Source organism: Cardiocondyla obscurior, linkage group LG06 (assembly GCF_019399895.1).
Source record: "Cardiocondyla obscurior isolate alpha-2009 linkage group LG06, Cobs3.1, whole genome shotgun sequence".
NCBI classification, from domain to species: Eukaryota; Metazoa; Arthropoda; class Insecta; order Hymenoptera; family Formicidae; genus Cardiocondyla; species Cardiocondyla obscurior.
In genome coordinates, this window is record NC_091869.1 from 8,304,026 (window position 1) to 9,247,653 (window position 943,628).

Below are 943,628 nucleotides of genomic sequence, written 5' to 3' on the forward strand. Positions count from 1 at the left end.
GCATTCGATTAACAATGACATTTTTTTTTACAAGAAAAAGGAATACAGAGTTTTTAAATAATTATTATTTGTGGTGCGATAAAAAAAATCTCTCTTTTTCTTTCAGCGCGCGACATGCTGCCACCATTTGCGCGACGACGTGCACAAGCTTTTTTCTGCTGTTTTAGCATTTGATATATGACATTTTTTTGCACCAGCCCGACTAATGCTCGCCGTGTTGCCCCTCACAGATAAATTTTACCATCTCATCTTTCAGGTTCCGTTAAGTCGAAATCAAACATCCTTGGATCAAATTATTATTTTAATTTTCTTTCTTTTTTTTAGAAACCACCGTAAAATGACGAAGCTTAGCTGCAATTAAATAAATTATAATTTTTTTTTTGTGCGCACAAAAGTGCCGACTGCAAGTTCGAGTTATCGGGGAAAGAAGACTATCAGCGGGTTGCGCAATACGGGATTTATCTGCATCTCTGTCGATGGCCGCTGCGCTGGTTCACGGACGATTCAATTCAGCCAATTTACTCGATTTCCCCGACACCGCCACAATGGTCGACGTGGCCCCTATGGCGTTCGCCACGACGGGCTTTCGTCTCCGACGCGTCGCGGAATGCAGACGTTTCGAATTAAATTCGAATCACTCGAGGCAAGTCTGTCCGAACCACCCGCGCCTATTAATGTTACAATTCGTCTTTGATACCTCCATAGTGCCTCTATACACTAAGGAGATTAAAACGACATTCATATATTTTTTTTTCTTTCCCTCCGTTACCCGTATCCTCAAGTGACAAGAAAAATTAATTACGTTTAATAAAGAGAGCCGGGATGCTCTCCGATTATAGTATTCTATTTATTCCCAATATAACTTAATTTTTATTACGATAATGACGAGGGGAATAAAAATGCCACTCTTTGTTCATAATTATGGCGTCGCTGCCGTGGAAATCGATGCGAAATGGGCAATTATACCATTGAGCACAATTTCCATGCCGGAGCGCGATTGTGCCGCAAAGAATACCGTCGTAATAACGCCGGTGGCCAGTAAACGACGCATAAAACCGCTCGTAAACTCGCGTCGTACGCGTCGGGGCTTACTCCGCCGATCGGCCTCAGTCTCGCGCTGGACTTCGAGGCTGCAAAAGTTTCCGCGACACGCGAACGGTGAACGGGAGACCAGGAACAAACGCCGAAGAGTCGCCCGGGGTGAGACCGGGAGGGTGAGAAAATGAAAGAGGTGGCCACCGCGGTGTTGTACCCCGGCACCCCCTCCGTCGTTCCCCTCCCATATGGTGGCCACATGTAAGTTCTGGGGCACCACCAGAGGGGGGAAAAGTCATCGGAGGATCCAGCTGATGGCCGTCGTACTGGCCGAGCTTCCTCAGTTATTGTTGGACCGCACACTGGCCCAGTCTACGCGCTAAGGTAGCCGCCGCGAGGTCTCAATTTTTCCGGAGAACGACGCCGGTCTCCGGCTGCAGCTGCAGCGACCTTCACCCTTGGACCACGGGGAGCCGTAACGGAAGCTGAAGGTGAGCGGAAGAGCCGACTGGAGAGACCGTGAGGTTTCCCTGCAGATTCTTTATATTAATTAAACGCTCGGTTCTTTATTAACAAGCCAGCGGCGCGAATAATTAGGTAACGGGTTCGGGTAATTACGGACAATTGGTTTCTTCTGTCGATTGTTCGTCGGCGTTAACATGCCTCGCGGAATGCGAGCGGTCTCCCTGCTCTCGCGGGAGTTATTATATTTCATTTACGAGCAGTCGTTATCTCGCTGTAATTGATAACCACCGCGTTTGTTTGTTTCACGCCGGACGATTGAGTGGATGTAATTATTGCGGAATTGTTCAGGAGAATGCCCGTCGCAGATGGCGGCGATTAGCCGTCGCGCAAGCAAACGAGCCGTCGATTAATAAATAATTGAGCGGTAATGCGCGTATTAGTGGAAATCTAACGATCGAGGCTGATATCGCGGTAATTGGTACCGGCTCCGTGCTGGCCGTTGAACTTCAAGTCGGCCGAAGTAGCGCAGGGGTAATGCGAAATCTGGCGATGGGGGGATGGGGCATCCTTAGTAACGGTGTAATGCCGTTCGAGTATTGATTTCAGACTCGGGGTTTAGGGTAGCGTTACACGTGTCTACGATGCATTCAGCAAACATTCGCCGGGCTCGCGTAAGTCCCTCAGGGACTTCCCTTCCGCTCGATTGCAGATCGATCTGATTCGCAATCAAAACGGATTCCGCCGTGGCGAACGCGAGATAAGAAACATACCATTCGTAAATTCAATTTCAAGATAAGACGGGGTGCAGCGGTTTTAATTTCATCGCTAATAACGCGATGGTTATCCCGACTGAATGCTTCGGGAATTCATTTCGCACCGGAGACGGACAGATTTATAGTCGCGTTAGAAAAAAAAAAAAATAATAATAATTATAAAAATCTGGGAACTTCCCGCGATGATAAATCTTTCCGTCGCCGATCGCGGAGAATTCCGACGATGGTTAACATACGATTGCAATTCCGTAGATGGTACCGGACGCGGAGGCTGCGTGCCAGACTTCCGAGGCTGCGGTCGACGCCGGCGACGAGAAGATTAAAAACTGGCCGGAAGAGGAAGCGGCGTCGGTGACCGCCTGGAACCGATATCAGCGGCTGGTGGCCACGATGGAGTCCCGGGGTGGCGACTTCAACCGGAAGTCCGTGATCGAGGCGATCTTCCGCGGCAGCGATCTCATCTACGTCGCTCACTGATCGGCGGAAGTTACCCGTCGGGGTTCCTGTACCAAAGTGCCAGCCAGCAATAAGTCCTTTTCGCGTAGTGGCGTAGAAATCACGGCGTCGACGGCGTTCCAGCCATAAATTCATTAGAACAATTTTATTAGCGCTCAATTAATTAGCGCTTAATAAGAAATAATTATCGATCACATACGGGTCGATCGTAACGTATACATTTTCGGATAGATATAAAAGATGTCACGCGTACATTCTCATATCGGCAAGGACTTTCACGTACCGGGATCGCTACGATTTCGAGAGTAGGATGCGAGGCCACGGTCCAGCGCGGTAAACGTGGATGTGTATTATAGTTTCACGTCGAGGGCACTATTTTTAGACCCGCACGAGGGGTGGTTTAATGATTCCGGGAGACGAATGTTCTTGTAGATTTATATACGTAATGTGAGTAACGTTGTATGCGCGCGTCCTTGAAGGAACTTAAACGCGCGATGTCCTGCTCGCGCCTTCATTAACGCTGATAGTCAAATTGCGTTAACAAGTCGGGCATTATTCTGGTACATGACCCGAGATAAAAGCGTAACTCAATTGTGTAACGGCAATACGCACCGCGAGGCAGTCGAAGAAGAAATTAAACGCAATTAAAATATATGATATAAAGATTAAAATAATAAATTTTTTTTAATATACTAATTAACGCTTGTTTAAAAACAAAAAAAAAATTCTGCCGATATTTATGAATTACGTGTGCACGTCATAGTAATTAGTGGGTTTGTTTGAGTGAACGTGCCGTGTTTCTACGTCATTAATTAATGCAATATGATAGAAAAAGAAATTACTAACGATACCAAACTGTGTATTACTAGTCAACGTGTGCATGATAGAATCGTAGAAGAATAGGATATATCGTTTAATTAGATAATTACGACAATGGCGGCGGTTACGATGTCGCTATCACGCGACAGACGACGGAAGGCGTGTCTGTAATCTATCGCGTGGAACGATATTCATGTATACGAGTAAGGAAAAATATACGCGACAGGTTGATAATTATGATTAAATAATCACATCGCAGAACGATCACGTGTCGTTAATTCCGAGGGATTAAAAAGCGAATGGCTGAAAAACGAGTAGTATTTTAAAACAGAACTTTATAAAGCAATTTGTGAGAATCAATTTAACAAGTTGGATACTTATACGGAATTCTAGCGTCGTATGTCGACATTAAAAATTATTTTCGATGGATTAAGCAGAAATATTGGAATAAATATTAAAGATTTAATACGTTTATTTAAACTTATATTGAAGACATTTTAATGGAAAAATAGTAGGTGTTTGAAACAAAGTTTTTACTTTGTGTTAAGCCAACTTAAATTTTGTCACAAAATGACGCGCAAAGGATTACTAATATTTTCCTTGAACACCCAGAAGGTAAAATTATAATTACGATTAATTACAACCCGCTCGTCATTTCTACGGTGATCGAGTGAACGAGTTGTGGAGTCATGCGTGATTGCATACATGTATTATACATAAACGCTATATTAAATATTGTGATACAAATATACAAAATATTTACAAGTAACGCTTGCATATGTAACTTCCCGTCCAGGGTAGAAATTCTCTATGTCGTGAAATATATTACAGTATTTTTACAAAAGCAGGGACTATGTCCCGCGCGAACGACAACTGCAACTCGTTTGTAACATCGCAATCGCGACTTACAATTAATAACAAATCCAAGGAGACTCGAGAACGTATTTAAAAAAAAAAAAATCCTTATATAAAAATGCAGATTTTACTTGTCATAAATCTAAACGCTCCAGCTACTTTGTCTCTTTAAATTAAAAGAAAAAAAAAAAAAAGAATTGCATTTTCTTTTCAGAAGTTTTCCAGCTGTATCAAATTATGATTATTATTAAAATTATGCCCCGGCGTGAGGGCGGGATGCAGTCTTTCCGCTTTTACGAGCAGTTTCTCGTGGATCTCATATGAATTCGGTGACGAAGATCTTCTTGAAGTCCGGCGCCGAGCCGCCGATGTCGTGCTTGCATATGTCACCGTTGTCAAGATAACTCACTCCGGAGTTCTTCAGGATGCTCTTCAGGTTCTCCATCGACAGGTTCGGTAGCTTCTTGCTGGCGATCAGCTTGTCCAGGTCGTTCATCGAGTAGCCGGGCGTGATCCTTTTTGCTTTCAGGTGGTAGGAGTGCACGGTGGGCTTCGCGTCGGGCATCTTCTTTGCGTTGCCACCGCATTTCTTCTCCTCCTGATCATCCGCGCCGTTCTCTATGATCCGCGGCGTGAAAGATCGCATGCTGACCTTTACTTCGCCGGTTCGCTTCGAGGGCAACAGCTCCACCTGCGAAACAAGACGTTCTCACGATATGCGATTACGTAAGCGTTGCGCGCACTTTTATCAGCGCGAAAAGGCCGCGATGAAACGTGCCGTCAGCGGCAAACAATTTTTTTCTTTTTTTTTTCTGCCACGACGGATGCATTTTCTCGCATCGTGAAAGTGCCGGCGGCCACATCGAGTGTTCTCCTGCGCGTTCAACATTGAAATTTAGAAACTAAAGAAGGAATAATAAATTTATTTATTTATTATCTTTAAAATAAAATTAATTATTATAAAATCAAAATAATTATGTCGAAATAAATAAAAAGTGCTTGATACGATAATAAAAATTACTTAATTTAACGTTGCTCGTTTCGAGATAAATTACTAAGTGTTTAAAAAAAAAAAAAAAAAAGAGTTAATTAAAGATTTGTAAAATTAGTGAGATATAATTACCTTAGTTCCCTTACGTTGAAAGTACTCGAAGTCATCGTTCGCAACCGTGGTAACGGAGCAGCAGCTTCTGCTTCTGCTCCTGCAGGAGCTCATAGTGTCAAAGTCGCCGTTCTCCAGGTCGCAGCTTTCATCGTCAGAGCTGTCGTACCCGTCGCAGTGGCTATTACGTCTGTGAAGATTTAAGTGAAGGTTCTGTTGAAAGTTCTCTCTTATTACGGGATCTCTCACGGAATCGTCTTTCTTTAAATTGTAAGTTCTCGTGTCCAGCATAGGCCGATATCTACGTACGAGAGAAAAAAAAAAAAGACTTTAGTTAAGAAAAAAGAAAAATGATATCTTAATAAAAAAATAGATACTAGGATTATTAGATTATTTTTTAATCTTGCGCGAATCGGAGTTTAATAACGACGACGATCTGGGACCTCGAAAATGAAACAGTTCGGTCTCGGAATCGCAAGAAAATATACTCGAACAGGAACGATCATCTGTATTGCGGTAGGTCGCCTCGAGCTCGGTGAGCTAATAAAAAAAAAACGTAAAGAGAACTCGGCGTCGAGCTCGGCGAGCTGATAAAAAAAAAAACGTAAACAGAACTCGGCGTCGAGCTTGGAGTTTCCGAGAATTTCGTGCGAGAAGGACAGCGTTCAATAGACGATCGGCTCTATCGACTGTCTCGCTCTCTCACTCGGTTCTCTCTTTTCCTCCAAGGGCCGAAATCTCTAACGGCTACTTCAGTCCGGTTGCGGAACCTCGGTCGTGAAGACGTGTCGCTAATCGCTCCTCAATTACGCGTATTTTTGACCGCGAATAGGAAGTTTCCGCAAGCGAATAAGTGTCGACGCTGTCGACCCGGGAACGAACGATCATATTCTGTGCTCATCTCTTATTAGAAAATCATCGTTTTGCGCCTCGTTTCGTGCATCGAAAAAATACTTCGCAACGACAAGTTTACGCGGCGGGTGCTGCGCGGAGCGTTCGACGTGAATTCTGTGGCGATTGCGTCGGGCATTTCCGAGCTCCCATTACAATTTTCTTCGGCAGGCTCCGGTAACCGCCATGTTCAGAGCGCGGGAGGATCCGCACCTCGTCCGTCTTCTTCGTCGCGGCCGAAGATTCTCATCCCGTTTCGAGCAAGGGATTCTTAAGGAACTCGTGGAAGATCAAGTTACGCGAGGAACATTTCGTATCGCGGCCCGTCTCGTTCGCGCGCTTCGCACAAGTTTCACGACATCGTTCGTTCCGCTGACGGAAACTGACCGCAGGAACAGTAACCTCGCTTTACATCGCAGCCTGTTTCTCGTGCCGGGATCGAGGGACGACTCGGCGAAAGTAAGCAACGCCAGGAATATCAAAGCTGCAAGTTTATACAACGGAATGATCGTTCGTCGGGCTTCCTAATTTTAATCGTTAAAAAAATCGCCGCGATAATCCACCGTCGTTCTCTCGGTCGTTCGTCTCTCGAGTGATAGTGTCAGTGATCAGTGACAGTGATCACAAAATAAAAGCAGAGCAGTGTAAAATAGTGTCGAGTGACTTTGAGTGCTGCAAGATGTCAGGATAATCCAGAATGCTGCCGCGAAGGAAGGACAGACGGACGGACGGACGGAAGACAATCTACCCTAACCTAACCGAGAGCCACGAATGTAAGTAAAATATCAAATAACGCGTTATGATTTAATAACGATAACAATACACGTTCGCGTGATGTATCCGCGGCGCGGTTTTTTCTATCGGAATTCATGAAAAGGGTCAGCTGAATGAATGTGGGTCATCTTTCATACACGACGCGGTTGAAATATGCGATTTGAATAATTTATAGGAAACCTCGCGCGTCTAAACTTTCGAGCTGCCGTATATCGTGACGCTTTAATGGCACAGGTAAAAGTGAAGGTGCGCTGAAAAGATACGCGAGAGAGCGGGCGCGAGCACCTGGCGTGGTCGAAGCTTTGATTTCTGCGGAGAGCGTTCCTTGAGTAGTTTTGTTCCTGGAGGCTGCTCTCCAGGCCGAGTATTAGCTTTTCCAGGCCGAGGACGCTCCTTGCGTGCCGCCTGGGCGGCTCCTCGAGAATTCCGTCTAGGCTCTTCGGTAGGAATTTGCGGCCGGGGTCTTCCAGCTGCACCAGGTTCTCCATGTTCTGCCCGAATACGTCGGTGCTGCCGATCTTCCTCCGGTTACCGGCTAGCTCGTGGGGGTTCTCGTTCGGCCGCGGCCGCCGGCTGTATCCCAGCTGCTGCTGGTCCATCGCGATTTTCTTTTGCGCCTCGGGGATCTTGTCCTGCCGCGGCTCGAAAGTCGAGCTAGTGAAGGACGACAGCTCCGCCGGCAGAGACGCGTAGCTACCGTCCTCGTTCATGGACTGCGTTTTCGGGTAGTGCTGCTGGATCCCCATGGTAATCGTGCCGGTTTTTGCTGGAAGCGTTAACAATCGTTACATCCCGTGAATAAATCTTTACCTCAATCGAGATATTTATTAATCGCGATTTTTTAATTATTGCTGCAATGACTCGATAGAAAAAAAAAAAAATAGGCGACTGTAATTTATGAAAGTACATCGCTCGGGAATGTTCGAAGCATCCAGCTTTTCACGTTAGAGTGACCCGTAATGTGCGGATACGCGGCGTCTACCAAGCGGAGTCGCGGTAATGGAACGGAGACGAGCGCGAGAAGCGGCTTCGTATCGGACTTTCTAATGTGATCGCGTCGATGGACGCATTAACAAAGCCGCACGAAACGTCGCAATTAGCGATATAGGCCGGGAGAGCGAACTGCTGAACGATCAAATATTTTCGCGTCGTTAAATCGCGCCCGACATCCGTCCCTCGCTCACCTCTGCTCTGGTGGCTGTGCAGCCGTCCGTAGAGGCTTCCGTTAGTCAGGGGGAACTTCAACCCGTGATTCAAGTTCAGCTGCAGCTTGTACTCCGCGTCCTGCTCGAAGTGTCGAAATTTGCCGTCTATACCGCCTGAAAGAGAAATCCCAGAGAAATTCTGTTACGTCGACAAATTTCGCTTTAAGTAACACGTGGCATAAGAACGTTCTTTTCAGTCGCGATAATTGAACGAGTCGTACGAAGCGGCGCTTTTCCTTGAGATGATAAGCCGCCTCGAGTCTTTGGAAATATAATTTTTACACTTGTACAGGTTTTACTTTTAATATTTAACTTATACAACCGAGCGCGATACGTTCGAATGCCGTTGACGATAAAAAAAAAGAAAAGAAAGAAAAAAACTGCCGGTTGTCGCCGCTGCCTCGCCGTCACGATTATTACACGGTAAGCGTCGTCCTTTCCCACGGCGAGCAGGCTAGTGTTTTTGCCGAACGGAAGAATGGAAAATCACGCGGTGTCTCCCGTTGCGAAGCGCGAGAAAAGAGGTTTACGTGGAATCCGAAAGGGACTTACCGTGCGACAGCCTCCTAGCGTGGTCCTGCTTCGTGTACACTTTGGCCACGTACCGGCAGAACATCTTGTCGAAAAGAGCCAAGAAAACCGGGAGTAGGGTGTCTTTCAGCAGCGGTAGCCACGTCGCTAGATTCTGAGGCGTGCAGAAATTCCTCAGGAGGCTCGGCCTGATAGAGACGATCTGGGAAATCGAGTTTCATAAATTCAAAGATCCATTTTTTATTTCGAAACAATGCCGCTCGACTTATACGAATTATTATTTTCATAATTCCGAAACGGGACATGACTCGGGAATAATTAGATGTACGCTGAATGGTAGATATCGCGACGCGCAGCTAACGAACGTGACTTTATTACAGCGTCGTGTGCGTCGAGTTTCACATGTGCCGCATGCATAGTATACCGCGCCGGCCGGATTGTCGATGACTGATTTCTCCCCGTTCTCTCATCCCCTGGCCTCTGCCGCTTAGGATTACGTACGCTAGCCGCTGTCGCCGCAGAAAACGCCGTATCTGTGCTTCGGCGTACAACGTAACACGCATTAACGCGATACGCGACGTAATTATTATCGTTATGGCTGTAATGTTATTATGATTAGACGCGTTTAAGATTTTTAATAACCCTTACGAGCGCGATAATCATTAATCGAAGCAGCCATTACGGCTGGATGGCAAACGGTATCCTCGCAATCTGTTGCGCCTAGCGTAATGCAGGGCGTTCTAGACCATAGCGGGTTTTCTTCCTTCGCGTCAATAAATTTCATCAGAAATCGTGTCAATGGGGCTTCGTATATTCAGAAATCGGGCACCCAGCTTTCGCCGTGAAATCGCGCTGATTAATTGCACGACGGATCTCATCCCCGTGTCGCGCGCGAAAGGTTGTTAGCGTCTTTCATGCGAGAGATAAGGGCCGCGGATGAGAATACGCACGTAGTGAAAAATGTGCAAAAGGATTTTGCCAGCGGTAGATGCGACGAATAACTTTCGTTTTTAACCGTGGACTCGCGCAAGAATTCGCGGTGAAAACTCTGCGGTCGCGCTTTCAAAAGTGTACGCATCGTACACGGTACAACGTGATGTGACGCGACGTGCGCAATTTTACGTACAGCTGAGCACGCACGCCTGCGTACTGCTCGCGAATCGCGCCGTTTTGACGATTATTGTAACGTTGAAAAATGCGCGAACGATGACGGACAAGTCTTTTACTCTTCGAAACCCACCGCAAGCTCCCTGCCGCGGGCGAAGTGAGATCTCGTTGGAAAATAAAAATCCTCGGCCTTCCGTTCGAGCAGCTGCGCAATTAATTTCAGCAACGATTTTAAGGAATTAATTATTCTAAATGTTCTTTTAAATTCAAAAGTTAATTTCACCTATAAATTACCTCTGCCTGAGTTTAAATTATTTTACGTAAAACTTTATATTTATGTAATTCTAAAATTACACAAGTACGAGCAGTTTTGAATTATCTGCGATTCAGGCGGAGATAAAAATCGTTCTTTTAAATCGAAAGAAAGAAAAAAAGAAAAAATTTCTTTCCGCGTAATTTATTTGGAAAAATTATTTTACGTGCTTTTGTACTTTTTATCATGTGCATATTTTTGGGTTTTTATTTTGAATTGCAGAGAAATTAGTTTGATTAATTTATTTGATTAATAAATAACAAAAAAAAAATTGCGCTGTACTTCACGCGCATTTTTACTTCGCACTGTGTGTTCTATCGCGTACGGTATATCGTGCGGTAGTACCGCTGCTAGTTACGTGAGTAACGGCCGGTCTAGTCCGAGGTATGAAATCGAAACTAGTTGTACCTTAATTAGAGAATAGAGCGGCACTATGTACGCGTGTAAGCGTGTATGAAGTGCACGCGCAATTCCCGATCCCGTCTCTCTTTCTTTTTTCCCCGAGCTACGTATCGCTCCGGTTGGCGCGATGGTTGCCACAATCATAAATTTTCTGTTATATTGCACTTCTTTTAATTAGTTCTGTCGGGTCGTTACGACAGACGTGCATAAAAATATTTTTTTTTTTTTTTTGCAAAATTACATCTCGCACTTTCGCACAGTATCGCGATTCGGAAACGCAAACGGTAGAAGTTGTAATAGAAAAATCAAATATTTTCCCCTTTTTTTTTTTTTTAATTGATCTTATTTTATTGATTTTTTTAGGTCTCTATATTTTTATTTTATTTTATTTTTTTTTAATTTCTATTGGTATTGTTTTTGTAATTCTTTAATTAGTCATTATTTGAAGCACATCTCTAGTAAGTTGAACGAACGCATGCCTTTCCTTCTTTTCCCGAATTAATTTTCTCTTTATTTTTACTTCTTGTTTTCCCGAGATTTTTCCCGGCGTTGGTTTTTAGCCTCATCAACCACTGATCCCGTGTATTAACATCTCACTTATAATTACCGTGAATAAACGCGAGCGAAACGCCCACTGATACGCTCCTCGCATTTGTTAGAGATGCAATTCGGATGATCGGAGGCCCGATAATAATTGCCTAATATGCGTTGGAGAAACTATCGCATCGGTTTGAAATTTCTCAAGAGCCGCGGGTTTCGAGGCGAGTATGGAATTATATTGCGTTCAAAACGCGATGAGGTTAATAAAACTCTTTTTCTTTCTTTCTTTTTTTTTTTTTTTTGCCCCGAGGACTCGCGATTAAAATTCACCGATGATTTAGCGGCGATCGTTAGACAAAAACGCGAGTGTAACGGCCGTCACGCTGTTCGCGCGTATGTAAGCGGAGAACAGAGCTCGTTTCGAACGGTGCTCCGACCATTATTTTTCCCCGAGCTCGATACGCGCGAATCTTGAGCGGATTGACGCACGACGGCGGCGGCGGGTTTCATTTCGCAATCGCTCGTACACCGCGATCAATTGTAAAAACGATGATTCATAAGGTATCGCTTGTTAACGCGACGGCAATCAGCTACGAGCGATTATCGTCTCCGCGGAGTTTCTCCTCCGCGCATTATGGCGGATGGAGAACGGATCCTTCGGCATTCATTCCGCCTACTCGGCATTAATCTAATTGGCCGTTCCCGCGCGATGTAAATAGTACGCGTCATGCGCGTAATAGCCGCGATCATTAATATTAATGAGGAAGGTCGCGGGAGTTTCTCCACGGGGGCGGCTTCCGCGGAGCGCGCGGATTCCTCAGCCGGACGATTAAGGTCGTCGTCCGAATTTGAGGATCGTGCTTTCGAAACTTCGGGCCGATCCTTCCTCCACCGGGTCGAACTTTGTCTCGCTTTCTCGAAGAGCGACGTCCGCGCGCGAAGGGACCGTTCGCTTCCGGACGATCGCGTCCGGCCCACGCTCGCTCGCACGAAAATCCTCTTCAACGCGATTGTGCCGACGTAATTACGCTGCAATCACTGTGAATCGGACAATTCGACCGGTCCACCGTGTCGGATCTGACGCTAGATATACGACGGAACTTTCAGGGACGTGGCTAATTCGCTTCGTGATAAATAAATTTATTAATAAAAATGAAAAAGGTAGATTTCGAAACTTTTTGTAATTAAACTTGCAATTAATTCTGTATATTTTCATTCTTTTTTTTTTTTTTCTTATCGGAACAGGATCTAATGTTTTCTTTCGCGGAGGGAAAGGAAGGTTGCGTGGACCTTGAGTATCACGCGTGTGACTAACAAGATATTCTACATTGCTCGAAATTTAATGCGTGTTAATGACGGTGTAGGTCAGTTTGGAAAAAAAAAAAAAGAAAAAAAAAAACCCCGTGGTGTATCCTTTGTTTTTCGCTGTCCAGAGGTGTAATCGAGGGCGTGCCGCGATCTAGGTCGATCTTTTTTAACAATATAACGTCGCCACGGTAGACTTGGCGCGCGTAATTTCGAGAATGTTGCGAAATACTTCTCACACGACGTTCGTTAAAAATGACTCCTCCGTTGAGCGGGAAAGAAATGGACTTTCGGAGCCGCGATCGTTTAATGAACCGCGTGTCCTCTTAAGGCCTCCCTCTTAATCAATCTGAACTGTGAGTCAACGATTAGAGTCGCCGGTTCGTTGATTTCAATTCGAAAGTAATAATAATTAAGCCAACCGTATGGAAAAACGCGACGGACTAGATAGCACTGCGTTTTATGCTTTTACATAAATTAGAAACGGATTTTGCAATTTAGACCTTTAACGTAACGAGATTATGCTAACGATCAAAACAATTTTCCGCGAACGGGTTTCCTGTTTCCCCGCATTAACTTTCAACCGGTAGGAAAAACGAGCGGTAACTCGCATATAAGGCGCGCTTTATTCATTTAGCGATATTTAACAAATTTCTTTGCAAAAACGTATCTCGACATTAACGAGCGCCAGATTACAAGTTACGAGAATTAAACGTAAATTACGATTAAACGGAAAATTTGTTAGACACACGAAAATGCAAGAAAAATTGCTAGGCGTTCTCTATAATAAACGACTTTAATTTTTTGAAGACTATCTGTTAATGACGTGCTAGCAAGCTAATTATACATATATTAACACGCCATTTATTATTCCAATTGCGTTCAACTTGCTATTAATTTAAGTGCAAAAATCACTCTTGCGCACTCTCATAAATTGCGATTATGTTTCGTAAATTATCGCAGACCTTGCAGGAGGGAAAAATGTATTTAATAATAAAAATTAAATCAATTAGTTTAAATAAAAAAATAAAAAAAAAACAAATAGATAAAGAATTAAAAATAAATAAAAAAAGAGAGATAAACGAGCGTAGAAAAAAAATATAAAATAAAATAAATATAATTACCAAAATGGGCAGGTGCTCGAAGATGTAGCAGACGAAGAGTATGCTGTAAACGGTGGACCTGCCGCTGGCCTCGTCCACGTGCACCTTCTTCTTTCTCAGGCACGCTCTGCTGTTAGTCGAACCGCTGGTGCACGAGCCACTCGAAGGGTCCCATTGCTGCGGGTGGCAATCGAACGCCCCCGAGGAGTTCTTCGAGCTCGCCTCGGACAGATCCGAGACCGACTTAAGCAGCTCGGACGTCGGGGTCCGGCAGAGGTTCTTGAAGAGGGCGACTAGCACGGCGAAAAAGGACGTGAGGGCCAGCAGGGCCCTCAGGGAATTTACGAAGACGCCGTACTTGTGGGAGATCTCGTGGGCGAGGAAGACGCAGACCTCCGGCTCGAAGTTGAGGACACCGGTGACGCCGATGCAGGCGCCGATGACGCTCAGGCTCACCAGGTGGTACTTTAGGTGGTTCTTTGTAATGTTGATGATGTCGTCGCGGCTGCTGATCGCCGCGAACACCGCGATCGACGTCAGGGTGAGCTCCTGGAGGATGCTCGACGAGTTCAGCACCCAGACCAACGTCGAGCACAGCTCTGCGACAGAGAATCGTTATTTGACTTCCTGAATCTAAAGAATCGCGAGCTGATTTACAATGTTTGCTGAACAATTAACGCCTCCGCAAATTCAAGAAAAAAAAAAGAAAAAGAAAAGATTAAATTAAAAATACGTTGATTGAAAATTGCGTTTAATGGAGTTATTATCGTTATAATAATTACCTCCGAAGTGATTCGTTGGGCGGATCAGAGTGAGAATCGCGTACAGCAGCAGTCCTAATTGATGCGTGAGGCTCTGCGAGAGGATCGCGACCGTGAGTACGTCGATCTTCCTTTTCGCGGACGAGGATTGGTTCTGGTAGATCAGCAGGGACCACGACAGCAGTAGGATGCATATCGGTGAGCCTACGCACGTGGCCAGCCACTCGCCCACCTCGCTTCGCATCTCTGCGGGAGAAGAATGAGGGCCTTTCATCCATCCGTTGATTAATTGCATCGTGATTTACGAACAATCGCGTCCCACGCGCGCGGTTTCCCAACGTCGGCGGGTTGCGTCAGCGGCGCGATTTTCCGAGTGTCCAGGTGCATCGTTTTTATTCGGATCTAGCCGACGTCTTTATCAGTTATCATCGTGCGCGCGATCGACGGTAAACGAGACCGTTTTTTTACACGGTGACTTCTCGTCGCGAGGCGAAACGGCTTCCGGCGAGAGTATGGACGTCCTAATCTTGATGAAAGCCCGGCAATTAACGCGTCGAATTGCGCTCGCGCGCGAGGAAGAGCAGCGAATTGTTGCCGATCAGCGGTGCGGTTGCTGCAGGTGACTTATTAACGTGTAGAAGAGGCGACGGGGTGTATAAATGTCAGAACGGCGCGGAGGGGATGCGACATTTTCACATGACACGTATCTCCTTTCCCTATCCTCATTCCTCCGCGACTCTCTCTTTTTTCCCCGTTCATTAGAATCCGCTTGTGCAGACGTCATATTTTTGTGCAGATAAAGCAAGAGACTCTTCCTTCGATAATAATTAAAAAAAGAAAAAAAAATATTAATATACATATTTAATTCCTTTTTAAATAAAAAATTTATTTAATAAAAGATTTTTACCGCTATTATACTTTTGCTCGTTAGAATTATTAATTTTTTTTTTTTTTTACGTTTTGATATTACAAAATATGTATAACGCGCGTTTATTATGTTGAAATTTTTTTTTTTTCTTTTATTGTGAAATATAATAAATTCGTTTCTTCCTTATTTCCATCTTTTTGTACGAAATCAGATGTGTGCTCGGTCTCTTTTTATACAACGCTTTTCGCATTGTGCATCGTTGAGGTAACTTTCTATTCCGCGCGTCGCGATCTAATTTATCGTCCAAGTCGTGTCCACGTTCGCCAGTGAGTTTCCCCTTCTGAATCGCGAGGAATGGGTCCTCTCGAGCGCCGTCGGGCCCTTTCTCGTCAACCAGACCGGGGTTACGCTCGAGATGCGGACGTAGGAAGAGGAAGACGCGTTTCCGATCGCGTAACTACACTCATTTCTCGTCGGTACCCTCGAACGTTGCCCGTCGCAAGTTCTTTTCACACCGCAGGTGATTGCCTTTCGAATGTCGCAACGGAAAAGGTGAAAAAAGTGAATAAAAATTTATTCGGACTCCGTGACTTTTTTTTTTCACTGCTCGTTTCCAAATTTTTGAATAAAGTATCGGGCGAATACGGCGAGCGAGTAATTATACTTTCACATGGATGCTTATCGAAAACGCATCGAATTTTCTGCTTAAGGAACGGTGAACACGATATGTATCTTTTATCTCCCAATGTGTACATTTCCGAACGCCTGTAAGTCTCGTGTGGGCTTCTTTCTCCCTCTTTTTTTTTTTTTGCGGCATAGCAAACACTTTCACGTGCAAACGCGAATATTTCCATTACGTTCGGCTGGCGTGTGAATTTTTTCGTCCGCCTAATAAGAATGATCGCGCGTGTTTTTTTTTTTTTTCCCCCGAACAAATTGGATAATCGACTTTGTAACTCGATTTTAAACTGCCACGTGAAAATAATCGAGAGCCACCGGTGACAAAAAGCGTATTTCAGCGCCTGAATTACAAGCGCAATAAGTACGGAACAGTTTTCAGACACGGCCGGACAGTAATGATACTAATGATCGATCTTACCGTTTCGTAATCGTCGCGGTCCCGTTTAAGAACTCGATACGCGTGTCTTTGACCTATCTTCACAAAAATCGAATTCTAACTTGTACAGTTACGTAAAGTACTTGAATTCTAGACTTTTTCCGAGTCCAGAATTTAAACAGGATTTCAACCCAGAAAAATATATTCCGTTTATTTGTCGACGAGTTCAATGAAAATTAATTAGAAGCAGCTGTTTTAAATAAACAAAATTTTTTTTTTTCCCTCTAAGATTTTAAGATATTAAATTTTTTTGCTCGACTAATATCGGACAGGAACGTTGTTGTGCTAAACCGGTTGCGCAAGGTGAAGAAACCAGGCTAATTTTCCCGCGGGTGATAACAATGTCGCCGCGAGGAAACCGGACCGATAGCGATCTCGCATCGCTATTATGCTCTCGCATAATTGAGTCTCGTCCTTGTTTGCTACCGCACCTTCGGCGCAAAGGATGCGAGGCTGCCTTCGAGGGGAAATCTGCAGCGAAATTACGCGAACGGCCGCGCGAAAGTAGATAGACGAGGAGCCAAAGCAGAATATCCCGAGCGTCGAATTATCACGAGCCATCGCGAAGGCCAGCCTAATTAATTCGCTCTTTAAAACGAACGGATACAATTAGAAATATATGAATCGAGAATGGTTCACGCGATTTTGCCTACGGTAACCGTTACTCGGCCGGGCTGAAATTCCTCGGCGAGCAAGACACGTTCGGTGCATTAGCAGGAAGTCGATTCCGCTTCCGCAATCCGCATGCCGCTTTTAAAGTGTCTTTGTATCGCGGGGCTTGTGAGCAACGCGCTCATGTCAAACGATGTTTCGAGTTCTATTTTTTGCGCGTAAAACATTAAAATTAATTTAAATAATATTTAAAATGCAATATTAAATTAAATATTTAAATTTTAAATCAAATTAAATGCAATTCAATTACAATTTCTCTGTAACTGAATATAATTTCTCGAATTAGGCGCGATCTGGTTTACGGTCAAGTGTTCTATGCAGCATCGGGTTAAAGGTGGAACTCGTGCGTTCAAGGTGCGTCCGTCGGAATGCGCTTCACGTTTACGTGCAGGTATAGGTTCGCAAGGTTTGACTTGTCAGCGGGAGGCGCGTCTTCTCCCGATTAGATTGGAATGTCGGGAGGTGTAGAAGCGACGAAGGTCAGAAAAATATCTCGCGGAGATGGGCCCGGATTGTTGCGAGGGATGCTGCCCGACCTTGTTTTGGTGGGACCAGGCCATTCGGACCAGTTTTACCGATAATATCGCCGCGCAGGAGAACCAGAGAAAAAGATCCTCGGGAATGCGCTGAATCCTGCGAAGCTCGGGGTCCACTGAAGTTTTAAAACGAGCTAGAATTTTTTTTATTTATTCATATATTTAAATAAACTCAATAATTTAATTTCAAGAACAAATTTTAGAATTATTTTGTTATTATATTAAATTTATAAATTATCGTAATTTACGGGATAAATTTTTTTTTTTTTTTTTCTTTTTGTTAAAATATGTGAAGTCTTAACTTTGAAATGAAAAGACCATGCCGCCGCACTTGCTGTTGAACTTATTGTGTAAATATGGGACAATGTATTATGAATAGATATGCTATAGATCACGTTTATGAATAGCTTAAACTGCTTTTTGTTTGTCTATTTAACCGAGCGTCGTGTCAATGGCGGTAAATAGAGAATGAAACCGACGAAAGTCCGGCAAGGTTTAGAAACCGATTGGTTAAACAGTCAGAGCGTACAAATGATTGCAAGATTACTTTCTATTTAATAAACATTTCGTTGACAGTGGCAAAGTATGCAATTTGATCGGAGCGTCGTGTACAAATGAAAGTGAGGAATCTCCTAAACGCGATATTTTTTTTTTTTCCTTTTTTTGTATTATTTACGCCCGTGTTGCAATTTTAATGCCTGTCGTTGAATAACAGCACGGTAACTTTCCAGAAGGTACAATAATCGATTGAGCAATCTCGACCACATTTTGTCATCGGTAATTCCTACTAACTCGCACAATTTCGTTTTCAAAAGCATTTCTGTATCAACTTTCCAAAGCTCTAAAAAAGGAATTAAATTAAAAAAAAAAAAAAAAATTAAAGCAAAATTTTCTCAAGTTTTCAAGAGGAAAAAAATTCTTTTTTAAAACAATCAGAGATCACGGATGCTGGGAGGGTATCGAGCGTGCGACGCGGAAGAAGCGGCGCGAAAATACCGGTGACTTCGATGCGAGCAGAGTGCGCGCGAATGGCGTTGCGCGAAAAACGGATGGAGCGGCGAAATGACGTTAATGATTACAGCCTTCGCGTAATTAATGCGCGCCGGGGACACCGCGTAACGTGCATCCGACGTGGCGCGGCCACGTGAAAACGATCTCCCGTATCACAGTCATTGTCACCGAGCAGACACGGCGGACTCTAACTCGGTCATGTGAAACTTTTACGATAAGCCCGCCTATTGCTCGGTCTCTCCTCTTTTCTCTCGGCAGGCTCCCCGGTTGATTTCTCTCTTTCCTTCCCCTCGTCTTCGCTCCACGCTCGCGTCGAGCTCGGAAAGAATGGCTAACGATCTCCACCTCGAGATTATATTTCACGGCTGTTCAATGAAGCGTCAGGACCACCTTCGCGGCGGGCAACAAAAACCTTTCTGCGCTGTGAGATACTTCATTTCGTCCGTGGTTAGAAATTCGATTTGATCGAAACGAGTTTCCGAACTCTTCGCTTTGCTTTTCTAGATAAGTGCTACGGCAATTCGAAAAGGCACCGTGGAGAACTTTCTACGCGGGAATATAAAACGCGGTTTATGTTCTTCAATCGTTATTTAGAAAAAAAGTTTTTTTTTTTTTAATATTAAAATAAGCTAGTTTCTTTTTTATTTATTTTGGAAGACGCGACATTAATTTCCGAAAAATGAAAGAATTAATTTCTTAACCAGGATTCATCGTTTTTTTTTTTTTTTTTTTTTTTTTAATTAGTTTGTAAGATGAAGAGTGCGGCATCGCGAAGGAAGAAATCCTGTTCGTCTGAAGCGAATTAAATCCTTCTAATTCAAGCCTTGGCGCGAACATCGACCTGCTGTTTGCACCCGGTTATTGCATCGCCGTTTAAAGTAGGTTACGAATACGATCGTGCTTTGAGAAAGTAACACCGTCGATCTGTCGTTTCGCTCGCCATGATTAGCCTCGTACATTCACTGTGGAGTAAAATTTAATTTTTATTTCAAACGCAAACGCGACCGCGGGCGAAATAGGTGGTACATCTTGCGAACGAGAATCGCACGCGGAGAGCAGATTAAAAAATATATTGGCGCCGAAAAACTGTTTCTAAAAATAAAATATTTAATTTATCAGAAAAGAAAAGGAAAAAGAAAGAAAAAAAAAAGAGGGTATCGAGTCAATGGTGACGAATGCAATTTTATAAGCTTGCCGATATTATTCTTGAACTTTCTTTATCAAGCGTTTCAGCGAAAGAAAATGTTTCTAGCCAACGTGCCAAATTCCTAAACCCAACCCGGTCATCGAGCCGTCATCCGCGCGCGGTTTCGAGGCCAGAGGAGGAACGGGTTTCGCGCGAATCGCGATGGGTTCCGTTGCCGGTGCTCGATATTGCGAGAGAACCGATTCGCAATCCGTGAAACTAATTCCCGCGGACTGCAAACGTCGGGCCGGGCATTTTTACCTCTTCGATTCGCGATCAGTTGTCTCGTTCTTGTTCTTAGACTCCGCCGTGGACCACCGGAGACTCCAACGTTTAACGAATCTCCAGGCCACCGCCTCGTGTCTCCCGCGAGTTACGCGAGACCGCGGGCAAGTGCTTGTGCAAGAGAACGAATTTGCAGGTCGAATGCCGACGCGAATGCGGGATTACACGCTTAAAATGTGCGCCATACTCGAAATCCCGGCCGCAGACCCGAGAATGATTGCGTTTCAGCAAAAAAAGCGGCTCTGCGACTGCGATTGTAAAAATCGTAAGACTGATGCTCTTAATTTTAATCGAGTTCATAGATAATTAATAATCAAATTGACGATTTTTGCAAACAAGCTGCAAAGCGGCCTTTTTTTTTTTTTTCTTTTTTACTGCCATTTTCGCGATCGCGGAGGCGGACGTTACCGTAAAATTGCGGTACCACGATGATCTCGGGTCGGTCTACTCGATTGAGGCCTGCATTTACATTGTTACGCTCATTGAGCGAATTAATGCACCGTCCAGCACAAGGACGCGAGGAAGACCCGTCCTTGACGCTCCGCTCTGGGGTACCGAAAGCTGGAAATCGGAAGAGGCGAATCGCGGCCAACCCGTTGAAACGCGACAAAAATTAATGCGACTGCGAGGAGGATGAGAGGCAGGGGGCGGAGTAACGGTGCAATCCGCGTAATTTGTATTTGCATACGACGGAATGCGCGGATTGAAAGGCAATTCTTTAGTGGGTCAGAGCGCGATCCGGTGCCCTCTCTATCGCCGGTCGCCGTTCGCTAATTAAATGCAATAAAATGCTTACTGCCGATTGTCAGAGATCAGGGACCGGCGTGGAATGTCGCATCGCTGGTGGCCCGGCGAGATGTCCCGAACGAACGTCTTGGACCACCTGAACCCGAGGTGTCCTGGCGACGTCCAGGGTCTCTTACATCATGCGCGGACCTACCACTCCTTCCTCTCCGTGGCACGTTTATTTCCAGATCGACTCGCGTTTGTTAGTGTTCCCAGCTTTGACGAGTGGCAGCTGCGATCGTGAACTCTGGGAGTGCCTTCTGCTCGAATAGGGACACCGTTTTGACGCGCACAACACACCAGTCACCGAGAAACTCGTCCGCGACGATCCCCGGTACGCCGTACGCGACGAAGCCGCACTACAGGATAATAAAAAAAATCATTGACGCGCGCGAAACGTGCAGAATTAATGTCCAAGTCTTTGCCGACTAAACGATTGCTAATTAATACTTAAAAAAAAAATCGTTACTTCGCGGCGAGATGAGATAGAGTCGCGGCGGAAGAAAGAAAAATGTCGCGAGAAATAATTGTAAAATAATTTTTGACGCCGCGTTTCGATCGCTGGATATTAAAAAAAAAAAGAAAAAAAAATGTTTTACAATTAACGTAACGCGCTCGAAAGCGAGCGGAGAGCGCGAGCGGAGCAGCCAATATTGCCGCGGAGAAGCCCGAAGCGGGACTGACTGGCGACTGGCGGCAGTGGCGGCCAGGATTCATTTGGGTCAGCAGCACAACGTAGTATACCAAAGATCGCCTCTCGACTATACTATCTGTTACAATATACGGAGTGAAGGTGCTATGCTATGTGCGTTATAACGGAGCTATCTTCGCCGGCCGTGCGCGGCTTGGCTTCTCTTCCGGGCATGCCACGCGTTTGAGACCACTTCGGATCGTTCGCACGCGTAGAGCATCCAGAAATGTAAATTTTTGACCTGCGTGGGTTTCATTTTACCGGAATTTTATAACGCAAAACTCTCGACGAGCTATCTTTTTTTTTCCGTTGAAAGACGAGAAAAAGATACGTTTCTGTTCTTTTTTTTTTATTTGTCATACAATTTTTTATTTCTCGCATCTTACTTTTTATTTATAATTTTATTATTACAACTGTGATAACACTCGTAGTCGCAATACGATGAATGCACGATTTTAATAAGTACAATCGGTCGAAGAGTTATTGTCCATTACGAAATCGTTCGTTAACAGATGAGAAACTTTGTTACGCTTGAAAGTTATGATTTTATAGTCGTACAAATTTAAACGGTGCTTGACGTTGGCACAGGTATTCATGTTTGTCGTATAACGAATGAACACATATGTGATTAAATGTAGTACTTATATATTCAAAATTATTCGCGTATAAAATCGGTCATGTCGATGTAAAGTGCACAATAATGTTAAATAGGAAAATTATCACAAGTATGTACATCACATTGTGAACTGAGGCATTATCTCATTTTTTTTTTGTTCGTCATACAATCCATTTGACGCTCACGGTACTCTCGCGAGCTTCAACCGTTTAGAATTAGTAAAAACAGATATTCATAAACGTTAAGAGTCAAATGGAACGCATCCTGATCAGTCTGCTTTCGTCATTATAAAATTTAACAAATATAATGCGAATATATTCTGCACATTATATTCTGTTAACAGATATAATAGATCGCTTTAAGAAATCCTATGCTAAATAAAAATTTGATTTTTAACTAAGTAAAAAATTAATGAGCTTCTAACATCGAGAATATAATTTATGTATCTCTATCTTAAAATATTTTAATGCCCCTTCACAAATCGCATATAAGGCTAGACTTCATGAACTTCTACTAGTACGCAATGCTTAATACTTTACATTTAATTTGAAGAATAATTTGCGCGAATTTTTATATTATAAAAATATATGTACAAGTTTTTTTTTCTCCCCCCCATATAGATAACACTTGTCTTAAAAAAAATAGGTTTTTGTAATCACACGAGGTATGCCGCATTGTCAGTAAATGTTCACTTATTTTTTGGAAATGTGAAACTAGAGCTTTAGAACTGATAATGCAATGGCATAGAAGTCTTTGGTTTAAATTCGACGTAATGCGAATAATCTAGCTGCAATACAACGTAATTGCTATTAATAAACGCTCTTCTAAATGGATACGCATTTCCCTTAAACAATAGGGGACACAAAGGTGGTTTGTTCGCTGCTTTGGCCGTTCCATTGTCAATCATGTCCCACAAATCAGTCAACTGACATCCTGATGGCCTGATAAAGAAATTCAATATTATGCAATTGTTGTCGTATTTACGTTTTACATACTTACAAATTTGCGAATCCAAGGCACAAGGGTTCCTCTAATATAACGTAGCTAACTTTCATGTTTCTCAAAGAAGCATAGACCGATGCGGCGTCTTTTCGACTAAAAATCTCATAAACTTTCATAGTTCTGTCTCTGCAATAACATAAAATATTTATTTAAATAGATAAATTTAAATGGTATCACTATAACATTAATTCCTGTTTAAATCATACCTTATTTCTTTGCTCTCATAGTAAGGATTGTTCACAATCGGTCTCCCCGTGGATAGCATTAAGTTCGCCATCAACGACATCTTTCCCGCAAATACGGCATGTTTCGGTGTGTTACCTTTTATCCATTCAAATAATTCTTCCTGCTCAATATTACTATATTCACCTGTGCAAACATACATGCAATTAAAATGCTATAAAAAAGCTAATCAATTTAAATTGATTAAATGGTAGTTACCTATGAATCCACGTTCTTCTTGAAATCTATCAACCCCGTGATACGACATACCGCCCAGTAGAAGAATAACGATGGCAAGCCGCATAAGTTCACTTTTCAAACCAATTTTCTCGAGATATCGTTTGCTGCATACAGCGCCAGCTATTATGCAGAGATGTGGCGTCATAAATAATTTTAATCTCATAATAAAAACGGCCATAATAATGAAGGCACCAGTCTGTAAGCCGTTATATGCCATATCGGCCTCTATGCAAAACGGATAACTGCTCGTCTTGAAATTTCTATACCAGTAGTACAATATGAGCATGCTAACGAGTATCGTCGTTGGTAGCAATAAGGTTTTAATAATCGCTTCGTACGTTTTGTACTGCAGAAAATCGAATTCGGCCGAGCATGTGTAAAGCATAGTATGAAAATCTCTGTAGTTCGTCAATTTAGACTTCAATATGTTGAACACGTGAGCGTCGTCTTGTGAATATAAAACGTAAGATTTCATCCATTTCGTTAGAATTATCGTTGCAACAATTTCGAAGATAATTTCTCGTTTGACGTTTTGGAATCGGGATAATTTTGTGATAAAAGCGGCCACGTTACTACTGATTATAATGCACGTGTAAAACGAACAAATTACAAGACTGCCGTTTGTTATTTTGGACGAGCCCGCGATCGCTAAAGCGTGTACCATGCAAAAATGTTTGTAGAACTCGTACGGAACAATTCTCAGCCATTTTAACAAGAGAATGGCTATAATTTGCGTAGTGAAGACAAAATGTGAGAACTGCCAAGTGCACAGGCTACAAATTGTCCAGCCAAATATATCCTGAAAGAGAAAAAAAAAGTACAGTTACGGGGCAATTTTGTACATTATAGTTCGTATTTTATGTCTCACCATGAAGAGTCCTTGCTTAGTTTCGTTTTTTAGCAAAGTTGGTTCTTTTGCCGCATTGTGCCTCGTATATTTCCTGATGGCCATAGTGACACAGTACATTTGAAAAAGTAGCAAGGGATACGCGAAAGATTCTCGCAACGGCGGCGTCCACTGAACGCGGGTGCATTCGTTGTGATTGAAGAAGAAAAATAGAATCGTTATGAGTCCACCATAAATGGAATTACTCAAATATGTTGCATAGTTGAAAAGTACTGCCCCGGTAATAACTGTAGTAGACCAAACTATTTCTAAGTAGAAGTACACAGGCACACCTAGACCTTCACAGCTGGTTATAGGTGGCAAGCCATCTCCTCTTTCTATCTGAAAGTGATTAACTTGTAAATATTTAACAAAAATTAAATGTATTAGCAGAAATACTCAGCAAACCTTACCTGCCAGCACTGTTCCCGAGATATGACACCAAGATTCTTTGCAATGTGATAAAGAAAACCTGCTAAAATCTGTACAACAAATAATAATTTAAAAAATGTCACTTTCAAATTTCAATACAATTTAAGGCAAAGCTTTGTTGAAGAAAATTACCTCAGGAAAAAGGCAATATTTTTTGCTGGCGTCAATAACGTTGCCATATTCTGACAGATTGTCATGACTGATTTTGTCCATCCCATCCAAGAAATCCTTAGACTCGGCGATGGTTTTGTAATAGGAATAATACATCCCCTAGGAAAGAAAATAATTATTAAAACAAATACTACGGTGCAGGCACTAAGAAATTCCAATACACGGTATGTTTAGTTAATCACGTAGGATACCTTATAAATATTTTAAATTAGTTTCATTGGCGTTAGCATATTTCTTAACCTCATACATGGTGGTTTTAATGAAATAAAATATCGTCGTTTACAGCCATACCATCTCAGTCCTAAAGGACATTTCTCGCTCCATTTCCGAGAGATGAGAGAAGTGTCGATCATTTTCGAACAGCGTAGACACGTGCCAGCGGTGCAAATAACCGAAACCCAGGCCTGTTGTCGGGGCAATAAGATAATTTGATTTCTGAATAATTACTCGTCGGCAGATCACGCCCGACCCTTTCTACACGGGGAATCGAATACCGTTACCCAAAAGATTCACGGCCCAGTGATAAATAGCGGCGGTCTCGCGCTCCGATTTCTCAGCTATTCTGCGCTTCCTGTCACTCCTCGTCGCCATCTTCGACGATCGCCGGCCATATGATTGCCCGCCTGTCTGCGAAAAACGGCGCCAAACTTCAAAACCTCGCTCTTGATTTTCACACAAACGCAAAGAAAAAAAGCTCGTCCTACGCAACTAATATTAGTATAATTTTAATAAATGCTAGATTTTTTAATCGTAAAAGCTTAGACTTGCAAACTCTTTGTACTTCAAGGCGCATTTAAATAAATAAAATAAAATAAAATTGCCACGTCGAATTTTAAACTTTTACGTCGTTTTTATAAACGCGCGATTACATTATTAATTAAAATTTTTTTTTTCAGATTACCTGTAACACGTCAGCACTTTGAAGGGCAATATTACTTACTTTCCTGGATGTGCGCATGTATGCTGATGTCGTGTGCGTTTGGCACTCCCTCCGGTTATCGATTAGTCGCGTGGTAGCGGCCCGTCGTGTCATGGAGGATCTCCTGCTGCAGATCATAAGGGAGTCGAACAATGCAAGGCTCCAGAATCTACGGAAATCGGCGCAGGAAGCGCATGGTGAGCTCGTCGCAATCTGTATTTTTACACGATTTTATTTTTCGAATATTTGTTGAACAAAAAGCCGCCTCTCGCTGGAAAATCTTTCGCTCCGGAGCCGTGCACTTGACAGTCCCGACACCCACGTCCCCCGTGTAATGTAATCGCACGAATAAGTATATTTCTTTTGCAAAAATGCGCCTAAGGTATTTGTAATTAAATTTGATTATCAATCTTCAATCGGGCTTAATTGAAAAATGTCATAAACAGATGGCTTTTTTTTTTTACGTGATGACGCAACGCGATTGCCGCGATTGATTATCAGTCGTTGAGTGATTGTCGGGGGAGAAGTTCTCACGTTGATTGCGATATTTTTTTTTTTTCCGTAGATTTTTTGGAGAAGCAACAAGGCTTGCTACGAGATCCACCGCACGAGCTGCGTGCAAAGTGCCTGCACACGTTTCAGCTAGCGTTGGAGAGCAATAGGAGCAAATTTATTGCTTTTGGGCTTGCGGGATTACACGTAAGTGACGCAATTAAAATAATATATATATTTAATATCTTGTAAAGAATTTATTTAATTTGTTTTATTTTTTTTTTTCTTTTAATTAATTAATTTTTCTCACAGAGACGTAAACGCGACTTTGGAATTCTCGCAGCAATATACATATATATTTAAGTTAAAACACGTATTGTATAGTGTCGTGAGATTATTTCTCTTCCGCGTATGTCGGCCAGCATTGAAACCGCTTGTCGAAACGCGTGTCCCGGAACTGTGTGTGATAAAGGAACAGATACCGGCGAACAGCTGTGCCAGTATAAATGTAGAGTCCCCGTCGTTGACTTTTAATTAGTTTTGTTCGGAGTTTTTTTTCCCGTGACTTTTAGAAATTTTTGTAGCAAATATTAAATTATGTAAATTGATTTTTGTAAATTTACGTAGACACTTGTTTAATTAAATTTTATTCATAACTGAAGCTTTTTATAAAAATTATTTTTTACTAATATATATAAAATTTGCAGAAAATGTTGCGGGACGATAGATTCCAATCGCCTTACGAGCCAGAGGACGATTCGTTATGGTTGCCCGCACAAATGCTGCACGCCATGAGTTCCATCGTTTCACAATCTGATGACACGCAGACGGATATGCTGAAAGTGAGTCACAATACTTATAATGACATAATTATGGACTTTATTGAGTAACGATTTCATTGTTTTTATCTTCTTTTCCAGGTGCTGCTTCAAGTCGCTTGCTCTCCTTATTGGACTATGAATGGCCGTTTGATTATCGCTATACTGACTACATGCTGCGAGGCGTTCGAGAATGGCAACCAAGCCGTGCGTACAGCTGCACAGGCTGCAACCAGTCAAACATTGCGGTCGTTTTGTCTGTTTTTAGGTTGAACGAAATTTAAATTAAAGAAAAACGAGGAAAAATAATTAATTATTACACATTGTTGTACTTGTTTGCAGATGAGGAGTGTCAGGAGATGGACGAGAATGCCAAGCGAAATAAAAACGTGCGCGAGCGAGGTGTTTCATGCTTCAACGAGGCCTTGCCGATTTTGCAATACATTTGCAGCAAGCTGGACGAGGCTCAGAAGTAAAGATGCATCTTGTACAATTAATAATTATATACGAATCGCTACGTTCAATACTATAGTAATGTTTAGGAAATCCTGTTCTAGCAACGGCAGAAACGGCAGCACGATAGTCTTCCTACTGGAATGCCTGCACACGCTCATATCGTCCCTACCACAGAAGATTCACACCAACGCACACTTCACGACTTTTCTCTGGCAGAAATTCTGCCCGGCCTTGATAGCCTTTTTAGGCACTCCCCGAGTAGATAAAACCTTCACCTCGCGCGAGGGAAAAGAGAACGAAATTGGCAGAGGTTCCGGATACCTAGCCACATCGTTGAGTTTTGATAGTCATCAAGCTAAAACAGTTTACAGGTAAATGTACATTAGACCTATAATCGATTTTTATAAATATCGTTTTATGGTAATTTTTTTTTTATATTTAATACTTGATGGATTTAAAATCTCTTTTTCAGCATTGGGACGGAGTTAGTAAGACTAGTAGGGTGCGTTGGTCCACTGCGACCAGTTTTGGAATCGGTATTTCATAGAATGTTACTGTATCCACCACCACAGCAGCGTCTGGAGCCTCTGAAAGCGTTGAAAGAGTTGCTACGCAGTCCCAGTCGCATGGTTGACTTCGCTGGACCATTGCTTGTGGAAGAAGACCGATCGAGTCATATTCAAAGCGATATGGCGTTGATGAGGCTGTAAGGATTTTTAGCACAATGCAATTTTCAATATTTAATAAAGATGAATAGAATTTTGAATATAATTTTTGTTTATTTGAATAAATAGATTTTTTAAACTTTCACACATTTTAGAGCTATGGACTCGATCGAGGAGTCAACAACGGGCGGATTAGCTATTTTGCACGCGAGTGTCTCTTGCGTCGTCGCTATGTTGTCAGCGCTTCAGGAATTGTGCGAAGGCAAAGCTATTAATCACAATTATACGTGCACGATTAACAGTTTGTACGAGGATCTAGAGTCCTGCGATTATCGCGGACCACTGACTTACCAAAGCATGGCACGCCTACCAAAAACATACAGGTAAGTGCGACTATAATGATTTTATTAATAAAAGTTTTATTAATTTTTTTTTCGCAATTTTTTTATTTTTTTTTATTTATTTTAACTATTTATTTTGCAGGGAACAATTGGAATTAATGAAAAAAGGTATGGGCTCGGACTCTGACTCGTCTGGGCATGGACCGTCAGAAGACGGTGATTCAACGGACACTGAGGGCCCGCAAAATGAGTCGGACGACGTTCAGGAGGAAAATAGCCTTGACGATAATGATTGCGCGACGGAGAACGAATGTGAGAGACTGCGATTGAAAAAATTACCTAAGTGTCTTCATGTAGGCCGACAAGTAGCCGACGAGTGCAACGTCGACGTAGAAAGACATAATGCCAGGCGTTTCGTGAAAACGCTTAGATCTGATCTCGTTCCTATGGTCCTCACTTTACGAAGTAATATAGAAGTCGACGAGGCGCTACAGAACTTTGCATCCGAATACTGTCAAGGTACATTCACGTTATTAACAAAGTTTTTAAAATAATAAAAGATAAATAAAAATTATATTAAAATAAAATTAATAATTTTTAATGATAAAAGAATTAATATTTTAAATTGATTTTAGGGGTGTTTGTAGCTCAACAAAAGCTGCAAGAACAAACCGACATTAGTACAGACTCATGTGCTCTAATTACGATTATGAATGCTGACGGAATTTATCTGGCGACGTACGCGGCGTTGCTTTTAAATCTAAAATTAATTCAGATAAATTATTACCATGAAGAAGGCCGGCAAGTGCCAATTAGCGAGGTAAGTTTAATTGCAAGTATTTTAATTTTTATTAAATTTATTGTATTTATTAAAATAAATTTTTTTTAATTTTTTTAAAGGAACGATTCGTTGAAGAAGTGCACGGATCGGGTGTACTGGTCTATCTTTCAGCCACGTGGCTTTCTGAATTGTATCAACAAATTCTTGCGTACAACTTGCTCGAAAAGTGCGGCTACAATCCCAGCTCTACGGAGAATAACGCGTTGGTTAACGTTCTCACGGGTACGCAATATTAAATTAATATTTTGATAAAATAAATATGATTACTATATTATACTTATTGCTTTCTTTTAAATTTTTATACTTATATATCTAAATTCAATTAATATATTTTTTATTGCCACGTCTTATACGATTTGTAGACGTGGATGGTATACCCGGCAGTCACAGAGGCGGACAATTGCTTTCCGATTACATAAGGCTGGAACGTGCTCAGCTTTCGCGGACTGAACCGACTCCGGAAGCAGAGGCTGGTGCGAAACTCTCACGTAGGGTGCTGACGTGCTGCTGGGGCAGCATGATGGCAGTTCTCACTACAGGACTGAATCCGCCTAAAGAAGAAACCAATAAAGGCATTTTAAACAGAGACGGTGGGAGACGAGGAGTTAGAGATACTGTTGTCTTGGCGCTCGAAGGTCTTCACAAGGCTGCCACATTAAGCAACATACTTGGTATAGATTTTTTTTTGTTTTTAAATTAAATTTATTACATAAATTTTTTTATCTTTTTTTTTTTATCATAGGTTTGCAGAATCGCTGCGGTTCCATTTTTGCTCTTCTCGCAAAAGCCGCTTGTTCGGAGCAGTCCATTTCGAAGATTACTCGCAAGAAGGACGTTCTTCGCCTTAAATTGCAGAACAAGGCGACGAATCTTCATACATCTCACGCACTGAGTATGGACGTGCTTTTGGGACGGGGTCTGGAGCTCGGCAGTCACGGCAGCGATTGCTGGCCGCATGTTTTTACGTAAGTGACTCAAATAACATTTATTTTTTTCAGTACATATTAACAGATTATTCATTTAACAATAGGTGTTGTTTGTACGTATGTAAACTGGAACATGACTTTTTCGGACGAAATCAAAATCCGTCACTACCCAAAACCTCTCAGAAGAAGGACAAGAAAGATGCTGCGAATGGTGACACGAAAGATAGGCTTCGATTAAATTTCAATATTGTCGACGATGAGGAATCTTGGTACAATTTATTTCTACATTTTAATGCTTTAATTACTTGACATTAGTTATTTATAATCTCTTATTTTCTTATTAATATTAATTAATAAATATTTTACAAAATGCTAATTCTAATATTTTATATTTTTAAATATTTCTTTTTACAGTGTGGACGTTTATAGCTTCCTGTCGAGTCCTTATACGCAAAATCCCAGTTCAGATACTATTCCAGAAATAATTCAAGAATCGAATGCCGACAGTCAATTCAACGGTATTTTACCAGCGGACTATGCTGCCAAGATTATTTGCGTATTGTCGCAGCAGGTTGACAGACTTTTCGAGGATGCGGCGCTTAAACTGAACCTCAGAGCTCTCTGCTCGTTTCTCATGGCTCTTTGCAAGGCCAGCAAGGCACAATTGTTCAAGACTACCGACGGTTGTAAGGACAATAAAAAGTTTTGGTGGAGACGGAGTAAGCCGAGAGAAAACGAGATGAACGTGCTGCTTCTGGCTCGTTTAGGCGAAGTTATGCTGAAATGCGTAAAAAGCGGCAGGCCTCTGATACATATTATGGGGGTGTGCAATTTAATCATTAATTTTGAAATATAAAATAATTACAATTTATGGAAAAATAAAATTATTTTTTAGGTATGGACTATTTTGGGACCACACTTCATGGAGGCGGCTTGCCACGAGGACCGCAGCATTTCGAAGAAAGCTGTTCAGTGTATTCACGATTCCATGGCGGCTTTGTTAAACGAACAAATAGAACTTCCACATTTTCATTTCAACGAAGCGCTTTTTAAACCTTTCGAGAATCTTTTATGTCTTGAACTTTGCGACAGCGATGTGCAGGATCAGGTGAGAACCAGCTCGTTATCGTGATAAGCTCGCGAGTTCGGATTGTAAATAGTTACTTTTGCAGATTGTCAGCTGTATCTGCGAATTTGTTGAAACCAATCGCACTGAAATACGGTCGGGCTGGCGACCGCTTTTTGGAGCACTCCGAGTGGCGTCAGTTAATAATTCAGATTCCGTGGAATCTGCACCTTTGCTAGAAGTTTTCCGAGTCTTCCTCTCGACAGACAACACGCTGGTTTTCGCCAACGCCGCCCTAGACTGCATTCTGTGCCTATTGAAACACGTGAGAGGTATAGGCGACAACGAGGCTCAGTTTGACGATGTCGACAACGTCGACAGCGCAGAGTCGAGACGGATGCGGCTTTGCGTGGAGAGTTTGAAATATCTACTGAGCTGTAGCGACATCCTGTCGTCGATGTATCGAATGCCGGCTTGCCCGATCTTCCATTCCGCTCAACGTATACAGGTTTCCACGATTCCGCAGTACGTGGACCCGATTATTCCAAACTTGGAGTTGACCAGGTTCGACAAACACATTGAATCCATGCAAGATGTCATCTCGGAGAAGTCGTACGACACGTTGACCCCGCTGATCGACAAAGACGCCCACCCAATCGCCACGTTGCAGAGCATGGACAAGCCCAGCGGTATCCTTAGAGTTTGGTACATTCTTATTGAAGGCCTGGCGAGTGCGACTATGATATGCCCGAAGCGCTACCAACCGCATACTCTGGAGACCTTGTTTCATCTTTTACGCGACATTTTGAACGTACCCGGGCCGGCGTTCGGGCTTTACTGCGTCAATCATCTGCTGCTACCAATGGTGCAAAATTGGCTACGAAAGACGTCGAAGATTTTTCGCGGATGGGACAACTTCGCGCCCAACTTTAAACAATGCTGCGGTCTCACGACCGATTTAGTAGTCGATTATTTGACGCATTTGCAAGGTAATATAACAAAAAAATAATAATTAAAAAAAAAATAAATGAAAAAAAGAAGAAAAAAAAATGCGATTGTCAAACTGGTTACTTTTTAGGCCCGGAGATCGTCAGGAATGACACTTACTTGCCCGCCACGACGCTAATGTTAAAACAGCTCTTGCTGGTGATGGCGGAATGTGTGGTACAGCCTACGGAGAGCATAGCTCGTCTCGGCTGCGCTTGCATCAGGTAAAGTCAAAAGCGCAGAGGACACTTCCACCTTGCAACATAAAAGCGAGTCGGAATAATTTGCTTGTCCGCTCGTTTGCTCTTTATTGCGATTCGCGCGAGCTTCGTTAATACCCACGCGGTTTAACGCACGGTTTCTGCGCATAGAAAATCAATGTTCAATGACACTAACGATAATATGAGATTGCAGCAAAAGAAAAAAAAAAAAAAAAAAGGAAGAAAAAAGATAATAAAAAGACCGTGCCGGAATGCAATGATGACAGCACCAAACGTGGTTTTTTAACGACCGAATCACGCGACACATTAACGCCAGTTATTCCGTAATTCAATTAGGAAAGCCTGCCCATAAAACGGATGCTGAGAGACAAAGTGCAGTGTCGTTTTTTATACAATTTTACATGGTTGTAATTGCATTAACGTCGCATTCATTATCGCGACGGCGCGCGTCTGATTTTCCCATTGCGTACGTTTTCACGAAACGCGCGTTGGCCAAGTTTGACGGAATGTATCTCGCGGTGGACGTCGAGGATAGGTATATCGCCGTTACAGCGACGCGGATCGCGCGTGTAAGATGATAATGAAGCTTGACAAGCCGTCCTGCGGGATAAAATAGCCACCGACACTCGACACCCTCGGAGCGTCATGCCAACGACTGCACACGTTGCGTCCACCTGGAGGCTCGCTCGTTTTTCCCGACGTCTTTGCGCACGTCCAGCTCGTAACACGATCTTGAGAATCGGTGCCGATCGCGAGGTATCGATGTACACGTGTTGTACGCACGCCGGAATTTAAAAACGGAGCAGGTTCGCGAGCTGGAACGGTATCTCGATCTGAAATCTTAGCGTCACTCAATGCACCTAAACAGGCACGATTCAGCGGATCGGATGCTTTCCCGCCTGATCGCCGCGGCTATGAAAGAACGATTACTCGAGGGACTGCGTGAGAGGCGTTGGCCGACTTTATCGTCGACGAGAAATCTGACCACCGTTCACCGATCGTTGCCCGTGTCCTTGCAAGCCTCATTGCGGAATCGCGCGGTAGCATCGAGTAGTGCCGAAACGCTCTTTTAATTTTTAATTGCAGGGTATAAGAAAAAGTAAAAAAAAGAAAAAGACCTATCGCTTGTATAATATTTGCTATCATTGTTCTATCTAAAACTTGCACGAAATAAAATAATTTTATTATTTTTATGTTATAAATCGTGGAAGTAATCGGAGTCAATCTCTTTGCAGGCACATCCTGGTGAGCAGCGGACCTCTTCTCACTCCGGAACAATGGGAGGTCTGTGGTATCGCATGCTACCGCGCCTGTTCGAATTCGCTGCAAGAACTGCATCAGCTGACCATGGCCTTTTCGCCCAGATCAGAGTCCTTTTACGGGGACGTCGCTCAGGTGAAGGTCGCGGCGCGCCGGGACGCGACACCGGAAGAAACGGAAAGGCTACGGCAGCTCGCCGCACAGGTGAGTAATCCGAGATCTGCTTTCAAGGAAGGAGAGACGCTCGCGGGCGGAGAGAGTATCGAGAGTTTTCGCTGTTTCTGATTGTTGTACGTTCGATGTGCTTTATCGATGTGCTCCTCGTAACGGCGGGACCAACGGAATTCTTAAACTTCCCCTTGACTTGAGAAAGTTCATTTCGTCGTTCGCCGTTTACGGTAAAATTCGTCCAGGCTTGTATCTTATCGCATCACCGAACGTGGCTAATTATCGAAATTACACGAGCAGAAATAAAAATCGTGGCGCGTGATGCAGCACGGTGTCGTAAATTAAAAGCATTCGAGTAGATGAATTTTCTTCCGCAAAGGCTCCTCGCCCGATAGACTTCTGGTTTCGTTCGCGCGTGTAACGTCGCGACGAATCGCGGGAATGTCCGGTGTGTGAGAAAAGATGAGAGGGAGAGAATGTGAGGGAGAGAAAGAGATGAGGAAAGAGATAAAGATGCAGAGGCATCAGGTGTGGTTGCCCTCCTGACCTGACTTGCTCCCAGGTGAGCCAGCTGCGCGAGGTATTGACTGCCGTGAAGAGGCAGAGCGCGGCGTCTCTGCCGACGACGCCTTACCAGGATATGACGACCCTTGAGACGACACTGATCGACCGGCACACTACTTCCTACTCCGTTGGTTGTAGGCAGCACACGACACCCCCCGATTACACTAACACTACGACGAACACTGGCCCCCAATGGCTCTAGCCGACCACGGTAACTCACGTCATGGATTTTAAGAACGAACCCGGCCCCCGGGTGACAATGATAACGTCGCGAGATCGCTGGCGGGAATACCGTGGATGGACATTCCGCGATTCGACATCCACGCCGAGTGATTCACGGAGGCGTGCCGTCACGTCGTCGTCGACAGGCTGACCCTAAGCCGCTTACGTCCCGTTTCGAGTAATTCTCGGAGGCTACCCTCCGCCTGATAAGCATATTTTTGTACAGCAATAGATGTATACGCTATTGAACACACGAGTACTTTGTACGTAAAATAATAATCGACCACCGATCGCTTTCGATGTGTCACAAGCTTTAATCGATGTTGGCCTAATATTGGCGACGCGGCGGAGTCTAAAGTGTTTCCTATGTATTTTTGTACCGCTGGACGACTGTGTTCAAGAAATATAAGGCTTCAATTATAAGCTGATTGACTGTTCACTCACCCTTTACCTTTGGACGAGAAGCTACTTGATCGGAAATACGCCTGTCGACGAGGAAACGCCATTCGATTCGGATCATCATGTTTCTTTTTTTTTTTTTTTTAATACATCTGCACATGCTGGTAGAAGGCACGGGTTAAACTGCAGAGGCGCTTTAACGAGATCCTTTTCAATTAATGACATTATAATTATTCATAATCTTTTAATAAAAAAAAATTAAATCTTTATTTAGAAAAAAAATTTATTTCTTTAGAAATATTTGTTAACTTCTGGTTGCCTTTTTTTTTAATAAATGTATTTTTGGTTTTTATTTTATGGAATTTATGAAAAAGGATCTCGTCGTTGAGTGAGATGTATCATTTCAATTTTATTTGGCACGATCTTGCGAATCACTATTAAAATCCATGGCTTGAGTCCATGGCTAGAATTTCACTGTCACAGCAACATGTAGGTAACGGTACACGACACCGTATTATAGAAATTGCAGCTTTTAGTTTGCACACATTGTCTCGATCGGGAGAAAGAAAAAAAAAAAAAGAAAAAATCGCGGAGTCGTGTTAAGGCTGATCATACCGTTACTGCTATTGTAATTAAGATTATTCTCGCAATTAAAAATAAAAATTAAATAATACATTTATTTAAAAAAAAGCACATATGGCACGTTTTTCAATTAAAATAATTTTACACAAAATTTTTTAATAAATTATTGCGACGATTGTGACAAACATAATCTTACTTGCAACTAAAACATTAATGAGACTCAACGATTGCTTTGATTGTAGCGAGTTTTCACGAAAGTTCATCAGATCTTCAGAGAGCTGCATCATACCATACCATTCAGAAACCACGCTTGAAGACTGATTAGACGTTATAATTCACGTATTTGTGTCTTTAGGTGTTCCTTCTGGAGGAACAGACTCGAGTCGAAGATGCTTTGCGATCGTCCGACGAAAGATCGTACGTGTTCCTTTTGTACCCTCCAGCCGTAGGCGCTACTCTCAATCCCGACCTTTACATCGTCAGAGTCCAGCTACGCGCGTTGGTTGTTGGACTCTTGGTACATCAGATGCTGCTTCACTGCATCGCGAGTGTTCTTCTTCAAGGTGCCGGCTCGTCGATTTCAAGGTTCGTACACGACTGTTCCTCGGTTTAATAATTAATGCGCTAAATATTATTCACAAAATTATGATTATATAAAAAATAATTCTGTGATCTTTTGCAGCTTGTCCCACGTCATCCCGCACTCGTCACCATGCAGCCCGCCTAGTCCGAACGTTAAACGAGGCTACCTGTCCTATCTGAGCTCACAGCACGTGGAAATATTTCTCTCCGCGTTAGACTTCTCGTACGTCGCCGCGCTCAAGTTCGACTGCCGGCCCGGTCTGAAGTTTCTGGTGCAGAAAGTAGCGAATCTCGAGCAGCCGGCTAATCTGTACCGTCAAGCGGCCGCCGCCTGGACCATCAAGATCATTACGTTGTTCGAGCTGTGCTTGCGCGAGATAGAGGAGCTTCACGCGTCTTTGGAACTAGTGAAAACTATTCTGGGCACCGGGCTTAGCGACAGGGAGTGCGTTTACGACATCAAACATCGAAAATTAAACAAGTACCTACGGCAGCTGCGCACGATTTTCGACGAGCTCTGCGAAACTTACGTCGAAGTGGTTCTTGACGAGAACGGCAAGTATACGAAGGTGGATAGTTTTGCCGAGAGGAAAATATTTTTGCTAGTAGCACAGCCCGACGATTATCCCGAGATCACTAGGAAGGAGCCTATCGACGACCGGCTTGTCACCAGCACTCCAGCCTTCGATTCGTCGGAGAGAGATCCTGGCGTTTGCCAGGACCAGCCGGACAACGACGAAGAGGACGATCAGGACGATCCGGACGACGTGTATAATCCAAATCTAGACGACGAGAGCGGTTTGGAGGAGCTTGGAGCTGAGAGCGAGAACGATCCGAGGCCATTCAGACTGTCGGATCTAGCCGCGGAATATTCAACTGACTCCGGCCCACAGTCCGAGCCGGAGACTGACGACTCTAGGCCCGTGTCCAGATTAGGCTCGGTTACGGAGAAAATAGTTTACCTTGATCGTTCCGGTGGAACTTCCAGCGAAGGGTACATCGACGCAAAGTACAACGCCGTGACTCCGGCACCTCCGAAAATTCACAGTCGCAACGATTTCTCTTATAACTTGGACGCATATTGGAAAAGCGAATCGGCTTCCATGAGAACCTCCGTGGTCGACATGAAGACGCTGAATCGGAAATCGTTCTCCGACGAAGGCATTTTGTACAAAAAATTACATCTGGAGAGAAGCAGCAGCGACGTGGGGCCATTGTTCAGGCGAAAATCTTTAACGTCCGTAACGACAGCGGAACTTGAAAGAGAAAACTTCCCGATTGACTCTGCAAACTCCCGAGCGAAATCGGTCATGGAACTGCGTGGAACTCCCGCTTGGACGCCCGACGATTTTTCCAGGCAATCTCGCCAGCCGGAAGAAAGTATTAAATCGGAGGATAAAAAGAATTCGAAATCCTCGCAGATCCTGGACAATATAGACGAGTTACTTCGTGATTATGAGCGCAGCAAGCGTGGCTTTCGAACAAATCCCTTTTTGCGGGACGAAAAAGAGACGGCCGCACCCGAGTGCCAATTGATCGCTAACGAAGAGATGCATATTCAGAAACGAAACATTAGTAAAGATAGCGAAGCTCATAGGAAAGCTTGGGCAGACACTTTGAGCATTGCGTTGGACTGGGCCTTAGCTTTATCAGTGAGTTTTTTATATTTTTTTATCTCAATAATAATTAAATTTATGAATAATTGTTATAAATCTAAATTATTTTTATACGAATAATGGATCTTTTTGCAGGACGAACGGCTGGCGCCGCTGCTTCCGGTTTTTGTGCGCGGAGTGCGAATATTAACCAGGCACGCCATAGATCACAGTCTGAAACAACGTCTTTCAGCTCTATTTCATCGTATCGCCGTACTATATGGATTAACAAATAACTAATAGCGATCGGTTCTAGACATGAGCGTGATCGCAAATTTAGTCGTAAGACTTTGAAAAGCGAAGAAAAGTCGTTTATATACGCTTGATTTATTTTTCAAAGTTTTTATTGTCACTGTGATAGACGCGCAGAGTTGAAAAGGGAAGAGAGATGGTGGAAAAGGGAAGAGGAAGGTGGCTCTTGATACATTTTGTCTTCTGTTATTAAATATTGGCGCGAGGAAATTAAACCCGAAGAAATATGAACTTTTCGTTTGAGCGCGGGTCTCTATTTTTTCCGCGTCTACCGACGCGTCGACACGTCAGAGACAAGGATTTTATTTACGATCCATTCCGCGCGCACATCTCTCGATTCTCATTTTATGCTCTTTGCGCTTAACTGTAGTTTGCGGTCCGGTCGCAACGCCGGGTGTATCGGATTTTTGCTTCCAACGTAAAGCCTGAAAACACGAGCGACGAACGAAGCGTGTCGCGTGGATTCACCGACGCTCGTCCATTCTCTTATCGGAATGATTTTTAGAAACGAAGTACGTTATCATTTCCTACGCGAATTGCTTTGCCGGCGAAGATAGCGACTGTCCCTATTTTTGTAGAAAAGAGGAGCAAAAAAAAATCTTGAAGAAATTATATATATTATATATATACTTACGTTCCTCGCAATGAGTTTTCTATTTTATTGTATATAACATTGTTGGCGTGATTTTAATAATTAAGATAATAGCGACTTAATGGTATTTTATATTACACGTTCCGTAAGTCAATGGTACTTACCGATTTAATTTATTTTCCTCGTTTCGCAATCGGTGTAGAGACTATAATTGAACGTTGATGTATATATCAGATACTATTCCCGATGTTTCTCTACGTATGGTGTACTCCATCAATGTTGTAAATGTTGTTGAACGTCAGATGGTTTAAATGGAAAGGGTTAATAATTGATAATAAAATGTGCCTATGTATCTCCCGTTATCTCCCCCGAAATGCATTCGGTGGCGCGAGATGTAGCGAGGTTCTTTCGCTACGGATCTGAATGCGGCTGAAACGCGTCCACGAAATATTGAAATACGGAAATGTGAATCGTGCATCTCCACTAAGATGTACGAACGTTAAATAAATTCTAATGTCCAATTGGCATTTAGATTGTTGTGTGCCTTGCTTCGAAGTGTTATATTTAACGGTTTCGGTTCCCTCGAAGCTGTGTGATCTTCGAACGGCGTTTATATAAATGATTTAAGGAACGTTTTGATCAGAGATCGCGAAGTACCGCGCGATTTATTCTCACCGGCTGGATGCTCGGCTGGTGCCGAAGATGTCGACCGTTTTCTGCGAGACGAAATGCATTTCAAGCCGCTTTAACGGACGCAGAAAAGGGCGGGCGACTCTCGTCTGCGGTCGACTGCAAGTCGAGTCATCCTCGTAAAGAGAGAAGCTTACGAGCGACAGCCGCCTCGGCTTATTCCGTAATTTTATTCGCAACGTCCCATTCGCAGGACGCGTCGAGGCAGTAAACATCAGCGAAGAAAGTAGAAGAAGACGAGTGAGGAGACCCCTTCGAAGCGCCTAGAACGAAGTCACCGAGGTAAGAAAGATTTTTCACTCGACTTTTCGCGGCGATTATTTAACCGACGTATTTTTCCTCGCTTTATTTGTCACTAGGAAAAAGAAAAAAAAAATTACGTGTTCTCTCCGACGACAATTAACTCTTTTACGAGGAAACAACGAAGCATTTGCAAGGATCTGCTTCCCGCAGTCACTTATGATTTTAATTGATTTTAACGGGAGAGTCGGATTTTTATTTTTACTTTCGGGGATGTTTTTAGTACTTCCAGTAGTTTCGTAATTATTTATGAAATCGAATAATGTGGGGAATTACTTGTAACTGGGAAGTAGACATTTAGTGCTTCCAGTCTCTTATTATACTTTGATTCCAGTTACTTATAAAGATTGCTTCGTCGTCGTGTATACACTGTCAAACGACAAAAATCATCAGCAAGATGCTTATTAAGTTCTTAGCCACATAGTCATTTCATTCCAGCGTGTGTTTAGACAATCTTCTGTTATTTCTCATTATTTCCTATTAAAATCGGAGGTGCATCTTACCTCCTAACGGATTTCTGATTTAAGATTTACGTCTCGTGCGCAAGTTTAATAAATTTAAAGAAAATTATAAAGTTGACTTAAAAAATTAAAATTAATTCAGTTAATTTTTCACATTTAATGATTAAAAAAAAAAATAAAAAATGAAAAAGAATTTTTCCAAATTATGGTTAACGACGTGATTTAATGTGATTAAGCAATTTAACTGAGATCTACGATTTTTATCGGCAAATAAACTGCGTAAAATATACCACGGGGTAATTTAGGCGAGGCGAATTTAAAGATTTAACCGACACGAAACGGCGTAGGGTGACTCGCTAATAAAGGGAGGCAAGAACGGCGAGCCGACGATGTCGCGACCAGGCAGACCGCAACTATCCATCCGTTCGTCATTTCCAACGTGCTTTAAATATTAAATAGAGCTTGCTGCGCTCGTAAAAAGGGTTATCTGTTCCCCCATGACAAAAGAGACAGCGGCTGCAGGCCTTTCCCGTGCGAGCGCAGGGTTTCCCGTCACCACGATGTGCAAAGACTTTAAATTATCCACTCGCGATTAAAATTAATCTGAAGTCTCGTGAGCAAGCTCGAAAGCCTTCTGCCAATATTCCAGATGCGTAAGAAATAATTTCGAACATTTAGTCACGTTGCATCGAGACGTCTCCGCGTGAAACGAAGGGATTTAAAAACCAATCGCGTAAATTTATTTCATTTCTGAAAATATGTGTATATTTACAACGTTACAGGGCTTGACTAACTTCTCCATTGAAGAAAACGATATTTTAGAGTGATATTTTCACGATTTGACTTGTAGTTTCATTTTGCGAGATAGTCGATTAAAAATGAAGGCTCGGTCTTGTGCGCACATAACGATTCCACAGTCGTCGATTAATTTAAATTTTCGTTTAAATCTCGCGGATTATCGTTAATTTTTTGGGAATCTCTTTTTTTTTTTTAAAGAAATTCTTCTTTAACGTGAATTACAGAAAGGCTCCGTTCCCGTGCACACAGCGACGACTCTTCATTCACTGATCAGTCTCACTGTCATAGTTTTATTTAGTGAAATCTCCCAATTACTGGTTGATCTTTTCATAAATTGAGGAAGTTGTCTTTTCAGCAAAGTCTGTTTCATCTCGCGCCAGCGTTCGTGAAACGGCCGGTAAACGTTAAACGAGTCAACTTTTACTTTCACGTACGCGTTTGCTGCGAAGCACTGGATATCACTCACCGATCGAGTTCTCATCGACTCGATAATTGCGGATGATCCAAAGAAACACTGCTGTTCGCACATAAATCGTCTCTCGCCTCCGGTACCCGATGCACTCGTCTTTGTCACAGGTTACACTAATTAGAGCACTAATTAGAAGCTACTCGCGCTCTCCAACTTGCACGCGATACGCCGGCAATCGTGAGGATTCCCTCTTTTTTTTTTTTTTTTCTAATACGGCCTCCACACGTCGTTCCTTTGCTCGCTCTCTTCACCGAGCACGCCGATCTCTCGGATGCTGCTGATGGTGAGATTGCCGCCGGCGATGGTGACCTGTTCCTCGCTCAAATCACCGTGCAAATGTAGGTGGATCTGATTCTGGTTGACGGTGCTGTAGAGCTGAGGGTAGAGGACCATTGGCGTCGGGCCTGTGATGTAGTTTTGACTCGGATTATTGTAGTAGCCTTGGTAATTCGGGTTGTAATTGTGGGATGCCACCGGCACTGGGGTCGCCGGACCGGGTGTCCAGGAACTGTAATGGTAGCCCGGACTACCTGCGCTGCCCGTGCCGCCGCTGGCGAAGATGTCGGGGTCGCTTGGCCTGGTCGGCACCAGCGGCAAGGACGTGGTCGGCGAGGTGCCGTGTCCCGGGTACATAGAAACGCAGTTCGGCGTGTAGGTATCCTGCTGAGCATCCGAGGGAAGCACTGAAAGCACACAGGACAATTTTGATTATTACTAATTCCAAAAATAATTTCCGTTTTAGCGAGTCGTCGCTAAAAAGTAACGTCGGTTGTTTTTTTTTCGAGCTTCTATATATAAAACGCCGATTACAATGCAGCTTCTGAAATAGATACGAGTGAAACATTTTTCAATGCGTTACGAAACTTTTTCCCGGAACGAGTTATGCGTCAGAATGTTAATGAACCGTCGTAGGTGCTTCTAATTAGCAATGTGTCAGCAAATCGCATCGTCGGATCAATAGCGTAAATCAATTCAAGTTTTTCGATTGCCTTCTGCATTAGTTAAGCGTACCGGTTGGCAATGGCACCGGCTCCGTCGTTGGGTGATGTGACAGCGATTCCCCCGGATATGAAAACGCACCGCCAGGTAGAGGAGAGTAGGAACCACTGCTGCTGACCGGAGGAGCCGGATAAGACGGTGCTGTGGATGGATAAGTCCATTCGGTAGAACCTATACCCGTATCTGCAATAAAAAAAGAATAATTTCTTTTTAAATAAATTATAAACTAACATATTAAATTAAAAAATTAAATATAAATTAATTTAAAATTAATTTCAAAAAAAGCTATTCGATTAATTTTCAATACGAATAATATCTATTTTATATAACAGAATTTATATCTTTTAAACAGTTAACATAGTTTACCCTCGTATTTCTACTACACCTTCTTATTTAAAATAAAATAAAAATAAAACTTGCGTAAAATTGTCGGCAGCCGAAGAACCGAGTCCGGAGAACCGTAAAACGCTCTTCTTAAAATGCGCAGCAAATCGTATGAGTCGGTAACGGAGTTTCGAGTGAGTAACATAAGCAGATTAATTGACGTGAGTCACGAATCGAAGTAGGCGCGACGGAAACTCAAACGCTGGAAGTGAACGTTTGCCCACGTATGTAAAAGTAAGGCTCGCGCGATACGGACGAGTCGCGAGATCGGCGTTATTAAGTAAAGCAACGATTACGTAACAATCGCGCCGATAACATTGTAAATATACGATCGACTGATTTGCAACTCGCACATTGCGCTATTCTCTTTCTGTCTCTCATTTTTTTTTTTTTTTTTTTTTTTTTTACTGCATAAGTAATTTTCTCGTTGCGTGATTTAAGTGCGACATTGTTACTTTATTTCACTGGAAAAATTATTTTATCGAGTTTTATAATGTGATGCTCGTACTTTCACTTTGCTAAATAAGCTAGCTTCCAAGAAAAATGTCAAATAACGGTTCTTCACAGCTTTACGTCGAAAGTGTTAGTAATATTATTTTTCTCATATCCGATACTAAAAACACATCATCGTAAATACCGGGATTTTTGAAGAATCATGCGTCCTAATTAGTAACGAAGTCATTCTTAATGTAGAAAAAGACGAAAAGGGAAAAAAAAGTGATAATGCAGTGAATCATATGATTCGGAGAAGCTTTTCGGTGTCATTGTCCCATGTATGAGGCAACGAAACGTATTGCGTATAAAAGTTTGAATTTTTTTTTTTTTTTTTTTTTTAGAAACCGGTAAAATCATGAAATATTCCACAAATATTTTTACAAAAGTATTTCAAACTTTATTTTTTTTCTACTCAATGTTATATAAAATTCAACTTCATGTTTAGTTTATGTACGCTTTGTATTTTATATATTCTTTTAGTATTCTATCTTTCACAATAACAATACGTATTATTTATTTTTATACATTCTAAAAGATTTATCGATTAAATGTAAATGCCACTTGACGTATACTGAATTTTAAAAAATCGCAAGTTTATCTGAATCTCTTTCTATCGTCAAGAGCACCTATTATCATGACAAAAGGTTTCCATCGCGCAACTTTTAATATAACCTCCGCTAATAGCAACGTTCCCCGGCGATAATTATATCTCACGCTGCTAAACGGTTTCTTCCCAGCTTCGTGGAAAATTAACGCGAGACTCGTTGGAATTACCTCTTTTGCGTGCGAGCCACGTGGGGAATACCTCCGCTTGCACGGGAAATATCCGCGAAATACTGTTCTCGGAAGTTGCGGGAACTTAACTTTTCCACCGTTTCTCCGTTTAGCAATAATTAATTAGAAGCGATCGTTATCAGTCGCGTAGGCTGCCTCTCGGTCAAGTCAGGTAAATTGGAATTCCCCCGTCGCCTTTTCCCGGATTGGCACTCTACTTTTTAACCGGAGATAGAATGTTATCCTGAGGAACGCAGGGTTTACCTGCGCTAGCCACACACAGGTGGGTGATTTGTCGTGTCGACCGAGTTGCCCTGAGTTTTATCACGGGGCCGAGGTCGAGGTCGGGGCGCCGATAGACTCTCGAAACTGTCGTTACGCCTACTAAGCGGAAGGTCGAGGTCGTTTCGGAATTCTCAAAGAGGACCGCCGCGCGGGGGACGAGCGGGCCCCGGCAGGGGGATGATTACCGAAAATGGCCGTGCATTTGCCGCAATTACCGGAACAACGGTAACAAAACAAAGGCGCTGACACAACGCTCGCCCCGGGATCGGTGTCGGCGGGACCATCTGTTGGATAATAGTCCGTTTCTTCCGAATGATTCTCTATGAGCGGACGAGTGAGAAAAGAAAGATCACGTTCTATTCCATTCAGAACGGAGGGCCGTTTTCTTTTTTTTTTTTGCTCACCTTCTCCTTTCTTCTTTTCTGCTTAACAATGCTTTATTAGCACGATGACCATACGTCTCCAATTTTTCAGGGGGACACTTCCAAATTTGTCGTTCCGGTTAGCGCAATTCAGCGCGAAACGCGCTTTGCCAATTTTTTAAATGAGTTTCGTTATTTATATTATATGTCTTGATACTGCGAAAGGTCTCTGACGCAAGTTTGAATTGGAAAAGCACGGTAATAGTATTCTCCAGCCGCTTGACTTCGTTACCAATAGATAATGATCGCTGATCATGCTAATGAAACAATATTGCGTATTACGATAAAATTAATTGCGGGTTAAATTATTTATTCTATAGTATATCCGAGTGACAAATAATTAAATGTAAATCGGTCGCGTCATTTACGTTATTGAAGCTTCGCGGCGGCCAGGGAAACCCGTTTCTTCGCGCGTAAAATCCAAAATCGCAATAGCGGGGTGGGTTTCCCGTAGCACTTTTAATAATTTAACGTCACGCGCCGATCCCACAACTGACCGTTGTCACGCTCGTCGTTGTCGCGAATCGATTCTCAGAAGATCACCGGCATTAAGACAATCGCAGCCTCATCGGGAGAGCACACGAGACCTGGACCCGAAGGAGCTGCGAGCTGCTTACCACCACCTGCATCTTCCTCCTTCTTTCCCTCGCCCTTCCCGGCCCCTCTTTCGTTCCGCGGGTGTGAAACCACAGCGAGGTGGTTTTGGTGCTTAGTCCTCCGACCAGCCATCTACTTAACGAACCGTCCATCGACCGCCGTCATTTCACCGTTTCTCGGTTTCCCTCCCATCCATCCGCCGCCCCCGTTCTCTTCCCCCCTCGCGTTTCGATCCCCCTTGCCCTGTGGACCATCCGGTGGTCCGATTGACCTCGTCTTCTTCGCTACCGACTCGAGATCGCCCGGTGATTCGAGCCTGGGCGACCGTGACCACCTCGATTCCGTTTCGTTGTTAGCGTAATATCACGAGCTGATAGTCGACCTTCTCTCGAGTCAACGTGTTTTTCGCGAGTTAGCCGGAATTACCGCGCGCCGCGTAATTGCACGACTCAAAACTGGGAAATACGGGAAAATAAATTTATCGGGAAAACGCGTTCGGTATTATTTTTTTTTTTCCTCGTCGGCTAGATATAGCTTTCTTGTAAGTAAAACTTCCTTGAAGTTCAAGACGGGAGGATAAGAGAGGAAAAGAAAAAGAGAGAGAGAAAAAAAAGAGGCGAGAGGAAAGAGGAGACGCGACGTCGCGAGTTCGATGTGCCTTCTGCGAGAGTCGGTTCCACCTCGCCGATCCCGACGCGGATCCAGAGTCTCGGGCGAACCCGAGAGATCGCAGCCGTTGAGAGAAGAGCTCAAGAAACCCGTGGGGCTTCGGTTCCCACCGAGATAGATACCCGCTCGGCCGTGTGATGTAAGTCGATATCGCTGGCGTTGTCTTGATAACGAGAGCACCGTTCACGATCGATACACCGTCGATTCGTCGGCCTACGAACCGGCCAGCGAAAAGAGAAGTCTTACGCGCTCAGGAAACTCGCGCGTATCGCTTACCGCCGACGATTTCTTCTTGTACCCGAGTATCCTGCCTCGGGGATAATGTTTCCTCCCGAAGACGACGAGATCTTGTCCCGTTCGAGAGATAAAATATTTCAAAAATCGAAACTAATCAAACCTCACGCCCGACCGTTTCGTCTCCGAAGCCCGCAAGTCTCTCTCTCACGGGTTGAAAAGGATGCGCGCAAAATTAACGCAGATTGCATCTCGACGAGCGAATCGACGCGTGTTCGTGGGAAAAAAAAAAAAAATATGGGTAGGCGCGAAAAGTATCGGTGGATCTCTTTTTTCTCGGCCTTGGAATAATTCGATTGCGTTCCTCGAGATCGGTGGATCTCCCGTGGGAGTCGGGTAACCCGAGAACTCGCCGGGGGAACCGAGATCGACAATGCCACTGCCGCGCTCGACTTCAATGACCATCGGCAATTTTCGTTCGGTTGGTTTGCGTTCTCTCGCGCGTCTACCTCATCTTTCTCCCCCCTGGGCTCCAAGTCCATTCACCATCGGCCATTCATTCCGTCCGCGCGCATTCCTTTATCTCACGCTCCAGAACGCGCCATTCAACGCGCCTCCCCGGCCTCCGAATTTGTAAGAGGAGGAAATCTGTTTAGCGTAACGCGTCGGCCGCAGAACTTCGCCGTTTCGCACGCACGCATCGCGCGGTAATTTGTCCGCGGACAATAGGGCCGCGGGCTTAGGTGCCGAGAAAAAGGAGCTAATTGACGGATCTACCTCTTTCCATCGCCCGAGACCCTTCCTCCTTCTAGCGGCCAGGAATCATCTTCAGGTGCTCTCGTGGCCCTCTCGACATGATCCCTCTCGCACGTCCCTCTCCGCCTCTCGCACGTTCCCGCGCAATTTTCACGATGAATGAAGAGCGAGACGTGAATGGTGCGCGTCCGACGATGCGTCCGGAAATGCCGGGGCCTTAGACCACAGCGTGTTGTAATAATAACTGCTTATCGGGATTGCATAAAGATTCGATCGACAAAAGGGCACGATTAAAGCCGGAAATAAAACGTGTTAAAATAATCCCGCGATCGTATCCTGAATTGTTCGACGATAAAGAGCATTATTGCACGCTTTTGTTAATATTTATACCGCATATTTACTGTTTATCATACCTTTGAATAATTTTCACGATAAACTGTTATAATAGCTCGCGATAAATTTTTAATAAATAACGAGTGAGCGTCGAGGGCTGAATTTTTCGCGGGGAAAACCGCCGGGCAAATCGCCGCCGCGAGATTTTGCCGACGCGGCTTTCCGGAGTTCGTTCGCAATTCTGCACGCTAAACGTTTTCGCGGGACCGCCTCGAAAGTGGGCGCTGAAAGGAAGCGACTTTCAATTACGCCTCTTCGGTTCTGAAAGGCCGGTTACTTATTGTGTCTTTGAAAAGCGACGGAAAGGATAATTGAGGTAACAGTGCGCCCCGTGTATGCACATGTACTCGCATTCAGCGGTCCTTTCTTCACGTAATTTTGAGATCATTCTTTCTCCTCGAGACACCGGGATGAATCGTCCGTCGCACACGCGTTTTCTTTCTTTTTCTTTTTTTTTTTCTTTTTTTTTTGACTCGAGTTAGAAAACATCGCGGAACGTTATATATACTCTTGCTTCTTCTACGTTATAGAAAACTGTTTTACATGAAATTTTCGGTCATTTATCTCGTTTCGAAATGTTTAAACGAATCAGGGATACGTCGCTTCTCAAGTGAGGCGAGAAGGTATATCGCGATTTCTTTTTCCGTTCCGTGATCGCGACTGTCAAACGAATCTAGAGCGCGTCGAAAGGTGACCGGCAAGAAAGCGGCCGAGATAGAAGAGCTCAGATAAATCGGAAAGACCTTTCATCCGATGACACTGCTACTTCCAGGAATGACTTCTTGCCCGACCCGGAGGCACTACAATCTTACAGCCCCGGCCGCGTCCGGATCCGTTTAAATCGGTATACTCGAATCCCTCGCGCCGGGGGATGGTGGCAGGGTCACGGTAGCCCTTTCATTAGGGACCCGGGCCGACGCGACTCGCGTAGGTGGCCTCCAGCCCTTCCCCGGGATTAGTGAGTTTTCTTTCCCATTTCCGGAATTTTCAGGTAGACGTGGTGCACGCCCCGGTGTATCATAATTACGTCTTCACGGCAGCAAATCGTTTCAATTTTGACCAACAATTTACGTAAGCGAAACGTTAAACGCTGCACAGCGTAATTGGCAGCGCTATTAATTGTAGTAATTAAATAATGTTAATCAGCGTGCGCAGCTATCGTACGGATTTGCTTTGCGCTCGAGAGGCACGTGAAAATACCGTTTTCCTCCGATAATCCCGCGTTTCCGCCGCGAATTACTTTGCCGGAGCCGGCGCGAAAGCTGAAGGATCATTAATCAATTGATCACGCTCGAATCGTATCGTCGATTGGCTATCAATTAATCCCGCGAGAAAAAAGATGTGGCCGGAGAGGGTTCCGAGGTATTCTTGCCACTCGAGTGCGCGCCGCGATTCGGACGGGTCGTTGGCGATCGGTCCGCGATTCCGTTATTGTTTATCGGGCCTGAATTCTGTTGCGACAATGCCCGGCTGCTTCTTTGGCCGCAACCACTTTTTTTCACGCACGTACGAGTCCGTTTTCACGTTTCAGACCACACGGCAGCCTATACGAAACAACAAAAATCGCGTTTTCTTTCTTTTATTTTTTTTTTTCTCTTTTTTTTTCCTCGCAAAGTCATTGCAGTTCCCGTTCTATTTCATTTATAAATATCTATTAAATAGCCAAGCAGAAAAATACGGACGGACGTCTGGGTGAAATTCGCCGACGCGCATTGCCGATATTAAAAAAAATAAATAAGGACAGGTGAGACCTGTAACATTGCGAGGCAAAATGGGCACGATCAAAAGGAAGCAGCCGTGCCTTCTCGAGCGTGGATCACGTAACTACCTCCTCCGCCTGCTCTTGTCTTACCTCACGTTCCTTTTCTTCTTTCGTTCTCCCTGCGCGGAGCACTCTCTTTCTCTCTACGCGCCCATTCTATTCTTCGGCCTCTCGCACTCTCGCCTCTTCTTCCGTCCGTCGACACGATCGAGCCGGTGTACCGGCGATGCCACGAGTACAAGAATTTCGTACGGGAAAAAAAGACTGGGAGCACGGGGCTTCCTCCCGATCCTAATTCGTCTACCTCGCCTCGGTACTTCCGTTCACCACGTTTTAGCGTTCGCCCTTCCCACAAGGAGCCCTACCGTGTTTTTTTCAATTACAGGCGGGGTGCCCCGATCACCTCCAGACGCACGCGGTTCGCCGGCGGTACATCTCACGGAAACGCCGAACTTCGTAATCGGCCACTTGGCCGGATTACTCCGCCGATCTCGCAAGATCTTTCGGGCCGCGGGCTGCGTATCGGGGTCGAGGTAACTCGACGGGGTTACGTGACGACATTGGGATCCACGGAATTTCCGGCGAAATCGCGGTAGAAAAAAAAAAAAAATGGGAAAAAAGAAAGGGAGCCGAACACCGCGCGGGAACGCGCGGAATCCGCTCGGCCGGCGTTGAGATTAAACGGCTAATTTACGTTGTAGAATTTACGGGGGAATAACGTTATACCTCGACGAAGTAGCTAATTCGAATCGCATGACTCAATCGCAGGCGTCAACTATTCGGGCAACTTAATACTTGTAATATGATTCATGAAATCAAACTCGTTAGGCTCGGGGAGAGAGTTTCCTGTAGCGGCTTGAATAAGAGTATGCTAATTCGTTTGTGAGCATCTTCCGCGAACGGCAACGGGTTACGGGGAACGTGGTAGAACTTCAAATCCCGCCGGCGGTGACCGGGGCCGTTATTTACGATTTGGCGAAGTGGCGCGACGTGAATCGCGAACGACGTTAAAGAGTTCCCTTGCATAAATTGAGAAAAGTGGCATTTTCAAAATGACTCACGCCAGCCGAGGGAACGGCGAACTTAGTTGTAAAATAGAAGAAGGTTCGTTCTTACTGAGATACTTTCAAGGTTTTTGTCCGTGTGCACGAATGTTTCGGTGAAACGACGATCCCGATCGCCGTGAATCACTTTCTCGCTTCACTCGTCCGACATGATTCTTTCTACGATTCCAGCCGGCGAATCAACCTCGGATCGATTTGCCCGAGATCGCTCCTCGATCAGCTCAAATCGATTCGAATCGGTATTCTTGATTGAGGGACGTCGCGATTTTTGGCATCGAACACCCTTGCGTAATCCGCATCGCCTTGCGATGGCCTTGGATGCATTTTTCCATTTTATTTGCGGAGACTTCAATGATTATCTAAAAAATGTTTTTCGACATTGCGATTAAATTGCTATTAAATTTCGAAATAAATTTAATTATACAAGTTTTGAGAAAGATGTAAAAAAAATATCATCGTTAAATTATTTTAATAAAAAAAATCTTTTTGGTTATAATTTAAGTAATGCTATTTAAGCGTTGTTACTCACTTGTTCGGTGTGAATTTATAACGGATTTTTTGGTACTAAATACCGGAAGTTAAATCGGCAATAGAGAGCCGATGGTCAGAAAAGCGTGGGCAAAAGAAAGGCGGCCTGCAGCAATAGTCTGTCTCCAGTCGTCTGGAACTCGCGTCGATCGCGTGGGAAACCGATGGGTGCATCACGGCGAAGGGCTCGTTTTAATCAAATCTGCCCATTCTGCATGGCGACGTTTTATCGCGCTTCAATAGTCCCACCGGTACATTTTTATATCGTGAAGGGTCTAACCTCGAAACAACTCGCACTACACTGACAGTACACAGATCAACTGAACTGTGACGCAAGCCGCGAAACGCGAGTTTCTAGATACGGATCCGAGGCATCTATTGCGGACCAATCACTGCCCCGAACTCGACAGTGACAATTAATCGATTCAATCAATCGAATATCCAGTAATCCATATTCATTACGAATTCGCGACACATTTTTTATGTATGATTTTACGTATGATTTTAACATTTAACTAATATTTTCTATAATATTTAGCGTATAATTTTTTTTTATAACGCCTTGAATATTATTGCAGTTTAATCGGACGAAGTCATTGAGCTTCCGAACGCAAGAAGCTCGACATGCGCAGGCGCGTCAACGCGTCGTGTGCCAGATTTTCCGGATACAGCCATCATTCTTTCTTTCCCCCTGCTGACCCCCGACCGGCAACACCTTAGAGACGTCTCCGCGAGGAAGATCCATTCAAAATTGACCGACGACGGTGCAATCCTGGGGCATAGAGCTTCTTCTACCCGTGCTGTGCTTGCGGGGAGCATGTGAGATCGTCTTTCTTCCCTCTGAGGTAAATTCATATACGCGCGAATATATATTTATGGTACTCCTCTGAATCGCGTTCGCGCGCGTAACCGCGGAACGATTGACTCGAATCTACGTCGATCAAGCTTCAAGCGGGCTGATCGACGATTAATTTTAATGCCGCCGACAGCGTTTCTGCCGGGTCACGGAATTCTACGCATAACGCGTTACCGCTGCGTAGCGGGCGAGCAGAGATCGGTGGCTCGGACTGCGTAAGTGTATGCGTGCTGATTACATGATTGCGACGCGCATCGCACATTATGGTCGACCGTGCAGCGAGCGCGTCTCCGTACGCGTTGTAATATAATTTTTGCAGCGTGTTCGTGCCTGATTTATCGTCAACGTGCTAACATCTTCGTTCTGTTTCAGATCAAGAGAGGAAGCTGGTTCGACGGTTTTTTCTGAGAGTGCTGGATGATTGTGTCGCGCGATATTAATTATCCAGATGTATCACGAGTGTCCTGAGCGCCGAAGGAGAATCCGGCCCGACGTCCGATGCTCTGAGAGGAGGAGGAGGCTTCGGAGAGGCTCTTGCATCAGCGGAGCAACCCCAGGGTAAATATTACTTCCCTTTTTATACGTAATTGCCAGCGACAGTGAAAATTATTTTTAGTATATTTATCTATAGATATACATAGATATACATACATTAATATACATTAACGTACATTAATATGCATTAGTATATATTAATATTTTTATTTTTATATTATAGAATCGTCATAGCTGCGAAACTCCGCTGCTGCGCATCGAATTGGTGAGTCGATAAAATTTTATTTTATTCGACGTCTTCCCCTCTCTCTCTACCCCGTATTGCATCCAAGATTTATATCATTCGGGTGACAAAAAATTGAGATATCTCGGGACCGAAAGACCACCTTCACGCGTCGATCGCGCGAGACCTTTCGCCGCAGGTGGGCAAGATCGCCGGGACGAACATACTTTGCCAGTGGAGCTAATTAGGAGGCTATCTCCAGTCGAACGCGCCCATTTACTTTATCGCCGGTGATACGGCGGGAGATACGGCGATCCTTCGACGATTCTGGCGTAAAGAGAGAAGGAAGGATCCGACCGTGCTTCCGCCTATCTGCGGCCAAGTCCTTCGCCCGGTCGCGTACCGTCGAGAATACGTGGAAACGGAACGTCACGACTGCCCCGTTTATTATCGCGGTCTGGCTAAGCGGTCGCCACGGGTTTCCTTAAGCCGTCCGCCAAGTGTACGCCTGATTGGACGGACACGAAGGATGTTGTACCACCAGGATACGCGATAAACCGGCGGGCTGATAAAGTCCCACTCGGGTGCCGCGAAGGAGGAGACGGATTTCTGAAATTCCACTTTGCGGAAGGCGCTCGGTAAGATCTCCCGGCAGATTCGAGGATGTACGGAATCCTCGGCGAGTACATCGGAATCCGCGGCAGAAAGCTTTTCCGGACTTTCCAAACGTAGAAATAACGTCGTTTTTCAATTTCGCAGTCGGTTATTTCTCGGCAAATATTTTGCATAAAATTTTTTAATTATACGCAGTGTAGTAAGTAATTAAAAAAAAAAAGAAAAAAAAATCGTTTGCATTTGACCGAAGGTTTCTCTGATAAATACAACTGTGGGAAGTCGAGAAACGTTTTTTTTTTTTACAACCGTGCGGTCGAGCAACGTTTAGAAAATGTTACTATCAAGTCATTACGCAGTTCTATTAGCATTAGGTTTTTTTTTTTTTTAAATGCAAAACAGGCGTGCGAGAGTCAGTAAATGTGCACGGTTCGCACAGGTACACGGCGACGTTTCTAATTGGCGGGGACGCCATTTGCAGGATGTATTGCGAGATAAATAAATGCTAGGAGACTCGACTACGGAGCCGTGGCAGTCCACGACGGTGCCGACGGATTTACGAGTTTAATTAAGTTCTGCGGTCGCGTTTGTCATTTTGGTAGGCATCGAAGGCTCGTTGGCCAAGGTTCGAACTTCGGTTTCTTACGGGAGGGCAAGTTGCACGAAAGAAAAGTCAATCCCGCGTCCCTCGCGAATCTATCTACCTCGTAAAAATTTTCGACGAATCACCGCGGAACCGCTGGATGTACGGCGAACAAAATGCATTTCGGTACGTAAAATTGTTTCGAGGAAACTTTGAGACGAGACGAATAAACGTATTAAGCGCGCCGCTTCTTAATGCGTTGCAGATCCTTTCACATCCCGCAAACGATTTAGCGCGTGTTAATAACCTCGTGATAGAGCATGATAGGGGTCGCCGTGCTCCGAGGGTGAGTCGCGATAGGAGTGTGTGTGACACTTTCCTAATTGCCTTGCAACTTCCCGCCCTTTCCCCCGTTTAAGAAAAGCAGCCCTTATTCGCCGGCTTCTCGCGGGGGTGGCAGAAACTTTCGGAACAACCGGACGCGATCCTCAGCTTCCCGCTCGTGATGTTAACTTAATTATTCCGCGCGCAAGGAGCTTTACGCTCTTTGAAAATACAAATAACTTGCGTGCAACTTCTTACGCGCAGAAACGGTACGACAACGACGCGGGAATAAGAGTTAAATTACACCTTCGAGAGTTTTTTCTTTTTTTTTTTTTTTCAACAATTTGATAAAATTGCGACTGCGCCCGTTGAATTCACGGCAGTCGGATGTCGGTTAAAATGGGATATCGGAATTGGACTCGCCGTATAATGCGTACACGGCCAAGACCGTTCTCAGGAACATCGAAATAACGTTTAAGTAAGAGTGCCAGCTGCGGCAAGTAGCGGCGAGGAGGCGTAATAATCTCGTACAAGCGCGCACTAGGCTTCCATTAAGGTCGCGTCGGCAGCATTCTAAGTACTAACGAGTAAAGTGCACGGGGGCCGGGAACGGGGGGGAGGGAGTCCCGGGTACCGAGATTCACGGCAGGACAATCAGTAGGTGGGAAAAAATCCGCGGAACAGCCGGAAAGGTAGCCGCCGAGGCACGTGGGAACCGCGAGATCGGGGCCCTTTTCTCGCAGAGCCCTCTCCACGAGGAGCCCTTTCCCTCGGGTCTCGTGTAACGTCGCTCTCCCGCGCGCTCGTTGTCCTTTTTGGGCATTTTCTAGATAAGTACGAGCGTCCTGGTAAATAGGTAAAGAGCCGGGAGATGCGCGGCCCCTTTGTCTCTTTCTCGCCGGCGAGTAATACGAGAGATGATTTCCCTTCTTGCTAACTCGCGACAAGCTGCTCCTGGATTCTTCGGGGCTCACAACGCGAATTACACGCTTCTTAACTCCGAGCGTCCCGGTAGCCGGCCGCGCGTAGAAATCGCCGATCATTTAGAGGAGAGAAAGAGAGTCTCTCGTTGAGGATTATCGATATTTTTCGTTCTCTTCGTTTCGTCGCTCTGGTCCTTCTTACATTCGATCGATTTTTAAATCGTAAAACTTCTCGTCTATTTCTTTTATCGAGATTTTTTTTTTTTAACCGAACCCGATTCCTCGTTTGTCCCGGTCGAACGAATAATGTCCTTTTCGCAAGTCGCCACGACGCGTATTTAGGAACGTAGGCTTCATCGTTCTTCGACGATCAAACCTGTTGGAAGACACGGGCGATCTCTCTTCTCTCTTCATATAGTTTTCTCGGCGGAAAGAGGAGCTGGGAGAAGAACGACGGCGACGTAGAACGAAGAAGAGGGGACACGGGAAACGAGAGTCCGCTCACAACCTACGCGAGTAGACGTGGGGGCAGACGGAAGGAGTCAGCGCGGAATATACAATCAGCATGATTGTTTGACACCCCATAATCAGCGTCCTTACCCCTACCAGGCCGTTGCCGGCCTCGCCGTCGGTTTCACCCCTACCCGCCCGTTTCTCCTTTTCTCCCGGGCACTCCTCTCCATTCCTTTCACGTTGATATCACCCGGGGCCCTCGCTCTTCGGCCCCCCTCGGCCCTCATCTCCTCGGGGTACCCGCGCGGGGGCCTCATTACCCCGATCATGACTCGAAATGAGACTCGGCCGGGGCGGGGAAGAAACCGACACGGTTATATTATAAGAGACAGAAATAATGCTTCTCATTTTTTCCCGCCCGAGCGACCTCCGACGCGGTGGCGTTCGCTTCTTCAGGCAGGACAATGTACGCGGCGGCGTTTCGTGCTCCGATAAACCACACGTGTAGAAAGCAGGGAAATTTGTTTGCTTTAATCGAGAAAAACTCGGCAAAAATATATAACGCTCTTCTTGTCTCTAATTTATTTTCTAAACCACCGAGGGGGGAACGCGCGAATCTTATCAGTTTCACGTGGTTGCCGTTAGCATTTTTACTCGCACATCCGCGACGGAATTCCCAATGATTTCGCTTCTTCCACGGACTTTCCAGCACGTACGCGAGATTTAGAAAGCAATCGCGAGACGAAAGGAGATCGCGGGGGGGAACGAGGAGTCGGGGGAGCGAGCAGGCTCGATTTAGTAACGTCGCAAGCGAAGCGAGCAGAAGGTAAAAGGAAGAATCGCGCGAGCGAAGGGCAAAAACAACATGGATCCAGCTCCGGATCGATCGAGGAGCGACCGATCGATCCCTGGTATTACGCAGACGTGCGCGCGAGTCGTACGTGAGTGCACGGGCATGTCGGGTGGTGCCGTAGGAGAGATCCGAGTCGAAAAGAATCGCGCTAAAGACAAAACGAAGCCTCCGCTTCCTCCCTCTCCGGTCGGGAGGAAGAAGATTACGTTTCGACGCGCGCCTTGGTAATTTCGCGCCGCGTACGAGAGCGCATCGCGGCTAGGAACCGCTCATCAGGGAGGAAAGAGCGAGGTGTCGAATGAATGAGCGGCGAGCGGAACACCCGCCGGGTCCATTCATGCGGGGATAATGGAAGTGAAATGCATCGTTGGCTAATCCGACCTGATTCGGCGGCTGAGAAGGTATTTCCAGCCTGACGAGGTCGGCGCTCGCGCTCCTTTCGTCGCGCAATGATAAGCTTTGCGCGGATAAACGAGCTAATTACGACGATCGATCCACGGAAGTGTCGCGGGTGACGAGAAGTCACCGTCCGGAAGGTGACGGAGGACGCGAGATCGTAGAGGGAGAGAGGCGGCGAGGGGGGTCCGGGAAGAGAGCAGGTTGCGGAGGAGGAGATTAGGGCAAAGAGAAACCGCAGCGTAGCTTCAAAGAGGTCTCGCCAGCCAGAGGCGCGTCTACTTAACTTTGATCAGGTCGAGACCGCTGATGCGAGACGAGCCGTGCAGAAATAAAGTGCCTCGACCTTCCCGCCTTTTTGCATCCTAAATTATCCCGATAGTTCGAAATATCCGAGCGGGGCCTTACGAGAGACGGCCGCTTCTTTTTTTTTTTTTTTCGCGAGCCAGGACGAATTTTCACTGTGATTAAACGATCCAAAGTTATCGCGCGGTAATCCGCGGACAGTTTCTCGTCTTTCTTTCTTTTTTTTTTTTTTTTTTGTCGAGCGGAAAAGTCATCGCGCAGGAAAGTATTCTGGTGGACCTCGGCGGGATCATTCGCGATGACGCGCCGCGGGGAGGAGGAGAAGGAGAAGGGACTTTTTCCCCGTGTTACGGCGACGCAACGGTGCATCGGGAGATCGGCGAAGAGGGGAGATGGAAATGGCAGGTTGAATGTCGTTATTACGTTGAATTAGAGGGTGCAGAGCCGGAACGAGGTATGAAACTATTACCTCGCGAAACGGCAGAGATCTCCTCTCTCTCTGCCCTCCCGATCCGGGATCTCCGTCCCTCGGCTCCCGCCTCTTCACCCTTTCGCGACAAAGAACCGGGTGGGGTGGAGTGCGTGTCGAGTCGTTCTTCGCGAGGCATGTTGCGACGAGGAGAGCGCGAGATGATGATAGCGGCATCGCGGGTATTCATTGCGAGCTCGAAAGAGCAAATAAACCGGAAGATGTTTCCATTTAACACTCGGCCGAACGGCAAGTAATTTTCTAGCGAGATAAACGAGCCCGTCTAAGACAACATCTTCGAAAAAAAAAACCTACTCGTGATAAAAAGAGAAATTTTTTTTATAAACGTTTTTTATCGGTGAATTAAAAAATGTTGAATTTTTTTTGTGTGAAGAAACAGCTTTAAAATTGCGAAACGAGCGACAATTGAATTCGAGGGGAGGGACTCACATAGTTTACGTCGTGATAAAAATTTGCGCTGCTTAATTTCAACGCGCGGATGAAATTATATCAACTTCGCGCTAATTAGATCGACTCGGAAATACAGGATCGCATTGAAACGGTGTAAAAACTCACCGCCGTGCTGAGGACTGCGCTTGTAGCAATCCTGATGAACGGAAGAGCCGCCGGTAGCCCCGAGGTGTGTACTGGAAGCCGGCGATGCGGTCGGGTCGGTGTTGTTGGGGTTGGTGCAGGCACCGCTAACCGAATTCGTGGTGACGTTGTTGCCAGTCTGCTGGTCGTGTAAGTGACTGCCACTGTGATGATGGTGATGCTTATTCCTCCCGAAGGACTCTAACTCCCGCAGGTGGGACCTGAACGAGGTCGGCGCGTCGAGGAACGGTCTTTGTCCCAGACCGAGCGCGCGGAATTGCTGATGCTGCTGTCCTGGAAAAGAAATTTCGCGCGTAATTATTTAATATTCAATCTCGATTTATTTAAATTTCTCAATTACAAAGACGATCGATATATCGGCATTAGAATCAACAAGAAAATTTCGTTAGTTCGTCAAGAAAAAAAAAAAAAAAATAAATGCATTGCAGGAAGCTCTAATCCTTTCGACGACATTCGAAGTTTTGCGTCGCTTTGACACGATTCGGACACGCTGGAATCTCCAAATCGGGGAGATTGACCAGCACGCGTCTACGTCATTAGTCCAATAGAGCAGGGTAATGAAGAAACTCGACCTCTCTTCCCTTGATAGACTTCAATAGCATTCCTCGCATATCCGGGGGCCTCGTGGATAGACCGAGTCTCGGGCCAAGTATCGCCAGCGGATACATAACGCGGGTATTCCGATTCCCTATTACGTCGGATCCTAATACGTCGGATACATATTGTTACACATGACAATGCACATGATGCGGCATGTGCGCAAGCCGGCACGCTTACATAGTAATCGGCGCATCGGCGAAATGACGTTAGCTCGTGAAAGATTGCGTGTCGGAATTCTTCGGGAATTAGTCGGCAAGATAGGAACGCGAGATATATTTTTAAGCGCACCCTCGCGCGGTGAAGATTTTTACAAATTACACAATCAAATGTCAACATCTGCATATTAATGCCTGCAGAGAGAAACTCTGAGGTCTGCCCATTATCGATAGGCAACAGAAGTGGCACGTTTGCCTTTCCCGTTTCTCTCAATTTCCTCTTTCTCTCTCAATGGCTTTCGCGCGGCGGAGAAGAATGGGGGCCTAGGCGCAAATTGTTACTCCTCGGGAGTGGAAGGGGCAGAAAGGAGGAAAGGAAAGAAGAGAGAAAAGGAAGGCGCGATGACGCGGGGGACGGGGACGGGCCCGGGGAGCCGGAGATAAAGAAGGAGAGAGAAACACCTCCGGCCACGAGGGCGAACGACAAATAAAGTTCGACCACAAACTGCACGAAATTGTCGGCGAGCCCAGATGGTCAGCTTCAGTGCTCTGACCGATGCCTACAAGATTACTCCTTGCTACCGACTACCACGATCGGCCCGCGCCGGGAGATGCTACAAGCCGAGGAGCCCGTGTACGGGGTCCGGAGCCCCGCGCGGATCCCACGACTTCTCACGTACCGGACACCGATAATGCCCCCCCGAACGTACGGGAGCGTTACGCAGCGATGGACCCGCCGATGAACGGCAGACGCGAAGCTACGTCCGCAAAAAAGATTTCCATAAAAATGAACGCCGGAGAAACTCGGGGATACAACTCGTCGTCGGATAAAACGAGAGCTTCTAGACGCGTTAAATGCGGAGTAACGCGCGCGGGATACTGTAATCGCCTCTCGTGCAGTTCGACGGCAGTTAAGGCGCTCAGGAATGCGAAAGAGAGGACGGTGTCGTCGCGCAAAAGCACGAAAAGAAAAATTAAAAAAAAAAAAATTCAATTGCAACGAACGAGAATGATGGTGATATAACACCTTCAGCGATCGCCCCCCGCCTCGCGGGGCACGGATAAGCACGGGAGCGAGAAAGAGAAAGAGAGAAATGGCGAGACGGAGAGAGCAATAATTCCAATCTCCACGGCACGAGTGGTGGACTTATCTAATCAAAGTGTGGCGGCTGCGGGAGGACGGAAATAGCGCGGCTTTTTCCTCCTCTCTAATAACGGAGCCTCTCTCTCTCTCTTTTTCTCTGTCTCACTCCCTTTTTCTTTCTCTCCGCTCGTCTTACGTTCTCCTTGACGCCGGTGTTCGGCCTTTCCTAGATTTCGTTCTCTTTCGCTTCTTTTTTTTTTTTTCCTCTCTTTTTCCTCTGTTTCCCAACATCAATGTACGTCCACGTCGCATCCGCTTTTGACTTCGAATTCGTCGCGACGACGACCGGCAAGTAATTTTTCCAACGTTTACGATTACGCGTTTGGAGCGGAAGCCCCGCGGGATCCGCCACTTTTCGACGTCGCTTTATCAGGAGGCGGTCTTTAATCGGACCTCTCGGTCGCCGATAGAGCCTTCCTCTGGCCGGCATCGGGATCAGGAGCCGGCCGCGAGGGAGAATCCAATCGCGAAGTAGCCCGAGGTCCAATTTTAACATTTTGATTGACATCCCACCGAGCTGCCGAAATTGCCTCGTATGATTCCTTTCGTCGCTATCGGTTTTCTCGAAAACAACATTTAAGAGAACGTCGATTGGCGAGCGCGCGATTTTCCGAGAGATAAAGCGAAAACGTTGATTGAGCCCGGCGGTAAGAAATCGACGGATTGTTTCGCGAAATCCGCGTCTCTCTCTCGTGAGGTTTTCGAAAAGGTAGGGAAAAGAATAGAGAAGTAGCGCACGTCGCACCACGTGCCCGTTTTGGAACAAAAATATGGAAACAGCTGGGAATTTATTGTTCAACGTACCGGGCGATACCTCGTGCCTCGTATTAAAACAGAAAATTATCCCGCATATCTATGGCATTCTACTAATAAACGACATTTCAAATATGGATCAATTACAGGGCGAAACAAATTCAATTTCGACCTTTGACTGACAGCACCCATCTATCGATATCGTTTCACCCGCCTGCGTTTCGATGATTTTGGGCCACGGTGACGGGCAGCGGGCACTTTGTTCCGCGGACGCCTCTCCCGTTCTCGATTTATCTCTCCCGGTTCCATCCCTGCGTAACGCCGCGCGCTCCGCGGCCGTATCAGTTATTGGCAACTGACAAATCACTCGAGCACTACTTCGCGAAGCCGTCTGTCGGCGCGAGAGGAGGTCAAAACTGTCGTTCCGCGCTTCGATCTTCGGTCCCTCGCATAATTATTAAGAGCGCCCATTTTATTTATTTATTAATATATATTTTTCGAATTCGTTATATATCACGATTTATTAGAGGAACTCTCCCCGAGCTGTCGTCCTAGATGACAGGAGGGACCGCTCGAACTCTTTCGCTCGGCGTAGCGCGGCGGCGAATTACGAAAATTGCCCGATTATTGGCCACGTCGGTCTGCGGAGCGCGAGGGGGGATGATTTTCGATAACAAAAAGATCGCGATTATGCACGCAATAATGAGAGCCGGCAGGTGTCTGCGGGGCATCGGGGCGTCGCGCATTGTTGGCAGGACAATGAAAGCGCTGCCGGTTGTTTTGCTCGGGCCGGCCGCTCGTACACAGTCTCTGCATAGATTGTCTCCCCCGGGTGCGTGCCAGCCGACGAGGCACGCCATCGGGCGATCCCGTGTATGCAATATGTCGTCATGCGTGTTTCTATTTCGCGATGGGTCCGCGACACGTCCCTTTCGGGCTCGCAAAGGGCCAGTAGGTCGGCGACGCGAGCCGACGAGCTACGCAAGCCACGAACGAGCCTCTCGTTAGAAATTTCACCCACCGTTTGTCGATTATCGAGAATGACCATTATCTTCATCGTTACGAAGACGTAAAAAGCTCGGAATAAAATAGAATTTTTCAATGTCGCACACGATTTATCTATCTATTAATTTTTTTTTCCGGATTTCATGCCTTCACAGATATTAAGACTTTATTATTAAAATAATTAATAATTAAATTTCGGAATAATTTTTTTTTTCTTATAATTAGTGATATATTGTATGATAAACTGAACGACGGAGTTGTTCGACGGAATCAGGCGTCCCGTCAGGACGTGACGTGTTGAGCGCCACAAAGATACGAGCGGTCCGCGCGACTTGAAACTTTAACTTCTTCGCTAAAGTGCACTTTATGCCGGCTGGAAAATTGACGAGATTCACGCATTTTTGCACCTGGTCCCGGCTTCGACACGCGGCCTACGAGTCAAGCAGTAAAAACAACAGTAAAATCAATCACGCTCGACCATTAAAAAAAAAAAAAAGAAAAAAAAAGAAAAAAAAAAATAGCCGAGCCGGAGGGTGTACGCGGCGCCCTGCTTCCATCAATACTTTATACAACAAATGCGAAACGCCCGCAAAAAACTGCCGTTTTCGCGGTTAACTCCGCAACGGCTATTAATCTGATATCGAAATAACGACCATTTTTTTTTCGCTCGCCGCGGATGCATCCGAAAATAGGTGTCGGCTGGATCGCCGGGCGCACGAGCGCGCGATATCTCCTTCTGATCCCGAGGGGGAGGGACGGGGCTGCAGTTATAAAACCGAAGGGTCGGAGGGGGGTAAAGCCGCCCTGCCCTCTTCCCCCGTCGACTTTCGCGTGATTCTATCAATTTCGGGCAACCAGTAATGAATCCGCCGGCAGAATGTTTTAGTAATTTTTCGGGTGTTTCCGCGGCGAATTAGCGTAAGCGAGTTAGCGTATCCGGCGCGCACAAACGCACCCTTGTGAAAGCATTGTCTCCCTCCCGTGTGCGTGTGCGAGCACGCACCCGAGCGCGCGCGATACGCACGTCGACCACTGCATCATCGCGCACCATCTGCTCGGTAATGACCGCCCATTACCGCGTACAGGGACTTTCGTTGAATTATCGGTACATTTTCGGGGGAGGCCTCCGGCGCGGCGCCGAATAGATCTCGCGATCCGGGGCGTCGCATAAAGTGTCGCATGTTCCACTTACTCGTTTTCGATCGCGGCTCCCGCGGTCCATCGACGGTCACCTTAATCGCCCTCGTGTAGGTCGCTACCTGGGGTGGCGTCGTCGACACGGTAATGGTGATGCTGAAGCTCTTCCCTGCCACAAAGAGCGACATGTGAATTGTCCGCTTGAAGGGTTGCATTTCTCATTAATTTACTCTTCTGTATCGTTCAATCAATTTTTAAACGTGCAAATTAAAAGAAACACTTGAAACTGCAATCGCAGTCGCTAAGTATATAGAATGCAATTAACATAAAATTATTTTTTCTGAAAAACAAAAAGTTAATTATAAATAAAGAAAGGATTGATTTACGCGCGTCGTAAGTAGTTTATGCATGCCTATTAATCAATTAGAAACCAATAAACGTACTGCTTTCTACCACCGAGCGCGACGAGGGCGAGGCCCAATTTATAATTTGCAGCTTTGCAATTACGTCCGCGTCTATTAGATCTTAGTCTCGGTATTCTTAAGCGCGTTAAAAGGTAATAGAGGAGGAGTCGGATGCGCCGAGGTGGAGCGTCGTGTACATATATCATCGACGAAGGTCTGGAAGTTGAAGGCCCGGTATATTAATTCCCTCTTCCATAAACGTCCGCCGGAGAGATTGACTACGCGCTCTTAAACGGCCCATCGCGCGCTAATATGCATTCGGTTATTTGCCGCTCTTTCGCAACTCTTCCGTTAGAAGAGGCGGCCAGTTGTCCTTTCCCGATTGTCCCTTTCGAGAGGTCCGCTCGCGAGAGAAATTTACACCGGGGCCTCCCGCGTTATTTTTACGCTCTCTGGAATTGGAGGCAGAGTTTTAGGACGCGATAACTTAGCGAGAACAATTCGTATGGCGACCGCTCATCTCGCGGCGGAGGGAGGGGAAACTCGCCAAAGTTCCCTCCCCGGTGTCAAGTTGTCCGGCATGACGAAACGAAACGCGACCAAGACTGCTGTTTACGCCCGAAAGAGACGATACCTAACGCGCCGCGGACATGCAATCGTTTGTGTTGGCGTAAATGTCAACGATTTGTAATTGTCTCCCCTTGGTGCGCCCGGTTCCACCTCGCTGTGTCTGTCAACATGATAACCGGCATCAAACACCGCCGACCCCGCGCCATTCTCCCAATCCCCCTTCCGCCCCCGCGGGAGCTGCAACTGACTGCAGAGCTACATGGCGTTATATCCCAGTTATATCGCAGTCCTCTCCGCTCTTTCGCGATAGAGTCAGCCCGCTGCACCCCGCGGTTCCAGGACACCTCCCGCGGCCGTCATTGCCATCGTCATCGTTCATCTGTCGCGCGCAAAGAGCCCATCGTTTTCGAGATGTCGATTCGAATTTTTGCGTTAAACGGCGGTTTCTCCATCGTGGCCCTTTTTTTTTTTTTTTTTTTTTTTTTTCGTAAAAATAGACGACTGCTGGACAATATCAACTCTCGCAAATTTTTCTAAAAGAACTCATTGTCGGTCCTCCGGGAATATCGCGTTAAATCAGAAATGATCTCGCGAGGTGATAGGAAGTTGCTCCGAGACTCGTCGCTAAGAGCGGGAAAATCTCGATTGAAAAATCGCGGAAAACCTGGTGGGTCAGCGAAGTCGCGATAGTGGAAGGAGGAAGGGTCGCGCGTTGAACTGGAACCCCTCGCCCCCTTTCCCGGCTGAGTCCATCGCATTTGGGGCTAATAATGCCGCACAGCCGACTCCCCTCTCCGGCGCCCGAACCTGCGGTTAATACTCGATGATGGGAACGGTCATCTGCAGAGACAGGACCCAGCCTGTGCATTCGCGAACGACGGGCGGACGAGCGGACGGACGGGCGGATGGACGGACGGATGAACGGACGGACGGACGGACAAAACCGGGCCACGCGTATGTGGCACCTATATAACGTGCAGCATCACAGCTTGACTACTCATGGATCTCCCGTGTGTCTCTCCCCCCGTGTGTGTGCGCGTGTCGGTGCGTTGGCAATACACCGACGAGACGAGATGAGCGCGCCAGCCCAAACCGCCCACACACAACCACCCGAAACCACTCGAAACCGTCCGTTAATACTCGCGGCGACGGGCGGCGGGGACGAGATCGCGTAGGGCTAAGCGAGCATCGGCGCCACGGGGGTAGAAAGGTTAAGGGGGGTGCGGGCGGGCGAAGGGAACGCACGTCGGTGGTAGGGACGGAGCGGAGGTCCCAGAGTCTCCCAACAGGATGTCTCTGCAATTGTCAAATAATTACTATCGGTGGTAATTTCAGCCGTGTCGATATAGACTGCGGTATATTACTAATTATAGGCACGGGCCGCTTTCGACCCCGGCGATGATGATGAAACGACCGTCGTCGTTCCGGCCGGTCCTCTTCGATTCGAGGCTACTGCATCTCGTTTTCTTTCCCGACGGGTCACCCCGGAATTATCCGCGAGCGCGCGATGGGCGATAATGCACCGCGGTAATTTCTAAACCGTCGCGAGCAGGTCGACGGTTTCGCGCGACGTTCGCGATTTAGTTTTAACGAAGAGAAAAATGATCCGCCGGCCGGGCTGCGGTCGCTTCCTTTTTAACGCGGGCTGATTAGAGGTAATAAACCGCGAGCCGTGTAATCGACGCGCTGTAATCTCTTACGTGACAACGGAAGACACGTGTAAAAGCAATTTCCATCGGGCACACGTACATACCGCCGGAGGAAATTGTGCGGTGAGAAAAATCGTCCACGGGGAAGGGATATCGGCGCTCGCGAAGTCGCCGAAAAATAATCTCGTCGCGTTCGGCGCCGCGCTCGCTCTTTTTAATCGAGAAGCCCGGCGGCGGCCGATTTTTCGTGGCCTCGCCGTTTTATAAATCCTCGCTGCAATTTCTTGAATCAGTTTGCCGGCCGATGCGATGCAATTCAATCAAATTAATAAGTCGCGGAAACAAAACCCCGATGATAGGAGGGCCGGCTCGGCCCGATGGCGGTGGCCAGTATCAACACACCGAGAGCGGTTTGGTCAATCGCCGAAATTGAGTATTATGGATTATCGGGGAGAGATTGAAACGGCCAAAAAAAATATATCTATATATGTATATATATATACGCGCGTGTATGACAACGAGCCGAAAAACGGACAAAGGGACCGAAGGACTTCGGGCGAGGGAAGTGTCTCTTTCGCTAATTGACTCCGGGGACCGATGCACCTGTGCGCCAGGAGAACGAAAATCGCTGACCCTGCACTTCATGATCAAATCAAATGAAACATAGATGACACGCCACGGGACGAATATCCCGCCGTGTACGAGCAGTCCGGCCCGTTAATTCATAAACGCGCCCTCCGCCGGATCATGGGGTGCAAAATGCATTTGTAGGCTTTGACAAAGCCGCCTGCTGATCCGTGAATAATTATTATAGGCCGGAAAATCGATATTTCGAGAACGCAAATGAGGTCGAATCGGCATGCATCTATAAAGGGTCCGCGAAAAAAGAAAGCCCGCGACTCAAGATGTTATATCTAATATATAAGTATTTTTTAATTATTTTTATCATATTATAATTATCAGAAAATAATTAATTACGTAATTTTTTATGATAATTTAGTCAATTTAGTTAATTACGATTGTTTAATATTTTTTAAAAATTAATTTTTCTTGCGCCCCGAGAGATGAGAGTTAATCGTAAATTAAACAAGTCAAGAGAGCGTCGATCGACGTCGGTTGATTTTGGCAAGTCATCCGCTCCGTCTATATGTCTATATCCGTTGGATGATTTCTGATTAACGGCCAGTTGTTTCGAATGCTCGGTTGGGGCTTGCGGCAGACATCGAGTAATGACTCTGGGGGCGGCGGGAGAGAGCGGGAATTCGCGAACGGGGACACGGGAATAGAACAAGGGTGATACGTTGATGATGATGATTACAATAACCGTGATTTTAGAGGGCTGGAAATCGCGGCACGCGCTTTTCCCCATTCCTAATGCACCGCGCTACCGATTTCTCTCATGGAGCTCGGCATGATCAAAGGTGTGGTAAATCCGTTTCGAAGGGATAATTAGAATATGTTTTCTTTAACGAGGCGCGCTGCGAAACGTGTTTTTTTTTCGAACAGAAGAATAAATTAGAGAGAAAAAAATATATATAGCGATTAAATGTAAAGAAACTAACCCCTGCCGCTCCTACCGACGAATCTGAGGTCGTTGAATTTCGCGACCTGGTTCTTCATCAGCGCGGTGGAGTTTCGCAATTCCGCGCAACAGTTCTCGTCGTTCCCAGCGCGAACTGTCACCAGTGTCCCGTCGCCGACTTCGCCGAGAGCGACCACTTTAAATGCCACCGGGAGCGTTTTGTTTGACCGCCAGTGCGTCGGCAGTTGGCTGCACAAAAAATACGGCGAGCCTGAAACAGAGAATTTCGTTCCACGTGAAACTCCGCTCCGGTCCAGTTCGAACCTTTTGGCGCGACAACATTACGTCGTTATTCGAGCGAAAGAGTTAACAATACGCGCGCAAATAAAAATCTTTATACGATCTATGATAATTAGAATCGAAGGTACGAGTAAAAATTAATTTTCGCCTGATCAGTTTGCTTAATCATCTCCGGTGCTCCTTCTTTTAATTAATGCCGTTAATTGAAATTACTGACCTGTCCGGACGAGTTCCCCGGGGTGTTCGGCCTGCGCCTCGCCGACGAGCCTCTCGGTCCACCATAGCTCGCCGACGGCGGCACTCTCGCTCATTTCGCCGCCTCCGCCCGCGGCGTCGGCGTCGTCTACCTGGTGGTACCTACTGCTCACACCTTGTAGCGGCGCCAGGGAGGGACCGCACGGGCCGGCGCCTTCGTGAGATCCAACGGTGCCGTAATTCTCCCCGCAGCCCACGGAACCCACCGGTAGATGCATCCCATCGGCCAGTAGCCGCCCCTCGTCGCCCAAGCGCTCACCCCCCGGCCTGGACGTCGTGGCTCCGCTCGCTTCGCAGACGGAGGCGACTTATCGTCGTGCCTCGCTCCTATCGGCCTCCGCGGGTCTCGCGCTGCTCGTGATCGGGTCGCTCGGTCGTTTTCTCCTCTCAGCTGGCCCGATTTTCATCATCGCCCGGCGAGCTCACCGCCGCGAACTCGGCGCGCCGGATTCGCGTTCCACCTTTGATCCACGATCGATGCGACGGCAGCTGCGTTCTTCCCGAGCCTCGTGGTGTACCGTTGCACTTCTTGCGCGACACGCGACCGGCAATTTCAAACGCATTGTCACTGTCCGCCGCGGACGATTTAATTAATATTTTAGTAGTTCAAGTTGTCACCAGCTCGTTATCACATGAAATTTTTATCTTCGTCTACGTGTCTTTTTTGAAACACTGTCGCACTATTAGACCGCGAACATTGTTATTTCTACGGATTGCCCGATGACGCGGGCGACGGTCTCTCGGTTAGTTGCACTTGAACGTTTTCTCTCGGGCCAAGTCATGATCACGACTGTTGAGTAGGCGGCTATCGGCTGACGATCCTCTCGCGCGGACGTCAGTCGCGGTCGACGGTGCGCGACGTAATGCCGCGCGGCTCGGTGGACCGCGTGTTCCGCGCGTAAGCGGCCCGGGGACGGCCTAAGCCCCGCGATCCTGGACCCCCGCCTCCGCACCTCTGCCCCAGGATCGACTTCCCCTCCTCGGTGGCGGGAAGAACGGGCGCTGCGCTCCCACCACGCCGCCCGCTCCACGTCGCGCTGCTTTTCGCACCGCGATCTCCACGACGGAATTTGCGACGCGGTGCCCCTCGACGGCGACATTCTAGGCCTCTATCAGACGAAATAAGTTTGGTAAAATAATATTAAATTAGAAATTAAAATGGAAATAATATCGGAGTTCGACAAATCGAAGTAAAAATCGCTGAATTAAGTGCTGACTTTTTTCACTCCTGGTTGATTAAATTCCACGTCGGTCTCTAATTTAATTTCTGGTTAGGATATTGGTGATAAGGACTTCACGTTGACGTCTGAAAATTTTCCAAATTGCAGATCGCTACGCGTAACGGGATGTACGTTGGGATAAACTGGCGGGATTTCCCGTGCGTCAGCGCCGACGCTTAGATTTTCCCTTATTTTCCGAGTAATTAGCGATTTTACGCAATTAAGTTCGCGCGATCTAGATTGCAATCTTGGGATTAAAGATCTGGAAAGTTTTATACTCGTTTATGTACGAGTTTTGATACGCCGGTTCATGGTGTGTCGTCTGTAGAACGTAGTTCAGGCGATGATCAGCCACCTCTCCGGCGAGGAGGGAAGTGCCGATAAAATTATCGATGTTATCGCGTAATTTCTCAGGACGGTCCAGCCTCCTGGTGGCCGCGATATGACGAATGCCAGCCTTCGAGTAAAGCTTCCCTCTCTTTGCTTTGCACAGTGGAAACGTACGTGGAGGTAGAACGCACTTTGCGGCGATAATGAAGGCAAATCTTCCATTAAACTTACTCGTTATAACGTGATTTAAATTAAAAATGTTGGGACATTTTTTATTTATATTTTACATAATTTTGAAAATAATTATTATTTTGTGCTCTGCTTTGGAAAAAGAAAAGAAATTTTTTTTTCTCTCTTTTATTTTCTGCGACTTTTAATATACGTTATAAAAAATTCATTAACGCGTGTATTAATTAAGGATACGATTGGGAAAGTTTTCTACGAAAAGTCATCTAATCGCGATCCAAGGGGGACCAAATGTTTCGAGGGACAAGTACCTTTTTAATTTATAGATATATCGATGTATTGTCTACTTTCTTTCTCTCTTTCGTGCAAAATCTCAGCGACACAGCATCCGACCAGGCAATGGCAAGGCGTAACAAGTGTCTGTGTGACGTCATTCTGCTTTCTGGAGGCGGAGCCTCTAGTTGCGGAAGCGGGTAGAGGGGTTAAACTCTCCCGTATCATACACCGCTCGCCCCACCTCCACTGTTTTGTTCCTTTGTGCTTCCACCGCTTTCCACCTGCTCCCCCCTCGAAACCCCCTTTTTCTCCCGCGTGGAAGCTTGAATCTCGGTGCTTCTTGTTAGAATATTAAAATAGCGGCTCTCGAAGAAACTTCTTACCGATCGGCCATTGCGTTAATTAAATAATTCTCAATTATTAGGAAAAAAAAAAAAAAGGAAAAAGACATTTGGCGGCTGAACTCCGTTGAGATCGTTCGGTTTACTTCCAATATCACGTATTTTTTTAAATTTATTGTTAGGAAAATAATAAGCTATCCCACGTCGCGCTATTTTAAATAACGATAATTCCATTACATGGAATTAATTCTGCAATTAATTCTTGGACGTACAAACGTCACGAGTAATGAGTCAGATCTTATATGCTGGTGAGCGCCTGGACCACTTCGGGCCTGCCGAAAACTCGCGGCCGCAAGACGCTGCTGTTTATTGCACTGTGGTCCGCGTCGAAACGTAATCGAGAAGGCAGATGCGGTTTGCCGAGTTCGCAAGAATATAGACGATTAACCCCGTGGACGTGCTCCTTGGGGCATGGGGGTGAATTTATCAATCGCTCGCCTATCCGCGTCGCGAGACGCTCGGAATCGCCGCAAAAATCGGCACTACGATCAATCGTGAAACCGCAACCGCCACGACCGCATTATTCGTATGTTGTACAAGTAACAACATGTACGGGCACGAATTAAGACGTTAACTATATCGAATTCTCTCTCCCGTCGGTCGCAAGTCGAACTTCAGCTAGACGCGCCAATTGCTGCGTGCATATTAATTTTTAGAATAATAAAGACGTTTAAGACAGACTAAACGAGCGGTTAGAATATTAATCTTATTCGGTATATTAAATAATAATTTCAATTATTTTGAATGAAATATATTTTATGAATAAAGAAAACTGTCGGGAATAATTAATGTAGCGATATAAATTCAGCGTTAATTTGATTTACGCTTCGTCCATGTCGAACTGAGAAAAGACTCGGTGAAACGCTGCTCGACTGCGACAAGATTATGCCCGACGGTTTTAGGCGGTATTTGAGATAACAGATTAACAGTGACCAAAATAAATAAAATGATCTTTTGACGCGCTTTTATCATCGTGACGGTATCGCTCGGAGCCACTTCCAGCGCCACCGGAAAAGCTTACAAGACCGCCTTATCGTTGATTGCCTTCTCAGAAAAGCATCGGCTTTTACGAAGAATATAATTCTCACATGTTTCACGATTTTTTTTAACAGTTGCGATAATAGTTTTCATTTTTATTCGGGAACTTATCTCAGTAAAAAATTCAATTTTTTTGGATTATTTAATTATTAATACTGTAATTTATTAATTTCGCTCCTCGTCAATTTTATTTCACACAAAATAAATTAAAATAAACGTCACGTCTTTACGGAAAATATAATATTCTTAGAGTATTTGTTTCGCAAATGCTCGCACCTTTTTCGGCGCAAGACTTAACGATGAAAGGGCGGCTTCTGTTCTTTCGGCGGCGTGTCGTTAGGCATAAGTTAATTTGCCTTCTACGCGAAAGCCGAGCTAATGAACTATAAATAAGGGAGGAATACTTGTGCCAAGTGGACAGCCGCACTTACTGACCCTTTGTAATTAAAATCCCGTCCTAAATCAGGACTAGGGATGCGATTAGACGAGGATCGTTCCTGCTCCGTCAGCTTACCGGCAAATCCACCGCGGCCCTTACATATTTGAGCACTCGTCTCCCTTAATTCTTACGCGTGTATCTGCATTTGTGAAATTTTTATCACGAATTAATTTTCACGAGAATTATAAAACTGCCTAAAAATTTAATTGAAAAATTTAGTATAAAAAAAAAATTGTAATTTAATTAGCGACACAATTAATTGCAACTTAACGCGAGTCTTTACCCAAACTGATTTAATGGAAGCCATTTTCTAGTCCGACAATTTAGGACCATAACGGCAAGTACGTCGTGATACCAGAAAGATTATTATTTCGGAACGGGAGCAAATAAAAACGCCGTTTGTTCGTGACTATGCGGCGTGATTCTTTTCGTTTCCGTTTCTGATATCATTCGAGTTTCGTTAATTCGGTTGCGAAGCGTGCAGATAATAATCCTTTTGCGCAGAGCACGCGATAAAATGTGGGGGGAAGGAGGTGAGGGGTATGTAGAAAAAAAGATTTGCCGGATAGATGGTGCGAGGGCTGATACATAAAAACTTTATACATTATTCTTGTATCTTTGAAGTAGCCAAAATGGGCAGAAAAATAGATATTTTTACGTCAAGCAAAAATATTCATATTGACGGTATTACGAAATAAGACAAGTGCAGTATTATTATATTTATAAAATTTTAATATTAAATATTACATTTGTAACAAATTTTAGAACGCGTGAGTTGGATGATTAAGTTCGATGTAATTCCGGTTACAAAACTGTTGATTAATTAATTACGTATACGAATTATGGGTATAGAGTACCTGCAGAATAAAGCTCTCGCTATCGACGTATTGGTTATCGGGCACGTTCTGATTTTATACAAGTGATATAATTGTGAGACAAACTGCGTCGGGTAAAACAGCGGCGCTTTACCGTGAAATATTAACGCTTAATTAAGATCGTCCTCGAAAAGCCTCCCTTCCGTTTTATTCCACCGTTTGAGGGATAAGTGGCGCGGGCGATAAAAATGGAAAAAGAAGAGAGGAGCGCTATCGCGCAGCTAGATACGGCGAATAGAGTGCGCATTAAACGAGTTGAAACACAGAGCTTTCCCGTCACCATTACCCTCCCCGTCCCTCTCGGCGGTCATATTTTCCCCGACCGCCGCGATGCAGATACGTCCCTTGTATGTTCCGTTAATAAGCTTAATAAAGCCCCGCTGCGACTGTCTCCCCGTATTGTCCGGCACACTCCAGATTCCAACGATACAGGGATGGCACTCGAGTCCGACGTAACTCGGGAGGAAAGCTCCGTCATCGACCGCCGCTTTAAAAATTACGCACTCACGAGACTTGCACTTTATTGGGAAAACGTAATTTATCGGATACATATGTGAACTGATTTTTAAATTTATTCATTATTTTAATAACTTTATAATTAACTTGAGTGTTTTATAAACGCGTCTTAAATCGATACTAGAAAAAATTATATATACTATTCTTTATTTATAATTATTTTTACGTGTACTTTGTCGATTATTTTGATCGTTGTTTCATCGAATCTTTTCTTTTGCGTAATTTTTTTTTTTATGTATAAATAATATTCCGCCGTTTTGTATTATAAACGTAAAAAAAAAAAATATGCGATAGTGTATTTTAAAGAATGATAACAGTCTGAGAGTGACGCATCTCTGGTTCGGCTGCCGCAATTTATAGCTTCTACCTCCCTGTACTTACAACAGTGAGGAATGTAAGCTGGACAAGGTCCGGCTTTGAGAAGGACATCAAAAGGATAATAATACACAGACGTGAGATTTGCCCACCTCTCCACCCCCACGTTCGGGATCCTATTTGGCTGCTCGAGCTTTAAAGTACGAGCTTGGCCTGTTCGTTTGGCCGGCAACGCAAAGCGGTAAATTGACTGGAGTATTAAACGGAGGATACATTCAAGTAAAAAAAGAATCCTATAAAAATGTTGTAACTTGCGAATCGGGATTAAAACAACAGGATCTCTTTTAGCGACTGGCTCGTAATTTACGTATAACTTTGTGCATTAATTAGATTCACTTTGTTTAAAGTGGCAGAGTCAGATATAAACGATTGATTTAATCGAAAAATTCCGTGGCGCACTTACGAGTCACAGATTCGTGGTATATTTAAATAAATGTTAAGTATAATATTCCACATAATATTCGGTATATAAACGCGTAACTTAGCAAGGGTGATGAACAAACAAAGAGCGGGTGCGGTCAGTCGCGTACGAGTTCTGCACGTGTTAACAAATCTCGCGCAACGTGATGTTACTAATTACCATTAACAATAGATATTATTTCGAGCATATCTGTAATAATAAATTTTAATTTTTATGTTGCAGTGTCATTAGACAAACGTGAATAAATAAATGCTGCTGTGCATCGAACTGCAAAAAGACAAGTCGCGGGTAGGTGGTTGCGTGCTATATTTCTCCAGCGATTTTTCACGTCGCAAGTGAGTTCCGCGGAACAGATACGCGTCCAGAACGTTCGGAGATGATCACGGATATCGAGTACGAGTGGACCAGTATCCTTGTGCGTTATCTAATCTCGTATCGTGTCGCGATGAACAGTCTTTACTTCGGATCTCTCAGACAACGTGATCGACGTGTCATGCTTTTCTTGTACTCTCGTCTCGTTCGCGCGCGTCGGAAATGCAAGTGCGATCGTCGAGCATCGCCGAGGAACGTTCAGCATCGCCGAGGATCGTTCAGGGTAAATTGAATACCAGAAGTGCAAGCCAACAAAGCGCGCGATACGCACGCGCTGCCAGCTTTACTCCGCAGTCCTCCTTTCCGCATGAGAATGAACAGGTCGTCGGTGATTTCTGCAACGGCTTGTCGCGTCGAGAGCAGGCTCCGTGGGACAGATCCGTGTCCAGAACGTTCGGACATGATCACGGATGACGAGCACTAGGAGGCAAGTACCCTGGTACGTTACTTATCTCGCTGTACGTCGTAAACGCAACATCGCGACGCAAGGTCACCGCGTGCTCGTGTGCACCGAAGAGCCGGCTCCGAGCCGCTTCGAATCTCGCAGCCGACGTGATCGTCGCGTCCACGTCGTGCTCTCATCTCGTTCGCGCGCGTCGGGAATGTAAGTACGATCGTCGAGCATCGCCGAGGATCGTCCAGGGTGACGAAAATTTAGCACCAGAAGTGCAAGCCAACAAATCGCGTAGTGCGCATGCCCTGCCAGCTTCCCTCCGCAGTCCTCCTTCGCACTAGAGAACAAACAGGTCGTCGGTGACCTCTGCAGCGGCTTGTCGCGTCGAGAGCTAGTTCCGCTGGACAGTTCCGTACCCAGAACGTTCGGACATGATCACGGATGGTGAGCACAAGGAGGCAAGTGCCCTGGTGCGTTACTTATCTCGCTGTGTGTCGTAAACGCAACATCGCGACGCAAGGTCACCGCGTGCTCGTGTGCACCGAAGAGCCGGCTCCGAGCCGCTTCGAATCTCGCAGCCGACGTGATCGTCGCGTCCACGTCGTGCTCTCTTCTCGTTCGCGCGCGTCGGGAATGTAAGTACGATCGTCGAGCATCACCGAAGATCGTCCAGGGTGACGAAAATTTAGCACCAGAAGTGCAAGCCAACAAATCGCGTAGTGCGCATGCCCTGCCAGCTTCACTCCGCAGTCCTCCTTCGCACTAGAGAACGAACAGGTCGTCGGTGACCTCTGCAGCGGCTTGTCGCGTCGAGAGTTAGTTCCGCTGGACAGTTCCGGGTTCAGAACGTTCGGACATGATCACGGATGACGAGCACAAGAAGGCAAGTGCCCTGGTGCGTTACTTATCTCGCTGTGTGTCGTAAACGCAACATCGCGACGCAAGGTCACCGCGCGCTCGTATGCCCTGAAGAGCCGGGTCCGGGCCGCCGGGTCCGGGCCGCCGGGTCCGGGCCGCCGACTTCGAGCCGCTTCGGATCTCGCAGCCGACGTGATCGTCGCGTCCACGTCGTGCTCTCGTCCCGTTCGCGCGCGTCGGGAGTGTAAGTACGGTCGTCGAGCATCGCCGAGGATCGTCCAGGGTGACGAAGATTTATCACCAGGAGTGCAAGCCAACGAACCGCGCAGTGCGCATGCGCTGCCATCTTGTCTCCGCAAGTCTTCTCCGCGGAAGAGAATGGACATGTCGTCGCGTACTTCTCCGTCGGTTTTTCGCGTCGAGGGCGAGCTCCGCGGGACAGACCCGTGCCCAGAACGTTCGGACATGATCACGGATGGCGAGGACAAGGAGGCAAGTGCCCTGGTACGTTACTTATCTCGCTTCGCGTCGTAAACGCGGTGTCGCGATTTGAGATCGCTACGTGTGTGTGTGCGTTGAAAAGCCGGCTCGACCGTTTTAAATTTTCCAACCGGCGTGATCGTCGCGTTCGCGTCGCGCTTTCGCTTTGTTCGCGCGCGTCGGGAGTGTAATTTCAATCATTAAAGCATTGCCGAAGATCGCCCGTACGATAACGAAAAAGTGCCAGGAGTGTTAACCAACGTGAAGTGCGACTTCCAGAGTGAGGACACCCTGCAGCAGTACCAGGATTCGGCGATGCCTCGAGGATGTCTTGGACGGATCTATTCACACCTTCCGTGCGAGAGAGAGACAGAGAGGGAGGAACCAGATGGAGGTCTTCGTCCGCAGCCACCAGCAACGGTGAGTAAATTAATTTTCACTTGCTTGTCTGATATCATTTTCGTATTATCACTTGCATATTTTTTTCAATAATTATTTTCAACTTTTGCTGTGCATAATTCATTCACGCGACTATAATACGTTGAGAGATAATCGGCATATAATTGTTTAAAGATTAAAAGTACAAAGATTAATCTCCGGAAAGTTTTAGAAATTTTTAATATTTTTAATGTCAGTTGAATGTAACGAGGATGTATGACATAATTAAAACTCGTTTGTGGCGTTTTGTCGAAGTTGTTGGACTTTTGAGATATGCCTCTGATAATACAGAAAACGATGGATACAGCTTCTGATTTTGTTCTCTGCTTTTACTGTTGCGATCACTTGATATCGAGAATTCTGTACGCCTCTTCATTTATGGTAGATAAAAAAGTAGTCGGTAAAACAGGTCTCGAGTACCCTCGATTGTTATCTGCCGGAACGTGTTCGCGTTTCCTCCTTTCGTCGCCGATGACGCCACGTCTCGGTGCCACGTGCGATCTCGAAGATACGATTTAAATGGTTTAGGCCTAGTGAGCCTTCGTACCGAATTTTAGTACACTGACATTCGCGTAGGCTTCGACGAGCGTCGGAACAAAAATATTTGGGTGGGAAAAAATACAATTTAAATTAAATGAGAAATTAGGAGAATAAAAATAAGATTCGTGCGCGCGTTTTATGCTGATAGAGCGCGAGGGAAAATCGAAGTTTAATTTTTATTCATACCTTTTAATAGAAAAATATTCGACGAGTGCGATTGTACGCTGAGATAAAAGCATTTCCGGGTTTCATAACGCAACTTTTATTATCTCCTGTTTCGAACATTCTGATTGTCTTTTGAAAAATTAAAAGTAGTTTTGAATTACGTTAGGAATAATATATTAAATAAAATTAATGCACTGAATATTGATCCCGCACTTGGGATGATGATTGAACTCTTAACTATTATAAATAAAAATTTCTGAAAAAAACGGTACACGCACCGTGCCTATCGGAAATGACGTGTAGCTTGACCTATTTTCCGCTCGTTCTTTAAAATCGCGTCTTTGCTGGAAGCCGCATTATTCGAATTAAATTATTCGTGGGAAATGCTCCTCGTGATTCTGCAGAGAGGTACGCTCACGGATTACACTTGCCAAAAAAAAAAGTCTACATGAAATATTTATCCGCCGAGCCGCTACAGCTACCCTCCCGTTTTCTCTGTTCGTCCGTCTTTCTCCCTCGGTATCCCTAAATCGCTGAATCTCGCTGCATTATTCCCCCCCGCCCCCCGATTGTCCCCCCGCTAGGCGTAAGCCACATTATACGACACCCGAGAAAATCGGGAGCACATCCTGTGCACCAAATGCACCCCGGCCGACAACAATGGGTCCGGGTTTTGCGCCATTATGTTACTGGGGGATCGCATTACTGGCCGATACGATCTGGCGCGCTTTCAGCGCTCTCGGCTCTCAGATTTTATCGCGGCGTGCGCGTGAATGGCCGGCTTTTTTCCTCCTCGCCGATCTCGTCGCGCTCGTTTGAGCTACTGAAATTTCGCGCGTCCACCGGGCCTCAGAATTACATCGGGTAATTACACGGTTGCCGCAGGTATTTTTTTTCCTCTTTTTTTTTTTTATTCCTTTTTTTTTTCTATTTCGCGGCACGCTCGTCTCGCGTATACCGAACTACCATCGCCGCTTATCGGCCGAGATCGAAATCACTCCGCGCTCCCTTTGCGGAAAGGCTGCTTGTTACGGGACTAACGCGTTTAACTAAAAAATTCGTCGGAATCTGCGTTTCTCGCGTGATTCGCGATGCAAGCGTCCGGACGCGGGGACACGGGTAAAAGCGATCACGGCGGACATCCGGCGTGTATCTGTCGCTGTAAAAGCCGCGTCGCGATACGATCTCGCGTTTTTCGCCGGCGACCAGATTCTATCGATCCTCTGAAATGAACCGGTCAATTCTTTTTTTTTTTTTTCTTCTTTTTCTTCTTTTTTTTTCGACGCGTAGAATAAAGGAGACTCGAGCTCTCTTATCTCTCGCTTTCTTTTTCCCACGATCTGCCGCGTTTTTCCTACTCGTCGGGAAAATTCGCTATCGATTCGCGAGAATTACAGCGGAAGCTCGCTTACGCCGAATGCAATCGCGATGCGTTTCCTCGACGCTCGAGTCCGTCTTCGAAGCGCCGTTTGTATCGAAGTGGTTTCATTAGGACGAGCCGTGAAATATCTCTGCTCCGTCGTCCAGTAAATATGCGCGAATTAGAATTTCAAGTGTCGCACAGCGGGGAGCGGATCGCACATCCCTCCCTCCCCGAAAGAAAAAAGATATCGATGGCCGGGGTGCAAAAAACACGGATATGCACCGCGGAGAATATTATTTTTTAACTGGGTGATATACGACCGACCCGACGATTTACAGAGTTACAATGCCGACTGACGATTGCTTCGTTTTTACGATTGCTAAAAAAAAAAAAAAAAAGAGAGAGAAAGAGACAGAGAGAGACGCTTTGAACGAAGATTTTTCGCACGTCCTTTGTCCACGCCGCCGCATCTTTCTATGCACATTGGCCACGTTTTGAATCTTTTCCTTTTTCTTTATAATGTTCAATTCCATTTTTGCCACTAAGGTTCGATTTTTTTGGCGCAAAAAAAAAGGGGGAATACCGAGGAAGGTAGAATAGGAAGCTATGGAACCGCGTGGGACAATGGTCCCACACCGGCAACGGTAAACCATGCTTTTAATTTTTATGGGATTTTTCGGTTAAAAAGGCAGACGTGCGCGCGCGCTATGTATACCGAGCGAATAGAATTTTCCCTCCGTGGGATTTTTATTAGGATTGTAAAATCCCTGTGGTTCACCGCCGAGAGAAATAAAAAAAAAAAAAAAAAAGAAGGGAACAACGAAAAAACTTTCAAGTGAGACGTGTCGAGCAGGCGTCCGCCCAGGTTGCAATCTAGCTCTTAATAACGGACACGTGCTTTCCGATTGAAAAACTTGTGAAAAAAAAAAAACTCGCTGACAAGCGCGCGCCGGAGACTCGTGCAAAAACGGGCGTGTAACGAGCGATGATGCTGCGAGCCGCGTCGAGTTTCTCCCCCGGTGCTTAAGATCAATTATCGGCTGTTAATACGACCGGCGGTTTGCGAGTCCGGGAAAACGGGAGAGAGTTATCCACGCATCGGAATCGGATCTAATGCAGCTTGATAAGCCCCCGCGTTATTTCGTCGTTGAGTTTGCGGGAGGTCGCGGAATTTTCCAGAGTTTTGTACCGCCCGTGGAAGGTTTTTGCCGCGAATCTCTTCGAAAATTTAACTTCACCGAGGCACGCGACGACGGAGGCCGCTCGCGATCGATGTGTTCCTCGACATCGACGTTGTCCCGGCTCGTTTGCTCCTTTCCTGCCTGACAAGCGTGAATCGATCGGGTGTTTCAAGGTAGCGTGTGGATATTCCCGTGCGTGGCGCGCGGAAACACGGAGGAGGAACCGGGTGATCTACTGCTTTTAGGTTGTGTTTACGCGACGATCACTGCCGCCAATACCCTTTCTCTCACTCTCTCTCTTTCTCTCTCTCTATCTCTCTCTGGTTCTCCCGCCCTCCGCGTTTATCTCTATCTTTTCCCCGTTCTCTTTTCCCTCGTGGAGTTTCCACGGAGAAAGCTCCGAAATGGACGTGCAACAGCTGTTACCGTCACTCCCGATGGAAACTGGCACGCGTTGCCCGCCTGTATAACGTTCGCGAGCACGTACGACTTATGCCAGTTACGAACGACAGATATTGATTGTTCTTCGGGCTTTTCGACCAGCCTCGAGTAATTCGTCACGGCCCTTTTCGTACGTTTCCACCGGTTATCGGACGCCGTCCGTGTTCCCGTTCGGAAGAATCTCATCAGATTTTATTCGACATGCATGCGTCATGTATCTCCTATCTGGATAAGTACACAGAGCATCCCCCTGAACTTTCCCTCAAACACAGTTTCATTAGCGAACCCAAAATCAATAATTTATCTAATACATTTCGTTTGTTCTATCTATTTCTAATACTTTTATTAAATTGAATTATTTCACAAAACGTGAATTATTATATAAAAATTTTTGGAATATTTTTAGAACCTTTATGACAATTAAAAAGTATAAATTGATAAAATTATAGATAAAAGAAAAACAAAGATTTTATTTTTCATAACGTATGAATTTAATTAATAATTTAATTAAGTTAAAGTCTCGAGTCGAATTAACGTTCTCAATTGTGTATACTTCTTGGTTTCCGCTAATGAGTGTCTGTTGAAAGTTCGGGGATTCGTAGGGCCGTTGACAGATCGTAGGTTGTGCCACTAAGTGGTCGGCGACGTATCGCTTAAAAGACCGGATGTGTCGGCGCGAGATCTTACGTTGACGATTCGCAGACATTCTCGAGAGCGGAGCCAACTGCTCCAGAGCACAACAGTTGTAACAACAGGGGCACGCGTGTGTAACGCGAGTAGGACGGGCTCCCTGTGATTTCTCAATTTTATCGTTCGAGGTTCCAGCTCAAAGGTCGTTTATTTTAACAACTTAATCGCTCCGAAATAATTGCGTGTCACCTGCGTCCTCTCGACATCGAGATCAACGCGTAGCAAATATTCGCTTCGTTTATTTTAATTTTATTTTATCTTCGTACTTGAAATTCCTTCGAAAAATTATACATCGAGAAAATATCGCTGCGTAATGCCACCAGAAATCGTTTGTGTCCAACAATGAGGCTGACTTACCTTACGTCGAAGTCTCGAGAGTTTGAAGGAGGCCTCGATCGCTTTCTTCGCGATTCGACTCGTTGGTTTCACGACCGGCCGGTCCCGGTATACAGATATATCGAAAGAATGATGCATTGTTGCTTCCGTGAGCAGCATGAGTAGCGATCGGGATGCGTCAACGGCAATGTTTGCAGACAAGGGCTAAAAACGGGGCCCCCTTTACGACGTCGCGATTCTTCGTCTCGTTCCATTTCTTCCCTCTCGCTTTCACGAGCGGTGTCGGTAGCTACGTCGTTCCTTTTTGACACACGGGGTGACAACATAAATATAATGTCACGCTTCCGCGCCCGCCAATGTGGCCCGCCGACATCTCCTCTTCTTCGGGGCTCGCTGAAAGGCTCGGGGGGCCCTATTCAGGCCGGCCGTGCGTGGACGACGATTTTTATGGGCCGCATGAAAAATGAGGTTAGCCTACTATTTATCGCACTCCTCCTTGATGGTTCCCTCTCGGCCAGTTTCGTGGAGGAGACGCCCCTCAATATTTTGGCACTCCGTGGGGTTGCCCGCCGCCTTCGTGCGGAATTACGCGGGTCGTTATACAAGTCCGTTCGAATCCAGTTTCTCGCCGTGCAAGTCCGACCTTCGTAAAAAGGATGACGATTATCGGGCGCAATTCTAGCCGTTGTTTGCAAAGTTTTACGAAGCGAAGGGTGAGAGATTTTCATGCGCGCCAGCTTTTTATTGGAAATTTTTTTTTTTTCTTTTTTTTTTTTAACAGCGTTAGATTTTATAATGGACTATCGGGGTTAACCGTGGCCTGGCGAGATTTTCATGCGCTGCAACATATGTTTTCGTTTGGTCCCGCTGATCGCGCGAGTATTCGGCACGGGGGACGACGAATCTCGCGAGGTTCTACCGCTCTCAATAGGTCCAGGTCCCAATTATGCGTCGGAGCTATTTAAAGTCGGGTGAACGGCTCGGGGTCCCTTTTCAAGAGCCCTGCCGATTTTACGTGCTCGCCGGCGGCACAATAGCGGCCGTGACATCATTTACGTCCGCCCCCCCGCGGTCCGCCACAGGCGAACGGGGGCTGACGCGGCGCGGAGAAAACCCCCGTGTACTATGACGAGACATCTTTATTATATCGCGGCCACAAGGCTCTCTCTTTCTCTCTTTTTCTCCGTCTCTTTCTCTCTTCCGCGTTTCAACGTGCAACTCCTCTTTCGTTCGCCAAATCGAATTAACAGTTATTAACGTTGTAATAATTATAGTAATAAATATAGCATTTAAATTATTTCAAGCTCCTGTGCTCGGCATGCATTTTGGCTCAATAAAACTCTCCCACGTGAATTTATAATTAACTAGATCGAATTTATAGCGGACGGAAGAATTCACGAACAACTTGTCCGGTATCTTTAAAACTTGCGCGATCTGTCGGAGGGCCTTCTTCTACAGAAAAGGGTACATTCCGCGTCCTTTGTATAGAGTAACGTTTCCCGAAGCGCGATATCTGGAGAATACTGTGGATGAATCAAGGGTTAAGTGGGAAATGAGAGAGGGTCGTGGAGCGATCGGCGTGGAAGATAGAGCTCGCCGGAACGAGCGGAGAGATATGGGAAGTGGCGAAAGAGAGGAAAAGGGGAGGAAGGAGAGAGAAAGAGAGAAAGAGAGACACAGTTAAAGGCGACACGAGGGTTCGTGGTGCGGCGCCTTAGTGGCCACGGGTGCGGTACGAGTCCCCCGGTAACGAGGGCCGGCCTTTATGGTCCGTAAAGATACGTACAGTCCAGTTTACGGTCCCGGTTTCCCCGTCCCCTCGCGACCGCTTCCCGCCTGACCGGGCCATTGTCTCGGACAACGTGCCTCGCCATCACCATACGTAGTTACGTCGCCTTCATGCGCACGAAGCGGGCATCGTTCCGCGGCCCCTTCGAGACCGGGTGAAATCCTCTAACGGAGAAGTCTAGGCCGTGATTCGATCTTCCGTCAATCCGTACCCCGCGTCTCCGCTCCTCGGCCTCTGCCCTTCCCCGCGACCCGAATCGCCGCGCTGTGTCGAACACGAAAATTCTCCCCCCTTCCTGGGGGACGGTTTTATAATGCGTGCCGTGATTACGCGCGATTGCTCGGGCAGTTCCTGCGGAAAAGCCCCCGTCGGTCGTGAGTTCCTTTTGATCCTTCATTTTTAGATTGCCGACGAAGACGAGAGGGAATAGGGTGAAAGGGAGAGGGATCGTCTCTTTAAATAGGGCACTTGAACCGAATTCTTTTAGGTGATAAATAATTTCCGGGGTAATATTGCGTTACGCGCGTTTTATAGCAATTAAGCGAAAAGTAGTACATTATTATATATTTTGTCATACGTCGCGTAGAACGGAATTAATAATCACTTTTTTATTCGATCGACGTCGGTAAAGTGATTATCAATCTGCGACACGTCGAGATTTTCAACACATTATTCCCACGTGACCTCGTTTCCGGATCGCGCTTGAAATTACTCGCAAGAGAAGAATGTTAGAAAAAAAAAAAAAAATAGAAAAAATATATATATAGGTCGTTTGTTTTCTTACTTTAAATATTGCGTTCAGTTAAATTATGCCAATTTTTTTTTCTCTTCTTCTTACCATCTTCAACATTGCGTAAATAATTTTGTCAAAGTAATATTTGTCGATAAAAATTAAGTCATTACTCAATTCAGACTCCAAACTTTATAATTTACGTATTCTTTTTGAAAACAATAAAATCTTAAAACATTTCAAGAGATTATGCAAGTAACAGTCGCTTAATTAAATCATATAATCCAAGAATCGATGCAAGGGCATTAAAAAAAAAAAAAAAAATCTTTTCAGTGACAAATAATTTTCAGAATAACGTTATTGAGTTACGTACGTTTTAAAGATATTTAATGAACAGTAGGACATTATTGAGGAAAGCGAGAGAAATCCCTTTCAATGTCGCTTCTCAAAGCGGGGCCGCTAAGGCGCGAAGATATTAATTGCAGGATCTCTTGCGTCGTGTCTTCTGAAATCCGCTCGTGTGTACGCTACATCGTGCTTCCTGTTGTGTAGAAACGCATCCCTTTTTTCCTCCCTGCGCCCTTCCCGCCGGCCTCGTATCCCTCCGGCGTCAAATACATCCGTGTCGTTGTACGCGCGCACACGCACGTTACGGGCGAAACAATCCGTCCCCGATCCCCGCACGCAAGCCACCACCGGGGTTCTCTGTCGCGCTCACGACCCACACATTCGCGCCCGCAGCATGCATATACGCGAGGGCGGCTCGGGGCTCGCAGGGCCCACGTACACGAGGCTCGACGTGGACGCGAGGGTGGCGGCAGGGTGGTATTGAAATTAGCCGACCGGTCGGCCGGTGCTCTACGTGTACGCTTCGAGCGCGACCGATGGGGTAGGGGGTAGAGATTGGTTCGGCGGGGCTTGCATATATTCACACCGAATTAAGTCACCAACACACCGTGGACCGCACTCTTTGTGCGGCCACGAGCCCTTTCACGCACACCGCTCGCAGCCGCGCGCGCGCGCGTGTATAAGAGCGCGCGGGCGAGGCGGAAGGGATGTTTGAATTTGGATGGCGGTATACCCGCGATAGGAGCGAGCGAAAGAGAGAGAGCAAGAGAGACAGAATGAGAGAGAAAAAGAGCGGGCGGAAACGAGAGAAAGAGAGGAGGACTGGGAAAGAAGTTAACGCGCGTTGCGTGGTGTATTCTAAAGCGTGCATTAGGTGCGAGATTTTTTGCAAAAACGGTAGTCGAAAATACCGGCGCGAGGAGACCGCCAGGCCCCGGATGTGTCCTTTTAATTGCATTTAGCATTCACGATATCGAAGCGAAACTCATGGATTTTATAAAGCCTTTACTGCGCCAACGTGCAGTACAACTGAAGGAACTTTTACTTATGCATTTTCTCTCGTACACGAAATGTGTATGCTTTCGATGACAAATTTTTTTAATTCTTTATTAATGTCTCATTAATTTTCTTAACGTTAGCTAATAAAGATTTAACTCGGCCGCATGCTGCGATCGACGCAGCATGCGTTCCATGCGCTCCACGTGTAGAATTTGTACCTCCTCTTTGGTCGGGACGTGTCGTCGTCGTCTCTCACATACGATATCTCCGCTTTAAATGGGAGCATTAGGGCCGATACGGCATGTTTGACTTTGGTCGGTAGTGCGCTGGCCTCGAAGAGGTTAACGTCGGCTCCAGACAGCTGTCGGCGCGATGCAACATGCATCACGCCGTGAATCTTAAAGCGCGCATTAAGGGAGATTATATCGCGACTTAAAATCGGCTAGTCGTTTCTGCCTCTCTTCGAAGGGTTCGTATCTTCGCGACTGAACGACGTGATTTATTCGAAGAGACTTACGTGCGCAAATTCATATTCAAATCCACGTATTTTTAAATTAAATTTTTTTTTTTTTTTTTTAATAACTTTTTAAATAAATGTTTTTTTTTTTATTTTTGGGAGGAGCGGTTGAGTTCTGAAAATCACCTTTTAAGTAGAGCTAAAAAACGAAGCAGAACTCATCCGATTGTAAATTAATAGAGAGCGTATCGAGTCGATCCTTCCGCTGCTTACGGAACAATGTTACACATTCGGCGACCTCGGTCTGTAAAAAAGTGTCCTGCATAGCTTTGAAAGCGGTGTTATTCCTTTACTACGCGCCATTAAAAAAATGTTCTCGATTTGGCAAGGCTAGACCTACAAAAAAAAAAGAAAGAAAAAGAAAAAAAAATATCTCCGGAAAAAAGGCTATATAGTGTTTCGGCTAAAAATTAATGCGGCGCGCTCCCAAAGGCATAAACACGTAAAAAACCTGGGTGTTGCGTAGCTGAAATAGAGAGGCGGAAAAAAATGGTGTGTCCTATAAAAATATACGACACCGTTGTTAAAAATAGCCAAAGACGAGAGTCCCGGTCGAGAATTGCACGGAACGGGATCTCCCAATTCTGGTCATACTGTTTTCGACCTCATGGTTACCCGAAAGCGTGAAAAAGCCCGCGTATTCTTCGGCGACGTTAATCGTATCTGGGTCACGCGTTTTTCCGTGCGATCTTCCTTTTTTTTTCTTGCGCAAAAGAATGGCTTTGGGAAGAAAGTGGTGACCCTCAAAAACTCGGCCAAGCTTCCTTGCTACCTGCTGCGAAAAAAATTGTCTGTTATATCTTGTTTAAGGATATTTGCACGCGAAATGATTCCTTTCTTATTTTCTTTCCCTTCGAATAACGACGTACTCGGGAATTTTTTTGCTAAAATTAATTATTGATATATCAGCTTGACATTTTTTCACGTACGTTAAAAAAAAAAATTTTTTTCTCCTTTATCGATTAAAGATGATATATTTTCTCCGCATTCCGTTTCATCCTTGCTTGTCAACGACATCCTTGCATAAAGCTGTACAAACGAAGGACAATAAACGGTGAAAATATGCTCCTTCTTTATATATAGACTGACCCATATAACACAGAAAGTGAAGCATTTCTTAGTTTTCCTCGAAGTATCATAAAACGGAGAGAAAGGTTTTCAAAATTTCTGTGCATATTCCTTTCAATTTCGAAATAACAGACCGTCCGTTAGTAAAAAGAGTTAATTTTATGCCGTTAACCCTTTCTTTGTGATAAAGTTATTCCTTCGTTTCATCGAAGAAAGCGGAAAAAAAAAGGAAACGGAAAGGGGCAATAAAAATCGTACGGGTTCGCCGATATCGACTGGACCGCTGTAATATAAGTTAACCCTTAAAGTTGAAACCGAGGAAACGGTTTGCCGCATGGTAAACGGTCCTGGAAAAGCGACTTCACTAAATTCATAAAGAATCTCGCTTGCGCGGGAGAGTAAGCCGGTGCTCGTAAAATGTACTTTGCTATTTTTACTCGCTGACGTCCGTGTAAAAAAATAATATTTCGGTACCGGCGCATGCAAACGGTAAAAATTTACGCAAAAAACAACGCGTCGGAAAAAGAGGCCGAAAAAATTAACGGTACCGCGGCCGAAAGCCGCTTTCTTCGCATCGTTCGAAACCGTTTTTCCCGGTGAGCCGTAAATTTTATTCGACGAGAAAAGAAAAAAAAACGAAAAAAAAAAAAGTAGGGAGTTTTCGGTATGATTTTCGCTTATTGCGAACGGGCGTATCATTCGTCGTGCTCTGTTAAATTATTTTTCAGCTGAATTTGCGCTATCCGTTATGTTTCCAAAGTCAAGTCTCGCTCATAGAAGTGCAAGATCGATGAATTTTTCTTTCCAAATCTGTTTTTTTTAATTTTTTTTTTTATACGAGTACTTATAAAATATCTGTGTAATGATTTTTATTTTTACTTATTCTATTCCTGTCTGTTTTTTTTTTTAAACCGTGTTTGAGACTCGGTAGATACCTCACTGAATATCAAGTTCTTTCGCAAGAAATCGCGTCGAGGTCTTCGCAGAGGAACGGTCGTAAACAGCCTCTCGCCGACGTAACGTGAATTTTCGTCGGATCGGCGTAGTTTAAATATTTCGTCAGAGTCTCGCGATCATCGTTCTACGACTTCTAAATTGGATCGGGGGCTGCGAATACCCTGTCCGAATGGTTTTATTTGAAGTCAGGTTAAATTACGAGACCGATGGACGACGCGGCCCGGCGGGCGTGAGCGGCAAGGTGAAAAGCACGGCTCGAAGGAGATTTAATACGATCACCGCGCGAATATCACACCCCCGGCCGTGCCCCACCCCTCGAGAGCATCCCTCCGACTTCATCGGCCAGGTGCTCGTTGTCATGCACTCCCGTGTACGATATTGCCGTGGCGTGGGTGGCGGCGGCGGCGGCGGCGGCTGCGAAAAGAGAAGGGGACGGAAGGGGGGGAGCAGGTAGGGATGGTGGTTGTCGCAGCTCGCGGGCGTTCATTAGCGGCTGCACAGGGTGGATCTCGGAATTCGCGCGGCAAGGCTTTTCGCGGGGCTGGCAGGCGATAGAAGAGCGCGGAGGAAGGTACGAGAGGAAGAACGGAGGACGAGGAAGGTGGTGGAGTGCGCACTCTACTCGCCGGAGAGTTAATCCACGTGTGAAATTCGAGTGACCCCTGACCCCTGACAAAGTGCCCTGCCTCTGCCCGCCCGCCGCCACCCGCGTCTCACTCGCGACCCCCCTTCCGCGCGTATCGGGCTCCGGCTATCGTGATTGCATCAGGACGAAGGAATGCCATCGGACGTACGTCGTTTGTCGTATTGTTGCCGCCTGCCGATCGGAAATTTCGCGCGTCGATCTCCTGGAGCATCGCGAGGCACGACGAGCCGGGCGCAATAATTAATCGGCGGTCGAATTCGGTATATTTGATATGCTGTATCTTATATTTTTAACATAAGTTCATATTATAATTAGAAATATCGCGGTAGAACGCACTTGTCTTTGGAGATGAAATATGAGTTTAAAATTTGTCAGCCCTCTCTTGAGAAGCGATAGTCTCTCGCTAGGTAGTGAAACACACTCGTGCAGTTCTTCCTTTTTTTTTTTTTTTTACACCACTGACCGTTGATTACATTCTTTCGAGGTTTGAAGTATTCGAGATGCGCTGACGACAATTTTGGGTTAGGTTCTCCGTGAAGAAGGTTCATGGTTATTTGTCCTGTCCATGATGCGTTTATGGCTGTGCTAGAAAACCCTGGCGCGCGCGAGGGGGGTCCGGATCTCGCCACGAAATAGCATTCATTGTTAGCCCTATTGTGACCAATAAGTAGTTTTAAAACCATTGAAACTTTTACAGTTTTCAAGGAGAAAAGGCCTGTATTTTTTTTCTCGCTTGGAGAAAAAAAAAAAAAAATGAAAGGGAAGAAAGGCGACCCACAAATTGTCTGACGGCTATTTTTACCCCATCAATGACAAATGTATCATTTCCACGGCTATATTAATTGCTACCGATTCTAAGTACTTGGATAATCGATCAACAGATTCATTAATTCTCGTGTCGTTTCGCCCTTCATTTTCTTTTATCGTTGGCACGCTCGAATATCGGTATAATTTTTAACAAATCTCCCTACGCGTCTTTCTTCTTTTCACGTAAGGATCGCAGGATATTCGGAGAGGTTTTGGAAGGAAACCAGGACACGGATACCGCTGGTAGCCGGCGCGGAGCAGTCGGTTAGGTTATTGGGAAGCCGATATCTGGCCGCAGGGAGGATAGAGGAGGTCGGACGGAGAGCAGACTCGTTCGGTAGATTCGGTGGGAGGAGGGCGCGGGGCTAGGGTGGGAAGGGGGGGGGTGGTCGGAGTATTGGCTCCCGAAACTGGGGAATACCGAGGAAACGAGTTGTGTCGTATACCGTGGAAGCTCTCTTTTCGTCTTGCTCTTGCCCGTCCCGGCCACTCTTTCCTCTTCTCTCCTCTTTGTCGTACGTTCGGGCTGGGCGCGGGGGTGGTCCTTGCGTAGGATATGGGGTATTGTATCCGCTCGCTTTCTCTTTTTCTCGCGGCATCCCTTCCAGCCGTCGCGTCCTGGGCCCATACCCTCCGATCCATATATTTAAAACAAATGCTATCTGATGCGGCGCCGCTTTGTGGAGGCAAGATGAGACCAAGCTCATCCCTTCGCTCTTTGCTCCCGTCCTCCCGCGAACTCCCTCACCGCCGCCTCCTCCCTCCCCCCGCCGCCCCTTTCTGTGTCGTTCTTTTTCCCTTTCACTCGCGCACGCTCTCTTCGCCGCTTTGCTTGCCGGTCTCTTTTGCCGCTAGCTGCCACGGAAGCAGGGGTGCTTCCACATCGCTTCGAGAAGCTTCCTGTCCACGTTTTTTCCGATAGATACGAGAAACTGGCCTCGGATATGGTGTCCGGTGGCGTTTTCCGAGCGCTTATCGAGATTATAGCTGATCTTTTATCTAACGCTTCGACGAATAGCTTTCTTTTCTGTTTAAATAATAGCTCGAGCGATCGGATCGATTAAATCAGCTGATCTACCGATTCGCATTAAATTCATTGTTCAATTTAATACACAAATTAATTTAGAAATTTTTAAAGTCGTTAAAAATTAAATATAACGTAATAAGCTTTATAATACAATCACGTCTCACGCTAATTATCTTTTTCTTTAAATTCGAATCGACGGTTGTTCCTCAAATCGACAGATCGGCAGGTCTTTTCGATCGCTCGTAGATCGAAGACCGGCGAGCGGGCAGGATGTTTTGCGGAAAAGTTTGAGGATCGCTGAGAATTCGTGAGAGCGTAGGTGTCGCGAGTCTATCAGCCAATGCGCGGGAGTTCTCCTATCTCCGCCAGTAAATCCGGCCGTAAGTTAAACTATTGGGGAATCGAGGCGATTCTCCCGGCACCTCCAGCGCGTACTCCGTTCTTCCAGTGGGGTCGCGGAAGATCCTCCGGAATCAAGTTTACGTATATCTCGTTGCCTATCATCTCCATCACCATAGATTGCCCATAAAGAACCCCAGCAATCCGTGGTTATATGCGACGGAGCTACGGGTCGACTTCATCCTCCGTTAGATCCTCCGATCGAACCTCATCTTATATTTTTACTTTGTATCGGCCCGGCATCCGCGATTTCGAGCGAGAAATTAATAGAAATATATCGATTTGGCAAACAAAATTATTTCTTCCAACGAAATTCGATTAATTTTTATTTTTACATTTTTTTTTTTAATTTAATATTGGAGAGAAACCGTTTATCGTAATCTATAATTAAGCGAGATTAACGAATCAGAACCGAATTCAGCCTTGACGGTTGAATCATCATCGTTGGAATGTAGACGATTGGGCGCATGGTAAAGTTTAGTCGTCCACTGGGGAGGTCCGCATGAACAAAACCGACTCTTTAGGTCTCCTTAACACATCGAGCGAGTCTGTGCGGCCATACGCAGCGGTGTGTGCCGGACGTGTTGCCATAAACGCGTTATAGCCGGAACGAATCCGTTCTGTTGCCTCTGAAATTTAGGGAAACTGTCTTGTTCACGGTTGTGCGACCTCCGTCCGGTTCCCGTTTCTTCTTATTATCGTGAAGACTGGGAGGGCGAGTGGACGGAATTTGTATGCGTAATCATGGTGGGAAAAAGCGGACGTAGAACAAGAGTATATTAAAAATAGGAGACTTCAAATGAGACAGAAAATAATAGATAAAGAAAAAAGAAATTTAGATAATTTGCGATTAATGTATAAAAAAAAAGAAAGAAAAAGTTTAGTGCAAAAATTCTATGCAGACTCTTCGACAAACAATCGATAGAAATTCAAGGTATTAGTAGGACCGGAAATTTATTCTCTATAATTAAAAAAAAAAAAAAAGAAAAAAAATTAAATAATTGGAATAAATTATAAAGCATGCAATATTTTGCGCGACGAGAAATTTACGATAGCACTTTTATTATGACGTATTTTTACCGCGCTGTCAAGAGTCGAAATCCTAAGAGAATACAATTGAGGTTTCGGACGATAGGTAAGAGGGATCGGAATGGGCGTGCTGTTGGCTCCATAAACACCCGCAAAACCCAACCTCTCATGCCGCATCGTGCAACCTCTCTATTGCGGATGACCGATAGCCCAGGATACGCTAACGTAGAAACTGCTTCAAAGAATCACGGCCAAATTGCATTAAAAGTACAATTAGAAATTCAGCCTGTGCCTTCTCCGGAACTGAATATTAATATTAATATTTATTTAATTTTATCTCATTAGAATATTCCGTTAATAGTTCAGCAAATAAACTGCACGGATGTAAAATGGTACAATATTAATTATAATTTTTTTATACATGATAAAAAAATATTTCGGTAAATTTTTTTAATTCGATTTTGTTACTTTATAAATACAAATAGAAAGTTTAAGTTTGATGTGATATTTTACGAATAGCAGACTCGCAGTAGAATCATAATTTTGTTACAAGATTTGGTTAAGATTATTATAAAATTATTACAAAAAATATCGTCGTAGAACATGCGATACGTTTAAGTTACTTCCAAGTAAAAAGCAATGTACGGAAGAGGAAAATGAGAACACTCGTTGACGAGGTAGATTTAGAGATGACTTTTAATATGAGTTTCAAGGCCACTTTCAGCGGGAGGGCTAGTATTCATAATGCAAATATCGTTTTTTTTTTCTTTATTATAAATAATCCATTCTTTTACATTACGTTGCTGTGCAGCACGTACATACATGTGTGGGTACGGAACAATTGGTAGAATCGATGGAACCGAAATCCCGTGGAGTCGATAACGCGCTCCCCTTTGTCTGCTGAATTTGTATTTTTGAGAATTGATTCGTCGCTCGACAAGAGCCAGGCCCTCCATTACAATTCTTGAGGTTTTGTCTTGACTGAAGATGGCTTTTTATGTGGGAATTCTTTTGACCTCTCTTTTGTCACTTTGAGACATAATATAATATATAACAATATAGTCGAGCGCTATTTGTGAAAACCTTCCATTGTTGCATTTTTAAAAGCATGAATAATGATTAAAGCGAAGTAAAAAGTTTATTTGATATAAATTTTTCTTTCAAATTTTTCTTAACAAATTTTTTTTTGTTATTATTCTTTTTTCTAAATAAAAAATTACTTTGCTTTATAAATGTAGGTAGAAAATTAGGAGAAGTACAACATACTTTTCATGTTCTTCTGCTAATACCATAATTTTTCTAACAATAGTTCTCGTAGGTTTGTCCGTGGCCAGGTGCACTCATTCAAGCGATCTGAAAATAATTTGTTCGGGGTTTCGGCAGGATAGTCTCGATTTTTCTCCCACTCTTAGAATATAATATTTTGGAGGTTGCGTAGGTAGTCTGGCAAAGTAGTTTTTCTTGTATTCTATATCGTGAATCGAAGTGCGATCACCTTCTTTCCGTTTCGTTGACGTTTTCATTTTTCGTAGGGGCATTCCTCGGAATGAATAACCACTGCGTTTGTAGATATCTCATCGATCTTTCTGCACCTGAGAATAGATCAAAGAGCGCATTTCAATTAATTTTCAAATCGTCACATATCGTAACATGTAGCTTGCACCATGGTACTCAAATTAATTTAACAATCGCAAATTAAATTAACATTCCAACCTGCAATAATTATTTTTTTTTAATAGAAAAAAAATTGAAGAAGAAAAAAAAAAGATCAATTCACACCTGTTACGAATAACGTTAATAAATAAATGTTACCTTCGCGGCATTTAGCGTTTACTGTTTTAAAAGTAAAGTAAAGTGCGCGGCATCGCTTAGCTCGCGTCGTGAGAGCGAAACGCAGCCCCCGGGGTGCCGGACGATCGAGCGAACGGGGGTGGAGGGTGATGGCGATCGCGCCGGGCGCGGCGTCCATTTATCTCGCGTTTTGTCGAGTGCCAGAATACGTTCTTTATTTACAGGCGACTCTCGCGTTTTCCAGGACGCTGCGTCGAGTGCTGACGAGAAACGTGTTTATTATGCGATCCGCCTCGAAGTTACGCGCGCACGGAGGGCGAATCGCCCATTGTCGATGTGGCGAGGCGGGCCCGCCGCTGTTTGCGCCCGCGAGCATAAAGCAGATTTCTCGTGATTTACGCCGAGTCGCCAAACACGCCGCGCGGTCGTCGCCGTGAAAACGCCTTCGGCCCGCCGTCGTCCCATTCATCCGCGCGGTTTTCATGCCCGGACCGATTTCATTCATGCCCGGCCGAGGCCGGTCGGAGAACGCGTCTCTCTCGCTGAAACCGAGAATTCGATCCTCAAATATAACTTTCGCAGCGGTTGAATATGCTTGCGCCCCGAGCTCGGTCGAGATATTTCAAAACGGTGAAGATTCTTTTTTTCTCACAAGTCCGTCGAAACGAACGCTGCATTTGTAGCAGTAGCTCAAACGTCTCAATCGATCAATTTATTTTCTGCATATACATTTATATATATTAATATTTCTTATTAATAAAAAAAAAAATTATTAGGCGAGTAATTGCGCGGAGTAAACACGCGGTCAAATATTTTAAAAGTGTCACCGGCAACGCAGTTTTGAACTTATCTTTTCCTGCCCTTGTGAAAAGATTAGCCGTGAATCTTTCGATCAATGACACCCACGCGTCCCGTGAGATCCTATACTTTACACCCTGCCTCTCGATGAATGTCCCGGAAGAGACGTTCTTTCGGGCCGCGCGGCGCGCACCAGGATGTTCGGCATTATCCCGCCGAATCGTATTGTCCGGGGGAGGCCCGTATAAAGTTTCGGACGATTGTACTTTCTCATCTTTGACGGCGTATCCCGTTTAGGAACGAAGACGTCTCAATTACACTTGCTCCTGCCTGTCTTTACCTGGGCGACGTTTACGTGAGAAAACGCGCGAACGAAAAGTACACGAAAAGCACGCGGATAGTTAAATAAAACGGCAATCCGGATAGTACACCGATCGGGTAAACCGCAATATTAAATTAAATAGGAATACATTTTTTCTTCTTTTTTTTCGGATTTATTCGCAAAGGAATTCCCCACTTTAAAATAGCGAATCGAGGAACGAATACTTTAGCCTCGGGTGCATTTTTGAGAAAGCTACTGTTAAAAAATATGTCCAGGGGACACAATGCCGTCGAGAGAAATGCATCGGGCAATAAGAATATAATTCGAACGTTTGATTAATGACCCTCACTTTTAAGGGCATAATGAAGTCACACCGGGATAGATGCTTGTGGTCAAGGCCGTGTAGGTTGCATTGAAATTGTGGAACTTTCACATAACACACCCGCTGGCTTTGGTTTAACGAGATACATATATTTTTTTTTCTTTTTTTTTCTTTCTTTTTTTTTTTTTTAAGATGCATTTTGCTCTCGTGCGGGCGTGCCTTGCCCGGTGCGACAAAAACCACTGTTCCGACTACTGCCTTATTACCCGAGCCACGCGCCAGGCACAATGAAGAAAATTGAAACAATTTGTTGTGCCTTTAGGAGCCTTCCAACAATGCGGAATAACTCCGGTCGCATGGCTCGCCATAAATTTCGTTGGCGTCGCATTAAGCTAAAATGTATGGAAAAAAAAGAAGGGAAAGACGGGACGCATCCGTTACAGTGCGTGCGAGAGGAAGTAAAGCGTGTATAAATTGTTAAATTTTCGCAAAAGTTACGAGAAGCGTAACCATCGCTTTCTCGACGTACTCTTTTACGCGTACCGTCCTTCCGCTCGTGTGCGGGAGAAAATGTTCATTCTTTCAAATTAACGGGTAACAAACAACGGTGGACGTTGGCGGTCGAACGCGGTTAGTTGTGCGTATAACTTTTAATTAACAATGCAATGCAAACTATTAATTGGATATGTCGGATTTACTTTAAATTATCTCTTCGGCGCGATTAAATAATTGCGTAAACTGTGCATTAAAAAAAGAAAAATTAAATTTTAATTTTTTTTTATCGATGTAGAACGAGTAATGTAAACTTTTAGAAAGCATAATCTTTTTTTTTATTGTCCGTAATATTATTATTCAAATACTGATTTTGGTTTCTAGTGAGAACCCGCATCTCTCTTTGCCTTCTTTCTTTTCTTTTGTTCTTTCTTTCACTTCTTGGTATAAAGATGGGAACGAACTAGCTGGATCGCGATTCTTTCCGACCGCCCTCTTACTTGCGTCGCCCTTCGCTTTAGGTTTCGATACAGTTGTACGAGGGTTGCTTCAATCTTATAGAAAGAGAGGAATGCGATTTGGGATTTCCGCACTGGCGTGGTTAGATTAAAGGGATCTTGTAAGACATTCGCTTGAGTCGCTAATAAAGTATCTCATTTACAATCTGTTCTTCTCTCCGGTTAGTCTCTTCCCGACATTTTATGTGTGTTTGAATTAAAGAACGATTAACGAAAAACGGCGAAAAGATTTTAGCGAGTCTGGTACAAATGCAGTAAATATATTGACTGCAAAATAATTTATGAAATTAACTATAAAATGTTTTACGATTGAATTTGTTAGAGCCATGTAGAACAGTTAAATATTCTATTCTTACAATTAAAAATTTTTGTTGACTTAAATTAATAATTATTTACGGTTTTATTTAGTGCACGAATTTGGCACAATTAAATATAGCAATTAATGAGAAAATGAGAAGTCGACGCTTAAATAATTAACAGATAACTTTTACAGTTTTATAGCCGTGTGGTTTTTTTGATTTGTAAGAATTAATGACATATTGCAGTTTTCGAAACGAGGTAGTTTTTAAGAATGACATGATTCCGGGGAGAGCGAGGGGAGAAGGAGAGAGGTGGCACCACATATGGCCATTGGGGAGTATTAGATAATGGTGTTAGCTGTCCCCGATACTCAGTCACCCTATTTTCAGTGGTAGTCTCGATACAAAGAACTCCGGGCATGCAACACGTACGTAAGCGGAATGCGTGAATTGCCGTTGTCGCATGCATGTTTCGTCAACAGTGCCATTCTGTTTGCTATTCTAGGAATTGTTAACGTTCTACCGTTTCATAAAGAAAATCCGCTCGGAGTACATTTAATTAACCAAGGTAGAATTTATTATTTACAATTACATTATCGCAATAAATAGAAAGAAAAGGTATAAAAATAAAATAGAAATAAAATAAATAAAGAACGTAGCCTCTGTAACCGACACAGTGAAATAGCTGTATAAACTGGTACAATTCCATTTCCTCGTAACGCGCAATATCACTTCGCAGATTTGCGAAATGAAAAATTAGTACGCGACGGAGTTGGGCTGCGGAGAGTTTGCGTTTTTGTAAAAACGACCGCCAGACATCGCGTGCAATATCGACAAACGCTTGATTAGCTTTCCGAATGAAAATTCGACGTGGACGGATACCCGCGTGATATTAACGTCTACAGAATGGATCGGGAGGTTTAGAAAGGAAGGAAGGCGGAGGTGCAGTTGAAAGGCGAAGGGGAGGGAGAGGGGGGGAGAAGAGTTTGGTTGATTTTGAGGGGTTGCTACGGGGGTTGTCGTGGCGTACCCCTGCGGGCTCCCGCTCTCGGCTCCTAGATGCCAGGGCGGTTTACCCCCGACGACCGTAATACGCTGTACGAGGGGTTGAGAGTGCAGCGAGTATACGTGAGTTCGTGTGCGTGCACACATGTCAGGACAGAGGTATTACGTACGCGGGTAGCCGCGTCTTTCGTGTATAGTTGATGACATTGATCATGAGCGCGAAAGAGAATCTCTGCGACGAATATATATATATATATATTTTTTTTTTTTCTCTGGTGTTTCTGAAAAATATTTCAAACCGAATTTTTACTTCTTTTTCTGAGTGCTTTAAATTTTTCATCGACAGGCACTTTTATGAATTCTAAAATTGTATTAAAATATGTATAATTGATTATATTCTTTTTTTTTTTTTTTTTTTTTTTTTTATTATCACGTTTTGAGATACTTCTTTTTACGGTTAACTAATGTAATATCTGGGATTTTCTTTTGCGTTAATGGATATCAATATCTAAATGACACTGCAAATGTCGAAAATGTTTGCTCTCATAAACCTCACGCGCTATACCACACATGACATCGAATAAGGCATGCTGTGTTCGACGAAAGGGGACCACTGGACCAAGAATAATCGATAAATCTGCTCTAGAAGGGCGAGACCATCCCTTATAGTCTGCATCCAAGCGATCTTTAGGATAGGATCAGTAACGACACGCTTGCTCCTTGAAAAAGTGTGCCGCGGTATCGCCTTTGAAATATGAACGACGTTCGTGTAAGCAGAATTTCCCACTCCATAATTTCACAACTTTTTCACAAAAAATATATGCGACCAACAAAAGATTCTCCCATTGCTTATTTTATTTTCATATTGAACGCGGTTTTGACACCGCGCAAACAAACGATAAAATTAAATTATTCTAATTGGTTTTCATATTAAAAAAAAAAAAAAAATAAAAATAAAAAATACGCGCATTTTCGTTAATAAAGAAAATCTGTTCGTTCAGGCAGGCACTTTAAAATTAAAAATGAATGCCGTTTCTTGTTGTACGTCGGTCGAGCGTCGTGAAAAAGGGCGAGAAGTTTCGTAATCTATGTGAGAACCTCTGCGGGGTAAGTCTCACCCTATCCAGTCATGTGTGATGGACCTAAATGGATGAGACGCACCCCTGCAGCGGCTGCTGGCCTATCGGCTGTCCATAATTTTTGCAGCTATTCCAAAGGGTAATATCTGGAGAGTGGGTACACGAGGCTCTCTGCCTCCGAGAGGATAGGTACTAAGTACCTACTTGCTCGGGCATTAAAAATGCCGGGGTGCTTTTGCCGCGCGCGTCTAGACCCCAATCTAGTTCAACCTTCTGCTCTCAATCCTCCACTCTCTATCCATCGATAGTCAATAGAAGATATAGAATGTAATCGTGAACATATTTTTATTCGCATTTTATATATTTATTAAAAAATCCTTTCGCAAACTACTTGCTTAATTGTGTAAAATATGATAAAATATATAATATCTTGAATTTTTTAATGTGTCGTTAAACATTTTGGTGAAAATAATTTTTAAGTGAATTTAAAACTAATTTTCCTTCAACGGGAATGTAAAGAAAGATTTTTATTATATTTTTTTCGACATTTTTAATGTTTATTCTTTTTAAAATTTATAGTTATTTTTGCAAATCTGAAGCACTGTTTTTATACAGTTTTATCTGCGGAATATTATAATGTATTTAACTTTCGATATATCCTACATGGTATCTACATTATTTAAAAGAGTAGGAGGCGGATACAAATGAAGATAGATGGATAGAGAGAAAGAGAGAGGGAGAGAGAAACCAACTGGAGATATTACGTAGGTTCATTTCGATGTGAATCGATTTGGCAAATTGGTCAATCGTTGAGGGGTCAGAATTCCAGTAGCGGCTGCGATGACGGGGTAGAAATGAGGCTGTGCTGGCCCGAGAGGGTGGTGTCGGGTAGTACCAGGACGGGTGGAAGGAGAGACGGTGTAAGGAAATTGTTCCGACGTGTCCACTTCCTCCCGGACTGATGAGTTCCGTTCTGCCGTCGGATGGAGGCCGGCTGGACCCTCGCAAAAAGAAGCCGAAGGTCCAGCCCGCGCTTCGAAACTTACCTACCTACCAATTCGATTGGCGAACCGATTTCGTGGATTTTGAAACAGGTCAGCGTAACGCGGTAAAGCCCGATTTGTATTCGAGTCGGGCCACTTGATTCCCTGGTGCATTCAAAGTTACCGGTAGTTGCAACAAATTTGCTAAAAATAGGCTCGAGTTGCTCTTTTTCTTTCTTCTTTTAAGCGAAAAGTCGTAAATTTATTTTTCAAAATTAACCTCGTGTCTTGGTAGCTTCCGATCTCTTTTACCCGGCGGCTTGGCCTTCATTACTTCTCTTTGAGCATTGGTTCATCGGAGGACAGGTAGTGGTTACAATTGATCTGTAACACATGCCGTTTTTTTGACGTGGGTTCAAGGACATATTTTGTTAAAACGTGACAGCTGTAAAAATTAATTGTCTTTCTACGGTAAAGAAAAAAAGTAATCCTTCCTTTTCGGCTGTACTTTCGTTTCCAAGATATCGCTTTATTTTAGACTCACTTGAATGGTTCTATAAATAGTAACATTATTTTTAGACAGAAGAAGTTCCCACAAATACTTAGGTACGATTTTAAAAACGTTTGTTGAACGTTGTAGGCGTTAAAATTTTTCGATCATGTTCGTAAGATTAATCCGAATCTGAGGTGCGCTCGTACTTGCGATATTGCTAATAAAAAAAAAAAAAGCGTCAGGGAAGTGGAAGGAAAAAGGGAAATTTTTTATTGCACGGATAGTCGGGGCAAGCGAAAAAATTTCAACACGCAAAGGAACAAAAGCGGCGGCGGCGGCGGCGGCGGGCCCGTTTTACAAGCGAAAAAACAAGTTTCCTCTCGGAAACAAATGTGGAAAGATCGATCCGCGTTTCGCGGAGCGACGGCGCGGCGATTTAGCGGCGAGCGTGGCCTGAAAATCGGCGGTTTCCGCGAAACAATTCGCCTTTTCAGCGGCCCCGTTACCCCGGACGCGCCAATCGACGGATCAAACGGCGCCTCAGCGGAAACAAACGTGTGCGCGAAATGCGCTACGTGACGTGCACGTGCCTGCGGGGCAGGTGCTCTTTAATCCGCGACAGCAGCCGCGAGCGGGTCGATAACCGATAACGAGGTCGGGGCATTGCGATGCAAAACAGCTCGTTAAACGTTTTTTCCTAAGATCGCGCGACGCGGCGCTTTCGCTTTTACCTTCGCCTCCCCGAGCGGTACCGCGAGCAAAAGACGTTAAGTTCGAAGTACGGGGGCGTCCCTTGAAGACGCCGGCGGCTGCGTTTCGTCGAGGAATGAGGGAAAGAAGAGACTCGTCTTCGCGAATTCCTCTCGAGGAAAGCTTATTATCTCCGCGACTTCCCGGTTCCCACAATCTTTTCCGGACTTTCGCGAAACGCCGTGTAATCCTCGACACGTTTTATCGTAAAAACAATTAGCGAGCCGTCGGGAAAAACGTCAGCAGGATCCTTTGAAAATAAGTCTTTGTTAATTTTTATTTTTTATTGTCCATGAAAAAAAAAAAAAAAAAAACATAATAATAACCACAGACAGGGAAATTGTTAGCGAACCGATTCGTTTCTAATTTATCGCGGTTTAGTTTTCGAGCGTGCCGCTTCTCGCGCGATAAAAATAAATTTTTCGCGCTTTTGCGGCGACGACTTCATCGGTTTTTCGCGAAAGCGGCGGCTGTGTGTCGCCGGTTTACATCGGCCGATCGCTCGCGTTGACACTGCCTCCGCAACCGTGAAGAGAGGACCTTTACGGGCGCGTAATCCGGTGCGTACAACGCGATCTACGTACGTAAACGAAGCCCTGGACACCCCCCGCATCCTCTGGCAGGCCTCTTTCGCATGCGTGGCGGCCTGCGGTCGGCGCGCTGTCGGCCCAGGTGAACCGGAGCGAGAGCGACACAGGCGAGAGCGTGGGCGGGGTACCTACTAATTGTCCGAGCCCTTCGCCCCTCGACCTGGCCCCCTCATCAGCGCTGATTGCCTAACTCTAGGACCCTCAAACCAGGGTCCTCGCGATTCTAGGCGAAGAGGATCGCGCGTCCTCCCATCGGCCTGTCGACGAAGCGAATCAACCGCTCCTTCCGCGTCGCATTATACTCCAGCCGCTCGTTCCCTTGTCGATTCCACCGTCGATCTCTGCTGCGACCAATTGGCCAATTGTCGCAGTAATTCTGTCGAATTTAATTTTCAAACTTTTATCGCGCGCGCGTTACGAGTCTTTCACGTCCGATGAGGTGCGTTGTTACGCGCGTAACCGAGCCTTTGCGAGCGCATGCAAATTTTGCAGCTGCTATAGATGCAGTTATCTCGAAAAACGTTCATTTTCCCTCGATTGCTAATTGAGATCGCGGGGTAGAGCGCGCGACGTTGCACCACGTAAAATGCCCGAAAGGGCTCGCCTAATAAGGGCGGTTTGTTTCGGAATCGCTAGTGGAGGAGTCCGCGCTCCGAAAAGTCGATTATTCGGCTCGGGGATCCGCACGTTCGCTCGTTGATTTTTTTTTTTTTTTTTTTTCCTCCTCCCGTTCAACCCGACTCAATTATACATGACGATTCTTTGAGCAAACATTAGTTAGCGCCGGCTGGCTCGCGCGTCGGATTGGCTTGAATCGGCTCGCCTCGGTTGATGCGGTGACCCTTCATGGTTGCTTGGCTCCGTTGTCTACTCGTCAGCAAGCGGCCCCACGGTCACGGGGCGTCAACGCGGTTCTCATTTTCTCGCCGGGGGATTAATCCCATTAAGCGTGGCCCGAAAGCTGCGAGATCTGCCGGGGTTCGATCCGCCGCTCTCTAGATTTCAACGCGGATTCGCGATTTCTAATCAGGGCTGATCTGATCAAGATTTTACATCGCGTCACAGTTACGCGCCGCGTATCGATACCCCCGCGTTTTTTTTTATTTTCTTTTTCGTTTTTTTTTTTTTTCCGTTCCGAGGGCACATACATCGGCAGGCGGCGCGTACACACGTCGCACCTGCACTCGGAATGCGAGAATTGAGTTATTCGACGTCACCGAGATTAACTGCGCCCGTGCTCTCCGCGCGCGCCCGTTGACAAACACGGCCGGAACAATTCAGAAAAAAAAACTGTCCCTTACCCCAGGTCGTGTTTCGGCGTGATGCGGCACGGTCCCGGCGGACATTTCGCCGTCACGCGACATCTCGTCGGATGAGCCGGCGCGTTATCGAACCGCGGTTGCGTCGTGTTTTACGTTTATCTCGCGGGGCACGTTAGTTAAGCGCTCGCCGAAATTTCTCACGAAGAAGCTGCCGTCCGTTCGTGAGCGATCCGGTCGAACACCGCGTGCAAAGAACCCCTGGGCCTGAGATTTTGTCTCGACCTGAGAACCTCTGGTGTCCCCCGGACCTATAGGTACTAATACAGATCTCACGCACTCCCCTCGATATAAACCATTCTCCGCCCTTGTGCCCGCCGTATGGGATCCCTTGCGCACACAGGAGAGGCCGGGACGATTGCGCGACGCTGCGACCATTCAGATTTAAATCGCGACAAAAAAATATGGATCCCCCTTGCGGCGGCACGGACCGCGACGCTCTCTTTCATGCTCTTCCTTTCTGTGCGCGACGTTCGGGCCGCTCGCCGACACTTTCTTGACACTTTTAAGAATGGATCGCGCGACGATATCGATCATCCTCGGCGCATAATGGTGATCGATCGTTAAAACGAACTTTAAAGGTGCTGAAAAGGACGTGATCAAGTACGACAAACTGCTCAAGTTTTTTTTTTTTTTCGGTGAATTTTTCGATTTTATTCATCTCGTTGCATTTCTACCATCTATGTACATTAAAACTCTGGCTTATAAATAATATCAATATCTCTATGATTTTTTGGTCTCTCTCGCTCTCTCGCTCTCTTTCTCTCTTTCGTTTTCTCTTTCACTCATTTACTTATATGAGTACTTCCGTGAACACACAAAATGTTAATAAATCTCTGTCTCTCCGTAACTATCTTATTGTCCACGAACTATATACACGGTTTATATACAATTCATTTCCATATGTACACCCGTTCAGGTTTGCGCAGTTCCGAAATCTTAGAATTTTCCAACGATAAAATTCGTAAAACTCGTCGTTAGTCCGCGAAACTTGGTACACGGGTTTGCCCGCGATGGTAGACGAAACGTTCTCGGGTGTATATCTCGCGCCGAGCCTGCTTTAAAGACAAAAGTTAATGATTATTTTTGTAGCTGTTCAATAATTTTTAGATTTCACCGGACGCGTTTTACGCGTTAAAAAATTCAGAGTCCCGTCGATTTCCAAAGTTAGTCATTGATTCTCTCGTCTACCATCGCGGCGACGCGGTTTTTATTTCACTAGCCTTCCTCCAAGATATTCGAGACGTCGTTTCTGCTCAGTAGAGTCTCTACGACTTCGAGTAGGGCCGCCAAACCTTTGCGGATGGCGGTGAGAGCTTCGTAGGCGAAGGGCTTCTCCGGGTGGGCGATATTCTTTGAGAGATGAGCGCGGTGGGCGCCTTGAGCTCGTTCTTCGTACCCTCGATAGACCGTTTTGCGTTCCTGTCCGGCGACGATGACGACGAAGACGTGCTTGCCGGCAGAGTGTTGTGCCGCAAGGGCACGAAGGCGCTGCGAACTTCCTCGGTCGCGGACTCGCTGCCTGACTCGCTCGGGCTGGGCGGTGTTCTGGACGGACTCGTCGCGATCGCCAGCACCGAGGTCATCGCGTTCGTCGCCGACGCGTTGGTCGTCAGTGCCGCGTAGTCGTGGTAGTTGTTGACGTACTCGAACGGGTACGTCAGGATCGGCGAGAAGGGCGAGTTGAACAGATCGGGGGGCGAGGGCACCGCTCCTGCGGAAGAAAGAATCGGTTAATCCCGGCCGTCCGCTCGCGGGGGCGAAGGCATTAGTAGTAGTAAGTCGCATTGTTGTTTCAACGGCGAAAGGGATGTGCGCGGCCGCGGGACGCGCGACGCCGAGGGGGATACCGTAGAGGGGTCCGCTGTGGGAAAAAGAGAGCTCAGACTCACCCCTCGGTCCAGCGCACGGAGTATGAATCATCGGCAGGCGTCGCGAACTCGACGAAATCGATAACGTGAACTCTCTCGCGAGCGGGCTCTCTTTTTAGAAGTTTTTTTTTTTTTCTTTTCTTCGCGCTTTCGCGATACGTAGAATGCGACATTTTTCTTCGCGAGATTTTATTTTATTTTATTTTATTTTTTTTTTTGCGAGTTTTTTACCTTTGACCAAGGGATGCGGCAGATGCCAGGACGGACTGCTCAAGTACGCGGCGTCCAGCCAGGGGTTGAATAGGCCGAGTCCGGGAAATCCGGCGCTGTACTGATAATCTGTAAAACAAATCGGAAACGTTTGATTACGTGTTCGCGCGCCGGCGGCCTTTGCGTTGAAAATAGATTTCATCGTTTCTTTCGGTCCACGTTATCGGTGCTGCTTTTACGATCCGCCGGATTCTTTCGCAGTTTACGTTCGCGGCCAAAGTGTTTTTTTTTCTTTTCTCTCTTTTTTTTTTTAATTTTTAATTTGCGAGAGAAAAAGAGACACGTAGAGCCGTTGCAACGAATTTTACTCGGGGAACGAAACCTCTGTGACGCGGCTGAGAAGCTGACGGACTGCGGGGGGGAAGGGGGACCGGCCACCCAAGATCTATAAAAGCGAGGATTAACTGCGCTCCCCTGGGCGATCCGGTGGAGCAGCTAGTGTATCTCTGTTTATACGAGCGCGGCATAAAATCCGTTATTACGACGTGGCGTGAGCCTTCGCGGCGCGGCACATGCTACCGCCATATGCGGTGCGATAAACAAACGCGTAAACGCGGCTTCTTTTGCAGGCGTCTGCCTCTCCTCGTAGCTCCCCGGGTACCATCTTCCGCGTCTCTCTCGACGTCTTTCTCTCCCTCCGGTAGCCGGCCGGTAAACAGTCCGGGCTTAGTGGGCCACGACCGGCGGCGGCGTTTTCGGGGAAAAAATAAACGCGGCGGCGGCTAAAGAGCGCCCGCCGCCGACGAAGACCTCGTTCTCGCGGCTTGACACGCTGCCAGGTCCCATTTGTGTGCGTCGCGGTCCGCGTATGCGTGTGCGGGTGCGTGTATGAATGTATGTGTGGGTGCTGCATGTGCTCTTGCGCGGCCGTGCATGTGCGCGCGCTCGGCCGTGCACGTGCGAGCCGACGCTCGGTGCCGAGGGCTCGACACCGTTTCGGCGGCACCGCCACCACCTCGCGGTTTGAGGTCCACCAGATATACGCCGGATTATTAAACGCCCGCGAGGCCCCGACGCCCGTTTGCGGATCCCGCCGGTGGTCACGGAGCTTCCGACGACTTTCGGACCCGCCGCTCGGACGCCACCCCATTCCTAGCGACGCTGTAACCCCACCCCCCTTCTGTCTCCTCGTTAGACTATTTTTCGTGATTTCTGTAATTTTTTTTCTTTTTATTTTACGACGCTGATCTACGCTGAAAGAGGAATAAAAAAAAAATCTGTCGCGAGTTTGCGTCCGTTTTCAAAAACTCTGAAATTCTGGAGAATCAAATTTTTTTTTTTTTTTAATTGCTTTACCGGGAGTTCTAAAGTTCGCCGCGATTACCGTCGACTGCCAGACGCAGGTAATGTCTCTTTAGTTGTCGACCTTGTCTTCCGACCATTCTGGCTACCGCCAGGTGCTAATTAGTAGCGTTGCCGGCGAAATTAAACGTGTTATTATTAATGTATCAACTTACTCGACTTAGACCTCGGCTCGCGTGGCCCGTCCACGGTAACCTTGATGGCTTTGGTGTACGTGGCCACCTGGTAGGGCATCGTGTTGATCTGGATCGTTAGAGTGAACGATTTTCCTGTAAGTGAAAGATCGCTGCTTAAAGTTCGGCGGGTGATTAGGGGAACTCGAGCGGGCGATTTCGGATTCTTATCTCACCTCTTCCGCTGCGGCCGACGAATCTGAGATCGTTGAACTTGGCGACCTGGTTCTTCATGGTCGCCGTAAAGTTCCTCAGCTCGCCGCAGCAGTTCTCGTCGTTGCCCGCCTTGATGGTGACCTGCGTGCCGTCTATGACGTCGTCGAGAGCTATGACCTTGAAAGCAACGGGAAGAGACTTGTTTGATCGCCAGTGCGACGGCAGTGAGCTGCACATGATGGTGGGACTGCCCGTCGTCACCAGATCGCCGTGGCATCTTCTGAGGGAATCGTGGAGCGTTCTGAGGGTGTCCACCCCCAGAGGACTGTCCCGTAGGTGCATTCTTATAGTTGCAACGGGAAATCCAACAGGCTAGAGAGTTTCAATGTCGTTTCAACTATCAGCTCGAACCGTTTTAAACACTTTATTGACGAACACGATCGATCACAATTTTCCTCGTTATATTCACTGTCATCACATTCGAACAGGCGGTCGTAGACACATATTTTTTTTTAATTATTTTTCTCCCCCCTGGCTCTCAGCGAAGGAGCTCCATTGTGGGCCTCCCGATTTGAATCTCCGTTTCGATTGGCACCTCCGCGGAACTGGGGTGAAAACGTTGAAGCAACCCGACGCGTACTCGGTGCCGGCTGAGCGGATTCTAGTTTTTCGCAGCCGTAGCCGCAGCTATTTAGGGGGGATTTTTCTCCCCTCCAATTTTTCCGGAGCCCCACCCAGAGCAAGCGCGTCGACCAATGAGGACGGCGGTCGTGTTGTGGCCTCCGCGGCTCGCCGCCTTCACCCCTAACCAGGCTTAGGGGGTGCTTTGCGAAAGGGGCTGCCTGCCTGCCGCCTGGCTCACGCGAAGGGTGGCTTGGCGCCTCCGCTCTTCCTTAGCGTACCCACTCGGCCTCTCTCTCGCGCTCCCTCCATCTCGGCCGCTTGCGCTCGCTTTCTCGCACCGGGGGGCCCCTGTCCTTTCCTCTTCGCTTCGCCTCGTCTATCTTCCTTCCTTCGGTTTCTCTGCCTTCGCCTTCTGTTCTCCTCGTTACGCCGGTCTCGTCGCCACCTTTCCACTAACCTAGCCACCTACGCCACGCTTACGTGACGACGTAAATTCTCACGCGCACGTGTTCGAATCGCCCCACCACGCGCAAGAGAGATCTGGTCCGACAGCTGCACGCGTTTCTTGACCTCCAAGACTCGATGCGTCTTATCTGAGCGGTGCACCGCGATTAAGTCACCATTTTTTAAGCGTAACAAATATTCATTTATTAATTTATTTTTTAAATAGATTAGGCGGGTGAGATTTAAACAAAAATACCACATTTTACATAAAAATTTGAGACTAATTTGTACATATTTTATGTACATTTTAGCAAACAAAGGTAAACGTTAAATATGCATGTTACATATAAGAAATGCAAACATTTAATATTCTGGTAATTTTATTGTTAATTATATATTACTTCACGTGTTACGTTGTTATCTATAAATAGAATGGGTGAAAGTATTAAAAAAAAAAAAAAAAAATTAATATGCAAGTCAATTGAAAAATCGGTACATTGAAAATATTTCATAGCGTCTCCTCTGCAACGTTTGTGTTGTATACATTTTTGTTTTGTTTTTTTTTTAATGTTGCACAACGTTTTTGTAAAAATTATTATTTAACATTTTAATGCTTTAATCTATGATGTATAGTCTCAGTATCGCGTTGACCGAACTCCAGGCCGAGTGTCTAATAAACATCCGGGCACGAAGTCACTTTAAAACGCGCGCAAGCATATCGAGGACAATGCATATAATGCAAGCGCGCTAATTTGAAGTCCATTAAAATGGATACATTTTGCGAGAGATAATAAATGAACAGCGTGTTTCGTACGAGGCGCGCTCGCGGGAGCGCAGGCGGAAATGTTTATTTTACGCATTTTACACGATTGTTTTGGGAAAATCAAATCACGTATCTTTTTTTTTTTTCCTCGCTCTCGTCGCTCGTTTGAGCTCGCCACTTTGATTAAAACACCGTCATCGAGCTTCTTTCGCACGGCGTAAACCAAATTGCGCTCAATACCCTTCTGCAGAAAGACACCTCGGTGACAATGCGCGAGCGCTCGCTGTAAATTCCAGCCGGAAGAAAGCGGCGCTCTAAGATCGCATCTGCGATTCGCGACAATGGCGACTAATTTCTTAAAACACCCCTGCGCGCGTTAGGGCTCTTCCGCTTCCCTGCCAGTGCCCAGCAAAAGGGCCACCGTTTTAATATCGCCTAGTGCGACGACTATAGAGCCGCGCGTCAAATGTCACGTCGTGCCCGGAAACTTCTGAAAGGTCCGCGCGATCATTGTCGCGCACGAAGTCGTTAATACCGGAACGTCCATTGTCCCGAGCATTTTCCAAATTAAGATTGCGCGCGGTTTAATATCCACATTCGCGCGGCGAAACGGCGGAAGGGAATTTCCCGGTTGTCGCGGGAAAAATAATAGGACCGAGATTACTCGCTAGGCGCCGGTGAGAATTTAAGGGTGCTTGCGTTCGCGGCTGAAAGTAACGCGAAGCGCCGGAGCCTTTCGACTTTTAACGGCGGTTCGTGTAACGCGCCGGAGTCGCGTATCAGAGTCGCGGAATTTCGCGGAGAACGGATACCTTTCGGCGAAAGGGATAGACGAGAGATATGGGAGACGCGAGGTACCGGGGAGCAGCGACGAGAAGCGAAGCGGGGCACAAGAGTTAACACGAGAGAGCGCATTGTGTGCGGTGAGCGAACCGGAAGCGTCGCCATACTGCGTATCGCCTCGCGTCGCTTTTGTTTCCGTTTTCGTTGCCTCCGATCATTTTCTGCTTCCGCGCCCCCGCCCGCCGCTGCATCCTTTTGTCTCGTCCGGCTCTCTTTCGCCGGTTCTCCTCTCGTCAGGAGCGCGCTCGCACGTTAAGTTCGGCATGGCGCGCGACAAAGGGGAGTTATGTACGATCTTACGGGACGCGACGCATTCCTATCGCGCTTTCTCTCTTTCGGCCCCTTTCACAAAAAAAAGAAAAAAAAGAAAAAAAAAAAAGAAAAAAAAACCCCTTGGCGGGGGTCAGAGAAAAATCGCGGCGCGCGAACTCGCATTCTTCTTCCCCGCGCGGCTGCATATTCGAACGTTCGGCGTTGCAGTCCGATTGGCGGATAGTTAGTATAGATTTGCCGGTCTCCCTCCCTCGCGCAGCACTTTACCTCGTCCACGGCGAGCTTTAAATTTTATCCGTCGATGTTACACATTTTTCGCGGATTTGCGCTCGACTCCGCCGGCTGATGGAGGTCCTCCGTCGCGCCGTCCGAAAAACGCAAACACGCATTAGGGACGCGCCGGGAATCGCGTCCGGTTAATGGCATTACGCCCATATTTTTCCATAAAACGCGGCAAGTAAAAGCCATCGGAGCTCGCACGTCCCATCGGGGCCGCTCAGCGATACCCCGGACCCTTTGATACCCATTATCGCCGTCCGGTTACCTGCCATTAATACGCTATATCGACGCCTATTAGCTGGCGCACCTAATAACCTACCAACCCGACTATAATGCCCACGGCACGAGACAGCCCGAATTCCGGTACATCCGTGGCGCATTCTCGGCCCGAATGCCACACTCGTTTACTGATAAACACATCTCTGTCTACGTCGCTCGCGTTTCCTTCCACTCCACCTCTCGGCCCGGTTGTCCTTAATTCGAGTCAAGATTACAAATTGATTCCGTAGCAGTCTGTGTATGAATCAGGCGTCACGTGTTCGGGACGCACCCCTCGGACGCACCCTCGTACACGTACACAATTTACCGGCGCGTACAAACAGATGCATTTGTGCCGGGCAGAAGTCTTCGCAGCATCGACAGAGACGCGATTATGTGCTTGTTATCTTCTGTTACAATATGAAATTTGTTTAATATCGCCGCGCCTCGTGATCCAATAAATTTTATATAAATAACTTTTTTTTAGATAATTAAAAAAAAAAAAAAAATTGCATTGGAGTATGGAGATAGGTTTCACGCAATTTTTTTTTTTTTTTTTGACATGCGAACCGAGTTTGTAACAGGTTCCGAAGGCTTCGACAGCGGTTCCCCTTAAATTTGCGCCGTTTAATGTTCGAAAATACGCCGCCATAAAATTCTGGACGACATCGTGTCCGGTATATAAAATCCTATACATCTCCGATAGATGGAGATAGGATTTTTATTTCAATCTACGTGGATTTGCGTGGATTTCCATTAGTTTGATTTCGCGCAGGCGGAGAAATTTTTTTTTCGTGGCAACTTCGAAAAATTTGGACGTGCCCGGTTACGTTCGAATCCGGCCGGACTTGCGATATGACTATTTCGCGCGGTTTGCGTTCTTATTGATAAGCAGTATCTGCGAGAATAAAGCAATTTGCGTTAGTTAAGAGTGGCGATGCGATACAATTTATTTGTAATACGTCGAAGAAAAATGATAAAGTAATTTTAGACGCGGACTTGAAGACGGCGCCTTGTTTTTTGAAATTCTATATACCAACGCACGCTTGCATTCGTGTCCCATGATCGATGCCCCGGGGCATTATTACTTGCAGCCCCTTATCTAGCATGCTAGTATTGTTACGAACCCTACGCGAAGTGGATGTAGGGCGGACCGAAGAGGGAGAAAGAGGGAGACGGAGGGACGAGAGAAAGAGAGAATGCAATATGTGTGGAAAATCGGTACTACGTGACAAATCTTGATTGAACAATTTTAGTATGACGCACGTGGTACTGATGAAGCTTAGAAATCCGATAGCCGTCGTCACGAGTCGAGATGTCAAAGATATATTTCCGCTTATTATCGTCGCGCTGGGCTCGATTTAACGGGATTCGTCTCGAGTGCTTCAAAATTAATAGAAAAATTAATCAAAGTAAACTCAAAGAACGTGTAACAACAGAGAGACGTTAGTTTTCCGTGATAAATCTTTGCGACGGCGTCCCGTCTGGATATATTTTTAAACAAAATAATCGACGTCGCGGGCAATGACGTCGCGCGAATTAACGCCGACTATCTCATAATCAAGTAAGACCGAAGACAATGTAATCCGGGACGGCTCATCGAGTTCGGATGGAACGGAGTTAGATTCTCTCGTAGTATTGCCTCATTAATGCTCGTGCCCTTCTCGAGCCCTGGGCGATGCGATAACCCTTCAACGGTCCCTACGTCCCTTTAAGTTCCAGCGCTAACTCCTAAGTAAGGTCACCCAGCAATTTCCGGTAGCCATCTTCGCCACGACCCGCCGTATACCTCGACCATGTGGCAGCCGGGAATTCGCGGGGGGGGGAGGGAGGGGAAGCGAGACGCACGTGTGATAGAGCCAGAAGCGAGATTTCGAAAACGCGGGGAACTGGGAACGGCTGGAGCAGGTTGCTCGGCGCTATCCCGTTGAATTAGACGCAATCAAAGGGTCGGGAGTCATCGTCGATTAGCGATGGAATAAAAATATTTCTTGTTTAATTTATATAAAAAAAATATATATATATATCTTACATTTTTATTTCTTAAATAATGTTAATTTTGCAATGACTGTCGTGATTTATCAATTTTTTATTTATTTTTTTATCACATTGCCGAGAGAACGCTGCGCTTGGCACCACGTCCGGTCGTTTATCATCGCGAAAAACATGATGCGCGTTTCTAAAAAGTTTATAGCGAGCTCTTTAAAAACATAGGAGCGTTTGGAAAAATACAAATCTAATCTCGCGCAACGCAATATGCGACATTCGTTGCCAGGTGAAAAATAATGCACGGACGATCGGGGAAACTTTTTGATTTGCCCCGTGTTAACGGGGGGTGTTTTTACAAAAAGTAATGACGGTACCGATAATAATAATCCGTTTAATTGGCGCTCCGACCAAATCCAGGCACAATGGGATTAATTTGAACCGGCAGCGCTGTTCGCAGCGCCGGGGCCTCCCACCACCGCGCATGATTTATTTTATTAGAGTAGCTGCGCTTCGGCCCGACAAGCTGGCCATCATTAGAATCGTAAAATGCGGCGCGGACTGGCGTTCGCGTAAAACACTAATGAGACGCGGCTTAGCGGTTGTGGATTTAAAGTGATTTCAGCCGAGGAAGAGTGTCCGGCCCGAAATTATTTTATCCTCTCGACGTGAACGCGCGATCGCATAAATAATCGCGATTTATTGATTTCTACATAGTAATTTGCGCTACCGACTTTCTAACATAATTTCTCGCAAAAGCAACCCGAGTAACACGTCGATCCCTTCCGAACGCGAAGGGACCAGCCGGTCGAACGATCGCCGCGAATAGTTCAGGGCGGATTCCCCACTTTCGGACGGACCGGGGGGGTGTTAATTCCATTTTAACGGCTGCTCCTTCCCCGCTCGTTTTCGGATCGAAACTACCCTCTAAGACCGTTGCATATTTCATGGCGCTTCGGGGAAACGCCGAAGTCTGAAGACCTGGCCCGATTTATAATTCACCTTCGTTCTCGACTAATATCGATTGGCGAGAGTAGCTTTGACGAACTTCCTCGGGTTCTTGAGGAATATGCACCCTTTATTTGCACCCTCGCGCGGCCGTATATCCCAGTCGAGCCGGAGTGAAAAGTGCCCGATCAAATATTTGCCGAAATCGTTATTTTCATAGAATTCTTATACGAGAAGATTACTCCATTCAGGGCGTAAGATCCGATTTGGCGGGCTCGGCAAAATATTTAGTCCCGAGTTAAACTCTTTCTTTCTCAGATCGAGCGAGATGCGGCGCGACGGCAAGGCGGATGACAAAGTGATCGGGCGGGATTACATTACGGGTGCTATTGTGGCGTTTGGTGATCTTGAGTGGATCACCGCGGGCCTCTCGAAAGCGCGCAAACATTTGTTGAGTCTCTTTCAACCATTCTCGACGCTTTTTTTTTTTTTTAGATGAGAAACGGTTCGTCGCGGCGACGGGGCGCGCGGTGTGTCATGGTACCCCACAGACAAACGTGTCATGTGTGCAAACATAATCGGAGGGGTTCGCTCCCGGCGTAGTGTGCAACAAAAAAAAACAGAAAAAAAAGAAAAAAAGGGAAAGTAATTCCCGTGACATATCCCAAGACCGCTTTTGTGTCATCTTGACGTGTTAATCGCATAGCTCGCGTTTAGTTGTAATTCGTTCGGCCGCGGGGGAATTTTACGAACTGAAAACGGGGAGGAAAGAGAAGCAGATGTACGTCGTCGACTTTAGAAGCGCGTAAATTTTTTACGCCGAACACGTTTGATTCGATGATCTGACCCGCGCATCGTGTTCCGCGAGATGAATTAAATCGCGGACGATATTTTATCTCGACGGCGCGCGCTTGTTGCGAGAATCTTCACTGCATCTTGAATAAGTCACAATTATTTCGCGATTATGAAGAGCCGATTGAATTTCGCGGTGATTGGACGGAAATGATTAGAGGAGCGATATTTTCGTATTTAACACGATATCGTAGGAATTTCTTTATATTTGATTTATTGTAAATCCGCGTTGCGCCGGCCGTAAACGATAATTCCCATGGCTTAATCAACTGTAGTTTTTCGTACGCAATATCTGATAAAAAAAAAAAAATATATATATATATATTCCTCCTCATGTATAACGTATAAAAGTAGCGTCACGGAAAAATTGTGTCAGAAAAAAGTTAGCGGATTTTTACGATTTAGCTAAAAGCTCGATGATTATATTGCAAGTGTAAACAGCGTATTGAAATAAACGTCCGGTAAAATTTATTCAGTATTTTTCGTGAGGCCGGCTGAACAGACCTCTCCGCGTGTCTTCACTTCGGTCCCGCTATCTTGGTATCTGCCCTCGTATCGCTCTACAATTTTATTTTATCTTTCATCGTAATTTTTTTTCAATTAGGTTCCGTAACGTAGAATACCTGATGATGTGCTTGCTCTTTGCCTCTTAATGTATTCTAAGAAAGCTCGACAAAAGAAAATTGGCATTGTTCTCGAGTGCTTCTTGTTCGCGTACGAGGACGCGAAAGAAGGGCACAAAGAGAGGTAACTTCCGCGACGGTGCACTTTTGCAGGGCGCTCGAGGAGCGGAGGGCCGGGAGGGCGCGCGCCGTCGTCGTTCGCTTTTGTGCGAATCGCTCACCTGATTTAACGCGGACACAGCGGTGTTGGGAGGAGTGATACCTGACAGATGTTTTGGGGATCTCTTCGGTTCCGCGCGAGACCGCACCGGCCCGGTGGGACTTTGAAGTAGCCGTTCCCGGTTGCGGCAACCTCTCGCCGCGTCACGGCTGTCGAACGTTCTTCTCCGTAGAGCCTCTTCAGGCTCGACGATCGATCAACCGAGGCATGCCTAAAACCTCGCTATCCCTCGATTCTCGATCCCTGAGCTGACGCGAGAGAAAACAACCGGTCGCGTGGCTCCTAATCTGAAAGCGGCGGTACTTCTAAAACCGGGGCATATTTTTTTTTCTTTTTTTTTTCCAGAAAGCTGCGATCATGATTCAGCAGTATCTTCTTTAGTGATTTTGATAGTGTATATTTATATTTTACTTTATACTGAATCACATTTTTCTCCATTCTGTTATATTTATTTAAAAAGGAAGCTTTTTTCGCAACGCTAATCTCCGCCCGCTTGCAATATAAATCGCAATTAATTACCAAGTCAAAGGGATTATTTTAACATAATAAGATCTTTAACGTAATCCCGCCGCACTTCATGCTACGCCCTGCTCTCGCGATATAATATATCGGCATTCGTATGCGACTGTTGGCGGCAGCAGCGGCGTGTGTAAACCAGTAATTCCATTGCGTATGAATCGCAAAAGCCGGACTCGGATGTTGCAACTGCATCATTTCCCGCCCCTCCCCAGCCCCCTCCGATCTCGGCCGTGCGAAAGTTATCGAGTAATCAGTCGCGTATTGTTTTACGAGCCGCTGAATCGGAACGCCGATTGGACTGGCGATCACATGCGCGACACCGATGATGGCTGCCGACTAATTTGGCGGCCGGCGAAAATTAAAAAAGGGAAAAAAAGAAAAAAAAACAGAAAAGAAAGAGCCATGCGAGACACATTTTTCCTTACGGTTGTCCCTCCAAGGGATTGCTGGCCGTTGTCCAAATCGGCGCGGCTCCCGGCCGCGATTTTACGCCGCGAATAAAATCGCTCGTCGACCTCTCGATTTGAAAAATGCTTCTAACGTGTGCGGCGACTCTCGGGCGTTTTCGGGACGACACCGCGACGGCCGAAGACCTTCAACAGGTGGTGTTTAAGTTTCCTGAATTTAATAAGCCGCCCTCGCGAGGGGCGCCCCACCTTTTATGAAAATAGCGATATCGAAAGCTGCGGGTGTTTTTCCCACCGCCAATTATTCCGTCCGTCCGGAAACGCGTTTACCGAGCCGCTGGTTTCTTTTCTTAACGACGAGGCCGCGTTTTTTTTTCGCTCCGGAAGATTTTTTACGCGCGCACTTTTATAAGCGACTCGTTAATTAGCGGCAGCGATCGAGGTATTATTTTTCGCCGTTCCGTGCCAGTTTCACGGTTTACCGCTTTTCAGACCGCCCTTGCGCAAAGTGGGGCGCCGATGGACACAGTGATCTATATAACGTTTTCAGATGGTTCCGAGGATATTTGTCGGATTGCCGGGGAGAAAACCACTCGCTGCGCCGTTGATTAGCGGTCGAATCAGTCGTAATTGTCCGTAACCGAAATAGAATTATCGATCGATTCTTCCCGACTGTCGCGCGTAGCTCGCAGGTCGCGGCTCATCGAGTTACAGATTGATAAAAAAGAGTCAGCGTTAGCGCGAGTTACCGTCAAAACGTATAAATATATACTGCAAAAGCCGATAAACGGAATATTAAAATATTATTGATGAAATAAATTTAATTCCCTGTAGACGTTCGCGACTGCAAAGAGCTCGCGGAACGATTTTTGATTATCGAATCCTCGGACAATACGTCTGTTTTTTTTTTATTTTTTTTTATTTTTATTTTTTTTTTTAATTTCGTTGTAATGAGCTGTTTTTTGTGGGCATTTTTTTTTACCGCGACTATCTCGGTTTCAAATTGTTCGAGAAGAGGCGGTCGTCGTTTTTCTCGGTGCGCAAGTTCGATCCGCGGTTTCCTCGGCCTCCCTCGCGAGGAACAATCGACTCATTCATCGGTCCATCAGTATCAGTTGCGTGAAACTTTATAATCACCCTGTACAGAATCGCGGAGAGGTACTCCGAGGGGGAGGGTAGAGAGGGCTCGGCCGAGGGATCGGGCGGATTCGCGGAGCGGAGGCGCGGGCGTAAGCGAGGGGGGAGGGGTGAACTGAACTGACCGGGGGCGGTGGGGACGCGGACATATATACCTACCCGTGTTAGCAACCCCATTGATCTGGCGGTGGACGCGGCAAAAACGAGCTCGAATAGAGGATGGGTCGCGGGGGTGAGCCGGGACGCGCGGGAAAGGGAGCAAGTGAGGCTCGGAGGATGAGACGGGGTGGCACGGGGGTAGCGGTCGAGTGGGTGGCGGTTGAAAATTTGCGGAGTGCCGAGCTGCGCTGCCAGAGAGTATCGCGCGCTTTCTCTCTTCCCACTTTCCTCGCCCCCGGTCCATCTCCCTCGCTCCGCCGGCTCTCTCGCGCCCTTTGCGCCGCTCTCTTTCTATCTCTGTCGCTCATCGTGGGATGAAGCTTTCGCGGGCCTCGTAGAGTACCGGTGTGACGCGGCGCGTTACGAGAGAAACCGGCGAGAGAGTCCGCACGCGCGCGTATATATGCACCGGGGGGAACGAAGAGGGCTGAAGTACGACCGTGCCTCTCGCTCTCTCGCCGTGGTGTGGCGGCCGCGTGTGCGGAGTGGCGACGGTGAAAACGCGGCCTACCCATCCGTCCTGTCGAGATTCGGTCGGTTTGTTGGCCCCGCGATATATGGACGAATTCGGTCAGCCCGCGCTCTTCGGCTACGTCGCATGCAGATTCGCGCGCCCTCCGCTCCGGCGTCCCCTCTGCCCACTATCTCCGCGTCCGCCGCGATATCAGCCGGAGACGGCTATCTATTTCACTGGGTTAGCGTTACGTCGTCGTGCAGGAGGGTGACCACCGTCTCCGAAAGCTCGTCCGCCGACCTTGCCCTGGTGAACGCGGCGAAAAGCGATGGAATCCGGCTTGGCGCCGAGCGTGCCTCTCGACCGGCGGCTTCCGGCACGTCGAAAATCATTCGGCCCGTGTACACGCTCTTTGATTCTAGTACGTTTGAAGTGGCGAAATCGGAGCCGCCCGCCAAGCGTGCTCGACGGAGGTTTTGATAGGTTAAAATTATTTTCCTGCAACGCCGTTCGAACGCCGAGCCCGGCGCGAAATCGGCGGGAGATAGCCGTGGGGGCTTCCCGATTCTGCTCGTTGTTATTTAGATCGCGAATTTTAATGCCGGAAGCGCGCGAAGCGTTACCTTCGACCACGTCGTGAAACAAGCGAGACGTTATTATTTTTCACCATGTCTGTAATTTTACGCGAGGCTTCCTATTGGCAGGCTACTTGTTGCCAGGAAGAAATAACAATTTGGCTCCGCGCCGTTGAGAGGTAATGTTAATTACTGGCGCTTCCGCAAGGATACGCGAGGGGCAAGTCAAACAGTCAGGGGAGAACTCGCTTCCTTTCGAAATATTTCATTCTGTAAGCTGAGAATTTCGAAAATGCGAGAAAACACGCTCATTTATGTATGCTCGGTGTTCCTTCTTGTTTAACTTTTTTTTCATTTTTCTTTTTTATTTTATCCGCGAACGCACGCCGTATTCTGGTTAATGAGAGATTGAGTAGTGAGAAATTTGATTAAATAGCCGATTTAAAACGGTAGCGATAAAAACCGGTTTGAAGCCCCTAACTCTATCGATAAACTTTGCGGCCGAGCGAAGCGATAATAACGGTAGGTACATATATTCGACAAACGATATGCGATCACTGATTAAAAAAAAATTATCCTTCCACGAGCTTTGCTGTAATTATAACTCTATCGCGCGGGACGATCGATCGAATTACAGTTTAATAGGGAATTATTAATTCCGCGCGATTTCAGCTGCGAAATTTCAAATGGCACGAAACATCGACGAGAGGTGGGCATCGAAAAAAAAAATAATAATAATAAAAAATAGAGAGAGCGAAAGAGAAAAAAACAAGCGAGAGAGGAAAGCTGTTTTGCGCAAGAAAATCTGTCGTTTCGAAAAATCGACGCTACAGTTGCGAAAGGTCAACGAGAGAAAAGACGGGTGAACGAGGACGCGGAAGGGACGGGGGGGGCAAGAAAGGGAGAGAAAGAGACGGACGCAGGGAGCCGGCCAGTCGTATTATAAAAATCCACAAAATAACCGACGCGGTGGCCATTAGCGATGCTCTTTTAACCCTCGCCATTCAGCTTCGCCCTCGTGATGCGTGTAAATTTTCCAGCGGCGGTCGCTCTCTGGCTACATTTTTCGTCGAGTGCCACTGTGTGCGCCCGCTCGCTCGCGGACTCATGCCATACCGCGCCAGCCGCCCACACCCCCTCTGTCTCCCCGTGGTCCACCTCGCCTCGCCGCCGCCGTCCGTGCCCCATCCCAACCGAGCGCGGCCACCCCAACGAGAGAACCCCCCTCGAATCACCCTCCCGGTGGTAATCCGACTGGCTAGCCACTCGCGCCAACAAATACCCTCACCGTCAGCCACCCACTGCCACCACCACCGCCACTTCGCTCCCCCCGCGCGCCCCGCGATACCCCCCTCGGCACTCACCGCTCGGAGCGCCGCGCTTACCCTCTTTGCGTCTCGCAGCCCCCGTTTCCTCCCGTCTCTCCGCGCGCGCGCGCGCCCGCGTCCAACACCGTTGAGAACTCATCCCACCGTGACCCAACCCGCGGTACACTCTCTGGTGAACCACCCCCGACACCCCGAACACCGCGAAATGCGCGGTCCTGGCCTCGTACACGGGCCACCACACGTCGACGGGAAAATTTTTCACGGCTACTTCCGGCTTTCGAGAGGAGTGAGTGAGTGAGTGAGTGAACGCGGGCGAGCGTATCTACCCCCTCGGAGCGGATCGACCGGGATTCCGCGGATCCAACGATCGCCCGACCCGGCACACGCTCTCGCCACCCGGCGGCGCATGATTTTCGTCTCTCGTTGTCAGAGATGCTGTGTACGAGTGAATCGCGCGAGGCTGGGCGAGTTTCCTGTTTCCCTCTCCCCCTTCGTCCCTTTTTTTTTTTCCACCCCCGAATATGCGGTCGGCGGCGCTTGGTCGGTATTTAGTTTTCCGGCCGGTAATTTATCGTTTATTCTGCGGCGGGGATTTCCATGGCGTTATTCGCGGAGATATCGCTCGTACAAAAATGGGTCAGCGTTAGACGTAAGCGGATCTCGAGGCCTAAGCGCGGAAACTTGCCCGCGCGGGATTGCACAGTCGAATCGGTGAAAAAGGAATAGCTCCGTCCCGATTTACTTCCAAGTTACTAATTTGCGAGTTTCTCATTAATTACGCACGGGATGAAGCATTAAGCAGCAGCACGAAAATGGACCGAACAAGCAACAAAATTGAAATTAGAATCGATCTTTGACTGGCATAAAAGTATTCGTCAGAGTTTCGAATATTTTTCATATTAATTATGATGAATTACACGCGATCCGTCCACGTCAAATTTCATTTCTATATTACAATAACTCAATTAAAAAGGGAAAAAAAAAAAATTGTAGCTAAACGTTCCGCTTATAAAACGATAGAGGAGACACCGCCGACTGTCGCCGATAGCCACGGGGGGGACGATGGACGTGGCGATCGGCATTTTCCAGCGCCCGGCGATGTGTGTTCGGGCTGGGTACACGTACACAACGCGCTTTGCAACGAGGTCCGGAGCGCGATGCCTGTCACGGCTCTCCAGCGTCCTTCCCCGTTCCGAGCCTCTCTGGTTCATCGGTCGCGTAGTTCCATCGCGGCCGGGCGTACCGTTCGGTTCGGTTTTTAGTTAATGCCCCGAGCCCCGTCGCCTGGTCGGTCACGCCGACGGACTTTAACCCATTAAGGTTTATGCCTGTATCAGGGTCCGCGGGAGGAAGGAAGGGGGCGGAAAAAAAAATTCTTTTTTCCCGCACCGTGAAATTCGGCCGAGCGAGTGGCTGCGAAATCAAAGGGAAAACCGTGGCCAACGACGAGCCGCGGGGAATCGACGTCCATTAGAGCGCGCGGGATAAAATGCATCGGAGCGCGAACGTGTCGCGAACATAAGCGAGCGCGAGAGAGCGAGCGAGGAAAAAGCCGGGGGCGGGAGGGAGGGCATTAGCGCGAGTCCAGGGTGGTGAATAACGGTGAAAACGCCGGAAATAAATGAGCCGATGGATCGGGCGCGACGTCGCGTACTCGCGGACGCGATAATTGGCCTCTTGCTTTTGTTTTCGCGCCCGCGTTTGGAGGGCTAGGGGAGGGCACGAAATTAAAGTTTCATCTTCCTAAAGCGCGCGGGACGGACCGGGAATTAGAGACGAGCAGCGAGTGACAGAAGAGCGGCTCGTTTACCGACGATAACAGACTGCGGCGGCGAGTCGGTTCAGCGGCGCCTGTATCACGGTTTGCGTTTTGGTGGTCTTTACGGGCTCCATATCACACGGCTGTTTGTCTTCTCCCGTCCGACCCCTGGGCTCGCAAGCGCGGCCGAGCGCGGAGAAATTAAAGTTAAACGAAGGGCCGTTTCGTGCGCGGCAAAGAGAACAAAAGGAAACAATGTACTTTCGAAAGTCCAGTTGATTCGGGAAAAAAAAAAAAAATAATAAAAAAGGTGCCGACAGATATCGGGACAGGTAAAAGCTCGATGAATACATAAAGGAATTGTAAAGATTATATTTCGCGAATTTCACATCGATCGCTGAAAGATATTTTTCTCTGTAGATTAAAAAAAAAAGGCACTCCCCGAAGGATTCGTTTAAAAAAGCAGCCTGCGATCTCGCGTGTTGCGATGAAACCAGCGTCGATCGGTTTCGCGTTGTCTAGCGAGCGGAAGTTTACGTCGAGGCAAGTGCAGGAAAGTAATGGCTAGTAATTAATGTCCGTGGCCCTTTACGCGCTGCCCTTTCGTTCTCACGGAGAACAACGGTTTACATTGGAAGGGAACAAACTGCAACCAGGTACTCGCCGCGCTCGGCCGACCGGTTAACCGGCAATTAGCCGATCTCGCTCGTAAATGTAAATTAGCGCAGGGCGGTCGAATCGACAACCGAAAAAAAACAGTAAATTACCGCGGTGCGAGAGCAGGTGGGCGGATGCCGTGCGGAAGGAGCTCGGAAGAAATTTCGCCTGCTTTCTGACGGTGAAAAACTGCCGACTGTCGCGGGATACCGCCGATTTATGTAATTCTTAGACCCGTCGACTTCCGACGTTTTATGTAAAGAGACATCGATTAGTTAGTTTAACGTCTAGATTCGATACCGCAGTTTTTTTTTTTTTTTCTTTCGCGGGACATTTTTTTATTTGCAAACATTTTACGGAATTTTATTTTGGAAAAGTGAGAATTATTTATAATAATGTAATGGATTATCGAAATATGAGAGCGACTCAATGCGAGCGGGAATAAATCAGCGAGCGAGTTTTTAATGCGAGATCCGATTTACCGTCCAATTCCATTCATTCGTCATTATTGTATAATGGCAAATCAATCGATTTCGCTGCATTTTTGATGAAATAATTTTACACTCGCGTCTCTTATTAGAGCCAGAAATCGGATAAACTTGCAGTGCTAGTTTATGCACGCGGCTCCAACTATCATGAGAATTTTCTATTTTAAATGACTGTCGGTCAAGGAAGGAGCGGTTTCTCTCGCTTTACTCGGCCGTGGACCTCTATGTAGTCGAATTGTTGTCGAGCTGACGGCACAGATTTCGAGGCGCTGATAGGAAACTCCCCGGACTTCCGGCCTTGTCTCTCGCAGCCATTTCTCCGGAGACCTCCCTGCGTCGGAGAATCGTTAGAGCTTCCGATCGTCGGCATTTTTCTTCTGGAAAATATATCTAACCGCCGCAGTTTCGCTATCTTCGGCGCACTCGCGCATTTTGCCGTTCAAGAGATATCGAGCCACGTTCATCGTGTTAAACGTATTTAAACTGAGTGATTCCTCTCGGAAAAAAAAAAAAAATACATGAAAAATCCGTACGATGGAGTATTGCTTCGCCGAGCGACGCCGTCTTATCGGCGCGACGATTAATCAGTCACGTAGGAGACGAGGTTAATTTCGTCGGCGTCCGTCTCTAGACCCGTCTGCGTATTCGTTAGCCTTATGTCGTTTCCACAGTCCGGTTAGTAATTCCGAGTATCGCTGCAATTCTACGCGGCAGCTGTACGGTGGGATACCTTCCTTAATTAGCGCGCGTCTTAAGGGCCGGCAATAGGGCACAAAGAGAATCGAAATTCACCGGGGTCAGGGTGCGGGGTCACGCGAATTCGAACAGGTGCGCCGAGAGTCCGGGATCAATTAGGGCTTGATCGATCGATCCACCGACTCGGCGGTTCGACTCTACCGCGGCGGTGAGGAGGGGGGCAAAGAGGGGAAAGGTAGAGAGCACGGCCAATTTCCACTTTTCAGAAAAACCTACTTCTCGTAATCAAACGTGTCGAGCAGCTCGCGAAAATCCGAAAATGTCAGTGGCCGTGCGCGAATAAAATTCTCGAACGCGCGGAAAAAGTAACAAGAGAAGTTGCCCGCGAGATTATTTCGCAATCCACGTTAATTCATTTGTTATGAAAGAGACACGGCCCTACTAATTTTTATATGAAGTTAATTACGTGATTTTTTATTTTATTTTTTTATTTTTTTGTTGAAGAGGATTAATTATAATTTATCGTAATAATTTTGTAACTATCTGGCTTATTAAAAATCAGGTTTTTCTCGGAATCGAAATTAAGATATTAATTCGTACAGGCGCTTCGATATTGTTAATAAAGCAATCAGCAATTAGGCTGTTGCACTGATAGCGATCGCTGTCGCTTCGCTTGCCGAATGAACGCGACGATACGGTGGGAATTATGTTGCTTTTCGAATTGTATGACACGCGTCAATCTACCCGGGCATTTTCATCGTTGTGGAAAAAACGGACACGAAGTTTCCGTGCTTTCGTTTTCTGTCACCTCGCGACTTCGCCGTTAACGGCGGTCGAAAAAGGTAACGAGCAATAAAACTTCCAGCGTGCGACGAGGATATAGTATCAGAGAGAATGAGATCGAAAACGTGAACGTGAAAGAAAGACAAGGTTTCAAAGTAAGAGAGACAGAGAAAAAGTAAAAGAGGCGAGATAGCGCGATAGCGGGGGATGAAGAGAGAGAAAGAGCGAGAGAAAACTCGCCTGACGTCACACACTGGTAACGGCGCTTTATCGAACTCTCATTACCACCGGCGGGAGGCGACGGGAGGAGGGTGCAGAAAGGGGTAGGTTTGGTGGAGAGTGTGTTTTTCGGCCTCGTGTGGTCGGCCGCCACTCCCTCGTTGCACGCCGGGGTTTCCCCTCTGCCTCGCGCCCGTTCTCTCTCTTTCTCCCTCGCTCGTGTCCTTCCGCCCTTCGATTCCCTCTACAGCGTTGCCTAACCCTTTTGACTCTCCGTCCGTCTCCCCCCGTTCAACTCCGTTCGCCGCCCTGGTGCCCCCCCGCGGGCCTCGCGCACCCTTTCCTCCCGTAAACCGCCCTGTACCACCCTACGACCGCTGGACGCAATAATAAACAACCGCCGGTCGCTATGGCGACGCGTCCATCGCGCGCGAACAAAACACTGGACTCTCTCTCTTGGCTCCCTCGTCACTCTCTCTTTCCCTCGCTTTTCCTCGCGCCCTTTCACGCTCCTCTCTTTCGGCCACCCTGCCGACGCGGTGCCCGTTAATCGTCCTCTCTTTCTCCGCGTACGGTAGCCGCGCGGGTTTGTCGCCCGCGCTGTTACACGCGTGCTGTGGGGGAGACCGAAACGACAAAGTCGTACGTATACGGGTGACGTTAAAGCCGGGACCCATTGGCTCGGTCCAGATTGCATCGGATGTACTCTTGGTCGGATTGTTGAGGTTTTGGGGTGTACCTGACCGCCGGACGCGCGCCCCGCCGATCCGCGGAGAAGCAGGACCCTTCGTCGCCGTTTAAATTCGGACCGCTCATCCGGCGAGCCCTCAGATTATCTGCGATTACCATTCGGGCGTTGAAAACTCGTAAAACGTCGCGTAATTATTATAAATGTGTCTCGTCTTCCGTTGAGAATTTTTTATTTTATTTTTTTTTAGTTTTCCATTTATCCAGATATGCAATTTTTAATTCAGGGTTCACGTGTAAATTTTTTACTCGAGCTATTCGACGGAGAATTAGAATTAAAAGTTACAGGCTGATATATTTTATTTTACTTTGTTTACCGTAAATTTCCGCGACTTGGAATTTTTAAGAAATATTTTTATCACCGGGTATTTTTGTAAAGATTGATATCTATTTTGTTCTCCAACATTTCGGTGCTCCACAGCTTCGATTGATTTTATGTTAAACGTCGCCGATGACTTATGAACGTTTCGATGGACGTACTTATGCGAATGCGATGGATTAGGCGTCCGTCTGTTTATCAAAGGGGTGAGAAACCACCTCCTTTCGCAATGGCGCGTGTCGGATGCGGCCTTGCACGAGTGCTCGTAACCCGTATCAGGATGGATGGAAAAGTGCCTCCGTGTCGCCATCTCTGTACCCGAGTTTGAACGAGAGCGTCATTTCCTGTGCTCTACACCGGGAGTGCACCTGAATGTAAAAAAAAAAAAAAATCTATTTATGCCAAAAGCAAAATTAAATTAAAAAATTATGATCACCCGTCGTAAAACGTGCGTCGCGTCAATCGTGGCAAGGTACTTCCCGATCTGTCGCCCGATTGGCGATCGAAAACACATCAGAAAATATTTTAGCATACGTACTTAGCATATTTTGATATATTATACTATACATAAATAAATAAAAAAGATCTGAGATGCGTATTTTCGTATAATTGCACACGTGACATTTGTTAGACTTAGTATAAAAAAAAAGAATACAACAAAGAAACAAATTTGCCGCTGGTTTCTTCTTCAGCACGAGCGATTCTCCCGTTTCCGCGTGGGGTTTTTTTACGATAGTTTCCCATAAAAGTTTTATTCGTTAAATACATCACAGCATCGCGTTCGCAAAGAATTGCATATTTTCTCTAACGAAGAATAACACCCTTTTCCTCTTTCTCTCTCTCTTGTTCTCTCCGCCGAGCTTTTAGTAACTACTTTTAGTTGTTCAGTAAGCCGTCTTCTTCTGCCGCGCGCGCACCACCCACCCTACAATTCTCTCGCTCGCTCTTCGGGAGTCTGCAACCATCCCCGCTGAAACCGCAAGCCCCCTTCGCCCGCCCTTCGCACTCACACCACGCAGCTACTAACCATTCAGGAAATGTTTATTCTGGCCTTTTACGGAGTGTTCCAAAGGATTTTTGGATTTTGCCCGGTCCCGCAATTTGGAAGTCAATGACTTCTTCCCTCCCCCTCTACTCCCGTCGACCTCCTTGATATCGAATTTGTTTCGCACTTCCAGACCGCGTCGATTCTTTTTGTTTGATCTGTAAGATTGTTTTCCGCTACCCTCGGCCGCCGATCTCGTTTTATCTCGATGTTACGATCGCCAGAATTCTAAACTAAACATGCAATTAGGAGGATGGGAGCTTAAATAAAAATCCAATTCAAAGTTCTTTTTAGAACCATTATTTATTTTCAAAGACAGAGTACATCGTTCGCGTCATCGTTCGTTTTCTCTCTTTCTCTCTTTTTTATTTTAAATTCTTTTGATACTATAAAATTCTAGTCGTGATATGCGATATATTTGCGAGTGAGTCGAGAGCAGTCTGGTGTCTTGGAGAATGGGGGTTCTCCAGCGATCTTGGTTCTTACAGGGAGAAGAGAACGCGAATGCCGCCGGTGGGTTGGTCAGGCCACAGCACCGCCCCTTGACTCTCGACTTACTTTTGCCATCTTGCCTCCGATTCTGCGGTTAGCCCCACTTCGACCAGAAACCAGGGAAGCTGCCTTGTATCCGACGGTCGCAAATCGGACCCGCGGATTCGGCATAATACATGATCGTTCTGTGTCAGAGAACATCATTTTCTGAAAACCAACTTATAATTCTGAAAGACTGTAATTGACTTCTGACAATTTTACGAAAAATTCAGCGACATACTTATATAATTTTTTTTTTTTTTTTTGTAATTAAAGTTAGTTACAATTTAAAAAATATGTGTTAGATTAGATTTTTTAAATTACGACCAGCTGTGATTTTTATTTCAAATTACAGATCTTGTAAGAGATATTATTCTAATTTGATTAATCAAAATATTACGCACGTGCACGAAATGATTGTACCTGACGATAGGCGCGTGATTATTTAAACAGAAATGAAACCAGGGCTGCCGCTTTGATTCGCTGACACAGAATGCTATGTAATGATATTTTTCCTTCCACCCAATGACCAGAAGCCCGCGCGGTGCGGCTGTGTCGCTCGTACGCGTTTATTCAACGACGTTGTTTCACCAAGCTTTCGATCAATGATGCATTTTCATTACGCCATTCGAGCTATCCGCCGAGTATTGCGCAATAATAGGGATGTTTTTAGCTTTATACGTAAATTATATATTCGGTTATAGTCCGCGCGCGATGGACGAATTATTTCTTTCGGATTCTCCCGTCAATTTTATGCACAAAGTATTATCGTGGCACCGTAACGACACGTTTAATATAATAATCTGCTTCCACTGTGCGTTCGCATAAATACGATTTTCCCGAAATTCAAATCGTCACACTCTCCCCCTTATTCTGATGTTAAACCCCGCGTGTCGACGCGATCATTAATTGCAACACGACAACTCCATTAGGGAGTAATTAATTTTCAGAAAATTTTCTACATTACAGCTCGAGTCACAGAATTAAAAAAGAAATAAAAAAGGAAAGAAAAAAATACTGCGCGCGCGCGATCTGTCAATCCGCACGAGCGCCGACGACGAAAAGGGAATCAAGGGTAACGAGGGCGCGGGAAAATGAGCCGCCTGGTCGGTGCCCCTCGTCATTCGGTCGGCGCGGCGCGGAACGCCGCGCGCGGCCATAATAATAATTTTTACAAGCCCGCGTGTAATCAAGGCTGCGCGTTACACATGTTCTGTCCGTGGGCGACCCCTACTCGCGACACGTACGACCCCCCGTCGACGGAGGCGCAGGGGTAGTTACGGCGCCTGGTAGGGGCGACCGTACGCGAGAGGGAGCGAAGAGGAGAAATCGGGGAAGGAAAGGGAGTTCGGAGGGGTGCCGGTGGAGTGTCCGTAGAGGAGCGAAGAGAGGAGACCGATGTGTAAGCGAGACGGAGCACGCTCTCGGGGGTAAACGCGGCGCGCGGGTGGCCGAGGGGGCGGTTAGGACGCTGGGACGACGCGGAGGGTGCCGGGACAAGGGGGTAGCGTAGTATTCACGCGGCACGATCGCCGGTGCTGCTGCTGTTGTTGCCGCTTCTGCCGGCGCCCTGGTTCCGCCGTTCTTCGCGTATTGTTGTCCAATCGAGCGTACGGGCGAACCGGTTTTCAAGCCGGACCGCACGCGCCAATATCACCCGCACGCGACGATGGCGCGAGCTTTTTTTCGGTCGGCCGGTCATTGAGCAGCGGAATGTTATTGGTCGATCACCGTGACACATGACCGCGTCGGGATCGAGCACCCTGGGTGACGGCGGCTATTTTATTTCAGCGGATTACCGAACTTGCGCCGATCGCCGACGGCTCCGGGTCTTCAGCTGGTGCGCTCTTCTTGACTTCAGATCGCGGCGTTGGTACGTGAACGATCCGAGGCTACGAATATTGTTTCGATGTAGTGCGTTGGATTTTTCGTATCTGGTGACTCGTGCGTCATTTTTCTGGTGTCCGAGTGAATGACGACTTTTTCACTATCCGGCCGCGGATCCGCGACAGTTTGCGCCGGCACGTGTTCGTGCTCGGCCCTCGAAGATCAGCGTGGACGAGCGCGGCATTGTCATCGATTGATTGTGGTCTTCTATAAAACCCATCGAGCCCCTGATGGGGCTGTCACGTGTCGGCGGGGCGTTTGCGGATACGAGAGTCATCGAGGAGAACGAAGAGCGTCGCGGTGGAATTGACTAGTCGGGATCCTCGGTGGATGATGGTTCTTTCGATCGATCGCAGTTCCCGGCGCTGTGCCGAAGGATCGTGCTCGATTAGCGAAGAAGACGAGCTCTCCGCTTCGAAACACAAAAAATTGCGTACGTATAACGTCGTCTTCGATGATTTTTGTCGACTTTTATTTTCGATCTTTGACGAGAACGTTAGAGAGCCGCAGCAATTGCTAATTACTTTCTTTCGTGGCGTAAGATACTCTAATCAGACACCGTTATGAAATTACAGCACTTGCCATTTGGGAGGGGCAAACACATTAGATATTGATAACTCTGGCAACAGTTATACTGACGAGCGCGGTTCATTAATTAACGTCCTCCAATGCATCGCCGTATCGAGCTGCATTCTGCAGCGACAATTAATCTAAAATTTAGACACCAATGACTATACTCGTAATTTCTTTTAATCAACCAGTAAGACATTATATTTTTTACAGAATACTCCGATTAATTTGATCAGACGGAAATACCTTTACGACGAACCGACGAAGAAAGCAGTTTCAGATGGTAGTTTTTAACAATTTAAAGCGACGTGATCGTACAAAATATTCCGGAAAAAACGCTCGTTCGAACCGTCGCTGCGTCTTACGTCCGTAGTCGCGACGTTGAGAATCGGTGTCGCGAACTAGGCCTTAGATCTCGGCTGCGAAACGAGGGGCGGATCGCGAATCCCTCGCGCTTAGATGCCGAAGAAACGGCCATGGAATAGCGGAGTACCTGGCTCGCCGTGCCCGGCAGTTGATCGGAGCGTGACGAGCGGTAATTGAATGTAGGTATGGCATTTGCATTGACAAGCTCCAACAGAGATAATTCGAATCTCGTCGAACGCAACGGTCCACACGGGCGTTAGGTCGTTTGTCAATACGACGGCGGCCGTCCAGTTTCCACGTTTCCACCGGTATCGCTGTTTGTCACCGTCTCGTCGGTGATCGTTCGCCACCGAATATACACCCGGCGCATACTTCTGGCGCGCCCGGTTTTGTTTCGCGTTTCCCCAGCGCGATGCCGAGCGTTCAAACGCGCGGCGAGCCGCCCAAAGATATTATCGTCGTCGATAAATCGTCGTTGATTTTTTTTTATCGGAAAAGAAAAAAAGAGAAATTTTACATTCTATGGAATTTAGCTTGGAGACTTCTGAATGCCTCAACGGTTTAAATATAAGCTGCTTTTATGATAAAATAATATGAAAAAAAAGGTAAAAATACGTTCGGTAAAAACTGAGGTAATAATTTGATCTGCACTTTTTTTTTTATTTTTATTTTTTTTTTTCTTTTAAAGTAAAAGTGCATTCTTTTTGATTAATGGTCTGATGGTTCTGATTATTGGGATTCTTTCGCGCGCATAAAAGCGTTAAAGCAAAATGCGAAAAAAATCTCAAAATCGCGCGGATTTTCTATAAGTGGATCCGCACATATCCGTAGAACCTCGAGTGTTTGCCCGCCGGTAGGTTCGCGACCGGTTGGATATCGTCAGGATATATTCGCGCAGGAAATGGGTAGTTCCATTGTTTGCACATTCGTACAAACAGTGCAACTGCGAGGATGCGCCGGGGACCTCTGTTTGATTTTCGAAAGTGAAGCTTCATTGTACGGGATACTGTTGTACGAATGTTCCGCTGCATATGAAACAACGACGCCTTTTAGGGGAGAAGGGGGATCGAGAGGGGGAGAAAAAAATCGCGGTTCGCAATCGGAGAGGGCGATCGATTCGCGACGAGTGTGTGCCGATTGTCGAAGTCGCGTGAGCAATGTTTCCACGTGCGCGAATTTTTAGCGCGCGTACGCACGTCAGCGCCGGGCAAAATCCTCGCACACACGCGAACATCCGGGGCTTGACGTGATTAATCCCGCGGAAACTTTTGCTCGCGGGAAACCTAATTGGAAGTATCGAGGTGTTGCAGCGCGCGGATCGCGAGTTACGCGCGCGAAAGGAGAGGAAAAAAAAATGCAGGCGCGCGAGCGCGCGCGCGTATAAGCCGGCGGCAGAGAAAACCGATCAAATCAGGATTCGATAGATCGATCGAAGGCACACCGGACTCCCCACCGATGTCCAGCACGCGAGCCACACCGCAAAAGGGTTGAGGGGAAAGAGAGCGCCGTGCGAGAGAGCGAGAGTGTCGGGAGAAAGAGAGCTTCCGTCACGAGAGGGAGAGGTCGGGTCCGGTGGGAGATAAAGCGATAAAGAGCGGCGTGTACGCGAGAGAAAGAGGCCGCGCTGGGCGGAATGAGGGACGGAGAGAGAGAGGGCGAGGAAGAGAACGTGGGAGGGAACGAGAGAAAGAGAGAAAGCGAGAGAGGGTGAGAGAGAGAGAGAGCGCCAAATAGGGAAGGAAGGTTGGAAGGAGTGGAGTTGCGGAGGGGGCGTGAGAGAGGAACCCGGTAAGGGGAAAGGGATGCTGCGTGTGTTGGCATGGACCAGTGCGTCAACGGCTGTTGCCTCACACGAACCGCCGAAATTATAGTTAGTGACCCCCAACGGATACTCCGAATATACTGCCGACTTACCGAGGACGCTACGTCGAGCCGGAACTGCCACTTTCGTACTGCACGCGAGAGCCGAAGATGATTCGAGGGTGCCGCTAACGAGCCGCCGAAGGGGTCCCCTCGGGATCACCTAAGGGGGATCGTCGAAGGACCGTCCTTCGAGCACGACCGAGCGACTTTGACGAGACGCGCTATGAGACATCGGACCGTTTTAGTTATCGATATACCGTTTCAGTGAAGTGCTTGCGGCCGGTGACATTCGTTTTCTCATTTCGGTAGAATCCTATTTGTACGGTAAAGTGCGTGATTACGCGGCAGTTGCAGTGGCGAATAGCGGCGAATGTGATGTCATGTATTTAATCAGTAATTGCGGTCGCTCGGTTAGGTGGATAATCGGGAGCTCGAGACGCGAGTAAGTGAGATAATTTTTTTTTTTTCTCGTTGCCGACGCTAGTAATGTAAAAATATGCCTTTTAAATATCTCTCGATATTAATGCGATGCTATTCATCATCGGTTCTTTATTGCGTGAAAGTTTAATAAGGCTGTTAAAGCAATCAGTTACAATTTTCTGTTACAATTAACATTGCACTACCGCGTCTTTTTAATATAAAATTTGAATCGTTAAAACAATTTTTTTAAGGCAAATTTTTCCTTTCTCTCTCTGGAATGGTTGAAACGACACGACATAATTTCTTATCGTCTTTCCTTTCTAAAGTCTTTGAAAGTAATTAACAACGCGTAATCGGTATTAAAATGTCTCCGGAAGGCGGCAAAACAGAACGAGTTTCGTAAGAGATTTGAATGCGAAGTTAAGCGAGAATCTTAGTCTCCGCGACGTCGTTGGATATTCTTACAAAAGAAATATAAGAAAATCACGTTGTTGGTATCATCGTTCTTAATTAAAAACCCTTTGCGTTATTTTCTTACATGCCTCGTCGAACTGTCGGACTGCTTTCGGGAAAACGTTCCAAATCGCAGGCGCGTCTATTTTTTATCGCGATATGTTAAACGCCCAGCGTTACGAATCTCCAATTATATCAATTATACAATTAGTTAAAATAATTGACTCTCATTAGCGTATCGCGAAATTAACGTAATGGAATTATTTTGCCAGCGTTGCTCCACGAAGCGCCTCATTCGCGACTGGATACGATGACCGATTTCGATGACTGAATCAACGTCACTCGCCGCGTAACTGCGTTCGCGGTTGTCGCGGTTCCGGATCGTCTTATCAACCCGCCGTGTGCTGATTTCGCAGCTTTTGAGCCCGCGGGATCTTTATTGGCAGGAAGCAACGTGGTAAACGTAGCCACGTGCAGTTTGACACGCGGTCGTACGTGCGTAGGGGTTGGGCATTCGTGTGGGGGGGTGCCTACCGGCGGGCGTTCTTTTTCCCCTATTTTTTCCGTCCCCACTACCATGCCAAGCTGCCCCTCCTGGAACCACCTGGATCTGGCGTGTCAGCCCCGGTGACGTGCGCAAAAATTACTGAATGAACGGTGACGTCACACGGCCGGCCGCGTGAAAAGTGTGCGAGCCGTTCGTGTCAACCGTTTTCAATCCCCTTTCGTTTCTCCGCGCGCGTGTTACCTGCCGCGCGGCCGTCCCGTCCGCACCTCTCGCTCGTCATCCCCGCGGCTTGTCACAATCGTGGGCATTTCGGCCGCGGCGTTTTAGTTTTTAAGATCACGGCGCCGTTGGATTTCGTTGAGCGGCTCGCGGGTGGCTGAACCGTCGCTAATCACCGACGGCCGCGGAAACCGCGGCGCTTCTTTCTACTTCCGATTAAATTTTCTATATTTTCATTATTATACTTCGAGCGAAGATTGACGTAGAAATAAATGAAGAGTCGTACAGTTAATAATTCTTTTTCTTTTTTTTTTGTCTTTCTTTTTTTTATTTAAAATATCAATGACAATGTAGCGCTGCGGTAAAAAGTTTGTGTCTCTACATGTAAGCTTTTCTTCGTTTGATTACAGATGAAATTTTTGGAGAGTGAAATCGTCCCGGTTCGTCCCGCCGAAGACCTTCGGGTTTCGAAAGACGACGTGATGCTCAACGGAAATAATCTCCGCAAGTCTACTGAAAGTAGAACGGCTAATCCGCTGCCAAATTTGTATCAATTTCAATAATGCATATTTATACGAGGCACTTAGAAGAGAATTATGAATCGAGCGTTTTCGCCAGTGTAAAGGTGACGCGCCGTAATTATTAACGTCGCCTCGAAAGTGAGCTTAGCTTCGCACTTTTGAAAGGAAGAGACGCCAGAGTTACCAACAGATGCCGGGCCGTTGAGGCTGATCAAGGCAGAGCGATGCGTTCTTGAAGAATGCCCGTGAGATTCTCCCGGCTCAACGGCTGAACCGAATGGAAGGATGTTCCATCCGGTGTTCTGACTGCCTATGGATATATTCGGCCGTTGCAACGGCGGCGGCAGCGGAAGCACGGTAGCCGGAAACGGTGCTGGCTCAGTGAGAACGTCCAGCAACGAGTCCGCTGGTGGCGGCGGCGGCGGCACTTCGAGTGGCACCAGCGAAAGCGGTAGCAGCGCAAGCGGCAGAATGCAGTTGACAGGAGCCTCGGCCCCCGGAGCGGCCGCTTCGCCGGAGTCAGGCGTCTCCCCGTTGACCGACGCCTATACCAAGATGACCAGCGACATTCTCGCCGAGAGGACCTTGGGCGATTTTGTCAGCGAGCATCCCGGCGAACTGGTTAGAACAGGTGACTAAATGACGACGATCCTTTCGTAAATAACGATTACCGAGGCTTGCAGAATATTACGCGTTACACGTAGATGAAGACTTTAGAACGAGAAATTATCTCCTCTGGTAGACTAATGTACATATTTTGTGTAAACAGCGTTAATCTCGTAGCTAGAGCGAGCGCACGTATTGGTTTCAGGCTCGCCGCACTTGGTCTGCACGGTTCTGCCCGCACATTGGAGGTCCAATAAAACTCTTCCGGTGGCTTTTAAAGTTGTCGCTCTCGGCGAGGTGGGCGACGGCACCTTGGTGACCGTTCGCGCTGGCAACGACGAGAACTGTTGCGCCGAGCTTCGAAATTCGACGGCACTGATGAAGAATCAAGTCGCCAAGTTCAACGACCTGAGGTTCGTCGGCAGAAGCGGCAGAGGTAAGTCGTCCTTCTGTTTCTCTTTCGCCGCGGACGAGTGATTTGTTGCGAGGTGGCGGAGGCTCGGGTGACATTTTCCTGCCCTACTTTCCTCTTCATTCATAAAACTCGGAAGTTTCTTAGTCTCCGCTTAAAGCGTGTCGCCCTCCGCCTCTCTCATGCCGGAAGAAAATGCCGAAGGGGCGAGGAGCACCGGCGGTGAAAAGCCCCTTCAAAGAATTCACATAGTAAGGGTAGGTCGCGGACGTCTTGAGACAACCCTCGTTTTTCCTCGGTTTCCTCGAGGAAAAGTCTCGCGTCTCCTAAGGGTCGGTTCTTCGCGTCGTAGAAATCTTGGGGTGGGTAATGGCTTTTATTTGTCCGCATCGCCGCGCGGCCTTCTCTCACTTTATCGTCGTAGAAAGGGCGAGAAGGGACCGAGCATAGCTCGAGGAAGCCGCCGACGTCGGCCAGACCCGCAGGGGCGGGTGATATTAATTGAGGTTTCAGTTGAGTTTTAATTAACGTTATTACAGCCGGTATTTCGTCTAACTGCGTCTTTTGAACTTGCGCTTAAGCGCTTGATTAATGTAACTTAAAGCAGCTGTACGTGCATCCGACCTACTTTTAATGATTTTGATGAAGTTATTCGGTTTGTTAATCAGTTTAACATAAATTGTGCAGTATATATTTTTTTTAATTGACGTTAAAATTAGCATTGATGCAGAAATATAAAAAAAAAACATAACGCGTACGTCTTACTGTGATAATTATTGAAAGTATAATATTATAATAATAATTATTATCGCGGTATTATTGTCACGTTTTTGATGATATCGCCAGGAGAAAGCTAATCGCCTGAAAATCAGGAAACTCGCGGATTCTCCCGGCCGGGGGAACTCTCTTCCAAGTTCACGGAAGCGCGTCAGTCATTTGTCTGGGATTAGCTCTCAATTGTTTTCGCCGAGCGCGGAATTAACATAAGCTAGGATGAAGAATGTAAGAGAAGTGTCTCTCTCTCGTCAGGATTCCTAACGGCTCCTCGGCTCCTTGAATATTCCCTGGAAACCGATGTGCACCGAACTCTCGGGAATTCTTAATGATCCTCTTGTTTGTCGGGCCGGGAAATATTCCCCACGTATGGATTTGCGAGGATTTTGTCTCTTCGTGCTGCGCGAAAAGAAAACCTTCGGGAAATCCATTTAGTTACATGTGCGCGCAATTTAACGTAATTTGTATCGTAACGTTAACGCGTTTATATTTTACGCGCGGCGCAAGATCGTGACGATCGCGCGACATCGTCGGCGCGATAAATTTAAGGAACCGTTAAATATAACGGCGGCACCGGGCGCTTTTGTCTTCGCCTAAAACCGCTTTTAGCCCGAACAAGATTGAGCGCACTGCCACGATAGTCGAGAGCTTTGCAATATCGATGATAAGCCGTAACCCCCTTCCCGCACGTTCGACCGTAATGCCTGCTCCATCACTGCAAAGTCTACCCCGAAGGTACCGGATTGTTTCCACCCCTTCGGCCCTAAGCCCTTTAACGAGATAGATCATTTGCGCGCTTATAGTTCGTAGCCCGTAGCAGGCAAGATATCCTTCGACTTCGCTGCCGCGAATAAACTTCGTCACGGGAACGTCGCCAATCCCCAACCGAGTTGCTTTAATTCCGCGGCGCACTTTCTCTTAAACCCATTAATCGCCTTGCGAAACAGGGGAAAACAGCACGCCGTGCTGCCCGCGATGAAATTTTTACGAGGCTCAATTCGATAAGCGGATAAATATTCTGGAAAGTTATTGCAAATAATTCGAACGGGTATGAATAATCTGTCGACCTTTGAGTGTAAAAATACTCGCGATACACAGGCGAAATACGTTTATTCGCGAAATGTTGATTTATCGTGCCGCAGTACGAGATTCGTTTTCCCCCCTTCCCCTTCCCCCCGGAAAGAAAAACGGCATTCACTCGCGGTGACGGCGGCAGTTTCAGACCGTAATCAATTCGTTATCAGACTGCAATTGCGCATTTGCGTTTCGTTCCGGGAAAATTGAAATTAATTAATTGGCCCGACGGTGCACCGACAGCGTACAATGCCGAGACATGTGTACGCGCTACACACGCGCTCGTCGAGAACTATATGCTAACGAGCATAATCAGCGAATGGCCGAGTCTCTATATTATTACAAATTTTGCGACGATTCTTGTGCACGAGAGCTCTTGACGCGCGATCATAATTTTCACGTTACCGTGTAAACAGTCTTTCGAGATTATCTTTAAAAATTTCCGCGGACTCGGCCGTCGCGGGCGAACAAAGTGAAATCCGGGGTCGAAAAAAAAAAAGTCGTGACAGGGTCTCGGGATCTCGTTTCGAGTAAGTTTCGGGGACTTTAAAAAAAACACCCGGGGACGACGAAAGCGTTCAAGCTCACCCGGGCACGGTCGCGAAACGAGCTTTAACGGCCGCGCGGCGACTGGCACCGAGGGTGATACCCGTGTACCTACGCGTACCTACCCGGCGGTATCCCGCGAAGAGGTGAAAAGGCCTGGCTGGCGGCGGAGGAGAGCGAGGGCACGGCGAGAATGGCGTGACTCGCGGACGAAAGCCGAGGGGGAAAGCTGCCGCCAGAGAACGAAAAGCTCGCGTGGCGAACCGCCGTGTGGCCACGCTCGACACTCGCCATTATTTCCGTGGTTCCCTGCCTCCGCCGCCCCCGCCCGGCATTCTTTTTTCCCGCCATCGATCATCTTACGTCACAGAGGCGGACTTCGCCGTCTCCATCGGCGGCGAGACGGAGGGGTTCAAGTCGCTGGCTGGCCCCGACTCCGATCGATTATCGCGCTCGCCACGTATGGAAGCGCGTCTAATGGATCTGATAGAAAAATACGGTAATGGCCGGCTCGAAAGGGTAACGTTGCAATGCATTAGCAAAAAGGGCTCGTTTAGGGGCAAATATAAATAGCGTAATGCGTTCCTCCTCGTTTTGTAAACCGGGGGAGAGAGGGGAGGGGAAGGGGAGTGAGTAAAAGCGCAGTGCCTTTGCAGCATTATCGTATCTAATTTCAAGGAAATATGTTTGGCGGCTCCGGGGCGCGTTTTGCGATACGATATGTGGGTTAGTAAGATGATTACTGCTTCCTTAATAATAAACTGCTGCGCCGCGTCGGCGATGTGAATTTCCGCGACATTTACACGGCGGAGGAGCAGCGCGCAACGACGAAAAAGTGGAACGGTTAAAATTGTGGTGAGCCCCTCGCGCGTGCAATTTTTGTTCTGCGGTGACTTCCGCGCGTCGGACCGCTCCTCGTAATTTTCGCGCGCGTGCTTCGTGTTTTTCCCCACGTTGAATCGATGGCGATCGCGCGAGCGAGCTTTTCCCCGCGGCGCGGCCGGTTTAATGCTCGCGGGATGAAATTGCGGTGTACCGTCGCGCGCGCGTTTTCCCCCCCGGTTCTTCCCCCGCCTTTTTCCGCGACGTTATTTCACGCTCGACCGGGGCTTTTTGGCGCGGCGCTGCCACCCCACGGGCTCTACGTGTCCTTAACTCGCCCGCGCTGGCCGGCCACCGTCGCCGTCGACGACGCCCTCGATACATTACGGACGTATAATTCGGTTACCGCGGAGTTTCGCCCGGCTAACCGCGTTTGCGAACTTTCGACGTCGGCTGAATAGGCGCGGTCCACGGAATCGACGCCGCGAGACGGGAAATCGACGCTAAAAACGCGCGCCGTCCGCCCTCGTTCACGAGGGGCCAATTTCCCCGTCGTTGTCACGGTGTGCTGAAACCAATGCCGCGTGCCGCCAGTGTCAAGGGGGGTTGCTGGAAACAAATATATGTAGATCGATCGCGTAATACGCTCGACGTTGCTTTCTGTTGCAGGCAAGAGTTTCACCCTGACGATAACGGTGTCGACGACGCCGCCTCAAGTCGCCACTTACACCAAGGCGATCAAGGTGACTGTCGACGGGCCGCGCGAGCCACGATCCAAGACCAGTGAGTATCACTGTAAGCATTACTGTTCTTATATATTTTCACTATATTTTATTCCCGCCATCAGGAGTGTAGGTGCCTCGTCGAAAGCGTCGACGAAGGCGTTTCTCGCGCAGCGCGACACGGTTGTCTCGCCCGCGATCGGAATTTGTAATCGGGCGACGCGAAATGCACGTGGAAACGGGACTCTCTCTCGACGCGATCGTAATGCCTAACGAACGAGCGGCGTGGTACCGGAGATAGCAGAAGCCGCAAGTTCGAAATGGCCCAGCGGCCCCGCAGTCGGCCGTTACGCCCTCCCCCGCCAAGGCTAAGTTTCGCGCAATTGTCATTATTTATAACCGCGGGGGCCGCCGCGGCCCGCCATAACATTGACAAAGAGCTGCGGGCATAATCCACGGGAGGTGTGCGTCGCGGTGCCTCTCGACGCTCGCAAACTTCGCGGATATCCGGTCGCGAGAACTCCTGCCGCCGAGACATACAATTACCGGGAATTCTCCCCGTTATGTCGGCGGGCTCGTCGTCGAGCCTGTCTGCGAGGACTCCCTTCGCAGGGCCCGAAGGGAGAGGTACGTTTCTCGTTCTCCGTTTGTCGCCCGTCACGTAATACGCCGCGCATTGTGCCTTCGAGCACGTCAATTTACGACACCGCGGACGTGGATTTTCCTTGAACGGTCTGGTTTAAGATTAGATTTTATTTGAGAAAAAAAAAATATATATATATCTCCAGCGAATAAAAGAGGCGTTGATAAATTAATGACAGGTGTTGCGAGCCCTTCCTCGAGAGACTTTCGCGCGATGCAATCTCGCTTTGTTGCCTCAAGTAAAGCGCTAATACGCGTAATGTCGTCCCTCAAGGCGCACCAAAAATATCCGATAGCTTTAATATATCGAGGCGGGTCGCGCCGGGTAGCGCGGCATAAGTTTGGTACCTTGGGAAATTGCGACCACATCCGCCGGCTTGGCCGCATCTGCGGACCACCCACGAAACTTCCGTCATAAATCCAAAATATGAAAACGCGAAATTTCGGTGTACCGCTCGGAGACGCGCATCCAAGCAAAACACCACGTAACGTTTCGGTGAAGTAATTTCTCTTGCGATATTAATGCCGCCGACGGTTCGTTATTTCGCCCGGAATATAAATTAGAATATTTTATCGCGAGATGTAAATTACGAATCATTATAATCGCTTTTTTTTTTTTTCTTTTTTTTTTAATGTTACATCATTGATAATTAATTTTCGTTCGAATCGATTAAAGTTCCTTCAGTCCGAGAGTATTTTTTGCGACGCGTTTTCGAAAGTTAGTAGGGAGAGGGGAGCCTGAGATTTTTAGAGATCGTTAAGATAACGTAAGGACGTCGGAAATAGATGTTCGTCATGTCGGCGCTTTGAAATCTTCTATGAAAACAAACCGTTTACTGAATCAGGGACAAATTCAAGGGTGGCGGCGCGAGATGAAAGAGCCCGGGCTTGCCGGGTGGTCCTTTTCTTTCGAGGCCACGGCCCACGTGTTCTGTCTTGTCTTTGAATAAGCTGTAAGGACTCATAATTATTATATTTCAGCACGTGACAGATTTACTCTCGTACGGTTCGTTGAGGCGTACAATAATTTGGGAAAGGTACCGAAGAATAACGTCGCATTTTATAGCCCGACCGATAATTTTAATTTACCTTTCTCTACGGAAACTTTACGGGCGGACATGCATTCGAAGTGTTGCAAATTGCGCACTCGTGCGCTCGACGATCAAACGCGAGAGCGAACGAATGAGCCTTATCTAAGACAATACTACCGAGCGAATGCCTCCGAAGGGTTGTAATTAATTAAACAAGCAATTCATTACACATTCTACCCTCGTCTGGTAGCCGAAGGTGGCCGTTGCCGCGGAAAGGCTTGCGGGGCCGAGGAAATTGATTGAGGGAGGTCGGGCCTGGGTCTCGATGCCACTCGCGAGAACTCTCGCCCGTTCGCAGCTCGGAATCGAAGGCTCGCGGGGGTCGCGTCTTCGGCGAGCGAAAACCGTCGGTGAGAAAGATCGAAAATGGGTGTCGCGCTCACCGTGCTCACGTCGGGAGAAGCTGATTTCGAACGGGTAAGAGAGAGAAACGACAGGCGGGAATTGGCGACGGGACGAAATGAGGATCTGTCGTTGCCAGCTGCTAACTCTCGAGAAATTCCCTGGCAGTCACGACGCGCAAAGAGGGTGTCCGATGAAATCGATAGCTCGCGACTTGCCAAGGACTTACGACTTCGTCCAATTGCCAAGCGCTTTCCGTCCCTCGCGGGAAAACGAGTTCGAAAATGCCGTCGGAGATCGTCCCGCGTTACAGATCAATATGTATAAGCGCAGTGTGCAAACGATCGAGATAGCCGGCGGGAAAAAAATGCGCGCGGAATAATGCCACGTGAACAATTGACCGCCGATTATTTGTTACTTCGTTTAAACCGGCGAAGGGTCTCGAAGAGCGAACGATCGCACGTATGTCTACCCGGAAGGGTCGCGCGAGTGCTCGACGCCTAATGAAATACTGCGAAGAACGGCGGCGCGCCGAATTCAAAGGGTTAGGGTGGCGTGATAAATGCGTGGGTCGAGCGGCATAATTTATTAAATCTATCAAGCCAACGGCGCGGGATGCTGCCGGCGTCTCGACGCTAATCCTCGCGCGGAGATACCGTTTTCCGATCGCTCGCCCGTTTCTCACCCCGAAAATCGAATCGAGTTTGCGTGCGACGTAACGAGTCACTTGCTTCACCGGAGGAGGGCGGAAGGGTGCGGCTCGCCTAAGAAAACCGCGCTTTAGAGTTTTCTTCCCGGCCGCGCCGCTCTTTCGTTCGGCTGCTGCGGCGTGCTCGAATCACCAGTCGTTTAACAGGATCTCGTTAGTCTCGGTGCCCGTCGGTATTCCGCCGTCGCGCCCCCATTGTGTCCCCGGATCGAGCGTACCCTATTCAGCAAACCGGCGGGAATTTCGGGTTGCCGAGTTAGAATTAGGGCTTCGATTGGATTATCAGGACGGCGGGAGCCCGCCGCCACCCTTCCACCTCGGCGACCCTTCGTGTCGGCCTCTCTGGCCTCCGGTGCCTTCCACCGTTGAATCGTTGCCTTTAGGGGAAGAGAACGAACCTGCATGGTGCGGCGCGTATGGACCGTTCCTGTGCGGCGACCTCCGGTCAGGGACAGCCGAATAGAACGTCCGCCTGTTGGGACGTCTTTAATTGGGTTGGCGACACCGTCGCAGGGAAATAAAATGTATCGATGCCCTCTCTCGTGCTTCCCTCCGTTCGTTTTCCCGGCTTCCGAAGGGACCTGCCCTGCCGTTTACCCGTATCGTTCCGCTTGTCGTTTTGGTAAATGAAAAATACGCCTTGCGCCAATTGTCGAGCAAGTCGAATGACGTACTAATTACGTTCGCGCGCTTATCAGAAGAAGCGACATAAATTTTTTTTTTTATTTTTTTTTTTTTTTAATTTTAATTTTGTAAAAAACGTGGCGCTCGCTCGCGTAAATAAGATACTTGACCGGCGCATAGATAAGACGTACGATTGATACGCGTATCGGAGGTCCAGTGGACAGGCGCACGGTTGATCGCAGTGCTGTCTCTTTTAGGGCAGCAACAACAGTTTCACGCCTTCGCGTTTGCCTCGCAGCGAGGCGGCCCGTTCTTCGCCTCGCCCTTAGTGGACCCGCTGCAACCCTTACCGAACCCGTTGCAACCGTTACCGAACCCGCTCCAGCCGAGGGATCCGTTGTCCTCCTTCAGACACGCGATGCCCGGCAATTGTCAGAGTAAGTAGCTCACCGTGCTCCCGCATGATTACGCCTTGACGGCCTTTAGCTTTAAGTCTCTCGTCGATGATTTACCTCATTTTTACGCATGCACCGTTCTGTAGCTTATATATGTATGCACGTTTAATATAAAAAACTGTTTAAACGTGCTGTTTTCAACCGTATAAATATGTGTAGCAAAAGTAGAAAACATTCAAGAATTGAATCGTGCGCAGCAGAGAATTTTTCATCTTTTAATTTTATTATATTTTACAACCGGGCGGCGCCGGGAAATTTCGGTAATTTTTGTCATCGAGCAGGCGGCTTCCGTCGAGTTTGGGAATATTTTCAACCAGACTGCCGTCGGTCTGAGCGTTACAGAAGCGCAGCTTTTGGGTAGGCTCGGCAGCGAGCTTCTCGGCTTCAGAGGCGGAAACCGCAAGCCTGTTCAAAGCTAGATTAAATATTATATTAAAGGGGTTGCCACGGAAGCGCGCGTCCCAGTCGGTTGGCTCCCTGTTTTGAGGGGCGCAGCCTCTTCACCTTCTCTCCGCGTTTATAACGCAGACCCGCGAGTTTGCGCGTGAAACGCGCATCGGCGAGGTGACGCCGAGGGAACGTTACCCGTCGATTTTGATTAAAAAAGGAGCCGTCGGTCGCTCTGATTAAAATTAGCCGGCCGTGTCGATCGGCTTCGATCACCAAAGGTGCGCGAATAATGACGTGTATATTTTATCGGCGCGGCGAAATTTTTAATACTTCTCCCCGAGGCGCGTGTATCGATAAACGGTTCTGGCAGTGCGCAAGAAGAGACGAGAAAAAAAGGAGCTTAAACAATAATTCGAGATTAGCCGTTTTAATGAGTTACCTCAGACATGAGAGCCAACTGCTCCGTTACTAGCAAATTTTCCGATAAAATACGAAGCACGCTGAATATTTCCTTTATTAACTTTTTTCCCTCATCGGGCATCTGCCCGTCCGATATAATATGCGTACGCAGCCATATTATTCTCACGCTATACGCCCGGCGAATTCGATTTCGAGGAACGTTCCGCGCGAATCGCTTTCCTGTAATAAAATTACCAAAGCTTAGATCGTCGCGCGTCAAACTATACGTAATTTGCTCGTTTTCGGGGTGATTAATACAATTAAAGAGCTCCGTTTGAAAAGCACGGTGATGCGCAATTTTGTAGACGCCCGTAAACGGCAGGTTCGACTCCGAGATTCAGGTATTTAAATCCCGCGGCGGATCCGAATACCTCGGAGAGGCTCGCGCGGCAACTTTCGGCGATTTTCATAAAAAGGGAGGCTCCTCTCCGGACCGCAAGGAATCTGGCAATGCCGAAGGATGTGAAAGCGCCGGGTGGAGAGCAGTATTTAGGGTTAGCTCTCGTGACGACGGTCCGGTGGCGCTCGCCGAGGCGGGCTCGGTTATTTGAGTTGGCCCCAGCCAACGCGGGGGATGACCAACCCTTTGATCTCGATGTACTCTTCCGTTCCCCTCGCTTCCTCCGCCCGTGTCCGTCCGTGTCCCTCCCGCGAACGTTCGTGCTAGTCCTTTCTGCATTCAGCCCCCGTGACTCATTGGAAAATCTATCGGGGATGCTGCCTATACTCCGCAAAAATACATCCGCCAAGGGGCGCGCAGCGCCGCCGGTGCGCCTCGCCAAGTGATCCGAATCGGCATATAATCCGACGAAAATTCGTCCCCTCGCCGCGGTCCTCTCCATCCTCCCGTTGTCCTGGCGGACGACGGCCGCGATTATTATTTATCTTTTACCGAACGTCTGCTGTCGATGTTTTTACATTAGCACGGCTTTTCTTGTGTGTGCTTGCTTGTGCTGCTTGTTCTCGCTCATTGATTTTTCGCGGCGAGCACTTTGACGATGTTAATGCCCCTGCGGTTTGATTTTTAGATGCTCTTCCGCTCGCTCGCTCGCTCGCTCGCTCTTCTCGCCTGACTGTCTGATTTTTGTTTCTCTCTTTCTTTCGTTTGTCGTTTTTCTGGCGGAAAGTGCAATAGATAGTTTCTCTAGATATGTCCCAGTTTGGCCTGACAGCGAGCAATTCCTGGGGATACGGTAGCACGGCCGGCTACGCCGGGTATCTTCCGGGTCCTCTCTCGTCGTGCGCTGCACAGGCCTCGTTTCCACCTCCGCCGCCACCCCCGCCGCCGCCACCGCCGTCGTCGACCTTAGCGTCCTTCGCCGGTACGGCTTCCATGGCTACGCCGACGGCACCGGACTCGACGGCGGGTTCAACTGTCACATCCGGCACCGGTAACACCGGCACCACGCCGCAGCAGGACGCTTTTTCCGCGGTTTCTTCCCGTAAGTTCAGCCCGCCGTACGCCGTGAATTTTTCCTTAGCCTTTGACGCGCCGACAACCGTGAGGCGTCCCTCGACTGTCCGAAGCCAAGTTCGAACAGGCGCGGTGAGACAAGGCTGCAACGTATTTTATTATTAAAAAAAATTTTTTTTTTTATTTATGCGAAAATTTGGAAACGGAGGTGTCGCAGGCCATGCCTCACGGTTGAATAGTCCGTTCGGAAGATCGGCGGGATCTTGGCGGTCGAGAGATCAGATCGGCCGGTTTGTCTCTGGCAAATTGAACTAGCGCCGCTTCTCCTTCCTTCGAATGTCGCAGTCGTACCGGACACCACGACGCCGGGCCAGTCCGATCCGCTGGACCCGCTGAGCAGCCTCATGTCCGGCGGCTCCTCCAGCCAGAGATATCAGGACTACGTGTCGCCGCGGTCGCTGTCCACCGATTCGAGCACCACCGAGAGCCCCGTGCACGAGGAGCAGGGCTTTGGGCAGAACTACGGCAACTACTTCCCGACGCCCGGCGTGCTGCCCAGCATTCTCTACTCCCAGCTCTACGGGAATCAGTTTCAGAATCCCGAGAGCGCCGAACAGAGGGCCGTCGCGGACAGTTGCAGCGTGAGGCAAGAGGAGGTCAGACCGGACAACAACGTCTGGCGACCGTACTGAGAGGCGGCGGCGCGCGGCTTCTTATCTGATAATTCGACTATCGAGAAATGGTGCTCCTGGAGGGCGAGAGGGAAGTAACAGCGGGCCTCTCCGTCAGCTGCGTCGACAATCGCGACGGTGACGTGGTGATTCTCTGAGGACTGTCCAAGTGTCGAGGACGATTTTCGATAGCGAATTAGCACTAGTGGGCATTAAAACTCGGATCCCGGAGGGAACTCGGGGAACGGAGTCTCGTACGCCGAGGGACACTTTCTCGTAAAAGGCCGCAGGACGCGATATACCGTTTCGCGTCTTGTGCCGAATCGGTCTTAGAGGCGCACGTGGAAACGAAAGGGGGGATCTGTAATTAAGCGAGAACGAATTGCGCACGGTAGAGCGAGCACGGATGTGAAAGTGTGATAACGACTACAATAACGATATCCCTAGGATGTATATACGTGTACATAAAGCTAGAACATTGTCGTTTCATCGAATCATTATTCGCCGTTTCGCGCGATGCGATTTAGTTTCATCGATTACGTTTTCATAGTATATAATTGCGAACGATGGCCGCGGGCTCGTGCAATACCGTCGAGGCTGACGTCGGCGATTAGCTTTGCACATTTTTTCTTTTTATTTTATTTTATTTTATTTTTTTTCCGTCCCGTGAAAACGCGCATCTTTTACGGTTAAGTTTCTCTTCGACCCGTGTTCCAGCCGAAACTTATCTTTTGGATCGAAGGAAATCCGACTCCACGCTTTTCGGCGGGATACTCGCAGCGACCCTAAGTTATCCCGGGAAAATCGACCGATTCGCGAAAAGCTATCACGTGCGGTCACGTTCGGGTCGAGCCAAACGATAAAATCGAATGGGATTCGATTCGCGTAAAAGTGTCGCGTGCGAGCGGCGAAACGCTCGCAGGTATTCAACGAATGAACGAACGAACGAACGAACGAACGAACGAACGAACGTGCCGGCATCGAAAGTCTCTCATGCACATCGAAATTTCTGCCAGAGGAACGAAAGCTCGAGGAACAGCTCGCGATGTAGCTTCGCGAGCGGCTTAAACCCGTTTTTGTAAACCGGCGACGGGCACTCTGCGTTACCGAAAATAATTTTCCGATATACATATCTACCGAACCTATTGTTATCGTAGTTTTTGACCGAGTCGAAGTAAAAGTGTATTTCAAAATATAAATCACACTCTTCTCATTGCTCTCTCCCACGCTGCGTCCACATTATCGTCCTCGAACTTTTATTTCGCATTTTTAAACCCATGAAAATGTCTTATTTTTTATATATATATATATATATATATATAATTTTATATTATTCTTCGTTTTCAGATTTTATTGTTTTTTTTGGCATAATATTCACATTTCGAATTTTTTTTTCTTTTTAGCGTCTTATTTTTTGGATGGTATCCTTCCTGTTGAAGTTGTCTTCGCTCAGATTATCATCATCATCTCGGAGGACCGATGGCAGATCTACATAACAGGTAGGTAGGGAAACGAATCTCTACTGGGGTCTCGGTAGCGCTAAGGGTTCTAAAGGATTCTCACTGACGGAAGTGCGTATATGCAAATTTGCAAAAGATTTAATTAAACCCGGTCTCGGGAGGGGAATTCGCGTCTGCTTCGCCGGCTCCAGGCAAGTCGTATTCACGTGTGTGACGAGGACGCGTTTCATATTTAGTACACCGAGTCAAGTTTATCGCCGTAAATGCGGTACGTTTCGGTGCCGCGGCGACGTATTTTTAAAGACGCGCGCCATCATCTTTTCCCTCCTAGCGTACGTTCTAATTAAATGCTGCTGCGACTTCGCTCGAAATTAATGCGAACGGCGACGACGACGATGATCGCGCGACGATCCCCGGGAGAAGAATAAAATATCGGCGCGATTTTCGGTCACGTCTCGGCGAAAACTTTCGATAAACAGCGCACGGGCCGAACGCACGGCGGTAATTGTCTTGAATTTCGCGTCCAGAAAGTTGACTTCAAATTGGTCAAAGGGATACGCCGCGGCGAAGTTTGATGCGGATTATGAAGCGGTCCCGCATAAAGCGGCGTACTTTTCTCATTCGATAACCGAGCCACCGCCGGCGCGGGCCGGTGTTTATCGCTGTTGCACACAGGCGAGAACGACGAGCAACCTGATGGACATATGGCGGCCCATGGCGGGGGGCGGCGGGGCGACGGGGTACGGTTCGTCGTTTATACGCGGTGCCGGCATAATGGAGTAGAGTGGAGTAGAGCACGGATAATGGAGTATGAAGAATAGCGTGCGGTGAATGTCGGGACGGTCCCTCTCACCCTTCCGCTTCCCGCGGCGACTCCTCTTCGTTCTCTGTCCCTTTTCCCTCCCGACCTCCCTCGCTTTCATCCCCGCGAGAACTCCGCGTCCACCGAGCCGCTCTCCGGCGAGGGGCGGCAAACTGGACACGGCTCGTTGACTCGAGCAGTTGGCCATGCCGATTTATCGTCCCGCAGCCTGGCCGATTCCACATTAAATCCGTGATTCCGCCGGCGCTCGTCTCTTTCCGCGCGATTCTTCCGCACATTTTTCTCTGTTATCTCGGGCGTTCTTGCGGCGTACGAACGATACGTGAGACGGGTAGCGAAGGAGGAGGGGGCGGTCTCGAACAGCGAAATCTTTTTGTCGAAATGCACATGCAGCTCCGCGCACTTCCCGAGTAATAAAGAACAATAATTATTCGCCGTAGCGAAATTTACGACGCGGCTGACCCGGGTTCGTTAAATTGAAGAAGTAGCTGCATCTGAATAGAGTGCAAAAGAATAACTCGAATGCGCAATGAATTTTTCGCAATAAAGCCCCGCCTGTGTGCAACGGTATAACTTTTTACACAATTTCTTTTTCTAACTGCGTTATGTTAATTAATGTTCTTTTTGTACGTTCGAGTCAGTTGTTCGAGTACTAACGAGACAATTGTCGCCGTCGACCGATTGTCTTTCGAGAGCAGCTAGGGATGAAATGGGGTGCGAGCGAAAAATGCCCCAGAACCCCACATACCAGTCGAGCTAAACGCTTTGTACACACGTACGCGCACCTCCTACATCTTTCCTACGCATCGAGCGCACGTGGCGTTCCCCGTAAACGTTCCTCTCTGGTCGCCGGCGGTCACGGCGATATACCGGGGGTGGTTTTCGGAGGTGGCGAGGGAATCGCGGTGACGAGACGGCAGGGGAGAATGGTCGTTACACGCACCGGTCACTGCCACCCGGCTTCCTCCCCCCCGTCGGCTATCGCCGACACGACCTCCGCCCCCCATGCAAAATCACCCTTTGTCGCACTCGATGGGAAATTACTTTTTGTCCGTCGATTACGGGGTGAATTTTCGGACGACGAGATCCGATCATTTCGAACGAGATACGACTCCGATTCCGAGACATCGTCCCGTGTAAAGGGTGTTACACGAACGTCGCGACGTTTACCAGAAATCGTTCTAAGTACGGTAATAATTTAATAAATAACAGCGAACAGCGATTAGCAGAGAAATTAATTTTTTAATTTCGTCTTTGCCGCGGTTGTTGAACGGTAGGGGGAAAAAAGAAAAAAAGATCTTGTTTCGAAAATCAAACGTGCATTGCTGTAAAAGCTCGTAAAAAAAAAAAAAAAAAAACGACATATTAAAATTAGCATACGCGACGTTTAACATTCCTACGGTTTCTTATTCATTACGCGCCGTAGCTCTCATATGTTAAAATTGTATTAAACTCTTGGTAGACAGCGTCGTATTAAATTCCGCGTCGATTCGTGCATCGCATAACGATGGCTTGGAAATAAGAGAGAGACTTGACGAAGTGCGCCCGCGGGGCCGCCAGCCCTTGATTACCAAGATCTTCATCTACATGCTAAACATCGCTCCACGCCGGCGTCTTGAATACTCTTGTACTTACGTATGTATCTAGATCCATGGCTCGCGGATCTCCGTCTCCATTCGCTCGCAGTATCCGAGGTGTTCCACCCTTCCAGGTCTCCCCTTGGCATCCTCTCACTCCCCCGAAACGCATTGCCGTACCATCTGTATGATGTTTGCTTAGATTAAATTAACCAACCGTGAAGCCGTCCTTTGTTCTTCGCGCAGTGCGGCGAAAATGCCGACACGTTGAAAGGAATGGGAAAAGAGGGAACGGAGGAAAAAAAAAAAAAGCTCCGCTCGTACGGAGCTCCCGGGCTTTTTCCCCTGGATTGCAAAGCGAAATCAGACTTGGTAGAATTTATCGGGGGCTATACAAAATATACCACGTCGAAATCTAGGCGGTGTCCGCAGCCAGAAAGAGCGACTATCACTTTCTCGCGCTTTTCAACATCGGGAAAAGGATAGAGTTCGTAAAAAAGTAGGAAAACGTGATTTATCAGTAGAATTCTTTAAACAAGGCGCCATCTTTCTTGGTGGTGCCTAAGCGTGCTTCGTGACTTCTTAAAAGACGCTTGCCGGCGGTGCAACTTCTTTAAGAAAATATCCTTATTCTTTCTTTCTTACCGACTCGTTTTGCCCCAGGCTCAATAGCCGGTCGCTTCGCTAATCTTACGTCGATTCAGTAGCAAATGCGCGGAAGGTGAAAACTCGAAACGACTGTTCTTAAAAGGTTTGTCTTTTATTTTAATCCTTAAATCATTTTCTGAATTGCGAAAACCGAGTCTCTGTGTTAAAAAACATTTTTAAACTTTAGAAAAATTATTTAAAAATTGGTTCTTGAGAGACGGTAAATTAATTAGTTTGCCAATGAATTATATTTTGTCGGTGATAACTATTTTTTAATGTTTTTAAATTTTTTTTATTTTTTTACCGACCTTCTGGCGAGCTGCCTTATCACGAGGGTGACGGTTTCTTAAACCTAAAGAAGCCTGCTAGAAGGAAGAGAGTGAGTCTTCTTAAAAGTCTTCACCGTCTTCCTCGTACGAGGGCGGCACCGGTATCTTCTTAGGAAAAAAGATTGATAAAACAATAAGTTTGTCTTACTTTCATTATGTATACTTTGCATTTTTTTTTTTTTTTTTTAATTTTGACTTTAGTTTTTTTTTCTTTTTGTAGTTGATAACCAAGTTTACAAAGGTTAATTCGCGGCGGGAACTTTACTTTCCACAATAGCGTCGATTACCCTAAATTGACTTGTTTAAATAAGATTGCAAAGAAAGTTTAACTATTTTATTCCACTGCGAATAATCGTGCCATCTTTTTATTTTCTGTCATTAATATCTAAATAAATATACTAGGCAACAAATTATAAAATTAAAAGGAGAATTTATAGAAAATGATAATTAATATAAAAGACATAAAAAATAAAATGCCTATCATTGAGACATAATATTAGAAATGCGACAGTTTAAATTTAATGAATGCATTTTACTTAACGCCTCGAGGAAAAATTAAAGAAAAAATCTTATGCATATATTTGCTTGATATAAATTTATTTTAACATTATACATAAATTCGGGCGTGCAATCACGCCCCGAATGCGGCACAGTACAATATTTGGTTTCTTCGTCGAGTTCTTGCGTGAGTTATCAGCATCCGAGCATCGTAGCCGTCGTCGGGTTGGTCAAGCTGGCCATTTCTCGGCGTCGATTCTCCGACTCCGAAGAACCTGGTCAAACGCGCCGGAGAAATATGCGAGAGCCTGACCTGAAGCAGTAGAGAGAGATCTCGGAGTATCTTGGCCGGGTCTCGCCGGTAGCTAGGCAACCCACCCCCGGGGCCCACCGTCTCCTCCTTCTCCTCATCTCTACTCTCGCTCACTCTACCCCCTTGCCACCTTTTCCTCCACGAGACCTCCTCTTCCTTCTTCCCCCTCTTCCTCCCTCTGCTTCTCTCCTCCAGCCACCTTTACCACTACCACCTCGACCACCGACCCTCTTTCAAAATCCCCCGGCGCCCCCTGCCCCCTTCTGCTTTCTCGACCATCCATCCGCCACCCAACGGCCGCGCACTTCACCTCCTCCCTCACCGCGGGTGCGCGGGTTCCCCCAGTCGCTGCCGCAACGGCCACGCTGGGGTACCTCAGAACCCCAGGCTGCAACCTGCCAGGTTGCCCACCTCCGCGAGGTGTCAAGACTCGTGAGAATTCTCATGGAAAAATTCTAGCCGATCGCCGTAACTTGACGACGGCCATTCGGTCCGAAAGCGTCCCTCGGGGGAGATGGCGCGGAGACGCACGGCATTCTACGTGAACGTATTTTATATCGTCGCGACGGGCGTCCTATTGTCCCTCGTCTCGAGATGAGAATAGAATCAGAATAAAAGTAAGACATTTTTTCGGAGCTTATATCAAAGTAGCGTTGGAATTAGGACAGTTTTGTAGCGCGTGCGAGTCACTGCACAATCTTATATTCTCGTCCTTTGGCCGAGCTGGAGTACGCTGTTAATAAAAAATGCGCGTTCATTATTTATTCACGGGGGATGAGAAATTACGCCGGGATTTCTTAGGATGTTCTATCTGCCGAGTAAATCCCTTTCCTCGTTTATGCGCTCGCAATTGTCGCTTCCGGCTCCGATTTCTCGGGGAATCGCTCGCGAACGGCCGGCACGGCTATTGAAAATCTTAACAGTTTCCTGGGCTCCATTTTGTTTTGCGGTTGGAATGCGTGGTGCGTGCATGAACGAGGCGGTTCTGCGCATCGTCTTGCGGTTGGTTTGCGGTTCTGGGGGTAGCTAGGCCCGATCATTGGCCGCGGGGGTGTCAGGGGTGGTTTTTGGGGGTGTGGTGGCACCTTGCGGTTTGCGGGCTGATCTGCCACCAGAACAGGGCGGCCCTCTTATCGACCTTCCATTGGTTCTCCTTAGGATACCGAGGCATTGACTTTAGAGAGAAAGATTCAATCAACACGCCGGCTGTCATCTCGTGGTCGCAAAAATTGTTTGTACTGTCGATTAGTAGGAAAAAATTTGTAATACGTTTATAATTTAAAATATATTCCTTATTCCTCTAATAAATTGTAATACAAAGTATTGAATCTAAATTTTAAGAACATAATTTTTTATTAAAAAAAAAGAAAAAACAATTCTAGACACACTACCGCATATAATTTTTACGAGTACGAGACTTTGACAAGCTGCTGCAATCTCTGTTATGCAACGATCGGCCCGGTAACACCCTTGGCGCGCACGTCGCGGGTTTAACGTGAGCGGCAAGTGGGTAGAAATTAAACGATCTTTTCAAATTCGTAGGCTTGTATATTACTTGGCTCGCTCAGCCGGCATTGAAACAACCCTCGCCTGGGGAAGCTACTCCCGACGTTTAATTACGCGTCCCTCCGTTGAAGCGACGAAGGCTCCCTTTCATTAAGGCAATAATTTTAATAATTTTTATCTTTCTGTATAATCTGCCTAATTAAAATTACGCTTTGATCGCGCCGCAGTGCCCGCCCCCACTTAATACCGTTTCCCCGACGGCATTTTGCGCCGTCCGCCGTCTTAATGCACGGTATCATTCTTACCTTTCTCTATGTGACGCCAAATTAGTAAAAGGTATTACAAACTTCATCCACTTTGACAGGAATCGTTAATTTTATCGGATAATTTTTGAGGTACCAGAATTAAAAAGTAAAAGAAAAAAGAAAGAATAAGTAAATAAAATAAAGTAACGAAAGAGCATGTTCTCTTTGAGATAAAATTGGAAATCTATGGGAAAAGAAGAGAGCATCGTATCGAGCCGGGTATCTTTCAGAAGACCGCGAGGTTTGCGTTATCAGAGCGTGTTCCTTTAACGCTTTTCGTTTCACCCAACACTTTTGAAAACTTTCCAACCCGCTCGTCCCTTCTCATTCATTTTGCTCTCCTCAGCTCTTTTCGCTGGCCGGCCGTCCGCGCAAAAAGATCCAAAGGGCCAGAGGTCGTAGGCAAATCCGGAAAATAAGAGAGAGCGAAAGAGAGAAGAAGGGGGATGGGGGAGAACGAAGAAACGCGGAGGAAAGGGAAAGAAAGATAGATCGATTCGCAGCGGAAAAGGAGGCGCGTATTCAAATGTTGATGAAATTGACCAGACGCACTTTGATCTGGCCTCTTCAAATATTCGCCAAGAGATTGGAGTGAACATCTGAGGAGAGCGAGAATTATCTTTGTCGGACGGAAAAGAGGAAATCCGAACGGGCGCGCATCATCCGAATTATTTGCTCGCGATTATCGACTACGCGCGAGAATTTTTGCACCGACAAAGGGAATGTAAAAAAAAATATAAAAAAATAAAAATATAAAAAAAACTTCGATACGAATATATGATGTGAAATAAAAAATAAAGTAGGTCTTCGATGATCGGCACGTTTTAATTCAATTGTTTTATGGAAATAGCAAGCAAACGCGATTTTTTTTTTTTCGTACAGTAAAATATTTTTCGTAGTAATAAAAAAGCTGTCGCTGTTTTTCGACAATACGGAAGTCGTCGCGGACTTTCCGCAAGTTCGCCCGCACGTGTGTGTGTGTAGCATTTGTTCCTCGTTCGGTCGCGCATTAGCGTGCTTTATGCGTGGAACGGCTGCCGCGAAACGAAGGTAAGGGTATGCACCCTCCGTTGGATTTAATATTTAAAAGCGCATCTGAAATATGTCGATTCTGGCACCATAAACACGGGGGTGCCGCCCCGCACGGACTCGCCTCTTAGTCGCTCGGAGTGTCTCGCATGATTTATTCGTCGCGTTACTACCCGGACCGTGAGGTTTACCCGAGACGGAATTTGCATTCTCACGTACATCCTCAGGCAGTGAACTATTTAAACGAACGGTTCGGCGGGCTTTGAGATCATTTAGAATGGCACAGCGTGTTTCAAACTTGAAAATATAAATTGTCTCTATATTTGTAATGATAATGAAATAATTTTTTTTTCATCGTTGATTTTTACGATTTTACTATTGCGAACGGGTTTCATTGACAGTTGATGATCGCTCGGTTATTCCGTCAGGGTCTCGCGTAATTAGAAACTCATTCTGTGACCGGCGTTATACTATTGCGAGGGGCGCGAAAATTCCTTGAGTTACAGAGTCCAACGAGAACTCTCTCATCTCCTTCGAAAGTTATGCGCAACGTTTGGCCTACCCTGCAACTCGTAATCCCGACGTGATGTACACACATGAGACGCGACCCAGCTCTAGGTGGCACAGTAGCCCTTCGCAGCCCTCCCGGGGTGGCACCGTCGACCCCCTTAAACGCGAATTTGATATTCGTAAATCTGCCGGCCGGCCTCCATAAATCAAAACTACCCTCCTTCGGTCTGGCCCGCGGAGAGAGATCTACGCGGCGGTGCGAGAGGGAAAGCGGGAGGAGGGGGAGGGTGGGAACCCAAAGTACCTTCCCGGCGGAGCCTGCAGCATCCGCTCGACATCTTTCGTTCTCTTAAAAATTGATTTCTTGCGCGGCGCTTTGATGCCGCGCGGGAGCCTAGAATTCTTTTAGGCGACTTAACGTGCACTTTATTCGTCGATGAATCCCGACTTTCGTCGTTTTAATGTTTCATCGCCGGAATGCAGTTACCCGAGTGGAAATTGATTCCCACCGTTACCTAATAATACAATTATTATTCTCTAATAACGAGCCAAGAAAGGCAGATATCTAAACGTTTTTCGCCGCGTACTAGTCTGGCGGTAATGTGAGCACGTGCGTGTGTTGACATCTGGCCGGCAGATCTCGCGATCCGAGTTCGCATGGTGGAGGACGCGCGGGCGGCGGACGGCGAGAACCGGTTTGTCCAGCGAATTCGACAGTCGACCGTCGCGGTAGTGTTCGTGCGTGTGTTTTCATCGGCCGGCAGATCTCGCGTTCCAAGTTCACAAGGTGGAGGACGCGCGGGCGGCGGACGGCGAGAACCGGTTCGCCCGGCGATTTCGGCAGTCGAGCGAGCTTTGCGTAAGGTCAGAACAACAACAGTAAACAAGTACGCGGCGAAAAAAACGTCTAGACATCTATCTAAATACATGGTCTGCGCTGGACAGTGACTAAAAGATTGATGCTAGACAGATTTTGTTTCTTTTTTTTTAGAATGACAACTTTATTTCTTGTACCGAGCTAGTCACTTTTTAAGAAATATATTTAATCTGCGCGATCTAACCACAAATTGTAAAATAGATTAACTGGATAAATTTCCACTTGGGTAATTGTTAACCTATCGCGTTTGCTCGACTTAAACGACGCTTATGACGTTGCCCGATGCGATACAACTTTTTCACGTGCACGTAAGGAACGTTTCCGCGACTTCGAAGTATCGCGCTCGTTGATACTAGTGCAAATTGAACGCGAATTATTAAATAAAACGTACAAGTCAAAGCGCGTTTTGCCGAAAGGGGTGAGCGCCGCTTCGGGCGGGCGCAGGGAGGTTTTTCGACGAAATACCTCGCGCGATACCGCGCATTCTTGCCGTGAGAGTCACCACCGCGCCCTTAATTAAAAATCCAACGAACCCCCAAAAATGAGCCCCCACGGTAGCGTGCGAAAGAGAGACGCGCGAGAGGAAGGGCGCTCTTTCTCTCTCTCTTCGGAAGAGAGAAGAGGCCAGAGGGCCACGGTTAAGGGTGGGTAGGTTGTACGTCGAGGCAGACCGCATTCTTTCGTTTAATTCCCGCGAATTTATAGGAGCGAGCGACGACAAACCGTGCCGCAATACCCGTTGCGCGGCCTTTCCCGTGTTTCTCCTCGTTGCAGACTCTCCCTTAAAAAGTATTGCCATCCCACGTGGCCGTAATTGGATCCGATGCTGTCGCGGGAAGACCACGCGCCTTTATTGCCACTCTCCTCGCCCGTATCTTCGCAGTTCCGCGCTTAACGATGTTTTATTTTAATTTTCAATGAGGACGCGTCGCAATGCTCTCGCGTAAATATAAGCGACAATTATCCGCGAGTGACTGCGCGAATAGCTAATCTGGGGTGACGACGTCTGATAATCCAGCCGGAATCTATGCCGCGTCGTTTAGTTTTGAGGGAAACCGAGACCGAGACTCGCGGAACGAGGGTAACCGTAGCGGCCGAGGAGGGAGTCTGAAATAATTAAACCGACGCAAGTTTTTACGACAAGGTGTTCATTACCGTGGGTAATTAAGACGCCCCTTAACTAGACCCGCTAACCATCCCCGGGGGTGGTAAACCAACTTCTCGGTCGGCGCCGCGCGCGGGGGAGAACGTCGCCGCCTTGGAGAAAGCGGGGAAGTCGTCTCTCGGAGCCCGGGGTACCCGGAAAAGTTTTCTCGTTTTTATAAGCGTAGCCGGACTATTATCGGCGATTATGTTAACGTCGGCTTTTCCGCCGTCGTCGAAACTACGGCAAACCATTTTTTTTTTTTTTTTATTTTCTTTTCTTTTTACAAAGCGCTCCTTCGTACATTTTTAAATCTCTCTGTTATCAAAGCGGTTGATCTTTTACCATTTTCTTTCAGTTGTTGCAAACGATAGTTTAGAAATTAGACTCGCAAGTTTTTACGGACAATCGCGAGAACTAAAACCGGCATTTTGAAAGACAAGCAGGGCCCAAGTACGTCGAGTCAGGTATTAGGAAGGATCCGAATATCGGCTAAGTCCTTTCTAAGCTGCGCTCTGGCTAGGGAATTAGCTTGGCCCTGCGCCCGCATTAATAAGTGACCGTCCTGGGCAAACAGTGTCAGTGATCCCTTGATTTCGGGACCAGTAAGGTTTTCTATACTAGCGCTGAACTTTGCGAGAAATATTTCCGGCTCTCTCTCTCTCTCTCTTGTTTTTTTTTTTTCTATCAATTTTTATCAATCTATCCGACGGACCTTCTTCGATGAAAAGTATAATTAAAAAAATTTATCTAATTTATTGGCAACATATCTACATATATTCCGAATTTGTTTCTAATTATTTCTGCGTTGAGTCGAAAACACTCGCGTCACGGAGGGCTAATCTCCCGCGCGCTTTGCATTGCCGAGACTTAATCGGGGAATCGATCCTAATCTTATCCGAGAAACGCTGGAATACTTGCGGGCAAAGGTAAGGCAGTCAGGGTCAACAAATCTTCGACCGGCAAACCTCAGACAGATCTTGATATATATATCGAAAACAGCGGCATGTATCCAGACCTCGCAGACAAGGGACGACGGAGAGCGCGAGATAGCCGGAGTCTGCTGGGAGTGTAGGTGCGAGGAGGGAACGTACGCTGAGGGGGGCATAACTCATCCTCCGTAGCGGGCGTCGGTGATGTACGGCGGTTGCGGGACAGTCCGGAGGATGAGGTCTATCGGTAGGAGACGACGGCGAGGGCGAATCAGCCCTTAATAAGGCGGAGTGCACGCGAGTCGAGTGCAAAAGAGAATGAGCAACCTCGGAGTACCGTAGACTTCGGCCGCTATTCGAACTCGCGCTTATAACCGCACGAGAAACAAAAATAAACGTCCGACAATTATGCCGAAGCGACGTAACGGACGATTTACGATAAACGCACCGTCGGAATTGTTTAGCACGTTGTCAAAAATGACGCGCATCTGCATTCGATGCATCGTGAGACGAGAGAGGAGCTGCTTGTTTCTACATCGGGTTATAAATCTCGCGGGCGTATAAGTATCACGGAATTTCCTGTAAAATTTATCGACGCGATCGCGCGGGAGAGCGAAATAAACTCTTAAAATAAAATACGCGGTGAATCACCGAGCGCGAAACAAACCGGAGCGCGGACGCGCGCACACACCTACCCGATCGTCGTCGAAGGGAACGAAGGGACGTACCGTACGCCGAAGCGTGGAGCACAGAGGCGCCCGACCACCACCGTCACCACCTCACGAAAGGGGAAATTCCATGTGGCAGAGTTATGGCCCTTGGAGGTGCCGCTGGAGAGCTTGTCTCCGGGCTGGCTCTCGAAGAGCCCTCTCTTTTTTGCATCCGCCGGCCCGTGATAAAAAAAGAAAAGGAGAAAGGGACAGAAGAGAAGAACGGTCGAAGAAGAGGAGAGCACCCGGGTACCATCGGCTTCTCCAGTCTCGTTTAAAAGTGATAAATGCGCAGCTGGGAATATGACTGAGAAAAATAACGCCGAGGGCGTTCGGCGGAAGAGAGCCGGCCGACAAGGGGGGGGGGGCGAGGTGAAGAGGGGCGGTCGCCGATTGGGGCTCGAGAAATCGAAAAACTAATATCCGCCCCCGGAGGCCGTTTGTTTCGTATTGTTTCGGACGCCAGACTCCCAGGCGGTTGTCTTTGGCGTGATTGAGTGTCGCCATTCTTCATGAGTTTCGCGCTTTCTTTTTATCGCGTCTCGAGCCACCCGATGACGACCGGTGTAACGAAGGGCGCGAAAAGAACGATTGAGGTACTAACGGCACGATTGTAGGCTGCACGCGAGAGTTTCGAATTGTTACCCGCGGCGTACGGACCGATTGGATTGTTAATTATGATTTTAATTAGGTGAATTAAGTAGCGATCTGCTGTTAACGTTACAAGACGGAATTAATATCCATGTAACAGGTAATCTGCGAATTGCTCGTATAAACGTAAGGGACGCTGGAGTTCGGCCCTTTCTACTTAGTTGGTCAACAAACTCAAGGGCTGTGCGCTTTAAGGGAGGTTAATACGAATACCCTAAAGGGTGTAAATACGGGCCATCCAATATCTCTAGTTTCTCGTAAGCCCCATCACCCTTAATTATCGTACACCGAGATGAGCCGCGGTGAAACCGATTAGGAGGTTTAATATGCGAACAATGCGAGTTAGTTTTTCTCGAAATGTCGGACGAGCGGAGGGAAAAATTCGGGCGTAGCGTATGCCGTGTTTCGCTTAAAATTGGCGCGATATATTTGCGAAAAGAGACGGTACGGGGCGGCCGGCGACGCCGTTTGTTCGTTCTGCAAGGCAGGTAATGACCATTTAAATGCATGGAATTAATGTAATGTGGAGGAAATGTTCTCGTCGCGTCTACGGAGGCAGCCGCTACGGCCGAATAAAATTCGCGGTGCTGTACCCACGTGCCTCGTTTGCCTTTCCCTCCCCCCTTTTCTCTTGCATGCCACCCCGATTTGGTTAACTGGAAAGTTAGCCCAGATTTCGACCGCGAGAGCTTAATCGAAAAGAAAAAAAATAAAACAACCTCGGATCACCGGATCGACACTCTTGTCGATTTACGCCGATCGGCGAATCTGCGAAGTGATTTGCGATTGTACTAATTTTAGGATGCGCGATTATTCGTTCGAGCGACCGACTGGTTTATCTTTCGTTCCTTTTGGGAAATCGGCTGTGATTCGGATTATTTCTAAGCCACGGAAATCCCTCTTTCCGGCGATCTCTTCGCCTCCTGACGATGTGACTTTTTAATTCGACGGATTTCTCGGCTTGATTGGCCGGAGCTCGCCGCAATTGCGTGGGGCTGCGCGAAATGAAACGACGGGCGGCGTCTGCGTAACCGAATTTAGCGATTTTTAATTCCGAGGAACGGCGCGCCTCGGAGCCAATACAAGGGGCGCCCACCCTAAATCACTAATAAGGCTTCGCAAGCCTTCGTACATCCCGCCGACAGGGATTTTCCTACTCGGTTCTCATCCCGAATGCCAAGCGCGGCCGTCCGATTAATCCGGACGGCGTCCCGATAAGACTTATCGCCGGCAGAGAGAGTTTTGGCGACTCTATTTTAAAGCTCTTTTACTCGCCCTGATGTACCGGCTTCAAGAGCGTTTTCAGAAAAATAGCTTCCGCTCCCTTCTGTAATTTTAATCGCGATTTTTCATCACCGCTGAAATCTTCGTCACTCGCGTTAATTTTGTACGGATCCTCGCTGTATAAATGTTCCGAGAAAATCGGTTTACATCAGCCGTAATTCGCAGCCGCAGCAGCTCGATGCAATTAATTTTCTTGCTGCAGCTGCATCCGTAGACTTTCTGCGCTTCAGATACGTTCTTGCTGCAAGAAACAATCTGCTTACTCGGCAGTCGAGCTTCTCGCGTGCACGCCGATCGATTCCGCTTCTAATTTATACCGGTGCAAAATATTGCTCTCACCTGTCAATTGATTAGACTACGTAATTACGGCGAGCGTAAATGTGTGTTTTCCTCGCGTAGAAAGCTCTTTCCCGACGTTTCCGATTTTAAAATTATAATAGAAATTCTCCCGAGAAATAATGAAAATAATAATTTGTAATATTAAATGTTTAATCGTATATCGCGTAAAGTTGTTCGCTACACTTTTTGTCTTCTTTCGGCGCGAAACGATCGACTCGAGGATATGACGATTATTTAATCCTCGGCTTTTCCGAAAGATCTGAGAACCGCTGGGTATTGATGCTCGATCAGGCAGCCCCTGGAGGTTTAATTAAATACAACCCCCTCCCCCCTACTCTGACTCGTGGCTCGGCTACTACCGCCTGTAAAACGAGCAATATTTTTCACGAAAACCGCCTCAACGGATGAGCTCATATCTGGCCTCGGTGTCGGAAGTCAGACACGATGAATATCGTTAAACGTTGAATATTTTAATCAACGCCGCGCGATATTTCAAGATTCTAATCTCTAAATTAATCCTTTTCTTTTTCAACGGCCTTACTGTCTTGCACGTCTCGTTCTTAAATAACTGCCAGTTTTAATTTATTATTAATATCGAATGGTAATGAAAAACGTTCACTTGCATTTATTCTTAACCCGATCAGCAGTTCATCATTTGCGGGTACAGCGGCTGCTATATATATAACTACATATATATATGAAGGAAAGGGCGTTATCCTACATTAGGTTGATCGCGTCAGCGTACGATCCTATCGTACCGATCGGCGCGTGACGTTGGCAGTAATGCTGCTGGGGATATGACAGGCGCGCATGGCACGGGGTGTTGCAACACCCCCCGCGTCAAGAATTCATGCAGGCCCGATGGGGGACCATAATTAACCGAATACCGATACTCACCCGCTTACCCGACTCCATCTGCGACATACGCGACGCATATATAGCCCGCCCGGCACGTAATTCTACGCACACCTGTCCACGTGAGATATATTATGCGCCGTGCGTGCGTTTTCGTGAACAAAAAAAAAATATTACAAAGAAGAAACGGATCCCTTTGCTTGAAACCTCAAGCTACAGCTCGGTGCATTTGCGACAGCGGGAAAGCATTTGCAAGTGAATGAGATAGTACGCAGGAGTTCGATGATTTCTGTTAGACGTACGTGGAATTAAACGCGAGTCGCATAATTGATTTTATATTATCCGCTGTTTAGAGTAATATAATTTCGCAGTGTTCCGTCGAGGCGTTTAAGTTCGACGTCATTTCCGCGCGCGTCTCGCCCGACATTAATTAGACATCGGAAATTCGCGGGGCGAGGGAGCGGTGCTGATGTCGCCTCGGAGTTTCTCTCGGTCAGCCGGCGAACGGCAAAGGGAAGATCGGATGTAGAAAGCCGATTAAAAATTCCGTCTATCCGGCACCGCGAAGGCAAGTCGGCGCGCGCTCTCTTATCTACGTCCCGTCGGTGTAACATCTGCGCCGCCTGTGCAAAAAGGAGGGCGACGCAACGGGGGGAGGCGAGAGGACCTCGTCGCGAGTGTCTCCGTCGTGCTCCTTGGACCACGGTTGCGAAGGAGCGAGGCTGCGTTTCTCTCCCCTCACGGCGCGAAACCCCGCTTTTCCTGTGTCGTCTCTGCCCTGCTGAGCAACCCCGCTAACCTCTTGCCACCCGTTTGAAGAGAGAGGGAGAGAGAGATTGAGAGGAGAGAAGGAAAGAGAGAGACAGAACCCCCGCCCCTTTACGGGTCTGCTGGCGGTGGCGGCGGTGTCGTATCTTGGCCTCCGTGGCGCGCCGCTCTATCGACGTACAGCCACCCTCGGCTCACCTCCTCGCCTTCTCCGCTCCGTTTCCTATTCTCTCTCTTTCCGACTTGGCCTCGCGCTCTTCCACGCGTCTCCCTTTCGCCGACGAATCCTCGCGCAGCCCCGTCTTTCTCTCGCTTGGACGCGCTTCTCACGTCCGTCTATCCGGATTTCTCTTCGACACACTCGCTTCGCCGACCCCTTCCCCCCCCTCCCTCCGTAACTCGCGATTGCCAAGATAGCGAGAATGTGGATGCAGCCGGAGGACCGTCTCAGCCACCGCGAGGCCTATGAACGCGCGGGATCAACGCGCTATTGAGACGTCTGTCAGCGAATTAGGGCCCGCCGTGTCTTGTCATTTCGCCGGCAGCCTTAGATACAGATTAGATCGGTCGCGGCAGCCCGGATAATTAAGCTAGATGAAAGCCCGGCGGAGAGTAATATCTGTTAATTCGATTGCAAAACGAATCGTTTGCGTGCAACGAGAAAAACGGGAATAAACAATTATATTAAGATTTATAATTAATTACAATATCTGTAATTAAAGTAATAAAAAAATGAGATTTGCGCTCGAGCTAATATTAATATTCAGATAACGTTTAAATAAAGTCTTTAAATGCCGAATTCGGCATTCGAGCCGACGGTGCAACGTCTCGAGGCGGGTAACGCGCGGATCCGCAAAGTATTGAAAGATCAGACCCGGCCGGCACTCGCGGTGTACTTTGGGAATACGCGCGGCCCTAAATCAGGGTTGATATCCTCGAAACAATTCGACCCTCCGAGGATGGTGTCCGGCAGCAGGCACTGGCCCGGGCGGGTAGCACGGAAGAAGATTTAATTAAGCCGGGACCGATTTATCTCTCTGACAGCTAACCCCGTCCTTTCTAGACCCCTTCCCCTTCTCCTCCTCCTCCCCCATTCCCTCCTCCTTTGGATTTTCGGACCCTCAAACCTCGCGACACTAGATTCTAGACTCGCCGAAAGGGCAAAACCCTTTCACGTACGAACTAAAGCGTAGGCGTCCCGTCGGCATTCAGTTTCCGTCGACGCTGTCTCGGAATTTTTAAACCGATCCACAGAGTCGGATCCGGAAGTGAAAATAATATATGCAAGTTGATACGTTCCCGCGTTTTTTTTTCTTTTATTTTTCGTTATTAATTTAAGAAATGCGATTCATCGAAATAGCGAGGATAGGGCAAGAATGTGACGGCGCGGGTGAATGCACTTTGCTCCGAATTATCGGCGAGCCTTTCGCGCCAACGGCGAATGCACTTTGTAACGAGATAAAGACGCGACTCGAGAAAAGAAAGGTGAACGTACTTTGTTGACAACGATCGATGATCTCTACTTGCTGTTAGCTGCACACACGTATGGTCCTCCGGCTCTCACCTCTCGGTCTTCCTCTTTCTCTACAGCTTTCTCTCTTTCTCTCTCTCTCTCTCGAGGGACTGGTGGCACCCTCCTGCAATTATTAATTAACGCTCCCCTCTCAAGGCATTAACGCGGCTAAGAGCAACCCCTCTTACGTCCCCGCCAACCCGTACGACCTCCTCCAACCCCTTGCCACTGACTCAAAGCACCATGAAGTAACGATACACCTTGGCTAGGGAGACGACTCGACGTAGAAGGAAGGAGGAAGTCGGAAGAGGTCCGACCTGGCGACCTCATCGACTTTGCTCCACAAAGAGAAAGACCCTTGTTATGGGGTGAGCGTTCGGATACGCACGGCGTGAAAACGGCGTTCAATGGGAAGGGTTAACTCATTCGCGGGAAAACCGCTATATTTTCTCATCTTTATTCGGTCGCTTCGTTCTCTTTTTTAGCATATACATTTTGCATTATTATATACGTTATTCTTAATAATATATTATCAGTTTTATATAAAACAAAGCAAAATTTATAAATATATTTAATTTTCTATACATATATAAAAATTAACATTGAGAATATTAAATAATAAATTAATACGCCGCAAAGAGTGAAAATTCATGCAGATCTTAGATTAACTCGATGATTGACTTTTCGTAAAACGGCACGGCCGCGACATAAATCCCGTCCGCTCGTGAGTATCTGCTCGTCGGCGTGGCTCGGTCGTCGGAAGGAGACCGCGGTGAGAGGACAAAGGGCGCGTGAATCCAGCATAACGCGGCTCCTGCGACAGAGGACAAGATCCTCGACGTGCACACAGAGCCGGAGGGGTTCTGGCGGTCCGCGCGAAGCGGGATAAGGATTTATAGTTTAATATCTCGGGCGGCCGGGCTCGTCGTCACATTTTCAACCCCCGGGAGAAACTATACACACCGCCACCATCCGCCACCGCGCGCCCCTTCCCCTTTACGCCGCCACTCCGTCCGCGGAGATTGTCCTAGGCTGCCGTCGGTTTTCGCCTTTGTGTTCTCGGCCGTTAGCATCGGCCGGCGATAGAATTCCAAGGAAGATTTGTTTCGGTTTGATGGGGCCGTTTAGACGTGTAGATGCGCTCGTTAGATTGGAAATGCGTGCCCGGGATCGATGTTAACCTCGTGTAAGAGAAAACGGGAACGCGTCCGGGAAGGGGGGGAGGGAGGGGGCGGATGAGGACGAACGGATAAAAAAGAAGGGTGGCGGCGGTTTATTGGAAACCCGGAGCTATAAAGCTCGCGCTAGATCACACTGAACTAGAGGGACGCGTGCTCGCGAAATTGTCTAAAAAATTTCACCACTCTCCCGACGGCGGAGAACTCGTTAAGACGTTTTACGCGGCGTCTCGTTCGGCTCGTATTTCTACAATATCGGGCGCAAAACTGCGCGCTCGATCGCGACGGTGACGTTCCGCACGATCTCGCGACGCGACCGTAATTAATTGTTTCGCACGGCGGACTTTTTAAAACACTTTCAACAACAAATTCGAAATTGCAGCAATATGAAATTTGCGGAAATTGCTCCACGATTCGGTTTAGTTGAAGCGGAAGAACATTCCGCGATTTCCTTCTGGACCTTTTTTGGCTTAAATCTACGGTACCATGTACCCTTTCGTTCCTTCTCTCTTCATTGGCCAAATCTCTCGCAGCACACGCACGTCATTAAAGCACGCTCGGACTATCGATACCTACGCTGGACGCTAGTGCGTGGATCGTGTTAAGCGAATAAAAAGCCTATTGCTCTCTTATATAACGACAATGATATAATGGCGTGTCTGGGAGTCGGCGGATAATCGAGTATGGTTTTTGTCTTGCGTCGGTTGTCGAATAACAAATTATCTGAGGAAAAAGATAAATTTACAGTTTTATTCTAATTTTCTGTTTAAAATATGTCTTTAATGTCTATGTAATTTTTTGTCTTTATAACTTTGCGGTGGTATGTGATACATCACTGTCATATTTTTATTAAACTCTAAGTAAATAAAATATTAATTTAATGCAAAAAAAAATTTACGAGACATAAAATTACTAAACATTTTCTAATCATTTAAATAGCAATAATAATAGATTCATCGTTGTGGGATGTAAGCTGTAATCATTTTAACGGTAGCATTTCATTGTTCGAATATTTTCTATAATTTACGAACTTTTTGGATAAAATTTTGATGAAAGGGATAATTTCGTGTCGAAATAAAGCTTTCGATGTGCGTGAGTCTTTTTGCTGGCGCTTCTACCCTTCGCAGAGCGAGGTTGAAACATTTAGACGCCGGATGCGAGACGCCTGCCGGTGGCATGAACCCGCCGGAAGTTCCTAAGACTCGCAAGAGTATTGCAGGGCATGGGTTTCGATAGGGTGGCCACCTACGGATATTAAAGGAAATGGCGGTATGATTAGTCGAATACGTGCGCTGGTTTCGTTTTAAGTAGGCACGTATTCGAAGCTTCCGATTGATTTTGACAAGAGATTTGTGTTGTTTCAAATCGACATATCCATCTACATTTATATACGAATGTTTCAATTGATTGTAACGCGACGTAAATTTATTACCGAATAATCGTGCGGATATTAATTTCGTGCTTATAAATTTTCTCAAATTTTTGACGAGGGCACATTACATTATAATCTGCGCGCGCGAATAGATATATGGAAAGGCAGCGTGACCGAACGACTGAAAAATCGGTGACATCGTATTCTGAACATTGTCGGAACCGCAAATGACCAACCGGCTGCGTAACTGCTTGGGTCCTCGTGTTTTTGGGGGTTGTTTGCTTGATTTACGGGCTGAAGGCCGCGACGTGGGCAACCCTTTCTCGCGCGTCAATATACCTCATTATGCGCACAAAAGATATGTCTCTTTATCGATCAAAAATTTGTCTCTTGGCATTTAATTGCGTTAATCAAAGTTCGCCGGCGCCACGTCGATCTTGTAGAGTATTTTGATTTTCGGAATTAAATTTCCAAATATTTTATTGACGTACAAATTTATTAATTATCGAGTAAATTATTAGGTTAACAGTTGGATCGGGTATCCACGGTTAAAATGGCCTGAAAATCAAGATGTTACAAACGCAATTAAAGTCCGAGTTCTCCAGAGTCCAGAGAGCCAGCCGGTTCGTACAAACATCCTGGTTATTTACATACGAGCGCGCCTCTCTCTTCCGCGCCCTGGTGTTCTCCTGGTTTGTCTTATAATATTAATAAGGGTAGTTTCCGCCCTGGCGTGCCGCGGAATAGGTGCGGGGGTGGGTCTGGCAAGAGCTATGCTCGCAATGTCCGGCAAGGGTGGTATGTTGTAGATAGTCCTCGACGCAGCCCCCTGAGGGATGAAGTCTGGACCTTGTTAGAACGAGAATGCTAATTTATTAGGGAGCACCGGTGGGATGGGAATACCAACTGGCGTCCGCGATTTCACGATTTTTTTTTTTTTTTTTTTTTGTCACGCACGATTATCTCAATTATACCCGAAATTTAATCGACAGCTTTTTACATGCCGGCGTAATTGGTGAGGATTTTATCGAGAATTATGAGAATAAATATTGAACATTGATACGCGATATACCGTTATCGAGAAAAAGTCAAGTAGAATAAAGTGACATGGATAAAAACGTGAAAAAACCGTATCTAACAATACGCTACGCGTGTCAAAGAAGTTCAAAGTGAAACGAACGTATTATGAAATAATCGTTTGCGAGTGTCAAAGACCGTGTCGCGATACGCCACCCTTTGCAAAGGTCCGCGCGGCGGCGATGCGAAAATCTACGAGATACCGGAAAAAAAAAAGAAAAAAAAAAAAATAAGTGAGATCCTTGATCGATGCCGGCGCGGATAAATATCAGAAGTTATACTTTTAATAAAGAGATTCCTGAGTATCTCCACCGAGAAACGATATCTACTACCATCAGCAGCCTTGGTATTGCCGGCACACCAATGTGCTGGTCGGATAGCGTCGGCCAGCGGGGGTAGCGAGGGGGTTGGATGCGCGAGCGCCACACGTGTCTTGAGGGTGGTAATTACGCGGCATCTGCAGCCAGCCCACACTACCCTGCGTCCGCCACCTCCGCCTCTACCTCCGACTTGCCCCACAGCCTTAGATGGGATCGGCGGGGCAGGGGGAGGTGGGTGGCTGGGTGGCAGGGGGGGATTAGTAGGAATGGGGAGGTGGGTTAGGAATGAGGCAAAGGGGTGCCGAGGGATGGGTGGCCACAGTATTGATTTTGTCCAAGACAGCCGACGCCGCCGCCGCCGACGCCGCGGCCAACCAGACCCACCTCTGGTGGTACCCACTCGGCTACAACACCAACCCCCACCCCACATTCCACCCCGACTCGTCTCTTACTCCACCTTCGAGCACCGTCACTCAACCCCTCGTCCCCTTCGCCTTCTCGCGCGCGAGCGCGCATTCTCTCTCTCTCCTTTTCTCTCTCTCTCTTTCTCTCCGTTTCCCTTTCCGTCCCTTTTCCACTTTGTCTCTCTTCGAATCTACGCTATCCTCTCGCCGTTCATGTTCGCAGCGGGCGTTAGATAAGATGCCTCGCAAGCCCCGTGTCTGTGGAACACCCGCTTTGCCGGCTCGCTTTATCGACATCTACATACGGGATCAAACGGATCGTTCGCATTATCGTAGGTTTATTTTAAATTGCAAAAATTACGTATTTATAATTTTAATTTAATAATGACGCGATGTTAATGGGCTGCGGCTTAAAAAATTATTTCTACATGTCATCGTCTTGCGCTTTATTTTAATCGTTCGAAATACTGTCAATCTGCTAATTTTTTTTTTTTTTTTTATTTCGAACAGACATGACGCGAACTGAATTTCGAGTGTAATCTTTAATGATCCGAATTAGCTAAGGGAATTCTCAATGAAGGTGCGTTCTTATTATTCGGCCAACTCCTGCCGGGAATCTCTCTCGCGTTCAGCGCGGCCGGGAGTTCAAAGTAGAGGCTGTCTTTAGGATTCAAGGCCCCACATCCTTGGACCGAGTAACGATAGTTTAGAAACTTGACGACGCCGGGGCGAAAGGGGCAGCGTGAGAGCCGCGGCATCTGGCCGGTAGTTAAAATGCATGTAGTCCTCCGAGAGTCCCGTATTCAAATACAGGATCAGTCCTTCTTCGACCTTACCCCGTAACTGATCCCGATCCCGATCTCGATCTCTCCCGCTGGCTGCTTCCGGGAGAAGAACTTTCCGTCTTGTCGCACGGGGAAAAGGGGGAGGACGGAGGGGACGGAAAGGGCCTCGAGAATTCGCGACGTGCTCCGTGCGACTTGAATTTTCCCACACGAGTTTTTGGCCGACGGTAAGCGACAACCAGAGCAGGAATGACCGGCGATCAATCTTTCGAGAAAGCCCATGTATACACTTTGTAATTTTTTCTTCTTCTTTTTTTTTAAATATATTTTTTCATTTTTTTTTATTTTATTTTTTGATAGCGCGATAAAACCGTGCGTTTCTCTGCGACACCGCGAGATTAGCGTGGCGAAACGGCCACTGGAGATCGAAAGTACGGGCAGTTTTCAGATACGGCGGGGAGGAAACGAACGCGAGCGTCCGAGGGTGTTTCGCTTTGGCGTTTTTATCGCCAATTCTGACTTTATCCCATCCCGCACGGCCGGCCTCCCGCTTCTTACCATTCGATATTGTATTCATAGCCGGCGCTAAGAGACAGAGATACCGAAGTGATTCACGGCCGCGGAGCCGGCGGAATTCATATTAGGAGAAAAATATTCTCGCTCGACTGTCCCTCTGGAACTAACCGACCGGACATCTAGGGCGATTCATAGCAGTTACATTTTCTTTTCTTCTTTCAACGTTTAACTTCACGAGCTCCACGCGTGAAATAAGAAATACTTCTTCCGTGAATTATTTATGCGGTCTGCAGATGATAAGAATCGCAACGATCGCGAGCCGCGTGGAACTTAAACGATGCAGCGCTCGATCGGTCGTAGTTTTCCCCGTTCTTCAAATCGCCGCGCGGAAATTCTCAAAACGTCGGTCCACGCTCCAACTAATGCGCTTGCCAAATAAGCTAAACATAGGTTCCGGGTCCGGTCTTGTGTCGTATCGAGAGAGTTGTTACGTGGCAGTTTCGCGAAAAGCAAAGAGGATCACCGGGACCGAACAAAAGAGCGAGCGCAAGGCCGCCTCGTGGGACCCTCGCATGTATCCAGCTTAGCCGCGACCGCAGTTTAAGGAGCTTTGGCTTTTGTTTAATCCCGAGTGAGTAAAAACGAAAGGAGGCGATCTGGCCGGCCGGCTCGGGGCCGCAGTCACTCCTGGGTCTCCCGTTCGCGAGGAAATCCCGCTCGACGCGAAAGGCGGTGGGATCAAGCCGGAAGCTGACGGCATCAATAGCGGTCGAGGAACGGCTTCCTCGAACTTTAAACTCGTGTCAAACTGACGGGCGCCCGGCAATCTTTGCTCCCGTTGCCGCGTTAATATCGAAAGCCGCGCTCGAGAACTTCTCGTGGATATTTTTTTTAATTTTTTTTTTTATTGTAACACCAGCTACGGCTCCTCGGCGAAATTATATTAATTTGTGTAACGATACTTATTAAAAATAAGAGCTGGAAAGTAACGAACGTTATAACAAGCGTATCATAATTTTTTTTTCCGTAAAGATTAATATTACGCGTTTGTCAGAAGCCGCAATTATTTTTTTACATACAAAATTCGCCGTTTTGGAGTCAAATTATTAGAATCGAATTGATGCAAATGCAATTTATTCGCCAAACGTGATTTTTTTTTTTTTTTTTTTTTTTTTTGGTTGGGCGAAATCACCATATGTGCGAAAAGTTGCTTGAAGGGTAAACCGAAAGTTGATTAATCGCGGGTCAAAACGCTCGCGGGCGGGAGGAGGGGTGAAATGCGAGCTTTACTCGGCACCGCCGCGAAATGACGGTTTGCATCGTGTTTTCTCCTCAATTACGTCAATCCACTCACGACCCCCCGCGTAACGGAGCGACTACTCGAATCGAAGCCCTCCGCTTTGGTCCTTAATCGGTCAAGTGATCGTGGACCCCACCCGATGACCGAGGTCCACGGCAGTCACGGCGGGAAGAAGAGGCGTGCGAGGAAGAGGTCCGAGCGAGGCACGAGAAAATCTACGGGAGAAAGAGAGAGCGAGAGAGAAAGAAGAAAGAGGGGGAGGGTGAAGACGAAGAAGACAGAGAGAGAGGAGCCAGGAGAAATGGCTAATTCCGGATATTTATGTGGGGGTAAAGTAGGGGTTGTTACGGGCCTTGAGATCGCCGCTATAACCCTGGAGAGCCAGAAGCGACCAACTGACCAGAAAATTAACCCTCCCGTCGATCCAATGGAGCTGGACCATGAGAACCGGCCAAATCCTTGGTAACTTTTCGCATAAAGCACTCCCAATCTTTTTTCCATTTTATATCGGACTTCTTTAAATTAGCTCCGCATCGGGACGGAAATCTGGCCGCTGAGCGGCAGCCAATGTTCTCGTTAGCGGCGTTTGACGAAACGGTAAATGTGTTTACCGTCAAAATTTAATTCTTAAATCGCGGCGAACAGACCGTCACGCGCAAAAATTACATATATCGCGTTGGAAAAAAAAAAGAAAAAAAAAAAGAAAAATAAAAAAGGGATGTCTTACTTTATTAATCACAGTCGCGTAGCAAGAGCCGCGTACTAACGCAAGCGCGGCTGCCAGCATCCCCCAATAAAAGTCAACAAAAGACTAACGATTCATCCGGCTAATGGAAAAGTCCGAAAACAGAAGCGTGCCCGCGCCAACTCGCGGATATCCCCCTGCGTCGCTACTGCTCATAATTAAGCGGACTTTTAGCAGATTACACGCTCGCGATTTCGCACACGCTGCGTCCGTTCCGCGCGCCGTCGCGACAAATCGCCGGGAATTCTTTTTCGGACGCCGCGCAAGATTACGACTGTTTTCGAATACCTTTTTCTTCTTTTCCTTCCGTGATTTCGGACCTCGACCTCTCGTGAGAATCTCGCGGAGGATTTACGCATTTGTTGCTCGCGCCGCGTCGTTATTTCACGAAACGCTGAGCGACAACGGGAGCACTTGAGAACGTCTCTCGTTCCATTGTACAACGCGACAGAAAAAAGAAAAGAAAAGAAAAAAAAAAAGATAGTGGGAGAAAAAGCACGTAAAAACGAACGCGATACGTCTTCGTCAGTCGTCTGGCGGAACCCTTTCGCGTTGAGCACTTTGTCAAGCGGCGTCTCCTTTTTCACCGAATGATTTCGCGAAGTCCGGATTAGGCGGGCTTAATCTGTTCGACGAGGAGGAAGGAACGGGGCCGGGTGAAAAAAAAAAAAATCCTCGCACCCTCTTAATCTGTCCTCGAGTTTCTTCCTAAGGCGGGCGTCGTAAGCTGCTTGTCGGCATATTGCGACGATTCGCGGCTATAAAAACTTACGAAGACCGAGCGGGCGAAGGAAACGGAGACGCGCGAGAGGGAGGGCGGAGGGGGCGTAAAGCGGGAGGAGCAGCGAAAGGGGTTGTTGGCTTGCCCGAGTGACAAATGGTTTGGAATAATACCACCCAGCCGAACGCCCGGCATCCAACATTCAGCATCCGGCGCTGGTTCCCGTTCAGCCACGGCTTCGAGGAGCCATCTCTGGTCCCCTCGAGGGGATTCCTGTGACAATATCGTTAAACGCTCGTCTTTGTTTTCGTTTCGTGCCCGATTCGGTGCAAGATGTAGAGCCTGGCATTGATCGTCCCCCTATGCGCTTTGTAATATTCTTCCCGACTCGCGGAAGCCAAATCTCCCGCGTTCGATCGTAATCAAGATCGATATTCGAAAGAGCGACATTTATAATTTCTTTTTATTTTTATATATGTATATTATGAGGTTGCAGAGCGCGTGCTTGGCGCGCGTCATTTACTCTTGCTTATTCTACGTTGAAAAAAAAGTTTTGCATGTGCACGTAGAAAAAAAATTTGACACATAAAAAATTTAAGAGCTTTAATTTTTAATTGAACAAGATGTTAAATAAGAATAAATTATTTTTTCTTTTTTTTTTCTTTTTTTTTTAATTTTGCTAATCATGCGCGTAGAAAGGCGAATCCGCGAGTCAAATCTATCTGATCCAGATCTAGATCCGAATCCAATGGGCCAGGGCAAGAAGAGGGTTTGGCAATCGCGAGGACACAAAGCTACTTTAAATAAAGGAGCGTTCCATCCATTGAATCTATTGTCAACCTTTGACATTGACTGAACGAACGGCAGGTCCGTCGAATCCATCATCTCCATAGAAAACCTTAATTATTTTTTGATGAAAGAAAACCCCCTTCCTCAACGTGGCTTGCTCTTTTTCTCGTTGCGTCTTTCGTCATTGTCGTTTCTTCCTATTTTTTTTCTTTTTTTTTTTTTATCAACTCTCCAATGTCCAAGATGTTTTCGGCGATTTAAGAGTTTCAAGAAAAGCAGGTTTTAATCACCGGCGTTCACGTAATTATTTAACGAAATGCAATTCGAGTTCAATGTTTCATGATTTTTGCGAAAACGTTTGCCGCTCGTTTATCGAATAATAAATTTATATATCGTTCGCAACGATTGTTGGAACGACGCGAAAAAGCCCGGACGAAAGAGAGCGGCTCTTTCCGGTGGCATTCAAATGTGGCCTTCTCTAACCATGCAACCCCATGTCTCGCATCTTTCCCCGCGAATGCGCCCCGAATTTCTTTTCACCCCCGCCGTCGAATCTCGAGAAGCCACGGGCTCATCCGGGCCGGCAAATAAATGATGCTTGAAACAAACGGAAGACGACGACAGCCGGCGTTTGTCTTTTATCCGTGCTGGCACGCACGGAATTCAACCACCCTCCGTCCGCCTATCACAGGGAAGGGAATAGAAAAATATCGCTGGATTTTTGTCTCGGTTAGCCAAACGCTTCTGCTTAATGGTACGCGCGGTGCTTTCGAAGGGACGCTTTAAGCAAACCATGATGAGACACTCCGGCGCGAGAAATAAGTTTCGAGGAGATGGAGAGGTTTAAAAATTTTTTAACGCCTTATTTTATACCGTGTTCAGCTAGAAACAACGGGCCGCGATCGAAGTAACGTAAAAACGCGACTTACATTTACAGTATATCGTTAAAAAATATTTTAGTTGCATTTAAAATTCAAAGAAAGAAAAACGCAATTAATTTTTTTAAATCTATTTAATGATCGAAATACATGTAGATACAAGAGATGAAAAAATTGAGCGAACGCATCGTTTGGTGCACGCTACTCCACTTTCTTTTAATATTTTAACGTCGGTGGGAGTCTTTGTCTTGAATTTGTCCCCCTTCGGCGCGTGATGCAAAGGGGTTTCACCATCGTCCAAGTCGTACTCGAGGATGAAGCTTTATTTAGCAGATGATATTTACGACTTCCAATCCCGCGAGACCCTCCCAACTTTTATATTGTCTTTGGCAGAGTTACGCTTTTGGCGACGCTGCCATCTCCTGCTTTGCTTCCCCTTTCATCGACTCGTTCCGTTCGATTCGCTCGTCTCGGCCATTGAAAAGATGCTGCCGACGATTTGGAAAGCGCACCTAAATGGAATTAAGGTCGTTGACGGTTTGCTGTAAAGTTCAATTTTATCCCCGAATATCTTGGATAAAATCGAGCTTTTCAAGATTTGCCGGGCGATATTCTATTAAAAAAAAAATCCGTCAGCTATTAAATCGACGATTTTGAGATCCGGTTTAATTCTAATAATATAATTAATATGTTTCAGGCAAAGACGGTCTTCGCGACTTCCCATCCCCTCACCGCGCTTAACCTGCGCCTCACTAGAAATCCCTAGCGCCCCAACCAATCACAGCGCTCCATCGATCGCCTGATCGAGAACGATCAACGCTTCCGCGCAGTCAAGGAGATACGCCAGCCACGTGCAGAGCAAAGATTTTCGAGACGGACATCAAGGTATTTGCGTGTGTTTTACGTATTTGTGGTCGGGCGACGATATGTCGAGCGTCGAAATCTTTTTATCTAAGTGCCGAAATCTCCAACGATCAATCTCATTGCGGAGCTTCGAGCGCGAGCACGTGTTACTAATCGCTCCGCAATTTCGCGTATTTTCGACCGCGGATAGCACAGTCTCGCACAAGAATAAGTGTCGACGTCGTCGACTCGGGAACGGGCGATTATGTTTTGTACTTCTGTATTATTCCATTCATCGTTCTGTGCTTTATTTTGTGCCTCGGAAAAGTGTTTCGGAAGGACAAGGTTATCGCGGGCGCAGCGCACGGAGCGTTCGATATGATATTAGCCGTGTCGCTCGCGATCAAAATTACCAACCTGCTTCACTCGCCATCTCCTTCGATGGTGTTCAGCGAGTTCCGGCGATCGCCATTGTCGGAGCGTAAAACCTGCACCTCGCGCGTCTTCTCCGTCGCGGATCGGATTCTCAGCCCGTGTCGAGCAGGTGATTTTCGTGGAACTTTAAAAAGATAAAGTGCGCGAGGAATATTTTATATCGCGGCCCGTCTCATTCGCCGCTTGACGCAATTCCCGGCGTCGATTCATTCCGTCGACGAGACTCTTAGACTTCGTTTTTACATTGCAGCCAGTTTCGAGTCTCGAGAGCGTAGATAAATCCTCGGGAGTGCCGTGGACTATCCAGTGAGTGTCCAGTGCAGAAGGATGACAACACGTCCCATCTGAGAGGAGGAGCAGGCCCGGGACGGGCATCCTGCATCGGCGGAGCATCTTTTAGGTTAGAATAAATTTATTTTATAAAATCATTATGAAATAAAAACTTTAACCCGAGCGGAAATTTATCCGCGCAGATTGAATATATTTCTTAATTCTGACCAGCTTGATACTGGCCATAAATTATAAGAAAGTATTTATTACTATGTGATTATCTTCAAAAAAATAAAGTTGTCATTTAAAGAAAAAGAAACAGACAAAGTCTGTCTAGTATCGGTCGTTTAGTCACCGTCTAGCCCGGACCATGTATCTGAATAGAATCTAAATGTTTTTCGCCGCGTACTTGTTTACTATTGTGTGCTGATTTTACACAACGCTCGCTCGACTGCCGAATTCGTCGAGCAAACCGGTTCTTGCCGTCCACCGCCCGCGCGTCCTTCACCTTGCGAACTCGGAACGCGAGATCTGCCGGCCGATGAAAACATACGCACGAACTAATACTACCGCGACGGTCAACTGCTGAATTCGCCGGACAAACCGGTTCTTGCCGTCCGCTGCCCGCGCGTCCTCCACCTTGCGAGCTTGGATTCTTGGAACGCGAAGGCCGCCGACCAGATGTTAAAACACGCACGTACTCACACTATCGCGGCGATCGGTGAGTCCGGGATAGGTCAAGACGCGCAGCAGACTTAGCACGCGGCGAAAAACGTTTAGATATCTAGTCTTTCTAGCTCGTTATTAGTCAGTAATAATTATTTCATACCTCGTGCGTTCCGAGTGTTACATTTCTGGCTCGCGTGCTGGACAGTTTTGCCAGACAGCCACGAGATGAATCACGAATTGACTATCTATTTATTAAGTAACAGTGGGAATCAATTTCCACTCAAAAACCTTTTTTTTTTTTTCCTTTATTAATTTTTTTAACTGATATACATGTCTACAATAATATTTCTTTTTTTATGTTACAGCCACCAGCAGAATTTAAAACTCCGCTGTTCATGCAGAATGGTAAGTGGCATCATTTCTTTTTTCTTTTTCATTGTTCGCAATCGGGTCTCTTGAACCGATAAAACGTCGTGCATGGTTTGTTCTAATTTAAAGTAAAAATTGCCGTTGAGATTTCGATGCTTTATCATGAAATACGGCTGCGATGCGGGATTAATATCACCGACTGCTGCCCAGATTATCGCGTATCATTAAATATTTCATGCGCACGAGAAACAAATACGGGTATATCCACCTTAGCGAGCCACCCTTCATTCGAAATATCGTCATCCGAAGCACGGGGAGTCGCAAACACCAGAAGCAAACATAATATGACGAACGCTTCGGGCTACGCGAGGAGCAAACCTCTTCTCTTACAGTTATTTCTGCGTTGACATCTGATCCGCGGCAGAGTCACGACGGGCTGATCCTTTGTAAAGCAACCCTCGAGTCAAAACTGATCGTCGTAGCGTAAAAAGTGCGGGGACGTTATTGAAGAAAGGTATAAATTAATTTAAAAAAAAAAAATTAAAAAAAAAAAATAATTATATATATTATATATAGCAGAAATTTTCGATAAAAATCTCAGTAGTCCCGCGTTTATAATCGGCCAAGATCCGACAGGATTAGATTTTGGCGCGCGAAAGGAATTGCACGGCCGGCTGATCTCGTTGCCGGGCTGTCGATAGCGGTGCTTCATTTTTCATCCGGCTAACCGAATTTGTCGAACTCGGACCTGCGCCAAGGGTAGGATCTAATTTCAGGGCCATTCCGATGGATACGAGCTTTCCACCCTCGTCGGCCGATAGTCGTGAACTATCATTTGTACGAATTACATCGCCATCCCTCCCTGCATCGTCGATCGTTTATTATTATTAGCTTCAACGTGTAACTTGTAATAGTTTCGTTATACCTCCCGCAAAAGGAAGGGGGGAAAAAAAAAAAATACAAGAACGAAGCGGACGTCTCGCGTCGCACTTTTATTTCAACGCCTTTCGAAACTTAGACACGGACGTTGCGTAATCGGGAAAGATCGTTGTCTTTGATTCGCGTATGGCATTAATTCGCTTAAGCAAGAGCTGCGTGTATCCGGTAATTAGCACGCCGGAGAGACGGAAATGGTTGCGGCGAGTCTCGCTGGCTGGACCGCGTCAAAAGAATCGACGGAATAATTACGTCAGGCGGTCGGGCCGCTTCTAATCTTTCCGGCGGGAGCTTTCATCTTCAGGTGGCGCGAGGAGACCTCGGGTGTCCCGCTGATAGGGTTCGAGCTTGTTCCGATAGCGGGCGGAGACGGCAAGGGGTAGGCGCGCGGTGCGATGGAAATTATACATACATAAGAGAAGCGGAAGGTGAGAGACTGGTACGTTAAAGAAATTAGAGAGATAATTCCTCGGACGAATACCCAATTTACCCTTTCGTTCGTAGCGAGCGCCCTGGCCTTATTATCTAAAGTGCTCGGCCGGCGAGAGAGGGTGGCGAAAAAAAAAGAAAATAAAAAAAAGAAAAAAAAGAGAGAAAGAAAAAAAAGAACACCCTCTCCTAACGGGGAAGGCGGAGGGTCGGGCGGGGCTGGCGGCGGCAGCTTGGAAGGACAAAAAGTACTAAAGTACACCTCTGACCTTCTCTTGGCGTCGCGCTATCCGGAACTCAGGGGACGCCCGGAAAACTTTTTTCGGCTCTCTTATAATTTATTTATGGCTAAGATATTTTTCTCGGAGCTTCAACACCTTCGTCAGCGCGGCGAGCGGACGTGCGAGCGCTTGCTTAAACGGTTCGCCGTATTTCATCCGCGATTGCATCGTTCTTTTTTTTTCTTTCTTTTCTTTTTCTATTGACACGTCCGGTTTTTTTTTTTTTCTTACCTTTAGTTATGTTCTTACAAGTTGCTTTAAGAAATTGATTGATCAAAAGGCGCACACAAGTTTTGCACTTCGAATAAAAATTGCGCTGCAAATGACCGATTCGGTTAATCTGTTAAACGAGGTCGCGTTCCCTCTCCCCCCCCTCCGGCATTTAAAAAACAGCTGTCGGGGTCTGTGTGAGGCGCACAAAAGCTCCGTTCGTTATCGCGATCGAAAGAACCGGCCAATCAGCCCCCGCGGACTGTCCCGAAATGCATTTTCCCATATCCGGCGACTTGCTGGCGGCGGTTTTAGTGTCGCCGGACCTGTGTACGAACTACGCGCCACCGAGAGGACTAGTCTTTGTCGCTATTTTGGGGGAATGGACGCAGGGACGACGCGAATACGCTCGATCGATGAATCACTCAGTACGCTGTGACGTTGACGCGGCGCGTTGGCGCGAGGGAGACGGGGGCCGCGAGTTGCACGCCGGAACCGGCCGGAAAGAGGGGAACGACGGGGGGATTCCGCTCGCGCAGAGGGGCTGGATGCACCCCGTCACGTATGTATATAACACGGCAGCTCACCGGTTGCGGGTGCAGCCTATGCAGGTGCGGGTGTATTAAAAAGCGGGGGTGGCTGCGGTCGCGTACCAATCACCCAACAGGGACGAGGGGGTGGCGGAGTTGTGGAACGAGAGACGGGCAACGGGGATCGGATAGAACGGCAACCGGACGATCAGGGGCAGTCACGGCACAGAGAGGGATCATATAGAAACGATTCGTATAGAGAGAGAGAAAGAGAGAGAGAGAGAGAGAAAGAGGACGAGAGCAAAGGGAGAAAGAAGAGAGAGAAAGAGAGAGCGAGAGAGTGCGTTCGAGCTCATGCAGTTTGCCGTGAAATTTTAATCGTGTCGTCATTGGGGTAGTTTGTTGCGATAACCCGACCAGCATAGACATATACGGATTTCGGGGTAGAAAGAAAAAAAGAGAGAAAGAGAGAGAACGAAGGGTGGAAAAACCGTACCGTCGCCGAACATAACCGTTCTTTTTTTTTATACTGGTTTTTCGTGCTGTTCGGGGGGACGGCACGCTGACCACATACTAAGCACGACACGCGTTTTCCCCGTTGCATTCATTAACGGCGCGAAAGTAAAAGTTGACTGAAATTTACACGCCCGGCGGGAACTCGGATATTTTCGGGCAGCTTGCGCAGGTCGCACGAACCGATTCTCTTATAGTTTTACGGGTTTTAAAGAAAATATTTAAAGCAGAAAAAAAAGGAAAAAAAAAAACCCGGCTGTCTTCGCGGTAAAGATAATCGTAATGCGAAGATGTCGCGAGTGATCGCGAGGCCGAAACGGGTTGACTTGCTGAAAAATGCGATGCTAGGACTGACTGGGGTGACGTGTCGACATTATTGCTCATTTGATCTGGCGCGCATCGGAAAATAATGTAGAAAATTGTTTTGCGGTCTTTTTATCTCGATTTCGGAGCTGCTGGTCAGCGCGCGGGCCCGACGGGGCGCGCTTTGTCTGTTTTCCATCAATCACACGGACCTTTTCACCGCGCGGATATCGAGCCTGCCCGTTTTTGCGTGCGGTGCATCCCGCTCGATTGCAATCGCGGCGAATTATTGAATCTGCTGCATCTCGTCCGACCGGATTAGGTTGCACGCGTGGATCGTTCGATACACGTTTGCAATTTGTTCATTTTATCGCGAAGCATTGCGGGAGTATTTTAAACGTAAGATATTTTTAAGTAGCCAGACTCCCGGGGCGTTCATAAACATATATATATTTATATATAAAGAAAAAAATAAGATGCTTTATTTTAAATATAATTACTTTAATATAATTAGGCAATTCTGCACTTACCTAGCTGAAAATCACGTGCCCGCCAATTTACTTATCACGCAAGAGAGTAAATCGATATCGTGGAACGGATGATATTACTTTATTTGATGACGTACTTAAACAATGAATGATTTTGATTAAGGCCAGTACTCGCGCATACATACAGCGTCGCCGAGACGACTCGTGGATCACGTAAACGATCATCGTATAATGACACTTTTTTTCTATGAATATCGATATCTTCGCGCCGCGAGAGCGGCGCCGTTCCGCGAAAAGAAAACGACGGCTTGTTAAGACGGGAATGTGAACTCGGGGCTGAAAACTTTTTTTCTTTTTTTTTTTTTTTTATATCGTGATATTTACAACGTGGGCTGTTCGCGATGTCACTTGCACCGTGGAGTCTCCAAATGTCATCTGCCACACGAGTATTACGGCACGGGAAATTTCGAAAGTGAAAGAGGCCGCGGGAGGACGCGCGTTTCGATTTAAGAAACTCGCTTTATCGAGACGCACGCCTGTGTTTCTGTAGTATAATCGTGTAGTCGACGGAGACATTCAGAAAGTTAGAGTATTTTTAATTGGAATGACGAGAGGGTAGTGCGCTTAACGTTTACTTGAAACATTAACTTATGTAATAATCGGACGTCGTCGTATATATGTACATACTATATGCGAACGTAAACCCTGGTTAGTCCTCGAGTCCGTGTGAGTTCTTAGACGATACCGCGGCGGGCATACAAATGGATAAATAACGTCGACAAAAGAGCTCGTCCGAAAGTTTTCGATAATTAATTTCCAAGCAGACGATTATCGCATTACATTGCGCGAGGTGTTCGAGCACCCAACGGGCATGTTTCGCTTATCTCCCGGCAACTCGACGATGATGTTACGTCGCTTAGCATTGCTAAACTATCCTACAACATCGTGCAAGTTTCCCCTTTTCGAGTCGGTCTCAGATTATAGAGACGGGATTAATGAATATTCCGCCGATGTTTTTTTTTTTTTTTCCGGCGAAACAAGTTCTTTATCTGAAAGAAAAGTGCGTGATAAATTTATCTAGGTCGTTTCTTGATTCAATTCGAATTATTCGGGCGGCCGAATCTGTTTCTCGACCTGATCGTCGGAATCACCGGAATCGCCGCGCTTGAGTAATCGTTACTGCAGACCGAACGTACGGACTTTAATTTTTAATAAGGTCGCCACACCTGTCTGGGCTTAGGGCTTCTCTCTCTCCGCGACCTGATGGCGTCTCTCTCGACATCGATCCCGTCCTCCTTTCGCCGCGTCGTCAAATCCTGGCCGACGTTTTCCTTATCCTGGCCCTTTTTCGTGCTAAGATCGACCGTGCCTTCCAGGCGAATTTTTACAGTGAGGTCACCGCGACGGGCGATCTGATCTTGATCGATTTGTAGGTCGGAGTCGTTCAGATTTTCTATACTTTGTCGGAGGTGAATCGGCGCTTCTTGAAAAGTTGCGTCCGTGGACGCGGCATCCTCCAAGTCGCTTCTGATCGGCGAAATCCTTGGGGAATCTTGCTCGGGTATGGACTCGTCGCTTCTGGTGCGGTCTCTATTCAGATCTTGATCGTTCTTATCGTCGACTTCGATGCTATCGTCGGGACTGTCGAGTCCGGATCGGCGTAAAGCGCTCTGATCGTCTCCCCTCCGCTCTTCGTCTTTCGTGCTGCTCTCGGGGCTGTCGCTGCTGCTTCTGAGCTTCCTGAGTTCCTCCAGCCGGGCCTGATCTGGCCTCTGCAATCGCTGCTGTGCCATTCTTAGAGCCAAGGCGTGCCACTCCGGCTCGAGGATGTACTGCTGCGTATGGTACAGAGGATTGTAGAGCCAGGAGGATTGCGGTAATAACGGCGCGAATATCGATCCGAAGATGGATCCCGTGGCACCCAGTAGATGAAGACCTGCGTTACAAATAACAATGTCAGTTTCTTCGGATAAGAAAATGTCGAGTCTACGGGCAAATCTCAAGTCGCGTGCAAAATTTTTATTTTATTTATTTAATTTAATTTTCTTTTTTTTTTCTTTTTTTTCTTACTTTTTTTTTTCTTTTCTTTTTTTTACCTTGAAAATGTGAGTGATGTCCAGACGGACTAGACGTCGTTGTGGTGGTAGTCGATTCGGCGGGGGGCGTTGGCGCCGTCACGGAGGCTGTCGTTAACAAGCCCGGACCGGGGTTCCCGGGTGACGTTGTTGGTGTCACTTCTCTCACCGACACGCTGATAGGCCCCAGGTCGTTCCTCGACGATTCTTACGGACGTAACAAATTACACGCGTATTAATAGTTTGGCAGAAACGCCGTGCCGCTTAAGCACGGTGTCGGCTAGCTCAGGCTTGACTTTCTCTTAATAAGAAATCTTTTTATTCCCGGCGAAAAGATAGTCGTGTGTTCTTTACCGGCGTTAGGTCCAGGCAGCCTCGGGGATCTCTGCTCGATGGCGTGGTGGAAGGGGTTGAAGGCCGACGCACCAACCGGCTGTGGATGTGTGTGCGGGTGATGACCGGGAGGCGGTGGAAGACAGTGAGGCGGTAAAGATCCTCGAGGTAGCCCGCCCCATCCCTGGCCCGCTCCTTGCTCCAGACCCAGGTGTTGCAATCCTGTGCAATCAAAGAAATGCAGATTACACGTTCCCGACTCTGTTTATTCGGCGCCTCCGCTGTCATCGCGCCGCGGTGACTCTTATATCGTTCGAAAATATTTGCCGCGCGAGTTGCATTTAGTTTGTACGGAATTTATGCGCGTCCACGCCGGACGGCCACGTTGAATAATTTAAAGACGCTCATGTTATCTTGATCGATTATTTGTATTAAAGAAATTTAATTACGAAGCGAGTCGCGATTTTACGGAACTGACTAACGCAAATTTCGACAACGCTATCTGAAAGTGACTGATACGATCGTTTTGTGACAAGATGTAACATATTTCTGGGCATCACGGGCGGCGTTGTATAATTTTTGGCAGGTAAACGATGATCGACTGACAGCTCGAGTCGCAGAAACGCATCCCTTTGACATAGCGGCGGTTTTTGACGTGGATGGACAGTTAAATTTATCCAACAGAGAACGCAGAGACGATCGATCATCTTTTTTTCGATAATAGCCAATATCGCGTGGCCGCGCAAGCATGTGTTTGAATGCAATTAAATTTATGACATCAAAAAGTTCGCTTGAGGATGATTGGTCGGACAAAACCGACTGACATAAGTCGTACCGCTTCTCCTGCTGCGTATTTATTTATAAAACGACGATTTGACGTTCGCCGTTCCACGCGGACGCGCTTATCTCATTCATAAAAATTCCCCACGTCGAATAATTGCGAAGGAAAATTCTCCCCTTTTTGATTTTCCCGTTAATGAGCGAGTGGAGTAACGGGATTGATTTTCGGCACGTCTCGGCGCGAGAACGACGTAAGAAGCAAAGCGTCGCGATCATCAGCGCGATATCGGTTTTTTGAAGGACCTTGATCAATAACAGATTATGCCGTCATCTGTGCGGGGCAGTTTAAAAATTCCGTGAAGGCTGCCGCGAAGCCACCGTGCGCGACAGGGGGTAGGAGTCTCGGCGGGGTGGCAAACAGGGGAAACTCACCCCCGACGGAGCGGGGAGAGTTGTCCGGTCACTGGCATGTGGGCGTGATCACCTCCACACGCGGGTCACCCCATTGGCTGCATTCGCACCCCCGTCGGTAACTCAGCGGTGGTTGGTGGGGCGCGAAAAAGCTCGGTAGGGGTCGTAGGGGTGATTTTTAAGCTCTTTTTAAGCCGCGCGCGCTCGCCAGGGAGAGGACACCGCTATCTCGCGTTCTACCACACCGGCGTGGCACACTGAACGGACTAGCCGTGCGAGAGCTCGTAGCCCTCCTGCTTTATGAGGGGGATTAAGAAAACGATAAGAGACGCGCGAAAGCACCGCTGCCACCGAGCTTATGGAGGCCAACGGACGGCTCCTGTCGGCGGGTGCATGAATAAGAACCGCTCCGGTAAGCCCTTTAGACACTTAGGTTCTTAGATGACGGACAATAAATCAGCTTCGCGATCGTTAATCGAGTCTAGATTTGCCATCTGCGAAATAATCTTTTTTTTAATATTGTCAATAATTAATTTTAAAATGTCAAAGTTCGCATTGTTGCCTTGAAAATGATCAAACGTTTGTCTTACAAAATTAATTTGTACAAGGAAATATTATCTGGCAATTATTATATACATATATACTTTTTATTTTTTTTTTTAATTTAATATTTGAAAGACATTTGATATTCTTTTTTTCTCGATGCTAAAAGGAGCTTTGTCAATTTCGTATGTGAGATAAGAACATCCGTGACATACATCGTTTTTACAGCGGGCGTAACATATTTTCAATTTAATAAACCCCGAAAATGCCGTGCACCCTCTTTCGACGGAGTTCGCGTGCCGGGCTGGGTTCGGCTGGCGGGCGATAATTCCGAAAACAAATGAAGACTAATGAGGGGTGGGCCCCGGCGAGATCTGGGAAAGAGCGAGAGAGAAGGGCGCGGGAGACGCGATGCTGAAAGGGTTCAAGGAGCCGCCGCTACCCTTTAAGGGGTGAGAAATGTTAAGCTTAAACGTTACGGCCCTAGGGTTAGTTGCCTTTGCGTGCGCCTTCCATCGGTGGGGGAGGGAGAAAGGGGGGCTTTAAGGGATGATGTATTATCGAGCAGCGTGCTCAAAATGTGCTACGTACTTTGGCCGCGCCGTTCCCGAGATGCGGTAATGTGACGTCACGTGTAATATGAGCTTTTAAGCGTAGCTTTATATACGTTTCGCCGCCGAGCCGCCCGCGAGGTGAAATTAAATTTGGTCACGTCGATTACAGAACTCGTTGGCGCGATTTCAAATTATTGTCTTTCTCTCGCAACTATTTCTACGACAGCGCGACAGCTTTTTTACCACTCCAGTCTGAAAGTGAATCGTATCTTACGGATCGTGCCCGGGCGTCTGAACGTTTTTACGCGCACCTTTGCGGGGAACGAGATCTAAAAAGTGGCTTAAAGATATTAATTTGAAGATCGTCACGCAGCTGGCGAATAGGGAGGGAGAAGTCTTTCGTGCCCTCCGCCTTAAACCTCCTTGATCTCACCACTCCGAGATACATAATAAATTAATTCGCGTATTTTCCTGTCTGTCTTATCTATTCAAATCTATGCAAAACAGGCGTTAAAAACGCCCTTCTTGCTGCTAAGGCGTTAACCCTTGCGGAGCTTGATCTCCTCCCCTTTCCACAACCTCCTTCGTTTCCTCTCTGTTACTCACCCCGGCTCGTTCGTTGTTCCTCTTTCCACCCCGCGTTCTATCCTCCAGCTACTGCTGGTTGGATGTCTTTGCACACCCACCCTTTGCGCCCGTTCTCATTATCGCGTCGCAGCAACCCCTAAAATGCCACCCTGGAAAGGTCCCTGGCACCGATCTAAGCTCTACGAGGAGATATTTCGAGAAAGGACGAGAAAATTGCTATCTCTCTCTCCCTTCCGCCCTATCTTTATTCCGCCGTCGCGAGATTTTCTCTTTGAAGTTGAGAAAGAGTGCAAAAATGACGGATCTTTTAAGAAATTGGCAATGCTCGGCGGCGCATAAATTTTCATTCTCGCCACTCATTATATGGTACTTCATGATTATATAAATTTCAATTTTAATGTCGCGCTGTCCCGTCATTAATTGTATAAGGATTGATTCCACGGACGCGACACGAAAAGTTACATAATTATATCGAACCGCTTTAAAGAGTGATCGCGCGAAATGTAAACGTTAATTTTATTAACGTAGAATATTTTTTTTTTTAATTCAACAATTAGGATTTTGTTAAATATATATCTCGAGTTCAGTAAATCGAGCGTATCAGTCGCATCTTATAACGCCGTACAACAGACGTAAAATAGAAACCGGATTGAGATAAATCGATTTTGAAATATATCGCGAGGCGCGATCGGATTTCTATCTCCGAGGTTCAGCGGATATTTTTAGCGATAGGAAAGGAGACGAGACCGTGGCTAGAGAAAGCGTCATTAGTTACCGTCGCTGCCAGAGGAAAGGTCCCGGTCGCCGGACCTGATTAAAAGACGGAACACCCCGAGACGCCCTTGCAAGACGCGTCGAGGGGGTGAAATGTGAGGCGAATTTAAAGGATCCGCAGTGATTCGACACGGGGGTGGACAGGAACAACCCTTAAAAAGGCTCCCTTTAAGGGCCGCACGCCCGAAGGGTTGCCGCCGCGCACGGTTTTCCCAGTATACGTGAAAGAGCCCTTTAAACGCGCTGCATCGTAAATCAGGCGCGACGGCGACCGAGTTCGAAGGAAGAATATAATCTGACGATCGTAGCGGACCACGGTGAAACTTGTTGCGATTAGGCCAATCCGGCAGTCAACAAGAGATCGGATTTACGATATTCGGCATATTTGCGCGTTTGCGTGAAATAAATATCCCGCGAGAATAAATCGATGCGAGGTTTGAATTCCGACTTATCGTAATTATTCGTCGCGAATTATGTAGCCGGCGAGAAAAGGGAGATCCGCTTTAAAGAACGGCGTGAATTTACTGCAAAACGATCTAGAAGCGAAGCGACAGTTTTAAACTGAGCGTTCCTAACAATCTCCCCCAAATGAGGTAAAGGCCACCTTATTGAAACAGGGGTCGCGATTTTTCCGGTTCTCTCCTCGACCTTTCCGCCATCTCCCGCCGCTCGCTCGTAGGCGGTTAATTGACACGGGAGAGCGGAAAGAGGGAGGGCAGATTGGGGCTGCACAAGCTGTTCTTGTTAACTCGAATCTTGGCACCTCGCGATTTTTCATCCCCTTAGCCCGGACTGACAAAGACGACAGGCGCGGCCTCTTGGGACGCGCGCGATCGGAGTATTATCGTGGACAATCTCGGCGACGATCTGCTGCGTGCAATATCTGTCATCGGATACATCAATTCTCCTCGAAAACCAGCGATTGTCTCTCCGAAGGCATCGTTTATCGTCTTTAAATATTTTTTCTACGAAAAAGCCGAAATTTATTTATCTTTTTTAACTCTTTTTTTTTTTTTTTTATCTTTTTCGAAATATCAGAATAAAAATTCTCCGGTGAAAATAGAAAATGCGACGGGAAAATAGTACGCGTGCAATATAAAATTAATTATATCAAGAAAGTGAGCGATGCGTCATTTCGTTGAATTGAGATTGATGAAAAAGGAATTAGAAGCGATACCGGCGGCAGCGGAGAAGAAGAAAAGACGCGCCGTCGGTCCGTCGGACTCCGGCGTTCTCACGAAGCCCTTAGGGAGATCATAAAACGCGTCCCTGCTGTCGAGGTAGGCCCGAACGAAATTTAATAACATCCCCCTAGTTACACCTCAATGGGCACCTTAACAACCCCGCGCGGCCAGCCACTCGTCTCACACCCTCGATGGCGCTCTTCCCTTTCTCCTTATCAACCCTCCCGGCGTAGATATCTAATAAACCGCCTCTTGAGCGCCCTTACCTAGCCGGCGATATCGAAACCCGCCCCGACTGGACAGCTTTGAAAGTTCGAAAGGTGCTCGACTGACCGACCCTTCGCCGGACTGGACGGAGGCGCAACCTGTGTGCCGACTGGCGAACCCCTAGCGAAAGGGTTGCAAAAAAGCTCGCGGGCGCATCGCTCGAAATAAACCGATCGATATTCGTTGAGTGCCGTTTGCACCTAGCTGAAACAATGTAGGTGACCCAATTGCGCGCGGGGACAATTAATCGGCCGGCGTGCCGAAACCAAACGTCAATAATTCGCATCGCGTGGCTAATCGATTCTTTAACGTTGACGAAGAACCGCGGTTTCTTTCGACGAGGTTTGAGACCTTTCACGATTTTTTTCATTATTATTTCTTTTTTTTATTTTTATTACTTATTAATTTTCTTTTTAAAAACGCGCTGCGATTTTCATTTGGTTCAAAATGATTTGTCGAGAAGAGCCGGAACGATACGTGGACTCGAAAGACGCGGGGAAAAGAAAAGTTAAAGCACCGACGGTACCACCGGGTGCGGCAGTGGCTGATTCTTGATTGAGCGAGCGGGGATCGCGGGGGTTGGACGGGCACGGCAGCGAGAAATCGACGGCAGGACTGCCATCCCGTAGTACGCCTCGGGGATAGGAGGGAGCGAAGCTCCGTTAAGCCGCTTATCATGCCGAAACAATACACTGTCGGTGCACCAGTATCAGTACCCGACCCTCACTGCTCCGGGCTAGTCCCATCAAAATTTGGAGCTTCGAACGAGTTTCAATGGAATTCGTGCCACCCGACTGTCCCTGTCGAGCCAGCCGGATACCTGAAAACTTTTTCGAAAACGCCGGCGACGTCGAAATCGTTTAAACCATCATTTATATTACAGCGAACGCATTACCGCTCGAAAGAAAAAGACCGATTGCGCTTAAAAAAAAAAAAAAACCAAAAAACCTCGCGGCGATATTTGTAATTTGTTTAATGAAATTTTTCGCATTTGTTTGCTAAAAATAGTTTGCGAATATTACTTGCGAATATCGCGGAATCGTGATGTCGACGGTGGAAAAACAGAAAAAAAGAAAAAAAACGGAAAAAAGAAAAAAAGATTTAACTCGAGCGTTTAAGTTGGGAAGGTATTTCACCGCGTTGCAAGCCACTCGATGGCGAAGTTAAAGGGGCCAAAGTTTGCCCGTGACTTCTCCGTAAGCGGCTTCCTGCGAAACGAAAAGGCGGAGTTTCGCGCCCGGGGCTTAATCAGAGTCTTCTTCACTTAGAGGCCCGCCGGCAAAACTCAATTTTGAGTCGGTGCCTGCCGACGCTCAATTTTGACACCCTTCGCAGCCACGCGCGCGCGAGGAGGGCGTCGACCCCCGGGCCCGCCGAAGTTGCCGCGGTTGCTCTCACTACCCCCGCGGGAGGCGCACGGCGCGGGGGCTGCAAACTTAGTTATCTATCGGCGGGAGGAGAAACGCGACCGAGAGGCTGAAGGTGAGACCCCGCCGGAAGCCGGGTGCCCGCGCGAAATTCGTCGCGACGATAGACGCCGGCGCGTGTCTTTGATTAGAGTGCCGACTTACCCGACAGTTTGAATCCCAGCGGGTCCTGCGGATGTCCGAAGGGGAACGGACGCGGTCCGAAGTGAAAGGGATGAAAGGCCTGGTGTCCTGCAACGTGGGACGCATTCGTAAATTCTCGCCGGGCGACGGCGGATCGCGAACAGCTTGCCAGCGCTCGCCCAGGCTTGTTTCGTTAGCTGAGACTCTTAATTAGTCTCTCCCGTGCCGCAAAGTCATCTGGGACCGCGGCGGAGAGTTATTATCTTCGGTAGATAACGTTGTACTCACTTGTCTTCGATCTCGGTTCCCTCGGGCCGTCCACAGTCACCTTGATCGCCTTGGACAGGGTAGCCACTTGCGGCGGCGACGTCTGCAGCATGATCGTCAGGGTAAAGCTCTTCCCTAAAACAGAAACGGGTGCGGAACAATGGTAGAAAGAATTATCTCTCGGCGGTAAAGCGTAGAGCGGGTTTTTTTTTCCCCAAGGGGACGACGCGGCATGCCGCGCTTTGGCTCCGTTGCCAGATCAAAAACCATAAAGACACGGTTGATTCCGCGCGAGCTCCATTATTCATATCCAATTCGCCGACCACGAAAAAGAAGAAATCTTACGCGCAGTCTTAAGAACCAGCGTTCGCTTTCGCGATTCGTATTATTTAACCGTATATTCCGTTCGACGTGCATTTGCGTGCCGTAGCGGTACGAGTATATTTTATAAGCATTTACGCGATAACGACCGCTGATTTACGTACCTTTTATTTGTTAACCGAATTGATTGTCGCGACTGATCGGACTGGACTTAAATTCTTTGGTGGATTTAATCCTATCGCGAAGGATATGTGCTCGACGGCATGCACAAAACGGCAATGCGCTCGTGGTGCGTTCGCTGGAAACAAAACACAAATGTGCCGGAAGTAAGGGGTGAAACGAGTGACGCCACCGCGTCGATGTTCTCCCTCCGTGCAGGCCGGGATATGTTAATGTCGGCGCTAAACGCGCGGCCTTCCGTTACGCGCGATTTCATTGTTTTATCTTTCAACAATGTTCGGCAATTGAACGAGGTATCTTCCCTTTTAAAATTTTAAGAACTTTTGCCCGACGTCTCGTTTGCACCGTCTTAAAAATATATTTATCGTGCCGCGGCGGTCGTATCTCTTTGCTCGCGTTATCGCTTCGATGATTTGCAAACGCAACCGTAATTTTTTTAACGATGCATTTTATTGCGAATTATATTTTTACCTCGGCGGGGATCGCGGTACATTAAAGTGCAGATTCTGATTTTTATAATCGAAATATTTTACGCGTTAATGTTGTTCCTTTTTTTTTCTATTTTTTTTTTTATTTTTTATTTCGCGCGCGTTAGCGCTTTTCGTTCTCCAAGTCCGTCGATGACCCGGTGCACGGTATTGGCAAACGCACAGATGAAGCGCGACTCGTAACTGGCCGGGCCGTTTACTAAATTTCGATGTTTTCGGCACAAATATTTCAATCGATGACGCGCGCGTCGCACGGAATTCGTCACGCGTTCGACGCATCGACCCCGGTCCCGGTAATCGCGCGTACGCGAAATAAAACGCGGGGGCGATCTCGTAGCGTCGCGATACCGAGCGAAGAAAATAGCGCCGGCGGGATATAATATGCAGAGGGGTCGGTTCCCCTCTACGAGCGGGGGCAGAGCGGCGGCGTTTACGCGCTTTTCCACGCTCCGCGACAATAAAGTTATACAGCTTATAATGGCGTCGCCAAGTGCGGCCGGTATGTACACGCGCGCGGTCGGGTAGTTTTATTTTATGGTGGCGCGCGGCCGGGGCCCCTCTTTCCTCCCCGGCAAACGACCGCGTTTTTACGGTGAACCACGACATTTAACCGGCTTACCGCCCGTCGCCTGGCGAAATACCGGACTTTAACTTCGCCGAGGGAGCCGTGCCATTTCCAACGCGTTCTCTTTTGCGTCGCATCGGTGATTGGCCGCTGTTTTCGCGCCACGTCGTTTCGCGACGTCCGTCCCGGATATTCCGTCTCGCGGAACAGAAAGCGCAAAAGTCAGAAGCTGATTTCCTTTTTTTCTTTTTCTTTTTCTGTACGTTTTTATGCAGGGAGGGTATGTTAAGCGAGGGATCTTTTTTTTCTTATCGTTTCTCGCAAAAAGTTATTGCAGAAAGTTATTAATTAATTAATAATTTGCCTTTAAATTCGATGCGATAGAACGACGTGTCGGATCTCGCGGCTCACGGTAAATGTGAAAGGTTTCAGTGGCGAAGTTTCGTGGCTGCGAGTTAACGAGACCGAAGTTTATTGCCGGCGCGGTGTCAGGCGCGAGAGGGCGGCGGCGATGCGAATCAGGGGTGATGGCAGGCATTTTGAGGGTGTTTATGAGGCATTATGTGTAACTCGCTGGAAGAACGATCTACCCTTCGGGTCTACGGCGCTCTCCCCTTGCCCCCGACTTATCTACGCGCGTGTCTAGCGAAATTCTAATTCGCATACGGACGACTCCGCCGGCGGCCAATTGCACGTGAAAATGGCCCTTTCAATATCTTCCTTTTTTTTTTTTCTTTTTTTAAATTCCACGATAATCCGATTACAACAAAATTGATTTACCGTGCGCGATTTACGAGATCGGGAAACGTCGTGCAACCTTTTTCACTCGCCTCCTTGTTTTAAGCGTTTCTTTATGCGCCGAGGATTTCACTTATTCGCAGCGTGTTTCCCGCCGCTCGCAAACAGGTTCGAAAAAATTATTAATCCACGTGCGCCGTACGTCACTTTTATCCAACAAAATATTGCCCGGTCGCGGACGAGATTGAGAGAATCCATAAAGATTATGATGTCCGGGGTGGGCTGCAGAATTTTTTCGTCATGCCAGACTTTTTCGGAAGATTATCGAAGAGCGCGGCGCTATTTTCGGCGAATATCCCGCATTAGCGTTTCTCAAATCTAGAGCCGAAAACTCTGCATCGGAGGGAGAAGTAGCGATTGTACGCGACGGACGGCGGCCAGCTTTAGATCTTCGTGGGGACGCGACATGGTTTTGAATATATTCCTGGGACGATTAACCCCAAGAATCGGCCGGGAAATTAATTTCGGCGCGGCTGGGTCCACTTACACGACGAGAATCACGCTAGAAGACACGGGAATGTTCGCGTCCGCCCTAAGTTTACTCGGGGATCATGCAGTGTTAAAAACTCCCCTGTTTGCCAGCGAGGCGAGTGCGAGCGCGAGGGTTGCCCCCGGATCGTTATTTCAGAGTGTTTGCCGTGTTTTAAGATTCTGACGTTTTGACTACCCGAATCATGGTAAATGAGGCCGAGCGTGTGCCGTCGTGACATGTTTGAAAGGAAATTCCCTATTTTTTTTTTTTATCTCCACCTCCTACGAGCCATTCGAAGCTTTAAACGAACATAAAAGGCAATAAAAGATTGGCTGCCGTAAAATATATATCATAAATATCCGTGATTCGCAATTTCGTCGAACTTTTTGAGCGACCGAACGTCATTGGAAGCGCCGAGCGCGCGGGGAAGGTGTCATCGCGCGAGTTTCGATGATCGTTGGGCGACGATCTCGCCAAGATCGCGCTGCGGAATAAATTTTTGCGAGGATCAATTCTCACCGGGGAATAATCGCAACGTCGGGCACAACGACTTTCAGATGCGACGGCGCGGCAGCCGGGGCGAGCGGTCATTGAAGCGTTCGCAAAAGCCTGCCTTGCTGCCGGCGCGACGGAATGAGGAGCGAAAAATATCGAGAAAATAAAGTAGGGAAACGTGGAATTAATATATGTGAAAGAAACGGATATGTACGTACGTATGCGACTCATACTACAGACCAGAGCGGAAAATAATGTTTAATCGGTAGAAAATCTCGGCGCAGTCATCCGCCATGGGACCGTGCGTTCCTCGATCCCGTCCCCTTTCCCCGGCCCGCGTACCCTCGCAGTCCCTTCCGCGATCCCTTACTTGACCGAGGGATGGATTTTTTAATTTTTAATTGGCAAAAAACGTCGCCGCGAGGTGGCCGCCGGCGAGACTCGCCGACCGCTCTCGCGGATTTAACTGGTGTATTCTCAGCTTCTCGGAAACGCTAATCCCTTCTAACGTTGGCAGTTACACTCTGCCGGAGAATTGTCGTCGTCGCTGAAAATTAATTTCCGTAATTTCGAAATTGGATTTACTTATTTTTCTTTCTGACCGTCAGCGTCTCTGCGGAGGTTCGAAATAAATTCTTTATAAATTCAAACGGAGCGAGGTGTGTTTCGCGCTAATTTTTTCTTCTTTTTTTTTTTTTTCTTTTACTTCCTGAAAATAAACGCTTTTGCTGTCGCTCGACAGAATTCTTTGGGTTGAGCGTTATTAATGAAGTACCCGCGGCTTGTTATAATGCAAGAGATTAGTGAACCGAGGGGAGTTTTTTTTTCGCTGAATTGGACTCGCCTCAAAGCAAAGTATCGCCGATGCAGGGGCAAGTGATTGCAACAGCTGTTCGGTCGACCGAAGAAGAGAGATCCGCTATTTTAAAAGGTCGATGAAAACGAACGTCGACCCTTCTCAACGACCGACGGACCTTTACGACTTATTAAATCATTTTCGTCTCGCGTGAAACTCCTCGCGGTAACTTCCGGCAAGTGGGTTTTCTCAGTTTTCTTATCGCGAAAGAATTTCGCGCTGACCGCGCGTGAAATAAAATTTATTCGTTTATTTAGATAAAATAAAAGCATATATTAATTTTTTTCTTCTTTTTTTTTTTTTATCGAACGAGAAATATCGCCGTGCGATGTAAGCGTAGTTCGTGAGCACTGCGCACGGCGTGATAATAATGATAAACCGTCGATACTCAAGCCGCGCGTTTTTCTTTCTGCTCATAAAGGAGATATCGAAGATTTGAATCTGCGTACGTGACAACGGCGGAGGCTCTCCGTGTTGCAACGCTTGCCATGCGGTGGGCGATCTGAAACGGCAATCTGAAATTCTCCTCCTTCCACGCTACGGGGGAGAAAAAGAGAGAAAGAGGAAAAGAGAGAGAGGTAGCGGCTCTACGGGCGAGACGGGGATCCATTGCGCCAGGACATCGGTCAGGATCTGGCTGTCGATAGTCGGAGCTTTCCCTCGGATTCTCGCGCTCTCTTCCTGCCTATACCTCGGCCGGACCGTCATAAAACACAGGTAACTCCGGTATTTATGCCCGTCGTTTTTACGCCCGTCGCCACCCTCCCGCCGTCGCGCCGCGCCGCACTGTTCATCCGCGCCCCAACACCAGCACGTCGCAGAGAAACACGTATATATATATATATATCTATGTACACGGCCGCGTCTCCGTACGGCCCCGTGACTCCTAGCAGTCGGAGGTTGACGCTAATCCCTGTCGGGAGCGAAAGGGGTGGCCGAGTGATATATGCCCCTGCGCCGGTATGATAATATTCCGCCGCCGCCCCCCGTCACCCTTAGCCGTAGTCGTTACACTCGCCAGCCGCACACGTCGCGCCGGAGAAGGTCCCTCTTTTGGGTCAGCGCGTAAGACCGAGCGATAAGCGATTACAGTCGATTAAAAAAAGAAAAAGCTCGGAGAGCGAATCGACCAGCTCGAGGCGAGAGAAAAACCTTGTCGGGCTGTGTGACGCGTCCAGGTTTTTCTCTCGTGTTCAACCGCATCCGCGTTTATCCGCGTCAAAACGAGGAGACTCCCTCGGAGAGAAAACGATCAACTGGCGTCTGCGAGAGGACTCGGAAAAAAATTTTAAAAAAAGAAAAAGAAAAAATTGTGTATTTTATTAGAAGCGTGGAGATACAAATTTATCGTTCCTCGCGTCTTTTGACAGGAAATTTTTGTGCCGAATCACATTGTACAAATATTTCCAAGGTTCGGAAAGTCACATTTCGCGCGGCGGTGAAATGCGAGAGGGAGTTCGGGTTTTAAACAATCCGGTTTTTCGGTGGACGTGCCTGCTAATTTTCCGCCGGCAGGAGGACCACGACTATAGACGGGCGTCGCTTCTCGTTTTCTTCGCGCCGTGCAGATCCCGATCTGCATTCAGCCCCCCATCAACGTCGTCACGCATTTCGACCACGATCAATTCTCTACGTCCGCATTCGCAATATTAAATTGGCCTGACAAAGCCCGCGGGCGAGCACGAGACAAATATTTGCAGCCGAAAAAGTCGGCGGCGCGCGAGCTGCGCGGGACGCGCGTGCAAAACAACGAGGGCAAAAAAGCGAGCGGAACGCGTGAGGAATCTGTATATAAAATGCACTCCGGCAGCTCCTCGCTTCGTTGCGGTATTATGCAGCGATACGTGGCTCGCTAACAAACATCATAAATTTTTGATTTATTCAGCCAGGATCTGTTTGCCATTGCTTTTGCAGATAATAATTGCGCTCACCGCTCCTGCAGCCGATCTTCGCGCTTTATTTCTTCCCTCCCTTTCTCACCCTTCGCCTCCACTTTCGTTGCGCAAATTCGAACCGATATATTTAAAACGCGGGCCGTGATGGACGCCGGCGGTCAAAATTTTTATCCCGACGCGGAAATCTACGTCGGGCGACGCGCTGCGAAAAGAAAAATCCGCCGGCGATCGTGATACGCGCCCGGAACGATCTCGCGTCACTTTCATATAGGGAATCTAGAGGCAAATCGTTGCATACCGGCGGTAGTTAGGGGCTGCCCGTAATACAGTAATGAGGGCTTACTGCCATGGAAACCAAAGCCGCTTACAGCCAACCACTCTACCTCCATCTGCTTCCTCCCTTCCCCCCGCAATTCGTCCCACTCGCTCTTCGCCGCTCTCATCCCCGCAATTTCCTATATATCCGCGATATCTTCATTCGCGAGTCCCGCTAAAAAATTCCGGAAACCATTTTTCCGGTCTCCATTGTTCCACGACGAATATATCTTGAATCTCTGTTTTTCTCCGTGGAGGAGGTCAATTCGACGCGCCGCTCTCGCGCTGCAAATTGATATTGCTCGTTAAGTAGGTTAGCGCGCGAGAAAAAAAAAAAAAAAAAAAGGACACGGCAGCGAAGAACAATAACGATAGTAATTTACGATCGCGTACACACCGAAGTAATATACCGAAATAAGTTGATCGGGGAAGAAGAGCGCCGTTTAGGGTTCGCCGTCGGACAAAAGTAGCGCGGGATCCGTCGGTATCGCAAACCCCGCAATTTCCTTTTCCAATTTGCCATAAACAAGTCGACCACCCCCTCGTTAACCGGGTACGCCGTGACTGCTCTCTCGAAAGTTTGACGTCGCAGGGAAAAGACGGGGTAAGAGAGAGAGAGAGAGAGAGAGAGAGAGAGAGAGAGAGAGAGAGAGAGAGAGAGAGAGGTAACCGGGAGGGTGAGCGGACGAAAAGAACGGCGGTGCAACTCGGTCGAATTAAAGGAATTAAAGGACGCCTCGTTATTCGTATCTTCCGATTCTCCACCTCGTTTTTTACACGCGCGAGAAGGAGACAAGAGGGAGAAAAAAAAATAAAAAAAATAAAAAAGGAGGATGTTGGAAAGTTTGCTCCTTTTCTGCTGCGATCTAGGTTCTCTCGTGCCGCTCTTCCTTCCCCCGCGCCGTCGTTCCCTCGCCGCTCTTCAGCTCCTCTTCAAGAAGCGAACGTTTGCATTAACCGTCCGTAATGGCTGCGATTATTAGGGAGCATTATTCAGAGACCTCGGACCCCAATTTTTTCTCCCCTCGTCGCCCCCAAGCCCCGCCTTCTCGGACGAAAGAAACGTTGAATTATTGAAACGCGGAGCCGGGAATTAAAAAAATCTCCGCGCGCGCTCTTAACCCACCGGGGGCGGGGTGGGCGGCAATCGTGAGGAGATACCGGGTCACGATATTTGTCGCGTGAATTAAAAATGAGGATGGAACGGGGAGCCAGGTGGTGGCCCGCGCTTGACTTTCGACGCGGGAAAAACGAGGCCATCAGTCGGGGCACCACCTTAATGTAGCAGGGCCTGAATGATTTAAGATCGTAGGAGAAGGCGAACCGGCAGAAAACCGATCAAGTTTTCGACGTCAATCAATGGGCGTTATTTGCTAGGTTTATTTTCGCAGAGCAAATGTACGAAGATAAAGAAAAAAAAACAAAAAAGAAACAAGAAAAAAGAAAAATATATTTTTTAATATTTTATTGTTAGAATTTATTTAGAATAATCGAGGCATAGAAAAATGTAGCTTGTGTGACTTACCTCTACCGCTTCGACCGACGAACCTAAGATCGTTGAATTTGGCAACTTGGTTCTTCATCAGAGCGGTGGAATTTCGCAGTTCCGCGCAACAGTTTTCATCGTTTCCAGCCCGAACGGTCACGAGGGTACCATCTCCGACCTCGCCAAGGGCTACTACCTTGAAGGCTACCGGTAGGGTTTTGTTCGATCTCCAATGTGACGGTAACACCGTGCACACCACATGCGGGCAACCTTACGTTAACATTAAAAGAATTACACTCGATTAACTTAACGAAGAAATTTAATTTACTTCAAATAAAACTATTAATTAATTATACAATTATGAAATTTACATTTTATATCTTACAATTATTTTGTTTCATATAAAAATAAAATTTTTATGTTATTTGACGTAGCTTTTTGAAGAAATTAAATTTATATTTTTTACAATTTCGATAAAATTTTTATCTTTACTTTTTTGCGTGCTATATTGCGATAGAAATATAATAACGAACGGCAAAACGATTGTGTATAATAAAATTATATAAAAAAATATATATATATGTATACATATATATATATAGTTTTACCTGTGCGAACGAGTTCGCCAGGATGCTCAGCGAGGAGTCCGTCCAATGTTCTTTCGGCGAGCAAATCGGCGGTGAGAGCGTAATCGGGAAGATGATTTCCGCCGGCCGAACCTTGAGAAGGTACCTCGTTGGCCAAGTGCATTCTTCTCCTCGAGGACGAAGCCCGAGTCCTCCGTATTCTCGGCCCTCCGATTTGGCTCACTGCTTGATGCGCCTGGTGAGCACCGCGCACCGATCTGGGATCAGGGTAGTCTAGACCGGGTGGCCGATCTTCGGATCGAACATCTCGCGAAGGATTCGTCATGAGAACGATATCATCGACTCTCTCGGCGTCACCTTTTTCCGCGGGCTTCCCGAATGGTTTCGCTCGCTCAATTTTTTATGCCTTGCCCTTCGAGGTCCGGACGAGAAACGCTTCGTGCACGTGGATCCGCGAGAAGACCGATCCTCGCGATTAGTTTCGATATGATGCTTGGTCCTTTGATGATACGTTTGCGTTCGTGATATAATTCGTCAAGCGGCAGCGACTTCCTATTCCGCAGCCTGAAATCTTGTCTTGAAAACTGGCTGATGTACGCGACATACGGCGTCGGTTAACGCGTCGAATCTACTCGGTAGCTGTCCAAGAACCTCGCGAGTCGGTCTCATCGGTAGCGAGGAACACATTACGAACCCACGGCGTGATCTTCCGGCGAGAATTGAATTTGTTTTATTCGGAATCGGGAGGCGCGCGCGAGACTTTTCGACGGCTTTCTCGGTTTCTCCCTCGCTGTGGCTCCCGACTTCTTTGATCCTTATTTCATTATCTCGACGCGGGGAGGAGGCGAGGGCATCCGTTTGCAAATTCTTCTTCCTCTCGATTGCTAACTCGCGAAGAAAATTCGTTTTATTGGAATCGCAGGCAACCCCGGCGACCCTTGTTTTCCATGTATTCTCGATTCTTTGATCGAGTTCTCGGCCGCTGTCTTCTTATTGAAGATGAAACACTCGCGGGCGTTCGAAACATTTAAATCCAATCGCCGAATCGAATGTCAGCTTCGAAAGTGGACTCACGGGAGTACTTTTCCGATCGTGTTCAAAACACTACTTTGCACTGGCGGCTTTCGTAATTGACGGCATCGTCACCACGCACTTGTTTTCCTTTTTTTAAATGCATTTTCACTGAAACCGCGTAACAAGGGTGCATCGATAAAGCCCTTTGAAACCAGACCATATGTTTTCGTACGTGGCGCTCACCGCGCGAAGTTTCGTCGAACTTTGGCGAGGGCCGCGCACGTCACGTGTATCTCTCTCGCCGATCGAAGTCTTGATCAATCACGGAAGCGCATTATCCATTATGCGTATCGTACGACGACCGAATTTCGCGGGCACTCACGCCGAGATTTCGGAACCGCGGCCGAAACGGCGATCACGATCCGCGCGTGGATCCTCGTTCGCGCACGTCACCGATCTGAAAAATTTTTTCTCCCACGAGCACCGCAGGGTGTCCCGGGTGTCCTACGTCGTCGGGTCGGTCGCCGTCGCGGTGACGGTGATTCTTCACCTGGCCGTGGCTCCAGCGGGTGGCAGGGCAGCTTCTACTCGGAGGAAGTAGGATAGGGTGTTTAACTCGCGCGGTCTCGTTTCGGTTCGGCGGTGGAAGATGGCGGCTTCTGCGGTGGAGCCGCGCGGTGTGGTTGCGGTGTATTTTTGAGGCTGCCGCCCCCAGCCACCACCGAGACCACCCTGGGTAACCCTCCTCGCCCCCCTCTTTTCGTCAGCCCCCGCAGCCCGCCGCGCGTCTCTTCCACGCCGCCGCCACCGCCGCTTGCCTCCACGGTACCCGGACCTGGTGGGGGTGTTCGGTTTTTCCAGGCGGTGGGGAAAAATCTCGCCGCCTCTCTTTCTCACTTTCACCGCAGCTCTGGCTCCCTTTTTCTCTCTCTTTCTCTCTCTCTCTGTCCCTTCGCCGCGCCGCGCGCACAGCCTCCCGCAGGGTCCGCCGCCGCGTTCCTGACGATACTCCCGCTGATGACGACTCGCGGACTACTCGAACCTCGCGCTGTCTTCCGGACTCCGTCGTCGTTGCACCGGACGACGGGGGACCCGCGGAATGTTTGGGGGCGGACGAGCTTCCGGGGCCGAATCTCGGCGCCGCGTATCACCCCGCCGCATGATTGCAGCGCGAGATCGCTGCTCCGGCCGATGATTTTAACTGTAACGCTCGTGAATCATCCGCATGAGACATTAATGAGTCCCGGGGGATGCAGATCCTTGCACGTTACGCCAATTGTCTCATTTTACTCTTCGACACAACGGCATTCGACGAAAATAAATCTCTCGTACTTTTCGCGATGCGAATTTTTTACCGCGGTAATTTTTACGGTATGTTTATGAAGCATTGTAATCACACTTTACCTCATTACGTTTTTACGTCACTATTCAATCACTTTGAATTGTTCACAAATTAGATCCGATTACTCGATTCACATAATGATTAAAACTTTTAATATTAGTTATTGCAATAACATTTGCGAAAGGAGAAATATAACTTTTTTAAAATGTACCCCGGTGATTTTGTTATACGGCTGCTGGGAACATAAAATAGATGCAGCTGGTTATTAATTTTGCGCGTTTGTAGTTCCACTTGCCAGAACGTGGAAAATATTTTTAATAGTCCTCGCGCGCGATATCTCGGTCGGCTTTTCGCCCTTCTCGCTTGATTTCTTCCTGCCTCCGTCGTTCAACGATCACCCCGCGCGAGACTGCGAAACGACACTGGGAAGAAAGGGAAAACAAAGACTGCAGAAAGGCCCCTTGTGTAGTTGCGTTTAGCGCCGAGAAATACGGGGGTTGCGCGACGCTTGGGGGTTCTCGGGCCAAGAACGGAGTCGAAGACGAACGCCAGCCAGAGCGAAAGAAAGAGACGGAACATATTGTAACGCACAAGTAGTCAACCCCAGATTCGTCGGACCGGATAAAAAAGTACGGCGCGAGTCGCGCTGAAACGCGCTCTTTCGCATAAATTTCAACGCGCAGCATAACGTGACTCGCTGGCGAAGATACGAGAACAACGTGTGCGCATTGTCCTTACAAGGAATTCTAATAACGCGAAAATTTTTCCCCTGCGTCCGCGTGATTAATTTCATTGATAACGTCGTACGCTTATATTTTCAATTAATTTTTTCGCCCCAATTAATCTTACGTCGCGGCGGGGGAAAATTTTGCCGCGAGGGACGGGACCGACGGAGTTTGAGGGACAAATTTCAGATCACTGAGTGAAACGGAACGCGACGCGTGAATTGTAACACGTCACTCTTTCGAGAGACAACACGAGACTATCGATCATGACGTATCCGTACCCAGAGCCGGGGACCCCTAAACGAGACGAGCCCCCTATATAATCCTGCGCCCCTACGGGGAACAATGCGACGCCTCCGCGTCCCTAAATGCAGTCTTTCCGAGATGCATTTCGTCATGCGTAGGCTCTTTCATCGTGCAATGATGTGCCCTTTCAGTTACATCCGTTCCGGATCTCTTAGCGCATGTATTTTATTATTTCGCGAATGACGTTAACGGCGGAAAGTCCTGTTTGAAATATACGGAGTTCGTTCTCAAATTACAATATATAACATTAAAAAGTATTGCAATTAAATTATTATAATCTAATACGTTTGCAAGTATAAAATTAAATTAAGAATCAATCTCAACGACCACTCGTGATGCTCATTTAAAGGGTCGAGTTGTTAAAAATATCGAATTATTTTATATCTTCCGTTTCATCGACGACAGCTAGATTTTTTACGAGCTATTATGTCTTTATACGTAAAAATATATGGTATTATATTTATTTTATTCTATATGCGCTTAAAATCTAATAGTCTTCCAATATCTGTTGACGAGCATTGTAATCATACGATGTGAACAGCAACAAAATAAAAACTCAATAACTTCACTACCACGCACAGCCAAAACGATTGGTTTCTGTTTGCGTTTCGGCTATTTTTTTCGCCGATGTCCTTTCGGCAGTAACGATATTCTATAACCCGCATACGACACGGTTCACATAATCGGTGAATCGATGAATACGCGACGATTATCGACGCACTTTTCCGTTCAAATTAATTGGACCAATTATCGATGCCGAACAATTATCTGCTGGCGACCAATTAGATCGGCAGGATTTGTCGATGACGTGTTACCTAGCAAGGAATAATTGGAGCTCATGCATTGTTGAAAAAAAAAAAAAAAAAAAAATTAGTTAGAAAGAGTTACATTAATAGATAATCGATTCAATTCGAAATTCGCGAGATGATCTCGGCGAACAATCGCGATTTAAAAAAAGACGTTTAGTGTTGTGAAGAACAATTTGAGCCTGATGATCCGACGATAATTAAAACGAACTGAACGCACTCCTCGGAATTACCTTCATCTTTCGATTCGCCCGCGTAAAAAATTATTAAAAATTGTCAAATATACAAACTGCAACGAATCGACGTGGTCGGCATAAAAATTGTGCCGAGTGCCGGAACGTTTTTCTCGTGCGCACAGTATTGTTTCCTTTCCCCGAACGAACTATCGTACTTCCACGACATTGGTGATCAATTAACAGCCCACTGACTCTTCTTGGTAATTTTTTTTTTTTTTAACCACGCAGCGTGCACCTGTTCGCCGGCTCCGAAAGTCACGCTTGTCAGTCACGATCTTTCTCGCAGTAAGCACGGCACTTTGATTTTCGCGGACGCAAGAAAGGGTCAGATCGACGAGGGGGTGAAAGACAGGGGGGAGGGGAGGGTGATAAAGCGGCAATTGCGGGGGGCAGCCTGACGGGGAGCGCGGACGCGTCCGGCGTTGTAGAGCGAAGGTAATCACACACGGTTAGCACATGTTGCCCGGGGGGCAATTCTCGAAAAAGGTCGCGGGTCGTTCCGGACGACGTCTTACGAAGGGGCGAAGGGGCGCCGGGACGGAGGCAGATCTCGAGGGGCCCACCGTGGACCAGGGGTGCGACGGGGGCTCCGAAGGGACGCTGGAGACGGCAGAGGCGGCGCCGGAGGCGGGCCGCAGTTTTTCAGGAGTTTGCGCATGCGGGTACTTTTATTCCCCACCAGAGCGTCACCGCCACCTTGGCGTTCTTAGAAGCTTCTTAGGGTGAGTTTTGTCCCCTGCGAGGCGCACACTACCTATCCACCCACCGCCCGTTTGTCGCGGAAGAGCGCGGCGGCGGCTCCGGCTCCCGGCTCTGACTCGAAAGGGTTGTAACTACTAGCCGCGCCGTTCGCGGACCTTATGACGAGTTTTGAATGGCTTTGTAGACATTTTCGAGATTGCATCTCTGATCGTGCCTCCGGGGCAGCTGCATCCGCGATTAACGGAATCGAATGGATCGAATTACTCGACGGGGACGTACCGTGGAATTGTTCACAGTTACGACTTTCTCGCCCGGGCAATATTTTCTGCGCGCGAACGGCGTCGAGGTTCCTAAGTCTGTCTAATGGAGGTAACGAGATTATCGAGAGGAAACCAACGGAGTAGCGTTAAGGAGTTTTCGGTCTGAAGGTAACTGAAATCGGATTAACAATGAAACGAGTAATCGGTACTAGGGCTTCTCGTCAAGTCTTTCGTACTATCGGACATCGCTTCTCCGATGACAAGATCCATCGCAAACGAAATATTTCGCAAAAATACATTTTACGCTTTCTTTTTTTTTTAATTATTATTATTTTTTTTTAATAACGCATTATCGTTTCAACATACAGGTGAGATTTGTAACCAATTTTTTTTTTCTTTTTTTTCAAGTTTCTAAGGGAACGGTGTAACGAATTTAAACGCGAGAGCAATGACTCTTAATTGTCGCTTTCATTTCGTTGTATTCCACTTTGACTATAAAGCTACACCTCGTATTTATTCAGAAAAGTTACAGAAAAGATCTCGGAGTACAGTCGAAGTGTTCCTCGAAGAATTCTTTCGAGCGAGGAGATTCTCAAAGAATTTATTTCAAGAAAGGAATCCTTTCGGGTCACTCGCGTCGTGATTTAATTCTCGCGCGTTTCTGTAGGCATCAGCTGTCTGCATCGAGAGGAAAATTGGCGAAGCAGGAGTCCGCGGGGTGCGAGAAATCGGGTTCTTAAGCAAGGGTAGCAACGCGCCGAGCATTCAGCGAATGGTGAAAGCCAAGAAAGAAAGAGAGGAAGCGAAAGAGAAAGAGAAAGAGAGAGGAGAGAACGCGGCGGGAGCTCCGTAACGGAGAAAATAAGAAAGCAAATTACCTAGCAGTCACCTACCCTCGGGGTGAGGTGTCGATATGACATGTAGGGAGAGAGAGAGAGGGTGGACCCACTGGTGGCAACCCCTGGGGTTTATTACAAGGGTGGAATCAAATACACCGGGTGTCAAAAAATGAAATGCCACCCTACTGCGTTCCTTACCGACTCCCTTCTGGATGGTAGGATGGGATCACGGTGAGTTATGGAAGAGAGGAAAAGAAAAGCCGTAATAGGGTAAGATCGCCGCTCCTCGCAAATAAAAGATCGCGGATCGTTTTCTCTCGCTCCCGACCTCGAGATATTTAATTAGATATAAATCAGAAAATTGTTTGATACAGTTTGCCGTCGCGCCGTAACGTTACTGCCGCATACTTTCGCCGAAATTAGTTTAAACATTTTTTTTGTATTTCGTGGCATTGTAAATTTTTTGTTCGGTGCGAATGTGTTATGCAGAATTGCGGCTGTACTCCAGCGATTGCTTTCCTTTATAAAACAATCTCGAAGGGGCGGCACGAGCCCCGATGCGACATAGTCACCCCATTTGGCAGCCTCGCGCTCTTGTTTGTTTCGTAATCTTTAAGATCGGAAGGGTTCGAAGTATTCACGGTGATGTAAAAATATTGTCGAACCTTGTTCGTGTCGTGGAACTCCGAATAATTTTGCATTCGTAATATCTGTTTAATTTTTCGCTCATTATCGTTGATTCGTTGTCACGTGGTAATAAATGATTAAGTAATTTTATTTCAACAATTTTATTTATGAAATCGCGATTACGGTCTATTTCATTTGGACGATATATTTCCCAGTGGCAACGAAACTTCTTACAGAAACTGCCTTCGGAGGGAGAAGAAACGAGTAGTGATTAAATATTATGACCGGCTCAGTCTTCCGCGACGCGACGCCTGTGGGAGACGTTACTTAGCGTAATTAAAGGATCTCTTTGCTGAATATCTGCGGGACAAACCGCGTGCCGATGATCTCAATCTCTTCTCCGAATTATTTTCATAACAAGGCCGAACATTGCACGAGCTCAGTTTCTATTACTAAATGCGACGATATTATAAATTTCACGTGTCGAAAAAAAAAAAAAAAAAAGAAATTTCTCTCGTTAATTTTTTTATTATTTGCCAAACGTTTATTCGTCTAAGGTTCATTTTTAGTTAGAATATAACGACCCGTAGACATTCGTCGTTATATCTTGAAGTAGCAGATGTCGCGAGCGAGACAGTTTGTCTAGAATGATGTATGATGAAAATGTCTTGTAACTATCAAGTAATGTCTTGTCGGGTGCGAGTACGAGGAAACGACGAGGGTCCTTTAGCAACGTTGCGAGATGACTCGTTGTCCGAAGGGTGAGTGTGCCGCTGCTTGTTCGGCACTTCAATATGGTACCTACCAAGTTTTTCATCGTGTCCGAGCAACTTTCAATTAACGTGATTATCTGAGATCTTTTATTTTTGAGAAGAATCGCTGTAATTTATATAGCTTGCACTTTACGATTAAAGTCTTTTATTATATCGAACATTAAATTATATGCAAACGTACGGAACAAAAAATTGATTTATACTTACAAATTTTTTTTAATTTAATTTGAAAGACGAATAATACGTAAAATTAATTAATATAATTTAACGCATCACGTACAATAAAAAAATTCTTTTTAATTATATTGCCGCGTATAAGTATTAACCGCAGATGGCTCGTCGTGCTCGAGGAACAGAGTCTCCTTAATCAGGACAGTTTCGTTATTCCGCCCCTTGCAATCGTCATCGCGTCTGACCAAGAACAACCCTAGAGAGCTACGGTCCGGAGGCTGTCCCAGGGTCATTTCCATTTGCCCCTTGCAAAGTGGAATCATTTCCCAAGAGTCTATGTTCCCCCGACCTTCGGGTTCCCGTGGCACAGCTGTGTTGGCTAGTAGTTCTCTTCTTTCATTCAATCGATGATGCTAGCCCGCTCGTAAGAATCGATTATCGATCTCGGCTTTTATTTACGAAGGAAAAATTTATTTCTACGAATCTATTTTTAACAGTTGCGAGGATTGTTTAATATATTCCAAATAATTTATATCGATCGGCGATTTGTATTAAGCTGAAAGCTCAAGCGAGCAAATTCTACCCCGTCAATATTTAAAAGCTGCCTTATAGTCGTGCTTCCTTACAATCTCTATTCTGGTTTACGCCCCGGTGGTTTCATCAAAGGCAGCCTTCCACCCGGAACTAACTACTAATGCAGCAATCTTTCTCGAGATCTTATGTAGTCGACTTATGATCGCGTAATTTACATGGAAATGGAAATGTGACGTTTGTTAATTCACCGGGTCATTCATTCAAAACGCTTCCGCGCGCCCACGCGCGCGCTGGGCGCCCCGCATAATTTTAATGCTCTTTGCGAAAATTACATCTAGCAATTTACCGTACGGGGCCGTCCTTTATCGTGGTGCCCCGTGAAACTTTAGGCGCAGGACCAAATACGGATAATCGAACGAAGAAATTCGATAGTCAAGAATTTCTCCTAAGTTCCCGGTTAGTTTCGGATAACATGGTCGTGCGCTTGTGACAGTTTATCAAATTGCAAGGCTGCCCTCGGTACCCGTAAAGGGATGTAAGGGTCGTAACGTGGAACGAGGTTTGAGGGGAGGGGTAGCTTATTAGAGCCGCGACAGCGACCCCGACTCCACCTTGAAACCTCCGGCCAACCGCCACCCTGCCAGAGTCTTACCACCTTGCTTCCTTCCATCTATCCTCTCCTACCACCTGTCTTCGGCGTTCCCCCCTTTCGTCGCGATCTTCTCCTCTAGCCAGCTCGCGATCGTATAGCTCCAAGCGCCATGAAAAAGACGCCCGACATAAAGGGTCGCACGGGAAACTAGGATATTCGATGTTCCTCTTTAATCTTTACGGAGATCGAAGTGCACCGTCTCCCGGGGCGATGAGATGGTGCGGTGCATTCGCGCGACGCTTCGCGGGTAGTTGTAAAACACACGCGAGGTGTGTCCCTAACGAATTAATTGAACGATAAGATCGGCGTGATAACGGCGCCGTCTTTTTTTCGCCGAGTATCGTTCCGAGAGAATTTCGACGTCGGCATTTCGAGCATCAACGGCGAGGGACATATTGACGCGCGATCCCGTGGGACGTGTAGCTTCTTACGCAAGAACACGGACCGCACACGATCTGATTTCGAAAGACGCAGTGCTTCCCGCTTCTCTCCGGAGAGTAGTTTTAAAATTCAGCCCCAGGCGAAGGACCGGGGGGGGGCCGACGTGTGTTACACGGTACTCATATCAATCCCGAGAATCGATATGGAGCTGCGACAGCTCGCGACGTGTCGGAAGACAGATATTAATAACTTAATTTCTAATATCTTGCAATTAAATCGCGCGAAGGAGGGGAAAAAAAAGACACGACGGTACGAGTTAATTATCTTATCTGCAGATAGAAAATCTTTATTAAAATACAGCTTTATCTTTACATTAATTCAAATACTAAACATATCTACATTAATATATTTTATTTTATGTTACAGTTATCGGTAGACATCTATAACTCCGCTCATGCAGATCGGTAAGTTGCATAATTTTTTATTTTATGGTTTGTAATTGGGGCCTCTTGAAAAATAGCGCGCGCGTAGTGCATGCACGCATATTTTTTTCTAGTATTTGTAAAACATTAGTTTTGTAATCTCACTAATGCCGAAATGAAATAACAAGTGCTTTTCTACGTAACGTAAAATAAAAAAGAAAAAAAAAAAAAATTCGATTGAACTGCCAACGATTCGGATCAATGGAGTTAGCCGGAGTCAAATTGACAACATAATTCTTTTCGCGAAACGTTTTTGTTCCCCCGGCCTGTTTTCCAATTAATCACCTCCATGCACGACAAAATCACGAATCCTAGGTTACGTTCGGATGCGTGTTGCGCATATCAGAAGCGGCTGGCCACGTCGCGCTAATCGTATCGATCGAGCACTCTTAATCCATTAATGAACTTCCCAGGCTCGTTTTACCCTGGGTATCCGGGCTTTTCGCAGGCGCCGTCCGTATCTGTTACATCCCGCCGTTAAGTATGTGTACGTGTATGCGAGAATACGCGCCTTTACTTCACGTACGGTCATCGGCAAAAGTTTATGCCGGAACCCCATTCGATTATTTCATTTCGCGACTTTTCCTTCGCGCGGACAGCTCTTGGCATCTCGTCGTACTTGCATCTTCATCGCGGAACATCGCCGCGAAGAGAACAATCGGTTAATCACGCGCGGCGCGTTGTTATTTAAAAGATAACTCGTAATTTTGAAACACGAATTGTGGTAAAATTTTTATGTCTTTTTTTGTTCCTTTGAGTTTCACTTTACATATTCTTCTCCAGAAATTCTCCCAACGCGACTGCCGCTACTTTTAGCCGCGACTCTACGGGCGTACGTATGTATTTGTATAATGCGACACTTTACAGACTCTTGTTGGTTGACAGTGATTTTCCATGGGATACAAAACTGTCGTTAGACCCTTTCGCGAGAAGGTCTAGCCCTCCGACCCTCGCACGCAGCTCGCCTGAAACTTTTCGTACGAACCGCACACGAGGGTGTAAGGGCGCGCAGCGAAGGGTTAAAATTTCTCATTGTCGCCCTCTGTTGTGCCTTTCTTCACGTTTGACTTTGTTAAAATTCGAGCTTCCTTCTTTTTTCCACGGGGAATAAAAACTTTTTTACGCGCGAAAAATAGCGAGAACTACTCGAAAACAATCGCCGGCATTTAATGACGTAAATTAAATGATAAAAAGAAATTTACGTCCGTTCTTGGCGGTTCTTCGTAAAATTCGAAAATCGCTTGAAATTCCTTTTTACAGGACCGCCGAACAAACGATGAGTCTCTTACGTCGCCTTTACCCGACAACAAATTCCTCAAATATTTATCTGTCTTGCACCCTCGAGTCCCTTCAGCACGACGCCCCAAACGCCACTTCCGCCTCGCGCTCGGCGAATGTGTCAATTCTGACGCCTATCGACATATGACAAACACCCTCCTCGTCTTCCAGTTGTCGTCTTGTCGCCTCTGACATGCTTGACAATCGGGACAAAAGAACGACGCGAAAGGGAGAGAGTCGGAGGCACGGCGGTGTCGGCATTTTTTTAAAAAACCTATGTACGATTTCATTTTTACAACCCAGATCCATTAATTATTTTCTCAAAAAGTCAATTCTTTAATATATTTTTTTTCAGCGTCCAGACGTACGTAACATTAATTCTGAAAAATTTTAAATGACTAGGCGACGTAAAAATTCACGGGTGAAAGTATTACGACCGCGAAGTAGGCGAAAGAAATTCTATTTATTCTCCGGACGGCGGAATCTTCGTCGATTACATCGAATGTTCGTGACACGTCTCGCGCGCCGGCTGCGTGCAATTAATTTATTTTTCCCCGCGCAAGCGTTAATTGTTAAACTTAGATGGGCGGTCGTCGACGATTCCGCAGTTAGACTTGGGGATTGAAAGAAGGAGACGGCGAGCTGCCGAGGAGAGAGAGAGGAAAGAGAGAAGACGGGGATGCGCTCGGACGTTCAATGTGGACAGGGTCGGGAAGAACGAGGAGAGACGTTCGTACGAAAGACGGTGGCAACGACGGAGGGTTGCTGCCGACAGACCGAGACGAGAGAGAGTCGTGAAGCTGGGGGAGGAGAGGCGGGAAGCCAAGACACGGGACGGATTGGGTTACCGAGATAATTAGAACGATGAGCGATGCACGCCTCGTTGAACGATTCTTTTTCGCCGGCCGGCGGTCGGTTTCGCGTTTTTCGAGGGCGATGCGGTAAAGGAGAACGGAAGCGACCACCGAGGGAAGATACGATCGCGCCGCCCGGGAATCAAGGATCGGGGGTGGTCCACGGCGTGTTTCCTCGTCAATAAGTCTCAACGGCGGAGATATTACGGCACCCCAGTGACATATTTTTATGCGCCGCAGCTACGACGTTGTGCGATTGGCTGTTGAAGCCGGCGCCCCGTGAGATCGCTTGACCGGAAATGTGTTGCCGTCGTAAAAATGTCCGTGGCACGTTCGTCCGAGCGGAATATTCGCGACGGTCCCTCCTTTCCCGACGTTCCTCTTCATCGGCAGAATTTTTTTTTCTTCTTCTTTTTTTTTCTTTTTTTTCGGGGAAACGATCTGCCGCGCGATACGCCACCGGGATGCCCGTTATCAGGAGCGCGGATCCGTTTTTTTTTTTTTATTCCGGCCTAGCGCAGCTTTCAGATTACGCGATTCCACGCTCGACGTCGCGCTTGACTTTACTCTATTTGCGTTGAGGGACGTCTGAATATTTAATCGGCTCTTCAACCGACCTCCCCCGCCGCTCCTCCGCAAACCCCGCTTCTCGTCTCCCGACTCTCGGGTCCCAGTTGCGGTGAATTATTTAACGTTCGCAGGGAGACCGGTTACCTATACGAACCAACGTGTCAGCAAGATTTCAGCATTCTTTGTTTATGCTTCCCCGTCACGTGCGATATCGATGACTGTAACTTCGGAACACCCCCTGCGCTATGAATTGCATCAATATTCAGCGATAATGTACGGAATAAACCGAGCTTATTGCAAATTTAATTGGATGGAAATCTGAATTAGGTGAAGAGGTTCTCGGAAGAATAAACGTCGAAAATAGGCAATGTAGAATTTTTTTTTTTTTTTTTTTTTTTTATTAAATACCCTTTTAAAGTATACAGTTATATTAAATACGAAGGAAGTTTATATTCCAATTCAAAATTTATAATTCCGAAAAAGCGCAACAATGACGATTCCGCTCTCATTTAGATCCAACCGAAGAGAAAAGTTAAGCTCAATTCTGTCAGCGCGTATTTTTATCTCATTCGCGCATAGAAGCGGTGAAATATTCCGGCCCGGAATAAGCCGAAGACGAGACGGGAAGATATTTACCAGAACCTCCACGGTCCCCTCGGCTAAAACCAAATCGGTAAATGCGCGGGGACGATTGTTTGGCAAATAGAAGTCGGGAATAAATAATGTGCAAACAGCATTTCTGTCGAAAATTTAGCTCTCGCGATCTCACGTTTTATTACCGACGATAAAGACAGGGCGCATGGTTTGCACGCCAGGAAAGAAGACAATTGACTATTTTAGACTTTTCGAAATAAATATAGATGTCTTTATCCGCAGTCTGAAATATTGCTGTTTGAATGCGAGGTTTATACGGAGTTCGAAAGTAGCGCTTCTCACGGAGGACTGCTGTACCGCGTTAGCGACTATCTTTGATTCAAACGCGATGCGCTTAGCGGAATATCTATCTTTTCTTCCACTGGTAACGCTCTTCTTTTACTGCTTTACGATTGCAGGGAAAAATTAATTGATAGCACCTTACGCTTGAAATATTCAACACCGCGACGTTCTAATTAGTAAATTAGCCTAATTATTTAATTTAATAGTGTACCATACGAAGATTAGGTTTGATCTTGAACAGAGTGCGCCATGGGCCGTTGCTTTCCCGTTTCTCTGTTGCGTGCTACGGTTCCGAAGCACGAGAGAGCTCGAACGGTAAATTCGAGAGCTGGCTGTTATTGATCTCGAAGTGACTCCGCTGTAATGTTGGATTTACGTCATGTTCCACTGCCACTGCTTGTCATCATAAACAGTCGTGATAGGCAGTTGGTTAGGTCTCAGAGTTGACTTGGAAGGTTCTATGGATTCGAGGAAGATAACGTAGCAGTTTGTCGTGAAACGTGGCGCAGACAGATTCGATTTCAATACTTGGTTGCATGCGGTGGCTTGACGATGGCAGAAGGCCCGGAGTTTAATTTCTTCGATTTACGCACGGTGCACGATTATTTCGATCTTGCACTCGTTGAAAATGACGACATCAACTTGGAGGCTTATCTGGAAGCCTACAACGAACTCTACAAGTAAGCCAGACCGCTGTTTTGTCTCACTTTATTTAACATAACCTCACTATCGCGGAGATTGATCCGTCTTTTGTTTCAGTGCTTTTTGATATTTTTTCCCAACGTATTAATAAAAGTAAAAACGATTAAAAGTAATATTAGCTTGTAAATAACATTAGCTCATTTTCTCGTATTACTACATTGAAAATATTTTATACATTATTTTTATTTAAAATTTAATATATTAAAATTATGTTTAAAAATTATTAAAAAAGAAAAAAAAAGAGAAATGTCTTAATATTTAAACGTTTTATAATATTATGAGACAAGCTTTCTTTTTTTGCTATCGCCTTTTATTCATATTGTTAACTCAGCAAATTAATCGCGTTATCTTAAATTAATCCTTATCAGGTTTGTGATCAGATTTCATAACACGCTACGTGCACGCGCACAGATTCTTCCAGTTAATGGGCAGCGTTTTTAGCTTCGTCTCTTCCGATCTGAAGCAGAAAATTGACATCCTGACTGAGTTGAAAAATAAAGACGATCAGAACTACATGACTATTAAGTCCATGATTGAGTACGAGAAGGAGAACAAGCTTTTCGAGAAGTCCGATTTCGTCAACGGTGCACGTACTTTGCTGCGACTTCACAGAGGCTTAGGTATCGAATTGTTGTCTCCCAGTAGCATTTGAATTATCGGTAATCTGACGTTGCCTGGCTTTCCAGATTTCATTAAAGAATTTCTGCTACAATTGCGCGATCTCCCCGATGTCGATAAAACGTCTTGCTGTTGCCAGGACGCGTACAACAAAACCCTCGCCAAGTATCATCCGTGGGTGATCAGAAAAACTGCGGTGGTCGCGATGTACACCATGCCCACCCGAGAGGCGTTGTTTAAAAAGGTAAACGGACTCGTCAAAGTTGAAATTAACGATCCCCGTAAAGAGATTAGTTTCGTTACTAGCTTAAATTTACGGACGAATTTCTTTTTTTTATTTTTTCTATTTTTTGAATGCTTTGCATTTGGTACTCTCAGGTTTGCGGCAGCAATGTCCAGCGGAACATCGACGTTTTGCCGAAAATGTTGGAGGTGACTACAGACGTGATAAATCGTACTGCCAATATTTACCAAATCTACGATTTACGTAATCTACCATAGATTGAGATTAGGAATGATATTTCATCTCATACGCACGGCTTACGACATTCCACATCATCGAAATATTACATGATATTATCGCCGCGCGATATTACGCAGCTTGAATGCTTTGAATTAATTATTGATAAGCGTACGCTAATTTAGAACTTTCTTACCTTCATATATTTCTAGCAATCTATAAATATACGATTATTATGCATACTGATAACGTACAAATACTGGCACAAGCGTACAGTAAGTATATTAGATGCAACGTGACTTCGTTATTTCCGTTTGATTTTGCGTTGCTGACGGGCGCGAAAATATCTTAGCTAGGTTTAAGCAACCGGTGATAATCGGCGATCTCATATGTGTTATTTATATGAGCTATATTTCGATGTTGTATAAAAAAAATTTATTACAAATATAAAGATAATGTGATGAAACTTGTTTCCAGCTTTGGCGCCCGCGATAATTTCACGTTGAAAATTATTTCGTAAAAGACGATCTTGTTGCTCCACGTCTAACTCAAAGGTTTTAAAGATCAAAATGTCTCGGTGTGATAAAACTAATATCACCATGACGTAACCCCTTAATTCTGATGCAACTTCTCAAATAATATTTAATGAGGCCAGCGTGGTCGCAGTGTTATTCGGCGAGTCCGTTGTTACGTTCGAGCATGGTAAGAAAGCATCGTCGATTAGCATACCTGAAACGAAGAAGTAAAATGGAGTTCGTTCGGTGCAACGACTTACGTTAACGAAGCAGGTTTTTTCTTTCTTTCTTTCTTTTTTTTTTTTTTTAATTATATAATATTAATCGTGGTTTCGTTTTTACCGGCGATGCTAGCTGTGAGGATGCAGACGGCGCTGCCGGTGACGAAGGCTCGCAGAATGACACCCGTTATTTGCTCTTTCTTCTCAGGCGCCAAAGACGAAAAGACGCCTATCTGAATGCCGATCGATCCGGGATTCGCGAAGCCGCAGATCGCGAAGGTGGCTATCGCCTCCGATCTCCCACATATTTTGCCTATTTCCTTGAACTCGCCCAGCTTTTGGTAAGCAACCAGCTCGTTGACCACTGTCTTCAAGCCTATCAATGTTCCTACGGTCTCGCAGTCTTTCCAAGGTACGCCCATGATCCAACTCAGCGGCATAAAGATTTTCGCTAGGATAATCTGGAAAAAATAGAGTCCGCGTTCTCAAAGTCCATTCGAAATGATTTTTAGAGGCTTAAAAAATCGGCGAAATATATATATTTATATTTCTTTTTTTCTTTTTTTTTTTTTTTTACCTCGAGACTTAGTTGCTCGTAGCCGACTAAACCACCGAACCAAGAGAGCATTCCGTTTACAAATGCAATGAAGGAAACGAAGGCTACGATGTTCGCGATTATACCTAGAACGATCGGCATCGCGGCTAGCGCACCGTTCGTTGCAGCGTCTAAGATGCTGGTGTCCGATCTGATTCGAGATTTCAAAAGTATAAATTTTGGATTAATTAAATCCGACTTGACGATCTGTAATAAATAATTTACAACAATTCTCTTTTCAATCAGAAGATACTTACGTTTTTTCGAGTTTTATATTTTCGTATTTCGTAAGACTTTTCTCGGTTTCCGGGTAAAATAACTTGGAATAAGCTAAGGCGGTCGGTGCCGACATTATTGAAGCGGTTATTAAATGAGCTGGTTTAGCGCCAAAAGCTATATAGGCGGCCAACACGGAGCCTGCAACAGACGAATTAATGTAATTATAAATTGGGACTTAACGCCGTCGGTGACTTGTACTTAAAATGCGTGCGACAGACCGGAAACCGTAGAAAATCCCGAGCTTAGCACGGCGTGAAGCTCGGAGGAAGTCAATTGATTGATGTACGGTTTAAACATGAGAGGAGATTCGGACTAAAAGAAAAATAAAAAAATTAGGGTCTTCGAACGGAATAAAAAATTTTACGCGATAATATGAGCGGAATTGCTTTCGAGTTAATTAAAGCGTAACGTTACCATTCCGATGAAAGGATTAGCAACGGCAGCTAATGACTCGCACATCGTCGTACCCATTATGCTCTGTAAGCACCATCCTAATTTCATGATAATCCATTGCATTGCACCGTAATAAGACATAATTTGTACCACAAAGCTAAAGAAGAAAATCACAGACAGCACCTAATGAAACAATCCATTAGTAATTTACACAAGTGCAAAATTATGAATTAAAATATAAATTAAAAAGAAAAAAAAAGAAAAAAGAAATTGTAATACATAATTAATTAATTATATATTTATCAGTACATTATAAAAATTAACTAACGGCAAAAGCAAAGACTCCTTTGCTAACTAAGTCATCTGAGTATACAAAACTGGCGCCGACTTTGGCGTAATCCAAGAAAGTGGTCACTTTGCCGGACACACATTGAAAAATACTTCGACCAGTGTCCCACCGAAGCGTAATAAGTCCAAGTATAAATTGCAAAATTAAGCCCCAAATGACAGGTCTCCAGCGAATCTACGTTTTATTTATCAAAATTATCAAAAAAAGAAAAAAAAAATTAATTACAAACACAATAAACGGGGGGGAATTAATTTTCGTCTCGTCGAAAGGATTTAATTACTACTTTGAATTGCTTTTCTTTTCTGGAAGTTACACCACGTCGAATTATCTAATGTGTGTTGCGAGAGAAATTTACTAACAAGTGATATGCGTGTATTTAGCGCATTATACGTCTTAATGAAGTGGGTTAATTCCAACGGCGGAATTGGCGACGCGACTACCCACATACTTCCATCAATTTTTCTCGACACCACTTGCCGTACGTGTCGTAATAATAATTGGAGCGCGTACAGACCGACAGATGCAAATAATTATTATAATAAAAGTGCAAAGCCCGTTAATTATCTTGTGAATTCGCTTCCGGCGCGTGGAGAAAAGAAAATCAATTTCTTTTTTAGAACTCTCGGCTGTTTCTTAGAACTGAAAAGTAAAATTTACTTGCCTGTCCCGGATGCTTGGAGAAGATCCAGCCTAATCCTAACATGACGATAATTCCGAGAATACTAATAAGCCTGTATCTTACATCTTCGGTATCAATGATAAGAAAGGTAATTATGGCTATTAGGATAATTACGTAAAAGCTTGTTGCTCCAATGCGCATCCCGTATCTAGAAAGTTTTTTCGTTTTTACGCGTATACGATTTTATAAATAATTTTCAATTAAGACAAATCAATTTCTTACTTGGTTTCTCGCAAACGCTCGAGGGAGCTTGTCGCTGGCCGGCAGCATCGCAAAATGTACTTTGCTAAATAACGTTTTACAATTAAAAAATAAAATAGGAAGCAATAAGTGAGCCCCGTAAGTATGAGCAGCAAACCGTAGCCTTCGCACCACTGCAGATCGCAATCTTTTTCTAAAATATAAGATATACCACTTGAGGAATTTAATTGATATCTCATTAAGCAATCGGTCAAGATCAAACTTAATATGAATTAACTCACGATTATTCTGCCAATATATTCCCGCAAAAATTACATAAGCTACGACGAGGAGGTTTATTATTACTAAGCCAAAAATCTTAAAAACTCTTTGATGCTTTGAAAGATAAGCATTGACGACATTGATCGCATTGCTGTTAGTCGCCCAAGGTTTTTTTGCTTCACGATAAGAATTGCTGTTCTGAGAAAACGATGCTGTACGTTAATATACCGCTTTAAATTAATATTATTATTCCGCGCAAAATTTTCAACGATAAAATGATTAGTCACCGCTGCTCCACTTATCTTAATTTCTAACAAAATTGCGTTAATTCATTAGACGTTATAATTGAACGACTGAACAAAGATATTAGTTATCATAAGAAAATAAAAATGCCCTTACTTGCATGAAAAGTCCACTTTTTCGGCGGCCATCTTCTAATTCATCCAATTGATTGTTCTATTGATTAAAAAGATAAACATTTTTTTCTAATTTTCTCGATAATTACTTTTTTTTTAATAAATATAATCTTCAGAAAAGTATATATAAAAATTAATACTTTAAAACGTTTAATGATAAAAAAAAAAAAAGAAAGACATAATCCATTAAATAAATTTCATTTTTAGACAAGAAGTATATCTTTAGAAATATTCGAAACGTCTTGATTACGATCTGCGAATTATTTTAAAGCTTATTAAAACAGTAGAAATTACTTCGTATGCCAAGTTCACTGTTCCAGACATCTCGCTTACTTTTTCACTTCACTTTCCTAAAAATATTATGTATCGATGCGATTTTCCTTCGGCGCTCTTTTCGTTACACTGACGCGAAACGGGCGAATGCGTTTCCCGACATACAGGGGAATAATAATTCTTGGATCCTCCGTAATCTCATTGGAGTTGCACCAGCAGATAACGTTGATAACGGAATGTCACAGAAATGCTGACCATAATTTGAATGCGAGTAATCGGCAGGCGCACCCGGCGTGGGCTCGTGCACCGTACGGTACAAGGTAACACTGGCCTGACTGTCAGAACTCTTTAACAGTTGGCCTTTGTCGACTCGCACTTCTAACTCGGAAAATTGATAAAACATTCGACGTCGATTTTATCATCGCTTCAGTATCAATTAATCAGATAATCTACGCATTGACGATTCGCGATAAACATTTCAGCTACATAGGCTAGGGGAATTTTCAACGGAAGACGAGGAAACATATTTGCACCGCAAAAACAATACGTATTGGTATTTAACTATATGTACGCGCAACGTGATAAGACGCACGAACAACTACTGAAAATCGGCGACAAGTTATAGTCGTTGTGCAAGGCACAACGAGGTACGAGGTATGAGTGGGGATTCTCCCTTCTTACTGACATTTTGAGTGCAAAAGGATGATACGATTTTTTTTTTCTTTATTTTTTTGCAATCGTGAAACTTTAATGCATTTTTTTTTTTTTTTTGCTGAGATGAGGGAATGTCTCGGATTCGTTATTTTATATTTAACAATAAGAAATACATGACTGGATACGTAAGTTAAATGGAAATATATTTTTACAGCGGACACGTCACCGTTGGGTAATTGCTTGAAAAAATGTACGTTCACTTGCGAGTGTGACATAACGGTCCTGTTCATTTTATACAATAATTATCTTTGTTAATTATCAACCGCGGTTTCAAAACACTTCGGGCATCTCGGCGGAAATGATTCTTGTCTATATTTCCTGGATTTACATTTATCACGATTTATTAACGGGGAAAAAAAAAATTTCTTAATTTTATCTCGTTGCAAGCGAGAAACGAAAAGTAATTTGTCGAGGTGCTAAGGACGATATAGAAAATGCCAGCGTGTACTTCGCATGATTTTCGCGTGCGCAAATACGTGCAAACCATCACGTAATGTGTTTTAACGGACCGTCGCGAGGTCTGGCACGTGAAATGCAGTCTAAACAGGTGCATAAAAATTCCCGCGTTGTTACGCCTTGAACGCATGGTCGCGCGGCTAATCGGTATTGTCGATGAACTGGGCGAGACATGTGGAAACTGGAGAACTAAACCGGAAGACGAGGTCGCGCGAGCGGCGGCGTCGACAAGAGAGAAAGAAAAAAAAAAAAAAAACGAACATTATGTAATTCCGTATAACGACCGTGACATAATTGCGAGTTACGTTTGTTGAATGAAAAAAAGAAGCTTTTCACGAGCGGAAAATTATTCGCATTTCGACAGTATCGCGGATGCCAGTTTAAAGCTATAATTTTTTTTTTTATTTCATAAATTTTAATTACAATTATTTTTCCGCGTGTAATATACTTATCTTGAAATACAATGAAAGTCCTTCTTGGCTACGCAATTGCATGTGGAGCTTTGCTACCTGCGTATTACTCACTTCGCCGCCGGCAAAGGAATGTAGGTGGTTATGGCAACAAATCGAGCGCGAAGCCGTCCGCCAAGCTTTTTATTTCTTTATGTGTTTCATCCTTACGCGGGTTAACGCGTTGTAACAGGTGTACTTTATGAATATTACTATCAAATATTCACTTTAACGTATTATGAATATATTCCTGGAGGATAGGTTACGGTATTTTGCGACGTCCAGTATATGTACATAAAAGAAACTCGCAACGTAAGTAATCGCGACGTCACGAGTGATAATATCATGATGTTTATTTGTGCGACATTATTTTTAAACGATTTTTAGATGAAGTTTAAATGTAATTTGTTGATGCCGCGATAAAAAAAATTGTTCATATCTCGTCTATTTAGCAGTTCGATATAATAGCACGTGCACTTACATACAAAATATCTGATGATAAGAATTAGATTAGGTGTAAGATTGCACATGAGCGCATTTCTGCAGCTTCCTTTTAATGTGAGGCATTTCTAACATAAAGAAAGACGCGAAAAATACGACGTGTTAATAAATTCATTAACTACCTTTCAATAAAAATCTAGAAAAAAATAGAATATCTTACTGAACCGTAAACAAAATTTAATCTGATTAATTAAGGTAAAAAAAGGGTTTTGTAACAGACTACTTTAATTACATATATGCCAAATTCATTGACGCGCAAAGGAACACGTGGCGTATTAAATTGTAATGCGTCGATGTTTACATCGAACCCATGAATATATTTGACTTTAAAAAAATCCTATGCGCTTGTTATTGAAATATTTAAAAATATTCGGTAAACATTGATATGATATATCTCGCGGTCTGCGAGGAAAAGAACACGTGTATGACGACACATTCAATTCCACGATCGAGGAACTGATCTTAAACCGGTAAGCTTGACGCACAGATTTCTCGCGTTACGAAACCTACAAATATTTACGATGTTCCATACAATTAATTATCAAATCCGGAAAGTTACAGATCGTTTTGTATATCGCGAAGCAGGAAGCGCGAGTAATCGGAGGCTTCTCAAGGTTGAACGTCTGGCTGCTGGCAGGGAATAAAAAAAAGAAAGAAAAAGAAAAAAAAATTGAGGAAGATGAGCTTATCTCGTCGAGACGATGCGACAGGAGAACATTATTTTGCCAAGAATCATATTCGAATTTTTGTCCGAAACAGTGCGCGACGGCTCGAGTTTTGTCACGCTGTAAGCGTTCTCTCTTCCGTTTGATAAAGTCGAGTTACCTGTATCCGCTTCTCGGACGAGACTATTACAAGCGACGGAAAGAAAAGAAAAAAAAAGAAAAAAAAAGAAAAGAAAAAAAATAAAAGAAAAGAGTGCCGCTCTGTAAAAATAACCTTTGTAAAGCCGCGCCATCTTCCACCTCGGTTGGTTACGATTGATGCACTCGGCGTATCGTAAATAGCGTGATTTTGCAAATTGCGTGCTAAATGTTTTGATTAGATCAGCGTAATCTTTTTTACGATATAAACAGATACGATTCCCGCCGACGTAAGGCTCGTTTACTCTTAATAGTGGATTATATTCCGCCCGGACTCCCTTTCCGACAGTGTCACATGACGTAATAATGTGTTTAGTCTGCCGAATGTTTTAGACCGAGTGATATTTACAAACGGTATGGTCCACCGCTGGCCGAGGAGGAAAGAAATTAATCTCCCTTTCGTTACCGCACGCAATTACAGAATCGCGATCGCGCGATTAGACTAATAAATTTTTCAGTTAAAAATCTTAAATAAATTTTATTTCGACACGCCAATATTTAGATTCGATTTATCGCATCGCTGCATATATTCAAGGCACGTACGTTTGGACGTTAGACATTGAAGCCCTTCTTATTTATGTCCCTCTTATGCGTGGCCTTGATAATTCCTTCATACGAAAATTATTCTATTTTCTATGTACTCGAAGAGCGGCACGCGGCTAGGCGGTCCAGTTTCGGTTTTCTGGCGGCGCGCCAAGAGCAACACGGATAGCTAAATTTGAAGAACGCGCGGCGAGCCGCTGTCGCGTTTTGCGACGTTAGGTTTAATTGCCGGGGGATCGCCGTAAGGTTTGAAAAGGCCCCGACATAGACGCCGATTCGCCGAGACGAATCCGAGACGCGCGAAAATGCGGACTTCGCTTGCCTCGCGCGCGGAAATAATATCCGCGCGATACTGGACACGTGAGAGCGCAGGAAAATCGAATATTCCGCAGAACTCCGTTGCACCTTACTATCTTACACCCTTCGCCGTGGTCTCCGCAGAATTCATTCATTGACGTTGTCGGCCTTAGATTCTCGTGTGCCTCTCATTTTCTTTTTATTTTTTTATTTTCTTTTTTTTTTTTATTTAATTTAAAGTTAATAGAATTATTCTAATTTATAGTGCGATCGGCGATAAGATAACGCGCAACTTATTGCGTCGAGAAAGAATTGCGGCTCGAGATGTTGCGGGCCGGAGTTACGTAACGGCGACGGACAGAATCGGTTGTCACGTACGTGGCATAATTTGTGATTAGGCGGTCTCGTCATTATGCGATTTAACCAGACGGAACGTGCACGTAACCGCGCGCGTACGCTTCCTTCCTCGTGCTCTCGTGTTTCCTCTTTACTCCCGTTTCGTTGGAATGCCGGTTCATTCGTCATCGTCTGTCGCAGCACGCGACACCCTTCGGCGACTACGCGGATCGTGTTCCACCTTGTAATTCTTCTGCATCACTTCCGATCTCGTCTTTTCCTCTTAATTTCATTCTTACGCATTTCATTCAAGAAAAAAAAAAAAAAAAAAAAAAAAATGAGAACTCTGAGATAATAAAAGAAAAAGTCTACATTATATTTTCCGTTTAATTTCAGTTCTTCAAGATAAAAAAAAAAAAAATTATTAGACACGACTTTTGGCCTCTGAGGTTTAAAAATGCGCGCACGCGGAAAGGCTCGGCCTGCGGAGAGCTTATAAAAGCGTCTCTGCGGCGCGGAACAAGCGTGAAATATCGGAAAGCCGAGAGGCGAGCGGCGAGGCTAGGGATAAAGAGACGAGGGGGAGATTTCCTCTCGGGCGATCTGCGTGTTCCCGATGGGCAGGTATTGGTTTTAAAATGACCGTCTGGCCCCGAAGACGATTGCGTTGCGCGCCCACGCGTGGGTGCCGGCGCGCGGATTGCGCAATCCACTCCGAAATTCAAATTCCCGATTCCACGAAGCGATCGGAGAATCGGGGAAGGCGGACCGTGGAGCGCGTAGTATCCCCTGACGGATCCCGAGAAGAGAAGCAGCCTTATCTTGATTGCCGTCTGCCTCCGTTCTCTCTTGCAGGCGAAGACGTCGAGGGCCCGTGCGCCGGCCGAGGGGGGCTGCCATGCAAATTGCACGATTTCCATGTCTTTTTTCTTTCTGTTCCTGCGTTTCTTCCTCCGTCCCCGTCACCGTCGGGGCACGGCCATCTCGCGAGTCCTCGCGCGGTCCGGCGTCGGTGGAATTCCTTCTCTTCTTTCTTTTTTTTTACAATTCCGATCGCAGGAAACGGGCATAAGGCGGAATAATTTGGCGCGCGTGGGCAGAGCGCCTTAAATTCTCACTCGGGCGTCTTTCGTCCCTCTCGGGAGAGACGGCGCGGAGAAAAAAGGAGAGAGAGGAGGCCTAGAGGAATGGAAGGCTCTGTCATTAGGGAAGGCGTATCTCGGATGCGGCCGCGTTGCGCCGCGACTCCGACGCCAGGTGAGGACCGTCGTTCCTCGACAGAAACCTGGAGCCCCTTGCTGTTTACGCGCCGCTTTTTCTGCTGCGATGTTGCTCCCCGTCCGGCGGTGAGTTGTCTGCGTCGCCATCGAAGCCGACGTCTCTCGCACGGCTATCCTCCCCGGGCTATGAAAACAATTCCGAGAAGCACCGTCGGACGTTATTATGCCGGCTGTTACATTATGATCGGACCTCGTCGCGATTGCGTTCGCATTCCTCTCCGAATCCCTTCTTTCCTTTCTTTCTTTTTTTATTATTATTTTTTTTAAATTTATTTCTTTTTTTTCTAAAAAAAAAAAAGGGAGCACGCCGACGTTGACGGATGTGTCACGATCGGCATCCGAGTAGCTTTAAGTAGGCTAAACCGTCGACTACGAGATGATTTCTTCACCGCGGCCGCGACGGGCGTCGCTCAACGGAGTCGGGACCGGAGGAACTCATCGTTTCTCCGCAGCATCCCTCGCGGTCCAGCGGCGAGGCGGCGAGGCGCGCCACCGATAAGGACGAAGGACGACGGGCGGCGGGTCGTCGCGAGTGTGCGAAGCAACAATTTCACTTGGCACGGTGCGGCCCCGCGCATTATTTATTTTGGCACGTCTAGACGCCAGATTGTCTGTCCGCGTGTCCGATTCGCGGCGGAGAATTCGGTGATGACGTCAGGCGGACGGTTGCATCGCCACCACCGCCGCCGTCGCTCTCTCGGCGCGCGAGAGATCAAATTGCATCGTACGTCTCTCCTTCGCTCTACCCTATAATCCGGCCGACGTACATGTCGCACGCAGTTAAGCCCCGCGTGACTGCACGCCCGCGCGTGATCGCACGTGGGTACTTTATGTGCCCGACGTGTCTTCCGAGTCCGAGGGCCGGTTTCACCAGCGTCGCGTAACTTTAACCTTAGCTTAACTTCGTCCTTTGTCTCTCGCGCTACGAGAGGGTCGGTAGGCGCGGAGTAACGGTGTGGCTCTCCGCCGATTCACTGTTCCCACTCGAGAGCAAAGAGCTAGAAATAGCTAGTTTCACTAACGTCGGTTAATTTTGACCGCTGATTCGCGGTTTCTAGCTCTAGCCCGAGCTGAAAGTCGCGGGGCCAGCATCGGCACCAAGTTAAATATATTATATTTTTACTCAGGATTAAAAGAAAATCGGACCTGCCAATTCGATTCGTTATGCATCCCGGGTAGAACGATTTCGACGATTAGAACCTGACTGAATTTTTATTAAAAAAAAAGGCAGAGTTTAGTTGCGTTTAAAAGTCACTCGTTTATATACACGTAATTTAGATGTGCGTTGCATGCGAGATTAAGTATCAAAGACGTGTGTGTGTGTGTGTGTCTAAGATCGTAATGCATTTCCTTCGGCACACATACTTCCCGTCGACCAGCCCGGTTTGAAGGGGTGAATAAGTGGTTATGTCGACGGTCTCGATTCATCGACTGCTTTACGACAACTCTTCTGCTTTTTTTTCCTCACACGTTCATCACGATGAATGAATTAGGAGAATATGCATTGCATTCTTTTGTACGTTGAATCTTAATATGATCGTTTTATTACAAATTTTTTTTTTTTAATTTATTATAAAATAATTTAATTAAAAGAAATTATTTTTTTTAATTAAATAATTTTTATAAATTCGAAGCAGTTTCAGGCCCATCGCTTTTTTAAAGGTACAGATGAGAATTTTTACGGACACGATTGTTGTTAACGCGGTTCGGACTTTGCGTTTCTCGTATAGGATAGTTTCCTCCTCGTAAAAATAGGTGGCACATTATTTTTGTCTCACCACGTGTCGAAGTTGAACCTGCAGTCGATTTTACTATGCCTCTACGATTTCCTTTTCCACCACGAACCCGGGTCCACCGGACGTACATCTCGGTTCTCCGTCTAATTCTGCATCTAATTACCGATCGACGTCGAATCGCGCTGTAACAATTCGGGACAATCGGCAGCCGCGATTTCCCATGAAGATTTCCGCACGTGGAAGCAAATTGAATATGTCACGGCCGCGCCGCCTCTTTCATTCTTTTTTCTTTTTTTTATTCTCCCTTTTTCTCTCTCTTTCTCTCTCTCTCTCTCTATCTCTTCTTTAGACTTCTGCCGTCGGCGTACGTTGCCACGCATCGTATTTTCACGCACGCACGCGGAGGCTGCATTTATTAAAAGCGATACATTATGATTCATGAAAGATCATATCTTTCGATTCGTCTAGACGGCAGAGAGGGAGGCGCCCTATAAAGTCGTATGTGGCTGCCTCTGAAACAACCATCCGAATACGACGTGCCTCTTTGTACATTTCTCTCGTGTATACGCCGTCGCCGTACATCGTTATACATCTGCTGCACCTTTTTTTTTTATTTTATTTTATTTTTTTTCTTTCTTTTCTTTCCGTCAGTTCTCTCGCGTTTCGTCGCAGCGTTCCCTGAAGCCGTTCAATCAGAGGAACTCCACCTTGCCGATCGGCCAAGAGACTTCGTGGAAACCAGACGCTTCTTCTCTTTTTCATTGCTCTCGCACTAATCGAAATATATATATATATATATATGAGAGCGTAGACGGTGTACCCGGTACCGAAAAGAGGCCACGATTTGATCGAGTTATCGCGCGGTAGGGGATCAAGATCGATTTTTTTGGCGGTGAGGACCCCGGGCGCGCGCGCACGCGTTTGCGTAGAACGTCATTTGTGGTCGACGGAAGAAGAGAGGAAAAGGAAAAGAGAAAAAAGAAAAGAAAAAGAAGAAGAAAGAAAAAAAGAAAATTTTGATAATATTCACCTGCCACCGAGCCACAACACGTACGCGGAGCTGAGGTACGGACGTCTGCGTGCCACGTGAGTATTCCGCGCGATCGACGAGAAGGCGTTGCGCCTCAGCCGCGGGACGATTTGCGAAACTCGAAATGACCATCGCGGATATCACGGCTAAGTGACGGGGGGCTCGGGACAATCGGGAATTTGGTCAAAGAGCCAATTTGATTCGACGCGATCCTCGGTAATAATCAACGGGAGGCAGATTCGCGCCGAGGTAGAGGAATATAAAAAAGCACGAAAACGGTGAGGCGAGGTAGGGGCAGAAAGGAGAAAGAGGTAAAACGTCGCGAGGAGAGAAAAGGCTGTCCTCCGCGGGATTTCGGTGCGCGAGGAAAAGGGGTTACCCGGGTTTGAACGAGTGGAGGAGAAAGAGCGAAGCCGGCGTGAGAGGCAACGGTAACGGAGAGAGAAAGAGAAGAAGAAAGAGAGAGAGAGAAAGAGAAGAAGAGACCGAGAGGGAGAAAGAAAGAGGAATAGAGGGGAAGGAGAGGGAAGAAAAAAGGAGTCATCGTAGTAACACACCGGCGCGTCTCCTCTCGCGGCTTCGTGGTTGTCTCGGAATTAGTGAGTAGACAGAATTATGTCTGTGAGCCGGCCAGCACGGCTCAGTTGAGACTTACTGCTCAGAGCGTGCACACGCATACCACGAATCCTTCCTACTTACGCACCTCGCGCCTTCGTCGTGCGATTAGAACTTAGTCCGCCGTCCAGGCCAATCGCGGCCCATTTCGCTAACGCGCCTCCGTACGAAACGGCGGAACCCGTCCTCTTCGTGTGCTCAGACGTGCCCGCGGAGTTTCCCTCGTTTCAAGAACCAGCCAGGTGACGTCCCGCAGCCCGGAAGATATCCCGAGGAAACCTCCGGGAGTCAGAAGACCCGCGGTCAAGACGTTTCCTTTATCGCGCACCTCTCGTCGTCCTCCTTCGTGAATCTGCGAGGTGAGCAAGACACATATCGGGAAATAGACTGTAATTATACCGAATTGCTTGTCAATGGACTGCGACGGTTCGAGAGCGAAAACACTTCGACGGGAAAATCTGACAAAACTGTCGGTTGTCTACTCAGGAATTTAGAGATCATTTATAGGCCGTCGTACGCGGCCCACAAAATTTTCGGAGGCTCGACACTTTTTTTTTTCTTTTTTTTTTTTTTAATTAAATCGGCCGCTCAAGTTTGAAATTGTTCTTGGAAACAAACTTTGTGTCGTCTTTTTAATCGCAAGATTTCCGATTTTTTGGAGTGCTTTGGTCACCATCGTAGTCAAGGACCACTCGAGTGCATTGAACTTCTCGGTCAATATTTTACTATTTGCGACAATGGGCGTTAAATCCCTCGTGCTTTTCTTGCTACTATCTATCACAGCCAACGCGTGGTCGTATCGCCACCATCATCATCATCATCACGAATATTATCCGGAACACAGAAAGGAAAGCGGCCGCACGAATGTCATCGAGGAAAAATCGAGTTTCGGAAAGGAAGAAACCGCGGACGCCGTGCAATCGGAATCGTTGAGAAAAAACGAGGAGTACTCGGAGAGCAAAGGATCAATTCCCTTCAGCGCGCGGAGGCTAGAGAAAATGCTGGAGAAGGCGATCCTCAAGATAATCACAGGTGATCTCGGCACGGCGGAGATGCTGCTGCTGAAGAGCCTGAATTACACGCCGGAAGAAGTACTGGCGATCCGCGAGCGGGAGCTCGATAAGCGGAAGGACGAAGAGTCGCGAAAGGTTGAAGAGCCCGGCAGTAAAAAGTACTACGATGAAAGCCTGTACAGGGACAAGGCGAAGCACTGGAGCTACAATTCCATGGAGTTCGAGTCGTCGCCCCGTAACGATCCCGACGTGGCGGTGCTGCGAAGCGAGAAGAAGAAGAACCGATACAAGGGAAAGGCCTCGCACGACCGAGACTTCGATTTCGACGCCTACAATCGCCAGGCGGTGATCGACTACGAGAACCTGGCGTCCAAGCTCGAGCTGCAGCAGTCCTGGTCCGAGCCCGCGAGCCTCGACTACGAGGACGAGTCGAAGAATTCCGAGGAGCAGAACCCGTCCCGGAACATGCACCGGAGCTTCGACCGCGCCATGGAGCCTCACGTGATCTTCAAGATCCCCTACGACGACTCCGAGTTCGACTCGAGCATCGGGTCCGACGAAAAGTCAAAGCTGACGGATGAAGACGCCCTCGCCTTGTCGAAGGGCTTGAGGCACCGTGTCCCTTCGTCCTTGAGACATACGACTGCGAGGAATGTTGCAAACTCCTTTCACGCCTCGTCATTGTCTACTACTTTTTCTTCTGCTCCGGTCGCTTCTTCTGCGGCTACCGGGCGCACTCCACTTCCCGTAGTGTACCAGCTGAGAAACTTTAAAGGCGTCAGCTCGGATTACCGAAAGAATCAGCTTTCCTCCGGCACAACCGAGTCTCCGGGGCCCATTGTCGCGAGCACTATTATTACAAACGTTACGTCAAACGCGACCGCCGGCGCGGGGAACTTCACCGATTCGGGAAAGGACGACGAGCCACCCGTCGAAGACGCGGCCAACGCTACCAGAAGAATCAGCGAATACGAAGGGCTGGAGTGGGTCGGCGACGATGTTTATAGGGTAATACCGGCTTTGGCGGACTCATTGAGTTACGACGACAGCATCGACGACAGCGAGCGAGACGAGACGTCGGACTACGAGGAGCAAAATCTAAGCTTCCTGCCGGACGGAAATGAAAATGATACTCTAGAGTATCAAAACGATGCGCCAGATACAGCGAGACTTTTTATAGCCAACATCTCCGCCGAGAACGCGTCGCAAGCCAATCTGACTGCCTATCAGCAATTAGCGCGTGCTCATCGTCGAGAGTAAGTTGAAAAAAAAAAGAAAAAAAAAAAAAAAGAAAAATACTTTTAAATAGTAAGAGGAAAAGTAAAAATAGCTAAATAATTATGAAAAAAAATTTCAGTAGAAAATAGCCGATGTATACGGCTATAATTTTATTTTATTTAAAAAAAAGCAGATCTATTACAATGTTAATTTTCTAAATTATAATACATTTTAATTATAATTTATAATCATACTTTTTCTCGTGCTGAATTATATTTTTATTACATGTTGTTTATCACGTGCTCCGCTTAGCGAACGCATACCTATTTACGATATATGCTTCTTGTGTCTTTTAGAGAAAACGTAACTTCAAGCTTCGGCAGGTAAGCCTCCCTAGAGGCCTTTACTATTCGGTAAGGCTTTCGGTGTGCCGTGCCACTTTTCTCGATCATTTGATTTTCAAGTGCACCTTTAACAACCGCTTGGCCCGTGCGTTATTTCTATTTTCGCCTCTCGCACGCAAACGTATTGCACAGCGAGTGCTCTTACCGCGAGATTCACGTGGAATTGCAGCGTGCATGATTTTCTAACAAACGCTTTAAATCGCAGGTCTCTCATTTAAATTTATATAAATTATTCGGCGAAACGCGAGAAAAAGAAAAATTTCTCACGACAAACTAACTTCTCGTTTTTACATTGCAGCGTAAATTCACAGTGCATCTCTTGCAGCTTTTATTTTGTACTCTCGAGCGTAATTGCGATTTGACGCATGCGATAACGGGCATTTCAAAAGACGGACGGCAAGCCCGCCGTTAGTCGCCGACTAATCGTTTTTCCGCGCGTGCGGCGCGCACGCAAGCGTCTTGGAAATCGGAGGTCTCCGCGCGAGAGACAAATCCGCCGACTTCGCTCGGCGGTACCGGCGTTCTCAGCGAAACGTTGCCCCCGACACGTAAAAATATCTCGATGAACCGATAAAAGTATCGCGCGGTGGAGAGTAAAAAAAGAATGCCCGGCGGAAATTTCGCGTTTACGATTCTCGCGCGGCGAGAGCGGCGTTTTCACGGCGCCGCCTGTTGCGCGCCGCGCATTTTATCGCGTCGCCGAGGCGCGGAAAAGATTTTTCCCTCGTAATCGTTAATCTCGCGGAAAGTACCTAATGGACCGCGGCTACGTGAATTCGGGGAGCGCGCGGGGTCCGCGAAAACCCAGGGATCTCGCGGTTTTTCGCGCGCGGGCAAGGCAAAATTGTTCCTCCTCGCACGGAGATAAGTCTGACGGCGCAATAAAGTCCCGCGGCCGAGGGACAGGTTTAGGATAGTGTTCTCAGCCAGGAAGGATACGCAGTGGAAATTCCGCCGCGGTCTCTAGCTGTGTTTTTAAATCGCCCTCTCCCCCCCGTCCGTTTCCCCTCGACGGCTCTCTCGCAGCCCCACTCGCACTCTCGCGCGCGGGCGTTTCTTTTATTTTATTAAGTCTAGACGCGTAAATGCATTCGTGCCCGGCACTGGCGTAGCCCGTCTCGAGAGTCCTCCCGAGAGCGCGTGCTGCTGCCGATGCATTCGCGCACCGCTCGCTGCACCGAGGATCCCCGACGGCTATTATCCTCCGGGCTTTCACGCGGCGTCTTCATTTCCGACTCGTCCGCTCTTCGCTTCTCCAATTTATCCTCCCGGAGTCCGTTCTCCCGAAAGGGCGAACTGGACCGCGAAATAGACGGCAGGGTCTACCCTTTCTTTTTTTTTTTTTCTTTTAAATCCGCCTCTTGATGGTCCCCTTTACTTTTATCCACCATTTTATTACTGAGATCTATAACCGTTGCTTTTTTTATTTTTTTATTTTTTTTTTTTTTATTATTTTTTTTATTTTTATTTCGGCACGATAAAAGCGTTTGCCTGATAGAGGGAGGGAAGGATGTCACGTCTGGATGGAAGTTCTTTCTCTCTCTCTCTTTCTCTTTTTCTTGCGGCGGGAACAGCACAATGCGAGCGAGACGCGGCGTGACGAGGCTCGGAGAGTCTCCGAGACGTCGTCGGTACGCCGACGAGTTGAGCACCCCCGTAATCGCCGGGTGTCTAGTCGGGCTGCAGTTAGAACTCTCTTACGAGGTTACGTAACACATTTCAATTTAATGCGTTGACCTTGTCTATGCGTCTCTCTTCCTATGTCGACGAGGCGACGGTGCGCGCAACGGAGAGAGAGGAGGAAGTTTTCGCCGGTGATCCCTCCTCGGTCCCCTTCATTCTCTCTCCTCTCTACCTCTCGCCCTGCATTCCGCCGCCGCCGTCGCACCGCCAGACGGTGCAATGTGCATTTTTACGGACGGCCCAATCAGGCCGCTGCGCTGGTTACGCACCGCCGGCCTATCGCGTCCTGGAGAACCGTTCCTCGCTATTCTTCCTCGTCGTTTCGTCTTTTCCTCCCTTTCTGTTTAATTTTAATGTAATTTTCGTTTTTCCCTTTTTTTTTTTTTTTTACTAATTCTAATTAATAGCATTTAAATTTTCACTGATCGCTTTGATAGTCTATTTACTTTGTCCTTTTTTTTTTTAATCTTTCTCTCCCCTTGTTTTCCAAGCTGATCTCCAGCGTTAACGGCCGACACGGCGGTTCCCGGGTGAATTTCATTACCGCGACACCCGGGCGGCCGTCGGTTCTCATGATGCAACGGCCTCCAGACTCTCCCCAGGTCCTTCCCTTTCCCAGACGGCGGACAGACGCGGCACGTACGCGACGAGAAACGCGTGACTTGGCCGCAGCTAGATTAACGAGCATGCCTAGAATCGAACGCGCGCGGGGACTGCGGCCGCGGCCGCAGCCGATATTTCGGAGAAGTGCCGCCCGTAACTCCTCCGCTGTCTCGCAAGCGAGCGGGGGGAATCTATTTTCTAAATAATTCGCCAGGACCGGGATGGGAAAAAAGAATTCGATCTCGCCTCCCGGCCGTCATTTTTTTCGGCCACCTCAAACGATTGCGCCGCGCGGATTTCTTCGAATCACCCGGCCGGTGATTTATCTATCCCTTTTACGGGTAAAGAGGATCGGGCGCGGGTACGCGAAAGTCAGGAACTACGGAGAAAAACTTTTCTACTGTCCTTTTTACTGTTCGAGAAACTATTAAAATTAATTTCGCCGGCGATAAAGAGGTAAAAGGCGCCGTTAATAATTCAAAAGATTATTATACAGTCCCGCGGCGTTTCCGTCCGACGTCACCGTGACACGTATCGAAACACGAAGATCATCCGTTGCGAATCAATTCTGGTCTTGGCGTCGGCAAAAATCAATCGCGACATTTCTTTTTTTTTTTCTTTTTCTTCCTCGCCGCGAATATGAAATATAAAAACCAACGATGACGCCGAATAATCGTCGATTGATGCAATAGGTCGTATCATCGCGTCAGAAAAAGGGACTGAAATTCGAGTCACGCGAACGCGAGCAGCCCGATGTCCGAGGAAAAAAATTTCTGTAGGCCGAAGGCAGGGTGATGCAAATGAGCCCGGCGCAGACGTCTCGAGAATGAAGCTGAGATATGAGACACGGCGCGTAAGGAATTAAAGTTCCGCCGAGGCTAGACGGAAAGTCCGAGGTGATTGGGGTGCCGGTGTATCCGCCGACTGTCTAGCCGCTGTCTGCAACGTGTAATAAATGCCTCCGAGCCATACCGTGCCTCTGTAGGTCACTGACCATCGTCCATTGGCCCGTGTCGGCACCCGGAAGAGTCCACCGGGAACCTGTAGGTGAAAATTCTCAAGTCGGCGAACGCGCCACCGCATTAAGGCTCGCGAGGCGCACTGATCTCTCCTAGGCTGCAAACTCGTGATTTAAAAAAGAAAAAAAAAATCCCACCGGCTCCGAAATTCTTCGAGAACTCGTTGAAAAATTTTGGAACGCCTCCCACAATACTGCTAAATATATTTTCAGGCCTGGGCCTCTCGAGCAAATTATTTCGTCCGTCTCGAAAAAAAAAAAAACGGCTTGACGCTTGATTTCTATTGCACTGCTTTAAAGAGAACGATTTTCCGCGAGCTTTAACCGGATCGAACTCGCGTACTTATTTCTTATATATTTTTGTTGAGCGGTGTTTTGTGCAGAACTAACATTATTTAACTGGTGAAATATGCTTGGAGAAAGAGACGCTTTTTATATCGCCAGGCTTGATGTGTTGTCAATCGACGCAATTTTATTTAAGCATTTCGTGTAATAAACTCTGATGCATCTGTGCAGTCAGGGCCAGAAGGCGATCGAAGATATTAAGATGAGAGTTCTCGCGCTAACCGGGAGATTCAACCTCAGCACCAACACCAACCAGGTTCAACGCGAGAAGCTCGCCATGTTTTCGCCCGTTTGTAAGTAAAAAAGGAAATTAATAATTAAGCCAATTTTGATATAATATAATATATTTAATATAATATAATATACAATATAAATACAATATAAATATAATAAAATATAATATAAATTAATCCAAAAAAAAAAAAAAATTGAAGATATAGCGACGGACTTCGAGGATACTGCTTATTAGATAGAACGCGTGATTCATTATATAGGTCAGATACCTCGAAACACGGATTCGGAAGCGTGGACGGACCCATTTGCAATGAACATGCACTTCCAATTGAACCTCACATCCGGCGATTACATCGTCGCCGCGAGGCTGCGAATTTACAAGTTACCGCAAGAGAACGTCACGGCTTCCGACTTCCGGCTCTCGAGTCCCTTCGACGAGGACGAGGACGACGAGAAGAAGATCAGGATATCCGTCTACTATTACACGAAGTCGCTCAAGAAGCATCGCTGTAAGTATTCGAACGTTTCCTCGTATCGCTAAATTTTTAATCGCACGAGTATTCGAGATTCAGAGGAAAATGTACGATCCTCCGCAGCAAAGAAACGACTGATGGACTCAATCGTGACGCCGTTGACAGCCGAGGGCACTCATCTAGCTCTGGACGTAAGGCAGGGTCTAAGATTCTGGCGGCCGACACCGCGGAATCCACATGGCAACGGTAACAATCACGGTTTGGTGATTCAGATAGAGGACCAGGACGGCCGGCCGCTAAAACCGGCTCTGTACATCCAACAACCGTCCTGCGGGGACCACGATGCGGATGAGAAGGCATGTGAGTGTGTGATCTAACAATACTAACTCCCGTTTTGAGTCTTGACCCGAGCCCCGGGACATTTTTTGCGTGAGACTAAACAAACGCGTGCAGTAACACTTGACACGAGCTTGTGTTAATACAACGTGTTTCACACGGAAGTTTAGATCGTTTAATTTAAATTATTAATCGTTGGTTTGATTCCGCATGAGATTTTATTTTATTTAAAAAGTATATATATATAATTTTTTTTTTGTTTTTTTTTTATGTGGTATTTTGTTTGTTAATCCATTTTTTAGTTACTACAGCTTTGGATTCTTATCTAAAAATTATTTTTTTATTTTTCTCTACAGACCAATTCACACCTGCACTTTTCGTCCGAGCCTGTCCTCGTTATGTTCGCATCGTAAACGATGAAAAAGTCACGTATATAAATTGTAGGCATTGATGGCAAGTTTATTTGGCCACGAGGCGAAAGAATTTATTTCGAAATAAGAGAAGTTGACTTAAAATATTGTTAATATCATTATTTAGAATTATTGTCAGTATCTAGAAATACTTGTTATTAACGCTTAAAAAAAATCATACACTTTTTATCGTATAAAAAGTTAAATGGAGAAACATTTATCCAGACGTACATATAAGATTGGGTTCTAAGTGCTAAATTTTAAACCTTAGAAATTAAGAATCTCAGTATCAAGTAATATGAAATTTAATAATTAAAAAATAGAGCACGAAACTTTAAATTTTGCTCTCGCAGTAAAGATGATTTTTTATCAATCGCTTATCTTTTTCCGCGACACAAATTTATTTCAAGAAAAAATAATGCATGCTTTAAATAAATAATGATAGTGTTAATTGTAAAAAAAAATGACATATTTTAAGAATTCTTTATATAGACTGTTTACTATTAACTTAAAGAAAAATTATTTAAATATAGATATGTAAGGTTTATATATATAAGAATTAATTAATAATTATTGCATCTGGAATTAAACTATCGCGCATCATATTATAATGTACATATAATTAAATGTAAAATATTGTATTGATGACTATGCATTCGCCAACGTGTCAACATGCTCATGACTGATATAGCCAAATGTAAAAGTTTAGATTCATATATCTATTTATGTTAAATATAGTTAGATCGATTAAGAGATCATTTTTCCGAGTCCTTATAGTTAGACGAATCCGCGGAGTCTCTTCGCGAAAAATTGTTGCGAATTTCTGGGAGAGCCGTTCTTGTCTTTGAAATCGCAACTTCTTACGATACTTACAACGTATGTGACAAAAGAAGCGTAATATTTAATGCCTTCTGCGATGTATATAATGTATATTTCCATGTCATGTTGCAGATAAATAAATTCATTTGTAGTAAGATATATTCAACGAATATAGGCTTTATCCGCATGTAATAAGATCTTTTCTCTTTGTACAATTTTGTGGAGTCTTTTGTAGACTGTTAAGGAAAAATGGTACATTAATATTGTATAAATATATATATATGTGTGTGATATATATATATTGTATAAAACATATTTTATTAAAAATTTTTGTTTCAGGAAAATTCAACATTCACGAATCGACTTATATTAGATCGATTGTAATTACAGTTAAACTGAAAAAGCAAAAATATGGTCATTTCGCAACTGAACCATATTAACTTAAAAGTACGCTAGGAAATAAAAATATTTGTACAAATAATACGTTATCGATAAAGTACAAAAGAATTATTACGTATTAATTAAATCGACAGGTCATTTTGCAGACCGAGGCGTAATTATTAACAAATACGCTCAGATTATCAATAATATCGTTCACGATATTTTCTTTTTCGTGGCAACAATTAGACGAGTTAAACAATATTTCGCACAATACGTATTCTCATTGAAAACAAATGCATTTTCTTAATAGAAAATAAAATTATTTATTTCATAATTATATTCAAATCCTGTTTGCGATCTGATTTACGTAAATATTCATCTTCAGTCGTAGACTTTATACACAGACGTTTCTTGGAAAAGATGATCTCGTAAAATACAATCACTTTACTGGCAACTAATTTTTTTTTTCTTCTTTTTAATCAGTTCTCTTATAAACATTAACAAGATTTCAATAAAAAAGTATTAACCATTAAAGGCGAGATTGTTTAGCAAAGTTGAGTAATCGATTTTAAGTACTCAGTTCCTCAGTTTAATTTTATGTTTAGCCGAATATTGTCTGTTACGTTATTCAGTCTATAAACGGGTATTCTTCTCAACCTAGCTATCACGATCGAAGGAGTCCAAAGTGTCGTTGCTGGACGAGTGTGCGAGGTCACTCAGCTCGTCCAAATGCTTCTGTCGTTTCCTGACGTTCCAATGAAGGCACTCTGCCAGAGAATCGAACCAGTCGGTGATCTGGTCAGCTGCGCAAATGCTAGGCACTGGGTATACGGAAGTAGTTACCTTCAAGCTGAAAAATTACGCTTATTAAGTATTTGTGAAGAAATAATTATTCGCGAGGAATTGAAAAGGGAAAACTTTTTTTAACTAGCGTTCAGCTTAACGTTTATGTAAATGTAGAAAAAATTTTTATCGCTAGTGCGAATAATAAAATATAAAGTACCGTCACCCTGTAGTACAGCCAACGTCTCCAGATAGATATTTTAATATAAAATATGAGTAAAGAGAATATTAAAATTAGGCAGAGATAAAGAAGCATGTAGAATTGTAAAAAGTGATTTAAGGAAACAGAAAAGTGATTAACTATCATGTATAAATTTAATATGAAGAAAGAGAATAAAAGTTCGTAATACCAACTGAAATAAGCTCATTAGGAAAAAAATATATAATAATTTATGTAATTTATGTAATTTACAATTAAAATAAAAAATTAAAATTATAGAGAGGTATCGTTTAATAAATTAAATAGATAAAAAAGAGTCAAAGCGATACGGTGCTCTTTGATAAACGAACCTGTCACCGACACGCAGCTCTTGCTGATTGCGGCCGTCGAAGGAGACGTAAGCTGTACTGCGGGCGTTGCTGTTCGCCATTATCTGTAATAATTATTGAAAAAAACCAACGTATTAGAAGGAGCGTTTCGGTGTTACCTGTCACCGTGGAAGAGCTCTTGTCTATTTCTACCGTCGAAGGACACCCACGAGGTATTTCTGCTGTCAGGTGAAACCGAGATCTACGGTTAAAAGCAAGACGATTACGTTAATCGGTAACGATTACAGCGTAGTCACCTAACACGAACTGTAACGCGTGGATATATTTTTTTTAAAGTTCGTTGCCTTCTTTTATTTCGCTACAAAAAGTAGAGTTCTTTGAGGAAAGAAAATGTAGTCTAAAAAAAATGTGAGATTGGTAAGTTGTAAATTTTTCTAGTAAATGTTAAAAGACTTCACTCGGAAACTCTTCGTCGAAAAGTTTAAAGACCTACCTTGAGCTCGACCCCGGCAGGTACGACGATCGGCCTGAAGGATAAAGAGTGAGGGCAGATCGGCGTGATCATAATGGCAGGAACTGAAGGATGAATCATGCTGGCTCCGGCAGCAACTGCATAAGCAGTCGACCCGGTTGGCGTGCTCACGATCAAACCATCACCTTGGACGCTCGTCACGTGCTTGCCATCGATGAATAAATCGATATTTGAAAGATAAGGCGAGGGTCCTCGATCCACCACAACCTCATTCAGCACCAAGAGATTTGTCGGTGGCTCAGCCGGCTGGCTGTCCTCGTTTTTACGCATAATGACGCATCTCAGACGGCTTCTTAGCGTCAAAGCTGCGTTACCTAAAACGAGAACAAGGCACGATGTCAGTTTGACAATTAAGAAAAAGTAAAGAACAGAAAGTAAAGTAATGATTAACCTTCGAGAACATTGGTCACTTGTTCTTGAAAATTATCAAACTCAAACGGGGTGAGAAATCCTAAAGAACCAAGGTGAAATGCCATTACAGGTGGCACAGACTGCTGGAACAGCAGGCTGGCGTAGAGAAGTGTACCATCGCCTCCCAAACAGACTATAAAATCAATTTTGTCCTGGAAATTGAAAAGAAAATAGTGCACGTCGTTCAAAGTGTCGAAAAGATAATCAAAAATAACTAAAATACATAAATTAATTAATTTTTTATTTTATGAATGACTGTAACAAACGTACGGCTGATAATCTTTTTTTTTCTTTGCGAGACATTAAAAAAAATTAATAATTAACGTTACCTGTAAGTCGTCTGTGCCGTCTCTGAAAGTTTGTAATCGATCTCGAACACTTTGAAATCGGGGATCTCTGGCCAGAGCTGGGTCTTCCAGAACCGAAGCTTCCACAAAGACCACCATCCGTTTTTCCTGCGTGAAAATAAAATTATGAAACGCCATTCAGATGGTTATAATTAAAATCACGTAAAAGTCAATCACGTTGTACTCCCGCGTGATTCGCGGTGGCGTGCTGTACGCTGAAAGGTAGATATGACGACGGCAGCTAGCGAACGTGAATTTAGCGTCGTGTGCATCGAGTTTAATATGTACTGCATTTATATACCGCGCCGGCCGGTTTGCCGATGACTGATTTTTCCCCGTTCTCTCATCATCTGCCTCTGCCGCCTAAGATTACGTACGCTGGCCGCTTTCGCCGCAGAAAACGTCATATCTGCTTTTCGGTGTATATTGAAAGGCAAATACGGCATTTATTAGCGGCTGGCGAACATGTACGTACGTGACTCTGTTCCTTTCGATCCCCACCTCCCGCCGCCGAGGGCGAGGGGAGTAATAGTGCAGCGCGCTCACTCATAGTTCTCTCTGATCAGCGCTTCATGGCATATCTCCACATGCGTCGTGTAAGACTCGACGCACACCACATTGCGTCACATACGCTAGCCATTGTCGCCACAATAAACGCGAAATTTGTCTTTCGGTGTACTACACTCGATCGCGCCATCTTCCTTTGCAAACGAGTCAGACAGGTCGTCGCCAACTTCTGCAGCGGTTTTTCGCGTCGTGAGCGAGCTCCGCGGGACAGATCCGTGTCCAGAGCCTTCGGACACGATCACGGATGGCGAGCACCAGGAGGCAAGTGCCCTCGTACGCTATTTATCTTACCTTGCATCGCAAACGCGGCACCGCGACGCAAAGGTACCGCACGCCCGCGTACCACCGAGGAACCGGCTCTGACCGCTTCGCATCTCGCGGCCGACGTGATCGTCGCGTTTGTTTCGTGCTCTCGTTTCGTTCGCGCACGCCGAGAGTGTAAATCCGATCGTCAAGTGTCACCGAGGACCGCCCAGAGTGACGTAAATTTAGTACCGGCGAAATGAACCGGCGGCTCGCAGTGTGCATGGTGCTGCCAACTACGTTCTGCAGTTTCCCTCCACTGAAGCATCGGACAGATCGTCGTGTGTTTCTCGAGCGGTTTTACGGGTCAAGAGCGAGCTTCGCGGGACAGATACGGGTTCAGAACGTTCGGACATGATCGCGGATGGTCAGCACCAGGAGGCAAGTGCCCTCGTACGCTATTTATCTTGCCTTGCGTCGCAAACGCGGCACCGCGACGCAAAGTCACCGCGCGTCCGCGTACCACCGAGGAACCGGCTCCGACCGTTTCGAATCTCGCGGCTGACGTGATCGTCGCGTTCACATCGTACTCTCGTCTCATTCGGGCACGTCGGGAGTGTAAATCCGATCGTCAAGTGTCATCAAAGATCGCCCAGAGTGACGCAAATTTAGTACCGGCGAAACGAGCCCACGACTCGTGCAGTGCGCATGCGCTGCCAGCTTCGTCCCGCAATCTTCTCTCGCAGGTATCAGACAAGTCGTCGCGTGTTTCTCGAGCGGTTTTACGGGTCAAGAGCGAGCTTGGCGGGACAGATACGCGTTCAGAACGTTCGGACATGATCGCGGATGATCAGCACCAGGAGGCAAGTGCCCTCGTACGCTATTTATCTTGCCTTGCGTCGCAAATGCGACACCTCGATGCAAGGTCACCGCGTGCTCGCGTGCCGCCGAGGAGCCGGCTCCGATCGCTTCGAATCTCGCGGCCGACGTGATCATCGCGTTAACGTCGTACTCTCATCTCATTCGGGCACGTCGGGAGTGTAAATCCGATCGTCAAGTGTCACCAAGGATCGCCCAGAGTGACGCAAATTTAGTACCGGCGAAACGAAGCAACAGCCCGCGCAGCGTGCAAGGTGCTGCCAACTACGTCCCGCAGTTTCCCTCCGCTGAAGGGTCGGACAGATCGTCGCATATTTCTCCAGCGGCTTTTCGCGTCAAGAGTGAGCTTTCGCGGGACAGTTCCGGGTTCAGAACATTCAGACGTTATCGCGGATCGCGAGCACCAGGAGGCAAGTGTCCTTGTGTAGTACTTCCCAGCCGACGTCGTTCGTCGTGTACACGTCGTGCTCGCGTCTCTCGCGCGCGTCGCGAATACGAATTCGTTCATAAAGCATCGCCGAGGATAGCCCGCGGTAGTCGAAGTCCTCGTACGGGAACCGCGAACCGGAGGGATCACCAAGTGCGCACAGGCAGCCGTGATTTTCTCGTCGCGTTACGTTTCGCGAACAGCATTGCGTGAATACCGGTGCCTTTTCCCGTCCGCCATTAAAAATTATATTAAATAATTAAAACAATCGGTACGCGCGAATTACTTCAATCACTGATTTTTATACGTAAAATATTTACGGAACAGATATACAGTTTTGATTTTTTTTCCGGTTGCGATTTTTTATTCTTTCTAAAATTAACGCGATAAAAATTAATTATCCCGGTCAGATAAGAATTCAGAAAAAGTTTAATAAATTACCGGTATCAGTGATATCAACCGCATCAGGTTCGTTGACCGTTTTCGCGCGAATGCCGATAAAATAATCGAGTGATAGAGTTTCGTTCGCAATAATAAATTCAGTCGGTCACGGTGCTTAGCAACGCGTGTGCTCAGTGTTGTGATTGTCTAATGCATGGAACATTGGTCCAGCCTCAAAACATTGCAACATCAACACATCAACAAACTCTGAGAGGAGGAGGAGGCCTTGGAGAGGCATCCTGCTTCGGAGGAGCAACTTTAAGGGTAAGAATTGTTTTTTGACTGTAAAATATTTACAATTTTATATTATTCAGATTGCAATATTAATATCAAAATAAAAGGGTTTAATAATTAATAAAGAAAATATAAATTTGAATCCCAGAAAATGTTAATGTTTAAAAAAATCTTGTTCAATTAATAGTCAGTTTTGATTTTAACTTTTTTTAATTTAAGTTTAATTAAAGAACTTATTAAAAGCGTGTAAATTTTTTTTTTGTACGGTAGACATTATTTTAATCTCTCTAAAATTTATATTATATATTTTTTTTATTTGCTTGTTACAGAATCATCATATATAACTCCTCCGCTGCGCATCAACTGGTGAGTCTCATATTTCTTTTTTTCTTTTTAATATGTGTTTGTTGAAAAAGTATAATTATATGCAGAAAATAATAATTAATTCTCAATATTTATAAAATAATATAAAAATAATAAAAACGGACGGTATAATAATTATAAAACCGACGCGGCGCAAAATGACTCGGGCAAATCAACAAATTAGTCTCGCGGAAAAACGGCAGTAATTAAATCTCTAAATCTACTTTTTAACATCGGTCGTAAGTTGCCGACTTTATTTCGTGGCACCGTTAATTAACCTTTCGAGAGGCGCGTATCGTAACCCTTTATGTTTTAAATGGTCGTATTAGTATTTACCTCTATCAGCCATGTGACCAGCTGAACAAACGGTGGTAGAACTGACGAGTCACGGACCTTTTTAATGACCAGAACGGAAAGTGGTGGCTCGTACCACGTTAACCTCTGAGAGGCCGGGTCTTGAATGGTCCTGAAACGGGAGGGAAAGAAAAGCTATTATGATCGTGACACGTTCTCCTCTAATCTATAATTATCAGCCTCATTAATTTATTGCTTCGTGCGCTCTGTATATTAAAGCTATAATTTTAAACTGCAAAAAAACTTATCTCGGGCTGAGGTCACGTCTTGAAATATGATATTGAGACACGTTCTATGAGTACATCGAAGGAGTCTTGCATTTCCTGCTAGTTTATCGCCCGTCTATACCTATCGATTTCACGAACTTCGTCTAATTACTTGTCAAGCGGCATTGTATTCAGTGTAACCGTCGAGAAATAATTTAAGCGAAAAGTTAACGGTGACGATCGATGTAAGAAACGACGACGATAGTTATTTCTTTTACATTGCAGCTTTTTTTATTTCTTTTTTTCTTTTTCTTTCTACTGTCATTTAATTTCTTATTTATTTTGTCATAAGTTTCGTGGGAATAGAGGCTTTAAAATCAGTTGCCTATTTTTTGCACGCGAGTAAAAGAAATAATCGAATAAAATCGAATAAAAATTTAAAGTTACAAGCCTGCATGAGAAAAAGCAAACGAAACAAGAAGTGTTGCGCAACTAATATTCTTTTTTTTTTTTCTCTCTCTCTCTCTCTCTTTGTGAAGATCTTCTGGATATAAGTCGAACTTTCAAGTGACATTTAAAATATATTTGAAATTAAAAAATTGATAGCCCGTCGTAATTTTTCACATGACAACCGGTTGAGGATCATCTTCGTCATTAAACAAAATTTGTAAATGTAATCTATAGCGTTTGTTGCTAAGTAATCCGATGTTGACTTTTTTGCGAGTATTTCACCACTGATTAAATATTAATTTTCTTTTTGTTTCCTTTTTAATTATCAAACACGTGCTTTCCTGTGTCTTAAATTATTTTCTGTGAATAGTACACATTTGATAAGTAAACTTATAAGCCAGCTATCTATTTTAATGTATTGTCACTGTACATATTTGTCGTAAAATATTAAAACGTTCACACGTCAAAATCACATAGAAAAACAGAAACAGCTTGCTCGTCTGCTAAATTTCACGAAAACAGGCTCTGAGTTTCGATGATGCTCTCGATAGTTCTCGAATATCTCGCAGGAGAACAAAGTTATTGATAACCAAAACAAAAAAAAAAGAAACAAAAAAAAAAAAAGAAAAAAACAGTAGTTGAAATAAAATTGAAACTTACGATGAATTTACGATTTCGAGAAAAGTTTCGGAATAATTCATATTAGACACAACACTAGTATCATCCTTCTCTTTCGTGAAAACTTCCGTTCTCGCTCGTCGGGTGATTTGTTGCCGAAGTATTGAATAACTAATAGCTTTCGTGCTTTTAATTTGTACCTAAGGTAGTGTGATCTCGTTTGCACCGCGATGTAACGTGTAATCTGCTAGTGTTCTGAACTTAAAATATGCCGCACACGTCGCAACCTACCTCACAGTTCCAACCATGATGTGACACTGGTTGAGGAACGCGCGCTTACTGACCACTTAACTAAAGGATAGATATTTAAATGGGAATGTCGCGCACGCGCGGGCACATCGCGTACACGCGCGGGAAATCACGTTGCCGGCGTCTGATTTATTGTATATATAACCGTGTTTTTTCGGATCGAAAAGAGATTACATATTCATGACGATACGCTCAGTATAAATAATAATCGACGATTTTTTTGGTGCATACACATTAATTTGCGTTAAATAAATTGATTGTACGAAAATGTACGCGAGGGGATTTTGATTTTTTCTTTTCTTTTCTTTTTTTTTAAATTTTTCTTAGCTGCGAAGTGTCGATCGCACAAAATTATACACGTTCGAATTATTTATTTCGGTATAGTTGCAATTGAAAATATATTAAGCCAGCTAGAAAATAATAAAAAAGAAAATAGTAGCGAGACAGTATTTATGTTAATTAATAAATAAAAACTAATGTATATTGATACTTTTTGTAAAGATAATGAAGAAAAATTAATGATTTACGCGCATGGATATATTATGTGAGCATTTAAAACGTGCCCTTAGTACACAATGTCGCGCTTAGTCATCATTTCTTGCAAAATGAAACGCAAATGAGAGTCACCGATTGTTCTCTAGCATGTTCGATATTACGAACGTGGCGATTATATTTTCGATTGTTTGTTAATGAAGATGATCGTTAAACTCTTCCTACCGAAGGAAATAAACGTCACCCGACGAGGTGCACGTGAATCTTTTGTCTTTTTTTTTCCGCTTTGTGAAGATCACTAATTATTTGGAATAGACAATTAGCTGTCGTCGGCAATTTTTCAAAATAAATAACGCACGGGTACGATGATAAATTATTTAATTAAAGGAGACGCGACTAGATTATTCTACGCTTAATATAATAATTAATGGCGCATTTAAATGTCTTTAATAAATTATTGTGCGAGTTACTTACATAACCATCGCGGGATTTTTCATGATACGGCCACATCGCCCAAACTGTTGAACGGGGCTCGGCGCGTTCAGGCTCCTCGTTCTCCTGCGAGATAAAGAGAAAATAAATTGTTAGGTATGAAAAATCGTTAAATTTCACGCCGAAGCGGGCTCGTCGGCTACATCAACCGGAGATGCCGTAAAAAAGAAAAGAGAAAAAAAAATACGGGTATGTTCAACTCAAGACCCTGACCTTCGAAGCGATATTTTCTTCATTCCACTCATTAGTCATTTCTCGCGTGAAAAATAAATGGCAAAATTTGTTTACCTTTCTACCTTATGTCAGGTAGTGACTTTTCTTATTAATGTATTTATTTCAAAAGGTATATTAAGTAGGTGTTTTTTTCTATTTTTTTTTTTTTTAATTGAGAATAAATAAATGCGAAAATAATTCGCCGTAAAAAAATGCACCCGCCGTTAATATTGAAGAAACTTCTTTAACACCTGAAAAAGTGAGTTTAGTTTCGATCGCGTACGTAAGGTCGAGTGCAAAAACAAAATTCGCAATGTCAGTTGCGTACTTCTCGCGTATTAATTGTCGAGTCAAGATCCGAACTGACGTAATTATTGATTACGTACGAGACATAATTATCGTGCATTATGTATCAATTTTTTTTTTTTTTCACGTTAACAGAGTTAGTGTTTTTTTTTTCTCGTCACACCTTGACTTGCGTCACGTTTGTTTTATAAAATGATCAAACGTTATGCAGCAATGACGGACATTTGTTACGTAGACGAATACATTTAATTATTAAATAGTCGATTTTATTCTACGTTTTTCTACAATGTAATGAGGCGTGAAATAGTGACAGCAACAAAATTATTTTCTAATTACACACAAGTACACATTCGCTCGTATTATTAACTTAAATATTTTCTACAAATACTTTCTGGCTTTTCTATCATTACCAGTATTAAAAATTATTTATCGCGGTTGAAATAAATTCTTTTTTTTTTCACGATGAGAAATGATTATTGAGGAAGATCTACCTGAGGATGCGATTTTGTAGATTACTTTCCACCGACAAGTCGTTCGATCCGTTGTCCTGCGACTCAAGGGCGTCGCAAATGAGGTCGTATTGTACAGAAAATTCATTGTTATGCACGAGCGACATTTGATCGGTCATATTTTCGTCTGGATGATAAGAGTACGCATAAATAAGTTTTTGTAGCACTATGTGCACGATAGATATTTAAAATATAAAAATGAGCAAGTCGATTTTGATTAATAGTTATTGTACAATAAGGGTATAAAATAAATGAATATATAATGATATAAAATAAAATGATGAGACGTTTTTGCGTAACGTTGATAAGATACCGGGAATTATCGCGACCGAGTGAATTACGATACTCGCACTCTTTTTTTTTTCAATGAGCCACAACAGGATCACATGTAGCCATCGTGAAACTCGTGAAGTGTCTTACGTTGTAGTATTTCGTCGTAAAGCGGTGCCAAAATATCATTTATTTTTAGACCGGACAGGAAGAAATCGCGGTTACTAAAATTAACATTTAATTTTAATATAAATCGTGACTGCGTTTACCTTACCGCCGAGATCTGTTAAAATTAAACTGAAGTCCGTCTTATACGAGAATAATATGTATATTAAGTAATTAATTTTATTTTAGTTTAAAACAATTTATTTGATATTTTTAAATATTTGTATAATTTTTTTTTCTTTCTTTCCCCCGGACTATCGACTTTTTATTATAAGTATTCTGTAAATCTCTGATTATCAAGTACGCGACTTTGATAAGCTCGATCGTATTAGATTTTTAAGCTCTCTCGACTGCATCAACACTTTATTAACTTCTTATTGAATAATTAAATCTCAAGAAGTAGTTTCGTTTCGAAGTGATGACTTATAGTAGCCTTCGCTCATCGAAAGGCCTTCGAAATCGCCTCTCAAGGACGAGCTTTCCTTTCCTTCAAGATGTCAATTGAAACGCGATTCAGCGATGCAGATTTTTATTGCAGCCTTATCATAACCGTACGTTTTAAAACCCACGCGCGGCTTTGTGCGCCAGTTAAAATGAGATTAGCGTGTCGTAAAATTGTAACAGAGCGATGGAAATTTCTTTCGGGGTGGGAACATTCGGGTTCATCTCGAAGAAACTGCACCTGTAGCGCCGTAGGTATTTTCTCCGAATAATAAATTGCGCAGGATTCAATCGGACGGCATATCACGGACCTTGAACTTCGCTCGTAACTTTACGGCCGAAACTCGCGTCGCGGTCTTTTTCTTTGATTCAACCGCCCGATATAGACGTTGCGATTGCGTATAAAATAAATCGCTTTCACCGTCGTCGTTTCACAATATTTCCAGAGCACTGCACATTAACAGAAATATCGATCTCGCGTTCGAAGCGTTATCTCGATGCGCGGTTCTTTTTTTTTTTTTCCTCGCGCGGCTCCGATCCCGATAATTTGGACGCGTAACAACGACTGACGAGACGAGACCAAGCGAGAAATGATGACGCGACTGGCTGAAAGTGACTCGCAATTACGAGATTCTCTATCGCTGTCGGTCGGTAATGACTGTGCCGCAATTCGTGCTGATGCCGCAGGTGGTGTTCTTTCGACGCACGCTGCAAACGACGCCGGGATTATTCCGACTTAGTGAGATGAAACAGGCCGTTGTTTGCGAAGATATTTCTGTCGGCTGGACCGATCGGCTTCCGAGATCGCGCGCTTGTCCCGTTTTTAGTCAAGATGCACGCGCGCTGATATAACGGCGCTTTCTTTGAGAACTCGGGATCAGTGTCTGATGGTAGAGAAGGTTTTATTTCTATTTAGAACAATCGTAATTATTTTTTTTTTTTTTTTTTTTTTTTTTCCGAAGGAGAATTAAAATCAACTTGGGTTAAGTTCGGTCGATTGAGAAATTGTTCTTGCGCCTTAATTTTTTTTTTTTGTTTTTTTAAATTAAATTAATCGTTTCAAAAATTATAGTCGTGTTTCCGAACACGAGGCAGCTAAAACCACATCGATCGCGATTATTTAATTGGGAACTCGGGTTGCGTTACGATCCGCCGTGAAAATACGGTTCTTGGCAAGAAGCAATCCGTTGAAACAACGCGGGTTATTCGGGGCCCCCGGCCGGCCGGGAGAAAACGGAGAGAACGGTTCTGTAATCGATTGCATCGCACACGAATTCCTGAAATTCCGATCGACGACGCAACGGGAGGCGCCATGGGCGCGAGCCGCACGGGCGCCCATCGAGCGAAGAACCCAGATCGATCGGAATGTGCGGCGAAAGGTGAGCGCGTTCTCGCTCTCGAGGAAAGGAGCAACAAGATTCGCTCCCGGCGGTATTCGTATTCGACCGGGTCCAAAGATACACGTGCGGAATCGTTAGCGATCTCTCGAGGCTCCGGAGATCACTCAGCTCGTTCGACTTAATCCGAGAAATAATTGCCGTCTCGTAATTAGACTCGTAGATCGAAAAAGGAAGGAAAGAGAAAGAGAGATATGACGAGTGCCTTGAATAAAATATTAGGGAGAAATAACTTTTTGTCCGTGACAATACCTCAACTCCACTTCGTCCATGCCGACTTGATCGTAGATGGTGCGCAGGCAAGTCCCACGAGATAAGAGCAAATATGAGATCGCGATAATCGGAGCGACGCGAGCCGACGGCGGCGATTAAGGCACACTTTGGCACTGAGGCACCACGAGGAGGACTCGGGTGTTGGCAGTGCTTCGCAGACCGTGAACACGCCGACGTCGTGACACCTAACCGACATACGCAAGCGCAACCAGAGAACGCCAATCAATTCCGAACACGCAGTCCGTTTGTTTGCTCCAGCTTAAGTCGCACTCGTAATTCTTTTATGGGACTTTATCGGTTTCTCGTATGAGCTCGGTGAATTCAATCGGAAGTTACACTTAAATTTTCGCGACAAATGTAAAAAAAAAAAAATCTTATTTAATGGTTTAAACAATCTTTTAAAAACTGAACTCAAATTTGAGATAATTGAATTAAATACAGTAGTAATTTATTAAATTAGACGTTTGAAGAATTTTACTCGCACCGAAAATAATGACATAAGAGAGCGACAATGACTTAGAGAAATTCTCGCTGGACACGCGAGATGGATCGGAGTTAGGCGATTCCATCGTAATTATGTCGTAAATAAGATAACGTAGTTTTGTGATAGTGAACTCGAACTAGGTTTTGCAATTTTCTGACGTCTTCCCCAAGTTCTTGATCATTTCCCTGAGAAGATCGGGAGTTGTATTTTTACTCACGGCCAAGTGCCGGATCGTCTCCGTCTGCGGGTCTCCGGCTCTCGATTTTCCAGCAGGTTCGCCCCCGTGTTATCGTTCTCATCCGCGACGGCACCCTTGCACTCGGCCAGGCATCTCCAATTGAGCAACTCGCTCACGCTTCGCCGGCGCGGCTTTTCCTTCACCATTTCCATCGTCCGAGAAACATCTCCTTGAATCTCGTCGCGCGACGTCCCACTTCCCGCGCACCGTCACTCGACTTCCGACGCGGTCGCGCGCTTTGGGCGCCTTCGCATAATTAATTTCCCTCGCGTGACAAACGTTTCTCGTGTCGGCGTCGATAACCTCTTTTTTTTTTTTTTTTTTCAATATTCGAGCGTGGCGATTAGCGATCGAGCAGCTTCAAACAGCGGCCGCCGTCGTCTCGCATCCCCGCGCCGCGCGTCACTTTCGAATGCACGGTAAATTATGCGCTTTCCTTTTTTCGCAATGACAATCGTTTTCGGCATTTAAGAACCGCCTTTCTCGACGAGCGCGATTTGTACGTTCGCGCAGGAAGAAAGTGGCCCGATCAATCGATCGCGGCGTAATTTGCGGGCAACTCGGCGGTGTCTTTACCTCGTTTCTTGTATAATTAAATAACGTATTCAAGGACAGAGTTTCTTGCAATTCCCCTTGTACTTTGTCTGCGGGCTTTAGTCACGATTGCTTAGATTTATTGAAACCAGTGGTGCACAAGAGCGCCTTGAGCCATTAGTCCCATCAAATCCGCATATTGAGAACTTTCGAAAAGAATGTCTCGCGGGCTTCGTTCTTATTTCGTATTAACGCATGTTTGCGACCTACTTCCTTGCACAACCATGGAATTTCACTTGCCAATGGACGAGCCGGCCGATAATGAGTCTCGCTGCCCGCGAACGTCACGTTTGATGGTTTTCCTTTTTTTTTCTTTTTATCTTATCTGGTTAGTACCGACCGCACGAGCGACGCGAGACTTTTAGTTCATTCTACAAAATTTATCCGCAATTATTTCGCAGACTTATTTTTATATTTTTAATTTTTACAAAACGATCAACGGCACTACATTAAAATATTATTTCGCGAAAATTACTTCTTGCCACTATCGCGATTTTAATTCCGCACTGAACACGATTGCGTAAAATTGGAGATCACTCTCTTTCTCTTTCCTCGACGGCTGGTGGCTCGAAGAGGAAGATGCAGCGAAGAGTAAAGTGGTCTAATATTATTTGTTAATTAGAACGACGAAACGAGGTCCGCTTGCACATGTGACGCGCAACAACTACGATCGACGACCGCCGAAGGTTCACTGAGAAATGATTTTACCGGCCGCAGTCGGCCGAGAGACAGTTGAGGCTTTCTAACCCGCGTCTCTTTCCCCACCATCACGTGCCCTCGTTATCGTCGCTCTCGTGATATTGAAAAATTCACGAAGGGGTTGGGAGTTCAAGCGATTTGCCGTATATTCAGGTTTCGACGCACAATCGGCTCGAACACGGGAAAACGATATTCCATCGCACTCGCGGAATAACAAAAATATTATTTCTTAACTCTCGCGTTTAAAAAAAAGAAAAAAAATATATTTTTATCGCTCCGAACTTTAAACGTCCGTTGAATTCTTCGCAGTTTCCATACAATTTGTAATTTTTATAATAGTGAACAGGTTTTTGTTTCCATGAATATGAATTAATATTTGCCGTGAATTTTGAGGTCTTAAAAATAATCCTCGCGAAATAGGGACTTTTTTCCTGAAACTATCATATAATAAACCCCTCCCACGTTGTTTTTTTAGTTCTCGTCGTAGCTACGCCGAACACCTTAATTTGTTTCGCAGTCAATTTTATTTCCGGTGAACGAGACCGATAATAGTGAGAGAAAACCCAATGGGTGTTTATGTGGGAGACGCCGAATCGCTAAAAGTGTTTTTGCTAAATCGACGTGACTCATTTTTATTCAGCTTCTTTTTTTTTGCATACATTTATACGTCTAGGCTTGTTCCAACCGTGCAATTTTGTTCTTATCTGGCGCGTGTTCGACTATGCGTCGTCTTTTCAAGCATTACAATATTGAATAATGCATGATACGTTATAAATGCTTGTAACTGAGCCAAATTTTTGTATCGCATGACAAAACATTTTTTTTTTCTCATTCATACTCGTTTTGGCAATTCCAAAGAAACTTGAACTAGATTATATAAAAAATAAAAATTGAATGGCACTGAAAATGTCTCTGCCATTGAAGTTTATAAAAAAATAAAAATTTTCTTTCTCCAATAATTAATTCATAATTATGTCAAAATAAATATTTTCTTTCCGATTATTAATTTATAACGTATCATGTGCGATGGTGGTGTAATGGTAAGCATAGTTGCCTTCCAAGCAGTTGATCCGGGTTCGATTCCCGGCCATCGCATAAAAATTTTTGCGTAGTTTTTTAATTGCGTTTTTATATTCCAATTGAAGTACTTTCAATCTGTATTGAGCAACGAATTCGAAGCCAGCTGGTTCTATCGCGCTGCAACGTCAGCATTGCTCTTCGAGGTTCGTTTGTAAAACATAAAGCTTATTTTTTTGGCAGGCTTATTTTTTCTTTTATTTTCTTTTCTTTCAATTTTAATTTCACAGTCACGTTAATATCATAAAATAAATCAAACGTGATCGCGACGTGAAATATGATTTAAGTCGTAGAGGATGGTATCTAACGTGTCGGCAATATATTCTCTAAAGAACACCCGACAATTCGAAGAGCACTGCTGGTGTAGTGGCATCATGCAAGATTCCCATTCTTGCGACCCGGGTTCGATTCCCGGGCAGTGCAAATTTTTTTGCAACTATCTACAAAGAATAGAATTTAAAAAAGAGAAAAGAAAAATTAATATAGAAAAAAATTTCTTCTTCGCGATACATTTTTATTCCGTCAATTTGCGGTGATTTATTCACCTAATTAAGTGAGCAGCCACAATGTTAACCAATTTGTTTCTATTTACATTTATTCATTGATTACATTAATTCATTAAATTTTACGAGACATCAAAGAAATTTATTATACTTAATAAATTCTGAATCCATGCGAGGAAAAGAAAAAAGAAAAAAAAAAAAAAAGCAGAAATATGATAAATATATTATAATTTCGTTTTTTTAAGATTCTATAATTTTAATAAATTCAGCGAATTGTAAATGCGTGTTTGTTGTAAACGCGATTTCTGCAAACGGATGGAAAAAGTCAGTAAGAAACGTGCAAATGTAATGATAGAATGTGCGCGGGGTGTACCTGCCTGTGTAATTTGCAATGAGCACGTTTACGATACCTGGCGGTAGAATAGACAAGAGAGTTTCTCGTGCGCATCACCACTTCTAGGATGCTTCTGCTACGTAGCATTGCTATATAATTGGCATCGGTATACTGAGGACGGGTTTCAAACGATTCCATTCTTCGAACAAACGCGGTGCATCGCGAAGGAAAAAAAAGGAAAAAAAAAAAATTGTTTCTCGCGATAAGGGGGAGCCTCCGTGATAACCTAGTCTCCACCGAAGAGAACAAACCGATCGCGTGCCAATGCATGCGCGGAGTGTGACGCGATTGGCCCGAGATACCGATATTAATCTACGGTATTTATTGAACGAATAGCTTATGCGCACGCAACGATCGCACGTTAATTACTTAGCCGAGCTCTCGGGTAAAATAAAAAAAAAATTTCTTTTTTTTTTTTTTCTTGTAATCCTGGAAAATGAAAGTATAATTAACTGAGCGCGCGTATCTGTCAGACGACCATTATCACGGAAATAATTCAACGGTAATGCCGCCGCTTACAAAACGATAAGATATTTTTAATTCTAATTGTGTATCAGCACATATATTATTTATACGATATTGACATGCATTGCGATAGCATTGAGATACTTGTTCGGAAGTTTAAAGTCTTTTTTTTTTTCTTCTTTTTTTTCCTTTAAATAATATACGTACTGTGAACAATCGAGCAAGCAAAAGGAAATGAACATTTGATTAAAAATAAAAGGGCATTGTGCGCCAAGTACAACGTAAAACGATATAGAACAATTAATTGTGAGTCAGTGTGCTAGTCATAACGTACAGATAAATTTCCAAAGAAGTTCACGGTGCGTATAGCAGGGAAGGAATAGTATGTACATACAAAGACTAGGTGCAGAGTGCATTTTACAAGAATTTGTAGAAACTAAGCTGTTTGAAAGCTTCGTTAAAACAGACGGCGGATAATTTACCGCCACCTTTTCGCAATTGCACAGTGCGTAAAAGAATGAAACGGGAACTTTGTGAAATTACTACCTTCAGCCCTCGAGTTATCATCACTCGCTCCTGTACGACGAGGAGTTACAGATTATGTAATACACAGGCTAGACAATGTACACGCTAATGCACTGTAATTTTGAAACGAGCACTCCGATGTCGCATCGCGTGTCGCACAATCAAACAGCGTTACGGGAAGTGATATCAGGACGACGTTTCTATAGGACGTGACTGTACCAACGAGTAGGGCAACCGACGTTCAACAGAGAGAAAAGAGCTTTCATGCAGGTTGTGGTAGTTGGCGCTAGCTACAAATTTACACTGAACACACTATATAAAGCTGTATTACCTTCGCGGTTCCACCATCTCCGCGTGATCGACCGTTAACTGAGTCCGCACGTTGCTTCAAGAAAAAAATGCATCGTTAAAATTCAGCGGCCCAGAATTACAATATTTATTATCGTAACATGCTAATTAGCCCGAGATCGAACGACAAATTAAATCGGCGAATTCCTATTCGATTGGTTCACAGGCTTTTATCGCTCGCGTTTAATACTGGTAAGCCAATCAGCGTGGAACGGCTTTAAAAGGGAGCGTATTGTACGGACACGCGTGTGACAAGGTCTATTTGTGGCCCTGACACATATTCTGTGACGTATTTTTTTTTTTTCTCTCTCTTCTTTCTTTTTTTCGATCGTGCCGAATGCGAAACACAATCGTTTACGGCGTTTACGCAATTGCGAATTAAGCAGTTGACTTTAATAAAGTACGATCGCGCGAAACACTTGAAGCGTTGCTCCTGCAAGGCCATTTAAATAGGAGAACTATAATACCAGCTGATATTGAAAACGTCGAGTTTCCAGCGTAACCGTCTCGTTAATTTTCCTCGTAAAACTATACTCGTAGCGTTATTAAATTTATATTAATTAGCAACAATCGACTTGACGCGCGCTGAGCCAGAATAAGACACGCGTCCTTGACTTTTAACGCAATCTAGATAGCCGGCGGCTTTATGCTCCGTTCATTTACGAAATTAGCCTACTTCGCGGCGAGCATTTTAATTGACGAATATGGGGACTCCGGTGATTCTCTAAGCTCCCGTGCGAGCGGGAGCCCGCGTTTGTGGACGACGAACTTTTCGACGCGATGAATCACTCGCATTGGCTATGCGAACAGTGCGACAATTCATACGTCTTCGTCGTGGCGTCGCCACAGGATTTCGTTGAATTTTTTTTCAAGTCGACGAGCAATCTTAAAAAAAAAAAAAAAAAACAATGCGCATTCCTCGGCGACAGTTTCGCCCAAAAACTGAACCGGATACGTTGCGAGTCGTGACGAAAGTTCAAACCGACAAGTGAGAGCCGTGAGCGGCCGCCTTACCTGAAGATCTGCTGCTTGTCGTTCATCTTTGACACGACCGTTTTCTTGGACGTGCTCCCGCCGAGCTCCACGTCGGCCATCGCCTTCGCCAGCTGTAGATCCCTCTCGTCCATTATTCTCACGCACGCCTGATCGCGTCGTAAACCCTCGGGCGAGGAAGCTCGGTGACTCCCGCAGCGGCCGCACGTACCGCACCGAAAGAAGCTTCGCAGCGAACTGAAAAGGGCTCGCCGTCGCCGACAGAGTTAACCTGAGCGCCTCCACTCGTTTGACCACTCGTTTGAACGTGCGTCGGTGCGGGAGCTCGACTCTCGGCTCCGTTGTTCCCCGTTATCCGACGTCTTCATCGCGCCGCTCCGGCCTTCCCCCTTCGCTCCCGCCGGCGCCGATCACAATTGCCGCCCGCGAATATTGTCGTGTAAATAACCCCTCGTGGCGAGCATTATAATAGACGGGTCCCGGGGCTCCGACGCATTATCGGAGCTTTTTGAATGGCCTCCGCGATTCCCGCTCGCGCGGCCAGGTTCAATGAAGCCGTTGACGTCACGTCATGCTCAATAGACAGCGTTTTTTTTTTTTTTTCCTCTTTTCTTATTCTTTATTTTTTATTTTATTTTAAGGGTGGTGGCGTTGCTTCGTACTTTGACGTATTTTTTCCTTTTTTTTCTTTAAATTTAGTTTGTGCTTGATAAGGAAGTGATGTCATTTTCGTATCGATCTGGGTTTGCATTTATTGTCGTTTACGAGGTTAAATAAAATAGTCTTTTTTTTTAACGAATAGATAATTTATTAAATAAGAGTCGAAATACATGTACATATTTAGGAAAGAGATAGTCGTAGTCGAAGCGAAATGTGTCGTATCAGCAGTTACAGATGGCATGATATGCTTGCTGCTAAGGCTCGCTCCCAAACGAGTTTCTGTTCTTGACATGTCGAAGTGCACAACACCAGATGTCGTGAACATAGTTCTGAGTTGGAAAATCTCGACGTAATTATATTAGAAATGCAGATGAGACATAATTTAATTTATTCTACATATAACGTTACGTTTATCGTGCTTGTTCGTTATGCAAATAATAATTTTATTAATAATTAGTAAATTTCTAATAATTTTAACAGAAATTCCGAATTTGCAATTACATTCGCAGTAATATCAAAATTAATCGTACAAATTTTTCCACAATCTCTCTAATTAATAATTCAGTTAATTTTTTTTATATTTTTATTTCTATTTCGACGTATATGTACAAAATTAAAAGACCAAGGAGAATTCCAACTGCAAATCATTTTCTTAATCGCTCGCCGCGACTTGAATCGCCGTGTGTTTCTCCGATAATGATCTACTTTGCGATTAGATTAATCGATCGATCGGCTGACGGACTCATTCGATCGAGTACCGCAATATTTTACTTCGCGTCTGCTTAAGAAATCGCCCCGCTTGCCAGTAGCTATCAAGGCCATTCGCTCGATTACTCGCGTTTCTTGCGAGCTAAATGCAAAGTCGTGCGAGATAACGCGTACATAGGCTTGCCATGAGTGCCGCAACGAGGAACTCATGATCTATCAGAATGGGTGATTTCCGTTTTACAAATAATTGCCGACCTTTATGCGCCGCCGATCACTCAATTACGCCGGTCATTCGCCGCGGATCTTCTCCCACAAGCGTCCCCACGTGTCGCATCTCTTCACATCTCGCATCCGAAACGGTTTCTCGTCGCGATAATAATTCCGGAAACCGTTGTACTCGTTACTACGCGCAGACCGTTTTCCGCGACGTCCTCTCTATAACTGTCACGCGAAGAGAGACGGTTCTATTGTAGCGAAATATAAATTGAAACACTCGTCAGTGATTTTCCAAAGCGACCCGCATTAATTTTTCTCGTTATTGTTGATTACAGATTGCATATTTTTTTTCTTTTTTTTTTTACGCGGAATAATTTATTACGCGGTTCTTTTCTATTTTAAGTATTAAAATTTAGCTTTGCTCGAGTTCCACGGTTGGTAATAATGAACTTCGGCGGTCGATCGACTTCTTTCCAAACAAAGAGACTCGGCACGCGCGGATCGCGGTACCGCAGAGAGGCTCCGACATTTAAATGTTCATCCAGCGACCGTGCTTCGTGTGTTGATATCGCGCTGGACGAACTTGAAACCGTTGACTGACGCGTTAACCTTTCGTCGAAGTGTATTCTTTCGATTCCTCGTAAAACCTTTCGTTTCTGTGCCGACGGCGGTCTCGCTTCTCGTTTCTTCGCGCCAGACCGGTGGTGGATCAAATTCAGCTCGTCGGATTACGAAAAGCGGACGCGATCGTCCGGAATCATGTGAAAATCGACGGCGTAAAAGTTGGCGAGGCAAAAATTACGATATTTGTCCGACGCGATCCAGACTAAAAAAATAAAAAAAATAAAAAAAATGACATAACACGAGCGGTGATGTGCGTGCGATGTATATGCGTGCGTCTATGCATTACGTAGATACCGGCTCGCATTGAGCGAACAGTGTTACGTGAATCGCCACTTTTTGCCATTGATAATAATGATATTCGAGCGTTATCTTTGTCTTCCCAGATCGTCGGTTTCCGTACCGCGAGTTCGTAAAAAAAAAAAAAAAAAAAATTATAAAAGGACTTCAAAACGCAGACTTTTTTCTCGGGCACTCGTGGACATCGAGTCGAAAAAGATTTAAGGCGTATATGTAGCCACATTTCACTTCCGCCATCGCGAGACGGCTAAGAATTCATCTCCGAAACAGGTTTCTCTAATGTAATCAGAACGACGATGCCGATAAATTTTGACGAAAAACATTTATATTAAGGAAAAATAAACTCGCCCGTGTTTCTTGGTTTAAAAATAACCTCGGTAAATATTAACGGGTGAAAGTCCCGCGATGTCTCCACACCGACGTACCGCGGAAGCAGAAAGATACATCCCGATATCTTTTACCTCGATTGGAAATCGATTGCTAATGAAAAAAAGAAAGAAAGAGAAAGAGAGAAAAAAAGGAGAGCAGAAGTCCTTTACTTTTATTTCGGAAACTGCACCGAGATCGCGTTATTCGCCGAAGGCGAATTCACGAAGCCGTTATGCGATGCCGCTGAGGTTCGATTCCGTAAAAATCGCAAGTGGATCACCCGCAGAATTCCCCCGCGGGTTTCCGCGCGCGAATTGATAGCCGCCACTTTTACGCGAGCACGCGGAACGAAGATTATATACGTGCACATACGCGATGGGCGGCGATGTAAACGCGCGAGCGAGTTCGCGTATAAATAACCGAATAAGCAAACATCAGAGTGAAGTGTACCGATGACCGTAATATAAACGCGAGTCTCAAATGTATACAGATCGATCGCGGAAATTTTGGTAGAAAACGTTTTCTCCAACATTCATCACTTTCGTTCGAATAAAGCCTGGTCTCGAGGTAGGTTTGCGTCTAATAAAATAATTTTTGGCGAAGCCGTGTATCTTTTTAAAAATACACTCCGCGCGTTCTTATTCCGTCTCGCAAGTTTTCGTTCTCTTGCAAAATGCAGATAATATGTCTGCACGAGGATACTTTCCCGAGAGCCCGTGCAACAATCGCGACTCATGAATTTCAGACGTTTCGTCTGGAAAACATTGCTGCTCTCGTATATGAGAATGCCGCGATATCGCGGTTGATCTTGCGAAATTATCTTCTTGGCAGATTTTCACGAGCTAAAGCAAGCCGGAGCACGTAAAGGAAAGTAACAGGAAACACTTGCGAGAATAATAAAAATCAAACCGTCAGTCACGCAACAAATAAAAAAAGAATAATAAAATAGAATGAAAAATTATAAATAATTAAAGCGAAATCTTTATGAAATTATTTTTTAATATTTATTCAAATGAGGCAAATGCCGTCTTTTCTCTGTTTCGCGAAAATTGAGTGTTGCATTGGAAATGCATCGACAGGGACGGGAGAGAAGGGAAACAATGATCTGCGTGGGCGCTCGGGTGAAAAAATACGTGAAATAACCGTAGGAAAAGAAACGGGCTGGGAATGCCGACGTGTCGGTCACTGAGACACCGCCGCCGGCTTTCTAACAACAATCACTTTTATGTAACGGCCGTTATTCGTCCCTTTTTATTACAACAAAGGTAAATACAAAGACGCGCGGCTTTCGCCGCGTAATTGCGTCGGACGGTACCGCGATCCGTACCGGCTTGACAGACATTCGTGGGAGGGTAGTAAAAGTCGGAGTACATCGAGGGGTAGTTACATACGGAGATTACCGTTCGGAGATTATCCGACAAGGGACTAGAAGACCTCTTTGGCGACCGACCCTTCGCATCGGGCGGTATACTGAATGACACCGTTCGACCGAATGTACAAAAAGTGACAAATATGTATACACGGGGTCATCTGAATCATCCTGTAGACGGTCGATTACTTTGCGATCGGTCTCGTAGGACAGGCTTCTGGAAATTCTCCTCAAAATTATAAAAAATCGCATCGATATTAATTAATAAAGTTTTTAATATTTTTAAAACTTTAAAACGGCACACGTTATAATGTTGGCATACGTTAACGTAAAGTCAACATTAGTAGCGTGAATTAGCAGCAATTAATTATAGATCGATTTTATTATAAATCGCTATTTTTTTTTTTTTTTTTTTTTTTTGAACTGATAATTGAGTGGAAATTAATTAACAATGTCAGATTGATAAATTTAAATTCTACACTGTACGTAACTCCAGAATACTTTCCACGAGGGCCGATTCTATGCAGTCTAGATGAAGATTTAATGATGAATTACTAACTCTCGATTGCTCTCGAATCGATAAACTCGCAATTTACAATATCATCCTTCTTACTTTGTTACGTCACGCTCATAATTCTGTACATGTAGCGCAGGAAGCCGCTGTTCGTGCTTAACGAGATACAAACGTGATAAAAAAATAAGGCAACCCTTGCCGAGCACAAAACGTCTCGATGGAAGATTAATTAATTAGCTGTACAAAATCTTTAAAGTCTAAGTTACGATAAAGTTTTTCAAAACGATCAATTTAGGCGAGTAATATAATTATCAAAGTGTAAACGGTTGTAACAAATCACGGAGTATCGTTATTACTTCTCTATTTTTAAAAATTGGACGAACAAGTTTGCTCGTGAAGTTTCCTCTTGCGGAAATCTTTTAAACAATTTTTTTTTTTCTCCTTTTTTTTTATATATATCTTATATCTTCTCTCAAAGCGATCGAACGCTTTATTTACTTCACGTTGGAACATACTTTGGAATATTTCCGCACGTTGTGTCATCAATTACGAAAAGAAACGAGAGAGCGAGGGAAGTACCGCGCGAGCGGAAACGACTGTTTCAATTCGAAATCAGCGGAAGTCGGGTGTTAATCCGCATTCTGATCCTCGACGGAAATTCGTGAGATTTAACGAAGGGCGACCGCCGCCCAAATGGCAAACATTACGCGTCGTCACACTCAACAAAGTCTATGCATTATACATAAATATATATATAATATATACATACATATAAATCATATGAATCAATAATCAGATATCTACAATCGTAACGAGGACGAGTAACAAAAATTAAACTATAGCCTAAGAAGAAAAAAAAGACGTAGAACCAACAATTTTCAGGTACAGAATAAAATTCGTCAATTATGTACAAATTTCGCTTGCGATTATCGTAATAGGGGGGAAAGGGGGAGGAAACGCCGCGAGCATTCGCGACACCCGCCGTTCATTTTTCTTTGGGATACTTAACGAGAACGAGCCCGATCGAAATCCGGCCGATTGGATTCAGGCTAATCGAGAAACGAGCGATCGGCTCGCCGTACGCACCGCTCGTGTACGTGTTTATATACATACAGGTGTTCAACGTTGCGGCAATCACTCGGTGAACGTAAATTACCGGTTTCTCCGATTTCCCCTCTCCCTACCGCTCTCTTTCTCTGTCTCTCTTTTTTTCCCCCGTCTGTTCCCCGCCATGTCGCGATCGACCACGCTCGATCTCGCCGATACGCACAATCGCGGTGTTACACACGCGCGCATTCCGCGTTCGTTTTTAACACAAATAAACGCGGATTGTCCGCGATCCGGCGCGATATTTATGTAACGAATAAAAGTAAAGCCGATCTTGCGGCGGGGCATTTCTGCGGTGCCTGGAAACGTCTCGCCGTCCTCTATTTTCACTTTCGTGAAGCGCGTAACCAAGTATCGACGTCTTATCTCTTTTTTTTTTTTCTCTTTCTTCTTTACTTTGACGGCCGATCGCGACAGGCAGTAATCGAGAGAATCGAGCACAGTTTGGGGCCTCAAGCGTGAAAAAGTCCGCGCGCACAGCGACTTTCTCCTGGCGCAAGTGTGACAATCATCAATCGATCGACGGGGCCGATCCTAACACAAGACGTTTGATAAGCGCGGTCGACTTAGCCTCTCACACCGGAAATCAGGGTCGTCGAAGAGTTATAATCATCGCGGCAAGGAACTCTCGCGAATTTCGCGGCGATTCTTAATATTTATAATTATTTACATAAATTTATCACACGACGAAAATTAATTTTCTTTTTTTTTTTTTTTTTTTTTAAGTCAGACATGATAACAGATTTTTGGATTTTTTTTTTCGGAATAAACTATACCGATTTGTTCGATTGGAAAGTATTTTCCAGCTTCGCTGAATCTTGGCTTATAAAATATTATACTGAGAGGAAGATATAAGAATAACGAGCAGTTATCCCGTTACTTAGCGTTCGCCATTTCATGGAGACGATCGTGAACTCGAGCACGTTTCGAATTCACGAGTTCTTGAACGTTGTAAAAGTACTGTTCGCCGATTCACTTCAGGTAGGACTTCTTTCTCGCGGACGCGCTGATGCACGGTGCATCGTGCCTCGAACCCACCGGGTCCTTCCACACGCCCTTCGCGAGCGGGTCGCTGAATCTCGTTTTCGCGAGGCTCGTCATCGCTCTTTGGCAGGTCTCCTGTTCCAAGTCACCCTCGAAAAACCGGCACATCTCGCGCACGGGCACGGCTCGGGCGCCCCGATTGAGATCGTGGAGAGACCTGGCGCGTTGCTTTCCTCTGGGACTGGGCTTGGAAGATGTCCTCCCGAGGTCCTCCGTGCTTCTAGCCAGGCGACCGCCCAACTTCGACAGGGATTCGAATAGGGTCAGCTTTTCTCGTACCGGGACGTAATGGTCCACTCTCTGGCACCGCTCGAGAAGCTTAGCTACGTCTTCCTCGCAGGGTGGTACCGTGAACGCCGGCGGAAAATTCGGAGACACAATCGCCGGGCAATCCGTCGACTTAGATTGGAACGACTGGCGTGGAACGGGAATCCTCGAGGACAGAAGGGCCAAGCGCTCCTTCCGTTCGCGAAGAGTTTCCACGCTGGCGAAGGCGGCGGTGCCCGGCGACTGTTGAGTCTGCGACAGCTGGCCCTTGTCGCGAAAGATTCTCCTCTCTCTGGCCCTGCTTCTTCTCTCGCTGATGTCCGGCTTCAATATCCCGGGGCTGCTGCTCTTGTTTCTCGGACTGTTGTTATTTCGCTTGTCGTCCTCGTTCGTGCTCTCCTCGGTAAATCTTACCACGGGAGACTCGTTCGGCTTTAGCGGCGGCAGTCGGTCGACGATCGAGTTGTCGTTCTGCTTCCGCGTTTCGATCGACGTCGCGGACTCTTTTCTGGGCGAGCGCGCCGGATGAGCGTCGTTGTTCTCATTCACGGGGCAGGCTTTACCTCTGACCCGGCCGTACGTTTTCGGGAAGTTATTGTTGTTGTTCTCCTCGGCTTTTGCCCTCCGCCTCGCGTCTTCCTCGAGCACTCGCCGGCTCCTCGCCTCGTTTTCGCGTCTGCGCGCCTCTTTGTACCGCTGTATCCTTTGCTCCCTGGTTTCCGGTTCCGGCGGAGGAACGCTGCGGGAATCCACCGAGTCAACGGTAGGCCGGCACACGCCACCCCATGGGAGACTGTCGTCGCTACCCTCGCTGCTCTCGCTGCAACCCCATGCCCTGCCGACCGGTTGGTCCTTGCCGCTTATCACAGTGGGTATGCTACGAAACTCTCCCAGGAGGTCTTCGTCGCTCGAGTTACTGCTGGACCAACCGCGCAGCTCGCTCCTCGCCCTCCTCCTAGACTCGTCCAGAATCGTGGTCGTGCGTATCGACGTCTTCTCCGTCGGCGAGTCGCTCGGCCAACAACGCAGCTCGCTGCGAGACCGCCGCCTCGTTTCCGTCGGGCTGTCCGGCAGCGGAACCGGACCTCTCGGACAGATGGTCAGTATCTCGAGGAAGTTGAGGCACCTTTGGGCGCGAAACGGCGTCTGCCTGACGAGCTCGGCCGCGATCGCTCTGACCCAGGACCAATAGATCGGTTCCGTGTCCGCCTGAGCAAACGAAAAAATCGATTCGTCACATTAGAACACTTTTAAAAATAATTAAAAAAAAAATTAAACGGTATATAATTAATAATACATAAAAAAAAATTAAATTTATTTACTAAAAATGATATAAATTGGTATAAAATGGTATAAAATGCCTTGAGAGATTTTTAGATTACTGATGGTGCAGATATATAATTATAACACATTGTAAAAATTGCACTTTTACGAAAAGACCCGCGGCTTTCCAGAGCACTGTGCGGCGCGGCGATAGAGCTGATACAAATCAAGACGATTAAGTGAAATTAAATCTGATCGGTAATCGTGATATCGGTGTTTTTACGCGAACAGGCCACGGGTCCGGTGGGAATGCGGGATCGCTGTCGGCGGTACCGCCGACGGTTACGCGTATTCGGATTTCATATCTGGACACCGCGGAGTGGTCGAACGGGTCTGTCTACCCGCAGAATCGACCGTGACACACGATTTCGCTGGCCGCGGTGAATTCGAAAGTCGCTTCACGGCGTCGTTCGAGCGCGCGAAACGACGGACGACGTGGAATTTGCTCGTTAACCACCGGCGGCGTGTCGATCATAGCCATCCCCGGTAGAAACAAATCTCTCCGTCGCGCGAGCCGACCTTCGTCGACCGGCCGATATCGGACCCGTCTGGAAAAAAGCCCGCCGACAGGTTCGCCCGGTCTATCTCGAGAGAGCAAGCTTGGAAAACCCGCTTTCGATCGAAAACCATGACGCAGCGTCGGGCTATGAACGATGGAAATATCGCGGCGAAGTGGCGTTGCGAGAGCCCCGCGCACCTGTACAACGTCGTTGCCTCGGCTGGCATTCTTCTAATCGTCGAAACGCGGAACGTCTCGTTAGAACGTCCCGGGGGATCGGTCGGTCGAACGGACCAGGACGTCCTTGAGGCGAGCCCGGGGAAGCGAGAAGACTCTCCTCGGCTGCGCGAAGCTGACGTGGTGGGACTCCTTGACAATGGCAGGTCATGGGAGAGTGGCGCGGTGATCTCCCACGCGTTTATCACGGCAAGCGGATCGGTGAGCGGCGGGTGTTGACCTTGCCTACTGGCCTTATTAAGACCTCGCGATTCGACGCGCGGACGGCCGCGTTACGTCACGAGCCGCCGTTCCTCCGGTGGCTCTGGGCATCCGCGGCCTTGGCAAGGATATCACGCGCATCCCGCCGTTTGTCTCGGGCGCGCTCTATTTCGCGATCCGCGACGCGGAGGCCGGGCCGTTGCGAGCTCCGGTTGGATTATTCCGCGAACAGCGAGGAAAAAGGTGAGGTGAAAATCCGACGGACGGGGCGCGCCAGGGCGAAACTCGTAAAACGAGTTTCGAGGACTCTCCAGACGCGATCCGAAAGCGGGACTTGTGCGGCGGCGACTTCTATGCGAAACGAGGAGAAATCGGCGCGCGCGAATCTGAATTTTCGGCGGATCTCCTGCCGATCGGCGAGATCGAAAGCACTCGCGCTCGCTCACGTGGGATTGTATAACGCGTTAGAAATCGAATGGCGACGCCGGTGGGCCCGTAATTAGAAGTTGCAGCGAAACGGGAGCCCCCGCGTGGCTCGCCCCGGCGCACGTGAAAGTGTTTACGGCCGAGGAAACGGATCGTGCCGCGGATAAAAGCCATTTACATGCGATTACATTGCGTGGCCGCGGCGAATTGTTCCTCTCTCAGCCTCCCGTTCTCGTCCACGCTTCACTCGTGTCTCGGGCAGCCTTTCGAGGAACGCCGGCTACCGTCTTTTGTGGAACCGCGCCAAATCGCGAATGCTTTCGGCTCTCACGAAAGGTCTCTTCAGGCCTCAAAATACGCCGTTGCGCTGGTCAGGGATCAACAGCGATCACCGAATTCCTTTCCGACTTGCTACAGATCGATATCTCTCGGGAGCGTAAAATTTTCACGGTTGAGCCAAACGTACCGGCTGCGTGCTGGCCGACAAACGAGCTCGCGGTGTTTTTAGGAAGAGATAATAATTACCCAAAAAGTTGCGAGCGGATGTTTCGCCGAATCGCTCAAGGTAAAGCCCAGAGCGAACGTGTGCGGCTGGCAGAGGCTGGGTGGTGCTTGACGGAGATTCAACGCTCGCAGTGCCAATCTCATCGGTGTTCCCTCGACCCACAACCAGCCCATCCTGATGGAAACCGTCCTTCTCTCGGCCAAATTTTCTACGTACAGCTCGCCTGAAATCCAAATTGCAACGGCGCACGTAAAAATCTAAGTCCGCTAATTATTAAATTAATTCGATCGGCGGATATCAAATCTCAAACGGCGCATCGAAATTCCCTGCCGACGAACGCTCGGTCGCGCGCAACGCGAACAGTGGTGACGTTATTAATTTTCGAGTCGCAATTTCGAGATTAACTCGGAAGAGCTATCGATGATTCACTTATTCTTTTTTTTTTATCGCGAACGTCCGGCGAGGCGAAGAAATTTTTGCGCGTCGCGAGTAAATCGCTCGTATTTGCGGCACGATAACGCGGGCGCAATTAAAAAGTAAAAGCCGCTATATCTCGTCAGCGGCGATCGCGTTTATCAGTCTGCTGACTGTTTCGTCACGAGTGAAATCGCGCCTCGTTACGCGGCCGCTTCGCGGAACGGTGGGTGTCGCAAAAATCAATTTCGAGAATTTCCCGCCTCGCAAATTCACTCCGTGCCGATCGACCGGGCAGCGTTCGAGCCGATCGATGGCCCCGGCACTTATTTTATTATTTTGCGCAAAACCGGCGGGGCGTTTTGTCATTCGGTTCGCATTCTAAAGTCCGCTGGAAAGCCCGTGCGTCGCGAAAAGCTTCGTGCGATCATAGTTTACAACGCGCGCTCGTCCTCCACTTCGGCGCGAAAGAAAAGAAAGCGTTCGCAGGGGTGGGAGGGTCGTGATAAGGGCGACGAATCGAGGGATTGACGTCATTTAATCGAGATACGTGGGCGACGAGCACCGCACCGTCGGCACCCCACGGTTATTTCTCGCCCATCGTGATTCAAACCGAACGACCGAAAACAGCGTCAAACACGCCTACGTTTCTCGACGTGACACTCGGACGGCTATTTTCGCACGAGCCTGGGATGGAAATAGATTCCGACGCGACTCCTTCCCGCGATAAACGTATCCCCGCGTCGCCTTCGTCTATAATCTTGTCTGCGAGGCGACTTAAATCTGCCGTCTGCCGTCGAAACGCCGGTAATCTTCGTCTCTGAATGGAATTAAATTTTATCCTCAACAGTAATACTAAATTATTATAAATAAAATGCTCCTTCAACTAATTTTAAGATTAAACGTCTCTTATGTTTTATACACGTTTTTCAAAGCTTTTTTTTTTCTTTTTTTTGCTCTTTTTTTAAAAAAAGACGTTTACGAGTTTTATAAAAAGAGGAAGGACGCAAACGACGGGACGTCCAGAATTCCTTTTGACAGCAACAATAGGCATTTACATTATACTTTAAAATGCGTTGTACCTGCATTTCTTTCTCGCGTAGGAGGACGCCGACGTACGTGATTAGAAGAATGCCCTGCGCCACGCCCTTTGTCCGGAAATATTTCTTCCCGATAATAACTTGCCCAAACAATCTCGTCAATTAAGTCATTGTTCTCCATCCGAGTGTTAGGTAATCCTCCTCGTTTCGCTTTCTTACGTTGTCGCCGTTATTGCGACAGACAACAATAGAGAATCTATCCCTAACGAAAATTAGCCTGAAAGTTTTGCCAGCGAGCTGCCGAACTAATTCCACGACGTTAAATAACGTCGGAAGTCAGCAATAAACTTTGAGGAATTGAGTGTTACGTTAAACACTCGCAAATTTACTGCGAGCATACGATTATCAAACGCGGGAGTATTGCGGTTAGAATTGAGCGGAGGTGAATTACGTTTAGTACCGCGAATTACACACGTTACAGATGACGATCTTCTCTAGCCGTGTAATGATTTTCACGCTGGTCATAATGAGTCATCATAAATTCATGGCCACTCCATTTGTCCATGCCGACAAAGCCCGCGACGCGTGAGATTTTTCCACGAACGCGTTGCGAGGTACTGACTCATCGGCGAGCTGGCTCGCGAAATGCTTCGATTTTTCTCTCTTTGTTTTTTTCTTTTTTTTTTATTTTTAAGCAGCCAAGCGCATCGATTGCGCCAGCAATTATATCATTTGAGAATGTTAATTGCTTTAATTGCAGAAGAGGTCATAAAGCCTCCGGGGCGAAAACTTCTCGAGATTCCGCGATCCGAGCGAGGTTTCGAAAGGCGCTAAAAATGCGATAGTTTTTCGTGAGCGCAACAGATGTTTTCGCAGCTCGCAATACCCAAGGCGTCCGCTCGTCTTTCTCTCGTTCTCCACAAATCTTAGTTTTCCGGGTGAAGAAGTGCATTCTCGGGGTGCTCTCGAGCGGCATATGCCGAAGACCGTCCGAAAGGAGACGGCGACGTCCGCTCTCACGGTCCATTAAGCCGCGGAAAGCGAGCGTGTCGCGTTTCATACGTGCGAATGATTCATAAATAAAGCGGTCGTTTCTAAACCCGCATCTTGCCGCTCCCCGATGACTTTTCCCCGGGACAGCCGAGCGTTCGCGTGTTTAAATTTAAAGCCGCCGTTTTAATTTCCTCGCCGATGTACCGCGAGATATATTTCGCTCCTACAATTTCTCCCTGGGTTTATTTATTATCGCCGCCGCAGCAAAGCGGCCGCGATTTCTCGTGGGCGCACGCCGCGAAATACCCAGGTTGCATATTTTAGCCCGGTTTATGGGAACGCGCGTGGAAGCGGACGAAACCAATCTGGACCGCGTCGCGTTTCTCATGCGGAGTTCTTATCTTAGCGAGCGGAGAAAAAAAAAAAAGGAAAGTCGAGCGACACTTCGCCGCACAATTGTAGAAGAACAATGACGCGTCGTATTATGCAGTGACTCTCTCTTTCCGCGGAAAAGCAGCGTGCAAACGTCGAGGAATAAAAAAAAAAGAAACAGAAAAAAAACAAGTTAAAGAAACAGAGATGTCCACTGTCCACGCGCGTAAATATCTTCGCGACGATTAATCCTGGCATTACCGTGATTAGCAGAGTAATACTCTTTGGTGACGAATGTCTAGAATTTAATTATCAAAATTAATTAAAAATGTTATTTAATTTTTTTTTTTTTTTTTCGTGCTGCGTCATTGCGGTAGCATCAGTAGTCAAAGCATTGTGTCGAAGATTGTCGGTGCGTTGTCCTGCGCATACGGGCGAAGAAAAAGGACACGTTTGCGGTGCGGTAGCAACTTAATGCACGCCGCCGCATGTTTCATTCCGCTCCTTGCGGTCGCGTAAAACTCAGGAAGTCGTTTGTCCTTTTAGATTCTACCTACGATAGGACGTGGAATGTTCGTCCACCGAGCGTCTACCGGGTGAGCCTCTCAAGCGATTAAATCCGCTGAATCAACCGATTAATCATCGGTTGTGCTAATTCCCCCCCGGCGAAAAGCGTAAAGGAGATTAAAAAAAAAAAAATCCCTGCAACCGACAAGAACGGCAGAGCCGGATACGGCGACGAGGTAGGATAGTCCTGCGACAAGGGTCGACGGCGGAATCGTTTCGAGGGAAATGCGAGGACCTAAGCGTCTCTTCCGCACTTTCTTTTTGCCGGCCACTTTTTTTTTTTTTTTCCGTTGCGCTCGGTCAACACGGGAGATCCTGTTCAACAGTTATTCATTTTTCACCTCATTCCTTCACGCTCCTCTGCCTCCTGTCAGTCCTGGCATGTCATCACAGCCAAACAGGACCCCGTCTTTTTTTTTTTTTTTTTTTTTCTTTCCTCTCTCTTCTTCTTTTTTCCTCCTTTGCGGCCGGTTGCGCGCGAGCGTCGTCTGAAGCGCCATGAATTATTTATTCGTGAGGTTCATCAGAAGGAACACCTTCGAATTCCGGTGAATGTCCCCGATTTTCCACGCAGCCCGAAGGCCTCCCCTTCGCCCTTTTCACCCTTTCCCGCGCGTCGCAGAAGCGTAGATTAAAATTTCATGGCCTGCCGGCGACGAGCCGGAGAAAAAGAAACCCCCGAGAGAAGATCGGCGGCGCGCGCTTTCTCCGTAAGTCCCCGCATAATGAGATTTGCAACCGCATAAAGGAAGAACTATTGCGAAACGAGATTACGCCGCCGCTGACGAGAGCGATCGCGTTTTCTCGCTCGCGGGTCAAGTACGACACGCGTATCGCCGGAAGTAAAATTTCCATATTTAATACGAGTGAAACCTTAATGGAAAATATCCGCGCGATCTGTTGCAGTGAAACCCGTTACCGAAGAGAGATAAATCGATCTCCCATTAATTACCGACGCGGCTGCCTCGTCGTACATATTTCTCTCGATAAAACCGCGCGGTCGGATTTCTTCGGACTTTCGTGGGTAACGATATTACGGCGGGAACATCGCGCACCCCCGGAGCGCTTTGACGGAAGCAGACTTCTAGTGCGTGCTTGCGAGGTGAAACGCGACGTGAAAGTAGCGGGATTCGCAACGCGAACGTCGGCCGGGTCCACGAGCGGTGGATCAGGGCGGCTTGTCGCCGACTTCCGGTCCTCGCGAGCGAGCGACCAGGAAGCACCGGTTTGCTCGTTGCCGGAGCCCACAGCGGAAAAACGGTCACCGTTACCGTGCCACCGGAATTCGCACACGGCCCCGCGTAACTGTTGCGAAGCATCGGAGTGTGGTATGTCAGTCAGTGCGAGGCCACTGGCGTAGAACGCCTCGCTCGCCTTGCCGAATGCACCTGCCCGAACGCTTTCCAGCCGGATGCTCGGCACATGACGGCCGGCAGTTTACTCTCTGTCACGATTGATTCACGGCGCCACCGTGTAAATACCGGGGTCCCCAGCATTTTTCGTTACGCCGGAGAAAGTATGCAGGTATTCAAGCGCGATAGAACCGAATCTGAAACTGTCGTATACGCGTGAGATACCATCGGAATTGGTGGTTTCGGCTCGTTAATATTTTATTTCAATTGAAGATTAATTTAGATTAATATATTTTTATTTAATTTATTTAATAATTATTAAAATAATATAAAAAATTAATTAAAAAAAAAAAAAAGAAGACTTCCACCAGGATTATTAAATTAATAATTCTGCAATAGAATGCCGTAAATCGCGAGACAAGTGTGTGCGAGCGCTGCGGAACATGCAGAAGTGGCTCACATTGTCTCGTCTGGCGAAACAAACGGTTCGTTAGCGGTAATTACAAGGCAAACCCGTTAGCGGCGCGTAGGAGGGAGCGTTTTTCATCCGGCGAGCTCGCATGCCGCGCACGCACGCTGAAAATTCTGGGAGGTCGTTGCTGCACGCTCGTTTCCCCATGTGGAACAATTTTTGCCGTCCCCCCCGACAGCAGCCCTTTCGCGGTTTCCTTACCATTCGCGTTCAATTAGTCGCAACCTGCGCGATCGCCGAGCCTCCAGTAAATCTAAAACATTCTTTTTTCCGAGGGGCCCGGTTCTCCGCCAGATGTTCTAAGAGACGTACCCGTCTTCGGCGTTGTTTCCGCGAGGCATTCTCGTCGCAATGAGTCGGCAATAAATAGCGATAAGCGACGATAGGTGACGATAAGCGACGAGCGGTTCGGTTCCGGCTTGCAAGAATAAATAATTCAAAGGGAGGGCGGGGTGCGGGGTCGGCGGCGCAAGCTCACCGAGAGAATACGGGTCCCCCTGTTTCTCGGTGGCCCATCGATCTTCTCATGTAAATCAAGTATTCGTCTTCGTGCGAGTCATTTATTATTATCTCGCTCTTTACATCGCTCCTCGCCCTCCGCCACCCCGGCCCCGCCGCCCCTTTTCACCGCCGTGCCCTCGCCATCCCCCTCGCGACGTGCCGGACAATGTGGCACCGCGCCCGTAAGCTTTTTGTGTGCACTTTCGACGCGCGCGCAGGCATGACTTTGTGGCCTTTCTTTCGTGAGACACCTTGCGCCACGAAGATCCGTTCCCTCGCTCTGCAGCATCCCGTTTTGGCCGCCGCGGTCTTTTACGTGCCTCCGCCACCCGTCGCGCGGTCCCCGGTCGAGATTTTAAATCCGCATACAATACAAATAAACAGACGGAAGCGCTCCGCGCGTAATCTTTCTCTCGTTTGCAGATTTAACGCCACTGTTTGAACAGCTTCGCACCTTCGGCACGTCTTTCGCGACGATACGGGCGCGATGGAAATTTCTCAAACAGGATGCAAAACTCTGCCGCGTCGGGCGACAAAGGCTATTGTCGGTCCCCGGGCGCGTTGCCGCATAATGGCCGCCGAGAGAAATAGCCGTTCGATGTCAATGACTAGCAACGAAAGAAGTTACATCAAACAGAGACGCCGTGCGTCAACGTAGAAAGGCGTCGACGTGTAAAAAGGGAAAAAGAAAAATATATTACGAGAAACGGTTTCTGCCACCAAACTGTCTCGGCTTTTCGATCTGCGGCTTCGTCGCCTCTGCTTCGATACTGCGTTATTTCTAGCGCTTATTTTATTAATTAATCTACGCGGTCAGAGATTTCTCTCTCTTTCTCTTTCGCCGCGACATTGCTCCTGCTTCTTTTCCATATCTCTCGCCCAATGCGTCACATTGATAAGGCAGAAAACAGCGGGGAAGAAAGCGGAACGGGAACGAGATGGGGTGCGAGAGTTTGCGCGAGATGAAGAAACGAAGGGACCGCGGAGAGCAACTCGAGGAGCAGTTGCGCGTGAAAACAGAGGAAGCATTCATGTGATCGCGACACGTGTTCCCTTGGCTTCTTCATATCGTCTCTCCCCGACCAGGCGTTTTCTCGAGACGCCCCGGCGGCTTAATTAAACGCGAAATTTCTCTGCAAACGAACCGAGAGGTCGCCATGAGAAAACTTTCCGTCGCTGAAAAACGAGGCCTGCGCCTTCGACTGGCGAGACCTGCTTTCAAAATAATTTCTTTGCGAACATTTTATTAAAAAAAAAAATTTTAAGAACTCGACGAATTAAGAAAAAAAGAAATAAAATCGAAAATTGTAAGATTTATTTATTTATTAATAACGCTAAAAATTACAATTAATAAATAACTCGTAAATCTATAATTCACTGATAGCGCTTTTTCGCACCGATATCGTAAATATGTTTGACAAATGGCGCAATGATGACAAACGTAGTTGCGTTAAGAACCCAGTTTCACAATGACTCGACAATGAAATTGAATTCGGCAAGTGGTGTGGTGAATCCGAATTTGTAGGACTTCAAACGTTGGTGAAGAAAAAAAGGAAAAAAAAAAGAAAAATGAAGCTGGGGCAGTCACCAACGGTTCGGGACATCATTTATCCTGATGATTAACGAGCGCAATGCACAAAGGAACTTACAGAAGCCCCTAAACGACGTTACAATAGATAAGGCACTGGGGATGCAATATAATTCTATTTATCCTGAAAATTATTGCCGTCTAGTGTTACGAATTTTAGAAAGGGCACATTTTATGTGAAACGCTCAAATTTTACGAGAACAGTTCGGTCGACTCCGTATTCTTTTACCGATTATTTCTAAGAAAAGAATTTAAATTCATAAAAATACTTGCAGCAGCACTAAAAATTAATATTTTATTAGCATGAAAAATTAAAATAAATATTTTAGTATTATTTTAATAAAACGTATTCTTTTTTTCTTTTACAATTATCATCTAATAAATAAATTTTTTTTTATTCTGTTTCAGTGATGAATCCTTGCGCTGGAAGAAGGGCTTCTGCAAACGCTCGTCCTCGCATCCAAACCGGTAAGATTTTTCTCTCACCAGCCAATCGATCGTACGGCCGAATCGATTCGCTGTCTTTTTCTTCGCGTGCACAAAACGGGCGCATTATGCTTCGCGAAACAATGGCGCAGGAGCTCTGCGGGGCTCTCACGTGCCGCGGCAGGACATCGGAGGACAGCTGGCTGGATGCCTGAGAGGTCCTCCTGCGACAAGTGCCGCGATCGGCAGCCGATTGTTCTCCGGGCGATCAATACCGCCGCGTATATCGCAGACGTTAAGGCTCAGCTCGTACGGTTTCAAAATGTCACCGGCCGTTGCCGACTTTCTCGCGCCGCGATTGCATTGTCCAGAAGATAATGCGCGGCCCGTCGAAACCGATACTTCGCAACAATAAATTTTAATAGCGGCGCGTAAATGCGATTCGTCCTCGGCGGAAATCTCGAGGGGGCTGTTAAATGCATTTTAGAAGCTGTCGCATGCGGGCGAAATTTAATCCATCTCTTTCAGGAAATCTGTCGGGTTTCGTTTTTGATGATCTCACGCGACCCGCTCTTATGTTAGATTTTGAAAAGCTGGACAAGCGCCGCTATTCACACGGTTATAATATATTTTTCTTTTTTTTGACCGTTCGTCTATTTTTATCGTGGAAGCATTACTCGTGCGATAATTACCATCTGATTTGCAACGGCAATTTAATTCGGTAAGGTCGATGCGAACTTGCGCGTTCAAACGCGCGCTCCATGCAAATCTGTACGCTTATGCAATCAGCCGCAGTTATTCCGTTAATTGAGGAAGCAGCGCCTTATCGTTTCTTTGCTCGCATCACTTACGCGTGCCGAGGTGCATGCGAATGAATGCACGCCTAAAGCGGTTCGTCTCGATTCTCGCGACCGGCTCGGTCTTATTCGTTTGTGAAAAATATTCGGCGTATATTACGCGAGCGAGAATAGGCCCCGGCTACCTTTCGACACGGTCATTTTCCGACCGGTAAATTTCCATACAAACCGCGCGAGCCGGCCAGGAGACTTCGCACGAAGATAAATTGACACTCTCGCAAGTCGCGGCCCTTTCATAAATTTAAGCCGCGTCAGTCGAGCGATCGCCTGTCCCTTCAACGTTCCGGTGCGAAAAATAAGCAGCACGCAGCCAATATTACGCCCCAATAACGTTTCACGGTCTCGCACCTCCGATCCGAAACAACTTTTCCGCCCCGAAACGGCGCTCGTTTTTCCCACAAAGAAGGGTCGGCCGGATAAATCAATTTTCCGCGATACGAGAAGCGGGCAGCGAGCGCCAACTGATCGTAGCCGCCCGCCCGTTTCTAGAGTCGAGTGAGAGAGAAACCCTCTCTGTCGTGGCTTACCCTCGGGGCGTCTAGTCCGAGGACTCCGCCTGAGCCCTCGAGAAAAAAAAAAAAAAAAGGACGGATCCTCTCGTCGTGGTGTGTCGAGGTGTCGCGCGTGAGAAAGGGGTGCGAAAGCTCGTCTTGTCTCAGTAGCTGCCCGCTGCACGCCATGGTGCCTCCGAGGCTCCTTTGTCAGTGATTATGGTTTTCTGTCGCCTGCGCGCTCCTTCCCTGCATCCGTGCAAGGAGGAAGGAAGGAAAGAAGGCGCGCACACACGAGAGGCACGGTAGAACGCGACACGAACGCAGGCCTATAAAGGTAGAAACCTGATTCCGTTTTTCCATCCCCTCTTTACGCTTTCTCTCTCTCTCTCTTTCTCTTCTGATTACGCGCATGCAGTTTATTTCTCCCTTTCTCGTGTACTCGTCCGCTCTCTCATCCCCCGACTCCGGTGTCGCCGTTTTTCTGTCTCTCCTCTGGCGGCCGCGTGACAACGACCCGGAGCTAAGTAAACATCATCGTCGGACTTTAATGGAAATCGAATCGAGCCGCGCGACGACGACACGAGAGATGCAGCCTTCGGGGCTTCCGCAGCGCGCGCGAATCCGAGCGGCGCCGTCGTGGAAGACCGGTTCCGCGTTTAGCCTGCAAACCCTTTTCTTTTCTTTTAGGAATTACTCGACCAAACTGTTCTCTCCTTCCCTCCCTCTTCTAGCTGGCCTCTTGGCTTTACGACATGACATTAAAAAGCTCGCGGACCGGAAAGGGGTGCGTGCTTGTTTGCTTTCACGTGAAAGCCAAACCTCCGCCTTGTGCCGAATTCCTTTCATCGCCGACGGTAAACGAGGATAAATTGTTGGCGCCATTGTAAACGATTTCGGTTTACCGCAGCGGTCCTGTAATCGCGTTAAACACGATCACGTCGATCGCGGCGCGCCGAGGGAATCCGCGAAAAAGAATCGCATTCGCCCGTTTAATTGCACTTCAAAGGGCGCGAGCGGGGGGGAAAAAAAAAGAGAAAGCAAAGTAGGAAAAAGAAAAACAAATTTTTCCTCTCGAGAGATTTCTTCGTCGTTCGACTGAGGGAAAGGGTCCTTAACCCGATTGCTTGACGACTCAATCCCGGGCACGACCCCACAATGCGAGAGCAGATCGAGATAACATTGTAGCACGATTTTTCGTGACGACCATTGTGACGCACAGCTGGCCGAAGGGTCGCGCGCCGCCATTACGGCGATTTTGTCCCTTGATTCCAGATGGGCCGACCCTCCGTAGAAGATACGCAAACGGCTTCGTAACTCTTTCCTTTGGAAATTAATTGTTGCGCCAGTCCCGCGGCGGCTGGGGGTAGCGCCCGTCCGATGCACCCCCGGGGGTGCTTCTTATCGCGCCGTGGCACTACGAGGCCGAATCCTGGCCGTACCAGGAGGGAGAGTGGACGAGTTTTTCGCGCGATCTGCGCCTCGGCAGATTTTTGCCGCCCGATTCGTCTCCCGCGACTTTTTTTATTTTTTTTTTTCGTCTCATCTCGTCGCCGGTGGGGGCACGACGTAGGGTGTAACACGATACAGGGATTATGTCGCGCCTCGACGGCACCTAATTGAACCCAGGAGGTACCGGATGTTGTAGGTACGTGTTGTGACCGTTAGTCGACCAATTCCCGAACGACTTCATTCATCCGCTTTTTTTTACAACGAGCCACTTCGATGCGACGGAGAGGAGGGGGCACAATGCACCGCGCGCCGCGCTGGAATTACTCTGCGTCGCGCGATTTACCACGTCCCGCTCGGCAGGAATAATTAAATTCGATCGCGTTACGAGTATTCAGGTTACGCAATTTTATATATACATACATATAAAACGTAGGTATTTTCACACGCAGCGTCGTAATAAATTCTGCATCTAACGTAACGGACCGCGTCTCAATGTTACGTCGACCGCGGCAAAAATCGATACCCTGGCAAGACGGTTCACGGCGAAGGGGTGTAAAAATATCGCGGCGGGAAATAGGTGAAGCGACCCCGTGGGCGCGTGAAGATTCCCTTACGAGCGATTGCCGCGATTGAATTTTGCTTAGAGGCCCGTGCTGTTTCGCCGCGACGGCAAAAAGGGGTTTGGCCCTGTCGAATCGTCGTCGTCTCCGGGGGCACCTTTTTCCTCGCACGGGGGTCGAAGCTTCGGTAACAGCTGGCGTCACCGGCGTCGCGTGACTATCGCCTATCGCAGGGGTGTCGCCGTGGCGTTATTTGGATTACGAAACCGGAGGTTGCCGACCTCTTGGCGCGCGAGGAGGCGCGCTTTCCACCGTGGCTATCGCCCGAACGATAAATACCGGTACGCTTGCAAGCTGCGAAAGCCAGCACGCGCGACACGAGCATAAGTGCCAACACACACGTGCACCGTGCAAGATATTTTTCCAGAACACGCAGGCCGGGAAGACCAGTTTCTGCGGCCGATTCTGGTTCTCTCTTTTTTTTTTTTCTTTTTCCCTTCCCGAGGGAGGGAGAGAGAGAGAGAGGAAGGGCCAAGGTGAGCGCAACTTCCGACGGCGGCGACCATTTATTTTGACAGTGAGGATAGGGAACGAGTGTGATCTAGCTCGTTGACGCGTCCAGAGCGTAAATAACCGCGATGAAAGAAAGCGCGGAAGCGAAAGAGATTTCAAGAGACGCCGGAGAGGCTGGAAAAGAATAGGAGCGCGATTTGATACGATCTCCTCTTTCGCGCCGCGTAGTGTATCCGATTTATCAAAACACTCCTGCGCGCGCGAGGGGCGACGAGGGGGTCGGGCGGACGTGATTAATGAAACGCTCGTGAAAATATCCAAGTATTGCGTCGTTACTTCGCGAGCAACGCGCGGCCACGCGATATCGGATTAACCGGCACGTTATATCCCGGCGCTCGTAACGAGAATTAATGGATTCGAGCGCAATCGGATAGTTCTGGGTCAGCGCGATGCACATAATGAGAAATCAAGGAGGCTACGTAATAATCGAGATAACGCGCGCGGGGATTTAATAATCGGCGCGTAATCTAGGTCGAAAGTCGATCTTTGTTTTGTATTTTTTTTTTTTTTTTTCCTTTTCCAAAATTACGCGTGCACGCACGAGAGACAGAGAGGAAATACGTATTACCGCGTCGAAGATCGAGGGTGCGATTAGCGCGTTCCGAAATCCGGCCCGACGATTCGAAAGTAAACTGAAAGAGCGTTCGACGGAAACGCCGTCGCGCCGGGTCGAGAAGCGTAAAAGAGCGGAATGAAACCCCGATGCAATCGGCGGGCGATTGCGACTCGACGTAACGCGCCTAACTCTGTAATTACGTCGTTACCGCTCCCATGGGTTCAGCGGGGCTCTTTCGTGCGTGTCCGTCTGAGCGGCACGTCGTGAGATCCCTCTTACCGAGTCGCTTTCCGGCGCGGAAGAGAGAAACGCCTTGGACAAATGCAATTAATTCGAAAGGAGAAAAGACTCGAATATTTTCAGCAAACCTACGGTAAAAAGAAAAAAAAATTAAAGACACTTTTTTATAATATATGTAAAATGATATAAATTATTATTACAATAATTTTATTACGCGTGTAAAAAAATTATTACTTTTATTATTGAAATTAAACGGAATAAGTATAATTTTTTTTTAACGGTATCCCGCGTTGCACGCAAAAGGAGCGAAATCGACCCACAGAAAATGAACTCGTGTGCGTAACGACACGTGTGGGCGTCCGTAACCGTCCCACTTATCAGTGTGGTCGGACATCTGCTTAAGTTAGCTTGCAAAAAAAAAAAACGTTAGCCAAGTCGTAACGTAGAGTTTCGCAGACAGAACAGACGCGCGAGGGGGAATTCGATCGAGGTTGACAAATTCTCTGACTACGATCGCACGAAGCGCGCGCGCCTCGCGGAACTCTGAGAACGCGCGGTCGTTACCACAGCGCGTAGGAATCCCGCGGAAGAAAGGAGATCAGAGGTGCAACCGTCGGAGAGAACACTAGGTCACAGCAAATGGTGCAACGCCCTGGCTCTCTCGTCCTCGTCCGACTGATATATTCTCTCCCGTTCGCTCGTTACCGCGCGTATCATCGATTCACCGCTCGCTGTCGTTCTCGCGGCCGCGAGAACAGCGTAGGTCCGTCTCACCCGTCAGAGAAGACCGTATCTCGGTACCGACTTCCGTTCCACGAGTATCCACGAGCTACCGTTGCTGCCTCCTCTATCGGCGTCTCGTTTTCCCCCTCGCGAACTACCGTTGCTTTCCTCTCTTTCCCAGGCGACCGTTTTCCGAACCGCGCCGGTCAGCTGCGCTGTGTCGCATCTGGCCTGCTTTGTTGACGTTGCATCTCTCGTGCGGGCGGCGGATGCGGAAATTTCAGAACGAAGCGGTCGCACCGAAAATTATCAACGATTATCGGAAATGTAAAATTAACCAGCGAGCGCGTTCGGTTAAATAGAAATCAGATCAATAATTAGAATCGCGAGAACATTTGTATAAAACGGTCGTCAAAATGATTTCTGATACCCGAGATGTCTGTAAACATCTCCCATAGTCGGGAGGGTTTCCTCTGTTGATTTTTTTTTCCTTTTCCCTTTTTTTTCTTTTTTTTTAATCAGATACTTTCCAGAACCAGATGCTCTCTCGTCTCTCTCCGTTCTTCGTGACGAATTCGGGCTCTCTTTGTTCTAGCAACTCGAGCTTCCCGTGTAGCTCTTCTTTCTCGTTCCCGCGCGTGTTTGTCACTGTTGCACGGGTGAGTAGAATGAAAGAACACGAGTCGTTCCTGTAGCCAACGCGCGGGCACGGGGGGAGGACCATTTCCTGTCCGACGTCGACATTATTCCCGTCAGCTGTTCGAGACGGAGACGGGACGAACCCTCGCTCTCTTTCTCTCGCCCGCCATTCACGCCGATGAGTTCGGATGCGCGCCATTAAATGACCCCTCTGTTTTATCCCCCTCGTTATCTCAACATCTCGTCGTTATCGAGCCAACGCCCCGGCACGTCGCTCCTCATCTGCGCGACGCACGTGCAATGTTGCACAATACTGAAAATCTGGAGCGCCCCGAGACCGCGGCTTTCGAGACCGTGCAACGCTTCGCTTTAAGGCTGCTTTCTCTCGGCGATTTTCCTTCCTCGTCACCGTCGGCGACACGCGACTCTCCTTTTACGATCCTTCTCCGCGACACAGCGGTGGGCATCTAATTACACTCACTTGAGCGGCCGGCATTCTCCTCGCCAAGTGGCGCTAATTAATTTGAGCGCGAGAAACCGACGATAGGACACGCGCGCCCAGAAAAAAAGCGTCCCGATGTCATCGTACTCGGCCCGAGAGAGAGAGAAAGAGAGAACGAGAGAAAACGTCGAGATGAAATCGCTAGAAACTGCGCACCGAAGGCGACAGCCAATCTCCAGCGCATCGTCGCTTTAAGATACTTGGATTTTCGGTGAAATCGGACGAATGACACGTACAGAATTCATTGAAACGTGCGCGAGGAAATGCACGACGGCGGATCCCGAGGCGGTCACGGCCGCGCGGAACATTTTCACAACCGCTTTTCTCCGGCAGGACTGGTTGGCGCGGAATCGGGGAAGCGGAACCCGGTTCGAGGAGATCGTAGAAATCCAGCTTGAAACGCGATTTCGCCGCGAGGTCGAGGACGGCGCGGAAAAGAGTCGAAACTCGCAACAATCCGTTGACATACTCGAGGCGACGCTCTTGGCAAGTATCGTCGATGTTTCCAGGATGAATTAAGAAAATCGGAGCGAGGCTCAAAGTATCCCTTCATCTCGCGTCGGTGTTTAAAAAGTATTAGGAAAATGTCGGTAATTTTTTTTTTCTCGTGCCGTAGTAATTGTTACGGATGACGCTCGACGATCGGAACTTCGTAACGTACGCCGTGGAACTCCGGATGTGTTATCGCCCGCAGGCACGATAAGAGGCGAGGCGAGCGCAACGAGATACCGGGACGCGTGCACACGCATCGCTTGGACGTGACCACGGGTGATCCCGAATAGCGGCGTCGTTCTAGAGAAAATTGCAACGAGCGAGCTCGATTTTTCGCGATTCACGGGCGATTTAAACCGCGGCTAGCAAACGGCCAGGCCGGCGAGCCGAACACGCGTGGACGACGACGAGGTTTAGTGAAAGGCAGCCGCGCGTCTTCCGTGGCCGAGATTTGCGCCCCGATCGGGCCTAAGCCCCCGCTCGAGCGGACACCCGGTATACGCGCGATTATTCGCGATTTATTATTCGCGCTCGTGCGAGGAGCGGTCGGCCGTCGTTATAATTTGTTTAGACTCGTGACGGCAGGCCCTCTCGCTTCCTTTTCATTCCACCTCTCTGTCTCCTCCTTCCGATCTGCCGGGCACGTCGGCAGAAATGATCCTCTCTTTCTCTTTCTCTCGTCTCCCTTAGCTCAATTGAGCCTTTTTAACCGCAAGGCCCGCGCGCCTTTGCATCGTGACGCGCAAGCTCAATTTCGTCCTCTGAATAGCGATACTTAGGGGATTACTTCACGAGACGTGTAATGCCGGGCCAGGGTTTTCTCAGGAGGATTCTCAAGTATCAAAAGGATTCCTAGAGAATCGCAGAAACTCGAATGCGGATGGGGTCCGACTTTATCTACATGTGTATATCTTAATCCCCGGTCGCGGCGAGTTCCTCGTGAATGGCACTTGTGGACCGTGCTTAATTCGGCACTGTGACCCTAATTTAAGTCGTCCGGGCTACGCCGAGAGAAAAGGCGAGAGAGGAGGCGCGGAGGACGGTACGGCGCTCGTTGCGGTGGAAAAGAAAAAAAAAAGAAATTAAAAAAGAAAATTAAATGAGCGGGCGAGCGCGAATCGAGCGGTGTCGCGCGCAGAATCGCTTCTCTCTCGCGAATATCTTCGGGACCGCTGAATCGAAAAGCGACGACGAATCGTGCCAGAGGCACGAGGACACGCGGGATGCGGTGTAACACCTTGAGATCCAGTTTCCCGCTGCCGAAGAACGAGAAATGTGAAACTCGCGTTCACCGTTCGGCTCGGCAGCGGGCTACGCGAGCGTCTTCTGAATTTTTTTTTTTTTTTTCGGGATCCCATTGGCTATTTACATGGGTTACGGCGTGTCCCTCCGTGTCACAAAGAGCGTGTCCCTCGTGTCCCCAAAGCTCGACTCCTATTTCGCGAATAGTTGCGAACCAGAGGGGGAGGAAGGGAGGGCCGAGCTTCCGTTAATCCGCGCGAAATACTTTGCGGCCGCAGGAACTACCGAAGTCGATTTCGACTCGGGCTAATCGAGGCTTGCGTAACGTTCCGTGAATGCGATACTCGCCACTTCGTGCCGGGAGATAATTAACGATCGAAATTGTAATATAAAGCCGCCGTTGCGGTTTCGCAATTGCGGGATTGGCGCGCGCCGCGTGTCGCAATCCGTTTGCCGAACGTGCGATTTTTTTTTTTTTTTTTTTTAGACGAAAGATCCAGGAAGTTTAATATTGTCGTTAGAAAAGAAAAGGGGCTGCTTCGGAGGGAAGTCGAATTATTCGGCACGTGAAATCCGACGCGAGAGAACGCTGCGGTTCCACCCGCTTTCTTTTTACTGTTTCTTGACCTGCCATAAACTGTCGGAAGTCCACGTATCTCGTCTGGTTTCAAGCAGAAGCCCAGCGTAATTTCGATCTGCCGCGAACGCGGCTAGGGAAGAAAATATTGCGCCGTACGTTTTAACGAGGCGCTGGTCAATCGTAGACCGCGGACGGTTTATCTTAGATAATTAAACCGCGATCGCGTAATCTTATCGATATACCTACGCCCATTTACTCGAAGTGCAGCCCGATAAATATTGGATCGGCGTCGCTTGCAACAATGATCTATTTTCGCGGCCACTTCCTTCGGCGAAGCCCGTCATCGCCGTTTTCGGCGGTGCGTAATATGAGTCAACACGCCCGGTCTAAAACGCGTTACCAAGTTATTACAATTGGGATTACTTCACGACGAGAAATATCTCGGCTGCACCTTCGCCGTTATTCGTGGCCTTTCGAAATTCATTTTGCCACGTTTTCCGTAACGCCGCGGCGGTATCTTTCGTGTCCAAAAATACGGTCTCCGTTCGCCGGCGGGGGGAGGAGGGGGGAAATCGGCTCGCAGGTTCTCGCGTAGCGAGACAGACGGCCACGTAAAAGTATCCCGTTACCGCGGTAGCCCAGATACCGGATTACGGAGCACGAATTGTCAATCGCGTGCGAACGAGACGGGCTTCTAAAAGGCCTTTCGAAGCCCGCTGTCAGCAGAGGGCCCAGGTCAGTCCAACGTTCGTTCGTAGTAACATTAGAGACTCCCCCGGCCTCGCCAGAAATTCCTACGCTCGTGTCGCTTCTGAATCTCGGGAAAAGTAACTTAAAGTCGTGGGCGACGCGCTCGAGACCCGTTTCCGCTCCCAAGTCGAACAATTAAAAGGTTTATCTAATTTAAGGCGGTGCCGAAGCCTAACGACGCGCTCACCAAGGAAAAGAGAGAATGCCAAAACGTATATTTACATTAGTTTTCCATCAAATTACTCGTCTGCTCGTGAAATCGACACACATCGTTATCGTAACACGTCGCCGTCCCATTAACATAATTGTTAACGGAGCCAGAAGGCGTCGGCTCGACTGATCGGCATAATAGGGTAAACAAGCTGGCGCTACCGAGCCACTTAATCTTCAATTGCCGCGTTTGTGGGTTACGTTACGAGGATCCTCGCGTGATCCGCGTATTCGACGACGAGCCACCGCATTTTCAGCGCCCCGGGGAGCGCGCGGCGAGCCAATTCGCGTTAATCGAGCGCCGATAAAGCGCCGTTTAACGAAAGGGACCAGTGAGCCCCGCATTCCTACGTCGGAAAAGGAGATATCGACGAGATAGACAAACGCAGCCCGGCGATCTCGATAAGGCTGTTTGTACCAACACGTTCCGCGGTGAATCACAATACCGATAATAAAGCGATCAGCTGCGGAGCTTAAGCTCGTCTCGGCCGTCTGTTTGCAGATCGATCAGGGAGTTTACCATCAAAGATGACTTTCTTCGATCCGATATATCGGTTTCATCTCTCGAGGGGAGCCTCTAAAAGGATCGTCGACCGCGAAACCTCGTTGCTCCGTTTTGGCGGAGGTTCGACGAATATTTTCTCATGCGTCAAAAATTAATTACGCTTATTATTGGATTGGAAATTAGTCGGCAGTAATACGCGTTATTAATTGTGACAAGAAAGAAAAAAAAAAAAAAAAAAAAAAAAAGTTAAGGACTTCGCGAAATAAACGCGTTTGTCCTGGCCGCTGAATAAAACGCCCCGAATTAACAAGAAATTTGCGATTGCCGGATGTTTATGGAAAGTTCTATTTTTTCGCTTAATTACCGCAGTAATTAACCTATTTGATACGCTATCGGCGTCGTGTAATGATTCGCCGTTGATGCTATGAACGATGATAATTTTTTTTAATTTAACGCTCAATATGTGTTCAATGCGCTTTTCTTTCTTAGAGCGCTTTGTGTTATTCAACGAAATCAGAAAATTAATATCTTTTGAGCGAATTATCCTCGAATACGTCGCGATTCCGTCAGTAATATGTCCTTAGCTCACCTTTAATTTTGGTCTCCTGCGGGTCCAGAGGCGGCAATCGTGGGTGCGACTGCTGTCCCGGTTTCTTCAGCAGAACACCCACGACCTGCGGCGGCGGCATCATCCTTCCCGCTCTTCCGAGAGTTTCCTCTCACTTTCGGAGCGTCAATTCGCGTCGCTAATCATACCGATATCGCACTCACGCGCGCGCCCGACCGATGGAAAATTCCGACCGATCGTCTTCCTACCGCGGTTTCTGCTCGCTCGCGAGTCCTCCTACGACGGTACCCGGCTTGACGGCGAAATCCAAAAATCACGAGCCCGGAGCAGCAGCCGCTGAAATCGACGCGCACGGCGCGCCGTGACGAGAGGAGAAAGAGATGATGATGACGACGGAGGCGCCGGCTGGGACCTCCTTTCCACTGACGACGCTCCTTCAGCCTCGTTATCGTCGCTTTTTTCAATTCGATCGGCGCGCGAACGTGACCCCGCGCATTCCCGGCGCGCCAAGAAGGACGCGAGCTCCGATTCGCGAGCTATTATCGTCGGCAGCAACACTTGCCGCGTGATGTTTGCGAAGCCATTCGACGAGTTCATCAACGAGCCCGCCGACTCGCGTGCCAATCGGATCTCCCGCTCGAGGCCGTCTCAGCGTCGTCGGCGATCGGCGACGGTCCTCGACCGTTTCGCGAAATCGACAGCTTGGTCAGCCATCGTTTCGCGAAAATTTCGTCTCGCTTTTCCTTCGCCTTCGACGCCGCACTTTCAACGGCAGGGAAGAGAAATAGAGCCCGAGAATAGAGAAAATAATTCGCGTCCACCTGTCACCGCTTTCGAGATCGAGCCTCGCGCGGCGGGTTTCGTTTCTCTCGGAGACGCGCGGCGACGTCAATTGGATGTCGCAATCTCCGAGTTGTGTTTACGAAGCGATAAGACGTATCGGAGGCGACGCTGGGCGCCGGAGTCTCGCTTGTGGCTCTCGAAGTTGAATCTGCCCGTCGCGCGTCTTCCACGTGCACGGGCGACCCTCGTCCGAGATATCTCGCCTAACGAGATTATCCGGCGAGCGCAAACAGCCGAATACGATTACGGCGCACTCCGCATTTAATTCTTATCAATTACGAAGTCGTCGTTTCGAATTCTCAACACGTGACAGCCCGAGAGGTCGGCCGAGCCGCTTCGAACGCGGCGGCGGGAAAGTCGAGGGTCGACGATTCACTCTTTAAATATCACTCTCTTCTGTCGGCGGACTCGTCGTACCCTCTTGGATGTCAATTATTTCCGGGCGTTTAGCGTGCGATTTACGCGATGCTCCGCGACACTTCCGGGGCTCGGTTTTACTGCGGCTCGCGGAAACGATCGTCACCCCCGGGATGCGGGGCGCCGATGGGGCGCGATCGATGTCCCCCGGGCCGGCGACAGGAGACTGCACGCGCGTTTACGTGAAGCGTAGGCACGAACGGCAAACACACCAGCTACGTGACAGCTCGATGTGCGCGCGGCGAACTGATCGTGGGACGAACGCGGACGACGAGAGAGGCCCGTGGACGTACTGGCCGTACCCTACTCGCTTACCCGGTCCCCACTACTCTGCCATCTGCGTCGGCTGTCTTTTTCCCTTACGGCGCCCGAGCAAAGGTGGAGGTGAGAAGGAGAGCTGTGCAACCCTTGTAGACCTTTAATCTTGTTTACGCGTGCAACCTTCGGGAAGACGTTAACATTCGCGTAATTCTCTCCACCGTGTCGTAACGATCGACGCCTGTCTTTTAGGAATCAGTTTCATCAGCTTTATTATTAATTAAAAAAAAAAAAAAAAAAAATGGGCAATATAAAATCGGTGAGGGGAAAAAAATAAAAAAAGCGTTTTCTGAAGAAATATGAAGTTTTTAATAACGGTAGATAAATCTAGAAATTGTTTGACATGGGATAATTAATTACACATGTGTTTCAACAAGAGTTATTATACTTGTATCACTGACAACTTTACGATTCGGTTACAATTTTGAGCCTGCCTTCGCAGCTCGCGACTCGCCTTTCTATCCGCCGGGTAGGATACGGAAACTGAATTTTTACGCGTCCTTCGGGGCGCAGGATGCGGGAACCCGATCTCGGTCTATGACGCGCGAAGGTTTCGAGATCGGCGATCTATGACGGTGAAGTGCAAATTAAAAACGCGGTGACATACTTTCACCATCAAGCGCCGCCGCTACCCGCGATTGAATGACTATCAGCCTTCCATCGGAGGGCACGTTATGCGTAAAAGAAAAAAAGGAAAAAAAAATAGAGGTAAATAATTCAAATAAACTATCGCGGGCAGGAAAAAAAATATAATACGCATCTCGCGAGATGAAAACGTCTTGTTGTTTGCCGTAAACGGAAAGCTCGCTCGCGTGACTCAGTTTGGTTTCCCGCTCGAGCGGCGATCTCGTCCGCTTTCCTCGAAAATCTATTTGAGAGTTCAACGGAACTGCATCGCGGGCGGTCGAAGGCGCCCAGCAGGGAGGAATAACCGTATACAGCGCTATCGACCAGCGGCACACTGAAAATATCGTCCCTTATGTCGTCCCGTCGGCGCTCTCGTACGCCATAAAACCTCAAGCGGCGTCACGCGATCCGACGACGTATTAGTGCAGTTTCGTGCATTGTAACACTCAGCTCCCGGAGTGCCCGGGGATCCAGCCTTGCGGTGGAAAAATTGTAGCCTTGGGGCCCGAATAAAGAAGCAAGGCGGGTACAATGAGGGCCCCGTGAGACCGTTCGAAAGTTCGACGAAAGAAAACTCCGATATAAATAAGATTTAAAAAAATTTCATGTGCGAAAGCTGATACAATTTGTTCTCCAGTTCCGATCGCTGCCGTTCCGTTTAACCGGGACGATCTCGTAAGCTGGAATTTATGGATCGCCGAGGTTTGTCAGAAAGCCGGTTAACGAGACGAATCGGTACGGTCGGTCGATTCGAAATAACGTATAATTGAACAGCGCGTCGATCCGGATCGACCGATGTTAGATATTTCATCGCTCGCGGTCGTCGTAGTAATATTCCGAGCATAAGTTAAAAAAAAAATATATATATATATATATATATATATATACACCAGTCGGATTTTCGCCAGCCTCTTGGCAAGTTTATACTCACGAGCCAAGAATCGTAGAGCTTTTATAAAATATTTTTATCCTCCTCCTTGCGGCGGAAAAAAAATGCGATACGTTCTGCGCGTGATAGCGCAGCCGAAGAAAACGCCAGAACGAGGCGGGAAGTTCCAAAAATATCTTATTCCCAGTCGCCGTTTCGCAGATAGTCCGCACCGCTCCGATTCTCCAGAGAAACGGCCCTCTTTTTATTTCCTATCGTCCGGAAATAAAATTCGCGAGCACGGACCCGTCCCGGCCACGAAACGCTGCGAATCCGACGCCGATACGCGTCGTAAAGCCGAGATGTTTAGCGACCGTCGACGCTGCGAGCCCTCTTAAAGCGCCGGATTTAAAATCCCGCGGGGGTTAAAAAAAAAGTGGCGAGCCGCGTGATTAAGCAACGATGACTTTGAGGAAACCGTCCGGTTATTTCGGTGCCCGCTCGCGAAGAGAAAGAGAACAAAAACGGGTGATAAATAGATGTAGAAAGAAATGGTTTTTTTTTATTTTTTTATTTTTTTATTTTTTTTTCACGGGTAGGAGGGAGGCAATTAATTTTCCTGCCGCCGTTTTGCAATTTCTTGGCGCCGGTCTTGAAATCTCACGGGAACGAGTCCTGAGTCACGGGCGTTTAACGGGCGCGACGTCAGCCGCAATGTCATTTAATTAAAATTGTCTGCTGAGCGCCGGCCGTCGCGAATCGAAAAGCTACGCCTCGCTCGGGTTACAAAGAAGTAAATTGAATCTCGCTCTTTGGCGCTTCGACATTTTTTTTTTTTTTAGGGCGCTGCTCCTCCCGAACCCTTTAAAGCGCAAAAATTCTCAATCTCCACAAATATCGCGCCCCGCGATTGTCTTTCGATCGCCGTTTTTCCGTTTCGCGCTACCACTTCCAAAACTTTCGTTACGACACCCGGTCCTGAGAATGCTGCGATGCAGATCGCGATAAGGATAGATTCGGAGCGCGCGCGCCGAGTGCAATGAGCACGCGATATATCAGCGCGCAGTTTTACTTTCACTTTTAAGGAAATACGTGCGTTCGTTACGGCACGCTAATTTTACGAGTCGATTATAACGCGCTGACTAATTATTTCGAAATTGCCGCGTGCGCGAGACACCGAAAATGCTCCAGCTTGCCGCGGAACTTTGTAACATCCTGCGGGATAACGTATCGGCTAACGTTAAAAGTGAGGAAGTTGCATCGATAAAAGGCATCAAGGACTTTCGGTGATAGCGATACGTATATTTTTAAACCACAGTAACAGGTTGATAAAAATTCTCCGAGTTAAAATATTAATATTCACAAATAAATAAAAAAATTTATTTTTTTGTAAAAAGAAAGAAAGAAAAAGAAAGAAAAAATTTATTAACGTTCGGCATGCGTCTCTCATCTCGTTCTCCGTTCCAATCTCGTTAATCAAATTTTTATTTCGCACATCAGATGTTCGAGGAGGATCTCGTGACGGTTGAATTAAAGGAAGCTGCCGATACAGATCCAATAGCGCCGGTGAACTTTGCCGTCGCGGGCGTAACTTAACGAGGCGTTAATCAACGGGCCACAAATCTTCGTTTAGTTTATGCGGAAGGGATTCGGCGGGGCGGAATTTTCTTCTCCGGATGATGAACCCACGCGCGGCTCATCCTCCTCGCTCGCTAAATTACTTTTTATACGCGTGTCGATGCCCGCGAGATAACGCGAAGGAAAGTCTCCGGCTACCTCGAATTATACGTAATACGATAAACTCGAGTTATTTTCTATCACGCAACGCTGTTTTGATTTAGATTAATTAGAGGCCGTTCGGCTAATTCGCTTAGACAACAATCGAGGGCCGTTGCTCGTCGTATTACATATCTAGTGCTCGTATCCCGTCACCCTGAAGATAAGACTTCTTATCGGAGTTGTTTAAGTCACGCTGTTGTTCATATTTGTGTCTCGTCGTAGAAAATTATGCTGCGTAAAATAATTTTTTTTTTTTTTGTTTAATAATTAGAAAGTTTACGAAATACTGTAAATAAATTGACGCAGGTTCTGAAAATGATTGTAGCACGAGCTAATGATATAAAATTAATTCATCTCGTATCGATTGTTCGCTCGGACTTTATCATTGGAGCAACGAGCGTTACCCAGCAAGTTGCGAGCGGTTGGAAGTTTCCTGGTGAGAGAACGTTGAAGGTTCAGCAACGTCGGCTTTCTTCAGAGCGATGGCGGTACTGTTTTGTCGGTGGAAAATAAAATTAGAACTCGTATTTTCGGTTCAAACTCGATTTATTTTTTTTATATTAATTACAGTTTTTTTTTTCTTTTCAATTACAATTGATATTAATATTAAAACAAAGAACATGTTTGTAAGTCGCAATTAAAATTTTCCGTACTGCATTCCGCGTGGTAAAAAGAAATTTTATTCAAGAGGAACTCTTGGGAAGCTGTTAATATTCGACGAAGGGAATGGAAATAAGATCCGCCTCTGTTTTTCGATTTAATTTTACACGGCTTCCCGTTACGTAAGATAGACGTTCGCTCCCGCAAAGGTGAATGAAGAAATCGATTTTACGGCATTCTCGCAATTAGTCTTTATAGAACCCACACGCGCCCGGAACGCAATATCTTACCCTGCATTTCCCCGATTTTTTCCATTTACTTCAATTTTCTTTCTCGGACGTATAAATTACGCCGCGCACGTGTTTCGCCGGCGAAGTAACGTCTCGGCTGATTAATATCTACGCACTCCGAGAATTTCTGCCCCGTGTCCGAGCTGGCAAACGGCCGTACATTTGCTGCACGTAGTTTCCGCAAAGTGAAAATTGACGCCTCGCAAATGGCATTGGAACAAAGGCAGTAAAACTTTATTTTATCGTTTCTTCTCAACCAAGTGCTAGAGAATTTTTTTTTCCCTTTTTTTTCTTTTTTCCTTCTTTTTTTTTTTATAGAATTTATTCAGCATGAGGTCTAATTTACCATTCGACGTGAAGAGAAGAGAAAGCACGGAGAGGTTTACGATCGATTATAAAAGGAATTATTCGCGATCGAGTTCGCCTGGTGAAAAAAATTTTTATATTTCACGTTCGCGAACCGAGACGGCGGGAAAATATCTCGCGCCGGCTGTGCTGCACCCGATGTCGCTTTTCCGCGCGCGATTTGCGAGGATCGGACTTCCGCCGTGGCGAAGCGCGAAGGGTTGTTCCTCGTCACAGTACACGACTCGCGAAAGTGCCTTTTACGAGCGCGGGGTGGCGGCTGTGATAGTGGGGGTAGCGCAATGCGGCGCCCCGACTTGCATCCGCGTGCAGGACGCCCGAGAGAAATCTCAGGGGGGGCCATGGATCTCGCTTTAGCGGTCCGTTAACGCCGATTATTGCGATTTATCCGCGGTTAATGAGATACTGTCTAATCTCGAGCGGGATCATTAATTAATGCGCGCGGGCGAGCGATCGTACGCATGCGATACCGCACGCAAATGCGTGAAAAACGCGATAACGCGCAGATAGGAATCGGATAGCGGGAACGCTTGCTCGGAGGCTGCGTGAAAGGCTCTTCTTTCCACGCCGGTTTCTCCTCGTCTGAAGTTTGCCTTTCGCGCACCCGCTTTCTCGTCTCTCCTCGCCCTTCCGTTTCCCCGCGCCAGCATCGCGGTCTCCTTCGCTCTCGTCCCGGTGTAGCGACCCCCACTACGAAATCCCGCTCTCGTATCGAACGCCCTGTGACGTCATTGAACTTTGTATGACGTCGTGCCAGTGGTTTTCATCCGAGCTGCTTCGAGGTGACTCAATGAACCTACGGAGGACTTGGTCAGCTGTCGTTTGATAACGTGCGTTAATCGGGGCAGTTCTAAAATCGGTTCCCCCGACGCAAGTGTGAATCATCGGTGGTTTTAATCGTTAAAAATATTTCTTCCTTTCGCGTGGACAATGAACGTCAAACGATGCTAGGTATACGTAAAAAAAAGAGAAAAATTTTTTTTTAATAAAATCCCGAAGTAGATTTAAAGGCGATTCAGCCGCAATGATTTCTCCGCGATGACAACCCGTCGCTATTAGCCTTTCTCAACATCCATTCGACTGAGAAGTGATGTGGGTCGGTGGCGCGCGTAATCGCGCGCTGTACCACGCGGAGCGGAGGCCACCCCTGTAGTCCGAGGGCCGCGGGAGGGCGCGGGGGCATCCGTCACCAACTCCCCGGGGACCATTGATCTGACATTCTCCGCGATGACGTCACGGCCGCGCGAGAGAAGCGGGTCAAACGTCACGAAAAACGATCCCACGCGAAATTTCTGGCCGTGATTCAAGAACGGCGGGTACTCTCAACATCCATAAAACCGACGATTAATTAGAACCGATTTCTTTTTATTTGTCCACGCGCGGCTCGGAAGATACAAATTAGCGCGGCAGCAAACTATCGCGACTCGAGGCCCCCGCGATTAATGCGAAAGAGCTCGTATATATACGCGGAGGAACGCCGCTATAAAATTAAATCAAGTGCAACAGTATTTTATTTAAATTGGAAACATCCGCCGGTCCCCGTTTGATGAACGTTGGTTCTACAGAAGTCAATTATCGCGATCGTAACTCAATACCGAACGTGTCTAAGAAAGCGGAACGTTTATCGGGAAGCCTCCCACGGAAGTTCACTAAACTCGAATGCCATAGCGACGTGGGATTGTTAAATCGTCGGAGGTGGGTGCGGGAGAGAGACGAAAAAAGGAAAGAAAGACAGATCGGGAAGGCAGGAGCACCTCGACATTGGGAAAAGTGCGCTTTGGCGAATCGGAGGGGGCAACAGGAACGCATCTCGGAGGAGAGAACCTCCCACGGAGAGGTATCCCTTGTTTCTTCCCGGGCGCGTATTCACTTTACGTTCCCCCCTCGTTTTATCGATCCTTCTCCAACTACGGAGCCTCCGCTACGGAGTCTGCACCAGCACGCCACCGCCAGCAGCCGCAGTAGCAGCGTTGGCGGCGATCAGCGTCGCCCATCATCCCCCAGTGGCTGCCCGGCCACCAAGCCGGCATAACTACTTCGATCGGTCGGTTTGTGCGGTTCTCCGCCACGCATTGCGTCACGCAGCCAGCCGTCGGCGTCTACGATTTGAAAGCACGAGAGCGAAGGGCCCGACGCGCCGCTCGGGGCGCGCAACGAGGGTGCGCGAGCGAGTCGGGGGTGTGCACGGAGCGCAGTGTGCTCGCGAGGGTGGCCCGGCTGCACAGGCACCACTGCCAGTGCGGCCGCCGGTTTACCGCCAGCCAGGGGTAGTCGCGCAATGCGTTCGACCGAGCTGAACTGAGCGAGGAAGGAGGCTCGGTGCTCGCCGCCGGCGCAGCCCTTCGCTCCCTTTTACCTTCGCGACTGCGTCTCTCCAAGGGCCGAAGCAAAACAACGTAAGTGCGATGCGTGTTCACCGATCGTAGTAGTACCTCGCGGTTGCACGTGCCGTGAAAGCGTTCCGCGCGGTAAGCTTCCGCACCCCCGCCGACGGGGTCGATGAAGGCAGATGACGCGCGGTGGTTGATGGTCGATTTGTGGATGTGTAGTACGCATCGCCTTGGCGGGAACAATGACAGGTGACGAGGGACATAGTCCGAGCCTTGCTACTACATGACGTGACACGAGTGACAGCCGCGGAGTAAGAAGTCGCCGCGACGTGAATGACACACGAAGGTTTTGCTCGTCGTGTCCGAGCAACGAAAATGGCGCGTCCGAAAATTATGAGAGGTCGTCAAATTTACGAATAACAAGGATGATCATCAGATCAATTCGATGCCACGCTCGCGATCGAGCGGCGGTCGACGGGGGCGGCTTCGATCAAGTAATTTACGTCGGAATGGCAGAGGAATCCCACCGCGTTTGTGATTAATGTTCCTTGTTTGGTCGCCTGGCGAACTCGGCGCGACGCATGGCGGCACGTCGAGTGCCCCTCCGAATTCAAACTCTCGTCACTCCGCATCGAATTGATCTGATCCGCTATCACGCAGAGCGATCGCGCGGTATATATTTTTATACGCCATAATGTAACCGTCGCACGTTCAATTAGAGTAAGTAATTGCGACGTTCATAGCCCAGCGAACCTTTTAATCAATACTTAATTTATTTAATACAAAGATCGCAATTATTGTTAATTTATTAAATTCACTTTGTAAGTTCCGTCGATTTGAGCCTAGTACCCTCGTCGGCCAGCGGCGCTCCCAGACGTTCGTCGCGTCGCTGCGCTTTTTCATCGGGACAAAAAAAAAAAAAAAGAAAGCAAGTCCTCAGATCGATTCCGACATTGCGGCGAGTCAATCGAACGAAACTTGACAGTGGAAACGGGCATAAAAATAGCAGGCGGAAGGTGTACTTGGCCGTAGGGAAACCACGAACGATGTTATCCCGCGACGTTGGGCCGTCCTTGCTCGTACGATTGCCATTACGCTGTGTCAAGGCGAGAGCCGCGTACGCGCGATATCAGATTGGCCTGATAGCTCGCGCCCTGGCAATGCAATAATTTTCCCGGAGCGCATTTTGATCGCTCCTCGAGCCATGCCGCCCTCGCGGGGGTGCGGCTGGCACGTAATTCACCCGAATTTCAGATATTAAGGGTAAACCTCCCTTTCGACACGCTGGGCAGCTCGTGTTACAGCATCGGTCCCCCGAAACTCGAGTATTATAGAAAGTATACTCGATGCGAGGAAAACGTTCCGCTCAAGTTAAACATATCCGGTAGTTATTAATTATGCCGTCGATTTTACAACGCTAATTTCAAAACCCGCGAGAGACCCGGTTACTTGTCTTTAATCACGTCAGCCGCTGCAAATTGATATTATTATCGATGGAGTCCGTCCACTTCTTCACGTCCGCTGGGGGGAGAAAACGTCTCTCGTTGCACGATTTCGCGCGAAGGAAAATCCACGGGAAAAAGCTCGGCAGACTGACCTTGTCCTTCGCGAAATTACTCCGCGCCGTCGTCAAGTCCCCCAGGTCGTGTACGCTTTCGTGGCGTCGTGTGCGAGGTGCAAAACAACGAGTCGGTATATCGATTTATTTCCGATAATGTATTACCTCCCGTGACGATAACGCGTATGTACGCAAACGTATCGCGTGTCCCAATATCTCGAATTTCGCGTTTAACGTCGAAACCTCGCCGCGGAGGGTGTGCGGAAAACGCGCGAGGAAAAAGAAAAAAACAGGAAAAAAAAATATTAAAAAAAAAGAAACACGTCCCCGCGTTCGGCGACGATGACGTATCGATCGTCGCACGCGCCTATCGCCAGAAATAACTGCAACGGTAATTACTTTTACCGGGCGAAAGTGATTTTAATATTTATTACACCCCCGGCAGATTTCCGATATCACGCAGGCACGTGGCGGGAAAAATTTTCACGCGCAGGGTCTCTCGAGAGGAAAAAGAAAAAAAAGAAAAAAAAATGAAGCGGGCACGACGACGAGTCTTTCTCCGCGATTAATGTGAAGACGGAGTTTTCTTCGAGCGTACAAGTGTATTGTTACACTTTCATAGTCGAGCAAAATTGCGAAGATTTCAAAAAATAAACGATTAATATTTGGCTTGCTCCACCGAATACGGCTGGAGCGTCTTAAAGTTATCTCGGCGGAATATTTGCGCGCTGATACGCCAGCCAGATAAGAAAGCGCGACTGACGCGTGTTTGCCTTCTTCCGCGCGTCCTCGCTTCGAAATTATTGCGTATTAATTAGGGCGCCGGTGCTCGTAGTGTTCCCGTGTGTTACCCGCCGCGTGCAAGATCGCATGTTAAACAAATTCCTTACGTAGGCGACGCGGAACCGCCGTATCTTCCCAGTGCGAGTGCAACGAAGCAAGGTGCACGACCCGGCTGCGGGCAACGGCGATATAGAGCGAGCCGCGTGTATTTCTAGAGCAGCCGGTTCAAGAATAGAACGGCAAGTAGACGACCGAATTAAATATAGACGGTGAACGGCCGGCAAGTAGATTACGAAATTTCATCGAAGTCACGAAGATCCACCACGAATCGGACGTGCGATAGCGGCGAGTTATCAATTTTTCTTCACCCCTTGAGAAAGTCGATCCCAGCCCCCCATTCCCTTGTGGAATAATTCCGGACGTTCAACGAGCGGGTTTTAATTGCGCGAAAGGCGCTGGTAACGTGATCGATGAAACTGAACGGCAATTTATAAGCCCTCGGTTAATGCGCAAGAACAGTGTCTGAATTAAATTGGAAGTAAAACGTTTTATCAGTCCGATCCTTCGCGGAATTTACCGGAGGTGTACGGAGGCTTTGAAAACCTTCGCTGGTCTTGGTACTCCCATTTCTTCGTAACTCCTGTATATTAAAGAGTTCAAGAAATACGAAATAAGAGGAAACAATCACTGTCGCGAGATTAAAGTCGTGAGATTTGAAGGCGCGCTGGCGGAAAACAATTTTCTCGTTGATATTACAGGGCTCGCGTATGTCAGTTAGGAAGAATATAAATATCTCGAAATAATAGAAAAAGAGCGGAAGGATAAGTTCGAGTCGGGTATACGCGACGACCTGCACGCGTTTATTTTAGCTTGTAGCAACGAGGACGATAAAAAAAAATTGTCGGATTTGATGGGAAACCAATAACCAATAGCCAGTTCCTTTGTTGACCTAAAACTCTCCGTTCGTTCGGCAACGTCGTCTGGCGCGTCGTTTTCGCGCGAATTAATACTCGGAGGTTTATCGGCGGAGGGATGGGATACGGAAAGCCCACGCGTGTTAAGCGAGAAAAATCGAAGGTGGAGGAAAGTCGGCGGCGACGATCGAGCCGGTCGCTGTCAGTCCGCCGGATGTTCTTCAAACGAGCGGAATAGCTAGGCGTCGTGGTTCGATATCCTCAATGGAGCCACAATGCACCGGGACGAGTGTATTGTTCGGCGCGATGGTATACTGAGTCGGTCACTGAATTCCTTGTCGTTAGTTGATTAAGCCTCACGACAATGCTTTAGTTGCGGCGCGGCTCGAAGAGAAGTGTCCGGAACAAAGGAAGCATTAGAACGTCCCGGTGTAAAGTGCCCTCGGTACAATAAAACTTTCCGGCGAAAAATAGCGGCGGGGAAAAAGTAGATTGTAGCTCGCTTGATGGCCGACGTGGTTGAGAGTGAACTTTTCCGTGGGCTTTTGCAGAGAGATGCCAGCGGCTGGGGCGGCCGTGCCGGCCGTTGCCGAGGGTGCCGGTCAGCTGGAGGACCTCGACGAGCCGCCGGAGCCACGTGTTCGCGGTGCCAGCGGAAGGGCCGGCTTGATGAAACCCCTGGTAGTGTTGGCCCTACCCGGAATGTACCTCTTCTACAAGTACAGCCAGTACAGACGGGAGCAGCGCGAGCTTTCCCGCAGAAGAGTGACCGAGAGGGAGCTTCAACACCTTCATCATAAAATCGTGAGTAGGCTTCAAATTATTTTTCATTCGTTAATTTTTATTTTTCTGCCGACATTCCGCGATCGAACCGTCCCATCTGTTGTTACGCCACGAGGGCCGCCATTAAAAGGCGATCGGCATAAAATAATTACGACGGAACGATTAAACGTATTTATTTATACTGGCTTTGGATTCGTTGGATATTATTTTTACCCGGGCCGAGCGAAAATACAAGTTACACCCAGTCGAGTATTTGAACCGAAGAGCGGAGAAAAAAAAGAAACGGATAAACGGCAGCCGAAAATAAACGTGATATACCGTTATCGGTTCGAATAGCTATTTATTATACATACAGCCGATGAGATTGCTTTCGGTATATCGTACTCCGAAGATAAACGACAATTCTGATATGTGACGCGATGAAAGTATTATTGCCGCCGATATTGATCCCTCACGTGAACAACTGCGGGTTCGCGGAGAAAAAAAAAAAAAAAAAATTATTTTACCCTTTCTAATCAAGGGATTTACGCTTCTCTACGTCGTTTATCGAAGGTTCGCCAACGAGGCGTCAAGCTTACGTGCCCGGACTCTTCGTGGATCTCTATTAAAAAAAAGAGACGTCGTGATTTCATTGCTGTCCTATCGTTGCCGCATTTCCGCGATGCCAATTAATTTTTTTTTTTTTTTTTTTTTGTTTATTTGGTTTACTTTGCGTCGCGAGAATGAATTCCACGATTACCCGAGGGTGACGCGATCGTCTCGCGGAGGAGGCCCTATCGCCTCCCGAAGGGCTGCTTATTTTTGTTCGCGATTTTTGTTAAAGGTTTGTGTACACTTGGCGAACGAACTCCGAATGAACACAGTGACCGCCAACATTCGTCAGCGATGTGTGTCATCGGTGTGTTATTTTTGTGGTCATTGATTTGTTTGCGAATGTTCGCGTTCGCTTGTTCGTTCGATGTTAGCCCGCCGAGTATACACACACCTTTAAAGCAACCTATTTTGACTTCGTTATCATTCTTACGGAGTCGCTCGGCAGAAACGAGATCGCGAACGTCGTTCCGCGGTTACGAAACTTGGAATCGTCGTGCCCGCATAATTTTTCATTCGTCGACTCTTAATTTCGAAGAGGAGGAGAAACTCCCGATTTTCCGCCGTGATGGAATTCAGATTAATTAACGTGATTTGAAAGTTTCACGTTTCGTTCATATTGTTTAATAAAGAAAACGTAAAGGACGATACGTGGTCGCCAAGTGGATCTCTAGCGTCCACTCGTGAGACAACGTCGCGGAATTCACCTATAGAAACTCGGGAACTCCAAACGTATTGATTTCCGCCCGTCCCGGGCTATCATGTTTCGGTCAACTTAGCAAGTGCTGATCGTTGATGGAAGAACGACTATGACTTGCAGTGTAGACACGCCACTGTTGTATCGGAAATGGCGGGTCTTATCGAGTAACTCGTTCGCAGAAAAGTATTAAACAGATAATCCCGGAGCTCCATTGGAATAACAGAAACCGCGGCAATTAATTTTTTTTTTTTATTTAATTTTATTTTTGTCCCTTTAACAATTAATTTATTTAAACGAATGAGAGAGATTGAATCTCGATCGCTAAGCGACGTGGACTGATGGCTCGTATCTCACGATGCTCCAATCGCTCTCTCAAGGTCGGCCCTTGCAGCGTCTAGGTTCGGACAATTTGTTAGGTCGGTGCTGGGACTTGGCGACGGCAAGGCGGTACGAATAAAAAGTGTCCCCGCTAGGGAAGCCTGCCAAGAAGCTACATATACTGCCGGGCGGATCGTTACTTGGATATCTCGGATACCTCGTGCAGCCTCCATAACCGTGGACCGCATTCGCGGCACCGTGGACCCCCCGGAATTTCACGAGGCCGGGCTCCGCGTCCAGCTGATTTATCGCGACGTTGTTACTCGGTATCGGTAAAATCCGAGCTGGTCAGCGGCGAGATACTGTGGGGGGAGGGGGGGCAGGTTCTCGTTAACGGCGCCGGCGAAAAGATCAAACGGGAAGGCTCGGAAAAGATTAAAATGATACTAACGTGTTCGCGTGATATCAAGCGACATTAGGGGCCTTGAGAGCTTCCGCGGAGAAGCGATCGACTTCAGCCTTGACAATAAACACACGAACATTCGTAAAAACCGTCGAGCGACCGCTTAAAAGCCCCGGCGACTTTCGCGGGCCGATAGAACTCGACGCGAACGGAAGACGGCTCGCGTTTCCCCGAGATAAGGTTCACGCCAACTTGACGTTAAGATCGCGATCGTGCCCGGCCAGGACCTTTGCTCCCGCTCACCGCGGTTGTGACAACGACTGCGAGGAATAGGCGAAGGACAGGGAGAAGAAAATCGATGTGCACCGGTCGCTCAAGATTATCGGCGTCAGATATCGCATTCCTCTTTACTTTCGATATTGTTTCAACGTTATTCGCGACAGCTTCGAGTTTCCACTCTTCCGCCTATATTTGACGCGAAACAAATCATTGGTTCGTTCGACCGTTATTTTACTACCTTACACGTTTTTATTTTATTTTATTTTATTTTTTTTTTTAATACAAGATATACTTACTTTTTTATTTGAAAAAAAAAATTGTAACTTCGTAAGGTAAAATGTAAAAAGATCTTGCGATGCCTTGCCTAAGATAGTCGGAACGTGAAAGTTTGACCTTTCAAAAAGTCAGACCGACTTTTGCGTTACACGTTTCATTTTACATCGTGCGCGTCCGTGTCTCTCTCTCTTTCTATCTTAGAAAATATTTTTCTTTATATTAATTCAAAACGGGGCCACACACGCGCTCAAAATATCGCGGTTATAAAAGCAGGGTGAATTTTCCTCCCGTCAGCCCCCGCGATACGACGTAATTGGATTTGCAGAAAATAACAAGTCGACAGAGGTTGTATTTTGTGGCGGCGGCCGCCGTCGACTGACTAAAGTTTTACGTCGCTATCTGCTTCCCCTTTCGAGTCACGTAAGTGCACGTCCACGCGATTCTAGGGACTCGTTGTTCACCACCCAGGCTAACCGTTGGTCGCTCGGCGAACTGGGAAACTTTTCAACTCACAGTTAGGGTCGGCTAACTGCGGCGTTATTTTAATTTTCGATAAAACATCCATCGCGCTGAAACTCGCTTCATCTCGCTGGAAGATTTTAAATAGCCTGCTTTATTTTAGTTGCCATAAAAATAGGCGGTGTAATAATCGGAATATTTTGTGTTGCCTTTGAATAAATTATAAATTAAGTTAATTTTTTTTATCGCTCGCAGTTTTCAGCTTTGATTTTTTTTTATGTTATTTTTACGCGTGATGTGCGTAATGGATTACTTATTATTTTTGATGGAAAAAATTATCTTTATGGATAGTTTACGTGACGTTGCCTAGAAAACCTTTTTTTTTTTTTTTTATTAATTAAGCTCCGGGGCATAACTTATACCACATGCAATTTTAAAAAGCGCATGCACGTTAGATTCAAATCAGGAGCTCGCGGCACAAAATTAAACAATGATAAAGGGTTTGGTCGTTGACCTTTAAATGGCATTAGAGGCTGATAATATCATTAGGAATCACATAAATTACCATAATGCACGGTCGCTGGAAACGCAGGTCGATGCCAATCTTTCATAATTCCATTGAATTGCGTAATAACAGACATTATTTAATATCGGGAGGCTTGTGAAATTTGCCCCATTAGCCTAGCTCTTGTTTGAAAAAAAATTCTCAATTTTCAAGTAACCCGTGGAAGAGTGCACTTGATGATCCATTTCGGTTATTCGACTATCGTCCTCCTTTTCCAATTCAATCGCAAATGTTAGTTATCACAGTAAATCACAGTCGCATTTAATTTTTTTTTTTCCCCCGAAAACGAGGTGAAAGGTAGAGCGGTCCGAATCCATTTGTCTTGCCATTGATTCGATAATCTCAAACGTCCAAGCTTACTTTAACGATCGAAATCCCTCTGGAATATTTCGGCACGTTGCAAGCGATATTCTGTCAAACGCGAATGGAAACTAGCATTAATCCGCAATGTCGCTTTTAATTGCTCGGCAAAAAAAAAAAAGAAAAAAAATAGCTCGAATCGGGCCGCGTGGCTTCGGTCGAAACAGCTTAGAGCCGGGAACAAAACAAAGAAGTGAATTAAACGAGAAAACGAGCGGGCGGGGGGGAAGTTTGCGCAAAATCCTTCGGGTTTCATTAGTATTTCATCGCGCGAGTGCATAACGTAGGTTGTATAATTCTCAGAGCTTGTAATAATGAAAGCCCTGAGCATAATGGCCGCGAACGCAGAAAGAGTGAGTGCGCATCGACCTAGTCCGCGTCCTTCGTGAGATGTTAACGAGATGCTAATGCCGCGGGCGTCGTTTTTTTTTTTTTTGTGTTTTTTTTGGTTTTTTTTCGGACTTAAACGGACGCGTTTGCGCGAAGCCAATTGAACGATGTAATTAAATTGCGCTTGCGAAACATTTTTATCAGATAATCCATCGTCGATGCGAAAGAAAGAAAATCAAATAGCTGTTGCTTGGGAAAATTGTTTCCGCCACCGTGCTGCTAAAAAAGCATGCAAGACCCCGAAGGCAAACTGAAAAGAATGAACATGTCGCTTCGCAACATTTGTACGTGTAAAGTTAAGTCGAGATAAATGGCCCGGGGAATGAAAAAGAAGTATGAATGGCGGAGAGCGCGGAGGAAGCAGCTTGTCCGGGGTTTTTCTTCGTACGGTAACGCAGCCATCGTGGGGCGCGACACGCGAATTGCGAGCCCAAGCGTGTTCGACGGCGAGAACAAAGAGGGATCGATACTCGACCGACGCCGGGCTGATGGCAGCGGCGGCGGTACGTTTCGTGTTTCGTTTCTCATTTCCGCGGCGGACAATGCTCCCGGCGATGCAAGGATCGAACGGTCGATGCAAGGGAGAGGGGGCCAAGCGATTTTAGCGCGGGAACCACCGGCGACCTAAGCTGGTTGCATCGATTCGCGAAGGCGTACGACAACCGCGAGGAACGGCTCCGTTTCTTCGCGACGGTTCGACGGAGAGAAATTCCACCGCGACTATCGAAGACGGTGCCGGGAGGTGAAAGCTCGTCGACAGCTGAATTCGCGAACTTTTTGACGAGCCGCAAAAATATTTAAAGCGCGAGGTGATCGCGCGCCTGTCGATCGCAGAAAACGAGAGACCGAGATCGCGTAACGAGCGCGAAAATTTCGACAAGCGGACGGCGCTCAGACGTTTCTTTTGAAATTCCGGACGATGGCGGATGAAAGGAGACGCGCGGCAACTCGGTACACTCCGCGTACGTACTACCACGTGAACATGGCTGATGAACGATACTCGAGGGAGCTTCTCGTCGAGAGAGGAGGTGGAGGGACCGGTCGAACGTGCTGAAGCGTAGACTGCGGGAAAAGCCGCCTTACACCTTTCCACGTAACGCGGTCTTTCAAGACTAGGGTCATCTATAACCCTGGCCATTGGATTCTTATCGACCTGCCTGTCGTGCTGAATTTTTCAGTACGCACGTCGGGTTGATTGACCGCCGGCCGGATCCTTACGTACGGAGTTCTACGCCGCTCGTGATTCCGAGACTTCGCCGTATTTTCGACCACGTCGATTACCGGCTCTTCTCTCTTTCAAAGCGCCTTTCTCGGGCGCTTGTCGTGAGAAGGAACGGGCGACGCGGTGACTTTCCGCGCGGCCGATTCTAATCGTTCATTGTTCGTTCGCCGAAATGCATTCCGAAATCGAACGGCGCAGTTTAACAACGCGCGATCGTGAAAGGTCACGATGCTATCTTCCAGATGAGTCAGGGAATGTTTCTGCCGTACATAAATCATCCTATCGATCCTGAAATTGCATTCCGACCACTGAATATGTTATGTTGTCCTGTCTACAGTTTGTCTAAATTTTTTCTTGTTGTTCCGTCGCAGGTACTTTCAATATATTTTTTTTTTCCTTCCTCGATATTTATAGTTTAATTGTTCTAAAACTGTTGGCGATTTCTTAATGTTACGTTAGATGAACTTATGACACACAGCCGGTCACGAACGGGTTTTTAAAAGCACGAGCGAGCGAAAAGGTATGGGTGATACTTCCGCATTGTGGAATGGCGCAGAATAAAAGCACGTGGATGCATGCAGTCGGTCCTTTTAAATATTTCCAGCTTGCAATCCGCACCTAGTTCTTCATTTGTATTCTCACAAGCTGCGACTGGTAATTTTTAATACGAGCACATGTTCCGCGTCGCCCGTAGGGCGCCAGAGGTTTTCATCGATTATCTTAGATGGAAAATAATAAAATTCTTCAGCCTTGAGATTTGCATATCTCGAAGGCTGGGCGCATCGAAAATAACATGAAAATTACGGGCCACTCCTTCGATTATTAGCGTTCTCATACCGGTACTTTGCTTTTATTACGCTTATAACTGTACTTTTATAAACGGCTTCTTATATATACGCACAAAAATGTTATTCTTGCATACAAAAAACGGACGTACTACTTTTAATACGGTTAATTAAGAAATTTATTCGAACGACATCCCGCGTACACCTTTCGAATACTTCGCCTGTAATTTATCTTGCACGTTAAGTGTTTACTTTATATCGCAGTTTTTGTGACAATCTAGATTCGCTTCGGACGTATCATTTATCATGCAAAAGTAACATTTGAATTCCGCTGTTGCGTTTCGGTAACTTTACGTCCATGGGTCGTGGTATTATGTGACTCCCGCTCATATATCGTTGACAATTAAAGTCGAAACGATGAATGTTGTAAACAATACCGCTATCTGACACGAGATCACAATGTTTCGCGTTAAAACAGTCGGAACAAGTTGCCCTCCCTTCGACTCGCCGCATTTGAGCTTTTCGATACCGTCGCGAACTACGTTACGTCACGAACCACGTTTGTTGTTTCTGGGAGAAAAAAAAAAAAAAAAAAAAAAAAAAAAGAAATTACCTCCGCCATCACTTTAGCAATCTTCTAAAGGAGAAGTAAAACTAATTGCGATAGCGAGTCGTTTGTGGTGAACATCCAGACGACGATAGCTGATGACAGGCGTCTACCGCAAACGCGTCACTCGCGAAGTGTGAGCAAATATTGTTTTTTTTTTTTCTTTTTTTATTCTCACGAGCGACTCCAAGACGATCATCTCGGCGGCAGCGGCGTCGTGGAGGATCACTTCTCAATCTGGTTCATCCAAATGAAGATTGCGCGACGATCCCTCATTTACCGTCTTTGCCATGGGTCACGTTTTTAGCGTACGGCATCCGTGAGTTCGTGCTCAGATAGAATTTCCCCCGGGACTTGGAATCGGCAGCGACGCCCATATAAGCTTCGGGTTTCCATACGCAATTCGCCAGGATCCCAGGTCGCCATTTCGGGCACCGGCTCGAGGGAAACCCGTAAGGGTTCTCCACCGACTCCGCGTAGTACCGCCAGGCTCGGTTGTGTCCACAGGTGACTAAATAAAAAGAAAGAAAGAAAAAGAAAAATAGACGGTAACATCTCAGCGGGACTTTTGACTGTGACTTAGAAACGATTCGCGATATATCACGGATATTAAGAAATTAATTAATTAAAAAAGCGGCTCGAGTGCTGTGGAAAGGGGAGGAAGGAGGGGCTTAGGCGACGGTCGAAGTGCATTGCTCGGTGCGGAAACGAGTATGTCACTCACTGTATTGATTTATGAGCTTCCTGAAGCCCATGCGAACAATGCTCTTCAGATCGCAGCCGGGCTGTCGCCTGCCTCCGCCGTTTGGGTAAAAATCGACGTGGCCGAGCGGATGGGGAAACCCAAAGTTGCCGCCGTCCGTGTGAATGACGTCGACGAAGACGGCGTCGGCCCACGTCAAGTGGCCGTCGTCCCCGGTATTCATGTACAACGGATAAGCCGGGTCCAATCCGGTGATCCTGCCTATCTGAAAGCGCGTTCTCAACATACACACGTATATACAGCATGCGGTACGATCGCCGATATAGCGTTTCGATTGATACGCCCGACGCTAATGCGGTTCCCGATAATGCGGCCCTCGATTAGCCGAGCAACGCGGTGTGACTTGCGATCGCTATTAATGGATCCTGCGATGTCTCACCTTTCGCGGTGCCAGAGCCTTCCCCATGAAACCGGCGACTTCGGCGCCTAAGCTGAAGCCGATCACATGAATTTTGGATAAAGAGACCGCTTTTTGCGCGTCAAGCCAGCTTATCATGTGCGCCAAATAAGGCCCAACGACTTTGGTATTCCTCACCGCTGTTATGTACCACGGTAAAACCGCCAATTTCGGCCAGTTTATTAATATCACGTTATAGTGCCCACGACGCAGGTAGGCTGAAACAAAGAGTATATTCGGATTTTAAAAATTAATTTTTCGTAATTTAATTATACAAGTAAAAGCTTTTTAATGTTCTCGTACATGAAGAAAAGAAAAAAATAAAATAAAATAAAGTATTTATTCTTAGGAATTCAGGAAGATAGTAGAGAGTAAAAGTTTTAAAGCAAACACATAAATAAAACCGATTCTTTTGAGATCGCTGAAAAGTTAAATTGGATCGACTCGCGTATTGAAGAGCGCGGAGAACTTCGGAATTTACAGTGGCAAGTTATGGTGGCACTATTTGTCATCCTGACAGTACCCCTTGAGGTTTAGCAAGATAGATCCATGGATCATGTAGTTGTTAATGGATCCAGCCTACTACTAGCTCGCTTCGAACTTTACGAGCGGAAAGAAAAACGGAGGCACCGCGATGACTCTTAAAAAGTTATTTCGCATGCAGGACGACATACCGCCGGGCCGCGCGCGCTTATCAAAAAGGTCGAAGCGCGACAGCGCATTTGTCATCATCGAATTTCAGCGAAATAAATTCAAAATTTATCTCGAAACTTTTTCAGAGATTTAAAACACAAAAAAAAATATATATATATGTAGCTTATTGCACGTGAAATGCCTTTGAATTTAACAAAGCGCTTTTTTTTTCCTCGCGCATTCACGCGATGCGTTTTGCACGAATAATCACGTCGCGTACGACGTGAATTATTGCTTTTTGATATTTGTGACATACATACCGTTTCGTACAGCAACAGGACCTTTCCCTGAACTACTATCGCTGTATCCGTGAACGTAAACGATAGTTGGATGTTTAACGTCGAAATTACTCTCCCACAATGTTTTGGCATCGTTAAAATCCAGTATATTTGGAAACGTTGGATTCCGCCTGTCGTGGATTAATGCGAAACGCAAGAAAAATGTCGCTATGATGAGCAGAATTTGTGGAAAATTCGATACGGTCGGTGGACCCGTCGATTTACAGACTATCGGAAAACTAATTTGACAAACGTTCAATCAACGGCTAATTAACCGGCTTATTCATTCGCACATCTAGATCTTTAGATCTTGCTAGTAGGTAACAAAGCGTCCGGTTAATTATAATTAATTTCCGCTTAATATACTTGATCTTAAACAATACCGTGGCAGGAAAATTGGATTCTATTGAGGCGTTTGGTGTACGTTATTGCGTGACGGCGATTCTGATTCATGAGCGACGCGTACCTGGTGTACAATAGAAATTGGACGTCACGATTCAGCTGAATCGGGCAGCAATAGAAGCACGTGCCGGTGGGGAGCAGCGTCAGATGCAATATAGTGTCTCCTGCAACAAAAGTGAAGGGATGATACCTTCCAGCGGGCGATTTCACCCGATGAATTTTAATCTCCTCCCTCCCCCGATTACGTGGGACGCGAGATCCTCCGTCGGGGAATTACTCGCGAACGAATATTAAATCCAGCGTTTATTTTTGAACATTTATTTCCGTTTTCCCGGCCGACTCAGGGGGCTAGCTCGTGAATCCGTTTAACATACTTCGCGACCGACGCAACGACGTTATTTCGATCGGCGGTGCCGGTTCAATCCTCTCTACGCGTTACTTTCTTTTTGTTATTAAATTGCACGCGCATAATTCCGACGTCGGTAACGGCCGGCCTCGACCAATCGCCGCGGTCGTCGTCATTGAACCTGACGGTGGTCACGTTATGTCGCGTGTCGCGCCGCCCGGAGATCAGCGGCGCGCGATACTCACCCCCGTCGAGGAATCCCCTTCGGCTCCCTTCGCGCGAAACGCCCCGACGCGAGGCACGCCAGGAACCTGGCTTCATTTCGTGAGCACGCGAGGCTGCTTACATTTACTTGGGGGATAAACGTTTATTTCGAAACCTCGCCACGTTATTCCGTTCGCGGCATCGGGCTTTGGCTCGCTCCGAACATCTTTCCTCATTTTACGATTCGCTGAGATGATCGTTTTACTCGATTAACATTTTAACAGCTTGGATAGTTTCCGCGCTCAAACTAATAAACTGCTGTATTTAGATGGGCTGATCGTTGAAATAAGATCCTCGGGCTCGATAGTTCAAGAAGTAGGATCGTCTCTCGCGTCCCGCTCGAGTGTGTATCGACTTGACGACAACGTATACGCAGAAGTAACTCGCCGTTCTTTCCACTTCGACGGCGCACGTGATGCCGTGTTTCATCGTAATTAAGCTCGCACGGAAAGCGCTAAGTGGCTGTCGAGTTTGCTCGCTCGGTTGCACTTCTCAACCCCTTAAACCTCACCCTCAGTGGGCGACAGAGCGTCAAAGATGAATAGATGAAGTTTTATACAAAACATTCAATTCTTTTATCCAAAAACTTTTTTTTAAGCGCACTCTGCTAAAATAAAAGAAAAATTGCAAATGCTAAAAATGTCTCGTCAAAAGCAGATATCGATTGTAGAATTTTAATGCGTGTAGGCGCGACAAAACGATGACGGTAGAACAAACAGCTTTTTACGATTAGTGAAAGCCTCTAAACGCGATTTATGATTCAGTTTGAGGATTTATTCCCTCGCGATTGTACAACGGGATAATTAAACATGGTTTTCAAGAGTGGTCTCGCGAGAAATGACTCGCCGTTTGCACTTTCGCCGTGATGTTCGCGGGCGCTTTTTCACGAACGTTTTGCACGAGGCGCGTCCAGTCGCGGAAGCAAATCGTAACCGACGACGGTGGACCGCCGATAATCGTAGATATCCGCGGTGGAAACCTCCACGATCGCAGAAACGTTATCTTCTCCGAGCGGACCGTTAAGCAGGTGAGAGAAGTGAACGGGGATAATATAAAGAGATTGGAACCTTCGCGATGTCGGTCATCGCCTCTCGCACAACCGTTACGGCAAAACCGTCCGTCTTTTTATTATCAGCGCAATCGTCATTACTATGCGGCGCCTCCGCGATTTCCGCCAGCTCGATGACATCGAGAATGCGTTTTTCACATCGTGGCTACCCGAACGCGACGGAACAAAAAACCACGGCCCGATATCTTTCGGCGCGATCGGCTGGTGCGAGAAGGGAGCTATTTTAAAATTTATATTTCATACGCACGCACGTCACAATTATCTCGCTTTGGGGCACACGAACGAGATCCCGCGGCCGAGTAAAATCGTTATTAAGTTTAAGGGGTCACCGGTTGTCAACGAGTGACCTTTAGCTTTAATGTGAAAGCGGCGCACGTTCCCGATTCTCGCACCAGTTACACCGGGACGGCTTTGCCGGCAAAAAAATAGGGCCCGCACTTCGACTCTCCGTCGTGGAAAACCTCGGGGGCTTACGTCGCAGAAGGCATGCCACTTGGCGTGCCGTATCAGGAATTTATCGTACCGTATAGCTAGGCGCGCGAATGTGTTTTCCGTGCAGAATGCGTTACGCGTCCTGATTACCTGATTTCAAATCATATCAGGGCGCTCCTCGAGCGGATCCACGTTCCGGTCGGATGAAAAGTGATGCACGTTACGCTACGCGCGGTTGTGTCGACTGTTTGCAATTAAAATATCTAGCGGTGGTTAATAGAATAAAGGGGACCGAGGCCGGAGTCGGAGGTGCCTTTCTTCGATCGGCGCGTCCGTCAAATTCACTTCCCGTTTAATTAATTGTCGGTAGTCGCTGAAAGAGGTCCGGTTGCGCTCGCGTCACTTTTGTTGTTCGTTAGCAAATCGCACCGGCGTGCGTGACGTCACCTGTCGTTAATTAAGCACAATTACGCTCGGTATCATCGCACATTGGAGATTCCCGCGAGTAACTTGCGCGATCTGGATTTGATCTGCCCCAGACAGCTAATAATTTTTTTCTTTACAACGTTAAATAAATATATATATATATATATATATGTATACATTGCGTGTATGCCTCCACTCGTATCTTCCATCGATCGAAACTAATTGCGCGTTTCGATCATTATGTACAAACTATAAATTGCACATCGCATACGAATGTGTAATTTCGAATCGGCGAATGTAATTAAACGCTGGTGTTGAAGGATTGGTCTTGTTTCGCGTACTTCACCGGCACTAAATTACGGCACTCTCAGCGATTAAAAGAAAAATCAGAGCTCGCACTGGCCGCAATTTACCTCTTCGAACAATGTACAAATGACAGAGCATAGGCACGAGAAACGACGGGAGCATTGTCGAGCGCCCGAAAGTCGAACTCCCGCACGTAGCACTGGGGGCCTTTTACTGTATCGCCTTACGCCGGATTCAAGAGGAAACTGGCGGGAATCAGCAGCAGCTGATCGTTTTGTAGCGCTCCCATACCGTCATCTCGCCTGACCATAACGATCTACTTTTCTCGGTTTTTTGCGGCGCCGGTATATTTTGCCGGGCAAAAGTCGATACGTGGCAAAATTTATTTAATTGTTTCGCCTTCCAGGATCTTTTTTTTCTTTTTTCTTCTTTCTAGAATTTCACACGTCGTTTCATCGGGAGCGATCTTTTTTATTTGCACCGGTGCACCGGTTCTTATTTAGAGGCGAACGGCCTTTCATCGTGCAAACGTGTCGCGCACGAGACCCCCGAGCGTTTTCTTCGTGCGGAAAATTAAACTAAAAGTCTATTGTGCGGCGCCACGATGAAAAATATATTTGATCCACCTTTGTTCTTCCAGGACAAACTGCTGACGAAGCTGGAGGAGAACGAACCGGAGCTGGCGTCCTCGCAGGAAGATGAGGTAAGGATCGAAAGTGATAGGAAGAAAGCAAATTATTTTAGAGCGATATTCGCAAGCATTGTAAGCTGCTCAACCGACCGTCCCGAAATGACGAAATAAAATCTAATGGCGAAATTTCTCTTTCCGGAGGCCATACAGATTGTCGCGGACGTAATTATTTGAAGAAAAAACCAACGCTTTCCGCCTGAATCGGCATCGGTTGATATAATTGTTGTTTCTTTCTACCTCGCGCTCAACTGTTTAAGAGTATTTAAATTAACACTGCGCGCAATAGAGATAATTAAATAATTTGCAATATTATTAATATCTGTTCTTTTTTATTATTAGTGCATTATTCGCGTACCACGTGAGTAAATGTCAGCTTAATTTTCCAGTTTAAAAAATATAAACAGATTTATTAGAAAAAAAATTAAAGACCACGCAAATTTTTAAATAATTTAAATCGCCAGCTTCATAATTTATTGGCGCAAACGTTATGCGATTCCATAAAGGGTTCTATATCCTTTCGGTTCCTTCCATTGCGTCACGCTAGATTGGCCCATTAGACCGCGCGGTGAAGAAAATGACGATAACACGGCGTCTGTATCGCAAAATATAGCCGGCCGTCCGGAAAAGTTGCAATTTCCGAACGAATTGGCCGTCCAATCGGTCGCAAAAGTCGATTAACGACGACGACAAAGTGGCGGCTGCGACCCTTCGATTTCTGACGTGCCTCGGCCATACTTCTCTTCCCGCTCGGGCTATTAATATTTCGATTAAAGTGACGCCTAATTACGTTACGTCGATCACGGCGGGCCAATCGCGCACGCCTCGATCGCCGAACAACGGCACGTAACGTCGCGCGTTCCACAATTTAACGATGTTACAGCCGCAGGCGTGATAAAATCGTGCAAACGAGATAAGTTTTCGGGATGAGCGCGAACAAAAGTAGGTTGCGATCGCTTTATTTTCGCCTCTTTCTTGATTTTATTCCGAGACAGTCAGCGTTACGCGTAACGTTACCGTTGATAAAAATCTGTTTGGTGAAGGCGCCTTATTATTTAACGTTGTTTTTTTTTTATCCTTTTCAGTGCGTCATATGTGTGAACGCGAGGGCGACGATGCAGACCGCGCCGTGTGGGCATCGAGTGGTTTGCAGGTGAGGAAATGAATTTAGAGCAAACACAGCCGCATTAATCTGCATTTTAAATACGCCGGGAGCTCGAAATAAGCAGTAATTACTTTTTTTTTTTTTTCCTTTTACGTCGTGTAATATAATTTGCACGCTGGAAAAAGCCGTCTCTTTTAATCACGACGTTACGGACGCTGCGTTAGTTTTAAATCCACCTCGACATTTTGCAGACGCTGCTTCGTCAAGACGATACAAATGGCGGTGTCCCAGAGGCTTTTGCCTTTGAGATGCGTCATATGCCGAGCGAAGATCTTACGGCTGAAGCAGACTCTCATTCCGCGTGACGTAAGTAAAGCTCGTTTTCGAGTATTCGGGCATACGCACCAGTTACTTTTGCCTACACGAATTTGCCTCGAAAAAGGAGTCTCTTGTACAGATTTAATTTCGTACTTCGTCTCCCAGCTGCAACGGCGTGTTTTCCCTTACAAATCGATGAACTTCATGCCTACTGACGCGATCGCGACGAAATCGCTGCTAATTGGAGCGGGTATTCTCAAAGCCGCCTGTCGCGGCCAATTTGCAACATAAAAGAAAACGCTTCCTGCTCAAAAGTATTTCATTAAAATCGCGAGACATAAAATCGTGCTACGGTTCTTTTTAAATATTCCTTGCGGCCTGTATTTCACGTAATCTGCCGTAAGACAAGATGGTTAATTGCGTAATATCTATTGAGTAAATTATCCGCAAAAAAAAAAAATGCAGTTTTACGGAACATCGCCGACACGATTTGCTCTGAAAAATATAAGCCAATTTCGTACTAAAGATTATTTTCGTTTGCAGTATTCGATGTCGGGCAAATCCTGGGTGCTCCCGCAAAGCGCGTCGGAGTACAACATGGGCGCCGGTATCTCGGCCGGGGTGTCTGGACCAGGTGGCAGGTGGGGAACCGGAAGCGTGCCAGCCTCCGCTTCTCTGTACTCGATGGCCAGCGGCTCGTCCTCCATTTCTGGTACCTGAACAGCCCCTCGCAATTTTTTTTATTCTTTATTTTTTATTTTAATATTTTTATTATTTTTTTTTTTTTTGTATTATTTGCAGCTCTGACTAAAATCTCGTATCTGAATTTGCAGGAGTGTCTTCCGTCTCCTCGGCGACTTCCTCGTCCGCGCATAGCACCGGAAGTTCCTCTCTCGGTAAGCCGACGAGGGTACGGCAACCCACAGGCGCCACTCTCAGACGCTCCCAAACGCAATCGATGAAAATGCGAATTCAGGTCGGCACATTTTATTAATTTATTTTAAAGTTATAGCTAGTTTATTTCGCATCAATTATATTTCTCTCCATACGCGAACCAACAATGGGGGTCACTGTTATTCGAAACTTGCAGGAGTACCAGGACCCGATTCAGCAAGTCACCGAAGAGGAGGAGATCATGCGAGAGAATCGAGAGCGCCGATTGCCGCCAATCAAAGAATTTCAGAGAGACTACCGCGCCGGCAAGGCCTCTACTAGAATCAGGTATCTTTGCCTCAATTATTCTTCGTAACAACCGGCAAGCTTGCCGGGGAACAGATTTGTGACGCGATTGACACGTTCGCAGATGCGCTCAAAAGATCGTGACGCAGCTGGAAACGTCGCCGAGTCCGAGAGGCCCGTCCGCCGTTACGTCGACATCGTCGGCGTCGTCGTCCGGTCGCGCCGCGTCGAAACGGCCAGCGGCCGCACCGAAGATGTCGGTGGTCCAGGAGGTGCAAAAGTCGAAGAAGGAGAAGGAACGTGAGAAAGAACGGGAGAAAGCGGAGAAAGCGCGGCAGAAAGAAGAGGAAAAGGCGGAAAAGACGAGGCAAAAGGAGGCGAAAAAGTTAGCGAAGGAAGAAAAGAAACGAGCAAAAAAAGAAGCGAAGGCACGGCGAAAGGAAGCCGAAGAGGCTCCTCTTTTGAGGGACGAAAAGTAAAGTCTGACCGATCGCGGGAGAGACTCGGACGCAGGTGGTCGATTTCCGTGGTGCAAATATCCCAAAGCGCTTCCGACAACTCCACGGCGACTTCCGGTGTTTTGCACCTACGGGCAATCGATGGCACGTACAAGTTACGGACGTTCGCGTAATCGCGAGGACAAACGGAGAGCCATAAGGACATCTTCGGCGTCTCTTGAAAATTTCAGCAACCGACAGGTCGACCAGTGAAATTAAATGAACATGGCCTAGAGCAGCGGCGGTTCTCCGAAACCCGAATACACAACGCCACGGCAGAAATTGCACGAACTGTCCGTAACTCGTCTCGATTTTCTCAGCGTCTTGAAAGGTAAGCTCGCGAGAAGACGACGAAGCGAAGTAATACCTAAAAATGATTTAAAAAAGAAAAAAAAAAAAGAAAAAAAAAACTCTAGAAGCGGCCAAACTTAGTAACCAGTCATATCGAGTTATCGCGGACTAATACTATTATCGATAGGAAAACTCGAGTATAGCGCTACAATCCTTAGAGTTCAAGCGAATTGTTTGTACCCTACGACATCCACGATTTTATTTCGTTCCGTGATCATCCTCTTTGCAACCTGTTCGAATCATTCTGCCAAAATCTGCCATTTTTTTTTCTAGTCCGAAGTGATAACCCCTTAGAGTTAATGAAACGATGCGCAAACATGATCTCTACGATTACATGAATAATTCACCGTTGATTCACTTCCGCGACAACCACTCGCAGCGTTTAACCGCCGACCGCTAAATTCGCGATAATTTCACCGATCTCCAGTCAATTTAAACTAATCATCACGCTCTCGTCTAGTCGGATTTAAAATCGATTTCCTTCTGTCCTTTTCCGTATAATATACTCCGTATTTGCTCCATCGTACTATAACATCTCATCTTGCAAAAGTCGCACGAGAAATGCTTGCACGACGCAAAAGAAAAATCTTTACATTTTATTTCCAGCAAAATTTTTATGAATTTGTATGTTTTCAATATTTCTAAATGTAAAACAGATGCATTTCTCGAATTCTAATAAGATAATTTTTTTTTTTTAATTAAAACTTAAACGTAAAGAAGAGTGCAAGCATTTTCCTTTAGTTTTCTCGCTCATTCTCCCGTAATTGGATGCTCCTTCCATCTGTCATACGTTGTAAATACACCCCGAGAGAAATTTCACAATACGGCGGAAGGACCTTCGTGCTGGGTCCGTATTAAACCGCGTACAAGGGTAGCCTAATAAAATCGGTTTGTTAAAACGCGCGTGAGTATACCTAATATAACGAAGTATAGAAAATCTTATATAGTATACACAATATACACAATTTATAAAAATATATTATATATATATAATAAATATAGGCAGAGAGCAGACATTTTTTGAAAAAAAAAGAAAAAAAAGAAAAGAAAAGAGAAAAAACAGAACAAATTACCGCAGCGCGTGTCTCGTTACTGTTCGTAAATTTGTAGGCTCGTAGAAACTCCCGTTATCGATCACACACGTTCGGTTCGACATCCCTCTCCCTTCCCTGCCCCCCTTTGCTCAAAAATTCATGAGCTGTTAACTATTAAGCGAGCGAAGCAATTAATGAAATCGCTATATCGTATGGCGTAACAGTAGAGTCTTCGTACAATGTTTCAAAGGTGCAGAATTATATGAGAATTACGCGTTGATAGCTTTAAATTAAAAAACCCCCTGTGTCGTCGACACGCATACACGTATACAGGATGGCAGATATGACGTTTGCTGCGACGAGCGGCGAGAGGCAGATGTGGCGGCTGGCGTACGTGATTTTCTCCTCTCTCTCGGCCGCCGAGTACGAGGGAAAGAGTAGTAGAGCGCGTTTCCCCTCAGTCCTCTGTGACCGGTACTCCGCTTAACATTTACGCGCGCGCTTCGTATGAGATTTGACTCACATCACGCCAAGATCACATACGCTAGCCGCCGTCGCAGCACCACGAACGCCATTCCTGACGGTGAGTGTAGATACACGTACACACGTACACAGGCGTGGCCACGGGCAAGTACATAATTAATTCTTCGACTTTAGATTCAACCCTTGTTCTCGATTGTCGCCTCGCAAAATTCTCGACAAGCAGCCGAAAATCAAAAGCAATTTTTTGTACGAGGTCTTACATGTCAAAACTAGCCGCGCGAGTCTCGATATCAAAAAAGAAAGAAAAAAAAAGAACATAATAATAAATTAATACAATAAAAGAAAAAAGAGGATTGGCGGGCAAAAAAATAAAAAGGATAGGATCTACCTGCGATCAGGTGGACGGCGGTCACGTTGGCAGAGATAATTCAATGTTATTTTCAGCGATGCATTTAATAGCAATGACGGATAATGACAATACTTCTTTTGTAGCCGAAAGAAAGCGCGAGAGTGAAATCTTTCGAAGATCATGGTTTATGAGCAATCGCGACGAAAAACAGCGGGACGAGTGAGAAAGTCTCAAAATGCCAATTCTTGTCTTTTCGTTCGTTCACTCTGTGGAATCGAGCTCGATGCACAGTCTCGGCGCGGATAAAAGAGAATCAAACGTTTAACGGTGTCACAATACGCCGCGATATGAAATACGACACAATCGTCAAACGTGTGAATTATTTTTTATCAGAAATTACGTCTATTTCGAGTTACGATATTGAATATAATTAAAATTATGCCGTACTGCGTAGAGAACGATTTATTTCTCCGTCATGCTTCGTGAGAAAGAAAATTGCGTTGAAAACGTTTAATAATTTTTTTTTCTTTTTTTTTAACTCATCGAACAACGTGGTTTGATGATTTAGAAATTAGGTAGTCGCGACGGAGGTAGGAATCAGCGCTAGCCGGGGGCACCCGAGTGCAGCTGCATTCGTGACGAATTGGATTTTTTAACGTAGATTCTAAAAGCGATCGTGCACATATCAGTAATAGATAGTAGTACTTTAATTAGCGTTTTCGTTTGAACCGCATTGCGCCGCACTGTCATCCGATTTGCGTCGAAAGCGGGCGCCTAGGGCGATCGCGCAAGTAAAATCGCAAGCGACAATGGGGTTAACTCGACAATGCTACTAATTAGCGTGTAACATTAACCGTCAATTATTATACTTGCTGCATCGATCTCAACTGCGACGGGCCCGACTCGTTCTCGATAATCAAAATAAGCGCACGAGCGATTGCGGATCTTCGGCATCGCGAGCCGCCGCGCGGGATCGGATCGTGAGGAGAAAATAGGTTGAGAGTGGCCGACCAGACGCAGATGAAAATTGAAAAGATTATAATTTTATATTGATTTAAACTCTCTACTCTTTTTGACGAGAGAAATACGTAGGGGAATGAATTTAAGAGGCGGTGACGTCTCTTATACGAAGAGACGCTTCGGAACACGGTTAAAGATCGCCGTCACGGCGGGATCTAGATTTTTAGGAAATATTCCTTGCAGCTTATGCGAACGCGAGACTTTCTCGAATCCCGACAGTAAGCGGTGGGAACTATTACGCGAAATGAAATGTGCGAAAAGCGTAACGAAAGCAAGCGCGAGGGGGTGGTCCTGCCAGGGTCAATTTTATCGACATCGCTGCGTACGAGCGATTAAAATTTGGAGAACGCTTGGGAACTTTGGAATCGCGCGAGCTTCGCGGCAAAATGCGACTGGATCATTCTCCTCGTGCGAGACTCTCCAATTTCTTCGACGCAAGCGACTCGGTTAATTTTCGCAGGGAACCTTCAACTATATCACGATTAAATTTAAAGAATACTTAATATATGTATTATAAGTTGTACGTTAATAATATAAGGAATTGTATTCCGAGCTAAATAAAATGTCGCAATACGAAATTTCGCGTGAAAGGACGGTAACTGTAAAATCATGAGTGCGAATCAAAATTATGGGAATGGACGAAAATGGAAGGCAAATGGCGCGCTTTGCGGTATATCCACAATGAGATCTTTGTTACGGCGTTATATTTCGTATTACCGTTATAGTTGAGGGTTAATGAGGAAGGAAAAGAAACGCGGAGAGAAAAAGATAATGCAATCGTTGGCAATAATCTTCGAGTTAAGGAGGACAGAAGTGCAGGCGCGGAAAAAAAAAATAAAATAAAAGAAAGAAAATTACTTCATCACCTGCGGTAGTACGAAACGCGAGTATCATCAACCGAACCTTACGGAAACGACTTAATTGTACTTTATTACGTAAGGCGGAGTTCGTAGGCAGTTAATATTGTATTAAGCCAGCACGGCGTTCTCGAGCGAGTGGGACGGAACCCAATTGTTGTTTGAAATTTCGATGATGCTTAATAACTTCGTGAATATCCGCGTTTTAGTGAAGACACCGAGAATTTCTACTTTGCCCGGAAGTTAAGTGAACCTAAAGAAGCTGCCTTCTGTTCGAAGGCCGTCTCTCGTTTCTCTTCCTAGACTCTCTTGCGGCGACGACTCTTTTTTTTTTTTTTCTTTCTTTCTTTTCCACAGAACAAATTGTGAGAAATCGTGGGCGAGATCGAGGAGCGCGGCTCGCACGAAAAATAAAATCGTCTACGTGGCCGAATCTACGACGATCTCTCGCGCTCCTCGACCGACGCTCGCGCCGACACTCGATGTATTTAATTAAAGCGTGTCAGAAAGACGACTAACTGATACTATAGCCGACAGAACGTTTATATCGTAGCGAATACGCGCTAACAATTAGAGAACGTTGTAGCGTCTTCGGTTTGTCTATTACTATACAGCGAGCTTCTTAGAAATTTCCAAGAGGCGACGTCCTCTTTTTCTCTTCTCGTACGTATACAATATATCTTCGACTGCATCTCGGATCTCATCGACTCGCGCTTGACAAATAAGACGAGTGATATATTTAAAGAAAAAGAAAGAAAAAAAAAAAAATAAATGAATAAAAGATAAAAGGCTTGAGCGGTTGATTTTATCGAGTCTATTTTTAGTAGTTTTGTTCAAAGACTAAACCGACGAAGGGAGGGAAGAAAAAAAAAGGAAAAAAAAATTATAATAAAAAAAAAAAATAAGAAAAAGAAAAATGAAACTTACAAAGAGTAAATTGTATTACGCGATGCGTTGCGACTTGTAAGAAACCGATAATGGATATACAACAAATCAAATAAAACGTTACGATGAATGTTAGCTCAACCAGAGTCATTTTTCTTCTTTTCGCTCCCTTTGCCTTTCTTACGCCGACGTTGAGTTGGTTTTGTATTGGCGGCGGGTGTTATCGCGGGCGTTATCACGGTCGTCATGAGACGCGTTAGGAGATCTGCCGTTATCGCTCGAGACAGTTTCAGCTCTCGTGCTTTCCGCACCGTTTCGACAGAGGACGTTGAATAGATACCGCAGACCTATTTCGTCCCAAAGCGCACCGACTGCACAGTGTCTTTCTTACCACCGATACGTTTCTAGATTTTTCAGCGAGCGTTAAATGAAATTCCGCCAGTGAGGAAAGAAAAAAGAAAAAAAAAGAGAAAGAAAAGATGAACCACCTCGCCATCTGCTTTGCCCTAGGTTTCGTCAAGGTTCCGAACATAGTGGCGATCGAAGGTATTTAAATATAAATCGTAATATAGAAGCTACTTCGTCGTGTATTGCCTAGGTCGTGATGCAACCGAGTACGTGAGATCCGAACACTTCGTGGAAGTTTGATGACGCATGATCCGATAATATGCGCGGCTTTATTTTCCGGTAGATTAACTTATTATTAGCTCTTTATCTGCGAGGATGAGAATCCGCGAAATGTGCTGAGAGGATGATTGAACGTATCGCTTTTGACGCAGACGGCCGGTACTGGCATCAGCTGGCGAACAAAGAACTGGAGGAGTCGCTTGCGTATCGGTGGAACGTAAGGAGGGCGAAAAACGTGATTGTGTTCGTAGGGGACGGAATGAGCCAAGACACCATAACGGCCAGCAGAATTTATCGCGCCGGTGAGGCCGGCCGACTCGCCTGGGAACACTTTCCCCATATCGGGATGCTGAAGGTCCATACATTTCTTTTATTAAACGTGACCCCGCACTTTAATGAACGATTGCCCTTTAACGCGTGTCTGTTCTTCGCGTAGCGAATGTATCTTTTGTTGATAATGTAGACGTACAACGCAGACCAGCGTGTGCCGGATTCAGCTTCCACCGCCACGGCTCTCTTCGGAGGAGTCAAAACGAATTATGAAGTCGTGGGGGTGGACGCGAATGTCCGCCTGGGAGATTGCCAAGCGAGCTTGAACGCGGACTTCCACGTGGATTCGTTTATTACATGGGCTCAATCGGCCGGCAAAGCCACAGGTCGGACTCGAGATTGATCTGCTATCAGATCATCATTCCAATATGAGCTCTATATACATTTTATATGAATATAATAATTTATATTATTTATAAAAAAGTTTTAATTTTTTTTTTATATATATATATATATTTTTTTTTTTATCAAGCATAATATAATTAAATGTAGGTTTTGTGACGACAACCAGAGTTACTCACGCAACACCGGCACCGCTTTACGCGCATTGCGCGGATCGCAGATGGGAGTGCGAATCAAAAATGCCTGATAAAGCTACCGCCTGCAAAGACATCGCCAGGCAATTGGTGGAGGACGAGCCCGGACGAAACATTCGAGTAAACAAGAAAATGACTCGTACATATTAATGAATTGCGCAATGATAACGCGTTATCTTACAGGTGATTATGGGCGGCGGCAGACAGGTGATGAAATCAAACGTAAGTGCGAGTAAGTTTGATCCGATAGACACGTGGGCCTGCTACAGTCAAGACGGCCGTGATCTCATCAACGACTGGACGAAAGACAAGTACAGCAGGCACTTAGCTCACGCAGTCGTGCAAAATAATGAGGAGCTCTCTCAGGTCGATGTCGGCAGTGTGGATTATCTGCTCGGGATTTTCGCCAACGGCCACATCGAAATGGACTGGAAGCGAGATCGAGGCCCGAAGGGACAGCCCAGCCTCGAGGAAATGACCGTGGCCGCTTTGAAAATCTTGCAAAAGTCCGAGCAGGGGTATTTTTTAATGGTACGGTTCCGCGATACCGAATTAAATTAAAATAGCATTGTTTTCTTCATGAGATTACTTTTCCAGGTTGAAGGTGGTCTGATCGATTACGGTCACCATCGCGGGCACGCCGCAGAAGCGTTGCTGGAGACCGTTCGTCTTTCGGACGCGGTGAACGCCACCCTGAGGATGGTCGATCTCGACGACACCCTTGTGATAGTCACAAGCGATCACACGCACTCGATGAGCTTCAACGGCTACAGCTCGCGGAACTCGTCCATTCTCGGTAAGATCAACGTGACAAGTCTTTTTCGTTCGTTCTAACGTGAGAATTTATTACAGGAGTCGCCCAGAAATCTAAATACGACGGAGTACCGTACACAACTTTATCCTACAGCACGGGCGGATCGAATAACATTGCGTACACCGTGAAAGACGGCCGGGCCGTGAGGATCGATCCCTCCACGTTCAACACCGGCGATTTCAATTACAGTCAGCAAGCTACGATTATAACGGACGAAGCTTATCACGGTGGCGGAGACGTAGCCGTCTATGCTATAGGTGCGCCAACAATTAAATATTACAACAGCAGAATTACAATTAAAAGGCTTCGAGTTCGACAAATATTTTTCTAACTTGCGCAAAAGTTTCCGGAGGAGATAACCGCGAGCGATAAAAATCCGACTAATAAATTGTTTTCTTTTCGCAGGTCCATACGCTCATCTCTTCCACAGCGTGCACGAGCAGAACTACGTGGCACATGTAATTGCATACGCCGCAGGTGTCGGCGAGTATTTCAACAAAGCGACGACGTTGCAGGAGATGCACGTCCTGCACGCGATTGCCCTATACGGCGCTTTAATTTGTCTCACTCTAATTATATAGAAATAAATACGCCAAATATAAAGGGTAATCAACTTATTTTATTCTCGGTAGAAAACAGGCATCGGTAAATACGTGTCGCCCGGAAGACGGCACTTTTGCAATCTCCGCGCGTGAAAATTCCTATCGCGTGTAATTAAGTGGTATTGCAAGTGCCCGCGAGATATCACTTGTACCCATCCATCACAGATCAGGCCAACTTTCAATGAACGCTATCCTCCGCTTCAGTCCGCCGCTAGCGGGCCGATCTTGTTAATTTCACTGTCCGTCGTAGTATGTACATATGTATATCACTCGCACGTTTATTTACAAATATATATTTATATATATACGTATACGTATACGTTAAAAATAATTCTCAGTCTTATACTACGGAGGACGAGGATACTCTTGCAATACTTGCTCCGTAAAGTCGAAGCCCTCCGAGATTATACTTGAGAACAATTAAAGTAGCGCCTTAAAATATGTTATTGCACTTATACGTCATTGTTCATAAAGGAACGTTCTCCTTTTAGGGCATTTCATACACCTATATCCCTGCCTGACGACTTTGAGCTCGAAAAGGGAGAATATATAAAACGCAATCCCGCAACGACGAGAAGCGAAGACCGCCGTGAGAGAAATGAAGGAAGCCGTCGAGGTTTTCAACAATCACAAGCGTTGTCAACGTGTATTAATATCGAATCGATAGTGTGCATAAGAAATTATATTTAATGCCATCGCGAGAAGTGGCTCATTCTCTCCGTCTACCGCTCTTAGGTGAGGGCGGCAGGGACCAGCGGAACCGAGAATCACTGTGTCTTTTTTCGCTCGCATCCCCTGACGCCGTACGTCACGGTCTGGTGCTGCAAGATTTTGAACGCGATCCCGCCGAGGAAAAGCAGCGAGGTGATCAGAAAGATGAAGCCCGGCGTATACTTGCCGAAGATCGTCAGGCTGCAGAGGACTGCCATCTGAAAGATGAGCAGCAGCGGCACAAGGTACACGGCCGCGGTCAGGTAGCACGAACACTTGCGCTTCGCTTTTTTGATCCTGTTGAACCTCGCGACGGGCTTGGGTGAATTGTCACCAGCATCCGGCGCTTTTTGCGCGTCAGCCGACTTCTCGGCGCGAATCTCGTGCACCACGGATTGACGCAAGCCTTCGTACGTGACCAGGAGGCTAATCGTGATCTCCTGAAGGAAACGGCTGAGGTACATATGCATCTTGCGCGCTAGCGGATGCGACTTGGAGTTGTCGAACGAGTAAAGGAGATACGGCAGCAGATTGAGATTTTGGCAGCAATGGCGGATCTTCTGCATCGACGCGTGTCGGAACAGCATTGGAGGCCCACTGTAGTTTCCATCTGTTGTCGAGGAGTAAGAAGAGCATTAATCAATGCGAAGGAAATTACGTAGGAATTACTATCGTTCGGCGAGTCGAAAATATCTTTATAATACACGATATTTCAATTGTATATATAATTCTTGTGATAAGAAAGCGATTCGTGATATTATTTAAATTTTGTAAAAATACATATTTTTTTTATATCTTTTAGATCGCGAGTAATTCTGCACATATATTCGTACAAAGTAAGGATCGAAGAGAACGTAATGATTGTTAACGTTATGTTTACTTACCTTTAAACATATCGGACACTCGTCTAACGAGAGTTGGTTTCCTCTTTAGGCCGTCGTTCTGTTCCACGATTTCCGACATCTGCGACATTTTAAAAAGATGCTTCGGAACTCGTTGTATTTGCGTTCAGCGATTAACGCTGCGTCTTTTTATCTTCGCGTTCGATTCTCCCTCTCCAGAAAGTACACTTGAATACCTTGAAAAATATGGGCGTGTTAAATAATTATTTCGTGAAAAAAAAAAATCAATTACCGATTTTTTCTTCTTCGAAGCGAGTATTAAATTATATAATTTATATCGATCAGAAAATCAAAACGATTACCGGTCGTCTTTGAGTTCTCGGTGAAGATCACCAGCGAATGTTCGGTCAGTACTAAAAAGACTTTTGTTGTTCTCGTTGTTAAAATTACGTGGTCGAAAGAAAAAAAAAAGGCGTCACGATCCGATAGCCCGTCGACCCGAGATTAATTCCTCGGCGGCAAAAATTTCGCGCAACTTAGCAATCGCAAGAAATGTGCATGCACAGTTTATCCGATTACAATATTTTTTTTTTCTTTTTTTTCCTTTCTTTTCCTTTCGAAACAGTTCGAACTGTTTTTTTCAGCAGCCTTTAATTCGCATCTTACACTTTTGCAGAATAACTCCAGCCACTTGGAAATAACTATTTAAAATCGAGTTATTTAAATTTTATACGAAATCTATTTACCGCAACACGCAGGTTTAAATGATAAATTTTAATATGGTTATAGAAATTATGAAAATTTCCTTCATTCTCGACTACGCAGGTAATATTTAGAAATATATTATACAGAACTGTCCTTGACGAACGAGTTTTGTCGCAACTATATGTTTACACATTCGTCGACGAAGTTAAAAATTAGAATGCTTATAACTTTTTTCTCTCCTCGGTCTTAACATAGAAAAACTGCAAAAGCAAATTAAATCAAGTAGTACTTAATTCAAACACGTTACATTTTTTTTCTAAATAGACTTGTATGAATCTGAGAGAAATAATTTATGAATAATACATGCGAAAATGTATGAAGTGGCTAATAATAGCAAGTATCGAGTGTTAACAAGAAAACCAATTACTCACGCAAATCTTTTCTTTCGAGCCGAACGGTTTAAATAATAATTACAATAAACTTTTTGCGCGCGCGTAACGCATTCCCGACGATGACGGCGTTGTTAAATAAAGAATTGAAGAGCAAACACTCGTAATACCATCGTCAAATAGAACATTAAAACAGGTTGTAAAGAAAAAAAAAAGAAAAAGATAAAAATATCTCCATCTGCAATAAATTCCTGGCACGAGGCATGCTTTTGATCGTCGCCTTTCGAATTAGCGTCGATTAGAACAACGTTCCAGTTCGAACTAGTCGAAGTAAAACTTCTCCACCCGGAATATGTTTTTCTTTTTTTTTTTTTTTCGTGTCTCTAAAAATAATTTTTAACAAAATGCGCGCGACTCAATATTGTGCTCACCTTGGTGTCAACGTGACGAGGAGCTCGGGGTGTTTATTTCCCAAACACGGAGCACGTTCACCTGCGTCGTATAAGGATATACGGCTTCGGAGACGTCCCGGGAACTAACTGTACTTCTTATAAAGGTTGAAGACTATGGGAAATTCGCGAAATATGCCCATCCTTTGCCTCACCGAACGAACGCACGCGATCAATAACGAAACACGCGGGTGGAAGAAGCTTGTCGATGGTTGTGGCCTGCGTCTCGGCAGCTCGTCTGGGTTACTAAACCGGCTTCGGTCGCGTTGGCTAACAACTACCAGCCGTTTATCCACCTCTACCGAGCCCAAGCCCACCGACCGTGACCAGCTACGTGGAGTATGCCAGCGTGCTGGTGACCAGTTAAAACGACAAGTGGAGGCAATTTCCATTAAAGCCCACGTTGGATTGGCCGGCTAGGAGAAGCTTCGCGATATACTTTTCCCCCTTTCGCACGAACCGTCGTTGTACGTGAAAAAAAAAAAAAAAAGAAAGGTCGTCGACGCGAGGAAACGCGTGCTGCGGAGACGAGCCTTTCGTCACGCACGCATTTTTCCCCCGCGAGCCCTCAAAAGCCTAGATTGATTGATACCCGCGCTGTATTATTGATGGAATTATACTTTTCCACGGCGGAAATGGGGGTTTGCGTCATCGCGGCTTTTGAAGATTCGGCTCGGCTCAATTGGGGGAATCTGACAGTGCGCAATTTCAGTCAGTTGAAAATGAAACAAGCCTGCGAGATTTCAATTCCGCAGCTGATTGCCTGACAGGCATTTAAATGCAATAAATATCTTTTTCTTTTTTTCAGAGCGATTTTATTTAAATAACAGCGAACCGAGAATTCCCACGGGAGAAAAAAACGCCCCGGAGAAAGATAAAAAAGAAATGACCAGTAACAAACGGTGGTCGGGTTGGATCCGACGCTGAAATATTACACCATAACCGTCGGCGAACCGGTTTTTTGAGGTACATCAAGTGTCAAATATGAATGCGTATCGCGGCGATGCTCTTTTCTCGCGACACGCGAGTGAAACGTGATCGAGAAAAGAATAATAAAAAGTGACAATTGTATAATATTCAATTTGGCGATTGCGATAGCGGTATCGGTAGTAAACAGAATTTTGCCAGCATTTTGATAGACTCATTTTGCACAGAAAAAAAAAAAGAAAAAAAAGAAGAAGAAAAGAGAAGAAAAAAGGTCGAAATTGGTGCCATTTCATTGACCTCCGTTCTTTTTCAAGGCTGCCCGACACGCATTGAGCGTGACGCAGATGCGTGCTCTCCGATGACTGACGGAGAGAGTCCCAGACTGCCTGACAATGTAGACAAAACAATATTGCATTAACGGTATCTTATAAATACGGATGGCATCTTTTTTCTCCGCAATGATTCAACTTCCGAAGTGTCGGGGACCAGCGACGGAAAGTTTCCATTTGATTTCGATAATAGCAATTTCGCTCCTTGCGCTGAGCGGCGGTATCGCATTCACGTGAACGTGTACGCAGCACCGCCTGTCGCAACGTGCCTTTTTAAATAAATTATTTATATAAACCCAATCGCACAATTTAAGTCAGAAATTGATTAAGTTATCACGCGGTGTTTAAAAATGTCTTTCAATTTATTTTAATTTATGTATTTATTTACTCGTTGAGAATCTCGACCTTTTTTTTTTTATTTTACTTAACAATGATATAATAATTAGTTTTTACGGATCGGTTAATTGGCCCCATTTGTATTTTATAAATTTGTAGAGCTGAATATTTTGCGTCGCAAATGTGCGAAAAACGCGTCCGGCATGTTTTTAATCTGATATTGCAATTATAATTATTGTTGTATCGTTTGTAATATCGTCTGGCAGTTAATCCGCAGACGAATATCTTGACACGAAAAACGTGTAATTAACACACACCTCGTTAACAGCAATTTATCATCGGATCAAAAACACGTGCTCTCCACTTTTTGTTCCAAAAATATTACGTTACAAGTCTCGTCTACTTCAAGTCTGCTTAAAATATCAGAATGAGGAATCTTTGAAATCGATAAGAATTCTAAAATAGACTTCGGTTTCCTGGAAAATCAATTTCCGTTTAAAAAAAAAAAAAGATAAAAAAGTTAACGGTGCATTAATACAAAGAGATTTTTAATTCTATCATTTTTACAATTCAAGAACTTCCTTTTCAATATATATATTTCCTAAAGACTTTCGTTCTCGATCGATATTCGCCCGGTTTCTACGTTGATTTTCTACTTACAGATAACTTTCCGCTGCTTTACGCTGCTCTTTTTCCGCACCCGTGAATTTCCTCTCCTTTCGCCACTTCTCTCTTATCACCGTGCACCTGTTTCGCCGCAGAAGGCAAGAGAGGAGGATCCTTTTGCGCGTCGCGTTGATTTTCCCCATCCGCATCGCAGAATTTTACGTGCTTATAGAGATCGAATGTCGAATTAATTGCGATTCGTTATCTCGTCGTGCTCAGCACGTGAGAGCAAGTAGCCACCAGCCAACGTTCTCATTGGCGCCGAGAAAACCGGGAATGATGTAATTCTAAACAAGGTCAAGCATATATTCGCGTTTAAAAAAAAAAAAAAAATATCAGAGAAAGAAAAAAAGAAACATCAACAACAAACAGTTAATCCAATAAAATTATCATACTAGTTCGTTAAATATGTAAGTCTTTATCTCGCGACGTTTATCGTGTATGTTAGTGCAACGTGCATCTTTTTCGAGCTTTGATACGAGGTTTAAACGGCAAACTTATAATAGCACGCACGCTCTAAGAATAAGAAATTTCCTGCATAACTTTCCACGATTGATAATGTAAACTCCACCTCGTATCTTTAATATTTACAGATATTTTTTAATCGTCAAATTAAAGATCGTGGCGATTTCGAAGCAGGCCGTTCCCTTCTTTCACAACGAGAGTGCCGCAGCCGAATTACGAAGTCACGCATGCGACACGTGCGTATGTAGACAACCCTATTGACCATTCATCTCCGTCATGAAACGATCACGTGGTTGGGAAATTCTCTCACGCATACTTGATGGAGTTTCTTGTGTGGCTACACCAGCAACGCGCTCGTTTAAAGCTTCTATTTCGATGCGCATTGTTATCTATGTATTTCGAAGAAACCTAATTCTTTTTCTTTTTTTTTTTTTTTTTAGTCAAACGTTAGAAATACTTGAGCGATGTGTAAAGAAAATTTCATGACACGTGCTTGCAAACGGAAAATTTATTTCTCCGTCGAGTCTGTCTTTATTTTATTTCTCGTCTTGATCTTTAAACAACTTAAATACGTAATTAAAACTGCGAGATCTCGATACGCGACAAACGGCATGAATCACTATCGGTATCCTTGAAATTGTGCCCCGCCGACGGATTTCGGCGAGTAAACGTTTACTCGCTATCTCAATCGCGTTAGTATTGTGACTCGTAGATTCGTCTACGAGTTAAAAAAGCAGATTGGGGAGATAGAGCCCCGACGCTCTTCCAAAGTCCGTCGAAAAGTTTCCCGCGCCGGTACGTGATCTGTTTTGAACGACGCACATGCGGCCTTTTCGGTATCGCATGCGATCGCGAGTACGCGACTTTTACACGACTATATAAATATATAATCAATCACGTCGACGTTTAATATCGTGACTAATATCGAATTCTTCTTGGAAGACTAGGCGATTTTTTTTCGTATCTGAATGTGCAACGTCCGCGCCAAACATGACACGGAGGAATTGAATTCTCGTTAATTAATGAAAACGCTGACTAAGAGTTCTCGAATTAACAAACGGCGGATTTGTTCACGATACATATATTTTTTTTTTTCGTGCTAATTCATAAACTAATGTCCCTTAGTCTTGACGTTTTTACGAAGCAAAGAGGGGGGAAAAAAAAAGAAGCAAAGCGACGTGTATTAAAAATAGCAACGACAGTCGATCGAGGTGATAATTGAACGAAACGTGAGTGCGGAGATTGTCATCTCAGTTGCTATAAATATTTTTAATTTTTACTTTTTGAAAGCAAAATCACAGCTACATACGATGTAATTTTATAATCATTAATATCATAATAATAATTGGACCTACACACCCGCCTTGTAGATTCGAGGGCTACAAGACGGGTCTGATAGGCAAAACTTCAAATAATAAAAATAATAATATAGAATAATACATAGATTAGCGGCCGCATGCTCGCTACGTAGGCGCGAGAAGCTACGGGGCGAGCACAGGCTGGCAAATTAAACAGTAATAATATTAATAATATAATAATAATAGATAAAATTATATAATAGCATCTTCTCTCTTAGCATCCATACAGCGGATATTTTTTTTTAGCGTTAACGGTCGTACGATAGAATCTCTCTAGCTTCTCTTGAATAATAATACGCTCTAGTGGTATACTGTCGCTCCATTTTCGCTCCCGTCGCCGTTTTCCAGACAATCACCACGTTATTACATACGCATATTATATAATAATATATATAATATTCTTTTACAGATCGTGTATATGTATATATATTATATATATAATACGAATTCCCTATATTTGTAAGGCAACTGCCACGTATCAGCCAATCCTCTCATTTCCCTTCGTTCTGCGCTCGCTCAAAATCTACTCTTCATCGCAAATACACGTTTGAAATATAATTGCTCATCCGAGACCTATTGCAGTTCGCTTCCTGCCTCGCTCTCCTTTTCTGGTTCTCACGCATAATCCCCTACCGGTTCTAAATACTAAATAAATTATTATACAGATTTGTCTATCGACCACATGCTGAATCCTCCGCAGTCCCGCGCAAGTGTCTTTCCCGACTTAACATAGTAAAACAGTACTCCGACTTTTACAGCGTGGTTTTATGGCACTTGTTTAATGGCTGGACTCTAGCCTCTCCGCGTTCACGATGCGAACGATATCTCCTTCGGTTCTTGATAACGACACATCTCTCCCTCTCTCTCTCTCTCGCGTTATTTTCTTCCTCCGCTTCTGGGATTGGTATATCCGCTCCGATATCGCGTTACATCGCTGATACGACACACGATACCGCGGGACCGACGAACTTTCCTTCGCGATTTTTCAACTACCGTGCGCGTAAAGAACTGTCGCGCCGTCGGCGTGGACAGGATCGATGGCTATCGATAAGTTATGGAATGCTACTATTTTGTAATAATTCAGGAAAGCTACTAAAGTATTGAGATCCTCGGCTCGTCTTCGAGGGATCGAACTAGATCGGACCGAGACGCGATCGGTCCTCCGCCAAAATCACTGCGATCTGTCTTGCTTGGCTGTTCCGGAGTTTAATATCGTGAAGTGGAAAATCGTATTAATTACGTTTTATCTTTCAAATATAAAAATTTTAATTCTTTACAAACTCTGCTGTTTATATCGTCGCTATCAAAGTTTTAATTATAATGAAATAAGCGATTATTCTTATTATTTATAATATTGCAGATTGTGTAACAACATGTGCAGATGTAAATTCTGTTTTATTAAAAAAAGACATAAAACACTTATCCGTGCCGGCTAAATTTTGACAATAAAAATATGTTCGTATACAATGTATCAAAGTTATCCATTTCTGATTTTGAGTTCATGGCCGATTAATGTTTACGACATAAATTAGAGTATGGACTGTTCACTAATCATGCAATACGATAAATGAGAAAAAAACCCCCGAGCCGACACACTTATCTTAATTGAGAGCAAACATATTTGGGTTTTGATGTCATAAATATTAAATTTCTTCGTAACATATTCAAAGGTTGATTTGTTGCCAACGCAACGTTGAAGCGCTTTTACTTTTTATCGAAATAAAAAAAACTGACTTTGCAAACGCGGGAGGACTTTACACCGACAGATAGTTAAGCAAAACGTTGCGTAAAATTCTCTAAAGTCAAACTTTCTTCCATTAAAAAGAAATCGTAACTATTTCATAGAAATGTAAAATTGTTTTAAAAAAAACGCACGTTTAAGTATCGTCGATTATATTCTGCAGCGTTTTATCTATTTCGATGTTTCTTTAAGGCACTAACGTTTGCTATTAAATCCATGATCGTGTTTCGGCCAGCTGATTAAAGTGATTCGGGAGAAAATACAATCCGCGATATAATAATTCTTTAAATAATTTTTTTTTCTTTTTTCTTTCTTCTTTAAATCAAAATGCAGCTTTGAAATGAAATCGCAGTAGCCTGGTCCAAAATTCTATCACGGGTACAAATAAAACATAGGTTTTACAGAGCGATTTAATTTTTAATTTGGTTTTTGCGCTGTTCTGTCAAACAAATGTGCTCCCTACGTATCGCAAAACGTCAAATTACTAAGGCACGGTCCTATGTAAGTATGTAAAAGATCCGGAAGGCACCCGGGGAGCTATGGTCTCGCCGAGCAGTCGCATAATATTTTCCGACTTAATTGCGTTTAATTATTCGCCGAGAAGAACGCGCGTCTTTTCCACTCGCCACGCAAAAATGTGTGCGCTAAAAAGCTCCCCGGATACTCTTCTTATCGTTCGTCCGGTGCTACTATCGCTCTCTGTGCAAACGGACCATATCTCGTCTCAAAGATAAAAGATAAATTTGATTAATGCAAAAATTCATTTTCTCAGCTGCATTTAAGAAAAGAGAAGAAAGAAAAAAACGGAAACTAGTACGAGAGAGGATACTTCTAATACGATAAGAAGCGTACGGCGAGAATTACGCACGAGAAAATAAACTTATCGAAAGTGGAATCGTATCGTTGTTGAGCGTGCTTTTAGGAATAGAAAAAAAGGGGAGAAAGCTTCCGTTCCTTCCGTGAACGACTCGTACCAATACATATACACCATGCACACATTATATATTAATTAGCTTTGCATTATGTCAATCAGCGACCGTTTCTTTTTTAAACACTTCGAATATATCTTTCTTTCCTTCGATTTTTCTTTCCTTTTTTTAATATATATACACATATAATTTCTTTTTCTTTAAACTTTTAATTTTTACGTTTTTCAGCTTGATCGTTCAACGATCGCCGCTCTTCTCCACTCCCCTCTCTATTCTTGTGTCTCGACTCACAGTCTTTCGAATTAATTTTTAATTTATCATCACTGTAATATTTATCGCGCGCCCTCGCAATGCAATCCGACATAAAATGCGTTCCCCTGTATGTTTCTCTTTCTTTTCTTAATTTTTTTTTCTCTTTTTCACTTCATTGTTTTACGTTTTTACGTACGAATTTATAACGGATTACGCTCATTGCACAATCAGCTCTCAGTTATACGAATCAATTGAATAAATAGTTTGAAATTGTTAATGAAGAAGCCCGCGTGAGCTACAACCGTTCACGCGGAGCATAAAAATTAATGAAAGCGATAAAGAGTATGACAGTTATTGAATCCTCCCTTTATCGATTGCGCAATAGGAACGCTAATACCGCCGACATAACGCAATAGGCATTTTTTCAGTTTCACAGTCTAGACGATAGGAAAATATCTTTCCCTCACTTCTTCGGTGCCAAAGCAAAAGATACGACCGCCGCGTTTAATTTCCTACTATCTCGCGGCGTACAGAGAACATTAATCGAATAGTCGCGTGTCGCCGATTTGCCACTTCGTGCTCGTCGTTTCTCTTCGTTTTTTCCATAGACAATATGCTAAACTAATCTACGATCTAAATTGTCATAAGGACACGCGGGGAAGGGGGGGGATTACACAAGACGACGCTAACAGAGGGGAAAAATGTACAGGCTCTCCTTCTTTTCTCCTATTAAATATTATAATTTGTCTTTTTTTTTTTTTCTTCATGCTAAAGCTATATCATAGACTTGTCTTCGTGTTTATTGTCTTAGCGCTACGCTAGATTCCCGCGTCTCTCGTTCCCGGCGCCCAAGAGTCATGGTGCGGAAGAATTCTGCCTTGAGATTCGACTACGTAAACCTTCCCGCTCGAATTGACCCCGTATCAAAATTCCGCCGTCGTATTCGCATGCACAAGCGTTTCCAGAGCCTGCCAAGGATCGCGAGACGACGCGATCGCTCTCCCGACTCGGTCTTCTTCTAAGTGATACCACTTCATACATAATATAAAGTAACCGAATTGTTTTAACATTTCGACGTAGCTACAGATACTAGACGTATCTCCGATTCGAAGATTCCGACCTAATAGTATTCATTCTGAAGATAAACGTTACTGACTAGCCCCCTACCGGTTGTCACTGATCATCCGTTATTACCAGGAACGTGGCTCGGTCATGAACGGCCGAAGCACTCGAGTGTTCTTTCGGGGAATGTCTACAGGGACTAGGAATTTGTCTTTTACCAGGCGTCCTCCGGAATTTCGCGGACTTTCTTTCGATCGTTGTCGACGGTGGGCATCGAGTTGCGACAAAGTCGTGTTGACTAGTCCCCTACCGGCTTCGTTCGATTTTTCCACTTAGTTGGGAGAAGATGGCAACGGCCATTCTCTAGGGAATGTCTACGGGGACAAAGGTAAATTATTCGAGCATCCTGCTACGCGCAGGACTTCTACGGGAGATCGTTAAGAATCCATGTGTCGGTACTTGTGTGCCGACATCTGCGCCAAACCCAGCACCGCGTATTGACATTGCAGACAGTGATAATGCGTCTGCTTGCCGGAATGCTGACACTGCACAGCTCCGCACGGTTGGCTCGGCGTGAACTTTTGGAAGCCGGCCGCCGCGATACTGTCCAGCTTGGCGTGTTGCCGTCGATGCGCGACCACCTTGTTCGTGTCCGTGCATACAAAGTCGCACTTCAAGCAGTGAAAATGCGACGCCTTGTTTTGCATCGATCCGAGGGACGATGTGTAAGCGCATTGAGCCCTGCCGCACGGCACGTTGGCTCGATATTGTTGGAAGTCACCCCCCATCAAGGTATCCAGCCGTTCGTGCCTCGCGGTGTGCTGCACGAACCGAGTTTTGTCACAGAACGAATAGCCGCAATCTTGACGCATGCAGTGGAAGTGAGTTTGATGCTCTCTGTAGCCGCAATGGTTATACCTGCAGTCTTCATTAAATCTGAATCTGCAATAGCAATAAAATATAATTAAACTTAGCATTAAATAGCTTTAATAGCATTAATAGCAATAAAATATAATTAAACTTAGCATTAAATAGCTTTAATAGCATTAATAGCAATAAAATATAATTAAACTTCGAGCCGAGCACTCGCAAAAAAAGTTATACGGACCTAACATATCCCTCCGGCACGGGTTCGTCTTTCAGCATTCGCATCGAATGATGAAGTCTCTGTTTCTTAGCTTCTGGCGAATTAGCGTCCGGCGGTGACAGAGATTGTTTACTTAAATTAAGATTAGTCGCCAGGGAGACCAGAGGATTCTCGTCTCTCGTAGGTGGAAGAAAATTAGCAGGCGTCAAACCGGGCGCGAACATCAGTCCAGGCGCACCGGCGTACATACCGCCATGCTGAAGAAACGGTGGTAGACCTTGATTCATCAAGGCGATCTGTTGATTCATCGCGGCCATCACCGCGGGACTCGGAAAGTGAAAGCCGTGACTAAGATCGAGCTCGAAGCTCGTCGGTATCGTGGGCTGCACGTTGCCGGGTTGAATCGGAGGTTGCGCTAACTGGCCATTTTCGTGGCTGTCCATCGCGGTATTGTTACCCTCATCTCTGCACGCAATTTCAGACGGCTCCCGCTTGATGCTCGGGACATTTTGCACGCCGATGTCGATGCTGCATCGCGGCTTCTCCAACTTGATATCCTTCGACTGAGACTGCTGGTTAAGAGTCTGTTGCATTTGCCGCTGCATTTGACTCTGAAAGTTCTGAATGTTCTGAGCCATTTGGGCGTTCGGCGACATGAAGTCGTGCTTCTGCGACAGCTGCGCGATGTAATCGTGCTGCAGCTGATTAGGCGACGGGCTGACCATGTCGTGCTGCTGCTGGCTGAGAATCGCGCCGGTCGAGTGCTTCGCTATGTGAGCGACCAAGCGATCCAGCTCGGAGAAGGCTTGATTGCACGCGTTGCAGTGATAATGATTCTTCCGCTTTAACTTGCAGAACGGCCTGCTGCAGCTCTGCTCCGGTCCGTACAGCGTGTGTGGCGAGGTAGAACTTATAGACGGCATGACCGATGGTTCTGCAATGTTAAAAAGTTGTTTGAGCACGGATTGATCGCCGGCAAAAAAAGTGGAAATTTAGGAGAACTAATTTACTGATACAAAACAACACTCTGGAAAGCGCAAAACTTGATCGAAAAGAGAGACGAACCTGGGTGCACGGAAGTTCGCATGGATAGCACGACGCCCGGAAGTGCGGGTTCGCTCGGCGGTCCACTGACCGGATAATAGGTGCCAGCCGCCCTCACCACTAGCAACAATCAACCAAACAACCAACACTTCAAATATACCGCCCGCTATAAATACAACCACCACGTATACAGTATGTACATCGAGAAAATAAAACACTCTTTGATACAAAACGAATAATGGAAGACTAATGAAAAGTATTCTACTTCAAACGCAAGGTATGGCGTAAATTGGTGTGCGACTACGTGCAAAAAGTTCATGCGTGTGTATTTAAATAGAAGAAAGTATCCGATGTGCTTTAAAAAAAAAAAAAAAAGAAAAAAAAGATTTATTACCAAACTTCTCCAATAAATTAACGTTAAATTTTTTCGATTCGTGCTCTCGCTCTCCATACTTACCGGTGGTCTTACCGCTATCAGGACTCGCCAGCTCGGACTCCTTCTCTTCGATTATTGATCTGCTTTCCTGCTCGATTGTCAGACTTTCGTCGTGTTTCTCGATCAGTTCGGCGGTGTTTTTCACTTGAATTCTCGGCTTCGTTTCCTGAATCAAGGATTGTAGTTGCGTTTGACATTCCTGATTATTCGATTCTTGAGTACAAGACTCGGAAGTATGGCCGGAGGAGTGCTGCTTCTCGTGCAGCGCCATTGTCGAGTATCTGACAAATGAGTATCCGCAGTTCGGCCTGGTGCAGTGGAAGTGTCGATTGATGCGATTGCTGTGACAGCCAGACAGCCGGCAGTCGATCATTTTGTCGTAGAAGGCGAAGCCCGGCGGTATGTCGACGTTGTCGTGGAAGTCCTTGCTGTGCATGAGCAACTGGTCCGGCCGATCGGTGGAAAAATGACATCGCAGCTGAGAACAATGATGGTGCTTGGTCAATCTAAGCGCGCAAGCCGTATCTGGGCACCCTTCCGAATTAAACGTGGTAAATCCCTCAGGCTCGCCCAAGCTGTTCGAAGGCGACACGCTACCTTCTCGGTCGTCGATTAATATATTAGTCGTCAGATTGGGAGTTTGCGGCTTCGGGAGTTTGAAGCTCGTAAATATCGCCTGCGGCGAGTCGTGAGTGTGCGTCGCAGGATCGCCGCCCGACCAGATTTCTATCACACGATTTTTAGGCGGCCTACCGCGCTTCCGCCTGAACATCGCGTCGATGTTCGTTAGGTGAGTCAACGTAACGTCGGGGGAGAGATGCGACGAACAAGAGAGATTCAATTGCCGACTGTACTCGTGAATCTTGTAGTGCTGCAGCCTGCGAAACGGCTTGTCGGTCGCGAGTATCACTTCACGGCAGTTCTCCCAATTGCAGTGATAATGCTTCTCTTTGTCCGCGTACGGGCAGCTGTCATCGCAGCCACCCTCCTCGAAGAAGGCGTCCGTTATGCGTTCCTGCGTCTCGTGCTCTTTCAGGTGTTCTCTGACCTCGCGGGGATCTTTTAAAGTCGTACCGCAGCGGTCTAAGCCGCAATGATGGTGTTCCCGGCCGGCGTTACAAGCGCAATCGGAGGCGGCCGGAACCAGGTAGGCCAGTTCGGCGGCGGTAAGCTGTTGAGACTGCTGCTGCTGCTGCTGTTGCTGCTGCTGTTGCTGATCGACGGTGACGGAACTTCCGCCAGCCGTAATAGTCGTGGTAGGAGCAGTGAGATCCATAGCAAGGTCGCTCGCGCTTTGAAAAGAATCGTCCAAGGAGTAGTACGACGGGGAACCTCTGCCCTCGTTCGAACTCTCACCGTTCAGGCTCAAAGACAACCCTTGGGCGCTCAATTCGTCCGGCGCCCATGATCCAGGCGGACGAATGCCGCCACCCACGGCGGTAACCTGCTTGTACTTCCGATAAGCGAGCTCCGACTCGTGACGTTCGTGTTTCCGTTTGTGAGAAAAGAGCTGACCGGAGGAGTGCAGGACGTAGCTGCAGTGCGGCCGTATGCAGTGGATGTGATTGCAAACGCGAGAGAAGCGGCATTGATCGAAGGGACAGGCCTCCGACTTCATAAACTTCTTGAAACCGTCGCGCGACAGTTGCTCGTCCTTGATATGATAAGACTTGTGCTTGTCTGAAAAAGAAAAATTCTGGCTTCAGTCATAAAAATTTGAAACAACGTCGACAATAGTATACGTTAAAATAAAAATTTATTAACGTAATCGTTTTTTTTTATTTTTTTTTTTTCAGTGAAAGAAATCCGCAACGCTAGCGCGGCAAGTTTACGATCGACGGGCAGTTTAGAGCGCGGGCGGGCGTTAATTCGAGCGCGATTTTCATTCCTTACCCATATCGGCTTTGTTTTTGAACGTGAATCGACATCCCAGCCGACGGCAATGGAAGTGCGTGGTCCGCTGCCCGACGAACTGGCAGTAGCTGGTCGCGCAGCTCTCGGTGGCGCGGAACCGCTGGAAGCCCTCCTGTATGATGGCAGAGTCCTTACGGTGATAGTTCGCATGCATCTGCACGTCCGACGTCGATATGTACACCTTGTCGCAGTTCTCGTGGATGCAGTGATAGTGGGTCTGCTTGCGATTGTGAGGGCACACCCGGCCGAAGTGCTTCTCCGAGCAATCGTCCATCGGCGAGTACCTCATAAAGCCGTGCTGCAGGGACTCGTCCCGCTTCTTGTGCCACTTGAAATGCCTGATCATCTCCTCTTTCTTTACAAACACCCGGCCGCTGCAGTCCAGGCAGTGGAAGTGCTCCCTGCAGCCCAGTTCCTTGCAATACGTACTGTTGCACTCCTGGCTGGACGTGTATCTTCTCACATATCGGGAGTAATCGATAACCGGCTGGGATACCGATGTCTTGGAACCGCTCATCAGAGAATCCGCTACCGGAGACATGCTCTGCCTCAGCAAGGCTGCGACAGACGAGGTAGGATCTCGTTTAATGAATTTAATCGACCGTGTCGACATATAGAAAAAAAAAAATTAAAAAAAAAAAAGAAATTAAATAACATTTCGATCGCTCGTTTTTATTTAATTCACACATTACGTTAATATAATTTTAATTTAACGCATAATGCATTACATATTTATTTGCTGCAATAATACTTATTAATATAAATCGATTCTATTGTTGCCGTTTATTAAATTATATATATCTTTTTTGCTACAGATCGACGCAGTTGCATCCATCGCTGTCGACGTAAGTGTCGTCACCGCCGATATTATTAATTATACGAACCGGCTACGGTTCGTCGGTCGTTTCGCTAAGTATTCGGGCGTATTTTTTTTTTTTTGGCGTGACTTTATTTTAAACGCGCGAAAGTGATCAGTAATTTTCGCGATTGTAAAATCACGGTCGGGGTGTTCGCGAGTGACTTGTGCGCGGAAGGATGGCTCGACACGTCCCATCTGAGAGAAGGAGCAGGCCCGGGAAGGGCATCATGCATCGGCGGAGCAATTTTTAGGTAAATATAAATTTTCCTTTTTAAAAAATCTTTATAAAACTGAAGCTTTACCTTTATATTAATTTAAATACCAACATGTCTACATTAATGTTTTATTTTATGTTGCAGCCGGCAGAATTCTACAACTCCGCTGAAGCTCATGCAGATTGGTGAGTCGCATAATTTCTTTTTTTTTTTTTTGTAGTTTGTAATTAGGGTCTTTTAAAAAATAACGAGTGCATGGTATTTTAATATATAAAAAATTGTAAAACGTAAGGCACTTAGAAATGTTAAATTTGAACAGCGGTAGACCTCCATCTCTTCCCGCTTAAGCGGAACGAGGCTTTCGGTCGATATCAGGCGGTTCTTTGGTACAGGTCTCTTCACGGGCAGCCTCATTCCTCTCGTTTTACCGACTGCGTGCACAGTCATTTCGGAATGATACGGTTCGCGGTCGTATCGCCAGAGGAGACGCGCATACCGGAATGACTTCTGATACACATAGCGCGAGTTATGAGCGCGCCGTTCGTCGACCCGCGCGACCGAAAACTGGTTGCCCGTACGGGCGCGCCGCGAAGCGAAGGAGCAGAGAAAAAAAAAATGGGAGAGCGCGGGAGAAGAAAGAATGGTCGGTGTAAAAAAAAATGAGAAAAAAAAAAAGGAGAACTATCAGACCGATCGCAATACGCGTATGCAAAAAAGCGCGGCCGCGGGCGAAGGCGCGGGAGGCGCGCGAGCGTTCATAGCTCTCTCTCCCAAAAGACCCGAAACCGCACGCAAGAAAATATTGAGCGCAAGACGCGGCTCGGTTGACCAATCCCCGTTCGCGATAATTATCTCCCGAGGTAACGCGCACATGGGAGATGGAAGTAAACGGCGTTTCCTCCCCGCCTTTTTTTTTTTTTTTTGCTCGAGCGAATAATTCCACAGTTAAAACGCTCTTGAGCGGCCGCATTTGCATTTCTTGCCGGAATGTATTTAAATTTTATTATTCGGGCACGGCCGTGCCTCCGCCTTCGTTTTCGCTGGGAATCCGATCGATCGACGACGGCCCGAAAGCGCGAGCCGCGACAGAGAGCATAATCGGACGTGTAATAATTGGACCGCGGCTGCGAATTGAGAACAAAGACCCTCTGCGGCTACGTTGATTTATCAGGGGACCGCGCGGCCGATCATAGATACAAATCACGTGTCACATCGGCCGAAACCGAGTGTCCTCCGGAGCTGGGCCGGCTTAATCCCGCGGCATCTATCACGTACGTCATCCGGTGCACCCCACCAGGACGAGGTCGATTCTCGGAAGATCCTGCTCGCGAGGAGCGCCCGTGTTCGGGAACGAGTTTAAAAATTGTCGAATATTTCTCGTGGCTCGCGGGGACGCCCCGCTCTTCGTGGTATATGCACCGTCAGGAGCGAAGGGAACGCGCGTTTCTGCAAGAACGCGTACGCGCCTTGGTGCAAAAAGAGAAAAGACTCGGGGAAGGAACGAGAGAGTACGCGAAGAAGGAAGGAAAAAAAAAGAAAAAAAAAAAAGAACGAGAGGAAAAAACAAGTGTGGCGAGGGAGAATTCGGCGCGCATTATTCTCCCGCGTTGCACCAGGGAGGCAGAGTCCCTCCTTGCCGTTATTTCTATATCGCGGTGAAGTCGAGCGGCTCCGGCCGATTTAATAACGAGCACCGGTGTCACCGGACACGCATCCAGTTACGCGCCGTTGCGCAACATTCGGTTACGGCGATTAGCTTATCCTTCGGCCGAGTAATTACGCAACGCGAGTCTCGATGTCGCGTATCTCGCGCGACCTGCTCGTTAGAGGCACTTCTCGCCGAGGGAAACTATTGTTTGCACAAATTTACAATCCACGTCGGCCACCGACGTCACTCCAGGTCGAAGCTTCAAGTACGTAATCGAGAAGCGCTTCTTCTCGGGCCAAGGCCTGCGTGTAAAACGTCGGAGATGAATATTAAACAGCTCGCGGCCGGGAGATGAGCGTGACGTGCGCGCGGCTTCGGCTGACACCTCCGTATCCAAGAATGTCAAACATTTCGATGCTTAATTACGCGAGCCGGGAAGCTTGCCAAAATCGCAACCTCGAAACGCCTTGCGGGAAGGAAAAAAAAAAATAAAAAAATAGAAAAGAAAGAGAAGAACCGATCGATTTTAAATTTTGAATGACGACGTCGTTCAAATTAAGATACTCGAGAGACGGAGTCCCAGAGATGAACAGAGCAGAGTCATCTTCATTTATATTCGTTTCAATAAAATAAAATAAAATAAATTAAAATTACTTTAATTCTGTAATTAATAAGAAGGTAACAGACTCTGCTCCGCGATTCGAGATTAAAATTCTAGAAAATTAATACGAAAGATTCCACAAAAATTCACTACTTTTATTAACGCGTTGTAAAAAGTGCGTGATGATCTACTGCCTCTCGTTTACGGAGAAGGGGGCATGCCACCCACATGGAGCGACCGAATAAGAGAGCGCGCGCGACGTGACGGGGCTTAAAGAGCAAATCTTAAAAAATATGTGAAACACCCGGGATGACACGTAGCCGGACCGCCCTTCCTCCGCGGATCCAGCGTGGCTTTGAGCCCCGAACCCCTTCTTTTCATGGCGGTTCTTAGAGTCCGGAGGGCGGAAAGCCCGGGAGCCGATCCCGAGCCTCCGTAGGTTGGAAACGGGGACAACCGTCCGAGAAGCGCGGCGCGTGGAGGGGGTTTGAAATTTTCAAAAAGACCCGATCCTGAAAAGACCCCCGTATTTCAGGGTCGCTTTCCTTTTTTATCATTTAATCCGTGGGCCGAGCGAATAACCCTTTATACGAGGTACCACGGCCGAAAAACGGTCGCTGCCTCCGTGTCGCTCCATCTCGCTCGGCGCACTTACACGTGCGCGTTTTTCAAGGGGTTCACGCAACCTATGGAAGTGCGTGTTTGGATAATGCGTGGAGTGCCCGCTGCGCTCGCCAATTCGTCGTCTTAGCCACGGCGGACCCCCATTGAATGCTTTTTCTTCTCGAGAGGTTCTAAATACCGGCGGAAAAAAAAAAAAAGAAAAAAGAAAGAAATACGTGAACGTACGAGGTATACGGACCGGGCCCTCGCTAGTCGCTCTTTCCCTTCACCCCCGGGCTAGGTCGGCAACCCTTCCTCGATGGTCCTCGTCGCGACATTGTTTCCGGAAAAATGGCTTCGCCGAACGGTACCGCCGACCAGATGCGATTTAATAACCCAGAATCAACGCCGGGGTACTTCATATATCGATTTGCAGCACTTCTGTCGCACGGCGAACGAACAAAGGTTAATTTCCTTATCTCCGTTCTGTTTCCGTGTGCGATAGCGGCCGAGATACTCGTTCCGAACGACATAATACATTTAGCAAAAATCGCGGGCAATAGATTCTTAAAATTTAATCCTGATAGTTCATAAAACTTGTTTTTTTTTTTTTTTTAATGCAACCGAGCGTGAATGTCGACCGTACAATAAATAACTCGCGCCAACAGTCACCGCTTGTTTTAATGAAAGTCGGCATTGTCATGACTGATGGACTTCTAGTCTCGAACGCGGACTCGGAATATGTCGGCGCCAGCGTCAGCGGAAATTCGCACAAAGGGAGAATGTATGGGAAAAGGAATAGGTGATAAGGGGGACCGAGAGGCGAAGAGAAGAAATGTGAGAGAAGAAAGCGAGAGAAAAGGGAGAGAAAGAGCGCGAGAGCGGCCGACACTAAACTATTCTAAGATCCGCGAGAGTGTCGCGAACTTATTGTCTCTCGGCGAATACGGCGGTGTTATTTCTGTCAAAATTACGTTATGGTCCCCATTTCCCCGTCCTCTTCCATTTAGCACCTTTCGCGCAGCCTGTTTCTTATTATCTCTCGCTTTTCGCAGCCGAACCTCTTTCAACGAATATTTACAGAAGTCGGGCGGGGCCCCATTTTCTCGCGCGAGCTTTAATGTTATAAAGAGATTGCCGTCACCCGTTTAGCACCTTTTCTGCCGGCGTGACGTCGTCGCGTTTCTTCTGGAGGCTCATCCTCTTCTTATTGCCCGACGCGGACCGTCATGGACCGTAGAATCATTCGAGACGAGAATAAACGTCGTTATGGCCGGTCTCCCATTCGTGGCGAACGGGTTCATTATAATTAGTCCGCCCTCTTCACCGGGGGAGGTAGCACGAGGTAACGACCGAAGGTGGAGGAGGAAAAGAATTTATCTCGATAGATATTTATCGGTTGATTCCGTGGATATTTCAGAGTATTATTTTCACGGGGAAAAAAAAATCGTTCGCGGCATCAGAACTTTTGCGGTATAAAAATCAGCAAACAAATTATTCTAATTGCTACGCGCGGACGAAAGCTTTCGGAGAACAAGCTTTCGCAAATTTGTCAGAATTTCGGGAAGACTCGATCTCTCGTCGTGCACTTATTGTTTCCATTTGGTTGCGCACATGCCTAATGCACCTTCTTTCATCCAATCAACGTCGGCGCAGTTAGCTTATGCAACTCGGCGATCTCGGCGTAACGGCTTTAAGAAACGAGTACACGTGTCGTGACTTTTCCTGCCGGAGAATCGAGCGTTAAACATATGCTTGCAGATGCCAGAGCGCCGACGTGATGATACCGCCTTGGGATTTACAGCATGTAAGCGACAATTTTATGATTGGCGCCGCCGATCATTCCCCTCCGCGGCGACAGCATTGTTTGAAGGAAATCGAGGAAACGGCAAAAGATCAGACAGCGGCCTGTTTAGATTTTTATTGTCGCGAAAGAAAAAAAAAAAAAAAAAAAAAGAAAAGACGATGTTTCGAATTATAAACGAGTTGAAACACGCCGCTTTAATTTTGCTCTCCTTAGATTTCGCGTTGCGAAGGGCGCGTTTATTAATACCGTAGCACCGGTATCGCTTTACCCACAGTAAATGAATGGAGGGGTTTACTAGTCTCTCTTTCTTTAATCCGGCTCGCCCTCGTCCCGCCGGACGCTGCGTATAGATTTTTTTTCGGGGCAGTATTACACACGTACTACTTAATACACCCTCTTGCTCTCCTTTCCCTCTTCCCTTGACCCCCTTATGCAACCCCTTCTTTTTTAGAACGTTGCGAACCCTCCGCGCCCTTACTTACGACGGGCGTGTTAAATTTAACAAGGGGACACGTTGCCATGCCAAATATTCGGATTCAACTTTTAAATCACACGTGCAAATAAATTCACTCTGTGTATCCTCGACGTAATATAGTTTCGCAAAGCATAAAAAAAAGTTGTTTAATTAATTTTATAAAAAATATATATTGCAGACTACAAAATTACACATAACGTGCCTCATTCGCGCTTCAGTATTTTCTCCTTTTCTCCAAAGAATTTTATAATTCATATTTTCGTCGGTATTTGCGACGAGATATCACAAAATAATCGCACGTTTGCGCCAAGAGTAAAAATACTGACGGTATAACGTCTTGATGTGAAATTGCACTCGGTCTTAATGCCGTTCCTTCAGTTTTTCCCGTCCAGCCCCACGGGTTTTAAACCGTGCGTACACCCTCGTGAGCTTACTTACGTGGGACGCGCAAAAAGTTTTGACAAGGGGAAAACGCCAGTGTGTAACACTAGGCCCCCGACATAAGCGCGCGCGATCAACCCCCTCGCACGATTTCCTACCTCCACCGGGGCCCCGAAAAATAAACAGAAGCGAACCCTTTCTACAAATTCAAATAGCCGGAAGGGGAAACCGCCGGCGCGCTCGCCCGCTCTTCGCGATCCTCTTTCTCCCCGCGAGTCTCTTTGTTCGACTTTCGAAAAACTTTACGGCGAGCCCGACAAAACGCGGCTCGCCACGGATCGGCGATCCGCTGTCAAAACAAGAAATTCGATTCCCGTGATCGAGAGAGAAAAAGTCTCCCTCGCTCGCGATAGATCTTCATTCGGGGAATGTTTTCGGCGGCGAGGGGCGGCGATGAAGCAATAAAGAGATCCGACATCGGGGAAATCTATCGATAATGCGAGTCGCAATAAAACGTTGGAAACCGATTAGCCGAAGCCCCCTTTCGTCAATGGTCAAATAAAGCCAGAGGGAAATGATTTGTCGCGGCGATTTTAAAAAGAGAAAAAATAAAATGTCAAAGTCAATCGAATCGTGACACATAATAGAAACGAAGGTATTTAAGGAAACGTCGGCGCTAATATTGCAACCACAGCCGAAGTTTATTAGCGATTCTTAACCGCGGCCGCAAACGACTTCGCCGATTCGCACATTGATATTTTATTTATGGCTGTCCGATTAATAAAGATCACATCGGCCGCTAATGATCCGCGTGTAACGCCGTGCCCGCCGCCTTCTGGTCGTGTAATCTCCCAGTACCGCGCTGCGTAAGACCAGATTAGCGTTAATCGGTTCGTGTTAGCTTTCCAGAGAATTAAGTCTTCCTTTCACCCGTTCGGTTCTGCCCGGCCAGCGGTAGTTAGCGGGACGAGACCGCGACTACGTTCATCAGTCTTCATCCGTTTCGAATTTAAAGCGGCGGCGCGCGCGATAAACGGGGGAGCCGTGTTACAATCCTAGCGACGTCGATCGCGACGTCCGTTTGCGTTAATAACGCCACAGCGATAAACAATTTCATTTTCCACGGGGGAAAAAAATTACGTGCGCCGCGGATACTCTCACCTTCGCCTTTCTTCGCGGGGTGGTTTTTTGCCCGGCCACCATGTTGTCCGAGGAAAGCGCGCACGAACCATTCGGCGCGCGCGGCGGGCTCGTTAATGGAAATTTACGACAAACTGGCGCAACGGGCTCGTTCGGCGCGCACCACGCCTCGCACGTGCATCGGAAAGGTATCCTTGGTGCGCGCCCGCGCCAATTTTTCCCTCATCCGCGCTCGGCATTCCGCAGTTTTACAAAGTGCCGCGCCGGCGGCCTGTGATTTACGAGATCGCGCGTCCAATAACTTTGAATATTCCCCGGCCGCGGTTATGCGACTGTTAGCTTAACAAGGCACTCGTAACGAGCTCCACTATTTAAAGAAGCTGCTATTTTTCTTTTTTTTATTTTTTTTTTATTAACCAGAGAATTACTCGGAGACCCAAGAAGCCCGAAATCGTTTCCTGGCCCTTTACACCCTATGCGAGGTGTTCGCTAAGTTTTTTAAATATATAAATTCACTTGCGGCTTTATAAGATGCATTTAGAAATTAAATAATTGAAAGAGAATGCTTGCTTTTACTGACGACGATCTCGTTCACATTCTGAACTTTTAAATGCTCCTGCGGTCGGTCTTTGATCAAACCTCGAGCAGTGATTCGTCAATTGGCTATTTTTCAACGCTAGCATTGGCAGCCCGCACGATTTCGCAAGACCGAGGGTCGTCCACAGTGGGGTAATTAAATTTAGAATATTTTTTAAATTTCTCCGATTCCACTCGCATGATTTGGCACGCGTTGCGCCTATCGTTCTCGTCTCGTGGCACGGGGCAAAGAAAGAGAAGCGAGGCGCGAAAAAGAAAAATAGGCGAGAATGGTTTTTCCGAAACGTCTTTTTGGAAAATTTGCGAAAGATCGTACTAACAATTTAGTATTGGAATAAAATGTCACATTAAAGATATTCAAAAAGTATTTATTAACAAAAGAAAAATTAATTATATTAAAATTAAAATATGTTAAAATTTAATAAAAACAATAATGTAATGAGAGTTCCAATAATAATTTTTAATATAAATTTTTTTTGCTATTGGTTACTGAATAAGTTTATTACTGTAATGAGTTCCATATTAAACCGACACAAGAACGTTTAATTTAGAAGAGATTTATTGACTAATCAACGACAAGTAAACTGTATGAAAAACTCATCTGCGTATCCGAATCCCTTCACGCATGGCCCTGACCCTCCGAGTCTCCCCTGCCGTTTTAGTTTGGCCTAGCGCTAAAACAATCAGCGACTTCGTGGTCTTGGTCCCGATCCTCTTCGACCCTCTTTAGGCTCCCCTCCCCTCTCTCACCCTTCGTCTCGTTCCTGTCTCTTTCTCTCCCGCGGCGGTGCCTCGTGCGAAGAGGCCGGGCGCGGTTCTCCTTTTTCTTGCTTTTCGCGTCAAGCGCGAAATAACAGACGGACGACCGAAGGGAAGGCAGCGAAGAAGGAAGAGCTAACTCGAATTACTAAAACGCCGAAGTGGCAACGAGCTCCGGGCGCGGCGAGGAGCGTGGCGAGGTGCGTGCGGGATACGAGGGAGGAGAAAAGGTCTATTTATTAACGACGAGAAGCTCGCGAGGAGTGCTGCGGTTTTCTTCGTTCTCGGAGGGAAAAGCGGGCCGCAGATCACAGAGAATTCGCGGAAGAACGGAAAAGCCGGAGATAGTGCTTTTTCAAATCGCTCCGCAGCGATCACTTCCCGAGAAATTAATCTCGAGCTCGTTACGGCTATCAGAAAAAAATAAAATAAAATGAAACAAAAATAAAATAAAATAAGAAATAAAATTAAAATATAGATCAACGTTTATTACGCGATCAGGAAAGACTAATCGCGTACGTGTGGCTGTGACATCTTGCCGCATGTAAAGAACTGGATACGGCCCGTTGCGAGACCGGCACTCCGACGACGAAACGTGGCGCGCAGCGTGGAACGGGAGTCGGTAACGCGACAGAACGCAGAACGGTGGAAACGCAAAACGTTGAACGAAGAAGAGCCGCCCGTACTTTCCCGCTCCGGAGGAGCGCGTTCCTTTCAATCTCTTTTTCGTTCTCCTCTCTTCTTTCGCGCTCTTTTCCCCGAGCCTCTCTCGTCGGCGGCGCGGCGAGGCGAGGCGCTTTCGTTTCGTGATTATATTCTCGAAATAGTCAACCGGATGCTGGCCGACGATGCGCCCGCGGATATTCCGTATTATTTCGGGAGACCCTTTTTTCGAGCACGCGCGAGATACGAGCGGCGGAAGACGCGGATATGATCTGAAAGTCCCGGGCGGCGGCTCGAAGGTCCGGCCAGATAAGGGCCGACCGTTCGGAGAAATCGAAAGGGCAATCGGGAAACCGTCACCGTATTGCCTAATGCGGCAAACGGCGCAGAGAGCTCTCCTCTGAAATTTAAATTAACGCTTAGGTTTCGACGCCGCGTTAAATAGCTGCTATCTGCTCCGATTAGCCGCGAATGCAGCTGACGATTCGCGACGGTCGGTTGAGCGAAAAACGCGCGGCCGAAGCTCGAGGAAGGCACAGGAGAAAAAGATCCGGTCGCGTTCGTCTCGCCGCGAGATTGTCCGAGGGTGCTGACGAGTTGCCGTCGTCTCTCCTTGCCGGACGAGTGATTGATCAACGATCGGGCCCGAGGGACACACCGTGTAATTTTCTCGGCGCGAGTCCACTTTCGAACTCGTCGGCGATGATTAAGAGTCATCCGTCGGCGATGTCTTCATTTCGCGGCGAGCGCGGCGAAGGGCTTCGCAGGCCTATCGACGACGTTTAACTAGGGTGACGTGGGAGAGAAGACGTTCCGCCGAGATTGAAGGCCGTATACCGTTATACCACGGATCGCACTGGCTTCCAACAGTTCGGCGTGTTTTTTTTTTTCTTTTTTTTCCCATTAGAAACCGATTACGAAAAACCTTAATTTTATTTCATTTCAAAATTATAATTACACCGGCACGAGGCGGGAGTACGTCATGTTCCGCGGCCGTGCCACGTTGTTTCGTTTAATTCTAATTTCGTGCGGATAACACGGTATAGCCGATATGATGAGAATATAGGCGTGTTCTTGGCAATTGAAAAATCGTGAAACGACGGCCAAGAAAAAACGAGGGCGGCCAGCGGTGCGCGGGGTGAACCGGGAGGGGAGGGGAAAAACCATCGTCCGATCGAGCAACGATGGATTCCTGAGTTTCGAGGACGGCATGCGATTTGCCAATAGCTGTTTCCCCGATACAAATCGATCGGGGCCGATCGCGCGGCCAAAACGTCGCGGCATTCAGTTTCTTCCGTTTCGCAATTCCCATTTCGAGCCAGCCATTTTTATCGCCGGTCCGCCCTTCTGGCTTCTTCCACTCCTCCGAGGAACGAGGCGCGATAACGCGGCGCATAAAACATTGCGAGGAATTGATTTAATTAAGCCGAACGCCGTAATTAACGGCGCCGGTCGAGAGCGTTGCGATGAGAGACGGCGGGATGAGAAATTTGCATAGCGCTCTTTCGGCACACATTCCGTAATGAGGTAAATGACACGTTGCGCGAGGTGATGAGCGGGGGATCTACGACGTGGACCGTGATCTTCGGGGATCATCCTTCGTGCAAAAAACTCGCGTAAACGAGCGGAGATTCGAGAATCCGCCCGGGGGCCTCCGCCACTCCTTGGCTCCTCGCTCTATTAATTAGCTCGCGGCAGCCTGCCCTACTCCCTTGCTCCCTTCGTCCTCCGTTAATTTACTCCGCGGTTGTATTTTATTTTTCGTAAGGGTCCTAAGCGCGCTCCGATCCCTTCGGGGGCCAAGATCCCGACTCTATTAATTAGCCGAGGCCCTTTTTTCCCGCGCGCAAAAGTTCGCAAGATCTGTTGAATCCCGAGCAGGGAAACCGGCGTGGAGAAAGGGACAACCCTGGAATTCCAGGATCGACAAAAAGAACGGCGGATATTAATATTACTCTTGACGGAGGCCGATTAGGCCTCTAAATCCTTCGCGATTTCTCGTCGTCAAAGAGCTCGGGGCGCATTAAATTTTGTAGTTAAAAAAATATATATATATATTTATTTTAATTAGATAATAATTATAATTTTTGACGTCGTATAGCGTTAACTGTTTCGATCCCGTTTATTCGCGGTCGTGTCGCTAACGGCGATTCGATATTCCGCGGCGTTGCTACCTTTTTGCGCAAGTAAAGAGTGCAAGCGTTTGCGGAAAAATGTCTTTCTTCTGCGGCCCGATAGCATCGAAGCCACGTAAACGGTACGAAACCGAAGGAGAAAGACGAAGGAAGATGGAATTGCTGACTGGAAGAGCCCGAGAATTGAAGAGGTCGAGACGCGGGGAGGGAAAGGGGAGGAGGGGCGGGTGCGGCGACACGGTGGCAGAGCGAAAAATGAGAGACGGCATTCCGTTTGTGTACTGATGCATTTCGGCGACCGCCGCGACATCCTTTTAATGCGACGATCACGATTCCGCGGGAGGTAAGAGATTAATAAAAAGTTGAGGAACGATAAATTAGACCGACGACCGGGGACGACGCGAGAAGACGTCGTCGAGATGAGGGAGGGAAGGTAAAGACGGGACCGGGATGAAGGGCCACGTCACCGCCGTCGAGCCCTTGGGGCCCGGCCGGGCGATATAATAAATTTCATATATAAATAATAAAATTTCGTATCTCTCCTCGCCGTCTTTGAGGCGCTGCAGGTTTTTACGAGGCAGGGGAGACGGGCGATGACAGGCCGTTTCGCGAGAACGCCTGGGAGCATGAGTGGACCACGAATTACGGCGCCGTGCATTGTTCGTGTACGCGGCATCGACGAAATTGGCCATTGTTCGTTGGTGGGTCTAGGTGAACCGTGCAATCGTTACCGCGCGAGTACGCGGCTGCAGAAATTGTTGCCCGTACGCTTTTATCGCCGTATCGAAAAATCTCGGAAACAATAAACTGGCGAGCGTCATTATAAATGGAAGAAACGTTAAGATAAAGGCGTTTAGAAGAGAAAAAAAATCAAGAAGAAATTAAAATGAGATTTAAACTGTAATTTAGCCGTCAAATATTTACTTAGCGGTTAATTTGTTAAGTTTCAACCCCTTCGAGACCCAAAGCGTGGCGGACAGCGCGTGTAAATTCGTTTAAAAAGTCTCGAATGAACCGTGAAATTCGTTTTCTCCTCCGTCTCTGTCGCTCTCTTTCACCGCGCATATCGCTTTTTAATGGTATTTCTTCGAGGCTAACAGTTGCTCGCCCGAGAAATGGACGTGGCAACAAAACAGCGATCGTCTGTCATCACAATCGCGTCATTCAATTTCGAATAATGAAATCCGTCTCGCGAGTTTAAACAGAAACAAAAATCAGCGTTGAAAATCAGCAGAATTGCATGCAAATGAAAACCTATTTCTTTTTCTTGTTACGCATCTCTCTTTTTTTTTAAATACAGAAATAAATTAATTTTATTTAAATAAAATTTTATAAAGTGAGAGATTACGCCTCATTCTTTTAAAATATTACAAATAAGCTGGCCACTTAAAGCTTTGCGTTATTATTTTGTACGAAAATAATTTAAAGTAAAAATTTCAACTCTACATCGCCGAGACTTTTAATTATTCCTGAATCGTCGGACGTACGTGGATCTGGAAGCGTCTTTTACAACACATTACTCTACTAAAAGAGAAAACAATTGCGCCGTTATACTGTAAAAATACGCGCCACGGTTAATTAAGTGATTCCCCTTCGCGAATTGACAGATGCGATCGTTAGGAATCGACGACGGCATTACTCGCAGTCGCGATAATGGGGCCTTAATTAAATTGCATTTGCGCGAAATTGATGGTTACAGATATCAACGGGGCCGTTAAACTTCTTCGTAAGCGTATGTCGAACAGGTGCAGGCCGTGGCCGCGTACAACGGTGATAATTGTTAAAGCCGTAAATTGTTGTAATTAACACAATCCCGCCGGCTGAATTTGGGCGATGAAAAAAACCGAGACGATGGAAAATTTATGTTCGCGACTAAAAAACAAAGAAAGAAGGACAAAAAAAGAACGTCGCCTGATGCGCGAGATAGTCTCGACAGATGACAGACTGATGACGATTCCGAAAAGCTCGCGGTTGTATCTATCGGGCCTTAACAGTCTAATGTGCGAATTACCAATCTCGCGCGAGCGCGTCACGCGCTTGCACCGTACGTCGTTGATGGTCATCTTCTTCACGACATAATGAAAGCACCTCCGACGAAGGCAAGGTGGCAGCGGTACGCCGATGTCAAACGCGGAGAATTAAAAGGACGACGACGACGGGTATCGGGAGCGCGCGAGGAGAAAGGAGGGAAGACAGAAGGGTGGCATCTTCAGCGAGGAGTAGAGAGAGAAAAAGGAGACGAAGGGGAAAGAGAGAGAGGGAGAGAGAGGAGAGTCGAAGACACTGCGAGAAAGAGAGAATAATGCGTTAAAGCAGCAACCAGCAACTACTCTAATTGGCCACTTTGTCCATTTATTCGATTTATTTAAATTATGGGACAATTGACAGTAGGCATTCTATTTTTTAAATCTCCCCGGCCAACCGGCTGATTGGGCAAGATTGGCGTGAGACACTGGCCCCACAGATTCCCCAGTTGTGGGCTTAATCAGCTTTGATTGCTAGCGTCTCTCTCTCTCCCTCTCCTTCGCTCTTTCTCTCTTTCTCTCGGCCGTTTTCTTTCTCTTTCTCTTTCCACGTACGCATACGTTCGCGCATCTATCTCACTTCCCCGCGCGGTCTCTTTCTTTTATCGGTGTCCCCTTCGTCCACCGCTTACTTAGCCGCGCGAATAACGTACACATTTTATTTTACTCCGTTTCGCGGCGGATCCCACCACGCGTTTAATATCGTCCGGTCGTCGTTGGATTGGCCGATCCGAAATTGTGGGAATATGTCACTGGACGAGAAAATCCGAGCTGAGGCCGCCCACTCTTTCTCTCGCTCTATCTTTCTCCGCTGGTTCCCTCGGCGTTTCGTACCCCTCTTCATGACGAGCCGCCGTGATTTTCGCCGGAGGAGGAATCTTTTCGCGGCACCGACGGGAATTGCGCGACCGGCCGCATGATTGCGAATCGTCCGCGTTTTCGAGAAAGACGGCGGTTCGCGCGCCGATAGAAACGGGCAGCGATGATTGATCTTAATAGCGCCTCGGAGGGACATTGGCGTCTTTACGTAACGCCGAGTTCCATTTATTAACCGCACGCGGCGAGCGATATTTCTACGCAATCATGGATTTTCGATTTCGCCACAGAAACGATTAATTTGAAAGCGGTCTGGGATATTAATCGCGGGACCAGCGATTAGCGAGATCGCGAGCTCGCGGCGTAGCTTCAATTAAACAACATCGCTCACGTCCAGATTAAAAAAAGATATTTAAACTACATAATAAAATAAAATAAAAAAAATTTTTTAAATAGTAAGCTTTCAAAAAAAGATAAAAGAGAATAGAAAGAGATTGTTTAAATCCCGGGTTTCTTTTATCACTGGCGGTCAAAGCAACCCCTCGGCCCCCTGGAGCCCCTCGTGGGAGCCGCGTTGGCACTCATCCCATTTCCTTGATAATTCCCATAATGCTGTGGGCGGATATTCCAATAAAGGGGGAACAGCCCCCGGGTACAAAACACTGAAAGCGACGGACGGTCGCGATTCGTCAGGTTACGCCACGATTCACGGGTTCGCGAGAATCGTGGCCGGACGAAGGGGTTTACGGGGGGAGGAGTGCCCCGGCGGGCACTTCAGAGCCGCGGCTTACGTATGGCCTCAGATTTGTCACGTGGCGTGCAGGAATGCGCGATAATTACTCAAAGATGCGGGCCCACTGTGCACACACCGGAGAAACGCGCGATCTCCCCGGGCTCGTTCTCCACGCGCGCCGGCCGATTAATAATTCCCGTTGGAAAATCCGGCTTCGCGGGAGAAACGGAAGTGAGGGAGGGATTCTTTACGAACGGATGCGCTTCGCGGCGAAAATAAATCGCAAGGGGGGGCCCCCGCGAAGTCGTAGCCGAGACTTCCAAGTTTCGACTTGAATTTCGCAAATGAATATTCAATTAGCCACACGCCCGACCGCTTCCGCAGCCGGAATACGCACGGCCGGACTTCTGGCGAACGCGAGCGCATACCAATTATTTCTATTCCGACGTCGTTAAAGGTCAGGCGTCATCACGCGTCCGATCGGCAACATTGTCTCTCTCGTTCTCCGTTCTAATCATAGATACGACTGGCAATTAAAACCGTCGATGCAAATCACCTGATCTAACCAAGATCGCGGCAACGATTTCACATCCGTCGCTCGTCTTCTTCCGCTTCCCTCCCCATTTCTTTAATTTTCTTTTTTCCCTTTTCTTTTTAATTTAATTTTATTTTATTTCATTTTATTCGCCTTTCTTTTGTTCGCGCGAGCAGGGTCATCGAACGCGGCAGTCCCGATTCGAATCTAATTACGATCCCGATAATTCCGTCAGCAGGAGGAAATAGTAACTCACCGGAAACCTTCGGGTCAGCTGCCTCCACCTTCATCGCCGTCAGGCTCGCTATTGTCGGCGGTACCTAAAAGAAATACATTACGATGTACAATGCACCGGCGTGCCCAGGCCGTAAGCGAGCGGAGGGGTACGGGGCGAACGGGGGGGACCTAGCCGCCCACGCGGCGGACGCGAGATGTTTCTGTAAAATCTATCGTACGAAGGACCGGCTATTCTGCAAACTAATCGCGCCACGGCCTCAGGCCCGAACTCGCCTAATGGCCGCTTAATATCCTTCGTTAACCCCGCTGCTACCGCGCAATGAAATTATCACCGGGTGTGCCCGCCGCGGCGTTTCAATTTCGTAACGGCGCGCAAACGGACTCCTACGTTTGCGAAACCGACTTTTGCATTTATCGAACGCCGGCCGCCAAAATTAAAGTCGGGAGGCCTAAGAAAAGACGCCACTCGGCGGGCGAGAGATCGGACGAAGGAGAGCGAAGCTCGCCGGAAGCCCCGTCGCGGTGCAAATTATTCGAATACTCTACGATTTCCGAAGCCCTAGCTGAGATCCGATCTGACGGTGGCCGTTGAATTTATGAACCGGTTACCACACCGTCGTAACTACCTATCGCAATCGTTTACCCCTTTTCGCAAGGCGTTGAATTTTCCATCTTCACTACGAGAAAAAAAAAAAGAGTAAAAAAGTAAAATAAAATAAATTATTCCGAGAGTCCCATCGTGATTCCGGAGAAATAAGAGCGCAGCGAGATTAAAGTACGTTTGCGTAGTCGCGATATACATTTTAAATTAATGTATTTACCGCGGGTGAAAAAGTTCGTGCGGAGAAAACGCGGACGCGAGGAAGCAAATGGAAAATAATGTGCATCACGATGTATATGTATAATGCGAACGTGTGCACCGGGGCGCAGGAGGGCAGAGGAACGCGGAGGGCGAAGAAAGAGAAAAGGATCGGAATGAGATAGGGGTCGGGCGGAGGAGAGTGACGAGAAGGAAGAAGAGAGTCGAAAGGGAGAGATAGAGAGAGGAGAGGTGCATAGGTAACGACAAGAGAAAGAGAGACGATGATAAAGAATGGGGGGCGAGGGGGAGGCGAGGGGGACACGCCGATGAAGGAAAAGGTGGAGGAGGAGAAGCAGGAGGACGGCCGAGGAAGGGTGGAAGCAGAGAGGGGGGCATGCGAGAGAGTATAGAGGCATATGAGAAAACAATAGAGCTGATTTGCAAACAATAGAATAACGTTAAGACTCGAGTATTATACGCCGTTGTTACTTCTTGTGCCATAACGCCGGAGAGCATATGCCCATTAATATTCAAAGGCGAAAATAATGTAAACGACACGACAAAAATCGGAGGAATAATTTCAATTCTCCTGGTATGGGATTCCATAGCGGCGATCCCGTGGCCGGATCGTCCGCCGGTCTCGCGTTCCTTCCCTTTGGTACCACGGTATTTGTACACCGCGAAATCGTATCGCCGATCATAACGTAACGATAACGCAATAACACGAAATCTCGCTGTTCGGCTCACTCGAGATCCCCGGTTGCCGAAACTCCGATAGGAATTCCACGCTATTGCCGAGCGATAAAACGAAACCGACGGAACATCCTCGGTGTTCCATTTGTGGAAAAGTGGTCTTTACCGTCGAGTATATCGCAGCCCGCTGCCGAAAATGTGGAGTTCTTCGAGCCGACGTGCCGCGGGAATAAACGGCGCCCGATGAAACAATAGAAAAGCCCGGAGATGTGCAACGAGCGAACGATCGCCAGGCGGCGAGGTCTCTATCGACTTTTATTACGACGTATCACGACCGATTGTTCGTCGCTTACGATTCTAGGAAGCGGTGAATTATTCTAGCACGCCGAAGCACACGCAGCTCCCGTTGGTGGCTTTATGATCCAACTCGTAGCCGGATGAATCACCGCGCATTGTTTTAGGAAGGACCGCGGTTGGCCGGGCCTTTGACGAGACGGCAGTTTTAACGCCGCACGAAATTCTTAACGCGCTCGATAATCGTCCGCGTTTGCGCTTTGGCCGGCACGTGTCGCAACGACGATCTTCCGGGTCCGTGAACAATGATCGAAATCTGCTGCTTCGGATTTCAAGTGACAGCTTTGCAAGAGTACACGATTTTCTGGCCGACAGCGGAATAGGGTGTAACGAACTTTCGAACGGTGCCGGAGTGAAGTAATAAATTCGGCGGCAAGACTCACCCTGGAATCCTCGGACTCCTCTCGCTTCACGTTTTGAAAGAGCACGCTGCCCATGTGAGCCTGAAGATTCTGCTGCAGCAGCTGCGCCAGTTGCGGATTCTGCGACAGGATCGCCGGGTTTTGATGCAAGAGTTGCGCCAGCGCGGGATTCTGCACTAGGATCTGACTCAGCGGTGAATTCGCCATAGCGTGCATCGGGTGTTGCTGTTCCTGCGATTGATGCTGCTGGGATTGATGCTGCGGCTGCTGTTGCTGCTGCTGTAAATTGGGCGAGTTCGCGTTTGACGTTTGACAGGACTGCGACAGATTGCCGAGTGACGGAAGTGCGCGCTGTGGACTTTGCGGCGTGTGCGGAGGCGTGGGTGGACTTCCTGGTGCCATCGAGGAGGCATCTTTCTCCTCCTTTATCTTGATTTTTGCTGGAAAAAGAAAGAAAAAAAAAAAAAATTTTATTGAAGTCTATCTAGACTCAATTAAATTAAAAAAAAATTTTTTATACGTTCGAATAAATATGATATATTAATTTAATCGTATAAAATTTTATACGCGCAATAAATTTCAAAGAATTTACTCGACATATTTAATAATTTCGTAATCAATGACAAAGTCGTTTCTCGATATCAGTAATGATATACGACTTTTTTCTCGAGAAATCCAAGGTACATAATGTGTATTATTGGAGCTCACGGAGAAGGGGAAGAGAGCCATTTGAACGTTGGCATATCGCTATCATTAACATATTCACGATTCTTCGTGAAAAATAGTTGAGTAAATCCAGCGATTTATAAAACAATTATAATTAAACAAACGATATATATTAAAAAAAAAACTGCGCTCTAGAAATATCCCAAGTCCCGATAAGAGACGTTAATAAAATTGTGAACTATCGGCTGTAAATAATTTCAGTTCAATTCGCGATTACTAAATTTAATCACCATTTTTAATTATTGTTAGAGAGATTGCGTCAAGCGTAATAAAAGAACATTACTCCGCTATTGCTCGCGAATAATTTAAATTCTATTACGTACCCGTTTAAAAGCCCTCACATGTTTTAAAGTTCCAGCCTCAGTCGGCGATTCTGACAAAACTGATTTTTCGCGATCACCTCTTTTCTGCCTCGGACAATTTCAGAAGAAAAAAAAAAACAAAAACCTTTACAGAGGGGTGATACATTTTCGGATTGGTCCAAAGATGCAACAAATCCGGAAGAAGAGGCGGCGAATTCACGGGGATGTGGCTGATTCGAAAGCAGCAAAGGAGAAAAACCACGGGGGAAGTTTTTTTTTCTTTTCTTTTTTTCCTACGCTCGAAGTCGTGAAATTGAGACGTCTCAATTCTAAAAGCCGCGTAATCGACTGCCGGCAGGTACATCTGCTCTGAACTTCGCGTATGCGGACGCCAGGTAGACAGAACGCGCTTTATTCGCGCAAGTAAGCGCTGAGAACGGACGCGGGATAAGGTAAACGAGAGAGGGGCATGATAGGAGTGGACTTAGAGTCGGGAAAGGGCTTTAAAAATCCCTTCGCTGAAAGAAAACTTTTGAGACCCCCCTGGAACGCCTTTCCCGAAGGTTAGATCGATGACGTCTACTAAAATTACGAAACCCCTTGGATCTCTCGCTTTTTTTATTCCTTTTTCAATTTATCCCCTCCTCGTTTCTCGCGGCTGAATCCTTCTTTTATTCTTTCACGCACTTCCCACCTTTTTTCATTAAACGAACGAAGTATCCTGTGTCACAATGAACGGTTCGCTCACCATCGACGCGATTTTTTTTTTTTTTCGTCGATCGGTGAAAAATAGCTATCCATCGTAATACGGACTCCCCCGTAGAAACGAAGAACCGATTGTGGGAAAGTGCTCGCCTCGCAATGTAATATTTTCGGTTCCGCCGGTTGCGCGATTTCGATTCCACGGCCATTCAGGCATCGTGATTAAACGTAAAATTTTGTATTCCGTGTATGATTAATGAGGGATTATAATTAATAAAAATGTATGAACGAAGGTGCGCTGCTGTAAATAGCGCAAAAAGATTCGACGCTCGTTTCGGTACTAAATGGATTCCCATCCGTGCGAGGGAGATTCCTGAAGAATCGCATGCATATACGCGTTTCTCCGTATCTCGCTCGCGGCCGAGTCCTTAAATTGACTCGATTTTTAAGGCCCGGTCTGGAGGAGATACCGCGCCGCGGGGATCCGATGTTTCTTTTCCACCGGAGACGTTCTCCCTTTCGTCTTTGCTCCAAATCGTCTCGCATAGCGGCGAGTCATGCTCCATCAATACACAATCGCAATAAAAAAAAAAAAAAAGAACAGCATGTTGCGGCGAGTCATCTTTCCGAGATTCCTCGTTTATAAAACACCGTGCGAAACATAACGTGTTGCGATACGGGAATAAAGATAAATCTTTCATTCGTGACAAGACTTAAATTGTTAAACCTCGTAAAATAAAAGCGAAGAGAATTACGCAAAACAGAATCCAATTATGTAAAAAAAAAAATGCAAAATCTTTTATCGCGAAATAAATTTATTCGAAAGCGATAGTTTGAATACAAAAAAGAAGTTTGCATAACTTTAAAGTTAAATGTCGCTTTACGTTTGCTGAAATTTCTATATTTAGAAGGCTTAACAAATTAAATGCAATTATTCGAATATATACGTTCGATGTTCAAATTAGAGACGGTGACTGACATCCGACCCTCTAACCTCGGAAGTCGCGCGAACAAAAAGAAAGAAAGAGGAGGGAGCCAAGACCTCGTCTCGTATCCTCGAGCCCATTTTTACGAGATACTTAAGCCTTTAAACGGGTGTACCGCTCTCTCAGGTCAAATCGGAAAACGGTAAAGAAAAAAAAAAAAAAAAAAAAAACAGAAAAGAAAAAACCGCGTTCTCAGATTTCAAATTTCGCAGGGAAATCGGTTAACCCTCAAAATCGACTGCGACGACTCCGCTGGACGAGCTAAGGGTTCACGCAATTTTTCTCAGGGATTAAATCGACCGTGACCCCCGAAGAGATCTAGCGTTTTTTTTTCTTTCCTCCCTTTCCTCTTTTTATCGCCCTTTGAGAAGTCGCGCAGGTACCTGGCCCGCTACCTGCACGCGTCCATCTCGGGAAAAGCCCGGAAAAGCGGAAAGAGAAATATCGCAGGGGGGGCAAAAACGCGCCAGAAGAAAAAAAAAAAGAAAAAAACCCGGGAGATTACTCAAGTGGGGAAAAAGAAATACACGCGCGAGGGGATTCCGCGTGCACCTTTTCCAATTTCGTCTCTGTCTCGTCGGAACCCTCTCCGTCCCTTTCTCTCGACATCCCTCGGGCGAGACCGCGAGGGTAAGAAACAGGGGTAAAGGCGAGTTAATAGTCGGTAAAATGCCGCTCTCTCTATGACCCGCAGGGGTTAGACGGTGCTCACGGGGTCGCGCTCTCCTCGTCTTACTCTCTCGACCCCGCGCGAACGGGTAGCTCTTCCGGGGGGGATAATCGAAGGGATGCGGCAAGAGGTAGTTGCATTTCCGAGGAGAAAGACCGAGGCACTCCTTTCGCTGAGAAATCTGAGTAATCGCGCGCTGGTTTCCCGCGAAATCTGCTCTTCTGCGGCGGTTGCTCTCGGATTAATCGCACGAGAACGCTTAGAGCGAGCCGGAAAGTTTTAAAACGCGGTTTAAAGAAAGGGAGAAGCGACGAGTGAATAATGAATTAACGGTTGATGAAATATTAGCCCATCGCGCGGTTTTCAACGCGATTCCTCCCGGCCGTGACGCACCGCGTTACGTAAATTCGGTATTCCAAACACGAAGGCGAGATTGCCGGCAGGCCGATAGCTTCGGCTTTCTTGTTTCTCGTCAGAATCGAATTTCGAGCGCTTCGCCGTCGTGTAACGAAACACGGGCGCGTTCAGGGCCTCACGTTACGCGTGCCTAGCCGCATACGTAGTGCGGCTCGCCATCTAACATAAACCGGAATCGCCGGCGGAAGTGTGGAGGTTACCGTTTGCCCGAGGAACGCACGACGGGGGGATTCCTAATCGCGCGGTGAATTTATCGAGCGGCGCACGGTCGAGAAGAATCTCGGGAGAAAGCAGAGTTTCGCATCGTATCTCCGTGATGGATCACCGATTCCCTATCAAGCCCGTCGCAATCGCGGTTAATATATCGGCCACGGCAAACGCGCTGGCGTCATTAGAGAACTCTCAACTGGAAACACGATCTTGCGCCGTTCGTCGAATCGAATGCGCTTATAAAAGCGAGTCCGAGCGAAGTTTCTGACAAAAGCGGCGGAGTGAACTTTTTTTCGAAAACACCCGAGACAAGCCGTTTCGTAACGAAGGTAAAAATTGATGCACGCTATTCTCCCGATACTTTATCACTACTTCACCTTCTCGAGAGCGAGAATCTCGGGCGGGCACGACCGGGGTGTAATGTTTCCAAATTTTAATATTTAACGTCCCGAAGAGCGAGCAGTCCGTGAGGGGAGAGAAATCTGCATGGCCTGGACCCGCGAGATAAAGAACGCAGGGCCCCGCGGTGTCCATTTTTAACACCTAACAGAAGTCGAGATGCCCAGTCGTGATTAGCCTTCTCCCCGGGGCCGACGGAGTCCGGGCATTATCCGGTGAGAAATTGGCGGCCGTTCGTTTCTTTGTTCCAAGCGATTTTTTATTGACTCAAATTCCGAAAAAAAAAGAAAAACGAAAAGAGTAAGGGGAGGAGGGGAGGGAGAACTGGCGGCAAGGGTGGCTAGACATCGGAGATACCGGGGGTTACGTGATGGCTTAGGGTCCCTGGCGGTGTTACGTGTGGGAGGCGGCTAAGTGGATAAACGAGAAAGAAAGAGGTTCGGAGATGGAAAAAGAGATCGGGGAGAGAAAGAAAGCGGGAGAGAAATGCTTAAGATGGAGGAGAATGAGTGCGGGGGCAGGAGTCAACCGAAGGGGAAGAGTGCGAGGCCCCCGAGGGTAGACAGGCGCGGGTAGGGGAGGAAGAAAAAAGGGCCGGGGAACAACTGGCCGCGGCCGAACGCCAGAGCTGCTGCGCTCATTTTTTCTCGTGGCCGAACCCGAAAACCCTTTTATGCCCACCCAAGATTAATTATCCTCCATACTCGAAAAATGAAACTGGCCGCGAACAAAGGAACGCCGCACGCGCTACTCGGCGGTCCTCGCTTGCGCGCACGGCCCAGCATCCCGTTGTCCGATCGCTGTTCATTCGCGCCCGATCCGAAGAGCCCGATGGGATAATTCTCGAGTAATTTCCCATGCCCGAGAAACACGAAGTGCACAGCGCGAACTCGACCCAGACCTAATTAGAGCCTGAATTAACGTACGGCGTTGAGCTCGTTAATACAAGCTTCAATAATATGAAATCTATAGTTGTAATAATCCCGTGAAATATAATTTATACCAACCGACGTGCAAAGGTGTGCTTGTGCGGCGCGTATAATCGAACGGTCAGCGTTGGAATTATCATCACAATAAAAAGAAAATGACACTCCGGCATATTCCGCAATTTTCTATAATGGAGCGAGCCCTCGAACCCCGCGCATCGACCGGGGGGGGGAACAAGAGCTCAGATTCGTGAGGGCAGAGAGGGGAAAAAGGGGAAGGTAGAATCTCGTTAGACTGAAAAAATTCCACGGCGCAGATTTGAATATCGCATAATGTCGAATTAATGCCGGAAATTCGACTCGACGGGGCCCCACCCGACGCGCGGTAATGGGACCCTACGAAATTTCGTACCCATAAAGCGATTTCGCGTATGGAAAACGTGTCGAGGCAGCGAGCCCTTCGTCCCACCGCCGGGCCAGGCCGTCTGTGCTGCCAGCGGGGCCTTACGATGTAGAAACCCTAATAATTCCCTGACAGTGGCCTTTAGTCTCGCCGTTTTTGCCTGCGCGCCGAGTTTACGATTTTCTCTCTCGTTCGGACGGCACGGAGACGAGAGGGAAATACTCCTCTGATTGTCCAACACATATGCAAATCGGACAGAATTAATCGCCGCGGCCTGACGGTATCGTGATGCATCGCCGCCTCGCCGCCTGATTGCGTGCATCTTGCGAGAAATAACGCGCGTCCGACTTTTTACGCGTTATATTCGTTCCGATATCTCCTCGCGTTCATTTCAAGAAACCTCGAAAAGCTCAGATGAATAATTACGCGGGATAATTCCGTCTGGCGTTGCGCGAAAATAATTTTTAATCTTTATTCGCGCTTGCAGCCGGACGAGGGCTTCCCTCCACTCTTCCCTCCCCTCTTTTTCTGGAGCATACCGGGGGCCCCACAGCAGGGAGAACGGCGTACCCCACGCGCTCCTCTTATTTTATCCGAGGTCGGGTCCCATCGCGCGTCCTTTCTTTTTGCTTGACATAATTTAAAATTTATGAGTTCGAGAATCGGTTATACTCGACCATTCTCCACTTCTCTCTCTCTCTTTCTCTTTCTCCGAAAATCCCATCTTCGCCTTGATTCCGTTTTCTGACCGACGCGGTTCCCGACTAGAATCTGAATATTAAAATTAGACAATCGCCCTTAATGCGTTCCGCGAGCTCTTTTTTTTTCTCTCCCCCGCGTCTCTAAGCGTCGCATAAAAAAATTTACGATCTTCATTGTATTTGCACGAGAAAAATTCTCGTTGAATGAAGATCGTCTTCTTGCCTGTGACATGAAATAGGACACGTCTCACGTAATTGGTGTTACGTCCGTCACGTTTAACCGCGGAATCTTCAATGGTTTCTCACCTCCGATCTTTAAGTTCGCTCTCGTTTAATGATTTTCAACGATGCCGCGACTCCGTGGAAATTCTACGATTTTTAGTAGAAATCGGAAAGAGAGAGTACAAAAGAAAAGAAGCAACGAATAAAAAAAAGCAAGAGAGAGAAATAGAAGTTCATTAAGATCGCCGATGCCACGGGCACCGTATTAGGTTGAACAAACTGGTTTTCGCGAGTCTTTTCTCTCGCCTGCGTCATCCGGCACGGATGAAAGGCTTCTGAAATTCGGCATGGCCCTTAACCCTTTATTTGGCAATGTCGCCCCGGAGCAACGCGATTTCTCTTTAAGCCCTTCATAAGAGTCAGCAATATTTCGCCCGCCGCGTTTACGTATTTATCTGATGTCCGTCGTAAAAAGAATTTTGTTGCGTTTTAACGTACCTCATTATTAATTACATCTTGTACAAAAAAAAAAGGAAAAAAAAATATTTGCATGAAAAGATATAATCAAAAGTGACTGCGTTAAACAATGGAACGTTGATTTAAATATAAACCGTCCAAGAATTTAATCTCGTTCGATTCTAAAGTCGACTTGTAGGCCATTAATTTGGCAATTGACTGCAATAAATACTTGGCACGATAAAATTTTGCGCAAGTGCCAAATAAATATCGGTGACGACTAAATCAATTAATAACAAATTTAAAGAAAAAAAAAATAAAAAGAGAGAGGACTGCAATACAAATCGAAAAAATTCCCGCGTGCAGGTCTGATTGCGTTTCTTTCTTCGACTGTACCGGCCATGTGTTTTCGGGTATCCTCACTCCCACGAGATAATCCGCTCTTATTCTCTCGTTTGTCCGTCACAGTCTTTTCACGAGCAGAGGGGGGGGCTCCTCTCAAGACGCTCCGAAACCGTGGCATAAAAGGCGCAAAGGGTTATCGACACCTTTCGCGTCTCCGTTACAATTTTTCTCACGAACAAACACGCTGTACTTCCACTACCATCGCAAGGTTTACGGTTCGCGTAATCGAGATCAATCGGCCACTCGCTTTAACACCGCAAACGCGCTTAATATGCACGGTCAGAAATAATTAGCGAACATTTTTAATTGTCGCGGGGACAAAATTGATTTGGGAGTTGGTGAAACCAGTTGGAGAGGTGATGTGGTCGGCATCACGCGGCCGGCCGTGGAAAAGAAGAAAAAAAAAAAAAAAAAAGAAAAAGACGAGGACCACGAAGAGACGACGACGACAACAGCAACGACGAAGGAGATCCTCCTCGGCTAGGAATGCCTCCTGATGGATTGGTCATCCGTGATTAATTTGACAAGCTGACTTTCTGGTTTTCGGAGACTGACAAGGGACCCACGAGGTCCCAGCGCCCGTGAAGCCTAATGGGCCTTCTTGGCCACGATGCACCTCTGCCTTTTTCTCTCTCTTTCTCAACTTTTTCTTTCTTTTTCTTTTTCTTTCTCCGACTTTCCCTATCTCAACGCGCGCATCGACAAAATTGGAGGTGGGAGCGTTTGAAAAATTAATCAAGCCTACAGAGTCTCCGTGGAAATGCTAATGGAAGGTCTCCTTTTTTTTTATTTTCTCTTTTTTTTATATTTTTTTTTATTATTTTTTTTTTATTCGATTATTGACACCGCGAGCAAGAAGGAGAAAAAGCATGAGGCCCTTTTTTTTCATCACTCACGAAATAATAATTTAGATATATGACAGATAAAGTTTAAAGATATCCCTTGAAGCTAATTTAAAAATACATGAATAAATCTCGCAGCGATAACTAATAATACCAAATAATAAACGTTACCGCCGCTAATGCTTCCTTCGCATAAAAACGTCGTTGAATAAGGCAGGCCGAATAAAAATGTTTAAAGCCGCGAAAGGGAGGGCAATTTTCGCAAATACGGAGTTTCTCTCGCGTTCGCATGTAACGGCGACTAATCTCGGACGGGGATAAGCGCGCGCGAAACCGGTACTCGTAAAGATAAAATTATCGAGGATGCGGCGAGACGACGAGGTGTCTGTTGGATCCCAATCCATTGATTCGACGAGAACTACTTGTCGCCGGCGTTGCGTCGGCGAGGCCGGCACAAAGAGAGAGGACCCGGCCGTAAAACTCGCACCTCGCCCGGCACCGGTGTAAGTATATGCACGGAGGAAATAAAGTAATAAAGCGATCGATGCACTTATGCCGGAATATTACCGGCGGGGCCGAGAAAAGTTACACATTGAGAAGGAAAAACGCGCTCTGGCGCGGCAAAGCGTCGCGGAAATTTTTTAATCACACGTGGTGAATATTATTAAATAAATATGATACCGATTACAAAGCACACTTGGCAGAGCATTGTTATTTAATTACAAAAATGTGAATTTCTTTCTGAAAACGGAGTCGCTTGACAAGTCGATGTATATTCCAATCAGAAAAAAATAAAACAATAAAACGCGGGTAATTTTCTCGCGAAAGACCATCGATAAGAGAATGATAATTGAGATACCGTTGAAAAGCGTAATGTCATACGGTGTTTGTCGTCGGTTTGCCCGGAGTGTCTATAAGAAAGAAAGAGGAACGCACTCGAGATAGTTACGCGTTAAACGGCCAGCAGCGCGAGAGGAGAAGAAGAAGAAGAGGCGAGTTCCGGGTTTGACAGTCGTCGGACGAGGACGAGATACGCGGGACCGGGAAACGGCGGTGAGATCGACGTGGTGCTGGAATTAAACAAATAATCTTCGGCGAGCGGGGAATCCGTTAAGGCACGAAAGTACGGCCGGTAAAAGGAACCTATTGAATTCTAAATTTAAACGAATGTCCAAGTGTCAGCGAGCTGACGGGCAAAATAAACAAGATGCCGCGGGGAGAGGAAAAAGAGCGAGGAGAACGCTCGCGGAGAATGAGACGAGAACGGGAAAGGATCTTGCCCCGCGAGAGATATACAATAACCAAATCCGATCCTTTTTTCTTTCCTCGGTGTTATTTTTTTTTTTCCCTTCTTTTTCTTCTTTTTTTCTGCCGGTGTTGGTTTCATAGAAGAATAAAGTCACAAATTTACATTCCCAGATGATTTCGCAAAAAGCGCCCAGTCGGTCGAACATATAATAACCGTTCGTAATCGGTAGTTTAACTTGATTACCGTTCTGTGCCTTCTCGCTCGGTGACGCCTCGGTGTTAAAGTTCATCGATACGTCAATTTATAATCGCGGAGAAAAATTCTGAATCTTCGCAAATAATCAAGCTCGTGACGCAAACGAACTCGTTAACGATTCCAATCGCCGGTAGTATCGCCGGCAATAGAAAAAAATTTTTTTTAATAGAAAGAAAAAAAAAAAGCGAAGGCCCAAGAGAAGAGGTCTGCGGAATCGTCGCCGACTGCTGCGAGGACTGTACCGCGTCCAACGTCAATAGAGCCCCCCCTTCTCGCCGCTCTCTGACTCAGAACTTAATTGGAGAACAAAAAAGCTGAGGAGGTCCAATTGACCCGGAAGCGGACATCAACGCGTTGCGCGGACCGCGTCAACGGTTACACGGATGACTGTAGGAAAACCCGAGTCTCGGAGAAAATTGTCCATAAATGGAGAACACGCGAAGAAGGGGGGGAGAAAAAAAAATTCAAGCGCCTCTCTTCGTTGGTTTTCTCATGCAAATGACGCTGACATTCCAGTGCTCTCGCGAAACGTTAATCTAACTTTTATCCATCGGCGTCGCGAAAAAGTTTCAGCCGAGGAAAATACTGTCGTAAAATACATCCGAGAGGAATGAGAGTACGAGATAGGGAAAGAAAAAGAAAGAGAGAGAGAGGTATCGACGACGGATATGATGATGATGAAAAACGAGGCACTTTCGAGGATCGATAGAGAAAACGCAACTCTCTGCGAAGCCGCGCGAAGAGGGAAAGATAAAGAGAAGCGGTGGATGAGAATGGGGCCCCGCGGGGTTTCGAAGAGGAGGGAGAGGGGGGGGGGCTCTCTCGTCGCCGTGACAGCACGTGTGTAGCAGAAGCGAACTCGGGGCCCCAGTTCAGTCCGCCGCTCGTAAAGCCTTTCATAAAAGCTTTCATAAAACGTTTCACGATCTCGTCGCACCGAGGGAATTCAGCGGCGATCAACGTCTCGCGTGATTCGCCGGGTCTTTCTCTCCGCGCCTTATTCCACGTTCTTTGCTTTTCGCGGCAGAAAATACTCGGGGGCCCGCGCAGTTTCGCGCGTTATCGCGGAATATCTAATAAAATAGAAAATTGTAAGAAGCACGCGACGTAAATCATTTAGAAAGTCTAAGAATAAAAATAAAATCTGAGGTAATGACTAACGCAACCTGTTTTCTCAGCTCCGACGCTGTTTTCCTTCTCTCTGTAACTTTTCCGTTTTTTCTCTCTTTCTCTCTTTTCTTTTTTTTTTCTTTTTTTTTTTAACGCGCATAAATTTCACGAATAAACATGACAATTCTCGATTCAACGACCACCTGAGATCCTTAACGCCTCTCGTCAACCAAGAAGGGAGGCCTCTTTGTCCGCTTTCAAGAAGGAAGCTCCGATTTCGATCTCGCAACGATTCGTCCTCGGGTACCATCATACCTAACTCATACGACGGGGTACGCGCCTCGGAGGATATAAGAGCTCGTAACCAGGCTGATCCAGACTCCCCCTGCCCACCGCCGGCTCCCCCGTTCTTAATACCATCGATTCGTCGTTCCTCTCCTTGTTGCCAACGACTCGAATTAAAACCCGGCCAGTAGATACGACAGATTCGTTGAATAGCAGTTCGAGTTAACCTGGCTTTTCGAGTCCGACGTTTCTTAACGAGGGATTCGCGGCGGCCGTTTCTCCCTTCAACGAGCAAGGCTCGGTTTTTCGAAGCTCCGCGTCGAGGAATTTCTTCCCGAAGAGAGACGTCTAACGACAGCGGTTTAAAAACAGCCAAAGACCATCGGGCTCATGGATCCATTCCCTCTCGAGAACTAAATAATCATCCGCCGTAGCGTCGATTACTTTTTAAAGCTCCTCGCTAAATTGAACGACGATCCGCGCGCGGAGAGAAAAAAAAAAAAAAAGAGGGCGGATTTTCTTGCCCAACGGGTGGCACTCGATGATCATTCCTCTCGGATGGATATCGTTAAAAAAAAAACGTAATCGAGCCGGGAGAAGAAGAGGGGCAGGAGAATCCTGTGCGCTATCAGTTAATGAATCTGGTCCCGCGGAACGGAAGGACGCCCGGGGGCCTCGGGAGGAGGGCCTGTCTCTCGAAAGTCTCCGCGGGTCCCGACAATGACGGCGCGCCCGACGAATTTCGAAAAGGACAAAAGTAAAAAATGATCCTGCGCGCCCGCGCTCGCGCTCCTCGCGAAAGGAAGCGGACGGGGAAAGAGGGAAAGGGCTTCCCGCTTCGTCCCAGCGTCTGCTGCGTGCCTGCCCGTTGTCCATCCGACTGTCCGTCTTCTCTTTTCATCCCCGCTGCCTTTTATCCGGGTGGAATGATTAATGGGTTCACGGAGGCACCGCGGTATCTTCCCCCCCCCCCTCGTCCTTCTCGGCGCACCTCACCCTTCGATCCCACCGAAATACCCGTGTCTCTTTCTCTCGCGCTCGAGCGCCTAGGCGAGTTTTCGGCTTTTCTTCGGATTACCGCTCGCCTGACGATTGCACGCGTGTAGGCACACACCTTTTCCGCGCCCTAAGTGTACCGCGTTTAATATCGCGGCGCCATGAAACGGAGCGGTTAACCGGCTGCTAAGTCTGGCGAAGAAATGGTCGCGCAACTGGTTTGTAAAAAAATTTAGAAACGTTGAAAATAGGCCGCGAGCGGATTTTCTAATTAACAGATGTTTCTGGACATTAAGTATGCTTGACGTTTTAATTTTTGTTTTGTTTCTTTTTCTTTTTTCTTTTTCTTTTTTTTTTTGTTTTATTTGTAATGTTAATGCGATGTAATATTTTCGCAATATTTGCTTGTTAGATCGTCGAGAGCGCGAGATAGAGACACGAGTAAGTTTGCCCAAGATCGATAAGAAGTGCCGTCCTTCCCGGTTTTTATCGAGCGTTATTCTAGCGTGTCGAGATGATACGTTGCCGCGCTCAGGTCTTTTACATGATAAATCATGCGGGATTTTTTTTTTTTGCGCCAATCGCCGCGGCACATAGTATCGCGAGATGCCCCGACATTTGTTCCTCGTCACCTGCACGTAGGTGGTTGGAAGACGCGATAATGAGGACGGATGAAGACTCTTCACCTCGGCCTTTGTTCTCGAGCGCAAGATTGTGTCGAATTTCGCGTCACTTTCACGGTATCGGGTGGTATCGTTTCGATTTTATTCGAAAATGCCCACTATCGCCTGAATTATTCATGAAAATGACAAACTCGCGCATTGTCACGGCCGCCTTGAAATATTCCCGGATCTAAATTAATTAACAGATTTGCAATTCCACCGTTTGCCTTCGGACGAAGGCACCCGCGTATCGAGAAACTATTTTCGTAGAGCGGATAATCCGCGTGATGCCGCGCGGAGGAAAGGAGAGGAAAGAGAGCGCGAGAACCGAGGCAACGCGAAGAATTCCGGACCGCGGGGAATTTTCTTGGTGAGCGTCAACCCACGCCGGTCGGCCGCAACGGGAAACGATGACGCCGGTTGATCTCGGAGGCATCCATCGATCGCGGGTCGGGCGGTCGACGCTTAGCGCGCAGCCGAGACCGACCGACTTTATGAGTTATAAGTCGGCCATCTTGCGAGAGCCATCACATATTCACGTGCGCGCATATGCGATGCACCGGCAATATGTAAGTGCCACATTCTGTTCTGGTGCACGTACAGTCCCGACCGAAAGCCGCCGGCTCCTCTATGCGAGCCTCCCTCCTCCCCCGTTCTTCCTTCGACCCCTCTCCCCCCCATTCTTTCGCACGGGCACGCACATCGCGAGAAGTGCATTCGTTTATCGCAATGCCAGCTGACGTAACCGCCACTGCTCGGCGGAGGCTTCTAATTCACTTTGTATCGAGCGACGATCGCGGCTACCAGGCCGGCAATCGGCCGGACCCGGACAAATCGTCGGAGGTACCACCGCACGCCCACCCGTCCGTCGCGAGCATTAATCCGCTTCGTATTCCCGTCGACGCGAATCCAGACGTTTTGCGGCCCGTCAAAAAAGCACGGCGACGGCGTTCGAATTTCGCCCATCGATTACTCTCGCAGCAAGTGAGGCGTGAAATTGATACTCGGCCAAACTCGATCGCGAACGGTCAGCTGTGGTTCGGCGATCAATCCCACGCCAACCCTGAATTCGATGCCAATTTCTGATTCGTATCTGACGACTTAAGGCAATGCGAGCGATCCTAACAACGCTACAACGATTTTAATGACCATTCGGAATCACGACGTTAATTTTAATTTTTGACGCGGCAAAGCTGCATAATATAATAATTGCTTCAAGAAAAAAAAAAAAAATAAAAAATAAAAAAAAAAAAGAAAAAAAATACAGTACATCATCGACCTATTCGATTAAATATAAATCGTTGAATCTTGAAGAATCACTTACCTTGAGCTTGCTGACCAACGTTCGGGTTGAGAAAGGTGGGTGGCAACTGCCTGCTGACCGATTTCGCGAGTTCACCTCCCGCCAGCCCGTAGATCGCCAGTAGTTCCTGCATCGTCGACTCCGCGTATTCTCTCATCCCCTCGAAGGGCTTTCGCTCGAGCTCGATTTCGCCATCGACATCGTTGGCCCGCTCGTCCTCGAACTGGTCCTGATCGTCCAAGCGCGACGACTCCGCGTCCAAGACGCCGCTCCCGCTTCTCTCCGACGAGTCGGAGTTCGGGCTTCTCGCCTGAACAATTCGAAGGCAAAAAACGTCACGTTAACGAGTAAAATTAAAGAAAGCGGACGGTCTTCCCGATTGCGACTCACCTCTGCGCCGGGGGAGTAAAATTTCTGTGACCTAAGCTGCTCGAAGATGAACTTGTGCCTGAGAGAGTCCGCGCTGTCGTCGTCGGCGTCGGAGGACGGCGGCCTGGTGGCGACCGAGAGGTCTATCGGACTGGCCTCGTTGTTGTTGAGCCTTTGCTTCGACCTCTCGTCCACCGGCAGCAGCATCGTCTTCCTCTCGTACTCGAGAACCTCGCTGGAGCTCTCCTCCACGACGTCGGCCTCGTCGTCGTCTCTCTCGGACTCGTCGGAGACCTCCGCCATCCGGCTGCTTATCGGCTTGAAATTCTTCCTCTTGTTCCGGGGCTTGCTCGGGATGCTGCTGGTGATCTGCAACTGGGCCTGGGCCTCGTACTGGGAGTCGCTGTCCTGGTCGGTGGCGCCCCGTCGGGTCGTCGCGTAGTTGTAGACCGAGTCGGAAAGCATCTCCGCTGATGAAAGATGAAGTTCACTCGATCGCTGTCTCGTTTGGACGGAACCGCCGTAATTCTATCGTTCCGTTTCGCCCGACCGACGCTAATGGTCATCGCGCGTAAGAAACCGTGCCCGATCTCAAGCTGTTCCCCCGGCTCATTTTTACACCCGTCGGTTTTCCCTCCCTCCCCTCCGAACCCCTGAAATCACGTCGGGAACGTCGAACGTGGAATAAAAGGCGATCACGGACGAGCGATGCCTCGCGGTATTTGCATTACGAAGGTAGAGTCGACAATGGCCACTAATTCCGCGCAACGAACGCCGCTGCGCTTCAAGGCGATGCCGCGTAACGCGCCGACTCGTTTCTCATATCGCAGTTAATAGATATCAACTTTTAGCGTCAATTACAATCGGCGCGAACTCGCTGGATGCTGTGCCGCTTCTCGGAACACCAGCGACCGCGCGTACGCAATTTCGTAAAACTCGCGCCGCGATCGCCGCTTTCACTTACCGTTGGGGATCCAAGACGATCGCGCCGCGATCCACGTGGGACGATTTCTTGACGTAAACGCGGAGAATCCCGCCGGCCGGGGTCAACGTAATGGCACGGCAAGTGATCCCTTTTCTCAAACGTATCACACCCGCGCGCAATTTACCGCCGGAGTCCGCGTATTAATTTTTCAAAAACGCGCTTACGCGACGAATAATTAATTAATTATTGTTATACTCGGCGTGAATTAATAAATTTGTTAATAAATTTGCTCAGTCTTACCAGGGCCATACGGGCTGGTTACGGCGGACATCTCGAACCTCCTCACGAACCTGCCGGCCTCACTCACCGCATCCTGAAAGAAAACTCGATATAATACTGCGCTCTCGAACTTCGGCCGGTACGGCACACACGCGGACCGTCTCTCTCGCTTCCCACGTGTTTTCGCTGACACGTGAGAATTGCCCGGCCGAGGAGTGGTATAACTGCTTTGCCGGTGTGCAGGATATCGCAGCTCGTTTCGAACAAAGGGGAAATTACCGCGGTAAGCAGTTGATTTCGCGAGGTGATTCGCGGCGGTGCGGACCCCGGGCCTCGAGTGAAAACCCGACGACAGTGCAACGTTTACCGATGATGTCTCCGAGACTGCACCGCGCTTGCGGTGGGAGCGACGCAAGAGAATCGCGAAAACGAGGCGAAAACAAAGGCACGTCACCGTAACAAAAGCCACGGTGATATACGAGCGTTAGCGCTGGCCTCGGCGCTGCCAGTTTCGAGCGGCCGACCGGCCTGGCGCGATAACGCGCGAGTGCACGACAATTCGTTTCTCGGTTATTGGAATGCAGACCTTTAAGCCCATTACACGCTGTCGTGTTGCACGGCGGCAAGCGATATGTCGGAGGAGAGAATGAGACGCGAAGAAAGAGAGAGAGAGTGAAAAGCGAACGAGGCGACAGAAGAGACGACGGCCGACGAAACAGAAAAGAAAAGAAAGGAAAAAAAAAAAAAAAAAAACAGAAAATGAGAAATGAGAAAGAAACAATAAAAGGATACGCGGCACAGGCGGCGTGATAAGCACATTAACGTCCGGCCAATCGAAAGGGTTTATCTCGGAAAGGGTTATACTCGCACTAACTGTCATTTCATGGCCTTACGGCTCTCGGGGTTCGGCTCGCCCGCAATGAGAAACGGCGGAATGGAATTTCAATCCGTTGGAAAATGACTTCTTACCCGCTTCTACCGACGTCGTTCGCTACGCGATCACCTACGTCAGCGCACGTATAGCCGTTTGCCTTTTTTGGCGTGCGGGTTTGACCCCTTCGGGGGTCCCCCCGTCGCGAGACGGCCGTCTTTTATTAACGTCGCGTTTAATCGACGTCGCTTGCGCGGCGGAAAGAAACCGCGTCCCGACGATCGTCGGGATTTTATATATTCAAACGCGAATCGTTGAGATGCATCGCGGGTCTTTAAAACGATATCCGAGAATTCGCAGCGCTCGACGAGGTACGTCGCGACGACCGCGGCGGCTCGCGATGATAATTGCCGATCGTCGGCGGTCTTGATGAGCCGAGTCGTAGATAATTAACCTTTAAGCGGAAACCGTCTCGGTGCCGTCGAACCGATCGGCGACACGCGCCGTAATTCCAACCTGTCGTACCGATCCGCGGGCCGTGATGTACGAGGGCTTTCTATTGCCTCCTCGATCAAGGCGCAAATTGTGCCTGCGCGCACGACAGACCGCTATTCAGACCCGGCAGCCAACCGGTCCTCGAAAGATCAGCCCGCCACCCCGAGTCCGCTACCGTCCGTGTAATCGTAATCGACCGCCTGTCCGCGGCGTGGAATCGTCTCAAAAGACGCGGCGCGTCCGCTCGCGAGGACGTAGCTCGAACGCTGACCACTCGTCGCTGGCGCGGACACGGCAAACGGCCTGCTAATGAAATCACTGACAAATCGCGAAGACGATGATAAAAAAAATTAGAGCGCAACGCCCGGCGGTGTAACGACACCGTTTCTCCACCGTGCTCTTATTACTCTCTCCGATCCGCGAGCGTCGGTGCAGTTTTCGTCGCCGATAAGACGGACGCGCGACGGAATTACATCGTCGACGCGCTTCCACCTCGCGCCCTGGTTCATCGACGGGGTCCGCAGAATCGTGCGGAAAGATCCGCGCGCGTAATCGCAAGTAGGGTCGGTCGGTGTCGAGCGCGCCCTGCGATTGGCGCGGGCGCGTTAGGCGTAGCCGCGGCGAGCGGGGAGATGCGCATCGCGCGGTACGATCGCACGATATGTCCGAAGCGGGCCGCGCGCGAGGAAGGAGCGCGAGCCGTACTCCTTTTTTTTTCTTTTTTATTCTTTTTTTTTTCACCCGGCTATACAGAAGGGATAATTAACATCTGTTACAGTACCTACGGCGCGCGGGCCGCCCCGTTTCACTCCCACCACGTGGCGCGCGGGGCGGACCTTGAATACATTATCACCCTCTCCGTATGTGCAAGCTGCATACACGCACACGCATCCGAGCGTGCACCAAAATCGTCGTCAGATCCAGTGATCGGCCGTGGAACGAGAACTTCATCTCCGCTACGCTCGGCGTTAAGAGACCTAACGATGCCTCACGCTAGTCGCGAGTCTCTCCGTCGTCACCTTTTCGCTTTGGACCCAAGTGAAACCGAGAACTCCTCCCTCGCTTTCCGATTAAATTTTAAACTTCGTTTGAAACGAGAGCTGGTAGTCGAAAGGCTTTATTCCGTTCAGATGAATTTCTAAAATTCCCAAACCTTAACCCAAATACTTGAGGCACCGGAGCCGAAGTTACGAAAAGTCGGCCCGGGGAGGCTGGAGACGGCGGCGCGCCATTCCAGGAAATCCTCGAATTCTATCCCGTCTTCTTTCGTCGGCGCGACGAGCGCGGCTCCGCCGGTGAACGAATTGGAATAAAAAACGTCGCGAGAACGGCGGCGGAAGAGGCGCGCTTATTAAACGCCTGTTAAATTGCCAACTTGCAAAACACACGCTCGACAAATTGCCTCGTGGACTACCGGCGATCGGCATAATGCATAATTGAGCGGCCGCGTTTCACGTAATTGCAGAAATGCCCCGCGAACCGCCTACTAATGAGACCGCGTCACGCGCCGGCGACGGTCGTGAATCTAAATCGACGGCCGAAAGAAATCGAAACCACAGAAACGCAGGCCGTCCCCACGATAATTAAGACACTTGCAGTCATTACGGTTCGCGGTTTAGAGAGTCCGCGTTTTTTCCTCGAGAGCAGCGCGCATCCGGAGAAGACGCGTTTGAGAAGACGCTAAAGGCGAACAAACGTTTTAACGCCCCATTAAATATTCCACGCGACTTTAATTCAATTCCAGCGATTCATTTCGCGTGGACGTTCGGTAAGCGAAGGGTTCAAGACCGATCGGCCGCGTATCTAAATCTACATGAGGAGAAACGCGTCGAATGGAAGGAGATGAGCCGGGACGGGTCGGGACGGGATAAAATTGTACGAGACAGCGGCCGGGTCCGTGAGAGCGGGCTACCACTCGACATAGCTCGACGCTGATGCCGATGCCAGAAGGAGGAAACAAAAAAGTCGGCGACGTAACGTGTTCGCTCGTCAAACACTCGAACGTAACGTTGCCAGGCTCCCGGCCGGCGGAGGGCTGGAGGGGCCCTCGCGGCTTCTGGAGTGCCTGCTGCGGAATACCAGGAGATTATTCAAATTCGCCACCGACGGCTTAAAATGTATATTAATCGTCCGTCTCGCGTCGAGACGAGCGACCGGAAACCGAGGCTCCGCCGCCGCCGAATAATACCAACGCGGACTTACGTCGAATCGCACGTCGTCTCTAAATAGCGACGAGTCTTAGATCCAGGTGTTCGGAATCCCGCCGTGCGGCAAAATGCCGCGATCGCGTCGATGTCACCGAGTACACGAATTATCGCGACGCTCGCTTGATCATCGCAGCCAGTCGATAGTTACTGATAAGCTGCGTTGAGCCCGTCATTAAAAAAACGATCGTAGCTGTGTCGAAAACTTGGCCGTGACTATCCAAAGGTGGGAGTTATCGCTCGTTCGAATTTCTACGGCTTTATTTCGGTATTCGATAATTATTCAGAGGCCTTCCATCGGAGTTTTACTTAGCGAAAGTCAACATCCCACCGGGCCCTCAAGAGCGTCGGCGATAAAGCACGGGCTCCTCGCGCGACTATTTTTATTTTTTTATTTTATTTTATTTTTTTTATACTTTTCCGTCATACAAGGATTACCGTGAAACTGCGTCTGCACTCTTTCGCACGTGTGGCACCTCTACCTTGCCGCCGCGATACGGAACCGAGAAGGGGAGCGCGGAGGGAACGGGTTAGAGAGAGGCCGAGTGTGTTCATAAGATATGGTGTGAAACACGAGAGGACCGAGATTAAAGAATGAAAAACATAGAATTCTGAGAACTGGTTGAAGTCATAATATTCGTAATTTCAAGCCGCGCCTTATGGCGTCCGCGTCTTCTGCGCCGTTGAAATTAATGCGAGCGGAAATAAAATTCCTGCCCTCCCCCTACGCCTCTCTTCGGCCGCCGCGCCCTTCGTTCTCGTCTCGGGAGTTGCTGCGCGCCTTCGCAGCCTCGTCTCGTCCGCGGGACAAGTGGACGACGTTTAATGGTCGAGCATCTTGTAAATAAATTCGGCCCTCGTCGCCGGACGGAAGGATGTTTGCTTCTAATATTTGGACTTCGCGCCGCGTCGAAAGAATCGAACGTGGAGTACGGAGAGAGACCCCGCCGGTTTCGCTCAGGCCGCGGGGATTGCGCCACTGCGAAGGCTATCGTCGCGCGGATCGCCTTCGCATCGTGCCCGCGACGGACCGCTCCGCGTCTCCTAGAATTCCTTCCCAGAAGAGAGAGAACATCGAGCGGCGAAATTACGACCGGGCGAGGCCCGGGAGCCGCGCGCGAAGAGCCGGGCGAGAGGAAGAGGCCGCGAGTGGGTACGCTCCATTTACGAGGATTAAGATAAAGCGCGCGACGTCGCCTCCTCCCTTTTCTCCTCTCCCGGCCGTCTTCGTTTTCCCGTTCATCGGCACCTCGTTCCGCCCGGACTCTCCGCCGTGTAAAACACGGTCCGCGTCTGTGTTCGCGCCGTGCGCGCGCGCCGTTAAAAATAGAGCACGCAACGACTCACTAATCTGGTTAGGGCTACTTAGCGTAACTCCGACTATTTAGACCTGGATACGGTTACGGTAGTTAAGCCGCGATCGGCTCTAAGTAGTGCCGGCACGGCGACGGGGACTTTTGGACCTTTAAAGGCGAAGCCTCGCCGGCCGCGCTAAAACGTCTTAATAGGCGCGACCGGGGCTCGAGCGCGCGATTTTACGTCGGTTTCCCTCGTTTCGTGCCTTTCCCTTCTTTCCGCCTTGTTATCCTATTATCACCTCCTTCGAAAATTCTCACGTGCAGCGAAAAACGCAATTGCAAACCGTATGCGCCGGCGGACGTCGAACGTTATTGAAGATGTAAATTGGCTAGCCGCGATTTTCTTCAATTTTAAAGCCTCGGAGAATCTATCCCGCGTCTGCAGATCTTAATAAATAAAATGGGGAACTGTGTCGTAATCAGTTTTTCGACTGTTCCTCCTTCGATACCGGGCGGTCCATTGCGAATTCCGCCGATAATTTTATTAGGACGCTAGAATAATTCGAGTCTTAATTTGAATCTCAATAAAGTGCGCGTAGAATGTCGGCGGAATTAAATTTGTTAATGAGCCCGTCTCGCCGTTGTCGACGGTGAATTTTCTTTTTTCCCTAAATGTAAGAATACGTTGTAAGTCATTTCGACTTGATCGTCGCGGAGCTTACCGGCGCACGTCCGAGTTTTAAGGCTAATTAACGAGTAAATGCCGAGTAATTAATCGATAGACATTGACTCATACGTGAAACGCGAGGAAACGACAGCGTCGCGTATTTCAACGGGGTACCCTTCCTCCAATTTTTAAGGCTATTCTCGAAATAATAAAAAAAAAAATTGTCTAGAATTAAAGAGATAAAAAATAAAAAGTATATGACGAAGCATAGACAATTTACACGTGCACGAATGTAAGTGTCCCTCCTTTTTCTTTCTCTCTTTCTCACTCCGGCGGCTCTGAAAACGAGATTTCGAAAATCCGTTATTTAAATAAGGCAGAAGGGACGCGCGACCGGCGGTAGCTCGAGCGATTTTATAAAATTAATAGTAAAGGGTAGGCCGCGCCGCGCTCGCTATTATGCGCGTATGCAAATACGGACATAAGGGTTGGTGGAGAAGTAGGGGTCCGCGCCATGCGGACGAAGGTGGAGGAAGGATATCACGAGGGGGGCAAGGAGAAACGCGAAGAAGAGAGGGAGAGGAAGGGGGGGCTCTCTCTGCCGTGCAGGCTGCGGGGCATTAAAACTTCCGAGATTTATAGCGGCCTGGACTGGTCTGGCTTCGCCCAATTCGGGGTGGCTTCCACTAAAAAAGGGGGCCATATTGCTGGTAACGAGGGGGCAGCGACGCTGCAGGGACACGCAACGCTCCTATTCGCAAATTTTTTTTTTTTTTTTTTTTAATAAAATAATTTTCGAAAACCGAGCGACTTATTCCTTTCGCAGCGTCTTTTTAGCCGCGCGGGGAGAATGTTTATTTTAAAGCAAGGCGCCCGCAATTTCACACGTATTAGCGTCGAAAGTAATTCGATGAAATGATGACAGCATGAATATAGAAGACTTCGGGAATTTTTATATTCACTAAATGGCACTTGGTCCCTTATAATTATCCGCTCCACCATCGCGCCATGCTTTCGGAATTGTTTTTACGCGTCGTGAAAACGAGGAAACGTCCGCGCGAGCGATTTTTACGAGAGAGAAAGATGAAAGAAGGGAGAAAGAGAGAGAAAGAGAGAGAGAAAGGGAAGAGAAGAAAGACGTATTGAAAATTCTGCGCGTCTCGCATACGCGCTCATCAACCTCGAACACCAATTAGAGTCATCTCGCAAACGTTACACTTGGGAAGCGAAACGATCGGCGCTTCCACGGGCCGCTTTTTATGGACCGAACGCAACGTCTCCTCGGCTGAAGAAACGCTTCTGAACGGAGGTTGAATGCTCGCTTTCTTCGTTAAGTCGCAACGCGATCGTTTCTTCGAGAGTCTCGGGTGTCGAGCCGGCCATATTTCAGATCGTCTCGCGATGCGCGATTCCCCTGAATCTCGCTGCGTTTTAACGGAAGTCCCGATCCGCGGGACCGATTTCTCTCTCTCTCAGTACGACCGATTTGAATCGTAATTATTAAAGCACAGCTTCTATTTATCGCCGCGGTACATTAAGTTATAACGTAACAAGCTGCAACATATATTGTCAATCTACTTATTTATTGCGCGTAGTTCTATAAAGGCCGTTCCAATTAGACGTCGCCTCTAAATTAGACGGATTAGTGCGGCGGCTATAACTGCGAGTTTCGATCGAAGCTGATTGAGGGGACGGGAGGTCCTCACGGTGACACGCGTCGCGTCGGTTATCCCGATTGTTTCTAAGAGTACTCCGTCAACGGATACTTTATCGGCGTCTCGCGTGTAAGATCGGTTACGGGGCTCGATTGGTCCCTAATAGCGAGTCGCAAGAAATCAATAAGAAATCAATCGCGGCGTGACGGCCGGCTCTCGGCTCCTGATGAATAATGGAAAAATCTGGTCTCTCTCGGCGACGAGCACGACCGAGGACCGTCATCGAGGGGAAGGAGGGAGAGGGAGATAATCCCGGCCCGGAGTTTTCTGGATTACGCGCGATCCCGTTAGACCCGTTTGATGTCTTCTCCTCTGCGCCTCCCTCTTTTTCTTTCTTTATTTCATACCTAGTGCCGTACGTGTCGCGGGCCCGATGCAAATTCGCGCCTATCGCCTTCGGAACCGGTTGGAAATATCAAACCGGTACCGCGACACAATTAAAATTATTTCCTTCCGCGCTGCTGTCCGTGTCGTTTATCACCATGCATACGTACTCGCGTTTTCCTTTCCCCGAAGAAAAAAAAAAAAAAAAAACAGGGAAATAATTACGTGTAGTCGATATTTAACGGCGCGGGATAATAGCACGCCCCGGATTAAATTTGGCGGCCGAAATTCGTCATAAATTATTAATGAGACTTGATATATTCTTCTCCGGAAATTTTTATTCTTAAATGTTTGACCGGAATATAATGGTCAAGGTTACGAAGCAAGTATATGTATAAAGCGAGGGTTCAATACGATTTCAAAAACCTCCCGGAGCCCTCGCAAATAGCTCTTCGCCCGCGATGCGATCGGCCAGGAAACGTTCTTGGCGATTTAATGCAGACAGTGATCTTAAAGTGCTCCCCCCGAGAAGACGAGGAGAAGCAGGAAGGGACGAAAGTAAAAGGTGGCGGGGGCGGACGCGGAATGGGGCAGAACGAGGTATGGAATTCCCTCGAAATCTTCTTAGCTCTGACATAATGAGACGTCGAACTCGGAGCCGGAGCCGTGAGAGACCCGTGCACGCACCGAGAGCATCGAGTTACAAAAGAAGAAATGGAGAAAAGAGGAAGATAAAGAAAAAGAGGGAACGTAGAGAACGAGTTCCTTTACGAGCGTGGCCCGATAGTACCGCGAATCTCTCCGGATTCGCGTGTGCTTCAATCGTCGAGACTCGCGCGATAAAAAAAAAAAAAAAGAATATATATATATATATATATTTCTGTGAAGCCCGGATATACAACCGATGCACGTCAAAAAATTCTCTACCACGTCAAACACTTGCGACGAAGAAAATCTATCTAACCAGCCATATGCTCGCACTCGCGAATCTTTACGTCGCAAAAATGGAACGGCGATAATAAATAAGTTCGAACGGCAAAGCTAAAAGAAAAGTAGCCGGCGGAGAATTAATGGAATTAAAATCGAAGTAAAAAAAAAAAAAGAATATTGATGGATGTATATTACGGGCGGTCTTTATCGCGAAGTACCATCTGGAAGACGTTGCCCAGAATGCTCATCCGGATTATCTCGGTGACGTCTCATACCCGCGCGATTTACTGCGCGGGCTAATCGAAATTCGCGCCGATCTCCATAAATTCCGCAAACCTAACGAAAAGCTATATCATCGACCGAAAAGTCGCGGTGCGGCCGGGATTCCGCGAAAACTGGCAAATCCCTGCGGTGCATAATTTCACGGGTCGCCAAAAAAAAAGAAAAAGAAAAATAAAGTAAAAAAATAAAAATAAAAAAACGGGGGAGAAGAACGTAGGCGAGCAGATAAACCAAAAGCGGACGGTTCGACCGAAATTCCGCGAAATCCGGTAAAATTGAATCCCAGTGGAAACCAGGACAAAGGGACGAACGAGGTGGACGAGCGATCGGCTTGAGAGCTCGGCGCTGGGCGAGCCGGGCATAAAAGTTCTCCGGCTGCTCCTCGCCGTGATCGAAGAAAAAGAAGCTCGTCCGTGGGCCCCCGGGAATGATGAATCGTTTCTATTAAAATACTTTTTCGACGGGGAATACGGAGAGCGGGGCATCCGGCTCTACCGTAGCCGCGAGTGAATTTATTTACATATTTTCGATCTGGATTAAGAGGTATCGTCGGCGACAAAAGTACCGGGCACCCACGAGTGTCGCCCCGGTACCTTTTTCGCCGACGTAACGCTCTCGCCAGACGCGCCGCGATCGCTTCTTTATGGGTGCAAATTGCCCGCGAGCCGCCAATTGCGGCGGGCGGAAAATTGGACGGCGGACAATTCGCTTCTAGTACCCGCAATCACTAGCCATCTCGATCAATGGACTTTCTTACGGGTTCTAAGGTCGAAAGCGTTATTGTAATCGCAGAGTGGAGGTGATAGTAGGGAGAGTGAGAGTCTCAAGCGGACGTTGTACCCGGGGTTAAACCACAATGAGCCCCGGCATCGGCTCCTACCCACACCAGCGAGACGCGTCTATTTCTGAGCCGCGCGTCGGAGTAGCGAGGCGAGCTACGCGATGTTAATGAGCCCCAATTAATCACGGTGGGAAGTGAATCCTAATGCGAAAAGGCGAAATGTCCCGTCTCGAGAGGCGCCGAGTCTCGCTCCAAGGCGAAAGTACTTCCGCTCGGCCGCTGACACCGATCGTCCAAGTTGAGGAACGTCTTCCTCGTTCCCGGGGAACGAAGAAACGGCTCGATCGTATCGAACCGCCCGTGATCGGAAAGCAAAGTCGCTGACACAACTTTCGGGTAACCGGCGGATTAGCGAGCGAAACGAAATACCGGAGACAGAAATGAACAATCGGTCTAATATTAACGCAAATAAAATTGCAGCTAGTTTGATAAATTAGCCATGACGGAGAACAGAGTCAAGGTATTAAAGACACCTCGCATTGTGTAATTTATTATTAATTAATTAAATTCACCTACAAAAAAAAAATTAAAATAATAAAAATAAAAGAGGGATGCAAAGTTACCGCCCCGAGTATTATTGCGTTAATATATCGCCGTGAATTCGCGGGTTTATTGAGAGAACAATGGCGAGCAGTTTCTTCGGAGATCGAAAATCTCGATCGGAGTGAATGAGTCGCGTTACGATCTAACGCACCGTACGTCGCGGCGTTCGAGGCCGAGGAGGCAGATCGGGTTCGCCTATGCGAGCGACGTCGAGTGATAAATGAACCCCGTTCGGCCGCGGGTATCGCGGGCGTTATTAAGGCGGCGGTATAAAACAGTGTTTAGCGAGGGCCGCGTGCGCGAAATAATTTTTCGCGACGCGTCATCCTCGCGACGTGGCGCACGAAACGCCTGGACTTCGTTACGCCATAAATCGTCGTCGCGCGAAGTAAAACGAGACCGATCGATCGCGGGGCGCAAAATCTACCGCGAAACGAAAGGAGAGAAACGACGGCCCTCGGAAGGAACGAGATAAAGGCCATTTCGCGGACGCGCGCTCGCCCCGGTTGATCGAGGCGCTTCTCGAGCGAGGTAATAAATTCATTTCCGAAACAACAATCGGAAGGGTGACTGAATACGCGGACGGGGGAGGGAAAGCTTTACAGACGTATGAATCGTTCCTAATGCGGAGAACAGCGTGGAGTTCGAGGCCGCTGCCGCGCGCGCAGGAAAGACTCTCCTCGCCGCGGAATGATAAATGAACTCCTCTTAACCGCGAGCTCTCATATCGGGCCGCTATTAACATAGCGCCGGATAAAGTAACGAATTTAAAAGAAATCCAATATAAAAGCCACGGGAATTCCATCGGAGATCTTATCCGGGCCGAGCTCTCGCTCGCCGCGGAGACTCCATTAATCACCGCTCTTCTTCACCGTTCCCCCCTCCCCCGTTTCCCCCCTGCCCTCCCTCCGTTCGTTCTTCGCGCGCTTCATTTGTCTCGTATTAGTCGTTATTACGAAACTTGAAAATTCAAATGGACGAGGGATAATGGCGCTGCCCGCTGTCCGAAGATGATGCCAGACTCGCATCTTCGCCTCCCTTCTTCTCTCGCTTCTTCGCCGGCCCTCCTGCCCCTCAGCCTCCTTTATTCTCACCGTTCGCCGATCGAGATGAACTTTTTTGCGAACGCGGACGACAACCCAAAGTGGTCCGGATCGCAAGAACCGAGCTCGCATAATGGAATTAACGGATTTAAATCCTTTCACGGCGCGATATAATTGTGTCGCGTCGCGAAGAAAAATTACGTATTAAAGTCATCGAAACGGAAAATTAAAAAATGCCTCTGCATAAAAAATTGTGCTTTAATTTCGCACGTGTATATATTTTTTTTATTCCTAACAAAGATCATGAAGTACCGAAAGGAGCATGCCAATGATAGCAGAATAATGTGAAACAATTGCAGTATGTAATTTATATCACAGTCAGCCTTGTATGTATTATACCTTAATCAGTTAAAAAAAAAAAACCAATTGAAATCGATTGAGGACTCTTCATTCACGACGTGCGCGCCGAAAAAAAATACAAATTACCAGACGCGTTGCATTTTTATCTCCTTCGTGATCCAGATATGCATAATTTTACTGTCATTATATTTATTTATAACGCTGTCATGAATAAAAAAAAGAAGAAAAAAAAAAAACGAGAGATAGAACCCGTCTGTAAAACATCCGTTTAAATTACAATGATCGATCGCCGGCGGACAGGCGTAACTCATATTCTTTCAGCGCGATACGCGTATCTCTCGGAAAGCGTCACGTATGCCGCGAGATGTGTCAACCGTAGCGGGCTTAATGAAGACGCGAGTGTCAGGCAGGCTCGAATAGAGACACGTATCGAGGATTTCCCTTTAAGGGGGCCGACTTTTCTACGGGTATGGTAAAGTGGGTGAACGAAGACGATCGCATGCCCGCTCGACGTCCCCTTCGCCATATCCAGCATATCCGTCCGTCCGGCACCGGTATATATCGCCGTAACACCGAGGTACGATTCCGCGGTGAATGCCGGAGCGTTGATAATTTATTTGAGAGACGTGCGTCGAACGTGTCGCACCTTCGCAATCGGCGCGCTCGCGCGCGCGAGCGAGCCCGTCCGGCCGCGGCATTCTGGATTTCGCGCCTTTTTCGTGCCCGGCCATTGTCTGCGGCCCCCCTCGCGGGGGCTGACCTTTTTCGGCGTTACCGTCGGCCCGCGATGTTTATTAAACGAACCCGCAGCTGCAATTCCGACCGGACGCGCATTTTTATAGCGGAGGAAAAGTCACGTCGCCGCGTGATCGCGCGGCCCCCGGCGACAAGGATCGCAGTTCCGGCGCGCGTTCCGCGAAACTCGATTAAAATGTCAATGAGTTGCGTGTGCCGCGGGGACGTAGGTGATATCGTCGACTCGCGTCGATATTCTCCGCTACGTTGGGTACTTATTTTTGTGAATTATCACGCGAGACACTGCGGTGAGTATTAATGAGCGATCGCGAACGCGATTGAAGACTTTGGCATGGTTTCCGTTTATTTTATTTTTATTTCTTTCTTTTTTTTTTTTCTTCGGGACCACCTTTGTTTATTGTAATCGTACGCCTCGTAGACGTTTCTCATTTTTTACGAGACAATGGATCGTTGCAATCACTTGTTTCAATAGTTCTGCAACTGACGATTACGTGCGCGATTATGAGCGCGACGGCGAATATTTCGCGGCGTCGCGAAGTTCCGCGGTGATCGAAGCCGCGGAGAAACTACCCGGGACTTTCATGTGTACCTACGAGGCGAGCGATTACGTACGAGTGTCGGTTATCTACGTGCACGTTTTCATTGTAGAGAAGGAACATTGCAACGTGGGCACAGACGCGGAATTCCAACGAGTGAAACTCGACGAAAATGTCAATGAGTCGATCGCGAGTGATATGAAGAATTCAAATCCGATAATTACGAGAAGCCCCCGGGGAGCGATGCCTGAATTTTTATGACAGTCGTCCATTACCGTGACGCGATGCCCCCGAAGAAGAAATCCACGCGTTCTCGTTCACCCACGGCACCGCGATGGAATCCCAACGAAACGCGCTCGCGGAAGATTAAAAAAAGAAACAGAAAAAGAAAAATAAAAAAAAAAGATAATTCCGAGCCCTTGCCGGCTCCCTGATATCGCTCATTCCACTTTACGGCTATACGCCAACCGATCCGCCTCTCGGAGCGAGAAAAAGGACCGGACGAGGCGAAGGTGTGCGCGAGGAGGGAGTCGAAAATTCGTCGACGCGTGACGGTATGACACGGCAAGGCAGATGGATCGGAAGAGCTAAAAAAAAAAGGAAGAAAAAAGAAACGAGGGAGGAACAATCCTTTCCGTGTTTGAACGTATCGCGGGGCGAACTCCGCGTGACTTTGACCGATAGCCCGGCGACCCGCACCGTCGCTTATCTTAATGTCCGTAAAAAGGACGGAATAATTAAAAAAGGAGAGAGGCGAGCGTGCGGCGACCGGCCGTGGGCAGGTAGGGCCGGCTTGCGGCCCGACGCTACGGATCGCGCAGGGACAAATGGATTCCGGCTCCTCCGCGTGACAAACGAGCGCCCCCGAAACGTCGATCAGCCGTCTGATTCCGTTGGGCGTCCGGATATCGAGCGGTTAGGCGCGAAACACGACCACGTTCGTTTTCGCAATCTGCAAGCCACGGCCACTAGCCTTGAATCCCAATTTTCCGCCCAATATCTACTTAATAAATCGCACCGAACTCCTACAACTCCGTCGTCGATTTGCGACAAATTAATTCGCCTGCTTCTTCCATCCGCCGGGACGTCGGCGGTTATTTTCATCGGAAATAACGAACTCCGGACGCAGAATCAATTTATTTCCGAGTCGTTTGGCGCGCGTGACAATGACTCGTCGATTAAGACGGACTTGACGAGACGTAGCCGAGTTGCCTCCGCGGAACGATGGCATCCAGACGCTTTAGAAAGTCGTCGGCAGCAGCCGACGATTCTCCGCGCGCAATATATAAATATTAATAACGACGATATCGTAATTTCAGAAACAATGCGCGACGGCCACACCCGAACCGCGACGCGGCCTAGTTACATACCCGGCCGCGGCATTAAATCGGCGAGCCATACGTTACACCTACTCGATACGTGCGCGTGTACCCCCGATCTCCCAGGCATGAGGTAAATTTACGCGAATTCCACAGACGGAGAATATCGGTGGCGATACTCGAGACAAAACAGCGATTTATTCCCCCGAGATCGTTGGAGAATTATAGCTACGCCAGGAAAGCAATAAAAGCAGTCAAATTAACGAGCTCTCATTACACGGAACGTAAACGAGACTTTCGAACGTTGCAAAAAGGATCGTTCGTGGTGCAAGTCCACGTCCCTTTTTTTATTTTTTTATTTTTTTCTCTTTTTTCTCCATGAAACTAAGACTACTCGAGACGCGACTGGTCTACGTAAAATTAAAATCGAGGGACCAAGTCCCCGCGGTTAAATGAGGAAGTCTAACTTCCGTGAGTGGGCGTTCGAATGCTGAACGTCATGACGTGGAGATAAGAAGCCAAACGCTGGCCGAGTATCTAAAGAAACTTCCTTCTGCGACTTACGGTCGCGCGCGATGCCTTACGAAAATATCCCTCCTCGCGGCAAAAGCGCGTGTCGGCTCCGTCGCGAAATAAAATCGGAATCGCTTGCCAACGTTCATTAAATTTTTCTTCTTTTTTCTTTTTACTAGTTTAATTAAAAATTATTCACCTTCTATTACAAATTCTATCGTGTCATTAGTGATGTTATTTTATATTAAATCTTAAGCGAAGATTTAATATGCAATAAAATCAGGTCTTTCGGTAAGCGAAGAGCTCAAGGGAAATTTAAAGCTGACGCGCGAGCAGCCCTCGAGAAATTCTTTTGCCGAACCGCGTGCCAACTGCCGGCGCTCAACGTGATCTGTCTATAACGGACGCGACGAATCTTACGTAGATTTAGCCGCGTCTTTTGACTTCGCGTGTTCGCTAAAATTGCCAAGAATCCGTTCCTTTACTGCGTTCCACCGCGCGCGCCGTAAGCGAAGCTTTTCTCCACCCGGCTATTTTCAAATTTACTCGAAGTCACGTAAGGCTGTCTCTTTTGAATTACAATTCACTGCGAATTCAGTTGGGCTAAAAAAAAGAAGAAAAAAAAACACGTGCGCAACGTATCGCGATAGAGTTAATCATTAGTATAAACACGCTGAGAAAATCGTAGTCGAAAGTACGGCTTCTGTCAGCGTATCAATATTTCATTTCTTAATTAAAATACGTACGCCAACTGGCGAATATCGTACCAGGGGAACGTTAGACGAAGAAGCGGAGGAGAATGCGCGAGATGGACAACCACGGTTTTTGCGAAAATCGCGCGATCACGCCCGCCGGATCTCCCGCCGATCTTTCGTCTCCTTATTGAGACGGCCGATCGGGAATGTCGATCGAGGCGACGGCTGCCGACTTCAAAATTGGAACGACTTTTTCCGGGCCGCGCGAGGAGTCTCGCAACGCGTTTTGAAATTCAGATTGGGAAGCGGGTACCGAGCGGGCAGAATCGGCAACTCTTTCGAGCCTCGCGCTTCGGGTGCGCGGTGGAGGCCGCCGCGAGAGAAGAGACCGAAAGAGTGGCGGGATGTGGGCGCTGAGAAGCCGCGAGACGCCGAGAGGAGAGACCCCCCGGAGAAGGGAGGGCGGAGGGAAACGCGCTCACGTGCACGCGTCTCTCTAAATTTAAATTTACGATTCGCCGGGCCACCGCTTGTCTTGCTCGTCTTCATCTTGTCCCGCTGGTCCCTTGGTGTCCCGCGTTGTTTCCCGAAATCCGCGATCGCGAGCCACCGATTTTCAGCTATTCCCGGAGCTTCGAATCCTCCGGAGACGCGCGCGGATCAACTCGCGAAGAGTCCGCGTGCGGTTTAAAAAAGAAGAAAGAAAAAAACATCGACGGCGTAATTTTCAGTTTGTCATTGGCGTACACGTTTTACGAAACAACAGACGTCGCTGGACGATCGCATAGATTATACAATGTTAATTGCACACCGAAACATGCAACGCGAGTATTATAAACCGGAGCTCTACGTCAATTAAGTTACGGCCTCGTTCACGCACGTCTTTTCTCAAAAACGAGCGTGATTCGACTTCGACTACCGGCGATTGATATCGATCGCGGATAGATTTGTCACGCGGTTCTTCGCCCTCGTTTTTTTTTCTTTTCTTTTTTTTTTCCTTCTTTTTTTTCGTCGCAAGTGGGAGGATCGCCGCGATCGCGGCGCACCGAGGTAATTTATCGCCTCGCAAAAGCACGATCGAGCGAAGGCGTTGGAGGTAACGCGAGGTGGAAACAGGAAGGGCGCGCGGTGCAACGACCTCTTGTCGCGCGACGAATTGCATTTCGGCGTGGTCGAAATATCGCCTCCTTTTTCTTTCCACGAACTCTACGTACCTTGCGATATCAGGCACACACACGCGCTTTGTCGTCGATTTCAGCCGGCCGAATAAAAGCTGCCGTGAACTTGCATAAGATTTATTTGATATTAAAGTTGCGAGAGCGCCGAAACGCATTCGATAACTCCGCGCTGTGTCGAAATCGTCGGAGAAGTCGGCAATTTATATAAAATTTATCGCGGAAAGTATTTGTCCGTCGCTTTCGTTCCCGCGTAACCGCGCGTACGCGATTCAAGATCAGAGGTCGTTGTTCGTCACGATTTTTCAGCCTCGCGTGTCGCGGCTCAGTCAATCGCTAATTAATATGCGCGCAAAAAATAGAACGGAATAAAAATAATACCGAGAAAGAGGAAGAAAGGAGGAAGGGAGGGACGTAACCAGCTACGGGAGCAGAAACGGGAATGTGTATGGGACGACGACCTGATGGCACTTCATCGAGTCAGCGATTTGACTTTATCGCGAGCGACGTGGACGGAGTGCCGGAATCGTGCCTTTATCGATGAACGCGCAAGCGATTTCCGCTTTCGCTAAATTCTCGAATTTCTCGCGCGTTTGATTCGAAGCCCGAGGCTCGAAATCCGCGTTCACGAAGCGCACGGAACTTCATCGATACGCGTGCCGTCGCTCACGCGATACGTGAATTTTAATTACGCAACCTCGATTTAGTCATCGATACTTCGGCTCGGATTCCTTTCTTTCTTTCAATATATATTTTGTACTGCGCAATGCGTGTGAATGCGCGCATATTGAAATGTAAAAAAAAATTTATTAAACATTAAGCAAATTACTGACCTCTTCTATTTTTTTATCTCTCTTTCTCTCTGCAACTCCTTGATCCGTAAAATTCGACGTTTTCGCGAGGACAAAAGCAACGGTACGTACACGCGCGCGTACTCATGCATTTCAACCAGAATCCAGCTGACCCACTTACAGCCCGACAACGTGCGTTCTTCCGTTACGGCGTCTCCGAGCTTCTTGCAGCTGCGTTATCGCGCAGGTACGAGCAGCACGGAAGATGATAACGCGACCCGCGTCGTTTTCTGACGGCAGGTCGTTCCGAACGATTTTGCAGAAAAAACGCGGAAACGTGAACGAAAGTAAAAAATCGCGGGCCGCTCGAAAGTGTCGTATCGAGGCGAACGTTGCTAGGTGCGCCCGAAATCTTTTGCGCGCGGATCGCGAGCGCGATCGCGAACGTTGATAATGCGCGTGACGAATATCGATATCGCGAAAAGGAAGGAGAAGGTGGAGGAGGAGGTTTGGCTGCGCGATCGCATCTGAAAACCGATCCCGGAGAGGACGGTAACGTCTGAAATCCACTTTCTAATCCGTCGCGTCCGTGTTAACGCGATATCGCGTTTCAACCGGCACGGCCTACTATGATTTCAAACCGACGTGGGCGCACGCCGTTATTAACGTGTGAACTATGACACTGCGAAATGACGCAGAAGACTCTCGGGACGGAACGTATCGCCGGCAGACGCGGCCGCGAAGGAAACAATCTCGGGAAACGTCGCCAGGCCGAGTATTGTTACGATCTCGTGATGGATGCTCGACGAAAATATTCATTTGTTTTTTTTTTCTTTTTTTTTTTTAAGCTCAGCGGAAAGTATTTCTCTCCTCCAATATTTCGCAATATACGGCTGGCGTTCGAATAAATAATATACACATTTTTAAGAGACTATTCTTTGAGGTATATCGCGATCCGAAGTGACGCGGAATTCTTCGACTCCCACGTTACAATTCACCACGAGGTCGGGTCGGAATTTGCCATGGGTGTCCTGTTAAGCTCCGACGTTTGATAGGGATTTGTCAAGATGAGTTTACATCAAGAGCGCGGCATTCGTTCCGCGGCCGGTAGATTCGTATTCTCGATCGAGAACGGGTATTCGTGCGCGCGTGTGCAAATACCGTCGCTGGAAACCAGATCTCTGTCGGAGAACGCGAATCAATCAGCTGATCTGGCAGCCGCGGTGTCGCGGCGCATTCTTACAAAGGAGTGTCGCCGTGGTGCGCGCGGCCGAGGCACGCGGATAACGCGAATAACACGCTCGCCGGCTGCCGCGCCGTGCGGGGAAGCCATGCAAAACGGCTGCCGGTAGTCGCTGCCGGCGCGTAGGTGAGTGGACCAGGTGGCGAGATGGCATAAGAAGCGGGAGAAGCGCGGGGAGCGTAGGTACAGACTCGACGACGACAACGACGACGGGCGAAGAGAGGACAGAAAAGAAAAGCTGGAAACGCGCGCCGGTCTGACCGAGCCGGCGGGGACGGCCGGTGGCTGGAATGTGGGTTAGGCTCTCCCCATAGGTGGGCTCCGCTCTAATTATGAATTAATTTCTGAATAACGGTCGATCGTACGCGCGCGATAGTAGCGAGCGCGATAGAAACGCGATCAGGCGCGAGAACCGGTCGCGAGGAGACAGTCCCGTAGACTCGCGTTTTCAACTACTTCCTGTCCCGCGGAAAGGTATCCCCCCGATGTACCTTTATAGTCTTCGACGGGCACACAGCGTCGATTTACGATCGCGCCTCCGCGCGCGAGATTCGACGCCCCGGAGATTTGGACGCTGCTCTTAATGATCGCGGCATCGCGTTCTCGCTTGTACGTCATTACCAGCATTTTTAATAGCTCGTCAAGCGTGGATCACTCTTAATGCTGTCATTGATATTCTGATGACCGCGGAAGATGTGCACCGTTCGCTGCAGGCGAGACTTTTTTTCGTAACGCAAGATTGGGAAGGCATTACAGCACGGTGAGTTTAATCGTAAAGCTTTTACGAGCGAAATTAATATTTCGCTCGATCACGCGCTGTTACGAAACGCGAATTTAATATTCTACGATTTTTTATTCGGTGTAAAAAAAAAAGAAAAAAAAGAAATAAAAAAAAAAAAGAAATTGTCAAATTGAAATTTTGATGGAGAGTAAAGTCAACTCGGAAACGAAAGCAATAACGTTGCGATATTCTTCGCGAAATAAGTATTCCCACTGAATTAAAAAAAAAAAAAAAAAAAAAAAAAAGAAATTAAAATTATTTTAAGAATCGAGTTTAAACGCGTGCGGTTTTTGTCGTAGCAAATTTGAGAAGATTTGCTTTAGAAATCTCTTAGAGAAGGGGAGCGAGATTCTTGACCTGGCTCGCACGAGCTCCTTTTAAACGGAACTGCCCACGGCAACGTATCGCGAATAATTCACAGCGAGACACGACGAGCCTTCCTTTGACTGACGTGGCATTGACTTGTCAGGAGACTCGTCCTGACAAACGATCTCAGCTATGACACCATTAAGCGCTTGTTGTACGTACCAATATGACGAGAGCTCGGGACCAATTTTTAAAAAGCCACGTGATACGTTCAATTTTTTACGCCGGCGATAATTGCTTTCTTTCTGAATTTTTAACCGCGGATTCGACATCAAGAAAAAAAAAAAAGAAAAAGAATCCAAGACCTAAAATTTGCCAGAACAGCGCCGAGAACTCCTATTTCCCGAATGTAAGAAACTTAAGGAGCCGCGGAGGCGAAGGGAAGAGCACAAGACTTCGAACGTGATGGTTGACGGCGAATCGCGCCGATAATGGAAATCGATAATTACCGGGAGTTAATAACCGGTCGTTATCTTCAAAGGTAACAAATAGCGAGGAGACGTCCTTTCTTCCTTCGCCTTTATTCTCCCGCGGGGCCTTGTCGTAGATCTTACTCCTCTCCGTCTCGTCGCTGACCGAATCGGGGCCCCCGAGGGGCCCCAACTTCGTGGCTCGGAGGGTGGATGCGCGTACGCGCGCGAGGGATGCGGACGGGAGGGAGGGTGAAGGGACAGGGTGGGTGCAGAAGAGCAGAGTCACCGATTTAAATTGAAGCCGGGGAACACCCGCGAGGGAGAAACGCTCGCTGGCCTATCGGGTTTAATAACACCCGGCACCGACTCTATCTGAAATTACGGACGGAGTTGCGATCGGGGCGGCCCGTCTTATTCTTCCCCGCTCGCCCTCGCCCCTCGCCTCTTCCGTCGTGCTCGGTTCGAAGATCCTCGATCGAGATGATCGTCAAAATATAATTCATCGGACGCCGAGCCCGATGGTAGCGCGGGAAACGTTTACCGGGGCATCGGCCGAGGCGAGCTCTGCGTCGACGGCAGAAACTTTGCATCTCGCGCGGCGTGAGATTCGTACGGTCTCGAAACCGAAGCAGGTAAATGGGCCCAGAAACGGGATGACGAACGGTTGCGTTATAATGTTAAACAATTTTTTTTGTCCGCGATTTCATACGCCGAGGAATCACGAATACAGCTAAAGATATCCCGGCGATTCGACGTTAAAAAACGTTCTTTCTTCGTTTATAAGCTGTAACTTAATATTTTGAAATGTCAGGAGAGCAACTTGTCGATTCGTATCAGTTACAGCGGCTCGTAATGGAAACGCTCGTGACAAGCTTTTGCGGTGCCCCGGCGCGAAGGAATCGCGTGCTAATTCGATAATTAGCGCGACAGCGCCCGCAAAAGTATCTTCGCCCACGGTCCAGCCACGGTGGCGATGCCCGTCAGACTCGCCTCCATATTTATAAGTTTCGTACCGCTGAACTCTCGATTGCACCGTAATTGAAAACCTGCTGAATTAGCTATTAATTCCTCGCGGCCTAATTTATGCGAAACGGCCTATAACTATTCATAGGAAGCGCTGATTCTTCGTTACTGCCCGCCGTAGAGAATTATGATTCGCGCTGGTATTTACTACGCGCGCGCGTCATACCGCCAAAATTTGCATATCCGTGAGATCGATTATCATTGGCGAAATTACCCTGCCGCCACTTTTGCCGTTGTTTATGTGAACAATGTAGAATTCATTCCAAGTCGCGGGGATAACAATTTCCTTTGCCTCGCCACGATGACGGATGCGCGCAACTGTTGACGAAATACCGATCATTTTAACTGACGTCTAAAGAACGGTAACTAATTTTTCGAAATTGAATTAATTACACGTCTGACGTAATTTTGATTAAAATTTAATAAAACACGCGCCGTCCTCGAGCCTCCGAAATCTTCGAGAGAGAAAGAGAAAAATGGGGATTTAATAAATTAATTATGCAAATACATCTTTGGAGAGTGTAGGCTGACTAAGACGACAAGGAGAATGTGTTTTCTAGGCCGTGTAGAGCTCCGAAGCAGGCACAAATAATAAACGCGAAACACGATGGCACATGTGTCTGTCATTTGTCACATGACCCGCTTTTGTCTTCGCTTTTTAATTTACCATTCAGTCCGCTCGGTTTGATGAACGATTGAGTTGTACGCAAATAAAAAGAGAGACAGAAAGAGAAAGAGAGAGAGAGAGAGAGAGAGAAAGAAAAGAAAACATGAATGCCAAAAGATACGAAAAATTATTGCAAATATTTCGCGACAATAAAAAATGGCAATATCGGTAAGTGCAAAAATTCCGCTTTGAGAGGTAAAAACTTTTACGCGTAAGATTTACTTCCCTGCATTTGTAACGTACGCGACGTAAAACTCCGGCACAACTACGGCTAATTAAGACCCCATTAGATAGGCAGATGCGCAAGATTAACACTCGCGAAAGAATAGGACGGGGGGCCGAGGGCGAGCGAGGGGAGAGGAGGTAGAGAAAGAACCGAAACGAAGGTGAAGAAACGCGCATTGGAACTGTCGGGTGAAGCTGCGGCGACGAAGGGTCGAGGGGCGGAGAGGCGGAAAGGAGGCAGACGAAAGAAAATCACGCGTGGTTCGTCATAAGAGGAATTCCTTTGGCGATACTGGAACCTCTCGCTCCCGCTTGCTCCGCGCCTTCCTCTACTCTCCCGCTCCCCTCGTCCTCCTCCCCTCCCCGTTCTCCACCCCCCCTGGCCCAGAGACCCCGTGCTTTTTTACTGGTTTATGGGATTTTTTTCACGCGGACCGTCGAGTCGTACATCAGAGAGGGCTGACTGTGAATCTCCTCTTTTCTTTCTTCCTCCGACATGCTCGAACTCTCATGTGCGTTCCATCGAGAAAGCAGGGAAGAGAAAGAGAGAAAGAGAGAGAGAGAGAGCGAGAGAAAACGGGGGAGGAAGAGGGAGAGAACGAACGAAGAAAGGGGGAGAAACAATAAAAAAGAGCAAATGCCAGCCGCCATAAAAACAACTGAAAGTATTAAAAACTTTAGGCCTTTTACTGCCAGGCTGCCTCGGCCGAGCCGGCGCGGCCGGATATATGCGCGAGAAGTCAACGACAACGATCGCGATGCACCGCGATGTTACGCGGTGGTGACGCTCGTGCAATTAATATTATTAAACGTTCGGGATTAACGTTGACGCGCGGGTGAAAATTGTCGGTGCTTAATTAAGCCGATCGACCTTCGTTGCAAACGGTACGGGCCGCGCGAGCCCAAGATTTTTTTTTTCTTTTTCTTTCTTGTTTTTTTTTTTTAAATCAAAAATCGTCGAACCTGTATTAAATGTAGGCGAACGTTACTGTATACCACGTCCCGGTGATACTATCGTAATTAACACCATACCGTGTATTTGCATCGCAGATAACAAAGCCACGTGCGGGTAAAATTGAATATATTACTCGCGCGAGTGTAAGCGTTATTAAAAGCACAAGAAGATTGTATCGTGGCCCGCGTTTTCATCGACATATCACACGTCACGTCTTCGGAGTTTCGCCGTCGTGGCCGCGGCGTATGGTCTTAATTAGCATCGTATATATATTTATATATCAGATGAGCGAGATAAAAGTCGTGCGCGCAATTAAATGCTTAAAAATTTTGACACTGCTCGCGCGAGTATACTTAGCGGCGATGACTGAGGGCTCCGCGCGTAATTAACGGAATTAGCATATGCAGTTACACTGTAGATAATTAACAACAAAAGACGGGGCGCGAAGGGAGAGGCCGGAGAAGCGGAGTCGCCTCCGAAGGTAGGAATACTGTAAACAAAAGGCAGATGAGAATCTGGCGCGGCGAAGCATGGAAGAAAAAAATGAGACGGGACGGGGCCGGGCCGGGGCCGGGAGGACGGCCGGCTCTCGTAAAATTATCGTACTTTAATAAAACGTGTCGTGCAAAACGCGAGGATAACGAGAAAATATAGGGTTCGAAAGACTCGTGAAATTTATAGAGCGATCGCCGCGCCGGAGGAGGATCCACTCCACGGAGTCGCGTCGACTCGGCCGGCCTGTTCTCGGCCGCCACAATAAGATTCCCTGAATAAATCAGCCGAATGTCTCGCGGCCCCGGTAGCTCGCCGGATAAAGATTCGTCGCGCCGCGCCGAGCCTTTAATAATTCCGTGGAAGAGAAAATCGCAAGGCAGAAAAGCCGGGAGGAAGTCAAACCGAGCCCTGGCAACAGGTGTCCCCCGTGGAACGTCGCGGGTCCAAGTCGCGATCTTTTCACGAGACCGACAATTCGTTTCGTCGATATTCGTAACAGCTGTCGCGCTAATAAACACTTAATCCGCATTCTTTCCCGATCGTAATCCGCGATAAGTAATCCGCGGGATGATCAGCGGACGTCAGAGAGTAAACTTGTGTCGCGCATAAAAACCACGCGAGTTTAATTGAAGCTGCGGGGTTCGAATCGCAAACAATTTCTTTTTTTTTTTTTTTTTTTTCCCGATCCGCCACCGATATTAATTTTCAAACGAGGCTCCGGGCGATTTACTCGCGCGAATTGCGCCTCGTGCTCTCGCTTTCGGCGGAACTTCTTTTCGGCTCGAGGCGAAATCTCGTAGTTTAAACAGCGGCTAATTCAGCAAATTAAGATAGCGTGCGGAGGAAAGCGGCGAGCGGGGCGGTGGGACGCGGTGGAGCACCAGTTTGGTAGCAAGTGCCGTAAATTCTCGATTCTTTAATCTCGGTAAACCTCCGGCGTTCCTGTCGTTCCCCAACCGTCTGCCCGTACCCCCCTCGTTTCTCGAGGCCTGACCCGCGGTCTAGCGAAAGATCGCGGTGCTTCTCGAGGGCGTCTCGCGCACACACACGTACGCGCGTCCACACGCGCACGGCGCGTCGGGGGAGCCTCCGAGCAGTAAATCTCGCGGACAAACAATCATAATTTTCGAAGAGCTAACAAAAAGCAAGAGACTCTTTAAAGGGAGCCGATGCCAGGCAACATGAAATGCGGCCGCCTCCGCTTCTCCAATTGTTTCGTGGTTTTCTTACCCGTCCCCCTCGCACCCTCCCGTACACGTATCTCCGTTCGACCGACCCTTTTCCTTCTCTCTTTCTTTTCGCCGTTCCCGCAGCGTATATCAACGTACACGATTCCTCGGTTGTCCTCTGTTCTCTCTATCCTCCGCCGATTCCTATTCCGCCTTTCCTGATTTCTTCATTTCTACCTCGCGGCATTCTCCTTCCTGCGTTACGTCCCGTCTCCTTCGCTTTCCGCCTGATTATTCGATCGACGCGCGCGATTTTCTCCATCGTTTCATGCCACGTTTCCTTCCTCGCTCTTTGATCTTTTGATTTATGATAGTAAAGACCTCTTTCTTTTTTTTTTTTTTTTTTTTTAATAACGTCGAAACGTTTTTGTCTTCGAGATACCGTTTTGTATTTTTGAATAATTTAATTGTTAATTTTATGTTTCGTTATTAGAAAGTATAATGATTTGGAACTTTTAACCGCAAATAAGAATATTGTCGAGCAGAATGAAGTCGCGTATTAGGCTCAGGCGAAATAAATATATTTTTTTTTTACACCAAACATCTATGCGCTCGTAGAAAGCAAGAAATAAAAATGAGAACTATATATAGAATAAACGTAAAAAAAAATATAAAAAAAACCAGCAGCATTTCTCTGTTGGAGACGAGAAAAAGAAATAAAACGGGGAATAGGAAGTGACATAATCGCAGTCAAGAACCTTCCTGTCGCCGAGGATCGAGGTCGAATTCCGGAAGGTCGACGTTCGGGATGATAATTTTCGACTGGTGGCCGTTATCACACAGGCGACAATTTAAAGTCAACGGCGCTAATGTAACGTATACGATATTAAGAACGCGATGTCGTGGGAAAGAAAATCGAGTCGTAAAGTCGAAGATGCAGCTGGACGGAAGCGGATATTTCGGCGGTTATTTCTGCGTAGATCGATCTGTGTTCAAGTTCGTCGGAAACAATTCCGCGAGCTAATTTCGTTTCTTCGAGACGCGTCTCGGAGGACTGAAAATTCTCGCGGAGCTCGCGGGACGGTACAAGGAAGTTGCCAACTTCTTTACAACGCGGTGCAGTAACCCATCACCGGTGCGCGGCATAATTTAAGTACAATGTCGCTTAAGTTGTTTCGGCCAGGAAAAGTTTATGGATGACGCTTATTGCCTATAAGCGACGCAAATAAATAGCAAGAATGCGGAAAATAGAGATTTGCAAAATGTTCACGCCAGCAGAAGCGCACTTCGGTCGTTTGTTTCAGCGTAGAATAAGATGGCACGAAGCGAGTTAACAACCGCAGTTAACGTTAGAGACAAGTTGATAAACTGGTAAAACTTCGTGCGACCGTTTAAAAATAAAATAGATATATCTGTGTATAAATTAATTTACGAAGTGTTATCGCGGTATTTCTATCAAAGAGCGGGGCGTCGAATAAAATTGAAAATTTCCTGTTTTTGATTTTTTTTTGTCTTTTTTTTTTTTCTAAAATGCAAAATTGTTTCGAAATTTCAGACATTAAAATCTGCAATTTTTTCGACTCCTCGAGTCGTAGCTTACGCAGTGAAACGTCGATTAATCAACGTCCACTTAATTATCAGTACCAAAAGCAAACTTTACCTCTTACTTTCTAGTTGGTATCTCCGTTCCGCCCGCGAATCACTCCCGTCAACATCACCATAGTTCTGGCATGCGTTTCGGCGATGAGATTTGTAAGCCAGTTGTCGCAATTATCCACACCAATGCATTCCACCCGACTGCCGGCTCCAATTTGCTCACCCGGGAGATGTGAACAAATTCAATGTCGCCCCGCGCACTGAACTCGCAGAAATTTCTACGATCACTCACACCGAACGATCCGGACTCGAGTCTTCGTGGTAATTCGCCAACCGATCCTTGCCACGAGGCTTTCTCGGAGACCTACTGCGGGTTGTCCTGACTCGCGAGGAGCACGAAACGCGCGCCAGACCTCTTCTTCCTCGAAAACTTCCGCGTGAGATCGCGTCCACCCTCATCGAACACCGTCGCGTGAAATCCTCGGGTTTTGAAATGTTTTCGAGTAATTCGGCATTCTCGGCCTTCGACCTTCTATAATCTCGTTAAGCTGGAAGATTACCGATTCCACCAACCGGCGACCGTTGATGTACGTCACGGTAGCCAAACTGCATGTTGCACTTTTTTCGATTTGATTTTCTCGGTCGTAGGTTATCACAGACGTGGATTAGAAGGCCTGTTTCGTCGTGTCGCGATTGGAAGATCGTTTTTCTCGAGGGATGACAGCTTCGCGGAGTGATATACGCAACTGCGCAGATTTGATCAAGGTCCCTTGTTGATAATGCACCGGAGAACGTCGTTTCCACCGCGTCGGCCGCGCTGTCGCGTTATTTTAAAACTGTCGTTCCGACGAATCCTCGTTGTTTCGAGACGACACGCACGGGTTCTTCACCCGTGGAACTCGGTACCCGTGTGTCTTCGATTCCCGAGGTAGTCTAAGCACCCGCGACGAGGAGGGAGGCATGCGCTCACGCGCGCGTCCGCGCGCGTCCACTCGAGAGGGGGAAGAAGTGGGGGTGGTCTTTCAAACTCCACGTTCGAAGAGGGCGGTTCGTATCGCGTCTTCTTCAGGCTCGCGGAAATTCGTCCGCCACGCGCTTCTGCCGCCACCCCTGACGGCGAACAGGGGCACGCCACCCTCGCAAGTGATAACGACCGTTTCGTCACCTTCGGTATCTTTAGGGTGGTTCTCCAGCGAGCCCAGGATGTCAGGCCAGAAGAGTGCGCGTGGCTCGGCTGGCGCGAGATGACTGAACCCCTCCAAAGGGTGAGAGACAGAGACGGTGGAGTGGACAAGGGGAATAGGGGGAGAGAGAGGGAACAGGCTGCTCTTCCCCTGGCCTCTCTTTCACCGACAGAGAAAGACCGCGGACTTCGGGGGGCCCCCACCAACCCACGATCCGGAGATTGCCCCACCCTGAAGAGAGCAGTAACGCGTTGCATTCTCCCCGCCTTCGCCGTTGTTCCACCGCCTCTCCCACCCCCGACAGTGCATGTCGCTGCCTCTTTCCCGTCGGCCCCCGACGTCGCCGTGATACCTCCACCCGGTTACGATGACGATGACGGGGGCAAAGAGACGGAGTTCTGCCACCGCCAAGCGACTCCTTCCTCTTCTTCCGCTCTTTGGCCGCCGTCGCACGCATTCGTCCACCGGCTGGCGAACCGCTCGCATCGTTATGTCAGAAGATTGCCCTGCCGTCGTGAATTCGTCCGTCAACGCGGCCGGTGGCTGCACGAGCACCCACGCGGGGGTAGTTTCGCAAGACATTTAACCTTATCGAGTCGACTAACAAAATTTTCTCGGCACAGCAGATACTTTATTTTAATTGTCACGAAGGAATAATGTATGGCATGACAATACGAATTGTCATTTAATGACGATAAATTCTCGAAAGTCTTTTAAATTAATTTTGAACGACAAAAAAAGCTAGCTCGACGCTTTCTGATATGTTTCCGCGATGACGTAATTTTACAGGAAATTTAACAATTTTATTCTCAGCCCGTCGTGTAATTTCTTTAAATAATACTCAACGTTATTTTGTTATACAACGAGAAACTTAATGCATCGTTACGATTTGCGGACTACAACGGGATAAACGCGTTTTCGGGGCGCGCTAACTTTCCACCCTTGCGCAGAATTGCCCCAGCAAGAAAGATTCCGCCAGCCAATGACGTCACTCCACTGCCCTCGAAGGACACTCCTACTTTTAACCCTCGCGAAGGTTTTTACGATGCTGTCGATGCTTATCGCCGATGCGTTACGCAGGGGTGACGATTATTCGGGGTTTCTATGGATGTCACTAATTGAGAGAAAACGAGGGATGCTGCGGCGTTGCAGAAATTGGATGTGACGAAAGAAGGCGGCGAATAATAATTAGTTTTTGCAAAATATCAGGCCTTAGTCTTAAAACTTTCAGCGTCAATTTTTTTATCGTTATCTTGTAGCAGTAATTAATATTATTATATCATATAAAAAGCGACTAATTATTAATTTAAAGAAAAAAAGAAAGAAAGAAAAAAATTTGTATTATTACATTAATTCGTTGAACAAAGCACAATTATTTCGCCAAGAGGCAGCATTTATAAAGAGCAGTTTACTATTTTTAGGTTTTCTTCTTCGTGCGTGTTATCATTCCCGTTACATTTCTGATACGTCGCGACATTAATATCCCTTCCAACTTTTAGATTGACGTTTCCGAGCTATTTACATCGTGCGGGTAGCTTGTAACGGGGATTAAGAATGATTAAAGCTGAAAAGAGTCATGAACGAAAATGGGCCTGATTCACGTGATTATACCAATCCGCCGTGTGAACGTTCTTTTGCCTTTTGATTTCTTAACGCGCTCATTTATCACAATTATCGCTCTGTTCGTATTTGTATTCCTACGTATCTTCTTTGTGTTGGTGATCGTTACCAGTATTACGCGTCTCGTCAATTTATGGAAATTCCACGCGAATTATTCTCATTAGCAAAACCGTGCTTTACGCGTAAATTTTACTTCGCCGCTTATAAAACTTTATCAACTATAATTATTAATAACCACGTTATTTCTTCACATTATTAACGTTGAAAATGTTTCTCAAAATTAAATCGAGACGGATATTTTTGTGTTTATATGTGAAACGGTTTTAATAAATTTTATTACGCTCTGTACACGCGGTATAAAACTAAAATCGTGAAACAGGAAGACCGGTTTAACCCTTTTTCTGTATTACGAAACGATCCTATTTGAGTCCTCGCGGTTGATGATCAGGTAGTGAATTTTTGGAAAAAACTAGAATGTGGGAAAAATGTCGCGGTGTCCCGTTAGGTCTCGAAAGGGTTGAAGTGGGAACCCCTTTCGAAAAATGGGTCAGAACGCTGAACGCGCTCGCTCATCGCCTCTTAATCTCTCTCTCTCTATCTTTCTCCCTTCGAAAGTTTTCTTAAAGGGCCTCAATCCAATCCACCAATAAAATATCGCGTTTCCACAGGTATCGAAAAATGCGGGACCACATGATTTTGCGTAATACGCCGATGATTTAACCCGTCGGGGCCCGGCTGCCGAAGGGGTTTCGATTTCCGTGAAAAGGGGGGTTTTTACCGTTTCGAGGATCGTGTGAGAACTATTAGCGTAAAGAAACCCTTAAATAACGGAAGACGGCGCCGAAACCGCCCAGGGATGAATGGAATAGCTATTTCTGATTTCAGGTACAGCCAGCATCTGGCTCCATTTGCTTCGTATTACTGTTTCAATAGATAAAAAAATAGATAAGACGCATGGAGGTAACGAGGAACAAAAATAAAAAAAGTTTTCCTTACGTTATAATAACAATTATGGCCCGATTAATTATTTTTTAAGTCGCATCTCCGACATTGTAACAATTTTATTTTCAATTATTTTCTCCGTTTAACGATCGGTGCCGGAAGGATTTACGGAAACTCGAAGAATCTGACAGAGACAAGCAAGAGTTGAATGCTCTCCCGGTGCACTCCCTAAAGTTTAAAAATACCGCTCGCAGTCTCAGCCCTTCCAGTGAAAATATGAATTTTTTATCTCTCCCTCGCAAGCCATATGGTTGATGCGCGTCTCCCGAGGGTAGGAAAACAAAAAAGCGAGCCGGAGAGGAGGGCACAGCGCGGCCGAAAAAACCGGAGAAACTCCATAAGACGAATATTTTTAGAGTCGAATTTCCAAGGTAGTTTCCGTGGTTCCGCGCGAGGGACAGGAAAAGGGTTGCCGGTCGTCTCGTTCTTTCTTTCTTTTTTCCTTTTTCTTTTTTTTTTTTACCGTATCCTTTCCGCGTTTACATTCCGCTCACCGTTTCCCCCAGCCCGCCTCTTCTCATTTACCGGATTCCCAGACGAACCAGATGTCATCTTGATAAATCTTTCGTGCCAGACTGTTTTCCATCAATTTATTAAATTTTATCTCTCAAGAAAAAAAAAAAGAAAAAAAAAATCTGAACCGATTAAAAAAATCAAAGACGCAATGAACTATAATAAAGAAACGCGATGCTGAAAATCCAAACACTGCACGCATCGAAAATGCAAGCGGCTCGATTTTTCCGAGGGATTAAGAACAGATTGAGAAAGAGCAAATAATGAGGGTGGCGTTCTGGGCAGCGTCGCCGTGCAAATCGGACGGAACGTCGCGATCACGGCTGGGATGCGTTTCGCGGTGTGGTTGCGCGTGTCGTCGGCGTATCTACGAACGTTGTACTCGCGAGTGCAATGCATCGAGCACAGCGCGCGGCGTTCGTACTTGTCCGACATGGAATGTGGTCCGGTTCTCGAGTGCGCGCGAGCGCGCGAGCGGCGGAGAGCGCTGCTGCGCTATAGTTCCCGTTTTTTATCGCTTCGTAATGCATTAGCCATAATAGCCGCACGCACTTAATGGACTGTAGCCTCGTTACAGTACGCCACGTCGTGGGTGGATACGCCGCTCGTCTTCGTGCCGCAGCCTCGCTGCGCCGTCGACTCGGGCTCGCATTGTCAATCTGCCGCGATGCATCGGCTCGTCCGCGACTATCCAAATAATTCGCCGCGTGAAAATTTCGAATTTATTTACCGAAAAGTCACGCAAGATTTACCCGAGTTTATAATTTGTCACGAGAAAAAAAAAAAAAAAAAAAAAAAAAATATGCTGGAAAATATGGATGTTAATTTCAAGTTAAATTAAATATCGCGTAATGATTTATCCTCGTGATGCCATTTGGAAATTCATAAGTTTCGCTCGTACATTCAACGCGTCCTTCTCGTATTTGGTGCATCGCGATCTCATATTCCGGTCTGCACATGCAATTTCGTCTTGCAGTAAAACCATTACTCGCGTATTACCTCCCATCATTCGTCAAAGCAATCACGCTCGCTATTCTCCTTAAACAAATGGAGAAATCCACATCGGCGGTCACGATCGCATCGATCAATAATCACGCCTGCGAAAATTCGCATCCCACGGTAGCGTATTATTTACCGGTCCTCGTCTTGGACGAGGGCAGCGTAGAGAGCCGAATAAACTTTCTCTACCGGCGTGGAACGTTACGGCATAGAAATGCGCCTCCGTAAGCGACATCGGTGGTTAAATTAAAATGCAATATCGCGCGAGCGAACGAATTATCTAACGCGGCACGACCAGCGCTGTACTTCTTCATCGCCGTACTCGCTGTTATAACCGCTGGCTAGGCACGGAATGCCGGACGGACGTTCGAAATGTCACGGTCACTCGGGATCTCCGCGCGGCCTTCGAAATCGCGGAAAAGATATACGTTCCCTCGCGAAGTCGCGTGATCGAACTGTCGCAGAACGGATTCCTCCTTACGCGCGCGATCCGTCACCCCATGGGCCCGTAAAACAATTTCGCGAAACCGGATAACGAATCCGGTCGCGCGCGTTAATAACCGGCACCGGTGCGTTACGCGCACGCACACGCACGCGGACGCGGATTTTAATCTCACGTGCGTGTCCCCCGGATCGAGGAGAGCGCGCCGGCGGGATTACTCACACGCCCTCGTAACGGCGCACACGCACGCGGCCCGCGAGCACGCCTGAAATATTCAAAGGCTCCTCTCGCCGTCCCCCTTGCCGTCCGTTTCATCGATGTGTGCGCGCGGGGCATATGCGTCTCTCTTTCTCTCTCTTTCGGCGGGGACTGGTTTTCGATATGACTCACGCGTGCAACGCCACCCGGCCGCGTGTGTTAGTGCGCTCGTATATCAAAACCAGTAGGCACCCCCGACGTCGCAGGGATCCGTACGCGAGCGCGCCTTCACGCTGGCCTCTCCCCTTTCGCGTCCCTCCCCCCGCGCTTCCATGATTTTCTCTCTCTTGCGCGCGAAACGCGAAACAAGTCGTCGGGCTCTCCTACACTGCGTGCGTGTTCCCTCATTTTTACAGACTACCTTAAGTCTAAGTCGTTCTATTTAAGCGAGCGTATAGAATTAAGTAACGATCCCGCTGTCTTTCAGCGCCACATCCGCCTCACTTCTCCAGACCTCCCTCTCGCCCCTCCGCCCCCCGTTTTCAACACTGAAGCTAATGTTTCGTTGCTCGCCGGCGGTGCACGTGGCCCACGCCGCGTCCGATCGGAAAGCACCTCGCGCGTTTCAGGACACTTTTTTCCTGTCACTCGGGCAAGTTGCGGAAAACGTCTCGTTTCACATACCAAGAAACGCGTGGAAAGCTCGCCGGTCCAAAGTCGCGCGAAAGAATCGAACTAACGCTCGCGAGTTTCTACGACATTGCCTGCGCAGTAATCGACCGCTTGTAGAACGCTTTAATGACGATCGTTATGGATAATGACCGTAAAAAAAAAAAAAGGAGAGTTCCAAATTCGCGAGCTAAAAAGATCGTTCTAACGGTCGTCGTAGCTGCGGGCGAAGATCCTCGATTCCGCCGCGGCGTTCCGTTGAATCTTTTTCTTCTTTTTTTTTCCCCCCTGTCCTCCTCCTCTCTCACCTTTCGTTGAAATAACCAGCCGCATAAATTCCGTGTTATCGCGAACGCGGGAGATTCCAGCTGGCTAAGCGTGGCCCCATCAATCCGCCCGCCCGAGTTCGAGCAGGAAGTCACCGTCGATGAAATAATTGCTCCGCGAGTTAACGAAAGAAATTCCGCGGCGGACGGACGGTAATTAAAAGCGATTTACGAACCGTTAAGTATGATAAAACGACAGTTAAACGCACCGGATTTAATTATTTTTGTTTCAAATCGAATAAAGACGCACCCGGCCCCCGGAATCGCGGGACGTATAACTCATCGTTAGGCCGCGTGTGTCCCCTTATCTGTCGTCGCGGGCGTAAGTGGTTCACGCGCCGCGTACTCGAACGCGGAGACGAAGAAATCAACGGAGGGTCCGCGGGAATGCGAGTATTATGTGTCCCGCAGAAACGGGATATCCCTCGCGAACAATCGACACCGGAGCCAGAAGAGTCGCGACACTCGAGCGTGTACGTAAAACGTAGACGCGGGTGTACCCCGCACGAGGTATGCGCGTAACAGGCGTCAAATCGATTCCCACGGCCGTGCGAATCGGGGCTTATCGGCGGGATTGCCCGCGAGAAAGTGGAAACCTCGCGGAAGTGCGAGCGGCGTATCGCGCGGAACTCGATTTCGCGGTATGACGACCGATAAAGTTTATGTCGCGGCGAGCGAGCGGTTATTTTACGATTAACCGTAAAATCCGCGCGCGTGTACTTCATCTCCCTGTTATTTTCGCATGCGGGCGTCACGCTGCGGTAAACGCGCGTGGATTTTGCGCTAAGACGACCGTCTGCCGATCGGGACCAATGCGCATCTGTCGCGACGTTACGATTGCGCGTCGAGGAGATAAAAAAATTTTTTTCTTTCTTCTTTTAAATGCTAGAACTGATAATTTTAATAATTAAATTGAATATCTTAAGTCCATTCTCTCTGCCTGTTATTTCCTAGCAACAATATGTAAAACTTAGCCTAAATCAATTACGATATGTGGAACTGTCGCGGATCAAAGGGGCAAAATGGTAGGTTAAATCGCTTAACAAAGACGCGACATCTCAAGTCAACGGCGCAGGCAAAAGTCCCGGTGTCGAGGCACGAAGCAGAAAGAAAACTATCGAAGCGCGCGGAATTTAAGGGCCGGCTATAACGACGTTACCTCGCAAATAAGACTATAAATTCGTCTCTATAAATCATGTAGGAGGGTAACGATGAAGCAAGAGGGTTACTCCGTACATTTTCCTTCCCAACGAGCCACGTAACTATCGGCGCGTTTCATTATATCGTTATTGGCGACGAGCATGCACTCTCGCGCGCGTTGCCGAGCGAAACGAGCTTCCAATCATTTACAGCATCCATATTGTTACCTAATCAATTCGTCGGTAAACAAAGCCAGCGACGCTCGAATATCCGGTGCTCGAGTAAAATTTAGAAATGCAAGAAGTACCTTTCTACCTGCGCGTCAGATGTTTTAATATATTCTATTTTAAATTAGCTCAAGGGTTATACTTATATCGGGCGCATCTCTCCGAAGACGCGTCGGAGTGCGCGAAAACCTGAAGGGACAGTCAAGTAAGCGAGTGTTTCAAGGAACGCGTAATTTATATTCGAGGCCCGTCGGTGCTCGACAGGGATTTTATGTGCCTTTCGGGAAACGGACGTTACGAGGCAATTAATTTCAAAAATCCCGATTATCCGTCCGGCGGGTTCGCCGCGCTATTGCGGGACGTAATTTATCCCGCGGGGTTTCTCTATTTTATGCGCGCGCTTGTAAAATTATTTTCTCGCACGGCCGCGAGAAACCGCCTCGGATTTCGCGATCACTTCCTCCCGCCGCACTCGGCACCGCGTTGTTACGCGCTGCGACAAATTTTACGGTGTACGCGAACTGGTTCCCAATCAATCGCGTTTCAGCGACTTCTTATTAAAGAGACGCCGCATTATCACGCGGCGTATCCCAACGACCCGTTCGACAGCCCGGGGAATTTTGCGAGAGACACCGCCAATTACGATCGCGATTGAATGTCGCGGGTGTTAATGTTACTGCGACGCCGATTGGCCGGGACGATAAAACGCCGAAGGCGGGCACAAGAAATTGGTTAACGTGGAATAAAACTATTCAACGGCCGCGTGATTTACATTTATGGTTTACTCGCGCCTTATCCGCGGCCGAGACTTAGTTACGGAATCGCCGTACATGTTACTCAGAAACGGTCTATGAGCCCGACCCCAAGGTACACCCTGTAACGAGAGAGCAGCCGTTTGAACGACAATGCAACAACACCACAAATCACGCCGGGCGAACAATAAAATACCAGTAGCTCACACCCACCACGTGTCTTTCCGCCTGCGTCACTTACATACGCGCAACCTTCTCGCTCTTTCTTTCTCGCGCCACGCTCGTCCTCTCCTTCTTACCCCTTTCTCTTTATTTGCCTCCGGAAATTCCATTTGTTTTTAAGTTCCCGGAATCGGAAGAGAGCTTATTCACAGCTCGCGTTGATTGAAAATGAGAGAGAGAAAAAAAAAAAAGAAAGAGAAAGAGAAAGACAGAGAAAACAAAACAAAGCAGATGGGGTGCGAGAAGAAGATCTCCACGTGAGATATCTAATATTTAGCGTTGTCTTATAAAACAATGAATTCTTAATTTAAATTTTAGTATGTTAAAATCTGAATATCGAAAGAAAAAAAATAAAAACGTCTTTCTTGTACTCTAACCAAATAAAACCTGAAGTGAGAATTAATGAGTCGTACATTTCCGTTTCCATTCGAAGCCACTTGGCATAATAAAGCTAAAAATTGAAACGATATATTCCACGAATGCAAGCGTCGGGAAAACAGATCCGTTTAAAAGGTCTCACGATCGGCACAAGAAAAGAAATGTTTAAGTATATTCAGCAGTTAAGAATAACGTCAACGGGGCACTTACTAACGAATTTAAGCTCGTATATGCGTGTGTATATTGTGCTCTCTGTCTCTAGTGGCGGGTCTGGGTGTTGGTTAAATACGTATATACGTGAACATGCACGCGCTCTGTGTCGCGTAACGCTCGTGTTTGCCGGCGAAGAGATGTGGACGTGAACGTGGCGATTGTATATGTCGTATTCGCCAGTGAGAGATGTCAATGACCTTTTATTGGTCGGTACTGCCTCTATGCACTCTTATCATTTTAATCCCTCGTAATTTCCTTTACGCTTATGCGCCATTCGTTATGTATTGGTAACCCGAGACGCGAGCACGGCTCGAGGACGGATCGCGCGAGACGAGCTTAAAAAAATATTTTAACTCTGTAAGCTCCTTCTAATTTTCGTTCCTTTCAGCGTCGAACTTTTCGCAAATCGTTCACACGCGATGACGGAGTTTAAAAGAAAAAAAAACAGAAAAAAAGACGATCTGGTTTTTGCGGTGTGAATTATAGCGCGGATCATCGTCGAGAGGAACACCGTCGACAAATCACTCCGATTGGGAGAAACTTTTTGTGTCCGCTTTTTTTTTTTAAATCGATATGAATGAAAATGACTCTGAGAGGTCTCCGATTGGAATTGAAACGTTCGACTTTTTTTTTCCTTTTTTTTTTCTTGCCGCTGCCTCGCTCTCCCGGGTGAAGAGCGGCCTGATGAAAGGAAACCGAGGAAAAACGGGCGCACAATGGCACCTGCCCCTGAAGAAACGTGGAAATTTCTTGGGGGTCCGCCTGTGAAATTGAGCGGTTAACGCTTGACCTATCGGCCTGCCTCCGGGGATCATCCCGATCCCGAGCCGACGACCGAAATGTTGACCCGTACAAGACCCCCTCCCGCGGACCCCCCCTGCGGATGCTGTAACCTGCGGAAAATCGTCCGACAATGGACAGGGCTGTCGACAATATTTTGACAGATTCGCCCGTAAGTTCTCTCGGCCCGTCGACTACCGAGGGTCCGAGAAAAAAGTTCGGCGTAACGAAAAAAAAAAAAAAAAAAAAAAGTCCTTAAACCGGTCAATTAATATCCGCGAGAGGGGGAAGAAAAAGCGAAATCGGAAGTTTCGCGCGTGTGAAAGTTTCATTTCACAGCGAATGGGCAAAGATAATAATGGCGGAGGGGAAAGGGGGGGAAATAGACTTTCGAAATTTGTAAGACGTCGATGGCGTGCGAAAACGGCTCTTTCCTCGCGAGATCAAAAAGTGCGAGGCGTTTCAATTTTTTTTTTTTGCCCTGAACACTCGACGGTGCGCGTTTTTAACGCGATTGTATCGTTTACGAGAGTTCGCCGTTCGCCTTTTTATACGACACGAATAAAGATACGCAGCGGAGCGCAGCAGGAAGGAGGAGACGAGGCTTCGATCGACGACCGCGCTCGTCTCCTCGAGTTCTCCGGTTACTCGACTCCCAGAGTGTGGAGGCGCACGAGCGTGTATGTACACGCACATGTGGACAGAAACGAACACCGTCACACGGCGGCGAGAAGGAAAGAAAGCGAGAGCAAAGAAGAGACGCGCGATTTATCGATATTCTGGAAGCCTTACGATTCAACGAAAGTGGCGTGCGCTTCTGAGATTAACGTAAATTTAATTAATTTAAAACAACGGACGTTGACTTAATTGGTTAATAATTGGCGCCGCTGGATACACGATATTAAACGACGGAAGGATATTCTTAAATGCGCGGAGAGTAAATACAAGGTTCGATAAAATTATTTTTAACCGCGAGATGTAATAGTAATAATTATCGTCAACCTTAACGATTAAAAAGAAAAATTTTATGTCTCATATAAAATATTTTTTTTTTAATAATTTTTTTATGCTATATACATTTAGAAAATTAATACTTTCGACGTTCGCGTAATTATCTAATTGAACTGGATATCTGGATATATTGAATTTGAATAAAATATACTTCGCAGGAATTGACCAACGGACCGATGCGATTTTTGCACAGCCAGCGCTGGCCGAAAATCGACGAAAAATTCGCAAAGTCGGAGCGTCTGGCCGTAGCCCATAAAGTGTCGGACGTAAATCATTTGGTTTTATGGTGGTGCGCGTTTGCCAACCTTTAGCTGATGAATTCCTTACCCGCTAGACTCGTGCACAAGGCAAAACGCTCATAACGCTGAATTCGAGAAGGAATCTCGAAGGAACTCTCCATCACGTTCTCCGCGAAAAAGAACGACAACGCCTAAAGAAAACTATTTAGATTAAAATTAGAAGTGCTTTTTAATTTTCTTGTATTATACTTTTTATTCTCGTCTACTGTCGTCTACTTCTCGTCTGAATTCTTCCGGTCTAAGTGATATCGATTTTATAATTTTTAGTTCGGCAGAGTGGCACATCTTCAATTTTGACGACCTGTCGAGCGAGAGATCTATTTTTTTTTTTCTGCAAAGGAGTAAAAGCGACGATCGCGCCTGAATAACGGGAACGGTTAGGCAAAAGAAGTCGGAAGGAAGCTTTTTACGTATCCCTTGGAGAAACGAGGGTGCGAAGGTGTCGACGACAGACTCCTCCGTTTTCTGGTTCCGCCCCAACGGCGTTCCGATTATACAGATATTCAAATGAAGGCCGCCCCTCTAGCTCTGGCCGCAACAGTTACGTATCATCGAATTATTCTAATTTCCTGTCGCAAAACAACCGGCGGAAGTTGCCGCGGAGTTCGCCACCTCGCAGAAAAAGGAATCGCCGGTTACGCCCACCCACGATTTGCAACCGCGTCGGATAACCCCGCGGTACCCCACCGCCCTTTGCCAATCCAGCCACTTCGGTGGCGGTGACTCTCCGTTTTCCCGGTTCGCGAGGGCGTCACGGAAAGCTAACGCGCAAGTTCCAACCCCGCTTTTCCTATTCGCGGAATTCCACCCTCTGCAACGACGGTCGAACGGCGCTGCAACTGCGAATGGGCATGCGCGACTTCTCGCGAAAAATGAACAGAAACGCGATGGAGACCGACGAGAAGAAAAATTCTCTTCAACGTAAATTTTATTACGTTTAAGTACTTGCAATTTTTTTTTTCTTTCTCTTTTTAATATACAAAGTACTTCGCGTGTCTTATTTGCGCTCTTGCAATTAAAAACGGGAAAAAATTAGTAAGCGTCGCCCGGAAACGAACAACCGAAGTGACGCGGAATCCGTAAAACGTGGACACTTATCGCCCGTTGACCCCGAGATTACGAGGGTTAAGTTCCGGCGATCGCGCCAGCCGTCGATTTCCAGCGCCAACGCGGAGACCATATGGGTAGCATTGGCTCACCGGTATAATATGGCACGAGTGTGACGTCACGTACGCGGCCGGATGCCGCGGACGTGTCACGCGCCTCGTACGCGGACGCGCGGAATAATAAGAAAAGCGCGAGGGGGAAGAGACGAGGAGAACGAGAGAGGACGAGAGGGCAGGAGCTTCGATTCCTCGATTCCGACGAGTTGAACCGCGAGGTGCCGATCGGCGGATCGTACGTCACGTACGCGTACACGTGTCCACATAAACCCGCGATGGAGCTTCCTCGGGCACCCGAGCCTCGAGCCGTTAGCTTCCTCCCGGGCGCCTAATGAACGGACAAGCCAGAAGTGGGATACTCACGTCCGCCGAAGTTCGGCGCTCGTGATAATTATCCATTCTAATGATGATGAATGTCTTTATTCTTTCGGGGGACCCCGGCGCGATTAGACGAGTTAATGACCCGCAACCGTGCCACGAACGTGGAAACCGACGCGTCCTCAGGCGCACACCGTGCGGTCGTACTTCGTCGCCGCGGATCCGATCGCCGCGCTCTGACAACCTGTTGCTTCGACTGTCGCGTAATTTACTGCGGCGCGGAGGTGCTTTGTAAACGCCGCGATAAGATCACCGCCGAAGAACGTGACAACGTAATTGCGCGAAATTAATATAGCCGTCGGCTATCTCAATCGCAATAGGAAACTGTTCCGCTAACATCGTCGACGTGCGTTTCACCCGATCGCCAAAATTTCCCCCCCTTTCGAAACTGATCGGAAGTCTGTAATGTTATTTCCTAGGGCGCTGATTTACGCCGTTTGACAATGAATTTCAGACGGAGAATTGCGGGAGGAGAGAAAGAGAGGACGCAGGCACCGGAGTCTCCGGGCGCAGATGCAGCGTGTGTCGTTTCTCAGTTAAGTCTCTCTGCGGTTTGAAACACGATCGGCCTGAGAGTGTTCCATCATATGTGTCTATAAAACACCGTCCACGCGGGCGGCCGTGTGGGTGCGTGCGTGTGCATCTGGCCGACCGTGGTCGCGTCGGTGTGCCCGCTCGGGCGTACTTGGACTGGTTTCTTAGAAGGAATCAGGAGATAATTAATTGTCCTCGCGGAGCCGGCATAACGAACCCGCCGCCGCTCCTCCGCCAATCCTCCTCCGTCGGTCCATCCTCCCCTTCTCTCAACGCTCGCAGGCTTTTGTGCATAAAACGCATACCTCCTAGCTCGCATACGTTCAGCCCCGCGCTTCTTCATTAAACCGCGCGGCCGAGCCTTGTAAACTACCGATACCGAAGAAATTAATCGCTAACCGTAATTACCGTGGATTTCATTGCGAAGCTGAAAGAATATTTATACGCCGCTCTCTTAAGGGGAAAAAAAATACGCAAACGCTTCTTATCTGCCTTCTGCCTTTAAATATTGAGTATTACAATTCGAAATATAATTATTTTATACGGTACGAGCGCCAGTAACGAATTCATCAGTCGCCTATTTTTCAGAAATTATTTACGGGCTTTCTCAAAACTTGTCGAAACTGTCTTGCCACTCGTGCGACGGCTGTTTATTTTTAGGTTCTAATTGCCGCTACTATCACCATTAGAAATAGAGTCGAGCGAAGCTGAGAATAACGGCCAGGATTAATAGTTATGAAATGGTCACGACGACCCGGCAGCTTCATACTTTTCCAGCAATAATCCGGAATGCACAACCTGATTTCATTTAGCATTGGTATTTCGATAATCTAGAAACCTCGTACAGGCTGAATTTATGTTTCTCCTCACGCTGATCGTGGACAACCGAGCTTGTTTGTCTACTCGGGATATCGAGATCCGCGAACGGTATACACCGGTTAGATCGAAACTGGAGCGCGCAACGAGCAGGATTGCGAATTCATATCATAACGGAAATTGTAATAATTGACAGTTCTGATCGTTAATATTTTTCTTCAAATTTTACATGCAGAAACAATGGTAACTATAAACCAGATCACAATGATTTCAATTTCTTTTGTTTCGCGCGTTGAATTTTATTTTCAAGTCGATTTTTAAAGAAAGAAAAAAAAAAATTTTTATGCGACTTTAAGATATTTTACGGCGGAATCGCGACATCATTCGGCGTCATTAATAGCATATGGTGTTATTAATGCGTTAACAGCGCAACGCTGAACCGGTCCCGACCGCTCGCCGTATGCACACCATTGTCACGTTTCTGTATAGGCGGCGGTATCGATCTCCCGGATTTTTCCAATCGACGTTAATGGGCTGAAAAGCCGATGCTATTCGCGCAACTCGTTAGATCGGCCGGATTGTGCCATTGGGGGAGCGTTTAGATCTGCAGATTTATGATGACTACCGCGAATTTCGAGGCTATCGTGACTGGGCACGACATGAAATGCTCGCCGGTATCCGGCGCAATCGTTAGGATCGCCACGATCGCCACGGCTACTAAATATCGGGAGCAATAGGATACGCAATGACCGGCCCTTGACATTCTTTTGCAATCGGCCTGGAAGTCCATCAATCAGCGCTCGACGCGAATAAAGTCCAATGCAATCACTTGTATTTGATTGTACAAATATTTTGCGGGCGGCTTTTTTTTTTCCTTTAATCCCTGAATGTGACGTCTATTTTGAGCCGCGTTACTTCGTCGAAAAGTTATGCCGTGTCTAAATCAAACGTGCCGTTTCTACTTAATGTGTCGCCGGTATCGAGCTTATGAAAGCACGTTTATTTGCAGCGCACGTCGATAGGTGTAACGGTATTGGCGAATACAGTTCCCATGCGAGATCCCACCGAACATAACTTAAAATTTAATAGGAAAATCGGAAGTGCGAGCGCGGAATAATATCGCGGGATCCCCGGCGGTACGATAAGCGCGTATTCGCGTACCGCGTCCCACTTTCGACCGTAAAATAATCCTCCGAGAGCGAGACGCCGGGTCGGCGCGACGATCGATTCCAGGCGCGTTATCTCGCACTAGCGCGCGAGTTTTATCCGTCGATTTATCCTCGCGCCTCCCATCCCGAGAGAAGGCTGATGTAAAGTGGAGCGAGCGCGGTGCGATATCTCGTTCACGGCTATCGGTCCGTCCCGGACAAGCTGGATATCCAGTTTCCAGTATTTCTCGGTTCTCCGCGCTTTCAAGCCCCTAATCCCGTCTCCCTTTCTTTTTCTCCTCTTCGCCGCGCCCGATAAGTAGACACGCTGATAAAATCGCCGGTAAAATAATAATTTCACCGCTCACAAATGGAGCCACTCGTGCTCGGCGAGACGCACTGAATTTTATATACGATATATATACATATATATATTTTTTTTTTTACCGAAATGTGCGATGGAGAAGCATTTATAATAAATTATTATTAATCGCGCCATTTTGTCAAGTGTGCAGAAAATAATACGAGTCTTTCGTAACATCTACTCGACTGTCAATTTCGCGGAGGTGAAAATAATCCCGGTGACGTCCGCAGGAGGAAGTCCGCCGAGCGGGTGTTGTGCATTCCTACGATTCAAACGTGGACTCGAGGACGAGGTGCGCGGGCGACAAGCCGCGCGAGAGCGGAGCACTCGTGTCTCTCGGCACGCTGACGTGAGAGAGAGGAGTTTTCTGCAAGGAGAACAGAAGGGGAGCGAGAGTGCGAGGTCGAGAGCTCTGGTTTCGCCAGCCCCAGGGCTACCACGGGCGAGTCGGGAGAAGCGGTCAAGAACCCAATATGCCTAATGCCGAGTATTAAGCCGGCTTCTCCGTCCCATAAACTTAGACGCGCGGCGCGATAATTTTTATGCCGGAAAAACCGCCGTATTGTGCGTAACGTCGTAATTACGAACGGAGGTGGAAGGCGAATCCGGACTCGAATTCTCTCGCGACGCGCCTGTTTCTAGGGGACAATTTACGCGCGTGTAAACGCGAAGAGACATTGCGTTTATCGACGATCCAGCGAAACCGAGATAATCCGTATCTGCAGGTACCGCTCCGCTCATTCGACTGTCGCTGATAGCGGCAATAACGAAAACGAGTGGCGATGTTTATGTGACTGACTTCGGTTAGTTGGCCAGCGACGCCGTTTAATTATCGACGTGCAATTATCACGATTCAGGAAACTGATTTACTCGCCCGAGACGCATGAAAACCCCCGAGGGACATTTCTTTTTCTTTCATTTTCAATCGACCTCATCGAACCCCGCGCAAACGACGGGGGTAATTGGGAAAAGAGGCATCCGCGGCCGGTTTCTCGCGGAGATTCACTCGGAAAATTATGCGAGAGGCAATTTCGCATACTCTTGGAATATTAATCGGCTCTGGATTAAGAGCGGATATACGAGTACCGGTTCCGATAAAGAGAGAACTTGCAGCAGCACTATATAAGAGATTTTTTTTTTTCCCACAGCTCGCTATAACGGTCTATGATTTTCTCCACTCGTGCAACTCGCTTTTCACCAAAATAATTGCATAAAAAAAAATTTATTTTTAAAATTCCAATTTATAATTCGTAATAATTTTATATTAAATGTATCTGACTGATTTAATAAAAAAAAAAAAAAAAGAAATTAGTTATTTAATTCTAAAATAAAAAATATTGTTACAATGAGCGACGATTAAAATGCACAGGCAGAAAAATATCTCTCGTAATGTCTGGCCGCGAGACATTAGGAGACGTTAGTCTTTCAGAATGGTAAATGTGACGAGGGGAGGGGGTCTGGTAGGAGAAAAAGACGGTGGTATCTTAAAATGTCTTCGTTCGGAGATGATGTGACGAGCACGTCGTGCCTTCTTCCTGTCGCTGGCCGACAAGTTAAATATAGATGGCCGCTCGTTTCCGCGGCCGTACACAATTTCTTCGTGAATGGAGGTGCGTTCAACGAACGCTCGCCTACGGCCGAAGCCCCATTCATTTTTCTATGAAAGGGTTCCGTACGTTTGCATTGAGACAGCTTTTTTATCCGCCGAATAAGCGTGCACAAAAGTGCAGGTTATTAATCGCGCTAATGACGACAATGGAAAATATGCGAACATAATTCACCAAGTGCAACGAACTGATTTTCGTAGTGGAAATGTCTCCTGCCATAATACTTAATTTTTTTTTTTTAATCAGCAATCGCTAATTAATATTTTTTTTTTGTAATTCTAGTTTGATGTAAGCTCAATTTTTTAAATGTAAATTTAAGATTAATAAAATTTAATCAGTTTCAAGACAAACGTTGTTTTTTTATTCTTTTTTTTTCCCACGTAAATACTTTCGGATTTAAGACCCTTTCTCGGACCCTTCGACCGCGACGCCTGCCATTGTTTCTCGCGAGGGAACGGCAAATTTTCGTGGCGAACGTCGACGCGCGTGTCGGCCGATTGAAATGCGCGGTGTCGTACACGCGGTTCTAGTACACGACGAGAAATTCTTAAACGGCCCGGCTCGAGCGCGCCGCTGCCGCCCAGGAATGTGTATGGAAACGTTACGTTACCACCTCCGTCCTTTATTGTCCTACATGGTGACTGGCGGCGGGTCGCTTTTAGATATATGGACTGTCGGGCCTTTCCGCGCGCGGGCGCGCACGTTACCCGCGTACGTGATCGCGCGTGTGCGCGTCCGCACCGCGATCCATGCGAGTATGGAAAGATAGATGAGCGCGCGTATGCGTGTGTGACGCGTGACACGTGTTAATCGTGCACGCTCCGAGGTCCCAACCCTGCATCTGCACCGTTCCCTCCCTCCCTTCCCCGGCTGGTGTCCGACCGAGCCGACTGAGCGATAGTCGCGGATGTACGCCGAGGTTCGCACATACGCACTCCGCGGATACTAAAAACAGAGACATTGTTCTCGCGGAGCCGAGCGCCAATAATTTATAACGTGTCCCATGGGCATGTGCCATGGGAAGCGCGCGCGGTCTCGGAAATATTAATTTCCTAGTGTCCCAACCGGCCGCGAATGAATAACGGTATCTAATAAATCGATGACTGATGCGTGTTGCATTTTTGCGGCGCGCCCGGCCGTCCCGGCAAGTGGCCGCAGAATGTAAGTCGGGAAATGAATCATTACCGATATCGCCGATTGCGAAACGCGTCGATAGCGATTTGATACCCGTGACTAGCTCAAACACGAACGGGCTGATTGTTTTTTTTTTTTTTGCCGTACAGCTAACCGGAGCGTCGCGACTCGAGCCGCGTAAATAAGCCACGAGGACCGGCCCGATCAGAACAGATAGAAAATCAACGCACGTTTCGTATGACACACATGTTGCAACCGATGGAATGCAGGTATTATGCTTTTACCGGCGTCGACGTTTCTTTTGTGGTAATCGTCAGAGAAACGCCGACCGACGTCAATAAATTATACGCGCATCTATCTGCGGTCGACGTCTCTATCGGTCGGAGTTTAGAAGAATATCAAGAACGTCCCCCATCAACTGTCCGCGCAATTCTATTTTCCAATAAAAATGTATTTCCGCAAATAAAAATTATAAATTCCAAAAACAGGGTCACTTCGTATAAATTCGTTGCGTAAAAAAAAAAAGAAAAAAAAAATAGAAAAAAATATAGGAAAGTTTCTACTTTCGCGAGATCAGTAATGAAGCTGGACAGATATGCGCGCGGTCCCCGATGATTGACGGTTCAGAGAAATCGCAGAAATCGGCGGCATCGTTACCGGCTGGTTGACACTTAGTGGCGCGTTGATCATCGCTGTCCGCCTCCTTCGCGCGAGATATACGAGGAAACGCGCGAAAGCTCGCCGATGGCTTTATCGCGCCAACGACTGATCCCTCGCGATCGGCGCAACGAGTACCGCACGATATCGTAATCACGATGCCGGCAACAATAGCACGGATTGGGATAACGTTTTAACTGCGTATCGGAGCGCCGTAACAAAGCGGCAACAAAGCCAGGGCTCCTGATCGCGCCGTGATAGAGCTAAGACTCGGGTCTCGCCCACGCGATTCTACTCTCGACGCGATATTTGTGGCAGCTGCCAAGTTGGCTGCCGAGTTGGCTCGAGAAGTGCAGTACGCGAAGTCCGATCTCTATCAACGGTGTTAAGCCCAGTTGACGATCTTATTAATTGGCACCCGCTGTCGGGACATCAATTGTTTCGCTGCGCCATTACCGGCGCCGTGTATAAAAAAAAAATCCACGTCGCGTCAAGAAACGAGGGTAAAATTTAGAAGAACCTCATTTACGTAGGATCGCGTCGATAAAAATGATCAGTTGAAATGCAAACTTTCTCCACGTGCGATTATTTAAACGTAATTCTTTATCCGAATACTCGCAGGTTTCGGCTACCATAAATACAGCCTGCTACTTCAAATAAATTTCAGCTTGACGTATTACATTTCCATATTTAACTTTTAACAAATTAACATTTAATCATTTTGAACGTGCGATTATTTTTTTTTTTTTTTTTTTTTTTTTTATTCGCGGTTAATGTACAGCTACGTGCGTGTAGTTCCGCAGCGAAACAAGCTCGAGAGATTTCGCGCGAGATCTCGATCGTGTCCCAGTTTCGCTAGCGCCTCAGCTAACCAGAGGAGCAACCCACGCGCGATTTGTTCCCCGGCGAAACCGCGGAAATCGGAAGAACGCGTTCCGCACGAGTTACGCTCGCCGGCATGCATTTCGCCGCATTAATGCAAGCACGCGCTAACTGACCGCATGCCTCTCTATTTATACACGGCTTTAACGTTCGCGGCCGTAATGTCGACGCTATGCGCGCTTTCGATATATTCCGGCGACGCGTGTCTAATCGGCCGTTTGAAAAATGCAATCGATTACAACAGTTTCCAGTTTCATACGGAGATAAGTGCGCGATAAAATATCGTAGAGCCGGCCGCTACCAAGCGAACATTGGTCGCGTGTGCGCGTACACGCGTGATCTCGTATGCAAGCGGCATTTTAGGCTTAGCGCGTGTCTCCCCGCTTTCACGTCCATTAAGTTAGTACCTTCACCGCGAGGATTTTTCAAAGTGCCCACATTTCTTTCGAATATAAAAAATTTTTCAACAACTATAAAGAAAAATCTTCTTTTTTTTTTAATTAAATTGTGTAAAGCGTTAGTTAAATTTTCTTTCCGTTAGAAACTTCTCTATTATAGGTATTTTTATTTTTAATATATGGTGAAATAATTATTCTGCGTATCAAACGCGCGAAGCAATATAAAAAAAATGAACACACATTTAAAGGTTTTGAGAAATGGGACCAACTTTGTTATCCGGATTCTAGCCGTCGGGACCACCCCATTCGTCCTAACGTCGAAAAGTGCGTCGACATGCAAATTCCTAGCAGTGGCCAACAATAAGCGCCCTTCGCGTAGCGTGGATGGAGGCGGGGGGGAAATTTTTTTTTTTTGGGAGAAGTGAGAGGGGTGGCGAACACCCTTTCCCGAGCGTTTATTAACATACACGCGACTCGCGTTGACTCGTCCCGAGTAAAAAGACCGAGGACCGCGGCGTCTCGCTTCATCTCTCCACCTCGGGCCCGTTTCGCCCTTTCGTTCTCTCGCCCGGGCGGATCATCTGCATATCTAAATAATCGAACGTAGCCATGTGTCGTGGCGCGACGAGGAGGGCGAGCAACGCGATGGAAAAGGATGTATGGCGTGTGCGCGCCCGTCTCGTCCGCCAGTAGCCCCGGCGGTTCCCTGCTTTGCATTGCAAATGCCGTCGCGGTCCCCGGGGTTCCTTGAACCAGATCCGATTGGCTCAGTCAGTACCGCGAATCTAGATCTATCTCTCCTCGTTGGACCTTTAATCCAGCGGACGCGCTTCATTGATTGCCGATTGAAAACCGCCACCTAACCACCACACCTCCGCCCTTCCCCCCTCGCCCTATCCTACTTTCGCCTTTTTTTCTCTTTTTATTTTTTTTTTTTTTTACGTTATCGCGCCTAGCCTCAATACCTCGCGTGCTATCTCGCGCGCAGATCCGCGCACCTCCTGGCCGCGGAAAATCATTTCCATCCCTGCCCATTGTAGGCCGGGACAGGCTCGTCCCCGACAGCTGCACCGCTTCGGGAATATATTAATGCGCGCGTTGATAAATGGCAAGCGCGAAAGAAAGTTAGACGGAAAGTCGGCGCGCGCGCCTCGGGCAGATTTGGATGGATGGTTCTGTGAACGCATCGTTAGATAGCAAAACCCGATACGTCGTTCTGGCCTATCAGACATCTGTTTGGCATTTTGTCGCGCGTGCCGCGAAGAGAGAGAGAGGCTTCGACGAGATGTGCATTACGATGTTCTCTCGGCCGTCCGGCTGTAACGTTAATACCCGCGCCACCAAGGGCATGACTGGAATTAAAATCCCCGGGATGGCAAAAAGTTTCAGACCACGGGCACGACGTTCGCGCCCCGTTAAACACCGATAAACAGCAGTCGCGATTGCCACATAATTCTCGCAGACGTAAAAAAAAATATATAAAAAAACGCGAGGAAATTTTTAATTAACTTAGGTCGTCCCGTGATTTTTACTTTTTTTTTTTTTATTATTAATATAGATTTAAGTTTCTAAAAAAATATAGATATATATATTAGATATTAAAATATATCAGTAGGGCGACTGAAACATGACCAAAGCATTGTGCGCCGCTATCATAAATCTCATCTAATTTCCATTGCTCTTTTAATCCCACGAAAGTAACGGCATCGATCGTCAAGTCAAACGTCACTCGTGCTCGTTCTATTCTTTAGCGAGAGAGCCACCCCGCGCGCAACGACGAGCCGTTGTAATCGGCACACGCGCCAATTGGCAGCTGCCATTTCGGTAATGAATCGGCAAGCTGAGAATGTCCTCGCTGATTTATCGGCTGATTAGCATACTGGACAAAATCTGTAGGGTTGCACGCGTTTTTTCCCCCCCTCCCCCTCTCTCTCTCTCTCTCTCCTCTGTGCGTTATCGAATCTGGTTCAACCTCGGCGCAGACCTTTGCCGAGGGCAAAAATTTGAGTTCGTAAAAAATCGCGACTCGCCGAACGATGAGTTTAATTAACGTTAAATTGCGGGCAACAAAATTATTCACGCGCGGTTGAATTTTTCTCCTTAATTTACGAGAGCGACCGTAATTTTATTAGAAAGGCGTCGGGCATTGCAATACGAAAGCGAAACGCAACCGTTGCTTCCGTCATTGTCAGCGACTTGAATAATTTCGCTGATTTCGTTGTCGACAATTGATATCCGCCGTGACTCGAATTCGCTGCCTTTCGAATCGAAATACTGTCCTTATCGCGTACACTCCGCACCAGAACCGGCCAGGCGTGCGTTTCTCGAAGTGCGAGCCAGAGTTTTGTGTGGGCAACCGCCTCCTTGCATTGTACCTGCCCGAGAACAGGGTGCGCGAAATGTCGCACCGCAGGTAGAGATCAGGTTGACTTACGACCCGCCTGTGTTATTAATAGCCCGGATTTTACCGGCGAAACAATCGTCAAGGCGACACCACTTACGCGACTTAGTTAAGTAATCAACCGCCGCTGCACGTTTCTACGTGACGCTTTTACCGAAAAAAAAAGAAAAAGAAAAAAAAACGTTTTTTTAATAAAACGTTATTTTTAATAAAACACGAAATATTAAAAGTAAAAAAAATATATATATATCCAGCTAATTATATTAACGAAATAAACCGATCGGAAATTCAAGCAAAATAATTCAGAGAACGTATTATTCTAATAATAAAATATAAGAACGATCGTATATCACACTTGATCACTCAACCGCAAACTGCCTCCGCCGAATGTCATAACGTTGTTAAACTGATAATCGTGCCCGCTCGATACGGTAGTCTGCGAATAATTTATTAGCGGCAATAATTTAACCCGCGGAAGAATTCGAGGTGTACCCTTCGCGAGAAGTACGTTTGCATGCGAGCGGCGAGCGCCGAGCGGCGAAAGGCCAGGACGCGTCCGTGTATTGTTCGGTCGCAGGTGGACAGGGCTTGACTTATCGTTGGTGCGAGCGAGCGCCCGGTCTTTTCGACAGGTGAACCGATCGCGGAAAGTGACCTGACGAGTGACCCCGACGGTCACAGCTGGTGCAGCCGCAAAAGCCGTGTCAGCGCCGATATCTTTCGACCGTCCAGGTGCTCCCCATCGGGTCAATCGTCTCATTATATCTAGCCGGGTACTGGCCGCGGATTATTATGTCCCTTTACGATAGTACGGGCTCTCCGCAGGCTCGGCCTCTAACTGTTCGGGTAACCGAGTATTATTGCGCCGATTGACGAGCCAATCCGCAGTTACCCGACCGCGGATATAACTCGCAGACTCGTAAAACTACCCGATTACCGCCGACGACATAAAACAATATAAATGCAAACGGCGCATCCTAATATCGAATTCTATCGGGTTCGTTTGTCGATTTGTATTAATCCGGTCGCAATTAGACCCGCTGGCGAGCGGCCGATAATATCTAAAGTTAGTTAGCGCACTCGATCGAGGTGATTCAAGAGCTCGTTACTATGCGCCGAAGATAACGCGAGAAATTAAATTAAATTTACTGCGAGGATTGACAATCTGTATTGCGTTCGAAGTATCGGTATCGAATTATTCTTCGTTAACCTTTATATCGGAAATAATAAAAAATTTTCTCTCAAGTTATTTATAGCAAGGAAAAAAAAAGAAAAAAAAAAACGTGTCTCCAGAATGCAGATCCTAGCTCTGTTTCCGTTCTTATCTCGACAATCAAGAAATTAAAACTGGTGTAAAACGTCATCACAACACTCGGAACCTGTTATCTGTTCCACTGAGTCGACCAGATGCATACGTGACATCGTAACGATGATATCTCGGCGAGGAGACATTTCCACTTTCGTACGAACTCCCGGATGAGCGGTGCGGATTAAACAAGATACGTCCGTAAAAATCGTTCGGCATTTTTTAACGAGACCTCTCGCGTTATATCGCCGCTTGTTCGACGCGGCGGATCGTCGTGATATTTATGCCCGGCGATTTATTCGCAATTAAAAAATGCACGGGAATATCCGAGATTATTATCGGCCGATACGGTTTAACGCGAAGGCAGCGAACGGACAAAGGAATTATGATAAGACCTAATGAGATGCAATCGCAGAAATACGAAACGGCCACCCACGCTCGCGTTATCCCAGCCTCCGGGGGTCCAACGGAAAAAAGGGTCCGTCTGAATCGCAATACCGGCCGAGCGTAGCTGACCCTGGCGAGTTTCCAGGGATCGAACGAATGCGAGAGGGATCTCTCCTGTTGGATGGTATCAAGGCATGAACGATATCTACACCGCTCCGTGCACCAGCTATATCAATATTATGCTTAGTCGTTTCTTGGTAAAACGTGCCCCACCACGAGAAACTGTTGCGTCTGCAACCGGCAGAGACTGGATACCGTCGACGACAAAGATGTCAAATGAAAGGGTATTGTCTGTGAAATCGAACAAAGCTTCTCCAACCGCGTCGACTATTGCAATTATCGGCCTACCTCGGCAATTATTCTCAACGATCAAAAACGTTCGCTTTGAAACGTTATTGCTCGTGATTAAAAATTAAAAAGAAATATCTATTTGCACGTTTATTAAAAAATAAATTTAAGTTGTTTAATCTAAACTTAAAAAAAAAAAAAACAAATTTATAGCGAACAAGTAGTTCTCGCTGCGACCTTTAAAGCTTTTAAAACGTAAGCGAATACCGGCGACAATATCGTTCCGTCGTACGGGTGTTGCTTAACGACTTGGATCGCGAACGTTTCCATTGTCGACACGGCCGTCGGGTTTGATTCTAACATCGAAACGCCCCGGCGAGCCGCGCGTAGGTATATGTATCGAATCGGACGACCGATCAATCGATACGAAATGTCATTTACCACGTAGGAGTTCCGGGAGCGGACAAAACTTTCGAATTTAAATTACGATCGGTTTCGCGAATTCGCAAGTCATTCGGCTGTTACCTCATCGCGCGGTATTTCGATTCGATTGGAATCGCGTAGCCTCCTCCGCTCGAAATCTCGTTCTCGATAATGACCCATAATCTCGCATCTTTTACGAGCAGCCAGCTTTTCGTTCCTCCGATTGTAGATCCAATTTTTCGATAAAACGCCGAAACACCGGTTCAATTAATGTCGCTAACGCGACGGAAAAACAATTAAAGACTTCTGATTAAATAGAATTTTTACTCTTGCATTAACGTTCTAGATCGAGAGATATCTCTACGTACGTAAATCTTTTTTTTTTTTTTAATATTAAATAAGAGACGGATAGTACAAAAAAAAAAATACACATTTTTAACTGTCGCGAGTATCAACTAATTTATATCTATTTGCTTTAGGAAAAAAAAAAAAATTCGGAGCAGCTGAAAGGACGTGACGAGTCACGTACTTTGTCGTCGCCTGGCGTTACTATTGTGATCGATTTTCGAAAATCTACAGAACGCACAATGGTGATGAGAGAAAGAGGGAAAAAAAAAAGAAAAAAAAAAGCGAGCTCGGTTTGAGAGACGGCCTTGCGTAAAAGGATCTCTGGCTTGCGTTTTCTACCAATTTTCGGGGACGAAGCGTGCACAAAGTCAACGGCAAGTGTCGGGTGACATCGAAAATTTGTAACGGGTGCAAGCGGATATACACAACGGGCGCCGCGTACGTAAGAGGAAGAATGCTTCCTTTTTGAGGCTGGTATCGAGCGGGATTCTCGGGGTGCGGAGAGAACGAGATTTAAACGCTCGACCCTTGCCAACATAGATCACGAGGGGCAAGGGCTCGCTAAATACGCCCTTAATGTCGCGGCTGCATTCTCCGGCGAGAATGTGGTTACGCAATTTCTGCTGCGTTGACTTTCGTATATAGACCGGGGACAATCGGCTTGCGGAAACGATAGAAACGATGGACGCAAAATAAAATGATAAGTTGTTCTTAAAAAATTACGGTTTATAATGTTAAATCGCGCGCGTCATATTTGGGGGCATTGATTAATTAGAATAATTTGTTATAATAGAGTTATAATAGAGTGACTTATAGTCGACTTACATTTGTAGCTCTCGGTTAGGTTAGGTCGTTTTGTGTCCATTCTTCCGTCCATCCTTCCTTCCTTCCTTCCTTCCCGTCCTTCCTTCCTTCCTTCCCGTCTGTCGTGGCAGTACTCCAGATTATCCTGACGTCTCGTACCACTCGAAATCACTTGCCACTATATTACACTGCTCTGTTTTTATTTTATTATCACTGTCGCTCGTCACTAACACCATCATACGAGAGACGACCAACCAAGAGAATAACGGCGGATTATCGCGGCGATTTTTCACAAATAAAATTAAAAAGTCCGACGAAAGATTGTTCATTGTATAAATTTACGTTCCTGATATTCCTGGCGTTGCTTTATACTTCCACCGGGTCTTCGATCGAGTCGTTCACGAGCCCGAGACGAGATACTGGCTGCGGCGTAAGGCGACGATGTCCAGGAGTCACCGTTCGATTCCGCGATCGATCCTCGTCGGCGGAATGATCGACGCCGGGGACTTGTATCAGGTGCACTTTATCCTCCTCGAGTCCCTCAAGTCACTTGCTCGATACGGGACGAAAATCATGGCCGCGACGAAGATGACGGACGTGGTGCGGATTCCCTCGCGCTCCATTAATGGCGGCTGTTGGAACCCGCTGAAGATGATGCCGAGTGAAGCGGGCCGGTAATGCTGGACGGTGGCGACGCTGACGACGCGACGAAGTTCAGGTCGGACGCTCCGCGCCTTTCCGACTTCGACGTAACCTGTCTTTTCCCAAACACTTTTCCGAGCTGCAAAACGAAGCAGAGAACGACGATCAGAATGACACGGGTACAGAAAACGATCGCTCGCTTCTCAGTCGACGATGTCGACACATATTCGCGAGCGAGAACTTCCTATCCGCGGTTAAAAATACGCATAAATGCGGAGTGATCGGCGACGCGTCCGCGCGTCCGAGCTTCCGTACATAGACTAAAATGGCCGTTAGAGATTTCGGCCCTTGGAGGGAAAGAGAGAACCGAGTGAGAGAGCGAGACGATAGAGCCGATCGTCAATTGCGCGGTGTCCTCGCGAAAATAAAAAACAAAGCGGAGAGCTCGAGAGCGTCGGAGCTCGAACGCCGAGTTATGTTTACGTTTTACGAGCTCGTCGAGAGCTCGAGATGTATTTCTTTAAAACGAAGCATCGTCCAGTTCGACGCTCGTATGTTTTTTCGCGATTCCGAGACCCATTGTCAATCTTTGATCCCCCATATTGTCGCCACTATAATCATCGTTATAATCGTTCTAGACTAATTCTCGCAGCGTATTTTTTTTTTCTTTTTTATATTAGAAATTGAGGAACGTTATTCTATTCGATTACGGGCAGATTACGATCGTCATTCTTCGCATTGTGCCTCTCGATGCGCCGCGCCTTTACAATTTTATGCGGCCGGCAAAGAAACGAGAACGAGGCATCGGAGCGGGACCGAGGCTAGAGATACGGACGCGCGAGCGGATACGATGACGAAGTCGGGGCATTAACGAAGACGAAGGAGGATCCCGCGAGAGGAACGAGGCGCGCGGAAGACGAAACAAGAGCACCCGAGATGGGGTCCACGAGGCGCGAGATCGTCCGTCCGGACTTCGTGGGTTTCGGCGGGTCCGCGACGCAGCGCGTTGCCCGAGGTCTCTTCTTTTTAATTTTGAGAATCCAGTTAGCCTCCCGAGATACATCAGACAATCCCCGGGTTCATTTGAATAAGCCGTGTACGTACTAGTCAGCCCGATACCGAGAGGGGGAAAGGGGGAACCGAGGGTCCGTGCGGGCGGAAAGAACGAAGTGTGACGAGAAGCAGGGAGAAAGAAGAAGCAGAAGAAGGCGACCGAGGATGGAAATGCACGCAGGAAAGGTTCGCGGGGAAGGCGAGGGAAACGAGGGGGAACGTATATCGCTTACCACGAAGCGCGGACTTCACGGACAGGTGCACCTACGTGCACCAACACGTCCACGGCGAAAAAGGCACGGGCATTATACATTATGATTCGTCATTTCGGAATAACAACGAAGCGCGGCGCGGCCACGCCTTCCCTTCACGCCATGGAATTCTACATTTGGGACACGTCGTCGCCGCGCAAAGAAACGGAAACTTCGCCGACGAATACGCGTTTCTCTGTAACGTGCGGTAGCTGTAACATATTCTATAATGCGCGCACCGCGCGCCAGGAATTTTACGATAATATGCACCTTCATCGACGAATAACTCGTCGCGATATTTAAATGAAGTTATTGGCTGCCTGATAATTGGGGAAAAAATTAATTATCCGTCCGCTGATCAAAAGAAGCGGTCTCAGCTGTTCCTAAACTTATTTTTTTTTTTTTTTTTTTTCCCTGAGTGGTGAAAATCTCCCCGTTCGGATTTTGAAGGGTTGAGAACGAGTGACGGTTTTGATTTTACTCCTCGTGTGGAAAGGGCGTGTTTAGTTGATTTGAATAAAGTCGTAGATTCATTAACTCGGTAGGAGACCGCGGAATAATCCTAGCGGCCGCCTCGCGCTTCGGTTAATTATGATTCCTATGTGTTAATGACCACGTGCCTCGGTGGCTCATTACTTTCGATGAAAAAGAAAGAGCACAATGGGTTACACGCCGGGTAATAACCGGCGGCACGACCCGAAGAATGCCGCCGACTCGACGATCCCGCCGCGCTGACACGGCGATAATAGACGCTCGAACGACTATGAATTCGTAGGCCGCGGAATTAAACGCGTCTTCGAATGGCAAAAATTGATCGCCGAGATGCTCTCGCGTCTTCGGTAAACTAAGAAACGTACATTAGAATTGTAACGTTCTTCGCTTCGCCGCAGCGAAGTTCGTTCATCTTGGTACATTTTCTAATTCTTATTCTAATTTTTATTTAATTGCGCATAGGTCGCTTAAAAACATTATAAATTCTTAAAAAAAATTTTATTTAATTAATTATTTTAATAACAAATTAATAATAATTAAGTAAGCAGAGAAATATCAGTGTCGTTATGCGTTTCAATGGATATCCAAGAATATCCCGCTGGATATCTGTGCAGCACGGGGTGAGGCTAAGCTTGCGCGGAGAAACGCGGAGATATCGTCCTGGACGGACGATGTGTCTTGGATTTCAGATGTCAGGCTGCCGAGTAAATGCGGACGAACGTCGATTTCCGAAAACATTTCCTGCCCCGTCACGCGCCGCGACAGTTCAAACAAACAGTGCGTCGCATTTCGGAAAGCGCGCCGGTGGAAAGCTCTAAAAAAAATGAAGAGAAAATCGAAGGAGCCCGGCTCTGACCCACTGACGATTTTAGTCGGCGCGCGTTTTTTCTTTTTCTTTTTTTTTTTTCTTTTTCCTTTTTCTTTCTCATCTTCTCCCGCCACGTCTCCGTTCCGAGGGGCACGAATCTTCCGATCGAGATGCATAGAGCGCACTTCGCACCCGCGAGCGACACAACGTCACGCCGGGGGGCTATTAATCCCCGTGACAAAAACACGGCGGCCGAAAGCGCGCGCGCGCGCGTACTAACGAAAGTGAATAAAACAAGGCTTTTAATAGCAATCGCCCCGCGCGCCGCAATAAAACGACGGCATACCCCTCGTTCATTTACGAAGGCGATACAAGACACCGGCGCGACGCCGCGTTTAAATTCGAGGAGTGCAGAACACCGCGATCGACAGCGACAAAAAGGGACGCGGGGAAAAGGGTTGACGCGGTAGGTGGAGGCGGCGAACCAAGAGGGGACAGAAAGAGAGAAAGAGAAGCACTCACCGCGGTGTGAACTCGGACGGAAAAAGAGCCACCCGCGGGACAGAGGAAAAGAAGAAGAACGACGCGGACAATAAGAATCACCGAGGAAGAGGGCTTCGACGAGAGGGGAGGAGGAAAATGAGCGAGACTGAGGAGAGACTCGTGAGCGATAACACCGCGCGGAACGCGAGAGAAAGAGCTCGAGGGAGGAAGGAAGAAAAAGAGATGCGGTTGCGCGAGGAGCAAGGGCGAGCCGAGAGCGCGAACCTCTCGATAAAGGAAAGAGAAAGGAGGAGAAAGAAAGAAAGGGTGGAAGAGACGAAGGGCGAGCAAACGAGAGGTACCAGCTCTCTCGTGAGAGAACACTTTTCTCTCTCTCTCTTTTCTTTCTTTCTCCTTCTGCGATATTCTCCCTCGCGCGTGTACGCGGAGAGGAAGAGGCGCGCCCGAAGGACGAGGAGCTTTGCAAGAAGCGAGACGAAACTGGTCGCATTCCGCGGGACAAGAGACGGCGCGGACGGCGGAGACGGAGGAACGGCGGGACAAAAGAGGATCACGCGGGTGATTACAACATTAATAAACAAATGAGCCTCGAGGCGGGAGAATTTGCTATCCAATCGGGTACAAGAGGCGGACGCGAGGCGGAGTTACCTCTGACCAACCTCGAGGGTCTCCGCGAGGACGTTCGCTCCCTCTCCTCCGGGGCCCTCTCCTCTCTTCCTCCACCGGAGTGCTTCTCCTCCGCCAAATTTCTCCCTCTCGCCCGCCGTTTCGGTATCTCTTTTCTCGTTCTATCATTCCATCTCCGTCTCTCCCTCCCCCGCTGAAGCTTTTACGTACACAAAACGCGGCGTGCACGCTTCGACGTGAAGACAACGGTGCGTTGGAAGCACGCTTCGCCTTCCTCCGCCTCGAGGACAACTACGAATTAGCGATCTTAACGTATTAGCGGTCGCAGTATTGGAAAAGAAAAAAAAAGATCTAACGTCGTTTCCTAGATTTCGTGTTATCACGATCCTCGAAATCAATATCTCGAGATTAATGACAGCTACACATGTTTTTCTCGTCTCAAATTAAAAAATTGAAAAATTAATTCAAAACAAGTTAGTAATTAAATCAATTATTCATCTCTAAACGAAAGGATAACTGATCACCCGGAAATTCTCACCGAACAGTAGAATAGATTTTAATTTTTTACTTGGGATATAATTAATACGGATTCCCACAAGTATTACAAAATAAATTGTAAATTCCGCTATCACTGGTATGGACCGAATTATTCGCTGATAAAATTTTTCTTTTTAAAGAGACAGGGATGCGCAAATTAAAGATTCTAGCCATCCGGAAAAAGGAAACGGGTATCCATCGGTAGTACTTTCACGTGGCCGCGCACCAGAAACACGACAAACGACGTGAGAAAGGAAGCGAAATAAATGTTCGTTACCGTATAAACGAGCCCAGCCAAGGAGAGACAGAGAGAAAAAGAGAAAGAAAAAGAGGCAGAGAGGGAGAGAAAGTCGGCGTAGAGCACGGGGGTAAAGGTGGAACGGCAGGTCGCGATAGAAATGGAGGTTGAAAAAGTCGTACCGAGGGCATGCGCCTCGCCTTAATCTTTTAAAGCCCGAATTAGGCTCGGGCGCGCCCTTTCCTGCATTCGAGGAGATCGCTCCTCGCTTAGCCCACGAGGGCCGCCTCGGCTTAACCGGAAGCGGGCCATTACCGGAAACTTAATAGTCCGTGAAAACAATAGAATTACGCGCGCGGATCGAATAAAAATCGGAGAGGCGACGGCCGCCTTTTTGCGACGACGAGCAACGCCGAGGACGAAGGACGGCGGCGCGGGAGGAAATTGACCGCGCGCGGCGCGCCGTGCCCCGTATAATCGTTCTTGAAAATCTATCTCGCTCCCGTCGTTAAAGAGAACGGAGACGTTCGCGGGAAAATCGGCTGTCCTAGTCTCCGACTTGAGGTTCTCCCCTTTCGGTCCCCCCTCGCCCCCTTCCCACCGTTTCGCTGTACGCGTCATTACTCACCGCGACTACGTCCAGCCGCACATGACCGGAGCTCGGCCTCTCCTTGCTCCGACAAGTTGCGTACTCGTCGTGGAAAATGTCACCGAATTATCGTGAGCGCCGTTCCTTTACATCGAAACGCGGGCAAATTACACGGCGATATCGGCAATCAACGTTGACCGATCGTCCCGAGCACGTATTAAATATAATTACGGCCGATCGGTGTAATAATATGCTCGCCGATGTGCAAACTACGTTGTAACGTATCTCCGATTTGTATTTCATTAGAGTAAATTAGGCTCAACAGATATTACATTCCGCGTAGCTCGAATGATGGATGACGAGCGATCCGTCATCTACGATTTTGCATACGAGCATCGGCAGCTGCCGCGTGCCCGCCGCATCCGCGCCGCGATAGTATCCGTTTCGCACCGTTGTATTATTAATTTTATCATTTACCGTTTCACTATTCAATATTTCGATGTTATAATTCAGCGTGCCCGGTTTGACAGTTCTCGTACCACCTGAGACAGATTTCTCCGCGACGCAGTGACGCGACTCTGCCAGAAGCGAGATCGTAGAACAATTCTCCAAACTACCGTGCCTGAATTTATCAAAATGCTTAAATAAATCGTAAAAAAAAGCCAGCGCGAATAAATTAATTAAGAAAAAAAAATATTATACCATTATGGTTTAAATATATTTTTTTTAATTTCTTTACGGCAATTTGGTCACGTTCTATCTAAATGCAAGAACCACGAGTTAATAGATACAGGCGCGGTAATGTGGACAATTACCCCAGTTGCACGTACGTGTGTCCCTTTAGCATAATCCCTCGGCTACACGGGGCATCGACGCACGGGTGCATTTACCAACGCGGAATCGAGGGGGGAAGGGGGGGGGACACACACGGGGACACGTGAATCTCGTTGTCGCTCTCTCGCTCTCCCGCGTGCCCACGGTCAATCCTCGTCCACGTCGTGGTCACACCGGCGATAGGCAGACCTTGCCGGGCATCAGCAACGGCAGAAGTACCAACAGCGGCAGCAACGCCTGGGCATCGGGTTGTCCGATCATCCTCGCCCTAATGAAGGCTGGTTTATCTGAAAGGCTTTCGATTCCCAGTATAACCCATACCACACGTACGCGCCGGTGATGGTGGACACCTTCGCGGTGGTGCTAGCCACCAGCTCGTACATCCTCGCGCAAGAATTTCAGCCTCGCGAACGGCGACAGGGAGAGCGAGAGTAAGCTCGGGGAGGAAAGGTCCACGTCTGTTTTAATTATTTGCGACAATCGTAATGATTTTTCTATGTAGTTGGCGATGGAATAAAATAGCACCGTTGCGTGCCCCGGAAAAAAATTAATGATATTAAATATTAAATTTAATTGCCGTGAAATGTAGTAGATTAAATTTTTTTTTTTTAATTATAATAAAGCTTTACTTCACGCAATGAGAGAACTATTTATTCGCACAAGTGTGCGATTCCATATTTATGAAGACGTAATAATTTTTTTTTTAATTACGTTAATTAAATCGCAGCTAGATTTATTATCTTAAAATTTAGATCGTAGCTTGACAAAAGCGAGATTGGAGAATTTTGACGACGGCTGTACCGCCGTTCAGGCCACCCAAAGCTGGAGAGAAGACGCGAGGTGGGTGCTCTCGGAAGGCACATGGGGGAAGGCGGGTGAGTTCCACGATGTTAATTTTAACTTAATTAAGGCTTAATTGAGAGGAAAACATTATACTCCGCGACCGCGACATTGCCTGGGCCCTTCGCATCTGCAACGCAAATCCGGATTTGAAATTTCAAAAATCGCGCCCGCCCTGCCTAAAGACCGCTCCCTTTCGTTTCCTTCCGTCCCATCCTCGTGTCCCACGATCTTACGTCCCGCGTGAGATCGCGAATCGTGGTCAATTAGAGAGGGTGGAAGAGGTCGACGATACGAAAGACTATTTTGCAGAGGATGAAGAAACGAAGGGGAAATTTAGCGACGTTATCGCTATTACCACGTATCAGCCAGTAAAGCAGCATTTCTTTTTTCTTCTTTAATCTACAACTTTTTAAACACGTGCGAAAAGAAGCGCGATCAAATTTTGTTGTCGAACGGAGGAGAAACTGGTAGGTTCATATTCATATAAATTAGCCTAGCTCGAAACGAAACAATAGGATATCGGATTCCTTCATCGTGGCTGATCTCTGCCTTCTCGGAAAAGGAAATACAACGACGAGCCATTGCTATAATACGCTTTATTAGTAAATCATCACACGATAGATTAGATCACCGTTGTTTATCGAGATTAATACTGGGAAACGGTTTGATAAAGGCCGTTCACCGTGCATTACGGATTCGCTGACACGTAGCTTTCAAAAGTTTTGCAAAACTATCTCGGCAATGGCTCGAGCTCTTTTTCTCGATCTACTCACTTGTTCAGAAAAGCACGTACGTTCCGTGAACGGGCCCTCGTTAGTTTAAAACGTCACTCGACTCTCTCGGCGCTCTCAACGGCGCGGGAGACATACGTGCATTTCTTCGCATACGAAAAGGCGATTATAAGGCGCGGGATTATGCGAACGGGAAAACCTACTCGCCGAACTGTAAAACTACTGGCGCTCTTGATAAAAAAAAAAAAATTCTGGCGCGTTAAAGAATTTCACGGTGATTAATCAAGCGGGGACGGCAAATTTTACATATACATTTCGGGCGATTATTTAAATACGCCAGTGAGGAGACGCAGCCATTCAGTCCGACGTTCGCGTGTGATATCGAGGCAAACGGAGACCATAATGCCATCTGATACCGTGACGCCATATTAATCTAATCGCAATGACTGTCTGTGCATTAAAAACAGAGGAAAATAACAGCGCCGAGGCGAAGGACCCGGCGATTTCTCCGGCAGCCCGTCACTCGTCGACAGATCGATTCGTGGTTTCAACGAGTCGTTCATGGAATACGACAGATCTCGGTTATACACACAGGGCAAATAAACACTTCTAACAAACGCGCGTGACGTCACTTCCGTTTCCCGGTACGAGCGCGAAACGCGCGGCTCGGGGCCGCGGCGGATAACGTCGCCGGTTTTAATCGGCGATGGTACGAAGGAACGAGAAAACCGACGGCGAGCCGACGAGGAGGGCGCGATAAATATCATCCTGGCTCTTTTATGGCCGAGAGTCGATCGCGCAATTATTTTGCGGCAGCAATTTCGCATTAAACGCTGCGCCCAAAGTATATTTAACGTTATTTACTCGTTATCGATGCCCACCGCAACGCCTCGGCGGTCGTAATGATTTAATTTATATACCGTCATGTACGTTAACTGTCGCATCGCCATGTATTATACTTAATTAATCTCTTAATTTTATTGCCGCGCTTTCGCGATTTCGATCGGAATTCCGCGCGCGGCGAGGTAAGTCGCGGAAAAATTACCGATCTATAAAATTATCCCGGCGGCGATTTTCAACGTGGGCTCCAAATGCGTCTCGGAGATTTAAATAATTTAATTTAATTGCGCCTGCAACGGAAGTAGGGGGTCTGGAAAAATTACTTGCCGAACGGCCGAGTTCTTATACGATACCAGCGAGGATAAAAATGTTTGAGAGACCGTTTCTCCGCGTGCGCCTCGCGCAAGAGTGAACACTCCAGCTACGATCTTCGCGACCACGTTGAGGAACCTCTCAAGGTCGCGACTGAAAAACCCTCCCTGGGTATTACACGGGTTAACCAAGATATACAGATATACGTCCACGGATATTCGAAAAGCGCCTCGCGCGCGTGGATCGGCATGACGGATCGGTGGCCGCTCGTGATGAATCGCTCCGTTATAATTCTCGACTTGGACCGATGATGAATTTCGCCCCCTCTTTTTCCGCGCCGCCGTATTCCTACTTTGGACTCAACCAGCGGAGCTCTCCTCCACCGTCGGCCGTGAGATCTTTCATGGATTAACGTAATTTCTGACATGGCCAGAAATTGCGTATCACGAATACTCGACGATGAGGAACGATAAAGGACGGTGTGCTCCTTCGCAGTGGGATACACGCGATTTTTACGCAACACGCTGCAACATATTAGTGCTACCATATGGAGCGTCCCGCTTCTCGGGAATCATTCATTCTGAACGAGCAAACGGCGTGCGTTTGCTGCTTTAGAGGCGCGCTGATAATTAAAATGTAAAGTCGAAAGAATGCGCGCGAGATAAATCGTAGCGGATGGTAATTGGCATTAGCGTAACTGATCGTTGCGGGAGTAAAAACTAAACGTTTTTTCTTTTTTCATTTTTTTTTTTTTTTACGAGCGATTCTGCGACCAATTTTATCGTATACAGCTCTCGCGAACGTTAAATAAAAATCCATATCGGCAAAAGGCAACCGTTCATTTTCCGCGTTGTTTTCGTGGCAGCATGCTTCGCGTCCTTGATCCCAGCCTCCGCGGCGTTCTCTCCGGCATTACCGTCGTAATTCGTGATACGACACAATAACTACCGTACGAAAGTATAATCTCATTTCAGAAGTACACAAAGAGAGAAACCAGAACCAGTTTCGATCGACGCGACCATGCCGAGCGAGCGCGCGCGTATCGTCGACGGACCTAATCAATTAGTCACTTCGCTTGGCTGCGCGAGTCATTTCGATCGTAATTTGCTTGCTAGCATAATAAACCTCCGCGTACCCCCCTTCATCCTCCGTCAATCTCCGAAGCTGTCTCCTCGCCTCGTCTCGCCGCCGTTCCGTTTCTCGTCCCCCCGTCTCGACTTCCCCCCCCCCTGCCCACCCGCTTCACCCGTGACTTCTGCCTTCTGCTTACGAAGAGAAACGGCGGTATTTACAAGCGGTCCCGCCAGGCCTGGAATTCGATTTGTTTAAAAATCTATCCGGCACGTAGAACGCGACGCCCGCGAGTAACAATCCGAGGGGACGATTCTCAAACACGAGCCGCGCGTTTCCTCCTCTCTATCAGACCCGGCACGACGAACGAGGACCGAGTTCCTCGCTGATATTGACGACGATCGACGAGCCCCAGACGCGCCACGCGAACGTCATTCCATATCTACTCATCGCGGACGTAGAAATTATATCGCATTCCGCGACGGCGACATACAAATATTGTGAGGACGCAATAACCGGCCGTGCAATCGCTCCGCGTAATAAAAGAGAAATGTAAAATAGAAAATCGAGAAGCGATACAAAAATATTTTATGTACGATTACGAGAACGAGAACGGGAGAGCTTGATTTTATTTTATTTCGTCTGCTCGACTATAACGACCGCGTGCAGGGCGACGATATGGATATTATTTTATTTTATTTTTTATTTTATTTTTTTTTACGCAAAAATGCGTAAATTGCGAGTGCTACCGCGCGTGTTTGGAATTACGGTACGTGCGAGTCCGGCCGTTCTCTCGAGACGAGAGAAAGGGCACGGAAGGATCGGGGGAGGTAGAAGCAAATTCGTAACGAATTCTTTTGTTTCGAGCACCCCGCAAAACGAGCAACTTGAGAGAAAACGATTCCAGACTGCTACCCGACGGTGGTGAGCCGCGGAGAGCCACGGCGAGCCGCGGAGAGACGAGGAAAGAGAGCAAAGAGGCCGTTCGCGTCTGCGAAACCTTTTCTGCAGCCATGTATGCAGCCTCCGCGAGTAGTCGCAAACCCGGCACACCTATGCACGCGGTCCCGCGTGCGTGTGAAATCCGCGATAGTGTGAGCACCGGCGGAACGCGCGCGCGCACGCGGGAATATAAGGTTTTATTTTCGAAATTTATGATTGTCAATAAATTTTAAAAGCGTTCCGTCTGGAGCCCTAAGGGCTGGCAAGGCTGGCCAAACCGAAAGCAGTCGTCGGGAGAGGGCCAGATTTTCTCTTTCTCTTTTTCGCCCTCCCTTTCTTTCGTTCTTTCTTTCTCTACGTCTCGCTTCCTTCTTTCTTTGCCGTTTCTCTTCCCTCCCTTCTTTCTTTCTTCCTCGTCCACATTTCTTACCCTCCGTCCTCCTCCCGCCGCCACGTTCCCTTCCTCAAACCCTCCACCTATATACGCAGTCCCGGGCTCCTATGGGGATTCGGGTTTAGCGGTTAATTGCGTTTGGTGCAACCCGCGTGGATTTTACAACCGCGATTTTCATCCTTTTTTTCTCCCTCCCGGACTTTCGACTGGCCGCCCTTCGACTCCTTTCTCTCCCTCTCCCCCTTCTTCTGCTCGGCTCCTCTTCCTTCTCTCGCAAAACGCGGCTTCCCTCTGCCCACCTACCATTCTTTCTCTTCCTCTTCCTCCTCCGTGTTCCTTACTCCCGTTTTGCTCCTCTCGCGACGTTTAATTGTTCGCGACTGGTTCTCAACCCGGTGAGAAATGATTGTTGGAATCGACGTTGAACTGACGTCCATTCAATGCACTCGACATCGAATCTACATCGTTCAACACCTTTCTAATCATCATTTTTCATTTTCTACCTGTTCCTATTTTGCATATGTCCGCTTGTCTCTGTTTTTAATTAATTTTCCTAATTCCTATTTCCATTTTTTTTTATTTATATAAAGATGCGTTTCTCTCTTTATTTATTAGATAAAGTTATATATTTAATATTTTAGTTTTTATTTTGCATTACGTTTTATTTAGCCGTAAAAAAATCCGCGAGGGCCAAGAGTTTCAAAGAAATTTTATTATTAAATGACACGAACATTGAGCCATTTGTAAGCATCGCAATGAAATATATCAATGTACATCAGCAAACGCTTCTCATTACGATATCTCCGATAACTATCATTTGTACAATGTATAATTAATACTCGCGTCGAGGTTTCGTCGCGCTCGTGAGATGCACGTATCGAATATAATCGCTCGCCGCGCTCCATTTTCGCCGCCGAGGACGCAGCCTGGTAATTTCTTCGTATCCGAAAATCGATATTTCATGGCTAATCACCAGCATTTCGGAGGCGTGGAAAAGAAGTTCGTTATTCATCGCGCGTCGCCCCGGGACATGCGAACGAGGAGCGAGGACTAGGCGGTGGGGGCCAGGGGGACGTGAATGTTGAAATCACCAAAGGCGACTGCCGATCTTTTTTCCGCAAACGTTCGCTTCTCGCAAATCCGCGTTCGCGCCGTCAAGCATATGCCAAATGTCAGCCGTAAAAAGAGAGACTGCCTCGCGCGCGAGCCGATCGAACGCGATAAGGCCTGATCGCGCGGACAAGTAATAAGCGGGACTACGAATCGATCACGGGAAAAAAAAGGAAGGAAGAAAAAAAAAAGAGAAAAAAGAAGAAATAAAAGAGGACGAGATGGGGCGGTTTCGATCGAGACATTCGCGTTTGATCGCGCGCGCGATTGATGGTGACCTTTCCCAAAAAGAGCGAGGACCGTGCGCGCGGATGTACGATAATCGATCTTTAAGGCCGGCATGTAGTCGCATACTGACGATATACATCTCGATCGTGGCGATGATCAAAGATCGCCGGCCTCGTTACGGGACGTTATAAGGACGTACGAAACTGAACCGCAGGAATAATTACTCGTAATCAAGCTCAATCTAATGCTCCGTAGGATGACTCGCGTCATTTTTTTTTTCCCCCCTCCCCGGTTCTTTTCTTCTCTTCTGGTACACTTTTGTGTGCGTACGTGTATGAAAATGGAAGTCTCTCTCTCCCTCTCCCCCTCGTCTTTTACTCCATCGCTCAACCATACACTCCTATTAATTATAAATCGCGTCTTTCCACCGGCGGTGCGCGACTCCATCGCGTTTTGTTTTTTAATTGTGTCTCGTGCTCGCTGGCGTAATTACTGTTACGCGGCGCTGAACGGCGAGCCGATAATGAATCATACGTTTGTCTTTATTATAATTCATCATATCGCGAGCTTTATCGTAACGTCATCGTAATTCAACTCATTAAGTCCAAGCTAGATTCTAATACAGATTATTCCCGAACGGTGACGGGGCGCTTTAAAAAATTTTCTCAGAACGCTCGGGATTAACGTCTCGCAGTCACTCGGGGATAACGCGCGGGGCCCCCATTGAAATTCGTGATGTTTCATAACGGAATTTACACCGTTTTCAAAATAAACAGATCAATTCGGATGCAGTTCTCCAGTTTCAAATGCTGCACGGGTCCGTTTCTCATAAGAGAGGAATCTCGGTTTATTCAACCCCGTCTGCTTTCTCGCCTTTTTTTTTTTTCTTTTTCTTTTTCTTTTTCTCTTCTCTCATCTCCGTCTCGCGCGCGCGTATATACAAGCGTGTAACCGATCTTTGTAAACTCGAACAAAAGCGACTTTTATCCGGTTATCTTTCAGCTTTGACGCGGTCTCCGCGACGTCGTCCTTCGCGCGGCGAGATCCTTCCTACTTTATCTGTCGCTTCGTTACTCGTCGAGAGGCGAGGATGAAGAAGAGGACGAAGAAGAAGAAGAAGACGAATAGGGAGGAGAAACCGGCCGACGTCTTCCCTAACCGATTTTTGTTCCCACAATATTGAAAGCCGTCGAGTCATCGTTTCGAGTTCAGAGAGATGAAAGAACATTATTATTCCAATTTTAAAGGATGCCTCGGACCCCGCAGGCCTCGGACTACTCGGCCGCGTCCGTCCCGATGGATCTCTCGCTTCCATCTTGGCACCCCCTTCGGCCTCCGATCTCCCTCGCCGGCGCACACATCCCGCCGCCCGTCCATCGGATACTCGTCCACTTAAATTCCAAATACGACGATTGACGGGCTTATCGTCGCGACTGGTCTCTCTTATTTCTTTTATCTCCTCCTGAACAGCGTTACCCCATATTTCAGGAAGGAAAACGGGGCTTCTTCAGAGTAACATTAAGTCAAGCACGCTCGCGCGCTCGAGCGAGTACAAAATAGGTTTCAAAAAATCAAGAGGACGGCGTTGGGGAGGAGGAGGAGGAGGAGGAAGAAGGGCCGGGAGAGGTTTGTCAACGTACTTCATAAAATAGAGCGAACCCTCGGAATTTCAATTACACAAGTCATCGCGGAGCTTGTTTTCTTTCGCTTTCTCCTCCGTCCCGTCCTCCGACGCTCGGTTCTCGTCTTCGTCCGTCTCTCGCCTCTCCTACCCTCCCCTCGCCCTTCTCTACGCCCTCGCTTGGGCCGGCGGTGGTGACCGCTTATTAATTTCTCCCGATGGCTTGCTCTCTTTGTGAGACGTTATGGAATCTTTCTGCTGCGTTTCTCGAATCGCTCTCGTCGATTCTCAATCCCTCCGATCCTTCCATCCCTTTCCGCTTCTCTCTTTCTCTCCCTGCGTCCTCTCTTTTTTCCTCTGCACCCGGAGCCCACTGGCTTGGCCCACCCCACCTTCCACCACCGCGCGTTTCCTCCGACGCACGTGAGTGTGCGTGGGCAGCGAGAGGACTCGCCGGCGCGAACCGGAGAGAATACGGGAGAGAATGCAGAAGACGAAGAAAAAGACGAGGGGCAAGAGGGGGAGAAGGTTTTTTCTATTCCAGGAACGCTCGTTCGAATATGAATATGCATTGATTGACTCGTAATTGCGAGCTACTTCTGCGCGGCCGGCATTGTTCCAGGTTATTTATCATCCCGGCGAGCATTGTTTAAACGCGATAACGAGGCATTCAGCGGGCGCGCACCGATGCTTTAATTTATTTATCAGTCAGGCCCCGCGGTTTCGCCGAGTTTCCGCGGGCCGATTAATCTTCCCGCGAGAGTTACCCGGGAGTGGAGGAGGGAAGATATTTTATTTATACACGCGGGCAAGAAGTTTGCCGCGGAAACCGTCGCAAAATATAGCGCCGCTTAATATCGCGCGCGGGCAAGCCAGGGCGCTTAGTAGAGAAAGACCGCGCGAACGGAGAGACCGGACACGTAAGTGATTCATCACGGTCAGGTGGCTTCGACGAGGCTCGCTTTTTCTAAAGGAGAGAATGCGAAGGGTGATTTCTCATACTCGCGAGCGGACGGAATCTCGCCGTGCCCGAAATCCAAGGTTAACTCGCGAATTTATATTAATCACATTAGAGCGATATTCCGTGCTCGCTGTCGACGTCGGAACGTCTCGTGCGCGAAGATTTCACCGACTGCAACTCGACGACTCTTTGACGAAGAACGGCGGGTTGGGTTGAGCTTAAATAATATTCACCGCGCTGTTTATCCGAAATAAATTATAATAGGCTCGATGATTAGATTGCACGAATTAATATCGATGATGCCTTCGCGGAGAGGCAAATAGAAGGATAATTTCATAAATTGCTTGTTAACTTTCACTCGCGTCATCAGATAAGCGGGGTGTCTCGTAGGGATTCAAAGAAACGATAGGCAGGGAGAAAGACGCCCGTGGAGAAAGAGAGACGAAGGGCTCTCAGCCTTCCCAAAGGCAGATTGCCCGTGTAATCCCCATTAGGCCCCACGAATCGATTCTCATCCGTCCGCGTACGTTCGATATTCAAATAATCGGACAATGGGGCCCCGCACCGCTCTCAATTCTACGGCTGAAGCAAAAGGAACAAATCTAAATAATCATAACTACGGTAATACCGCGGGAATTACCGGGGGGAGGAAAGAAAAAGAGATGTCGAGAGGGCCATCTGTTTCACAAAGATTCCCATCGCTGAAACCACTCGGGTAAAATGATCGGTTTGTAATAAAATTAAAATCATCCCGCAATTCGGATTCGTTTTCGATTCGGATTATTATTCATAATCGCTAATAATAGTTTCAATTAATAAATGTCTTAATATAATTTTATCAAGCGCGCAAACATGGCACGTATTAAAGATACGGGAACGTGGAGCCCCACAAAAGCTCGTCGTTTCAAGAAACGAGGCGAAGAGGGATGCTGAAAGAGATGAGAAAAGTAACATCTCGTAATCGTGCTCATAGGTGGAGGATTTCGAGCCTCCGGCCTCGAAGAGCCCCGCGTTCCCTCTTCCACGTCGCGCGTCTCTCCCTGTACCCCCGCGCGCTCCCGCCCACCTAAAGCCCAAAGCTACGTTTGGTTACACGTCAGTTTGAAGAATTCTTCACGAGTCAGAAAAATGAGCATCGTCATGATTTTTGAAAGTAAAAAATGAACGAGTGTTGCGGGTGCAAGGGGGGAAAAAGAAGAGGAGAGAGAAAGAAAGAGAAGTTCCGATCTCCCGTCTTGACTCCGGACTCCGGACCCTTTTTCGGTCCCGTTTCCCTCCATCGGTCCATCCCTCTCGCTCCAACGATGCACGTCGCTCACGCGCGCGAGGACAATACCTCGCCATCCGTCCGCACGGGTACGCGTGCTTTTTTTTTTTTTTTTTTTTTATTTCATTCGTATGCGTGTCCGTGCGCGTGTGTTAAATAACGTACACGGGAATTGGACTTAGTCTCACCGACACACGCGTGATCGTGCGCTTTGCACGTGAAACCACACGAATGCGAAAGATCGTAGGGCCGCCGAGTCCCGTTCCTACTAATAGCCTAGCGAGATAAAGGGAGAAAGAAAGTGCATACGCCAGAATCGCGCGGGCAGTCCGATCAAGCGCGCACCGCCATAAAGCTCCAATGATTACCGGGTCGCGTATTTGATTTGGCCGGCGAAATTTTCTCGACCGTAGAATTTACCCCGAGAGCAATTTATCCGGCGCGTACACGCCGATCCCCCGACTGTTGTTCCGGCTGTCTCGCGCGCGGGAAGATCGAGAGCGAATCGCGCTGGTAGTCCGAGAGCGGTGCTCGGGGCGGCGTATATTTCTAGGACATGAAGGGAAAGTAATTATCGTACCTGCGAAACGCATTAATAATAAATGAATAAACGCAAATTTATCGAGGTTTCTGGGCAAATTTTTATATCATCGGTGATAAGGACAACCGCGAAATAATATGTTTAATTTAAATGCGAATTGATCATTGATTGTAACTCTCAAGTTTTTTTTTTTTTTTTTTTTTTTTTTCTTTCATTACGATGAATGTGATTATGCAGCGCGGGGCTTGCGAAGAATTCACGCGACTCGAAAATACTTGCAACAAAATTTCGTAGATACTTCGGGCGCAATAATGAGGAACGTTTGTGCGTTACAATCGCGCATCGGACACGGTACGAAGCGGGTGTTCAAAATATAGAATCTCTAATTTTCAATCTAAATTCTAATAACTCGTCCGCCTACTTTCTGCCCCCTCTTCCCGCCGCTGTGCCCCATCGCGGCGCGACTCGACTGCTGAAGTTACGGCGGAACATTCCCTCTGTCTTTCTTTCTCTCTCCATCCTACGGCCGTCTTCTCGCAACAATAAGAAGGAATACGCGCACGATCAGAATGTCGTTTAAAGGCCTGCGGTAAAGTCATTACGTTTAAAATAAAGTCAGGACCGTGAGCCCCGGCTCTTCTTGCGCTCGCACACGCGCGACCCCCGCGCGAAAAATAAAACATCGCGACGCACTCGACCGGGACGTTTATAGTTTGTAATACAGGATCGTCTATTATTATTATCTCGTCTACATCCCGCGATTCTCTCCGTAGGCACTTTGCGCCTTGAGCGCGACGCGCTTCTTGCGCCGTTTTTCGCCCCGTCCGCGCCGATGCGCGCAGATACACGCGAGCCTGTATCCATTATCTCGTTATATCATAACGTTTATCCCAGTCATAATTTTCTTCGACAACCGTCGCCGAGTGGTGGACGTCGGCAAATTTTTCGCGACTGTCGAACGCTACCAGTGCCTAACTATTTAAATTCCAGGTTCTCCTTTACATTTCGTAGTCTGTCTAAATTTATTATTGCACGTTATGTGCTTTCTCTGATCGCCGAGAGAAGCTAATATCGAAGTAAAAAAAGAAAAAAAGAAAAAGAAAAAAAAAATCCAAATGATCTTATTTCACGGCGCACAACCGCGCTCGCGAAGGAATGAAAGGGTTAAACGCCGGACTGCTCCCGCGCTCTTTTCCTCCGTCGATCGATTACTCGGGCCGGCTCGCAAAGATCGTTAGATTCGGAGGGAACAGCGAGAAGCCCAGTTCTTCTTATAATGCAGGCATTCGCTTTGGCAGTGTGAAAGATGAAAAGGAAGAAAAAGTAAGATGAAGATGGCAGCGGTTGGAACGGACTGGAGCAAAAGACTTATAAAGACTCGCGAAGAAGAGGGACCCGGAGGGGGAGGGACTCGCGGTGAGGAACGGAACGAGGTGGCGCGGGAAGGGAGAGAAACCAGCATCAGCCGCGCTTATAATATAATATTCATATTTCGAACGAAAGATGTTATCTCTTAAATGAATCGAACGCGCTCCGATTCGAGATATCTCGAACTCGAGAGCTCGACGCATTGTAATGGCCACGAGGCCGAGCGCGCGCGGGGCCCTCCATATGCCTTAAAACTAATACATCACGCACAACAGAAAGTCCCTCTTTCTTTCTGCCTGCCGTTCCCCCCTTTCCCATTCCCCCGCGCCACCGCCTTCCAATGCTCCCCTTTTCTCTCTTCCGATCGTTGTTCTTATTACTCGTATCATCTTCTCGAGTTTCGCGTCCGGCCTGCATTAAAAGTAATAGACTTCGTTCACGGATTACGGAATATCCTCCTAGCATTACTCGAGGCACCCAGGCGTAATATATTTATTATTAACGTTAATTATCTCTTAACTATTTGCTAATCAATATGACACGAAGGAGAAGTTTTGTACGCCGTTTCCTAAAATTAATTAAAAGCGATTAGATATTTATAGAAACGTGACGGAGTTCGCTCGCGTTTTATTCCTTGCCTGCGAAGAAATTTATCGTTTAAAGAGTGGAAAACTTACAACTGCGCACCAGCGGTCTGTCAATTTTAACGAAAGGGTTTGAATCAAATTTTTCTTTCCTCCCCCCCCGCCTTCTCCCTTCTCCGAGCTGTAGAAGCGGAATGTATTGACGAAAAAAAAAGTTGTCGAAGAGAAAGAGTTCGGTTCGGTCAAGCACCCCGCGCTTGTATAGTGGCTCCCTATGACTCTGGAGTTTCGAGGTGCTCTCGAGACTATCTTTCTGGCCAGATCTCTGGGCCCGCGCGGCCGGAATGATTTTCGAAATATGATTAATTGCCCGGCCGTGGCATTTCGTCGGCGCGGAGGCTTCCAAACGAACTATGGATATATATGTATTTTTTTCTACTTTCTGTTGTTAAGTCCTCGCGGTATGGGCCTCGCGACTCGAGGATACCGATTTTCATCGCTTTTCATGCTACCGCATGAGCACGAGGTAAAAAAGAAAAAAAAAATCTAGCGTGTAATTAAGGACAATCAAAAGTTAAAACAATTTTTAGGAAAATGCAAAGAGCGCAAAGAGGAGAAACCGGCATAAATTTCAACGTGCGAAACGTCAATGAAGAAGACGGGCACGTCCCGTCAAAGTTTCGGTCTTGATTATAGCGCGCGAGCGATTTGTACGTCGCGGCGAGACATTAGCCATGCATCGACACGGTCGAAATATTCCCGGAGGTTCGTACCGCGCAGCACGGCCGTGGGCACGGGACCAGAAACGGAGGAAGATAGCTTAAACACCGCCTCGACATTTGTAAAATGTGCTTTGGGCCGGGGTCTCCCTCGTCCCGTCGCGGCCGGGCCGTCTCTCGCGCGCACGCAATTACAGCCAATTTCGCGTAAACGAGAGCAAAACAATTCGTATCGCGGCGCAAACACGTGCGCCGGAACGAGAGCGAGGGAGACGGCGGGGAGCGGGGTGGAAACGCGGGCGCAAGAACACGGCGAGATGAAGAGGCGAGAGAGCGAGATCAAGACGGACCTTTATCCGCCGCGCCACCCCAGTCGATGTCCCCTTTCCGCCTACCTCCCTCTTCCGTCTCCCGTGAATCTGATCCTGGAGGCTTCACCCCGCGCCGCGCAGGCGAGATTTTTAAATTTTGTCACGTTCAAGTTTAAACACAGTCATTTGTTGCGATCCTCCGCCGCCCCAGAGCCTATGCCTTTTGCCAGTGCCGATATCTCGTCCCCTTTCCTCCCGCGGACCTCGCTTTCTCTCCCCCGTCCCTTGTCTTTCTTCCTTATTCTATCACTCGTTTATTACCTCTCTCTTCTTTCGTTTCATTATCCGTATGCGCGCGTCTATATTTCGATTTTTCTTTTTTTTTTTTTTTTTTTTTTTTTCCGCCGCAACACAATGAAAGCACGAGCGCGCCCACGTTTCGAGAAAGAATTTGCAAAATGAGCGAACAGTTTGATTAATACATCCGCGGCGCGTTTTCTCATTTCCTCGATACCCCCAAGGGTGTCATTACGTCTAATTGTGATTAATTATAAAAATTTTCTTGTTCGAACTATGTAAAAATTCGAAAACTAAAGGCAATACTAAAACTCGGTATTAAAATATTGTCACAGCGTCAAGTCTGATTAATGAACAAATAATATTTTAATACAATTATTCAGCGTTCTTTGCACGACTTGAGATATCTACCGATCCGTCCCTTCGTATTTTTATTCGTACATCTCTTAATGCGTATCCAAAAAGCCGAGCTGACCAGTCTTCCTTTAACGGCAGAAAATTATGCCAATTCGAAATTATAACATCCGCAACCGCGAACGGATGTAGTTTTGTTTCGGCATTGTTTTTCTGGGGCACGTAATAATGCACGGCGGGTTAAAATCGATCGCGGCTTGAAATCACATTTCAGTCTTCCTCGTGATCGAGATCGGAGATTAGCTAATTGCAAGCGAAACGACCATACGTTTATTTCGAATTATACCGGATTATAACGACAAAAAATTACGATACTGTAGGGTTGCTTTCTGCTAATGGTATCAAATTAAAAAAAAAAATATCTTATTAGCATTCTGAGTATTGGAAAAAAAATTCCCCTCCCGAAAGTAACGTAAAATAACTCAAAATCTTAAAATACGATATCGTTATGGCATAATCAGATAATGCACATAATCAAATCTCAATATCGCTAAATAGAATATCGTCACGAAATCATTATCAGTCTTTAACAGCGAAGTATTAAAACGATAGCAGAAATGGAAACTCGGTAACGACCGTGATAATATCACACGCTTGTACGTAACTAATTTATAATCTCGTTATCATTTTTTATTTTTTTGCTGTTTTCACGCAATAAACGTTACGAAATAACGACCTATGGCTTATATAAAATAAATGTTTAAAAAATTTATTTTTATCAGGTATTGATGTACCACGCTATCTAATCTAATCGCCACTCTATAAGTGATGATTGAATTATGTATTTCTAATATTTATTATATCTTTCCATAAAATTAGCGAAATCCGTAGCAAGGCTCCTTTTCGCATTTTTATCAATATATCGTCGAGATCGATTCGCGCTAAGAGCCTCCGATGATTTTTCAACCGAAAGAGAACGACCGTCTATTATGCTTCTGATATTTCTGCGGAACGTGTTTATTCGCGATTTATTTTGCGATTTTCTAAAACGGCCAACGAAACAGGAGGAAGGAAAGAAAGGAGAGGCGGGCGATTCACTAAAGTAAAAAAAAAAGAAAAAAAGAGAGAGAGAAAGAAAGAAGAAAAGGGAATAAAGGTCCGAGGAGGAGGAATCGCGATACCATAATATCGCGGTTATACCAGGGTCTGTCTCTTTTCAAATAATTCAAAAACCGGCCGATCGAACATATATTCCTGGGCCGACTCGCAGCTCGTACCGTGTAATTATCGTAGAAGGGCCCAACAGACCCTGAATCGCTGAATGCCCACAGTGGTGGTCAACTTTAGACGCGCGGCCTTCACCGAATTGATCGTGAATTCGCAACACGATCAAAACGCACATTAAACCGATAAAATCCATTATTATTGATTACTGCGGTAGATACGAGTACTCGGCACGATTATTTAACTTTAAGCCTCAAGTACATATTATTGTATATTGCATATTTCTTCGGCATAAACACGAGATAAGCATTAAAATGTACGCAAATCAAATTTTTTTTTTTTTTTCTTAAATTTGCTATTCAAAGTTTTAATTTAAAAATTGTATACTATCAAAATTTATAAAAATTAAACGCGAGTGGTATTATATCGGAGTAAGTTTTTCGTTTGAACGTAACGGGAAAGTAAACGACGCAAAAAGCTTAAAAAATTAAGTAGCATGTATGATAATAATGACGTGATAAACTTTTATCAGTGGATAGTTTGTTAAGAGAACTGCGCGAATATTCGTGGATCAAGATTGCGCGATTCGCATAAAGGCGCGGTGGTACGACCTGTTAGATCATATTATACGTTTGTCCCTTACCTTCTCTACGGGGCGGTGCAAGGATGCAGCTGTGGCTTTTCCCAAGGCTCTCGCGCAGGATACACGCAGACAACGAATAGATCGGTACTTCGATTATCCTCGTTGCGGCATCAAACGATCGATTTCTTTTGCAGGATCCTTATCATTACTCTGTAACACAATTTCAAATATTTTTCACTTACATTTTTGTTTTTCTATTTTTTTTTTTTTTTAATTTTTATGATTTAAATAAACGAAACGAGACAGAAAACGAGACGACGGTATTTCTCATAATATGATTATTCAGCAAAATGCAAAGACAAAAATAGTGATTCCCGACCGTTCGAGAATCGGCGACAATACGAAATACCGAGGTTTCTGTCACTTTTCACAGATTTTTTTATCTTATCAAATCCCAAGCTTTCTCTAATCACGAAATCTGCCCACAAAAATACCAGCGTTTCATTATCGTTCTATGCGATCGAGGCAAATATCCCTTCCCTCCTCCCCCGTTTAGAATTCGTTCTCCAAAAAAATTGCGATCATCTAATTTGCGTTCGGTTAAATAAGTATCTGCTTGATAAAAATCGTCGCTTCTTTTTCTCTATATCGCACTTATCAATTTTAAATTTATCGGTCGATCGCCGTCGCTCGATTTCAATCGATTCAAATTAAGGCGACGAATATTTTTTTTTTTGTGACGGCAAAGCGTAGCAGCAACGCGGTGCCACGCCGCATCCTGCGCCATAAGGCGCATCCACTTTTATCATTTTTAGCTTTCCTCGTCAGAGATGAAATTTAAATATAGCGGTTTGCCGTTGAGCCCCTCGCTTAAAACGCTCGCACTCGCGTCTTTCCCCAATGTTCCCACGACAATGTGGGACGTATTTGAGAAAAGAAAAAAGATCTAAGAAGGGTTACGGACGGATTGCCGTCCTTCGGGAGTTAGTTGGATCAGGAGGACTTCCGGCGCGATAAAAAGTTCTTTTCCTAGTCGCGTCCTCTAACCCCGGGACTTTTTCCGCCGTTTTTCGGAGGGGTGCGCGCGTAGGAGAAATATGAGACAGACGTGTCATTTGGCGCGGCATCAGGTAGAGTTTTATAGCGAGTCGATTAGCGGTTGTATGCACACGCATTTGGGAAATAAGATCAACGGCGGACCTCCGCGTCGATTCTAATTCCTTTCACAATCTCCACGATTTGCAATGAATTTTTCGACAGCTTATAATGATTACTTCCAGAATTAGAAGCTCATCTGCTCGAGCAACTGACTTCTCGCGCATCACCTGCTCTAACGTCTGCTCTTGCTCCGAGAGAATTTTATAGATCCGTATTGCCTTTCGGAATGAAGGAGCGCGCGGAAAAAAATAAAAGGAAACTATTAAAAAGATTCTCGTACCGTTCGATCATTAAGATTTTCACGCCGTCGTGAAACTCTTTTACCAACATCGGCTGATCGATGGATTCAACGGAGAAAAACCCCTTTCCGATGCTGCCCGGCAAATGGCATTGCGACGGAGGGAAGGTGTGATGAGAGGAAAAAAAAATATCAAGGAATACGAAAAACGGAGAAGTCTCGAAAGAAAAATCGGTTGATCAGCGCTAGGTGATGTATAAAAGCGAGGATGATTAATCGTCGCGTAGATCGTTAAGGCGTCCCGAGATTTACTGAAGTCGAGAATTTACCCTCGGCATTTTTTTTCTCCTTCTCGGTTTTTTTTTCTTTTTTTTCCTTTTTTTAGTTCCTCGTCGATCGTTCTGGGGGGTCACATTTGCCCGTATCGCGGAAGTTCCGGCGCAAATTACCGAAACCGAATCTCCCTGCTTGACGAGCGGAAGCCAGATTTACTCGAGTGCAACTTGTGCATTAAATTATGAGGGTCGTCGCCTACAAACCTACTCTCTAAGATTACCCTACTTCCCACAACCTGTAACGCGCTCGATCGCACGTTTCCGAGGGTGCGAGAGACAACGCGGAAAAAAGTCAACAAGAAAAGATACCCTTAAGTTTGACAGATTGTGTGAAAGTCGAGAAAATTATATATAGTCCACCCTTGAATTAACTTGTCTAAAGAAGTTGTCTAAACTATCGACAATTTTTCCTGACTTATACAATTTTTTTTAATAATCAATCATTGCTATATATTGTAAATTGCTTTAAAAATTTTTAAATAAACTAATTAAAAAAATTTTTTTTTTTTCTTAATTTATTTTAAAACCTAGTCATTACTTTATTCAGCACACATATCTTTTATTTTCCCACGAAATTCCTTTTCCGTAAATGCGGATTGAGTGCAATGAACTGTAATCGACATATTTTTTAATTCTAAAATTACGGAACGTTCGATAAGTTAGACCGAATCTCCCGAACGAGGGGCCATGTGCACGTTTGTGTTTCAAGAATGGCCGAAGAGATCTAATAGAGAGCACGGGATCTTCGAAGTCTGCTGTTTCTCAAGGAGACACTATCTCATCGAGCGGGTTTTGCTCTCCAAAAGCCTCCGGGAATTATGAGGATAAAAATGTTTTTAGCATACACTGCTCGCGCTGATACAATGACAAATCACGTTCCACGCGGGAGTGACTTCATCGTTGAAAAAGGTGAAGTAAAAAATTCGAGATTAACGGCAAAATAAAATCGGACTGCGTGAGAAACAGTAAATTTATAAAATAATATTGCAGAAGATAATCTGGCCTTTTCTTCCTACAAACTCCCCCTCCTTTCGTCCCAATGCTTTTTTTTTCATATAGAACTACAGACGCCGATGTAATCTCAGAGTCCGCCTCACGGTACACTTTCGTACGACTCGTATCGCTTATGAATTCTTACGTGATTCGTACTTTATTCCCCCTTGAATCTGACACGCGTACGTATTCGGTACTTTCTATTATCTGAATCTATTTTTACGATGACTCCTCCTTTGAAGCCAGCTCCTTTCACGCTCGCTCGTTCCATAGACGACGCTAAGCCGATCGACGATCCCCGAAACAGGATTTTTTTGTCGCACGTCGTAAGATCTTAAGAATTTCACGCGAGTCACGTTTTGGACGGGGGACCGTCGCGGAGGCGTAGAGCCGTGACTTAAGATTTTTCAAATGAAAAAGAAGGCGCGAAATGTTTATATGCAAAATACACGGTGTTAATATAACCGCGGATGCAAATAGCGATATTGGTTTTTTTTTTTTTTTTTTTTTTAGTCAGTATCGAGTCGATATTAATTAATGTTTCTTACACGTATTTTAACGAGAGTGTAAAGCGCGTCTTGTGTAAAGCGAGTCTTTGGAATATTTATAGGAATATTATCGATGTTAAGTACTGATATCAGTGACGACGGTATCCCGGAACGACAACGGTTACATACCCACGCACGGCCGTGCTTAGAAACACAGGTTTTAAGACCGCGGCAGGGTGTACAGCTGTTACGCGCGGCAGCTGACAGAAGAAAGGGGTTAAGGACCCCGGTACATCCGTGGAAAAGAAGAGAGAAGCACGCGGAGGAAGGGATCTTGACGGAGATCGTCGCGAGGAAGGACGTAGAGAGGTGGTTCTCTCTGCGGGACCATTCACGTTTCCCCTACGCAACCCCACGAAAAAGATCTCTCGTCTCGCTCCTCTGATCCCGGGGCCCTTCGCGATTTCTGGATTTCCGCGTCTTTAGTAACCCGAGAACCGAAAACAGTTGGGCAGGTAGCGTCGAGGAGGAACGAAAACCAGCGAGCCAGCGAGAGGAAAGGGACGCTTTACCCTTGCGGAGCGTGAACCCTTTGAGGCAACGTGCAACCCTTGAATGGCGAGCGATCTCTGCGATTACAAAAAAAAAAGAAAAAAAAAAAAATTGTGCGAGATGACATCTCGTGCTCTCCCCCTCGTTTTATTCCCCACCCCCCGTTCGCCTATTCTCCTTTCTTCCTCCCGCGACGCCAACTTCTTCCAGAACGACGGAACACCGTTGTTACCTGACTACCGAAAAATACCAGCTGTATTTTCTCTAGAGATTTTCGGATCGCGTCATCGTTACCCGGCTCTCCTACCTTCGCGGTTCGTACCTCCTCTCTCTCTCTCTGTTTAACCGCGTCTCGCTACTCTTTATCCTCGCTCGCGTTGGGCACTATCTCGGTCCCGGAGTCTGGTTTACGAGCTCACAGCTTTTGATCGAGTTTGACGCTAGATCTTGATACTGTCTGCGACCAGTCGCTGATCCAACACCGGTGTCGGTATCGCGCTAGCATTGTTGATCGGGTTTACGTACGTCATAAAGAATACCGGAATTGCGATAATAATGCCAAGTACCGATGCAGTCGTTAAAATTATTTCAATTTCATCACGGCAACGATATTATTTATTTAATTTAAAATGCTTGAAAAAAAAAAAAATAATAGGTAACTTTCAGCGCACGATAGAATTCTCTTCTTTATTTAAATCCCGCGACTTTATTTGAGACCTCGATGCTCCGTAAAAAAAAAAACGCTAAAAAAGTTGAAAGTCCCGTACCTTTTTCCCAGGACTCAGGTATATAACCGCGGTTCTAGGCACCCGATGGATACCCAGGGGGTTCACCGGTTAAATCCAGGATCTTGTCTCTCTATTTGAATAAGATTCATCCTGTTTATCATTTTCTACGATTTCACCCCTCTGTGCCGCGGTAAAGACCTCACCCTTTCGCCCGCGACGCACGTTGGCCTCGGGTACGCGCATTATACGTAAAAATCTTTTCCCAAGGGGTGAAATAATCACCCTTTCTCGCACTTTTACCCCTTCAGTCGTCAGTTTCAGACGTCAAATTAGAATTTTGTACGGACCGGTTGGATGAAAATTTGATTTTCACCTGGTACCCATTCCCCCTTCAAATCCCTTTTTCTCCTATACTACCCCTTTCTCGCTATTGTTTGTGGCCGCGTTTATGCCTTTTCTGAAGAACCGCGCATATTTCCGTTAATATCACACAATCAAATATATTATTAACCCACGGATCAAAAATTTTAAATTAATAACGAGCTTACAAAATTTTATTTAAACTTTCAGCTTAGTTTTTCAATAGTGCCGAGGCATCTCGACAAATCGTTGCCCCCTATGATTTTCCCATTCTCATCGATTATAAAAAATCATCGATTAAAACCAGTTTTCGAAGAGAAACATGGAATTCGTCGCAACGAGGGTCGCGGCCTATTCGTAAAAAAAAAAGAGAGAGAGAGAGAGACCCGTCTTCTCTCGGAAGCGAATGATCGTGTCTCGGGCCCCTGACGCACGGAGATGACAAATGGATTTTTGGACTCGATCGCAATCACTCGAAGCCAACTCGGCCAACGCGGCTCCCGTCGTTTCCTTCAGCTTTGCCGAATTTGATCGATGGAGAGGCGCGATCACGCGTGGAAAATTGCCATTGCGCGATCCGCGCGACGTACCGTTCGGGCTTTCACGTGCATTCGTCGTACGCAGTACGGCGAAAATTCATGATCGCGATGAGAGATCGACGGGACGAGAAAACCACGAATTCTGTTACCTCTTTTTTTTTTTTTCTTTCTTTCTTTCTTTTTTCTCTCCCCCCCTATCTTTCGTGCTCCGCGCGCCGAATCGGCCGGACTATTTATTTTCGGTGCGTCAAAACGAGTGACTGATGACGCCACGATGCTAATTCCACCATGTGGGAACTGATCGTTACCAGATCTCATCGCCGTAGAATAATAAAAACCGCGTACGAATAAGAGCGCCGACCGCCAGGAAACAGAATTGGAAAAAGCCGGGACAACGATGCGCGTCCGACTTCTCGGAACATCGGGGACAACGAGTTGTCAAACGTTTCAGCGACACTGTCACATATTAATGGATAGCATTGATATTCAATGTTATGTTACACGTCAAAGTAAAAGAAAAAGAAAAAAAAAAGAAAAAAGAAAAAAAGGAACTGAGCTAGTTATAGTAAGTATTCAATTTTACCTCTATCTATCAAACCTGACACTGCAGCGTCAGCTGTTTAGCAGAAAAAATTAATATTTCCATTTTTTTAACTATTAATTATAATTTTTGCAGATTATTTCTGTTTCGATTTCTAAAAATGTCATTCAAGAGTCTTTCTGGCAATTTATATAATCGCGACGCGTTTCAGAAGAAAAAAAAATGCTGATTAATAAAGTAATTAATATTTCTACAAAATGTTATTCACTTGTAAGTATTGGTTTCTTTTCCCCTCGTTCGAACAATAGTGCGTAAAAAAAAAAAAAAGAAAGAAACATGCGCCAAAGAAACCTCAAAATCAAATATTGATTCTCGGTTATGCGCGTAGAGCATCACGCGATGCCGGTCCGCCTTTATTAAGTGATTACTCTCATTAGCTTGCACGCGATGCGCTTTGTAGCGGTCATTACGAGCCGATGAGACACAAAATGGCCTCCTCGCTTCGATATAAACATTAATTTTTATCTGATTGTCGATTACGTGACGACAGTTACGTTTTTATTAAATAATTGTAGAAATAAAAAACGGTCACCTCCTATTAGCGCGAACAATGTACGATGCACTGATATTTTTCTCGTAATATAATTCTCATTCAATACAAATGACTAAATTCGAACAATGCGACGCAATTAAGTCGCAGGAAAAATCCATTACAATCACGAGGGTGTCGATCTCGCGAACAATATCACTCGAACGCACGCTCATTAATATTGTTATTAATTAGAAATATCAACGGCTCGTGAATCTGAATTTATATTGAATTTAAATAACGCCGTTCGCGATGATAAACGAATTGTCTCTACTTGACTCTCAAATGTAACGCGATACGGGCCACGAAACAGGAACGAATATTTACGTCAGGTTCAAACAACGATGAAGTGTTTAATACATGAATCAAATAACGAGGCGGAGAAACGCACGAGAAATGCGACCTCCGTAACGAGACATCAAACACAGCCGCCGCGAATCACAGTGCGCCCAGATGAGCGGTCCGTGCACAGCGCATTATTCCGAAGAAAAAGAAGTAAAAAATCGCGGTTTATCCGCCAAGTCTGCGCGCAGCGCGCGAGTCATTCGCTCGCGAACGTCAGCCGTAAGAGAGAAAAATGAGAATTCGTATCCGAAGAGTTCATCGATCGACCCGCGGGGCCGATTAGCCTACGAATAGTTAACTAGCACTAATGCGAGCCGCGGTTGACTTTTTGCGTCGCGGTTTTCACCGACGCCCGTTTCGCCGTCTCTCCTATTCTTTTCCTCCGCCACCTCCCCCTCCGCTCCTCCCTCCTCCCCCTGTTTTCTCTGCAATCGACCGGCGAAGCGATTCGTCCATTTGCTCGCCATGGTTTGAATTCTTCCCGGCCGATCGACCGGACGACGAACCGGCCATTTGGAATTCGATCAGAAATACTTAAGACTGGCGTCTGCTACTTTCCTCTATCCCCGACCCATCGCCACCCTTCTCGCCCATCTCTTTCGTAGCATGCTTCACCCAAGACTCCCGTAAGTCACCGATCCCCGCCAATCGATTAAGCGTCACTCGACAGCGAGCTTTCAGCCTTCCACCAACCCGTCGCGACAATCCCAAAGGCTCCCGAAAGAATTTAAATTAGTCCCAGTACGTATCAAACTAGCTAAAATTAATTGATTTATGGATCCTGGACAACGTCTGGCGGTCTACTACGAAGGCATTCATATCGTTGATTCCGTTAATTTGGCTTTCAAGATAGAAATCGATAATAATTGTTAAAATATTATAAATAACTGCAAATCTTTTTTTCTTTCATTTAATTCAACGTTTATGAAGTTTTACGTTTCTATTCTATTATTTTGTAAGAGCAATAAATTTTTTTTTAACGTATTACGGTAATTAATTTAATGTTGCACAAAAATCTGTTCAGTGGATAATAGCGTAATTAAAAACTCCGCAATGTTGTTTATTGCAACAAAAAAAAAAATATATATGTATTCACATCAAATAGAACCGCTTACTCTGTCTTGACATTGAATATTTTTAAGACATACATGACAGCTTATCATTATGTATAATCATTGTGTAATGATTAATCGTTTTCGCAATGATCAGAAATGCTCGTTACGTATATACACCAGATTTACATCACGTAATTATTTAAGCAAATGCCAAAAGAAATTTTTTCGACGATTGCAAATACTTTTATTCGGCATATCAAATCTAATCTTTCTTTATTCTTTTACTTTTTATTTCTTTTTAAATGACAAAAGAAATCTTTGAATTTTTTTTAATCACCGAAAAGCGATGCCTCGTCGAGAGATTAAACACGCATGTACATAATCTTTTAAAGTGCCGCATCGCGGCCCTAATCTCTACATGGAATTCTGTTTAACAAACTGATCGCGATAAGACATATATTTTCATATCTCACTTTGCACGAAGAGTTGTAAAAAGATTAGGAACGCCATCTAGTAAATTATCAATTATAATCCCGCGGCTACCACTTGAGCACCGTAATCGCTGGCGTTTTATACGATCTTATTCGAGATCAAGATCCGAGGCTACCAGCATGCGGTACAATATTCTGCCTCTTACTTTCGAGCAGAGCTCCACGTTAACGGCGCGTTACCGAAATAATCTGCCACGCATTAAATAAAGCGAAATTTTATTCAAATGCCTTTACCGTATGACTTTTAACAAAAAAAAAAAAAAAATATAATTAAAAAAATTATTGAACAGAACTGAAATTATTTTATTCGAGACAAGACATCGACCGTTGCATTCGTTGAGAAAATATCGACAAGAGATAATTCCGGCAAGAGAGATCTTCTGGTTTATTCCAATCATATCATGATAATACTAGAGAGTTATCCCATCTCCGAAGACTATTTTTTTATTTTTTTTTTTATTAAATTGATGACAAGTTAATAAATCTGGCATAAATTGATAAAAATTTATATGAATGCATAAATTAAAACATTATTTCAGCTCTATTAATTTTATCTTCATCTCCGATTTAATTTCCATTTTTATTGCAACAATCTATCAAGCTATTTTATTGCGCGCCTTGAGAATGTCAAGCAAGAATGATCACCGCTCTCTTGTCTGAAAATTTTTGCCGCGGCGAACAAACATGTAACAGGCGTTATAAAGTAGCGCAATACGCTCCAAGTTGCTTCTGCAATATATATCTAGTAAATCGTGAGATGGAAACAAACGTTCGCGCACTTATAGTCCCGTGGGAGAGAGAGCAGCGTGTCTGTTGCTCGAGGAACTTCGTCGAAAGAATCCAACTAATACTTTCAGCACCGTAATTATAGCCGACACGATTCATACAGCGGTTTCGACGTCCCGGGAGAAAGTTTGCCCCGGTGCGGTGAGGCGCGGATAAGAAGCAGCCCTTGAACAAACGAGACGACTCGCAACCTCCGTGAGGTCAAAGAGCACGTCTACTTTCTCGACGAGAAGAGATTGTATAGAGTAAAAAGAAGTAAACCAGCAATAGTTCTGCGCCGATCTTTCTTTCAGTTTCTCTGAGAGACAAGTCGAGTATCTACGTGGAAACTCTCTTTCAACAATCAGAAAGTCATCAAAAGTCTGTTTGGGCGTGAAACAAGCGCGGAAAAGTCGACGGGAAAAATAAAAGAATTAATTCGCGCAGTCGTCGATTTTAAAAAATAGAAGATAATAAAAAAAAAGAAAAAAAAAGGGAAAGCAATTACAGACGATTCTAAAATTTTCCAACGATAATGAAAACTTGCTGGTAAACTTATAATGGAAATTCTTCTAAACACAGAAAGACAAGCAAGCGGACAGTTTGCGAAACTCCCTTTATGCATAATCTCCTGCTTGAATTTGTATCTCTATCTTGGCTCTCGCGTGGCTAATTTCGGAAATCCCAAAGCAGTTCACACATAATGTCAGCTTCCGAATTAGACGCGAGGCTGGACTTTGTATCAAGCTAGTACGATGCTCTTGATTAAATATGGGACGATGCGCCAATCTCATGGGAGGAAGCTACAGATCTTTCAAACGAGACAGACAAAGAGAAAGAGAGAGATAGAGATAGAGACAGAGACAGAGAGAGAGAGCAAGGTAGAGGTGAGAGGGTGAGAAGGTTGAACGGAAGGTCGACAGTGCGAAACCTCTGGTTTATTTCGAATCGATCGCCAAGCGTGCTCGAGGATACTCGGGCTAATTCGGCTCGCATCGGCGATTCAAAACTGTTCGATTTGCAAAGTAACCACATCGTCCACATCGTGCAATAAACACCGCGAAGCCTCCTTCTTTTTCCCCTACTTTCACTCTCCCTTTCTGGAAAATCGACCCTTCCGCGTACATTTACGATCGGAGATATGCGAAAGTGGCGGTAAGGTACTTCTGTCAAGAAATTCGAGCCCCCTTGATCAATAGCCCTCTCCGCACGCCAAGGTACCGTTCTTATAAATTATAGATTATTGCACGACATGCTGTTACGTATCACAAAATGCGTATTATGAATTCTTAAAATTTATGTATTCTAATTTTCTCTCTCTCTCCCCTGGAATTTTCTTTATAACTTTTTTATCCTTAAAATGCATTTTTCAGAAGAATAGCAAATTCTTCTTTATAAAGTTCTTCCTCCTTATCATTAAAAATTCTACTTCATCTCGGCAATTATGCTAAGAAAACGCTTACGGATGACAAGTACCCATACCGCCCGCTAGAAAATAAAGGAGATAAAGCATTTTTAACAATCTCCATCCCGGGAATAAGGTTCATTATGCGAAGTAAAAGACTGTCCGGACAGGTCCATCACGGGACCAAAATAGTTAGAACCGACTCCGTTTTCCATTCTTGCGGAACTTGAGGGAAAAATAAAAGGAGGCCGTGCCGCGGTGGAAATGTCCCACGAGAGTCTAATCAAAATGAGTAACATTTAATTCCCGTCGGCCTTTCGTACAAATCTCAGATATTGTCGCGCTCAAACGAATTCCGAGAAAGATTTACATCGGCGTACAGAATTCTTCGGTATTGAGTGCAAACTGTCAAGGTGCACGGCGAAGAGAGTTTTATTGCCCTCAATTTTATTGAAACGAACTTTTCATCGACTCCACTTTATATCGTTAAATTTGACGGTATACAATTACATTATTCAACGTTCGATTCATTAAATTCCAAAAGTGCGCAGCATTAACACAGGAAAAATCTATATTCCATAGACATCGGACAAAAGACGTTGCAAAATAATTGTTCTAGCATTAATGTTAATATCGGTGGAACAAAAGAATGAAAAGTCCTTTCAGTACGTTAAAGCAAATCAATGCGTTTCCATTTGAATTTCCAATTAAATAAGCATAAAATAATTCTTAACATTTATCGGGCATCGATTTTTATTTTCTGATCGATTCGCCCGGCGCTCGATAATGTTTCCCACCCGAATAAATGCGCGAGTCAGCATCTCGAGTCCATATCTGCTGGTTGTATTTCGTAACAACGACGCATCTCTCGATTGCTACCAAAATTGCTGGAACTGACGCCGATCGCCGAAAAGATCTGGTTCGCGATAGCGATGCGAAATCGAAAAATCGTAAAAGTAGAGGAATCATGAATTACGAATACGAGCGGATATCCGCCAAATTCGAGCTTACGAGTTGACCCGTCTAAGAATATGATGCCCTTTACCCAAAACGAGGGGATATAAAAACATTCCGGCTGCCCGTGTAAAGAACAGAAAGAAGAGTACGCGCATAAAATATTTCACCGCATTCGCCCAAGCGTAATAGGCGAAGAAAATTGCGCCGGGCGCGCCAACGATATTTATCCGGGACATTGATAGTCTTGGTGTTAATTCTAGACGTAGCGCCAAACACGAGATATCGAAAAGACTAGCGGAATAATCCCGGGATGCAATGTCACGGATAATACTCTACATATATAAGGATCATCCCACCCCGCCGTATAATAAATACAATAGCGTTTGTCCGGCGCGGACGTTTCGCGAATTACTCGCGCGTGTGCAGTTGATAAGCGCGGCTTAAAAAATATTTTATTTACGGACGATGCGCTCCTTTCCACGAGTTTCTTTTTTTTTTTTTCTACCGCCCATTGCAAAGTATTCACCGTGCAACATCCATAATCCAAAATCGATGCACCGCTGTTTCAATGCGAGTTTAACGCCCCGTGACCGTGGTGTTACGACGACATCGGACAGCGTAATCCTCGTGATTTCGAATTTAGAGGGATCGTCAATTTGGTACGCCGTCGTTCGTATATATCCGGGGATCGAGACGGTCTGCCTTTGATTTTCCATTTCTTTGGAACACGTAACCTTGTTACGCCCAGTAAAGATAAGAGAAAAGAATAAAAAAGAAGAAGAAGAAGAAAAAGGAGGAAACGATGAGGAAAAGAAAAAAGAAGAGAGAAAAACGATTGCAGCAATCTTATCGACGCGGGGAACGAACGAGTCCATTCAAGGGTAGCGAGAGAATTCGCGCTTTTCTCTCGGCGGTGGGGTTGTTGGTCCGACAGGTAGTCCCGGTGGTCCATCCGTGTCCTTCGGCGCGCTGGTGGCGCGACCCCGAGTGTATCGAATCGAGGATCTTCGCAGATTTTCGGAGAGCTTCGTTCACCCACGAACAGGCTCCCGCGGGTTCTCCCGGGCTCTCAGCACCGCCGTTCAGTATACTGCGTGGCAGCCTCAACTGCGGACGGCCTACAGCCTCCACCGACGGCGCATGGACCGCGTCGACGCGGTGCCTGCGTGCATTCGAGAACGCACACGAGAGCACGCACGTTCGACCATCCGCGTGTTTCGGAACGCACGCACAGCATCGGCATCATCAGCGGCGAACGGCACATGGTCCTCCCACGTCCGAGCCAGCATCCCCGGTCGCGTACGAGGCCGTCTACTCGCACGGGGTGAAACGATCAGTAGCGCGAGCATGGTACGAGCGCGGCATGCAGCAGCGCGGTCCACGAATGCGCCCGGGACGTTGTCATGATCGGCCTCGAGGTCTACGCGAGCTACACCGTCGTCAAACGATCGAGAACTACCCTAAGAAACAGCATGACGTTCGGAGGCAGTAGCGGCACCAGAGAAAACCCGACGTCGCGACAGTCGGCACGTGCGACATCCTCTATGAGATTATAGCAGAATGCGTTAACGATATCGGTACACCGCCGATCGTCGAGATCGGGAATTATCGATCGACCGAGAGGGCAAGACGGCGGAGGTCGAACCGCGAGAAACCGAGCCTTCCAAAGTGGGTCGAACCTGCGACACGCTTACTCCCGCCGCGGAGAGGAGAGAGCCATACCATTTCGCCGTGGATGAGATCCGCGGGAGATTTGCGGCGAGCCTAGCATAGATGCGTGCGCGCGGGCGTACTGTACGCGTGCACTCGTAGATGCGTGCCTAAGATGCATAACGCGAACCAACACTACGGTACAGAGACGGCTCCTTGCTCTTTGACAGTTGAAAGCGGGTAATACACGATATTTGTGACGAAAAGTGGACTCGAAACTGCGGAAAAGAGAGAAGGTGCCAGGAAAAGGACCGACGCGAAAGAGAAACGGGGATAGAAACACGGGGAGAGAAATTGTTCGCGAGAGCAAGTTAAAGGAAGAAGAGAGGGGAAGGCAAAGAGAGATAGAGAGAGAGAGAAAGAGAGAGTAATGATCGTGACGACGGTCGTGCGGACAAATGAACACCTCGGCACAGCATTTGGGATATTCCAAGTAAGTAGCAATGCGCAACGCCGAGTTGCATTATGCTGCGGAAACGCTCGCTTTGATATATACGGGTAGTTTTAAGTGCTATTATTTCGGAGAAATGAAATTAGTTTCTCCGCGAGGCAACAAACGGTGCCGCATAAAATAAAGAAAGATAACGCCGCGCGAGAGGCGTGAGGATTCAAAGCTCGACCTCGACGAATCTTTTCAAGCGAATCAAAAATAGAGAGATCGATACGTCTCGTCTATCTAGCATACCAAACATGCCGAGGAAAGTTAGCGCGATAGTTGGGTAGAAGGGAAACTTTCGAGGAAAAATTTTTCGAACGAGATTTTTAACTGAACCGTCACTGCGATTACTCGTGATGCACGTCTCTTTTTTTTTTTTCTTTTTCTCTTCTCTCCTTCTTTAATGTTTTTTTTTCTTCTTCTTTTTTTTGCGCTATCGCTTCACGCTCGGGAAATTTTATCGCTGGTCATTTTTCAAGCCTGAACCGATGGGGGATCATGGAAGTTGGTAATGGATGCATGCGTACCGCCTAAGCCAGCGTATTTGGTGCGAAATCCAACACGCGGTTGGCATCAAATCGACCGATCGTGCGGCATCGCGTATACATCGCGGCTCGTGCTTAACGATAGCTTTCACGTTAAAACTCCCGGAAAAAGTTCAATCAACCGTGATAAAAAAAAAAAGAAGGCGTAAAATTTCAGACCAGTACATATTGCCAACGATACCTATCTATATTACTAACGCGCGAATCTGATTTAATAAATTTAATACATTTAAATAGCGCGTATCAATTGTTCCGTGTAATTAAAAAAAAAAAAAAAAACAGTTTTCCCATTTCACTTTGAAATTGCATTTGGCGACGACATTGGCAGTGCTGTCGATATACTTGAAAAGTATGACCTCGAGATTCGCCCGACCCATTTTTCACAATTTTCCAAAGTGTCCACTTCGGTTGTATAAAAAATACAGAGCGCGTTCATATTTAAGTCTTCAATTTTAATGGCACATTAGCGAGGCATGTTCAACCGTCGTTTTTTTTTTTTCTTTCTTTTTTCCCTTCCCTCCCTTAATAACTCCGGTAAAATCGCGTAATATACCTTGGTTTTTCATTTTTATCCGCCCGCCCGTTTGAATATCCCTATTTAAGCTGAATCAGAGTTCCGACATCGCATTCTTCTATCCCCGTCCGTTAATTAAAGCCAGATGGAACCATCCCTGGAAAGGTCGGGGCCGATCAATCTTCACAGATCATACCGCCGCGCGCAATACCGCGAGATGGATTACATCCGTCTCAAAATTTGTAGAACTTCTTGGAGCCGGGTCGTATACCACGTCGATGTATAACATTAGCATTTATATGGGCGCGCCAGCGAGATTCCTCGCGCGCGAGTGCCTCGGAAGCGAAATCCGTACGGGGCGAGATCCGGCGGAAGAGAGAGGTGTCGCGAACAGAAGCGAAGCGGGCAACAAGACGAGGGGGTAAATGTAGCGGAGGCAAATTCCACATAGCTCGGGACGAGTCAACATATTTTTCAGCGTCATTCCGGAATCAACGTCGGCGTCGCCGTGGCGACGCGAGGCGTATCGGGACTTTAAAGCGCGGAGGAAAGCGATACCGGCATTTTTCAAGGCACGTACCAGAAGGCTGCATGAAAATTTGATTCTGTCCGGTATATCATCGACTTATTGTCGCGGACGTAAAGCAACAAATTCCCCGTGCGGATATCCGCCGCGGAAATTTTTCTACATCAAGTTTCCGCGAACGGAGAGAGCGTAGCGAGGCTGTAATTTCGCCAAAGATACATCGTCCACGTCCGGGAGGAAAGCGATATACAACATTTATATTAGCATTTATATAAGGGTAAAGTAACTACGCTCCGCGATCCTCTACGTGCTCGGAACAAAAAAAAAAGAAAGAATAAAAAAGAAAAGAAAAAAAAAAAAGAACGAGAGAAAAGTTCACGCCGCGCGATAAGTGCTCCGCCTCCCACGGCTTTGCGCGATTCGTGCTCAAAAGCTTCCCGAACTCGGAAAATTAAACAGAAACCGGGATCACGGTTACATGTCCTTAACGTTCAAGATGTCTGAAGTTGGACGTATTTTACACAAGACGCCGGAGCTCACGGTGCGAAATTAGGAATACTTATTCAAATAACGGCGAAACAATAACTCCATGGATTCCGAAGTTGGTCGCGGAGTAGAAACAAAGGTTAGCCCGTGAATAGGTCGTGGTGGAGTGAAAAGAGACGACAGCGAATGCGAGAACGAGCGAGCTATTTAGGGAGGGCTGGAAACGCGGATTACAAGTAGCGGGGCGTACAATTAAGTGGCTGGCGGACCGTAACTAAAGTTTCTCTTGAAAAGAGATTATCGACTAATTATCAGTTTCCAAAAAGCGTTCCTGAAATTACAGCTACATCCGATTAACCCTCAAGTTATACCCCGATAGTAAGGTCGGGATGGGTGCGCCAGTTCGGCGCACAGCGAACAAGAGAATAGAGGCGCCGAGGGCGCGAGCAAACGCGCGCGTGTGTTTTAGGCGCGATAAGTTACACTCTGTACGGTGCATTATATTAACGTGTGCACACAGACGCGGTTAGCTCCGTTTCACCCGCCCTCGCGTGTAAAGTGGTGACGAGATCCAGACACGAGTTGTAGAAAGGGAGGAAGCGGCGAGGGGGGGAGAGGGGGAGGGGGTTTTACCGGGCCGCGAGGCGTACAGGGTTACTTTATTGCCCGCGTCAAAGGCAATCTGCCCCTTCGTACCCTCTTCCTACGCTCAACCCCGTTTTCCTAACACGGTACTTTGACGATCGCGAACACGTCGCGCGGGCGTTTGCAGAGTGTATAGCGCCACAAATGCATTTTCGCGGTTGCGCCTCGATAGCGAAATTGCCGGCACGCTCGTAAAGCGCCGGTTTCCGCGAGACGTTTTCCGGTCGTGGCTCTTTTCTCCCCCCCCATCTGATTAGACAACAGCCGGAAAGCGATGCCGCGGCATTCATAAAAAGCTCATAAGGAAATAAGAGTTTCGCCACCGGGCGGGGGGAGAGGGAGGGAGAGGGAAGGGTGAGCTCGTAGAATTTCTAGCGCATATTTCATCTCCAGAAAGCATATTTTATCGGAGACGACCGTAAGTTATTCGAAAGTTCGTCCGGCAAGTTTTATCCTTCGAGAATAAATCGCAAAAGACAAATCCGCATTCCCTGTACCCCCCCCCTTTTCCTGCCACTCTCCTCATCTCTACCTCTCTTTTTTGGTCGCATGACCTGGAGCGTGTAAACGAAGTTCTCGACAATTATAAAAGTTACAAAAGGATGCAGTGCGCAGAGAAAGGAAGAAAAGAAATAAGAAAAAGAAAAAGAAACGCTATCGCGCGGTCAATAAACTTCTAAAACTAAAAAAGCAATCTGTGCTTTGCTTCATTCTATATAAATATAAGTGCGAGAAAGAACGGGACTCCATTTCCGTAATCAATTAAAAACGTCGGTGAGACGTTCTCGAGATGATATCAACGCCTTCTCCTACGGCCTCCTCTCCTGAATTCTCGGTTCCTTCTACCTCGAGATCTACTACCGTGCTCGAATTATCGGCTCGGCGAACTTGTTCCTTTTCTTTCCTATTTCCTCCCGACAGAATTATCGAGGCGAGCAAACGAGGGAGAGAGCGAGAAAGCGAGGGAAATAGAGAGACGGCGAAAAGGAGAAGAACTCACCGAAACAAACCGCTATCGCACATTTACTCTCTCCGTCTCTCTGTCTTTGCCGCCCGTTTAATTTACTTCATCGACTTCCGGCCGGCGGCGGTGCAGCCGATCTCCCCAGCCGACTATCAGTCCTCTAAATCAAATAACATAATTTCGCTAAGGCTACCATCGGCAAGAGGACCGATCCCTTTTCCCCGAGCCTGGCGAAATCCCACGGCCAAAATTTATGAGGGCTCCGTGGCCACGACGTTCGCCGTTCGCGTTTACACGCGCCTTACACGTGTGTAGGCAACACACCCACACGGGCGCGCCTACGTAAAATAAAGTAACACCCCCTGGCACACTGGCTAAGATGGCTGTACCGCGACCTGCGACTTGTAGCTGCGATAAATTTTCCCCGCGGCTTTAACGGCGGTGCGCGCCGCCACAGAATGGTATTTTCCAATCCTTTATACGAGTAACAGAAAAGTGACGGAAAAGAAGCAACGATAATTTAACAACGACGAAACGGTAGACGACGAGCGAGAAGGGACTTACGGCCGGTAAGACGCGGACGTAACAAAATAGTATGGGAAAACTTGGCTCATTTATTTACAGGTTCTATTACAAAGGTAACAAAAGCCTTTTGAAGCGAGGCCAGTAATTCATAATTAAATTACGTAATGAATCGCCGACCCACTCCGGGTACAAAATAATATCTTTAATCTTCTATAAACAATGAAAAATTTAATATCGAAAACGGTATAAATCTGCGTTCGTTTAGCGGGAAATAATTTTGATGAATTTTATGAGGCGACCGTTATTAATATTTTAACTTAATTTCTTCGGTTATCAATATTATTATTATTATTATACGTTATGATTTGCAGCCAGGTGAAAAAATTCATATATTTTCTGTCAAAAATAAACGCAATATGGACTTTTGGAAAATGCCCGTGTCAAGCGAAAGCGAAGTTGTAACAGATTTGTAATTAAATTTCGAAATAGATTGCGTTCCACCGAGGTAGAATGACATTTTCAATCTTTCATAAAGAAGGGACAACCCGAAATGTGAAAATGACAACAATTTTATGACCAAATGATTTTAATTCGACAATGACGATATTGATACGTTAATTATTTCTCGAAAACGCAGCTATTATTGTTGTATACATTCGTCATTTCAAACAAAAAATATTTCGTTTATAAAAAAATAGATCGCTCTTATTATTCAACACATCAGTTTTTTTTTTTCAGGGGAGGGAAACGAAAAAATACACGAAAACGAACGCGAATAAACACACAAACTACCGGATTCATAATTAAATTTTTTTAATTGAGTAGCGAGCATCCAAATGACGATAAAAGGACAATTAAAACCTAGCGAGAGGAAACAAGGTCTAAAAATAACAACCCAATGTAATCGTGTTCAATGAACGAAATTTTAATTTAACGACAAAGACGAAACTGAGGAAGAAAATGTATTTTTCTGCAATCGTCATTAATTAAACCGTCGTTAATTACGGTGGAAAAAGAAAAAAAAAGAAAAAATTTTAATTTTACATGAATTCTACATGAACGTCGTATAATATACGGCGCTTTACAAAAGAATCCCAAAAGTGAGTGCGAAAGCGAGGTTTTTAACAGGCTTGTAATGAAAAGCCGAAGTGGATTATAGTCCACTCTTCTGGCATAGCACATTTCCAATCTTTTTATAAGCTCTAGGAAGTTTAAAATTCAGACGGGCACAACCGCGCGCGTTGCTCGACAAAGGCAGAAATTTTATTTCAACGCGAGAATCACTTTTTTTTTTTCCCCATCGGTATCGGTCTTATAAATCTATAAATTTAACTGTCATGAAAGGGTACAAATCGCGACTAATAAAAAGGGATTCTTCCGCCCGTGCAATATGCTCGGGCTTTTGAAAAAAAATCCGCCGAAGGGAAGGCGAATTTGTAACAGCCTCGTAATTAAATTACGAAATGGATTGCCGACCATCCCCTCAGCCGGTGGCGTTACGAGCGTTTTGTGTTCCGCTCATCTCCCCGTACGAGCTTTTACATTCACGTTACACGGGATTCGCGAATATCCGCAGGGCATGAACGCGAGAAGATCCGCATTATATTTTCGATAACCGCGCGAGTGTCGCCGGCCGGTGCTACCGTTTATCTAATTTTTAAGATTATTAGAACGAACCATCCGCACGCATCGCGTGCGCTGTTTTCCTTAATGTCCCGATTCGTAATTACAAACTGCGAAAAATAAAAATTCTTGCGACTTACCGAACTGCATGAACCTCAGCGGAGTCGTGGAGTTCTGCCGGTGACTGTAACATAAAATTCAAACAATATTAATGTAGACGTGCTGAAAATTATTAATGTTTAAACAAAAAAGAAAAGAAATAACGCGTATGTATTCCCGAGTGGAAATCGAGTGCGAGTACGTGCGTTTGTTGACATCTGGTCCGCAGATAACGCGTTCCGAGTTCGCAAAGTGGAGGACGTGCGGGCGGCGGACGGCGAGAACCGGCTTGCCCGACGATTTCGGCAGTCGAGCGAGCTTTGCGTAAGGTCGGAACAACAACAGTAAACAAGTACGCGGAGAAAAAAAGTGTATATTTTTAGATACATGGTCCGCGCTGAACAGTGACAAGACGATCCGATGCTAGACAGATTTTGTTTCTTTTTTTTTTAGAATGACAACTTTATTTCTTGTACCAAGCTAATCACGAATTGTGAAATATATTTAATCTGCGCGATCTAATCATTAGCTGCAAAATCAGATTAGCTAGATAAATTTCCACTCGGGTTTGATTCTTTAATAAAAATAAATAAAAATAAAGTTAATAAAATGACCAATTAAAAAAAAAGAATTCTTTCTCACCTACAAGTTGCTCCGCCGATGTATGATACCCGTCCTGGGCCTGCTCCTCCTCTCAGCTGGGACGTGACGAGCCATCCTTCCGCGCACTGGATATTCGCGAACGCGCCCGGATTAATCTATTAATCGCGAAAATTATTAAACACTGTCGCGCGTTACTTTCCGGTACTCGCGTAAAAAAACGATCGTGAAAAAAGCGCCCGATAACTATCGGCACCCCCGAAGCGACCGACGAACCGACTGCGGTTCGTATAATCACATATCGGCGTGCGGCACTTTAATTTATCACTAAACATATCTGTAACAGAAAAAATACAAAAAATTATACTATAAATATAAAATCTGATTAAATAAAATAATTAAAAAAAAAATCAACGATTTGATAGCTGACACATTAATGCAATATAGGAAACGTGTTAGAAGGTGAGACAAGAAGCAACGGTTAAAGTCGATTCTATTTAGAAATCGCGAGCTTGGTTGCGCGCCTGATTTCGAGCGAGCTAGCTAGGGATCGTTTCCTCTGTTTTGTGCTGCAAAACTAATGCCAGCCCGGCACCGCGTATCAGCCAAGTGCCGTAATAAAGGGAATTTGCGGGTGCGCCGGGCATTAACGATAGAGAGACGACCCCGGCGCGAAATCGCGTAGTCGCCGGCAGCCGCGGTCGCCTGACGCCATGGCCGTTTCCACGGCTGTTTCGCGGCGGTCCACAGAATCTGCGACCGAGGCGGCAATAATTTCGTAAGTTAAGGTTCCCGGGGATCGAGGTTTGGGATCGTGCCGGGCACGACAACTTCGGCCGATGTCGTCGAGGCCAGGCGAGGAGGACACTTTCGGCGGTAAACTTCGCTCGTATATTACGCGAACTCCGCGGTAATTGATTTTGCACAATCGCGTTAAACTGAAAGTGGGTTTCAGGCACCACCGCCGTGCGATATCCTCCCGGCAACCGTAGATGGCTGCAACGTTGCGCCCATTACCACTCGTCCCTTTTTCACCAAATCCAGACGATACCAACTTTTTCCAATAATTATCGTCGTTTCGCCTCGCGCAAACTGCACCGCTATATCGCGGCGTTGACAACGTCATAAGCGTCGCGTTACAATGATAGGTACTACGAGCACGGGCATCGTGCAAGTAACTATGGCCGGAGTAATGGCAAACCTGTGCACTCTGTAAATTACTTTTGGCCGTAACAGATATCTGCGCCGTCGACGTCCGGCTTTTTGTTTAATTTACAGCGGCCCAAGTTCATAATTGCGAGCATTAATCTTTCATCGCCGATATCGCCGCTTTTTGCAGGCCGCCCCCGACCTAACAAAGGGCACAAAACGGACGCAAGTTTTGCCCCCGATCGACGTCGCTCTTTATTCTTTATTCCCGGTACGAGATAGCGCGAGCAGTGATCGATAATTACCGTCATTAGCGATACGATGACACTTGGCCCGTTATTTCCATGAAAATATCTGTACCAAGTTGAAAGGCTACACTCGAAATACTCGTCGACGGTAAATTAACATGTGCAAGTGGCGTCTATCTTTATTCAATATATTTGATTAGCTATGAAATATAATTTATTGCATTGTTCTTTCAGAGTCATCGCGGTAAAGAAATTGATTAAAAATTTTATTACGGACTCCGATAAGAGTCACACGTTTATTCAACGTATAACTTTGACAAGATTATTTCAAACGCGTTTTTATCAAAGCGTATAAAAATATTTAAAATTTTCCATTTTGCACTACATCGCTTTCTTTGTTCTCTAGTTCTCAAAAAGAACTGTTTATTTTACGGTAAGTTTCCCTCGGATAAAAGAGGTCCCGATCGATCGAAGCAAGGAGCACTTTAGCATTTTGATTCTTCCGCCTTTTGTGCGGTCCCGTTCAAAAGAGACAGCGTTGAAAGTCGATAAAAAAATTGAAAACAATAAAAATGAGCAAAAAAAAAAGAAAAAAAAAGAAAAAAAAAAGAACAGACAAATAATCTCCCCCACATATATTTCAATTCGCAAACTGGCTCGCATGACTTCAATCGACCGAAGGCGAAGAGGGTATTCTTCCCAAAGGGATACTTTTCCTCCAAGTGTAAAGAACGGAAGTTAATTTCGATTTACACACACTAACGGACTTGAAAAGTTCATTATGTTCAGTTTATAGTACAGCAAAGTTTTGTGGATCTTTCTGAAAGCCGTGATCGTAGGTTTTAATTTTTTTTTTTTTTCTTTCTTTTTTTTTCTTTTTTATTTAGCCACTTGCAAACGTCAGGTTCATGTGCAACGGAAAAAAATACTTCAACTAAAAGCACCGCGGTATAAGCTAATGTATCATTTTGCTGACATTTTATTTTAACAAAAGATACTTTTGCCGAAACGCGAATGTCGGTTAAGCAAACAAATTAGCCCGTGGCGATGCGCGCGAAATTTTTTCCCAAATAAATCGACTGCATTTCCGGCATTTTAGACCCGAATTGCTGTTCACACACAATTTACAGCGCTCCATTTCCTAGCTCGCGAGCCGTGATCGCATCGTGCAATCAGCACGCGCGTTCCGTGCGCTCCGCTTTCGAATTCTTGAACGATTGTTTAGGATGGATTCGCAAAAGAACGAGTCGGTCCGGCGTTCTTGGAATGCACGAAGGCAATTCGCGTAATGAAGGAATACAAAAAGATCCCGGGACGTTTCGCCTAACGATACAACGGTTTCCCTTCATCAGGGACCGATACTCGCGGCCGTATCGGAAAGGCGGCTGAGAAAGGCGTGGTGGATAAAAAAAAAAAAAAAAATTCTTATTGCCGCGAGATTCCATTGAATTCCTGGCCGCCGTCCGTAACAATATAGTCGGAAAATTCGATATAACGAAAAATCAGGTATGACAAATTTAATTTTAAGGTTCGACGGAGAGTTCACGTTGTAAAGTGATTTCGCCGTAGTTATTCGAGCGGTTACTTGGAAAAGCGGGGGTTCTTTCGAAACTATCGCGGGGCTTCGGCGAGAATCGAAGGGACGGCAGCGAGAGAGGCAGAGGACCGAGGTGGCGTAAGGAGAGAACGGGAGAAGCGGAGCTTTATCATCGACCCGTTCCGGACGTTCTCGTCCCCCGTCATCCCTCGTGCCACCACCGTCGAGCACTTACGGAGATGAGTGGCCGTGTAAGAAACACGATAAAACCGTGGGAGGCGACGTACAAATTTCTCCACCGTGCGAATTACGGGATTCGGAAGGAAGGAAGGATACGTTCCGTCACGTTTCACCCACGCCGTTCCCTCGTACGTGTACACGCCGGGCGTACCGGGCGCACACGTGCAAATCAGCCCAGGGTAACCTGCGCTGGTCGTGAGCGTCCATATTTAATAAAGCAACGCGTCCTCACCCGCCAACCGCATACCTTCCCATCCGCGAGTAATGCCTTTTTCCACCCAGTACGAAACGTTTCCAACGTTCCCTGCGCGACCTCACACTTTCGGCTTTTACTTTAAAACCTTCGCCGTCCGCGCTTCATCCGTCCATCCCCCTTGCCTTCGCTTTCGCACGTTTTCAGACCGGATTAAAAGAGAATCGCGGTTACCCGTACGTCCCGCGATCATTTGCGGGATCTTCTAAATCCAACATTTTCCAGGAAAGGTTCTCGTTAGGTTAATTGCCGGGCTCTTAACGTTCGTTAAGTTTTTATAAGAGCCAATCGCCAATTAGCAAAGAAGTTCCGGGAGGAATTGTTTTCAACTAATCTCGCGCTTTACGCGTTCCCGCGGAAGTGGCGAAAATTATTAATATTGCAACCATCGATCTCTCTTCGCCGCGGCGAATTTTCAATCGCGACTAATGAACGAATCAATGCGCCGTATCACGAAATAATGTAATTACGAAATGAACGTTCGAAGGTACGAGAAAGAAAGAGTAACGTTGATTTTTAAAGAGAAATTTTACCGTACGGAAGGGAAAAAATTTTCAGCTGCGCAAAGAGCAAAAAATAAAAAAAAAAAAAAGAATTTGTTTCCCCTTCATAAGAGGCAATTCGTATATTTTGCACGGTAAGCATATTTCTCCCGCATACGTATCTCTCGTGGTCGGAAATATATTATGTTTATCGTACCACTGTACCGCAGCGCTCGCCGGTCTAAGTCCCTTTCCCGCACTTTAACCCTCGTTTCGCCCTCGTCCCGTACGCCCACCGTCGCACGGTACAGCCTAGGATTACCGCGAAACTCGGTGAAACGTCTCGAACTCTCATCGAATAAATAACGGGAGAGAAATCTGGCCGACTCACGACCCGGAGCCTAGCGCACTCTCGAAAAGACACGCCGGTCGCTTCGCGGAGAGATGGAAAAGCCCGCGCCGGTAGTCCGTCGCGCGGATAAACAATGGGTGGCTGAATCGCTTCGACGAATTCGCGGTGCGGCGCCGCCGGTGCGAAATTCATCGCGAGAGCACGCAAACATACTTTGTGACTTACCCTTTTGTTTTCCTGTCAGCCGTCCGCGTCGCGGGCGCATCAGAAGTCCCACTCGACGTCGAGGATAGCCGCCGTCAGGCCGCCTAAAACAAACGTCAGGGCAGATATAAAATAAAAGTTCGAAAAGCAAATTTTATACGGCGAACGCGTACGTGTAATAAAGTCGCGCTATCTGCCGCCGAAGGCATGTGGACGTATAAAATGTGTCAAGGACTGCGCCGGGCGTCAAAACGTATGGAAATTCACTCGATTTTGTGACGCTTTCGGATTAAAGAGGACCTGTCAGGTACCTCGTCGGCGTTATTTCCGCGGAAAACGCACCAACACCCAAGGCAATATTATCATAACATGTTAAAAGGGCGCAAAACTCAACGCTAGATTACTATCGATCTGTTTTTCTTCAATTTGCGTTGTGTTTGCGCGACGTACCGTTTAATCTATTCATTCGCTGAGCCTATCGTCCGAAGCTGCAACAGGAATTCGGAGGCGCCGTGAGTCACCAATTATTCCAATTCATTGCGAATGTTTAGAAAACATGTACCGAAAATGCGCGCCTATTACTCAATGTTAATAGAGAAAACGCGGATATAACTTGAGCCGGATCTAATAATCAGAAAATTTTACCCAAGCGGCTTTGCTTGTCGCGCTTAAATCGGCGAATAATTTAAATACCGTTCTTGCGCGCATATATATTATCGATGCGGTAATTACGTTTTAGCTCGCTTCCGTCCTTTCGTGTTTCTTGCACGCGAAACTTATCCACGTTACATTTATTCGGCGATAATTAAAACCGCCCCATTCGTTTATCGCATATTACACTAAAAATATTTGTTTTACGTAAAAAAAAAAGAAGAAAAAAAAATGTATCCCATCAAAATTAATTCAATAGATATTAAATACATTTCAGTGAAATTATTTTTAACCGTGTTCTGTACATTTCTCTAAAATGGGAAGCTTCATGTAAATCTAATTTGTGCCTGACAAAAATTTAACGTGGAAATTATTAAAAATTATAATTCTTGACGCACGTAACGCATTATTAAATTTACCTACAAATTGCTTTTTAAATATAAATTGTTGTTACAAAAATTGTAAATTAACTTTATTCGGACCTCTCCATCATTTATTTGCGGAATATGATTTTCAGCCATTTCTAAAAAAAAAAAAAAAAAAAAACGCTCCGCGAAAATTGTCTCTTGGAAAATAGTTCCCCTTTAAGCTAATCGGAGTTCGAGGACGCGAGAGCCGCTATGATTGATGCGGAATTAAATTGGCATTTGTTTTTACCGAAAAAAAAAAAAAGTATTTGCTGTTGATAGCTTTTGCGTGGGATGAGATGAAACGTCATTTCGTCAATTGATCTATTTTAATTGGTTTCATTGGTAATTAAATACACGCGATGATTGTTCGATGAAGATTTTCCTCGACAGCTCCGAAGTCAATGAGCGTAACCATGTAACGGGATTAACGCGATCGCTTTTATTTATTCCCCGCCCGCCGATTTATTTATTCCCCGATAATTTCCCGGATTATAATGCGCGATACGGTAAGTTTTAAAGCCGTTTGGAATTCCGCCGGCGCGGAATTGGATGCTGCGCTTTCTCGAATAGAGAGAGCTTCCTTCGTAATCCGATACGCCAAATGCGTTTATACTCGATCAAAAGCCAGACGCGCATAGCGCATGGTAATATACATAACTGCTCGATCAACGTCCCGTTTACGAGAGCCTAACTGAAATTATTAGCCCGCGATAAGCAGCAATTTAATCAATAGAAACTCTATGGGGAAATTTATTTTCAGGCGGAGCTAATTACTCCTAAACAATATATCGCGTTATATAAAGCGCAAATCACAGCCGTGAAAATATGGCCGTGATATATCAGACTGCACAATACCATTGTACGTCGATATAAGGGGAGGGCAAGGGGAGAAGGTATTCGCATTGTCAGACGTGACCAATAAATGGCAGGGCTTTGTCACCCGGGTGCTGTGTGCCAAGCTCGCGAAAAAGTTTTACGCGCGACAGGTGTTTCGTGACGTGTATTTCCGCGCGAGCCGTTTTACATAAAATGGTTTTCTTATCTTGATGCATGGTTATTTTGCATAAACGGGGAAAACTTATGCAAGGATCCGAGGCGACGTGCGGAAATACATCAGCCTGGGTGAAGTCGGTACACGTTTACACGAAAACTGTTAATTCAAATTACGGCCGTTCAAAGGATTTCGTAAAATCACCCGCGCCCGTCTATTTTGAATAATTAAACTTTGAGATTTGAGCGGCGGAAGATCGAGCAGCGAGTTTCGAAACGCGTCGTTTAAAGCAAACATAAATCTCTCATTATTCCAACGGCATTACTTTCAGCAAACGAGACGGTGGATAATTTATGATTGCTAATTAAAGTGTACCGCTTAAATGAATCAAGTGTGTTGCATATTGCGCGAAATCTACCTTGCGTACACTTTGCACAATTTTCCATCAGGTACTCGAACTAATTAAAACGAAGCAAAGCAGCGTCGAAAAGATAAACTCTAGGGGGCTCGCTCACGGAACGATACACATAAAAACGCCATTTTGCCACAAAGTTATATTCCTTCGTGATGTCGCGAAGTGAAAAAGGAAAAATACAGTGCATTATATACATCGCCGAGCACCAAACTTCACGAATAAGTGGAGCATGGATAAAAGCAAAGTTAGTAAGTGTATAATTAACAACTCCGTTAAGAGAGTTCAAACTCGAGAGTATTCAGAAGTGGAAGTAGCAAGGATATGGGAACATCAGCAGGCCAAGAGAGCGTGAGACATAAGCCCTCTTACAAGAATGAATTTAAATTCAAGCGATAAAACGCGCGATCAAACTCAAAGTGGCAGGCATTGGCAATAATTATACGTATCAATAGGACTTCTCGATTATATATTTCTCGCGAAACGTAATCGTTATCGATCTTATTCTACTAACCTGAAGTCATTACTCTGCTCCTTAATTTCCTTATTCCAAATCATATTCATTCTCACGCGAGGACATTTAAATCGCAGTACACATTAATACAATGTGTACACTGAAAGACAGATATGGCATTGGCTTCGCCGACGGAAGGCAGCGTACGTGACCTTAGCGTGGTGTGCGCTAAAACATACACGAAGCACGCGCGTAGATGTACAGCGAAGGACTGAGGGGGAACGCGCTCTACCACTATCTCACACGTACTCGGCGGCCGGGAGAGAGAATGAGAGGGTAAAGTCACGTACGCCAGCCGCCGTCGTCGCCCCTCGCCGCAGTAAATGCCATATCTGCGTTTCAGTGTACTTAAGATTAGAGTCCCGTTGTCAAAATCTAATTCAACAGTTCCCAGCGAGGATTACGCTGAGCAAAAAAAAAAAAAATAATAATAATAGCTTCGCGAAATTCGCTGATTACGTTAAAATCAAAAAGAGGCCGTCAGGCCCTGATCGCGCAGTCCGGAATTAATTACTTCGATTAGAGAGTGCCCTGTCATCGCGAGGGTATTTCTTGCGGCGGGTTCGGCCCCGAGAGAAAAGCCACGACATGACCTTATCTACCTCGAAAGGTCCCACGTTCGATCCATTGATTCGTCGAGACCCTAATACGACGCACGGAACTGACATCGGCCGATAGGTCACCCGTGTCCTAGAATCAGGCTCTGATCGACATCTCGGTACGTACATCTACCCCCGAGACAGACTATCCAATTGGTAGACGACACATACGCAAATGGCAGGCACCCGCTGTCGACAAGACGACGTTTTAAATCGGCCACATTCGTTTTCGACGTTACGTCCCGCAATTTCTCTCACATATTCTAATCCGAATATTGAATTCACTGTCGAGTTTCCTCGCCGAAGGACGATTTTGATGCGCTTATTCAGAATGCATTTAAGTGAAAAATTGAAGCGCAATGTTAAAAATTGCCACGACTGTAAAAGTATCTTTTTAAAAATATATATTATTTATCAGTATGTTTAAAATAGCATTCTGTATTCTCGCATTTACATCGTACAATTTCCAGCGTTGTTATTCTTTGATTTTTTTTTTTTTCGACATATAAAAATCATATCCAATGCAAGAAAAAAAGAAGATAATTAAGGTGGTCCATTTCACGCCAAATATGCGACGAGAATACGAGCATTCGTGACGGTAGATCTACTTTTCTCCCGAGAGACGCGATGCCGGCGCGGCGTCGCGGTGCGATCGATCAGAATTAAAATTCGCGTCCAGTCGCCCTTCGCCCGGCGACTTATTGCCCTAATGTCTTTCACTCTTCGAGTAATTGGCGTTCTCTAAGGCCTTTTCGAGGTCACTAATGTAAGTAACGCGTGACCCCATTTCTGACGTTCCAGAGATGTGAGGAATGATCACGTGGATGATGGTCGGGCTGCTTCTGGCTGCGGAAACTTGCGGCAGAAACGTCCTCTCCGGAAACGGAAACGGAAACGGAAAGGAGGAGGCGAAGCTACGTGAAGGTCTAAAGGGCGTCAGCGCGGAGGAGGAAGACATCTATCGTGAGTATCGGCCCGCTGGACCGTCGAAAAAATAAACAGAAACGTTCGGCAGAAAATAAACGGCGCAAAAAAAAAAAATTGGAAGAATATGAGAGAAAGAGAGAGAGAAAGAAAAGTCGAACAAAATCCATGATTTACTCAGCTAACTCGAGTTCATCCTAACTCGCCGATCCCGCGATCGAATACCACTAATCTCCGAGCCACCGCTTATCCTTTACACCAACTCTCTTCCTCGCACGCGTACCGAAACCCTTCCTGACAACGACACCCCCATACTTGTATACAACGCGCCTCGGCATCGCGAAAGCTCTTCCTTTATCACTGCGGTAAAACCACCGTAACTTCGCGTTGACGAATTTAGCTCCCGCCGGAGAAGACACATTGTTCCGGGACGCCATTCCAGTAAAGTCATTTTCTTCGAAAGACCTTTTCTGGCAAAGACGGCTGTTTAAACTTTGTGGCTTGGCCTGCTCTTAACTTTTCGACGTCTAGACGGCTAAACTCGTTTAATTCCCGAATGTATGTTCCGTTTGATTTTCTTTCCACCAAATAGAATCTCCGTACAACGGCGCAATTAAGAGTTAACGCTCGCATCTTCACCCGGTCGCTTCGCGATTGTCTCGGTGACGCACTTACTCAGCTCTGGGCTCTTTCTGTTGCAGGTCTAACGTGCTACACTTGCGTCAACGTCAGCGATAACCAGGTATCGACGACTCCATTAAACGTTCCCTTAAGAGTCCCGTAATGACTCTACCGTGCCTGATCTAACCGCAATTTTGTAGAACTCCGTGGATCGTTTCGCTATCGATTTTGGTTTATTCTAAACTCCTCTTATTGCGCTCTGCCTCATTCCTTTTGCGGTAACGGTCTTATCTCCAATTCTCTCTTGTTTTTCGTTCGCTTCTTTGCGGGAATGCGCGGTTTATCGTACCGCCCATTAATTCGCAAATGTTATTTGCAGAATATTGACAAAATTTCAAGAGAACGTTACGTATACATAGCATAAGTTAGTTTTCCATTTATTGAATATTTGTTTTCAGTTAAAAGGAATATTGATATGAATATTACACAACTGAACATATTAAAAAATAATCCCTATTTAAAAAAAGAGATGTGGAGATTTTATTGTTGCCCGCTCGCTACCGCTTTTCCGTTCGTACCGATTGATTCTTTCACTTGACTCTCACGCTGACATAAAAAAAAATATATATTTTTCACTCATCGATTCGACGCGCGGTGGAAGAATTACAGAAACGCGGCTACTGCAAGCGGTACTTTTCCGATTGGATAAATCATTTCTAATTTACGTAATCAACTTAAGGAACTGAGTATAATTGATGCCCGATGTAGAACGAGAAAAATCTGATTTTATCATTGTCAGTCGTATTGTCTTTGCGAGAATTCTTTCTAACTTTTAAATAAAAATTTCATGTACAGTGAATGCTACTTCTATTCCTGCAGATGTGCAACGAATGGGCGATAGATACACCGTGTCCGGTAAACGGCCGTGATTTTTGTCGATCGCTGCACATTCTGGATAGCCGAGGAAACAGTGTCTTGGTAAGTACATCCTATTCTTTTATATCGCTTGTAATTCTATTCCGTTCAAAAAAAAAATAAAATAAAATGCCATGAATTTTGAATATGCCATCGAGTTTATATATACATGAATGTTAAATAATATCTGTAGCTTTAAATATATTGTCTTTTTATGAACAAGTAAAGCTCCCCCGTAATCCTCGACTCAACATATTGTATTCAAAAAAACTGAATATTACAGAAACTATAAAATACATAAAAAATATTTTAAATAAAATTCCATAAAAGAGAGAAGTTAAAAAAATTGTTCCGTAGAGCAGGTTTTAAAAACTAGAAATATTGTAAATTTTATTTCATCACGTAAAAGTGTAATTTTGATACGTAATTTTTTTTTTAATATTTTCTCTAATGTATACTTTGCCATTTATGCTACAAATGAATATTAAAAAGCGTCTGTTGTTGTATCGGAAATAATGTAATTTTTAGAACGAAACAAGACCACAAAAGAAAAAAGGCAATGATAGAAATGCGCACCGACAATAACAAATCGACTTTCGCGATCAAAGTGAATTTTATTACCGCCCAACCGTAATGCACACACGGTCAAATAAAATCAATTAAAGGTTATCGCATGTGGCTAATTGACTTACATTAGGGGGATAATCGATTTTCGGGCTATTAATGAATGAAGTTACGAGAACGGATTCAGGCCTGAACGTCGAGATGGATAGCCCTCTCGAGCTTAAGCGCTTCTCCAGTCCAGTCGATGTACCAGCGAGTGAACTTTGATGGAACTTTTCACGCTCCGACGCTTGACAACGATAATGCGCGATAATCTAATATCGTACATTACCAACGACAAAACTAACTATCTAGTTAATAAGTTATTTTCAACTCTCCAATTAAAAATTAGCATCACGAGAGCGCCAAGCGTAAATAAAAGAACTGCATCGCGCCTATTTTTTTTTTGTTTCTTTTTAACTAGTACGCAAAATATTGTAATATATTTTTTTACAATGTGGATCGAATTTATTATTTCCGATCGCGAAACTGAACGGTCTCGATATCTATAGAATCTTTGACGTCGCGTTTATTCACGCGTCATCTGCGCTTGCTTCCGTTTCAGGTAAGCAAGAGTTGTGCCAGCAGCGAGGAATGCGGACCAGCGTCAGTCGGCTGCATTCCCGTGGACACGCAGCAGGTGCGAAATAGCGAATTTTGTCATGTACCTGGAGGAAGGTTTCTCGAACAATTCAAACAAGGCGAAAAAACGAAAGATATAAAAATAACTCCCCAGAAAAAAAAAAAAAAATAAAACACGAGAGAAATACCGACAGAACCGGGTGAAATAAATTCGGTTATTTCGTTTCAGGTTTGCATAAGCTGCTGCGACCTGAGCTACTGCAATATCGAGTCGCCCACCAATGCCACCAACGCGATCTATTCTCGCAAACGACGCGTCAAGTCGAAATCGAAGCGCAAACGACCCGGCAGAAACGGGGTCGATGCCGCAACGCGACTCTACGGATCCAGCTTGCTCTGGCTTCCCGCCTCGCTCTTCTATGCATATCATTGCTGAGGAAGCAGTAACCCTACTAACCGCACGCGAAGCGGACAGCGCGGAAATCGCAGGCGGCCGCGGTATCGCTGGGCCAAATGGCGTGTCTCGCCGATCTCTTTTGAGCGAACGTTCTTTTCTGTGATTCTTTTTCTCTGTAGTGTCAGTCCGTAGCGTCATTCTGTAGCATTGTCTAACTGATCGACGCCACCGTCTAATTCCGACCAAGCTCTTTGACAAACCTCTGCTAAACTCTGGACAAACTGTTCCGCGTGTTCCAATTTTTCGCACTCGCCAGACTGATCCCGGTGGCGATAATCGTCCAATTATTTCACGAGAAAATACTATTCTTCTACTTTTCGTACTCTCATTTAATGCCTCTGTCGCCGTTATCTTTAGTAGAAATAGTAAATTTTGACACGCGTCGTATACGTCGTTTATACTTGTGCCACAAGCGCGGCAGAGAAACGAGATGTTCGTTTCAGGAATAAAGCGCCCGTAAGGAATTGTTTGGGAGTAGTTCCAGAAGAGATTTAGCGAAACGAGACCTGTAGAAAGAGCAGTCAAATAACTTGGCGCTTTTCCGCGCTGTCCGAAACGTTATTAATCGGGGACTCTCCGAACTAATCGGGGTCCCTCGTGATGGCAAAAGGAATTGTTTTTTCGTCGTAGTATCGGTAGTTGCTATTGCCTCGAAGTAGATAAAACTTAAGTCACAAAGAATACACGAAAACTATGATCGAGAAAGACTCGAAGAAGATCGATAAATCCGAATTCGCTTTCGGCAAAACGACAATCTAGACGCTGCTAAGTAAAGCCAATTACTAAATCACACAAACACGTATTTTATCGCGATGATCTACGTCGTGTTTATCACACTTTCGAAATCGAAAGCTAAATAACCCGCGTAATAAAAAATGATTAATTTAAAGTAATGAAATATAGAGTATGTCAAGATAAAAATTTTAATTAACCTGATTTCTCCCTTGATGTCGAAATATTTGGCATATAGATATTTAATTTAATTCACTGGAACATCGAACAGATAGAATTACTTTGTATCATTGACTGGCGGTTAATAACGTTGAATGTGGAATGTTTGTTTCAATTAAGCGCATAATTGATCAAAGTAACGGCAAAATTTCCCGTGCTGGAACTTTTGAGTAAATTTACTAACAGTGCGGTAAACATGTAGCACTGCAGTTTACAAGTAATGCATCAGAAGCGAATTCGAATTATCGACAGAATTTATTCACACATCTACAAAACTCGCCTACTACAGACTCTTTAACGCTATTATAATTATTAAATAATTACATAAATATATTACGACATAGATAACTATAAATTGTTTCGGCATGTAAGAATACTGTTGGTAATGAAATAAAGAAAATTATACTTGTCCTTTTTCGTCGCGTTCGTAAAAAATATTATTCAACCACCCCCATTCCCCCATGACTTTTCTATTCAGCAAAATAAATTTAAATAAATGCGGCGGACTTTTATTTTGTTCGTTCCGTTAATTTTGATTTATCGGTTTTGTGGCTTTGTAAAGCGGATTAAATTCTGGGTTGCGAAATATCGCAATTTCGTCATACAATACCGACTCCTCCACAAATAATAAAATTAATTGAATAAATTTACTCACCAAAAACGTAGCGCCGCCGCAACAGCTCCCACCATCAGCTGTTCCATCGGTGTTAATTTCTGCTCGAAATGCTTTAGCCTCAAGTCCATCAAGTCCCATAGATGCGAATAGAAACCGCATTTAATTGCAATCGTCCACACTGATGAACCCTTTCGTACAGTATATCATCTTCGATAGTTCGAGGTTGGTGGTAGACCGTAATAATATCCTGCAATGTTCAAATACATTAGTGACTATTCAGATTACATCACATTTAATGAAACAAAATTTTGTTTTTATTTATACATGTAATTTTGTCGATTACAAAAATATTTTAATACTGTGCTACAATTATGCATTATGAGATCAATTATTATATACATATATGTTGATAATTATTAAAAAATACGTGCTAGCAATCATTTTGATAAACATTGTATAAACATTACTCCATTGATACAGCTGACCTCGACACAAACCGGAATTGAACTATAGTATACTATTACGCGACCGAGAAAATGCGGTTAATTATGCGCGCGCCAATTAACACGCCGTAACGATCGCCCGTTATTACACCGTTATTCATTTTCGACTAATAACGTCGAACGTTTGATTTCGAATCGATATGACTGCATTTCACAAATTCGCTCGAGTGACGAGCGGTAATGGTTAATTCGTTACTCCGTACCTTAATTGTTTCATCACGATGGATCAGCTGTTTATGAACTCGTTCCTGCCCGGTGCACTTCGCCAAAATAAATTGCACGGGAACGGTTGATTTCAGTCTCAATCCTTTATTTCCAAATATCAAGCAGCGCTGAAAGTATACGTTTATATTAGTAAAAAACGAAATGTAGAATAAAATCGTATTGCAAGAAATTAATTAAATTAATCTACACTTTGTTGAAAAAAGAAAAAGAAAAAAAAATGACAGTTCTGTAATTACAACTTTTGCCGCAAATGCATCTCTATTAGAACTTTAATCTACAGAACAATCAAACTGATCGCGACTAATGCAGAGTATCTCGATCGCTATCAATTATCATCCTGTATTACAATTAATTCGTCTACATATAGACATAACGACCACAATATTAGATGTTGATTGTCCATGTAATATGTACATGTTAACGCAATGCAATATTAAGGCTACTAATTGTTCTTGCATCTGTAGATTAATTCATGCATGCAATATTATAGTAATAATAACTGCAAAATTAATGGATTATGTAATACATAGGCACTGAGCATGCACAATATTATATTCATCAATATAATATGTTAGATGTCTTTCAATTTATTTATATATTACAGAAACAATCACTGCAATGACTATAAAATATTAAGTACCTGCTTTTTATAGTTAATTTGAAAAATATTGATCTGTTCAGAGTAATCGCGACTAATGCAAAATATCGTACTTTAAATTAAATATATATATTTTTATTAATGTAAATTATTTGCAACAATTACAGTCAATTCATAATTTTAATGTATAAAAGAATCAATAATCGTGGACAAAAACGGAATATCGCAATCATTGTAAATTACTGCACGTCTCGATTAATTCGTGCATATACAATTTTACAAACGTAATAATCACGTGCTAACTTTATTAATATTAATTAATAATCAAATACTAACAGTATTACCGATAAAATGCATTTGCAATCAATGTGCAATGCGATACTTGATTCGGTACTCGATATCATCAATGCCATATTTCGATGCAAAATTATCAGTCGTGCGAGATTCGCCCGATGTAAGAAATTGAATTCATATTACGACTTAATTAACGCAATGACTTAATTAACCGATGCGAGGCGTTTCACGCCCAGGCTTTTCGATCAAACGCAACGCGGAGTTCAGCCTCGGTATCGCAGAGGCTTAAATATTTGTATCTGAATTACCTCAATGTGTCCTTCAACTGCGATGACCTGCGCGACGTTCGCGGCGGCCGAGGACCGACCAGAGACAAACAGCGGACGAAGAATGACCGGGGACAAGCAGCGGACGAAGAATGGCCGGGGACAAGCAGCAAACGAAGAATGGCTGCTGACGAACTTGCGGACTTGCGATCGTGCATGCGTAATCGCTCGGTATCGCCCGACCTCGACGACTGCTCCACGACGATCTCCAGCATCACGGCCAACACGTTCGGTCCCGATAAATGTGCGAAACCCGCTTGTGCCAGGCTAAAATCTTGACAAACTTACGAGCGTCACGCCAGCGACCGTCCTGATGAGATGCCGCGCAATGTTCACGGCGGCCGAGGACCGGCCGGGGACGAACGGCGAACTTCCGATCGTGCATGCGTGATCGCTCGGTGTCGCCCGACCTCGCCGACTGCTTCACGATGATCTCCAGCATCACGGCCAACACGTTCGATCCCCATAAATGTGCGAAACCCGCTTGTGCCAGGCTAAAATCTTGATAAACTTACGAGCGTTACGCAGCGACCGTCCTGTTGACATGCAGCGGGAAGTGTTCCGTGTATGCGCGGGAGACGCGGGACGCCAGCCAATCACGTCGCGGGACGCCACCCAATCACGTCGCGGCGTCACTTCGCCCGCTCGGCGCGTAATCGCCGCTATTCAAAAGCTCTTGAAAGCCTTCTGTAAACTGAAAGCGGAACTAATTAGAGAACGTGCTCGTTAACGTCATGAAAACATCGGGATTACAGGCGTAAACTCGAGATAAAAATTACCGTAATTTATAGCCTTTGTACGCGATACGCTTCAGCGTAGTTGAAGTAACCGACATGAGATATGGCGAGTACTGTATTACCGACTATTACAATTTATTATACATTACGCAGCAAATGACGGCAACGTGATACGCCGCTCATTAAATTATATCAATTTTAATCAGACAGCCATGCAGAGAGTCGAGTACGACACTTCTACTTACACGCAACGTACGTATCGAATGCCGAAGTCCAGGATCTGATATTAATTTGATCGTTATTTCGTGCGAGAAGCGAAATGCAGACATAGCAATAACGTAAAATAAGTCTTCGTGTCTTTTCGCGATTAAAATATATTTTTCTTTCTTTACTCAATGTCTTCGATTGCGAACCGGCGTAATAATTTTTCTCCCAGGGAACAGATGACGCCCGGAAATGTGCAGCGCGTCTGCTAAACACATGCGTCACCGCGACTGCGCGGAAATGGTCCCTCCATCTGGATAGGTTTTCCAGCAGCGTCACCGTACGCGTAGCGAAAATCTATATTATTAAAATGGAGGAGAAGGATCAGGCCGCGGAACGGGACACCAGAAAGGATGAAGCCCACGACAAAGATGCTCGGAACAAGAGGTACAGGCGCCTCGCGCTGTCGGTAATCCGCGGAACTCGCTCGCGACAGGTTCCCGATCCCCTCGCACCGTCGCCCCGTCTTAACCTATATTCGCCCCGCGACTAATCCCGCACCGTCGTGCTCGGCGGTTCTCCTGGGCGGGTTCGCCGATCGCAATCCTTCAGCCCTTCCTGAGTTGACTATGACTTAAATTCTATCCGGAATGCTTTTTTTATTTTACGTCACTTGCCCCTCTCAGTAGCTTGTAATCATCATTCTCATATAATTACATCGATAAATATCTAATCAATACAACACACTTAACCCTGTATTTTATAATTATCCCTTTTCTTGTTCGTGAGCTAATAAATAAATTTTATATACCTGCCTTTGTTATTTTATATATATTTATGATTTATTATATACTTGTTATAAATCTGATTTTACAATTGAGTTTTTAATGTTTAATATTTGTTAAATGTATTTCAAACTAGGTTTAAGTTGAAAGTTACTTGTGTTACATTGAGAAATATATTTTTTAATTATAGCTCCAAGAAGAGAGAAGCTCGGAAAAAAAAGAAAGAGGCTGCTCATGCAGCTAGCGAAAATCACAATAATAACAAGGAAGAGCAAGAGATGCCTAGTGCATGCAATATCTCTATAAAAGACATTCAGAAGGCAATGGAAGTATTTAGTATGCAACAAAAACCTGCCAAAACTCAGGAAGAAGCACTGCAAAAGCCTTATCAATTTTGGAGTACTCAGCCTGTACCAAAAATGGGTAAAAATCAAATTATATGGAAAATATTATTGCTATTTCTTTTTTTAATTTTCATTACTGATTTCTAGACGAAAAAATTGTACGCAACGAGCCAATTGAGCCCGATAAGACATCTGTTAGAGCTGAGCCATATTCGTTACCTGCTGATTTCCAGTGGGATACATTGAATCTAGACGATCCTTTGGTGTTATCGGAACTGTATACATTACTCTCAGAAAACTATGTAGAAGATGACGATGCAATGTTCAGATTTGATTATCCTCCCAACTTTCTGAAGTGGGCACTACAACCTCCCGGTTGGTGCAAAGAGTGGCATTGCGGTGTACGAGTAAGCAAGAGCGGACGTCTAGTCGGTTTTATTTCCGCAATTCCAGCTACTCTACGTGTCTACACTCAGTAAGTATTATATAGATAATTGATTTCTTTCGCAACATAATGTTTTGAAAATGTTTTCAGTACTCAAAAAATGGTGGAGATTAATTTTCTGTGCGTGCATAAGAAGCTAAGATCAAAGAGAGTAGCACCTGTACTGATACGCGAAATTACAAGGAGAGTTAATTTAAAGGGTATCTTTCAAGCCGTGTACACTGCCGGAGTCGTTTTACCGAAACCTATCGCGACATGCAGGTTTGTATAGAATTTTATATAAAATTCTGATTAATTAATTGTAAATTAATTGACATGTATTTATCAGGTACTGGCATCGATCGTTAAATCCAAAGAAGTTAATCGACATCAAGTTTTCTCATCTCACTCGCAATATGACGATGCAGAGGACTTTGAAGCTATATAAACTGCCAGAGAATACAAAAGTACCGGGATTTAGAAAACTGGTTTTTACAGATATACCAAAAGCACATAAGATATTAACGGAAGTAAGTAATACAATTAAAACTTTTTAATACATTTGATTGTTGCGACATTCATGTTCTATATTTTGTCTTATAGTATTTGGAAAAATTCGATCTTGCCCCGGTATTTTCAATAGAGGAGTTTGAACATTGGTTCTTTCCGCAATCTGGCGTTATTAATAGCTTCGTTGTGGAGAAGGAAGGGGAAATCACCGATATGGTGAGTTATTATACATTGCCTAGCTCCATTATGCATCATCAGACACACAAGACCCTCAAGGCCGCGTACAGTTTCTACAATGTGTCTACAACAACGCCGTGGCTCGATCTTATGATGGATGCTTTAATATCGGCACGCGACGTAAGTCTGTTTTTTTAAATATCTCTATTTTTTAAATGAGAATCGACTGTAACGCACAGTCTTTGTTTGTAGTTGGGTTTTGATGTGTTTAATGCGTTGGATCTTATGGACAACAAGGAGTTTCTAGAGCCCCTCAAATTCGGGATTGGCGATGGCAATCTTCAATACTATCTATATAATTGGCGTTGTCCTAGCATGACACCCGGCAAGATCGGTCTTGTGCTCCAATAGATTTTTAGCTCAGAAAATCGCTGTATAAAAAATGAACGGGAGGAAATAAGATCTTTTACACATGTCTCGCGAAAGATTAAAAAATGGCGATTAATTGAGCGAAACAGGAGACATAGCAACGCAATAAAGATAGCGTTGTTAGACGGAAATAAGAACAACCTTTTTTCTTACCATTAGAAGTAACGTAAAGTAACATATTTCACAGCGGTTGAAAGGAATATGAGTTTTCTTGTAGGATTTTCAATCGATTAGATAACTCAATCCCCTGAAAATCGCTCTTGTTTTCGCTATTGACGCCTCTAAGGATTCTAGGTTGGATTAAACATGGTCGAAATTAATATGAAAATTGTGCATTGTACAGCGCACGTGTATATATGCGTAATTCGACAAATGTAGATAAGCTATTATGCAATGAATAGCAATTATGCGGGTAGCTTTATCCCATAATCATCTGAAAATTTTCAATTTCCAATTTTTAATCGTATAAGCCTTTAGACGCCAAATAACTCTATCTGTTTTTCCTTTACACCTTTTCGGCTAATTAGATGATAACGTATGCCAGAGTATGAATGACAAACAAGTTAAAAATAAAATAACATTTATTGAAAATAAATGCTTTTTATTTTCTAAAAGCGATATCTGCATGAATAAATTACTTTTATTCTAAGTAGCGTTTTTTCACACCGTTAATTATTAATAATTTATATAACAGCTGTAAAATTCAGAATTATATAACCCAGGATTTAGTTTTAGCTCCGATTAGATATGCGAGACATAAAGTACAATAAGAAAACCCGTTTCATGACAACGTTAAAAAATGTAACATCTATTTGAATTGTCAAAATTATGTTCTACGTTAATTTAATTTTTTATTTTTTTTATTTTTAGAAAATAGAGATAGTAAAATATAATTAACAAGAGATTAATTTTCAGATTTCGTACATCTTAAGACACAAATTATGTAATAGCATTTTTGTTTATCATTATCATAAACATCACAAGTACACCGTCAGTGTTACAGTCTAGCGCACGGTCGACACACAAGGCCTTTGCGAAGATAAGAGGGAAAACCTGATGTACCCGTAGCGATTAATCAGCTAAAATTTACATTTTACTTTTAGATAGGAAGTCGACATCCAGGTAACGACGGACCTTTGATAAGTTTGTGGTTCCGTCGTATGTTTAAACGATCAATAACGATGAGCAGAAAGATATGGATGGCCATTTCTTGAACGAACATATTCTACAAACGATATCACTAACGATTGGCGGATATGGGCCGACCCTATTGCCTGTTTAACCACTTTTTTTTCCAGCACCGTGCAATTTGCATCCAAATATATTCAAATTCCCGGTGAAACTTAATAAATGTAAACGTCGACTCTTAGTTAACGCAACAAAGTTAAACGACGGTCAGTAAAACTGAGTCAGGGATACAATAAATGGGGGCTTGTTGTAATACCTGCAAACGTGACGTGGTTTTCTTATGAGAAGGCCGATAGTAATAAGATATACGGCCTCACAAAATTATATCTTTATCAATATTTTTTTAATGTTAATTTTACGTGTATAATTACACTCTAAATAACAATTAAATATAAACACCGGGATTTTTGCAGGATGCAAATTGTTTTCGGCAACAATAAAAATGCCTTGCGATACTTTTATATTAATGCCGCGATAAAATTTTATTATCACCAATATTCTTACTAGTAAAGCATTGCTTGCGACTGTTAAATCACGAAGAATTTCCTATTGTAGGAGGTCTGATCATAATCGCTTGTTAACTACTTATTAACTCTGATCGCTTTAAAGTGACGGAAAATTTTTCATCGCGGAAACAGAAAGTAAAGGACAGAATATTTCTTTTGCGACGGTTTTTAAACGTGTTTTGTTATCCGAGAAATTTCAGAGACTTGCATCCCGGGAAATTCCAAAGGCGCCTCGTATTGATTTCGGGTAGCGTTAATAGTAATGTCGATAGATGCTCATCAAGCGCAATACTCGCAGGCGCCTACATGCCCTTTGTACTGCAGCGTAAAAAGCGAGAAAAGGGAGGACAAAAAAAAACAAGAAAAAAAAGAAAAAAAGGAGGAAAGAGAATATGCAAAAAGCGGAAACGTCGAATCATCGAACAATACCCGGGGACCAGATAACACTACGAGGCGTGGACGAGCAGGAGGAGGTGGGGAAGACACGAGACACGATGTGGAATAAATACTGGCCTGAAATCGAGCGGAATTCAGTCGTACACTTAGTACTAACGACGTAAACGTCCGATCACCGTGGGAGGGTCCCCTGTTCTCGCGCAGACCCCTCATTATTTTTGTCACCACCTTAATAATTGATTAATTAGTGGCGTCGCGGTATCGGACAACTTTCGGGGCATTTAAACGTCAGTTTGTAATTCATCTACGAGAAATTCCGTTATCACCAAAGTTATAACATTCTGTCGCGGATCTCCGCCGTGAACCAGACTACTACGATGCTACCAATACGATCTCTGATCTTTGCCTTCGTGTCTGTCACGACCGCCACTTTTCTCGGGTATATTGCTTGAAAAGTACCACATTCTTTGATTATTTAAAAATAGAGAAACTTGTTTTAAGATAGTTTAGCTTTCATTTTTTTTTAATTTCTCGACCTTCCCGCATATCTATTAGATATGTAATTGTATTTATTTTAGTCTTATCAGTTTTCAAGCAATTTGCCGTCCTTTCTTGCTATCTACTGCATATAAACTTTTTTTTTTAATTAATTTGTTAATTCAATTTTGGAGGTCCAGTCCTATAAACGCGAAGCGTTTCCGAAAGGATCCGACCGAAAATATCTTATCTAATGAGTGTCATCGTCCACGATTACCTCGTGTTTCTGTTCAGCTTCGGCACAACGACCCCCAAGCCAGGAAATCCGCCGCAATTCGATGTTTATTGGAACGTGCCTACCTTTATGTGCAATCAGTACAACGTAATGTTCGATCTCAAAGACTTTGGAATTCGTCAAAATGCGATGGATAAATTTCGGGGTGAAAAAATCACGATTCTTTATGATCCCGGAATGTTTCCGGCATTATTAACCGATAAAACTGGTGAGTTAAAAGTACCTGTAAAATACGAAATATTTTCGAGGGTATTAATTTTTTAAAAGTTAAAAAAAAAAATTGTTAAACTTTGTTCTTATTACCGTAACTAATTTTTTTTTTTTTTTAGGTACTATAATAAAAAGAAACGGTGGCGTTCCTCAACAGGGAGATCTACCGAAGCATCTCGAGATGTTTCAAAAGGACTTGATCGCACAAATCCCTGATGGATCGTTTAGCGGTATTGGCGTGATTGACTTCGAGAGCTGGCGGCCGATTTTCCGACAAAATTGGGCCTCCCTCGAACCCTACAAAATGCTGTCCATAAAGCTGGAGCGTGAAAGACATCCCTTTTGGAGCGACGAAACTGTCAAGAAGGAAGCGAAGCGTCGCTTTGAAAAATACGGCAGGATCTTCATGGAGGAGACTTTGAAATTTGCAAAGAAGTTGCGACCGAAAGCTACGTGGGGCTATTACGGTTATCCGCATTGCTTCAATCAAACTCCCGGCCAACGTACCGCGCATTGCAATCGACAGACGATGGTGGAAAATGACGGGTAAGTAATACGTCCGACGAGAAGGATCAATAATTTTACATCTGATAGCGCGCGTATAATTTAGCAACGTACACCGAAGAACAGATATGGCGTTTTCTGCGGCGACAGCGGCTAGCGTACGTAATCCTAGGCGGCAGAGGCAGGGGATGAGAGAACGGGGAGAAATCAGTCATCGGCAATCCGGCCGACGCGGTAAACTATGCATGCGGTACATGTGAAACTCGACGCACACGACGCTATAATAAAGTCACGTTCGCTAGCTGCGCGTCGCGATATCTGCCTTTCAGCGTACATATATATGTAAACGCGATATTACATTTTACGGTATGTGCAAGCTTTGAAATAATCTCGCGACCTTTGCGGTAATTGCAAAAGTTAATAGTTACCCCAAAAAAAAAAAAAATTAATACTTATTTATTAAACGTATTATTTAAATTTACCGACTGCTTTGTATGTAATAATTACGTCAGTCTGGATACAAAATTATGGATCGCGTATTAAGATTCAAAGGTTTACACCAAAATAGGTCAATGTCGAGGGTGTTAAAAAACAACCTGCAGCAGTTTCGCTACCGGCGCGTTATCTAATCGTCCGTGGCGATAAAAGAATGGCCGCGCGTCCGTAATGGGTATTAATTACGGGCAATAATTTCCGCAGAATGTCTTGGCTCTTCACTCTTGAGAACGTGCACTTACCTTCTGTGTACTTGAGGAAAAAAATTAAAGAAGAGGATCGAGTGGGCTTCGTAAAGAGCCGGGTGTCGGAGGCGTTACGTGTGGCGAGAAGGATCTCGTTCGAACAACGAACTCTTCCTTATTTTTGGTTCAAGTATCAGGACCAGAGAGATAACTTTTTGAGCAAGGTAAGTTTTTTTTTTTTTTCGATTCTCTTAAATTGCATTTTTTAAACGTTGATACCAATTATTTCACGAAAATTTATCTCCGTAGAAGGACACAGAGAACGCGTTCAACACGATAGCCAGTCTCGGCACCGACGGTTTGATCATTTGGGGCAGCTCCGAAGATACGAATACAGAGCAAAAATGCAAGAACTTGTTGAAATACGCGAACGAGACCCTGGGACCGGAGATAAGACGAATTAAACGACTCTATGCGGCGATTTAGCGAAAAGCTTGAGAAATATTGCACTGTTTTCAGTACAAAGTCTCACTATTTATTATATATAATTTTATTTTTTATTATATATAGTTAATTCATAATTTAATCTATCGTGATTTAAATACCAGTACAATTTAAAATAAGATGTTTGCGTTTGTAGGATCTTTACGCGTACCTGGCGAGACACGACACATTTGTATTACGAGTTTAAATAAGTAGATAAAATATTATATAAGAAATTAAGCGATCAAAAGCTTTGTACGGATATCGGGAGGACTAAGGGTGAAGAAAGGAGGAGAACTTGAAATTTTCGAGAACTCGCAGCAGCCCTTAGTGTTCTTGAATCCTTTTATCACCTTCGCGCCGCATACCGCTTCGAAACCGACAATTGCACGCAGCTCGGTCTCTCACGGTGCGATCGATGAGCGCGCGATATCGGCGTACGACAAGTTTTACTGGTTCGCGGTGTAACGCCTCGGGCGATATGCTTTTTACAGTACGCGCGACGCGTTTTGTAGAGAGGTGGTGGTCGGGAGATCTCTTTCCCTTGCTCACGGCTGATCTCTTCCCCTCCTCACGTTCGCCTCGCCGGAGCCCCGTCGTCCTTTCTCTCCGCTTTGTCGCACCTACGGCGAACGCCGATGCCGAGGCGCGAGATCAACGAAGAAAGAGAACGGAACGGGAACGCGGCGCGGAACGGGAACCGAACGCGTACACCGCGAGTAGAAGGAGGAGCTGAAGGAGAGAACCCGCTGGTGGAGGTGGAGGAAGAAGAAGAGAAGGAGGCGACGGGCGAGCGGGAAGAGGAGGAGAACGGAACACGAGAGATCGGCAGCACAGTTTCGTGTTCAACTTAGCTCGGTTCGGCTCTCGGCCCCGCGGTATCGGAAGCCTCCAAGTATTCGAAAAGGTCGAAGTTCTCGTGCGCGCGCCTTTGAACGGTTCCGCGCACTCAGCCTCGCCAAACAGAGAACTCGTGGAGATCGCAATTTTCTTCCTTCGCCCTCCTCGGTCTGCTCGGGAGAAACTTTCGGTCGCTCGAGCGGCGGCTAGAATACCTGTTGCTCCCCGCGCGAGGAGACCGGCGGCGTGTTGGTGCGCAGTTCGCGGGCGAAACAACGACGACGAAGGTGACGTGTACGCCGAGGTGAGTGACAGTCTCTCCGTGGAAAAGCCAAGGCTTCCCGAGATCGCACTCGAAGCTAGATCACGACGCGAGTCTCCGCGAGCGAGCCCGACTCGCGTTAACACGAGATAGCGAGTCCCCCGTCCGTCGGCTGCTGCGATTCTGGGCTCGCTTTCCAGCTGCTCCGAAAATCACTGATCTTCAGAAAACGAGTCCCGCGTTAAGCGAAGAGCAGCCTCTTGCGAAATTCGAAGCGCACTCGTACGCGCGAGCATTCGTGCGCATATGCATCTGTGTGCGAACGCACGTTCCATATATGCTCCGCGTACGTATGCATATGTACGCGATACTCTCGCGTCGACGCCCGGACATGCACGCGACGACGGGCGCACTCTCATCGCTCCGGAATTCCGAGTACATCGGCGAAGAATTGTAAAATGCTTCTACGGATCCTAGCATCGTATTCTATCGCGCGCGATTTACAGGTTCGCTGAATGCGCATTGGGTAGCTTGAAGGAAGTTTTCCGTAATAATGCGCTCGCGCTTTCTCGTGCGAGCATTCCGAGAACGCAATACAATCCCTGGTACCTCTGCGCCGAGATCGGGAACCCAATACCAGCTGATCGAATTACGATGATCGCGGGGTCCTTTTCCCCTGGGAAGGCCCGGGGACGAACTCGAACGATACAGAAGCCTATCCAAAACGCTTTGGCCGCTAATCCTAATGCCCGGACCCCTATTCCGGACTTAATGATAGCTCTTCTTAGACGCAACAGTTAAGTTCCAAGCTAAACTGTTGCGCGGTAGCGAACCCATAATCGCTTCCTTTCTAACGGAGACTATCCACGATTGGTCCACGGTTCGCAGCTACCGTCCGACTTAATTAATCGGGCTTATAGGTGTCCGACAAGGTGAGAATATTAACGTTTCGAGATTCCAAATCGGCTTTGTCGTTTATCGCGCCTTGTAATACCGCTCACAAACAGGTACATATAAAATATCTCAAGTATCTTAATTTTTTGTTTTTAACAATATTACAATAGTTATATTATTTCACTAAATAATTCAGATTTTTGAAATTCAATGTTACTTTAAAACTTGAAAGTGAGAAGTTTAAAAAACCGAAGAGTCGATGAAACGTACGAAGTTCTGGGGGGCAATGCTAATAAAAAAAAAAAAAAAAAAAAAAAAAAGTCTGGATATTTCCTCAATTAGTTCCTCCTTGTCTTTCTCATAAACGAGGAAAGGAAGAAGAGTGTTAAAGGGGTTTTGGCCAGGCGAATAAACGGGCCGAAAAGGGGGGCTGGTAGCGCCAGAAGTAGTTGGCAGGCTCGAGGAAGACGAAAGGGACCGTTTTAAAGAGGCGAGCATTAAAAACAACAATGTCATTACATTTTAACGACCTGTTCTTTGGCTCTGCCCTCCCTTTTAAGAGCATTCGTTTGCAGGTATGTGGTCCGCGCTCACGGGGGCCACCATGCCACGCCAGAGCCCCTGTAGTATCGCACACACGAGTCGCGTGTGCTGCACGTACGCGGCCCACCTCTCCGCCACCTTCATTTTTATTTCCTCCTTCCGCGATTTTAGTAAGTCTGCCGCTCCACATGACAAATGAAAACGAGCACCAGTTTTCGAGCGAACGTACCTTTCAAAGGCACGCACGAAAATTGATCTATGGAGATAAACGACGACGTTTCCGTGCCAGGAATTGGAGCACGGACCGTTGAACGATTAAAAGAAGTTTTTTTTTTTTTTATACTTATGGTAACTGAGTACTTTTTTTTATTAAAAAAGTAAAGCGAGAATAAAAGAGATATATTTTAAATCCGGTCTATTTTATCGCGACGGAATGAAACAAAGTTCGCGTACGTCTTCTTCCGCCTAGCACGTCTCCATCCTCCTGTCCCCTTCCCTCGGACTCGAGTTCGTTCTCCACGCGCGTTCCGGGCACGCCGTGCAGCCCGCGAAGAATTAGTATGGGCGAAGAAACAAAAGCAATAGGAGCCGCGAAGGGATCAGCGACGACGAAGAGGATGGGAGAAAAAAAAGGAACCGAAATGGCGCCACACGTTCAGCGTGTTTTCGGGGCATCCCCCAGTGCTGTTGGCAAACTCCTTTTTTCGGCGCCGTCCGTCTCCCTCGTGCCCTCCCGTTCGGTCCCCGGCCCTCTTTCTCGTGCCCCGCGGCCCTACCTCGCCCTCTCTTTCTTTACCTCGGTTACTCTCGCGCAATCTGCACCCTCGCGCAACCGGCTCTTCTTTTATTTCCTTATTCCTTCTCTATTCTTCAAGCTTACCCCCAGGCCGTCTATTAGCTCGCTCTTGGTATCCCAATATTTCAAAAAGTTAAAGAAAAAAAAAAAAGAAAAAAAATAAGAAAAAGGAAGAGAAAATACCGGGGCCACGTCGGCGACCCAACGAAATACGAAATTAGGGTATGTCAAAACGGGAGGAGGGGTGGAGATTTTCATTAAAGCCAATGGGAGATTAAAACCCGAGACACCTAATTATAGATATATCACTCGCCGTCATCTCTGGATCGCTCGTCCGTGCATCGGATCATTAAGTTCGGGAGATTGAACCTCGAGACGACCGGGCCTCTGTTCCGGCCAAGTATTATATACGGAATCGTAGGTTGATCGGAGCGCGTGCAACTTGGCACCGGTAATATTATTTTCTTCCTCTGGGCGATTTCAATGCGAGAAAAACAGCGGCGATGGCCATTATGACGGCCGGCAACGTGAGCGCGATCTTCGCATTCGGAATTACGCACGTACAGTGTCGCGTACGATTGCACGAGAAAATCCTGACGAGTTCCGTGATTGCAAACAGGGAAACACTATATTTAAAAAATAATACAATTTTTTTTTTATTGTAATATAATTGTCGGAATAAAAAAAATCACACGTTACGTCTGTTAAAAATTTTTTTGCCGCCGATAATCATACGTGGAAACGAAAAGTTCGTGCCGACTTCCTTGTTGCTGACATCATCGATATGTATAGTTAATTACCGTGCCATTTCAACGCTTCAATTTCTCGCTATTTAATATCAAGCGCTCGTGATACTCGTCGCGGTTTTATAACGGACGCGTCACCCTGTCGAGCGTCGCGCTGTCGACGGAGGATAGATGGTGAAGAATCAACGATCAGGAGGATCGATGGAAAACCGTCGGAGATTTCGATGGGGCACACATATGGGCGGACAGGCGCGGCACCCTTTGTGCCGGTACCGCCTAGGCTCGGGGGCGCGTCAAATTTGCTTGAAAATCAAATTAATCTCGCGGCTGGGCGCAAGATCTCTTCTCTCGCTTCATCTACCTTTCTTCGTTTCTATCCCCATTGCCTTTCCGCTCCCTTCCACCGCGAATCTCTCTCTGTCTCACCTTTTTTTTTTCCCTCCCTCTCCCTTTCCTCTCTTTCTTTCTCTTGCTCTCTTCATCTTCTCTCGGTATCTCGAGGACACGAGCAAATCGAAGGCACGGGACCGAGATGGAGGCGAAGAAGGAGGTGGGCCGGAGGTCCTCCGTGCCACCGACACGGACCCAGAGGCGAGAAGAGAAGGTGGCGCAGCAACAAAGAGCTTTGGACTTCTGGCTGTGGCCATTGCAGGGCCGCGTGTATCGCGGAATATTAAACCTCGAGAGTATATCTCCGCGCTTTAAAACAACGCGATACGATGTCGAACGAACGTGCAAGTTTGCAAGAGGAAGGAAAAGATAGGAAACTATTTCGGAATCATATAGCAGCATTGATCATTTAATTTAATTTAAAATTATCGACAGTTTATCTGTCTGGAATACGCTAATTGGTATTTTAAAGCGTAAAAATATTCGAATTGTAACGAAATGGAATATATTATCGAATGGGATCAAGTTTCGCTTAAGCGACACCGAGGAGTTTATTTTATGTTCGCGGACACGTTGATTTTATTAAATATATGAATGCCCGTATTTTATATAGATAAATCTGAAGACTTAATCTTGTGACCTCAGTGTCTAAAAAAAAAAAAAAAATGCCAGTATTGCCGCCGAATTTTACTCGAGTACTTCCCTGCTGCATCCTATTCGGTCATTCAAATCTCTGCTCGTAGAAATGAGACGGGCGGCCGCGCCGTGTTGCCCCACACCTCCGCGGCCTTAAAGTATACAGGGTGATTCAACAAGAATTACTCGAGAGGCCTAATTTTTGAAACGTGATACGTTTCTTCGGATTTCTCAAGTTGCACCCTGACAGCAAACAAAGATCCCAAGCGCGAGATTTATCTCCTCGCGATACGATATATTCAACGGTATTATCTAGAAAAAGAAAAAGAAAATCAATCTACTCCGATTCAGTAATAGACAATTGTTAACTAAAAAATTATCAACGAGGCTATTCCTTATCATACATCTTTCTCGATTGTTTCTGATAATCTAATCGATCGATTTCTCGTAAATTTCCAAAATTGGCCTGCAGCCCTGACTGCACCATGATTCTTAGAACTTGAAATAAAAAAACAGAAGATCAAAGAGATTCAACGTGAGAATAAAGGAGAACGAAGGGTTGCGTTGCGGAATGAAGAAAAAGATCCTTCCTGTGAACCGAACGCATTCATAGGACTCGACGGATATGGTGGAAGTTGTGGAATAGGAGGAAAAAGAGGAGAACGGAGGAGAAACGGGCAGAAAGCGAGGCAACGAAGAAAGGCGGAGAAATAGGATCGAAATCGAAATGCATTGTGAACCGGACGGCGGGAGACGAAAAATCGATCCTCTCTCTGGAAATGCCGGCGACCAATTGTCCGGCGAGGGACAAGATTCTTGCCGTTGTCAGGAATTCAGCTCGCGAGTTCTCGTCCCCGACGAGAACGTGAATCCTTCGAGGAACAGCACGAGTGTCCGCGCACCATCGCGAGACTTCTCGATTTTCGTACTTAATTTTTTTCAGCGCAACTAATAAAAAAAGAAAAAAAAAGAAGGAGTCCGCGTAATTAAAACTGTGCATTGTCCAATTTTAACATTTATATCAATATAACCACAATTCGGAAATTTATTTTTGATCTCCAATAAATCAAAAGTTTGCAACGTTTAAAATTTAAAACACGATATTAAATAAAGAATTAATATTCAAACGCGCACGGTTTGCCCCGTATTTTACACAACTATTTTTATTTCGTATTAAGGAAATGTTGGTTTTTATCGTTTTAACTTTGTCGAATTAAAATAAAGAAACCGTTCCTCTATCTTTTATCTCAGGCGCCACCCTTTAAAACGTATATGTCGCCGGAAGAAGTGCGTTGCGTTCCCATGGCCGGTGTCTGAAATCCGCCGCTATTTATAGCGGGGACATCCACGACGAATTCCCTGTAGCCAAGTTTAAAGGAAACACGGACTTCCTTTATCTCGAAATCTCGAAAAGTTAAAATTCGAGCATGCCACATTGAGATTGGGGATCAGTCTTAACGATCTATGAATGAAACGCGTCGCGCCGTCACCCAATAACGAGAACCCGTTCCTTCGTTTGGCGCCGAAACGAGCGGACCATAACTTTCGATGCATCTTTTTACGGATCCTTGGAGGTCGCGCGCGCGAGCCATATAATTAATTTTTCAGTGGCCGAAGTAATTTATTCCGAATGCTGTCTGTCGATACCCATATACCTTCGCAATTATTTTGCAAAAGTATAGATAAATATCTCGCGACAAAAATTATTTTAATCTCTTTTCTTTTTCTTCAGAAATCATGGGGACGATATCGCGACTGTTCGCGATGACGCTCTTATTAATGATGCATTCTGCTCTGCTCAGTGCCCATCGTGAGCACAAGGTTCGTTAATTAATTTATTTATGTACTTCTCTTAATTAGAACTCCGGTAAATAATTTTCTTTTTTTTTTTTTTTACGTTGCTTCACATTTTTAAATCGAAACAATTGTAAGAAAAAATTTTTTTGTAGGTCCACAACATCGTGCTGTATCCGGATAAGCACAGCTGGTGCAAGACGACGCCTATAAAGCAAGTAGTGACATGGCCCCAGTGTTCTTCACAGGAATTGGACAACAACGTATGTGTCGGTGCTTGTTTTTCATATATGGTTCCTCATAGCGAACCTTCCGCACCCGGCGACCTTATAAGACCTTACTGCGATTCTTGCCAGCCTCTGGACAGCGTCTGGCACACCGTGAGTCTATCAATCTAAAGATTGCAAACTTTTAAGACCCGATAAACGATCTCCCTTATCTTTAAAAATTATTCCTTTTACGATTTTCTTGTAATAAATATCTTACGTGTGTAAGAATAATTATCACGTTGATTTAAAAAAATATTACGCTCTTATCGGTTTTATCTTAGTAACCTTTACGTTCTCGATAAGATTAATCGAGTGAATCAAAATGTAATTGCATTATGTTACGCAAATTTTTTAAATTTCAATTAAATTTAATTTTAATTAAAACAAATTAATTTTAAATAAAATAAAATTTTAAATAAAATTTTAAAGCATACGAAAACTGATAGCACAGTCTTTTCTTCGGCTTTCGTATTTTATGAAAACGTTAATTTTTCTTTGGCGTATCCCTGTTAAAAATTATTCCGTGATATTCTCAGGTCACTCTCGACTGCAAAGACGAGCAGAACAATCCAGTGACCATGCAGAAGAAGGTGCAGATCATCACAAACTGTTCCTGCAGCTCCTGCATGGAGACCTCGAAGATCAAGCCGGACTACAACACTCTGCTGCAGTCGCTGACGGAGGAGAACTTGGACAAGAATGTGAACGTAGCGCACGAGACGCCCGATTTATTACTGGACCCGAACTTAAACGCTTCGAAGAACACGACGAGAGACGGAACGCAAAACAACGAGCGGTTCCTCCAGCTCGTCAAGAAATTGAAAGACTCGCAGAAGCTCGACGAGTCACGTGTGAAAGAATTATTTTCGAAGTTCGAGCAGGAAGTGGATCTGGAAAAACTGAAGGAGATGTTTAAGAAGTACAACCAAGAGGACGAGGAAGGCTCGCACGAGCACCATCATCAGCATCCGCACGAGCATCAGCATCAGCATCAACCGCAGCAGCAGCCTCACCTACATCGCGGACCGCATCACTCCCTGGTACTCGACTCGGATGTGAAGGAAAAAATCGACATGGAGCCGCATTACTTGCAGCCAGCCGTCGCTGGACAAGAGATTAGCTATCACGACAACATTCTGGTGGGTAAGGAGAAGAAGAAAGACTTCTAGGCCCATCGAAGCGGAATTCGTCACTGCACGAGTGTCGCCTTCGTTCGCCACGCTCGCAAAAATTCTCAGTAATTAATTGAGACTCGTAGAAACGTGTATAGGTACTTTGATAAGCGAACGATTGGGATACCTAGTCTGCTATCTGAATTTTAATTCTACGTATTTATTTACGTAACGATAATTCGAACGTGAGATATTAATTGTTGATATATTTATTAATAATTATTTTTACAAAATTACGTAATGATAATTTTATACGTTTTTACACGGTAACTGTTTAAGCAAGGGAAGAGAAGAAGAAAAGAAAAGGAAAAAAAAGAGGAAAAAAAAAACATCTTTACGTTTTATATTTTTGTAGTAGCTTGTCGTAATATTTTTCGAAACGAAGCTTTTGAAGATGGTATACGAATGAAAAATAAATGTCAATCCAACATTTCGAAATTAATTTTTGTCGCTATTGAAGACGAGAGGAAACAAATCACATGAGCGTGCGTGAGAGAGTGGAGAGATTGGGATGGGAGAAAATTCTAATATATATTTAATTGTTATTATGTTAATTAATTATTTAAATAGCTGCATATAACCATCGGGACGTTTACTCGACTTCAAGCATACGGAGTGACGCTTTAGTGAGATTTATATCCCGATCGATAAAAATATATAAATGATATACCCGGGGGCTGAATATCAGTTCTCGATATGACATCGACCTCTACGATAATATACATTGTATTATTCTCTTTAGAGAATAAAGACCCATCATGGTCAACGTTCACGCCTTCTCAGTGAGATTCTTGCAAACGTTCTTCCTCCACTTCTACGAATATTCTCTCTATTTTTTATTTTTTTACTTTCACGAAACGTATATTTATTATTAAAAAATTTATTTGATTGCGCGCTAGACTTAAATATAAGCGATACGGCAAGCTTATCACTGTCGTTTGCTGTTATTGTCGTTACATCAAGCAAACGGACAGTTTCGGTTCTGCGACTAGAATGTTATTTGTGACCCGACAGGCGCGAAACGATTCCCACCACTTCGCATTTTGTATGCCTTTTTTGTTTGCTACATGTGAAGTTATATAAATGGGACAATAGATAATTAAGAAATCTTTACGAGAAATTCAGCGAGCAACAGAATGAGCTTATCAAAGGAAGATATATCAGGACAACTCTTCGTGTATAAAGATCGTCTAATTTAAATTGATCAACTGAGATAACCGTTTCATTCCTGATAAATCCAACCGTTCATTGATAATCTCAGCCACGGCAACGGAGATCTTGATCGCGATATCAACCTTAGATCGGGATCGCAAACGTTTCTAAGCTTTGTTATTTGAACCGCCGCTATCTTTAACGGATTATGCAATAAATTATCTTTAATACGTGCGCGTGGCGATCGACATTCAACCGACTTTAAGCCGCGAAGGATTTTTACGGCCAGACGCAATTTTCGAAAAGTTTATTTCGCCGCTATCGTGCACCGCTGATTTAGATCACTGACAAATTGGCTGGCGAGCGTATGCCTCGTAATGATAAGAAAAGACGCCTTTCGGGCGATGGTGGCGGTGGCACTATCTGGTCCGATGGAAAGAGAACGATCGCAGCGGCGTCGTACATCGGCAAGAGCACAGTATCGTTCGATGCGCCGTCGCGCACCGTCGTCGTTTTCTCGATCGCGCGACAGCGAGATCGCGATCGAGAAACGCTCGCGCGTTATCAGCCGCGGCTTGTTTTCCACGCGGTGACGGTAAACTCAATTGTTCAGTTCGGTAAACCACGCCGCGACTCCTTTAACTTTTTTCTACGACCACTGCCAAGTAGCAAGATTCTCTAATTCGCGACATACGAGGCGTGTTAGTTAACGTAACGTAAAGAAACTAACATTGACGACAACTGTAATCAATTATCTGGATTGACATCGGTGAATTAAGAAATTTATATATTTTTTTACTTTTGTAAGGCTGCACGTAGCTTCGCTTGCGGTCAGGTTGAATTGTTTAAGCGGTTTCGTAAACGCGGTGCTATTGTAAAAGCAGTTCTCGTCTTATAAGGAAACATATCGCCGAGAGCCACGGGAAAACTCACAGCGACTTACTGTTGGATACCAAGATGAGCGCAACGAATGGTAAGACTTTCCATGATCGCTCGTTTAAGTATGATACCGAAGTGTGATTTATGAGATGAAAGATTGGTCTCGTTATCCTTGTCAAACCGTTTCGCTATATCGTACGTTCGCTTCGTTCACCAGTACACGTCCGGTTATCGGCCCCGTGCCTTGGAATCCTTAATATTACGTACAGTTGGCATTTCAGTAACATCAATTATTACTTACTAGCACTTTCACCCGTTCGTACTTTCGAATTGTACAACTTTTTATTGCCGCAATCTACACAATTCTTTCGAGTAATTTACGCATTTTGCTTAACAGCCGTTCCGAATAATCACCAAGTCTCTTATATGGATAATATTATGATAAACTTACGACTGAAGCATACCGAGGGAAATAGATGATAAACAAGTATAACGTATATGCCGTCGCATTTTCGTAATAACATTGTTAATTTTACATAATTATTCGAAATACACATTATTAATATTTTTCGTGCGTAATTTTCGGCCAAATTTTAATTAATCGCTATCTGAAGTAATTATCTGAAGCAGCACAAGTAGTAGTAATAATGGGTTGCGCTCCAAGATTTTAAAAAAGAGATACTGGCTTAAGAAAAGAAACGCGATAATTCTCTTAGCGGCAAATTATACTGTAGTCATACTTTTGCAAGGAACTGCAAAGATAAGGTAATACTTTTAAGCCGCTTACCAAGCAATAAAATTAAAATACGTGACATTATGAGGCAAACAAATTAAATCTAATTTAAACCTTATAAATAAATTTATAAAAGTCGTAAAAGAAAAAAAAACAGTTAATATGTAAATGTAAAAATAAAATTTTAAATAAAATTTCTTAGATTAAAAGCTTTTCTTTTTTATTAAGTATATAACTTATAACTCATATGATACAAAAATCGTTACAAAATTTGACTTGATAATTTTTACTATTTTAATTTTCTTTCTTAACCAACAGGCTTTAACAAAAGAAAAAAAAGTTAACTGGTCGTGCAAGATTCGTATTTGACCGGCATGTGCATGAACGTACATTAATCACGTTGTAATCTTACATAACCGGTAATTCTATTTCACATTTTAGAGTTGTTTATGGCGTAACAACGAGAAAGGAATGCATTTTTGTGAATAAGATAATTTGTTCACGACTTAACGTAATTTGAAATATGCCAACTAAGGTTGCCTTATTATGTAACGCTTTCCTAACCAGTTAAAATATTAATAATATTTATTATTTCTCATATGATTTATTTAAACGGGGCCTTTACTTAAAAATCATTAAGTTTAACTGTTTGAAATTTAGCCAAGTTAAAACGAAGCAATAGATTTTGCCAGCAGCTTTGTCCTCGACCTTTGCGTCGTTTAGAGATGCGAAGGCATAGACAAAATTAATATTGCTCAATTGCTAACGATGTCTCATTCGGTATTTCGATTCGGCAAACTTGTAATTCTTCTTAACGGTTTAATTAAAAAGACGCGCTAATCGTTATCGTTTTATAAAAGTGTATTCGCCTTGAAAAATTCCTTTCTACGACGAAAATTGTCTTTGTCTTTCACTTTCGCTTGTTTTGTAATCTATTGTACTCCGCGATAAAGTTCATCCTTTCTTCTTATTTTGTTTAATCATAATTTAATCGCCTGTTTATCAAAAACGTTAAACGCCACGATAATAATTAGCGCGAAAGAGTTATTACGCGGACAAGAGCGATCCTAGTTGCAGATAAGTAGTAAAATGCCGAGAGATAAATTTACTCTGAGAAAAACCCGCATTGTGTTCTCCGTAAATAAGCGACGTGTTCACGAATAAAAATATTTTTCGGTGAACGTTGACAATTTTTTAGCTTCGTTATATAATTAAAAAATAATTTATTCAAACGCTATTTTAAAAATAAAAAACTAATAAAGAAAGAAAAAAAAAGATGAAAATATAATTAATTATAATATTACCAAATGGGATTTAAAATGTAAAGGGCATTTAAATCAGAATTTTATGATATTTACGTTGCCAAATGCTTTTTAAATAACAGCCACTCCGAAATGCCATGGACGCGCGCGCGGCTCGATTAAAGAATGGACAGATTTTTAAATACTCAAGATTAAAAGCACGTGCTGTTGGAGTCGACGGGGAGTTAGCTGAAATAAGGTATAGACCACGAGGGTCTGGTCGTTCGATATTCTAACGATGGGATCTCGTAGGATAAGAGGGAGCGAGAGGGAGACAACGGGCTGAACGAGGAGGCAAGGTCTGAATCGTGGAAGACAGCTGGTACGCTCGGCCAGCACACGTCCGTCACGACATAGAAATATATGAAGATAATATCCACCTGCCGAAAAATCGAACGACGGCGGGAAAATAGCGTAACGACTGAAATCACAAGTGTAATTAACGAGAACGACGGACGAGGAAACTCGGTCGCGCCGGCGCTAGCGAAAAAATGAGTCATGGTCGGCATCGACGATGACTGTCGACGTTCGTCATCATTATAAGTTTAGCAGCTGATGGTAGGGGTACCTCAGGTACGGATGCACGCGAGTAAAAACCAAAGGAAACGCAACGAGCGCTCTACCTGATGATTTTCCAGGCATCTTTTCTTCAATGAAGCGGAGATAATGATTTAAGCGAGGGACAACAATTCTAAAGAAAATAATTCACGTAATAGCGTGTGTTATTCCGTTGCTGTCGTATTTTAAAATCTTATCTTCAGACAGCAGAAAAGATATACCAATTTTAGATTTCGTTATTAAAATGACTCTTGATTTATCGCGAAAAGCGGACGAGACGACAGACGGCCTTGTTGAAATGGAAAATATGATTTCGAACGATTTACCAAACCTTTTCAAGCGATATAAAAATTGCGATGTACCTGCGGAGATAGAGGCCAAATATTTTAAACCCGGCGATCGATATTCGAGCGATAACGAGTACGGACGAACGTCGTTGATAACGCAACGCGTCTGTGGGACTAATCCGCTGCAACTGATTTTAACTACAGCTTTATTAATTCGTCTATGGAGTCAAAGTCGATGCGACGAGCGCGAATGCTAGATAAAACTTATCTAGTGTTTGCCTCCGTAAACCATGATTGATCGCGTTTCTCGTGATGCGCGGAACCGAAGGCGCCGCGTAGCCAGTCTATCCCGGAGCATTGAACCCGGAGTCAACCCGAGGCTCCGCGGCTGAACAAAGCGCCCCATTTAGACACGTTCCTGTAGCCGAGTTTACCGCGACTCAGGGCGCAAGTCTTCCTCTCGGTCGGTCTCTGTGCCAAGCAATTTTATTCGATTCGTTCACGTTCAGAGATTGGCCGCGAACCGGAGCAGATAAAACCCCGGCAACCCAGCCGCGCCGTCACAGCCGCGTGTTACGCAGTGTTCCTCGCGATGAGAGCGAGCTCCTTCTGGTGAAGTCTACGTTCTACGTTCGGTTCGGCGTGTCGACGACGGTGATCAGGGGGAGTCACGAGGAGTTGCCGCGCAGCCCAGCCAGTCCCGGTCGGAGTCGGCGATTTCGGAGCTGAACTCTGAAACGACGGCGCCGCGCCGCCATTTTAGCGCGAGCACGTTTTCGCAAATTGCCTCGCGTTTCCACGCGGCACGTCGGAAAGAGATATCCCAGGGTCCAGGACGGATAACAGCACGTCTGTCGGGTGCAGCGTTCAACTGTGGTAACACCACGAATGAGCGCCGCGCCGAGAAAACACCCACGTGCAAAGTGATTTCCTGCAGGAGAGTGGCGTTTTCTTTTCCGTTTCCTAATTTGCAGGTGATCGTAACCGGGACGTACCATTGCGTACCAGCGGCGACACATTATACCGGCACTATGAGTAAAATGCTAGACACAAACTATCGCACCGTGTTCTCTGTACTTAGAAGTCCCGAGGAGAGTGAAGAATTTAAGCGGATCATCTGAAAAAATCGCGCACCGAAAGGGAAAAATCGTCGCCGTTCATCCGCGAGGACGATTCGTTGTTCGTAAAAAAGTGCTTAAATCTTATGGTGCTTCGTCGTTGAGAATTTTCTCCCGTTGTCTCTTCGTTTGCCATATTTTTTATTGCCGAGAATAAAACGTCATCGTCGACGTAATCAGCGATCTATTAATAAACCTGTAAAATTTCGGGGAAACTAGGAAGGCAACGAGCTCTCGCAATATCGCGCAACTTCTACCTTGTATCGATTAATTTGATCGCGAAGTGGACTCATGCTCTAAGTAAGCTCGCACATAGTGTATCCAGTAATCTTATCTACTCGGTGAAATAAAAAAAAAAGATAAAAAAAAGGAAAAAATAGGAGAAAGAAAAAACTGTAATTCTCGTATTTCTCGAGAATAAGACTTTGACGTGGTGTGCGCGTGAAGGACTTTGAGCTATCACGATCTTTCTGCCGCTGGAGACGTCCCGACGGCAACCCCGGATACTCCTATAACCCGTAATGTATTTGCGATCGCGCCAACGAGCAGCACAAGGGAGGCACGAGCACATTAGAGAGGCGACAGGAGCTGGTGTAGCGGCCGCGTGCGGTCGCGGAGATCACGGATCGTCGTCTTTGAGAGCCAAAGGAGGAACGCAAGGGAAAGCGACGAGCTGCTACTGCGACCTAACGTTAGCACCGCTACCGCAACCGCGGCCGCTACGAAGCGGCTCCGCAGATAGGGGTGCCTTCGACCTGGTGCACCTGAAACGCGGTATGAGCGAGGGTGAACGAGCGACGATCACGCCGCGAATCGGCTGGCGGAAGCTCACCGATCCCGGCGACTGACACGAATCCAGAAAACCGAAGGCAGGCCCGAAGCGATAGCACCAACTACCGCTATTCGCTCATCAGCATCCACGTAATCCTGCCGCACTTTTGACGACCGCAATCGGTCTATGCTCCTGACACGAGACGGCTGTCAGAGCCCGTAGGACGTCGCCGTCGTCGCATCTCCCGTGCCAGCTCGATGCCGGCCAGATGCCGGATAACGCGCCGTCGAGACCCGCCGCGAGGACCTTGAAGAGGGACCCCGAAATGGCGGGCAATCGGTGTCGGTAGCAGACGGGGTGAACGTTCTAAAGAGCGCGATTGTTCAAACGGCATCCGCGCCTTCTCACACCCTCGTAGCTCACCGATCATCGGCACACGCAACTCTCCCTCCGCTCCCCCCCCCCTCCCTCTCCCCCATCCATCGTCTTCGTGTTTCAAAATCCCGGCTGAATTTTTAGTCACAGTAATTAACAAAACTGTCTCACGTCGGGCGATCCGAGGTAGCCTCGAGGAGCGCCTGTATACGGACAATAAATAATTCGTTAGGTACTAAGGCTAGTTTAAAATATAATACGTACAAGTGAAGACAGCGGGCAACAAAGGAAAAAAGAAAAAAAAAAAAGAAAAAGAATTCTTTAACCATTACTGATTTTCTTTGGGCTTATGTTCGGAACGGGATAACAAAGGAAGATAAAGAAAAGAAAAGAAAAAAAATTAGAAAACGGATACCGTATCGAAAGTGAAATATTTAAAAAGAAAGAATCTTACATAAAGGGGGGGAAAAGAAAAATTTCGTTTGCACGAGAATTTTAGTCAGATTTCCTCGAGTCGCCTTTCGGTTAAGGTGTATCTTCTCAGTCGCGAGCATGCCGCCTACGCCGAACAAGCTGAATTTGAGCTTCACCAGAAATGCTTACACCGTTTTCGGTAGTCGAAGCGCAACTACCGCGAACGAGCATCAGCGCGAGCAAAAGACGGAGCTGCTGGAGGGTAAGAGACAAGGAAATAATTACCGATCGTACCTTTCGAACACTTATCGCGTTCCCCGTTTACCGGCAAATTCGCCTCGCGGTCCCCGATGCTACGCGACGTTAAATAAGCGCGTTGTTTCATTCTACCTCGCTACTTTATCGCGATTATCCTCGACGATGAGCGCACAATTTCCATTCTCTCTTGTTCCCCTCGTCATTTGACGAGATCGAAGTTATAAAAGCCACCGGCGGCATCGTTTGTCGTCAGAAGCCCGCCGCGTTTTGCACGCGCTTAGCCCTACATCATTAACGGCAAACAATCATTACGAAACGTCGCGGAGAAAGCGCCGTGGTCGTACAGAAATTCGTGATTGGTGAACGAACGTTCGGGACGATCGGATATAGAATGGGACCGCGTCGTAACAACACTGACATTATTTCAGGTACCAGAGCCAACGGCCTTCTGCATTTGAAGAATGGCGTTGATTATATCAATCCCGGCGAAGAGGACCAGATGGAAATTTACGGGTACGTAGCTCATTGCGTCACATAATTGTAGGTGACTTTTCTCGGTGGTGAATCTCGCAATTTGCTTTAATCTCCGCTTTATTAACGTTACAGTTATAGGCGAAACCGCGTATGGACCGTCATTATCTGGTTCCTGATTGTTATCACCGGAGGTTTCCTGAGGCTGATATTTCACTGGGTGCCCCATTTCATGCTCCTGGCTACTCACATTAAATGCTCTTTGGAGGAGGCGGAAACCGTTTTGCTGATCGAAAAGTTTCAAGGGAAGCATACGAGCTATCACGTGAAAAAATTGCGGAGCCTGACCGCTCAAGAAGTTATGTTAGTGATTTCTTAAATTTATTCCGTAAACGCTCGATGTTTAAAAAAAAAAAAAAAATATTAATAATTATTATTTTAATGTTTAGTAATAAATCTTGTCAAGAGGAATCTCTAATCGATGAAACATGGGACGGCAGTATAATAAGCACCAGAGAAGAAAAAGAAACCCACCCGATGTTATCCGTGCATCTTTGCGGGGGTCAATTCAAACGTAAGCGAATCGATATACTTTATAAAATCTGTACGTTTCAAATTAGATTAATATTATAATAATTAAATTTTTTTTTTTTTTAATTTAGAGGTGCCATCCATAACCATCTTCAACTGTAAAAAATTGACTTACGTTTGGGACCAGGAAAGATCGGAATTTCTGAAATTGCGCGGCCTCGACACTGACGTTCTGATATCCACGTTACATCAAGTGCAAGGTCTCACTTTTCAAGAGCAGTACATGAGGTAGAAATCGAATCGTTTCAGCGCACTTCGGCATTATAACGCGTCAATTGTATGTAAATTAACTGGACGATTTATGTCAATAGGCGCAACGTTTATGGCAACAACGAGATCGTAATTCCCGTGAAGAGCATATTTACGTTACTCTGCCTCGAAGTGCTCAACCCATTTTACGTCTTCCAGCTATTTAGCTTTTGTCTGTGGGTCGCAGATGACTATTATTACTACGCTATGGTCATTCTCGCGATGTCAAGCGCCAGCATTGCGATGGCAGTTTTCCAGACGCGACGAGTGAGTCATTTTTTTTTTATTTCTCAAAATTATTATTTATTACGATTATTATGGCGAATTAATTTTGTCTTTCTTTTCTTTTTAGAATCAACATAATTTGCGCTCGACGGTTCATTCGTCCGACGTTGCCACGGTTATGCGAGATCGCACGACTGGGGAAACGGCGGTCGTGCCGACCGAACGCTTAGTGCCCGGCGACGTTTTAATCATTCCATCTCACGGATGCGTGATGCCATGTGACGCCGTACTGCTGACTGGCAATTGTATCCTCAACGAATCCATGCTGACAGGAGAATCTGTACCTGTTACGAAAACACCAGTTCCTTCTTCTAACGATGTGATATATAATACCAAAGAACACGCCAGGCATACGCTCTTCTGTGGTACCAGAATTATTCAGACGAGATACTACGGCAGCGAGAAGGTAATTATTATTTTTTATTTTTTCTTTTTTTTTTAATATTTTCTCTTAACGTTAAAAATTTTTTTTTAAATTGTGTTACGACGTAGGTACTGGCAGTAGTCATCAGAACAGGTTTCAATACTAGTAAAGGAGATCTCGTGCGATCCATCATGTATCCCCCGCCCGTAGATTTCAAGTTCGAGCAAGATTCATACAAATTTGTCATACTGTTAGCGTGCATAGCCAGCTTGGGCGTTATTTATACCATCGTGACGAAAATTATGAGAGGCGTTGACGGCAGCCACATCACTCTAGAAGCGCTGGATCTCATTACCATCGTAGTACCGCCAGCGCTGCCGGCAGCAATGACCGTCGGACGTCTCGTAGCGCAACGTAGATTGGAGAAAAAGAAAATATATTGCACGAGTCCAAGAACAATTAATGTGTCGGGATCAATTGACTGCATTTGCTTCGACAAGACGGGAACGTTGACGGAGGATGGCCTGGACATGTGGGGCGTGGTGAGCGTATCGGACGGGAAGTTTCAGCTGCCGGTCAAGGATATCGCTAGCCTGTCGCTATCAGAGGTTCTTATCGGTATGGTAACGTGTCACGGAATCACCATAATTGATAACCAGCTCGTGGGAGATCCGCTCGATCTGAAAATGTTCGAGTCCACCAGATGGATGCTGGAAGAGCCCGATGTATCCGACACGTCGAAGTTCTCCATGCTTTTCCCGACAATCGTCAGGCCGGCGAAAGATTCCAAGCTTCTCAAGAAACTCCCCAACGATTTAAACGGCACGCTTAGCCGACAAAATTCTATGTCTTCCGATATGATGGATGGTATATCTCTCAATAATTTGCACGACGCTACGTTCAGCGATTCTGCGACGGATCTGGGGGAACAGGGGCTGGAAGTGGGCATTGTTCGGCAGTTTCCCTTCACATCGAGTCTTCAGAGGATGAGCGTAATCACGAGGACATTGGGCGCTAATCACTACGATCTTTACTGCAAAGGCAGTCCGGAAATGATCCTCAGTCTCTCAAGAGCAGAATCCAGTAAGTTTTTTTTTTTCTTTCTTTTTTTTATTTTTATTTTTATTTTTTTTTTTTTTTTTTTTTTTTTTGAGTTGTGTAATATTTAATGCAGCTTTCTTTCGCTATCAGATTTAATTATTTTAATATTATTAACGCGAACAATAATTTTCTCTTTCTTTCTTGTAGTTCCTTCAGATTTTTCGGCCGTTCTGCAAGAATACACGTCCGAAGGATATCGAGTAATCGCCCTCGCGCACAAGTCTTTGAATCGTCTTCCGTATGCAAAAGTGCAGCGCATAAATCGCGAAGCTGCCGAGACTGATTTGACATTCTTGGCGCTTATAATTATGGAAAACCGACTGAAGCCCGAAACCTCGCCGGTAATCGCCGAATTAAATACTGCTTGCATCAAGACGGTGATGGTGACGGGCGATAACATGTTGACCGCGCTCTCGGTAGCCAGGGACTGCGATATTGTTAAACCAGATACGCCGGTAATCGCTGTTTCGGCGAACCAGCAGAATCAGCTGAAGCCGCAAATCTACTTCACGAAGAGCGATAGCCAGCCGTCGCCGGCTTCACCGAACGGTCAGCCGGATCTCAGCGAAATAACCGACTTAAACAGCGTGGTTAGTTTGGAAACCGTTGAGAGCGGCTCCTTCGGCAACACCAAGCTGGAGAACGATATCAATTATTTATCGGACGAGTAAGTGTTTTTTTTATTCTTATCGCTCCTCGCGACGGGGCGCAATTAATTAATTATTAAATTACCCCGGGATTAAAATTAATAAACGGCGCAAAACTAATATATTTTACTTTTTAATTTCAGTGTGCAATACTCGAAAAATAAATACGTCTTTGCATTGACGGGAAAGACGTGGGCATTAATAAAGCAGTATTATCCGGAGCTACTACCCAAAGTGGTTACTCGCGGTGCTATCTTCGCCAGAATGTCGCCCGATGAAAAGCAGCAATTAGTTCAAGAGTTGCAATCCTTAGGATATTACGTTGGTGAGTTTAAATATAAAAATGCATACACCTCCGAAATATCCCGAGTGGAAATTTATCTATCTAATCTGATTTTGCAGCTGGTGGTTAGGTTGCGCAGATTAAATATATTTCTTAAAAAAGTGACTAGCTTCGTACAAGAAATAAAGTTGTCATTCTAAAAAAGAAGAAACAAAATCCGTCTAGCATCGGTCGTTTCGTCACTGTTCAGCGCGGATCATGTATCTGAATAGATAGATATATACACTTTTTTCTCCGCGCACTTGTTTACTGTTGTTGTTCTGACCTTACGCAAAGCTCGCTCGACTGTCGAAATCGCCGTGCAAACCGCTTCTCGCCGTCCGCCGCCCGCGCGTCCTCCACCTTGCGAACTCGGAACGCGAAATCCGCCGGCCAGATGTCAACACACGCACGCACTAACATTACCGCGGCGGTCGTCGAGCCCTGCGATCAGATAATTTGGCAGTCGAGCGCGCGTTAGGTAGGTCAGAACACGCAGTAGAACAGTACGCGGCGAAAAACGTTCAGATATCTAGTTTTTCTAGCTCGTTATTAATTAATAATAATTATCTAGCACGCCACGAGATGAACCACGAATTGGCTGGCTAATTATTAGACAACGGTGGGAATTAATTTCCACTCAGGATAATGCATTTTTTTTTTTTTATAAGTAATGAATATATAAATACCCTTTCTTTTTTTTTCTTTTTTACAGCCATGGTGGGAGATGGTGCTAACGATTGCGGCGCGCTAAAGGCGGCTCATACGGGAATATCTTTGTCGGACACGGAATCTTCCGTTGCTTCACCCTTCACCAGCCGCGAAACCAACATCTCCTGCGTTCTTACGGTGATACGCGAGGGCCGTGCCGCGCTGGTGACCTCCTTCGGCATTTTCAAATACATGGCTGCCTACTCGCTCACTCAGTTCATCTCGGTGATGCTTCTTTACAGCATAGAGTCGAATTTGACGGATATCGAGTTTCTGTACATCGATCTCTTCATCATTTCCATATTCGCTTTCTTCTTCGGTCGCACCGAGGCCTACGAGGGTCCGTTAGTGAAAATGGCACCGCTCAACAGCCTCATTAGCACGTCGCCAATTCTAAGCCTGATCACTCAGCTTCTGATCGTCGCGACTTTCCAGTACGCGAGTCTCTGGCATCTGCGGCAGATGCCGTGGTTCGTCCCGTTCAACGCGACCGCGACCGAGGATAAAGACGACGTGGGCTGCTTGGAGAATTACACGGTCTTCATCGTGAGTTCCATGCAGTACATCATCCTGGCGCTCGCGTTCTCCAAAGGGCCGCCGTACAGAAAGAGCCTCTTCACTAACTACGGCCTACTCACTTCCTTCGTTTTCCTCAGCCTCTTCTCCATGTACCTCGCGATATGTCCCTTCGAATGGCTGGCCAATTGGTTCGAGCTTGTGCTGCCCAGCAATCTTGGATTCCGTTTCATTTTGGTTGGCTACGGGATAATAAATTTCGTGATCGCGATGCTGGTCGAGTATCTGTTCGTGGAATATCTTGTGTTCGGCAAGCTGCGCTATCGCTGGCACAACGTGGACAAATCGCGGCGGAAGTTCCTAGCTATCGAGCGCGACATGGCGCGCGACCTCAAGTGGCCGCCGATCTCCCAAGAGCCGCTGCCAGAAGCGGCCCCGAATTTGTTAATCCGCCAGAACGTCACCGAAATCAAAATCGAGAAGAGGATCACCGAACCGTGCCTGCCCGCCGACACCAGCTTCATGAACAGCTCGCCGATTTGCGCCGGCTTCAAGCACTTCGGATCCGCCCGCGAGGTCACTCTCAATCCCAGATCTCTCTTCGACGACTGTCGAAACACGGTGTCGATGCAGACGGTGCCGCGCTTCGAAGACAAGGACTCGTCGCCGAAGCAGTCCGAGGGCGTCGAGGCCACGGTGAAACGACGGCACAATTCGGAATCGGCGAACGGCATCAATCGTTACGAGAAGCCCTACATGAATCACAATACCAATCCCATTGCCACGCTACCCAGAAATCCTAACGCGACCCTTCAGCCACAAAAGCTGCGGGACTTCAAGGATGTCATGGTGCACAAGAGCGACGATCGAGTGTCGTCGACCAAAAACGTGCTCGAGTTAGATATCCTGCCGTCCTGAGATCCGAAGCACTCGAAAGATCGGTCGAGAGGTAGTTGAGTATCGTGAAATCATCTCGATAGGTAATTGAATTAATTAATTTGACACATTATTTGTATCTTCGTTTTCAATCGAAGCGTCTCGGGCGTCTGTAAAAATAATTGCGATCGATATAAGGCATAATCTGAAAGGCCTGGATCTCCGGCACGACGATTTCGCGCTTCGAATGCTTAACGATGCACTTGTAATCTCGATTTTCGATAAGCTCTCCTTCCATCCGGTATTTGTGATAGCCAGAATGCGTATTTGATATATCGATTCACGATTACGATTCGTGTTATGTAAAAAGTGAACGGCATTTGACTCAAGCTCCGCGATCAATCGAATTCTGAGTCGGTGTATTTAGTCAGTAATGGTATAGACGACTTGATTAATGTTACTTAAGATGTTTAAGAATAAACCCGATATTAGAACAGCATTAAAGCTGTTTAGTCATTACTTGCGATCTCTAGCTATTTAATTAGACTAGATTATTTTATTACGATTATTTCTTTTTTTTTTTAATTTTTTTTCTTTCTTCAAAACAACTCTTCTTTCATTTAGAAGTAATTAATATTTAATGTGTAATTGTTTCGCATATTACACATATTGCATATTTACGTATAATTTATTACATTTATTAATGTAAAATTTTTAATAATTATTTAATTTTTTTTTTATTGTAAGTCGCTTTCTAACTTAGATTTATTTATATTTCGACTCAGGCCAGGGTCCCTTTTGACCCATTTCCCCCGCATCCCCTAGTCCTCTTCCTCCCCCCCCTCGTCTTATTAGTAACCGGAAGCGGAAAAGTATTATTGTTATTTATCTCTGCAAGTGAGAAGTGTGAACTGTATATTGTACATTACACGAAGGAGAGAATCCTCTGGATAGAGCGCAGTGTACTATGTTTTAAATAGTTAATTACATTTTAAATGGAGTGTAGCTGATCCCGCGCACTTGCTGCAGGATCTTAGAATGAACTTTGAAAACAAATCTGCGTGATAATAACTTTTTCACTGCGATTCAAATAAAAAAAAAAAAAGAAATATTTAATTAAGTATTTTCTAAGCTTGGCTAAATTTAAGCTAAGTTGCAACTTAATAATTCTACGAAATATGTGCGTTATACTAATACGAAAGTTAATATTATTAACGGAAATTAACTACCTTGGCCGCTTTTCCCCGAGCACTTAATTTATTTTCCGATGCATTTCTATGTCTCCGAGTTTTGTTCGTATTTGTTCGAGCCGCATAAATGTACATAAATAATTTATTGTCCACTTATAGGCACGCATTGCATTTTATGCCAAGATTTAAGAAATAACGATCGCGGATCAATGAATACAGATAGGAATTAATTCGTTGCCGCTATCGTTAAATTCATCTCGAGAGTCATTCCATTGAAGAATTCGACTTAAATTTGAGAGATGACGTTGTGCGAAGGGCTTGATGGTTCGGAACAAAATGCATAATTAAGCGTATTGTATTAAATAATGAAATTATCTTAAACATACGACGTTATTATATAAAACTGGCTAAATCAATATCGATAAACTACGAATTATCGTCGTTTGAAGCCAACTACGTATCGTTAAATTATTGCATCAGGATAATAAAACATGTACTTACTGGATATGCGCATATATAAGATACTTAATTGCGTTGGTTTCATTCTGCAATGCTATAGTGTTCGTGTTGAAAAGTAGCAACTGTGAAATAAAATATGTTTTTAATGTAACCTGCTCATCAATTTCCTTGGGTTATTTTTGCTGTAATAAAATTAATTAAAGTCAAAAGAATAAAATATAAGTAAGGCAAGTAGTGTATTGCTGCAAAAGTGCAAGAGGAAAAATGTAAAATCAAAAACAAAATATTTATTAAGCACAAATTCATACGTATATCATACATGCTTAATTTACAATACATTCACATCGTTATAATTACAACACACTTGCGCCACCCGCTAGTGTCAATAGAAATACTTATATCGTATTATACTTATCAGGGAACGTCAATTATTTATTCGTTCGTGAAACAATATCGGTAAAAATACAAAATTATTACGCTTAAAAAAAAGAAATGGATTTCAAATTGTTTTCAATCACTGCAACATTCCCGTAAAGTATTGTAAAATGGCTTTAATTCCGTTACACGTGGCTCGGCTCTTTAAAAGTCATCTTAAATTTATCATCTCGTTAAACACTCCTTGCCCTCGCGTCAAATCGCCTTTCTGATCGTGATTACGACGTTGGAAATCCATTCTCAAAACCCGAAAGATATCCGAACGTTGTGTCATGCAAAGTTCACGGCTCGGAAGGATCCTCCTGAGAGCGATCCTTCCGCAGTCGGGGACGCGCTACGAATTTATAACGTACGTTATCCAGTCGACGGTTTTCGCCACGCGATGATAGATTCCCGGTTGACCTGGCTGGGCGCAGGAATAACCCGCGGAAACGATACCGATAAGGTACCACCGGCCAGTTTTCTCCAGCATCAATGGACCACCGCTGTCGCCCTGATAATTAAATAATTAGTATTCCCGAGGAAAAGCGCGCCGGGACAGGAGGAAGAAGAAAAAGGAAATCGCGAACCGACTCATCGTTCAAACAGTACGCACCCATGATGACGAAACCCGCTTACCTGACACGAATCCTTACCGCCGCTACGGTAACCGGCGCACATCATCTCGTCATAAATGACGACGTTAATGCCATTGGACCGATGCCATCGCTCACAGAGGCGATTATCAATCACGGGCACGTCTACAGCCTGCAGCGTCTTAGGTCGCAACCTAGAACCTAAAAAAATAAAATAGCAATATTTCAATTAATTTTCATCATTTTTAATGTAATATTAAAGTAAAGCAGAATTGAGTGTAATTGAAATTATCGTTAAACGTAAGATAACTTTTTCTTTTAAAGCAATTTTTAAAAGGCTACCTGCTTGTAAAGCACCCCACCCTGCAGCCCAACCATATTGCCCCAGAAAATCTTCGTTTTTCTCTGGCAGACATATGGGAGCTATATGAGGCATGTAATGAACCGGACGGTCCAAACGAAGCACAGCCACGTCGAATCTAATAAATGAAATAAAACACGTAAAATCGCACTCGAGAAATTAACGTTCTTTAAATAAATTATATAAAAAAAACGCGCAAGACGCACCTGTCCGCCTGCGGTGTAAATTTGAAGTAAGGATGTACTCTGATTTCCCGTACTCCAAAAGTATAAGCCGGCAAAGATTCACTCGCGGAATTAACCACGTAATCGCCGAGAGTAACTTGGACTTGTCGCGCCGACGCTCTAACGTACGAGAAATTTAATCAATTAAAATAATCGACTGAAATTAATACTCCATTTTATACTTATATTTAATATTCGATAACGTGGGCGTTAGACAAATTTATTTCTCACTCACTTTGCAACGCAGTGTCCAGCGGTGACAACGTGAAACCGATTGACCAAAGTACCGCCGCATCTGCTAGAGCCGATCCGTATGTAAGCCTATTAAGACAAGATATGGCGTTAACGACATGCTGGAAACCCGCACTGACGGGTCTCGCTTTATTATCGTGCCTGACCTGCCACGGAAAGCTGCCGAAGCCGGCGTCGTCGCCGCCGACGATCCTCCTCTGCGCGATCTGTTTCGAGACGACCGGTATGCCGCAACCTGTAAAACGCAATTGCCTGGATTCGCGTGCAATTAAAGTGTCGCCGTTATAATTAAAGCGTGGCCGGTCGGGGCCTAATTATTTGGCGTAACGTAGTTGCGCTAGAGGTTGCCAAATTTTTCCTGTTCTGAAATAGAACGGCAGGCGTGAGGTAAATTAATTCCGCAGAAGCGGCAGAGCCCTCGTAGATATTAATTAAAGTATTACTCGTGTACGCGAAGTGGCGTTAACCGCGAAAGGGAGCGACGAGTAAGGCGACTCCTGAATTATTCTGTACGCGCGAGATGTCTGGCGGTCCAAACTGTGCCGCAACCTACGATTAAGCGCAATAACGACGCTTAAACGCAGTTCCATAACGATCGACGACGTTAGACGTTGAACCGCGCGTTGTACAGTGAGACGTGCAGTAGCCGGCGAAAAAAGAAAAAAAAAGAAAAAAAAAAGGAAAAAAAGGAAAAAAAAAAAAAAACCCCATTTCTTCCCCGTTCTTCTCTTGCCGAAATTGGACTTGGAGTAATACGATGAAACTTTAATAGCTTCTTCTGTCCGATTTCAACGCCGGAGCCTGGCCTGCGTTGCGTAAGCGAGCAATTACCACGGCGATCGATTAACTCCTAGTATTACACCGGTTCACTTACTCGAATGTCGTCCAGCGGATAAAAATTATTTTCCAACAAATAGCCCTTGAATGAAAACTGCTAATAAAAATTGTAAATATATGTCCCTTTAATTATTTAATTAGTTGCAGACAAATTCATGCGCTTATTAGTGCATCGTTTTGTGTAAACTGATCCCTCCTAAGAAACGGCCGTAGTGAAAACGATTGTAGTAAAGCATATAGATTATGAGAAATAGACGGAGCAGAAAAAAATCGCTTGAGTTTCGTGAGCTAATGGCGATGCTGGGAAAAAAAGAAAAAAAAATTAACACGTTTCACTCTTTAGAAAATTAATCCGCAAACGACGACAGCTGTTATGATATCTACATTCGTCTGCTGTACTTTCTATCAATCTAAATAATTTATATTACCCCTAAAAACTGACCTACGATTTCTATCACGTACCTTTTTTTATTCATCAAATCAGCAAGATACTTATCCTTTCGAGCAGACACTTGATTTTTAATTAACAAAACCGTATTCATTCTGCGACGAAAAAGATGAAAGAAAAAAGAACCGAGATCAAGGAGACGACCATTTGTAATCGCTAATTAGGCGTTTAGGAAAATTCAGATGGATAACTGTGCAGAAAACCCAACGTTGTAATACAATATTAATAACAATAATCTCTGGGCGAACATGCACGGAAAGATGACAGCTCATGCGACTTTATTCAACATGCTTCGATTGTTTCACCGTGCATGCAAATCGAGAACGGAAAAGACTTTAAAACGCGCGTATGTCAAAGAAAAAAAAGAAAGAAAAAAAAAAGAAAGAAAAAAAAAACTATAATGTTAGAAGGAAGAAAAGATTCGAGGCGATAACTGGGAAACGAGGAAACGGCAATTTCTCAAGGCGAACGACGTGAAAAAGAAGAAGTCGGAGCACGTGCTTGGAGTACGAGGTGCGCGGGGTCGTGATATAGTCGACGAAAGACAATTTACAGGAAATTGTAAATGAGGCAAAAAGAAAAAAAAAGAAAAGAAGGAGGAGAAAAAAAAAGAAAAAAAAATTCAAGACACGGGACCAAATCTCATGCATTCGAGTGCGGTGCTAGAGTACGGACGGCATGCTTTTCGAAGGAAGGACTTACGATCGTCGCTGGCGGTCTCCGTGTACGAATCCAGCGGGAGCGGCCGAGATTGATCTCTAGGCGAATCGATCAGGTTATAATCAGTGAGAGCTTTAGGGTCTTTCCTCTGACAACACGCGTACATAATGCCGCCGCAGCTGCCGTCCAATAGGCCAGCAGTCATCCAGCACATTAGAAAAAATTCGCAGCTCCGTCCGTCCGCGCACAATGTATCGTCGCCTTTCCACAGCGGCCTTTTTTGTTGGCGCGTCTCTGCGGAAAATAGGGAAACTCTTGTTTCTCCCGGCTGTTCTAGTTACGCGATTCCTCCTGGGCGACTGTCGAGCTATTGATTGCGGGCCGCATTTCTAATTCGCCCGAAAGCGGAAAACCTCGCGAACAACCTCGCGGAAAGGCGTCGTTGCGCTTCCTATCTGAGCTTGAAATCTAATCGCGATCTACACGGCAACGTGTTGCCGAAAACAGGAACGGCTACTCTCACAATCCTTTTATATCAGTAAAAATTAAAAAAAAAATTATTACATATGTACTTAAATTATATTATCGATGGTCAATGCAATTATTAGTCAATAATAAAAAAAAAAAAAAGGAGGCGCGTCGCCGCTCATACTTCGCCGATTACTCCAAGTCTAACTTCGAAAGACAAAACAGCCGCGAATAAAAATTCACGTCTGATCTTTACTTCAATCAAACGCTATATTTTTAATTAAATTAAAATTATATATATAAATATATTTGTTTCAACAAGATCGTTATATTTTTCTGCAATTTAATTTACACGATATTTATAATTTGTATTTAAAATATTAAAAATAGTAGAATCGTATTAAAAATTAAAATATTAAAGAACAAAAAGATTAAATCAATCTTGCTGAAATTTGTCAGGATAAAATTGTTCAAGGTAAGTACGGAGCTGCGGAAAGAAAAAAAAAAAAGAAAAAAAAGAATAATAACATTATCAACTGTGTTTCTCCGGCAACGGACTTTCTATAAAAACATTTGGGCAATCGTAAAAGGACCTCGTACCAGTTCAGCGTGACAACGATCTACCGTCCGGCGGCAAAGCGCGACGTCGACGATGTCGTAACGATTTCCGCGTCTTGGACCACGACGGAAGTCGTCGACTGTAATGGAAATAAGTTTCGCGCACCATTAAGAAGTGGGACATTGCGCGACTAACCGTCCAATTTTTACGAGTTTACGCGAAAGGCCGAAGTCACCGAGGCGATCGAGCGGACCGAGCAAGCAAGCAGAAATTGCGAACTTGGACGGAATCGGAGATTTCCACAAGTAAGATCGTCACGGCCGGAATCGAGTTTCGTGATTTCCACCAGCAGATGCTCACGTACCTGTTTCCAATCTGGGATAGTCGTCCGGCGTCTGCTTCCGGAGGTCTGAAATAAAAATAAGGTGCCATTTTGAAAAAAAAAGCGGCGTAATTGCGAAACAGGAAAAGGATCCGCTTCCTGCGAAAAGAACAAGCCGTTTTGTTTGATTTAAAAACGCATAAAAAGTTCGCGCGGGATTTGTTTAAGAAACAAAGTAATTAAAATTAGAATTTAAAAAAAATTAAAATAAAATATTGCTGCAAAAATTAATTATCTTCATTTTTACAGCTTTGGGATTAAAAAAATATCTGATATTCTTATAAGTACGGGCACTCTGTAATCGTGAGTTAGTAATTGTCACAGTTTGCTGCACCGGCATTACACATCTAGCGCGTTTATATGCTCACGAGCCAGTTCACTCGATCGCACCGGAGATAAGTGTCGGTTCGTTTACAATTGAAATGCTTCGAAAGTCCCAGATAGTACATCATTTGCACGCTTCTCTAAGCACCTCGCCAATGAAGCGCCATTTGCAGAGCGAATCGAATTACAGGAATAACGGGATTACGCGAGCGCGCGAAGAAAAGGAAGAAAGTAAAAGGGAAAAGTGTTTATTATGCACTCAAAGAATAACGAACGGCACTAAACGTAGACCCGTATAAAATATCGCGGTGCGTTCAAGTAATATACGTGTTCAACACATCATTTCTAATACTGCATTTAAAACACCGAGAATGTACATTTAACGAGCATGCGACTACCCTTCAAATATTAGACATCCACGATTTATAGTTTATCATCTAATAAATTATAATAAATATAAAAGGTACAATAAAAAATGTCCCAACATTTGTAAATAAAAAGTAGGTCTCGAATATATGAAATAGACGTTAAAATATTACTAAATTATTCTATCCCGAAAAAAAATAAAAATAAAAAAAGGCCTCTTACCTCTGATGTCATCCTCGAAGTCCGGCAGCTGGTTGGATTGCTGGAAAAAGGAGGCCGCGCCATTTCCGACTGGCGGCAGAAAATCGTTGTCGCGGAATATCAGCCGCGGCGTCCGGTGGGACATCACCGGCCTATTGTAGTCGGCGACAGCCGGACTTCTCCAGAGGGACTTGTGCTGTCTCCACGAGCCTGGGAGCTGTACCTGCGGGACGAGACGCGCGGCTGGATGCGCCCCGAAATTGCGGCCGTGCGGCATAGGGCCGGCCTCGAAGAGATAAGCGGACCCAGTTGGAAACCGTACATATCGCCGTCGGCGTATCGCCAGGGCGCCGGTGCGATTGGCCTCGTCTCTTAAGACGTCGACGGTCGAGAGGTCGGAGTTCGCGAAGCGCTGCACCTCGCCCGCCATCAAGTTCGAGAAGAGACTCAGGACGACTGCAGCGAAAAGCCAGTGGTGCGGCCTCGATGCACCCATCGTTTTACTGGGATTAGAAATTGTTATTCTAGACTGAATACAACGTCGAAATAAAAAGAAATATACAGAATGCGTTATATGTGTTATTATTTATCGAAAGATTCTATGTCGTTGACGTATCAGATTTTTAAATGGACGAAGGCACGTCTGAGTGAGATTTCTAGGATTTATAGGTGCTTGCATCTTAAACATTCCGCCGCTACTTAATTCAGATTCTAGATCGAGGAATTTTCTCTTCGAGTTTCACGAGTCGTTAATCATCATCGGGCGCCATATTAGAACTGATTCCTAGCGAAAGGAAATGCGCATCGTTCGGAACTCGCGGCCAAGTGGAATCGTCGAAGATTCTGAGTCCGACATCGGGGAATACCACTCGTACCCACAATTATTGGTAGTGGTTTTGCGGTAAATCGAAGAACTTTCTTTTGGCAGGGAATCGTTCACGATCACTGCTCTCGTTTACGAAGCGATAAAAAAAGAAAAAAAAATAAAAGAAAAAAGAAGCGTCGTAGGAATTTACATTTCTGCTTAGAAAATTTAAATGACGTTCAGCGGCTATTTTTATTTCTACTCATTCGGCGTAGGAAGACTTTGTGTGAGACAACATCTTGGATACAAACGAAGCTAAATGGAAAAGAACTTCCGCGTGGCCCGTGAATTCTTCTTGGTAGGACGGGGACGAAATCCAGTTTGCGTCACGATCCTCCGTAACGAGTGAAAGTAAAGAGGTTCACCCGGAACCGAAGATCATGGCATTTATACATGAGAAAGATTCACCGAACGTGCTTAAATTCACCAACGTCTCTGTCGAAAGAAATTATCGCCCACGAGCGGCATTAGCGAGAGAAAACGATGCGTTAGTAAAGCTTCACCGAGGCTTCCTCATTCGCAACCCGTGAGTCTCCGATTTTAGCCTTACATAATTAAACCATTAACGTGCGAATCTTTTTACAAAATAAAACTACATTAATAAATAAATAAATGAATTAATTAAGCGGAGTATTTAATAAATAAGATTAAAATAAAATTTTTTATAAATTCACCGTAAATTGTCTGTAAAATCAGAAATCACTTTCTTTAAAATTTCCAAGTGTTGAATATACGAGAGTTAAATATACGAAAAAAGAAAACAATATTAAGGGGGATTATAATTGTTCGTTAAATAATCTTGGCGAACGGCCTTGCCGGGCCAATTGCGGCAGAAGAGATGAACGGTTCGATGTGTTAGTAGGTCATTGGCTCCACGTCGCGTGGATCTACCAGAAGTGAAAGTACACTTCTCGCGTGCACGACAGTGTGAAGTTCACGTTCACGTAGTGCCATCGGCTGCCCCAACGACGGAAGTTACAAATCGCCGCTCGCGTCGTTCGGCAAAGCCCTCCCCCACCTATATTTATCCCCTTTGTCCATCGAAAAACGCGAAACGCACGCGAACGCAAACGTGAATTCGTCGCGGCACGGTGATTTTCTCCGCGAAAGTGTTCGATTACTACAACGAGATCCTTTTTGCCCGGCTCCTTATAATTCCTAGCCGCGATCCTCGGCGCCGTCGTTTTTCTCGGCGAATTACAGATATAACGAAACACGATGGGGTTCTTCTTTTAGATTTCCCAGCTTCGTCAGGCGTGTCTCAATTTGTACAAAAGACAGATATGTACGTATCAAATTGTGAAATCTAGGTGTAATGTTGATCACGCAACTCCGTGCGCACACGTGCCCGCACACGTCGCGTATAATTTTTCTCTTTACACCGAGTGCTCCGACAATAATTCAGACTCGTTCCCTCGACGCCGTTGATGTCGTTATTTCATCCCGATGGTCATTAAAAATTACGGTACGATTTTTAACAGCGATTAACGGAGTCGCTAGTTTCACATCGGCGGGCCCGCTCGCGGCTCGGTCGTTTTTCAGTGAAAGCACCCACACGGATCGGGCCGCGTGTCCCTTTTCCTCTCCCGCGGTACCACGTGCAGCCCGCGTGGCGTATCGAATTCGCACGTGAATCAATATTAAGAGCATGAAGGCCTCATCACTTTCTCTCGGTATCGCGCGGCCGGTTACTTTCGCCCAAATCGAAGGATAATTGTTTTCTCGTGCGCACGTTCCGCTGCGCTAGGATCGGTTACTATTTTTTATTCGGCGCACCGCGGCGGCTATTCTAACGGCTGGCGGCAACACAATAGAGCCGGCCAAGCATCACGGGGGGGAGGGGGGAGAAAAAAGCTCTGCACGCGCCGGCGAGCCACGACGATAATGCCAGCGATAATACCACCTACGCGCGCACGCGTCCGGAATTATATAATAAAACTAAATAATATCGCCGGTCTCGCGCTGAAAAAATGAAAAGCTATTACATCGTCCGCGCGCTATTAAGCGCGTCAGTGGTACCTATTACCGGCGCGGAATTAATTTCCCGTATAATGTAACGCATAAGGGAGTTCTGGATACGTATCGAAGTTGCACGTTACGCGCGCTTTATACGCTGCCTGGTACTCTATCATTACGCGTATGTAGATCGCGTGGCCGAGATTCTCCGTAATGGTGGAAATAATGCGCAACGATAGCGCAAGGATTTTTAATTACTCGGGCGCGTTTTTCCAGGATTATTTCACCCGTCACTTAATTATCACCACTGACTTCGTCGTTCGATCAATCGCCCGAGATAACATCGGGCGTATCGCTGGCTGGCTCGGTTATTTCGTACAGGCCAAGTCAAACTGTCCGGGGTTTGCGAACGCGTCGAGTGGAAGAACTTCTTATCTACCGATCGCCCGTTTATTCCCGTAATCGCACCGGATATAACGTCGCGGCTTATGTTCTTTATTGTCTATCATCCGCCGGAGAAAAGAAAATAAAATCGGAGGCCGAAGGGTCCGACGTTAATATTCGAACTTCGTCTTCGTGTTTTAATGCGTTTCGAAAACACATCCGCGTCTTCTTTCGGAAGATAGAAACCGGTTTTTTTTTCTTTTTCTTTTTCCTTTTTTTTCTTCTCTCTCTCTCTCTCTCTCTCTCCGAAGAAATCCTGGCGTCGCAACTGCTGATTTTATTCACGGCCTTGAAAAGAGCGAGCATTTTCGCGGTCTAATTCACCGATATCTTTCGTGACGAACACTTTCCATTGTGTAACGAATCTTTTCTCGCCGACGGCTCCGTTTCTGGGCCATTTTCAGAATCACAGATGATGGATACGCAATAGACAGCCACCGATTGCTTTTCAGCGAACAATTATGTAAAAGCCGCGTTCCGCAAGACGAAAAGTCAACTGAGAAATTAATCGAAATACTTCTGTTTCCGTCGGCCGTTCGCGTTGTCGCATAGCAAGAGTTGCAACAAGATGTGCCTGCTCTCTCACGGCGGCCGAGGTATTTAAATTACGCGAGTTAAAAGCCTGCCTTCCTACGACGGCTCTTCAACGTCCACGTTTCTCTCCTGAGACCTCTATCGAATTCCATTACGTAAACGACGAAGAAGTGTTTGGGCAACGCGTGTACAACGGTACCGAAGCGTGCATCCTCAATGCGACGTCGCGAGCGTTTCGTTTTGAGAAAGAACGGAAGTACTTTCACTGCCTACGAGGATGGCAGCTTAAAAAAAAAGAAAAAAAAAACCCCCCACCTCTTAAGCCACCACATGACGCGAAATTCGTGCTTAAAATCGCGCGATCACGCGCTCTTGTGAAACCGCGTCTCTTCCTTCGACCAGCGGGACACTTCCTTCCCGCTAGAAAATTTGATAAAAATATATTCCCGCAGTCGAAGTTCTCAGGATGCGCGTTTTCTATCCGTCGCCGTGGGAACGAATTTGTATTAGTAAATTGTATTAATTGACGTAATTGTTCGACGAAGTAACAGGTGAAATCTCCGGAAGAGGCAAGCCAGTCACGCGAAATCAATTATTATAGAAGGATAATCTCAAAACCAATTTTCGATATAATTGCGAATTATCTAAAATTGATATTCTTTAATTAAAGCATTCCCCCAATTTTTTTTCTCTTTTTCTTAACGGGCCCCCGAAGTTTAGAGACCATTAGTATAACGCGATTATTAAATTTAATGTCGTATTATGTTGAAATCCAGGTTGAGAATCTGACATCGATTGCCTCCATGCATCAAAATCACCGCACGCACTGGCTTGCGCTTTTCGCTTAACACACTTTTTATACGTAAGAAACGGCTGATAGCCTCTCTTTGGAAAGATAGGTGCTCTCCACGAAGCCGATCTTGCTTTCTCCCGGCTTTTATAGTAACTGCCGTTTAATCACACATTAAGCTTAACGAAACGAAACGAAGCCGTGCATTCCGTTCTATGTGCCTTCACCCATATCGATCCTAACAATAAATCGATAAAAAAGAAAAAAAGAATCAATAAATTTGATCTGCCTCGAGATATATTCCCCGCATATGCGATTTATCGCTCGTACAATCAAGCGCGAGAAAACGCCGGGAGAGAAAGTTTTCATTTTCGAAGCTGGGCAGATTATTTTACGCAAACCAAGTTACATTGTAGAAAATAAAAAAAAAAAAAAAACGAAAACCATCCACGTATCCGATCGTGGGACGGATCTTTCAACGCGCTACGTTTTAGAAAACGTAATGAGACCCGCTTCTGATATTGTTCCACCGCGCAGTAATTAATACGACGGCTCGAAATTACGATCTCTGAAATCCCTGAAATTAAGATCTTGTTTAAGAACAACGGTCTTCTCACCTTTAAATTATTTTCTCTCCGCGAAATAGGTTCCTCCCAATTATTATAATTTAAAAGAAGAAAAAAAAAAAATACTTTATAATATTCGCACCGCCGCCGCCGACGGTGTTCATTAAGTTCTATTTCTGTCTCGGTACGTGTGAACTAATCTCCGGCTTCCACGCGTATTCTTTTCGTATCAGTGTGTTTTAAGATTAGAAAATAGAAAACGCGCGCGGAATAAAATAGACCAGGCGTCTCGCGAGAGGGGGAGACAAATCGGCATGAGACTGCACTCACCGATTCACCAGACGTGACCTTCCCGGATTTCTCCTCGGCTGATCGAAGCAATGCGAGCGATTTCTCAGAGGAAGCACGCCAGGACACTACTCCTGCCACCCTCTCTTTTGCGACCTCTACGTCTGCCTCGTATGACCGAGGTAGTCCTCAGCACCATAACACAATTGAAGGTACTATCGCGACCGGGTGGCTGCTTTCCGTATCACCGCTGGATGTTCTTCGCCCTCGATCTGTCCCTTTAATTCCACGAGCCGCCTGAGCACTTCGCGCTTACATATCCAGGAGTCAGCGCGAACCAACCGAGCCAACAGATCGCGCTTTAACTTTCGAAGCCAACTACGTCCGAAAAGCGTACTCGCCGTTATCGCCGCGACGATAAGATCTCTGTTATTTCGGTGACTAACAGGGTTGGCGGCTTAGGTCTTCGAAGCGTCGTCTCGACAGTCTACAAAGTCGGTATCTTTAGGCACGCAGAGTCTCTTCTTCCGTGTCCGTCGAGTGTCGTCGTCTCAAGTGCACTTTTCCCATTTCTTTTTTCCTCCTCTTTTTTTTTTTTTTCTTTTTCCCTTTTCTTTTTTCTTCACTTGCACTTGACTCGCGTTCCACCGGCTCTATCGTTCACCGGGAAAGTTTTTCCAATTCTATGATCCGATTCCGGAACGAAGGTATGTCTTTTTTGATAAGGAAATCCAACACTTCGTGGACGACCGATGAAGTGTGTCGGTTACCACACGGTGGCGAAGCTCCACGCCGTGTGGAGGGCTCGCACCATGTCTATCCTCGCTCGTCGAGGGGCCGGAGAACGCCTGCTCGCCTGCTCGTCGTCGGTGTCCGCCGGCACCGCTACGTCTGCTCTCACTTTCTCCGTCGAGTAGTTTCATTTCAGTACGTAAAACTCTCTCGCAGTGTCTCCCCACTATGCGTGCGAGACGACAGCCACCGGCGCCGCCATCAATCCCTGGCATCTGGATTAAAAAAATAAAAAAATAATAAAAAAAAATAAAAATAAAAAAAGACCGACGCCCGCGGGGAGGACGATTGTCTTTCGATGATCCGGAATGATTCTTCTTCTCTTCTACTTTTCTTTTTCTTTTTTTTTTTTTTTACTCGCCACCGCGGTTTCACCGATCTTCCGCGTAACGCTTCGCAAAGATAGAGATTTCCCGGAAAGATTATATATTAACCTCGGAACGATTTTATATACTTTTTCCAGACGCTGCATATTTTAGACGCTTCGACGATTTGTAATAATCCCGACGTGTGTTTTATTTCTATTGTCAAATAAATAAATATTGTTGCGAACAAGAGCCGATTGATAAAACGACACCTCCAGGAATGCGCGAAAGGTGAACGACATTTAAGTGTCACCGAAATTGTCCGCCTAATCTCTCGTGCATTGTTCTTTTGTTCGTTAACGACTCCTATAAGATGAACGAGGTGCAAGTACGTAATTTCTGACATGCTAGAAAGTTACGGACACCTAACGTCTCCATTTTATTAATCGAGGTGAGAGTTCGCGCGAATATTCCAAAAACCGTGGATGAAAGTACACCGCGATTCGCAGAGAAAATCCTTGAGCTGGAAAAAGAGTTCCGTCTCGTCGAATACCAGTAATCCAAAGGATTCAAATAACGTTCGACCAAGTGCTTGTACAGACAAAGAATCCCTGAATCGATATCGATTTGCATAACGCGTTTTGTTACAAGCTCAAAAAAAAAAGAAAAAAAAAAAGAAACAACGTTGATTCACAATATTTCTCCATGCCTCGTTACGAACATTTAGGAAGCAAATCGGTACAATTAACTGCAATCGACCATTCTGAGAACGAACGTTTTACCAAGCATTGTTTTACTGAAAAAGAGCATGAAAAACGGCGCATGAAACTTCTCTTGAAGTTTATGTTTTGCAAAAACACACGGTTCTTCTTACGCATTAACAATGCAATTGCATTTTCCGCGTTTTACATGATGGTAATCCGATTAAAATAAGTAGTGGAAGAAGCGACGCAATCTGGATTAATGTGATTTAAATCCCCGGAGTCGAGTCGCACGGTTTTAAAATAACGATCCGCGATTTTTCGACAAGTTCTCAGCTCGTTGAGAGCGACAATTGGCCCGATTAGGAAGGAGAAGGCGCCTTATTATTCGGTACATTCCCATTTTCGCGAATTTACGATGGGCATCAGGAAATCGTTGCGCCGTGGAATTATTATTTAAACGGTGGTGAAAGCGGTGACAAGTCGAAGAAAGGCGATAGACAATCGCAATAAAATTATTTTTCGGCGCAAAGCTCCAACGTGCTACCGTCATGCCCGAGTTCGCGCCGAGATAAATTGCAATTATCCGGAGATTCGCCCGCGGACTTCGGTAATCGCGATCGGTAAACGGATGACGAATTATCCCGATCGCTTTTAAGATCGGCCGCCGATTATCGCGGCATTCCTGCGCGCTGATTGTGCAAATTACGGATCCCGTAGATCCGTTTCGGTAATATCGCGATTGCAAGAACGGCGAGATCGTTGCGGCGATTAGTTTCTTTTAAAGTGCGACGAGTTAGTGCCGCGAAAGAAAAGAGAAAAAAAAGGAAAAAAAAAATCGAGAAAGTAATACTTTATAATTACGAATGCGCGTTGATTCATTAGTTGATTCATCGACGTTACGGGATTAACTTTCAAATTTCCGGCGACTTTTTTTTTTAATAAAAAAATCCGGGCGATATCGGACTTGTAAAATTGCTTTTAAAAAATTAACGAAATCGTAAGCAATGTGAAGTAAGAAATTTTATACCGCAAGTAGTTAGCGGGACGATTTATCACCATTTCAATTCGTCTGCATTCGATAATACGTTCTATAAAATTGAGATAAAAATTCTTTTTTTATACGGAATCGTGCAAAAAAAAAAATTAATAACGCGACTGTTCGCGGTGTACTTTGTGCGTATAAACAACGAAAATTTATGCAAATTACATTCTAGCTGAAAACGAAAGTAAGCGACGCATACGTCATGTACGCACTATTAGCTCCTTTCTCCTTTTTGACACTTCCAGCTAAGACATCGGGCCGTATCTCGTTACACGGGGACTATCTCTTTGCGTAAACGATCTCGCTGACCAACAACGGGCTTAAACCGTACGCACATCCGCGTTAGCGAGAGTGACAAAATGAACCCATTAAATATGAGAGATCGCGTTCCAACGAAGTGATAAACCTTCGCCCGTAATTAGAAACTCCGTTCGAAGACTAATTCGACCTACGAGCCGTAATATTCAAGCTTTTAATTAATTGTTAGACGCTGTTACATGCACGGCGCTCTTTCCAATGCACCTGCCTTAACACAATGTAATACGATGAGCGCGGCTAATGGGGCTCGTTAAGACCATGAATCGCATTTATTAGAAAGAAAAAAAAATCGGCGCGAAGAATGCGCTGAATTAAAATCGAAAGTGTTCCTCCGACCAGATACCGTTGTAGAGAGCGACTCGCCGCGGCGGTAAGAATGCCGACTGCTCGGAATGGTACGCGAAGTGCGTAAGAACTGGGTCGTAGCCGGAGATCACGATCGCGAAATCATCGATTCCTCTTTTATTTGTCTAAATAAGTCGCCTAGCAGCACCCGCCTTCTAGAGTCAACCGGGCACGAGCATAACTTTCTCCGTGAACTTCGAAAGTCCGGCCGTATCCATCGCGTTTATCGCGACTCCCGCGACAGGTTCACGAACAAATTACGTCTCCCGCCGCCGGAAGTTTGGAGAGTTTCTTCTTCTCTTCTTTAGATATCACTCTCTATAACGATTATTGCCCCCGCGCGGAATAAGAGAAATTTAGATCCCTTCGGGCACTCGCGTATCTATAATATGTATAATAAATAAACAATGGATTAGCATATCGAAACGTAGCCTTTTAAAACCCGTTTAAAAGCGTATCACATTCCGTAAGTAAAATTCACTTACCTATTCTTGAAACGTTACGGGTATTACTTTTATTTTATAATGAGATCACATACACGAGTGTGCATACTAATAAAAAGTATTAATATACAAAAAAAGAAAAAGAAAAAAAATAAAAGAAACACGGAGCAGCTTTTATTGCTCGACGTTAAGGAAGCTAAAACTGCCGTCGGGACGTAATTAGGCGACAGCGAGGCGTTTGTACAGCCTTTTACGTACGCGAGGCATGTCCGTGCAACTATTGTGACGCGAATAGATAAATAACGATGGAATGCGAGTCCATACGTCGGTAATATTAACCAGATGAGCATCGTGGAAACAGAAAAAAATAAAAATAAAAAAGAACACGGGCGATAGAACGCCGCCGTGTGAGCTACAATTGCGTCACTACGGTGACGTATTAACGTGGATTGAGTAACAGGATTTATCTAACGAGCGGTATTTCCGTAGAATAGAAAAAGAAGGCGAACGACAAAATGCGGTTGCGTATCATCCGTCTGTCGAAACCGAGGAATATGTATTTAACGAATCTATAACGCGATAGGCGCGCAAGTAAATTTTTTTTGCGTCATTAGAAACTGCTGCAGACGATAAGCGCGTGTATTTTTAAAGCCGGAAGTTAATGATAACTTGCGGAATCGTATTTGCGTTTGGAATCGTATGACGTGCGCGTCATTGAACATAAGTATTTGGGGACGTTAATTAATTGTAATTTGTTTGCGACAATTATAATTGCGTGATCTATGAAAGACTGCGTGTTAATTGCTGATTCACTAACCTTTGAAGTCCTCGGTTAGGTTGGGGTAGATCATTTTGTGGCCATCCTTCCTTCCCGTCCGTCCTTCCTTCCTTCCTGTCTGTCGTGGCAGTACTCCGAATTATCCTAACGTTCTCGTACCACTCGAAATCACTTCGCACTATATTACACTGCTCTGCTTTTATTTTATTATCACTGTCACTCGTCACCAACACTATCACTCGAGAGACGAACGACCGAGAGAATGACGGCGGATTATCGCGGCGATTTTTTACGATTAGGAAGCGCGACGAACGATCATTCATGAATAAAATTTACACTCTCGATATCCTCGGCGTTGCTTTATACTTCCACCGGGTCTTCGATCGAGTAGTTCACGAGCCCGAGACGAGATGCTGGTCGCGACGAAAAGCGATGTCTAGGAGTCACCGTTCGATTCCGCGATCGATCCTCGTCGGCGGGGTGAACGACGTTAAGAATTCGTCCCGAGCGCACTTAATCCTCCTCCAGTTCATCAAAAGTCACTTGCTCGATGCGGGATGAGAATCCTGTCCGCGACGAAGAAGACGGGCGAGGTGCGGATTCCCGCGCACTTCGATAATGGCGGTTGCCGGAACCCGCTGAAGATGATGCCGAGTGAAGAGGGTTGGTAATGCCGAAAGCGGTGAACGTCAAGTCGGACGCCTCCTTGCTTCCCGGCCGGCGACATAACCTTGCCGTTTCCGAGGCACTTTTCCGAGCCCCGAAACGAAGCATAGAACGACAATCGGAATCACCGGGGTACGAAAAATGATCGTTCGTTCCCGAGTCGACGTCGTCGACGCTTATTCGCGGGCGAAAGCTTCCTATCCGCGGTCGAAATCACGCGAAATCGCGGAGCGATTAACGACGCGATCTCGCGCCCGATGCTCCGCGACCAAACTGACCGTTAGATTTTGGCCATTAGAGTAAAAGAGACTAACCGCGTGAGAGAGCGAGACGGCCGATAGAGCCGATCGTCAATTGCGCGCTGTCCTACTCGCGAAAATAGAAAAACAGAGTCCGAGATGAGTTCTCGGAAGCGTCGAGCTCGACGTCGAGTTCTGTTTAGGTTTGTTTTTATTAGCTCGCCGTGCTCGGTGCATCTTCTCGCGTTTCTCTCTCGCGAGTCGTGCAAAAAAAACACGCGGATTATGATGGTTTCGTATACACGTTTGACGAATAAAGCTATCGACCAGTGCGAATCAGTTTCTATGACTAATAATCTTTACGAGGAGAGCTCTAATTTATTATGCATCGCTTATTATGACGCGTAATAACATAATACCATTTTGTTAATATATAAAAATGAATAAAGATTCCGCGAAAAATTAAAAAGCGTAACATTACTTTGTACACGAGATATGTTAGAATTTACGGCAAGTTTAATAGGTATTCAAGGGATCGCGTTAACAAAAAGAAAATCACCTTTATCTCAAAAATCGTAAAGCAATCATCATAAGTGGCCGGCGCTCTATGTGCGCCGCCACGGGAGTGATGTTAATTAGAGCGATATAAAAAGAATCCGTTCGTAATCTTCCTTATAAAGGGAAAATGTGTTATTACGAGCGGACGCCTCTTCGTATTTGCTCCAATAATTTGCAAGACTTACGGCTTTATAAATGATGTATTAACTCCGTTAGAAACTTTGTAAAATATTAATGCATTATGTGTTGAATGTAACATTTAATGCCCGATATTAAATAAAGTAATAAATAAAGCGAAAGTTGAATCTTAATGTGATATTAAACGATTAATCTCAGGCCTGGTTATCCTCCGCCTCAGTTTTTACTTTCTTTGTTATTTCGTTTCGTCTCTCGTGTGCTATAAAAAAAAAAAAAAGAGAGAGAGAAAAAATATAATTTAGTATGAAATAATTTGGCAAAATGTTAAGGACTCTTTGACGAGATGAAGGAGTCGAGATGAAACTCTTATGCATCGCCAGTCATTACTAACTACCTTTCGCGACCCATATAGATCGACTTAGCGAGCACATACGGGTGTAACGCAGCACATATCGGCGCAAGTGTATACGTAAGTGTACATCTCTATGCGCGAAAGGGACTTTACTTTCTCAAGCACGCGACCGCCGTCACTCCATCGGCAGCTCCTCTTACTTTCTCTCCCGCACGTTTTAAAAGTAGGTCCCAAATAGGATTAAACGATCTTTGAAGAGTCTTGCCATTCGATCTGCTACCTGCGCTGCACCGTACACGCGATACGCGCGCCGCTAATTACACAAACAAAGATATAATAATCGGAAATGGAAATAAGAAAAGAAATCCCGTACGGAGGAAAGTATCGCTGATAAAAATGTTGACGCAGAAGCTGCGCGTGATCCGTGGTATTCGACAGCTCTTTATTTTTTTTCTTGTTTTTTTTTTCTCCGGCCTCCATCGATCTCTTTTACAGCGGTACGTACATTTGATTAAAAAAAATATTATAATAATTTTTTTTCTTACCTTTTATTTCTTGCGGCAAACTTAATAACCCGTTAATTTCCAGTGTTCTCCAGATCTTTTGATAATCGCGCTCCTCTCGGTATCTTTCCAACACTCGTCACTCGCGTTATGCGCGTTTATCGGCTTTCTAATCGATAGGCGCGTGAATCTCGCAGGGATAATTCCAATGTTCGCTCCACTTACGTTTTCACGGCGCCGTGGAACGGTCAATTACCCTCGCATCTCGCAGCGGCGCATTCACAGAATGCAAGTTGCGGCCGTCTTATCTTCGTTCCACATGGCGGTTGCCGTTTTCTGTGTCTCCGCAACTTTATTTTCTTGCACGCGCCGAGCCGTTAATTTTTATTACGCTACGATTTGTTCTTCTCTCGCTTAAAACACGATTTATTGGCTCGTCCCGACGTGCCGTTTGAGATAACGACAGGCTTAGATTCACATGCGGTTTTATTGCCATTTGACTGCATTAGGAATTTACCTCTAATTGCGTTTACGTGCGCCACGCGATTGCCGCGCGTACAATCTTACAACGCGGTCCTTTTCCTTTTTTTTTTCTCTCTCTTTTTTTTATCCTTTACTCGTCGCTTCTTGCATGCACTGTCCTCCTCGCTTTCGTCAGCGAAAGTGAATGGGACGCGACGACGTTTCTAATCGGCCAATTTACATCAAGAGCCACTTGCATGCACGTAATCAAACGTTGTATCTTCGACCGTAAATGTCATAAAATAAGTCAGACGTAAGTTAAGGATCAGCACGTGGACCATTTCCGAATTATCTCTCACGTGCATGCACGATAAATATGTCTAAAAAAAAAAAGAATAACTAAATTAATATAGGCACTTAATAATAAAACAATTTTAATTTCTTATAAGATAATTTAAAAGAGATTTAATAAATTTTAATAAAAGTTAAAGAGTTCTAAAAATTGATTAGAAAATATTAATTTCAATATCGCGATATCTTATTTGCATTTTACGTTTTTAATTAAAAAGTACGGCTGTTTGTGCGTCTGCTTTTAGAATTCTTTCTTGAAGAATTTTATTGTGGCCGATAACATTAGTACTCTTCTTTATTTTACTGGAGGAGCAAGGTTATGGCAGGAACAGTGATAGCTGAATAAGAGGGCACGACGGAGCAGCACATGTGTCGGCACGTTGTTAGAGAACTCTAATCAGCTGTTAGCTCGTTAGCGTGGTCAGTGGCTGTTCAGCGGCTGTTATTGTGCTCGGACGTGATTAACGCAATTCAACGGAATGAACGTACTAAACCGAGTTCCGCGATTCGCGAGTCTGAGCGTTCTCTATCACAAGAATGTGCGTGATCGCAATAATAAACTCTCGTAAAATTAGCTCTAGCCTTTTAGCTCGTCTCTAACCTCATTTCATTCTAACCTAAACAGACACTCGGTGGAGGAATCTTTATTGAAATCAATTAAAAGATTTAGTCGAACCGTTCTGGTTTATGTGTAATTAATTTCTTTCAAATGTTTTCAGGTCTCTCTGTTTTCCACGAAAATCGAGGGTCCACCCATACCCACGAATCTACTGAAGGAGGTGTACAGTGCTAATAATCAGACTGGAACTGGATTGGTGTTCGATAAAAAGCCATTCAGAATAGAATTGAAAGCTGGGAAGACGTACTCGTGGTGCCTTTGCGGCCAGAGCAAGTCCCAGCCATTCTGCGACGGCACGCACAAAGACATTTTTCTCAAGATCAAGCTCAGGCCTATACGCTTCATGGTTTCTGAAACAAAAGAGTACTGGCTGTGCAACTGCAAACAGACGTCGAACCGACCTTTCTGCGATGGCACCCACAAAAGGCCGGACATACAAGAAAAAAGGACGTAGACGACATTAAAATTCTATCGCCGATGTAACATAAAACTTGAAACTAAATATTACTTATAAGCCGTGCCATGCCTTTTATAAATATCTGGTATAGTATAATATACATGTATCTTTGTAATTACTGTTGTTACAGAAACGTAATACGTTTCATTAGTTATTAATAAAAATATCTTAACATTGCCAAGTATAGATCATGATTTCTTTTTCTTTTTTATAGATGAAAAAATATTTCTGTATGTTAATCATAGGAATAAACTGTTAGAAGCTGGAAGACCAGAAATTGAGCCCTGATGACGCTTTATTGCGTCTCTCATTGTACGATTTTAATATCTCCGCAATTGCGTAATTATCTTGTCTAACTGATGAATATTTCCGAAGTCGGAAATGCGTAACGTTCGCATTTTTTTTTTGTCGTCAGAAAATACAGAATACACACGAGTCGCAGTCTGTTCACGGTGCTTTGAAGTAAACATATTCTTTTCTTTAAAAGAACCTTTGCGGAATGCCAAACGTTAGCTTAATATCGCTCTTGTTTCTTACGTACGTGGTATATTCAACGATTTGCGATCGCTGCTGCTTAATCAACCACCGCGAGCTGCCGCGATACGATTTACTGAAGACCAACTCGCGCTCGAGGCAGCCGATCATCTCGCGAAGGGTGGTCGCTAACGTGGACGAGTGCAAGAAATTCGCCGCGTCGAAGAAAGCCCTCGGTTTCAATTTCGCTACCACGAGAAACCGCACCGGTACGAAGCTAGCAAGACGTTTCAACTTAATTGCGACGCGTAATTATGATAATTTCGCATGATAGGCTCCGTAGTTGTGGCGGAACGTAACGGCAGCTGCAAGTGCGACCGCGCTATAAAACGCGATGCAATTATTAGCCATATCAATTAACGTGATTAATTTAACGCACGTCCCGGCGCAATTTCGCCGGCGGTACATTCTCATGGCGTCTTTATTATCACGCAGGCGGACGGGAAAATTCGTGTCAAGCTCTCCAGTGCCCCGAAGATTTCAACATGACCACGCTCGTGCCCACGGCGAACTGCAAATATTACAGCATGTATCCTGTTCTGTCTCCGCCCAGTAATTACGAATAATTATTATCCGCATTGGAATCCATGAAATTCAATTAGAGCGCGAGTCGCACGAAGTCATTAAACACTCTGCTCTTAAAATAATCTTTTTGCAACGCACGCTTCCGATATGTATTAAAGATCGTTTTCAGTTAATGCCACGGTGGAGTGTATTCCGAAAGCAGGGATATTCATCCTGCCGTCCGAAATTCTGAATTACACGGAGGCGCGAGATTTCTGTCAGAAGCGAAACTCATCGCTCGCGCACGTAATTAGCGAGGAGCGCACGGAAGGCCTCGGCAAATTCGTAGCACACAATCTACATAGATACGTGGGTCTTAGCAGCGGCGACGACAAGGAGAGAATTTGGAAGAATGAGTTTGGTAATACAAGTCTTATTTGCGATAAAATTATAGTTTAAACTGTACGCCGAAACCTTCTCTTTTTTTTTCTAATAAATAAGAAAGAAAAATCAGAAGAACACTTGATTTTTGACAGGCGAGCCTTTGTCTTGCTTCGACTACCGAGCCTGGGGCGAAGGAGAGCCGTCTCATTCGAAGGGCTGCGTTGCCCTTGCAAATCCATCTGACAAAAGCTCGCCGCCTTTCTGGAAAGTCGTACCTTGTCGCGTGCCCTTGCCATTTATTTGTGAAATTTCGCCGCTGTAATTAATTCTTCGGCAATCGAGCTCGGTTTAATAAACGACAGTGTCAAAGTAAAGACGAGCGTTAAATATGTATAGAGATTTAATCTATGATTACTCCGCAGCAAACGCCTTATCTGCCTTTCAAGTATATTTAGAGAGTGACTGCACCCTCCGATGGCATTATTTACAGGTACGATTGTTAATCCGACGTATGCGACGATTGGACACGTTGATAAAAGGAAGGGAAAATATATTCATATGTATAACTCTCACTCGGTCGCTTACACATGTATATGTACACCATAGGCCTAACGCTGATAACATTAAAAATCGTCTCGCTTGGATCGCCAACTCCAGCTCCCTTACATTCTAGAGCATGCTTTCTACAGAGATATCACTTAGCAGTTACGCAGCCGAACACATCCCGCCGAGGGTTCGCGGGATATCGAGAACGAGCACGCTAGAGTGATACAAAAATGATCTCAATAAGATTTCGATGTCGAACAACACACAATCGGAAATAAGTCTGTCGTTATTATTAGTCTTACAACCTCGCATCAGAAATACTTATTAGCGCCGTACATAGTGATAGATTGAAAGCGTGTGAAAGATAGTTGCGTTCGGTGACGTTGCCTTTGGACAACTTCAGCCTTGCGCTGAAGGCTGCTTGCGAAAAATATTAACAGCTTCATCAACTTTTGCATGATGAAGCATTACCATTTATTAGCAACGGCACCGGATCGCATGATTAAATAAATACGACCAATTACAATTTGTCGAGCCACTGGTATGAGGATAAGATACTTGGAACGCGATACCTTTGGAATAAAGATTTCATTATAATCGATTCTCGCACATTCTCACTCAATGTGCAGAACTAACGATTAATACTGTTCTTACAGATTAACATTGTCTTTTTCAATTTTTTGAAATTATGCATTTCAAATAAACGCTGGAAGTTTAATGACGAACGGAAAGATATTATAAATTCGTAAGTACAATTCTAGTTGACGCATTAACATTAGTTTTTTTTTTTTTCTTTTGGAATGGTCGTAAGATTGAAGTGGTAAATATTTAGTTACATTATTATAATCGAATCGCAAGAGATTGTTACGAGGGAAGACGATGTACCTGTAAGAGTGCGAAACTACGATTAACTGGTTATTTAACAAACAGCAGTCGGTTACAAAAGATATTTCCAAAAAACATAAAATGCAGTAAAATATTTCAATTGAGCTTCCGATATTCCTGACTATAAAGTAATGTTATTAAAAGTGTAATTGTAGAAAAGAAAAAAAAAACTAATCAACAAAAGTTCTCTTGCTTAAAAACTATTATTGTCACGCGTTACACTTGCAAAAACGTGTATAATGGTGTCGCATTTAAAATTGAAATTTAGTTACCATAGTGAATGAACATATATTTACAGAAAAATTGTTCCGTTGAACCAATCTGATCTGCAGCGAAATATAAAAGTATAAAAAGAGACGGTTACAGCGACCTGTGAATCTAAATGTGGTCTCGCTTGTCAGAATATTCTCTTTTGTTAAGCATGGTCGGTGTTAGATGCCAATTGAGAGAGTTGCCGTTCAATCTATATTAAAACGATCACGCGTACATATCTATTATACAAATTAATACAAATTGTAATACAGAATTGTAAAAAGAAGCTCTTCAAAATTACCTACAATATTCTACAAATATAAAGAGGTACCTTCGTCATTAAAAGCCATTGCATTTTGTTAATTAGACCTTATTAATTTTATAAATAAGTTCGTACAAATAATTTTCTGATGCCTTGCGATAAACTTTCGAAGTAGCATATGTGCGCCGATAAAAATGTGTATTGAAACAATAAAACAATAAAAAAAAAATCAGTATCAAAGTAATAACTTTTCTAAAAAAAAAAAAAAAAAAATTGCGAAAATTTAAACTACTTGATACATAAACTTAATTACGTAAAATGGGTATATTCAAATATTATAGCCTTATACAATTAAGCCAACTTATAAGCCGCATATCAATATCTTCTTTATATTCGGGGACGGATTACACATGATGTAAATGAGAAATTAACGTTTTACAAAATTCTCATTTTTTTTTACCGCATCGTAAATGTTTCTCTACGCCGAAAATTGGTAACTTTTATATTATAGCACGTTTTATTATCAGTGAAATTAATTTAAGACATTCCACCTACAATGTAAGTATACATTTTTCTTCTTGAAAAATTTATCACGGCTATAAACGTCAACAGATGCAGTTAAAGTTCGCGAAATATCATTAAGTGATTAAGCCGCCCCAAAATATATTTCGTTTCATATACGAACTTCGAATACTGTGTAGTACATTAATAAATTGCAATTCGAGCAACATATACACATTCGATTATCAAGTAAATATGATAATTCTACAGCACTTCAAACCTGTCAGGTTCCGCAATATTCAACTATTGATTGCTAAAAATTAATGAAGACGAGAGAGAATAAAATATACATTTATATACGTATATATACAATTATTGGATCGTATGCATAACTGCATAAAAATAAAGTCTCTTTTATATCAACCTGATTAGAGGAAATAACTTTCAGTCCACTATTGTTAGTTAAAGTACGAAATATATTTTATGGAATACTGATATAAAAAATTAAATAGCGTCTGGTATTTCCTCTCATATATCTATAATCTTTTTCGTTAGGTTTTATCATATTTACTTAAAATTCCACTTTTATAAAAAAAATAAAACCTTATTCTTTTACATTTAGCGCGATTATCGAATAAAGCTGCTAATCTGTCATTTTTAAAGCGGCCTACAATTCATTCTTAGTTTCATCGTTCTGTCACGATACTTTCATATTAACAGAAGTTTTTCATTTATAAATGCTTCTCTCTCGCTGTGCCTCATTCTTACATGTATAACCACGCTACGATATATCACATATCGCGTTATTAGCACCGTTTCAAAGACGCTCCGCCTTGCAGCGGAGCGTGCTTCGACAAGCGGGTGAAAATAAATGGCTCGACGAACGCGTCGAATTAGACTTGTACACTAAGAAACAGATATGGCATTTTCCGCGGCGACGGCGGTTCGCATATGAAGCGCCGGCCGCTGAGAACCACCGAAAATTGAGGAAGAGAACAGTCCCACTACCACCCACCACTTCTTCCTCCGTCTTCTCGATCACTATTACCCTTTAGGCCCGGCCTAGGGTGTTATCATATCTGCCTCTCAGTATACGAGTCGCATATTTGTCCGTAGCTCGGTGTGATATTGCTCGTGAAAAAATCAACGAGGACCGCTTATCACTATCACTGAATGAGGCATTTCGGAAATGCAATAAGGAAAAAAAAAAAATTCTTACATTGGCACTCAGATTACTAAAGAAATCAACAGCAAATCACACAGACTTATCGCGAGGCAACTATGTTCGTTGGATAATTAAAAAAATAATAATAATCACATAGTTCTTATGCTCTATCGGACTACGAATTTAAGTACATTTCTATCTCTTTTTCGTACACTTATCATCCGTATTAATAAAATTAAGATAATCAGCAATCCTTAAATTCTATCGAAATATGCTTGCATACGTAAATAAGTAACGCAAAATAACGAATAAAATGCAGATCGGCACAATAAAAGCACAGGCACCCATTTGGAAGGACACTTGCGCTACTTTTTCCTTCTTTCTTTTTGGAATTTTATGTCGCAAGAGTATTCAGACTACTGACAACGGGGTAATTTTTATCATATTAATCTGATGTATGTGCAAATGTACACTGGAAACTTGCGCCTCGTAATTTGATATGTGTCGTGAGTTTAAAATAAAAATTGTGGAGCTCAAGGTGCGCAATCGTGAATTATTATATCCACAGATCAGTTACGATTTCTTAAGAGAGGGATCAACTCCGGCAGTTGCAATGAGATCTGTTAAATTATCGGAAACCGAACGAAACGAGAATACCTTTACGGACGATGAAATGTCGCGTGGAATGTTGCATTTTTAACCGGATTCATCGACAGAGCAAATAATCAAATGAATAAATATATGTGTACGTGTGTGTATGTATATATGTAACAACAGTAATAGCAATAAACGTTATTCTAGCAGCAGTATTAGTCTCTTTCTCATTACTGATATAATGAGAAGACAACACAGTGGTAGTACGGGCATAAATATACTATTGATTTTTCTCTCTTAATACCGATAGGTATTATGCTTTGCCGCTCGATGCGTTTGCAAGAAGAGGTACGAGCTGCTCGGAAAGCTGTCCTATTGTTGCTTGCAATACCTCCTGCTTCTCCTCTAACGCGGCGACCTTGTTGAAGCAATTTAAATTAATATCGCATGTCTTCACGAGCATGCAACGTAATAAAAATTTAATAGAGCATGAGCTACTTTAATATTTACCCTTTCCAATAATTTACTGTAGAGGGCATACGGCACGTATGCCGGTTGACCAGATGCACTAGGACTGTTATCTGTGTGAGGGCTCGTTTCAGCTCTCGGGCTTTTGTCTTTCTGTTTGCTATCGTCGTCTTTATCGATATCCGTGGAGTTTCCTTGTATCACGGATCTGACGAACGATAAGGCAAATTGTGCATTACATTCGCATATACGCAAAATAAATAATAAACCTAAAAAAAAAAACATTAATTAAATTAAATAAAAAATCAAAACCTTACCGCGAGAAACTTCGTTCTTTTTCGACTTCCGCTTTGTCGACCCGGTCTGCGGTCTTTCTCCTTTCCATCTGGTTCATCTTCAGTTCCTCGACCTACGGCGGATCAATGATGACATTAATAAAAGACAAGATTAACAAACGCGATATGTACTTCTGACATTCTTTTTATTTTATTTCTGAGAATAGCGCATTACCCATGGTGCTTTTCTTCTCGCTTTCTCCACAAGTCCGTCCGTTTCTTCGTCAGGTATTTGCTCCAGCGTGGTATCGGTGCGTCCGTTAGACAGATTGTCCTCCTACATAAAAAATAAAATATATGTAATATTAAGAGCTTTATTATTTAGTTAAGCATAATATTTTTAGAACTGTTGTTTGTAATTTTTGCATTTTTCTGCAAAATTTAATAAACGATAATCTTTTATTCACGATTACAGTACCGGAATACTGCCAGACGTCGAAGACGAGTTTGTATTCAATCCAGCGGCATTGTGGCGCAAATGTTGCGATGAAGGCAAACGTCGTCGAGGCGCTTTAGCGCGAGATGCTGTTAAATGCGCAAGCGGAGTGCCTTCTCCTCGCTCAACGCCGTCCAACTCCTCGTGACACTCCGAAGCGACACTTGTCGTGTTGGCGATACCGTTATTATTTCCTACATCGCTCACGAAACGCTTCAGACTTGATATAATCGAGTGGCCTTCGATCGCCTTCTTATCACCGCTTCCACTTCCGGTGGACGTCAACGACGACGTTGATGTAGACGACAATGTAGATGAGCCCTTTTTAGCGGCGTCTATGGTCGGAAAATGATCTGAGAGTTTGAAATTACGCTACGTTACGTATGGGTAAAATAAAAACGTTGTCCTCGACACGAAATTATCGCATCTTACCAGATATATTACTTGAGTGTGCGTTTCTGCCGTCGAGACTTTCTCTAACGTGCGCCTTTTTCACTTCTTTCACTTGATGAGAGTGACTGATATTCGTCTTGGTCGACGTTGTTTCATGTCCCTGGGAGTCTTGGTCTTGAGACTCGTTCTTTACACCGATCAGCTTGACAAAATTATCGGGAAACAGACCCACCTGGCCCTTCAATTCTCCTTTCCACCATCCCTAAAAAAGTTATTATACACGATTAAATTAATGGTACTGTTATTGTTAACCTGTGAATTTTTTTAACATCAATCAGATGGATTAGAAACCTCGTCTGTCACGTCCTTGGTCAACAGAGTGATTATGTCGCCTTTAGCCAAAGAGAGCTCGTCCCAGTAAACGGGCTTGTAGGGATAAAGTACTTTGTACATCTCCTTTTTATCTTGGTCTTTGTGCCTCTCTTGCTCTTTCGGTGCAGGAGGAGAAACAAAGTTTGAGGGAAACACACCGACCCTGTCTTTAATGCGGCCTCTCGCCCAGCCCGTCTCGACCTCTCCTAAATATTCTATGGTGTCCTGCGGCACCAACGACAGCTCGTCCTCTTTGCGGGGCTCGTAACTGTAAAGGACTTTGCAGAAACGCCTGCCGGAGCCGTTCCTCAAGGTGACGTTCTCTTCAGACTTTGTGCTGCTCGCTGTTTCGCTGCTGTTATTTCCACCAGCAGTCGATGAGTCTAATACCTGTGTCGACAGACATTTTAAGGTAAGAATGTACACATGGTGACAGATTGTAAGAAGTGATCGAAAGCGTGATACCTTAACAAAGTTATCGGGGAACATGCCGCGCTTGTCTCTCAGGGTGCCTTCCCACCATCCTCCAAGCATCGTCTTGATCTCGGTGATGATGTCGCCCTTCTTCAGCGTCAACTCGTCGTCCTGTTGCGCCACATAATTATGTTCCACTATCGCTTCCATGGCGAGAAACCTTCTCGACGTTGGCGAGAACTGTCCCTGCGGAAAAACAGTCTTACAATGCGACGAGGCGGCAGAGTTCGATCGGCTCGAACTGGTGACGATTATCTCGGCGCCGACACGCCTCGGTACGATCGACCGACGCGCGGAAACGTGCCTGAGAGGCTCGCGAGAGGGATGAGAACGGGTCTCGCGCGCGCGGATGCGAGGGCTGTTACCCGCGCGTGTATACGTACTGGTTACGAGGTGACGTGCGTTCTCGGACTGGCTGGATGCGTTTTTGTTTGACGGACGGTCCCGAGCGGAATCGCGTGCACACGCATCGCAATGCGGTTCCGGCGCGATCCAACGCGTGGAACAAACACGTAAACGCGACGTGAGGCACACGGGGTGGAAACGGCCCGCCGCCGCCGACGCAGAATTTCGGCTTTAGGATCCCGGGCGGAGTTGACACCTCCTCGTATTTGTCACCGCGGCCATCTTACGCTTCGGAGCCCACTCAGCTCGGCAGCTCCGATCTCTGGGCAGAGTGGTGCGCATGCTACCTGCTCTAGAGGCCGTCGACACCGGACGCGCCGTCCACCGCCATGATTCGCTCGAACAAAGGGACAAAAGGCGCGCACGTGCGGTCGAACATTCCGGTGATTTTCACGGATTTAAAGACGTCTATGTTTTAACTATTGATACTCGATGAACCCTTAAAATCCAGCTCAGACCCGCTGCGACGAGAGATTCGGTGAAACACTGAGCGAAGACAGTTTTCTTTTAACTAATTCGCGTCGCGACTTCAACGCGTTTGAATCCGAGGGAATATGGTGGAACGGTCGGACTCTTCCGCTCGAGACTCTAGGCGCTCGTGCGAGATCTGTCCCACTCATCTGCCTGCGTAACTCATCTCCGTACCACGACGTGCTCGTTTGAATGGACGCGCGTTGCTCGCCGTGATGCGAATCCTGACGCGCACGTGCTTTATGCAGCGTCGCGAGGAACGCCGCTTCAGCGCGATTCACGAAGAATAAATTTCCGCGATTGTAGCGGACCCGTTTTTCTAATCTCGCGAAGGGAGAAAGACGCTGGACCAAAAAAAAAAAAAAAAACTATCATCCTCGTTCACGTCCTCGAAAAGAATTCTTAGACTCAGCGCGCGCTGAAAACTTTCGATTCGCCGAACGGCGTGACACGCGACATTGCGTTGGCGCGTGCTGCGTAATTTGCGAACGTGACAATCCGGGCCGGCACTCGACGAGCGCGTTCTCCGTTTCGAGAAAGAGAAAAGACGGCCGCGCAATGTGCGCGCAGGTACCTACCTCTACCTGTCAGCGTTGGACGCGCGCTTCTTACGGCGAGCTTCCTGGTGCGTGCAATTCAGCGCGGGCGCTCAGCTGGAAAACGGTGCCGCGTCGTCCTCCATTTTCAATGCGCTGATTCACTCCGATAATCGCCCGTGCCTTATCTCCGAAGACTATCGCGTATTGGCAACGCGCGGGCGCGCAAATGCCGAAGGCATCCTCCGTAAGGTGCGTCCCACGGTTGAGCAACTCGCTTAACGCACCCGGGTCACGCATTTGGTGAACCGTTGCGCTTACAATGAAGCCTTACTTTCCTCCTCACTTTTGTCAAGTGTGAGTAACCCGATTGTAATTTCTTTCGCTGGTCCCTGGTTTCGTTTGTCTTCGCCGCGCTGTTGAGTAATAAGATGATTAAAAGCTACATTAATTATTAATTTTTTTTTTTCTCTCGCTCTTTATAATTATTTTAATTTTTAACTTATTAATAAAATGTATGTGTATTATTCGAATAATAATTATAACGTATCGCGCGCCTCGATAGAAACAAGAACGTAGATACAAGGCGTAGCGTATCGTAGGTAAAAAGTGTGTATCTTTATTTATTACTGATTCAGACATCGAGTTGAACAAGTTGTTTCTACAAACTTAAAAACTTCTCTTATACACTTATACATTTAGATAATCAATCGCAAAATTTTAATTAAGTTACGTAGTAACATGATCGTTCTTGATGGTGAGGTGATAAGATGATAAATAAAACATCGTATAAGCTAATGCTACGTACGCTTAACATTTCCCGTACTTATATTTTCGGTGATCGAGCAGAGTCTTCTTGCTTCGCAAAATTTTTTAAACCATTATGTCACGTAAAACAAACGTAATTAACTTCGAGAGGTTCGCAAAAAAAATTTCTATTTTTTTTCTTCGTTTTTTTTTTTTTTTTTTTTTTTTTTTTTTTTTTGCGAAGCGTACTATTTTCACGTCTGACTAAGAAAATTTTGCCAGCCAAAACCACTCGCCCGATCAGTCATTTAATCTCTATATATCTTTCTAACAAGACTCGTAACAAAAACACAGCTGACTTCTATCGAAAAAACTTTCATCGTGTCGTTGAAGAGCGTAAAATCGTTGAAAGTCGAGAGTTATGAGTTCGCAGAGCCGTAACCAGAATGCAAAATGGAATCGAAGGTATCCGCGGTTTCGCAATCTATTCTAGAATTCAAGCGAGACTGCCGAATTGAATTTCTACAAAAGATTATCATAAAATCTGCAGGACAGACTTAGGAACGGAGGGAAGGCTGCACCGAGTACAAGGTGAAAGGATTTCGGCACGGACGCGATCTCGATATTCCGTCATGGATATTTTTCACGGAATCTCAAGGACAGGATTGTGAAATGATTGATAAAATCGTTGGACTCGCGAATACGTGAAAGAAAACGCTAGTTACGGCTTTACCCGCGCGCGTATATGCGTGACAAGTTCAATTAAATCATGTAAAAAGATTTTCTTCTGAGGGAGAGAGATTACTTCGGCCGAAGACCAGCTTCGGATAGAAAATCAAGCACTTCGATTGAAGGCGAACGATCCAGCGTTCTTTAAAAAAATTTGTACAAGCGACTCTGACGTTAGCGTGAGCGACGCTGTTCTTGCAAGTTGACTTTTAATTTTTTGTTTCACTAATTCTTTTTTTTTTCTATATTCCTTGCGAGCATTAAACACCCGCACGTCAAATAAAAATTCTACGTGTCAATGTCGATTTTGTGTCGCCGTCAGTTTGTGAAAAACTTGCGCGAAAAATGTCAACATCTTTGCCTTTTCGCGTCGTTCTTTTTCTTTTTTTTTAATAGTAAAAAATTTAATTTTTTTAATTAACGACAGCCCTAGTAAATCATTCAAAAAAGAATTGATAAGAGTAAGACCACATTCGATAACGTGGTCTCCGTAATCGTATCTAATCTTCGTTAATCCAAGGTTTCCCAAACTCTTACAGATATATACACTGGTCCTCGGACAACAATACAGACGTTCGCTCACTTCATTAAATTTTTTTAATTAAAAAAAAAAAAAACTAATATTTTCTACGACATTAATTTCGAAAAATCTTATTCAAACGAGCTGAAATATATTAGTTTCGTTGTTTTGGCATGCGATTACACTTTAAAAAAATATATTAATAAAAAAGTCTAGTCCACATTCGCATCTCAAGTTTGGAAAATCCAGATTGTTAATTAAAGGGCACGTATAGGTTGCTCAGCAGGCGAAACAATCAAATTTTATACTGTAGGTTTTACAATTACGCCGCGATTTATAAATATATAAAAGCAACAAATATATACCGTCGTTATATCGCGTTATATATATATATATATATATATATATAATATCGTTTTGCACAAATGGTACAAAGCTTATACCGTAAAACTGTTACGTTTAGAATTACGACTGAAGAAAAGAAATGGTGCCGTGGCGATCTCGATTCCGTTAACGTGCGCGATTCGTAAAGTGATCTCGTTTCGTCTCTACAATGTCGATCGATCGTGACAAATATAGTTGCCCGTCTCGTGCGAAGAGTGCATGCGCTCTTCAGACTCGGCCCGTGTCGCGATGCAGCTTGCAATCGCGCGTACAAGCGAGAAAAAATTAAATAAAATAAAATAAAGTAAAATAAATAAAAACTTACAAGCCAGACCTCCGCGAAGGCTTCTTTCGCAGGTTTCTTCGAAGTCGTAACGCCAGGAGATCGTTCAAGAGCCTAGCTACAAGATTGCCGTTCGCAGTGCAGTCCGAGGCGGAAATGCGCGGCTGCGATGCACGTGAATTAGAAATCACAGCGATGAAAACGATTGGCGAGTCGCAAGACGAGGGACTCGATTTTTAATGTACGCTTAAGAACGAGACAAGCGATATCGCAAAGGGCATAACTTCATCGTTTCTATTTCGCGTGATCCCGAGGACACAGTGCTCTCGGAGATGACAGGAAAACGAGATAATTGTAGCTTTAATCGGGCGTTGATCTATCCATCGCGTCACCTTCCCATAATCTTTCTCTGATCGATCGTAAAGCGATCTGTCACGATATCTCTTACAACGTATCTTTTATCTATCTTCCTTTTTGTCTTTTTTTTTTTTTAATTATTTCTTTTTTTCTTTCTTTTTCTTATAATCATTGATAGGCACAATAAAGGCTTTTATGTTTCTGCCAGCGTAAACAAAAACAGGTTCTGAATAATTTACGCTGTGCATTAAAATGTGTACGTATTGCAGTGTGTTACATGCCAGCTAACATAATCAATCTTCCGCGGCCTTTAACTTCTTCTTCGACCGCAAAAATGGCCCGTGAAAAATGCAAGGATAGCATTATCTCTCTTTTTCTTTTGTTTCTTTTTTTTTTTCTTTTTCATACGACTAGCAAGTGTTTCATTTTTTTTCTATGCAACACAAGATTGGTGCTTCGACATTCTGTGGCAGAAAGTAATGCGTTATCGCGAAACGTTTGAATACGAAAAAGATTTCATCACGATTATCAAAGCGCATTAATTAAGCGTGGATTTATCACGTGTGTGCACCGATATGAAAGGTTTGATATACAGATGTCAAGTGTTGATTTAAATTCGTTATTGCTGCAAAACTTTTCTGTGGGTTTTTTCGAAACGAGCTTACTTTTTTTTATGAACGCATAAACGCTGAATTCTTTTTTCAACTACACGTTTGTTAAAAAAAAAAAAAAATTATCCGAGCTTCGATATTAAAATTAATATTTCACAATTTTACGACTAATGTATTCCTTTAACGAAACATTAACGCAATCTTTGGCATCTGTGCATCAAATAATCCCGACGTAATCGCGCAAGTCCTTCCCGCGGGGAAGGACCATGGTCCTCGTTGAGAGACATCGGTAGTAATCGCAAGTCTTAAATAGTAATATCGTTTTTAGACGGTAATCACAATGCGCTTGAAAATGTTTCCCTCGCGTGGACATACTAATAATTAATACGTCGATTACTGCGAAAGTGTGTCGCCTTAACAGCATCGAGAAGATGTTTCCTTTTAGTTAGGCCACCAAGCGAATCTAAGTGAACAATCTTAAACTGCTTACGATACCCGACGAGTGCATCCGATTCGCGAAAGTTAAAACATCGACGTGGTTCTCGGAAAAGCTTTTCGTGGACAAATGCACGACTCTCCTTTCGTCGAATTTCTATCTCATAAATTTCTATAGTCTTTTCTCTCCCGGCTAATCCGTTTAAATAGCTTCGGAATTTAAAACGTCAAACGTCGCGCGGAATAAATCACCGTCGGCTTACTTGGAAGAGTTAACCGATGCTCGAGTGACCGGCCCGCAATTAATCGAATCAAATCGTCGGCCCGTCCGCCGACGATTACGTTCAGGCATTCCGATTCACTCGCGGCGAGAGATTTCCGTCGGATCTCTGTTGTTAACGCGAATTGTAACTCGCGTCACTTGCTATAAATAGACACATATGACGTGTAATCGCGTATCGTAGATAAACCTCGCGATAATCACGAACCTAGCTCGGGGCTTAATCGTAAAATGCGTGAACGTGCGTTTTCGGATTGCCTAGGGTGAGAGCCTACCTCTCGGGAGCGACAAATGTTTCCTACGGCGTTTATCATGACAGCGGCGACGATCCAAGATTCGCGGCGGATCCGCATTAAATTCGCGTTTTACGTTTACGACATCGTAATTTCGGGTTCTTGCGCGTTATTAAAGTGCAAAGTTTTCGAGATAATACTTGTGGTATCCGTTGCAGTTATTGCAAATGGTGTGGTGGTATCGTGAATAATTGCCCAGGCCACCCTCGCCGGTTATATGCGAAGACCTGTCGCGTCCGTTCAAGCCGATTTCCGTTCGACCGACCGACTCACGACTTCGCGTATGTACATGTATGGAAATGAGCGGCCCTCCCCGTTACGCACGATGAACAGACGAAATTCTTTGTGCCCGGATTTAATTCTCGGCTACCGTCGAAACTTCCAACCGGCAAGATAGACCTCCGCTGATCGTCCATCGAACTAACAGCTGCATCTCCAGGCATCACCTTGTTGAGACGGTGACTGTGCTTTAATTATACTGTCCGCACCTTCTCTCTCGGAAGCCTCGAATAGGCTAGCCTGCAACAGCAATTGTCCACTGCTCTTGAGAAAGCTCGGTCCCGTTAAATTAACAAAAAATAAAAGTAAAAAAAAAAGAATCACTTCGCACTCGAGTGGGAAATTGATTCCCACCGTTACCTAATAATTAACTAGCCAATTCGTGGTTCATCTCGTAGCAAAAGTAAGTCTACTGCGGGTCCTGACCTATCTAACGCGCGCTCGACTGCCGAATTCGCTGGTCGCCGAGTTCGACGACCGCCGCGGTAGTGTTAGTGCGTGCGTATGTTGACATCTGGCCGGCAGATTTCGCGTTCCGAGTTCGCATGATGAAGGATGCGCGGGCGGCGGGCAGCGAGAACCGGTTTGCCCGGCGATTTCGGCAGTCGAGCGAGCTTTGCGTATGGTCGGCCCACAACAGTAAACAAGTACGCGAAGAAAAAAGAATATATCTATTTAGATACATGATCCGCGCTGGACAATGACTAAACGACCGATGCTATACAGATTTTGTTTCTTATTTTTTAAGATGACAACTTTATTTCTTTTATCAAGCTAATCACGAATTAAGAAATATATTTAATCTTCGCGATCTAACCACCAGCTGCAAAATCTGATTAACTAGATAAAGCAAATTATTTTAATAAAAAAAAAAAAAATAAATAAATAAAAAAAAAATATTCTTAATCCTGTCTCTTACCCGACGGCCCCTTTGTTCCCTTATTCTTCTAGCTAGAGTAAGAAAAGCCTCTTCGATGTTAATATTCTCCTTGCACGACACCTCGAAGAAGGGCATGTCAAAGTTCTCAGCAATCTTTTGACCCCTTTCAGCGTCCACTGCGCGATTCGAGGTTGCGTCGCATTTATTCGCCGCCAAAACTTTTACCACGTCGGGTGACGCATTCTGTGATGCAAACGGAATTGCTCATGACTCACACTCTTGTATGATAATCCTACTGCATGCAGATGATTTCAGAAAAATTGCGAAAACACTTCCGCGTAAAAAAAAAAAAAAAAAAAATAAAAAAACACATTTCTTTAGAAATCTAAGTTTAATTTATTAAACTCTAAATTAAATTAATCTGCACGTAAGAATAACTTCAAACATATCTCATCGACTTTTTTCGGAACTTTTTCCATGAAAAAATTTTAGATCGTAATTTTATTCAAGTGCTCTTTTAATACTTTAAATTCTTTTCCGAAGTTTCTTAACATCTCTTTAAACAAAGCAGTTTAAAAAAGCAATATAACGCACGCCGGAATTCTCAGCGTAATATTTTAAATTTAGAATCCTTTTAATCTTACCTCTTGAATATTTCGCAGCCAGTACGACAGATGGTTGAAACTCTCCAAACTAGTAACGTCGTACATCAAAAGGATACCCATGGCACCGCGATAGTACGCCGTTGTCAAAGTTCGAAATCTTTCTTGGCCGGCTGTATCCCTTTTAAAAAGAAAGACACATTCACAGACATACACTTTATCATTTTACCTTTGTATACGTTACTTTGCATGCACATTATATTTTATAAAACGTAAAAGAACTAAAAATAAAGATTAATACTTTTTTACAAGAAAAAAAAAAAAATACTATAGCGGTTCCTTTATTTGATTTTTAAACGCTCGACGAACTAATTATTTATGAAGACTCCACGAGTGAGGGCTCATTAATACTCACCAGATTTGCAATTTAATCGGCGTTCCGTCTAAGTTAATTATTTTTTGTTTAAAGTCAATACCTGCGAATATATTTGTCATTATTATCATCGTGTGCGAAAGTTTTTTCAGGGCATTTAAATATCGAGCAAGGTTCAAATAAAATCAAGGACTCACTTCGATGACGTTTATCAGGTGAAACAATTAGACGCTATCACTAATTAAATGGCTATTGCAACAGTTTGCACGCCAGAACTTCATACGTTTCTCGCGTGCAAATAGAATGATTAAAACCTTATGCATACGGGACAGAAATTACTCTTTGTAACAAAGAACGTATGCAAAATAATTAATAAAAAAATTTTCACTCATTTTTCTAATCCTTAAAATAATATTGGTAATGATTACTGAATTAATTTAGCCCGGTTGTAAATATAAAATTAAATAACTAAGTCGCGACATTTGGGTGGAACTGGATAATCAGCTGATCGATGCTGTCTCAATATACATTTTATAAATTAAATAAGTACGCTACATTCGCCATCGACTGGCGTGCTCGGCTAAATTTAGTAAATTTAGTAAACTATTAAACCAAAACGATTCCAAGGAAATAAATCCAGACGAAAGCAATTTCCTTCGTCGATACGCGTGTGAAATTTAAATCGGAAACAAAGATGTGGTCTCGTCGATAACGTAAAGAATTCAACGTTCTTCTACGTGTGTCAACGATATGCGGAGCCGATCCGTTTGTTCGCAAAGTGGCCGGGGTAAAATTAAGACGCGTGACTTTATGCCTGTGCCAAGAAAAACGTGATGTCGAGAATCAGTCGCGGCGACTGGCGTTAAGATGCATCGTCAACGTTCACCCGAGTCGTTTCAACGACTTGTTGAAACGATTCGCCACCGCGGCTTCGTGGGCCGCGGGTGAAGCCGACCATGCATCTTCACAGCCATGTGTTCCTCTCACCTATCGTCGAGATGTAGGTATCGTAGTACCGCTCGTCGCAGTAGCGGTGGACGATGCAAGTCTTGCCGACGTTTGAATCGCCCAGGACCAGGACCTTGTACGTCGCTGCGAAATCCAACGCCATGTTTGCCGTGGGTCTCGGGCGGTTTTGAACTGTTGTTGGGTCGACAACAGAGTCGTCGGCCGGGGGTTGTTCCTCGCGGGCGCCTGGAGAGATCGGGGGTGGAAGATCGATTCGAGGCCTGCGCTTTAGCCCCCCCCGGTTGAAGGTTGAAGGTGCTCTCACAGCCGTCCGCGACTTTTCACCACTCATGCGCGGCTTTCGGACTTTGAAAGATCGTGCACGGTGTGAAGATGCAGGTAGCGCATGCGAGAAGATGTGTGCACGCTGAAGATGAGACGGAAGATCGACGCGGCCCGACGACGGTATCCACCGGGAGCAATACAACGCCATAGCTATATATGTATAATACATGCAACATACAGGAGAACGCACGAGGACTGTCTCTTCTATTTTTACGTTTCCTTCTTATCCAAGTCTCTTCCTTATGTATAATAAAATTTTTCGCATCTTGCGGAATAATTCTATCCAGCGAAGTAGAAGCTCGACGATCTGCGGACGGATCTGCGAGGAATAAAAAGAGACGTTAAAAATAAATTCAACAATTACTGGAAATTAGGCCGTTTTATTTCATTCTCATTATCGGACCGAAAAAATTTTTCTTTTTCTTTTTTTTTTTCTTTCGTTTCCTGACTGAAGCTGTCAGACTGTTTGTAACTGCATCGACAGTTGCATATTCGTTTCCTTTTGTTCGATAATAAAATATTAAACGCTGTAATTAAAATAGAAAATAAATTCGAAAACTATGAACGTTCGATCGCTCAGTACAATCAACTTACTTTTACGTATCGCAACGCGCTATTCGTCTTCGAGGCTAAAATTTCCTATCTTCTGTCTTTTCAAGTACGCTACAATTATGTCTACATTATATTTCTAGAAGAACTAAGTAAGATGACGCGTTTAACTACTCGAGTACTTTTTTTCGGAATGGCTTCGCTCGCATAGTACGTACATCCTACAATAAATATATATACATGTATATAACAATAATAAAATAAAATTAGTTTTGATACTTTGGTGGGTGTAAGCTGCACTCGTTGATCAGGCCACATTATCTACCAGGATATGTGTCCCTGTTACACAGGTATAATATTGCATGTTAACCGCCGAAGGCTCCTTTAATCGAAGTAAACGAACTTCTAATTACCAGATTAGAAGTAAGACATTAACACGTTAGCATTGTATACAACGTTAAAAAACTAGAATTCGCAAATCGATATTATTGTTACAGCGCGTATAAATTTTTTCTTTTCCCTTTTCTTTTTCTTTCTTTTTTTTGTACGTTAAATAAATACTTTTGGAATGGCCGTTTGCGTGTTTACCGTTAAAAAACCGTATCTGTTTGCAATTGCTTATTGCCATAGTTAACAATAATCGTGTAAACAACATAGTGTGTGTAGGCACTTTAAGCATTATAACTTGTATAAGAAGTTAGGACACTATTTTTGGTTAACGTTGCCTATGAGTTGTACAATCCTGCTCGTCACGATAACGTCTAGCTTACGTAGGCTATCTATACATGATATGTTCTTAATTAACGTAATACTTAAATTTACTTACGGTAATACTTTAGACGCTATCGTTCGCAGTCTACAACGTACTCTAAATTACAGATAATTTCAATATTAACAAAATCTCTAGCTAATGTAACTCTTACGTTGGCAAATGTTATATAAGAACATCTGAAAAGTTTAAATCTCATCGTTTTATAAATATTAACCCTGCATAAATAATAAAATAGAGCTCATAGCTCACGTATAAATAAATTACGTAATAAACATGGCAAATCTAATATGCGAGAAGAGGCACATAACTCAAGTTCAGTCGAATTATTTTTAGAACACATTCGCTAATAATAATACTGTCATGGAGCGTATCTTTAAGACATGTAGAACGTAAAAAATTCATCCCGGCACCCCCACGATGACAATCGATTTGTCACGGGGATAAAGAGACATTTAACGTTCACGTTAGACCGAGTTTCTCACATTGTAACATTACAATAAAAATGACCAAATGCATAATCCCATCACCACGATACTCGACACATATACTAACGAATTAGGAAGATGGATATTATAAATACTTTCTCGTTTAATCAGCCATACTGGAACGACGACGTGTAAAATATCTGGTATCATGAAGCCCAAGTCACGTATGACCTATACGCAAGTCAAAAATAAAATTAGAACATTATGACTTGTCTTCTTCATTATAACTCGTGGATTCTTACCTGATGTGCGTGGCCTTCTCCTCTAACAACGTTCACAAAAAATTGATCCCATCCGCCAGCCACAATATGTAGAAGAGCTATCGCAGCAATGCCAAATGCCTTACGATGAGTTATGGGATTTTTTTTGTCAGCAAGATAGACGACCCAGCAGGTAGATATCAACTCAGTGATAGTAAAGAACAGCTGATGATACCATTGGGAGTAAAAATCGTCGTTCCAGTAATTGATATAGACCCACCACGAGTAATAATTTGAAAACAGAGCCGACGAGAAGAGGAGCATCATAGACTGCCTAAGTCTCTGCTTGATCGCCAGCCTTGCCAGATGTTTCATCGTCTCGTAAAATGTGATCACTCCGATGACAACAAGCATCCATATTTTCAACATGTTCGACGTTGCATTAAAGTACATGTGTTTGTACGGTGCGATACCAGATTCGTATGAGCCTGTAAAATAAATGCTGCTGTTAATAATACGTCTAGAATTTTTATCAGATACATTACCTTTAAAGACAGTGTCCCAGCACGAGCAGGAGCAGTATCGTTTATCTACAACTCTCGAATAATCCTGCCAGAAATAGTACAGAGTTGCAATCTGAAGTGGCGGAATCGTCAAAGGTCCCAGGATACCAACGAATCTCGAACCGCTGGTTGCAATGTTTTTGCACAGAATATTCTTCAGCATTTTTAATAGAGCCATTTGCCTCGATTGATGTGTTACGAATGAGCAGAAGGTAAATCCTAATCTTGTTTGATTTTTCATGAATTAAAATATTATTTTTTATCACATATACTGGTATCATATTATTAATAAAAATAATATCCAGCGTTGAGTATCAACACTTGTGAGAATTAAACATGTGAAAATAACACGAAAGCACTTCAATTTAAATGCTCGATTAAATTTTTTTTATTTTAATAAATAAATCTAATTCTCACTTCGATATTACCATCTTCAATGTACGTGAATGATAACGATCTTACAAAATTATCTGTGCTTTTACAAAATCAAAATTGCTCCATTAACGTTCCTAAAATTTTTTTTTTAATTAATAAGTAATAAAACATGTGAATAAATTCTATAACACAGTACATTATAACTCTCTGTAATAAGTTCTTAAGTATAAAACGACAGGTAAAAAAACGAAATTCAATTAAAAAACTGTTTCACACATGTTTATTGCAACAACACGTGTTTATTTCACACAAGGCGCATTGTACTCCGTACGCCACAGGATGCAAACTGGAATGGTTTTTCGACTTATTAAGATTTTGTCGGCCGTTACGTCATGGCGAGAGTGTTTATTTAAGAGGCAAAGGGCTGCACGCGAGCAACCGTAATCGGTGCTCTTTGAGGGACGTCCTCGGCTTTACATGTCGACGGAGTCGATGATTTTACATGTAAGCCATTTAACCAAGAATGAACAACCAGAAATAAAGCAAAAACTCACCTTACATCCGTTAGGAAACGCCATCTCTATCCAAGCTGCTCTGGAGAAACTTTCAATGCAGAAGGAAGACAGCTCGACTGCGGATATAAATTAAATTCAAGTGTAAAACGTGAAAAAAAGTTATTAAAATTTTTTCGACTTATTTCTGTCTAACTAAATTAATTTATTAACCAATTTATTTATTATTTTCGATATTATTATGTAAGCTTGTTGTCTGAAGTATCGACGATCATTAATTCAGCGCTCTGCATCTTCGCAGCATTTGACGATTTCTGTTAGATTATTTTGATGTATTATAATATATTCATATTCTAATAATAACTTCAATTTCAGAAACTTATTTTATTTATATCAAATACCTGCAAAGTATAAAATATTTATTATTAAGAATATGTACAATAAAAATCACTGGTGTTATCTGAATACTGTTACAATTAAATCAATCATACTACATACTTCTTTCATTATTTTTAACCTAAACTTTACAGTAATTACAACAGAAATTTTTTTTTAATATCTATAACGTTTTATTAAATAATTTAGAAAAAAAAAAAAATTTTCTCGGGTTCCTACGATCCTTCGGCCGGTTAATCGTAAATTCGTAATTAGGTAAAGCATAATTTACGTCTATCTCAAAATTGCATGATTTTCTGCGAGTAATTAATTTGCATTGTAACTGGAGCAGGCAACAAGAAATGGAGTATTTCTCTACCACCGTAAGCCGTAGATTAACAAAGGGAATCGCGGGTCAACGAAATCTAATGAAGAGTTATCACGAGTCCGGAAGTTACGAGATATCTCGTTGGCCGGAAAATACCGTGAACGCGTCTTGTAAAAGTTTGCGAATGGATACTGCTTTCGGAACAGTTCCTCGATTTAAACCAAGTTACAAATCCACCACACCTGGTCCAGGTTGACGAGCTTATCTTTTAAAAGTTCTGTTTAGAGATAAAAGATTTTTCTTTAAAGTAAAATTGTCTTGTCAGGTTATATTAAAATTTATGCAAAATTTATGCAAAATTCTTCGAATTGTCTTTTAATTAACAATTGCTTTACGGTATTTTTCGATCCTTTTTTTTTTTTTTTTTTTACGAGTACCTAGCTGACGTCTTTTATCTTCTTAAGGATACACGCTGAGAACGCACAATCCCTTTTTCTATTTGGATCAGAAAAGGCTGAAAGGTTTCTCTCACATACCTTCATTTGAGTTCGACAATTTAGTACCCAGATTCCGAGAAACTGTAAAATCTTGGTCTCTGCCGTGCACTAGGTAAAAAAAAAAGTATATAAGTATATGCTGTAATGTATTTTTGTGACTTTTTTTTTTAATTTAAAATTTTTAATACCGTAAGAGAATCGATTTTTATAATAGATACACAGTGAAATATCCAAGTTCGCTGCAAGTCTTCCTCGAGAAAATCACGAGCAAGAGAGGACCTTACGATCTTTTTACAGGTGTTAAAACAGTGTTTATTAAATAATTTATTATTTTATAAATATAAAAAGAATATTATAGTATAACTTTGAATTTAAGGACCGCGAGATGAGACTACGATCAAGGGATACTGGGCACGCATAAAGTTAAAAAATCAAAATAATTGGCCACAAAAATTGCCAAGTGAAGTAGACAAACTTTCAAACAGATGCAATTATTTTAAAGGAAGATGGTCCAAAAATCCTAGGTATTAAAAAAATCCTAATACCGTATAATAATTAAATAACTGAATTGATAATTGATTTGTAATATATACTACGAAAAGTATTTTTAATTATTAAAGATTTCCGAAGAAACCGGTAACAAGAATAATGTTACAAGACATTAGTACATGTTACAAGGATCCTGAAGACCCAGGGCCTGGTCATTATAATCCCCGAATGCTTTCAAAGCCGAGTTCACTTAAAAAATATCCCTTTAACAGCAGTATAAAATGTGTACGACCCCATCCGCCAAGAGAGATCCGTCCTGGACCAGAAAGATACAAAATTAAAGAGAAACATTATGTAAAAGGATTGGGATGGACCTCCGTTTTTAAAAGCAAAGTACCTAGAATTGTTACCTCATTATCACATAATAATTATTAATTTCCATAATTATTATACTACCACTACATTAATAAAAAAATTATTAGATGTACTTGCGTAAATTACAATGTTTAATTTGGCACGTACGTGGAATTAATTTTCTGGCAATTATTGATCGTAGGTGTAAGTTTCATTACGTCGAAAGTTGCCGCGGCATAAAATCAACATGGATCGCGTGATAGTTCCTATCCGATGAGATCGACGATTGCTCTGCTACTAATTTGAAAGTCCAATGATCGTTGTGATTTATCGCGTGGATTAATTTGAACAGCATGTCGCTCCGTCGCTTTTTTTTCTTTCTTTTTTTTTTTTTTCTTTCTTTTTCCATCGAGTGTGTTCTTCGGATCTTTCCAATTCTCGCAAGATTTCGTGCCAGGTGAGAAATGATAACGGGAGCATTGCAAGATAATGACGCGTACTCGGTGATTATCTTGGCTGCACCGAATGCATAATTTGTATGCACGCCATGAACTTTGAACTCCACGAACACATCCCGACCGTTTTAAATGAACGCGATTATGCTCGATCATTTTTTTTGGAGAACACCCCTTTCATTTTGGTCCTCACTGCCACACACGTCATTCGTTTGTGGAACACTTCGACCTTTTCCAGCTGTTCGAGCTTAATCGTCGGAATAAAACAAGACAGAATTTATTAGATCATATGATCGTAGCGAGAAATCGCTGCTGTGTCCAAGATGGTGGCTGTCGCCCTTACGCAATCTAAATCGTTACGACACGAGGATCAATGAAGCGCGAATAAAAAAATATATATATAAAAAAAAAAGAAAGAGAGAAGGCATAACAGGTAAAAATGTACCGTTAGGAAACGGCGGGCAAAGAAAAAATTTTTCCCGTAAATTTTTCCCTGCAAACAGTCACATCTGAATATGCAAGGTACTTGCCGGAGAACCGGAAGCGCGTTATACCGCGCGCACGGGCTCGGGAAGAGAAAAAAAAATATAAAAAATGAGAAAAATTTCTCGCGGCGTGCCATATGGCGGATAATTTTGTAGATTGATGGAGGATTTCACGGAGCAACTGACACCTAGTGCATGGGTTCCCATAGGCGGATGCCGCTACGTAACGCGGCTGCCGTGTGGGACGCTCGCATTAGCTGCAAGGCCGAATTAATTGGGACGCAATTGGGCGTTAATAACTTTCTAATTTATAGCCAACGCCGTCGCCGACGCGTCTCTCGCAAGATCGATCTGTGCCATCCGGTTCGTTCACCCGCGAAGTTACCGAGCGGCACCGCGGCTCAACGTTTAAAGGAAAACTTTAAACGATAATCCATCTGTTTATCAATTATTTTAATTTTACCTTACCTCCCTCGTTACGTTCAATTGTTCCATACGACGGGCTTCGAGCAATAAATCAAAATTAATAGAAGATAGGGAGGATAATTCGGTGAAACATGAAATGTCACACTTCTATTCTTCGATTCCACGCTTCCAGCATTTTCGGAAACATCTCAATTCCAGCGCACGAATGGGTCCATAAGTAAATCCTCCTCGTGGGGATGCTGCGAAGGATTGTGTGTCATTTCGCTTCAATGGCCGGGCGACGTGTCCTCTCCTCTCTTTCTTGCTCCCTTGAGTCGCGTGGCAGGAGCTTGACCCATTTTTTTCCTCGTCGTTTTCACTCGGACTGGCACCGGATTACTCATAAATCACCGTAACAAAGAATGAATGCGTTTGAACAGTGGCACTTTCCTTTCTGCCGCTGTTAGCTACCATTCCGGAAAAACGTAAATCTCAGCCCGTTTCTCTACCTCGCTCTTGTGTCTTCATTTTCCATTCTCGTCCCGCGCCTTTACCTTGTCTGTCTCTTTAAGTGCCCAGTGCTCGAAAAGACACGCGCCTTTTTAATATTTATTCAGCCCATCCACCATATAATAGACCGAAAGATAGAGCTGGCACTGAAATATACGCCCACCATGTAAACGTGTGTCTTTTCTTCGACACTTTTTTTTTTTTTACAATACCCCATTAAAAGTCTATCCTAGAATAACGTTATCGTATATTACCGTGCTTTATTAGAATAACGCATTGCTACTGGTATTCATAGGAATTCCAAACGCAAAATTTCTTACCAGTCTTTGAGTTGGTCTAACGCCATCCTAGTGGGAGGCTAAAAGTCATCCACAAATTCCTGAAAAAAAAAAAAGAAAAAAAAATCTATTAAACAAAGAAGATTTATTACTGATATTACAATATATTTATCAAAATAAATTTAAATAAAATTTTTAAGGTTGCTAAAAATGTGCGGAATGTTTCCAAATTAAAAAAATACATAGTATACGTCATAGAAATAAACGCAAATTCGATCGAACGGAAGCGGCAGTCACGCACCGCGTACAGTCGATTATTGATGCACACGTGCCTTTTGTGAAAAAATTCCGGCTCGTCGGATCTTTCCCCGGTCGCGTCCAGGAAAACGGCCAACGGGGGAGAAGGTGTGATACGTTACAGCTGGTTAAACAGCTGCGGGGTGGAAGGATAGCCGTGAACGCCGCGACAAATTTTCGGCAGCAGCCACCAGAAGGCCGCATATGAAACCGGAGGAGGCCGCGCTCTTTTTTTTCATTCTTTTTTTTTTTCTTTTCCTTCCCCTTTTAAGCATAGTTTTGAATTTATTTCTGGGTCTTTTCATCGCTCGATAAGATCGACAACAGCTTACGAAAAAAATAAAAAAATTCTTGCAGTAATAACGTGATCTTAATTACATTTTATAAATTTTCCAGCTACAACTGGAAATTAGATAATTAATTATCGCAGTATTTTAAACTGCTATTTTAGCGACCGCAATCCGTGTAGATAATTTCGCGGATAAATCGCCACGTACTGCGGTGACAAAGGTGGAATTTATTCTAGTAACGGTAACGACGAAAGGCGATATCTATCCGCTTGACTATCTTGAGAGAACCGTCGGGCGAGGAAAGAATAAAAAAAAAAAAAAAATCTGTCGAGTCACAGGCTTTCGAAAACGATAGGGCGAAGTTTAAAGGATGCCGCAACACCGGTAGCCGCGTTATTGCGCTTACCTATACACGCACGTGTGCATTGTGAATCCCCGAAGGATCGCGTGACAGATCTATCTTACGGCATCTACACAGCTAACTTGTTGCCATTGTCCCACCTGCAATTTGCGACGCTAAAGAGTTGGTTGTAACGTGCAATGTCGCGAAGCCACTAGGTTTCTATAAATCACGGTGCTTCGAGGAAAAAAAGGATGCTTCCTCGTATACAGTCATTAGTAATTTTTATTACTACACATTACGAAGCGCACTTCGATTCTTCTGCGTTAAAGAAAATTGTTTTACGCTTAGTAAATTTTAACAATAAATTACGAATGCACATATGTATCTAATATACATGGCACTTTAAACGCTTCTCGTTTTTCGTCCTCCTTTTTATTTTTTTTTTATTTTTAAATACAACCGAACTAACTTGAAAAAATGTAGGAATTTTTTAAAGAATTATTTATTTTTAAATTTCTAAAAGGTTTCGTATAACTCGCAACACATCCGATACATCGTTCGGTCGAGATTTTACCCTTAGAAACCTCGCCGTCGCTAGATCAGCAATTGATTTGCCAAACTTGATTTACCGATTGCATAAACGCGGCATTTAAACGGCGTCGGCGTACAAACATCCGCGTGACGCACGGAAAATTTCGAGATTTACGACTTTTACAGGCGAAATCGCCGTCGCAAAACTCGCGGTCGTTTCTCGCGAGCTTCTCTCTGTTCGCCGGTGCGATTTCCTCTCCTTCTTTTACCCGCCGTCTCTTTATTTAACGCGCGGTGCTTTGTGAACGCGAAAGAAAAAAAAAAAAAAAGTAAAACGAAGGAACAAGGAAGTCGTATTTTCTACCAGGTGGAGGGTCCCTTTGTGAATACCGCAATCGCGCGCCGTATTTCACTTCGAATTTAGTAAACATCGTTCCACCTTTGATCGCGTTTACGCAGAAGAGTGACCAGTCGTTAAATAACGAGCGGCGGAATAATTCTTAAAGTGAGAATTTTTATTTTCCCCGTTGGAAAATTTAGAAAATTAAAAGTACGGGAGCCTTACCGCCGCCAGGAAATTTCCTTCTGGCGTTATAAATGAACGGCCCGTTTCTTGCGCGGCCATAACGGGCTTAATCTTTCATCGGACGAAGGAAAAGTCCGGACTGTCGCGCCGAGAGGGATGATTTGCGATGAATCGACCGTAATTTCGCAGATAAGACAAAATTATCCGCTTCCGACGTGCAATCCCGGATCGCACCTGGATCCAAGCCCGGGATAAATTCCCGCAATCCCCGTCGATTCTCGCGATCTCGCTGCCGCAAAATGGCGTTGCCGCGGAGCAGTAAAACTCTCGCTATTGACGAATGGTCCGGAAGAAGCGCGAAGATCGGCGGGACGGGATCCCCCGACAAAAGGTGTCCGGGTCGCCGAGATGACGCGGCGAGGGGAATGAAGAAAGGGAAAAAAAAAAAAAAAAGAACCCAGGTGGTCGGAAAGGTGAGATTGGCGTTCATCTTCGATGAGAACGGAATCGAAACACCCACGTTTCAACGTTCACCGTCCGGTTTCGTCGTGGCTCGAAGTAGTGGGGCTCGTCCGACCGCCTTCAGTCACGCCTACACCTAACCGGGTTCTACTACTGCAGCTGCCGATGGTAGGGCGCAAGACAGTTGCACCATCGTGGCGAGAAGGGGACAGGGATGAAATTGCACGGCAATTGCGGCGTCGCGCCCGGATAATTGCCCGAGCCGCATACGGCGCGCCGCCAACTGCGATATTCCGCGCGGCGTTAACGACGTTTCACCTCGCGGTGCAGTAAACCCAAGGAGAGTGAAATGACATTCAGTCGACGTCACGTTGGTCGAATTGTAACAAAAAAAAAAATAAAAAAAACAATTTACGCGAATCTGCGATAACTTGATCGGTATGACGTCAGAGTTAGCTCAGTCGATTTCATTTGCAACATACAAAATTGCGACGCAACACTTGCGGACTGAACGCGAAGCTTTGCGCAAGACAGATATTTATAAGCGATACAGGCGGAGGCGCCTTAATAATCAGCGTGGCCGGCATAAAATTTCCTTTTGACTCTCGTAGGGCGTCGCGATGATGAAGAGCGAATTTAGATACGCCAACCAATTATAGCGCCGTCTTCCGAGCATCGTACTCTCCGGCATTACCGTTTCTTGTTAATCGGTTAGTCGTCTTTTTAAGTTCTTCTTCGGGGAATTTGAAACTAGCGCGGTTTCGACGCTGGCCGAGAGGTGCTCGGGATGAAGCTGCTGCTGGTACCGCGAGTGAGAAGCCGGGTAATGCTTGCGGACGACGGTGCAAGGGTCGGGGCCGGTCGCAATTAGGCGGGTAGGAAGTCGCCACGGCGAGATAGGCGAGTCGAACGCGCGTTTACCACGGATGCATTCCGTACAGAAAGCGTGTCTCATTAATTGCCTCTAATAATAGGTGGGTCCCGCGCGTGTCCCGTTTCACTTGCGACCACGGACGGGGCGTTTACACACCCGATCGCGCCCGTGTAACAATTTCACCCCATGCGACGCCGAAAATCCGCGACGAAACGCGGTACCGCTGAACCGACGCACGATCGCGCCCACTCCCGATCCGCGATCCACCGTAATTTCACGCGTAAGCCGCTATGTAAACGATAGAAAACGAAACCGACGCGCGCCTACTTTATTTATAGGAGTCCGACAAATCGTGCGTGCGAGCGTAATAATTTTTACAACTTAAAACGACCGGCCGCAACGATGCGTTACACGATTTCACTGCAATCACGACGTGCGTTAGATTTCATTAATCTTGTCGGCTTTTTAGTGCCGGGGTCCATTTGTCTTCGACGAGGCCGCGGAAGGTAAGGGGAGGGAGGGGGGCTAAAGCGAGGGGGCCCCCGATTCTCCACGTCGGAGCGGAGAATGCACGAAATCGCGAAATCAGCGGGACACCGCGTGGGTCGATCGTGCGTGGACCAATTGGGTCCTAATTTGGAGAGGGTGCCGAACAAAAAAGGCACGTAATTTTCGTAGCGCTGATCCAGCTAGCGAGAGAGCAACGGAATCATCGCCGGGCGGCCGCCGGTCCGGCCGGGGCTTGATAAATTAATTTACACCGGAAACGCCTGACAGAAAAATGACGTCATTACCTGCTACCGAATAAGCTAATCCCGGGCCGTTTGTCCGCGTCCGTTCTCACCACCAACGGCGAATACTTCTGGCTCGATGAATGGAAAACCGATCGTACCGTTCTCGGTCACAAAGAAACGTGAGAAACGAGAAATTATGCGAGAAGCCTGCTTGGAAGATAAAATCTACCGTTATGCTCCGAATGTTGTTTCTCGGAATCGGATCGTGACTGTGCCTAGAAATTCTTCGAGACGAGCGAGCGGGCATTGCGAAAACGTTGAGGCAGCTAAATAGCCATCTCTGATTAAAACTCTATCCACTCCGGTCAATTAGCGGCTGAATGAGCGAGGTGAGATTGTCAGACGAAGGAATCCGACGCGCGAGTTTCGCGGATAAATTCAGGATAGGTGTCGAAAAGGTGGTCCCTGAGATTCTAGGAAGAGGAGGCGCGGTGTCTGCGCGCAGCATCCTGTACCACGGGGTAAAGCCGGGGGAAGGAAGGTAGATCGAGGGGCGAGGTAAGGGGTGGAGGGGGAACGCCGATCTCATTTCGAAACGTGAATGAGCCGGCGGCTACCTCAAACGAGCGCTCGGCCTCTGCCTTTTTTCTCGCCTCCTCTCTTCTCCTCCCGTCGTCCGCCATCACCTCGTCTCTTCCTCTCGCGAGCCTTTTTGATTCTCGCCGGCTACACTCGAGTTTTTCCCGAACAATGGCGGTCATCCCGCTGTCGCCTGTAACGCAGAAGCCGCCAGAAGACGATGAGAATGATGTACCACCTATCCGGATAATAACTAATCAAACCCCATCATCGGGAGAGGCCCCTGGGACTCCGCACGTGCAACCGCCATTTCTTCTCGAAATTCTCGGTGGCTACGTGCGTCCTTTATTTAGCGGTCAATTAACCCGTACGGTTAATACCGTTCGGTGCGACATGTCGAAACTTCTTGCGGCGTTACGTCGGGATTACTATCGTAAATTTATGTAACAATTAATAAGCCGCGCTTTGACAACCGAGCGTAGAACATTGCGTGGCAGAAAGAATTATCGGTTGACACAGTCGTTGAAGTGTTGTACATACCTATATGTCTCGCGCGTTAAACTTGATTATAAATTAAAAACCTCGCGACAATTACACCGCGTGATTAGAAGGCAGTGATAAAAAGCGATTTGCCACTCGCGATTAATTGAGTCACGGCGGAATTAAAGTTTATAGTATAAAAATATGTGGGAGTACGAACGTACGCGTTTATATATTTAAAAACTCACGGTGAGTGCAAATCTTTTGAGCGACGTGATTAATTATACGCTCGCGTATCGTTATGTTTGCCGAGTTAAGTCCGATCGATAGCAGATTCTGTGATTGATCAAATTCTCCTCGGTGCGGCCGCACGCGGGCCGTTTATTCGGCCGTATGACCGATAAAAAATGGCGATATAACTCTTGCGTAACGAAGCAACGATTTAATAACGCGTCCGCGCGCGGGGATGCTCGTAGCCGGGCCCCCGGTTAATTAAAACGATCGCTCGGCAAGATCCGGGGATCATTTGTTTACCGATGGCGCGCGGGAAGTTATCTCGCCGCCACGATCGCGCCGTGTCGGATCGCAATTAGCTACCGGATTTAATATACGGAGAAATGTCGGCGGGACGAGAAACGACGAGGGGGAGGTGAGAAGAATCGAGGACCGCCGGATCCCGCGGCCGTCGCGGGGCGGAAGGGAGGGACGTGAACAAAATGCCCCCGGGGAGAGCGAAAGAAATAATTCGCGTTGGCGAGGAAAAGAGGTACGATCAATTTTTTTTTTTTTTTTTTTTTTTAAGACAGAACGAAGACGAAGAAGAAAGTGAGAAAGAGGAGGCAATTGAGATGGAAGAGGACCCGTAAAGCCTGATATGAAGAGCAAAGTAAAAAAGAAAAAAATGAGGCATACACCTAGATAGATAACGGCCTCTAGTCATACAAAGTAAAGTAAAGAAAGCACGCGAGCGAAGTGAATACTTGTGGAGAACGATGGATACGAGGCCGTTCGTAAAAATTGGGTCTCGTGATATCCAAATATAACTTGTAATTAAATTTTTTTTAATTTATTATTCTTATGTCATAAAAAAAAAAAAAAGAAACTTTATATTGAGGTCTGAAAAATATTGGATCACAACCGATCGACCACGTCCTGATTGCTACGTCCGAGATTTGCGGGTGTGAGAAATCGTGCGGGCACACCACCCCGATGACTCGGCGTGGGCGAAAATCAGCGTGCCCCGCCTCGAGAGCGCGGGGCCTAGGACGAAGGTTCGCATGACTAGGGTTCGAGACCTATTTCCCCGGCCTGCGAAACAGAAGCGAGTGCCCGTCGCGGGCCTTTAAGGAAGAAGCCGCGCGCTCGGTTAATTACTTCGGGTCCATTACCGCGCACAATAAAGGCCCTGGCGAGTCCCGCAACACCTTCTTCTTGCTGCGGCGTCAGCCCCCTCGGCCCGTCCAGCCCGGGACGACGGCGCGGCTCGAGATGAGAAAGCGCGAGCGGGTAGCGAAAGAGGGCGACGTTTTTGTTTTTACCTAATTTGCCCCGAGAAAGAAAGAGCGGAGGGGTGCGATGGGGGACCGAGGAGCTGTCGCCTCGGCCGCCATTTCTTGGGACCCTCCGGGATACACCTCGCCCGTACTCACGGAAAGTTGTACAGTCATCGACGCTTGATCGAGCCGACGCGGATACTCGTCCCCTTCCCTCCCTCCCTTTCCTTTTCTACCTCCTCATACGCCTCCCCTTCGTCCTTCTCGCTGTCTTCTTCCTCTTCTTCGTGCCTTTCTTGCCGTTCTTTTTCCGCAGCGCCTTCTTACCGTTGCCGAGCATTATACCTCTCGAATAACAAAGATTCTCAATCTGGATCTCGCAATATCGCTTGATCGATATCCTGTTATTCTTCTAATCATAAGCGGATACTTAAGTTCAACGGGACGAAAGACTTTGCTTCGCCTTTAAATTATTGCCTATGCTCTACGATTGCCTTCTTCTCCATAAAATACTCGTGAAATATAATGCAAATTAATAAAAATATTTTTAATCGACGTGTGTAACTATTTTAAAACCTTGAGCGGATAAAAGATAAATTGTGATAAGAAAATTAATAATTGCAGCGACTTCAATTTGACGACGCTTGCGTCACCCACGTCTTTCATATCGTCATATCGCGTACACTCGTGCATCTCCGTGTGCAATGAGACGTGCATCTGCTGACCGGCAGTCTACAGCTATCAGCATCTGGTCGACTGCAGGTACTCAGCTTGCATTTCTCGAGAGGAGGACAATCCCAGAAGTTATTTCTGCCTATCGTGACATGCTGTTCGTGAAATTGCATAAGAAAACAAATATTAAAAACCAAAATTGGCGTTGCGTACTTGTGATCTCGTTTCACTTTCTTCTTTTATAAATTATAGAAAATTACAACATAAAGAAAAAAAAAAAAATATGACTAAATCATAATTTTAATATTGTATAATTATAAAAAAAATAAAAAATAAATAACTATCTTTGCATCTAAATAAAATTGGCACATCTCATTTATTTAAGACCTGATATTTTTAGAGACAGCTGTTCTTTAGTTTTATTGATGTAACACTGGTTCACGCATGGAGAAGGAAGATTCGGAGCGGGTTGATCGACGCAAGGCGGACAGTAGCTCGAAAGTTTAATTAATGACGGCCGAGTCCTGATTCATTCATACCTCGAGGAGTCCTGCGTTCTCGAGCAAAAAGGAGCGAGGTCCGAAGTAGCGGTGCCGATCAAGAGGGCCAAAACGACAAAGACTTCACGTCGCGCGAGAGAAAGGTGGAGAAAGGGGAACGGAACGGTGAGGGTCCGAAGGGGAGGAGGGGGGGACAGAACAAAAATTGAGGTGCATTGTGGCCGTCGGTTTTTTGCTCTATCCGCGTCTACGAACGACGGACGCTCACGGGGAAAAATTTCATATTCGTCGATTTTTCTTCGCCGAGCCAATTCCAGAAGCTTGATTACTCCCTTCACCTTCACAAAGCTTCACGGGTCCACGGCCGCCCCCGTGGCCTACTCCGCTCGCGCGCATTTATATATCTATATACAGATAACCGTAATCTCGTTGAGATAAACGTTATCTCACGGCGGGAAAAAAAAAAACGAAGGGGGGAGGGGAGATCGCAAGTGTGTCAGCAGGTGTAGATTACGGTGACGATGAACGTAACGTATTATCGTCGTGCCAATTAACGTTTTTGCATTTTGATAGACCATTTCGATCTCTTTGTCCGGCGGAGATAAGAAATCTCGGTGAGCGCGACACCGCGATGAGGGTGCTAATTGGAAGGCAAGGTGTGTGTCTCCGAAAATTTGAGGGGAACGACGCGGGGGGAAAAGGTTGTCGCCGGGTAGCCACGTTGGTTTCAGGACGAGGCGATTCGACGGAAGTCTAGTGTAAATACATAAGGAAGCGAGGCATTAGGGAGCGACTTCCCCCGGAGCGTATAAAATCAGTAATTTCGCCTTTAGACGAGATCAGACCCTAAGCCATACGTGCTGCGTTCGGTGCGAATGCGCACGGGCCTTAATGCCCCGCTGCATCGACGCTCCGGCTCGCAAAAACCATGCATTATCGCGCTAACTGCGTGATCTACAAAACTCCGATAAAAAAAAAAAAAAAAAAAAAAAAAAGAAACTTGAAGAAATACGGTGATTCGGTTCTCCTTTTCCTTTTCTAACAAGCCGCACACTTGTTTCATATTAGGATAATTGTTCGAGTGCCGTCACAAAGTGATAACGGCAGCGCAAAGTTTAAAGACAAAAATTCTCTTTTTTTATTTTTTCATTCTGCTAATCAGAAGACATGCTTTAGGTGCAGAAGCACCGACTTTTATTTCACTTTGCTTTATTATATACGTACGTTCGGAGAACGCGAGGCAATAACTTACGCAGCACCCTCGCAGCGCGCACCGCAAAGGGCAAAAGAAGCCGTACCGCCAACTTCGCCCTTCGTTCGCGCCTTATGTAAACATTAAAGTCTATTACTTTTCGATCTCAATTTCGGACCGGACGCGAAAGTTTTTAATTTACACGCGCGGTGGCCGAGCGGTTTCGGGCCGAGGCCGGGGGTAGCACCGGCAAGACGTAGGGCTGAAGGGACGAAGAGAGAGGGCGAGAGAAAGCGAGGTGGCCGTATTCGCAGCTCTCGCGTTACAAACGAAGCCGACACCCACCTGTGTCCGGCTCTTTCCTCTCTTCTCTCATGTTATTCTTTTTTTTTTTTTTTACTTGCTCGTTTCTGCCGCCTCTCTTGCTCCTCGCTCTTTTTCCCGCGAGTGTGGTTGGAAGATCGTGTCCGACAAGTGTCATTAAAACTTCGTACGCGTTCCTCGCTCCGTTCGACTCGACTTGACAGAGCCGTTGATCCTCGGGGATTTTCAGGGTACGGAGCTGTCCCCGATGCTTCCTGTTACACGCGATTTACGATGGTGGCCGCGCGCGTTTAGTTTTTCGCGTGTCATTCGCGCGCGAGTGCGGCGCGTGCATGAAGCGGTCTTTGGGCTCAATGGGCCGTGTCGCTATGCGGTAGCAGGATGACATTGCTGCTGCGGAATGGAATGCAGCGACGTCATACCGGTCGCGATGCCGAAGAGGTGCAACGATTTACATCGACGGCGCGTACGCGATTTTACGCGGCGCAAAAAGTCCGCGTTTGATTCCTTAAAAAAAGAAGAAGAAAAAAAAAACATCACCGGGCTTTCCGCTGCGCGCTCCGCGTTCTCCACTAAAAATGAAATATATGTAATAGCCGTATTACAAAGTTACTACAAGCGACAACTTGTCGCTTTTCTGCTGCGTTAATGTGACTTTTTTTACGCGTTCGCGATAAAAGAAGGAAAAGAAAAAAAAAAAATATATCGACGACATTAACGGAGCGGCGCGACTTGACGCGCAATGTTTGCCCGAGGTTCGCGCGATCGGTGTGAATTCCGCGAGCGACATTTGCATAAGCGATGCGGCCTACAGATAATAAGCATAATGCGCCGGTTCTCTCCTCCCTCTTGTTTCAAGAAGGCGAGCTCATCCTCGGTATTTGTTCTCCGTGATGTTGCGTTAATCACGACCGCCATTACAATTTGCATAGGTGTGCGTAAGAGGGGTGAAAAAAAATTTACATGCGAAAGGCCGGCAGCGCGACGCGAGCGAGATTTATCGGGCCGGATAACTGTCTGCCGCGGTTTTTCTCTCGTGTCGACGAGGCGGAATCTAAATTGTAAAGCGCTGGTTAATAACGGATGTTACAGTCTCTTTCTCTCTCTCACGTTTCTCACCTGTAAGTCCATCGAGGGAAGAAAGGCCGTTCGCGCTGACTGCTATCCGTCTAATCACGTCTACGCTGGGTTTGCGTTTCGCTTCATCGCGTCGCTGTTTGATGCAACCGATAATTCCTCCAGCACGCTAATCCCCCGGTCGTCAGTAGGTACCCTGTAACAAATGATTATTAGTTAGAGCACAATTTGATTTTTATTCAGTTAGCTTAAAGTTAGATTAAGTTAAAACGCAATTTGTAATTAAACTCTAATTTAAGGAATTGGTATTTAAAGGTGTAACGGATGGAGAAATGGGTCTTCGCGTTGAACCAGCATCTCGGCGGACCCTAAAAATACTGTAATTAAGGCCGATCGCACTAAATCGCACGCCCACGTGCGGGGTACTCGTCATACTCGTGACAAAGTAAAATTTTCAATTGCAGGATACGGCCATTAACGCGGACCGCGGCTAATCCCACAAATAGAGCGTGGAGGACGATACGGCCAGCGGGGGTGTGCCGGCAGCGGCACAAAAATTAATCATCCTCGCGTTAATTGGCGGGCATGATTAAGCGATGGTCCCGCACGCCAGGTTGACTTTCGTCGCTCTTCGCCGTTGTTCTACACGCGATTCCGATGTTAGGACGCAAACAAGATCTCTGTTCCCGTAAAAAAAAAAAAAAAAAAAACATAGGACGATAAGTAATCGAGACCGGATGCAGCAAAAGCGCGTTTACAAATTCATATTTTACAAGCTTTAAGATTTCTACAACAAGACCGACTGTATTCAACGTACTTTGCTTTCAATTTTTTTTTTTCTCGCTCGTTCTATCGGCGACGGATAGCCCCGAAGACGCGAGGGCGTCGTTATCGAATCGAGAGATGCGCCCCCAAAGTGCCGCGAGATTTCACGATGTAAATGGCTTGTAACTGACCCACCGCAGTGTCGGACCAATTTAAGGGATCATTTCCCAAGGCCCGCGCTACACTTCACATCAGAGCGTTGCGACGCTCGAGCGACGAGCGAGCTCGTCCGAGAGAGGAGTGCGCCCCGTGATGGATCGGGGACCACACACGTTACGCATCGCACCGTGTGATGCACCGCGGTGCAACGCGCCGCGCATGTGTTTTCTCCGCTCGCAATTTCGGACCCAGTCCTGATTCCCGAGCGAGCTCTCGCCTTGCTCCGTTGACGCGCAGTCAGATACCGTTGGTAGCTGGCCGAAAAAAAATAATCTGGCGTTTATTTGGCGAAAGAATCAATCTTACGAATATGTAAATACGTCTCTTCGATCGCGTAATTATATTTTAATTTATATCTGTAAATTTAAAAGTTTGAAATTTAAAATTACTCAAGATTAATTAAATTAATTTTGATAGCACGTTCGATTCGTTTAAGCGATATACAGGTCGATGTTGATATATGCGCAGCGGTGTATATTCATCCGGCTATCGTTTCCACGATAATGGCCGTGCTATTCGCCGACGACGGATCTTATTTAGCGGGGAACGGAGGCGTCGCAATCCCGGCAGGTATGCGTGAGCGCGAACCACGAAGACGGCCGGTGAACGAGCGAGCGAGCAAGGGCGGGTGGTCGATATCGCGGGCATCCTCAGAGAAAAATTCAATTTTACAAAAATATCGGCCCGGTAATGAGAAATAGCCGCTGAGTCAGCGTGGTCGCCGGTAAAAACTTGAAGAGGGCAGAAGGGGCCGCCGCAGCTCGTTCTGCGCTCGTACACTCAGGGGCCCCGGCCCGCGTCCCACGCCCTCGGCGGTTGAGAGAAAAATCAACCCCCTCGCGCCCTCTCCACACTTTTGCTTCTCGTTCTTCTCGTTCCTCTGTCCGGAGAAATCTTACCGTCCGGCTCCCGCTTCCCCTCCTTTCCTTCCTCTTTGCCCGCCCGCGCGAGAAATCTCTCGCCTCTCCGCGATCGCCCTTCAGCCGCGACGTGGAATTCCGCGAAGCGGACGGAATAAAGGGAGGCATCCCCCTTCCCCCTCGTCATTCCGCTCCCTTTTGAGCATGGTCGAGCGGATCGCGATCGATATGCGTCAATTCGACAACTACTCGACGGCTCAATCAGTCCCCGCCGCAGCCTCGCGTCGCGTCGCGTTAATTTGTTACGTGCTTCGAAACTACGATCGCACGAAGCATCGCGCGAATGCAATTATCGTTGCCGCTTCTTGTGGATAATTCAGAAAGATATATATACGTACGCACACTCGTTCTCAGAGATCATTCTCGATTAAATAATATATGATATATCGCATTAACGCAAAGTACCCTCGCGCGACTGCGGCAATAAGTAATTAACCTCGGACGGAAGTCCGGGGTGCATGAATATGAAGTTCCTTAATGTAGGAAGAGGGATCGTAATTATATGAGCTACCGCGCGCGTTTACCTCTCGGGCCGGCGCGACGCAGGCGAGCAACAAAGAGCCCCGCGGTTTTATGCAAGAAATTTTTGCAGGTAATTCATCTTAGGAATAGTAGAAACGGGCGGAAGAGTAAAGACCTCTCGGTGCAAATTAAACGCGGCGCGGCGCGGAGATGCGAGATAGTATTATACATGCCGATCTCAGCGTGACGACCGCCGTTGTTAATAACTGCGCCTACGTGAAATCGATCTCATAAATCGACCTCTTTTTTACCAAAATTAAGAGCAGTCCGGAAAAAAAAGGCAAAAGATAAAACAAAAAAAAAACAAAAAACCAGAACTCGAGATATCTCTCCAGGGATCAAAACGTTAAGGACTGAAAGTAATCGACCAATGCAGCTCGGAAAGATAATAAAACGGCAGATACTTCATTATATTTCATAAAGAAACGAAAGTAAAGGGGATAAAAAGAAAAGAAAAAAAGATACGTATTTATAATACTCGTCTTGAGCGATCGAGGGTTCATCGGAAAGATGACCTAGCCGTTCCGTCGCGCGGCGAGGCGAAGGAGGAAGAAAGACCAAGGCCGAGGGTGTCGCGCACGTTGCACGCGCGACTGGCCATAGGCAGAAGCGTAAGACAGTGGCAGCGCGCGTTTCAGCGTGACGGCCGCCATTGTCCACGCGTGAAACCGGCCCGCGGCTTCGTACGATCGTAGGGGCTCGCGCGTGCAACGCACATACGTACGTGAACGCGGAGATAAGGGCACGTTGCGGCACACGCGCGCATTTTCTCACACAGGCAACGGAGGACGGCGAGCGTGCATCAGAGAGTCCAAACCGGGCGGCCGCATGATAAATGCATCCGAGACGGTCGACGTGCATCAAATAAGAGGAGGAAGGGAGGGGGGCCCCGAGGAGGTAAAGGGGGCTTGGCAGGCTCCCGCTGCTGTACACGCGTGTGCGCGCCAGCAACGACCGTATGAGCGGCAAAGGATCCGCCGACGGACAGCCACGAAATTAGAATGCCACCGGCCGCCAGAAATCGATGTCGGTCCTCCGATCGGGGCGGTAATTGAGATTTGATTACCGGCTCGCCGAGAAAGAAAGGCGAAAAGTAGAGGAAACGCCTTTGCCCCCCTGATAATTAAGCAATTAACTAGAACCTGGAAAAGCTTTCCCCTTGGTGAAATATTGTAGATAAGGCTCGGGGCATATATAAGTGCCGCGATAGAATTGCGAAATGTGGAATGAAAGAACGATGATATTCTCTTCGGGTCGGTGCCGGTAGTGACGAATAAACTCCACCGAAGAGTTAATTGAATTTCAATCAATCGTATATCAAAGTAGATCACTTTCGAAATTCCTATCCTACGGTACCATTTCGTTTTTAGATCCGGACACGAAATTCAATGTACGAACCGAGGGGGAACGAATCGGCCGGTTCGTTCGCGTCGGCCTGGTAGCCGGCGGGTAAGAGAAGAAGGCGATTCGAGTCATTCTAGAAAACGGTAGCGGAGTTCGTTTAGTCGTCGAGGCCGACGGATGAAAAAGCGAGAGGCGCTGCTCCCGGAATCGTCGTTCCGACAATGCAGCAACGAAATTACATCGCCCCGTCTCGCTCGCACCATCCACAGCTCGTTTCTTTTGATCTTATTAGAGCCCCGGTCGTATCCGGCGGACGGCCGGCTGTCCGAAAAGAATTCCTCGATCTCGCCTCATGAATGAGATCGCGGCTACCGCGGCGACCCGCGGCGGCGACTAGGATGATGAAGAGCATTCCGCGATGGGAGGCGTCATTGTGATCCGGATGTCATATGTTGCCCCGCAGCGAGTATTTTACATTCCCTCGCCCCGTAATGATTCGAATTCCCGCGATGTCGTTTCTTCCCGCGCCGCGGCCGTCGCTCTCGCTCTCCTCTCGCGCCGGTTTATGGGATTCGACGTGGAGTAACGTCGCGTCGTTCGATCGTACGTCCCCGCATGCAGTTTCTTCGACGGTGCGTAAGAAAACCCGCGGCTTCCAAGCATTTGTCTCAAGCATGCGCGTTAGAAAAAAACAAGGGAAAGAAAAAAAAAAAAAAAAAAAAAAAAGAGGCAGAGAGAACACGCGCGGATTGAATTATTCCGCGGCGCGCAATCGCCGAGGAATCTCGACGCGGAAATCACTCGCGTCCTCGTGGCTCTTAATGAGCGCCGCACAATCGCGCCTTTCAGGAGAAAAACGTCAACGAAAGAGAGATTGTCTCGCTATTATTACTCACGGGATAATGACAGTGATGTAAGAATAGTCCCCGGGACTCCCTTGCTTCCAGCTAAAGTATCGCGTTTGACATTTCTTCGTTGACGTTTCTTACGTTTTCTCGCCTCCCGCGCGGCCCCCATTTTCCGCGTTGATCGATGAAATTGCGTCACGTAATGGCAAAAGCGTTTAATAAAGGCGTATAAGTGAAAAACTATGCAAATTATTTTTTTTTTTCCTCTCTCTTTCCCCTCCCGTACCAAGCGAGTCGTTCGAAAATAGCTGGAGTGCAGCCTCGCCGGGCAGAAGTTGCAGAAAGATCGTCAATGTTCCGCGGAATCGAGCTAAGAAGCGATTGTCAGAACGGATGTAACTGCGCAAGAAGTTCCAACGGCGGAAACGGGGTGGAAAAATTCTTAGAACTTAATTGCCGCGGGATAAGAGCGCGATTTCTTCGGTGGCTTTTTGATTTTAATATTCACGTCGATACGGGCTCGGCGCGCATTCGCCTTACTTTCACGCAGAAGCGTCGTTCCCCGCCACGTGATCCTCTGAAAAAAGTAAAAGTCAGCAACGCCCGGTAGCGGCGGCCGGTAGCGCCCGATCGTGATGGCTGCGATCGATCTGTTATTCTCGCTCGCATGCGAAGTTACGAGCTACCTATAGCTCGTATCAAGTACCGCGCAATGATACGCTGTACGGCGTAAATTTGGTAGCGACGGCTACGATCCGCCGAATCAATCCGTCCCTCTCGTTTCACGTTAACGTACGCGTCGAAGCTGTCCACGTTTGACTTCGAATTTAACGCCTAACTTGACGTCGGGCTTTAATTTCATTTCGGATGAGATATACGGCGGGGGGAATTAAAAATTTGTACGAACTTAAGCCCTTCCTCGTCAAAGATCAACCACGGGCAATTTATGTCAAAGATATGTTTGTCGAAGTAAATTTCGCGGAGCCGTTTTCCCCGTTTCGTTGAAATAAAATTGAAATTCGTGAGAGTTGTTGAACGCTTTCGCCGCGCGCTTGAGTCGATCACTGGTCGCCGAGTAAGAGGCACTGCTCGCCGCAGAAACGATATTACCACTTGGTTATTATGTGTACAAGGCTGCTGATGTTCGAGCCAAGCAACACCGGCGCGGCGCGGCAGCGGTCTCGCTCGTGCGAGGGCACGAGAGGAAAGAGGACCCCGGCGACCAGGACCTACCGCCGCGAGGCTCAAAGATTTCGCGGCGAGCTTTCGCACACCGGCTGGCGATTGAGCGGTCGCTCTTCTCGCCAATTTGATTTCTCGATAAACGACAGGCTTGTTTGCAATTAGCGATTAATCTCCGAACAAGATCAATTTATTTTTTTCTTTTTCAGATGGAAAGTTAAACCGCAGCAAGGAATTAGTCATGCACAGCGTAAGCTTCGTCGGAATAATTTTTATATTTATTTATATTTTATTTATCTATCGTTTAATTTCAGCTTGATTTATTTCCCTTTCAAAACTCTGCCTTGTCGGAAAAAAGAAAAAAAAAAAGATTGACTCGAACTAGGAAGAAAAGGAAAAAAAAGCATCGCGATGTCGTCGACAGCTTGACGAAAAAGTGTTCGATACGAATGCGAGGCTACGAGAGAGACGCGTGACTAAACGGGGTCAAGATTAAAATAAAAGTAATGACCGCGAGGCGGTGAGAAGTAGTGATTAAGGATTCAAACACGTTCGATCGAACGTGTCCTTGTATCACCAAACGTCGATGCTTATTGAACTCGATCATTTGACATTTCTCTGTCATAAATAAAAAAAAAAAAAATCTTCGAGCAAGTCTTCGCGAGGGAATTTTCTTTTTTTTTTTTTAATTCCTTTAAACCGAGAAGAAAGAAAATAAGACGCTCATTAACTGATTATTATTACTCGTCGATTGATGCCGTCGGTAGGAAACTGTGCGAGAAACTTCATTGGAACGTCTCTCGCGATGCGCGAACGCACGAGGAAGTTGTGCATATTTATTTTAACGATCGTTGCGTTAAATACGAGTTAAATCGCACGTCTTTACGCACGTAGGTGTAATACCGCGAAGATATGCCACGTAGACTTAACGAAAATGCAACAAAGTGACGCAAAAACGCTTAATTACGTTGTTATTCGCTATAATGACGTCTAATCGATGGAGAGGCGCGTATAAAATCAGCCGCGATATAACGCATGACTTATTACATGTAAGTGACGAACGCATACCAGTAAGCCAACGGGTTGCAAATTATATCCGGTTAATCGTCAATCGGCTTTCGCTACTACATCGCATTCTTCATTGGACATTAAAAGAACTTCAATTAATATTAATAACTGCACGACATATAATACGTCGTCTATTTTTAAAAGCGCGAATTAAAACGACACGTGTTCGTCACAATAGATTTATTTAATAAAAGTTGTGTCACTTTAATTTCATTATTATTATTATTTTTTTTAATTAATCATCGATGAGAATAAAAATTGTTAAAAAATAATATCCCACGTAATTTAATGTACCTACACTCACCGTCAGGAATGGCGTTCGTGGTGCTGCGACGGCGGCTAGCGTACGTGATCTTGGCGTGGTGTCCATCGAATTTCACACAAAGCGCGCGCGTAAATGTGTCGCAAAGTACCGATCATAGAGGACTGACAAGAGGGAAGTCACGTACGCCAGCCGCCGTCTCCGCTCGCCGCAGCAAATGCCATATCTGCCTTTCAGGGTACAATTATTGCGACAAGCGCAAAACGATTCCACGTCTATTTTTTTACACGCTCTCGCAAGTAAGCTGGTCTTCGTTATTCAGCAGTAAAATTGCACTTGTATCATTAAAGTAAGACACGTTTCTTTGAACGTTATATCGCGGCTTGGGAAAGAGCGTCAGGTTCTTGACAGATTGGTATATATTGGCAACGCCCCTCGTCTATGGTTGCTCATCTCGGCGCTACTCTCGATGCGATCTACTTAACGAACGAGACGAGGCGATATTAACGAAGACAAAAAGCCCCGATCGGAGAAGAGGCTCGTAAACGGATTTTCTGTCGACTGCAGCCGCTTCTCGGAAATCACCCGGTACGGCGGCTTCCATCGGCGAGATCGCGTCTTACCGTCGGCGTTTCTTCTGTCGCCGGCATCCTTCCAGGATTTTTACCCCTCTCGCCACCGCCGATCGTTTTCTCCCTGTTAATATTTTTCCCCCCGATTCTATTCGCTGAGCCAGCAGAACGGAAGATCGCGCCGTAACGACGCGATATCTCGCCGATGAAAAGTGAAACCGGGCCTCTTGCATTGTTGGGAAGCGTGGGAATCGAGGATTAAAATAAAGAATTGTCTCATGCGCTGCCGCTTTTGTTACTTTGTGTATGCACGCGAATTTTGAGATAGCTAGCGGGGGAAAAGAAAAAAAAAGAGCGCGGCGCTAACTTAATAAATTCGAAATTATCGCGAGTAACAAATTAATCGAGCCGGTTTTCAACGAAGGGGAACGAGAAGTGGGTGGTAGAAGAAAACGTGCGAAAAGGGGGCAGGGGGCAGTATCGGAAGCCCGTGAAATCTCGATAATCCACGCCGCGATAGCTTCGGCATTCCCACAAATCTCGATGATCCTGGGTTCGCAGCCCGATCGCTTGTATATCATGATCACCGTCGGACGTATTGTGCGGCCACAAAAATGTATATTGCCTGTCGCGGCGAGAGATTGAAGCGTTTCTTGCTAGGAATCTAACGAAGCATAAGCGCGCCTTTTTGGTCCCGGCCTGTATCGCCGTTGTTCTTGCCGCGGAACTTTTCGCCACCCAACGGTCCCACGCTAACATTGGTTCTTTTGCAACAACGCCGATCGAGTCTTTACTTCTTTCGCAAATAAAAATATATATATATTTTTTTTTCAGCGGTTGAAAGAAAAACGGCGAATTTTTCAAATTTATCAACATTTAAAAATAATTTTACGCGCTATGACGTGTCTGTATTTAAAAAAAAAGAAAAAAGAACGTAAAGAATTAGAATCCGGAAAATCACAACGATAAGTCGCGCGAAGCACCATGTAAGATATTATACATAAATCTGTAATTCGTAAAACTATTAAATACAAAATAGCTTTTTTTAATGCAAAAAAGCAAAAGTCACCCGCAAAACGTACGCTCTGTAATGTCCAGTCAGATAAAAAAAAGATTAACGTTATAAATTCCGGGTTACAAAAAAAAAAGAAGCAGTTTCCGCAGGTAGCACTACTACAGTAGCACACTTTTTTTGCGCGTCCGTTTTATTTTATCATGTAAAGTTGTCACCTCTGGGACCAGAAGCTATCCTTTCTTAAAAATATATGTTTTTTTTTTTTTTTTTTTCAACCGATAGGAGCGAGTCTGGTGAACAGTATTCAACGATGAGAATTATAAACGATGATGACGAATATTTATGACTACGTGTTTATGATTTGACTATTTTACAATGCAGGTCAGCTGCAGTGGCTACTTGTGAAAAACGCTACCCCGCAGACTGCGCTGAAAAGAAAATTTAAGAATAGCTGTGCCTGTCACATGGTGGCATCATGGGGGCTTTTTGGTATTCCCTCGTTTTTATTCTTTTTTTTCTTCTTAAGAAGATTAATTGCATTATAATAAAAAGAAAAAAAAATTAAAATAAGCATGTTGTTAAAAAAAAGTAATAAATCTGAAACAAATGACCGAGGAGAACTTCGTGACGGAATCTACTCTAAATTTAACATTCTGGATTTTCGCAGACTGAATCGGGAATTATTTTTAGTGATCGACGTGGCCATTAATTCTTGTGAGAAAATTCTCTGTTACGATTCGATGATGCGAATCGCCACCGTCGTCGACAGAACAGTCCGCTGCACATCGAAAGTAGCTTCTGCATTGCAAAATCAGGTCGCGGTAATAGTGTTTTAATTTACGTTAAAATAATTTTTAAGTATACATATAATATATATTTTTTAAATATTTTTTGTCTTTCAATAAATAAGTTTCGAAATATATTTTGGTCCTTGAAAAAAAAAAAAAAAAAAAAAAAAAACATACTTTAGAATACAATATGACTAGTCAAAAGACTACAATGTAGAAAACGGAGAAAAATATATTCCGTATTTCTATTATAATGTCGGCCTTTAAAATAATTCTTGGAAAGTGACCGAACAAGAAAAATGACTTGTGAGTATTACACCAATAAAAGCGCATGTAAACTGGACGGGTGCATAGAAAACTTTCAATTGATTGAATTTTTAAAACATTTACAGCTAACACAGTTATTATTATTAACAGATATATTCATGACACGCCTTTTCATCATTTACTTTCTTCAAGTTTATGAGCGAGACAATAGTAGAATAAATCAGCATGATACTTGCAGTCTAACTTTAGTGGAATCCTCATTGTTTTAGAACAAAAGATGGTTTCAGAAATAGAACCTTACATTTTTCTTTGCGAGACGGAACAATGTTAGAGAAAAAACGTTTAAAAAACATAAGATATCATTGTTTTATATAGGATAAAAAAAATAAATCATTAAAAAAAAAAAATTCTAAACTTAAAAAAAAAAGTTGCTACGTTAACTTTTTACAGAAAAACGAATTGTTGCCATTTAAAGACTTCTTCAAAGCAGAGAAACGTCGCTAAATAAAATGTTCTTTAAATGTAAAAAAAAAAAAAACCATACATTGTTAGAAGCAACTAATCAAAGATAAGTTATGATATGAAATATACACAACTCGAATTTTATTGTAAGTTGTAACAAATTGCTTTCATTGTAGAATAATGGATTGCCTTTAGCTTTGTATTACGTTTCATCTTTTCCGTTAATGACAAACATCCGTTGGATCCCCTGCTGCTTAACCGTTATTTCTTTGATGGAGTTATTTTCTGCACATCTTAGTAGATATAACGAACAAAATAAAACTCGATGCGCTACTGTTTTTCTATAATTTATCAAAGTTAAATTTGTTTAATTAGAAATATAATTTCTTCACTACGCGCCAAATCTGATATTTTTTAATAAAAAAACAAGAAAAAAATAGAAGCAATAAAATAAAGAGATATTTACTGAAAAAATTTCAATGAAATAATTTAAATATACTTTATACTTTCAATTCTCTATTACAAAAGTAAACTTTAAAGTATCTGATCGATGTTGGAAACGATTTAAGGCTCGTACTTTCTCTAATAAATATTTATAAATTGCAGTTGTAGTTCTAAAACGTTTCCAGTATGGTTTTTTATTTTTAAATTCCAATCAGAATAGGTTAAATAGGAGGTTCACTTCTTTATATTCTTCGTTTTCGGGTTGCGAAATTTAACTACCGACAACATTGACTGCGGAGTTCAAAGGCTCCCGCAGTTCCGCTAGTATGAATCTGTCAACATCGTCGTAAGGATAACGCATAGAGATCCCTCCGAGCGTTGCAGAAAGATCGAAAAATGAATAGGTTATTTAACAGCAAAAAATCGGCACCTTTACAAATAAAAAAATGCGCCGTTATGAATGGCTTTGCCACGTCTTTTTCATCGAAGACTGAATAGTCTGAAAAGTGGCCGATACCCAAAGTTTTCCGGCAAAGTTTTCCGGAGCCTATTTTACTTGAAGCATTCCGCACATTGTATTAATTCTTCATGCAAAATAATATTAATATCGCGAAATAAAAATTTGTATAATTATTAAAGTATAAAGAAACGCGGCCAAAACCAAGTGATTTAGAAATTCCGCACCGATTCATAGCACGAGAAAATTTTATAATTCTCAAGCGCAACTGCCCGCAAGTGAGATGATTAATTTTTCTTTATGCAAGACGCGACTTGTTATTTATTAACCACGTTCTGCCGTTGAGAATACATCCCGCTGTTAATTGACGCTTACGCGAAGACCGATTACCGCAGTCGGAAGACACGCTGCCTGACAGATTAATTAATTGGCTGTTAATGATCCGACGCGCGCAGCCTTTCTAATAGCGAAAATTAGTCTAAACGGTTTCGGTTCGAATACCGACGATAATTGTCCAAAAATCATATTTTCTGAAGTAGGTTTATGGGGCCCGGGTGAATTGCGGCCGTTCTTACAAGTTATATGCAGTTCTTATTTATTTATGTAAAAGCGCAGGTATCGCTGAAGGAAACCAGAGGAAAGCCCGTAAAAGAAAAAGAAGATGATGCGAGGGTTGAATGCTTGTACGGGGTAGATTATTTATGGTGTAACGGTCTACGTCACTACTGTCCGCGTTGTCAGGTAGGCGGATCGAGTCTCGAGGCGCAATTTGCATCTGTTTGCAGGTTCTCGCCTCCGCCTTCTTTCGCTGGCTCATCAGAGAGCGATGTATATCGTTCCTCTTTCACGCCCGCGTACCAGCCGATCGCCTTTTTACACGCCGGATCGTCATTACCGTCCTGGCACACTTGATACCGTCCGATACGCCGCCTTTCTGTCACGGGGAAATTATCAAACCGACGTCGAACAAAAGTTTTTTCGGCGATCGCATCCGGGATTAATTAACGTCTTTTCCCTCGGCACGAAACATTGTAAAAGTTTAGTGGAAAATCGCTAAAGATGTGGAGCATTGGTCTAATTTTTAATAATGTCGTCGGTGGTACGCTTGGTTACGCCTTTCTTTCGTGAAATTTATTCCTTTGCACGGTCGACAAAAGGGAAATAAAAATATAATAGACGGTGATCCATCGTATCCGGAAACTTATGCCCGAAACCCACGATTCGTTCCATAAAATCTCAATTCGACGGAAAATAGCGCAACAAGGAAAAAGTGAAATGTCTGCTTCCGTGCGCCGGGTGGTGCTGATCCTCCATCAATATTTATTATTACCCTATTTGTGCATTACCCCTGCGTAACTTTTTTGCCAAACGGAAGGCTGACCGGAGACGACACGCATTTACCTCTGAGTTCGTGCTCGAATGTCCGAGACCCCCGTCTGCGTGGGATCGGGCGCGTCACAACGTTACATTTTCACTGAATTTCGCTCGTGGGAGGTCGAGAAGGTGCCCCGTCGCGTCGAAACAAACTTCTTAATGTCTTTATACCCGATTGTTGGGTTCTCCTAAATTTCCGCGAATAAGACCGATTCCTCGGCCATACTCTCGCCATTTGGTGGCGTCGTTAAAGTCTTTTTACCGCAATCTGTGAAAAATATTTTTTTCGGACAAGGCCACGTCGAATCTCCATCGGCTCGTTTCGACGAGAAAATAATTGCCTCGCGTCAAAACGGATCAGCGAAATCCTTGAAAAATATACGCACCTCTTTTATCGAATATACTAAATTACTTTAATACGTTAATACGACATTGTCTATTATTTTATTAATTTTAACAAAGAATGTAAAGAATACGCTCAGCTGTTTAATAAATGGCTGAATATATTGTTGAAATAATTTTCTGGGGGATCCGTATTTTACGTTATTTAAGGTGGTTAATTACTAAAGGAAACCAAAACGATCGATCACCGCCTTACGTCATCGCCGCAGCTATTGTGTCGCATCCTGTTTCAGTCGTGCATTGTCATTTCCCCGATAGATTGGAACGGAGCTCCCTAAAAAAAAAGGAGGGAGAGAGAAAGAGAGAAAAAGAGAGAGAGAGAGAAACCAAAACAAAAAAAAAAAAAAAAAAAAAAGATGCAAAAATCTCAAAGTAATTCGCAATCATGCGTGAACAGCTGACACTGAAGATTAGGTGAACTACGCGCCTCGCACCGACGATTTGCGCTAAATCGCTTTACCTGGCTTGACAACGCAAGAAGTGCAGAAACCTGTGCCCGAGCGATGACGTCGGAATAAAACCCGGCGCTGAGGAAAAAAAATTACGCCGGTTTTCTCCCATTACCTTAATTGCGCGCCATGATTTTTTATGGCGTTTACCTATAAATTTCGAAAACGTTTAGCGCGACGATGCGGAGTTCTGCCTGCTACCTTGAACATTCTCTCTTATCTAGCGCTTCGTTCCTATTTCTAGACGTCACGATAGAAGAAATCGCAAAATTGGACTCACCCTTACGTTCATCGAGAAACAACACGCACGGCGTACAAGCATGGAGCACACTCGTAAAAGCGCGGTAATAAAGTCGCTGAAGATGCCCATCGTTTGGTACCGCTTGGGCGTGAATCAGAGGCGTGGTGAAAGGCCTAGCGGCGTTCGCGATTGGTCGCCGTCGACGATGGGCACCAGTAGCTAAGGACCGTGGGTCAATCTTACTGTTCCATCAACTCCGTTTCTACCTCAAGTATACGATATTCCTGCTGAAACCCCGCAGTACGGGGAGAACTACCTGTGCCTCCGCTGGTGGGAGTGCCTGAACATCAGTTACCCTGGTACCGCATCCCCAATGCTCAAGAGATTTAGTAAGGATCAGCGCGTCGATCGGTCGACATCGATTACCAGTGCGGGTAAAACGCATGTTATCGCGGCCATTCGTCGGAACCGTGAAGATAAAAAAAAAAAATTCGCGATTAAATCCGAGAGAGAGTTGAGCTCCGACGGAACTGGACTCCCATCGTTCAAATGTAAAAAATTAAAATGAGAGACCGTTCTACGAATATACGTTCAGTGCTCGTCTGTGTGACCCGTTCCGGGACCACCGAGTGAGTTGCAACTAAGCGGGCCGCGCAGGACAGAGCATTGTGAGATTATCGCCGAAAAGAAGAGTACCGCCGATATCGTTACCGCGAAAAACTGGATGACGTGCGGTAGTGAGGTTCGTAACATTCGGTGCCGAACTAAAGTCATCGTAACTAATTTGCGGCTCGGCTGAGATGACGGTTACCACTAATTTCTCGATGATGCGACCATGTTTCACTGGATATTCCTTTCAAGGTATGCCTTTCGTCATAATTGACGATGTATTATTGCCTAAATAGCCACCGCTAGTTTTAGAAAATACGTAGAGCTAGCTCGAAATTATTTTACGAATTATTATACATAAAATTATCAATCACAAAGTCTCCAAAAATATTATCAGGCGTGTTTCAATGGTTAAAAATATTTATAATATTAGAACGTTAAAAATAAATTACACATTCTATAACAATCTTGAAAAAAAAAAAGAAATATAAAAAATAAAATTAACTGAAAACAGTTTTATTTCAAAACACGCAAAAATTTTTTTAACAGGTAATTTCTTCAAAGAATTTCAGACAATCGTCGAAAACGAACAAAACGTTCGAATTGCAGTTGACCATAAATTATGAAGTCTCCTGTCATACAACAAAGTCATTTTTCTTTATCCTTGGTCCATTGACATGTTAATTGCATAGAATTTGTCTTTTTACTTGGGTTTTGTGCTTTTTAAAGAACAAAGAATTTTATCAACAAAAAAGGTATCTAAAATAAATGTGCTTTTAAATTTAAAAAGAGTTTTGTCATATGCATGTAATTTAATTTTTACTGTTACTCAAAAACGGTAAGAGTACGTATTTCTGTTTGATAATTCATGTATAACTTCGTTTCACACATATTTAGACTTTGTTCAACTTGTCATTTATTGCGTCATAAATTTTAACGCATTGTTACCTGACTTTGAAGATGTATCTTACGTTACTCGGAATAGATTGAAGAAAAAAAAAAAAAGAAAAAAGAAAAAGAAAAATTACAGTGTAAAGCTGAGAAAAAAGATATGTTGCGGACGCATCGTTCAATCGCATATGGGGAACAGCGCTTAACAACGAGGTTTGTAATATTAAATAACGCGATTCCGTCAAGTGTCCCAAGTAATTAGCGCGTGCAATTAGTCGCTTGATGATTTACCAGTATGAGGAGAGACGCGAAAGCGTGTGCTCGCGGAAATCACGACGGTAAACGACGGCGGACGATTAACACTCAACCCAACGAATGCACTTCCGTAAAATCCGCGCATAGAAATTTTCAATGACGGTCATTAATTATTTCATCGCGGTGCGCAAGGATTTTTTTTTTTTTTTTTTCTTTTACCTGCGATTCCGTCATTATAATGATTTATGAGTCTCTGTTCGGTGCAGGTAGGAGGGGCTTTTCCTTGTTCTCAAAAGCGCGTTTCAAGCCGAAGTCCGAACCGGCCGAAAGACGGCGGAAAGTTCGGATTAATGGGAACCTCGGGGTACCCGCCTTGACTTGTTAATTGAATGATCCATTAAATTAATGGTTAATCTCGCAGGGAGCGCGATCACGGGCGTTCGCATTCGCGCGGTTTTTCGTACACGTCGATTGCACTCGCGGCGATGCATGGCTGCGATTACGCAAGTGTCCTGCGCAATCAAATAGCGGTTTCCTTTTTCTGCGGACGCTTTTTTTTCTTTTTTCTTTTTCTTTTTTTTTTTCTTCCACCGGCCGCGTCAGTCGAAGCCTGCTTACCCTTTGTCTCGCGCGACAAAGTGTTTTACGCGGAAATGTGTTTAATTACAAACGAAAGCGTGCGACCGTACCCGGTCGCGTTTCCCGTCTCCCGATGACGATAACACCGTCGGCGATAACGGCGATGCCACCGTTTTCCCTACCTCCGAGAGGCGATTGTGAAAGCGCGACAATGCGCGGCCGCTTATCGCGATTCGATCGTTATTCCTATTAAAAATTAACATGTTTTGCTTATGCAAAGAATTTACTTATAATACCGGCGACGTTTTGCATCCAGATTGGAAAAGTGAAAGCCGCGCGGGATCAATCGTCCGCTTCCTGTTCGCCGCGAGATCTCTAAAACGATTGATAATTCGCCGACGCGCGGCGACCGCTGTAAACCGCAGAATTAATTTGATCTGCGTCAATGCGCGTTGACACGAGTTAGCATCTCGCCTTGTCGATAGCCACGGAAATAATACGCGTTTTGTTAATTTTACACAAAAACCGCGGGTGACTGTTTAAAAATAAAATTACGATAAATATTCGCGTTACGTCTCTTGCATTATTGATGTGAATTATTTGGCGCAATCCTTATGCAATTACGCGAGGCAAGGCCACGCCGTTTCGCAACCCGCTCTCTCGGAACATCGGTTTAAATAAGCGATTAAACATGAATAAGACCGACGGCTAATACGTCGATCGCGTTAACAATATGCACAGCGTGTTGTAACTATAATAAGTATTCGCCGTTAACGAAGAAAACGTATCGATCGCCGTCTCGCCTGGACGGTCTGATTTTTCGTCGCGTTGTCATTGGGATTCCCTTTTTTCTACGATCACCGCGTCTTGTATGAGCGAGCGCGTTTTTCTTCGATGTCGAACGTGCGATTGCGCGTCACCTTCTTGCCTCTCTAATTGTACAGCTCATTATTGTCGACTTTACTACATGATCGTAATTTTATCGTTCTAAAGCAGTCATTTCTCAAAACGTCGAAAGCTGTCCCGGGACATACGAATTAGGCGTGCATCGCACGTGAGACAAACAGCGGCCGGGAACGACAACAAAACGACGAATAACACGGGAACATTAGAAGACTCGAAAGCTTCTTTATAATTTATCGGTTACTTTTCGGAAAATTATCGGAGAAGGTCGACGAAGAGACGGCACGTTTCAAACATTCGAACAGAGTACGGTCTGTTTATATCTCGCGAAAAACACACACGGCGATTAAATTATATTGTATTATATTATATTCGAATTTATATCTTTTTGGGACCGCTCGGGTTTCAATCCGGACTCGCTCGATACGATAAAGAATTCGTTTGAATTCACGACATATGCTTATTCGACACAGCAAAGGTCGAAGTTAACAAAAATTCAAATTAAAGCCCAACTTGCATCCTGCAGATTTCGTAAATAAATAGCGATGCGTGTCACGCCGCGCTACTCGCGTTTATATATTAAAAAATTTTTTTTTTTTTAACGCGCGTTCTAAGTTCAATAAAAATCTGCGGCGACTCTTGCCAGGGAACCGTCCGCGTTCTTTCTTTCTTTTTTTTTTTTTTCTTTATAGATCAGGGCCAAGTTCGTCGTCATGTAACGCGAAATTAAATAAGCCAAGCAAATTATACGCTATCATTGTTGTGCGTCGTAAACCGCGCCAGGATTTATTGGACTTATCGGTAGTTACGGCGTGGTCGCTTATACGCTACAGTCACCCGCGCCTATAACTTTTCCTTTTTTTTTTTTCCTCTCTCTCTCTTGTTCTCTTCGTCCTGTTCTCTTTCTCCGCCTCTCTTCTTCTCTTCCGCTTCGGGAGAACGAGAGAGAGAAAGAGAGAGAGAAAGAGAAGTCGAATCAAGCACGCGGTACAGCGATAAATCCAGACTGCTCTTTATACACCGTCCAATAACCGTCCCGCCGCCACCTCGTCAACTGTCTCTTTCTCTCTCTTTTTTTTCTCTTCTTCTTAACTTCCGGTGGATATGGAAATTACAATCCGATTAAAGGAGAAACTACTTTGCTACGTCTCTCTCTCTCTTTCTTTCCGAAAAACGGTCGAAATAAGAAGAAAAAGGATAAATTCGAAAAAGGGACTGGCTATTGTTAACTTTTAATGATATTCCCAACGTCTACTTCGGATTTCAGTAATGGAAGCGATAACAGGAGGAAGTGTACCGCTTGTTGCAGACATAGGATCAATACCGGGCCAGGGTCGCGTAAATCAGCTCGGTGGTATCTTCATTAACGGACGGCCGTTGCCTAATCACATCAGATTGAAAATTGTTGAGATGGCCGCTGCAGGAGTGAGACCGTGCGTGATATCGAGGTACTGTATCGGATTGCGAATCCTATCCCGGATATAATTTTTTAACTACCTTTTTTTTAATATAAAAATATAAGTGCTCATCATGCGAAATCTAAACTAATTTATCTATTGAGAGTAGACAATTGAGGGTGTCCCATGGATGCGTGTCGAAGATTTTGAATCGCTATCAGGAGACCGGTAGCATCAGGCCTGGAGTCATCGGCGGCAGCAAACCACGCGTGGCCACCCCGGAAGTAGAAGCGAGAATCGAAGAATACAAGCGCGACAACCCGGGTATGTTCTCATGGGAAATCAGGGATCGACTGATCAAAGAAGGCATCTGCGAGCGCAGCAGCGCGCCGAGTGTGTCTGCAATTTCTCGACTACTCAGGGGTCGCGATTCTGAAGACGACGTTAAACTAGGTGACGGTGAGAAGTTCTGCGATTGCTATTAGTGTGGCGAGAAAAATCCGTACAGTTAGATTCGGAGTGCAAACTACATCCGAAAAGCGCATAAAAAATCATTTCTTTGACAAGTAACATACATATGCATATACTTATATATTTTATATGTATATTCTCGTATCGAATCATTATTTTATTTCTTATTTTTTTTTTTTTTTAAAGAATTTTTACTAAAAAATTTGAAGTATTACCACAAAAAAATTTTCTAATCAAAGATTAATTTGGTCTGTGCTCCAAATTAGTATATTAATTCAAATGAATTTTTTACGGTATAAAAATTTTACATTTCTTACGAAATTAGTTAATACTTTAGGGCACGAATAGAACAGCTCTTTTTTTTCTCGCGTTATTACTTCAATGCAAACTACTTGCTTCGCGAGTTCTTAAAAATTTTTTCGATTGGCCACGTTAATGGCGGCGGCAAGGTTTCTGAGCGGGTGCCTATCAGCCCCCTCAGCTGCCCGAGTTTCTTCTCGCGTCCTAACAGAGATTGATGATTGCCGGCGAATCGGCGAATCGGCCCGACGTCGAGTATCCTTGCATGGAATTGGATTATAACGACATCGGCTCGCATAAGAGATTGAGCCTCTCGTTCATTACACGACCTCTCTTAAAATTGAATTAGTCGCTTTTCATGATTCTTACAAAATCGGCAACGCGTTACAATGTAATTTTGTCAAAATTATTCCCTAGTCCTAAAAGAAAAAAAAAAAAATAGCGGCAATTTTATTCCGTCGTTCTGCTTTTATATTTCCCGAATATAAAATCTCGTTCAATTAAAAAAAAAAATTTTTTATTTTACTAGCGTTTTAAATGTTTCATAGACAAGTTAAAGATAAAAAAAAAATTATTACTTTACGTAAAAATTTATAATTTCATGATACGTGCCGGACACCCACTATTGACCCACTTTGGTTCACAGAAATCCGAGAATATCGCGAGCGTAGAGGATTTCGCGCGGTGAAAGGATCTCGCGTTTGCGATACGCCCCATCACTTGGCCCACACGATGGACCACCGTGCGGGATCTACTGCTCACTCGGGCAACGGTGAATGAGTAAATTAAACGCTCGCGTATTAATCGATCGTGCCTGAGTTTCTCGGTGTCGGAAATTGCCGGTTCGCCTCCGGTGCGCCGCGGTCAGATCGTCTCCCTCCAGTAGCTGGATCGGCCGCAACCGTCCGACGGGCTCTGTAATCTTCTCACCGCCTGGTGCAAAGCCCACGTGTGTTACGCGCGAGCCCCGTACGGCAAGCTGCGCGTAAAATGTGGGGCCTTACACGCGCGCGAATATCGAGGAGAATCGACGAAGGACGTGCGTCTTCTAACGCCTCGTGGATAAATCGAGATTTTACCTTTTCTACGCTTCGAGTCTAAGACCGAAAGCCATAATCCCGAAAAAAAAAAAAAAAAAAAAACTTTAAAGTACGGCTGTAATAATTTTCTGTGTAAAGTAAATCGAATCGCGCACGGCCCGTAATCAAAATTGATATAAATCCGGTGAACTAAGAGGCATATTTAAAAATTCCAATTTGACAGGCGTTGATAAATGAGCGCCACACTTGTGGGAAGTTCGAAGGGGAGAATCTAGAATTTCGCTTGTGTGTCTCAGAGAAATTCCCACCGAACGTGGATACAAATTGGTACGAAAGTGAGGAGGTCTTCCCTACGCTGACAAGACAAATGAATTGTGTACAGACACGAATTCATCCCGGGGTCGTCTGAGAAGCTGCTAAGTCGGCGAAAGATAAAAGGGGCCGTGGTTAGGGGAGGGGAAGGAGGATTCCTTGCGTCTGTAAGTCGATCGGCCTGGCGGGCCGAGAGCTCCTCGAAAAAAATAGAGAAACTAGGGCAGAAATAACACGACCTCGCAGAGGGGGCGAAGAATGAAAAGGGACACCGTCTATTAAATGCCCACGAATGCCGCGAACGTTACGAGTCGACCTGCCGTCGAGATGAAGTGACGCCTTTGTTCGGCGAACGTGTCAGATTGTTTTTCTCGCATATGAACCGCGTCGCACGGTATAAGTATGCGTGCTAAATCGTAGTGTCAACTACGCGAAAAAGGCATGCGACACTTTAACAAACGTTACGGATTGACCCCACAAGAGCAAATGATAAAGACGATTCTCGCGCGGTCTGCGCTCACGTGGACAGTGATCTGTTTTACAATTATTTTTATATTAAATATTTTTAAATTAAATAAAACGTAAAAATCTGTATAAAATGTACGAAATATATCGGCAGCATGCACGAGCAATGTCTACTTAAACGAAAAGTATCGACTACTATTTTTTTTTTTTTCTTCTTTTCTTTTCGATTGTTTTATTTTTATCACTCGATACTCGATCACGCGATATTTAATTATTTCGCTTCCGGTAGGAAGGAAGTGATTGCCTACTAGGTACGTCCTGACGGGACTTTCATCGGGGCTATTTCTGATTGTACATTACAACATGAACGCGGGGCACGATCGCGCGGGCTTCAGGTTCGCCGGTACACGTCGCCGGTCGCACTATTTCCATCCGCGTGCGGATAGGTGTCGGTGAATTCAAGAAGAACACGACAAAGAGAGGAGGAGAAAGGGGAAAGCGAGCGAGAAAGAGAGCAAAATGATCTAAAAGCGGAGGTGGATGAAAAGAAGGCACGACGACGGGCCGGGAATAGAGCCCGTGTCGAATTTGCATTAACGCGACCCGTCCTGGCGTCAGGCGTCGTCGCCCGATTAGTCGCGCGCCGCGTAAACTCGAGTCCCGAGAAGCTGACGACAATCCCGAAATGCATCTCCGCTACGGATCGCATCGGGGAAGCGCACGCGGAAGCAAAAAGTCCTCGCCGTATCTTCAACGTCTGCGTATCACGTGCTATCTCGCCGCGGCTAGGAACGCGCGAAAGAATTCCTATTTTCAGAGCCCACTTGCACATCCGCCACGTTTTTCGTTATATTTAGAATAAATATATGCTTAAGTTGCACCTAACGTTTTCCTCATTACTCTTACGCCTGCCGCAGGAAAAACAAGTTCCGGATCCGATTGCGAGAGCGAGCCGGGAATCCCGCTAAAAAGAAAGCAGCGGAGGAGCAGAACTACCTTTACGGCTCAACAGCTGGACGAATTGGAGAAGGCATTTGAGAAAACTCAGTACCCCGATATTTACGTCAGAGAGGAGCTCGCCCAGAGGACGAGACTATCGGAAGCTAGAATTCAGGTCTGGTTTAGTAACCGAAGGGCTCGATTGCGAAAACACATTTCATCGTCGACATCCGCGGGATACGTCGGTTCCGTAGCTTACCCGGCGAGCTACGTCATTCACCCACAAGCACCGCCTCATCCTCACGCCGGAGCAGCCATACCACCAGGTCATCCACACCCACATCCGCATTCGCACCCTCAGAGCTTGCCAGACGCCGCATTCTCTTCCGGTCAAGGTATGAATAATAATATTTAATAAAATATTCTGACTTAATTTTAACTTGACAATAAATTTCTCGTACGAAAATGAAATGATCGCAACTATGTTCTATTTTAGTTTCGGAATTGTATTCGTCTCATCACGCATCCGTGACGCACCAACTTGCGGACTCGACGCGATTACCGTCAACCGTCGGATCGACCTCAACTTATAGCTTTCCAGCCGCGGTGACGTACCCGAATTTATCGGTTTTGTCACCGGCCTCGTCTACGACGGCTCACATGGCCCACCAAGCAGTGTCGACGTCGTCTACCTATCAGCAAGCGAGCAATCATCAGTTGCCGCCGACTCCAAACTCTCTCGTTACGATGATGGGCCCAAATTCTGGTAACTCCACCTCGGCCCCTGATCAATTGACCTCGTCGGAACTGCCGATCAGCTCGGTCTCACCTCCTCAACCGCAGCCGCAACAGCCGCAGCCGCAGCCGCAGCAACAAACGCAACAACAAACCAGTCAAGGAACAACATCACCTTCGTGGAATCTGGCGATTACTGCCAGCGGTAGCCGAGTTAATTTATCGAGTCCGCCTACGAGTCTGCAGCAACATCACGCATACACCGCTCATCCTCATCAAGCTTTCGCTAGCCCTTACACCGCGCAAAGTTTCCAGCAACCACCTAGACCTGCGCCGCAGCCTTTTTGGTATTAAAAATTATAGTTTCTTCGCTACAGCTATTTAAAAAATATTTTTTAATGATTTTAATGATTAACAGTTAAATAGTTAAATTAAGTTCTTATCGAATTCGTAACGTACCTACTATAAGGGAAAAATAATAATAATAATTTAACCTATTAAGATAATTTAAGTCAAATTGATTTCTTCAAAGATAAAAAAAACAAAAAAACAAAAAAAAAAACAAAAAAAAAACAAAAAAAAACTCATATGATGCATACACATGTAAGTTACGATTGTATATTATATACATATTGTTATGCTGAAAAGAAAGAATCTTATTCTCGTAAAGAGAAGGTGGAAGAAAGATCTAAGGATGTGGTGAACTAAATTGAGCAGAAGATTAAGATGGAACGAAGCTAGCAAGTTTGTTCCTGAGGAAGATGCGTTTCGAGGACATGTCGAGATGGCAGTCTGAAAAGGAGGGTCAGAGTTACCCCAGTGATAGATGCGGCTCTAAGTTCGCGATTCTTACGGACTGATTTCTCGCCGACGAAATGTTATACGAGTCTCAATCGAACTACTAAACGATCACGGCTAACAAATTATCATTAACAAACTCTCGAGAGGTAACAATCTGTCGGCGAAATTGATAATGTTGAAAAAATGGTACAGGACTCCAGTCGTGCCGTCGAGTCTCCGCGAGAAGTTTGTATTTGTCAGCTTCTAATAAAAATCAGTCTCTTCGTAAAAGGAGCATGTAGTCATTTTATGTACGGGAGTGCAGTGAAACTTGTGAAAGAGCGCAACAATATATAGACATACATAGTTATTTAACAATTGTAGCTGAACATTACATAGTGAAGTGTTATGTATAAGTAGGCTCCGAGACGTCACTCGCATTTTATAAATAACAGAAAGTTACGCCGTATAAAGATTTATTAATATTCGTTGAATATCTTACAAAAGGAAAAAAAAAGAAAAAAAAAAACCAATTGTAAGTACTCTTTTCGGTTTGTGGGTTTCTATATTTTAATTAATTAATTTTTAACTGTTTTTTTTTCAACGCCTTACGTTTACAGTGCGACCAAAAATCTAGCTTTTAAATTGTAAATATGTACAACTCTTTTATTATTTTACGCGTACAAGCAATATTACTTGATTGCACTGGTTTTTTAAAATGCGACCAATTTAATTAGTTCGCTACTCACGTGCATGCCCATGCGAATTTATTAATTAGATTAAATAATCGAATGGCGAAAACAGTTTTTGCGTAATAATTATTATACAGATTTGTTAATAAGATGCAAGCAGAAATATAAAAAAATGTTCTATATTTAATATTTCATTTCTTACGGACCTAAGTGAAAAAGAAAAAAAAATAAATACGATAGAATTATGACTTTCTAAAATTATTGAAGACTAATCTTTAATTTAGAAAGTAATTTTAATTGTTATTCTGGTAGATTAATAAAACGTGTCGATATTCCAATTATTAAAAATAATTTAGCAGCATTTTACTAAATAATAACGAATATATATTTGCGACTTTCGTTCGATCGCGGCCACTTGCGTTCTACTTTTCGTCTTAGTTGTGATATATCCTGTGAGCGAGTATAAGCTTCTTTCTTTGCGTTCTAGAGGGACAGATTCAACATTCTAATTCCCTTCTGTTCTAACTTAAGAATTAGCACTTATTAAATCGGAAAGTATTCCCGCTACGCCGATACATCGCATACTTCACATAAAATGTGAATTTCGTAATACTTATTAAATTGCGCTAATTATTTTACAAATGAATGTTTTACCGTTTGTTGCTTCTCTCATTTAGCACGCAACGAGAATTTTTTTAAAGGTTTTTTTTCGTCCCTAACTCGTTTTAAAGCCTGCTTCTATCTCTGTTTTCGTCTTCGCTTTTGTCTCTGGTAATGCAATTATTACAAAAATTGTAGCTACGACGGATGTAATTAAAAAATAATAAAAGATGGCATTCTTGCCTTGCGTTACCATCATCGGATACAATTCTACGACGACATAATTGAATAAACCGACCGAGAGAGTAGTCAGCTGACCGAGAACGCTTACGTACTTTGTAGGATACAATTCCGCGAGCAGCGCCCACGGAATCGAAAAAAAACCATACGCTCCGAAACCCTGCAATTAAATATGATTTTTACCCATCTACGGCAAATATAATTAACAATAATTAACATACTTTTTTTCACAAAACGCTCTTTCGAGAAACTAGTTTATAGAAATTAATTTGATTCAAACTTCTAATAAAATTATATTTTAATTATTTTTATTATTGTCCTAAAAAAAAAAAAAAAAAAAAAAATTGTAACTACGTTTAACAAACGTGATAAATGTTGGAAAATATTTTTAAAATTATTTTCTTACTACGTAGAAGATGATACAAGCGACGGGTATTGCCGTAATTCTGGTACTCTCGTAGAATTGCAAATACAATATTAAAACGGTCCAAGAAATTGATATACCGACACCGGACACAATTGACATAGCACGACGACCCAGTCTAATAAAATTTTCAGTTTTATTTTAAAAGTTGCACGGAGTATTTATCTTTTTAAGCAATTTATATACTCTATAGTAATAAAAAATTTTCACGTACTACGTTCGAGATGATTAAACCACATTACCTTGTGTTACAACATGTGGCAATTATAATTCCTATTAATTGGCTAAGTCCAACTAAAGTGGTACTTAAAAAAGGATCCATCGTTATGTTGAGTACGATGAATACGTCGACGGTATAACTTAAGACGACATAACCACAAAACATCGTGAAAAAGAAATAAAAATTTAATATCACGAACGGCTTCCACACTTCCGGTAAAAGAATTACTCTCCGGATGCTTTTCAGCTTTTCTGCACTTTGCGCAAAGTACGAGCGCTTTTTCATCTCTTTACCCGTGGAGGAGTCAGATTGATTCTTTCGCGATGTTTCGTGATTCTTTGTCGCCTCAACGTAATTCACCATTTCAGCAAATTCGTCCTGAAACGCTTTCGTTTCCTCCCGCAATCCGCGGATTCGAAGTAAAGCGATTTTAGCTGCCTCTTTTTGACCTTTCATGAGCAAAAATTTAGGGCTCTCGCTCATAAAAAAAATATTACATAACACAAGAAGCACCGAGGGAACGATAAAAATCGCTGCTATCAACCTCCAATTATTCTTAAACAATAAATTTTTTTTAATTAGTTACAACTATAAATTATCGGAAATAAATTTACTATCATATTGCCGTTTTGCTTTTTAACAAAAAAAAAAAAAATTATTCTGTTGTAATACCTTTATAACATATCCGAGTAAATAAACCATTAAAATACCAAAAACCATCCCTATACTTGTACTAGTTCCGATAACTTGCTTCAACGAAGCTGTAGAAATTTCCTCAAAGTAAATATTAATAGAATATGCGCTAAAACCTACACCGATGCCTAAAAAAATTGAATAAATCAAAATTTAATTTTTATAAATAATTAGCACCTTATTATTCATCAACTGTTTGCAGAAAAAAAAAGTTGCGTCTTGACTTTTACGATTTCAGAAATAAATATTTTAAAAATAAATGGAGAGTTCGTCATTTTTCTCACCTGTTATAGATCTACCGACAAAAAGCTGTATTACGCTATAACTACTCGCAATCAGAGTCCATCCTATAAAAAAGCTTATACCGCTTACTATCATGGTGCAACGTCTTCCATAATTTAATGTGAGAGGACATAAGAAGCAACCGACAAGTCGAGTGAGAAATATAATTGAAGCTAAAGAAAAATCTCTCGAGTATTATATGCAAATATATACGTTTAGAATTTATTTATTAATATATTTACCAAATAAAGGTATCTCTTTTCCGTTTAAAACTATCGGCGATGTGTTATTCGTCAATACTGGAAGTACTACGGCGGAATATACTACAGTGGCTCCCAAATTAATTAAAGCCAAATTGCCAACAACGGTGTAAAAAAGCTAGAACAAATTTTATATCAGAGTTGATTAAAAAAAAAAAAAAAAAAAATACTTTGTTAAATTAAAAATTTTTTTATATAATTTTGTTATATGTATATTCGATATTTTGTAAGTCTTAATAAAATTTTAGATATGACGTACCAAATATAATTTTTCTTTTTGTACACTAAATGAGAGATACATTATTTTACGCGCTGTGTCACTGTCTCGTTAAAATCGGACTGCAAATTCACTTTTTTCTGTCTCTTACACAAAACAATTCCTTAACGTGCTGCTGTTGAAGTACTAAAATTTTTTTTTTCTTCAAGGTACAATGTTTTAAAAAAAAACTATTTTCTACTTTGCAATCAGCTAATAGACTACTTTTACAGTTGTAATTACATAATAAGAAGCACTTTGTTTGAACATTCTTTGATAATTACAGTTAATGTCTTGGTGTATTAATGACGTAAGTTTTCCATACGCAAAAATATGTATTTCTCAATAACTTTTAAACTAATTTTTTTTTTTTAATATTTGTATAAAACATAACGTAATAAGAAACTAATAAATTATACATTAATTATGTGAATTTAAAAACCAAGTATCATTCTCAAGTCGCCAAATTTACTAATTACGAGTTTTACTTGCCGCACTCGCATAGAAACCGAGTCAAATAAATTAATTTTGGTACATTCACGTGTATCTTGTAAGGCGCTGAATACATTCCAAATCTAATAAACACGAGTCTCGTGTGCGGCGCTCATATAGCAACGTTAAGTGGTTAAACAAGTCTTAAACAAGTCAGTTTTGGTGCGCGCTTTCATCAGAGAAATCACGTCGCAACCCGGATTACTGTACAGTTATTGCACACTTTCATCGGCTTCGATAATATGGATAAATACCGATAACAATTCTAAGATATTTTCAATTTTTATGTGCCGCTTCGACAACATTTTCATCTCCGAAGAAAAAGAATCTGTTATCACGGTGAACGTATCACGTGCCTATTCTTTATCTATAAATAAAGTGGTCATAACGCATCTCACGAAAAGAACGTGAAGTCATCAGCTGGCTGTTAAGAAATACATACGCGGGCTCGGTCGAAGTGTACATTTTTTTGGTCAAAACCCGTGCCCGAGAAAGTGATTTTAATTTGGATACGCCGATACATTAACATCTGGAAAAATGTCTCCCCCTGAAGAAGAATGCAGTTTCATTCAGGTAGGTCAACGGACCATTTGAAACCTGCTTCCTCTTTTACATAACCGAGTGCATTCCGATTTGTCGAAGCCTTCCTTCAAACGCATTCACGTAAGATATTACCTGAACTAAAATATACGTATAAAATAATACTCCGATTGCGAGTTATGTAACAATCTAAATTTATTTGAACGACGCACCTTGGCTGCGGAGCAATTTAATTAAATATTATAAATTACCGTGATTAATATTAAAAATAAATCCGCAAATAAAATTTATCACATCTTTCAAGATCGTACTTTGATCGTTTTCACGTTATTTGTTACGATTATTGCGCGATAATAAAATGTAATAACTTCGCGATTAAAAGCGATAATGGGATCTAATAATCTCTTGATTATAGGTAATAATGGCAGTGTGATAGTTGTCACTTTCTGCAAATTTATATCAGTTTTTCTCGCGAGGCAAGCGCCACGCGAGGCAAATGACTCAGCAGAATGTTGCAGAGATTTTTCCATCTCACCAAGAATCGATTGGCCTTACAGGCGAATGGCATTGCCGATCGGCTTTGGAGATCGGCACGTCATGACGTGCACGCGATATCGCAATGACGATTTAATCCTCTTACGCAAGCGCTAAGAGTTCCGTGATAACGCTCTCATGCTGTATTACGTATGGGCTTACTGTCTTATAACGAGCTGTACTTAATTACTTCTAATTCATACACACATTTCAATCTTCAAAGGCCAATACGATTCTTCGCAACGTTTCTTTGTTATAATTAAACGATATTAGCATTATCATTATTAAAACACGTTCTTTAATGACGCACATATTAAGACAGTTTTTTTTTCTTCACTTTTTATATATATTATTTTTTTTTTCTTTTTTTTTTGTGTTTATTAAACGCATTACTTAGATCGTTAATTATCTACTTTATTTATCGAATATTAAATATAATTTTCAATGTATTTAAATGTATCTTTCCAAAGCAATGTATGAATTTCTGCAAGTATATTACACTTTAATCATATTATTCCAATTAAATGCATAATTATATGAAGTAGAATAATAATTTTGTTTAATTACAGCTTAATGTATAAGATACTTTTGTAGATATGTATATTCGTAGCTATTAAAATTAACTGCCTACTGTATTAAATTATCGATAAGCATTAATAAAATGCGACAATATGTGCAATCATAATTTAGAACGAAGGTCGTCGACATATTAAGTGAATAAAAAAAATATATAAAAAAATAAGAAAATAAAAAAAAAAGCAAAAAGGAAAACAACTTATAAATTTCTTAAATTTTCCGATTCATGAAAACCTTCCTCTACTAAAATTTCGTATAATTGTCCTCAAAATTTAATTAAACTTTACAATTTGAAATTAATTACGTTTGCGATTACTTTAAAGTCTGTTTTGCAGTGTTAATATTGTTTGCTTACGATGTCTCACGATAATGGCGATACTGTCACTTGTAGGAAGTACTAAAAACAACAGGTTTGTCATTATTCTTCTGATCAAGACAACCATTATCTTTTTTAGCACTTGAAATATTGTAATTACACATAATACTCTTAATGTAACAATTTTAATAATTTTATTTACAATTGTATCAGTTTTATTTAAAAAAGAAAAAAAGAAAAAAAAATAAAAAACAAGACCAAGAAAATTTTATTTGAATTCCGTGTTGCATAAAATGCCATTAATTACGAGACCTAGTTTATGAACAAAGTTTAACTGCAATAAAATGCGTATCTTATAATGCGCCTTTTTAATATGATAAATTAACCGGGTGTTGTAAGATCAGAATTAAAAATCACAAATATAATATAATATAATATATACTCGACTATACATATATACGTATATGTATGTATCCATAAATATATCTTGTTCGAGGAAGTTACGCAAGCCAATGTCAAGACTATCGGAGCACAAATAAGACTGGAAAGAGTTTAGGTCTTACTGTGAATTCGTGGCGCAGAATCAATTGAAGCGTGAAGTTATATTGGAGTCTTACGCTGATTGCTAATTAGCCTTTCGTTTTGACTCGATTTAACAAACAGATGTCGCAGATTAGTACACGTGCACGATCTTGTGATGCGTTATAAATTTTATTTGCGACGAATAAATAACGCCTGAAAGTCTCAATCGGCGCATCTGATATTCTTGAAAGAATGTATTATTAAAGAAATTTAACAAAAAGATATATTATGTATTATCTTATCAAATAGACTAAACTGAAATAATTAAATTTATCAGCATTAATTAATAATATTAAATTGCGTGTAACTTCTTTTTTTTTTTTTTTTGTAAAATTCTAAGTTATTAAAATTAATTTTTAGAAACTTGTTGTCTCGTGCAATATACATGATATTTAAAAATTAAACAAAAAAAGATATTAAATTATATAAGTTCTAAATACGAGAAGCTTTATATCTGTTATTACTGCTACTCACGTTTTCCTTATTTTTTTTTTTATTTTTTTATCTCTTACTTTCTTTCCTTTTTTTATAAATATATAAATAAATAAATTACTCCGTTGCACTTTCTCCCTCTCTCAATCAAGTCATTCTCATGACGTTATGATAAATCAAGATTATATCGCTGACGTCACTATCATTAATTGTCAATCACATTGTCTGATTAAATATTATTACACCAATTTGCAACCTATCAGGTATAAGTGTTCTTTTAATCGTCTCTTTACGTAATCGCTTTCTTATCAGTACGGAGTTTCCAATAAAAGAGAAGCGCCTAGCGTTAAATATATTTGCCGTACACACGCGAGCATTCGCTCAGCTGCGATACGGTTGATCATCAAACGGCGCAATTGTCCCGGAGTGGAGAAACATGACTGGGTGCAGCAGATAAATTCTGTGCGTCGTCCTCAGTCAACAACGAGTTGCCAGTTAGTACTGGTCACAATCGCGGCTGCACCAAAAAACTCGCAATCTCGCGCTAATCGAGAGTCTCGCGTATGTCGAAAGACTTCGGAAAAATCATTTTTCTACGACACGTGTAAAAAGAGAAATATATCGGAACTTTTTAATTAAAAACTTAATTTAAAAAACGTCGCTCGTGTAACGGAAAAAAAAAAAAAAAAAAAAAAAAAAAAATAATAAAAAGACTTGACGTATTTTTAAACATTTTAAACCTATCACAGAACTGAATCATTCGAATTAAATAGACGTTCGACGTTACTTTCTCGGATCCGCAGATAAAGCTAATCAGAAAGCGGCAATTAGTTGTCAGAATTTTCCAGAGAAATAATCTAGTGAATGCTACAAAGGCATCGTTTCGGCTTCTTGCTTAAAAGCAATAAAACCGTAGATCAAACGTTTAAAATTCGTCACGTAATCGAAGGAGTAATCTCAAGAAGAAGCGGATCATAATTTTTCAAAGAACCCTAGCAAGGATGCTGCGATAAATCTGGACGAAGAAGACTGAAAACAGAATAAGGAGTCGCAATCTCGCGTTTGAAATTCGCGATACGCCTGGACGGGACGGTACTTAATTCGTTTCAAGCTGTTCGGGACTTTTGTATCTTTTTAGCAACCGCAGTTCCGAGTCATTTCATTTTCGTACCTTTTAAATATTCAGTCACACAAGTGGTCGATGAATGATGATGAAGATTTAAAGTAGTTAGCGATACGATATCGAGCTCATTATCGAGTATATAAATACACGAGTCGAATATTGTTGGTGTATTTATAAATGTTCGAACGACCAAAAAATTTGTGAAAAGTGGCGTAAAAAAAAGAAAAAAAAAGAAAAAAAAAAGAAAAGAAGACTGATACTCTGTTCTAAAATTCCGTTTTTGGCAAAAAAATTATCACACGAGTTACCGTCGTTATATTATTCTGCCGCGATTAATTATCGACGAAAGTGATAAAAGAAAAGAGAAACCATGGGAGAGACGTTAGACGTTGATAACGCGAATAAACCAACAAACGTCGAAAACTCGAATGAACAAATAGACATTAATAATACGAATGCTAATGCGAATAATACGAACAATGCGAATAAACAATTAAATGGTGACAATACCCACAAAGAGAAAGAAATTAATAATGCGAACGTTAATGAAAACGGTAATAATAAACACGATAATAACGAACATGTTAATAATGCGAATGGACAAATTGATACTAACAATACGAACGAACCCATATCGACATGTGTGGAGATCAAGGTACGTACATATTTTCAACAAAATGTGATATAATTAAAAATTAATTGTTAATTAATTTTGAACCTTTTCTTAAATTTTAATGCACATTTTTTGATACTTATATTCTCCATCATCGTATTTTCATACATTCTTTTTTCTCGTTTACTTAAAAAAATTAATATTTTGCAAATCAATTTTGTTTTACCTAACAGAATTATTATTAAAAAAAAAAAAAATTGTTGGCAAAAATCTGTTAAAAAAAGCTATTTAAAAATAGTTGTTATTTATAACTCGAATTTCTCCCGTTGTCTATTTGTATTCTTATTTAGATAAAGGTTATCACGATTATGTTTGTCAGATCTCCCCTGGATTTTCTCTTCTTTTTTAACTCTCTTTCAAAGAGCCATCTCTAAATATTAGTCATTCCTCGAAAAGCGATAACGATTCACAAGTCGAAGTTTAGTACCACTTTATTCTACGTTTTAACGTTACTAAATAGTAAGTTATTCTAAATATCAATAATTATAAGCACGGTCTATGATAATTTCAACGATGTATGCGTCGTCATAAATCAGACGTTGATATTCCAATAAAAAGTCATAAACTTCTATCGTTTATGATTTATAAAAAATAACTTTTTTTTTTTTTTTTAAAGAAAAAATGTAACAACTTGTTTCCAATATATTTTATGTAATGGAAATGTACTATAGACGATCTATTAATCTTTTTTCTTTTTTTTTTTTGCAGATGGAACCCAATGCTACGGAAGAGAAAAAGTGGGAACGAGCCGGAATAACTTATCAAGTAAGATAAAATCTTTTAACACGTATAATGTGTAAACAAGTCTGGTGTAATTTTTCAATTACAATTAACAAATTTCCATAAGTAATAAAATTAAGTGACTCAGTTATTGTATCGTATGAATAATATTCACACAAATAATTATCACATATTATTTATCGAATCTAAGTGTTAATAAAAATATATTTCTTAGAATAACTTACATATTTCGTTAACAGAGTTATCAATCATCAATTATTGCCTCGGGAATTTGTATTGAACATTAATGATTTGTGCATAATAATTTTAATTTATTACGCGATTTATTACACGTTAAACTTGGTTTTACGTGAATAAAGCTGTATTAAATGCGCGTTTTTTTTTTATTTTAACAATTGAAACGTGCACGACTTTGCAATAAACTTCGGTCTTTTTTTTTCTTTGTATGTATTAACATAACGTACCTCCGCAATAAAACATTTCAATTTATTTCCTGCAAGCTCTTCGGTTTTCTGAATAATCTCAGAATTAAAATGTAATAATAAAGATAAAATGTAAATTTTAAATTGAATGACGAAATACAAACAAGATGTTTAGTAAAACAGATTTTCTAGTTGGTTCGATCGTATTGGTAATAAATTATGCAGATTACTGGGTAACTTTTACGTAACTCATGAACAATTATTAATCGCAAAAAAAGTTTGTAACGTCATTGTGCCAACCTTGTGACAGCAATTGGCCGTAAAGTTACACATTTAAAGATTAAAAAAAAAAAAAAATACGAGCAATAATAAATATCTCAGTTTAAAGAAAGATTTCGTTAATTAAAAATTTTTTTGTTCAATTATACGCATTCGATAATTATTTTGGCGTATTTATCTATTAACGGCGCGATTTTCTTTATTCCCGCGCGTGTCGTAAAAGATTTCAATTTCCGTTTCTGCATGATTACTCCCGGAAAAAAAAAAAAAAAATACTTGTTCTTGCACACACATAGAATATATACGTATGTATTCGTCGCTCATCTTTATTATTACATAAAATTTCAAATCTTGAGATCAGCATTGATAAGATATATATTATCTACGTCCTATCTAAGAGATTTTTCGATCCGATAATAATCTCGCAATTTTAATAATACGGCGCTACATGCGTATTACGTTTAATCTTCGAGCTGAATAAAACTTCTATCACTTTATCGCGGGAATTCTGAGATTTATTTGCCGGGTACACCTTTTTTTTTCGCCTCCGTAATTATTCGAAACCGGTTGTAATATTTATGTGCGCGCAATGGCTGCAATGTTTGACGCGATAAGAAAATTGTATTCCGATAATATATTCGATGCCAAACTGATACGTGCTTTATTAACCTTAGCCTTTGGTGGTACGATAACTGCAGTGCCTCCCGTATCTGTTTACCGTTACACTTGCACGCCTTTTTTTGCGTCACAATAGCTATAAATAATGTTAGTTATAAATTTTCCGCCTCGTTGAGAAGTTTATCAAGGTTCTACCCCTCACTGAGAATACAAATATTTATCCTGGGATTTTTACGCGTCGCTACCGTTACGTCGCTGCGTGTTTGTTGTAATTTCGCAATATCGCGGCTCTATTCCAATTCGCAATTTGTTTTTCTTTTTACAGATACTGATGGCTTTGTGCGCCAACGTTGTGGTTCTGGGACCGGCGATGGGTTTCGGTTACAGCGCCGTGGCAGAACACGCGATGATGTCCCCGAAAGACGAGAACGATTTGAAACTCGACAGTAACCAGGCAAATTGGATGGGTCAGTGTTCCCGAAAATTAATTCCCGAATTCGTTGCCGATTTTAATTATTATTGGACGTTACAGAGCGGGCGCTTCGCGGGCGTTATTAGATTTCGGATATTAGGTCACTTACCTTTGCATCTGTCGATTGAAGTAGGTTAGGGCAGGTTATTTTCCATCGTTCGTTCGTTCGTCCGTCCTTCCCTCCTTCCTTCCTTCCCTCCTTCCTTCGTGGAAGCGTTCTGGATTATCCTGAGGTTAATCCTGACGTGTTGCAGCACTTCACATCACTTAACACTATATTACACTGCTCTGCTTTTTTTTTTTTAATCACTTCACATTACTAACACTACCACACGAGAGACGAACGACTGAGATTGACGGTGGATTATCGCGGCGATTTTTTCCGATTAAAATTAGGAAGCGCGACGAACAATCGTACGTTGCAATAAATTTGCACTCTCGGTATTCGTGGCGTTGTTCAGTCCCGCCGAAGTTTCCTCTTCACAAAAATCCAGTCCGAAACCGAATGAGAACCACTGCCGCGACGAAGAAGGCGGGCGAGGTGCAGATCTCACTCCGCGACAACGGCGATGGCCGAATCCAGCTGAACGTCGCTGCGGGGGACGGCGGGGACGCAGGTCGGTAATGGGGGCACGCGGCGCAATTCCGTTTGGTTGCTCCGTCCGTTGCGCCCTCGAGTCACCTTGCCGTTCCGAAGCACGTTCTCGTGGCACAAAGCAAAGCACGGAACGATCGTGCGTTGCATAAAATTACACTCCCGGTATTCCTGGCGTTGTTCACTTCCGCCGGGGCTTCCACTAGAGTCGTCCTCGATCCCGACGCGAGGGACTGTCCGCGACGTAAAGCGAGGTCACCTTCGATCCTTCGATCACTTTCCGCCGGCGGAACGATGCCGCGAACTCGCGCCATTGCGGCGAACGAGACGGGCCGCAATAACGAATGTTCTCCTCGCGCACTTTGTCGTCCTTGAGAAGCACAATAATCCAGTCCGAAATCGAATGCGAGCCGCGGCCGCGACAAGGAAGACGGGGGAGGCGCGGATCTCACTCCGCGGCAATAGCGATGGCCGAAACTCGCTGAACGTTGTCGAAGGAGATGGCGAGTGAAGCGGGTTGGCAACACCGAACATGGCGCACTTTCGGTTGCTCGCCCCGTCTGTTGCGCCCCCGCGGCCGGCGTAACCTTGCCGTTCCGATGCACATTTTCGAGGCGCTAAACAAAGCCCGGAACGAATAGTGGAATGGCACAGGAGTACACAAAACGATCGTTCGTATCCGAGTCGACGACGTCGACACTGATTCGCGTGCGAAAGCTTTCGATCCGCGGTCAAAAAGTAAGCGTAATTGCGGAGCGATCACGGACACGTCCTCGCGCTCGAACGTCCGTGGCTAGACTGAATTTCGGCCCTTGGAGAAAGCGAGAGGTCCGCGTAAAAAGAGTGAGACAGTCGATAGAGACGATCGTCAATTGACCGTTGTCCTTCTCGCACCGAATTCTCGGTAACGCCGAGCTCAGCCGCGAGCTCGTCTGTTTACATTTTTTTTGCAGCACTCGGCGAGCTCGAGACCGTCTTCTAACACAAAAATCAAGCTGGCTCGATGCTCGAGAATATTTTTTCACTGCTCCGAGTTCGATCATCGCTTTTGAGCTCTAAAAATCATCGCTATTGAAATACTCATGTTCGATCAAGTCCCAAAAATCGTTTATCCGAGAACAAGCGGGAATAAATAATAACTAATTCGCGCGTAACACCAATGTCTTTTAGGTAGAAAACAAAATAAAATTAATTTTAATTATTCGCCCGGCAGCTACCGTATCCGCGTTGGGCACACCGCTCGGCTGTCTATTATCGAGCGCCGTGATGGGACGAGGGAGAAGAGTCAGCATGTTCGTGACGTCGTTGATCTCAATGGCTGGCTGGGTGACCATTTACATGTCGAATAGTTTCGTCCAGATTTTGATCGGGAGATCGATCTCTGGAATATCCACGGGCATGGCATCGGTACCAACGACGGTGTACGTCGCGGAAATAGCGGGACCGAAGTGGCGAGGTACGATGGTTACGTGGACCAGTATTTCTATCGCTCTTGGTGTTCTCATTGTTTATATTTTCGGATTGATTATTAAGGTGAGTAATTATAATATTGAATTTTATACAGTTTTATACGTGAACTTATTGAAATATTTTTCTTTCTTTTTCTTTTTTTAAAAAAGGATGACTGGCGGCTAGTGGCGTTAATGTGCGCTTTATTCCCCGTGTGCGCAATCGCCCTTACGTTGCTGGTTGTACCCGAGACTCCGCTGTGGCTGCGGGATCAAAATCGGCCTGACGAGGCACTGGAAATTATGAAAAAGTTCCGCGGGATACCGAAGGACCAGCCGGCACCGCCCGAAGTCTTATTCGAGCTGAAGCCACGGCAGCAGAAAAAGAATCAGAATCTGCTGAAACATTTGGTGAAAAGAAACGCTTTGGTGCCGTTTGGCATAATGCTGAGCTTCTTCTTCTTCCAACAGTTCTCCGGGATCTTCGTCATCATATACAACGCCGTCGCAATTATGGAGAAGTCGGGGGTCGAGTTGGATCCTTATCTTGGCGCGGTATTGATAGGCGTTGCTCGTTTTATAGCCAGTCTTTTAACGGCCGGAGTGTCCCGGAAATACGGCCGACGAGTGCCGTCGATTATCTCCGGCGTTGGTATGACGATCTTTATGGGCGGTCTGTCGCTGTATCTGTTTCTTGCCGATAAAGGGACCGTCATGGCAGACAACGGAGTGGTCCCGGTGATATGCATGGTGATGTACATATTCACGAGCACCTTGGGCTACCTGGTGATCCCGTTCGCCATGGTGGGCGAGGTGTTCCCACCCAAAGTCAAGGACATACTGTCCGGCTCGACGGTGGCTATAGGCTATCTCTTTAGCGCGGTTACCGTCAAAACGTATCCCGACATGCAAAGGGTGATGGGCATGCACGGGGTGTTCCTCTTCTTCGCGATTATCTCTTTAATCGGGGCGATATTCATCCTATTTTTCTTACCCGAGACGAAAGGGAAAACCCTGCGCGAAATCGAGGATATGTTCGCGTCGAAGAAGAAGGCCTTCGAGCTGCAGCCAACGGAGCCGATAGTCGAGGAGATAGTCACTCCGACCTCCGGCGGTCTTCTAAGAAATTAAGAATATTTATTGCTTATTTGCGAGCAGTCGTCGAGGTTAGATAATATTAATCAAATGCACGGAGGTAAATAAGGTCAAAATTCTCGTGATTGTTTTCTTTTATGACGAGGATAAAATGACGCGCTGGTGCAGATAGGGCCGCGAATCAAAGCGTATAAATGTACGAATATTATGTGATCGATGGATGAAATTAAATTAGGCGGAAGGTTTTACTGTGATACTTCAAGGCATTCCGTAATCGAAGGGTTATGTTGAAGTAACGAGTTATCTCTTATTTTAAATATATACGTCATATGTTGAGATCTTTTTATCATATCGTATATTTCGCGGAGAATTAAAGAAGATAAAAGACGTAAAAGGTATTTGCTTAGGGCACACAAAGTAAAGTGAAATGTAAGCGATGGAATTGTGTTGTCGTCGGAATAGAATTGTACCATTGCAACGAAAACAGTGCCATATATCAATACTTGGTTTCACATGCATAACATGCATGCATAACGCAAACTATTGTACATTAAAATGAGATTAAGTATTAATTTGAGAAGAAAGAAAAAGAAAGAAAGAAAAAAAGATATGATACGCAATCTCGAAAATGATATTTTAATAATACATAGTATACTATTTAATTAAAACTCAGTATATTATTTTATTGTTCAATAGTCAAAGCATAATTTGACGTTTAAAATATGTTAAAAAAATCCAACCTTTATCATGCATTTTTGCAAAAAAATTTTCTGTCATCAAGAGACATTAAATATCATTATGAATGGTATCTACGAAGATCTTAAGAGAAAGGTATTGTAATATCGATAATGTTTCATCGATAGTACGTATAATTAATTAAATATAAGACTTGCCATTAATAAATTATGTGACTACTCAACAACTAAAAAAACAAAGAAAAAAAAAAAAATTGTGTAAAGACACGTAGTTTATTTAAGTGCTAAATGCACGAATAACTTATTTGCTAATTTATTTTTTTTCGCAAATTGTATTTTCGCGAATTAACACGTTTAATGGGGCCAACAGATTGGCGATAACGATCGAATAATTAGCCGCGCGACAACATAGAAAAGAAATACGTATTCGCGGGTCACAGACGTAGTCGTTATTATTTATTAAGTCCGCGGAACGTTTCGTCGTGTATGCCGCGATAATAATCGGGTTTCCTCCGCGATTAAGTTGTCACTTGACGACAACTACCTTTTATATAATTACAAGTGTTATTTTCCTTTATACATATAGAGTATTTTTCGCGAAGAACTTGATAATATCGATGTGATAATATCGGCGGAAATTTACTTAATCTATCAAACTTGAAGTATTTAATTTTTTTCCCCTTTTTTTTTTAGTTTAATAACTTTCTCGTCAGGCAGTTAATCGATGAATTAATTTATAATTACTGATTTATTTAAATTATACTAAATATTATACGTATATACTCATATGACGATATAAAAATACATACATATATGTACATAATATGTGTATATATGTATATATATATTATATGTATTATATATATATACATATGTGTGTCTTATGTATTTTATTAAAATCTTAAATAATAAATTAACAAAAATAGCGTAACAATGACGATAATTAAATAACAAACACAAAATAATGTACAATTTATGAAATATAAAAGCGCGGGATATATGCGAAGAAACGAGGTGAGAAAGAATAGGACGACGCAATTAACACGATTACTGACAAAAATATTAATAATAAAAAGCGACAGTAACGTAGAATAATTGTATTTATAATAATAACGTAATACTCTAGTACTAATAAATTTTAATTAAAATAAATTATTCTTCGCGAGGTGATACGAAAAGAAAAAATATTACTTTGTTATCTTTTCAGTTTCTCTCGCACTTAAGATGATTCTTCGAGATTATTTCGTACCACTACATATCATGAAAGATGACGATACAACAAAGAAACTAAAGTACTTACACATGTATAACAATGCTAAAAATTGTTCGACATCTAAAGAGAAAAAAATAAAATAAAATAAAATAAAATATATATAATTTGATTGATTTAAAAAGAGAGAAAAAATCTGCAATGTGTAAGATACTTTATCAAGATTTTAACTGACGTAACTGGGTTTTTACGCGTCTAAGGCATGAATCGTAGAACGATTTAATTAACTATCTTAACAATCTAGTAATGTCAGTAAAGCTCTGTTAGCGTCGGAGATCGAATACTCTCCACTCGTTTCGTTACCTAACCCTCCTTATATAAGTAAAGCTTCATTGGAGTCAAAAGCCTCTTTTTAGCTGCTGGTCCTCGCGACGTGTAACGTTAATAAAAACTTCGCCGACGTGCAAAACGTTTATCTCGCACTTAATTGCCGTCAGGCATTAAATTAAATATTAAATTTCATAAACTTTCCTACCTCACGGACCCAATCGGTCTCGGTACCTTTGATCGCCAATGTTTCGCACGATTGGCAAAGTTATCAGAAAACCAGCCCAGTGATCGAATCGTGAATGAGAAATCGACATGCACTTCGATCCGTTATGATTTATATTATTTTTCTTAGCGTCGCGTTTATTATTCTACCGTCTTTCAAAACGAAATTTGAATGTGTCCTCCGGAAGCGCCAGGTTCCCGATGGGAACTTTATAAGTCTCGTTTTCTGCCGGCAATATGTTGAAGTTTTTCAGCAAAGTGGCTATCGTCGAGAAGCTAATATATTGTACCATTTTGTACCCCATACAAGACCTCCGGCCACCTCCGAACGGCAGAAAATGTTCTGGCTTTAGTAGCTTGCCATTCTGCACAAATCTCTCCGGCATGAACTCTTCAGGAGACGTCCACAGCTCCTCCGACATATTTAAATCGTAGTTATTTAGAAATATAAATGTATCCTTCTCCACCTTGTAACCTGAAATAAATGAGATTTAAATAAAACTACTGTCTTTAATCTATTACATTAATAAATATATCGATGTCATTTTTATTCGCAATTAAACTAATTAAAATAAAAATTTACAATTTCTTTTTTTCTTTACTTGCACGATTTTGTAAAGTTTTAAAATTAATTACGAAAACACTTTGCGAGCAAATCAAGAATTATACGAGGTTCGTTTTTAATATATAAAAAAAAATTAAATTAAATTAAAATAAAAATTACTTACCAGCTATGGAGCTATCTTGATTAGCGACATGCGGCACAATCGGGCTGCAAATCATTCTGATAGTTTCGAGAATGATAGCTTCCGTGTACGGCATGTTTCCCCTGTTTTCCAGCCCGACGAAGTCGCCCGGGATTTCAATTCCGTCGATTTCCATCTGCGCCGTTTTCTGTACGTGAGATCGGGTGACCAGATAGCCCAAGATCTTAACGAGGAAGTTGCCGATTGCCGAGTGACCGCCGATAATATCTTCGAGAGCGAACATCGCCATGTCCCACGTCATTTTGGGCTCGGAAACTGTCTTGATGTGATTGATTAAGCAGTCGACGTAATCCTCTTCAGGTATAACCGACTTCCAGCACGTCAAGCGGTCCCCGATCACGTTGCTTTCCATGAACTTGCGAACTCCGTGACTCCAGTTCGCCATTCTCGTCATATTGCGCTGATGCAGCGGCATGAGGAACGGCATAAAATCAGCGGCGTATCCCTGGTTCACCTCGTAGAATACCTTGTCGAAATTTCCGATCATCTCGCGGAAGGATTCGTTGCTGAGGCCGAATCTACGCGATGAGAAGTAATTGAGAAAGATATTCGCGCACGTGTGCATGATCAGCGGCTTGGCGTGCACGCTGGCACCAGAGACACCAGTCAGATGGTTTATCAGCCAGTCTATCTCACCGCCGATGATCCCATTCAACTGGTTGTATCGCGTGGTGAAGGCGCGCGGGAAGGTATGCCCTCGCAACATTTCCCTTCGCGTCTTCTGGACATCCGACCAATTGCAAAATGCCAAAGCTGTAAAAAAAAAAAATAAAAATTATTTTAAATCGATTAAATTGATTTCAAAACATTTTTCAACGTAACCCATCGATGCTTTCGTATAATCGCAATTTATAGTAACTCTCAACGGAACCAGCTGACGCCGATATGTGCATCGTGATGGTGAATGTATATATTTCACGGGTATATCGCAGCTCGCATTACTAAATCGAGAAAAGGACAATCAGCACGACTCGCAGCGACGTTGAACTTGGCCTTGTTACCGTCCCGGCGTGCGTAACATCGCGTTTCGAAACATCATCGTTTTGCAAGAGAAAAATTCGCACACGTTCCCTTTCTATTCTGCACACCTCCGCGCGCACTTCGTACGCGGAAATGTAATGCGAACGCAGCTCTAGACAACGCGACATCAATTCCCCGGCGAGCACGGCAGAAAATTCGATTCGCAGTTGAGCCGCGCGTTTGATATAAAATCAAAGTAGAAGAAGAGACGTCAGCAGGAAGTGACCCGGTTTCTCGCCGTGCAGGGCGTCCGAGAATTTAAAAAAAAAAAAAAAAAAAAGAAAAGAAAAAAAAAAAAAACAACCCCGTCCTTCCGCTACTTGTTTTTCTGTGATAATCTTTCTGGCAAGGCGTTTTATCAAGATAAACGCATCGGAGCCACATTTCAGAAAAGCTTTTTGTAGCGGAGGCCTTTTTTATTTTTCGGCGCTTTACATAATCAGAAATACGTGTTAGATTTCATTACGACCGATCGTACGAGCTGCATATTAAATTCGTAACGAGCAACTAAATCGAAGCGTGCAAACGTTAAGAAAGGTTAGTGCAGAGAAACAGACTGTTAATTTATTGCGCGTGACGAAATAATTAAGAAAGCAGCTAATGATTAGTCGCTAATAATAACTTTGGTTATGCAAACAAGAAAACCTTATGGAAGTGATCGTATTAAAAACTACCGGCGTTAGTGACGTGCGCGCAAAAATAAAATGCTCGGCGCGCATAAATGTGCAATGGAAAGGGTTAACGCGATCGTCTTGGATCTGCGAGCTGCAGCGGCGGCGATTCTGATGGATCAGCCTTGATCCTGTTTGCCGGCTGCCGGGTGAGCCAGGAACGCGTGAAAGTGGTGCCGTGACCTTTTCCGCCTGCACTTGGTACCGCTTCTCGCGCTGACCTTAGCACGAGTTTCGGCGCGGGCGAGTAATATGCGCGACAAGTAAATCATATATTGCGCGTGAAACACGTGTATGTGCACGCATATGTACGCTCACGTGTCTGGGCGATTGCGACGCACAAGGTCGTTAGCATGCGGCTTTCTCAGATGCTCTAGAAGAAATGGCAAACTTTCGGCCAGCGATATGATTCATAATTGCAATCAATTGGAATTTCTGATCTCTCTGGCGGACGTGCGATCGGAAAACATGCTCGCAACGTGACCGAAACCGCTGAGAGAGTGATTCGTTGCGATTGCGCGAGCGTAATCGATCTCTGTTTCGACTAGTGATCTAAGAACGCTAACCGACCACGAGCAATTTTTATTCGGTTTGTTAATAATGTAATTCAGTGACACATATATATATATATATATATATATATATATATATATATATAAATTAATAAATTAATAAAAATAAAATTAGAAATGTGTGTTAAATGTATATAAAGTTATGAATTTTTTCTTGCAATTTTCCGACCATAAAATTTTTTACGTATTAATTGAAGAAATTGTATTCTAAGAGATAAAAAATAATTTTGAATCGATTTTTAGCGAAGCACTTGAAATGATAATAAATTTTAAATGAATACTTACAGTTCTCCTTATTGCCACCGAAGAGAAGATGATATCTAATGAAGTTTGGTCTGGAGTCGAAGTGATGGCTCTTAGTGAGCAAGACTTCCTTGATGTTCTCCAATCCATTGACGACGACGCAAGGTACAGACCCCATCTTGAGCTTGATCACCTGGCTGTTGTAGGCCTTGACGAGGTCGCCGAAAGCCTTGTAAGGTACGTCATAGCGTCCCAAAATGTGAAGAGAGCCTAGAACTGGCCACGGTTTTGGTCCAGGCGGCTCCAGTAAGCCGGAAAGATCTTCGTCGTCGTATAATTTCTTCGGCTTCTCCTTCGATGTGACATAGTCCATCAGGATCAAGACCAAGGCTACCAGAACGATAGCGAGCAGAAAGTATGTCGTAGCGCTGATAAAAATCATCCTTCGACACAATCACAAAATTCTTCACTAAAAATAATCTTTTTCTTCCTCCTTGCCTTTTCTTCCCTTTTCTTTTTTTTTTTTTTTCTGACGATTTAAAAAAATATTCTCCGGTTCTTGATGCTCCGACGGATGTATTTTGCTATCGACATGTACCGTTTGATCTCAAATTATTTGATTCTTGAGTACTTCGATTTCCTTTCTGCGGAGTTAATTTTGTTTATCCCCTTTTTTTTTTTTTTTTTTTGTTAATTAAAGTATATAGTGGTCTTGATAATCGGATCGCTTGAATGTCTCTTGACAAAATAATTCTTCAAACTTCTTGTAGTTTCTTTATCACTTTACCAGAAGTGTCAACAATCGACTTTTCTATAAGATGATCTTGAATGTGATGTCTTCACTGCGATTGAGAGTATCGGCCGATCGAGACGCAAGCTCCTTGTGGCCCGTCTGTGAACGGTCCGCCGATCTGACTCGGTCTGTGGGGATAGGATGGTTGTCCGGCTATCTTATATAGCCGGGCGTAATGTAGTCAGCACATTTGCGTCGAGCACTGTGCGCCTCAACCCCATACATATGGATTCGTGTTGAGACGAGATGGGCAACAGAAAGAGGAAGGGAAAGAGGAGGGGAAGGAGGTGGTAACGATAGAGGTGGAAAAAGACAAGAAAGACAAGGTGGAGGAGGAGGTGGTGGTGAACACTCTCGTATGAATCGTAAGAGCATACCCCTCTGCCTTTACTTGTACGGAGAACAAATTTCAAGAAAACTTGAAGGGACATACTCACTCGCGTATGGATCGGTGGAGTCCGCAGCCCGCTGAGAGAGAAGGGCCGGAGGGAAACAAACAAGACGGCGGAGGGATGATCGCGGGACCGCCGGGGAAAGGGGGAGAGAAAAAGGGTCCCCGAGGCAGTGGAGCAAAGAGTAAACCTACGTAGTGGTAGGGACGGGTGCTAGAGGAGAAAGTGGGGAGAGGAATCGCCGGTAGGGTCCACGGTCTCCTGGGCCCAGGCGGTGCAAACGAAGGGACGCTTCTTGCCCTTGACTTCTCTCCTTAAGGTGCCATCGAGTTTTCTGGCAACGAAGATGGTAGTGTGTGAGTATGTGCTACATGTACTTGCAGCTGCGCGGGGACCGATTCAATCGCCGGTACCATCCGACGTACTCGCGCCCGAGATAAATGTCGAAGTCGCTGATCAATGATAATTCACTTTTGGTTCACCACGGGCTACGTGGACGGAGAACGAAGTTACCTTTTTCACGTAGCGGTCGGTTCATGGGATATTTAAACTCTTTAAAACGCCGCACGAAAACAGAATTTCGCGATAAGAAGGTAGATTGTTGGTTGCACGGAGAAAAAGAATAAAATAGATGCGCGACTTTTCGCTTCGGTTAAATCTACGTCGTGTAAATTTTACGTCCACTTTTAAGGTAAAAAATTAATTACCTTTTACCAGGTAATTAATTAGTATTTTCCGCATTTTTAACGAAGAATATATTACGTTGTAATAAAAGATGGTATCTCGCGCTTAAAAATAAACTGTACTCTATTATCTATTTTAATATCGCATCCCGTCATACGTGTAACGATTTATCCTTTTTTGCAAAACTTTTCCTTTGGCGCTGTTATATTTTGAAGCAGCAGACTGTTTACGTCTGGACGATTTTCTGATCGAGAAAATTCAATCGATCTTGAATCCGATATCTGTCTCAAAAGGATGCTGAATGGCATTATATAACCGTGAGACAACTATGCGAATGTGTTTCGTCGAAAAGGAAGTAAAATATACAATTCTAAAGATGTCTTCTTCTTCCTTCATTTATATTAATTTACCTTACGGCATTGCTCGCGCTAAAAATAGCAGGTTTCATCAGTCTTCAAATTTTCGCATCTTTCTCTTTTTTTCTTTTTTAATTTTAAACAAGTGCATTTACGATGCTTAGCGATCCTGGTTTACGCGTTCCATCTGTAACAGTACAGAAATAATATTAGGGTAAATTTTTTTAAAGTAAAAAATTAAAATTTAACGTAACGAACAGGCGCGCAATTTTATTCGAGGCGCCTAAGAAATTTTAATACATTTTTTTCGATTCTTTCGAATAAAATACCACGTTAGAGTTATGGTGGTGCGTATGTGCCCCTATCCTCCGCCGAGTCCTCCTGCTGCCCCCCGGATCACATAGCGTGGTCCCCCACCGGTCAGTGCCGTGGGTTTTTTTCCCTCTCACTCGCCGCGACAGTAGAGAGATTACTTCATCCGTATCGAGTCGTATTATCGAGAGTCGATTTCTGGGAAGCTAGCGGTACCGGCCTCTCTGCCCGTCGCCGCTGCCAGCTCGCCAAATCAACTCTAGAGACGAGGCGCATAACGGGAAAGCCCTCTTCTCCATTTACGAGTCACGGCCGGAAGCTCGCCGCCGCTACCGTCGTCGTCGTCCTCCTTCTCCTCGTCGTCGTTGTCGTCGTCGTCGTTCCCATCATCGTTGGGACGATTTTTCATTTCGCTTTCATACGCGATCCCACTTGCAGCAGCGGAATCCGCCTGCTCGAAGCGCGCGACACACATCATTTCCGCGGATGAAAATCGCACGACGAAACTCGCGAGAAAATTGCAATTTGAAAATTTTAATATTAGGGATGTTTGAGTTCTCTTTTTTTTTTTTAATTATTTTTTTTAATATTTTTATTTCGATAGTTGATCTTCTTTCTTAACTGCGCGACACTCGAGTATTTTATTTTATACTGTACTCGTAAGAAATTAAGATCAGCAGTATTAAAATTGATAATACCTATGTTCAATTAAATTAAAATTTAATATATAAGTGTGAAAAATAAAATAAAAAAATAAAAGAGAATGTATTTGATTAATGTAGCAAATTGTTTTTCTGAAAGTCGAAATACGAATGAATCATAAATCCAATTATTACGAGGAGAGAAGCAAAGCTGAAGAAAGTGAAATAAGCAGCGCGACACACTTTTGTCAAGTACTCGACAGCAATGAAGGACGAATTGGAATAACACGATTATGCATGATGTAAGTTCATATCTCCGCCGTGCCCGCTTATACATTTAAATAATTGAGGAAACGCCGAAACAACGTAACAATAAAATGCAATTAAGTTCCCGGCCGAAGAGGAGGGTTCGCTTCGAACCGTTCGCCCTCGGAAGCCACGGAAAAAGGCTAAATTATCTACGATCAGTTTCCACCGCCCTGCTGATCTTCATCCGCGATAAGTCCTCGATGATGTCTTCTCCTTGGGGCAACGCGATACATGGCCGAGATTCGTGTTTGAGGTTTATTCCTGGCCGATTTTGATGGTCGCATTGCCGATCTGGCAACGGAGATAGATGCGTCGACGATAAAAAGTGTGGCAGATATATTCCGAGGCGGCCGATACGAAGGCGACCAGCACCGAAAATCAAGGTTATCCGGATTAGCAATGAATAAGATTGGCGGGACGCGCGGTGATGGCCGCCCGCCTTGCGGCCCTCGTCCTTTTGCCTGGATTTGTAGGACAGTTAAGGATAGCGGAGGATAGCTCCGAGGGCCGTCACCGGTTATCGGGCACCGTCTGGTCGGCCTGCCAAAAAATTCGTCCTTTTCACCCTCCGCACAGTATGATTTATCTCTCGGTGCCACGGCAAGTCACGCGCAGGTAAAATTCTTGTCATTTTCTAACACGCAAAAACCGATTACGACATTCCTTCGTTCGTATCTGTGTCCTACTCAAAGACTACTCCCTGTCGAAATAAACATGACTGACAAATATTTTCACATTATTCGTAACGTTGCCACGTGGTCCTTCGGGCAAGGTCTTTGTAGATTTAAGATATTATAGTATCTGCTGACCAGCTCCGTTTGTACTTTGGTGTCGTTGGTATCCTACCGAGAGAGGTCCACGTTATTTAATAACATATATATGAAAATGAAAGAGTTTTTTATCGGCGTCGTTCGGCAACGAAGTTCCGACGATAAATTCTCGCGGATAAACGCGTGCAAAAATGTACGATACCGGCAAATATATAAGAGGGCAAGAGGGAAGGCGAGGGGCTGCTAGAAAACGGAGGCATGCAAATTAATAGAATTGACGCTGAGTCGGCCGAATCGCATTTAGACAGACGGTAGGATTCCAATGCGGCTCGGCGAGTTGCGTAAGAAATTATTGAAAATGTAACGGGCGTATACCGCCCTCCCCACCCCCTTCCTCCGCCGACGCCGGCAGATCGAGAGCATGCACATGCGAGATATCTCCCTGCGAAGCGCGTCCGCGCTGACACGCACGATCTGCATGTAGCGGTCGTGCATTGAGCTCTAACGGTCAGGAGAGACGCGCTTTTACATAAGCGAGGATAAGCGGCGTGCATAACGCAACGCGACCAGGAGCGAACGGGAACAGATATCCCGGTCGATGGATATGCCAATTGCAAAATTCGCGACGGATACATTTATGGAGAGACCGGGATCTCCCGTTCTCGCGCGGCGTTACGCGCCCCGTTTGTTCGACACGACGCCCCGCGCCTTCTGCGCCGCGGCGAATCGTTACGAGATGCGTTAGACATGCTGACGGCGATCGAAGGTAAAAGTTTTTTTTTCTTTTTCTTTTATCTTGTTTTTTTTTTTTTTTTTTTTTTTTTTCCTGTGTCTAGAGCCCATCGATCAGAGAGCAGCAACTCCGACGCTTCTCTTTGCACGAGCGCTTTCGGTCTGGCAAAATGTCCTTCGTCACTTCTGTGCTAATTGCGGGACGTCTTCGATAGCGAACGGAACTTCGGCAGTCCGCGTAATTCGACCAGCGATCACCATATTGGTGTCTGATTTCGACCCCGAAAAAAAAATCTGACACCACGAGTTTTTTTAGTAAAAAATTCGACACTCCGATTTTTGGCCACTACGCTTTTTTGTCAAAAGTGACAATTCTTTTCTTTTTTTTTTCTATTAAAAAAAGGAATATTATTTGGAATTTAATTTCGCAATATCGACATGCGTTTTATGATTGTTGTGCGAAAAATAAATGTGGCACGTGAGAGTAGGATTTAATCGCATTTAAAAAAAAGAATATTCACTTTTTAACATTATTTTAGTAATTAGTATCAATGCAAAAGTATCGAGGGTAATGTAACTATTCGCGCAAAAAGCCTACCTAGGTCATTACCGAAGCGTCTCGCTCGGCGATCGTAGACGCGGAATCGTTACGTCGAGGTGCTCTCGTAACTGAGCAAATGAATAAGTATTTGGTTCTAGATCGAACCGGCGCGAATATTAACATCGCTGTAACGGAGCTTTGCCGTGAATAGGAACGAGAAAAAGTGACAACGACAAAGGAGTAATCCATTTCATCGTAACTCGCCGCTCGCGGCTTCTCGATTTATCTTCTTTATGGTTACTGCGTAAAATTAATTTTTAATGCCCGTCGCAAATTATATCTCGAATTATATTGTTCAACCAATATTCTCTAGATCGGTTTACCATTTTCTTTTATTTTAATTTTAATTTTAATTTAATTTAATTTAATTTAATTTAATTTAATTTAGTTTTTTTTTTTTTTTTTGCGATGCCGAGTCGTCGATTTTCTGCTGGTGGAAAGACGAAGAGCGCTCGGCACCTGTATCACGCACCACGTGGGGTGGTGTCCGCGATTCCTCTCCGGTCTCCTCGATTACGACACTCTTCCGTGTCGATTTATCTTGAGCCGGCCGTCCGGTCGGCCGACCGCATCTTGCGACGCGAGTGTTGCGGCGAAACCGGTTTTCGGGTGCTCTCTCACGTTTGAATGTCGCACCGTTTAATTTCACCCGCGGACGAACTTTCGCGACGAGCATCCAATTATCGCGGCCAAGCGGCCATCCGATAAAAGGGAAATTAGTCTGTCCAGCCAGCCAGCGCGCTTAAATATCCACTTTTGTCGCCTCCTGGACGTAGCTCCGCGTGAATCTAAAAGAACAGAGTATATAATTTGTGAGCGACAAAAAGATAAATTGTTAATTAAATTAATACATTTGTTATTTATTATTTTGTAAACTATTGTTTTTTTTTTTTTTTTTTTAATTAAAAAAAAGTTTTGTTTTAGTAAGCCTAGTCGAGTCTTTTTTTTTATTGCGTGTAAAAACTTAGCTGTTAAGTTATTTTAACACCCGAGGCATTTCAAAATCAGACTTTTATGGATTTGACTAAAATTTACGTTGAAACAGGCGAGTATCTCTTCTCCAAATACCAGTAACAATTTGTATTAGCATTGTAGACACGTTCTCGTCTATCGAGCAATCTGAGGTCATGACCACGTACTTAGAGTTCTAAGCTAGGCGAAACTGGTCTTGTAGACTCTTCTAGGCGGAGATTTTCCACAAAAACAGCTCGTGTTCAGGTTAGACGAGTCGCGGTATCGAATAGAACGCGTTTCAATGGCGACTCTCGCGTTGCTACTAAGGATCTATCCAAGCGAAATGCTCGACTAAGAAACGCCATAGAAATAAACATAAAATTTTGTTAGAAATTACTTTAAAAGAAAAAAAAGAAAATAATTTTGAACATAAAAATCTAGATAATATTGCAGCATTTATGAGAATAAACATCTTAATTTATTAAAAAAAAAATTACGATAATTATACAACAACTTCTACTATAATTATATTAAAAAAAATTAATTATAGTACACAAATTTTTAATCGTTAAAAAAAACACACACCAAGAGCGATAAGAAGAGACAACCTACCTCAATGTAAAGGCAACGAAAGAAATAAATCTATGTTCCAACCGAAAACTTGTTCTAGTTCCTAACAGAACTGTTCTTTTATGTACAATAATGGTCATGTAAACGCCTAACGTGATTGTTCTGAAGGACGCATGCATAGAAATCTGCACACGGTCGAGGATCTCTTTCAAGGTAAGTTAAAATCGGTCAAAACCTACGACAAGCCGGAATTTGCATGCGACGAATATACAGATAGTCAGCTTTAAAAATAAAATTAAATGGTTAATATAAATAATTTACCGTATAAATATACTTATGTCATTTCTATACATCGTTGTCGAATAAAATTTACAAAGAACCAAGAACAAAAAAATAAAAAAAGAGGAAAAAAAAAGGAAAGAGGGTAAGGAAAATAGGAGGCGAGATATGCGGTATTTGATATAAATGTATTCGTTGCTCTTTGCTCGGCGATTTTGATGCAGCGACGTAGATTTGGATTTCAAATCATGGCCCGGGTGCATCTGTCTAACTTTCGTGGGTCCAGCATCCGATCTCGCGTATCAGTCTCATGAGGAGCGCTGCATCAAAAAAAAAAAAAAATAAAATAAAAAAAACGGAGAAGACATCGGTATAATTCCACCATCATGGCAAAGCATCAGCAGGATAATGTCTACGATCTTCCACCGAAAATCCGAGCAAGGTTGTTGCCAGGGAGATGGATTCGCATCGAAATTTTATTTTTTAATTTCGCACTTCAAAGTTAGCGGAAAATTTCATTCAAGGGAGCTGGAAAGTATTCAGAAATTAAAATTTTATTCTAACGTAAAATTATTTCAATATAAATATTTCATGAAGAAGGAAATCGTGCACGGGACATGCATATATTTTCTAAAAGTGCAAATTAAAACTTTTGAAATATCGTTTGAAAACTTGCCGACGCGCAAAATTATATCTTATTCTTAAAAATTTCAATTTAAAATTATAATTATTGATGAGATTTTCGTTTGAAATGCGAGTGACCAACCGATCGACGGACGATCGGACCCGAACAGAACGGCGAGCTTCTTCTTGGCAGGATATTAATGTCGGAGTGCTCGAGCGGTATCCCGATCGCATCTGACGCGTGGTTTAAAACGGATACAGTCAAATTGCATCTGCTCTTGGCGCGCTGATAGAAATTGCGATATTACGAGTTACTCTAACCGACGCATCGATAATTAATTGGCATTACTATCGGTTGCAATTTGACGCGGCAGGATCCGCTGCAAGTGATAGATGATAACGTATAATCAGACAGTGTTATCTAACCAACACGTAATAGACAGAATCTATGAATTTATATATTACATCGTAAATATTTTTACAAATCAAATTTATTAATACGGATTACGTTGTATTAGTAAGTGTGATATAGAAATTTAAATTGCCTAACAGTAGATATAAATTCAACAACTGTTTTTTTACACGATAAAATTATTGAAAAAATATTTTAATAAAAAATTTTAATAAAATTTTAATAAAAAAAAAAGAAGTTAAATTTATTGTTCACCAGAATTTGACGTTTGCCGGAGACTCAATCATTTACAAGATAAAAGGACGATAAACTGGCTCGAACGAATGTTGACCGAAGAACACTTCTGATTAACGTGGGTGTTTGATATGTTGGCGATATGCAACCGGCAGGAAGCCGAAATGTCCCGATATGACGCGTTATACGATGGTATCCAGGATATCGATACACGCGTTAGAGCCGGTCATCTCTATCACGCTATTATAATGCACATAAATCCATAGGACCTGATGCGCGGGAGGTTAGATCTGAATTGCAAAAATCTAAACGGATGGCTGCAGAGTGAAGTGGAGCTGTACGCGAGATCTGAATGTGGCTCGAATTTGTAACCGGCTTGACCGATTTGACTTTCACCGCGACCTGCTAAAAAAAGGAGATCAGCCACGCGCCGAGCGAGGATATCCATGAGCCAAAAATCCTGATTTTCTGCACGAGTTTTTAACACCGTTATAAAAAAAAAAAAAAAAAAAAAAAAAGAAAACAAAGATATTCTTAAAATATTTTGTAATAACTTTTTCAAACAATCTCGAATCAAAATGACAGTTCTAATTGATTATATTGTTAAAAGATATCATAAAAATAAATAGTTAATAGCGGATTGTTGCAGCTCGCGCTGCAAGATCCATCTCGAAAGACGAAAGGACGTTCGAGCTTACAGAAACCTGTACTTCGGTTGCAGGAATGATTACCGCGTCTAGCGGCGTGTTTTCCGAGATGAATTTCTCGGAGGATGTTTACGCGTAAGGTAGCAAGGATACCTTTGCGCGAAGGCTAACCCGGCCTTACGTTGTGGATAGCTGATCGCAGGGCTGAGAATCGCGCGTACGAAGAAGGACGGGGGATCGCATTAAGGAACGGAAATTCTATTTTCCTCAGCATCAGTTAGTGGAATCCCGGCGGAGACATGTATTTAGTAAGAGAGTCGTGCATCTATCTAGTCAGTGGCAACATTAGTCAGGAATCCAGTCTTAGAGCATGGCTACTAGACGCGATTTATATTCCTATGATAGTCCGTCAACTCGCGGATTAACTTTTATTAGAACGTTAACTGATGGACACTATAAGACGTAATTCTCGATAGTGTATATGAATAGACATAAAAAGAAAATATAAAACTTAAACTTCTCCTCTAAATTTATAAAAAAAAATTTTTTTAATTAAACGCTCTTTTCTATTTCTTTTCCCTATTTTTTTTTTTTTTTTTTTTTTAATTGAAGAAAAATGTATTTGAACGTAGTAAATGCGCAATAAAAAGAAAATCAGTCTTGTATCCATTGTAATAGCTTTCAGCGATGTCAATGATCCGCTCTTCCGTCAACGGTAGCTACTCGGAAAGCGTAGTCGAGACACGAACGCGCGTCATACGGTTCGGGAATAGTCTGTGACCGAGTTTCGACAGGTAAATAAGTACGCGTGTCACGAGAGAGCGAATGACGCATGACGCCGGCGGTTTCGTTTCCTACGTCGTATGAAACGCCAGTTGCATCAGAGAGTTGCATAAGAAAGAGAGAGAGATTCTTTCCGTCGTGGAGCGCCGATGAATCACTGCCGGATTCCCTCGCCGGCCAAGTGTAACTGGAATGCTCAAAACGCCAATGGACCGTGATAATGCAACGCATTTCTTTACGGGCGTTGAAGTCCCCCGCGGTAAACCAGAAATGTTCACGTGACACGCCGTGGGTTATTCCGAGCCGAGGACCTAATTAATATTATCGTTGCCAGTTTAATTAAAAGAACGACGTAATCTCGTTACGTTCGGGTACCGTTACGTTTCTCTCGGTGGACCCACTGTTCCTGCGACGACTTCATTTATATTAGAATCCCTCGGATCTATGGGCATTTCGTAACAAGCAAACAGTTAGCGATCGAAGGACGCGACTAATTTCCGGCGTTCCTTTTTAATACCGTCGCCTACATCGAAGCCGCTGGTCCCCGAGAACTCTCTTCCGGGGTAATGGCCGCAGCGGTGAATGGGTATACAAGAACGCCGACCTTGACATTCGTTGGCTACCAAATGGACATTTCTTCGGATTTATCAGCGATATAATAGAGACATATATATTAATTAACGCGTAATAAATATTTCATTAAAATATACGTATCATATCTTGCTCGTTGCGATTACACGGTTAGTTAAAAAAAAAATCTTGCCGCAATTTTACTGACATATTGTTTGGCTACTTGCAAGTGAGATGCGACGTGTGACAGATTTCGAGGAATAATTAACATCGGAAATGCGGCTGCTGGATGTTTTGAGTTGAAAAAAATGCATATTTACGTCGAACGCGTATGTTTGTACGTTTTTGTGCGATAACTGAATGAAATTGAATGCAAAAAGGACTAATGAGATGCGGGAGATGATGTTGGCCTTGACCGACCAGGAAGGCGGAGTAGGGATGAACGAGTCCCTCGATCGTCTGGGTCAGGCAGTACTTCAGAGACTTCCTTGCTCAAGTTTTAAGCGACAACAAACATCGCGATATATTTCGTGCTCGGGATGTTTCACGTTTCTTTTCCCTGTTTTTCCGCGAGTACTAGACTGCAATTGCATTTTTTTTACTTCGATTCCACGTATGTTACCAAACTGTAGTAGAAAAAAAGAATTAATTCCTGAAATTTTTGTCGCAGAACGTAAACGATACGTTATTCAATTTAAAAAGAATTATGTGCATATCTTTAAACAAAAAAAAAAAAAAAAAAAAAGACAAGTATTTATTACTGTAAAATTTAACGTATACGTTATCTACAATTACATTTGCTGCATATCAAGGAAGTCACCGCTCGATAAGGTATGTAGCGATAAAAAGAATGTTGCTTTACGGGACACGTTTCTTCTCTTTTAAGAAGACAAGGTGTAACGAAATATTCTCTTTCGCGAGACGTTCGCCGGACGCGGAATTGCCAGGTGAGGTGTCACATTTTCATCCACCATCAAGTTAACGCGGGCTTCGAAATCAATTTGGTAACTCCCTCGCGGATTCTGACTGAAACATTTATTTTTTTTTATTTTTTTTTTATTTTTTTTTTTTATTTCTTTTTTCCCCCGCCGCGCGAACGTGCCGGAAAGCAGTAAACGCGTGGAATCTGGGTTCGATGGACCCCAACTCGATTCTGACGTAATTCGCTTCCAGGTCGTCCACGGGTGGTAGATTTCCTCTCCGTTCACAGAAGCGCGTGTGCACACGTTATGTCGGTACAAATTTCACCGAAACCTGTTATGCCACCGATAAAGACGGGTTTACGACTGCAGCGGCGTCACCGTGTATCACTCGATGTCATTGACTTTTGCCGGCGCGTCCGCCAATTTACATGCTGACAACGATAAACGACCGCTTTTTCCATGTTCCTCTCCGCGATCGTATCGACAGCGAAATTTGCGCGCGACGGCCGCGCCTGCGATTCGGACCATTCGGTCCTATCGATCCTTACACCGCAATCACTTTAAGCGACAACACAACATGTTTTTTAACATTCGAAGCTGCATTGGCTCACTCGAACAGCGACCAAATTGTACGTTTATAAGTTTAATTTATTTATTCTTTTTTTTAAATTTTTTTTCCCTATTTTTGCAGCTTATTTCAATTCGATTTACTTTAAAAAAATATATATTTCGTAGCCTTAATATTATTTAGCTATATCTCACGTTGTTTCAATTTTACAATTAATTGAATTAATTTAATGAGTGTCGACGTGGCAATTACGGGCGTTGCACGGGGTTATGGATAATCCCGACGTGAGAGGAAAAACTCGGTTTCGCCAAGCAAGAACATCCGATTGTAGGAACCGTTTGCGAGAGAGGATGACCGAGGCGCACGATGTGTTATCGGCGACCCGATTATGCCACGCATAATGACTGACTAAACCCAAAAAAAGGAGTCATCCGAAAAACTGCCGATTCGATCCCAATCTATGCTGATGTAGTATTGAAGCATGAGCTTGGGTCAATCCATGCATAATGAAATTTTGACTTGCATATATATTCGTTTGGTGAAGCTACCACTGATCTACGTGCGTCTGTGTATGTATGCGCGCCAACAATTTACATGGTGAATGAATGTGACACCGCGTGGAAACGACGAAAGTAATTTAATCAGGCATTTCCTTTTCCGCTTTTTCACTTTTGTCGAATAAAAGGGAAACCGAAGGTGGGACTCGTTCGGTTGTCTTTAAAACGCCTCGACTCAACAGAACGACGTGAGTCCGAAAGAAAGAACAATTATTTAAAAAAAAATAAAAAATAAAAAATAAAATGAAAGAAAAGAAAAGAAAAGAAAAGAAAAAAAAAGGAAACAAACGAACAGGTTTGAAAAAGATTCCATTAGAAAGTATATAATTAGAGAAGCGCGCTCTGCTGATTCTCTCGCGGCGATTTAAAAATATCCGCAGCTGCCTCAGCTCGAGCGGCTTTCATATTCTGAAAGTGAGAATATTTTGAGGAATTTTCTTTCGCCTATCCTCGTGCCGGTGATATCGAGATTTTCTAATAGCGCCAGCCAACGCCGGTCGGATGGCATGTCATTCATATGAGAACGAGTCCTCCATAAATTCTGAGCGATGCCCCTTTTTATCGCGGCTGTGCCCCTCCACGTTCCTCCGAGAGCACGCGGAGAGATGCACTCGCGCCTCGTCCTTCGTCTCGCGAGACGAACGAAGACGCATCCCATCTTTCTTCCCTTCCCCCCACCCCCTGCAAATGACGGTCGGCGGGCTGGATGCGACGGCATCCTGGTTCGTCCTTGAATATTCAATGGCGGTAGCTCCGAGAAGGGCGAGTGTTTACTTAGTTGCAATCTCGTAACTCGGTCTCTCGGTCGTCCGCATTTTTATGCGTCTGCCTTAGCCTTAATCGCCCGTATTATGAGCATCAGGTGTATCCTGACATGGATTTTAGGCACCAACGGATACCAACGGAGGCCCCGAGGGTACCGCAGGAGTTTAACAGGATGCCCACCGGTACGGGATCCCAAGACACGTTGTCTTTCTTCTTCGACGCGTCCTCTTCCCACACCCTTGACCTAGCCAGAAGCGTTTGCATATTCAACAGGCGACTTTGTAACTTTGTTGCAATTCGAGCCGCGGGCACGGCTACTGCATCTGCATACCGTATTCTTGCTGGTCTTCTCGCCGCTTCTGCGCCATAAATTCGGAGGACCGTCGAAAAAAACCAGTCCCGAAAATCGAGGCCCGGCCACCCCGTGGGATGATAAGGAGCCACGCATGATTTATTTATGCGCGCACGGCGAGTTAATGGTGTACGCGCGAGAGTCTCATCTGCGCTGTCATTCTCAACCTTTTCGGCCCGCACAAAAATAAGAAGGCTAACGAGCTATCAGCCCGCCGAAGTCGTCCGACGATGGCGATTCCTTAAATATCATTGCCGCACCGGGTTTAAAAATGAACCACTTCATGAAAGTGAGTGAGTCGCTTTTCTTTTTTTTTTTTTTTTATGCAAAATTCGATTATATTACAAGTCAAGTAAAATTGAACGCGAGATCCGATCAGTTTGCTGATCAGCTCTGTTAATTATTTTTATCTCAAAACGTTATATTAATTTTATATTTTTTTTTTTTATAACAGGATTAAATCGTTTGTAATATAATACGTCAATATGTCATACTCGTCGACACTGTTCGAAATTATTGCGAAGCTTGAATCAAATTTCAACGGCATATATAACATTTTTTTTTAAATATTATTTGACATTAAAACCTAGATATTTGCAAACCATCGTCGGACGATTATTATTTAATATATTAACCATTAACGGTACGTGAAAATCGACGGTGCGTTTGTAAATTCTGTGTTAACTGTACGAAGATCGTGAGAATCGATCGCGGCGCAGGTAACGCGTCGCGCTTCAAAATTCCACCTCCATTTCTAAGATCACGTTCAATCAGGCTGCACCACTCGATGGCCTTATCAGCGGATCCATGATACGCAGAAACCATTTCACCTATTAATAGAGCACGCCGGGTCGCTTGGCAAACTGGGTCTCGGGGTCTCGGTTTCGCACATAACGAGAGGCACGACGAGAGCCGGCCGATCGGCCAACCGGCTAGTCGGCCGGCCGGCCGACCACGTCATTGGAGAACGTTGGAGAACGCGCGTGCATATCGGGTGCACTAGGTGAAAGTCTTGCGGTCGGTCTTGCGGAAAACGCGTGCGAAATTGTCAGCCGTGAGCCGATTGCGCGGAAAATCTCTCAAAATTATTGAAATCGAGAACGACTTTGCAGAGAGCGAATTAGCTCGTTGGTGACAAAACGCGCCTTCGATTACCCGAGGGAAGGTTCGGTATCCGTCGCGGTTTCCACGTCAGCCTAATGATTGCATTTTACGAAACGTTTTAAAATGTCTCGTGGTATAATGAAATGTATCAAACAAATCGGCGAGTTGGCGCTCGATAAAAATTACGTATTCTCCCTCTTGTCCTTAACTTAGATTTCCGACGGTCGCTCTGTCGAAAAATCGAATTCTCAAGTGCACGCGCGGGAGCTCGACACTTTGTGATACCGGCTCGATTCTGCAAAAGGTATCTCGAGGTTTATTGAGCAATCTAATGCTCGTCGACGGGACATTTCGGAACATTTAGTGTAATCTCGAGCACGATGAATCGTGTCAAACGCATGCACATATAGACTTCGCGCGTACGTATATAGATACGCGTTGGCTGACGCACGAATGCGATTAATCAGGTTGAAAGTTTACTGGGTGATTCCATTTGTCGACAATTCATCTCCGTGAGCGGCACATATTCGATATAATAATCCGCGCGTTTACGCAAATTAATTTCAATCGGTCGTTCCATCTCATTAGATCGAGAAGAAGATTTTGATTGTAATTTATAAAAATACCTGCTAATTTAATTACTAAATTAGAATTTCTTCTACCTAAAAATAATTGGAAACTCCGTAAAGTTGTTTTTTTTTCCTTTTTTTCTTTTACCGCAGATTTCATCAAGGCTTCCGTCACGTAAACGGTATCGCCAACAAAGGACAATTCCAGACTACATTCATTATAACGACACTTTCTCCTTCGTTTCGAAATTGTGAGCAGTACGTTTCCTTAGAAAGCTCGTGGCTTTGTAGATAAGGCAAATCGATGGAACATTCATTACGGACGGCAAGATACAACGTACACATCATTACATTTCGAGCGAAACATTTTTCTTGCGTTTAAAGGGCGCCGCCTAATGTGACCAGTGTCACTTTCTCTTTCACTTTGCGAACACGGGTAGCGGATTGGCGAGATTCAGCCAGTAGAACAACAATTCGTTTTGCTTTAATTCATCCAAAGTAATTTCCTGCCTCGTTAACAGGAGCGTTTGCCGTGCGGATTCGCGTAAGCGATTTCTTAATAAGCCGCGTTTCGAAATCCGTCCCTTTATCTCGACGGCGCAATGTTATCAAAGGGATTTTTGTAAATGCCCCTCGCGCGACTTAGCTCCATCTAAATTCAGTATTTATTCCATCCCGGTGCCTATCGTTTCTGCTTTGATTTACAAATTATGCAAAAGCTATTGACCCATTAAAATTCAAGGTGTATGTCGGTGAGCGATAGGTCGTTTGGCAGATAAATCGAATAGAAATTTCAATGCGTCAATGAGATTTGAGATGCATTAATACGCGTCGAGCGACCGATGCGGACGCGCTGTTCCCTAATGAGCGGGATACGTCGCGTTCGACCGAGCGCGGCCGTGCAGCGAAAACGGTGTGGATCCTGCCACGTTCCGTCCATTTGACATGCAGCCTTGAGCAAGTGGTAAATCCGCAGTATTCTCGATATGCATGCCGCTTAGACTTGATATAGATACGCACGCTTTCGTACGCGTGAGATACTCACGCATGCGAGGAGCTACCGGAGCACGTGGTCTACGGGCTGTGCACGTGGCTAAACGCCGACGACTCGAGCTCGCGTTCGTTCTAAAATTATCGCGCCGACGATAGAGAGCAATCTTTCCGGTATCTTCTTTCACCTGCCACGTTAACACTTCGCGATGAGAAAAGAAGCCCACGCGAGACGCGCCGGCGAGAAGAACTCGATCTCGGTTTGTCGAAAGATCATTTTTCAGTGATGTAAGTAACAATAAGTCGGGCATCTCGAGGCTCCGACGATTCGAATTAATACCGACGGCTAGAATTACGCCGTTGCGTTTTACGTTCCGGTTCGGTCCGGCCGTAAAAGTTCGGCGGGCGTAAAGCTCGGGATTCCCCTCGACGGGCCGAGAAAAATTCAAAATACAAAAACACGCGTCGAAACGATTACGCGCGAAAGTTGGCACGTGCTCTCGTTTTCCAGGAGCCCGCAGTTTTCTTCTGCCTGTCGAATTCGACGTAAACGGAAATTTCCAATGTAGAAGAAGCTGCTGATAAGAATCGCGGAGCCTAAGAATAGCGGTGCTTTCCTTTCGCTTTAAGTGACGCCGCTCGCAACTCGTACGGGGCACACCGGATAAGAGATGGATTTTATTCCAGGAGATTCTCAAAAGTCAGATATCCTTTTAATTCCAGCAAAAAAACGGTTCTTTCGATTTTTTTCTTTTTTTTTTATCACGAAGCAAGCTGATATTAACGGTGATGCGGTAAAGATCGCGATAAATTAGCAACTAAATATATTTCAATAATTTTTTCAGTCGATGGAAATTGATATACAAATTCGTCAGCAAGATTCGCAAAAGATCTGCTCGTGACTTTTGTGACAAACGGCCACGATACCCAGAAAAGTGAGTCGCGCAAAGTTTTTCATATATGCTAATTCATTTACGTCGGATCGAGCCCGAATTGATCGGTTTGTTTTGATGACCTGATTTCTCGTCGCCTTCCTCGTGCCGAGCAAAGGACTAAACTCCCGATGTCCTGGACTTATCGAGATACAGTTCAACGTGTGTATCTACAGTTCTACGCTTTTACTTTATTTTGATAATTCATTCTTATTTGTGTCAAAAAAAAAAAAAAAAAAAAAAAAAAGAAAGAAACGCATTTTATTTGTCAATAACGTCTCAACATCCTTAATTATCGCTACCTGATTTTCGATTAATTAAATTATCAATAAAATATTATTCTGATTTATCGCATCGCGAAGAAAGAGGGAAGAAAGATACATAGATCTGCGGATCGCTGAGAATCGAACCCTTGGCGAAAAGAAAAGAAAAGAAAAAAAAAAAAAAGTCATCAGAGGTGATCCACGTCAGATTTTTCTCATCGATCGACTTTCAAATTGGGCCTGCCCATAGAATTTCATCAAGGGACCCATTAAAATGCGAAACAGGGCGACGAGATTTATGATTTCTTCCGCGAGATTTCCACGAATCGTCACAGTGGCGAATTTATTTGTCAGAAAGTACCAAACTGTATAATGAGATAACGGAAACGTCGAACGTACGTCCCGCTAGCTCGTAGCCTTTCGCGACAATTAATACAAATACGTGATGAAAATTAATTTCAAATACGCTTCACTTTTTCACTAATGCGCTTAATGAAAAGTGTCTTACTTTCAATAAGTAGCAATTTAGGAAAGTGCTCGTGGAAATTATTCGTCGATGCGCCAGGTTGATAATGCCGTAGTTTAATTTAGTCAAATAAATCCGACTGTTAAGGACGAGGTCATCTGCATTAGTGCATCCACGATCGGCGACAGTGATTGGCGCAGGAAGTGAGAATGTTATTCAAATTTATGGAAAGAAAAGCCGGCGCGCGATGGCACTGCGACCATTATGATTGTCTATGTCGTCGCAGGGAACCAAAGAAAATCGCCATATAACAATAAACGAATCCGTCAGTCTCAGGGACGATTCATGGGTATCTGCGCTCTCGTCGCCGCGTCTTGCCTATCAATTATTTATAAATTTTCCGCAGAGCGTCGTCGCGGCTGCATGGTTACATTGCATCGCGAACATTAGAGAGACGGATCGGTTGCAGCAGCGTTAGGCTCACCGGTATTCAGTTATAAAAACAGCATAGCCAATAAGATGGCCAGCAAGACTTCTACGAGCCCGGGCGAGCAGCGTGAGAAATGAGAAACGCATCCTTTCGAAGAAAGAATGTCTCTCACAAAAGAAGGCAGAGTTAAAAAAAAATTTAACTTCCGCTGGAGTTATTAGGATAATAAAAAGGGGAAACAGATTTTAAATAGTATGCAGATAAAATAATTTTACGAAGCGCCGTAGAAAGAATTGTCTAACGTATAATTATCTAATTATATTATATATTTATCTAATTAATTATATCTATTAAATACGAGTTTTTATCGTGCTATTTAATCCTAATGTAAAATAGGGAATAATCGAAATGTCATTCGGATTAACGTTGCAGATACCGAACTGAGCGCGCATTACGGTGATTTTCCATTTGCTCGATTAAATAATATTCACGACGGAAAACATCGGTATGCGAAGATCTGCGTGGCAATCATCGACACCGACGATATCGCATTACGCAGTGTCAAGTACACGTGTAACTTCCGTGTAAGCTCGCGTTTCTATATCAGCGATTACAATTATATCGCTTACGTCATAAAACTCGGTGACTAAACTCGCACGGCCGAGCGCTTTCTTCAGGCCTCAGGAATATCTTTGGAATTATATGAGCAACTACCGTTGTGGCCTTAAACCTTTGTAATTGGAGCAAGGATTAGAACTTTTCACCGTATCTTAGCGATTTGAAATATGCGTCTATCTTGTCGCAATAATGCGCGGAAAGCCTTGCAGGTGAAACCGGACCGTTCACCATCGAGTCGACCCGCGAAAAAGTGCGTGCCACCGTGACGTAAGACGCGTTATTGTGCCGATCGTGATCGCTCGTGAAACATCGAAAAAGCGTAACTTGGATCAAAGTGGTGACGATTATGCGCGCGACCCAGATTTAACTGTATTTCTTTCAAAATCTACGCGCTCGCTTTAAATAAGATTGTAATCTAAAAATGATTAATAGTATCAAGCATATTATTGCCACAATCCAGTCCTAAAAGAATTAATTAATCGCGGCCGCTGTCGATGCAATCGAACCGGTTGCATCAACATCGACTGCCCAGCTCGCGTCGATTAGCTACAAAGTCGATTGCATTCTTATGCTTTCTTTCTCTTATCTTGCATATTGAAGTTGCATTCCTCGCACCGCCGCGGCTTTAACTCCAGAAATTCATAGGCATAGAGAAACGTCTGCAGGAGTACGATAACGCGTGAAAATTAAGTACACCGCGGTAAAGTGATGCTGCAAAATTTTCCCATTATCACGACGACGAAGTAACGCAGCGGCCGCAACTGCTGCGTAGAAAAACACGTCTGGCAAAGTAGACGACCGTACGCCGAGAAGGGGATAAAAAAAAGGATCTATGCATAGCGAAGGACTTGCGCCGCTATATACGTGGTACGTCGCGATTTCCCGCTATCACGATCCCCAGAGACCGTCCCGGAGAGTGCACACGGCATTTGTGAATCGTCACCGCGCGTCTTTTCCGCTGGATTATGTTGATAGCATCATTCGTGGACATCATCTTCGACGAAGAGTCGACGACGACGACGACGGAGAACCGTCGAGGGGGCAAGCGCGGAATTTGAAATCGAGAGGAAAAACAAGCGGCGCTTATATGTGTCGGTTAAGTTAGGATGCCGTGCATCCAGACGCAACGAAAACAAAGCGAGAGAAGATCGCTGGCGAATAGATATCGTGGACGAGACAACCCCGTAAGCCGCTAACATTGTGGCTCGCGTACCGCCGCGTGCGATCGATCATCTATGCCAATCTGCTCGGTGTTTTCTCCGAGTTGCATTTAAGATGTGACGCGGTTTCCACCGCGAGAAAAGCGCGAGGATGACCGGCGAGGTGATAGATCGATCGCACGCGCGAATTCGCGCGGACGCGGATCGAAGAGGCGCAACGATTCTAACGTTCTACGGAAATCGCATTTTTTTTATGAACAAAATAAATTTTAATCTAAACCAATTTACAGTTTCTAATTAAAAGTTCCGCGGTGCGTATGTCTTGAAGAGCGCAGGAGATGGTCGGTCTTATCGACTAAACAACTTCTAACTAGCGGTGACCATGGCACCGCGCTCTTGTTTTCGGACATCAGTCACGTCAGTTTTATCTGGCACCGAGTTTTCACGGATTTTACGAAAGATTCAATTGCAGAAGCGAGCATAATTTAATCATGAGCGCGTTTAAAGCCGGCGATGAAATCCCGAACGACTCGTGCGATCAGTCGTTCGATTGCTTATTCGAGGATATCGGTCCAGCTTCTGTATTATCTGTGACTCTGAACACGTCGTCCGCATCTAAAGATAAGGTAAACGGTGCGAATACACTTTTTTATTGTGTAACGCTTTAATGTAAAAATTAAAATGGTATTAATAAATGTAATAATTTGCAGAACATTTCTGAAAGTGCTATAGCTAAAGAAGATATATTGAAAACTATCGAGGAAGCAGAAAAAATATTGATTAACGGTCCATCTTGGGATACGTTGGAAACTAATGATAATCAAATAACTGAGGCCTACGGCGAAAACAATTTATCGAAAAAAATTATGGAAGAAACGAAAAATAATCACGAGCATGAAAAAATGAATGAAACACTAAATCGAGAAATTAATTTTATTAAAAATAAAGATAACGAAATAAATTCGGGAAATGCAGAGGAAATCGCAATCTTAGAATCGGACATCGTTGAAAGCAATTTGCGAAAATTAGCTGAAATTACGTTTACAGATCAGCCTAGATCACGCATCGAGATCCAGGAAACTTTGGACAAAATATCTGAAGAAAAAAGAAAGATAGAAGATAGGAAGAAAGAATCGCTAGAAATATTATCTAAGAAATTCGAGGAAATCGATAAAATTATTGACAATTATAATTACATATTTAATAATGACTCCTCCAAGCTCGAAGCTTTAAATACTCTAGAAAATTCCGATGATTCTGACAGCAGTGACGAATATTACGAGGCTGGAAGCAATCCCGAAAATTTCGAAGTCCCCTTAACAAAATCTGAAATAACGGAGAATTTAAAAATTGAAAAGTTAGAGCAAGAGCTCGTGAATGAGATTGAAGAGCACAAGAAGCTTATGGACGAATACGAAAAAATTATCGCCACGGATTTGAAACAGATTCAATCGACTCTGGAATCGGAGTTGACACAAATTTGCAATGACGTAAATACCGACGAAGAGATTAGAAACGAATCGGAAGACGATGGAAAGACAAGCGACGAGTGTTCGAATAAAATGTTTAAAGTAACAAATGATACAACGGCGAGTAAAATCGATTTGGAAGCCGACGATTTTTTTATCGAAGAGTTTAAAGAAGAAGAAAAAACGTATATCAAGGGAAAGACTTATGACTTCGACGAGAAAAAGCACGGTGTTAGGTAAGCTTTCACAATAATTACGTATATTAATACAGATCGTTAATACCAATTAAAAAAAAATAAAATAAAAAAATAAAAAATTAAATTATATTTTTAGAATGACCGAAGAGTTACTTAGGAACCACTGTAAGGAACACAAACTTTATCAGACTCCGTACTTGAACGACGTTTTGTACTTGCATTACAAAGGCATGTGTGATAATTGATCGGGTCGATTATATTAACGCGCTAACGTGACGTTTACGCTTTCTAGGATTTTCCTTCATTGAAAACCTCGAAAGATATACAGGGCTGAAGTGTTTGTGGCTCGAAAGCAACGGTATACGCGAGATTGCCAATTTGGAAAATCAGAGCGAGATGAAATGCCTGTACCTTCACCACAACCTCATCGGCAGAATCGAGAATCTCGGCTGCCTAACGAAGCTCGACACCTTGAACCTCTCGCACAACACGATACGGAGGATCGAGAATCTCGGTGACTCGAGTCGCGAGGCGGGTATTATCCCAGATGACCTTGACCTTGACGTGCTTCTGCTTTTCAGACAGCCTCAAGTTCCTGAACAACCTGAACCTGTCGCACAACTATCTACGAGAAACCGCTGACATCGAGCATCTCCGTCTACTACACGCGCTCTCGATCTTGGATATCTCTCACAACAGGATCGACACCTGCGACGTCGTTGACGTAAGTCGATAATTACACGCAACCGGAATACATTTCCGAAATGACAGGGGGATGTTACGGCAAAAATGCGAGTGGAATAAATGTTAAATAACATTCAATTGCGAGCTGACAACATTACCCAGAGCTATTTAAAATTCATACAGCGATAGTGATTAATTGCGTTATCAAATCTGAGTTCTACCTCACTTTATCTAAGCTGAATAAAAAAATACATCGGCTTATTTAGAGCTTGCAAAATGGTTTTTTTTTTTTTTTTTTTAATACCTCACACATATCGTTATAAAATATTTTATTTAGATTCTAGGGGACATGAAGTCGTTGCGCGTGCTAACATTGACCGGCAATCCAGTGCTCAAGCAGATAAAGATGTACCGCAAGACGATGATTCTGAGATGCAAGAATCTTCACTATCTGGACGATAGACCGGTATTCCCTCGCGATCGTGCCTGCGCCGAGGCCTGGTAAAATTTACGGAGTAACCCGCGAAAAAAGGTAGCCGGCTTGTAAATTTGAATATATCTTTGTGGATCCAGGACGCGTGGCGGCGTCGACGAGGAACTGGCCGAGAGGAATCGATGGATCCGCGCGGAGCAGAAGAAAATTAACGACAGCGTCACGGGTGAGTTAAATGATTCGTTACTCGAGGGTGGGCTCGATACGACCACCCTTATATCTTTTGATTCCTTTCACCCGTTCTATTCCTCGGATCTCGGCCTTTGTTTGCTTCCTGTCGAACATCGCGTCCGCCCTCGAAAGCCCTGATAAACAAAAGGAAGCTGTGCAAACCGGTCGGGGCGTCCGAAAAGGAGGCGACGGATAAGAAGAAGAAAGAGCAGGAGGAGGAGGTAGAGGACGAGGAGGAGAACGAAGAAGTCGCCACGAAATCAAACGTGCGCGCCACAACGAGGAGCAGCGGACTGGTAAGAACTAGTTTCGTCAAGGTCTGGTACAGAATTCGTGCTTTGAATAATATCACCACCATCGGTCCCGTCGGCTATTTGATCATTCACGACGTAAAACCCGCACACCTTCTGATCGCTTGCACCCGTGGTACCGGCTACGATGGACGCGCTAAAGCTTCACTTGGAAAGGAAGAAAAAATTCGAAGAGCGATCCTTCCTCGGTTCCTATGACTCTCCGTCGTCGTCGTCGTCGTCGTCATCATCTTCGGGAGACGAACAACCCGCAAGCGAGGAAGAAAACGAGTGCGCTCGGCAAAAAGGAGGCGAGGAAAGTGACGGAAGGAGGCCAATGGCGGAGCAAGAGAGAAAAGTTTCCGATGGAAACAACAGGGAACTTCTACTACCTTGGAAAGTCGAGGTATGCGATTCTTTTTCTACGGCGAATGAAAATTTAAGGAGGCGCAAAAAGTTGCTCACCTATTCTTCGTTGATAGATTCGAGACGGGATTCAGCCACCACCCCTGATCGAAGAAATATCCGAATCCAAGCAGCAATGCACCGTGGACGATGCGGATATAATATACGGCGAGATGCGAGTTTCGGATAATCGGAAAAGCATCGATGATAAAACGATCTTAGAATCGCAAGTGGACGGTATAAAGTCCGCGGATCCACAAAATTCAACCGGCGACGGTAATGAAACAAATGGTAAACAGGCCGCGTGTTATTTATAATTTATCTAGATTAAATTTGAAAACTAAATTTTCTTACAGATCGCAAAAAGAAAAGTACCCCTGCCTGTTCGGTATCGTGCGATACATCGGACATAAATCAGGAATTAGAAAAAGATAAACTCGCGGCCGCAGTTCTCAATATGGGAGACGATACATCAAGTAAAAATAACAAGGGCTGCAAAAGAAAAAGTAAAGAACACCTGTTCGGTTCTAAACTTAGCAGCATCCGGGAAGAGATGAGAGAATTCTACGATAGTATGGATAGGTTTGTTGACGAAAACAAGATAGTGTTCAAGAACGGCGAGGTGGAAGGGTTCTGGGGTGAGGGAAAGATGGTGCATGAGAATTTGCAAACTGATTTTACTGATGATAGCAAGATCCAAGAAACCGGGACCAAGGTTTCCGCGAGCGAAGAAGATAAATTACAATGGTGGAGTACCAAAGAAAGAAAACTGAAGGTTAAGGAGATGCTAAAGAAACGAGAAGAAGAAGCGAAGAAAAATAAAGCACAGACAGAAAACACCGAGATAAACGAAGAATTCCAATGCTGTCCGCCGGGTGATAAAAAACAGCCAATTAATATTACAAATAATTTGCAGGACACGCGTAATTTGGTACTGAAAGCTGTTCCTTCGAATGTTCTTCCGGATTCGGAGGAAAGATGTTCCGTAAAAAACGCGAACGACCGTGACTGCGATCAGTCCGCGATTTCTGAAAATGAAAAAATGAATAATAAATCCGAAAACTCTTTTGATAAAGTCTGTACGTCAAAGACAAAGCGAGAACTTTTAACTGACGTCGAGCAATCTAATTCTCTAAAGGAATCGCTCGTTCAGACAATGAGTCGTTTATCTTTAGAAGGCACGAGTTATTCTTCAAAATTGGGAGGTAAAAGAATTCGCGAGGCGGAAGATATCGAAGTCAGCAATAAGAAGTCTTTCCTTATTAAAGAAATTAATCCCGGAAGAAGATCGGAGGAACGGAAGTCTCGTAGCCAAATTTCTGAGAGGTGCAGACAACATTTGATACAAGAAACGAGGAAATTCGCAAGAAAAGTATCGCCGTTGGTCGATAAATGTATAACGAATTTGATAAAAGAAACAGAAGATGGAAATAAAAAATTACAATATCGTAGATACAATCGAAGTTTCGGAGAGTATTTGCCAACTGATTACATTTCGGAGGTGAACGCTAGTAAATCCGCAGGCGATTTTGGGAAACAAGACAATTGTAATAAATTAAATGATGCAGCAGATCCTTTTTCTGAAAAACAAGATATAACGATGCAGCAAACAATTAATTCGCAAGTTGCCGCATCAACTAGTCATTCCGGTAAGATCAATATAATATAAAATATAAAAAATAAATTTAAAAAAATTATTAAAAACCACATATTTACTTATTGCAGATATTCAATTGCTTGCGAATTCTTTTCGACAAAATGAGAAAACAGAATGTAAGGAAGACCGCGTGTCGCCGAATGAAGAATACAAAACTGTCGCAACAAATATAAAAAAAAGTATAGAAATGAAAGTTGCGCAAGAAAATTAGAATAAATCAAAGTTTCGCTGTATTACTTTAAAATAAGGAACGGCAATTAATGTATTTAACACATGTTAGCGTACTTGATCGAGAACATATTGTAAGTCGATCATTTTTACTTTTAAGCTTCCGAGCGATTCGAAGAGTTATGTCATAAGTAATATAACGTTTGTTACCTTAAGTTCATGAAATGTTCTATTTGAAATAAGTATCTCGCGGCTAATTTTACGTCAATGCGGGAGCTTTGTCGAAAAGAAACGGCAGGTGGTGGAATGGGTTCAACCTTCTACTACGTACACTTTATTTTTGTGTCCACACTCACATCAATTATATAATAATAATAATCATAATAATAACGATGACAATAATAATGAGGATGGCGGTGATGACGACAAACCGTAATTAATAATAGCAATAATAATTAATTCGTAATTATGTGCAATGATAATCGGCCGCACGCGAAAGAAATGGTAATCTATCACGTTTAAATATATTATATCTTTACCGTCGTCTCTCTCGTCAAGCCCGTGGTTTCCAAGCGGATCTCGGATGTATCGCGGATCTCTTATTCCTGCAGAAGCTACCACTTTGTCACGTTTGGCAAGAAGCTCTTGATATTATAATATATTTATATAGAGTGATGCCGTGTGTTAACGAAACTGTTTTCCCTATCGACGTCTATTTTATCACGTTCGGTCTTCGCGCACTTTATTTCGTTTTAATTACGCAAGGAATCTTATGCGAATGTATGCCTCTCCTTTGAAATAAACGTAAGGATTACATTACCCGCTAGGATCATTTATAGTAATTTATAAATATGCACGTATATATCACCTCGCTTCTTCCCACAGGCACGCAAAAATCAAAATCTATTTTTCTTTTTTTTTGTTTTTTGGTTTTTTTTCTTTTTAGTATTTTCGGTATCTTCTCTTCGCACTCACCCTTATATAGTTACTTATATCTCGTGCGCCTCTTTTTTCTCTCGCCGGCGGTTCTCGTTTGCTCCCTATAATTGTAAATTATTCTTCGGAACGTATCGAGTGTCGACCAAGAGCGGATCGACGATTGTAAATGAGAGAATCGCTATTTTCATCGTGATTTTCCATCTTTTTTTTTTTTATTTTTTTATTTTTTGTGCAAACGTGTGTGACTCGCCATTCATCGCTCGGTTCTTTATCGACACCCGCACGTATCTTTGGATTAAATCTTCTCGTACTATCGCTACCGCGATCATATTTATGGCTGTTAACCGTCGCGGTTAGTGATTATTTGATGCGTTACAGTCCTTACACTTTACGACTTATGGTTTACGTTACAGAGAGTATCTTACATGCTAGGTATCTCTTTCCAAAAATTGGGAAGTCCGCTGTTTACGTTTTTGTTCGCCGTAGTTCTCTCTTTTTGTCCCTTATTGTAGGGTCATCGTCGAATACGTTATAGTTTCGTCGATATTAAAATCGAAACGGCGCCGTTGTGAGAAAAGGTGCTTCTTATTATCCGCTTTGTTTCTCGAGGGAGAATACAAAAGAAGCAATTGTCCTCGACACAGTAGCAGACCCACCGGTTACCCTAATTTGCAATCACGAAGTAAAAGCAACAAAACTTTATCACACCTGTCGCATTTTCACTTTTTTATTTATTTATTTATTTTTTTTTATTTTGCAACTTGATTTTTATTATAAGAGACTGTTTAATTATTTTGACACTGAAAAACGCGTCAGTCTTTTGCTCTGGTGCAATAAAAATAAATCCTCCAACGCCGTATCTTCCATCATACTTTTCATTTCGTACTTGTTCCCGGTTCAGACGAAGCTTCGTCGTAACTTAATAATTAAAAGTGATGCATTTTTTATTTCGTAAAAGAGCGCAATTTACAAGTGTTCTCGCGGATAAATTCTGGCAAACTTTGTACTTTGATAATTATTTTATAAGTAAGATTGTGATTGTAACACCGCGAAATCGGAGATAAAAAGAAGATAAACGAAGTAATAATATTATACATAAAGAAAAAAAAAAAAAAAAGAAAACGTTTTAGTCCGAATATGTTCCAAATAGCTTTGACAAATTACGTTATCTAGCTTGTTAAAATATTTTCTACTATTTCTTAATAGGATTATATATTGTTTGTTCAATTACTTTAGGAAGCGTGAAGAAATTAAAGTGCACAAAAATATAGCGAATTCACCAATTCCCCCGCTTTTCTCCTTCATGATTGCAGATCGAATGCACCAGACTTTCGTAACACTAGATTTACAATAAAATCACGTAAAAATCGTTAGACGATTTAAGGCGTGTCTAAAGGAAAGATTACAAAATTATAACGTCTCGGTGATGAAGTTCATAAAAATGCCGATCTCTAGTTAGAATTTCGGATCGTTATCGGTAATCGCGCTTACGTTAATGAAAAATGCTATGAATAAATCGACTTCGCGCTATTAATATATGAGGTAACAAAAGCTCTCGTGTCGCAAATTCGCAATTCATTTAAAAGACTTTGCATTTGCGTTTGCTCGTCTTAGGTAATATTTACGTATGTATCTGCGTTTTAAAAAAATTCGCCGATGACTATAACGACTTAGGATACGACATTAAAATTGAAAAATGTTATCGAACACTATGCAAACGTGGCCCTCGTCATATATATTTTTTTATTTTTTTTTTAACGCATTTATGTTATATTTCTCCGAGCAAATTAACCGGGAGCTTAAATTTATATTTTTCGTAATAAACCATAAATAACGTAACGATTAAATTTTTAACAACATTTATTTTACTTACAATAATACTCGATAGAAATTTGAATTTTTGTCCGCGATCTTACGTTGCACAGAGAAAAACGCACAAGAAAGAGGGCCAGGCGAATCTCACGTACTCGATTGTGGCATACAAATCACGCAGTTTGCCGAGATAAAATAATTAGCCGAACGCTTCTATTTGTTCGAAGCGACTTTTCGTTTTACATCATTTTAGAAGCCGCGACGCAAAAGGTAGACACAATCACGTTCCGAGATAATACCTAACGATTCTCTAATTACACGCAAATCTGCATCCTCTTAATCATATTCGCCGAATAAACGAGTTATATCGTTTGGTTTTCCTACGTCTGATCTATTTTGATGGTCAATGATCGCGAACAGATGACTCTTATACTCGAAAGAGTCATCTCTAGGTTTCTCATTAATAAGACTGTTTCATTATTGCGGAATGTTATCGGATATTATGTCACTTTGATAAAATTTTCCGGCGCAAAATTCAAGGGACTGAATAACATGTGGGTGTTAAAAGACACCTTTATTTTCATTTTCTATCTGAACGACTTGTCCAATCAAGCGAGCAGATAATAGTTTGTGTTCGAAATAATTATCTCTGGATTACTTTTTTTTTTACGTAAGCTTTTTCACTTCAGCGTATTATTCAACGGGACACTATGATAAAAAAAAAAAGAAAAAAAAAAAATCTGAAACGAAAGTTTAATTGCATGTACATGTATCAAACACTTCTCTTCGTATTTAAAACATTTAGATGATATGGAATGATTTGATAGAAAAGAATTTTGAAATTTATCCCTGATTCGAATATAATGATTATCCATCGCTAGCCCGACGAAAATCGTCTTTACTCGCATGCCCTCGGATCTATTCCAAAACAATTTCTCTCTATGGTACGAATTGATGATACATTCAGCAACAGGGACATCCACGAGATATAACGTAATTGTATCGTACGAAACAAGAACGACTTATGTTCATCGAAGAAAATCGATGCCTCGAATATTCACGTGCCTCGTGGAAATGCCCTCTGCGGCGAAGTGATTATAGGCGAATGACCTAGGCTAACCGTCAATAGTGATTAATTATCATTATTTATATATACGTATATATATATTTTTTTATATATAAAAAAGTGATGAAATCTTTGTAACTATCTACCATTTAACAGTAAAGACGTGCCTCGCTCTTTAATTTTCAGCTGTTGAGTGAACGTACATTTTTCCTTTTCGATTAATGTTCAGCGACTCGATCTTCATCGATGCACAATTCACTCGGCGTCTTAATTGTTTTACACGGCCACGTCCTTTTGCGCAATTCTTTCTTTAAACTTTAACAGAGGCTTGCACGTTATTTTGTATGTGTTTTATGTATAATACACGTATTTTATATATATACATATATATATATATATATATATAAATAATCAATATAAATATATATATATATATATATATATATATACACATATATCGTAATTTATTCTTTTTTTTGTGCATTACGTGAAAGAGGCAGTATTCCCGACGGCTTTTCGTCGTCCATCGTAAAACAAGTCACGAAAGTGTCGTCGGCACATTCTTCACGTTTCTTCCCTTTCTTTCCTCCTTTTCCCCCCTTTTTTATTTTTTTTTTTTAACTATATGTACGCGTATACCCTAATGACGATTTTTCTATAATTGAAATAGGACCCAACGCCATAATTTCGGAGATCTTGTCTTAGCAGGACGTTACTTTACGATATTACCGAATAGGTAGTAAAATAAAAGAAGACATCCGTATTTAACTCCAAAACGCAAGAAAAATTTCAGGATAACAAAATCATAAGACACGCGAATGTGTTTTGCTTGCGAAGGGAGGAAAAAGAAAGCGAAGAAGCGGTTAAAAAATAACGGGAATGCCACGTTTAATTCTTTCCAAACATTTTTATTTTTTTTTTAATGTTTTTAAGAATTTAAAAAAAAAAAGAAAACGAAAAAGAAAAATCTGATTTTATTAGTACTATTGTTATACTGTTAATTTGTCTGCGTCGCAATTTAACAACCGTGTGTATCATATTTTCGAAAAGGAAAAATAAATTAAACAGTTAAAGGTAGCATACGCAATCTTATTTGCGCGAACAAAAACATGTTAAAAAAAAATTATTTTTTACAGTTATTACCTGCGGATCTTCTTTCATTTTTCACGCGCATGCCATTAATATGACTAGAGGCTTAATAACTTGTCAATTTTGTATTACGTATCAATAAAACTTTTTTTTTTCTTTCTTTCTTTCTTTTCATATTTGTACCAAAAATAAGAAACCATATCACTCCAGGCTTCAAGGTACAAAAAGGAGAAAGTGCCCCCTTAGTAAAGCCACGGAATCGCGAAATGCAAAAAGCACAGATCTGTTTCCATTAATCTGCTCACTAAAGTTTCCTATTCCTTCGTAATTCTCTGCTGCCAGATTATTCCTTCTTTACGAAGTTATATTGAAAGTACCGAAGAGCGAACGCTTTACTCGCGTTTCTGTTTGACATTTTTAATTTAGCGCCCGATCTCGCATCGAACTTTGGAAGAATTTTTATTAATACAAAGAATCGAAGGAACAAGGATTTTTTTTTTTCTTTTTCTTTCGAGACGAAGAAAGATCTTTTACCCATTTGATATCTAACAAGTATAAAGCATCACGTAAGCGATATTATTTATATTACGTCTAAAAAAAGAACCGATTTTATGAAACTCAAATGTTTAAGTTTGTAGCATTTCTGATAGTCGCTTTCCGGAATCCACGTCTTTTTTTCCATTTTCCCAATTAACAACCGGCGCATCCCATCGTAATTTTTATTATTAATCCACATCAACGTCTTGTATGTACAAATTATATATTTTATTTATAGTTAAAACAATAATTCATGAAACTTCTATCGAATTAAAATATTCATTAACCACAAATAAAAAGTAGAGCATATTACGCAACTATTTATATGTATATGGTGAATGTACAGAACCTTAAAAAAAAAATAATAATAATAAAATAAAATAAAATAAAACGCATTGCCGAAACGTGGTTGCCGGAAGGCGATTGGACCATATATTCCTGCAATAAAATTTAAGAAAAACCATCGATCTTTTTATATACTTATATATTAAGTATTAATAATTATAAATTACGATCATCGTTAATATTAATAGTATAATCATTATAGGTAATATTATTATTTTAAATGCATACACAGTTTCAACATTTATCTCTGACAAAAAAGGACAGAATAGGTAGGAATAAAAGGAGTAAAAGGAGCGGAAGGTAAGTAGTGACAGCGCGAAAAAGGGACGTAAAGGTAAGTTAAAAAAAAAAAAAGAAAAAAAAGCTATCGAAAAAATATTGAATACTCACTTATGTTACGAAACAGGCCCTGCTAAACAAAATGTAATCAAGAAAAAAAAATTATATTAAAAAAAAAAAATAACAAAAAAAAAGAAAGTTTAGTCTTGCGGTCCGTTCTATTAGCCTGGGATTCTTTGGGTCCTATTTCAAAGGTACTTTTAGCACGACTCTTTCGATCGAGAGCACGTGCCCGCCTCGTGCACGAGGATTGATGGCGTTCAATCGACAGTGGGGAAGAGATACCGCCAAGATAACAGGAGATTAATTCTTCTTCACCTTCTCGCTGTTGCCGTAATCAGAGATAACTGGATAGAGGACGGGGAGAGAAGGTTAAGGTATAGACACTATGAACTAAACGATTACACATTACATTAAACGTATTCGACACTTTACGCTGGCCCGTCATTTTATGATTTCAACGCGTTCGTAATGTAAAAGCAATCTCTCCCGAACTCTGATACGTCGCTCCTCGTATTCTCGTAATTCTTCCGTAGACGTTGGCGTTCCGATGAATCGAATTATTTATTAAAGGAGCAACTGTGTTCACCATTTGTTTCATCTATCCATATCCATTTTGTCTCATTTTTTTTTCTTTTTGATTGACAATTGGCCACGCGCCTCTCGCTCTCATTTTCACGCTCTCGCAGCTTTCTCGTTCGATCTCTTTTACAACATGTCCAGTCGCTCTTGTACTCACAAAAAACGCAGACGCGGGGCGGGGCCTATGGCAGAAGTCTATACAAAATAAATAACGATATATCTAAGAAATCAATCGAGAGGGTCGTGATGCTAGAAACAGTAATAATAGTAATTGTAATGGTGCGAAGTCGGCGTATTTTATCATGGTAAGAAAAGTGATCATCTCATCTCGTTTCATATATATATTATTCTTTTTTTTTTTTCTTTTCTTTTTCTGCTCGACTCGGTGCTCGTGCACGAGGGCAAAGCTCGCGTGACGAGTATGTGCGAATTGGATGTGTTTCGAGGCTATTGGACGACCCGCACCGTTCTTTTTCGTTCTCGCGTGCAGATGTATGCAATTCGCGTCATGACTCTTCATCGATACATATGTGCGTTCAATGTGCGCCGTATAAACTCGAACGCATCATAACGGGACTATTATTAACTTGACTGTGCTCATCTCTGAGTCGCGATGCAGTATTACGATTTACGTATCGTATCATTTCCGGTGAACTCTCTCCTCGAGTGTGGGGAAAATATCCATAGCCACCAGAGCAATCATTAACAACGCTTCCTCGGCAGTGAACGCTTGAACCTTGGTTCGAGATGGAATCTCTTGACGATCGTCGGCGCGAGATTGTCGTCCGTCCTTCAAACTTCGGAATCCTCGATTAGCAGTACCTCCGTGGGAAAAGAATTATCAAGTCGTGAAATAGCACGTGCCTCTCGAAGGTCCGCGAAGAAAGTCCTTGAGAAAGGGAAGGATAAAAAGAAAGTGCACACTCAATGCCGCAGAGTTCTTAACTGGCGGCCTTGTTGCCGGCGATCGTTCTCCATTCTTGTATCTCGTTTTTTTTTTCTTTTTTTTCTTTTTTCGTCGCACGCTCTTTTGCCGCAATGTACTTTCGTATTCGAACTCGAGCCAATTCTTCCTAGAAGCGTTGATATTCGTGGTCCTTGTCTCCGACTTTACCGCGTCGCCGAGTCAAATCAACTACGATGTGCTTGCCGCGGGAATCTTTTTTATCACCGCGATCTAAAACGTTTTTGAAATCGCCGTCATTACCGTTGCCGCTGTTATTATAAATCTTCATACGATCGTAATTGTTATTGTTTCTGTTATTACTGCTGCTAATCCGATATCCAAAGTTTCTGATCAGCATTAGCTCCGGTGACCCAGGCGGATTGTTCGCCAGCGTCGTCAATGCTGGCACGCCGACTTGCTCAGTAGTCAAATGATGGTACTTGATTCTTATGCTGTAAATTTGTTGGCTGTAATTGGTTCTTTGAAGGAACGTTCCAGGGGCAGCCCCAAGTTAGTTCCAAATGCGTAGGAACGAATCCCAGGAGCCTGTCGCAACTGCCATGCCGTCTTCCGTAACGCCAAGACAAGACACGCGATTGTCATGTCCAGCGAGAATTCCTAAGAAACAGAATTATAATGTTGCATTTTTTTAAACAAAATATCAAGAATAATATCTCTTATTCCAATAATAAAAATATTAAAAAAAGACACAAAAAAATCGAGAGAAGGACCTGAAATACAATTTCTCTTCTCTCTTAAAAAAAACAATTGCTCGTTTAAAACCGTCGACCTACCAGCTCGCTCCGTTTTCATAGAATCCCAAACGTTGCAGTTGAAATCGTCGTAGCCCGCCAGCAATAATCTACCGCTCTTGCTGAAAGCTACACTGGTGATACCGCAAATGATATTGTCGTGGCTGTACATCGCAAGTTCCTGGTCCGCCCTAATGTCGAAAAGTCTGCAGGTTGCGTCATCTGAGCCCGTCGCGAAAGCGTATCCATTCGGGAAGAACTGTAAATAGTATGTTTAAATCGTCAGACTACATCCTTAACTAAATCTTTGCTATTATGCGTTAGTACTATCGTTGCACAAAAATTTTTTTCTAGTTTTCAACTTGATATCTCACCGTGACGGCGTTTATGTCACTCTCGTGACCCGGGAAGGTCTGCTTACAGGAGCCTTCACGAATGTCCCATAACTTCGCGCTGGCGTCACACGCACCAGACACGAAGGTGCGGGTATCCGGCGCCAACGACAGGGACATGACGTCACCAGTGTGCCCGATAAACGAGGTGCACTGCTGACCGGTTTCGATATCCCATAAAGCACTGAATCAAAATAAATTAACGTTTTAATTTGCGCCGTAATGCGAATATATTCTTCAGAAATCTTTACAACGATCAATGACGGAAGGAATTAAATCTTTACGTTCTTACCAGGACATATCACCGGAACTGGTGACAATTTGGTTGTCGTCGTAGAATCGACAGCAGGACAAGTATCCAGTGTGACCCGGAAGCTCTCTGCTCACCCGAACGTTTCCTTCCCTAGTTTTAAGACTATAGATGGAACAGATATTGTCCAATCCACCGCACGCTACGTAACTACCCGAGGGAGCGTACGCACAAGTCATTACCCATGATGATCGTAATGGGATCGCGTGAACTTTATTGGTAGTATAACTGTCCCAAACGATCAATTTGCCATCTTGCGATGCGGAGACTAAGTTCCTACGCACAGAAATAAAATAAAATGAATAAAAATTCAACGCAACACAAAGTTATTGTTCTAAATTCACAACTATAATTATTAAAAATATTTAATTTTAATTCAAGTAATTAATATTATTGGACGCAAATCGTTATTAAATAATCATATGTGCATTAAACGTTATACCTCGAATCACTTCCCCAGTGCATTGCATAAATTTTAGCTAAGTGACCGCGAAGAGTGCGTCTCGTTCGCATTTGTATGCGACCGATAGGTTCCATGCCCGATGTGGCCTGGGCCAAGGTCGTGTCGCATGCTGCTTTCCTAGCATCCTGCAACATGAGATCACAGGTAAATTTGTAAGTTTGCCTCGGGATCTGTTTCTCGCGTTTAATCCCTAACGCGTCCGATAAAGTTCACGATAACGTGATAAGAAAAGAGATCGTCGCGTGTAATTATTTGTTACCGTTAACCACGTAAAGTGTGATGAAGAAATCTTATCTGCACACCGTCGCGTGTACGTTATTCGATGACAATTAAACCATTAAGATTTCACGTTAAAGCAGCATCTTAAGTAGAACACATTGTAGCGAAAATTTAATAAAATCTGTGTGAAAACTCTGTTTAATGTTATACTCGCATACACACGGGCTCGATACAAAAGGTCAAACGATGATCACGGCCAAATACGTCGATGAATTAAATAGAATGTTAAAAATTCTTTCGAAAGAATTTAAAAGAATCGAAAGGAGAGCTATGGGATATGAAAAAAATTTAGACGAATGACGCTCGCGTGTCTTTAGTCCGATATGCTGCAATACTGTCATTACCGAACTGACCTTTAAAATCGGATTATAACACAGCAGCACTTAAAGTGACTTAATACTAAAGTATATTGGACGTATAACTCTCTACCTTTAGTACGTGAAAGATATACATAAAGATGTATAAGACCATTGTTAAATGATTTCTAAAATAAGACTGCGCTTTACGTATCTGCAATTTGTTTTATAGAAAACTTGCGTCATAATTTTCCGTACGCACGTACCATATTTGTCTTTCGAAAAATTAATTTCAAACAAATTATTATAAGATATTTATTATACAATATTAATTTAGAAATATCCAATATTTATTACGCAAATTAATAATAAAACAGTCATAATATATGCAAGATAATATTTCAGCGTTCACTGTGTACGTATCTGTTACGTGTATTAGTTATTTTATTTAATAAACTACAATTTGGAAAAAAAAAAAAAAAAAAAGAAAAATCGTACGCGTCATAAACAATTAGCAAACAAGGTCGATAGCGTTATTTTCTTTCATCGTAAGCGCATATTTCCGCGCATACCGTGCGAGCGCGTGCATTTTATACATATACTATAAAAGGAGAAGGGCAGGCAGGGGAGGCAGAGAAGAAAGAGAGACGAATACATCGAGAGAAGAAACAAGACATGGAGTGAGGGAGAAAGGGATGGTGGCGTATTGATCAGAGAAGCGACGGTTATGCCGCGCCCTACCACCACCACACTACCACCACCGCTAGCCAACTCCATATTCTCACAACTATACGGAAAGTCATTCGCCATAGAAGCATATCTCTCTATCGTTAAAATTTACGATAACCGCTTTAACATCCGAAACAAAGACGAAAAAAAAAATGTTGCATAAAATGGCAAAATCTAGAGTAACGAACGAACAAGCCGATTCAAGCAAACTTCTTGGACGAGTTCCAATTACTTTTTCTTAGAAAGCCTTTAATTTCATTACGAAGTTAACATATCCAGCGGCACCGCTTCATCGCTAAATCATATTCGGTATAATTGCGAGTTTAACTATTATTTCAAAAAGCGCATTAAGGTTCACGGTATAGCAGTTAATTCTTTGCAATATCTCTGCAATTAGAAACATTTCGGAAATCAAAGTGAATCATAGATATATACGTATTTAAAAATGTGCATTAATTTTCATAAGTTAAGAAAGAGGGAGGAGTAATCTCGAGGGAGGGACTCCTGTTGATTCTTACCCGAATGGCATTTTTCAGCGTTTCCGCTTCTTGGCGAAGGCTGTCGAGCTCGTTCATGATGTCTGGCAGATTGACGCGCGTGCCTTATGAGCACCCGTTAACGGGTCCGAGATACTGGGGACGTCGCGCGTGTGAGAGGAGTTGACGTGACTCCCTCCTCCTCCCAGGGAGGGCTCAGAACGCAATTTCGACGATGATGACGGATGGCGGCAACTTCTGTCTACGGCGCCTACTCTCTGTGGGAGAAAGGCTGATTGCCGGGGTCGGTGTCACGCCGTCGATACCGCTTTCGATGGCCGGTGGCGAACGCCCCCGAGCTTATCGCTCTCGTAAGGCGAGTCGAGAGGTAAGAGAAAGCGAGGCGAACGATGACGGTAACAGGGATGAAATTTGCGTCTCCTCTTAACGAAATCGAGACCACCAGCTTCACCCGGCCCCACCTCCTCGCCCCTTGCCTTCGTTACTGCAGCGGCTTCCGTTTCCGCCGTTACCACCGTAACAAGACCCAGACTACAGCAGACTTCTCCGCTCCTCGCGCTAACTTTGATACTTCCCGGCGAAACCGTTGCCACACCTGAAAAATAGTAAATTCATTAATCCACGATTAATCAATTCTAAAAAGTATTTTTGTTCGTATCTTTAATAAAAAAAAAATAAAATAAAATAAATAAAAGAATTATATTTAAATTCCTTTCATAGAGTCAAGTCATATAAAATAATTATAGATATTGTTACTGCCTCGCAACACCAATATTTATTCTACGGAGAGCAGAAAAATGAAGGCAGAGATAAATTAGTAGCTATTCAATATATCTTGATAGCGCAGATGATAAACAGAACGCTTTCTTGTACGAGGATGACGCGGGATTTTAATGCGTTTGATGGTTTTAGTGAAACGAACAGACGGTATGCCTACGTCTCGCCTTCCGCGAAGGAGTTCCGAGAATCGCGGCAATTTATCAACGACTGGAGATAATCGTGTCGGTTTTACACGCGATAGAAAATATGATTTTGTGCAGGAGCGTTATGAAAATTTGCGCCTGCAAGGCATCGAGCGGCGGAAGAAGATTAAAACTTTTTAAATATATATTTCGATCGCGATAAATTAGAATTTTTAACTTAAATACGTTTGCTGTATCGTAGTTTGGCTCGCTTCTTCCCGCTAATTGGCACGCGTGCCGCTTTCAAGTGTAACACACCAGTGAAAATAAATAGTTATTTCCAGATACGCGTAATGATTCGTATTACTCATGTACTAAAGAAGATACTATGTTCTGCCGCAAGAATAAATAAATGAAATTAAAAGCCTGTGCTGTGTTTAACAGTCGGTAATCAAAAACGTATACCGTGCAGAGAAAAATTATTAAAAATGATTAATAGTAATTAATGTAGCTTATCAATGAGGAGGGGAAAAAAAAATTAACGAATCGGCGTATCGATACCGTGATGCAAATCACGTTAAAATTAATCTCAATTAAGATAAGGCGAACAAATGAAGACATTTATGACAAATACAATGAATGTAACGAGCTTCTCTCTTTGATATACCGAAAAGAGATAAAATGCATTTCGCTGCACTTTGCTCGTCAGAGCAAATCCATTTACTCGCTCGAATTAATCCGGCCTTAAATGACTTTAATTAAAGTGATCGAAGAAAATAATGCAGGAGCGCTTCTCTTATCACGCATCTACGCACGTCAGATACGTAAAAAAAAAAAAAAAAAGAAAGTATAATTATCTGTTCGCTAAAAATATTTTGGTTGTATGGCGTATATAGATATTTTTATCACGACCTCTCCTCTCTCTCTCTTTCTTTCTCTCTCCAGAGATCTCGCGACTCCGGAGATTTGAGTTCTCGTCAGCGCGTATTTTTCCTCGAGAAAAATGTCATTCGCGCGATGTGCATCACCGTCACAGCGACGAGCGATCGGTCGACGCCGATGCGACTAGTTATTACAACGTAATATCGATAAACTCGGAAAACCGATAATTGACTGAAAAGTACTGGCACGTGCGTGCTCGCTACTTTCATTCTAGATAACTTATATGATTTTCACCATCCAGCATTCGCACAAGAATAAATATCGCACCTTCTCGTCACCGAAGAAACTGCATATCGCATCGATGTTTCTTTTTTATCTCATCGCTTGAAAGAATAGTCGTATTCAGAATTTAATTTAATTTCCTTTTTTTCTATTACGTTAATCTATTAATAATCACAATGTATCGTAAATTTCTTTTGTCGACTTTATCGAAAAAGTATCTCTACGATTCTCTCTCGTAATCGATCGCGTTCAAATAATCACGGGCACGGAAATCCGCGGCGCGTCCTTCACCTCCGCGGGATCCTGCGACCCGGGGAAACCGAGGGTTGTCGATCCAACGCGAGGGATGTTTTTTTCCCGAATGGAGCTGTTAGCGAGAGCGAAGTTTAACGCACGCGCAAAAAAGAATCAGAAAACAAACGCACTTTTCGAAAAATTAAGATACGCGACGCGAACTTGGCGATATTAAATTTCGACTCTCATTAAAAAAAATTTTACGTTGACTACACGCGACTGAATTATCTCTGACAAAAAGGTATTGTTATCGAGAAAAATATGTGAAAAAAAGTGATGTACAAATTTAAAAACTTCATCAGATTGGGGCTTATCAAAAGAAATAACAATAGCGTAGAAGTTACGTGCTGACTTTTAACGAATCGATACAAGCGAAATTCAATTCCGTTGAGAGATCGGTATTACAAGTCGCAAGAGCATTATCGGTGAACAATCGATGGTTGCCTCGCGCAGCGGAAAACAGCAGCCGAAATACGAAGGTTGGAACAACCACGGAGCTTTTAGGCGGAGGTGTTATCGATAACGATAAAGGGTGCTATTGGTAACAGAGGCGACGTCACGTAGTATCGTTCTTCCGCTTTACCTCGACGAAGCGCGCTATTGTTTCAGCTAATAGCGAGAGCAGCAAGAATTCCGCGACAGCTTCGATCGACAGAGGTAGAGAAAAAAAAAAAAAGAGAGAGAGAGACAGAGAGAGAGAGAGAGAAGAAGGGAAAAGAGACGACGACGTCCTCGCCTACGAGGGCGTTGAGGTGTAAAGGGAGGTTTATACGCATCGATGGAACCCACTCGGTCCGTCCCACCGTCACCGCCACTGCTGTCAGAGGAGCGTCATCGAGGCCGTAGCGACATAACCTCTCGATAAGAAGCCACCACCACCGCCGGCGTCGCCGCCGCCACCACCACCAGGTCGAAGCAGACGACGCGCAACCCCGTCGGAAGTCCCGACGCTCGTCACCGCCAGGTTGTGCCCGTCGACACGCGAATCGCGCGAAAGCTCCTCTCCGGCGATGGAGAACCTTCAAAGGGCCGGCGGCGCCGCGGTTCCACTTCCGGCACCTTTCCCGGCGCCGCTTGGAATCGCGGGCTCCGCGGGGGCACTGCGGAGTAACACGTACGCACGCACGTACGTCAGCAAGGAGGGCTTTTTCCGTCGCGTTTCGCACGCAACCGTGAAAGCGCAGCGCGAATCGATGAACGTCGCCGTTGCGGCACTCGCCCCACTCGTCGCACGATCAACCTTTCTCTCTTCCGTCCCTTCGCACTCGTTCGACTCGCCCGCACGATCGTCCTTGCTCCTGCGGCGGGCGCGTGATGCACGAAGGGACGAGACCCCGATCGCCGTACCGCGAGCCACCGGCCGTCAGCGCGAAGGGTTGCCGGCGAGCGCGAGAAGCCAGTCCGACGGCTCCAGAAAACGACGTCCCGACGATCTCGAACCACACCCAAGGAAGGACGTGGTTCCAAGAGAAGGCCGGCCGGGAGGACGAGTCGCCGGGAAGTGGGAGAGACGACGCTGGCGCCGTACCGACCGACCGACCGACCCGGCATGAAGAGGACGCCGTCGTCGCTGCCGACGACGACAGGTTGCTGCACGAGCCACTGATGTTGCTGCCGTCAGCAACAGCATCCGGGACCTGGCCATGAGAAAAGCTCGCCCGAACCCCGAACGTCGGGCGACAAATAAAAACAGAACGACGCTCATGCGATCGTCCGCGGAATGTCTCTTTAATTACACCGCTCGAATTAATGACAAAAAAATTGAACGAGATCGAAGATAAAACATAGCCCCCCCCTCCCCCTCTCCCCTCGTTGTAAAGAGATAGTCGATATCGATACTGACGGCGATGACTGATACGACGCCTGTCCCGTTAATTAAAGATGCGATAACAATCAGAACCTCAGATCGAAAACGTAGATTAGCCTTGAATCGATATTGGTCAATCACCGTATCGCGAAGTGAGGCTGGTCCAAATCGATACTACCATTCAAAATAGCTCACGTTGTATCGTAGTTGACAGATGGCAACGTGCCAAGCCAGCGATAGTCAATCAAACTCCGGATCAAATTCGGCCTTTGAATGACGAAAGGATTATTTTCGTGAAATATATAAAAAAAAAAAAAAAATACTATATTTCTTTTTCTATTTCTTCGCAATATATAGTTCCTATCATTTTTTTTTTATCTTTGCAAAGATAAACCGTTCGTAGAAATACCGTAAGCTTTCCTGCGTCTAATCGTAAGTACTTTTATGCGCTACGGGCCCTAAGTTCGCGCCAACGAGCTCTCGGGCACGACGGAAGAACTCGTTCATTATCAAATCTTCCCTAGGTCGTCTCCCTTCGGCGGACTCCCGGATGCGCGAATGGGAGCAACAGTTGAGCGACGGCGGGTCAACGTCCAACGCGACGATCTCGCTCCCTCGCTCTCCGGCTTCTCCTCCGTTGCATCTCGGCCCGATCGTACACAACCGCGGAGCTGCCAAATACCCCACGCCGAACACGGTGCCTCTGGCGAACGGCTCTTCGGGGCACCGGGGTGAAAGGGGAGCTCGGGCTACTGCACGTAACGCGCCGCGACAGTTGGCCGACAGACCGGCAGGTTCACCTACGTCTGCACCTGCCGCCTAACGTCTCGTAGTTGCTCGGCCAATCCGCTTTATGATTTATCATCCCCATGCACGGTAAGTCGTTCTCGTCGAACCTCCGTGCCGTACTTATCCGGCCTGACGCGAATCTGATTTACGATCATCCGACCGTTGCCCGCCTCCGGACCCCGCCGTCCCGATTCGGTCCCGGTACGACGTACGTATTTTGTCCCCGTGGAAGTAAAATTAATAACGAAGAGGCCGCCCCAAAATTAAATCCTGCGAGTTACGGTTACGCCAGTTTAAACCTCACGTTAGCCCGTAGAAAGGTAATTTCATTTTGGCACGAAATCATCGACGTCTTAAAATACGCCGTGACGTGAGCACATCGATCGATCGATCAAGGCTCGTCCGAGTTCTGCAACTCGCGCTCGATGTCGTTTGAACGGTTTTTCGTTTTCTTTTTTTTTTTATTTTTTACTTTTTTTTTTTTATAGTAACAGTCATCTCTCATTATTTCATCGAAGTAGCGAGACAAAAGTAGCAAGTGCGGTACACGCTTGAGTCATCGAATCCCGAGTGGGGGAGATGCGGCACATCTCTCGAGACGCGGCGAGAAGAGAGGCGGATACCAGGTGAATGACGTCAAGAGGTTGGTAGTGACGTCAGAAAGTAACCTGGAGCAAGAGGCCGCGTGGCGTTGCTGATTGCCCGCTAATTTCTAGATGCCGAGGGAGACGGACACGACCTCGTTTCTATATTAGGACCTAATGCAATATCCATCGGGACGTGCTCTTTCTACTTTTTTTAAACGTGTCGTCGCGTGGGACGTCGGGGCGGAAAAAAAAAAAAGATAAGCGGACGGATGAAATATTCGAGTTTATTAAAAATACACACACGACCGTCCGGTCGAAGATAAAATGCACGTCTAAATGCGCGTGCGACTCTCGATTGGTCGCATGCGAGGCAACTGGACCGTACAAATTACATTCAATACGGCGGCCTGGTGTGCAATATTGATCGCGCGCCATCGACATCAATGAACGGCATTTATACCGCGAACGTGATTCCGTGCTAGAAAATGAAATCGCCGGCGCTACTTTTATGAATGGAAATGGCACCGCGAGAAGAAAGTTCCGAGAGCCGAAGCCGACTTTCGCGAGGTGCGAGAATTCCAGCTCGCGCGAGGGAAAAAAAAAAACCGGCCGTACGAGCTCACCGAAATCCACGAGAATTTAAAACCGACGACAATCGTATCCCGGCGGCTTTATCGCGACCGAATATACGCCGGAGAACTCGCGCGGCGTTAAAACCCTGTCCTAGTTTAATGCAGTCGCGTGACGTCATTAGGCGTGCCAAGAAGAATCGTTTAACCGCATAAAGCGCATCTGCGAGATTTTTTCCAAGTGTCAGCAGTGCCCCAGTTTAGCTGATAGTTTAAGATAATTCGCGCAACATAATAACCGTCGCATAAAAGTCCGGGGGACGGCGGCAATATTTTGTTCGCGATATTCAATTCCGGGGGAAAGAAACCTAAATAACGTGCACAATTCAGAGCGAAACTTGGTGCACGAAGGGAAACTATAATTAAGACAATTGAACCGTTCACAGGTCAAAGTGATTAACTTCACTTTTCAAATTTTTTTTTTTAATTTAAATGCCAGGGCGCTTGATTGGTGCTTAACTTCGTATATTTAAAATACATTTTCTCTATTACTTCTTTTACGAAAGTTGATCGATTTGGCGAATTAACAGGTCGATTATTAAATTAACAAGTCGTTCCTTTTTTTTTTTTATCTTTCGCCGCTTCGTTTGCTTTCCACATCCCAGTAACTCTGCCACGAGGGCCGATATCTCTACGACTAGCTGGGAGGAGCAGAAGGGCGCGATAAAAACAGGACGTAAGCCCACGGGAGAGAGGAGGGTCGACGGCAGACTGACTAAAAAAAGGGGTTTAGCTGCGAGACACATCCAGCTTGAATACGTTGACCCTTTCGATAAGTAGTACGACCTACTAACCGTCCTGTAAGCCGCGATCGTCGTTAAGGGGCTCCGCCGGGTTGTTTTCTATCGGAGAGAAACATCTGCACAAAGCTTGCCATCGTCACCGCCGTTCGATGCACGTGACGCTACTTGCCGAGGTGAAATTACACCCGGAACCGCACGCGAGTGAAGTAAACAACGGCCTGGGTGTCTTAGCGCCCTACGCAAACATCGCGCAACCGAGAACAACACCTCGGTTTGCAGTACAAAGTGAAAGGGATAACGAAAGACGCCTTCGTTAAGTAGAAATCGAATGCACCTACGAGAATTTATTTTATTCGCTGGATTGAATTAAAAAGAAAAAAAAAAAAGACATCCTAAAACATACGGCTTGAGGTCAAAGTGTCCAGTACCGAGACTGGATTTACGTTCGAGACAGATTTGATTATTAAAACGAAGCATTTCTAAATTTCCTACGAGTATAGAATACAGAGATATCACTGAATAACACGAGGTGCGTTTTGCACAAACGAAGCACCCGTGAGACTCGTTCCTTATCAAACCGCGCGTCGCACACCGATGAAATCTCGTGGGAATCGAGAGAACACGAGCGATTTATCGCAATTGATTCCTAGCCTAGCGCAATCGGAGTGCTGATAATGCAGATAGCATCGACGACGCGTCGTCTCAAGTGGAACGCTGTCAATTCAACTCAAGACGCCACTTGTCTTCGGCGCGCGCGACGACGGCTTTATATTCCGAAGCAATTAAAGCCGATTAAGACAGCTGCGGCCGGCAATTGGCCGACCAATTCCAAGATGGAATGTGTTGTTTTTTTCCCTCCCGTCGTCTAGTGTTTCACCCCGTCTATCGTGCTAAATTAAAGCCCCGGCGATCCCACCGTCACACCTGCGACGTCCAGCTACGCCTATTTATTATCTATCTTTCTCTATTACTCTACTAATCTTTATTACTAGCTTTCTCTATAAAGAAGCTTATTACGATCATTAACCCACGACCTATCCTTTAAGGTTTATTGTCCAAGAAATGCCAAAGATCACTCTCGTAAGAACCGAGGTACGTGTATTTCTTCATTAATCATCGTCTTTCTCATATGATTCAGAGCATGGTAAGTGAGACGGTAAAATACGGTTAAAGATTCGCGATAATAAGCCGCGGTGATAATAAATAAGAGAAAAAGGAAGAGAGGAAAAAATAAAATTTATTCAACGCTAAAATTAATTAAAGCGCGACGGGATAGTTTTTAGAAATCTGGTGGGTATCAGAAAGTCGGTGCCTCGGAAACGACGATAACGTTGTGGTATTCAGAGATATACTCGAGTATTAAGAATTATGATCGTATCGTTGAGTTTAATTATTTTTTCAGCTTAAATTTGTTTTGTGCTAAAAGTATCGAATGCTTTAAAAAATGTAAAAATATTTCAGGCCGATGTAAGTGTACCGCTGAAGTTAAGGCTCCCAAAAACCGAACACAATCGCCACTTGTTATGTAAGAATTTTCAGAGACCTCGTGTTGCATCACGCTTTCTCAGAATGAATATCTCGCGAAAGGTCCAGTGGAAACTACCAGTTGAGAGTTAATCTTAGCTAGAGCAAGAAACACCCAATCAGTCACGTTATTCAACAGTTTTTTTTTTCTTTTTTTCTTTTCCTTTTTATTTTTTTTATCATATTCCTATTTATGATTTCTATAAAACTCGCTTCGTAACATTTTCACTAAATTTAGTAATTCTATTATTAACAAGATGAATAACGTGCGACAGTTGTATCGTCAATCTCGTCTTGAGTGAGGAAAACATCGGTAACTTTATAATTATTTTCTCAATTACTTATCTCACTTTTACCGAAGGTTAATTAAACCGAACGACGTCACGATCGTCAATTTCTCCGCAAAGTTTCATCGCCGGCAAAGCACGTTTCCGTACTTCGTTTCTCACGGCAAAACAATAGACGGTTTTCCCCGGGTCGGCTCTCCGCGTTTCGTGCGCCGCAAAAATTCAGCTTGCGAATCAGGCCGAGAATACAACGGCGCGATATATTTTATGCCGTAAGGAACCTAGTTACGTTCAATTTTTCTTTTTCCTTTTTTAATTTTAACGTGAATAATTTTTTTTTTTACTGGTTTGAAGGCTTGCCGCGGCCACGGTAGACCTTTATGCCGCGGGGAGTCGAGCTTTGTTTTCGCGGAAACGCACCGTATTATGCAAAAGCTTGCGTTACGTGCATCGCGAACCGCGAAGTGACCCCGAGTCGTCGTTAAACAAACGTCATAGGCGTCGCATTGCCTCGCCGAGGCAAAACCGGTGTGACACGCAGACATTCTCGCAGGCGAGAGCGGCGAAAATTACGGCCGCGTAATTTCGAGACTCATCAAGGCGATCCATCTTCTTGGCGAGTCACATTGCTTCGTTCTTTAACGACTCTGTGGCTCGGTATAAAAATTAAGCGTGCCATTTTTTTAATCAGAAAATTATAACCAGAATAATATTTGATATTGGTTTCAGGAAAGTTTTATAAAATAATTATTTAAAAAAAAATATATATAATAATTCGAAACAGAACTAGCTTAATTAATTTCGCGCGAGCTAACAAAGTAACGGATTTCATTAACGTTTCGCTGAGTGCTCTCTCGCAAGTATTCCGAAGCGGAGAAGTTCCCTAGCGCGGCAGGAAGAGTCTCTTGTTGCCAGAGGCATATCACCTTTTCTACATAATTCTGCAATCTCGAAATTTTTCTTTGATACGCTGCTTCTACGTTATGAGTGTGCGATAGCACCGCTCGAAGAACGAACGCACCCATCGTTGACTCTGACTCACCGCGGTTTTTCTCTCCCTTTACGAAACCTCCGTGTCTGAAACTCGTGGTGAGCGCGAATCCCCGCGCTTCGTAAAAGCCCGTTTCAATCAACGATCCCATCGATAACGCGTCCAGACCCACGTAATCGCGACGCTCGGATCTATTTCCGGACACGGTCGTCGACGGTTTCGCGCAACCGACGTCGCACGCGTTACCACGAACGGGGTGAGATCGAAGAAGCGTTTACGAGCGAGAATCGTGAAACGCTCGCGCGCTCTCTCTCTCTCGCTCTCTCTTTCCCTCTCTCTCCCTCACACGCACGGAATCGAAGGAGCGAGGCTCGCGAGCGGCGCGACGAATTCAAGGAGACGTCCACGGAGGTGATTTTACTCCCGCAGCTGGGATCGACGGTGCGTCGTCGTCGGGAGAGCCGGCGGGGCGAACGCGCGATCGAAATAACGGTAAGATTTTGACAGAGAGTGTAGACCTAGGCGGCAGCCATGATGGCTCTCGGCGGTTATCGAGTCGCGCGGAAGGGCCGGCCGGAGGGAAAGAGAAAGAGAGAGAAAGAAAGGGAAGAAAGAACGGCTCGTCCGGAAGTCGCCGTGCGGCTGAAAGGGTTGAGGCACAAAAATACCACGTACCTTGAGCTCCCTGACGGAGCCTAGCGGTCGTCGGAATTCCCGGCTCGCGACGCGCTCGGCTTCTCTCCGCTGTCGCGCTGTCCCTCTCTCTCTCCGCTTTCGCACTCGCTCCCTCTGCTCTTCCTCGTCCGTTCCCGACTCCTCACATCGATGACTACGCACTTTTCTCGTCACACCTTCTCACCGTCGAGCATCGGCGACTCGAGTTTCACCCGGCCGTACCTCCTCCGCTGGGGAATAAAACACCACCACTGGCACCCGTCGCTCTCTTTAAGGTTAACCGTCGCGACGACGGGTACCCCGTAACGACGACGACGATGACGACGAGCACGACGAGCGGCAGCTATCGCGCGTTATCGCGGGCGGCGTGCAGGCCGTACACCCGAGGGCAACGCGATTACGGGGCGACGTACGACTTCGACGTCTCCGGATGCACGACGGCCGGACGTCGGCGATTGTTTTCATGCGACGACACACGGGGAACCCGACTCGAACTCGAGGCAAGCGGAGCTGCTGCTGCTGCTGCTGCTCCTTCACGGCTCTGGCGGGCGGCAGGCAGGGCGGGGCTCCGTGCTTCGACTCTCGTGAACCCCGTACGCTCCGTACAGCAGCGCTTGCGGCGGCTACAGGCGCCGGCACGCGAACTTCGCCGAGCGTTACCGATGCTGCGCGATTACCGGGCCGGCCGGCTTCGTCACTTTCGAATGTACGGGTACGCGTCGCGCCGTTACCAAATTCAGCTCCGCGCGTCCGCTGACTTTTCGGGGTGAATTGTGACAGTGCCTGAACCAGGAGGGCGATCGTCACCGGGAGTCTCCTTTCCTGAACGCGATCCGATGGACGAGAGGACGGTGGACGTACAGTTGGCGGTAGCAGATCGCAAGGTACGTGCCGGCGATGTTCCGCGATCAAAGGTTCGCGAAATGGCTAACCGTTGGCGGGATCACAATTTTTGCGCGCGCGATCTTCCCGTTTCCGCAGCGATGCTGCGCGCAATGACTCTTTCGAACGAATGCATTTAGCGTCCTTAGCGAGATGCGTGTTAGAAGCGTGCGAATATATGCATACGAAGGCGTCGATATCTAATGCAGTCGTGCCTCCGAAGCGTCCGTTACGGTGAAATTTTCACTCTCGAATTTACGATATTCACACGACGCACAACTTCCATATAACTTTTCTCGGGAAAGTTTCAGAAACTAAGAAAGGGTGGCGAAGTAAATTTCTCGTTCAGCGTAAGATAAAGTTGTGAATTCTTGGTATTGCGAGCGCGATATCGCGTAACCGGGATTTATCTACCATACCGACGATTCTACGATTATTCTAGAGCTCACCGAGAGAGAGCGCAATGGTCACGAAACGACGCAAATATACGCGCAACGATATTTCCTCGTTTCATTGAAACCTCGTTCGTCACAAAAGTTCTCAAGCCACCACGTACGCGTTTCTAATTTTACAAATCGCCGACAAAAAGTATTTTTAATTACTTATCTAAATATACGAGCCGCAGCTTTCGTCAGCACTCTTCGAAACGTTAACAAATTTCAGGATTCGCAAAAGAAAAGTGTATAAATTTTATTATACCGCTCGCAAAATAATTTTTTTTTTATTCTATATTATCTCGCATATATTTTAAAATTAACATAATTAATTAAAAGAGAAATATAATTATTTGGCGTATATTTCAACGTCTTGCAGCCGATATTTTCCTCAGAAAAGTCACGATTTTTTAATTAATTCTTAAAAAACATTTACGCGAATTAAACTTCTTCGTTCGACGAACGTCTCTCGTTGAGAGCGCAAAGGACAAGGCGAGAAGATAATCTTAGACGATCGTCATTCATATTCCGTGGTTTAAAGCACGTCGCGACAAAGTTTTACGCGCGAGGGTTCCACATGGCGTCGGACGGACGGGGTCGTCGCGTTACAATGGAATAAATCGGGAAATAAAGCCTGCACGGGGCGAACAATGCGTGACGTTGTTACGTCCTCGTAGATTACATACACGGGCCCGACCCCAAAGCTCGTCACCCCCGGTGCGAAAGACAGAAGGGCGCCGGGGAAGAGGGCAGCCGACGCGCGGCTTTCGCGGTGCCTTATCAATATTATCAGCGGACGGTCGCGCGGTGCAACGGGGCGAGGAGCGAGAGAGAGGTACGGGGAAAGAGAGAGCCGGGAAGTCGGCGTAACGGGGCGGCCGGGGTGATCGCGGATGATATCAAGTGGGGATACGCATGCGTCGTGTATCGGACTCCCCCGTTACGTAGCACCGTCGCCGGCGTCGTCGTCGTCGCCGTCGCCGTTGCCACCGCCGCCGCCGTCGGGAGAGAAAGAGAGAAAGAGCGAGACGTCGACCCGTCTCGCGCCTCCTCTCGCGCGTTTTCAGTTCTCCGACCGAACACACGACGGCGACTCGCCAAAAAGCACGCGAGACTCGGATCGAAACGACGAAAGTACCCCGCTGGCGGTGTCCGTGGCATCGCGACGCCGTTGACGACAGCTCGCGAGCGTAAAGGCACGAAGGGCCGTCCTCGAGAGAACACCTCGTGTGCATCAACGACAGGGGGGAGCGAGGGGAGGCGGACGAGCACGCGGCTGAGCAACAGTGTTCGGCGACCTTCTTCTGGAGTGCGTCGGCCGGAGTGACGGGGTACGAGGGGTGTAATCGTGCGCCGAGGTGTCACCACCGAGCAACCGAGAACACCGAGAGGGTCGAAGAGCCAAAGCGAGAGGTCAGCGAGGGGGCATCGTATCGCTGGGATTCCGGACTACCGACCCGCGGAAGGCGTGGTGAGTCCGTTGGCGTGCGTTTATCTCGTTGTCACGGAAAGATAGTACGGTCGCGAAGCCACGTGAAGTATGGGATTGACAGTGACAGGTGAATCACAGGACCGATAAAGCATCGCGGGGATAAATAAATCGGACGGAGGGCGGAGTGCGCGGAACGCGACGACTTTCGCGACTTATTATGCGTTGCCTAAAAACCTTGACCGATTTCGCGACCGCGTTCCCCGCGATAACGGTCTGATCGTCGGGCGCAGATCCGTCGACGACTCGACCCCGACGTGGCTGCATGAACCGAGGGGTCTCCCGCGAAAAATCGCGACAACGGCGGTAGTCGGGCATGATCGCGGAGGATGAGGAAGAAGTACAAAAATAGCTGTCCCCGTGGTTGACCGGAGATGCACAGCTGACCAGCCACGTCGGAGAAGAAGAGAGAAAGAGAGCCAAGGGAGGCAAGAGGCGAGCGCCGCGACTCGCGTCGGGACGCGAGGAATCGATCCGATCGCGACGTTCTACACAAACTCGACTGCAAACACACCACGTGCCTTTATCGTCGTTGTGATTGTCGGACGCCTCTCGTTGCCTTTCGTACGGCCGTCGAAATCGTGCCGTCCCCGACGAAGGTCCCCCACGTTCGAGCGCGAGCGATTCAACGACGACATCGCGAAGAGATGTTCGAGCCGTGCACCTCTCCGAGACTACCGCATTCCGCAACCTCAGCCCCCGCGAAGCCTGACCCCGATCCCACGAGATCGAACAAAGTTGGTAAATATTACATAGGAGTGCCTGTGGCCAGAAACGCGAACTCCCAGAGGATCGAACCCTCAAGGCTGTTGACCTGCATCACGACGTTACCACGTTTGTTCTCTTACCCTACATCGGACCGCTCGATCGCGAATTAAACGCGCAAGAAAAAAAGAGAAACAAACAAAAAAAAAAGAAGAAGAAAAAACTGACGAATCGGCGGATGAAGGCCGATATGAGACGCTGTCGACGAATCTCTCTTCGAGGACGGACGCTGTCGGCGAACGACGGAGGCATTGTCGTAGTTTCTTCTAAATCGACGACGGCAGCGCGAGAGATACGCGGAACTGCCCGATGGCCAACCGCGTCCTGAAAGCCGTAGAAACGCCGGTCGATTCATATCCTCGCTATAAATAGGCGTTTCCTCACGCTATCTGAGACACACGCACATCGCGAGCGACAACGCGTGCACGTGCAACGTATGCCAGAAGTTCGGCAAGGTGAGACCGACCTTCTCCGCGCCCTTGGCTCCACGGCAGGAGGAATCGCTCCGCGCCGGCGATCTTAAACGTATATCTAGATAGACGAGAACTCTGGGTCCAAACGAACGTCGGCGAAGTAGGAGACACATCGAAGTAATTCGCGCGAGAACGCAACCGCGCTCACCAACTGTCCACTCGGGATATATCGATATCGCGAGAACGGCCACAACGACTACATCCCGACATGTCGGTTCCTCTAGCGCACGAATAGAAGCACCTAGGCAACCGATTCTTCTCTTCGTTAGTCACGCGTCGCCTTTCGTACCCTACCAAAAAAAAAAGCGGAACGAGGAAAGAAGGAAGACGGATGCGCCGCTCGAATATTTGAAATTCCGCGTCTTGTCCGATCGCAGCAACGAATCTATCTCTTCTTTTCGCGAGTTAATAATCGCCTTATATTACTCTTTCTCTTTATCTCTCTCATACGGCTGATCTACTATGCTCAACTCGTGCTGTGCTTTTTTCTACCGTGCTCGTGCATTATACGCCGCGAGTGTTTTCTTAGTGCTTTAGTGTTACCGCGCGATTTAGTAATTAAAAGGAGATCGGGCTCGGTGTGCCCGTCGCACGGTCGAACGCGGAAGTCTCGGCTGCCCAGGTACCTGGGTATCCTGTTCCTGAGATGCCTGTTAGACGAGGTCACGTGGCGCCCAGAACTACGATCATCGAAACCATCATCAGGAAGTTTGATACCCACGGTGAGTACCGTCGAAAGAAAGAGGGTACGATAATCGGCGATAAAATTAATCGTGACATTTCCGAGGACGAAAACGGCTCGCGTAAATAATGCCATTTACAACGATTGCGTTTCACGTGGCCGACTAGTTCGTTAATGAATAAAACTATAGGTAATTTCCACTGCGGGCGCGAGATAATTAACGGGTTACGTTTTATGCGACGGTATCGATGTGATCGCATAGCATTATGTTAATCAGATGAATTATCATAACAGCATTTCTGTTTGTGCCGATTAATTCTGCAGTTTTGCTAACTATGTTACGCGGTGATCGTTAATCCGACAAAGCGGTTTAAGTTACCCACGAATGCACGTAAGGGTGAACATAGAACGTTTCATTTTATTATCATAAATTTTCATAACATATTGGTAATGCTCTTTCTTTTTTTTTTTTTTTCTTATCGCGGTGCCGCGTTAATATTTAAAACAGTACTGCACAGCGTCGTTAATTTGAAAAAAAAAAAAAGAAAAAAAAGTTGGCGCATATTCTTGCAGGTCGGTAGCTGACGCGATCATTTACACGTTCGCGCTCAATTTGCTCCGCTCGTTATCGCAATCGGTTTATTTCGAAGGTCGTGACTAAAAATATATGCCCACTCATCTTCGCTGACAGACGTGGAAACGTAATCGAAGTACTAGGGAATATTGAGGCTGCGATATGCAGAACGTGTAGGCATTGAGCCAGAGGTTCATTTTCAATATTATGTAAAACATGCCGACTGTGGTGTAGAATAGGTATGGAAGGGTTTGGTTAAATGGAGGAAAAGGGGGGGTGGCTCTGTGTCACAATATGGGACAATGCATGTCACTGGCAATATCACTCCAGAAATGCCTCGAGTCCTTGCGGGCGGAGAAACCGGGCGCGGAAGAGCCTCGAATTGATTGCGAAAAGGAAGGTAGATAGAGAGTAGGAGGGAACACAGATGATTTCTTTTGCACTGTTGCGACTTACTGACAAGAATTCTCCTCGGCAGAATTGCCCCTTTAGATAAGAATTTTGTGCTCCTCACCGTACGAAACGGTAAAGAAGCCTGGTTTATACCACGAAGTTAAAAAAAAAAAATATAATATTAATGGTACGCGATATTAATATTTTGCAGTTTATAATATCTACTTATGAAGTACTACATTATAGTTCAAGGTTAGCTGATTGAATTATTAGGCGGTAAGAAAATTATTTCATATTTATGGTACGATATTATCGTGTGACTGACGAAAACGCGATACATGGTACAATGAAATTCACTGCCATAACGAAATGCTAATATATGCATTCGCGCGTAGTTGATATCGAATTTTTTTTGAATTTGCAAAGAAATTTGCGTTTACAGTTAATATGGGAATATCGCAAATATACGTTTAAAAAAGAGCAGCTTGAAAAAAATTGTTTTTACGCGTTTTGATGCAACCAAATATTATATTTTCCTTTAATATTACATTTTTTATTTAAATATCTTGATTATACTGTTACACGAGCATAGCAGTTTAAATACGATTCTGTAAATTATATCCACTTAGTTAGCTTTTTTTTCTCTTTTTTTTTCTCTCTCTCTCTCTCTTGGGGACTAACTAGAATTAATCCTTCAAAAAGGCCGCAGAATTCTTTGAATAGAGGATTATAATTTACATCGCATAAGGCTGTGTACCGCTTTTACTTAATTCTATCTCCGCACTTCTTATCCACGTAATCCATTCTGCGGAGCAACATATAGGAATAAATGCAGCAGTTTATTTAAATGCATACGAGTAAATGATAAAATAGTTTAAACAGGAAATCTTTAAGATACTCTCTTAATTATTATTTATTTAATTTTTTTTTTGTTATTATACTTAAATCTGTATCAAATTTTATTTATTAGCGTGGAAAAAATTCCGTAATATCAAATATTGGCCACAGAAGAATTAAAAGATATAATTGGATATCGGATGTATTTTCGTTCGTTTTCATTTGCAACAATTTCTATTCCGACCAAAAATCTGTTCGCGAAACAGCTCGCTACAGATTGAAAAAAAGAAAAAAAATGCTTGGCGTATTTAATTTGGTAAACGACACTGCAAGAAGTAACGCCGCGGCAATTAAAACGAATGACATTAGTCTCCGGTTTATTCGTTAAACGAACGACCGTAATTCGATAAGATTACGTCGTGTATAACGAAGGTGTCAAGTTTACTGGCACACGATAGAAAAGTCAAGCTGATAATGTGATTGGATAACGACTCCACGTATTGGATTTCTAGCATCGGTTCAACAACTTTTACAGAATCGCGACGGCCGATTTCTTTCGCGGCAAAACTAAATTGATTTCCAATAAAATATGTAATCTCAAGCAGAAAATAATCAGCGGGTTTCTCACGTGCAAAAGTATTGCGGAAGTTGACGTTTATCGCGCGTGTCTAGCAAATGCTTTTGGATTTCTGATATATTTATTTATTTATTTTTTTTTTCTAATGCACCGATAAGTCTTCAAGCTTATTCATTTTCCGATCTTTGCCGCGCGATTCGTCTGTATTTATGGGGAAAGTCCACGCGACGGAATCACGCTCGACAAGATCACCTGCAGCAAGCGCGAGGGCGGGTGCGTGGTAATAGGCATTAACGCGATAACTTCTCTCCAGGGGGAAGACCTTCGTGCGCCAATTTATGTAATAAAAAAATATGTATGTGTGCCAGTCAAGCCGCGGCTTCTAATCTGACGTCTCTTCTATAGCGAACGAATGTCTGTCCCCGGCGCGTTTACCTCTTTTTTTTCTTTTCCGCTGCCCCCCCCTCGCCGCTAACCACCGCCGCGATCTAACGACCCTTGAGACAGATTGCTTCACGTGTACTCGATATTCTTCACCTGTCCTCTTGAACGGTAATCGAATACGACGTCGCCGGACCTATCCATCTCCCGCCGCGAAGGCTCGTATCGTAACGCCCGTATCGTAAAAAGTTAAACATTGTGCAGGAAGGACGGTTGAAAAAAATCAACGTGAACTTTTCGTCAGCCGTTGTTCTCTTGCTTTGAAAGAGATTGACAGATTTGTTCCTCGCAAGCTAATCGATCTGCGCTGCGGTTTTTATTTCGCCCGGCATTACAGAACGCGAGCGCGCCGTTTACTTTTATTTCCTCTGCATTAGGGAACGCTGGTTTACATTTCAAAATTTTTTAACGACGGACAATAAAATCTCGTCTATTTTATTTTTTAATAGGGACGTTTCGCGTCAAAGAGCACATCTGACTTTTTCTTAGAGCGATAGAGTTCGTAAACTCTCGTAAATTATTGTAACTCTATTGCAACTCTACCTTTGTGAAAGTTTCGGGAGGATTTTGAGGTGGAATATCTCTGCAGCCTTTATATTAAAAAAGAGCACGTTAATGTCTCGGCATTAATATAAAAGTTTAATCTGCTATATTACTGTTAACTTACGCGCTGTCTTTTATGCACAAAGAACAATCAAAGTCGCGAAAATAATGCGTTTAAAATATTACTAAATATTTTAAAATATAAAGCAACATTCGATTTTATTAATCAAATTACAGAATATGATACTCATCAATTTTATATCTTGTGTACGACATATTAAATTATACGAGACATTAAATTGCAATTTTCTCAGATATGTAAATTATAATATCAATAAGATATTATTTGAAAATTTAATTACAAATATAATGATAATTAAATTACGATATTATAATATAATCCTCGGCGGCAACGATCGTATTTGAATAATATGCGTGTCAAGGACAACGTTCGTTTGCTGCATATTCCGGAAGGTATGCAGGACAAAACGGCGGAGAATAGGAAACGATAACGTGTGATACCGGGAACCTGGCACGAGTTTCTCTTTTCGTGTACAAAGCTATTAAAAGTCGACAATTGTGATCGCGGCGCTTCTAGTTCTCCCTTCGGTTTCGCCCGCGGTGAGCTTCGTCGCTATTCTTCATCGCAAAGTTACTTAATCTCACGCAATAATAAATGACAATCTGTCATTCTGATTCATCGGTAAAGGCAATAAGCGCGCTGTCACTCAGGAAAATTGCGTCCGCGTGTTCACAGTCTGCGATCAAGACTGTGATTTGTTTCGATAATTATACGTTTCGCAGCGAATATATTAAAGAAAAGTTTATTTTCTACTAGAAGAAACTATGCGCGCGCTATTTTTTTTAAAGACCTCAATTATAAAATTTTGTAATAAAAAAAAATTAGTAGGCTTACCAATCTGCATGAGCATCAGCGGAGTTTTAGAATTCTGCCTGTAACATAAAAAGAAAAATATTATTGTAGACGTGCCAGTAAATTAATAAGATTGATAAAAAAAATGGTAAAAAATTTTTTTTAAATAAAGATTTAATTTTAAAAAATTTATGCTTACTTAAAAGTTGCTCCGCCGATGCAGGATGCCCCCCGGGCCTGCTCCTCCTCTCAGATGGGACGTGTCGAGTCATCTTTCCGCGCACAAGTCACTCGCGAATAACCCGACCGTGATTTTACAATTCGCGACAATTACTGATCACTTTCGCGCGTTATATTTCGGTACTCCTGAAAAAAGAAATCCTGAAAATAAAAACAAGTTACTGACTTACCAATCTGCATACAGCGGAGTTGTGGAATTCTGCCGGTGGCTGTAACATAAAATTAAACAATATTAATGTAGACATGTATATTAGTTTAAAAAATTAATAAAAAAAAAGTATAGGTTTTCTTTTGTTAAAGATTTTATTAGAGAAATTAATGCTTACCTAAAAGTTGCTCCGCCGATGCAGGATGCCTCCTAGGCCTGCTCATCCTCTCAGGTGGGACGTGACGAGCCATCCTTCCGCGCACTTGATACTTGCGAACGCACTTCCGTAAAAAAAATAATCGTAAAAGAAAACGCCCGAAAACTGCGGAACTCCCGAAACGACCGACGAACCGGCTGCGGTTCGTATATTCATAAATCGGCGTGCGATACTTTTTCTCACTGCACTACAGCGGAGTTCCTCTTGATCTGTAACAGAAAGATGAGAAAATTATTTTGTAGATTCGGAATGTAATTCGGAATGTAATTTGGAAGGAAAACTGATGCTACTTACTCCTGGGTTGCTCCGCTGGGGCAGGATACCCTTCCTGGGCCTCCTCCTCCTCTCAGGTAGCACGTGTCGAGTCATCCTTCCGCGCACTGGACACTCGCGAACATTCCGACCGTGATTTTACAGTCGCAAAAATCGTTCATCACTTTCACGCGTTCCTGTCCGGCATTCGCGTTTAGAACAAAGCCAAAAAATTACGCCCGAATACTTTGCGAAACTCTCGGAAACGATCGACGAACCGGCTGCGACACGTGCTCTCCTCACACGGAGAATCACAACTTGCTCTCTTCGCACGGAGTATCGCGCGTACTCTCTTCACGCGGAAAATAGAGAGGAGAAGATAGTTCTCGTGCCGGGCGGTTTTTGTTAAACGGAAGTACGTATTAATTTCGGCACGAGCACGCGGTCGCTGTGAGTGCGTAGTATGTACGTGTGCTTCGCGCGACCGCTAGTGAAGGACAGAGCGAGAGTGGGAGTAGTGGGGGAATATTCCTAGCGCGCGGCACGTAGGCTCGCGCTCGCTCTCACCCCGTCCCCCCCGCCTCCCCCCGACTACCCCGCGCCTATCTATTCGTTACTCTCGTTCGATTTAATTGTAATATTAAATTAGTACGTCCAGACAAAGACGGTACTTCCACCAAGTCGTCCTCGATCTCGAAGATCGCGAAGACCGTCTTTGCCTGGACATATTAATTAAATATTAAAATTAAGTCGAACCTCAAAATTGCCGACTTGATAGCCGACGTTGACTCTCGCTTGGCGTGAAGCAAGCGAGAGAGAACTAATCAGCGTCGGTTTTAACAATTAACAGCTAATTTACGCGTTGCACCAATTTTTTAAGATAGGATTATATGTTCAGTCAGTCATTTAAACCCGGTCGCTTTAAATTCCTTTGAACTCTTCCACATTTTATCTCTTATAACTCTTACACGTCAAACAATCACGCTACATTGCGCAGAAATTTTTATTACAAGCCACAAAAAGTTTATAAAATTAGCTTGGCCAAAATTTATGTAACGTATTAACTAGATATATTTATAACAATAATATTTTCAGTGATTTATACTTAGAGTTTCTTACGTAACGCGTATGTAATCGCTCATTTTTCCGTCGCTACTACTTGTTGTCGCAGCTGGCGATTTTTCGTTTTTGCCGACTCGGTCAGCAGATTTGTCGTACTTACCATATGTCGCAAAAGACAGTGGACTGATTCATCGGAATGAGTGGATCAGGGTCGATTAGAAATCAGAGTGGCCTCGACAGGTGACCTACTTTTGCATTATATCTCTTGAAAATCGCCACGTGCAAAAAGGCGACGGCCACGTTCGCGAAGCGTACGGAGGAACAAGTTTCCAACCATCGACAATGACTTGAACGAGTTGGCGGAAATCACGATGAATCGTCGGCGAATTCATAAAATCGCGGTAGTTCCCGTCGCTTGTATGACGCGACCTACGTACGCGATTGTATACTCGCACGCGTTCGCACCCGAGCGTGTAAATTCGTTCACAAACTTTGGACATTCGCCAAGATGGATATTTAAAATTCTCCACGGTCCTCGAGTACCTGCTGAATTCTTTTTTTTCTGCAGATATCGGTGATTCGCGACTATAGTCACCCGTGAATTATATTGCGTTATGTAGAAATAGATAACGTACACGTATTCCGAGTCTGTCAGCGAAAATTATTTGGTGGCTCCGCGTATTAAAAATATTTCTTTACGTTTATCAATTTGTTTTTTATGAGCTTATTACTAACGTTAATAAATATAAATATTAATAAACGTGTAATATACTATAATAAGCTAAATCGAACGATAAATTGATTCACAATTTCGAAATCAAGGTTGAGGTAAAAAAATAGTCGAATGGTCAAACGGCCAATGATCATCGAATCGCAAATTGACGCCTTCGTGGCGCCAAGCATCGCGTTTTTATGGAGGGTTCTGTAGCGGGAAAAATAAAGTATCTTATGAGACGTGAATTTCAAAGATATTATGTTATCGCGGATCCATTTTTAATCTCGGTTAAAGTACTCGCGAAATTGTTTCATTCACGAGACAATCACGCTCTTTGTCTCTCGACGACGGACTTTGAGCAACAGATCAATCGCTGTACGAACGGCTCGCATATTTTTGCAAGCGAGACCTTTTACACTTTAGCAAAATAAGTCCACGCGAATTCGCAAAACGGCACGCGCGTATCGGAGAAATATAAAGTCCAGTCAAACACGTCAGTTTCCTAGTCTTCAAACGTCCGCACGTCAAATCGTTTACTCTGAGTTTGAGAAAAAAAATTTGAAGCGTAGCGGAGGATATTTCCGCATTAAAAATAAACTAAAAGAAAAGTGAGAACACTTTCAGATATGTTAAGTATTAGAAAAATGTCTCTGCAAGATTTCTGAGAATATATTGCGATACTACGTGACGAATGATTTGCTATATGCGTCACAATGTGCTTTTATGATGCATATTATTATTATCGTTTTATCGTTACAATTCCCTGACGTTTGATTTGGCACTCGATACGTTCGAGATTTTGTCCCCTGATTTTCGTCGCGTCCTCGAGTGTCGCACGCGATAAGTAAGGCAAAAATATGTCTCGCAGACAGCACAACAAACAGATCGTTGAATCTGCTCTAGTAATTTTTATTTCTTTTACGGATCCCGTCTCGCCGCTACCAGATGGATCGGTAGTTTATTTTACTCGATCGTACGAAAGGCTTGGAAGAGATCATTAATTTCGGTGTGTTTCCTTTTGCCAGCGGGATTCAACAGCTTTGAAGATTACATTAATACAGGACGAATGCGCCTGCAGCGTTCGGCAGCGCAGGAGATCGTTATATTTTATGCGATGCCTTATGTAAAATTAATTAGAGACGCATTACGTATTGAGTGCGTTATCCAAACTTGATAAATTATTATTTGTCGATGCCCCTAAAACTAGTTACGCGAAAGGAATGTCGCAGTTATATAAAACGTCTTCTATAAAGTCGCGAGTCGCGACCACATTTTTATCCGAAACGCCAAACGGTCTCCCCGGCTTATTTTCCTTCGACAAAAGTCAGCGGTTTAATATCGAGTTATATCTCGATGGTATTCGCGATTCTCCGTGGGATCAAAATAAACCGGTTTCCACGTAAAACGAAATCATGCGTTCAATACGAATCTTGAATCAATTTCATGCACACGCTGTGAAATATTGATAATAAAGGCGTCAATTTTTGTGTCAAAAAACGCAACGATTGACGGCGCTGCGATTGTTTATAACGAAGTCGTTGCAATTTTATTGGACGAATATCACAAATATGCATGCAACGTGGATACCTGGTTTTCCTTCGTTAGATATCGTGATAATTTTATATTTATTACCTGGTGACGTGGACGCCCGAAATATTTCAATGGTTGAGTTACATCTTACGGATCTTAAACTTGTCGTTCTTTCGTAGAACTTCTATTTTCTTCTGTGCCGCGAACATATAACGTAAATGCGTTCTTGGCACCGAATGCGAGCTGCATTCTTCGCCGATGTCCCCCCGTTGAACTGAACAACTTGACACAACGCAAAGATGAGTAACATTGTGCAAAAAAAAAAAAAAAAAAAAAAAAAATGAATGGCACACGATCAAAAAGACCTATCGACCTTTGTTCTTTATAACTGTAATTTATTTTTATGTGAGTACTTATCTTTGTAATTTCAGTTTTATCTCGCTTAAAAATTGACAATATTCTTCCGATCGATTTCCATATTAAATTCCGTCTTGAATTTGAGCAAGTTGGTTCTTTCGTTATATTCGTGTCTTCGCTTTAAAATTTGCTTTGTTAAAATTCCAAGAATATAAGTTCGCAATTAAGTAAGCGATTCAAAGAAACAAGGACTCGGGCGGTCAGTATGTCGAAAGAGTCCGTGAAACAGCTCTTGCAGCTAAGTGACATCCTTGGCAAAGGGCCACAACAGGCCCTGTCGTCGATGCGAAGTCGGCGAATTCTATTTCCAGTCTACGGCCGATAAACTTGCCACGATGGGCCACATAAAAAGATATCTTATGCCTAGGTGGTCCTTCATTTATGATGCTACTTTTGTATTTCTTCATCGTTCGTTTGAACCAAACTTCTCTTTAAAAACGATTCGTACGGCGGCGGTCTTCGTCTTCGAAGAACGTTCACGGGGTTATCGCGAGGGTTTCACTGCGCCGTGAATTTTCCTCGCAATCCCTTTATAGGCGCGAAACTCCGGTAAGGGTCGAAGGAAAGATACTGTTATTTTAGTCGGGGATAGAATTGCGGTTACATTCTCGGAAAAATTGCGGAAGAATATACAAGTATGTTACATTAAAAAGAGCGCGAAGTTCCGATTACATCTGTAATAGCGAAAATATAATTTATTCTCGGAAAGCGTTCTTTTAATTACATCCGCGCGTGTTTGAAAATAGTTTCTTGTATTTATGAAACGTATCGCGGAATGATAATGCGAGGTATAATGAAAAGGACAGATTGCTGCATATATTAACTTGAGGGAAAAAATATATTACATCCGGAAAGATAATGTTAATTAGAGATTACAAATTAATTAAATTTAAGCTAACATTTATTTTCGCAGTCCGAAATGAGCCAAATAAAAAAAAATCAATCGGCGAAAAATCAGGTAATAAAATATCTACGTCTTCTTTTAAAATTAAAAAAAAAAAAAAAAGAAAATAAAAGTGAAAACCGATAGGATAATAAGATAATATAATTTTGAAGCTCAAAGTTTAAATAACTTTTCGACAAAATGCTTTCGCGAACTTGTGGTCACCTCTGCAGTTTCATCACATTATGTAGGTAAAAAAAGTGCGAGTGATCAATCTCGCTTACATGACAGCGAACAATGCTTCTCCGTTAGTTACGGATGAAGCATAGGGAACAGTATTAATCACGATTAAAATTCTGCCGGTATCGCTTGAAGTCGCGTTCGTGAGTTACGTTTCTCTCGTAGTTGTAAACTCTTTATCCGAATCATTCAGCGACGGGCTATTCAGTCACACCTGGCGCTCTCATTTTGAACTAATCAAGAAAATGAGAAATAGCGCTGTTGTAAAATTATGCCGTATATAAAATTAGAGATACATTATCGCGATCGTGTTTGCGCAGCGTTTCGTATAACTTGATTAAAAATCAATTTGCCTAAACTTTAATTAAACGACGCTGATAACGTGCGATTATCGAGGAATTTTTTGAGTGGTATGAAATTAAAGCTACATGTCAAGTGGCAGTTTGATGTAACGTAATACACCGTATCTCGCAGGCATCGGCTAAGAGAGTCCAGTCACGCAATGTTCAAAATAATCGCATTCCAAACGCGCTTCGTAAAATTAATTGACTTTATCATGCTGCTACGCGGGGATTATTTCTGTGAAAGAGCCAGAGACAATCAGCGTGAAGGAGATAACGAGCGCCCGAGTGGAAATTTATTCAGCTAATCTGATTTTGCAGCTCGGGATTAGATCGCGCAGATTAAATATATGCATTTCTTAACTAGCGTTTGGCATAGCCATAAATTATAAGAAAGTATTTATTATTTAGCGACGATCTTCGAAAAATTAAGTTGCCATTTAAAAATAAGGAAAACAAAATCTGTCTGGTATCGGTCGTCTTGTCACTGTTCAGCGCGGACGGTGTATTTAAATACACACACATCTAAACGTTTTTCGCCGCGTACTTGTTTACTGTTTTGTGCTTGACCATACGCAAAGTCTGACTGCCGAATTCGCCGGGCAAGCCGGTTCTTGCCGTCCCCTGCCCGCGCGTCCTTCACCATGCGAACTAGTAATGCGAGGTTTGCCGGCCGACGTAAACACACGCACGTACTCATCCTCCCCCATCGAAGGTCGGTGGGCCCAGCTCATTCGGCAGTCGAACACGTGCTATGGTAGAACGCGCAGCTAGACTAGTACGCGGCGAAAAACGTTTAGATATCCAGCTTTTCTAGCTCGTTATTAGTTCGTAATGATTATTGGGTACCTTGTACGTTGTGAGTGTCACGTTTCTGGGTCAGTGCTGGACAGTTTTGCTTACGAGATGAACCACGAATCGGCCAGCTAATTATTCGGCAACGGTGGGGAATCAATTTCCACTCAGGTAATTATTAATCCGTTCGGATATCTTTAATCGCGAGCGACCTAGCGAAAACGGTGGCCTTGCAATCGATAAATCGTATCTGCCATTAGAAAGCGTGTCGTATTTCTGCTTAAATATTAATGCGGTAAGGTATTCTATTAAGCGGCGCTCCCCACGTGGTGAGAATTGAGATAAAAGATAAACGGTAGATTCATATAGCGAAATTTTAATTCCATATTACACGTGCGATTCCCCTTAGAGTTATTTCATTATTATTAACGTGTGGTTATTAAATATTATATACTCTTTTGCGGTGTGACGTGCCTTTTTAGATAATGGAAAATATCACCGTAATCTGTTCTGGTGACAAGTCTCGCGGCGGTGTATAATAAAACTTATTTAATTAAGATTACAAATTTAATTGCCGTCACAGTAATTAATTACAATATTAACAGTCGCATATTTTCTACGTTAATCCGTTCGACATTCTTGGAATGAGAAAAAAATTCCTGGAAAGACTTTTAGAATTAAATCTTTCAACTAATTTGATAGAACGTAATCCGTATCTGCAACGCACGTTACGGCGGAGGAAGTGGGTGACGCAACGCGCAAAGTGACGGCTGCGCCAGACACAAAACGGCGTTGATTAACCTTATACCGCGCACGTGCGCGATCCATCGTCATTTTCAATTTCAACTTCATTAAACCCGATTGTCCTTAGCAGAATGCACAGGTACGTAACGCGGTGGAATACGAGGGCACACCGGCCGGCGCGGCGGCGCCTGTGGCATGCAAAGCAGTTCGATGCTCGGCACGACCGACATTTCTGTCGGATTCTGGTGCGCCGTAACGTCCGGGACTCGAGATGCACTTGAAAACGGTTGCGCGGTCGTAATAATATCCCGATATCGCCCCCTAAAGTCGCTGGAGTGTTCCGAAATATTCGTGACGCGGTTTTATCAATTCGTGAAATAACTTCTGGATATTGATTTACGAAAAAAAAAAAAAAAAAAGGGTTGGGGGATATTTCGACGATTTCACGAGATCTGCAAGAAATTTCCGCGTAATACAAAAATATGTTTCCCGCGTTAAAAATAGACTTCGCTGAAAGAGAGTTGCATCGGGCTTGTGTACCTGTAAGTCATTATTTCTCGCGTTCGCAAGCTTGGCCGTCCTGAAAGCACTTTTCTATCTGAAACGCGACCATTTATTCTTGCCTCGTTTTAATTAATCTCTCTATCTCTCTTATCCATTTCAATTAGGATCTGCGTATAAGGATATTTTTTTCGTTAGCGAACTTTACATAAAAAAGGAGAGAGAGAGGAAGAGAGAGATTAAAAAAGATAAATATATAAATTTTTTTCAACACGAAAAGAAGAAATTTAGAGAAAGACTTACGCTTTAAGATCGCAATCTTTTCTTATTCGGACCTTATCCATCCTTAATCTGCCCAATTTTTTCGCATTATCGATCAATGAAGCTCGAAAGTCCCGAAAGCGTTTCCACGTAAAACATTCTATATAGTCACTTGCAGAGCTTCGCATAACTGTTCGAATGAGTCACGTGTATTCTATATAAATTCTCAGGATGACGTCGGCGTCGGTTGCGACTGCTACGTCGCCAATTAGCGTACGGTACTCGGGTTTGTCAACAGGAAATAAAGTCGATCGTTCCGCCCTCCGGGGGAGGGTTGAAAGATGCGGCGATCTCGAGCCATCCTCGGCTCGTGCATATAACTCGCATCTATTTCAACGCGGCACGTAGCAGGCGACGACGAACCGCGCCGTCTCGAGAAGCTGACGCCTTATTGCTTACAGTTGCGTGGTAGACGGCCTTAATGGCCGCGGAACAAAAATATTTTATGGTGTGCACTTTCGGACTGTCGCCGGATTTAGGACGAAGGTCGTCGCGCGAACGCTCTTCGAGCGGATCTCACGATTTTCGGCGTCCGCCGCCGTTCTCCACCGCGGCGATCGATCGCCTTTACGGTCGATCATGAATCTCTGACAAACATCCCAGATTCGATCGCTGAATTTTTATTGTGTCACGACGTCGTCGGCGAAAAATGACGCGGACATTTTTCGCGCGATAGATCTGTTATTCGCGTTGAATAGAACGGGCTTCGTGAATAAAGGAGGAACATTTTGCGAAAAAAGGAAACCAAGAAAGCGAGATACGTTTCTTATAATAGTCGGCTGCAATGTACCGTGTACATATAGTTGCAATATGTAAATGTAGAATAGCCATTTGCGTTAATTTGCGCCGAGCCCGGGCGATAAATATAAATGCCAGGGGTGCTCCTCGGATTATTGTTAACGAGAGAAGCCGTCCATCTTGTATGGGCTTACGGCGACCGTGGTTAAATTTAGATACCCCGGGAATGCCGCGTATCTTAATGAGCTATTGAAGTCTCGGTAGATTTAACGAAGCGGCTATGCGGCCGTCGCTATTATTAGGAATGAGATATTTCATATCTAGTTTCGCTCGCGCGAAAGTCATGCCGATGAGTTTCCCCTTTGAGCTCGCGATTGTTCGTTCGGGAATGATAAAGCGCACTTCGCGAAAAGGGTCGTACGTTTCAAGGTATCTCTGACATCTGTTGCAGATCGAAGCTTTTTAGTGGCGAATGCGCAGCAGGGACTATGCCACATTATCTATTGTTCGGACGGTTTCTGCCGGCTGACGGGGTTCTCAAGGGCCGAAGTGATGCAGCGACCAGCAGTCTGCGAGTTCCTCCATGGACCAATGACGTCACCGCACGCAGTTGCAGCCTTGCGAGACGCCCTTGCCGCTGGCGTCGAAAAGCACTTCGAGATCCTCTACTACAGAAAAGACGGTGAGTACTATCTATTAGTATATATATATATATATATTTTTTTTTATCTTAATAAAATATCGCCACGTACACGACGGCATAGATACGATAATCAAAAGGTTTTTAATATTACACGAGACACTGCGAACCAAAGCGCAAATATAGCGAGTGAAACAAAGTTTTTCAACTGACGTACGAAACAAAGTTTTACACGTATCGTGCAAAAAGAAAAGTAAAATAAACTGGTAATTTATAACGTGCTAGAAATATACAGATAAATTGATAAAAAATAGTTTTATATAGATAGGGTTAAAAACTCTTGGGGCGTTCTCCAATCCGTTAGCTAAACTCTTCGTGTACGATTTAGATACGTGTCATGTGCACGGTGTAAGGTTAAACCGGCAGTGTCCTTGCACGTGTCTACGTGTACGTAAGAAAGAAAGAAAAAAAAAAAAAGAACGGACGAGAATTAAGCGTTATTTCAGGCTGAAAGTTTCAGGGAAAAAGGGAATCATTTCAGTGAAATGTAACTAGGAATATTTTCTATTTGCTGTCATCTTAAGAAAACTTTTAATAACGCAGGAAACATTTTTCCCGTCTACCGAATAACATCGGCGAGAACGTCTTGCCATTTCCGTCGTAACAGCCGAGATAAACATCTGCACGAAGTGTCGTGCTAACTTTACGGTTATTGCCGGCGGAAATAAATCAATATAACGCGTTGTCGCAGGTAAAGATTTATTCGGCCGCTAGCAAGAAAGTCGCAAAACGTACGTAGGCATCTTTCATCCCGTCACCTACCGTCCTAAATCTTTCCCCTGAAATAGATATTACGGGCTCATACGTGGATAAAGATCAAATTGAATTAGGCGCAAATTGCCGAGTTTGATAAAACTATATTATTTATCGCGATCGATACGCGTCTTTACACGCGGGCCTTCCGAATCGCTACACCTTCTCGTTTCGTATCGACTCTTCGGTTACGCCGAATCGAAGTTCGTAGATTCGCTCCCACGTAGTAAATTAGCGACACGGTCTTTCAAGATGCAAGACCGACGTAACAAGAGCTCCACTATTTGGAGCAAGAAGATTGAATTTGTTCGCTGGCCAGTGGTTACTTCTCGAACTCGATTTTGCCGTAGCGTCTGACCTTAGCCGCGGTGAAATCGATAGTCACCACTGTATAATTTATCATAGTCATAGTGCAGAACCTCCCACCTGGGTGGCTTCGTATAGGTTTAATAGTTAGTTTAACTTTGCGGCTTTTGAATAACCCTCTTTGTTTTTTATTCCCCTTTTTTTTTTAATGTTAAAAAAATAAATCTATATTTTATTCCAACAATTTTTATCGTGAAAACAAGCGACGATTAGCGAACATAGTAATTCTAATTGTCCATAGATAATACAATTACATAATCGTAAACAATTAGTTAACCAGGCACGTAATGGGGTTAGTTGTTGCCACGGCAGCGTTTGTAGAAATACATTTCCATTCCGTGTTCATTTCCTTCCGCGCTTCTCGGTATCCCGTTGATCCTGCGGCGAGAACAAAAAGTCGATTCACTTTTCTTCGCTACGCTCGAGTACAAGGTGGACGGACATTCTGCTCCGTTGCAAGGCGTTAATTAAGAAGCTTAATTAAACCTCGCTGCGTAAAAGTATCAATAAAGTGAAAAGCGTCAGGGCCACTGCTGAGAAAACTCGCGGCTACTTGACGCGGTGAAACACAAAACGTTGGTGTAGGAAATTCATGGATAGTTACGCGCGCACTCACAGTGATTCCACCCCTTTGTTGAAATAACAAACTCACGCTTTTTTTTTTTTTTTTTTTTTTTTCCGGAGCACATCACATGATGTTGACGGCCGAAGTAAAGTACACGATAGTTAAAGACTCGCTGCAAAAGTAAGCGGAGGCATATTACGCCGCCGATGGGCAGTTATAAAATCATTTCAATACACATTACTCGATAATTTCGTCATTTAAATTATTTTCATAATATTATAAATTTTACGTATCCGTTTCTTTATTAGATTTTTTTTTTTATTTCTCTTAGATCGGATTATTAGATTAAATCAAATGCGCGATTAAGTGATTGTCGTTGAATTGCCATTGCTGTTGCATCGACCATTTTGCATTTACCTCGCCGGCGAAAATCGATTTATGAAACATAGAAAACGCGTGTCTTCGTGAGAATTAACGCAATGGGAGCTTTCTAACGCGCGGCCTTGCACGAGGCTCTACCGCCTATGTTGATGCAGTTACTAGCATGGAAAATTAATCAATGGACTGCCAAGTTTCGAACTACGATTGCGACATGCATTAGACAAAGCTGCAATTTGCTAATTACGCGAAACTTTCAACAATCGAAATGCAGCATTGATAACTATGAAATACGAAACGTTGAAAAATTTATTTGCATGCAATTTTAAAAGAGAAGTTTATGAAATGGAATGTATTTGAAAAATCTTAAAGAATGTTAATGAATCTTAAACGCTGACCTCTTGACATAATTTTATTGACATAAATAAAAATAATGAATTATCGCGAAGTTATATCGTTTCTTCCAGCATTAATAATGAACGAATAATAAAACTACACGCGAGCAGATAAATCGCTATTGCGTAAAATCTGTGACGAAAACATAATCAGTAGCTGACAGCCGACTTGCTTCTACGTGAATAACGTTACAAGCTCAAGAGAAAAAAAAATTTAAATCTAAATTGAAAGGTCGATTAATGGACTCAAAGTGTAAAAATTGCAAGATAGATAAGAGTGAGCGTATATCAATTATCCTGTCACAGATATGATAACGCTCGTTCATTAACGCTAACCCTTTCGCGTTTAATGGAGCGAACTTGTCAGGGATAAAGAGACAGTCCCGACAAATCGATTTCGTTTTAGCAAGAGAACCTACCGATAGGCAAATATCGATTATAGAATTGGCTCACAGTTGAAAATCATGTTCATTAATTTATTTAATATTTAATAATTAAAATTAAATACATTTTACTTTCACGGATGGTTTAAGTTAATTTTTAAATTACACGAAATCTGTCGGCTTGTCTTTCCGTTCCGTTCGCCCTCTCCTATTCGTCGACGATATTCTTTCGCGATGGCCATTTCGCGAACGCCTCCTTCAGAAAAGCTCTCCCACGTAGTTACGCAACGCGGTCGCGAGGACAGTGTTTTGAGACGTTCAAAAATAGCCTCGTGCTCGTATTCCAACCCCTTCTCTCGTTTCTAAAACACCTGCCCTCTCCTTCCGTTGTGCCTCTTTTTACGCGTCCGTTCTTCTCTTTTTCTCTCTCTTTCTCTCTCACACATGCACGACATCGTTTAGTCAATGACATCACGGAACGGCACACGAACCCACCCCTTCCACGTGCATTTGGACCACCGGTGGCGTCTACCACGTGTGACGTCACAACACCCACCGCTCCCATCTATCCTCCTTTCCTCCCACTCTACGCCATCGGCAGTGGCGATGGCTGCAAGCTCGGTGCAGGCCACAAAGCTCTCCGTGGCGTCACAGGACAACGACCCGGCGACTGGCGTTCGCGCCATGACCGGTCGATCGGCTCTCGTTGGACCGAGGCCGCAAACTCGCAGCTCGATTTCGAAAGCTCTGCCGTAAGCTCTGCCGGGGAAAACGGCCGGCGAGCACGGCAACGCCTGAGATGCGAGCTTGCAGTCTCCGCGGTGACGGCGAGCCGAGCTTTCGCGTGTGCGTTTTGATCGAGAAGTAGGGGATATTTCGTCGCGGCGCGGTTGGCGAACGAGCTCTTGGCGCCCGCGCTGGCGATCCTGCCCGTCGAGCTTACGGCTTTCAATGTGTCCGGGAAAAAAAAATTCGAGCTATTTTACCCGCACCAAGTAGCGGCATTGAACGTTTAAGAAAAGCAGAAATTTAACGTCGCAATTTTACGAGTGCCATTATCTTGTTTGACGAATAAAATTCTATTTCCCGATTAAATTTCAATATTAGTCATCGTTAGATAAAATTTGCTTCGCGTATTATACCACGTGCCACTATGACTGACGCGAACTATAATAGTTACACGCCATATTTTTCGCAACTTTCGCCGCGGTATTTTCTGACCTATTGCTCATTTTATTGGTGCATCAAAAATTTATCGATACGTTTAATTGAAACATTATCATGAAAGTAGAAGAATTTTTTTTTTCTTTTTTAATAACGAGAAAAGTTAAAGATTTATATTTAAAACGAGATATGCCTGTTAAAATTGGAGTATACATTTTTGTATATAATTAATGTAATAGAAAAAGGTTCTTCTTCGGTATGGATATATACCTGTTGAATTTTCACGCACGTCGCGTACCGCAATTTCTACGTCTCAGGGGAACGACGCGATGCGAATAGCACAGGATCCACTTGTGAATCTTTTATATCACACCGAACTAAAGAGAGAGAAAGCGAGTATAGGAGAGCCGTAAGCTCGATCGCGCTCCCAACAAGAGACTCATTCGTTCTTGGATCGCTATAGAGATTCCGCCGTTCTCGCAAAATCGATTTTCCTGTTCATGCGGGAATTAGCGCGAATAAAGGCGAGAGATGAGCTGCGACGTAGAGAGTCCGGAAGAGGAACAAGAAACAATACCGGCGAAATTGTAGGTTTAAATTATTAACTTTTGCATTTAACATATTATCGCTTTATTAGCCATATTTTGAAACTATCTTTTATTTTTTTTTTCTTCCTGCACAATTCTCGTTAGCGAATGTCCACTGAGAAAAATTAGTTTCTTTGATTTTAATCTTTGCGTTTCTTTTTGATCAAATCAGATTATATAAATCACGTAATTTCTTTGAGCATTTTACAACACCCTTATAATAAAATGTATATAACGTCGCATGGAAATTTATTAAGATAAGCCATTTACTGATTTTATTAATCAATTCTAATTCTATTTGGCTTTTTGACATTCTAGTTTTTCTCAGCGCCCACAGACCTTCTGTATTTATACATCAATGAATTTAGTGAGAAGGTCAAGGCCATTTCTCTTTTTAACGTATATTTTTAACGTTTAGAGAAACGTAATTAATATTCTACATCAGGGATCTCGAAAATATCGTAGCTCGACCTCGGCAGAAAACCCCAATTTCTCAGACCTCGTAGTTCTCGAGAATATACACGTTAGAATAGATTTTTCTTAAAACCGAACATCTACATCGTCCTTCTGGTTTACAGAATCTTATAACGGAAGTTTTTCGCAGAAGCAAACTTGATCGAAATTCGCGCGATTCACGTTGACGGAAATTCCGGCATCGTTAAACTTTTTTGTATAAAATATCGAAAGAGAGTTTTAAAGGTTCTAAAAAAAAAAGAAAAAAAAAAGAAAAATTATCAATACCACTTTAAAAGCTCGCACAATTTATTTTCGCGCGCGAGACGGATATAATGATACCTCATATATTTCTCATCGTATGTTAATCGATTGGTGGCGACGCATATATCAAATGTATTTAAAATGTTAGGAATCTCATTTAATATTATCCAATTTGTAACGTCATCTCCGATCTGGAATCGAGTATCCAATAGCGTTTAAATATTTCACGATTAGCCTCAAAAGCCAACTTGCCAAGAAAATATCGAACTGGCATTTTCCACCGTGTCACCTTTGTCGGTCCCGACGTTGCATTAGTCTCACCATCGCGCTCTAACTTCGTCTCTTTCACGAAGAGAATTACTGTTTCTGGGTACTAGTTGATCGTGTCTAGGAAGAAGCTCGTTTGCACTGACAATCGCTTAAAGGCGTTATTTCTGAGGTAACCGGACGCCCATCTTTCATTCGAATGAAAAGAGGCTACGCGCCTCCAAAGCTACGGGCGAAAATTAGTCTTCTCGGTAGCTCTTTCCAAAAAATAGTCTTACAAATCGTTGACGGAGCTGATTCTCCTCCGTAAGGTCGAAGGTAACGAGGAAATTGAGGGACCGCGTTCGGTGTACTCGGGTCTCCCAGAAATCAGTTCGTCAACAAGAGACGGAAGTTTAATACGATATTTGTTTGCACGGCGTGGTTTAACTCTAGTTCGATCGTCCAGAAAGCGACTGCGAGCCACGTTAATAATTTTATAATGCAAACAAACGATCGAACACAGTTTATTATTTATTGCGAATAGATTTTACCTTTGCTCGTCGGTTACGTCGGGAATGACAAATTTGTCAATAGAAAGGAGCACATAAATATATTTTTAATTGCATGCTAGGGAAGTTGGTCAATTATTAGCATCCAGCCCTAATCGATCGTAAGTACACCGAAGTGTCAACGACCGCATTCCGTCAGTTACAACGTTATTCTGTTACACCAACGCCATCCGCGCGAGCGTTTCGGTTTAAATACGGGTCAGCGGAATTGTAGCGAACATTCGCATTATATCTGACCTCTAAGGTCTGCGCTCCAAAATTGTTACATTCTTGGGATATGATTAGATCGCCTAAGTTCTAACCCTGGCCGCAGGTAGACGGAAATATCTTTCCGGCGAAATGCGCGAGAGGATTGTAATTACAACGTGTAATTTAATCGATCAGCGAGAGGGAGGGGAAAAGAAAAAGGTATAGATGGATTTCAAGTATGTTAATAATGATTTCGGGAGGGTCGCAATAGTCACGCGGTCATTTCTAGCGAGTATATTTGGTTTCGCGATAGCGCAATTCGAAAAGGGAACGAATGCGAGGAAGAGAATGAAAACTGAAATGAGAAAGAGGCGGTGGACGGAAAGAGGAGAGAAATAAAGGAGAGAGAGAGAGAGAGAAAGAAAGAGGAGGGTGAAGTAAAAAGGAACGAGCTAGACGGGGGTAGAATCGAGAAAGAGGAAAAGAGACCACGTGTTATTTCTGTGCATCGCTTGGCCTGCACCGCGCGCTGCCACGTCACAAGGGCATTGCACTCCCCGTGACGTCACGGGGGCAACAGCGTCATCGACCAATTGGAGGTAGATGTTAACCTATTAACTACTCGCTTGCGCGGTACCGCAACTTAACTGACTATCTACTAACTTGCTATTATCACAAGACTCGTGACGAGACCTCCTTTTTTTTTTTTCTTCTTTTTTTTTTGCTTATTCGGTTGTCAAAAGTTACCTATCATTTGCAATACAAGGTAAACCAACGTTATATACAAAGCACAATTAAAAACTTAATTATAAGACTTATCCAACTTTTTATTCGTGAACTCGACGACAGAAACAAAAATGTTCTACGTGCATTTGTAATTAACTTCAAAACGTGAATAGATGTAACGCGAATGCTTTTTTATTCACGGCTGCCTTTTTGTCTCGCCGCGGATTTGTGAAATTGATTGTTAAGATACAATTGAAATGGATGGGTTCGCGAAAGATATCAGCGGCATGTTGTTATTGAGTCGTCGACCGATTAGGGGAGGATCGATGGATCACCTGTTCGGCGATTTGAGTAGTCGCAAGGTCAGCGTGCGAGCCCGAGAGCCGACTAGATCAGGAAGGGCCACGTGTAAATTAGTCTTGCGGATTAAGCGTGGACTCGAACTTATTTTTGGAGCACGGTAGCGTCCCGATAGAGAGGGGCTCGGGAATGCTTATTTATAGCAGCCGCGGTCGGTTTTGCCACGTCGCAAATTTAGAAACTCATTTCGCTATCTTCGCCTCTCTGCGTATTATCAAATTCCGGCCGTTTCTTCCTACACCGCGCAGCAGGACTGAGCCGGAGATACGTTTGGCTGTCAGCCAGGACTATTGTTCCGCGGGCTTGCCTATTTTATGCGCTCGCTGATAACCATAAATATCCGTCTCTCCGCACGTTTCTTTGTCGCGGCCTGTATATTTCCTTGTTTTCGCTCAATGGCTGCTTCCTGGATATGCAGCTCATTCAAAGCACATCGACGCTAAATAGACCATTTTTACGAAATTCACTTTTTGGTATTAAAAATAAATGAGTGAGTAATTTAAGTTATTACACTTGTGTAGGACGTAAAAAAATTTTTTTCAAGACATATATCTATGTTAACAATAATGATTCACCCTGAAATGTTGAGGAACAGCCATCGATGCGTATAATGGCTACTGCGTACAGTCTTCCAATTGACGGAAGAAGTAATAAATTTATGACAGAAGTATCGTTCGTAGTCTATTCGAGTCAATACGATCCCTTTATTAGCAATATTTGGCGTCGTTAAACGACATTGTTGTCCACCGCAACGGGAATGCCGATGAAAACGGCGTTCGTAAGTATCAACGGGAGTTTATTACTGTCTACACGAGGTGCTCTCGAAATAGGTGCAGACTATTGGGCTCTTCTCTTTCCACACGAGGTCCGTGGACATCGCGAAACTGTTACAGTCATGCGCGCGCGTACCGCCACTCTAAGATTAGCCAAAAGGCTCCGTGTGCTTCTCTAGGGCATGCTGTAAATTACCAACGGCGCGTCCGCGTGAATTAGTCGGCGCTCATGGAAAATAAATCGATGTGCATCGCGACAGCTCAACGCTGCGCGAGAATTTTGTTCGCATTTTTTTTTTTTTTTTTTTTAAATACGCACCGTACGAATTCCGCTCGACGTCTCGCAACAGCTGGCGTTTGTTGCTTAGTAAAATTGCATACTTATTTCTTTTCTTTTTTGTAAATTGTTTCGTGTCTTTTTCCGCTTGGACAGAAGATTGCACCTGCGGTTTCCCATGCAATTTCGGTCGGAGACAACTTCATTGATTGATCGCGTAGTTTTATTTTTATCAGCAGGTTCAATGAACGAAAGTTTGAAAATTATTTCGCCTCCAGCAGTCGATGCTCCTCGCGATCGATGAGCGACGATGTTTTATCGGGTGGATTAACGGATTTTCGAGGAACGAGTCCTGAGAACGGAGTTCTCTTTATCTCTTCGCCATTCGATATCTCTCACCCCTCCTTTTCGCCGGCGATACTGAATAGGTCGTGGGTGCGTTCACCCTCAATGGCGCGTCGTCCTTCCTTGTTCCTACCTCTCCGTATTCTCGAAATTCCCTCGCTTAACTGTCGCCGGCGACTCCCCGGCGGATTTTCCTTTTTGTCAGGCTGGAAGTTGTACCACAAGGGCTTAACGCGAGACGCGATCGCTCGAGCGGAACAAAGCGAGTGTTCCTCGGTGTTCATCATCCCACGACTAGGGAGTGTGCGATCTCAGAAATTGCACCTTCAGACTTTCATTCGACAACGAGAAACTCCCTTTCTTCGTTCTCTTCGTGAATTGCCCGCGTATCTTAACGAAAATTTCCTCAAAATTCACGCTGCGTCCGCCGTCTTTGTTTCGCCGATTCTCGTTGTCGTTTTTAACGATTGCTCATCCCGCGCTAGTTGTATCGATTCGAGATTTTCGATGAAACTTTAAACGTTATTTTTACGTCGACAATTATTTAAATTTTGATATAAAATAAATGTGCTAATAATTATTATAATGCAGCAGAAAAATTATTGCAAAATGTAAAAACTTATTCTGTTCTTAAAATTCAAGTCGTCGTCTGTCTCGGACAAAATTATTAATAAAAAGAAAAAAAAATCTGTGCGAGCTTTTCTCGAAAATAAGAGAGATCGACGCGTAATGAACCTTGTGATCCGCTGGTATATTTTGCCAACGATTATTACAACCCGCAATTTCCGGTCACGTTTTCGACGCGTCGTGCCGGAACACGCATTAATCCGTCAATGGCAATTTGCTACGGATGGCTTTTACGATCGCCCCGAGAATTATGTCATGCCATATATTAATCCCGTCGAATTTACGATAGTGACCGATAATGCATATTTTATGTTTAACCAAATACACAGTTACGTCTCCAGAGTAAATTCGAATGCTATCATACGTAGTTCTATATTTAAACTTATTTTCTTGAACGTAATTATATCTCGGAAGAAAAAAACATTTTTTTAATTTACTTTTTCTGCAAACTTATTTAAACGCGTGTTAAACGTGACGCGTTTTTTTAAAATAATTTTTTTTTTTTTTATTGTACATAAAATTTTATTCGTGTCGTAGGGAAACTTTAATAAATAAAATTCTCTGAAAGCGTGAAAGTTTCTGATGCCTGGATTAGTAGCTGGGTGTGATACACAGAAAAATTCACGCACTCCGTTTCGAAAAAATTTACTCCGCATACGGGATGCGACCCCGTAACAAAACGGCCGCCTTTACTGCCGGTTTTACGAGCGCGCGTGTTTTCAAAATACCGTCCCCATAAAATGAACTGCTGCAGTATCTCCGCTGTGCTTATAGTATTTCTTTTGTTTCTTTTTTTTTCCTTTTTTTTCCTTTTTTTTTCTTTTTTTCTTTCACACTTTTGGATCTTTAATGCCTGTCGGAGTGATCATTTGAGCCGGAACCTTGCGGAGATAGAACGTCCGTTTTTAGACCTTATCAGACGCGTGGGAAGCGCTGTTCCCTGTGATATCGTTTAACCTTTTCTGTGGTAGCATCCGTCTGAAAAAGTTCGCACTTTCCAGCACATCAACTTTTATTTCGCTCCCATATTTTCTTCTAACTGGAAAAATCTAATCTCCACTAGAAGTGATCTTTGGCAAGAATAAATTTCAAGAAACAATGTTCGAAGTTAAATTTAAAACGAAATGACATTAAGTTACTGCGATTTCTGTATAATAACGATGTGAGTCCGATAACTTTTTTCTTTTTTATTTACGAATATTGAATCGTCTGGGACCTCCGATTCTTTACATAAAGTAGCTTTTTCGGTATTTCGTGAAAGAAAAAACATTGTACATTGAAGCATTGTCAAATATTTTTTTGCGCCTTTATTTTTTTTTCTGCTGACAAACATGAAATAACAATATTACAAATTGACAAGTTTAATCCTTTGTTGATGGGCTTTTGTGTTTTCTAATCGAATACACGTGGCTTTTGTTGGTATATCTTTTTTAATAAAACAGAATCTGCAAATAACTATTAAAAAGAAAGAAAAAATAAAGAATTAGAAATTAAAAAATTAAATTTGAATCAGAATATTTAATTGTTTTATAAATAATTATGCACAATAAACGTGTTTAATAAAAAAAAAAAACTTTTTTTAGTAGGTACACATTACATAAAAAGTGTAACGTAAAATAAAAAAGAAAGGAATGACTTAATTCCTATTTTATAATTTATTTACAAATTTCATGTGATTGCATTTTCTCTCTTGAGAACAAAATCGTTATTCCTGGAAGATATATCGAAGTAGCACGTGCTTCTTCTTGCTTCGTGCTTGGAATCCTTGATTGCGCGGATTCTAAAACGATTCGCTTGCATTTCCAGACTTAAAGAGACCAATCATGCATGACCAGTAGTGACACGCGTAATTCCGTATAGAGACAAAAAGAAGAACGAGAGACTGATCAATAGAGTAGCTTATTGCGACATTGCTAAACAAGTCATACGTATTCTTTCCGCATTGCGTAAGATTCGATTCCACGGTGCGTAAGGAGCAAAAATATATTGGCGCATCAGCCTTGGCCGTGACATCGATCGGGATGCGTGAAACGATCGTTTGATCACGGCGTGAAACGTGCGTTCTATTGTGGTACAGCAAAGTCAAACCGACGTCTTGTGTAATCGACCAGGACATGTGGATCTTATCAGGGATGTTGACTCTGTACGCGGAATGACGTTCGTTATGGAGTATCCAGGTGGCAATCTTGGCTCGGTTTCTAACCGAGCGCATTTTCGCGCGGGACACACTTTTCTTTCGTCGATGCTCTCTGAATCTCGTCCAAGGGTGCATCGACGCGTAAACATCGTCGTTAATTAGACCGGGTACCGCTCGAAGTAAATTTCGTTAGCGCTTTACGCGTGAAATTATTTTCCTCCCGCGCAAGATCGTCTTTTCCCGACTAAAAATGAATTCCGGAGAGGAACTTAGATTACTCCGATGTCTCGCCTGCCTAATTCCCCTGTCGCAGGCTTGCCACGGGGCTCGCGTTGACTTTTACAATTAGCCGGAGTGAACTTACGTTGCGGAAAACGTCGACGGAAAATAAAATTGATATAACTTTAACCTTGATGATAATTCTTTGATTTAATTACGCAGCAGGAAACCAAGTTGACGCCTGTAGCGAACGTGGTATCGCGTGTTTATATTTCCCGTGGCTAACGTCAAAGATAAAATATACGATTTTTTTATTCGTTTTTTTTCCCTTTTTTTTTCCTTTGCTAGAACGCCTCGAGCGGTATTTGCAACATAAGCAGGTCGCGATAAAGTCTACCTTGCATCCATGCCGGTCGATCTGGTTTGTTGTAGCAGACTCATATCGGGTAGCTTAACACTTTTATGTCACTGTAGCAGCAATCCGGGCTTTACGAAGCTTTATTAGCTTTGTTAGAATGGGACAACTATTTGGGCACGCTCCAGAGACTTTTATGGCAAGTTTGGTCATTTTACTATCGGCCCTTTCGCCTTCCCGCGCGTCTATTCGCGAATGAAATATCGTCGCTGGTGCCTCGGCTTGCACATCGGTGTCTAAGAGACATCCAGTAAACGTCAATCTGGAATATTTATTGCGTCGCATAGTCGCACGCCATGCGAATAGGTTGCGGCGCTTTGTACGTGTCTCAGCGTGAATTTCCCTGGCGGTTTGTACTTCTGATTCACTGCTCGATAATGCCAAACTTTTTGTCGCTGCATCATGATAGTCCTTGACACGCGTCAAAGTACTGTCAACGTAATTTCAACGTGCCACCGGGGATTTAAGTTATTGAGTGCATTTATAACACTTGAATTAATGAATACTTGGAGTGGCTAATTTAAGATGCTTATTTATTTATTTAAAATATTAGTTTTTAAACGTGTAAATTTTCATAAATTTTTATGAAAAATGCGTAATTATTTAAAGTCTGTACGTCAGCTGAAAAATTTGCAATCGCGAATCTTATAAGTAAATTAAGCTTTGCACGACGGATTGCTCGCGAATAATTCACTCATATATATACATTTATGATGAGAACTCGAAGGACGCGCGTCAGATACGGGTATCTGACTTGCTAATTTCCTGTTTTAGGAACCAAGTTCCTCTGCAGCGAGGTGATAGCACTAATAAGGAGCGAGGTGGACGACATTTGCCTGCAAATCATAAACTTCGAGGATCTGAGCTCGCAGCCGCCGCCGCAGCCCGCGATCCCGCCACCGAGCCAGGCCAACAACAGACTCGCAACACGCTGTAAGTTCCAATTTTATTCGTTCTACTTCGACTCGTCTCGATGCATGTGGAAGAATTTACCGTAAAGTCCACGGCAGCGGACGTTGAAATTCGATAGCACGCCAGAAATTCTTATTAGTAGCGAGCCTCGATAAATGACTAAGAGCGCGGTCACCAAAAAGCACACGTGTGAAAAAAAAAAGAAAAAAAAATAGAAAAAAAAAAAGTTTAAAGCTAGTCATCGTGGCGTGTGTCTCGGCTGAATTGCTCCCCGAAAATCTCTCCAGCCCGACGTTTACACACGATATCCTTCCAAGACATTTCGTGCCTCCCACACATATAACTTCTTGCGGCTTTTAAACGCGGCTATCATTATTTCCTGCTGCACCGTCCGTTATAAGACACCGTCGCGCTGACATTCGGGGCCGCCTCGTTCACAAGTGGGACGTGGTGTGGCACACGTAGTCTACTCCTCATTGTGACGATCATTATTACGATCATAGATTCAGGTCAGGTGTATCCGCATAATGAGCCGCGTTACAAATCCTGCAGAAATTCAGCCGCGAGTTCTTTCGTCCGCGCAATTACGGCCGCGTATGCATTCTTCCCCTTTTTCCCCCCCGTCGTTATCATTCCCGCGCACGATAAACACATACGCTTCTTTCCTTTTGTTTTTCCGCCTCTCGTCAGAGGACGTGGATTATCCTTGCTCGCGCGTATCAACGGCGCGTGCAATACTTTTACCCGCGCGAGCGCATATTCGTAATTAGACTTTGCTTTCAACGTCGCCGCGAGCGCGGATTGAAATGCGCAAAAGTTCACGCTCTGCCGCACCTCTTTATAATATCCGACTGAAATCTTTTTACTGACAAGATTTCTCTTCCTTTTCTTGTCTACTTATTTATTCATGCAATCCGCTGACGCATCCGTAAGTCCCCTCGCGAGCTTCTTGCCATTTTTCCCAAACGAATTTAGAAAACGTACCGTGCACATGTGCGCAAATACACGTATCACACGCATATGCATATGTATATGCGTACAGGGAGGAGGGGGAAGGGAGACAGGACACGTGGTCGCGTTTTATATCTGGAATGCTTGCGGAACTATTTTTAGATTGACGCTGCAGAGCGCTGGACGTGTGTGGCGCGCCTAACAGTTAACCCTGACCCGATAATAAATGTTATGCCCTCGAATAAGTGGCTATAGGTACCTTACCTTCTGGTTGATAATCCGCCCCCTAAGCAGCTCAGCTGATGGTTAGAGACTTGTAACAGAAATCGATCGTGGCGGAAAGTCGCGCGGCGTCAAGAGCGCGCTCGAGGAAGTAGCGTTTTCACAGGCGGTCACGCATGAAAAAAATCAATGAGAACTTCTTCTCTTATTCCCGCACAGTTGGCATTTCCACGCGTTTTCATTTTTAATTAAAAAACGAAAAAAAAAAAAATTGGGGAGCTCGTCGCAATCGTTGCAATAACGTAATAACGCACACGCGCATGATTCGCACAGAGAATCCCGAAAAGCGAAAAATAATTTTAAAGAAAATATTTTTACAAAAATTTATTTAACGTTGTGAAATTTTTTTATACATTTTCATTTGGGTATATAATTAATTTGGGACAGAGAGAGGGACACGTGCGCCGCTATGCACGCTCAAATCGAATACTATCTTCATTAGTATTTCAAGTAACTCACTCGATGCCAATAACCGAATGCGTAGGAATTCTGAAAAGCCAATATAATCTCCAATCGATAGTTCATACGGAGTTCCAGATTGTCTCTTCGAGAGCTTAAGCTATTCAGCCTTAGCCTCATCAAAATGTAATCAATAACGGATATTTGATGGAGTAATCCATCATCTAAATAAATCGGTCGTCTAGCTTGCGATTATTGCAATTAATAATCATTAAATCATTACCGAGTATAGTTAAATTTCGGAGCTCCGTATCGGGTGCACAATCAAGACATTTCTTTAAAACCTAGCTCTTACATAAAATTATCAACTGTGCGGTCCCGCAGTTGTGTACTTCCGAATTTCCATCGTTTTATCTTTGATTTATAATTATATTTACTTTGATTCGTCCCTTTTCAATTTTCGTGATTCCACATTTGGTTCCATCAATTTTCTTATTACCGAGTCGGCGTAATATTGACTTAAGTCGATATCACGTAGGAAAACAGCTCGGAAACGCTCCAATCAATCCGCATCCTAATAGCACATTATTCCGGCGGACATTCACAAAGAACGATCCTTTCCGTTTTGTAACAATCGATAAGTGCATATAGCGCGCGCTCGAGAAGATTGCCGACCGTATCTGATCGCCGGCATTCTTTTCTAAGCTCCTCTTTATCCACTCATTTTCCTTCGATCGGCACCGGCGACGAGCGATCGCGGGCTGTAACTCGTGTCACCTGCCGGCTTACATTCGATCATGAATACGATTACGTTAAAGTTTCTTCGTCGTATTTTATTGTCGCGCTTTAATTACGAGTAATTTGCATATTGAAATTAAATGGAACGGGCAAATAACGCGCACATTTTCGCCGATAATCGCGCTTTTTCAGCGAGCGCTTTGACGCAAATAAACGCTATTTTCTGATTGATAAATAATGAATATTAACGGCGCTCGTGGAAAATGAATGCCACAGGCTAGAATTTTAACAAGCTTCCAGCTTTCCACTGTGAGAGACGGTAAAAAGAAAAATGATTCACATTTGTGGTTTCGAGCGATTCGCGGTAGACCGAAACCGAAATTGCGCGAGGTCGATATGTACGCGTCATTCTTCGGTCGGAGACTGACGGATTTTGGCGACGTTCGGTGAATATAGGTTCCAAGGCAGACATAATATTTTAACGTAGGTTCAACGGCCACCGCTGGCGCGAACACAGGCGGCACGGAGGAGAAATGAGGATTGCGCGTTCTGTCATCTGCGTGCCAGAAGTCGCGAGCCGCGATGTTGGACGGCAAATTAAAAGTACGATGTTCGGCTAACTTATCTTTGAAGTATCCTTGCCGAGCGCCGTGGCAAATGGATTTTCCAGTACTTGACAAGTGACACGTTCGATGAGCCAAGTCGACGGCCAAGTTAAATCTCTCGTTAACTTTCGGCGACGCGCGCGTCATTAATAATTTCGACGGAGTTATTAAACAGCAGCCGCTGTCGACATTAAATATGTAAATTACACTTGTTGTTATTATTATTATTCTAAAAACAATTAAAAATTCTATTAATTCTTCTAAAAGAGAAGTAGTGACCGTAACGAATAAAAAAAAAAGAAAAAAAAAACTTGGTACGTTGCCGAGTTACGAACCGAGTAAGCGAAATATATGTAACACCGACGTAACGGATCGGCATCGAGTTATGCATATGTGCAGTTTTTTATTTTTTTATTTTTTATCGTAAATTTTAACAGCCTTAGCGCGAGCTTATATTCTTTAATTCAGCTTCGCGAGGGCTGTCGTGCCAGGTATTATACAACACCTGCATTCCATACGTCCTACACGTTTATCCTCACGTTTTGTATGCATTAGCGACGCGATGAGGCTGTTGTAGTGATAAAAAATTAGTTGGCATATCGACCGTCGTGGATGTGTAATTGCCGGCTCTCACGGCGGTAATTTATGCAGAAGCGTCGCGTTCTTTGCTCACCGTCGCGCTCCTAACACCAATTACTAACAGTACTAATGAGACTCAATGACGTTGACTCGAGCAGTCGACAGGGCGAGGGCGTCTTTCCGGGCTGGCCTGTCGAGGACCGGTGTCGTTGGTCCACCGAGGGTGCGAAACCGGCCGCGCACGACGTCTAGTTTGCCTCACCGACTTGCTGACGGGACCATCCTCGACGAGGACGCTTCTGAGAACTGGTGAGTTACTTCAGTCAATATTATATTAAATCCAACTTGTAGCACAGATTTGATTGTCTTTAACTTCTCAGCGCGACCTCACGTTTGTCGTCTTTAACAAAATTCAAATTTTGCAATATAGTAAAATTACCTTTCTGTTTAGTCTACAGAATGTCAAGTTTTTTTTTTTTTTTTTTTTTAATTAATTTTTGCAGTAAAATAGCATTTTTTTTTATTTATTACGAACGTTAACCATTAATTTAATTCAAATTTCTTTCGTATATAAGTAAAGTATTGAAAAAAAAATTATTTTATTAATGAGATAAAATACGTTTATGTCTCACGATCGATCATATTTACCGTAATGGGTGAAAAGTGTGGTAATTAAGATGCGCGGTTATACTTGGAATTTCTCAAGTGCTCTCGTCTGTCAGCGTACAGGAAATATGTAACTAGCCGTGTTATAGAACGTGTGCCGTGGGAATACAGAATCTGATTAAACAGCACTGCACGGCAATCAGAGTAACGAAGCTCTCTCGCTCTGCTAACGATATTGCGCTGTATCGCGATGCGTCAGTAGTATACGCGACGATAACTCGGGCAGTCAACCGACGGATGGCCTTTTCGCGCGATTACTTTTTACCAAATCGATTACCGTGCAAAGCAACCGGGAGAGACATTAGCGTTAACATCAAAAAACTTTCATCTTTATTTTTTTTTTATTCCTTTTTCTTTGATTGCTTCGAAAATTAATCGCAGCTGTTCGGTAATGGGCGGCCGGACTCGTGCGTTTTCGTTGTACGTACTCAAATTACGGTACAAATTACATTTTCAAGACGAGATCAGCTTTTGATTATGACTGGACTTTGTCGAAACCCTCTTGTAAACATCCATGTCGAGTAGAGAAATGTCAGACTGACGGGAAGATCGACAAACAACCATCGAGCCGTCGGTCGGCTGCACCGAGTCTCCCGTTCGATGTGCTTTTTATGTTCGTATTTATAGCCACGTTTCTGCTGAAGAACTCGAACCGAAATCAATCCCGAGACACGATTTAGTGGATAGTTCTTGCGAAATAGCTCGATATTATTTTACGTCATACGTCTCAATTAGAAACGAAAGTATTTCCCGTAACGTTAAATATTTCGTGGTTTATTTTACATTTGTAATTTATCACCGTGGCCGGGACGATATCGCCGCTTTAAAGCCATGTTTTACGGAAGTTCCGTTTGGGAAAAGGGACGTAACGTACCGCGGCCTGTGTCTCTGGAAAAAATATTTCGTGTCGAAAGATCGGAATTGATATCGCGCCGCACCCGGTGGCATTTCCCGAATCGAGTTCACCCGAACACACGGTGCAGCATTCGGTGGCCGGCTCTGCGAAATTCATCCGCGATCGCGAACACGCTCGAGTAAACAGCCAGGTGCGGAAACGACGGCGTGCGCAATGCGATGAAAGAATACGCAAACAGTTCCCGCCGTCGTCGAAGGTCAGCTTTGCTTGTTCGACTTGTTTGAAATGATTCGAGCCCGATTAAAACATTTGCGAGTCCCCGGATCGTTAGCCGACAATTAGCGACCGCTCGTCAAGTAGGAATTTCCGAAGGCAAGCCACGTCGTCGCGATTCTCTTTACTCTCGGATGCATGATGCTGCATTTTCCCGAGCTTATTTCCGCGTTCGGGGAGCGGCCAGCCGATCGATATATATTCCTCGCCGGGAGCAGTTTCGGCCATGGCAATTGTACCATAAAATTCTGGACGAATAGAAAAATTGTTAAAATCTCAACAGCGTTATGTACATATTCTCGACTCACGTCTAACGTTAGGTGTTACTTATTCCACGTCTACGATTATTTTTGAATTTAATTATTAGTTTAATATCGGCTCGATAAGCCCAGGGAATTTAATTTTCGCTTTCCATTTGTCTTACAATGATAACTACGAAATTTTCCATATTGCCGGATTTAGCTCGTTGGAGGTTTCGCGTATATTGCGACCTCCGCCGTAGTAAAAAGACGGAAAAATATGTTTTCGCCCGAAAATTTTCAATAGAAGGCACCTGAGGTGAAAGACATCTTTCCCTCAAAGCCATTTGTGCTCGGATACAAATGTGATTTGTGCCTGAAAATACAACTGCAGAGAGAAGTAATATAACGTAAATAAATCGAAGATTTAGATTAGATTCGATTAAGAGACGGAAGTCTTCGTAGTACTTTGCTGTTATCAGATTATTAAGAATCGTGGTCTCTCGACCTTCGGAATTTTACATTTTTGATTGTCACAGGGATACATATGTTTAAGAATAACGTAGTGACTATCAAAATGGTAGTAGCGGCAGTTCTCGACTCGAGGGTTGCAAGCTCGTGCACGGCACGCAATGTGGCTTAGATGCGGTATAAACCACCCTGAGGACCGAGAGGCACGAAAAACGGCAGAGAATAATGCGATCGCGCTTACAACCTTGAGGCGGACAGAAACGAGCGGAGAGACAGGGTCGCCTCACGTGCAGGGGTGCAGGGCAGTCCGTCTTCAAGGTGAACCTGCCACGTCGCTGCACGCGACGACGTGCTAGAATCGAAAAGTCGGTCCTAATCGAGTCGCGAGCACAATGGGCTACGAAGATAAATGCTATGGAAAGTACGTGGTTGCACACGATCGCAATTTTTGCAGGCACAAGTTCGAAGTAAACTGAAAACGGGAGGTTTCCCCATCGACGTTGGTGCACGATAGCATGTATATTTAAATTACGTTTTTTTTTTGTTTAGGAAATTATGTTTTTTTTTTTTTTATTGCACCGAAAGAAATAAATTAGGAACGCATGATTATTTATATGGTGCAATATTAAAGCGACGTGTACATTTCCATTACGTAATGTTACGAAGTCAAATGCCAAATGCAAATTGAAATCGTCTTGCAAATTACTTTGTTGTAAACACTTCAAATTACATTCGGTTTAAGTTACTTTCTAATCTTATGAATCATGGATTAGCTTTCCATCGCATGAAAGTGGCCACTTAGGAAATAGCGAAATAGATTTCACGATTGTTTGAACGCGTCGCCGGAGTAAGTGATCTCGTGATAAACGGGTGGGAAAAATTTATCGGGACAAAAATTCTCATCGCGGAAGGAGCTAACGCGCTCGCGCGATACGTTTTATATTCAAGCGGTTCAAGGGAACAAACGTATCGGATGTGAGGAGAGATCTCGAGGTAAAACGGCGTGAGAAATAGCAGCCACGAGGCGGGGTCGGCCCAACGACGGAGTTTTCCACTCAAAAAGTTCGCGGTGAGAGGCATCTTGCAAGCAGCGGCGAGAAACCTATTTTTCGCGTTGTAAAACCGCGGCGTTTCATTGCTGAATAATCCGAAAGCTCCATTAAAGTGACGGTGACAAAGAGGAATATCCCTTCAGTCTCGGCGCGCATTTCAAGGCGAGTCACGCCAGCACGCGACGCCGCGACGTAAAGTTTTGAGGAGCCGTTTCTGCGATCGTCGCAAAACCATGCGGAACGGAATGGAAACGAGTTTCTGTTTTTTTTTTTTTTTTTTTTTTTTGCCGCAGTTTTGTGTATTCACCCGAGTCCCCTGTGCGTGCCGCTTTCTTTAACCATGATAAACCGCGGATAACTTTCACCACACGCTAAGACCGGATTAATTTTGATTGCTGTCAGAAAGATGACAAAATATTCCGAGACTTGACTTAAGGAGAGATTAACAACGTAAAAGGATAATGAAGGAATAAAAGAAAAAAGGCACGGCAACCTTTTCATTCTTTGTCACGGATAATGTTGTAAAATCCTATTATTACTTCATACATTGTCACGTAATACAGAATACATTTTATATGATGTTACACAAATTTTTTCGAATACGTAATGAATGAAACGAGCATGCGGTCGAATGAATGAACACATTCGTTACGCTAATAGATCTTATCTCGCGTAAAAGAGTGTGCGTGACCATGAAGTGACTCAAGGCGCACGTTAAGGCACGTGGAGTGCAGATATGGAGAAATGGCGCCTTTATCTATTATCACCTCCAGGTGGATGATACCAGGCCGGAAGTAGCGGCTGGTAGTGCTAGGTCAATGCACGTTTTAAGAGCAGCCCTTGTTAACACGCAACTCCGTGATATACCAAGGGAAATAAATGAGAATAGTTAGGTTACATAGCTGTTACGAAGCTGTTCGACAAATTTTTTTTTAATTTATTTATAACCCGGGATTAAATAGAGTTTGAGAGAGAGTTTGAGTGGGCGTTTTATAATTCAGACGTATTTTTCCGTCGATCGTTAATTTCGCAAGCGACGTAACCGGTCCGATAACTTTTGGCTCGAAAATCACGGCTTACAGAATTTTAACTTGAAAATTACGGTCATTACGGTTTCGCGTGTTGAAAGTTATTTTAAAAGATTATAATCTGCTCGGAGACAGAAAAGGAGGCGCTGCTTTTCGGAATGCAATTATAAGCTGATAGTGCGACAAAGTTTTCCAACGCGCAAAGCATGAATATAAAGCGCGGTTTGATAATAACTTGGCCGAAGTAAGCTAATTTCGGCCCTCACCTATCCGAGTACAAAGCGAGCTGGATAATCCTCCTCTCTGCGACCCAGGCGTCATTTCGTTCTACAGAGTTTGCGGTTAGAAAGGATTTAGACTGGTCCCGGCTTTGTCGACCCGTTTAAGATTTATTTCATAATTTTCCAGTTTAGGCGGACAAAAAATTAGTTAGGTAATTAAAAGTCCGAGGGACCTCTTGCCGACTAAAAATTATTCGACCGACGTCATTATTCGGGCAATAAGTCGGAACGTTCGAATTACATCGCGCGAAATGAGCTTCATGGTTCGATTAAACGATGACGGTGACAAATGTACCCGGCTTTTGCTATCTTCCGCGATGATTATGAGGTTACACTTCCGCTTGTTTTCCGAGGCGTCGCGCATGATCACCGTGAGTGATTTACAGTTGCCATTAAGCTCGATCCTATTCAAGACAACACGTCGAGCAATGTCCGGCACAGTTCTAGAGAATCCAAAGCTGTTGTTTCCGGAGTCGTAGGGTCAACGCTAAGGTGACCCGTTGGTGCATAGCAATCGCCTGCATTGGCCACCGGCACCGAGTTTCTTTTTCAAAAATTCTCCCATTCAAATCTTTGCGTCAACAATTCTATAAATTAGAAATTTCTCTGACGGGAATGTTACCGGGGCACTTTTCTTATAATAATTCAGAAAAGTTATCTCCTGCGTAGCAGACCCGAAACAGCGTTACAGGATTACGTTGACAGTGAGAAATGTACTTGCTCGTGAGGTATGTCTCCTCGCCGTAGCGAGATAGCGAGCGCGTACGAAGATCGGAAAAGGGGGGTAATACCGCACTCCGAGCAGTGAAATTTCAAGGCGACGAAGCGTATTTCAGGGTGAACCGCAGCTAGCACGCAACCGCCGTGACGTGCGCAAAGCCCCCGGCCGCGAATACCAAATAATACTGGATGTTTTCTTATTCCGAATTATTCCCCATTTTGAAATTAATCGAGCAATTATGTAATGTTCACTTATAACATTTCTCAAGAAGAACTGATTAATCTAGCGCACGTTATTAGCGAAATTACATTCACAACGCGTCATTAAAACGAAGACAAATTTCTATTCTGTGCAAATAGCTACGTTTCTTGCAAATCTAATTAGTGCGGAATAACGATATATTACATTGCGGAGCTGGGTTCGCAAAAAGGAAATTGCATGATAACTTGAGATGTAAGATATCCGTGGAATTACCGCGAAAATCTTTACAAATTAGAGGTCGCCAACGATTTTTGGCTCCGAGTGAAATGTACTAATTTAACGACGACGAAATATGATATTATGCACGCTCTCGGAGACCTTCGCGTGAGAACACGCGCTCGTCGGTTGCGCGGATGAAATTCGCTATAAAGTTAATTAATACGGGAATCGTAAAAAAAAAAAAAACTGCTTCTGGGTCACATCGATTTGTAATACAATAATCGCGGATATCGCGCGACAATTAAGCGAAGGTGCTATATGACGACTATAATTAATCATGACGAAAAATAAAAAAAAATCACGGCGAGAGAAATTCTGTTCGTGGAAATATTGACGTGTTCGGATCGAACGAAACTGTCACGTAACAGCATGTAAGTTAAAACGAAGTTAAACCTTCGGAACAATTAGTAAAATAATTTAATTTTAAACAATTAAGTAATATGAATATAATTTCTCTCTCGAATTTCTCGAACGCATTAGCGATAACGTGCATGAAGCTGGCAAGAGCATAGAGAAACTATATAATTGATAGATTATAGACTGTTATAGTGCGATATATGCACGCTACGGTTTAATTGAAATTCACGTATTGCGATCAACTAAAGAAATTAATTTAGCAACGAAAGCTCTGTCGTCGTACATTTTACTTAGTGCTTATAAAAAAGGAAAAAGAATGTTTGAATTTTCTACCAACGCAACAAGTTTTTCTTTCATCATAAGAATAAGAGAAATTACATTCAGCAAACTATATTCTTAAAAAGTTTTAATTAGATAAAGTACATTAATCTATTTGCATTTTTATCACGAAGTATTAGAAAGGTCAATAATTTAAAATAACGTCAGTGTGGTTTTATCGTGTACATAGACGATCGTACATAGACGTATCGAGCTTCCGTAATTATGCGGTTATCTTGTTCGTGCAAAAAAATAAATTATTATCATTGCAGACGTGCCGTTTTCCGTTGAAAATGTCAGTGGCGCGCTAACGACACCCTAGCGTGAAATTATTAGCATGCCAGCGAATAACTGTACTCTGGTATTTTTCTGCCAGCAGAAATTTGCGCAAATGACTTTTTCGTCTGGCCGTCAAGTTGCGAAGCGAATTACAGGTTTCGATTAATTTGAGCGAAATTGAATTTGTCGATTCGCAGCTGAAAAGGAGTTAAGACGGGAAAGAGGTTTTGCACAATTTGCATGTCGCCCGTTGAAAAACAGTCAGGTGGACTTTTATGTACGTGTTTTTAGCGAGGCTCGACCTGAAAGCAGTTAAATTATATTTTATATACATAGGAGGAAAGAAACGGCACTATTACGTGCATCTGTTTGTATTACGAAATCACTCTGTCAACACGCCCGCCGGGAATCGATGTCAGGGTTACCCCGATGCTGTAAACGTCGATAAATCCACCGCGCGCACGAGTCGGCTGATCGCATCCGGCGATAAAGTTCAGCCCCTTGCGACACGCGGAACGCGAAATACCTACGATAAATATCGGCGCAAGATTCATCGATCTTACTGGCGGTAACCAACTGTTCTCGTGGCCCACGTTTCTATTCGTCGTTAATAATTTCGTCTCCGAGAAGCTGGCCAAACCTTCGAAGATGTTGCTTCAATAATTGACGCCACTAGTTAGATTCATGTTTTTTACACCTCATAGATAGCGTGTGCTTTAAATCTTTTTTTTAATTTTTTTTTCTTTTTTTACCATTATTTTATATTTAATAATTAAAAATTGCTTATTCTAATTCTTGGAATTGAGGGTTGCTTTATTCGATTGTTAGATAAAAATCAACAACCTTGTAATCTAAATTACAAAGATGCGGTGCTTTAATCGTAATACGTATCTCTATTTACCTGAATGACGAACTTGACCTGTTTGCAATTTCGTTCGTATATACATATAAATCATAGACTTGGGGCCGGAAGAGAGATAAATGGCGAACGTTTTCGAACAAGAATGCGCAAAAGAGGTTGGAGGAAGGAGAATCTCCTTTTGTGTATCGATGATTACTCATCGTTACTCGTCTTATGAGAGTTTCGTGCTCCGATTCGCCGCTGCATTTCAAACGTCGTTGGATATATTCCAAACAGATATCGTCTACGTTCGCGTAGTTAACGTTATCAGGGCGGAAGTCTCGGTAAGATCGATGGACATCTCGCCACTATGAGATTCTTGCGGAATCAGCTTGGCAGAATCAGCCTTGGCGGCCTGTCGACCGCATAAACTTTTTAGCAAATTAAATGTTTCCCTCCTTTTCGGCTCTTTCGTGTTTGTTATCCTCCCCAGAGTTTTTACGTCCAATTACCAGACAGACGGCGGGGACCAATTTCATCGAGCGCCAGCTCGTATTAAATGTTGAGCGCATTGAGCGCGGAATTAATTAAATCCGAATGACGGTAATTAAGAGCCGCGCTCGCGACGTCTCACGAAACTGCGAGCAAACCACATAAACACATTGAGCGAGGTTGTTAAGAGTACGCGACATCCTGTCATTCTACTACTTTTAATTGCATCTAACGTACTGCCATTATTCTTAATGCAACTTTCATGCAAACACTTGCTAGTCATTGTTACGCAATTATTCATATTTTAATCAATTTTTATTATATTTAATTAGAACTCTCAATTTTTTATTTTTTTTTTTTTTTTATTTTGCATTAAAAGCTCGCATTCAGAGAGTTAAAAAATTATAACAAGTTTTCAATAATTTTTGATCTAACAATAAGAGAAGGTGAATGAAGTAATCATTTGGATAGTTGTTACAGACGCGCATGAATAGCTTCCGCGCTGCATAAAAGAACGTTGCATTATGCGGCGCATAGTATCTATAATTGGCTGTTTGTACGTTTACTTAACTGGACGTACCGCCGTACGTTTTTGTTTCCCTGCATAATTCCGTTTCGATCGAATCTAATCGCGTTACAAATGCGCCGACTGCGAACTGAAAACGATAGAAAGGGCGGGCGCGGCCGGCAGATCCGCGGATGCGATCTACGGCACGATCGGCAAAGGGAACGATTGTTTAACGAAATAACAAGCGACGGGAGCTGCCACCGAACGCGGCCATAGTTAACGCAACGCGTGCACGCACGCACAGGCACGCATCGCGGCTTGGGGTTGTTTATCGATTGGCAGGTCTGACCTAACACTGACACACTTCACTCGCGAGGTCTGACCTCCGTTCCGTATCGCGGTATCGACCACCCCCATAGCCTTAGGATTTATACAATAAATTTCTCTCCTGTGTTCGCCACCCCGCGACGCGAGCCATTTGCCTCGCTCGAGCTACGCGCGAACCATCTTCCGGATTAACGTCATTTCCCGGCGCAAGGGTAGAGAGGGTTATTAGATACGGTCGGCCATTGCCAGCCGCAATTTCCTGGCCGGGCTAATGGAAGGCGTCTGTTTTGTCTTTTTTTCTTTTTTTTTTATTGCCCGCACCGAGGGCTCTGCGTCCCGGAAATAAATATTACATCGCGGATTTTCTCGTAATAGTCACTGTTTATCTGTATAATCACTCCCGCCGTTTGAATCTTTCACGACGCATGGGATAACTTAAGTCCCGTCAAGTATGAAAATTCATGAGCGGCTTACTATTAATGAGCTTTCCCGTAATTCTAATAAAGTTTCAATGCTTCTCGAAAGGGATTAAATTTCCGGGGCTAATTCGTAGCGTCTTTACCCTCTCGATCGCTTTTGCTGCAATGTAAATTAATTTCTGCCTCGATTCGGGAATCGCGGAGTGTTTTGGGAATAAGTAAGAGAACGGCGAATGTGATTGATCGCGATATCCGACTCCGAGCTTTGATTGATTAATCAAACTTACGTGATGTTGTTAGCCCGTTAACATGTGGCTCGCCTACCATGATGGAATCTTGGGGCCCTGGGAGAACCGGCACTCCTCCACCGGGTCTACCGCCACAGCCTTCAAGCGGTGGCACCAACAACGGTGGCGCAACAACGTCGGCAACTACCCCGAGCGTCATACCGCAGCCCGGTACCACCGCTCCCATTGCGAGTCCCGAGGGAGTGAGCGACGTAAGTAAAAAGAAAAAAAAAAAGTACATTCACAACAAGCTGAACAATTTTGCTATGCGGGCACGCGATTCTCCAGTGTCGCGATCAGTTAAATACCGGTAATTAAGCGGCGTCATTAGTAATGCATACGTATGAATGAGGCTGCAATAAACGGAACTTATTTATATTTTGCACGCGAACAGGCCACGAAGAAATTTACTACGTTCTCAATTGTACGTGAGAAACAATTGTTAATTTTGCAAGTCCCTGTGGATTAAAAAAAAAAAAAAAAATTAAAAATTAAAAAAGGGATATAATAATAAATTTTTTCTTTTACGAGGTGTAATATTACACCTTCGCATGAAACGATGACAATGTACAAGTGCGGAACGCTCACGCGGTAAATTGTGAGGAAATATCACCGGCAAAAAAAAAAAAAAAAAAAAACGGGATCTCGGCGAGAATCGTTCATCGAGTTTTGACGGGACGTGTCGGTTTTAATCGCGTTTTCTAAACGTGCACGTCTGTAACGAGCGCTAAACGCGTGTTTGGCATGCACGTGGTGGCGATAGCCCGAAAATTCCAGGACAAAGTTTCGCCGTCGGTCGCGATACGCGGGCTGACACGTATGCAGCTGCGGAACGGGCAAAGGTTATCGCACGGCCGTGCATGAGTTAATAGCGTATGCATGAGCTGCTACCGTACAATCGAAACACATGTTGGAGTCCTAGTGCACGCGGCGTGCAAGAGCGAAACTATCTCTCACACCTTCCTATCTAGCCCTTCTGTCCGTTTCAATTTCACGAGCACGCCCGACGGCTGGACGTAATAGACGCCGGTCGTGCTATCGCATCGATCTAATAAGATCAGCCGTACGTGCTGTACATAATAGCGTAAAGAAAAAGCTAATCGTAACACGATCCCATTGTGCTTTCAGGTATCGCAAAAATCGGGAATCTGGGAGGGCGCAAACTCGTCTTCGGGGGGCGCCGCGGAGGGTCCGTCACGAAGTGTCTCTCACGCGGCGAGTCTGGATGCAATCTCGAAACGAGCCGTGAAACAGGAAACGACGAGAGTACCCTGTCGCAGTCTCACCTGCAGCGTTTGTAAGTACACGATAGCCTCTGCCACTTACGCTCATTTTCATTCCATTCTTCGTGTCGCGAGTTGCCTGATCTGGCATTAGCGCTTTCTGTGGAGCGATATTCTGTTTTATGGCCGACAACGTATATGTATGTTCCCCTAGTTGCGTTGCGTTTCTATTCTAGCTAGCGGAACATTTACTTTTCTAAAGGCCACGACTGATAGAAGCCTTCGGACTTTCATCGACCACCGTGCGAACAATTAAAACGAATGGCATAACTATCTCCGCTGGCGAAGTCGAGGGAAAATATCGCCATTAATTTTGATTATTTGAAAGCTACCGACGCGATTGAAAGCGTTTAAAAGCGTAAAATATTTCAATGCCGTGATTCCAATTTGGATCGAAAGGTTTCACTCGTTTTCACTTGTAACTGCAGTACGTATACATGTGTGTGTGCATCGCGGTTAAATAATAATTTATGGCAACGGGAATAATAATAATAATATCGTTGCATGCGATGTTTCATGCCGCGGATGTTGACAGATAGTGACCATCTGGCCTTCCGTGCCGTATATTGCGAGCAAAGAGCACTCTACAACGTCGCGAACTATATATCGATACATGTAACTCATAGGGGCGCGAGGTCTTGCATGTTTGCAGATAGAAACTGATAGATAAATGTTTTTTCCACTTGCTTTGTCTCTTTCACTTGCGTTGATTACAGATATAAAAATTACGCGGAATAATATTTGCCGCTGAACGACGGGGCCGATTTGTTCTTGCCAGAAAGTTAAACGCATTTATTCTTATAAATCACGAGCAATTTTTGACGGTCATTAATGTGTCTTTAATTAATATTTATCTTACCGCAAGGTGTGTCGCAGATAATTTGTATATCAATACGTTTCCGCGTACTTTTGATAAGCTTTTTTTCTTCCGATGGCAAATTTTACGTCAAAATGAATTTTGGAGAGAAAGCTCGCGAATGAAAAGATATTCGACGGTCTTAAAATACTTTTCGACAGTCATTGATTTGACCACAACTACTTTTAATCGACACTCGAGATGCAATATGCGTCCAGCACTTGCTGCCGATTTTAATCGGATTTTTCGTCGGAAAGATTAAGTTTATTTAAAAGATGGAAGCTATGCGAAAGCGTTCGGTTCGTTATCTCAGTTTACGAGCGTCCGGCTATTTTTAACATCACCGATAATATATAGACGACAGTTCTTGAATCTTGGAAAAAAGAACAGAAGTGTAAGAGCGAGTTTTGAAGGCACAAAGACGACGACAAAGGATCGAGATAAGATGCCAGATCCTGCCGCGCATTTATTTTTAGGACAGCTTTATCGTGTAGGAAGGTAGCCATCCTCTTTGTGGAGGATATACGTCCCGAAATAACTAACATTATAATACGCCGTGAACGTAAACGCGTTTACACTGGCAATTAACGCTACTTAAAGTTTTACAAAAAGGTCTAAGTAGATGAAACACTTTCTCCCAGGTATTTATTTTAATTATAAATTATGTCGCTTGACCTGGCGGTGCAATTGTTTTTATTTGCCTACAATCGTATTTATATTAAATTGGGGGAATGCTTATACGAGGAATTAATTAGAATTTTTCTATCTTCTTTTATTTACGATTAAAAAAAAAACGAGAAATGTATGAACTTTATATTAAATTAGAGAATGAAAATTGTACAACGTCTCTGTGCCGCGAAAAGCTATACTCTTCTCTTCTCACAGATAAAAAAGAAAAGGGATTAGTGACAGAATTCCCGGATCTTTTATTCCTCTTATTTAATGCGTTACATTGTCGCCTTTGTCAGCTTGATAGCGACCCCCTTTCCTCTCCACAAGCTGTCAATCCAAAGTCAAACCTCAGTAAACTATTTTAGTAGCGGGCCGAGGGAGCGAACAAGTCACCCTCGAACGACGGCCAGCGACAGTCGATAATCTGACTGAAGGTAAAACAGGAGGGAGCAACCCCGTTCTTTTGGTTTTCCTCTAACCGACCGCGAGTCAGCCGGCGAGCTTGCACCCCTTTATTACAACTTATCAAGCGCTTGCAGCTTTCTTGTTACCATGAGCTTTCGAGATCTAACTACGTACTACTACTTTTGTCCGACTGAGCTTTCATAGGCCTGTTTCTACTCACTAACTTATATTACTGTTATTCTTTATACTGTTACTACTATTACTACTTAAACAATTTTGACTTACAATATGCTAACATATTAATTTACTTTAATTAATTGACTTAACAAATTTTTTTTATTGACATTATATTTCTCTTTAAAAATTATCAAAGGAGCACTAGCCTCGCTCGATCAGCCATTTTACTCGCATTCGAGGACGTTCGTCTAGATGTCTTTAATTGTACCTTATGCGAAGCGATTCAGCAATTCTGTAATTTTCACAGTTCTGATTTTATTTATTTATCAAGTTTAATTGGGGAAAATACTTATCGCCGGAATTAAATTAATTTATATCTTAACTTTCACTCTCTCAAGCTAAATATAAATAAATTTTAATATTATTTGCCAGGCATCGAAACAAATTGTTTAATTTATATCTCTTTGATCCGAATGCAACATGAAAATTCTGTGTGCAAGTAGCAGAGGTCGAGTGCATGTGGCTGATTGAGAATCGAATTTTTTTTTCTTGTGCCTTTATGTTACAAAAAATGATGAAATATTCACGGCTTCTTTTGTTCAAACACGTATGCTAATATCACGATGCATATTCGGGCGTTTGCCCGAGATGCTGTTATGTACATATTGATCCAGTTATGTAAGCCGTGTGTAATAGCGTCTAACCGCGATCAACAATAATCGCCATACGTCATTGTATAAACCATTATCGATACGATTCCCCATTATATACATATAGTATTTGATTTAGCATCTAATTAACGCCTTATCACGCGACGTATAATCGTTTCGCGCGATTTTTACGATACAATCAAACAATCTCTCTTTCACACAGGTATGCAGCTTCTAGTGCGGATTAACTAACTTGTTTTATTAACACCTTTGAACGCTTTTTTTAGAGAGATATGGGCTCGGTTATTACTTAATTATTTATCGCGGACAACGAAGCGATTATAAGTATAATCTTTATCAATATTGTTCTTTGAAAAATATGCAATTTGAAAAGGAATAAAAAATAGAAAAGGGAAAGAACGTTCTGCTAAATATAATTTTTTATGTACTTATTAATTATTAACATATATTTATTAGAAATAGTTATATGAAAGTATTAAAATTATTTATGAAGTATTGCCACTTTGAGACAGGGATAATGTGGAATTTTTTTTTAATACCGTATGATCGTTTCGTTGTACTGCAATGTTGTACTTACATTAGATTAGTGTGCGTACTATAAAGAATATTAAAAAACTCGACCGGAAAAAATTATACGCCCGTGCTTGTATTTGTACTAGATTATTACATTATCAGCTTTTTTCATAATCGTTAAATATATCGATTAGCGATATTAACGACTGATTTAGCTCATTAGACTTACCGCCGACAATTACAGAAATTCATTGAAATTCGAAATAGATCTAATTCGATCGAGCCTGTATTTCGCACCTATAGATTTTGAACTAATGAAAATAACGATATCACTTTGCCTTTCAAATAATAAGATTTATAAAAAATACTTATATCTGTTATTTGTTTATTTTTATAGCAGCGAAACATTCGAAAATCTTTCCTGGCGTCGCCTCCGAAAGTGATTTGCAAAAATGGCGAACGTCCAGGGACAGGAAGTCGCCGTCTCTAAGTCAGATGGGACCGGACTCTATCAAACACAAAGTAAGTTATTCGTTCGAGAACAAATCTGTGTATATTCGATTTTTATTTTTTCATAAAAAAAAAAAAAAAATTTTTTTTAATTAATTAAACGTAGAATCATTAAGTTAATAGACGTAACAGAAAGACTTTGCTAATTTATATTTTATATTTGTATCGTTATAGTTTTCATTACAAGACAATGGATCCGCCAAGTATTTTCAAGGAGCAATGCACACACCAAATATGGGAGAAAAAGTTGCACAGGTAAGTGATAGCGTGTAAATTGTTAAAGAATAAGCTGCAAATTTCGAAACGTTAAAAACCCATACGTTTCTATTAATTATTACGCGGGACTAATCACAGAAATCAATTCTTTATTACGCGCACTGTGATGAAACTCATTGTGTGGTCGTACGGAAAGTGTGGAGTCCCTTCCGCGATATCGAGAATCGTGATATCATTTTGGGAGATGGCAGGAAATTAAAAGCATCACGGCGATGTATTCATCCAACATTAATTGAAATTGGCGTAAAACTGTTTTCCGGAAATTAAAGCGCGAGCCGTACCTTACCGGGTCAAAGATATCTTCGCCCACTTAAAGCAATCTAGTTTCGTAAATTAAAGATACAGTTCGTCGAGAAGTTAAATCTCATTTGTCGGATCTTGTGCCAATCAAATAAAACGTACTTTCGTCACGAAAGTCTCTCATTAAATTAACGAAATTCTAATGTTTCTTCGGAACGAATTTCGTGTTTTCTCTTGGCCGAAACAAATTACGTAATTACATGAAAGACAACAGTAATAATTTTAATCATAAAACAAACGTTTTTACAAATTTTTTATTAAAATATACATTACAACGTTTTTTTCTTTTTATTTTAAGTTTTAGATAATAATTATTTTTTATTTTTTGTTTTTTTTTATACAAATTATCAAATTTTAATTCTTTTCGTTTCACAAGCGACTGTAAGCGATACGCGAAAGATGCAAAGCCGTGCAAGCTTTTAAATATTTAATAGAACAGCAACGTATGAGAGGAAAAAGGTGACTAGAGAAAAGAAGTTGTTTGCATTGGGGTGTACTTTTAGCACACTGCCTTACATTAATACAACCCTGACTGGCGCCAATCCGACTGCGTCGCAGTCTCGTAGGCGAAAATCTCCCGCAGCGCGGGATTTTCGCAAAATGACGTTTTATATCAAGTACCTACGTGTCTACCGCAAAATAAAAAGCTCGCAATACGAGAAAGATTCGTGACGGAAAAAGACCGGTCGGGGCTGGGCTTTTCAAATTAATATTATCGGCGAAGCGCGAAATTGCATGGAAAATAACTCGTCTAATAAACCTCGTACATGTCGCGCTGAAATAATAACGTTGCGATACAAATTAGCTCTGTTTATATCAACGTCAACATGCGAACAAAAATTAAATTGCATTGCGGCACGGTATAAAATGAAACGAGACGAAAGACGTCATATCATATATTAAAAATCAACGTGACTCGATATTTAAATTTATAACCGAGGAAAAAAAACATAAAAAAATCACCTCTGAAGTATCCGATGTGATTAATCAAATTCTTTCGCATATTGCTATATTGTCATACGTAGGGTGGGGCATTTTATTCGCGGAAAACAATTTTCTTGAGCACACTGGGTGATCGATTGTTTTACATTGCCGCAATATTTCCTAAAGAATTCTTGGCGGGTATTGCGAAGACTTTCGGATCGCTCCAGTTCTCCAATATTTCAGGATTCGAAAATCTGCGGCGCACACGTGTAATCGCGCGAAGCCTTACTTTCGCATGCATGGAACAATTAAGATTGGATTAAGTGTTTATTTCCCTCAACGTTGTAACTCTCTTGAAGCGTAGCGTACTCTGTAATATGCAAATCCAATTTGCTGAACAAAGTCGCTCGAAGCTCGTGGGCCTCCAAGAAGTCGTAACATATATATTAATGTGTCGCTTTGGCATTGTCGTAACTTAGATCATTACTTCGCGGTTGCGTTGTTTCGAACGAGCATCTGAATTATGAATGTTGTACCTCCAAGTAGCGAGGCAGCATTTCAGTGGGTACGACCAACATTTCGCGCAAAGTTTAACAAGAGAGGGAGTCTCGTCGCGTTCTTAGTTATTTATAAGGACCAGAATAGCTACCGAATTTCCGATATATTGATAACCGATATTGCAACAATGCAGGGATTTTTTATCGTGCGCCTAGGTGTTGTTGCAATAATTATATCAACACCAATAAATCAATTTTCACGGCGGCAGCGTTAGCGTTTTTCATCAAAAGGTCCGTTTAAGCTGCTCGGGAACAATGTTTTGCTCTATTTTCCGAATGCGCGATATAATCCGCTCGCACTTTTATACCTTGAAAAAAATATCACTACGTTTATTAGCGCAAGTGTTAAAAAATGCGGCTGCATTGATGCCATTCTCGTCGCACACGGTTGCATTGCGTAAAAATATGCAAGACTCAATGTTGAAAATAGTATCGTGCAAGGATAGCTTGGCGCTCGTTAAGCTTTCACAACGTTCCGAGAAATTGCAATCTTGAAGAAGGAAACAGCTGCGACGTAGCATTAAGTGGCCGACAGTGAGATGATAATTAATAGCGCGTAAACATCAAATAGCTGAGATTCCGTGCTAATTTCGTAGTTCGGATGATACTCTACGTCTTTCACAATTAGGCAATAGATTCCCAATACTTCTCATTTCAACTTAATCAGGATTGCCCAAACAACTTTGAGGAAAATTATTATCAGACGAGATAAACGAGAGGCCACAATTGGTGGGGAAAAATGATTAATTGATAACGGTAATTAATGGCTTGTGCAAGACATATCGAAGCCGGACATGACATCTCCGTAATAAATGCACGTCCTATAAATTTAAATGAATTGAACGATGAAATAGTAACAGAATAAGCATTATATTCGAATAATTTATTATCTAATTAATTATCTATTTAACGATGGTAATCTCAATTAATTTTTTTTTTTACGGAGTTTAGTTCTTAATTAAACGAGAATTAAAATTTGATTTTTTTTTTTTTTGGACGATAGATATTTAATTCTAAAAACAATTAACCCGCTTTTTGATACGTATTCCTCGATTCATTAATTTCTATTTTGTAAAGCCAATTATTTAAACAATGTGCGACCACTATCGCTATGAGTAAATAGAATCTATATAACATGTCAGCAACTAGATTTTCTGAGATTCGGAAAACTCGATAAACTTGGCCATCCGCATTTATCGCGAATTCGAAAGAACAAAAACAAGGGATTAGATCTTACTTGCTGCAGTGACGGGATAAAAGTGTACCGGAAGTACGGATGTACACGTCAATTGCGACGTGAAGGAGATAAATCCGTTTGGCTGGCGTATTGCCCGCTGTGGTAAGCTGGAGGAAGAAAGGAAGAGCGACTTATTGGGGCGCACGCGTACCGGAACGAGAGGGTTGCGAAGAGGCTCGAGGAATTCAGGGGCCTCCCGTTACACGGCGCCCCGATCAGTGTCGCAGTACTCCCCGTTCTGCCTACCTGGCTGGTCACTCGCCACTCCGTCCACGTTCTCGGCGAGGGAAGATCGCACATGCGAACGGTGATAAGACGTCCTTCTTACGTCCGCGGGTACCGCAAGGGCGAGAACCCGCCGATCAATTCGCTCGACGTCGCGCCCAGTCCGTGCCCGTCCTCGAGACCTCGTGCCTCGCGTGGTAGCAGTCTCACCCCTTCGCGCCGCATTTTTACGCAAGATCATGACAGAACATCAACCTATATCGCTCGGTACCACCCATGTCTACTCAGTCGCGAGTGATCAGAATCGTTCTCCGACGTTTGCAAACCGTGCTCCTCTTTATTGAGACTGTCGTAGGTTACTTTTCCGTCGGTCCGCGGTGGTCATCTCGAGGTACTCGAGGGGGAGGGGGGGATTGATGCTCTCGCGATTACTTGGAGAACGTCCGACGTTTTATGAGACAGGTCGCGATTGATTATCGTGCGGATTTCCGAATCGAAAGAGCGCGAGTTCGTCGATTAATCGCGCCGTCAATAAGAAAAAAAAAAAAGGGCAAAATCGACGATAGCGCCGACGAAGGAGTCAGTCGTAATCGACGGCCACAGTGAACGCCGGACCGTGAACGGTGTGACCGTGTGTTTTAACGAAGCTGCATTAATCACGAAAATTAAAAAGTACAAATAAAAACATAAAATACCTGGGCACGTAAATGAACGAAGAAGTTGCTGTGTTTATTGCATGTCGTCGCACATAATGCCATCACATTTATTATAAAATGTATCGAAAAACGCATAAGGAGATATAACTCTGAACTCTAGAAGCATTATAAATTCGAAATAATTAATTTTGTCTAAAGTTAATTATGTAATAAAGTGTACAATATGTAGTTAAAACAATTGTTTGTATAAAAATTTATTATATCGGTTTTATAAATTTTACAATATTAATACAAATAGTGGCGTATACTATTTCTTTATATCTAAAATTATTTTTTTGTACTGTTCGATTGTTTTTATACAGAATTTTATCTACTGATGTACACGGTCTTCATATAACACAGGTTTTAATAAATGAGTGAATTCGCCGGTAATTCTGCTTTACTGAAAGATAAGCAGTTCCTCATTTATTAAGATTAATCACCGCCGTTGCTTCGATGCAAGCTGTGCCAAGTAATTTTGTCCATCTCTTTTCGGCGTCATTCATCACCCATGTTTTGCTTGCAGAGTGTCTTCCATTTGTTTTATCTGTATCGTTACGTATTTTCATATCTGAAAATTATGACAACCATATTTTTAGTAAAAAAAAAAAGAAAAAAATAGGCATAGAAATGCATAATTTTAGAAAATCGTTTTTATGAATATTAATTTGACACATCCTGCGTATCGTTTTGTTATGTTACATAAATTTCAATTATCCCAGCTTTCTGTTGCACAAATTGGCGACGTGCTTACAAATTATGTGCAAATCTGGTAGCGACACGAGCAATTTAATTTGCAAGAGCGACGACACATACGCGCCCCCACGTGCTCCTCCACACTTTCGCATCACACATTGCGTACGGAATACAGTACCCTTGGGGTTCCGACAAAATGGCGACAGAGCTTTATCGAAGCAGTTCCTTTCATATCAAAGCGTCAGTATTTTCCTTCTGCCCCTAAGGGATATTTTCTTAAAGCGTAGGATATACGTATATTTTTTGTTCAAGCTTTTCAGCATTGTATTTTAGTGCGAACCTTCCCGCTTTATTATTTTTGCAGAAATGCTAGGTTTATATAGAATTTGTATTTTATATATTAATTTAGTACAATTTGTTTTTGTGAAATTCGCGCTATAAATATTCATAGATTGCGATATAACTGGAAAAAAATAATTAATCTAACTGTATGCCTCTGATTTCAATTTGAAATGGACGCTTCCAAAGGATCTCGTGAACTAAAAATCCAGGCATTCTTGAAGCCCACGGGAATTAGTCTTTGATCTCTTTCCGGATTATTATATCATAGTGAATTCTCTGAAAGTATAACCGTAGTATTAGAATTGATACTAATTCTGTGCAAATTCAACAAGCTCAATTTATGTTAAGCTTAAAGCCAGAAGGGTCCATTTTCTCTTTATGGGCAAAATCGATAACTTCCACTAGAAAAGTACGAAGCAACTATCAAAATGTTTTTTGCTCATACACGTTGACAAAGCCACGGCAAAAATAGAAAAAGTTAAAAAAGCATTTGCGAAGTATCGTAGATTCAAATTTTTTTTTTTTATCGGCATACATCAATTTTTTAGAAACATTTTTACAACGTTATTTTAAATAGAAAACGATTTTATCGATCGTTTTAATTAAATTAACAATTTTCGTCAGCGTTTTTTTCATTGCTTATTTAATAAGAATAATTTATCTGCTTTTGTGCACGGAGTTTATAAGAGTAACGAAATATGATAATTTAATTTTTTTTTTCCACGAACAATTTATCCGTTTTTTGCGAAGAATAACGTTCATCTCCGGAGAAAATCGTTGAGAAAACCTATCACTCAATTCCTAAGTCATATAGCCGACGTCGGAAATCAATCGGCCGCGGCTGTAACTTGAAACGGATTTCGACCTATCATTCTCATCGTGAGATTAATTGCCAATCGCGCCGGACCGATGCCGGGGAAACAATCGAGAAGCATTCTCCCTGCAGGATTAATTTGTCCTTTCCCTATCCGAAAACCGGCTCGCGACGACGGCATGCGGCCACGTTACCACAATGCAACTGGCGAAGGTCATAGTCACCAGGTGATCAATGACTGGCGTCCTTGCGTCGCGATGCTAACACCACCCACACTCGTAAGCGTCCGCGTTTGTACCTCCGTATACTCGTGTGTGAAATGCATATGCAGGTGCCGATAGGCACGAAAACGCACGATCTACTTACTTGCCTTCACCATCGGCGATACCCCACCCGCCCCTTTAACTTTTACATTATTTCGCAGTGAACTTGAGTCCCACTTTTATTATCGATGCCGCGTAGGATCGAAGCAGACAATGGTTGTAGACAATAATTCGTAGTTGGACACGCGATAATCGTAAAATCGTAAAAAAAAAAAAAAAATATCGATCGTATTGCTTATCACCGAAGACATTCGATTTTTCAGAATCATTTTCTGCGCCGACATTGTGCTCGCTTATTTTACGTTCAAGTCAGTACCAGTTGCACATTTTGCTTGCGATGTTCATCACAAAGGGCCCGCTACAATAATGCCTTCCGGCTTTTAACTTCGATGTTATCAATAAAACGTTTAGCATAAACTACGAAGATCGTAAAATAGCAGCGATGCAAATCACATTGTTGCATGATCGACTTTCCACCATCGTGTGGTCTTAATCAAAAATGCGAAATGACTGTATCATGCAGAAAGCTGTTTCGCACGACGTTTGCATGAACGTGCATTTATCTCCATCGTTTATTTTAATGTTACGCATAACTCAATAGCGTGATATAATTTACAAGTATTAATTACTTTTGAAATATGTTATTACATCGTTAACACTTTCATATAATATTAACGAAAGTTTTAGCGAAACTTAATTTTTTTTTCTTTTTCTTTTAATCTTAGTTTATCGATGTTGCAACGCTACTGTCGAACATTACGATAGCAATACGCAATCGTCACAATTCGTTTTGAAAATGCCGCTTTTACCGCTTTTTAAAAGAGAGCTATTCATTTTCTTAAATGTCAAACGAACAAAATTCCCCCATGCATTGCATTACGTTGCAGAAGTCTTAAGTTCTATCGAGCCAACACCAAGTAAAATCTAACTACGCAATGAACGACTTGATGCACGCAAGCACGCGATAACGCGACAACGTTTTCGTTCATAAAGATTTTTTTTTTTTCTTATAATTATTTTGCTGTAAAATTCGTATATTAATGAAAAGTTATATTTTATAAGTTAGAAACTAAATAAGACATTTTTATAAAACTCTTGTAATTGCTCAATGTTTAAGAAAAACGATTCTTTTACAATTTAAAAAAAAAGCAATTAAAAGCACAAGTGTTTGTAATAAAATTTAAAATTTTGGAACTTGATAAAAATGAAATTGTTTAGTTTCTCACTTAAAGGGATAACTTTGTGATTTTCTTAAATATTAATAATTCTTGATTACATATTTTTAAATAGAAACAGAGAAACATATCGCGCAACAGCAAACGAGGCGAGAGTGTTATTAATTAAAGATGCATATGAGGACTTATACGCTTCTCTGATTCACTCGTGAATCGTGATACTGCGAACACTGCTTAATTCGACAATAAACGCATCTCGAGTCCGTTTTGAAAGCAAACATTCGAGACATTTATCGCGTCGCTACGCGTTACATTTACATAATTCAAAGAAGAAGAAGAAGAGGAACAACGCATCAAGAATCATCGCCCTGTCGTAAAGATAAGAGTTGCTAATTTTTTTTACTACAGTCAATTAAACCGGCAATTAAATTACTTTAAGTATCGTCGCGCCGCAAATGAGCCATAAAATCACCGGGGGCGAAGTGTATTCTCAAGAAACTAGTAAAACGTATGACGCGCCGAGTCCATTTATGAAGTAAAGAAGAGAAGGTGTTCTCCGATTAGGCCTTGAATAATTAATTATCAGGCGGCATTTCGTTAACAAAGGTCAAGAGCACCGTGAAGAATTGAGATCTCTCGCAGGACGCCGAGTCCGAGTTTTCGTTTGAAGCCGCCTGAATGCCATAAATGAGCGATGACGACGAAAGGGTAACCGACGGTGACTGGGAGTGGACCCTGGTCAAGGGCTGCTGGGACAGCGACAGCGAGAGAAGCGCGGCGGACGAAGAGAAGGAGGAGGAGGAGGAGGAGGAGGAGGAGGAGGCTGTTGACTCGTGTGAACTGGCGCCCCATAGTGCGATGAGCGTGGGGGCTGGTAGGGTCGATTCCCCCAGCCCCCAGGACATTAGACTGCTCCATGACCTCGTTGAAGATCTTAGTAAGGAGCAGGAGGAAAGGAGCAAGCCGCGGGCGGAACAGGTGAGCCCATACATTACCTTCCGGAAATCGAGCGAGTGTTACGCGAGATTGATGCGTACGGGTCGACAGCCCCTGCAACGTTCGCTATTGAAATTCGATAACTTCTCGAATCGTGCTGCTCGGCAAAGAGTTGCGCATTTGTCGTTTCACCCTCGTCTCCTTCGCCGAGATATATACTATCGCAAGTTCTCATTCGCCCTTCCGATTTCTAACAATAATCCGTGCACGCCGGTAAAGCCTCTTCGCAAAGTAGGTTGGTATATGCCGCTTCACGAGTCGAGCAATACGGATGGCTGTCCGTAGAATACTTTATGCTCTACAGTCTTTTTTAATCACGCGATGAAAATTTTTTATGTAATTGTTAATTATTTTTTAAACCAAGGACATCCACGTTCGATTTTTATTCAATTTACGTGGCATTATAGTGCAGTAGAATTTCAAAAGTTGACGTCTTGTTTTGAAATCGAAGATTATATCTTAATTAACTTGCTTATTAACGATTTGTTTGCCACGGCTTCGAATCTGGAGCACTTGGAAAATATATATGCATTCAATTTCGCCAAATTTGAAAGCTTTGCGGTAAAGTTTCTCCGAAACTTCGCGCGTAAGAGTGTAATTTAATTACTGCAATTCAAAAACGATTTGTGTCGGAGATGCTTTTTGAGAATTATGGCGCAATACGAAAAGTCGCGTCCTTCATTTTTTTTTTTATTTTCTTTTTTCCTTCCCCGAGTTGCAGTGAACAAGCGCGAACGTGAAAAGTAGGTTGGCGCTTATCGATGGCACCAGAGCGCTTTCCAGGCGCAAGTTGGCTGGTGAATCGGCTGTAGTGACCTAAATTGAGGGAATGATTTAGAGGAATAGTTTAAAAGGAACTCGCGCCACGTGAACAATGTCGCGCTGCCGGCGTAAAAACGGCTTTATCTTATATTTTTTAATTAATCCTCCCGACGCTCTTCGAAGCGTCTACCGTATGAGAACAGAGACTAAAGTTTCTCGCGTTACGACTTTGTACTTGTCGGCCGGTGGGAAACATTACCTATTGTACGTTCGTAAAAACGAGGGCGCTGGGGATTAGACTTACCTTCATGAATCTTATATCCTACCGGCTGGAACTGGAGAGACAATAAACTGACGAGATCAGCAATATCTTCTTACAAGGGTATACTAAATCTCTCGGCGGTGCGCTGGAAAAAGTAGGAGACGTTCTTTTCAAGAGGTGATTTCTTCGTTTGGATCATACTTGACAAAGAAGATTATTTTCTTGCGCGGCTTATCAGGCAGGAAAGCCTGGTAATATTTCCGCTACGAAAGAACGACGCAGAGAGGTTAATAGCTATAGACTTGATATTCTCGGGCTGTTATTATCACGTAATAATATCAGCGATAATATCAAGCCACCTTGCAATCACTTAGAAAAAGTTTGATATTACGTTAGATTGTTTAACTGAAATAAATTAATACAATCGAGGCAATTATTTAATATTCCATCTACGGGTGATCCCAAAAATCGTTTTCGCGATGATATAGTTGCAGAGCTTTTATCTTAATTTTTTATTGTGAGGAAGCTCGCGAGGGTAGACTCTTATTCAAGGCACAATGAATTCTCAGGTGGCAAAAAAACGCTAGTATCGTGTGATAAAAGCGCGCCGTCGAAAATTATGTGGCGTAATAGCGGCGTGAAATAAAATTGCTTATCACGACAAAGAAATTTGATCGCGCGACTGCGTCAAGACGAAGGGTGAAAAATAAATAAAAAGGAGATAACTAACGAAGGGTACAACAAGGCGCGGGGTTTTTTTTTTTTTTTTTTGTTCACGGTTTTATTGTGCGCTGTTCTTTCGCGTTTTTTGTCTCGCTGACGAAAATAAAGCTGCCGTAGCTGTCATGGTGCACAGAGGAAGCACTGACCGTTCATTGCACAGATCGTTCAAAGGTTCACGGTCGGTAGGAAGGTAGCGTTGAAATTTATAGCACGGTCGATGGAGGGACATCAGCATTCCAATATATCCAATGGGGATGAAATAAATTGCTACCGGAAAGAAAGGTACATAGCTTTCTCCCCTGGAACAAGAATGCACGAGCAAATGCAATATTTGATAGCATCGCGCGCCTTTGCATATATTGAACCGCGTTACAAATTGCCCGAGAACAAAACTTATGATATCGCGTATAGATATTTTCAATTTAAAACTCGCTTTCGTGTCTCTTGATTTCATTTATGCGAAGTAAGCTCGCCCAGGTAGATTGATTTTAACACCGGGCACGATTCGTAATAAAATAGGTGCAGCAGTTACTTGAAATGAAATACACGCATATGCATTATCGCATTAATCGAATATACAAAAATAATTTTAAAAAAAGTAGAATGTGAGCCAACGTATTTATCGACACGAGTCTTAAATATAACGAGAGGATAGAAAGAAATTTTGTGATACGATCAAAAGTGCTTTTCTCTTATTTTAATTTTGATATCTCGAGAGGTGAAGCAGAGCCAATAATCAGAGGCTGTTATCTACGTGACCGTCTACATGAGTCTGACATTTTAACAATTGTATCTGGTAAGGAAGCATTCAGTATTCTCATAATGCACCGTGTTCCACAATGGTTCGCATGACGTGGAACGGCGTCAGCTGGCGTCCCGTGCTGGTTCGCCTGGCGTTGCGCCGCGCGGCGTCGCGCATTCTCTCGACGGGGGTGATCCTCGCGGAACCGAGCCTGCGTAGAGAAACGCGTTGCGCGCGCTCGGTCGCCAATCAATAAGGAACCGAAGTACAGGTGGGTCGTCGTCAACGGCGGCGACGGCGGCGGCAACGGCGAGGACAGCGAGAGGACGGCGAAGCCAGCACGACGCGCGTATATCGAAAACGAAGGTGACGCGACGCGACGTGACGCTGGGAAAGTAAAAAAAAAACAAAAAGGAAAAAAAAGTCGACGCTGGCTCCGACATTGAGACGAGACGAGGGAGGGACGGTGGCCGGGGGTGAAAAACCCAGCCGAGGACGGAAGATAGCTGTGATCTCCTCTCTGTCTTTTTAGCCTGCTACCTCTTTCTCTTCCCTTCTCTCTACCTTTGTCTCTCCCTCTCCCGGAAACGAGAAGTTGAAATGTCGGCCGGAACAACGATCGCAACCCTCCGGAGCGCGCGACGCGCCTCCGCTCGAACATCCCTCTCGCGTTAGTCGGTCGGCCGCAGTGCGCTCGTACGGGGGTCGACCCAGACGCATCGCTGGAATGATGAGGAAACGCGTCGGATGCAGTCGACGGTGCTCACCGGATTATCACGACTTTCCGTATACGCTGAAGATTGGCGCGTCGTCCGGGCACATCGTCGCTGTGCAGCTGTGAGTTTGGCCGGGCAATTCGGGTAGAATATGATTTACGTGCGTTACATCGCTGACGATTACTGGACTTCTCGGGCGTGCATACCTATCTGGAACTTTACGAGCGTGTTTACGGTCAAAGACATCGTCCTCGATCCTATCAGTGGTGACCAGCTGTAGCACGCCAAGTATGGACTCGTCGGTAGTCGACCATAAGCACTCCGTCCCGTCGATCGGTCGGGCGAATCCGAAGCGACTGCGAGCCGTGGGAAAATTATAACGCGACAAATGCTTCATTTCGAGAAGAAAGAAAAAGGATCTTTGCGTACGAGACGCTCGTGACGTGTGCGTAATCCAGCGCAACGAAATGCAAGTGATAGCTATACAGCTTTGAACTCACACCGAGATTAAGAAAACTTAGAGTTTTATAGAAAAAAAAAAAAAAAAAAAAAAAAAATTCATGCGTGAAAATCACGCTGACAGTTTATCCTGCCGTGTTGTGATCAATCTGAGAAGTCAGTCTGTCATAAGTCTATTCACCCGCTCTCGTCGATAAATCTCGCCATTAAATCGAGAGAAAAACACACAGAGCTTCGTTTGGGATGAGAGCATATTTCGGTGTCTACGATTTACACATACCATCGGGCGAGTAAACTTCATCTCGAGGATCGATCGTCACCCTCAACGACCGGCTTAATTCGCTAATATACTACTGAGGATCTTTCTGTTCGGCCGAACTGATCGTTAAGGAAATTCACGAGGTGCCGTGCGTCTTCGTTGACAGGAAATTGGAATGTTGCCGTTAGACAGCATGTCGCCTCGCGCACTCGTCGGGAATTCCTCAGTATTAGCCCGTGCCAAAACGATTACGAGCGTCGATGAATACGGATCGTTTTCACGAATCTCTTGTGTCTCGTCGTTTAAAGAGCTCGCACCGAACATTTATACCTGCGCGGGATTTTTAATTGCCAATTATTAATCGCGCCGTTGCATCCCAACGAGACGCGCTTGATATTTATTACGTTTTGCTGCTTGAAACGCAGGAGTGTCGAACTATCGAGCGAGAAAAATTCAATTACATTCCGTTGCGTACTCGACTTTGCTGAATAATACTTTTACAGGTTTTTGAGCGGACGTAGAGTGAACGAGAAGAGGAGGACGTGGAGACTAATTGAGACTGATATGTTATTGAGAAAGTTATCTTTTCGCTGAGACTGTTGCTACGTTCCATCCACTACTTATCGCTAATTATTAAACGAGGTTTGCCGTGGTTCGCGATCTCCACAACGTGTCGACGGTGAAAGTTAAGTTTAAGCTCGTCATACACGCATAACCGTTCTTTTACATTTTATACCGTTTTCGAGAGATAAGAATTTTTTAATTAATCGCAAGAAACACTGCAGAACAGAGGCATTGTTTGTCGCGAAAGAAAACGTGGATTGCGACATTAACAAAATAAATTTCGTTTTTACATAATGGATTGTATAAGAAACAAACAATAATTATCGATAGTAATAATAATCGTCTGCCGAGTGCATTGAGTTTGCAGAAGCCGAGTCGATTAAGTGATTTTACGGATGCGCACATATATTATTAATAATAATAATAATGCACAATATTTAATATTAATAAGCACAAAAGAAAGTTTGCTTCGTCGTTCGGTATATTTGGTTTTGACTTGAAGCATCAAGAGGAAAATATATCGGTAAGAAGACGCGGAGAAGCGCAACGGAACGTTAACCCAACAGTCTTTCAAAGCGTCGAACTTTTAACTAACGCTCTTTTTTGCATCGCTTTGTCTTTTGCATTGCGAGGAGACGGCATATCAGATAACAGAGTACGATAATCGATAACGATTATTTGGATTAAATTTAATTGCCTTACTCATCGCGAGCGATTAATCTACATAAAGGTTCCTCGCAATACGGAGATCGGAAATAAATAACGTGAACCGTAATAATCACTCCGCCAAGATTCAGCTGTTCAAGGAAAAGCTGCCGAAGTCCCAGCCCCCGGGTTCGTCCCAGCCGCGGGACGAACGCATCGCCCTGCGTTCGGTGAAGAATCAGTTGATCGATCCGCCGACGGTCGTCAACGTGGCCACTCGGCCGCCACCGGTGGTGATAAGGAGAAAGCAGATACCGCCGATCGAAGCGAAACAACAGGACTCGAGCATCGCGGATTCTAGCGTCTCCGACGAGGGGCCTCGATCCAGTCGCGAAGAGCTTAACGACGTCAAAGGGAGGCAGGGGAGGGCTCGAGAACACTCTTGTCGCGACGAATCTTGTCGCCCCGACGAGGAGAACGCTCGAGGTGGATTCGAGTACTCGTTGGAGGACGAGGAAAGCCGGTCGGAGGTCGGGAGTCACTCGCGAAGGAAGCGAGATTTTCTGCCGAGGTCTACGTCGACGAACGGCACGGTGAGGCGGCCGGTGTCCGTCGAGATCGGTGCCGGTGGTGGTACGACGTCGACCACCAGCTCGTCATCGTACGAACGCGACCTGCACAGTCTGCTGCAAGGTCAGCCGTGCGAAACCATCACCGGCTCCAAAAGCCACGGGGGAGCTGGAACTTCGGCTGGTACCAGCGGGCGGTTTGCCATTAAAGTCAGCGGCAGCACCTCTTCCGATCTTCAGGAGGAAAGCGATCTGTCGTCCGAAGAAAGAGACGCCTTGATCGAGGACATTAAAACGACATCGAGCGTTTGCCGCAACAGGATACCCAAGTTTGGCGCAAGACGACGAGTCGTGTCTACTCCCGGAGCCAAGGATTATTATTCTAGAGCGGCGGAAGATCGGCTTCTAAGTTTTAATGAGAATTCTTGTTGCACCGTAACTACGCCAATAACTCTGACGAGGCAGCATAACGTCCACGTGATCAACGAAAACGTCCACGTAATCAACGAGACGGATACCTTCCCCGACGATCTTCCGAGCTCGTCGCAGAAACCGATCTCGGCACCGAACACCCTCACGCTTGGCGCTAAGCTCCCATCTTGGAAGAGTGGGAGTAAGGATCTACTGGTAAAGTCCGTCTCTTCGGCAAACACGCTCGCCCCAACGACGATGACTTGCATCAAATCGCCACGAACAATGTCCGAGCATCTCTTGGGGCAACTCGAGGTGCCAGTTACGCCTACGAGCGCGGTTCTCAGTGCTCTCCGAGTTAAGGGCGGCTCCTTGCGGGAGAGCGATCGTAATGAGAGAGTCACGGACGTGCCGCGACAGAGGTGGAGCAGCGTCCGAGTCAAGGGTGGCAGTACCAAGAGCCTATTGCTGGAGAACGGAGGTCCGCAACAACAGCCCTTGAAGGGCACTATTAGAAAAGAGGTATTCCGTGCCGTTTAAATCCGCTTTTTGCGCGTACGCGTCCTCGCGACGATGATTCACCAAATGTTCGATACATCTCGCTTTACGAAACGTTATTACATATACCGCAGATTAATCGACGCTACGACGATAATTACGTTATTGGTATACGATGCCGTACTTTACGAATGTGCACTTTTCTTACTCGAAACTATCTGATAAATGCCGATAAAATACTCGAGTCGCTAGAGAATGCATATAATAACGTTTGCAATTTTTACACGACCCTTACAGTATTAATATTTTAAGATAGACACGAGTTATTTTTGGTAACGCATTGATCGCAATACACACCTACACGATGTGGCTCTAACGCGACGGGAGATTTCAACCGCGATTCCAGCCGGTACCTATTGTGTGTCTTATTGGCGTAGATATTTATAATACCTTGTTCCGATAGCATACATCTGTTTTTACATGCAGATTTTACTCTCGCCGAATAATTACATAATTCCTGTTAATTTCTCAAGAGAAAACTATTATCGTACGAATTATTTGATAAATGTAATGATTTGAAAAAAAGAAAAAAAAAAGAAAAAACGGAGAACCACTGACGGACTGATAGATTCATTAATCATTAAACGTGGATCGATCCATAGATAGGCAAAGCTTTCCCTCGTAGTCATTTGACTATCCCTTAATGCACTGTTAGATATATTAGTCACAGCGACGTTCTCTTTCATATCGTGTCTCTCGATTAAAAATATCTTCTCCGTATTTTCATTAAAAAAAAAAAAAAAAAATTATTTTCTAAATTTGTCTAGTAAAATATAAAATATTGATTAACGAAAAATTTATTAATTTTGTTAATAAAGAATAACAGGTTAATTAAAGAAAAGCAAAAAAAAAATAGAAACACCGACAAATTACGCGGGAAGTAAATATTTCAAGAAATAAATTGAAAGAAGGAAACGAAACGTCGTGCAGGAAATTGAAACCGTATATTTGTAGCCAGTTCTTTTGAGCCGGTCATTTGGCAATGTCGGAACATTTCCCCGTTGAGTTCTCTCGATTAACTTGGCCAATACAATTTTCATCAAGAAAGACGTATTGTTTTCAATGAAAATACCGTTGACGACTTCATACTACAGGCTAGTTATGGCGAAGAGGATAAACATCGCGTTACCATGCCTATCCCACAGTGGTAGACGTGTTACTGCTATTTTCAGACTACACATATGAACACACGGTGCATTCTGGTAGGCTACTGCCTCGTTGAAAAACATCGATCCTTTTCCCTCTTAAAAGTTCCCAGTTGGAACGTTCCAAATAAAATCTCGTTAATTATTGTACATCAATTAATAAAAATAGCGAATATATCGCCGTCGACGCGAAGGAAAGCGGCGCAACGGCGAGACCGATCGAGCTCTCTACATTTTTATTTCTATCGGTTTTTATTACTCTTCCTACTCTTTATTACTCGAGGTATTAAAATTTTTAACGACACGTCAAAATGCGCACTTATATAATAACTTTGTAACTTCAATACGTTTCTATTACAAATTGCAAGGCGCAGCCTTGCCTCCGGCAATTCCGTTATGCTGGATTATAACTTCGTGCTTTGCGCCCTGCCAAGGTTTTGCAAATAAAAGTGGAAATTACGGAATGTAATCTACTTGAAGTGTCCCACGGGTCGCTATTGAGCGAATGCGCCTTTACGTGACTCATTATGTAATACGTCAATCCAGAAAACCGACAATTATTGCGTTTCCGTAAGTAGACTTGATAATCGGGATATCAGTACGTTCCTATCATCTAATATAAGGTTGCATTAATCGACGTAAATTTTAACGTATGAGAGAATCCTCGCGGGAGCAGCGTGCAAATTAATTGCCGCGAGTATTGTACCGGCGTGGGACGTGTATAATGAGAAATTAAAGGTAAATTAAATTCCCCGCAGACACGAGGCACGATTGTGATAAAAACATCTGATAAATGTTTCACGTCGCGCGCAACCGTGCAGCCTTTATCAAATCGATACGCAGCTGTCTCTTTGCGCAACAAAGGCGGATGACATATATAGAGAAATGAAAACGAAAAGTACGAACAAATATTTTTAATGGCGCACTATTGAGCTGCGAAATGCGCAGAATATTCATATATAACAATTATTTTCTAACTTGTTGCAATTTAAAATGTTTAAAAAAAAAATTAAGAATTTAACTCGTTGTAATTATTATATTTTTGATAAGGGTTTTATTAATTAATATCCAATTAACAAGTGAACGGTAACAAGTAAGCTTACGGTTGGCTTTATAAAGATTGCGTGGATCATTTACCTGTTTATAAGTTTTAAATCACATGCCTTTCGCCCGTAAAACAACACACAATGTTCGATTTACAGTCCGGATGCCTGAAAACACATTCCCGGCGGGTAATTACGTTTTTACGACGACTGTGTGCCGGTATTGCGCGGTCTTTAAGGAAACAACAGCCGTTTATTGAAATTAGAAAAAAAAATAATTAATGCTATTAAATTAATATTATTAAAAATTCAACTTACATGTGTAAAACAGAACGTTTATTATTTAAATTAGAAAGTTTAATTAATTAAGAGGAAAGAATTTCTGAAGTTAACGTAATTGTACATTCCGCTTGTTGGTTTCAGTAAATTCGTTTAACTCGGAAATAGGTGAAAATAAAAATTACTTTTTGCAAATGATTAAAATCGTCGTTTCAAAGCTAATCTGTCAAATCTGACAAAGAGCGATATTAAGAATTTTAATTTAAAGGACTTTTAACGAAGGTATACAATTGCGATCATAATTCTGAGTAATGAAAATTGTATTATATACATTTCATACCATCGCTTTACCTAACAGTAACCTGAAGGTTTTGCTACGCGAATTAATTACGCTAATTAAATGAGAATTGAAGTCAGCGGATTAGCGGTTTAATGTAAAGGGGAAAGAGACACTCGCCACACTGGCGATTTTAAGATCTCATTAATACCGCTATCATTAATAATCATAAACGTGGCGCGACTCTCGTCGTCGTCGTAGCGTTGCGTGTTTTTAATATCGTAAAGCGAGATGCTGCACGCTTCTTCTTAGCCGTATCGCCGCGCGGATAAAATGGTTCATCGGACACGCTCATAAAATGTCAGTCGCCATCGTTTAACGCGACCTTTCCGAGTGCACTTAGCACACGGTCGATGCATTATTAAATCAACGTCATCTAATCACACAAAACGAATTGAAGTGGAAGTTTCGCTCCGGTCCATATTAACTTATAACGCATAATAGGATCATCGTTGACATGCGGCATAAAATCGATGTGATTGTCTTGTTGATCTCGAATCCTGACGGTGTCTCCCGTAAAATACGCGCTGCTCTGTTTATCACACTTATCGCTCTCAGCTGGGATCCAAAATTGTTAGTTGATTTCCATGAAAATGCCTCGCTGCTTAAAGCCCGAGGAAAGACGAGCAATTATAAAAGAGGAGAATTTGTGCCGAGTTGCGAACGAGAAGGGATTTCTGGTGAATGAGTCGCGGCCAATATTGAAAATTGCACCTTGATACTTTTATTTTATTTTGTCGTATTTCTGATTTTTTCAGCCGCTTTATTGCGACTCACATTCGATACTAGGAATCGTACGCGATATTAGATCTTGCCATCTGGAAATATATTTAATTTTTTTAATTAAAAAAGATTAACAGTGCACGAATTTTTTTTTTTTTTTAGCTAATGATAATGAAATACCTATATAATTATTGGCGTAATGTGACAATTAAATTAATTGTGATTATTACAAATTAATTAGCATTATTACACGTGTAACGATAAAAATGAAAAACAAGAATGCGTTCTGTGCCTAACCGAGTTTCGCAGATTTTGCTTTTTAACTGCTTTTTCTTTTTCTGATTCCCATTTAGCCTTTAGCTTTATTTCGAATTTTTACGATTCGCTTTTACTACCCCTGCGTATCCAAACCTTGGCTCGCCGCATTTACAGCGGACCGTGAAACTGGACGGGCAAATTCGAGGCAGCTCGAAGGCATATGTTTTCTGAAAGCACTCTGCGCCGTTGCGCTGGCCGACCGAAACGGATCTCTCGAGCGCTTAGTTTCGCCGCGCGTACGCGAGCGTGCGGCCGCGGAATTCTTACGAGAACGTGGAGAGTCGGCCGAAATTAGATCACTCTACAAAGTCCGCCGGAATTCACCCGGCGTCCCCAAAAGACATTTTATTGAACTAAACAGATTCAATCTTTCGCAACACGCAACAATTATCGTTCACGTCGTAATTCGATTATTTCATGAACAAAACGATGATTTACCCGACAAATAGTGCGACAAGATGTTCTTCAAATTTCTCAGAGCTTTTTCTCGATCTTAAATATTGCAAAGATTCGTACCAGCAATAAAAATGTCCCGGTTTGTGGAGAATCCAGAGATATAAAATATTTCTCGTGAGATCCGTTGAAAACCGACAGACTGGAATGTTTTAAATCAAAAATATTATTTAATGTTACTTCGATAAACATTTATTTTAAATTGACCCTCTTGTCAAAGCTGAAACGGCAAAATGTGAAGAGATTTAATAAAATTTACTGTAATTTCTCAATATCCCAGGAGGCTATCCAACTGGAATCGGGCAACATTCAAGATATTATTGTCGGTCAAGGGACATTGAAAAATTTTTATCTCGGGAGAGAAAAATTTTCAGAATTACATAGAAATCCCCTGACGACTACTTTATTTGAAATATATTTTAAAAATCAGAAAATTGGAAAAAAAACTTCAGTTTTATATTAAATTGATTTTACGCTAAAAAGGATCTCTCGGCTGTTCATTTAAATTCTTACGATAAAGAATTAAGTGCGTATTAATGTTTCATATTTTTATTAAACGTTAGAAAATTGAAAATGACGATATAAATTTAGTGTGAAAGTGTTATCAAGACGAATAGTTTCCCTGACTGGATCGACGAAAATGTTTAAGATAGAGTCAACGGGCAGGTAAACTCTCGCGATCGACTGATCAAGAGAATGCAGCCTCTTCGAATTCGTTCAATGCTTTTTTTTAATTCTGACACGAAAGCTTCGAGTTAAAGATTATTTGAAGTGACGTGATCTTTTGTGTGAAACGTAGACTCGCGAAAGCCACGAATTCTGTTCGACGAATCAATCGAGCTTCTTATAAAGACGACGCAAAGCTCTCCCTTTGTCCTCGCACATTGAAAAAACGCCTACAAAGCTTTGCAACGTTCGACGAATCGATACTGCGTGAGCCGGAAACACGATCGTCTGTCTCGTATTTTCTTTTTTAAACGCATATGAAAACTTTTATATTTCGATTCAATAGACTAACCATTCAGATCAGACATAGGTACATATAAAATCTACTATAGAAATGATGAGTTTTTCCTTAAATTTTTTTTATACCTGAATAGCTTCTTCAAGTAAACGATAATTGTATTAAAAATTCATAGGAAATTGAAAGTCGTAATATTTTTATTTCTTTTTTTGCCGAAATACGAAGCAGACGGTTGAAGGAAAATATTTTATCACCGGCACTCGCTGTCAACTGCAAATATTTCGCAATTTTCAAGATAGTAAACCATGAAAAATTCCGCTTGCAATATGAATTTTATTTCGTGTAGCGCACATCCCGGAGAGACATTGGAAAACGTTTAACAAAAAAAAAAAAAAAAAACGAGGACAGGTGGTTTCTCCAAAACGTTTACTTTTATTTTCGCGTTCATGCTAAAAGTGCCAAGGTATCGCCGGAAGTGGCAGCGTTCGAACGAGGTTTGCCACGGTTGAGAATGACACTGGAATTCTTCGTGAGAGTGTCAGACACCATGATGCGCTCGTATTTCATGAAGGGAAAGAAACAGAAGTTTGGTTCGACCCTGTCGACGGTAATCGCCGTTTGTATTACTTACAATACTATTTTAGTAGAATTTAATAGAATTAGGAAAAAGAAGTACAACTGCTTTTCAAACCAGTTACGTACGATCGCAAGCGTAATAATAAATTATTACAACAATTAATTTTTTATTCAATTAAGATTGCAAACATATTTAAATTTGATTTGAGCATCTTTATGTAACTAATTAAAGTTTCATGTTATTCCACTGAATTTTAATGTTTCAATTATAATTATGCAAATTTATAGCGTAAATTGGTATAATGAATCATTATTATTGAAATTATTACAGTTGTAATTGGAACAATTATTTCAACTACGCAGTTTATGGGTTTACATTGACGATATCTGCGCTGCTCTCTCTCTCTTTCTCTCTTAGTGCTATCTAGTCGCGTCGTTTATTCGTGTTTATCAGGGTTATCAAGCGGCGAACGTGCTCGTTCAATTTGCGGCGGAATGGCGCGTACATTCCGCACGATATCGATCGTAATATTGCGTAGCCCGATAGAAATCCGACAACGCATTCATCGGACTGACCCGTTATGCATTGCGAGGCCGTACATCTCAGGAGCGCTAACAGGAGCTTTGACAGGAGCTTTCTTCCCGTTAAAACGGATTATGACTTTGCGCTGTCGCCGACGCGACCTCATTTTCAAGGCAGCACTTTGAAACGCGTCGCTCACATTGCGAAAATACGTCCAATTGCGTTACGAATGCCCGTATGGCAAACGTCGTTGTCACGGGGCTCGGTCAAATTAGTTTCGGATAAGTAGCGCCTAATTTTAGATGGCTTATGACACTTGTGAAACGCCACCATATATTCGGGAAACGTTCAATATAAAATTAGCGCGGTGAGTAACTGCGGCTTTATTCTCGTCGCTTTGAAAGGCGATTTAAAATGAGGCGCCTAATTCCCTATTTTACTACTCCATGCTATATTTATTGCGCGAGGTCATTATTTACATTACTTAAAGAGTATTTGCGCCGGTGGATTTCTAGAGGCTGCTTTAAAAGCATCCTTATCTGCGGTCACATAAACTTCAAGCACATATTTTACTTGCACACGTCAGGTACATATTTACGCGGGAAATAGCTCCATTGTGAGTCTGCAAATATTAAATCCGACTACAGGGAAGTCGCGCCGGATCGTAAAAAAAAAAAAAGAAAAAAAAAGTAAGGAACGCGTAATCGCAAATTGCCCGTTAAAAATTACTATTCTATACTGTTCTAAGTTTTCAGTGGAAGCACCCCGAAGTTCGTGAATTCGCTTTCCGCATTTTTAATGACCGTTTAAGCATCACGCTAAGTTTTTGAAAGTCTGTTAAAACGAATTTCATCTTCGTGAATTCCTTTCGCAATGCAACAGCTCGGACGACTTTGGAATTTCTAGAAAAACCTCCACGCCGTTACGCTCGCAATATTCTTCGCGCGATTTATTTCTTCTGCTTTGTTAAATGCCGACGGATTATGATTACGTAATGCAGTACTTATTCAATAATTCCAGGTCACGGCGCGAGGTAACTAGTCAATACTATCCGCCGCATCCTCTTACGTATATTCGATTACTTTATCTCCATTAGATCCAAATGAAGGGTCTTAGATTGCCGAGATTCCACGAAGACGTATCTGCATTAATTAATAGTTGATTACATTAAGTAATTATTACATGGAAAATTTTCTTTCTGACTTTGTTCTATAAATTATTCATTCAACATTTGCATTTGAAATAGACTCCGATATGTACAGAAAAAAAAAAAAAAAAAAAAAAAAAAAAAGAAAAGAAAAAAATTAATCAACTTTAAAGCAAGGGAAACAGAAAAAGAAAGGAAGAAAAAAAAAGTATTAACTGGGGGAAGGAAATTGGTGCCATTTTTATGGCGCAGTTGTTAATCCAGATATGTGCTTTCAGAATCTGTTCCGCCGTTAAGGCGGAAAATGGTTTCTTGTAGTTTATGAAGGACACCACAAACTATTGCAATAACTTCGGGTCATTGGAATGAGGTCGCCCTCGCGATCCTTCTCACCTAGCATCGGGCGCATGAATAAAACATGACCCACCTGAATTTACATTCTCGCGGCTGTCTCTGACGAGCCAACCAGCGAGTTTCTACTACATCCCCCCTGACCCGTCCGACTACACGCTTTCCATTAGATGGAACCTGATAATAAAAAATCGATAAAGAAGCTATGGAAGAAACTAGCCAACTATTCTGAATCTTATTCCGTTAAAAACATTTTTAACGCGTTGTATTCGCTCATTATTTCGTATCTGAAATCTAATTAATCGAATAAGAGTGAAATGTTAAGTACTTAATCGATAAAAATCATTCAACTTTTTAATCTAGAAAAAAATGTGGGCGTAAAAAAAAAAATAATACGATAAAATATTAACAAGTGAAAAAAAAAATTGAAATGATAAATATGCGGAAGGGTGGAACGTAATGTTAGTAAATAGTTGGCGTTGCCTTAAGCGACCCGGTGGCGAACAATGATGCCAGCATCCGCATCAGCAATATCCCATTTTCTATTTTTATCCGCTTATCGGTCACTTATCGCTGAGGGGGTTGATAATAATAAATCGACGGCATAGGGGGTCGAAGAAAAGAGAGCGAACTGCGACTTTGCCCCGGGTAGGCTCGTCAGTTCGTGTTACGAGCCTCTTGAGCGCGGGTTATCGTTATCGAACTCCGGGCTAATTCTCGGGCAGACAAGAACTCTTGGCGGCGTTCGTTGTGCCTCTAACACGGACCAAAATATGCCAAGGGTGTGACGGCGGTGCTACCCTAGCCCACACACCGCTTCTCGTGAGCGGATAGGTAGCGAACCAACCCCGAGCCAATCGAACGAACGCCACCCTTCGTCAGGCCGCATTGCATCAGTGTTAAACTAGCGCTCGGACGGTGCTCTTCCGGTTCTTCCCACGTTCCCGCGCGCCGTAAACAAGCGTCCCCGATTTCGTGCGCCGTGCCAGGGATCGATACCTCGAAATATTTCCCGCGTTTTGCAAAAGCCCTCGAGTGCTTCCGCCGATCCGTTTCTATTCTCGTCGCGACGCCGAATCCAGCGAGATTCGCGCACCACGCTCGAAAACTTAAACCCGATGGTCGACGTGCTCCACTCTCGGTGTGATATTGACATTTCCGATGTTCGTTGCCGCGTGTTCGGTGATTCTCACGCTCGAATCGTGATTGCCTTTACGATCCGATATCGGTCACCGTCCCTCGGACAGAACGGCGAGATCGGAGCTTTGAGGGAATCGCGAATTACAACGAATTACTAAATGGTTAAGCTCTTGTTCGAGCGCGAAGCCAAGTATTTTAAGCGCGTTTCGCCAGGCATTTGTGATGGTAATCCCTCGCGCGTGCACCCTCGAACATGAAGCGGATCGCCCGGAAAGCAATAGCGGATAACGCCGAAGGAACGGAGGAGGGCTCGTCAACTGTTCGGAGGCAACGCTATCGGAGATGCGGGGCAGCGTGATTCGAAAGATCCACTTTTATTCACCAGCCGGAACGGGTTGACGAGATGGATGTACGGGAAGTTATGGTGTAGACTATTCCTCTCGTAGGGTGATCGCGGTTTCGTATCCTCGCCGATCGTTGCCCGGTGAGCCGCGCGTGTCTCAAATGGCCGAAAGTTCGATAAGTAACCCGAAACGCTTATGCGCTAGACGGGTCAGCAAATAGTCTCGCAGTCACTTCCATGGCCGTATCCTTCGCCTATCTTCCAAGTAACGTGAAAACGTTGCTCGTGCATCGTGCACCTCACGCAGCCTCGAATAAGTCTATTTTACCCGCGATCCAATTTAACGCGAATCATGTCAGGCTGTACCAGGCTACATCACGTAACGATGTTCGTAACAATGTTTCGATATCGTCGGAATGTTACCACGAAGAAAAAGCGACGCGCTGATGGAACATTATTTTACGTTATCCTTCCGAAGCGTGACATAAATTTATTTAAATCTGTATACGCAGAAAAAAAAAAAATTAACGTGCTCGGCCGTTTTTATTACTTATTATTACAACGAAAAGGGACACTTGATTCGATAATTAAAAACAACGATATTAAAGTACACCGAATATTTTTCTGTGTACAGAACGCTCTGCTCGAATTGTATTAAATTTGCATATCTTTTCGGCGGACGTAAAGTATTTTTATTCTACGTGACAATTTTTAAAGTAAATTTATTTTGGAATTTTTATGTTATCCGTCGCAGGTGCTGTCCCTTGGAGCAGACGTCCTCCCAGAGTACAAATTACAGTCCCCCAGAATCCATAAGTGGACCATACTACACTACTCGCCGTTCAAGGCGGTCTGGGATTGGATTATATTGCTGCTCGTCATGTACACCGCCATTTTCACGCCATACGTCGCCGCATTCGTTTTATCAGATCCGGATTACAATAGCAGAAAGAACAAGAAGTACAGTGACGACCCCATCGTTATTATAGACTTCATAGGTGAGTAAAAAATTTATCACTTTATTTAAATTATTTTTTTTTACGCAAAAACTGCGATCGAGAGCACGTAAAAGTAATTAAAATAATTTTACTGTTTTTAATTAAACTAATATTGCAAGTGAATTATTATAATAATTATTTTATTTTTTCCTTGTTTAATTTTAACATTTGTCGAAGTTGAAATTTTCGAGAGATTAAAATACCGTTCTCCAATTCGAAGTTTTACATGGAAATAAAATGAGAAATTGCAAAGCTATCGAACAGCGAAAAATGAAGCCACTCTTAGGGTATTAAATTTTAAATTTTATATCGACGACCGAGCAGCATTGTATAACGTTTCATACAATGTAGGATAGCACGTGTCGCGACTGTCTGAAACAATAGAACGGATAAAGAGACAATAGTACGCGAATAGAACAAACGGAAAAGAAATCGGAGAAACGTCCAGATGAACAGTTCTGGAGATGCTATCTCGTATTATTTCAGATATCGATTTACGTTGAAACTTGGTAGAACGCAGCTGTATAATCGATACTATTAAAATATAAAAATAAAATGGAATCTAATGCGTTGTGATATTAAATTATGAAAAATAAATTGTACTTCGTAATTGCGGTAATATTAGAAAGAGATTGATCCCTTTGAAATAACTGTGACAATTTTACTTTTCAGTCGATGTCACATTCATCGTGGACATCATTATAAATTTCCGCACGACGTTCGTCAACAGCAACGATGAGGTGGTCTCCCATCCCGGAAAGATAGCCGTCCATTACTTGAAGGGTTGGTTTATCATCGACCTGGTAGCTGCCATTCCCTTCGACCTCCTACTCGTCGGCTCGGACACTGACGAGGTAAGTTCCGTCGCACGCTTTGCATTATTTTAGATTATCTTTCTCCAAGTCGGATCTGGCGTTCAAAGGATTATTTTTGTGTCGGATTTAAAATATTTTTAATGGCATTTAATTGAATTAATTTTAATATGACTTGATAAATTGAAATGTCGTATCGTAGAAACGAGGAAGTGACTTAGGAATAATGTTTTTTAAATTTTTTTCTTTCAAAGAAAAGAAACTTGCGAACGCCAGATCGACAGATAAACTTTCTAGAATGTCGGTGTTAGCTGGTAAATATGATTAGGATGACATGCCGAGCCCAAGTTACGTGCCCATAGATGTGATTTTTACCGGACTGGTGCTTAGTTCATTTCTCCCTATTTTCGACTATTTCTCTCGGTGTTGAATGATTTCGTTTTCCTTTGTCGAGAGTTAGTCGAGAGTCGTCGTGTTAATGTGCACACAATGTATACGTACGGTCGAGCGAGAGTGTTCTAATGGCTTCTCGCTGTCCGGAACGATTTTACACAACGTTTAACGTGTGCTACACGTGCGACGAGAATCAATCGCACTATGAAGCCCGATTTTCCATTTCCAGAAGTAGATCCGCGTGCTTAGGTCAATTTAACAGACAGAATTATAGCCGCGGACGCGTCAACAAGCAACTACGGTATTTAGTGTCAATTATGTCAATCACGAAGTTATGTATTACACGAAAGCGACATACGTAACTTAACGTACAAGTGAACGATTCCCTTCATCTCAGACTGACTCGTACCTGTACGCACACGTATGCATACATAATTTTTCGTAAATATGTAAGTAAATATCTAGTTTGTCGCTGTGAAAATTTCTGCTCTGATTGTCAAAATATTAGACTATACATATATATCAGGTTTTCGTCAAGATTTTCTTCTATTATTTATTTATTATTTTTTTTCTTTCTTATATCGTGTTACTTTTCTTATTCGTTTTGTTTAAATAATTTTTTTTTATTTTTTAATTTTTTTTTTCTTTAATTTTTAATTCTCGTTCATGAGTTCTTTATGAGATTTTTATTTATCTCTCTGTCTGTCTGTCTCTCTCTCTTTCTCTCTTTATCCTTCCTCGATTTGTGTGAACGATACCGGTGGCTAACGAAGATAGCCTGTACAGGGAAAAAAAATAAAAAATAAAAAAGAACGATAGACATAAATAACTTTTCCTGTAATTAATTTAATTTATCGCGCCTCCGTAAAAGGGACTGGAATATCATTTGCATCCCCGATCAGCCAGTTTCCGTAACGAAGTAATTAATGAAGTCATCCATCTCGGCAATTTGTTCAAAGTGAAATATGTCTAGAATGCATACGAATTTCTCATTCCTATTTTAAGCAAACGTTCAGTCATAACGATCTGGAGAATGAAATTTATAAATCATCCTCATAATGTGAAAAAAATAAATTTTAACCTCAGTTTCACGTTTTCGTAGCTCGGCTTGGACAAGGACGAGGTTAGTTAACACATAATATACACAAGAGATCCTCATTGACGTGTCTTTTCTTTCGTTATTATTTAATGAGGATTACAATCCACAATCGTTTTTACACACCAAACGATTAAAATCACCACCGCAATCACGAGTTTTTTCTACTAACTTCTGTCTCTTTCTCTCTCTCTCTTTCTCTCTCTCTCTCTCTCTCTTTCTCTCTCTCTCTCTTTCTGTTTTCCTCTTTCTCTCATGTATAAACCGCTTAAACACATACTACACATCTTAAATACTTTCAGCACCGTCTCTCTTGCAATATCAACCATCCCTTTTCGGCGATCTCGACGACCAAGTCTTCACGCGACTCACCACACGTACCAAACTCACTCGATCATTGCAAGCCCATCTTGTGCCGAGGAAGTTTGAATAAAGTTGATGGCAAATCGTTGCTCGGGTTGCTTTTCCACGATAAGTTTTATCATTATCCTCCGGTTACGCAAAGATACCCGTAAACCGTAAACGGAAGGCAGGGTTTTCATCAACTCTATTCTTATACGTACGAATACTGAATTACCAAAATTGCATGCTTCTTTTTTCTTTTATTTTCTGGGAGCTAAGTATTGTATAAGACCGTAATGATTCGCTTTTGATCAAGTCGTTTCGTGCAAGATCTGGAATTTAATTTCCACCATTTACAGAGCGCATTGCGGTTTGTACGTTTGCATCGTTGCCCGCGCGGATCCGCAAAAATCCGTTCGTTTGCGTGCTACGAAGGATAATCATTAGAATTTGGATTTTCTACAGTTGACAAGTGGACGTACGTCTGCGCTAATGCAAATTCTCCAAATTTACATAATATTCAACGTGAAAGAATGAATTAATATTCAGTTATGTAAATGAAATAACTCGTAATTTCTCGCGTATTCGAGCAGATGCGCGTTCAGTTTTCAGCAACGTAGCGGAAAATGTGAATTCTAACGATCGACTATTTTTGCTGCCGATAGTTGTCGTCAATGATTTATTGTATGCGATGAAAGTAATTTACGCTATCAATATTTGGTGACAGGTAGTTTTATAATTTTTTTTCTTTTTTTTTTCTTTTTTTTTTATAATTAGATATGGTTTTTAGATATCAAACTTGGAGTTACGTGTATTGGTTTATATAATCGCACGATTAAAAAAAAATTTTCTTGCATCCAGCTTTGTCAAATTTGATTTCTAGCAGGTAAATCGAGCTCGTTTTATTGGTTCGAGTCTCGCGAGTCGTTTCCTCTTTATAGTTACAAGGATGAATATGATTGCTTATGACTGCATCGATCATATTTCACGAAATTGTGCTTTTATCAAGTCCATAGGCAAGCATTTGAGCATTACACAATATACACGCTTTCGTTGATTCATCAATCTTGGACAATACCAGGGGTTTTTTTATCAGTCATTATTATCATAAAACATCGATAGATTTTGTGAGATTTAATAATAGAGAATATCTTTACGAGTGGGGAAAAATCAATCAAACCATTCGGGGCTAAAGTAAAATTTCATAAAAATTGATTACGCATTTATATATATATATATGAACACACACATGCGTATACATGCACAATCTTTTTTTACCGAACACGAGAAGATATATGTCAATCGTGAATGGCAACCAATAACAGATGATGAGAACACTAGATTGAAAATATCTCATCACGATTTCGTCGGCAACTGCGCGTACGCTTCAGCTATTTTCTTCTCTCGATTCTGTTCCAATACTATGTTGATCCTACCATTCTGTTCTCGAGCTTCTTTTGTATCTTTTTATTACATCTCTGTTGCAAGCTACACATAATCGTGATTGTAAAACGAAAGAGTTAAAAAAAAAAAAAAAAAACGAAAGGTTTTCTGACCGATGGATTCTTCCTAGCTTAACACGTGTACATGTGCGCGTGTGTGTGCGTGTGTGCGTGTATGTACTTTGTCGTTGCGCTTGACAAAATTTTACGTTTCGTTTGCGACGATTGAAAGAGCAACCAAATAATGGAAGTTTGTTATTCTTTTATTTGCTTCTCGCAACAGTTAATTTTTTTTCTTTATTTTTCTTTTTAATATTTATTCATTGTTCTCTATTTCAAATTAAAAATTTTATATTGGACTTTATTCTACAAATTTTACGAATTTCTTTTTGTAATTTTTGTCTCTTTTGCGCACTTGCTCTTTCAATGGTTACGTGCCTAAGAACTTTTGTACATATATATGAAACTGTTCGTGTTTTCTATCGCTTATACGCTTTGTCTCTCTTGCGATAAACCTGCAATGAGTCGCGTCTGTATCGAAAAAGTAATATTTTTACTCGCTTCAAATTCTTATACCGCTTTTAAAATTTCGCATCAAGCCGCCACGCAATATGTGATGACGATCCAAATTGTTTCTATTGAAACACGACGCATGATAGCCGTACAAATGTCGAACTTGATCTCTTTCTTTTCGGGTTCGATTAACATAAAGTAATACTTGTTACCGTCTGCATGCTTAGAAGTAAACCTTTTTTTTTTTTTTTTTTCAAATCGCAAAGTTTTAAATTTTTGGCAGGTAAGAACGAAATAGAAGCATGAATACGTCGTCATGCTTTTTCGAAGCTATAATCGCAGATTTTATTTCAATAGTCTCATTTTAATAATTTTGCTTTGCTTGTCAGTTTCGTAATATTTATACAATTAAATCATGTTTTATTCAAGTTAAAATATTCAAGAGCGCTCGCACTGCAGCTTAAAATATTTTGTGAAAGTTATTTTAAACTTCTGTCTTTTTTAAAATTACGTAAATTAAAAAAAAAGAAAAAAAAAGGGGGGAACAGAAAAATGACAAAAGTGATTCAATACTTAAGCTTATTAGCGGACAGCTAACTCCGCAGCAAGGAAGTCGTCACTATTTCATTCGAGAGTTCGTTCTATTGAGTGCAACGTCTTTACAATGTCGCAAATTGATTTGATAAATTATTGAAAGATTGATGCTCAAATGCAGACTTAGATTGACGCTAAGGAGTGCCGCGAAGACGGCAGCTTCAACTTTGATATTTGAAACTCAACGAAATGTCATGCGCGAATCGTATCGCGAGATTCCGGCGAGCGACGTTCTCAATTTCAACGATTGATGTACAACCAGAGTGACGACTTCCGGCGAGAATGACACTACCAATACGGAATTGGCCTTTACGCGAACGTCAAATGATTAGGTACCAGATTAATGTCGTTTATATCGCGGCACGTTTGATGGATATAGCTGAAGATCTGTTGCATTAATAGCAAGCTGCAAAGGCACGGTTCATCTTTGCATGAGCAACTTCGGATTCGTGAGACGATTAAAGTTCATGAATCACTTATTAATTAACAACGAACGGCGTTGAGTAAGGCCGATTTCTGTTCAGCGAGATTAAATGTTTCGCAGACTCGCTGATTCGGAGGAAATAGAAAAACTGATCAATCATTTTCAGACAACGACCTTGATCGGACTTTTGAAGACGGCCCGTCTACTGCGTCTTGTCAGGGTGGCCAGAAAAATCGACAGATACAGCGAATACGGCGCTGCCGTTTTGTTACTCTTAATGGCCACTTTTGCCCTCATTGCTCATTGGATGGCGTGTATATGGTAAGTAATATCGTCTATACCTCTCGAATATACGTATTTAATTTATATAATGCATTCCAATATTAATTAACATCCTCAGCTATTCGTTAATTAAATTGAAAATGTTTCTCTTAATGAAAATCATATCAAAATCCTAAAAAATGTTGCGATCTGAATTATATAAAAATTATTACACAACTCATGCTACATAATGTTGGAGATTGTTGCGCGGAGTATAATGTGTTATCTCGATATTTTGCGCTTTGTAAAGGTACGCTATAGGAAATGCTGAAAGACCCGGCCTGAAGAGCAAAGTTGGCTGGCTCGACATTTTAGCCAACGACACGCATCAGTATTATTATCACAATAACACCGGCGGGCCGAGTATAAAAGTAAGCCACCCAAGCGAACGTCTTTCGAATACGTTCTGTTTAAGATCGCACTTTTTAATGGCAATTTTTTTTTTTTTTTTTTTTTTTTTTACCCGACAATATTGTAATGCTCTAATCCGAATTTTCAGAGTCGTTACATCACGGCGCTTTACTTCACCTTTAGCAGTCTTACGTCTGTAGGCTTCGGGAATGTAGCGCCTAATACCGACGCTGAAAAAATCTTTACAATAATCGTCATGTTGATCGGATGTAAGTCAGTAAATGAGAAATTCATCGTTACAGGCACATGCGCGTTTAATATTTGTATTAAAAATAACAGTTTATAAAAGCATTATACGTATAAATAAAATACAAACGTTAATAATTAACAAGTACTTCTTTTTTTTTAATATATTAGTCAGGTTTTAATAGATTATCTTAAGTGTACTCTAGCAAAATTGATTTGTGCCTGAAACGATTAAAATTCTTAAATCACCGTTAAATATCAGGTTTGCGGTTTATTTCACGGTACATTAATTTTAGCTCTGATGTACGCCAGTATCTTCGGTAACGTATCGGCGATCATCCAGAGGCTATATAGCGGCACCGCTCGGTATCACACACAGATGCTCAGGGTCAGGGAATTTATAAGATTCCATCAAATCCCGAATCCGCTCCGCCAACGATTGGAGGAGTATTTTCAACACGCGTGGACTTATACGAACGGGATTGACATGAACAGTGTTTTAAAAGGATTTCCCGAGTGCCTTCAGGCCGATATCTGTCTTCATCTCAATAGGAATCTTTTAAATAATTGCCGAGCCTTTGAAGGGGCCAGTCCAGGTTGTTTAAGGTACTTAACCCTTTAACATATTTCGGAAATTTGACGAAATTTTTTTTTTATTCTTGCAGAGCAGTACTTTAGTTTTATTTAATTTTTTTTTTTAATATATATATATATATGTATTTTTTTTTTTTACAATAATATATTATTTTTTTACGAACGATAGTTTACAATGACAGAAAATCTTTATTCTTTTTTTATCAAACAGGGCATTATCCTTAAAGTTTAAAACCACGCACGCGCCTCCGGGTGACACTTTGGTTCATCGAGGGGACGTGCTGACTTCCCTTTATTTTATATCCCGCGGGAGCATCGAGATTCTAAAAGACGATATCGTAATGGCTATTTTGGGCAAGGACGACATATTCGGCGAGAATCCTTGCATCTATCCGACAGTTGGAAAATCATCTTGTAACGTTCGCGCCCTTACGTATTGCGACCTTCACAAGATCCATCGGGATGACCTGCTCGACGTTTTGGCCCTTTATCCGGAATTCTCCAATCACTTCAGCCAGAACCTTGAGATTACTTTTAACATGCGTGATGTGAGTGCTATTCTCGACTTTTTTTTTGCCTGCGCAATTTTTTTTTACGCGAATTGATATTCGATCTAAATCTGAACCTCTGTCGTCTTTAGGAAGAGCAGGCTGGTGTCGATCCAATATCAGCAAGATTTCCTGTCAGTACTCCGACCGACGTCGACATCGACGCCAGGAGGTTCGCTTTCCGTCCACCAAGATACCGTCGAGGACCCGGTGGTGGTCCTGGAACAAATCTTATTCCTACAGGTCGACAAGATTCTTTGCAGGACGACCAGGATGACTAGTAAGACTGTCTCTGTTTCTTATATCAATTTTTTTTTGTATCGTTAATAAAAAAAATCATTGTCACTAACGTCAGCGAAATAAATAATTAATGGATGTAGATATGAGTGAACGGAAGCATAGTGCTTTTTATGTTTGTTGAAAATGACAGATCGATCGATCAACTAACTTTTTTCTATTTATTGCAGCGATAAAGGTAGCGGCCATGGTATCTTAGAATTCAGCACGGACAAGGCCGGTCAAGACGTGACACCATTAAATCTAGAATTCGACGAGCCCAAGCAGAGAAGCTCAACTTTAAATTCAATAACTGGTAAGCGATTATTACTTTTTTTACTTTTGCCTCATTTACGAGGACGTTCCAATTTGTCTCGTGTTTATTCTTAATATTCTGTTTGAGGAATGATATTTATTGCACGACAATATAGATTTTTTGTACAAGGTATTTCTTTTAACATTATCAATTCGAGACTTTACTCTTCGAATACTTTCCATCATTATTTGTTAACTAACAGTAAAATTCCTTGTAAAAAATGACTGCAAATATGTGCGTCGCGTTGATATTTCGCACTTAGCGCTAAATAATATATCCAAAAATGCAACCGTTAATTAATTTAATATTTAATTCTTTCCCTCCTCCCCTTCATTTTTATTTAGCGAGAGAATTTTCATGATTAGATAAAAAGCTTTATATAATGACATTTAGCGCTGAATGCGTTAAACTGAGTTTTAGAATTAACGATTTCGACTCGCTTACTATTTGTGACAATGTGAAGAGCGTCTTATCTTTCTCGTAAGCTTACTAAAATGTATTTTTGCCTCCAGCTCGATGTAGCTCATTATATAACTAATTATCTCGATTTATCTGTCGTTAAATATTTACGGCAACTCTCCTCGTCCTTTCCGTCTAGCTTTCTTTTTTTTTTCTTTTCATCCCCCTTAAGCGTATTGTTTTTCGTTTGAGTCCCAAGTTCGATAACACCTTGAAACCTGGTTGTTCAGGCATGCTAACCCATCTCAAGCGCAGCATACCGGATCTACGCCAGCACAAGATTCATCTGCAGCCGCTTACCAGTCACGATTACCTCGCGAAGCAAAGTAAGTACCCCGTATATTCCGAGCATCCCGAAGTAGATTGGCCCGACCCTTTTCGTTGCACCTAAAAATCATCCCCGACCCCCGTCGAACTTTGCACCGCTCGCCCAGTAACCGTGAAGAAACCGTACGGCTGCCGTATCATCTAGATTAATTGCTAATCGCGGCCCACGCCGGAGAAAATATTTCGCAGCACGGTTGCACATCGGTATGCGTTAAATAGCACTGAGCTTGTGTAAAACCGTACTCGCGGTATTCACTGGTGGCGTTTAAAACCTAGTGACCACGCCGCTGACGAAAGCAGCGCGCCGGAGCTCCGCCGCCGGCGAAAGTTGCCTCAATCAAACTGTCGTTCATCCCACTTCGACAACGTCGAGCCACTACACCACACCATCGCCCCCGCAGCATCCTCATTCCCATGGTAGGGGCCTCATTTCTCTTAATCTTGGTAGCATACGTGACTCCCATCACTCGTCGTTTCTCTCACGCTCAGTAAAAAAAAAATTTCGTCATCGCGTCATTGATGTCACCGCGTAACATGAATATTCATACCGATCTGACGAATTCTCGCGGGATGTGATGCGAGCTGCGTTAAAAATTTTGATTGTGATTGAATTGCCGCGAGATGAAGACGTTTGCTCTTTCAGGCGACTTTCAGAGCGGCCCGGGTCGGCCAGTGGAAGAGATCAATGCTAGAATCGACCAGCTGTCACGACAAGTGTCCTCTTTGGAGCACTCGATGGCCAGTGACATCAGATTGATTCTGAGCTTGCTTCAGCAGACGCTGAATTCGTCGAGGGAGAGCTCCAGTATTGAAATGATGCCGGGAACCGCGCCGGCCGGCGCAAGGCAGGCGGCCAGTCGTGCGCCCGCTTTGGTCCAGAGATCGGCGAGCGAGCCGCAGCCACCGACGCTCCCGGGGGCGAACGGAAACGGAAACGGAAAGATTCAACCCAGCACGTCGCACGGTCTGTTCAGGTAAGAATAAAACGTGAACGAGTAGAAAATTTTTGCGTAAAATTCTTTTCCAGCGGTTCTAATTAATCGGATAGCGCTCGCTGGAATTATCGCTCTCTTGCATCTCCGAAACTTATTAAAGTTATTCCGCGTGCGACTCGTACCGCAACTGCAACGCTCGTTCGGATGCGATAAAAAAAAAAAAAAAAAAAAAAAAAAGAGCCTGCGATTTCCCGCGACGCGGTAGACACCGAAACTGAACCCTGTAAGAGAGCAAGAAGTAATCGATATTTTGTTATTCTTGAAAAGCTTTCTTTCGAAATCCCTGGATCAGTTGCATTTGATTTCGGCGTCTTTTATTTTGGAAAAGTTGGACAAGTTCCGAAGGTGACCACCATCACGTATTCTTCTTTGAACTCTTTACGAGCAGTGTCACGATGATCGGAGCTAAAGCGAATGGCACGCGGCGTTAACATGCTCATTTAAAAAAAAAAAAAAAAAAGATTTAAATTTTTTTTCTTTCATCACGAGCGTAATCATAAGCTGCTTAAAATCCAAAACTATTGGATCAGGTTAACGAGTGAAATTTTGCATAAAGCAATTGCGATTAAGACAGAATTTCTTCTAGAAGCAAAGTGCTTCTATTCTGAAATTCTGTGGCCTTTAGAACCGTAGTCTCTTTTGACACTCTTTATTTGTATAATGTAGATTATCATTTTTAACGTCGCACGCCTCGAAAGCTTTGACACTTACAAATCACGTAGTTCATCCAGTACTTTAGAGAGAGTATTTAGAAATGCAAGATAAAGTAAGAAGTATTGCGTTAATACAAAAGTAATCTTATATTAGAAGGTATTTTCTCTCTGACTTGCACGTACTTCTTTCTTTCCTTTCTTCTGTCCAGTCTCAACAAATATTTTTCTTCACACGTCCAATTAGTCTCCGATTAATTCGACTAATCTCTGCTTTCGAGTTTGATTGAAGAAAATATTTCGCTCGTTGCAAGTTTCGCCAATCTCAGTTAACGGAAATTCCGATCGATGCTTTTCATTCCTCGTGGAATTCAAGCAATCGAGTTTTGATTGAAGTCGACCGACGTTGACGGAACCGGTATTCTTGGTAGGATGAACCATTTTTCATGCACGGTTAGATAGATCGTTCTCATCGTCGTTTCTTATTCGTAATCTTGACCGTTTGCAGCCAACGCGAACGGTTAATGTCTCAAAGCGCGCGCGAGGTTCCGTGACACTGCTCAGGACTTGAACTTAGACGATTAGAGGCCTGTGTCGAATATTCCACTGTACATAATCACGTACGCTTCATATACATCTCGCTCGGCTATCCTTAGCGGTTCTTTTTTAAGAAAGAGAAATTGACCGCCAGTACGTCGATTTGTTGATACAATATTGTTCCCTTCTGCAACAGACCTCCCATGAGAGATCCGACCTCCACGTCGTCGGGAACGTCGCGATTGACCGTCACGTCGGACACGTCCGCGCTCGCAACGGCGTTACAAACGGCGCTGAACGGCCGAACCGGGCCCACAAGATCTCAAAGTCAACCAGTCGACTTGGCAGTACCGACTACCACGCAACAGCAAGCTCACCAGACCCACGCCTGGCACAGCCAGCCTGCTGCTTTCAGAAGGGGAGAGTACCGCAGTGGGTGAGTTGCTTGTCAAAGATACCGTAAAAGGACTTTTAACACGCAAACTTTAACGATTTTAATACGACATATTCGATTGGAGATTGATTGACGAGCAAAACTGTGTTGGCAGTGGCGCGTTTCAATTATTTTAAATTATCTTCTGTCTTATTACCCGATTTAATTTAATTCTTTATTATTAACATAATTATCGAAAGCTCATTCCCCCAAAAAATGTGCCATTGCTAACGCCGGTCGCTAAACGTGACTATCGATTTTCGAATCTCTCTGACGTTTAGCGGCCGCACTCTACGCCGAACGGAATGCAGCTATCACGTCGTTGATAAAAGTGTACCTTATTGTAGATACAGCTCGTTCAATAAGCGATCGGAGCCGGAGGGCGAGGATCCTTGGAGCTGCGTGCCGGAGGATCGGGGTAGCAGCCAGCGTCCACGCAGCGGCGACTCGCGTAAAGATTCGTCGAACCATCGCAGCGGCAACGGCACGGAATCCACGTCGGGGCAGGGACGATCGGAAAGCAGACACGAGAGCAGTGCCAGAGGACAGGCGAGCGGGTCACGGCAGCAAGATTCCTCCAGACAGACCAGCGAGGACATGTCATGGGAGTTCACGATAAACGAAGCGCCAATCGCAAGGCTCGAATCGCTAGACGAATTAGACCAGGACCACGGTAGTTAAGGGAAAAGCACACACGAGGGAGGTCGTTCTATTAGTTAAGAATTACGATATCACCGTGAAGATCAGCTTGTTCCGATCGACGAGACGCGGAAAGCTGCGACGCGCGAGAGCGACGGAAACGTGTGAACCGAAGCCGTTCGATCCCTCCGTAAGAAAATCTTGCTTTTAGTTAGAACGATATCGTAGCCATAACTTGAAATGAAATTTCTGCCGAGTTACGAGGAACGTGGAATACAATGTCTACAAATTAACTTAGAAGCGCGTGCTGTCGAAAGGAATTTTGTAAGCGCGGAGATCACATTTATTCTGTTAACTCGCAATACGATTTAAACTTGCTAAACGTTCGGCTTCGGATCGAGGGCTCGTTCTCTTTTTGAATTCCCAACATTGCGATTTAAACAATCTGACATTCGTTCCTTCAGATCGATTTTTTACGCGTCGAAGAGCAGCATGTAAAATAAGTATACCGTATCTCGCCAATTAGACGCCAATTATTTTACTCACTGCATTGCAAATGATTTATATATATTTACATTTAAGAAAGACACCTTGTGCGCTGTGTATTCTAAGAAGGGCATGATAAAAAGAAAGAAACGCATTGAAAGTACATGACACGTCGCGATGAAATTGCGGAAGTCTCGATGAACCCGAATAGTCCTCGAAAAATCAACGACAACGTCGCAAACAAATATCTCTTTCCGAGATTAAGTTTGCCGAAAGAAAAAATGTCTAATTTTTTTTCGGTATAATCGGCCGTATAAAATTATCATGTCCTTTATACAGACAAAATGCCACACCAATGTGTGTCGCGTTGGCGACGTTAGACAATTATTAAAGTTCATATTCTTATAATTGTAATTATGATTATTGCTATTATTAGTATTCAATAATAAGTATTCTCGTTGTAATTATTATTATTATAATTATTAATATTATTAATATTATTATTGTTACTTTTATCGTATTATTACTACTATCGTGTAACAAGGAAGAATCGTGGAAGAAATGCAAGCGCGACGAGAAGGAAACGAAAAAAATAACACCGACGATATAACGCCTACGCAATAATATACAACACTTCTGCATATATATACATATACAGAAAGAAGATAGAGGTATATATATATATATATATTCTATAAATTTTTTACGAAGCATTTCAAGTCACTACTGCTCTAAACGCGTATAAACGTCGATCTCTTTTTTTTTTTTTTCTCTGTCTCTCCTTTCGTTTTTCTCTTTCCCTCGCGACGTTTCCAATCCCACCGTTAATGACGCGAATCGATTAAAAAGGCTGGGAAACAGGGATCGACTACCATGAGAAGTTTACTCTGGCCGCGCGAGACTTTACATTGGATTTTTACATTGTGCATTCTCAAGACAAAGGAAACGGAGGGGAAGAGAAGGAGAGAAAAGTCGAATTAACGGGAATGGCGCTCCGAGATCGTTCATAGATCACCGATCGCTGATGTATTCATTCTTTGCTCAGTATTTTAGGCTGTAACCGATAACCGGATACTTTCGATGTAATGATTAAACACACACACGATTTATAGTTAATTATCTGCGGCGAAACGACGGCGCAGCGGCGCGGCGCTAATACGAGGGGGGAAAAAAGAAAAAAGACGTAGCTTTTCAATTTTGCAGGTAGCGGTTTTTTGATCGTTAAATTATCAGTAGTACACGAACCCACACATACAACGCAGCACACGTGGATTCTCGCACTTAGGTACACGGCAGGAGTTGCGCGTACAGGTAGGCGATTCTTTTTAGAAAAAGAGAGTCCGGCGTGGCTTCGGCCGAGGGTGGCCACGTTCGCCGTGAAAATCGCGTCTCCAGTCGCTCATGTGCACTGCGTGACAAATAATACATATCGCTGTCTGGCTTCTGCGCAGCCACCAGCCGTATCTCGCTCGTTAGAGTTTCGCGTGAAAAAGATATTAATTTTAACGTACGTGGGCTGGCTCCCCGAACACTTGACGCGCTGTCTGCAGAAAGACGTTCTTTGACCGGTATGGCATTCTTTTCTCTTTGTTCTTTTATTATCAGTTTAAGAGCTGATCGCTCCTGCTAGTAACGGAGTTTTTATTTCATTACTAACTTCAGCAATAAATATCTACAGTTTATTAATTTTTTTGTTTCTTTTTTTAACTTTAACCGTAAACTGGGGCTGCATTAAATGTTTCTGCCGTGCCAATTAAAAATTATCTTTTGACATTGCTTTAAATAACTAAATATAATCACTATTTTTATAGTCAGACGTAAAGTACGCTTAAAAGCTACGTTCGTAATTTTATCTTACCTATCAAATAATCCTGAATAATTACGCTAAATCTGTAAGATATTCTTCGCGCACTTTGTTCACGTTTAAATTGCTTTTTACACACCCATTAATATATGAAAGAATTTTTTTTCTTTTTTTATTTAATGACATTTTCAGATAAAGATAGTAATGGCTGAATTGAAGACACGTTAAGTAGCTTCGTAGAATTTTATATACATTTCCTTCTGACATTTGGAGACAAGGTGAGAGAATGAGAGAGTGAAGCTCGTATGGAAAGCTGAGAAACTTTGGCTGGCCAAACGTGGCCGCCCTCGTTCGTGCAGGCGACGCAACTTACGGAAACACCGATTATGCGATACGCGCAAAAAAAAGAATTAAAAAAATAAAATAAAAAACAGGAAGGATGCGCGATTAAGTCATCTCTCTTGCGCCGAAATTGCGACTCGTACCCGTGCGACGCCGATTGCATCGCGAATCTTATGACAACGACGATTCCGACTTTTCTCGCGAGCAAGCGGTTTTACCGAGTAGACGCTAGATTTAAAAGATATTTTAATCACGTCACATGCATCGCGGGGAAAAAAAACCTATGTAACAATTTTATACATAATATCCGCGCCCAAATGATCGATTTCATTCTGTGCGAAACAAGTCCGTCGCTCTTTCGATCCCAAGGCAGGTAAACCGGCGAGAGAAGACGTTCCGAGTAAAGCGGATTAAAAAGTCGCCATAATGAAAATCTCTTTGTCTCCCCGAGGTCCCGCGGAGGAAAATCAACGATGTAACAGACGTCTTTGGAAAAAGAATATCCCGCTTTCGTAATATCCCAGTAGTTCGATAAGAAAATCAGACTAAAAAGAGCTCGTTAAAAATAATTTTGGTATTCGGATGGAAATAAACGCGTTTGCTGTTCTCGCATACCGCTAAAATAGTTTTTCCTGACGTGACAAATGGTGAACGAATGACGAATGCAATTGTTCGGTTCTAAGTGCGGTTCTAATTATGTCGACTTGTTAATCCTCGTTATGCTAAACGCGATGACCCACTCGCGTCCGTGTCCCCCCACTTAAAATTTCGATAAACGCGGCGTCGCCGAGAGCCTTTTGGCGATTTCGCGAATTGCTTGAAAAGAAAATACTGAGCGCAAGTCCATCGTCGTGAAAGGATCGTCTGAGATCCATTTCCGTCGAAGTTCCGCGACTTCGCCTAGCGTACACTTTCGTCCTTCGTCTTTCAACTATTGAGTGGTTATGCACGAATAATATATATATCATCGAGAGTACCTTGATCCCCCTCAGATTCTCAATCTCTATCGCCTGCTCGCCGATGAAAATAAAATCCTGCGATCTCTCATCGAAGGCCCACCTTCTCGCTTTTTTCTCTACCGCGATTGGTTCGTTCGCGGTGCTTAGCGGATTTAAGAAGAAAACAAATTTCTTTTAATTTTAGAGAGGTTTTATAAAGTACTAAGCTAATTTCGTTAATTCCGACGAGATTGAATCCAAAATTTCGACAGCGTCTTCTCTTGCGCTTCTTCTACCGCGAATTAAAAAGATGTGAAATGCGGAGCGCGAGAAAAGCGAACAGAAAGAAGAGAATGTCCCAATCGCGGTGGACGGATCTAATCACGCGTTCTTTATCCAAATTCAGCGATTTAAGAGATTGTTCTGTATATAATATATGATATAATCTTGGATTGTACGTCGAGCGCACTGTTTGTAACACTTGTAACATGGAAATTAGTTCGAAAGTGAACGCGACAGAGAGAGAGACTTTTTGCACCGTCCCTGCCTCGCTCCTGCCCTCCAGCTAATATCCTCGATAACATGACGTGATAGTCCCAAGAGTTCATCTTCCCGATCCGCTTTCGTAAAAAAATGAGACTCGAGCGAATAATTTTTTTGAAGCTTAGAAATTTAAATAAATTCATCATTATTTCATTTTACATTCTCTGCTTTACGAATAAAGCTGAATTATAATTTTACAATTTTTAATTAATTTATACTTTGAAGTTTTCAAAATCTAATGCTGACGAAATGATGGAAACACGTTATACTATTTTAAATATTGAATTATATTTATGGATTAAGTATTATTCTGTTAATATGTAAATTGTAAATTGATAGATTCGATAAAAATGATTGTCGATTAGCGGGTGGTGCAGGCGCTAGGAGTGGCGGTGATATTAGTCGTGACGAAGCTGTGTTGTGTATTTATAAGTTTTCATATATGTACATATATACATATATATGTAAAAATATATATATTTATATATATACATATATTGCATAAAATATGTTTATTACATATTTTCACTATGCCAATATGTATTTTATTCATGTTTGCCTCATGTCCGGCTTTCCCGTACTGCCCAACAATTTTCTTTTTCATTCTTATTATTGGCAAGTTCTTTTTTACGATATTGCTGGCAATAAATCGTAAAAACGAAGCTTAAAACAAAATTCTAAATTAAAGAAAAATATATTTTTTATTTTCGTTACATTAATAAAATTAATCAATTACTGGTTTGCGAGCTACCATTGTCAAGTTAGAAGCGAAACGACTAACCAGGTAAGTGGAACATTTTGCAATAAATATTACAATAGATTTAAAAAGACATCTCTGAATCTTGAATGTTATATGAATAATTATTTCATATTATCCCGAGTGGAAATTTAACTAATCTGATTTCGCAGTAAATTTGTTATTTAAAAAAAGAAACAAAATCTGTCTAGCATCGGTCGTTTCGTCACTGTTCAGCGTGGATCATGTATCTAAATAGATATATACACTTTTTTCTCCGCGCACTTGTTTACTGTTGTTGTTCTGACCTTTCGCAAAGCTCGCTCGATTGCCGAATTCGCTGGGCAAACCAGTTTTCATCGCCCGCCGCCCGCGCGTTCTTCATCTTGCGAACTCGGAACGCGAAATCTGTCGGCCAGATGTCAACACACGCACGCACTAACACTACCGCGGCGGTCATCGAACCCGGCGACCAGCGAATTCGGCAGTCGAGCACGTGCTAGGGTAGGTCAGAACGCGTAGTAGACCTAGTGCGCGGGGAAAAACGTTTAGATAACTGGCTTTTTCGGCTCGTTATTAGAGAGAGTAATAATAATTGTTTAGTATCTGGACGCTTTTTTGTTTAGTATCTGGCTCAGTGTTGGACAGTTTTGCTAGACACCCACGGAGATGTACCACGAATTGGTCAGATAATCATTAGGTAACGGTGGAAATCAATTTTTACCCGGGATCAATTTAAGTTTCTTGATTTTTTAAGAAAGAGCTAAGAAAGGTCTTTTTGCGTGTCGAGTTCTGTCAGTAGTTATAGTTGCGCTGATTACAATTTATGGCAATCATCTTGTTATTATACGAGACGTAAAATACTTCTCATAAATTATGTTCGCGGCTAATTGACTTTTCCTGCGCTCCCCGTGTATTACAATGAGATACAAATCAGCGTCTGGTAACGACAGACTTTCTATTCGTAGTTAGTTGTCGAAAATTATTAAATATAAGTAAAACAATTTTTTTTCTAACGTAGAAGATAGTCTAGTAAGAAAAAAAAAAGACAAAAAGAAATGAAAATGAACGCGTTACTTAATAAGTAAAATCGATATTCTAATGAGACAGCGCGTGCCTTATCCAAACTTCCGTTCGCGTGATTCGACTGATGAATTTCGTCAAAAACTATCCCGAATCCTTCCTTTTCCGCCTTTCTACGACGCACCTTGCAGTGTGTATCCAACGCGTAATTGCATTCAGTGTCGCGAAAATTTCGGTTCTGCATTCGTGACAGGTTTAAGCTAACACGATGGAAATCTAGGAAAGCAAATGAGCGGTTCCACAATGCAACACTGCGACACAATGAAAACTAACGACATCCGTATCACTTTATGTCGCATCATTGTTGTTACATCTTTGTCTTACGACATATTTTTTTAAACGCATGTTGCATTCGAAGTATCATTACGTAATTTTATTTATCGTTACTACCTACTTGTAAGTGGTTCGTTTCTATATCAATTTTATATCAAAGTATTTTTTCTTTTTTTTCGTTTCTTTTTTTTATTTTTTTACTTATTGAACGGCATTAAAAATACTTTTAAAATTTTACTTAATTATTATTCGTGAAGCATTTTCAGGCGACTGAACGTAACGAATTTTGGCAGACGTAACCCGGTAAGGTGGATGTCACTTTCTTAATCAACAGCAAAGTGGGAGTCAGTATAAAGAGAGGATATATTCCGTAGTGATGGTCAGTAAGTTTAGTGAGAGTGCCGTGATCATTTCACCGTCGTACCGTGAAAGTTAAACATGAAGGTACGCGCTTCACAATTCTCATGCATCGTTCTGCTTATCTGTCTTGTGGAAATGTGTCAAGTGTTACTAATATTAAATCATTATTCAAATAAACCATCAACATCGGCGAATTTTTTTAATATTAACGTTAACTGACGGGTGATAATATGCTCTACTCTCGCGATTCACTTTTCTTATGACCTTAAAAATTAAAAATTTTCCAGCGAGCAAGTGAAACGTGCATTTTTGAATTATTAATGACAACTTATCTGCTAGCTCCTTCTCATTTTTTTTTTTTAACCATTAATTTTTATCAGCAACGGATTTTGTGCTACTTAAAGCGCTTAGTCTCTCATCCACGTGAAAGTTCTAAGAAGTCTGACCGTAACCTTCCTTTAATATGCTTATCGCCGCGAGTTTCACACTTGCAACAATGAAGAGAATTGTGCGAGATAACTCTGCGAAGCCTTTAGCTACGAAAGCTGCATGCCACGAAGGAATAATTACTACGGCGTTAATCTGTTTATTTAAATCTATGCAAATCTTCCTTCGCTTTCTACAAAACGGCAGACTTCGTGTTAATATTACGCAAGTTATTTAGTTTGTTGTAATCAATGTAATGTTGATTCCTAGACACATTGCATATACAACTATCGTTTGTATTTCAAAGTTTCTCTGATTATTTGTAAAACAAATCTGATTTGTAAAACAAATCTAAGCGTTTCATCTCGCGTATGCTGCCGTCATAGATCGAAGCCTTTACTGGCAAAGAAAAAAAATGGATATAAAATTTCAACGTTATTAATTTTGTTTTTTTTTTATATATATATACATTTCGGAAATGCATTGAACTCTATGAATATATTGCGAAAGTACTGGAAAGTTTAGTTTTCGCACTTTTATGCTGCTTTCATATCTTCTTCTGTGATTTTTTTTTTCTAATTGGATCGCTTTCCAGTTATTATGCCATTACGCGCATCCGATACGGAACGGAAGATGAAAGAAATTGACAAATGAATGATATAATCCAACTGCGCGACAAAGAGTTTACACGTGGCTTAAAAAAAAAAAAATTACACCGGAAATTCATATTAAGCTACCTTTCTATTTTATGAGAATAGATTCTTCCTCTTTTTTTTCTCGAAAGGTTCAATTTCATCTTGTGTGCGGAAGTCACATATTTATTAACGATCATTTGCCATACCGTTTTTTAGAAATCGCCGAGAATACGCGCAGTAAATGATTACGGGCAAACTAGGCCACCCAATGACTTAAAGCAAGATCAAGGTTGACAATCACTCTCGCTCAATCAAGTGAGACGATTCTATGCGACAGGCTGCACATTATTCAATTTCGTCAGTTCTATTTCTTTACATTCTAGCCGCGTAATTGGAATTATCATTATATTTGTTCCATTTGGTTCGACAAGTCGATGATCTCGTTCGCTTAAAAGACGCGACAAAACCGGAAGTGACGGAAACGTTCACCTAAGAGAGGCGGATTGTGCAACTTGAATCTTTTCGTTAATTGGCAATGGTTCCGTCGTCTCACGGTATCTGGACGAAACGATCGGTATTCGCGGAGTAGCTGTTTTTGCCCGCAAGTCATGTATGGCGAGCCTCGTGATGAACGCACTTGGAATTGCCGGTAGTCGCGTGACTTTCACCCGGGCATCGCTCTACTTGCTGCACTCGCGTCGATACGCTCTACGCTCGAGCAATTCGGAAATCAACACTCGACCCTCAAAACGCATTGTAGTAAAAAGTTAACGACGCTTAACAAATGAGAAAGGTTTCCCTAAGTCTGGAATTTATGATTTCTGAACTCACCGATCATTAGTTTATTGACGTTGCCTCTATCAGGCCTAATAACAATGAAAAGAATCCAGCAAAAAAATAATGAATGGTTTAACAATTCTTTTCTGTATTTAACAATACGCATACAAGTACCCGCTTAACGTATCAAGACTTTTCGAATTGCTTGTAACTCGTCGCATTAGCTATTTTCATCGTGCGTTTCAGCTGACGGGACTCTTGACGATAACATGGTGCACGATAATCGCGGCTCGGTCGGAACTCGCGGAGAACAATGAGGAGCCGTTGCTGAAGAGGGCCGCGGAACAATTGGAACGATTAGCGCCGTATCGGAGAACCGCGGACGACAGAGAAACCGAGCTCTCGAGTTTGCTCGAGGCGTGGAAGTCTTCTCTGAATGAAAATCAGTTAGAAAGGGCGAGGAGCGACGTGAATCAGAATGTAGCATGGGAGATACAATCCGAGTCCGACGCTCTCGCCGAACAAATCGATTCAAAGAGACCGAAGCGGACTGACGACGAGAAGCTGATAACTATTGACCTTATCACCGATCCGCGGTACACCGAGATGATGCAGGAGAGAATAAAGAGAGGCTTCGACGTCGGGAGCACCAGTCTTTTAACAAGTATAGCGGGCGGAGTGCTTAGCGGAGTCGCGAGTGCGTCGAGCGGATCTGCGGCGAAAGCATCAGCGGGCAGCAGTCAATCAGCGCATAAACCGGTTTACGGTGCGCCTACAATCGAGCATGCCTATTCGGTAATTCACTTTTTTATTCAACTACTCAGCTGATTTTAACATTGTTCACCTTCCGGATTTTTTTTTTTCCCCCGGTTATTTAAATAGTCAAAAATAAAAATAATTGCAAATTAGAAAACAAAGAAAGGGAGGGAGAGATATTGATTAATTAGTATGCTTCGTAGTAGAAAAAGGAAAAGTCGTTTATGTTGGTAACATGATGTAGGTCGTCTACCATACCACGAAGGAGCGAAATTCTAACTGGTTCCCCGTCTAATGTTTGTCTCTTTCTTATCTGCGGTCTCAATCATCGTCAAGATTTTTCTTTTCGTTTATCCGTGATGTATCCCGTACGGCAATTAAAGTAAATGACACTGCGAAGTGAAAACTTGAATATCGCACATTAAACGAACTATTATGCCGCGTAACGAGCAATTTAATACTACGTTAATTAGAAAATGAGCAAAGGATGTCAGTGGGAATAGATACGCCGCTTCCGAGACATAAAAGTTTTCGTTTATCTCGTTACGCAACGAATTACAATTTTGGCGTTGTAACAATATAATTTAATGTCGTTGCTCGTTATTTCTTCAGTACGAAGAGAAGCCGTTCGGCCCCTGGGAATTTAAAAAGGCAATTTTTAGCACGCTGTTCCAAGCTCTCAAGGCAATAGGTGGCGGTGTGTTGGCACTCAAAGGTCAGCTAGTCAAAGGGGGTGGCTATTTGTTAGCGGGCAAAGGCAAAGTTGTCAGCAAAGCAGGGGATGCTATCACGTCTCTGGGCAAACAACTGGCAGCCAACGCGATACCGAAGCCTTATCCAGAACCTTACTATCCCCCGATTCCTCATATAGGTGAGACACCATGTTTACGAGAATTTGTCAGGATTATTGATATCATTATTGAAACACCCTGAGAATCGATTAGAAAATCACTCGAAAAACCTGAGTAACACGTAACTCCACAGATCAAAAATTACATGGGAACGTACACGCGATAAAAACTTGACGCATTTGCTTTCTATTGTACGCTCGTCGTGTGTATGCCATATTCAATCGATTAGACGTGGAAATCGATCGGAGATATAATTTTATATTGAGAAATGACAGCCTATAGAAAGTTATTTTAGTATTTACGAGCCAACTGATTATCCGTAAAGCCGGATGTCCGCGGTAATCACCCGATCGAGACCTAACCGAGTATTACTCGCTTTTCTTGAAACGATAACGATCAAATGTTATAATCGATAAAAAGAGTTCGAAATCAAATTAATGTCGTAATGATAAAGTTCTTTAACTGACGCTATATGATTATTATATGATTGTATATGTAATATACGTATAATCGATTCTATTGATAGTTCTATATTATGAATTAATCGCAAAAAAAAAAAAAAAAAAATATATAGATAATTTTTTTTTCTTGTATGTAATAATTAATAATTTATTTTCTTCATATCGCAGGACACGATTCCAGCTATTCAGGGTTACCGCCGAGCCCTAATGAATATTCCGAAGTGCCTACCGACTTCGCCGCGCATGAAACTTATGGCGTGCCATCAGACGGTAGGTTTCACATTTCCATAGAACGATAACATTATTCAATTGTAACAAAGTTCCTCGAGTTATAACTCTGTATTCTTTGCGCCTTTCTAAGATCCCAGCAATTAACTTAGAGCTATTATTACACGTTAATGAAAACTCGACGAGTGCGATCGCTTTCATTAAATACTTCCACAACATTGAATAACTGTTTGAGGAAAGAGAATAGCTTCAACACGGAACAAAAGAAAGATTAATATAAAAAAAGTTTGCAGTTTCTCCTTGAGCTTTAAATCGTACTTTGGATATGTCTTTTAATTTATTTAAGAATAATGCAATCGGTTACCAAATAAATATCGCTTTCACGAATAAATTTCGTTATATCGATGCCGATGTAATCTGATAATTATAATATCTTAATCGAATGCCCGGCGCTTTCGATCGTCTCTCGAAACTTTTTAATGTGATTCGCTTGCTAGCGCCCGAATTTCCCTTTCTGTATCGCACGTCATCATCGCCCACCGATGCAGTGAATGTCAATGCTCTTCTCCCGGAAGAGCGTCTTATTTCACGATCCATGAATGTTTTCCCATGAATGTATCTGCACAGGACCTTTCACTTTCCCCGAAAGCTGGCGAGAGGCGGCAGCTCCGGCAAAGCCTGTTTTCTGACATACTTTACCGATTCTTCTTAATTATATCCGTATATTCTGCGTAATAGCGCTCAAATATAATATCTAAATCGTCAGCGTATCATTTGCAATACATAGTGCAATATATCGGACACGTTTTATAACAAAAAAAAAAAAAAAAAAAAAAAAAATTGTTTCGCGGTACCACATGCAAAGTTCACTCATGTAGAATTTAATATAACACAAACGCACCTACTCTGTACTTTGTGAGAGTCCTTTGGAAGTATGCGTAAGCCTGCCGTTCGCGTGTTAAACGCGCGTATCTAGAACTGGATTGTCGTGTTGTACACACTTGGCACTTGCTCGACGGACACGTAACAATATCCTCGGCACATACTCAACAACGTGCTAATCGGCCTTGACAGTACCTGCTTTTATGCAAATAAAATTCAAACTTGACTAACGAACTTGTACTCATTACTTTAAATAAACTTGTCGACGAGACTGACAGACGTTACGTTCACAGACAACGGCCAGGGTGGCCTGCTGATCGTGACGAAATCTGACCAGGACAAGCACGGCGATCAACATACTTCCGTGGCCGTGCAGGAGAACCCAGACCCAGCCAAGTTAGCGGAAAGCTTCGGTGGGCCGACCCAAGGATCCGTCATCAAGAATCTCTTAAACAGCGTGCCGAAAGGTAGCGCCGGCTCGAAGGATCAAATCGTAGTCGATCAGAACAGCCTCAATAATAACCATAACAACAATGTGGATCCCCATGCGTCGCAGCATCCAACATACGATTTACCGAATCGCTATCCTGCGAATCACGATAATCCGACCTACAATTACGAGCAGAATTATCCCGCCGCTCAAAGCGGCGCTTACCAACAGCCCGAGCTACCTCAGACCACGTTGAACGAGCACTACTCGAACTTGGAATTGGATCCGAACCTGTCGAACGTGGGATACCCACCGATACATCATTTTCAATACCCGAATCCGCACAGTTCTCTGTTAGACTCGCAAAAGCTGGCGCACAACGATAACAGCGATACATCTATATACGCGAGTGTGTCTGTCGATACCGAGCCGCAGATCGCGCCGTTGAAGGTGCCTCTTCTGGGTAATCCGATTACCTCCGATCTGCCTAAGTTACAATCGCACGTGGACTTTCAACCTCAGTTTACGAACTCTCTGCACGGTACCTTGAGCGGTCCGCTGAGGGTGCCGCTTTTGAGCCCGATGCCATCGTCTTACTATTGGCAGGGCCAAGGATCGCTGGCACCGACCTCGACCCTCGACACCTTGGATCATTTTCGTAAGAGGAACGTCCACAGGCGGGCGTTCGCCGAACGATTCGCGCGATATGCCTTGCAGAGCATGAGGCGACATCGGCTATAAGGTCGAGGCAAGTAATAGCGTCGACGACCCTTATAATAAGCGTACAAATTTTACGAATTATTTTACGAACATTTCTTTCAGCATGTGTCGACCACCGTATATTTTAAAATTATTTCGGCAAATTCTCCCAGACACTCAAATGAAATGTGTACAGATATAGGCGCATTTATAAACGTGCTGTTACATTTTTCACTCCCAAATGTGTAATAAAATTAAAGACATACTTTCCTAGCAATTATACATAATGCGGTGTACCTAACATGTAATTTTCTAAATAGGTAGGCGAACGAAACAGGGCAAACAGGATGAATATTGTCACAGGCTTTCTCTAAAATTATCACAATTATTCGCAATCATAAGTCACTTTAAAGTGACACTTGTAGATTGGTATTAAGTTTAATATAGGTACCCCAACGATTCTATCAACTTTTTAATTCTCACGAAGTAAACCCGTGTCGATAAGTAAAAAAAAAAAAAAAGCATGTAATGTGTGTTCCCGCGAAAATCTTGTGATAAATTAATTTGTCACGTGTGTAATTAATAACAAAAAAAAACGTGTCTTATTGCACGTAATTGTGTTCTCTGTTACAGTGGTCTACGCGCTCGCGTATTATCCACGTCCGGCCAGATACAGGTACAAATGGGTATATCCTTACGGGCGATAAGAACTTTCATCACACCGCAGGCTAAAGGAAAGGAATCGGCGAAAGCGGATCTGCGGGATATATTTCCGAGCCAGCGTGAAAGAAACGTCCGATGGAAGATTCGTGTACCATGGAAACACACGGAGTTGACGACACTAAAGTATGTCGCATTATATGTGCGCCTCGAAAGACTCTTATCGGACGAAGGAAAGATGAAAAAAAAAAAAAAACTCTTTTGAGACGCCCCGTACACGTCTCGATTCGTCGACAGAATTCACGGATTCTGCGGGCGAATCGGTAACCCGGAAATCAACGATGCGGTATCTCTAATATTAATTGTATATTATAATTAACAATTTCCGCGATTACGTATAGTTATTTAATTTGTGATAAAGACTCTTAGTATCATTTTCCTCGTTCGCCGTGCGCGCAATTCTGGCGAACCCGAAAATACACGTAAGTCTTAAAAGATCACCAAAATGATGGAGCTCAAATACGGGACTTACAGCCATGGATTAAATGGTCTTCTTGTTAGATTTTATATATGTACATGTTTATTATTTCTTTAAACAAATAAATGTAAAGTCGCTTTTATATTAATAATTTATCTGGATTTTGTGCCGTAAGGTATTTACTTGATTATATGAATTTATCGTTACGTTAATTTACGTTGAATAAATTACAACTCTAATGTTTTATGTTAATTAGAAGAAATCACACGTATGCTTCGCGCGCGCTATTTTTTAATAGATCCCAATTCGTGCGCGTCATCGTAACAGGGACATTAATTGATTATAATAATTTCTATGATAATTACAATTGAGTAATTAATGGTCGACGACGTGTTGCCGGTTTAAGAGACCCAATACAAAACTACGAAAAATAATCGTGCGACTTACCAATCTGCATGAGCTTCAGCGGAGTTGTAGAGTTCTGCCGGTGACTGTAACATAAAATAAAACACATTAATGTAGACATGTTAGTATTTAAATTAATGTAAAGGTAAAGCTTTATTTTTATAAAGATTTTCTTAAAAAAGAAATTTATATTCACCTAAAAGTTGCTCCGCCGATGCATGATGCCCTTCCCGGGTCTGCTCCTCCTCTCAGATAAAAACTGTGAAGTGTTTCCTGCGCAGTTTATCGTCCTCAAATTCCTCAAAAGTCACGTAATCGAAGCAGGATGAGAATCTCGTCGGCGACGAAGAAGACGGGCCGGGTGCAGATCTCATGCTCTCGAGTTTGATCTGAAATTTGAGTTTCTGCAAGATTTCGATTCGAATAAAGAACGAGGCAACTCACTTTCATTTACTCGATCGGATGTCGGTGCATAAACAACGACGGGGTTCCGTGAAGAATACTGCGGTTCGTAGGACTTCCAGGACGAGGCAAGACTTAGGTACAGGACGATCGTGCAATTAGGTCGTGTAGACTCCTCGCGATCAAGCGATCATTAATCACGGGTGCTCAGTTAAAAATGGGTACTCAGTTTGCCCTCCGCGACAGTAACGCCGTGTATTGGGATCTCTTAGAATTACTGTTGTATTTTAACCTATAAAAAGTACGTAACATCGACGATCAAATAGAAAAAGAGGATTGTGCCTTATATTCTAAATAGGACGGACGCACATTAAAAAAGAAAGAACATCGACGACATCGACATCAGACGAGTTTAGATCCAGCACAGTTCGTCTGAATTAATTCGAAATTGTTTTAAGACGTTGCTTTGTACCTTCTGTAAAAAATAATTAAGGTACAGTAATACGATTTATTGTATTAATAATTAACACAGGGTACAATTAGAAAGTACAAAGTGTTAGAAAGTAACTGTTATTACACATAATTGTTATGATTGAATTAATTTTGCAGAACAATGGGAGAACGTAAGGGAACGAATTTGTACTACCCACCGGACTATGATCCTCGTGCCGGTGGGCTCAACAAATTTCAGGGCACCCATGCATTGCGAGAACGAGCTCGCAAGATTCACATGGGTATCTTGATTATAAGATTTGAAATGCCTTATAATATTTGGTGCGATGGATGTGGAAATCACATTGGCATGGGTGTTAGATATAATGCAGAGAAAAAAAAAATTGGAATGTATTATAGCACTCCCCTTTATCAATTTCGCATGAAGTGTCATCTTTGTGACAATCACTTTGAGATAAAAACAGACCCAGCTGTAAGTTACATCTGATAATGTAGGTGGAATATATATTTTTTCACTTATTAACATTTTTTATTATCTTTTTTAGAACTTGGATTATGTCATTGTAAGTGGTGCAAGACGTCAGGAAAATCGATGGGACCCCAAGCAGAATGAACAAGTAGTACCCGAAACAAAAGAAGTATCTTGTAGATTATATGATGATGCAATGTATAAGTTGGAACATGGGGTGGAAGATAAAAAAGTAGCAAAGTCACGAGATTCAGCACTTGAAGGTGCAATAGCATTGAATGAGAGCATCTGGAAAGATGACTACAGTTCAAACTGTGCAGTGAGAGCCTTATTTAGGGTAAATTATTATTTTTATAATTTATTTTTTATTTCTTTTTGTAAAATATATTTAAATCTGTTGAAAATACTTCTATTATATCATTAACTTATATCTTTTATATTGCAGGAAAAGAAAAATGAGCTCAAAAAGAAGCAAGCTGAAGATCATGCATTATTAAAAAAGACTGGACTTGATATTGAATTGGTAAACGAACATGTGGACGATATTAAACTTGCCAAGTTACTCACTTGCAAAAAAGGTATTTATTCTGCATTAAAAAGAACTAAAGTACACATTTTTAATTATATTTGTATATGTACATTAATTTTTTATTTGTTTAGGTGCAAAGAAAAAAAAAAGCACAGAATTAAAACAGTTGGTTTCAATTGTGCGATCTAAAAATAAAAAAAAATTATTATCTTTAAATGATCGATTAAAACCAAAAAATCAGGAATCGCCAAAAGTACAGGAAATAATAAGCAACGCTACTACATCCAAATCTTTGGTTAATTATGATAGTTCTAGTACCGATAGCGATACATAGAACTTTATATATCTTTCAAAGCGATATGTACATATTTGTAAATAAAATGCTAAAAATGCAATTCCTCAACTTATACACGGGATATTAGGAGCAATATATATCAGACTACAAAAATTTTTTGATGAAAAATATATTTTAAGAATAACTATAATTCTAAAATTACATATTGGAAGAATATTTTACTCAAAAGATCGAAATATCGAAGCTATCATATACAGAGGTGTGTATTTTTTCCTAAAACTACATTGTACAAATTTTATTCGTAAAATTCTATATTTTTATCAACAACAATGAACATAGATCTCTTACGATCGAAGACATTGAACTTGTGTCAAATATCAAAGCCTATAAGTACATTTATTGTTTTATGAATATTATGTTGAGTTTTATCTAAAGATCAATTGCAGGTTCGGTGATTGCTGTGGTTGGAGATGGAAGTTTCCTTTTTACCACGTAAATCTTTTTATTAGAGAGACATATGATGTAGCAATGGTCCTTATATTTTATCGATATCTTCTCAAAGGAATCATGTAAAGGAAATGCTTTGGAATCAACTTTGTTTGTCAGCATGACCAAACTGCTGATAATATTTGCCACTCGCTCGTCATTTTCCAAATCTCCTCCAGACTGTAAAGCAAACAAAACAAAAATTATATTTTTTGCTACGAAAACAAAAAGGGTGAAAACAACTAAGGACAAACAAAAAGACTAAGGGATTAAGAAGCTTCTTACTGTTAATACAGCTCCATCCTCGGTTAACACCAAGTATCCAGTTTGATCAGGTATACGCTCTAACGCCAGCATGTTCTGCAAACCAGAGATGAATTATTTCTCGATTGACATGAAAGTTAAACAAATATGAAGAGAGAAAAGTAATCAAATTACAAAAATTAAGAGAGTATGCATATATTGGGACAATGTTAACCTGTGCAACGAAAGGAAACTATGAAAAATGAAAACTCTTTGGCTTACGTGTGATGATAGCGTCAACAAGTGAAATGTCATGCATACGAGAGATCAAGATAAGTGTGTACACGTTCCGATCCTGATGGTATTGATGAGATAATATTAAAGGCGTCAATATTGCGTCCACTTAAAACGTGTCACCGTGAACTATTGCCCTCTCGCGGCTATTGTGAGTATCGGTAGCCAATTTGCAAATGGCCGCTAGTCATCGGAAGTGTCACTAACGGATAGGACGCGTTCGAATTGTTCCACGAATTTTGTTTGCAAAAATGAATCTTGCACGCGATAACTCATCAAAAATTACCATCACGTTAGTAACATTACGCTCAGTATCGCGTGTGATTACCGTGGAACGTCAGCTGACATTCTCTGTGCGTGAAATAAACCGAAATCGTGTCTAAGCCTGTGCGTGCCAAAGGACCGCCAAGATTCTGGCAATTCAACAGTAGACGGCCGCAGATGTGGAGTTACCTGAATATTTTGCGGCCCAAACGTTTTACCAGGACGCCCGATCCGTCGGAGCAGCAGATCGACCGATTTATGTGGTAAATATACAGTTTTATAACTAACGCGACAGATTCATAAACTGCACTCCGTACGATCGTACAGCGTCATTAGCATGTAGCGAGTATACAGTTTTACCACGCGACAGATTTATCAACTCCACTCCGTGCGATTGTATAACGTCACAGGCATCGGACATTTTTCTAAAGACGTATTCTAAATCGACGAAATTAATATCTTAATCTTTACTGCTGAATGTTAAACAAAGACGAAATGTATCACTTTTTACGAGCCGTGACATATAAAAATGCTCGAGCAGTAAGCTTTAAAAATTCCGTATGGATAAAATTTTTTAATTTTACGTGCTACTCCACTTTCTTTAGAAAGTCTATTTTCTTAAAGCAATAACGAAGTTTGTCTTGAAAAAGTTAAGACTTTAACGATTAACGTTACGCGGCGGATTAATATTTATCGCGAAAATTAACACGTCGTTTACGAAGAGTAATTAGAAGAGAGCTTTCCACCCTTGCTCCGTTCGCTCCGTCGATGCGTTATCATATTCCGTTACCTTTCTATCAACGATAAAGTAGAAATCTGATCGATATATCGTACTTTGCGCGGCACGTTTATGCAAGCAATACAATTGTCCATGTTCAGTAGAAAAAAAGCTACTTTTAATTACCGTAGAATTTAGAAGAACACACGCTTATCAGACTTGTAATTTTTACCAGAGTTACTTAACTGTTAGTCTTATCGGGAAACGCAGCGATTATTTATCGAAGAAGCCGTAATCGGTCAGAAAAAAAGGATGGCACGCACGCTCTTAGGTCCCAGTCGAAAATATCGAATTAAAAAGCGTGACGCGTGTCGCACGCTTGCGCGCCGCTCGCGCCAGTGGTTCTCCGCGTCCGCGCCTCTGCGGGCGCGACGCGGCCGCGTCATTCGTCGCGCGTCCTCCGAGCGCGGCTGTCCGCATTCGCACCCGCACCCTCGCTCGCAGACGAGGTGCGCCTGTTCCCTTACGCCCTTCAAACGCGCCGCAGACCACGTGGCTACGCGCGCCCGTGTCTCGATCCCCGAAACCGCGGCGCGCGCGAACCTTCGAAGCTGATGCGCGCTCCCCTCGTCTCTCGCGGTTTCGCGCTCGCGATCCTCGCAGGCAAAATTGTCGACGGAGAAATAGAAAAAGTCACGTTTACAGTAGACCTGGCGAAATACTAAGTTTTCCCGGCGTGGTGCGAGTGATATGCCAGCGAGGAACGGCTATTGATCCCCCGTGCCTCCCGTCCACGTCGCAGGTGCGTGCCAGTGCAGTGATATGTCTAGAAGGAAGCAGGCGAAGCCTCGATCTCTTAAACGTAAGTCAAGGTTTCACATGACATTATTCCGAGTATATTACATTTGCCGTTGAACGCGTCCGGAAATCGACGAGAAGCGTTAACGATCGAGCGCGCGATGAAAACGGGTTAACGCGTATACTTATTCGTCATTTTATTTATCGCTGCTCAAGAAATATCTTAATAATATTTAATTCATTTATATTCGACGCGGTTTTATAATTAATTTAAGAATTAATTTCTTTTTTTTTCTTTTTCTTTTTTTTTTTGTGTTAGACTATTTTCTATTCTCGCTAATTTGCAAACCTTGACTGCAAGATTTATGAGTCAAAGTAAATTAAAATACGTCGTGCGTCTATTGCGGTGCTTTTAACCTCGACGTAACGAAAATATAGTTGACGATAATGCTAGAAATTCTTTCGATTTATCGCGTGAAAGAAGGGGAGAATATGGCGTAGGAAAGAGGGAAGTTTGCGCGGTAAATGCGAAAGGGGAAAAATCAAAATGAAACAAATGGAAGAATCTACCGTCCCTAGGTGACGGCGGCTTTACGGAATGAACGTTCATGAGCTCTCACATTTGTGTCGCAAAGACACGCGAATAATAGCAAAGTTCGTCGCAAGGTGTTCGTCCATGTGAAGGCGTCGTTGTATGTTCGAAGGGGAGGGGGGGAAACGAAAAAGAAGTCTTGGCTAAAAGGGTGCTTCGTGAAACTTCCAGACACGTGCAGCCGTGCCCCGACATAAAAGTAACGAACGATACGAGTGCCAAAAGCCGCTATTGTTGCAGAAAGTCTACCGTAACGCTGTAGTAATTACAAAAACGACCGAATTATCCAAGTAACTTTAAAACTTGAAAATTCTACTGTTTTTAACGATTGCACATTTGCATTCCGCTATCGTACGTTATGCTGTTATATTTTATTTTAGCACTACGCAGAATGAAGCGTTTGTAACGTAATTAAAAACCGGGCAGGTAAATAATTCAAAGAAGAATTTTCTAATACAAAGCGAGGGAAAAATAAAATTGCCGCTGCAATATTCCGAGAGGATGTTAGATTATTAGAATAGGTCGGAAGCGTACGTACAATCGAATAACTGAAATACGTTTGTAATATAAAAAAAATAAAAAAAAAAATAAGGGAAATAGACAGGTGAGATGAGGAAGACGAATAGGGAAAAAAATAAGCGAATCGTGAATGCGAGATAAAGGCCAAGAAAAATGTAAAGAGCGAGACAAAATAGATATAGAAGGAGAAAATACGCGAGGAAGGAAACGTGTGCTCGGAGGGAGAGAGAGGGTTGAGGGTTGATCAAACGCGGATAAGGGTGGAGAAGAAGGACGGAACGTCTCACTATGAAGGGTGAAAAGAGAAGGGACGAATGAGAGAAAGGCAGAGCAGGACACCGGCAGACGTGAACGGTTGGAGGTAGAAAGAGAGGCGATAGGTACGGGATAGATATATAGAGAGGAAGACAGAGGGAGAGGAGAGTCAGTAGTCAGCCAGGATGGAATTAGGTGGAAGCCCGCGGGAGACTGGCGCTTGTCCCTGGGGAATCCCCGGCCTCTGTAATCACCAGTTCGCCTATCCTATCCAATTCTGGTCGCACTCCTCTCGTCCTCCTCGTCCTGCATCTCCTTTCGCGCGCTCATCTCGCTCCTCCAGCTTTCCGACCTCTTTCTCCATTCCCTTCCGTCTCCTTTCGCCTCTATCTGCGCCGTTTCCACTCGGAGACTTCTCTCCTCTCTTTTGAGCCCGCTTGCTCCTTCGAATCTTCCTCCGCACGCAACAGTTCTTCGTTCGTCTTATTTTTATTTTAAAATCTTTTTATTTTATATATAATTCTTTCGAGCCCCTATCGTTACAAGAAATTATTATATTCTTAAACAATGAATTAAAAAAAGTAGAATATGTAAATTCTAATTGAGACATAATTAAACAAATTTTATGAGATATAAAATCGATTTGTGAACTGCGAACGCTTTAAAAATGCGATTTACCATCCAGATCCCGCGATGACTACACGTGTAGTGCGCGGTACAACGCGGCCCTTTTTCCATCGAAATTGCAAGCGCGTCGCGATACACGTATCATTTCTCGTTTGTTGGTAGAATTGACGATTGAGCGGAAACGAAAGTTTTCACATTGCTCGTTTCGAGCCGGCCACTGTTCGGTGGCCACATCCGGATTCCAATAGCGAACGTAAAAGGCACTCGACTGCCGAAATATTGGCTCTGATTGATGATGAAGGAGTGTCGTTTCGCAAACCATGATTTAAATAGGCCGACAACTGCGATCACTAATCTTTTTCTAGCCAAGTATATTAGGTGATTTTTATACACGACCAGTCATCATTTATCAATTATATTTTCCGACTTAAATAAATTCAAAAGAAATTAATATCGGAACTACGTAGGCGGCACGGCTCTTTTGTCACTGTCATCTTTGGACTTTTCATATATTCAATATTAAGTATCACAGCGATAAAGGCTTTCCACCGCGTGACGACTAAGCTATGTCCACCTCGCGTTACAGAGTTTGCGGCTGGGCACACGTTAGCGGTAGCGCAATATAAATCGGTAGGAAAAATATCAGATGAATCGTACGCGTTTGTTAGTCCATTGCGGTAAATAAACCGTCGTCTTTTATCGGATCAAGCCGACTGCCATCGCGTGGTCAGGATGTCACGAGCCAGTGGTTAGCCACGAAATAGCAACCCGGACCGATAGTATTGCCAGTGATATAGGGTGTTGCTAATTAATGCACGATAATGAACCTGTGCGAGACCGAAGCCGTATTAATGGATTCCAATGCCCTCGTCATAACGTGGACAACCGGTAGGTAGCAGTTGGACGAAGGATAATTGCGTTAATGGGAATATATCGGCTTGCATCGACAGGTTTCGAGTTATTTCGACTTGCATTTCAAAGATTGTTTAAAATCGTAGAAGATAACGAAAAACACGCGAAACGTGTTAATCAATATTTTTTTTTTTCGCGGACTTAAATAAATTAAAATTATAATCTCTCTTGAATGTGATTCACATCGAATATACGCACTAAATAAATATTAAAATTAATTATTTCGAGCATATACTGTTGTTAGATAAAAAGAAAAAAGAAATTATGTAGAGAAATTAAAAAAAAAAAAAAAATTATCCAAATGCGTACGTGAATTAAAATGTTTCTTGTCGATGCTTTTACATGGACGGACACATAGTGGAGCTTTGCAATGCAACTGTGCGCACATTGTTAGAGAAATCTTAATTTATCAATCTATACAATGCGTTATTAGAGCTGCATTATATATCATATGTAAATCTGCTTGCCGGTGCGCATATGCATTTCTAACGGCAAGTATGAAGGAACGCCTAAATATGCTCGATATATAAGCGCATTATAATTGGTGAGTAGGACGCAATGACCTGAATCATGTGCATTATGCCTCAGGAACGTGATTGTAATTTGTGCGTACTCGCATAAATGCATAATTATCGTTCCGGAATTAATTTACACGCGCAGAAATGATTAACGATCCGGAGCTGGAGCGGCGCTTGCTTATCGATGATTATTATTTCCCTCCCTTTTCCTACGTTAAACATTAGAGCCGCAACGCGATTGGTTGCATCGAAGACAATTAAAGTGAAACGTGGTATGTTAAATTACGGGATTGTTCTGACCAAATTGCTTGTGAATAAAATATTTTCGTGAAAAGATTACGTTGGAGAAATATATACCGACCGCTGCGACATAGATTGCGGCGTCGATAATAATGTTATTACGTTATAAATTACGTATTAATGTTCGAGATAAATACGATATCGCTGTCGGCGTACGAAAAGACTCGGCCAAGTCTTAATTTTCTTCGGGGTCGCGGTAGTGGACTATCGGAACAGACAGGAGGCGGCCGTGCTACCGGTACAATGTAAATTTCCGGCTTAGCGTTTTAAGCCGTTTAATCGTGGCTCTTCTAAAACTTAAGCCGCTATTAGTTTTTGCAGTGACAGCACTAAGTCCTCACCGGCGGTCATAATCATTATAACGCGTCCGCTAACTCGGATTAAGTTATCGGCCTCTCGTTAAATTATTGTCTACCAAGAGCACCCTCGGCGCTTCCGGTCACGCGACTAGCAATTATACGCGGTTTTCCTATATCGTTACATTTCGATAAGTAATTCGTTCAAAATTTCGTCAAAATTTCTGTTGCTGGGATTATTTTACTTTTATTCACAAATATTTCAAAACGAGTCTGCGATTGCTTCTATTTTTTTTTTTTTCTAATTAAGTAATTCTATTTCATTTATTCCTATGATTTCGAAGTTATTTCGTAACGACCGTAACCAAAGTTATTTTACCTAGACAAATGTATTACTGAATCGTAATGCGCGTGTTGCATTAATGACAATAAATTGCTACTGAAGATTTGGAAGAGCATACGATATTACGGGAAATTGCAACGATCGTGACAAGGTTAAATTGCCCGTACGGAATTAGAAGATGGGAGATGAAGTTGGTGAACTTGGCGTGTGCGTGCTTCTTAATAGCGGGCGGTATGCGGAAGGCTGCGTACCCCGTAGGAAGGAAAGCACACGTTACAAAAGACATACTCGAGGACGCATTCCCGCGACGCGGCGGTATTCCTTTGAGGAGCGGCCACCCGTTGACAAGTCCGCAAACTTGCCGTCGCTTTTGTGGCGATGCACGTCGCGCAACGACAACGTCGATTTAAGAAATTCCCTTTCGGTACCTCTTTCAGGGAACTGCTCGCTTCAAATTATGCTTAGCAAGTAATTTGCTTAGGAATAACTTAAGATAATTGTGAGGCTGGCTAAGGTTATTACGATCAACTGACAATTGATTAAAAAAAAAATTATATATATACATTTATATAGACTAATTTTACATCAGAATTGTGTAACGCAATTGAATTTAATAATTGCGTCTCTTGTTTTTTCTTTGAAACTAAAAGTCATATTAATACTATGAAGCCAGCCTGACAAATGCGGACGAAATCGGTACGACAGGTACCAAAGGTCCTTCGCAATATTCCCAAGTCCTTAAGGAGTCAGGTGCCTCGCTGACGGCGCCGGAGGGGGCTCGACGGCGCCGTCGCCGGCGGATGCTCGCGTCCCTTGGGAGTCTGAGTCCGCGTCAGAGCTACCCTGGGTACGCGGCCCCTCGGGATTCCCCTCGACTTTCCTCCCGACAGCCCTCCCTACCTCTCGACTACCCATCGCAGCAGCAGCAGCAGCAGCGGCGGCTGCGGCGGCGGCCCTTCCCAGTGGCGGCGGCTGTCTGCCTGCCTGCTTACTTGCCTGCCTGCCTGTCACGGACTCCAAGACGTATGGCGGCTGCAACGCGGATAGAGATATCGTGCACGCCCTGAATATAAGCCCCGCAGGGCGCTCCTTTATTCGCGTCCTATCGATTAATGACTCGCGGACCTTCACTGACTCTCGCGAGGGTTGACGCGCCTCGCGGGAGGCTCCGATGCAACCGAAAGAGTTTATCGGCGGAAGACTTGAGACGTCAGGAAACGAGAAAGACATTGCCATAAAATTATTAGACCGTTGACCTTTAATTAATTAATTACTCAATTTAATGAAATAATTTGCTGCGCGACGCATGAAAAAGAAAAATTAAGTCAACCGACTAAGGTGCTAAAAAGTTTGACAAAAACGTGAGCAGCGAAGTCGCCAGCTCTGGAAATTCTTAGGAATCAAGATAAAACGTTATTATTTGGAAGACGCGATATACTTCCACCACGGGAAGCATTATCGAGAGACTAGGGCATCGTGACTCGAATGATCCTCCTAGAAGGGGTTAAGCCGCAATATGCAGTTATCTTGCTCGGCGTGCATGCCGAAGCCATAATAACACATCCGTTTAACGTTAGCCACGGAGCTCGGGACCGAGATTGCAACCTGTATTTTCGTGAGTTTACCTTCTTCGTCTCCCTCGCGCGGCCACCTTCGCCGACCATCTTGAGAATAGCGTCGTCTAGGCTGGGCCGTATTACGTTCGCTTGTTGCAGAACGACGTACGCGCGTTATAGATACCCACGTCGTACGTGCGGAAAGGGTGCCCTCGAGCCGACACAACCGATCCCACCCTCCGCTTTTACGATTATTGTCATAAAATCTCGAACCGTCTCATCGTCAAATTGTTTACGATGTTTTGTGGTAAATTGAATACGTCGACGTGAGTGGCACGATCAATTTCGTGCCCCGCTAAACATCTCTAATAGAAAAAAAAAATTTTTTAAGCGAGACCATAAGCACTTACTTCTTTAAAAGTATTTCTCGTTGCCGTAAATAATTTTTGCGCTCCTAAAGGAATTTAATTAATTATCCACGGACATGCGTCTCACCTCGCACCTGAGACAATTAATGAAATCAACCAAAACTTGTCGAAAGTCCTCGCTTACACGATGATGGATGAACCATTAACCGTCGTGATATCGTACCGGTAACGCAAACCGCGTTTCGGCGTGAGACACGCCTGACAGCTGACAGAGTTCGTAGGGCGTCGAGGTGCACGATCGAAGGACCCGGTACCTTCTCGTCGTGTCTTCTGGAATATTTAAGCCCTCGTCTGTAGATTTGACGTCGCTCCTCGTTTGACGTTTAACTGCGCGCTTGAACCAACGTTTAAGTCGCAATTAAATTAAAATTAATTTGCGCCTGCTTATTATTATTACTATTAGACTTATTAAAATTTTTTTTATAATATCTCGATGTTCGTAGCATTAGGTACGCGCGAGAAACCTTATTACGGTGAAACTTAATACTTTAATTTGTTAATTTATTACTTTGATATTATAAATATGTACTTAACTGTGCGATTATTTGTAAAGCGTTGACAAATGTTTTTACATATTTTCATAAATGTAGCGTTGCGGGTAATTCGCGTTCGAACAAAATCACTCGACAATTAGCAAAAACCGTTCATGCGGCTTGTTAGCATAACTAATCGTTAACGGTGACAAGCGTGTGGGCGAAGAGTCGACAGCGCGGTGGAACAAGAGGTGTAATTACAATTTTAACGCCTTCGAAAGCTCACGCGGCGCTCAATTGCCGGAGTGGCAAGTTTACGGCGTAAATACGTTTTCCGCAACGATGAAAAAGCGAATCAGATCCGCGAGAGGAGGGCTCGGGCGGCGGTAGGAGACCATGCGAAATAACAAACGACCTGTTGGCCGTACGGGCGAGGGTGTAATTTTTAAGTTTAATTCTGCGGTCCCGCGTGACAAACGGGTGATGGAGCCGCCGCTGCCCTGCGCCCACCGACCGGACATATTTTACAGCGAAAAACAACGATCCGTTCGTTTCGTTTTTAATGACGCGCGGCGAATGATTTCCGCGACTAGATGGCTTTGTTTACAACAAGTTTAAAAACGATTATTACGCGATAACGAATTGGGGAAAAAAAAAAAAGAAAAAAACTAAGGGAAAAAAAAGAAAAAAAATTTGCGCAACGAGATTTAAAGCAGAGCCGTCTTGCCTTTGTGTCGTGCGTACTTTGCGGCAGCTGCGGATCCCGCTCTTTACCGGCGATATGCAAATGTAATAGAATTAACAGTGGCTTCTCCCTCTGTGCAGGGGACGAAGAGTGGGACGACGATAACGAGCAGAATGTCCTGGAGGCGGCCGAACAGAATAACGAAACGACGGCGATTAAGCGTGAGTGTTATTTGTTAGACTGCCAGCTCTCGTGGACTTTTCTTTAGCATTTACGTACAACAGGTGGCAACGTTTGCACAAGTGAATCATGCCGAATAGTTATAGAATAAGCGAAACATATTAATCCGCGTTTTGTATAATAAAAATTAGTAAAGTCGTAAAACGGAACACGCGATGAAAATTACATTTGCGATCGCGAAGTTCATTTATCGTTAGCCGACGGAATATTTGTAACGTCGTAATCAATATCGATTGGAACAATTTTATCAATCACGTTTTTAATTATAATTGACGTTAAATAAATTAAAATTAATTATTTCAAACGGAATACATATAACCGTATGATTATATGTTTCAGAAGACGACGAGGAGGAAGAGGAAGAGGAGGAGCTGCAACGAGCATTCAGCCGTCAATCAGAAGGTAAGAAATAAAACATATTGCAAACGAAATATCACAGCTTTTCGCTTTTATTTGAGTTTCAATTATAATACTTAATTATCGTGAGATTTGAATAACTTTCTTTCTTTTTTTTTTGTTTTTTTTTCAAATATTTTTTTTCGCAATTTCTGATAATGATATTTCCCAAACGTTTCGCGCGACGTAATCTCTTTTTATCAAAATGTACGGTACAGTCGATCGCTTGGCGCAATGAGAGCCGTCCCGCGAGCACAAAACTGGCCTCCTTTGCGTAACAATGCGAAGAAATTGCGAGAGAAAGAGCAAGAGAAAGTTGCACAGTGCATTCTGGTACATTACTCGAATTGCCCTACGGGCACGCAACAATGCGTCGCGATGCATTGTCATTGTTGTTCGAAGGTGTTCAAGAAGCGCGATCCCGCCATAAATCCCATGAATATGGGATTCCTTGGTCCCTTGGGGAATGCACGGCACGTACCTATCCCAAGCATGAGTACATGTGCATCGAACAATACCGACATCGCGCATATTTCGCCTCTTTCCCGCGTGCGGATGATGAGGTGCGCGTCAGCTTTTTGTCGACAGAATGACGGGGTTTTAACCCCTCGTTGGTCACGCGGCTGTACGCGAATACGTGTACGCTCGATTATTTTATCGACATTTGTGGTCAATGAAAAATACGGAAAATGCATTTTGCGACGTACTTCTCGCCGTCGCGAAATATTACAACGGTCTTTTTCTAACGGAGCGGTTAAATGTTAGAGGCTTGTCGTTGAACATTTCTTATTAATTCGTTTTTTTTTTATTTCTTTTTTATTTTTTTATTTTTTTTTGTTACTTTTATTGTTGCTTGATTGTCCTCTTCACTGCGACTAATTCGATTGAAAGTAGGAAAAAAATTCCCGTCATTCAAACACATTTCGCTGCGATTTAATTTTCTGCCGCAAATAAATTTTGTATTTTCGCCCGCGAGGGTAGCCGGCAGATTAACCGGACTCTGTATCTCTCTCGCGACGTCTACTTTTCGTTTCTTCCGCAGTCTCCCGACAGTTTCTATCTCAACTATTTTTGCGCTAAGTAAAATTTCCGCGTCCCCCGTGTGCGCGCGGCATGTGCCCTACGGTACCGCCCTTGTTACGTAACTAGCGAAACTGTCTCGAAAGATTCGTACCTTTCCCAAGTATCCAGCAGTTTTCCTCCCCGAGGAGGCCAGGAAGATCAAACCTTTATCCGCTCCCCCGTACGGCACGATTATTATTTCAGGTTACCTTTCGCAAAGTGTACTTGCGCGCGCGCTTTATACTCGAAGGCTTGGAGGAGCTCGCGGAGAACGAGGTTGCTTCCCGCAGGAGGCGGCCCGCACTCCCACGGGAGATGCCTCGTCCGTCTGCTTACCTGAAAACATCGGGCTTCCTTCGCTTCTTTAATGCTCCGTGTACCCACGCCGCTCATTAAACCATTGGGACATCGTTATTTTCCCTCCTTCTTTTCTCCTCGTTTCTCAACCCACCGAACACTAATACTTTCGCTCGCAATGATCAGCCAACATTTTTTTTTTTTTTTTAAACCTACCTTTCGTAGCTTCTTTAAGCTTTAAGCTTTTAGAAACATTTTTCCGCCGAAACGTCTCACGGATCTACGTTTTGCCGTTCTCCTATCCATATTATCGTTCGAATGTTTATATACCCTTAAAAATTTTATAACGAGTTACTAATATGTCCGATAGTTGAATACTATATTCTTTTCCTTCTGCCAGAAAGAATATTGTGAAATTCTTAACATTTATTTATCGTATTTTAGTGCGACATAATTATGAAGGTACTTTAAACTAAATACACTCTGAAAATACAGGTCAAAGTCTGCTAAGATATTAGTGCTGAAGTTGTGTTTCACTTTCGAATCCTCAAAGTTCATCGTTCAACTTGGCGAGACGTAATTGACGTGACATACACTTTCGCATGCGCTTTTCGTTAAATTGTTATGCTCAAAATTGGAGGTTTTATTTTAATTTATTTTATTCTTTTTTTTTTCTTTTTTTTTCTGACATTTTTTAGACGTGTTATATGCAATTAGTTTAATAATCGGTTTTGGCAGATCGCGAGGCGGAATAATACATTTACCATTCTAATTTATTTAAGGCAAGGTGATAATTGATGCGCGACACATACACTCTGGTACGACAAGAATTTCTAACGCTTATGACGTGCCACCTAACCATGCGATTATTCCGCCGAGACTTACCTTAGAGATGTATCAATGCATCGATTCCTTCGAAATATTAATTTAATTATTAATAATATACGTACAGACGTATTATACATATATTAAGTACGTTAAAATTTTATTAGCGCCTAATTATTGCCGCTTATTCGCGACGTCGAATGAGTTCTGTCGTTTGAATCGCGAGAGTATATGTCGGCTTTATTTTAATTATTTTGTACGCTAAGGGCGTACCGCTCGACCGTCGGCAAAGGGATGCGGGAGTTGGAAGTTTATATTTGCAGTCGCGTCAGTTTAAACCTTTTTTTTACAATTTATTTCTTCTTAAACGTAACGTAACTTCTGATTTACTTGATTAATGATTGATTCGCGTACAGGTCTCTTATCTGGAGAGAAAATATCTCTCTCCCGCGCTGACGAATCACCGGCGAAAAGTAATGCGAGCTAAATTGTACGGTGCGCGAAACTTTGGCGGTACCCGCCGTGGAAATTGTCGGACGGATAAGCGAAAAGTTGCCGAGCCGCTCTCGTGACAGATTGAAATCTCTGACATTAAGAAAATGGGGGATCTCGAATTCCGATGGGGAAAGCCGCGACAACTTCTCGGGCCCGATGGTGGGTGACGGCCGGCAGGGAAGATTGTAACATCACTCGAAATATTCTTCTCTCTCACGGATTGTCTCGCAGGATATTGTAATAATTGGTATGACGGATTCGTGTAGGTAGATGAAAATTTGTTGGTTAAAAAAAAAAGACTTTGTTACGATAATATATACACAATTTTATTTATATAAGAAAAAGAGAAAAGTAGCTTATTTGAAAGCGTATATGTATTATATAGACACAGAGATACTTGATTTCGTAGAGAGAAGCAAAAAAAAAAATGTAAAAGGAAGAGACGGTTAAAGTGATTCAATGCGTTTTGTGCCTTTGCGTGCTTCTGATTTATAACAAGGTACACAATGTAAAATAATCAACGTAAAATAATCGCATCGAGCGGTCTTGATCTTGACTCCCCTCTGGGAAGCTGGAAAGTCCTGTAGAGTCAGTCGGTACAGCTGCGACCGAGCGGAGGCTGCGGAGGAGGTAAAGAGGACGGGCAAGGGGTTCGGGAGGGCACGCTCCGCGGGTGCGGCGGGGGATTAGGGGGAGAAGAGGGTATATTATGGGGAATGCCAGGGGAATCCCGAGGGACCCTAAGAGCAGCCCTGTGCGCATGCGTCGAGCTGATTAGTTCTCTCCTACCCTCCACCCTGCTCTCCGCTGCCGTCCTCTCCCTCTTTCGCGTTCCCGAGTGCTGGCAGCACCAGAGGAGAGCCAAGTCCCTCGGGACCTGGCCCCGCTGCCTCTTCGCGCCCACCTACCCTCTTCTCCTCTTCGTTGCCTCTCTCTCTTCCTCCTTATCTCGCCCTCTTGCGATTTCTCCCTTTCCCCCGCCCGTTATATCTTCCAGTTTCTCCTCTCTTCGCGGTGCCTTCGCCTTTTTACGTTGTTGCGTCTTATATTCCCGATACCGGCACCCACTAATAAAACTCCCTCGCTCTTTCAGCTCCCTCCTCTCGTATCTGTCTTCATCTCGATTTCTCGCCGTCTCTCTCTTTGTCTGTAGTCTCGTCTCTATCCCGTTTGTCTTTTACTCCGCTTCATTCTCTTTTTCTCTGACACGTTCCTTCTTCTCCTCTTCATCAGGCTTTCCACGTTTTACGTCTTGAGTCTTATTTTCCCGATGCAGCATCCACTAATAAAGCTGTATTTCGCAAACCCCTGTGGCTTTCCCGAAGCATTTTGGGAAAGTCGTGTTTCTATCGCACGTTTATAAAACCACGGTTCCACGTTCGGTCGGATCAATGACGAGTGACTCGCGAGTTAGCCTGCTTTTTTTAAGCAACAAAGAAACGAGCCGACGGTATTTACAACAAAATTTTATAATTCGATATTAGTTGTGACATAAAAATTTATTATGAAGCAAATAACAATTTTAAACAAATTTTGCAATTTTTTAAGATAACAATGTTTATTAACCGCGATTAGCTAGTCTGACGATAAGTTAAAAACGGATCATCTGGCGCGCCGTTCGAGCATCGATTTTTTCCTTTTTCCTTTTTTTTTGTTATTTCCGCATATCCGGGCATTCGTGACGTAGCGAATCTTTGTGACAAGCAGGCAGAAGTCACGAGTCTCAACTGACTCCTGATCCAGAAGCAAGGAGAACTGGCTCTACGTACAATGGCGTTTTCTCGACACGACTGTACTTGGCGATATAAGGGTGTCCCAGGTGACGAGCTGCCTCGGGCCGTGGCGCAGCTCCTACGTATCCCTCGGGACCGACTCCAAGTCCCTCTATCTCTCTCTCTCTCACTCTGCCTCCCGCTTCCCCCGTCGTTACCTTGCCCTCCTCTTACCCTGCCCTCCCTGCGAACCTACACGGCGAATCCTTCGCGTACCTGTGTGTCCTGTATCCTACCCACACTCGCGCGCGTGCCTCACCTCGTGTGCATCGCTCGGATCCAGCGCACACACGCGCGTCCGCGAATGCGAAGGTGCTCGAACACACGCGGGTAATCCGTCTTCTTTTCCCGGTTGCATCCAACGGTATTGTGCGCGCGGTACCGAGAACGTATTTTCGCAGACGCGCGAGCTCTGCCAGTCGGCGCTCGGCGATGCCGGCGAACACGGAAAATATGACACGGTCTCATTATAAACTCGCTCTCCCGGCGCCGCCACTTTCCGCCCCGTACGTAATACGATTGCATCACCGCACAATAAACCCCTGTAGGTGCAGCCGTGCCTCGCCGTAGGATCGCGAAGGCTCGAGTCGGCCTATGCGGCCCACGTTTATTTATACCGACCGTATTGTTTCTCGAGATCAACTTATACAGAGAAAGAGAGAGAGATTGACTTTCGACATAATTTTATTTCAATGTTAAAACGTTTATTTAAAAAATGCAATCTGTAATTATGCGCTTTTCGCGAGCAGGTTTGATGGAGCTTGACTTAACTCGGGAGGGGATCTTCTTTGCGGAAATGTTACTTTTCTGATAAATCCTTTACGCTGCACAAAAAGGCTTTACGAGAAGCGTTCCCAAGTGAAACGGTAATACGAAGTGACACTTCGGTCGCGCTTTAAATTGAACAATCCGCAACGCCGCCGCAGTTTAAGCGACCGGAATGACGAACTTTTCTTTCGAGCGCGAGATTAGCCTGATGTCCCGGAGATTAGTTCGGCGACTGCAATCGCGATTTCTCTCTGGTGACGGATAACCGACAAAGGGCCGCGGAAATACTACCCATTATATATTTCGCGCGAGAACGAGGGTCGAATTGGACCGCGAAAAGGAAGTCGCTTAATAACTACTCGGGCAATAATTCGTGGCACCTGTCGCGAGTATTCTGTTCTACTTTTTCCTTGGTAAAATCTCACGCGAGGAGAAATGTGTCGATACCTCGAATATCTACGTTAATATACAATCCTTTCGTGGCCGAGAACTCATTGCGAAATAATGTTGCAAAAGTATTTCTCATTTTCTTTTTATTTTTTTATTTTTTTTTACGATTTATTTTGAAATTTAATTCAAAGGGTAGAAATATCTGAAATAATATCGTATTTTCAGGATTCGCAGTTTGCTTAGCCGGTATTATTAAATCGGTATTTCGTAAAAGTATTAATTACAGCTAATTACTATTATTATTGTTATTGTTGTTATTAGTGAAATGAAGCGTCGCGATTATATTTGCGAAACACTAAAGTGGCGAACTTTCTCGCGCGGCCGCGAAACGTGTCGCGATACGTTGCGCAGGAAGGGATTTCGTTTCCTCTCGGTCGACGATGACGTTCCAGAAATACGCTGGTGAGCTCTCGCGTCGAAATATGACGAAAGCAGTCGTACTCGGGGTGCCTGGGGACCCGAGGGCCAGCGCGTCGCAACCTAACTTAACTTTCGCGCGAACATACGGTATCGGGTACCGCGCTAACTTTATGCTAATCTTTCCTCCTTAGGCTGTATTCCGGTACTTCGCACAATGAAAACCTGCGTCACGGAGAAACTGGCTTGCCCGATTATTCGTGCTTTCCGTAGCTGAAATTCCGACTCGGCTCGAGTTCGTAAAGATGTACCATTCTCGGAAATACGATAATTTCTTACCTTCGCCACTCCGTCCGGTTGAAATATGCTATTATTTAAACTGGCTTTTCCGCTGGCTAACGACGTTTGTTGAAAGAAATGTAGTAATGTAACAGTAACTTTTAATCATGCCTTTTATTTTATTTGTTTTACTTTTATTGCCCGACTTGCGTATACGTTTATCTTAGAATAAAACGTACATGTGACGCGAGAGAATTAAAAATTGTTTTTTTTTTTTTTTTATTGCATAAAACTATAATATCTTAAGCTTGACTCTTGACAGGCAGCTTAGCGTCGTAACTTGGAGATAACGTTTTTATAGGTTGAAATTTTGCCACGACACCCTCGCGGAGTTCATACCGTGGCCCACGGGATGGACCGTAAAGGGGTGTACACACCTGCGTGCCGTAAACGCGGACGTTACGAGGTCGTAAGCTCTCGCAGAACCAGTTAACCGGGGAATTAGCGCGCCGGCGAACTCGAAATTACGGCGCGTACGCGGCTTTTGACATGCCCGGGAAGGGTGGACCGTGGTGACCCTTGACAAACGCGGCCGCGTTTGTTGCCGAGGGGGCCGCGTATAAATTTCGCCGGGTGGCACGCTTCATTTAAGTGCGCCGGACAGCAGTCGGCATTAAACCCGCCCGCTTGAACTTTAAACTTCATTCGAGATGTTACCGAGAATATAGATGCGTAAGAGATACGTGCTGATCAAAGAAGAAGCTTAAACGCGAAATCCAATCTCGTACGATTAACATGTTATTTTTACTACGCGCTTGCATTTATAAAAAATCGTTGTCGCGACATGTGAATTTTATTTCAACTTCCCTTTTGTGCAAGTTGGTAAAATTATTTTATTCGTAGGAGCAAATATTTTTAATTAAATACAGGCGGGTGCTTTTCGGACACTTATTTGCGTGAACTCGAGTGTATCAAAGTATGCGATAGCACGGATGGAACCATTTGCACTCAGGGTAACAAAAATTCTTTGTACATTTTTATTAAGACGCCTTTAGAATTGTTTAAAACGTCAGGAGTAACGCCGATGGGAAAGAGGTACACTCCAATAGAGACGCAGTGCCAAATTAATTCCTGCAAAGCTGACGTCACGCGCATACATGCACGTATAGCACGTTTGTACGTATGACGTGCGTGTGCACATATATATGTTGCACACACACCCACACACGTGAGCGCACTAGAATACAGGGCTGATAGTCCTGCAACGGCGAAGTACAAGGAACAGCCATCTTTCTCAGAAAGAAATTAAAGTTTTCCCCGAGGTATAGTCTTCTTCTTCGTCTCCCTCCGCCCCCATTCGTCTTTCTCTCTCTCTCTCTCTCTCTCTTCTCTTCTCGTCGCTATCTTAGCCGGCGAGTCTCGGCGTTAGGGCCGGGAAGGTCGAAGGATACTGCCGTAGGGTGGTTGTAGGGTGGCACCGGCTAGCCCATTGCTATTGTTTGTGACGCTCCCCGGGGACAGACCTGCCCTTAACAGTGGCATGTGCCGATGACACTGTACCGGGTGTCCGCGATACTACTCTTGGCTACGTTCTCAATCATTATACTGTTCAAAGAGGAACTCTGCTAATTGCGAACGATCGTTGAATGCAATTATTTAAATAACGTCTTACAGATTCGCTTATAAAAGTGCCACGATTGAGGCAAAGATATTTTTTTTTTTTCTTTTTTCTTTTTTCTTATTAACGCATTTATATGCCTCCGTCTATTTTTAAGCGGAGCATTTTGTGCGACTTGATCGCGTGTATACGCGGACTGGATAGTCACGAATTATGAAAGCTCATTTCACGCGCAGTCATTATGCCACGCCAATGGTCAAAATTAGCTTACGGATACGAGCACGCCGACGGTGTCTATTATTTCCGGGCGAATTAGCCGGTTCAAAAGTCAGCGGCGACGCGGCAACTGCAATTCCATTTTCCAGCGAGAAGGGACCGCACGCTCGCGTTTTATTCCGCCGGCGGTTTCGGTGGTGGCGTCGATGATATCGGGCCGAGACGGCCAATTAAAAACGTATCAGCCGCCCGGCCGGCCGCTTCAAATTTGAGCACCGGCCGAATTGAAGCTCCTGAAAAAAATACAGCTTTCAATTCGCTATCTTGAACAGTCGGGTAAAAGCTCGTCTTAATTGCGCAAACATTCCAGATACGTGGATATCGAAATCTTGATAATTCTGTATTATATTTTATTACAACTTCTCACTTTTTAATGTTAAATTTAGCAGCTGTTGTAACTTTTTATACTTTTTTTTTTTTTAATAAATAGAACAGTTCCAAATATTAAACTAATTACATTACCAGCTATTAAATTTTAGTAATTTAAATTATCACCTTTGCAGACTTTAGTAAAAGAGGTCTTAATAAGAAAAACTATAACAATATATAATAAGGCATACACATGATTCACGCGAAGATAGAATTCAGCATATCTCGTTAATGAAGCAAATATAAATTATAGGGTCAGCTTACCATAATAATTTGCATTGTCACGTGACGCTTTTGCTCTCCCAATCTAGGGGTCGGCGCTTAATTGGGCTGTCATTATGACGCCTTATGGGACGCAGGACTCGATTTAAATTACGTAAAACGATAACGCGGCGTTAATGATAAAACGACGACACGTGGAATCTACAAATTATTATCACTTTTATTTTCTACACAAATTGAATTCAGGACACCACGAAAAGCACCGAAAGTATGACTTTGAAGACCATTTTTGACCGTTCGCGTTTGCGTTATATTATTCGAAGTTCAAATGTGAAAAACCACTTATTCGAGCGTCGATACGTCGCGGTCGGTATTTTCAAAGTATTTTTAATATTTTATTTTCGATGTCAGCCACTCGGAAAATACATTCGACGCTCCGTTCAAGTGTCACGCGGCATCTTTTTCCCCCGTTGTCTTCCGGACGGGATCCAATTCCAGTGAAATGAGAACCATGGCCGTGAGAGCCACTGGCGCAATCCCGCGGGACCACTGGGAGCAGTGGGAAGCCTCTGTACCCGTGCTGGGGCTATACCGGGCTACGCCGTGGAGAGGGCGCTCCCCAAGGAGGTAATTACCCTCCCTGCCGCCGCCCGACCACCCACAAGCCATCGCAACTTCAACTCCTGCTGGAGTTACATGCTAATACAAAACCAAAACCGGTTCCCAACAGCTTTGCTCGCCGTCCGTCGAATTCCCAAAATTCATATACATACCCGTACGTGTGTACGTGCACGTACGTGCACGCGTACACACAATCATCGGCGGCCGTGCGCGAGCGCGTGAAAAATGATGCTGGACGTCACGGCGCACAATCGATCCCCCAGTATTTACGCGTAATATCTGACTGACGGCTCGTTTAATGTGTGTCGCATCGCGCAGAAATTGCGGTTTCTTTTTCTTTCTTTCTTTGTTTTTTTTTTTTTTTTTTACGACTTAAACTATTGCTTACCGCGAAGAAAATCACGTTGAAAAACCTGCTACAACTCATTAAAAGAATTTCTGTATGCCGCGCAACATTGAGGTATCGTAGCGCCTGCATAAGCTTCCGCACACCGGGAGCTGGCGAAAAACGCAAAAATGCATACGCTGCTTTAAACATAAAAGCGCCAGGATTAATTTTGCATCTAAGGATAATAAAATAATAAATACGTGACAACTGGAAATTAGCGCGTAGCGAATTACACACACTGGCGCTCTCGCGTTTTAACTCCTTTCCTGAAAAAGAGAACGACAATGATTATTTCCGCAAAAGGAACATTCCCCGTGTATTCCTCCCTTCCCTTTGAATTTTTCCGTGTCCCGTTTCACGTAGAGGGAAGTCTCTCAAAGTTTGTTTTTTTTCCAGTAAAAAAAAAAAAAACCCTTTTATATTCCATCTGAAATTTTTATTTTATATCTCGTACCGCGGCAAATTCGTTTTTTAATTGGCAAATTTATTTGTTGCGTTTCGTGCGCGCCAACTGAAACGCCAATGATACAAGAATATTACGATTTTACGTTCGTAGCACGCGTGTCACTCGATTCCGTGCGAAATGCCAGGCGTAATGGCTCGATTTAGGTATCGGATGACGATGATATCGGAACGATTTTGGGAACGGAAGAGGCGAACGCGCGGTTTCCCGTGCAGCTCGCGGTGCAAATTAAATATTCGATGTACAATCTAGGACGCCGCAAAAATTCGCGATTGCGTGCCTAGAAACGAATAGAGAGAAGGAAAGAGAGAGAGAGAGAGAGAGAGAGAGAGAGAGAGAGAGAGAAAAAAAAAAGATAGAAAAGAAGACTCCTTTTTTTTTTTCTCTTTTTTTTCGGCTTGCTCAATGCATTTCGGTAACAACGACGAACTGATTACCAACGCGGCGTCCCAAGCGTGCAGCCTTGGAACTCCCAAAAGTCATACTCGTAAAAAAAAGGGACTATTGTGCACCGCGGACTTCCGGGTTATTTATACGAGTTATCTCGTCCCCGAAGCACCGCGAACCGCGCGCGCCGCTGCGCCGCAGTTGCAGCTGCAATGTTCGCGCCGTGACTTACGAGCGATGATAATTCCAGCAGCTTGAGTGCCGCGGCTTTTCGTTCCACCGCGGTCTTAACGTTTTATTCCGCCGCGGTTCCTCGGTATCGCCTTATCAGGGAGAACTCGCGTTGCAGGGTCTGCGCGAAACAGGAATTAACCAAGGATTGCGACTCCTAAGTGTCTTTAGGAGATTCAGTTGTTGATCCCGACGCGATATTACTGCGACTATATTTCGCACTGAGAAAAATACGCCCTGCAATCTCTCTCTCTCTCTCTCTCTCTCTCTTCGTGTTTCATATTTCCCATAAATATATGATTTTTCTATTTAAATAGTTAAGGGATACTCGGGGAACGAGATTAATGTACGGAAAATTTAAGACGCCGCAAATATATTCCGTCGTCGCGTAATAAAAAGACGCGGCAAACTACATAAACTGACGAGTCCACCTCGCTACGGGTATCATCGCCAATATCGTGAAGACGTGCGATGGAATTTTTTTTTCTTGTCGCATCGAGACGGACCGTAAAGTTCGATTATCGATGCGAACCAGCGCGCGTTGGCCGCCGCGGTTGTTTCCCGCAAAGTTGTGCTTAAAGTCGCGCGTATTCCGATGGGAAATTTGAATTTTGGCCGGTCTTCCGGCCACATACGGACTGTGTGCTTGTGTACGAGCTCGAGCCCGAGCGCGCGGATATGTCGGTCCAAGGCGGTTCGGTCTCCTATGCGCAGGAATGGGCTGTGGGAGCCAATATCACCGGGGTATGGCTCCCGTGGGATCACCGCGCGCCGCTCTTTTCCACCCTTTCCCGTATTATTCGCGTCCGCGCGCAAGCGGCATCATCTGCGGCGCAGGCATAGGCCGCGGCGCGGCGTATCTCCGAGCTCGTTCCGCTCGATCGCCTGAAATCCCATGAAATTTCAATGCGGAATCCCTATTAAGGGCCTGGCCGGGTCGCCGCCGCGCGGATCTCGGCATTGGGCTAGACGGGTCTTGCGATATGCAGCGAGAATGATGTAATCGCCCGCAAAGACACCCCCGTCAAATCCGAAGCTTAATTCTTAAAGCGAGCTCTTGGAGATTGAAATTTGCCCAGTCTCGTAGAAAGAGCGCGCCGTTCGTATCTCGAATAGGAACTATCTGCGAAAAAAAATTCTTCTTATTATTAATTTATTATTTTATTAATTTATTGTTAGCTTATTATTAATTTATATATTAACAATTTTAGACTTTGTACTAATCGGGTTTTCTGTTGTTTCAGATTATCTGCAGGACGGCGGATCGACTTCTGTCCAGGGCCCGGATCTAGAAAATCAAAATAGTCTCGACAGCGGTGAGTAACATTTATTATTAAGCTTGTTAAACAGTTGATGGAATGTGCGACTTTTTTAAAATAATTTATTTAAGATGTAATTAGGATATTTATTTCAATTGAAACATTCAGCTTTAATTGTCTTTGCGTTTTAAAAAGATTGACTCGCGTTTAGGGTCGCGTAGATCTAAATAAAGACGATGTTCGGCGATCCGTAGATCCTAATAGGCGTTTTATCATGCGATAAAAAGGGGTTGCTACCCTTCGCGTTGGAGATTGCTCGTTTTGACTGGCAGGAAATTCGTAAGGTGGATAAGGTTCTCAAATAGTGGGTTCGAGGTGAAAGGATTTAGGAAGACTTTGCTAGAAACTTTGAATTACAGCATTCGAACGAGGTCTCGAACAGAAGAGGTTCCCGGTTCGATGTCGAAGGGATAAGTACAAAGTAGAATTGACCTCAGAGGGAAACCGTCGCTTTTATGCTCGAAGGGCCTGAGAGTTGCTTCGAAACAACGTCGATGCATTTAGGTCGAAGTGTTTTCAATATATTCAATTCTCTTTGCGAATATTTCAACTAACATAAGATCGAAAGCTCCGACTCAACGGCGGCTTGACCCATTTTTACAACGATTTCTGAAAGTCAATGCAAATTTAATTTTCACTTGAGTAATCGAAAATATGCTTATTAAAATATTTTATTAATTGTTTCGCGCATACACGTATTTTCTATCGATGGAAAACGTAAATGACGCGATAATGCAAAATTTTGAATAGGGGAAACCACATTTTCCCACAGCTTAGCGACGAATAGGTAATGCTTTCACCTACCTTCTCGGTGCGTGAGTCACGGACACAATGGTTTCCATGCATTCGACATATGCTCTCTGTAATTCGATTACCTTGTAACAGCCAAAGCTTTGGTAAGGGATGGTGGGATTGAGCCGACTTAAGTTGACTAATCTCTCGTCGGTTCCATGGCACGGGTAGACTACTTCGGTAGATAAATCCGTGAGACGCTATGCGAGGCCAATTATTATTAACAAGTACCACGTTTCTTTTTTTTTTCTTTTTTAATTATTTTTTAAGAAAATTTCCGAATTAAAATACGCACGTATTTCCGGCTTAAAAAATTTACGTGAAAAATAAGCTGAAATTTGAATACTTTTATAATAAAAAATAATTTTTTTTTATACAACACACATAATGATATAAAAATAATTTTACGGACGCGAGACTTGTCGACCGGCTGACCCAACCGCTCGGTTCCCCGATGACTACGCAATAATTGGGAGATTACCGCTTTCCTAATGGTTAACGGAGTTTCCGCGAATTCGACATACGCTTATGTACGCGGTGATTCGATTAGCACGGAGTAACAGAGGGATTGAGCTCGAGTTTGAGACGAACTAGCGAGGTTGCCCGGCCCTGCTCGGGCTTGGCGAAAGGGAGGTCGCCAAAGGGGGTTGGGGGTCGGCTTGGCCAGCTCGGCCAGCTTGGCCGACGGCTAGCCAGCTAGCTAACGCACTCCTGGGAAGACGTAAATGTGTCCCTTTAGTGCCAGCTTCCGTTCTGCGATACGTCCACCAAAGGGCTCGACTGCCTCCTCTTTCTCTCTCCATCTCTCTTCGCTGGCTCTTTGTACCTATCTCCCATTCTCTATCTCTCTGTGGCGTCAAGCATGTTTCAAGATCTATTGACGCACCAGCGTTCGTTTCGCCGTGGAATTTGTGCGATCGTTCGTTTCCTCGATACTGATCGAAGCGTCGCGACTCTCGCTGAGAAACTTTACGTGAAAGAAGCTTTTTAATTCGAAACATATTAATGAAAAGAAATAAAAAATGCGTACGCGATTGCAAGGTATTATTTGAGAATTTTAGACACGAGCGATTTATATAATTTGCGCCTAATTATTATTCACGTCTGATCGACGGTGTCTGTAAGAACGGCAATTTGTCTGTAAGAAGCCAAGTGACGTGCAGCGTTCGTTTCTTTTCGACGTTTATCGCGTGGTAACAAATAGATATACTAATTTAACAAGCTATGCACAAGTTTAACGGCAAATTGAACGTAAGCGGTGCACAAAGTAAGCCTCGCAAATTGCTGCGGCCGCGGCATTTTCTTTTTCTCCTTCGCCGTGCTTTCTCCTGCGCCAGGTTTAAATCGGGATAAATTCGTATAGCACACAAAGGGAATGTATAGTAGACGTTGCTATGTGCAGTATGAAAGGACTAGATTTAACGGCGGTTACTAGACGCTGCCGCTCGTACGGGTGGCAGTAGTAGTTTGTACTTACAGATGCGCAAGCCGAGCTCGTCGGACTAGCAAACACTTAATTAACCCTTCAAGTTCGCTTTCGAGCATCTTTCAGGCTGTCTCTTTCTCTCACAGCGTCTCGACTACATCTGACATGAAAATAGGGCCCCGCCGAGAACAGTAACGTCCGCCAAAATTTATTAAGAATTACTAGTTTACAGAAATTGCTGGATATGCACGAAAAAAAAAATAAGAATGGTAGCGTCTCGCGATAGATTGAAAGCCAAATAAAAAAAAAAAAAAAAAAAGATAGTCTTACAAAGTCGAAGCACGCTCGAGGATTGCCTAGAATTAAAACGAAGTCGTTTTCAACCCTTTGCAACCGCACTTCTAAGGGCGGCTTATCACCGCGAGAAGAAAGAGGAAAAGCGTGAGAGTAGCTCGGCATCTGTAAGAGCCCGTCGTGGACAAGTTTGGGCTTTCCGTCCCGGCGGGCATTCTCGGATTCGCAGAGATCCCAATCTCTTAGGCGGGCCGCATCTCTTTTCGGTTCCAGTCAGTCAGTCACTCGATCCCACCTTATTCCACCCTTCTTCTACACCCATCTTCGTGGGCCACCCTCCCCCGCCCTTCCACCCTCTATGCTCTGGAGACCCATTGCAACTTTAAGCGCCTCGCATTACGGGCGTTCGACTCGCTTCTCTCGTTTCGGGCTTTGCCCGAGGCTCGCCCCCTCTTTCTTTCTCGTGTGCTCTTAATTTAGCCATCTACAACCCTCCCCCGGTCCGCGACTCCCGCGGGCTCTTCGAATTCATTTCAGATGTTTATCTTAGGCGGAAAGAGAATCGGATTCGAAAACGGATTAAGCTAGGACGATCGCGCGAGTTACGTTCGTTCAGATCGAGGTCCTGTCTCAAATCACAGCCGGTTTGTGCGTAATATTAGGGTACTTTAAACAAATGGGATTTCGACATTTGAATAGAAATGAATGATGGATGCAAGTAGAAAAATATAGTTGCGGGCAGATACGTTCCGTCAGTAAAATGCTCGATACGTGTATACGTATGTTATTAATGGTAATAATATCGCTGTAATGTGTGTAATCAATGTTGCTCAAATTGAGCTGGATATTATTTTAATAACAGCGCCCGGGCAAATAATTGCGATTTTACTTGTTTCGTTAACTGATCAATTATTGAAAGTTTGAAATGAGATAAATAATTAATAATTCACGAGTAAATGAATTACACAACGAATCGATTAATGGAACTGCATACTTTAAATTGCAATTAGTCAATCGTAATTAATTCGTAATCAGTCAATGGAGTCCTTTTCAATCATGCGGGATTTTCGAGCGGTAGGACTACGCGTAACGCGAATGAATATCATAATTTCTCACACGTTTTCGCATTAATCGAGAGCTGCGTTTTAGATTGCGTGCACCAAACGCAGATTGCAGCTACCTCAGTTGATACGCTGAAAATTTTACGCATGTCCGTCTTTGAATCCCAAACGAGCCCCGAGGCTCATCGTTCATTATTTGACGAGAGCGTAGTCTATCTTCGCCGCGGCGTCTTAAAAAAAAAATTAAAACAAATTATGAGATCGCCGAATGGATCGCCAAGTGAGGCCAAAATATAGCAAGCGTTTAATTATTACCGGTAGCGGTTTAAACGTCCCGTCGTGACTCGCTGTCATTCGAAAACGTATGAGAGTAACAAGGCGACGAAGTCGACGTGTGTGTAGCCGCGCACCTTGCCGAAACCGCGGCACGGTGCCTTTAATTGACAGCGTCGCAGGGTGGAAATTGTGTCAGTCGCGCGGGCGCGAACGGATGTGATATCGATCGAAGCGCATCGCGCGCGGCGATGATCGCGCCGGTTAATTTCGTCCGCAGACGAGATTCGTTGCCTGTCCGCCGGCGTGATGCCCGCTGGTCGGTGCGACGGTTCGGTAATTAGCACGGACGGACGTGGACACGGACGGGCACTTTAAATGTCCGCCTCCACGGGCAACGCCGCGTCGGCTTAACTCACTTATTATTTAATAAACTTCGGAAGTTTCACAGGCGCGCGTACACAGCCGCGCCGACAATCGGCCGAATCTCAAATGCAACCTGGGTCGTCGCCCCCGACGCGGCGCATCATATTTAAATGGTTCGTTTATACGCGTCCTCCCTTTTTTTTTTTTTTCTTTTTTTATTATCCAGAGTATTCGCGATCTCCTTAACATCGGTTTGTTTTATTCATTTTAAAAGAAAACTTTTACGAGCTGCAAAAGTTGCGCTTGCATCATAGTTATAAACCTTGCAGGCATCTGCAAAAAAAAGAAGAAGAAAATTATTTATCTTGACAGATGAATATTCGCGTTTGACGTTGAGAAACGTTGTTCTTCTTTTGAAAAGACTTTTCGAGGCGAAGTAGACATTTCGTAAAAATATAATTAAAATGTATAATATTAAAATTTGATAGCAATTATTTCTATGGGCTGCAACTCGCAGTTTTGACATTTTTGAATATTGCGTTCGTTTATTCGTCTTTCATGTGTTAATTATTATTTCTATAATTATTTCTGAATAACATAACAGTTATCTCTAGATTTTTTAACTTTTATCGACTGGCGGTAGAATCGATTCTTCTTTGAAGTGTAGTACACTACCGCTGTAGCGTTACTTGTCCAACGAACACGCTTTTCAGAAATGTATAAAATAAAAGATAAAATTTATATTATTTTTTTACACACATATTGCTAGAAAGAAAAAAAAAAGAAACGCTAAAAATAATTTTTTATCCTTAACAGATATCTGCGAAATACTTTCTTATTATTTATTATTTTATTTGCGATAATAACTTTATAATATAAAATTTTATTTTGTTATAAAAAAAGTAATTAAAATTTAAAACAAAGTAACAGTGAAAAGAAAAAAAAAGAAAATCAGACTGTCAATGCTTCTCATCGAATCCTTCGTTCGCACTTGGTCGTTCCGAAAAGAAAGGGTCATTAGGCACGCTCATTACATCTCTTACAGAATTAACACTCGTGCTTCACGCCCCCTTCCTTCCGCTCCGCGACCTTCGAACGTTCATAGCTTCCGCGTTTGATGCTAATAAAATAATAAATGCACGTTGTAGAGAAGAGGAAAAGGTGTTGAGAGGATTCGGAAAGGCGAAAAGAGGCGACGACGCACATTTTGCACCTGCTGGGTGGAAGACCCGACGCCCTCTTTTACTTCTTCTCTTCTTTTACTTCCTCTTTTCTCCTCTTTTACATCTCGCTCGCCTTCCTTTCCCCACCAGGCCCGCCTTTTACACCCCCTTACAATGCCTCGGCGTGCATTACATACAACTCGGTTATTTCTCCAGGGAGTTTTCTCACGTGAATGCCGCGAGAGCACGCACATTTACTCGCGCGTGTGTGCGACCGTGCTCACGCACACCGATCCGCGCGGGAACTTGGCCCCTCTTCCCCTCCCCAAAGGGGCAGAAAAGGGAACCTGCGAGAATCTCACGCAGAAATTTCGTTTGCTACCGCCGGATTAGCTTTTGGGAATTATTAATTTTCGAGGGTAGCCGCGAATGCCTCCCTGTCAGAAATGAGCGATAAAAAAAGGAAAAGATTAATGAAGTAACGCGAGCGCACCGGCGCAAATTATCTGATATCATCGCGGGTTAGCGCCGGTACTCGAAACGCGCTCGACAAATTGTAAAAGTGTCACACTCTGCGATAAAATAATAGAAGACGAGAATAGAATAGAAATGTGGTGAAGAATGTGTTCAGTTTTTTTATTATTATTATTTTTTTAATTGTATTTGTTATTACGCAATCTCAAAATCAAGTTCTCTTCTTGAGTCTAGAAAAATTTTTTTTTTAATCTTTAATTATACCGCGACATTATACCCTATCTCATGCATATATTCCATGTGTAGCGCCCTGTTTAATCTAAATTCCATTATTCTTCGGCAGCGATGTATCGATATTTCTCATTCGAATCTCGCTGCGGAGGCGACCCTACGTGGGCGACCCATGTAGAATCCATGTTATCGGGAATGTGTTGGCGATGGTTCCTTACGATAGAACAAGGATGACAAGGATGGCAAGCGGCGGCTGCAGAGCAGTGTAGCGATCCCCTTGCCTCTCTTTTTGTTCACTTCTTTAAACACACACGCGCGAGCGCTCACGTACACACACCCGCACGACACCCGCGGGAATTTGGGCGAAAACTTTTGCCAGGCCGCCCGAAGGTGGCGGAATTCTTACGACGGGGGAAAAGTTTGAGCCGGGCAACTCAGCAGCGTACTTTACCACTCGGCGATTCCGCGTTATCGCCCGGCTTCGCCGACGCTTATCGCGCCTCGTCGAGAGAACGTCGGGCAGCTCGGGCGGGCACGTTGATGCAGTTTGCTTGTTCTCTCTAATTTTGGATCAGTAATGCAAGATGTGATGCGACAGCGTGACCTAGCTTCTTCTCTATGTCACATAGTGCACGCGTCCGGAGCGTACGTTTCGCTCATCGGGTCTCTCAACGCATCGCGGGCCGAATTGGAAAGCGGCACGGAGGCCTAATGAACGCCGGCGTTTCGGGCTTGCATGCCGAGCTGTCGTGCGTGGCAGGACAACGAGCACGGCGCTGTTAAATTAATCCGGGCGAAGCCGAGTGCCCAGTAATCATCATTACCCCGACCCGGGCGTACGGATTATTATGTTTTCCGCTCGCCCTGCGGCCACCGTTTTCGACGACGTTTCCCTCCACCGGCGCTCGTTACGTCTTCGTGTCCGCACGCGCCGCGTAAGACAATCACCCACACACGAGACTGAATGAAAATCAATCGCAATATTGCTTTACCAGCAGCGATATTTAATATCGGCGGGTTATGAAAGTTTCGAATCGAAATTAAATATCAAATGTATTCGAGAATTTATCTCACGTCGAAGTGATCCGTTGAAGGAAACAGAAATCCGACGAAAATTTATCGGGCTGGGATTAATTAAACGTAATTATAACAGGGAAAGAATATGAGATCGCAGCCTCTCTCGTTCTCTCTCGCTTATCGTAGGCGACCTCGCGCACGCCGCGAAAAGCGAAATACAAGGCGGACCTTAGGACAGATGGACGTTCCGTACGGACGTTCCGCGCACAGGAATGTCCTGTGCGATAAAATCTACCGACCTGCACCTCCGGCTTCTTGGCAGAAAAAGGACACCGACCGCGGCGGTAAGGCTCTCCGTGGCCAGCCAGCCGCGTTCCTGCGTACTGAAACAAATAGATACGCGAGAACGATCGCTCTCGATTGCGCGCCGATGGACCGTAGATTAATGCGAGCGATAAGAAGTTTAATCGGAACATTTAGTTCCGGCGCTACCGCGCCGGCTATAATTAACCGCGCATGTCCCTCGATGTCCTCGCGATGAAAACGCGAACGATGAACTTGAGACGACCGTGCCGAATATATCTCTGATAAGCAGGATGATTTATATGTCTCACATGCGCGAGGATGACAGGCCGCAATAAAGAGCTTTAAATCTTTGTTACAGATTAAGGAGCTCGAATCGATGCGGGTTTTTTTTTCAATAAGTTTAACGTACGTTTTTATTTATTTCACAACGCGAGGATTTTCTATTAGAACAAGATCTTAGAACTTATTTCGACTATTAGATTTAATGAAAGGAAATGATACAATTTCGTGATCTACGTTGAACGGTAACGAATGGATCTCGCGGAGACGCGATTTGACGACAACGAGTTCACGGAATGCACGTCGGTCAGCCTCGCGGCGAGGATTTCAAATGAAAATTCCACGGAGATAATGCGCTCGGCGCTTCTCAGCTCGGCGGCATTTAGGGGCTTAGAACGTATAGGTGCAATATAACTTTCAAGTACTCCGCATAGCATTAGGCATATCCTTTTACTATTCTCGCGAAACCAACCGCAAATCTCACCTCGGCAATCCTCTTCTCTTTCTCCTTCGCGAGAACAGAATTGCAAAGCGCAAAGACATCGTTCCCCTCTCTCACTTCCGTTCTTGGACCGAGCGGCGTGCACTTCCGTGCCATTACGTTACCGTATTATTATTTTTTCTTTTTTTTCTTTTTTTTTTTTTCGCTGGTTGGTCGCCTATTTTCGCCCGCTCGCATAAGCCCGTAATGGTAGCTTATTTTCTTTTTTAATCCCCCTGTCAACCCCTTTTTAGCGCATTATCCACTCGACAATGTTCGGGCACAAAGTGTCCGAAAGCGTGCGCGCGAATATACACAATTCAAGTCTGAAACTAATTTAATTTTCTATCTTGCGTATAACAGGCCGTTTTTCACATTTGAAAACCGCTACATAAGCAGGGCTGGTTATTTTTTTCTTCTCTCTATTTTTTTTTTTTTTTTTTTATATATAACAGTCCCCGAAGAAGTCGCATTTAACTTGTAATCGCACTTTACGCTAAGCTCTTGTATCCCAACAACAGTTTTCATTCAGCAATAATGCGAAAAATTTTCAAGGCACGCTCCGTCCATTAATTGCGACGTATTCGCGCATCCTTATTGCACGTTAGAAGTGCATTTACGGTATAAGAAAATTATGCAAATTAACAGTACTATAAATTCTGAATGACTTGGTGAAATATTTTTTTACCTAATATTAATTTCAATAATTATGTATATTTGTGAGTGCGGAAATAAAACTCCGAAGGTATTCAATAAGTAGGAAACGTTTATTTTAGATAATTTTTTATATTACAATTACAAAACTGTAATAGGTAATTTTGTGCGGCACAGTCTTAAGTTTTCAAAACGCTTCTGCGCCTATGGGCACGTATCTTGAAATGGTTGTGGTTAGCTGAAGGAAGGTCGAGATGGTTGGCGCCCATCCGATCAGCCGGTCGGAGGAGAGATGACGGTAGAATGTCACGTGTAAAGCACGCCACGTGAGCTTCTGTAGAAGCTGGCCGCGTCGCGCGGTATAAATAAAGCCGTGTCCAATTAGTATTTAGGACCGACCCAGATAGAATCTACCACGTTCATCTCGTTCGACGATCCCATCGGCCGAGATTCTACGCTGCGTCTTTGCTTCGTTCTATTCTGAGTCTATTGGTGATCTTCGCGCTCGAAGAAGGAGCCTAGGTGCGACTCGATTTTTTTTTTAGCGACAGTTTATTGCACGCCGATTCTTCGACGTCGTGATTATCAGAGGCAGGATTGTTATTCCGTTAGAATGAAATTTCTTATCCGCATTCGAACGCGCGGCGCACGTTGGGTGTAAGTCTCGTCTCGTCCCGTCTCGCTGTTCCGCGCGCCGTTTAATTGTCGGGTCTTGGGCAATTGCGGTTTCAGGGCAGTTGAGACAAGGATCGAAGCAATTTGCCCTTTCGGTCGCGGGGCACGGGCCGAGGTGGATGAGGTTGAGAAAAAGGCGCGCGTTGCGCAGTAACTGGCGTATATTCTCCATCCGGAGCCTCCTCGCGATGCGCCGCGCACATGCATGCTCGGCGTTATGCGCGTTCGCCCACGTGTCGACCGCAGAGAAACGCTTACGGCTAATTGAATTCGCGTTACCTGACGAGAAAACTTTGGCGGAACGACGCGCGGCTGCCTCGGAGAAGGCAGTAAAGCAGTCTCGAAACGCGATGCGACCGGATGCGCGTAGATAAGCTCGCTGCCGACGCGGCGATTCGACATTTCAACCACGATTTACGTACGTATGAGCATCGAACTGGCCATAATGTTGCACATTTTTATCCATTACTTGTTCGAAATATCGTCATTAAATGTAATTAATTTTCTCACGCCAGCGACGCGGAGTGATAAACTGAATGGCGATAATACAGGCTCTTCTTAGGTGACGCTGCACCCAATCGACTCGATGACGTCGCGAATGTCGTTAATGATTTCCGATCTCGTCGCTCGATTTGCCCGCGTAATCGTCGGTCCCGGCCGCATGTTTCGCGTCCCTCGTGTACTGTTCCACTCCCTGTCAACCGCTTGATCGTTTTCCGCCCTTGTTGCGACGCGAAACACGGAAAGAGGCGCCCGCCGAGAGAGGAGAAAAAAAAAAAATTCTGCATGTACATTAGCGCATGCGAATCGTCCTATAATTATCCGCTCGTAAAGCAGTAACGGACAACTTGTAACGGAGGGAAGAGGAAGCGCGCGTTATTAAAACTTGGCCTCTCATACATATTCTCCACCTTTCTTCCTCTCTTACTTTCTTTCCGAGGGCGGGCAACGAGTTCGATATAAGAAACCGCGACGACTTGCGAAGCACGCGGAGATGAGCGAGCACGAGATAATCTTGGCACCGCTGAAACTCGTGAGAAAACTGCGTACAACACGTGCTCCGTAAGAAATAGAGAAATTTTCTAATCAAAAATATAACATTGATTTAATACAACCACGATACATCGAAATGTTTTAAATATATCGTTGGCACCTCAATTAATTAATTACCTAATTCGACGTAAAATCCTTCACCGATATCAACTCTTATTTTCAATACTTAACAACAAGAGTATATTAATTTTACTTTTAAATCAGACTCGTGTTCCTTGACGCGTGTGACTTTCCGCTTGATAATGAAAATAAAATATTAACGATCGCGATGAACGAGCTAAATATGGCACGGCGTCAGGGTCTTCGTTTAATCACGGTTGACGAAACTACCGTTTCATCTTCTCGATCATCTTCATTTTCGCAACTTCTCCTTTTTGTCCTGCTGCGCCTACCGCTTCGGTGCATCGCGTTCCTCGCGCGATATCTTTAATATTCCGTTCTCCCTTTCCGACTTTTCCCTTTTTTTTTTTCTTTTTTTTTTCAGAAACCTTCCGATCTTGTTTCACTTCGTTTCTTTGCGTCCAGTGCAATCCTTTTTCTCTTCGACGTTGTCTCCTCGCCTCTTCTTCCTCCTTCTGTATCCTTCCCCTCATCGTCTTCTTCGCTTCACTCGGCTCCTGATCCCTTCTTTCTTGGACTCCCTGTCTCATCGTGCTTCTTTTCTTTTGTTATCACACACGGGCAATACGCGAGTACGAAGACCGCTGCGCGCCAGACTGGACTCAACGTTCCGCATCGTAATTGAAAGAGAACATGATAGATAAGGGCTCGCTTCTCGAACGAGAACACGAAAAAAAGGGTTCACAAAAACTTTATTCTTTAAGTACCGTGCACATCGTAAATTTTCACATTTAAAAAGAAATTCATTAGCGAATTAAAGCAGTATTAAACTCGACGTAGGTGTATCATATTTGCATTATTACTCGAAGCCGAACAAATAATTTTTAATATTGAAATCGTGTACTTTTATAAATCGTATACTTTACATATATACGTGAATTAATATAAACGTAGGAAATTTTTAATGCAACGCTATTAGCATACACGTAAATATAAGAATACGTATAAGAATATAAGAAAATGTCGGACATTTATTTTAATGTATTATTTTTATTTTTTTTACATTTCTCTTTGCCTGTTAAAACAATTTTGTGCTCTACGTTATATTAAGATATTTTTTTTTTTTTATTTGATGCTGCTTTAATTTTAAAACTGTGGTTATTTCGCAATTTACTTTGTGTGGACGGCACCTTAAGGTGAATTTAATCATGACGACAAGATACCAAGTAGAATGTTGCACAGTTGTCACATGCTTGCTATGCTCGAGGATGCGATACGTTTATTTTTTCGTTAACGCGGATTGATCGATCACCGGCCAATACTTTTGTTTGTTACAACGAAACATTTAAGGCTCGGAAAGCCGGCGCGGACTTTGTACCAAACTTCCACGGCACACTACACTACAAGAAAATACGTCTCTCGAGATTTATCGCGGTTTTAAATCATTATCCGAACCTATCTCAGAATTTTGTCGATTCAGAACTACATTACGATTTTCCTGATTTAATCTCGTGTGTCTAAAACTTGTATCATAAATCAAATTGAATGCACGCAAATAAGATTGCACGATAGTTGAAATATCAGTTATTTTATTAATCAAAGACTAACTTTTCGCTTGAATTTTTGTAATATTTGGTTACGATAGACTAACAAAAAAAAAAAAAAAAAAAGAAAGAAAGAGGATGCAACTTTTTGCTTTAGCATGATACTGATCGGTGTTCTTATCTCTCTCGCTCGAATCTATCTCTACCGATTTAGCTTCCAGAATGTATATATTTTTTCCCCACCACCGTCTAACCATTTCTCACCGTGTAAGAACATCCGCGGTAGGTTGTGAAACGTTATGTGAATCGCATGGTCCACGGTGGGAAGACCATTGCGTTAGGCGTCTGTATAGCTAGTCGAAGGGGTGGAAAGTAGATTGGGAGGGACGGGAGGGCAATGGGGTGGCCGGTTACATATAAAGCATAGGTCTCGAAACGAGACCTCGGGGTGCCGTGCCGCGCACCCAAGGGCTCCATGCTGGAAAAACTCAGCTGTTAACTGCTTCAGCCGAGAGGCTGAACCATCGACCTCCACCCTCACCTTGTCCTCCTCCTTACACATGTGTAGCTGCGTATTTGCGCGCACGCATTCGCAAAATAATGGAGCTGAGAGATTTACGAGCGGCAATTTAAATTAATGACACGTAAGAGTCGAATTGCTTTCCCGGGTAAGACTAGAGTTTGTAAAATTTAACGCCGGTAGGTCTTTGCACTTTCCGCGCTGTAATTGTACATTTCGGTTATAATTCAGTGGTCAAATATTAACGGGCGTAGGTGTTATAAAATTTTTTTTAAGAAAAACTAGTGGGCCTCGCGGCATATAGATCGCAGTCGCCGTCATCTTAAAATTTGACGAGTTCGCTCACGGAATTGCCATTAGGTCGCGGCCGGAAATAAGTAACGAGATCGAGCAGAAAGGAGAGTAGAGAGGTGGGACGAAAGGCCAGGGGACCAACAATCGGAAAACAGCGTTGTTGGTGGTCGGCTGTAGCCAACTGGCAGCGGTAGGAGCCGGCGACGCGAAAGTGCCGTTCGAGGATTCCTATTTCCCAGGATCCCACGGCTGCCATACGCGTCCGCCCGCAATACTCCGTCTTTCTCTGCACTGCGGTAATCATAATTACACCTGCGGGTGTCTTCTTATCGCCGCTCGCTCTCGTCCGATCCCTCTCGCTGGCTCGCCGCCGCCGCCATCCTTCGAGGATCCTCGTCCTCCTTTCGTGCGACTGTCCGTCGTTCCGACTTAGTCTGTCGCAAGAAATCTCGGTTCTGAGACAAGAACAGATCCGATTAGAGATGCAAAAGATAAATCGCCAAAGTTTCAATCGCGCTTGATCGATGTAGAATGAAATTATTAATACAATATATTAGTAAATTATTACATATTTAATATTACGTTACATACTTTGTGGAAAAATCGCATTTATCTTATTAATATTTTACCGCCGACTTAAGCGTTGATAAAAAGAAAAAGCAGAGCGCTTCCAGTAAATCGTATTACAGTCCTTTCCCCTTACGGCGGCAATTCAAATTAATCGGGCGCGCACCCTCGCAGAGGAAGACTCGTCTTTTCGTTGTCCATCGAGTCAGTCAACCGCCGAGACAGATTTCCGCGGGTCGGATTCCGAAGGGTCGAGGTTCACCTCCGGCGTGCTTTAAGAGAGATCGGGATCGAAATCCAGCGAAATCGAGTAGAGCGGATCAATGCGCGCTTCGCGGGGTTGAGCGGGCAGCGTTTCTCGGCCAGCGAAACGACGGCTATGCTATACAGGGATCGAGGGGACCAAGGGTGTAGATATAATGCATTGAATTAGACACAAATGCACCCTGGGCGCCAATTGGCCGGGGCTTCCCGCGCTTCGTGCTCCATCTCTCCCTCGAGAGGACCACCGCCTCCTTCCCGGGTATACCGCGGGATGATGCCCGGGCGCGATACCACAAGAGAAGAACTCTCTCTCTCTCTCTCTCTCTCTTTCTTTGTCGTCGCGCCGGCAAATCTTCAGTATCGCGTCACTGGTTCATCGATAACGTAATCCGACGCATTCCGCGTAGCCTACTCCGAAATTTTTCCCTCCGTTTTCTTTAAGACGCATTAAGCGCGACTCCCGACAAAGACATTAATTTACCGTACTATTTAAATATTTCTTCTGCAATTTATATCGCACCAATTTCCGCACGTCTTGTGTAAATCCGTTATGGACGGATACTTTATTCGTTGGAATTTATTTGACGCGTTCCGATGATTCGTACCCTCGCGCTCGTATCTGGATCGTGGTAATACCATCGCTTCCTCGTCTAGGAACGAAGGAATCACGTTGTTCGCCATGTTTTTTCGACGTTTAACCCACAACGCTTATTCACTCGCGGGAGTAGAAACCAGATACTCCAATCATCTTGTCACGGTTTATAGAATCTTGTACAAAGGGTGGACCACAATAAACCGCCCCCTCGCGTTCATAATCCAAGACCTACATTCGTGTAATGACACACGTACATTCGCTCTCACGAAATTCATAACCCGTCGTAGTCATTTTTCTTTATCTTAAATAATAATTATTTTACACGTAAGAAAAAAAAAAAAAAAAAAAAAAGCGAAATTTATCTTGTTTAAAAAGAAAAAAAAATGTGTAAGAGAACCGAGACGTCGTATGCAACGATAAATCTTTTTGCAATTAAATTTAATTCAAGTTTAAATCGCGAAATTGCCTGAGTTATCAATCGTTGCGATTGAATCGTATACGAGCCGGCAGAGTCATCGGTCGATTTGTTCGAACGTCGGCATCTCGTGGGAGGACCTATCCGCCGCACCTACACCGCGCACAGGATCCCACCGTTGTCGTGAAGGGTTCGCCCTTGACAGCATTCATACTTTGTTTTAAAGCCCCTCGCTGGCGAACGTATCGAGTTACACGCGCCACCTAATACCGGGCACATAAAGGGGACAACGCGGATCGCGGGCTCCATCGGTTTAACGTGGACAGGATATCCATTCTATATTATACCGAATCGTCATCTCGCTCTTTCTTCTTCCTTCCTCATTCGTCCTGCGTCTTGCCCCTAACTGCGGTGGTCTCTCCTCACAGAGGGGAATCATCCGGCGAAAAGGGGTGGCCGGGCCCTAAGAAAGGGCGGCGCTGATTTTCGTCCTCGTGCGTGCCTTTGTGAGCGTCCGCTCGCGGGACATCGGATACCGGCCTTTCCGAACAGTAGGCATTAACCGCCGCGAAATGGAGCGAAACGGGCCGATTCGAGGATTCACCGGCATCCCACCGTCCCGGGGAAACTTTAGAACATCCGCCGGAATTATTGATTCTCCTATCTTGCCTAGGCCCCCGCATCTTGGTCACGCTTAATTACTTTAATTGGATCTACCGTGTGCAAGAGCTGCAATTTCGAATTCTCTCGTCATTAATGTTATTTATTATATTATAATATTTATATATATTACGTCGGAATCGAAATTACAGACGGATATTCTCAAAACAGTTTCGTTAATTTACTCGGAAAAGTCGGCCGTCCTAGAAGGCACGTGTCGCGTTTAATTATAATGAAACATCGCTCGGCGTTTCATCGTGATTATAAATTATCACTCACTCGTGCAATCCCACGGGTAGAAGGGTAGCGAGTAGCGGCAGTTTGGGTTTCGGACAGTTTGCCAGGTTCGGGGTTTCGGTTTTCCGAGTCATCGGTCAGTGCTCGATCGTCTGGATTGAGTCTGAGATGAATGTTTCTGCGAGGAGCTCGCGTCAGGAGATACCCGCGGATAATCCACCGGGAGACGATGAAACGCCGACCGTCGTAGACGAATGAGAGAGACTCGGGGATGCGGGAGGGTGCAGAACGGCGTATCCCGGGTCCCGCGGGGCCCGCATCGAGTAAGATTGGCTTCGGGGCTGCGGCCCCGCGGGATTGAGACTCAATTAAACTTTAAGATGATATGCGCCACCCCGCGTCGCCTCCCCTACGTTCTTCAGCAACGTCGTCGCCGCCGCTCCGGCTCGATCTGTCTCATCGAAATCCTGCCGACTTCGTGGTCGTGCAACTACGACTTGAACGAGGAAAATAGCAACGAAGATCGTCGCAGGCCGGCATAATTATCGTTGTCGAGTTTTTAATTTAATTACCTCAGTGATAAGCACCGGCCCGAGTGCGTTATCATCGTTACTGGCTCGCGCGAAACAGCCGTCCAATTCGTTAAAACGGTTTCTGCCGATGTCGTGGCTGATGATGATTTTGACGATTCGATGCGGTTTCCCGAGTCACGGTAAAACGGATAACAGAAGCCACTTTTACCAAAGTGTTTTGCCGCGATCGAGCTATAAATAAAACGAGCGGCGTTACACTCTCTTTTGCTGCACAAAGAATCGTGAAAAGAGACGCGGCTATAAGACTATCGGTTAAAGAGCGCGGAGCGGAGCCGAGCTTCCCACACTCCGGCCACGACCGACCTCAGCCCGCGGAACTTTTCTTGTGTCCTTTGTCTTGTCACCTGATTCTCCTCGCTCTGCTCCCACGGAAAACGTGACGTCGGTACCTCAACACTCGGGACTCGATTCCTCGTTCTAGATACCGCTCCCCTTCTGCAATGCGACATATTATATTATATTCCCGTCTTAATTACTGTGACGAAACTCATCGATGAGACTTATATCATGGTCCACTGGAAAAGAAGCGAATTAAAAAGATCCGTATCATTTTATTTCGGTATTTAAACAGCTTTACGCAATACGTTTGTCACGAAAATGCACCATACGGAAGATACAAATATTAATTAATCGTCTAATTTGCATTCTTATCGTTAGATATTATTACTTGACTTACGGCCATGTATGCAGAGACGAGAACTTTCGAAGTTACGTAACTGATGAAATGTAGCTGATGCGCGATGTTCCGGCTACGTACGGCGATTGTGCGTGACTAAGTGCGGGGGGGAAGTGCGTACGCTTCTTTCTACGTGTGCACGGCTGCCTCGAAATAAATATCTCCGCGGTGTGGCTCGTGACAATGACGCGACAGTTAGCATGGTACCACCGGTCAGCGGGAGATCCCATAGCTCCTGCGGGGGTCCAGCACGAAGCGAGGCCTAGCACCGTTGGCTCTCACGCAGATCCTCGCCCTTTTTCCTTTCTCTTTCTCCCTCGTCTCTACCTTTATCTCCCTCTCTTTCTTAGGGTTCTCTGATTAAGTTCAAGAATCAAGGATTCCCCGCCGAGCGACACGGGAGACAGTGTCACCCGCGCTGCCCTCGGCACCCACACCGTCTCCTCTTCTTGTCCTCCGCTCGATTAAAATTCTAATTTAGCATTGGCATAGTAATCCCACTCCAAATTCACGACCGTGGTAAACTTTTTTGTTTTATTAATTAATTTTCTCATTAGTTTTCGAGTTATCTGTATCCCGACCGAATTAATTTGAAAAGCACGCCTCGCAGCTCGAGAGATTTCTCCTAGGTGCAATCTTTGATAAAAGATCAAAGTACGAGAGAAAGAATATAGATAGGAGATTCGTATAAAGGTATAGGAAGGTAAGAGACACGCAACGTAAGGAACGAAGAGAGCGCGATGAGAAAGACGCGAATAGCAGGTCCGGGGAGATTAAGATGTCACGCGTGTATACCGAGGGACAAATTCGCCGAGCCAGGGAATACGTGCCGCGGCAGGAGAACCTGAAGAACCTGCTGCGCTCGTGCCGCCTCCGGCTCACACACCACGAAACCCCAACATCCGAGACGAAAACTCTCCGCGGAGCTCTATCGGAATTTTGCATTTTTCCTCGCCGATTTGCGCGCAGACAAGCTCCCGTAATTACAGATTTCAACTTTTTTCCTTCTTGGTAGATTCAATAAACCACAATGACGGTTCCTGAAAATCGCAGAGAATCGTCAAGCCGAACGATATTCTCGGGTCAAATTTAGAACAGAACGTGGTTATCTATTATAATAACTAAAAATAGTAAAGCTTTAATACAAAACTTAATTGTCGTTCATCTCGACAAGGAGATATCATCGATGGCGTTCTTTCCGACTTTCTCTATTTCTCTCGTTTCTCCCCAGGGTGTTGTCGCTTTCCTTTTTTTTTCCTCGCTTAGCAGCCTCCTTTTTCTTCACCCCTCGCCGCTTTTCTATTTATTTATTCACAGCTCTCCGCGTTCCATCTACCGCCACTCTCTCCGTCTTCGTTTATTAAGCATATGCACGCGCACGCGTTGCTCGAAGGACCGAAGGGCTCTTAATCTTGGCACCATTCCCCGGGGGAGATTGTAATCTGAGATCCAGGTACGCGACGCCTCGGGCACCTACGATGAGGCACCTATCTACCCCTCGTTCTCGCGAGTGTGCCTAACGGGATTCGTCTTTATTCCATTACAGATCGCGCGCTCGCCCCGACAGTCGATCGTTGCGCAATTACTTGATTCCCGCCCGGTTTAATGAAGCTCATTTGTTGAAGCGAAGAATAACTTACTCGTACGCGACATCATCAAATTTTTCACACGATTCATACGTTTGACATATTTTCTTATTTACCCGTCTTTGATCTTTAAAAAGAAATTTGATTAATTGAAAAAGTATATTAAACTCTAACGCATACGAAATTGGTATATTGATTTATAGAACTGTTTTATTGTCGTAATTATCGTAGCGTTTGCTAAAAAGTGCGATTGGATCAAGGACCTTTTTTTTTTTTCTTTATTCGAGGCAAGGGATCAACGGTCATGTTACTCCGTCGTACTATATGTATCTCGAAGCAACAAGTAGTATCGTTCTACATATCCACGACACATTTAAGTCGATGCAATCATCTCGTTAATTTTCAACTTAAGTTTTCATTAAGATGTTTCCATTAAGATCTTTTATTGCTCCTTAAAATAAGGAAAAAATCTAAATGCATAAAAAGCAACACTTATTGTTAACCTTATTTGCAATGATAATTTATCTCGTACGGGATTATCTCGTCGTCAGTAAAATCGTCATCGATTTCATTTCGGACTTTAAAGACAATTTTTGCCACCGTGCGCAATTAGTGTTTGCAACTATTAAATTAAATATAAAGCTGAAAAAGAAAAGTGAAATTCACGAGGAATCTTATACTCTCAATTCGCCAATATTAATTTAATAGCAAATACTGCAAGAACGGATTTATCGTCGGTTCGATCAATCAATTGCTCGCTCGAATTTTTCTACTATCGTTGATCCGTAGAAAAAAAAAAAGTAAAAAACCGAGTACCTCGCGGTTTAGCACTTTCCCGAGTCAGATGAAAGTCTTCTCGCCATGACAGCCCGCCGAACTTTCTTTGCGAAACTTCGATTTCGATATCACGACGGACGTCGCTTTGCAGCGTCTAATTAGAAACAGGCGCGGAACAACTGTCAAGTAAAAACAATTGTCCGTTCAATTCCTCATCCGTTTAACGTACACTTTATCTTTCCGTTCTCGATTTCGTCGATTAAATTTTCTCGCGATATGGAACTTGAATTTTTTTTATAGAAATTTTTTTTTGAACTCTGTTGATGATAAATTATGAAGTCGAATTTTTAATTGCGTGAAAAGTAAAATTGCCGAGCGGGAAACTGAGAGTGATTAACAAAATCTTCGGTCCAGCGATCGCGAGGGAGTGCCTGCAGGTGCACCTTACTCGTGAAATAGATCGTGCGGCTTTGTCAGGTGTCTTCTTACCTGCGATTACGTTTTTGCTTTTTATTCTTTTTTCTTTTTTTCTTTTTTTCCACGGTTTATATTCGTGTACCAAAGCAAGCACTCCGCTTTTGAGGGGACAGGTGAGTTCCAATCTTAATGTACTTCGATAATCGCCGCAATCGATGCGTGACCGAAAGGCACGCGCCGTGATGGATCCACCCTTCGCGATACACAAAACTAAACAATTTTATGCATCGGTGGGTTTATCAATCTCAAATCTATCAATATGATTATATACATTTTACGTCACAAATATTTTAATGGTACTTAATAAAACGCTGAACAAACGTTATATGTATAAAATTAAAATTAAAAAAATTACACTTATTATTTTGAACGTAGATTGATCGGAAAATTATTATTATGAAAGCTGAAAATTTTCTTTAATCGTAACGTTAAAATGTGCAAGGTGTGACCAACGAAATCAAAATGACGACACGCCCGTGTAGTTCGGTTAATGTTGTAGGTGGTTACGGGCGGTGCTAGACGTTTGTTTTTCAACGACGCGTCTGCAAGTCCGTTGCTGAAAGTAAACGGTCCAATGGGCCTTAATGACGAACGGTGGTCGCGTCGAATCCCCCGGGACGGATCCCCGAAGCGGTAAGCTTTGATATCGGGGGCCCCCCTATAACGTATTAAGAACTCACCTGCCCGACCTCTTCGTGGTCGACAATGCCATATGCTTTCGTTTCGGCGAAAAAGAAGTTAGGGATCCCTTAAGGGAGCTGAGATATCGGAAAGATGCGTACGATCGAGCCAAGTGCCCAGCGCGTCTTGGCGGGAGCAAAGAAACGTTTGAAAAAAAAATAAAAGAAAAAAAAAATAAATGAGTTTGTATCACGTACCCCACCGTACGGTCGAATTTACGAACCACGGAAAAGACGCTGAAGAGATCGATTTTCTAGAAATAGCGTCGATTAGTTCTGCCAGAAAAATATATAGATCGGAATTTTTGACGTACAAATAATTTAGAGACGAATGGTATTCCGTCTCGACAAAACAATATAAAAGTTTCATCGACGTTTTAAATTTTTCAGAAATTTTTAGAACGCTATCTCAAACTGGCGTAAGTAGTTTAATAATTAAAGAACTGTATGTATTATGATCAATTTAATTATATACCAAAATTAATTAAGCAATTGACCGCTTAACGTAGATATTTTTAGACAGGTTTGTGAAATAAACGGGAATTTATCGTAAAAGGCAATAATTAAATTATCAGGTTTTGCGGTAGGTACATTAATAAGCGATATGGGCGGTCTATCTGCCAAGAACTCGCTACCGGAATTTTTCAAAGTTGGGAAAATTTAGTCAGCGTCGTGTAAATTCCTCTATTAGACACACCACACGGGAGGTTTTCAGAATGTGCCAGTCATCCTTCAAATATCTTCGTAGGGATCCTCCCAAGAGGATCGTACTGTGACATTATGATACGTAATGAATTCTTAGAGTAACAAAAACGTTTTTTTTTTATTTCCAATTAAATATATATCAAATTAGCATTCTTCAAGTTCATACGCTTATTAACTTAAAAGAAAAATATAATTTAGCAATAATTAAATAACTACTTGATTCGCCCAAATTTTCAAATTACACGTTATCACGTAATGTTTAATGTAAATTAACTCGCCGGAAGGCAACAGCTTCCCATCTTTTATCACTAACTCAAAGTCTTAAGGCCCGACTCGTTAATGCCCTGGTGACTTAAGACTTGAGAACGCGAGGGTGTCTCGCCTATTCTCTACCACCAAGACAAACGGTCGAGGGTGCATCGTCTGAGAGAGCAGAGGCACTTCCGGTCAGCTCACTTCCTACCGGTTGCGTAACTCACTTCAGCCACGGGTCGGAAGTTATTTCAATGAAACGACTTTCAGGTTTAAATTTATCGTTTCTTGCTAGACCAATTATCTCGGTAGCCAAGGGAGCGAAGATAATTAATGAGTCACGGAAAAATCTATTCGAGGACAACATTCATTACCTGAAAATGATTACACTCGAGTCTGATTTTTTATTTCATACATTATAAAAGAAAAAAAAAATTTAAGTAAACGTATCTTAACCTGGAAAACGATAGCTACATCTTCTTACTAAATTTCAAATAAATAAATTCTTTTGGTGGTTTGTTCGACTCGCTCGAGAAAGTCATGAGAGCGTCGGAAACGATGCTCCACTTCCGCGTCTCGCGGATCTTCCACAAGATGCTCGCGTGAGAAAGTCTCAATCTAATAAATTCGTGAAGGAACGTCGCCCGCGTTCTCACAGGCCTTCGTGAATATCGAGGTGCGATTCCTACGGTTTCCGTGTGATCTGTCGACCGCAAATAGCGAAACGGTATTGCGGCGATGCCGCCCTCCCTCCACCACCTTTGCGCGTCCCCGAGATCAGCCAGGAGACGGTCCTCGTTGTGGAACGGCTTATCGCTCGCGAAGACGTATCGAATAAAATAGATTTTGTGTAAGAAGTGGCGAAATTACTGGGCGCCTCTCATCAAGACTTTGACCACAAACCGCAGTCCCGCGCGAAACGAAGCCGCACCTTGGTGCGTCCTACTCCCGTGGCTTAAAAGAGATACTTATTTTTTCATAAAAAAATAACCAAAAATACCGTCGCCGCAATAATAAGATACAACCCTTTTTTCCACATTAATCATTTTGCTCGCTCTAAAGAAAAAAAAAATTATATCATTACAATTATCGCAACAATTGCTACCGTCTTCGTTTTTCGATAAATACTACCTACAACCGCACGAAGCAGTTATTTGTGAATCTGCCAACGAATTGGCGATCAAGAGCGATTCATTGACGAATCTCTCGCATGTGAGCGTCGCCTACCACGCGCGCGGATCGCCGTGGCTGTGAATGAAATCGCGCGTGGCATGTCCCGCGGTGGTGGGAGCCGACGAGCGTGCGTTGCGTAACGTGCGCGTGTGGGAACGCGGCCGTAAGGAGAAAACGCGTGCATCGCATCCACGAGCGAGCGAGCGAGCGAGGACGCCGACGGAACCGAGCGTAGGCGGAGTCGCTCGCAGCATCATCGTCTTCGCTCGCACATGCGCCTTATTAAGGTGCCTCCCACAACGACTTGGTCGCTCGATTTACGGGGAATACGCGTTATCCAAGTCGCGGCGATTATTATCGTTGCCCTTATCGCGCATCCTCATTAGAAAGCCGAATAATCTCTTTTTCTTTTTCTTTCTTTTTTTTTCTTTTTCTTGGCCGATAAACTGCACTTCCGTCGATTCTTCCTTCTCTTGTCTTTTGTGTCGCGAATATTGCTCTTAACGGGACTCGTCGTTAAGGGCGAAAAATCGTGAGATTACAGATATAATCGCAGACAAAAGCGTTATCGTTAGTTTAAAACAACTCGTGCATGCTCGAACGTGCGCGTCTAAGACGGTAGCCTGCAAGTCCGATGTCTCTCTTCTTTTTTTTTTTTTTGGTCTTTTACTATTTTGATTTACAGTTTTACCTCAGTGGGGCAAATCACACGGTTTTCATCTCGAGTCTCGAATGAACTCGTTTGCATGATGCGGTCCACTTCGGCGATAAATTGATCGAGCGATGATACCGCAAATTGTAGAAATTATTAGACCATCGATGAAAAATCTACCTCAAAAACGTCATAAGAAAAATTGCAAGTTAGTTACATTCTCAATAGTAATCTAAAAATATTATATGTATTATTAAATATATTATATAATTAAAAAATTTTTTTTTAAGAGATTTGTAAAGTATAAACGCTTTTAAAATTCTAAGTCGCGTTTTGAAATATTTTTAAGCGGGTTAAAACAATTTCAGTGAAAATATTGAAATAGGATAATTATTTATCGCTGTTTCCAATATTTTTTTTTTTTTTTACCGAGTCAAAAATAAAGCGAATTCTATTCGATACATCAGGGGGAAAATTTTTCGCATAATATTTTGTTTTATTTAAACGCTTTATAATTCAGAAGATTTTCAGATCTCCGAAGTGATGAGGAAATTATTGAGTAGCCTCGACTTATTCTAATATTTGTCAGCGTGGCACGTTAATAAATGATGAACACGTCGCCACGGGAATTATAAGCAAACGTATCGATCGGAGTGGCAGTGGTGGCGAAAAATAAAAGGGAGGGAAAGAAGAAGGGAAAGACGTCGGGGACCACCTAATGCCGCGATCGCAATGGGATAAATAATCGCGATGGGTGGGCGCTGGCGCCTTCCTGAGCGTGGCTTACGAGTTACGGACCGCGCACCTTATGACTCCCCATAGGGTGCCGTGCTCTCCGTCGTTGCGTACCCCATAAGGTGGCACGGAGTTCCAGCCGCGTGTGAGAATCCATTCCACGCGATTTCACAGGACTCACGGGGGGCCTCTCGCCACCGAAATTTGTCGTTTTTACCCTCCCCCCGACCGCCGCCTTTCCTCCATGTTCCACTTCTTCGTGTTTTTGAAAAGTGTTCTTGAAAAGTCTGTCGCGTCAACTCGAACCTTTTTATCAGGAGCGAGTGCTGTTGAAATAAAAAAATTCAACTATGCAAGGTACATCTTTGTGATGCCGTTCAATTTGCCACAAAGTTACATAAAATAATGAAATGTAACATTTAATTAGTAGCCATATAATTGTTTCGAAGTTTAAATATAATTTTGATACATTAATATTCACTTATTTCATTTTATTTAACATTGTGCTAAAACTTGAACGGCAACGCGAGCTATTTTCTCCGCGGAGACTCATTTTCTACGGTGCTAACCGAACAGTAACGGAACTCTTTCGTGGTCGAATACCCCGTTGAAAGTTTCCTGACCGGCGCTTTTGTTGCATTAGCCGCGGGTAACAAGTCCGCCTCGCGTACGAAATCGCCGTGAATTCGACAAGTGAAGAGTTTTGATTGTTCGCGCAAATCGCGACACTGAATGCGAAGAAATGGAACCAGGATAAAAAAACACGGTTTAGAAGCTCCACTGAGCGAGACGGTTAGATTACACGGACGGTATCATTTAACTAAATAGAAGAAATTAATTAATAAAGTTACAATTATACCGCTAAAAAATTTAAAGAAGAGTGAGAACTCTTCGTTGGTTTTATCCTTAATTTTTAGCGTTGTCTTTAAAAAAATAATAATAATGCCTCTCTTTAAAATTCACTTCCTGGGAGCTTTTTCATGAAGTTGTGAAGAAAGGTACCCCATGGGAAACAAAAAGTTTAAATAATATGAGTTTCTAATGTCATATTGATTAAATTGAGACTGAAAAACGACATAAATTTGTCACAAATTAATGAATATGATTTAGGTATACTGAGGCTGCCGATTTTCTCGAGCGCCGTACTCTTCGGGGTTCGCGCGCGTGCGAGGAGAAGGATTCGGTGGAGGAGCCGGTTACGAGAAAGGTTAAATAGGTGTCGGGTGGCGGTGGTTCTCGGAAGGTGGGTGCAAGCCCGCCTACCGTCCAATGCGGTGGCTGGTTTCCCAGAGGATTCCCTGGCCTCTCTCGCACCGCTTTTCACAGCCCCTCTCTTTCCTTCTTCCCGTAGTGGTTTTCTGCCCGGCACCACTTCTCGGCGAAGAACTTGAATTGTCCGTGTACGTCCATGTAGGCATGCATGCGTGCGTTTATGTGTGTGTGCGCGGGCCGCTTTGCATCGCGCGCGATAATAGTCACGGCTGAGACCCCCTTGACGCGCGGCCGCCTCGAGATCACCCGAGAGCCCGAGATACCGGCGCGACCACTGAGGCACTGACGAGGCCCGCAGTTCTCGGAGTATCGCGATCGACGGTGGATCGATTGCCAACTCGCGCGATCCAGGCGGACCCAACCGACAAAGTTGATCGAACGAAGGAACTTGACCAGACGGAGCGCTGTCAAAGGACACGGTACACCTGATTTCAATTTGAAAAAAATTACAAGACAAACAACCGAAAGGCATCGAGAGACACTCTTGTTACTGCATGAAGAACGAGCTGGACCAAGTTGTGAAAATTTCTTGAATAAAAAAAAAAAAAAAGAAACGAGCGCATCTGTGTCTTGAACCTGTGACGTGATTTACGAATTAAATCATTTTAAAGAAGCATCGAAGATAAATAGTGACTGAAGTCGGGATCGTCGAAAGCTGTTTGCACATTGACTTGTGAAGCTATTTAGCTTCGTAACGTTTTAATTGATACGCTTTAATGACCTTTGAATTGGTTTCCTCGTTATTACCGGTCGGATTTGATGTATCGATCTTGTCTACACGACCTTATCTGATCTTCAGAATACTGTGTTGCTCCGAACGAATTTAAATTCATTCTACTCCGAACAACATTAGCAGTCTAAATGTTAATAATAATTTATGACTTTTCATTAACACTTCGGTGACAATAAATCAACTCGATAATTTATTTGAAACACGTGAACTTGTTGTTAATAAGCCAAAAATCGAAGTGAGCACCACGAAGAAAGAAGTAAAGCAAGATGCTCTTCAAAGGCAATAGTTCACGACTGGAATTGCTGATAGGAAAGATTCACGCGCACAAAGAGCCGTCACAGGAAGAGCAACATAAATCTAAAGGTTTGAATGTAATTGCTATTTTGACTTTTTCCTTTCTGCTGCTTTCTCTCATTTTCTCTGTTTTCCTACCTGTATGATGTACGGCTACCTGAGTAATTCTGTAACGACATTTTTCTACCAAGTTCAACTCTACCATTGCGCCTTCTTTATCTCACCTGCAAACGACTTTTTATTTGTCGCTTGAATTTTAGCAGATTTACGAAAGAAAATTTTTACGCAAAATTATTTAATATTAAAATTATTAAAATCGTGGTAAAATCTATAACGGGTACAATAAAATTTTCACCTTTTTAGATTTGAAAGTCAGTCTTCAGATTCATGTTGAATCGTACGAAACAATTTAAAGTAAGCAACTATCTTGCTGTATTAATTTTTTTTTTTTTTCTTTTTCTTTTCGCATTTATTCGTTATATCGCATGTCTCGGTCTGGGATCACCCTGACGTCACGAGCTTCACTACGAAAGGGACAAACACGAGTCGATCATAATCGTTTCATCATCCTCGGCATCGATGCTTCTCACTAGAGGAGAGGAAGGTCACCCTTTCTTCTTTCGCTTCTTGTTTCTGGCCTCTGGCCGCCCTGGCGTCGATCGGGAATCGCTGACTAATCGCACCACGCTAAAGCAGAACACGTGGCGACGTTACACGTGCAGAATCTTAAGTTGATACTAATTCGAGTCACAAGTTAAATATAAATTTTCAAAATTCAGATATAATTAATTAAAAATGTAAATGCGTTTGGAGAACGAGCCGAAAGTACTCATCTCGCTTCGTACTTCCCAGTCGTTTCCGATATACCTTCTCCGAGACTTCTGTGTTCTCGTTCAAGTCGTCTAATTGCCTGTTGTGTGTAAACCGAGGACCGATGTCTGACGAGCCAGCGTGAAATATTATTATTCCCGCGAATCTCTCTGTGATAAATATCCGTCGTCGCGCGGTAAATAACTGATAGCCGCATACGCGCGCCTTCAAGCCACGGCGCGATTGATGGCGATCGCCGAGAACAAGTTGATGCAAAATGACTTTCTGACGAGCGCGCTATTAAACTCCGTCGCCGGTAACAGCGGTGATAATTTTACTTTGTAATTGCGAGTGGACAGCGCGAATATTTAATTCTATAGGCGCGAGACGCCGCTTGGTGCGGAACGCCAATGTCATTGCTCGAAACGTCATCTGAAATCTGAGAGTTCTGTTAAATTTTTTGTCTTTATTTTTTATATTTATTTTTATTTTAAAATATTTTTTTTTTTTTTTTTAATAAGATTTTATGGGAGAAAAAAAAAAGGGAGAAGGCTGCAGAGAACACTTGAATGGTTCGCGCGTCGGCGTAAATCTGCGCTACGCCATTGGCACGGAAATTCGCGCGAGGCACGCGCGATCCAGCATAAGTCACAATTAACGAAGGCGTTAAGTCGGGGACCTATTAATAAGCGTCGTCGAAGCGTTCCTATAAATAGTCCCGGGGGCACGAGGCGACAAGTGCACAGGTCGCCAACGCTAAATACGCCTATTTTCGAGACGATGACACATCGTCGTCGTCGATCGGACACGATCGAATGAATAGTTGTCCCTTCTTCGAGCCACCCCCATGATTTTAATTTTCACCGCCCGGACGGTACCAAGACTAATCGAATATTTTCGTTCAATATCTAAGGACTCCTGTTGCTCAATGTTACATATACATATAACGGTGGGACATTGTACGGTAAATGTATTCGTAGGTCGATCTGCCAAAAGCCCAGAATGACTTTTGTTGCAGCGATCGGTTTCGTTTCTTCACACCTAGACAGTCTTTCTCCAATGTAACATTCAAAGTGACACGGTGGCACGCGTGAATCAGTCGCGGTGCCAACTGGGCGAACGCCTGGTGCTCCGCATGTTGCACAACGCGTACAAGAGCCCCCAGTATCTTTCAGAATATCAACTACGAGGGTTTGAAGCGGTACCTTTATTTTCAGATTCAAAATGCGATTTCCGATTATTAAATCCTCGAGTAATTTGTACCGCACGGGCGTAATTTGCGCGAAGCCGCGAGGCATCGGCATCCTTCTAGGAGAGGAAGAAGACGGCTCATCTCGCGAGGATGGCGCGTGGGTGGAGGATGCGAGTCATTTACGCAGCGTCCACGATCGTCGCACGTATCTTCTGGGTGGCGGTCTTCGTCTCTCTTTCTCGCGCGCGTGGACTGGGATTCCGCAAAATCTCTTAAATCGACTCGTGGGTGTCGATCCATCGCCGCAGCCGGCAGCAAATGAGGAAACGGCCAACTAGCCGAGTCATTTCCACCATTTACGCGCGGCGAGTCTCGTTTCGTCCTCTATCGCCGAGCGTTCTCAGCCTCTCTAGTAGTTCTTATTCCCGGCAATTATAAATTATTTGCGATTAGCCGGCGTGACCGCGGCGGAAGTAGTGGCGCGACACGCTCTCCCTCGGCGACGAGGCGGAGGATAAAGCCGGATTTTCTGTCACGAAGACGCGGGGGCTCCCAATTGACTTGTCTGCGCTTCCCCCTCCACCCCCCGGTTATTCGACGTATCGCGCGCTGAACTCTTCACTTCCGAATCGCTCGTTTAGAAGGTGTTGCTGCAATATTAATTTCCATCACGATAACGTGGAGATTTTATTCGCGCGCGATATGTAAAGTGGCGCATTTAATTAAAAATAATATATTATGCTTGTTTTGCAAAAATTATTTGAATAGATCTAAACGAGATTGGTCGGTCTGAGTAATCTCGAGCTAACAAGGAAGGTGACAATCGCGCCGCGCGTCTTGCATGTTGAACCTGCTGTGGGTTAGCGCGTTTTAAGGTCGCGCAGGACCCGCGATCTTTTCTCAGCCAGTCAAGGCTCGGGGGGTTAATGGTACGAGTTTTACCGTCTGTGCTCGTTACGAGAGAGCGTTGTAAAGGGACGTGTAACATGTAACAGACGAGGTGAGACCAGGCAGATTCGTAATGTCGTTACGCACACGCACCGGCAAGTAAGTCGCCTTGAATACAAAACAGGCACTTCTTCTTGCGTCGCTCTACGAAGTGATTCTGAAGAATCTTTTAAATCTAAGATCGATAATATATACATTGAGGAATTATTGAGATTCTTTTTCTACACTGGTTGCAGAGGCCCTCGGGACCGGAAGTTCCTCCTGGCACAGCGAGGATGGCGGGCCCAACTCGCGCCGCGGCAGAGAGACGCCGTCTTCTTGCGCGACTCCGACGTCGGCGAGCTTTCCGTCGGAGCCCGAGGTCGACGCCGACGTTGGCGTCAATCCCGACGGCAACAACCCCGCCGCACCTTACCCCTGCCAATTTTGCGAAAGGACGTTTCCGCGGTTGAGCTACCTGAAGAAGCATGAACAGGTAAGGGAAACGTAACAAACATTTTATATTATATTTTCTATGTTATATGCTCGCGATTTTTTTTTAACAAATTTGTTTAATTATTTAAAGAATACATTTCTTTTTTTTTTTTCTTGCACGTTTAAATATCTCGTCGATTTGAAACATTATAAGACACGAGGTCAATTGCGTAGAAAAAAGAAAAAAAAAAAAAAAAGTACGAAACTAAAGGAATGGACATTTGTCGAACGAGCATTAGTATGCGCGTCACGCGTATCACAAATAAGATTTCTCTCTTCTCGTGGCGTGTGAGAAAAAGGTCCGAGGTGTGATGCCACGAGGTCGACTAGTGTCCTGACCGTAAGGGACGCGTGGCAAGTCCTCTTCTTTCGGTTTTTCTGTTTTGCGCGACGGTGGCATTAGCTCGCTCTTCCGCGTCCGAGGCCGGCCGGCGCGGGTCATCGTCGGGTCAGAATCTGTAGCGTTGTGCCCATAACAGGTTGTACCGGTTATCAGGTTATTCGTCCAGGTGGTGGCCCGCCCCGTCCCTTTGGCTTCCTCGCTTCTTCTCGCGATGCGAAAGCCCGCCGCTGAATATATATATTATACGCGAGCTGAATCGCGCGCAGATACAACTCCGATAATCGCGAGCCGGGTACCGGAGTCTAGGCAGATAGCTGTCTATTTATGCCACGCACAATGTTGACTTAACTCCACCGGTAATCGCGCGGAGTGATCTCGATCCTTGCGAATCTGTCGTATCGCGAAGCTGACGTTGACAGATCTCGACAAACGGCTGACTTTTCAAGATTCTCAAGATGTCGCGGACTACCAAGATTAAACGTTCCGGAAAGAAGCGGCTGTTAAAAGAAGCAGCTTTCGTAAGATTCAGTCAGCCGCGCGTTAATCAATAAAGTTGTATTGACGGCACAGTTCGGTGCTTCGATTATAATTACGTGTATCAGCCAAGTATTCATTTGTATCTCTATTACGCCCGATTGTCGAACGCGCGGCACGAAACAGTGAAACTTGTCGCCATTGGCGAGCCATCCGGTGGTCCTCCTCGGCCAGCCGAGTGAGAGACCGAGGCGGCGACCGCTTCGCCCATCGTCTAGATCGTCTCTTCAAAGGAGCCGACGGCTCGAAAGTCGACCGACATGGTCTTGTCGTACGTGCCGAGCTTACTTACTTTGTCGCGACCATTTTGTGACCGGAGCAGCGCAAGGAACGCTTCAGCTCCACGAGCGGGAGCACAAAGAAGGTGACCGTATAGGATCATATCGGCCACCGTGATCTGAGTGGGTGACAGAGGGGCGGCCGACGGAGTACCGACATTGCTCTTCTTCTTGCCTCCGTGAAGCCTCGCTTCCTTCTTCTTTAACCCCGGCTCTCTTTCTCTCTCTTTCTTCGAAATTATTATATGTACTAATTTTAATTTTTGTACAAAATTGTACGATCGAGCAAATATTGAATTATAATATTAAATGACAATTGTAATAATTGCAGAGCCACGGCGATCAGATGCCGTATCGATGCAGCTGGTGCAACAGATTATTCAAGCACAAACGTAGTCGCGATCGCCACGTGAAGCTGCACACCGGGGACAGGCGATACCGCTGCTCCAAGTGCGAGGCCGCCTTCTCCAGGAGGTACGTACGAATCTCATCCCCCAAAGTGCTCCGCCATCGACCGCGAAATTTATTCGACGTTTGCATAGGCCGCAAGCCCCAAAACTCGAGTATATCTTTTAACGAACGGTCTATGGATTACGTCATAAAATACACACACGTGCGTACGTACGTAATCAGTAAAGATTATCGAGGTGTAGGTGAATTTCGAATAATCGCGCTGGCGCAGCGATAAACGCAACAGATGGCCGAACGAGGCGCTGCCTCGACGGGGTGCTGCCGGTTGCCGATGTGCCGGGCCCAACGGGGCCCCACCGGCCGATTCCTGGGGACCCCGATCCAACGGATGACAAATGAGTAATGATCACACGACGACCGCGGCCCCAAGTGGCATTAGTCAAGCTTACTCTCTTACGTTGGCTGTTCCTTTCTTCCTTCCTTCCCCGCCCTCCCTTCTCGCCTTTATCCATCGCCTAGCCGTTTGTTTCCCTCTTTCTTGCGCGTGCTGTGCCCCTCATACAGCTTACACTCTCCCACGCGTATCCACGCCACGCACGCTCGGCATTGAATCGTCTTGCGCGCATTGAAATGCTAAGCTGACCCCGCGTGCGAAGCACCTTTTTCTAACTTGACACATGTATATGTACGCGTGTGCGCTCGCGTATACGCGAGCCCCCGCGGGGTCCAAGCGAGCAAACAGGTAGGACGCATAGGTGTTACGGGACAACAGGTAGAACATTAGTCAAGAGCCTCGTTGCTGCTCGTCCGCCTTCACCGGTCGTTAAAGTCGCGCTCGCGACTAGTCGGGAACCCCTTCACCGCCGTTCTCCATCTCCGGCAAGTTAAACTTTACAAGTTTCGTCATTGAATTAACAACGATGTTCAACTATAATTTAATTAAAATTATCCATTTTTTTTTAATAACTATTTTACTGTTATATTTTAATTATGATTGTATTATCAATTAGAATACTCGTTTTGCGTAATGTGAACGTTTAAAGAACAATCATTCTTCTCCACATTTTTTTTTACATCCCGTAAACTTTTTATAATTATTTGCGCTTCTTTCTCTCACGAAAATTGCCGATTACAAACGTCAACGATCTCGCGTCAAGTTCTAACAAGCCTCTGCTCCTCACCTGTCAACCGCTATTACAATCGCGCCGCCAGATCTTTACGCCACATCTCTATTCGTCCTCCCACTTTAACAGTCGGCTTGGGTGACCCAACAAAAGGGTGAAAACCTCCGTGGTTCTCACGCCGAGTATGCAACGCGAGAGAAGATCTGTCAACCCTCGAGCGAGACTTTCGCTCGTGACAGATTGCGGATACGCTGCGATGTATCATTTCAATTGTGTTGTCAGTCTATTCTCTCGTTAATTCGAAGGAGTCTAACAAGACCGATATTAGACAATATATTCAGCTCGACAATTAACATCTACGTAGTTGAATATTATAATAAAGTATTGCCTCTTTTTTTTTTTAAGAACTTTTATTTTTAATAATGTCGTAATTCCGAAAAAAGAAGAAAAAAAAAAGAACTCTCAAAAGGAAATATATATAAAAAGAATATACATTTACTTTGAGCTAGTCTTAAGTCTCTTGTAGAACCAATGTCTTAACTTGTCAAAATCAGATCCGGTTCAAGCGAAGCTAATCGGGGATTCTTACGTGTCTTCTTAACGAGCATCGCCGTGTCTCACGGCGGTGTTTTTATTCTCGCGGAATGCGGCAGCAAGATCGCATTTTATCGGCGGTTTCTCGTAATTCTCATGGTCATCGGCGTCACGAATCGACCCCTCGATGGACAAATGCCCTTTACTTCTTCGCCAACGTGTCTTTTCAGTTGTCGCCGCCTCTGTATTGTCATTTTTTTTTTTTTTTTTTTTTTTTTTGCGTTATTCTAATTTCGGCAGGTAGAGACGTGCTACTTCTAAAAATGTTTGAGTAGTCAAATATTGATACAGTACAGGCCGCGTCGTCCAGATATTAATTGAACACGTAAACGATTTTTTTTTTTACACGAATCTTCACGGTATAAATAAACGTTTTGGGATTAACGCGTCGAGGAATCGTCGCGAATAGGGCGATTCTTTGGGCGAACAAGGGTGGAGTTTAACGGACCATTTATTTCCATTTCCTTTCAGCATCCTGGTCGCGATCTTCTTGTATAATGGCCGCTCGCCATTACATTTCTCACAAATTAGACAGTCAAATTGTGAGAAAAGCTCTGTCGCTAAATAGAAATTCGTTTGTCATTGTAATTGTGGGCACTTCGAGACTTATTTTTCTGTAATTTACGTAAAATCTTGAAGATAATGCCTTATTTTTAAATTAAACTTTAATGCCCTAAATCCTTATGGAACTCTATTTTTAAAATACAATTCCGATAGGTACTGGTGGAGAATCTATTGGAAAAGGGCACTTGAAGCATAATATTAAATAATTCAATCAGTCACTGTGCTTCTCGATATCTTTCCAATCTCGGACAAAGCCAAATGTAATTATTTCAAGTGGGAAAATAAAATCGGTTCGTTCTGGCTGGACTTTTTTTTGCATTTTCTAAATTAATACACACGTAAACGAAATGTAGTACGTGGCATAATAAAAAAAATAAAAGTATATCGCTGTAACTTTCGATTTTGAGTACAAAAAAAAAAAGTAGTAATCGCGAACGGAATTTTTTCGTTTAAGAATGCTGACACGTCATGAACGGAAATCTCCACCGTGTCCAAATGTCATCTCTCATCATCTCTCTCGTCGAAGGTGATACATTGAAGAAGACGCTACGTAAGAGCGGTGTCAAAACAGATATATGTACATGAGTAATATTTAATTCCATCTTGACCGAGACGCGGACTTGATTGTCGGACCATTCTCTGCGCTCTTTCGTCTCTTCGCCAAATAAGCGCGGCGCTTTTGAGTCGTCTTTCGCTCATTCAGTTCTCTCCTTCTTTTCTTTTCCTTTTTTTTTTCTTTTTTTTTATAATTTTTTATCTTTGCCTCTCTTTCTTTTTTACCTCGCGTCATCGGTCGCGGCTGGCCGGTCGCGAAACGATACGCTCGATAATAGGACAGCCCGCGGTTCACCCGGGCGATAATCCTGGTGGCGCATGAATAATTCAGGCGCAAAGTGCAGGAGTAAATTCGCCGTCTGTCTTCGTTTCGGTGTGCCGAGACAGCTCGCTTGACCGTCGCGTGGACCGATCTCACCTTAAACGCTCGCGGACTCGGTTTTCCGCCAGCGACCTGGACCGACACACGCTGCCCGCCGATGAATTATTCATCGGCCAGGTCCACACTCTGCGAAAATCGCCAGAGTTGTTACCTAGAATTCGACCCGCATGTAATACGGAATCTCCACCTCGGCGTTATATTCAGGGCTCATTGGTATAAATAAGTCTTCGTATATCGACGCTCTTTTTGTTACAATTAGTAAAATATTACAATCACGACTAAAATATCATTATGTATTACGGATTTAAGAACTTGTCCGAGAGCCCGGGAAGATTATGAAAATCGTTACTTCAGACCCAACATATCCAGAAAAAAACGCGTTCCTAACGCGGCGGAGCTTTCGTAATTCGTTTCACTCGGTTTTCGTCACGTTGCGTCATTTAACATGCAAAAAAAAAATATATATATATATACAGAATTATTGAAAGTAATTATAGTTCAGAAATATCGGACGTTTTAAAGTAAACTTTGCTATTCCATTATTTTAATACGAAATAACGATTTCCTATGCCGCTCTCGCACGTTTAAATACGGCGGAATCGATGGCGTTTAAAATTCACACGTTAATGTAACTATTTGCCCTCATGGAAACGGCGAGGAACGATTTCAGATAGATTTCCTTCTTAATAGGGCGAGAATTATATATTTACTCCTTCGAACGATGAAAATGTCATCACGCGTTCAATGTGGTCGCCCCCGGTTACGTCGATATTCCTCGAACCTAAGTAATACATTCGGCGTTTCATTAACGAGCTACTTAATTAACGCTCGAGAGAGGAAAATATTTTCAAGCAAGCTGTGACCAGCTGCGTCCGTCCGTCTTCATTAAGTTTATCGCGCTGCGCTTTTAATCGAATTGCCGTCGTTTGAACTCTTCCCCGGGAATTCGAAATCGCCGATCGCATTGCCGATAAATCCGATCTGATATTAAATGCGAATAACTCACGTCGAATTGGCCGAAGTTTTCTCCGGATCGTCGATAAATTAGCGTTATTGATCATACTTTATGGTATTATTAAAGATCGCCCGTGCTATCCGATAGTTTTACGTCCGACTTCCGCGCTGGAAATCGAAATATCTCCACGGGGCGAATCTATTTTCAAGCATTTGATTGACACGCGGCGCTCTTGATGAACCTTAATATACATGGACTCGTCACGTATTACAGGAAATAGAATTTCCTGAATTAGATCCCTCGATCTCTGTACAACGAAAGGCAATTTAACGTTTTAAGAGTAAGTGGATCTACGGCGCCGGTCATCTATTCCGAGAGAATGATATGCAGTGCCAGTTAATTAAATAGTAGTAAAATAAAGATTCTGCTAACATTGTTTTAACATTTGTTTTTTTTTTTTTTTTTTTTTTAAGTTAATCAACGAAATGCCGGAGCCGAAACATTTCATTTTCTCTCGTATCATTAATGTGTATCTTTTATGAAGTGCTTCATTTAGCATGCTTGTAAATTAATCAAGTTAATAATTGACAAGTTAATTTTATCATTTATTACGTACTAGAATTAAACGCAGCTTGACCTAAATTTTTTTTCTTTTTTTTTTTTTCTTAACTTACTTTTTCAACATGAGAATTTTGTTTTTCGTTTCAGCGATCACCTGAAGATTCACTTGAAAACTCACGACACTCAAAGGCCTTATCAATGCACGGCTTGCACGAGAGGTTACAGTTCAGCCGCGGCGTTAACGTCGCACATGCAATCCCACAAGAAGCATCACCAATCGTCGTCTTCGCAATCGACCGGCAAGCTCCAGGACATCGACTACGGCAGAAGGAGCGTCTCCTCGCACAGCACGTCGTCCCCGCCCGTACCGTCGTCGCCGTCACCTTCGTTGAACCTCACAGTGAATCCGAGGAACGTTCTGAAAACGTCGCAAGGCACCGGTAGCACCTCCACCACGCCGATTCTCAACTCGCCCTTAAAACTCGCCTGTATGTACTGCACCCGCGATTCGTTCAGCTGCATGCAGCAGCTGCAGATGCACGTCCGCACGATGCACCAGGCGATCTTAAGTGGCGCAGAGGGCCTGACACGACCGCCGTCGCCAGGCAGAACACCGACCGAGCAACGAGCGGCGTTTTACTCGCGAGAAAAGCCAAGCTCCGGCCACCAGGAAGGACCGAAGGATTCGCGGAATCCAAGTATAAGCCGCAAGTACCCGGCCGAGGAGAGAGCCGATCGGCCCGCCAGCGAACGAGACCACTACGAGAACGCGTTTACCTGCGACCAGTGCACCATGAAATTCTCTACCCTGGCCTGTCTGCGAGATCACTCGCTGTCGATTCACCGGGTGGACGGTGGTTTCGGGGCGATGGTGATATGCCCGTTGTGCGGTATCCCATGCACCTCGACGGCAGCCTACGCCGAGCACTACGTTCTTCAGCATTGCGAGAACCGCCGGCTGACGCCGGCGACCGGCATTGACTACGGCGAAACAAAACCGAACGGCGTGTACGACAGTGCTCCAACGAGAGATATCAGGATATCGAGAAGCAGGGATGCTTCCGAGGCTGCCGACCTCACGAATAAACGTCCAGCGAGACCGTCCGCGGAGACCGCCGCCGTCGCTGCCGCTGGTTACACCGCGGACACTCTATTATGCGGTCAGTGCGACGCTGCGCTGAAGGACTTTGAATCTTTTCGCGAGCACGTTGCCCGGCATCTTCAGGCCGACCACCGCAACCAGGAAGTATCCAGTAGACAGCATCAGTGTCCCAAGTGCGAGACCGCCTTCCCTACTCGCGAAGACATGCTGGCCCACTTGACCAAACATTACCTGGGTCAGGTGAGCAAAGAATTCGCGTGCGGCGCTTGCAAAAAATTGTACCCCCATCCGGATCAGCTTCAGAGACATTTGCTGGACGCCCACGCGCATCACCTATACCGCTGTGCTCTCTGCCGGGACACGTTCGACTCCAAGGTTGCGATACAAGTGCACTTTGCGGTCAAGCACAGTCAAGAATGCCGGGTTTATCGGTGCAGCGTGTGCACCTTGTCCAACAACGAAAACTCACCTCCGGGAGCGAACGCAGCATCCGGCGACGGCAGGACCTTCTTCAGGAGCGAAGCCGAGGTAGCGGCCCACGTGCGCAGCGTGCACGCGCCTCCTCCCGTCATCTCGTCGTTGATGAGCAGCAGTCCGGTCGGAGCCTTGACGAGAAGCCCAGCCTCGACACCCGGCGTCGTCGCGACGCGCTGCGTTTTCTGTGGCACTTGTTGCAGCTCGGAGCTCGAGCTTCAGCTTCACTTGGCCAGCCACTCGGCTAACTTGTACAGATGTCCCATCTGCAGAGAAGGCTTTGCGGTGGAATTCTTGTTAGACCGACACGTCGCCCAGGTTCATCATCAGGCGGCGCAGGATCATCAGACGCCGTCAATTAGAAGCAGAGAGAACGGGCGTATTCATCGACCGGCCAGAAGTCAGGAAGACGTAAGTCTTGTTGTTCTAAATAAAAATAGAAAAAAGATTAATTGCTACGTGAGCTTCAGTACCGATTAAAATTGAAAATACTTTAATATTTATAAATATAAATAAATTTAATCAGGCGTATGTTAAAACATTGAAATTTTTTTATTTTAGCCATGTATAATAAACTTTTTTTTTTCTTTTTAATACAATGTAATAAGTGCATTTAAGAATCGTAACTTTTCAAAATTTTAGACGAAATCTCTGAAGAGGGGTCGATCGCCGGCATCAAGCAACAATAACTCTCTGAATCAGCGCGACAACAACAATAAACGTGCGAATTATGGAGTATCCGGCCAACAATGTGAGCTCTGCGAGCGCGGCGAGTTTGCGAACGAGGCTGAACTACAAGCACACAAGAAACTCGCCCATACGCCTCCAAAGCTATCGAACAAGTCTCTGTCCACCTTGAGCATGACGTGCGGTTATTGCGGCGAGGTCTGTCGGTCGCGAAGTGAACTGGAATCTCACACGAGGATTCAGCACGCCTCTAATGAGCCCGGTGGTCGTCACAAATGTAACATCTGCGACGAGGTGTGTCCGTCCGGCGTAAGTCTCGCTGAGCACAAGCTTCAGAAACATTGCAAAATTCAATTGAGCGACACGTGCGTAGTATGTCGTGGGTGTCTTGCGTCGGAGAGTCAGTTTCTCGACCATGTTCAAAGGCACAGTCTTGAAAACGTAGATCCGCAACAACGATTGGACAGTACGCTGCCTCATTTGCCTGCGCCATGCGTTGTCTGCCGACAGACGCTGATCAGCGATCTAGAATGTCGTCTTCACGCGCGACACCACCTACGAACGTCCTCGGGATCGCGCAGCGCTGGCTCCAGCCCAACAAGTCCTGGCGGTGGCAAAAGTCAAAATCAAGGTTGCTGTCTCTGCCTGCGTGATTTCGCAGCCGAAGACTTTGTCAATCTGCCACCTAATCCTGCCAGTACAAGCGGACAGGTGCTCAGAGTCTGCAAGCCATGCTACATGCGACACTCTCAGGGACTGCCTATTCTGAACTCGACAACCTACGAGCATCGGGCTAAATACGAGGCAGCTTGGCTCGCAAACAAGGACGGCCAGTGGGACGAGTCCAGAGACAAGTGGGAACATGAGAGAAAACCGAAGGTAGAAGATCGATCCAGGAACGAAGGAAGTGCTAGCAAGAAACGGTGTGAAGAGTGCGGAGTGAAATTCGAAGACCCTGAAGAAGCAGAGAAGCACAGAATTACCGAGCATGAAAAAACCGCCGGCGGTGGTCCGAACTACACCTGCATACAATGTCAAGTCAGTAGTTCATGTAAATTCAATTTGTGTAACGTAACAAATAGAAATTTAAGATATTTGCCTATTAACAAACGCAGTCTTTACTTAATTAAAATAATTCTATCTTTAAAAAAAGTGTTAAATCGCATTGAGAAATGCTTTAAATTATTAAATGTAAAACAGCTTTTTTTTCACGTAAAATTAAAAGTAAAATTCACGCGCGCTACTCGTAGGTATCATTTCCAACTGAAGCGAAAATTCAACAACACGTGAGGAAGAAACATTTAGAGACATCCGGGAGAGGGTCCTTGGAGGCTTTACGATGCCACTTGTGCTTATTCGAGGCCGCCAGTCCTATGCAGCTGCAAATTCACTTAATAGAGCACACTTTCGCCGGTTGTGCCGCCCTTAGCTGTTACATCTGCCAGTCGCTTTTCACAACTCCCATTGGCCTTCAGGTAATTTAACCGTCTGCTAATATGTCTCGAATGTGAAATAACAATTAATCGCCCACGCGTGTGGAAAGAAATAATTTTTCTATTCTTTCAATTCGAAAATATACGATAATGCTTTTGTTCGTAGACTCACATGCTGCAGGAACACGGACTCGACGCGCGACCGTACGATTGCTCCAAGTGTACGCTGAAATTCTTCTTCAGCGCGGAATTGGATCACCACGTTCTGACCTTCCACCGTCCGAGGGATGAAAGCCACCGTCTATCAGTCGAAAATGTTCCTGAAAAAAATCACGAGACTGAGAAACGCAACGACGGTGTAACGGTGAAGGAAGAAGTGGTGCAAGGTGCCAAAGAAGAAGAAGAAGAAGAAGAAGAGGAAGTGAATGTGGACGATCAAATAGGGCAGGCAAAGAACGAGGAAGCTGAACAAAAAGAGCGGAAACTAAAGACGGAAGTAAACGGCGAGACGTCCGGAAGAATGGAATCGTGATTTTCTTTGATTAACATCACGTTCCATCCCGTTCTAGGATTAATTGACTATTAAAAATTCGTTCGTTATTCATTTATTAAGTTTACCGCCTTCGTTCTAAACGACGAATATTTTCTACGGCACAAATCGAAATCATTCTCTCGAAACACAGTTTTGTGGGCCGAGCTAAAATTGAACAAGTTCGATACAGTATTAATTAGGAGTATCGCCGAGGCAGTTTGTATTTTTTGTAATGATTCAGATAGTTAACTTTTTTTATATATCGAAAATAAAATTTCGATATAAAGTTGCTCTTTCATCGTTTATTCTTAGATCCTTATATCAGTTTCAAGTTCGACGTCGCATATCGGCATTCTTACTCAATTTGTTTCACGTTAAGTTTGACGAAAGAATAAATGGTACTGTATCATCTCTTTTTCGCTTCTACGATCATAGAAGTACAGTGCAGATAGATTTTAATTGTTATTCTTTTTTGAGTATCTCGACGAAGACCAGACACCTGCTGGCTGCTTCAATAAAAGTCGACCAACTGCCAAAGTTAAAGCAATTGCGTACATCTTAATGCACTCTCTATATATGTCAATATTGAACGTTATTAAATTTTCATTAATACTTAAACTGCAAAACATGAAAAAGAAAAACTCCAATGTGTGTTAAATTTTAGAAACTGATATGGAAAATTGGTTGTTATCGAATCTATTTATCTCGAGGTATATATTAAATTTATATACATTATTATATTTATAATACCAAACGTTTAATATTTCGTTCATTTCTAATGCGTTCAAAACGAAACAGTTGTCTATTAATTCATCACAATTAATTTATTACAATTGAGCTAATTAACCCTTGTTAAAATGATAATCCTCATCTTAATAAATAAAATTTGTAAATATTATACAAATAGACTATGAAATATATTACACTAATGTTTTAATTATTTATATTGTTAAGGCATAAACGAAAGTTAATTTTGCAAAAAGGAGGCAATAACATGTCCATTTGATATCATAGCAAACTCTGTACGAAATAAGTTATTGTTTTAAAAATCGTACTGTATATACAGTAATTTGTCCGTTCGACACACATATAGTCGTCTCTAATAAGATAATTATATACAAATAAATTATTGTTCTAAATCGGTTTAATCGTTTCGTCTATGCTGTCCCAAATTGTGTTATAAAACTAAAAAAAAAAATATATATACATACCTTAATTTCTTTCTCTTCCAGATTATTAATGAACATCTAACAGATTAAGTAAAAGTAAACCAAAATAATGTAAAAAAAATTGCACGATTCCGTAAAAAAAGAAAAAAGCGAGAAGATAGAAATAGAAACGATTCGTGCACACTTTCCTAAAAATGTTATAGTATGTGGCGTCAAACGCGGGAACTCGTGCGGCCACTTTGGTCGGTAAAATCACGACTCGCGTTTATTAACAAGTTGCAGAAGTTCGTTTAGGTGCTTTGTGGGTTCCACAATTTTCCGCTCGAGACGACAAAATCTCGGCACGCCTGCGCCGAGCGCGCGTCTTTCCGCCGTCGTCGTCGTTGCCGTTGTCGTCGTCGTCGTCGTACGTTTGCACTTAATTCATCTATTGTCCGGTGTTCCGGTCCACCCCTCGTGCGCGCTCGTATACGTGCAATACGAGACGCGATTGTAAAGCTACTCAAGGAAGACTTCGCCGACGAGGCCGCTGACGGCAAACCGACGACGCGCGCGATGACGGGATTCACGGAGAGCGCCCTGACCAAACGGCTGATGGACCTGAACCCGTCGCAGCAAAGCATCCAGACGCTCTCGCTCTGGCTGATTCATCACAGAAAGCATCACCCGACCATCGTCAAGATCTGGTACAAGGAGATGTGCAAAGGTACGATCGTAGGGCTTCAAACGTTATTACCTGGAGCCGTTCTGTCGATCCGTCGCGCCGCATCGAAATTTTTGCCTCAAGGCTCGAGCACGACGACGCGAGAAGACGTTCCACGACGCTCGTCGACTCGAGGCAAACGTTATTGTAATTCCTAAATAAATCAATTGTCAATTAACTACGATGTAATCGCCATAAAATTACAAGCCGTTATTTACTGCAATTCTCGCTTGAAAATTATTTACGAATGGAATTGCATAAAGATCTGTTGCTTAATGCGGCTATTAATCGTTGACATTTTAAGGTAGAAGAGCGATACATCGGGGAAAGATACTTGGCTTACTAAATTTCCTAATTTTAATATAATAAATGACAATGTTTTCTATGTACATTTTTTACAGTGAAAGACAATCGCAAATTGACATTTATGTATCTGGCAAACGATGTCATCCAAAACAGCAAGAAGAAAGGTCCAGAATTTGGAAAGGAATTTGAAACAGTTTTACCAAAAGCCTTTGAGCACATGAAAAATTTTGATGATAAAACAAGAGAAAGATTGAATAGGTTACTACAAATTTGGGAAGAAAGAGGAGTTTATGATAAAGTGCAGATATCCGAATTTAAAGCAGCTTTTGTACAATCTGAAAAGGATTCTGTGCCACCACCAAAAAAGAAGGCAAAAATTGAAGTGGAAAAAGTAAAAGTATGTATCCTTAAAATACACCAAGAATCTCTAATATATATAATTAAAGTTGAACACATATAAGAATAGGAAATCAGAAGAGTATATACAGAAAAAGCACATTATATCTTGTAAATAATACCAAATTGTTAATATATCGATGTCTTAATTTTTAAATTGTTTCCTGATTAAAGTAATTGCTATAATTAAAAAAGTATGAGATTTACATGCAACTTACGTTTGCAGAAGGAGAAAAAAGAGAAGAAAAAGTCAGAGACCGAAGTGGAGGTGGATGGCACCAAAGAGCTTCATGTGACGTTGAGCCCAAGGACTCCCGGCGGTGATCCACCGGAAACCGAGGAACTCATCAAAGCCTTAATGGTTAATACCAATTATACAAGCAATAATCATGATGAGGACTTTGTATCGTTAGCAATAAAATATTTTGTTCATATGAAAATACATGTTGAATCCATGAGGCATATCAGCAGACGCTTTAACAACTCTGACATATCTACCCTATCAATTTCATGCTTTGTTTAGCTGTGTTGCCGTTTTTTTTTTTTTTTTTTTTTTTTTTATTTATTTAATTTGAAGTAAAATTTACAATTGCATATTCTTTGGTTTGTCGAAAGCTTCATTTTTCGGAATAAATCGAGCGAATGCTGGTCTTTTGTTTTAGCAATTAATTAGTGCATTGCTTGCAGTTAGAAATATCATCCTTGTACTGAAATCAGAAATTTCTTATTAGTCAATTTATTTTTATTAGCCGCATTGCAGCAATATTTTATGTATTTTGTTTTGCGTAGAGATAGAATATATTGTGCTAAGTGTAACGATAGTAAAGAGTTATGTGAGGCACGTGGCAAATTTGTTGGAAAATCCAGAAGATCATCGTCGATTAACGGAGCCTTCTGTGCATTTCAGGATTTGGAAAACACTGCGTCCTCGGACGCTGGTGTTAGGGAACGTATTGCATCTTTACCGCCGGAAGTCTCGGAAGTTTCGTTGCTCGCAAATCTCGCTGATCGAACAGCTGCGGATCAATTAAGTGCAGCGGTGAATGAAGCTGCCACTCTTCTCGCCGATTACAATGGACGACTGCAAGCAGAAATGGAAGACAGGAGAAAATTGCTAACAATGCTGAGAGACTATACCCTGGCTCAAAGACAATTACTTCAGCAGGCTCAAAGCACTCTAGAAGTATGATCGTTTTCTTTTTCTTAATTTTTATATATTTAAACAATATATTTTCACATTAATTTATTGTATATACTATAAAAAATTCTTATTTTACGTGCAGGATTATAAGGAAAAGCTTAAGAAGGTGTGTGCAGTTCGATCAGAAGTAAAATCTCACATTTCGAATCTTCCTGATTTAACGCAATTGCCTGACGTTACTGGTGGCCTGGCACCTCTTCCTTCCGCCGGCGATCTGTTTTCCATGCACTAGTGTAAGCTTAAAAGCGCACTTAGACAAGTGACGTTTATATAGTTCATCACTTCGGTTTACACGAATGTAGACGAACATTCGTCGAGAAATCCATAGTACAACAAATTTGTACGACGGCAAAATACGAAGGATTATAATCGACGATAACTTTGTATCAAGGAATATTTGATAAATTCGATATATATATATATATATATATATATATATATATATATATATATATATATATATATATATATATATATATATATATATATTATGAGAATCCCCGTGTATTACGAACGTAAAGTACGAAACGGGAAAGTACCGACGAAAGAGACGAAAGTTCTTGAGGCTGTTGATAATAAGAGATAATATGTTCATAATTCTTTTCTTAAGGGAATAAGAATTTTTTTATTTATATATGTTATACATATATAAATAACAAAATGTTATTCTCAACTACATGGAATCATTTTTCAAGTGAATAGAATGGGAAGAAAAATTTATTGTGCACTGTAATTCTCGGTTTTGTACTTTAAGTGACGAGTTGCCTAAAGCCCGTATCAGACTAGAGATCAAGATTAAAATTTGAGCACAGTTCGTTAAATTAAATATTAGTTTTCTCTTTTGATTAAATTGGTCTAGTCTGACACGAGCCTAACTCCTTTTTTTATCATCTTTTTTTCGCAAAACTGCGTACAGTATCTAAATAGGCTAAAAAAAAAAAAGATTCATTTTTATGAAATAAAATTGTTACAGAAGAAAAGGTATCTTATATGTACATCCTAACGACGTGAAAAGTGCTGCTCCTGCAATATAATACGATGAGAGACCAGAAAACTTGAAATATCTCGCAAGATACATATGATTCATTTTATATCGTATCAGCAATCTATTTTGGATTATACAGGTAATATATACATATAAACAGCGCGCATAATTAAATTCATTGTATATTTGTTACAAAAAAAAACCCGTAACATTTTAAAGAGTAAAGTTTATTTTACAAATTTAATTCCCGATTTATTTGACAAAATTATCTTTCACGGAATAGAATTTACAGGACAGCCGAAGTTGAATCGATGACGATGTGTATAAGCATGTATACACATATTTCTAAAAAGTGATGGTATTTACTATTTCTTTAATACTATTCAACTTGTGTATAATTGTTAAGAATATCTTACAAGATATTTTTCAAATACGCAATCATTGTCCACTGACGGTATGTTGGAAGTCAGCGTTCCGAGATCGTATGACCATTACTTGTATATATAATATGATTTCAGAACTGACAAAATACTTTTTATGAATATTTGATTATGAACAAATGGTAGTTTGCATAGATTATAATTGTACATGTGACTATTTTAAAAAACAAATTGCGTAATTGTGCATACAAGAATTGGGGGGAAAAAAAGATTGTGTAATATGCAAAATATTACTATGAATAAATGTTTTGATCGTTATATAACACTGCAGCTTTGGAGTCATAGTTTTAATAATTTTAAATATTACCTTTTTAAGTTTACTATCTCTCGTTTGATAGTAGATTTTCTCGAGTTCCATTAATTTTTTAATTTCAACTCTTGCAGGTGAAATCTGCAGGTAAATTTGTAGGAATTTTATATGTGCTATATAAGGGATCACATATGCATAATTCACTAGAACTCATAAGGCTTAAAATATTAAACTAAATTTTTAACTTGTCATAATATTAAAATAATTTTATGGCATACAAAATAATAAACAACCTTTCAAAATTATCACTGTGAACAATCTAAGTTTCATGGGGATGAGGAGGTCTTGTGGGCTTCAGAATTAGCTTTCCAGTGTCATCACAACTCATGTTGAAGTCACCAAGCACACTTCTGGCCCTTTGAGTTATAATACTAGGTGCTATTACTCGTCTATGTACTCCCATCATGAACAATATCACTACAAAATAATTTTTAGCAATATAATTATAGAATATCACCTCATGCCAAATACACAGGATGCTTTTTTCATATTTACCTAATATTATACTAGCCATTGTGAAGAATGGATGATTATATAAACTCTGGGTGAAGGATACCGCTGACGTATTCGGATCTGTCAACCAATGCCAAGCACCAATTGCAGTACAAATGGACATTAAACCTAACAACACTATAACATACATTAATTGTTAATCATTGTCATATAATTTCGTAAATAATAATTATTATAAACCCATATAAAAAAAAAATAAAACATACTTCTCCATCGCGTTGTAGCTGGTTGCAGGCTAGCAATAACTTCGGTAAGTCGCCTTTCGAAAGCTTTCAAATCTGAAAGTGCCAGAAGCAGGCGTTAAGCTTGGAAGGAAATAACCTCGGGATCAATTAATGTCTTAGAATGAGGGGCGAATATTATTATTACTACTACTGCGAAGCTGAAATGCTGTCTCTCTTCGTTTTTGACTCGAGATAAAAGTCGAGAACGACAGGAATCGTTCGCAAAGATAAGCCTGGCGCACGAAAATAATCTGTATGCCGATTTAATTACAGCGTGACGTGCGTCATCTGTTAAAAAAAATCCTTTTACCTTCGCACACAGTCTGATCCAGCGACATAACTATCGATAACTTTACAAAATTAGAATGCGCATCTGCTCGAGATGAGGGAAATCTGTTCACGACGATTTGGAAGGAAGAGTTGACAGCGATCGACGCGTAAACAACTGCCGTCCACCGCATGGAAAGAAATTAGCGACAGCGCCATAACTAGTGAAATTCGCGAAGTAGCTCGGGTAATCTCTCGCGAATTTTCCCGATGAATAACATATCGACAAAATGAATTCCTTCGCAACTCACCTCGTCGGTAATGGCGAGTCGGACATTTTAGTTCCAACGAAATGTGCTACGAGCCGTCACTATCTTCAAATTAACCTAGTGATACAAATAGCCAAATAAGCAAGCTCCCGAAGGCTACACCTTTTCCTTTCTTTCAATTAAAAAAGGGAATAATGACAGAAATTAGTGGTACAAGTCGACGACACGTTAAATATGAAAGCAATGCGAGGGTACCAAATATAGATCCAAGCAAAGTCTTCTTAATTCGTTCAAAGTAAAGTTACAGGTAAAACTTCTTCTCGTAATTTTGATCAATTAAAGGTTCGACGGACTTCTCTTTAATTCACCTAGTAATGTTTCTATACTGTGATATCGCCGATTCGCTGATCGTCACTTTGATAACAGGCGAAGCCATGGCGCGTCGACGGTGCGGGAATGTGATCTCTGACCGCGAAAGTGGAGGTCATTATCCCTTATCGAGACGGTCGATATTATCGAGCTATGGTGCAAGGGAGTGCGACTCGTACGCGACAGTTCCTATGGAAACCCACGATCGAATCCGCAGCCCCTACGACTCGTACGGCACCACCCGGGGGGCGTGCAGGGGGGTACGACCACGACCACGTCTACCGGCTATCACGCGGTCTTCGGCGTCTTCGTCGTCTTCGCAGTAGCACAAATACTGACGCGGCGAGAACCCACGGAAGCTCGCAGGTTCAGAGAACGTGCTGTATCCCGGGGAACGAAGCTTCACCGTAGAGACTTCCGCATTATATATTCTACCTTTGCCGGATAACCGTCGCCACGACTCTTGACGACACTTCCGGAACAATGGGATGCCTAGCGTGGAAGGAGATGGGCTAACCGTTAGTAATTAGGTCGTGAGTCATCGTCATCGAGGCGAATAGGTAGGCAGTCGCGAATGTCACTAATTACGGGTTTAGTTTAAAGGATTTAGTTAGGGTCCTCCTTTCACCTTTTTTTCGATTGCTCATCGTACCGCTGCCGCGTTTGTTCGTTGCGTCTTCCCGCGAGAATCGCATACGAGGATGACTGGAAGGACTTCGCTGGTGGAACAAAAGAGACTCCAGTGGGCGAAGGAAAGGGGTAATCGCGTGATTGCTTGCAATAATTTAATTGATATTATTTTTAAAAAATTAAATCGAATCGAACAACTGTCGTTTTTATCTGTTACGCAGAAGAAATGGCTCGTCTTGGTGGTAATTGGGGAAATCTGAAGCAGAATGACGATTACATCCGCACCCATATCCGGTAAAATTGCAAATTATTGTCATTATTACATGTCGTATTATTGAGATTTGTTTGAAAATTAATTGAAATTTATTTTGTCATAATAAAATTGAAATTTTCAAACTTTGATCCAGTACTTACTCGAACGAAGCTCGATTGTCCTTGGGGGAAATAAAGGATAGACCTTCGGTGCAATCCTTCCGCACAGCTGGACGTTATGGGAGCACCGTCAGTCTTAAAAGTCTGGGGACGGACAGTTCCGGGAACAACAGCAGCAATCTCAAATGCCTCGACTATAACGGTGGCAGTTTAATTAATCTTCAAGACCAGGAGGAGATTTCGCAAGTCAGGCGCAGAAGCCCCAGTTTACCTCCAATTTTCCACAAGGAACAGCAACAATATTTCTCCCTGGTACGCACTTTTTCATTTTATTTCATTTTATTGCGAAGTCCTTTCCTGAAAAATAAAAAAAATAAGTTGCAACATTTTTGGGAATTTTTCTTGAACAGGTATTACATCTCTTTAGGTTTAATAACCATCTACAAAAAGTATTAAGAAAGCACCAAACTGATATTCTATTAATTTGTATCGCGAAATTACGTTGGATTACAAATTGGTTTTACCAGGAATAGAAGAAAGTTTCACAATATTTCTCTCGAATATTGTTGCTTGAATAATTGATCCCTTGCCGCTGCCGCAAGATTACTTGCGTGCAGCAGTGTCTCGTTGATGTCGCGTAGGTAAAAAATTTATCGAATAATCAAGTAGGATAGATTTATGTCAAGGATATTTGGAAAGTTAGTAAAAATTAATCGAAAATTCTTTCTACTATTATTCTCTTTTTTTTTTCCTTTTTTTTTTATTAAATTAACGATCGTGTCTAATTAGAATTTTAGAAATAGCAAACGACCCTCGATGGTACATTGCCCTTTCGTGTGGGAAAAGCAAAAGTAAGGCAGTCCGGCAAATCGATTCTTATCGCGCTATTGAAGTTCAACGACCTCAAGGCTATAGCACCTCTCTTTCAAACTTAAGAGTGGCTAGTGGTCATTAAGCTCGTCCTCGTTACCTTTGCTGTTGCTCGAATAATTTATGGCACAAACTTGATTTTTATCGCAATCGTCGCCCTAAAAGAGACATTGTGTGCTCGGACTAAATTATCCTGAGACAAAATAGGGGAAAAAAAATCAACGTTTAACTTCTACAAAAATTTATTCGAAAGATAGAACACTACAATTTTTTTTACATTTCTTTTCTTTTTAAATCGATATTGAGTGAGCTATTTGATATACAAAGTTGCAATTTTGGTTTTTTTTTTTTTTTTTTTTTTTTTTATTGTAGGCATTTCTTGAATTAGTTGTCACGTTGTTTGAAAGTGAATAAATCAGTTCAATATACATGTGTTCAGTTTGAAAAGAAAATATCGCCATACAACTACCCGTGTCCAGCTTTCATTATGTATAATATAAGTGAGTAGGAATAAGAAGCAGATCGTGCATGACTTATGTATGCGTCCCGTCTCCGGCAGGTACGATAGTAATATTCAGCCGCAATATAGAACGTGGTAGAATACAATTCCCTTCGCCGTGAAAGCCGGAACCCTCGCGACCGATCACGCAAGCCTCCCTTTCGCTTCCCGAAAGGGCCTTATCATTATCGTCTCGCTTTGTAGGAGCAACAACAGCGTGACTTCGGTGTGGAGGGATCACGATACCAGTCGCAGAGATCGCAAAAACTGGAACACCGTCGTCATCGATCCAACGAGCGTCGCGAGAGCCAAAAAGAGACTCGACATTACGGCTCACCTGGCGAGGAACGCGAAGGCGAGACTTCCGGTTACGCCAGCGATTCCGTGGATATACCACAGACCGAGCAAAGTAAGTTCTTTTTAATTTAAATCCCTAAATTACATACGAATAAAAACAAAGGTACGCTGATAATAAAAAATTAAACAATAAGAAATTTCTTATTAACAAAAAAACATTTGTTATTCGATACGAATATAAAAAATTAATTTTTTGACTCAAGGAGCTCTGCCTGACAAAGCAGGGAGTAGGATGGAAACGACGGAAAAAACGTGGCAAAATCCTTACTGCACTACCCCGGAAAGTTCATTGCCGCCGTCGAGGAGGCTTTCACCGGGCAGAATGAACGAACTCAACAGGCCAAGGTGGGGAAGCGTTTGGGGCCAAGACGCAGCAAGAGGCGACCCACCGACACCCTCTTGGTTATCAAGATTAGGACAGTCGAGTCAGGTAAGTGTGATTATCTACTTATTGAGCGTCTTTAAAATAAAATAAAAATAATTATTTTTATTTATCCGACAATTGTAACTTAATAAAAATGTTTAGTTTTATTAATTTTTTTTTTTTTTTAAGGTTTTGATAATTAATCACGACAGCGCTAGCAGCCCAGACAGTTCAACGACTGGTTCAACCGGCTCCGACATTAATAAAACATCCTATCTGCGGGGTCAAAATATTCCGGTAGACGCGCAGATACTACAGGAACGGGAAACGAGACGACAGAAAGCGTTAGAACTTCAGAACGCTATCAAACAACAACTCGAAGAAAGGGATAGACAGAGAAAAGAAGAAAAAGAACGGCGATTAAGAGAAGAAATGATGGAAGAAGAACGGATTCGACGAGAGAGAGAAAGAGACAAAGAAAGGTAAAACGAATATAAAATATGAGAAAAATGTAAACTTAGTTTTAATAAAATTACAAGAATTACTCCGTTTTAGATTCGAGGAGGAACAACGGATGATACGCGAGAAAGAGGAGGCAAAGCAGAGAAAGGCACAGGCGATGCGCGAGGTACTAGAAGCTGCTGAACGGTTGGCGATGGAAGAGCGAAAAAATCGACGGAAACGAGAGGAGCACACCGATGAGGACACTGATGTGGTGACGCAGTCTTCCAACGAGTTGAACGCAACCACAAATCTAAATAACAAACGTGAAGAATGGAATTCCTCGGGAAAACAGAGCACGAGTACAATGAATTGCTCCGAAGAAAAGTCTAGTTCAAAAGACGTTAAAGAAGCTGACAATTATCGAGAGTGCGAGACCTACAGAGAGCCGAAAGAAAATTGTTTGCGAATTAATTACGCAGACAAATCGGAGGAGACTACCCTGGACCTAAACCCGAAGTCCCTCCAGGTTCCCGTGAGCAAGGACGTGGCGATTGTGCTGAGCGGTCGACTGGAGGATCCGGAAATCTTAAGTAAAGGAAATTTGCAGCTGGTAAATTTGGTGATGACTCCAAGCCCGCGTAGATTCGCAGAAAACGCGGATTACTTCTCACTGGGGCTGAACGCGATTATGAGGAACAACGGAAACCCTAGAAACGCATCGTCAGTCGCTGTGGAGAACAGATTACTGACGCCAAGCAAATACAGAATGCCGGCCGCTCGGGACTTCGGCACGCAGACTGATGTGGAATCTGACGTCCAGGAGCTACGGGAAAAACTGCAGAACCAATCGATCAGAGAGCAAGGCAGCACGAAAGACCGAAAAGATACGACGAATACCAATCGAAGAAACGTTGAAAAGTGAGTCGACACCGCGATCTCGATGTCGCATTTCCGGGCTTTTTAAAGCCGAAACGACAACTGTGTCTTCTCCTGCATGCAGTAGTATCTGCCGGTAATTATCGTTTTTGTTTTTATTTTATACTGTACAATTTGATAAGCTTGATTATCGTAAAGACGCTTTATCGTAAAATGTCTGCCGATCCGCGTGAGGAAAGTACTCCGTAAGTTGAATGCTCTTAAATATTTGAGAAAGTAGCTTAGTTACATTTAATTTTTTTGTTTGTTATATTAATTGTAATAATTTTTACTTTTTTTTTTTTTTAATTTTATTCGAGTGTGCCGCTTGAAGTTCGAATGTATCCGCTAAGTTTGGCAAAGCTTAAACTTGCTATCGTTTTCGCTTGGCAGATATTGCTTTGAAAAATATATCCATAAAAATTACGATACTTTAGTGTATTTGTAATTGTTTGAAGATCGAATAATGTTGGTGAAGAGATTTCTATGAAAGCGCGATCCAAATCGCAACCCAGAACAACGCTCGATAGCAGACCACGATGGAACGCTAATCGGTAATGAGAAAAAGCTACGGTAACATTTAAATATAACTGTCTTTAAACTATTTCTTTAACACAAATATCGAGAGTATAATAATAATCAAAAATACTCGTAGACCAGGTACACGGTATCGTACGCAAAGCGAAAAGGATCCGCATTATCAAAGACGACTGCGGTTAAGAAGAAGACAAATCGAATCCAGCGACGAAGGATCTAGGTATAAAAAAAAAAAATTTTGAAAACTAAAAAAAAACTACACGTAGTTTTAACTATAATTAGAAAATCTAACCCAAATAAAAAAATATTTGTGCTTGAAAAAAGTATAACTAATCGGATTTTTTAAAATCAATTAGCATAAATTTTGTTACAAAATTATTTCACAAGATAAAAATTAATTTTTATCAGATCTCCGTCCCCCGATCGCCGGAAGTCAAATAACGGAAAGTCAAAAAGTCGAAGCACCATCAGACGCAAAGCAAAACCCGAGAATTACGACGCTGATCTATCGATGGACAGTTTAAATTCCGTTGTACCTCTGCGGATTGACAAAGATGGGAAAATTAATATTGAAGATCGTGCCGAAGTATTAAGATCGATAAATAATGCAAATCATGCAAAACGACCGGATGACGAGAGCTCTAATATTTGGTGCGGACAAGAAATTTTGTCCAAGTTGTCGTCATTGAAAAGCGTACGTGTAACAAATACATAATATTACTTACAATATAATAAATTACAATATAATAAAAGTTTTAAGATCAAGTATTAGTATTTTTTTACGATGCATTTATTTCTTACTTATCTATTATTTAATTTTTTTCAGGGACTTTTAATGAAGCAGATTGAGTGGGATTCCGAACGATGTTTAGTCTCACCCGCCGCATCCGAAATTTTTTAAACGTCTACAGGATTTCTCATCAAAAACATTCTTTTGTTTTTCTTTTCGTTTTCGTAGAAAGTGAGACCGAGTAGAATAAAAAAGGAATCTTATCGGGGATTATTGTTTTCGTGAACAAACGACTAGAGATAAGCTTAAATTTTTTTTTTTTTGCTTTGCAGATTTAGATAATGGCTTTTCAACTGGACGATTTATTAAAGGACGACAAGAAAGACGCCAATTTAATACCCGATTTAAGTAAAGCGACTTGTAATTCTTATGAGGAATTCCGTCGACTCAAGGAAAACTGTCCAGAGTTTAAAATCAAACCGGAAAAGGTTCGCAGCTATTTTAATAATAACGCACAGCAGCATATGACAAAATCTTACACCGTATTCATTACAAATGTATTAAAAAAAAATCTTTTATATGTTCTATTTTAATTATCGGTAGATTTTTTAAATTATGAAGATATTGAAATTTAATTTAAAAATGTATACAAAGGTAAAAAGAGAAGACACGAAAGTTCGCGATAAAGAGTTTTCTTGGAAAGCGACGAAGAAAGAACTCAAAACCATCGGCAGAGAATGGACTTACGGAGATCCAGTCCCACCAGATATGAGAGGATTGGATCTGCAAGAGCTGCAGCAGGTCGCTATCGACTGGCGAATGCTGACACCGATCAGGCCGAAGCTTCGCCAAGACGAGGAAATGTTCTCGAGATTGGTACGGATCTATCAAACTTAATTAATTTGCAATTTGCTTAATACGTATATCGTACTACAATTTTAAAACATTACCATCATTATCCGATGTGCAAATTACACACTCGTCTTTTTTTAATCTCTTCGTTCCTCCAGGTGGAAATGGGAAAGTTGGAGATGAAAACTGTAATGAAAGAACGTCGTTCACCAACGAGTCCTATCAGACGAAGTAAAAATCGCGCAGGGATAATCGAGAGCAGCGTGAAGACCTGCAAAGAATGTGGCGAAGAATACTGCTTTGGCGAATTTTGCGGAGACGTCCTGTACGATTCTTTCACGAGGGTGACAATTACCACTCAGCAGTCGAAAATAAAAATATCTGCGGACGCTGAAGCCATAATAGCCAATATGGATCGTAAAAAGAAAAAGAAAAAAAAGGGAAAGAAAAGAATTAAGAGCAAAGGTAGAAAATCCGCTAGACTGTTGGTCAATAACAAAACAAGGAGATCGATAACGGAGCTTGAGGGGAAAACTGTTAAAGCGAGAAATAACGCAGGACAATGCGAGAAACCGGTAAAACAATTTAAGAGAAAATGCAGCAAGTACACGAAGAAAGGCCTTTTACGCAAATAATTATGATATTTATATTCTATAAGCTATCCAAAAAATGTGCTTAAATCGGATAGGCACAGCGAATAATGTTCCCTATTAAGTGCTGAAAAAATATAACTTTTATTCAATTTCTTTTCTGTCTCTCCCTTTTTGTCTTTCCCTCGAAATTCATTCCACTACTCGTACATCTTTCCATAAATATCACAACCGAAAAGCATATTTTTGTGAGAAATGTTCTGTTCGTCGAGTAATATTATTTCGATGAATAAAAATATGTATATATATATATATATACACACAAAACTTTATGGAATATATTCCGATATTCTAATTTTCAGAGGACAGAAAATCACAATTATACGCGGTTCGCAAAAACAGAATATTTCTCGTTAAAACTATATCTTCACCCATTAGTTCCGTACGCAAATATTCTTGTCGCATTTTCTTGATTTACTTTAATGCTAAAACGCTCACGTAAAATAACGATAAAAGTTAACTTAATCGAAACACACGTATTTTACACGACGTATGCTTGTTTTATATTTTATACATAATATTCATTATATACCATGGATTTATTTTTAATTTGTCACTTGCTGCTGTGTGGTCGCAGCAATTCTTCGGTGAATAAAATAAATTATATACCTAACTTTTATATCATATACTATATATAGACACAACTGTGTCACGCTCTTATTTACTTTATCTCCTTCTGTTTTCTTATCTTATCTATATATTACAAGGCGATATTTCGAATACGATCAGAATCCTCGTACGTGCCACTCAGTCTCAAAATTGTACCGAGTCCATAGTAGGCCACGTAATCTGTCGCTGTCTGTGGTTGCTTCGATGCATAAATTGAAAATACTTGCAAACAGTTTTGAAAAATGAACCATGCACTGTAAATGGTGCAGGGTAGATTTATAACAAGAGTACATTGTACTTGCGTTCTTCTATCCATTTTGAAAAAATTTACACCATTTACATCCTGGTTTTCTTGCCTGCTCAAGTCTTTTGTATGTCGTGGGATTCAACTCGTGTCATTTACAAAATTAATAGGTCGTACATACATTAACTAATTTACTAACTAATTACTAACAGACACTGATCAACTCTTCAAGGGAAAAAAAAAAAAAAAAAGAAATCCTAAAGTTAAACTCTCCGCCGCCCCACAGACATCGTATCGGTGAACCGCACAACGCAACATTGCACATATACATTTAATAAAAAGAACATTGCTTAATTAATATACATATGTACAATTACAATATAATACTTCCAGAATTTTATAGTCAGTTCTCTGTGCCGGGCTCTATTTAATCGATCCTCATGCGAAAATCCATATCCTACGCGTGAGAAAGAGCATAACTTTCTCCAATTGAGTCTATCGTAGAATTATCGCGATAACAGACATTCCAAATTTATCACGAATACACGTGAAATATGCGCGAACGTCGCATTCGAAATACGTGGTACACATTCGGCATAATTCTTTTTTTTTTTCTTCCCCACAAAGTTTGACTACGATATAGATGACGTGGCGATTTAGAACAATACTTAGAAAAATATGCTAATTTCTTCCTTGCGATTCAAAAGCTACTTCTTCAGACTTCACTCGTTCGATTTTCTTTTTTTTCTCGCGCGAATGTAAGTACTCTTCTTTCACCTAATTCATTAAACTAATTGGCTGGATCATTACGAACAGTATTAAGTCACCCTTGAAGTTTTACAATAATTACTTCTCCACGTCCGGTGTGAACGTTACACTTCTCGCCATAAATTGTTACTTATTTTATCACGTATCGTGTTAAATAAACGACGAAACGGATTAAGATACGGATTACGATACTGCTCGTAATATCTTTACTGCCGCTTCAACTGTCTGTGAGAAATCATGTACATATTCAGCTTTGTTGCACACAGACATTAAAAAAAAAAAAACAATTGTATAGCTATTCTAAAGAAAAGAACTTAATTTCTATCATGTAAATTAACTTAGTTAAATCGGTTAGCTGTTTAGATGAACGATAATTATCATTAAATTGACATTCTTCGATGGTTATAATGTCGCAAAAAAATCAAGAGACGGTGAGAAGAAATTTACTCCAGTGACCACTAATCATGAAAAATCTGAATGTACAGGGTCGCTACAATTTTCTTTTTTTTTTTTTTTTTTTGATAGCTACAAATTATTATATAAAATTCGAATTCGATCTTGATTCAAAAGACGACGCTTGTTTTTGGCACGGGACACATAGTCGATGCAAATAATTTTGATGCACGACTGACAAGTTTTTGTTGTTTCATAATTTAAGCTCTGTATAAATTAACATAGATTCTGTTTCTTCCCTCCTGTGAATTCTATGCGACGGTCATCACAATGTGAACTTGTTTTGTTAAAGTAACGCTAGAACTTCGTCTTACACGGTTTCGTATGCATGTAGTTATGAGAATATATTAATGTACAGTATATAAAATATGAATGGCTATTTAATTAGGATAGGTACTTTTTTCCCAAGGATTCTTTTCACACATAAAAGCTACGAGTGATTCAGCATTAATTTGCAACAATCAAGCAATACTCGGATGTAATATTCTATCACAATATTGTCATACATCTCAAATCGTCTCATTCTTTTTTTTTTTTCTTTTAAGATTATCAATTATACTCTTAAAATTATAATTTTACGCAACTTTTAACAGACAGTTCTTAATCCGTAAATTATTATTTAGAATAAGACGTTGTCACGTGCAACAACGATAATAATTTGCTCACTCACATTAAATCTTGTGCGTGCGTGCGTTTGTAAATTTTTTTTGTTACTGATAAAATATAAGCTACGACATTTTCTGAGAAAAATCTGAAATTAATTCCTTCATACATTCAATCTATAACACTCTAGTGTAGCGTTAGTTTTACAAAACTTAGTAACTAACAGAAATAAAGACGTTATTAATGGCATACTCTAAAAGCAGTGTTAATAAAGTATAAACGATAAAATTAGTTTGTCAATTACTTAAAAAATTATTAAAAAATTGATCTGTTATTCTTCTCGTACGGTATGACAGGTGAACGGCTGAGTTGATTCATAGATAACAACTTTGACGTTTATTTGACCGTCTACTTTCTCTTGCTTTCTACCTAATAAAGTTTCTTTTTTAGAAATCCGTTATTAAATTTTCACTAGCGTGAAATACAACAATGCCAAATAATTAACAAATTATTCTCTATAAATTATTGCAGGATATATCATCAATATAGATTTTGTTTCCCCAATTTCAACACGTGTATATATATGTATATATATATATATATATATATATATATATATATATATATATATTCTGTTGCACACAATGTGTACCATAATTTAAATCAAGAACCTACTTAAGCTAATTATCATCGTTGTTACATTTGTACGACTTTACAACCACGAATTTATATAACGTTATTATATTCTTTCAAAATGTATACTACTGATGTACACAAATAGAAATGCACTAATTATTACAAGATAAATCTTCGAGCATTTAAAGCAAAAAAAAAAATGATTTGTCACTAACCGCGACTAGTCGTGTAGAAAAATATAATTTTATGGTAAAATCCATTCTACACACACATCAGCAATATAAGTTAATCGCTTCCAAAGATTGTCCTGCATTATAAGCATTACCGTGAAACGTACTTTCTATATTTTTGCCTTTCAACCGTTCATATACCTACAATATAACGAGATACCAATGAAAACCAGCGTTTAAGTAACAGCAATATACAATAACGCATAAAAAAATTGTTCTTAATGTAATATGTACGATGATACAAAATATTCTCTACAAGATTATTAATCCACAGACATAAAATGTAAATGGCATAAGTACCATTAATAACTATTACAAAACCTTGTGATACAGATCCATTACAGAGAATTATAATTATACAAATAAAACAACATCTTATTACAAATATGTGTAAAGGTATCTAAGAAACCTAATATGTGTAAAAGACTTGCCTGATGTAAAATGTAAAAACTATGACTTATGCCACTCTTATTAAATGCAAGATAGGTATAAAGACTACAAGAAACAAAAACATTTTTTTTACACGTAGTATTTCTACGCGATTTCAAAATCATAATAAAAAAAAAAAAAAAAAAAGAAAAAAAAAAGAAATTTATAGCCAAACCTAAATTGGATTAGTAATATGTACAAGGGAAAAGGAACGATTTGGTCAGGTGGTGATTAGCGAGTCACACCTTAAAACACACCTGATTTGTCGAAAGCGACAAACGCCCTTTGGATCGAACAGAATTCTCACTCTATTGCAAGGAGCATATCTCTCTCAAAGAGAACATCGATAGCATTATGTACAATTACTCTCAGTTATCTTTACGAGCCTTCTTTTTACTTTTCTTTTGAGGTTTTGCTTCTGTCCAGACATCTAAAATATAATTACAAAAAAAAATACATTAAATAATTCAGAAAGAAAAACAGTTTGTAATTTCTATGTTAATGCAAACATACCTTTTAACTCGTCAAACACAGCAGTTTTTTCCTTATTTTCCACCGTTTTATTCTCTTCCACATTGTTAGCTATTTTTTCTTCATTGAGCGATTTTTTCGGTTGCTCTTCTACAATAGGTTTATTATCCGTTTTTGGTGTAGATGGTACCGAAGCGGGTGTGCTATCGTCTTCAGCTTTTTTTGTCTTTTTCGATTTTCCTAATTTCTTCTCTTCTTTCTCCATTTTCTCAACCTATAAATTTAAATATTTTGTTTTTAGCTGCCACCTAGTAGCTGTAGCATTTTAATGCTATGTGAAATAAATGTGATATACCTTGCTTTGGTCTTCCTTCTGCAGTTCCTTGGCTTTACCTATCTCTTCATTAGAGATAGAGGTAAGGATCACTTCTTTTTTCTCCTTCTCTTTAAGTTCTTTATTTTCAGTTTCCTTAGCAATTTTATCTTTGATTTCGGGCTTATCTTGTCCCTTTTGGTGGGCTTCATTTATCAAATCAGTCTTTTTAGAAGACTTTTTATTCTTCTTTGATGGAGATTCCTCCTCCTTTTTCTTGTTCTTCTTATCTTTGCGCGAATAAGCTTGCTCCCAATCTCCTGTTATCAATTATAATATTGACATCAATAGATAATAATTGAGAACAATTATAGAAAAAGTATAAAACTTATCTAATTTATGCTAATATATGTACCAACCATCGTCAAAGTCGACTGGTTTTTCCTGGAACAAATTTTTCAAATTTTTTTTGTTTTTTGCCTGCTCAACTTTGTTCTCTTTACCAGTTTTCGTCGAGAGTTGTTCCTTTTCTTTCTTAATAGAAACAATCTTATTGTCTTCTTGCTTACACTCTTTTAATTTACTGTCAACATCATCTCCTTTGGTAGCTTTCTTAGGAACTTCAACTTTCCCTGCTAATGTCTTTTTAGCTGGACTTGTTTTCTCACCTGCAACTTGTCCATTAACAGCTTTCTATAACAAAATATATCAAAATGCTTGACAAAGTTCCATAGTGTCCTATATTAAAAAAAATTTTTTTAATTAAAATAAGATAAAATAATTGTAGAAAAGGTACAAGCGCTCTGATGAGAAAAAAAAAGCTAATTTAGCAACGGATAAACGACAAAATGTCCATCAAGATGACGCGAGTCACGCTGACAAAGAAAATAAATCCGGTCGCGGCGTTACGTCATAGAGCGCGGGGAGAAGGAAAACACCCACCCTTTCGCACCGGAGGGACCAGCTGATTAACAAGCGTGTGCGCGCGTGCATTAACACGCCGCAAACACACGCCCACAAGCGAACCACCATATGGCGGGCGACTGCGACGTGTCCATCGGGGAAAAAAGGGCGCGAGGCAAAGAGATAGCGAGAGAAAGAAGCGCGTCGCCGACGTTATTTCACTAACCTTCTCGCGGACCTTGCCGCGCTTTTTGGCGAACTTCCGGTCCACGTCGGAGCCCGCGGAAAGCTGCGCGAACGGCGGCTGCTCGGCTTTCTTGAAACCGAAGACGAACACGAGAATGGCGCATACCAGCACGATACCCACGGGAATCGCGTATACATATTGCGAGTGCTGCAGCAGCAGACCGATGTGATCCATGGCGGTACGCGAAGTTGCTCGCGCGACAATGAACGTGGCGACACTCTGCGCGGGTACCCGCGTGGTCAATGTGCGGACGATAACAATGTCAACGATAACGACGTGCGGCGACTACGGCGGCGGCGGCGGCGGCGGCGGCGGCGACGACGACGACGACGACGACGATGTAGCGGCAAACCAGACGGCTGACACGACGCGGCTCCGGACAACACGGCATGCGCGACGCGAACTCACCCTGGGAAACGTACCGCGTACTACCATCTGCCAGGTAGGCAACTACCGAGCGCTGACGCGTTCAACGCGTTGTGACGCGTTCTTCTGTGGGTGCGTTCTGTTATTCACGTCACCGAAGTGCACCGTGGGTGTCGTTCCATTTTAGTTTTCGTGCACTTTCAAGCTGCTGCAGGATTGTAAAACTGAACGCACCACTACTCGATTTAGCAGACGATTTTATCTTCACGCCAATTTTTTTTTTTTTTTTAGATAGAATTTGGAATAAAAATTTAATTAATTTTTTATTATTGATCAAGTATCCAGGATACTTATTGAATTTTATTCCCTAATTCTTTATAGATTTGCGATTTGCAATCATAGCGCTGCAAGTGGTGCGGCTTGAAACGTCACGTTAGGGTTATGGATGTTTACGATTCGATATGCGAAGTATACTAACGCCGGGATTGCTAGTCGTTTAAGTTTTATACTACGCATGGTCGTACGTGATTGATTATCGTTGGTCATATGAAAGCTTAGCGTGACCTCGTTTATGCTTTTTATCGCCGAACAATCGTCGGTGACATCCCCGCAATTGCGTCTCGCTCGTTTCCAATTCGACTTCTATTCCCGAAGTTTGTTAATTATTAATTTTTCCACCATGCTGAAAGGAGTGAAGCACGTACTCTTGGTACTTTCAGGAAAAGGCGGTGTCGGCAAGTCGACAGTCAGCACTCAGCTAGCACTTGCTTTAAAGGAATCTGGTTTTCGAGTGAGTATTCAAGTCGTTCCACAAGTTGTAAAATATTTACAATGCTTTGCCTAATTACTATTTTATATCGTATTTTTTTTCTTTTTTTTTTAATTTCTACAATTCTGTTATTGTTGCCACCAATGGGCATAGAATAATGCTAAACGTTAAAACGAATCACTGTATAAATTTTTACTACACGTTTAAACTTTTATAAAAATTAATTAAAACTAAATGTAACAAATCACAACAGGTTGGAATTTTGGATGTTGACCTTTGTGGTCCCAGTGTGCCTTACTTACTAAATTTAGAAAAGGAAGATGTTCACCAATCTTCCGAAGGGTATGCATTTCATTACGCCGGCCATAATTCCTTTTATAATTACACAGTACAAGCCTTTTAAATCAATAGATGGATACCAGTATTTGCTGATCCAGAACAAAAACTGTCGGTCATGTCCATTGGCTTCCTCCTGAAAAGTCAGAATGACAGTGTGGTTTGGCGTGGGCCTAAAAAGAACAGTATGATCAAACAGTTTTTGACAGATGTGATTTGGCGCGATATCGATTATTTGATCATCGACACCCCACCTGGCACATCTGACGAGCACATTACAGTCATGGAGAACTTAAGGTTAACAAGCGAATATATTTATTCTATAAGGTGTAATTTACACAAAATCTAACAGAATAAAATAAAATAGAAGTAATATATATATATATATATATATATAAACGATTATTATAATAAAACATTTATCAATTAAAATTACAGAGACGTAAAATGTGACGGTGCAATTGTCGTGACTACGCCACAAGCGGTCGCAGTGGACGACGTTCTACGAGAAGTGACATTTTGTAGAAAAACTGGTATTCATATAATCGGCATCATCGAAAATATGAGCGGTTTTGTCTGTCCCTCATGTACGGTAGGTATCATTTCGTATTCGTTGTAACCCTAGATTATAAATTAATAATTTTTATTGATTTTACTTTTTATAGGAATGTACTAATATATTTTCGTCAGGCGGTGGAATAGCCCTTTCAGAAATGGTAAAGGTTCCATTTTTAGCTAAAATACCCATAGACCCACAAGTTGGCAAATTAGCGGATAAGGGACAAAGTGTTTTGGTAACGTTACCTGATAGTCAAGTCGCACAAGTGTTTAAAAAGTTAGTTGAAGAAATTACCAAAAGTAAAGAAGCTTGAAAAAAATAATATCTACACTGCACACGCGTGATAATCTTTCTTTTCCATTTAAAATTCATAGAAAGAAACATTGTATATAAATATCTTCGTGAGATAATTATTTTTATACTACTGTAAGGTTTCGAAAAAAAAATTAAAATGTTATTTTATCGTATATATTTGCACATATCACTAAGAAAGAAAAATTAAGAGATAAATCCTGTTATGTAATAGGCATCTATTTCCTATTTTATTATATTTTTTTTCCTCGATAATATCGAAGTAATGCAACTTAATATGCATTACAGAATAAAATGCTGTTTTTATCTTATGCTACTTTGAATTTTATTTATTCCCCCAACCCCAGAGACCCTTTACAAAACCGGTGAGGCCAGCCTGTCCCCGCTTAGCCTGATCGCCCATTTTATGCGATAGATCGGGAAACTCGGCCATGTTGAAGGCCAGATCGAAGAATAAAGGTTTGCAGGGAATACTGCGCATTGATGGCGGTAATTTATAAACATTCGGTTGCTTTGTGAGAAGTGCCGGGTCTTCTCTGTACTCGTGTAAACGTTCGTACAATGGTTTTTTGCTCTTGGCAAGCTTACTAGTTCCACTTTCCTCTTCCTGGCCGTCTTCTAAAACACTGTGAGCATGAGCAGCGTACTGTGCAGCCTCCACAGAAGTTTCCAAATTGCACAAGGCTTCCTTCAAAACAGTTGGTAGAAATTTGTCACATTTCAATGCATTTTTAACATGCTGTAACGATCGCTGATACAAGGCCATAGCCTCGCGCCAACGATGTAAATTAGCGAGACTCTGAGCCATGTAGAAACATCTGAAAGCTCTGTAACATTTCGTTTTCGCTTCCTGCTCGGCCAAAAATTCCGTATCATCTTGCAATTGAGATATCTCTACAAGATTGTGTAACGCGGCTTCATACAAACGCACTATGTCCTGCGGCTTGGTTTTCTCCGATTCTTCCGCCACTTTCACCAATGTTAAATTACGCTCCAACGTACGAGATAATCGGATATATTGAAGATAATTAATCAGATGTTGCGGCGGCGACCACTTGTCGTTCTCTTTGTTTTTCAACTCATTCTTAAAATGATCGCGCACCACTAATAAAGCATCCTTGCAATCTATCAGATGCGCTTCTAACAAATCAATCTTGGCCTGATTGGTAGCGGCCTTTTCTAAAGCTTGATTCAACTTAGAATCCGCGATAATTAAACCAGCCGCTCGCGGTGGTACCATGCCGCAAGATTTACCGCGCCAAGTAACTTCTTCTACATTAGCTTGCTTCTCTCGCGTTTGAGCTATCAAAGAATCCAGACTAGCCATCAATTCGCCACTTAATTGCCCACGCATCTGCATAAGATCGTCCATAGCGCTGGTGTCTCCAATATTATAAGCGCAATATCTAAGACTAGGCGCCAACTCTTCGACGCGCGTCTTGTAAACCACCTGTTCTAATTCCGGCAACGCAGACGCCAAATTGCCATATACTACTTGTGCCTTTTTTAAATTTTCCATGGCCTGTTTCCATAATTGCAGTTCAAATTGCAGAGAACCATTCATCCAAGCTACATACGCCTGTGCCTCTAGTTTCGTACGAGCGTCGCAATTTATATTCTAAAAATAATATTAAAAAATGTAACAGTTTTTTTTTTTTTTAACATATGCAACATGTAAATAATTAAAAACAATATTATAAAAAGCTGTTATTCTTTTATAAAATATACCTCGATTAAATCTTGCAATTGTAAAGAATATACCGCTGCTTTTTTAAGCCGAGATACCAGGTGAAATTTCTTTCTCGGCTCTGTATTGGATTCTTGTCGTAGCTGCATTGCATAGCTCCATGCGCGCTCAGCCATCATCAAAGGTACTTGCAGAAACTTGTCCTCGCTGACCATAGCTGCGGTAATATCTTTCCTCTTGAAATGACGTCTGTCACCCTGCGGTACTTTCAACACCTTCCGCAGTCTTCCGAGCCTCCTGGAGCAGTAACCACGATACCGCTGGTAGTCGCCGTGTCTCAACCCATGCTGCTGTTGAGCCTCTTTGATTATTTTCAAAACTATACATTTATCGAAAATTGATAAGGAGAATAAATATTGAAATAAATCAAATGTAAAATTCACAGAGCTACTAATTTTCCTGCATGTCTTAATAACAAATTTTACGTTATATTAATGAGCCGCGTCCCAAATAAACCTGCAAATTCAATAAATACTCGACAAATTTTCAATAACGAGATAGTGAGAGGTTAGGAAGAAACATATGGCATCGACAGTTACGTTAAAGAAAAATTTTACGAAAGGATACTCTCTAAGGAATATGTTCTCGAGTCCTTCGCCATCACTCCATTCCGCGTCGAATTTTCCTTCGAGATATCTGCTTTTTCTTCAAACACCATTCTTGCTTGCACTTATTCAAGTCACACTTACTAAAGTTCCATTAAAAATAGCTTTCACGGAAAAGAGACAAGTTAAATGGCTGCTGGCTGCGATCCACTGGATCGCAAAGGATTTAGCCAATAGGAGCGAAGCATTACCTATGATTTTTATCAAATTTTATCAAATATTCATTAGATTCGTCGATCAATTTACAATACAATCAATAAAACGTAAAATTTATTTATTTTAACATATACTTAGTAAGATTAAGTTTTGCAATTTTTTTTTTTTTTTTTAACTTAAATAAAAAAAAAAGAAAAATTAATAATCTTATTATTCAAAATAATTCTACACTTTTATATTTTAAACCTTAATTTTTAACTGTATCAAAAGTATATTAAACTATATTGCATTATCTTACATGTCAGTAGTTGATAATAATTTTCAATTTTATTATATTTTTTATAATCGTAGTTATAACAACTTTTGTTCAAAAAGTAAAATTTATTTTGTACTTTGGCGGCAGCGATCTTAACAATTCTTGCAAGTAAATAAAAAAAAAAAAAAAAATTAGTCCATACATCAGTGAAATATACAAAAAGGGAAGACCTAGACGTGTCTAACGTGAAAACTGACAATATATTCGGCGTTAGTACGTTGCACTGAAATTGCAAATGGATCTGTTGGATGGAACGTAAACGCAACTAATCGTCTCGCAGCAGTTGGTGCTGTTCGTCCCAGCATGCCAGCGTACATTCTGAATTTTAAAAGACCCGAGTCGCGTGCATAGAAACTGTAAAAAAAAAAAATTTTATTTACACATGTACAGAAATTGACTATTCTTAAATAACTTTTATCGCGAAATAAATTACTAACCGTATAGGATGTTCACCGCATGCCTTAGGACGTTCCATCATAGACACCCACTTGTCATCGTAACAAAATAACGATAGATCGAGATACGGAGAACTCGAGTAGGATTGCGCACATATTGGTAACTGAGCAAGAAGCCTCTTTGTGGCTTCGGTAACGCCTCCGTATCTAGCACTTATTATTGTTTGTTTGAACCTCTGCTGTAACAATCTGAAAAAATCAAGTGTATATTCAGTCAAACATACTTCGCGTATATCAAATTGCACGATATTATATACCTAGCATATATGTTATTAGATGGCGAACACATGTACTGGCAATCTGTGCTCATTCGGGCATTTCTAAAGAAATCGCTAAAATTTTCAAATTGTGTTAACAATTGAGTTGACGCGTTGTCATAAGCTGCTAAAATTTTTGCCGTAACCATATTATAGATCACCAATAAAGCTGGTTGTGCGTTTGGTTCATTTGCTTGTAACGTTGCTACTTCTTCACTTGCATACCTCACCAAAATATGATTTGTATCTAATAACTGCATCTTCCACATTCGCAATGAATTAAGCTGGAACAAATTTTAATTTAGTTTTAATTAATTGCCTAGCAAATTATTTACTTTTAAGGTAATTACAAAAAAAAAAAAAAAAAATCTCAACTTACCTGATCAAAATATTGATAAAATCTTCTTAGTTCATAAGGGTCTTTTGTTACATAACTTATATATTCTGCTCTTTTGTACAAGTATACCAATAATCTGTGTTTCAAGCTATTTATTGCAACATCCTTAAACGGCCGATTATTGATCCCAGGAAAAGCACTTGTCACTAAATATGCATCATCTTCCATACAAAACCTAATATGCATTATTAATATTTATATTCTTTTGATTATTACAACTATAATGCCTGATAAGATAAATTTTATATTTTATATACCTTCCTATTGTTCTAACATTTATAAACATGCCATCCAGTATTTGAAAAATATGTATGGTTTGATGTTGCACTGACAGAACTGCCAATATATCTTTATACAAGTACAGACCTTAAAAAAAAAAAAAAAAAAAGTTAAAAAAATATATATAATATTAATAGCTTAGCTGACCATTATCCCCAATCTAGTCAGATAAGCAGCAATGACTTTAAAATTACTTGCATACCTTGATTGTGGGACAAATAAATTTTATCCACTTTAAAGTGTCTAGTGTCACAAAGCTTTCCACCTTTTAAATCAACAAGATGTAAACTGTAATCTTCCAGTGGTGATCTGGGATTTGGTGTCAATGCCTCATTATTGGAATAAGTCTATAAAAAAATTATGTAATGTTAAATATTATACAGAAAGAAATAAATTCTATATAAAGCTAAATAAAATAATTATACTACCTGATAAAAATGTGGCCTTAGCTCTTCAGGAATATGAGCGGCCGAGCCTACAATCACGTACCGAGCGTCGTCGGTGAAGAGACTGCATTCCCTGTTCAATTGTTGGTTGCTTTCTACTACATTTATAATCCACTTCACCTACAAATACGTTTCAGAGCTGGTACACCAATTACCCTGGTTTTCCCATTTACTCTCCTCCCTTCCTTTCCCCCTTTCGCGCTTTTCTTTAAACGTAACAATCCGCAAAGTAAAGGCGTACGCCGCGCGGAGTCGATTAGTATCCAGTACCTTGAAAAATCGCGCGAAGATATTACTTCGTATGTGAAAGCTATAGTCGTCGCTCTTGTGGCCGATGTACTCGCCTTCGCAGTCGGCCAACAGGTCTGCGGCGGCCGGCGCCCCGCGGTACTCGTACACCTCGATCGACGTCTGATCCGCGCTGAACGCCACGAGGTACCTGCCGTCCGGACTAAACTTTCGCAGGAAGCACGGCGGCTTCTCCACGTTCATCACCGTGAAGTTGGGAAAGACGTTTTGATAAAACTGCCGCGCGCAGTGCACGTGGGTGCCTGGGTATGGGCAACCCATCGTCTCCCTGCGCCTCAGCCGCACCACCACGTTCTGCGGGCCGATCCGGCGGGGATTGACAGGGCAGGGATCCGCCACGGGCTCGATTCTGCCCTCCCGCACCGCCATCCCTACGCCCTACGTGGCCCTACGCGTCCGTCGCGCGAGAATAGTGTCGCACTTGCACGACTTGCATGGCCGTGAGCACCATGGCTACGTCGCGGTAAAAAAAAAAAAAACAGAAATTAAAACACTAAAATAAAAGAAAAATGATGTCAACATCAAGTGCTGCGACGTATCATCTTGACCAAGACATCGCTCGCGCCCGATTTCAACGACGACTCCGACGAGTCGGCCGAGTCACAAGCCATGCAAGATGATGCAAGTTCGAAACGGTTTGGGAGGTTATAGTTATACGTGAACGAATGGAGGGACTGGAGGGAAACGATGATGTAGCCAAATTCACAGTCGACGCGTTTAGTATCGGGTGAGTGCGATTGGTCGATCAAAATGAGTCTGAAAACATAAGCCAATCACCATTTAGTCGCTAGATCGACGAACGCGTCTTTGTTGGTCCGCTAAAATTTGAATCTTTGATTTTTGTTGTATATGCATGTTCATTAATTTATCGATCAAACAGTTTCAGACGTATCACGTATCCTCTGATACGGAAGACAGGTTGGATAACGATAAAAATTTAACCACGAAAATACTCGAAAGAAACTCGTTCTCTCTTTTACGAAAGAATGGCAGATCAAATAGAACACATTATACCACCGTGGGAAGTTGAGGCTTACGTGGAAGGTTTAAAGATTTCGAACTTTGAGAACATCGGAACAAAAAGGTAAATTTTAACTTTTACATATTTCCTTGTCATATAACACAATTTGAAAATTATCAATGAAAACCACCAACGCGCGCAATTATTTTTCAGCTGGTTAATATTCCATAAGAAACTGGTGTTGCTAAACCAGCAGAATGTATTCGAAATAACTGAGCTGCGCGAGGAGAGCGTGACCGAGTGGTTTATCTCGTTAAAGAAAGTATAGATATATATTTATTAAATGTAATAATTATATTCTAACAGTATTATATCTTTTACGATATTAATTATTTTTATTGCACCGTTTTAGATTCCTATTCTCGTGTATGAAGCTATTCAAATTGACATATGGAAACATAAAGTTTTCCCGATTCTAATCGATCTCAATGGCGAGCCAAAAAACACATTTATGCTGTACAGTGTATTTTATCACGAAGTCATCGCGGTCTCTTTGTTGGAAAATATATTATTTCACTGCGAGGGAGCGCAAACAGTGGAGGAATTTGTAATCGATCTCATTGATTATGCCGTTCAGCGAGTAACGATGCTTCTTGATGGAAAAACTGTGGATATACATAAAAAATACGAAATTAAAGACTCTGAGTAAGATACTATACTCTAAATTAAATCAAAACTGAATTCAATGATCATGCTTTTCATCAGGTCCTGCTTGGAAGAAATAACAGAGAAGCGAAAGACATTAGAGTTCGACATTGGAATGCGATGTATTTCGATTCTTCACTATCTCATTGAAATTTTGGATACCTTACCTCTTTGCGCGATTTCGCATATGCTGGCGGTACATGACATTCCGTACTTATTTGCACATCTGATAGAAACTCAACCATGGAAGAAACAAAATGAGAATGGTAACAGCATGTGCTCTTCATTTCTAACATTTTGGTGGAATGTAATTATAAATTATAATTTAATTGACGAGTTAATTTTTATACAGGTGATGTAATGATGTATGAGATGAACTGGAAAAAAATCAACGACATTAGAAAAATTAATAAAAGAGAGGGACAAGTATGGTTCGGTTTGCGACAATTACTTCTTAATCCAAAATGTTCTCCGTATTATGAAATCACTGAACACAGACTGTCCCAGTTCTCGCAAGTATTAATTATCGATATTTATATGTATAAATAAATTATATTACGATTTTTAATTCTATATCTTAGTTACAGAAACATCTACATCGAGATGTATTAGATCAAATAACTCTTCTAATAGAGCTTAAAAGATGGTTATCCTATTTAAACATATCGCCAGCAATGCCGTCTTCGAAGCCAACTTGTCCGATTCGCGTGGAAGTTATACCACAGGTATATCAGTGTTCTTTATCTCCTGTTTCTTGTTAAATTTTCAATTACGTAAAATTAAATGCATTGAATATAGATCAAGTCAACTATTTTGGAAAAATATCATAAAATGTGGAAGAAATTAGCTAAACATCAGTCCAAGTATTTATTTACGACCGATGCAGATTATATTAAAGACGCTGCGCAAACTTTAAATCAAGTTTACGATTTGGAAAAATTAAATCGTATAGAAATAAAATATTGTTTATTGTGTCAAGAACCGTCTAAAAAACGATGTTCTAGATGCAAAGAAGTTTGGTATTGCAGCAGGTATATAGAAAATACTTCAAGAGTTTGCTAAATCACATATTAAATGCATAAAAGTAATATAGTATTAATAATTGCTTTTGTTACAGAGAATGTCAAGTAAAAGATTGGGAAAATCACAAAAATATTTGCGATACGATATCGAAAAAACGTAACAGTGATTCATCATAATTAAAAATGTATTCATCAATGTACAATATATATATTTTATAGATTATGATTGAATCTTAATGGAAATTCTGAAACAAAGATTTCACGAATAAATGTATTTGTGTAGTTTACATCAAGTATTTTATTAAAAGATGTTAATGTACAGCACTTTGTTTAAGATATTCCATTAGAACATCCTTAGCAGGTGTGTCTTCTCCAAAATCCTAAAAGTATTAAATATTTTTTTCAATAATGAGGTAACAATGACTAAGGAGAAAATGTAAATAAAAATTATTTCAGCAAGGCATAATTTCAGCATGATCTATGATATGGGTTCTACTCAGTAGAGGGAGCCTAGCTGTCATCATATAAAAATGATTTTATAAATTAGTTCTTTAACACTGTTACTGTTAAGTTTCATAATTATAATAAATTTTAATAGAAAAAATAAAATTCTTTAATTGATACAACTCACCTTTATGACAACACAAGAGCAGCCAACTACTTTTCTTGCTTTCCCTGCACTGTCAATTTTACATAAACCAGCCCACTCGCCTAACTTTTTGTTATTATCAACCTTTATCAGTGGAATTTGATGTTCATTGCATAATGCTTGAACCAATTTCTTGTACATTGGCTCATCACAATTATCAGCCAGGATGCAGAGCATAGCTTGTCTCCTGAAACATAAAACATTCATAAAAATTATTTAATTATTTTGTACTTTTAATAATTAATACTGTAACATAGAATTTGTTTTATTAGAACAAAAAGATACTAACAATAAAATACAAAGAAAAAAATTTTAGTTTCTCCATATATATTAGTAGACATTAGTTAATTTAAAAACTAGTAAAATAAATTTTTATTTTTTAATATCTTACTTGTCTAAAGCTTTAGCAGCTTCGTGAAGCCCATGCACAACGCCATCGTGAATAAGAGAATTCTTCAAAACTTCTTGAAGCGCAGTGTTAACATCCATACTACCACCCGCTGCAATCGTTGATGGAACATCATCGCTGTAAAGAAACAATTTCATTAACATTTATATAAATATTACTTGAAACTCGATATATCAATTTAATTTTTATTTACTCTTAAAGTAACTTCTCTTATTATCAAGTATCATTTGTTAATCCATGTAGTTTGATATTAATGAAAAATGCCGAAAGCATCCAGAGTACTTACTTTTCCACGTCGGACATCTTCGATAAGCGAGACGGGAAACTGAAAATAATTACGAGACGTATTACTCGCACTCTAGAAAACGTATTTTAATGTTTTTGCGGATTAAATATGTAACGATCTTAACGTAATAAATAGATTTTGATTACCAGAATCCAGCGTGGCTACGTTTGCTTCTTCTACAAAGTGAAAGAAAGTTAGGTTATTAGTCGACGGATCGTCAGCGACGCCTGGTGAAACCACGCACATTTTCAGTCGGCCAGACATGTTGATACGTGAGGACATCTACGAATTTTTCGACCAATCAAATTTCTTATTCTTGTTTGTTCCTTCGCTTTGTGTAATAGGCTTTACATTCATTGTGAGGCAACACAAAGCAACAATTCGTTTAAATTTGAAGATACGCTGAATCTGTGACGTCGTTACAGATAATTTGAAAAGTGGAATGTAGAAATAATTATAGCTCACAAATTGACATTTGTGTTGTTACATTTTGATGCGGCTTTTCAAATTCGTAGTTTTCTTTCTCAGTGTTTTAGAATACAATTTTAATATTCGATTGCTGGTATAATCAAGCTACCTAACCTCGAAAAAAAAATTGTCTGATGGCACATCAACATAAGGTACGTATACATGCCCAGCATGAAAATGTAAATAAATTTTTTTTCTGCTACCAGTAGATTATTGCGGTTCCTAATTATACGTTTTTAAACGTAAGCCTATAATGTGTATTTTCAATCTCTAATACAGACTACATTTGGGGAGCTGCAAGCAGATGAAAGGTACAAACAACTACAACTTTCGATAAAACTTGAAACACTAAAACAGGAATGCAAGAAGAACGCGACCAATGATAAAATAATGACCATGAAAGCTTGGCCTAGCACCTCCAGCATTAATTTTGAAAATTTAGATTCCAGCTATACAGCTCAATCACATCAAAATTCTATCATCAGGAGTGAGATTATAGCTTCTAGCAATAATTTAAGAAATATGCTGTTAAGGAAAAACAGTTCAAATATAAAAAAAAATCCAATGGTTTCTACTTCATCTGTTAAACATTTTCAACAGAATAATTATGATAGGCTTCTTATGCCCCCTCCTGTAGTAAATACAGTTGGTCAGTCTTTTAAGGGTTTGCCAAGCAATCAAACAGTATTAAATTATAAAAAGGCAATGTCAACTGTATGTGATAGATCTATTCAACTTTCCACAAATTCTTTGAAGAGTGCTCCTGGTTTGATATCTGCTAATTCTACCAGAGATTATACCAATACTTTTGCTGTACCAACCACATCTATACAGAATTATTTTAACATGGACAGAACATTTACAAAATGGAGAGTTATGTTAAATAATCAATATGAGTTGATAATTAAAGGAACATTAGAATGGTGAGTGCAAAAATTCTACATTAATTATTCTCATCTTAAACATTGATATTGATTGTTAACTATTTGCAATATTTTTGTATGCAGTGGACAAATTGTACGTAGTAAACCAGTTATAAGAAGAATATCTGTAAAATGCGTCGAATCCAAGTACAAGAGCAAATATACTCTGCAAGGAAATATTGTTGATGAGAGAAATGGTAAAAAATTTTATAAAATTTATTTTGTTAAATTAACCCTATTAATTTTAATAATAATTAATAATTTATATTAATAACTTACCATTTTATACAGCATTACCGGATTATGTTCGCGGAAAATTTTATAACGGCTTTCCTGACGATTGGGAAAATGTTTATCAAGTATGGAGGACATATGTCAGCCAAGGATGTCCAGTAACTTTTCATTGGCCTACTCCTATTACTGACAGTGATGATGATTTAAAGACCGAAGTAACAGATGCGACATGTTTAAATATTAACCAACGTTATTCGGCAACAAAGCCTTTTAACAGAAATAAGTGCACAAAGACTGAAAATCTTGGAAACAGTATAACTGAAAAGAATAAAAAATATCGTAATTATTCTGCTCATAGTTCACACACACAAAGCTGTCAGAATACTTCGTTTGTAAAACCTTTTATTTCTGATTTTGAGAAAAATGAAGTTTCTGCCGTGGAAATAAATGAAAAGTCGCTGTGCAATAAGGATAACGAACAAAATTCCAGAATAGATATAACTTCGTCATCTAGCCCGCAAAAAATTACTAAAATACAGGATATTCTTCAAGAAGACAAACTGAACATTATTATTAACAATTTAGCAGACAAAAATTGTTCTTCAAAGTATATTAACAAGTTTTTTGAGATGTTTGATTGTTTAGATTATATGGTGTCTTACAAATCTGGAACGGAATGTAGTAATGATCTAGTAGTCTCCCCAAGTAACGAAACCTTCAATTCGGAAGTGATACCATTGAAACAGAATTTAACGAGCAATTATAATTGTGCAAATACCAACAAACTGTCAAAACTGAATAGCGGACATTCTCTCGATTTAGGATATGGAAGTATAAAAAATGATTTGAATACTGTTCAGTTATCAAACGTAGCAAGCGTTGAACCGAGACAAAATAAAAGTTTAGATGAATCAGAGAGCGAAACTTATGCGGGTGTATGTAAAATACCTATCGAACAAGTTTTAAAAGTTAAAGAATCGTTCAGAAAGAAATACAGACATAAAATAAAGAAGAAATGTGTTTGTTCAAATATTCAAAAGTCGAGTTTGTTACATGAAGAAGAAAAGAACGTTGAGTTAAAATCTACGGCTAATTCAGTCGTTAACACTAACAAAGATTTGTTTTCCGAATCTTGCATTAGCATCTCTGAGGACAATATGGAAATAATTAATGATGCGAGTGAGTGTTCTAGGAAAATAAATATTCAAAGACCACAAGAAATGTTTTTCGATCAAGAAATACAGATAAATAATTTCGATAAGTACAAAGGAGAGAAATCAATAACGCGAAATAAACAATTCCTCGATTTTGAGGCACAAAGAGACAACTTAAATGTTTTAACAAAAGAACAGAAACTTCCTTACAGGAATATTAAAAAAGATGCGCAGTTGCAACTTATTTCAGATATTTACTACACTAAAAATTCTGATATTGACGTTGTGACTGTTAGCTCGAGCTCGCGAAAAACGGATGAAAATGTAAAAGCATCGCGCGTTAAGATGGACGAAAATAATGTAATAACTAGCAAAAGTAATAGCGTCTTTTCTGAGAAGCTTGATGCTGTTTCGAAAATACGTAAAAAATTTTTCGAACAAGATATTGAGACAAAATCTAAGCCGACAATAATCAGTTCGATGCCGGTACATTTGAATCTGAAAATACAAAAGCAAACAAATTCTCAGGCGGGACAAACGTATGATGTAAAACAAGTTATCAAGAATCAAGATAAGCAGGACGAAAATAATCAGTTGCTGGAAAGAACTAAGAATAAATCCACGTCGAAAACGTCAGTTGCTACAAAATCTGCGATTAATGATTCTCATTTGAAAATAATACTTAATAATAAAAAAGAGATTTGTTTAACAGCGGCAAATAAAAATAAATCGGAGAATATAAATCTTACTAAACCAGCGACAAATCCAACAACCAAGCAACCTAAAACCAGTGAGCTGGACACTGAATTAAACAATTTTAAAGTATTAACCTCGTGGATGCCAAACGTCGTGCATTATAAGAAATCAAAAACTGAATTAGGTTTAACTTTCAAAGGAAAATTACTCAAGTAAGTTCTTTTAGATAATATGATTTACAATGAAATAATAATTAATAAACAATTTTAAATAATTTATAGCGAGGTTGGCCATGTCGTGAATAGGAATTTTACGACAAACATCATTGCAAAGAGGATATCAGCGACGCTAATTGAAACGGTGGATCATGAATTTTATCAGCTTCTTGGTCATTTAAACGACAACAAGCGCAGTAAAGTATTTGAAATTCGACAATATTTGAGCATTAATAAATATTCGTCAATTAAAAATTACTTCGTTGTATTTAGCTATTCCCAAGGAACTTGTGAGACAGTGTCGTTACGGATGTCCTACAAAGATCGATCAGTTTTGTCTCGAGTGGAAAAATTTGATGAATGGTAAAATATGATCCTTTTAAAAGACATATATTCAACAAGATTACATGCTGCAATTATTTTGTTTTCTAGATACTATCGAATTCAATGAGAAACTTAATAATACGACAGTTGATTCACTGAATGCACCTGTTAGTTCTAGAGGCCGTCGAATCTTGCCTCCGTTATCTTACTGGACAGGTAAATGAATAATTAATAGTAAAATTTTATGTGAAAAAATAATAAGAATAAATCCATTTTTTGAAGAAATAAAAAGATAATATTAAGGTTTTTTTTTTTTTTTAATATTATTAGGTGAACGTGTAAGTTTGAAAGATAATAATCCAGTTTATAGCCCTGGCTTGTTGCAAGAAAATATCTTGCTCTCACCGACTGATAGTCCCAAAAAAGTTAGAAAAGATACTATGGTAAAAATTAATTACAAAAATATTGTCTTTATAATATTTAAGATAATTATATATAATTTTCTTTATAAAATGTAGAATGTTGAAAAAACCAAGAAAGAAAGAATGAGTTTCGTCAAAAATACACAGAAGCACCAAAATATTAATAAACAAACACTAGTGCATTCCGAATTAAATAAAACTCCTGGTTCAAATAAAAATCAAGTAAGTTCTTACAATTAAGTCTTTGCAAAATATGTACATTTCTCAAAATTAGATTTAAAATTAAGCTATTATTATATAAAACTGAATTTAAATTAAATTTAAATTTTAAAATATATACATTTTTTAATTTAGACGTTTCTTATAAAAAATATTTTAATTTCTAAACAATTATTCCAGAGTAAAAGTGCAGACGATGAAAATAAATCCGTTAATTCAAAGAAACATAAAAAATCCATCAAGTGCAAGCAACGATTAGTAAGAAACTTGTCGCTCTCGTCTAGTAGTAATTCCGGCGATGAGGAATGGTTCAGTAATACAAAAAAACAAAAAAGAAATTTGCGGAAGGTAACGTTAAAATTAATTAAAAAAAAAGCTGTGTAATGTGTTTTTTATCAAGCGATAAACTATACTTTTTTTTTTTTTTTTATACAGCGTTTGCGCAAATCTTCAACAAAGGAAAATGCAAATTCAGAATCACCACGGTGTACAATGTCATTAAGAAAGCGACAAAAGGTAGAAACATCTCCGGATAAAATTGTACATAAGGACACAAACAGCTCCAAGTAATTTATATACTTTTATTTAATATATAACTTTTTATTTGAGTAATGCATAATTCATTATATTATTTTTTATTACGCGTTATTTATTTAGGCATTACTCAGCTTATTATTTTTCACCAAAAGCACCTAAGAATCAAGAACTGACATATATTTATTATCACGATATTCCAAAAGACGACTTATCAGAAGACGAATCTATGTAGTTTGCTTTATTTTGTATGCGTATTCGTCAAGTATGTATAATTTATTTAAAAAGGTAAATGATTGTTCTTTAAAAACTTTTTTGTAAAAATTTACTGTGATGATAAAAAAATTCTAATTTCTTTTCTCAGTAATTCTTCATGCATGCCAAAATCATAAGATCTAATTTTAATTTATAACAATATAATACAAAAGTTCCATTACTTTTTAGTAGAATATAAAAAATATAATTAATATGTTAGATTTGAGATTTTTTAATTTAAAGCACGATTATATCAAAATAATATTAAAACGTAATAAAAGCAGTAAAAAGCTAAAGGATTATAGAAGTACTTCAAATATATTGCTTTGATGTTTAATGTTAGCCATTAACAATTATAAGTATAAATCGTATGTATCAAATACTATGTTTTATTTTTTGAATTAAGTTATACTAGAAATGTACATAATTTACTTGTGTATAACTAAATAAAAATTCTAATTAATCCAAATGCAAGATAATCTGTTTTTATTTTTATACAAGAAAATGTTCTCATAAATAAAATGTTAATTAAAAGCAAATTATTTTTATCAATATTAATTAAGTATGTACACTCACCGTCAGGAATGGCATTCGTCGTGGTGCTGCGACGGCGGTTAGCGTACGTGATCTTGGCGTGGGATGCGTCAAATTTTACACGAAGCTCGCGCGTAGATGTTCCGCGTAGCACCGGTCACCGAGGACTAAGGGGGAACGCACGCAACCTACTATTTCCTACCCCGTACTCGGCGACCGAGAGAAAAGAAAAAAAAAAGTCACGTACGTAAGTCGCCGTCGTTGCTCTCTGCCGAAAATGCCACATCTGCCCCTTTTAGTGTACTACTTACCAGTATATTTCGATCAATTTAAATATTCTGCAGATAATTCTTCTAATTATTTGAGTATATAATGTACAGGTTTCTATAAAATATAGAGTTAGCTTTCGTCGTATAGAGGAGTACCATCTCCGCTAAGAGACATACTTCTTGGACTAGAATTCGTATGTGGAGTACCTCGCGGAGATTTGTACGAAGGAGTACGTCTACTTCTCGACTCATCATAATTACGCGGAGTTTTTCTGGATTCGTCATATCTAGGCGTCGATCCACTGAAAACATTCAACTATTAATTATAATCGAACCGAGAATACTAGCCTAACATTAAAAATATATATTAATTAATTAAAAAAATGTAATTTTTATATAACGTGTATTATTTAATCATACTTACGAGACTCGAGGTCCGCTTTTTAAACGTGCCCACGCCTCAGCAGCCTTTTTCCAGTCTGTCGGATCACCAGAAGGAGTAGATATGGGTGGTGGTGGTGGTGTAGGTCTGTGCGATTGAGCAGATCTATGATGACTAGGTGTCATCGAGGGCGGCGGTGGATGTACGAAAGGTCCTTGATGATGGCTAGAGGTCTGTTGTCCATATCTGGGAGTGGGCTGCCCATGATGCGGAGTGTGATGAGGCGTCTGATATGGAGTCATGAATGGAGTTTGACCAGACGGGGTATACGGTGTGTTCGGATACGTGTGCACTCCGCCGTAGCCACCAGTAGCACTAGCTGCCCCAGGAGTATGCGGCGGAAGGAAGAAAACTCTAGGACATCCTGTGTACGGCAAAGTATAAATAAATTATGCTGATTAATCATGTAATTAATTTCACACGTAAAATTATGTAATTGTAGTGGCAATAAATAATATTTGAATTTAAATGACCGTTTTTGTTTAATTGTAATTGAGGATTAAATATTATTTATTCGATTGTCAATTTAATTTTTGATGTCTGAATATAGTATATCTAAATATACTATTTAAAGAAACGAGAAGTGCCTAAACAGCTTTTTTTTTTTAGAAAGAATAATTAGTCAATAGCGCATACGTATGCACGCGCTTTGCAGTATCTAATAATGTATAAATAGATTTACCACTGACGGTTCCTGGCGTAGTATTATAAGGAGTTCTAGAAGTCATAGCACCACGTGGCGTACTCGGAGTTGCTTGTCCAGGAACAGGATCCCTAAAGTGTTCCTTGAACCAGCGTAACAAGTCACTCAACCTACCAAACATCTGCGCACGAAATCTAAAGCCCTCGGATGTCACTGTAATGTACTCGTGGCGGCAACGAGTACGAGGCAGATAAGAAAGTAGAAACTTTCCAGGATAGGTCTAGTAAAAGGAAAATTAATAAAATTATTTTTACATTAAAAAAAAAAAAAAAAAAAAAAAAAAAAATTCTCGACAGATTTGTTAGTGCGCTTAATTAAAAAATTAATTGAGTTATATTATTTCTTTACCTTAGCTGCCGATACAATGTAAGGAATTCCACTAGGATTTTCCTTCTTCTGATCCTTTAATATTTCCTCTGCTTTGTCCTTAATTCCTTCTACAGTGGGCTTGTAGTATTTAAAATCTAATAATTCGGAAGCGTAAGCAGCCATGGGATTCACATGTCGAGCAATGATTTCGTCTAAATCCTCGAATTCCTCACTGCCAATCCATAGGCTTTGCCCTAATGAAAAAGCATTTTCTTTGCCTTCTTCACGAACGTCGATGTGTTGCAGTATATCGTCAGTAACTTTCCACGTGACGGTCAAGTGATCGGCACCTTTGCTACTTGGTCTCACTATTGCTTCACCCTGCTTCATTGTATGCATTAATTTTACAGTTTCGGCGAAACTGATATTGTGGAAGGACGGATGGACGATTACGCGTTTTACGTAGATTTGTCGCTGTTTTGCCTTCTTTGCGTCCTCTTCCACCTTTATATCTCTTTGCTCGGTTTCAGTATCATAAAATGGATCTCGTTGCGGTCTGCAAATATAATTACAATTTACATTTATATAAGTAATCGTAACAATTTAAATAAATAATATATTTTAAATAAAAAGTAGCTTACCTCCATTCATGATTTTTGTCAGCGAGATCGCTGCTTTTGCTAGTACATTCAACACTGAATCGATCTACTTCGATTTTAATAATTCGGCAATGAATAATTTGTCCCATGCCGACTCTCTCGCAGGGATTTGCAACATGTCGATCCGATAAATTCTTGATGTGAATATAACCTGAGATACCGTTGTCTAGTCGCAATCTTACACCAGTGGCCTTGCCTGGACAAGCGCCAGCATCAAAGTGATTCCACACTTCTGATAACTCGGGAAAATCGTTTTTTAAGCAGAACGGGCACTGCCATAGACCAGTTTCTTCATTTCGCACCGGATTTGCCTGATCAAGCTGATCGCCTTGCGGTTTTCGATGACTTATGCCGACCACAGTAGCTAACACTAGTTTACCGACGTAGAAGGTTTCAGGCGTTTCCTTCGTTAGAAGATCAAACAATTTTTCCGCGCTCGGCGATTGATATAGCACGCGGAGATCTTTATAGCGGCTGTTTAACTCGGCTCTAATATCATACAAAGTAACACATTTGTTACCAAAGCCTTGACGCTCAAGTTCTTCTGCGAAAGCGTCAAGATCTAAATCTTTAAGGCGTTCTGGCGACTCGAGTATCTCTTCTAAAGCACCAGCAGGATTTGCGTCCTCGTCGTCATATTCTAGAGCGTCGACTGCCATTTTTCTCGCCCATTCATAAGTTTCAGGATGTACGCGCGAACCATCAAGTACTTCCACATACGCTTCAGTACTGTCACCTAGACTATTGGTATCAATTTTAATGAAACCAGCGCAATTAATGAATACTTTCGGTCCCATATGGCACGCAGTAACTAACTGAGTTCTATTCTCCAATCGCTGGTTTGTCTGCTTCAACATCTTGATCAATGCTTGACCCTTTCGCGGACCGAGACCGCAAACAAATTGCACAAGATTGCCGCAGTATGCTTGCTGAACTGCTTTATTTACATCTACGCCAACCTCGTTTACGCGATTAACAAACTCCAGATACAGATTTTCCAACAACTCTTCTTTAGGTAATTGATCTTGCAATATGTGATATTTGAGGCAGAGAATCTCTTCATCGGCCGTGCACAATTGTGAGAATTCCACCAGCGGATCCTGCATTCTTCTCGCAAGTGAGATAGCCTGACGTAATAGTTCTGGATAATCTCGAAATTCCGAATTACCTTTGTTACTATTTGAATAAATCTTCGCCAGCTCGTTGTCGCATATTTCCACTTGAATATTAGGAAACTGTTCCTCCTCTGTTAAATTGGCAATGCAATCTTTGATGTCAGCAGCAATCATCATTGCCTCCCGGGATTCGCCGGCTACTACAACTACATGTGGCTTCTTCGTAGATATAAAGTTTTTTAGTGCCAGTAAATCGGCTTCCTTCATTACTTTTTCATCCTCGCGATGACTATTTTTGCGCTTCATCAAATGCGGCAGACGTAGATAATCCGTACACTCGCCATCGGCTGCGATTAAACAAGTGAAAGCTGCCTGTGAGTAGTCAGGCACATAAGCTAATCCCATTACGCGCAGACCTTTACTAGTATCCCATTCCTCGTCTTCTTCTTCAGGAAACTCACAACTATATGGCGCAACTTTAATCCAGTTGTACATTTTGCGACAACATGCGCGCATCACACACTCTTTTGCTTCGGCAATCAAATTCGTGCGTAGTTCCTTTTTCAGATGCGGAATCACCATGCGATTGAGCGCAATTTCAACGCTACCTACACGCAAGGCATTCCAGTCCTGTACGAGTTTGCTAAACTCATCTCGGCAATAGAGCTGCTTCATTTCATCGACGTAGTTACTGCTGGTGTTACCCTCTATAGAATCACTGAGTGAGATCGTAATAAGTTTGTCCTCCTCAGCAGTCATCAGATTCAAAAACTGAACACCCACAAGATCGCGTACTGGTTTATCTTTCAAGTATTTCATTGTGTAAATCGGATGATTTTCGTCAATCTCTTTAATGCCCTTTTTCGTTGGTTTTATAGATATTTTAGCGCGTTCCATGTACATTTCTCGCACACATTTACGTACAAGCGGTTCACGTGCTAATTGAATTGCCACCATCAGTTGAGCAGCTTTCAGCACTTCTTCCGCAGTTTGAAATCGCGCGTTCGAACAGTATTCAATCGCAATTGTCGTTGGTTCGGTCGGCTCCTGATCCACTTCGTGACGTTGATAATTATCTCGCAAATTCTCAGCGTAATGTTCGGGTGTTAGTCCAAATTTTTTCGCAAGACTATCTAAACCGGCTTTCCGACAAATCGAATACGGACCGCTTCTAACGGCTTGCTTCAGGGTGTCATCAACATCTTCTTCCTCCAGTGGATCTTCCTCTTCCGGCGGATCTTCACCGTTTTCTTCCGCCTCGGCAATCTGTTGTTTGCGCCGTTGGATTCGTTCTTCACGTCGCGCCTGTCTTTCTTTTTGCCGTACGGCTTCTTGCATTATAGGAATTTCGTGGTTATAATATAACATGAAATGATTATAAACATCACTGAGTTCTTCACTTGTCTGAACGTTTTTTAGTCGCTCAATGTCATCGTCCTTAATTATTCGCACGGTATCCGGTAACGGCGCATCTGGATTTTTCATAATTTCATCAAGTTGATAGGTCCGCATTTTTTCGAATAGTTTGAGTAGATTCTCTTTTCGTTGGCTTAACTGACACCACTTTGCATCAAATTTATAAACCTTCCACAAATCATTAATGTTTAACTCGGGTAACACATACTCTTTTCTATAAAACGATATAAAAGGGACTTCAAAATGTTGATTGCGCATAAAGTCCAGGGCTTTTTTGATTTTGCCAATAGTCTGTGGCCCTTTTCGTGCTCGTTCTTTTGCCTCTGCATTTAAGTGAGCATCTTGTATAGAAATTGTAGGCTTACAGAACGCTTGTTTATAAATCCATTCTGCTTCGAGGTCTAGCTCATCAGAACCTTCCGGAACTGAGGTAACCGGTACGGATCGTAGTTGCATTCTTTCTGGTATGTCTGTATTACGTATCTGCAATTTAAAGTCAATTAATTTAAAAGTAGTGAAATTAATTTTGAAATAAATGTTTCTTTTTTTTCCCCCTCATATTGTAATATTTTTATTACCCTTACTCACTTATTTTTTAATGACGTATGTTACGTAAATTAAAAAAATGTATGATCATAATCCAAATTTACTTGTTAATTTTTATGTTTATAAAAAGTAAAAAGAAAATCAACGTATTCAAGATTAATGCAAAATATTCCTTTATATTTATTAAATGTCAATGATAATAATTTATTATTTAACATTAACTTATCATGTTTTACCTCGTTATCCATATCGGTAAAATGACCGCGTTTTAATTCACTAGGCTCGTAAATCTCGAAAATACTCTTTCTAGTGGTCTTTTTCTTCAACTGCTTCTTTGGTCGTCGTGGCCGTTCGGTATCGGCATCTTCATCCAAATACTCATCTTCTTCTTCTTCCTCTTCTTCCTCGTAATCCTCTTCGGCGTATTTACCGAATTCATCATAATCAAAGTCAACGCCAAAAATGTCTTGTGCTTCTTGCAATGCTCTAAATAATAAAAATATTTCTTTTATTTTTCAACTAAAATCTTGTTCTAATTATAAATAATTATGAATTTATTTTATGAAATTAAGAAACGTTAAAAAAATATTATCGTAAAAAAATATATCACGTACGCGTCAGAAAATATTGGCTTCTTCTTCTTTCTTTTCTCTGCAATAGGCCTGCCATCATCATCCACAATAAAATCATCGGCGTCAGTATATTCTCCTTCATCACTGCCTTCCTCGAAAGTTTCAGCCTCTGGCCTATGACTTCGTTCACTTCGTCTTTCGTCCTCCTAAAAGCACACAAAAGATATTTTAATTGCTTTCTCAATAATGGTTTAGAATTGTATACAATAGCATGGAACTTTATTCTTTGTCTCAATAAGATTATCTGCTCTCCAGTGGGTCTCAATATACAATAATATGAGACATCTCGAATATATTTAAATGCAGTTATGTACAAACAAAAATTTAACTAAAAACAAAATGCAAATTAGATAATCAAATAACCAATGTGTTATAAATAATTTTTACTACCTTGTCATAATTAATTTTTTATTTAATCAATACGATACTTACATCACCAGAACCTTCAAACAAATCATTGGCTATGGCGTCTTTTTCTTCATCTGCTTCTTTCTCCTGTTCCTCCTCGGATTCCTCATCTTGAATCCTTCGAAGACGTTTAAAACGTTTCTGTAATACAAAATATAATACTTTAATCATTTAATAAACTTTTCTTTTTATTTTTAAAAAATAATTCAATATTTAGAAACATACTCTTTCAAGCTTAACGCCTAAATTTTCTTCAATCAGATCGTAATCTTCGTCTTCCAAGCGATCATCGAAATCCTCATCATCACTTTTTTTACGTTTCTTATGGTGATTAGAGCCATCGCTATCTTCACCCTCACTTTCTTCTATAGGATTATCGTCTATCAAATCTTTTAGTTCCTCGCGTAACTGGTCTTCGTCATCTAAAAAATGTGCTACGTCAGTACTGCATTGTGTATTGTTAATTACTTCTTTTATTCACATCTAGTTAATCACATGCTATTGATACATAGTTGGTGAAATTCAATTCAACAAGTAAAAATAGAATAAAAAAAGAAAAAGACAAAAAACAAAAAAAAAAAAAAAAAAAAGATATCAAAAGAAACAACCAAATCTTCAGATTATTCAAAAGAAAACTTTCACTTATAAATAGATTTAAACAATATAAACTAATTTTGCAAATATAAATGCTGACTGAATCAGTTTCTAGCGTTTTTAAAAAACCGCGAAAGGCTTGCGCCAGGGTCTGTATTATTCTCGTAGCTATCCATTGAACTGAATAGCCGGTGCGCGTAAAAAAAAAAAAAAAAAAAAAAAAAAAAAAAATTAGATACGCTAAGCGTTGGAGATGACATAAGGAAGAAAACTCTGAGCCCTTATTATCTGCGGATCGTTTCTGCATCAATGTGCTTTAGAACAATGACTCTAGTACCGATTGTTCAAACTAAATTGTTACCTGCTTTGGGATCGTGTGCAACAAATAGAAAAAGGAAAAATCGACACCGGTTGTAAATCAAGACAGAGGTGCTCTGCGAAGTTGAGTCGGAAAACTCGTAAGTCGTTGGTCCAAGTCGAAATTGCAAGAATATTTCGAAGCACAAATTATTATCGGTTATCGCGAAGATCGGCTAAGGTGAATAGCACTTTGCACTTACCTTCCTCTTCCTCGTCGCTTTCCTCCACTGCTTTCAATTTCCTCAGTTTCTTCTTCTCATTCTGATCCAGCTCCTCCTCACCCTGCAACACATCCACACGCCGTGAATCGGTGCTATGCTGCGACGTAGCACGGTGGTGTTCGCACCGTCGTCGCGTAAAATTGCAAGCGGGAAAACGAACGGGAAGGACTCACCTCGCTCACGTCTGCCTCAGAGTCCAGATACTCCGCCATGCTTCAGGGTAACAGACGATCCTGTCTGCGATTTCGTTTACGTCGGCCGAAGTCAACTTGAAAAACTGCACGATAAAATTCCACGACATCCACCTTATTCCCGTGCTCCTTCGGTGCTCTTTCGCGAATAAAAATGGCACGGGAAGTGAAGAGCAGTAAAGATGGACGACTCGACCACATTCACCGACGATGGTCGCAAGACTAATGGTCGCAAGACCTATGGTCGCCGCAAGACCAAGCACTAAGCAAGTACGCAAGTAGCGCTGCGCATAGTATGGCGCGTCGATTAGGTTTGGTTAGGTAGATTAAGACAGGTTAAGCTGAAAACATAAATTATGTAAATTGCAGTAAATTGCAAGCACATACTTATTTTGTATTTTCCAATATACTTTTATACACGCATGATGATATAATTTCTTTGTAGGGGAAAAAACGTCGAGATGTCTCTGCTGACAGAAAGTAATTTCGAGTGCCGGTAAGGTTTACGTTTATTAATAAATTAAAATAATAACAGTGATAAGAAAACCCTATTATGAATATACACAATTCCTTAAAATTTAAATTAAATATAATTAATAATGAAATGATGTATTATTCAGGGTGAGCTCTGTGCTAAATAAGAACGTTCAATCTTATGGAAAGAAGTACATGTTTGATAACTGTAGTGAAACATGTTGGAATTCTGACGCAGTGAGTAACCAAGTTTTATCATTACATTAACTCTTTTTATTTAGTTATATAAATTAAGAACAAAATTTAATTATTTTATATATATTTCAGGGAAGTCCACAGTGGGTTTTTATTAATTTTAAAGAAGAACATAGTCTCTCCAGTTTTGAAATACAATTTCAAGGTGGATTTGCTGGAAAGGATTGTCATATAGAAGCTGGTAACGACAGAAAGGACCTGACGATTATTGAATCCTTTTGTCCAGAAGATAAAAATAAATTACAACGATTTAATTTAAAAAGTCAGGTTAGAGCCAAGGCCTTTAAGTTTGTATTTAAGGAGAGTTATGATTTCTTTGGTAGGATTATTATATATAATTTATCGTTATATTCATAATATTTTTTCGTCTTATAATTTTCTACACAAGATACAATTTTTATATTATCGTTAAGAAATTTTTTTTTAATCATAACTTTCAAGATGGGATTTTTTACAAGCGTTTACGTATTTTGTAAAAACTTAAAAAGAAAGGTGATTCTATGATATTCTATTTAAAATAATTTATCTATACAAAATAGTTTGTTTGATAATGAACTAAATATAATATTTTATATAAATCTTGATTATTAACTGTTTGATAAAAAAAAACAATTCCTTACAATATAAAAATTTTATTTTACAATTAACGTAAGCTTTCTCAGGTCTCGTTCTGGATCGGTTGAGCACTGGCTGGTCGAACTTAAAAAAAATTTTTTTTATCATTATTTGCGTGTATTTTTATATATGAATTTTATTTTGTTAGCCTTACTTGCACATGCTAAAGGCTGAAATTTTATATCGTCGACAGCAAAACCTCCATTACTGGCGCTTCCTTCAAGAATAAGTCGATACGGAGTTCGTGCTTCAATCGACACTTGTGCCGACATCCAAACAGGTCGCGGATTATTCAATCCTTTAGCTGTCAGTGACCATAACTGCAATAATCATAAGTTTAGAACAAAAGGGAATTCGTTGCCGCGTGACAAAATTTGTTATATGCACGTCTGGTATAAAAAATGCAAGTTTTTAGTTTTTTATGTAACATTCGTACCGGTTGTTCCTGTTCGCCTTCGCTTTCTCCTTCATTTTCTTCGGCACTTATTTTAATCACTCGCAAAGTGGTAGATTCCTCCACGCCAAAAGCAGCAAACCAAAAGAAAAAACATACAAACTCTTCGTCAGGTGAGGCATTAATGACGGGCGATTGTAACTGAACTTTTATCGATTCTTTATTCGTTGTAAAGATATCAAAGAATACGAAATCACCGGTTGCACCAAACGTTCTATCTAATAATTGAGCCGGCCGATGAGTCAAAAATGCACGCTGCCACATCACAGCACGATCGTTATCAGAAACAGTTGTGTTCTCCCAACCGCATAAATCCTTCTCAAAACTACAATCTTCTGGATGAACAACTGCGCTCATTGGTTTCACTATATATAGAAACATAAATTTAAAGTAAAAGTCGTAACATTACACAAGAAAAATAAGGAGAAATATTTACCACTGCAATTTCCGTTATAAAATGCAATATCGTCAATTCCTATACTACCACTCGCTCTGTTCGGACCCCATGTGCCTTCAAATACGATATTAAAGTCCTTATTTTGATTAATGTTAGTCTGAGCATAATTCCATGTGGGACCTTGATTATTATATAATTGCCATATAGGCTTAGCTCTCGAACTGTCACCTTCTGCTTGCACGTACAATCGTAAAACACCTAAAAAAATTATCGAATTGATTTAAAATTAATTCTGTAATTTGTAATAAAATTCTTTTAAGTAAATTTTCATTAATAAAACTTTATCTACCTAAACTGGGTCCTGTAGAATCGATGAAAGGCTCAAACATAAAGTACCAAAATGTAATACAGAGCGGTTCTTCGGAACCCTTCATCTTTCGACTAACTAGCTGAGCGGTACCACCTCCGGATGTTCGCGAGCCACCTCGAAGACGTGCGAGTCCCAAAAAGTATTCATTACGTCGATTAATTGTATGTCCACTACTATATGGTTTTCTTTGATTTCTTGGACCCAAAACTTGAGTAGCCACCCTTTCCCAGTCGACGCGATCTGGATCTCGTGAGTTGATCCATTCACACTCGTCGATCTCGAAGGTGCAATCTCGCGATATTGGAGCTGCCACTTGAGGTGAAACTGTCAAACCAAACAAATTTAGAAAATGACACTCTGTATAAATACATCGACGTTTAATTTTATGTAAATGTAAAACAATTTTTTTTACTTACCAGGACAAGCACCTGGTCCATATGAAATATCATCGATTGCGATATCTCCCATGCCGATAATTCCTACTGACGCTTCGAAAACTAACTGAAAATCTTCAAGAGAACTGATCGTAACTTGTGACATAAACCAAGCATTGCCAGCATTTCCGGATAGGCCCCAAATCTCTTGCAACTGCGTGTCTGAGCTGCGAAAATGACGAAGATATAACTTTAGGTAACCGATTCCAAATCCAAACATGTGGAACCAAAAGTGCATGCACATCGGTGCATCTGGCATTGTTGCCGGAAAGCTAGAACTTATAAGTTTCGCTGTGTCACCAGGTCTTCGCGGGAAGCTGGAATCAATGAACGCATAACCACCAGCAGTAGCACGATCGGTGGAGCTGTCCATTGCCGGACCGGTCGTGGGGTTTCCGCTTCCACGACTCTGAAAATATACTTTTTTTTAAAAATATTTTTTTATCTATACTGTTTTTTTTTTTATATATACTTTTAAAATTATATTGTCGCATATAAGTGCAAAATTGATATCGTACTTACTATGGTCCAATCGAAATCATCTTCTGCATCGTTATTCCAGTCACAAAAACCACCTGCAAAGTTACAGAATCCAACGCACGATGTACCAGGCTGTAGATCTATATCGTCGATAGCAATATATCCACGATATAAACGTGATGGATCCGTAGCGTCCACTGGTACGCCTTCAATAATTATCTAAATGGTAAGATTATTATTTTAATTTAACTTTTATTAATATCCTTTGTATTTACTTATTAAATTGATAAATCAAATTGTAATAATGTACCGAATGTAATTCAGGATAAGTATAAAGTATTTGCGCTTGCTGCCATGCTCCAAGTGTATAATACTGTGCGTGCCACAGTACACGCTCTTCAACGATTTCTACCGGCTCACAAGGCACTGTTGCTGTGATATTTTCTTCAGGCAATTCTTCAGTCTGTTCTTTCTTAAATGAGAACTCGTCCGTTCCGACGTGGAGCAGTACTCGTAGTCCCGCAATGCTGAGACCATCCATGGTATATTTGAACATAAAACAAGTACCGGAGACTCCAGTGCTGCCTAGCTGTGGACTATGTAAAAGACCTCCGAGACTCTTGAATTTCACGTCCTTCAAAGGTATTTGAGATGTTTCCAGAAAGGCGTATCTAAAATATTAATTCACGATCAAGATTATTTAATGGAATATTACGAAATATTAATGCAAAACTTACATAATAAAAATATAAATGATACGTATGCAAAATATGTGTAACTTCTTTAACAATTTTGATTGAAGAAAATATGTTTTACTGTATATTTTTCGAAAGATAATCCAGTCATTTTTTTACCCTCCTTCCATAGTGCTACTCGTGGCGTCGGTTGATGGTCCACCCAGCCAGTTGGTACCCATTCCAGTACCTGAAGCCCAGTCCAAGGCACCATTACCGTTTTGCCACTCGCAAAGTGGCATTGACGGTGCTGGTCCAAAATCGCAGAACACTTCATCGATGGTGACTGTTGAAGGTGGCGCAGTAGGAAATCTTACAAGTGTGTAAAAGTATAAACGGTATATAAGATTTCACGATTAACATTATAATATTAATATTTTCATAATATTTCATCGTAAAAAAAAGAAAAACCTTTGTGCTGAAGGGTCTCTTTGCGCCAGCGTTGTGGGCTGCGGAGATCTGGGTGGTAAAGACCTTTCCGTGGTGAAAGGCGCGGTGCTACGGGTCGGTAGGATATCCGGTTTGCCTGGCCACTGCCTGGGTTCGATGCGCTCTACTTCATCCAACGGTTCCCGATCGCGATCGACGGAATTGATGGGAGATTGTTCCGAATCGATCGAATCAACGGACTCTGGGTCGTCAACCGCAATACCATTCTTCACGGTATTTCTTTTCGTCCAGATAGGAGTATAAGTAGAATTAACAGCCTCCACAAGATCTATTTGTTCGCCACGCATCGCATTCAAGGTAGCTGGTGGGTACCAGGTCAAACTCCATGAAGAATGCAAGCAAGTACTCAATATTAAGATCCACCACATGTCCGGATATAAATATCGTTCTTGAAATTTATCTGCAAAGAATAAATAAATTAAAATTAAGATAAAGTCAATAAAATGGAAAATTCGTCTCTTATTTACAACTAAAATATAACATTAAAATGAATTAATTTTATAACGTATCTGAAATAGAAAGGAATGGAAGTATATCTTATGTTTTGAAATAGAACTTACTTATTTTTCACAGGACTTACAATTTGACGCGTCGTGTATCATCCATTATCGGATCATTAGGATCCTCGAGATATGATAATTTTAACATGGAGTTTGGTTAACTTTTACTTCGCTGAAAAATATATTATGCTTTTATATAAAATTATATCATAGAAGTAAATTCAAATTTGTAAAAATTAAAAATCTAAATACGTTTTTAAACTATATAATATATTAAAAAAAAATATTAGAGACGTTACCTATTACGGATTTACTACCCACTCTTGCACCAACACTTTGGTTCTTTCTTCTTCAGAACAATTAATAAAAAATTTTTTACGCACTGTATTGTCACGAGAGACTTCGGATGGCAGTGGTAAGTCCGACAGAACGATATCTGTACTAACGAGATGCGAACTGTACGGTTTTCCAGAATCGCCATAGGGCATATGGAAACAGTATAGACACAATTCCGGTCTTAGTTTCCGGTTGTTACGCATCCCGCTGTTCAGGGGAACCCGATGGCAATTCGTCGAACAATGAAATTCCATCGAGGCAGAATGGCGTAATAATAAGATTAAAATCTGACCATTTCCACTGGCGGTAAATCGGTTCCGCGTATCACTTCGCAAACAGCAGGTTTTCAATTACTTAGGCGTGATATATTCACCGTTCATAATTTAATTTCCTCCCGACGATTAATTAATACAGATTATCATTAGCTAACAAAGAGTTTGTATACTGTGCATACGTTATAAAATATGAAAAGTTAGTTCTATAAAAAGTTAAGTCATTAAAAAAATGATACATTAATACGTCATTTAATTTAAATATTGAGTAATGTCTTTTCTTTTCCCCACGAGATTAAAATGTTTATGGAAATGTTATTTAATGAAATTATTTTAATGGATTTAGAAATTTTAAGAAAACATGTGGTCCAAAGTTGTCATGGTCTCGTTCGGCGAGATTAACTTCGCGCCCAAGATTTAGATGTACTCGAATAATGCAAGGAACGAGAAAAGGGCAAAGTACGAGCTGATCGGTGCGAGGTCGACGTAAACTATTCTTTCTCAACATTTTCGATATTAAGTTCACAATGGATGTTGATAACCATTGCGGTAAAGGCTGCGGTGGGCTGTTGTAGATTAATTTCGTAATTTCTGGTAGACTCTGAAATAATAATTAAAAACCTATTTATAATAATATTTGCACGTCTTATCTATGATATTATTTCGATCTTTATGCACAATATGCTATTATTTTATATTTGTCTCATAATTTAATTTACCGTGGCTGGGAATGGAAGTCTCTTCGTAACCATTTCATATAATATAACGCCCATGCTCCATATATCACACTTAAGTTCGTACAGTTGTAAATTCAGCACTTCTGGAGCCATATAATAATAAGATCCTGCATGACAAATTATTGAATCTCTGTAAAATAGAAAAAACTTAATTAAATTTTTATGGCACGGATTTATCGATATATTATATATAATTAATCTGCAACATATCAATTAAAAATTAAATCAATGCGTACTCTTGGATATTTTTTGAAAGACCAAAGTCACCGATTTTAACGATGTCACCGCGACCACCAGTTAACATGATATTTTCTGGTTTTAAGTCTCGGTGAAGAATTTTGTTCGAGTGTATGTGATGCACTCCTAAAATAATTTGTGAAAACAGGTACAGCGCATCCTAATAAACAATATATTTTTTAAATAATCTTCTTTACGATTGATGTGCTTTGTAGTCCGTGAAATATTTGTAAAATTACAATATACAATAGAAAATTACCTCTTCTTTAAGTGGTACTTCCCGTTTTTCTAGTAAATCCTTAAGAGTGCATCGAGTTGCATATTCTAAAAGAATATAGCTATAATTTTTTTTTTTCCATGCTCCATAATAAAATACTATATTTGGATGTCTCAGTTTCTGTAGGCATCGTATCTCATCCAGTATTCTCTGAAATACAAAAACAATGTATTGAATTACACATTTTAATTAAAAAACAAAATTAAATATGCAATTATATACCTCAAAAGGCGAATGATTTGCATTTAAGTCTTGTGTTTTTATAACAAACGGCTTCAAGTCTTTCTTTCTTCTTACCAAGTATACAGTTCTAAAAAAATTTATTATTCTGTAGAATGTAAATTCGATTAATATATGTATAATTGCACATCTCAAATAATAATATACCCAAATGTTCCCTTTCCAAGTATACTTTCAAATCTATAGTCATTTATTCGCACATCCATCTTTGTTTCCGCAAAATATAAAACTGAAATTTTATACCAAACTAAATTTTATTTTAGATAAATGTAAAAATATTTTGCTAGGCTTACGTGAGTCAGCTTATTGAAGGACTATTTTGTTATGGCAGACTATAAATAGAAATATTCTTAACAGTATACATATATATTATTTTTTTTTTATACAATTAAAAGAATAACTTATGTAATTTCAAGGCATTTGAATAAGTATCTAGAGAATTATCCATATAAATTATTAAATCCAATTCTGAAAAGAATGTTTGATGAATTTTTCACCAAAAAACATAAATATTAAAAAAAAAAAACTTATTTTTATCATTTATACTACGACACTTAATATTTAGACGGTTAAATTAAATATCAATATATTAAAATTACAATTAAATGATATTTTATTTATTTCTTTTTTACAAATGCGATGCAGATTTTTCTATAGTGTTGTGACCTAAACTATATTAAGAGAAAACATCACGATTATCAAAGAATATATAGTCTGTCTAAACGAATTGGATACTTTATATTTTAAGATAAATATCAAACTAAAAAAAAAAAAAAAAAAAAAAAAAAGAAAACAACGACAGCAGTTATTATAGTAAAAACTAAAAATTTTTTTATAATTAATTTTGAAAGAAACAATGCAAGTTATTTTGATTTACTTTATAATATAAGGATACCCACAACGAAAACGAAGATACACAGCTACTTTGTAAGTGTTAACAAAGCATCTAACGACTATAACGTACGTACTCATAGAAAACCCCATACGTATGTTATACATTGATAAAAGAGACAAAAAAAAAATGGGAAAAACTCAAATCGTGATTATTGCAACATTTACTCACAGATAAGAAAGCAAATCGCTTTATGTCCTAGCACAATATGGGATTAGATGATATTGCAATATATAAATGTATATATCTTTACTCTGATATCTTTTGAACTTTGTCGTAACCGACTGCATTTCAAGAATTGTTAATAGAACTGTTATTAGACTCTATCGTATTGGCGCTATCGTTTCCAGCGGATGCTGCTACGCGTGACTGCTTCAGGCTGTCCAAGTATTCTTGTTGTGATGTTGCCAATACTTGTGAAAGTATTTGGCTATCTTCCCAATCAGTCAAACCTAAAAAATTAACGAAAAAGGTACATCCTAAGTTTATTTATATATCTTTAATAAAATTTAATTTTTATTAAATAAAAACAGTACATACATATGCAATTTATTCATAAAAAATAAAACTTAAAAAAAAGTTAATAGGGTTTTTTTTTTTTTTTTTAAATATAAAAAAATTATAAAACAAAATGCATTCTTACCGAAAACTTCGGGAGGAAGGCGATTAAACAATGAAATGTCGGGAGATGCATTAGCTTCCTTGCTGCTTCCCGGCACAGGCTCTTGTGGTATCATTTTAACTTCAAAATCCGATGGCAGATGGGATATACTAGATCCTTGAGCCGACTGATGTTGCGGTGATCTTTTATTATATCGTACCGCATCATTAACCTAATAATCGTAACAAGTAATTCTTGTACAATATACTTAAATTTTTTTGCAAAAGTAAAAGACAAAACGGACCTTTGGAGAATTGCGTAAATTATCTTGGCTAGTTTGTGTCGTAGTCGGAGAAGAGGTGTGGCTACGTTGTTGTCCACGACCTCCATGAGAATGAAAGTGTGAATGATTATGTTGTGCGCTCGTAACTGTACTCGTACTGCTACTACTGGCTGAACGCTTAATTCAAAAATCGAGTCTGAGTCTTTCCGTTTCAATAAAAAAAAAAAAAATAAAAAAAAATTAGTATAATACAATAACAATTAGATTTTAACTTACTGCTTTACGCATTTCATTATCACGTAGCCATTGTAAGTAACTCTCTCGAGCTACTTGTTCTTCAATAGCTTCATTAGTTGCCTCCCAATCAGTGGCTTTTATTTTATCCTCTAGCATTGTCTTTTATGAAATTAAAATAGGAAAATTTTTGGGATACTTGCAAAATCAAATAAATTTTTATACCTATTTACGAGGGTAATAATTACCTGCTCGATATGCAATTCTTCACTTTGACGAACTGCGTCTGATATCAAAGCACGATCGGCAGAACCAGGATTATATGACGGTAAACCAAGTCCAACACCAATAGTTGCTTTAAATGGATCAACTATACTGTTATAATGACTGTTACGTTGGTACGACAGTCTAATTGGTTCATTATCGCTTTCCACCATAGTATGAAAAATATTGATAGGTTCTATTAAAAACAAAAAAAATTATTCAATAGTTTAATTAAATAACGCGTAAATTTTTCTAATATAAATTAAAAAAAGACATACCAGCACTATAACAATATAATTGGATACTACGATTGTACATTTCTGACATAGCTTGCATTTCTATATGATTCCCATGGACATACTCTTGTCTTTTTCTGTCGACATAGGTGCTAAAATCTTCCGCCACAAAATGCGAAAAAAATTCCTGATTAGAAGCCTAAAAGATAAACACATTTTTTTTATTAGATTGCATTAAAATAATATACTTATATTATTTTAATAAATATTTTAATAAATTTATATATATAAAATATTTTAATAAATAAAATAATATTATCTTATTAATGTTACACTTACAATATAATCCATACAGTGTTTTCGAACTATTCCATGCATTTCCTGATCACCATAAACCTGATCTGCTACTGCTCTAAATAAGCAAGCTCCATCTTCTGCCATCTTTTTTAACACAAGACCCTTTTTCTTGAGGCGTTTTTCAAACCATCTATCTTTCTAAATATTTTTAGACACAAAATGTAATTTATATTAGATACTGCATTGTAATTATATAATATTTAACATTCTTACCTCCTGCCATTCAGCTAATGTAAGATTATTTTCAGTACGTCCTATATACTCATCTCCACTGTTGTAACCATTTGCCAATTCATGTTCCAAATTTGGAGCATTTCCAACGATGCTTACTCTCCCACTTACGCTAGGATCTGCCCCTAAATAAATTAAAATTATTATTTCACATTTTTATTCAATTAAATATACGCTATACAATAAAAAAAAAAAAAAAAAAAAAAAATTGTTTAATTACCTTGTGAGTTACACGAAGCTGCAGGTGGAGTAGCCTGCCTTTCTCGCTCCCTTTCTCTCTCTCTTTCTCTACCCCTATCCCTCTCTCGTTCGCGCTTTGTGCGCGAAGGTCTACCAATACAGCTATTAAAAAAAGATTAGTAGATTCCTTATTAAATATTAGCATAAACCTATACTATAAAAGCGTGCAAATCCGTTTGTATAACCTATTTTACATAAAATTACAAAAGAAGTATATTTTGTAGCGTCCATTTTTTTTCGCGCTATTTTCAAATACCTGTGAGGACTGACTCTCTGTCTATGACGTTTACCATGACTCGGCCCACTCCCATCTTCGTAATGTTTGTCTTCTAGACGATCAACATTAGTCTGTAATAAAAATATTATTATTAAATAAATTTCGTATTATTATACAAAAAAATCGTATTATTATTAAATAAATAGTAATCTCTTTAGCCATATTGCAGTTTCATGTTCAACAGCATAATATAATTAACATTTATAATATTGTTAATATATTAAATATTAAAACAACTCAAAGAAAGATTAATCTCCTATGTGACATACCTCGTACGAGTTGCCAGTCAACACGAGGGAACTGCTGTGGGATCCATGATCGCTTTGGACTCCATGTAGGTCGACAGCGAAGCCGCTGGCACCCCGCACCTAATCATCGAGTTGGCAAAACTTCTGTTTTAGAATTTGCCCCTTTAAGCAGAGAGACAGAGCAAAGTCCGGAAATCACGTTCCATCTCTCACCTGATAAGGACTGTTCGGGAGCGCGATGCTGCCGGAACTGTGCTCATTCTGCACTACCCCGTGATGGACGTCGACCTCGGATCCGGCGCCTCCCTCGCGATTCCTGTCCTTCGGCGCATTCGCCTTCTTCTTCGATAAAATCGTCATGATCTTGACCGATCAATTCCTGTCTTTATCTCTCTCTCTCTCTCTCTGTCTCTCTCTTTTTCTCTCTTCGTCTGTCTCGTCTTCGTTGTAGAGTGATAAAGTCAAAGACAGTTTCGCGATTGCTTGTGAAAGCGATTGGAAATCCGATCACTCTCGCAACCGCCAGCGGTATCGTCAGTGCACCTATTACTTTTTTTTTTTTTTCTTCACGAACGAGGTGACGAATGGACCTCCGCGCGGACGATCGCGCACCTTTTCTCGCCCTCCCTCGGCCTCGGCACCACGTTTACACCAACGTTCTTTCGCCGCTCGTACCACAGAAAACCTTAATCAGGATAACGATGTCCTGCAATCACCGACGCACAGCATGCCCCAGCGAAAGCGAGACGACCTCGTTGATCGCTGCTATGCCTGGAATGTTTTGTCAGACGGCCATATTTGTCTCACTCGCCACGGCTTCAAAGAATGGAAATGTGGTAGACGGCCAGTCATAGAACAGTCAGACAGTGGTCTTCCGCTTAGCAGCGCAAATCCCTAGCAGTTACCTTTGCTTCTCAGCGGAACAAGATGGCGAGGGTCGCCTTGACTGATGTCAGAAAATGGCGGATCATCGATTGCGAGTATCGACTACGATTGGTTAATGGCCTCTTAGTGGATGAGAAGCTTGGTTTTTACAGCTGTTCGTCTGTCAAATTATTTGTACAATATTAAGATTTATTAAAACACATACGAGAAACGTACAAACGTAACAGACAAAATGCTTCGCGGGTATGAAGGCGTGAGATACATCTCGGATAAGCAAATGGTAGTATTCGATATCGGTAGCGCGTACACAAAGTGAGTATCACAGAAGGAAGAGTGATTTTAACGATTTGTCTTTTTAATTCGACGCGATAGATTTGCATAATAAATTTGTTATGACGCAGGTTTGGCTACGCGGGAGAAGTTTCTCCACGTGGTATTATTCGAACAGAAGTAAGATGCTCTGAAACGAAGAAAACACGCAAAATTATTGATTATAAGGACACTGAGGATTTATATCAATTACTCGTAGATTTTTTTCATTTATTGTTTTTTAAGTAAGACCATAAAACCAAGTTTTAGAATTTTTATTATAATGTGTTTTAGAATTTTTATTTTAATGAAACTTATGTGTCACAGGTATGTTGTGATAAGCCCAAAAGATGCAAGAATATTGCTCTTGGAATCTCCACTAGCAGTTACATCATTTAGAGATACCCTGGCAAAAGTAATGTTTAGGCACTTTGAAATTGGTTCTATACTGTTTCTACCAAGTCACTTAGCAACAATCAGCACCCTTGGTGTTGATACTGCTTTAGTATTGGATGTTGGATATCAAGAAGCAACTCTGATTCCTATCTTTGAAGGAATACCAATACTGAAAGCCTGGCAAGCATTACCTTTAGGTGGACAAATTATACACGAGTGAGTTGCATCTTTTCTTTTTTTTTTTTTACATCAAAATTTGCATTAAACTTAGACACAATAAATTCTATTCTTTGTAGGAATTTAGGAAAATACTTTCAAAGCATGGCAAACAGTCTAGATTTGCCAGAAATGACATTAGAAGATATTAAAGTAAGAACATGTTTTGTAACTACATTAGATAGATCAGCAAAGTTAGGAACTGAAGATGCTCCAGCTCCTCCTCCTGATATCACATACCCTGGTGTTAAAAAAATAATAATACCTGGAGAGATAAGAGAAAAGGCATTCGAGATATTATGGGAAAGAGACAATGATAATCTTTCTTTGCCCACTATGATACTCGACGCTATTGTTAAGGTAAAATAAATTTTTATTGAATTTTTTGTCATATTGTACTCTGTTATGACATTACATTGTTTAATTTTTTATCAGTGTCCATTGGATACGAGACATATGCTGGCTCAAAACATAATTCTCATTGGAGGAACAACTATGGCAAAAGGTTTCGCGAGTCGTCTAAAGTCAGAATTGCTGACTTTAGTTAAAAGCGATCTGTATAACAATAAGTTAAAAGTGACATCGTTCAAATTTCATACGGCACCTAGTAAACCGAATTACACGGCATGGTTAGGCGGTGCTATTTTTGGCACGACGGATCTCCCATTACGATGTTTAACAAAAGAAATGTATTTAAAAAGAAGTCGCGTTCCCGATTGGTCTAATCTTATAGATAATCAAAAAGACGAAACTTCTTACGAGATATAAAACTAAATGTTAATAGTACAGGATTTAAGAAGGCAAGTAATTTTTTAATTTATTACTGTAGTAATAGTAATTATTTATAAAATGCATATTGTATATATAATGGCATCATTAATGATGCGCTTTTCATACTATATAAATTACAATTGCAATTTCACAAAATACTGTTGTAATCCCTATTGATTAATAAGATTTAAAATAGTGAAGTTAAGAGTGTACTTGCTATTAATATTTTTTTTCTTCTTTGTATTATATATTTGTATAACGTGAAGAATTAAGTGGTTTTAATCATAGAGTTGTAAGCAAAGTGAGTTTCTCATTAAGCTGCAACTGCGTTTTTATCAATTGAGATAATGCAACAACCATCAAAAGATCTTTAACATTACTATTAAACATTTCATCGAATTGATCGCTTGTCATTTTCGGCACAGAATGTACCATATCTAGAAGGGCTCTACCTACCTAAAATAGTAAAATAATTATATATCTTAGCTAAATAATAGAATGCATTTACAAATAAGAACAAATGCTTCATATTTGTACTTACTTGATTATCTGGCAACTGTTTTCCTGCTAGAACATCATCAACATATACCAATACTTGTTCCAACATTAAAGAAAGTTTGGAGCAAGCCTCTGAGACTTGTGCAAGATCCATCATAGGTTCTATCCCTCCAGCAGATTTTATTCCAGATTGTACATGAGATGGCAACTGAGTTTTTGAACACAATTGTAATCCCACCACTTCTGGTTCATAGCACATAATCTATTTTATAAAAATGTTTAACAATCATAAAAATACTCTTTAGGCAGCATTATGTATTGTAATGCCTTCTGCATGCCAGTGCAATTTTTTTATTTATTTATTTAAAAAATTTTTTTTATTTATTTATTTATTTTTTTTTTTCCTCCACTGCAGGCTATATCAATCGCGTTGGTGTGCAGGAGGCATAAGATGTTTATTGCACATATTCTGACAAACCTGAACTTTGACAGGAGTAAACATAGAACCTTGTTTGCCATTAGGTACACCCAATGGAACGCAAACGTAAGCTTTGATCGCCATCCTTGTTGTATTTGTCAACGTGGTGTCGACAGTCAAGTGCACTGGGTTATTGCACTCTCGCACATAATACTCGTGAATAACAGATGAATGTGTGGTGACCTGCAATATGTTTTATTAATTGTGAACTATCAAAAAGATTATACGAGAAAAAAAAAGTTATGGATTACGAGCATGAAATAACCTCGTTGCCGGTAGCCCACCAACCGACGATATTCTCTTGCGCGTTGACGCGATGATTCAAATCATACAAGTCCATGCCATAAGTTAGATCAGCCTCAACCTGACTCTCGGATTCCTTGTGCGGCACGCAAAAACAGTTCGTCACCTCGACAATTCCCTTTTCCGCGGTACCTGGAACATACGTATGACACGTGTCACTGGAAATCGACGAGATCACGTCTTTTCTGCGGCCGGACACGATTTCAGAAGAGAAATTGATAAATACCCAGTAAGGTGCCGATAACGCGTAACGACTCCGCTTTTCGGCGTTCGTATGCATCGACAATTTGAAATAAAACCACGGGATGCACTTTGACAGTGAGGTTAAGCGCCATATTTACGGTACGAAAGGATCGTGAAGAACGCAAAAAACTTGAGGAACGAGGAACATAACCTGACGTCCGTGAAAGGCGCTGAGGCGCAAGGGTGCTGTACACTACCGCCACCAACATTTCAGCATCGGCGCTAGATCATATAAATACCGCCATACACTTAGCAGACAAATTTAATATTTCTTATTTTCAACTATCCTAATCGCTTGCTTTGTTTGCGCAAGTTAAGGAAAACACTTATAATTTAGAAATTAATAGTTTTCATTTCAATATGTTTTTTAACTCGTTATTATTTATAATATTATTTAAATTAATATTGAGAAGCAAAAAAAAATTAATGGAATAAAAATGTGCCGCTTGATCTCCGCCCGAAATTCGCCCGCACGCCGATACTCGCGTCGCGAAATAAATTTTTATTGTTTTTTAATATAAATTTAAAGAAAGTTATGCGGAACAAGAGTGTCCCGCGTTATCTCCGCTTGAAATCCACCCGCACGCCGATGATCGCCGATACTCGCACCGCGAATTAATTTTTCTTTGCTTCTCAATATTAAATTAAATAATATTATTAATAGTAACAAGTTTCCCAATTTTTTTTTTAATTAAAAAGAAAAAAATTAAAAAATCGATCTTTCTATACTTTATCGATGTATTTTAAAATTAAAAAAATTATTTAAATAAAACGTAAGCACTCTACTAAATTTAATAAAACCGAATTAGAGTCAAAAGATTAACTTAGAACCTTCAAAATCATTAACTTTAAGAGATTTTTATTTTAATTTATAAAACATACATGTCACTTTTTATTAGTTAAATTATTAATATTTTCCGTTGACTTACAAGCTTCAGATTTTGTGAAGCAAAAGTAGAATGATGAAACTGTAATGTAATGCCAACGGAACCCTCGAGAAAGCAGCAGAAGTCCCCCTCATCAAATACAGATCCCAGTAAAAATTCTGTGGCCTTCCAAGTACTCCAATCACAAGATAACTGAAATATATATTTTAGAATTAAAAAACTTATTGAAATGTAACATGGGCACTCTACTACATTAAATAAAAACGATTTTAAATCAAAAATTTAACTTCAAAGCCTGAAAAAAATTTATTTAAGAGTAACTCTATTTTTAACCTATAACACATACCTGTCACTTTTTTAAAGTCTTAATAAAAATAGTTCCAATTGATGTAGAGCCTTGGAACTTTTTGAAGAACAAGAAGAATGTTCAAAATTGATGGAAAATCCAACGGGACAATCGAGGATGCACCAGAACATTTTTAAAAAAATCCTGAAGCACAGCAGTATATTCTGTGGCCCTCCAAGCGTTTCAATCACATGATATCTGAAATATAAAATTATTTACAGTTAAGAGAATAATTTAATTGTATTTAAAACATTCTAGTACACTTAAATAAACCGAATTTAGATCAGAAATTTAACTGAGAAGCTTCAAAAAAATTAATTTAACAATATCTCCACTTTTAACCTCAAACACATACCTGTCACTTTTCAAACGCTTATTAAAAATACTTCCCGTCGATTCACAGGCTTGAAACGTTTTGGGCAGCAAGAATAAGGTTCAAATTTAATGGAAAATCCAACAGAATAGCCGTGGAAGCAGCAGAACTTTCTTGACAATGTGTAGAAGCACAGGAAAACTTTTCTGACCCTCACAACTCTCAAGTCACCAGCAAACTGAAATATAAATTCATTTACAGTTAGGAGAAATATTAAATTGTAATTAAAACACTCTAATACATTGAATAAGAACAATTTTAAGTTAGAAATTTAACTTGAAAGCCTGAAAATAATTAATTTAAGAGTAACTCTACTTTTAACCTCAAACACGTACCTGTCACTTTTCACACTCTTAATAAAAATAGTTCTCGTCGTTGCACAGGCTTGGCACTTTCTGGACAGCAAGAGGAAGGTTCAAATTTGATAAAAAATCCAACGGGGCACTCGAAGAATACGCAGAACTAATTTCACAATTTGTTCAAGTGCAGTGAAACTTCTGTGACCCTCGCAGAACACCAATCACCAAAAATCTGAAATAAAAAATTATTTACAGTTAACAGAATATTTCAATTGTATTTAAAACACTCTAATACACTTAAATAAACCGAATTTTAGTCTGAAATTTAACTTAGAAGCCTGAAAAAAATTTATTTAAATGTAACTTTACTATTAACCTAAAACACATACCTGTCACTTTTAAAACACTTATAAAAAATAGTTCCCATTGATGTAGAGCCTTGGAACTGTTTGGGCAGCAAGAGGGAGGTTTAAATTTAATGAAAAATCCAACCAAGCACTCGAGGAAATCGCAGAACTATTTTCACAACTTGTTCAAGTGCAGTGAAACTTCTGTGACCCTCGCAGAACACCAATCACCAAAAATCTAAAATAAAAAATTATTTACAGTTAACAGAATAATTCAATTGTATTTAGAACACTCTACTACACTTAAATAAACCGAATTTTAGTCTGAAATTTAACTTAGAAGCCTGAACTCACTCTGCAAAGTGTTAGTGCTATCTGGAGTACTAAGTAAGTCGAGGATTTTTCTCTTGCACCAGGAATGGTCGGAAAAACTTCTGCAGCTTCCCCGGGTCTCCGAACGGTTTCCTTGGTTAATTTTCGTCGCGATCCTTTCGTCCCCAAAGCCCCAAACCTGTAAATAAAGCAGAAGTATTTTTAAATTAAAACTAAAAATCTCATAAGTGACACTTTGAGGTTAAAGTTATATTTTGACTATTTTCTCACTTTTTAATTAACTGAGGCTCTCGGGCAATCTAAAATCGGTCCCTCACAATGGAGGAGAGTATTTTAATTAAATTCTAATGCATGACATACCTGAATTAACTCTGCAAAGTGTCAGTGCTATCTGGAGTACTGGGTAAGTCGAGGATTTTTCTCTTGCACCAGGAATGGTCAGAGGGACCTCTGCAACTTCCCCGAGTCTCCGGACGGTTTCTTTGGTTACTTTTCGTCGCGAACCTTTCGTCCCCAAAGCGCCAAACCTGTAAATAAAGCAGAAGTATTTTTAAATTAAAACTAAAAATCTCATAAGTGACACTTTGAGGTTAAAGTTATATTTTGACTATTTTCTCACTTTTTAATTAACTGAGGCTCTCGGGCAATCTAAAATCGGTCCCTCACGATAAAGGAGGGTACTCTAATTAAATTCTAACGCATGACATACCTGAATTCACTCTGCAAAGTGTTAGTGCTATCTGGAGTACAGGGTAAGTCGAGGATTTTTCTCTTGCACCAGGAATGGTCAGAGGGACCTCTGCAACTTCCCCGAGTCTCCGGACGGTTTCTTTGGTTACTTTTCGTCGCGAACCTTTCGTCCCCAAAGCGCCAAACCTGTAAATAAAGCAGAAGTATTTTTAAATTAAAACTAAAAATCTCATAAGTGACACTTTGAGGTTAAAGTTATATTTTGACTATTTTCTCACTTTTTAATTAACTGAGGCTCTCGGGCAATCTAAAATCGGTCCCTCACGATAAAGGAGGGTACTCTAATTAAATTCTAACGCATGACATACCTGAATTCACTCTGCAAAGTGTTAGTGCTATCTGGAGTACAGGGTAAGTCGAGGATTTTTCTCTTGCACCAGGAATGGTCAGAGGGACTTCTGCGGCTTCCCCGGGTCTCCGGACGATTTCTTTGGTTAGTTTCCGTCGCGAACCTTTCGTCCCCAAAGCGCCAAACCTGTAAATAAAGCAGAAGTATTTTTAAATTAAAACTAAAAATCTCATAAGTGACACTTTGAGGTTAAAGTTATATTTTGACTATTTTCTCACTTTTTAATTAACTGAGGCTCTCGGGCAATCTAAAATCAGTCCCTCACGATAGAGGAGGGTACTCTAATTAAATTCTAACGCATAACATACCTGAATTCACTCTGCAAAGTGTTAGTGCTATCTGGAGTACTGGGTAAGTCAAGGATTTTTCGCTTGCACCAGGAATGGTCAGAAAAACTTCTGCGGCTTCCCCGGGTCTCCGGACGATTTCTTTGGTTAGTTTCCGTTGCGAACCTTTCGTCTCCAAAGCGCCAAACCTGTAAATAAAGCAGAAGTATTTTTAAATTAAAACTAAAGATCTCATAAGTGACACTTTGAGTTAAAGTTACATTTTGACTATTTTCTCACTTTTTAATTAATTGAGGCTCTCGAGCAATCTAAAATCGGTCCCTCACAATAGAAAAAAGTACTCTAATTAAATTCTAACGCATGACATACCTGAATTCACTCTGCAAAGTGTTAGTGCTATCTGAAGTACTGGGTAAGTCGAGGAATTTTCTCTTGCACCAGGAATGGTCAGAGAGACTTCTGCGGCTTCCCCAAGTCTCCTGACGGTTTCCTTGGTTAGTTTCCGTCGCGAACCTTTCGTCCCCAAAGCGCCAAACTTGTAAATAAAGCAGAAGTATTTTTAAATTAAAACTTAAAATCTCATAAGTGACACTTTGAGGTTAAAGTTATATTTTGACTATTTTCTCACTTTTTAATTAATTGAGGCTCTCGAGCAATTTAAAATCGGTCTCTCACGATAGAGGAGGGTACTCTAATTAAATTCTAACGCATGACATACCTGAATTCACTCTGCAAAGTGTTAGTGCTATCTGTGGTACTGGGTAAGTCGAGGAATTTTCTCTTGCACCAGGAATTGTCAGAGAGACTTCTGCGGCTTCCCCGGAACTCCGGATGGTCTCGTTGGTTAGCTGCCGTCACGTATCTTTTGCGTATAAAGTTTAAAGCCTGTAAAACAAATAGGAATATTTGTTTTTCTGACTTTAAACTTTAATCAATAACACATACCTGTCACTTTTGAAACTTTTATAAAAATTAGTTTCCGTTGATGCACAGTCTTGGCACTTTGTGGGAATAAAAAAGACGGTTTAAATTAGTTAAAAAATCCAACCGGACACTCGAGGAAACAGTTGATCTCCCACAAACGAATAAAATAAGCATAAAATATTTCGCGTAAAATATTCACCAATGGAAACACAGCATTAATACTGGCATTCATGAAACGATTTGATTAATAAAATATTGTAAAAATACTTAACAAATAGCATTAAATTGTTGTAAATTAACGTGCAAAATACGATTCAGTATAAAAATTTATAAATAACGCCAAAAACACGTTCAAAATGTCACTTGATTATTTTCAACCAATAGAAACACAGCATTAGTACTGACATTCATGAAACGATTCGATTAATAAAATATTGTAAAAATAATTAATAAATAGCATTAAATTGTTGTAAACTAACTTGCAAAATACGATTTAGTATAAAAATTTATAAATAACGCCAAAAACACGTGCAAAATGTCACTTGATTATTTTCAACCAATAGGAACACAGCATTAGTACTGACATTCATGAAACGACTCGATTAATAAAATATTGTAAAAATAATTAATAAATAGCATTAATTGTTGTAAACTAATTTGCAAAATACGATTTAGTATAAAAATTTATAAATAACGCCAAAAACACGTGCAAAATGTCACTGGATTATTTTCAACCAATAGGAACACAGCATTAGTACTGACATTCATGAAACGACTCGATTAATAAAATATTGTAAAAATAATTAATAAATAGCATTAATTGTTATAAACTAACTTGCAAAATACGATTTAGTATAAAAATTTATAAATAACGCCAAAAACACGTGCAAAATGTCACTCAATAAATTTCAACCAATAGGAACACAGCATTAGTACTGACATTCATGAAACGACTCGATTAATAAAATATTGTAAAAATAATTAATAAATAGCATTAATTGTTGTAAATTAACTTGCAAAATACGATTTAGTATAAAAATTTATAAATGACGCCAAAAACACGTGCAAAATGTCACTGGATTATTTTCAACCAATAGGAACACAGCATTAGTACTGACATTCATGAAACGACTCAATTAATAAAATATTGTAAAAATAATTAATAAATAGCATTAATTGTTGTAAACTAACTTGCAAAATACGATTTAGTATAAAAATTTATAAATAACGCCAAAAACCCGTGCAAAATGTCACTCCATAAATTTCAACCAATAGGAACACAGCATTAGTACTGACATTCATGAAACGACATAGGGAAAAAATGGTAGGTGTTGGGGGAAGTTTCCGCGGTCATTCTACCGACGACTTTTGACCGAGCAACAAGGTGACGTAAACCTTGCTTGAAGTGACAGTTAGATTTTTGTGTCGGGATCCAAGGTTAATAGAAAGTGTCGTGGACTATCCTGCGAGTGTCTACCGCGGTAGGAATGTTTTATATCGCGGCCCGTTTTATACCGATGCTTCGTGCAGAAATCTAAAATTTAACGAAAAAAGTGGTCGCGCGTTTTGAATAACGGTAGAGATAAAAAGCGGGATAGTGAATACCCCTCGGTGGGGGTAACACAAGGGGGTAAAGAATATCCCGCGCGATAGTAGGGAAAACATTGAAGGGGTTGGGGGAAGTTTTCGCGGTCATTCTACCGACGACTTTTGACCGCGCAACAAGGTGACGTGGACCTCGCTTGAAGTGACAGTTAGATTCTTGTGTCGGGATTCAAGGTTAATAGGAAGTGTCGTGGACTATCCCGCGAGTGTCTACCGCAGTAGGAATATTTTATATCGCGGCGCGTTTTATACCGGTGCTTCGTGCAAGTTTTGTGTCGTTCGTTACACCGACCGAAGGATTAAAGTGACAGTTAGACCGCGTTTACGTCTCAGGGTCGTGTTTAAAGATTTAACGGGAGTGTCGTGAATATACCGCGAGTGATCTAGTGCGCGGAGAACGTTATTTTATCATAAAACAAGAATGCTTTTTCGTGATCGGAATATTGTTTCGCGCTTTCGGGATATAGTAATTCGCGTTTTAATTTATTTTTTAATTGATCGTCGTACAGCCGGAGTACGCGTTATCTCTTGCGGAGTGTCGATTTTCTGTCTGGTAAGACGTGCTAATAGTGTATAGTGACCGGCAATGATGACCTGACTCATTGTGGTGACAGCGGCTAACGCGCGTGAGCTAGGGTGGAGTGCGTTAGGCCTTACCGCGGATCGTGTACGTGAACCTTGAAGTACCGAGAGAAGCGAGAGAACGAGGGAAAAGTTGGAAGAAGGCATCTTCATGTTCTGTTCTGTTCGCGACCGTGCGTGTGAGAGAGAACGCATGAGTGATCGCTAAGAAATCATTATAGGCGCCTCTAATGATTTCTTAGCGATCATTCGTGCGTTCTCTCTGTACGGTCGCGAACAGAACAGAGCATGAAGATGCCTTCCTCCAACTCTCGTTTTCTCGTTTCTTTCGGTACTTCAGGACTCACGTACGCGATCCGCGCCTGACGCACTCCACAGCTTACGCGCGTTAGTCGCCGTTGCCGCATTGAGTCATGCTATTATTGCCAGTCACTACTATTACATGCAATTCGGGAAACGGCATCTTTTGCTTGAGAGATTCGCGTTACGCCGGATTGTGCGATGCGTATTTTAGTAGTTTTAAATTTTTATTTAAACAATTTTTTCTTGTTTTATAATAATTTAAGCTATGAGTGATAGTGTAATAAAGTGCGCGATGAATATGAGTCATAGTGTTATGAAGTGCGCGGTGAATATGAGTCATAGTGTAATAAAGTGCGCGGTGAATATTATGTGAGCGAGTGTGAGTGTGAGTGTACAGTTTTGCGTTTTTGTATATTATACGGGGTGTTGTGTTTAAGTTATTATAAAACAAGGTCGCTTTTCTCGTGATCGGAATATTGTTTCGCGCTTTCGGGTTATAATTCGCGTTTTCAATTTATTTTTTAATTGATCGTCGTACAGCCCGGAGTATTCGTCGGTCCCTCGCGGAGTGTCGTTTTCTGTTTCGTTAGCCGTGACTGATAGTGCGTGCGCTACTGCACGCAATTCGGGAAATTGGCATCTGCTGCTTGAGAGATTCGCGTTACGCCGGATTGTGCGATGCGTATTTTAGTAGTTTTAAATTCCTATTCGAACAATTTTTCCTTGTTTTATAATAATTTAAACTAGGTATGAGTGATAGTGTAATAAAGTGCGCGGTGAATATGAGTCATAGTGTTATGAAGTGCGCGGTGAATATTATGTGAGTGAGTGTAAATGTGAGTGTACAGTGTCGCGTTTTCGTTTATAATACGGGGTGCCGTGTTTAAGTTATTACAAAACAAGGTCGCTTTTCTCGTAATCGGAATATTGTTTCGCGCTTTCGGGATATAGTAATTCGCGTTTTTAATTTATTTTTTAATGGATCGTCGTACAGCCCGGAGTATTCGTCGGTCCCTCGCGGAGTGTCGTTTTCTGTTTCGTTAGACGTGACTGATAGTGCGTGCGCTACTGCACGCAATTCGGGAAATTGGCATCTGCTGCTTGAGAGATTCGCGTTACGCCGGATTGTGCGACGCGTATTTTAGTAGTTTTAAAGTCCTATTCGAACAATTTTTCCTTGTTTTGTAATAATTTAAACTAGGTATGAATGATAGTGTAATAAAGTGCGCGATGAATATGAGTCATAGTGTTATGAAGTGCGCGGTGAATATGAGTCATAGTGTAATAAAGTGCGCGGTGAATATTATGTGAGTGTGAGTGTACAGTGTCGCGTTTTCGTTTATAATACGGGGTGCCGTGTTTTAATAATAATTTAAACTATGAGTGATAATGTAAACTAACGAGTGATAATTTAAATTATGAGTGATAGCGTTAGTGGTTAATGACAGTATTTCGCGAGAGTTTCCAGTGCGCGAAAAGATGACTCGACGACGACGACGACCTTCCATCTGAGAGGAGGAGCAGGCCCGGGGGGCATCCTGCTACGGCGGAGCAACTTTTAGGTAAGCATTAATTTTTTAAATAAAATCTTTATTAAAAGAAAACCTTTACATTTTTATATTAATCTTATTGACTAACTGGCATGTCTACATAATTCTTTTCCTTTTTATGTTACAGTCACCGGCACAACTCACCAACTCCGCCGAAATATATGCAGATTGGCAAGTCGCATGCTTTTTTTACAATTTCTTTATTTAATAAATTAAATACCTTTAATTAAAATACAGGCGCGCGCCTGTGTACATATATTACATGTAATTTTTTGTACTAATATTATATTGCTTTGAAATAAAAGATGTGTAGAATGCATCAAAAATTTTTAACCACACCGGTTGTACTCACAGAAAATATTAAAAGTATATACAACCGACAGTCCGCAGTCTGTTAAAGTGGGACGGAAAATTTTTGATGCATTGTACATTGAAAATTTACAATACAATATACCTTGAAAATGTCGGACTATACACAATTCGGTGACTCAAATTACGTACTACTTAAAATTATTTAAAACTCTGCGATGTTACCGAGAAGCGGATCTGCGAAATCTGCCGGCGACGCCATAAAAAAACACTACTGGGTAAGTCGAGGAATTTTCTCTTGCACCAGGAATGGTCAGAGAGACTTCTGCGGCTTCCCCGGCTCTCCGGACGGTTTCCTTGGTTAGTTTCCGTCGCGAACCTTTCGTCCCCAAAGCGCCAAACCTGTAAATAAAGCAGAAGTATTTTTAAATTAAAACTAAAAATCTCATAAGTGACACTTTGAGGTTAAAGTTATATTTTGACAATTTTCTCACTTTTTAATTAACTGAGGCTTTCGAGCAATCTAAAATCGGTCCCTCACGATAGAGGAGGGTACTCTAATAAAATTCTAACGCATGACATACCTGAATTCACTCTGCAAAGTGTTAGTGCTATCTGGAGTACTGGGTAAGTCGAGGAATTTTCTCTTGCACCAGGAATGGTCAGAGAGACTTCTGCGGCTTCCCCGGGTCTCCGGACGGTTTCCTTGGTTAGTTTCCGTCGCGAACCTTTCGTCCCCAAAGCGCCAAACCTGTAAATAAAGCAGAAGTATTTTTAAATTAAAACTAAAAATCTCATAAGTGACACATTGAGGTTAAAGTTATATTTTGACTATTTTCTCACTTTTTAATTAATTGAGGCTCTCGAGCAATCTAAAATCGGTCCCTCACGATAGAGGAGGGTATTCTAATTAAATTCTAACGCATGACATACCTGAATTCACTCTGCAAAGTGTTAGTGCTATCTGGAGTACTGGGTAAGTCGAGGAATTTTCTCTTGCACCAGGAATGGTCAGAGAGACTTCTGCGGCTTCCCTGGCTCTCCGGACGGTTTCCTTGGTTAGTTTCCGTCGCGAACCTTTCGTCCCCAAAGCGCGAAACCTGTAAATAAAGCAGAAGTATTTTTAAATTCAAATTAAAAATCTCATAAGTGACACTTTCAGGTTAAAGTTATATTTTGACTATTTTCTCACTTTTTAATTAATTGAGGCTCTCGAGCAATCTAAAATCAATCCCTCACGATAGAGGAGGGTATTCCAATTAAATTCTAACGCATGACATACCTGAATTCACTCTGCAAAGTGTTAGTGCTATCTGGAGTACTGGGTAAGTCGAGGAATTTTCTCTTGCACCAGGAATGGTCAGAGAGACTTCTGCGGCTTCCCCGGCTCTCCGGACGGTTTCCTTGGTTAGTTTCCGTCGCGAACCTTTCGTCCCCAAAGCGCCAAACCTGTAAATAAAGCAGAAGTATTTTTAAATTAAAACTAAAAATCTCATAAGTGACACATTGAGGTTAAAGTTATATTTTGACTATTTTCTCACTTTTTAATTAATTGAGGCTCTCCAGCAATCTAAAATCGGTCCCTCACGATAGAGGAGGGTATTCTAATAAAATTCTAACGCATGACATACCTGAATTCACTCTGCAAAGTGTTAGTGCTATCTGGAGTACTGGGTAAGTCGAGGAATTTTCTCTTGCACCAGGAATGGTCAGAGAGACTTCTGCGGCTTCCCCGGGTCTCCGGACGGTTTCCTTGGTTAGTTTCCGTCGCGAACCTTTCGTCCCCAAAGCGCCAAACCTGTAAATAAAGCAGAAGTATTTTTAAATTAAAACTAAAAATCTCATAAGTGACACTTTGAGGTTAAAGTTATATTTTGACTATTTTCTCACTTTTTAATTAATTGAGGCTCTCGAGCAATCTAAAATCAATCCCTCACGATAGAGGAGGGTATTCCAATTAAATTCTAACGCATGACATACCTGAATTCACTCTGCAAAGTGTTAGTGCTATCTGGAGTACTGGGTAAGTCGAGGAATTTTCTCTTGCACCAGGAATGGTCAGAGAGACTTCTGCGGCTTCCCCGGCTCTCCGGACGGTTTCCTTGGTTAGTTTCCGTCGCGAACCTTTCGTCCCCAAAGCGCCAAACCTGTAAATAAAGCAGAAGTATTTTTAAATTCAAATTAAAAATCTCATAAGTGACACTTTCAGGTTAAAGTTATATTTTGACAATTTTCTCACTTTTTAATTAACTGAGGCTTTCGAGCAATCTAAAATCGGTCCCTCACGATACAGGAGGGTACTCTAATAAAATTCTAACGCATGACATACCTGAATTCACTCTGCAAAGTGTTAGTGCTATCTGGAGTACTGGGTAAGTCGAGGAATTTTCTCTTGCACCAGGAATGGTCAGAGAGACTTCTGCGGCTTCCCCGAGTCTCCGGACGGTTTCCTTGGTTAGTTTTCGTCGCCAACCTTTCGTCCCCAAAGCGCCAAACCTGTAAATAAAGCAGAAGTATTTTTAAATTAAAACTAAAAATCTCATAAGTGACACATTGAGGTTAAAGTTATATTTTGATTATTTTCTCACTTTTTAATTAATTGAGGCTCTCGAGCAATCTAAAATCGGACCCTCACGATAGAGGAGGGTATTCTAATTAAATTCTAACGCATGACATACTTGAATTCACTCTGCAAAGTGTTAGTGCTATCTGGAGTACTGGGTAAGTCGAGGAATTTACTCTTGCACCAGAAATGGTCAGAGAGACTTCTGCGGCTTCCCCGAGTCTCCGGACGGTTTCCTTGGTTAGTTTCCGTCGCGAACCTTTCGTCCCCAAAGCGCCAAACCTGTAAATAAAGCAGAAGTATTTTTAAATTAAAACTAAAAATCTCATAAGTGACACATTGAGGTTAAAGTTATATTTTGACTATTTTCTCACTTTTTAATTAACAGAGGTTCTCGGGCAATCTAAAATCGGTCCCTCACGATAGAGGAGGGTATTCCAATTAAATTCTAACGCATGACATACTTGAATTCACTCTGCAAAGTGTTAGTGCTGTCTAGAGTACTGGGTAAGTCGAGGATTTTTCTCTTGCACCAGGAATGGTCAGAGGGACTTCTGCGGCTTCCCCGAGTCTCCGGACGGTTTCCTTGGTTAGTTTCCGTCGCGAACCTTTCGTCCCCAAAGCGCCAAACCTGTAAATAAAGCAGAAGTATTTTTAAATTAAAACTAAAAATCTCATAAGTGACACATTGAGGTTAAAGTTATATTTTGACTATTTTCTCACTTTTTAATTAATTGAGGCTCTCGAGCAATCTAAAATCAATCCCTCACGATAGAGGAGGGTATTCCAATTAAATTCTTACGCATGACATACCTGAATTCACTCTGCAAAGTGTTAGTGCTATCTGGAGTACTGGGTAAGTCGAGGAATTTCTTCTTGCACCAGGAATGGTCAGAGAGACTTCTGCGGCTTCCCCGGGTCTCCGGACGGTTTCCTTGGTTAGTTTCCATCGCGAACCTTTCGTCCCCAAAGCGCGGAACCTGTAAATAAAGCAGAAGTATTTTTAAATTAAAACTAAAAATCTCATAAGTGACACATTGAGGTTAAAGTTATATTTTGACTATTTTCTCACTTTTTAATTAATTGAGGCTCTCGAGCAATCTAAAATCAATCCCTCACGATAGAGGAGGGTATTCCAATTAAATTCTTACGCATGACATACCTGAATTCACTCTGCAAAGTGTTAGTGCTATCTGGAGTACTGGGTAAGTCAAGGATTTTTCTCTTGCACCAGGAATGGTCAGAGAGACTTCTGCGGCTTCCCCGGGTCTCCGGACGATTTCCTTAATTAGTTTCCGTCGCGAACCTTTCGTCCCCAAAGCGCCAAACCTGTAAATAAAGCAGAAGTATTTTTAAATTAAAACTAAAAATCTTATAAGTGACACTTTGATGTTAAAGTTATATTTTGACTATTTTCTCACTTTTTAATTAACTGAGGCTCTCGGGCAATCTAAAATCGGTCCCTCACAATGGAGGAGAGTATTTTAATTAAATTCTAATGCATGACATACCTAAATTCACTCTGCAAAGTGTCAGTGCTATCTGGAGTACTGGGTAAGTCTAGGATTTTTCTCTTGCACCAGGAATGGTCAGAGAGACTTCTGCGGCTTCCCCGGAACTCCGGATGGTCTCGTTGGTTAGCTGCCGTCACGTATCTTTTGCCTATAAAGTTTAAAGCCTGTAAAACAAATAGAAATATTTGTTTTTCTGACTTAAACTTTAATCAATAACACATACCTGTCACTTTTAAAACTTTTATAAAAATTAGTTTCCGTTGATGCACAGTTTTGGCACTTTGTGGGAATAAAAAAGACGGTTTAAATTTGTTAAAAAATCCAACCGGACACTCGAGGAAACAGTTGATCTCCTACAAACGAATAAAATAAGCATAAAATATTTTGCGTAAAATATTCACCAATGGAAAAACAGCATTAATACTGGCATTCATGAAACGACTCGATTAATAAAATAATGTAAAAATACTTAATAAATAGCATTAAATTGTTGTAAATTAACGAGCAAAATACGATTAAGTATAAAAACTTATAAATAACGCCAAAAACAAGTTTAAAATATCACTTAATTCATTTCAACCAATAGGAACACAGCATTAGTACTGACATTCATGAAACGACTCGATTAATAAAATATTGTAAAAATAATTAATAAATAGCATTAATTGTTGTAAACTAACTTGCAAAATACGATTTAGTTTAAAAACTTATAAATAACGCACAAAAAAAGTGTAAAATGTTATTCAATTAATTTGAACCAATAGGAACACAGTATTAGTACTGACATTCATGAAACGACTCGATTAATAAAATATTGTAAAAATAATTAATAAATAGCATTAAATTGTTATAAACTAACTTGCAAAATACGATTTAGTATAAAAACTTATAAATAACGCCAAAAACACGTGCAAAATGTCACTCGATTATTTTCAACCAATAGGAACACAGCATTAGTACTGACATTCATGAAACGACTTGATTAATAAAATATTGTAAATATACATAATAAATAGCATTAAATTGTTTTAAATTGACGTGCAAAATAGCCTAGCTCTTCTGGGTCGCGAGATATTTCACATTTTCCGAAAAACTTTGATCGTTAATATCTCGGTCCACAGGCGTCGTAGGACTTTGATCGAAAGCTCGTTTTGAAGGGCTTGAAAGCCCTTCAAAACGAGCTTTCGATCAGATTCCTACGACGCCTGTGGACCGAGATATTAACGATCAAAGTTTTCGAAAAATGTCGCGAACAAAGGGCTAGGCTTTCTTGTTCGACGCGGGCTTTCAAGCCCTTCAAAACGAGCTTTCGATCAGACCCCTACGACGCCTGTGGACCGAGTTATTAACGATCAAAGTTTTTCGGAAAATGTGAAATATCTCGCGAACCAGAAGGGCTAGGCTATTGCGCTTTTTTTTTCGACGCGGGCTTTCAAGCCCTTCAAAACGAGCTTTCGATCAGACCCCTACGACGCCTGTGGACCGAGATATTAACGATCAAAGTTTTTCGGAAAATGTGAAATATCTCGCGAACCAGAAGGGCCAGGCTATTGCGCTTTTTTTTGTTCGACGCGGGCTTTCAAGCCCTTCAAAACGAGCTTTCGATCAGACCCCTACGACGCCTGTGGACCGAGATATTAACGATCAAAGTTTTTCGGAAAATGTGAAATATCTCGCGAACCAGAAGAGCTAGGCTATTGCGCTTTTTTTGTTCGACGCGGGCTTTCAAGCCCTTCAAAACGAGCTTTCGATCAGACCCCTACGACGCCTGTGGACCGAGATATTAACGATCAAAGTTTTTCGGAAAATGTGAAATATCTCGCGAACCAGAAGGGCTAGGCTATTGCGCTTTTTTTTTCGACGCGGGCTTTCAAGCCCTTCAAAACGAGCTTTCGATCAGACCCCTACGACGCCTGTGGACCGAGATATTAACGATCAAAGTTTTTCGGAAAATGTGAAATATCTCGCGAACCAGAAGGGCTAGGCTATTGCGCTTTTTTTTTCGACGCGGGCTTTCAAGCCCTTCAAAACGAGCTTTCGATCAGACCCCTACGACGCCTGTGGACCGAGATATTAACGATCAAAGTTTTTCGGAAAATGTGAAATATCTCGCGAACCAGAAGGGCTAGGCTATTGCGCTTTTTTTTTCGACGCGGGCTTTCAAGCCCTTCAAAACGAGCTTTCGATCAGACCCCTACGACGCCTGTGGACCGAGATATTAACGATCAAAGTTTTTCGGAAAATGTGAAATATCTCGCGAACCAGAAGGGCTAGGCTATTGCGCTTTTTTTTTCGACGCGGGCTTTCAAGCCCTTCAAAACGAGCTTTCGATCAGACCCCTACGACGCCTGTGGACCGAGATATTAACGATCAAAGTTTTTCGGAAAATGTGAAATATCTCGCGAACCAGAAGGGCTAGGCTATTGCGCTTTTTTTTTCGACGCGGGCTTTCAAGCCCTTCAAAACGAGCTTTCGATCAGACCCCTACGACGCCTGTGGACCGAGATATTAACGATCAAAGTTTTTCGGAAAATGTGAAATATCTCGCGAACCAGAAGGGCTAGGCTATTGCGCTTTTTTTTTCGACGCGGGCTTTCAAGTCCTTCAAAACGAGCTTTCGATCAGATTCCTACGACGCCTGTGGACCGAGATATTAACGATCAAAGTTTTTCGGAAAATGTGAAATATCTCGCGAACCAGAAGGGCTAGGCTATTGCGCTTTTTCTTGTTCGACGCGGGCTTTCAAGCCCTTCAAAACGAGCTTTCGATCAGACCCCTACGACGCCTGTGGACCGAGATATTAACGATCAAAGTTTTTCGGAAAATGTGAAATATCTCGCGAACCAGAAGGGCTAGGCTATTGCGCTTTTTTTTTCGACGCGGGCTTTCAAGCCCTTCAAAACGAGCTTTCGATCAGACCCCTACGACGCCTGTGGACCGAGATATTAACGATCAAAGTTTTTCGGAAAATGTGAAATATCTCGCGAACCAGAAGGGCTAGGCTATTGCGCTTTTTTTTTCGACGCGGGCTTTCAAGCCCTTCAAAACGAGCTTTCGATCAGACCCCTACGACGCCTGTGGACCGAGATATTAACGATCAAAGTTTTTCGGAAAATGTGAAATATCTCGCGAACCAGAAGGGCTAGGCTATTGCGCTTTTTTTTTCGACGCGGGCTTTCAAGCCCTTCAAAACGAGCTTTCGATCAGACCCCTACGACGCCTGTGGACCGAGATATTAACGATCAAAGTTTTTCGGAAAATGTGAAATATCTCGCGAACCAGAAGGCTAGGCTATTGCGCTTTTTTGTTCGACGCGGGCTTTCAAGCCCTTCAAAACGAGCTTTCGATCAGACCCCTACGACGCCTGTGGACCGAGATATTAACGATCAAAGTTTTTCGGAAAATGTGAAATATCTCGCGAACCAGAAGGGCTAGGCTATTGCGCTTTTTTTTTCGACGCGGGCTTTCAAGCCCTTCAAAACGAGCTTTCGATCAGACCCCTACGACGCCTGTGGACCGAGATATTAACGATCAAAGTTTTTCGGAAAATGTGAAATATCTCGCGAACCAGAAGGGCTAGGCTATTGCGCTTTTTTTTTCGACGCGGGCTTTCAAGCCCTTCAAAACGAGCTTTCGATCAGACCCCTACGACGCCTGTGGACCGAGATATTAACGATCAAAGTTTTTCGGAAAATGTGAAATATCTCGCGAACCAGAAGAGCTAGGCTATTGCGCTTTTTTTGTTCGACGCGGGCTTTCAAGCCCTTCAAAACGAGCTTTCGATCAGACCCCTACGACGCCTGTGGACCGAGATATTAACGATCAAAGTTTTCGGAAAATGTGAAATATCTCGCGAACCAGAAGGGCTAGGCTATTGCGCTTTTTTGTTCGACGCGGGCTTTCAAGCCCTTCAAAACGAGCTTTCGATCAGACCCCTACGACGCCTGTGGACCGAGATATTAACGATCAAAGTTTTTCGGAAAATGTGAAATATCTCGCGAACCAGAAGAGCTAGGCTATTGCGCTTTTTTTGTTCGACGCGGGCTTTCAAGCCCTTCAAAACGAGCTTTCGATCAGACCCCTACGACGCCTGTGGACCGAGATATTAACGATCAAAGTTTTTCGGAAAATGTGAAATATCTCGCGAACCAGAAGGGCTAGACTATTGCGCTTTTTTTTGTTCGACGCGGGCTTTCAAGCCCTTCAAAACGAGCTTTCGATCAGATTCCTACGACGCCTGTGGACCGAGATATTAACGATCAAAGTTTTTCGGAAAATGTGAAATATCTCGCGAACCAGAAGGGCTAGGCTATTGCGCTTTTTTTGTTAGACGCGGGCTTTCAAGCCCTTCAAAACGAGCTTTCGATCAGACCCCTACGACGCCTGTGGACCGAGATATTAACGATCAAAGTTTTCGGAAAATGTGAAATATCTCGCGAACCAGAAGGGCTAGGCTATTGCGCTTTTTTGTTCGACGCGGGCTTTCAAGCCCTTCAAAACGAGCTTTCGATCAGACCCCTACGACGCCTGTGGACCGAGATATTAACGATCAAAGTTTTTCGGAAAATGTGAAATATCTCGCGAACCAGAAGGGCTAGGCTATTGCGCTTTTTTTTTCGACGCGGGCTTTCAAGCCCTTCAAAACGAGCTTTCGATCAGACCCCTACGACGCCTGTGGACCGAGATATTAACGATCAAAGTTTTTCGGAAAATGTGAAATATCTCGCGAACCAGAAGGGCTAGGCTATTGCGCTTTTTTTTTCGACGCGGGCTTTCAAGCCCTTCAAAACGAGCTTTCGATCAGACCCCTACGACGCCTGTGGACCGAGATATTAACGATCAAAGTTTTTCGGAAAATGTGAAATATCTCGCGAACCAGAAGGGCTAGGCTATTGCGCTTTTTTTTTCGACGCGGGCTTTCAAGTCCTTCAAAACGAGCTTTCGATCAGATTCCTACGACGCCTGTGGACCGAGATATTAACGATCAAAGTTTTTCGGAAAATGTGAAATATCTCGCGAACCAGAAGGGCTAGGCTATTGCGCTTTTTTTTTCGACGCGGGCTTTCAAGCCCTTCAAAACGAGCTTTCGATCAGACCCCTACGACGCCTGTGGACCGAGATATTAACGATCAAAGTTTTTCGGAAAATGTGAAATATCTCGCGAACCAGAAGGGCTAGGCTATTGCGCTTTTTTTTTCGACGCGGGCTTTCAAGCCCTTCAAAACGAGCTTTCGATCAGACCCCTACGACGCCTGTGGACCGAGATATTAACGATCAAAGTTTTTCGGAAAATGTGAAATATCTCGCGAACCAGAAGGCTAGGCTATTGCGCTTTTTTGTTCGACGCGGGCTTTCAAGCCCTTCAAAACGAGCTTTCGATCAGACCCCTACGACGCCTGTGGACCGAGATATTAACGATCAAAGTTTTCGGAAAATGTGAAATATCTCGCGAACCAGAAGGGCTAGGCTATTGCGCTTTTTTGTTCGACGCGGGCTTTCAAGCCCTTCAAAACGAGCTTTCGATCAGACCCTACGACGCCTGTGGACCGAGATATTAACGATCAAAGTTTTTCGGAAAATGTGAAATATCTCGCGAACCAGAAGGGCTAGGCTATTGCGCTTTTTTTTTCGACGCGGGCTTTCAAGCCCTTCAAAACGAGCTTTCGATCAGACCCCTACGACGCCTGTGGACCGAGATATTAACGATCAAAGTTTTTCGGAAAATGTGAAATATCTCGCGAACCAGAAGGAGCTAGGCTATTGCGCTTTTTTGTTCGACGCGGGCTTTCAAGCCCTTCAAAACGAGCTTTCGATCAGACCCCTACGACGCCTGTGGACCGAGATATTAACGATCAAAGTTTTTCGGAAAATGTGAAATATCTCGCGAACCAGAAGGGCTAGGCTATTGCGCTTTTTTTTTCGACGCGGGCTTTCAAGCCCTTCAAAACGAGCTTTCGATCAGACCCCTACGACGCCTGTGGACCGAGATATTAACGATCAAAGTTTTTCGGAAAATGTGAAATATCTCGCGAACCAGAAGGGCTAGGCTATTGCGCTTTTTTTTTCGACGCGGGCTTTCAAGCCCTTCAAAACGAGCTTTCGATCAGACCCCTACGACGCCTGTGGACCGAGATATTAACGATCAAAGTTTTTCGGAAAATGTGAAATATCTCGCGAACCAGAAGGGCTAGGCTATTGCGCTTTTTTTTTCGACGCGGGCTTTCAAGCCCTTCAAAACGAGCTTTCGATCAGACCCCTACGACGCCTGTGGACCGAGATATTAACGATCAAAGTTTTTCGGAAAATGTGAAATATCTCGCGAACCAGAAGAGCTAGGCTATTGCGCTTTTTTTGTTCGACGCGGGCTTTCAAGCCCTTCAAAACGAGCTTTCGATCAGACCCCTACGACGCCTGTGGACCGAGATATTAACGATCAAAGTTTTTCGGAAAATGTGAAATATCTCGCGAACCAGAAGGGCTAGGCTATTGCGCTTTTTTTTGTTCGACGCGGACTTTCAAGCCCTTCAAAACGAGCTTTCGATCAGATTCCTACGACGCCTGTGGACCGAGATATTAACGATCAAAGTTTTTCGGAAAATGTGAAATATCTCGCGAACCAGAAGGGCCAGGCTATTGCGCTTTTTTTTGTTCGACGCGGGCTTTCAAGCCCTTCAAAACGAGCTTTCGATCAGACCCCTACGACGCCTGTGGACCGAGATATTAACGATCAAAGTTTTTCGGAAAATGTGAAATATCTCGCGAACCAGAAGGGCTAGGCTATTGCGCTTTTTTTGTTCGACGCGGGCTTTCAAGCCCTTCAAAACGAGCTTTCGATCAGACCCCTACGACGCCTGTGGACCGAGATATTAACGATCAAAGTTTTTCGGAAAATGTGAAATATCTCGCGAACCAGAAGGGCTAGGCTATTGCGCTTTTTTTTTCGACGCGGGCTTTCAAGCCCTTCAAAACGAGCTTTCGATCAGACCCCTACGACGCCTGTGGACCGAGATATTAACGATCAAAGTTTTTCGGAAAATGTGAAATATCTCGCGAACCAGAAGGGCTAGGCTATTGCGCTTTTTTTTGTTCGACGCGGGCTTTCAAGCCCTTCAAAACGAGCTTTCGATCAGACCCCTACGACGCCTGTGGACCGAGATATTAACGATCAAAGTTTTTCGGAAAATGTGAAATATCTCGCGAACCAGAAGGGCTAGGCTATTGCGCTTTTTTTTGTTCGACGCGGACTTTCAAGCCCTTCAAAACGAGCTTTCGATCAGATTCCTACGACGCCTGTGGACCGAGATATTAACGATCAAAGTTTTTCGGAAAATGTGAAATATCTCGCGAACCAGAAGGGCCAGGCTATTGCGCTTTTTTTTGTTCGACGCGGGCTTTCAAGCCCTTCAAAACGAGCTTTCGATCAGACCCCTACGACGCCTGTGGACCGAGATATTAACGATCAAAGTTTTCGGAAAATGTGAAATATCTCGCGAACCAGAAGGGCTAGGCTATTGCGCTTTTTTGTTCGACGCGGGCTTTCAAGCCCTTCAAAACGAGCTTTCGATCAGACCCCTACGACGCCTGTGGACCGAGATATTAACGATCAAAGTTTTTCGGAAAATGTGAAATATCTCGCGAACCAGAAGGGCTAGGCTATTGCGCTTTTTTTGTTCGACGCGGGCTTTCAAGCCCTTCAAAACGAGCTTTCGATCAGACCCCTACGACGCCTGTGGACCGAGATATTAACGATCAAAGTTTTTCGGAAAATGTGAAATATCTCGCGAACCAGAAGGCCAGGCTATTGCGCTTTTTTGTTCGACGCGGGCTTTCAAGCCCTTCAAAACGAGCTTTCGATCAGACCCCTACGACGCCTGTGGACCGAGATATTAACGATCAAAGTTTTTCGGAAAATGTGAAATATCTCGCGAACCAGAAGGGCTAGGCTATTGCGCTTTTTTTTGTTCGACGCGGGCTTTCAAGCCCTTCAAAACGAGCTTTCGATCAGACCCCTACGACGCCTGTAAACCGAGACATTAACGATCAAAGTTTTTATTTTTTTTTTTTGGTTTTTGCTTTCGTGCGCGCAGGGAAGGAAAGATAGAACAAAATTTTATTAACAAAAAATGTTTCTATTGATTCCCCCCATCTTTCTACCTGCGCAGATTTTTTCTTTTTTTTTTAATTTTTGCCCTCGTGCGCGCAGGGGGGGAGAGATAGAACAAAATTTTATTAACAAAAAATGTTTTTATTGATTTTCCCCATCTTTCTACCTGCGCAGATTTTTCTTTTTTTTTTTTTTGGTTTTTGCCCTCGTGCGCGCAGGGGGGGAGAGATAGAACAAAATTTTATTAACAAAAAATGTTTCTACTGATTCCCCCCCATCTTTCTATTTGCGCAGATTTTTCTATTGTTTTTAAATTTGTTTTACCGACCCGTATAAATTTGAAAAACCTGTTTTACCGACCGATACTATGTCGGTAAAACAGGAATCTGCATTACCGACGGTCGGTAAAAAATTTTCGCGCCGGCCTTAGGCCGGCAGCAAAACTGAAAATTTTAGCCTTTGGCGCGAAAATTTTGGTCCGCCCAAAAAAAATTTTTTTTTTAAATCTGTTTTACCGACCCGTATAAATTTGAAAAACCTGTTTTACCGACCGATACTATGTCGGTAAAACAGGAATCTNGGTTAGGTTAGGTTAGGTTAATTTTTTTTTTTTTTTTTTTGGCGGACCAAAATTTTTCGCGCCAAAAGCTAAAAATTTTCGTTTTTGCCGCCGGCCGAAGGCCGGCGCGAAAATTTTTTACCGACCGTCGGTAATGTAGAGATTCCGTTTTACCGACATAGTATCGGTCGGTAAAACAGGTTTTTCAAATTTATATGGGTCGGTAAAACAGATTTAAAAAAAAAAAAAAAAATTTTTTTTTTTTGGCGGACCAAAATTTCTCGCGCCAAAAACTAAAATTTCGCTGCCGCCGGCCGAAGGCCGCGCAAAATTTTTTACCGACCGTCGGTAATGCAGATTCCTGTTTTACCGACATAGTATCGGTCGGTAAAACAGGTTTTTCAAATTTATATGGGTCGGTAAACAGATTTAAAAAAAAAATTTTTTTTTTTGGCGGACCAAAATTTCTCGCGCCAAAAGGCTAAAAATTTTCGCTTACGCCGGCCGAAGGCCGGCGCGAAAATTTTTTACCGACCGTCGGTAATGAGATTCCTGTTTTACCGACATAGTATCGGTCGGTAAAACAGGTTTTTCAATTTTATACGGGTCGGTAAACAGATTTAAAAAAAAAATTTTTTTTTTTGGCGATCAAAATTTCGCGCCAAAGCAAAAAATTTTCGTTTTTGCCGGCCGAAGGCCGGCGCGAAAATTTTTTACCGACCGTCGGAGAGATTCCTGTTTTACCGACATAGTATCGGTCGGTAAAACAGGTTTTTCAATTTTATATGGGTCGGTAAAACAGAATTTAAAAAAAAAAAAAATTTTTTTTTTTTTTGCGGACCAAATTTCTCGCGCCAAACATAAAATTTTGTTTTGTCGCCGGCCGAAGGCCGGCGCGAAAATTTTTACCGATTGTCGGTAATGCAGATTTTTGTTTTTCCGACATAGCATCGGTCGGTAAAACAGGTTTTTCAAATTTATACGTCGGTAAAACAGATTTAAAAAAAAAAATTTTTTTTTTTTGCGATCGCAAAATTTCTCGCGCCAAAAGGCTAAAAATTTTCGCGGCGCCGGCCGGAAGGGCCGGCGCGAAAGTTTTACCGACCGTCGGTAGCGATTCCTGTTTTACCGACATATCGGTCGGTAAACAGATTTTTCAATTTTATACGGGTCGGTAAAACAGAATTCTAAAAAAAAAAATCTGCGTGCGTAGTAGAAAGATGGGGGAATCAATAGAAACATTTTTTGTTAATAAAATTTTGTTCTATCTCTCCCCTGCGCGCACGAGGGCAAAAACCAAAAAAAAAAAAAAAAATCTGCGCAGGTAAAAAGATGGGGGGAATCAGTAGAAACATTTTTTGTTAATAAAATTTTGTTCTATCTCTCCCCCCTGCGCGCACGAGGGCAAAAACCAAAAAAAAAAAAAAAAAATCTGCGCAGGTAAAGATGGGGAAAATCAGTAGAAACATTTTTGTTAATAAAATTTTGTTCTATCTTCCCCCTGCGCGCACGAGCATTTTCCAAAAACTTTGATCGTTAATATCTCGGTCCACAGGCGTCGTAGGGGTCTGATCGAAAGCTCGTTTTGAAGGGCTTGAAAGCCCGCGTCGAACAAAAAAGAGCGCAATAGCCTAGCTCTTCTGGTTCGCGAGATATTTCACATTTTCCGAAAAACTTTGATCGTTAATATCTCGGTCCACAGGCGTCGTAGGGTTCTGATCGAAAGCTCGTTTTGAAGGGCTTGAAAGCCCGCGTCGAACAAAAAAAGCGCAATAGCCTAGCCCTTCTGGTTCGCGAGATATTTCACATTTTCCGAAAAACTTTGATCGTTAATATCTCGGTCCACAGGCGTCGTAGGGGTCTGATCGAAAGCTCGTTTTGAAGGGCTTGAAAGCCCGCGTCGAACAAAAAAAAGCGCAATAGCCTAGCCCTTCTGGTTCGCGAGATATTTCACATTTTCCGAAAAACTTTGATCGTTAATATCTCGGTCCACAGGCGTCGTAGGGGTCTGATCGAAAGCTCGTTTTGAAGGGCTTGAAAGCCCGCGTCGAACAAAAAAGCGCAATAGCCTAGCTCCTTCTGGTTCGCGAGATATTTCACATTTTCCGAAAAACTTTGATCGTTAATATCTCGGTCCACAGGCGTCGTAGGGGTCTGATCGAAAGCTCGTTTTGAAGGGCTTGAAAGCCCGCGTCGAACAAAAGCGCAATAGCCTAGCTTCTGGTTCGCGAGATATTTCACATTTTCCGAAAAACTTTGATCGTTAATATCTCGGTCCACAGGCGTCGTAGGGTTCTGATCGAAAGCTCGTTTTGAAGGGCTTGAAAGCCCGCGTCGAACAAAAAAAGCGCAATAGCCTAGCCCTTCTGGTTCGCGAGATATTTCACATTTTCCGAAAAACTTTGATCGTTAATATCTCGGTCCACAGGCGTCGTAGGGGTCTGATCGAAAGCTCGTTTTGAAGGGCTTGAAAGCCCGCGTCGAACAAAAAAGAGCGCAATAGCCTAGCTCTTCTGGTTCGCGAGATATTTCACATTTTCCGAAAAACTTTGATCGTTAATATCTCGGTCCACAGGCGTCGTAGGTGTCTGATCGAAAGCTCGTTTTGAAGGGCTTGAAAGCCCGCGTCGAACAAAAAAAGCGCAATAGCCTAGCCCTTCTGGTTCGCGAGATATTTCACATTTTCCGAAAAACTTTGATCGTTAATATCTCGGTCCACAGGCGTCGTAGGGTTCTGATCGAAAGCTCGTTTTGAAGGGCTTGAAAGCCCGCGTCGAACAAAAAAAGCGCAATAGCCTAGCCCTTCTGGTTCGCGAGATATTTCACATTTTCCGAAAAACTTTGATCGTTAATATCTCGGTCCACAGGCGTCGTAGGGGTCTGATCGAAAGCTCGTTTTGAAGGGCTTGAAAGCCCGCGTCGAACAAAAAAGAGCGCAATAGCCTAGCTCTTCTGGTTCGCGAGATATTTCACATTTTCCGAAAAACTTTGATCGTTAATATCTCGGTCCACAGGCGTCGTAGGGGTCTGATCGAAAGCTCGTTTTGAAGGGCTTGAAAGCCCGCGTCGAACAAAAGCGCAATAGCTTAGCTTTTCTGAGTCACGAGATATTTTAAATTTTTTAAAAGGAAGTGGCACGGTCAGTTCGTGCTACCTTTTTTTAGAAAATTTAAATATCTCGCGACCCAGAAGAGCTAAGCTATTTTGCACGTCAATTTACAACAATTTAATGCTATTTATTAAGTATATTTACAATATTTTATTAATCGAGTCGTTTAATGAATGTCAGTATTAATGCTGTGTTCCTATTTGTTCAAATTAATCGAATGACATTTTAAACTTGTTTTTTGCGTTATCTATAAGTTTTTATTTTAAATCGTATTTTACAAGTTAGTTTACAACAATTTAATGCTATTTATTAATTATTCTTACAATATTTTATTAATCAAGTCGTTTCATGAATGTCAGTACTAATGCTGTGTTCCTATTGGTTGAAATTTATTGAGTGACATTTTGCACGTGTTTTTGGCGTTATTTATAAGTTTTTATACTAAATCGTATTTTGCACGTTAATTTACAACAATTTAATGATATTTATTAAGTAATTTTACAATAGTTTATTGTTTGAATCGATTCATGAATGTCAGTATTAATGCTGTGTTCCTATTGGTTGAAATTAATCGATTGACATTTTACGTTTGTTTTTTGCGTTATTTATAAGTTTTTATACTTAATCGTATTTTGCTCGTTAATTTACAACAATTTAATGCTATTTATTAAGTATTTTTACATTATTTTATTAATCGAGTCGTTTCATGAATGCCAGTATTAATGCTGTGTCTCCATTGGTGAATATTTTACGCAAAATATTTTATGCTTATTTTATTCGTTTGTGGAAGATCAACTGTTTCCTCGAGTGTCCGGTTGGATTTTTTAACAAATTTAAACCGTCTTTTTTATTCCCACAAAGTGCCAAGACTGTGCATCAACGGAAACTAATTTTTATAAAAGTTTTAAAAGTGACAGGTATGTGTTATTGATTAAATTTTAAAGTCAGAAAAACAAATATTTCTATTTGTTTTACAGGCTTTAAACTTTATAGGCAAAAGATACGTGACGGCAGCTAACCAACGAGACCATCCGGAGTTCCGGGAAAGCCGCAGAAGTCTCTCTGACCATTCCTGGTGCAAGAGAAAAATCCTCGTACCCAGTACTCCAGATAGCACTGACACTTTGCAGAGTGAATTCAGGTATGTCATGCATTAGAATTTAATTAAAATACTCTCCTTCATTGTGAGGGACCGATTTTAGATTGCCCGAGAGCCTCAGTTAATTAAAAAGTGAGAAAATAGTCAAAATATAACTTTAACCTCAAAGTGTCACTTATGAGATTTTTAGTTTTAATTTAAAAATACTTCTGCTTTATTTACAGGTTTGGCGCTTTGGGGACGAAAGGATCGCGACGAAAACTAACCAAGGAAACCGTCCGGAGACCCGGGGAAGCTGCAGAAGTCCCTCTGACCATTCCTGGTACAAGAGAAAATTCCTCGACTTACCCAGTACTCCAGATAGCACTAACACTTTGCAGAGTGAATTCAGGTATGTCATGCGTTAGAATTTAATTAGAGTACCCTCCTCTATCGTGAGGGACCGATTTTAGATTGCTCGAGAGCCTCAGTTAATTAAAAAGTGAGAAAATTGTCAAAATATAACTTTAACCTCAATGTGTCACTTATGAGATTTTTAGTTTTAATTTAAAAATACTTCTGCTTTATTTACAGGTTTGGCGCTTTGGGGACGAAAGGTTCGCGACGGAAACTAACCAAGGAAACCGTCCGGAGATCCGGGGAAGCCGCAAAAGTCTCTCTGACCATTCCTGGTGCAAGAGAAAATTCCTCGACTTACCCAGTACTCCAGATAGCACTAACACTTTGCAGAGTGAATTCAGGTATGTCATGCGTTAGAATTTAATTAGAGCACCCTCCTCTATCGTGAGGGACCGATTTTAGATTGCTCGAGAGCCTCAGTTAATTAAAAAGTGAGAAAATTGTCAAAATATAACTTTAACCTCAATGTGTCACTTATGAGATTTTTAGTTTTAATTTAAAAATACTTCTGCTTTATTTACAGGTTTGGCGCTTTGGGGACGAAAGGTTCGCGACGAAAACTAACCAAGGAAACCGTCCGGAGACCCGGGAAGCTGCAGAAGTCCTCTGACCATTCCTGGTACAAGAGAAAATCCTCGACTTACCCAGTACTCCAGATAGCACTAACACTTTGCAGAGTAATTCAGGTATGTCATGTGTTAGAATTTAATTAGAGTACCCTCCTCTATCGTGAGGGACCGATTTTAGATTGCTCGAGAGCCTCAGTTAATTAAAAAGTGAGAAAATTGTCAAAATATAACTTTAACCTCAATGTGTCACTTATGAGATTTTTAGTTTTAATTTAAAAATACTTCTGCTTTATTTACAGGTTTGGCGCTTTGGGGACGAAAGGTTCGCGACGGAAACTAACCAAGGAAACCGTCCGGAGACTCGGGGAAGCCGCAGAAGTCTCTCTGACCATTCCTGGTGCAAGAGAAAATTCCTCGACTTACCCAGTACTCCAGATAGCACTAACACTTTGCAGAGTGAATTCAGGTATGTCATGCGTTAGAATTTAATTAGAGTACCCTCCTCTATCGTGAGGGACCGATTTTAGATTGCTCGAGAGCCTCAGTTAATTAAAAAGTGAGAAAATAGTCAAAATATAACTTTAACCTCAATGTGTCACTTATGAGATTTTTAGTTTTAATTTAAAAATACTTCTGCTTTATTTACAGGTTTGGCGCTTTGGGGACGAAAGGTTCGCGACGGAAACTAACCAAGGAAACCGTCCGGAGACCCGGGAAGCCGCAGAAGTCTCTCTGACCATTTGGTGCAAGAGAAAATTCTCGACTTACCCAGTACTCCAGATAGCACTAACACTTTGCAGAGTGAATTCAGGTATGTCATGCGTTAGAATTTAATTAGAGTACCCTCCTCTATCGTGAGGGACCGATTTTAGATTGCTCGAGAGCCTCAGTTAATTAAAAAGTGAGAAAATTGTCAAAATATAACTTTAACCTCAATGTGTCACTTATGAGATTTTTAGTTTTAATTTAAAAATACTTCTGCTTTATTTACAGGTTTGGCGCTTTGGGGACGAAAGGTTCGCGACGAAAACTAACCAAGGAAACCGTCCGGAGACCCGGGGAAGCTGCAGAAGTCCCTTTGACCATTCCTGGTACAAGAGAAAATTCCTCGACTTACCCAGTACTCCAGATAGCACTAACACTTTGCAGAGTAAATTCAGGTATGTCATGCGTTAGAATTTAATTAGAGTACCCTCCTCTATCGTGAGGGATTGATTTTAGATTGCTCGAGAGCCTCAGTTAATTAAAAAGTGAGAAAATAGTCAAAATATAACTTTAACCTCAATGTGTCACTTATGAGATTTTTAGTTTTAATTTAAAAATACTTCTGCTTTATTTACAGGTTTGGCGCTTTGGGGACGAAAGGTTCGCGACGGAAACTAACCAAAGAAACCGTCCGGAGACTCGGGGAAGCCGCAAAAGTCTCTCTGACCATTCCTGGTGCAAGAGAAAATTCCTCGACTTACCCAGTACTCCAGATAGCACTAACACTTTGCAGAGTGAATTCAGGTATGTCATGCGTTAGAATTTAATTAGAGTACCCTCCTCTATCGTGAGGGACCGATTTTAGATTGCTCGAGAGCCTCAGTTAATTAAAAAGTGAGAAAATAGTCAAAATATAACTTTAACCTCAATGTGTCACTTATGAGATTTTTAGTTTTAATTTAAAAATACTTCTGCTTTATTTACAGGTTTGGCGCTTTGGGGACGAAAGGTTCGCGACGAAAACTAACCAAGGAAACCGTCCGGAGACCCGGGAAGCTGCAGAAGTCCTCTGACCATTCCTGGTACAAGAGAAAATTCCTCGACTTACCCAGTACTCCAGATAGCACTAACACTTTGCAGAGTGAATTCAGGTATGTCATGCGTTAGAATTTAATTAGAGCACCCTCCTCTATCGTGAGGGACCGATTTTAGATTGCTCGAGAGCCTCAGTTAATTAAAAAGTGAGAAAATTGTCAAAATATAACTTTAACCTCAATGTGTCACTTATGAGATTTTTAGTTTTAATTTAAAAATACTTCTGCTTTATTTACAGGTTTGGCGCTTTGGGGACGAAAGGTTCGCGACGAAAACTAACCAAGGAAACCGTCCGGAGACCCGGGAAGCTGCAGAAGTCCTCTGACCATTCCTGGTACAAGAGAAAATTCCTCGACTTACCCAGTACTCCAGATAGCACTAACACTTTGCAGAGTGAATTCAGGTATGTCATGCGTTAGAATTTAATTAGAGCATTCTCCTCTATCGTGAGGGACCGATTTTAGATTGCTCGAGAGCCTCAGTTAATTAAAAAGTGAGAAAATTGTCAAAATATAACTTTAACCTCAATGTGTCACTTATGAGATTTTTAGTTTTAATTTAAAAATTCTTCTGCTTTATTTACAGGTTTGGCGCTTTGGGGACGAAAGGTTCGCGACGGAAACTAACCAAGGAAACCGTCCGGAGACCCGGGAAGCCGCAAAGTCTCTCTGACCATTTTTGGTGCAAGAGAAAATTCCTCGACTTACCCAGTACTCCAGATAGCACTAACACTTTGCAGAGTGAATTCAGGTATGTCATGCGTTAGAATTTAATTAGAGTACCCTCCTCTATCGTGAGGGATTGATTTTAGATTGCTCGAGAGCCTCAGTTAATTAAAAAGTGAGAAAATTGTCAAAATATAACTTTAACCTCAATGTGTCACTTATGAGATTTTTAGTTTTAATTTAAAAATTCTTCTGCTTTATTTACAGGTTTGGCGCTTTGGGGACGAAAGGTTCGCGACGGAAACTAACCAAGGAAACCGTCCGGAGACCCGGGGAAGCCGCAAAAGTCTCTCTGACCATTTTTGGTGCAAGAGAAAATTCCTCGACTTACCCAGTACTCCAGATAGCACTAACACTTTGCAGAGTGAATTCAGGTATGTCATGCGTTAGAATTTAATTAGAGTACCCTCCTCTATCGTGAGGGATTGATTTTAGATTGCTCGAGAGCCTCAGTTAATTAAAAAGTGAGAAAATTGTCAAAATATAACTTTAACCTCAATGTGTCACTTATGAGATTTTAAGTTTTAATTTAAAAATACTTCTGCTTTATTTACAGGTTTGGCGCTTTGGGGACGAAAGGTTCGCGACGAAAACTAACCAAGGAAACCGTCCGGAGACCCGGGAAGCCGCAAAAGTTTTTGTGACCATTTCTGGTGCAAGAGAAAATTCCATTTGCAACTTAGTTTACAACAATTAATGCTATTTATTAATTATTTTTACAATATTTTATTAATCGAATTGTTTCATGAATGTCAGTACTAATGCTGTGTTCCTATTGGTTGAAATTGATCGAATGACATTTTACACTTTTTTTGCGTTATTTATAAATTTTTGTACTAAATTATATTTTGCACGTCAATTTACAACAATTTAATGATATTTATTCATTATTTTTACAATATTTTATTAATCGAATCGTTTCATGAATGTCAGTACTAATGCTGTGTTTCTATTGGTTGAAAATAATCGAGTGACATTTTGCACGTGTTTTTGGCGTTATTTATAAGTTTTTATACTAAATCGTATTTTGCAAGTTAGTTTACAACAATTAATGCTATTTATTAATTATTTTTACAATATTTTATTAATCGAATCGTTTCATGAATGTCAGTACTAATGCTGTGTTTCTATTGGTTGAAATTGATCGAATGACATTTTACATTTTTTTTTTGCGTTATTTATAAATTTTTGTACTAAATTATATTTTGCACGTCAATTTACAACAATTTAATGATATTTATTAATTATTTTTACAATATTTTATTAATCGAATCGTTTCATGAATGTCAGTACTAATGCTGTGTTCCTATTGGTTGAAAATAATCGAGTGACATTTTGCACGTGTTTTTGGCGTTATTTATAAGTTTTTATACTAAATCGTATTTTGCAACTTAGTTTACAACAATTTAATGCTATTTATTAATTATTTTTACCATATTTTATTAATCGAGTCGTTTCATGAATGTCAGTACTAATACTGTGTTCCTATTGGTTCAAATTAATCGAATGACATTTTACACTTCTTTTTTGCGTTATTTATAAGTTTCTAAACTGAATCGTATTTTGCACGTTAATTTACAACAATTTAATAATATTTATTAAGTAATTTTACAATAGTTTATTGTTTGAATCGATTCATGAATGTCAGTATTAATGCTGTGTTCCTATTGGTTGAAATTAATCGATTGACATTTTACGTTTGTTTTTTGCGTTATTTATAAATTTTTATACTTAATCGTATTTTGCTCGTTAATTTACAACAATTTAATGCTATTTATTAAATATTTTTACATTATTTTATTAATCGAGTCGTTTCATGAATGCCAGTATTAATGCTGTGTCTCCATTGGTGAATATTTTACGCAAAATATTTTATGCTTATTTTATTCGTTTGTGGAAGATCAACTGTTTCCTCGAGTGTCCGGTTGAATTTTTTAACAAATTTAAACCGTCTTTTATTCCCACAAAGTGCCAAGACTGTGCATCAACGGAAACTAATTTTTATAAAAGTTTTAAAAGTGACAGGTATGTGTTATTGATTAAAGTTTAAAGTCAGAAAAACAAATATTTCTATTTGTTTTACAGGCTTTAAACTTTATAGGCAAAAGATACGTGACGGCAGCTAACCAACGAGACCATCCGGAGTTCCGGGAAAGCCGCAGAAGTCTCTCTGACCATTCCTGGTGCAAGAGAAAAATCCTCGTACCCAGTACTCAAGATAGCACTGACACTTTGCAGAGTGAATTCAGGTATGTCATGCATTAGAATTTAATTAAAATACTCTCCTTCATTGTGAGGGACCGATTTTAGATTGCCCGAGAGCCTCAGTTAATTAAAAAGTGAGAAAATAGTCAAAATGTAACTTTAACCTCAAAGTGTCACTTATGAGATTTTTAGTTTTAATTTAAAAATACTTCTGCTTTATTTACAGGTTTGGCGCTTTGGGGACGAAAGGTTCGCGACGAAAACTAACCAAGGAAACCGTCCGGAGACCCGGGAAGCTGCAGAAGTCCCTCTGACCATTCCTGGTACAAGAGAAAATTCCTCGACTTACCCAGTACTCCAGATAGCACTAACACTTTGCAGAGTGAATTCAGGTATGTCATGCGTTAGAATTTAATTAGAGTACTCTCCTTCATCGTGAGGGACCGATTTTAGATTGCTCGAGAGCCTCAGTTAATTAAAAAGTGAGAAAATAGTCAAAATATAACTTTAACCTCAATGTGTCACTTATGAGATTTTTAGTTTTAATTTAAAAATACTTCTGCTTTATTTACAGGTTTGGCGCTTTGGGGACGAAAGGTTCGCGACGAAAACTAACCAAGGAAACCGTCCGGAGACCCGGGAAGCTGCAGAAGTCTTTCTGACCATTCCTGGTACAAGAGAAAATTCCTCGACTTACTTAGTACTCCAGATAGCACTAACACTTTGCAGAGTGAGTTCAGGCTTTTAAGTTAAATTTCAGACTAAAATTCGGTTTATTTAAGTGTAGTAGAGTGTTCTAAATACAATTGAATTATTTTGTTAACTGTAAATAATTTTTTATTTGAGATTTTTGGTGATTGGTGTTCTGCGAGAGTCACAGAAGTTTCACTGCACTTGAACAAGTTGTGAAAATAGTTCTGCGTATTCCTCAAGTGCCCCGATGGATTTTTTATCAAATTTGAACCTTTCTTTTGCTGCCCAAAAAGTTCCAAGGCTCTACATGGACGGGAACTATTTTTTATAAGTGTTTTAAAAGTGACAGGTATGTGTTTTAGGTTAAAAGTTGAGGTATTCATAAATAAATTTTTTTGGAGCTTCTTAGTTAAATTTCTGACATAAATTCGGTTTATTTAAGTGTACTAGAATGTTTTAAATACAATTAAATTATTCTCTTAACTGTGAAAAATTTTATTTTCCAGATTCTTGGTGAGTGGTGTTCTGCGAGAATCACAGATGTTTCACTGTACTTCTACAGCTTGTGAAAATAGTTCTGCGTATTCCTCGAGTGCCCCGTTGGATTTTTTATCAAATTGAAACCTCTTTTTTGCTGCCCAAAAAGTTCCAAGGCTCTACATGGACGGGAACTATTTTTTATAAGTGTTTTAAAAGTGACAGGTATGTGTTTTAGGTTAAAAGTTTAAATATTCATAAATAAATTTTTTTGGAGCTTCTTAGTTAAATTTCTGACATAAATTCGGTTTATTTAAGTGTACTAGAATGTTTTAAATACAATTAAATTATTCTCTTAACTGTGAAAAATTTTATATTTCAGATTCTTGGTGAGTGGTGTTCTGCGAGGGTCACAGATGTTTCACTGCACTTCTACAGCTTGTGAAAATAGTCTTGCGTCTTCCTCGAGTGCCCCGTCAGGTTTTTTATTTAATTTAAACCTCCCTTTTGCTGCTCAAAAAGTTCCAAGGCTCTACATGGACGGGAACTATTTTTTATAAGTGTTTTAAAAGTGACAGGTATGTGTTTTAGGTTAAAAGTTGAGATATTAATAAATAAATTTTTTTGGAGCTTCTTAGTTAAATTTCTGACTAAAATTCGGTTTATTTAAGTGTACTAGAATGTTTTAAATACAATTAAATTATTCTCTTAACTGTAAATAGTTTTATATTCCAGATTCTTGGTGATTGGTGTTCTGTGAGGGCCACAAAAGTTTCAGTGCACTTCTACAGCTTGTAAAAATAGTTCTGCGTATTTCTCGAGTGCCTCGTTGGATTTTTTATCAAATTTGAACCTCCCTATTGCTGCCCAAAAAGTTCCAAGGCTCTACATGGACGGGAACTATTTTTTATAAGTGTTTTAAAAGTGACAGGTATGTGTTTTAGGTTAAAAGTTGAGATATGCTTAAAAAAATTTTTTGAGAGCCTTTTAGTTAAATTTCTGACCTAAATTTGATTTATTTAAGTGTACTAGAGTGTTCTAAATACAATTAAATTATTTTCTTAACTGTAAATAATTTTATATTTCAGATTTTTGGTGATTGGTGTTCTGCGAGGGTCACAAAAGTTTCACTGCACTTCTACAGCTTGTGAAAATAGTTATGCGTTTTCCTCGAGTGCCCGGTTGGATTTTTTATCAAATTTGAACATCCTCTTGCTGCCCAAAAGTTCCAAGGCTCTACATGGACGGGAACTATTTTTTATAAGTGTTTTAAAAGTGACAGGTATGTGTTTTAGGTTAAAAGTTGAGGTATTCATAAATAAATTTTTTTGGAGCTTCTTAGTTAAATTTCTGACATAAATTCGGTTTATTTAAGTGTAGTAGAATGTTTTAAATGAAATTAAATTATTCTCTTAACTGTAAATAATTTTATATTTCAGTTTTTTGGTGATTGGTGTTCTGCGAGGGTCACAAAAGTTTCACTGCACTTCTACAGCTTGTGAAAATAGTTTTGCGTTCTCCTCGAGTGCCCCGATGGATTTTTTATCAAATTTGAACCTTTCTTTGCTGCCCAAAAATTCCAAGGCTCTACATGGACGGGAACTATTTTTATAAGTGTTTTAAAAGTGACAGGTATGTGTTTTATGTTAAAAGTTGAGATATCTTTAAATAAATTTTTTTGGAGCTTCTTAGTTAAATTTCTGACCTAAATTTGGTTTATTTAAGTGTAGTAGAATGTTTTAAATGGAATTAAATTATTCTCTTAACTGTAAATAATTTTATATTTCAGTTTTTTGGTGATTGGTGTTCTGCGAGGGTCACAAAAGTTTTACTGCACTTCTACAGCTTGTGAAAATAGTTCTGCGTTCTCCTCGAGTGCCCTGATGGATTTTTATCAAATTTGAACCTTTCTTTTGCTGCCCAAAAGTTCCAAGGCTCTACATGGACGGGAACTATTTTTTATAAGTGTTTTAAAAGTGACAGGTATGTGTTTTAGGTTAAAAGTTGAGGTATTCATAAATAAATTTTTTTGGAGCTTCTTAGTTAAATTTCTGACATAAATTCGGTTTATTTAAGTGTAGTAGAATGTTTTAAATGGAATTAAATTATTCTCTTAACTGTAAATAATTTTATATTTCAGTTTTTTGGTGATTGGTGTTCTGCGAGGGTCACAAAAGTTTCACTGCACTTCTACAGCTTGTGAAAATAGTTCTGCGTTCTCCTCGAGTGCCCCGATGGATTTTTTATCAAATTTGAACCTTTCTTTTGCTGCCCAAAAAGTTCCAAGGCTCTACATGGACGGGAACTATTTTTTATAAGTGTTTTAAAAGTGACAGGTATGTGTTTTAGGTTAAAAGTTGAGGTATTCATAAATAAATTTTTTTGGAGCTTCTTAGTTAAATTTCTGACATAAATTCGGTTTATTTAAGTGTACTAGAATGTTTTAAATACAATTAAATTATTCTCTTAACTGTGAAAAATTTTATATTCCAGATTCTTGGTGAGTGGTGTTCTGCGAGGGTCACAGATGTTTCACTGCACTTCTACAGCTTGTGAAAATAGATCTGCGTATTCCTCTAGTGCCCCGATGGATTTTTTATCAAATTTGAACCTTTCTTTTGCTGCCCAAAAAGTTCCAAGGCTCTACATGGACGGGAACTATTTTTTATAAGTGTTTTAAAAGTGACAGGTATGTGTTTTAGGTTAAAAGTTGAGGTATTCATAAATAAATTTTTTTGGAGCTTCTTAGTTAAATTTCTGACATAAATTCGGTTTATTTAAGTGTACTAGAATGTTTTAAATACAATTAAATTATTCTCTTAACTGTGAAAAATTTTATATTCCAGATTCTTGGTGAGTGGTGTTCTGCGAGGGTCACAGATGTTTCACTGCACTTCTACAGCTTGTGAAAATAGATCTGCGTATTCCTCTAGTGCCCCGATGGATTTTTTATCAAATTTGAACCTCTCTTTTGCTGCCCAAAAAATTCCAAGGCTCTACATGGACGGGAATTTTTTTTATTAAGAGTTTTATAAGTGACAGGTATGTGTTTTAGGTTAAAAAAGTAGAGTTATTTTTAAATAAATAAATTGATTTTTTTAAGTTAAATTTTTGATTAAATTCGGTTTTATTAAGGGTAGTAGATTGCTCACATTATATTTCAATAAGTTTTTTAACTCTAAAATTTTTATTTCAGTTGTCTTGTGATTGGAGTACCTGGAAGGCCGCAGAATTTTTACTGTGATTTATACTTGGTGAGGGGGATTTCTGCTGCTTTCTCGAGGGTGCCGTTGGCATTTTATTACAGTTTTTTTATTCTACTTTTGCCTTACAAACTCTGAAGCTCGTAAGTCAACGGAAAATATTAATAATTTAACTTATAAAGTAACATGTATGTTTTATAAATTTAAATAAAAATCTTTTAAAGTTAATGATTTTGAATGTTCTAAGTTAATTTTTTGATCCTAATTCGATTTTATTAAAACTAGTAGAGTGCCCACGTTTTATTTAAATAATTATTTTCATTTTAAAATACATCGAGAGAGAAAGATCGATGTATTCGCGGCGACGGTAGCGCCGGGAGCATTTGGTGGACGGATAATTTTGGAACTACTAAAATTGATATTGATATATATATGTCACCATCGATTTTGGTAGTTCCGAAAAATTCTGTTTACTAAATGCTTTCGGCGCTATTGTCGCCGCAAATTCATCGATCTTTCTAACCTCTTTCGATCTATTTGGGCTATAGTATAGCTCTAATTATGGCCGACCCGACTTTACAAACGTTTTGCTGTCATTATACTAACCGAACGGATAGAGCGATAGCAATAATGCAGGAATTTAATACAGACGCGTATAATACGGTGTGCATGCTCTCGTCAACTATGGGCATGATAGGCGCGATTTATCAGGTAAATTTCGAGTGTTATCTTCGAACAAGGCTCTGTTTTTCTGGTTCGTTTTCTTTTTATTAATTGTACGAAATAACGTTACCAAAGAAATTTAATTGGCACTAAGATAAAATTTTTTTTTAGATACTACCTCGAGAGGATTCCAATAGTTCTTATCGTTGGCGGAGCTTCTCCAGAGGAAGAGATATTATTGTATGGCTTGCCGTTGCTGATTTTTTAGCGTCTTTAGGTCTAGTTTATTATCTCAATTATATTAATTATAATGAATAGTTTATGAACATCGACAAATTAGTTAATTAGTAATTACAACTATAAATTAGGTTGACCAATGAAAGCAACGTGCGATAAATAAATAAAATTAATACTTTGTTTCCAATTGTTCTCAATCAGGTGTGTTTGTAAGGTCGGCCCTATGGAGAAATTTCAAGTCCATCATGCCGATGGAGGGCGATATGTCGAACGTGATCTTCTGCGCTATGCTATCGGTAATAAAGCCATTTCTACATCTGATATCGGTTTTATAAAAAAATTCGGAAACTATTTTACTCGTAGGCGTGGATCCAGTATTTCTACATGGCTACGTGGATATGGACCCTGTGCTACGCAGTGGACATGAAATTATTACTGGGTGACAAAGACGAACGTCCTGTGATTTATCATACTTTGGCCTGGGTACTGCCTGCTATTCTCACCACGTTTGGGCTGGTTATTCTGTATATTCCGGATGCAAAGTCAGATTTTATAAATATTTTTTAAGCATATGTTATTTTAGATATAATAACAAATTATATTTCAGCTGTCATAATTCGACATCGTTGTCCAGTGCGATACTGCGCATTCTTCCAAACTACTTCGCCACGTACGTGTTGTTGGCGGTAGTTATGATTGCGAATCCCATTTTGTATCTAGCATCAACGCGAGACGTTGAGACAGCGGTGCTGTACAGCATGGCTCAGATGACCGGAAGGGAACGGAGGCTGATACAAACGATTAGATTAAAGTTTGCTCTCATCAATCTAGTCTACTACGTATGCTGGACGCCCAATCTAATTAACGGAATACTGTTATGGACTTTATGGTTTCAATTACCGATTAAAGCAATCATCACCTTATGGTACATAATGGTACGTGTAAAAGCCGATTGTTCCAACGCCCTAACAACCTTACTTAAAAATGTATTCATTCTGATCTATTTAAAAAGAAGGATAAAGATAGACATACAATTACCTAATAAACAAATTTACTTGAAAGTTGGGGCAACCTACCCTAAATCTCTTTTTATGAGCATGGATAAATATAGGAAAATGATCGATACATTTCTAATTAACAGGCTGTGACAAATCCTCTCCAAGCGTTCTTCAATGCGATTGTTTATCAATCTTGGACCAGAAGAGAGAAATTACGTTTAGAGTGCTGTCAAGATTATAAATCAAGCACAGATTTCTATTTAAATGCAATCGTCAACGTAGATAGCAACGTACACGTTTCTGAATCATCTCCATTACTCAATCCGCGAAAGGGCTATGAACAAAAAATACCATATATTAGTATAAATGGATCTTCGTCTCTATGAGAATGTTTTACTGAAAATGTATGTAAAAACAATGTATATGCCGTATGTACAGTAGTGTTAAAGAAAAATTTAATATATAAAGTCAGTTTTTATATAAATATTATAAAATCAAACGTGCGCGATTGTGAGTCTCAATCTAAACTTTTTTTACAAGATTTTTCAGAGGTCGTCTCGACTAAAAAATTATTTTATTACAGTTTTTCGATATTATATAATAAAATATATTTAATAAAACAGAATTTTTTAATATACTACAATAGAGAAAAAGAGAGCGATCACATTAAAAAATGCAACTGTGATATAATATACAAAGACTTGAGTTTTTTAAGCAAGACAACAAAGAAAGGGTAAAATATGCAATATGCAACTATTTTAAAAAAAAAAAGATTCGAGATATGTACGCATCAATACATAACGGGCTATTTAATTATTTTTGAAAGATAGGACGCATTTTAAAAAAGTAAATTCGTTTTTTACAGCATGTATATAGTAAGGGTTTTGTTACATCATAACATTTTGTACTTAAACATTACGTGTTATGCGCTCTAAATACTGTTAAAATATATCTTTTTCTATATCATAATATCACGATCAATACCGGTCACATGCATCATCGTATGTACATATATCTCATTACCTGCTTTAACACTAGCTGTGTCATTGTATAAATTGACAATAAAAGCAGTACAAAATCTTATATTTTAAGGTTTCATCACTTCTTATACCGTCTACATTAGTCATCTTTGTCAGAAGCGAGAAAATAGTGCGAATATTGACGTTTTGTACGTATGAAAATAATTAGAAACAATAGCAAAAAATTATCAAGATAAAATTAAATAAAAAAAAAAAAAAGTTTTATTCTAAATTTTTTTTTGTTTGACATGTTGATACAGAAGTCTGTTTGTTTTTATGTTAAATGAGCATTTCGTCAGAAATATCGATTTAATGATACTTTAATACGTACAAGCGATAATAATTTGCATTGATTTTCTTCGGATGTAATAATCGACGATAACTGATGAAGAAATTACGTTAAAATATTGTTCTTTGCTCATCGAGTATTTTATAATAAATTAATAGAATAGGAAGATTTTTTAATACAAAAAATATTACAGATTATGCTGCTAAATAAGATTATTTTAAATTATTTTACGCAATAAGTTGTGAAAATACTAGGATTACATATATCAATTTATAATAAAGTTACTTGCACTAATTATAAATTCGAATTAAATTATTGATTAGCAAATTCAAGTCTCCATTTTATTATTATGCCAAAGTATAAAGTATAAAAAATTTTTATGTACTTTTTAAGATGATATTAGGATAAAATGAATTAGAATATTTTGTTTGGCACTTTGGCAAAATCTGCAGCATTATTGTGCTAACGTTTAAAATAAAAGAACAAAGCACTTTACTTACATAAATACATAAGACGTTTACACTTAAGGAAAATCTAAGCCTCATGTCAAGCTTACACCATCAAGAAGGAAGATTCGAAGTTCCAAGCGTCAAAGATGTGATTTCACAAATAATCATCTCGGCGATTCTCCATGCTAATTCCTCTTTTGCCTATCAATAGCAAGTGATGTAACAATATTGATGTGAAAAAAATGTTACTATTATTTTTATTAATAAATTATAATAAAATATTTACCTTATCTTGTTCTATATTTACAAATCGTTTTACAACACGAGTTAGGCGAGATTCTGAAATTTGCATATATTTTATACAATCTCGCGTATATACACACGGTCAAACTATAGTTATATGTAACTTACCATATTTCCTATGAGGATCTGGTTCTATTTCAGTAATAAATCGACCTAAGTTGTCAACGTAACCAATGCTTAAACTACAAAATATACCACATTATTCACGATTTATAAATCTGCATAAATGCATTTTGTTAGTAACGTTAAATTATTAAATACCTATATTTATTACGTCGCCATAAAGAATCTGGATCGTAAAGTTGCCTAGTGTCGATATTTAAATGACTGTTAATGGTTTTTTTATCATCAGATATTCTGCTGCCATTATTTCCTATTTGAGAAATACTTGGCATACTAGTACACACAGAGCTTACTTCGCTGCTGCAATCTGAACCTGCAGGTAAATATCTCTTAATTCATAATTTGTTTTTGTTTTTAATATTTATAAATAAAAAAATATAAAATTTATATTATTACTGATTTAAAGTTATAGTATTCTTTAATATATTTTCGGAATAGTAACGATCATGAAATCAATAATGGACACTAACCTGTTCTTCTTATCTTGGAATGTAAACTTGGACATGGACTGGTCTGAATCGTACTGATTAGTTCTGATAAGTATTTATAATACAGCTGCGACGATAAGAACACCGGGAGATAATGCTAGAAGAAAGTGTCGAATTTTAATAAAACCACTTTAGGACGAAAGCATGTATAGTGAGTACGATATATTAGTTATCGGTAAATTGTATAATTAACGTTATACCTTGTTAAGAAAATTATATACGATTTTACTAGGTTTATCGAAACAATCGGATTGTGGACCTCCTTCGTCCTCGCGGCAAATATTTTGCTCCACAAGAAAACGAATCTTATCACTAAATCCAAGAGGCATTGTTGCTTGTAAGCTAAAATATCTGAAAACAGTAATAACATTTGTATAAATTATTTACTTTTTGAGCGATTCATATATTTAAGTAGAAATTACTTTTCATATATAATTACGGCGTCAGATTGCGCTTCTTCAGGATTGGCTGCTCCCTTCTTTTCTAAAAGATTATGCTTATAGCTTATAGCCGACATCCAAAAATCCAGCAGTTCTCGCTTATTTTCGAGTTCCATAAACTGAAATGTTAATAATGAAACAGAATCTTTGACGAAAATATTTCTGCAGAAGTAAAAGATTATGATGCAAACCTCCATAAAATAAAAGAACGCTGTCTCATTATACAATATATCTGCTAATTGTACATTGCCACTGGTGAGCACGTCAATCTGATGCTTACAGTGAAATTCGCTTCGTAAAAAATCGTTAATATATCTGTAAAGAGATATACAGTTGTTATACGTATATGCGTTTCCGACCCATGGGGACCCAGAGGGGGTAGCAAGGACCGGCAGTTATCTCTACTTTTGGTATTAATAAATTGCAATTAAAAAATTTTTAACAAGAAATAAAAATAAAAAGAAAACAAGGATGGTTGTCATCGAATGTTTGTCACTCACTCGTTTTCTAATGTATCGTATACTATGCTTTGAACAGCAGATAGGCACCGTAAAATAGGCTCAATGTTTTCCTGGACAATAGCCTTCTCTATATCCACTCTCAATTCCTCAGATATTTGATTGATACCCAGAGTTTCTTTGAGAATATACTTTTTGTAAACTCTCAATGCATCCTGCTTGATCGTCGTCATGTCACGTCTCTCGTTTCTACAGTTGAGGTTTGATTGTCGCGTTTCGCTTACCACCTGACTAGTCTTTGGCATACCGTTGGACGTCGCATCGTCCGCCCTATCGAACGGTATTTCGTTCCTTGTTTCGGTATCTACATCACTAGCGAACACGTCGCAGCTAAAGTTTTCGTTATCGTCTAAGGAAGTAGGCAAGGTATCCAGCAGTTCCTTTTGATTAGACTGTCTGACTTTTCGCACATTGGGCATCTCTGATGCGCTGCATAAGCATTCTACCTCCAGCCAGAACTTGATGAGAGCTATACGCTTCCTGGTATCCATAAACTGGATGAAATAGCCAAGCGCGCTTTTGTCCTTAAGTATTTCTGGCAGCGCTTTCGACAACCGCGAACTGAAGGAAGCGCGCGCTTCCTCAACGTCATTATTGAGAATCTCCTCTTCCTCTTCCTCGAGGTTGCACAGTACACCTGAAGGAGTCTGAATCGACGACGCAGAGCCATTGAATGCATCTGTTAGAAAGCCTCCTGAGCTCGTTGACTTTATAGGTGAACTTTCTGATAATCCGGACTTATCCCTTTGTCCTACCATTTTATTACAGTAAGAGTATTACAAGTCAATCAAATTGACAACATTATTTGAAAGAAAATATATCGTTATAAACTACAAGACAGTTATCAAATCAAATTAAGTAAGCTTTAAATATAAATAAAAAGAAAAATACATGTAGGAAGAAAAATTGCGAAGTAACAAACCGTACAATCTCTGTAAGGAAAGAAGCAAATAAAAAAAAAAAGAAAAAAGGAAACGTGTTGCATATTGCAAATGTCAGAAAATTAGTCGTGTCGCGGGGATTAGAACGGTTCGGTAGGTAAACTCGTACAGCGTAAGGGCAGCATGCGAGATAATTACCAATCTTCTTAAAAAATTGGAGCATCGTTCGTGTCAACGCGTAGCAGCATGATAAGGGTCGCCGATAGCGCGAGGGTGAACGCCGAAAGGTAAACAACGGGTGAGCGATGCGCTGCGTAAGTGCAGCGGGCGCGCATCCCACAGGACGATCGAGCCACAGTTGTGGGTAGAGTTGCGTGATCCGTTACGATCAGGACTCGGGACGACGGCGACGTCGCGCGACACTCCGCCTCGGTGTCATCACGGACGTGCCAGGTGACAGATCACTGTTGTTTGCATCGCTCGCCGATTACGACACATCGCGAGTGTAACCAACCAAGTGCAAGTGGCGGTTTCTGTTCGTTCCGCATTACGATTACAGTTCCTACACTCGGTAAGTCTATTAAAAAAAAATAAAACTAATAAAATTCTATTCTATTAAATGAGTGTCATCGTAATGTTGACGGGAGAAAGAAGAAGAAGAAGAAATGTACCGGATCTTGATCCGGTAACGATCAAATAAACTTGAAATGAATGAATTTAGCTGCGTAGATTGTCGAAAGGGAAGGAAGGGTGCACAAAGTGCACACATTAGAGCAAAACATGGTGAATGATCGTGCGCGCATTTTTCAAACGCTCATAAGGCGCGGACGTAATCTTGCATTATCAAAATTCCACATTTCATTACTTAATCTGTCGTCTCTTCTTTTGCAAATAAAATTTATTACAAGTGAAATTAATGCAAAGAAAAAATGCGAGTTATCGTTAATTAAAAAGTACTCGGTGAAATGCACATCAAGCAAACATGACATAAAGACGTCTTTGTAACGTTTTATAATAATTGTCTTTAAGACGTTTGTGCGTCATGTCCGTTAAACGTGCATGTTCACTAGGTTTATAAGAGCAAAGAGATTCATGAAGCAGCAGACTTTCGAAATTCTTTCAAGAACGCTTCTAGTGCCTTTTCGTAAGTCTTTTAACATTTTTCTATTTGTACATATACATATATGAAGCGTTCGAGCAAGTCTCAAATAAGAATGCCTTGGTGAACGATGCCGAATACGGTGACTTTTCGTCTGGATTCTCAACAAGAGAGTTGTAGGTACACGGACCACCAGAGGTAGCGTTCGGCGGTACGCTAGTGTACAGTACGGATTGAAGATTTTGAGGTTACAAATTGTTGCAAATTTCTGATTGGAATCTTAATACTGAGGTTTGCTAGTCCGCAAACCTCATTATGAGTATAGCAATATGAATTTTCTTAATCTGTAAATAAAATTATATTGTTAGAGTAGAAGCAATAATTATCAAGATATTTAGCGAAAATGACTGACCCTCTTCGACGAGAGGTTATTAATTAATTTAATTTTTATTTTATAGATAATAATAATTGTTTGAGAGTATTTCTTTTTAGGTTTACTTACTATTTTACGTATTATATTTATAAAAAATTATAGCCGTAATATCTTATTTCTTTTACTCATGTAATTAATTAATTTAATCTTGCAATAATTGTTTACAGGTTTTGCGAGTGTTTAAGAAACTTCATAGAACGAGATTAAATACGTTCGAAGGCGATGAATATGCATTGCAAGGTAATATGTTTTGTATTCTGCTAATAATATATATTCTGACTTTAATCTTGCATTTTTTATAAGTAATATTTTATTTTATTGTTTTTTTAGTTCTAAGGGATAAGATAAACAATGAGTACAGAAAGTATAAAAATGTCACGAATCAAGCGGCAATTGAAGAGGTATTTTTGTTTTAAGCATGTAAAATACATGATTAAAATGTGAAACTTTATTAAAACAAGAAAACTAAATTATATGCTGTTGTTTCAGTTAAACAAATTTGCTCAGGAAGTTGAACATGAAGTACGAACGACTGTCATACAAGCAATTGAAACAGAGCCTGGAAAAGTAGGTAATTATCATGATTTTTAATGTTTGATCGCTGTATTATCTAACTGCACCTATATTTGGCGCGAGGAATTATCGTGCCTTTTGATCTCATATCCAATTAATAATTAAAATTAATTTTAGCATTACGACTTACTTCGGATGTTTTGGTAGATAATGTACCATATAAGGATCAAAAAAATAATAAATCAGGTAACAAAAGTAAAGACTAAAATCTATAATATTAAAAAATAATTAATAATAATTTTTTAAATAATCATGATAATTTGTTGCGAATAAATATCAAAGTTAAAATTTTATTACGAAATAAAAGGTGCATTCTACAGAAAAACTATATGAAAATAAAGATTTAACATTAGTAAATGTATTCTACAGAATATGTAATATAAATTCATTATAAAGAATAAACATATTTAGTGATTTCAATAGAGATGCGATTATTAATTTTATAATTTGTAGTAATCTTTATTTACAGTGATTACAATGATGACGTTCAGAGTATGTACAAGTCTTTGTCGGCTAAATCATTTCCTCTTTAATATCACAGACTTTCTACAATCGATATTAAATTCATGTTGCATAAGTTATGGGCCTCCCTCTTCCAATTTCATACTGAAACATTTGGAAATCATATTATAGTTGGATAAACTTCAAAAAACGTCGGACCTCCGATTTTAAGTACACGAAGTGACTACAAAATTGGGTGTCCGACGTTTCCGGAAGTGCACCCTTATATTTATTCTATAATTATAATGGTCTTAAACAACTCACCTTATTTTTATATATCTTGCATAATGATTGAATTTACGTATGAAAAATAAGAAATGTGAAGAATGTAGATTATTGCAATTTCTAATCGGGAATTTAGCGAGGAAGAGGAATCAATACATAAAGAGAGTTTTTGGAGTAAACCTGAAGGAATAAATTTTATAAAAATAATAATTATGAATTGGCCGGAACTTGCTGGATACTGAGGTAATATATTAAAAATATTACTGTACTATATAATTGTTTATCAAAGGTAGATCGCCAACTAATAATTTTATTGAGGAATTAATCAATGGTAAATTTAATATGTAGAAGTCTTACACATGCTCAGGATGACTACGAATCTGGTCGATGAGATCCGCCGGTCGTAATTGATCAGTACAGATGCGATGTACTGCGGTAAATAGCGGGAATTTATCTATTACATTACGCGCCTTTAGCATATCGTGAACCTCGTCTGCCGTTGCCGGTCCCTGTAGCTTCTGTCCGGACAACAATTCGTCCTCCAAAGCTTTGATAGTCTGTAAAAATATATTACACAATGTTTTTTTTTTTTTTTTTTTTTTTTTATTACAGCAATGTATAATTTCTTCTGGTCAGTTTGGATACAAGGACAAGTTTTTAATTCAAACACGAGTTAAAGAACTGTTCAGAATCTTTTACCTTGCCAGTCTTGACAAATTGCTCGCAGACTCTGCGATTTCTTCCTCCGTAACAAGTGGTAATTAAATCTGCAACGCCGCAACTCTCGAAGAACGTGGAGAGCTTGGACCCTGGGTAAAAGGTATCAACAAACTTAATCATCTCCATTAATCCTAATCGGATCACCGCGGCTTTCGTGTTGTCACCCAGTCCAAGGCCATCCACAAAACCAGCTGCACATGCCACGACGTTCTGTGAACGAAATGATTCAACAAACTAATGAACGAAATGAAATAAAAATTCACGAAAGCAGTTATCGAGATCAAGAATACAATAACGAAACAGCATTAAGAAAATATGTATACGATTGAAGGTAATTTATATGGAGATTTTTTATTTGAAAGTGGTTTACTTACCTTCAAAGCTCCGCACACTTCCACGGTGTCGCAATCTTCCACGACGACCACTCGGAAATTTGGTGTCTGAATAAGATCTCTTAATATAGGTGCCAGTCGTTTATCCTTGCATCCTATAATTTTATAATCTTTAATATTCCGGTGCAAGAATTTTTCATAATTTTTCACATCTCGTGTCATTTAAAACTTTGTAAAAAAAAAAAAATGTAAAAAGATTTGTGAAAACTTTTAAAAGATTTTAAATTTACCAATTGTGGTTTCACAGAATTTCTCTTCGGCGACTTCGTTGGCCAGGTTGGCGCCCATCAGAACGTTACATTGTATCCTCAGGTTCTTCTCGATAATCTTTGAGATCAACTCAATACTGTTTCCTTCGCCCCGACCAAAACCCTTCAATTTGGACTCATCAACTTCATCTAATAAATTAAAATGAAGACAACGAGCTGTTTGAAATATACCTTAATGAGAGAAAGACCAACTGCAGTCGGTTTTATATTGTCCAGCAGCGTTGAACACAGGGTGCGAATAAATTGATGTGGCAGAACGAAGATAAGGATGTCTGCATCTTTTGCCGCCTCTACAACGTCAGGTACTGCAACCTGGAATATAAAAAAAAAATTAGTTAGTCTTAATTATATTGGATGTTTGATACAAGACTTATTTGACTGACTATATTAAAATCACGAAGCTGATTTCATCATAGAATTAAAGATTGCTCGAATTCAGATAACGATTCTTAATAATAATGATGATGATTTCTCAGTAATAGATGATCATTGCTACTATCTGTGACACTTGTTTTTTTTATAATATCTTTAATATCCTAAAGAGGATCTTATACTCTTGTAAAAAAAATCAATTTATATCCAATATCGTTATCAAAGAATCAATATCTGTTTCTCGAAACATTTATAGTAACATCGAGATTGGATATGGAGATACGATATGAACATTGCATCACTTAATTATCATGTTACAGGAACGATCGTATATAAAGTGTGGGGATAGGTGTGTGGATAACGTAGTTTACTCGGTCCAGCTCTCGAATCATTAGTCTTCAGCAAGCCTTCCGTTGAGACAGACGCAGCCGTGGTTCGAGTAATTTTTTCATTACACGTTAAAAAACAAAGCGATAATGAGGCTTAACTCTATCGTGCCGAATTTTAAGGCTGATACCACACAGGGTCCGATTGATTTTTACGATTGGCAGGGTGATTCGTGAGTCATTATTATTTTATTATATTTTACTTATTTTATATATAATTTAAAGTATATATATATATATATATATATATATATATATATATATATATATATATATATATATATACTTTAAATTAAAAAATCTTGAAAATACAGCGGAGAGACAAAACGAACAACCTTCTGTTAAATATAGCAAAAATTTAAGAAAGTGTTAGATAACACGTCGTCGATTGCAACATTAATTTACACGAGAAATCTTATCGGGCTTGTTTTTCATTTTAATCATCCACCGGCAAACACGTTTGAGAATTAAAATGAAGTCGTGTTAAAATCGGTATGAATAAATAACAGTTGAATTTGCATTTTCCAACTGCGTATGGTCCGCGGCGAAGTACGCAAATCCAAGAATAGATCTTCTCTATCCTGGTAAACAACAGCGACAAGTTGTTGAAGTTAACTACCTGTTAGATGCTGCTATACTCTTATATTATAATTAAAGAAAAAATTCAAGGGATTATTAGTCTAAAGTTAATTTCTAAATCAGAAGGATAGATTTTTCGCGCATAAAAAATATATGTAATCTTATATACACATATATTATTAACATTATAACGAAATCCAAATGAATTGATTGTTATATAACGCACTTACTATTATCTTGTACAAATAATTTTATTATGTGAAGAATGTTTGCTTAGTCCTTGATAGCCGTACGATAGTAATTAATCGAATAGAATTATGCAGTAAATAATATTTTTTGAAAATAATCATAAAAAGGTCGACTAATTAATTGTAATTGTAATACGTGTGAATTACACGTACAATTTTTGACTCGTATTAAAGGGCAACCATGAACTGAAATAAATGTACATTGCAACAACGAGGCCTACCTACCCTTGGCACGATACCAAAGCGAACACTCAACTATATTAAGTGCTCGTAGTTGAAAGTGTTGCAGTTTGAGTCAGGGTAATCGCGTGATCGGTTATATCATTGTACCTCGGATTAAGTGCCGTAATAGGAATGACGATTACGGCACTTGTCAACGGGAACTCACATGGCTGATGTACTTGGTCATCGGCCAGTTTTGGATTCAATATCACGTGGAATTTAATCAATTTTTATTTTCGTACCACTTTTGAATGTCTTTTCCTTCTTTATATTATATTATATTAATTAATATTTAAGCATTAAAAATTACAATTTTTAAATATGTTCGATTCAATTAACGATTGTTTCTTATTTGCAGATGGGTGGTCTTATTTTCTCATCCCGCGGATTTTACCCCTGTGTGCACCACCGAACTGGGTCGCATCGCGGTGCATCAACCGTACTTTGTAAAGCGCAACACTAAGTTGCTGGCTCATTCCGTCGACAAGCTCAAGGACCATGTAGACTGGGTCAATGTATGGATTCTAAAATCTTATATTCGATATCATCTATTTATCTTCAGAATGCTCACACTTTTTATTTCTTTGAAATCAATTTTCATTAAAATCAATTTTTTTTTTTAATCGTAAATTTATTGCAGGACATCAAGTCATACTGCAAGGACATTCCCGGCGCTTTTCCATATCCTATAATCGCCGATCCTGACCGAGAGCTCGCTGTGCAGTTAGATATGATCGACGAAGACAGCAAAGACGATCCAGAAACCGCACAAACTGTTCGATCACTGTATATTATCAGTCCGGATCATCGCCTGCGACTTTCTATGCAATATCCGACTTCTACTGGACGCAACGTCGAGTAAGTTGACTGAGTATTGCATATTTGATATATTTCAGTCCTTATTTATGTATCAAGCAGTTGTTACTCAAGTTATTTTAATTTTAATTCAGTTATATTAATTAATATTATTATTGTTTCAGCGAAATATTGCGTGTGATCGATTCGCTGCAGCTCGTTGACAAAATACCGGAAATAGCAACTCCCGCCAACTGGGTGGTGAGTCTTATCTTTATCTCTCCTATTGCGTATCGTTTGCGACAGCATTTATTCGATCTAATTGTATTGACAATAAGTGACATTAATTCAATTCAGTAACGATAATAAAATGACATTCTTTTCTAATTGTTAATTGTTATAGCCTGGAGAGAAAGTAATGATCCTGCCGACAGTGAAAGAAGAAGATATCCCGAAACTATTCCCAGGTGGAGTCGATCGTGTATCCATGCCATCGGGAAAAGTTTACGTCCGCACTACTACTAATTACTAATCGTAAAAAATATTTTATCTATGTATTTTTATTTGCTTTATTCGAATAACTTTAATACGTTAAAATGAGTTTACACAAAATCAGAAAAAGATTGTGATACAACAAATAATTTTTCCAATAAAGTTGCAGCTGATAATCACAACGAATTATTAATTGAGTCTTTAAATACGCCTAAAGTTCTAAAAAATTGTTAATCTAACAATCGATACCGAATAATATGCCAATGAAAGAATAATAGTAGATGATGATCGAAGTACTTACCACATTTTCCGGAAGCTTATGACCGGGTAGATATTTAACGTTCTCATGGATAGTGTTGATTATGTTGGTCAATTTTTCGTTGTTAATTATCTCCTCATACACGTACATTGTCACTCGAGTCTCAAATATGTTATTGTATTTCATGGCATTTGCTCCGACGATTTTTGCAATCGCCGAACCCCTGGAACAATTTCAAATATATGATAAAAAATTTCTTAATAAACATACTTACACATAATTAATTAAATACATTTTATATAAAAATCAAATCCTATCTTAAAAAAAGCAGTGTTAGATCGAATGAAATTGATTATTGTCGCTTTTTACAGGATGCTAAGACTTTTTAGTATATAGTATGATTAAAAAATTATATTAAATATATGACGATATGTTTATGTGTATAATTTGTGATTACATAGTCGCAAAATTGCCTTATTCAGTAGATGTAGCTGAATATTATGACCTATTAAAATTACGTGATGAAGCACAGAGTTAAATTTGGAACAATCGAACAGTACAATTGCATTACGGTGCGTTTATGTAATTTTCTTCTCGATGTCTGTCTATTATAAAATAATTTTCTAGTGATTATTTAATACACAGAAGTGTATACGTGTTTTATGATTATATAAACTTACCTGAAAAAAATATTTAGCTTTCATCTTTGAATGACGCAGCTTTCAATAAATTTTAAACTTTAAGCACAAGTGAACAACACAACATAGAAGAGAAAAGGAAATTGCAAGCGGGAAACAATTTCTCTTACACGCAACTAGATCTTAATTAAATATTATCCTTCGTATAAGAAAAATTACCAATTGCCGCTGCCGACGATGCAGACTCTTTTCTTCGCGTCCGACATCCTTTCTTTCTCTTTTTCTATTTTTTTGCACTTTTTTCCTTTGACGACAAATAATCAAATAATGATATTCCCGATTGACAGCCCACTAATTGTGAGCCTCGAATCTTAACTGACCGACTGACTTAAAAGCCCGCTGACCTTAGCGGCGATCGTGAATTATTTTCTTAGAGGCTTGCGCGCAAACTCTGGCTTAAGGCCAGACGGAACGAATGCCGCAACATCGAAGAAGCGAACGTCGAAATTAGCAGTCCGCTGATAATCACGATGATGAGTTAAGGTCGCTTGTTTAAACTTGACTTTTGACATTACTTTCTGATACAAGAGAAAAATGAGAAAATATAAATTGCTCACAGACTGTCGCCTCTATGAAAATAATTCTCGAATACATTCTGCATATTAATTATAATTACAATACATGTATTATATATAATATTCATTACATAGAATACTATGTGGAACAATTCCTTGCAAAGAAATGCTTTATTATCTCATCAATTTTTACTGAAAAATTCTCATGTATACGCGATAAAGTAAAAGCTTAAAAGTTTGTACGAAAAAGCATAATCACAATAAGATAAAATATTTAATAATTTAAAAACTATCACAGTTGCATCGAACATTATTAGATTACATCAATCGTCCTGTGGAACTCCCTTTCTCTTATTTGCTAGTTAAATATTCCTTAAAACTTTAGAAATACACTTTTTAAATTTAATGACACCTTTGCACATAATAAAAAAACACACACACATAGAATACACTACGTTGATAAATTACAATTATTAGTCCTTGTAATTAGCAACGTAGCAGGAACCCCAACTGTACTCCAGGTTAGCAACTAATATTTTTACTTTGGTTTGATAAACTATAACGAGTGCATTCAATATATCACTGAACTTTCGCGCACGCTTTTATATTATACGATATAAATCGTTGGCATTTCAATGGCGATCAGTCTTCTCTTGAAGAACAATACTCAGCATCCTCAAAGATGGCACTTGGGCGACTTGAGCGTCATCGATGAAGGCGAAACATCCTCGTCCCTAAATACGGAGCGAATGCGAATTAACTCCTTTAGGCTGACAAAGTTTTCACGATATTCATTATCAGCCCCAAAAAATAGCTATTTTTATTAACTATTAATTTGCAAACAACATATGTATGTATAATATATTTATATAGTATAATATGCATTTTATTTTCTTTAAATAATCTTGAAAAGTCACTCTTCAACCTAAATGTTTCAATAATATCTTATATATAGTTTTATTAAGAAAAAAATTAAACGGGATTTTAAGTTTAATATTATGCATAAAAAAAGGAGACTTTAAAATTCTAGGAAAGCAAGGGACAAAAAAGCTAAATGTTATATCTTTTTATTAACAAATAATTAGTTATATTTGTTTCTTTTTCTCGGTTTACATAACGGAATTAATTGGCAACGCATACAACAATTAACGATTGGGGAATTTATAGATCTAATTTATCTACTCGGTTAAAACATGGAATAAAATTTCTGTCACGATAAAATATAAGTATGTACATATATTCACATTGTAAAATGTAACAATTTATTCATTAATCGCGGTCAACGCGATACGGGAATATTGACTAAATTGCAATAACATTTTAAACTTATAACTTTTTAGAGCCCTTGGATCCACAGTTTTAAATTATTTTAAACAATTTGAAATTTTTTACTATGTTTAAAAATGATTTTGATTGGAGATAAAGTTGAATGCTTAAAATGCTCTCTAAGTAATCTATGTTCTTAAAGTTTTCGATCTAGAGAACTTTTTAAATTATTTAAAAATCTAATCAAATAAATTCTTAAATAATAAAGGATCCATAAATCTAAAAGGGCTAATTGTCCCTATATTTATGTTAATAAATCATTTTTAAAATGTTATGATAACAATTATGAGCTTACATGTGTTCTGGATGGTTGCGTATGCAGTCGACTAAATCCGTCGGTTTTAGCTCACCAACACAAATCCGGTGAATTGCAGTGAATAATGGAAATTTACTTTCCATATTTTTCGATTTAAGCATGTAATTAACCTCTTCGGCAGTAAACGGGCCTTGTAGCTTCTGTCCATTGAGCATTTCCTTCTCCAGTATTTCAATCGACTGTAAATCATATATTCATGCATATTTTATAGTATAATAAATACCAGAATTAAAAAAGATAATTTTAGCAATCTTAAAATATTCTGCTAAAATATTAAATTTATTAAGTTGGAGCATGTTCAAGTCGACATATTCTGCATTACATACCTTGCCAGTTTTAACGAAGGCTTCTGAAACTTTTCTATTACGTCCACCGTAACACGTTGTGATCAGATCGGCCACTCCACAACTTTCAAAGAAGGTCGCCAATTTTCCACCCGGAAAGAACACATCGACAAATTTAATTATTTCCATAAGGCCTAATCTGATCACTGCAGCTTTTGTATTATCACCCAAACCTAACCCGTCGACGAAACCAGCGCCGCAGGCAACTATATTCTATAAAGTAAATATGAGTATATTAATTCTTTATATATATTGTATATATTTTTTTAAATAATTATTTTTACCTTCAACGCTCCGCAACATTCCACAGAATCTACATCTTCGACGACTACTACCCTGAAATACGACGTCTGAATCAAGTTACGAAGTATCGGTGCCATCATTTTGTCCTTGCAACCTGCAAATTCCAATCTAAATTGCAGAACTTATTTCATTAGCTTAAATCCATACACTTAAGAAAGAGGAATAACGCAACTTGTATCAAACTTTCTATAGATTTATAGCATGCTTCGTAACTTATATTTTCTGGAAATATCAATTTACAACCAAATACTTTAAAGCTTAAGTTGAAAAATGCATTAAACTTTGCACGTTTGATAAAGCACGAAGCGAATGAAATAAAATGCAGAATAACTCGAGTCAGTAAAATACTTTTTTATCAATTTGGCATTTTTTAATTTATTACGTAATTTATTTTTAAAAGGAAAAACTGTGTTATCATAAAATGCACATCTCTCTTATCAGCGTAAAATAAATAGTATTATCTAACGTAACATCTTTTGAGAATTCGCTCGTGTAAATTTTCGCGATTGAACTGAAATAATTAAATATAAAATAAACATTTTAATTCTCTCTCACCAATAGTAGTCTCACAAAACATCTCATCGGCCACCTCGGAAGCCAAGTTAGCGCCCATCAAGACCGAGATCGGGATTTGCAGCTGTTTCGAAATAATGTGAGATATAAGTTCGATGCCGCCACCTTCTTTCTTGTCGAAGCCCTACAAAAGATATATTTAATATGTGATTATACATCAAATAATTGAAAAGCTAGAACGTAATCAAAAAATTAAATATAGAAGAGCGAGATGTACCTTGATCAACGATAATCCAATAGCGGTGGGTTTGATTTTTCCCTGCAAGCTGCTGCATATCCTGTGAATAAACTGATGCGGGACGACGAATATAAGAATGTCTGCATCCTTTGCAGCCTCTACAACATCTGGGATTGCAACCTGCAATTGCAACGAGTAAATGCTTGAGTAACTGTCCTTAAAAAAAATTTATTAGCAAAGTGTTTTATACCCGCTTCAGTTTTTTTCACAATACTCCGTAAATAGGAATAATGCGTAATAAAAATTCAAGACAAATAATTTTGTAGATAAAATGTAGTCAAGGAGGAGAATATTAGCTTTTATTTTATTACTTCTGAACTTTGGATTGTTCGATATACCTGTTGGTGTTCTTTAAAGTATAAAATGTGAAAGTCTCGCATAATTAATGACAAACCGGTTTAAAAGACATTTTTTGTAATTTATTTTTATTT

The 943,628-nt window shown here is 43.5% G+C and overlaps 65 protein-coding genes, 6 long non-coding RNA genes and 2 other non-coding genes across 138 annotated transcripts; 39 read left to right on the forward strand and 34 right to left on the reverse strand.

Moving 5' to 3' along the window:
* Window positions 1-3,955: 3,955 nt before the first annotated feature.
* LOC139103639 (uncharacterized) lies at window positions 3,956-22,673 on the reverse strand. The gene is made up of 8 exons (XM_070658503.1): window positions 20,909-22,673; window positions 14,459-14,683; window positions 13,698-14,275; window positions 8,928-9,108; window positions 8,355-8,489; window positions 7,456-7,936; window positions 5,527-5,806; window positions 3,956-5,094 (listed from the first exon to the last, which is right to left on the reverse strand). The coding sequence occupies exons 2-8, from the start codon at window positions 14,679-14,681 to the stop codon at window positions 4,720-4,722; spliced, it is 2,253 nt and encodes a 750-aa protein (XP_070514604.1). The 5' UTR covers window positions 14,682-14,683; window positions 20,909-22,673; the 3' UTR covers window positions 3,956-4,719.
* LOC139103633 (brefeldin A-inhibited guanine nucleotide-exchange protein 3) lies at window positions 6,998-39,518 on the forward strand. 2 transcript variants are annotated; one of them, XM_070658483.1, is made up of 23 exons: window positions 6,998-7,169; window positions 26,055-26,274; window positions 26,643-26,776; window positions 27,277-27,411; window positions 27,490-27,655; window positions 27,730-27,859; window positions 27,945-28,214; window positions 28,316-28,549; window positions 28,664-28,891; window positions 28,992-29,368; window positions 29,485-29,669; window positions 29,750-29,912; window positions 30,053-30,361; window positions 30,433-30,655; window positions 30,721-30,885; window positions 31,031-31,439; window positions 31,512-31,724; window positions 31,789-32,671; window positions 32,761-32,893; window positions 34,126-34,354; window positions 36,441-36,670; window positions 36,768-38,319; window positions 38,419-39,518. In XM_070658483.1, exons 2-23 carry the CDS (start codon window positions 26,115-26,117, stop codon window positions 38,560-38,562), a joined length of 6,672 nt encoding a protein of 2,223 aa, XP_070514584.1. In that variant the 5' UTR covers window positions 6,998-7,169; window positions 26,055-26,114; the 3' UTR covers window positions 38,563-39,518. The 2 variants fall into 2 exon arrangements, with proteins under 2 accessions (XP_070514584.1, XP_070514583.1); XM_070658482.1 differs by having other exon boundaries at window positions 6,999-7,169; window positions 27,930-28,214.
* Window positions 22,814-25,775, reverse strand: LOC139103645 (protein C-mannosyl-transferase DPY19L1). The gene is made up of 9 exons (XM_070658510.1): window positions 25,659-25,775; window positions 25,450-25,562; window positions 25,120-25,257; window positions 24,969-25,037; window positions 24,538-24,897; window positions 23,649-24,468; window positions 23,414-23,576; window positions 23,205-23,333; window positions 22,814-23,146 (listed from the first exon to the last, which is right to left on the reverse strand). The coding sequence occupies exons 1-9, from the start codon at window positions 25,747-25,749 to the stop codon at window positions 22,927-22,929; spliced, it is 2,103 nt and encodes a 700-aa protein (XP_070514611.1). The 5' UTR covers window positions 25,750-25,775; the 3' UTR covers window positions 22,814-22,926.
* A 994-nt stretch (window positions 39,519-40,512) lies between the features above and the next one.
* Window positions 40,513-68,701, reverse strand: LOC139103655 (protein lozenge). Its single transcript, XM_070658550.1, has 6 exons — window positions 67,811-68,701; window positions 67,334-67,564; window positions 63,204-63,317; window positions 58,316-58,627; window positions 42,896-43,066; window positions 40,513-42,567 (listed from the first exon to the last, which is right to left on the reverse strand). The coding sequence occupies exons 1-6, from the start codon at window positions 68,064-68,066 to the stop codon at window positions 42,092-42,094; spliced, it is 1,560 nt and encodes a 519-aa protein (XP_070514651.1). The 5' UTR covers window positions 68,067-68,701; the 3' UTR covers window positions 40,513-42,091.
* A 34,181-nt stretch (window positions 68,702-102,882) lies between these two features.
* LOC139103322 (segmentation protein Runt) lies at window positions 102,883-107,439 on the reverse strand. The gene is made up of 4 exons (XM_070657869.1): window positions 106,053-107,439; window positions 105,859-105,972; window positions 104,363-104,470; window positions 102,883-103,974 (listed from the first exon to the last, which is right to left on the reverse strand). The coding sequence occupies exons 1-4, from the start codon at window positions 106,372-106,374 to the stop codon at window positions 103,529-103,531; spliced, it is 990 nt and encodes a 329-aa protein (XP_070513970.1). The 5' UTR covers window positions 106,375-107,439; the 3' UTR covers window positions 102,883-103,528.
* A 19,849-nt stretch (window positions 107,440-127,288) lies between these two features.
* LOC139103236 (protein lozenge) lies at window positions 127,289-144,881 on the forward strand. 3 transcript variants are annotated; one of them, XM_070657714.1, is made up of 7 exons: window positions 130,364-131,096; window positions 132,665-133,406; window positions 133,587-133,817; window positions 137,679-137,792; window positions 141,382-141,576; window positions 143,592-143,885; window positions 144,203-144,881. In XM_070657714.1, exons 2-7 carry the CDS (start codon window positions 133,088-133,090, stop codon window positions 144,547-144,549), a joined length of 1,500 nt encoding a protein of 499 aa, XP_070513815.1. In that variant the 5' UTR covers window positions 130,364-131,096; window positions 132,665-133,087; the 3' UTR covers window positions 144,550-144,881. The 3 variants fall into 3 exon arrangements, with proteins under 3 accessions (XP_070513813.1, XP_070513815.1, XP_070513814.1); XM_070657712.1 differs by lacking the exon at window positions 130,364-131,096 and adding an exon at window positions 127,289-128,288 and having other exon boundaries at window positions 143,592-144,205; XM_070657713.1 differs by having other exon boundaries at window positions 137,679-137,804; window positions 141,397-141,576; window positions 143,592-144,205.
* Window positions 144,882-173,410: 28,529 nt separating this feature from the next.
* On the forward strand, window positions 173,411-175,590 carry LOC139103459 (uncharacterized). Its single transcript, XR_011545891.1, has 3 exons — window positions 173,411-173,569; window positions 174,213-174,362; window positions 175,267-175,590. It is a non-coding gene; the product is annotated as an uncharacterized lncRNA (long non-coding RNA).
* A 2,657-nt stretch (window positions 175,591-178,247) lies between these two features.
* Window positions 178,248-198,465, reverse strand: LOC139103131 (uncharacterized). Its single transcript, XM_070657529.1, has 7 exons — window positions 196,766-198,465; window positions 196,197-196,427; window positions 188,308-188,421; window positions 188,041-188,127; window positions 181,390-181,590; window positions 181,057-181,242; window positions 178,248-180,896 (listed from the first exon to the last, which is right to left on the reverse strand). The coding sequence occupies exons 1-7, from the start codon at window positions 197,067-197,069 to the stop codon at window positions 180,169-180,171; spliced, it is 1,851 nt and encodes a 616-aa protein (XP_070513630.1). The 5' UTR covers window positions 197,070-198,465; the 3' UTR covers window positions 178,248-180,168.
* Window positions 198,466-210,537: 12,072 nt separating this feature from the next.
* LOC139103457 (ceramide-1-phosphate transfer protein) lies at window positions 210,538-212,478 on the forward strand. Its single transcript, XM_070658148.1, has 4 exons — window positions 210,538-210,912; window positions 211,346-211,554; window positions 211,621-211,796; window positions 211,931-212,478. The coding sequence occupies exons 1-4, from the start codon at window positions 210,785-210,787 to the stop codon at window positions 212,051-212,053; spliced, it is 636 nt and encodes a 211-aa protein (XP_070514249.1). The 5' UTR covers window positions 210,538-210,784; the 3' UTR covers window positions 212,054-212,478.
* Cnt2 (Concentrative nucleoside transporter 2) lies at window positions 212,425-224,472 on the reverse strand. 3 transcript variants are annotated; one of them, XM_070658128.1, is made up of 12 exons: window positions 224,400-224,472; window positions 215,905-215,961; window positions 215,526-215,703; window positions 215,266-215,437; window positions 215,026-215,191; window positions 214,344-214,538; window positions 214,037-214,198; window positions 213,841-213,934; window positions 213,601-213,760; window positions 213,326-213,494; window positions 212,870-213,209; window positions 212,425-212,741 (listed from the first exon to the last, which is right to left on the reverse strand). In XM_070658128.1, exons 2-12 carry the CDS (start codon window positions 215,908-215,910, stop codon window positions 212,644-212,646), a joined length of 1,740 nt encoding a protein of 579 aa, XP_070514229.1. In that variant the 5' UTR covers window positions 215,911-215,961; window positions 224,400-224,472; the 3' UTR covers window positions 212,425-212,643. The 3 variants fall into 3 exon arrangements, with proteins under 3 accessions (XP_070514229.1, XP_070514228.1, XP_070514227.1); XM_070658127.1 differs by lacking the exon at window positions 224,400-224,472 and adding an exon at window positions 216,255-217,285; XM_070658126.1 differs by lacking the exon at window positions 224,400-224,472 and adding an exon at window positions 216,216-217,285.
* On the forward strand, window positions 223,680-233,729 carry LOC139103450 (uncharacterized). Of its 3 annotated transcripts, none has more exons than XM_070658121.1 (6): window positions 223,681-227,283; window positions 227,602-227,628; window positions 231,470-231,591; window positions 231,793-232,041; window positions 232,129-232,365; window positions 232,698-233,729. In XM_070658121.1, the coding sequence occupies exons 1-6, from the start codon at window positions 225,752-225,754 to the stop codon at window positions 232,790-232,792; spliced, it is 2,262 nt and encodes a 753-aa protein (XP_070514222.1). In that variant the 5' UTR covers window positions 223,681-225,751; the 3' UTR covers window positions 232,793-233,729. The 3 variants fall into 3 exon arrangements, with proteins under 3 accessions (XP_070514224.1, XP_070514222.1, XP_070514225.1); XM_070658124.1 differs by having other exon boundaries at window positions 232,129-232,361; XM_070658123.1 differs by lacking the exon at window positions 227,602-227,628 and having other exon boundaries at window positions 223,680-227,283.
* On the reverse strand, window positions 232,660-252,769 carry LOC139103454 (NAD kinase). Of its 11 annotated transcripts, none has more exons than XM_070658143.1 (9): window positions 252,564-252,764; window positions 251,533-251,586; window positions 242,631-242,714; window positions 240,064-240,193; window positions 236,556-236,681; window positions 236,207-236,378; window positions 235,777-236,129; window positions 235,442-235,524; window positions 232,660-234,801 (listed from the first exon to the last, which is right to left on the reverse strand). In XM_070658143.1, exons 1-9 carry the CDS (start codon window positions 252,674-252,676, stop codon window positions 234,609-234,611), a joined length of 1,308 nt encoding a protein of 435 aa, XP_070514244.1. In that variant the 5' UTR covers window positions 252,677-252,764; the 3' UTR covers window positions 232,660-234,608. The 11 variants fall into 11 exon arrangements, with proteins under 11 accessions (XP_070514244.1, XP_070514236.1, XP_070514237.1 ...); XM_070658135.1 differs by lacking the exons at window positions 251,533-251,586; window positions 252,564-252,764 and adding exons at window positions 243,659-243,803; window positions 244,794-245,478; XM_070658136.1 differs by lacking the exon at window positions 251,533-251,586 and having other exon boundaries at window positions 252,564-252,769.
* LOC139103455 (microtubule-associated protein 1B) lies at window positions 237,646-315,178 on the forward strand. Of its 2 annotated transcripts, XM_070658145.1 has the most exons (11): window positions 237,646-239,394; window positions 239,694-239,730; window positions 270,616-270,675; window positions 293,818-294,070; window positions 307,021-307,083; window positions 308,154-308,221; window positions 308,425-308,539; window positions 309,035-309,203; window positions 309,325-309,467; window positions 309,582-309,712; window positions 309,795-315,178. In XM_070658145.1, exons 4-11 carry the CDS (start codon window positions 293,822-293,824, stop codon window positions 310,147-310,149), a joined length of 1,293 nt encoding a protein of 430 aa, XP_070514246.1. In that variant the 5' UTR covers window positions 237,646-239,394; window positions 239,694-239,730; window positions 270,616-270,675; window positions 293,818-293,821; the 3' UTR covers window positions 310,150-315,178. The 2 variants fall into 2 exon arrangements, with proteins under 2 accessions (XP_070514246.1, XP_070514245.1); XM_070658144.1 differs by lacking the exons at window positions 237,646-239,394; window positions 239,694-239,730; window positions 270,616-270,675 and adding an exon at window positions 289,680-290,077.
* On the forward strand, window positions 249,261-249,332 carry Trnag-ucc (transfer RNA glycine (anticodon UCC)). Its single transcript has one exon. It is a non-coding gene; the product is annotated as a tRNA-Gly (tRNA).
* Window positions 249,667-249,737, forward strand: Trnag-ccc (transfer RNA glycine (anticodon CCC)). The gene has a single exon. It is a non-coding gene; the product is annotated as a tRNA-Gly (tRNA).
* On the reverse strand, window positions 256,638-283,064 carry LOC139103451 (uncharacterized). Its single transcript, XM_070658125.1, has 3 exons — window positions 281,595-283,064; window positions 262,929-263,131; window positions 256,638-260,926 (listed from the first exon to the last, which is right to left on the reverse strand). The coding sequence occupies exons 1-3, from the start codon at window positions 281,695-281,697 to the stop codon at window positions 259,379-259,381; spliced, it is 1,854 nt and encodes a 617-aa protein (XP_070514226.1). The 5' UTR covers window positions 281,698-283,064; the 3' UTR covers window positions 256,638-259,378.
* On the reverse strand, window positions 301,152-307,012 carry LOC139103458 (pancreatic lipase-related protein 2-like). The gene is made up of 6 exons (XM_070658149.1): window positions 306,488-307,012; window positions 303,602-303,701; window positions 303,118-303,266; window positions 302,147-302,382; window positions 301,729-301,972; window positions 301,152-301,515 (listed from the first exon to the last, which is right to left on the reverse strand). The coding sequence occupies exons 1-6, from the start codon at window positions 306,540-306,542 to the stop codon at window positions 301,277-301,279; spliced, it is 1,023 nt and encodes a 340-aa protein (XP_070514250.1). The 5' UTR covers window positions 306,543-307,012; the 3' UTR covers window positions 301,152-301,276.
* Window positions 315,179-315,420: 242 nt separating the features above from the next.
* On the forward strand, window positions 315,421-318,062 carry LOC139103453 (alkaline phosphatase). 2 transcript variants are annotated; one of them, XM_070658129.1, is made up of 8 exons: window positions 315,421-315,692; window positions 315,926-316,128; window positions 316,237-316,429; window positions 316,596-316,759; window positions 316,823-317,170; window positions 317,237-317,435; window positions 317,492-317,710; window positions 317,859-318,062. In XM_070658129.1, exons 1-8 carry the CDS (start codon window positions 315,626-315,628, stop codon window positions 318,032-318,034), a joined length of 1,569 nt encoding a protein of 522 aa, XP_070514230.1. In that variant the 5' UTR covers window positions 315,421-315,625; the 3' UTR covers window positions 318,035-318,062. The 2 variants fall into 2 exon arrangements, with proteins under 2 accessions (XP_070514230.1, XP_070514231.1); XM_070658130.1 differs by lacking the exon at window positions 315,421-315,692 and adding an exon at window positions 315,700-315,833.
* On the reverse strand, window positions 318,053-321,582 carry LOC139103456 (uncharacterized). 2 transcript variants are annotated; one of them, XM_070658146.1, is made up of 3 exons: window positions 321,134-321,582; window positions 319,651-319,844; window positions 318,053-319,376 (listed from the first exon to the last, which is right to left on the reverse strand). In XM_070658146.1, exons 2-3 carry the CDS (start codon window positions 319,736-319,738, stop codon window positions 318,823-318,825), a joined length of 642 nt encoding a protein of 213 aa, XP_070514247.1. In that variant the 5' UTR covers window positions 319,739-319,844; window positions 321,134-321,582; the 3' UTR covers window positions 318,053-318,822. The 2 variants fall into 2 exon arrangements, with proteins under 2 accessions (XP_070514247.1, XP_070514248.1); XM_070658147.1 differs by lacking the exon at window positions 321,134-321,582 and adding an exon at window positions 319,971-321,034.
* Window positions 321,583-325,124: 3,542 nt separating this feature from the next.
* Window positions 325,125-444,404, reverse strand: LOC139103448 (zinc finger protein castor homolog 1). 4 transcript variants are annotated; one of them, XM_070658118.1, is made up of 12 exons: window positions 444,237-444,404; window positions 421,322-422,081; window positions 367,958-368,030; window positions 366,754-367,202; window positions 366,385-366,673; window positions 352,158-352,576; window positions 349,945-350,008; window positions 333,677-334,255; window positions 331,805-333,463; window positions 331,369-331,467; window positions 330,325-331,237; window positions 325,125-330,158 (listed from the first exon to the last, which is right to left on the reverse strand). In XM_070658118.1, the coding sequence occupies exons 3-12, from the start codon at window positions 367,986-367,988 to the stop codon at window positions 329,654-329,656; spliced, it is 5,007 nt and encodes a 1,668-aa protein (XP_070514219.1). In that variant the 5' UTR covers window positions 367,989-368,030; window positions 421,322-422,081; window positions 444,237-444,404; the 3' UTR covers window positions 325,125-329,653. The 4 variants fall into 4 exon arrangements, with proteins under 4 accessions (XP_070514219.1, XP_070514218.1, XP_070514220.1 ...); XM_070658117.1 differs by lacking the exons at window positions 421,322-422,081; window positions 444,237-444,404 and adding an exon at window positions 394,292-395,493; XM_070658119.1 differs by lacking the exons at window positions 331,369-331,467; window positions 421,322-422,081; window positions 444,237-444,404 and adding an exon at window positions 394,292-395,494.
* Window positions 444,405-456,789: 12,385 nt separating this feature from the next.
* On the forward strand, window positions 456,790-477,898 carry LOC139103067 (uncharacterized). The gene is made up of 6 exons (XM_070657408.1): window positions 456,790-457,858; window positions 473,232-473,393; window positions 474,056-474,096; window positions 474,855-474,953; window positions 476,059-476,133; window positions 476,305-477,898. The coding sequence occupies exons 2-6, from the start codon at window positions 473,243-473,245 to the stop codon at window positions 476,509-476,511; spliced, it is 573 nt and encodes a 190-aa protein (XP_070513509.1). The 5' UTR covers window positions 456,790-457,858; window positions 473,232-473,242; the 3' UTR covers window positions 476,512-477,898.
* A 363-nt stretch (window positions 477,899-478,261) lies between these two features.
* On the reverse strand, window positions 478,262-480,333 carry LOC139103068 (uncharacterized). Its single transcript, XR_011545827.1, has 3 exons — window positions 480,028-480,333; window positions 478,806-478,934; window positions 478,262-478,346 (listed from the first exon to the last, which is right to left on the reverse strand). It is a non-coding gene; the product is annotated as an uncharacterized lncRNA (long non-coding RNA).
* Window positions 480,334-481,268: 935 nt separating this feature from the next.
* Window positions 481,269-483,983, forward strand: Nmt (N-myristoyl transferase). The gene is made up of 7 exons (XM_070658452.1): window positions 481,269-481,433; window positions 481,962-482,194; window positions 482,263-482,590; window positions 482,651-482,821; window positions 482,889-483,069; window positions 483,143-483,406; window positions 483,479-483,983. Exons 1-7 carry the CDS (start codon window positions 481,357-481,359, stop codon window positions 483,635-483,637), a joined length of 1,413 nt encoding a protein of 470 aa, XP_070514553.1. The 5' UTR covers window positions 481,269-481,356; the 3' UTR covers window positions 483,638-483,983.
* A 151-nt stretch (window positions 483,984-484,134) lies between these two features.
* On the forward strand, window positions 484,135-488,630 carry LOC139103605 (hyaluronidase). Its single transcript, XM_070658451.1, has 5 exons — window positions 484,135-486,184; window positions 486,517-486,725; window positions 486,847-487,273; window positions 487,931-488,135; window positions 488,221-488,630. The coding sequence occupies exons 1-5, from the start codon at window positions 486,123-486,125 to the stop codon at window positions 488,395-488,397; spliced, it is 1,080 nt and encodes a 359-aa protein (XP_070514552.1). The 5' UTR covers window positions 484,135-486,122; the 3' UTR covers window positions 488,398-488,630.
* Window positions 488,631-489,190: 560 nt separating this feature from the next.
* LOC139103607 (uncharacterized) lies at window positions 489,191-497,502 on the forward strand. Its single transcript, XM_070658453.1, has 4 exons — window positions 489,191-489,538; window positions 495,234-495,322; window positions 495,451-495,675; window positions 496,101-497,502. The coding sequence occupies exons 2-4, from the start codon at window positions 495,239-495,241 to the stop codon at window positions 496,731-496,733; spliced, it is 942 nt and encodes a 313-aa protein (XP_070514554.1). The 5' UTR covers window positions 489,191-489,538; window positions 495,234-495,238; the 3' UTR covers window positions 496,734-497,502.
* A 1,178-nt stretch (window positions 497,503-498,680) lies between these two features.
* Window positions 498,681-512,516, forward strand: Anne (anne boleyn). Of its 2 annotated transcripts, none has more exons than XM_070658449.1 (11): window positions 498,681-498,861; window positions 505,012-505,096; window positions 505,190-505,417; window positions 505,504-505,628; window positions 505,717-505,873; window positions 505,957-506,161; window positions 506,247-506,585; window positions 506,672-507,626; window positions 507,792-508,311; window positions 508,435-508,616; window positions 509,329-512,516. In XM_070658449.1, the coding sequence occupies exons 1-11, from the start codon at window positions 498,846-498,848 to the stop codon at window positions 510,756-510,758; spliced, it is 4,242 nt and encodes a 1,413-aa protein (XP_070514550.1). In that variant the 5' UTR covers window positions 498,681-498,845; the 3' UTR covers window positions 510,759-512,516. The 2 variants fall into 2 exon arrangements, with proteins under 2 accessions (XP_070514550.1, XP_070514549.1); XM_070658448.1 differs by lacking the exon at window positions 498,681-498,861 and adding an exon at window positions 502,059-504,587.
* A 159-nt stretch (window positions 512,517-512,675) lies between these two features.
* LOC139103608 (brain-specific serine protease 4) lies at window positions 512,676-519,321 on the reverse strand. Its single transcript, XM_070658454.1, has 9 exons — window positions 518,479-519,321; window positions 517,549-517,593; window positions 516,200-516,451; window positions 514,359-514,447; window positions 514,196-514,281; window positions 513,943-514,080; window positions 513,718-513,854; window positions 513,419-513,576; window positions 512,676-513,293 (listed from the first exon to the last, which is right to left on the reverse strand). Exons 1-9 carry the CDS (start codon window positions 518,951-518,953, stop codon window positions 513,135-513,137), a joined length of 1,539 nt encoding a protein of 512 aa, XP_070514555.1. The 5' UTR covers window positions 518,954-519,321; the 3' UTR covers window positions 512,676-513,134.
* A 12,880-nt stretch (window positions 519,322-532,201) lies between these two features.
* Window positions 532,202-533,158, forward strand: LOC139103542 (CDGSH iron-sulfur domain-containing protein 3, mitochondrial). Its single transcript, XM_070658334.1, has 2 exons — window positions 532,202-532,435; window positions 532,616-533,158. Exons 1-2 carry the CDS (start codon window positions 532,376-532,378, stop codon window positions 532,967-532,969), a joined length of 414 nt encoding a protein of 137 aa, XP_070514435.1. The 5' UTR covers window positions 532,202-532,375; the 3' UTR covers window positions 532,970-533,158.
* Window positions 533,159-533,242: 84 nt separating this feature from the next.
* Window positions 533,243-534,716, forward strand: LOC139103276 (uncharacterized). Its single transcript, XM_070657776.1, has 4 exons — window positions 533,243-533,715; window positions 533,942-534,058; window positions 534,201-534,431; window positions 534,547-534,716. The coding sequence occupies exons 1-4, from the start codon at window positions 533,472-533,474 to the stop codon at window positions 534,714-534,716; spliced, it is 762 nt and encodes a 253-aa protein (XP_070513877.1). The 5' UTR covers window positions 533,243-533,471.
* A 60-nt stretch (window positions 534,717-534,776) lies between these two features.
* LOC139103535 (SH3 domain-containing kinase-binding protein 1-like) lies at window positions 534,777-542,694 on the reverse strand. 3 transcript variants are annotated; one of them, XM_070658316.1, is made up of 9 exons: window positions 542,532-542,694; window positions 541,069-541,263; window positions 540,583-540,993; window positions 540,271-540,493; window positions 539,821-540,191; window positions 539,578-539,679; window positions 539,385-539,476; window positions 539,110-539,275; window positions 534,777-539,017 (listed from the first exon to the last, which is right to left on the reverse strand). In XM_070658316.1, the coding sequence occupies exons 2-9, from the start codon at window positions 541,225-541,227 to the stop codon at window positions 538,913-538,915; spliced, it is 1,629 nt and encodes a 542-aa protein (XP_070514417.1). In that variant the 5' UTR covers window positions 541,228-541,263; window positions 542,532-542,694; the 3' UTR covers window positions 534,777-538,912. The 3 variants fall into 3 exon arrangements, with proteins under 3 accessions (XP_070514417.1, XP_070514418.1, XP_070514416.1); XM_070658317.1 differs by lacking the exon at window positions 542,532-542,694 and adding an exon at window positions 541,461-541,713 and having other exon boundaries at window positions 539,821-540,173; XM_070658315.1 differs by lacking the exon at window positions 542,532-542,694 and adding an exon at window positions 541,461-541,713.
* Window positions 542,695-543,083: 389 nt separating this feature from the next.
* Window positions 543,084-550,505, reverse strand: LOC139103541 (ras-related protein Rab-8A-like). The gene is made up of 5 exons (XM_070658333.1): window positions 550,250-550,505; window positions 549,305-549,365; window positions 548,932-549,070; window positions 548,327-548,530; window positions 543,084-547,647 (listed from the first exon to the last, which is right to left on the reverse strand). The coding sequence occupies exons 1-5, from the start codon at window positions 550,371-550,373 to the stop codon at window positions 547,549-547,551; spliced, it is 627 nt and encodes a 208-aa protein (XP_070514434.1). The 5' UTR covers window positions 550,374-550,505; the 3' UTR covers window positions 543,084-547,548.
* Window positions 550,506-550,915: 410 nt separating this feature from the next.
* LOC139103540 (uncharacterized) lies at window positions 550,916-603,568 on the reverse strand. Of its 7 annotated transcripts, XM_070658329.1 has the most exons (7): window positions 603,415-603,568; window positions 568,604-568,757; window positions 558,230-558,288; window positions 554,054-554,130; window positions 553,107-553,348; window positions 552,604-553,049; window positions 550,916-552,532 (listed from the first exon to the last, which is right to left on the reverse strand). In XM_070658329.1, the coding sequence occupies exons 5-7, from the start codon at window positions 553,300-553,302 to the stop codon at window positions 552,368-552,370; spliced, it is 807 nt and encodes a 268-aa protein (XP_070514430.1). In that variant the 5' UTR covers window positions 553,303-553,348; window positions 554,054-554,130; window positions 558,230-558,288; window positions 568,604-568,757; window positions 603,415-603,568; the 3' UTR covers window positions 550,916-552,367. The 7 variants fall into 7 exon arrangements, with proteins under 7 accessions (XP_070514430.1, XP_070514428.1, XP_070514431.1 ...); XM_070658327.1 differs by lacking the exons at window positions 568,604-568,757; window positions 603,415-603,568 and adding an exon at window positions 555,251-555,319 and having other exon boundaries at window positions 558,230-558,250; XM_070658330.1 differs by lacking the exons at window positions 558,230-558,288; window positions 568,604-568,757; window positions 603,415-603,568 and adding an exon at window positions 555,251-555,344.
* Window positions 554,749-556,135, forward strand: LOC139103277 (ciliary microtubule-associated protein 2). Its single transcript, XM_070657777.1, has 5 exons — window positions 554,749-554,965; window positions 555,179-555,323; window positions 555,426-555,508; window positions 555,588-555,735; window positions 555,832-556,135. The coding sequence occupies exons 1-5, from the start codon at window positions 554,749-554,751 to the stop codon at window positions 556,133-556,135; spliced, it is 897 nt and encodes a 298-aa protein (XP_070513878.1).
* Window positions 582,464-592,672, forward strand: LOC139103537 (protein gooseberry). Of its 4 annotated transcripts, none has more exons than XM_070658319.1 (5): window positions 582,464-583,023; window positions 586,667-586,847; window positions 586,966-587,249; window positions 590,302-590,718; window positions 590,820-592,672. In XM_070658319.1, the coding sequence occupies exons 1-5, from the start codon at window positions 582,963-582,965 to the stop codon at window positions 591,410-591,412; spliced, it is 1,536 nt and encodes a 511-aa protein (XP_070514420.1). In that variant the 5' UTR covers window positions 582,464-582,962; the 3' UTR covers window positions 591,413-592,672. The 4 variants fall into 4 exon arrangements, with proteins under 4 accessions (XP_070514420.1, XP_070514419.1, XP_070514421.1 ...); XM_070658318.1 differs by having other exon boundaries at window positions 582,466-583,023; window positions 586,966-587,255; window positions 590,820-592,671; XM_070658320.1 differs by having other exon boundaries at window positions 582,466-583,023; window positions 586,709-586,847; window positions 586,966-587,255; window positions 590,820-592,670.
* Window positions 591,737-595,645, reverse strand: LOC139103539 (uncharacterized). The gene is made up of 7 exons (XM_070658324.1): window positions 595,509-595,645; window positions 595,232-595,367; window positions 594,992-595,162; window positions 594,687-594,835; window positions 594,037-594,569; window positions 593,777-593,912; window positions 591,737-593,530 (listed from the first exon to the last, which is right to left on the reverse strand). The coding sequence occupies exons 1-7, from the start codon at window positions 595,548-595,550 to the stop codon at window positions 593,246-593,248; spliced, it is 1,452 nt and encodes a 483-aa protein (XP_070514425.1). The 5' UTR covers window positions 595,551-595,645; the 3' UTR covers window positions 591,737-593,245.
* On the forward strand, window positions 596,183-609,401 carry LOC139103534 (trehalose transporter 1-like protein). Of its 3 annotated transcripts, none has more exons than XM_070658313.1 (5): window positions 596,183-596,570; window positions 601,482-601,538; window positions 603,159-603,300; window positions 605,114-605,433; window positions 605,520-609,401. In XM_070658313.1, the coding sequence occupies exons 1-5, from the start codon at window positions 596,535-596,537 to the stop codon at window positions 606,477-606,479; spliced, it is 1,515 nt and encodes a 504-aa protein (XP_070514414.1). In that variant the 5' UTR covers window positions 596,183-596,534; the 3' UTR covers window positions 606,480-609,401. The 3 variants fall into 3 exon arrangements, with proteins under 3 accessions (XP_070514414.1, XP_070514413.1, XP_070514415.1); XM_070658312.1 differs by lacking the exon at window positions 596,183-596,570 and adding an exon at window positions 599,285-600,755; XM_070658314.1 differs by lacking the exon at window positions 596,183-596,570 and adding an exon at window positions 601,011-601,232.
* On the reverse strand, window positions 608,404-612,671 carry LOC139103538 (cytochrome P450 307a1). The gene is made up of 3 exons (XM_070658323.1): window positions 612,216-612,671; window positions 609,629-610,420; window positions 608,404-609,375 (listed from the first exon to the last, which is right to left on the reverse strand). The coding sequence occupies exons 1-3, from the start codon at window positions 612,613-612,615 to the stop codon at window positions 609,047-609,049; spliced, it is 1,521 nt and encodes a 506-aa protein (XP_070514424.1). The 5' UTR covers window positions 612,616-612,671; the 3' UTR covers window positions 608,404-609,046.
* Window positions 612,672-633,329: 20,658 nt separating this feature from the next.
* On the forward strand, window positions 633,330-635,568 carry LOC139103154 (dynein axonemal assembly factor 1). The gene is made up of 5 exons (XM_070657577.1): window positions 633,330-634,238; window positions 634,336-634,427; window positions 634,492-634,713; window positions 634,781-634,923; window positions 635,221-635,568. The coding sequence occupies exons 1-5, from the start codon at window positions 633,400-633,402 to the stop codon at window positions 635,386-635,388; spliced, it is 1,464 nt and encodes a 487-aa protein (XP_070513678.1). The 5' UTR covers window positions 633,330-633,399; the 3' UTR covers window positions 635,389-635,568.
* On the forward strand, window positions 635,446-638,129 carry LOC139103278 (uncharacterized; the record flags this gene model as incomplete). The annotated part of the gene is given in 6 exon segments (XM_070657778.1): window positions 635,446-635,542; window positions 635,680-635,963; window positions 635,965-636,243; window positions 636,320-636,533; window positions 636,599-637,891; window positions 637,968-638,129. Coding segments are annotated over 6 exon segments (2,310 nt in total), but the record flags the coding sequence as incomplete, so codon positions are not given.
* Window positions 638,130-645,120: 6,991 nt separating this feature from the next.
* Window positions 645,121-660,343, reverse strand: Gbeta13f (guanine nucleotide-binding protein subunit beta-1). Of its 2 annotated transcripts, none has more exons than XM_070657560.1 (7): window positions 659,833-660,343; window positions 649,462-650,035; window positions 647,619-647,764; window positions 647,159-647,452; window positions 646,849-647,050; window positions 646,517-646,733; window positions 645,121-646,340 (listed from the first exon to the last, which is right to left on the reverse strand). In XM_070657560.1, the coding sequence occupies exons 2-7, from the start codon at window positions 649,516-649,518 to the stop codon at window positions 646,234-646,236; spliced, it is 1,023 nt and encodes a 340-aa protein (XP_070513661.1). In that variant the 5' UTR covers window positions 649,519-650,035; window positions 659,833-660,343; the 3' UTR covers window positions 645,121-646,233. The 2 variants fall into 2 exon arrangements, with proteins under 2 accessions (XP_070513661.1, XP_070513662.1); XM_070657561.1 differs by lacking the exon at window positions 659,833-660,343 and adding an exon at window positions 652,590-653,226.
* Window positions 660,344-660,593: 250 nt separating this feature from the next.
* Window positions 660,594-752,810, forward strand: Sei (potassium voltage-gated channel seizure). Of its 10 annotated transcripts, none has more exons than XM_070657540.1 (24): window positions 660,594-660,716; window positions 678,392-678,622; window positions 691,609-691,767; window positions 695,459-695,609; window positions 705,209-705,407; window positions 706,324-706,492; window positions 708,372-708,440; window positions 710,170-710,294; window positions 710,457-710,537; window positions 735,609-735,852; window positions 736,525-736,706; window positions 738,160-738,180; window positions 741,635-741,789; window positions 742,040-742,160; window positions 742,289-742,409; window positions 742,683-742,992; window positions 743,192-743,528; window positions 743,621-743,808; window positions 743,996-744,120; window positions 744,810-744,905; window positions 745,183-745,323; window positions 745,550-745,880; window positions 747,285-747,524; window positions 747,854-752,810. In XM_070657540.1, the coding sequence occupies exons 2-24, from the start codon at window positions 678,493-678,495 to the stop codon at window positions 748,200-748,202; spliced, it is 4,044 nt and encodes a 1,347-aa protein (XP_070513641.1). In that variant the 5' UTR covers window positions 660,594-660,716; window positions 678,392-678,492; the 3' UTR covers window positions 748,203-752,810. The 10 variants fall into 10 exon arrangements, with proteins under 10 accessions (XP_070513641.1, XP_070513632.1, XP_070513634.1 ...); XM_070657531.1 differs by lacking the exon at window positions 660,594-660,716 and adding an exon at window positions 662,233-664,597; XM_070657533.1 differs by lacking the exon at window positions 660,594-660,716 and adding an exon at window positions 662,233-664,597 and having other exon boundaries at window positions 747,869-752,810.
* Window positions 752,811-756,728: 3,918 nt separating this feature from the next.
* On the forward strand, window positions 756,729-760,912 carry LOC139103279 (uncharacterized; the record flags this gene model as incomplete). Its single annotated transcript, XM_070657779.1, has 4 exons — window positions 756,729-757,358; window positions 757,932-758,190; window positions 758,800-758,901; window positions 760,035-760,912. Coding segments are annotated over 4 exons (1,869 nt in total), but the record flags the coding sequence as incomplete, so codon positions are not given.
* Window positions 760,913-763,065: 2,153 nt separating this feature from the next.
* LOC139103147 (coiled-coil domain-containing protein 130 homolog) lies at window positions 763,066-764,724 on the forward strand. Its single transcript, XM_070657563.1, has 5 exons — window positions 763,066-763,308; window positions 763,425-763,740; window positions 763,814-764,074; window positions 764,183-764,315; window positions 764,398-764,724. The coding sequence occupies exons 2-5, from the start codon at window positions 763,429-763,431 to the stop codon at window positions 764,598-764,600; spliced, it is 909 nt and encodes a 302-aa protein (XP_070513664.1). The 5' UTR covers window positions 763,066-763,308; window positions 763,425-763,428; the 3' UTR covers window positions 764,601-764,724.
* A 75-nt stretch (window positions 764,725-764,799) lies between these two features.
* Lamtor4 (Late endosomal/lysosomal adaptor, MAPK and MTOR activator 4) lies at window positions 764,800-765,727 on the reverse strand. Of its 3 annotated transcripts, none has more exons than XM_070657573.1 (3): window positions 765,612-765,727; window positions 765,333-765,407; window positions 764,800-765,227 (listed from the first exon to the last, which is right to left on the reverse strand). In XM_070657573.1, the coding sequence occupies exons 2-3, from the start codon at window positions 765,402-765,404 to the stop codon at window positions 764,991-764,993; spliced, it is 309 nt and encodes a 102-aa protein (XP_070513674.1). In that variant the 5' UTR covers window positions 765,405-765,407; window positions 765,612-765,727; the 3' UTR covers window positions 764,800-764,990. The 3 variants fall into 3 exon arrangements, with proteins under 3 accessions (XP_070513674.1, XP_070513673.1, XP_070513672.1); XM_070657572.1 differs by having other exon boundaries at window positions 765,573-765,714; XM_070657571.1 differs by lacking the exon at window positions 765,612-765,727 and adding an exon at window positions 765,486-765,605.
* Window positions 765,728-765,767: 40 nt separating this feature from the next.
* Window positions 765,768-829,171, forward strand: L (zinc finger protein Lobe). Of its 2 annotated transcripts, XM_070657542.1 has the most exons (11): window positions 765,768-766,111; window positions 767,272-767,428; window positions 775,009-775,089; window positions 775,448-775,510; window positions 787,629-787,700; window positions 817,196-817,434; window positions 818,920-819,062; window positions 823,882-825,721; window positions 825,953-827,035; window positions 827,248-827,472; window positions 827,597-829,171. In XM_070657542.1, exons 2-11 carry the CDS (start codon window positions 767,389-767,391, stop codon window positions 827,960-827,962), a joined length of 4,152 nt encoding a protein of 1,383 aa, XP_070513643.1. In that variant the 5' UTR covers window positions 765,768-766,111; window positions 767,272-767,388; the 3' UTR covers window positions 827,963-829,171. The 2 variants fall into 2 exon arrangements, with proteins under 2 accessions (XP_070513643.1, XP_070513644.1); XM_070657543.1 differs by lacking the exons at window positions 765,768-766,111; window positions 767,272-767,428; window positions 775,009-775,089; window positions 775,448-775,510; window positions 787,629-787,700 and adding an exon at window positions 813,223-814,078 and having other exon boundaries at window positions 827,597-829,170.
* Window positions 829,172-829,476: 305 nt separating this feature from the next.
* LOC139103084 (regulation of nuclear pre-mRNA domain-containing protein 1B) lies at window positions 829,477-831,970 on the forward strand. Its single transcript, XM_070657432.1, has 5 exons — window positions 829,477-829,837; window positions 830,236-830,537; window positions 830,763-830,897; window positions 831,444-831,719; window positions 831,820-831,970. The coding sequence occupies exons 1-5, from the start codon at window positions 829,687-829,689 to the stop codon at window positions 831,967-831,969; spliced, it is 1,014 nt and encodes a 337-aa protein (XP_070513533.1). The 5' UTR covers window positions 829,477-829,686; the 3' UTR covers window position 831,970.
* Window positions 831,971-832,886: 916 nt separating this feature from the next.
* On the reverse strand, window positions 832,887-834,679 carry Cnep1r2 (CTD nuclear envelope phosphatase 1 regulatory subunit 2). 2 transcript variants are annotated; one of them, XM_070657434.1, is made up of 5 exons: window positions 834,520-834,679; window positions 834,192-834,263; window positions 833,968-834,102; window positions 833,706-833,889; window positions 832,887-833,553 (listed from the first exon to the last, which is right to left on the reverse strand). In XM_070657434.1, the coding sequence occupies exons 1-4, from the start codon at window positions 834,668-834,670 to the stop codon at window positions 833,732-833,734; spliced, it is 516 nt and encodes a 171-aa protein (XP_070513535.1). In that variant the 5' UTR covers window positions 834,671-834,679; the 3' UTR covers window positions 832,887-833,553; window positions 833,706-833,731. The 2 variants fall into 2 exon arrangements, with proteins under 2 accessions (XP_070513535.1, XP_070513534.1); XM_070657433.1 differs by having other exon boundaries at window positions 832,887-833,889.
* Window positions 834,680-834,826: 147 nt separating this feature from the next.
* On the forward strand, window positions 834,827-841,322 carry LOC139103137 (caldesmon). Its single transcript, XM_070657551.1, has 12 exons — window positions 834,827-835,873; window positions 835,966-836,038; window positions 836,152-836,428; window positions 837,690-837,894; window positions 838,046-838,272; window positions 838,396-838,688; window positions 838,762-839,568; window positions 840,024-840,119; window positions 840,221-840,322; window positions 840,511-840,796; window positions 840,929-841,063; window positions 841,165-841,322. The coding sequence occupies exons 1-11, from the start codon at window positions 835,816-835,818 to the stop codon at window positions 841,001-841,003; spliced, it is 2,499 nt and encodes an 832-aa protein (XP_070513652.1). The 5' UTR covers window positions 834,827-835,815; the 3' UTR covers window positions 841,004-841,063; window positions 841,165-841,322.
* Window positions 841,174-842,429, forward strand: LOC139103150 (uncharacterized). The gene is made up of 3 exons (XM_070657567.1): window positions 841,174-841,320; window positions 841,487-841,708; window positions 841,843-842,429. The coding sequence occupies exons 1-3, from the start codon at window positions 841,174-841,176 to the stop codon at window positions 842,317-842,319; spliced, it is 846 nt and encodes a 281-aa protein (XP_070513668.1). The 3' UTR covers window positions 842,320-842,429.
* Window positions 842,430-844,451: 2,022 nt separating this feature from the next.
* Window positions 844,452-848,676, reverse strand: LOC139103144 (uncharacterized protein AH6.3). Of its 3 annotated transcripts, XR_011545837.1 has the most exons (6): window positions 848,220-848,676; window positions 847,510-847,783; window positions 847,133-847,410; window positions 846,820-847,051; window positions 846,564-846,736; window positions 844,452-846,018 (listed from the first exon to the last, which is right to left on the reverse strand). XR_011545837.1 is itself a non-coding variant. In XM_070657558.1 (5 exons), exons 1-5 carry the CDS (start codon window positions 848,412-848,414, stop codon window positions 846,675-846,677), a joined length of 1,041 nt encoding a protein of 346 aa, XP_070513659.1. In that variant the 5' UTR covers window positions 848,415-848,676; the 3' UTR covers window positions 844,452-846,674. The 3 variants fall into 3 exon arrangements, 2 of the variants coding, with proteins under 2 accessions (XP_070513659.1, XP_070513660.1); XM_070657558.1 differs by having other exon boundaries at window positions 844,452-846,736; XM_070657559.1 differs by lacking the exon at window positions 848,220-848,676 and adding an exon at window positions 848,033-848,164 and having other exon boundaries at window positions 844,452-846,736.
* A 299-nt stretch (window positions 848,677-848,975) lies between these two features.
* Nubp2 (NUBP iron-sulfur cluster assembly factor 2) lies at window positions 848,976-850,893 on the forward strand. The gene is made up of 5 exons (XM_070657566.1): window positions 848,976-849,396; window positions 849,629-849,717; window positions 849,787-850,008; window positions 850,150-850,303; window positions 850,377-850,893. The coding sequence occupies exons 1-5, from the start codon at window positions 849,178-849,180 to the stop codon at window positions 850,581-850,583; spliced, it is 891 nt and encodes a 296-aa protein (XP_070513667.1). The 5' UTR covers window positions 848,976-849,177; the 3' UTR covers window positions 850,584-850,893.
* Srp68 (signal recognition particle 68) lies at window positions 850,725-853,124 on the reverse strand. The gene is made up of 3 exons (XM_070657553.1): window positions 852,897-853,124; window positions 852,311-852,648; window positions 850,725-852,200 (listed from the first exon to the last, which is right to left on the reverse strand). Exons 1-3 carry the CDS (start codon window positions 852,985-852,987, stop codon window positions 850,908-850,910), a joined length of 1,722 nt encoding a protein of 573 aa, XP_070513654.1. The 5' UTR covers window positions 852,988-853,124; the 3' UTR covers window positions 850,725-850,907.
* Window positions 853,125-853,398: 274 nt separating this feature from the next.
* On the reverse strand, window positions 853,399-856,063 carry Abo (de-etiolated protein 1 abo). The gene is made up of 8 exons (XM_070657554.1): window positions 855,511-856,063; window positions 855,223-855,360; window positions 854,997-855,141; window positions 854,773-854,881; window positions 854,498-854,690; window positions 854,119-854,402; window positions 853,844-854,050; window positions 853,399-853,760 (listed from the first exon to the last, which is right to left on the reverse strand). Exons 1-8 carry the CDS (start codon window positions 855,916-855,918, stop codon window positions 853,577-853,579), a joined length of 1,668 nt encoding a protein of 555 aa, XP_070513655.1. The 5' UTR covers window positions 855,919-856,063; the 3' UTR covers window positions 853,399-853,576.
* An 87-nt stretch (window positions 856,064-856,150) lies between these two features.
* On the forward strand, window positions 856,151-858,492 carry Zmynd10 (zinc finger MYND-type containing 10). Its single transcript, XM_070657555.1, has 9 exons — window positions 856,151-856,276; window positions 856,430-856,633; window positions 856,724-856,832; window positions 856,923-857,215; window positions 857,276-857,481; window positions 857,568-857,731; window positions 857,797-857,940; window positions 858,014-858,246; window positions 858,333-858,492. The coding sequence occupies exons 2-9, from the start codon at window positions 856,536-856,538 to the stop codon at window positions 858,412-858,414; spliced, it is 1,329 nt and encodes a 442-aa protein (XP_070513656.1). The 5' UTR covers window positions 856,151-856,276; window positions 856,430-856,535; the 3' UTR covers window positions 858,415-858,492.
* Window positions 858,493-858,511: 19 nt separating this feature from the next.
* On the reverse strand, window positions 858,512-859,831 carry Rps12 (ribosomal protein S12). Of its 2 annotated transcripts, XM_070657570.1 has the most exons (5): window positions 859,728-859,831; window positions 859,582-859,620; window positions 859,278-859,412; window positions 858,869-859,073; window positions 858,512-858,617 (listed from the first exon to the last, which is right to left on the reverse strand). In XM_070657570.1, exons 2-5 carry the CDS (start codon window positions 859,596-859,598, stop codon window positions 858,549-858,551), a joined length of 426 nt encoding a protein of 141 aa, XP_070513671.1. In that variant the 5' UTR covers window positions 859,599-859,620; window positions 859,728-859,831; the 3' UTR covers window positions 858,512-858,548. The 2 variants fall into 2 exon arrangements, with proteins under 2 accessions (XP_070513671.1, XP_070513669.1); XM_070657568.1 differs by lacking the exons at window positions 859,582-859,620; window positions 859,728-859,831 and having other exon boundaries at window positions 859,278-859,438.
* A 96-nt stretch (window positions 859,832-859,927) lies between these two features.
* LOC139103135 (uncharacterized protein MAL13P1.304) lies at window positions 859,928-865,494 on the forward strand. 2 transcript variants are annotated; one of them, XM_070657545.1, is made up of 12 exons: window positions 859,928-860,228; window positions 860,329-860,972; window positions 861,057-861,169; window positions 861,264-863,268; window positions 863,338-863,468; window positions 863,545-863,634; window positions 863,704-863,811; window positions 863,926-864,038; window positions 864,114-864,239; window positions 864,417-864,584; window positions 864,672-864,802; window positions 864,894-865,494. In XM_070657545.1, the coding sequence occupies exons 1-12, from the start codon at window positions 860,184-860,186 to the stop codon at window positions 865,003-865,005; spliced, it is 3,786 nt and encodes a 1,261-aa protein (XP_070513646.1). In that variant the 5' UTR covers window positions 859,928-860,183; the 3' UTR covers window positions 865,006-865,494. The 2 variants fall into 2 exon arrangements, with proteins under 2 accessions (XP_070513646.1, XP_070513647.1); XM_070657546.1 differs by having other exon boundaries at window positions 859,928-860,201.
* On the reverse strand, window positions 865,495-873,581 carry LOC139103132 (transcription elongation factor SPT6). The gene is made up of 11 exons (XM_070657530.1): window positions 873,407-873,581; window positions 873,213-873,294; window positions 872,284-872,480; window positions 872,083-872,199; window positions 871,633-871,796; window positions 871,255-871,504; window positions 867,924-870,955; window positions 867,322-867,838; window positions 866,953-867,193; window positions 866,253-866,634; window positions 865,495-866,130 (listed from the first exon to the last, which is right to left on the reverse strand). Exons 1-11 carry the CDS (start codon window positions 873,443-873,445, stop codon window positions 865,959-865,961), a joined length of 5,193 nt encoding a protein of 1,730 aa, XP_070513631.1. The 5' UTR covers window positions 873,446-873,581; the 3' UTR covers window positions 865,495-865,958.
* A 133-nt stretch (window positions 873,582-873,714) lies between these two features.
* LOC139103153 (nuclear receptor 2C2-associated protein) lies at window positions 873,715-874,732 on the forward strand. Of its 2 annotated transcripts, XM_070657575.1 has the most exons (4): window positions 873,715-873,782; window positions 873,870-873,920; window positions 874,045-874,135; window positions 874,226-874,732. In XM_070657575.1, coding segments are annotated over exons 1-4 (429 nt in total). In that variant the 5' UTR covers window positions 873,715-873,780; the 3' UTR covers window positions 874,511-874,732. The 2 variants fall into 2 exon arrangements, with proteins under 2 accessions (XP_070513676.1, XP_070513677.1); XM_070657576.1 differs by having other exon boundaries at window positions 873,780-873,920.
* On the reverse strand, window positions 874,645-879,153 carry LOC139103136 (MAM and LDL-receptor class A domain-containing protein 1). Of its 4 annotated transcripts, none has more exons than XM_070657548.1 (11): window positions 878,887-879,153; window positions 878,668-878,759; window positions 878,049-878,487; window positions 877,758-877,949; window positions 877,214-877,574; window positions 876,946-877,122; window positions 876,406-876,832; window positions 875,969-876,313; window positions 875,659-875,877; window positions 875,205-875,587; window positions 874,645-875,088 (listed from the first exon to the last, which is right to left on the reverse strand). In XM_070657548.1, the coding sequence occupies exons 2-11, from the start codon at window positions 878,687-878,689 to the stop codon at window positions 874,876-874,878; spliced, it is 2,778 nt and encodes a 925-aa protein (XP_070513649.1). In that variant the 5' UTR covers window positions 878,690-878,759; window positions 878,887-879,153; the 3' UTR covers window positions 874,645-874,875. The 4 variants fall into 4 exon arrangements, with proteins under 4 accessions (XP_070513649.1, XP_070513650.1, XP_070513648.1 ...); XM_070657549.1 differs by having other exon boundaries at window positions 874,645-874,852; window positions 874,923-875,088; window positions 878,668-879,153; XM_070657547.1 differs by having other exon boundaries at window positions 878,668-879,153.
* A 136-nt stretch (window positions 879,154-879,289) lies between these two features.
* On the reverse strand, window positions 879,290-881,863 carry LOC139103148 (serine/threonine-protein kinase nekl-2). Its single transcript, XM_070657564.1, has 7 exons — window positions 881,750-881,863; window positions 880,834-880,915; window positions 880,669-880,756; window positions 880,429-880,596; window positions 880,169-880,329; window positions 879,915-880,062; window positions 879,290-879,796 (listed from the first exon to the last, which is right to left on the reverse strand). Exons 2-7 carry the CDS (start codon window positions 880,890-880,892, stop codon window positions 879,524-879,526), a joined length of 897 nt encoding a protein of 298 aa, XP_070513665.1. The 5' UTR covers window positions 880,893-880,915; window positions 881,750-881,863; the 3' UTR covers window positions 879,290-879,523.
* On the reverse strand, window positions 881,724-885,360 carry Duba (Deubiquitinating enzyme A). The gene is made up of 12 exons (XM_070657552.1): window positions 884,763-885,360; window positions 884,571-884,669; window positions 884,281-884,372; window positions 884,005-884,126; window positions 883,767-883,909; window positions 883,536-883,691; window positions 883,239-883,395; window positions 882,945-883,156; window positions 882,739-882,858; window positions 882,484-882,639; window positions 882,222-882,411; window positions 881,724-882,030 (listed from the first exon to the last, which is right to left on the reverse strand). Exons 1-12 carry the CDS (start codon window positions 884,907-884,909, stop codon window positions 881,870-881,872), a joined length of 1,755 nt encoding a protein of 584 aa, XP_070513653.1. The 5' UTR covers window positions 884,910-885,360; the 3' UTR covers window positions 881,724-881,869.
* A 130-nt stretch (window positions 885,361-885,490) lies between these two features.
* On the forward strand, window positions 885,491-887,331 carry Arp10 (Actin-related protein 10). The gene is made up of 5 exons (XM_070657556.1): window positions 885,491-885,746; window positions 885,836-885,988; window positions 886,071-886,355; window positions 886,436-886,715; window positions 886,791-887,331. The coding sequence occupies exons 1-5, from the start codon at window positions 885,667-885,669 to the stop codon at window positions 887,121-887,123; spliced, it is 1,131 nt and encodes a 376-aa protein (XP_070513657.1). The 5' UTR covers window positions 885,491-885,666; the 3' UTR covers window positions 887,124-887,331.
* Eif3f1 (eukaryotic translation initiation factor 3 subunit f1) lies at window positions 887,194-888,823 on the reverse strand. The gene is made up of 5 exons (XM_070657562.1): window positions 888,632-888,823; window positions 888,368-888,537; window positions 888,103-888,285; window positions 887,668-887,886; window positions 887,194-887,582 (listed from the first exon to the last, which is right to left on the reverse strand). Exons 1-5 carry the CDS (start codon window positions 888,738-888,740, stop codon window positions 887,409-887,411), a joined length of 855 nt encoding a protein of 284 aa, XP_070513663.1. The 5' UTR covers window positions 888,741-888,823; the 3' UTR covers window positions 887,194-887,408.
* A 470-nt stretch (window positions 888,824-889,293) lies between these two features.
* On the reverse strand, window positions 889,294-892,590 carry LOC139103155 (uncharacterized). The gene is made up of 7 exons (XR_011545838.1): window positions 891,594-892,590; window positions 891,255-891,411; window positions 890,943-891,138; window positions 890,590-890,785; window positions 890,237-890,432; window positions 889,882-890,079; window positions 889,294-889,727 (listed from the first exon to the last, which is right to left on the reverse strand). It is a non-coding gene; the product is annotated as an uncharacterized lncRNA (long non-coding RNA).
* Window positions 892,591-921,176: 28,586 nt separating this feature from the next.
* On the forward strand, window positions 921,177-922,910 carry LOC139103238 (uncharacterized). The gene is made up of 6 exons (XR_011545850.1): window positions 921,177-921,268; window positions 921,385-921,580; window positions 921,738-921,933; window positions 922,091-922,286; window positions 922,444-922,639; window positions 922,797-922,910. It is a non-coding gene; the product is annotated as an uncharacterized lncRNA (long non-coding RNA).
* Window positions 922,911-924,061: 1,151 nt separating this feature from the next.
* LOC139103159 (uncharacterized) lies at window positions 924,062-925,139 on the forward strand. Its single transcript, XR_011545842.1, has 3 exons — window positions 924,062-924,397; window positions 924,555-924,750; window positions 924,905-925,139. It is a non-coding gene; the product is annotated as an uncharacterized lncRNA (long non-coding RNA).
* A 287-nt stretch (window positions 925,140-925,426) lies between these two features.
* On the forward strand, window positions 925,427-927,892 carry LOC139103696 (G-protein coupled receptor 143-like). 2 transcript variants are annotated; one of them, XM_070658618.1, is made up of 6 exons: window positions 925,427-925,622; window positions 925,746-925,851; window positions 926,013-926,107; window positions 926,175-926,353; window positions 926,419-926,746; window positions 926,953-927,892. In XM_070658618.1, the coding sequence occupies exons 1-6, from the start codon at window positions 925,473-925,475 to the stop codon at window positions 927,193-927,195; spliced, it is 1,101 nt and encodes a 366-aa protein (XP_070514719.1). In that variant the 5' UTR covers window positions 925,427-925,472; the 3' UTR covers window positions 927,196-927,892. The 2 variants fall into 2 exon arrangements, with proteins under 2 accessions (XP_070514719.1, XP_070514721.1); XM_070658620.1 differs by having other exon boundaries at window positions 926,187-926,353.
* On the reverse strand, window positions 927,003-931,889 carry LOC139103695 (A-kinase anchor protein 10, mitochondrial-like). Of its 2 annotated transcripts, XR_011545941.1 has the most exons (11): window positions 931,518-931,889; window positions 930,421-931,189; window positions 930,112-930,235; window positions 929,903-930,039; window positions 929,681-929,831; window positions 929,463-929,577; window positions 929,131-929,305; window positions 928,978-929,051; window positions 928,853-928,905; window positions 928,618-928,767; window positions 927,003-927,143 (listed from the first exon to the last, which is right to left on the reverse strand). XR_011545941.1 is itself a non-coding variant. In XM_070658617.1 (10 exons), the coding sequence occupies exons 1-10, from the start codon at window positions 931,540-931,542 to the stop codon at window positions 928,678-928,680; spliced, it is 1,713 nt and encodes a 570-aa protein (XP_070514718.1). In that variant the 5' UTR covers window positions 931,543-931,889; the 3' UTR covers window positions 927,594-928,677. The 2 variants fall into 2 exon arrangements, 1 of the variants encoding a protein (XP_070514718.1); XM_070658617.1 differs by lacking the exon at window positions 927,003-927,143 and having other exon boundaries at window positions 927,594-928,767.
* LOC139103700 (uncharacterized) lies at window positions 929,498-930,389 on the forward strand. Its single transcript, XR_011545943.1, has 2 exons — window positions 929,498-929,631; window positions 929,713-930,389. It is a non-coding gene; the product is annotated as an uncharacterized lncRNA (long non-coding RNA).
* A 782-nt stretch (window positions 931,890-932,671) lies between the features above and the next one.
* LOC139103699 (complex III assembly factor LYRM7-like) lies at window positions 932,672-934,627 on the forward strand. Of its 4 annotated transcripts, XR_011545942.1 has the most exons (7): window positions 932,672-932,845; window positions 933,019-933,091; window positions 933,182-933,252; window positions 933,341-933,422; window positions 933,542-933,610; window positions 933,894-934,393; window positions 934,499-934,627. XR_011545942.1 is itself a non-coding variant. In XM_070658624.1 (6 exons), the coding sequence occupies exons 1-6, from the start codon at window positions 932,822-932,824 to the stop codon at window positions 934,055-934,057; spliced, it is 483 nt and encodes a 160-aa protein (XP_070514725.1). In that variant the 5' UTR covers window positions 932,672-932,821; the 3' UTR covers window positions 934,058-934,513. The 4 variants fall into 4 exon arrangements, 3 of the variants coding, with proteins under 3 accessions (XP_070514725.1, XP_070514726.1, XP_070514727.1); XM_070658624.1 differs by having other exon boundaries at window positions 933,894-934,513; XM_070658625.1 differs by lacking the exons at window positions 933,894-934,393; window positions 934,499-934,627 and having other exon boundaries at window positions 933,542-933,848.
* On the reverse strand, window positions 933,895-940,768 carry LOC139103697 (glycerol-3-phosphate dehydrogenase [NAD(+)], cytoplasmic-like). Of its 2 annotated transcripts, none has more exons than XM_070658621.1 (8): window positions 939,742-940,768; window positions 938,927-939,107; window positions 935,703-935,843; window positions 935,493-935,634; window positions 935,245-935,357; window positions 934,850-935,080; window positions 934,508-934,707; window positions 933,895-934,030 (listed from the first exon to the last, which is right to left on the reverse strand). In XM_070658621.1, exons 1-8 carry the CDS (start codon window positions 939,786-939,788, stop codon window positions 934,003-934,005), a joined length of 1,083 nt encoding a protein of 360 aa, XP_070514722.1. In that variant the 5' UTR covers window positions 939,789-940,768; the 3' UTR covers window positions 933,895-934,002. The 2 variants fall into 2 exon arrangements, with proteins under 2 accessions (XP_070514722.1, XP_070514723.1); XM_070658622.1 differs by lacking the exon at window positions 939,742-940,768 and adding an exon at window positions 939,565-939,713.
* LOC139103698 (peroxiredoxin-6-like) lies at window positions 936,289-938,811 on the forward strand. Its single transcript, XM_070658623.1, has 5 exons — window positions 936,289-936,462; window positions 937,697-937,853; window positions 937,979-938,196; window positions 938,319-938,394; window positions 938,537-938,811. The coding sequence occupies exons 1-5, from the start codon at window positions 936,380-936,382 to the stop codon at window positions 938,663-938,665; spliced, it is 663 nt and encodes a 220-aa protein (XP_070514724.1). The 5' UTR covers window positions 936,289-936,379; the 3' UTR covers window positions 938,666-938,811.
* A 386-nt stretch (window positions 940,769-941,154) lies between the features above and the next one.
* Window positions 941,155-943,353, reverse strand: LOC139103280 (glycerol-3-phosphate dehydrogenase [NAD(+)], cytoplasmic-like; the record flags this gene model as incomplete). Its single annotated transcript, XM_070657780.1, has 5 exons — window positions 941,155-941,918; window positions 942,066-942,296; window positions 942,368-942,480; window positions 942,942-943,083; window positions 943,177-943,353. Coding segments are annotated over 5 exons (867 nt in total), but the record flags the coding sequence as incomplete, so codon positions are not given.
* Between the last annotated feature and the right edge of the window lie 275 nt (window positions 943,354-943,628).

What these genes read in the sequence shown, in the direction of transcription:
- LOC139103136 (XM_070657548.1), bottom strand. Translation starts at nt 878,689, where the DNA reads ATGATACACGACGCGTCAAATT. An exon ending in GATACACGACGCGTCAAATT is followed by an intron (nt 878,488 to 878,667) that starts GTAAGTCCTGTG and finishes TATTCTTTGCAG; the next exon opens with ATAAATTTCAAGAACGATAT. An exon ending in ATGATTTCGATTGGACCATA is followed by an intron (nt 876,833 to 876,945) that starts GTAAGTACGATA and finishes GTATATTTTCAG; the next exon opens with AGTCGTGGAAGCGGAAACCC.
- LOC139103131 (XM_070657529.1), bottom strand. Translation starts at nt 197,069, where the DNA reads ATGACGAATCCTTCGCGAGATGTTCGATCCGAAGATCGGCCACCCGGT. An exon ending in CGTCGGTCGAAGCGGTAGAG is followed by an intron (nt 188,422 to 196,196) that starts GTAAGTCACACA and finishes TTTCTGTTTTAG; the next exon opens with GGAAGAGCTTTACCCTGACG. An exon ending in ACATCACTCACATTTTCAAG is followed by an intron (nt 180,897 to 181,056) that starts GTAAAAAAAAGA and finishes TTTGTAACGCAG; the next exon opens with GTCTTCATCTACTGGGTGCC.
- Gbeta13f (XM_070657560.1), bottom strand. Translation starts at nt 649,518, where the DNA reads ATGAACGAGCTCGACAGCCTTCGCCAAGAAGCGGAAACGCTGAAAAAT. An exon ending in CACTGGGGAAGTGATTCGAG is followed by an intron (nt 647,453 to 647,618) that starts GTATAACGTTTA and finishes TTCTGTGCGTAG; the next exon opens with GAACTTAGTCTCCGCATCGC. An exon ending in AGTTCCGGTGATATGTCCTG is followed by an intron (nt 647,051 to 647,158) that starts GTAAGAACGTAA and finishes ATTTTGATTCAG; the next exon opens with TGCTTTATGGGATATCGAAA.
- LOC139103455 (XM_070658145.1), top strand. Translation starts at nt 293,822, where the DNA reads ATGCCAGCGGCTGGGGCGGCCGTGCCGGCCGTTGCCGAGGGTGCCGGT. An exon ending in GGGCATCGAGTGGTTTGCAG is followed by an intron (nt 308,222 to 308,424) that starts GTGAGGAAATGA and finishes GACATTTTGCAG; the next exon opens with ACGCTGCTTCGTCAAGACGA. An exon ending in CGATGAAAATGCGAATTCAG is followed by an intron (nt 309,468 to 309,581) that starts GTCGGCACATTT and finishes CGAAACTTGCAG; the next exon opens with GAGTACCAGGACCCGATTCA.
- Arp10 (XM_070657556.1), top strand. Translation starts at nt 885,667, where the DNA reads ATGCTTCGCGGGTATGAAGGCGTGAGATACATCTCGGATAAGCAAATG. An exon ending in ATCGGTAGCGCGTACACAAA is followed by an intron (nt 885,747 to 885,835) that starts GTGAGTATCACA and finishes GTTATGACGCAG; the next exon opens with GTTTGGCTACGCGGGAGAAG. An exon ending in GGTGGACAAATTATACACGA is followed by an intron (nt 886,356 to 886,435) that starts GTGAGTTGCATC and finishes TATTCTTTGTAG; the next exon opens with GAATTTAGGAAAATACTTTC.
- LOC139103538 (XM_070658323.1), bottom strand. Translation starts at nt 612,615, where the DNA reads ATGATTTTTATCAGCGCTACGACATACTTTCTGCTCGCTATCGTTCTG. An exon ending in CGGTGGCAATAAGGAGAACT is followed by an intron (nt 610,421 to 612,215) that starts GTAAGTATTCAT and finishes TTTTTTTTACAG; the next exon opens with CTTTGGCATTTTGCAATTGG. An exon ending in TCAAGATAGCTCCATAGCTG is followed by an intron (nt 609,376 to 609,628) that starts GTAAGTAATTTT and finishes CATTTATTTCAG; the next exon opens with GTTACAAGGTGGAGAAGGAT.
- LOC139103322 (XM_070657869.1), bottom strand. Translation starts at nt 106,374, where the DNA reads ATGCACCTACGGGACAGTCCTCTGGGGGTGGACACCCTCAGAACGCTC. An exon ending in CGTCGGCCGCAGCGGAAGAG is followed by an intron (nt 105,973 to 106,052) that starts GTGAGATAAGAA and finishes TTTCACTTACAG; the next exon opens with GAAAATCGTTCACTCTAACG. An exon ending in CGAGCCGAGGTCTAAGTCGA is followed by an intron (nt 104,471 to 105,858) that starts GTAAGTTGATAC and finishes TTTGTTTTACAG; the next exon opens with ATTATCAGTACAGCGCCGGA.
- LOC139103699 (XM_070658624.1), top strand. Translation starts at nt 932,822, where the DNA reads ATGACTGACCCTCTTCGACGAGAG. An exon ending in ATCAAGCGGCAATTGAAGAG is followed by an intron (nt 933,253 to 933,340) that starts GTATTTTTGTTT and finishes CTGTTGTTTCAG; the next exon opens with TTAAACAAATTTGCTCAGGA. An exon ending in AACAGAGCCTGGAAAAGTAG is followed by an intron (nt 933,423 to 933,541) that starts GTAATTATCATG and finishes AATTAATTTTAG; the next exon opens with CATTACGACTTACTTCGGAT.
- LOC139103645 (XM_070658510.1), bottom strand. Translation starts at nt 25,749, where the DNA reads ATGGCGACGAGGAGTGACAGGAAGCGCAGAATAGCTGAGAAATCGGAG. An exon ending in CTGGGCCGTGAATCTTTTGG is followed by an intron (nt 25,563 to 25,658) that starts GTAACGGTATTC and finishes CCCCGACAACAG; the next exon opens with GCCTGGGTTTCGGTTATTTG. An exon ending in TGCCTTGGATTCGCAAATTT is followed by an intron (nt 23,147 to 23,204) that starts GTAAGTATGTAA and finishes TTTCTTTATCAG; the next exon opens with GCCATCAGGATGTCAGTTGA.
- LOC139103696 (XM_070658618.1), top strand. Translation starts at nt 925,473, where the DNA reads ATGGCCGACCCGACTTTACAAACGTTTTGCTGTCATTATACTAACCGA. An exon ending in TCTTCTGCGCTATGCTATCG is followed by an intron (nt 926,108 to 926,174) that starts GTAATAAAGCCA and finishes TTTTACTCGTAG; the next exon opens with GCGTGGATCCAGTATTTCTA. An exon ending in CTGTATATTCCGGATGCAAA is followed by an intron (nt 926,354 to 926,418) that starts GTCAGATTTTAT and finishes ATTATATTTCAG; the next exon opens with CTGTCATAATTCGACATCGT.
- LOC139103535 (XM_070658316.1), bottom strand. Translation starts at nt 541,227, where the DNA reads ATGGAAGCGATAGTGGAACATAATTATGTGGCGCAACAGGACGACGAG. An exon ending in CCAAGGACGTGACAGACGAG is followed by an intron (nt 540,494 to 540,582) that starts GTTTCTAATCCA and finishes TAACTTTTTTAG; the next exon opens with GGATGGTGGAAAGGAGAATT. An exon ending in ACACTCAAGTAATATATCTG is followed by an intron (nt 540,192 to 540,270) that starts GTAAGATGCGAT and finishes TCAAACTCTCAG; the next exon opens with ATCATTTTCCGACCATAGAC.
- LOC139103454 (XM_070658133.1), bottom strand. Translation starts at nt 247,096, where the DNA reads ATGGAAATGGTGAAGGAAAAGCCGCGCCGGCGAAGCGTGAGCGAGTTG. An exon ending in AGACGATCCGGCACTTGGCC is followed by an intron (nt 242,715 to 246,923) that starts GTGAGTAAAAAT and finishes TTTATCTCGCAG; the next exon opens with GAGAACGAGGAGCCTGAACG. An exon ending in ACGGCACAGACGACTTACAG is followed by an intron (nt 236,379 to 236,555) that starts GTAACGTTAATT and finishes TTCAATTTCCAG; the next exon opens with GACAAAATTGATTTTATAGT.
- Duba (XM_070657552.1), bottom strand. Translation starts at nt 884,909, where the DNA reads ATGACGATTTTATCGAAGAAGAAGGCGAATGCGCCGAAGGACAGGAAT. An exon ending in TGACTGGCAACTCGTACGAG is followed by an intron (nt 884,373 to 884,570) that starts GTATGTCACATA and finishes TTTTTATTACAG; the next exon opens with ACTAATGTTGATCGTCTAGA. An exon ending in CCTTCCTCCCGAAGTTTTCG is followed by an intron (nt 882,031 to 882,221) that starts GTAAGAATGCAT and finishes TTAATTTTTTAG; the next exon opens with GTTTGACTGATTGGGAAGAT.
- Anne (XM_070658448.1), top strand. Translation starts at nt 504,464, where the DNA reads ATGCCGCCTACGCCGAACAAGCTGAATTTGAGCTTCACCAGAAATGCT. An exon ending in CAGTTTTCCAGACGCGACGA is followed by an intron (nt 506,162 to 506,246) that starts GTGAGTCATTTT and finishes TTTTCTTTTTAG; the next exon opens with AATCAACATAATTTGCGCTC. An exon ending in ATCCTTAGGATATTACGTTG is followed by an intron (nt 508,617 to 509,328) that starts GTGAGTTTAAAT and finishes TCTTTTTTACAG; the next exon opens with CCATGGTGGGAGATGGTGCT.
- Lamtor4 (XM_070657571.1), bottom strand. Translation starts at nt 765,605, where the DNA reads ATGACATTTCACTTGTTGACGCTATCATCACACGTAAGCCAAAGAGTT. An exon ending in TGCATACTCTCTTAATTTTT is followed by an intron (nt 765,408 to 765,485) that starts GTAATTTGATTA and finishes TCTGGTTTGCAG; the next exon opens with AACATGCTGGCGTTAGAGCG. An exon ending in AGGATGGAGCTGTATTAACA is followed by an intron (nt 765,228 to 765,332) that starts GTAAGAAGCTTC and finishes TTTGCTTTACAG; the next exon opens with TCTGGAGGAGATTTGGAAAA.
- LOC139103450 (XM_070658121.1), top strand. Translation starts at nt 225,752, where the DNA reads ATGGGCGTTAAATCCCTCGTGCTTTTCTTGCTACTATCTATCACAGCC. An exon ending in GTAACTTCAAGCTTCGGCAG is followed by an intron (nt 227,629 to 231,469) that starts GTAAGCCTCCCT and finishes GCATCTGTGCAG; the next exon opens with TCAGGGCCAGAAGGCGATCG. An exon ending in CGATGCGGATGAGAAGGCAT is followed by an intron (nt 232,366 to 232,697) that starts GTGAGTGTGTGA and finishes TTTTCTCTACAG; the next exon opens with ACCAATTCACACCTGCACTT.
- LOC139103655 (XM_070658550.1), bottom strand. Translation starts at nt 68,066, where the DNA reads ATGCATCTACCGGTGGGTTCCGTGGGCTGCGGGGAGAATTACGGCACC. An exon ending in CGTCGGTAGGAGCGGCAGGG is followed by an intron (nt 63,318 to 67,333) that starts GTTAGTTTCTTT and finishes TCTTTGTGGCAG; the next exon opens with GGAAGAGCTTCAGCATCACC. An exon ending in GGAGCCGCGATCGAAAACGA is followed by an intron (nt 58,628 to 63,203) that starts GTAAGTGGAACA and finishes TTTCTTTTCCAG; the next exon opens with GACAGCAGCATCAGCAATTC.
- LOC139103154 (XM_070657577.1), top strand. Translation starts at nt 633,400, where the DNA reads ATGGAAGAAACGAAAAATAATCACGAGCATGAAAAAATGAATGAAACA. An exon ending in TTTGTACTTGCATTACAAAG is followed by an intron (nt 634,428 to 634,491) that starts GCATGTGTGATA and finishes TACGCTTTCTAG; the next exon opens with GATTTTCCTTCATTGAAAAC. An exon ending in ACACCTGCGACGTCGTTGAC is followed by an intron (nt 634,924 to 635,220) that starts GTAAGTCGATAA and finishes TATTTTATTTAG; the next exon opens with ATTCTAGGGGACATGAAGTC.
- LOC139103144 (XM_070657558.1), bottom strand. Translation starts at nt 848,414, where the DNA reads ATGGATCACATCGGTCTGCTGCTGCAGCACTCGCAATATGTATACGCG. An exon ending in GCGGCAAGGTCCGCGAGAAG is followed by an intron (nt 847,784 to 848,219) that starts GTTAGTGAAATA and finishes ATTTTGTTATAG; the next exon opens with AAAGCTGTTAATGGACAAGT. An exon ending in AGAAGGAAGACCAAAGCAAG is followed by an intron (nt 847,052 to 847,132) that starts GTATATCACATT and finishes TTAAATTTATAG; the next exon opens with GTTGAGAAAATGGAGAAAGA.
- LOC139103540 (XM_070658325.1), bottom strand. Translation starts at nt 553,365, where the DNA reads ATGAAAAATCAAACAAGATTAGGATTTACCTTCTGCTCATTCGTAACA. An exon ending in CTGGGACACTGTCTTTAAAG is followed by an intron (nt 553,050 to 553,106) that starts GTAATGTATCTG and finishes TTTATTTTACAG; the next exon opens with GCTCATACGAATCTGGTATC. An exon ending in GAGAAGGCCACGCACATCAG is followed by an intron (nt 552,533 to 552,603) that starts GTAAGAATCCAC and finishes ACTTGCGTATAG; the next exon opens with GTCATACGTGACTTGGGCTT.
- LOC139103150 (XM_070657567.1), top strand. Translation starts at nt 841,174, where the DNA reads ATGGCTTTTCAACTGGACGATTTATTAAAGGACGACAAGAAAGACGCC. An exon ending in TTAAAATCAAACCGGAAAAG is followed by an intron (nt 841,321 to 841,486) that starts GTTCGCAGCTAT and finishes ATGTATACAAAG; the next exon opens with GTAAAAAGAGAAGACACGAA. An exon ending in AGGAAATGTTCTCGAGATTG is followed by an intron (nt 841,709 to 841,842) that starts GTACGGATCTAT and finishes TCGTTCCTCCAG; the next exon opens with GTGGAAATGGGAAAGTTGGA.
- LOC139103084 (XM_070657432.1), top strand. Translation starts at nt 829,687, where the DNA reads ATGACGGGATTCACGGAGAGCGCCCTGACCAAACGGCTGATGGACCTG. An exon ending in GTACAAGGAGATGTGCAAAG is followed by an intron (nt 829,838 to 830,235) that starts GTACGATCGTAG and finishes CATTTTTTACAG; the next exon opens with TGAAAGACAATCGCAAATTG. An exon ending in TTGAAGTGGAAAAAGTAAAA is followed by an intron (nt 830,538 to 830,762) that starts GTATGTATCCTT and finishes TTACGTTTGCAG; the next exon opens with AAGGAGAAAAAAGAGAAGAA.
- LOC139103451 (XM_070658125.1), bottom strand. Translation starts at nt 281,697, where the DNA reads ATGATGCCGCCGCCGCAGGTCGTGGGTGTTCTGCTGAAGAAACCGGGA. An exon ending in GCAGGAGACCAAAATTAAAG is followed by an intron (nt 263,132 to 281,594) that starts GTGAGCTAAGGA and finishes TTTGGATTTCAG; the next exon opens with GCGAGCTGTACGTAGAAAAT. An exon ending in ATCCGCTCGCAACTTTTTGG is followed by an intron (nt 260,927 to 262,928) that starts GTAATTATTATC and finishes TCGTTTGCTCAG; the next exon opens with GCGGACACGGAACCGATCTA.
- LOC139103137 (XM_070657551.1), top strand. Translation starts at nt 835,816, where the DNA reads ATGACTGGAAGGACTTCGCTGGTGGAACAAAAGAGACTCCAGTGGGCG. An exon ending in GATTAGGACAGTCGAGTCAG is followed by an intron (nt 838,273 to 838,395) that starts GTAAGTGTGATT and finishes TTTTTTTTTAAG; the next exon opens with GTTTTGATAATTAATCACGA. An exon ending in AATCGAAGAAACGTTGAAAA is followed by an intron (nt 839,569 to 840,023) that starts GTGAGTCGACAC and finishes AATTGTTTGAAG; the next exon opens with ATCGAATAATGTTGGTGAAG.
- Cnt2 (XM_070658126.1), bottom strand. Translation starts at nt 216,245, where the DNA reads ATGTCTGGAACAGTGAACTTGGCATACGAA. An exon ending in TCTCCAAGCATCCGGGACAG is followed by an intron (nt 214,539 to 215,025) that starts GCAAGTAAATTT and finishes AATAAAACGTAG; the next exon opens with ATTCGCTGGAGACCTGTCAT. An exon ending in AATATAAAACTCGAAAAAAC is followed by an intron (nt 213,495 to 213,600) that starts GTAAGTATCTTC and finishes ATCTCGAATCAG; the next exon opens with ATCGGACACCAGCATCTTAG.
- LOC139103605 (XM_070658451.1), top strand. Translation starts at nt 486,123, where the DNA reads ATGCTACCAATACGATCTCTGATCTTTGCCTTCGTGTCTGTCACGACC. An exon ending in ATTATTAACCGATAAAACTG is followed by an intron (nt 486,726 to 486,846) that starts GTGAGTTAAAAG and finishes TTTTTTTTTTAG; the next exon opens with GTACTATAATAAAAAGAAAC. An exon ending in ACGATGGTGGAAAATGACGG is followed by an intron (nt 487,274 to 487,930) that starts GTAAGTAATACG and finishes TAATTTCCGCAG; the next exon opens with AATGTCTTGGCTCTTCACTC.
- LOC139103542 (XM_070658334.1), top strand. Translation starts at nt 532,376, where the DNA reads ATGAACGTACTAAACCGAGTTCCGCGATTCGCGAGTCTGAGCGTTCTC. An exon ending in GCGTTCTCTATCACAAGAAT is followed by an intron (nt 532,436 to 532,615) that starts GTGCGTGATCGC and finishes AAATGTTTTCAG; the next exon opens with GTCTCTCTGTTTTCCACGAA.
- LOC139103153 (XM_070657575.1), top strand. An exon ending in GAAAGTAATTTCGAGTGCCG is followed by an intron (nt 873,921 to 874,044) that starts GTAAGGTTTACG and finishes TGTATTATTCAG; the next exon opens with GGTGAGCTCTGTGCTAAATA. An exon ending in CATGTTGGAATTCTGACGCA is followed by an intron (nt 874,136 to 874,225) that starts GTGAGTAACCAA and finishes TATATATTTCAG; the next exon opens with GGAAGTCCACAGTGGGTTTT.
- L (XM_070657542.1), top strand. Translation starts at nt 767,389, where the DNA reads ATGTCTAGAAGGAAGCAGGCGAAGCCTCGATCTCTTAAAC. An exon ending in GAAGCCTCGATCTCTTAAAC is followed by an intron (nt 767,429 to 775,008) that starts GTAAGTCAAGGT and finishes CCCTCTGTGCAG; the next exon opens with GGGACGAAGAGTGGGACGAC. An exon ending in GAGGCCGCCTTCTCCAGGAG is followed by an intron (nt 819,063 to 823,881) that starts GTACGTACGAAT and finishes TTTTCGTTTCAG; the next exon opens with CGATCACCTGAAGATTCACT.
- LOC139103236 (XM_070657714.1), top strand. Translation starts at nt 133,088, where the DNA reads ATGGATATATTCGGCCGTTGCAACGGCGGCGGCAGCGGAAGCACGGTA. An exon ending in GATGCCCGGCAATTGTCAGA is followed by an intron (nt 141,577 to 143,591) that starts GTAAGTAGCTCA and finishes TAGTTTCTCTAG; the next exon opens with ATATGTCCCAGTTTGGCCTG. An exon ending in TTTTTCCGCGGTTTCTTCCC is followed by an intron (nt 143,886 to 144,202) that starts GTAAGTTCAGCC and finishes CGAATGTCGCAG; the next exon opens with TCGTACCGGACACCACGACG.
- LOC139103448 (XM_070658118.1), bottom strand. Translation starts at nt 367,988, where the DNA reads ATGTCCGCCGTAACCAGCCCGTATGGCCCTG. An exon ending in TGATAGCGGTAAGACCACCG is followed by an intron (nt 331,468 to 331,804) that starts GTAAGTATGGAG and finishes GATTGTTGCTAG; the next exon opens with TGGTGAGGGCGGCTGGCACC. An exon ending in GCGAACTTCCGTGCACCCAG is followed by an intron (nt 331,238 to 331,368) that starts GTTCGTCTCTCT and finishes TTAACATTGCAG; the next exon opens with AACCATCGGTCATGCCGTCT.
- Cnep1r2 (XM_070657434.1), bottom strand. Translation starts at nt 834,670, where the DNA reads ATGCGGTGGACGGCAGTTGTTTACGCGTCGATCGCTGTCAACTCTTCC. An exon ending in GGATCAGACTGTGTGCGAAG is followed by an intron (nt 834,264 to 834,519) that starts GTAAAAGGATTT and finishes TGGCACTTTCAG; the next exon opens with ATTTGAAAGCTTTCGAAAGG. An exon ending in AATGGCTAGTATAATATTAG is followed by an intron (nt 833,890 to 833,967) that starts GTAAATATGAAA and finishes ATTATTTTGTAG; the next exon opens with TGATATTGTTCATGATGGGA.
- LOC139103067 (XM_070657408.1), top strand. Translation starts at nt 473,243, where the DNA reads ATGATCACGTGGATGATGGTCGGGCTGCTTCTGGCTGCGGAAACTTGC. An exon ending in GGAGGAGGAAGACATCTATC is followed by an intron (nt 473,394 to 474,055) that starts GTGAGTATCGGC and finishes TTTCTGTTGCAG; the next exon opens with GTCTAACGTGCTACACTTGC. An exon ending in GCCGAGGAAACAGTGTCTTG is followed by an intron (nt 474,954 to 476,058) that starts GTAAGTACATCC and finishes CTTCCGTTTCAG; the next exon opens with GTAAGCAAGAGTTGTGCCAG.
- LOC139103277 (XM_070657777.1), top strand. Translation starts at nt 554,749, where the DNA reads ATGGAGTATTTCTCTACCACCGTAAGCCGTAGATTAACAAAGGGAATC. An exon ending in ACCTTACGATCTTTTTACAG is followed by an intron (nt 555,509 to 555,587) that starts GTGTTAAAACAG and finishes TTTGAATTTAAG; the next exon opens with GACCGCGAGATGAGACTACG. An exon ending in AGATGGTCCAAAAATCCTAG is followed by an intron (nt 555,736 to 555,831) that starts GTATTAAAAAAA and finishes TAATTATTAAAG; the next exon opens with ATTTCCGAAGAAACCGGTAA.
- LOC139103276 (XM_070657776.1), top strand. Translation starts at nt 533,472, where the DNA reads ATGCCAAACGTTAGCTTAATATCGCTCTTGTTTCTTACGTACGTGGTA. An exon ending in TCCTGTTCTGTCTCCGCCCA is followed by an intron (nt 534,059 to 534,200) that starts GTAATTACGAAT and finishes GATCGTTTTCAG; the next exon opens with TTAATGCCACGGTGGAGTGT. An exon ending in AATTTGGAAGAATGAGTTTG is followed by an intron (nt 534,432 to 534,546) that starts GTAATACAAGTC and finishes GATTTTTGACAG; the next exon opens with GCGAGCCTTTGTCTTGCTTC.
- Rps12 (XM_070657568.1), bottom strand. Translation starts at nt 859,438, where the DNA reads ATGTTAATGAAATTGTTTCTTTACAGCGATGATGTTCCATCAACGATT. An exon ending in GCTGCTAAAGCTTTAGACAA is followed by an intron (nt 859,074 to 859,277) that starts GTAAGATATTAA and finishes TTTATGTTTCAG; the next exon opens with GAGACAAGCTATGCTCTGCA. An exon ending in GCTCTTGTGTTGTCATAAAG is followed by an intron (nt 858,618 to 858,868) that starts GTGAGTTGTATC and finishes TAATACTTTTAG; the next exon opens with GATTTTGGAGAAGACACACC.
- Nubp2 (XM_070657566.1), top strand. Translation starts at nt 849,178, where the DNA reads ATGCTTTTTATCGCCGAACAATCGTCGGTGACATCCCCGCAATTGCGT. An exon ending in GTTCACCAATCTTCCGAAGG is followed by an intron (nt 849,718 to 849,786) that starts GTATGCATTTCA and finishes TTAAATCAATAG; the next exon opens with ATGGATACCAGTATTTGCTG. An exon ending in TTGTCTGTCCCTCATGTACG is followed by an intron (nt 850,304 to 850,376) that starts GTAGGTATCATT and finishes TACTTTTTATAG; the next exon opens with GAATGTACTAATATATTTTC.
- Eif3f1 (XM_070657562.1), bottom strand. Translation starts at nt 888,740, where the DNA reads ATGGCGCTTAACCTCACTGTCAAAGTGCATCCCGTGGTTTTATTTCAA. An exon ending in CGTTATCGGCACCTTACTGG is followed by an intron (nt 888,538 to 888,631) that starts GTATTTATCAAT and finishes CGTATGTTCCAG; the next exon opens with GTACCGCGGAAAAGGGAATT. An exon ending in GGTGGGCTACCGGCAACGAG is followed by an intron (nt 888,286 to 888,367) that starts GTTATTTCATGC and finishes AACATATTGCAG; the next exon opens with GTCACCACACATTCATCTGT.
- LOC139103639 (XM_070658503.1), bottom strand. Translation starts at nt 14,681, where the DNA reads ATGCGAAGCGAGGTGGGCGAGTGGCTGGCCACGTGCGTAGGCTCACCG. An exon ending in TCGAGCACCTGCCCATTTTG is followed by an intron (nt 9,109 to 13,697) that starts GTAATTATATTT and finishes TCGATTTCCCAG; the next exon opens with ATCGTCTCTATCAGGCCGAG. An exon ending in TTCAACGTAAGGGAACTAAG is followed by an intron (nt 5,095 to 5,526) that starts GTAATTATATCT and finishes CTTGTTTCGCAG; the next exon opens with GTGGAGCTGTTGCCCTCGAA.
- LOC139103537 (XM_070658318.1), top strand. Translation starts at nt 582,963, where the DNA reads ATGACGGTTACCACTAATTTCTCGATGATGCGACCATGTTTCACTGGA. An exon ending in CACTGGATATTCCTTTCAAG is followed by an intron (nt 583,024 to 586,666) that starts GTATGCCTTTCG and finishes TTCGGATTTCAG; the next exon opens with TAATGGAAGCGATAACAGGA. An exon ending in CGCATTCTCTTCCGGTCAAG is followed by an intron (nt 590,719 to 590,819) that starts GTATGAATAATA and finishes GTTCTATTTTAG; the next exon opens with TTTCGGAATTGTATTCGTCT.
- LOC139103534 (XM_070658312.1), top strand. Translation starts at nt 600,471, where the DNA reads ATGGGAGAGACGTTAGACGTTGATAACGCGAATAAACCAACAAACGTC. An exon ending in CGACATGTGTGGAGATCAAG is followed by an intron (nt 600,756 to 601,481) that starts GTACGTACATAT and finishes TTTTTTTTGCAG; the next exon opens with ATGGAACCCAATGCTACGGA. An exon ending in TAACCAGGCAAATTGGATGG is followed by an intron (nt 603,301 to 605,113) that starts GTCAGTGTTCCC and finishes TTCGCCCGGCAG; the next exon opens with CTACCGTATCCGCGTTGGGC.
- LOC139103541 (XM_070658333.1), bottom strand. Translation starts at nt 550,373, where the DNA reads ATGGCGTTGGATTTCGCAGCGACGTACAAGGTCCTGGTCCTGGGCGAT. An exon ending in TACCTACATCTCGACGATAG is followed by an intron (nt 549,366 to 550,249) that starts GTGAGAGGAACA and finishes ATATATTCGCAG; the next exon opens with GTATTGACTTTAAACAAAAA. An exon ending in GGCTGCGAAATATTCAAGAG is followed by an intron (nt 548,531 to 548,931) that starts GTAAGATTAAAA and finishes TTTGCATCACAG; the next exon opens with AATGCGTCACCCGACGTGGT.
- LOC139103697 (XM_070658621.1), bottom strand. Translation starts at nt 939,788, where the DNA reads ATGTCGGACGCGAAGAAAAGAGTCTGCATCGTCGGCAGCGGCAATTG. An exon ending in ATTCTGTGAAACCACAATTG is followed by an intron (nt 935,358 to 935,492) that starts GTAAATTTAAAA and finishes ATAAAATTATAG; the next exon opens with GATGCAAGGATAAACGACTG. An exon ending in AATTTGTCAAGACTGGCAAG is followed by an intron (nt 934,708 to 934,849) that starts GTAAAAGATTCT and finishes ATATTTTTACAG; the next exon opens with ACTATCAAAGCTTTGGAGGA.
- LOC139103698 (XM_070658623.1), top strand. Translation starts at nt 936,380, where the DNA reads ATGAGGCTTAACTCTATCGTGCCGAATTTTAAGGCTGATACCACACAG. An exon ending in ACCATGTAGACTGGGTCAAT is followed by an intron (nt 937,854 to 937,978) that starts GTATGGATTCTA and finishes AATTTATTGCAG; the next exon opens with GACATCAAGTCATACTGCAA. An exon ending in TCTACTGGACGCAACGTCGA is followed by an intron (nt 938,197 to 938,318) that starts GTAAGTTGACTG and finishes TTATTGTTTCAG; the next exon opens with CGAAATATTGCGTGTGATCG.
- LOC139103695 (XM_070658617.1), bottom strand. Translation starts at nt 931,542, where the DNA reads ATGCTCCAATTTTTTAAGAAGATTG. An exon ending in TTCCAAGATAAGAAGAACAG is followed by an intron (nt 929,306 to 929,462) that starts GTTAGTGTCCAT and finishes ATTTACCTGCAG; the next exon opens with GTTCAGATTGCAGCAGCGAA. An exon ending in TGGCGACGTAATAAATATAG is followed by an intron (nt 929,052 to 929,130) that starts GTATTTAATAAT and finishes TATATTTTGTAG; the next exon opens with TTTAAGCATTGGTTACGTTG.
- LOC139103147 (XM_070657563.1), top strand. Translation starts at nt 763,429, where the DNA reads ATGGGAGAACGTAAGGGAACGAATTTGTACTACCCACCGGACTATGAT. An exon ending in CAGTGAGAGCCTTATTTAGG is followed by an intron (nt 764,075 to 764,182) that starts GTAAATTATTAT and finishes TTTATATTGCAG; the next exon opens with GAAAAGAAAAATGAGCTCAA. An exon ending in GTTACTCACTTGCAAAAAAG is followed by an intron (nt 764,316 to 764,397) that starts GTATTTATTCTG and finishes TTATTTGTTTAG; the next exon opens with GTGCAAAGAAAAAAAAAAGC.
- LOC139103458 (XM_070658149.1), bottom strand. Translation starts at nt 306,542, where the DNA reads ATGCTCCCGTCGTTTCTCGTGCCTATGCTCTGTCATTTGTACATTGTT. An exon ending in TTTGTACATTGTTCGAAGAG is followed by an intron (nt 303,702 to 306,487) that starts GTAAATTGCGGC and finishes CTTTTGTTGCAG; the next exon opens with GAGACACTATATTGCATCTG. An exon ending in CAATTTCTATTGTACACCAG is followed by an intron (nt 303,267 to 303,601) that starts GTACGCGTCGCT and finishes AATCCACGACAG; the next exon opens with GCGGAATCCAACGTTTCCAA.
- LOC139103633 (XM_070658482.1), top strand. Translation starts at nt 26,115, where the DNA reads ATGTATGCTGATGTCGTGTGCGTTTGGCACTCCCTCCGGTTATCGATT. An exon ending in AAGCTGGACGAGGCTCAGAA is followed by an intron (nt 27,860 to 27,929) that starts GTAAAGATGCAT and finishes AGTAATGTTTAG; the next exon opens with GAAATCCTGTTCTAGCAACG. An exon ending in TGCTGGCCGCATGTTTTTAC is followed by an intron (nt 30,656 to 30,720) that starts GTAAGTGACTCA and finishes ATTTAACAATAG; the next exon opens with GTGTTGTTTGTACGTATGTA.
- Zmynd10 (XM_070657555.1), top strand. Translation starts at nt 856,536, where the DNA reads ATGGCAGATCAAATAGAACACATTATACCACCGTGGGAAGTTGAGGCT. An exon ending in GAAGAAACAAAATGAGAATG is followed by an intron (nt 857,482 to 857,567) that starts GTAACAGCATGT and finishes ATTTTTATACAG; the next exon opens with GTGATGTAATGATGTATGAG. An exon ending in GACTGTCCCAGTTCTCGCAA is followed by an intron (nt 857,732 to 857,796) that starts GTATTAATTATC and finishes TCTATATCTTAG; the next exon opens with TTACAGAAACATCTACATCG.
- LOC139103132 (XM_070657530.1), bottom strand. Translation starts at nt 873,445, where the DNA reads ATGGCGGAGTATCTGGACTCTGAGGCAGACGTGAGCGAG. An exon ending in AAGCCAATATTTTCTGACGC is followed by an intron (nt 871,505 to 871,632) that starts GTACGTGATATA and finishes TTTATTATTTAG; the next exon opens with AGCATTGCAAGAAGCACAAG. An exon ending in TTACCGATATGGATAACGAG is followed by an intron (nt 870,956 to 871,254) that starts GTAAAACATGAT and finishes TTTAAATTGCAG; the next exon opens with ATACGTAATACAGACATACC.
- LOC139103453 (XM_070658129.1), top strand. Translation starts at nt 315,626, where the DNA reads ATGAACCACCTCGCCATCTGCTTTGCCCTAGGTTTCGTCAAGGTTCCG. An exon ending in CCCATATCGGGATGCTGAAG is followed by an intron (nt 316,129 to 316,236) that starts GTCCATACATTT and finishes TTGATAATGTAG; the next exon opens with ACGTACAACGCAGACCAGCG. An exon ending in AGCCCGGACGAAACATTCGA is followed by an intron (nt 316,760 to 316,822) that starts GTAAACAAGAAA and finishes GTTATCTTACAG; the next exon opens with GTGATTATGGGCGGCGGCAG.
- Sei (XM_070657531.1), top strand. Translation starts at nt 664,522, where the DNA reads ATGCCTGTTAGACGAGGTCACGTGGCGCCCAGAACTACGATCATCGAA. An exon ending in AGTCGATAATCTGACTGAAG is followed by an intron (nt 708,441 to 710,169) that starts GTAAAACAGGAG and finishes TTATTTTTATAG; the next exon opens with CAGCGAAACATTCGAAAATC. An exon ending in GCCAGTCCAGGTTGTTTAAG is followed by an intron (nt 742,993 to 743,191) that starts GTACTTAACCCT and finishes TTTATCAAACAG; the next exon opens with GGCATTATCCTTAAAGTTTA.
- Abo (XM_070657554.1), bottom strand. Translation starts at nt 855,918, where the DNA reads ATGGCGGTGCGGGAGGGCAGAATCGAGCCCGTGGCGGATCCCTGCCCT. An exon ending in TCTAATAACATATATGCTAG is followed by an intron (nt 854,051 to 854,118) that starts GTATATAATATC and finishes TGATTTTTTCAG; the next exon opens with ATTGTTACAGCAGAGGTTCA. An exon ending in TGCGGTGAACATCCTATACG is followed by an intron (nt 853,761 to 853,843) that starts GTTAGTAATTTA and finishes TTTTTTTTACAG; the next exon opens with TTTCTATGCACGCGACTCGG.
- LOC139103607 (XM_070658453.1), top strand. Translation starts at nt 495,239, where the DNA reads ATGGGGACGATATCGCGACTGTTCGCGATGACGCTCTTATTAATGATG. An exon ending in GTGCCCATCGTGAGCACAAG is followed by an intron (nt 495,323 to 495,450) that starts GTTCGTTAATTA and finishes ATTTTTTTGTAG; the next exon opens with GTCCACAACATCGTGCTGTA. An exon ending in TGGACAGCGTCTGGCACACC is followed by an intron (nt 495,676 to 496,100) that starts GTGAGTCTATCA and finishes TGATATTCTCAG; the next exon opens with GTCACTCTCGACTGCAAAGA.
- LOC139103539 (XM_070658324.1), bottom strand. Translation starts at nt 595,550, where the DNA reads ATGTATCTCTCATTTAGTGTACAAAAAGAAAAATTATATTTG. An exon ending in AAAAAGAAAAATTATATTTG is followed by an intron (nt 595,368 to 595,508) that starts GTACGTCATATC and finishes AATTTGTTCTAG; the next exon opens with CTTTTTTACACCGTTGTTGG. An exon ending in TGTCGGTAGATCTATAACAG is followed by an intron (nt 594,836 to 594,991) that starts GTGAGAAAAATG and finishes CAATTTTTTTAG; the next exon opens with GCATCGGTGTAGGTTTTAGC.
- LOC139103148 (XM_070657564.1), bottom strand. Translation starts at nt 880,892, where the DNA reads ATGGATGTGCGAATAAATGACTATAGATTTGAAAGTATACTTGGAAAG. An exon ending in CTTGGAAAGGGAACATTTGG is followed by an intron (nt 880,757 to 880,833) that starts GTATATTATTAT and finishes AAATTTTTTTAG; the next exon opens with AACTGTATACTTGGTAAGAA. An exon ending in GACTTCCATTCCCAGCCACG is followed by an intron (nt 879,797 to 879,914) that starts GTAAATTAAATT and finishes TTATTATTTCAG; the next exon opens with AGTCTACCAGAAATTACGAA.
- LOC139103608 (XM_070658454.1), bottom strand. Translation starts at nt 518,953, where the DNA reads ATGGGTGCATCGAGGCCGCACCACTGGCTTTTCGCTGCAGTCGTCCTG. An exon ending in TTTACACCGCAGGCGGACAG is followed by an intron (nt 513,855 to 513,942) that starts GTGCGTCTTGCG and finishes TTCATTTATTAG; the next exon opens with ATTCGACGTGGCTGTGCTTC. An exon ending in GTGGGGTGCTTTACAAGCAG is followed by an intron (nt 513,577 to 513,717) that starts GTAGCCTTTTAA and finishes TTATTTTTTTAG; the next exon opens with GTTCTAGGTTGCGACCTAAG.
- Nmt (XM_070658452.1), top strand. Translation starts at nt 481,357, where the DNA reads ATGGAGGAGAAGGATCAGGCCGCGGAACGGGACACCAGAAAGGATGAA. An exon ending in ACTCTACGTGTCTACACTCA is followed by an intron (nt 482,591 to 482,650) that starts GTAAGTATTATA and finishes AAATGTTTTCAG; the next exon opens with TACTCAAAAAATGGTGGAGA. An exon ending in CTTTAATATCGGCACGCGAC is followed by an intron (nt 483,407 to 483,478) that starts GTAAGTCTGTTT and finishes CTTTGTTTGTAG; the next exon opens with TTGGGTTTTGATGTGTTTAA.
- Srp68 (XM_070657553.1), bottom strand. Translation starts at nt 852,987, where the DNA reads ATGGTGTTTGAAGAAAAAGCAGATATCTCGAAGGAAAATTCGACGCGG. An exon ending in GAGAACATATTCCTTAGAGA is followed by an intron (nt 852,649 to 852,896) that starts GTATCCTTTCGT and finishes ATAAATGTATAG; the next exon opens with TTTTGAAAATAATCAAAGAG. An exon ending in AATTGCAAGATTTAATCGAG is followed by an intron (nt 852,201 to 852,310) that starts GTATATTTTATA and finishes TATTATTTTTAG; the next exon opens with AATATAAATTGCGACGCTCG.
- LOC139103135 (XM_070657545.1), top strand. Translation starts at nt 860,184, where the DNA reads ATGGCACATCAACATAAGGTACGTATACATGCCCAGCATGAAAAT. An exon ending in ATTAAAGGAACATTAGAATG is followed by an intron (nt 860,973 to 861,056) that starts GTGAGTGCAAAA and finishes TTTTGTATGCAG; the next exon opens with TGGACAAATTGTACGTAGTA. An exon ending in GTGGAAAAATTTGATGAATG is followed by an intron (nt 863,635 to 863,703) that starts GTAAAATATGAT and finishes TTTGTTTTCTAG; the next exon opens with ATACTATCGAATTCAATGAG.
- LOC139103456 (XM_070658146.1), bottom strand. Translation starts at nt 319,738, where the DNA reads ATGTCGCAGATGTCGGAAATCGTGGAACAGAACGACGGCCTAAAGAGG. An exon ending in AGTGTCCGATATGTTTAAAG is followed by an intron (nt 319,377 to 319,650) that starts GTAAGTAAACAT and finishes CCTCGACAACAG; the next exon opens with ATGGAAACTACAGTGGGCCT.
- LOC139103457 (XM_070658148.1), top strand. Translation starts at nt 210,785, where the DNA reads ATGGCAGAAGGCCCGGAGTTTAATTTCTTCGATTTACGCACGGTGCAC. An exon ending in GCCTACAACGAACTCTACAA is followed by an intron (nt 210,913 to 211,345) that starts GTAAGCCAGACC and finishes GCACGCGCACAG; the next exon opens with ATTCTTCCAGTTAATGGGCA. An exon ending in GCGACTTCACAGAGGCTTAG is followed by an intron (nt 211,555 to 211,620) that starts GTATCGAATTGT and finishes CTGGCTTTCCAG; the next exon opens with ATTTCATTAAAGAATTTCTG.